Below are 1,083,153 nucleotides of genomic sequence, written 5' to 3' on the forward strand. Positions count from 1 at the left end.
ATTTGGAAGGACTATTTGTGACCTCTAAACACATAATATGCGGTATGAAAACTACACAACAAACTAAGGGCGACCCAACTCTCGCGTGTCATGCCAGGATTCGCTTGCTTGCTTGTACATATTTGGGGCCAGAACTACATCATATTTTCGAACATTACCTCTCATCACACATACATTGAATAAGTCCCATGTTATACTGATTTTGGTAGAGATAGAATTCCAATTAGTTATCGGCCATAGTGGAAACGCAGATCGAAAAACAAGAATCATAGTCCCTTGATCGCAGTGATGCATGTGCAAGAAAGCAATACCCGAGCACATCTAGTCCTTTTGGGTCTTTAACTGGGTTTCTGTTCAATTTCATGCTAAATTGCATTCACCAGAAGCCACAGTGTTAGTGCTTACGCGTCTGTATCCCTGCTACATAAGCCCCATTAATATGAACACCTACCTAAGGCCAGAAAGACAGAGGAGACATGATTTGTGCGTGAGGAAAATTACAGTGATATCTTCCGCCGCAATTTTCGCTCTGGTTCAAGTCTATTTTAGAAGGAACAAGCCCCTAAGTGCCTGAGACAACAGACTTCTATTGATATCATATGTTGTTGCATGAATTAATGGCTCAAGGGAACCTGAAGATGTTCGGTCTCGTTCCTGTACTTGGGCTTTTTATTACCGGAGCCTTTGCCGTCGCTAGCATATCCAACAATGCCCTTGGGACGACAGATGAAGATATTGTTCATAAATTTGGGCACGCTCAGAATGCAGCAAGATTACAATCTCGTACCAACACATACTCAATGGACAGAGCCTCCCTCGCCAAAAGCTGGGATGGCGCAACTATATTCACCACGGGAACAAGGTAGGGTACTCATGACCGCTGCGATGGATCCCATAACCCCGAAAAGTAACTTGCTAATCTTTTATCAGTACTGGCATTGAAATTGTTTGTTCCACTTGTTATGTCAATGGCTCGGTGACTGGTGAACTGATCCTCAACGGAGACTTCAACTTGACTGAAACGGTCAATGAGGTTTGGGATAATGTCTCAAACAAGACAGAGACAGTTTTTGATACGCTTGAAAATTATGCCAAAACAGTGGTCACCGATGTTTCAACTTTTCAGGTTGAAGGCATTCCATCTTGGCCGACTATTGACGTGGACTTCGATCTCGACGGTGATACTGCCTTTCCAGAAGCTCAGATTCACTTCGAGTTTGACGATTTGGAGATCTATCTCGACCTTGATATCAAGCTATCAGCGGAATCCACATATACCATCAACATTTTTACGTCTGAAACTGTTGCGGGAATCTCGGTTCCCGGCCTCACAGTTGGCGCGGTATTTAGCGTGGACTTGATTCTCATTGCAGACGCCGATATTGACATCGGAAGTGGCATTCATGTCAAGTTTGATGATGGGCTGAGCTTTGATCTGGGAATGTTCAACTCCAACGTGTCAGCTGTCACGGTGTAAGTTGCATTTAGCTTCTGAAAAAGCGGAACATAACAGACTGAACTATCTTCTGCGTAGGCCTGGGGGGTCTTTTGAGTTCCTTCCAGTTACTATTGGAGGGGAAGGGTCTATTCAAGCTATTATTAGCTTACAAGCCAGTTTGGGAGTTGATATGGATTCGCTTTCCGGTGCGAAATATGAGGTCCTAAGCCATCTGTTCAGCCTGAGTGCTGGTATTCAGTCGGATATATTTGCATACGTCGCCGACTTTGCTCTGCGGGTCAATGGTACTACAGCTGCCGATGAAGAGGACTGTGAATTGGCTGCTGTAGCCGAGTACACTATGGCCCTGGGAGCAGCTGCGGGCGCAACGGCTGCAGTTGACTCATACACATGGGGACCAGCAGCCACTACAACCGTTCCTGTCTGGTACACGACCTTGGCTAGTGTGTGTGCGACGAGTAAAACTTCTTCCGCTTCCTCTGCTGGGATTACAAAGCGGGCGGAGCTCGATTCACGGGATGATGTTTCTACGACGGCCGTGTCAACGACAGAAGCCTTCACAATGGTGACCTGTTCATCCTCCGGGCTTGTCAATTGTCCCGCTAACCTTCAGTATACAACTTCATACATGCGTACCGTGACTACTGATGTCACTGTGCAGTCAGGATCAAAACCGACGTTCCCTGCTAGCACCTATGCCTCAGTCTCAAGTGCTATTCCATTCGGAACGAATGTTCGTCGTCTGGCTGCCACATCTGGATCTCCCACCTCTTACACCCCCACGTCATCATCAACGAGCACGGGCAAGGTGTCAGAGATTCTTGATGGTAGTACGAATGGAACCAGCAACAAGCTCATCATCGGACTTTGCGTTGGGTTGGGAGTTCCATTCCTCATCGCCCTCGGTGTCGGAATCGGGTAGGTGTTGTTCATGGTTGACTACTTTGACTACAACTGACTCATCGTAATCTAGTTTCTACATTCGCAAGCGGCGTAATTATTCTATGGTTGCTACCCAGCCAGAAACAGTGCCGAGCCCGCCGTCGTCGACATTCAAAACCCCTGTTATTAGCACGCCGAGCACTATGCAGATATCTCCTCTCTTATCATCAAAGGAGTAATGAGATGATGATGATTATTAAGAGCAATAGACAGACCCGACTCAGCATCACATGGTAGCCTAATGGCCCTAGGGAAAGAATAGAACCTCTGGACAAGTCGTGGACGCAGTCATACGAACCCGCAGGCTATGTTTGAGTGCAATATGTCCTCAATGAAGCTCCCTACGAGTCATTGTATGCATCTAGATAGTATAACCTCCCACAAACACCGCAAAAGTGGAATAAGCTTGGTATCAGATCACATATTAAATCTACAACGCGAGGACGTTGCTCCTAAATTGTTGAGTGGACACGGTCCTGCTGTCCCACAGGTCTGGTCTATTCCCTCTTCAGGGTTGGACGCATTATCTTGACCGAAGCTCGACCCCACGGAGTGTACAGGAGTAACGTTCTTCATCAATGTACTAATTATTCTATTCTAAACGCAAGCTTGAACCAGCTTCCATGCCGACCTGAACCGAATTCACGTGCCAACGGGTGAATCGGGGCTTTATCGCGGTCGAAACAGTCCTGGTAGGTCTACTAGAGGACAGATTCGATAGATTTCGTCGGTTTTAGAATGTTTTAGCAGCCTGACTATAGGTAAAAGGGTAATGGTTGACGGAGAATTATCAAATTATATGGCTTTCAAAACCAGTATGGTCCACCCTCAATTGCAAACGATTTGGGTAGAATTCGCCATTGGTAGAACCGAACGCTTCCTGCAAAAGCTCCAGGAAAGACGTTCAAAATGACATTCAAAAACTATCATATAGGTTGAGATTTTATTACCCTATCTTATACGTACGCATCAAGAGAAATTCGACGTGCAAAAATATCAAGGCCCTGCTTATTAGACGGCTCCCTGACCAAGGTTGCTATCTGGATGTCCAACATACTGCAAAATAGAACAACTATGGGAGACTTGAAATATCTACATATACAACCTAATCTCAAGAAAACAATGCGTCGCCTTTGCAAGCTCGAATATATGTATAGTCGTATCCTCTCATTATACGCAGAACCAAGAAGAATTTAAAAACAAAGCAGCCAACTACAAGAAAATAAGGATGCCGTGTCGCGACAACTCGCTGAAGCAAACAAGAAAGAAAACACCGGATCCAAAATACCGAGGGGCCAAGGAAAGTAAAAAGAAACCAAGAAAAATGAACCGACAAAAAAAAAAACAGTTCCTAAATGCCCAATCCCACAGCCCGCTGTGTATAGCGAGCCTTCACAAAGTCATAGCTGTCCGTGACGCCTTGCCAGATCCCGGGCACGTAATTCCGAACCCAAGCGCAAATAACTAGAAGCAGAAGAGGAATCTAGAACGAAAGTTAGTAAATGGATTTGGACGAAGTGGGAATGTGAGTTGACTTACCCAAATGAAGTAAAGGTTCCGGTCGCTGCCTAGGCCCTTCATTCGGCGGGCCTGGTGCTCTCGGAGATGCTTCTGTTGCTCCCGTGAAATGACCTTGCGGCCGATAGTGATATCTTTGAGATCATCCTGGACTGCATGGGTACTGCGCTCAAACGCAGCAGCCGCTGTTGATGTCGATGAAGATGGGAGACTGCTTTGTGCCTCAAAGTGTTGATCCACGGCCGCCTCCGTTGCAGCACGCAGGAGAGACGACTTCTTCAATTCGGTCGCTTCTGCGTCGTCTTGCTGGTGCGGATACAATTCATCGTAAGAAGGCGGCTGATTTTGGTTAGGGACGGCGGTGTTGCCCTTCAGCAGATCCCACCATCCGTCCCGAGCCGTGGGTCGATGAGGTACGAGGTTGGTGATGCGACGCATCATTTGATTGGCCTGATAGTCCGGCATAGCGGGCATGGCAGGCATAGTAGGCATAGCAGGCATGGGAGGCAATGCAGGTATGTTGGGGAAGGCATTAGCCACGCTCTGCTGGAATTGGTTGATCTGACCCGCGAGGTGATTACGCCAAGCAACGATTGCTGCCGTAGTGAATCCGCGAGCGTCGGGTACAGCGCGCTGCTCGCCAGCGTCTACAATGGGCGGGATGGCATCTTGGTGCATGCTCGACCGCCGGGAAGCGCTGAAGAAGAGAGGAGTTTCGGAATCATCGGTGTCCATGTCTTCACTGTCATCAAGCTCCTCTGAATCATCGACAGCATGACCCAAAGAGCCCGATGCAGACGACGCCTCCCAAAGTGAATTGAGAGAAGCAGAGCTGCTGTGTCTCCGGCGTAATGTAAGGGATCCAACGCTGCGGGAGCGGTAGTGGCGGGATGGCAGCAGAGCAGCCTGGTGGGCAGGGAGGGTTGTCGCCAAGTCCGCAGGGGTGAAGCCACGCACACTGCGAGCATTGGCATTGGCGCCTGCCAGGCGGAGTCGGTTGACGATGTGAGCATGGCCGTGAAGAGCAGCTAGGTGCATAGGTACATTGCCAGTGTTGTCCTGCACATCAGGATTGGCACCACGAGCCAGCAGCCCCGCGACAAATCGAGTCAGGCCCAATGAAGCCGCGAAATGAAGGAGGGTCTGGCCAGTGGCGCTGCGAGAGTTGTAGCGCGGTGGCCGGGGGTTGTCATCCAGGTCAATGTACTCGAGATAAGTCAGCATCTTAGAGTCAAGATCGCTAAACTTGCCTTGCGACTCATGTCCGGGCACCTGGCGTTGGTGACCGCCCGAGGAACCACCACCTTGCATGTCCTTCTGCATATTGAAGATAGCATTCGGATCGCTTCCCATAATCTGCTGAGCAGTTTGGAACGCATCCGCTTGGCTACCCAACTTCTGTCCAAGAATGTTGAGAGCCAGACGATACATCTGGAGCTCCCGATCATCCACATATCGGAAGAAAAGTTGCTGTTTGGGCATAAGTGGTTGGGGCTGCTGCACCTGTCCAAAAGTAGGATGCTCGTGCTTAAAAACCACCGATACCAATCCTGGCTGCAGAGCAGGAGGAGTGAGGCAGTTGAGACACTTGTCACCCCAGAAAGTAGTAGTGGTTGCCAACGTATCGCCGAATACCACCTCCATGCCGGGATAGAAACCACTTCCCAACAATGTGACTTCTGTACCTCCAGTGATTGAACCCTCGGCAGGGACCAATTTGTGAATTACAGAAGGCAGCCGGTTAGGTGTAGTTGCAAGAGAAGGCCAGATCTGGTTCGCAGAAGTGGCACCGAGCGCAAGCGCAAGATTCTGATCCTGGAAAGCGTTACGACTTGATGCCCCCGGAGTGCCAGGACGACTGGGTTGGGCGGAGTTAGGCGCGGACACGAGGTTCTGTTGAGCCAGACTATCCAGACTCTGTCGTTGAGCAGGCGTCGGGTTGAAGAAGGGGTTATTGTCATTGCTCTGGTTCGGCGTGGGAGGTCCGTTTCCGTACTGTCCAGACATCGACGAGGGGGTCACAAATGGCCGCTCAGTGGGCGAGGCGAAGCCACGAGCAGCCGCAAGCTGTGCAGCACTATTCATGGCCGAGCTAGATGACTGAGGAGTCTCCATTCGGGTCATCGTCAATTCCGAGGGGAGTCGGCCAGAGCTGCTGTGCTTCCGTCGCTTTGTCTGCGGGCCCTGGAAGTCCGTAGGCGATGCTTGTCTCGACAGGCTTCGGGGCGTTTGGGAATTTGACGATACACCATTGGTGACGTTCTGAGTAGCAGCAAACGAGCTCGGCGTAAGTTGATACTGGGAATTGAATCTTTGCTGGAGGCCCTGAAGGTCGGTTGGTGACTGGGGGAGGCGAATGCACCATTTGCAGTCTTGCCATTTTCGCCCGAAGAGAAGACATTAACACCCGGCAGTTGAATTCCATCTGGTAGAGATGGAGAAGGACCAGCTGCTGGGGGAGCGGAAGGTGCTTGTGTCTTGTGGTCATCCGTAATCATAATGGAGTTGGTGATTGCCTGGGCCACAACGTTGTCCAAATGATCTTTAACAGTAAAGATGACCTGGAATCCAAACTTCTCATTCTGATGTCGACAGTAGCAAGCAATTCGCATGGGTAGTTCAACCTGCATCGACCCCGGAGGAACCGGAGGCATTTCGCCGTAACCAGCGGCAGCGGTTTTTGGTGGCTCGGTCCACTCCTTGATCTCGCTGGTGTTGAAAACGATGACACGCTTCTCCTCATCTTTCTGGAAAAGCTCGTCCTCTTCGGGTTTCCGTTGCTTCTTCCGAGAAGCACGCTTCCGCTCTCGTTGAATACAGCCAGTACAGATCTTCACGTCTCCGCCATCCAATGGTCGGTCTTCCTCCGTTCCGTTTGTGCCTGTTGAATTCTTTTCGCCTCGTGTCCGTGCAAATGCCCGTTTCAGCTTGTCTCGGTCCTGCATTGCACTCGTACACACCAAACTCGTATATAATTGGAGGGTGTCAGGGGTGGATTCGGTGGAGGGAGGGGCGAGGAATTTAAGTTTGGAGATGGTGTGAGAGGGGAGGCGCAGCTTCTTGACGCCGGCCGGCAGCGGAGAAAGAGTCAATCGAATGGGGATCTGCGTTTCGACACGCGATTTGAGGGAGGTTGGATGCACAGTCAACACGGGCTGCGTCGAGTTGGCGGCATCAATCTGGGGTTGAGCTGGGGAAGATGCGAAGTTGGCCGAGAATGGGAACGCGTTGGGTGAGCCGAAGTTCATGTTGGGCGACATGGAGGTATTCATCGGAGACTGTCCATTCATATTGATGCCCCCAAAGCTTTCCTCCAACAATGATGACGGAGATTGACCGGACCATTGGGGTGCCGAAACTCTGTCAGTGCCGTTGGGGAATTGACCTCCAAAAGGAGACTGTTCCTTGTATCCAAACGGATAGAATGTGGATCCACTCTGGGGTACCTAAGAGGTTCTAATGTTAGGATTCGATCCGAATGCTTCCTCGAAGTACGCATTTTATAGGAAGGTGACTCACCGAAGATGCGGTCTGTCCATCATTTGAATTATGTACAGCCGAAGCATTCGACGGACTCCAGATCTGTTGTTTCGACTTCTTGCGCCCGTTCAGTTGAGGGGGGTTCTCTGTCTTCAACGGACTGGGGCTGCTTGCTGCGCTCTCAAAGTCGAACGCGGCATCCATTGCCTTGTTGCTAAACTCCAGATCGGGGTGATCCATGGGAATGCCGCCATCCATAGGGTATGACGGATCTATCGTGAATGGCGATTCTTCTTTAACGGACGAGAGATCGGGGCGCATCCAGTCTTCCGACGCAAATCCTGTCGATACTAGCGGGTTTTCGCTGTGAGCGGCGGAGTTGGTGGATGCGATCGAGGCGTGGCGCAAGTGGTTTCGTGGAGATTCCGAGGACGAACTGCGACTCGAGTTGTCGGGCGACTCTGCAGGAGAATCGGCCGTCAAAACTGGTTGTTGCCTCAGGGGGTTCTGGTCGCGGTAGCGCTTCGAGGACTCCGGGACCACGTTGGAGCGGGAGTGGGTGACGTGGGAGAACAGATCGTCAAAGTCTCCTCCAGCGGACTGGGAGGGCATATCAAGTTTGGATGGGTCGAGGAAATCCATGTTGGCGTCGCGGAAGGTGGACTCCATCTCGTCGTCCATGATGATGGGGTCCAGGGTAGGGAACGCGGGCGAGGAGGGTGTCTCTGCTGGTCCCATACTTCGTAGACCCTTCTGGCTCAAATGGCACCAAGTATGACAACGGGAGAGAGAAGAGCGACCGACCACTCTCACACTGGTGCCCGACCGGAGACGGTGTGGTTGTCGCGTGTGTGGACGGTTGGGGGAGGTGGGCGGCGGAGTTCGGAGGAACGACGTCGGTGGGAGAATCTAGGGGTGGTGGAAATGAGAACCGATGCAGAGCGTCAGAGTCGATGTGGTTCACTCGATGTACCAGGACCGGTCTCCTGAGACCATGGCTCCTGGAACAACAGGTGAAATGAGGGCTTGACGATGGATGAGCAAAGTCGTAGTTGTAGTAGTAGTTGCTGGGGTAGGGGGAAACTGACTGCCTTGTGGAGTAGGCAGTCGAGAAAGGAGGGCGGGAAAAGTGCGAACGCCGATCCAGACCGGCAGAAACCCTCTCAACGGAACGTGGACCTCAAGTACTAATGATTCTTCCCTCTCCAAGAAGGGCTTGATACTCGGAGTATCGTGATGAGGGTTTTTGGAAGATATCTTCTAGCTGCATAGACTCATTTCAGTCAGACCTAGGGTCTTATGTCTGTGTGCTGTTTTTCTTTTCCTGCTTCCCGGCACGAATCAACAATTTTCCCACCGCGATCAGCCATCGACACCTCAGGCTGCACTTCTGGCGGTGACTACCTAGCCAATACACTCGTTACCAATTTGGTCTTACCAGATACCCGTTACTTACGGCTTGGCAGAGGACTCACTGCGTCAAGACTGGCCCAGGCTCGGGTTGTATTTGGATTTCACCGGATACCCCATTCCGCTAGAGTGGCGTCTTCTGGCATCGACCATGTTCGACCAAAAGGCGCATTCCAAGTGTCTAACTTCTGACCCTACATTCTGATGAAATCAGACTGTTTTGGACCACCCACATGGCAGTCTGACCCATCTCGGCTCTTCTAGCCGGTCGACCTGACCTCTGTGTGACTGCGGCAAGGCTTCTGGCTGGTTCGATGAGCCATATAGATCGCGGGATTCACGATGCACTCAACCCCCATACGAATGATCGGCAGTGCAAAACTGATTATACTAACTCCCCCTTTCGAATCTTGCTCCCCCCACGCTATCTGTCTTGTAACAGCATTGCGGATTACCCATGGAGTACAACATACACGACCGTGCCGCACGCCCCCCCCTCTTTGACCTGCATGATCTTAATTCCTAGCCGCCCGGTGATGACGAACACGAGTTTGGTTATCATGACTATCAGGTTGTCCCAAGGTACACTCGCATACGCTTTTGTGTCACACTATCACGGCTTGTGCCATTGTTCCACTATCTTGCCCGAGACCGGGGACGCAATACAGCGATAAGTGATAAATGATAAAGCATAATCGAGGTCAACCGCCTAGTCTTGTTCTAGTTTCTATCAACCCCAACCACCATACCATAGATGTAACATCTCTGTCTGACATGCCCTGATTCTGGCACACGGGCAGCGCTCCGTATTGATAGTAGAGGCAGTAGTACTGTAAGCTACACAATGTGCATCACCTGAAAATAAGCCCTCGAGCCAGTGTGCAAAGGTCGACAGCGGCAATTGGCCTGAACTGTGCTGCGACTAGCCTTTCTACTGTGCGAGGACAACCGTAGATGCAGATGTCATGGTGCAATGAAATAGATGATTGAGGACCCCGCTAACGTCCGTCAGCTTCTCAACGGCACCTTTTTCTCGTCATAAAAGGTCCAGCCCGCAGTCCGATCAAAGCTAGGCTCTCAACCTTCCGAAGGTGGATATATATTGAGGTTCAATTGCTGCCCAGCTAGACTGGCATGTCGAAGTCTCGTCCTTGAGCTACATAGCCATTTCACATTTGAAAGTAAGACTGCTCTCTTACTTCAATTCTGGAATTAGGGCCTTGAAATTACGAAACTAGTCTTCAAAAACGAATTATGTTGTGTCCATAACAGGGTTGATCTCCCGTGATCTCCAGACTCGTCGCTAGGAATGCGGGGCTTTCCACGGTACTCGACATCGACGATATTCAGAAATTTGCTGCTCTAGGAAGGTAGTGCTACAGGTTAGGTAGTTCTATTGAAAGGTTTTGTGTCATACATCCGATATCGCCCGCCTTTTTGTACATTTCCATGAGAAGATAACCTTCCGGACGATGCACTCAACCGTCGCTTCCCGAGACTCAAAGCATAATCAGCCCGCCGCCTCCCGAGAAGGTCAGTGCTCCAAGCCAGCATGGCCTAGTCCTCAACGCCTTTCTCGAGGGGTGATGAATCGCCAATGATTGGCCACCTTGTACAGCGTGTATAGAGCGGGATAAAAGAATTTGCAAGCAATGAACATACCACAACAAGTATGGAACTCACTATATCTACGGACGCGCCAAACACGCTCTCGGGAACGGTCCCCCAAGCAGCAGGGTCTCCAATTGACTTGCACAGGGCACAAGGAGCATGAATTGCATAGTAAATGAAGGAGGCCTGCAGCCAAGACCAGACGCCAACGGCCACTGAAAAGTCCCAAAGTGGTCTCGGTCTGGGCTCAGTCTTTGGGATGACTTTCCGTGGAAGCACCTTGCACGCACCTCCAGCCCTGCTCGGCGTGCCGAGCCCACCGAAGGTTTCAGAATAATTCTCCGAATACGCGCCGAACTGCCACCACCCCCTCTGACTTCCTCCTCCGTCGCTACGGGGGAAATTAAATTCTCACCGACGGTTGTGAGTCCCGGCGGTTCGCATGTTAGCGACTACACTATAATCTGATCCCAATGTGGATCAAATGTTGCTAACCGTGCCGCCAATATGGTGAGATTGAATGAGCTCAATCGCAATGTCACGCTCCCTGCTTATCTCAAAGCACCTACCTCCCTTGACGTGGTGGGATCTTCGCAGTGGGCCACCATGATGGCCCTAAAAGTCACTAACAGTCACTAACTTGCGCCGGTCGCAACGGCTTTGATTCACCTTAACAGCTCTTTATTGACAGGCCCGAAGCTATGGGATGACTAACCAGGTCCGACTTGAAGATTCCCAATCTGGCCATGTCATGGTCACCATCAAGGCCACGCCCACCGTTTACTACTCCGTGCTGTTTCATACTTTGACCCCGGAGATTTCTTGATGAACAAGAAACATCGCATGCTCGTCACATCATCATGTCGAACATGGATGAATTGATCATTCTGTTCTAGCCTCCACCTGATGGTGACGGGGCTCCCTAGCCCAACTCCAACCCAAGCTTTTCCCATCTTGGACCGAGATTAACCTCCTCAAACGCCGACCATCCAAAAGTCACTGACCAGGAACTCGGATGAATGACTCGGATGGATGATGCAAGTGATGATGATATATCGCACCCACCGACGCAGGGACCAACTGCCAATCTGAGGGACTGTTGCCGTTAGGATGAAACCTAGACCGTCGCAGACTGCCGCCCACGATCGACAGGCACCAACTAGCTCTTTGATCGAGCCCCAGACGTATCCTCCATCGAACCCCCCGAAACGGATGCATTGAAGGTATCGAGTATAGCCTAATTAGCCCTGGTGGATAGGACCTGTCTAGCAACTACCCGCCAGTCTGGAAGAGGGGAACTTCCAAGGCACTTCATCTATCTGGGACCTCGGAGTGCTGCCCTTTTGGTCGCGAGAGATTCTCCACCTATGACCGACCAGCCCTTTTTGGTGGAAACCATCCATCGTGACAGAGACATGCTTGAATTAAGGGGTCTCCCACCATCCAGGAACTGTCAGGCCCGGTAGAGTTGATGCTGCTGTTTGCTCTCCCATCCCAAAGAAGCAATCATGCCGACGAGCCTCGAATGGCGAGCAGCATATAAAGCAACGCGGTCATGGTCGACTTGACCTTCTCTTTCTTTCTATCATCAGTCTCTACGTTCCATTCTTTCTTTTCTCAAGGTCTAGTACCTTTCCATTCTCTTCCCTTGGGTTGACTTCATTGACTGAAGTCCCCATTTTCATTCTTTTCGACCTTCTTTTCCCTCGCGGATCCAACTCAGAAACGCTGTGCGTTCATTTCTCACCAACCGACTGAAACAATGTCTTTCTCCAAGATTGCCGGTGTTGTCCTCGGCTCGGCCGCTCTGGTCGCTGGCCACGGTTACGTGTCTGGCGCCGTTGTCGACGGTACCTATTATGGTGGATATCTGGTTACTCAGTATCCTTACGAGAGCAACCCTCCCGAGATCATTGCCTGGTCCGACACTGCCACCGACTTGGGCTACGTTGATGGTTCTTCGTATGCCTCTTCGGACATCATCTGCCACAAGAGTGCCCAGCCTGGTGCCATCTCGGCTCCCGTCAAGGCCGGTGGTAGCGTCGAGCTGCAGTGGACTGAGTGGCCCGAGAGTCACCATGGCCCGGTCATCACCTACCTGGCCAACTGCAATGGCGACTGCGCCTCCGTGGACAAGACAACTCTGAAGTTCTTCAAGATCGACGAGGGTGGTCTCATCGACGACAGCACCGTTCCCGGCACCTGGGCCTCCGACAACCTGATCAGCAACAACAACAGCCGCACTGTCACTATCCCCAGCAGCATCGAGGCCGGCAACTACGTCCTCCGCCACGAGATCATCGCTCTGCACTCTGCCGAGAACAAGGATGGCGCCCAGAACTACCCCCAGTGCCTAAACCTGCAGGTAACTGGTGGGGGCAGCGACTCTCCCACTGGCACCCTCGGTACCGCCCTGTACAAGGACACCGACCCCGGCATCCTGGTCAACATTTACCAGTCCCTGAGCTCCTACACCATCCCTGGCCCGGCTCTGTACACTGGCGCCGCTTCTTCCTCAGACTCGACCACCACTGCCGCCTCTGTGGCCGCTACGACGACTGCTGCCGCCGCCACCACCGCCGCTCCCTCGTCCTCGTCCTCGTCCACCGTCGCCTCTGTCGGAGTGATCTCCAGCGCTTCCCCCGTTAGTGTCACCCCCAGTGCCAGTGCCACCTCCATCCGGAGCCCCCCATCCATCCCGCCCTCCTCCAACTCCACCCGCCTGCCCCGTCCCTCGCACGGTCGTCGTCCAGGCCACGGCCACGGCGCCGCTCCCTCGGGCCGTCCCCACTTCTCCCAGCCCAGCGGCAACGAGAACCAGGCCTCCACCGTCACCGACCATGCAACTGCCACTGAATATGCCACTGCCACTGCAACTGTTCCAGCTCAGTTTACTGACCCGCCCGTTGTCCAGACTCCTAGCGCTGACGACACCGTTACCGTCACCGCCAGCGCGGGAGGCCAGTCTGCCGCCAGCTCCACTCCTTCTACTGGTAGCTCGGGCTCTTCTTCCTCTTCCTCCTCGGGCTCTTCGTCTAGCTCCTACAACTCCAGCGACTGGTCCTCCTACCTGAGCTCTCTGAATGCTGAGCAGTTCCTCAACATGCTCCGTCAGACCCTCAAGTGGCTCGTCAGCGATCAGAAGGTGCACGCGCGTGACCTGACCGTCTAAAAGCGCCTCGCGCAGTCTAGACATGAACGGGATAGTCAAGTCGTAGACTTTGATTATCTTCGCCTGTGTTTGAAATAACTCTTTCATTGATCTTCTTCTTCTTGGCCTGGATCAGGTATCCCGTTCCTTGGTGAGGATTTTGGGTTTCCGGAGCGCTGTGTAAACATATGGTGTTACCATTTTCTTTCTTTCTATCTCTCTTTACAGAGGGATAAGAGATGTGGTCTTTTGCTAGATCTCTTTTATATACTTTTTTTTTCATGAATGGATTTGTTTGACTGCTCTCAATTACTACAATATGGGCAACACTCTGTAATATCCTCGTAGAGTGGGTTGTATGTTAAGACTCCGGTTCATCTAGGGTTGCTCTGGGAAATACTAGCGTCATCAAGTACGCAAAGTGAGTCTGGTAACTCGGAAATTACATGCTGATAATAGCTGTGATAGAGCGACAGATGATCGTAATCAAACTTGACCCCAAAAGATTCTCCCTCCACAACCATGCGAAACCAGAACCAGAGCTAGAGCCACACCAGCCTACTTCTTCTTCTTAGTCTTATCCACCACCTCCACCCACTGACTCTTCAACCCACGACGTGCAAGAGCAGCATCCACAACTTTCCGCTGATCCCCTTGCACCAAAACCTCCATGACCCCCTTCGGCGCCCCAACAGCCTGCGTGACACTCGTACTACTAGCACACTTCTTCTGCAACTCCTCCGCCAACAAGCTCGGGACAATCCCAAAGATCTCCAAATTAGTCACTTTAGTGACAGTCTTGGATCCCGTGCGCTTCTCAAGCGTTACCAGGGCTTTGGGGATAGCGCCAGCCTTGGGCTTAACGTCTGCCAAGGTCTGGCCTGGCTTGAGGATGGCGTAGTGAGGTTGTAAGAAGGTGTGGTCTTCTATGATACGCTTGAGCAGGCCGTCGCGGGTGACTTTGCCGCGTTTGAGGGTGCCTTGGTCTTCTGGGGATGGGGAGGTAAAAATGGTGTTTGCGAGGAAGGGGTTGAGAGTGATGATGCGGCGGTTTTCGGGGGAGATGAGGCTTTGGGATTGGAGGTATTGGTCGAGACAGCTGGAGACTTCGGCGTATTTGTAGTAGTTTTTGGGGTTACTTGATGAGGATGATGGGAATATGTCTGGGGTTAGTTTTTGTGTTGGTCGGTAGAGAGTTTGCACATTCAGGGTCTGTCCCACGGTGTGATCGGCGTCGTCTGTTGTAGTGGGCTTCTTGGCTTCCGAGGTTGATGATTTGTTGGTAGCCTCGAGGGCATTCTTCGATGGTAACTTGTAGGGGACGAATTGCTCAACACGGCGGTCACCAAAGTCGATATCCAGGATGTATGTCTCCTGGCCGCTGCGGTCTTTGGATTTGACCAGTTGCATCTTATCGAGGTGTTTGATGAATTTCTTGACATTCTTCCAGCTGGTCTTTTTGACGTTGTAGTATTGCACTTGTTGTGCAGAGAAGATGGGAAGATAAGGGGTAACGAGGTTGGCGATCAGGGTTGAAGGCGAAACAGGGAATGTGAGACCATAATTGGGGGCTGACGGGTTATCCTGTTTGAGTTTGTAGATGGCATAGATGAAAGCATTGAAAAATGCATCATCAATTTCTAAAAGAGATGTTAGTTATAGCCAGGAAGAATACTTGAAAAAGATCCGTACCCTTCGTTGTGGGCTCTTTTTCCTGCTCGACGGGCTCTTCTTCTTTCGCCACGGGAGGTTCATCTGAAACCTCGTTGACTTCATCACTCTTCTCCTCGAGGTTAAGTCCCCCAACGGCTTCCGATACCTCTTCAGTCTCATCTTCCTCTTCATCCCAGCCCTTCAGATACTCAGGGGCTGGCCGACCAGGCCGAGAGGAAGAGCTCCAGGCCCACAGCTCATCTCCTTCCCAATGGAGACCCCGAACAGCACGACCCTTCGTACCCTGGACCTCTCCCAATGCAGAGACATCAATCTCGCAAACGCCAACAAACAGAGGGACCGTATGTCTGTCAAGCCCTGCCACGGCAACCACCGCTCCCTTGACAGCGCGTTCGGGGAATGGCGGCTCATTTGCTAAACCAGGAGTCATAAGGTCTGCGCCGCCATGTAGCTTCCGCATAACCATTTCCGGTGTATAAAGCAGAGGCACAAAATTTGGGTTGTGCCACAGGGTATAGACCGTGGGGTATAGACGCTTGTCCGATCCGGGCCCATGTTCAACCTTGAACCAAAGCACTCGTTCGTCTCCATCCGGATGTGCGCCAACGTACACAATGCCTTGAAGCTCACGTAGGTCAGGACCTGCTGTCGTTGTGAAACGAGCAGTCAAGGCATTCTCTGGAAGGAGGGCATTCCGAATTGATGCGAGGGTCGGCGCAGTCGCTCCGTCGGCGGGTGTTTCGGTTGTAGCTGCAGGGATAGTGATCTGGTAGTCTTTGATAATTTGGTCCGCAATCTTCCTCCGATCTGAAGACCGTAGCGGAGAGAGGTTTTTGATCTATTAGATGGTGAGCATAGGCTCCCTTAAAGAGATTTCCAAGGGCCCGCGGGCTTCAATAGCTCCGAATGGAGGGGCAGTGCGGGGAGAGAGGGGTGGTCATACAGTAGGCTTCTTCTTGAACATTTTCAAAGATATAGAAGCTAGAGAATGAGGCCCAGGAATTAGATAGCAGCTCCAACACCCCTGGGATGTAAACGAAGGGTAAAGAAGAGAGTGTCAAGGTCGTTGGAGCTCTGATCGTAGCGGAGTCATGGTGATGAGCGGACACAAAATTCCCCGCCGCCCTGCTCCACACTTCCGCCCGAAAAGGGAAGAAGCCGCATTTCTATCACGCCTTTTTGGGACGGATTTGAGATCATCTGAATTTCTAGAGAAATTGAACTGATATCACTACGAGTTTGAACTAAAGGACTGATCAGTAATCTGATCAGCGACCCTCGAGGACTTCGAGTTTTAACCAGATCTTTGCAAGCGACTGTTATTGGTAGTACTAGGCGGGAATATGCACCTTTAAATAGATTTAACCTATAAAAATTCGGGATTCTGGGGCTGTATATTGGGATATTTTATATCATACTGTAGGTACATAGTAGAAAGAGGCTGGATAATGAGGATCCTGATGTTTGAAAGGGTAGCCGAAAGAAGAAAAAACTGGCGCTAGGTAGTATAGAATGCAGGAAGATGGAAGAGTCACCATGCTAATATGTATGGAATCATTATATAAGTAAGTCGTCCCCAGCTTGCCAGTCTGCCTATAATAAGATCTTATAGAAATCACAAGACACGCAATCATGGGCTATAGTCTATACCTAGAAGCAGCCAATATTACCTTCCTCATAGAGTAGCTGAGATCAAATTTACATTATTCACAGCAAAGATCACTAGTCTCTTGTATCCATTGACATACCACAGTCAAGAATTTGAATCGAACAGAAGTTCAAACTAGTTAAACGTCGGACTAAATGACCAACAGGGAGCGTATTATCACAGGGTGGCTGATTCTGTCGGGTCAAAGAAAGTACCTCGTAATTTAGCCTCATGGAAGACTGTAATCAACGAGCCTAAATTTCTATTCTTGACCATAGGTGAATGAGACGGATAAATAATGAAATATGATCCTCCGTACATTCACCAGTCGGCCGGTTGGAAAGACGAGAGTATCGGAGCTTTCCCGATGTCCCCCCGCCCTCGGATATCGTCACGATAAACCGCCCATCACTCCACATCCGAAACTCCGACCTACTAAGCATCATCTTATATCTCAATCTCCATTCTACATCGGTATTATACTTATATTTTCCCTAGCACTATACACCCAAAATGCCCGTCTACCACATCGGTAAGCACCCATCTAACCCCCCTCCCTACCAGCCCCTCCGATCCGAAGAATGCGGGGATGCACATCTACGTCAGTCCTAATGAATGACACACTCCATAAACAGTGCTCTTCCGCCTCAAGCAAGGCGTGACACCAGCCCAGATCAGCATCTGGACTCAAAAGGCCAAGGATATGGTTGGCAAGATTCCAGGTTGGTCAAATCTTCCTTCAACTAAATTCCCATCTCTAAGGGTTCGAGCAAAGCAAGTGCCTGGCTAACACTGCCGATGTAGGACTGGTCTCGATGGAATGTGGTCAGCCACTACCTATCTGTCTCCCCCGTGCAAAGGGATTCGATATGGGTCTCGTGGCGGTCCTTGAGAAGCCGGAGCATGTTGCTTCTTATGCCGTCCATCCGGCTCATTTGGAGTACGTTTGATAGATCTCTATATATGCATTCCCCAGCCAGGTGGGAAACGGCTGAATCATCCAATTATACTGACTTGGCCTGCAGAGTTCACAAGATGAGAGAGGAGCTATGTGATGATACTTTGGCCTATGATTTAGAGTTCTAGAAACGCACTTTGGGATTGGCGGTATAATTGAACAGTTTAAACCACCACCGAAACACAACGCAAGACTTGGACTTGAAACTTGAGTTTGAATCATGATGAAATCAGAATAATTGGAGAGACATAAACGCCTATGTAACTGTGTTCGTATCATCACACTTTTTGATCCCGACCCGACCGATAAGAAAAAAATGCAAATTGAGGTGACGAGCGATCCATCTACTCCTTGGAATCCACCTTCTTCGCTGGGTGGTCACCGTTGGACTCCTCCTCACGAGCGCGCTTCTCACCAGTCGCCTGCACGACGGGAACACCCCGAGCGTCCTTCTTGAAGCCGGTCTTCTGGTCCTCGTCGCGGCGCTCCCGCCAGTCGCGTTTGTCCTCGCGGTCACGATCTCCACGACCACCCCGTCCGCCCCGGCCACCACGACCACGACCACGGCCACGACCGCCACGGCCACCGCGGCTGGTGTTGGCGAAGACCTTGCCAGCCTTAATGTCTGCCACCTTCTCGTCGCAGTACTCCTTCTTGCTCTTCACGATGAGCTCCTGGTCCTTCCACTTGGGCTTCTCAGCAAGCTCCAGGAAGGCCTTTTGCTTCTCCTCGTCGGCGAACTCGACGAAAACGCTGGCCTTGAATGTCTTGTCCTGAGTGCGACGAAGACGGACGGCCTTGATGGGGCCGTAGGGCTCGAAGAGGGCCTCGATATCCAGCTGAGTGGTCGGCTCCTCATCGCCGAAGTTACCGAAGCCCTTAGCGTAGATGCTGCGGGCCATGGCCTTGTCTTCGAAGACCTTGACAGCCTCGGCGTTGTTGTCGTTGTTGACGGACTCGGGCAGAGGGACCTTGCGCTTGACGGCGGTGTCATCGTCGGTCAACTCCAGAGTCTCGGAGTCCTTGAGGGCCTTGACGATGGCCTCGAACGGCTGGAAGCGGCGCATGCGCTTGAAAGAGTGGAGGAGGCTCAAGGGCACGGCGTTGTTGGCGCTGCCGCCAACCTTGGACAGGAGGAACTTGTCCATGGGCAGGTTCGAATCGGAGAAGTAGAACTCGACCTAAACCAAGTGTATTAGAGAGATAATTCTTTCACACCTCACTCATGATCAGTTTAGATTTTTACCTGTTTGCGGATCTCGACGGGGTCATCGGTCTCCTTCTGAGAGGAGGGGTCGAACTTGGCGTTGTTGGTCCGAGTGAAACGACCGCCAGGGCCACCACGCTGGGAGCGCGAGTCGCGCTGCTCCTGAGACTTCTCCTCGGACTGCTCTGACTTCTCGCCGAGCTTGGCGGCCTCGGCGACAATGCGCGCCTCGTCGGCGTCGGTCTTGTCGGCCTTCTCAGCTTCAGTGGACGCACCGTTCTGCTTCAGCTCGGCAAGGACATTCTGGACGTCCTGCTCGGCAGCCGTGTTAGCGGCGGGCTTCTGCTCATCAGCCATTGTGAGAGTTATAGGTAGAGCGATTGCGGCTCGGGAAATGAGCGTAGAGGATGACTCAGTTGCGACGAAAGGCTCCGCAATAGGTTGAATGGTCAAATTGAGTTTTTCAGTGCAAACGGACGGGAAGAAAAGGTAGGAAGAGAAGCTGAAGAGTCAATTCAGTGGGGGCGCAGTGACTGTCTTAATAGAAGAGCTCAGCGGGGATGGGATTTTTTTTCGGAGCGCGGAAGCTGCGTTGTTGCCTGAGGCTGCAGCACTAGGCTGAAGGCGGCCTAGTCGGCGGACCCACTTTGTATAGAGGCCTCCGCAATTGTATGGAATTGTTGTAGACTGGAGAGGCGGGAGAAAGTAGACAATTGGTAGCCTGGACGAGGTCCACGAGGCTTGATTGTCATACACAAGTGGACTCGTTAGTGGCATAACGCTGGCCCCAGAATGAACAAAGTATCAGGCAGGAAGACACCCAGGCAGGCCTTGGTCGCGCCTGCCTCACACTCTCGTCCCAATGTCAAAGCTTCCTTCAGGTTGTCATCTGTCTATCTCAAACGGTAGCCTTCCTCCAGGGGTGAACCTCCGCCTGACCTGGCTGCCATTGACACAACACCGCCTGGTTGTCACCATTTGCGATACTAGGTGCTGCATGCTGCCGACCTTGGAGTTCTGATTGATTCAGACACAGCATCCCCAGCGAGTCTTCACCCTTGCCTTCGGAGGGTCTTGCCAACCTCAAAAGTCGGTCCCCCTTCCAGATTATAGCATCCTTAAGCTGTACCACCCCGCTTGTGAGGAAGGCTACATCAATTTGAAGTACCTCCGCATGAGATCGCATTCAATCTGCTGGTGACAAGCGATGAAAATGACAAAGCCTGGAGAAACCAAGCCAGTAGATGGCTGGCCAGCCAAGGATGTATGTTGGCATTAGTGGTGTTGTGACCTGACTCTAACCTGGTACTTCAGATTGCTTACTTGGCCATCGTCGGCCCATTGATGCTGGCTGCCGCTTTCGAATGGATACTATGGCTTGCAGCCTTTCTTTACTGCCTGGTGAAAGTATATCTCAAGGCAGATCATTGGAGCATAAAGGCTCTTGCAGCAGTGATGGTTGTGCTTTTCACGGTGTTCCGGTTCGTTTACCTCGATCAAGACTAATTGAAGTAGATGACTGACAAGATGAGCACTTTCCAGACTGGCCTTTATTCCTGTGATGGTTGTGACGCTGCCACTACCGCCTCATGTCACCCAGTATGTCCCTGCCCGCATGACAAATGTGTTTCAGTGGTTTGCTTTCTGGTCTTTCTCTATCCTGCTTGTCGGACCGTGGCTCTTCTGTGTTTACGGACTCGTCACGAATCACGTTGCCAGGAAAAAGAGAATCAAGGAAGCCTTGGATGAGCGAAATGCTCCGAAGACCGTGGTGGTGATGCCTGTCTACAAAGAAGACCCCGAGGTGCTCATCAAGGCTGTTGATTCAGTCGTCAACAGCGACTATCCCTCGTCTTGCATTCACGTTTTTCTTTCCTGGGACGGTGGTGCGGTTGACGAGCCCTACCTTCGTGTTATCCATCACCTCGGAATTCCAATTTCCCTCAAGAGCTATCCCCAGAGTATCGACGTGGTTTACAGGGATGTACGAATCACGGTCTCACGCTTCAAGCATGGAGGCAAGCGACATTGCCAAAAGCAGACCTTCAAGCTCATCGACAAAGTCTATGCGGAATATTTGAAACGGCATGACGATTTATTCGTAATGTTCATCGACTCGGACTGCATTCTTGATCAATACTGTCTGCAGAATTTTATGTACGATATGGAGCTGAAACCTGGGAGCAAACATAGCATGCTGGCCATGACGGGAATCATCACCTCCACGACGGAGAAAAACTCTCTTCTGACCATTCTTCAGGATATGGAATACATCCATGGGCAACTTTTTGAGCGATCAGTCGAGTCTGGATGTGGTGCCGTGACTTGTCTGCCAGGAGCACTGACAATCCTTCGATTTTCGGCTTTCCGCAAGATGGCCAAATACTATTTCGCCGACAAGGCAGAACAGTGTGACGACCTGTTTGATTATGGAAAATGCCATCTTGGAGAGGATCGATGGCTCACTCACCTCTTCATGATCGGCGCAAAGAAGCCATATCAGATTCAAATGTGCACCGGGGCCTTTTGCAAAACTGAGGCTGTGCAGACCTTCAAGAGTCTCTTAAAGCAGCGCCGTCGGTGGTTTCTGGGGTTTATTACGAATGAGGTTTGTATGCTCACGGATGTGCGACTGTGGGCGCGGTATCCAATGCTCTGTACAGTACGCTTTCTGCAAAACACCATCCGCACTACTGCACTCCTGTTCTTTATCATGGTCATCGCTCTCATCACAACGTCGAAGAAAGTGGAGGATCTCCCAGTCGGGTTTATCGGGGTCTCCTTGGGACTGAATTACTTGCTGATGTTCTACTTCGGGCTGCAGCTAAAACGGTTCAAGGCCTGGCTGTATCCACTCATGTTTGTCGTGAACCCATTCTTCAACTGGCTCTACATGGTTTATGGCATCTTCACAGCCGGGCAACGTACCTGGGGTGGACCACGGGCTGATGCGGCCGCGGCAGATACCAATACTACGCCAGCAGAGGCGGTGGCATTGGCACGAGCTCAGGGCGATGAATTGAATGTCGACGTCGACACCTTCCGTGCAGGACCTGTACGCCGCAGATCAGTCCCGGTCCGCCCCTCTGGGACAGTTGAAGGACGGTTTGCTCCTGCTGAGCAACTGCTGGATGGCTGCTATATCAACACACGTGGCCCAGGTCCGGCTCAAGCCCGGTTAGAGCCTCCTTTACCTGATGTTCCTCGGATTCATTTCCCCGGCCAGTTCCGTTATTCGTCAGACTCTTTGTTCAGCGGGTCGTCAGATTGCGGTTCTAACACTGTTTCTCTTCCACATAATGTGGAAAGCCTGATGAGTGAAGAGGACCAGCGAAAGCTCTACTACGCCCGCCAGGTTGGGGATGCTATCGGGATGTCGATCATCGAAGATAAGCGCAGCTCTGATGAGAGCTGGTCTGTTGTCTGTGAGCCCGTTGGGACTGCCGTCGAGGCGCTTGATATCGAACCTGCATTGGCCCAACCTGGTCTCCGAGAGTCTGTCTCCACCAATCGTATCTCCCTGCAGTCTATGGACATGCATGAGCCACGAGGGAAGGCTGCAAGGACATCTCGGCGAGGGTCGCGGGGCTCCGATGTAACCGGTGAGATGGTGTAGAAGATGTTATTCTCTGTCTGACGTCAAGTTTTCCTCGTCCCACTTTTTCTGTTTCTTCTCTCTCGGAGCCCAGCACTTTTGCCACGTTGTTCCATACATTCGTACGTATTCTTATGTTCTGTGGCCCCTTGTCTCTTGGCGATGTTTCTTCTTCTTGTGCCTCGTAAGAGGCATGTTCCTCTGTCTCTCTCTCTCTCTCCCGGTTGATTTGACTCGATGCATACGAAGCCGCAGGACTGAGATAGTACAGTAGTATTCTCTATGTTAGAATGAAGCGGTGCCTAATCAGCAACGTCTCCTCCTCCGACGTACTACTATTTCCTGTTCTACCAACCAGCGCCTCGGAAAACCGACCCTGGCGGACCTCGATTACGTAATACGCCACTGGAGGCGGTGGAAATGAAATTTCTTTGCCCCGCCCCCTCTGCAGGCGGTGAAGGCCAAGAAAAGATCCAGCAGCCGCCAGAAGGTTCGATGGGCGCACATTTCGGATCAAAGACAACACGTATTTAGACCACTCATTATAGAATTTGCGGCGCAATAGGCAAAAGATTCCTCGATTTAGCATTTGATTCTCCATCTCTTAATACCACAGAACTTGCCAAATCCATCAGTATTCCCCTGCGGCCGAAGAGAACCTCCAGACCGCTCGAGTATCGCTGGTTATCGATCCCCTCCAATCATAATAGTGGAGTGGCGTGCAAATTCTCCCCTCCAAACTTCTCTCCATCTCTGACTTCCTCCTCCTCATCCTCTCACCCCTCCATTCTTTCCCCCGATATACCCCCCCACATACTCTCCGCCTACAATGTCTGTTGTCGGTATTGATTTTGGTGCGCAGAGCACTAAGATCGGTGTTGCCCGGAACAAGGGTATTGACATTGTAAGTGTTTGCCCCACGGAGCCCAGCCTCGCTGGAGACCTCCTCCCCAATCCTTTTCTTTTTTGATCGCACGTCGCTGGAAAAGATGGTCCTAATGGATTTGTGCTGACCAAAGTTCTACTGTATTGTTAGATTGTCAACGAGGTTTCCAACCGACAGACTCCGTAAGTGACCATCCAATTAAGCCCCTCGTGGCTGCCCAACCTCGCTCGCATCACAATTCAGGAACCAACCGCTTACCTATTTATCTCTATTTTACAGTTCCCTGGTCGGATTCAATTCCCGCAGCAGAGCCATCGGCGAGGCCGCCAAGACACAAGAGACTTCCAACTTGAAGAACACCATCGGCTCTCTCAAGCGCCTGATCGGCCGTTCTTTCAACGACCCCGATGTTCAGATTGAGCAGCAGTTCAACTCCTCCAACATCTGCGATGTCAATGGATTGGCTGGTGTTGAGGTTAACTACCTCGGCAAGAAGGAGAAGTTCACTGCCACTCAGCTGGTTGCCACATACTTGACCAAGATCAAGGATATCACCTCCAAGGAACTCAAGCTCCCCGTCTCCGACGTCACCATCAGTGTCCCCGCCTGGTTCAGCGATGTTCAGCGCCGGGCTATGATTGACGCCGGTGAGATCGCCGGTCTGAACGTCCTCCGCCTTATTAACGACACCACCGCTACCGCCCTGGGTTACGGTATCACCAAGCTCGACCTGCCCGGTCCCGAGGAGAAGCCCCGCCGTGTTGTCTTCGTCGACATTGGTTACAGCGACTACACTGCCACTGTTGTCGAGTTCCGCAAGGGTGAGCTGAACGTCAAGGCTACCGCCTGCGACCGTCACTTTGGTGGCCGTAACTTCGACCAGGCTCTGACCGAGCGCTTCGCCGACGAGTTCAAGGAGAAGTTCAAGATTGACATCCGCACCAACCCCAAGGCCTGGTCCCGTACTCTGGCTGCCGCTGAGAAGCTCAAGAAGGTCCTGTCGGCCAACCCTCAGGCACCCCTGAGCATCGAGTCCCTCATGGAGGACACCGATGTCCGCACCTTGGTCAAGCGTGAGGAGCTCGAGGAGATGGTCAGCCCTCTCCTTAACCGCCTCACCGTCCCTCTGGAGCAGGCCCTCGCCGAGGCTAAGCTCACCATCGAGGACATCGATCACATCGAGATGGTCGGTGGCAGCACTCGCGTTCCCTCCATCAAGGAGACCATCAGCAAGTTCTTCGGCAAGACCCTGTCCTTCACCCTCAACCAGGACGAGGCCATTGCTCGTGGTTCCGCCTTCTGCTGTGCTACCCTCTCCCCCGTTTTCCGTGTCCGTGACTTTGCCGTTCACGACATTGTGAACTACCCCATCGACTTCACCTGGGAGCAGTCCCCTGACATTCCCGACGAGGACACCAGCCTGACTGTCTTCAGCCGTGGTAATGTCATGCCCTCGACCAAGATCCTCACCTTCTACCGCAAGCAGCCCTTCGATCTCGAGGCTCGCTACTCTAAGCCCGAGCTGCTGCCTGGCAAGATCAACCCCTGGATTGGCCGCTTCTCCGTGAAGGGCGTCAAGGCCGATGCCAACGACGACTTCATGATCTGCAAGCTCAAGGCTCGCCTGAACCTGCACGGTATCCTGAACGTCGAGTCTGGCTACTACGTTGAGGATATGGAGGTCGAGGAGCCCATTCCCGAGGAGAACGAGCAGAAGGATGGTGATGTAAGTTTTGCAAACCCCGTAACTTATATTTGGTATCTAGATACTAACACTTCCTTTTGCAGGCTATGGACACCAACGGCGAGGAGCAGCCCAAGAAGACCCGCAAGGTCAAGAAGCAGGTCCGCAAGGGCGACCTGCCCATTGCCTCAGGCACCGGCGGTATCGACCAGGCCACCAAGGAGACCTGGACCGAGCGCGAGAACGCCATGTACATGGAGGACAAGCTCGTTGCCGAGACTGACGAGAAGAAGAACGAGCTTGAGGCTTCCATCTACGAGCTCCGTGACAAGATCGACGGCGTCTACTCCGAGTTCGCCAGCGAGGAGGAGAAGGACAAGCTGCGGGCCAAGCTGACCGACACCGAGGTGAGTAACTTTACATGCACACGCCCAGTAACTTGAGATAAACCTAAACTGACTTGATTTCTCTAGGACTGGCTGTACGAGGAGGGTGAGGACACCACCAAGTCCGTCTACGTCTCCAAGATGGACGAGATCCGCTTCATCGCCGGCCCTATCATCCAGCGCTACAAGGAGAAGGTCGAGGAGGAGCGCGCCGCTGTCCTCAAGGCCGAGGAGGAGGCCGCTGCCAAGAAGCGCGCCGAGCTCGAGGCGATGAAGAAGGCTGCCGAGGACCTCCGGAAGGCCGAGGAGGAGCACAAGAAGAAGCTCGCCGCCGAGTCCGGTGATGCCGAGATGCAGGATGCTCCCGCCGAGGGTGAGGCTACCCCGGCCGAGGGCGAGGAGAAGCAGTAGATATTGTCGATCCTTACCTAGACTATCTACGGGTTTCCTCGCGAGTTGACTTATGTGATTGACGGGCGGGAAGCATGTTGCATCTTGGAAGAAAAACATATTGATGCATGTGCTCCTCTCGCATGATGACGAAAAGGCTTTTTAAGAGATGTTTTTCACGGACCCCCCTAGACCCGACTGGTGATGTTGCTGGTTGGACCATTTTTTTTTTCTATCTTTGTTCTGCTTTTTTAATGGCACCCCAGTTATGATGTAGATCGTTTCTTTCTGGATGAATAGATGAATTCAAATCATACCTGAGGATTTTTGTATGATCGCCTAAGTACAAGGGATTTAATGGGAAGGACCTTGTAGAATGACCACAGGAAGCAGAGACAGCCCGGTCATCTTCTGGCCCCCTTCGGACTCTTCAGCCCTATGATGATCGCGGCGAAGATCACCTTTCCCCGGCGTCAAGGTTGCTTCCGCAGGATCATCGCCGAACCAGTGTTCCTCTGCGCGATCTGCAGCGTAAGGCTGTGGCAGGGAAGGGGCCAAAAGTACCCTATCTAACTTACGACCGAGCAGGTTTGAATCCAGCAAGTTGAAGTATCTGGCTATGTGCTACACAGGGGAGTCAATAGGGCAGCCTGTATAAGCTGAGTGCTTTGGTGGTCGCATGTAGTCAGCCCTAGGCTCTATTTGCGTAGGACCTCGCTCGGACATTTAGACAAGCGGTTGACGGGAATTATTGATCTTCCGCCAGGTAACTGGGTACAGTACATGGTATCCACGATTGGAAGACTGGCTTTGTGATCCATTATTATTCGCCAAGGCTAGCCAGGTGAAATAAATCTGGTTGCCGGTACGGCTCAGGGATATAGGACGAAGGATACATCAGTCCGGAGACGGACTCCTAGGAAACCAAAGGAGCTGTGTGCAAAGGTCACCTCCACAGTAATTAGTAACTAAATAGACTCGCTAGTTAACTAGTTAGCTCGCCGTTGCAGCTGAATAGAGTAATGACCCATCAGGCAACAATGTTGGAGTTGTCACCACTCGCCAAATTATTAAGGCCGTTCAAATTCCTGCAGTGCACCGAAGGGGGGTTTCTTGGCGGGTGCCAAGAAAATGCACTCGCTTTCGCTTGGGTTCCGGTCCTCGTTTGCGGCCCCCTGTGGGTCGAGGGGAGACCGTACGAGTTCATGATTCATACATGATTCAAGTCCTGGGTAGGTTAAGGTTTAATTATCTGGAACTACATTAAGTCATGGCCCCGACGGCTATTCCTTTCCCCCTGATTCTTCCATTAGTGCAGTACTAACGACTCCGTCTTGGAGTAGTGCGCTCGGCGGCTCCTCGAGTGGAGCCCGCTGGGCTTAACCGAGTAAGCCGGCACGCGAGTCGCCAAGTTGGATGGGAGTGGTAATCTTAGCTGCTTCAGTTCTTCAGGGATACGATCCAAGACACCCGAATCCTCAATCCTACCCTACCATTTTGCGACTTATGATCCCCCTGTCGAGAATGATCAGAGGAGACACTCTCCTCCTCCCCCTCATTCTGAAGGTTTCCTCCCTTTCCTACTAGGGTATGGGGTACGAAGGATGACGTTTCCCCCCCGGATCGTCGTATTCGCATTCCTTTCTGAGCTCCTCCTTCTCCTGAGGGCTCGCGCTCATTAGATGACACAAAATTCGACCATTAGGAAGATGAAATACACAGTTCCCATTCTCACCCTGGGGAATCCCTGCTGCCACGACCCTAGAATTGAGGCAATTGACAGGAGAGACGGCATTAGGCCCTTCTCCCATCCATCTTCTGCTTGTATCCTCTTCCCTGCTTCTCTCTCGCGTTCAATCTGTAATTGTCCACTCCTGGATCCATCAGTGGGGAAGGCCATCCGGCTGAATCCGCCCCGCTCGCACCTGTTTGTACGCGCACTTCGGACGCTTTGCGCTGGAATTTCTGAACAGCCCAAGCCAAGGCCCTGATCTTCGGATTGGTCGGATCCAAGTCGGATGGGTTCTTGGTTCTGCGCCTGGTTCTTGCGGAGTCTACTTATCACTGACCTGTTCTCCCTTTCCCCCCTCCCCTCCCCTCCCCTTCCCTCTCCTCTTGCTTGGCTGGGAAATTTTTTCTATGATCGCAGTGTAACTTCGCCGCTTCCTTGATTTTGGTCATTCTTCGACTTTTTTTTCTTTCATTGCTCAAGGTCTCACCGATATCCCTTCTCCCTATTACTATTGCTATTGCTATTGCTCTTGCTATCGCTCGTGTATATAGCGAATCTCCAAGGTCTAACGGGGAAGCAACACATCCTTCGCATTCTTTCTCGTCGGTCCATGCGAAACGAAACGAATCAACTGTGCTCCGGTTTTGCTTGTACTGCCCCGACTTGATCGCAAATCACCAATAGCTCCACAATGAGCATTGGGCTTTCCACGCGCGCAAATTCGCTCCGCCAATAGACCTATCGGAATTCGCACGACTCCCATCCTCGGCCGGAGATGCAGTGGCGAACGTGGGCGACGCTCGTCTCTGCACTCTGGTCCACTGCGGTGACGGCTTTGCCCGGCTCCGAGGCACCCCGCGATAGTAGCAGCAGCACACCTTACACCGACCCAACGCTCAAAGACCCGTTATGGCTGAAATACAGCCTCAATGCTTCTGCCGAATATAAATACTTTCATGAACCGGGTCACGACGATATCCTCGGCCACTACGATGTGCGATTCTTCACCACGCCCGTGAGTGATTCGGAGCGCGCAGAAACCCTGACACACATGATTCGCGCATACCTGAACTTTTTCGACGAGAATGACCTGGAAACCTGGATTGCGCATGGGACGTTGTTAGGCTGGTGGTGGAACGGGAAGGTGAGCACGCGCCGGGATTCCTATTTTGGAAGCGTGGATGGCGAAGAGGGGACTGTGTTAGCTGACATGAGGAATTATGCAGATTCTCCCTTGGGATTGGGATATGGATACTCAAGTCCCCGATACGACGCTCGCATACCTTGCCGACCACTATAATCAAACCATTGTCGAGTACGTGACACCCGGAGGAAAGGATAAGCGCGACTACCTGCTGGATATCAATCCATGGTCGCGGCAGCGAGAGCGCGGCAAGGGCCATAATATCATCGATGCACGATTCATTGATATTACGACGGGTCTGTATATCGATATCACCGGGCTCAGTAGGCTCGAGCTGGATGATCATCCGGATATCTGGCAGTGCAAGAACTTCCACAAGTACCGGCTGAAGGATATCTACCCGTTGCGCCACACGACGTTTGAGGGCGCTCCGGCCAAGGTACCTTTTCAGTATGATGCACTGTTAATGGAGGAGTATACCGAGGCGGCACTGACTACGACTAAATTCCACAAGTAAGTCTTCTTTCGCTTGCAATTCCCTTGCATAGAGTTACACTCGCATCCAATTTGAATTCGTCTCTAGAGAGTTTATGTGCTAATCATGCCTGCCGGCAGTCACACTTGGCTCCCAGCTTTAGCCGAGTGGATCCCAGACGAGACGATTGCGAACTTCGCCGTTGATTTGCCTGAAGATGGACGATACGAATAATTTTCTGTCCCACGTTTCTCCTTGAATGCGCAGAATACTTCTTTTCTTTTGGCATCATGGGCCTACTTTCGCCCTTTCATTCTTTTTTGGGTTCTCGATCGAGAAGGACTTTTGCCCCGATCTCATATTGGACCATTATTCCTTCACATATTGCATATTCCACTTTTTCTGCATTGCACCTCCCAACCCGATGACTGTTATACTTGGTCCATTCGGTGCTAATTTTGTTGCACATATGGCATGTCACATCTGACATTTGGGAAGGGAGTTGTTCGGGGTTCTGGTATCTACATGTTGATATACATGTTCTGCGGCGTTAGGATCTGGAAGGAACTACCACTCTGGAATGCCATGACTATTGAGTTCTTGTCCACCTTTAGGACGTACAATCCATCCCTTTAATCGTGTATCACGTCATCACCTATTCCCATGGTTCTCCACTTTTTTTTTCTCTCTGCCTCAGGCCTCAAGGGGCCTTATCTCCGCGCTGACAAAGCTATCACCGTGGAACCCCGTCGAAGTTCGCCTCAGCGCCTGCCGCTTTGGGACGGCTCCTCCATTTATTTAGTTAACATCGTTGGCTTCTCTCCATCATCACCCCCTCCAGTTCACACATACTCGACATAGTCGTTCTGAAAGTGTCCTCTAAACACATCTGAACTTCTCATGGACTCGACCATGGACCTCATCGTCCACTACCATGGCACCCCGCACAGCTTTCAACTCTCTGCCTCGGCAACATTACAAGATCTCTCCGCAGAGATAGAATCTGCCCTCAACATTCCCACGGAGAACCAGAAGCTCCTCATAGCCCCCAAACCTGGCATGCAAAAGGCGCCCTTCCCACCAACTCAACTCACAACCCTCCTCCCCCTCGACTCGCCCAAATTCAAAATCACCCTCCTCGGCACCCCAGCGAAAGCCATCGCAGACCTCCACGAACAATCCGAATCCATACGCAAACGCCAGGAAGCACGCGCCTCCGCACTCGCCGCTGCCCGGCGCGCAAATCACAAACCATCCCCATCCAACCGCGGTGGCATCCACACACTCTCCTCCTCATCCGCCAACTACACCTTCCACCGCCTCCTCCCACTCTCCTACCTCCCACGCCCAGAGCGCTCCCTCGAATTCCTCAAACGCCTCCGCGACGACCCCGGCATCCGCGCAGCAATGGCCAAACACAAATTCTCCGTCCCGCTCCTTACAGAAATGAACCCAGCCGAGCACACGACCAGCGAGTCGCGCACGCTCGGCCTAAACCGCAACAAAGGCGAGGTCATCGAGTTGCGTCTACGCACCGACGCCTACGATGGATACCGCGATTACCGGACTATTCGGAAGACGCTGTGCCACGAGCTGGCGCATTGCGTGTTTGGCCCGCATGATCGCGACTTTTGGGATTTGACGGCGCAGATTGAGCGAGAGGTGGAGCGGGCGGATTGGAAGTCTGGGGGTAATCGGTTGACGGAGCAGGACTTTTATGATCCGGGGGATTGGGAGAGGGTGCAGAGTGGGGAGGAGGTGATTGATGAGCAGGGGTGGACGGGTGGAGAGTTTGTGTTGGGTGGATTGGGGGTGGATGAGGCGGGACGGAGTGCTGGAGGTGGAAATGGGTCTGGGTCTGGGTCTGGGACGGCGACGGGGTCGTTGTCCAGGAGGGAGATTCTGGCTAGGGCTGCGGAGGGGAGGATGCGGAGGGAGAGTCCGAAGGAGAAGCAGGATGATGCTTGATGATGCTTGATGATTATTAGCGTGGGCTTTGGCTCTCATGTTCATGACTTGTATATTTGCATTTGCCTTTGCATTGTTGATTCGATGATTTGATACCCTACCGGTCGTCTCACTATATAGACCGTTCTTCCGTTATTACATGCTTCTCAAAACCATACAGATTGATTACCCTGACTAGACTCTAGAGGTCCAAACAAAAGATCCCCGGGTGAGCAAGAACTTAGTCTTACAAACGGGCACCCAGCAGGAGCTAACTGGACCAACGACTTATCCGAGACCTCTCGTTGAGGTTCATGCAAAGATTTACTCACGCTCGATTCCTGAGCCTGGAAAGAAAGAGTGAAGATATGGAGTACAATGAACTGAGATGGTTGAATTATTGCACGGGCTACGTGAGTCCTCGTTGTTGCTCTCCACTTTCTTATAGCTTGAACAACGCAGTTGTTATGGAGGCTGCCGGTGGACCTGTAGTACATCCTTGGATGTCTTGTATAAGTGGATATTACTCTAGACATTAAGAGGGCTCATATGTATGTCGCTATGGTAGCCCTAACTGCGGGTATTTGTTAGTAAGCTGAGATCGAGACTGCCTCTCTCTTCGAACGAGGTAGGACACTCGAGATAAGATTGAAAAGCTTTCATAAAGGCTCTTGGATGAAATTTAGAAACAATAGATAAACGCGAGTCTAGCTGTACATGATCAATAAATCATCACTCAAGATAGTAGCTCGAGCAGTCGCTCGCGTAGTATGGACTTGAACAAGAATGCAAATTAATAGCAGACAATTATAAAAAAGAAGATATGTAACATTAAAGATTGTCCTTTGTCCTTTTTGACTTCTTCACATAAAAAACTCCAAGGGTATATCATTGTGCTTGCTCACGGCGATGAGGTTTAATTTCAAAAACCAGACGTCAACGTATCCGCATAGATCCTGTCCATCATCATGGACCCGCAACTTCCCTACTTGATTTCATTTCAAATATCGAGGGTGTGCACATAGGCCAAAAGTCCAATGCGACTTTTAGTTGCCAGTACCACACTGAGGGCAGAACCGGCTGGACACAGCAGTACCGCACTGGCCACAGTATCTGAAGGCAGTGGCAGTAGCCTCCTTAGGAGGGGGAGTGCCAACGCTGGCCGGGTAAGGTGCCGGGCTGGCAGGCGAGCGAGGGAACTGGGCAGCCATAGGCTGAGGAGGGTAAGTTGGCTGGGGGGCAACGTAGCCCTGCTGAGGCACGGGCTCCATGGGAGTCGGGTTGTTGACGTAAGTGATATTGTTCTGGACGAAGCGGCGGCGTTGCACGCAGAAAACAATGAGAAGAACCCAGCCGATGAACTTGCAGACACCGCCGAGGGCGATCATGGCGATACCGCCGTACCATTCGCCCGTGTTGCCATCGAAACAGGAGTAGTCGTAGCTGTAGGAATAGTAGGAGCTGGAGTAGCAGTTGGAGTAGCCGGAGTTGAGGTAGGTGCCCATCAAGGCACCGCCGATGATGAAGAAGATGATGGCGGCGATGAAGAAGCTGATGCACCACCATTTGGATATCCCCTGACGGGGAGCTGTGCCGTATTGCTGCATTGTTGAGGAGAGATTTGAAGGATTGAAGGGTCGATGTAAGGAAAAGAAGGCAATATGAGAGAGAGAGAGAGAGAGAGAGAGTTGATAGTTTGTTCGATGGATATCAGCCCAGTTGGGATGGGAAAGAGGAAACGAAGGAAGAAATCAAAATTCAGCCTCAACGGCAGATGAAGGGAGGAATGAACGAGTCTTAAAGGGGGAACCAGAATTAGACTCTTCAGCATTTCCTCCCAAAGAAGCAAAAGCTCGAGATAAAAATTGAATTCGCTAAAAATAATTACGATGTGACTAGTCTGTAGGTTCACCAACTCATCGACGAGAAGGCTAGTCCGCTCGAACACGAGATTTAGCTCATACTTTTCTAGCCCAGTGGATTCTTGTCTTCCAATGAGAAGCATGGATGAGACCATTCATCCTCTTGGCTACGAGGCTAATTTGATCCTCATTGACCGTGTGAATGACAGCGTTCGTGATCCTCCACCCCACTGAATAATATTAAGGTAAAAAGCAAAGTTAGACACTAAAATGAAGGAACCAAGTTGATGGATGCTGCATGTTCCTACTTTTTTTTTCCGAAGCTAGAAGAACACTTTCACGCCTGGCTAATACAAAGAAACAGTCATTTATCATTCAGTGTCTCGATTGTTTACAAGATGTGTTTTCAAACTCTTTTGAGTATATCCAACTTGCCATACCCAAACAAGGCACCACTCTGGATCGGCAGAGCCTCTGCACTCAAAACACGAGGCGGAGTCTCGCCCAAAGCAAGGATCAGGGATCGGCCGATTTTCTTTCCAAGAATAAAACCCACAAATCTCCAGTCTTGCCTCTGGCCGTCTCGTATTCATGAGGGTCCCTGCGTTATCCATGCCTAGGATGACCCTTTTTTCCATGTCTATCGTGACACACCAGAGAGCCGCATCTCCTTGGCAATAGACTCTGCTAAGTTGCTAACCCATTTTTACTCAGCCTAAAGTTTAATGACCACCACCTGAACAACGAACAATTAAACACAGCCCCACTGTTACGAGATGTGGAGGATAGCTTGGAGAGCATCACAGGAGCACCGCCGAGATGGGCTTGATTTTACTCCACTAGACCCTGATTTCTTTGTTCTTGGCTTGGTTTTCTTCGTGCTCATCTCGGATCTTACAACGAAGGCGACTCTCTACCAAGGACACATCCTCAGGAACACATACAGAGCCATGGACAGAGTCAACAATATGAGTAGCAAAACAAACACCCCATTTCCAAATGGTGGAGGATCGGTTTCCTGACCACGTCGCTCATTTTCATCGCCATCGGCGAGGCATTAGTCGGCGATGCACTTGGAAACATTTCAGCAAACACCGACACAATGCTATTCGCCTCATTTGCTTTATTCGGTGTCGCATTATTATTCCACATCCTCTACTGGGTCTGCTGGGCAATCCGGCGGCGACACATAAACGTATTTAACAACAGAATCTCACAATCATCTATCTTGATGCCGCAGGTCGGCCCTACGCAACTACTACTATAAAGCGAACATACAGGCATGTCCCCCCCCCCCCCCCCCCCCCCCCCCCCCCCCCCCCCACACCGACCAACAATCCTCCGATGCAGTATCAACAACCGATGAAATATTCCGCTGCGCAACATCGCCATCCCCAGCCACAGCCACAGGCGCAGGCGCAGGCGCAAGCTCTGAGGAAACAGTCCGATGGATATGCAAGGGCAGAACAGGGGACGGATGCGCCGCAGCCTTCGGAACTTGCATTACAGCAGCCATCACATATCGCTACTGTCGAGTTGGCGGCCCAACAGCGGGTGGAAATGGCTGGCAGTTCTGTACCTGTCGCCCACTATAGCCAAGAATTCAACACGAAGGTAACAGCCACGGACAGGCTTGACAAAAGGTGAGTGGCATTGAGCTTCCAAGTTGGCACCGTCATGTTCCTTTCTGGACCATGGGAATGCTGCTTCTGATATAGTATCGTATTAAATAATGTTTATTCTAAATGCTGGCTACTAAAAGAAGGAACCATAGGCGCGTCCTTATCTCACACAAATCGAACTATGCCGCACATAGTCTGAGCCTCAGCATTGACGGTGAGAATGGCGAAGTAGTAACCATTTAATTGGTGGGACTATGAATCCAGCGTCACGAAAGAGAGCAAACAAAAATAAAAAGACTGAGTTGACCCTCAAATAAGCTTATCCTATTTCGGTCCTCGCTAGCCCCCGGACAGTCTCCCGCCAGTTTGAGTTCTTACCGCGTCCACAATAACCCAAGCCATACCTGAAATTGACACATGCCGCGAATACGGGTTGATTATATGCCAAGCGCACGGGTGCAAATTAAAGGAGTTTCGCAGAGTTTCGCACGATGCATTTATTTGGTTCGATCTGATACTATAATTGAAAATATTGGATATACATATTTACAGCTGCTCATTGACAAACAATCCAGCCATACCCTGGCCAGTGCCAATACACATACTAGTGACCAGGATCTTCTTCTTCGTCCGGCGCGCCTCGCTCAGGATCGTGGCGATCTGGCGCGCGCCAGTGGCTCCCAAGGGGTGGCCCAGCGCGATGGCGCCACCACGCGGGTTAACCTTAGCGTGATCGAGACCCAGATTTTGGACGCAGTACACAGCCATCGAGGCGAAGGCCTCGTTGATCTCGTAGATGTCAATGTCGTTCTTGTCCAGGTTGAACTTGCTCAGCAGCTTGGGGATGGCAGCGGTAGGGCCAATACCCATAACGCGAGGGGGCACACCGGCAACGGTCGCGCCGCAGAACTTGGCTAGGATGGGCTGGTTCAGCTCGATGGCCTTGGAGCGGCGCATCAGGAGGACAGAGGCGGCTATCATCGAAAGTTAGTATTTTTTTCTCTTTTTAATTCGATTGTGATATTTCATCGCAGGGAGACGGGACAAAGACATACCACCATCGGTGACCTGGCTGGAGTTTCCACCAGTCGACTTGTCACCGAACTGAGGGAATGCAGGGCGAATCTTCGACAGAGACTCAAAAGTAGTTCCAGGGCGAATACCATCATCACGAGTGAGAGTGACCTGGTGGACCTCACCAGTCTTGGGGTCCTTGACCTTCACGGAAATGGGGGCAATCTCATCGTCGAACCAGCCGGCCTTCTGGGCGACCTCGGCACGACGGAAAGACTCCGCAGCATAGCGATCTTGCTGCTCACGCGAGATGCCAAAGTCCTTGCCAACATTCTCAGAGGTCTGACCCATGGGCTGCATGCAGTCAGCGGCCTCCTGGTTGCGCAGAACCTCCTCATTGAAGGGACGCTCGAGACGGTCGCCAGGGGCAGACATCAGCTCCGCACCCATGGCGATACCGACATCGATGGCACCCATGGAGATCTGGTTGGCAATATCCTGCACGGCCTTCAGGCCGGACGAGCAGAAGCGGTTCACTGATGAAGCGCCAGCGGTGTGCGGGATGCCGGCGGCCAGAGACGCCGCGCGGACCATGTAGGCGGCCTTGGCCTCGTTGACCTATCTCGAGGTTAGACGATTGAAATGGCCTAAAATAGCTTTGAATTTGCAGGAGATGCATACATTACCCAAGCAGACATCCTCGACAAGGGCAGGGTCAATCTTGGACTGAGCCAGGGTCTCCTTCAGCAGAGCGTACACAATATAGTCCAACTCAGAATCCTTGAAGCCACCCTTGCGGGCCTTGGTCAAGGGAGTGCGCAGGGATAGTGTGATAACGACATCGTCGGGGTTCTTCTGGGTACTGATTCCATTGTCAGTTTTGCTGAGCCTTGCTTTGCCGAGTTGCCGCGGATCTTACATAGCACTGACACCGCTGCTGGTGCCCTTGAGATGGCTCAAGATAGAGCTCAGACGGTCTGCGGCCATGATGAATTATAGAAAGAGAAACTAGATGAACAGAGACTGTCAGTACATTGCTCGCCGCGTTGTGTATGTCGGGGTCTTGAGATGCGGAGAGGAGATTTCGGTTATTGCGGGGAAGTTTGTGGCGATCGGTTGGACGCGGGAGGAATACAAGGTGCTGCTATGCAGGTATACAGATCGCAAGAACTGATTCACTCACAAATTAAACAGTAACACACAGGTCTCTGAGAACAGAAATGAGGGTGAGATGGAGGAGGGAGGAGAGGACAAGAAGTCGAGTTGGAAGGGCGGAGACTCTTTAAGCTGACTCCGAAAATGCCGAGGCTCTTTCGTTGCCCGCAGAGTACCCGGTCGGGTAAGGGGTACCTAGCTGGAATACGCGAAGCCCATACTGTTCCAGGTATCCAATACTTCACATCGTCGAGTGGACTTCTGTCCGCAATCTGCGGAGTCAATGTGCCTAGGCTTATGTTCGGGAACATCTTATAATCAAACTAATAACTAGTTAACTTAGGTATTTAGACTTCTGATGAATAATAAGAATGAAGTTCAATGACTAAGATCCTCCCAAATCTGACATCGGCTTAATCACCGATTCTCTACCAAGGCACAACCCCATTCTCATCAGAGTATACTCCCGACTCTCCATCAGTCGAAAGAGTTGCCAGTCTCACAATGTTCACCGCAGACTCCGAGGCAGGTCTACCTTTCACCCACCCACGCGCAAAGTTGGTATCCGTCAAGTTCGGACATGACCCATTCACCTTCCACCCCTTGTCATTAAATTTGGCCGCATAATGCAAAGTCAACATGTTTAAAGCCGCCTTGCTACTGCGGTAAACCGGGAATGAAGGACGAGACCACTTTGCATATTCAGCGCCCAAAGAATCAACTCGCAGACCCAAGGACCCCGTGTGCGAAGACACAAAGACAATGCGGGCTGGGGCAGACGTGGATTTTTCCAAAAGTGGTGTGAATGCCTCAGTGACCATTGCCGCGCCGAAGAGATTGACGTCGTATACGTCCCGGAACAACTTGCGCTGCTGAGCAAGATCAACTTTGCCAGGCTGAGATGCACCCTCTTCCCGTTGCTTCTTATGTTGCTCGATCATGATATCGATCTCGGTGTTGATGCCCGCATTGTTGATTAGGACATCTAGTCGGCCGTACTTGGATTCCACCAGGTCGGCTGCTTGCTGTATCGATGCATCGTCTGCCACGTCGATGGTGATGGACTGGATGAATTCACCGGTAGGATCGAGCTCATTTGCCGCCTTGGCACCGCGCGAGGCGTCGCGAGAGCCAAGTAGAATGAAGTAGCTCTTGTAAGCAAGAAGGCCCTGGGCTACTGCGTAGCCAATCCCTTGATTGGCCCCGGTAATGAGCACGATGGTGCGAGGTTCAGTAGTCATATTGGAGATAAGACAAGAAAGACAAATATGGATGGTGTTAATCCCACGCTTTCCCTACAAAAGAAGTCCCCTCATGAACTGCTTATATACATTTTTGATGCTGTTCATTCCTTGAGATATTCTCCGGAGATTGGCCGTTAAGTCCGATCATCCTACGATCTGATCAGTTCGCAATCTCCGTCATCACGTGACTCGCCGCCTTTGAAATTTGGATGTTTGGTTGATGGTTACCCCACATATTTTCTCCTTAAGCTCTCGCTGCCTGATATTGCAGGACAAAACTTTCCTGTAGCTGTCAGAGTGGCCATTAAGTTGGCCATATAGCTATTAGGGCGGAGTGTTATCAGAAAGGGGCTTTTCCCCCTAATATTATGGTGGTCTTAAGAGGTCTCCCCCTAATATAAATCATATACTAGCATCAAGACTCCGAATTAGCGGTCAGATTAGCCATTGAATTGGCTGTAGCCTTTAGCCGTGAGATTAACATATACAAGTAAGACTACGCTATATAGAAGATGGACCGAAAATACTATTTAGCGTATATGATAAGGCGCTACGCTTCGCACTTTTGGGTGTCCCACACTCCCACTTATGGGAGGCCCTTGTAGTAAATACCAGTCAAGTTACCAAAATTAGGGCGCTACGAGCTTAGCTGGCGAGTGTGTATCTGAGATTGGAAGCATGTGGCGCTTTTGATGCTACCAAGTTCTCGATAGCTGGGTATTCTCAGTGCAGGGTTTTAGAGCGCTACCTGCTCTGTTATTTAATGTGGTAGAAGGCGAAGATAATGTCAGTTGAAATTCGTGATACCATTCGGGTATAGGGCTGCCATAGGTGTTGCAAAGTGAAACACACGGAGACCACTGCCGGAAGCAGTACCGTTCTTAGGCAAGCAATCCAACATAACAAACCTCTCCCTGGGCGATATGCTCAAAATAGGGTAATACAAAAGTTAGAGTTCACTCCCCGTCACAAGGAGCAGCCACAAAATTGCTTGAAAACCTCGGCACCTGATGCCGACAGACGAGGAATTTTAGCATTACATTGTAAGAGCTACAGCATCATGATTGATTTAACTTTTGGCAGGTATGTTGCAAGTTCCATCAGTTAAGCATAGATAGCAAGATAGCGAGGAAAAGTTGAAAGCACCTAATCCGAAGGCATCGGCATCGGAATAGAGATCTGTCCAGGTACAAGTTCCCTCTCAAGCTCGCGCAGCCAACGATGTAGGCAGGAAGCATAAATATTAGGATGACCAAGTTGTCTTTCCCACTGCCCTCGAACCCAACAACAATGTAACACGAAAATCACAATGTCACAATCACGTAGATACACTGAGCTAGCGTACTCTACTTGACTCTTGTGGATATCTCCATGTCTCTCCGCATCATCTTCATATGCTCGCATATAAGGAGATTCCTCAATAAGCTCCTTAGTATGGATAGTTCCGTACCAGAATAGGCCTTCTTCAGGCAGCGGGTGAAGACGGGCACGAGGTAGCAGATAGGCATTAACAACGTCGCCGATTCGCAGTCGTTCTCCCTTCAACTGAACTTTCACTTCGGTGTATGCAGGACCATCCACTGCCCCTCCGTCCTTCTCCACAAGTCCAATACATGATCGAGGAGGTTGCTGAAACAACATTCGTGACCAACTTGCCCCCTCTCGGAGAAAGCAATCGTCATCCCCAGGTCTAATTTCAGGTATCTTTGCCCCGCCTTTAACAGGGGCTGCTCCCCATTTCTTCGTATGTGTTGAGCAAAACCATGGCCAAATACGTTTATCCAGTAACGGATTGCGAATGGCTGGTGTTCCGTGTGGTAGGGTATACCTTACACGCTTAAAAAACAGGGCAGCTTGTAGGTCGGCCGAGTATTGGATTAGATCATGCCATTTATGACAGACCCTTTGAGCTGATGTGATTAGTGTTTGCATATCGGTCTCGACCAAAATCATTTCCAAGATTTCAATTACCAGGAGAACTCTGTGTGGCTCTGTTGATGCCATGATTTCAAGAGAATTTGATATTTGATGGTGGGAATGTTGGAAAACATAGGATGAAGGAGAGAGAGTCTTTATAAAGTATGCTATAGCACGATGCAGGGGTTGTTAAATCAAACAGATGTCGGCCGTCTACAGTGTTACCATACTGGGCAAGCTTGTCGCAACTCGGGCTGCGGACAGGGGCCGCAGCCCTTTTTAGCAAATCTCAACAAAACCCCCGCATGTTTATTATAAGTATTGCTGTACTATTAGCCTCGGCTCCCCACTGGGGGTTTTTTTTCCGAGTGACCTGGTCATCCTTTGTAATGTTTAGCATGGCCCGGAGGCCAACCCAACACTCTCTGTAATCTACACACCAACCCGAAATGCCGAAGGAACATGAGACGGTGGAAGCTGTGTTTGATCCCAATGAGACGTTAACCGGAAAGCGTAACACTACCTCCTAGTAATAATGGCCATGACCTCGGAGCCTCTCTGCCTCTACATATCCTCCATTGCTTCATCATCGCCGGCCGAGCTTCTCAACTTACGGCGACGTGATTGTGACCCGCGACTTGAAACCGGAGATTGGCTGGATAACGCCCCTATAAGGCGAAGCAGAATTCCGATGACTTCCCTCCGCCGTTTTTCCCAGTCCTACTTGCCCCGCTAGTTGATGCGGTAGAATTTGAACGTGACGCAGTCTGTCAGAATCCCGCATACGGTTATGTCGGCATGCCGGAGCTCGATCCGGCCGGCATAGACTAGCCCTACAAACATATTAGCGATACTTTTGGGTATGATGATAAGGTAGGCTTACCTATGTAGGCCAAGAGCTGCTACTCTCCATGGCCAATCGTTTCCTTTCTTTCGCTTCCACGATCACCAGGTTGGTGTTGATGTCCTTCTGTGCACCATACCACATGGCATAGTCCGGTCGGCCGCTCAGTTTCAACCTCCCTGACTCTTTGCAAATCCGAGCACTAAGTTCAGGATCATGTCCAGGCGGGAGCGCACATGTGCCTCATTTTCGGTGGACTTTCCTATCGATTAAGACCAGGAAGAAGGAGGATTTAGCCAAGGAGGAAAGGAAGCTAGCCAGGTAGTTCAAGAAGGTATATGGCTACGAACCCACACAGCGTTCAGAGGAATCTATTCAGCGGGCAATTGCAAACGAGGAAGCGGCTAGGCAGGCAGGAGAGCCTTTTTTTTTAATTGATAATTAGCTAGTTGGGTGGTAAATTTGACGATTTCTATACTCAAAGGTCTCAGGACACCGGAAAGGTCAGGAATGCGGGCGCACCCAAAGCGGGAAGCGGTTTCGGGTGGGCAGTAGGCACGGATATAGGGAATGGAGACGATATTTCCAATACCCGGGCTAAGCGGGTGGGGAAGTCACTGTTACGGGTAAATTCTGACTTCTATCTCCTGTGATAGACCTCGATCTGGGCTAGGGGCGTCCGGGTTGAGCTGAGCTGAGTCCTGACTGGTTCACCGGCTGATATTGTACCTTCCCCGCAACCCACCTCAACGTGCCCTATTATTAAACCACCCGTTGTCTGTCCCTGGCAAGGATTTTTACCGCGATATGAGCGTTTTGTATTAGAGCATTTTCATTAGCTAGACCCTGTAACATCTCGGTAATACAAAGATATATTATAGAGCCTAGCGAATAAAAACGAAATAATACAATATGCTGGTTTTGCGCTAAAAGTCCTCCCCAGGGACAGGTGAAAGATGTATCCACTATGTATCGTATCCATGCATAACTTTAATTTAGACCCTGTGGAGCTTCTCTCGCGAGCATTTCCTGTCAAGGTGACTGCGGAATCCTGGCTTCTTCAACCCCGATTTGGCCAAATATCCTTGTCTTATACTCCCAACAGAAATCGGCAATTTAGCCGCGGATATTAGGAAGAAAATCAGGATCAACAACCCCACAGTCATGACTACTATTTATTGGAAGGAGCTGACCCTACAGACTCTCGTAAACTCCAAGGAATTTGACAATTTTCCTCCTCATGACATCTTTGTTTGCTTAACCTGCCATAATTATGGCTGGCTCTGTCTGCGGCCGCGCATACAAGCTCTGCTTGGCCGCCATTACGTTGGCCGGGCTTCAGTTAGCTGGCGCCACGACCAGCAAACATGGCTACGAGTTCAACTCGGTGGCAATTACAGGCGGCGGCTACATCACCGGGATCATTGCCCACCCGAAAACGCAGGACTTGCTCTACGCACGTACCGACATCGGGGGCGCCTACCGCTGGGATGTTGCCAAGGGCAAATGGACGGCCCTTACCGACTTTATTAGCTCTGCTGATAGCGGGCTGTTAGGTACTGAGACTATCGGCCTTGACCCAACAAACTCGAGCTGGCTATACCTCGCACAAGGACGTAACCTGGGCGATCAGAGTTCTGCATTCTTCGTTTCGCAAGACCAGGGCAATACTTTCGAAATCTACAAGGCCCCCTTTGACTTGGGATCCAATGAAATGGGTCGTAACAATGGCGAGCGTCTGGCCGTCGACCCCTTCAACCCAGACGAGCTCTGGATGGGCACCCGTACCGCGGGACTGTGGAAGAGCAGTGACCGGGCCAAGACGTGGACCAACGTTACCTCCTTTCCCGATGCCTTCGCAAACGGCATCGGCATTGTTTCCGTTATTTTCGACCAACAACACAAAGGCACTCTATATGCAAGCGCCTGCGCCCCAGGTGGCATGTATGAGTCCCACGACGGCGGCAAGTCCTGGGCACCGATCCCCGGCCAGCCGATGACCTGGAGTGCGGCTACTGCTAGCGCGTTCCCCGGCCACTCCCCGGCTAGTACTGGTCCGCAGGCTATGAAGGTCGACCTCGCCTCGAATGGTATCCTCTATGTTACTTATGGCGATTTCCCAGGGCCGTGGGGCACCAGCTACGGCGAGGTATGGCGGTACAATACCTCAAGTCATGTCTGGGCCGAAATCACCCCCGGCCGCAACGGCAATAGCTACCCTGCCCCTTATAACAACCAAACTTTTCCAGCAGGAGGTTTCTGCGGCCTCAGCCTCGCTCGTGACGACCCGGAAACCCTCGTCGTCGTCACCCTTGACCGCGATCCGGGCCCGGCCCTCGATAGCATCTACTTGTCGCGCGACGGCGGCAATACCTGGAAAGACGTCGCGCAGTTGTCAACGCCGGCTGGGTCTGGCGGATACTGGGGCCATCCGATCAGCCAGGCAGCTCTGAAGGACGGTACCCCAGTCCCGTGGCTAGGCTTCAACTGGGGCCCAGAATGGGGCGGCTATGGCGCACCGAGCCCAGTGAAAGGCCTGACTAAGATGGGCTGGTGGATGAGCGCTGTGTTGCTCGACCCGTTTAACTCTGACAGATTAATGTACGGCACAGGGGCGACGATCTGGGTGACAGATACCCTATCGCGCGTCGATGAGAATTGCGCGCCAGAGTGGTATGTCCAGACGCAGGGGATCGAGGAGACCGTCATCCTAGCGCTCACTAGCCCAACGGGAGGGCCGGGACACGTACTCAGCGGGCTGGGGGACATCAATGGATTCCGGCATGACGATTTGAACCAAATACCAAACATGTTCGCGGAGCCTGTGTTCAGCAACCTCGACAGCATCGACTTTGCAGGTCTGGCGCCAAACGTGGTGGTACGGACGGGGTCTTGTGGGCATACCTATCCTGGTAGGTGCGGGAGTGCAGCGTACAGCAAGGACTTTGGAGACACGTGGGAAATGTTTGCTACGTGTGCACCAGAGGTAAATTCTACTACTTGGAGCCCGGGGTCTATTACTGTGGATGCTTCAGGCGAACACGTTGTCTGGTCAACGTTACTGCACTACCAGGAGCCTACTGGACCGTGGACCACTTCCGATTTTGGAAAGACCTGGACAGCGCCCCAGGGGCTAGCAGTGCAGACGACTAACATCGCAGCCGACCGCGTCGCACCTGGGACGTTTTACGCTTACGAGTCCGGGGTGTTCTACGTGTCGAGGAATGGCGGAGTTAACTACTCTTCTGCTCTGGCCCAAAATATCGGGCTGCCAGCTGGGGTAGGGGCACTGCCGGTTGTCAACCCTTTTGTCGCCGGGGAGTTGTGGGTTGGAGTGAGTGGTGTTGGGGTCTTCCACAGTCAAAACTTTGGAAAATCTTGGACTGCGTTCAAGGGAAATGGGAACGGGTTGAACCCGTCTCTACTTGCGGCAGGGAAGGGAGCGGCTGGAAAATCTAGCGTATCGCTGTTTTTGTGGGGTACAGCTGGGCAGGCACCGTTAGACGTGCAGGGCGTGTATCGGAGTGACGATAATGGGGTGTCGTGGGTACGTGTCAACGACGACAAGCATCAGTATGGTGGGATTATTACCATTGCAGCGGATCCGAGAGTGTATGGGCGGGTGTACATGGGGACAGGCGGGAGGGGCCTTTTGTATGCGGACATTGTGCCTGGAGACAGCAATGTCCCAGGCACCGGAGGCCTTTAAAGAGGTAGCGTCTTAGTCGATATCGCTATCTTCACTTAGGCCTAGTTTACGCGCTTCGTAAGTTCTATACTTATTATATAGCAGAATACGCTATGATACGAGCGATCGTGTAGATAGACTACTACCTTATAGTTACGTACTACCTCTACTAGGCGCGTTAGTAAACTACTTAACGAGCTACTTAGGAGATAGTACGCGGGCGTAGGTACTATATAAGCTATCTTAGCGAATAAGCGGACGCTAGACCTTACTAGCAGTTTGATTGTAGCTTTAATAGCCCATATTTCCTGTTATAGGATACCTAATTTATAGTGCTAGTAGGTTAAGGGTATCGATAGGAGATCCTTAGTAAGATCTTCTACCTAGTAGAGAAACTCTACTACTTTAGCTAAAGCTATAGGGGCTCGAGGCCCTTTTTAACTACTACTAACCTCTTTTAGTTACGTATACGCTATAGTTAACGTTTAGTACGCGCTCGCTGTTCGATAGTAGATTTTTCAATAGGCCTCCAACGCGCGTAACATCAAGATATCGATCATATCGCCTCGAGACCAGTATCAAGATATAGCGTAGGGAGTTAGATTGAATTTGCCGTTGATTAGAAATTGCTAACTGGTCTAGTTCCTGAGATATTTCAAATTTTCAATTCGGCGCTTGAGTTGTTGTTTTACGGCTCTGTCTCGACATGTGTTAATATCCCCCAACAGTTACCTCATGAAACTCCATTCTAGACCCATCTAATAGATCACTCTTCTTCCCCTTCAATACAAAGTCGAAGAACCTGCTAGTATAAGCAGTAATGATCTGAAGGGCCCTTCCTCCATCAATACCCCCCAATAATGCGGCCACCTCTGTCGGGAATTGCTCTCTCAAACCAATCAAATCAGCAGCCTCTGCCAAATCCGTAAACGTACCATGCGTACTATTACCGAGCATGAATTCTCTCTTAAACCCCTTCAGTTTCGGCCAAATTGCACCCCAAGTCACATCAGATGTCAAATTTTTCCCTTCGTGGGCCATGATCATGAAGGGCTTATCCAATCCACGGTCAATAGCGGAGCCGAAAAATGTACCGTCCAAATTGACACCCCCCATGAGACGCGAATCAGAAAGCAGAGCCTCGGCTGCGGTGGCGCCGCCAAGGGAGTGACCATATATTCCCACCTTAGAGGTATCCAAACCGGAGGTTTGGCCTGGGATGAGCCTTGAAATGACCAATGGACTGCGGAGCTGGTCGAGGACGAAGGATACGTCTTTCACGCGGATATTCAAGTCATCTATGATCTGGGTGTCGGTTGTAATGTTTGCCGCGAGAACGGTGACATTGTTGGGGAATGTTACGATGTCTGCGTCGTAGGGATGGTCAATCGTTACGACGATGTAGCCAGTGCTGGACAGTCTGCAGGAACGTGAAATTAGCGAGATCTTTCTAGCGAAGGCTCAAAATGAACGAAGAACAGAAGCCATGAAATACGCACTGCTGTGCCATAGCGCTGTACAAGAGGCGAGTATTCCCCAGGCCAGGCGAAAAAAGAATGAGCGGATAGTTTGACCCTTTGACGCTACAGCTAGATTTTGAAGTCGGAAAAGATTTGCAGGCTTCGAGGCTAAGTGAGCTGAAGGTGCCGGCTGGGACACCATCTTGTGCGTACTGTTCATCCTCGAAGGTTGCGCTGATGGGGTCCATGTAGGGCGTCGGGTAGGGACAACATGCTGCTGGGTGGACGGGATGAAAGAGAGAAATCATCAAAGTACGTGGTCGTGGCGTTGGAGCGTAGGGATCCAGACGATCGTGGTCGATGAGCTGGGTCGTTGCAATGCTGGTGTTGTACGGGCCGCTTGTGGCAGGGAAGGATACCGCGATGACGATTGGGACAAATTCGGCCAAGAGACCGGCGACCAACAGGCATTTCTCGGCGATTTTGAACATTTGTGGCAAAATATCGAGGAAAATCAAGCAGGCGGATTTTGTTTTAGGAAAGAACAGATGAGAACTTGATAATGTTGCCGCAAAGAAATTTGGAGGAACCACATGGTCTTATATAGTTGTTTTCCTTCAATTCCACGATCCATTTCGGCTTGGTTTTAGCGAGGTCATTTTGACCATCATCCTACCTAATAAGGAAATGATTCAGCGCCTTTGTGAACTCCCTCTAGGGACATATGATATGCTTGTCTCTGGCTCATGGTTTGGCTGATGACTGTGGGGGCTCAGCTTCTGCGCCAAGAACTGCGTTCTATGGTTGCCGCTTTGGGAATGGTAGATAAGCGGGCCCTAGCTGGGGATGGGAAGTCTAAATGGTTAACTAACCAATTGACTGCATACATAGTGGGCACCCAGCTCACGCGTACCCAAAAAAAGTTCACACGGACCCAAAAAATTCTGACTAATTTTGGGTACCCATGAGGTACCCGACCTCGCACGTACCCAAACCTCTAGATTATATAATATTTTTTAATGCAGAAAATTTTTTAAACACCTTATTTTACCCCTTTTCAAGATTGTTACCAAGTATCGAATTCCACAAGATGTCGGCGTCTTTACTCTCGCCATCGCTATTCGAGGATTCCGATTCTGACATATTTATCTCTACGCAATCTACTACTAGTACTGCATTAGAGATTAATCAAATTCTTTATAATCTTCCATCTGTGAGTGATCGTTTTATAAATAAGAGCATACATAAATCTTATATTTTATATCAGCGACAACGATCGGCCTCTGAAACTTCAGTGTACCAAGATTGCACTAATACATATGAGTTATCTGATGTCGATTCTTGTGAGGATAATGAGGAAAATACTAGCTCTCTATGTTCTACACCTTTTACGGAACGAAACCAAACAGGTATAGAAACAGACGGGACCCAAGTAAGCATTAGCTCTAGAGATGCTGTGATCGCCTACGAAGTTCAGGAGCACCTTATCCTCCCAGAGTATCCTGATACAGACAAGAATGGTATTTTACATATCATTCATGCCTCCAAAAATCCACTTGAAAATGTGGAAGACACCGTTACTGCTGTCAACCAAGCTACTTCACAGCTTATGTCGTCGGTATGTTCGATATAATCCTAGCATATGTCTAGCATATGCTTAGCATATATGATAACTAATTATCCTAGGTTCAATTCTCGATTAAACAACTCAAATCGGCCAAGAAAATCTTCACGAAACTCCTCCAGAAAGACTCTAAAGACAAAGAATCAAGATCATGGCATCGATCCTTTCAATGTACAGGGATTCAACATTGCCACCAAGCTCATCCTGATCTTATTACCCCGTCTGAAAGCTATAACCGTGTTAAACCAACACTTTTCCGCGAACTTCAGGCTCTTGCTGCAAAGCCTGTGTATCACACTATTGCGCAGGAAATCCAGGAGCGAACTAGAGAGTAAGATATATCCCTCCCTAGCTTTAACCTCTATTAAGCTTACGCTTAAGATAGATTTTACTTCGGATTTCTCAAGACGTGGGATATAGAAGGGCCATGTATTTATGCACCTAGTGAGCGGACATGCAGAGGTCAAAAGCCAACAGTGTGGCTTCGAGATGGAGTAAGTGCATATTATTATCATGTACTAAATATTTGTTAACTATAAGTAGTTCACCTTTATTGGGTGTCCGAACGCGCAGGTCGGATCCCAGCGTTGGCACTACTGTCAGCACGTTCCACGAAGTGCTGCAAGGATAGACACCGCGTTTCTAAAGCTTCTTTGCGATAAGGATGGCTTACGAGATACTGGATATGGAACCAAGAACTGTTACTTCGTGGAGCATCGTTCAGCTAGACGTCGCCACTGTGGTATGTTTTACACTAGATATGCTCTGGATATGCTGAACATATGCTAACCCTGTCCTAGACTCAATTCATGCAGATGGTGTTGGTCAGCTGATATATAGTGTTTGCTCTGTGAAGATTGACCTTTATATCCCCTGCGTATGGGATCGTTTTCCTTTTTTCCTTCTCGTTTGTCGAGGATCTCATTCACATGCGCCGCCACCGCCTACAAAGCTACCACATGATATTGGTCAAGAAATCATTGACGCAATCAACACGCAGGATATCCTAGGATTAACTGCACGTAAATTGATGGTCTCACCTACTTTTGCGAAGATTATACGTCAACATGGTGATTCTGCGCTTCGATATATCCACAAGAGCTTACACATTGAGGATAGAGTAACTGCTTTGATTCATAAGCAGAGACTACTATATTATCCAGAAGGGACGAATCTTGCTGGGGTATGGCGTGAATACCAGTTTGATCTAACTAAACACGTGGATGATCAATGGATTCGTGAAGTCTATTTCTTTGACGAGAATCGGGAGCATTATCTGATCATATGCTGCACATACGAACAAGCTAAGCTTTTTCAGAGTGTACGACATCTGGAAATGGATCTTGCTTTCAAGATGGTTCAGGGAGCAACCAAGCTTTTCACAATTTCAGGGTGGAATGAACAGGTAAAGAGTAAGATTTTCTGGTGTTCTATATATGCTAAACATATGCTAACCATATGCTGACTCTCAGGGTTAAATACCTATGTCTATGCTTTCATGAATCTCGAAACTCGAGTAGCTTATCGGGTTCTTTTTGAGAAAATCTTCAAGATTCTTGGGGATGTTGGACGAAAACCAATTAGATGGGCGTATCAGCTTGGAAGGGATGATTCTTGTGAGGGAATTCGGACGGTTACTGTTGACATGTGTAAGAAGCAAGCACCTGGTACGCTTCCCATATGCTTAACATATGCCTGAATTATACTCACTTTCTATTTTCATTTAGGGCTTGGAGATTATCTTGCTGGCCTAGATCCTCGTTGGACATGGTCAGAACATCTGCAAAATATATTGATCCTATGCCAAACGCACGTTAAGCGAGCCTTTCGGAAAAGGTTTCCTGGTCACGAAGCTACTACGTCTATTGATATGATCTGGAATGCAAATTCAAAGGCAGAGGTTATTCGAATTATGGATGAAGTTGCAGAAAAGTGGCCAGAGACCGAAAAATGGTTTCAGAATAAGAAGGTTGATTGGATTCTTGCTGGAATAACCCCAGAGGCATCTAAGATTCCTATTGAATGGTGGACGAATGCATCACATCATACTGGAATTAGTGAAAGTAGTCACTTTCACGATAACGAGGCAGTAGGCCGAAAGCAAGCTTTGTTAACAGCAATTCTCCGGTATATTACCCGATTTATCATGTATAGAGCATATTACTAATCTCTTTATTACAGATGCAAAAAACATGTACAAGAGATGATCCAAAAGAATAAACTTGCAGAAGAGCTAGGTCTCTTCCCAACTTGGCGATCTCAAAACCCTGTGTATCGTATTGCCAAACAAGTTCGCAAGAAGGGTTTGTTCCATATGTTCAACATATGTTACACATATACTAACCTTATATCAGACAAGCGCTACAAAAAATCTGCCAACCGTCGTATCAATAAACCATACCAGCCCTGGAACGTGATCAATCCTTACGATGACCTTAACCCGACGATGCAACCACCTGGGCTTCCAGATATTTCGGACATAGTTTCGATATCTACTTCAGAGATAACTGACATAAGCTCAGTATATGGTCAATCTATATCTGCACCGCTATCTACCCCTCAGGGTAGTTCAGTTCTTGACGGATCGTCTAGAATAGCGCCGCATGATAGTATTTCTCAGCAGTTAGGCTATACTCAGGGATTCGATGATGAAGAGGCACGGCTACAGCAAGAAGTTGCGGAACTTGAGAGAAAGCAAAGGATCTTAGCCCTTCGAAGGAAGAAGGAGGAATTATTACGGAGTATAGAGTCAGGCGAATCTTTGGTATAAGTTAAGAATATCTTGAATTTACTTTGAGCATAAGTTTAACATATGTTCCGTATAGACAAATAACAGAAAATTCATACAAAGAGACCTACGCCTAACTAAAGGGACTCAAAAGCATCAGAGGATGAGTCCTCTACCTCTACCTCTACCTCTACCTCCTCCTCCTCCTCCTCCTCCTCCTCCTCCTCCTCCTCCTCCTCCTCCTCCTCCTCCTCCTCCTCTACCTCCTCCTCCTCTACCTCCTCCTCCTCTACCTCCTCCTCCTCTACCTCCTCCTCCTCCTCCGAGTCTTGCATATGGGGAGCAGGTGGGCCACCTCCTCCATCACTATTGTCTCCATTACCGGCAGTGGGGCCAAAACCCGCGAAGGGAATAGGATTCCCAGGGACGCCAGGTCCACGCTACATACTATTAGCATATGCTTAACATATCATTTCTTAAAAAAAGGGGACTTACCCGGCGGCTGCGATGACCAGAACTCGGGGTTGCTGGGGCCTGCCAGCGGTGGAAACGAGTGCCGTATTGTGCGGCAAACTGTGCATCGGTAGCTCTATACGGATTGTTAGCATACGCTAAACATATGAGAGTCATATGTAACAAGTATATCAATCTTGTGCAAAACGTAGAGTACCCAGAGTACTTACGCAATTCGCTCCAGAGCGGAGGCCCAGTGTCCAATCCATCCATTGTCAGGGCCGCGTCCAGGCTCATGGAGGTAGCTAGCATCCCGCCAGCCACCCTGCAGGACCCAACGCTTGATGGCGTTTTGGCCCGCAATAATCTCCAGCTGGGTCTTTGCTCGCCGGCTGGGGTTGACGACTATATCGTAGTCATATTGTTAGCATATGTTCAACATATCCAACGAATAGACACTTGCCAGCTCCGGAATGTTCATTGCGGATGTGTCGACGCAGAGCAGGTCCCTCTGAGAAGACTAGACCGCACATTTGGGACGGAGGGTTGACGACAATATCACAGCTGTTCCTCTCAGTGTCAGCATACGATAACCATGCCCTCAGTATATTCAGACACCACGTACACTCCTATGTTCTCTTTGTTGAGAACCTCGGCCGGATTTGGAGGCGGGGTCGCCGCGATATCAGCTGCCTTGATGTCGTAGTGGCGTGCGCCTGCAGCTAGAGCTGCCGTATACGCAGCTGGCTTCCAGCCACGATTGTTGTCTGGAATGGGCCCTACATATGGTCAACATATCAACAGCATATGCATCTGGGAAACATACCATGTGCATATCCCAGGAGAGGGTCGGGGTTGGTCGCGTTTAAGACTGTGGTGTTGTCAAATTCAGCCCGGGTTGGACCCAGGCCAGGGAAGAGTCCAAGATTCGACATGTTGATGAGCTGGAAGTGTTCAGCATATGCAAAACATATGGAGAAACGCGTCAGGGAGTAGAGTAAACAGGTGTTCTGACCTTTGGTAAACAAAGTGGGTGGTGAGGGAAGAAGAAGAAGAAAATGGTGTTGTGTTTGTGTTGAAGATATATCTCTCATTTCTTTGTTGACACTTTTGATTCATGACCCCAAACAAACTATATTTTTCTTTCAACACGTGTAATTTACTAGAAGAAAGACTACCTCTTTTATATTATTATGAATAAAAAATAGATAGAGTCTTTAAGAGTATAGTATAATCTTCTATATAGAGTTGTAAAGAGATGTATAGAGTGATAGTATATTTTAGTGAGGTAGGGGTTCAACTAAAGTTGAACCCCTACATAATTATTAATCATATGCATAAAAGTAAGTATAAGAGCTCATCAGGACCCAAAATAGTTTGGGTACGTGTGAGGTCGGGTACCTCATGGGTACCCAAAATTAGTCAGAAATTTTTTGGGTCCGTGTGAACTTTTTTTGGGTACGTGTGAGCTGGAACCCGATACATAGTTAGTTGGTTCTAAGGCAACAGCTCCGCTGATTCAGCCTGTCACCATTGGACCTACGATCCACTCTGGTATCTTAGGCAGCCTCCCGTTCTCCATCCGCACCCTTTATCCTCCTGACCGTCCCCTCGCTCTGTTCGGGTTGTGAATGGCAACGAGGACATTTCAAGGCCATGTCTTGCACAGAAATTCCCTCATATTTCTCCACAATTACTTTGAGAAATGACTGTCGTGGGACCACTCGATCGGCGGACTAATCGCACCAGATGCGTAGCCTGCGCACGACGCAAAATCAAGGTCAACCTGCCCTTCGTATAGAATTTATTAGCGATGACTGTTTGTTCTATTCCGTACTCCAGTCTAACTCTCTGTAGTGCGAAGGTGGTCCTCCCTGTCAGTATTGCATAAAAAGAAAACAGCAATGCGTGCCTCCAGTAATTCAGCGACAGGCTAGCGTAGTCTTTATCAATGTCTCCCCGCCATCCAAAAGGTCCGACAGTCTCTCCGGAGCCACTCATCTTCCTACGCCTAGCCTTTGCCCCAAGATTTCAGAAGGAAACTCAGCCCTTTTTGTTAAGTATTTCTTCTCGGACTTTCTGGCCAGAAATGACTTTGGTGGCCCCCTGGACCTCAGCACTATCATATCGGAATTCCAGAGATCCCCCACCATGTATCAAGCATCCATTGCTTTGGGTGCACTTGATCTGAGCAGGAAGCCAGTGCTCACTAGGCCACCAGAGAGGAAAGATGTGGTCGTGAGAGCATTCACGGCTTATCACACCTCGATCGCACAATTGAAAGCTGAACTTGCAAGCAACGACGTCCCACGAGATGTCAATCTATGGACCCCTTTTTTCTTGGGGATTTTCGAAGTATGTTAACAGTGTCTTGGGCGAAGGTATATCAGAGGCTGGATGTTAACCTTTCAATTAGCTCATGCACGATATAACTGGAGAGGGCTGGGTGAAGCATTTTCTGTATGGCACGTCTAGAATGCTTCAGCTTCGCGGTCCAGAAGCTCATATCGCGGGCCCCGGGAGGTCATTTTTCCTCACAGTACGGGTCTTTGAAATATCCCGCGCTCTCATTTACTCAGAACCTACTTTTCTCTGCCAGCCGGAATGGATGTCACTCATGACTGAAATTTGGAATGAGGATGAAAACAACCATTGGCACCCAAAGGAGCTGTTATTCGATCTGATGATTACATGTACTTCAATAAGTCACCGGCAAGTACACTCGCACACCCTCTATATCTTATTGTATGACTGACAAAGCGCAGGGTATGGGGTTTGCTCAGTCAGGGCTCCAATTGTCCAAATATCCTTCTTCACAAGGGCCTCCTTGAGCTTGCAGCGGAAGGGTTCGTTGTCAGGTCAGCTCTTGGTGATTGGTTTGCGAACTTCCAAAAGTGGTCGACCGATACTGGTACACCTGAATATCATCCACACTCTATTCTGGCAGTAATCTATTTTCATGCCATATCAATCTACCTGTCCGGCATTTTCGACTACCGCATTCAATACAGCAAAATGGCCACGCCTACAATCTCACAGGCCGTTGTTCAAAATCATGTCAATGTGATTCTACAGATGACTGAGATCGTTCTGAAGACCGCAAATTTGGCAGCTGTGTTGCTCTTTTTCCCCTTGAGGGTAGCAGGCGCAAGAGTAACAACCACTCGGGAGACAGAGTTAATTTGTGCAATGCTTGAAGAGATTTCAATGAGGGGGTTTGTCGTTGCAGATGCCTTTACGGCAGATCTGAAGTCGCTATGGCGCGAAAAAGAGATATAATACCCGTACAGTGACTTTTAGATGATATAATGGCTTGCCAATAGGATGAATGATGTTTTAGCAGAGTGGGCTGATATTCAATATTTCCTCAAGCAGAGGTGTTTCGTGTACTCTGAACGCTGTAAAGCTAGACTCCGTGCGCCGCTCTGTTCCAGCAAAGAAAAAAACCCTCTCAATCCCTTGACCCTATCCAAGCCTGCCAGCGCCATACTATCCATCCATCTTGTAAGAGTTCCCCCAAATGTAGTAACCAAAGAAATTACAAGAGCGGATGATGGCCAGCATCATCATTGCTAACTACACTCCCGACCTCAGACCAGCTGGCGGGAGTTGCGATACCACCTACTGAGTGTTCACCCAGGTCACTCAGGGTTCCATCGGATGACATATCATTGAAACCATCGATATGGCCATAGCTTCCAGCAATCGATGGTGCAGACGAAACTGGATGCTGGAACTGATTATCCTGTCTGATATCGTCCAGCTCCGTAAGCAAGTCTTGGGGTTGGCTAAAGTTGGATTGCGAATCGGGCTGAGCATAGTAAACCTGGTCGTTGGCCTCGGTATGGCTGGATGCCGAGACAGACACGGGTGTCTGTGCTCGTACGGGGGAGTCAGCGAATGGATCAAATAGCAGTTCAGATGGTACTTCGGAGGTTGGTGTGAACTGTATGATGGACTCCGATGGGTGGTTAGACGTCGTCTCTGAAAGAATGTCAAGATGGAGCTGGCATTGTTCGATACGCGGGCTATCGGCCTCGGTGGAGGACATTCCTCGATGAAGAGGCTGTGAGCTACCGGTGTCCACCCCAGTAGAGTGACCGACGGGGTTAGAATCCGACTGTCCGGGTGTGCCACTCGAACTGCGAAGGTTTCCGTCCACGTCTACGAGAGAGTCGAAGCTTCCAAGCTGTTGCGTAGAGTCCTTGCTCTTCCGGCGAGACCCCAAAAGAGTCGCACGGCGCATAATCTCCGCTTTGGCAATGCGTCTGCGTTCTTGGGCTGCCTCTCCAACTTCTTCTGTCATAGATATATCTTCCCGGGCTGGCGAGGTCGAGTCGCGCGGTTGAATCTCATCACCTAGGTGGTGCAGGGCCAAGGCGATTTTACGTCGAGAGGTGGTCACCCACTGTTGAAACTGGGGAGACTGGTAGACAGCGACTCCGGCTGCCACCAGGACGGAGACAGTCACAATAATCCCTATCAAACTCGTCAGACATGCCGGACTTCAACGGGTGGGCTGATAAGGTCGAGTATGGCCGCCCGGGTGAACCGGGTGGGGGCAGGACAAGGAAAGGCAAGCTGGAAACCGACCTTTTGCGATGGGGGCAGGCATATTGCATGTAAGGCCACTTCTCCTGATTTGATTCTTGATTTCTTCCCCTTTTACTTGACTGCTCCTCGTGCGAGGAGGAAACCTGGAAAGCGCGAAGTACGATGATGCCTGGATCTTCCTTACATAAACCCCGCAGCACATGACGCCCCTCTACCCTTATCTCCGGCCCTAAAAATACACCGCTTTGGGACGTGTTCCCCGCGCGTCTCCCGACTCTTGCAGCAAGCTCTATAGTTAGTTTTCAACCACCAGCTGAGCAACACACCCTTGCGAGCAGTGGTACTAGTCAAGATGTCCCATCAATCTGCGCAATCGCAGCGGCCGCTGACGCTCACCGAGGAGCTTGAAAAACTGGAACAATCTATTACATTGACGCTCCAAGGTACGCTGGGCGCGACAAACAAACCGGGGGTTGAATGCTAACCGGTCTTTTTAACGCCAGAAATCGACCACAACTTCAGTCAGGCTCACCGAATCGTGACGACAAGCATCCTACCTCTAGTAGAGCAGTATACGGAACATTCGCGCGATGTTTGGGAAGGTGCCAAGGTACGTTAGATCTACATCCGGGATCTCATGCCCAACACGATCAACTGCGCGGCAATTGACTAGCTACCCAGTTCTGGAAACAATTCTTCGAGGCTAGTGCCAATGTTTCTTTGTCCGGATACGAGGAAAGGGCCGATGGCGATGAGACGGCGCAAGAGACCACGGCCACCGAAGAAGAGCTCTCTGCCGACGTAACCCAAAGCACAAGCGTCGACGAGACCGATCAGTCCTACGAGACACCCTCCTCACGGCGCCACGATGCTCAGCCCGGCCACGGGGATGATATTGACCTTACCGAGCTGGCAATCTCTTCTCACAGTACTCCCCGCGCAACAGGTCAACTCACCGACGAAGACATGACGATTTCCTCCATTGATCGTTCCTCCTCGTATGAGAATCTGAGAAAGCAGATCAACGAGGCAAAGGCACCCTTTGATATGCCTGACTCATCAACACTTCCATCAACCCCAGGACGTCAGCCCTTCTTCCCGCCGGATGCCTCCGTTACCCCAATGTTGTCTCCGTTCATCCCGCCGGTGTCATCGACAAAGTTTGTACCTGCATCTCGAGGAGATTCTCAGTACCAGAAACCATCAGACCCCGTGCTGCATCGCGTCCTCGACAAAACCTACCGGGTTCAGGCAACTCCACTTGGCAAAGGCTACCGCAATGTTGGCCACAGCACCAGCACGCATTCCAAGTTCACGGTCACCCCAAAGGCTGCTGCTTCTACCTCTCGCTACGCCTTTGACGACTCCCCGATGTCGAGTCCCGAACCCGAGGCGCCACGGCTGCACTCGGAAATTTTCTCATCGCCCATCAAGGGTGTCACCACAACTCCAGGAACAAATCGCAAACGACGCACCAGCAGCAACCGGCTTCGCGGCACACCAAATCCAGGAACCAGTGTGTTGACACCTGCTAAGAAGTATGGCGGTCATCAGCCTGTATGGGATAGCGATGATGATTTGGACGACGAGGATTTTGGCCCAAGCCCTCCGAAGACCATGCAGTTCCACATTCCACAGAGCCGCCTAATGAAGACGCCTGGTAAGTGACTATCTCACTCAATTCATCGACCCATCCGCTATTCTTTACTAATAATTCCCCATAGCCAAAGAAGCTTCCAAGCGGATCGTCACCGACCTGCTAGCCACTGCAGGGGCGGGCGATCTCACCGATGATATTGATGATGACCACAGCCCCAGCGTTATCAGGCGGACGGAGCGACTTGAAGATGATACATTCTAGCTACTTATGACCAACAGTTCGGTACTTTCTATGTATGTTTTCTTAACCTGGATATAGTTAAAGTCAAATAATCATTTCATAGAGCTATTAAGAATGACTACCCATCTATTACTAGACATCAATTCATCTTAATATTGTGTCCTGGTAGAGGGTCGCATCGACCCACCTAGAGGTTGGATCAAGATGACCACAGCCCGAGATGGTATCTGTAACATGTATAATGTCTCATCCGGGGTTCTATACAGTCCGTTGCTGTTTTTTACAGGAGAGGAGGGAGGATACGGAACGTAGCTCATGCCGAACTCGATCGGGGAGTTCTATTTCCCGAAGGATCAAGGATCGTGCAGGAGAATGACAGGAGAGGTGATCGATCGGCAAGGCTCCAAGAGGGAAAAAAAAAAAAAAGTGTATGCTTCGTGAAAACTAGGCCCCTGTCGAATTTTGGCCCCATGTTCAAACACAGTGACTCAATTCTAAGCCTCACTCAGATGAGACGTACAAAAAGCTTGAACTTCGCTCTCTAGCAAGCTTTCTGGAGTTCCCGAGCCGTCGGTGCCCTGCACTAATTCCTTTGCGAGACCATGGCATTACCGGTATTGATCGTTGGAGCTGGCCTGGGGGGCATTTGTCTAGCCCAAGCTCTAAAAAAGAACAACATCCCATTCAAACTATTTGAACAAGATGTGAAAAGCACTTTTCGTGCGCAGGGATACAGACTACGAATCACCAAGAACGGCGTCGACGCCTTGAAAGAGGCCCTGACACCCGAGCTTTTCACTCTATTTGAAAAGACTTGTGCCGATACACCCAGCTTTGGAGTTCGAATCAAGCCTGATGGAACACACCTACCCTCCCCTGCTGGGTTCGGACCACCTCCTGGCGCCCAGTCCAAATCCTATACAGTGGACAGGACGACCTTTCGCGAGGCCCTTCTGAGCGGACTTGAGGAACACGTTTTCTTCGGGAAGAGCCTTGAACAGTACACCATTCACCCCGACAAAGTCACCATATCCTTTGCCGACGGAACTACAGAGGACGGATCCCTCTTGGTGGGCGCTGATGGTGTCCGCTCTCAAGTTCGCAAGCAGTACCTACCCTCGTTCCAAGGCCTGGATACTGGCATGCGAATTATCTTTGGAAAGACTCCGTCTACTCCAGAATTTCTCGCTAAGCTTGAGGAAGAGTATCGCCATGGAATGAGTCTTGTTCTCGATCCTGAGGATGCGTCTCAGCCGCGCGTGCTATTTGAGTCGATCAACTTTCCTTACGCAGAGGAAGTCACTGAACCGCAACTACCCGATCCCTATATGTACTGGGTGCTCTGCACACAAAGTTCACAACTCCCCATCTCTCGCGAGAAATCGTGGCATACAGGCCCACAAGAATCAGCGGATCTTTCGCGCAAGCTCACCAATTCTTGGAGTCCATCACTCCGAGCGATCTTCGACATGCAAGACACTAGTCAATCAGCTATTAGATCAATCTTGTCTGCTATGCCGGAGATCGCGCCCTGGGAGCCTTCTAGTCGGGTCACTCTGCTGGGCGATGCCATTCACGTCATGCCTCCAACAGGTGCAATGGGTGCCAACACCGCTTTACGAGATGCAGCCGATCTCGCACGCCGAATTGCATTAGCTGGTGGCGTTGATGGGATAGACCAGGCTGTCATCGGAGACTACGAAGCTAGTTTGCGCGACTTTGCTAAAACGGCGATTGAGCTGAGTTGGCAGGGGGGTATGAAGAGCTTTGGGTTGAAGCCAGTGGACCAATGCGAGAGGATCAAGCTGTAATCGTTGAAGTCTGTATCTATGTAAACTATCTCCGACTAATCAAAATCTCCGTTCCTTTCTTAGTGGTTGTGACTGAAGACTTGTAAATTCTTGATTATTGATCATGTTGAATGAGATGTCTTATTTACTATAGTGGTTGAACGATTCAGAAATGCTACCTAAGCAACACCTTCGGCCCCGTCAACATGAATGATATCGGTCATAGAATCTAGAAGGGTGCATGATGGACCCTGGATTTTAGCATTGCCTCTCGAGCCTCCACGGGGTTGCCCGGTTTAATGGAATTGATTGTTTTTTTTCGACCCTAAATTCGAGGAGAAGCGTCTTAACTGTTGAATTTTTCAATAAACTTCTACTACAAACTTCTCAGATTTGATTGCATCTCCCTGCCGATGTGTATGAATATCGCATCATCCTCCATTTATTGCAGAGAAAGTGTAATTTCTGTCGCGCAGCCCGTCGGGACAAGTAGCGGGGGTTGGCCCCGGATCATGAAAGAACGAGGAAGTGTGGCCCAGAGAATATATTTTGTAACAATGAACAAGAAGATTATCATTCGATTCAAAAATTCACTGAAATTGTAAGCCGATAGGTATTATGCGTGCAATATTCACTTCTGTGGTCGGGGCGTGGATATCCACACAGCTGCTACTCAGTGTTCCATGCCTTGCTTTCCCCGTCCAAGACCACTGTCCGAACCACGCTCCATTTGCGCAAACCACCAACGGCACCGTCTGTGGGATAGACCTGCCCGGTTTCAACCAGGCAGCCTTCTTCGGGATCCCTTATGCACAGCCTCCAGTCGGTGATCTTCGCCTCCGCCATGCGATTCCTTATAATCATACCTACTCTGCGTACCCGGCGATTGCCCAACCACCAAGCTGCCCTGGCTATGCAGGGTTTGATGTCGGGATCGGACCCCTCAGTGAAGACTGTCTCTATCTAAACATTGTCCGGCCATCCATGCAGGAGAATGTCTCTCACGGTGCTCTTCCCGTTCTCGTCTGGTAGGTGTTGCCCAACTTCTAGTTTCCAGTTCCATTTGTGGTATTTATAACGACATAGGATTTATGGAGGCGGCTTCGATGCTGGCGGTATCGCAGACCCACGCTACAACATGTCATATATCGTGCAGCAGGCCGCTGCTATGCACAAGCCCATCCTGGGCGTGAGCATCAACTACCGCGTTGGTGGCTGGGGGTTCCTCTCGTCGCGAGAAGTGCTCGCAGCTGGTACGGCAAACATTGGCCTATTCGACCAGCGACGGGCCTTGGAATGGATCCAGGAGAACATCGGTACATTTGGTGGCGACCCAGCCCAGGTCACCATCTGGGGTGAAAGTGCGGGGGCATTCAGTGTCGGATACCATCTCGTCGGCTTCGAGGGCAAACACGCCAACTTGTTCCGAGGGGCAATCCTCGAGAGCGGTTCCATGCTGGGGTCGGCTCTACAGGATTCAGAGACTATCACCCAACCTGGTGGCTTCCAGGAGATGTACGACAACGTGACGATGACGGTGGGCTGCGCCGACGCAGCGGACACACTGGCATGTCTGCGGCACGTGTCGTATGAGAGTCTATTCGACGCCTTCGCTCCCCAGGTTTACACACCCGTCATCGACAGGACCTTCCTGACACGACGACCAAGCGAGAGCTTGGCTCGTGGCCTGGTTGCCGACGTAGCCGTTTTAGTAGGCGCCAACACAGACGAGGGTACAGCCGCGTTCTGGGGCCCTCGGGGGACGCTGAACACCTCAGCCGACGTGGCTGCATACATCAAGACCTTGAACGGGGGCGGCCTGGACCACCAGCAAGTTGACGAATTGCTCAAGTTGTACCCTGATGATCCGGCGAAGGGCTGTCCATATGGTACGGGGGAAGAGCGATTTGCCAGCCAGGGGTGGATGTACAAGCGCGGCGCGGCGATCGCAGGTGATATCTTTGTGCATGCTGGTCGACGGCGAGTGGCGGAATTTTTTGCAGCAAGACAGACGGGAAACCCAACGTATAGCTATCGGTTTGATCAAGCGCCGTGGAACGGGGTAGAGGAACTGATCACGACGGTCGCGCCGGTGTATAGTACCCACTATGTCGAGGTTAGTAGACATGCAGAATGGAAATGGGAGGAGTCGAGAATACATAAACAGATACTAACGGATAAATGCCCTGGCACAGTTGATATTTGTGTTCAACAACCCATCTCCAAATCTGTCCAACTCCATCGGACCCTACGCCTCTTACCACGATCTATCGACCTTGATGTCTCGCTCATGGGTCTCGTTCGTGCATGACCTCAATCCCAATCACTATGGGTTGGGGAAGCAGGTACATTGGCCGGCGTACACAGCGGCACGTCCACAGAATATCGTGTTTCGCGCTGAAGATAACCAGGGCGGGGTATTCGTCGAGCAGGACACATACCGGACAGAGCAGCTGGCGTGGTGGAACACGCATTGGTCCTATTTGCGATCATAATGGGACACATATACAGAGGGAGGTGGATTCGGGCGTGGACCACAAGCATTCTGCTCTTGGAGGCTGCTTTGACAAGAGCTCCCCGGTCGAGTTTGGCTTCAACTTGGAGAATAAGCCTTATCCGTGGAAAGGTCACAGTGGATATGGTATGTCCATGAGTAGACCCCTAGTCCGCATAGACATGTTCGAGACATGTTCGCTGATTTATCGCTGCTTGCTATTTGGATCAAGAGTTCTTGCGTTATGTCTAGAGTAGAGACTGGATCGCTTGCTTCCTGTGGCAATCGATTATACTTGTTCAATTTCCGTCGTGAGCCCGATGTCACAATATTCCGTATGTTTGTAAACAAAAGTTCGGTAGCATTCTTGATGTCATGAGCTCCTAGTTGTCTGCATTCACTATGTCGCTGTCGTCTACCTAGGTCCATTTCTAGGCATCATATAGCTCGAACGCTACTGGAACTATCAACCAGCTCCAGCGTTCCACCAATGTGTTTACCCAACCTCGGCTGAATCTGACCAAAGACAGGCTGACAGTTGGGCTATGATATATTTTCAAAAATAGATATTGTGAATATCCAGTCTCCGCCTGTTCTACTGAGTTCAATTTTATTTCTATAGTCGTCGCCATTGATTTCATATCTTGGAAGAATTGCATGTGGTCCTGATCCTTATCGAGCGGACACGCCACTTTATTTAATCTGCAATGGTAATCTGTAGAATAGAATCGGGAAATTAACAATATGAGAGTTTCGGGTTCGAACAACTTCCAGCAATGAATGCCTGGGAGATCCGAGGAAGATCAGGCTCCAAAATCTGTGCTGACGTGTCTAGGATGCGATCAATGATGTGCACCGTGCCCTATGTTTTGTGACAAAATGAGTTTCCATTCTCATCAAGTTCAAATTGCCTTCAAGAGGAGGAGCTCTCACGCTTGTAACCGAGAGGTCTGGTTCTACCACCCTCGCAACCTGATTGAGAACAACTGTTCCATTTTCCACCTGGGATCCTACAAAGAGATAGGTAGCAGTCTAACCTAGATATCAGCTGAATGCACAGTGATCACAGGGCACATCGTATCTGGCGGGGTTTCCTCACCTGAAATCGCTGCATAGTCTCATTGAAACTGGTTGATTTGAGCTCCGAATTAGGTACATAGTGGTGCAGGATGGTGTTCCCCAGCCACCATTTTCCTTTCCTATAATAAATTAGCAATCCCGGAACAAGCTCAGGAGGTTCTGATTTGTCATACGGGGCTGCTTCAAAGGCATCAAAGTATGCCCCAGTGTAGCTTTCAAACGCATCGTTGTTCGGCGCGAAGAACGTGAATTTCCAGTTGGGATCAGTGCCAAAAGCTTCAGCAAATCCTTCAAGTTCGTCGATTTTCTCGGCCAACGTGCTCAAATCCGAGCGGGACCTGATCAGATCCAGAACCGTCGTCACATTTGAGGACTTGGAGCTCACGTAGCCAGTGATATTTCGGTAATTCAGAGGGTCTGTCGTGGCTGTTGCCAGGCTGCCTAGTGCGAGGAAAGCCAGCAGTGGAATTGCCGATAATCTCATGTTGCGACAGTTGAAGCCTCGAGCAGATACTGCGACCACTTGGAAAGGCAAGAATACAGGGTCAGTGTTAGAGAGGGGTGGAAAGGGCTGAGTGTGAAAAGCCCATCTATTATCAACAAAATTGTGGTTCAATAACTTACTGGTACTCTAATTTCCGTCGACTCGGATGGCCCGTTGGCCGCTGAATCTCCCGGACCGTCTCCGCAGCTAATGTACGTAACCAAATATGACCTCCGGAAGTGTTGCTGCGAATCTGCAAGATATGAGTAGTTAGTTAGTTACTCCTCATTCATGTGACTAATCAAATGGAGCTGACTCAAGCCAGCGGAGATGCACGAGGCTAGAGGGATGCGAATTCAAGAATGATTTGAGAATTCGGGGCAGGCCCCGGGACTTGCGCCGTTGCACGACCAGACAGACTAGACTACCATATGGAGAAATACCGGGCTTAGTTGATATTATCTCCTATAATTAACTGACAGAGACATCTAAATTTTTACACACTTCATTCTCCATACCCCAGCACAAAATCATGAAACGCAAAACTTCTCTCTCGTCACTTCTCAGCACAGTGACAATTTTGTCTTCTGTCCAGCTCGCGTTGGGAGGGACAACCCTGGGGCGAACGCCTCAAATGGGCTGGAACTCATGGAACGCGTTCAAAGCAACAGTCAATTATACGGTCGTCCAGGAAGTCATTGAGTCGTTCGATTCACTTGGACTCAAGAAGGCGGGGTATGATTATGTGCTCCTTGATGACGGATGGTCAAGCTTCAATCGCACCGCCGACGGATATCTTCAGGCCAACGCAACTTCTTTCCCCTCGGGAATCGAGGCACTAGCCAAGGAAGTGCATGCTAAAGGCCTGAAGCTAGGTTTATACGGCGACAGTGGTCACTATACATGTGCGTGGAGACCAGGAAGCTGGGGATATGAAGAGAGAGATGCCCAAACCTTTGCCAGTTGGGGCGTGGACTACCTCAAGTACGATAATTGTGGAGGATTCCAGTCAATGACGGAGGCTCCCCAAGTTCGATTTGGAGCAATGAAGAACGCCCTCGCACTTTCAGGTCGAGACATTTTCTATTCGGTGTGCGAATGGGGTTATCAATTCCCATGGCATTGGGGAGGAGGTAAATTGGCATTCATGTAACATGCCGAAGTTTGTGTACGAATACTGATTTCATCGGTCTCACAGATATTGGTCACTCCTATCGGATCTCGGGCGACATTACGACAAGCTTTGCAAATGAAACTGCGTGCCAGTGCAAGACTGCCTACTGTCTCAATACTGGATATGCCGGTTGCTCTGTACTGACTATTATTAACAAAATGAAAGAGATCAGCCAGTATCAGACCCAAGGCCATTGGTTAGATATGGACATGCTCGAAGTCGGAAACGCCAATTTTACGCTTCACCAGCAACAGACCCACTTTGCATTCTGGGCAGCGCTAAAGTCACCCTTGATTATCGGGGCTGATCTCAGCAAACTATCCAACGACAGCTTGGCGGTCCTCACCAATAAAGCAGTCATTGCCCTCAATCAGGATGCGCTAGCAGAGCCAGTGATCTATCGACAAGCGTTCAGCGAGGAAGGTCTGTTCCAGGTATGGACTGGGAAGGTGGAGGGTGGGTATGTTGTTCTTCTACTGAATGAGAAGAGTTATTCACAACATATCTCTCTTGCATTTTCAAATCTGGGCCTTGGGACTCCTAAGAAAGTCGTTGAGCTCTGGTCTGGCCAGAATTTGCGAGATTCTATTAAGTTCAATGAAACTTTGGAGTCTTATCAAACTCTGGTATTCAAAGTGCAGACTTAGAAGCTGAGGTTCTTGTGTTATATTCCTCATATCGTATCATCCTATGCAAAATGAATTCTTTCAAGTTAGATTTTTTATATCATCTTAAATTCTCTAGAGAGAGAAATCGTGACAAGGCTTAGTTTACGGTCCAGTCTCTCTTCCGTTCACTACTGTATCTTTCTACACTCAGGAATCATAAAGCATAAAGCATAAAACGACGAGTCCATAAATTCGCATCATACGAAACTGATTTCATGGGAAACACGTCAATCGACGGTAACTCATTAAACTCAAACGACGGAATCCGCCCATGTGAGAGTAGGATAGACCAGGAAATCTCTAAGGTTTGTGGAGGTGTCCAAGGGTCGATTCGTCTCCAACCACATTTTAGTGTATGGCATGGAGTACTTGCCAGTACCCTCAGTGATGTAGTAGTTGTAGGCGATCTCTCCTATCGGATAGGCGGTGCTCCGAGATTTGTTCGAAATCTGGTCATAAAGGATCGTTCCACAGCAGCAAGGTCCCCAAGTGGTGTCGAACGGGACATCCGAGCCTGTGTTGTACTTGAAGTAATATTCGAGGCCGAGCATCAAGAGAGGGGTCCCGAGGCCATCCTGGCTTTCGAGATCGAATAGAGATGTATAGCCTGCAAGCAGACGTCGGGAGAATGTCCATAGAAATAGGAGATAATAAATCACCTACCTTGGTTAGCTGCCACGCGTGCACCTTCTTCTAACCATCCCACCTCGTCAGCGGAGTGGCCCTGATCCCGGCCTGCTTCGGCGCACTGGCCGGTCTTGTTTTGTATCAAAGCCTGAAAGCCCGAACCATCATATCCGACACATGCAGTTTTGGGTAGCAAAAGAATGTCCAACTCCGCTTGGAATCCCGTGACATTGTTGGTAAATATGGCAAACTCCATGCCTGCGATGTGACTTAAAGCTGCCTGGTTGCCGCCCACGACAGGTTGAGTCGGAGGATTGGCAATGGGGTCTTTGTTCGGCACCAGGACATTGCTAACCATGGCTTGCAGTCTTGCGTATTTAGAGGAGCCCGACGGCCAAGATCCGCGGGTATAATATACAAGTTCAGCAGCATTGACTAATTGTCGGCCGTTGAGGGCAGTCGGCAAGTTGTTATTTGCCAGTACCCCGGTCAGGTTGCCGGACCAAGCATCGGCAATTCCGGCGACGGTGATGGCATGCGCATCATCAAGATCAATAACATATCTCAAGCTGTTTAACCAAGCAGCATAACAATCATTCACCCATGCAGTGGTCCAGGCGTCGATGGTATCATTGCCAGAGTTTTCCCCAATTATTGCACCGCCCCCTTCAACAACGTAGGAAGAAGAGGACCGCGTATTGGACACGAGGGCGGCATATGACGATGCCCATGGTTCATTCCCTTGAGAGGTCCTTTTAGCTTTCTTGTTAATAATCCGAGGCCAATTAAGTCAGTACTCACCCGATAGAGCATTTTCTCTTATGGTCTCAATGTGATCCGAGGTGAAGATAATCCCAGGATGAACGAAGGTTGCTTGAACACCAAGTCCAGCGGCCAAAACGACCGCACATATTCCGTGCCACATTGTCATGACTATCACAATATATCGGACCTCAAGGAATGCTATGATGATGCTGTTGAAGAATAGCTGATTGGTTTAAAGGGAAAAGTTTCAGGCCGGTGAGGCCTGGTTTGATATTTATGCATGAAAGATACTGTGTCTGCGATCCCCGGTCACACTCCGGCAAATACATCCTTGCAAGCTCGCCGTGCAGATCATAGCCAATCAAGTAGCTGACGGCGAATACCGCGGACCTGCTCCTATTATTCTTGTCAGATATTGGGCAGCTCGGCAGGCTGAGGTTCTTAGAAGACTTTTCTGATTCTCCACCAGTTAAAGTAGAATATTTTTGAAAAATATGATTTTGAGAGGTTTTGCGTGCTGAACATGATGCTATCAAGGCGTTGGATGATTCTTAGTTCTTTAGCTAGAAGTTGCATTTCATCTTAAGATGACATGGTTCAAGACAGATTTGATCTTTTTGTCCAAAAATGCAGTGACTAAGAGAGAGCTTGAAGTAGAATAAGCAAATTATTACCAGGGAGTCCCTACAACGATGGTGTCAAAATTTGAAGGTTACGAACTCTTGCTTCGCTAGACCTGCTTGATCAGAACCAGCATCTCCCCCACGTCTAACTAGAAAGCAAGGCCAGGGCTTGGCGCGCGGTCTACTTTAAAGTAAATGAACCAAAAAGACAAAAAAGAAATGGGACAAGCCAGGATCGAACTGGCGACTTCACGATAGCAGAGACTGGAGTTGTTCTTCAGTCGTGCACTCTCCCAGCTGAGTTATTATCCCATTCTACAAGATGCTGAGCAAGGATTGAGTCCTAGGTTATACAGCCAATCACGATTTGGTCATTGATCGGATTGATCGATCGTATTCCTGCAGTGATCTGTGCCAAGCTTTTCTGAACCACGACCACCCCACGGATTTGAAGATATTGATCCGCAATCTGGGGAATACGTTGAGTTTGAGATTTTGCAAATTACATAACTTTGGGGGAGAAATGCAGGTTTAGGAAGGTAAGAACTGCCATGAAAATACAAATCATTCATTAGAGTAGAGAAACAGTTCCCAGATCCGCCTTGTGATGTATCATACACAATTATACCAGGAAGACTTTTGGCTCGCGAGAGCCGTTTGAGACATGGTGAACAAGAAAAAAGAAAAACATCGGTGAGAGAGAAAATGCAGAACAATATACACGAGGGGTAGACATAAAGGGAAACCAAATGGTCCAGCCTCTTGGAAGAAACCCCAGTCCTGTCTCGCGGTCTATTGTGTGTTCATGAAGCCTTGATAGGCTCTGGGGTGGTGAATGAGTAGTCATTCAATGTGAACGGTGGGCTGGGAAGGAGCCTTGTTGAGGAGAAATGGTGTGGTGGTGCCACATGAAAAGGAAGGGGAGCTAGACGGGTTGCTGTCATGCAAGCAAGTTTAAGCCTGCTTCTTGCCCTTGGTCTTCTCGGCCTTGGACTCTTCCTTGGATTCGGATTCAGACTCGGACTTCTCTTCAGTCTTGGAGGCGGGCTCGGAAGCACTCTCCTTCGCCTCAGCACCCTCATGGTGTCCGTTATGGTCCCCCTCATGCTTCACATGAAGGGGCTGGTGCTTGGACTTAAGACGCTCCTCCTCTGCAGCAACCATCTCCTTCCAGAGATCACCCTGATCCTTACTGACCCCATGCACAGGAGCAGGCTCGGCAGCATCCTCAAGCTGCTGCTTCTTATTCTTCTTAGTAGCATCAAGAAGACCACGGCCCCGACGCTGATCCGATATCTCGAACGCAGCAGAAGCGCACAGCACGGCCAAAGTCAAACCCTGAGCATACACACGAGCCTGGACAATCTTCTGCTGACCGGACAGATACGGGTTCCGACCGACCAGGACGAAAGAACCGATCATGGAGGCGACCCATGTAGCGCCGACGATCTTGTACTTCTCGCGGCGGGCGAAGGCGATAGCTCGGTCGGTGAAGCTCAGGCCGCGCAGCTCTTCAGCATGTAGACGGTCCTCGCGGCTCTCGTACCACAGCATAGCGGCATTCTGCTGCTTCTCGAAATCTCGGGAGGCGTGATCGGCTGCGATGATACCGACAAAGGTACCAGATGATGTCACCAGGAAGGCTTTCATGGGGATGGTCAGGTTGCGGATTGTGTGGTATCGACGCGAAGCGAGCATGACGCCCGCAGCACCACCGAGAAGACCGATGATGCCACCGAAGCTGCCGCCTTTGACGACGGAGCTGTTGAGACACGAGTTTTGTCAGTATGGCATGATGTGGGAAAAGATTGTAGACAGCCGGGGGATCCGATGGCTGGCAAGGAATTATCATACCGGTAGTGCGCGTCTTCTTCTTCCTTAGTGAGCAACTTCATGACGGATGTGTGGATATGTAGTGGTGGTGTTTGAAAATTGAGATGAGGGGAAGATTGGAGAGGAATTGAAGCTCTTAAAGGTCAGCGGCGCACCCAGAAAGCAAAGGCCGAACCCGAAAAGCATGACGTGACCATGCGGGATCTGCTACCGGCGTTCTGTCGGCGGGAAGAGCCTCGGACGAAGTTCGGACATCGCTCGTCTGACAGAGTTTGTTTGGAGACACGCGACGATGACGTGGGTTTCGAAAGATAATGCGGCGATCTACTCTCTAACTGGTCCTTACTATATCTACATGCATTTACTCTTGCATGGTTGATTAGATATGCAGATTCAATTGTTGCGGCACACATAACCTAACTACCAGGCGCGATGTTCCACCCTAAGCTCAGAAAATAGAAGTTCCCGATCCATCCCGAACGCCAGGCGCACCATGTCAGAAAAGAAATTTGGGAGTCGTCAGATGACGGTAGCAGACCCCGAGGAGGAAAAAAGAGAGAGCAAAAAAATTAGCACTACATGAGCCCATCCGATTTTACCGACGAGAACCCTTCTGCGCCGCATTGTTGCGAGCTTGCATCTTGCGGAATCGATCCTCTCCGCTGCTGCCCAGCGGTCGCGCAAACTTGCTCTCTTGCACGGCAGTCTGTCGCGGCACAATGGTATAGGTCACATTGGTACGGTCAACACGGGCACGGTTGGCAAGACGAGGAGGAAGCTTCTCGCGCGCACGAGCTTCGGCAGCCACAATCTCAGCGGGAGTCTGGGTGCGCTTGACGATTTTACTAGAAGAATCATCAGTGAACGGGATCGAACGTCACATAGAGGAAGATGGAAACGTACGTAGGATCAAAGTCAGCCTGTTGGAAGACGCGCTTCGAATAATCGTCGCTACGCTGGAGAATTGGTCGTGTCCACTCAGCCAACAGCTTCTCGGCCATATCCTTGATGCGTCGCTCGGTGCGCTTGCTCTTCGTGTAGAAGACAACGACCTTGCCGATTCCGCTGGCAATCAGGGCATCCTTCTGGATTGGCAATTTGGTGAGGGCGGTCAAAAGATCACGCTGGATATTGTATGCAGGCATGGATCCATCGTCCAAAGGCTCGAGGAAGAATCGAACGGCCTCGAGAAGATTGATCTCGGGATCAACCAAGCTGTTGATGTACTGGTTGCGGTTGAGGAGCATAATGACCTCGGGGAGGAGCTTGAGCTTGTGCATGGCCGGCTTGCCCTCCTGACGATTAATGGCATCCATCTGCGCGGCGTGGGTCATGCGCTTTCGCATATCTTCGATTTCAGCATCGGCCATGGCTTCGAGATCCTAGGGAGACGGTTAGTGAGCGTACAAGAAATCGGTTCACCAGTATTCCATACAATGCCATCCTGCTTGCGGGATCGCCTCTTTCCAGGCTTTCGGATTGCCTCATCCATAGCACGATCAAGAGCACGGCGGCGACCTAGAGCATCGAATCTGTCAGCCCTGTCTGAAGACCCATGTACTTTTCATTGCTGATTGTACTCACGAGTCTCGGGATCGAGAGTCTCTTCATCCGTAGATGGCGAAGCCTCCTTCTTCTTGCGCTCCCTGCGACGAGAAGCCCCATCCTCTCCCTCATCCTCATCGTGCGCACGACGGCTTTTCTTCTCACGACGGCCCTCCTTGCGACGCAAGCGGCCTTCTCCATCATCAGCACGCTTGCGCTTGTGGCGGCCAATCAACTTCAGATTCTCTTCATCAATCGCCAGCTGGGGACGGTCCTCGACATCAACATTCTCAGGGTTGAAGTCCTCAAATTGCGCCTCATCGACCTCGGATAGAATCGACTCGTCGTCGGAGATGCCACCTTCATTATCGTCATCGTCTTGCTCCTCGAGCGCATTATCGTTATCTTCAACCTCAGAAGCAGCGTTCGCAGGCTGCTCGGCCTCGTCGTCATCGCCAGCAATTGGGGTTGCGACTTTTTCGGGCTCGGGGAGGCTGCGGCTGAGCCCGGCTGGTGTTCCGGTGAAGCAGACATATTTGATGAAGGTTTTGGTGTACAGAGAGAAAGGATGTCAAGGAATATGTAGACGGAGATGAGTTTGTAGCGACACTCGGAGGGGAGAGTCAAGCGGCGTTGAGCGAGCAGAAGCGGTGGATATCAGTGTACGCTCCGACGCCTCTCCGAAAGCCGAATCACACGTGGCGAGTGACAATGAAATTCGCTCTCGTGGATATGAATAGTAGCTCTAAGAGACCCAAAATGAGCTTCAGGGGTTTGTAAAAGGTTAGGAACAGTCAAGGGGAGAGAAAGAGGCAGAGGCAAAAGGTCGAGGCGGGCATTGGAGAAGGAGACGATGGCTGGTCTGTGCTCCCGTGATTTCTTTCCTCCCCAAGGCCGCCCAACTTCCGCGGGTTCTTCCCGTTACTTCATTTCCTGCCTGTTCTCTCACTTTACAACCACCCCTCAAGTACACATTATATTATACCAAAATGTTTGCCCCAGGTATGTACTTCAACTCTTCAACCTACCTCAACTCGCATCATCCACCATCATGCGTCCAACCAAGACTACATATCGCAGTCGCCTAACCAAGCGTCCTCGACGTCTAGGCCAAGAACAGCTTTCCGAGGAGGAGATCCGGGTATGAGATACTTCTTGACCTTCAAACACACTTGAATCAGTACTGACTCTCACCTAGGCCGGTGAGATCGAGGCCAGCCAGACCGTCCAGATGGCCGTCGTCGGCGGCATCCTTCTCTACCTGTGTAAGTCAAATCTCACAATCGCGCCATTCTCAAGCGAACCTCCAAAATACTATATTTCCTCGTGTCTTCGATCCTCAAGCCTAACGCATATCAGCCCCCTTCGCCATCGACTTCGCCCGCAAGTTCCTCTAAACGCATCGCCGCGCCCTTCCACCCTGTCTCTACCCTTCATTACGCCACGACCAACAAACCACCTTGATCATGTTTCAGTGCGTTTTCGGAGATTGGGATTCATGGATTTTCTTGAATTTGGGCTGGGGAGATCTATCTGATGGACTGAAAAAAAATACTAAGAAATACCCTCATGAATATTTTGCGTCGAGGACATTTCTATGCCATTTTCAGCCTGCTGCAGAGATCTGGCTCAAATGATGTATTATTATGGATTGTACATGCCGGGTTTTATCTGGATTTTGTTTTGAGTATAGAGTAACGGAAAATTGGACTATGGCAAGATGCCATTTGGTAACAACAAGGACCTTCAATTAGGTAGATCTAGCTTTACTCTCACCTCCGTCTAGGCACTATTATGCCAAGAGAGGATAGTAGATAGCACTGGGCAAAACAATACTAGGTCTGTCAGGTTTGAAAATATGTATTCAACTATGCATTACGGGTGATCGTCCCAAGAACGCCGGTGCTCCTATGCCCAATGATCATTCAAGTCCCCCGATGTGAAGCAGAAATATCAAGGATCTAAGAAGATCCAAGCGCCCAAGCAAAAAGCCAACCTACTTCCCACCCAGCTTCTGCGCCTCTTCGAAATCCTTCTTTACCACCTCCATTTCCTTTTGCAAGTGCTGGATCTGAGCATGATAGTCATCAAGAATCTGCAATGATAGCGCATTAGTATCTTGATTAAAGATGAAATGGTTGGGATGAGAACACACCTTCTTTGCTGTCTTCATGGTCTGCTCATCAATCTCGTCCTCTCCATTTGCTGTGACGTTCGCTCCCGCACGGTCCATCTCAACTTGTAGACGCTTCGAGTGTTCGTGAATGGCTAGCATACGAGCCCAAATCTCCTCGCCGCGACCATTCAGGGACGGGTCAAAGACAGAGCGCTCCAGCTGAGTCAATTTCTTCTTCAGCTCCTCCTCAGCATCATCCATAGCGTAACCGCGGTTTCGCAGCATTTGCGTCTTAGCCGCCAGGGCTAGACAGCGCTTGCTCAGAACGATGTGCTTTCGGCGGGCATCTGCAACCTGGACTGAGATCTTCAGATCATGTCGTGACAGTAGATCAGTCAAGCAGTTGTTGATCTCATGAAGGCGTGTCTGCAGAATGGCAAGGAAGTCCTTCTGGCGCTGAGCACGCTTGCCGAGGTCCATGAAGCCCTTGACGAGTACGGGCACATAACCCGACCCGGGGCGCTTCCGCAGAGCCTCCTCCCATTTCGTCTCGTCGTCTTCGAAGCCGGGCTGGAAGAATGGGGCATTATCTTCACCAACGTGGTTGTAGAGATAGGCGCGGAACGGAGAAGATCGAATTTGCGCATCCCATTTGTCCCTGACAATGGCAATCTGCATGGGGACGGTTCGGTGTACTATGGTTGATCGAGTTAGTGAGTGGGACAAATAGTCAAAGCCCATCCAAGGGTATAATTACCTCCAGTGATGGCACGGCCGGGAGACCACAGGCTTGATGACAAGGATTGTTCCTGCGGCTGACCTTGTGGCTGAACCATAGTCGTTTGTCCAAACTGAGACTGCTGGGGTTGCTGCTGCTGCTGCTGTTGTTGCTGCGGGGCCTGCTGGGTAGTGGCACCGAAAGCAGACCCAAAAAGAGATCCACCTGCGGGTTGTTGCGTTTGCTGCTGCGGCGCAGTGGCTCCAAACATACTCGTTGCAGGCTTCTGTGCGGTTGTTGTAGAAAACATACTGGGCTGTTGCTGTTGCGCCGTACCGAAGGTAGTGGCAGCCGGTTTCTGCGCGGTACTCGTGCCGAACATGCTGGCTGTCTGGGTTGCCGGCGTGCCGAACAGGTTGGATGTCGTCGTGGCTTGTGGTTGAGTCTGAGTCGCACTGCCGAACAATCCTTGGCCAGTTCCCGTGGTTGTACTGGAGCCAAGGCCACCAAAAGTGCTGGGCTTATTGGCAGTGTTGCCAAAAGTGCTAGCAGTGGGTGTGCTGCCGAAGAGAGACATGGCGGATGTTCTGGAGGAAGCGCGAGGGGATGCCGCAAAAAAAAGCGTCTCCAATTATTCTCGGAATGAGGGTCTCGGGCTTGGCGAAGCCTGTCGCGTGAGATCGGACGGATCAGATGCAGATCAAGAATAGCTCAAGATCGCAATCCCTGCCGATTGGAGAGGGAGATGGTTGGGCAGACGAGCGGGTGGGCGCTGGAGAGCTTCGCGAAGAAGAGAACCTCAACCCGTCGGAGCTGTGCTTTGTTTAGATCACGTGATATTGACATTCGCTGGAAAGGCTGTGGAAGAAGACGGAACGGAGAACTTCAAGGAGCAGGAATCCAGCAATCAAGTAGAGAGTCAAAGACCCGGGGCTGCAGTCCAGATCTTTTTCTGCCTATTGACTACAACGTTTGCCTATAACTTAGCACTTTCTCAGTCAACAGGCTACACCTATATACCTCCTCCAAGCAACGTGCTTACCTCAGCACCTCCGCTCCACCAATCAGCGTGCCCCCAAAGAAACCGACCTTTCAATTCCACCGCAACCCGCAGCTTCACGAAGTCCACTGCCTTTGTCAATTACCCTCCCATTTACCCTCATTCAGACCAGCCACCGACACAATGGCTCAGCGAGACCCTCAGTATGCTCACCTCCTCCCTCAATGACACCTTCCATGCCGTCCCGCCGCGCCAGGAGCAAGACTAACCGCGCTATCCCTCTGCGAACAGGTTCAACCAGCATGTCCTCGTGGACACCACCCCCATGCCGGACCACATCCCCAAGGTGGAGGATATTGGCGCCACCTCGGCATTCCTGACCAGTGCTGCGTACTTCATTGGTGACCGCTGCAAGGCATTCAACGACGACTACATGAAGTGCAAGGACGAGGCCAACGGCCGCGGAGAGTTCGAGTGCTTGAAGGAGGGGCGCAAGGTGACGCGCTGCGCTGCTAGCGTGTATGTACTTTGCCCAGTGTGCATTGGGAAAGCAATCGGGTTGCCGATTCAGTTGCCTGAGGGGTAGCAGTGAAGCTAACTGGCATCGTTCACGAACAGCATCAAGGACATTAACACCCACTGCCTCGACCAGTTCAAGGCTCACGCCGACTGCCTCGAGAACAACAACCACTACCTCTTCGAGTGCCGCAAGGCCGAGGTGTCCCTCAACAACTGCATCTTCGACAAGCTGGTATGCACTCCTCTCCAGTCCCCAGTCTATACAATACGCAGCCGAGGCTAGCAAGCAACACATGCATCACGCATACACGAGTCTCTGAAACTAACAACCCTCTCTCTTTGTCTCCTACAGGGCCTGAAGAAGACCATTCCTGGCGCCCCCGAGAACCAGGTCCCCGTCCACCTGCGCCCCAAACAAAAGTACGCCCAGTACCCCGGACCTCAGTACTAAAAAGCCCCGAGATGATATTGTCTTCTCCCGGTTCAATCTTCTTTCCCACCACATCACCCCCGATTTAAACTCGCACGCCTCACTATGCAGCCGTCCAGGGCTCCGGCTTCTCTTCTTTTTCTTTCTCTCTGTTTGTTCTAAACTAGATGCGCAAGCGGTCCTTGTGTTTCATCTACTCTGTCTGTCTTGTCTGGTGTATGTTTTGTGTAAATATCTATTGGCATCAGGAATGGTTATGATTTCCGATTGAAATGCGGTCTTTGATCCTGAACTGCGGAGTACTTGGTATATTTCACAAGCTTGAACTTAATCCCGTCTGGCTCCATCGGACTAGAAGCAGTCGATCTTGTCGGCACTGGTATCCTCCGAACGAGATGCACCCTACTGGAAGTGTTCACGGATATAGCTGGACAGGTATAGTTCTTTACCCAACTCGATTAGCATGCCAAGGCTCGAGCTGTAACAGACGTTCAAGCCTTGCCTACACAATCTCAAATATCCAGCCTCTAGCTGTCTTCTCTGGCAACAATAACTGAGGCATGAACCTTGACATCGTACGTATTCAGAATTCAACAAAGGCAAGCGTTAAACAAGGTTTATATAGAGACTCTATAAAATTTCCTTCTTATTCACCCCTCTACTTAGTCTATAGGTATCAAAGACCATTGCATACAACCCCATATCAGAACACAACCAAGAAAGAAGTGGCAAAACAACCGAGAAAAGAAAGAAAAGAAACACCAGAGCCTCGGATTCAAAACCCATATGTACAGAACAAAAGAAAAAAGACAATAAGTAACGGGTGCAACAAGAACTCCTCAAATGTTTACAAACGAGAAGGGGGGTAATAACAACTCAAGAAAGATGCAAAATAGGCAGACAGCCAAGACCCATCGTAATGATCCCAATATCAACACGTCCGGGAGAAACGCAAGAAGATGCGGATAGCGGGCCAGGCAGAAAGAGTAGCAGGGGTTGCAAGTAGGAAGTAGGACAAGACATACCACAAACCTACGGCATCGGAGGCACACGCCGAAGAAGCTTAACCCTCCCCAGCCGTGCCTTAACACCAGACCAACCCTCTCTCAACCGCACCTCCAACCTCCGGTCCCCGCGCATCCGCATCCAAATCAACAACACCCCCAGCAGCGCCACATCCCAAATAATCTGGCGCACAACAACCCAAAGCATCCACTTCAACCAAGCCCAAACCCCCGAGCGACGACGATGCGCCAACGTCCGCGCCTCCATCTGCTCACGGACAGCCGCAATCTCCGCCGTCATTTTGGTCAGCGCTTGCTCGACGCGGCGGCGCCAGCGGCTGTTTCGCGGGTGCGATGGATCTTGTGAGTGTGAGTCTGGACCGTTTAGGCTTGTGCCGTCGCTGGCGCCGGAGGTGGATTTGGATTTGTGTCGGGAGTGGGCGCGGGGCCGACGGTCGTCGCCGTGGGAGGCGGTGCGGTCCGTGCCGGTGTGTGTATGGGTATCTGTATTTGTGGAGGCGTTGTCGGGGGGTTCGTAGAGACTGTCGCGGGCTTCTTCGTATTCTTCGTCGTCCTCGTCTTCATCTTCTATCTCGTCTTCGTCGAGGGCGTCTGCGGACCGGCGGCGGCGGTAGTACTCTTCTTCTTCGGGTTGGCTGACGGGGCTGAGGACGCGAAGGCGGGAGTTGCGGGCGTCGTCTGTCCGCATGTCTGGTCTTTCATATTGTTCAGAGGATGATTGCGCTAGCCGTCCGCCTATACTGCCGTAAGCGCTGCTTTGGTGATGTGATAAGGGTGGGACGCCGACGGCGTTGAGTGGGGAGGAAGAGGATGAGGAGGAGGCGTTGTATTTGATTTGGTCCCAGACGAATTCGAGTTCGGAGACGAGTTCGCGAGCCTCGGGTGTTTGCGAGGCATAGCGGTGCATGGTGTCGATCAGGGTGCCGATGTAGCGGCGTTTGGCTTCGGTGCGCGTGAGTCCGCGCTGAGCGTACCAGGCATCCCTATCGGCGCGAAGGAGAGAGGCGGGTTAGTTAGAAATTCAGATGTAAAGTGTAGAGATCAGTAACATGATCTGGATAGGTTCTATGCCCATTGTCATGAGGCGACATACCACTTCTCGCACTCCGCGTGGACCTCCGGGGTATTCCCCATGGGACGATCCATCACGCCCTCGACATCCCCCCTCTACCATAGACTATAAGCCAATCCGCCTTGGATAAGAAGAACCATAGGAAATCCACAAGATAGACTCACCCATGCTCTGTTTATACAAGCCATATAGCTTCAACCGCTCCGCGGCCGGTGGGCGCGCGGTTCCCGTCCGGGGAATCCTCTTCACGGTATTCAAGGCATGGACGAAGACGCGATCTATCCCGGAGTAAACGTCAATACCAGCGCAAGCACCAAGGGGGGATATGAAATGCAGGCCATCACGCACCTACTGAATCCGACATGCTGATACTCGAAGAACCGGTCCGGTAGTCAGCCCTGTCTTCATGGGAGCGGGGTCGGGCATCGGCTGGCGTGGACGAGCCTCATGGAGAGCGTGCGAAGCAAGTCGGATTGAAGAAGAGGAAAAGGAAGAATAGACGTGGTCAATGGCTGGAATGCAATGGAGATTAAAAGGGGTGAGTCGTAGTAGTCTGAGTGGCCGGGGCGTTTTCGACTGGGGAAATTGGATGTGCCCTTTGGAGATGCGTTTAGTCTCCCGTTGGTAGATTCCGAGCGCCGAACGCTTCCTGGTTTCCCTCGCTCTGGTAGTCCTTCCTGTTTAGTCCCTTCGGAAAAGGCAATGCTTTCCCGATCACGCCCGCGACGATTGTCAGACTCAAAAGGAGAGTAAATCAACTAGATGAATCGTGATATTCATCTAGAAATGTTGAAAGTCAAGGGTGTCAGAGGTGTCTCGTGCCTTCGAGGAAAGGCCGAGACGTGGCGTGTGTTAGAAGTTTGGGGTGGGAGTTGGACCGCGGCTGTCGGAGAAAGATCGTCAGGGCACTTGTGATTTCCGCCCCAACGGCCAAGCAGCCAAATGCAGGAGGGAATGAACAAATAACTAGATTTATTCTACAATGCATACAATAAATTAAGAATATACAAGGATGGGCATATTTGCAGGTCATATCTGAGCTAGTATACACAAGAAAAAAAAAAAAAAAACAAGAAACTCCCCCAGTCTCCACAATCCCGGTGGATCACTCAATTGCTGGGCATCTTCTTCACCTCGATTATAGCATTCTCCGTATCCACCGCAGAGCCATTCATAACCCCCGTCGCCGCGATCACTTCTTCCTTGGAGACCGGCGGGCCGGTGAAGTGCTTGCGCGCATACACAAAGTACCAGAAGATACTGATCGCCGCGAACCCGGCAAACACCACGCTCGCGTAGTTCATCCCTGATGCATCGACGGGCAATGTGTACGGCATGCAGAAGAGCACGACTGCCAGCACAATCCATAGCACTGTGATGCCGTTGATGGCCCATCCAAATACACCGAGGGAGAATGTGGAGCGCTTGACATCCTCGCGGCCTCGGATCATCGAGATCAGAATGGGCAGTCCGTACGAAGTCGACAGACAGATGGTAGCCACGCCGGTGAAAGAGTTAAAGGCGGCCGTCGAGCCAAAGTAGATCAACCCCAGAAGGCAGTTCACTACCGCGGACAGAATGATCGCGTTCACGGGCACGTCCAGCTTCTTATTAACTCGGCGCCACAGGTGGAATCCCGGGATCGCTCCGTCCCGCGCAAAGGCGTACGTGCAACGACTGGCCGCAGTCAACGAGCCAATCCCCGCAAACAACATAATACCCAGAATCAAGAAGAGTAGACCAAAGCCACCGCCCGCGGAGCCAGTCACTTCCTTGAAGAGCGTTCCAATCGGCTGTCCGCTAGCGACCTGGCGCAGCAGTTCCACATTGGGCATGGAAAACAGCACGGGGATCAAATACAACAGACCCGTGATACCAGCCGCGACGACGGACAGCACAATCGCCTTGGGGACCTCGCGATGCGGGTTCTGGACTTCTTCGCACATGGACGCGACCATGCCGTAACCCGTCAACGTATACGCTGCCTGCAGCAAGCCCACGAAGAAGGCCCAGCCAGCAGGCCATCCACTCTGGGACGAGTCGTACTCGGCGAAAACAAACTCGCCCGAGTTCAGGTGATCCGCCATGGTGAGGAGGACAATCAAAATGATGATCACACTGGCAGCGGTCCAGAAGATGCAAATCTTATTAATAAGGTCCAAGTAGCGCGAACCAAAGATATTCACGAGCGTGCAGACCAGCGTCACGGCCCAAAACATGAGAACCGTCTGCCACGCATTGGCGACAAAGTCCTCCTTCCACAGCTGGATCGCGCTGAGGATCAGCTGTCCACCACCGAAGATGATACTCAGTGTCACGGTCCAGTTACCCACAAGCGTCAACCAGCCGTCGATAAAGGACATGAGCGGTGCCCAGCGGCGGGTGGAGAGCATTGCGCTCCAATAGTACACGCCGCCGGCGGTCGGGTAGACGGCGCAGATCTCGGCGAGGGAGGCGGCGATGGCAATCGAGATGAGGGTGACGAAGACCCAGCCCCAGATGATGGTGACGGAGAGGCCGTCGGCCAGGGTGATGTAGAGGGTGGTACTGAGACCGTAGGGGCGCGGCCATGATGGCGAAGGACAGGCCTAGAATACTCAGCATGGACAAGTTACGAGGCAGCTCGCTCTTGTAGCCCATGCGGGCCAGCGCCTCGTCGGCGGAGGCGTCGACGGAGTGTTGCCGCATGGTGGGTTGGGTTATGGATGGGGCAGTCGAGGGTGTGGGGGAGGAGAAGAATAAAGTAGGTAGAATTAGAAGTAGGAAATCGGTCACAGGAGACAGAAAGGAGCAGCACACTAGGCAAGACACTAGGGCAGAGAAAGAGGAGTAGGGTTTCAGTGTCTCCCAAAAGACCGGAAGCGGGAGTGGAGATCTCAGGAGGTTGGAGAGTCTGGGGAAGAAAAGATCCGGACGAAGCTTGAATTATTTAAAAAGAACCCGGAATGGAGACCCCAAGTGACATCAAGCAGGTCACTATGGAGTTCACTAGTTCACTCTATCTCGTCGATGGAGCCATGAGGCGGCAACCCCGCATGATGGACATGATAAACGTGATAGACGGGGGCAAACATCGCGGTCCGAGACCGCGAGAGCGCGCGGTGGGCGTCCAAAAAGGTTTTGGGGCTTACTCGTGAGGACGCTCGTTGGCGGGACCAGGAAGGGTCTCCCAATAGGCTCCAGGGCCCGTGGAAGGCCACCCAGTCCGAGACACGGCTTATCAGGGTCCAACGGTCGGGCGAAACTCTGGGTCCTTGAAGCCGATAGGAGCAGGTAGGTTGGAGATCCTTCGAGCGGCTATCAGTTCGGAGTACTCCGTAGAGTAGTTCCATTGGTATGTAGTACTTACTACTTCATAGTTAGTTTAGTTAGTTAGGTTAGTTAACTAACTTAACAGTTGATCGTTAGTCACAGCCAGATAAGCTATCTTTGCCAGTTCCTTGGGTGTCGCGTGGCCCCAGTCTTCTTTGGAAACTCGGCCCACCCAAAAGTGGATTGGTTCCGTCGTCCATATCGCTGGCTTATATAGTGCCTACCAGCTCCGGTAGTTACTATCTACGCTATACCCACAAGACTGAACTTATACTTGAATACATTTTGTGATTTTCACTATCACGGAAAAAAATAAGTCACCCACGGGGTGACGGCTGCCACATCGGAATAAGATGGCCGCCCCGAAGAGCGCACGGGGCCATCGATGAGCGCCAAGATAATCAACACCAACTCAGAACGGAGAAACAACAGGGATGAGGGAACCAGGCCGGGCAATCAACAGAACGAAGCTTGGACGAAGATATTCCCGATGCCACACGGCCAATGTCCCAAGTGCGAGGGTGCGAAAAAAGGGGGGTATCAAACATGGAAATGGGGCGGTGCACATATGTCCGGTGGGTTTGGAGGGAGTAATTTTTTTCTTGTTTGAGTATCTACTCGGACATGGGAGACAGATCTAGAGCGAGATCTGGAAGGGAGATCTAGGTCGATCATCGGAGTCGGCGGGCGGAAGTAGGCCCTAAAATATCGAACAGTGGGGAGCGGATCGGGGGAGAGGAGCGGGATGTAAGTGGGAGGGCGAAGCGGCAAAGAAGAATGGAGGAGAAATCGGGATGGAGCGGAAAGGGGCGGATTGGGGGGGGGGATTTTTTGAAGGGGAAGCAAATCAGGAGAGTGTCAACGGACTCCAAGTCTATACAGCCACTCTGGTGGGAACACTCAACCCGAGTAGCATTTTGATAGGGATCCGCATCCACAAAGAGGTGGAGAGGGATTGTTGGGGAACAGCAGGGGAAGAGAAAAGAATAACAAGCAGAACAAACGCTGAGTCGTAACCAGCCAGCTAGTATCAACTCCAGAAAAAAAAAAATCGTAAGAAACATGACCCGTGTCGTGCGGAACGATCGTGAATCGAGGTCAGGAACGACAAAAAGGGGGGGGAGAAGAGCAGAAGAAAACGCCCATTCATGCAGTCGTCAATCCGGTGAAGTCGTTACATGAGGAAAATGCAGTATAGTCGCAGGGAAGGCAAAGCGCGGGAGAAGTGGTAGACAATGGGAAGGTACAAGGGTCGAAGGAGGGCTCGGCGAGATCGAGAATCGAGGATCGCAGTCGATCACGTACTTCAGGGACTGAGCCCTCCCGTCAGGAGATCGTCGGCCGCATCGGGACCAAACCCGGCCATGTCGACTGAATGTAGGGAGCCGGGCCCTTTGCCCAAGGAGATATCAGAGGAAGCATAGTCGTGCTTGAGTCGCTCATGAGGCCCGAAGAGATGCGGCCCGAAGAAGGGCCGATTCTCTTCGTTCGGCGTGTTGCCGTCACCAGCGACCCACGGCCCGTTCTGCCAGAACCGAGTATTGGCCTGTTGATCACCAAATAGATCATGATGATCGGGTTGGGGGTCGGGGCCGTGAGTGGGGAAGTCATTAGGTGACGGGAATCGCATATGCGACCGACCAAAACTGGAGCAGGGGGAATCGGCATGCAGAGGCATGTCCAGACCGGAGAGCGGGGGATCGTCGACCGTCGTTATGTCAATGGTCGGGTTTTCCGTCTGTTGTGCAAGGGCCGATGACAATCGCAGATTCGACGCCGTTGAGCTATGCCGACTATGACTGGTCGACCGCTCGATGGCACGTTGCACAAAGCTCCCGCACGTCTTCATGATTTTCTCCTGCTCCGCCTGGGAGAGGCTGGCAAAGAAGTCATTGGCCAGGGATGACTTGGGCGGCTCATCTGGCGACGGGATCAATCCGTACGTGGTCTTCGCATACTCGGAGAGACCAGACGGCATATTATACGGGGACTGATACACATTGGGGGCCTTGGCTCGTTGCTGATCCAGGAACGCATATTTACCCGGCATCCTCGCCGCGGCAACACTTCCTTGATCGACAATTTCCTGCTTCACCCCTTCCGACTCCTTCTTTTGGATGACATCCAATCGCTCTCGGTGACTGACCAACGAGAATCGGAGCATCTGAAGAAGCCGAGCGACCTCATCTGCCCGCATGTTGAGCGTCTGCGGCGGCAGCAAGGTCCCATCGGCAGCCCTGGGCTGCACACGCTGCTGGGCCATGGCCAGCTCCAGTTTTTCAAGACCATTGAGCGGAGGGATCGATCCCATAGGCCCCAACAGGGTTTCTACCACCAATTCCGGGCTGACGATCGTGTACCCAGCGAACACATTGGCATGTTCGGTGATCTGGGCGAGGCGGCGACGGGCGATGAGGTCACGAACGTTGGCAAAGGTATTGGTGGAAGTGAGGTGGTGCTGCTGCTGAGCATGCGATTTGGCGACCGTGGGGTAGGGGGCATGGCGGATAGATGAATTCGGTAGAGTTCGAAAGGCCGACGGCATCGCAGGTCCAGCAGCAGCAGCACCAGTAGCAGCAGCAGGGGCAGGGGGAGGGGCAAGGTGCTGCAGGGAGGAGGAGGCGGTGGACGAAGGCGGTCGGGGCGATGACGAGGAGGAAGATTGTAGGTGAGGGGCGACGAAGTTGGCAGCGTTCAAGGCTGACTGGAGGAGATGTTGGTTTTGTTGTTGTTGTAGCAGCAGCAGCGGTGGTCGGTGTTGGGCGTAAAGATTTTGCTGGTAAGGAGGGGCAGGAGCGGTGGCAGCATAATGGAATGGACGGTGGGGGGGGATCTTCGATGCACGAACATTGACACCACCAGCCACGCCAAGCGACTTGACACTGTCCAGGAAATTGGCCCGCGGGTTGTGGACGGGCACGCTAGGGTTGTGCGTATACTGTGCCCTACTCTCGGTGGAATGCGTGCCCAGGTAATGCCACACCTGCTCTTCTTGAGCCAAGTTCACTCTGACGGGTGGGGCGAATTGGTTTTTAGCTTCATCCACCGTCTCGAATTCAGCCCATTGATAGGGAGATCGACTGTCGCCAAATGCACTGCCTGCGACCGGAACGGCAGCCTCCAATTCCTTTCTCGAGTCGGGCTTCCGCGCTAAGTGGGCCGGGAGGGGTTGGATGCCCAGTGCGAGGGGCACGAAGTTGCTCTTGCGTACCACCAGCATCCAGCGGTAAGGCATCTCAATGACATCTCTGTTGACAATTATCAGTATTGGGTAATTCGTTTTGGGTAGCATGCGAGAGAGGGGGGGGCCAAAGGGGGAGGGGGGTTATTGATTGGGCGTGGGTATTGTTCGGGAGGTTCGGGGCAATGAAACCCCCTCGGTGGGGGTCGAAGAACTTACCCTCGTGGCAGAACCTTCAATAACAGACTCCGTTCCTCCGGGCGGTTCTCTAACACAATGGCGCCATTAATCTCCTTGTCAGCTTGGAACTGAATCAAATCTCCCTGCGCCAGACGACTAGCAGCTTCAATAACCCGGCGATCCAGATCGGATGATTCCACCAGCAGTCCCGCGGGTCGCTTTTGACGGTGGAATTTGCACTTGAGGTCCACACTCGGGAGTGAGTATTGTTGACCATCATCGGCAATGACAGCAATCGCACCGTGCTCGACCTGAACGCCCGCCAGAAGTGCACATGTGGCATGATAGGCACGTGTGCATTTGCCAAAGTTGCATTGGAAACAAGCACCACGGACCTCGCGACAGAAAAGACATTTTAGACCCAGGCGGGCCTTGGGAATCTTGTCGATATCACAGACTACCTCGTTACCAGACGAATCACGGAGGATGGAGGTCTCCTCGATGAACAATGCACACCGACGGTGAGCATGTCCCTTGCCATCTTCAGTTGGCAATAGATCCTCATAATCAAGGTTGTTCGGGCACAGGAGACATGGGATCTTCCGCGGGCCTTCAAGGTGGAGTTTAAGTCGTTTGGTTCGCGGCCCGTCACCCGCATTCTTCCGCTTTCGCCCACGGGTGGAGGACTTCTCAGGCACACTGCGTGGAGGCGTGAGCATATCTGAAGCACCATCGAAACCTTCAAGCTCGCTATCGTAGTCCCCGTAGTAATCGGGAGTGGCCTCGCCGCGTAGTTTGCGCTCGATTTCATCCACATCGATCCAGACACTGTCGGCTTCACAATTGCACTTTTTGGCGATACGACCGTAGTCCAACCAGCGCTCCGTTGCAAAGTTGACAGATTCGGCACAATTGTAGCCAATATTGTACCCGGAGTGATAACCGTACGGGAAGGTTATGACAAACTCTCCTTCGTAGTGGACCAGTCGGTTGACAGTGATACCATACTGAGATTTCAGCAAGCTGGGGAGACCAAGTAGGTCTTGTGGCGCAAAAATTGATCACAATTCTTGGCATCACTGGACCAGATGCTGCGCATGGCCGCCTCAAACTTGGGGGCGTCCTCTTGTGAGATGCTGTACCACTGCTTCGGGGCACCAAAGTGGATGTAGTTGATACTGTAGAGATCCACGTCTTCCAAGTGCCACGCGAACGTAGCCTTCCACATTCCCAAGTACAGATATGCCGTGTTGACACCGGGCACTTTCTGTCCAAGAACATCAAGCAAGTTGGGCAATTTGGCCACGTTCCAAGAGGTGGTGGAGTCATCAAAGAGTGAGCCTGGCATATCTGCGCCATACATCGGATTGTTGAACATCAGGGACTTCCAGTAGGCAGTCTCTAGCTCCTCACATCTCTCCGCGGTGTAATCTTCGTTATCGTGGATGCGATAATCAAACTCCTTGAAGGCCTCTTCGTCCACATGGTCAACAGTCTCACCCCGGTTATTCTTGCGGCGTGCTGTTACAGACTTGGGCTGTCTACCCTTCGGCTTGGCAGCGGGAAGGGATTCACCATCGCTCAAGTCCTCGCTTTTGGTCTCAACTGGAAGTGATTCTGGCGAAACAGGTGTCGGAGGGCCTTCGAGCCGGGACTTTTCCGCGTCATCATCGGTAGGCTCGTCCTTAACTTTGACCTGATTTCCACGCTTGGGAGGTCGGCCAGGTCGACGCTTCTGACCCTCGGGGCGAGGTGCTTGGGGCCGTGGGGTGGGAGCTGGTCGATTGACACGTTCTTGATTTCGACGTCTCTCTCCACGGCGAGCGGGCGGTTGATGGCTACTCTCTTCACACAGGCCCTTCCACTGGGGCAAATTGTATGTGCGCTGTCGTTCAATATTGGCCTGAGTGTATGTCCCGTGCGACCCATGAAACTCCTGCATGATTGGATTCTTCACACGGATTGTCTTTACCGCATCATCTAATGGTGAGAGTGATTCGGTCCTTCGAAAGAAGGAGGATATGAGCACAACCATCTACATTGTCCTGGGTTGTTCGAAGCACTCACCATTCCTTCGGGGGAACCACTTTCACGATTCCCGCCTGCATTCCATACTTATCAATCTTATTGATAAAGGACTGGAAGTCGCGGAACTGATCCATTGTCTGGAGAGATAAGTTGCTTGTTAGTGGGACTATCCTAGTCACAGCAACTCCATTTGAGTCAAGGCTAGTTTGCGGGAGCGATCTAACTGTCACGGATGGAGACATTTTGGCGAATTAAGGGTTACTCACTGGCTTGAAGACGGGAATTTTCCCACCGCCATAGTAATGGTCAGGTTCAATATCTTCGACAAGCTCTGCTTCTTCTAATTGCTCCCTCTTGATCGAAGGTTCTCCAGGCACTGAGGTGGACTTTGAATCCAGCTCGAGGTCTGACAACTCCGAGGGAACCCCTTCAGGCGCAGCCTTCTTGCCGTGGGCGCTCTGGGGAGGTGTGATGGAAACGGAATCGAACTCGACGATATTACCCCCTCCTGAAACTTCCAGGCGAGGCGGATCCAGAGTTGCCGCCATCGTGAACAGCAGAAAGAAAAAGGTATGTAAGAAAGGAGGCGAAAGATTCAGGTGCCGTCGTCGAATAAAGCGACCGCTGATCGACGGCGATAGGGTGTGGTTCCCAGCGGTCGGGGAAAGCGACAGAGATCGGCAAGCCGGAGTAGGTAAAGGACGTAAACGTGGACTGTTAAAGGACTGACAAGCTTCGCAGGGATGAGAGGATGGTCGTGAAAGACTGCGATAGGAGTCGACGTAGGTGGTACGGAGGACGATCGCGCGATAAGGTCAGATCGGAGGCTCTTTTTTCCCTAGGGCGGAAGGGCCAAAGCAAAAGGGTTTAGTTCAAAGCGCCAATTAGAAAGGATCAAATGGCGACCAGTCTCCTGCGAGGCAGGAGGTGAAGAACAAGGGGAAGAGAAAAGGAAGCGGTTGGAGTTTCCCCAAAAATGGACCAGTCGATACCCGTTCCAATAAGACTGCAATCACGAACACAAGGTGCTAGACCAAGTTCGCCAGGCGCCAGGAGCCAGGAGCCATAGAGAAAGAGGAGGGTAGGAAGTTAGACCACCAAGAGTGGGCCAACCATGCAGGTGCTGGGGCGAGGGTGGAGTGGGTGCAGTGCACGATGGCCTGATTTCTCTGAGCAGGGGGCAGGGAGCGAAGAATGAGAATCAGGGTGAGGAAATGGGGATTGGGATTGGGATTGGACGAATCACAATCCAGTAGTATGGCAGGGATGGGGGCCGTCCGATCAGACGGGAAAAGTGGGCTTCTGATGGTGAAGGAGTTGCCGCGACGGCTGGACTCTCTGCGCTTCAGCCGGTCTTGGTCTCGACGGCTAAATGTGATGCCCGGGCTTGGTGCAAAGGGAAAGGGGTAGGATATGAAGGAACAATGCCTGGAACACCCCAAAATCGGATGCAGTATCACTTACCTTGGAATACGCAATTGTCAACGAATGTTCGAAAGTTTGAGCAGAAGAAAGGAGACGATCACAGCTCAGCTTGAGCGACTGCAGCTGCGAACTGCTGTTGCAACGGACAAGTCGATGGATATGGTCAGGTGATGTCACGTGAGATAAGAGATTACTACATACCATACATAACGGTATTTGGTGGATGTTACACGGAGCTTACGACAATATTTCGGTCACCAAAGGCGTATCAAATACAAGAGGTCTTTGCTCAGCATTCGGATACTGCCGGAGCTGATGGTGGTGCTATGCTATTTATTCGATCTCACGGATAAATATTTATTCAACGGAAAGACTTGAGAATCTTACTAGTATAGGTAGTCTTCGAGTGGATAGTGTTCTTAGGTTAGCTAGACTGCGCTTGTCATTCCTTCCCTCTCAATTCTACAGCATGTGCTTCGCACAGTGCCATAAGCGCGCTTCCAGGTGTGCTATTCGATTATGAGAGTATACAATGGACCAAGACATAGTACATCAATGAAGGATGTGCAAAGATTGGATTTATAACCTGCCACTCTATCAACCCGTGGCAGATGGGTAGTCTGTCTCTCAAAAAGCCAATATACGGATTCGAGCTAGCACTACTAAAACTGCCCGAGTCTATCGCTGCGTCGAACCATCGTTCTAAAGATTGATAAGGGACTCTCACACCCAGATACAGAGATCGCTATTCTACTCTGGATTCATAAATTTAGTAAGCAATACCGTCCGTCACTCCTCATTTCTCGACGTTTTCCGTTGACGTGAAAAATTTAAGCATTTGCAAGGGTTTAGTTGACAATTATCAATACATCTTGGTCAATATCTATCCCGAGAGGCCGAAATCTATGAATTATTATTATGCCCACTGCCCATTTAACTGCTCATCCAAGTTGATATATCCATCAACGACCGCCAACCCGCGCAACCGTTCCTGCTCGATGCGCTCCCACGTCCATTCCTCGGCGCTCCATGAGTCCGAGTTAGCCTTCTGCTGCTCCTCGAGAGCTTCGCGACTAGGAATCTGACCATCACTCAACTTCAGGACCTCCTGCACAAGAGAACCATCCACTCCTCCAGTAGCAGTGATCCCTTCACCACTGGCGGGAGTGCCGATGGCAGAAGCTTCGGTTGACGAGTCAGCGCCACTGATAGTCTGGTTTTCGACGGGCGGCGTGGGCAGAAAACCACCTAGACGGAGGATACGCTCCGGCGCAACCGTCAATCGCCCTTTCTTCACAACGTACTTGCTCACCGCCGTCGCCAGCAAGGTCTTCTCGCCACCGGCTCGGCTGGCGGGACGCAGGAAAGAGGATAGGATGTACATCCATTTCTTATCCCAAGAGATGACCTTTGAATGCACCTCATACAGCTCAAAGGGCTTGATCTCTCGCTTGAAGCTGCAATATACAGATCCAAGCACGATAATGATCGGCTTGCGCTTAGGTGCACGCTTGCCCTCCTTTCTAGCAGCTTCCAGGAACTCCCTGTCCAGCTCCTTGCTCACGAGGCCGACGCCGGGGCTATACAGACGGCTCACGAGTGCCGTACGTGACACATCCAGGTCTGTGAAGTAGGTGCTGTTGGATTTGTGCATGTTATAGTCCGTCTCCAGTAACGGAGTTCGGGACGTGATCCCCCATGACACGAAGACTGGATGTGTGGGTTTGCCCTGTGAATCCACAATAGCCTTGCCCTTGGGAAAGAAAGGAGCACTGGGCTTCAAGCGAAGGTTGACCAAGAAATGGTACAGCAGGCGGAGCTGGAAGATTGATCAGCAATGTCGCACAACATTCAGGGCAGAACCTGTTGTCCTCGAAAGCCAATTGCAACGGGTATGTACAGGCAAACCCTGCATTATGACTTACATGCCACACAAATGGGAGGTTCTTGAGGTTAATAATGGCCAGAATCAAAGCCAGGGTTTTCCACGTCGCTAGTGATCCGATGGCTGCCAGGAGGCCGTGCAGGCCCCCATTCTGAAGCGTAGATAGGACGGTTGACATTCTGAGAGATTGAAAAAGAAGAAAAGAATGGGAATCCCCCGTTAGCCAGAGCAGGCGGTCGATCGCTGGCCGATATTGCTTTCAGCTGGGCTGAATCGACAAGCGAGTAGTAGATGTAGTCCTGCCCGACGGGTGGTGTTTTTGTTTAATCAGGGGAGTTGAATCGGGAACCCCGGGCTCGGCATAAAGTTGATAAGGAGAGACAAGAATATTTGAATGAATAGAATTGCGACTGATAAAAGGGTAATCACCAGGAGGAGTGTTCAGCTCATGCCGACCGTGTCGATCATCTATCACAATCGTCACGGTCACGATGGTTCGTCCTTTTGTTGGGACCAAGGACCGAGGCCCCAGATTCCTGCAGGTACACGTGATGCTGACTCAGTCTTGGACAACCTTCCATAGTTAGTTAGTTAACCACCTAGGGCCTGACATTTATGCAGACACACGAACTTGATAATTCCAGTAATTAACAACATGTAGTTGGTCGCTACGTTATTTATCAGCTAGTCTAAGTCTCAGGCGCTGATGCTGGGTGGTTGAGTTGAAGTTCCAGTGGAGTTGAACATGGTGAGATCGGATGTGTGGATGTTCTTGCCTGGTTTATTAGGCACAAAGTATGCATTCATGGCCAGCCTCGTTTGCTTTTTTCCCCTCCATTCGGTCTCTACCAGAACGGACAATTGGTTCCTTGGTAGAATGTTACGAAAGCGGCCTCAAATTTGTCATCGAGTTGTAGTAATCTATAAATTTGATGGTGGCTAGGTAGATGGAGTCCTGCACAGTGAGGAGGCTGTCAAGCGGGCGGGTAAGTGGAAATATATTGCACCATAACATCCGACTTTATAAAATTAGTCCTAAGCGCACCAACTTCCCAGGACGTCAGCTTCTTGACGAGGACACAACCTGCCACCCGATCTACTCCCATCTCAATCCCCATTGAGTTTTATGTAACGGCACTGCGGCAACGACTCATTTCTCTTTATCGAGTGTTATGACTCTGCTCTGTTCCAATGCTTCTTTCCCCGGTTCCTGGGTTGTATATTTGAGTATTGCGTGTGACTGATCATCAGATACTTCAAGAGAATGGTCCAGTATCTGTGAACTAGTATTTGGATCGCCTGACTCAGCCAGTACCTCCTTCTCAAGCTGAATAACTTGCCGTGAAAATATAGCGAGCAGACGGGAATCCCAAAGACCTTCGCGATGAGGCCATTCTTCAAGAGTGTATAGGGCCTGATGTCTTAGAGCGGAATTCCTGCATTTCCAGCAAATGATGAACAGAGATGGAATGATGCCCATGTCCAGAAGTAATGTGGGCCTAGTGCCCGTCGCGCTATCCCTCTTGAAGCTTTGGGATATCTTGCTTGACAAAATCATCATTCGTTGGAAGCTGGTGATATATGTGCTGTAAATTGACTGATCGTGGCCGCAAAGTAAAGTCTCCACCAGTACTGAGAATGTGATGTGATGTAGGAGAATCAAATCAAGCCCTCGCTGTTCTTTTGATTCTGTCAGACGAATAAAATGAGTCATGGACACGTCAAGTTGTTGCCCAAATTCGCGTAATTGAGCTATTAATCTGTGCTGTTTGGCTGCCAACTCGGGATGTATATGGGCGACACGATCTTTGACTGGGAATTCATGAACGGCCACAAAGAGACGAACGCTGCTGGCCAACAGCTTATCTAGGGCTGTTCGTGCTTCTCGAACGGTTCTAATATCAGCCCCACCCGAATAATCAATCGTAAAGCTTAGACTGAAACTGATTAGAGGAGGTAGTCCAAAGAAAGCAGACTGAGTCTCCAAGCGAGCCATAGTCGCCAGGAGCATCTGTTCAACAGCCGTACGACAAGCCAGGACGCCAGATTCTTTGCTAGAGAGTTGCCTCTCTTCTTCAATTATCGCAAGCCCATTTTTCAAATGTAATAGCGCCGGGTCATATTGGCCGCGAAGTACATCGATCGCTACAAACAACAGGCAGCAAGTGAGGAGCACGTCACGCAGCTTCGGATCTTGCGAATATCGCCGCTCATTTAACGCAGCCAAGGATCGACCATACTGACCAAGTGCAAACTTCTGGCGACAATTTGTTAAATCTTCGCGCGAAAGAGGGGCTCCTCGCGATTGGAGGTCTTCATGCAAAGCAGCTAGTGCCACAACGGCATGAGTGACTGCTCGCTCGGAGTGGCTCAAGGGGAGGACTAGATCATTCCACAAGCGCGAGTCGAAGAAACCCGTCATATTGGGTATGGTTGAGGTTTGGAAATATGCAAATCCTCTTCGTTCCTCTGGACTTTCCCCGGGACTATTGTGCGTGGGTCGGCAGAGTGATAGAGCTGTGTGTACTTCTTGATCGCTTTTTCCAGTAAGTACAAGACGGACTACATCATAGCCGTCGCATTTCCATCCTGCTACTGTGCAGTTACGGCATGCGCCGGGAGTCTCATCACATTCCACTCGTCTGGCTCTGCGAGATATGAGCAAAATGCTGCGTGAGGTATGCCAGGATTGTAGGATTTATCTGAACGTACCGACATGTTCGACACCCGGTTCTTGATCGCCTGGAGAATGCCTTTCTCCTCGTTTGACAGACCATTATTGCAGGACTTCATCATGGAGAGACTCGCCGGAGAAATTCTTTTCTTACAAGACCATCGATGCCAAGTTGAGAGTGGGGGCCAAACAAGGCTGATCAAAATAAGAAACAGGATGATCTCATCTTGGCTGCCTAAAGCCAATCTCTGATGATGGTTAATATTTCCTCTCACAAAGTTCTATTATTAGAAGACTACTACTAGTCAATAAGCTTTTTAGAGGCACGATGCGGACATTCAGAGTTTCAAGTAAGCACAGCTATCAGGGCCATGACACCCAGCTTTAGGCAATCTTCAGGACCAACGAAATCACAAACGCGACTTGATATAGAATTTCAACATAAACTACTTCGACTTGCTAAGCACAAACATTTCAAGACGCTTTGTATCTGACTGCTCCGATTGAAGTATGTAGTTCTCGGGGAGACGTGCCACAAAGTCCAGCTCCAAGTATCTGCCCAAGCTCTTTATTTCGGAGTAAAGTTGATTGTACCGTGATTAACACTCGACTGTACACCGCTGTTATACGCTCCGAAGGTGGTATGAACTGAATTATCCGTAACTCCGGTCGCTTTCCGTGTAGATTCCTGGAGCGACGAGAACAGCTCTGTCAGCAGTCTCTGGGAAACTTCGAGTGCTTTGTGCTCTTCTTCCAACTGCTTGACAGCGTCTTGATATTCGACATCATCAGGATCCCCATCGGCATTGAGAAACTCTAGCTTCTTCTCCAATGCTGAGCTATTAGTCGCTGCTGCCTGCGAAGCATTCTTTAACTCTTCTTGGTGGGAAGCAATAAGCTTCTTGATCTCTTCTGTGATTTGACCTTGCTGAATGGACTTCATACTTTACATATGACTCTACGTCAGTAAAAGCATGTTGATGATGAAAAAGGGGAGGAGAATCATACAGTGTTGCGATGGTCACCACGGAGGTAAGCTTGGTGTGGCAGATTTGGATCTCACCATTCATTGAAGTGAGATGAGTCTTTCTGAAGAACCCGACCAAGGCTCGATCCAACACAGACAGACTACCGTCTTTAGAGCGGCGGGTCCACTTATGAACATCCGCGTCGAACCTCTCGCAAGCAGCGGTGCTGGAAGCAATTGTAGATTTCGCACTGTTGGCGACTGCTGGGCCCAGAGACTTCCATTCACTCTCCTGGAGACTCTTGACAGACGTAAGTGCCATATCGAGGGAGGAAATATTCGCAGTCATGGCTTTGATGTTTTGCGGCGCATCCTTAATTGCCTTCAAATCATTGAGGAGAATCCGAGTAACGTGCAACGCGGGCGCAACAATGCCCACGACGCCTGCGCCGATGCTGAGCGGATCGGTCATTTTGTCAAAGGTTGCAAAGAGAAACTTGACGAGCTGGAAGGACCTCATTGCCTTTTACTCCAAGGCGCTTAGTGCGGGGCATCTCAGTCACCTGATACCCAGCCTCAGCTGAAGGTGGGGGATTGTACAATTTTACTGATAGTCCCAATTGCCGCGCAGCACAAGGCTGGAATCGAATTCATGGTATACCAATGGAGGTGACGCGTTAGACGCTGGGATTCAAACCAGGACGGGAATGGCGCAATCAGCACCTAATTTTTCTCTCTCCCGAGACACGTTGCGAGATGCTCTCACATCCAGTCTAATTGATCAAACGCCCTGAGATGCCTGCTATACATCTCAGAAAAGAAAGTGCCTGTGGACTAGTGAGTACCCTCATGGTACGAATTGGCTTAGCAGCGCGAAATGTTTCAAATTAGCGCCCAAGAAACCCTGGACAAGGAACAAGCTCAAACTGTCAATACTTTTGGCCTTTTCATTTGCGCATAAGCAATTACTACATACACATGATTCAATTTCATTTCACATGTCATCCAAATGGGGCTCCTGCTCTGGCAAATTCTGATCATTCTTTCCCTTCACGGCCCCGCTTTTTTCCTTTGGATAGAGACTCTCGTAGATGTCCGTTTTATGTCGCTCGACATCGGCCTGGCTAATTAGTATTCTGTAGAGTGAGCCAACCGTCTCAGATAGAGGTTACTCACAGCGCTAAAATGCTCGGGCGTGTTTTGACTTTTCGTCGTCTGACTCTGTCCCTCGACGATGTTGGACTTCAGGGATGATGAATCAAAGTCATCTGGGAAGGTGGTGGCAACGTAGACTACATTTAGAAGCCGTTAGCATGAAGTCTCTGTGCCAGATCTATATGGATATTTGCATCGTACATTCTTCGTTGCCTTTCGTACTAGACTGGGTTTTGCCAGAGACCGAGGCTCTCGCGAGCCTAGTGATGTGAAACGCCGAAGGCTTCACAATTTGATGCTTGATCAAGGCTGGGTACATTTTGATTGCGAGGTTGGTAGGTATTTATTGAATGGAAATCATAAGAGGGACGTTCGTGCGGATATATCGAGCGTCTTCCGCTATTTTATGAGCAACGAGGGCAAGACAGGACTGGGTCATGATGATGTCAGTCATCTGATCGTTTAGCTTATTGTAGGATCCCCAATCAAATAGCTGAGGGAATGGCGGAAATTCGGACTGTCATAGTTTGTTGTTCAGGAAAGGCGAGATCGTATTGGTCCTATTGAACCACCGTACTGTGGAGGTGGCGACTTCGAGCTAACAATCCATGGTACCAGCTCAGTGGCATGACCGGCTTTCCTTGGGCTAGATTTGAAAGTCACAAATAGACCTCGATCAATTGAATTGTTCTACGTATTCTCAGGCTCACGGGCACCAAAGCTTATCGGGATTTCTGCTCTATTCCAAATTTCAGACCTTATTCATCGCCACTTGCTCGCTCTATTCAGGCTTTAGTGCTGGCTTTAGTATACATTCGACTTTTTGTCAAGAATATCAGGCCGATTAGGTTCGGACCTCAATCATACTTCGATCCAGACGATCGCAATATATTATGAAGATGTGGAACCTGATCTAGGCACCGCATCCCCAGCTCTACAACGCGCAAGCCGTGGCCGAGAAGGACGTGCCCACACAATTGAACTACCGTAAAAGGGCTAAATTTACCGCTACTATGATCCAATTTCCCATGAAATACTCCAGTCTCCTTTCTATGCTGCCCTTTACGATGTCAGTTACATATAGTCAGATATCGACCATTAATCCCATTCATGAACCTTGCATTCCATTTCTCACCTTCTAGAAAATAGCCATACAATTAGGCGTACTAGACACACCCCGTGCGCAATTCAACGGACTACTCGAAATAAAGAAGCTCCAACGACCCAACCTCTCACAAGTAGCCGCCAACTCATCCAAATCAAACATTTCCCCAATCGGCACTCCCCACCCCGCTAGCAGGTGATGGTGCAGATCATACTCCTCATTGATTGCCGGGAAAACCTCGAAGCTCACTGCATCAGACGCAACGGCCGCAAAGTGGTTATCCCATATGAAGCGCAGCACGCGCTCACTCTGCTCGATTCCGGCGTGCTGTGGCGTTGGTTGCTCGCTGTACGCCTTGCGTTCCTGTGCGGACATTGCTGCCCATGTTCCTGGCAGACCAACGCGAAGGAAGAATATATCTCCCTTCTGAAAGGTAATGTTGCACTCTTTTGCAATTTCTTGAACCTCGTCTAGGGAGATCATTTGTCGTGTGAGCGCGTTGAGAGGAATGCCTTTCTTCTGGGCGTAGGAGACGTAGTCGATTAATACACCACGACCTGCAATGCCCTTCTTCGCCCAGTATCCAATTCCAATGCGAGGAGATTGCGTGTCTTTGATTTCTTCGGCCGTCGTGCCTCCGTAAAAGACACCGTCTTTATTTGCATGATGTCTGAAGCCGTCCCACTGCGAGGATTGTTGAGGGTTAAAGTGGTATTCATCGTCGAATGCAACGCCCTCGGCGACCCATTTGATGCGGTGCTCAAAGGGCTTGCGACCGAATCCTGGTGGGTTCAAATTCTCAATGTCCCAGTTTAGACACACTCGTTCGCCAGTCTGGATCTGCGTTCGTGCGGCCTCTGCGACGATCTCTGGCGTTAGGATGCGCAACATGCCGAGGCCCTCTTCTTCTGAGCCAGCACGCGCAGGCCAATACCGGCGCCTGTCAGGAAGGTCATCGAAAGTTTTGGGAAGCGATGGGATTCCGGACATGTTGATAGGATGTGGTTAATCTGGTGTGGAGGATGCTGTCGAGTGCGGGCCGTGATGAGGACAGCTAGGAGTGTGCTTTGCTATTACGAGTGCCAGTTGTACTCCGCTTTCGTACGACGTTGGAGGCGGAGAGTTGATTTTAACCGGGTCAATTCCAGCAGAGCAGACTAGCAGCAGGCTATTTAAAGAAGCACCCCCACGATATCGGAGCAAGTCCGTGCCTCCATTGACGTGGGAATGACCCCGCAACCATTCGATCGGGCAAGTGGGCGGATGAGACCGGAAAGTGGGATAATCTGCTCTGGAAATGAAATATGATGTAGTAGTTCTCCAAAGCTTAAGTATTTGTAGTGAAAACGCGTTCTAAAGATAGATTTATTGTGATATACTTCGTGGATCACCACTGAAAGAGCAAGTCTCCATAAGATTCGTCCAGCCCACAGGTTTTACTAACAGTGCACCACTATGTATCCATGTAGTTTCCAGTTTTATTGTATCAAAAACATCGCCAAACGTCGATCAATTTTCGTACGCTGCTGTCGTACCGAAAACAAATGCCAATGAATGCTATAAGAGCTCTACCCCCATAGAGAAAAGTACATGATGTACGTTGGTGAAGCAGCAAAGAGGAAAAGAATTTACAGGTCATCCAGGTCGTCAGTCTTCGAGCCAGAGCTTCGCTTTGGCATATCAGACATCTCATACTCTTCCTTGCTGCCCGACGCGCCGGCTCGGTCCGAAGCAGACATGGCAATAGCCTGCCGGCCAGTATCGGATTGCTCGAGGAACTCGCGCAAGCGACGTTTGCCTTCCACGAGGGCCTGCTGGGACGCAGCCTCGGTCATTTTGAGGATAGGTCCCCACAGATTGAGCTGGTAGGTAACATAGGCACCGACAGCGCATACAAACAGCAGCAAGAAGTAAGCTGGGTTGCGAAGGACTAGAATTGTTGGACGTTAGCAACCGGACAAGGGACGAAAAAACCGTACGTAACTCACCCGCAATGATCTCATTCCAGCCCAAAGCCAGCAGGAGACCGTAGAAGTATAGTGGAACCTGGGTCATACCACCAATGGCACTCCGCTTAGCCTCGACGTAAACTCCATCGGCAGCCTTTTTGAAGCGCACAGTGAGCTCCTGGCGCTTCGCATCACCGAGAATAGTCATTTCCTCTTCCAGACTCTTGCCCTCATCCTCATCCACACCGCCAATAGGGGCCAAATCCTCCTCATCGTCGGGAGTCGCAGTGCTGGGAGTATGTCCGACCCATCGATCAAGCGGGGAGGAGCGTTAGTCTCGGCAAGACGGAATCGAGACAGTAGAGGAATCAGCGTCAGGGTAGACTCGCGAGCGCGTGTATAGATGCCCTCAATGTCATCGGTTGGGCGCCAGATCCGCGGCACGCCAGCCTCGTCATATCGGAACTTGTCCTCAAAGTTCTCGCGCAGCTTCAGCAGCAAGTTACCTTCGGTCATTTCCTCGTCAATCTTGGCGCGAAGCACACCCCAGGACTTGCGACGCAGACGCCACAGACCAACATCGACCTCTTCCAGGCTAGCATCGAAGCTGCTGGCACGGTCCGTGAATCTCCGCTCGGCATCAAGCACGGTCTCCACGAACACATTCCAGATCCGATCCCAGAAAGCCGTCTCAATGGGCTTGTCGCCATTTTCGGGTGCACCACCCCCAGCACGTCCAGAACCGAGGTTGTTAAACTCGAGTCCCACTGACTCGCCAAGACGAGACTGAACCCACCGTTCAACGCGGCTGGCCAATCGTCTCATCTCATCCCGCCGCAGACGACCGCTGACTTCGGCCAACTCCTTCTCATACAATCCCAGCTCCTGCTTATAGTTGCTCCAAGAGGCACCTTCCACCACCGTCGACCGAGCGACCTCCTCAAACTTCTCCAAAGAGGCTTTAGTTTCCTGATTAACGATTTCAGCGAAGTCGTAGTTGCCGCCCTTCTTCTGACCAGACTTAACAGCGTTGGTCACAGCCTCGCTGAAATCACGAATACCGGACTTGTGGGCAGCTGAGATCTGGCCGTGGAAAAGAGCCTTCAGTCGAGTATCAACCTTGCCCTCCAGCTCAGCCTTCTTACGCTGGTAGACTCCCTTGTGATAACGACTGGCCTCGGTCTCAAAGCCCTTGAGAGTCTTCGAGCGGGCACCACGCATGGCCACACCCAAGCCACCAATCACTTCCGGAGCGCCCAGGCGGACAGACTCGGCCTGCTTATCCTCAAATGCAGTAATAGCCTCGTCAAACCCGATCATCACTTCCCTCAAGATCTCGTCACAACGGAACTGTGCAAGCAGTTCCTGCTGCGTGGGCAGGTCCAGGTCCTTGTTGTTGACAATTTGGTCCCAAATACCCTCAGCATAATGCGAGAATCCATCCGCCGGAATTCGTCGATGGTATTCAGGCAGGAAGACCCCGCCCTCGGAGAACTCACCCTTGAGCGCATCCCGCTTCGGATCACGGTGACCCTCCCGGAAGCGCAGGCTTAATTTCTGTGTCTCCGTCACAAACTGTTCGGGTTGATAGCCCTTGTGCGGCAGCCCGTAGAACTGGAAGTCAAAGTAGTCATGGATTGTCGAATTCTCTAGCCCAGCAGGTTTTGAGATTGTTGACCACAGGCGAGCCAAATCCTCGAGCAAGGTCTTCTGGAGGTTCTTCAGCGGGGTAGTGCCGATGAAATCACGAATGACGAAGAAAAGGAGAGATCGATGCGTAGTGCTGGAGCCACCTCGTTAGTACCTTGCTACAGCGAGCACAGGCCATCATTGATCTACACACCTCTTGTCCTTCAAGAACAATTGCAGGTTGACCTCAAACACGGTCTTGAGCAGACCCATGTTGGCACCCTGATATAAACCCACTTGGTGCTCCCAAATGTTCACAATAAGCACCTCACTTGTCGCAAGCGCAAACAGAGCACTTTTGCGCTCAAAGTCTTGATCCTCGCCTCGTTCGCGACCATCGGTACCCTCCACATCCATCACTAAGATATTGTCCGCCATGCGGGTCTCCTCGGCCGAAACATCGCCTTGCTTCTTGTTCTTCGACAGCCAGATGCCCTTAGTTGTTTGCCGACGCTCTTGTTCGGCCATGACAGAGAACTGAGTACCGAACAAGTGGTTCAGCAAGGTGGACTTGCCGGTTGACTGCGAGCCAAACACCGAAATGAGGTGGTAGTTGAATCCGGCGGTGGTGACATCTTCGAGGGAGAGATACTTGGACAAATTCGGACTGCAGAGTAGCTGTCAGCATATCAAGTGAAGCTCAAAGGTGCGATTGCTCGCCCGACCTGCAGCTGCAGGTGGGCGCAAGAGCATTGTGTCGGCGGGTCGTACTTGAACTCCTTATCCCCGTCAATGACTTGCACTCCATGCTCGTAGGAGGTGACATCACTGTTATCACCGATCGTAGCAAAGTGGCCGTTCGCCATGATAGGCGGTGCTGTCGGGGTCCGGCCCAGTCCTGACGGGCGTTCGGACATGGTCGCTGCTATCGCACTCTGGAGGTGGTGTTGTGGGGACAGGTCGCTGGGAGGTTGAGATGGTGGCGAAAGCAGGTGGGAGAAGCGGGATCGAGGAGGTTGGGGAGGAGGTGAATCATACAAGGAAACGCAGCAGCACAGGATCAACCAAGTAGAAATCGGAACAAGTCAGGACGATCACAAGGCCGTTGCACGAGTGCCGTGATCGAATGGTCCCGAGGTCGTTGGTTGCTGGGGGAAAGGTAGTCTTACATAACCCCCTTTAATTTGGGGGAAACTGCGTCACTCGGGAGATCTATACGGGACCAGGTAGATTATTTAGTTGTGTCGAACCACGAACTCGGTTTTTTCCAAGAAACTATCATCTGATCTCATTATTCTGAGGGGCAATTTTCCAAAAAAAAAAAAAAAAAATAAATAAATTTAAGAGAGTAATTAGAGAAACAGAGTATTATACAGTCCAGCAGCAATACTCACCCCAAAATGAGTGAGAGGTATACCGTACTGTAGTTCCCTACTCGGACCAGTTCAAATTCCAACCATAGTCCAACCCAAGATCAACAGCTGGATTCGGCCAGGTGAATTGACCAAAGTCATCAAACAGCCCTGTGAAAGTGTTGGACTCTAGCCCCGCAAGAGTGGTGCTTGAAGTATCCTCGCCTTGCGGCAACGGCTGGATGGGATACCCGGCCTCGGTCCCAAGCATGGGACTGCGGGTATTTGAAGTTCCCATCGTGTGCGTGGTAGATGATCCGTCAATGTCAGACATGGGGGGAGTATATAGTGGACACGGGTCCGGTTTGGATGAAGAGGCTGCTGGTGGCATCGAATTTGGAGTAGTATCATCCTGTTCTCTGTTGTTGGGTCTCAACAACTTGGTTCCAGCCCCCACAGTGATCGTGCCAAAGTAAGGCACCGTGACCTTGCACGTAGCCGATGATGTCCAGTTCCGGATTTGTGATCTGGTATGAAAGATAGCCCCGAGGATATTTGCAGACTCGGCAGCTACAGATCCACCCCTCTTAGTCGCAGCCTGCCGAAGAATTTCGATCACTTCGCCTACAAGCTTCCAGTCCTGCTCGTCTTGCTGCTGGTAAGAAGCCGGTGATTCATCAAAGTGGCCGTGAAGGTAAACGATGAGAAGCATGCTCATTGTGAAGGCAAAGAAATCAATCATCTGGCACAAATAAGACCTCGTCATCGATCGAAGGACTTTGTACAGCACCAAAGCATCCCGTGCAGATTGAATAGCTTCACGATGGCAGAAGCTAAATCGCTGATCGTGAGGGTATTTGAGCAAGAAAGGCATGTGTAGGAGAGCTCGGAGCACTTTGGGCATGAACTGCAAAGGAATCCGCGCATGGAATTGCTCCCGTTCCTCATTAGGCCCGGGGGCTGTTCCATAGAAGCTGTTTGGCAAGGCTTTCCAAGCATCCATAAGCTCTCGATCGAGTCTCAAAGTCGTCTCTAGGCACATATCCGCTGAGTTCTGGTTGCGGTCGACCATATGTCCAGTGATGACACCAATACGCAACAAATACTGTTCCGGGGCACTAACACCCATATCCAGACGCCGTTCGACCTGCGGTGAGAAGAATGATTCCGAGACCCCATATGGAAGACCAAGAATCAGACTCAACGATCTATCCGCAGTGTTCAAAGAACACCATATTCTCAGTCGTCGCTCAAAAAGAGTGTCCGAAGGCCGTGGAGTACGAGTAGACAGGTGCATGCCTGCGAGATGCGCAAACTCAATGGCTCGTCGGTTGATCAGCCACGCCTTGCGGAGCCGACCCTCGTTCAGATGATACTTTGAAAGCAACATCTGAGCTTCGATGCCAGGAAGCGTTGCGGCAAAGTCATCGTCACGAACGACAAGACGATCCACAGCTGCCGTACAGCGAGCGGAAAACTCTTGCGGATCAAAAGGCTGTTGTAGAGAACTGAAACTGAACTCGGGCAGTAGATGGATGACACTAATAGCAAGACACACAACAGACTTGGCAATTTCGGCGGGCGCAACCGTGCTCTCGCCAAGTTCTAACGGAAAATCAAACCGAGCCAGAAGCTCTGGGAAGTGCTCGTCCCAGAGACACCATAGATGTGAAGTTTCCGCGATGACTGTGCGAATGTCTGAGGGTGGTGGAAGCAGGGACACAAGCTCCGCTCGTACTGCTCGTGCCTTTGGTGATGTGTCTTTTGATCCTGCGAATCGATCATTGCTATCCGAGTCCTCATGACGGCTCAAAAGGTAGTTGTCAAACAGCTGCATTACTGGGGCGCTCTGGATTTGATCGCTGGATGGGCCAAGTTGATCGGATTCAGTTGCTGGTGGAGTTGCCTCTGTTTGGGGGCGATTCAGGGCTAAGGGAGTCAGCACGAGGTGCGCTCAATCGAATGCAAAGCAAAGAAAGTCTCACAGGGTGTGTTGTTGGCGCTCGGCTGATCCAGCCGTTTGGAAAGCTCTTGAACTACAGTCTCCAGATGAGCTACCCGCTCCCGAAGACTATATCGCTGGTCTCCTTGATTAGAGCCTGGTGCGGATCCAGGGTCGTCGGAGTTATGCTCCTGGTCAATACAGGTAGATCCTCTTAATCGACATTCATTGCAGGTCTCAGGACGGTCTGGGTGATAAGTGCAACGAATCTTGCGCCGGCGACCTGTCGGGGGATTTTAGTACTCCACGCATTAGCGACAAGACTGTCTATCCTCCATGACATACACTCGACACAACTCTTGGTCCCCTTTCGCATTTTCTTGCGAGGGGGGCCATTAGAATCACTCCAGAGATCCATATTCTGGGCTTGCGACAACACAAGATTCAAATAGCTCGCCCAGGATTTCGCGCAAGCGAGTTTCTCGTAATCGGCGTAGGCAGATAGGTGGCGGGAACCAGCCGGAGTGTAGTGACGGTTTCCAAGAGCACTATTCGATTTGAGAGGACGAGGTAGGATGCAGAGAAGTGTAAGAGTATTTCAAGAGCGGAATCTGGAATATTTGTCAAGAATGAACGTACGAGGGAGCTCAAAGATTCATAATCTCAAGACCAATCGCGTTAGACGGCATGGCCTCATCAGTATTTGGTGCGTGGGGATAAGAGCGCTCCGATAGTCAGTACGGGGCAACGAACCTACCTCATCACAGTCACAATTAGACAACTGTAAAAAATAGCTTGTGGAAGAAAAGAACGTATAAAGATCTGGAACTGATGTCAATTAATGCGGTGCCTTTACCAATATTGAGAAGCCTCTCTTGGGAGGCCTTGACCCAGAGAGGTATGTTTATAGAAACGACTATAGCTCATCTCGGGATTCTTTAATTTACATTGAACAAGTGTTCGAATGGACTTGGAAGTGTAAGCCCTAATTGATTAGTTGATTATATGGCCTATACTGCAGATAGAGTGGGCAATAGTTATTGACAAGCATCATAAGCGGTATTACTGGGCTTAGTGGATAACTAGAAGTGTTGGACCTATCTAAAAGAGTAAGACAGAGCTTCAAATCGACGACGACTGGCGCGTTATCGTTCCAGGAAGTCAAGTCAATGGGTTTGTAAGAATGCTCTTTAATGTGTCTTGAGCTTCATATTGCACACGTTCCTGTACAAATCCAACAGTGTTGCTGAGCAAAGCACTGATTGTTGGGGGGATGCCCGTTGTAGCCAGTGGAATTGGATCACTATCGTGAATTTGAGGTGGACGGAGCGGATAGTTTCTTTCATCTTGTACAGACATCAATTGTACAGACTTGATATGTTTCAATTGTCTTCTTCAAATCATCTTTAAAAGGCATCTTAACGTCTAAACCTCAATCGTTTTTGATCCCAAAGCGTGCCGCGAGTATTGTCCAGGACGCACCCCTTCCCGGAACGGGAGCTTATTGCAGTATGTGTAATATAAAGAGTCGTCAACTCTGAACTTCTGAGAAATGAAATCAAACTTGTAGTCTCTAGGTTTCATGCATCGCAAGATTCGGTAACGGATAGTCATCAATAGGTAAGCCATCTGGATGGATCATCAATGATTGATATTAAGGACAAATTTTCAAGAGCTAGGAAAAGCTTCTGTTTCTCGATTAAAAAGGATTATTTGGATTCATATCTCCAGACATGTCGTGCACAAAGCTTAGTCGTCTTCAAGCACTTATCCTGTTCCATATGGGCAGGGTGTTTGACAGTCAATGACCAAGACCCACAACAAGTGAACTAATTCCACGCGCGGTCATCCGGCGATCCGAGACTTGGTCCGGCGCATCCGGCCATCGTCCGTCCATTGCGGCCGAATGACATGGACGCTCCCGTCCCCAAGACATGCGACCAGATCGCGTTATTACTCGCCGACAGATTAGACTTCAAAAGGGTCGGCTTAACTCCAAGTCTCGATGTGAAGTGTTGAATTTTACTTTTATTTTGAATACAATTCCACGGGAGGAGGGGAGAGAAGATAGAAGATACAACCGACTACATCTCCAATACAGTAGAGGTACATGAACAAAGATTCAAGCGAAAACTCCAGCTTTCTCCCAGATCCCTTGAGCTGATCGACGGTTCCCGCGCTGTGAATATAGGATGACAGACAAACAAGACAAGAAAGAAGAATAATAAGGGGGTGTCATAATACAAGGGCTAGATCAGCCTTTAATCGAAATAATGATCTCGCCAAGGTCGAGCAAGACCTATTTACTGTCCATCACACGGGTGATCAGACCAGTGGCGACGGTGCGGCCACCCTCACGGATGTTGAAGCGCTGACCGGCCTCGGCAGCGACGGGGCGGTGGGTAGCGAGGACCATCTCAACGTTGTCACCGGGCTGGACGCGGCGAGACTCATCGCCATCGGGGAAGGTGAGGTCACCAGGTTCGTCTGTATTGAAAGAGTTAGATTTGGTGAAAGTATTGGGATATGTAACGTATGAAACTTACCAGCAGTGCGGAGGTAGACCTGGGGGCGGTAGTTGGCACCGAATCCGGTACGGCGACCACCCTCAGCCTCGGTCAGAACGTACATGGAGACCATGAACTTCTGAGCAGCCTTGGTGCTGCCGGGCTGGGCAATGACCATACCACGGCGGATGTCCTCACGACGAACACCACGGAGCAGCAGACCGGAGTTGTCACCAGCGCGGGACTCGTCACAGGTTTTCTTGAAGGTCTCGATGTCGGTGACCTTGGTCTTGATGGGGGTGTCAGAGCCACCAACGATCTCAACCTCGGTATCCTTCTTCAGCAGACCACGCTCAACACGGCCGGAGGCGACAGTACCACGACCGGGAATGGAGAAGACCTCCTCAATGGACATGAGGAAGGGCTTGTCGAGGTCACGCTCGGGGGGTAGGGATCCAAGTGTCGACAGCGGTCATCAGGGCATCGATACGCTCGGCACCAATGTCGGGGCGGCGGTCCTCAAGGGCGCAAAGGGCGGAACCGAAGATGATAGGGGTCTCCTCACCCTCGAAGCCATAGGTGGACAGAAGCTCACGCATCTCAAGCTCGACGAGCTCAAGCATCTCGGGGTCATCAACGGCATCGACCTTGTTCACGAAAACGACGATCTTCTGGACACCGACCTGACGGGCGAGCAGCAAGTGCTCACGGGTCTGGGGCCTATGAAGACAGAACATGTCAGCACGACTCTTAAAGGGATGAAACTAGGAACTGATCATACATCTGACCGTCGGAAGCAGCAACGACAACGATGGCACCATCCATGTTGGCAGCACCAGTAATCATGTTCTTAATGTAATCAGCGTGACCAGGGCAGTCGACGTGAGCATAGTGGCGGCTCTCGGTCTGGAACTCAATGTGGGCAGTAGAGATGGTGATACCACGCTTGCGCTCCTCAGGGGCCTTGTCAATGGAAGCGTAGTCGAGGAAGTTGGCCAGACCCTTGGAAGCCTGGTGCTTGGTGATAGCGGCAGTCAGGGTGGTCTAGATGGGATGAACAGGTTAGATACATCGAACATCAGACTTTCATGGCATTGAATCCTCACCTTGCCGTGATCGACGTGACCAATGGTACCAATGTTAACGTGGGGCTTGGTGCGCTCGAAGGCAGTGGCCAGGCCACGGGCAGCCATCTTGTCGCTGGCGAAGACATGGTGGACGGGGTTAATGGTGCGCGGGCGCAACAGAGACGACCGGCTGGTGCGCGCCAGGAGGTTAAGGGAACGGGTAATGCTCGACATCTTGCAAAGAGAAGCCCCAAAGAAACGATGGACAACGAGGAAGCAAAAAGGAAAGTCGATGGGAGGAAGAAGAGAGTCGCGGAATCAACAGCCAAATTTTCGGGACCGCCAGGGAACGCTTAGTCATGCAGCGACCAATCAGGGGCCGCGAATTGCGGAGGTCCGGCTGTCATCAACGACAAGATCGTGGAGATTTCGACGAAATATGCCAAATTGTGGGCCTTTAATTAGTCTCAAGAGGGAGAATATTAGTTCAGGTCTTGGTTATTCAAGTTTGGAATGCCACCAGATGTTGACAACAGCACCCGGACTGTCCAAGTTCCGTCAATACTTAAGTGACCCATCATCAATTCAATTGATACACCATATAATGCCAATTATCCAAAAGGTAATGCTATATATGACATCAAAAAAAGCGTGAACATGCTATACAAAACCCGGCCCCTTTTTTCCAGGGCGTGATTAGGTCTCCTTTTTGACCGTGATGATCACCTGCTTGCCTGGCTCTCCCTCCATTGCTTTGACTTGAGTCGCCCCAACTTCCCTTGTGGTGTCCAATACACTCTGTATGACCTGCTTGATTTCATCCACAGTGGGCGCGCGCTTGGCCTTCTTCCGCTTCATGATCACCTCCACTTTCCGGCCTTTCTCCAGGAAGTTGGTCAACTGCTTCAGACGATGAGACAGATCATGGGCGTCAATTGCCCAATTCAACTCAATCTGCTTCGTCTGCACCTTTGCTACTTTTGCGGATTTCGCTTTGGCCTTTTCGTGTTGCTTGGCTTCCATCTTGTTCAAGATCTTGCAAACGGGCGGTCGTTCGCTTTCGGCGGGGGAGACTTGCAGGAGGAAAAACTTGCTGCGGTCGAAGGAATCGAGAACCTCAGCTAGTCTTCGGGGAGGCATGAGGTTTTGCTCTTCGTCGACTAGTTGTACAAGCCGAGTGCCAATAGCTTCGTCCTTTATCTGCGTGGGAGCGTTGGGTGTTCGAACGACAGGCAGTGCGAGGCGAGGGGACATATGAAAGCAACGCTGCTGGGAGGCATTACAGAGAGGCCGTGGCTGCACAAAAAATGCCTTGGGAGTACGAAGAGGAGCGATGAAGGTCTGGCGCAAGGCCTGCGCTGTGGACACGAGACCGCGCATATGGTTCATGTTGCCGGCGTGGAAGGTGACGCAATGGAAAAAGCGGTTAGGATATGAATCGGTGCGAGAATGAGCCCAACCCTCAGTCAGGATGAGCGGGTTTGCAAGTTTTGGTGGTCTATGACGGGACGGTTCTTGAATCTGATCGAGCTGGTCGAGCTGTGGTCGGCCGGCGGAGAGTGGCAGTTGACCTCTCTGGGGAAGACCGCATCGAGTAATAGCCACGCCACATCTGCGCCACAGACCGAGAACCCTGAATTTGCCCTCTCCTTTCTCTCTCTCTTGTTTTTCTTTCTCGTCCATCCCCATCGTCAATTTCACCATTTCCTTGCTGGGCTTTATTTGAGGTTCCCGGAGGATCAATGGTTTCGTGTCTTTTGTTCTGTCCTGTTTAACCCTTCCGATCGTTACCCTCTTCGTCGCTTTCGGTGGCAACTCCCGCCATCTGTTATCTTGCCCGCCGCGGTTTGCTCGCATGTCGACTGGAGTCGACGGCCAACAGCAACCCCAAAAGTTCATAGACTCGGATTCCGGTGCCCGTCATCGTTCGGTGTCTCGCAGTAACGGCTTTGTTGTCCAGCTGCCCGTTGAATCCGATCGAGTGTTCGACAAACAACCCGACAAGATGGTTTCCCAAAGTCAAAAGTCTCGTTGGGTGAAGACCGGCGGTATTGTCGGCTTCATTTTCTTGGTTCTCTTGTGGCTCTCACCGTCGAAGCCCGTGGTTTCCAGTTTCACCCAGGGTATGCGCCGGAGAACCCGCCAAAGGCAATGCTACTTGACGTCGGCATAACAACTAACAGTCTTCCTTTTGTTTAGAGAAAGCGCCTTCTACTGGTGGTGTCTCAACAAAGTGCACCAAGCCTTTCGATTCATCCAAGCCTCTGATTCAATATGCCCTCATGGTCGACGCCGGCAGTACTGGTTCTCGTATCCACGTCTACCGCTTCAACAACTGCGGCTCCACCCCGGAATTGGAAAATGAAATCTTCGAGCAGACCAAAAGAAGGAGGGTGGCTCTGGCCTCAGTTCCTACAGGGAGGATGCTGAAGGCGCTGCTCGCAGTTTGGATCCCCTTTTGGAGGTTGCCTTGCAGAACGTTCCCGAGGAGTACCGGTCTTGCACCCCGATTGCTGTTAAGGCTACCGCTGGATTGCGTCTCTTGGGCCCTGAACTCAGCAAGAATATCCTGGAAGCCGTGCGCACTCGCTTGGAGACAGTGTATCCTTTCGCCGTTGTCTCCCGCGAGAAGGGTGGCGTTGAGATCATGGACGGCTCCGACGAGGGTGTGTACGCTTGGATTACCACCAACTACCTCCTAGGCAAGATCGGTGGCCCAGATGAGACTCCCACTGCTGCTATCTTCGATCTTGGAGGTGGTTCTACTCAGATCGTGTTCCAGCCCACTTTTGAGAAGAGCAAGGCTGGCGGTATGCCGGAGCACTTGGCTGAGGGTGACCACAAGTACGAGCTAAAGTTTGGTGGCCGCGAGTTCGATCTCTACCAGCACTCTCACCTCGGCTATGGTCTGATGTCTGCCCGCGAGTCTATGAACCGTGTTGTTCTCGAGGCCATGCTTGCAAACAACCAGAAGGACTTGTCCTGGCTGAAGGAACCAATTTCCAACGCTTGCATTCAGCCCGACATGGAGAAGGAGGTCACTGTAACCTTCCCTGATGACCATCCTCTTGGTCCCAAGGTCACTGTGACCATGGCCGGTCCTCGGGACGCTTCCGCCGCTCCGCAGTGCCGTGCTATTGCTGAGAAGATTCTGAAGAAGGATTCTGAGTGCAAGCTGGCTCCTTGCTCTTTCAACGGTATTCACCAGCCATCCCTTGAGAAGACTTTCTCCCACGAGGATGTTTACATCTTCTCTTACTTCTACGACCGTACTGCGCCGCTGGGCATGCCCTCCTCATTCACCCTTGATGAGCTGCACAAGCTCACGGCTACCGTCTGTAGCGGTGAGGATAGCTGGAATGTCTTCGAGGGCGTCGAAGATGCGCTCAAGGAACTCCGTGACCGTCCGGATTGGTGCATGGACCTCAACTTCATGATGGGTCTCCTGCACACCGGTTACGAGATGCCTTTGTCCCGTGAGGTCAAGATCGCCAAGAAGATCAAGGATAACGAGCTGGGCTGGTGCCTTGGTGCGAGGTATGTTTCACAATTTCCATCTATTCGTTTTATATTCAGTTCAGATTTGCTAACTCCAATATTTAGCTTGCCTCTTCTTAGCCAGGAGTCTGGCTGGACCTGCCGTATCAAGGAAGTCTCATAAGCTTCCGCTTGGCGTGATGTTCAATTTACCAATTTTAATCATATGGTTCGGCCATAATACGTGATGGGTCCATGCATATAAATAGATACTCGACACGCTTTGTCTTTTCTTCTTCCATCTTGTCTTTATATAGACCTTTTTATCAACCTTTTCATTTTTGTCCATCTTGTTTTCTAAGTCTCGTCGTGGAAGTTGTGTGGAACGTAATGACATCTCCCTTGAATGCTATATATGTGCTTCACATATAACATTGAGAAACTTGTATGGCTCTGGAAGACTATGTCTCTCCTCCCACAGCCTCAATATACACCAAAGGCACAAATCTGTACAGCCGTTGGATTTCAGTATATGCAGCTATATACACCGGATTTTGTCCGCCGGGTAGGGCTTTCCTGTCTAGGCTGCCGCCGCTTTAATAAGGGCGATCAGGCTCAGGCTCAGTGAGTAAATGTCAGCACGCGCTCATGCTCAGTGATCTGATCAGTACAGTCATATGATCGCTCAGTGACCAATCAGCGGTGCTTAGTAATCGCTTAGTAGTGGATTAGTTAACTAGTTAGTGATCATCGATGGGTGCTTAGTAATAGCTCAGTGATTACTCAGCCACTGCTTACTCACCAGGACTCATTATCCAATTAGCGAGCGGTAATTCTTTCCCTACAGCCTAAGTTAGACTATACCCAAAAAGGATATGCCCTATAGGGTTATCTATTCTGTGATACCTAGCGCGTTAATAGTACTTCTAAGGCCCTCCTATTCTAGAGGCCTCTATCTAATCAAAACTAGCCTAAACGACAAAAGTGAAGTAGCCTATCCTATTCAAGATTATATAGTTTAAAGAGGCCTTTATACTATTATACGTCCTATAACCTAAAATATTAAAGGAGACTTTGTCCCCTCTACGGCCCTATTAAAAGTAATATATATTTTATTACTTATATTATAATCAACTACTCCTCTAAGTCTGCCTCTTCCTCTTTAAGCTCACGATTAATATCCTGTTATAGGTCGAAAAGCTTTTTCTCTAAGCGTGATAAGAAGGCTAAAGAAAGGCGTCGTCTCTTACGGCAGAGGAACGGCTATATCCCTAGAGCCTATAAGAAGGAAGACGCTGTTCGAAATAAAGATAGAAAACTTCCAAGGACTAAAAAGTTATACTAATAAACTGTGAGATATAGGGCAAGATGCCTAAACCGTCATGCACTTTATGCTATACCATCATCACTGCGGTCAATGACATCAAGTAAGACGTATACAACAGTATACGATCTACATCATCACTACGGTCAATGACACGATCTACATCATCACTACAGTCAATGACATCGTACAATCAAGCAACCACCGATCAAACAGCTACTGCATGAGATCACTATGCATCTAGATCTATCTGCATGAGATCATCATGCATCATCTAGAATGATCACATGCAAGAGACAAGTTGATTATAAATATGCCCTGCTTTCTCTACCAAGATAAAAATTATATATATAACAAAAAAAAGCAAGATTCAATACAATCAACCAAGCTTCAGTCCTACTGTGAGCAAGCGATGCTGCGCAGGTTGGGTAAAGAGGAAGATAAATTAAAGATGATTAAATAAGATCGATTGATCTTTCTTCCTCTTGATTGAATAGGAAGGATAAGTTCAATTCGGCTTAGAATCATAAAGATGAGAGAAAAGTAAAGTAGGACTGAAGCTTGGTTGATTGTATTGAATCTTGCTTGTATATGCTGCATGGCGGTCTGGCTTGATAACATCCTGCCCTATATCTCACACCCCCCCGTAATCTTTATACTATAGTGCAGATAGCAGTAGAGTATAGAGATTAGTATAGAGTAGATAGGATCGATATATATATATACTGCTATAAGATAGCTAGATATATATCTTCCTAAATCTCAATCTCACAGGGTTAAGTGGTTCCTTCCGCATTCGCGTATAGAGTATGGAAAAACCTATTTAGGTGAAAACCATACTCGAAGGTATCCATGATATTATATATCAAATTGGATATATATATAGCTAGATCTCATAGAGATTAGCTAGATTCTTCAGGTCTTCAAATATTTCTCTTCTGACATTTTTAGTCAGGAAATCTGCTAATTGCAGTTTAGTGGGGACGTATTGAACATCGACCCTTTCTTGTTTGACCTGATCTCTGATATAGTGATATTGTATATCAATATGCTTCGTCCTTTTGTGAAATTCAGGGTTTTCGGCTAGCTTAATAGCTGCCTTATTATCCACTAATATAGTAGGCTTGCTAGGCGTATAGCCTAGGCCTAATCTATCGTTTAGATAGTTGAAGAGATTAGCTAGATAAATAGCTTCTCGTATAGCTTCTTTCATAGCCATATATTCGGCCTCGCAGGTAGATAGAGCTACTGATTTTTGTAGCATCGAATTCCAGCTCACTATATTATTAGTGGCTAGATCTCCAGATAGGCTAAATATATAGCCAGTAGTGGATTTTCTACCATCGATATCGCCTGACCAATCAGCATCAGAGTAGCCTTTTATATATAGGTCATTCCCTGTGCAATCGTAGTGTAGGCCTAGATTTGGCCGATATTGTAGATATTGCCATATCTTCTTTAATTCAGAGATATGTGATTGGTCAGGATTGCTCATATATCTTGAGCAATAGGCAACTGGATAGGCTATATCAGGCCTAGTCTTTAGGCTGGTATAAAGTAATGAGCCAATCTCTTTTTGATAGAGATTAATAGTTTGCTCTGAAGCTTTTGATTGATTTTTTCTTAGGTGGATCCCTGCTTCACCCGGCGTTTTCTTTGGCCGTTTGCTAGTAGTAGCAAATTTTGACAAGATCTTTGATATATAATCATTTTGATCGATAGTTATCGATTGATCTTGATAATTCAGGCTGATATTATTGCCTAGGAAGGTGGCTAATTCGCCTATCTCTTCCAATTGGATATACTGCCTAGCCGCAGTAGCTAGCTTATTTATATAAGCTAGATCTTTGTGTATAATGATTATATCATCAACATGTGTGATGATAATGGCCTGGGTTTTGCCATTTATATATATTCCCTCGTCGATAGGAACTCTATCGAATCCGAGGTTCGCGATAGCCTTTGTAAAGAATTCAGACCAAAGCCTTGGTGCTTGCTTTAGGCCATATAGGGCCTTCTTTAGATAGCAGCACTTATTTTGATGATCTTTTGGCCTATATAGGCCAGTTGGCAAGATAGTATATATATCACTATCGATATCAGCATGTACGAATGCGTTTTTAACGTCGTATTGCCTGATATGCCATTTTTTATTCATCGCGATTATCAGCAATATATGCCAGGTTTCTGTTCTGGCAGTAGTAGAGAAGGTTTCTAGGAAATCAACACCTAATCGTTGATTAAATCCTTGTATAACCCATCTAGCCTTATAGCGAATCGTTTTGTTCGCATTAGTAATATAATTAGCCTGGATGCCTGTGGCATTCTTTATAGGCTTCTTTTTGAATACCCATCTGCCCCTAATAGGTGTTACACCAGGGGGTATATCAACGATTTCATAGGTTGCCTGATCTATCAGGCTTTGATTTTCGTCCTGACAGGCCCTATACCACTCATTCCTTTCAGCTGATTGCATAGCTTGATCAAAGGTAGAGGGTTCTTGATCAGTTCCTGCCGATAATATATAATCGGTAGGCTGATCGTTGATAATAGTCTTTATAAAATCTCCTAGTAGCGTATCTGATATAGTATATATATCTTCGCTATCTTTGGTAGATTTTAATGATGGGATTTGGATCTCTATCTTATGAGACGGATCCGCTGCTATAGCAGCTTCCTTACTAGCAGTTTGCTTAGTAGGCTTACTAGCTGATTTGCTAGTTTCTTTACTAGCTGATTTGCTAGTAGATAGGCTAGTAGATTTGCTAGTATATCTAGCAATCTTCTTTTTGATAGGGTTTGCTGCTTGTTTAGCAGATCTTTTCTTGATTCCTGGTTCCTGATTGGCTAGATCAGATTGATTCTTCAGGAATCTACCTTCTAAGATAGTAGGGTCTCTTGACCAAACTGTCTTCTTCTGCTTCAGATCATATAGCTTATAGTGCTTCTGCTCACTATAGCCAATAACAATAGCTATAGATTTTCTTGGCGATAGCTTGCTAGGCAGGTTTTTGTTTGTATGATAGTAGGCAATAGATCCCCAGGTCTTTATATGCCTGATAGCAGGTAAGCGCTTGTGATATATCTCATAGGGTGATTTGAACCCTAGAGCACTGTGTGGGGTTATATTATATAGATAGGTAGCAGCCAATAAGGCTTCTCCCCACATATCTTCTTTTAATCCTGATTGGATTAATAAACATCTGACCTTGTTCATAAGTGTCAGGTTTATGCGCTCAATTAGGCCATTTGGCTCTTTTGTATAGATAGGCGTAGTTCGGTGTATAATACCGTATCTTCCTAATAATATATGGAAGTTATCATTCACGTATTCAGTACCGTTATCGGTAAATATCTCTTTGATCTTCTTATTAAGCTGGTTTTCAACCAATTGCTTATATAAGGTAAATTTCTTAATAGCTTCGTCTTTTGATCGAAGTAGAGATATATGTAGATATCTTGATGTTTTATCAAGAAACGTGATGTAGTAGCGATAGCCATTATAGGTCTTAGGGCTAATAGGCCCTCCAATATCGCTATGTATTCTTTCGCCTATGCCGTATTCGGCAGCAGAAGTAGAAGATTTATTGATCTTCCTGTCATATTTTGACTGTATGCATATTTCGCATATATCTTGCATATAATCTCTTATCTCAGTATCAGATAGAGATATATCGGCCTGGCTTAGTAGCCTTTGTAGTGGTATTAGGCCTATATGGCCTAATCTATCATGCCAAAGTTTTAAACTAGTAATATTGCTAGTACTTTGGATAGATTGATCTTGATCGATTTTTTGATCAGAATCTACCTTATGTGGCTTTGTATGCATCACATATAGGGTAGTTCGATATAGATTATCTTGCTTATGCCCAATCAGCATAATATTTCGATATTGATCGAAAATAGTGGCCTTTTCGCTATTAAATAGAGATACTGAATTTTTCAGTGCATGTGTGCTTAATATATTGATTCCCAATTGTGGGACATAGAGCACATTAGTCAATTTATAGACTAGATTGGTATTTGTCTGGAAGATAATATCTCCAGCAAGATCGATAGATAATCTTTGTGCATTTCCCCACATGACAGTTTTATTAGTTTTATATACACTATCAAACAAATCCAATTTAGATACTGCACATATAGTGGCAGCTGTATCAATAATGAAAATCACTTTTGTAGTAGAAAGATCTGAATTTATCAGATTATATGCACTTTCTATAGTGATATCAGAATTGGTTTCTTGGTTTGTTTTGATAGGTAGATAAATTACCTGATCGGTTTCATGCGAGAACTCATCGCAGAGTGAGAGACTTCTTGGTGTATTCACCATAGATTCATTACTCAGATTTGAGTAGTCTCTTATCAGGTTTTGATCATCAAAGATTGGTAGGCCATGCCTGATTGGCTGTGCCTCTGTCATGGGTATATCAGATTCTATCTGATAATCTGATCGATAGTCAATTGGACTAATCGGTGTATAACAGATATCACCGTCAAGATCAATTGGATCATTAGCCAATAGGCTAGTAGGCAGTAGGTTGCTAGCCGAGGTTTCTTGATGTTCAGCTTCTGCGGGGTAATCTGTCACATGACTAGTGACGTGGATTTCTTCCTCGTCAGATTGCTCATTGAGCATTGCTGTGATCATCTTCTTTTGTTGATTAAATCTTTGATTATTTTGATTGGATCTAGGCCAATTTGCCCTAGGTATCCAATTAGCTGGTCTGCCAGAAGGATGCAGATACCAGCAATCTGCTACTGTATGGCTTCGCATATTACAATGCGTACAGTATTTGCCAGAATTTGACAATTTTTTCCATGGTTTTTTGCTAATTCGACGATTTTGATTAGCCTGACGATTTTTTGAATAGTGCTTTACCTGATGATTAGGCTTGCGATGAGCCTGATATTTGTTCTGTCGATTAGGCTGATGGCTATCAGCTATGAAGATTTGTTCGCTTGATTGAATATGACCACGCGATTCGTCAATCAGATTGGCGAATAACGATTCAATCGTATAAGAATCAGAGTCTCTGCGAAGAGATTGAATAATATTTTGAATAATCGGTGCGTATGATTGGTCAAGATTGTTGAGAACCCATGCGAATACGATTTGCTTTGGGAAATCGATTCCTAGGCTTGCCAGTTCGATTAGCAGGCGTCTTATCTCAGTGAGATAATCATGCATGCTATCGAAATCGCCTAATTGACTATTGAATAGGCTTTTCAACACAAGGAATTCGGTAGTAAAGCCTTTAGGTCGATATTGGGTAGCCAAGGTAACCCATGCTTGGTAGGCCGATGTGGTATCTCCTAACCAAAAGAGTGGGCCATCTTTGCATGATAGCTTGATTGATGATAGAGCGTCTCGATTCATCTGATCAATAGTTTTGAATTTATCAGATGGAATAACTAGCTCATTTTGGCCTATCTCAGCAGGGCTAGTAGATCTTGTAGGTCTACCAGATCTTCTTCCTGACCAAATCGCAGTATTTCTGCAATCAGGTGATCGTTGATCAGGTGGTAGAGCAATTGCTTTTTCATAAGACCAGTGTTGATTAGGAATCTGGCCTTGCTGAATAGCAGGAAGCTTTGTGTAATCATGTAGAATCGCATCGATCAGTCTCTCTTGATCAAGAATTGCCTTGATTCGGATAGACCAGGCAACATAATTTCCTTCTCCTTTGAGAGGATCGATATTGTGTTTGTTGATCATTTTGAGTTCAAAAAACTTGATTGAATATTTGAAAAATGATTGTTTTTGTCAAGAAAGTTGAGATTTCTTAGTTTTCGTATAGAGAAGTAGACGCGACCGGTAAAAATCGAGTATAAATTTTTGAAAATAAGAAGTCGGAGGAGCTTTTTGTTTCTCTTTAAGAGAGAGAAGTTTCTCTTAAAAGTAAAGGATTCTTCGTTGAAGATAGAAGATTGAAGAAGTGGTATAAGCCGAATTGAAGTAGGATCAATTCGGGCTCATAACCTGTGAGCAAGCGATGCTGCGCAGGTTGGGTAAAGAGGAAGATAAATTAAAGATGATTAAATAAGATCGATTGATCTTTCTTCCTCTTGATTGAATAGGAAGGATAAGTTCAATTCGGCTTAGAATCATAAAGATGAGAGAAAAGTAAAGTAGGACTGAAGCTTGGTTGATTGTATTGAATCTTGCTTGTATATGCTGCATGGCGGTCTGGCTTGATAACATCCTGCCCTATATCTCACACCTACCTTATCTTCTCTCATCTTATCTTTATGATTCTAAGCCGAATTGATTTTATCCTTCCTATTCAATCAAAGGAAGAAGATCAATTAATCTTACTTCCTCTCTACCTAACCTGCGCAGCATCGCTTGCTCACATAAACCTTAAATCTGTAGCTTGAGTAGGTTTGAAAATTTAGAATAGAAAAGATTTATTAATAGCTATCGGATATAGATAGAGCCATAAAGAATTCTATGAGATATGATATCATAGAATCTTATGGAAAACAAGATCATCATAATGAAATCACCACTATATTGCTAGTTGCCACCGAAACTAGGGGATTTATCAAATATAAATAGGACCTAAAGCCCCCAGCAAATAGTTCTTAATAGTAGTCCTGAATTTATTCTTGATAGCCTACCTACTGCTATTCAATCCATCAACCTCTCTATACGATCCAGCTATACTATATAGCTCTCTCTATAGGTTTGCTATACCATCATCCTTCCTATACGCTTACACTTGCTCATAATAGCAAAGCTGATTTTTCTTAGCTTCACAGGTAACCCTGAAAACGGATTTGAAGACTATAAAACTATACTAGGTTGCTTACCTCTAAGTTATGAAATAGTAAAAGGGTTCATTTGCTAGTATACGAATTCTATCTATAGCCGACTCTGCAAGAGTAGGAAGCTAATAGTAAGAATAGCTAAGGCGTGTACGGAGCGACTCTTCGGCGGGTTTAAAGAGACTACCGGTATAGAGGTCACTAAAATAGATAGGAAAGAAATATATAGCGTAAGTGTGAGATATATTGTGTGAGATATAGGGCAAGATGGCCAAAACCGTCATGCAGCAGTCATTCAGCATATCAAGCTAGATTCATAAGGCCTATACAAGATGGCTGAATCTCTATAAGCTTTATGCTATACCATCATCACTACGGTCAATGACATCGTACAATCAAGCAGCCACCGATCAAACAGCTACTGCATGAGATCAATATGCATCTAGATCTGTCTGCATGAGATCATCATGCATCTAGATCCTAGATCTAGAACGATCACATGCGATGAGTTTGCATGAAAGATTAATTATAAATAAGCCCTGCTTTCTCTACCAAGATAATTAATTATGTTGAAGATACAGACAAGCAAGATTCAATAAAATCAACCAAGCTTCAGTCCTACTTTACTTTTCTCTCATCTTTATGATTCTAAGCCGAATTGAACTTATCCTTCCTATTCAATCAAGAGGAAGAAAGATCAAGCGATCTTATTTAATCATCTTTAATTTATCTTCCTCTTTACCAACCTGCGCAGCATCGCTTGCTCACACTATAATTTGCCTCTAGTGACCTTCTTCTTGGCCTTGTATTAGGAAGTAGTACTCTCTTTAGAATTGAGACTATAGAGGATTTAGCAAAATATGATCTATCTAATAGAGAAATTCTACTATAATAGAAAGAAAGGTTTTTGAAAAAGCTAATCTTTATAAATATAACGGCTAGTAGGCTTTAGGATATTCCTCTTACGAGCAAAGATTTCTCTATCTACCTATACTAAATATTTAACGTAGCCGGGTATAGTAAGTATCCGATAATATATTGCTTACGACGAAGCCTTACTAAAGAGGTCGAAAGTAAGCTACTTATTAACTATTAAGACTAGTATAACTATATTACTAACGCTTAATATAGAAAGGTATAGCTCTGCGCTAGTCTCTCAAATTCTAGCTTAGCGAGACCTAAATACGTTTCTAGAGTATTACTAAGTATACTACTCCTGTGAGATATAGGGCAAGATGCCTAAACCGTCATACAGTATATCAAGCCAGATTCATAAGGCCTATACAAGATGGCTGAATCTCTATAAGCTTTATGCTATACCATCATCACTACGGTCAATGACATCAAGTAAGACGTATACAACAGTATACGATCTACATCATCACTACGGTCAATGACACGATCTACATCATCACTACAGTCAATGACATCGTACAATCAAGCAACCACCGATCAAACAGCTACTGCATGAGATCACTATGCATCTAGATCTGTCTACATAAGATCATCATGCATCATCTAGAACGATCACATGCAAGAGACAAGTTGATTATAAATATGCCCTGCTTTCTCTACCAAGATAATTTTTATGTTCAAGATATATAAGCAAGATTCAATACAATCAACCAAGCTTCAGTCCTACTTTACCTTTCTCTCATCTTATGATTCTAAGCCGAATTGAACTTATCCTTCCTATTCAATCAAGAGGAAGAAAGTTTAATCGATCTTATTTAATTATCTTTAATTTATCTTCCTCTTTACCAACCTGCGCAGCATCGCTTGCTCACAGGTTATGAGCCCGAATTGATCCTACTTCAATTCGGCTTATACCACTTCTTCAATCTTCTATCTTCAACGAAGAATCCTTTACTTTTAAGAGAAACTTCTCTCTCTTAAAGAGAAACAAAAAGCTCCTCCGACTTCTTATTTTCAAAGATTTATACTCGATTTTTACCGGTCGCGTCTACTTCTCTATACAAAACGCTAAGAAATCTCAACTTTCTTGACAAAAACAATCATTTTTCAAATATTCAATCAAGCTTCTTTGACTCAAAATGATCAACAAACATAATATCGATCCTCTCAAAGGAGAAGGAAATTATATTGCCTGGTCTATCCGAATCAAGGCAATTCTTGATTAAGAGAGACTGATCGATGCGATTCTATATGATTATACAAAGCTACCTACTATTCAACAAGATCAGATTCCTAATCAACACTGGTCTTATGAAAAGGCGATCGCCCTACCACCGAATTAACGATTACCTGATTATAGAAATACTGCAATTTGGTTAGAAAGAATAAGATCTCGTAGACCTGCAAGATCTACTAGCCCTACTATCTCTGAGATAGGTCAAAATGAGCTAGTTATCCCATCTGATAAATTCAAAACTATTGATTAGATCAATCGAGACGCTTTATTATCAATCAAACTATCATGCAAGGATGGCCTACTCTTTTGGTTGGGAGATACTATATCGGCCTACTAAGTATGGGTTACCTTGGCTACCTAATATCGGCTAAAAGGATTTACTACCGAATTCCTTGTGTTGAAGAGCCTATTCAACAGCTAATTAGGCGATTTCGATAGTATGCATGACTATCTCACTGAGATAAGGCACCTGCTAATCGAATTAGCAAGCCTAGGAATCGATTTCCCTAAACAAATCGTATTCGTATAGGTTCTTAATAATCTTGACTAATCGTACGCACCGATTGTTCAAAATATTATTCAATCTCTTCGCAGAGATTCTAATTCCTATTCGATTGAATCGCTATTCGCTAATCTAATTGACGAATCGCGCGGTCATATTCAATCAAGCAAGCAAATTTTCATGGCTGCTAGTCAAAGCAATCGTCAAAGCAATCGTCAAAGCAATAGTCAAAGCAATCGTCAAAGCAATCGTCAAAGCAATCGTTAAAGCAATCGTTAAAGCAATTACTAGGCTAATTATAAGCCTAACTATCAGGTAAATCACTAATCAAATCGTCAGGCTAATCAAAATCGTCGAATTAGCAAAAAACCGTGGAAAAAACTGTCAAATTCTGGCAAATACTGTACGCATTGTAATATGCGAAGCCATACAGTAGCAGATTGCTGGTATCTGCATCCTTCTGGCAGACTAGCTAATTGGATACCTAGGGCAAATTGGCCTAGATCCAATCAAAATAATCAAAGATTTAATCAACAAAAGAAGATGATCACAGCAATGCTTAATGAGCAATCTGACGAGGAAGAAATCCACGTCACTAGTCATGTGACTGATTACCCCGCTGAAGCAGAAGAAGATAGTTTGGTCAAGAGACCCTACTATCTTAGAAGGTAGATTCCCGAAGAATCAATCTGATCTAGCCAATCAAGAGCCAGGAATCAAAGCAATCGAAAATCGATTTGCTAAGAAAAGATCTGCTAAACAAGTAGTAAACCCTATCAAAAAGAAGATTACTAGTAAATCTACTAGTAAATCTACTAGCCTATCTACTAGCAAATCAGCTAGTAAAGAAACTAGCAAATCAGCTAGTAAACCTACTAAGCAAACTGCTAGTAAGGAAGCTGCTATAGCAGCGGATCCGTCTCATAAGATAGAGATCTAAATCCTATCTGCTAGCGAAGATATATATACTATATCAGATACGCTACTAAGAGATTTTATAAAAACTATTATCAACGATCAGCCTACTGATTATATATTATCGGCAGTAACTGATCAAGAACCCTCTACCTTTGATCAAGCTATGCAATTAGCTGAAAGGAATGAGTGGTATAGGGCCTGTCAGGACGAAAATTAAAGCCTGATAGATTAGGCAACCTATGAAATCGTTGATATACCCCCTGGTGTAACACCTATTAGGGGTAGATGGGTATTCAAAAAGAAGCCTATAAAGAATGCCACAGGTATCCAGGCTAATTATATTACAAATGCGAACAAAACGATTCGCTATAAGGCTAGATGGGTTATACAAGGATTTAATCAACGATTAGGTGTTGATTTCCTAGAAACCTTCTCTACTACTGCCAGAACAGAAACCTGGTATATATTACTGATAATCGCGATGAATAAAAGATGGTATATTAGGTAATACGACGTTAAAAACGCATTCGTATATACTGATATCGATAGTGATATATATACTATCTTGCTAACTGGCCTATATAGGCTAGGAGACCCTGCCTATCAAAATAAGTGCTGCTACCTAAAGAAGGCTCTATATGGCCTAAAGCAAGCACTAAGGCTTTAGTCTGAATTCTTTACAAAGGCTATCGCGAACCTCGGATTCGATAGAGTTCCTATCGACGAGGGTATATATATAAATGGCAAAACCCAGGCTATTATCATTCACAAAAATCTAGCTTATATTAATGAGCTAGCTACTGCGGCTAGGCAGTATATTCAATTAGAAGAGATAGGCGAACTAGCCACCTTCCTAGGCAATAATATCAGCCTAAATTATCAAGATCAATCGATAACTATCGATTAAAATGATTATATATCAAAGATCTTGTCAAAATTTGCTACTAATAGCAAACGGCCAAAGAAAACGCCGGGTGAAGCAGGGATCTACCTAAGAAAAAATCAATCAAAAGCTTCAGAGCAAACTATTAATCTCTATCAAAAAGAGATTGGCTTATTACTATATACTAGCCTAAAGACCAGGCCTGATATAGCCTATCTAGTTGCCTATTGCTTAAGATATATAAGCAATCCTGACTAATCATATATCTCTGAATTGAAGAAGATATAGCAATATCTACAATATCGGCTAAATCTAGGCCTACACTACGATTGTATAGGGAATGACCTATATATAAAAGGCTACTCTAATGCTGATTGGTCAGGCGATATTAACAGATCCTAGTGTATCCGATGAAAAAGGATCCACATAGGACGTTAGGATGGCCAGTCAAGATAGAAGTTCTTCTAGCGAATAGGACCAAGATAAGATGGATGGACCTTGAATTCATAAGATCTTCTCTAGGTATGACGGTCAAACGAGATCAATAGGATAGACTGAAAAGTGTATTGAATCTGAACTGCTAAACTAGCGAGCGAACGGGTGTTTAAGTACACGGTTGGGACAGTTTAGGCAGCAGGAAATAGGCCAAATCAATGATCTAATCGATGATTCGATCATATATCGATGATCTGACTAATTGACAGATTAGGAAGGAGCTGGATGTTAGAATCCGTGGTCGATTGGTAGCTAATTAGCCATGGTAAAACTCTCTGTTGAAGAGGTATATGCAGAGGGGTCCTTCTGCGGGAAAAACGATGGTCCGGTCCGGGCCGTTAGCTGGCGGGCCGCTGGTCAACTAACCTCATATAGCTATACACACACATATATAGGCTGACACACCCCCGCAGGTCTTCAGATCGATAGACCTAGTAGATCTAGCTAGATCTTATAGGATCGGATAGGTCCTAGTAGGTCCTAATAGGATCTGATGAGCTGGAGTGGTAAGAATTCTATGCTAATTTGCTTGACGAATATCTCATGTTTCTAGCGGCTAAGCGCTTTAGTCAATCCATCAGCAGGCAGATCGGACGATTTCAACTATTTAATGCGTAGGCGATTAGCCTGAATCTCTTGGCGAATCTATAAGCGATGGATATCTACGTGCCTGAGCTTAGTCTGAAAGGTCGATTTCTCTCTAGTAAGTAGGTCGATCGTCTGCTTATTGTCATATTCAATAACTTCTTGGTAGCTAGGGTCAAATCTGATGAATTCGAATAGGCGTTTCATCTAATAGGACTATCTAGCCGCGTAGCTAAGCGCTAGTAATTCGGCTTCCGTGGTCGATGTAGTGATAGTCTTCTGCTTAGTAGCCTTCCAATCGATTGGACCACTAAATAGACGAAAGATAAACCCTTCAGAGCTCTTTCGGTCAGAATTGTTAGCAAAACTGGCGTCTAAGCAGGCGGTATAGACGGTTGTTTCCTTCCGCCTATCGAATACGATAGCTAGGTCTTTCGTCCTATATAGATACCGAATTAGGTGATCGGCCGCGTTAAGATAACGATAGGTGCATTTCGTGAGCGATCGTGCCAGAAATTGATTAGCAAAGGCCGAATCTAGCCTAGTCCAAACGGTAGTAAATAGGGTCGATCCACACTTCTGTTGGTATAGGTTAACTAGCCTAGGATTCGGTAGATCCTCGCTAGGTTGAATTAACGAGAGATTAGATGGTAGGGGGGTAGCCGGCGGCTGCTTGCTGAGATTGCCGCTAAGCAGGTTGAATTTGCTGGCAATTTTCTCAATATATGCACTCTAGCTAAGCTAGGTCTTTCTCGATAGCCTATCTCGTGTGATTCCAATTCCGATGAATTGGCTAAGTTCACTAATATGCTTCATTTCGAATCTGTCCTCGAGCGATTGCCTAATTCGGTAGGCGTGGGCAGCTTCGGATGAATAGTAAATAGCCAGGAAATCGTCAACGAAAACCATCACAACCACGTGGCCATTAGTATATAGAGCAGGATCTTCTAGGCACGGGCGGAGACCGACGGTAGTAAGCACCTTTCTGATATCATCTTCCTACTTCTTACTAGAGATTCTTAGGCTATACACTGCTTTCTTAAGCTTTAGGACCCTTCCGGTAGATCCTAGGCCCGGTAGGAAGCGGCAGAAGACGTCCTGGTCTAATCGGCTGTTCAGGAAAGCGTTGACCGTATCTATCTAAAAGGTCTCAAGGTCGAATTTAGTCATCAGAGCTATAAGCGTGCGGAAGGTCCTAGTAGCCAGCGTACTAGTCCTAGCGTCCTGGAAATCAGGCGATTGTATATCGCCTCGTACACACAATCTAGCTTTGAATCTAGTTAGATTGCCTAGTTAGTCTGATTTATAATCGAAGACCTAACGTATATGAATCAATTAGTGCCTAGGGCAATCTCTCTAGCTAGCTAATTAACCACACTTATTCAGGTGAGCTTGGTTGATAAGATAAGTAGATATCGGCTCGAATGCCTGCATATCTAGAAGCTTCTAAAATTCGACCTGTATAGCCTGTTTGAATTCACGCCGATATAGGTGATTATGCAGACGATAGTAGTCTTCTAGCAGTAGTGGTAGAGATGAAATTGACAGAGGTTTTGGAAGGATTTGATTAGCTGAAAACGTATAGAAATACGCGGCTAAAGCGTGCTGGCGCTTATTATCGTGGCTATCATCAGACGAATCCTCCCTTTCGTGCTTGCCTAGATTCGATAGGAGATAGGCAGAGTAGTCGAAATCGGTATTATCTACCAGAACAATTAGTGAAGGTGGGCGGTCAGGGACGTCAATATCAGGATCGTCCGATTGAGATTGATAGTTATCTTGTTTAGGTGTTTCAACAGATGATTCGATAGGGGTAGGCGGTAGATCCCCTAGGATTTGGTCGTTGTTAATAGGAATCGAATTGCCTATATTCTTACCCCTGTGGCCAGATAGGTCCTCTTGCTTGGTAGCTTCAGGTACATCTATCTTATCTAGGATCTGTGAGGCAGCTGTATCATCAAGAATTTAGAGGCGTTGGGACGAATCGTCAAAGATTTCTATACGATAAGGAGGGCTTTCGTCTCTATAGAAATATGTTTTATCGAATTTAACGTCGCGTACGCGAACGATTCGGCGCTTCGAGGGTATCCAAATTCGCCATATATTAGATATATCGTAGCCAACTAGATAGCTAATAGCCGCTCGAGGGCTTATCTTCGATAGCCGTGGGATATTGTTGATTCTGACGAAGGCTTTGTATCTAAAGATTCGTATATTAGATAGGTCTAGCAGTTCCTTTAACTAATAAGGAGCCTTCTAGCCAAGATAGCTAGCTAGGGCTTCAGATAGCGATTTCTAATCTAGTAGACGGTGTAGGATCCTATTTTGAATATAGATAGCAGTAAGAGAGGCCTCATTCCAAAGATAGGTCAGTAAGCCAGCATCTTGGACCATCTGCCTAGCTATGTTAGTTATAAGCGCTCTGTAGCGCTCGGCAAATAGGTTTTGAGATAGTTAGTAAGGCGGAGAAAGCTCTAGATTTAGACCACGAGCTCTAGATTCGGCCGAAAGGCCTAGTAGGAGGGCGGTCTCGCCGTCGGTGTGGACTGTTAGGACCTTTAGGTCGAATTAGGTCTTAACGAATTGGATTTAGCCGAAAAGGGAAGTAGCTAAAAGGGTCTTATCGGTAAGATCCTTACTAATCTAATATCTCGTAACAGGATCCACGTAGTAGGATAGATATCTAGTCCTAGCTAGAGAGGGCGGTTAGTGGATTAGGTCCTAATAGATAGATTCAAAAGGTCTAGTGTATTCGATTGGACGGCGAGATATCTGCTGTTTAGCCTTTGAAACCTTACAAACCTTATAGATATTAGCTGATTCGGTGGTTACTGCGGCTGAATCGATTGAGATGTTAGATGAGTGGTCGGCTAGGTGAGATAGGACCTCTTAGTTTATATAACCTAGGCGCCTGTGCTATAAGTCAATTGGTCCTTTAGCTCGATTTAGCGTATAAGAAGATAGACCGAATTAGCCGAAATCGTCAGTTAGTTCAATATCTAACACGATAGGAATCTTAGAGATCTGATTAGCTGAATTAGTAGGCGATTCGATAGCTATGCCGTCTGGCGTTAATAGATTCTACTTGATAAGATAGAGACCAGATTTGCTATTTAATCGGCAAACAGGTTGGCCGTTCGAATCTAGTAGTAGGCTATCTTTTCCTTGCAGAAATAGACCTCCTTTAGCAGCTCTCTTAGTAGATAGGAGATTAAGATGGAAACCGGGCGCGTATGCCACATCAATTAGGGCGATTTTGGTCCTATCTAGGCTATCTATAGGCTGGAAGCTTGTTTTTCCGAAGCCTAGGATAGCAGTTTCCGTGTTTCCTACTCTAACAGAGGAAGGTGCCGGTTGATAATCGGTTAAAAGGTCTAGGTTGTTGCAGATATATAAGGTTGACCTAGTGTCAAAACACTACACATCGTTAGCCGGTTAGTTGGTGTGAATCGAATTATATGCACGATTAGCCTAAAGAAGAGACGAAAGCTTCTGTTTAGGGACGTACGTGCTAAACGCAGCCCTAGTAGATTCTTCATCCGATTTAGCCGCTAGCAGATTGGTTGAATTAGGTTGGTGCCTAGCAATCGCGCGCTTATAGGTGTTTCTGAAACTAATATATCTGTATGCATTCTTGAAACGGTCTTCTGCAGATAGGTCAGGTTGCTAATTAGGTGGTCTGACCGATGGATTAATATATACGTATTTATCGAATTTATAATAGCCATCGTTTAGGCCGCTTTCGCATAGGCAAGGGCGCTTCTAGCCACTAGATCGGCTAGATTGTCTAGATTAGCTAGGATTAGTAGGCGAATTGCCGCTGTTGGCGCTTTCCGCTTCTGTCCTATCAGGATTTCTGCCCTGGAAGGTCGTTCTATAGGCAAATCTGCCCTGATGAATTAGCGGAGATAGCCGAATTGATTCCGAATAGAGGTTGATAAGGGCGGGGAACTCTGGCAATTTGCTAGTTGAATAGATACCGCTTTGCTCATAGATTCGATTCATCTAAATCGTATAGAAGCTAGGCGACAGAGGCGCAATAGCCTCTAAGAATTTATATAGAATTCGCTCGGTATCGTCGAATTTAGATAGGCCAATTTCTTTAGCTTCTGTGTAGCAGACTAGCTACTTTTGGACCCACGAATCGTAATTGGATCTAGGTAGCGCTTGCGTACGCAGATTAGACCAAGTTTTCGAGATCTGGCGCTTCCGAGACGAATTAGTAGGCGTATATATTAGACGAAACATATCGATTACGTCACGTAGGTTAGCCTAAGATAGGATCAATCGCTTATTATTAGTAGAAACTGAATTGCGAATTCCCTGTTTTAGACGATCTACTCCTTTCTAGTAGTAACGGAAGCGATTTAGCTGGCGGTCATACTCGCGAGAGATCAGATTATATCTCGTAAGCGCTTCGCCGGCTAGATTAGGAAGGTCCGCTAGGTCGATTTCGGGATAATCGGGTTCTAAAGGGGGCTTCCTAAGGCTTTCAACTAGCACCTCAGGGTTGATATAGTCCTATAGACCCTACGTAACTGCTTGGTCCTTCACGGCTGTATACCACTAAATCTAATCGGCAGAGGTCTTTAGATGAAAGACCAACTAATTAGCTTCTGTAGCTATAATAAAGAGTGAGACGGAAGTAAACGATAGTTCGATGAAAAGTGAAAGAACAAGGATAATAGACGGATGCGACCGGTCGAGGGCGTAGCTAAGCTGGTTTAGCCGAAAGAAGCCGTCCGGTTAATTCGAAGTCTATTTAGTTAGAGCGATCGGGCTCATAACTAATAGATCCTAGTGTATCCGATGAAAAAGGATCCATATAGGACGTTAGGATAGCCAGTCAAGATAGAAGTTCTTCTAGCGAATAGGACCAAGATAAGATGGATGGACCTTGAATTCATAAGATCTTCTCTAGGTATGACGGTCAAACGAGATTAATAGGATAGACTGAAAAGTGCATTGAATCTGAACTGCTAAACTAGCGAGCGAACGGGTGTTTAAGTACACGGTTGGGACAGTTTAGGCAGCAGGAAATAGGCCAAATCAATGATCTAATCGATGATTCGATCATATATCGATGATCTGACCAATTGACAGATTAGGAAGGAGCTGGATGTTAGAATCCGTGGTCGATTGGTAGCTAATTAGCCATGGTAAAACTCTCTGTTGAAGAGGTATATGCAGAGGGGTCCTTCTGCGGGAAAAACGATGGTCCGGTCCGGGCCGTTGGCTGGCGGGCCGCTGGTCAACCAACCTCACATAGCCATACACACACATATATAGGCTGACAGATATTGATAGTAGAAAATCCACTACTGGCTATATATTTAGCCTATCTAGAGATCTAGCTACTAATAATATAGTGAGCTGGAATTCGATGCTATAAAAATCAGTAGCTCTATCTACCTGCGAGGCCGAATATATAGCTATGAAAGAAGCTATACGAGAAGCTATCTATCTAGCTAATCTCTTCAACTATCTAAACGATAGATTAGGCCTAGGCTATACGCCTAGTAAGCCTACTATATTAGTGGATAATAAGGCAGCTATTAAGCTAGCCGAAAACCCTGAATTTTGCAAAAGGACGAAGCATATTGATATATAATATCACTATATCAGAGATCAGGTCAAACAAGAAAGGGTCGATGTTCAATACGTCCCTACTAAACTGTAATTAGCAGATTTCCTGACAAAAAACGTCAGAAGAGAAATATTTGAAAACCTGAAGAATCTAGCTAACCTCCGTGAGATTGAGATTTAGGAAGATATATATCTAGCTATCTTATAGCAGTATTGTGAGCAAGCGATGCTGCGCAGGTTGGGTAAAGAGGAAGATAAATTAAAGATGATTAAATAAGATCGATTGATCTTTCTTCCTCTTGATTGAATAGGAAGGATAAGTTCAATTCGGCTTAGAATCATAAAGATGAGAGAAAAGTAAAGTAGGACTGAAGCTTGGTTGATTGTATTGAATCTTGCTTGTATGTCTTGAACATGATTTTTGTAGAGAAAACAGGGCTTATTTATAATCAATCTTTATCAAACCTCTTTTGCATGTGATCGTTCTAGATCCTAGATCTAGATGCATGATGATCTCATGCAGACAGATAGTGATCTCATGCAGTAGCTGTTTGATCGGTGGTTGCTTGATTGTACGATGTCATTGATCGTAGTGATGATGTAGATCGTATACAATAGTATACGTCTTCTACGATATCATTGACCGTAGTGATGATGGTATAGCGATGTCATTGACCGTAGTGATGATGGTATAGCATAAAGCTTATAGAGATTCAGCCATCTTGTATAGGCCTTATGAATCTGGCTTGATATGCTGCATGGCGGTCTGGCTTGATAACATCCTGCCCTATATCTCACACCCCCCGTAATCTTTATACTATAGTGCAGATAGCAGTAGAGTATAGAGATTAGTATAGAGTAGATAGGATCGATATATATATATACTGCTATAAGATAGCTAGATATATATCTTCCTAAATCTCAATCTCACAGGGTTAAGTGGTTCCTTCCGCATTCGCGTATAGAGTATGGAAAAACCTATTTAGGTGAAAACCATACTCGAAGGTATCCATGATATTATATATCAAATTGGATATATATATAGCTAGATCTCATAGAGATTAGCTAGATTCTTCAGGTCTTCAAATATTTCTCTTCTGACATTTTTAGTCAGGAAATCTGCTAATTGCAGTTTAGTGGGGACGTATTGAACATCGACCCTTTCTTGTTTGACCTGATCTCTGATATAGTGATATTGTATATCAATATGCTTCGTCCTTTTGTGAAATTCAGGGTTTTCGGCTAGCTTAATAGCTGCCTTATTATCCACTAATATAGTAGGCTTGCTAGGCGTATAGCCTAGGCCTAATCTATCGTTTAGATAGTTGAAGAGATTAGCTAGATAAATAGCTTCTCGTATAGCTTCTTTCATAGCCATATATTCGGCCTCGCAGGTAGATAGAGCTACTGATTTTTGTAGCATCGAATTCCAGCTCACTATATTATTAGTGGCTAGATCTCCAGATAGGCTAAATATATAGCCAGTAGTGGATTTTCTACCATCGATATCGCCTGACCAATCAGCATCAGAGTAGCCTTTTATATATAGGTCATTCCCTGTGCAATCGTAGTGTAGGCCTAGATTTGGCCGATATTGTAGATATTGCCATATCTTCTTTAATTCAGAGATATGTGATTGGTCAGGATTGCTCATATATCTTGAGCAATAGGCAACTGGATAGGCTATATCAGGCCTAGTCTTTAGGCTGGTATAAAGTAATGAGCCAATCTCTTTTTGATAGAGATTAATAGTTTGCTCTGAAGCTTTTGATTGATTTTTTCTTAGGTGGATCCCTGCTTCACCCGGCGTTTTCTTTGGCCGTTTGCTAGTAGTAGCAAATTTTGACAAGATCTTTGATATATAATCATTTTGATCGATAGTTATCGATTGATCTTGATAATTCAGGCTGATATTATTGCCTAGGAAGGTGGCTAATTCGCCTATCTCTTCCAATTGGATATACTGCCTAGTTGCAGTAGCTAGCTTATTTATATAAGCTAGATCTTTGTGTATAATGATTATATCATCAACATGTGTGATGATAATGGCCTGGGTTTTGCCATTTATATATATTCCCTCGTCGATAGGAACTCTATCGAATCCGAGGTTCGCGATAGCCTTTGTAAAGAATTCAGACCAAAGCCTTGGTGCTTGCTTTAGGCCATATAGGGCCTTCTTTAGATAGCAGCACTTATTTTGATGATCTTTTGGCCTATATAGGCCAGTTGGCAAGATAGTATATATATCACTATCGATATCAGCATGTACGAATGCGTTTTTAACGTCGTATTGCCTGATATGCCATTTTTTATTCATCGCGATTATCAGCAATATATGCCAGGTTTCTGTTCTGGCAGTAGTAGAGAAGGTTTCTAGGAAATCAACACCTAATCGTTGATTAAATCCTTGTATAACCCATCTAGCCTTATAGCGAATCGTTTTGTTCGCATTAGTAATATAATTAGCCTGGATGCCTGTGGCATTCTTTATAGGCTTCTTTTTGAATACCCATCTGCCCCTAATAGGTGTTACACCAGGGGGTATATCAACGATTTCATAGGTTGCCTGATCTATCAGGCTTTGATTTTCGTCCTGACAGGCCCTATACCACTCATTCCTTTCAGCTGATTGCATAGCTTGATCAAAGGTAGAGGGTTCTTGATCAGTTCCTGCCGATAATATATAATCGGTAGGCTGATCGTTGATAATAGTCTTTATAAAATCTCCTAGTAGCGTATCTGATATAGTATATATATCTTCGCTATCTTTGGTAGATTTTAATGATGGGATTTGGATCTCTATCTTATGAGACGGATCCGCTGCTATAGCAGCTTCCTTACTAGCAGTTTGCTTAGTAGGCTTACTAGCTGATTTGCTAGTTTCTTTACTAGCTGATTTGCTAGTAGATAGGCTAGTAGATTTGCTAGTATATCTAGCAATCTTCTTTTTGATAGGGTTTGCTGCTTGTTTAGCAGATCTTTTCTTGATTCCTGGTTCCTGATTGGCTAGATCAGATTGATTCTTCAGGAATCTACCTTCTAAGATAGTAGGGTCTCTTGACCAAACTGTCTTCTTCTGCTTCAGATCATATAGCTTATAGTGCTTCTGCTCACTATAGCCAATAACAATAGCTATAGATTTTCTTGGCGATAGCTTGCTAGGCAGGTTTTTGTTTGTATGATAGTAGGCAATAGATCCCCAGGTCTTTATATGCCTGATAGCAGGTAAGCGCTTGTGATATATCTCATAGGGTGATTTGAACCCTAGAGCACTGTGTGGGGTTATATTATATAGATAGGTAGCAGCCAATAAGGCTTCTCCCCACATATCTTCTTTTAATCCTGATTGGATTAATAAACATCTGACCTTGTTCATAAGTGTCAGGTTTATGCGCTCAATTAGGCCATTTGGCTCTTTTGTATAGATAGGCGTAGTTCGGTGTATAATACCGTATCTTCCTAATAATATATGGAAGTTATCATTCACGTATTCAGTACCGTTATCGGTAAATATCTCTTTGATCTTCTTATTAAGCTGGTTTTCAACCAATTGCTTATATAAGGTAAATTTCTTAATAGCTTCGTCTTTTGATCGAAGTAGAGATATATGTAGATATCTTGATGTTTTATCAAGAAACGTGATGTAGTAGCGATAGCCATTATAGGTCTTAGGGCTAATAGGCCCTCCAATATCGCTATGTATTCTTTCGCCTATGCCGTATTCGGCAGCAGAAGTAGAAGATTTATTGATCTTCCTGTCATATTTTGACTGTATGCATATTTCGCATATATCTTGCATATAATCTCTTATCTCAGTATCAGATAGAGATATATCGGCCTGGCTTAGTAGCCTTTGTAGTGGTATTAGGCCTATATGGCCTAATCTATCATGCCAAAGTTTTAAACTAGTAATATTGCTAGTACTTTGGATAGATTGATCTTGATCGATTTTTTGATCAGAATCTACCTTATGTGGCTTTGTATGCATCACATATAGGGTAGTTCGATATAGATTATCTTGCTTATGCCCAATCAGCATAATATTTCGATATTGATCGAAAATAGTGGCCTTTTCTCTATTAAATAGAGATACTGAATTTTTCAGTGCATGTGTGCTTAATATATTGATTCCCAATTGTGGGACATAGAGCACATTAGTCAATTTATAGACTAGATTGGTATTTGTCTGGAAGATAATATCTCCAGCAAGATCGATAGATAATCTTTGTGCATTTCCCCACATGACAGTTTTATTAGTTTTATATACACTATCAAACAAATCCAATTTAGATACTGCACATATAGTGGCAGCTGTATCAATAATGAAAATCACTTTTGTAGTAGAAAGATCTGAATTTATCAGATTATATGCACTTTCTATAGTGATATCAGAATTGGTTTCTTGGTTTGTTTTGATAGGTAGATAAATTACCTGATCGGTTTCATGCGAGAACTCATCGCAGAGTGAGAGACTTCTTGGTGTATTCACCATAGATTCATTACTCAGATTTGAGTAGTCTCTTATCAGGTTTTGATCATCAAAGATTGGTAGGCCATGCCTGATTGGCTGTGCCTCTGTCATGGGTATATCAGATTCTATCTGATAATCTGATCGATAGTCAATTGGACTAATCGGTGTATAACAGATATCACCGTCAAGATCAATTGGATCATTAGCCAATAGGCTAGTAGGCAGTAGGTTGCTAGCCGAGGTTTCTTGATGTTCAGCTTCTGCGGGGTAATCTGTCACATGACTAGTGACGTGGATTTCTTCCTCGTCAGATTGCTCATTGAGCATTGCTGTGATCATCTTCTTTTGTTGATTAAATCTTTGATTATTTTGATTGGATCTAGGCCAATTTGCCCTAGGTATCCAATTAGCTGGTCTGCCAGAAGGATGCAGATACCAGCAATCTGCTACTGTATGGCTTCGCATATTACAATGCGTACAGTATTTGCCAGAATTTGACAATTTTTTCCATGGTTTTTTGCTAATTCGACGATTTTGATTAGCCTGACGATTTTTTGAATAGTGCTTTACCTGATGATTAGGCTTGCGATGAGCCTGATATTTGTTCTGTCGATTAGGCTGATGGCTATCAGCTATGAAGATTTGTTCGCTTGATTGAATATGACCACGCGATTCGTCAATCAGATTGGCGAATAACGATTCAATCGTATAAGAATCAGAGTCTCTGCGAAGAGATTGAATAATATTTTGAATAATCGGTGCGTATGATTGGTCAAGATTGTTGAGAACCCATGCGAATACGATTTGCTTTGGGAAATCGATTCCTAGGCTTGCCAGTTCGATTAGCAGGCGTCTTATCTCAGTGAGATAATCATGCATGCTATCGAAATCGCCTAATTGACTATTGAATAGGCTTTTCAACACAAGGAATTCGGTAGTAAAGCCTTTAGGTCGATATTGGGTAGCCAAGGTAACCCATGCTTGGTAGGCCGATGTGGTATCTCCTAACCAAAAGAGTGGGCCATCTTTGCATGATAGCTTGATTGATGATAGAGCGTCTCGATTCATCTGATCAATAGTTTTGAATTTATCAGATGGAATAACTAGCTCATTTTGGCCTATCTCAGCAGGGCTAGTAGATCTTGTAGGTCTACCAGATCTTCTTCCTGACCAAATCGCAGTATTTCTGCAATCAGGTGATCGTTGATCAGGTGGTAGAGCAATTGCTTTTTCATAAGACCAGTGTTGATTAGGAATCTGGCCTTGCTGAATAGCAGGAAGCTTTGTGTAATCATGTAGAATCGCATCGATCAGTCTCTCTTGATCAAGAATTGCCTTGATTCGGATAGACCAGGCAACATAATTTCCTTCTCCTTTGAGAGGATCGATATTGTGTTTGTTGATCATTTTGAGTTCAAAAAACTTGATTGAATATTTGAAAAATGATTGTTTTTGTCAAGAAAGTTGAGATTTCTTAGTTTTCGTATAGAGAAGTAGACGCGACCGGTAAAAATCGAGTATAAATTTTTGAAAATAAGAAGTCGGAGGAGCTTTTTGTTTCTCTTTAAGAGAGAGAAGTTTCTCTTAAAAGTAAAGGATTCTTCGTTGAAGATAGAAGATTGAAGAAGTGGTATAAGCCGAATTGAAGTAGGATCAATTCGGGCTCATAACCTGTGAGCAAGCGATGCTGCGCAGGTTGGGTAAAGAGGAAGATAAATTAAAGATGATTAAATAAGATCGATTGATCTTTCTTCCTCTTGATTGAATAGGAAGGATAAGTTCAATTCGGCTTAGAATCATAAAGATGAGAGAAAAGTAAAGTAGGACTGAAGCTTGGTTGATTGTATTGAATCTTGCTTGTATGTCTTGAACATGATTTTTGTAGAGAAAACAGGGCTTATTTATAATCAATCTTTATCAAACCTCTTTTGCATGTGATCGTTCTAGATCCTAGATCTAGATGCATGATGATCTCATGCAGACAGATAGTGATCTCATGCAGTAGCTGTTTGATCGGTGGTTGCTTGATTGTACGATGTCATTGATCGTAGTGATGATGTAGATCGTATACAATAGTATACGTCTTCTACGATATCATTGACCGTAGTGATGATGGTATAGCGATGTCATTGACCGTAGTGATGATGGTATAGCATAAAGCTTATAGAGATTCAGCCATCTTGTATAGGCCTTATGAATCTGGCTTGATATGCTGCATGGCGGTCTGGCTTGATAACATCCTGCCCTATATCTCACAAGTATATATATATATCGATCCTATCTACTCTACTAATCTCTATACTCTACTGCTATTTGTACTATAGTATAAAGATTACGGGGGGGTATGAGATATAGGGCAAGATGCCTAAACCGTCATATAGTATATCAAGCCAGATTCATAAGGCCTATACAAGATGGCTGAATCTCTATAAGCTTTATGCTATACCATCATCACTACGGTCAATGACATCAAGTAAGACGTATACAACAGTATACGATCTACATCATTACTACGGTTAATGACACGATCTACATCATCACTACAGTCAATGACATCGTACAATCAAGCAACCACCGATCAAACAGCTACTGCATGAGATCACTATGCATCTAGATCTGTCTGCATGAGATCATCATGCATCATCTAGAACGATCACATACAAGAGACAAGTTGATTATAAATATGCCCTGCTTTCTCTACCAAGATAATTTTTATGTTCAAGATATACAAGCAAGATTCAATACAATCAACCAAGCTTCAGTCCTACTTTACTTTTCTCTCATCTTATGATTCTAAGCCGAATTGAACTTATCCTTCCTATTCAATCAAGAGGAAGAAAGTTTAATCGATCTTATTTAATCATCTTTAATTTATCTTCCTCTTTACCAACCTGCGCAGCATCGCTTGCTCACAACTCCTCTATTAATATAGTCTCTACTATCTTAGATAGGAAAGCCGAGACGAAGTATATCGCCTACTTTTAAGGGTATAGCTAATTTTGTGAACCAGGAATACCGGTTGAATTACCTGCCTATATAAAGGAAAATATATTAATACTACTAGAGATTACTAAAATCTAAATAAGTATTAAGGAGTTCGAAAAAGTTAGTAATAATAAGGGCCTTATAATTACGAGGCTGTAATATAGAGAGGTACTAGTACGTTAACGTCGAATTAGGCTTAAAAACTATTAGGATTTATAGGTATAGGCGAAAAGAGATCAAGATATCCTTAACCGTCGGAAGAGGGAACTATCTAAAGTATTAAAAGATATTTACACGCGTACCCAATACTTAATAATACTAGAGCTTGCACGAATCGTATATACTATATCTAGTACCACTAAACTGACCTTCTAAGAGAAGCTTTACTATATAGAAGATATCTAGATACTATGCTCTCGGAACGAAGATATAATATATCTTCCAAACGAAAAGCTAATTGATAGATATTATCCCGCAAAAGGCTACTAGCTTAATATTAAAATATAAGGCGGCCTTCTCTACAACGTTACGACTACTAATTTAGATCTATATAGCTTACTAAAATAGGAACGAAGCGCCTATATTCACAATTATATTCGGCAGGAAAAAGCATTTAAACTTAATATACCTAAAACGCGGATATATTTTTATTACGAGTATATAAAATAGTTTTTATTACCCTAATAGCACGACTATTACGCTACTTATCTCGAGTCGTAGCAGACTCTGCACTATAAAGCTATTAGGTATCGTTATACTATTATCTGCCCTACCTACTATCCTTTCTGCTTATAGGATCTTAACCGACCTACTAAAGAACGGCTATAATACTAGTCACGAAACGGTTATTTAAGAGAATATATTAAAAGCTAGTATATACCTAAATTACCTTAGCTAACGATAGAGCCTATTTATAGATACTCTTAAACGTTTTAGGATAAGCGTGAAATTTGATATTACTTATACGATGCGTACGGGCTCAAGAACGCAATTTAGCGAAATCTAAAGCTACCGCGAAAAAGGAAACGCGCCTATAATAATAAATCGCTTAATCCTCCTATATCTACAGGAGAGGAGCGGCCTAAGAAATCGCGCTTTTCCTATTATATCCCCCCGTATTAAGGACATAAGGATCAGATTTTAAACAATACTTTCGTTCCTACTCTATCGGTTAATATATTTATTATAGAGTATCTAGAAGAATACCGATATTTAAGGAAAGCCGACTAAATATTAATAATCAGCGGAATAGCGTTAGTGGTATCTTGTTTCTCTTGAAAAATATTATCTCTTAGCTCACGATTAACCTCTCCGGGCCTCGATATTATTAATCCGAGGATTCTAGGTATATAGAGTTTTACTAATAAGAATAAACCCTAGTCTTCCGACTAGGTCACGGAAAAGTCGTAATCGCTTTTACTCTCTTATAAGTTATAGCCGATTTTGCCTCCTTAACCTACTATTAGTTAGTAGAATAAAGGCTATAGTAGAAATAAAATAGGTAGGATAGCCGCTATTACACGAGAGGAATACGTGATTCCTAATCCTCTTAACTACTAAGCTTATAAGAAGGAAGATAGGGGGGATAATAACTCTCTAGATTTAAAGGAATATCGCCTAGACCCTAACTATAAAGACTCTTAAGTTACTAGCGGAAACGAAAGGGCAAAATCGTATCTTATATAAGAATCATACTTTAGCCGAAGGCTTAATATAAGAGATAGAAGAAAGTTACTTGCGCTTAAGAGCGAGAAGATAACTCTAAGACAGATTAGATATTAGTTCGCTTATCTCGACACAGATTTCCTACGACAGGTTTAGGGGGGACTAAAGCCTTTTGAAAGGTACACCAGGTCACGAACCCTTAGGAAGAGATAGACTAACAAGCTCTCTACTACGTCGGCGGCGGCCTTCTATTTTCGTTAGTCTACTCGTAATATCCATAGGACTTAAGTACGAGAACAGGGTCACTATATACTATAAATCTAATTGAAACGTTTTATAATCATTCGCCCGCTAGTTCATAACTTCACGTATCTATAACTTTCTAATAATATTGCCGCAATATTATTACAGTCGCAGAACGATACAGCAGCCTCCGGCAAGAGATACTATGTATTACGGAGATTTGACAGATTTATTACAGCTGATTTATCAAGGTTAAGGGTAATAAATAGCCTTTACAGGGGCCGCACCGCCACACTAGTGTCACAAAACCGAATCTGTAATTATGGAAGTACTGCCATATTCGAATTCAGATTCCCCCGCGTCTACTCAGAAAGTAATTCTCTAACCCTATCCTAAATCGCGCTAGGCTACGTTCGGATTAGCTGCGGATTATGGCTTGTATACAATACAGTCACTATTCATTAGCGTTTAAAACATGGTACTTCAGTCCACGGGCATAAAGATTGTTGGGGTAGGTACTATGTTCCAAACAAATACGAATGGTAACTATATTATATACACGCCACGATCTGCAGCTAACCTGAATATTCACTAGCGCTTCTTAGGATCGGGCTAGAGAATGATTTTCTGAGTGGACGAAGGGGAATCTGATTTCGAACACGGCAGTATTGTATAGTATCGCTTATGTTCCTGTTTATATGATACAACTATATCTTCAGGACTAAAGGTTAGTAGGCAACCAGCCTCCATGTCGGACAGCCGTGGAAGCTACCCTGAACCATATCATTTTCAGCCTTTTTTGAACAGAAATTGTCACGAAAGTAGCGCTACTATTCAATGGCATGTTGAAGGCTCGCTCTCTCGTTGTTTCTATCCCACAGGACTTATCTAGAGTCGTTTCATGCAATAATAACGATCTTGAACTCATTTCGTGTTCATAGATCCAGACGATAGACGGAAAACAGAAAACCCGAACTATTTTATGATAATCGGTTCAATATACTCTATAATAGACACCTAGCTAAGAGCAATTTACTTTACTTTCTAACGAATTAGCTAAGTCCATAAACTACTCAATTTGTTACTTTATATCTAATAAGTCTAATTAGTCGGGGGGGGGGGGGGATTACACACTCTTAATATTCAATCTATAGAATTATTAATTAAGAAGAATCGTTAACAGTACCCCGTCTAATAGCATGAATTTAGAATCGATCGGTGTGGATATTGCATTTAATTATGTATCGCGTCTAGCGATTCTCGTTAGGATAAACCATCTTCTCCCGCTTCCCCATACCTATTTTAGCCACGGTGCACGGAGTAAGCGAGTTTAGTTTTCCTTGGCTGTTCAAATCAACAACTGAACTAATCGAGTCAAAAGGGGCTTTAAATTCATTCTATTACATAGACTATTAGATTCTTAAGGTTAATCACTAGTTCGAGAGATAGGACAAAACTCACCACCTATGGTTAGTCTGTTTAAATACCTTACACACAGGGTGCCTAACCTAGCCACCCTATCGATGAACAGAATGACAATCGTTATTTTATTGAAGTTTGCATTCATTTTGAACTGACTCTCGCCTTTAAGGACAAGCAGCCTTCTAGGAGTGAGTGGCGCGGCAAATCAAAACCTGTATCTCCATCGACGGGTAGTGGTAGTGAGCAGATGCTAAGAGACAGAGTGTTTCACATCGAAACAGGCTAGCCAATAATGTTATGCCAGAACTTAGCTAAGCAGAGTCAGTGCGATAAGCGCGCGACGGTAGGTGATTCTCACCCGCTTTCACCCAGCTTCTCACCCTATCTATTACACACTTACCCTGCTCACCTCGCACGTGCTCCCTACGGTGTTTTCCATGCAGACGTGGAAATAATCCTCGCTGATATCGCCTCACTACTCGATCCAATAACGACTAGCTAAGGATAGGAACACTATTCGCAGGCTATTTATGTGTATCACCTATATCCACTAGGGCGCTTAGCTCTCGAGGGAATAAAGTGTAACAGCGGTTACGCTCATCTACGCCGGCAAAAGATTCATCAGGGCGAGGTAATCTGCTAGTATACACTCTGGCGAATAAGGATCCTCGTTTGATGGTATATCTCTGTCTGATAATGGTCGAAATTAAAGGCGTAACTGATCGCGTTGACTACAAAGACAGGAATCATGAAGAATGCACGCTCACACATAATATATCCTATTTTAATGCTAGTTACTAGTGTCATCCTTACCTAACTATCGCTGTGCAATATTCGCTATCGCCTTAGACCGCACCATAGCCTATTAGCACTTGGAAATATCCGGAAGAAGCGTTGTAATAGACGGTAATGTAATACCTCGTGTTGATGTCGCTACTCTTCTAAATTCTTTACCTTTGCAAACGTGAGTATGTCAAAAGTGTAAAAGAGTGTAGCTCTCAGGAACGATTCACAGGAGCCATTAATGGAGGCTACCTCCTTAATGATATGAATAGATTGTCCTAGGAGCTTACATGCCCACCAACTACCTTGCTTGGTACCACATCCCGACAGCAAGTTTGAACCGCTTAGTAAGGCCAGCCAAAGTTAACTATGTGGCCCGGATGGCTGGGCCATATCCAAATTCCATTCAGTCAGTTAATTGACGGTAACCTTCTTAAAATCATAAATTATTTAATTTCGAGAAGAGCATGGAATGCTTTACATATTATTAAATCATTCAAAGTACGCACATTCTTGATCAATACAGTGATATTCGAAATCAGTTTTACCTCCAATCTCTCGCTCTTTATTTCCCAAGGCCCCACATCTAGCGCACTAGTCCGTATTAGGAGATCATTCCGCCAACCTTGTATTTGTCAATGTACCTTCGATGAGCTGGGGTAAATTACAGTAATCTCATCTCTTAGGAATGTAGAATTTACAGTGACACAGCAAAAGTCTTAACACCCCTGGCCCTAAATCATAGAATTACATAATATTCTGCCTGTCGAAATATCCACCCAGGATCTGCCAAGAAGCCATTATAACATCATTATCAGGCCAAAAATTACCTTTCTTACTAGCAAATTGCTTATAAAATTCTAAATTAGATTTTAACATGTGCTTTAGCTATTTTAACCGCGATATACAAGACTTGGTGAGCAGTTTTGATAGGCGGTCAAGTCTTTGGAACGGGCGGTGTGATGGGCGGGTCCCAGGGGTGTTAAGACTTTTGCGGTGTCACTGTACTTGGTTCCTACACTACCCGCCTCCAAATGTCGGGCCCTCACCGCTCTCACCGCTCTCACAGATCAATTGCCTCCCTGGTGTGTGCTACATGGTTTCTTTTACTCTTTTACTTTGTTACTCTTTTACTCTTAAGTTGCCACTATTGGCTCAAATATAGTCTTTCTAATTCCTGAGAAAGGTCCAAAAAGTCCTCCTTATTAGTGTATATTTGCTATGCTGTGTTGAAAAAGTTAGGACCATATGCCGCTTTTGCTAATCCTGAATTCTACCTGATAAATGGAACTGATGATTTCCTTAGTATGGTTGAAATTCACTTGTCCAGAGACCCTACTTTTATACCAGAAATTTGGATCGAATATGGGGTCGGCGTTTGTGTCATTTTTCTACGATCCTTCATTCGAATAAGAACCGTGGGGTTCAGAGAGTTTCAAGGCGACGACTATCTTACTATTCTAGTATGAATTGTGTTACCTCAACTGAATTTCTATTCCCTTCTTACTAATTGATCAAAAGGTTGTCGCCTTATTCACCATGGATCAAACTCTCGTTTATTTCATTTGTAAATGATGCTCTTTTGCACCCTTGAGACCTGTTTCATGCTTATAGCGCGAAGATAGGACAGGGACCATCCTTGAAATACCGCCAGATATGGCCAACCAGTTATCACCTAGCCAGGCTGCTACCTTTATCCACGGTGCAAAGTGTGAACTAGCTGCCTGGTACTCGTATACTGGACTAATTTGGGTTTTGAAGGCATCAATGCTATTTTTCTAGTAAGTTTTCCCATATCAGCGCCACTCACAGGAAGCTTGTTATTGACCGTGTTTATAGCAATCGGATTTTCTATGGGCTTTGGCAGGAAAGATTGGTGAAAGGGCTTGCGATTGCTTGTACCGTCACATATATAGCTGTCTTCCTAACCATCACATTTGGTTGCTGGCCGTATGCACCCACGGTTTAACATTTCATGATATCTGTGAGGCTGACTTGGTTGAAGCATTTCAGACAACTGGAGGATCTACCCTCCCCCATCTAGTAAGCTGCACTTTATTTCGAGAATCATTGAAAAGTTCGATCTATTCACATGGTCTTCCAGGACAATGTGGTTTAAAGGTGCAGAATCTTATTGTCACCTGTGTCTTAAATGTGATGTACGTATAAGCTCCTTTTATTTCTCTTCCCTGTCTTCCATTGCTAATAAAAGCATAATAGGACTGATGCAGCATTGTGAGCCGATTCCAATCCCCCAATATCTATTTGATATACCTTTCTCATAGACCCCCAGGCTTTGCCTTCCTGTGCCTCTATTGTGGACACTGCATGTCCCTTTAAGAAAGTCAGTATTAACGTCATTTCATGCTTCTGATCATTTAGTCACTAACATCTCCCTTTAGGAAACTTGTCGTCAGTATATTCCTCAGCTCTGGGATATTCGTTATATCAGCTTCAATCATTCGTACGAGCGTTACCCTCACTGGAAAACCATCCTCGTTCCTCGTCAATAGCTGGGGCGTCCGAGAAACGTTCGTTGGAATCGTGGCCGTGAACACTGCTATTCTCGCCCCGATTCTGCGTAGAGCTTTTTGGACTCAGGGTTCCTATCAAATAGCTATTAGACAAAGTAGGAATGGGCACAGCATGAGATACTCGAGCTCTGGACAATAGATGTGAACAGGGGATAAGGGAGAGCAGAACAGCCGCATATTGACGTCTTATGATGTGTCAAGGATTAAGATTTCCTACGGGTCACATATAGGGCTTTTACCCCTACTTTTATGACTTCTCTGATATAATGTTGTTAATCTGACCTAAAAAGAGACAGATAAATTAATCAAGGTCATGTCATTATCCGTGGTAAGATTTTATCCCTTACCACGGGTCGCGTGCCGACGAAGGCCCTTCTTGATAAGAACCAACTTGATGACAGTAACACCGAAGAGAGCCAGATACTTATTCCCATCCTAATGGATACTGTCGGCTAGCTGTAATGCTTGTCAAAAGTTGAAGCCGCTCAGTGAATCGGTACGAGATGATGTTCTCGGCTTTCACGAGCTTTCCATCTTCAAGAAAATTAGGATGAGATATGGTTGAATGTAAGAAGGGTTGAAAGAGAAGGAAGAGGTATTTAACAAGAACTTGTTGGGGAACGAGATACTTGCAAGTGCGGGCCTAGAGCATGGCAGATGACAACGCGCGGGGCTAGCATTCAAACTTCTACCAGCAATCAGGAATGACGGTACCACAGCAATAACTCAATTTTCGTTCCTAGTCAAAACAGCGCAATCTAGCACGGGTCGCTAGGGAAGACACTCAACTTGACTTAGGATGTTCGATCTAGGTTTTGCGAATTCTTCGGTGATGTGGAGGTGATCTGAAATCGAATATTACTGTAGGGCTACCAGCGCATTTGCAAAGGCTTTCCATCGCACTGTCCGTGCCAAGATGTAGTCGGCCGATTGACGTGATAATGATAACATGAGAGGTAAGAATAGAGTAGCAGAAGACAAGAATACTGTAATTTACCCCAGCTCAGCGAAGGTACATTGACAAATGCAAGGCTGGCGGAATGATCTCCTAATACGGACTAGTGCGCTAGATGTGGGGCCTTGGGAAATAAAGAGCGAGAGATTGGAGGTAAAACTGATTTCGAATCACACAGTACCAATGCGCGCCCAAGGTCCAACATGGCAATTGAATCAAATATTATCCCCGGATTGAGCACGCGACTAAGGCTTGTATTGTCGACCTTGATTTATTCAGTTTGTTGGTGTGGATAAGGTGAATTACTGGAGTAACTGAGGTAGATTTAGCACGCTTTCTTTGCTTTATCCGGCAAAAGGGTATATAGCATCCGACATATCCTACGAATATACTTCGACAGACAGGGCACTTCTTCGGTGTTTCTAGGTTACCTACGCATGACTCACAAATCATGTGCCCACATAAAATTGTCATCCAGCGATCTAGCTGCTTGTAGCAGATCTTGCATTCTATAATAAGCCTTTTCCTTGCTCGGAAAGCTCTTGTTACGCCTTCTAGTATCTTTCCCTCTCTAACCGAAGCTTGTCTTGAAGTAATTGATTTTTCTCTTCTAGCCGTTGTAATTTATAACTTGTTGCTTTCCGAAGCTCTTCAAAAGCTTTATCCTATTCCATTATCAGCAAAGCAGAAAGGAAATCTGGCGAGGAACTGGTTCCAAAGCAGACAGCTCCTTTATTCTAGTTCTTTTACGTTTATAGGATATCATCGGACCCGCTTCATCATTGATTGATTCAGCAATCAAGTTTTCAAAGTCCTAGTAACTATAATCGCGGCCGGGTACCCTCCAACCTCGTGAGCTACTCGGCTCTACCCTTAGCAACTCCACGTTATTAGCTATCACAATCGTGTTAGAATAGCTACCTATAGTGATTATCATCGCCATATTTAGGAGTTAAGGGGGTTTCCTAGAAGCGGGATTATAAGGGGAAAAGAAATATCAGAGCATACAGCCTATTAGAGGAAGCCCTCTTTATACCTAAGTAACAATTATAGTGGAGAGAACCCCGTGTAATCGGATATTCCCGCTATAGCGGCACTCTAATACACTAAGATGTTGTACCGATACGTCTTCCTATCTTAGTTCGAGACTAGCCTATCGCGTAGTATACGCTGCCCGGAAAAAATTTCTTTACAGACAGCCAAGCGGCATAAGAGCACCTAGCTAGCCAGAAATGCCTCTATCTAGCTTAGCAATAAGCAGTTAATAACGTTCTAACGGAGCTTAGGTAGATTCCTGATTATTAGGAGATAGTTAGCGTTTTATTCTTGATTAAAGATACTAATTAGGCTAAGGGAGTATATGTAATTAATAATAGGAGAGAAATATAGCAGCCCCGGGAGAGCAGCGGAGGCTATATATTAACAACTAGGGAGCAGGAAATAGCACGTCGTGCTGCTGTGACTTCTTAATTAGTCATTATTGATACTATAGATAGGAACGTCTCCCTATAGTCCCCATAATTCACAATGGACATATCGTGGTAGGACCGTGGTACATTGTGATAGACCGGTATCTGATAGTAAGGAGGATAGTAGCTCTTATAAGTAGACGTTAGCAGGCAGGAGATAACTAGTAGTGGCGGGGCCGACGGATAATATATACTACCGTGTTCGAAATCAAATTCCCTTCGTCCACTCAGAAAATCATTCTCCAGCCCGATCCTAAGAAGCGCTAGTGAATATTCAGGTTAGCTGCAGATCGTGGCGTGTATATAATACAGTCACTATTCGTATTTGTTTGGAATATAGTACCTACCCCAACAATCTTTATGCCCGTAGACTGAAGTACCATGTTTTAAACACTAATAAACAGTGCCCTGAAAGAACGTAGTAAGAGGAAGGGTTTTAATCAACACGGATATACGTATACGCGAGACGTTGCAAAAAGACATAGCTTAACTATATATAGACTATTTTGCCACGCACGTCTGTCATTCGTCTTTATAGTCCCCCGTACCTGCATTATTATCGCTTTCTTCAGACTAGATCGTCTTAGCTTAGGGTTGTAGGGCTATTTCTGTATATTCCTATATATTTCGCTGCTTTGATTGCTTCATCATCTGCTTGCCTCCCTCTAGTTTATTGCAACGCTATACTATTTATTACTACTCGGACCCTGTCTTAGTACTTGTTCTCCTCCTTTCCCCCCCTTCCCCCAACCTTGCTTTGCCTTATTGATCTAGGACGCTATCTAATTAGCTCTGTCTAACTGTGGATGCTCAGTCCGTGGGGCCACAACTATTAAACCACCGAGATATCCTGCTTATCGGCTAGACTGCTATAATTAATAGTGTCCTAAGACTAGACAACTTTTATTCCAGAACAAACGCATAAAGTAAAATACGGCATATTACACGAAACTGGTATATAGTATTCCTGTTACACTCTATATCCACCGTTCCCTATGCCTTGCTATCCATAATTATCACTATCTCGAAGCTAGAATTATACGCATAATATGATATCGGGACTACCGGCCTCAACGTTACACTTTATACATAATTTAATACAAAGTAAGTTATTAACTACGACTTAAGTGGCAGACGCAGCTAAATATAGTAAATAGGTAATTAAAATCATTCGCAAAAACTTACGAAGATTCAGTAATAGGTGAAAGATCATAAGTATCCTTCCACGATACTATCTAAATCACCTAAGCCTCCCTACATAATCTAGCATTATCTAATAGCTTCATTTTATACTGATCTTTCAGCAAATTAGCCAAGAGATCAGGATACTATCGTTTTCCAAGTTCAGGGTAGCTCGTGATTATATTTGTTAGAAGAGCCTAGCTAGCGGAGCCTTTAAAAACCTCAACAAAGAATATCTCTGCTTCGGACTTGATATCCTTCTTACGTAAACCCATAAGGCGAGACGGTAATTCTAGCAATATATTCTCCCGAGTCACTTCAAGAGCTAATATTTAGAAGAATACAAAGCTAAGCCGGGTACCGAGTAGAGTATTACCTGTTCCTTGATATTAGCTTGACTTGAGATTAACTCGATAAGTAGTCGCAACGCAAATACCTTGTATAAGGGTTTCTAGTAACTGGCTAATATTCACCACAAGTGTATTCGGGATAGGAGGAGCTAGGATCTATATTCCATATTTATTCTAAACCTCTAAACATAAATAGCCCGTCCTCTAGAGAAGGTAGGTCAAAAAGCTAGCGTCCTTATAGGCCCTAACACCTTAAATCTCCGTCTCGGGAGGTTATAAAGAGTCTAGTAGTCGATAAGCACTAATTCTAAAGGAACTTATAGGAGATTCACCCTAGAGTAGCTTAGTAAAGGTAGCTATATCTAGATCTAATACTTCGGTAATTAATAGGATAAATTCGTTTACTAAGGCCTGTGTCTCCTTAAGGTACGCTTCGATCGCTAGCCGTAGGCCCGGTATAGTTACTTTAGGAAGCTACTTTACATTAGAGTAATCAGTAGGTAAATAAACTTTACACTAGTTAGCGGCTATACCTAATTAGGTCCTTAGAGGTTAAAGTAGATCGGTAAGTTTAAATTCGGGATAGGTGCCTCAAAACCGACCTTCGAATCGCGTTAGTATTAACTAACATAAACTTTATATTTTAATCAACTCTGGGGCTTAGTGATTAAACACACAGTAAATATTTCTCGCTAATCGCTTTTGTCGCCGTTTTCTCGGTCCCCGAACGAGCGTATCCACGGAAGTGCTTACTATTAGCCACGTCTACCTCTAGCTTCTTTGCTATTAGGAGATCGAAGAATACACCCGTTGCCTTTATAAGTCTCTCCCGTAACTCTACTCTAATTAGAGGATTCTAGAGGTAGAAGAAGCTAACGTTGACGAGTATATACCTAAGCGCAGCGAGAAAGCAGTATTTTGTGATAGGGGTCCTTATATCATTAAAGTCGATTAAAGGGATAGAGATAAAATTTACCGCTATTTTAAAAGCTCGAAATATATAAGGGAACAATTATTAAAAGATAAATCTCAGGTGTTAACTAAAAATCTCGTCGAATATACTACATAAATCACGGGTTTTTTATATTGCACTCTCTTCTACATTAAAAAAGCGGTTCGAAAAAGCGGTCAATCAGATCTTTACCTCCCTACTAAATAGAGTATAGTATATAGTAGATTTTTGCTAATGCTTTCATCTTATATAACCTGCACTATCATTATTAGCCAATAAATATAGTAGGTATAGAACTAGATATTAAATTTAGAGAGAGGGCTATACCGGGTGCAAATACAAAAGCATCTTAGTAAAACTACATAGAGAGATATCAACTTGACTTACTATAACAATCCTGTTAAACAGTATCCGCAATGAATATTATTGATCTACGCCTAGTTATATAACAGCAGTAGTAACACGATATATATATATATACTCAGGGGACAGTATATATACCTAGAAATAGATAGCAACCTACAGCATTAGCCAGCCACGCGATATACAGTGTTTTGTGTGCTCTGAAATAAAGCAACGCAAGGAATTAGCACAGAAAGGATATGACTCGCCATGAGCTCGCGCCAGGCAACAGCCCTTGCCCAGCTATTAGGATAACAAATTCAAACCTTCTCGTGACGTCTAGTGTTACTCCCTAAAGGAAGGCGAATGAAATTCCGTGTGTGAGAGCGGGCGGGCTAATAAAAGGCCCTCTAAAGCAGACAAGGCGGCCCACGTCATAATAGTCTATTAGCCAGCCTACGGAGCAGGATTATAGCAAGTCACGAGCCGCGGCCGTAAAATATACACATACGTATACACGTATCTAATTTCCGCCCGCTTATCAAAAATACCCGTCCGTCTTTATGTTTTAACTTTCGTTCCTTTTCGTTTTAGGGCAATAGCGTACGGAGCGCGCGTCTCTAGTAACTATATTATATACAAGCCACGATCCGCAGCTAGTCCGAACGTAGCCTAGCGCGATTTAGGATAGGGTTAGAGAATTACTTTCTAAGTAGACGCAGGGGAATCTGAATTCGAATATGGTAGTACACTGCTGCGTGAGCATAACTCGCTTATCTTGGTTGTAGTGATCGTACGAGGCCGGCCACTCTACAGGCGGCTCCTGCAATATATATACTGTGGCTTCCGCCGTTAACCCTTAAGGGTACGGGTGTGGTTACTGATTTAGGTTAGGCCGAGACGTCGCTTTGAGCGGTAATATAGACTCTAGGTATAATTGCCCTAGAGATGCTGAATTAGCAATACGCCTCTCCAGATCTTCTATTCGCTGCTTCAACTTCTTGCCCGTTGCGATTAAAACAGGCCTATGAGCGAGTTACGCCGCATCGGGGAAGGAGTTCGGATCTATTCACGATAGTGCGCTATCCGATTTTGGATCCGACGACGTTCTACCAAATCTAAAATTTTGGTCTAGTCCTCGCTAGGGTTCGCGTTAGGACCGAAGGCACTGCTATTACGATGACATATAGACTGAAACTTTGCGGGCATCGTAGGAGCAAGAGCGATCCATTTTGGGATGCGGGAACAATACAAAGACGAGGAACAAGGTGAGATGAACGGAAATAAGGTCAGGAGGAAAGGAGAAACAGGTACTGTATCTCTAAAAAGTTGGAGAGAGAGCTAGAAGTGGTCCCTGGGAATGGATATTTTAAGGATTATATACACTCCGAAGTCACAACATATACATGTACAGACATCCCAAACAAATTGAGTAATTAGGAATTGACCATCTCTATAAGTGATGTTGAACAACTAGCATGCAGTACATACCGGCTTAAAACGAGGTGAAGTTATAGTTAGCGAAGAAAGAGAAGAGACCGGAGATAACTTAGTTCTTTACGTTGCTAATAAGGTACAGTGGCGACCGTTATTGCATTCCATATGGGGAAACATAGACATACTGTTTCGAACCCTAATCACATGATATGCTAAACCCGAATCGAATTTACGTAAATTACTAAGTTTGTATATACGTCGTAATGATACCTGATTTTGTATATAACCGTAGACTACAAGGTCGAGACCTAGACGACTCGAAGGCTCCATGCAAACCGAGCAAACTAGAAGACCGTTGGCAATCTCTCCCCCATCCCTCCGTTGCTTCACTGCAGAGGGTCCAGTGCTGCCCTGGGGTCCATCCCGGGTCTAGTCAATTAGCAAGACTTGACGGTAAGATATATTTTATTTCGTGATCACCATCGCTTATCGCCATGTGGCGGCTTTGGGTCTTCATTAGGCATTAGGCATTCCTTAGCTAAGCCTTGCAACCGCATGAAACAGTGAAGACCACTCCCCAGTCGTCCACCGGATTTTTCCACTCGGTCCACCATGAGGACTTCTCATACCTCCCGTGAAGTTATCCATGATTATAAATCTCGTACTGACTTGTCCTCTAATTGCTACAAAGATTATGGTGAACAGGTTCCATACAGCAATGCTGGCATTCCATAGGCGCGGAATCTCGGAGGCCGTCACACCTCAGCTGCGGTGGAGAATGGATCGTTCCTTCCCGCCTGAATTCATCGATCGAATCGACCTTCCACTATCCACCCTCCGCTTAAACGGTTCGTCGGCGATGAGTTTCATTCTAGGGTGGTCCTAACGCCAAGTCCATGATAAAGCCTATCTAGGCCAGACGCAGCTAGACTGCTTATCAACCCTGCCCGTCAAAATGGACATGGAAAGTAACTAACAACATCAATACTAACTAGACCTTGAATTACGCATCTTGCAAATACGCTTCCTCTTACTTGCTCCCCCTATCACGCGCTCCAAGCTGTAGGAAAATGTTCGGAAACGAATATCTATTAGATACTGACGAAAAATTCCGGGGATTATGCACAAATGTTTAGCTCTTCGGTTTCCTATCTCAGCAAGGTTTCGGCATTTGACATAGTATAAGGATGATTAGGCCCGATGGTGTGTTTCTGCTTAGCTAAGCAATCTCTTAGCACATTAATAGCATCTGAAGTTTTGCCGGAAGATTTCCAGGTAAAAGCAAGATTAGCCATGCTCGTCAGCGTGTCGGGATGATCCTTGCCGAGCTTCGTCTTGCGAGTCTCCATCACCTGCACCTCTAGCTTCTCAGCCTCCTCCCATCGACCTTGGTTCCTATACGTCGACGCCAGGTTGGCCATGCTCGTCAGCGTAAAGGGATGATCCTTGCCGAGTTTAGTCATGAACGCGTTCATGACCTGCACAAAGAGCTGCTCGGCTTCCTCCCACCGGTGCCGGTCCTTATAAGTCACCGCCAGGTTATTCATGCTCACTAGAGTGTCGGGATGATCGTCGCCAAGTTTCGTCTTGCGAATCTTCATGACCTGCACAAAGAGCTGCTCAGCCTCCTCCCACCGGCGCTGGTCCTTATAAATCACCGCCAGGTTATTCATGCTCACTAGAGTGTCAGGATGATCGTCGCCGAGCTTCGTGCCGCGAGTCTCCATCACCTGCCACCCTAGCTTCTCGGCCTCCTCCCATCGACCTTGGTTCCTATATATCGCCGCCAGGTTGGCCATGCTGACTAGTGTCTCAGCATGGTCCTCGCCGAACTTCATCTTGCGAGTATCCATCACCTGCATAAACAGCTGCTCGGCTTCCTCCCACCGGCCCTGGTCGCAATACGTCGATGCATTATGAACACCGTGTTGTGTTCTCCGATTGAAATCAATGAAAAGTTGCAAAGTGTTGTTATATTATCTTCAAAGTGCTGATCTGAGTCAGAGTCAGACGTACAGTCTCCCTCCTCTTCATAAGAGCTGTCCTGGGTCCTCTCTGGATATATATTGCTATTGTTTTCCTGGCCTCGCCAGAGTCGGAGAATGCTCTCTGGAATTCCCTGTCGATCGAAAAAGGACATGAGACTAAGTAGGCCTGTCGCTGACGGTCTTACACATTGAATATAGTCAAAGGATATTTGCCATGCGAGTAGAATGGAGTTCTTAGCCTCCCAGTCTCGGTAAAGAAGGCCTGCCTCGTAATCGAGCAACCTTACCGCCTCCTGATCACTCTTTCGGACTTTTTCTAGGTACTGTGATACCGAGAAGCGGGGTGAACGATGCGTGATATAGGCAGCGGCTTGTACAATCGCAAGTGGCATAAATTCAAGTGCCTCCACTAGCTGCATCATGTTCTCACACTCCGTACGCATGTTCAGCTTCTTCTGTAGGAGCTCTAGCGCTTCAGCCTTGTCTATTGGTTGCACTTTGACGTGATTCTTGCAATCGGCGATGTCCAGAGCCACCGCTGCATTCCGACTTGTGACTAATATAGTGCTATATGAGCTTTCGAGCAAGTATCTCAGCGGTGGCTGCGTCGATGCACTACTTAGGCCTTTTGCTTGGCTCTCCCTATTGATCATAATAGATTTTCGAAGGAGCTCGTTATCGTCAACGTTATCCAGGACAAGAATCTATTTTCCTATCCTTCCGTCTTGAAGCCAGTTCCCGACGAGTTGGAATATATTCGCGTTGCGGTCCTTACGCCCAGGAATCTTGACTCGATCCGCAAGATCTCCGAGGCTTTTCTCGTAGCGGGCAGCGTTGCTCGTATGGATCCAGAAAACCTAGGTGTCGGTCGATTGCTGTCGAACTCGGTGGTAGTATTCAGCGGCAAGTTGTGTTTTCCTATCGCGTAGTCAGCATTGAACGGACCCGTAGGATGTGGTACCCTGACCCAACGCCACCGAGGCCGACGAGAACTATTCTGGACCCCGCGATCGTGGCTTTCTGGTGAATTTGGTCAAGGAGTGCATCGCGATTAACAAATTCTGGGTCGCGCGGGAACGGAACCGTCGAAATAGGCTCTGGGTGGGGTTCTGGTCGGTCTAGGAAAAGAGGGAAGTCCTGTTAGTTGACTTTACCCAGACCAGATTTGAGGGACTTTGGAAACCCACCAGCTGAAAGATATATTGACCCGTGATTGATCCCAACCTGGGACCCTAAATTTCCGTTGCTAAACGAAATAGAGGTCATAGCTTAGCATACCATGTACACAATGTTTGGGTGTTTGCAAGTTCAAGGTTGCGAGGAGTGTGAACGGACGATAACATGGTGGGTGTGGGGGTGGCTATTTTTGGACATGTAAAGGTATATGAGTATACTTTTATCTTTGTTACTATACAAACCTGGAACAATTGTTTTGATTACGGAAGTATCTATATAAGGGTTAGCGGGTCATGTGATTAGGGTTTGAAAATGTGCATCTTTGTTTCTATTATGGAATGCAATAACGGTCGCTACTGTAGCCAAGACGATAATCCGGCTTAAATCCTGCGCACGCTCAGATCGAATATGGTCCAAATCGAGTGGATCTATAATCATCTTAACCATATGTTTAGGCTTTATATATTGGCATCAGTCGATCGAACACCACAAATAATGGGCATGCCGCGGATAACATTCATTGATTTAATTAATAAGAGCCTCTCACCCCTAGAAGATACTAACCGGACAGTATAATTATAATTATGCACCTTCACTATATCAGAATCCATTTCTTTAATATTGGGTACGCGCTATGGCTGTAATAGTGTACTGCTCTACGAAGATGAAGGCTATAGCCGGTCTGTGATCAAAAGCTTATGTAGCGTTAAAATAACCAACAGAAAAAAACATAGATTAGTGGTAAGTGGTTAGCCGAGACTTGAGCAATTTGTTAAGCGGAGAAAGTCGTCTTTCCCCGTCGTCCGATTAGAGGTGCTGTGAGTATGTCTAAGGGGTCGGGATGGACTGCACTTTGTAGTAAGAATGCACGCTTCGGGCGAAACCTATGAAAGTGATTCAACTTCCTAAACGTCCTAGATTAACAATTGATTTAAAACATTTCGAAATTCGCCTAGATACGATCAAAATAGATAGCGAGAACCCTTTTGTTACTCTTACCCTGGACATTATAGACTTAAATCTACTAACAAAGATAGTAGATCATAAGATACAGTAACGAACACGATATTAGCTACTATATAGATTATTAGGCAAAGAAAATAGGGTAACTTAAGTAAAAACAATGAATATGTTTATATTATACTAGATAGTTAGTTCAGCATAGATTAAGTAATACTATAGGGGTTTTCCTTACGTTTACCGTATTGTTTATTTTGACTGGATAACGGTAGTATAAGAGACAATTAAAGAAAGTAGCTAAGTATAGTAGGTCTTAAAATATTATTAAGCCGTCAAAATAAGCTAGTTAAACACCTAGAGAGGAGGGCAAATATAAATAGCAAGAAGCATACTCAAAAAGTAAGTTCTACGTACCCCACTATTTTTGTTATCTAAGCAGATCAAGTATTAATATATCTAATTATCTATTATTAACTAACTAACTAGTTAACCGTCTTGAATTCCCGGCGTAGGTTTAGTCGTTTTAGAACGACCGAGCCTCGCTTTGCTTTTTGCGTCGGGTAATAGTATAGCACGATATAAGAGATAAGTATACCGGTAAATCCAGGGAAAATAAATGTGATTAGGCTCTTATAGTTTAACACAGATAGCAAAATTGTAGAATAGATATATACCTATAATAACTTTCTCTCCGATATCTGATATCCGGAACCTAATTACTAAGTCTTAGGAACACAGGCTTTGTTTCTGTCGGGATATATCTGTTACGAACCTCGAGGCGCGGGGAGGCCGCAGCTAGTTGAGGGGCAACCGAGACCCAATCAACCCCTGGACGCATTGCATTAGCGTCATCACGTGCAACTCCTAACACCCAGGCATCCCCTTAAGGGCCACGGGTAAAACATTCAGGCAGGGAGCCACAAACGGCCTGTGCCTAACCATGATATCGTATACTCGCTTATACGCTCGGACGGTTAGGAGGACGCCAGGAATAGCCGCACGCACAATCAATACGTGATCCCCGAACGGTAGATACTAGGTGGGTCTTGGCACTAAAGGACGGGTAGATCATCTACTATAGATCTACGACCTATCTACTACAGCATCTATACCTATACGAAGGACTAGATATATAAGGATACTCATTAAGTATCATGTATTTAGTTCTTCGCGATCAATTGCATATTGTTACTTGGTTACTATCTTTAGTACTTTACTTTATAGTTCACCTTCAAGATAACCCAACCTATAAGTAAGGGATTCACTTAGTGGTAACACTTAGTGATTGACTTACTTAGCGCGTACTTCTAGCACGTTCTGCAAGAATACTCAACAGGATCTATCCCGCAGTAAGGCTTTGCGAAGCAACGGTACGATTAAGAGATACTCTTAGAATCTGTAGTAGGACTAGGCAAGTACAACCCCTCGAAGCTCTACTTATAGTGACTAGTCGGCTACGCGTAACATATTGATCGCCCTGTCTTTGAACCGTGAAGTATAGTTATTATAGCAGGAAACGATAGTACCGCAAGCAACGTCTCCTCGAGCTCAAAAACCTTAGTATCTCCTAAGGAGCTCTTAGATATAGTTGCCTAGCTCCAGGAGTATATCGCTAACCTAGAAGCAAGATAGTCGTAGCGCTCCGTGAAACTCCCGTAGCCGGAGTTCTTCGACGGAAGTCGTGCGAAATTACGCGGCTTTATCACGTAGATAGAAATATAGCTACGTATAAACCCTTAGATCGCAAATAAGGACGATAAGGTAGTCTTCGTCTCTACCTACCTTCGCGGATAAGCTTTCGACTAGTTTAAGCTATTTATTCGCGAATACTAGGAGAAAACCGATAAAGACGAGTAGAGCGATACTACTAAGGATATATTCAAATCCTATAACGTATTCAAGAAGAAGCTTGAACAGACCTTTAGAGACATCGACGCTATCCGCAGTACGGAACGATGCCTGCGACGTCTTAAGTAAACTAGATCGGCTAGCGTATACGCCGCCGAGTTCTAACAAATTATCTCCTACTTGGACTAGGATAAGGATACCTATATCGCGATCTTTAAGGATAGACTTAAGGACGATATTAAGGATAAACTAGTTCGGATCGAACGACCTAAGACCTTTAGTGATATAGTCTCGATAGTAGTTCGAATTAATAACCGACTCTACGAAAGATACCTCTAGCAAAAGGAAATACGCTAGTAGAGAAGCTAAGGATAGCGGTCCTTTAGGTATATATGCTACTACGAGGGCAGGCGAGGATAGCAACAACAATAGCTAAGGGAGTATAGCGACCTCTACGGACCACGACTAATAGAGCTCGACGTAGTAAGACTCCTAGCCGAAGAAGAAAAACGGCGAAAGGATAATAACCTATACTTTAATTATAGTAAGCTAGGATATAGGGCGCGTGAGTATAATCGATATAATAACGTAAAGCTATAGGCGCGTAAGCGTAATAACGAACGTAACAACGTAAGGCTATAATAGTTATAGGCGACCTAAAATAACGAGGTCCGACCCTAGCAGCTACGAGCTACTAACGATAGGGACGTAGCTAACTAATAACCGACTCTAGAAGAAATTATACGAGACTACGACCTAATTAGTGTAGAGTACGTAAAGGAAGACGTCCTGGAAATTGATTAGGAAAATATTAAGAGTTAAGGATAGACCTAGCACGGTTCCTAGAATACTATCGACTCCTAGGAACTATCCGACGATTCCTAGGACTAGGGTATAGGGATCCTAAAGATACCTATCGAAATTCTAGGAACCCCGGAGATCCTAGAAACCCTACCTCTAGTCCTAGAAGCGGATACTACTAAACAGCCTCAAATCGACCCTAAGATAATTACTTAGAGAGAATTAAGTAACGAACTCTAGGATATAATAATAAACGTATAAGATACCGATAAACGACTCGCACGAGCTTACGATATTATCGATCGTATATACTAGCTATAAGAGGGAGACCTAGGCTAGGAGGGAACTATCCCCGAATAGACACTAAGTAACTTAAACTATCTATACCGCGATACACGATACTTATACTAAGGATACGCTTAATACCCTAACCACGATCTTAGAACCGTGTCGGCCTGCTACGACGATAACTGTATAACGTACTACTAAGAAAAGATCGATAGAAGCCTGGAACCTAAGCTGCTACGATAGGAACGGACTCTAAGATAGAGCCTAGAATACGCGGGACTCTAGTACGGAAACTAGAGGATAAATAAGGAACAACAACTCGTAGCGATAGTATAGGGATACTATATAAAGGTTACTACTAATATTATGCTTCGACTAACCTTAGTAATGATCGACTTAGGAGCGGTAGGGAACTTTATAAGCCTACGCTATCGAAACCGCTACTCTATCTCGGGTATCGAGAAACCCCGACTAACACTAATTATCGGTCTAAACAGAGAGAGTTTAGGACCGGGAATTATATACGAGAGCGGACCCTTGCTAATAGTTATTAGGAACTACTTCGAGATAATTAACTTTAATATCACTAACCTCGGAGAATACGATATAGTACTTAGCGTACTATAGCTACGTAAGCACAACGCTAATATCGACTAGCAAGCAGGAAAGATACTCTTCGATAGATACTTATATCGATAGATAAGCGAGTTATAGACTAGATACGAGCACCTAGCGCTAAAGAGACCTAGCTCCGGGGAAGCAGGTACTTATAGAAACCCTTACGAAGGCGAACTTAAGAGGAGTTTTCGGCTAGGAGGCAGGCCTAACGACAAATATATAGTCGATATTAACGTTATCGCTATACGAGAATAGCGATCGGACATAACGGATAACAAATTAAGAGAATACGTCCTTATCGACTATAAGGAACGAGCCCTCTACGTAACAGGCACGCTAGAGGAGGAACACAAGATCCCTAAGGAATATATAGAATTCTAGGATGTGTTTACGCTACTACCGGATAGTAAGCTACCCGAGTATAGTCCGTTCGACTATAAGATCAAGATCAAGGAAGGCGAAGAACTAAAGTTTATACTAATCTATTCACTATCGTAGAAGGAGTCAGCGATACTGCAAGAATATATTAAAGAAAACCTTAAGAAAGGAAATATTTAGTACTCAAAATTATCGGTAGGATATCCGATCCTGTTCGTACCCAAGAAAGGAGGAGAACTCCGGATATACGTTGACTATTAGCAACTTAACGATATCACTATTAAGGACCGGCACCTATTACCGTTGATCAACGAAATCCAAGATATTATCTAAGGAGCAAAGTATTTTAGTAAATATAACATTACTAACGTATATAACCGCCTTAGGATTAAGGAAGGGGATAAGTAGAAAATAGTATTCAGGACTAAATTCGGGCACTTCGAGTACAAGGTTATGCTATTTAGACTTACTAACGTACCTATATTATTTCAACGTTTTATCTTTGCTGTTTTAAACGAATACTTAGATAAGTTTGTTATCGTATACCTCGACGATATCCTTATGTTCTCTAGAACTAAGGCAGAATATATTGAATATAATAAGAAAGTGTTATAGAAGATAAGAGAAGCGAAAGTTATACTCAAACTCAAAAAGTGTGAGTTCTATGTTTAGGAAACAAGTTTTCTTAGATACACTATTAGTCCCGACGGACTAGGAATAGAGGAAGATAAGGTTAAAAGTATTCTTAAATAGCCGACACCGACAGGCGTTAAGGACGTTCAAAGCTTTCTCGGATTAGCTAACTATTACCGAAAGCTTATACTAAAGTATTCGCAGCACGCGTTAGGACTTTACCGATTCACTAAAAAGGGAGTACCGTTTAAGTAGGATAACGAGGCTAAGAAATCATTTACTACGCTTAAGGGGATATACAACAAAAAGGCAGGAGAAGCCGTCGTTACAATATTCAATTACGACGTACTAATTATCATAGAAACCGATATATTAGACTTCGTACTCGGGGCGTAACTTATATAACTAGGAGAAGACGACAAGCTCAGACCTATCGCCTTCTAGTCTCGGAAAATAATACTAGCAGAGCTTAACTACGATATCTACGATAAGGAACTATTAGCTATAGTATTAGCGTTCTAAACTTAGAGAGCGTACTTAGAGGGAGCAAAGTATACTATAACCGTTAGGACGGATCACCACAACCTTACCTACTTTACGACGATAAAGAAACTCACACGACGATAAGCTAGATAGGTAGAAATACTAGCCTAATACGACTTCAAGATTATCTACTACAAGGGTACCGAAAACGTAGTAGCGGACGCGCTAAGTCGCCGCCCGGACTACGAACTTAGAACTAAAGAGGCAGTACCCGCTATTCTCACTATAGATAGCGAGGGTAATATTATTTATAACTACTAGATACTCGTAGTAACTAGCGAATTATAGAACGACGAGTAGCTTAAGAAAATTCGAGAAGCTACTAAGAACGATAAGTTAATTCAAAAAATCCTAGGTAATAGCACCGCCTTGACTAATAACGGCTTAGTCCTTATCTATAAGCTAGTATACGTTCCTAGGAATCTTTAGAACGATATTATCAGACTGCATCATAACAAACTAATATAAGGGTATTTAGGAATCGAAAAAATAATCGAGAAAATCACTAGAAATTACTATATACCGTCGCTATACCGACGAGTTAAGCGCTATATCTAGTAATACGACTTATATTAGCGAAACAAGCTATCGCGATACGTACTATACAGAGAGATAAAGGTATCGGAGACACCTATCCGACTATAGGAATAGATCATAATAGACTTTATCACGAAACTACCTATTTCGGAGGGTAACGACATAATTATAGTAGTCGTAGACCGACTCACTAAATACGTATATATAATCCCGATAACAGAAACCATTAACGTATAGTAAATAGCTAATCTATTGCTTAGATATATATTCGCTAACCACAGAACACCAAGCAAGATTACCTCGGACCGGGACAAGCTATTTATATCTAATATATAGCAATCACTTACGGACTAATTAGGTATTAAGCATAGACTCTCTATAGCCTACTATCCGTAAACTAACAGACAAACAGAGCGAGTTAACTAGACTCTAGAGTAGTACCTGCGATACTACGTAAACTTCTAACAAAACGATTAGATAGGACTATTACTAATAGTATAATTTGTATACAACAACGCTATATATATAATAATTAAGGAGACACTATTCTTCGTAAATTATAGGCTTAATCCCACAATTATCGGAGAACCTATCGGTAAGCAGCTAGTAGCGGAATTATCACGATTACTAGCTACTAGGCTAAAGCAACTTTACCTATAACTATTAAGGGATATCGAGTTTCTAAATATGCGAATGAAATTTTACTACGATTAGTCACGCTAGGAGGCGCTAGACTTCAAAAGATAGGAGAAGGTTTACCTCTTACAACGCAATATTCGTACTAGACGACCTAGCGCAAAGCTCGATTATCTTAAACTCGGACTATTTGAAATCGACGAAAAATTGGGACTAGTCAATTATCGCTTAAAACTACTAGAAAGTATGCGACGTATCTATATAATATTTCATATCTTATTACTTGAGAAAGCACCCAAGAACGCCGAAGTCGCTACTAATATAGAAATTAAGGAAGAAACAGAAAACGAATATAAAGTTAAGAAAATCTTAAGAGTTAACAAAATCAGTAGAAGGACTTGCTATCTTGTGAAATAGAGGGGATATAATACCTTAGAAAGTATATAGGAACCTATCGAGAACCTAATAGGCTACTACTAGCTAGTTCAATAGTTCTACTAACGGATAGAGAAGGACTACCGCTTAACCTAGAGACGTCTAGGCCGTCCTAGAAGGAAGGAGGTAACTAGACGATCTCCTAGAATATCTAATTAAAGTTCGGATTCTTAGTAGTAGACGCTAACTGCTGAATTTCAAGGGCAGAGGGAGTAGCCTGCTCTAGGGACGACGTCTTTTTATTAAGAATCCGCAACAACTCGGTATTATATTCCGATATCTTGAAACCACGCTCTTTTAAGAACTTCTGTTGTTTTCGTAAACGAGTATAGCGAGCTAGAGTGTTTTTTATTTTACTCTATACCTCGGCTAACCGCTCCTAGAGCTACTTTAACTTAGGCTCTAATAAGTCTAGCTTATCGTTAGCAACGGATAAATTATTAGTAACCTTGCGCTTAGCACGACGTAATAAATCCTACTTATTATTAGTGTGAAACTCAGCCCGGCACGGATGCCCTCGGCGAGTATATATCGTATATTTCGAATAACGTCGAGTCCGGTCTATTATGCACTCGTTGCCCGACAATAAACAGAAGGAATACTTCAGCGATAGGGCGAAGCCGTTATCACGAATATAGGCCTCTTGATTCTAATAGCTAGCGTTAGAATCCTTAGGGAGCTTACGGCGGTCGCTATTAACGGATAGATTAGCCTTACGTTTAGGTATAGTGAAAGGATATAACGGGGGAAAATCAAGAAAAACACAGGACCGTACTTACCTAAGGGAGAGGGGGCGGTTATAAGTAAATCCTTTAAGGACAAAGGACTAGAGGGAAGGGGGATGATGTTACGAACCTCGAGGCGCGGGGAGGCCGTAGCTAGTTAAGGGGCAACCGAGACCTAATTAACCCCTAGACGTATTGCATTAGCGTCATCACGTGCAACTCCTAACACCTAGGTATCCCCTTAAGGGCCACGGGTAAAACATTCAGGCAGGGAGCTATAAACGGCCTGTGCCTAACTATAACATCGTATACTTGCTTATACGCTCGGACGGTTAGGAGGACGCCAGGAACAGCCGTACGCATAATTAATACGTGATCCCCGAACGGTAGATACTGGGTAGGTCTTGGCACTAAAGGACGGGTAGATCATCTACTATAGATCTACAACCTATCTACTACAGCATCTACACCTATACGAAGGACTAGATATATAAGGACACTTATTAAGCATCATGTATTTAGTTCTTCGCGATTAATTGCATATTGTTACTTGGTTACTACCTTTAGTACTTTACTTCACAGTTCACCTTCAAGACAACCCAACCTACAAGTAAGGGATTCACTTAGTGGTAACACTTAGTGATTGACTTACTTAGCGCGCACTTCTAGCACGTTCTACAAGAATACTCAACAGGATCTATCCCGCAGTAAGGCTTTGCGAAGCAACGGTACGATTGAGAGATACTCTTGGAATCTGCAGTAGGACTAGGCAAGTACAACCCCTCAAAGCTCTACTCACAGTGACCAGTCGGCTACGCGTAACAATATCCTCCTGTTAGAACAAACAAAGATAATATATCTTTGCTTCGTGTACGTAATCTTACCCTAAGCTACGGCTCCCGTAGTATAGGATTTAGGGGTATTAGAACCTGACTTGGAAGATATATATAATATACACGAATTAATTAAACTTTTGCTTAGAAGTATAAACTATGTATATAGTACCTAGCTAGTGATACTAACAGTTCCCCGGGACGTTTAGTTATACTATCCTTAAAGGGGGGACGTATAATTCCGCTATCGCTTATCGTTCCTTTTTTTCTGTTAGGCTGTATAAACGTTAAAGGCAGTCGAATAAGAGCTATTCTATCTTATACAGTTTTAACCTCTAGCTTATCGATTTATAATATATATTAAACTCAAATATCCCTACTAAGCGTTAATACGCTAATATACTTCTATAGAGAACAAAGATAATGTCCTATTCGACTAGCTTACCTCTACTAAACGTCCTTTTAATACTATACACGAACAATAACCTAAGGCTTCCGTAGAGAAGAACAAATCCTCACCCTATAAAACGGAGAGTGTAGTGTTCTAATCTATAAGCGGAGAAGATAATTACGGAAGTTTATACGGAATTCGTTAAGCTGTATAGTATAGATTATAATATACGAATTAAGCTACAAACGAGGAAGGATATCTAAGCACGCCTCGAAACCTAGTTATAATACTAGAGTCGTTGCCTTTAAGTAGCAGAGAAACAGGCTTCCGATCTTAGAGAACGGATTAGTATATTAGAGGTTAAACTAGTATGTTAGATACAGGAATATCTTTAATAGATCAACGTGGATATTAATACGCGACCTCTACCTTTACTATAGTGCTTATAGAGATAGGATAGCGCAAGTCTTGCTTAATTGTGGGGTTGAAGAAAATCACTTAACGGTGGATATTAGCCGCCTTTCTCGTTATCCCTAGTTAATTAAACATAAGCCCTCTCGCGCGTTATATTAAGGCCGGCTAGCTTATCTATATCCGTGTGTTAAAGCGGTGAATTAAGGCAAGGCTATACTTTTAACTTGATTAAGTAGCTTTGAGTCTAGCTAAAAGACGGGCATTTAGTAATCTATTAATCTATGTAGGTAGCTTGAATAGGCTAAAATTTAAAACTCTGCTACTTAGGGTTAAATTGTGCAACGTGTGCTATAATTAATTCCGTACCCTAGCAAGAATCATAAATAAGAAACCGTATTTATTATGAATATTCGGTAGACTCTAGAACTACTATTTAATACTATTTCACGAACTATAGTCTTCGAAAATCCTACGATAACTATAAGATAGGCAAGTGAATTTGTATATATATAGGAAAAGTTAGAATAGCTAGAAAAATTGTGTCTTTCGTTTGTATTTATTCTCTATTAAACGGGATACGAAGGGTATATCGCTCCTAACTTCTGCTCCTTGAAGGACTTCGTAGATTGATAGAATTATCTATTTTATTTGTACTAGGTAAGAGAGCGGCGAAGTCGTATAAGTTAACACAGGTTGCTAATTATAGGAACCCGCTAGCTATACCGAAGACGGGTCTCTACGAATAGATCTGTTTTTGCTTAGTATCTATATAATACTTCTAAGTTCTAAGTTTTCCCCGTGGATGGATTGTTAGACTAGTGAACGACTAGGATAGGTCGTACTTAAATCTAATTTAGGTGCTAGACTGCGTTTAGTTTAAAGAAACCGATTATAAGCACTAGCCTCTGTATTATATTTAAGAGGCCTTGCTGATACGGTTATTATCGGAGCTTTGGCATTCTGGCTATATGCCGGTTTCTTATAACCCTTATATCTATAACTAGCTCCTATATAATCCTACCTGATATTATCTATTAGCAAAGTACTCCTGCTTGGAGATAAAGTTATTTACTTAGCGTATAAAGGGGCCTGTATATATAATAGCTTTTGCTTATCGTATTTCTTTTTTTCTGTAGCGACAGGTTATACAGCTAGTCTTGGTCCTGTGGCTGAATGTACGCTTTTTCTTTAGCGTTAGCTGATTTATATATTCATGGATTATATATATATCACCCTAGGGAGGCTTAGCGACTAGCGTAGAAACTATACTACGATGTGTTTCCTTGCTTGATATCTCACCGGTTAAGTGCAAAGCAAGGCTAATAGTGTATAGTGTCTGTTTAGCGTAGCTCTTGTCCTGCGCACTATTTCCGGACTGTCTTCCTATAGAAGGCAAGGAATCAACCTTATCTCTACCGTTTTTCATCTCCCGACAAGGCTGCTATCCTGAGCTAGACTAGGCATCTTGCTAGCTGTTAGTAAACGATGGTTTCTGTCGCTTTCTAATGCTTAGATTAGATTCAGTTGCGACCACTATTTCCCGATCTCTACTCGTTAATTCTCTAGAAGAGGAGAAAGGTATTCTTGATATTAAACTCTACGGCCCTACCCGGTTGTTTAAAGGGGTTTCGCTTAGCGGAAGTTTATTTTTGCTAGCAATACCCTTATCCCGCGGTGTACCGATTTTGTATCTAGATGTTTAAGAATCGCTTCCTTATAACTCCTGGAATATTGAGTTTATATTAACAACGCGTAATAGTACGTGGTCCGTAGACTCAGGATTGAGCTTTAGGGAAAGAGCCGGGCCAATATTTGCCTTATTACTCCCTTTTTTATCTCCTAGAACCTTTTCTTTCGAGCAGACCTCTGTACGATCCGCACGGTTCGTTATTGCTGGGCTGTGGAGTGTACAGTAGTATTCGAAATCAGATTTACCTACACTCTTCGACTTTAATTCCCGAACCCTAATTTGAAATACGCTAATCTAGATATAGTATATCCGTCGATCCCCTTTATTCCTAGAATAGAAACTATATTTTATATAACGCGGGTAGGACCTTATCCTTTACGAATTTATAGGAAACTGCTATATATATAATACTACTCTACCCCCTCTTCTCTCCCCTAAGTAATAGCCTTCTTCCCTATAAATAAGTCTTACGCGATACCCTATGTTAGGCTTATAAATATAGATCCTATACAGAAGATATTAGCCTAGGGCGCGGTACCTATATACAGTTATTCTCGAAATCGGCTTAACTAATACACACGTACTCACTCTTTTCTAGCCCTAGTACTAAGGTATCAGCGTAGATCAATCGTTAAGCGGGTCGTATTCAATTAAGGAACACCGTAATATACACCTTGAAGGGTACTATGTATTTGTATGTAATATTTATTATAGTACGGGCTTCTATAGAATCCTATAGAATCCTATAGCGGATCCCTATAGATTAGTTCGTGGGAGATCCGCGAGCCGACCTTATCTTTCCTTCTTAGGCAGTACGGCGTTTTTGACTTTCCGCAGTCTAAAAACAAAAATAAAGACAAAAATAACTACACGACGGTAGGAACCTTATTTCGGACGTCTCAAGAGGGCTATACGCAAGTGCAACACATATATTGCCCGCGTACGTTAGGCAACGGCCGCCAAATACCTAACAAGGCCTTATGCTATTCTATACGGTATATATTTATGGTTGCAAAACCCTTCACCGTCTCCGTTATTCTCTTACCGTAATACGTAGTCGTTAGTCGCCGTGGAGTTAACGGACAAGAGAGTATACGACGGAGTTAAGAACGTAATCTCCGCCGAGTACCGATTAATTAGCTTCTTCGTCTCGGATCTATAAGGTAATAAGTACACGGTAAACGCAGCTTCTAAGCGTAGCTCCTAACCATACTAACGTTCTTACCTTAACCTCTTAGCCGGCACTATATCTCCGGGTTCCTTTTAAGAATAACTATATCGGCCTAAGATCCTTCCCTACGCGAGACGAATTAGCCTGCTATAGCTAGCTATATCGCCGCGCGCAAGGACACTTACCCGTTCATCGATCCCGCCAAAGCCGACCTAACAGGCAAGTCGGTCTTAATCACAGGCGCCTCTAAGGGCATCGGCAAGGCTACCGCGATCAGCTTCGCTATCGCAGGCTGCTTAAAGATACTACTAGCCGCTCGTTCGGACCTAGCCGACGTCGAGACAGCCGTCCACGACGCCGCTATAAAGGTAAACCGGCTCTAGCTATTAGTGTATTCCCTAAAGGTAGACGTAACCTCGGAGGACTCCGTACGAGCGGCCGCCGAGACCGCGGCAGACATACTTAGCGGCAGCCTCGACGTCCTAGTAAATAACGCGGGCTACTTAGAGGAGTAGAAGCCTATTACCGAGTCCGAGCCGAGCGAGTAGTAGCGGACTTAGGAGGTCAACATCAAAGGCACCTATCTCGCCGCCCACTTCTTCGTACCGCTACTACTTAAGTCGCAGACCAAGACCGTCATCAACATCAGTAGCGGTAGTACCCACGTTATGTTTCCCGGTACGTCGGCCTACTAGACGACCAAGTTCGCCCTCTGCCGCCTTACCGAATTCATAGATAATAAATACTACTAGCAGGGTTTAATCGCTATCTCGCTCTATCCGGGCGCCGTGAAGACCGAGCTAGCCATAAATATACCCCTAGAGAGGTAAGTCGTCCTGACCGATACGCCGGAGCTAGCTACCGACACGCTAGTCTAGCTCGCCCGTGAGCGACGCGACTAGCTCGCCGGCCGATTCGCCTCGGTAAGCTAGGATATAGAGGAGCTAGAGCAGAAGAAGCAGGACGTTCTCTAAAGAAACTTATTCAAGTTCCGCGTAGTAATTTGAGTTAGACGGCGCACCCTCTAAGTAGTAGTTTCCTATAAATTTATAAAGGATAAGGTCCTACCCGCGTTATATAAATACAGTTTCTGTCAGAATATAAGCAGGCGTGCGCATAAGATCTTACGTCAGCTTCCTACTCTGGTGGATCCTGGAGGAAGCATGCCTCCTGCAAGATGAGCTTACCCCGCTTATCCCGCCTGCTAAGAAACACCATCATGTTCACCGCTCTCTGATATATCGGATTGATCTTCAACGATCGCATCAACATTGCCTATCCAGGCAGGAGACTACGCAACACTCCAGAATGACCTCGAATGTTCTTGATTTCCTCATATGATATTTGCCATGTACCCCATGTTATAAATTGCACCCTGATTCCTAGTTAGAATGAACAAGTTTGACATCTCTTTTATCACGGGTAGAATTACCGGGCATAGTAGACCATCTGAATCAACCTTCCACTGCTTGATTCTTCTGTCTGATCAGCCGATTGTGTTCTATCCTGATTCGTCTCTCTTCCATAATCGTGGCACTTTGACTAGTGCGCACGAACGATATTGCTATTCGATTTTATGACGGTTTAATGCAGCAGACGCATCGCTAAATGCCAACAATATACTAACCGGCCTAGATATTCTACTATAGGGGCACCGAGATCTCTAGCTAGAGGAGTTGTTTAGATACTTTTGCCTTAGCCTAGAGCCGGATATCTCTCTATAAGCGAAGCGCGTATATCGTCTATACCTATAAAGCCGTATATAATACGGCCTACAGGCTAACACCGCCGACTAGTATCTAGAAGTAAACTAACCAAGTAATTCATAGATAGTATACGAGGAAAGCCGTACTAGAGACGGCTAGCAGATAGTGAAGTTTAAGCGCAAGCTAAGGATAGCGCTAGAGTATTACGGCAAGTGTAATTAGTAGTATTACGAGAAAGCTAACGACTGCCTATACTCTATAAGCTTCTAGAATATAAATCCTAGCAGAAGTCGACGAATAATAAGATTTAAAGAATTACCCTAAATACGGCTAAAAGAGGACTAGATAATAGTACGGACTAACGGGTAAGTTCTAGTATTATAATACCGTAGAGGATATAGTAAACTAGATATACTCGGCCTACCTAGTAGTATAACTACGCTAGGGTATCCCGGCTTAAGCGATAGAGACTAGATATCTAGCTAAATATAGGGCCGGTATTATTTGTGACGGTTAGTCGCAGGCCGTTTCTGGCTGCCTTGTGCCTGGTTGCCAGTTGTCGCACGTGAGGACGCTAGTGCCTAGCGTCCGGGGGTTGATTGGCTCTCGGTTGCCCCTTAGTTAGCTGCGGCCCCCGCGCTTCCTTGAGGTTCGTAACATCACTTCCCCTTCCCCTGTCCTTTGTCCTTAAAGGATTTCCTTTTAAACGTTGGTTCCCCTCAGGTACGTATAGTGTCCCTCGTCTTTCGTATTTTCCCTAGTATGAGTTTTCATCATGCCTAAACGTAAGGCTGATTTAGTTCTTGAAGGTACCCCGAAACTTCCCGTCCTTCGAGACTAAGTCGCTGGTCGTATTCGTTAAGCCGAGTATATTATTGCTAATAGTTTCGTTACCTCCGTCCCTTGCGACTGTTGTCGGGAGTCTAGTGAAGAGTGTGTAATAGATCGGAGTCGGGAATATTCGAAGTGTGCGTCGTGCACTCGTGCAGGTCGCGTGTGTAAGCAGGATTTTTACACCGGTCGCGAGTGGGATCTATTACGTCGTGCGGAGGACAAACTTTCCTCCGATATCGAAAAGAATAAAGGTAAACTCGACTTGTTAGAACCCGAGTTAAACGATTTACAGACTCGTCTAGTAGAGCTGTATTAATAGATATTGAATAAACAAAAATAGTATTAGGAAGCTATATCCCGGTAGCGTCGGCTACGTAAGTAGATAGCCTTCCTTAAGCAAAAGGGTTTTAAAATATCTAAGTATAGTACCGATTTATTGCGGATTTTAGACGAGAAGTCGTTGTCTCCGGGGTAGGCTACTCCTTCCGCCCTCGAAGTTTAATAGTTAGTATCTACTACTAAGAATCCGAACTTCGATTAGATATTCTATAAGATTACCTAACTACCCTCTTCCTTCTAGGACGGCCTAGACGTCTCCGGTCTAAGCAGCAGTCCTTCTCTATTCGCTAGTAGAACCGTTAAACTAGCTAGTAGTAGCCTATTAGGTTCTCGATAGGTTCCTATATGCTTTCCGTGGTATCGTATCCTCTCTATTTTATAAGATAGTAAGTTCTTCTGCTAACCTTATTGTCAACTTATGTGGGTCTTCCCGCAGATGACTAATCTTCCCACGGATGACTAAGCCGCCACCATCTTTTCCCCGGAAGAACATCTTCATGTCCACCACATTGATTTATATTGATCCTCAACGATCTCGTATTGAACTGCCTATATTGGCCGGAGACTACTCAACACTCCAAGATAACCTCGGATGTTCTTGATTTCTTTATGTGATATTTACTATGTACCTTGTGTTATAAATTATGCCTGCTTTCCTATCTAAAATGAACAAGTTTGACATCTCTTTTAATTCATGAGTAGATTTCTTTGGCATACCTGATCATACTCTTCTTTTGGTCTAATTAGCCGACCTCTATTTCTCTCATAATAGTCTTTCTTCACCTGCTTATGACACACATATCCTTTTGTGTACAATCGGATTTTATAATCACTATTTAAAATCCATCAGTTATAAGCCCGAGCTTCTGCTAAGGCCTCTGACTAGTTAATCAATCTTTTCTTGTCTTACTTTCATCTTATCTATCTCTTACTTTCGTCTTATAAGTGATAGATTCAACCGATCTTCGAGCTACGTGGCTTAACTACCTACTCAAAACCCACGTATACTAGGTACCCTAGATCACTGCTATTAAAGACTACGCACTAGCGAATAGTGTATAGAAATATATTGATCTAGACTAATCCGATCCTGCTACCCTGCCGCAGGAACCTACAAAACCCTAATTCGCTAATCTTACTAAAGATCCCGCTAACGTTCCTACACGGCTGATTAATCTTATATCCGACTAATTAGCTATCTATAGGATATTACTAAGTAAGTACGAATTATCAAGATTAGACTATCTTCGCTACCTTCGATCTATCGAATCTCTCAAATAAGGCATTCGATTATCTCTTATATTAGAAGGACGGTAGATTATTAATAGCCTATCAGCACACGAAGCTATTATTAAACTTCGCGCTATATTCGCACTATCCGACTAATCAAAGAACCGTTAAATCCTACGCGATTAGGATACGATCAAACGTCAAAACTTACTAACTAAATCGTCTTATCTTGCTACTTAGGGACAGAAGTAGATTATTAGCTAATTAGAGGGCGAGAAAGCCGGAATCGCCTACTTCAAGGACCTACTATCTCTAGTATACGATTTCTTAGAGACGATTTAACTTAGTGATCAAGGTTTCTACACCTTTTAGTATAATATAATTCTCTAGGGCTTAAAGAAGCCTACCCTAACAGAGTTAGTTAACCTATTTATTAACTAATATCGACTAATTAGCTCTTCTACTAAGCGACTAGTTGCCTATCCGACCTATTAGGGACGAGACGTAGAGGACGAGTCGGATATTGTAAAGCCGCCTACTAATCGAAATTGCCCTTATAGATTTAAGCATAGATTCGATAAGTACCGATATATCAATCCGAAGGTTAGACTAAAGGGTTAGAAGCCAGATTAGGCGATCGAGAAGATCTTCAAAGATCTATGCGAATCGTTATATACTTTCAAGACTATATATAATCATGCGATTAAAAGATACTAATTAAACGACTCTAACTAATCAGATCTAGCTAGAGATCAAGATCTAGCTAGAGATCGAGATGCATTTTCAGCCTATATTCCGAAGAAGGAAGCCAAAACTCTCTTTCGAGAAGATAACCGGTTAGCTATAAGCACAATCAGGATCCCTGCTAAGCAAAGTAATACCTAGTACTATAATACCGGAGCCTTAATTTATATCACGAATAACAGATCTCTACTATAAAACTATAGATCTATCGTGTCCTTAGTTATAGTTAGAAATACCGAAACCACTATCCTCGGCTACAGAGACCTCAAAGTTACCCCAACAAAGTCTCTTGACGGCACCGCTTTTCCTTTAAAGCAAGTTGCTTACTGCCCTAGATTCTATATCAACCTAATCTCTGTAGAACGTGCTACTAGCGCAGGAATCTATCTAAACGGTAGAAAGAATCTACTAGAAGAAGAAGACGGAATACCTATCTGCAAATTAAATCCAAAATCAGGCATTTACCTAATTAAGTAGGACGAATTAGCGATCACTAGCGAACTAACCGCTAATCACGTCTCTCATCCCTTACTAATCTCTCATTCTGCTCTTACTCCTGTCTTACATAATTATATATTTCCCCTTACTAACCGATTTAGCAAGATTGCCCTATCGTTATATACGAAGAATTAGCTTGATAGGACGATTGATTAATAGCATCGTCGCCTAGGCTACGTAGGAAAAGAAGTCTTATCCTATCTACTAGATCACTTATCAAATATCTCCGTTAGAGATATATCTTCGCCGATTAACTACTGCGAGACCTGCTAATTAGCTAATTCGCCCCGCTAAATCTCTCGATTACCTATATAGTATAGTCGCCTGTTCGAATCGCTGTACTAGGACCTTATTTATTTCGAGCTATCTTTAGCTAAAACCTTATATCTTTCTTACTCCGTTGACCCTGTCACTAAATATCAACTAGCGGAAGATCTTTCTTCTAAGACCGATTCGTTATAATCTCTCTGTAAGCAAATTGATTTCGTCTAAACCTAATTCAACCTACGCGTCCTTATAATATATTTAGATAACGAGAGATCTCTATCTAAATTCTTTGATCAAGATGCTAGATCACGTAGTATCAACCTAGAGACTATACCGCCCTATCAACCTAACTAAAACGGCTACGCTAAGCGATACGGTGTATTGATCTCTAAGATAGCTAGGCAAATGACCATCGATTCAGGCCTACTAGGCTATCTTTAGCCTAAGGCAGCTAAAACTACTATCTTTATACAAAACCGTATTCCTTATCGATCGATTAACTAGCAATCTCCGTATAAAGCCCTTGCTACCTATCTTGGTGATAAAGCACTATATTAGCTTTAGATAAAGCCTGATCTCTTAAATATACGAATTTTTGGATATAAAGCTTACGTACGCATTAACAAGCTACTAAAATTAGCTAAGCTAGTGCTACGTGTAGCTATCGGCTATCTAGTAGGCTACGAAGTATATAATATCTAGCGTATTTGGATTTCTACTAGCCGCCGTATTATTCGCGTACGTAACGTCTAATTTAATGAGCAAGAATTCTATAACTCCTCTCTATCTAATTAGAGAATTCGTATATACGAAGAATCCAATCTCTCTTAGCTAATTAGAACCCTTGACGATAAAGAAATCTCTTAAATCCTTGACGATATCGATATTCTAATTGCTAGTAACTAATCAGATTCGGACCTAGGGGGTAGAAGCAATACTACGACTGCTAATTTCGATCTTGCTATACCTACTTAAACCTCAGATTCGCCTTATATTCGACTCGATTCTCCTATTGATTTAGACGAAATCCTTAGTAATCAACTAATTATACTACTACTCGACCTAAAATCGGACGATTCTATTAACGATTTAGACTAATCTAACCAATCTCTCGATAGTCCTGACTAATTAGGAACTCAGGAGCAACTATTCGTCTTGATTGATAATATAAACTTCGATCCTTCTAGCTATAAACCTCTTTCTATGCTAATTAAACGCCCTCGATCTGATTCTGATATAAGCCGAGACCAAGATAAGGTGAAAAGACCTTACTTTAGCCTTATAACCTTTCTATAAGCCTTCTCGTCTTATTAGATAAAACAACCAAAGATTCTTATCTTGTCTATTCCTCCTGCACCACTAAGCTATAACTAATTAGCTAGTTACCCTTTCGAAGAACAATTTCGTTAAGCTATACAAGTTGAATTCAACAAACTTATTAATATATATATATTTAAACCAATTAGTACAAACTATATCAGGTTTATATATCAGGCAAATTGCAAAGATCTTGACTAATCAGATTGTCCACGTTACCAATTCATCAAGATACGATAGGTCTTTGCATATAAATCTAATAAATCAGGCTATCTTACGCGCTTCAAAGCTAGATTATGCGTACGCGGAGATACGCAAATCCCTGATGAACAAGATACGCGTACTAGTACTCTTGCTGCTAGAACCTTCCGTATATTAATCGCGATTATCACGCGATTCGATCTTGAGACCTTCTAGATAGATGCAGTCAACGCTTTTCTGAATAGTACACTTAAAGAAGAAGTGTATTGCCTATATCCACCGGGATTAGGAAGGAAATCGATAGTACTTCGCCTATATAAGGCAGTATATAGCCTACGAATTGCTAGCAAGAGATAGGAGGATAATATTAAAGAGCTGTTGGAAATGCGTCTGGTGCATAAAACGGTAGAAGAAATCGTTCGTGCACACTAATCTTAGTGCCACGATTATGGAAGAGAGACGAATCAAGATAGATCACAATCGGCTGATCAGACAGAAGAATCAAGCAGTGGAAGGTTGATTCAGATGGTCTACTATGCCCGGTGATTCTACTTGAGGTAGAAAAGATATCAAACTTGTTCATTCTAACTAGGAATCAGGGTGCAATTTATAACATGGGGTACATGGCAAATATCACATGAGGAAATCAAGAACATTCGAGGTTATTTTGGAGTATTACGTAGTCTCCTGCCTGGATAGGCAATGTTGATGCGATCGTTGAGGATCAATCTGATATATCAGGCGGGGTAAACATGATGATGTTTCATAGCAGTAAAGGTGCAGAAAAGGTGTATTGAAAAGAGGATACAAGATAGTGTTCCTCCGCGGTAAAATAGGGGAGATTGCTTAGTAAGCAGGCAGAATTCAAAATAGCAATCTAGGCCTAAGGCCCCACATATACCGACAAGAGCTGCTCCTCTTACTTGGATTTCGACCGTGTCCTGAAGACCCTGCCCTTTATACTAACAATCGTATAGTGATTATGGTATTCGTTGACGATTTTCTGGCTGCCTACTATAAAAGTGAGAGTTTATACGCTTACTAGATCAAAGACCTTCTCTTATAGCAATTTAAGATAAAGGATTATAGTAAACTTACTTAATTTATTAGGATTCGCGTTATCAGAGATCGTCTAAAGAGAAAGACATAGCTTAGTCAGGCAGCCTATATCGAAAAGATTGCTGCTAAATTCAATCTTCTTGATAAAAAGCCTCCAAAAACCCTACTTTTGACTAATCACAAGCTTAATCTAGTAATAGGTCAACTAATTAATCTAAAGATCGTTAAATTATATTAACAAAAATGTGGATCAACCCTTTTCGCGGCTGTTTAGACAAGACTAGACACCGTATTCGCTAATTAGCTACTAACTTAATCGCTTACTCGGTGTAACGAGAAGTATCTAGCTACTACTAATTATCTTATCTCCTACCTATACGGGACGAGATACCTAGTAATCTGCTTTAGGGCTAGCTAATCAGATAACTAGATCTTCACTATTTCATCCGATATAAGCTTTGCTAATAACCCTAACCGAAAAAGCTCTAAAGGATTTCTCTTTTACCTATTCAGTAGGCTAATTAATTAGAGATCTTGTAAACAGAAGACGATTACTACGTTAACGACTAAAGCCGAACTACTTACAATTAGTTATACTGCTAGGCAGCTATATTAGATAAAGCAGCTATTTTCATTCATCTAATTCGATACTAAGTAATCTAATTCGCTAGATTGCGATAATAAGCAAACTATTAACCTACTAAATCGCGAGAAATTAGTATTTCAGACCAAACTACGCCACGTGGATATTCATCAGCTTTGGATTCGGCAAGAAGTTCAGGCTAAGCGGCTAATAGTTAAATAGGTCAAGACGACTGAAATACCAGCAGATAGTCTTACAAAACGATTGCCTAGCGAAAAATACTATGAATTCGTTAGGCAGCTAGGCATAGAAGTATCCCCCTTGTCCTAGATCTTACCTTTTGTCTCATTCAGCTCTCAATTTGCTCTTGCTTTCGTCTTATATCGAGAGCTGAGGGGGTGTGTTAACTTATGTCTTCCCGCAGATGACTAATCTTCCCACGGATGACTAAGCCGCTACCATCTTTTCCCCGGAAGAACATCTTTATGTCCACCACATTGATTTATATTGATCCTCAACGATCTCGTATTGAACTGCCTATATTAGCCGGAGACTACTTGTGAGATATAGGGCAAGATGCCTAAACCGTCATGCAGTATATCAAGCCAGATTCATAAGGCCTATACAAGATGGCTGAATCTCTATAAGCTTTATGCTCTACATCATCACTACAGTCAATGACATCGTACAATCAAGCAACCACCGATCAAACAGCTACTGCATGAGATCACTATGCATCTAGATCTGTCTGTATGAGATCATTATGCATCATCTAGAACGATCACATGCAAGAGACAAGTTGATTATAAATATGCCCTGCTTTCTCTACCAAGATAATAATCATGTTTACAACATACAAGCAAGATTTAATACAATCAACCAAGCTTCAGTCCTACCTTACTTTGTCTTATTTCATCTTTATGATTCTAAGCCGAATTGATTTTATCCTTCCTATTCAATTAAAGGAAGAAGATCAATTAATCTTACTTCCTCTCTACCTAACCTGCGCAGCATCGCTTGCTCACATAATCTCTATCAAAAAGAGATTAGCTTATTACTATATACCAGCCTAAAGACTAGGCCTGATATAGCCTATCTAGTTGCCTATTACTCAAGATATATGAGTAATCCTGACTAATTATATATCTCTAAATTAAAGAAGATATAGCAATATCTACAATATCGGCTAAATCTAGGCCTACACTACGATTGTATAGGGAAAGACCTATATATAAAAGGCTACTCTAATGCTGATTGGTCAGGCGATATCGATAGTAGAAAATCCACTACTAGCTATATATTTAGCCTATCTAGAGATCTAGCTACTAATAATATAGTGAGCTAGAATTCGATGCTACAAAAATCAGTAGCCCTATTGTCAGCCTATATATGTGTGTGTATAGCTATATGAGGTTGGTTGACTAGCGGCCCGCTAGCTAACGGCCCGGACCGGACTATCGTTTTTCCTGCAGAAGGACCCCTCTGTATATACCTCTTCAACAGAGTTTTACTATAGCAAATCGGCTAATCTAGGCCACGGATTCTAACATCCAGCTCTTTCCTAATCTATTAATTAGTTAGATTATCGATATATAATCGGATCATCGATTAGATTATTGATTTAGTCTATTTCCTGCTACCTAAACTATCCTAACCGTGTACTTAAACACCCGTTCGCTCGCTAGTTTAGTAGTTTAGATTTAATACACTTTTTAGTCTATCCTATTAATCTCGTTTGACCGTTATACCTAGAGAAGATCTTATAAATTTAAGGTCTATCCGTCTTATCTTGGTCCTATTTGCTAGAAGAACTTCTATCTTAACTAGCTATCCTAACGTCCTATATAGATCCTTTTTTATCGGATATACTAGGATCTGTTAGTTTGTGAGATATAGGGCAAGATGCCTAAACCGTCATGCAGTATATCAAGCCAGATTCATAAGGCCTATACAAGATGGCTGAATCTCTATAAGCTTTATGCTATACCATCATCACTACGGTCAATGACATCAAGTAAGACGTATACAACAGTATACGATCTACATCATCACTACGGTCAATGACACGATCTACATCATCACTACAGTTAATGACATCGTACAATCAAGCAACCACCGATCAAACAGCTACTGCATGAGATCACTATGCATCTAGATCTGTCTGCATGAGATCATCATGCATCATCTAGAACGATCACATGCAAGAGACAAGTTGATTATAAATATGCCCTGCTTTCTCTACCAAGATAATAATCATGTTTACAACATACAAGCAAGATTTAATACAATCAACCAAGCTTCAGTCCTACCTTACTTTGTCTCATTTCATCTTTATAATTCTAAGCCGAATTGATTTTATCCTTCCTATTCAATCAAAGGAAGAAGATCAATTAATCTTACTTCCTCTCTACCTAACCTGCGCAGCATCGCTTGCTCACAGGTTATGAGCCCGAATTGATCCTACTTCAATTCGGCTTATACCACTTCTTCAATCTTCTATCTTCAACGAAGAATCCTTTACTTTTAAGAGAAACTTCTCTCTCTTAAAGAGAAACAAAAAGCTCCTCCGACTTCTTATTTTCAAAAATTTATACTCGATTTTTACCGGTCGCGTCTACTTCTCTATACGAAAACTAAGAAATCTTAACTTTCTTGACAAAAACAATCATTTTTCAAATATTCAATCAAGTTTTTTGAACTCAAAATGATCAATAAACACAATATCGATCCTCTCAAAGGAGAAGGAAATTATGTTGCCTGGTCTATCCGAATCAAGGCAATTCTTGATCAAGAGAGACTGATTAATGCAATCCAACATAATTACACAAAGCTTCCTGCTATTCAGCAAGGCCAGATACCTAATCAACACTGGTCTTATGAAAAAGCAATTACTCTACCACCTGATCAAAGATCGCCTGATTGCAGAAACACTGCGATTTGGTCAGGAAGAAGATCTGGTAGACCTGGAAGATCTACTAGCCCTGCTATCTCTAAGATAGGCCAGAATGAGCTAGTTATTCCATCTAATAAATTCAAAACTATTGATCAGATGAATCGAGACGCTCTATCATCAATCAAGCTATCATGCAAAGATGGCCCACTCTTTTGGCTAGGAGATACCACATCGGCCTACCAAGCATAGGTTACTTTAGCTACCCAATATCGGCCGAAAGGATTTACTACCGAATTCCTTGTGTTGAAGAGCCTATTCAACAGCCAATTAGGCGATTTCGATAGCATGCATGACTATCTCACTAAGATAAGGCGCCTGCTAATCGAATTAGCAAGCCTAGGGATTGATTTCCCTAAGCAAATCGTATTCGCATGGGTTCTCAACAATCTTGACCAATCATACGCACCGATTGTTCAAAATATTATTCAATCTCTTCGCAGAGATTCTGATTCCTATACGATTGAATCGTTATTCGCCAATCTTATTGACGAATCGCGCGGTCATATTCAATCGAGCGAGCAAATCTTTATAGCTACTAGCCAAAGCAATCGTCAAAGCACTCGTCAAAGCAATCGTCAAAACAATCGTCAAAGCAATTACCAGGCTAATCATAAGCCTAACTATCAGGTAAATCACTAATCAAATAGTCAGGCTAATCAAAATCGTCGAATTAGCAAAAAACCGTGGAAAAAACTGTCAAATTCTGGCAAATACTGTACGCATTGTAATATGCGAAGCCATACAGTAGCAGATTGCTGGTATCTGCATCCTTCTGGCAGACCAGCTAATTGGATACCTAGGGCAAATTGGCCTAGATCCAATCAAAATAATCAAAGATTTAATCAACAAAAGAAGATGATCACAGCAATGCTCAATAAGCAATCTGACGAGGAAGAAATCCACGTCACTAGTCATGTGACTAATTACCCCGCAGAAGCTGAAGAAACCTTGGCTAGCAACCTACTGCCTACTAGCCTATTGGCTAATGATCTAATTGATCTTGACGGTAATATCCGTTATACACCGATCAGTCCAATTGACTATCGATCAGATTATCAGATAGAATCTGATATACCCATGACAGAGGCACAGCCAATCAGGCATGGCCTACCAATCTTTGATGATCAAAACCTGATGAGAGACCACTCAAATCTGAGTAATGAATCTATGGTGAATACACCAAGAAGTCTCTCACTCTGCGATGAGTTCTCGCATGAAACCGATCAGGTAATTTATCTACCTATCAAAACAAACCAAGAAACCAATTCTGATATCACTATAGAAAGTGTATATAATCTGATAAATTCAGATCTTTCTACTACAAAAGTGATTTTCATTATTGATACAGCTGCCACTATATGTGCAGTATCTAAATTGGATTTGTTTGATAGTGTATATAAAACTAATAAAACTGTCATATAGGGAAATGCACAAAGATTATCTATCGATCTTGCTGGAGATATTATCTTCCAGACGAATACCAATCTAGTCTATAAATTGACTAATGTGCTCTATATCCCACAATTGGGAATCAATATATTAAGCACACATATACTGAAAAATTCAGTATCTCTATTTAATAGAGAAAAGGCTACTATTTTCGATCAATATCGAAATATTATGCTGATTGGGCATAAGCAAGATAATCTATATCGAACTACCCTATATGTGATGCATACAAAGCCACATAAGGAAGATTCTGGCTAATCAAAATCAAAAGATCTATCTAATATGATTTATCAAGATCAATCTATCCAAAGTACTAGTAATATTACTAGTTTAAAACTTTGGCATGATAGATTAGGCCATATAGGCCTAATGCCACTTCAAAGGCTATTAAGCCAGGCAAATATATCTCTATCTGATACTGAGATAAGAGATTATATGCAAAATATATGCGAAATATGCATACAGTCAAAATATGACAGGAAGATCAATAAATCTTCTACTTCTGCTGCCGAATACGGCATTGGCGAAAGAATACATAGCGATATTGGAGGGCCTATTAGCCCTAAGACCTATAATAGCTATCGCTACTACATCACGTTTCTTGACAAAGCATCAAGATATCTACATATATCTCTACTTCGATCAAAGGACGAAGCTATTAAGAAATTTACCTTATATAAGCAATTGGTTGAAAACCAGCTTAATAAGAAAATCAAAGAGATATTTACCGATAATAGTACTGAATACGTGAATGATAACTTCCATATATTATTAGGAAGATACGGTATTATACACCGAACTACGCCTATCTATACAAAAGAGCCAAATGGCCTAATTGAGCGCATAAACCTGACACTTATGAATAAGGTCAGATGTTTATTAATCCAATCAGGATTAAAAGATAATATGTAGGGAGAAGCCTTATTGGCTGCTACCTATCTATATAATATAACCCCACACAGTGCTCTAGGGTTCAAATCACCCTACGAGATATATCACAAGCGCCTACCTGCTATCAGGCATATAAAGACCTGGGGATCTATTGCCTACTATCATACAAACAAAAACCTGCCTAGCAAGCTATCGCCAAGAAAATCTATGGCTATTGTTATTGGCTATAGTGAACAGAAGCACTATAAGCTATATGACCTGAAGCAGAAGAAGACAGTTTAGTCAAGAGACCCTACTATCTTAGAAGGTAGATTCCTGATGAATCAATCTGATCTAGCCAATCAGGAACCAGGAACTAAGAAAAGATCTGCTAAACAAGCAGCAAACCCTATCAAAAAGAAGATTACTAGTAAATCTACTAGTAAATCTACTAGCCTATCTACTAGCAAATCAGCTAGTAAAGAAACTAGCGAATCAGCTAGTAAAGAAACTAGCAAATCAGCTAGTAAGCCTACTAAGCGAAAAGCTAGTAAGGAAGCTGCTATTGCAGCGGATCCGTCTCATAAGATAGAGATCCAAATCCCATCATTAAAATCTACTAAAGATAGCGAAGATATATATACTATATCAGATACGCTACTAAGAGATTTTATAAAGACTATTATCAACGATCAGCCTACCGATTATATATTATCGGCAGTAACTGATAAAGAACCCTCTACCTTTGACCAAGCTATGCAATCAGCTGAAAGGAATGAGTGGTATAGGGCCTGTCAGGACGAAAATCAAAGCCTGATAGATCAGGCAACCTATAAAATCGTTGATATACCCCCTGGTGTAACACCTATTAGGGGTAGATAGGTATTCAAAAAGAAGCCTATAAAGAATGCCTCAGGCATCCAGGCTAATTATATTACAAATGCGAACAAAACGATTCGCTATAAGGCTAGATGGGTTATACAAGGATTTAATCAACGATTAGGTGTTGATTTCCTAGAAACCTTCTCTACTACTGCCAGAACAGAAACCTGGCATATATTGCTAATAATCGCGATGAATAAAAAATGGCATATCAGGCAATACGATGTTAAAAACGCATTCGTACATGCTGATATCGATAGTGATATATATACTATCTTGCCAACTGGCCTATATAGGCCAGGAGACCCTGCCTATCAAAATAAGTGCTGCTACCTTAAGAAGGCCCTATATGGCCTAAAGCAAGCACCGAGGCTTTGGTCTGAATTCTTTACAAAGGCTATCGCGAACCTCGGATTCGATAGAGTTCCTATCGACGAGGGAATATATATAAATGGCAAAACCCAGGCCATTATCATCACACATGTTGATGATATAATTATTATACACGAAGATCTAGCTTATATAAATAAGCTAGCTACTACGGCTAGGCAGTATATTCAATTGGAAGAGATAGGCGAATTAGCCACCTTCCTAGGCAATAATATCAGCCTAAATTATCAAGATCAATCGATAACTATCGATCAAAATGATTATATATCAAAGATCTTGTCAAAATTTGCTACTACTAGCAAACGGCCAAAGAAAACGCCGGGTGAAGCAGGGATCCACCTAAGAAAAAATCAATCAAAAGCTTCAGAGCAAACTATTAATCTCTATCAAAAAGAGATTGGCTCATTACTATATACCAGCCTAAAGACTAGGCCTGATATAGCCTATCCAGTTGCCTATTGCTTAAGATATATGAGCAATCCTGACCAATCACATATCTCTGAATTGAAGAAGATATAGCAATATCTACAATATCGGCCAAATCTAGGCCTACACTACGATTGCACAGGGAATGACCTATATATAAAAGGCTACTCTGATGCTGATTGGTCAGGCGATATTGATGGTAGAAAATCCACTACTAGCTATATATTTAGCCTATCTGGAGATCTAGCCACTAATAATATAGTGAGCTGGAATTCAATGCTACAAAAATCAGTAGCTCTATCTACCTGCGAGGCCGAATATATAGCTATGAAAGAAGCTATACGAGAAGCTATCTACCTAGCTAATCTCTTCAACTATCTAAATAATAGATTAGGCCTAGGCTATACGCCTAGTAAGCCTACTATCTTAGTGGATAATAAGGCAGCTATTAAGCTAGCCGAAAACCCTGAATTTCACAAAAGGACGAAGCATATTGATATACAATATCACTATATCAGAGATCAGGTCAAACAAAAAAGGGTTGATATTCAATACGTCCCTACTAAACTACAATTAGCAGATTTCCTGACTAAAAATGTTAGAAGAGAAATATTTGAAGACCTGAAGAATCTAGCTAATCTCTATGAGATCTAGCTATATATGTATCCAATTTGATATATAATATCATGGATACCTTCGGGTATGGTTTTCACCTAAATAGGTTTTTCCATACTCTATACGCGAATGCGGAAGGAACCACTTAACCCTGTGAGATTAAGATTTAGGAAGATATATATCTAGCTATTTGATAGCAGTATATATATATATCGATCCTATCTACTCTATACTAATCTCTATACTCTACTACCATTTGCACTATAGTATAAAGATTACGGGGGGTATGAGATATAGGGCAAGATGCCTAAACCGTCATACAGTATATCAAGCCAGATTCATAAGGCCTATACAAGATGGCTGAATCTCTATAAGCTTTATGCTATACCATCATCACTACGGTCAATGACATCAAGTAAGACGTATACAACAGTATACGATCTACATCATCACTACGGTCAATAACACGATCTACATCATCACTACAGTCAATAACATCGTACAATCAAGCAACCACCGATCAAACAGCTACTGCATGAGATCACTATGCATCTAGATCTGTCTGCATGAGATCATCATGTGTCAACTTATGTGGGGTCTTCCCGCAGATGACTAAGCCGCCACCATCTTTTCCCCGGAAGATCACCTTCATGACCACTACATTGATTTATATTGATCCTCAACGATCTCGCATTGAACTGCCTATATTGGCCGGAGACTACTCAACACTCCAAGATAACCTCGGATATTCTTGATTTCTTCATGTGATATTTACTATGTACCTCGTGTTATAAATTCTGTTTGCTTTCCTAGCTAAATTGAACAAGTTTGACATCTCTTTTGATTCATGAGTAGATTTCTTTGGCATACCTGATTATACTCTTCTTTTAGTCTAATTAGCCGACCTCTATTTCTCTCATGATAGTCTTTCTTTACCTGCTTATGACACATATATCCTTTTGTGTGCAATCGGATTTTATGATCACTACCTAAAATCCAACAGTTATGAGCCCGAGCTTCTGCTAAGGCCTCTGACTAGTCAATCAATCCCTTCTTATCTTATTTTCATCTTATCTATCTCTTACGTTCGTCTTAAAAGTAATGGATTCAACCGATCTTCGAGCTATATAGCTCAACTACCCACTTAAAACCCACGCACACTGGATACCCTGGATCACTGCTGTTAAAGACTACGCACTAGCGAATAGTGTGTAGAAGTATGTTGATCTAGACTAATCCGATCCTGCTACCCCGCCGCAGGAACCTACAAAACCCTAATTCGCTGATCTCACTAAAGATCCCGCCAACGTTCCTACACGGCTGATTGATCTTACATCCGACTAATTAGCTATCTATAAGATATTGCTAAGTGAGTACGAATCATCAAGATTAGACTATCTTCGCTACCTTCGATTAATCGAATCTCTTAAACAAGGCATTCGATTATCTCTTACATCAGAAGGACGGCAGATCGTTAATGGCCTATCAGCACACGAAGCCATTATCAAACTTCGAGCCACATTCGTACTATCCGACTAATCAAAGAACCGATAAATCCAACGTGATTGGGATGGTATTAAACGCTAAACGCCACCAACTAAATTATCTCATCTTGCTATATAGGGACAGAAGTGGATTATCAGCTAATTAGAAGGCGAGAAAGCCGGAATTACCTACTTTAAAGACCCACTATCTCCTGTATACGATTTCTTAGAGACGATTCAACTAAGCGATCAAGGTTTCTACACCTTTTAGTACAATACAATCCTCCAGGGCTTAAAAAAGCCTACCCTAACAGAGTTAGTTAACCTATTTATTAACTAATACCGGCTAATCAGCTCTTCTGCTAGGCGACTAATTGCCTATCCGACCTATCAGGGACGAGATGTAGAAGACGAGTCGAACATTGCAAAGCTGCCTACTAATCGAAATTGCCCTTACGGATTTAAGTATAGATTCGATAAGTACCGATATATCAATCCAAAGGTCAGGCTAAAGGGTTGGAAGCTAGATCAGGCAATCGAGAAGATCTTCAAAGATCTATGCGAATCGTCACATACCTTCAAGACCGCATATGATTATGCGATCAAGAGACATCAATTAAACGACTCCAACCAATCAGATCTAACTAGAGATCAAGATCTAGCTAGAGATCGAGATACATTTTCAGCCTATATTCCGAAGAAGGAGGCCAAAACTCTCTTTCGAGATAATAACCGGTCAGCCATAAGCACAATCAGGATCTCTGCTAAGCGAAGTAATACCTGGTGCTATGATACCGGAGCCTCAATTCATATAACGAATAACAGATCTCTACTGCAAAACTATAGGTCTATCGTGTCCTTAGTCATGGTTGGAAATACCGAAACCACTATCCTCGGCTATAGAGACCTCAAAGTCGCCCCAACTAAGTCTCTTGACGGCACTACTTTTCCTTTGAAGCAAGTTGCTTACTGCCCTAGATTCCACATCAACCTAATCTCTGCAGAACGTGCTGCTAGTGCAGGAATCTATCTAAACGGTAGAAAGAATCTGCTAGAAGAAGAGGACGGAACGCCTATCTACGAATTGAATCCAAAATCAGGTATTTACCTGATTAAATAGGACGAATCAGCGATCACTAGCGAACCAACCGCTAATTATATTGCCCTATCGTCACATACAAAAAATCAACTTGATAGGACGATAGACCAATAGCATCGTCGCCTAGGCCACGTGGGAAAAGAGATCTTATCCTATCTACCGGATTACTCATCAAATATCTCTGTCAGAGATATATCTTCACCGATCAACCACTGCGAGGCCTGTAAATTAGCCAATTCGCCCCGCCAAATCTCTCGAGCACCTATACAGTACAGTCGCCCGTTCGAATCGCTGTACTGGGATCTTATTCATTTCGAGCTATCTTTAGCTAAAACCTTATATCTTTCTTACTCCGTTAACCCTGTCACTAAATATCAACTGGCGGAAGATCTTTCCTCTAAGACCGATTCGTCACAATCTCTCTGCAAACAAATTGATTTCGTCCAAACCCAATTCAACCTACGCGTCCTTACAATACATTCAGATAACGAGAGATCTCTATCTGAATTCTTTAATCAAGATACTAGATCACGTAGCATCAACCTAGAAACTACACCGCCCTATCAACCTGACCAAAACGGCTACGCTAAACGATACGGTGCATCGATCTCTAAGATAGCTAGGCAGATAACTATCGATTCAGGCCTACTAAGCTATCTTTGGCCTGAGGCAGCCAAAACTGCTATCTTTATACAAAACCGCATTCCTCATCGATCGATTAGCTGGCAATCTCCGTATAAAGCCCTTGCCACCTATCTTAGTGACAAAGCACCATATTAGCTTCAGATGAAGCCTGATCTCTCAAATATACGAATTTTTGGATGCAAAGCTTACGTACGCATTAACAAGCTACCAAGATTAGCTAAGCTAGCACCACGTGTAGCTATCGGCTATCTAGTAGGCTATAAAGCATACAATATCTGGCGTATTTGGATTCCTACTAACCGCCGTATTATTCGCGCACGTGATATCTAATTCAATAAGCAAGAATTCTACGACTCCTCTCTATCTAATCAGAGAATTCGCATATACGAAGAATCCAATCTCTCTTAGCTAATCAGAATCCTTGACGATAAAGAAATCATTCAAATCCTTGACGATATCGATATTCTAATTACTGTTGACTAATCAGATTCCGTATAGCAAGACCTAGGGGTGGAAGCAATACTACGACTACTAATTTCGATCTTGCTATACCTTCTTAATTAGATTCGCCTTATATTCAACTCGATTCTCCTGTTGATTCAGACGAAATCCTTAGTGATTAACTAATTACACCACTACTCGATCCAAAATCAGACGATTCTATAGCCGATTTAGACCAATCTAACCAATCTCTCGATAATCCTAACCAATCAGGAACTCAGGAGCAACCATTTGTCTTGATTGATAATATAAACTTCGATCCTTCTGGCTATAAACCTCTTTCTATGCCAATCAAACGCCCTCGATCTGATTCTGATATAAGCCGAGACTAAGATAAGGTAAAAAGACCTTACTTTAGCCTTATAACCTTTCTACAAGCCTTCTCGTCTTATTAGATAAAACAACTAAAGATTCTTATCTCGTCTATTCCTCCTGCACTACCTAGCTATAACCAATTAGCTAGTCACCCTTTCGAAGAACAATTTCGCCAAGCTATGCAAGTTAAATTCAATAAACTCCTTGATATACATGCATTTGAACTAATTAGTGCAAACTACATCAGATTCACACATCAGGCAAATTGCAAAGATCTTGACTAATCAGATTGCCCGCGTCATCAATTCATCAAGATGCGATGGGTCTTTGCCTATAAATCCGATAAATCAGGCTATCTCACGCGCTTCAAAGCTAGATTATGCGTACGCGGAGATACGCAAATCCCTAATGATCAAGATGCACGTACTAGCACCCTTGCTACTAGAACCTTTCGTATACTAATAGCAATTATCACCCGATTTGATCTTGAGACCTTTCAGATAGATACAGTCAACGCTTTCCTAAATAGTACTCTCAAAGAGGAAGTTTATTGCTAATATCCTCAAGGAATAGGACGAAAATCGATAGTTCTTCGCCTATATAAGGCAGTATATAGCCTGCGAATTGCTGGCAAGAGATAGGAGGATGATATCAAAGAGCTGCTCCTCTTACTTGGATTTAGACCGTGTCCTGATGACCCTGCCCTTTATACTAATAATCGTATAGTGATTATGGTATTTGTTAACGACTTTCTGGCCGCCTACTATAAAAGTGAGAGTTTACACGCTTACTAGATCAAAGATCTTCTCTCACAGCGATTTAAGATAAAAGATTGTAGTAAACTTACTCAATTTATTAGGATTCGTGTCATCAGAGATCGTCCAAAAAGAAAGATATAGCTTAGTCAGGCAGCCTATATCGAAAAGATCGCTGCTAAATTCAATCTTCTTGATAGAAAGCCTCTAAGAACCCCACTTTTGACTAATCACAAGCTAGATCCAGTGATAGGTCAATCAATTGATCCAAAGATCGTCAAATTATATCAACAAAAATGCGGATCAACCCTTTTCGCGGCTGTTTAGACGAGACTAGACACCGCATTCGCCAATCAGCTACTAGCTCAATCGCTTACTCGATACAACGAGAAGCATCTAGCTGCTGCTAATTATCTTATCTCCTACCTATACGGAACGAGACACCTAGCAATCTGCTTTAGGGATAGCTAACTAGATAGCCAGATCTTCACTATTTCATCCGATGCGAGCTTTGCTGATAATCATAACAGAAAAAGCTCCGAAGGATTTCTCTTCTGCCTATTCGGTGGACCAATTAATTGGAGATCTCGTAAGCAGAAGACGATTACCACGTTAACGATAGAAGCCGAACTGCTTACAATTAGTCACACTGCTAGGCAGCTATATTAGATAAAGCGGCTATTTTCATTTATCCAATTCGATACTGAGTAGTTTGATTCGCTAGATTGCGATAATAAGCAAACTGTCGACCTACTGAATCGCGAGAAATCAGTATTTTAGACTAAACTACGCTATGTGGATATTCATCAGCTTTGGATTCGGCAAGAAGTTCAGGCCAAGCGGTTAATAGTCAAATGGGTTAAGACGACTGAAATGCTAGCAGATAGTCTCACAAAACGATTACTAAGCGAAAAACACTATGAATTCGTTAGACAACTAGGCATGGAAGTATCTCCCTTGTCCTAGATCTTACCTTTTGTCTCATTCAGCTCTCAATTTGCTCTTGCTTTCGTCTCATATCGAGAGCTGAGGGGGTATGTTAACTTATGTGGGGTCTTCCCGCAGATGACTAAGCCGCCACTATCTTTTCCCCGGAAGATCACCTTCATGACCACTACATTGATTTATATTGATCCTTAACAATCTCGCATTGAACTGCCTATATTGGCCGGAGACTACTCAACACTCTAAGATAACCTCGGATATTCTTGATTTCTTTATGTGATATTTACTATGTACCTCGTGTTATAAATTCTGTTTGCTTTCCTAGCTAAATTGAACAAGTTTGACATCTCTTTTGATTCATGAGTAGATTTCTTTGGCATACCTGATTATACTCTTCTTTTGGTCTAATTAGCCGACCTCTATTTCTCTTATGATAGTCTTTCTTCACCTGCTTATGATACACATATCCTTTTGTGTGCAATCGGATTTTATGATCACTACCTAAAATCCAACATCATGCATCATCTAGAACGATCACATACAAGAGACAAGTTGATTATAAATATGCCCTGCTTTCTCTACCAAGATAATAATCATGTTTACAACATACAAGCAAGATTTAATACAATCAACCAAGCTTCAGTCCTACCTTACTTTGTCTCATTTCATCTTTATGATTCTAAGCCGAATTGATTTTATCCTTCCTATTCAATCAAAGGAAGAAGATCAATTAATCTTACTTCCTCTCTACCTAACCTGCGCAGCATCGCTTGCTCACATAGTTATAAGCCCGATCGCTCTAACTAAATAGACTTCGAATTAACCGGACGGCTTCTTTCGGCTAAACTAGCTTAGCTACGCCCTCGACCGGTCGTATCTATCTATTATCCTTGCTTTTTCACTTTTCATCGAACTATCGTTTACTTCCGTCTTACTCTTTATTATAGCTACAGAAGCTAATTAGTTAGTCTTTTATCTAAAGACCTCTGCTAATTAGATTTAGTAGTATATAGCCGTGAAGGACTAAGCGGTTACGTAGGGTCTATAGGACTATATTAACCCTAAGGTACTAGTTAAAAGCCTTAGGAAGCCCCCTTTAGAACCCGATTATCCCGAAATCGACCTAGCAGACCTTCCTAATCTAGCCGGCAAAGCGCTTACGAGATATAATCTAATCTCTCGCGAGTATAACCGCTAGCTAAATCGCTTCCGTTACTACTAGAAAGGGGTAGATCGTCTAAAACAGGGAATTCGTAATTTAGTTTCTACTAATAATAAGTAATTAATCCTGTCTTAGGCTAACCTACGTAACGTAATTGTCGGTATATATAGCCTATAGGCTAGATATTGTTGGATTTTAGGTAGTGATCATAAAATCCGATTGCACACAAAAGGATATGTGTGTCATAAGCAGGTGAAGAAAGACTATCATGAGAGAAATAGAGGTCGGCTAATTAGACTAAAAGAAGAGTATGATCAGGTATGCCAAAGAAATCTACTCATGAATCAAAAGAGATATCAAACTTGTTCAATTTAGCTAGGAAAGCAAACAGAATTTATAACACGAGGTACATAGTAAATATCACATAAAGAAATCAAGAATATCCGAGGTTATCTTGGAGTGTTGAGTAGTCTCCGGCCAATATAGGCAGTTCAATGCGAGATCGTTGAGGATCAATATAAATCAATGTAGTGGTCATGAAGGTGATCTTCCGGGGAAAAGATGGTGGCGGCTTAGTCATCTGCGGGAAGACCCCACATAAGTTGACAGATATATATCTTGAATCCTGCCTGCTTACTAAGCATTCCTATCTTGCTTACCGCTAGGAAAACCTAATCTTGTTTATCCCTAGATTCTAATCCTAGATTCTGATCTTTAACGATCGTGTTAATATTGCCCGACTAGGCAAAGGAATATTCAATACTCTAAAATGACCTCGACTATTCTTAATTTCCTTATATGATATTTGCTATGTTCCTTATATTATAAATTACACTCTGTTTCCTAGTTAGAATAAACAAGTTTGATATCCTTTTTATCCTAGGAAGAATCACCGGATATAGTAGACCATCTAAATCAACCTTCCACTGCTTAATCCTTCTGTCTGATCAGTCGATTGTGATCTATCCTGATTCGTCTCTCTTCTATAATCGTGGCACTCAGATTAGTACGCACGAACGATTTCTACTAAGGTTTTATACACTATACCAAAATCTAATAGTTATAAGCCCGAGCCTCTACTAAGGCCTCTATCTTTTACTTTCGTCTTATCTATCTATCACTTTCGCCTTAGTGATAGATTTATCCGATCTACGAGCTACCTAGCTTAATTATCCTCTAAAATACTACGCGTATTAGATCCCGTGGATTATAGCTATTAAAGATCATACACTAGCGAATAGTATATAGAAATATGTTAATCTAGACCTACCTATTCCTACTATACCGATACAGGAACTAACTAAGCCGTATCTATCTAATACAATCAAGAAACCTACGAACACGTTTACATCTGATCTTCCTAATAAGCAAATCAGACTTATTAATCTTACCTCCAACTAATTAGCTATCTATCGAATCTTGCTTAGCGAATATAAGTCAGCTAGATCTGACTATCTACGATATATACGATCTATCGAGATCCTTAAGTAAGGAATTCGATCCTCCCTTACGCCAGAAGGGAGACAGATTATTAATAGGTTAACAGTACGCGAAGCGATTGCTAAGCTACGTGCTATATTTGCTCTATCAGACTAATCAAAGAACCGCTAAACCCTACGCGACTAGGATGCGATTAAACGACAAATACCGCTATCCAAATCGTCTCATCTTGCTATATAGGGCTAGAAATAGCTAATCAGCTAATCAGAAGACGAGAAAGCCGGAATTGCCTACTTCTAAGATCCACTATCTCTAGTATACGATTTCCTAGAGACGATTCAATATAGCGATCAAGGCTTCTATACCTTCTAGTATAACACGATCCTTCAGGGCCTAAGGAGATCTACCCTAACCGAACTAGTTAATTAGTTTATTGACCAATACCGACTAATCGTCTTGCCTAGCAGACGACTAATTGCCTATCTAACCTATCAGGGACGAGAACCTGATAATAAACCTACTTATCTAACCTATCAGGGACGAAAACCTGACGAAGATCGACTAATTAAACCTGGCCGAAAGGGAATTTGCCCTTGCAAAGGACCTCCTAGCTATAGCAACCACGATTTCGACAAGTGCCTATATATCAATCCGCTAATTAGACTAAAGGATTAGCAGCCAGACCAGAGAGCCACAAAGAACTTCCAATTCCGATGCGAATCGTTGTCTCCGTTTAAACGATAATATAAAAAGGCTATTAGAGAACACTAATCAAACGAATCAGATCAGCTAGATATTATTAATTCTAGCCAATCAGATCAGGCTAGAAAGCGAGATACCTTTTCAGCCTTTATTCCGAAGAACGAAGTCAAAAACCTCTTTCGAGAAGAAAATAGGGCAGCTATAAGCACAATCAGGATCCCTGCCGAGCGGAGTGATTCCTAGTGCTATGATACCGGAGCATTAGTTTATATCACGAATAACAGATCTCTACTACAAAACTATAGGCCGTTCGTGTCCTTAGTTATAGTTAGAAACACTAAAACCATTATCCTCGGCTACGGAGAACTCGAAATCATGCTAACTAAATCTCTTAACGGAACCACTTTTCCCTTAAAACAAGTTGCCTATTACCCTGGATTCTATATCAACCTTATTTCAGCCGAACGAGCAGCTAATACAGGAATCTATATTAATAGGAGAAATTACCTACTAGAAGAGGAAGACGGAACGCCTATCTGCCAATTAAATCCGAAATCAGGCATCTATCTGATTAAATAGAACGAATCAACGGATACTAGCTATCCTACTGCTAACTATATCTCTTATCCCTCACTGAACTCTTACTTTCCCCTCACTACTATATCACAAGATCATATAAACCCTCTTGCTAATCAAATCAGCAAGATTGCCTTAGTATCAGATACCAAGAAACAGCTAGAAGGAACGATTGATTAGTAGCACCGACGACTAGGCCATATTAGCAAAGACGTGCTATCTCGCCTGCCTGACCACGTATCCAGCATCACGATCAAGGATATATCTTCGCTAATCAGCTATTATGAAACATACAAACTGGCTAATTCGCCGCGTTAAATCTCTAGATTGCCTATGCAGTACAATCGCCCGTTCGAATCGCTGTACTAGGATCTTATTCACTTCGAGCTATTATTAGCTAAAACCTCCTACCTATCACATTCGGTCGATCCTATCACGAAATATCAAATTGCGGAAGATCTTTCTTCTAAGACCGAATTATCTTAATCTCTATCGAAACAGATCGATTTCATCCAAAATCAATTCGATCTACGCGTTCCTATAGTACACACCGATAACGAAAGAGCCCTCTCCGAATTCTTCGATCAATCTTCTAGAATCAATCTAGAAACCACACCGCCCTATCAACCTGATCAAAACGGCTACGCTAAGCGATACAGTGCATTAATATCAAAGATGGCTAGGCAGATAACGATCGATTCAGGCCTACTAAGCTATCTTTAGCCTAAGACAGCGAAGACAGCTATCTATATCCAAAATCGATTACCTCATCGATCGATTAGCTGGTAATCTCCGCATAAAGCCCTCGCTATCTACCTTAGTAACAAAGCACCATATTAGCTACAAATAAAGCCTGATCTATCGAATATACGAATCTTCGGATACAAAGCTTACGTGCGAATCAATAAGCTACCAAGATTAGCTAAGCTAGCGCCCCGCGCTGCTATTAGCTATCTAGTAGGCTACGAAGCCTACAATATCTGGCGTATCTGGATTCCGACTAAACGTTGCATTATTCGCGCACGAGACGTTCAATTTAATAAGCAGGAATTCTACAATCCCTCGCTGACTAATCAGAAGATCCGGATATATAATAATGCAGATCCTACGTAGCTAATCGCTGTTCTTGATAACGAAGAAACCACACGAATCATTGACGATATCGATATACCAATTCCTGCTAACTAATTAGCTAATACGCCGGTGCAGCAAGATCTCGGGGGTAGAAGCACTACTACGGCTAATTTCGATTATGCTATACCTCAAATTCAGCTCACTTCGGACTAAGACCCTTCTAATCTAGACGAAATCCTTAGAGACTAACCAATTATACCACTACTTGATGCAAAATCAGACGGATCTATATTAGATCTAGAACAATCCTACCAATCAGATTAGCTATCAGATCAGCTATTCGTCTTGATTGACAATATAAACTTTGATCCCTCCGGCTACGAACCTCTTTCTTTAACGACTAAGCGCCCTCGATCTGATTCTGATACTAGCCGAGACCAAGATGAAGTAAAACGACCTTATTTCAGCCTTACTACGTTTACACAAGCCTTCTTATCCAATCAGATCAAGCAGCCAAAAATCTTGATCTTATCAATCCCTCCTGCACCTTCCAGCTATAATCAATTAGCCAGTCACCTATTCGAAGATTAATTCCGACAGGCTATGTAAGTTGAATTCAATAAACTCCTTGATATACATATATTTGAACCAATCAGTGTAAACTACGTTAGATATACCTACTAATTAAATTACAAGGATCTCGACTAATTAAATTGCCCTCGATACTAATTTATTCGAATACGATGGGTTTTTGCCTACAAATTAGACGAATCAGGCTATCTGACTAGATTTAAAGCCCGCCTATACGTGCGCGGAGATACGTAAATCCCCGATGATCAAGATACACGTACTAGCACCCTTGCTACTAGAACCTTCCGTACGCTGATAGTAATTATTACTCGATTTGATCTTGAAACCTTTTAGATAGATATAGTTAACGCTTTCCTGAATAGTACGCTCAAAGAGGAAGTTTATTGCTAATACCCTCTAGGAATAGGACGAAAATCAATAGTTCTTCGCCTACACAAAGCAGTGTATAGCCTACGCATCGCTAGCAAGAGATAGGAAGATGATATCAAAGAGCTACTTCTCTTACTCGGATTTCGACTATATCCTAATGATCTAGCCCTCTACACTGATAATCGCATAGTTATTATGGTGTTCGTTGACGATTTTCTGGCTGCCTACTATAAAACTGAGAGCTTGCACGCTCACTAGATAAAAGACCTACTCTCACAGCGGTTTAAGATAAAAGATTATGGCGAACTAACTCAATTCATCGGAGTTCGCGTTATTAGAGATCGTCAGAAACGAAAGACCTAGCTTAGTCAAGCAGCTTATATTAAAAAGATCGCTGCTAGATTTAATCTTCTTGATAAAAAGCCTCCAAAAACACCACTCTTAACTAATCACGATATCGATCTAGTTTTATCTAATCCAATTAATCCGAAAACCGCCAAATTATATCAACAAAAGTGCGGATCAACCCTTTTTCCTGTAGTTTAGACGAGACCGGATACTGTATTCGCTAATTAGCTGCTAGCTAAATCGCTTACTCGCTGCAACGAGAAGCATCTAATAGCAGCTGATTACCTAATTTCCTATCTATACGGGACGAAAGATCTAGCAATTTGCTACGATAGCAGCTAACTAGATAATCAAATCTTTACTACTTCGTTAGACGCAAGCTTTGCTAATAATCCTGATAGAAAGAGCTCTAAAGGATTTATCTTTTGCCTGTTTAGTAGACCAATTGAATAGAAATCTCGAAAACAAAAGACGGTTACCACGTCAACAACCGAAGCCGAACTGCTCGCAATTAGCTATATAGCTAAATAGCTATATTAGATCAAACGCCTTTTCTCCTTTATCTAATTCGATATTGACTAACTAGAAATATTGAATTGCGACAATAAACAGACCGTCGACCTATTGAATCGCGAGAAATCAGTATTTTAGACGAAACTTCGCTACGTAGATATCCACCAACTTTGGATTCGGCAAGAAGTTCAGGCCAAACGGCTGATAGTCCAATAGGTCAAAACAACTGAAATGCTAGCTGATAGACTCACAAAACGCCTACCTAGCGAAAAACACCACGCTTTTGTTAAGCAGCTATACATAGAAGTATCCCTATTGTATTAGGCAATTGCCTGCCTTTCCTTTCGTCTTATTCAGCTCTTACTTTGCTCTTACCTATTATCTCATATCGAGAGCTAAGGGGGGTGTGTCGGTATATATAGCCTATAGGCCAGATATGCATCTTGAATCCTGCCTGCTTACTAAGTATTCCTATCTTGCTTACCGCTAGGAAAACCTAATCTTGTTTACCCCTAGATTCTGATCCTAGATTCTAATCTTCAACGATCGTGTCAATATTGCCCGACTAGGCAAAGGAATATTTAACACTCTAAAATGACCTCGACTGTTCTTGATTTCCTTATGTGATATTTGCTATGTTCCTTATATTATAAATTGCACTCTGTTTCCTAGTTAGAATGAACAAGTTTAACATCCTTTTTATCCTAGGAAGAATCACTAGATATAGTAGACCATCTGAATCAACCTTCCACTGCTTGATCCTTCTGTCTGATCAGTCGATTGTGATCTATCCTGATTCGTCTCTCTTCTATAATCGTGGCACTTAGATTAGTGCGCACGAACGATTTCTACTAAGGTTTTATGCACTATACTAAAATCTAACAGATATTAATAGTAGAAAATCCACTACTAGCTATATATTTAGCCTATCTAGAGATCTAGCCACTAATAATATAGTGAGCTGGAATTCAATACTACAAAAATCAGTAGCTCTATCTACCTACGAGGCCGAATATATGGCTATGAAAGAAGCTATACGAGAAGCTATCTATCTAGCTAATCTCTTCAACTATCTAAACGATAGATTAGGCCTAGGCTATATACCTAGTAAGCCTACTATATTAGTGGATAATAAGGTAGCTATTAAGCTAGCCGAAAACCCTGAATTTCACAAAAGGACGAAGTATATTGATATACAATATCACTATATTAGAGATCAGGTCAAATAAAAAAGGGTTGATATTTAATACGTCTCTACTAAACTGTAATTAGCAGATTTCCTGACTAAAAATGTCAGAAGAGAAATATTTGAAGACCTAAAGAATCTAGCTAATCTCTATAAGATCTAGCTATATATATATCCAATTTGATATATAATATTATGGATACCTTCGGGTATGGTTTTCACCTAAATAGGTTTTTCTATACTCTATACGCGAATACGGAAGGAACCACTTAACCCTGTGAGATTGAGATTTGGGAAGATATATATCTAGCTATTTAATAGTAGTATATATATATATCGATCCTATCTACTCTATACTAATCTCTATACTCTACTACTATTTGCACTATAGTATAAAGATTACGGGGGGGTGTAAGATATAGGGCAAGATGCCTAAACCGTCATACAGCATATCAAGCCAGATTCATAAGGCCTATACAAGATGGCTGAATCTCAATAAGCTTTATGCTATTATATCATCATTATCCAATCGGATAATCAGGCATGAACAGACGCATCACAGTATACGATCTACATCATCACTACGGTCAATGACATCGTACAATCAAGCAACCACCGATCAATCAGCTACTGCATGAGATCACTATACATCTAGATCTATCTGCATAAGATCATCATGCATCATCTAGAACGATCACATGTAAGAGACAAGTTGATTATAAATATGCCCTGCTTTCTCTACCAAGATAATAATTATGTTTAAGACATACAAGCAAGATTCAATACAATCAACCAAGCTTCAGTCCTACTTTACCTTTCTCTTATCTTTATGATTCTAAGCCGAATTGAACTTATCCTTTATCGGATATAGATAGAATCATAAAGAATTCTATGATAGTCTATATGATATCATAGAATCTTATGGAAAACAAGATCATCATAATGAAATCACCACTATGTCGCTAGTTGCCACCGAAAACAGGGATCTATCAAATATAAATAGGACCTAAAGTCCCTGCCAGATAGTTCTTAATCTAAGTCCTGAATTTATTCTTGATAGCCTACCTACTGCTATTCAATCCATCAACCTCTCTATACGATCCAGCTATACTATATAGCTCTATCTATAGGTTTGCTATACCATCATGTGAGCAAGCGATGCTGCGCAGGTTAGGTAGAGAGGAAGTAAGATTAATTGATCTTCTTCCTTTAATTGAATAGGAAGGATAAAATCAATTCGGCTTAGAATCATAAGATGAGAGAAAAGTAAAGTAGGACTGAAGCTTGGTTGATTGTATTGAATCTTGCTTGTATGTATTGAACATGATTTTTGTAGAGAAACCAGGGCTTATTTATAATCAATCTTTATCAAACCTCTTTTGCATGTGATCGTTCTAGATCCTAGATCTAGATGCATGATGATCTCATACAGACAGATAGTGATCTCATGCAGTAGCTGTTTGATCGGTGGTTGCTTGATTGTACGATGTCATTGATCGTAGTGATGATATAGATCGTATATAATAGTATACGTCTTCTACGATATCATTGACCGTAGTGATGATGGTATAGCGATGTCATTGACCGTAGTGATGATGGTATAGCATAAAGCTTATAGAGATTCAGCTATCTTGTATAGGCCTTATGAATCTGGCTTGATATGCTGTATGGCGGTCTGGCTTGATAACATCCTGCCCTATATCTCACACCCCCCGTAATCTTTATACTATAGTATAGATAGTAGTAGAGTATAGAGATTAGTATAGAGTAGATAGGATCGATATATATATATACTGCTATAAGATAGCTAGATATATATCTTCCTAAATCTCAATCTCACAGGGTTAAGTGGTTCCTTCCGTATTCGCGTATAGAGTATGGAAAAACCTATTTAGGTGAAAACTATACTCGAAGGTATCTATGATATTATATATCAAATTGGATATATATATAGCTAGATCTCATAGAGATTAGCTAGATTCTTCAGGTCTTTAAATATTTCTCTTCTGATATTTTTAGTCAGGAAATCTGCTAATTGCAGTTTAGTGGGGACGTATTAAATATCGACCCTTTCTTGTTTGACCTGATCTCTGATATAGTGATATTGTATATCAATATGCTTCGTCCTTTTGTGAAATTCAGGGTTTTCGGCTAGCTTAATAGCTACCTTATTATCCACTAATATAGTAGGCTTGCTAGGCGTATAGCCTAGGCCTAATCTATCGTTTAGATAGTTGAAGAGATTAGCTAGATAAATAGCTTCTCGTATAGCTTCTTTTATAGCTATATATTCGGCCTCGCAGGTAGATAGAGCTACTGATTTTTGTAGCATCGAATTCTAGCTTACTATATTATTAGTGGCTAGATCTCTAGATAGGCTAAATATATAGCTAGTAGTGGATTTTCTACTATCGATATCGCCTGACCAATCAGTATTAGAGTAGCCTTTTATATATAGGTTATTCCCTATGCAATCGTAGTGTAGGCCTAGATTTGGCCGATATTGTAGATATTGCTATATCTTCTTTAATTCAGAGATATGTGATTGGTCAGGATTGCTTATATATCTTGAGCAATAGGCAACTAGATAGGCTATATCAGGCCTAGTCTTTAGGCTGGTATAAAGTAATAAGCCAATCTCTTTTTGATAGAGATTAATAGTTTGCTCTGAAGCTTTTGATTGATTTTTTCTTAGGTGGATCCCTGCTTCACCCGGCGTTTTCTTTGGCCGTTTGCTAGTAGTAGCAAATTTTGATAAGATCTTTGATATATAATCATTTTGATCGATAGTTATCGATTGATCTTGATAATTCAGGCTGATATTATTGCCTAGGAAGGTAGCTAATTCGCCTATCTCTTCTAATTGGATATACTGCCTAGCCGCAGTAGCTAGCTTATTTATATAAGCTAGATCTTTGTGTATAATAATTATATCATCAACATGTGTGATGATAATAGCCTAGGTTTTGCTATTTATATATATTCCCTCGTCGATAGGAACTCTATCGAATCCGAGGTTCGCGATAGCCTTTGTAAAGAATTCAGACCAAAGCCTTAGTGCTTGCTTTAGGCTATATAGGGCCTTCTTTAGATAGCAGCACTTATTTTGATGATCTTTTGGCCTATATAGGCTAGTTGGCAAGATAGTATATATATCACTATCGATATTAGTATGTACGAATGCGTTTTTAACGTCGTATTGCCTGATATGCCATTTTTTATTCATCGCGATTATCAGCAATATATACCAGGTTTCTGTTCTAGTAGTAGTAGAGAAGGTTTCTAGGAAATCAACACCTAATCGTTGATTAAATCCTTGTATAACCTATCTAGCCTTATAGCGAATCGTTTTGTTCGTATTGGTAATATAATTAGCCTGGATGCCTGTAGCATTCTTTATAGGCTTCTTTTTGAATACCTATCTGCCCCTTATGAGCAAGTGTAAGCGTATAGGAAGGATGATAGTATAGCAAACCTATAGATAAAGCTATATAGTATAGCTGGATCGTATAGAGAGGTTGATGGATTGAATAGCAGTAGGTAGGCTATCAAGAATAAATTCAGGACTTAGATTAAGAACTATCTGGCAGGGACTTTAGATCCTATTTATATTTGATAGATCCCTGTTTTCGGTGGCAACTAGCGACATAGTGGTGATTTCATTATGATGATCTTGTTTTCCATAAGATTCTATGATATCATATGGACTATCATAGAATTCTTTATGATTCTATCTATATCTGATACTCCCCCGTAATCTATATATAGCCAATATATAGATTAGTGGTAGATAGACAGATAGATAGCTAGATAGCTCTACTTAGCTATCTTAGTTAATTCATCAATATTCACTAGATTAGCTAGGTTGACCAGCTTTTTAAATGCCACTCTGTCAACGTTTTTAGTTAATAGATCAGCTAATTAGCTTTTGGTATTGATATAGGTCAATTTAACCTTTTCTTCTTGAATAGCCTCTCTTATATAGTGATATTGGATATCTATATATTTTGATCTTTTATGGAACTCAGGATTCTGACCTAGTTTGATGGCAGATTCGTTGTCAACTAAGATAGTAGGGATATCTAGTAGATATCCTAGATCTAGTTGATCATTAATATAGTTGAATATATTAGCTAGATAGATAGCTTCTATGACAGCTTCTTTTATAGCCATATATTCAGCTTCGCAGCTGCTAACAGCCACGGATTTCTGTAATTGTGAGTTCCACGAGATAGGGTTATTTAGCCCTAGATCGCTAGATAGGCTAAATAGGTATCTAGTAGTAGATCGCCTACCATCTAGATCGCCTGCCTAATCAGCATCAGAGTATCCTTTTAAATATAAGCTGTCGCCCTGATAGCTATATAATAGGCCTAAGTTAGGCCTATATAGTAGATATCTCTATATCTTCAGTAGTGTATTTATATGTTCTTGGCCAGGATTAGCTATATAGCGTGCACAGTAGTTAACAGGAAAAGCTATATCTAGCCTAGTCTTTAGGCTAGTATATAGAAGTGATCCAATTTCTTGTTGATATAGATTTATAATCTTATTATCAGATTGATCAGGATTCTTATGCAATCTAATACCTGGTTCTCCTGGTATTTTGATTAGTTTATAATCATATATATTGAATTTCTTTAGTAGCTTATATATATAGTCTTTTTGATCTATATATATCTTTTTAGCTAGGTGATCAATATATATATTATTACCTAGAAAGGTAGATATATCACCTAGTTCTTCTAGTTTAATATATATATTAAATTGTTTAGCTATTTCTTTGATATAGTTCTTATCTTGATGTATAACTAGTATATCATCAACATGAACTATTAATATAGCTTTAGATTGTTTATTAATATATACTCCTTCATCATAAGGTAGTATATAGAATCCTAGTCCTTTAGCTATTTTCCTAAAGAACTGATTCCATAGCCTAGGCGATTGCTTTAGGCTATATAGTGCCTTCTTTAGATGGCAACACTTATTAGAATATATAGGGTTATTATATAGACCCTTAGGTAATATAGTATAGATATCAGTATCGATATCAGTATGTACGAATGCATTTTTAACATCGTACTGTATTATAGACCATCCTTTATTAACGGCTATAATTAGAATCATATGCCAAGTCTCTGTTCTAGCAGTAGTTGAGAAGGTCTCTAGGAAATCAACTCCTAGCTTTTGATAGAATCCTTGTATAACCTATCTAGCTTTATATCTGATAGATTGATTCTTATCAGTGATATAGTTAGATTTAATAGTATCAGGATTCTTTATAGGTTTCTTTTTGAATACCCACCTACCTTTTATAGGTATGATATTAGGTGGTATATCAATAATTTCATAGGTATCCTGCGCTAATAGCTCATTATTTTCATCTAAGCAGGCCTGGTACCAGAGATCTCTATCAGTAGATCTCATAGCTTCCTCGAAACTATTAGGTTCTGCTAGAACTGATGCAGATAGGATATAATCTATCTGCTTATTATATAGCTTCTTTAGTTGATTAGCTATAGTAGTCTGATCAAGACTATATATAAAGGCTTTATCTATATTATATAGACGATCCTTTAATGATTTTATAGCTAGATTTCTAGCTAAATCCTTAGATAGATCTTTAGATAGATCTTTAGATAGATAGTTTCTATCTTTTTGTGCCGGTATTTGAATCTCGATTTTATGGTTTGGGCATGCCTCGATTTGCGATTAAGATTTTATAGTATAGTCAATTTCAATTGATTCTGAATCATCTAGATAGGCAGATGATTTAGATTTAGTTAGATGCGTATCTAAGAATTTTCCTTCTAGGATAACTGCATCTCTAGTCTATATAGTCTTTTGTAGCTTTATATTATATAGCTTATAGTGAAGATAGTCACTATATCCTACTAATATAGCCAGATTTTTACGCGGAGCTAGTTTAGCTAGGCGTTTATTAGTATGATAATAGGCTATAGATCCCCATATTTTAATATGGTAGATAGTAGGTTGTTTTCCTTTATAGATTTCATAGGGTGTTTTGAAATCTAGAGATCTATGAGGTGTACGATTATATATATAGACAGCGGCTAATAGCGCTTCGCCCTATAGATTTTGCTCAGCCTTTGAAGATATCAATAGGCTTCTTAGCTTATTCAGCAGCGTTAGATTAATTCGCTCTATTAGACCATTAGGTTCTTTAGTATATATAGGAGTATTTCTATGGATAATACCATATTTCCTTATATATAGAGCGAAATCGCTGTTGATATATTCTTTACCGTTGTTAGTAAAGATCTCTTTGATAGTAGTATCAATCTGATTTTTAGATAGATTCTTATATGCTTTAAACGCATTGAGCGCTTGATCTTTAGATTTCATCAGTTTGACTGATAGATATCTAGATTTCTTGTCTAGAAAGGTGATATAGTATTGATAGCCATCATAGGTTTTAGGGCTAATTGGCCCGCCAAGATCGCTATGAATCCTTTCGCCGATTCGATATTCAGTAGTATCGAAAGATCGTTTATTGATAGACCTATTATATTTTGATAGTAGGCATATCTCGCAGATATCTTCTATATATCTAGATATATCTTCCTTAGAGATATCTAGACCTATCTGCTTTAGAATCTTCTGAAGAGGATTAAATCCTATATAAGCTAGTCGCTCATGCTATAATTTAATAGTAGCTAGTTTACTAGCTTTTTGATCTGATTTTATGGCTAAGATAGCTTGATATCTTTCTAGTCCTTTAGGGCAGAGGATATCTAATTTAATCTTATATAGGCCTTCATGCTTAGTAGCTATAAAGATAGTAGTCTTACTAGATAGATTAGGCCTATTAAATAGGTCAGGCCTATCTAGTAGATTAGGTCTATAGATATCTTGATTACTAGAGATATCTCTAGTATAGATATAGGCCTTGTCCTTATAGAAGGTAGATACTATATCCTTTAGGCGATTAGTACTAAGGATATTGATGCCTAATTCAGGCATATATAAGACGTTTCGAAGTATATAGATATAGCCAGTATCAGATCTGACTATAGCGATGCCTTCGTATCTGATTTGAATAGATTGGGCTTTACCCTATATAACAGTTTTGTTTGTAGGCTAATAGCTATAAAAGTATTCTAATTTAGTTATAGCAGAGATTGTAGCAGCAGTATCAACTATAAATTCAATATCAGATAGGATAGATCTTTCATCAATCAATTTATAGATCTCCTTTATATCAATCTGATTTCGGTGGTTACTAGTATCAAATATACTATATATTTGATTAGTATATTGATCTGCTTTATAGGCCAGCTAGGTAGTATTTACCTTAGGCGATTTCATATCAATATCAATATCATCAAAATCAAGAGGGCTTTTGATGCTATCTAAGCTAGATTGGCCGGTTTGCTGAGATTGATCAGATTAGTTGCTAGATTGACTAGATTGGCTAGTTTGATCAGATTAGTAGATAGTAGCTATAATAGCCTTCTGGTTCTGTTGAGCATCAAGAGAGTATTCAGATTTCGGATACTTCTTGTTAAGATTTGGCTTAGCCTGTGTATTGATATTCGGTCTTTTAGGCTGCCAATTAAATGGTCTTTTCTCCGGATATAGATACCAGCAGTTAACGGTATCGTGTGTGGTAGTTAGGCAGTGGCTACAGAAGTGCCTATCAAAAGGTCTTTTCTTATAGGGCTTCCTGATACCACTAGGTTGGCTATTAGACAGCCAGCGCCTAGATATCTGCCTAGTAGGTTGATGCCTAGTAGATTAATAGCTAGGTCTTCTTTTTTGATGAAGATTCATATAGATATCTTCATGGTTATCTTGATATCCTCTAGCCTCATCAATCAGGCTAGTAAAGAGTGTATCTATAGTATAGCTCTTAGGATCTCTTCGAAGCGATTGTGTAATAGACTGAATGAAAGATCTATAGCCTTCATCTAGACTATTAAGGACCTAAGCTATAACTACCTGTTGTGGTAGGGCGATACCCTTAGAAGATAGATCCTCTACTAGGAATTTAACCTTGTTTAGGTAATCTTCGATAGTAGAGAAATCTGACGAGGTAGTATTGAATAGTTCCTTAAGAGTAAGGAACTCTGTTGTGAATCCCTTAGGATTATATAGCCTTTCGAGTATATTCCACGCTTTATAGGCTATATCTTCATCCTTGATATATAGTAGTGGGCCTTTCGAACTATATAGCCTAATATTAGCTACTGCTTGGCGATTGCTATCGTCCTTAGCAGATTTAGAAGATAAGATAGCATCTAATATACTATCTTTGGTAAATAGTGCTTTGATCTTCAATGCCCACTCAATATAGTTCTTAGTTCCCTGAAGGGGTTCTATATATATCCTTCTAATAGAAGAGCTTATGGCTGATTGGTAGATATATATAGATATAGGAACGTTGAAATATATAGGATAAAGAACTGGCAGATATCTCTTAGGTATAGAGATATATGATTCGGATATACGGATATATAATTCGGGTATACGGATATATAATCCGGATATACGGATATAAATCGGTAATGTTGTCTTCCTAATCAGGAAGGTAGATCAGGATGTTATTAGATCGCCTAAGGTATATCTTATATAATAAATATAAGTATATAACACTCGGGCTCATAACCTATGAGCAAGTGTAAGCGTATAGGAAGGATGATAGTATAGCAAACCTATAGATAGAGCTATATAGTATAGCTGGATCGTATAGAGAGGTTGATGGATTGAATAGCAGTAGGTAGGCTATCAAGAATAAATTCAGGACTTAGATTAAGAACTATCTGGCAGGGACTTTAGATCCTATTTATATTTGATAGATCCCTGTTTTCGGTGGCAACTAGCGACATAGTGGTGATTTCATTATGATGATCTTGTTTTCCATAAGATTCTATGATATCATATGGACTATCATAGAATTCTTTATGATTCTATCTATATCTGATACCCCTAATAGGTGTTACACTAGGGGGTATATCAACGATTTCATAGGTTGCCTAATCTATCAGGCTTTGATTTTCGTCCTGACAGGCCCTATAGCACTTATTCCTTTTAGCTGATTGTATAGCTTGATCAAAGGTAGAGGGTTCTTGATCAGTTCCTGCCGATAATATATAATCGGTAGGCTGATCGTTGATAATAGTCTTTATAAAATCTCCTAGTAGCGTATCTGATATAGTATATATATCTTCGCTATCTTTGGTAGATTTTAATGATGGGATTTGGATCTCTATCTTATGAGACGGATCCGCTGCTATAGTAGCTTCCTTACTAGCAGTTTGCTTAGTAGGCTTACTAGCTGATTTGCTAGTTTCTTTACTAGCTGATTTGCTAGTAGATAGGCTAGTAGATTTGCTAGTATATCTAGCAATCTTCTTTTTGATAGGGTTTGCTGCTTGTTTAGCAGATCTTTTCTTGATTCCTGGTTCCTGATTGGCTAGATCAGATTGATTCTTCAGGAATCTACCTTCTAAGATAGTAGGGTCTCTTGACTAAACTGTCTTCTTCTACTTTAGATTATATAGCTTATAGTGCTTCTGCTCACTATAGCTAATAACAATAGCTATAGATTTTCTTGGCGATAGCTTGCTAGGCAGGTTTTTGTTTGTATAATAGTAGGCAATAGATCCCTAGGTCTTTATATGCCTGATAGCAGGTAAGCGCTTATAATATATCTCATAGGGTGATTTGAACCCTAGAGCACTGTGTAGGGTTATATTATATAGATAGGTAGCAGCTAATAAGGCTTCTCCCTATATATCTTCTTTTAATCCTGATTGGATTAATAAACATCTAACCTTGTTCATAAGTGTCAGGTTTATGCGCTCAATTAGGCTATTTGGCTCTTTTGTATAGATAGGCGTAGTTCGGTGTATAATACCGTATCTTCCTAATAATATATAGAAGTTATTATTCACGTATTCAGTACCGTTATCGGTAAATATCTCTTTGATCTTCTTATTAAGCTGGTTTTCAACTAATTGCTTATATAAGGTAAATTTCTTAATAGCTTCGTCTTTTGATCGAAGTAGAGATATATATAGATATCTTGATGTTTTATCAAGAAACGTGATGTAGTAGCGATAGCTATTATAGGTCTTAGGGCTAATAGGCCCTCCAATATCGCTATATATTCTTTCGCCTATGCCGTATTCGGTAGCAGAAGTAGAAGATTTATTGATCTTCCTGTCATATTTTGACTATATATATATTTCGCATATATCTTGCATATAATCTCTTATCTCAGTATCAGATAGAGATATATCGGCCTGGCTTAGTAGCCTTTGTAGTAGTATTAGGCCTATATAGCCTAATCTATTATGCCAAAGTTTTAAACTAGTAATATTGCTAGTACTTTAGATAGATTGATCTTGATCGATTTTTTGATCAGAATCTACCTTATGTGGCTTTGTATACATCACATATAGGGTAGTTCGATATAGATTATCTTGCTTATGCCCAATCAGCATAATATTTCGATATTGATCGAAAATAGTGGCCTTTTCTCTATTAAATAGAGATACTGAATTTTTCAGTGTATGTGTGCTTAATATATTGATTCCTAATTGTGGGATATAGAGTATATTAGTCAATTTATAGACTAGATTAGTATTTATCTAGAAGATAATATCTCTAGCAAGATCGATAGATAATCTTTGTGCATTTCCCTATATAACAGTTTTATTAGTTTTATATACACTATCAAACAAATCCAATTTAGATACTGCATATATAGTAGTAGCTATATCAATAATAAAAATCACTTTTGTAGTAGAAAGATCTGAATTTATCAGATTATATGTACTTTCTATAGTGATATCAGAATTGGTTTCTTGGTTTGTTTTGATAGGTAGATAAATTACCTGATTAGTTTTATGCGAGAACTCATCGCAGAGTGAGAGACTTCTTGGTGTATTCACTATAGATTTATTACTCAGATTTGAGTAGTCTCTTATTAGGTTTTGATCATCAAAGATTAGTAGGCTATACCTGATTAGCTATGCCTCTGTTATAGGTATATCAGATTCTATCTGATAATCTGATCGATAGTTAATTAGACTAATCGGTGTATAACAGATATCACCGTCAAGATTAATTGGATTATTAGCTAATAGGCTAGTAGGCAGTAGGTTGCTAGCCGAGGTTTCTTGATGTTCAGCTTCTGCGGGGTAATCTGTTATATAACTAGTGACGTGGATTTCTTCCTCGTTAGATTGCTTATTAAGCATTGCTGTGATCATCTTCTTTTGTTGATTAAATCTTTAATTATTTTGATTGGATCTAGGCTAATTTACCCTAGGTATCTAATTAGCTAGTCTGCTAGAAGGATGTAGATACTAGCAATCTGCTACTGTATGGCTTCGCATATTACAATGCGTATAGTATTTACTAGAATTTAACAATTTTTTCTATGGTTTTTTGCTAATTCGACGATTTTGATTAGCCTAACGATTTTTTGAATAGTGCTTTACCTGATAATTAGGCTTGCGATAAGCCTGATATTTGTTCTATCGATTAGGCTGATGGCTATCAGCTATAAAGATTTGTTCGCTTGATTGAATATAACTACGCGATTCGTTAATCAGATTGGCGAATAACGATTTAATCGTATAAGAATCAGAGTCTCTACGAAGAGATTAAATAATATTTTGAATAATCAGTGCGTATAATTAGTCAAGATTGTTGAGAACCCATACGAATACGATTTGCTTTAGGAAATCGATTCCTAGGCTTGCTAGTTCGATTAGCAGGCGTCTTATCTTAGTGAGATAATCATGTATGCTATCGAAATCGCCTAATTGACTATTGAATAGGCTTTTTAATACAAGGAATTCGGTAGTAAAGCCTTTAGGTCGATATTAGGTAGCCAAGGTAACCTATGCTTGGTAGGCCGATGTGGTATCTCCTAACTAAAAGAGTGGGCCATCTTTGCATAATAGCTTGATTGATGATAGAGCGTCTCGATTTATCTAATCAATAGTTTTGAATTTATCAGATAGAATAACTAGCTCATTTTGGCCTATCTCAGCAGGGCTAGTAGATCTTGTAGGTCTACCAGATCTTCTTCCTAACTAAATCGTAGTATTTCTACAATCAGGTAATCGTTGATCAGGTGGTAGAGCAATTGCTTTTTTATAAGACTAGTGTTGATTAGGAATCTAGCCTTGCTGAATAGCAGGAAGCTTTGTGTAATTATATAGAATCGTATCGATCAGTCTCTCTTGATCAAGAATTGCCTTGATTCGGATAGACCAGGCAACATAATTTCCTTCTCCTTTAAGAGGATCGATATTGTGTTTGTTGATTATTTTGAGTTCAAAAAACTTGATTGAATATTTGAAAAATGATTGTTTTTGTCAAGAAAGTTGAGATTTCTTAGTTTTCGTATAGAGAAGTAGACGCGACCGGTAAAAATCGAGTATAAATTTTTGAAAATAAGAAGTCGGAGGAGCTTTTTGTTTCTCTTTAAGAGAGAGAAGTTTCTCTTAAAAGTAAAGGATTCTTCGTTGAAGATAGAAGATTGAAGAAGTGGTATAAGCCGAATTGAAGTAGGATCAATTCGGGCTTATAACCTGTGAGCAAGCGATGCTGCGCAGGTTAGGTAGAGAGGAAGTAAGATTAATTGATCTTCTTCCTTTAATTGAATAGGAAGGATAAAATTAATTCGGCTTAGAATCATAAGATGAGAGAAAAGTAAAGTAGGACTAAAGCTTGGTTGATTGTATTGAATCTTGCTTGTATGTATTGAACATGATTTTTGTAGAGAAAACAGGGCTTATTTATAATCAATCTTTATCAAACCTCTTTTGCATGTGATCGTTCTAGATCCTAGATCTAGATGTATGATGATCTCATGTAGACAGATAGTGATCTCATGTAGTAGCTGTTTGATCGGTGGTTGCTTGATTGTACGATGTTATTGATCGTAGTGATGATGTAGATCGTATACAATAGTATACGTCTTCTACGATATTATTGACCGTAGTGATGATGGTATAGCGATGTCATTGACCGTAGTGATGATGGTATAGCATAAAGCTTATAGAGATTCAGCCATCTTGTATAGGCCTTATGAATCTGGCTTGATATGCTGTATGGCGGTCTGGCTTGATAACATCCTGCCCTATATCTCACACATCATCCTTCCTATACGCTTACACTTGCTTATAGGTTATGAGCCCGAGTGTTATATACTTATATTTATTATATAAGATATACCTTGGGCGATCTAATAATATCCTGATCTACCTTCCTGATTAGGAAGACAACATTACCGATTTATATCCGTATATCCGGATTATATATCCGTATACCCGAATTATATATCCGTATATCCGAATTATATATCTCTATACCTAAGAGATATCTGCTAGTTCTTTATCCTATATATTTCAACGTTCCTATATCTATATATATCTACTAATCAGCTATAAGCTCTTCTATTGGAAGGATATATATAGAACCCCTTTAGGGAACTAAGAACTATATTGAGTGGGTATTGAAGATCAAAGCACTATTTACTAAAGATGGTATATTAGATGCTATCTTATCTTCTAAATCTGCTAAGGACGATAGCAATCGCTAAGCAGTAGCCAATATTAGGCTATATAGTTCGAAAGGCCTACTACTATATATCAAGGATAAAGATATAGCCTATAAAGCGTGGAATATACTCGAAAGGCTATATAATCCTAAGGGATTCATAACAGAGTTCCTTACTCTTAAGGAACTATTCAATACTACCTCGTTAGATTTCTCTACTATCGAAGATTACCTAAACAAGGTTAAATTCCTAGTAGAGGATCTATCTTCTAAGGGTATCGCCCTACTATAACAGGTAGTTATAGCTTGGGTCCTTAATAGTCTAGATGAAGGCTATAGATCTTTCATTCAGTCTATTACACAATCGCTTCGAAGAGATCCTAAGAGCTATACTATAGATACACTCTTTGCTAGCCTGATTGATGAGGCTAGAGGACATCAAGATAACCATGAAGATATCTATATGAATCTTCATCAAAAAAGAAGACCTAGCTATTAATCTACTAGGCATCAACCTACTAGGCAGATATCTAGGCGCTGGCTGTCTAATAGCTAACCTAGTGGTATCAGGAAGCCCTATAAGAAAAGACCTTTTAATAGGCACTTCTATAGCTACTGCCTAACTACTATACACGATACCGTTAACTACTGGTATCTATATCCGGAGAAAAGACTATTTAATTAGCAGCCTAAAAGACCGAATATTAATACACAGGCTAAGCCAAATCTTAACAAGAAGTATCCGAAATCTGAATACTCTCTTGATGCTCAACAGAACCAGAAGGCTATTATAGCTACTATCTGCTAATCTGATTAAACTAGCTAATCTAGTCAATCTAGCAACCAATCTGATTAATCTTAGCAAACCGGCTAATCTAGCTTAGATAGTATCAAAAGCCCTCTTGATTTTGATGATATTGATATTGATATGAAATCGCCTGAGGTAAATACTACCTAGCTGGCCTATAAAGCAGATCAATATACTGATCAAATATATAGTATATTTAATACTAGTAACCACCGAAATCAGATTAATATAAAGGAGATCTATAAATTAATTGATGAAAGATCTATCCTATCTGATATTGAATTTATAGTTGATACTGCTACTACAATCTCTGCTATAACTAAATTAGAATACTTTTATAGCTATTAGCCTACAAACAAAACTGTTATATAGGGTAAAGCCTAATCTATTCAAATCAGATACGAAGGCATCGCTATAGTCAGATCTGATACTAGCTATATCTATATACTTCGAAACGTCTTATATATGCCTGAATTAGGTATCAATATCCTTAGTACTAATCGCCTAAAGGATATAGTATCTACCTTCTATAAGGACAAGGTAACAGATCCTAGTGTATCCGATGAGAAAGGATCCACATAGGACGTTAGGATGGCCAGTCAAGATAGAAGTTCTTCTAGCGAATAGGACCAAGATAAGACGGATGGACCTTGAATTCATAAGATCTTCTCTAGGTATGACGGTCAAACGAGATCAATAGGATAGACTGAAAAGTGCATTGAATCTCTACTGCTAAACTAGTAAGCGAATGGGTGTTTAAGTACACGATTGGGGCAGTTTAGGTAGCAGGAAATAGACCAAATCAATGATCTAATCGATGATCCGATCATATATCGATGATCTGACTAATTGATAAATTAGGAAAGAGCTAGATGTTAGAATCCGTGGCCTAGATTGGCCGATTTGCCATTGTAAAACTCTCTGTTGAAGAGGTATATATAGAGGGGTCCTTCTGCGGGAAAAACGATGGTCCGGTCCGGGCCGTTGGCCGGCGGGCCGCTGGTCAACCAACTTTATATAGCCATATAGGCTAACACACCCCCGCAGGTCTTCAGATCGATAGGCCTAGTAGATCTAACTAGATCAGATAGGTCCTGATAGGCCCTAATGAGATCTGATGAGCTGGAGTGGTAAGAATTCTATGCCAATCTGTTTGACAAAAGCCTTATGTTTCTGGCGGCTAAGCGCTTTGGTTAACCCATCAGCAGGCAGATCGGACGATTTCAACCATTCAATGCGTAGGCGTTTAGCCTGTATCTCTTGGCGAATCCAAAGACGATGGATATCAACGTGCCTGAGCTTGGTTTGAAAGGTTGATTTCTCTCGTGTAAGTAGGTCGATCGTCTGCTTATTATCGCATTGGATTATATCTTGATGACCAGGATCGAATCTAATGAATTTGAATAGCCGTTTCATCCAATAGGATTGCCTAGCTGCGTGGCTAAGCGCGAGTAATTCGGCTTCCGTGGTCGATGTGGTGATAGTCTTCTGCTTAGTAGCCTTCTAATCGATTGGGCCACCGAATAAGCAGAAGATGAAGCCTTCCGAGCTCTTTCGGTCAAGATTATCAGCAAAGCTGGCGTCTGAGCAGGCGGTATAGGCGGTTGTCTCGGCTGTTTCTTCTTTCTTGCCGTCGAAAAGGATAGCTAGGTCTTTCGTCCTATACAGGTATAAAATCAGGTAATCGGCCGCGTCTAGATGGCGATCGGTGCATCTAGTAAGCGATCGTGCCAGAAATTGATTGGCAAAGGCTGAATCTGGCCTAGTCCAAACGGCAGCGAATAGGGCCGATCCACACTTCTGTTGGTAAAGGTTGACTAGCCTAGGATTCGGTGGATCTTCACTAGGCTGAATTGATGAAAGATCAGATGGTAAGGGGGTAGCCGGTGGCTGCTTGCCAAGCAGATTGAATTTGCTGGCAATCTTTTCAATATAGGCACCTTGGCTAAGCCAGGTTTTTCTTGATGGCCTATTTCGGGTGATTCTGACCCCGATGAATTGGCTAAGTTCACCAATATGCTTCATTTCGAATCTGTCCTCGAGCGATTGCCTAATTCGGTAGGCGTGGGTAGCTTCGGACGCATGGTAAACAGCCAGGAAATCATCAACAAACACCATCACAACCACATAGCTATCAGTATATAGGGCAGGATCCTCTGGGCACGAGCGGAGACCGACGGCAGTAAGCACCTTTCTAATATCATCTTCCCACTTCTTACCAGAGATTCTTAGGCTATACATAGCTTTCTTAAGCTTTAGGATCCTTCCGGTAGATCCTAGGCCTGGTAGGAAGCGGCAGAAGACGTCCTGGTCCAATCGGCTATTCAGAAAGGCGTTGACCGTATCCATCTGAAAGATCTCAAGGTCGAATTTAGTCATCAGAGCTATAAGCGTGCGGAAGGTCCTAGCAGCCAGCGTACTAGTCCTAGCGTCTTGGAGATCAGGTAATTGTATATCGCCTCGCACACACAATCTAGCTTTGAACCTAGTCAGATTGCCTAATTGGTCTGATTTATAATCGAAGACCTAACGCATATAAATTAATTAGTACCTAGGGCAATCTCTCTGGTTAGCTGATTGGCCATACTTATTCAGATAAGCTTGGTTAATGAGATAGGCAGATATCGGTTCGAAGGCCTGTATATCTAGAAGCTTCTAAAATTCGACCTGCATAGCCTGTTTGAATTCACGCCGATATAGGTGATTATGCAGATAATAGTAGTCTTCTAGCGGTGGTAGCAGAGATGAAATCGACAGAGGTTTTGGAAGGATCTGATTAGCCGAGAACGCATAGAAATACGCGGCTAAAGCGTGCTGGCGCTTGTCATCGTGGCCATTATTAGACGAATCCTCCCTTTCGTGCTTGCCTAGATTCGATAGGAGATAGGCAGAGTAGTCGAAATCGGAATTATCTACTAGAACAATTGGCGAAGGTAGGCGGTCAGGGACGTTAATATCAGGATCGTCCGATTTAGGAGATTCAATAGCAGATTCGATAGGGGTAGGTAGTAGATCCCCTAGGATTTGGTCGTTTTGATCGTTTTCAATAGGAATTGAATTGCCTATATCTCCACCCCCGTGGCTAGATGGGTCCTCTCGCTGTTGATTGGTTGGTTCAGGCACATCTATCTTATCTAGGATCTGTGAGGCAGTTGCATCATCAAGGATTTGGAGCCGTTAGGACGAATCGTCAAAGATTTCTATGCGATGAGGAGGGCTTTCGTCGCTATAGAAACGCGTTTCATCGAATTCAACGTCGCGTGCGCGGACGATTCGGCGCTTCGAGGGTATCCAAATTCGCTATATATTAGATGCATCGTAGCCAACAAGATAGCTAATAGCCGCTCGAGGGCTCATCTTCGATAGCCGCGGGATATTAGTGATCCTGACGAAGGCTTTGCATCCAAAGATTCGTATATTGGATAGATCTGGCAGTTGCTTCAACCAATAAGGGGCCTTCTGGCCAAGATAGCCAGCTAGGGCTTCAGATAGCGATTTCCAATCTAGTAGGCGGTGTGGGATCCTATTTTGAATATAGATAGCAGTGAGAGAGGCCTCATTCCAAAGATAGGTCGGTAAGCCAGCATCCTAGATCATCTGCCTAGCTATAGTGGTTATAAGCGCTCCGTAGCGCTCTACATAGGGGTTTTGAGATGGTTGATAAGGCGGAGAAAGCTCTAGATTTAGACCACGTGCCCTAGATTCGGCCGAAAGGCCTGGTAGGAGGGCGGTCTCACCGTCGGTGTGCACTATTTGGACCTTTAGGTCGAATTGGGTCTCAATAAATTGAATCTGGCCGAAAAGGGAAGTAGCCGAAAGGGTCTTATCGGTAAGATCCTCGCCAATTTGATATCTCGTGACAGGATCCACGCAGTGAGATAGATATCTAGTCCTAGCTAGAGAAGGCGATTGGTGGATTAGGTCCTAATGAGTAGATTCGAAAGGCCTAGTAGATTCGATAGGTCGACGAGATATCTGTTGTTTGGCCTTTGAAACCTTACAAGCCTCACAGATATCAGCTAATTCGGCAGTTGCTGCGGTAAAATCGATTGTGATATTAGACGAGTGGTCGGCTAGGTGGGATAGGACCTCTTGGTTCACATAGCCTAAACGCCGGTGCTAAAGGTCAATTGGTCCTTTTGCTCGATTAGGTGTGTAAGAAGATAGACTAAATTAGCCGAAATCGTCCGTTAGATCAATAGGATCTAGCATGGTAGGAATCCTAGAGATCTGATTGGCTGAATTGGTAGGCGATTCGATAGCTATACCGTCAGGTGTTGATAGATTCCACTTGATAAGATAGAGACCAGATTTGCCATTTAATCGGCAAACAGGTTGGCCGTTCGAATCCTGCAGTAGGCTATCCTTTCCATGCAGAAATAGACCTCCGTTAGCAGCTTTCTCGGCAGATAGGAGATTTAGGTAGAAACCAGGCGCGTATGCCACATCAATTAGGGCGATTTTGGTTCTATCTAGGCTATCTGTAGGCCGGAAGCTCGTTTTTCCGAAGCCTAGGATGGCAGTTTCCGTGTTTCCCACTCTAACAGAGGAAGGTGCCGGTTGATAATCGGTTAAGAGGTCTAGGTTGTTGCAGATATGTAGGGTTGACCCAGTGTCAAAATACCACACATCGTTGGCCGGTTAGTTAGTGTGAATCGAATTATATGCACGATTAGCCTGAAGAAGAGACGAAAGCTTCTGTTTAGGGATATACGTGCCAAACGCAGCCCTAGTAGATTCTTCATCTAATCTAGCCGCTGGCGGATTGGCTGAATCGGTCGAATTAGATTGGTGCCTAGCAATCGTGCGCTTATAGGCGTTTCTGAAGGTGAAGCTTTTGTATGCATTCTGAAATCGCTCTTCTGCTGCTGGATTAGGTTTCCAATTAGGTGGTCTAACCGATGGATTGACGTATGCGCATTTATCGAATTTATGATAGCCATCGTTTAGGCCACTTTCGCATAGGCAAAGGCGCTTCTGGCGACTAGGTCGGCTAAATTGGCCAGATTGGTCAGAATTAGTAGGCGAATTGCTGCTATTGACGCTATCCGCTTTCGTCCCATCAGGATTTCTGCCCTGGAAGGTCGTCCTATAGGCAAATCTACCCTGGTGAATTGGCGGAGATAGCCGAATTGATTCCGAATAGAGGTTGATGAGGGCGGGGAACTGTGGCAATTTGCTAGTTGAATAGACACCGCTTTGCTCATAGATTCGATTTATCCAAATCGTATAGAAGCTAGGCGACAGAGGCGCGATAGCCTCTAGGAATTCATATAGAATCCGCTTAGTATCGTCAAATTCAGATAGGCCAATTTCTTTAGCTTCTGTATAGCAAACTAGCTACTTTTGGACCCACGAATCGTAATTGGACCTAGGTAGCGCTTGCGTGCGCAGATTAGACCAAGTTCTTGAGATCTAGCGCTTTCGTGACGAATTAGTAGGCGCATATATTAGACGAAACATGTCAATTACGTCACGTAGGTTGGCCTGAGACAGGATCAATCGCTTATTATTAGTAGAAACTGAATTGCGAATTCCCTGTTTCAGACGATCTACCCCTTTCTAGTAGTAACGGAAGCGATTTAGCTAGCGGTTATACTCGCGAGAGATCAGATTATATCTCGTAAGCGCTTCGCCGGCTAGATTAGGAAGGTCCGCTAGGTCGATTTCGGGATAATCGGGTTCTAAAGGGGGCTTCCTAAGACTTTCAACTAGCACCTCAGGGTTGATATAGTCCCATAGACCCCACGTAACCGCTTAGTCCTTCACGGCTGTATACCACTGAATCCAATCGGCAGAGGTCTTCAGATAAAAGACCAACCAATTAGCTTCTGTAGCCATGATGAAGAGTGAGACGGAAGTAAACGATAGTTCGATGAAAAGTAAAAAAGCAAGGATAATAGACGGATGCGACCGGTCGAGGGCGTAGCCAAGCTGGTTTGGCCGAAAGAAGCCGTCCGGTTAATTCGAAGTCTATTTAGTCAGAGCGATCGGGCTCATAACTAACAGATCCTAGTGTATCCGATAAGAAAGGATCCACATAGGACGTTAGGATAGCCAGTCAAGATAGAAGTTCTTCTAGCGAATAGGACCAAGATAAGACGGATGGACCTTAAATTCATAAGATCTTCTCTAGGTATAACGGTCAAACGAGATTAATAGGATAGACTGAAAAGTGCATTAAATCTCTACTGCTAAACTAGTGAGCGAATAGGTGTTTAAGTACACGATTGGGGCAGTTTAGGCAGCAGGAAATAGACCAAATCAATGATCTAATCGATGATCCGATCATATATCGATGATCTGACCAATTGATAAATTAGGAAAGAGCTGGATATTAGAATCCGTGGCCTAGATTGGCCGATTTGCTATAGTAAAACTCTCTGTTGAAGAGGTATATACAGAGGGGTCCTTCTGCGGGAAAAACGATGGTCCGGTCCGGGCCGTTGGCCGGCGGGCCGCTGGTCAACTAACTTCATATGGCCACATAGGCTGACACAAGGCCTATATCTATACTAGAGATATCTCTAGTAATCAAGATATCTATAGACCTAATCTACTAGATAGGCCTAACCTATTTAATAGGCCTAATCTATCTAGTAAGACCACTATCTTTATAGCTACTAAGCATAAAGGCCTATATAAGATTAAATTAGATATCCTCTGCCCTAAAGGACTAGAAAGATATCAAGCTATCTTAGCTATAAAATCAGATCAAAAAGCTAGTAAACTAGCTACTATTAAATTATAGCATAAGCGACTAGCTTATATAGGATTTAATCCTCTTCAGAAGATTCTAAAGTAGATAGGTCTAGATATCTCTAAGGAAGATATATCTAGATATATAGAAGATATCTGCGAGATATGCCTACTATTAAAATATAATAGGTCTATCAATAAACGATCTTTCGATACTACTGAATATCGAATCGGCGAAAGGATTCATAGCGATCTTGGCGGGCCAATTAGCCCTAAAACCTATAATAGCTATCAATACTATATCACCTTTCTAGACAAGAAATCTAGATATCTATCAGTCAAACTGATGAAATCTAAAGATCAAGCGCTCAATACGTTTAAAGCATATAAGAATCTATCTGAAAATCAGATTGATACTACTATTAAAGAGATCTTTACTGACAACAGTAAAGAATATATCAACAGCGATTTCGCTCTATATATAAGGAAATATGGTATTATCTATAGAAATACTCCTATATATACTAAAGAACCTAATAGTCTAATAGAGCGAATTAATCTAACGCTACTGAATAAGCTAAGAAGCCTATTAATATCTTCAAAGGCTGAGCAAAATCTATAGGGCGAAGCGCTATTAGCCGCTGTCTATATATATAATCGTATACCTTATAGATCTCTAGATTTCAAAACACCCTATGAAATCTATAAAGGAAAACAACCTACTATCCACTATATTAAAATATAGGGATCTATAGCCTATTATTATACTAATAAACGCCTAGCTAAACTAGCTCCGCGTAAAAATCTGGCTATATTAGTAGGATATAGTGACTATCTTCACTATAAGCTATATGATATAAAGCTACAAAAGACTATATAGACTAGAGATGCAGTTATCCTAGAAGGAAAATTCTTAGATACGTATCTAACTAAATCTAAATCATCTGCCTATCTAGATGATTCAGAATCAATTGAAATTGACCATACTATAAAATCTCAATCGCAAATCGAGGCATGCCCAAATTATAAAATCGAGATTCAAATACCGGCACAAAAAGATAGAAACTATCTATCTAAAGATCTATCTAAAGATCTATCTAAGGATCTAGCTAGAAATCTAGCTATAAAATCATCAAAGGATCGTCTATATAATATAGATAAAGCCTTTATATATAGTCTTGATCAGACTACTATAGCTAATCAACTAAAGAAGCTATATAATAAGTAGATAGATTATATCCTATCTGTATCAGTTCTAGCAGAACCTAATAGTTTCGAGGAAGCTATGAGATCTACTAATAGAGATCTCTAGTACCAGGCCTGCTTAGATGAAAATAATAAGCTATTAGCGTAGGATACCTATGAAATTATTGATATACCACCTAATATCATACCTATAAAAGGTAGGTAGGTATTCAAAAAGAAACCTATAAAGAATCCTGATACTATTAAATCTAACTATATCACTAATAAGAATCAATCTATTAGATATAAAGCTAGATAGGTTATACAAGGATTCTATCAAAAGCTAGGAGTTGATTTCCTAGAGACCTTCTTAACTACTGCTAGAACAGAGACTTGGCATATGATTCTAATTATAGCCGTTAATAAAGGATGGTCTATAATATAGTACGATGTTAAAAATGCATTCGTACATACTGATATCGATACTGATATCTATACTATATTACCTAAGGGTCTATATAATAACCCTATATATTCTAATAAGTGTTGCCATCTAAAGAAGGCACTATATAGCCTAAAGCAATCGCCTAGGCTATAGAATCAGTTCTTTAGGAAAATAGCTAAAGGACTAGGATTCTATATACTACCTTATAATGAAGGAGTATATATTAATAAACAATCTAAAGCTATATTAATAGTTCATGTTGATGATATACTAGTTATACATCAAGATAAGAACTATATCAAAGAAATAGCTAAACAATTTAATATATATATTAAACTAGAAGAACTAGGTGATATATCTACCTTTCTAGGTAATAATATATATATTGATCACCTAGCTAAAAAGATATATATAGATCAAAAAGACTATATATATAAGCTACTAAAGAAATTCAATATATATGATTATAAACTAATCAAAATACTAGGAGAACCAGGTATTAGATTGTATAAGAATCCTGATTAATCTAATGATAAGATTATAAATCTATATCAACAAGAAATTAGATCACTTCTATATACTAGCCTAAAGACTAGGCTAGATATAGCTTTCCTGTTAACTACTGTGCACGCTATATAGCTAATCCTGGCTAAGAACATATAAATACACTACTGAAGATATAGAGATATCTACTATATAGGCCTAACTTAGGCCTATTATATAGCTGTCAGGGCGATAGCTTATATTTAAAAGGATACTCTGATGCTAATTGGGCAGGCGATCTAGATGGTAGGCGATCTACCACTGGATACCTATTTAGCCTATCTAGCGATCTAGGGCTAAATAACCCTATCTCGTGGAACTCACAATTACAGAAATCCGTGGCTGTTAGCAGCTGCGAAGCTGAATATATAGCTATGAAAGAAGCTGTTATGGAAGCTATCTATCTAGCTAATATATTCAACTATATGAATGATCAACTAGATCTAGGATATCTACTAGATATCCCTACTATCTTAGTTGACAACGAATCTGCCATCAAACTAGGTCAGAATCCTGAGTTCCATAAAAGATCAAAACATATAGATATCCAATATCACTATATAAGAGAGGCTATTCAAGAAGAAAAGGTTAAATTGACCTATATCAATACCAAAAGCCAATTAGCTGATCTATTAACTAAAAACGTTGACAGAGTGGCATTTAAAAAGCTGGTCAACCTAGCTAATCTAGTGAATATTGATGAATTAACTAAGATAGCTAAGTAGAGCTATCTAGCTATCTATCTGTCTATCTACCACTAATCTATATATTGGCCATATATAGATTACGGGGGAGTATCGGATATAGATAGAATCATAAAGAATTCTATGATAGTCCATATGATATCATAGAATCTTATGGAAAACAAGATCATCATAATGAAATCACCACTATGTCGCTAGTTGCCACCGAAAACAGGGATCTATCAAATATAAATAGGACCTAAAGTCCCTGCTAGATAGTTCTTAATCTAAGTCCTGAATTTATTCTTGATAGCCTACCTACTGCTATTCAATCCATCAACCTCTCTATACGATCCAGCTATACTATATAGCTCTATCTATAGGTTTGCTATACCATCATCCTTCCTATACGCTTACACTTGCTCATATCCTTCCTATTCAATCAAGAGGAAGAAAGATCAATCGATCTTATTTAATCATCTTTAATTTATCTTCCTCTTTACCAACCTGCGCAGCATCGCTTGCTCACATTCTAGCTAGGGTTATTGTCAGGAATAGGCCCTATATATAGTAAGTATATTAACAGCATATACCTCTTGGAAATATACTATATACGTATCCTAGGAGAGTATCAGGGTTAGTCGCGTTTAAGACCGTGTTATTGTCGAATTCAGCCCGGGTTAGACCCAGGCCAGGGAAGAGTCTAAGGTTAGATATATTGATGATCTGGAACTATTCAGTATATACAGAATATATAGAGAAACGCGTTAGAGAGTAGAGTAAACAGGTGTTCTTACCTTGTGTAAACAAAGTTAGTGGTGAGGGAAGAAAAAAGAAGGATGTTTGTGTTGCGTTGTTGAAGATATATCTCTCATTTCTTTGTTGACACTTTTGTATTGTAACTTTACACAATCCGTATTTTTCTTTTAAAACCTATAATTTATTAGTATTAAGGCTACGCCTTTTATATTATTATAAATAAATTATATAAGGAGCTATAGAGATTATAATATATAGAGTTATATAGAGTTATATGGAGTTGTATAGAGTTGTATAGAGGTATGGGGCGTTTTAGTAAGGTTAGGGGTTTAACTTTAGTTGGACCCTGTATAAAATACATAAAACTAGACATAAAAGCTCATCGGGACCTAAAATATTTTGGGTCCCGGTGAGATCCGGCACCTCATCGGGACCCAAAATTAGTCAGAAATCTTTTGGGTCCCGTTGAACTCTTTTTGGGTCCCGCTGAGCTGGAACCCGGCTCAAGTGATCAGATCAGGGAGGCTGTGGTCAGGCTTAGTGAGCAAATCAGGATGCTCGGATAGGGCTCAGTGAGCAGGTTACCCTGATTACGTAATGATCACTGAGCAGCTCAGGCTGATCAGGGGCGTGCTCAATTCTACTCAGGGAGCAAAAGCGGCGAGGGGGTGAGCACTAGAACGGAAGGAGACCGCCAAGCGTTGCCAGACATTTTCCGGTATATATGAAAACTTTTCAGCGTGAGTCGCAAGTCAGCGAGCACCCCGCTTCGTCTCTTGGTCTTGGAGCCAATCAAATTAAGACTCAAACTTTGATGCGTTTTCTGCAGACTTGCGTGCTGATAGCCACTGGAATAACTAGATTGGAGTTGATCAACTCGCTTTGCGACTTCTATTAGATTCGTACTAGCGCTTCATAAGATCGGGGTGACTCGGCTATACAAGCTGGCAAGAGGCGAATGGCAAACAAGAGAGCACACCGTTGTGTATAAGTCCCTCGTAGTAACTTGAGGCTCATTGATTACGATGATTAGCTATTGAATCGGCATTCATAACTTGAGTCAGGCGGCAGTCACTCCGATATCGTCCTCATCACCAATATGGACATGGTTGAGGTTTCCGCGAGCCGCTGGTGCCACAGAAAGACGGTCAAATGCTGTTTGGTGAGCATCATGACTGGGGTTACGTTCGTGACCTTGATATTTGTTAGTTGACATGAGAAGGAAGTTTCCGGTCTAGTACAACATCCCTTCTCTTTAACTCGGGCAGATTATCGTTATAACTACATTATCCCCGTCGACGTTCGCAAGTGCCGCAAAGCGGCCCAACACCATCGCAACGAATTCTCGACTTTCGACAGGTATTACATGCCTGGTTGACCGGTCTTCGACGTGCACATCTTGGCAGTGAGGGCATGATCCTCAAAAATGATCAGTCTGGCCTTTCCTCGCCAGAATAAGGACCTGCTATCGACGTGGATGTAGTCAATCCGAGGGGCCTTAGACATTTTTGTGATTGAACACACTTTGATGCTCAGGATTGGATCTGTCGTCCTACACGGGATTGATGCGGATAATTAAGATCACGTGCCGGGTTTGTCTAGGGAGAAAGTGGGGATCAACGCAGTAGAAAGATACAAGTAGGAGGCTTCATAAAAGGATTTGGGGATAACTCTGGTTGCACTTCTGTCAAAAGGTTTGCCTTGATCGAATCGGCAGCGAACCCCCTATCGCAAATGCAAATGCGGTGCGCTAGAAAAAAATATATACAGAAATTCGACTTTTCATAAACCTCCACTCTAGTCCGCCATCTCTTCAATTGACGGTTTGTCTGTAGACTTGGAAGTGATTCCGCCCATGAGCTGTCCAAGAAGGTCCGAGTCTCCCTTGTCTTTGGACATCTGCGAGTCTCCGTCAGGGCCTTCATCATCACCCTCATCGGCACTAGATGAATCATCATTCTCGCCACGTTTCTCCTCAAGGACTCCTAATCCGAGATTCTACAAACAGACAGTCAGCACTGGAACTTTGACCCAATAAAGGAAGGGAAGAACGAGTTCCACCTACCATCTCAATATAATCTTTGCCATCGTCGTTGACAGAATCCAAAACCATATCTTGGCCCCTGCCCGCTGCGATTTCCTTTCCAAATCCTCATTCGCATTTTTCATCTTCGGCAAAAAGCTCGACAAGCGCGACAACAGGTCTGAGCCTCCTTCCATGGAATGTATGTTGGGCTTAGGACGACCAGCGATATGAGGCATTGACGGGGCGGGGGCGAGGGCGGGGATCGTGGTATCGTGGTCGCCATGCAGCTCTTGATCTTCTTCTTCTTCGCTATATTCCTCCTCGCTTTCACTTTCTGAGGATGAAGAGCCGGAAGATGATGTTGGGTCGTCGTCTGAAGCAAGCGCGCCCCGTTCGTAGTGGTCTTCTGTTGGGTTGGAGGCTGTCGCTCTCATGGTGGCAGTAGCTTATATGGTTTCCGTAGAAGATAATAGTCTATGTTCGTTTTCCAATGCCCTCTTCTTCCGTGATGACCGGGGGGACGAGATGTCTTCAGATGTGGTAGAAGGAATTAGAACTCGTTTGCAAGGCGGAGGTGTGATACGTGAAAAATCGGCCGCGGAGATTTTGAGGAGATAAGCGGAATATGATAGGTAGGCGACTTTGATGAAGTATTAGAAGGTAACTGGGTATTGGTTTCGACGTTGGACAATTGTTGTGAAAAAGTCGAGTCGCATGGGCTGGCGATTTCAACTTTTTGGGTGGAGCTGGACCCGATAACGATAACGCTAAGTCTAAATCGCGGCTAACCGCTTTAGTACGTGCAACTGTATCACAAGCCGGCTTAGTTGGATCATCACCACAGCCACATGCTATGGACTTTGATTTCATACATCTAGTCGTACACGATTAATATTACATAGAGAGATAGATCTCCAACCTCCAAAATATAGCCATACTCTGACCAAAGCTTAGCTCTTGTCACTTCTACCGGCTTCGGCTCCTTCTGCGACTGCGACTGCGGCTTCTTCGTCGGCTTCGACTTCGACTTCTCCGACGACTGCGACTGCGGCGACGATTCCGGTGGTCATCTGAGTCCTTAACAGTTTCTGTAGAAGCTGAGGGTTCAGCTTCGCCTTCCTTGCCCGTCTCTCGTGTGGAGTCCTTTGCCCGCTCGGAACCGGGAATGTATCGGTCAATCTCACCGCGGTCTCGGTCTCGCTCCTGGGATCGGACTCGGCGTCTTGGTGACCGACTACGAGTGCTTGTCATAGGCACATAGCGGTCGATGTCTAGAGAACCGGGAGAAGCCCGTCGTGGGGGTGATCGGCGACGGGACCGTGACCTCCGCCGCGCGTTTGACCTAGAACGGGAGCGTCTCCTGGCAGCAGCAGATCGTGAACGTGAACGGGGGCGCTCCCGACTGCGATGTCGCTGGCGGGATCGCGAGCGTGAGCGTCGATGGGAGGGAGATCGAGAGTGTCGAGCTCGTCGAGGGCGATAATCGTCACCACCACGATCCCGATCTCGACTTCTATCGCGGCTACGATCAGCGCGGCGCCGGTCGTGATCTCGTTCGCGAGATCTGGATCGCTTGGGATCACGGTCCCTATCTCGATGTCTCTCTCTGTCCCTTTCAGGACTGCGGTCCCTTTCGCGTTCGCGATCACGGTCTCTCTCCCGTCCTCCTCTGCCGGCTGACCGGCTACGGCTGCGCCGTGCAGGTCGATAGCTGCGTTCCTCGCGGAAATCACGGAAGTCACGGTACCCACGACGCTCCTCCATCGAGCGGTCTCGAGATCTTACGGACCCATCCCGGGAGCGATCGCGGCGGCGTTCAGGATCGTAACGAGATGTGTGTCGTCGACGAGAACGGCTTCGGCTGCGGCTTCGATCTCTAGTGTGATGTCGAGTGCGATCAGAGCGGTCGATGGCGGAGTCGGCCCTTCTGGAGTTTCTTGATAGACTGGGAGCTCTGGTGGAGGCGGTGGAATTCTTGGCTGGCGCAGTAGAGGGAGGCGGCTTGAGGCCGTTTTCAATAGCTTCGGCTTCTTCGAAATCAAACTCGCGCTTTTGTCGAGCCTTGGCTGCAAGCTCTTCACCTTCTTTCAGTAGCATTTGTAATGCAGCCTCTTCCAGTGACTTTTCATCCACGGCAGGGAGTATTGGTGCAGGAGTTGGGTCTTTAGATGCGGTGGATTTCTCTCGTTTCGGATCCCGACTACGGGGGGACAGTCCACGATCAGACCGATATGTCGGGGAGCGATCGCGGTAACGGTCTCGATCACGATCCCAGTCACGGTACCGATCTCGATCCTCTCGCCTCCTTCGTTCGTATCGCTCTTCCCTCTCCCGATCTCGTTGCTCGTCGAGTGCCCTTTGTTCCTCACGCATGCGCTCACGTTCGGCCCGTCTTTTATCGTCGATCTCTTTCCTCCTAGCCCTCTCTTCCTCTTCCTTTTGTCGCTCCAGTTCACGCTTCTTCCGTTGTTCCTCCTCCTTAATGCGCTTTTGTTCGTCCTCGAGTTCTTTTTGTTTGCGCATTTCTTCGCGCCATATCTTCTCTCGCTCATCGCGTTTGACTTTGACATAGGCTTCGTAGTCCTCGTCTGTTTTGCTGCCAGAAGCTTCCTCTTTGGAAGCGGCCTCTTCGCCGATCTCTTCGCGGCGAATCGCGCGGACTGCGTCCAGAATGTCTTGAAGATGTCTCGACGCTAGTTGATCAATGGAATCCTCGACGTTTTTGTAGACATCGCTCCGGTCGACAGCACCCTCGATAAGTGTCGCAGCTTTGCCTCTCTCACGGGAAAGATGGGCAGGTTCGCGTTCAATCTCCGACTCGGCCAATGCTATCAATTGGTTCGTGAAATTGGACTTCGGATCCTGTGCAGATCTATTAGCACTTTGAAGATGAAAGGTAGACACAGAGCCCATCTTTTCGTCCGGGTTTGGCCATACTCCATCGTTAAATTCAGCCCAAATTAGTTTCCGAATGCTGTCAAATCCGCCTTTCTTCTTAAATGAGTGGAGCAGTTTGTCGATTGCCGCATGTTGCGTGGCAGAAAGCGGAAGGTCTTCAGCCTTGAACTTTTTGCGCTTCAAAGATTCTATGTCAATCGAGCGCCTCTTCGTGCCCATCTGCACGTCCTCCATGGCCTCGTCGGTGGCCATCGTGGACTTGTAGGGACGAGGACAGGGACGAGAAGAAAGTCGCGTGAAGACGATAAGCGATAACATGGAGATGCTCGGAGGAAGGTTATTCCGTGCTTAGAACTGCGGGTTGCTGATTTGCTTCAACCTCCTGCCGCCCCCAGTGCGACTTCACGACCCGTGCGACCCCATCAATTCCGACTCCGGGCGACGCTTTAGTGTGACGGTACAGACCTTCCACCTCTACTGTCTGTCTTAAAGCCAGCCAAATATCCCAATCACTTCTATCCGTCCACGTCCGACCCACAACCATGGTCCACAAAGTCCTCTTCTGGAGCGGCTTCGGTGCGTGACATACCTCCCCCTCAATCACCTCGCAACCGCCCTTTCCCGTGCCAAATCTGTTTTGAAACATCGAGTGTGGTGCTGTGAAATTATATGTGAGGCAACAATGCTAATATTCTCGCGCTTCCACAGGCATTGCCATCCGCCTTTGGCAACTCGGAATCGAGATGCGCCCCATCCTCGCCAAAGAATCCCTCTGGGTCTACCCTCTTTTCGCTGGTGTCGGTGGCAGCTTCGGCTACTGGATGCAGGGTGTTGAGAACCGTCAGCTCAAGATGCTCGCTCAGCGACGAGAGGCCATCCTCGAGAAGCGCCGACGACGGGATGAGCGGGAAGGAACCAGCAAGCTTGAGGAGGGTGCTGTTCTGGCCGCCGCCTAATAAGCGGCTGGTCTGCGTTATATTTGGTGAATAGCGAGGAGATGAGCATTGCGTGTGTATTTCTTTTATTCCTGACATGTACCAAAATTCCACGGTTTGATATTTGCATCCAACCTCGGGAAGTCTTCGCGGATGATAATCCGGCAGCGTTTATGCGCTGTAGAAAATGAATTAGACTTGCCTTTCCAACTTTCTAAAATCATTTGGCTGTGCTATATACATACCTTGTCTCTTTAACCCTCAGCCTAGTCTAATGCAGGTACCTGATAGGTAGGACGCAAGTGATATCTAGGGATCGGAATCAAGCTTGAACTCCAAGGATGTAATTTGCAGGGGTATATTTCTAAATGTGATTGCATACATTGCACATAGATGTCCCAACAGATGAGCGAACTAGGGCCTTTCAATGGTAAATTGGAGGGAAACCTCCCATTTCTGGCCGCCAGTGCCATAACCCCCGCCGAGTCGGTTTCGAATCAAGCTGGAGATCTTCTCTCTCAGGCGAGATATTGTGTCCTCGGTTCCACCAACACGAACTTTTAGATTGGCCATGCAAAGGCCGTAATGGACCTGCCAGAAGCGTGCATCATCGACCCCAAACACAGCCGGGTCTGCCTCAATGTCTTTGATAACCTCCGTCACGCCTTGGCCCGAATAGGACATCAGCAGCATAGAGCCCAGAGTTTTCACCAGATGCACGCCGAGAACACACATGGAGATAGCAATAGTGCCAGAAAGGACCTTGTCTAGCCAGTCATAAATTCGAATCGAGACCAACGGCAGCAAAAGCAGGAGAGCCGAGCAGGAGAGGGTCAAGAAATGAGACGGATTGCTCAAAACCGATGGAAGAGACTCAATGTACGCAAAGCGCATGGCCTTCCCAATCCGTGCATGATTCTTGAGTCCGATGGCAGACACCAATGTCGAAGAAATAGCCAAGACGGCTGTGATATCGACACTTCCCACAGAGACCCGGTCATGGTTATGAACATGGTGGGGTTCGTGACCAGCCTTCTCAAGGAAGTGTTGTAAATTATGAGAGATCAAATCCAGGCCCATGAACAGGAGCAGAACACACATCGCAAAGCCAGCAAGAACCTCGGCTCGCTCCAGGCCAAATGGATGGCGGATACTAGATCGCTTCCATACTTCAAAGTTTCCAAGAACATCTACGGCCACACAAAGGAGAGCCCCCAGTGAGTCGAAGAGAATCAAATGGGATAATGCCGTCATGGCTAGCGACCCATGAGCGGTCCAAAGTGTATATGCCGCCACGAACATGTGGCAAACACTCCACCAAAAGCGTGTCTTCTGGTCCCTTGACATACTAGCACGGCATTCTTTCAATGTTGGAATTGGCAACGAGTTTGGCAAAGCAAACGGTGCCCGCGGGGGAGGTTCGAGGAATATCTGGTGTGAGATACTACTGTGCTTGTATTTGTGGCCACGACGCTGTCCAATGTTCTGTCGCACGGAATGAACATGTTAGAATTGCATCCACAGATATCACGAACGGCTTCGAACATACCGATTTGACTACTGGTCCCTTTGCCATAACAGTCGTATTGAAGTTGAATGGTCCAGCGGCAGTCGAGTCACTCGCGCCATTCTGTGCTGACGTGACATTATCTGAAGGTCCAGGGCTCAAGCTGAATGAAGATTTGGTCGGGCTTAGACGGTCCCCGTTTCCAGGGTCTAGCGATACGCTCCTAGGAAACGTATCGCGCAGTGGTGACAAGGCGTCGCGATCAAGCGCGACTCCTGACTTGATATAAGGCGCATTGTGATCTCCGGCCTCGTCTGATGGTGGTGTCGGGGTGCGTGGCGGGATAGGAAGAGGGAAATTCGAAGCCATTGAGATGGCCTTGCGAACACACACTTCCGTCGAGGATGACCAGGCGGGGGAACGCATTGACATGAAGCTCCGAGGGAAAAGGAGATAGCGGAGGCGATTGCGGCCTGAAAGAATAGGTGTCTTTGGGCAAGCGGAAGGGGCGGGGAGGCGACTGGTCTCGACCACATGTCGAGTACATCATCCACTCGGAGAGACCCCCGACACATTACCACCCTCGTCATTGATCGTTACCGCGCACTCGACGGCATCGCGGTATTTGAAAGCTGTGATTGTACTCTGCGCATCCTCGTCAATCGCCCCGCGATGCTCAACGGCCCGTTCTGAAGAAGAGAGTCCGATGCCGACACCCCGTGGCGTCGATGGATAACCGCGGTTCTTTCTTCTTCTTTCTGCTGGTTTTTTACCTGCTTCTAAGCTCTCAGTCGCGTCCTCCGTTGATCGATGAGGATCGTGAGCGCCAGCGTGAGCTCGATCGAGAACAGCACGCCCTACACCTGCTGAACGAGTCGAAGTATGGGGATTTTGATCCACCAGCGGATCGATGGCTTCCATTCGCCGGATTACGGAAGAACGACAGCTACGCATGGGAGCTGTTTCCGCAAGTCCAAGGCCGCGTTCGCCATCAGCTACAATCTGCCCTCTCCAATGCCGGGCTCCAGCTGCCGAGCGGGCTGGATGATTCCGACGTATCGTCTCCCTTGAATCTCACCAAGCTGTTCCTCCCAGTATATCGCAATGTTACAGGGAAGCTTCGCGGGGACTGGGTACGACGGTCGGACGTACAACGCCAAACACCCCTCAACACTACCGCGATTGCCCAGGAGCATGAATACTATGACACAACGTTTAGCTCTAATATCACGGGCAATGGAGGTACTCTTTATTTCGATATTGAAGAAGGTGGTGGCGAAGAGCTTCGTATTGGAGAAGGTCTTGTCCGTGAAATACGCGCAAGTCTGACAGTCGAAAGCGATGACTTCTGGGGAAGCAACTTGTACTTTTCGTTATTCGGTGTGCACTTTCCCGAGACTGGAGGGATAGTCTTGAGTACATCTAGCGAGAAATTTGGCGGCATTTTCTCTTTGCCACATTTCACACTTTCGCCTGCTACTTATGAGCTGTCTCACAGGCTTCTGGTCAAGTCACTTTCAAACTCCATATCAGAGACGCGGTATAGGGTTCCAACCTTCCTTCCGTGGTCCACCTTGGCAGGGACTGAACAGATCGAGTTTCCGGCGCCCAAATGTGAGCATATCATCTTCCTCCAGCAACACCCTGTCATGGTCGATGACATGGTCGCCGATCGATTGTTGCTAGAGCGGATGGAACAAGAGCTCAGGTATCCCGTGGGAGCCCCAATCCCTGACCCCCCTCTCATGGTCATGTCGACGGTTGTCTTTTCTCCCGATTGCGGGTACATTCTCGAGTCCAAAGGCACCCCGGAATTTCCACCCTCCGATTCATTGTACCTATCAGGACCCAAGTATGAGGAGTATGGTAAATATGCAGCGCGTCTCATTTTTGTTGTTTCTGGCGTGTTCGTTGGCCAAATTGCCCTTCTTCTTCGCCAGATCAAAGAGGCTTCGACTCCTTCCACGAGGAGTCGGGTCAGTTTCTATACCATTGCATTGATGGCGCTTGGAGATGGATTGGTACTTACATTCATTGTATTGGAGCTTTATGCCGCCGTATCTTTCTTGGTATTGGCAACTGCTCTGTTTTTGGCATTCCTTTCTGTCAGTTACATTGGCATGAAATTCATGATGGAAATATGGGCTGTGCAGGAGCCGGAGAGACGCGAGGAACGGCTAGTCAACCCGCCGACTCCCATCGCTCGTCCAGGAACGCTGCCGTTGCCCGTCACTGCAGCCATTCGGGACACTGGTGCGACCCCGATTATTCTGACCCCGGATCAAGACCCTCCTGATGATGACTTGGAGCCACCGACTACCAACAACCGTACCGCCGCACCTACGCCAGCACAGCTTCGCACCGACGTGGGCTCCATGTATGCGCGCTTCTACCTGGCGTTCTTTGGAATGTTCATCATGTCTATCTGGGCCTTCCTCCTGCCCAGAAGGCTAGGTGCAATCTATGCGCGGATCCTATCCGGAGTCTATCTTTCTTTCTGGGTCCCACAAATCTATCGTAATGTCATGAGGAACTGCCGCAAGGCTCTGAGATGGGATTTTGTCGTCGGTCAGAGTATCCTACGGCTCTTTCCTTTCATTTATTTCCTTACAGCTCGAGGAAATGTGTTGTTCATTCGTCCTGACTGGACAACCGCCTTTGTCATGGTTGGATGGGTTTGGATTCAAGCTTGGATCTTGGCCAGCCAGGATGTTCTAGGCCCACGATTCTTCGTCCCTCGTGGCTGGGCACCTCCTGCCTACGACTATCACCCAATCTTGCGTGATACTCACGGGCCCGACGAGGATCTTGAAACTGGAGGCGTGCTCTCTATTGCCTCGCTCCGAGCCGATGAACGTGATCTGGTGACCGATACGAAAGATGATGACAAACACAAGTCCAAGGATCGCAAGAAGGTTGTATTTGACTGTGCCATTTGCATGCAAGACATTGAGATTCCTGTTCTCTCTGCGCCGACTTCCGCGGGCGGAAGCAGCGTTGCCGAGGGTGCCTCAAATATCTTGAGCCGCCGGACATACATGGTTACCCCTTGTCGGCACATATTCCACACTGCTTGCTTGGAGAGCTGGATGAGGCTACGCCTTCAGTGCCCAATTTGCCGTGAATCTATTCCCCCTGTATAGACTCGTTCGAGCGTGAAGATAGCTATAACTGTAACTTTACTTATCGATGTCATTTACATGCCCCTCGTGTGATAGATTGAACCTTGAAACCGGTAAACTGCGTAATGATCGTAATGTAGCCAAGCCTATACACTTGGGCTTCCGGTCAGTCGACCTCATCCTGGCACCGACTTGGTGGTGCCCGGAAATGGATGGATATATTTATGCGAATCTTTGAGGCTTTGAGTTATGTTTGAATTTGGGGCACATCCAGATTGAGTCTATCTCCGGAATCCTTCTTGAAGCTGACCAGGCGCAATTACTTGAGATTTACAAACCAGTCGGAAATGGGTTTGCTTCATGACCAGCCAAAGCCGTGGAGGGCCTGGCACGTTGGTGGTATTGTTGAAAGGAAATTGTCTCAGTCAGACATAGTATATAATATAACATCACAGAATCACGTAAGAAAGATCTCTCCTCCATTCGCCTCCATTCTAAAACCCATTGCAACCTTATCTCTACACATTCAGCATTTAGTGGTCGAGGGTCTCGTTGTAGGCAGCCTCATCCAGCAGAGCATCCAGAGAAGCAGGGTCCTTAACCTCGATCTCAGCGATCCAGCCCTCCTCCTCAGGGCTGGCGTTGATGGTCTTGGCGTTGTCCTCCAGAACGGCGTTACCACGGATGACGGTGCCAGCAACGGGGGACAGCACATCGGAAGCAGACTTGACCGACTCGACAGCGCCGACGGGCTCACCGGCACCGACCTCGAGGTCGGCCTCGGGAAGCTCAACGAAGACAACGTCACCGAGCGAGTGAGCGGCGTACTTGGTGATACCGATCTTGGCTGCAAAGGGTTGTTAATTATAGGTCCGTCCATAGATATCTACTGAGCAATGGAATTGGGCGGTGATCAATTGACTAACCAGTGTTGCTACCGTCAATGAGCTCGATCCATTCGTGCGATTCGGTGTACTTCTTCACCTGAGCTATGAAAGCCAATTGATAACGTCGTTAGCAATCTGTAACAATACAGAGCTCAACAAGGCATATATGATATCTCTACATAGCCAATTCGCCTACAGAAACGTTCTGGCGACTCACTTTGCCAGCTCCGAGGGACAGAATAACTCACCAAGTGGGCTCTGGGAGAAGCTCCGGGTTCCCCGCGGGAAGCGGAAAGCAGGCGCAACGCGGCAGGCGGAAGCGAGAGGCTTCTGGGCAAGGGCCTGGGAGGCGAAGGGGCGGACAGAGCGAGCAATGGAGGCCATTTTGGAAGTGGAGAGGAGTGATTGAAAGGAAGAGAAGAAGTGGGAGACGGAGAGAGTTTAAGAAGGAAAGGAAAGAGGAGTGCTTCCCCGGCGGAGTTGTGTCGCCGTCGATAAGAAAGTGCCAAGACCGCTGATAAGCCCTGACACCTCCGACTTCGTCGGAATTTGCGCGACGCTGGTCCCTCGTCCCTTTCCGTCGTTATTCATCGGGTCTGCGCGCCACCACTCGATGCCATGTTGTACGAGTTGATTGCTATCGTATGTTACCATTCCAATTGAGTTCTGATGATATTCGGATGTGAAGACTAACCTGCGCGCCTCCCTTACAGGTCCGCCCGGGCAGCCTCAACGAGGTTCGCGAGTACGTCCCACCATGAACGACGAAAGCAACATACTTTCTATTTCGGACCGACTACTAACCCCATGAATAGGATTGCTCGCAACGCCGGTGTCCAAGTCATCCGCTCCGGCGGCGTCGTTCGCGGCTTCACCAACTGGGGTGCCTTCCGCCTGCCCAAGGTCACCACCAAGCACCAGGCCCGATACAGCGAGGGCCACCACTTCATCATGCGCTTTGATGCCTCTGGTCCTGTTCAAACATCCATTCGACGCACCCTCGGACTCGACCCGCGTATGATCAACTTCTCCGTCGTCAAGTTGGGCGACAAGCTGGAGGAGATTAAGGATGTCGAGGGCAAGGTCGAATGGAACAAGACCCGCAGTATTGCCGATTCCATCTAGACGACACGCGGAATCGCAGCAAAACCGGTGTCTTTCATTTTGAAAGTTTGAGACACGACCTTGATCGCTATTGGAGATCGATCTACAGCGTCCTCTATTTTTTTCTCTTGTATCATTATGGCATGGGATTCAGGCATAACCATTCAGCACTGTCAAGCACGATCGGCGCATCATGTATAAAATAAGAATCTGATTTTACCTTTACTCAATTTAATTGCTCTGGTATACATATCTATGGCCTAAGGTGGGCCCTTTCAATTGGTCACATCACAGTTGGCGTGCCGCGTGATAGGAGAAACCCATACCACGTGACTACCTCGTGGATGCCGAGGCTTCCCCGGCCAAACCCCAGCTTTGTAGTTGTTTTCAATCTTTCCCCTTTCTCATACTGTATATTCGAGTATTCTGGTCACACCTGGCTTGGGCTTGGGCTCCGAGTTCGGTACGGGAAGCACGTCAACTGTCGCGGGAATTTCTTTTACTTGGACTCTACTACCCCTTGTCTTCAATATCGCCTTGCGTTCACTCGGTCGGCGGCTATTGAGAGTATAGTTTGGATGGTTCGTGCATTCTGCGCATACACCGATTCACCTCAAATCTGGCCTTCTTCGTGTGATTTTTCACCATGTCATCTACTGGACGGGCAGAAGATGACTGGGAGGAATTAACAACCCCGCTTTCCTTTGTGGGGTTGATGGCGTTAGAACGCCTCGAGGATACAGCGCAATCGCATCCTGGCTCCAATGAACCGGAGAGAATTGAGCGATTCCGCTCGCTTGCTGCGCCATTTCCTCCTGGAGAAGGGAACAGATCATTTGGTGGACATGTATATGCCCAGTCCGCATACGCGGCATCTAAAACTGTTGAAAAGGGGTTTGTTGTTCATGTGAGTCCTCGTTTTGGGGGGCGCTGGAGAAGTCATTTAGAATTTTGTCGTTCATAGAGCTGACCCTGTATAGGACATGACCGGCACATTCATTGTCGGCGGGCGGCTGGATATTCCATACGTATATACTGTCCGGCATGTTCGCGACGGCTTCATGTATTGCACTCGAGCGGTTGATGCTCGCCAGGATGGAAAGATCTGCTTTTCGTGTCTATGCTCATTCAAGCGAGATGAAAATGAAAAAACTTTCCATCACCAACCTCCAGCTGCGCAGGGACGGTTCCGCGAAATTCTTTCCGGGAAGCGACCAGAAGATCAACCTGTTAGTCCTAGTGTTGATGCAGACTGGTGGATCGAAGCCGTGAAGCAAGGGAACGTCGAGGAGCGAGAGTTCCCGGGGCTCGATGTTCGCAAAGTCGATATGAAGGATTATAATCAGTCTAAATTGATCCAAGATCGGCCGGAGAAGTATCGCCAATTGACGCAATATTGCCTCAAGGGATCACCGGACGAAGACCCGAACGCAACCCTTGCCCAGATCAAAGAGCGAGAAGCCGAGGGAAAATACGATAATCTTTATGCCTGCGCGCATATGTACTCGAGTGATAGAAACTCCCTTCTTTTGATCCCCCGAGCCCTTGGCATCAAATACTGGACCGAAATGGCCAGTCTCACCCTGACTGTGATTATCCATCAACATGGTCAGGCATTGAGGATGATTAATTGGGATGCCACACGCGGTGATCATCTCGCTGATGTGGCCATGAAATGGTTTATCCAGGAAGGCTGGACACCGCAGTCGGCGGAGAACAGAGCTGTGCATGAAAGTCATCTGTGGAGTCCAGATGGCACCTTGATTGCCACATCATTGCAGGACAGCATGCTTCGATTGAGGAAGCTTGGACGTACGGGGAACCTATGATATTAGTTTTTGTTGCACTATTAGCATCTTGTCAAATACTGCCATAAATAGATACAATTAGAGATAGACAGCCAAATGTGCGGCCTGCTATAGTCATTCAGAGTTGGAGCACTGAAACAGATGACTGGACCTCATCAGATGATAACAGTCTCAGAATACCATAAATCTCATAAAAATATCCCTACATACTCCTACTTGAAGCTGAAGAAGCCATATTTTCTCATGCTATGGATTTGACGACACGTGACGATATGACGTAAGGTAACAGTCTAGGCGATCGCGCATCACATCTCGGACATTGTTTTTAGCTTCTGATCTCACCTCTCCAAGGCGTTTGTGCCTCGCACCTCTCGCATAATGGTAGTTGCAGGGTCGTGATTCAAAAATGCGCAAGACACTTCTCCTGGTGTTTATCCACGGCTTCAAGGTATGTCTGAGAGTTCATGTTGTAGCTCTTTCCCCTTGATGCCGAGACAACACACCGCGTAAATGGACGTCTCCATGAGCTGGCCTAACTGACAATTTGCTTCACCCAGGGAGGCGATGATACATTTGCCGCTTTCCCTGAGAAACTGCGCGCTGTAGTGGGCAAGGCGCTCCCCGCAGTTACCGTTACAACCGCGGTGTACCCCAAATATGAGACCAAAGGAGATTTGAAGGAATGCGTGGGAAGATTCCGCGACTGGTCAGGCAGTTCAAAGATTATAATGCAATGTGAGCTTGTACTAATGTTCTACGTCACGCAGGCTACAAAATACGGTCATCGATCTCGAGGTTGCGAATCATACTGCCTCGCCCACAGTCGACCCCTCCGTCCATGTCTTCCTGGTAGGGCACTCCATGGGCGGCATTGTTGCTGCAGAGACACTTCTGTTACTCGCAAGTGAGCAGCCCATTCCCGTGAATCCGACATCGAAGTCCCAATCGGCGTCTCGAACCGGGGATGATGCCCCGGTCGTAGAACCAGGTACCTTCATGTTCCCTCACATCCAAGGCGTACTCGCCTTTGACACCCCATTCCTTGGTATCGCACCTGGTGTTGTCTCATACGGAGCCGAGGGACACTATCGCAATGCTACCACCGCTTACAACACCTTTACGGAGGTTGCGGGAATCTTCGGCTATGGAAAGAGCACACCTGGCCAGGCTGCTGCTGCTACCACTGTGAAAGAAGCCCCCAAACCGCTGCCTCCAAGTGCCGATGCTGCAGCGACGCCATCCTGGCAGCGCTGGGGTCGATATGCCATGTTTGCGGGAGCCGCCGGAGCCGTTGCTGCTGGCGGTGCCGCGGCCCTGTATTCTCAGCGGCAGAACTTGACAGAGGGCTTTACCTGGGTCTCGTCCCATCTTGAATTCGTTGGGTGTCTCGCACGAACATCCGAACTGAAGCAGCGTCTCGAAGGATTGGTCAAGGTCCAGGAGGATCGGGGCATCGAATGCGTCAACTTCTACACCTGCCTTGGACAGGGCGCGGGGAATCTCGTAGCGGAAACGGCTACTGGCAAAACATCCTTCAGCCAGAAGATCATTCGGTCAAAGAACAGGACATTCTGCATGCTTCCATCCGAAGTGGAAAATGACGAGGAAGCGGCATCTTCATCTCGAGCTGGGCTTCAATGGAAACCAGCTGTTAACAACAAGGCCACTGACGAGGTTCAGGCGCACGTCAGCATGTTCTTGCCCAAAGACAACCCGGCATTCCTCGACCTTGTCGGCGAAACTTGCAAGACTTTGATGATTTCGATCGACAAAGGCTGGTACAACAGTTCAACCGGACCAACGGAAGACGAAGACGACTTCATGGACGCGGACGACGTCGTGGTCGTGGAATGAAACAAGCCTCAAACGCAATCCGACAGTAGAGCTTACTACTCCACACATTTTGGGCACCAGTGAAAAATCTGTTGGGTGTCGAAAGGAGAATCCAACCGACATTTCCCCCTGATCGGCGGGTCCATGTTTAAACTTTTTGCGTGCGCCCGTCACATCAGAAACCTTGCCTATGATGTTCAATTAAATGTCCAGAGTGCGGTATGTATCCATCCCGAGACAGTGATATTGTCCGATGCATACTTTTTGCCAAGAGATGCTTGCGAATACATGGATAATACGAACCAGCATATTATTCCAATGTGTCCAGCAAATCCCGTTAATATCCCGCTGCCTGACTTTGTTTACCGGCTCTACGCCTCTCAGGATTCGCTCACATCTTGTGCATTATTGGGACAGTGCCGATCTTACTGTGCCAGTTGTTTCAGCCTCTCGATGATCCTTTTTGCCTTGATGGCGGTTCTTATTATTGGCATGTCATGACAGGAGAGGGCGGCTTCCAAGTGGAAATGTGTCTGCCATGAAATAGACTTGGCTCTCGCTAAGGGTTGGTTCTCGGCAACCGTGACTCTGCCAAGGTGTATCTCTTATCTTCAAGATATTCCCGGGACGAGATGTTGGATTTTATCGAGTCGCAGCAGGATCGATCAAAGGATCAGCAACATCTTTACTCAGGATTTGAACTAAAATGCAATGACCTCCTCCCCCACCCTCAGTCAAATTCGTACATGCGAATGTATGCGAAGCGGCCCCAGGCCACAGACTTGTCGTGCAAAGTGTCGGAGCATTACAGTACCGCGTTGATCAGGGAAATAGCGCATCCTTTGTAACCGCTAGTGCGAAGGCTATTACCCGACTGAGCATAGTTGAAAGCTAGGCACCATTGTACCCATGGAAATCAAGAAATTCTATCAGCCTAAAACGGTACCAATGCCGTTCCAATACGGCACCCTTGTCGTTGCGAGACATCATCATGCATATATCCTATCAAATGTATTAAATATCAGGCCCTTCGGGTACAGCGCCAGGGCAAATTAGCTAAAGACTAAATGCAAGAAATACCGTCATATCCATGGACACATTTACAGATCAGGATGACGACTAGTAGTTGTTATGACCATATGCCGACTGGCGGTGGTGGTACATGCTGCCAGCATATTCGGAGTTGGTGTCTTGATAGACGGTCTGGCGTCGGTCTTCCTCGGGAAGGGGCTCCTTTACTTCCCAAGTGTTTGGCTTGACACCCACTGAGAATTCCAAGTCTTCCTTGGTAATCGAATCCCAGAACTAAGACTTTGTTAGCAAGGGACGCAGATGATCTGGTTCATTGAATCTTACTTTGTAGACCATCATTACCGCAAGCAGATTGCAGAAAGTTGCGAAGAACAGGCCATCCATATAGTGCTGCACGTTGTTGCAAATGGTATCACTGAATGCGTAGAGCAGAACCTGTCCGATGATGAAGACCAGCAGACCAAAAGAGATGTGTCCCAGAGGCCAGCGATCATCCAGGGTGTTGGCAACAAGCAACAGCTGCATCGCAACATAGATAGCCACAGCAATGGCGTTGAGTAGGTAAAGCACCACAAACAAGCCAATAGTGTTCGAGGGTCCAAGTCCACCCCATGACTTGAAGGTCAGCAGGGCAATCACAAAGGTCATAGCAAACATCGCGGCGGAGCTGATTCGGACCAGCCATACGGATAGTGCCGTGCCATCTTCGTACAACTGGAACCCCACGAAACCGTTGACAAGCAAGCAAGCGCACAAGGCGGATGTCAGCCCACTCTGCACTGCTACGAAATACGGGAACGGACCACTCCTAGGGGGAACCACACCCGCATCGATGATAAGAGAGCAGATTGTGAGAGCCAGGTAGATGTAGAAGAAGGTAATGATTTCCTTGCGGCCTAAAAATACGACGGGTTAGGGCTGAGTTGTTTCAATGCCATCTCTGAGTGAAGCAGTAAGACGAACCGACGGCAGTGAACTTGGATCGAATATGTAGGATCATAATCACCGTCATGCCAAGAGCGATGATGTGCATGAAGGAAGCAGCACCCTCGAAGATGATGGTATTGGCGACCTCAATGTTTCGCGCATAGCAGTTCGAGATGATGCCCGTGGCACCGGAGATCGACGAGGCCGGGCCTACCAGGAGGCACAGCGGCAACGGTGTCTTTTCGCATATCGAGTTGAAATCACCGAACCCCATGATGTCTGGCGATGAGGTTGTCGCCCAGTGCGACAACAAATACTTGGTTTCCCGTTGTGGTGGGCGGTCACAAAGCGAAGGACAGGACGGCTGTCTCCACAACGATGGGGGTTGGTGGAACGGTGGGGGAAAGAGATGTTGGCGAGAGCGAAGCGAGAGGCGGTGGTGGAGCTTGAACAGACCCTTGTTTTCTTCTGTTTCGATCCCTTCAGGTCAGCGGGTCGACTCTCACGTTGCAAGCGAGCGGCGCAACAAGTGTAGCAGCTCGTCGATGAAGGAGGTGATCTTTGCTTTGCGAAGGGGGAAGTCACGGGACACAGTCTCGGCGGCGGCTGTTTTGCCGTTTCTATTTTTGGCTTAGCGTTCCAGCCCTAGTTAAGTTAGTCTTTCCCGGGGGATGAGTCAGCGGGAAATGTTCCATGGGACAAGCCACGTGACTCGGGGCCGAGTTTCGGCCCAGCCCGGGCAATTGACGATTGACGATGAACGATGAACGACCGTAAACAACGATGAACCTTCCGTGGATGCACAAAAAGTACCAGGTTTGTATCTACTTCCGCTAGTTTGCCTCGGATTTCTTTCAGCCATGGAGCTCTGCCGCCTGCGGACCTCGGCGCAACCCCCCCAGCCACAGCCCTTCCCCAATTCCGATGCAGAGCGTGAGACACTGCGGAGGGCTGTACCGGAGGCGGATCCACTGGCAAGCTTGTACTCCGTACTTCGTACTGGGGAGTCGGGACTATCCCCTGAGCAAGCTCCACAACCCGATAAACTTGGGGCTTGAAACAGCAGCGCGCTGCCTCCGTATCACCCCCGGCGGGTGCCATTATTGGGTCTCACAACCGGCCACACCACCAACACGAGACAAGCCAGGTCTAAATATGGGACCACACGATGGTGCCTGGACCCCGAGACTATTTGTTCACTAAACTTCGAAAGGGTTCCTTAAAAAGTTCGGCATGTGGAATTGACCTTCTATCAACTTTCGAAACGTCACCTTGTGGATGTTGCACCGTCTCGTGCTCCTCGTCCAACTCGAACTTCCAATCCCCGTTTTACCTCCATGGCTTTCCCAGTGTATCCTCCCAGACTCGATAAACCCTGGCTCCCGAGAGGATCCAATCCTCGCGATCATCACCTGCTCCACTCCATCCAAACCTAGCCGGACTGGCACCACAATCCATCATGGACGTAACCCTGTACATTTACCAGCAATCGAGGCAATAATAACCTAATCACCGGAGCCAAGTTTCATGCCGGCCACTAGCTCACAGGTGGCTTAAGGTGTACGACTCGACTTGCCTGATGACCGATGTAGCCAAGACACGCCCCTATACAGCCCAAAAAAATGGGGAGAGCCAACCAGCAATCCAGGGCTGAGTGTGCCTGTCGAGTGGATCCATTAGTACCTTTCTGGGACCATGCGATCTGGAGAAGGCCGAGCTAGAGTCCCAGCCCTGGAATTGATTCGTGGAATACTGTACTGACTGAAGTCGCAAGCGCGGCACAGACAAGAATCGACCTAATGCCGGATGCCAGCCAGAGATCGGATACGGGCTCTCCGAGGTCTCCGAGTCTAGTCGGCTGCCCATCAACTCTCCTACGCTGAACGATCCTGATTTGTCAAGCGCTGGTCCAGAACAGTTCGCCATCCCCCCCTGGCCCTGCCAAGCCACTACTTACAAAAAAGAATTAATTATTTTCTCTCCGTCATCCAAAATTTGAAATTGTATTGCTTTGGAGATTCATAGTTAATCTAATTTCATCTATTATGGTTTTCTTTCTGGCCACATACGCCTTCATCCACGTCGGTTATTCTGCAATAGATAATCTTCTTGGGACCTCCAACCAGTTATTAGATAGCACAATGAACAGGGATTTGAAGGTGTAATGCTAGACAGAAGCTAGATGAAAAGCTATTCTCGAAGAAGAAACCATTCCTTGGTTTCCTCCTTGACGTTCTCGGCTGAGCTGTTAGGGCTTGTCCCAACTGCCAACCTTACGTGCTGTGCCCAGTCTGCTACCAGGTAGCCAACTGAGGCATTACTACTCCGTAAAGATATCGTCACCGGACTATTTATCAAAGAGAAACTATACAAGGGAATTGGAAGTCATGTCTATCTGTCCGACACTCATCCGGCTTAATTTGCTTTGCTTTCCGTTTTGTAAAACCGGAGGCAGCAACTATAGCAATTGACAAAGTATAATAGCAAGCACCGCTCAACATTGACATTCGACTACGTAACATTGTTGCGTGGGACGACCGTGTACAACGACGGCATATCTGTTTCATGCATGACGATCCTGACTAGCGCCACGTGTGAGTGGAAGAAGCATCAACGGCTACAGGGAACCGTGTCGATCTCCCACCTACCCGATAAATAATATGCCGCGATGACGGCAACGGGAGGAAGGTCTGGTCATCTGAAGAAGAGGGTCGCTGGTCCCTAATCCTCTTGGGCAAATTTCCGGTCGGCGGTCCTTGGGTGTGTCTCTCAACGGTCGTTTGCAAATCAAAGCCACATTTGATGCAGACAAGACCCGCTTTGGCGACAGGGATAATATTATGATATTGTGAGAATAAGTTTTCTCCAAGGGGTGGGGATTATTAGGTGACTGGCAAAGTACAGACCAGTAGGTCCGGAGTCCTCTAGAGGTATACCCTCCGTAGGGGTAAACTGGGTGGGGGGAAAAGCAACACTGCCTTGCAGGGGCTAGCTTAGTTAGTGCCGTGCAGAATTTAGGGGAGCTCGTAGTAGGTACCGTACTATGGCGAGATACACTGCCTTCGTACCAAGCTTCTTAACAAGCTATGGATGGAATTGAGTGGGTTTTCGTTCCTCCGATGTAGCTCCTTTAGATTGACGACACTGACTGGGATCGGGGACAGGTGCCCTGCCCCGGCCCTATTTTTTGCTAAATAATTTAAAAGACAAAAATCGATTTAAATAAATGATAAAAATTTTCCCAACTCCCTCACCCACCTTGTTGGTGCTGGCCCTCTGGCCCTCTGGCACCATCCTTCAAATAGGGCATTTAATTCCAACTCATCAGTCTCAAGGTTCCTTTTCTAGCGCTGTCGCATCTATTATTATTTCACACATCTCACATCTCCAGATTCCAACCTTTCCATAATTCGCGCATGTCTATTGTTGTCGCAGTCTGATTCACGACTCACAACACAACACTTGACTCCGACTTTATATGCTTGGGTCAGCGCTGTCGCTTTTTCCAATCCGCAATTCCTCCTTATCGAACAATCCCCATGAGACCAGAATGTGCAACTATTTCAAAAACTACTATATCTATAGCACCTGCCAAAATCCCGCTGCCCATTTCTTGCGAACCACTCTAGACGGCAACAAAGACGCGCGCTGTTCCGAGAGCCCGCACGATCGATTCATCGTGGTTGTAGGCAAATGCCTACTTTGCGGACGATGACCTCGAAGGGAGTAAAAAGAGGTTTCATTTCCTTCATCTTCGGGCTCAAACTTCCATCATACAATGGGGCGTTGATCTCTGACGCCCGAATATCCGCCCTCTTTCCGAACAAGAAGAGTGTTCCGGCCTGCCGTTCTTTGCATTCTGGATAAGCAGGACAGCCAGGAACTATGACTCGGTTGGAGCCGACCCTCCTTACGCTATCCACTCACAACAACCCGCTCCGCCCGAGCCGATGACAATGACGATGGGGCACTCAATAATAATTTGAGATCGGCTATTCGTCAGTACGGCTTGGATCGACATGTTTCTCTTCTAACATCGACTGAGATTTTTTTTCCAATTGGGGGGGGTTCCACTCAATTTAAACTTTGTGCCCTGGAGGCCGCCCCTCGATGACATTCGCTAATACTCCTGGAGAGTACCAGCTTTACCGAGCTTCTCGTGTCCATTTTTGTTCACCCGAACGTTAATCTTGATCTTGAGCGGCCATGGAATTCTGGGACATTTTCTCTTTTTGGCTTTTTCTTTTTGGTTTCATGGGGTTAACTAGCATCAATTGGGGGTCTACTTGTTAATTTGTGGGGGTGCTTTAGGTGCAAGGCTTGACCAGAACCTTGATCTTCCTAAAAGTTTGGGGGCCTGGTACTAACGACCTATGAAATGTACGATTGTTTCCTATGTTCTCGTTGAGAATTCCTTTTCTGTCTTGGTTGGGAATTACAATAATATTCCTGCAGATTTTCCACATACATGTACTATATGACTCGACTCGGACATTTTGTGTATCTGATTTCACTCGTTCTCGTTCACAAAGAGCCCACCCTGCATATCGATCTAAATCACATGGTATCATTGGTGAAAAAAAAAAAATAGGCGCTTTCAAATTAAGGATCTTGGCTTCATATTCCTCCCGACTTCCACCGTGGACCCGATATGCCAAGGGCAAGCGCAAGAGACTGAAAAATGAAATAGATTAAGAAGACTTTGATTTGGGTCTGGGTCCAAAGGGACCCACGCAGGCAACGTGGTTCTAATCCTCCCTCATTGAATTCCGTGCTGCATAGACCAGGGGGTGTGAAGGGGTCCCAGCTCAGCAGTATGACGACGACTAGAATTCAATCGGCAATCACGTCGCTCGTGCTGAATACAACGTTGTCTGCAGACATCTGCATATATAATCGCTCGCATACTGCGCTGGTGTCTGCGAAGGGGCCTTTTACTTCTCCTTAGCCAGGTCCGTGCTTGTGGTACGATGATGCGCACATTGCAGATGTGAAGTGGGCGTGAGGGGTACAATGATGAGGCACTCGGGAAATGAATTGGTTCTAAGTCGGTCGACTCTTTTATCTATCGCCGAGAAAGCTACAGGGCCCAAGCGAAGGAAGAGAGAAGATAATTGCTCGGAGTATAATTGGGAGAGGGAGGGGAAAGGCCAAGACCAGGTATGCTCCCTACAAATGCACGCAGTGGTCGAGTAGTAATTGGGCGAAGGATTTCAACGAAGCTTCATCTGTGCTTTCCTCTTTGCAGGGATTATGAACACCCTCCGGGCTTGTTTTAAATGCACCCAATCCGAATCGAGCATTATTTGTAATCCAATAACTGTGTTTGTGCAGCGTTATATAGTCCATCACTGTTTAGGTAGTTGGATGCAGGACTTTTTGGATGGATAAAGGATGCCCAAATTGTGAGGAACCGGTCTCCGGTATGGCCGGCGTAACTTTATTTACCGGTCCGGGGAGGGCTATGACCCCTCTATCAATCGCAGCAATACCCGGAAAGTCATGATGCAATAGTGCCGGGGGTCGCAATTAGGGAATCTTGTCGCAGATTCGGGGGCTACTACTACGGGAGCGGAACAGGGATGTTCAATTTACGCAATGATGTTCGAAGGATTAAGAGATTGACAGGGCGTACACATCAGCGATGAAATGAAAGGTTCGACCCAAGGAAAAGGAGGGGACATAACGTGCTTAGGCACCTAGTGGTGGGTTGCTACCAGGGCCAAGGCTGTGCTCGGTATGTTCCCCGAAGCCCAGAGGACTAAGTGCCGGATATGGCGAAGCGATGTATGGAACGCTAAATCCCTCGAGATGGCGCTAGTTGACAAGGCACCAGAAATTAGTCGTGTAACGGGTGCTATGTCCGTCTCGCACATGCACAGTTCTCTTTTCTTACCAGGTGTTCGAGGATTTTCCGGAACAAGCAGTCACAGTCTAGGTTCCAACGTGCGTTAGGGCTATGCAGATGCTCCATTTTCCACCATGGCACTACATTGACATCCAGGTCAAGGCGCGGACTCTACATTTCTTTAGGTGCAATGACCCGGGCAGGCTGCGGGTTTAAATTGTCCGGAACCTCATATGAGTGGCTTGGGTCTGTTGATAATAAAATTGCATGCCGTGTCGGGCGTTCATTGGGGCCTGGAAGGAAATAAGGGTTTAGGGTCATACCATCGTGGCCTAGGATCGAGGCCGTCTGTTCCATGACCGGCTTTTGTCGGCATATAAACAATTTCCTTGACTCCGCGAAAGTGCTGAAGATTACTAGTTAGGGGAGGGGATCCTGTCAGATTCCATATTGGGCTACCAGCACGCATGCTGATTCGTTCTTGGCAAAGCCATTGGAAAAACTTGGTCACGGATTTCCCGATCGAGCTACAATTCTCATTGATCAAGGCTTGCAGACTTGATGCATTCCTACCCACACCAGCTAGAAAGAATAAGAAATAAAGTTCCTGCGTGGTACAACGTACTATCTTGGCATTGGTTGCAATATGTGCGACTGTACATCGTACTTTGAGCTAACAAGTCCAATCTAGACCTTTCTTTCAAACTTTTATCATATCTCTATTTTCACATGCTATCAGTAAAACAATCAATTTTGGTGCTCGCTGTGGCGCGGTAAGAATGACTCAGGTCGAGAGGCTGGTATTTCAGGGCTTTCTCAAAAGTCGGAGCCTAGGCTGTTTCCCCCCCCCCGGGGAGTTTTCATTTACTGGGAAGCAAATAGGGGCCAAATGGGTTCCAAGAAATATACTAGTCTAGACCCTGGTTGTGCGTTTTAGTGGTTCATCCAAAGCCATCCATACAAGAAGTCCAAGTCCAATATATGGCAAACGTGTTCTTTTTACCCGCCACTTTGCTTCGTTGTCTACGTGCTAGCCGACAAGGGAGATAAGTTTGCAATCAATTTTTACTCGAGCCTAAATTTTGGAACATGTTCTCTCGTCATTCATAAGCGCTATTGATTTTTACCGATATTAACTCGCTTAGACTCGTTCTCGCAGGCGATACGCTTGGCACTAGACATTTCAATTGAGGCTAAATGTCAAGCATGTACTTTTGTCCCGCTATCCTCTGCATTTTCGTGGATGATGTGCTTTCCCGTAAACCCCAGTCCTACAAAAGTTCTTGAGCTCTAATCTTTATCTTATCTATACACCCCTTCAACAGGAATAGATCGTATGATCGTCGTAGAGAAACAAGAATCAATGGTGACGTCCCCCACCATTGCGTCCGATACCCCAGCAGCTTCCGACCTGATCAACACTCATCGACACACTATCTCCCCCCATTACTCCACCATCAATGGATCCACCGTCTATATCACACGGTCTGTGCGGTAACTGAGCTTTCGGGTGGAGAACCGAAGCCACAGCCGCTATCCACCTTCCGGAGGGGCGCCAGACACATACGTGACGCCATGTCCCGACGAGAGAGAAAGAAGGCGAAGGCAACAAAGGACGATCATCGCAAGATGAAACGCACCGTCTGATAGTGCTCTTGGTTAGAGTGGTATTCTAAGCTGATGATAGAGGCCCACCAAATGGAAATTAGTTAGCTGGCTTGGCCCCGCTTCAGACCTGGACAGATCTTGCCTGTCTGTATCAAGGTAGCCGAGCCGAGCCAGATTTGGAATTTTGCAGTCAATCTCCTTGCCCAGCATGGACAAGATCCACGTTCCTTACGGCGAACTTATGACCAAAAGACATCGCCACCAGCGGAATTCCTTCAGCTTTGTGGACTATCCATCATCAAAAATGAATAATAAAGAATATTAAAGTCTTTCCCATCCCCACTAAGTCCTGAGTTTGTCTGCCAGGATGACCTACAGTATAACCAAGTCACAAGGGCACTGATGCCCTAATCGAGTGAGAAGGCTGCAAGGCTGTTGATCAACCCAGCTTCGGCTCTGGAAACCATCCTATTCGAGACAGAGGAAAATATTTCGGGGATCGTTTCAAGTAGGCGACTTGCCTTGGAAATAGATCCCCGTCATGCTTTACAAGGATTCGATCCCGCTCTACAGTAGATGCATCCGACGATCTCTTTCCGTTTGGCGTTTTCCCTCCAGATGGCGGGGGAGGATTCATGCAGGGTTCCGACGCAGATTTTGCGAGAACAGTCTCTGTCTGAGTGAGGGGGTCTGCGCATGTATGTATGTGTATGCGGTAGCCAAGGGATAGAGAGGATATCATATGTGTGATAAGGTGGGACGACATCATTTCGGCTATCACGGAAAAGAAAAGGTAGGTCACAGTATATTCAAGAATGTATGTGCAGATGTGTTATTGCCGTGCCAAGAGAAAGGTATTAAACGACATACGAAGCCTTTCTCAAAAGCGCACCTCGGGTCGCATTGCGATTGGCTTGGGGGTGTATACCGGCGGCAGGGGGGTATAACGAGGACAATGCTTCCTGGGCACCTTGGGAAAAGAAAGACCGGGGAGATCGCCAAGGCGCAAACTAAGCCTTGACGATGCTCTTTTGCGACCAGGTGACTGCTTTTCGACTCCATCGATGGTTGTTCTGATTGGAGTTTGTCCGGGCGAGGACTGCTGCGGTAGGCAAGAGATGGTGATCAGACTGCGCAGGTAATGGAAGGATTCCACGTCGTCGACTAGATATTCCTGGCTGTTGCCACCGTCTGGTCTCGTGCTCTGTGTGTTTGTGGACAATGGAGAGGATGATCTTTTGGAACAGAGGGTTGTGCGCGGGGATGATCGACTAACGCTGGCTGCGAGGAGGGCCAGCCGATTGACAATCCCGTCCGTGTCGCCACATTGTGTATCCCTTCTTGCCGGTGGTGTGACGTGGATATCTGGGAATGGGGTTGTCGGTGTGTCGTGGGCATCGTGATGGCCTGTTGCTTGATTGTTACTCTCAAATGCATTCCCTGGATGGGAATTGCCCTTGAGCCGTAAGCGTCGGGTGATCGATGCCCGAAGTAAAGTCCAAGCTCCGCGGCCCTTGCGCAGGATCATGAGTAGCATAAGTAGTATGTACAATGCTGCCACTAGATTGGGTGTGAATTAGTACCGGAAGGAGCTAGCCTCGCTTGCGAGTAATCCTAGCGACTCACAGGTTTGTGGACAACACAGATGCCTTTCCGAGACTCCCAATTCGCTCACAAAGTGGGATAAGGAAGACTCAATGAAAAATGTGCAAATAAGTTTAAGCACTCTCCTTCCGCAGGTTCAGACTGGGGGTTTAACGTTGACTTGATATAGACCAGTGCTGGGTTGAGCACTCCTTAATAGCACTCCCTCTTTGTTTTAACTTCATACATCTAGAACAGTTCATCAGTCGTAACCCGATAGAACCCTCAGATATGCCGGTAAGCAAGTAAGAGCCCATATTCAAATCGGACCAAGTCTGAAACCGCGGGGATGAACGAAGGCCCAAGCGCGCTTCTAACTAGCAGTATGGCCCGCAGCCCGTTGGACACCAACGGTAACCTGCTTGAAGCTGGGACTCTCCTATACATAGCATCGGAGACAGTCAAGGTTACTGACACGTCAGATTCACTGTCATCAAGACAAACGCGACGGCTGCCGCTAGTGCGCAGGCGCTTGTTACAATAGAGTTTATGCGGGACCCGCCCGTTTGTGGAGAGAGTTACAAGGAAACGGAATAGAAGATGGGTCAGAGCGTTGAGGCTGATTATGAATCAGGCCAGGGGGGTAGAGGTAGGAGATTAAAGATATGTCGCGATCCAGAACCAAGCCCCTGAGAGAATCGAGTAACTGGAATTGCCCTGAATGAGTAGGGCATGTAAGGAAGTTAATCAGACCTCGATGTTTTCTAATAAACGCAACAAAGTGGACTATGGTGCTGGAATGCCAGAGCATACCAAAATATAGAGATTCTGGTGTGTCCTGAATAAGTCGATTGTCCATGAAACAATGCCAAAAACATAACGCAAACAATAGAAGCTGAAAAGAACGTGGAACCAACAACAACTGCTGACACTAATTATCAATGCCAATTGTCCACCTCAGAGATAATGAAAGCCCATCGAATCTGATGGTCAATTATCACTTCCAAGATCATTCAGTCTTGGGCTCGCGCACCATGCAATAAAGCTACTCCCCAATAGCCACAAGTTAGCCAATCTCCCGATCCAAGATAAGCCATAGCAGCTCAATAGGTACAGCAGAAGCAAAGACAAGGGAGGGGGAAGAACAAAAACATACCATACAAGCATCTTCCCCATCTCTACACTCCATCTCCATCTTCATCTCAAAGCCCATCCTCTCATAAATCATCACATTAGGCACATTCTTCGAACTCTCCAAATAACACTTCACCCCTTCCATATCCGCCTTCTTCGTCACAGCCTCAAAAAGCATCCTCCCAACCCCCTTCCCCTGCGCCTCCGGACTCACAGCAACGATATTACAAAAGTAATATCCCCGAGGATCATCCCAAATCGACGCCTGCGCCTCTTGTTGTCGGGCTTTCCAGATCCAGTACCGATTCGTGCGGAGTCCGCCGTGGCCGCGGTACCAGATGTTGGTGGTTAGCTGGCGGAATGAGAGGAGCCACGATTGTGACCATGAGTACCAGGTTTCGGGTTGGGAGGGTGGGTGTGGTGCTAGCCAGCAGGAGACGCCGAGGATGGGTGAGGAATTGCTGCTGTTAGTGGCGTCGGTGTTTTTGGCGACTTGGAAGATGGCGTTGGTTATGCCCCAGCGGCATCGGGCGGCGAGTGAGTCGTAGTTTCTTTGTGCGTTAAACTGTAGGGGCCAGGGTTCTCTCGGTCCATGTAACGGCGAGTCGAGATGACCGCGTTACGGGAGAGATGGGATATTAGTCTGCTTGGGTGCATGTATACCACATAGATTCTGGGGGATGGGTTTAGGTAGTATGAAGAAGGGTGCTTATCATGCATACCGATTGCTCATCAAATACCCATTTAAAATACGGGTCGTCGGCAAAGGCTTGCTGAATCACTTGGATAGCGCCTGGGATATCTGCCTCGGTCAAGTCGACGACTTCGATTGCCATGTTGGGAATGTTTCAAGTGATGATATGTGAAATATTGTGATAGAAGTGCTTGATGCAGCCCCGGTGCATCAAGACCAGCTCAATACTGAGGGAAACAGTAGAGATAAGTCCCAATCAGATCTGAAGGAAGTTAGTACAATCGCTCCAAAATCAATTTACATTCCGAGACTCACCTCCGAGACTCGCTATCAGTGATATCGAGATACGCCGAATCGGTAAACCGTGATATCCGTTCCTCGCTAGAGCGGGGCCGTTGAAATAAGGTGTACAAGCGCGGCAGCAAGCGTGACAGACTATTTGTCTAGTGACTATCGGTATCGTAGTCGTTGCGGTGAGAGAGGGAAAGAAGAGCTCGAATGTCATTCGGAATGGCGAGGGTTATGTGGGGAAGCAGTCTAGACCAGACTAGGCAGTTCCATGCGTTGCGCTTATCTCTTATCGCGGGCTTGATTGATAGGGACAACTTTCCCTGATAAGATTCATTTAGATCTAAACAGAGTCATCTGTCATTTGAAATGCCTTCAATTTTTGGATATACGAGAGTGAATGGCAAATGAACAGGATGGGTGGAATGCAGAGATTCATCATGCTATTAACAGTTGACCTGAGAACAGAACGGTATGCAAATAGACAAGGGAACGAGGACACCAATCTTAACTCCCCATAAACCAACAAACCACGCGGGTCCAATTCCTGTTCAAGGCTGTGCTCCTCAGGATAAGTAAGACCCGAAGACTTGGGAATGAGAAAGTAGCATATCTCAAAACACCATCACGCCTTTCGCCAGCATGAAACATGACACTAGACAGGAAACTCATGGCATATGAACAACCCAGATATGAAAAGTAGACTTGAAAATGAGAACGCAAATCATAGAAGAGATCCAGTTTGTACCCATGGATGGAAACATAAATCGAGCCCAAATTTACCAACCCACCAACCCCGAACCAGACGTCCTCATTCCAAGAGGAAGAACCCCGCAATAACCAAAGACCAAAAGAGAGCTGCAGAAAAGGAGCGAAGAAAATCTATAAAAACCCGCTAGAAAGAATTCGCCTGTCCCAATCCCAGTCCCGATATGAACAAAGTCGTGACTTCATGACTCGGATATCGTCAGATACGAACCGACCATACTGCGCTGCTACGTACCCTGTGCAGTGAACCACTCATCACCCGGGTAGGAGCATTATGATGCAGTAAAGTCGTCGATGCGCACCCACTCGCGCGGCACGTCCATGCTGCGATTGACCCGTCCTCCGGGCGTAAGAGGCACATCGACGCGGCCAAGACCGCGCTCATCATCATGCTCCTCGTAGAACGATAGTCGGGAGAAGTAATCCTCCAGCACAGCCTCGCGGTCATTGTTGCCAACGATACTCGTATACTCCGGTGGCGGGGTCATAAGCGGCGGGGGCGGGGGTACATCCTCGAACGCGGGTGGTGCAAATGACGGCGCGCGAAGAAGATGCATTGGGCGCTGGACTTCACGATCGATGCTCGGCTCGTGGGCGATATGAGCCTGTGCCGGGCGGGCAAGACCGCCCGAGCCGTTGGTGAAGCTGCGAGAGACGGGCGTGGTAAAGTTGGGTTGGTGGAGGTTCGAGGTGGAGTCTTCGCGGTCGGAGCTGGACTGGCCAAGGGTGTATTCGCGTGATGCTGGCGGGGCGCCGGGGCATCCGCATTCGAATTCTTGGGCTGGTGGGTCTGGATCCGTCGCGGGTCGAGTGTAGGCTGGGAGGTAGATGTTTGCTTGTGTGGCTTTGCAGGAGAGGATGTGGAAGGGTGAGTCGATGGAGATTTCAAAGTGTCTGCGTTTTGTTGGGTCGCGCTCGTCGATTTTGGAGAGACGGAGAACAATCTGTTGATTGAGGATCAGCATGAGTAATTCAAGATCCGTGTGTAGTAGTACTGCTTACCTTGATCCAATGGTTGATCTGAATATTTTCGTAAGTCGTATCAAAATGCAAACGTTGCGTCTCATCCCGTCCCCTCATCTCGTGGCAACTCGGCAGCTGCACGTTGAACTCCATCTCCGTGGGACCAACGCCAGAATCAGTATTCAGGTTGCCCAGCAAATTCGTCCGAGCACGATCCACAATCTCCTCTCCACGCGCAGCAGCCGCACGATGATCCCAGTCAATGCCACCGCCTGCGGTGATGCGCATTGAACTACCAGGGTAAGTGCTTGTGCTAACAGATTCAGCGCGCTTCTCGAAAAGGAGCACTTTCTTCGCCGGCTGCAGCCGGTGCACGCTTTTGTCGGCGGTCCAATGTTGAATATTTTCAGTCACATATACTTTGATACGGTGACATTCCACCTTGGCGAGTGGCGTCAATTTGAACGCAATGGGGATCTGAGAGCCTAGCGGGAAGGATTTGCCGGATATCACAATATCGTAGTGAAGCTGGTCTTCCCAGTTGCGTGAGATGGCAATTGGCTCGACCTGCTCTAGCGAACCCTCGGCGGGCGTACGGATCACAGGGATCTCGAGGGTGCCCAGTAGATTTGGCCGGAATGCACCTGAGCGCTCCACAATTGCCTCCAGGTCATATCGGACAAAACCCAGATCTGTTTTGATAGTCTCTGGGAGCGAGCCGTCGACGGGGAACTCGAAGCTATAAAGGTAGTCGCCGACGGGGAACATGCGGTAGTTGCGCTGCGGCTGATTTTGAGTACTCACCGGAGAGTCATTCCTGCTGAAACTTCGTGAATGGCCCCGGGTGGTCTGTACTGAGAGGCGCTTGGCGTCTTTCGCGGTCATCAGGCCGAGAGAAGTATTCGAGCCGCTTTTAGAGAATAGTTCTCGCGTGGTTGCGGTTACTCCCTCCTTTCCTGGTACGGGAGATGCGGGTTTAGCGTACTGGTAATAGTGTGCGCCATAGTCATTTTGCATAAGTGCAGTTTCGCCGTGGTTGAAGTAGACGACGCCGTGGGTAAACAAATCTTTCTTATCATGAAAATGGATCTTCTTAGGGGGGATGCCTGGACGATTGTGTTAGTAGAGCACGCAAGACGACTTTTCGACCTTGGTCTGTCGGTAAGAACGAGGGATTGCGCACCATCTGGCCAGTCCGTCTGTGCATGACCACGGAAACAAAGGGAGATTTTCTTAATCTTGACACACTTGGTCACTTTCAAATGTATTTGACCTCGTAGAATGGCCGATTTCTTTGTACTTGGGTCATGCTGATCATAACCTTGTAGAAAGAGCACCGGCTCTGTTAACGCAATGCCCACCGTGAGGCCACTCCCCGTCGCAACAATCTTCTCATTGCGGAGCGGGGGAAACGGCGTGGACAACTCGGGGACAGCAGTAGTATGCTCGGGCATCGCCCGTGCCAAAACGTCGGTCGCCATAGATGATGAATCCGAGCGCATATCGGCTTCTTCCCAGGACCGTGGAACTTCCCTCGCATGCCCCGAGGAGACGATGATTTCGGAAACGGGGCGGGCGCCGGTAGAGCGGGGATTGAGGCGCTGCTGCGGGGGCGGCGTGGGTGGATGGACGCCGGCGGAGCGTAGGCGAAGGAATCGCTTCGCGTTCTCTCGTGGACCCGCCAGTTTTCTGAGGATGGAACTGCGACGGCTAAAAGAGGGGAGTTGTTTTGGGAATTGCTCTTCAACGGTCGCACTGAGACAGACCGTTCGGCGTCGAGCGGATCGAGTGCGGATAAGGCTGGAGAGCGATAACGGAGCGACGAGATCGAGCGATTGTTCTTGGCTCAATGAGCTGGATCGCGACGAAGTCTGCGGGGGGAGAATGTGAGCGGCCATCATCATTACGTTGAGGCTTCGAGGGGTATAATGGGATGAGGATGGTGATTGAGACACTGGCCGAGAGAGAGAGAAGACAGTCAAGCGAGGACAGTTGGAGAGCTGGATGGTATGTATCGGGGGCACCCTTGGGCGATTCCCCCGTCACCAGCTTCACACTGTCTCAATTCTCTTATCTCCCGTCACTCTCGTCGTCAAGATTGTCCTCTCGTTGTGGGTGAATGTGGGCAAGAATGCGGGGAGGGTACACCAGCCAGACGAACGAGTCCAAGAGCAAACCAGTCGTAGGAGAGAGGAGGGCGACACAAAGGATACACTTACCTCGAGCTATTGTTTTAATCTTTGTGAGACCCGTATGGTATTTTTTTTTCTTCGTTTCTTTCCTTTTTTTTGGATGGTTTCCGCTTTGTCACCCCTTCAATGCAGATCGACCACGCAAGGAGCACACCGATCTTTGCAGGAGAGATGGAGACGGAGACCTCGGGGCGCTGACTTCATAGCACGGGTTCTCGGCCGTGATCATCGGCCGTGTAGATCGGTCCCAGCGACACGTCGGATTGGCTGAGAGGATGCGCAATTGTGGGTTTTTTTAGGGCGTATTGGGCGGCCTACTTGGTGGCCTGCTGCTGACTTGCTTTTTTGGGAGGACTTTGGGCTTTGGGCGTGGAGATGATGGTGATGGGGGAGAGGGAACGGGGACCTCTGCGTGGTCTGGGCTCCGTAATGTGGCGTTGTTTCGGTGATTGTGAACACGGAATTAGGTCCCTGTCACGTCGAGGGTACGGAGTAGTTCAAAGCAAATCAAATGTACAACCGAGAGAGGGTTCCTTATGGCACTAGCAAGAGGTGAAAGGCCCGGCAGGGAGATGATTATATGCTTAGATGATTAGATGAGGTCCTGGGGCTAGATCATGAATGGATCGGAGGAATCAGTCATAAAATACTTCGCAAATCGTCCTCTGGACGAAGGACGGTAGTCAAATAACGGGAACCTATTAGGGCCACTAGCCATAAGGCTCAGCAGGGCCCATACGTGGATCGCACGGATCGATGATGACATGATATTGACGCCCATTGGGGTTCCTCATTTTTTTTTCGCACGTATCCGGCGATCCGGGCCAGACAGTAGTCACCGTCCAGAGTAGCTACTAACTACGGGTGGTAACAATAGTCAGACGCTAGTCAGGCGGTTCTAGAGTTTCGGGGTTCATTCGGCTTGCGCCTTCGAAATTTTAATTCCTTTTTTGTCATGGTGGAGACGATCCCTCTGCTTCTACGGAGTATGCCTCACATGAAGGTAGGTGGACGACACCTATATACTCCGTAAGTAGTAGTGATACTCCATCCGGAAAAGGTCGTCTTGAACTCCACCCTCTCGACAGTTGAGAATAGGGCTGGACAGAAATTGAGCCGATGAAAATGAAGAAAGTGTTTGCCTGGTTGGGAATCCTAGTACTTGTAGTACTGTGACTATTGCTTAACTACAGTATGTTCGACGGTATAGTCTCTCTCTCCACACAGCCACACGGAATGCATGTTCGACACTCCAAAGCACCCGACCCCAGGCATCCAACATGCGACCCGATGCAAACAAAAAAACCTGCGCCGAATTGCCCCGTCAAACGGATATATCGGCTCCTCATACTTTCCTCTACACAGCGGATATTACGGCAGTCTCCAAACTTATGGAATTCGGCGATAGGAAGGGTTCGGGTGCGGGGAGATCGCTTCCATCGGCACGTCGCATGTGAGGAGAGATTCCAAATAGCCCGCATTACACCGATCCATGATCCAAAAGGGGGGGAAACTCAAACGCAACTAAAGTGCAATGAATCCAAGGCGCACGAGCGGATTCGTATTACCTCCTCGTGCAAACTCCCGAGGAACATCGAGGCATGGGATCTCCGTTGAACCTTACCGTCCGTGTAAGCATGTACTCCATACTCCGTACTGTATGTAGTCACAGTACTCGATGTGTATGTCCCTCGACAGAGGAGGTGGGCAGACGACCTCCTCCGTCACACTGCGAGGAGCTCTCTCCCGACAAAATGCTTATTTCAAAGTATGGCCCTGACCAGCGTCGTACTGGCCCTGATTTTCAGAGTTTGCTGCATGGGCCAGCGGGGGAAATGAGGATGTGAATGGCCGGGAGTGGGCCTCCGCGGAGAAGACACTCGGGATTGAGTGCCTGTTCAACTCCGTTTGACTGAGGTGGAAGGACATCAACTGTCAGTCATTGTTGGGGTAGATGAGGCGAATTAATCATCCTTGGTTTAGTAATATCTTCTACTTTTAGGGAGAGTGTAGAAGACCCACGTCATGGTTTGGAGTATTCGATGAAATTGGTACCCCGTACAGTAGAATCTATTCAACACGTGTTGTAGTACTTCTTCATCTTCTACTGTAGATAGAGAGTCTCTGTATATCTACCCAGTTGTACGATTACCTATTTCCATCAAGATCTACGCACCGACCACCACGATCTGCTTTTCACTTCCCTGCTCTCTACCCTTAGTGTGCCGTGTGCAGGGTAAATCCTTCCCCAGTGCCACGCCAAACCCTCAGATTGACAGCTGGCAATGACCTCATCGACACAAGAGCCCACGCGTCCACCTCCATCAACCGTTAAGTCAGGCGTTCGACCCTCCACACGAACCCTAAACTTTCTTCCCAGTGCCTCCAACGACACCGTCCAGCAATCGACTATTTCATTGGACAAAGCCGCATCCTCCATGGCCATCTGTTATATTAATCTTGACATCTCGAGCCCACCCATCGCTCTCGGCCCTGACTAAATTAAGGCACGATCCCCTGCCTCTGCCCTGATTTTCCCACACCACGTCAGTGGAGTAGGTAGCCCCATCCGGAAATTACTCAATCACTTTATGGAGTAGTTCGAACGTCGTGGTCACTATATAGTCAAATCAAGCAGGGATAAGTATCCGCGAGGCTTCACGTTTCGACGTCATCGGCTGAGAACCGGGGCTTGCATTTGATCACGGGGTGCTTGGCCGAGGCCTGCGATGGACGGGGCCAGTCCCTTGGTAGCGTTTCGCGCTTACCGATTGACCTTACTAAGGGGTCGAGCTGTACCACCTGCTGAGCACATCATGAAGAAGGCGAAAACGAGGAAGTTTGGTCAGGGTCCAGCTGGACTGATCGGGGACGAACTAGCCAAGCTAACAAGCTATCTAATCTAGCACTGGAAGAGGGAAGTGCAACTTGGTAGTATTTCGACTGGTCGTAAGTGCTAGTAGGCACTATTCAAACCACCGTTTCCGTAGTGGATCATGTTTGGATGGATCGTCTTTCCTTAGTATTTCAGCCCTGGAGATCGTAGTTTATCGAACTGATCGAATTGCGGTGAATGAGACCTCGGCCATTCATACTTTTATCTGTGAACTAAGTGGCACAGACACACAACTGTACAGTTGGAGGAAAAGCAAAATAGCGGGAGATCGCGATGCGGTCCTTGTCGAGAACTAATGTTCGTTTGCTATACTCTCTCACCCCCAGGTCTACTGAAGTACGGAGTACAGTATGCTCCGATGTGTAGAGCTAGGATGACTAGTCCGGCAGATCTCGCTAGTGCAGAGTGCAGATGATCGCAGATCCTGGGAAACTATTTTGAAATGTCTCCACCATCGATTACACAGAAGATCGTAGGGGTCATATAGTACATAGTAGTAGTAGTACAGAGTATAGGGTATGGAGTTGGAGGACACATATCTCCATGTCGGGGTGGAATTGCCTCATCGCTGGATTCCCCTCAACTAAACCAACTATCATCCAGCTCATTAATCTCCATCAGACTATCACCCTCCAGCTGGTGCAGATCCCCCGCTGTCTCGCCAAAGTTTTCATTCTCCATAAACAGATCATCAAAGCTCGACTCGCCCGGTCCCATCATATCATCCATCCCAGTGCCCGCGTCTGGGAATGCATTGGCACCCTCCGTCTGACCCAGCTCCAGATCAAACGCACCCCCGCCTGCGGGGGCCGCGGTCGCATTATCAGTCGGAGGTAGGGAGGCACCAGGCTTATCAGGGCCGGTCGTGGTGTTACCAAAGGCCGTCCCGGACAGGAAGGCTTGGTTGCCCATGTCGTCGTTGCCAAAGTCGTAGTTGAGGTCGAATGAGTTGCCCGCGCCGGCCTCATCGAGCACGGTGTCAAATTGAATGCCTTCAGTAGTTCCGGGAAACTTTTGGTCCGTCGATACTCCTCCTGTCTCTGTTTCTTCTGTCTTCGGTACTGGTTCGCTGGATTGGAGTGGTGGGATAGCTTCTGTAGGTGCGGAGAGGCCTGCCGTGGCGAAATCGTCCGATGTGGGTTCGACCTTGAGAGGTCGCGCAGCTGGGTCTGTTTGCTCGAGAGCCAACGGCGGTTGTTCTGTCTCCGTCTTCTGATCGATTCCGCTCATGGATACATCCTCGACGGGTTGGGGGACTGCCTCGCGCGCCTTGATAGCTTCGTAGTCCCTCTCCAGGAAGGCCTTTGCGATAAACTGTATACCGTCAGCGGGGACGCAGGTACAGAGGGGGGAACATGAAATCTCGAAAGGCGTAAAGGCTTCTCTTAAATTCTTCTGAGATATCCCTTGACATTCAATCTGTGCACTCACAATTTGTTCGGAGAGGTTGTCTAGCGCATCCTGGAAGCCGTCATAATACGCGGGGATGGAGCGTTGGAGGTGGGTGCTGGCGACCATGGAATTTGATTTGCGAAACAATCGCCCTGTATCTATGAGCTGAGTCTCACTGTCAGTAGGACGTTCGGCCAGGTCGCGTGTCTCTTTTGGGCGCGGAGGAAGGAAGCTGTACCGTTCGCTCCACGAGGGCGGAAAGCTCAGCGAGGGAGTCTGGACTGGCGAAGCTGGTGGTCATGGCGGTGTTCGTGGATAATCGTAGATCGTAGGGAATTGGGATCGTGAAGAGAGTGTCCGCGGTGTAATCAGGAGCACAAGCAGGGGCAGGACGGTGATTTGTCGGGTGGTACTCATTTGAGGTTGTACACAGCTCACGGTTCCCAGTGAAAGTCAGGAGACTAGACCCGTTGGGGGATGGTTCCCCCTCTACTCCTCCTGACTGGCGCTTGGGACTGGCGACCCTCACCTCAATCGGCATCTTCGACTCTTCGACCTTCGACTTAATTCCTCCTTTTACAACTCCCCCCCCCCCCATCCTTATCTCTTTTTGTTTTGCTCCATCGTCTCTTTTTTTTCCTTCTGGGCTTTGTGGCTCGTGATCTGTCCAGCCAGTTTCCTTGTGTGTTTGGCCAGCTTTCCTAGCTCTTCTTACGGTTGTTTGTTGGTTTCTCTGGGGTTTCTCCCATCGGTCTACATTCGATTCTGTGCAGTTTTAAGCGCTTGGTTCTGTGACTGCTGTCCGTCTCCCCAGCGATCTACGATACCATCCTATCGAATATATCTGCCTCTACTCCGGCTACCGATCTATCTCGCAACCGATCCCATAATCGGATAACAGTCTGATCCTCGAAGGATTTGCTGTGTCTTCATTGCTCTTTGTTTGGACCCATTCAAAGACCATTGAACCTCCAAAAAGCCCCGCGATCAACACCTGTCCTCCCTGCTCCGGCTATATAATTATCGGATCAGCTTCTAAAAGCGCCAGTGGTCTTACGCCCTGCATCTGATCTCCGCCATTGAATTTGTGTCGACCTGTCCTGACGCTCCTGATTCGTCTGATCCTTCTTGTTACCGCTGCTCTTAGCATTCCTTGAACATTCGCGATCGCCTTTTTCTATCCCGATATATTCAGGCGCCTATACACGATGGCCGAGAACGCTCCCGCTACCACCCCTTCTTCGCTGCCGTCGGCCCCTCAGCCCGCTACTGCTCAGAACCAGCAGTATGATGGCGCCCAAGGCAACGGCCAGACCAACCCCTCCCACATGCCCCCGCCTCCACGGCCCCCCGTTGTGATTCCTCAGAATACGAACCCAATCCCTACGGCCATCTCCTCGCCCATGTCCGGCAACATGATGTCCCCCACTAGTGCGGGTGGTTATGTGCGCCGAGCTGCCCCCGAACCCAACAAGAGAGCTCTCTACGTCGGTGGTTTGGACCCCCGCGTCACAGAGGATATTCTCAAGCAGATTTTCGAGACCACTGGCCATGTGGTGAGCGTGAAGATTATCCCGGACAAGAATGTGAGTTGGCCCTGAAGCCTGACATCGGCAGCCGCAACCCCCTCAGTAGCTCCTTCCTTTTTTTGTGTTTTCTCCCATCCGGACTTCGGACCCAGCGAAAACATTTTTGTGTCTTCTGATCTAATGAAGACCTCTTTCTACCAAGACCCAACAGACACTGATGTCGAGTCAACAGTTCAACAGCAAGGGATACAACTACGGCTTTGTTGAATTCGATGATCCTGGTGCTGCTGAACGCGCCATGCAGACTCTCAACGGCCGCCGCATCCATCAGTCGGTAAGTTCCACGGACTTGAGAAATGAGGTGACGAGGTGATGAGGTCTCGTTGAATGTGCTGACGGTGTCACTTTCTTCAGGAAATCCGCGTCAACTGGGCCTACCAGTCCACCAGCACCAGCAAGGAGGACACCTCGAACCACTTCCACATCTTCGTTGGTGACCTGAGCAACGAGGTGAATGATGAGGTCCTGACCCAGGCCTTCTCTGCCTTTGGTTCTGTCTCCGAGGCTCGCGTGATGTGGGACATGAAGACTGGTCGCTCCCGCGGCTACGGCTTTGTTGCTTTCCGGGACCGCGCCGATGCTGACAAGGCTCTCAACTCGATGGATGGCGAGTGGCTCGGCTCTCGTGCTATCCGCTGCAACTGGGCCAACCAGAAGGGGCAGCCTTCGATCTCTCAGCAGCAGGCCATGGCCGCCATGGGCATGACCCCGACCACTCCCTTCGGTCACCACCACTTCCCTACCCAGGGTATCCAGAGCTACGACATGGTTGTGCAGCAGACCCCGCAGTGGCAGACTACCTGCTACGTTGGCAACCTCACCCCCTACACCTCTCAGGGTGATCTCGTACCTCTGTTCCAGAACTTCGGATATGTCATCGAGACCCGTCTCCAGGCTGACCGTGGCTTCGCCTTTGTCAAGATGGACACACATGAGAATGCTGCCATGGCTATCTGCCAGCTGAATGGCTACCAAGTCAACGGTCGTCCTCTGAAGTGCAGCGTACGTTCTCCATTGCCAACCCCCCCCCCCCTTTTCTCCCCTCCTCAAGGTGTCTTGTTATATTTCAGTTCACTGACTTTGATTTCAACAGTGGGGCAAGGACCGACCTCCCACCGGCCAGTTCGACAATTTCTCCCCTCAGCAGGCCGCTGCTCCTCCCTTCAACAACGGCCCAGGCTTCTTCCCCCAGTACGGAGGCCCCACTAACCCTATGAATCAAGGTAGGCATCCTTTTTCTCTTTTGTGTACTTCCAACCTTTCTCACTGACTGAAGAGGCATAGGTCCTGCCCCTGCTGGCCGAGGCTGGGACCAACAAGGTAACAACTTTGGCGGCCCAGGTATGCCCGCCCAGGGTTTTGCTCCAGGGAACGCCGGTGGCTACGGTCGTGGCCAGCCCATGTCCCCGTCTGGTAACTGGGACCAGTCCAACAACAACTTCAATGGAGCCTACCAGGCGTAGATTCTCCCATGACTGCCCCTAGGAGATGGTATCCACGTCTTTCATGGGAGACCGTTACATCTCGACATTGGACTTTGGCTGGACCACACTTCCCAGTTGTTGTGATCCTAAAGTACTTCCCCCCCCTCCTCCCTCCCTCCCCACCCATTCCACGCGTCTCTCCCCATTTCCATGTGCTGTTCATTTTCTTTCTAAATTGCCTGTTTAAGTGGATTACCAAGCGATCAAACTGCTTTTGTCTTGAAATGGAATTTGTGTGTTGTGCACCGAATACCCCAAATCCACTTTGTTGGTTCGATATTTTCTTTCTCATCTCATTTTATTTTACTCTATTCTGCCTTATCCCTCCCTTGAGCATGCACGGACTGGTCCAAGGTCCTTTTCTTGGACTTTTCACTCTTGCGTGGTGCTCTCAAAATAAAAGCGACCTCCCTACTCCTATCCTCCTGGTTGTGCTGTCATGTGCCTGGTCTTTTTGTTCTTTCAACTCTTTCGCTTAGCTTCTATTGCATTGTTTCTCCAGTACATGAACTGTGCTGTATAAAATCTGCTTCTCAGTGTCTGTCGTTGCTGCTTTACTACACCTTTTCTAGGTCATACTTTGTCCGCGGATACTGCTCATTTTCTCTTCCACTACTCTAAAAGATACTCTTATCGGGCCTTTCTCTTTGGTTACTCTTTTGATATGGGCTCATTTCTTCCCTCCTCTTTCCTCTCGGTTGCCACTTTTGGGTTTTATGCAAAGTTCGCCTTTCTTCGTCTTGCTTACAAGTATCCGTACATGCCGTGATGAATTTCCTTGGGTGTCCTGACACTATGAATCACTCCTTGATTTGTTATTTCTGCTACGTCTTTCATGCCTGCTGGCGTCTTAGCCGATATACCAATTTGCTTTCCGCGTCGCGGGGTCTCTAGACTGTTGCCAATTGTCTTTTATCTGACCTATCTTGCTTTCATGCATGGTGCCTGTTGCGCCCACATAGAAGGATATCAATTAGTGCTAGAGTCACGATAGGGAGAATTGCTAATTCAACACCGCGCCCCCCATATCTAGTTTAGCGCGGTAACTGTATTACTATTTGTGGTTGCAGAATCTTGCAAGCATCAAAGAGGGGAGGTACTAGTAATACATCGAAATTGTCCAAGCTATCTCAAAATATTAAAATTCCACTTTTTACCGTATTCAATTTGGTAATAATTGTAGGCCCTACCTAAACTACCTACCTGGTAGGTGCTAGTAAGCGCTCGGTAAAGCCCACTAACCTGCCTTCTGTCCTTTGCTATTCCTACCCCTATGACCGTGGTGAAACCCACTATTAACAACACAAGAGGGCAAGATCAGATCGGTGGCGAATCAGCAGAAAAGAAATCTCCAATCTGGCGTTCATTCGACATGTCCTTATTGAGCTTGTCAAACGAGCTGATATTTTTGGTTGCGCAGGAATTAGAATCACAAAAGGATCTCAGCGCCTTGGTGCAAGTCAATCGCCAATGCTATCTTCTGCTTAAGCAGACCCTCTATCGACACAATATTAACCACCATAGTGGCCGTGGAATCCTCTTCGCGGCTAAACACGGAAGAGATTGCCCCCATCACAAGGAAATTACCCCAGGGTGTCATTCGGCGAAACCTGGATATTTGTGTCCTATGAAGCACCCAATCTTGTACGCCTCCGAGTATGGGCACACGGACCTCGTCAAATACCTTCTCAGGCATGGGTCTGACGTGTTTGTCGAAGACTGCCATGGGAAAAAGCCAATCCATCTTGCTGCCAGGAATGGGTTTCTCTCCGTGGTTGAAGTTTTATTGAATGAGGCTGGTGATCCAACATTGTCTTTGAATAACGATAAGGATGATGTTCCCTTCGGAATATGCGCATCTCCCATTCAAGAGGCTGTGTTCAACGGGCATCAAGACGTGGTTGAATATCTCCTATCCCATTCCCCAAGCCCACGCGACCATGCCAATATATCTCTCCCAGCTGCCGGTGCGTCTGGTGATATCACCCTAGTGACACTTTTACTTCACCAGAAAGCGGATATCAACTTCCAGCATGTCGCCAGCCATATTGAGAGGAATGGGATGAATCCGTACCAGGAGCCATGGCCATGGACCAACTGCATTGGCATTGGCAGCTCAGCGGGGTCATACAGCAATGGTTGAGTTCTTACTTGACAACGGTGCCGACATTCACTGCAAAATGGTATTTCCCTACACCGGACCGACTCCTTTGACATTGGCAGTCGAGAATGAGCAAGAGGACATTGTGAAAGTGCTTCTGGATCGTGGCGCCAACATTTATGGCGGTCCCCTCAGTACGGCTATTGTGGGGTGCAATATCAAGATGACTGAACTACTCTTAACCAAATTTGAGCATGTCGAAGGCCGGCTTAATCCTTTGGTCGTCGCAGTAAGGGATGGCGATATGGACATATTCAGATTCCTCTTAGACAGAGGGTTCAACCAGGAGGAGGCTTTGGTGGAAGCAATTGAGCATGATCGCGAAGAGATCGTTAACATACTCCTCGAAAGAGGGACAGATCCGGATGTCCCAAGCGTACCATGCACGAGTGCTGTCAGTGCAGCAATTGTCCGTCGGAATGGTACTATTTTGAGAAACCTGCTGCAATATGGGGCTCATATTCACCCTGAGACCCTGAAGTTTACGGGATGGCAGAGCCCGGAGGATATAGCAGCGTTGGCAAAACAGTTTCCCATTCTCACTTATTCGAGAAAGTCGATGCATCCCCCCAAAGATAATGGATTTCAATTCATTTGAAATCACCTTTTACAAGCATATCAATCAAAATACATGAATTCTGGCCGAAATGATGGCTATTTTTTTATCATGCAATGCTGTATTCCATGAGCCACCATATGTGGTAGTAATAATGAAGATAAACTCGGTCGTAGATGGCGTAGTCTGAAGCAGACTTGGTAGTCATAACGGGCCTTCTACCCTATAATTATAGTTATTCCGTAGAACTGTATCACTTGCATAGTATATCATTAAGGGCTACTATACCACAGCCATATAAAGACAGGTCAACGAGTGCATGATCACTACTAACATGGCTATAAAAATAAATCACGCAGCCGATGTATTCACTGCACTAAAAGGATCACACTCCGAGCCATATATACCCCGAAACTCCGCAATCTGTATAAACCCACTCTTAATCAATACATTAATACTTGCTTTAATCACCTTCCTTGCAATTGCAATTAACTCTGTCGTGGTACCTGGTGCTATTGAAGCAAACGCCAGCTCATGAATCCGTGACCACATCGTTACAAGTCCCCGTACGGCCTCAGTCGCATATCCCTTACCCCAAAAGTCAGGGTGAGTGGTATAGCCTAGTTCCCATCTAAGGTGATCTGCACGTTTAATGCGCTCGAGTCCCACGTAGAGTGATCCTATGATGCGGTCTGTTGATAGAGTCAGTACTGTATATAGAAACTGTGAAATAGAAATAGAGTGGTCTCTTATTAAAATACCTTACCCTTGCCCTCATCGGAAACTAATGTTGTTTCTGTATGTAATTCCCTCGCCGCGTACGCAATCTTTAGATTTGGAATTGAGAACGCCCGAATCCATTCCCTGGTCTCCGAGATATCTGTATCGGGAACTTTTTTGAGACTACCCCGGAAGTGGAGGCGGACGTAGTATCCTATAGGCGCTCGACCAGGCTAGGCGAAAAGGAAGGGGGCCTGTGTTTAGATGCAGAGCTATTTTCGGCGTCGTTTTAGTCGCTAGTGAATCAGGCCGTTTCTGACGCCAGAGGCTGTCATTTTTGGCGTCGTTTTCACAGGTCCCTATATTCTAGTTGTAAAAGGACCAGTTATAGCCACGCTAGTTAAACGTTGGTGCCTGAGTCCCAAGGCCCCAAATTCGCTCCTGGCGCATCTCCGGAAGCTCTCCGCCATCAGTGTGAAACTCAATCTACAAACGACAACCCTCCTTTTGGTCCATTTTCCCAATGCCGGGGGAGTTGACGCCGTGGAGCTGAGGTGCTAGCTCTCAGTTTCCACCCGCGCCAATGGACAATGGCGTAAGCAGCAATGCGGAATTCCCAGCCGTCGACGGACTATCCAATCGCACGCGATCTGGCAGCGCAAGCAACGGCCACAAACGAAACCTATCCGGCTCTTTACTCTCCAGGCTCTCCTTCCTACGCCTGAGCCAGGCATCTGCGCAATCAGAAGGAAAATCCCACGCCATGGAGCAGGACGGGGACAACGAGGATCTCCCGCCCACCATCCCGCATATGAACAGCGAGGCAACAACGGGCGCCAGGGCAATGTCGGCGGTGATACAGCAGCAGCGCAAAACACGACGGCGAAGGGGATCACTCCGGAAGACTGCATTGCTAGGAACAAGGCTCGAGTCGCGTGAGAAGCGGGCTGCATCCAAGTCCGCGGATGCGACTACGCCTCGATACATGGGCGAGACGCCACGATCTCCGAAGGACCAAATTTCTTCTGGGGCGAATAGCTTCGGGTCTCGCGAGAGCCTCGAATACGATGCCGAAGATACTCAACCGAGTTGGTTCCGCTCCAACACAGCACAGAAGATTCTCCGTTCCCCCGTGGCCCGGCGAAGACAGGGCCTTGCACCGCATAACCTCCTCGGCGGCGAAGAAACCGGCACCGACGACGAGGAACTCGTCTCCTTCCCACGAATAAACGCCTCAAATAATACCTCCACCAGCACGAGCTCATCGAAAAATGCACCCCCGGCGGCTCTCCACATCCCTACACAATCCGACTATTCCTCCTACCCCCTCTCTACAGACCTCTCAACAGACGTGCCCTATCGCACCGTGCACCGCGCCAAATCGCCCCTAGCAACACACTCGGCGGAAATGAATAATAATGCAGATACGTGGGACTACTCCGAGACCGAATGGTGGGGCTGGATCATCCTTATCGTGACATGGCTGGTATTTGTCGTTGGGATGGGCAGCTGCTTCGAAGTTTGGAGTTGGGCCTGGGATGTCGGTGAGACTCCGTATGCGCCGCCGGAGTTGGAAGATGATCCTACGCTACCGATTGTCGGGTATTACCCTGCGTTGATTATACTTACGGCTGTTATGTCGTGGGTCTGGGTTGTTGTGGCTTGGGTGGGGATGAAGTACTTTAAACACGCTAATATATCCGGGGATGATAGTTGAGGGGAAGGGACCCTTGAACCAATCTTTATATCCTCTTTTGTACATTATATCCGTTAATGCCACGCTTGTAGATTAGTGAGTGGACGTTGAGTTTGACTATGAAGCCGAATTTCCTATTCCTGGATTTCGCTTAGCTGTCACGTTCTCACGCCAAATCTACATGAAAGCCCGAAGAAGCGGAAATTGATATAACCAACTTAATCAAGCAAATGTCAAAACCCGACAAACTCCGTATGCTAGATTGCGTATCAATTTTTAAAAGGAGATCTCCCAACGCCAAAAGACAGAACGCTGGCTGTGCTTCCAATGCCAACAATAAAGCACTTGCACCGAAAGAGACAAGAGGACCCCCTCGTTCAAGATCTCATTTAATGCGTTGCCGCACATCTGCCAGCATGTCCAAGCCGGGGATCATCCAGGCCAGGCCCGTTGCTCGCGGAGGACGAGCATTTGTCGGCTGCATTCTGTGGGGGTACGGTTGTACCTGGCGCGGTGCTGACCAAGCCCTTGGAGACTGCATAGCAAGAGGAGCGGTCGTGGTTGAGGTCTTCCCCGTAGAACTCGTCCATAATTGGGTGCAACAGTACAGTCTGCTTGTGGATTGTCACCACAGAATTGGTCGGCACCGAGACCCAGTTGTCTATATCAGGGTCAGTATCTAGTAATCTGGATGGGTATTGCGGGGGCGGATAACTCACGTCGTTCAAAAGTAATCGGCTCACTAGCCACCAGCACAATATCGGCGCCTTTATCATGACGCTCCATCTTGAAGTGACCCTTAGTCTTCCCTTCCTTCCACTTAGTCCCAGAGGAGAAGTACAGGCTGGCCGGCTCGTCCGTCTTGCTGCTGATATACCTCGTGCAAACAACAGTGTGTCCATCCGTCACCGCAAAATTGAGCAGACTACGCGTCTCAACGGCGACATTGTGCTTAGCTGGAACCTCGCGCACGAGCTCATTGATCCGAGCAATCGTCTTCATCATCACTCGGCGCAGAAGCGCCTGTCCGAAGCCCTCGGGCCCGGGGTCAGAGCTCGGATTGACGCCTTCCTTTTCAAGAAGATCAAGGAATAGCGCAAAGGCCCATTCGCTGTCAGTGCCGCCCTTGACGCCCAGGTACCACTTGTCAGCGAGGGACTCGCCCAACGTGCGCTTGATGTAGTTCCATCCGCCGATGTTGCCATTGTGCATCCACATGAGGGTATTGTGTTGGAATGGATGGCAGTTGTTGTCCGCAAGAGCACCCTCCGTGGTGGCGCGGACATGGGCAAAGATGAGATTCGAGCAGGTCTTGGACGCGAGACGTTCCAGGTTCTCGCAATTCCAGGCCGGCAGTGTTGATGTAAAGATGCAAGGCTCTGGACCTAGCTTGGGGTCCGTATAGAAGCCTACTCCAAAGCCATCGCCATTTACAGGGCGACGATTATCCTAGGAGTTTCGTTAGTTGGGTGGTTTCGTTCTTGGGTTGTAGCTTCGGGCAGCTAGATAGCTACATCTATGCCCATGAGTCAGTTCGGACATACCAATCTTAGGCGCGAGTCGTAAGACTGAGTGAGGATTGAATGACTGGGCTCTGTGACGAGCTTGCTGAGACGAATCTCATTCCGGCCCTTGTAGATCTGTTGGTATTCGTTAGTTTCTGCTCCGAGATCGCCCAGTCAGCTGAAGCTTGAACTTACAAGAAAACGGCACATGCTGAGGCCCGTATTGGTTGAGTAGCACCTGAGTAATGTTCCAGAATATAAGTAAATCCCTGCCGGAGACTCCTCGGGTCACTTTAAAAAGGAGTTCGGAAATAGAAGTAGGTCTTAACGCCTAGTCTTTGGTGTTGATCAAGCGGTCGGTCAATGGATAGGTGTTGTATCGGTAAAGAGTCACCGACTATCGGTCAGCAGGCGAGGATTCCAGGTTCTCTCAACACAACCACCAGGCTCGAGAATGCAATTGTCAATAGTAAGAGCAGAAAACCAAAAACAAAGAGATGTTTTCAAATGACTGTTTGACTTAAAATTCTCCCTTTTCGACCAGCTCACTGCCCTTGCACAGCACGTCATTTAGAGCCACGTGACCGATAATACGGGAGACCAAGCGGCCACTCGCGCAAGTCACGTTGATGTCAGTGACCAGCGATCTTCACTGTTCTGCTTTTACTTCAACAAACATCTTGCATGCGATCCAGCGACAGCCATGAGTGGGAGGATACTCTCCCACCGACTTGTTCCGCTTGTGCGGGCTGGCCTGGCACGCCATCTTCATAATGCAGGTGCCCGAACGGGGGGTCTGTTGCGTGCTGATGGTGGTGCCGCCTTGAGGGGACGCGCCTGGCCCATCGGCTCAAATGGGATTCACAATAACGTCATTGCTGTTCGATCATTTTCATTCACACGCATGTTGCCAAAGCTGGCCCTCAAGCTTGTCCGTCTGCCGGCTATGTTTGGAGGGGCGACGATTGCGGGAGTCGCATATTTACAATATCAAGCAACCCGTACGTTTAATAACCAATACCATCAATATTTCCGTGGGCTAACGTATTCTTTATAGAGGCTGGAAACTATGCAGTGGATATGCTAAAAGTATTCGGGGAAACGGCGGGCAATACAGCATCGGGTCTCTTCCAGGGTCTTCAGGATGTGGCGGAACAAACACAGCGTGGATGGGAGAAGACAACAGAGGATGTGGAACTTCCTGAATGGCTGCAGAAGATTCTGCGACTTGATGAAGAATCTAAATCTCAGAAAGAGGGTCCTAGCGGAGGAGGAAAGGAGCCAAAGGAAGGTCGGGCAGTGGGAGCTGCTGCTGCGACTGGTGCCGCCTTTGGCTACGATCAGTCGAGCGAGGAGGACTCTCGGCCTGAAAAGGAAATTGCAGACGATGACCAGATGATGGTTCTTACTCGCAAAATGATCGAGATTCGAAACATCCTTCAATCCGTTGGCCAGTCTGGAACGTTGACGCTGCCTTCCATCGTGGTAATCGGATCCCAGTCATCGGGCAAGAGTTCAGTATTGGAAGCCATTGTCGGGCATGAGTTTTTGCCAAAGGGCTCAAACATGGTCACACGTCGTCCGATTGAACTCACCCTGGTCAACACCCCGAACGCCCAGGCTGAATATGGTGAATTCCCTGCTCTGGGTCTCGGCAAGATCACAGACTTCTCTTCGATTCAGCGCACCTTGACCGACTTGAACCTTGCCGTCCCGGAAAAAGACTGTGTCTCGGACGACCCTATTCAATTGACGATCTATTCGCCGAATGTTCCCGACCTCTCCATGATTGATCTCCCGGGTTATATTCAAGTGGCAGGCCACGATCAGCCCCCGGAGCTAAAGCAGAAGATTGCCGATCTATGCGACAAATACATCCAAGCTCCCAACATCATTCTGGCTATCTCGGCGGCTGATGTGGATTTGGCAAATTCGACAGCGCTGCGCTCCAGTCGGCGCGTGGATCCCCGCGGTGAGCGAACTATCGGTGTTATTACGAAGATGGATCTCGTTGATCCTGAGCGAGGCCAGGATGTTCTCACCGACAAGAAGTACCCTCTGCGATTGGGATACGTGGGTGTCGTTAGCCGAATTCCTCAGACAAATGCCCTCTTCTCCCGGGGCTCTGGAAACATCACTAGCGCCATTCTAAAGAACGAGAATGCTTACTTCTCGGCCCATCCGTCCGAATTTGGGCCTCACTCAGATACTTCTGTCGGCGTCACGACTTTGAGGAAGAAATTGATGTATGTTCTTGAGCAGACCATGGCCTCGAGCCTCTCGGGAACTAGAGATGCCATCAGCCAGGAGCTTGAGGAAGCCACATATGAGTTCAAGGTGCAATACAACGACCGGCCCTTGAGTGCAGAGTCATACCTCGCCGAGAGCTTGGATAGCTTCAAGCATTCATTCAAGGCTTTTGCCGAGGCTTTTGGTCGACCGCAAGTCCGCGAGATGCTAAAGGCCGAACTGGACCAGCGGGTCATGGATATTCTAGCCCAGCGGTATTGGAACAAGCCCGTTGAGGACCTGACTCCAAGACAACCAGAATTGGACCCGCTCAAGGATCTACCCAAAGCCGATCCAGAGTCGCTGTACTGGCACCGGAAACTTGATGCTTCCAGTTCCTCTTTGACGAAGCTCGGTATTGGCAGACTTGCCACTACTGTAGTCGCCAGTGCCCTCCAGAACCATGTGGACCAGCTCCTTGCCACTTCGACGTTCGCCTCCCATCCAGGAGCGCACAAGCAGATCACAGATGCTTGTAACAGCATTCTGAATGACCGTTTCTTCAGCACCAGTGACCAAGTTGAGAACTGCATCAAGCCATATAAGTTTGAGATAGAGGTTGAGGACTCGGAGTGGGCCAAGGGTAGGGAAAACGTGAGCAAGGTGCTGAAGGAAGAACTTCGCGCTTGCGAGTCAGCTACGAAGCATATGGAGGATCAACTTGGAAAGCGCAAGCTGAAGGACGTGATGACATTCATTGACAAGGTCCTCAAGGGCGATGTGGTACTTGAGGGCAATGGTGTCGGCGGCGCTGGTGGCTTCAGTGCTGACCTGCTGGAAAGGGGTAAGCAATCTACCTTAATTGCACACCACACTAGATTTCCAACTAATATGTTTTTCCCCTTCCAGGTCGACAGGGTATCTTCCTCCGTGATCGAGCCGATCTTATCAAAATGAGACTCCTGGCTGTTCGATCGAAGCAATGCGCCACGCAAAAGAACAAATACTACTGCCCAGAGGTCTTCCTCGATGTTGTCGCCGACAAACTTACCTCAACGGCAGTCTTGTTCCTCAATGTGGAACTTCTCTCCGAATTTTACTACAACTTCCCCCGTGAGCTCGACGCACGACTTGGCCGACACCTCTCCGATGCCGAGATTGAGCGCTTTGCTCGCGAAGACCCGCGCGTCCGTCGTCACCTCGACATTATCCGCAAGAAAGAGCTTCTCGAGTTGGCTCTGCAAAAAATCGAGGGCATCCGCCAGCTGGACGGTCGCCGGAAAGCGGATCGTGCGCAGGCCGCAAAGGATACTCGCAGTCGCTGGAACATCTTCTGATGAATTTCTTGCCATGACTTGTCTGTTCATGCTATCTTGTCCCTTCTTTTTACGCCGTTCGATACCTCTTCTATTGCTGGTCTTTGTAATTGTGATACCTTTCTCTCCTCCCTCAATTTTACAGCAACATACATTGCTCTCCCTCCTTGATTTGAGTCCGTCGTTCTGTTCTTAGATGGTCTTGGTCTCGGCGTTTGTACATATTTTACCCTACTTCAATGTAACCCATTCAATTCACTCTACGATCCTTGAAGCAATTGAAACATCAATATAGTTAACGCGAAATGAAGGTGCAAGCTACCTAGCCTATAACCGTATTCTTGAAATCTAAAACCACCCAAATTCAGAGGTTTTATCATCTGGCTCACGGCTATCGACAGATCTGAAGTCGGTACAGAGTGCGATAAATTCGATTCTTTTCGGCCCGGGACAGAGGTTTGTATAGATTGATCCAAATTGGAGTTCATAGACTTCAAAGCCTCAGAAGCCAACTTGTCGCAAAGGTATTCAACGATCTCATGAAGGTCGGTGATCGCGGCTGCCTGCACCAGCGATACCTTCACTGCATTGTCGAGTCCCCTTTGGTCGCGGGCAAAGTACCTAGCCAGGCAAACTGTTTTGACGTCACCCGTAGGCCAATCTCGTGCGTCGACGCAGAAATGCGCTGCCTGGGCATCATGCATCAAGTTGGTCGGGATCTAGCGCTGGGGGAAACGACGGACGACGTAGCATCCTTGGATTTTTGAAAGCCCGACGATGAGTTTTCAGATATTGCTATACGAGTCATCGGTTGCATGAATCAACGTATCTGCCTTGTCCAATTGAACTTCGAGTATGGATTATATGCACAAGGGCGAACACCAGGGAAGAACGACACGGAACATGATGGTTCCATCTCTGTAGACTCGAATTAGTCCTCTCTGATTGGCAGACAAACCAGAGTATCATAGAACAACATTATAAGAACAGAATTTATTGGATAAATATGGCGAGTTGCAGACAACAACAAAACCAAGACGCAGTCTATCTATACCCATAGCGTACAACCCAAAGAAAAGGAAAAGAAAAAGAAAACTTCACAGGAGACAGAGAAAAAGAAGGCCAAATTAATGCTTTTCCTCTCCGTTCCCCAGATCCAAGGGGTTCTTAACTTCCCGTGTTGGATCTGGGGTGGTACAGTTATACAAGATGAGAGGTCAAAAGGGACGAAGACGAAGCGGGTAGGTACCAATGGCAGGTCATCACAAAAGGACAGGTAATGGATATGTCTATCACAGGGTGGGAAGGTAGAGCAACAGGAGGAGGACGTGGAGGTGGCGTGGCGTTTCAAGAGGGAACACACAAGTTATCTTACAGTTGTGTGTTGGGAAAGGAAGAGGCTAGGAAATCAGGACAGCCATAGAAGTGGAGGCAGTCACAGGAGGCATGGCTTGGGTGGGGACGTTTACTCGCGGGAGACGTCACGGCCGAAGAGACGGGCCTTGATCCAGTCGACAGCGACGAGAACACGGTTGCGGGCTGAAATAGATATTAGTACATATCAACTTAACAAAAAGGTCGGGTAAACTCACAGCTGAAGCACATGCTCAGATAGGCACTGCGCCAGAAGAGGTAGGTCAGGGTGCCACCACTGGCAATGTTGCCGCTCAGCCAGCTGATATCGGCAACGGCACGCTCCTTGCCAATGTAGGCCAAACTACCCTGGTGGGAGTACTGGAAGGGACCAATCTGCTTAGTTCTCCGCAGCTGCTTCTGGCGCTCACGGATCTCATCAAAGACACGGTTGCGGTCCTCATCAGTCTTGGCCAGGGCCTGCTCGTTGGACAAGGTCTGAAGCTCCTTCTCAATGGCGTCAGTCTTGGCCACGGTGTTGAAGAGGCGAGCCAGGAAAGCACCCTCCTGACCGGCAACCTGAGCGGTAGGGGCATAGTTGGTGATAGCACAGTCACCGACGGCCCAGACGTTCTCAGTGCCGTTGACAACCAGGTACTCGTTCACAGCAAGACCGCGGCGGGAGTCCTTCTGGGCGGGGAGCTGGCTCATCAGGTCGCGGACAACGGGGCGCACGGCGTTACCGGTAGCCCAGACCAACAGACCGTAAGGGATAGTCTCCAGAGACTTGCTTCCATCGGGGTTGGTAATCTCGGCCTCAATGTACTTGTCGGTCACCTTCTTGACCATAGTCTTGGTGCGGATGGTGATCTCCTCCTCCTTGAAGGTCGATTCGGTGTAGTCAATCAGTTGCTTGGAGAACATGGGCAGAACGTTGGGAAGAGCCTCGACGAGAGTAACGTGGAAGTTGTCCTTGATCTCGGGAATCCACTTCTTCAGATCATCGTTGAAGAAATCCTGCAGCTCACCGGCGAATTCGACACCAGTGGGGCCACCACCAACCACAACCATGTGCAGCAGGCGCTTGACCTCGTCTTCCGTCTGATCCTTGAACATAGCGGTCTCGACACAGTCCATAATACGCTTACGAATGTTCTGAGCATCGGTGACCTCCTTCAGGAAGCACGAGTGCTCGCGGACACCCTGGATACCTATACCAGCATTGTCAGTCCCTCCTTCAGGGTGATTTCGTTTTGGGACCACCTACCAAAAGTCGCGTTCTCGGCACCAACGCCGATCACAAGCATGTCGAAGGGAACCTCGGTGTGCGAAATGTCACCCTTGATCTCGGAATCATCGCTGATGCAGACGACGCGCTTCTCGTAGTCGATCTTGGTGGCTTCGGCTTCGTAGAACTTGACGGTGGCCTTCTTCTGGCGCAGGATGTTACGGATGGGCTCCATGATCGAGCGGTGCTCGATCAGACCGGTAGTACATGAGGGCAGCAGGGGAGTGAACAGGAAGTAGTTGCGGGGTGAGACGACGACGACGTTATAGTTCTCAGTGTCGAGCTTCTTCAATAGGGAGACGGAACCCCAGCCGGTACCTAGACGGGTGATCGCGTTAGTGAGTCAATTGTCCATTCCGTCGGTATCGGCGAGATGGCCGCGGTTGCGACCGTCCTCGCGTCATGACATACCAAGGATGACCAGGGTCTTCTTTGTCGGATCAGGCTCGTACTGCTCCTCGGGATGACGCAGCTCGTAGATGCTGTAGACCGTAGCACCAGTCAGACCGAGAGCGCTCAGCCAGGTCAGACGCCAGGCCCAGCGCAGAGCGCGGAAACGCTTCTTGGGCTTGGGAGCCGGCGACGGAGCAGCATCAGCATAGCCGCGGCGAGCAGCGCGTGCGATAGACAGGCCATTGGATCGAAGCGGCTTCGGGCGCAGGGCCTGGGCGGAGGTGGTCGCGATGGTGCGGCGCGACACGGACGACAGCCGCATGATGGACGAAGAGGCCATGGAACGCATTGCTAGCGTGGTGCCAGCCATGATGGAGGGCGGGTGAGAAAGAGCGCACCAGCGGGAGGGGGGGAGCGGATTAGAAAAGCTGGGGGAAAGAATGGAAGGGAAAGGGAGAAGAGTAAAAGATATAGTTAACCAGCGGTTGGCGTAAGAATAATCGGCCTGAGTCCTGACCGGGCGAAAATCCAGCAAAATCCAGATCCGCAAATGCAAAAATGCAAAAAGAGTCGATCAGAAATGGCTGCGGTTCTGCTGTTTTGGGCGAATCGGTGTGGCCCCAAAAGAGAAAAGAAGAAAAAAAAAAAGAGCTTTTCTGCCGTCCGCTCCCTTCGAAGATTATGACTTCATCCAAGAACTATATTTAGGAAATTGATATCGCTGAGAATCACTCTCCTTTGGCCAGGTATCTTGTTTCTAGTTCCTTTTTATGTCAGGATCTTCTGTTCCATGATGAATTGAAGCTCCTTGGGTCCTTTTTCACCGGCCTAATTGCGACTTCACAAGCTAAACTGACAGCGATGGAGCTGTACCCTCGGGACCCAGTTTTTTCTGGGCCCCGTGGCGGTAAAAGGCTCGCCGAAGAATTGCAAATTGACATTTGCAATTGACCTTGAGAGACGTGAGGGGATGCCCCGGTGAGGAGAAATTAACCGCTGAGGAGAACCCGGCCCAACTCGGTAATATTAGCGATGCCGTATATACATCAACGTACAGATCAATCTCTTCACGCTGAGACTCCATTTACACCGTAGAATCAGTCCCTATTGCGCTATGCTATTATTCACTATTCGTAAATCCCCCCTCCCTCCCTCTCGGCTCCTCCTCGTCTACGACCTACGAGCTCCCCCGATTTCCCCGGAATCACCCGCGGAAGAACCCGCGGCGCCCGACGAGAGCCAGCTCAGCTCGTCACGAAGCAGTCGAGGACTGGACTTGCCTCATTCGTAGAATCTGGGGAAAGTATGCCCCTGGTCCACCTCGTCCTTCCATCGCGGCCCGATTTCTTCCTGCCGACCCCCTCCTCAGCCCTGCCCGAACCCTCCCCGCTCTCGCCGGGACTCGGCGCGCACAGGCTGAGATCTATACAGAAGAAACCAAGCATAGCATGGTCATGCGTCCTCTCAAGCTGCGCGATTAATTGAATCCATGTTATTATGTGCCGATTTACGATCGGAAGGCTCCTACCAAACTCGAAATGAGGAATCCCTGGCATGATAGACAGTATAGTGCATACGTTCCTCCTCTATAGAGCATGTGTATGTTCTTAGAATGCTATGGTGTTGACTTCTGATTGTTGCTTTCAGACTCTGGAACATTGAAGAAGACCACTTGCACCGTGATATCGTCTCGAGCATGCCGCGAGGATGATGGACCAAAGGCAAGTCGCCCTGCGACCAATTCATGATGATTGCCACCAAGCGAATTCCGCACCAAATGCACAGCAACATTGTCATCTTGGACAGTGGTCCACCCGTCCACGAATCTCTCACTCCCTGGTTTGTCAAAGTGCCCAAAGTCGAATGGTTCATATGTGGGTTCCGGGTTGGCATTCCCCTGCTCATCTCCGCCTCGTTCCAACCATTTCCCCACGAGATCAACAGCTTGCTGGTTGGATATCATATCCCACAAGCCATCTGTTGCCATGATCAGGAACGAAGGGCTAGCAGTGTCGATCATGGTGCTCCTCACAACCGGTTCCGCCGTCAGATATGGCGGTGTTTGAACCGGGTATCTCGGCGTCAAAGGTGATGGACCGTAGAACCTTTTTTGCACTTCTCGTTGGAATTCCAAAGACCACTTCCATCGACAGTCGCCAAAGGCTCGTGAGACCATTAATCCTAGAACCCGTCCGTTTTTGATCATGTCTTCTTCGCCAGGATGCTCCTCGTGCAGCCGAGCGATTTCTTCCTCGTTGTTGCCAGTCTGGTCTACTGACAATGCTTTTGCTTCCCATCGACCGTCTGGACCTTTTCGTCCTAGAACTGCTCTCGAATCGCCAGTACATGCCACGTGTAACGTACTTGTGGTGGAATCGTACATGGACAGCAAAGCGCATGAGCCGGCATAAGCGGGTGCTAATTTCTTGACTTTCTCCGGTAATGGATATCGGCTCTGGACTGTCTCCAGAGCTGTCTTGATAATAGAGTCATCAAGATCCAAGAATCCCTTCACGATAGCACTCTGAACAAACTCATCAGAGAGGGCCTCTCCGGCTGAGGAAGACTTGACTTGACTCAAGCTACGTCGAACAAAAGGCAGGAGTTGTTCCTTCAACAATTCGGCCGTTTGCGCACCTGAATGACCATCATAAACACCCCAAGCCATCCAGTTCTTGCCTTGTTTCCCCGGTGAAGGAAATTTGCCATGGGTAAACTGGTCCTCGCACGGGCAATTCGAGGCCAACTGAGCACCATCATATCTGCTGACGCCGTCAACATTTCGCACTAGAAAGGAATATGCTCCTTGAGATATGATCCGTGTCACTTGGTCTCTCGAAGGACCGGGCTCAACAGTCCAGTGCTTAGCTGGGGGTGTTTCAAGATGTGGTGCGTCGTCGCGGACGGCATCGTCACGGGTATTCACCAGCCACCAAAGGCCTGAAGTACTGACCACGCTGGCTGTGGCAATGAGTCTCGTCAAATTGTGTGATGAGCCAGAATTGGAGCGAAAGCTAGCGCCTTTGGTAGAATATGTATTCTGAGCTCGCGTCCATGGGCTTGATCTCGTGGTGACGCGCAGGCGCGCCCGAGCCATGCCCGATAATAGCATTGTTGCTCAGGCTTCACTGAGGAAATGAGTAAAAAAAAGTAAGAGAAGAGCAAAGAAGTGGTCTGAAGTTCAATTGATTGAATATATATGAAAGGAATTAAGACAGCATGGTATGCCCCCTTACATTGGCCTGTGAAAGGGGAAAGGGATAGCCTGTGCCCACGGCCTAAATCCGATATTGAGTTGGCGAAGCAGGCGAGAGGAAGGTATGAATCTGACTTTTAAAGTCCAAAATCAGTGCACAGCTTTGAAATGTGTGATTTCACGAATACAGCCCCGGACAAATCCGCAATGAGGCTGAGTTGTGCCTGAAGTGGGCGATCATTGCGGAGAGCATCTTGAGCTGAACTGACACGTGACCCAGCGTTCGAGATTCTAGATGGCGAGGTCGTGAGAGCAATGCGTGTACTGACTTGGTAATGAAGGGCTAGACATGATTTTTAATTATGTCTAGAGAAATTTCCATTAAATTCTAAAGATGTGTATGGGAAACCAATAACATAAGGTAGGCTTGAAACTGGTGCTCTTCGTAGTTGATCTGCAATATATATCCGGCCGTTCTAAAGTCCACGAAACCCGCCAGGGAGATTTGAGAGGAACACAATATGCTGATCCGGAAGAGACATATTTTCTATTACTGGTTAGATCCTTGCAATGTATTCTAGATTGGAAGGGCTTGAAACCGCTAGCCATAAGCTCAATCTTCGGAATGGTCAATCCGCAAGTGGTAGTTTCTAGGTTTCCGCGGACAAGAAACAACATTATCGACTTAAGCAGCGATACCCAAGCCAGGAAACAAGACTAGTACATCCTCTGGCTGTCCATCAAGACCAACAGGATCTCGTTTTCTGGGCACCCGAGCTCAGTCAAATTTACTGGGCTGAACGTCAGTAGAATTAGTGAACGTTCAGTTCCGGGGATCAGTTATGAGATCCACTTCTTACGAACACGATTGCGGTGGAGTCCCCAGCTAGGCAAATCGTCATGAGGGTCTCATTACGTTAAATATTTCACATCATGATTCACCTAGTGGATCGCAAGGATGACTGCATGATTGGTTATGACAAAGCTCTAGAAAATGAACTAGCTCCTCAAGTCCGGGGCAACAGAAAACAAAGTAGAGCTCTACAATAATCTCATTCTTTTCACTGGTCAAGTAAATTCACTTAATGACTAAAGCCTCCTTAAAAATCAATCCCTGTCTAGCGGGGTCCTATCTAGCATACACTGCAAGGCTTTCCCTCGAGAGCCTCAGCAACAGCGTAGTATGCCGGCTTCGCTTCAAGAGTATTGTTGAACAAACAGGCACCACCCTGTCCAGCAAAAGTACTCGGAACCCAAGAGTAAGCATCGTCAAAGTCCCAAACGACCACACCAACGCAGCGAGGACCAGCATTCAAGCAACTAGTCACGCTCGTATAGTAGTCCTCAGCCTGCTGTTTCTGAACGGCAGCCGTGTAATATGGCACAGCTGAGAAACGAATGTCAAGCTCCGTGATGGCCACATCCAGATTGGCGTTGATGTATGACTTCTTTGTGGCAAGTTGGTCGGCAAGGGAAGGGGTCTCTCCAACGATGAAGTGCGATTCCAAACCAATACCGTCAATTCGGATGCCGCGCTGCCGCAAGTTACTGACGAGCTGGAGGACAGCAGTCGCTTTGGTACCTGGGTTTTCGATGCCGTAGTCGTTGTAGTACAGCTTCACATCATCGGCGCCGATCTCTGCCAATGCCTCCTGCGCAAACTTGTATGCAAGGTAGAAGTAGTCCTCGCCAATGGTGTCGTACCAGACACTCGAGGAGAAGGAGCCGTCCCCGTTGAGAGCCTCGTTGACCACATCCCATGAGTAGCAGCGTCGGCCAAAGTGCTGAACAGTCTTGAAGATGTGATTCTTCATCACAGCAGTGAGGGCTTCGGCGGTCCAGGTCGTGGACGTAACGAAGTCAGACAGCTGGCTCACCCAAACAAGATTGTGGCATCGGACCTTGCTGCCGAAGCGCTCGGCGACCTCCAGGAACTGGTCGCCCGCGGTGAAGTTGAATACATTTTGCTCTGGCTCAGTGTACATGAACTAGAGAAGCAAGATGTTAATGGAGAACAAGTAAAGGGGGAGGTGATAGCTCCAAGTTAGACACACCTTCATGGCGTTGGCAGGGGTAATTTCACCAAAGTTGCTTTTCAGCACTTTGAGATACGCAGCATCGGTGGTCTCCGCAGTACCAGGAATATCGGCAGCGGATCCAAACCAGTGCTTCCCCCGGCGCTGAGCAAGCTCATTGAGATCAATGTTACCATTGTTTCCAGAAGAGTGAGGTGCTGCCTGGGCTGCGCCAGCCAGCAAAGCTGCAATCGCAAGAGATGGACGCATGGTGAGAATTGAGCTTGAAAGAATCAGAGTTGCTTAGCACGGTAGCTCTGAAGAGGAGTTTGAAGCTATATAAACAAAAAATCTCGCCTAAGATTTCCCTCTATGCTTCCCCGCAAACGCATGTCTGCTGTTCTTACTAGCGTCTATTATTCAGTCGTTCATTCGTTGGTCTGCTGTCAACACCCCTGCTCGCGTCTATTTTCAGGGGGAGCATGTGGATATTAGGCTATACTTACTCACAGAAATTGGGTGGGAAAAGGCTAAGTGTGCTACCACACTAGCCTCGATTTTGCTAAAAGCCGGCTGCAAAAGAGCGAAGAGGGACTAGGCGGGACTAGAGCGTCCGCAAGAGGTTCTAGGATGCTTGTTTTTCTATTCAACCGAAATACCGGCTGCTGACCAATGCCCATTTCAACATTCCCAATGAATTTGGGAGTCTTGGTATAGCCTAATACCCCATAGAATATATCACACTTAGTGAGTGGCTCAATCACGGTCCATAGGGAAGGGACTTTTTGAGCCACACATCCTGAATTAGTACATAGCGAATGGACTTCATATCAAGATGAAACATTTATCCTACCGAGGAGCACTGATGCAGCAAGTATTGAGAGAGAAAAAACTAAGCTTGCCTAATCTCGTATCTCGCATTTAGCATGCAGACGGAGGTAGTCGCTTCCTTGTTGTGATTCAGACTTTAGTTTAGTAGCGGCATCGGCTCGCTAGCCAAGGCCCCCCTCTCTCGGCATATCTCAGCCTTGCGAAATTGCCGATCAGCGAGTTTTAAGGTGAGACGAGAGTAGCCGATGCATTACACATGTCAAAATCAAGATAGTGATAAGAAATGTCGTGGCGGTCGCCAAGGGAATTGGAAGCATGCCTCGAACATTTACAACACACCGAATGAAAGAGAAAGAAAATGTCGATAATAATGTCATAAATAGTTACATAAGTTCATGAACTCGGCGTTGGCCATAACTATACGTAAGGCTACAAGGATCTCGTTAACGTTCTATGAGAACAAGTGATCCTATCACACTGCGCTCTGGAGGTCATGACAAGACATTACGAAGCTATTATATCAAACATTGCATTGACAAGTTGGCCTTTGGCCAGTATCAATTTTTCATAAAGATACATAGCAACAACATTAGAGTAATCTCATTAGAAGCAACATATTCAGTCGAAATGGCATTGGTAGCTCATAAAAACGTTCCGTTACCATATCAACCAGTACATAGGACCCTTCAGACGATCTACAGCTCAACCTGAGTAGTGATCGCCTTCTCACCACCGTCTGCGGAGGCAGATCGACCATGAGCTCCGGTGAGTTCCTGAACCTTCTCAGAAGCAGCGGCACCACCCAGAATAGCCCGGTCACCATCGAACTTCTTGACAATCTCCTCCAAAGGAATCTCCTTGGTCTCAATGTAGAACTTCCAGACGATGAAAATTTCGAAGACCAGGAACACACAGTAAACGATGTAGTACTTCCAGCCAATCGCGTCCAATGCAATTGGGTTCACATATTGGTTGAACCACAGACTGAGATCGACACAGAGGAACATGATAGTAAGACCCTTGGCACGAAGGTGGTACGGCAGGATCTCAGAAGAGTAGCCGACCAACAGGCCGCTGTAACCGATGTTGTAGGCAATGTAGAAGAGGAACATGAACACAAGGACGGCGTGGGCGGCATTGTTGTTTTGCACACCGGCAGCATCGGAAATGTGGAAGCGGGCCAGAGCAATGGTTGTGGCGACATAGCATGCGAGCATGCTAAAACTGGATGTCAGGAAGAGCTTGCGTCGGCCGAAGTAGTCGACGAAGAAACAGATTCCAGTTGCAGACACCACATTGACCGCACTGAGAATCAGGTTGATGGTCAACTGCGTGTTGCTGTCGGTGATGCCAATCATTTTCAAAACCTAGTTGTTATCAGCCACTGCAGAGTCCGCGATTGCAATCCTCCAAGACTTACCTGGGGAAGGAAATATGACACAATTCCGTTGCCTGACCACTGGGAGAAGAAACCGATGCTGACCAGGATGATCAGGCGGTGTCGGTTGCCGGGAGTGGACCAGAATTCAGCCCAGCTGTTGCCCTCGAATTCCTTCTCCAGCTCAATGGTCTGTTGGATCTCATCGAATTCGACGTTGACCAGTTCATCATCTTCGTCTCCTTGGGCATGCACGTACGCCAGGACTTTCTTTGCCTCCTCCAATCTACCCTTGGAGATGAGCCAACGGGGCGATTCGGGAACAGTCCTTTAAACTCGAAGTCAGCAACAATTTTTCTCTTTGAACTTTGTCTATTCTTCGTACCAAATGAAAATCAGCTGGCAAACTGATGGAATTCCCTGCAGGAGACAAGGGACACGCCACGACCAGTCGCTGCCAATGATGTGGTTCGTTCCTGTCAAGCGTCACGTTAGAGGTGCTCGGTCCGTTTGTCGAGGCCATTCAGATGACGTACCCAAAGCGACACAGGCTCCGATGAGGGAGCCCACGTACCACAAACTGTTGTAAATTGACGTGTAAATTGCTCGATGCTGAGGGTGCACCAGCTCAGTGACGAGAAGGGGCGAACATTCCTATTTACTTTCCGTCAGTGGTCAACCCGTCACGAATCAGACCGTTCTCCGACTCACCTGAGCAATGCCGAGACCGAAACCAAGGATCATACGACCAACGACAAACAGGGCAATGCGGTATCCAATCGAAACCATGGCGACACCGAAAAGCATGATCACACAGCCCAAGACCACACCGGCGCGACGACCGAGGATATCAGCAACATAGGGGACGACGGGAATTGAAAGCATAGAGCCGATCGACATGGCAGCCGCCAAGAGACCTAGGGTGCCGCCAGCCGGGTGATTGTACGCTAGATTGGCCTATCGTCAGATCCATGACTGCAAGCCATACAGTTTCGACTACTCACAATCATTCCATGAAGGCATGGCCTCCAATCCGTTCATCAAAGATCCATCGTAGCCTGGTCATTTTGTCAGTCGTACCATTCACAAATTGTCGCATTGCGGAAGAGGGCAGGGAATTGTACCGTTGGTCGCAGAGGTAACCATGGCTGCCCAGAGAGTAAGATAGACGAAGCGCATGCCCTTCATCTTCCACCAAGTCACCCTAGGCCATTCTCGACCACCGAGTGTGAAGGTGTCCTTCCCCATTGTAGCAGAGTATCAGATTTGTCTTGATACAAATTAAAAACAATAGTAGGAATGATCGAAGATGCAAAAAGGTGCGGGGCCCTCTGTCAAATATTGGAAGTCTGCCAGGATCTGAAAATCCACTCTCGTGGCTGGCAGTCGGCAAGTATTTGAATAACGGGTGAGAAAATCGGTTGCCACGAAGCTGCGTGACCAGTCCCCTCTAGCGGCAAAATAGGATAAATTGTCAGATCCTTTCCTCCTGTCTGAGCTCTAGATCACTGGATCCTGGGGTTAAAGATGGAGAGGACTCCGCTAAGCTTTGCCGAAATCGCATGGCAAAGCTTACGGGTGCTGTACAAAGCCAAGTCCAGAGCTAAATCTCGTCAAGGGGCTAGAGGTTGAATTCAGGCTCAATTGGAGAACGATATGAGCCTGACCAATGTTAGGACCCGGACGTGTGAGGGTCAGAAGCCGGAGTCACAGCCGTCCATCTCGAAGAGGAATGAAGGCTTCGCTTGGGGGTTGCAAGTGATTGGCTCAGACGTCGGCCCAGAGTCTTGGTGACAGGAACCAGGGCGGCCCTAAGTTGTTTCGGGAAAGGAACCAAGGGCCGATGTCTTCTTTAGGACACTAGCACCAAGCCTTGTAGAAGCGATTGGCCTCCACTGGAACGCTCACACGGCTGTGGCCCACAGAAAGTGAACCTTCTTCCCCCAGATTATTGTTCCCCCCCCGGACGAAGATGCCGAGGCGATTGGCCTGACGGAAAACAGCCCCCACCAAGGATGTATCTCCGTTGAGTGCCACCCCAACATCAAGTGAGACAGACCATTAGGCATTCTTCCTGTCGGCTAGTCAGCTTGAGAGTTCATGGCTTCAATTACTTCATTTACCCTTGTCGGCCACCGAAGGAAGATGAAAGCGGCCACGACGAGGTCTCTCCGGGTATGTGCAGGGGGCAAAGTGTCCCGAGTTCCCGAAAGCGAATGCGCCTCAACATCACTTACCCGTGCTCCGTCGCCGAGACGTTCTCTCTGTGCAGCGTTCGCGTGGCGCATGGCTAAGAGATGGTAGTGATACTCCATCTAGGGAAGACAAAGGTCGAATCTCAGGCTGAAGAGCAACCTCGTTCGTTGTTCGTCGTCTGTCTGTCACATGACAAATACCGCCCCCTTATGGCGCGACAAGGTCGCTCAAGTGGCGGAGAGAGTCGTATTCCCGTGTCTCGACCCCACACAATGATAAACAATTATTAAGGAAGATATCTCTCTGTCAAGAATCTCACCTCCCGCATCAACTATTCCATCATGTTTTTCCTGTTGGTGCACATACGCTTGGCCAGCGGACAGTTTCCTTGAACCATCTTATTAGCCAGATCGAATATTTTCCTTTGCTCTAATCCACAAACAGCAAAGAAAAAAGCCGAGTTCAGCCAATAGAGGCCTAAATAGACCGAGGAAGCTAACAGCAATCGCTGGTCCTGAAAACCTCCACGGGAAAATCCGCCGAACAGGAGGGAAATCTCCATCAGCGTCATGGTATCAATTGTCTGGTATAGCTTAAGACGGAGCGGAGCATGATATTGCCTGAGAGATTCTTAGTTGAGAAGATCCGGCATAGGGGTAACTGAATAGTATTGTAGCCGATACTACCTGACAAAATTCTGATGTTAGATTGAGCGACATCTCTAGCGATGTGAACATGACGGCTTCTCACAAGTAGCAGGTAGAAGTAATTATCGGCACATGGGATGAGGACGACTAGAAGGCGAGAAGTGGTATTCATGGGCGAGGTCACGTCTTTCGAGTCGAGGTAGTTGAGAGGCTACATCTAGAGTGTCAGGAAGGCTAGATCAACAACCACAGACTGGTTCAAGTGGGCAATCCACAAATCGGCAATTTATGCAGCCTAAGTTCGATATCATCATCACCAGCACTATCAGGAAGCGACACATGTGCATACTATATACAGCAAGATGCAACCAGCCTGCAATAGGTTTATCAGAGACATTATGCAATAGCATACATCTTTATCGTCTCGAACTTAGCCTGGTTTCAAAGCGAACGTCCTCAAGGCTCCAGGCTTGGCTCTTCACTATGCAAGGATATTCCACGCAGGGCCGTCATCTGCGACGGCAATATGTCGTGTTTTGGGTGAGTCATCCTGATTTGACTTGGGTGCATCAGTCAATTACGCATCCAGCAGAGGCGAGCATCCCAGCCTTCTCCACATTTCGGCGACTCCGTGTAGGACAGAATGCAAGGAGCTTGGCTCTTACCTGCTCAATGCTTTCTTATCCTTCATAATGAGAGTATGTTCGTTTGAGATGCCTGCTGGGAACACCGATGGTCTCCCTGGCCGGGGTGCGGATCCATCTTCGATTCGAGACGGGAGAGCCAAAGTGGATGCCAGTACCTACAGTACCTATGGATATGAGCAGCTAACAGCAGTGTTGTTTGGGTGGTATATACCGTGTTCAAAGCCATTCAATTGTCAAATTGTCGTCGTCATGTTGGTTTGTTCTGGCATGAAACCTGGCTGTACTTCGGAAGCACAGACCTGCTCTTCAATCCAAGAACAAAGACATTTTACTACGTATCTACTCAAATAATTAGCTAGAAACTTCAATCTACAACGATATTCTGAAAGGAAAGGGGTAAGTCTTGTACCTGGATTGTCTTCCGCGATGTTTGCAATAAGTATATATATCCGCCGAAAGAGGAAGAGATAGGATAGAACTAAACGAATAATGGAAGCAAGGTACATTGGTCGCAATCAACCGACATACGACAATGCTCATTACTTTAAGCATTACCTACCAGAGACCCGATATTGCATCCTTGAATACATATCGGGTTGCGACCTCAAGAGGGAGCAATACAGCATATGGATGCGACTTGCCAGAGCGAACGATCCATTAGGACCGCCGTGTCTGCAATAAAAGGGAGCACTAACACACATTCGGGTATGAATGTATTTATCTGGGAGCCACTCCAGTGTTTGCTTTTCGTCCTGTCTCTTGTTTAGATGCTTCTGGATCGTTAGTCGCACTCGAAGAACTTAGGGTAGGGAGCCTCGGAATATTTAAGTAGCAAGCAACGAATAGCTTTTCGCGAATGACGGCCTCATTGAGCCTCAGATTTAAAGTCGAAAACAGACCACAAGTCATCCTGACTATCCGTTAAGTTGGCAAGGCAAGCAGATGTCTACCAGAGAATTGGAGACGCTAGCTGGTCAGCACGAAAATCAGGGAAAATCAGTAAAAATCAGCTCCCTCCCGTCGACGACTGAAGCAAACTGCTGTTACTGAACGTCTAGTCGAATCGTCAATAGCTGCGGCCCTTGTCTTCAATCAAGAGACTGGGGCCGCAAAAGTCCTAAGTTGGCCTAACCAGAGCGCGATAACCGAAGGTCAAAACGAGCCATAGGAACAAGTATGCCGCACTTCCGCCGACGGCATTTAGATATAACCATAGAGCAGTCAAGCGATCCTAGTCGCTGCGTCGAGGAGCTAGTCGGCTGAGTCTCTACCGTAAATGGCCGCGGAGAAGTTGTCAGCCAATCAACCCGTCTAACGACCATGTTCCAGACATTCAACAAGGCCCAGGCCGAGCGAGAACAGATACATGGACGCATGGCAGTGGTGATGGCAGCGGCTAAGCAGCAAAGAGCAAAACAGTCGCTCATTTCAAGGCCTGCTGCAAAGTCAAACCGAGAACTCGTCTGGTCTGGTTCGCCATGACTCGAGGGTGACTGCTTGGTTAGACCTTTTGAAGTTCATCTGCTTTGTTTCATGGAAACCCCGACGGGCAGCCCCTCGTGGACGAGATCGGGGAACTTGAGCCAGGTTGTTGGGTCCAGATCTCCGATGCGAACGTGTCGGTGATATCGCTTTCATCATCCCCCAGTGGTTCAGCCAGCTTTCCAGGGCTTTTTTATTGTCGCCACAACATCCTTTGGGCGAAGAAGAGCGTCTGAGCAGCCATTTGGAAATCCAAATAATTCCTCCCTCTGCTTAGACCTTTGGAAGTGACCTTGAGTAGGATTGTTGGCGCAACCATCGTTGGAAATGAACCTCGTTGTTCATGGAATATGATATGATCTTCGATCTAGGATTGGTGGCCCATCGAGCCAAGGACGGAACCAAACAGGCTTTCATTCACGTCAACGTTTTAGGACAGCTTTCCTCGGAGTAAATCTGACTCCGGGGTCCTTTCAGAAAGACAAAGAATGAGGTGGATAACGGCTTCCGCTATGGGTTCGGTTGGAAATGTAACAACTTGGGACTGTGCCTGGCATTGGCATTTGCATTGCAACAGACCGGCCTCCTTACCAGCAGTCTCAACAACGTTAGCGCAGGGGAGTTGGTGTCCAGATCTCAAAAATTGATGAAAAGAATTTGAGACAGGTTTGTCTCCAATGTCGGCACTGATCGATAGCTACAGTCCATTCCCAAGGAGCCTGTGAAACTCCACAGGAGGGGGTAATACCGGATGTGGACGGATGGAGACTCACGGGAATGTGATCTCATCAGAGAAGTAGTACGACAATATGCCACAGTATAGGAAAATGAGGTGGGTAAGTCTCTTCCGCTGATGTCCTGTGAGAGTTGTAGTTAACTAGTATCGAGTATACTGGGTCCTTAGAGCTGAAGGTAGAATAGATCCAACCACAGCTCGCATTGTAACTGCCTGGCCTTGGACGCGTTGACGATTACACTGAATTCCCCATTCGAAGTCAAAATCGGAGTTGCGACGTGCGAAAAATAGAAACTACCCCCGTTGTAGGCAGAAGAATAGAATTTCCATTCCCACCGGTCTGGTAGACCCGTTCCTGTCATGACATGGTGGTACCCATTTTGTACTTCGAATGGAATATGGTCGGCAGACTGGATCGTCGCCGCGATAAAAGGCCTCGAATGACGGCCTGCATGTTTCCAGTCATAGATCGCATGTTTCCAGTCATAGATCACCATATAGCGGATAATCAGCAGAGCATCTAGATCGCACAGCCAGCGTGCACAGCCTAGCTCTACACTGCACAAGTGTCTACTGACTCACATAACCCCGTGAAAGCTCCAGTGTCTCTACTCTCTCTTGATGATCATCCAAATGGTCATTAGAAACGACCCCAGACGCTACACATGTGCAAATAATAGACTGGCACCTGAGACACGGCTACGTAATTCTCTGTTCTCTTCCCCACCACAGTATACCCGGTATCTCTCAGTCCTTCCTCTGTACTCCGTCCATATATTATTGCGCGGCGAGATAGTAAATTACTAATTCACTACTGGCTCTTATGAAATCCTTTGGTACATACCGCTGTACCTACATGATACCAGCATCCCAACAGAATTCAATGATCACCCCAGGAGCCACAATTTCCAACTTCAGCGGGTGGGGGCAGGGAAAATTGAAAGATGGATGTGGACTTGAATCACAGAGGACTGGAACCTCTACGGGGCACCGGAAAGTCAAAGATTCTTTGACCCAAAGTCAAACCGGCGCGCGAGCAAGCACAGCTTAGAGGAATAATTCTTTTTCCACTTCTCTGCGGAACCCGGGCAATGACGATGTCTGACTGCATGGCATGAAATTTATGAAATGGATGGAGCATGGGGGAGTAAACGAGGAGTACATTCCACTGGACCGTACTTGGATATCCAGAATGGCAATTCCAAAACAACCAACTCCGTCCAGTCTACCCCACGTACGGTTGAGCTGGCTAATGATACTGAATCACACGGAATGATCATTTCTAATTCATTATTCTTGGTGGAGGCGAAACCAGTCACGCACGGGCCAAAATAGATATAACAAAGTACATACCTCCTTCCAAAAGTAGTACTTATTCTTGTCATATTATTGATACCGGCACCACTTAAGGGCTCCTGCGAGGCTGAAGCAGTCTGGAGGCAGCTTCTTGAATGGAACATGATTCATCCGTAAACCCCATGTCCTGACTCTCGAGGCGAGCTCTTTGCTGCCTTTTGCGACCCGCAATATGTAAATAACTCTTTGTCCTTGTCTCGAACCTGTAGTCCGGCTCAACCCCAGTGACTCGAAGCAAACTAGGGTGTGCATTCAAAATTCCTATAGGTCGGAAAGCGTAACAATCATAAGATAAACACCTCGATCTAGAAGCCGTGACTTGTCTTGGGCTAGACCAAAACTCATGTCGGTACTTTTCCAATCTAGGCTACAGCATCTCCCATGAAGTTCATGAACTGCATTGGACATTGTCTAAAGTCATCCGAGGCTTTGTAGCCGGGGGTGATACGATAACTGGAGAAGGGATTTGCATACGTCCTCGCGATCTTCCTCGCCTCGAGGCTTGTCATTTGACACCCTCTAGCCCCCTGAACCCCCTGCTGGAGGAGGGGGCGAGCTGCACAGCGAGGCGAGGTGTGAGTCTATGCCACAGCACGAACCCAGGCCCAAGTCGGTGATAGGGATATTATCAGCTCATTCTTTCTTTGCTTTTCTTTCTCGGGTTCCCTTCTGACCATCGAGGTTCGAGAAGGAATGACCAGGAGAACGCTAGGAGCTTCCCCAATCTATGCACTGCACAATCGCATCCCAACCGAGTCATAGCTTCGGGGCGTATCAAACCGCCGTGCAGCCTCGGAGATTACATATCGCTGTGCGATCGTATAAAGTCCCAACCCTGTGAGTAGAAAATATCATGCTTCCTGTACGGATGACCCGGAATATCAGTAGTGGAGGAAGCAGCGGCAGTGATGTGATATCGTCTCATCTTGTCTCCACATACTGTAGATGAACCTGAATGAGAGTCTGATACCGTCTCTGTGCCTGCGTGTCTGTCCATTTCGAATATACGGGTACATCACACGACGCCATTCCAGTAACTTGTGTAAAGTACACCCTGAATCTGCCTCGGCCGATACTGGAATCCTGCCCTGCACTGTGAGTGGCCAGGGCGTCCAGCCAGCCGCAAGGACGACTGGAAAAGAAAAACAAAACAAACAACCTACTGGATGCAAGGAGCCCAGCAGGCAAAAAAGAACGACGAAGCGGCCACACCCGCATGCGTGAAATTGGGAGGACTCATACAAGTTTGTGGAGGGCAGGGAACTTAGAATGGAGGATCAGGACTGATGAACTGCTGACGCATGAGACAGGTTGCCTTCAAAGTATGCTTCGTAGAGAAATGGATTGCTTGATTGATGGTACCGTGATAAGTGGGATCGGAGGCCCCGCCCAGACAGTGTTGTGTAATGAGGAAGGCAGGATCGCTCACGGATCATTAATTATTATGAAATTGATAAAAAAAAAGGAGGGTAATAATAGTCTACGGGAGTATTCATAATCAGAGTAATCATTTCAAAAACTTAGTACTACAGTACTCCGTAGTCCGTACTATGAGCAAATTGATCATCATTATTAGTTAAATAGAGGAAGAGCTTGGGTTAGCGTGCGCCGTGCACGGGGTACGTCTGTTTCCAAGGTGGACGTGCTCAATACGATCGGCTTCAGCTTTACCCTAATCAACGCCCACGCCAATGCCAACGGTCTCGTGTACCTTTGGTACAAAGTGATTTATCCAAGTAGAGTAATCCGTACTTTACGGCAGACCTCCGTCCAGATCCTCGTTCCAGACTCCGACAAGCACTAGAAACTCTACGGCTTCCATACTCGCCGGCCAATCACCGACCACGACTATAAAGGCTTTTCAAAAGCCCAGGTACCACCTGGCGCTGGCGCTGGCGCTACAGTGAAACAATATCGAAATTGGAATGACTACGGAGTACGGAGTAACTAGTTAACTAGTTACTTGGAATCGGATGACTTCCACGATAGGTGACCATTCCGGGTGCAGATGAAGGAGGCGTGGGCGTGGTTGCAGAAGAGGGGCGTTTTTCAACATTTTCGTCGTAGACGGATAGTTCGATGAACCGTGTAGCCTTTTTCTTCGAGTACGAAGTATCCCTGGTTGAAAGTAGCGTGTCCTATTACCGATGCCGATGACGGCCCCCTTCCGGCAGACCAGAGGTAAACTTTCACTTAACCAAAGAAAGAGACGACCCTGGTGGTCGCGGTCAGCCTGCATGCGCCCCCAATAGTCGAGAGTTGAAAGTTGGTCGTGAACCCAGGCAAGGTGATCATCGATGGCATTTTGGGCGATTAAAAAATTGGAATTACAGTGCTCCGATCAAATGATGATCATCATGATCGTTTGGCTGGAGTAACAATACGAGAGTCATCATCATTCTTGTTATCATGATGGCACGGGTGTACTATCCCGGAAATTAGGATGGTATGTTCACACAGTACGGAGTATATATATAACCATGATAACAATGGATCATCAATATGGACCAGTTACAGAAATTCATCATCAAATCCAACCTCGGGAATCCAATTTAGAATTCCCAGCTACCGAAACCTCGTGAGTCGTAAGTCGTTAGTTTGTCTTCTGCAATAGCTAAGTTAACTAGTGTGCAATGCAAAGCTAGCATAAACCAGAAGACCGAAAAAAAGGAAAAAAAAATAGAAATAGAAATAGAAAAGGATAAGACTGGGAAGAGCAATATCATCCATCCTCGCAGGCCCAGATCCATGATCCGTCCTTGTGACAGATGGTTTCATCTGTAATCTGCAGGTAGGGCCGTGTACGGAAAATCATTGCACGGCTCTGGCTATAACGGCATGGGAAAGGAACGGAAGGTTTATTGATTACGGAGTACGGGAGAAATTCGGCAAGGTTAGGAAGCGAGGATGATCTAGGTCGGTACTGGAGGAGGTGTGGAAAAGTGTGGAAGTGTGAATTGATGAACTGTGAAATGTGGATATTCCATTCCGTGCACCGGAGAGAGACCTAGTCAGAGGCCGACAGGGGGAGGATTCGGCGGTAAACCATAAAATGCATTTTGCGACCATCTTGTCTCCTTGTGGAGCACAGTGATGATGGTCGAGGGTGAGGAGCGGGGGGCGCAAAAGCGGTTGGGATCAATTTGTGGTGCGTTGGCGGTGACTGGGTAACTTGACTAGGGGGCAGGGATACAGTTTGTACAGTACTCGGAGACCTTCCATGTACTCCATATGCGCTTGATAGTAGCGTAGGATTAGTACGGGAGTCAGAAAAAAGACCAAAGCCATCGTATTTGGCGATGGCTCCTCCTAGGGTCAAAATGTCAATTTCGGTGGACATTCAGTGCGAGCCCTTTTGCAACAACCGTGCCGCAACCGGGACGACTCGTCGCATCGTCGGTGGCATGGTGGCAACGTGCAAGTGGGATGGATCCAGTTTGGAACGCGGGCTTGTTGGCGTTCTCGTTTTCATTTCGACTTCATTTGCATCGGTCATCGTCATTCACCAGCATTTGCTCGATTGCCCCCACTGGGAGGTGCGAGGGGGGGGGGGGGGGGCGCACTCCACGGGTGATGACTGGGGTGGGTAGGTTAGGATCAGAGTCAGTTAAGCTAGGAAGGGTGAGCGGTAGGTTTAGTGGTCTTGACTCTTGCGAGAGAGGTTGAGGTCAGCGAGTGTAGATCTGAAAGGCTAAAGGGCCAAGTCCCAGTCGCCTGGCAGGGGTCGAGTGCATCGCACTGCTCAAGGAGTCGAGTGTCCTTTAGTCGTTGGGTGGACTGGTGGAGATGTTGGTCATGAAGAGGGATGGGGAAGTACGAGAGCACAACAGCAACTGGTACATAACCGCCCCATGCAACAGATCCAAGCGAGGCTTGGACTCAGCTCGCGTCCAGGTCTGACTGGCTGTCTGAGATATGGAGTATGACTGTGACGAAGGTGCGCTTTTGCACCGCGTTAACTCCGATCCTTTGCCCAGTCCAGGATCTTGGGTTCCGGTCGTCCCCTGGTCCTGGCGTTGGCGCTGGTCGTGAGGGGCGCAAGATTAATTGATCCATTTTCCATGCTCCCAGCACTGGACGAATGAGAGGACGAGATCGGGGGTGGAAAAGAAAATCCATTGGCTCTGGAACTCGAGGACGCACGGAGGACGGAGGATACTCAAGAGAGGAGCAAAACCCTTGGCCCATGACAGTGACACAGTTTGTGCTCATCGTTGTCGTGATCCCTCGACGTGCCAGACTCCACATCTTCCTCCATCTGGGGTTCTGGAAATGATACAGAAAGAATTAAATGAAAACGTAAAAAAGAAATAGTAAAAAAAGAGAACTCCACTATCGTCTCTTCATCGTGGCGGTGGCTCAGAGACCGACCAGATGAAGAAGGGAACAGAGACCAAGTGGACTCTTGGTGGAGGGTCGACTGGCAAGACTTTGGTCGCCTCTTTCTCCGCGCAACAACGCGTGTCCACCAACTCACAGTATGGAGGAGGTAAGCTCCGCTTGGTCTCTCAGTCTCAATAATATCCCAGTACATCCTTGGCTGATCTAGTGCTCAGCGCTCCAATCATCCAGCCGGTACTCCGTACACTCTCCACTAAGCTACCCAGTTTTCAGCTACCATCCACGAAAGAAACATGATTCACACCGAGCCCTGTCAGAAAGGTCGAGGCTTTGATCGCCCTCGCAAGGAAGCAGTGTGGCGGGAACAAAGCAAGAAAAGGACAATGAACTACGAAGCCAACGTCTTACTCGAGGTTTCACATCCTTAGCTGCCGTTCAATCTATCAGTCGACAGGTTGAACTCGAGCGTGGCGTGATAACCGAGCTTCCACCACTTGCAGCCTGCTTTGTCCACCCCTTGGCCTCCTGTACAGTCCAAGTGCCTTACCATGGAAAAGGCAAAGGGCCATGTCGATGGAGTAACTTGAGGCGTCAACTAGAAAAAAGTAAATTATATATGTACAGTACAGGATGTACAGCAAATTATTGGAGTCAATAGTTGGCCGTCTGCATCAAATCCACCCCTCCTACTAACAATGCACAATGGTTCGTGGTCCGTGATATGGTACCGAGAATTTTTGCATCGGTCTATCACTTTCATCACCATCATCTGAGGCGCGTGCTCAAAACGCGACCGCGTTGAGGGTACTCTGTACTTCCCAATGTTGGACTTGGGGCGAGATCCGACCTATTAGACTGCCAAATCGGGGCTAGATCCGACCCGCGGAGAAATTCTGGGAAGTATAGTTGCTCCTGCACAGACAGGTAACTATAGAAACTCTGTCCTTGTTTATGCTGTAGCATTGATATGGAGGACATCCCGTTCTAGATCAAGAGTGGATGGATAATCCGACTGGTAGTCTGTTAGCGCTGCTAAATTTGCACACTTGCCGGTCTATTGGACGATTGGAGGTCGGTCTAGTTCGACCTCGTTTTGAAGCACCGACCCAGGCAGAAATGGATCACAGGTGCAACGATGTTGAGCAGGGTTTATTATTGAACCCAGGTCAAGTCAAACGACCCCGAATGGGGCTAAAACGCGGCCAGACGGCAACGGTCAGCACAGGCTCGTTTCCGGTTTTACATGTACATGCGGCGCTTGGGAGGTGTAAAAAAGACGAGGAAAACATCCGCGAGGGCAGAGGTTGCATGATAGTCGGGCGAATGAGAGGCCTGCTTTGCCCGGTATTACCAAGCCCCCCCCTCTCGAATGGGGATATGTACGTACGTGTGTTATGTACATCACTACTATTATGTACTCTATACGGAGTGCTTCATTTTTGATCGTTCTTCATTGGTGTTCTTTAATGCGTGGTATGGCCCAAACTATCAGATTGTGGTTCATCGAAGCCTGTCCTGAAATCTTACTGTAGTACGTGATAGCCTCCTCCCGGACCAGGCCCGGACAGGAAGATGTAAAAAAAAAAGCAACGAAAAGGCAAGTCGTCCGAGTAGTTAGGCAACGTGAAATCAGGAGGCGAAAAAAGAGGAGCCCGCCTTGGACTACTAGTTAGTCGTGATGTACCCACCCCCATGACCGAGACAAGGAAAAGGTGACGATCAAAGAAGGTCGGAAGAACAGACTTCACACCGCAGTCGGAAGGAAATTGCCCAAAGCTGGTAATGACCAAGAAGAAATGAAAAAAGAAAAAGGAGGAAAAATAAGAGGCAACGCCCAAGAGAAAAGATGGGGGATGAGACCAATGAGCAGCGAGAAGTGAGCGGCTAACAACCTGTCGGGGAGTACGCGACAAGTCACCGGGTAACCGTGTCATGATTGCAGTCATCAGCATCATGGAAGAAGTCCCTGGGCTATTGCGGTGGTGTGGGCTACGGGAGGTAGTCAGTGACTACGGAGGACAAGTGAGCGGGCGAGACAAGAGGAGGACAGGTCCTCTAGTGAGCGGGCGAGACAAGAAGACAAGGGAAACGGACGATCGCCTTGGAACGCCTGCGCAATGGGCTAACCATGGGATCATGATTCGGCCGTCGTCCACGGACAGCTGACATACACCCTCAGGATATGCCTCTCTCTCACACTTTGGACCAGACGACCTAGGCTTTGGTCGGGAAAGCCTCCAAAAAAGCCCCCAGGCCTCGTGGGGCAAATGGGCAAAGGCACAAATGACGGGCCAGTTTGGCGCGTGTTGGGTCCCCGAGGACTAGTCATGGCCCGTCATGGGCCTTTTCTGGTGCGCCGGAAGGAGGGAAGGTCACGACGAAGGTGGGTGGCTCGGATTATACACGGAAGCGTGTGTAAAGGTGGTGGATCCTCACATCCTGGAATTCCGGCAGAAAAAGGACCACCAGAGAGGTCCGAGAGAGAGAGAGAGAGCAGAAAGGGCCAGGAAGGACAGGAAGGACACGATCCGAACCAGTCATTGTTGCCGGATTGGCAGGGATGCGATTGGTCTGCGACGAGGGCAATGAGAGAGAGAGACTGTGATTGGAGGAGAGGCAGAGAGGTGGTCAGAAGAGTTTGGCTTACCTCAGCCAACATGTCCCGGCATGCTCCACTCAGAGGACAGAGAATGTGACAATACCCATACCAGATTACCCACCCAATACAGTCCACACCACTCATTCTTTGCTGCCGATCAATGGGAAACCCGAGACGCCCGATTTCATCCCCCTTCCATGTACCGTCACCGTGGGTTTGCCCCCGCTGCCTAACCCGGAAAGTGATCTTCTCTCGACACGACCAGACTGCAACTGGACATCCCACTGGCCGATCCCCTCTTTGGTGGTAATTTAACCACCTGATACGGTGGACATCCCGACAGTGGCCTCCCTTTCATGCTTTGTTTTCCCTGTATGGAGTATGGCGTTTACCAGAACCGTCCCCATTCCTTTCCGTTCCGCCTGGTGACGACTCGGACTAGTGATCAGCCACCATGCTCAAACCCAGGCGCTTTCCACCAGCCCCTTCCCATTAGCCCTGCGTTCTTTGGTCGTGAGTCTTGGGTCTTCTTGGGTCTTCTAGCCCGCTCGTTTCTTTCTACCCTGCCTGGTGCAGCACGGAGGCGTACATGCTTGCGCACCCTCGCCTGGGCCACTGACGCAGTCCGGAGTACCCCCGTTTACAGACGGTAAAATATCGAGAGGACGACTACGGAGTATACGACGACAGTACTCCTATCTATAGCTATCTATTCCGTATCCTATGCCGACTTATTTTTGCTAGTCAAAAGACAAAGTACTGGCAACGGCTATCTCTTTCATACATATCTTATTTCTACAGTTATTCAAGAATTTATTATCGAGTCCGGAGTATCCTTGTCTTGTATTTCGGATTTGCGAATTACGACATCCGTCCACAGACCTCAGATGAGTACATAATCATGTTCCGGGTCCCTTCGTACTCTGTAAAAGCCAATGTACTCCGTCATTTACGGGAAGAGAGAAGGAGGCATTGGGCCGACGGTTGCAACCACGCTAAACCCGACTAATTATTGGATCTGATATGGGTCCTTCCCTTGAACCCCAGCAAGGTCTTGGATCTGTCCTCCGAACTGTTGAACCTGTTCCAACTTGAATTTATTCGATTTTTGGTACATTGCCGCATTTTTCGCTTTTTCGGTTCGTTTTATTTTACGCAATTTCTTTTTTCTTCCCCTTCGTTCTCGCTGACCCATCCCTTCCCACCTTTGACCTTTTGCTCCATCTTGCCAGCCTGCGCTAACACCAGACTGAGGCCTCCGCCCAGCTCCGCCCTAGGGCTGCGCTGCCCTTTCTGCGCCCTGCGCTTTGAAGGGCCAGGACCAGTAACCTCCGTAAACATTACTCTGCGACTTACCCTTTCTAGACCTCGCATCCACTTGTGACCCCCCCGGTGGCTCTGACATCAACCGGTATTCTCATCTGTCCCTTTCACCTTGCAATTAAATTATATTTTAATTACTGAATTACTCACTGGTCTTCGAGAGTATGAACGGGGAGTACGTCGCAGTCCGAGAATTCTACTGTATCCGTGTCTAAGGGAAGGAGGGTGGGGGGAAACAGAAGAATAAAAAAAAAAAAAAAGAAGGACATATTCCATATTCATCACTCTTATTGGCCCGTGGACAGTGGTTGCTAAGAAACAAATCCAATCTACACAGGTCGATGGACTAAAACGGCACCCAAACGAGCCCAGCGAAAAAAGGAGGATCAACCCTCTCTGGACCTGCGTCCGGGTCAAACTCTGTCCCATGAATGGCTACGCTGGCTTCCTCCGGATGGGTCCATCGACCCTGGGTCCTCTCCTTTTTTAGTCCTTGAAAGTAAGTGGACTTGGTGGGAAAAAAAAGGATGGAGAATTGGAGATGATGCCTTGACTTCAGCCTTCCATTGTAATAATGATAATCCTCAATTTTTTAAATTCGAAATTATTCATTTGGGTGAGGGGAGGATTATCCTTCTCTCGCTGTCCCGCCTAGCCGTGAACGTTCCTTTTGGAGACGATTCCACCTTTTTTTCTGAATTATTTGATTAATTATCAAATTTTGGAAATTTACTTCTGAGAGTGCCACTCCTCTTGAATGGTTCTGGTCTTCTCCAGACGGGTTTAGCTTACTCCTTATATGGACCAGTTCTTGGCCAGTTGCATATACATCATTCGGGTTGCCCCTCTGGACGTGAACAACGCCGCTTTTCTTATATCACTTCGTTCCTTCCCTCAAGTCTTCGATCACGAGCACACTCATCGTCGCCTGCCTTACTATCACGTCGCTTTTTCTTGCCTTCTCTCCCAATTGGGGAAAGTCTCCACGTATCGCCAACCCTAACATCGAACCCCACAAGTATTAACTTCCCGAATCGGTATTTCCATAGATGCTACCTGGATATGGATGTCTGAATACCTCATCTCGGCCTACTCTGCCTGAACCCACCAATTCCTTGTTTGAGAGTGAAAGCGCCCGGCCGGATCTTCTCCCACATGTTTCTTCGACTTACTTCCCAACTTCTTTTCACTCTGTCCCTATGTCTCCCGCAACGCTGGGCTCTCGATCTTCCACGATTCTTGGCCCCATCACTCCAACCGTCGACCTGACATCCCACGCCTACTCATCAACGAAGCCGGCCTTCGATACGACGGGATCCTGCTGGACTGCTCCCTTCCGGGACGGTCTGCCCACTCCTCCCAGCGACATGACCGGTGTAGCCTACAATGCCATGCCATCCGCGGCCTATGGAGCGAAAGCGCATGGCATGCCATCTCACCTATACACCCACTCACGTCCCCATTTCGATGCGATTTCGTCGTCTATGGTTGCTTCCATGAAGCCTTCCCACTCGGCTACTCACTCCGTCCCCGCACCCGCGAAAGAGGCCCCCGCGACGGAACCAGCTGGTCAGAAGAAGTCGAATGGAACAACGGCAAGCTCAGCGCTGCGCATCCCTTCGTCCATCAACAACAGCAAGGGCAGCTTGGCCGAGTTTGCGGCTCAGGTAAGAGCTCATCGAAAAATAAAATGGGAGTCTCCATACAACAGAACACTCAAGCTAACTTCCATTTTCTGCAGATGACTTGTCTGTTCTGGTTCGAGAAGACCACTAAACTCCAAGCCATCGAAGACCGCCGCCATCCTGTGCCTTCTCTCGTTCCAGAGGCTATCCCCACAGTCGGATTCCAAAAGTGGGTGGCCTCGATTCTGTCGACCACACAAGTCAGCCAGAATGTGATTCTACTGGCCTTGCTCTTTGTCTACCGACTCAAGAAGTTTAACTCTGGAGTGAAGGGCAAGAAAGGCAGTGAATTCCGGCTGATGACCGTTGCCCTGATGCTCGGCAATAAATGTAAGTAGTTGGTTTATCGATTTCACCGCCTTCAAGATAACCTGCCGATAAGAACATTGCTGACTCAGCAGCAGATCTCGACGATAACACTTACACCAATAAGACGTGGGCCGAGGTCTCTGGCATTGCAGTGCAGGAGATCCACATCATGGAGGTTGAGTTCCTCAGCAACATTCGCTATGACCTGTTCTGCTCCGAGGAAAAGTGGTCTGAATGGCACACCAAGCTGGGCCTCTTTAGCGACTACTTCAACCAAGCCTCGAAGCTTCCCGCTGAAGGAGAGACCCTTGCGCTGCAAGTCTCGCCACCTCGTGTGCAGGTTCAATCACCCTTGTCCAAGCTCCCATCACCACCGATGGATGCGTACAGACCCCAATCACAACCTCAAACCAGTTGGTTCCCAACAATGTCGGGTCTGCCTTACCCTGGCTCTTTGCAGCTCGGCGAGGTTGCTGTGGGTGGAACTCGCAAGCGAGGTCGCGATGACGAGGACGAACTTCACCCCGCTAAGCGTGCCGTAATGACCTCTGCCCACGCTCCTCTTTCCTTGACAATTCCATCGTCAAACATCAACTCCGTGATCCCTACTCTTCCACCAGTCCTGACCCCGACCTCTGCGCCCGTCGCTCATGCTCCGATGGCGGGGCATGTTTCTCGTCTCCCACTTCCCAATCTCCCTCCATCCTCCAACCCTATGCCTCAGTCTCTCCCCTCCACTGCGGTCTCTCAGCTGCCGGTGCCGGCAATGATGCCTTCCGTCTACAGCCGCAACTCCAACTGGTCTCAGCAGATGCCCTCTGTTACCATTCCCACAACCATGGCATCTAGCATCTACAACACGCCCGCTCTTCCGGAATTGGGCCGTCACCAGAGCCCATATGGCGTCACCTCTGCCACTGTCTCGCCAGCTGTGTCCGCCTACTCCGTTCACACTCCGCAAAAGCACCTCTCTCCATCCTACTTCCTTGCCAACCGCAACTCTCCTTACCGGCCCGTTCGCTCGGTGCACACCTTGCTCATCCCGCCTCCTTCTGCCTCCATGCAACAGCAGCGCAGTGTTCCCTTCGATCACATGCACTATCAGCCGCTGGGTAAAACCTCCGCTGACCGCAAGACGGGGCTGCTGCCCTACATCCACCCGGAGACCTGGAACCAAACCCACTTCCAGCCTCTCTTCCCTCCCACTCAGTTCTCTGGCTAGACCAACATCCTGTCCCACCCTATTCTCCTTGCTTACGACGTGACCGTGCTATGACCCATTTCATGAGAAACCAAATCACCCTACCCTTCGCTGTGTATCTTTTAACAACCCCTTTGTTCCCTCTCTTTCATGTACACTTATCATTTCATGATCGCGGATTGCATTCTTCTCGGCGTTCCCCAACTAGAAGGGGCTATGGTGTTCGCCTCCCCAAGGAAACTGGATATCTTGGGGATGGCATGTCAGGCGTTATTCTTGATTCTTTTCTTCGCTTGCTTGTTCCCATGAATAATTGGGTCATTGCTAAGGTGCATTGGCATATTATGGCGTTTTTATCCTAGGCTACAGTGCCTCGCAGCATATCAAGCAACCACATTTATTTATACCATTTGTCCTGTGTAAAATGATTGAACTAGCCTTGTATAGTTGAGGTAATCATATCGATTGAATCAAGTTTGATTTAATTTGCCGTGATTTCCTTTCTTGCAAAATTGAAAGCGAGGTGTGTTGGGAGGTTCTTTCATTCGATGCCGTGTCTAGTCCGGCCCGACGTTTCTCCGCCCATCAAAGATCTCCGTCCTCTTCCCGACCAACAAACCAACTCGAGACAAGTCAACCAGCCAAACCGTCACAATGCCACCACGACTGATGGCGCTGCCTACGCAGCTGTCGCAGTTTATTGCGCGGCCAATCACTCAGGCCTCTCCGCTGGCATTCCTCACCCCGACTTTCCAACAATCCCGCAACGCCTCTATCCTCTCCTCGCTCTCTGATAATCCCACAGCATACAACAAGCGCATCCGCCGTGGTCGTGGTCCAGCTTCCGGCAAGGGTAAAACTTCGGGACGTGGTCACAAGGGTCAGAAGCAGCACGGCAAAGTTCCTGCAGGCTTCAATGGTGGTCAGACGCCGGATATTGTTGTCCACGGCGAGAGGGGATGGAACAACTTGTACGTTTTCCCTCCCATTCAAGTCACACTCTCAATCGACTTCTCAATTCCTAGATACACCTTGAAATCATTCTCTAGAAGAACAATGTGGAAAAGTACCAGTCAAACTAACATCACGCGCCCCTTCCAGCTTCGCCGCCGAAATGGCCCCCGTCAACCTCGAGCGCATCCAAGAATGGATCGATCAGGGCCGCATCGACCCAACCCGACCCATCACCATCCGCGAACTCACCCATTCCCGCTGCGTCCACCAATCCAAAGACGGCGTCAAAGTGCTCGGCGGCTCCGCCACAGCCCTCAAACAACCCATCCACCTCGTCGTCTCGCGGGCCTCCAGCTCCGCCATCGAAGCCGTCGAAGCCGCCGGCGGCTCGCTGACAACGCGCTTCTACACCCCCGCCGCCATCCGCCACATCCTGCGTATGGAATCGCACCCCTTCATCTCGATGGCCTGGTCGCCCGAGAGCGGATCAAAGGAGTTGCTCAAGGCGGACGGTGCCCCCGAGGATCTGTCCGAGGCGACCGTGATGAAGGCCCTGGGCATGAAGTATCGGTTGCCGGATCCGACGCGCCGTCGTGATATTGAGTATTACCGTGATCCGGCGCATAGGGGTTATCTGGCTCATTTGCTGAAGCCTAATGAGGGCCCTAGTTTGTTCTTCCGGTCGCCGGAGGAGCGCAAGTCCGCGGCTGGTACGAAGAAGGAGAAGGTTCTGCCCGAGAACAGACTTTGGTAATTGGGGGGTTGCTTGTGGAAATTGGGATTGTACTGTTTGTAGAAGGTTTGGATGTTGGTCTTTGCGTGTTTGATTGCGCATTTTATATGTACATGTATACTATCTAGCCTTGAATATGCCTCAGTCATAAAAACTTTTTCTTTTTTATCTCAGCTCATCATTTGATTATGAGTTGTCCAGCTGGAAGATGTATTTAGGAGCTTTTCGGAAGCTGAACTAGATTTAAGGGCGAGCGATGGAATCGGAGTAATTTAGTGTTCATTTTTTTTTCTCTGGCTGGCGAGAGAACGGCCATTCAATTGAGAGAAAGGAACAGTGTAAATAGTCGAGATCGAAGACAACAAGATGAGAGCAAAAAGATCGAAAACCGTTGATATAGCTTGTGCCGCAGTGGAGAAGCAATTCGTAGAAAAGAAGAGACCAGAAAAGCTGAAAATTAATGAAATGCCCCGAAAAGAAGAAAACGCCATGCTTGCCCATCGCGAGTAGAGTATCGTTATCCATCCAGTCATACCAAAGCCTAGTACCTTTTAACCAAAAAAAAATGCGCTAGAACCAGGGGAATATCCAAAGAAAATCCGAAAAGCCCAAAAACAATAATAAGAGACAGGAAAGAAAAAGCCATGAGGCGAAAGGTAACATATGTTGCCAATCTCACGAATAGGAACGAAGGGTATCATCAGGGTGATCAAAAGTTGCAAAACATAACGCCAGCGCTCGCGCAACAGAAGCGCCAGATTGAAAAGCAAATAAGAGCAGAAGAGATTTAGCTCTCAAGAAGTGTTTCAGCAGTGGCAAGGCAAGATGAAAGAGATGGCTGTGGAATGCCAGGGATCAAGTGAACCATCTAAAGCTTCCACGGGGAGTCCGGTGAGCCTTCTTCGGCAGATTCAGCGACCTCTCGAAGCCAGGGACTGGCCAGGATGTCGCGGATGGTCCATCGCTTGTTGACGTCCATCTCAAGGCAGCCTATGACCAAGTCTAGGGCATCCTGGCGGTCCTTGGACTGCAGGTCGTCCGCGATCCCACTGAGCATGGCTTCGCGGTTCCAAGTGCCACTCAGAATGTTGGTTTTGATGCGGGGAGGAAAGGAGTCCTGGAACGGTCGTGACCCGACAATGACCGTGTAGACAATCACGCCAAAGGCCCAAATATCGACCGAAGGGTGGATAATTCCATTTGAAGACTCAAGCAGTTCTGGGGAGGCATACTCTAGACTGCCTGCAACGCTGGTGCTGGAGTCGGCAGGTCCCATTTGCTTGGGCGGAGGACGATCAGCGACCTCGTCGTAAGGGTCAGGCGATTCACCGCCATCGTCGGTGGCCATCCACTCTGCCATTCCAAAGTCGCAGAGTACCAGGGTAGAGGATGTCGTGCCATCTAAATTCTCAACGGGGTCGAGAAGACAATTTTCCAGCTTGATGTCGCGGTGAACGACCCGTGCATCTTCATGCAGGTAGCGAATTGCGCAGGCGAGTTGGTAGGAATATTTCTTCGCGAGCGTAATGTCAAGACCCTGGCGATTCTGGCGGACCAGATCGAACAATGTACCGCCGATGGCGAGCTTGGTGAAACAGAAGGTCGCATAGTCTGTCTCATAAACGGCGTCGAGGGTCAAGACGTGAGAATGATTGAGATACCGCCAAACTCGAACCTCATGGTCAAACTCAGCCTGAACTTCCTCGTTTTCCCTCTCGCTGCGATCAGTGACATTCTTTCTCACAATCTTCACGGCAAGTCGTTTCGTGGAACCGTGCTCTTCGACCTTGTAGGCTTCTTTGACCACACTGAAGCCTCCAAAGCCAATCTGCTTCCCAAGCACGTAGTCTGTGCCCACCATTTGACCTTCGTCGTCCGGAGACGCGGCCGGCTCGTCTTTGCCAGACCACATAGACAGGAACGTACTGGCGGGCGATTTTCCACTGGAAGTAGTCGACCGTCGGGATACATGCCGAGTGGCGGAGCTTCGCAGACTGCTGCTGCGATCCAAGGTGGACCTGCGAGACTTGCTACCAAAGGGAGTGATCAAACCCCCGGACCATGAAGCGCTGCGATCTTCCGGAGACGCGAATGATTGCGTTGGCGAGGTGATATAGAGTGGCGATAATAAGGAGTCTTTGACGCTACCAGGCGGCGTTCGTACTTCTTCCGCAATGGGAGATGCGGTAGAGAGCGACGTGAGGGAGGTAGGTTGGTCTATCTCAGTGCCAGGCATCGAATCGCTCTCTGGGCTCCCCAAGGGTCGTTGGCGGGAGGCTCCGGTCGGGATACCCCGCTCTTCTTGGGGTCGCTTCGAGTCATAACCCCACGGGGCTGATTTTGAGTTGGCCGAGTCATCGTCTTGAGAGAGGGCGTTTCGGAGGCCTGAGGTCCGGGATTCGAACTTCAGCGGGGGTCGATTCCTTGCATCGCCCTTGGCCAGAGGCTCTTCCAGTGGGCGTTGCACACCCGACTCAAGAGATACTTTTGGGTTGAAAGTGATGGAGGAACGACGCGTTTGTAAATAGTTGTCTAGAGGGGAGCCTTGGACGTCATCTGGCCTGTCGGGGTAGGAGGGGTCGTCCTGTGCACGACCATCGGAGCGAGGGACTGAGATGGGAGGAGTGGCTGAATGCATTTCTCTGAGCACACTGCTGTCTTCATTAGCATCGCGGCGGTGCGCGTTGTAGTCATGATTTATCTTGGTGCGGTCGCTCTCGATACCATCGCCACCCGCTGTCGATCTCCTCCTCCCTGCGTCATTCTCCTGCGACCATCCCGATCGCTGCTGGTGGAACGAAGTCTCAATCCTCAAGCCTGCGAATGCGTTCCTCTCCGGGTGCGCCATGCTCCCCCGACGAGAGCCAAAGCACGGAGAACGACGTCGTTCTGGTTGCGAGCCTGCGAAAGGCTTGCAGTCGGGTTCTATGAACCCTCTGCCACGTGAAATATGATGGTTGTATTTTCTGATCTGACGATTTTGGGGAGGGCGTAGATGAGATGTGGGGCGATAAGCGTTTTGGGAAGCGGGGATGAGGCGCTAGTTAAGTATCGCTGGCAGGAAGGTGGAAGGAGAAGATAGTTAGGGGAAGGCGTATAGGAGCGGAATGAAGTTGTGGATGTGGTCAGGTTGGAGGGCTTTTGGAGAAATGGAAAGTAAGAAGAAGCACCAAAAAGCAACGTGAGGTCAGAGCAGAAAATCGTCTCGTCAGTGGAGAGATTGGTTGGAGCCAAGCAAGGGCCAATTCCAGCAGCGCATTGGAGCATTTGGAGACCGGGAGAATTCGGGTGAGCACGGAGGCGCGGTGCCCCGATTGGGCATAGCTCTTGATCACCTGACGAGAACTCAGGTGACTTCACTCCTCAGGCCACTACCAAGGACAAACAAAACCAAGTGAGGTCATAGAAAGCAACCACATCACGTGAATCACGGGGTATCTCCCAACCCTTTACCCTACTTACCCTTTTAGGCACTTTGGTTTCAGGGGCTCCAAGTCCTCTGATTACTTGATTAGCCGCGCGCAAGGGGCGCCTGTTTGGACGCAACCTCCTTTTGGCTCAGGTCTGGGGATATGAATCGACCCCGACGGTGACCTTTTCGCGCTCTTCCCCTTTCATTCTTCCTTTCAATGTCGCTCTGGCAGTAGTTTCTTTCTCCTTGTGCCCCTGTGTCTTCAGTTGCCCCTGCTGCAATTGAAAGCGCAGCACCAGCCCCCATCCGTCAAGGCCCAGTCGTTCTTTTTTGGGGCCATTGCTTCACCCTTTGGAGTCTCCCTAGGGAGTCGATTTCCGGAGACCCTGCCGCCAAGAGCTGAGGGGTCATCTCTTGTTCATTCAACACCGATAGTGCTGGTACAACAATCGCTCCTTGTGTCGACACCTTTGTGTCCACTGACCGGCCACTCCCCGCCAATCCCACGTTCCTTTCATCCTGCATCATGACGAGACCTCAAATGATTCGAGCCGGTACGTTCCGTGAAGCCCCTTTCTTCTCATTTGAACCTTGTCTGCCTCCCCGAAGTAGGGTTCACCAGCGCTGACACTGGAAATGGTTTAGATACCTTGGATCTTCAAGACCACGATACTCCCTCGGCTCAAGATCACACTAAGCAACCCGAACATCCTAAACCTCTTGGGGGCGGCCGGCCTGCTCCCCATCAAGAACTTTCCATTCGCCATGCTGAGCAAGACTCAAAGTCGGAGATCTCGAGTGGTCCCGCTTTAAACGGCAATCATGAACACCGAGACGGTGGTGATATCTACGATGAACCGGAAGAGACAGATGAAGACATAGGACGAAATGGAGAATACGATCATGAAGAAGATGGCGACTTAGCTGACGGCGAAAGCGACGATCTTCTTGACGACGATATGATGGACAAGCTATCCAGTTCTCCTTCTATCGATGACGGTGTGTTGATCCAAGACAGACCTGATATGGGGCCAAACCTAATAACGTACAGAGGACATCGATTTTGAATTCGTCTATGCACTTCACAATTTCATCGCAACCGTTGACGGGCAAGCAAACGCTGCCAAGGGGGACACCATGGTACTCTTGGACGATAGCAACAGCTATTGGTGGCTTGTACGAGTCGTCAAAGACGGAAGTATAGGTTACCTTCCTGCTGAACACATCGAAACACCCACGGAGCGTCTCGCTAGATTAAACAAACACCGCAACGTCGATCTCTCGGCGACCATGCTAGGGGATAATTCCGAAAAGTCCAAAAATCCTTTGAAGAAGGCTATGCGACGGCGAAACGCTAAAAATGTCAACTTTGCCCCACCGACATACATCGAAGCATCCGACGTTGAATATTCAACGGAGGAAGAGGACGAGCACGGCGATTTCTTCAATGATGATGAAACAGTCGAATCGGAGGATGGCGAAGCTCAAGAACAACACGAAGACATCATTGTGGAGCCTCTCCGCACAAAGTCTCAGAAGGAGAAGCTCGCAGAACGGGCTGAGGGCACACAGTCGCCTGAACATCAAGAGCCAGAGCGCACGAGCTATGAGCCAAGGCGGTCGAGCGAGGAGTTCTTTGATCCTGAAGGTAAGAGTGCAGAGTTCACCAATGCTTCTGCTCTGCGATCGTCGCAATCTAATGCCGACATCCATACAACAGAACCTACTGTTAGTAGATCCAGAAACGGCACTGTACGCAACACAGATTCTTTCTTCAAGGACGACACCGCCGAACCCAAGAAGATTTCTCTTACGCCTAACCTGCTGCGTGACGAATCGAGCAGCACAACTTTGACCAATGACTGGAAAGATGTAAGTCGCTCAAGGAAATTCGGAAGCCGGATTATTACTGACTGAAAGATCTCTAGGCTGGACGTGGAAGCTTTGAATCGATTGACAAAGGTATTGTCTCGCATGACAAGGGCAAAGACGACAAGAAGCGCAAAGACAAGAAACCCGGGATGCTCAGTGGTTTATTCAAGCGAAAGGATAAGAAGAACAAATCAATCGACGACGATATCGAAGAGGTTGAGCGATCTCTAGCTGAATCTGCTTCCCGAGCTTCACCTCAACCCAAGACATCTTCGGAGTCTTTGTCGCCAGAACAACGGTCTGCCAAACCACAGCGGCAGACCAGCAACAAGCTGCACAAGCAACCGCCATCCATCATGTCTCCCACTTCTCGGACTGACGGACAGGCCGATTCTGTAACAACAGATTCATCAAAGGAAAGAGAAATAGTGATCGGGAATCAGACTGGGCAGTCCATTCGACGAGTTACGTCGCGAGACACCGACAGCAGCCGCAACGACAGCCGAGGGGCTGTGTCTTCACCGGTTAGCCAGCAAAGTCCCTCCAAGGAATCTTTCGCTACTCCGCTCGAGTCACAAGACCCGTTGGCTTCTTCAGTTGATCGGCCATCCAGCGAAGCTCAGTGGAGAGGACCATTTGAGACAGCTGAGCGGGCTCAACCTTCCGTGACATCCCCACCGCAAAGATTCACTCCGAAGATAGTGACTGGCCACAGCGATCTGGGATCGCAGTCTCCAGACAACTTCTCTCCAGTTGAAGAGTCTCATATTCCTATTGCCGCGCCCGGGTTGACCAAGGAAGCCGTATTGAGAGCTCGATCTATCTCCCCAGGCTCTCCGCCCTCATCGCCCGAAGTCGATGTCAACGACCTCAAGGGCAGCGAAGGTACCCATATCTCACTGGATACACTGTCAGTTGACACACCGACCTGGAGTGACGCCAGTCTACGATCATACCTCGACGAAGAAACCGACATTCGCGATCTTTTCATTATTGTTCACGACAAATCAAACATCCCTCCAGCCGGCCCTGACCACCCTGTCACTGGCCGTCTCTTCAAGGAAGAGAGCAAGCGGCTCAAAGAGCTGAACAACCAACTCGACGACATGCTCGTCAAATGGATGTCTCAACGCCAGAGACACTCCAGCACAACGCGCAGCGTACAGAGCCCAACCGCCTAATTGCTTTGTTATACATCCTTTTCTTTCCTCAGTGCATCTGTTGATATATTCATTTGGGGCAGCCGAGGTTCTTTCTTATCTTCTTGACGATCTATCAATCACGATAGGAGTTCCAGTGTGCTGCGCACATCATACTTGGCCGGTTCCTTTTCATTCTTTATCTCAACTTTCATCAGTTTAAGGCCACTGTTGCATTTACGCCAACGCAGTCGATGCATCTGCTTCTATCCCTCTGTTTCAATCTTTCGTCAAGGCGCCAGCGACCCGTGATCCTAAATTGATCAACCGTTAACACGACCTTGCATTGAAATACTTTTTGCCTGCTCTCTTTTTCTTTCTCTTTTGGATCTTTGTTTTTTTTCGCCGGAATACCCCGAGTCGTCCGTCTCTACTCGTTTTTTTTTTTATATAGTCCCGTCATCTTGGAAAAATGACAAACCACAATCCCAATACTTGAAGGTTCTCCAGATATCACGCTTGTAGATGATAATGACGGCCATTCCGGGATGACTCGATTATGCTTTGCCCGCATCCCTCGGCAATAGTGATTGGTGTCAGCACATTCCAGGGCCGAGATTCATGCAGTCCAGAGAGGGTCGTGCGGGCAGGTCAGCCGCACCATGATGTATAGCGCCTCCCGTCAGCAGACTTCATATCTATTCACAGGGCTGATAATTCTATTCTCTCCTTCTCCCGCTTCTCTTATAAGGAGAGCGACCGAGTATTTGATTCAGACTTCGGAAATTTCGCTGTCAAATCCCTCTTCACCGATCCTGCCATCATCATGGCCGATCCCTATAACCCGTACTCTTCATACTCAACGCCAACGCCGGGCGGGGTCAGCTACTATCCACCAGACGAGCAATCTCACCTTCACCAACAGCCTGGTTATCAATACCAGCAACCATACGGTAGCGCATCACCACAACCAGATGCGAACTACGGATATGCTCCGCAGCCGAATCCAAGTCCGAGTCCCTACCATCTCGCACCGGAGCCCTATCAAGGTAATGCGCCGGACAGAAGTCATACGCCTGTAGGGCAACCAGATCACCGGGGTCCAGTCACGACCGCAGGGATGCCGCCCGCCAACGAAGGCAAAGTCCCAGAAAATTTGAGTTACTAGTAAGATTGACCCGCTCGCGAGATCGACGAAAGCGCATCAAGTCCAGTCTTCTGATATGCATAGCAGCTATCCCGCCGACCAACCGCGATACACTCCATCCGCCAGTCCGCATCCACCCCCCGTCCATGTATCTGATGCAGACCAACACCGGTATCGCAGTGACGAAAAACGTTCGTCGGATCAAGACGCCGACGCCGAGGGCGAACGTGGAATCGGAAGCTCACTTGCCGGTGGGGCTGCGGGATATTATTTCGGACATAAGAAGAACCACGGCCTGCTGGGTGCAATCGGGGGTGCTATTATTGGCAATTTCCTTGAGGATAAGTTGAAGGATAGTGGTCAGCATTCACATGGGCATCACCATGAGCATGGTAATGGGCATCATCATGAGCATGGTAATGGGCATCATCATCATCACCACCATCATCATCAGCATAGTCGGAGTCGGAGTCACTCGCGGCATCATGAGGAGGATGATTATTAAATGGAGATGGTTAACAGGGTTTGAGGGAAGCAAGATATACGATAGGCAATTTGAGGCTCTTTGTACTCCCAGCTGTCCTGTTTGAGACTAATTCTCGAGAATTATACATGCCTCGTTTCATGATCTTTGGGCATTGTATGCCTCAGCGAGGCGATATCAGTAACCTATGCATACTTCGATAGAGTAAGTAACTCGATACTGTGGTTTCAAATGCTGCCTATTCATATACAATTGAGCCCTTTTGGAGTTCGAAGAGGCCGGCGGTTATTCCTTGAGTTGAAGATTACTAGGTTGAGCCGATGGTTTCATCCTACTAAAAGCTAGTAAAAGTATCAACTGAGCGTTCTAGAGAAGAGTAATAGAGTTCACATGTAACTCCAAAAGAGCAGTGCTTCAGAATGCGAAAGAAATGAGCGAGTCCCAGGGAATTCTCTTGATGATCAAATCAATTTGCGGTTGAAACGTAAGGGGGCCTTGGTGCCGGCCAGAGTAAATATTTGCAATAACAAGGCATTTCTGAACACTGCCAATACCTTTCGGTTCAGGCTCGTGGGATAGAGTTGTTGATGTTAGAAATTGTTGTGTCTAGAAGGGTAAGATGAATAATGGTGATGTTCTGATCATCCCCCAGACATCATAGTACATGCTCCTAAGTCCGCCTATTTTGAGGGCACAAAACCATGTTGGGAGGAAACAAACGCTTTGTAGGGGGAAGCAAAGTTGCAGAAGGAGGATTGTCAGTCTGAACTGGGCTCATGATAAAGAAGTAGTCCAATTGGGAAGGCAGCGCAAAGTTTGAGAATCAATACTGTATTGTATCGCATGCTCATACTAGGTCGTTGAAAAGCATGTGCTTTCTTGAGAAAGAAATGGCAAGGTTATATTTTCCCCAAGGTCCTTGAATCTGTGTCGAACGAGGCGTTATACTAGTTTTGAAGAATATCCTAATGTGAGAAATAATAATTGGCGCTTTCATTTCGTTACGTTAACTCGTTTAGGAAACATCCTCATGTGCAGTAGATGCAGGGTATAGATCGTTAGACAGCCGCTCAGAAACAAGCCTTCAGCCACGACTTCTTGTTGAAGGGTATTTATTGCAAGGCCCCTGAATGAGTTGGCGCAGTCCCATTCGAACGTATCAGAAAGTCGAAAAAAATCCGCCGTCCCTCGTATTCAGCCATTGAACCGCGGACATCACGCCCACCTCGTATATGTTTCCCTATGACCCACACTTGCTGATCTGAACCCCTTAATCCAGGACTCAAGAATTTCCAGATGCCCACTCAAGTGAGTCAAGTCTTGAAAATCCTAGTTATATGAGTCTTACAAGTTATGTTCACTTACTACCTCCAGCATCTGGAGAGAGATCGTGCAGTTTGTGCGGCCCAGCACGATATTGGCTTCCAGGGTCATAGTGGACCCCCAAACTTTATCTGAACTTAGACACTTCCTCATTCAGTGTACGATCAGCACAATCTACCCTTCTATATAAGCTACATCTCTATCCGAGACCCCTCTGTTCTCCAGGAATACGAGCCTCCTCGAAGAATTACCTAGCACGCCAATCCAGTTCTGGCATCAAATCACGACAGAAGTTCGGGTCGTTGATTATTTTTGGAGAGATCCGCAGATGAACCCTTTCCGGTCGATCAGGGCTCGCTGTGGTTTGATGAGATGGAGACCCAAGATTTCGCTTGACAGGCAAGTCTGCCTTAGCGTAAAGTAATTGATGTTCCCTTGGCTTTGATTGCATCGTCTCAATTTGAGTTTAATGAGGCAATACGAGCAACACGGGGGTCCTAGAGGCTGAAAATACAGAGGACCCATCACGGAAAATTCAGGGCCCACTGGGGCTCATTCAGTGTTTCTGGTTTGTGCGGCCTCATTTATAAAGGTGACCCTGTCCTACGGCGGCCAGACCTTCGTTCAAGTGTCGCTCATTCTCATATACCACCTTTATCGTCAGCTTTCGACCTCCAATATACCCTCCTTTACAATATTTTTAACTATTTGTGGATCACGATGCATTCGAAGACTCTGACCGTTCTTTTCCTTTCTACCCTAGCTGCCGCCGCTGTTGAGGAGAGGCAGAATGGTGACTCTGGCAGTGGAGATGACTACTATAATAGCCTGATGAGCGAGCTCAACAGCCTGTGAGTACTAGAGAGCTACGCAAGCATCAGAAGCAATCCGGAATATTATTATCTCACACTTCTCCCAGGGCAACTGACACCAACTACATGGACTATCCCACGGCCTACAGCAACCTCCTTACCGATTCCACTGCCTACTTGCCCTCTGCCACCGGTTCTGGTTCTGGTTCTGGCTCCGGCTCCGGCTCCGGCTCCAATGCAGGATCCAACACCATGCCTGGTGTGACTGCCGCTCCCAGCATCACTGTGCCCGCCGGTGCTTCCGTCGATACGCCTCCTCCTTCCATCGAGTCTGTCCTTGCCACCGCCATCCCGGCCTCCTACCTCTCACAGTTCGCCAACCCATCTGCCGTCTCATCCATCGTCAGCGAGATTCAACACGGCCACTACCCCTCCTGGTACCAGGAACTCCCCGGCAGCGTCAAGGCCTGGCTCACCAGCCACTATGCCACCGCCAATGCCGCCGTCGCGACTGGTGGCTCCTCTGGCTCGTCGGGATCTGGCGGTGCTCCCCACGGTAACGCTGCTCCCAGTGGTGTGCTCGCCACTGGCCTCATGGGTGCTGCAGCGATCCTGGCCGTTGCGGTGATGCTGTGAAGCCGTATCAGAAGTATGGTGTCGTTACATGGTCCGACTTTTTCATCTTGGCAGGTCAGGTGGCTTTGTTTCTCAACTACCCAAAAGGGATCTTTGTTGTTGTTATTCGACTTGTAATTAGTATTAAAACCTAATATTGATCTGACGTTCCTTGATACCTTGGACATGTGTCTTCTATAAGCGCGAGATTATAAGTAAAGGCTGCGAGTAGATATACTCAGGATGAATGGAGTTCTTCTTCGAGAGTACTACTAACCTAGTAGTACTAACTTAGTGGTGGACCAAGTTGTATACAGTCATATACATATACATACTGGACCGGACTAAATCGGAAGGCCGTTCCAGGGACTTAATAATCTTAATCGTAATAGGCTCACCCTCGCTTATCTGGTGAGTCACGGGGCTTATCTGGCGATAAGTCTCTGATAAGCCCCCCGATCGGGTGAAAGATCGTCTGTTCAGCTCTCGTGATACTCGAGGGGTGACTTGTCCTCGCGCTCCTCTTGCTTTTCCTTTCTTGGCTTCTCCTCTTCTCTCTTCTTCTCATCTTAGACTCTCTCTAGACTATCCTCTTAGAGATCTCTCTCTTCCTTTTCTCTTTCATTCGTCTCAACCCGACTCGACTTGTTTCCCGCGGCCCCGGACCGCCCGCTCACTTCCCCAGATCGGCCCTCTCATCCACGCCGATAACGCAGGTCGCGGTCGTCAACCGCGTCCTCGTCTCACAAACTCGCCAGATGATGACGGTGACTCTATTCCAGTCGCTCATATCGGGGTCTCTACCCGAGCACTGCGAGCCCTCTTCGCCCTTCTTGACCGCTATCTCCTCCCACCTCCACATCTGCCTACCCACCCCACTCGCGCTGATCTCGTCCGTGCTCGGAACCCTCAGCATCGTCTCGTGGCTGTTTGCCCAACTGCCGCAGATCTATAAGAACTATCAACTACAGTCGACTTCGGGTCTATCGATATTTTTCCTGGTCATATGGTGTGCAGGAGACGCGAGTAACCTCCTCGGGGCACTGTTCACCCGCCAGGCTGGATGGCAGGTCGTGGTCGCGAGCTACTATGTCTTGGTCGATGTCACACTGGTGATCCAGTTCTTCTGGTACACACATTATAAATCACGCCGGTATGCGGGGTACAGCGAGGTGCCATACTCGCACGACCACCATTCTCGAGGTGATGTTCTGCAAGGTGTTGCTTTGTCCGGTGACGATGTGACCCACCAACCGCCGGCACCCCTCGATATGACGCACAAGAAGTCAGAGGTTCAGGATATGGGCGTGCAGACTGGTTCAACACTCAACTCGAATCTCGGTCGTACCCCACCATATAATACAGAGAAATTCAGCTCCTCGCGCCGCTCAGTGCGCGTGACCAGCACTTCGTCAAGCCCGCCCTTCGCACTGCCCCGGACTATGCTCATCGCCTCTCTGGTCTGCGCCGTGCTAGCCAACGCCAGCCCTACCCATCCTTCGCCATCACCATCTCCCCACCCACCCATTTCTCATGCCCCTCGCGAGGCTATACTTGAGGTTGTTGGTCGCATCTTCTCCTGGATGTCGACAATTCTTTATCTCGGCTCGAGACCCCCACAGCTCTACAAGAATTACCGCCGCAAGAGCACTGAGGGTCTCTCCCCATTACTATTCATGGCTGCATTCAGCGGAAATCTCTTCTACTCTTCGTCCCTCCTAACTAACCCAAATGCTTGGGCTGATTCCCCTCCCTATGGCGGCGGTGGTTGGGCAGATGAGCACGGCAACGACCGGTGGGAGTGGATCGGGCGCGCAATTCCCTTCTTCCTTGGCGCATTTGGTGTGCTTGGTTTAGACGGATTCATGGGCGTGCAGTTCCTCATGTACGGTCCTCGTGATACCGATGACGAGAGTTTGATTGGCGCAGATGATGAAGATTCTAAGCGTGGCCGCAGCCGGTGGAGGCGTGTGCACGGCTGGATGCGCGGCTGGATTCCTTCAACGTCTCCCACACGTAGCGAGTGTGAGCGTGAATCTCTTCCGCAGGAAGGTCAGGCTCTCCTGGGCTCGGACCGTGGGCGGTACGGTACTGTCTGAGGATGCATGATGCATTTGGCTGCTTTTTTTTCTTCCGAGATTCTCTGCCCTCGGGGAGTGAGACAGAATATGATATACCACGATATGACGACTTTGCGATTTCATTACACCTATCTGAACCTTCATTGCATTGCGTTTTCTTTCTTGATATTCTTCCTGGCTTTCTTTCTTGTTTCTTTGTTACTGCTGCATTGTTTTATGCTCGCCCACTTGTGTTTGACTCATATCATGATCATGCATTCCGGATTTCATCGGGTCATACTCGACCCTGGCGTTCTCTGTGATGGTTTGGGTTTGGGAGAGATGAATAGATACATGGTTGTTGTACCACTAGACATTGGTGTTGGGCCTCGGACCGGGAGCTTAGATCTTGTCTGCTCCTAGGTTTATACATTTTCCATAGCAATTGAAGTGTCGAGTGTGTTTCTGAAAGTTCCTCATCGAGGCTATTCAAGGTCTGTCAATACTACAGCCAGGAATCAGTGTACTTGAGAATTGAAGCAGAAGTATCAATATCTATTCACCTCACCACAGTCACCACCAAAACGAATATGAACATCAACTTTGTCTCGCAACTAGGACACGGTGATAGTCTCCGTCACCACTTCAACCTCAACCTCCACATTAGGCCCAACGACTACAGTCGACTCCACACTAATAACCTCCGTTACGGTATCAGGGGATGCCACTGTACCAGTCGCTTTAATAACACCATCGTTGTACGCGCCCTTGATAGCCTCAAACCAGACCTTAGCCATCTTTGCATAACCAGCATCACTTGGATGCGTATCATCCGCTTTACCATCGACAGTGTAATCCGCAGGCCAGGAGAGCGCCTTCTCCATCTCCGCCAACCGGATCGCGGTACCTTTCTTGCTCATCGCAGTCACCAGCTTGCGATACTGCTCGTTTACAGCATCTCGATGGGCTTTGACCTCTTTGTCGTTGGATGGGATGAGTGTTGAAAGGATAATCGTCGCCTTTTCCATATCCTTTTCTTTCAAGATGGTATCGATGAACTTTTGCATACGATCGCCTGCCCCGGTAATGTTGAGGTTCAAATGGCAGTCGTTTGTACCAGCATTGATGAGGACTAGGTTGGGCTTGTTGGGGAGCTTTGGGAGAGCTTCCATGGCTGCTGCTTCGACCTTGGCGATGGTATATCCAGGGTAGCCCTCGACATTCTGGATGGGTCAGAGAATGTCAGTCTTTGATGCGACGTATACGGTATATCAGAGAAGGTAAACACACATCATCAGTCATATTTCCATTGTGCTTGGAGCCCACCATGTCCACATCCCAGCCATCAGACACAAGTTCGTCACGAAGAGGCTTGCGATAGCCATTACCAGACTGGGAGTGCTGGCCCCAGGTAATGGAGGCACCCACTGGCCATACTTTCAGTTCGAAGGGCTTGTGGTCTCTTTCCGAAAGGTCACTATTTGCAAGTAAGCTGGATGGTCAGCCTTGTTCCGGATTGGGAGTATCTTACCTTGCACCAGAGGCAGTAAACGGATAGCCGTTGACACTTGCAGCCAACAATGAAAAAGAAACCACAAAGGCAATCAGCGATCGGGAGAGTTCCCCACGAGAAGTAACCATGGCGAGTAGCTTTCTAAATTGCGAGTATATACACGGCCTCAAGGATAGAGCTACTTCGTGTAGGTTATATGATTACTGCAAAGCAACCCCCATCATGAACCCTAGCAATTTCCGCACTAGGGGTCAGACCAAAATAGAAAATAAGGGTCCATGCTTGTTGTAGGGCATAATATCTTGAAAAAGAAAGAAGATTTGGGCCACTTGGTCTCATCCGGTAGGCTGTGCTGGATGCCCTAATCAGCAACCGAGAGCTGAGCTCATCCCACTCACCCAGTCCTGAACTTCAGATCAACCAACATTTGTCAAAGAGCACTTCGCCTATCTTGTTCGTGGGAATTTACATTCTCCAAGATGGGTTGCATAGAGAAAATGAGTGTCATATGACTCCTTACAGCATCAAGGCCCCATCAAACCGAACTACATGTTCATGTATCTAAATTTAGTATAGTCAAAGGACTCAAGTTGAGGGAGCGGCTAAGCTCTCTGAAACAAAGGATCATAATATCCAGGGTCCATCAACATCTTTCGCATGTCTCTCGTACGTTTAAAATGAACATGAATCCCTTAGAGCTCAAAGAATGACCCCCAACTGAAGCCTTTGTTGTGGTATTACGGGCCAAGATGCTAAGAATACCTGGGGCTGGTGGGGGCCATCTCATGTGGCTTTAAATCATTGCCCCATCGTGTAATCTGCTAGGTGGCCTTGAAACCCGGGCTTTATTGGAGTTGAAGGGTTGAATATGATACACTGGACTTTTTATAATATCCTGTTTAGCTCGGTGACTTTTGGCTGCAAAGTAATGTGCAAGCCAGGTGTTGTAGAACTATTCCACAAGAGATGGAGGTAGAATCAATCTAACATTTTATGCTGGAAGACGACCCCTAGCATCAGAATAAAATCGTTCTTAGGGCAAAAGCGCATCAGCTTTAGTTGTGATTTGGTGACTTCGTGTACATGTCTAAATGAGTTTATGTCCCGCTTTGGGGCCGGGTGATAGTCGCTCAAAACACGTCGAGAGTCAAATGGAGTACCGCGATTGATGGTCGAAATTGAATGGAAATCTACCCGACATTGAATTATAAGATATCTAGGATAGGTCGTAGCGCTCCATGTTTTCCTGTCTCAAGGGATAGAGGTGTTGGTCAATATCTTCGACGGGCCAGATCCGTCGCCTATAAGCAGCCCGAAGTATGCGAGCGCATAAGGGACATTGGAGAACAGGCACCGGCTAATTAGTCTGAGGAGAGATCTCATGCATACTTCTTGCTGTTACGTTCTAAACGCTCCATTCCCTACCTCCTCCACAAGATGCTCTGCTCTGAACGGCCTTCGTGGTGAAAGGATATTGATACCGCTCAAGCCCGATTGAAACGAAGTACTCTCTGTACTTTCTCTGATTTTCATTCATTTCTAATAGTGATTAGATTTGAGGGTGGAAATAAAGCACGTTCTGTGATTTTTCTGCACCTCGAAGTCGCGGGAACAGGTACTGGATGTTCGCCAAGCGAATCGCGTTTGGCTGATCCTATTTTCAGCCTCAATGATACAAGATGTAATTTTTGCCAAGCAGCCAAGGAGGGGCCGAAATTGTGCCGAAGGTCGTTCAACAATTGTAATGACATGCATAATACTACAATACATGACTCTATGAAGCAGACTTCGGCGTTTGCATCGAATCCTTTAGGCCGATAGTTAACCAAACACACAATCTGGGACATACTCTCAATATGACTTGACAAAATGAACCCTTCAAACTTGGATTTAAAATACTGAGAGACCTACTCTCGCGTATTTCAATGTATTGCCGTATTTCGAGCCCCTCTCAAGTCCTTGAGACAAGGCTGGGTTAAGTCGATCACTCTGGTGCCTTTTTTCCTTTTACATGGCTCGGTTCCCCCTGCAGACGGTCCACAGTCCACAGTCCACAGTCCACAGACGCCAGTGCTCCACACATGAAGTCGGGGTGGATTAATATGATTATCGACATCAGGCCAGCATACCTGGGGCCAAAACAGCACGCTAGTAATGTTGCGGAGCCCAAGCCGTGGCGACGAAGCTCGAGGTGGATCCCAACCACCCTTGCCCTGGTCGTAATTGAAATTCAGTGACATGAGGGGACAGCAGGACGCTGGAAAACCGTTGTAATATTAAATACAACTGACGTTGTCGTTTCCCCTCTACTCAGGTTTATCAGTCTCCTCTCTATATCCCTCCTGTTTTCAAGACTCATCGCAATGAGTCTTGGTTGGCTCCCCTGGCCTACTCGGCGTCTTCATACGGCCGTGCAAAGCAACACAACATGGGGATACGTAATTTATCGCACAACATACACTCCCGAATCGGACGCTACATTCCCCCGCGTCGTGGATCTACTCAACTCATATATCAAACACGGGCTATACTCGGAGTGCACCTCCTCTCAAAACAACAACTCAAGGCATACGGACACAACACCATATCATGATATTTGGGCCCGCCATGATCCGGTCATCATGGATGACCCAGCGCTTAACGGGGCATCGGCCGACGCTATCCAAGCGCATTTCAAGAGTTGGACTCGGGCACAGGAAAAGAGAGGCTGCTCAACTGCTTATCGAATGTGCATGGTGCTAGACGAAAGGTCTTTGCAAGGATTGGCGAATTTCCCGCCGCCGGGGGAGGACTTGAATGATGAGAAGAGAATGCATCCGATCCAGTATGTCACAGTAATCGAGACGCAACCGGACAGCGACGACGAATACGATAGTTTTATGGGCGGTTGAGGGGGCAAGATTGGAGGCCATATAGTGGACAACTCAATGAGTGCTTGAAATTCTTGAATATTGTTCTGGTTCTGCATAGCGATCCGTTTCCGAGCATGTTCCAGATTATGCCATTAACGAGGTTGAAGCCTTTCTGCGGATTTACCAATGCAGTATGAACATAACATTTGAGTATGATGCCTAGCTTATGTTCTGAATTAACCTTTATTATGTCTCTCAGCACACCCACTTTGTGTATCTACCATTTTTGACTTACATAGGAACATCGGCTGCTGCTTGATCGGGGGTGATGTGGGTTGTCAAAAGGTCGCTCATGACTTTTACCAATCCACGGAGTCTGATGATGCCTGGACGAGACATCAAATAGTGCCCTTGATATTTTTCGAAATCAAACAAACCCTCCTCCTCTATGAATTGAACCCTCAAACTTCAGGTTCCCTATATACCTCACAGCGATGCTTTATTGCCATCCCATAATGCCGGAGTACATCACCAAGAGTCAACCCCGACACAACGCCCAATAACCAGCATCCTTCTACACCCTCTAATACCTCGAAAACATTCTCCAAGAATAAAAATAGATATATAGCTCTCTAATGTAAGAAAGGTAGTTTATATAAAAATAAAAAATACAAAAGGTCTTTATCCGCGAGGAGGTGCTGCCACCACTTCGCATGCCCACCCGCCCACTCTCCCCGCCTAGGGATGTGCCCGACCATCCGTGGAGGTTATACTCGACACTGGCGGCCTGTACCTATTCCCATCACATGTTTGCCCTTTTCAGGGCACACCCAAAGGTCAATCCCTGACGGGAGACCACTAGGACATATGAGGGGGAGAGTGACTGGAATACCAATACTGGGATTATATCCCATGTTCACTCTAAATTCTGTTGATCTAGTCGTGTAACATGCTCGCTTCGTATTTCCCAGCCAACGAATTATCAGAATAGTAATACATTATATCCACTATTGACAATGCCCACGACACTATATACTTCTAATCTAGGGCAAAAGGGAGCCTCAGTTAATCATCTCGGCAGTAACCAATAATGCAAAGACAGAAAATAGATGCTTTCAAGGAGCCCGTCCGTATCACCCCCCTCGGGTTCCGTTGCATCTGACTCTCGATCTGCCCAAACTCACTATGCGTCCCTTCGCTATGTCCATGCTCACTATGCCCACGCTCACTCAAGCCCCGATCACTGTCAAGCTCGGATGCCGGTGAAAAGTCTCCATGTAATTCAGGCGTCCAGAGAGCCGGGTGTGCAGGAAGTTCCACGGGCTCCTGTTGACGTGTCTTCTTAAGAATCGATCCCTCTTGGCCATAATCGCCCGATGACTGTGTCAAAGACTTTTGATTTTTCCTTCGTCGGAACCAGAAAAGTAGGCCGAGGACAATCACGATGATGGCTGCTGCGGCAACTCCGACCCCGATCCCTGCCTTCGCTCCTGTGGAGAGGCCAGATGATGTGGATGCGTTTTGTGAGGAGGATGTCGTTGTTGATGTCCAGGTTGAAGTGCTGGATGTTAACATGACGGTAGCAGAACTTTTCATGACCGCATCCACACTGTCGGTGGATTGCCATCTTAGTTCAACGGGGTAGGCATGGATGATCGGGTGTGTAATGGTGATTGCCGTCGTGGTGGTTGGGGTTACGCCGAGGACAGTGTAATCGATGACAGTGGTCGTAGTGCTTATCTTGGTGCATGGCTCGGGGGTCCACCAAACTTCCATGGCCTTGGTCGCGAAGGCATATCCTCTAGATGAAGCAGCGGTTTAGCATCGTCCTTCCCATCGCAAACTGAAGGCAGGATTTGGGAGCAGCGCCATACGATGGACAGCATCTCGCTTGAGTCTCTGTTATATCCAAGCCACTGGTGACAACATTGGTATCATTGATGGTATATCCTGTCGGGCAATATAAGCCTGGTGAGAACCAGGTGGCCGTCGTAGCCCATCCGGAGGGATAGCAGTTTGTGTCGGTTGTTTGTACGATGTTGTAAACACCCTCGCAGGTACTTTTCAAGCAATCCGACGAGACCCAATTAACGCTAGAACACGAGACTGGTGGTGTAAACACGGTCGTCAACGGAATAGCTGCCGATGAGGCAGAAGTGGGCGTTGTCATGGTGGACGATGGACTGCCGTTACCACATCGCGGACGAAGAACTGGAAGTGACGGCACCAGAAGCGGATCCTTGGGGCTTGAAGAACTCGAAAAGGGACTGGGCAAGGCATAATTAACAGTCAATTCGGTCGCAAAGCCCCCCTGGCTGTGCTGAGTAAAGCCGTATGGGGGCCAATACACAGTCGTTCACTTCCAAACATTTTAGTAGTACATTAGCATGCGGGCTCTCAGAAATACCGTCCTTGGCAACGATAAAATCAAGGAATATCAGGCCAGGGACCTCGCGTACAATGATGTACAGTAAAATAATAATACACAGCCTGTGTATCACTCAGGCGTATATAACCGATGTGGATAACACTCAAGACTGGGGCCGGTTAGCTTCAAAATCGTGCCAAACTATATCCAAACATAGTAATGAGTGCGCTCCGCCCCGCTGAGCAAAGTTCTCAATTGGTTCTCATATTAAGATCTACAGTAGCAATCACTCCCTTTGTCTATCGTTACATATTTTACAATGAGAATAATATAGCGACCTGTGAAATCGACGCCGAGAATGACAACCTCTGGTGCCAGAAACGGGCTGTCTTTCCAACCCATAAATTTGGACGACGAGCCGCCGCTTGACCGCCCGCTGCCCTATACCTATGCCTTAGTGCCCACCCACGCCGTCGTGGGCGCGCAACACCGTGATCGTCAATTTGACCACAACATCCACTCCACTTCTTGAAGCAATATCTTCTACCAACCATGTCTAAACCCGCCGAGTCTGCTGAATATCGCCTAACTGAGGACTTCGAAACCGCCAGACTCGAAAAAGGCCGAATTTCTTTAAGATTGCGCGTGAATTAACGTTCTTGGCGAGACCTTACACGACCGTGTGAAAAAGGGCACACAGGCGAGATCTTCGAAGAATCCGATTAATAAGACCATCGATAGCGCCCAGGAGAAAGGGTTAATGCGTTGGATAGGCCAGCTGCACCATTGGAATATGCCACCTAAGCCTAGACTAATCGAGGCGTGGGCGAATCGCTCGCTTGCACCCGCTGGCAAGCCCGACCAGGTCAGCAAGATATGGGTGCATCGCTTTATCAAGCGTCTGCCATCAGACCTAGAGTTAGGTCTAGTGAAGCAGCTTACGAAGGAATCTAGGCGTATCCTAGCAGGAGATACAGGTCTACTGTTACGCTCAGGTATGTGGTTGCCTGAACCGTAGTAGGAGTATCATGTAGCAGTGATGCGATTGCTTAGGCACGACGAAGAGATCAACCAGACATAGTACCATTAACGAAAAAAACCAAGCATGAGGAAGAAAGGAAGAAGGTGCTAAGGGAACAAGATATCTGAATACATGAGGGATGCCTGCGGCAGCAGTCATCACAACATGTGATGTAACACTTAGAGTGGCCGTTCATTAGTATTTGAAACACAGTACCTCCTCCCACTTACAAAAGGATAGGTGGAATAGGTACCATGTTTCAAATACTAATGAGCGCTGAGCCTACTGTTAGACCTCTTTAAAAATCTGCTTGAGCGTATACCCGCACGGCTGGTATGTAACTTCGATGAGTGTGGCTTCCGGCCAGGCGAGGGCAAAAGCTACGGTGTCGGTGGTAGGAAGGGTACTAAGAGATCTTGCCCTGATCTTGTTGAGGCTGAGCGAGGCAAAACTATTCCTATTTGGCCTGTTCGATTAGCGGGTCCGGGCGCGTGTCGTAACATATATAAAATGTATTTGGCAACTCCGGTGTAGGTCAGCTGAAGAGCACAGGTATATCATATGATGTAAATCACCTACCTATCATAGTAACTGCAGTATGCAGTTAGAGAGTCTGATAACACACAGAACGCCTTCTCCCAAGATCTAGATAAATAAGATAGTGTAGAATAGTAGGAGGTATGCTATAGTGATTAGTCTAAGTTTCATGGTGTGTAGGTCACAGTTTCCTATCATTGAGGTATGAGTTTCACATGTCTATAGGCAGATAGAGTATAAATGACAAGTACAGGCTGATATTTCTTAGGCAATGAAGATTATCAAGAAATCCTGGTCAGTCATATGTAGATAATTACAGGATCTATCTCACGTAGCACAAAGCCAACACTCTGGGGTCTGTTACTTGGAATCCGATAGGTTTTCTCCGATCCAGGGATCATGCACTCCGTTTCGTTCTTCCATTCAGGATTGACCCAAGAATATCTTTCAGTACTATTCAGCACAGCGTTCAGATTAAACGGATCGGTCGCTCGGAGTTCTCAATCAGTAACTCACTTCGAAATCGAGGAGGAAATCAATGATAGGAATAGAGGAAAGATGGACAAGAACTTACAAGACATCAAGCAGACCCCATTGCCGAGATAGTTGACTGTGGGGAGGATGCCTTTCGCCTCCAGTTCGGAATCGGACAATCATTCAGATATTTTAGGCAATTATATCACGATATAGAAACCGTGCAATATCCATCGTCCCTCAGGTAGTTACACACTGCGTATGAACACAAGGCAGAGTATGTCTTCTTATAGGGGATCTCTGATTCCAAATGAATTAGCAGTTAGATGAATATCTTTAGATGACGCGCTATCCGTGAATCGCAGTCTCTGATCTTCTCTCAGAGTGATTTGACCTATCCCCTTATTTGACTTTTCTCCCTTTCAAGGAATATTAGGACAGATATCTGGAGAGATGGTAGAGGGGACATCCTCAGGAGAGGATCCGGGGACCATGCTTGATGCTGTGTAATCCATCATGTGCATCGCATGTCGGACAACATGACTCGATGCATGAATTCAAGGTATTATGCGACAACCTACATCGACTCCAGGTATTCGTGCTATATCCGTGCCCAAAACGCTTCATAGTCCGTCCTGTGGTTGCACCACACTAGTAGCCTGAACCACACCGATAACCCAATCTTCCCACACACTCTCTATATCTGCTGCCTCGATCTTCCTGAAAGACCGATGAACCGATGAATATGAGCTGCTTCCTGTGCACACTGAGTAGGGTCCGCAAAGGTGATACTTCACACGGTACGTCCTTTTAGATGCTTACAAGATATGCTAGAAAGTAGAACGCCAAGTAGGTTAGTCACTACGGACTCGGAGTAACGAATGTGGTCTCGGGCGGGTACTTCGTCCGCCTCAGTGAACTAACGATTAAACCCGCAGGATATTGACATTTCAATCACTCATCTAATTATAAAACAAGTATATCAAAGAAGGTAGCAGACATTAGCCCTCCATGATGCAGCCTGGCCTCCCCCAGCAAAGAGAGAGAAGCTAGGAGTAATTTGTGCAAGCGCCATTATGAAAGCCATCTGCCATCCTGCGGTTCTTCGAGGGAACAACGGCAGAGTGAAAGGTAGAACAGGAAAATGGGGCGAGCTGGAATGATCTATGCCCTTGCCGTCAAAATACATGCAATGGACATGAGACAATACCGGCCCGATAATGTAAAAGGGGGAAGGAAGAACAGAGAGCCGACCTGCACCACAAGCAAAGGGCGACAGGTATGGCAGCAATATTAGGAAGGTTCTATAGTAGATGAAAAAAGTGACAGGAAAAGGGCCAAATAGTAGATGAACTAGAAAAGGAGGATTTGCATGCGAGGTCAATAAAACTTGGGATCAGGGATGGACCATCCCCAAGGGGACCAAGGCAAGATCGTGTGGAAAACGGGGGCATATTCATTCGTTGCTTGGTTCGAATAATTCATGACCGGATTTGCGGGTCTTTCTTCTTTCCTTGGCTAACACTGTCGCATTCTGTTTGAGTTCCCGGCTATCAACAAGACAGCAATCACTGCTTTGTCCGATCAAGCAAATGCCTAGCAGTCAGAAAAACGAAGTGAACGGGAAAGCAAATGAGGCGATATGGATATCTAAACCGCGACACGGCGTGACCAGCACCAACCGGGCTCGTGGAATAAAGTCCAAGCGAAAGGCTCAATCCAATAACAATGCACGTTCCGAGGCAATATCACATGACATGGAGGACGGGAGGCCAAATAACTAGTACAATGGCGATTTGACGTCCTGAACTCCGCGACGGATGACGTCCTCGATCCGCCAGCGGGGAGGAGTGATGTTAGCACTGCGCTTGCGGTGCCAGTCCTTCTCCATCTCTGGTGGAGGAGACATCTCCTCGGCGGGAGGCAATGCACCACCAGCAATACCCGTTGAGAACTTCAATTGCAAGACATTGCCAATTTCATCACAGGCGGTGAGGACACGGTCGAGGTCGTCCTTGGTATGAGCTGCAGAGACACAGAAACGAGCACGGGAAGAGACCAGAGGAGTAGCCGGGTACCCGACAACCACAACGGAGATCTTGCGGCGCAACATCTCGTGGGAGAAGGCGGGCATCTTAGCCGGATTGAACAGAAGGACGGGGATGATTGGGGAATCATCATGACCGTATACGATAAAGCCAAGACGCTTCAATCCGAGACGGAGGTATCGAGAGTTGAAGGCCAATCGCTGCAGACGCTCCTCACCCTGGCCAGGGACGAGCTCACCGCTGATGATGCGAAGAGCGGAGGAGATCTGCATGAGGACCGCGGGTACGGGAGCCTCACCGTAGAAGATACCAGAGTTGGTGGCTCGGAGCTTGTCAATCATGACCTTGTCTGCTGCGATGTATCCACCATTGGCACCGAATGACTTGGTCAAAGTGCCCATCAGAATATCAACCTCGGCGGGATCAATGCCGAAGTAGTCACACACGCCACGGCCCTTTGGACCGATAGCACCAATGGAGTGAGCTTCGTCGACGAAGAGATGGAACTTGTAGCGATGCTTCAGGGCAACCAGACCGGGAAGGTTGCACATAGATCCCTCCATAGAGTAGAGACCTTCCACAACCACCAAAATCTTCTTCCAGGGCCGGTGAGTGCGGGGTTGGCCTTGAGAAATAGCCTCACGAAGCTTTAATTCCAAATCCTTCATGTCATTGTGCTTGAACATCGCAATCGAGGCACCAGAGAGACGGGCGCCGAAGCGGATAGAGGCATGGTTCAATTCATCAGAAATCAGGAGATCACCTTTACCAACTAGGGCTGGAAAGACATTGGCGTTGGTGCCGAAACCCATGGAGAAAACCATTGATGACTCCTTGCCAACAAAACGAGCAATCAGGTCCTCAACCTCGACGTGAAGATCTTGGGTACCAGCCTCTGCGCGAGTGCTGGGAGTGGCGATTCCGTACTTCCGAACTGTTTCTTCCGCAATATCCGCACAAGGGCCCTCTGACTGGGCGAATCCAAGATAGTTGTAGGAGCTCAGGTTCAGAGTGTCGGTGGTGGTGCCGGTCAGGTAGAAGTGGTGGTTGTGATCATTAGTGGCCCTGTCGATCAGGGTGATGGTGCGGCCAGGGACACCAGTGACGGGGCGCTCGAAACAGTCGTTAATGCGCAATTTCAGACGACGCACGTAGAAGTTGTCAAAATCGCTGTTCAGGGCACCGTAGCCATTGCGAGGTTTCAAGTGTCGGTAATTCTCCTCGCGGAAACGCTTGCCGAAGAAATCACGGACGTGACCGAAAGCAATTAGGATTAGATAGCTGATGTAGGTAGTGAGAAGGTAATAATACGGAGGCTCGTCCATCACTGGTTCCGGGAAGACACCGCCAGGGTGCCGACTAGAATACCGATGGCTAGGGTGACCGATGACGCCAAATTGGGCGTGGGCCTTTGCCTGCCGTCGGGCCTCCTCGGGCGTCGGGGGCTGAAAGAGTGTAGTCGGCATTTCGTCCATAGCAGGGTTGTCCGCAGTGGCAGTCGACAGGGAGATCGTCGGTAAGGACAGTGATGCCGAGCTAATCGGCGGAGAGTTGTTAGGGTTGTTCCCGCCAGTAGACTGAGACGCCGCCAGTGTTGATTGGGAATCGGCCTTGTTCTTGGGCGAGGACGAGAAGAGCTGGGACAGGCGATTGGACTTGACCGAGGGCGCCTTGATGGTGATACCGCCCTTTCCCGAGGAAGGTGAGTTGGTAGAGGTGTCGTTCGAGGAGTTGCTGCTAAACCGGCGAGGCATCGCAGAGGGAAGCAGCGAAGCAGTTCCGGGGGTGGATGATCGACAGGTTTTTACTGTCGGAGCTGAGGGGGGTAGGAGGGTGCGCGAAGGTTCCCTTCACGCGTCCAGTCCGACAAATTGAGGCAGGGACTACCCACGGCAGGAGTAGTATGAGACTTTTGTGTTGGAGGAGTCCTCGAGGAGCCTCAACGTTCAGTTCGAGGGAGACAACAACTAGCGACGTAATCTGGGAGGCGCAAGATAGGAGGCGTTAGTCAACGGGAGCTACCAATGGAAGCCGACAATGACGATTGATGGTTGACCAAGGATTGCGGATTGGAAGCGCAGATTGGGATTGCACGAAAAAGAGACACAGGGGAAGTAAAGCGCATAAGATTTCCCTGGGACGTACCTCGAAGTTGATGTCGCGGTTAGCGGATCCGAAGACCTCCGGGCAAGGCTTGGATGAAAAAATGTGGCTTTTGCACGTGGAATGGGAGGGAGGGGGGAAAGGAGAAAAACAGAGAGGGGGGGGGGAGGGCCCAACAGTGAACAGGCGATTCCGTCACTCTCGTTGCCCAGGAATTCACGTAGTTGGAAGATCAAGCGCAACGGAAGGGGAAAAAGGTGGAAGCGAAAGAAGGAGAAGGTGTAAATAACGTCCTCGACCAGCGTCCCATCATCATGCACTGTCGATGCGGACCTCCTGGTATTGAATGCATACGTGGCTGATACAACGTTACGAGGAGAGGCACACAGTAAAGCAGACCAGATTGTGGGCAGTGACTAAGCGGTTCTGTAATATTACCAAAACCATACCAGCCAGACTTTTTTCGTCCTTTTGGGCTCTGACGGGTCCACTCAAAATGCTCCATTTTTTACTGAACGAGAGAGAGAGAGTTGGATCAGGGCCAGTCGAACCAGAGCCTTGCTGTCTGGTCAGGTTGATCAGTTCTGGTCTTTTTCGTACATATGCCACCCTGAACCCACCAGTAACCCTGTCGTGTTACATGCTGTCCATCCACCGAGCATACTAACTTTTTACCCCTGACATTGACACATCCGAGCCAAATCGTATGTAATTGCAATGTAGCCTGTTCAATCGTTCCCACAGCTCGCCCAGAGGACAAGGACGTGCACCAGATATATGGTGGCGTTCAATATCACGATCGATATGGCTGCCACTCCCTGGCGCGATAGCAAAAGGGGGCTAGTAGCTCCCTCTGATGCCCAGTGCGTAGTTAATGGTAGTTAATGCGTATGGTGTGGCACAAAAGGCTGGAGTGTCAGTGCATAACGTTGTTCGTTATCACGATGGCTTCCGTCCTCACCATTTCACGACGAAATATTTAGATCGGGTAGTAATGATATTCTTCGCCGAAGTTGTAACCAGGTTCGGGCATGACACAAATGATGATGATCCATTTTGGTGGTGAGTGATGACCCCTATACCAGACGGGGCTGTGTGATCAAGGATAAAAGGGCTTCACACACAGGCCCTGAAGCACAAATCTGCAACCTCAAGAGCCGCGGTTCCTGCCTCTTCTCGGACGAATCAGTTTGAGACTCGCCGTTGGGAGGACGAAAACGGTCGAGACCAGACATAGATTGTATATGCCTGAGGCACATTCAATTCTCCCGCAGTTCCGCAGTTATTCCCGCCTCAGTGACATGTGTTACAGTCAAGCTCTCGAATTAAAGGGTCTTCTGGGCGACAGAAGATAAGTGTGATTGTACAGAGACGTGCAGTTCATCACTAAGATTTCAGAAGATCCAAGATCTCCAATCACGATCTTATAAAGTACGACCACAAACGTGCCCTGCTGTTCTACCCGCAAAGCCGCGGGGATCATCGGTAACCGATTACCCGATTGAAGCCGCCCGCGATCCCTTGTTGGGGAATTACAGTCTGTGACTTGACCTATTCTGTGTCAATTCGAGTCCCACCCCTGCACAGTCCTTCTAAGGCTTAGAGGCACCTGAAATAGAGTGTTGGGGAAAGAGTTTTTCTCGGCATATCAATCGGGTGGCCACTCCTACCGTGAAGCATATTGCTCCTACCCCCTGGCGGACATCCCCTCCGAGGAAAGTGTCAAAAAGAAGATTGCTTTTACATTCCTTCTTCGAGGGTCCACTTTTTACTTTTCTATTTTCCACTCTCTTCATTCTCACTTCCAGATTGTGGCCAGGCTTCTTTGTTGTGCGATATAATACTGTTCATTGATCACGATGCCACACATCGATGAGGCTATCATGCCCGAGGCCAAGGAGCTTTGGCGGCCTTCATCCCCTGAAAAGACACAGATTTATGACTTCATGACCAAGGTAAACAAGAAGCACGGTTTATCCCTTAACGATTACAATGTTCTCTGGAAATGGAGTGTCTCAGAGCCAGCCCAGTTCTGGGAGGAAATCTGGCACTACACGCACATTAAGGTCCATGAGCCATACAAGACGGTGAGTATCATCTTTCATCTTTTGAAATACTCAATTGAGATTGTGGGATGTATACTAAATGTATGCAAAGGTCCTCGAGTCTAAGGGGGTGATGTTCCCTCGTCCTGCATTCTTTGAGGGGAGCACTCTCAATTTCGCCGAGAATCTCCTTTACCCATTCAATGCGCCGAATGAGGATTCTATCGCCATTATTGGCGCCACAGAGGCAGACCGCGAGTTTATCTCGTGGAAGGAACTTCGTGAGCGTGTTCGTCAATGCGCCAATGCCTTGAAAGAGGCGGGCTTGAAGACGGGTGATCGCGTGGCAGGCTTCGTCGGCAACCATGCAAACACTGTCGTCGCGATGCTGGCCTCGGCATCAATCGGCGCTTTCTGGACAGGTGTCTCTCCCGATACGGGCGTTCACGCCGTGCTCGAGCGCCTAAAGCAGATTGAGCCTAAGATCCTCTTTGCAGACAATGCCTCGCTTTACAATGGCAAGGTGCATGGGTCGTTTGCCAAGGTCCGCGAGATCGTTTCTGAGTTGCCCGATCTCGAGCTCCTGGTAGTGTTCGAGACTGCCAAGTCCATAGACTTCAATCTCGAGGGTGTCCGTCCAGCAAATGGAAAGGTCCTGACATTGGGAGAGTTCCAACTCGCCGTCCGTGACCAGAATGCCCCTCTCGAATTTGCAAGCCTGAAGCCCGAGCATCCTGTCTACATCCTCTATTCCTCTGGAACCACAGGTGCACCCAAGCCCATTGTACACGGCTCATTGGGCACACTGCTTCAGCACAAGAAGGAGCATCTCCTTCACTGCGATATTCGCCCTGGCGACCGGCTCTTCTACTTCACTACGACTACTTGGATGATGTGGCATTGGCTTGTCTCTGGTTTGGCTAGTGGTGCAACTATAGTCCTTTATGATGGCTCGCCATTTAGGCCGTTTGATGTCGAGGGTGGTAATGGAGAGATGGCTATGCCCCGTCTCATCGACGAGCTTCAGATCACCCATTTCGGTACCTCAGCCAAATACCTCTCCATGCTGGAGCAGGCGGCTCTTAATCCTCGAAAGCATGCCCACCGACCCGTGGCTCTGAAAACATTGAGGGCTATATTCAGCACGGGATCACCCCTGGCTCCTTCAACCTTCGAGTATATCTACACTTCCATCCATCCAGATATCATGTTGGGCTCTATCACCGGCGGTACAGACATTCTGTCTCTGTTCGCCTCTGGATGCCCGATCCTGCCCGTCTACAAAGGCGAAATTCAATGCCGATCTCTCGGTATGGCTGTATCAGTCTTCGACTATGCCGGAAAAGATATCAGTGCCTCTGGCGAACCTGGTGACCTGGTCTGCACCACGCCCTTCCCTGCCCAGCCAGTCATGTTCTGGCCTCCTGGCCCTACTGGACTGGAGAAGTACCGAAAGAGCTACTTCGACGTGTTCGGCTCTTCCATTTGGCACCACGGAGACTTCGTACGGCTGAACCCCCAAACCGGCGGTGTTGTCATGCTTGGCCGGAGCGACGGAGTGCTCAAGCCATCCGGTGTGCGCTTCGGCAGTGCCGAGATTTACAATGTCCTACTCAAACATTTTGCCGATGATATCGAAGATTCTCTCTGCGTTGGCCGTAGACGAGATGGTATCGACTCCGATGAGACGGTTGTCCTTTTCGTCAAACTCGCACCTGGATCTCCCTCTGATATCAAGGCCCTTTCCGCCCGAATCCAGGCCATCATTCGCAAGGAGCTGAGTGCTCGCCATGTGCCTGGCGTTATCGATGCTTGCCCGGAGATTCCTGTCACGTCAAACGGCAAGAAGGTTGAGAACGCTGTGAAGCAGATTTTGTGCGGACTTAACATCAAGATTGGAGCTAGTGTGGCCAATGCTTCTTGTCTTGATTGGTACCGCAACTGGGCTTCAGAAAACCCCTAATTATGTTGTCTTTCTATAATTTTGATAGAAAATTCTAGTAATAATGTGCGATGAGCAATCCAAGATATGGGCTGAGGTGTGAAAATGTGTCATCGTAGTTCTAGACTGCCGAAATTTGGTCAGCAAGCTATAATCGACCATTTCAGTTGACTCCTCCTGAATTAGCTAGAGCATGATATTATGCTTCATAAGCGCAGCAAAAATTTACGGTATCACAAAACCGTTCTCCGAAAGGCCAAGCTCGTTAAGTAAATTGTTTCGTGGACAGTCTGACTTGATCAGCCCTGGTGCTCTAGGCGGACCCGTCGTACACCTCATTAGGTAATCACATCCGGCGCAGTTCTCCGGGATCGATTCTTCGCCGGCGCCGCATTTCCGCATCACACCAGATCTCGAAGGAAAGCAGAACACCTTGTTTGAATTCGCCGGGAACATTACGCGTATTCAAACTGAAAGGAAACATGCGCCGCTCTGCATTGCGGGCAATCGAGTCCGCGAAGCCTCTCACACGAGCTCCTCGCTCTGTGTCGAGAAGCTTTGCTACTCTCAATGACTCGGCCAAGGTATTTGGTTTCTGAACTCCTCAGAGGTGTCGTCTTCTCCTTTATCTAACAAGCGGATCTCCAATAATAGGACCCTGCGGAACTTGACCAGATCACCACCCTCCCGAATGGAATTCGAGTCGCCACAGAATCATTACCTGGTCCCTTTGCGGGTGTCGGAGTTTACGTCGACGCTGGGTCTCGTTATGAAGATACTAGCCTCCGCGGTGTTAGCCACATCATGGACCGACTTGCCTTCAAGTCGACCAAAACACGCACGGCAGATGAGATGTTGGAGGTTCTTGAGTCGCTGGGCGGTAACATCCAATGCGCTTCGTCCCGCGAGTCATTGATGTACCAGTCTGCTAGTTTCAACTCGACGGTTCCCACAACCCTCGGCCTTTTGGCAGAGACGATTCGGGATCCTCTCATCACGGAGGAAGAGGTGCTTCAACAACTCGCAACGGCAGAGTATGAAATTGGTGAGATCTGGGCAAAGCCGGAGTTGATCCTGCCGGAGCTGGTCCACATGACTGCCTACAAGGATAACACCCTCGGCAACCCTCTGCTGTGCCCCAGTGAGCGGTTGGGTGAGATCAACAAGGCGGTGGTTGAGCGATATCGGGAAGTGTTCTTCAACCCAGACCGTATGGTCGTCGCTTTTGCCGGCGTGTCCCATGCCGAGGCCGTCAAGCTCACCGAGCAGTACTTTGGAGATATGAAGGCGAGAGACTCAAGCAAGGGCCCAGTTCTATCCGGCACCGGCATTGAAACCACACTATCAGACTCTCCCTCTGTCGCCAACGAGGGCCAGGTGCCTACTGTCCCTCATTTCACCCCCTCATCGACCACGAGCAGCCCGGCCGCTTCGCAACAAACCCACTCCTCGCTCCTGTCGAAGCTTCCTTTCCTCAAGAACCTCTCCTCCGCAAACAAGAAGTCTACCGTCGAGCCCTTACACCCCTCTTTGATTGAGCCTTCGGCCTTGGATCTCCGCCGACCCGCTCACTATACCGGTGGATTCATTGCTCTCCCCCCGATTCCGCCACCAGCCAACCCCATGTTGCCGCGACTGAGCCACATCCACCTTGCCTTTGAGGCACTCCCCATCTCCTCCCCCGATATCTATGCCCTCGCTACCCTCCAAACCCTGCTTGGTGGTGGTGGATCCTTCTCCGCCGGTGGTCCCGGGAAGGGCATGTACTCGCGCCTCTATACCAACGTCCTCAACCAGCACGGTTGGGTTGAGAGCTGCGTGGCCTTCAACCACAGCTACACCGACAGCGGTATCTTCGGAATCTCTGCCTCATGCAGCCCCACCCGGACGGCCGATATGCTTGAGGTGATGTGCCGTGAGCTGCAGTCCCTGACCCTGGACTCCGGTTACACTGCTCTGCAGACGCAGGAAGTTAACCGTGCGAAGAACCAGCTCCGGTCATCGCTGCTCATGAACCTCGAGTCTCGCATGGTCGAACTCGAGGATCTCGGCCGTCAGGTGCAGGTGCACGGCCGCAAGGTTGGCGTGCGAGAGATGTGCGACCAGATTGATGCCCTCACTGTCGAGGACCTGCGCCGTGTGGCTCGCCAGGTCTTTGGTGGCCATGTCCAGAACAATGGCCAGGGCACCGGTAAGCCCACCGTTGTGATCCAGGAGGGCGAGCTGGAGGGATATAAGCTCCGACCATTCCCGTGGGAGGAGATTCAAGAGCGTATCTCGCGTTGGAAGCTTGGTCGGCGATAAATAAATTAAAGCGTTCGTGGACTGCCTGGACGTTCGGGGCTTCTACTACGGGTAAAGTGTCGCATGGCCGGACAAGTCGAGGAATTGGCGCATATGCATCGGTTGCATCTGTTGTATAATAGAAGAGAATTAGTAAACACAACTCTGTAAATTATCTTACCATTATCGACTCTTGCAAACCACTAGGATGACTCCCAAGTATACCCGAGTCTGTTAGTTCCGTCCGATGATGTCGCGTTCTTCCCGGCGGGTCCAAGCTTCCTCGCCGCTTTTGCCCGGCAAAAAAGTCGGAGCGCCCGAAGTCACGCTCCGTTCTTCCATCAATTCATCTCTATCCAGTTTAAACATCGTCTTTCAGCCTTTCCACTTCTATCCAATTCACAACCGCCAAAATGGTCAAGCTTACCGAGGTCGAGGATGAGCACTTCACGGAGAAGCCTATTCCCAGCAAGCACGATGCTTTGCTGGTGTCCGATGACGAGGAGGATTACACCGACACCGGTAAGTGTTGGACGAAATCCCATTTCTTCGGCCCTTTCAGCCGTCCCGAGTGCGCATTTTGTATCGCACTGGGACTCTTGCATCAGTCTATATTCGAAAACATCCAATTCGAGTCGACATACCCCAAACCAGTTCCCCTGCACCCGACCGGCCCAGAACCACGTCTCCGCAAAGACATTCCAGGAATTCTACGCCTGAATACCATCATAACCAATCCATCGAATAAAATCTGACATATATTTTTTATCAAAATAGATTCCGAGATCTCCAACGAGGAGGAGGAGGACCTCGACCTTGAGGAGGAGTCCCTCTACGAGCGTATCTCCGCCCTGAAAGACATCATTCCCCCCGGCGCGCGCCGCACCGTCAGCAACTCCGTCTCCACCCTCACATCCATCACCAAGTCTAGCCTGTCTTTCAGCGGCAAGGCCCTCTGGATCATCAGCACTAGTGCTTTCCTGATCGGTGTCCCATGGGCTCTGGCCTACGCCGAGGAGGAGCAGTACATCCAGATGGAGCGGGAGCAGGGCATGATTAAGGGCGCTAACGAGGTATGATTCGTATTTCCCTTGGGTAGTACTTTTGGCTTGAGCGATGGATTATGGCGTGTGTCTGAACTTTGGGCCACGTCGTGCGCCGGCGTTACTTTTTGCCTCAGGTCGGTGTGGAAAACTCTTGTTGCAAGGTTTCCATCCGACCAGGCACTGTTCCGCTATTCCAGGCGTGAAGAACTATCGGAGAATGAGAATTTGCTGACCACGTTCTCACCCACCAGATGCTCACGCCCGGCCTTGAGGCCGAGCAGCAGGGTGCCCAGCCCACTCTGTAAAATAATTTCGCCCCGGGAAACGAGACAAACTAGCGACAGAACCGAATGATTTGATGGCCGATCATATAATTGATAGAAGGTCGACATGACAGGCAACAAGATGGCGGATGGAGTTCAGGCTTTGATGCGAGAATCCACAAACTCCCTCAACCTGCACCAGCGTCCTTCAACCCGATGTGGTTGAGCGATCCGCTGCAGGGCCGTTGCTGATGAAGTCATTCGGTTCTCGACCGGTTCTTCTCTTTTCTTTTCCTCGCTTCTTGATATGTCTTTTTCTCCTCCAGAAAGTTTGGCTCCGGCAGCTTATGCATGCATGTATTTGTACAATCACAATCATCTTCCTTTTTCCTCTCTCTGTCCTCTACATACGTTTTGTTCTTTCTCCTTTTCTTCTCTTCGTGATTTGTATGCCGAGATGATGCAATTTGGATGTTCGATTGGACCAAATTTCGTGCTTTGTGGAGTAAGTTACTCGGACAGCATACGAGGTACATGACTGCCCAGTTGCCCTTTAATCTGAAAACCAGAAAGCCAGATAATAAAGCTAATGAAGGCGCCACGCAACGGACAACTTCAATTACATAAGGCTATCGCTACGTATCTGAAAGACACTATGGATAGTAAAATATAAGACCTGGGTATCATGATGCAACGCTAAGACTAAGGCTTCATCAGCCGAGGATAGATATAATCCTCGCGAAAAACGAGATCTCTTCACCCCATGTTCTGCAAGAGCTCCATGGTAGACTATAAAAAAAATAAAATATGTTAGCATGATGCAGACAAAAATGATCTGGCAACGCCAAAAAGACTTACTGTCTTCTCACGAGCAGTCTTAAGGTGGATATGGAAGTCTCGATAGAGCCTCTCAATCTCACCATCTGCCTCCATCTTTTTACATGCATCAATCGCGTTTCGTGTTTTGCGCTTCTGGCTGAGGTTTTCGCGTCGTAGAACCTCGGAATCTTCCATGTGGCCCATGCGCCGGAGGTAATCAACCACCCACTCATTGAGTTGGTATCGCCAGTGAGTAAGGAGATGGGCCATATAGGCATTCGCCTTGCAGGTTCTGTACCCGTGTTAGTTTGACAAGGGAGCAGCATGCGGATGCGGCTTCAACGTACTTTCCCAGATAAAAGCGCGTGTTTTCGTCGGGAAGGATGTTCCCATCACGGTCGCGCTCTACATCCGACTCATCTTCGCTGGCTTCCTTGCTATCCTCATCACTGGAGTCGGATTTATCGGAGGACTCGTCTTCGCTGCTGTTATCCGTGAGAGGTTCCAGAGTCTCTTCGGAATAGGCCTTTCCGTAAAACTTCAAATCCGAAGATGCGGGATGCCCAGCTCGATTGCATGCATCGCAAGAGTGCATAAACGAGGTCGGGAACCCCGTAATCTCGAGATGCGGTCTCGCTAGAAGGACCTGGCGGAACTTGGGCGTCCAGACCGAGGAGATGAGCGAGGATCCGGCGCGTGCTTTAACCTCGTCTGATAGCTTTTGGAATGCCATTTGGTACATGGCATCATCACGGGGGAAGGCTGGATCTATGCGGTTGTGGACCATCCATGAGACGACATCGCGGAAGTACTCCTTCGGCTGCTTGTATGCATGTCGTGTGAATTCGAATGGGATCTCCTCCGTGGGAACTCCGAGTTCATTATCTTCCAACACGAAGTCATCTTCGTATCGGTCCAGGTCCTCGTTAGCGTCGATCGCCGATTCGACCTCACTGTCATCATCACGGATCTGTCGCGATCGCGCGTTGAAGAATTGCTGCGTGGGACTGGACCACGGCAGTTCCTCTTCCGACTCTTCGTCAGACCCTTCTTCTTCCGACTCCTTCTCGCTTTCCTCTTTCAGTCCCGCACGTCGGCGACGGAGAGTCTCCAGAAGTTTCAGTTTCTTATCTCTTGCCGACTCATATACCCGGCCGCGCGTGCGGGTTTTCTTGACAACTGAAGTATGTTAGTTGGACCAGACTATGTTCGCTTATTGAGCGGGGACGTTGACTATACCAGAGTCCTGAAGGTCCCTCACATCATCTTCCAGCTCCTGTTGATCCTGATCCGTACTGGAGTAAGGTGTTCGAGGAGTCTCCATAGGCGAGGCCCGGCGCCGCCTCTTGACGGGTGAAGAAACCACGGGCTCGGAATCATCCGAGTCGCTCAATATAACCGAAGAGCGATCAGCCTTGCGCTTTAGTCTGCGACGCGGTTGGACAATGTCTCCTTCATCAGAAGAAGATTCGATATTTATGACGTTTTCAGGCGAACCGGACGGCAGTCGTGGTGATTGGGATTGGGATTGGGTAGGTTTAAACGGATTCATAGCCGCGAATTCGACATTGGCGGCCCGTCGCGGTCGTACTGTAGATCCTGTAACGACGATCTCGTCATCTGAAGATTCTTCAAGCTCCTGCTGTACCGGTAGTACTTTTGCAAATGTTAGCATGTGCCGTGGCAGATGAATCTAGAAGCTCACCTTCTTTCTCTTGTTCCCTCAGCTTGCTCTTCTTTTTCTCCTTCCTCTCCGTCTTGTCCCTTTTATTCTTCGCCTTTTCTTTCTTTTCCTTTTTTCGTTTGCTTTCTTTCACTGGCGAAGTATTCTGGCGGGATGTGGTCGTAGTTGAAGAGGTCGCATCTACCGGCGTAGATGCTGGTTTGGTTTGAGGGGACATGTCGGGTCGCACAGTGGGTAAGCTAGGATGGGCGTAGGAGAGTCTGGCGAAACGATCATTTTCATCTTCGTTTGCATTGCTGGCGGGGGCGGTTGGCGCAAAAGCAAGCCGCGTCTGCTTCTTATTTGATTTGCGGGGCATTGCGATGACGTCCTCAGGAGAAGCGAACGGCTCTGGAAACAGCGATGAGGCTTAGTTCGTTACAGGTGTCTGTTTGTATATCATGGTCAAGTTTTGAATAGCAAGCTTGATGAAAATGTCAGTGTGAAAGGAGGGATTTGATTATCTCCCAAGTCAGTCAGATCCGCTGGACCTTTTTTCTTTGAGTCGCGCGGGACCGCGTGGGAGGCGCGCGAGAGCACGTGACTGATAGTGGCCTGAGAGGTTCAAGTTGATTTGATCAGTTTGGGATCAGCTCTGGTTTTTGGACCTGAAGGGAGATAAAGAGGGAAAGTAGAAGGGAAGAGAAATCTCTAAGTGGAGTAGAAGATAATTAATGGCAAGATCGTGAGAATATGTTCTCGATGAGTTCTAAATGAGAAAACCTATGGAGTACGTGGGTGGAGATCTTCAGTGTAATCCATTTGGTAAGATCTCTATTGTTTAAAAGGAAGGATCGTCAGGTACTATCAATGCTGGGGAATAGTAGTAGTTCATCAATTCCTCTTACTCCTTCAAGGTCTTGCTCTAAGCCAGGGCCCATGGAGAATTACGTGCATGAAAAGCGGTCTTACAATCCCGACCTCTGCCCTGCTTTGCAATTTGCTTTTCGGCGTCAAGCTTTTCTAGGAATCTGAGTCAGAGCAGACGATGAGTGAGCACAGGAAGGTCTTTGATATAGCGCGCCAAGTCTTTATTTAACCGGGCTGTTCGATGAAGTGCTTATCCAAGGTGTTACACATGCTCGAGTTGCTCGGGAAGAGTCGCCTGGGTTTCGATCGTCCCCAAGGTAGAATAATGACTCGGTTGAGAACCTGACTTTGTAAACAAGAGGCTCACGAGCAACAGCGAGGAGAAGAGAGACATCAACCGTTGAGGCGTTGGTGGACTGCGTAACACGCTCACCTGATCTGATCTGCCAGAAATCTGGAGATTTCAATTTCCTCCACCCCCACATCTTTCTACTTCCTCCACTCTTTGCCTCTCGATCACCCATCAATTAAGGACTCCCGCTTCACTTCACCCGATCTGCCTTTCTCCACAACTCTCTTTAGCCGGTCATTTCTGGTGCAAAACTGGTGCTGGACTGTTTCTTCCATCCCCCGCGATTGGTGGAGTCGACTTTCTCCCAGCCTCCGGATGAGCTCGCTAGTGATTCGTGGAAATGCAAAGGACACCAGGCCCCACGGGACAAAATATCCTCAAACCCCAGATCACGGCTACCCCAGGTCCGCTCCATGCGTTCCAGCCCTCGACAGTCCAATAGGCTGTCCATACCGTGCATACTGCTCTTTGCCATGTGTGGAAGTCTCGAAATACCCCACCACTCAGCGATCCGCAACGTGACAGGGCTACCGTTATCAAAATGCACGGCGTGCTTAGCGTCGTCTGGAGGCGTCCAACGCGGGCATGGGCTGATTGGTGCGGTGACTCTGTTTTTTTGGCTAGGGCGCTGAGGAGGAGAGCTCTTTGCCCCAGAATCATTGCGTACCGGAGAGTTATATATCTGGGGCAGACTCCGCTCATTCTCTCTTCCCCCGGAAAATACTTGTGGGTTGTTGATCGTTTCTCCTCGCCCGAACGACTCCCTCCCCCAAGACCCTTCCCATTGAGCGGAGTCCTTGGTTGTCCTATCACCCGTCCAACTACTAGGCACAGTCACCTGGTGTCCAGCGTCGACAACGCTGTTTTCTAAACATCCCCCGGCCTGTATAGTGGATTGAGCTTATTCTACGTTCGTCAAAATGACTGTTCGGGTTAGCTCTAAGAGAGCCTACAACTGGTATGTCAAATCCACTCAGATCTTAACATTCGGAATCATCCTCTGAGAACCATTCTTCAGGTTCGTTTCTTTGGTCGCAGCAGCCTGCATGGTGTTGTACGGGTACGATGCGTCCGTATTCAACTCCGTTCAGGGCTCCAAGAATTGGGTGGCTTGGTTCGATAACCCTAATGCCAACCTGATCGGATCCATTAATACCGCCTATACTGTTGGTGCTATCTTTGGAGGTTTCTTCTGCGGTGGTCCCATTGCCGACTACCTCGGCCGCAAGGTCGGAATGGCGACGGGTTGTGTCCTGGTTATCATTGCCACGTTCTTGCAGGCCTTCGCCCCTTATCACAGCCTGGCGTGCTTCATCGCTGGTCGTGTCCTCATTGGTATTGGTCAGGGTATTGCCTTGAGTAAGTCGAGACTAATTGATCATGTCCATGCCTGCGAAGTGGATGCTGACTCGGACATCGAACAGCGGCCGGTCCTATTTACATCGGCGAACTGGCTCCTCCTGAGATCCGTGGACAGATCATGACCTTCTGGCAGATGTTCTACTCGGTTGGATCTTTCATCTGCTTCTGGATCAACTACGGATGCACCAAGCACAAGGCCAGCCTGGGTGAGTGGGATTGGAAGCTGGTTGTCATCTTCCAGCTTTTGGTTCCCATTCTGATCCTCGTGACCCTCCCAACCATCCCTGGTAGCCCTCGTTGGTAAGTCACTATTTCAGACAGCACGTTGCGAATACTACTGACAGTGCCAAGGTTTATCAAGCATGGTAACAACATTGAGAAGGCCCGTGCCGCCCTTCGACGAGTGCGTGATACTGAAGAGGAGGTTGAGGACGAGATTTTGCAAATCCGCGAGGCCATCGAGTACGAGAAGGAAGCTATCTCCGGCAACTACAGTGCCCTTTGGAAGGATAAGTCTCTCCGCAAGCGCATGTACCTGGCCTTGATCCTCAATGCTGGTCAGCAAATTACTGGCCAGGGCTCGCTCAACTCCTACTCGACCAAGATCTACTCCAAGATTTTCACTAGCAGCAGCCAGATTGCTCTTATCAATGCCCTCAACGCTACCTGTGGTATCCTCTTCACCCTGAATGCCATGTGGATTGTCGATCGCTTTGGACGAAAGGTTCTTCTGATTGCCGGTGGCATTGGTATGGGAATTTGCATGATCATCGTTTCTGCCGTCGAAACAGAGACACCGACCGGGGCGAACGGGGCTAAATCCGAACCTGTCGGTATCGCGATTGTGTTCTTGCTATTCCTATTCATCTTCTTCTGTGAGTACCTTATCCCTCATAGCCTCTAGAACACAAACCTAACAATCTCACAGACAAGCCATCTTGGGGTGCAACCGTCTGGATCTGGACGTCCGAGATTTTCTCCATGAACGTTCGCGCCCAAGCCGTCGGTATGGCCTCGCAGACCCAGAACGTCGCCAACACCATCTTCCAGCAGTTCTTCCCCATCTTCCTTGACCACGATGGGTTCTACGCCTTCTACTTCTTTGCGGGTATCAACTTCCTGCTGTCTGTCTTTGTCTTCTTCTTCATCCCTGAGACTAAGAAGGTCACCCTCGAGGAGATTGATACTCTCTTCGGTGGTGCCAACCACGTCGCACAGGGCGAGGAGGTTCTTGCTCACCAGAAGGCTGTGGCTGTTGAGGCTCATCACGAAGTGAATGAGAAGCCTGGATCGGTTACTGTTGAGAATGTTGAGCGCAAGTAATGGACATGTACGACCATATGGAGAGTGGCTGGACGCCGCTTTATTTCTTGTTTGAAAATTATGATTGGAGATGATTTATTGCTGGGCTTATATAGGGGATTGCCAGTTTTAATACATGCGCTGAGCGCGATTTGAGATAGTGTTTTTATCTGATTCTACCTTATTCACGACTTCTTATTGGGCGGCATGCACCTAGACCCCTCTTCATCATGGGTTCTAGTGGGTTCCTGTCTTTTGAGTGGTCGTTTTAGCGTCTCCTTCCAAGCCCTTTTCGTTGGCCTCGTTCATTCTTCTTCAAATCGATCTAGTTATTCTAGTCTCCTCCCGAGGCCGACGTGTATACAGGTTCGTATAGCAAGGCAGACCTATTGTTATTTCTATTTGTGCACCTAGATGACCCGCTGACCATTGTTTCCAACTGTTACAGTCTTCGGGTGCAACCTTTATCCGATCCTCCAGTGAGACTGATCAACATTTGTCTCCCCGAAGATAATATTAGCCTCGAGCTAATTGGCATCATATTTCAGATATCATCAAACCTACAACTTTTCGACAGATTTCTACAGTCCGAAATCACTCCGTGCCTTGAATATTCACAATGCCGGGGAACGAGGAAGTTCTGTCACTCGATCTAGAGGACAATGACTTTCTGTATCCAATTCGAAAAGGATCTCGGATTTGTACGTCTCAGTGCTACACGAGAACATAATTCCCTCTGGGGAACAAACAGATGGCTTCCTCATTCTCTCAGATCTGAAAAACGCCCCAAGGTGGAATGAAGCTTGGACAACTCTTACCGTTCGGATGGGCCCAGAGGGTGTAATTGAAACCATCGTTGACGAATTTGTGCCACACTCCTTCGACACCACGGTTATTGGTGGCCAAGATGCAACATTCGTTAATATCCTAGAGCTCATACCTTGCTCTCAGATTAGCGATCGTGTCTCCCGAGTGGTGCTGGATGATAAATCATGCGTTTTGAAAATCGTCCGGTTTCAATCTGAGGTTCCAGCCTTACAACAGGAAGTTGTAACGTACGCAATTTTGGCATCCCGTAGCTTTTCCCTAGCCCCTCAAGCGCTTGGATACGTTTATGAAGAAACGAGGGATCGAACAGTGGGTTTCTTGATGGAGGACGTCTTGGGAAGAACGCCCGGCGAAGAAGATCTTGATGAATGCCGGAAACCATTCGACTTCTCTATGAATGCGGGGTCCTTCAGGGTGACCTCAACAGGTACAACTTTCTTATGACAGATCAGGGGGCGATCATCTTTGACTTTGAAGTCGCGACTGTCAAGGAAGTCGTGGGCTCGAAGGCATCAAATAGCGACAAGCCCGGTGGAGAAGTTCCAGGATAATTCGGGGATTGGAAAAAAAAATAAGATATTCGGTAATTGCAGTCTGAGTAGGAATCTAGAATTGAGGCTGAACAACGGTCTGGTGAGTCCTATACGGGCGGGTCCAGGTTGAGAAGTACTGTCTCTACAAGTGAGATCGAGCATGAACACGATTGCTCGTTGAAATGTTGAAATTTTGTCTCAAACTTGACATGAAAAATGAGACTTATGGATTGAAATTTATGATAAACTACAGAATTATCGTGCCATGCAGTGTGATATAGTTCGGTAGTGGAAAATCCATCGAAGCTAGGCCGGCGGAACTTCGCAAGCCTGTTCTTCTTTATATCCATTATTGTGAAATATATTTAGCCTCTCCATTCTTGCTTATCAATCACAATGTATGGATGTGCATGAGCTCGTCGTGGGTGGGGCCTATGTCGCAAAAGACAGCAAATGATGACATTTGAATCGATCAACACTCCACCGAAGTCGAATATGGCGCGAGTAACAAGGTTGATAACGTGAGTGGTAGGACTATGTAACGCTACATATTTAAGTGTCGTATCTTCTGAACATCATCTTACCCCTCTTCAACAATCATCCAAAGTCATCATGTCTGCTACTGTGACCATCACTCAACCCGTCCAGCCTGACATTCAATATCATCCTGACTATGTGAAATATCAAGCTCGAACACGCCTTCGTAAAGAGACGGAGTCACTGCAAACTAGTCTACCTGCAGGATTTCCTCAGAAGTTAACGTCTCCACTCGTCTGGGAGGGGAAGGACATTGAAAACAGGAGTGACTGGATCTACAAGCTGAGCGATGAACAACTGGATGAGATCGATGCAGGACTGAAGAGCTTCAAAGGTAAGAGCCTGGATGTCGGTCTAAAGTAAGCACACAATCCTCATCGTCAGTCATGCAGCTCTGAATAAACCCTTGGGATACATTAACGAGTCAACATTCCCACTGCCAACTCTCCGCCCAGTCTTGAGGGATCTCTCGAAAGAAATCCATCATGGCCGAGGCTTCTTTGTACTCCGTGGACTGCGAATCGATGATTACTCCCGAGAGGATAACATTATCATCTATACCGGCGTATCTTCTCATATCGGAAATATTCGCGGTCGCCAACAGGACACTCGACTGCAGAATGGAAAGTCCCCGGTGATCTCGCATATTAAAGACATCACAAACACTGTGGAAGCAGAAAAGATCGGAGCACCTTCCAATACGGCTGATAAGCAGGTCTTCCATACCGATGCTGGAGATATCATCTCTCTTCTCTGCCTGAGCCCCTCGGCCGAAGGGGGCGAGAGCTACCTTTCAAGCAGCTGGAATGTGTACAATATTCTCGCCAGAGAAAGACCTGATTTGATCCATACCCTTTCTCAGGACTGGCCGATTGATGGGTATGCACAGTGATGGAGGTCCAACCTGGGAATATATTCAGAGCTAATTAACCGTCCAGGTTTGGTAACCCGGACAAGCCATACACTCTTCGTCCTCTCCTATACCACCAGCCGGCGACCGAAACCAGCCCGGAGCGTGTGCTCATTCAATACGCCCGTCGATACTTTACCGGATTCCTCGCCCAGCCTCGATCCACCAATATACCTCCCATCAGCGAAGCCCAGGCCGAAGCTCTAGACACATTGCACTTCCTGGCGGAAAAGCATCGCGCGTCTTTGGGGTTCCAGAAAGGTGATGTCCAATACGTCAATAACCTAAGCATTTTCCACGCGCGGAATGGGTTTCACGATCAACCCGGCAAAGAGTTCGTTTCTCTTTCCGTCACTCTTTATCGGATAGTGCTAACTATACTAGACGTCATCTGCTTCGCCTGTGGCTTCGAGACCCGGAGAATGCATGGCTCACGCCTGAACCGCTCCAGGACCGTTGGGATACGGTTTATAAAGATGTGACTGAGGAGGAACAGGTATTCCCGCTGGCACCCGCGCTGCGAAAGAATATTGGCTCTTAGAATATTAGCAATCCGTGTTGCCCGTCATCTTCGAGCTTGCAATTTGATCTGAACTACCAATACAACTGATTACATTCTTCTGGCAACATGTCCAAGTATTATCAACAATATAGATATCAAGCAGCTCCGCCCACTTGAACGGGAAACTGTAGATCTCTGGGGAAGCGGGGTAACCGGGGCCGGGGGAATGCCGAGTCTCTTGGACGGTTGGACCCCCACCAGTGAACGGCTATTTCCCGGCCTCGAGAGAGACTGAGACGATGAGACAGATGGATTTTATCTTCATTAACTGTGTTAGCCCCACGGCCTAGCCCTGGATGGCGGAATGGGGTTCCGCCTCAACATAATCATTGCAGATTAGGTACGGATCCCCTCGGTCTGTTCAACTGGTTTAACGGTCAGTGTCCTCCCAGTTCCATTCTCATCAACCTTGCATCAGTCCTGTGGCATTTGAACCATGCCACATTCAACTTTCGTGCATATGATTTCATGCTCATTCACCTACAACTAAACAATGGAGAGCAAATACATACTCTTACCAGCCAAGCCTCGAGTTTCCTTGGCGTCTTGGTTAGCGGAATCAAGGGGGTCTTGGATGTATCCAGCGGAATGCAGGCTATCAGCAACGTGCGGGGGAAAGGGGATCACCGCGGCCCAACACTCCCTGTCAGCTTGCTCGCAGAGACTGGAAGTTCCAGCGTGTGCAGATCGTATTTAAATCGCAGCTTGCCACTTTTCCTGCCTTGCTCCGCACAGTTATTGTCAGCAATTGGGCCAGGCTTCATTACATTTCCCCTAGGGACCCCAACAGTCCCTATTGAGTAGCCTGTAAGCAGAAACTAGGACATCTATACGACTAAGAACCCATTTCCGTGTCTTCAATCTCTTTGGTCCAAATGGAGGGACTTGAAAAAGCAGGCGATCACAAAACGATCGAACATGTCAAGTCAGATACTCTCGCCGAAATCGATCGCTCCGCCGAGAAGCGTCTCCTCTGGAAGCTCGATATCCATGTCGTTCCTATCCTTATGTTCCTCTTTCTCCTCGCTTTCCTCGACCGAATCAATATCGGCAATGCTCGACTGCAGGGTCTCGAGAAGGACTTGAACATGAAGAATCATGACTATAACCTTGCGTTGTTCATTTTCTTTATCCCGTATATTCTCCTCGAGGTTCCGAGTAACTTGTTGTTGAAGAAGATTGCGCCGTCGTGGTGGATTAGCGGGATTATGTTTGTATGGGGTATGTTTTGTCTGGGTGACTGTGCATGATATATGCTGATACAAATCTCTTGGATGACAGGTATCATTACCATCTGCCAGGGACTCACTCAGAGTTTTCGAGGACTGGTTGCGTGTCGGTTCCTGCTGGGGGTTTTCGAAGCTGGATTTATGCCGGGTAATTGTTTAATCAAAGGAAACCTCTATTTCAATCATACTGACGCCCCTCAGGATGCATCTATATCATTGCGATGTACTATAAGCGCCATGAGCTGCAGTGGCGCTTGAATGTGTTCTTCAGTGCCAGCATTCTAGCTGGCGCAGTTAGCGGAGTATGTTAGCAACCTCTTCGGGGACGCAGGGACTGAATGCTAACTAAATACTGAACGACAGTTCCTGGCTTACGCCATTGCGAAGATGGACGGAGTCGCAGGATATAGCGGATGGCGCTGGATCTTCATCATTGAAGGCCTTGTCACTGTGGTCACTGCCGTCATCTCCAAATTCCTCATTGTGGACTGGCCCGAGAAATCACGTTTCTTGACCGATCAAGAGCGTGCACTGCTGCTTACTCGGCTCGAGGGAGATCGAGGAGAAGCCCGTATGGACCGACTAGATCGTGCAGCCAGGGGACGAGTTGTCCGCGATATCAAGATCTACCTTGGGTTAGTGCATCCTCGGAATTTTCATCGCGAGAATCACTGCTAACCTACGTAGTCCGCTGATGTATTTCGGCATTGTAAACACTGGATATGCCACTTCTTTCTTCACTCCGACCATCCTGAAGCAATTAGGCTGGACTTCGATGCGCGCTCAGGTCATGAGTATTCCCATCTATCTCGTGGCAACCGTCATTGCCCTGGTCACTGCCTTCGTCAGCGATCGACTCCGCCACCGGTTTGCCTTTACGATATGCGGATGTCTCATTGCAACAGTCGGCTACGCGATCCTCATCTGTCAGCAATCAGTCCCCGTCGGAGCCCGGTACTTCGCCCTGTATGCGATTACTGGAGGCGGCTACATGACACAGCCAATCTTAATGGGCTGGCTCAGTAACAACATGGCTGGTCACTATAAACAATCGATTGCCTCGGCGATGCAGATCGGTTTCGGAAATTGTGGTGGCTTGGTGGCTAGTAACATCTTCTTTGACTCGGAGGCCCCGACGTATCACACCGGGTTTGGCGTGAGTCTGGGGATGGTTTGGATCTGTGGATTTGCCTGTACATTCTTCTTTGCTTGGCTTGTGCGAGAGAATCGTCTGAGAGATGCCGGGAAGAGAAATCACCGGTATGAGTGGTCTCAGGAGGAGCTGAGCAATCTGGGCGATGATCATCCGAGTTTCAGATTCACGTACTAGCTGTGGCAGGAGGGAGAGTATGATAGTCAAGTTAGTTTGAATTAATGAGATCAGTGATTGCCCGATTTGGGATTGTTTGACATTTCTCTTGGGGGGGGGGGGGTTACGCTCCAGCTTGTTTACCTGACGCGGTTCTTGTCTCTCATCTCATCTCTCCAAACTTCGTCCTCTTTCCACCTCCCCACAACCACAACATCATCTCATCATCACCATCCTACTTCATACCATCCTATCTTCTTCTATCTTTCATCTCGTCACTAGCTGGACATATGACTCGCCTCGATCCTCAAAGGCTTCATCTCTTGTGAGACGTATCTATTACGAGGTGAAGGGCTCGGTTGACAGGCCGATATTGACACGCTTTTAACAGATCCGCACATTAACGAGCTGCTGGTAGCTTCATGCCTACATCAACTCCGGTCTCATCATTTTCCCACATGAGGTCAGCAAGTAAGATCACTGTGGGGAAGGATCTCTCTCAGACGTCTCCTCTGCAGCGCGCTCTGAGATAATCTACCACGGGCACCTAGTCTCAAGTCTGCTCCGCCCATTTCACCAGCCGAGCTTAATACGATCACTTCGATGGTCAACGCAACTTTAATGACATGCATGTGCTCTTCTCATCATTTGGAAAATTGACGCTCTTTTGGATGCAACTCACGATCTACGACGCTGACCCCATCCAAATCGAGCGGTGTGGAGGCACAAGCCGCTGGTAATTAGCTCAGGGTGAAGAAGCACCGAGCAAGCGGTGTGGAGGCACAAGCCGCAGGGCAGGAGTCCAGGGTGTCCAGGGTGTAGAAGCGCCGAACAAACTTGGGAGACTAAGTGGCGGGGAAGCGCCAACCTGTCAAACGATGAAGAGCCGCAAGAAAATCCCCAACGAGGCAGTTGAATACGAGAATGCTTATCGATGAGCCACTCACATGTCCTAGTCGGAATCAATCCTGGCCAACAAGGTTGAACCTCGTGTGCCTCTGCACTACTTATGGATGCACTTGGGCATCAGAACCCGATGAGCGTGCATACACCAATCAAATCCCAGTGGGATGAAATACGCCTCGGACAAGTATTCCGAATGTCGTCTTGCTTCACAAATAGCAAATTTGTGGCGCTGTGATCTGCTGCATTTCACTGCGGGATTAATCGGCGAGTGCATTAATCTGTGGCAAATCAATCGCTGAGGGCGCTCGTCTATCTGAACATCTTTTCCAAGCGGGGCCTTCAAGGCGTTTCGGATCCACTGTCAGATGCGCCAGCCGCTCAACACACGACGCGGGGCCCCATTATTCGTACAGCACTTGTCGCTGACCGACAGACTGAACAGGCATCATGGAGATCGTATCAAACCAAGCCTTCCACAGCCAGGTACCATCCTGGTCTTACAGGTCTTACCGCTGCGATCATCGTCTTGGCCTGAATACTGATTCCTCCATCCATATATGGGGAAGCATGGATCCCCAGGCTCCATCCAATCACAGCAGTTACTGGATCGGCATCGCTCTTCCGAGATGACGTAACTGACAGCAATCAACGCAGAGGGGACACAATCATTGACTGTCAAAGGTTACTTCATACAGGATGAGGGGAAATCCGACGCAAAATGGGCCCACGGGCTTGCCCAGGCAAAACTCTAGAACATGTGGTACACGCCAACCCTCGAATCCGCCTTGAGAAGTGCCAGCCAGGTCCGGTGCCCTATCGCATAGCGCGGTCCGGCATGTGTGTGCCGTGAGAGGGCCTCGAGAACCCACTTACTACACCTTAAACTACTGGATTCGAATGCCACAGTCCAATCAGCCTGCGACCCGCGCGCGTGCCCGCGGAGATATTTTCAGCACTGACCCTCCCCCCCCCACCATCTGCCCTCATCTACCCCATCTACTTAACTGACCATCTCCCCCAGTCCGTCTCCTGTTGTGCTCAAAAGGATCAAGGACTTCCCTATCAGTTCATCCTATTACATATTGGACAACCTCCATCACCATGGCCAGCCCTCGCTCCTCACGCAACAAACACTCTCGTTCCCTTGCCTCTGAAGTCCCGTGGCGAAACGACAATCCATTCGGACCACCCCAAGTCACTCGCTCGTTTCCCAACGGCGGGATTCGACGTCTGCGCAACACTCTCTCCAAGCTCTCCCCCTCCGCCTTTGCCGAGAAAGAGCTCCTCCGCAAAAAGAATCAATATAAAATTCCCCTCACGCATCGGAATGTGGATAACTTCGTGACGGAGCAAGAATGCAACGAGGCCTGCCGACCCAATCAGCGAACTCCAGAAATCCAGGTCGTCGAATGGCTCCAACATGTTTCTTGATCGAGCCATTTGCAGGAAACTCCAACTCGGCTGTTGGTCCGAGTAGAGTTCGACTAGGCTTTTTCTCGACTCTTCGAGATGCGTGAGCCCGCACGCCCGCTTCCTGTCCGCCAAGTCCACCACCCAGACGCAAACTTTGTGTCTGTGCAGGACGCCCCGAGGGATAGTTCAGATACAGTGGTCCAATGAAGGCATCATGGATGTGCCAGTATTCCATGGCTCCCTTTCAAATGAAGGGTATCATCGTCTCGTATCCCCCTTGGCTTGGCAACGCCTTGGCAGTCATGTCATGGCGCAAGGTGCATTGGAAAACAGTTATGCATGCCGAGACGGCCTGCTGCCGTCGGTATTGCGGCGCCGCATACAAACGCCAAGGCATGAGCAGGGATCTTGGCAATCATAAGGTAACCCAAGACCACCCGCGCCTCTTTGGTCTGATTCTAATTGATCAGTGGAGTAGACCGACGACACAGGGATTGTTTCCTGGGCTCAATCGCTTCTGGCATTGAGTGTTGTCTCATTGCGATCATCATCAGATATAGAAATAATAATTAATAATTAATAATTCAAATTTACCCTTGATTTCTAGCTTCCTCGTACATTACGTACAAAGCATGGACATTTCATCCTTCCAAAGTTTGATCGATAGCAGGCTATCCTACTTCTGAGTCGGCCTACCAACTACCACTCGCGGAAAAACAAGGATGTGTTCGAGAAGACTCATAAAAAGTGAACTACTTGATTATTGGCATCGCAGCATGCAGCAGAGAATGATGGAAAGTAGGTGGGTACCGATGCCAAGTGTCTCGTCTGGCTTCGCATCGCTTTATTGTCGTCGATGCCAAAGAGTGGCGGCTGATAGCGAATAGGTCAATCGCCTATTGCATGACAGTCTCATCTTCCGTATTTGAACTTGATCTAAGTAGCTATGTCACGGTCGCTCAAGGTTATAGCTCTATCATCTTGTTCACGTTCGGGGTACAGTTGCAGTTCAAAAGTCTAAAACTACAGACTATGAAAAAAGACCGGCTTACTACGCTTCGACTAGAGGGTTTTCAAAAGAACCCTTTGTCTTTTGAAACGTCTTTCTAGATAGCCCAGGTATTATTTCTTTCTTGATTTTCCTTTCCAAGTATGGCTGATGAGATGGACGTGAACTTTCCATGGATACTCCGTCTGCCAGTCTGCCCCGCCGCGGGGAAGACTTAACCCAGTTGGGCAGAAGGTATCTACCATCAATATCAGCCCTGTCAAACATCACATCTCGCTCTATCCTTACCACGCATGATAAATCTGCGTCAGAGGGGGCTCTGTGTTCACCATGCGAGAGAAGAAAGTCGCCATCATCGGTCAGAACCCGACCTACACCTCCGCTAATCTTGAACGATCCCGCTAATATGTCTTCCACATCTAGGAGCCGGGCCCTCAGGACTTGTCACTGCAAAGACGCTGCTACATAACTGGCCCCGGGGTACATACTCACCGACCATATTTGACGCCCGCCATGAAGTCGGAGGCCTATGGCCCAACCAATCGCCCGAGGGAAGCGCCCGACAACCCACAGGTTCACCAGGGACGCTAGACCCCTGCATGAGGACTAATCTTAGTCGGTTTACGGTGGCATTCTCTGATTTATCGTGGGAATCTGCTTTGGGCCGGTTGGATGTTCCGATGTTTCCACAAGCGAGACAGGTTGGACAATATCTGGCTGCCTATACCAACCGGTATATCCCGGCGGATGTGCTAAGGCTGGGATATCGGGTTGTTAGAACGGAACGTTTGGTAGGGGCGGATGCCTCTCGTAGGTGGAGAGTCTCTTGGATTAGAGGGAGGTTAGTGCTATACTCATGAATTATTGGAAGGATTTTGCTCAGGACTGACATTGTTCGATTAGTACCCAGAAGGACAGCCAAGAAACAACTCAACAAACCAACAAGATTGAGTCCGAAGATTTTGACCTGCTTGTTGTTGCGTCCGGCTACTTTTCTCGTCCGTATGTTCCAGCGCTTCCGGGACTAGAGCATTTCACGGGTCAAGTCATCCATAGCTCAGCACTGGAAAAAGGCCGCAGTTCTCCCACTGCGAATAAAGAGACTACACCACGAGGACACACTGTCGTGATAGGCGGGAGTATGTCAGGAGTCGAAGCCGCATCTGCGCTCGCCCTGCGGGAATCTTCATTGCGCCTTTCGACGGATCCTGCTTCTGATAGCGCGCAAAGCGACCACAAGGTTTACCACATACATTCCCGGCCGTTCTGGACTTTACCCACCTATCTCCCTTATGAGACCTCCGAGCTTACCGTCTCTTTCTTGCCGCTGGATTTGGTAATGTATGACCTGAGTCGCCGGCCACCAGGCCCGATAGAGTACGGCATAGGCCCTCTGTCGGAAAAGCAGATTGCGAAAACAAACGGTTACTTCAGATCCCTACTTGGCGCCGAGCACGAAAGATACGGACACTCGCAGAAACAATTTCCCTCGGCGAAAGCAAATTCTCAGCCAGAATGGGTAGCAATAGGAAATGAATACCCAGAATTTGTCCGAGCTGGAGTGATACAACCCATAATGGGCCGAGTCAGTTCGATACATTCGCAGTCTGATACTGGAATTGCCTCGATTGAGATCGAGACCGATGAAGGTTACCGCGTTCTGGAGGATGTGACCTCGATCGTGATGGCTACGGGATTCACGCCATTTGATTCACTATCTTTCTTGCCCGAAGACGTCCTATCTACCTTGGAGTACACCACTTCCGATCCATTTTTACCACTCATCCTTGATAAAGGCGGCACGCTACGCTCAGAAATCCCAGACCTGGGATTTGTCGGATTCTACCGCGGTCCCTACTGGGGCGTCATGGAAATGCAAGCGAGATTCCTGGGCAAAGTATGGGCCGTAGAGCACCCTTATGCCATTCAGGCGGAAAGCCATACCAAGGATCAGAGAGAAAATCTTCGAATTCTAAGACAACCCGATGCGGAGGTTCACCGTGCACAGTTTCCAATGGGTGACTACGTGGGATTAATGGAGACGTTTGCCAAGGATCTGAATATCGAGCGGATAGCTTTTTCTGACGATGAGAGTCCGGCTGGGCCGGTTGTACCTGCTCGGTATACACATGAAAAGGACCATGGCGAGGTACGGTGTTCGTTGGATAGCTTGCAAATTATCTCACATCAAGAACACCCCATGTCCCGAGCGGTGGCATCGCTAGCCGTATTTAGGGCTTTGCATGGGAAGTGGACCTTCGCTCGATTTTCGGAGACTGGACAACGAACAAAGTCGGGCACGGTGGCGTTCATTCCGAGATATCCATCAGATCCGAGATATGACCGGGAATATGTCATGGAGACGCGCCGAGATGCACCACCCGCAGGAAACCAAGCCGCGTCAGTTGGGAGGACGGTTTTTGGCCTGTCGGGAGGAAGTACCGGCGAGTTCAATACTCGAATTGAAGTACACGATGTCACCATAGATGGAGACAAAGAGGCGCATCAATCGGCCTATTTGTTACATCTTACACCGTTCTATCGCAAGCAAGAGATGGGGGGATATGTGATCTATGCCAGGGGGCTTCCAGCAAACCCGACTGAGAGACTAAATGCGCTTGAGGTGAAATATACCTTTCATTTCCAGGGGGTCTCGATCATCCAGTGGGAGTGTGATGGACCAGAAGACAATGATGACATGAAGGAAAGAATCAACGCCGAGAGTCGACCTAGACTGCGCCGACGAACTGTTTACAAGAGATAGAGAGCCAGACTACAACCAATAGAGGATGAGACATTGGAAATATGCCAATTCTTAGACATTGCTTGGCAAATTCTCCCAAAAGGGAAACTGATAGCTAAACTATACATTGAGATATAGAACTATGACTATGATAGTACTAAGGCTTCGATTCCAGGATGTCGGGTCATGGCCAAACTCCATCTGGAAGGTCGGTTTTCACAATTTTCAATCTAGAACTTTAACTTCAACTGAGAACCTCGGCCTAGAAACTGACAATAACATTATGATCAGATCTCTAATCATGAACCTCGGTCTAAAGGCTGATCAATGCTTAGATAACTATCATCCTCGCAGTTCATTCCCCCCTTCATACTCAGACTTCTCCCCGGGCCCTTTCAAACAATTGAACGGTCGCACGCAAAGCTCCCATCTTCAATCAATCTTCATGGATATCTCCGTCGGCCGAACAGCACGGGTGGCGGCGACGGGTTCCCGACGATTGATCTGTGAACCAGGGTTGACTAGTCGGAGATTCCGAGCCAGCCTATCGTATCGAAGAGAGCAAGCAAAAACAGGAGTTTGGTTCCAGACATTGTCGACGTCACGGGGAGCTCCGTTCGCTACCGGGAGAATAATGAGTGAAGGAGAGAGTGTCTTGGTCTGCACTTGTTCGGTGGTCAGAACTCGATAGAGATTTGCCTTTTTTGGCTGGGGAAGCTTAGCTCTGCCGAGGCTCGACTTCGTCGGCCGAAACTCTTCCGACAAAATCTTCGTTTCTTCAAGGGGTTTTTTTTGATATTCTTGGGTTGATCAAGTGTCTATTTAAGAGGTCTCAAGTGCGGTTGATCACCTCAAGTCATTCAGGTTCTCAATTCTCACGTTCCAATACGAAGAAGTATACGAAGTACACGAAACGTATCTTCTCTCTATACTGGTCCATATACACCACTTCTCAAAGGAACTATACATCCAATCCTCAATCCTCAAATCTCAATCTCATCCTTTAGCCAATCAATAAATCAACCACCATGTCCCCAACCAACCAAACCCCCAAAACCCAACCACCCCTTCTACACCTCGACCCGATCTCCGAATACCGCGCCTGGCAAGCCCTCCAAATCTACTTCACCGTCCTGCTCAACCGCCAACTCCACCGACGCTTCCAACTCGAACAAAAAGCCATGCAAGACCTCCCCGTCTCGCGCCGCTTCCGCCCAGTAATCCTCCTCGAACCAGTCCCAACCCTAACCAAACCACCCACCACCATCACCAGAAAAACCCTCCACTCCCTGCAAGCAAAAGTACACCTGCTCCGCGCCCGCGTCGAAAAGGGCAAAGAACTCGCCTCCGAAATCGAGCGCCGCATGCACAACACCTCTATCGCGTTCCCCACGCACTTCTGCCATACTTGTGTCGTGGACGGGCAGTCTGGTGGTGTGGAGGTATTGCTGACGAAATGCGGACACCGGGTTTGTCGGACTTGTTTGGGGTTTGGGACTGATGGGGAGGGGGTTTATGAGTGTAGTATCTGTTTTCGGCCGGCGCAGCTTATAGTTAGGGGGAGGGAGAGGGCGCCGGTGGGGGTTGGGGTGGGCGTGTCGGGCAGAGGAGTTGTAACGAGCAGATTGTGAGTGTGTCGAGGAGATTGGTTGGTGGTGGTGGTGGTGGGAGGGCGAAGGGGATGGTGACGCCTTTGGTTTGTCCGAAGTAAATGGGAGATACCAGATATCTCATAGATTGGGAGGTGTTTTGCGATTTTTATCTGGGGATTGGTTGCGTTCTAGCGGTATCTGCATTGTATCTTCCTGTTCATGTATGGAGGATATACAAATCATCGACCTTCAAAGACAGATCAATATTATCCAATATCGGATTTCCATGTAATCGAGTCCATTACTTAGACAGCAAGGATAGGGTACAATATAGTATATACGCCTAGACAACCCCAATCCCCTCCACCTCAACCCAGAAGTAAAAGGGAAAACAGCCAACGGACTTGGATATCAGGATCTATAAAACCTCTAATTACGAGACCGGCAAAAGACAGAACGAGTCAAAGGAAAAACATTCACATTGGGACATCAGAGGATAAAAGGGAAATGCATCATGACAGCCATGGCCGGCTCCAAGGCCATTGCACCGGAACAAGTAAAACGCCTCTCTTTACACGTAAAAGCTGAAAGGGGGGAAACAGCCCACAGAATAAGACAAACGTATAGCACGGGGATAGAAGGAGGTAGTATATGATGGTGTGGCGAGGAGACATTTTATACAGGAGAAGGGGGGAGGGGGTAAAAGTAATGCAAAGCGCAACTATGCGAGAGATAAAGCAGTGTCCCAACCATACCATGCAATAGGAAGAATCGGGGATGGGAAACGGGGAGGGGGTGGGTATATTCATGCGCATTTGTTCTGTCGCTTTTGCATTTGTGCAATCGTAAGAGTTGGGCAAGATCGGTAGAGCTGCTTTTGACTCTGCTTCTGCTGCGTCTCTTCATCGATCTTCCGCATGCGCTCCGTCATCAATCACCATCTGCACGTCCTTGACAGGGTGTAGGAGCATGGGGGGCAGACACAAGCGACCCTCGCCAGCCAGCTCCTGCTGTTCACCACCGTCATTGTCGACGCGAAGACCGAGCCAGCGGCGCCAAAGATTAGGCGAGAAGCCGGCAGAGTAGAACCAGGTCGTTCCCTTGAAGTTATGCTCGCGATCGCCAAAGACGGATGTGCGGGCACCACCAGACGCGCCGTTGCGTCCGGCATTGAACACAGATTCCAGGTAGCGGGTCGGCCAGCGACGGTCGACGTAGACGGCATGCGGAACGTAGACGGCCTTGAAGCCATGGTGCAGCGCCGTCGTGGCAGGCCACATTTCCGAAAACATGCTGTGGTGGCGGAGACTGGTCTCGCGGTGCATGGTAGTCAGAAGCTTGCGGGACAGACGAGAAGCAGTGATGATAGCCGTGCGGCGCGGGGGCATCCCATTCTCACGGTTGTATCCAGTCACATCGTCGCGAAGCAGCCATGTAGTGCCTTCGGGGTCATACAGCGGATTGAAAACGATCAGATCCGCGTCTTCGCCCACACCCCACTGGTACTGATCCTTCTCCACGGTGGTCGGCGGGATTCCCTCGCCCTCGACCTCGAAAATGTCCGGCTCGTCGGGTCGCTCAGGACCCCAGATGGTCTTGTCACCCTGCTGGTGCAGACCGTGTGAGTTCTTCTCGGAACTCTCAGAGCTGGCCTTGTACATGCTCCACATGTTATTCGGGCTGTTAGTACCAATCTCAGTCTGCACGCGGACCATTTGACGGAAGTCTTCCCACGATCCGTGCACCGAGGGTACATAGAAGCGCGCATTGCGCTCCCAGATCCCCTTGCGAGGCTGCTGCTTCGCCCAGTCGCCCACTTTGTCGAACAGGTGGTACCAGTGGCCAGTGTAGCGAGCGTCCATCTCCCAGTTCCAGAAGTAATCATACTCTGGATGCTGGTAGGCGAAGTACTGCAGTGGCATATAAGTGCTGCGGTAGACACCGTGAATGGGTAGGCCACGTGTGAACGTTTCCTCCAGGCCGGGGTACATTAGAGACATCTGGGCTTCAGTCCAGAGCGTGCCCATGCCTCGGAATTCCTCAGGAAGGGCGTCGTTGAGCACTTTCTCATAGGTCTCGTCATCCGACCAGATTTGAAGATCGTTGTTCTTGACGTGGATGAGGAAGTGCACGATGTACTCGCCGCCAGACATCAGTGCAAGCTCGGAAATCACCGAGCGAAGGTAAAGAATGTCCTCCGGGGTATAGTTAAAGTCATGCCAGGTACGAATGACAATCGCAGTTCGAGACAAGCGCTCCGACCCAACCTCGGGCTGTGTCTTGCGGTCGTCCTCGGTACTTGGAATTTTGATCTTGGGTACGCCCACAGGCATCGAGACAAATCGGTTCAGACGTGGCTCGGTTGAGTCCTTAAAACGATGGCGATTCGCCGCCAGACAGCGCTGCTGGGCACCAGCCCAGTCCACATGGCGGAAATCCACAGGCGGCACATCTTCCCAGACACGCTCAGCTCCATCGCGGTGGCCTTCCAGTCCAGCCCCGCTGCCGCCTTTCTTGACTCCGTATCCCAATCCATATGGCCCCAGTCGGCCAAGGCGGTCAAAACACATATCGTCGCGAATTCCCAACATGGTATTAGAACCGATTGCCGGGTCCGGGAAGCCTTTGGGCACACCGGGGTATGACTGAACTCCGGGGACTCGGATGGAGTCCTCCTTGTCCAAGAAGCATTCGATCTTTTCACCGTACTTCTGAATGTATTCCGCAGACTTGTAATCCGGGTATGGGTCGAAGATATTGCTCGACATTGGAGGTTTCAAATCTCTCTTTTTCAAGTGGTTGGCTTCCTCATTGGCGACTTGCTCCTCGGGTAGCAATAATCCGTCCGCGTTGTCGCCGGGGTATTCAGGTACATTCTCGCTGCGCTTCACTAGGCTGCTGAGGCCACCCTGGTAGCGTTGCAAGAACGGGAAGCTTTCCCATAGTGGAGGTTTGGTCGGTTTCACTTTTGGTAGCTCAACGTTGACCGGCGAGACGGAGGAGGAGATTGTGACACGGAAGAGGACGAGGATAAAAAGCACGAGCGACGCCAACAATGCGAAGCACAGCCATCGCATAATCCGCTGCGGCACTCTGTAGCCCACGGGTGGTCTTGCGCGACGTATGCTCGCGCCGTTAAGTGGCGGGTAGGACGTGGAGGAGTGGTCGGGTCCGGAGTCGGACGTCTCGTCATCGCCATCGCTTAGATGATGATGGTGGTGGTAGTGATAATGTTGACGGGCATTGAGAGGGTGCTTTTCGACGTCGCTCTCTTGCATCTGTGTCCGTGTAGAATACGGCGAGGGTTTGCTGCAGGCTGTGGAGGATCTCCTAACCTGGACGGTCATGATGCCGGTCGAGGAACCGTCAACATTTGACGTGTGGGGAGAACGGGAACTAGTTCAATCAAGAATTGCGCGAGTACATCTGTCGTCCAGGACTGACGCCGCCAACGGGTTGAAATAGGCGCAATTGAATGTGGGAGAGAATAGGGGGAGGGAGGAGTGTTGAGAAAAGAGGCGCGAGGGCAAACTGCGTGGATGTTGGCTGGAGTGGCGCGGAGAGTTGGCAGACCGTCGGCCAGGCAATTCCAAGTTTGAGGGGTGGTCCGAGACGTCAGGGGAAAAGAAGCACCACAACACCGCGACTCAGACCTAGAATTGGAAGAGAAACACTCACGAGAGGGAGGTAAGCGACTTAAAAAAGTGTCACAAAATCAAGGACACAAAATCCTCCGTCGAGTCAGCAACAGAAAGCAGCACAACAAACGGAAAGTCTGGACGAAACGAATGCCAAGACCCCGTTCGCGGCCAACAAACTGGGAGATTACGCATGTCCACTGCTACTTCTGGCCGATGATCGCTACCATCATAAATGGAAGGAGTCTTCTCCACGAGTCTATCTGTCTTCATGGTTCCATCCTACAATCTATATCCCCCAAGCCCTCCTCCTACTGCTCCATACTCTTCTCTCTTTCCTCTCTATTTTCTACTTGGTTCTTTCTACTTTGGACATCTACACTAGTTACACTCCAAGATGTTAAACTCGGCCATCGAAATAGACTCCTTAATTCTGAGGCATAGTCATAGCACCAGTACTTCAAGTCCCCCAAACACACCGCATACTCAAGAAATTACATGGTGATACACAAGGACCTAACAAGGAGAAAACCGCAATTTTGACGTGGCGCCAGGAGTAAAAAGCACAAATGAGGCTAATAGCATAGCGAAGAGAAATAGAGCCGTGGACAGTTCAAACACACAAAGCACCTAGAAGAAAAAACCCCCCCCCCCGAGGAGATTTCACTGGTCCATCCGGGATTGGCCTCGCGCAGAAACTCCCGCCGTAGTCATCATCAATCCATCATTTGCAGATTTGTCGTGGTATTTCTCTCGCCCTGCTACATACACGCATCCCGTCCCCGAGTCGTCTCCCAAGTGAAAAAAAAGTGGAAAAGAGGATTTGGAAACTCGCATTCACCATATTATACCCGCTTAGTCGCGGTTGGTTTTCCGGAGAGTGTCGGCGAGCCACTCCAGACCCTCGTACAGACCGTCACCGGTGGTGGCGCAGGTAGATTGGATGAACTGGGAAGGACAGAGGAGTAAGCAACAAGCGTTGTATAGAAGCGGGGATCGAGGTGCTCTCGGAGGAGAACGAGAGGGATCAAACTCACCCAAGCACGGCGGGTCAGGCTCTGGAGGCCGAGCTGCTGGGTAATCTCGGCGGGGCTCATAGCATTCTAGACAGAGACGCGATCAGTATTCCATCTGATACAAGTTGGTTGCAGCTACCACTCATCAGGTACATACCGGCAGATCTTGCTTGTTGGCAAAGACCAGGAGCAGAGCATCCCGGAGCTCATCCTCGTTCAACATGCGCTGCAACTCCTCACGGGCCTCGACAATACGGTCGCGATCGTTGCTATCCACCACGAAGATGATACCCTGGGTGTTCTGGAAGTAGTGGCGCCACAGAGGACGGATCTTGTCCTGACCGCCGACGTCCCACACGGTGAACTGAATGTTCTTATACTCGACGGTCTCGACGTTGAAACCTGCCACGTTCTCCAGTCAGCCTTGGTCGCCGGATGCGTGCGAATAGAGTAGGGAGGGTTGGAGCCTCGAATCTCTTTGAATGGCGATGGTCGATATATCAAGGGCGGGAGCGGACTAACCAATGGTGGGGATGGTGGTGACAATTTCACCGAGCTTGAGCTTGTACAGGATGGTGGTCTTTCCGGCGGCGTCGAGACCGACCATCAGGATTCGCATCTCCTTGCGACCCCATAGTCTATCAAACAGCCTGGAGAAAGTGATACCCATATTGACGGAGCCTCGAAGCCTAGTAGCGGGGAGCAAAAAAAAAATAGAGTTAGATACGAAGGAGGGGGGAAGGAACAAGGGGAGATTGGAGAGAGAGGGGGTGGGTGGTGGTGGGTGATGGACGGTGGTGGTAGTGGGAAAACGTGTTGTGGACTCTGCGGTCAGGGGTGGTCGGGAGTGGGTTTTCGGGGGGTGTGCAGTGAGTAATGCGGCAGGGATGATCGACTGGACACAGAACTTACCGGTAGCAAAGAGGGATGGATGTAGAGAAGAGTGGGTTGATCGGAGGAAGAAGAGGAGAAGAGGAAAGAAGGTGGTGATGATGATTATTGATGGAGGTTAGGTTAGGCTGACTTGAGAAAGAAAGGCCAGTGGGAGGGGGGTGTTTTTTTTGGTTGGAATTGGGAATACCAAAATACGGCCGTGGGCGGTGGGCGTAGTCGCCGTCCCGATTGTGGAGGGACGGAGCGGGTATGGTATGGTAAAGAAGGATTCTTGGCTGGTAATGTTTCCTGTCCTGGGGGGTGGCAGCTTCGAGTGGGTTTTGGAGGAGTCTCCGAACTTAAGTATTTATGCCCAGGACAAGAGAGCTAACTGCCACGTTGGTCCTCGATGAGGCTATACCAGGCGTTGATGCTTGTAGGCAGCAAAATAAGAAATAGGTGCAATGGGGTGTTCTATGTTGATACTCGAAAAAGCCATACTTTGGCCAGTGCCTATACTTCGAGGTGGTTGATCTCCAAGAGGACACGGTGTTGCCCGTCCTCCGTACGTGAAATACGGAAAGAGGCGAAAGGGGACTCGCCCCCGAAGGGCCGGCCTGGTCACCAACCGTACTACGACAGGACTCCGTACCCTCCAGAGCCAGCCTGTCTTTTGGCTCTTTTGGCACCGCTTTCTGGGACCCTCCACTTGAACCCGCCCACTCATTTCTCGACCTCGACCCCCTTCGACCCAGATTCAATGACCCCCCATATGATGCCCTCTGATAGGCTCGTGCCCGACTTATCGCCCCAGTCTCGTGCCTTGCACGCCAATACCGCTCTGCAATGCGCCGCAAGCCATTGCACCGGCCACCCCCAATAATAGGAGAGTGGGACAGCGGGACACACATGGGACCGAGGAGTCCACCGCCGCGTCATGACACCATCGCGATCGCGTGCGCTTCCAACTCTAATACGCTTGGAGACGGGAGTACCAAGTACGGAGTACACACAACTCTCCCATCGGCAAATATCTGGCACACTCACACTCTTGCATCAGTCCCGGCGTCCTCCACGTCCAGTGATCCTTTCTCGTGATCGTCGGAAGAATGTCTTCACCAGCGACCGATAGATCGTCTTGCCTTCCACAGTGTCGCTGGCGTACCCGAAGATGGTCAGGACCAGAACGGTCACCACAAAGATCACCACAAATGCCACCCAGTATTCGGCCTGGCTGTACCCGCCCTTGACACCATTGAGCTCCGTGGAGAAATACGCCGTCATGAGACTGACGGGCAGGAACAGCATGGTGGCTTTGGCGAGCAAGATGGTGATCCGTGTCAATTTCTCCACGGCCTGGGAGTCTTTGAGCGCGATCAAGTTGAAGTTCTAACAGAAAAGGGGGGTCGTGTTAATAAGAAATCGACGACAGTCGAGACGGTGTCTTTCAAAAAGAATGACACTTACCAAGAACGTCAATGACTCCTTTTCCAAAAGGCAGGTGTCTATCTCGCTCAAACAATATAGATTGATCCGGTCGATCAGCCGCTCGAACCGGGCCACCGCCGCCGAACTCAGAGCCACACCGACGGGCTTATCGTTCGTTCCAAACCGATTGCCATCGCTGACGATACTCCCTTGCCTGAGATCTGTAGAGTCGGGCTCTGCAAAAGTGTTTCCAAAGGACATAGGCGGAGGATTGGAGGAGCGAGCCTCGTCACGCAACAGCCTTTGTCGCTGGAGCAGGCGTCGCATAATGAGCTCATAGCTCTGATATAGTCGCTTAAGAACACCGAGCCGTCGTCCCAGCCAGTGGAGTTCATCGACGAGGTCGACCATGGGTCGATCCAGCATTTGTGATCTCTATCTGGGTGTCAGCTGTCTTGAGGACCAAACTAAACCAAGAATCTGGCCCAGTAGCTTGCAATACTTACCAATGTCTCCAAAGAAACACCGTACTTGTGCTGGCGCTTCGCGATCAGCCCAAAGCTCGACACCCAGTCGTCAAACAGATAGTAGAACAGCAAACTTGGCCCATCCTCCTGCTTGATGTTTGTCGGGTCCGGTCCAACATCATGAAAATTTCGGACTCGGACCGTCACCAGCGACTCGCTCTGCGACTTGTTGGCGTGCTGCTTTGAGATGCCGGAGAAAATAAATTGGATATTCCGTCGTACGACTTTGAGCACCGCGGTCTGCTCTTCTTGAGCCAGCGTATGGATCTGCGGGAAGGGATTTTCCTGGATCGAAATAAGAGTCCCTAACAGCAATCAGCAGGGGTTCAGGCTGCGCAGTCTGTTATATGACCAGAATCCCTACCATCATCGCACAGGATCAGCCACGACCAGAGTCGCGTGCCTTCGGGCAGGTCCTGGCCATTTGCCACGGGTACATCGGGTGCTACAAATAGTGTATTGTACCCGACACACGTATCTGTCCCCCATTAGTGCCTATATTTTTATGTCGTTATGTTTACTTACATCGGGGACCGTAGTCCACAGACGAGAAATGCCAGATCTGGTCGGTGACTTGCCCGAACGTGATGCCTTCCGATGAGGAGGATGGATATTTCTTCGTCATGGCAGGTTCACTTTCGATGTCATCGAGTTCCAGGTCGACTGTCTGGGCAGACACTCGCTTTGGCTTCTTGGGAGGAGCTGCGGCTGAGGGCGGCGCAGCGTGGAAGGGCTCGGTATACATCATGCCCTGTAGTCGTTCGGAGACTCCATAATGGGATGTGATAGCCTAGTCTTGTTAGTCTCAATAGTCTCTGTGAAAATGTCGATTTCGACTCACTTTAATTATATCTTTTTGCTGCTCTGGATACCAAATATGACTGCAATGAAAAGAGTCAGTGTTAACCCTTGGACCCCCAAAGGTTCCTCCGAGTACCGATCATGAGAGTCGTCTTACATCCACCTAGTCCCAAAATACTTTGCCCGCTGTAAACGAAGGCAAGGATTTAAATTAGCAATCATCCCACCTACCCAATTCCCCTTTCTAAACATCGAACTTTGAACATCGAACATACCTGACCACTCAACAAGCCCCGAAAATCTCCCGTATTCAAATCCGTCGCACAATACGCAACGTCATTCCCAAACTCCAGCACAAAACTCCTCGTCAGCTCGTTTTGCAGCCGCTGCATATAATCCATGAAATTCGTCTCGTCGTCAATATTCTTGAATTTGGACTCCAATGAGCCCTGTGCGCCCTGGAGACTTGCATAGTACTCCTCCGGACTGCGAGGGTCTTTGCGTGCGTAGATTGGTTCAGACATGGTAGGTTAGATAAATAGTGATTAATGTATGCTGGGTAGTACGCGAAGTTCGCGTAGCTAGGCGGGAGAAGATCAACTTTCGTGGTTAAAGTAGTTAAACGTAAACACGGCCGCTAGTGGTAGTGTATTGCGGGGGGAAAGGGATGGGCACTGGAAGGAAGGAAATCATCAATTATAGCAGCGTTCTGAAGGAAGAGAAATCCAGATGAGGCAGAAATAAACAGCAATAGCCCCTGCAGGATTAGGCCGAGATTTATACGAACTACGCCCCTGCCAAAAGGGGGCAACCGTCATCTGAGGCTGATCTTGCCGCTGGTCGAGGTCACGCTTAAGCGCCCGCATCAGCTGCAGTGCAGGGCCGCTTAAACCCCCGTTTCAGGGTGCTCAACCCCCAAATATAGTTTTGTGGTGGAACATGCTGCACCCGCTGGGTGTGGACTAGGCTTGATTTGAGGGGGTCTGGTGCAGTTTGCTTAGCGGAAGCTTGGTCACAGGGATGTTGTTTTCTGTAGATCTACCTTAACATGGACGGGGCTGGTCAGATGGGGGGTATGATGAGGGTTGGAAAAGGAGTACTGTCAAGGTTGACGGAGACTTTGTAAGGGTAATGTTAGCGGGAGACTTGTAAGTAAATAGATGAGTGGTTTAAGCACCTGAAACGATGATACTTGATGTTTGTTTTGGTTTGTTCGGTTTGCCAAGGATCATGTAGAGATATCAAACATTACTTAGTGGGTGTACCTTGGTAGTTCCCTTCAACTGAACGTAGTTGTATTTTCGCCCTGTATCCCGTTCCTTCAAAGTGCTAAAAGTTATTCTCTACCAATAGGTAACTATCCATCTGAGTACCTATAAAGCGGGAACTAACTATATAACTATCGCCTCCGGTACGCTGAATAACGGCAGTACCTTGCACCATGTAACCTGGTTCTCGATTCTTAGGCCAAGTATAACTCGTTCATACACTCTAATATTGACCTCAGCCTCATGCATATACACGTATCCTGTACTCAACCCGAAGACCATATGAGTTGTCCTAACCACTTCTGCCTAACCAGTTAGTAATGTTGGGACACTGGCACTTACCCGCAAAGGGCCTAGCGCAGGGCATGTGACGTTGACCCTGGCCTGATAATCAAGGCCTAAACAAGTGATGCATTCCTACCAAGTTCCAAAACCTACACTTCCCCATGATCTGCCGCCTCCCCTACATGTCAGCTTTGAGTTTCACCGGTGCTCGCAATGGTTGGTTCGAAGGTGGAAAAGACTAGTCGATCACCAGCCTCGTGCACGGAATGCCAGAGGCGCAAACAGAAGGTAATTTACTCGATCTTGCCTCTAGCATTTGTCTAATGTTCAAACAGTGCAGCCGCCAATGGCCTTGCAACCATTGCCAGGCGCGGAAGATCCCTCATTTATGTAGATATCCTCAAAAGCAACCATCTATCGGCGCAAAGGCCGCGGTAGAGGGATCAAGGTGCGTACAATGCCCAATATTACCCGCGCTTGACTGACGCAGGTTTACAGAAAGTTATCTTCTAATAGTGATATCCAAGTTGATGTCAAAGCGGAAGAGCCTGAGCTTAAAGCTACGGATCTTCCGGCTCTCGCTGAGAAAGATGAACTTCGTGGCCTGGGGTATCTGCCCGACGATGAAAATCTATTGTTCGGAAATGCGGCGCCCACGGTATTTCTCCTCCCCAGTTGTTGTACAATGAAAACAAGCTGAGTTTCCGAAGTCAAAACACTCAGCATCAAATCAAACTGTTCCGAGCCTTTCTCCCGAGATGAGGAACGTGTTGCAACTTTTGCCTCCAAAGCCCTACACAGGTTCGCAAACCCCATCATCATCACAAATTGAATCCATTCTAATGGCAGTCCAGACATCTTAATCGAGCGATACCTGGAAGTCACAAATTATGGATACTATTGTCTCTATCCGCCTACTTTCTCACAAGATTACGCAGCATGGTGGTCCGATCGAGCCAATGGCAAGCCACTAACACCGGAATTTACTTGTCTGCTCATTCGAGTGTGCGCATGCTCAGCTCAGTACTTGGACGTTGAGATCCAGCAAAAACTCGAGTCCGAGCTGGGTGAATCTGTACAGAGCCTTTCAGAAAGCTATCATCACGCTGCTAAACAATTAAGCAACGCGATTCCGCCCGGAAAAGGAGGGCTCGTTCAAATTCAGCAACTTTTTCTCACGGCGGGTTGGTACAAGGCTGAGTCGTTATTCGTTGAATCCTGGCATGCTTTGACTTGCGCAATACATGAGGCCCAGGAACTGGGTATGCACAAGAGCGCTCCCCGGGCGGGCTTGTCAGAATTCGATATTGAAATGAGACGCCGAATGTGGTGTCTCTTATATGTCTGGGACTGGTAAGAGATCTCTCAATTTCTGGGCGGTACAGAAGAACTGATTTTCTCTCCAGGCAAATGGCTTTACTTCTTTCTCGCCCGCTCATCATCAATCAATACTATTATCCTTTCGAGCTTCCGAACATGCAGCTTGAATGTCATGACTCCAAAACGGGCCCACCCTCCCCGTTTTCCCATATATCTTCCCAGTGCGAACTTGGCAAGATCATCTCTCGGGTGCCGCCTACCATGGGTGGCACGACTGAACCTAGTCAAGCCAATGCCATCAAGGTAGATATAGATCGGTGGCTCGCCTCCCTTCCACCAGCCTACCGAGAAGCGAGCCCAGACATCCAGTGGGATGAGAAACATATTTACGTGCCGCTCCAGCGTCACCAACTGCGGGCGATCGGATATATGACGATGCTATTACCATTCAAAGTATTCCTCACCAAGACATTCGACAGTAAGACTTCCGAGACGGACAAGGCACTAAGAAGCACCGCCGTCGAGATTGCTCTACACCTGATCGACGTCTCTCATGGACTATTTGACCATGTCTATCCGCTGAATGCTAAATTCCATCTACTCACTTTCTTACTTTTTGACACTGCTGCATTCTTATGCTCTGCCATGATTCATGACAAGGATAGCAGCCTTCCACAACGTGAGAAAATCATTCAAAAAATCAGTCTTGCATGCTCTCTCATGCACAAGCTGGCCCAAGTCACCAAAACAGGCGCAATCTGCTACCCAGTTCTTGCCCGACTTGCGAAGAGCCTATCTAAATCATCCAAGAAAACCACGACATTTGCTGGTATGAATGGCGAAGTCTCTAATCGGGAAATCAACGGTGCTGGGCCCTCACCAGAGACAGAGCTGGATTCATTCCCTCCTTCAGATACCATTTCCACGGAATCTTTATCCTCATCTCTGGGTTCTTTGGACTCGAATGAAATCTTTTTGCCTGCCTCTTTAGACCTTTCGGTACCAGGCATGGAAACACCCCCGCTCATTAGCGTGGGCGACTTTTCAAATTTGGACGTCGGCCAGTTTGATCAAATCTGGGACTGGCAAAATCTTGACTTGACATTGTTCCCTGTATGAGGGGGAGATCCAGCTTCCTCGTGAAGCGAGCGCGTCAATTGTATAGCTATTCTAGGAACTCACAATGTCATTCTTCGTAAAAGACTACCAGCAAAATGAAGTAATAAACTAGTAGAAGGAAGAGTAATCTTAATGTTGCCCACAGACATAATCCTGGCGTGAAATTTCAGACCATTTGGCGGCATCTGGACTCACGGGAGATAGGTCTCTAATTTTTGGTGGAAGATAGGTGAAGCTTTTTGTGAAGGTGGCTTGGGGCGGCCCCCTCGTGAAGACGGAATGATCCGCCCTAATGTCGCATCACACTATAAAGTTGAGTCACGACCTGCCATGACTCTTCCTTGGACTATTTATACATCATTCTCCAAAACAATCATTTGGTAGCTCTTGCTCGACTTGAACCGTAAGTGTGAGGGACAGCATTTTACATCAAACCCCGCTACGTCCCATCGCGATGGCAGCCCCTCAATCCGAATCAAACGATGTTATCCTCGTACCCAAAACGTTTTCTCCCGCAACATTCGAGCAAGCAGTTGTGGACAGATACAAGCAGCTGCGACTGCATGGCCTGAGAGTCGATCCTCGATCATTCTCTTCAACTTACGAGGATGAATCCCAGTTCTCCGATGATGTATGGCTATCACGCATCCACAACCCAGTTGGCAAGACCTTTGCCGCTGTGACAACGCCCGACACTCAGCCAGAAACATCCACAGTTGAAACACGTGTCCCAAACTATGATGCCAAAGATACACTTCAAAGGTTATTGCGGAAAGAATGGGTAGGCATCGTGACGCTGATGGGTCCAGGGGTATTCTCTAGGCCAAACGAAGGCATCACGACAGGGCTGAACCAGCCATACGAGGTTTTCATCAAGGACAACAAGTACCAACTTCCACTGGTCACATCCGAGCTGGGTGATCTGAGCGGCGCACACCTGGTTTACTTGATTGTGGGCATGTTTGTTTCGCCTACAGCCCGGCGACGAGGACACGGGCAGCGTCTAATGGAGGCGGTGATTGCAGCTGCTACCGAGGAAGCTCGCGTACTTGGAGGACACAAACTTAGCATAACCGTGCAGGTCGAATTTAGCAATCTCCGTGCACAGCGATTGTATGAGAGAGTGGGTTTCCAGGTGGTGGATGAAGAGGTAGAGATTAAAAACCGGAGTGGAGTCAAGTCGACTGTGGTGTGCTTGGAGATGGTGATTGATTTGTCTATTCTGGATGCGAAATCCTCTTGAAGATGTGATTAAGACCGAAGATCCAAAGTACGGTGAGACAGACAAATATGGCCTCTGTTGTTTCGAAAATGCATTTCCACTTTCAGTACGGAGTAGATTTAGATCCTCAGGCACCCAGGCACCAAGCCGCAAATGAGCGGAAGCCGTGACTGCTGAGTCATCTTCTCGTTTGAGGGCTGCACTAAGCCTCCTTGGGACTAGTCGCACAATCTCCACCCACAAGCGGAGAAATTCGCGACAAACATTTTCTTCTCTTCAAGACTTCAGCGTAGAGCCACACCATAAGTTTCTCTTTTGGAAGACTGTCGCCATCATGTCGAAGATCACAGTCGGTATGTTCTACGCTCTGTCCCTCTCATTTCACTCTTGAGACTCGCCGCTAATTCCCTCTCAGCCGGAGTGCGCCAGAATGTCGATGAGCTGCTCAACTACTCTCTCAACGAGAAGAAGCGTAACTTCCTCGAGACCGTTGAGCTGCAGATTGGTCTGAAGAACTATGACCCCCAGCGTGACAAGCGTTTCTCTGGCACCATCAAGCTGCCTTCCGTCCCCCGCCCTGGCATGAGCATCTGGTGCGTTTTACAAATCTCTGTCGTCCACCCCGAGTCGAGTCGAGTCGAGTCGAGTCGAATTGCTGCTGCGACGTTCTGTGACGGATCACAACAAGAGACCGACAAGCGAAGGGGTTGGAGAGAACTTTCATATCTACGATAGCGATGACTGACTGTCAAAATTATAGCATTCTCGGTGACCAGCACGATCTCGACCGTGCCAAGCACCACGGTATCGATGCCATGTCCACCGATGACCTCAAGAAGCTGAACAAGAACAAGAAGCTCATCAAGAAGCTTGCTCGCAAGTACGATGCCTTCCTTGCTTCCGAGGCTTTGATCAAGCAGATTCCCCGTCTCCTCGGTCCCGGTCTGTCCAAGGGTATGTCTTGATTATCACAAACTCTGTTCTTGTGTATCACCAATGCTAACTTTACTCCCCCTCCAGCCGGCAAGTTCCCCACCCCCATCTCCCACGCTGAGGACATGGCCGCCAAGGTCACCGATGTCAAGTCCACCATCAAGTTCCAGCTGAAGAAGGTTCTCTGCCTTGGTGTTGCCGTTGGCAACGTCGGCATGACCCAGGAGGAGCTCGTCGCCAACCTGATGCTCGCCATCAACTACCTCGTCTCCCTCCTCAAGAAGGGCTGGCAGAACGTTGGCAGCCTTGTCGTCAAGGCTACCATGTCTCCCCCCAAGCGCGTCTACTAGATGCTCCGTCGCTTCATTGCGCTGGATCTCTAGTCAGTGTTTGAGAAGTGAGGGCGTCATAGTTTAGTGACCACAAAAAATAAAATATGAATCTCACGGTCTCAAAATATTGTTTTCGTACTTGGTATAGACTATCATAGGTAAATTTCGTGGAAGCAATGCTTGCAATATTCCACGCGAAAGTATTCAGGCTATATAGTAGCAGGATGTAAAGATGACTATAGTACAAAAAGTTCTCCGTCTACTGCATACCTTCCATCAACTCTGTCTTATCCAGAATCATACCCCGCATGCCAATAAACTCGCGCAGACTGTCCCATTCTTCGCCCGTCTCCTCTCCATGCATATAAGGATCTTGGAATCCCCACGCGCAACCGACCTTGTCTAATGCAGCGCGCTCCTCCTCGCGGAGCCATCGATGCCGCAAAGGAACGCCAGATAACCAGGTGACGCGCTTCATCTGGTCATTCGCGGTAGTAATGGCTAAAATGCCCATGGAAGAGGTACCGGCTACATAGGCAAGTGACGCGGCGAAAGCAATACCAGTTGCCGTGCTAGGATCCATAGTGTTTTGGAACGTTGCTGCCCACGATGCGAGTGTGAAGCACGCGGCCGGAGCAGCAGCCAGACCAGCCAAGGGAACGGCAGCCTTTCGGAAGACCTTCGCGCGATGGAAAGCAGGTGCGCAAAAGGTGTTATCGATCATTGCGAGTACCAGCGGGAGATTCTTTTGCTTGATAGCGACGTCGATGGCCTGGTTTGCCAACTCCGCGGAAACAGCGCTGTTCACATCCTTCGGGTTTGCCTTGTGAAATTTAGGCGGGTTACTCTTCTCCTCGGGAATCGGCTTGTTGGCGTATAGATGGAACACCTCTGGCAGGTGCTCGGCCCGATTCAAGACACATTGGGCCCCAACATAACGTTCCAGTGCTGTGGGGGAGATGAAGACCTTTTTGTCTTTGATTATTTGCGTCATGCTATCGGAGACTCGGTCTGCCAGTCCGCGGAGGGCTTCTTCAACCTCGTGTGGCTGCGTCGCGGATCCCTGCTTCTCCTCCATCTCCAATAGTGAAGAAATTGCATTCCCATCACCGCTCGTTGACTTGTCATCGCGTAAATCCCAGTATGGCGAGAGTGACTTCACTGTTTCTTCACATTTGAGAAGGGCGTCCTCCACGTCTTTATTGGCAGGCACTTCGCTAGACTCTAACAAATTCAATGCCGCCGCTTCGCAGTCCCGTGTCATTTTAACGAGATCTTCAAGAGAATAGTGAGGCATTTCGTTGACTCCATCATCGGTATTCGTGCCAGAAAGCTGCTCGCTCGGGTTCTCGGCTGAGCTCGACTCGGGTTCCACGGGCTTCCCAGCCTTTTGAGAAGCCAGACGTGACTTGTACCGCGTGGCAGCAAGCGGAGATGCCAACTGCCGTGGTCCATTCGGGCGCGACGGTTGCAATCCGAGATTGCTACGTGAAGCCCGACTTTGGGGGTCCGCGGCCAGTCGAGCGAAGGGAAGGGCAGGGCGCGATGTCGAGGTTGAGAATTCACAGAACTGGCAGATTGCAGCTCTGTGATGCTGAGCGCCCCGGCGGGCTCTCAAAGGAATTCGGTTCATGGCAATTGGGTAATCGCAAGGCCGCGCAAATGGTGGCTGTGGTCGCGATGGATGCAGGCGGCTATCTTTTTCTGATAGGAGGCTCCAAAGGCGGAGACTTGGCCTCGGGCCCGTTCACTCGCCTTACACTGACGTCTATGCTTCTGCCTTAAACGCCGCTCCTTCTGGTCAAGGAGACCACCCTTGTTCATCTTCATATCCCTTCCTATATTACATGCCACATCTACCTAGGACCATAAACTGACCACGCGCTGTCGTCGATATGCCTGCTCCCCCTCCTCCCCCTCCGCCGCCGCCGCCGCCCGGAGGTTTAGGTGGCCCTCCCCCGCCGCCTCCTCCAGGAGGAAGCCTGCCTGCTAGGCCTTCGAAGAATGAGGTGAAAGGTCGGGTATGTTTGAGGTTACTCCAGAGCTGTCTATCAGCGAGGTGCTTGACTTTCTGGGAGAAAGAGGCTAACAAGAGGGTAGGGCGCGTTGCTATCAGACATCCATAAAGGCACTCGATTGAAGAAGGCCGTCACCAATGATCGATCAGCACCACAACTTGCAAGTTCTGGAGGAGGCTCAGCTGCACCACCTATCGGTGGCGCACCACCAGTTCCTGGGATGAAGGCACCTTCAGGGCTTGCACCACCCGTTCCGTCAGGTCCCGCTGCGAATCGGTTACGAAGCAACAGCGAAGGAGTATCTGGGTCAGATGGAGGAGCCAGGGGTCCGGCAGCGCAATTAGGAGGTCTTTTTGCAGGTGGAATGCCGAAACTACGCAGTCGCGGCGGAATCGACACTGGAGCCAACCGAGATTCACCATACATGTCCGAAGGTGAAAGCACGCGACCTCCAACTGCACCAGCTCCCAAACCTCCTTCAGCTCCTCGTCCTCCTGGAGCACGCCCACCACCTCCGCCTTCTTCAGAGTCATCACCTGCTCCCGCTCTCAATCCGTTGATTGCCAACCTAAAGAAGGCTCCCCCACGGCCGGCACCAAGGCCATCATCTACAATCTCTACAACCTCCGCCAAGGGCGCGCCAGACGTCCCCCCTCCTCGCGCTCCTCCACCACCCCCCGGGGGGAGTCAAGATCCCACCACCTCCAGGAACGCGAAGGCCTTCTGGAGCCCCGCCGCCTCCTCCCACAGCTGGTCCAGCGGCTCCTCCTCCTCCACCACCACCTGCGCCTAGTTCTTCGCGGGCTCCACCACCTCCTCCAGCTGCACCTGGTCGACCAACACCTCCACCTCCCCCATCCGGGGCTCCCGCATCAATTGCTGCCCAAGCAGCTCGCGCTGCACTTGGCTCCGTCAGCTCCCCAGCGGCACCTCCCCCTCCACCACCCTCTGCTGCTCCAGCAGCTCCTCCACCACCTCCCCCGCCAGTCTCAGCTCCCGCCCCTCCACCCAGCGAGCCCCCTTCTCGCCCATCTCCAGTTCCTTTGCGTCCGATCTCATATGAGCCTCAGACGCCTTTAGATCCCAGTGCATACACACTTACCAATGGTGGCTCATCTTCTGCACATGGCTCCCGCACCGTATCCACGCACGGTCCAGTCCGAATAGACGACAGCCGGTTCAAGTTCCAGAGTGATGGACTACTCCCCAAGCCTCGGCCTTTTACTGGTGGAGAACGCAGGTACCGAGCTGGACGAGGGAGTAGTGTACCATTGGATTTGAGCGCGTTGAGTGGCTGAGTGCATGGGACATTGCGGGCGATATCGTGCACAGATAGGGATTGTTATACATATAAATTGTTTGATACAACAGAAGATTTCCGGATCAATATGTAGATCATTACGTATATGCTTTTGTATAAACTTTACTTGCATTTATTCCATATCAGGTCAATCTCATTGTTGTGTCGAGGATGGGTTTGTCTCGATGCGATGGCCCATGAAGCTTAGCTCCAACACGTGACCTTTCAATGCCAATCAGTGCAAACAACCTCAAAGAACTCCGAGATAGTCACTCTCAATCCCACCTCCAATTCAACAAGAGCTTTCAATCTTACGGTTCTGTTATCTGTGGCCCCGGTATCCGATCCCTCCGATACCTTCCAGCTCTCACCCTCATAGGCCTGGCCTCGTGATATCAACATCAACCTTCGAGTGCTCCCGGACCGCGAATTTCGGCATCAGCTTCACACGCAAAGAACGCAATTTGCCGCATTCAAGCCCGATTCGGACTCTGGATACCCGCAGACTTCTGCAAAATTTAAGATATCTCTTGTCTTCCAATAGACAACAAGCGCGCTGCAAGACAACCTCGATCTCTTTGCTGCGAGAAGCTGCAAAATCGCTATCGCTGGCCGCAGTATAGACCGGTGCAGGCCTGTCTCGAGCTTCAATAGCAGCAGCGCAAGCGACACACCGACCCGAGTACCTCACTGCATTAATTGAATACCCGGCTTCGTCGACATACAACCTCGCCCACCATGTCTCTCCCTCTGATGTCCCTCATTAATAGTACGTTCCAATCCTACAGCCACATCCCGACTACAAACACCAAAGACTAACTCACTCTTTTACTCTCATCGCAGAAAAAGTCCTCATCCTCACCGTGGACGGCCGCACACTCCTCGGCACCCTCCTCTCCACCGATCAACTCACCAACATCGTTCTCACCAACACGGTCGAGCGCATCATCCGCACCCCAGACGACGACGAGCCCTCAGCGCAGGTCGAGCACGGCTTGTACCTTATTCGGGGTGATAATGTGGTAGTCTGTGGCGAGGTAGATGAGAAGATCGATGCGGATATCGACTGGTCAAAGGTTAAAGGACAGGTTATTCGGGATACGAAGAATGCATGAGCGGGATGTGCATGGCTGAGGCTTTGGTTTGATTTGCACGCGTTTGGGCGTTGGTGGTTTGGGACATTTTCTTTTTTATTTTCTTTGCATGAGATGCGCCGAGGAGATGAGCACTCTGGTCTGTTGGGGGATGCGCTGGGCTCCTGCTGGGTGTCTGTATCGTGTGCCTACGCCATGCATCTCCAAAAGACGGTCGATTTGGTTTCGCCTACAACTGGCTCTTTTCTTTTCGTGTTCGTCTGCCTAGGCCGAGCATGTTCTTTTCTTCAGTCGCAATCGCGTGACAAGCACCGACTTGGCGAGTATGCTACTACGCATTTGATTTGGACGTGATACATAGGCCCCGACATTTACATTTCGACTTCACATGCGATGATGCCCGGTGCTAGGTCCTTGGAGCTTGGCATTCACGCGGTTGGCTGCAAACATGCAGGGATCTACAGCACGTCGGGGCTTTGGGCACGGGAGTCGGGAGAGAGGGAACAATGACATAGGCAGAGGCGGACTCGACGGATACAGGAATACTGGAGAAATACGAACAGCCAGAGGACAAAGAAGCTTATGGGTCGTCTCGAGAGGAACATTCCGCAATTCTTTAGAATCGGGCGGGGAAGGCCATCCGGGCGTGGAATGGGGCTTTTGTTGGGGAATCATCTAGATACGTGTGGCTGCGAGGTATGCCCAGGATACTTTGTACTTACCGCATGTATGGTGCAGCATCTATGTTAAGGCCTCACCTCAGATGATATCGTGGAAGCATAATCGACTTACCGCCAAATGGCGCAGTATGATCCTTATCATATACAAGTCTCTATATGGACAGATTCGATATCGAATGTCTGACCTGACAGGCGGGCCTGATCCGAGTCTTACAGACATGAATTGTTGCCTAACGAAGCCTCAATGGAGTCTCGACCCACAGCGCTGATGTGACACGAACTCGATGGAGCAGGGAGCACGTTGTCTGAAGTGCAGAATTGTACAATAATACTAATAATAATCATACTGTTGTCAACTTGTCATCATCCTTGATCAACTCTCCTGCCCCTTTTTATCCCGTTTGCGGCGCAGTGCCCCCACACACGGGACGCAGGATTGATGCCAAGCGCAGAATGAACGTTTACATTCCCTCGTATGGCGGACAGTGTAATTCTCGAGCACTTTGAAATGTGTAATATTGCGAACCTTGAGGATCCCTTTGAGGAGAGAGCAGTTCCAGACAGGGATTGAGATCTGGCCCGTCGAGGTGATGGCTTATTGTTGCCCGATCGCAGGAATCGTACAGTCGCGCTATGCGGGTTCTTGGCGCCAACCGGTTGTTAGGAGGGACTTGGTTGCGGTCAATTTGCCGGTTGGAAGTAGTTAGATTGGTTGGTTTAGTAGTGAGTTAGGCCGACGTGGTCACTCATAGCCATCACTCATGGATTCCCTGATGAATTGGGTGTATGAGGTGTCCATCGGACGTTGAATTGACGCATTCGTCTGTGAAGAACCAGTCAGAAACCTTAGACTGAGCATCTGAATAGGTCCTACCGCAAGCAGGATCAGGATTGAATATTGAAGAGGGGAATCAGTACTCCCACTAACTTCTTAGCAGTCCTTGGCCAGTTTGAGGGTCCCAAGCTACCGTCGTATGCGAAATACCTGGGGAGAACCGTGGATGGCGGGTGTGTCATAAATGTATGGACTGGTATGGAGTCCGTGGTGTCTGGCCACAAGTCCAGCATTCAACTTGGTTTCACTGCGGGCGGAGTCCTCCACCCGTCCACAGTGGTATGGTAATTTCGGTAATTTCGGTAATTCCCGTACCATCCGCCCCATCCGCCCCCAATGCCCCCCAGTCCCCCGTTCCCCTCAGAATCTACCGACTCCTGACCGTTTCATCCTGACCCCCTCCTCCCTTCCAACCCTCACTCTCTCAGCTTTCTCTTCCCCTCTGACTCTCTCACTTTCTTACTTTCTACCTTTTCCTATCTTTTTGTTACCAAAACCCCCTCCGCTGGTCGTTGGGCGTCTCAATTACTTCCGACTCTGCCTGCGCTACCCAACCCTCCGCCCTCCGCCCCCTATCCGCGATTTACCTCAGCCCTTCATGTGGACTCTAGTATCACAACGAAACAAAGATCCAATACCGGGCTCGACTCAACACTTCTCCCGGGCTGAGACCCCGTCGTGAAGCGTGTCCGGACTATTTCAAACACCCTCTACCACACAAGATACTAGAGAAGGGCATCGTTACAAACAGAAAGGGTTAACCCCCTCCCCCCGCGTCGGCGATGTGGCTCTATCGGGGCGCGCAGTCCGCGGTCTTCTACTACGTGACTTGCACACCATGTGCTATGAGCATCGACCGTCGGAAGCGCAAGAAGGATGCCGCGCGAATCCAGCGTCTCAATGAGAAGGCCGCGGCCGATCTCGTTACCGATCAACCCCGGCCATTTCCGCAGGCGACCGCCTTCAGCACTAATGAAGGGTGGACCGAGGAGATATCATTAGGACCTGGGCCTCCGACTCGTCGAGGTGGAAACCGCAACCATGCGAGGACGAACAGTGGGAATACGGATCAAGGTTCGCTGTCGAAGAAGGATAAGAGTGGCGGCCTCATGCAACCTCTTAACGATCGGTGGAAATCTATGCGGTACCAACGTGAAGATGAGCCTCTCTGGGGTCAGGAAGTTCGGGGTTCGTCGATTGGCTTCTCGGGTCGTGGTCGTACCGATCATCAGGAGCCGCCCAAGTATTATGCAGCGCATGTACCTCCTGTCAATGATCTACATCCGCCTATCGTGAGTGGGCCCCGCAGCCGCGCCGAAACGAGATGGATGCTCCAACCACCGCCCAGTGCGAAGGTCATGGCTGGCAAAGAACGATTCGATATGTCCTCTCCTCGCGATAGTATGGGTGGCTTTAACGACTGGCCATCCCGCACTATCAGGGGTTGCGCCATCCAGGAGGAGGAGGCTGAACACATCAGCAAGGAAACTGAGGACGGCACAGTTGATACAACCGCCGTCCAGCAACAATTACCTCGTCGACCATCCGTATCTCGCGTCCGCGCAAGTTTTGAAAGTGCTATTCGCGACGACTTTGATCGACCTCGGGATTCCCGATCCGACTCCATGTTCTCCATTGCCGACGATCAATCCTTCAGCACTTCGTGGAAGTACCCCGACACCCCTACGACACGGCCAGCTTCCGATTCCACCGAAGGCAGCATCAAGGCACCTCGTCCACAAATCTCAAAGACGTTGTCTACCCTGCAACGACCGGATGGCCCCAAGCACAAGGTCCACCTGTTGCACCTAGAGATCAACGATGACCGAGACGAAGTCGCTGTCGGCCAGCTAGAACCCATTCGCCCGTGGCGCTGGAGCATGGATATATAATTAGCGACTTCCCTTTTTCCATCTCATCCACCTTGCCATCCCCATCCCTTCATCCGCAACCTAACCTAACCTAACCTTCAATCTCATACTCCCCGACCATCCACCTTTCTCCCTATTCGACATCTTTGAATTCTTCTCTAGCGCCAAGACGTTTCTGTTTGACGAAAAGCACAGCGCATTCCTGGGTTATCATTTGGTTCCCTCTCACCCTTTCCCCCCAGCCAGCAAGACCATCCCTCCTTTGGGCCCGCACGGCTGGACCAGATGCCCCCCAGCAGCGACGGATGTCACCAAAAAGTCCTAGTTGGCTTGAACGAGAAAATTGTTTCCACAGGGCGGCGAAAAAGAAAACAACTACTTTATATCATTCCTCCCAGCTATCAAATGTTGGACACCCATTTCTACCTACCCTCCCGACCCTCCTACTGTTCCTTCTAAGCGCATCTCAAAAACACCGAGATTATCCTTTTCCTTCCCCTCTTTGTTTACCTATTCTTATTGGCGAACTATCCTTTTTTTGGCCTTTTCAGCTACTGTACCCTCCTTTGGCTTATCCTCTAGATCGCCCTCGCCCTTCTTTCTCCTGTATCATAATCACCTTCTTCCGTTCTGGTACATACATAGCACATACATAGCATGATGAAAAATTGGACTTGGATTTTTGAATCATTTCAGCTCTTTATTCTGTATATCTAGACTGACGGAGTCTCCTGCATTCAGTACCTTGAGTAGTAATGACCTACCCTTAGGCAGTGCCCGGATGTACCTATGTATAGATTTGTAGGGCGGTGTTAACTGGGTTCCCAATCTGGTAACTATATAGGTGCTAAGCCACCACTGGCAGGCTCGGAACCTTAAACTGATGTCAGACCATACAAGACCAACCAGCATCTTGATCGGGTAGACAAGAAGGATAACCAAGATAGGGAGGTGAAGTCGCAGTGAATCTTGTAATATGTCTCCTCGCTCAAAGGATGGTCTCCTGCTGAATTGCCAGCAAGTCCTCTATTGAACATAAAAAGCAATAACACCGGCCTCGTGAACGTTTCAAAATCACCGAATAGGTTCTATAGTATATAAGATGGAAATAGGTGTCGCTCGTGTAGCGAAAGCCCTGTCAATAAGAGGAAAGCTTAAAAATGCTATACCCTACAGTCCGAGGATCTCAGGCGCAGAACAAATATACTTATGACTTCAATGCAACTTATCATTCATGATAGATTCGGCGGTAGTCCATGTCAATGACTTACAATCATGGCATGCAAGGGACATATCTTTTTGCTCGGAACAAAGCTAAGGTGAGAAAAAAAAAAGGAAAACGCAGAAGGGCCCGGAAGGAAGAGTATGGAGGGGACATGAGGGAACACCGATTCAGTTCCCTTGAGGTATTGGGAGGGACTGAGAAACAAAAAGGAAAGCAGTTCAGAAAGTCAGTGCATGCAAAATGGCGGAAAGAAAGATGGAATCTGATAGCTCTTCCAATGAGCCTAGATGGCGAATGAAAGACTGCTGGCACAAGAGTGGTTGACTAACCTCCCCGGGCCAGTCTAGTAGAGGCAAGGGATTGTGTTAGTTTTGCGGGTGAGAGTGAGAGGTCAGATGAGAGCCGGCTTTCTTGGACATCTTCCACACTTGGTCTTTTCTCGGTCTGCCATTGATTGCAGGATGTAAGAGCTCGTGGAATATATAGAGAGAAGCAGAATTGTCTTTCTCTACTCCAACCTAGTAGACCTTCTTCTTCTCGTCCATGCTCAATTGGCCTGGACCCATGTTGACCAGGAGAAGGAGACCGCCGCTGACTCAGAAATTAGAAGACTGAATAAAAATAGATCGAGGGAACTGGAGACGTACACAATCGACAGAATTTGGAAAAAGTCGTACTTGGCAAAGTCCTTGTGTGGGTGGTGGGGGTGCAGCTGTTTCATAGTCAGTCAATCTGAGACAAGTCCCAATACCACCAAATGAGAGGTTCCAATCATACCGTCCAGAAGTTGTTTACGAACACGTTGAAAACGCTCAACAGCACCACGAGAATGATAGCACTCCACTTCGCCTTGAAGCCGACAATGACCATCACACAGGCGACGAGACCGAACAGGCTAACCAGAACGCGCCAGAAGCTCCACTGACCGGAGAAGACGAATCCGATGAAGAGGAAGATCAGCAGCACGCGCCCGGCGAACTGCACATACATCTTGCGATCCTTCTCGTCGAGCTGGGGCAGGCCGGCGGGCACGAACTTCTTGCGCACCCACGAGTCCGACAGCACCATCAGCAGACCGCCGACGACACTCAGATTGCGCAGGAAGAAGTTCAAGTCGAAGATGAGGCCGTATCCAAGTCCCTGAGTAATAACAACAGCCAACAGACCCGCGACGGCGTACTCGGTGCGCTTGCGGGCGATCACGAGGAACGAGCAGACAGACATGGCGATAACATTGACGATCAGGAACATGTGCGTGATTCCCCAGGGAACTATATCCAACAATAGACGAGTTAGATAAATTTGTCGCGTTGGAGTTATTTTAAGCCTGATTCCTCTGGGGTTGGGCGCAAGCCGCCCACCAGCCACTGGGGGGAAGCTCGTGCGGGACAGAATCCAGGGTCCGAGGTTCAGGGTGTCTTACTCTTCCGGAAATCACGTAGGTAGGTGAGCTGGTCGCTCCATTGTGTAAGAATGCGTAGCGAGTCCTCGATAAAAGTGACCACGATCAGGAACCGGCCGATCGCAGGGAGATACCTGCAGAGCAAGAGAACACGGTGTCAGCGCATGCCTGAAGGTCCCTTGTTTGGGGGACACAACTGGGTTTCGGGGGGCCGAGGAAGCTGACAAGCAGCGACAAAATGGTCATGTTGGACCCGAATTATATCCAGGAGCTCACGTACGGCTTGACAGGGTCTGCCAATGAATCCAACCAGTCCTCAATCTTGCTAGTCTGCTCGCGGATCGCATCGAGGGGGCTAGGGTCGCTGGTGGCATCTGCGCTACCGGGCCCGCCAAACGGGTTCTGGTGGCCGAGGTTGTAGCCCGCAGTGCCACGGATTTGGGCCATGGCGAAGGAATTCGAAGAGGAGAGGTGGTTGTGAAGGGTTTTCGAGAGGAGATTGGAGCTTCCGAGAGGGTTGGAGAAGGTCGAAGGTGGTGCAGGGAGGGATGGATTCGAGGGAGTAAATACAGGGTGGAGACGAGTATACAAAGCGGTCCTCTTCAGGCCACGATGCCCGGAACTCGGCGCTAGTCCCGTTCGGGCTACTGTGACGACAACGAAACCAAACATGGGGTGCGCATTCTATGTATATTCATTCTAGACATTCTGATCCTCTTTAAACATTCTTATCTCTCATCAGCGTGGGGCCTCTACATTCTCTACACGATCCACCGTGCTCACAGTTAAATGCTAAAAAAAAAGCATGCTTCCATTGTGATACAGTCGATACTAAAAAACACAAGATGTCCCAGGTGTGCTTTTTGTGCTCTCCTCGCACGTCGATGTCCCCGAGGGAGAGCGGCGATTTTCACACAGTTTGCACTGGAGCCACTCGTGCCCGCCCCCTGTCACGAAGGGGTGAAGTCGGGCAGACGAGGATTGGAAATTGCCCACTGGGCCACACTCCCGAAACGCCAAAGCCAAATCAATCGGTAATAGGTACAGGGTCAAAAGAGTTCAAAGGTGAAGAAGGAAGATATGAGGTATGGACGGGCTTGAAGCGTGGTAAGGGAAATCAAGCGGCCCAGTCCGAGTCCAGTGGGTGGCCCTTCTCACGAGAGCGGAGGATGTCTGGGAGATAGGTAGGGGTCACAGTCACACGAGGCTCAATGGGGGCAGGGGCCACGGGAGCGGGCTGGGACTCGGAAGCACTAGCCTCGCTGACGCTCTCGTCAGCCTTGCCACCCTTCTTCTTGCTGACCTTCTTGCTGGAGACGGTGGTCCAGTCATCGTCAACGCTGGAGGCTCCCAGGATGCGCAGCTGCTCCTCCTCAGAAGGCAGGTTCTGGTCCCACTTCTTCTGAGCCGGAGAGGCGGTGGAGGGCTCAAAGGTGTCGAGGAGCTGCACGGGGGCAGCAGCAGGAGCAGGGGTAGCAGCGGGCTGAGAGGAGCCGTTGACTGCGGGCTTTGCGCCCTGGGTCTGCCAGGCGTTGCTGGTAGGAGGCTTGGAACGAGCAGCCTCCTGACGCTCCGACTCGCGAGCGGTGTGCAGCTGCTTTTCCAGCAACTTTCGGCGCTCCACTTCAGCCTCCTGGACCTGCTGCTTGCGCGCCTCGTTCTTGAGTCGGTTCTGGCGCTGCTTCTTGGTCTCCACCTGCTTGAAGTTCTGCGCCTTTTGCTTCTTAGCCTCAGACTCGATGTTGCCGGTCACGCGGAGGACCGAGGCGCCGGGAGAGGGGCCTCCAGCATATCAGAAATGTATCCAGCGGAGGGGACGGTAGCGACAACCTCGGGAGAAGCAGCGGGGGAGAGGTCGTCATCTGCGTCGGCACCGGTGGTCGAAGAGGCGTGGGAGCCGCTCTCGAGCGGAGCGGCCTTCTTCGCCTTCTTCTTCTGACTCTTGGAGGAAGGCGCGAGAGCGGGGGAGGTGCCGTTCTTGATGGCAGCCAGACGGCGGGCCATCTCCTTACGGTCAACATCCTCATCGGGCTGGTCGTCCTCGGTGGTCGGGGGTGAGACCACAGTCTTCACCTCGGGCTTCTTGGCGTCAGCCGGCTCAGGTGCCTTGGGCTTGCGCTTTTGCTTCTTGGGTGCTACGACGGCCTCTGATTTCTCCACAGCAGCTCGCACTGCGGTCTTGGCCTTCGGGGTCGAGCCATTGGTGTAGTACCAGCCGAGACTACCTGCCACCACGAGCAGAATAGCCCAGCTGAGATAGGGGTTCATGGTCATTGAGCTATTGCCAAGTTCAGCGTCAGTGTCTGTCACCCGTTACCTGCGGATATATAATACGATTTGAGCGCAGAACGTACAGTTGAGAAGAAGCCGTTCAGGCAGGGAGGTCGAGGACGGAAGTCGTACTAGTGGCCCGCGCGGGTCACAAGTTTCCAAGGTAGGACAGCGGTTCACGCACACGAACTGTTCGGCACGCGAAAGTATACGGCGAATTGGTGGCTCGCCGCAATGGAGGAAAAGGGGAGCGGGTTGTCGGAGAGGGGTTCGAGGGGAAATTCAAAGGACCCGGTCGAACATCGAAGTTGTCGGGGCCTGGGAAAATCGATTGGCAAAGTGCAATCGGAGTTTCAATTGCACTGCTAGTGAGGACACAGCTCGCAAGCCCAACGCAGGTTGTCTGCGATGAGAGATGGGGAGAGTGTCGAGGAGACAGGGATCCGAGGAGGCCACGCTCAATTTGGGGAAATTGGGGGTGGATTGCGCTCGGACGGGGGAGGCGAGGAAGAAAGACAACGCAAGAAGCTGTGCTCAGCGGGCAGATGGCATGGATACCGAAGCTACGCAGAGAGCGAAGAAGGGTGGGAAAGAAAGGAAAAGAAAAACAGCGCCAAAGGAAGGTCGAGGGACAGGAGAAGAGGAGGAGGAGGTGGAGGTGGAGGGCGAGCCAGAAAAGGACACGCTGAGCCAATTCGACGGGACAGTACTGCCGGGTAATTCCCCGTCACAGCAGCGTATTGGTAACTTTACCGGGGTTGAGCACCACTCCCTGGAAAGGCTTTCAGCGATGAAAGTATACGAACAAGAACGTGGTATTTCCAGAAAAGTATGCTATAGGCTTTGCAATATTCGATCAGACGTTGAATAGCATTATGAATCCCTCCAATTGACTCCAGACTGGTCAGTGCTGTACCAAGGGGATCAATATCCATGTACCTCCTCTCTCGTACACCGCCGGTAACTTTAAATTACCCGCCCAGGCTAGCCTTCCCCTTGTGACTCGGACTCGGGACTCACCCACCAACCACTAACAAGTATAACTAGTCCCTGATATGGTTGGCTATGGAGTAGTTAATGGACTAGCGCTGCTGGGAATTCACCAGAGTGGCCCTGCAAAACGCAGAGCTGCGAATCCACCGGGTGTGGAGAGCTGGAGAGCTACAACTGGGGGACCGCGAACAGGCCACGTCTCCTCCACGGCTGTCTCATTTCCACTCCGCTGCTCCAATGTACAGACTGTACTCCGTACAGTGTATACTAGGGAAAGTACTCATAAATATGTGTACTCTGGACTTTCTGCGCCCTGAAATTAAACCAGTCTAGCGACCCCCTGGACGTGATGACAAGTCCCCTTTGGTCCACCCACTCAGCGTCCATACTCCGCCCATCAGTAGCTCTCGCGTCGATCCGGCAGGGGATCTGGTCGACCCCTTGCAGCCACCCTCACGCCCCCGCCACGAGGGGCGGAAATGAACTGCTGATGAATCGTATCAAATGTAAACACATATTCATCACTGAAACATGAACTATTTCCTAATGATCTATCGGAGCTCTACAGGACTCATGATTCATGGCCACCTATCTTATATCTTAAGATGTAGACCTCACGTGCTCCCGCGTTATCTGATTACCTAAACATATCAAGCGGCATGAGTTGTTTACGGTATTAGGAGTACTTACCATAATGCTTCCATAGGAATTCGATACATTCGAGAAGACCATATCATGTACCTCAAAAGTCACAGACGGAGAACTGTTGTGGAATGTTTGTATATCCCCGAGAAAGGGTCAAAATAGTTAGTAGTTGCGCAGGATCAACTCCTATCTTCCCCTGCTCTCCTTTTTTGGACACATTGAACGCCATGGGAGGTGTTGATGACGAATGACATTGAACCCCTGATTGACAGGTCTCAACATGCAGAATAATGCACCACAGAGTCTAGGTTCTATGCGAGATAGCGGGTGGCTGGAGACTGGCCGATTGGTCAAATCTCAAATCGACGACACGAACATGATCGTTGGTATGGCATGGTGTTGTGTGAGTAACCGCGGAATATTCTTCATTTCCCATGTCTATTTTTGTAAGGGGTAACAAGTCAATGATCCGAGTCGGAGCCAAATGTGCCTCCGTGTAGAGTCGCTAGTCAACGTACTTCCGGAGAGAAGCTCCTGTAGTTCTCATTGTGGGGTTGATGCCTGAGGAAGCAGCCCTGACGATAGCAACTGCGCAAGTGACTTCCACCGGCGATAAGCGTTCTTTCCCACTTTCATCCCTCCAAGTAATTTGACATATCCCACCATGGCTCGCAAGAAGATCATTATCGATACTGATCCCGTAAGCCATATTCCTTCCTAAGCATGCAGATTCCCACCGGATATTGACATCCCCAGGGCATCGATGACATCCTCGCCCTGCTGCTGGCGCTGTCCGCCCAGCCAGAAGAGGTCGAGCTGCTGCTTATCTCGTTGACATTTGGCAACATCGAGGTCAAGAAGTAAATTAACCCAATCCCTCCCAAGAACCCCAATATCTAAATCTCACCTTTTAGCTGTCTCCGAAATGTGGTCTCCATGTTCCACATCCTCGAGCGTGAGGTTCAATGGCGTCGCCAGCAAGGCCGCCCAGAAGGTTTTGGCGCTATGCGTGCCTTCCGCCCCGTTGTCGCCGTGGGTGCAGAGGATCCGCTGGAGGACCAGAAGATGCTGGCTGATTATTTCCGTATGTATCTGGCTTGCTGGCAGCTCCATTACCTTCGTTGAAGTGCTTTTCTAAGAATTACCCCGCAGATGGAACGGATGGACTCGGGGGCATCCATGCTAGTGTATGGCCATACATCTAACCCCCAATTGCGCAAAGTTGCGTGTTCCCATGCCATGAAAGTTTCTAACTGATGGATATAGCACCCGCACCTTACTCCTACTCAGACTTGGGAGCACCTCTTCGACCCAGCGGTTGATCGCCAGGGTATCGAGACCGTCAAGACTGGCGCCGATCCCGAAGACCATTCCTTCATCCCGTCCAAGCTCCCTGCTCACAAGGAGATCTTACGGGTATTGCGCGAGAACGAGCCGGATACGGTTACTCTGGTTGCTGTCGGCCCACTGACTAACTTGGCTCTTGCATCTGCCGAAGACCCCGAGACCTTCCTTCGGGTGAAGGAGGTCGTGGTCATGGGTGGTGCCGTGAACGAGCCCGGCAATGTGAGTTGAAGTCTCGGGATCATAGCGTGGGCTGGATTCTGACCTAATGATTCCGCAGGTCACCCCAGTTGGCGAGTTCAACGCCTATGCTGATGCATTCGCCGCCGCACGGGTGTTTGCACTAACATCGCCCAACCCCAACTCAACTCTGCCACCGTCCCAGAGCTCTCTACTTCCACCTTATCCCGCCAAACTGAGCCGTCAATTGACCCTCCGCCTGTTCCCACTGGACATCACTCTGCGGCACAATCTGTCCCGCGGTGAGTTCCGCACTGCCGTAGCCCCCCTCGTCGAGGCTGGCTCTCCTCTCGCCGAATGGGTCTCCGCCTTTATGGCGCACACTTTCCAGACCCTGGAAAGACTGCACCCAGGCCACGTGGGTGACGATGCGGAGCTCAGTCTGCACGACCCGGTTTGCGTGTGGTACGCCCTGACGTCTGAGGACCCGCACTGGGCGCCCACAGCCACCTCCCCTGAGGATATTCGTATCGAGACGACGGGCCAGTGGACTCGTGGAATGTGCGTTGTTGACCGGCGTAGCCGGCACCGAATTGAGGGTGACGAGGAGACTTCGAGTGACCACGGCCGTTGGTTGAGCCAGCGTGCTGGTAACCGTATTTATCGCATGGATGTGTCGCCCGCGGAGAAGACATTTGGAAAGATCCTCATTGAGAAGCTTTTCGGTTAGAGTGGTGATGATTTGATGTGAATGGTATAGCTAGAGTAGATCTTGATGGTAATGAATAGAGATCTTTTGTTCTAGACCATATCCACCTGGTAAAGCTGTCAAAATGCCTGGGCCTCCCTGCGTGGCAAACGTATCTGCGTTGCATTGACCGATGCCGACCCGATGATTTTTAGTGAAAAAGTCGCGAGGCCTGGAAGGGTATGTGAATTTTATGTCAAGTAAATAGGTAGATAAAAACCTCCAGGTTAATGACGATATGTGAATTCTGGTTTCATATGTTTGCGGTAGTATGTAACCTGTATAGTCCTTCGGTCTCTAACAAGAAGAATTAAGTGAAACACTACCCTAAACCCTGGCATCCAGTGTTCCTAAGTCCAATGCATACATCTACATGATTCCAATCACACCTTTCGGCTCATCGCGAGAACGTCACAAAACGCCTGACTTCGCAACTTGTATTTTCTGGTGCTGTCCACAAATCCTACTTCGCGCGGATGTCCTTCTAGTGCTACTTCCGTTTAGAGATGGAAGCACAGAAAGAGGCTTAACCCTGCTCCTACGGCCCAATTGGTTTATACAAGGTGCAGGAACTGGTTCATGCCAAGGATATTAGATCTGGTATCCGACTCGCGTTTACACCACAGAGCTTTGGTTTTGAGACCTTAGGTGGATACCACTAGTACATGACTACCAAGTATCCGGGATGGAATTGGGCTGCCGATCGCGAATTATGGTGCTGATTGCCTTTCGATTTTTGAATTGAATACAAGATCTGGCAGATGATAGTTGGTTCTGCCGCAACCTATTACGTTGAGCGTGGCTATCGGTATAGCTTGGGAAAACGGTATGCCCAGGGATCTGGCGGAGCGGGAGACCTCCGTTGCTTGCAGTGGAGAAGGAACATGTGACTGACCCTGCTATTATCTCTTGATGATGATCAATGACAATGTGAAGTACACACTCCTACGCGTGATACTACACTGGCCCCTTCTATGTGTACTGCCCTACGACTTGATCTTTTCACTGAGCCCTGAACTTTTGTCGAGGGTCATTACTGAATCTGAAATAAGGATTTGCTTCGAGAGGCATCTAGGATGATCGGACAAGTATAAGCTGAATGAACTGGTTCGTTGGCAATCTGCATGTGCGGAAGTGATCCTTGCATGTGAGCTGTTGGTCAGCGCTGGACTCCAATTACCTGTTCAGGGCACAATTAGTGATGATCATCAAAGCGATTTGAATAGTCAGATTCTTATCCTCAGCTCTGCAAAATACGGGAAATGTGCTTGTGCTTACTCCATTGATGACGTGAAACCATCACAGTCAATTGCGCGACGGTGATTTGGTGCATCCTCTTGCCTAAGTTGGAATTGTAAATCATCAGGGGTTCCAGGCTGTCACGACTCACTACGTCAGGAGGAATAGAGACCAGGCCTATATAGTACAGTAGTAACCAGAGTAATGGTAATGAAGTTGGCACGTGGGCTCCCTGGGAGATGGAAGAGGAAAGCAAAACTGAGAAGGAGCCCATGTGCCCGCCTGGACCCTTGGTAGAGTGATACAACTTTGTTGCCTGGTTTGCCAGGAACAGTTCCGAATAATCATCTTCTTCGTTATAAGAGTACTACTATTAGGAGTCCAGGAGGGTGGTGAGGGGTCGCAAAAAGTAGGTTTGGCTGGTCTCCACGCAAACGTAGCCCCGACGATCCCTCCACAGAGATGGTAGGACGAAGGCGAAGGCCAGATCGTCCAGGCATACTCCTGCCGTAGTCCGTGGGTGAGCACCAGCAATTGCCTGCGAGTCCAGGGCGCACGTGCTGGGCTACCACTCTGGATCGGAGGAGGGGGGGAGAAGAGTGGAGGTACTCGGTACTGCCAGGACTTGGAGGAGGTACTTTAGATACTTGGACATTAGTGAGTATCCATCATGTACCCATCAGATCACCGGCAAGTACCAAGTCCGTTGTCCAGGGCAAGTCTGCGGTTGATGATAAGCTCTTGGCCCCACCAGCAGCGCCCAGCAAATGCCCGTCGTCCCTTGGGCCACGGGGATCCCCGGCCAATCAGCGGGCCCCGTTGTGGCTCGTGGGCGCAAAGCACGCGACACCAGCTTTCTATAGGGACGCCTCCATACCACGAGGTCACCACCACTCGGCCTTATAATTATGCTGGCTCCTCTGCCTCTGCCTCTCGGCGAAGGAGACCTGCATCTTTCACCCTTCTCCTCCTCCTCATCTCCCATCTCCTCTCTCTCTCTCCATGTCTCGACCTCGATTCCCGCCTACACCAGCCATGTCCGGTGAACTGATCATCAAGGATCAGCCCGTCGACGCCTCCGACTCCTTCGCTCTGCCCCCGGCAGCTCTGGGTCCCGCCAAGGGGGACTCAGCCAGCCGACGGTCCTCGCGATCAGACCCAACTTACGTCCCCGCATCCCCGACATCCCCCGAGCTCACTGCTCGGGGACGGCCATCCCAACATGCTCGGTCGGGGACAGCATCCAAGCGACCACTGGAGGATCTGGACCTCCCTCCGCCGCCGACTCGCACCCGCAAGATCATTCAAATGAAGCCCAAATCTCCCGCAACTGCCAAGTCTCCTGCCAAGCCCAAAGAATCCACCAAAGCAGCAGCTCAAACTGCATCTGAGTCAGCAAATGCCAATACCAATGGCTCCAAGAAGAAGCAGCCAAGTGCAACCAGTGCGGCGGGTCGCAAGATTGCTCGTAAGACTGCTCACAGTCTGATTGAGCGCCGCCGGCGGTCCAAGATGAATGAGGAGTTTGGGACATTGAAGGATATGATTCCCGCCTGCCGAGGCCAGGAGATGCACAAACTGGCCATCCTTCAGGTACATCCTTCTATCTTATTCTCGATTTAATACCATCCCAGGACTCCGAATCTGACAATCATCCAGGCCAGCATCGACTACGTCAACTACCTGGAAAAATGCATCCAGGACCTCAAGACCGCCGGCAGTGCCCATCCCACAGCCGCGCCCCCATCTCCCACCTCCCCCGAATTCATTGCCGAAACTGGCACAGATACAGTCATGTATCAAGCACCCCAACGCCCTCCCTCTTCCACATACTACTCCTCCGCCTCCTCTGCCGCTTCTCCAGAAATATTACCCCCAAACACTCACATCTATGACGCATCTCCATCATTTTCTCCCCGCACAAGGATGCCCTCTGTCCACACTCTCCCAGAGGCTCCCTCAATCCTGCCCAGTCCCGCCTTGGGTCCTAGTCACCTGTCCATGGACAAACTCCATGAACTCCAAGGCATTGATCACGAAGCATCCGCTGCGCTGCTGATGTTGACGCGGGACCGCCGGGGGACTGCAGACTCAATCAGCGAGCACTTCCCCGGTAGCACAGCACTGGCAACGCCAGAGGACGGCCGGGGAGTGTTGACTCGCAGCGGAGGAAGGGCATGAGTGTGCGGGATCTTTTGATCTCATAGATCGTGGGGATCTGTCATGTGTTATGTACTTCTGAGCTTTACTTTTCATGGTGATATTTTGCGGGCGTTGGGAGGGTTTACAAGAGCTTTGGTTTCTTTTAGAGTCTAATTAGTGCGAGGTGTTGGATGAGCGATTATATCCTGGGGAGTTCTTTGAAATTGGTAATTTTTGGAACGTCAAAAGAATGAAATAGTCTTACGTGTGATGAAATAAGACCTTGTGCTTTATTGGTCGACAATATAGTTGCTCAATCTTTCTTTTCTACTGGAGAGTCTTGTGCAGGCAGGGGAGTGTATCATAGAGACGGATTGGCGTAGCGGATGATCGGCGCCAAGACCACTGTATAGTTCTATCTGCTAAGGACGTGGCTCTCGTATACATATTCCAGCTACCCCATGACGCCAGACAACAGGTCAACCTTTATCAATATCCGCAACTCTGGCCCGTACTCAAATCAATAAAGGCCAACCGTCATCACAGTGCATTTCCCCGGGTTTTTCATGGGGTTCTGCGTGGTCTCTATCCAGGACCCTGACCCACCTGGAATCCACATCACCACATGTCCACTCCCTGATTGGACAGAGTTATCGGCAATTCACCAAACCCCGACCTCCGAACGACCGAGCCTTTATCGTAATTGATCATCTCCACAAAGCAGCGCAAATCTCGAGCGTATTTCACGCAGAAGAAGCCTAAGAGCGCAAATTCCGAGCCCGAAACAGCGCGTGGGGCCCTTATATTACCGACACAATCCTCGCGAGCGGATGTATTAATGTTCTGAATGACCGAGCCAGCGTACTCGTCATCATCATCATCGACTATGGAGCACGTTCGCCGCTACAACGTCGAGCGCTCATGTCTCCGCTGCCACGAACGGAAAGTCCGTTGCGATAAGGGTGTGCCGTGCAATAAATGCGTGCGCCTCAATGTGCCTTGCCAGTACCCCGGGCCTAGGCGAGCCAAGCGCCGCCCACCCAAGACGACGGTGACGGATGTCGTGACGCGGCTTGAGCAGCTTGAGCGCTCAATTACCACGCTGGCGGGGAACAAGATGGCTGGCACTTCGGCGCAGGTGAATCAAGCGCTTGCGGCCTCGAATGCCCGGATTAGTCCGGTGTCGTCGTCGAGTGAATCTGCGGCGGGTCCGGGGATCCGGTCTTCCAGAGATGAGGAGCCGCATCATGGGTTCTTGTCGAAGGATGGGTGTTATATTGACGAGCCGCTGTTGTCACGGGTGCTGGAGAAAGAAAAGGATTTACAGAGTGCTATGGGCTCACCGAATACGGAGAATACGTCGTCGAGGAAACCGCCGCCATTGAAGGTTGACGGGATTATCACCAATCCCAGATTGTTTCAGGCGGATTTCAAGGCATTGTGTCCAACTCGGTGGCAGGCTACGGTGCTCTGGCAGATATTTCTGAGCAGGGTGGACCCTGTCTTGAAGGTGATTCATGTTCCGACGACGACGCCGCGTTTTTTCACGGCTATCAATCGGCCTGATGCGGTGAAACCGGATGTGCATTGTCTGCTATTTGCGGTCTTCTTCGCTGCTACCACGGCACTGGTCTCGGATGATCCTACTAATGAGGGGACTCGGGAAGATCTACGTCGATATCAACAAGGATTGGAGCTTGCCATGCACAATTCTTGCTTCCTGGACTCTCCTACTCTGATTTCACTGCAAGCAATGGCCATCTACCTTGTAAGAACCACCAAAAGTCCCTTTCAGAAACCGAACTTCATCTAAAACCTATATACAGACATGTCTCCGCTACACTAATAGTGGCCGCTCCGGCTTCACACTACGAGGCCTCGCCCTCCGTGCCGCCCAATCCATCGGCGTCCACCGCGACGGCAAAAACTTCAAACTCCCACCACTAGAATGCGAACTCCGCCGGCGCCTCTGGTGGATGCTTTGCACGACAGACGCCCGCATGGCCGAAGACCACGGCATCACAATCTCCGAACAAGACTTTGGCGCCGACACCGAATTCCCCACAAACACCGACGACCAAAACCTCACAGAAACCCAAACAACCCCCGCCCAACCACTCGCCCGCTGGACAGAAATGACTTTCATCCTCATCCTCTCCGAAATAAACGCTCTGTCGGCGCCGATCACCCGCGCAGGTGCCCACGCCGAATCCCTCATCTCAGACCTGAAAACCCGCCTGCACGAACGCTACCTGCAGCACGCGGATATGGATATCCCCATTCAACGACAAGGCGTGATGGTCGCCCAAGTCCTCCTGTCAAAATTTGAAGTACACATGCGCCAGAAAGCCCTGCAGCGCCGCTCAGCCGCGGAATCAGATTCAAACGCCGAGGCCGCCTCGGCCTTGCTCGCAATGGCCTGCCACGGCCTCGAGCTCGGGCTGGACATGTACTCGGACGATTTACTCCGCGGTACGCGCTGGTTAACCTCGACATATACCCAGTTCCACCTGCTCACGTATGTCCTGTGGCATCTATGCGTGTACCCGACTGGCCCGCATGTCGCCCGTGCCTGGCGCGACATCAATCGCCATTTCGATCTCGCAGAGAATGATCCTTCATGGCCAGATCCCGGACCCAAGTGGCCCGTCCTGGTCGGGCTGCGGGCAAAGGCGTACAAGATTCGCCAGGCTCATGTTCCGCCCGTGGAGGTGATTCCTGAGAATAATGCGCTGGGGAACATGGGGAATGTCCCTGTTACGGCGGCCGGGGTGGGTAACGCTGGGCTTGGAACGGAAACGGTGGTTGCGGCTGGTACTGGGGCTGAGAATGCAGGTGCTGGGATTGGGATGGAGGGGGGATTTGTGCAGAGTGCGGAGGCATTGTTTGATATGAATGGGTGGGATTTGAATTGGGTGGATTTTCCGGATTGGAATTATTTGGCGCAGAGTCTGGCGGTTATGGGGCAGGAGGGTGGGAATTATCCAGTTGGTTGAGTAGAGGGATTGGGTTAGAGGGAGTATTGTTGATAATGATGCGATAGACCGGAGTTTCGGGGTTTAGTACTTAATACCCTTTGATGTACCTTTCCTGGTTTTATGATCTTACTTTGATACTTTGAATAAAAGATCGCAAAATGAGCATTCCATCATCGATCGATTCAGTACTACCTCCATAACAATATAAAATCCCATCAGCGCACAAAAGTCAACGCCAAATCCTCAAATCAATAATCAATGCTTCTTCCTCAAACCAAGCACAGCCACAACGCCGAAAATCATCAAAAACAACGCAATAGTGATAAAAGTCCGCGAAACCATAGTACAGCAATGTTCCTTGCTGCGCCGTCTCTCCCGCCGTTCAAGTTGGCGATCGCATTCCTCGCAGTGGGTATGCGGCTTGGTAGAGTTGAGCTGGGATTCGTTTAGTTCATCGTGAGATGTTGAATCGTGCTGGTGTGCGTCGCGCTCGAGATCGAGTTCGTCGGCGGCGGCGACGCGGGAGTACTGCTCATAGAAATGATTATGAACCTCAGTGTCGTAAAAATCTCCCAGTCATACAGGGGGATGCTCTTCTGAGGGGATGTGAAGGGTGATGACGTACGCCTGTCAGTGGGTTTGATGGCCGCTGTGAGTATAGTTCTTCGTAGGGCGGGGCTACTTCGTTTGGAGTGGAGGAGCCCATGGTGGTACTGATAGAGTGTGTGACACTGTTTGATTTTATTGTGTTTATTGGCAGGATGAGATGAGATGGAGATGGAGAGAGAGAGATAAAGGCGATCCGACGTCGTGGTCGTCGTATTGAGGCTCGGGAGGTTGTCGACTAGGCATCCACCATCCCGGCTCCTGTTGATTGGATGCACCGTACCGGGGCGCTAGGTGCGAGTGACTCTGCCACCCAAACGATACTGCTTCTATAGGTATCTTTTGTTAGGGAAATCATATAAAAGGTACTTCATATCGAAATTCAAGTGTCTCAACAACAACAATCGTTGAAGCCCTAGAAATTAAAATCTATAATCTAATTAGCTATTTAAGTAATACCTTGAAGTTTCAGTGTAAATTTCTGAGGCCCATTGTAAGATAATTCACCTTCGGTTAGGCCCTGGAGCGACGGTAAGATAGTAAATATTTCTCTAAAGTCGCCCTAGAAGATCGTCTTTAAAATAAAGTATTATATTAAAGTATTATATAACTCTTCTAAGTTGGTGAGAAAGGGAAAGAGAAATTGTGTCCTGGGTAGGATCTGTCGAATTCTCGCAGGGAAAAGTGGACCCATCTGAAGGCGCTGGTCATGGAACAGGGGGTTCATCATCGACATTCCATTTCATCCAATGAGGTATTTGAATCGTCGCAAAAATGTTGATAGATCTCAAATCTACGGAGTACTCCCTTTTAGACTAATAAGTGGATCAGCCAAGTAATAAGCAATCGCCCACTAACGTAATTCACGCATGTCCGGGTCACCCGGTTGAGCGGGTCACCCCAAAACTCCATACTAAACGCGATTTTTCAAGTCATAATATATCAACAACGAGAATATGATTTTGCTTGATTCTAAGTATACTATGATCTCCTAATATAATAATTAGTATCGCACAGCTTATATATTCAGAAAATGATTATTTACATATATTACCAAAAATACGCTCCGATCGAGCGATGTAGATATATATATCCATAATATCACACCCTAAAATATTTCTCGAGCTTATAAAAATATCTAGTAGGATATATTTCATACTGAGGGACCATAAGATCATATAATTAGCCTTAAGCGTTGGAATTTGAAGTTGTGAAATATTGCATTTAGTATGGTGTTTTGGGGTGACCCGCTCAACTGGGTGACCCGGTCATGCGGGAACCACGTTAAGGCGAAGATCAAATCTCCACTTTTTGTCGTGTCGACCGACACGTCTTAGCTCCGGGCCCAAGTTGTCAATACACAAAGCCTGTAGCGCCGCACAACTCATAAAATTTGCCTAACACCTTTCTCTCAGAAAATTATCGAGCATGGCTGCAGTACAGACAGAGAAAGTCGACGACTTGCTCGGCCACACAATCGATACAATCTCTGTTGTCAAGCTGCGCCAGATCTTCAAAACAATTTGCAAGGTGTGCCCTGAAGCAAAGAAGCATGCGGAGGAGCTACTCCTTGCAGATACTAAAGACGCAAAGCCTGGCCCTCGTGTGAACGAGGATGGACAAGAGGACAAAGATGCGTTGGCCAAAGAAGAGAGCACCAAACGACCCGTGCCACGCTACGCCTTTTGCGGGAATTGCGAGAAGGAGTTTGACGTGACAACAAACACAAGCACTAGCTGTCTATACCATACTAGTAAGATATCCACCACCCCATCTTCATCATGACCCCAGTCCCGGATTCGGAGCTTTCGCTAATTGTCCTATAGTGGCAGACGAGCCTGACGAGTGCCTCTATGAAGATAATCCCACGTGTCCTTCGGATCCTGACTCGATGGAAGCGCGTGAACAGTACCCTGAGTTCTTCACGTTCAAGTGTTGTGGACGGAATCGAGAGGAAGATGAGCCTTGTACTGTTGGATGGCATCAAGAGCTAAATGAGGAGAAGCAACCATACTGGAAGAGAGCTCGGGTGGGATATGGTGCGGCATATGTGTGAAATTTTGACCAATGACTATGTTGTCAACATGTTGATGAGTGAAGATTGTATCTCTGCTAGTAGCTATTTGCCTCCACTCTTAATATTCCAAGTATATACACCACACCTCATGCAGAAGTTATACTGAGCCAGTCCTCGCTCAAAACTTGGCTTTCAAAACCAACCCAGTGTGATAAAGTCGGGTAGTCAGGATGAAAAAGCTTCCAGCAAGAAGGAAAACCCCGGCAAAAGCCTTCATGCCCGTATATGAACCGTGGTCTCGAGAGAGAATAGCCCCTGCAATAGGATTGGTCGTCAAACCACCGAACGACGAGAACAAAAACAACAAGCCAGTTCTGTACCCGATCTCCGGGAAGGGCGAGATTTTTACCACCAATGCCGCTGCGAGGGAGACATAGGCACCAGAAGCGAACCCGAAGAGAGCGGCGAAGACGATGATTGCGGCGTTACTCGTGGCAGGTATCCAGAGAGCGAGAACTAGGATACTAGCCAGCATGCAGGCGCTGACGAGAATGTTGTAGGCACCCAGCTTATCAGAGCCAATACCAGCACCCATCCGGCCAAAGAGACTGTAGTAGGGTATGTTAGTCTGTGAAAATTCGAGCTAGAAAGCAAAATTTACCTTGCTGCATTCAATATCGGAACCAAGTATTGGGCCAGAGCGTAGCTCATGCCGGCATCCATGGCCTGAATCACTAGGTAGTTGATGGGAATAAAGATACCGAAAGTCAATAACAAGAATCCCGTGAAAATGAGCAGCATCTTGATTTCACTGAAAGGCCGAAAAAGGCTGGCCTTATCTAGGCTCTGAGGCTTCGGCGGCACTCGCGACCGAACCGTTAGGATCGCAATGCTCAACAGGAAAAGGATGAGAAATGCAGCAGTTCGCATTGCCCATGCATATCCAACCTCAGCTATCATGCGGCTGACCATAATCGGGAAGATCACGCCGCCCAAGCTGGATCCAGTGGAGACAATTCCGTACACGGCACCGCGCTTCTTGTCGAACCAGCTTGGGATACAGTTCATCGATGGTTGGAAAATGGCACATACTCCCATTGCACTGCAAACGCCCTGGGACAGAAGCACTTGGTAGTATTCTTTCGAGATGGATGCCATCATGAGGCCGAAGACGTGTAGGATTGAACCGCCAATGAGAACGTAGCGAGGTCCAAAGTTATCATAGAGTCGGCCGACGATAGGTCCCTAGAGAGATGAACTATATTAGTAAATCTTGACATTTGTCACGGTATATTTTCAACTCAGTTCATTGACCCACCATTGCAAACATGAAGAAGATTTGAAGCGATGGAATCCATGCGATGGTACTCGCGGAGTACTTGGAAAGAAGAATTGTCTCGTAGTAACTTTGGAACTCTCCAACACCTGGTATAATAGAAGAGAGTTAATACTGCATTTGAAAAATGTCCGATAAAAATTTTATGGTGGACATACTATTGATCCATCCGAAGGTGCAGAACAACGAACACCATGCGCCTAGCACCATCAGCCAAGCTTGTAAACCTCCATCAGGAGGAGGCTCTTCAGTCGACCAGTTCTTTGGAGCTTCGGCATCTTGAACTTCAAGCCCAGCATCGGATTCCTTCATCACAGCACTATGGTCGGCGATGGCACCAGAGGGCGTGCCTTCGGGCGGCGCTATCTTGGCTTCGGAGGCAGACATATCTGGCAATGAAAGAAATTCTCCGATTCTCCGATTTCCTTCAACGAGGCTCAAACCTCAGATGCTTGTTTCTAGTAAAAGAAAACTCCCAGACATTGGGAAGGAGTTGGACTTATTGGATCTGAGCTCGGCGAGGTCGGTCATTCGTGAACTGCCGCATCTACTTCATGGTGGATCCCCTGGAGTCCTGAACGACCGATACGCGAGAGGTATCATTTTGAATCCTTGGGGCGAAAATATCGTATTGCTGTTGACGGATCTCGGTAAGAAAAAAAAGGAGCTTTCATCTGAGGCATCGCTGTTGAGGTAAAAAGCTCAAATAAACAGCAACCCTGAGATTCTGAGACAGCACGACCGATTGCCATGCCATGCATCCAGTCAAAAACAAGATAAGCTTATTTGAACCACGTGGCTCCCACGTGCTATCCTTGATTCAAATAAAGTGAATTCCGTATTTAGGGCGTGACAATCCTCCCGATCAGCGTTGAGAGATCACGTTGGTTGCTTAGATTCTCGAACCGTTCATTCAGCATCCTCCGCATGAATCACTCGAACAAAGCAAAGCGGGACTGAATGGCCGCGCAGCCTCTCTATTCATTCGGCCAATTCTTTTGAGACTTCCATTCCACATGTACGTCTGGCACATCACGAACGTGTTTTGCTTAGAGTCGAAATTAGTCTTTCTGAACTTCAGGGCAGTGAACAAGCTTAATTTGACCCGATTCATCATCCGTTTCTAATAGAAAGGCGCATTATCAGTCATGGATTAAGTTCAAAACGCACTCATAGAAATGTTGTTATTACAATATTTTTTAAACATATAAGAAAGATATTAATATGACTGCTCCCACTGACGAGTACCATCACTGAGGATGATTCTTGTAGCGAGACACCTCCACCCAACCCTCCGGGTTGCTCGGCCTACTCAGAACCGTAAGAGGGATCTCAGCCTCTTCCTCATCATATCTAGAGAAAGAGCCCGCTGAAGATCCTGCACGAATTGGTTCAGCTGAAGCGGACGCCCCCTTAGTCGACGAGATAGATATAGTGGTGGTAATGACAGGACCAGCAGCCCCGGAGGTGAGATCTCCTCTGGACGAAGTATACTGATTGTAGCCCTTGTATGCAGGTATACTGCGAGACTGTCCATGAGACTTGATGAACCGACGGGTGAAGGGTCGGAACAGCGGCCAGACAGGTGGAATCGACATGGAAATGAGAACGACCCATTCCTCAACCTCACCCCAACGGAACAGAATCCCGACACCGTCTATTCAACAATATTAGCATTGATCAGGGTCTCGCTGGGAGCATAGAAAGTCTACTCACATGACGGATCGTCGCTCAGAATAAAGCTGGCTGCCCATGTTCGCACGATGGCTGCCGCACCGGCAAAAATACCACAGCCCATGAGGAAACTCAAGCCCCATTTCAATTTTCGATCGATCTTGAGTGGGGCCAACATCGTGATCGGGATAATGGCCAAATAGAAATCGGAAAGGGCCGCGACAGCTCCTGCGAAGTATGTATAGTGTACACTCATACGGTGATCACACTGGCTTTGACGCAATGGATCCCAAAGCGCATTGGGAGGGGTGCATTGGAACCAGGCGAGCACGATTTGTGGGATATTGAGGACGATATTAAGCACGGCAACGGCGATCAGACTACGGCGGATCTTGAGGTCTTTGTAAGACAATCGAGGTCAGAGTGCAGTTCAAGAATATACTCGAAATCTTGAAACTCAAGTTGCCTCGGAGCTGAACCGGAAATAGGGAATGGAACCTACTGCCTTGCGCATTCATCTCAATCAGGAACGCTGCCACAGCGATCTTTCCCGTTGGAATGGCCATGTTGAAGAAGAAGACCGTGATCCACGTGTAAAGGAGGTAATTTCCCAGCGCGCCAGTCTCCACCAAGACTTCAATATGATTTCCGAGTCCATGGAGAATAGAAATGACACCAAAGGTCTGCGTGATAGTAGTGAGAAGCTGTTGACTCTTGTTAGTACGACTATTTTGTTGCGTTATCGTGTAATGGAGGCCAAGCTCATACCCAAGCGACAAGGGACAGAATCAATGCCGTGGTGCCGAATTTGTTGACTCTCAGTCGCACGTAGACTCGTAAGATCATGAACAAGGTGGCCACTGATCCCAATGCCAGTCCCAGGCGGAGATCGCCAGGGCCACGACCCCCATATGCTGGAAATTTCTCGTGCAGGCCCATGACGGGAAGGCTGGCAATGATGATCGAAATCACCTCGCTGGGTAGACAGACATATTTAGGTACCCCGTCCCCTCACATCAACCAGGAACTGTTGAACATGAAATTCTCGGTTCCGAGCGGACATTGACCAACGGATCTGGTTTCAGTTTCCCCAAGTGGAGAATCGAACCACTAGATCCAAAGGCTTAGTGCTCCAACTGCTCCAACTGTACTGCGTCGGGCCTATGGAATGCAGTCCGACCAGGTGGAGTCAGATTTCCAGAACCGCCGAAAGATCCGGCCAGATCCATTGAGCTTGCTCAAGGGCTAGCCCTGCCTTGTGCTCCTTCCGTCCTTGGGGGTGTAAGCCAACGCTTAAGTATGAATATTATTGGGGAAGATTGGGAAGATTAAGAAGTACTTTTTGTTTCGTGGCGAGTTTCCTCTTCGGCTTGAAGGAAGTACCGTGATGACCCCTCGTGGCTTTTCTGGAAGATGCGCCTATTGGGTCTCAAAAACATAAGATTCCATCAATCTTATGTGAGGCAAATATTGCTGCGACGACGCATTTTGCCGATGCCCTTGCAGCGACCACAAAACGAGGGTGGAGAAACGAGGTCCGTGTGAAGATGATCTAATCGCGTGTGCAATGATAGTTCAAGATCAGGTCTCCGCAGTGTCCGCACGCAAGCCCCCTCGCTAACCATCACCCACCACCTACCTATCTTCAATTCCACGTTAACCTTGGATCGTGAAGTGCATCTGTCTGAAACCTCCGAGTCAACCCTTTCCTCTTCTGGATTAGCGCCGCCACCTTCAACTTTCCATCGGAGCAATCGCCCTATTCGCGTGGCCAGAACCACGTGGAAGAATTTTTCCATACAAAATAGAACATCATTCCCCGCCTGACTAATCTCCATTAGAGAACGTTGCTATTTGCTGTTCATATACGCACGACACACTACTGCAACCCCACTGGAAGGCGTCAACCCTGTATATTCCAATATTTGGAGTGAATTCTGCTGCTTTGTGCATACTTTTCAAGTCCCGACGAGGCCGAGGAGCCCGAAGAGAAGCGCGCAGAGCCACGATACGGTACAGATATTTCTTCTTTTGAGGCACGCATATACATCCCTCATAGTGGGGAGCTCTGGTAAGGGGCAAATTTTGTGGGGGCTTTTTTTTAATATTTTACCTGTTCCTCAAGAAATACTCTTCAAAAAGTTTGGAAATAAAGAGTTTCCAAATCAAAGGCAGAAATTGCAGATACCAAGTCCGACACTTCAGGAGAAATAGAAACAGGTGATATCTTCAGCAGAATAAGCAAAGAGCGAGCTATCTACAAGGGGATATTTATAGACAGAGAATGCGAAAGGTAGATGGCCTAAACTGAGAGCTCCTCGTTTGACTCTTCGAATATCACCAGGTCAAATTCAAGTGTCGCTCCAATACCGCTTAGCAAACATGGCGTTGATCAGCTCGCGGTGAACTTGGTCTTCTAGCGCTTTCATCGATCCTGGCTCGGGTGACTGGTAGACTGGCCTACGACAGATTTTTGCAGGTGGGTTAGGCTTTGCGCCACGTTGGAGCAGCGAACGTACGATGGGCTCGCAATTGCACCGTCGCGCCGCGCGCATCAACAGGTTTTGTATTTGAGGATTCTCAATATCTGCACCAAATTCCACCAAAAGATGAAATTCATCTGATTTCCTTGCTCGTGCTGCAGCTTCAAGAGTCACATCGCTGTCTGCTGCGGCATCAGCGCCATACTCCAGTAGCAGCTGAATGACCTCGTAACTGTCCTCGCGGTCAATGGCCAATTTTAACGGAGTCCAACCCCGACCGGAATCTCCTAGTTTGCCAGGTGATTCTCGGGCATTTGGGTCGGATCCATTCTCAAGTAGAAGCCGAACCATGCTGACAGGAGCGCTGTGGACCGCGTCACATAACGGAGTCCGACTTTCCACGGTAAACTGAAAGTTAATTTGGGCACCTTCTTTGAACAAAAGATGCACGACTCGCGTCTCGTCCCCACGCCGCGCAGCGTGTTGTAGCATGATTTGGATGTCGTCTTTGGCGGTTAACTTTAGACGAGGGAACTTGCTGCGAAACTGGTCAAGCAAATAGTCTGCGATTTCATTATGGCCCTCGCGCGCTGCGTACGTGATAGGTCGACGGCAGTCCAAGTCGACTGAAAGGAGAGAGGCGCCACGGCTCAGAAGCATCTTGACAGTGTCGAAGTGGCCACCACCTGCTGCCAATGCGAGCGGGCTCCGACCAAAGCGACTCTTATGATTTACATCAACTCCATAGTCCAAAAACTTGCCCACAACAGAAGTGTGACCCTGTTTGGCAGCATTCGAGATGGGGTGCCTTGCCAACGGGATCGGTCCATCACATAGCTTAAGGTACCGGAGATGCTTGGCTCTCGGGAAAGCCCCTGTACACGACCAATAGTTTGACTTCCAGCATACATCTGCTCCAGCATCAACAAGTCGCTGTAGAGTCCCTAAAGAGCCGCGATCTGCAGCCCACCATAATGCGGACCCTTCGTTGTGTGTCACGCCGCGGGCGTAGAGATAACCATTGAGGCTGTAGTATAGAGCAGGATGACATTGAACGAGTGCGTTGAGATCTTGGAGACTCAAGTCTTGGATTATTTGCGTGAGTAGCTCCGCAGGTAGTTGAAGAAGTGACATCTTGGTGACCAAATGATGCAAGCTGCATCTGAAGTTCGTTTGAACAATCGACTTGGGTTCGTTCAGGGGTGACTCAGAAAGACTGAATGCAACGAATCAAGAGCCTCAAATACTTACACCACAAGTAACACTCCGCGATACGCTTAGATTTTCACAAGATTATAAATGGTCGAGATTAGGCACTGCGACACAGGGGCCGAAAGGGTAAGCTGACCTGTCATTATTCTAAATATCTGCGCCTCCGGCCATATATTTATCAATAATAAGGCGAGATGAATTTTTGTGACTGTCACGTCACATAACGTGATGAACGTATGGGTGCCTGGTCTGTTATACTTATACCCAGTCTGTCCGCTCCTCATTCTATCAACACAATGCTTTAATGCTTAGTGATAATTTTGGCAATATTATGGGGTAAGAAAGCGAAAATTCTCCGTACGTACGACGCAAATACGTCTAGGGGGCCAAACGAAACAGCTTCAATTTGGCCCCCAACCGGTTAACTTTAAGTCGTCAGCTCCTCGCATAAGCATTCTATCTAGAACATTGCAATTTGGAATTACGAGGCTAACGCTAATAAGGAACATTTGGGGGAGATTGGAAGTATTCAATGGATGTTAAGAATGAAGTATATTGAAGTTAAACATTAAACAAGTGTGGTGCTCATGATGTTAATATGATGTTAAATCCAGTAATGTCCAAAAACACCATTTGTTTATGCAATGCAAATGCTCAGCATGAACGCAAATTAAGAAGCAGCTCGTGGTCTCATCATGTCTTCCGTATGCTACAAAGCAACACCTTAAGCCTCGTCGGGAGTTCTCGTTCCACTTGAATGTTTAGTCATATCCTCCTCCTCCAATCGTTGGCAGAACGGACTTCTCTTCCGGATCGACGGGCCAAAGTATAACAATGCAAAAGGAATAGGGATGCACGCGATACTGGCGAACCCAAGTATTGAGGTTGCCCATGGGACACCCAGTTTGGCGTACAGCGGATCAGCAGCGAGAGGGAACAACGCTCCCGCAATACTGCGCATAATGACCGAGGACGCGAGTGCACTAGCAGAATAAATTTTGTAGGCATCGGTGACATATGTCAGAAGTGAAATGAAGGTTATCTGGTATGCGAGTCCAAAGATTAACCCTGAAAGCACAGGGACGATCCAGTGGATACTCGGTTTTGCCGACCAGGCCAGCCAGAACATGCTGATAGCTAGGAGAGGACCAGCTGTGCAAGAAAGTGGAAGTCGTTGATATTCGGGACCCGAGGCCCAGCGCTTCCCGAGTTTCTTGGCTTTCTGAAAAATCATGTCGTAGTATAGAGCAAAGAGACAGGATGATGCAGCGCCGATGCCCACTGTTCAAAATTAGACATGTGCCGACCATTTTAATTAGAGAAGGATATAAACTCACTTGGAAGGTATGTGAGAGAAGTCGTTGCGACATCAAAACCATATGTTCCTTTGCGGCCTCAGCTTTGTTTCCTTCATTCCGGGACATTCGTGAAAACATACCTTCGAAGATGATGGGATATGCTTGAAAATAGAAGAACACCATGCTCCACGCCAGAGACACATAGATAGCAGTGAAAAGAATGATGGGCTCAAACACAAGCATTGTGAGTGGACGCGTGATGGTCTGAGCGAGAGTAAAGGCCGCGTCTGATTTCAGTTCTTGTGGAGCAAAATAACTGTTGTGTCCAGTCTCTTTACGTAGCTTTTTAGCTTGCTTCTTCAGTAAGACGGGCGCAAATGTTTCTGTACGTTGCAAATTAGTTGACTTAAATGAAGAGGTTTACTAAGTTCGCTCCTTACCTGACAAGAATAGAAGAGCTGTCCATGTAATACCACAGAGAATCAAGTCAATACGGAAGGTCCACCTCCAGCCATATCGGACAGAACATCCAGAGATAATAGGTCCAATGATTGGTCCAAAGCTGGAAGCCTATTGTTTGAATTAGCTTGGCTTGAATTGAAGTTCCGTCGAGGCATCGTAACATACCGACATATACAAAGCCATTGCGCGGCCACGACTCCGCATATCTGAGAACATATCGGCATACACTCCGCCAGAAACAGTCTGCGGGGCGGCAGCCATAGTACCACAGATGACACGAAAGATCAGCAGGGCTGTCCAATTCGGGGCAACGGCACAGCCAAGTGTCCCAAGAACAAAGACAGTAAAGGTCCAGAAAAGAACGGGTCTCCTTCCAACTGTCTCACTCAAGGGACTCCAGACCAAGGGTCCGACACAATATCCAATCAAGAAGATAGCCGTTGGTAAGACCTTTTGGCCGTCCCCTGACAGACCGAAGTCCTGCATTATAGTGGGGACTGCATTGCTAGGCAAGGAGGATGACACGCCACTATTGAGCACAATAAATAGCCCCACAACTGCATTGTATATTTTCTTTTTCTGGGGTTGCTGTTAGTTCTGGAAATTTCCGATTGGCCTAGTGCTTTGTGATAATCAGCTTACAAGCGTCCAATTGGTGGGGTCTGCGGATGAGTCTTCTGAGAACTCGACCAATATCCCTTCAGGGGCCAAATCAACAAGGGTGTAATTTTCATCTTTTGTGGTACTTGATGTGTGCCTGATTGAATCTGACACGATCTCCTCGTTGCAACTAGGCTGCTTATCTAGAAGCGGGAAACAGTTAGAGGCTTTGTTGACCAGGCCGGATATGCGGGGTTGTATCCCACCTGAAGGAAAAAGGAGATTCATGGTTCGAGACAAGATTGAACAACCTATATGCATGATAATTATACGTAGATTGAAATGAATTTTGAGAGGGGATACGTAAAGGGATATCCAAAGACCATATCTGCCAACGCAGAAATCTCCGGAGACAAGGAACTGAGCGTTTTATAAAACAAATTCATGATCGATCACTGCGAGTAGTGGAGTCCAAATTTTCATCGGAAAATTGGAGTCATAAAGTCTAGATTCCCGCAACCATGCATAGTGTTCCAAGCTACGAGTTTTGGAGTCAATTGAGCACACCAATTAAGTGGCTGCTATAGTTCAAATTCTGAGCAAGTGATCGGGGCCGGTCCGGGGCCGAGTTTTAGGGCCATCTGGCATACGGCGCCGGCCTGGGTCCGGGTTGTTGACGGGTGCTGCCGACGCCTGGTCCTCCTGCCATTGCACGTTTTTGACTCGATCCTGTATAAGTTTTGGTCATTAGCGTGCAAATTCATGTGGATTGTGGTCGGTGGACTTCATTTTGCGGCCCAATCTTGTGATCGTCTCTCGTTACCCTTCCATCTAGCGTTCGAGCCGGCCGAGACTTTCAATATTGAACTAACTACTGCAGAACAACTTGATAAAAGATCTTATTACTATTGGAACAGTATCTTAAGAGGTTTGATGGATCTTGAGTGTTATTATTATGCTGCATGGGTATTCTATCAAGGCAAAGAAGGCATCATAGGCAAGAAGTCAAAGATATCATTCTGACCTTCCTCGAAAAGACCGAACGAGTCTGCGATGGAATTGGACACCGTCCAGGTTGGAGCATCCATTGTGTCAGGCAGCCTTGGGAGAGGCGGTCTGGTTGTTGCAGCTGCATCACCACCTGGCATTGGAACCATGTTTGTATCTTTATCACTCGGAATGGCCGCGCCGGGTCTATACCGAGGATCCTCGAGTGGTGCCAAAGGAGGGGCATTCTGCATGGGACTGTCTGGACCCCTGTATGAAGGCACGGGCCCATCGCCTTGTTCGGACATGTGGGTTGCGTCCGTGCTGTCGTTACTCTGTCGATCGTTGCTGAGCGGACGTTGGCTAGCGATGAGAGCACGGGCGTAGTTCACGAAGATAGAGACTGTGCGGTGGATATCCGGATATGGTGGCTGTTTCAGGAAGTCGCAGATCTTTTCGGCCCGTTCCAGAAGGAGACTTTGATCGATCAGATTAGGACGCCAACGGGCGATTCGAAGTGCAAAAGTAGCTGTTAATGGTTAGCACCCGCGTTTAGCGAGGTACATTGATTGAGGAAATCAACTTACTAACAAAGGCGACTGTCAATGCAGGGTAGGTTGGTGCCCATGGGAATTGGCAGCGATAGGCTGGCTCGCCAATTAAGAATGCTAGCTGGTCCATAATCGTTGCAACGAGAGATTGCCATAGTCCCATGACATTTTGGTCGATTCCCTCTGCTTCAAAGTTGGACGAACCAGGCTGTAATTTTTGAATTCTCGCCAAAGAGGCACAAAGGACAAATATCCTCGCGTAAAGCAGCATGAGCTTCAGACTGCTTCGTTGAAAAGCGCCAGCGTGGAAGCCGTTGTCTTTTTGTTCGGTGTTACTCAAAGTTTCTTCCGGGGTTTTAACATGGGTAGGCCAGGACTTACTGTTGTGAATTTCATCCCAAGTAGTCCACCAGTTCTGTAGCTTCGTCATGATTGTTGGCAGTTCTGTTGATACTATTTCCCGAACTGAACTTGAGTTGTCGATGACAATGCGCGAGTGGCCTTGCATGAAGTTAGCTAGTGTGCCGAAACCGAGGTTGGCCGTACAAACCTCGAAGTTGATGAAGCTCAATGATACACACTGTTCGCATATCACAAGGCAAGGAGAGGGGGTAGTCTAGAAACCTTCGGAGCTTCATGACATCCACTTCCCCAATACGGGATTTGCGACCTGTCCCAGACGCAACGTCCAGCTCCAACGTGAAACTAATGAGCCACGTTCGTGTTTCCCATACTAGCTGGCGCTCTTCCATGGAGGCAGAGAGTGAACTGCGAGGGAGAGTTTCTTGAGATAACAGTGTATCTAGCGATTTCTCCAATCCCGAGTCTAACGCCGTGCGCAGTATGAGCGCGGTTGAGAACCAGGTTTTCTCTGAATAGGCAGCTAGAAGGACCATCGCTTGCACAGTTTCAAGCTTAGTGGGACGTTCAAAAAAGCTGTCTTCTGCTAGTCTCTGCGATTCGTCTTGCAATACGCGCTGCATGTGTGTGTCGCCGCGTAAATCCATCACGGCTCGACTCGCAAGATAGATAATCACCGTGAAACAAAACAAGGAACGTGACCTGATAGAGTCGAACGTGTCACGTATTGGGTCAAATAGTGGCAGAAAGTTCTTGCTTCCGCCGACAAATCTGCCATTTGTTAGTGTCCTTTTTTTGTAATTCTCCAGAGTAATTAACGCTTGGTTTCTCTCCTACCTTTCATACATGATTCTAGCATTCTCTTCACTCACGATACCACGAGCAATGATATCCCCTCTTCCATCGCCTTTAGTCGAGTTATCTAGAAAGATCTATGGCATTGGTCAGTGGGGGATTCTCTTGAACAACCTCATCGACATGTTTGGACCTACATGGTTATTGTCGAGGAGATTTACGGACATGGAGTGAACGGCTGATGCTGGAGCAATCATGTCATTGGGACTTAAATGCTGTGATTCGGGTCCATGATGATCAGCCGTTTGAGACCTGCGCAAGTCTCCAAATGATGATGAATCGGGCAACGAATCAATCGAGGCATCAAAACTAGCATCCCCTCCCGTAATCGGAGAGTACTCTTGCTCTCTTGATACAGGTGTTTGAAGGCCGCTTCGCTGATCAAGTGGAGAAGTCACTGCCGAGCCGCTATATCTAGACATGATTAGCTATATTCCTAGGAAGGGCAACACTCTGGTCGTAAATAATGAAACTTACCGCGCAGGTGTTGTCGTCTTCCTACGGCGATCACTGCGCCGTCTGGCGTCTTCAATGGGGTCGAGAATACAGTCGCGCCCAGTCGAGCGACAGCGGAAACATGGGACTTGTGTACGCGCATCACAGCGCATTTTCTGCCTGCGACACCACCGGCATGCTTTAAAGAAGCGGATCGGAATGTTCTCCGCCCGAAACACAATCTCCGAACCTCGCTCACTCATGACTGCTGCGGTTAGTGCCCCTGTGGATTGATTTGGTCGGTTTCTGAGCGATGACCACCACTGCTGACATTCTCTGTCTCTGCTTTGGTTGACAGGTTGAATGACTCTTGTGATGTGAAGGTCGTCGTCGTGATTTGGTCATTTCTCTGAGACGGTGACGAACCAACCAGTCGGGTAATCCTTCTCCGGTCACGTGACATGATGCTTCTCTCCTTTCGTTTGCTTTTACGAGGAATTTCATTGCCCATGAAATCATAGTCTTTTCATTGATTCGTATTCTTCATAAAGTCATCATTAAATCTAGGTGATCAACCCACACTGTTCCTTAGGCCGTGCCAACAAAACCTGGATATCCTTTTCATCAGGATGGAAAAGCTCCAGGTACAAGCAAATGGCTTGACATTCTAATTTGGCCCGCCTGGCGATCCACCACAGAGACTCGCACATGGGCCCGTACCAATGAGCGAGAATCAAAAGTGCACGAGGGTCTTTCTCGTGTAACAAGGACTTGAATACCGGGTCCATAAAGCCCAGGAACTGCATATACCTGGCCATCGTGGCTTGGGTACATTTCAAATGCCACAATCGAGTCAGAAGAGAGACAGCAGTGAAGTAAGGACTTTGGGTAGGTTCCATAGTCTTGTTTAGCTGACATAGCTCGACGAGCTCCTTTGGCATATCGTGTATTTCGCTCAGTGGTGGCCTGGCCATAAGCGTACGATAGTCGTCTCTCATGGCATGGAAGATACTATCCGACCGCATTGGATCCGTTGCTTTCCAGACTGCTTCTTTGCCGTGAGACATGTCCAACCAACCTAAATCTGACGAGTCAGAAGGCTTAAGAGGCCATGCTTCCCATGGGGTCGATGCTTCAATTTCGGCAATGCTTAAGAGGCCGAGAATGGCTGCGGCGGCCCAAAGAGCATCGCGATCCTCAGGCCGGATTGGAGACGAAAGCTTCTTGTTGAGCAGTGCAGCTCCTTTTGACCAGTGATATGCCTCTGCAATAGAACGCTTTGCGTTATCTTTTGATGCCGATAGAATTCGATCATGCGTTGCTGTTAATGTCAGGATAACATGCATCAGGAACGGGTTCTGTAGGTATTGATTGTCAGGATCGGTAACGACAATATGAAAAGATCCGCTGATAGTGGTAAGGATTGTATATCGAAGACCTACCTCGATAGCAATGCTAGTAACATGGTTCTGGTAGATCGCATAGTTGTTATTGCCGGCAAATGTGTAGACCGTGCGACGGTAGAAACGATCTAAGCGACTGATACTTTCTGCGTCCAATTGGAAGGACCCCTGACCAGATCCAATGATCGTCGCCGGGCGCAAATAGATTGATGGAGGTCGAGGGAATGCACTGAAAACAACTTGCCCGAAGGAGCTTTCTAGATGGGGTTTGCTAGGCGGATCCAGCGGTGTAGGTTGCAGATCTTGGCCATGCATAGTATTGTAGTTGCAAACGACTCCAAACGCTAGGCACTTTTTGCATTGCGGCTGGCCTTCATCACACTTCAAAATCGCGTTAGCCAGACCATCAGATAGAAGCCAAGGATTAACGATCCACGAGTCTCACTTTGACACGCCGGAGCTTGCAGTTCCGACAACCTCGACGCGACTTAGTATGCGCTCGGCGCCTCCGAGCACCGTTTTCACCGGGACTTGACTTGCGTGAAGCCATCTTCACATCACCAGTTCAGGTGGAGTTTAGTGAACGAAAAAAAGAGGGATCAAGAGAAAGATGTCATGACGGGGTTGAGGCGGACCCACTGCTTAACTCCGGAGGTTGGCCCAAGAAGGTCTCATTGGTTGCCTTCAGACTCGCGCTAACCCTCCGTCGTATTATTTGCGGCGGCTGGGCACCTTCAAGCGGATTTAGATCTGCCTTGGTTCCTGTCGTAGATCCCGATGCTGTGAAGAGCTTGCGGAACACTTGCCTAGGATCGTATAGTCGGTTGAATTGATGTTCCACAGAATGGCATCGGGTGGAATCATGGAATTAGGGTGGTTCTTTATGTCCGTCGGGACTCAGCATCGATCTCGACCGATCTCAACTATATATTGAGTTGAGACCTAGGCGCTAGCATTGTCTCGCATCTCAACAGACTCCATCGATAACCACAAGCGACACAAAATAAAACAACAATCACCTCTCAATATGCACGTCTTCGTCACTGGTGCAACTGGCTTCATTGGCCAAGCCGTGGTCCAGGAGCTTCTCGACGCTGGCCACAGCGTTGTCGGCCTGGCTCGTTCAGATGCATCGGCAGCTGCTTTGAAGTCCAAGGGCGCTGATGTGATCCAAGGCTCTCTTGAAGATATTGAGGCAGTCAAGAAGGGTGCCTCTGAGTCGGATGGTGTTATCAATCTCGCTTTCAACCACGACTTCACCAAATTCGCAGAGAATGCCAAGGTCGAGTACGCGGCTATCATGGCCATGGGCGACGTTCTGGCAGGATCTAACCGTCCCATGGTTCTCGCATCCGGCACTATGATGCTGCCAAAGGGTGAGCTCGTCACTGAGGATACGGGCCCCGACATGACCTCTGCCGTGAATGTTCGTGCATCGACTGAACAGGAAGTGGCCACACTTGCGTCTCGAGGCGTGCGTGCGACTGCCGTTCGACTTGCACCCACAGTCCACGGAGACAACGATCATGGGTTCATCTACCGGATTGCCCAAGTGGCACTCGCGAAAGGAGAATCAATCTATATTGGCGAGGGCCTCAACCGATGGCCTGCCGTTCATCGCCACGATGCGGCACGTCTCTTCCGCCTCGCTCTCGAAAAGGGCGTTGCAGGCACCAGATATCATGCTGTGGGCGAGGAAGGTGTGAAGATGAAGGACATTGCGGAAGCGATTGGCAACTTGGCCGGTCTTCCAACTTCTTCCAAGACATTTGAGCAAGCTGCGGTGCATTTTGGTGGCGACTTCATGGGCTTTGTCATCAGCGCCGACAACCCATCGTCTAGCGAGAAGACTCAGGAGCAGCTGGGATGGACTCCTACTGGGCCGACTTTGCTCACTGATATTAAAGCTGGAGTCTATACCAAAGTAGAGTCAGCTAGTGCCATCGCAGTTTGATATGAATGTCTATCAAGGTTATTGTATCCATACCTGGCTATCGCCCTTACACCCTTTGAATGTATGTTACTCATAATTAACCTCAAATTTCTATTATTCGCCAAGATTTATTCATCTAATGCAGTGTGCTTGAAACAATGGCTAAATCAAATTCGACATCTTACTCTGCCTTTTGTTCATGCATTATATAGTTTATCCTTTTGATATGTGCCACATTTTTGGGCATAAAAATAAGCTAAGCTTTCTGTGCAGGTAAGATATTCTCGATCTGTAACTCGTTCTTCTGAGTTCCCATAGGCAGAGAAGGTAGATAACAGCTCGAACAAGTTCCATTCTTCCGTTCTTCCTTTCACGATGATGTAGAGAGTGGCGGGATGCAAACAACGCTGGTGGTGACCAGTTATACGCGATGAATGGAACTTGCGCCGCAAGGCTCCCAACTTGAGACAATCAATTATCTCAAATCCAGGTCATTGTAAGAAAAATTGATGGCCCACGTCTAATTAGAGAGGTTATTGTCTCCAACATTGATATGCCAAGTCTACTGAGAGAGACTTTATGGATTCGAAGGACCCTGCTCCGACCGTTGGAAATGCTCCGTCGGCTTCGGAGCACATTCTCAAACGACGGAGGATTCGCAAAGGCACATTTAGTTGTTGGGAGTGCAAACACCGCAAGAAGCGCTGCGAATTAGTGCCTGGATCTAATTCATGCATATTCTGTCAGCAACATGAATTGCCATGTACCAGTCAAGAGTTCGCAGATAACTCGAATAATCACAGTCGCAATGCCGGGCAACGTCTTGATCGAGTTGAGGCAATCATCAATCGGCTGGTCCAGCAAAGGAACGGACAGCCGAGTCAGAAGAAATTGAAATCTCTAACAGCGACATCAAGAAGCCTCAGGCGATTGCAACCTCCGACGTTGAACTCAGTGAATCATGAACGAATGTCGCGGGGCCCGTCGTTAACGAGCTTTTTGGAATCTCTTCTCCCCAATCCTACCATTGCTGTGATGATTCTGCGCAACAGCAAATTGTTCAAATCGCCTCTTCAGATCAACCAAAAACCTCATCCAGTACACACTGACCCAGAAGGTCTCAATGGCGATCTGGCCCTTCCACCATCCGCGCATCCAGTCCTCTTCGCTCGGCAGCTGATCCAACTTGCCCTTTGCCTACGGCATTCTGACTCTGAAGCTTCCAAACAGCTTCAAGTACACTTGAATGAGTCCGTTACCAGTGCAGCAAGTCGCTACTTTGATGCTGCATGTGGTTATGTCTTGTCTCATGACGAATTGATATGCTCTCTCGAGGGATTACAAACTCTGATGCTGCAAGGGCGTTACTATATCACCATCGGAGATCATAGAAAAGCGTGGGTCATCCATCGACGGGCCTCCAGCATCGCATCCACAATGGGAATCCCCCTACTGGCACAGACCATGGGTGGCCATGCAGACTCTGTGTGGTTCCAGCTGGTCTATAGCGATCGCTTTCTTTCTCTTATGCTTGGGTTGCCTTTTGCAATTACAGAGGACTACTTAGAAAGGACAGACTGCAAGAACAACAGCACGCCAGCTCAACGCTTGGAGCAAGTCCATGTCCTGGCTGCGGGGCGAATTATTGCCCGAAACATGCGCATGCAAAGGCGTGACATGCCGTGCGAAATGCCGTGGACATCTCATGATGAACTCACCGAAACGAGAGACATTGACCAAGAGTTGAAAAAAGCCACGAGGCTTCTTCCATCGAACTGGTGGCTGGGTTCAGGTCTAAACCATGCAACTCAGGAAGGTGAGGTACTTGAAAGTACAGGAAGGCTATTGGTTCAAATGCACCAGCACTACCTTCTAGTCCTTTTGCATCAACCGTATCTCATTCAGAGGCTTTGTTCTGGCATCCATGTCGATGGTCTTCAAATTTCATCTGAAAGTACTTACAGCACACTCGCTGCTGCCTCTGCGAGTCGTGAAATGATCTCGCATTATCTTCAATTTCGCGGGTACCATCGATCTCCATCTTCCCGGGCTACGGACGACAAGTGTTTTTTGGCCTGTATTACCCTCCTATTTGCCCACTTGGATGGCCACCGTCAAAGTATCATGAATGTTTTGGAGCACCAAAGATGCCATGACATAGGCATCATTGAACGGGTGATCTGCTTCATGAAGGATCTCTCCGTTCTGAACGAGAATCCTCTTGCTGCGACACGATCACAGACCCTCAGCGAGCTTTTGAAGGCTGAGGCCTCTGCAGCGGACGGTCTACCTTACTACTTTTGGATTGGAGATGAAATAAATGCAAGTGGGGCCAGAGATGCTGAAAATACTCTGTATGACATTCAAATATTGGTGCCTTACTGTGGAAACTTGCATATCTCACGACACGCACGCCATAATCCTCGTGCCGAAGTTGCCAGGTATGACTTCTTCGCCTTGTCGAATATCGCTCCGGATCTTATTAACAGCCCGGTTGGGCTTACTGCTGCGGAAGAAAATTTCTTGACCATAGATGAGCCATCATTTGAAGAAACGTACTAGGGCTAGATCAATGCAAAGTTACATAAGGATCTAGATCCGGGAGAGAAGGGAACTTTCTATTATGCGGCTCATCGTGTGGCTTATGAGTGGGTGTGATCGAATTTACCCAGAAAGAAGATCTCACTCCTCAAGATTCCAAGGCAGGAGTATCGCCGAACGCGTAGCCGGTCAATTCTTGAAACCGTTCACCAACCATCTCTCCTGCGATCCGCCGCATCGCCTGTTCATCCTCAGCCGATAGTGCCACCTCGAGACTCTGAAGATTTTGATTCAGGCGATGGATATTTGAAGATCCCGGAAGGGGGAAAACATCATCGCCTTGAGCAAGCAACCAAGCAAGAGCCAACTGCGGCAGGGTCACACCATTATTCTTTGCAATCTCGGCAATCCGATCAAGGACCGCAACATTCTTTTGAATGTTTTCTTCCTTCAGCCACGGCAGAATACCACGGAAATCGCCCGGCTTTGTCACGTCGGCTCGCGAACGAATCGTCCCAGTCAGAAAACCATTCGCCATGGGGCTGTAGCAAACGATGGCCACGCCGAGCTCGCGGGCCACTTCCAGCAGGCGTCTCTTCGGCGACTCGATTTCAGTACATATCAAGCTATATTCCACCTGCACGCAGGCAATCGGATGCACCGCGTGAGCGCGCCGCAGGGACTCGGCACTGCACTCACTCAGCCCGATGTACTTGATTTTACCGGCATTCTTGAGTGCCACCATCACCTCCATGGTTTTCTCAATTGGGGTGATTTTATCCAGGCGGTGGACATAGTATAGGTCCACAAATGGCAGCCCAAGCCTAGTGAGGGACCTTTCGATGCACTCGCGACAATACTCTGGCGACGAGTCTATTGCGTACCCCGGGGAAGTTTTGATCGGTTTGATGCCGAACTTGGTCGCAAGGAAAATGTCCTTCCGTTTTTCGGCATTGGCCGCGAACCATTTTCCGAGAAGAGCTTCAGAGTCGCCGTATTTGTCCGCTTTTGGTACATTAGCATTGTATCTTCGGCCAGGAAAATTGCTCTTCGAAATGAAGAAGCCATGGAATGATTACCCGTATCCCAGAATTGCTCCCCTCTTCTGTATGCCTCGTCGAGGAGCGCAAATCTCTCTTCATCAGAGGGAGATGGACCATAAGTTCCACTAGCACCCATGAGACCAAGTCCCAGTCTGGGAACAAGAGGCCCATTACGGCCCAGAGGACGAGAAGGCAAAGTCTTGAACGCCGCCATGTCTTGGGTTTTCGATTTGATGATGTGAGGGAGAATTGTAAAGTAATGAAATTGAGCTGCTTTTTTAACCATTCTGAGTGCTGAATCACTCAGCCTTATACTTTTGAGACTTCGGACTTTGCGGTGGACGAACGTTGTCCTCAAACGCTGGACTGTAGCATAGTTCATGTGGGCCAATCATATTGTTCCGCCGCCAATCGCCGTTATCTCCGTGGCGTTGACACCTAAATGATAAGGCGTGAACACTGTAGTGGGACGCAATGAAAATAGTGAACGATTGGTTTGATGATACACAAATGTAAGAGAAATAAGCAGCAATAAACCTTGATTTCTCAGCATGGCTATTCAGTCCAATGCAGAAATTATTGAAGTCGAAGCGATAGGTGATTGAAAGCTTAGCCTTGTGGTATCGTTCCAGTCCGGTAGACTCATCCTTCTCCTAGTCTATGATCATGAAAAAAAGATGTCATTAAAATGTCAATTGAAGCGTTCTATTCCATCCAATCTTCAAGTTTTTATATTAAGGTCTTCTTAGATCTTCTTCTCCCAGGTCTGTGTCTTGATTCCCGATTCTATAGCCTTGATTTGCAACGCCAGGAACTTGGAGTATATCCGACACAACGCAAGGTTGCCACCAAAGAACCAGAATCCTGGATGGCCGCTTGGGCGCCACATCTAGAGCCAACGTTAGCATCCCATTTTCACCGGTAGCCAGAAATTTCATGACAAACTTACCGCACGGAGTTCTCCCTCGTTGTCTAAGTCCCAAACATCCAAGCATCGGTCCGCAATCTTATCACCCAGTACTTTCCGCACAGTCGTCCGCATGTTGTCATATCCAGTTGCGAGCACAACAATGTCAGTAGGCAGGTTAGTGCCATCCGCAAGTTTCAATTCACGCTGGCCAAAGCCAGTGATTCCTTGTGGACTGTGCTTCACCTTGATCTTGCCATCGATAATAAGCGAGCTGCAGCCAACATCGATATAATACCCGCCACCGCGCGTGTAGTATGCTCGAGCAATACCAGCTCCATCATGTCCAAAGTCCAATTGGAACCCTGCACGGCGCAGACCATCCAATGTTTCTTTCTCGGCATCTGCAATGCGATGGGTCATGTGCACGCTGAGTGCGAATTGAACTGGGAAGGGCAAGCTCTCTGAGACAATGTCGGCCTCTTCTGTGGGCGGGCCGCCGTCTTCGTGAAGGCCCTTGTGCATCATGAATACACCTTTGTCGGCAGTAATCACATATGTTCCGCTGCGTTGGAGCATTGTTACGTCTGCACCATTTTCGTAGTAGTTCTGGGCAATGTCGTGGCCACTGTTACCGGTGCCGACGACAACGACCTTCTTGCCCCGAACGTCGTAGTCAGACGCATCGGTGTGTTGACTACCATGATATAATGTGCCTTTGAAAGAATCTTGCCCTGGGAAGCTCGGAATGCGTACCTCACCGGAGTGTCCTGTACACCAGACGAGATGACGTGGCCGAAGTGTGCGCTTGGATCCATCACCGCGGGTCACATTTACCGTCCACTGGGCGGTATCATCATTGTAGTCGGCTGAAGTAACCGAGGTCTTCATCCAAATGTTAAGTTCCATGATACTAGCGTAAGCTTCAAACCAGTCACCTAGCTTGTCTTTGGGAGTGAACTGCGGCCAATTTTGCGGGAAGGGAAGATAGGCCATGTGGGTGAATTCGGCAGGGTCATGGGTGACGAGTGTCTAGAGGATATACCGGTCAGCATCAAGGTATCAATTATCAGTCGAGGACTTTAGAGAAAATCATTCCTACTCACGCGATACCGCTTACGCCAATTATCACCAATTCGCTCATGCTTATCAACAAGCAGACAGGACAACCCCAGGTTCTGTAGACGAGCACCCATATTCAAACCGGCTTGGCCTATGGTAGTCACATTAGAATGCCTGACGAATGGTGTGATCTCTCCGCAAGTCATTCAACTCACCAGCACCAACGACCAACACCGTGGGCTCTGAATCCAAGAACTCCTTCTGTCTCTCCCTCCTCTCAATCCACGTCCCCGCTGCAAGTCCACCAAGCATACTCTCTGTCGTCCCTTCAGGCCGTCTCTTGCCGAGGGGCTCCTCAGCTCCCTTCAATTCTTGCAGAGAAGTATACATCGCATACGCCTTCCAGTAGCCATCGTCTCCCTGCGTAAGCCTCGCCATCCCGGTGCCTCGACCAAAGGCAGTCTCGAAAAAGAACATGCTGGATATCCAGCTCAACCCGTCAACTACCTGCTCCCAGCGTGGCTGAAACTTGCCCTGTTCTTGAATTTGAAACCCCGACAGCCTTGCCTTGCTCTGGTGGGTGCCAAGGAACTGGGATATCTCAGCTGCGCTGTGCAAGGTGCGCATGTCCCAGTCAAGAGCCAGCATATCTCGCCACCATGATTCTTCATGGAAAAGCGAGGCAATGTCAAGGGTGGCTGGCTTCGACAAAGCTGTCTCTAAAGCTGCAAGCCACTGTTGAATCACAGCCCGCGCATCTGGCGGTGCGCTGCTCGTTGTTTTGGGAAGCTCAATAATATGCGGGTTTCCACCCGTCAACGTCGTTGCCATTATGGATGAGGTGTGATAACAACTCTGCAAGGAAGAAATACACAATATCCAGAGTGCCCCGGAATTCTTCGATCGCCAAATTCGCGGGGAGCAAAACTCGCTATAAATACCCTGTTCTTCCCCATGGTGCCAGTACCTTGAAGTGACATTCGGTCGACTTTGACGCGAGACGGGGCCGCGTGGGGAAAGTAACGAAGTCAGAAGACCCCATTTGGCTGCAGGATCTCAGCATAATTCAGCTTTCCTGCGGTTAATTCGGTTCATTCCACGTCCCCGCACCGTGGGGAGGAAGGTCGGCTTGAACTCCGAGCAAAACATGGGGAAACTTTGCCGAGAATCATCGCTCGATTTGGAAAATCTCGCGATCGCTCGCTTGTTTCTTCTTTCTGGGGTTCTCGATTTCGGCCTTTTTGGCTTTCACCGATCGCATCAGCGGAGAATTGTTCCAGCTTCCTTCCAGAATCGGGAATTCCAGGCACTTTTACTGCTTTGGGGTTTCCCGGGAATGCTGGGAGGTGCCATAACAGGAAACTATATTACACCCTCCAAGCACCTTGGGGGTACAATGCTACGCATGCAGGGTCACAAGAGCAACAGCGCTTTTATTTTGAATTTCTCATTGATCTCGTATCTTATGCAGTCACGCGCCTGTTTTAAATTGACGCCAAGCCACCCTCTATGTCTCGAGAGATTGGTGGATGACGCTTGTCCGATATGTCTCGCTCCGCTCAATGAGTTCTTCATGCGTACCCTGCTCTACGCAACGTCCATCCTCGATGAGGTAAATACAGTCCGCACGATGGATAGTATTAAGTCTGTGTGCAATTGCGACAACGGTTGTGCGACCGGCAAGTGTGGTGAGGGCCTCTTGAATACGCTTTTCAGACTCAACATCCAAGGCACTTGTCGACTCGTCCAGCAGCAGCATTCGGGGATGGCGCATCAGAGCTCGCGCGATTGACAGGCGTTGTCGCTGCCCTCCAGAGAATTGTTTGCCGTCATGACTGCATTGGGTATGATAACCCTCTGGCAAGGCCTCGATAACCTCGTGGATGTTGGCCATGCGGCAGGCCTCTTCAATCTCCTCTTGAGTGGGCTGGTGGCCTGGCCGTGCGCCCAGACCGATGTTGAAAGCGACTGTCCCTTCGAAGAGCACATTCTCCTGGGGTACGAGTGCGATATCGTCTCGGAATTGTGTGCCAAGCTGTCGAGTAATGTCGACACCGTCGACTATCACGGCACCAGATTCAGGCCGGTAGAATCGTTCTAACATAGCAAAGGTTGTGGATTTTCCCGACCCACTGGGACCTACTAACGCACAGAATTTGCCTGGTTGAATGCTCAAACTGAGTCCGTGCAGTACTGGTCGTCCTGGGCGCGATGGATACTCGAAGTGGACATTCTGTAATTCTGCTCCAATTCCGCTCACCATTGGAGGTACAACGGAGGCATTCACGCTTTTTGGCCCGAGATAGCCTGCTTCGGGGTCGGGATGCTTCTCATCGAGCAGATAACTATCATAACCTTTGAGCTTGTTGGAGGTATCCGAATTCAGCTCTTCGTCGGCCGAATGAGTGGTGAGTAGCTCTGTAATGTTCGACGCAGCCAAGCCTGCTTTGGAAACATCGGGCGCAAGAGCAAACATCTGACCACAGGACTGTGTACTGAACAGGAGAGCGGGGAGCACGATGAAGAATTGGGTCTGAGTATATAGACCATTCACAATCTGTTTGGTACCCCACCAATAAGCCAGAGCGTAAACCAGATTACTGATGCTGAAAGCCAAGGCAAGGAAAAAGTTTCCAAATGCAATAGACCACAAAGTTTCCTGATAGGGCTCCTCCAATGCTCTTTCATAGACCGCACATGATTGTTGCTCCAGCGAGAATGCCGATACAGCCCGGATGTTATCCACGGCTTCCACTGTAATGGCAGTCGCCTGGGCAAAAGCCTTTTGGTGGCGTTCAGCGAATTGCGCCTGTGTCCGAAGTTTCATCATTCCTGAGGCTAGCAGGACAGGAATCGTGGGTAGTAGCACGATAGCTATCTTCCAGGCGATCGCAAAGGATACCACTAGTCCAGCTACCAGGTTGACTGCTGTGGCTAACAACAATCCGATGGTTGTCCCTGTGATACTGCTAAGAGCAGTTGCATCGCCGGTGATGTAAGTGAGGAGTGTCCCAGGGGTCCTATCCTCCATTCCATGCCATTGAATGGTCTGCCCCATGAGAGATCTCAAAGAAAGCACGCGAATACGGTAGAGAATCTTGTCGGCCGCCCAACCGAATGCGCAGCCGCCGACAATATTGGCTGATAATTCGACAAGCGCCATAATGAAGAACAGTAATCCGTACAGATGGCCGGCATCTCTGATACCATCTGCTCCAATGCATGGATTTAGACTACCAATGGTGTGGCCGAAAATCACCGCTTCGGCCGTATAGCTACCCCCAATTATGACTGACATAGCCAGGCCCAGCATGACATAGCCCAGATTGGGCCGCAATAGAGAGAATGTGAATTTCATGGTGAACCATCTGGTGCGCTTGCATCCTTTCTTCTCCTTCAGCTCTTTCTTCAGACACCTTTTTTTTCTTTTTCTTTTTCCGATTCCGTGGCAAATGGAGGAAGCGCATCGTCTGTAGCATCTGCGACGTTGGTGCCAGTCACATCAACGAACGACTCTTTGGTCTCAGTTGTGAATGTCTGATGGCCAAGAATACCCTGGCAAGCTTCACGAATATTATCCTCTCCGGTTGTCAATTTTGGGCTTAGCTTTCCAAGATTCTGCAGTCGCACCATCTCAGCGTATGAGCCACGTCTAGCAACAAGCTCAGTGTGGGAGCCCTCCTCGACAACTCGGCCTTTCTGCACAAGCACTATCTTATGGGCGTCTTTGGCAGTCGCCAAACGGTGTGCAATCGATACCATGGTTACACGTCCAGCTAGCTTTGCGAGAGCATCCTGAATCAACCGTTCACTTGTTGAGTCCAGAGCTGCTGTCGCCTCGTCGAGGATCAAAAGAGCTGGCTCACGCACAAGGGCCCTAGCTAATGAAATACGCTGCTTTTGACCACCACTCAATTGACTCCCAGAAGGGCCCACGTTCGTCGCAAACCCGTGGGGAAGCGCATCGATAAAAGTCAAAGCATTTGCGTTAGCTGCCGCTTGTCGCACCAAGAAGACAATTCTGGCGACATGAGGGTCGAATTCCTGCAGGGCTTTCTTTTCTGATATACCTAATCGAAGATAATCCACCAATGTGGCCAGTGTGGAGTCGAGAATATATGGAGCCAGATTCTGATGCTGCTCAGCTGCGGATCTGACCAGTCCGTAGGCAATGTTTTCGAGAATGGAACGGTCCAGCAAAGATGGCTCCTGTTGGACGAATCCGGTTTTCCCACGGAGAAACCGCACATTCAGGTCTCGGAAATCTTGCTCACCTATGATGATTTGTCCGGCTTCAGGGTCATAGAAGCGTTCAAGAAGAGCGACAATGGTGGACTTCCCACCTCCAGAGGGACCAACAATTGCGGTATGCTTGCGAGGCGGAATCGCAAAATCGACTCCTTGTAGGATAGGTACTTCTGGCCGAGACGGATAGGTAAAATGCACGTCGCGGAACACGATGTCTTCCGATTCAAATGATGCAGACTTGTCTCCGTAGTCGGCAGTTCCGTCTATCTTGGAATCGCGATTGATGACCTCTAGAAGCTTCTCAGATGCGCCTGCTGCTGCTGCAAATACGTGCACAAATGGTGCGACTTGGCTGAGAATAAACGAAGCGTCAATCAAGACAAAAATGACTGTATACACAGCCCCAACAGATGTCCCATCGCCATTGTTATCCACTGAATCGGCGATCAATCGAGAACCCTCCCAAAAGGCCAAAGCGTTCGCAGCGTATGCAATGAAATATAGCAGCCCAAGTTGCACAGCATGTGATCCTGCCTTCTTGAGTGCAGCCATTCGCGAGTCAGCCAAATAATCGGCATATAGCTTTTCCAGTCGGTCATTGGAGTTGAACGCATGTACCAGTGCCAGATGTGACAAGCTTGAAGAGGCAATGGACGTAGCCGCGCTGATATTCTCATTGACTTGGCTTCCATACTTCTTGATGTAGTGTCCACCGACGCAAGACATGAAGAAGTAGCAAGGCACAACAGAGACCAGCATACCCGCAATTTCAGGCACCTTGATGAACGCCACAACGTATGACGTTACAAAGTAGGACACTGTGGAAATAACAAGGCCTACTTTCTCCGAGGTGCCAGATTGCACGATTTGAATATCACTCACCAACCGTGATACCACATCACCTGCTGGTAAACTCTCAATGTACCCAGTCTCTTGCTTGATAATGCTCTCGAAATATCGTCTCCGGTACCGTCGTGCAATGCGCTCGCTAATATAGCTCCAACAACCGCAATGAATGTATATGAAGCAAAAGTTGGCAATGGTGATATAAATCACGTAGAGCACTTTTTGACGCACACTATCGGCAACCTCGCTATTTGTTTGTGTGGATGGGGAGCAAGTAGCCGTGTTCAGATCGTTAATCAAGTCGCCAAAGACGATACCCAGAAGAGGGAACGGGAGTCCTGCCGCGATGGAGAAGACGACGCCGCAAATTATGAGGAAAACATCGGTCTTGGTATAGTCGAGAGAGAAGAGGAGGCGGACATAGGAGAAAGGTTTGCGAAGGCCTCCTTTGGAGAGCACACAGTTGTTCGAGTACCTGGTCTATACCCAACGTCAGCATACGTGATCTTTTGCGTGATCTTCTTTTGGAAGAACAACCATTGAAGTTCTCCTGGTGATCTCTGGCGCATCTGTTTCTTTCTTATCCAGCATGACTGATGAGGTTGTCATCCAGAAAGCACACACCCCGGCGTGCTTTCGAAGGCAATTGTATCGGAGTTTCCAATCTCAGGGTTACCCCAGAGATTCTTGTTGTCAAAAGAGTCAGGCGATTGCATGCAAGCCAATTATTCAGGCCCTGATAGTTCCCCTGTTATCAATACTGAGCAAGCATCTTCTCATAGCGCATCAATGACAGCAGGTATAAACCCAGGGAGAGACTCGAAAACACCAAGGACCAGAGGAAACCACCAATTTCCATAAATTCCCCCAACAACCTCGGTGTCTCCGGTAATAAAACACTCTTTAGCAAATCCATGGGTCCGGTAGCGGGCCATAGCAGCGTTGACGCAATATCGGACCTTGCCAAACCCCCGTGGAGCAGGAGTCTCAAGCACAAACCACGAATAATGCGACCCAACCCCCAATCCCTAAGACCTAAGAAGAAGAAAAATGGACATCGCCACGAATCCACCATGGAGACCTATGGAGAATTTCGATAAATCCGTTAGCTAGCGAACCAGTCAACTTCATGCGTAGTGGAAAAAGCGGAGACCGCGACAACGAGTTCCACTCCACTAGCTGAAGATCGATTCCCGATCGCGTAGTGCCAGACCCTGCACATCGTTCCCTGCCGTCCTTTCGCAGACTGCGAGGGTCAAGTCAGGAGTCGACAGAGTTTGACGGAGGCCTAAGCGTGTCCAATAGGGTGACTTGTGATCGGCTCGTTAGGTTGTATGGTGAGTTGCCCGCTGCACGCCCTCATCTGATAACCCGCCGTGCAGGCTCGTGGCGGGTCTCATCTTCACGAACCGACACAATTAGGGTATTAACAGGCGCATATTTCCGACGTGGAAAATTTCCATGGTAAGAGGATCTTCATGGTCTTCTGTTTCATGGTTTTTTCCAAGGAAAAGGTAGGTGAGGAGTGAAAATAATAATGACCGACAAGCCCAGCGCCCCTCGTGGAAATTTTATCTGATGATCTAATCTGATCGATAACAGACCTCCTTTTCGGGGGCATCTCACTCAAACAAGGTTTGGTGACTCGCAAACTTTGGACTTGCTCCCTTTCTTTTTAAATCGACTAATTCATGTATTTTATACATACCATTACTGTATATGCATGTTTAACCTCCACACACGCTAAGGGATGGTCCACCTCCATCCGATCAAGTCTCCGTCATCCTGCAACTCCTGCAGCATAGCCGGCCTCACCCGACCATTCACCGTCCCACATGTCGGGGAGCATTTGCTCGGCAGGCTTGACTGCGTACTTTCATAATTGGTTCGCCTGTCCCGGCCATGAGGTCCAAGACATCGCGCGGTACATTCAGCCGGTCGATCGAGAGGAAATTACCCTACAAATCGCTACAGTGGGGCCATGCAGAATGAATTCATAATTTTTATGTACCGAAACGTCCCACCAGAATCAGCGCCACCGCGTCATGATAATTACAAAATCACGTTGATCAAAAGAGATAAGGCAGAGAATCGAAAAATAGAAAGAAGAAAAGTCACAGGGAAGCTATTCACATGGTCGGGTCAGAGCAATCTCCCCGTTTTGTCGGTCTCAGCAGTTCACTGGGACCGGCGGGCCATGAAATAGGTGAGCAGATTGAGCGAGCCCTCACCAGCGGGCGGGGTGACTTTCTGTACGCGGTCGAGACCGAACTTGAGGTTGAGCAGGGTACACAGCTCAGTGGCCTGCTTACGCACGCCAGGTCGGGGATGGCCCAGTTGCTGGCTCACCACCGTGCCGACGCTGGCCAAGCTATCGTCCGAGAGCTCGATGGGCCCTTGAGACAGTGCCTGATGAACAGTAGCTAGTCCCATGATAATAGACCGATAGGAATCCTCGCTCTTCGTAGCCTCATCCAGATCCATTCCTTGAAGCACACCTTCGATAACTGTCTGCGGTGAGATCAGCGAAACCAATTGCTCGGCAACCTCTTCCAAGCAGGTTACAAAGTGCGAGCTGGACTCATAGTGGCGGCGAGCTCGGATCAGAGAAGCCATTGTGGCCACATCGTATCGGTGGAAAAGCTCGCTGGTTCGAAGAAGCATTGAGCGGATGGTGGCCAGAATCTGAGTTTTAACATCGTGATCCTTGCGGCTAGTAGGTGCCGCCTCGAGCTCGCGTAGCAGGGCCTCAAGCATAGCATAGTAGTCCTCTTCGCGAGAAACAATATCCTCGCCGTGGTACTGGTACAGTCCCTGCAGTTTTCTATATCCAGAGATGTCCATGGTGTGGGAGGCGATCCGGCTAAGTGCCTTGTTCAGCATTTCCCTCGCATTGGCAGGATCCTTGGATCGAGGGCTCGGGCTTCGGTGCCGCTCTGCCCATTTCCGACTGCGACGGAATGCTGGTTCCTCGCTTGTTGGCTGGACCGGAGGTTCAAAGGACCGGCTTCTTGCCTCCGTAGGCAGACGTGAGATAGACTCATTCAAGGGAACCTCCTCGAGTGCACCAGGCTTAGCTGCGGATCGTGGCGTCGCAGTGAGCTCTGCCGCCTTCATAACATGCGCAGTGGCATTCTCGTTATTGGCATTGCTCTCAAATGTATCTGCCACAGCTTGCTTTGGTGCTGACGTGGAACCCAAAGTGGGAATATTTTGAGAGGGCGTGGGGTGAGGACGATTTCTAGTGGGAGAAGGAGTTCCCCGAAGTGGTGTCCTCTTGGGGGACGGGAAACGGGGCTCATTAGCCCCATCATTGTTGAGTTCTTGGTAAGGAGCCAGCTCCGGCACAGGGTTCTTGAGAGGGGTCTCAAAGGTGACCGGGGTACCTGGCACTGGGGCTTCTGCAAGCCCTTCGTCATCGGGCTGGCGAGGAGACTTCTGATGGGTAAAATGCTGGATTGGAGACATCTTTGGTGTCGTAGGCTCCGCTGCAACCGGCGTAGCAGGGTCTTCGTATATTACCATTTCTTCCGGTTGGGCCTTAGGAGTAGGTTCAGTTTCAGCGACTGGATGGGCAGGGCGCAATGGAGTTGCGCTTTCAGCTTCGGAGACACGCGGATAGGCTCGCACAGGGCTAGGTTCTGCGAGGGAGAGAGACTGTGGTTCTTCAATATGCTCCAGGGTGATATTACCATGGTTAATTTGTTGACTGCTAGCAAGTATCGGTTGTGATGCAGAAAGTGGAGGACTTTCCAGAACAATAGGCGCTGGTGAATGGCGACCCTCAGATCCGCTTAGATGGGAGGCATGGGAGGCATGCACGGAGGACTGATGCGCAACGCTGTCAGCAGAGTCGCTACGGGCACGACTCGCCGCATTGAGGTCCCCATGAGACTTTGATTTTGAAAGGTCAAGCTTCTTAGGCTTGCCTCTAGTGGTGCCCGTTTGTCCAGCATCGTGGGGCCGAAGGCGAGGGGCATTAATCGGTTTAGTTGATGGTGTAGATGCCTTGGCTCGTACTGATCTCGGGGAGCTGACCGGCTTACTAGTAGCTCGAGCTGCTCTCGAGTCGGGCCGACGAGCGTAAGGGTCCGCAGTTGCCGGACGACTGATCTCTGGCCGGCGGGGTTTCATAGCAGGCCGCATGGGTGCGGATGAAAGGGAAGAAAGCGGTGCTCCCGTGGGTACACTCCGAGTAGAGGGTCTAGGAGCAGGATCTGAATCTATAAATGCGGACTGTGCGGACTCTGGGCGAGAAGGCGGCATCGCCCTCTTGCGGGCTGCGATGGCTTCTTTCAGGGCAGAGCGGCTAGCACCTGGGCCAGCTGCACTCTTTGTCGGCGTAGAAGAGGCCTTAGAGGCATTGGGGTTTGAGGTATCCTTTTCCAGCAGTGTGCGCGATTTGGCATCGAGAGTCGCCATGATGGCATTAGCTCGGTCGGGCCAGACACCGTAGAACGTCCAGAAAGTGCTGCGTACAGCTTCTCGTACACCAGGATTGGCATCTCCCAGGCCCTTCTTGATGGATTTCTCGATAAGGTCCAGGCCACCGCCGTGCTCAACCGAGCTCTTTTGATGGGCCTGGCGCTTAATCAGAGTGCAAAGCCAGCCTGCCGCGAACAGACGCAGTTGTATATTTTTATCTTGTGAGGCCCAGTGGACGTGTTGCAGAAGGCGAATGTTGTACGTTACATTCCCAAGAACAGCGTCGACGGTGGCGTTTCCACTCTGGGCAGAAATCTTCTTCAAGGCTCCACACAGCTTGATCAAATTCTGCATGATAATCTCAACCATGGGGTCAAGTCTGGGGCCGCAAGTCCGAGCAATATCTTGCATCAGAAGACAACCGTTGGTGCAAAGAGTCGTTCGCAAGGAATTCACGACACGGAAGATTCCATCAAGGAGAGTTTTGACGCTCTGGATGTAGCTCTGAGGAAAGTCGTGAGGCCCGTTACCTCGAGTGAGTCTGCGGAACAGGATAACGTTCTTCTCACGTTTCAACCAATTGTCTTCGGATTCTTTGCCCTCGAACCAGGGAAGCATGTCTCGCACGGTATCGTCAATGTCACGGGCCGATGAGACAAGGAAGGGCTCGATGCCGTCATCTTCTTGAGATATTTGCTGCATAGCAGGCGGCTCCGCCGGGGTCTTGGGCCTCAATGGGGCTTCTTGGGGAGCAGGTGTAGATCGGTCATTGTGGCCTCTTGAAGATCCTGGTTGGCTTTTGGTAGGCTCTAACTCTTGACACTGATTAGCCCTGTTCTCTTCAGATAAAGGTAAATTTAAACTCGCAATCATACCATCATCGACTAGTTCCCTGGCGTGCGAACGTGAAGACATCACCGAGATAGGGCGTTCAGCACGAGAAATGGGCCGATTGGAGCTGACAGGCTCTGAGTCGCCGAGTCCGATGCCAGAAATAATAGCGCTCGCGATGGATTTGCGCACGCCTCGAGCAACCAGCTGCTTCTGTAGATCAGACTTGGCTCGTGCGGGGGCGTTCCTGAGTCGTAAGGTCAGTCTCAAGAAGTTGAGTTGAAGAATAGAATTGTACATACCGGAACAATTCAACCACAACTAATCTTGCTGTGTCTCGAACAGCGCTGTCTGCATCCTCCAAGCATGCAACCAGAGAAGGGACATATTGGCGGAACAACAGACCGTGGTTCTTTGTCATCTGCAAACAATCCTGTTAGCGGCCAGTTTAAAGGCTACGCAGCGCGTGGACACACATTGGAAAGCCAGAGCATGCTCATTTCTTTAGCTCGGGGTTTTTGCCCGTCAACGCAGTCTCCAGCACATAATATTCAACCTCGTTGCTCGCCACAGACCAGATCTCAGTAAATATCGATGCGGCCTGCGCTCGTACACGTTCTTTATGATCGCCGAGTCGTTCCATCAGGACGGGATAGAAGTTCCTCGCCTGGCTCACAATCCATTGCTGCTGATCTTGAATCGATAGCCGCTTCAAGAAGTGGCCTAGCGTAGAGAAGCCTGCGCCGAGGACTGAATAGTGTTGGGAGGTTAGAGCGAGTCGCAGAGTGTCGAAAATGGTTGGAATAGCGCCCTCGGGGACATTTTTCTGCTTGATATCGGATTTGATGGCCGTAAGGTGGGCGACCTTGGCATCGACGGAAAGATTTGGGTTGTTGAAGGCCGCCAGGAGCTCCGCCGCCTTTGCTTCCATCTTGGACGCCAACAGAGGATTTTCAAGATATGTCAGGCACGAATCATAGGAGCTACCACCGCTTCGGGGGTGAGCAAACGAAGTCGATGGGTTTTTTGGGCGATCAGAACGATAGGGGACCGGTAGCACGGATAATGGAGTACAGAAGCTTGTTACAGCCTATTTCGTGTGTCAATTCCCTTCCATCAAGGAGTCGGGCGCGCAAATAAGACAGATCACGACAGGGGGCTGCGCGTAGCACTGGGGCTCGGAGATGACTGCGGCGCAGATTCAAACAGAAGTAGCGTATGATAGCACTCAAGACCAACGCTAGGTCGTAGGGTAGGGCAACACAATATCAGAAGCACTCACCAAAGAAGATGTGACTGTAGAAGGGAGGACAGGAAGGTGAGCGGGCGCGAACCGTGGATGGTGGGATGTTGACGAAGGCGACGGAAACTCGGAGTCAAGGGGCGATAAGCGCGGATAAGCGCGAGCGGCTCCACTGATGCGACAATCTTCTTCCCAAAGGGACTACACAAAGGAGGTTCTAGGGTCAAAGGGCTCAATATGCGATCTGGAATGCTGAGATTGTTATTATCCTTTTCCCCCAAATTTCAATTTGAATCTTGGTGGTTGATCAACCGTGGTTGTGCCCAAACCCCGCCCAACTTTCAAGGCTAGTTTGTTTATCTGGCGGTCGCAAAGGGCAACCATGTGCGGTGTAGTACAGCCCAAACGGATGCGCCAGAATAGACCTAGCAATTGAAAAGTTATACAGAGTGTAAGGTCCAGGAAATTTCTGAGGTCGAATATACTATCATCCAACTGTCTAGCCTCACTATTCGGTACGAAGTGCAACAATAAACATCGATCACGTGATCGGGCGGCATTATTGCTGGCCTACAAAATCAATAGGAGGCGCTGGTGGGGAACAGAGAACTGCCCTGGGAGTTTCACGATTTCTCCGTACGATTGAATAATGTATAGTGTTAGTCTAATTCGGCTCATAGAATCAACAAAAGATCCAAACTCCACTAGCGAAGAGCATCAACCGTTGACGTGCCGGACGAAGGCACGGTTATATATAGTTGTAGTCATAGGTACGTTGCCCAGGCCATAGTTAGCCACGACACAGATTCCAGAGATGATGCCTACTCAATCGCGATGGAGCATTATACTACAAAATCTTCAGCTCTTTGATCTACAAAGGCAACTAACAATGGATGTGAAGGAAAAATAGTACGTGGAGTGGATGGCAAGGCCAGCTCCCCCACCTTCGGCGAAACAGAACTGATTACCTCGAATAGCTCTAATTGGCTCCGACTCAGCCTCAGCATCGATCACCAGCTCTCCCACTGACCGCAAATCCCAGCAAAGTCACCGAAGCGTCCCCGGTTAATTGATCCGATCTTCTCTCAAGGTCTAGGATTTTAGATATATGCATGACTGAACTAGCTATGACGACTACTTCGGCCCAACCGGCCGCTGCATCTGCGATTCCCAAGGCCAGCCCGCCCAACGAGGCACAGGGATCAAACGCCAAAGATCAAGATCAGGCACAAACGACCCCAGAAAAGAAAATCCAGATTCCCAAGCCAAAGTATCGCCTCCATTCCGAGGTTCTCCGTCACCCAGAATCTGCCTCATTCTCTATCTACATCCCAGATGTGGCCTCGACTCTCGACACAGCTCTGAGCAATATCGTCAAATACCTCTACACGTCTCCGGGGGACGGGTCCCCAGAGGAAGCAACAAGTGCACCGAAATGCGAGCGGCCTCACTTTATCCCCTTCATTCCGCCAACACGATCAGTGACGTTATTCCTCCGCGACTTCGGCGGCGTAGCCTATACGACAGGCACAGAGTTGGACGACGACCACAAAGAAATCCACCTCTCTCTGCCATACATCACGCACTGCAAGAACTCTGCCGCGAAGGCTGATCCAGTGCATGAGCTGACAGGCGTACTCACTCATGAGCTGGTCCACTGCTACCAGCACACCTCGCCCCCGGACTCTGCAAAGGGCGGGAAGGATATTCCTAGTCCGCCAGGAGGTGTGATTGAAGGCATTGCGGACTTTGTCCGTCTCAAGGCTGGCTTGTCGCCGCCGCACTGGACACGGCCTACGTCTTCTTCGCAGCGGGAGAAGAAATGGGACGCTGGATATCAGCATACGGCGTACTTTTTGGCGTGGATTGAAGATGTCTGGGCTGGCGAGGGTGCGATTGGTATGCTGAATGATCGACTCTATAGGGTTGGTTATCTAGGGGAGGATGAGAAGGATTGTCATGAAGGGGGCTTCTGGAAGAGTCTCTTTGGAGCTGGGGTCTCGGAGTTGTGGGACGAGTATGGCCAGTGGCTTGATGACAGTGAGAAGCCAAGTGAGAAGACCAAAGGAAACTGGGAGGAAGAGATTGTCAACCCATTATAGAGTACAAGTCAGTGATGGCATGCTACCTCCAGACCAATTCGACCTGTCGTCTCGATGGCTATGGAAATGATGCAAAAGCAATGAATGGGTATGTCTAGAATGTGATTTTCTTTTTAGAATACATTTGATAGGGTCACCTCTATACACCACTGCCGAGACATGCGACCTCAGTGCCCTATGTTAACCAAATTTCGCTGGAGAAGAGCGGGGGGCGTAGCCAGATACATGAGACAAAGAACACAATGATTTGGGGGAAAAATAACGAGATAAGAAAAAAAGAGTTCCAGTAAACAAAAAGACACCAGATGAATCGAAGGAATCACAATTCCCATACTATACAGTATCCAAGTCATGCAAAAAGACAGGAAGAAATGACTCTTTTTTCCCACTGGCCTGCCTCCCATGCGAAACCACAGAACCGAGAAAATTTGGTAATAAAAAAAAGTCAGTAATAAACAAGAGATGAAGGAATATGGTAAAGCGTTCGACGAGGCGCCCAAATTCAAAGCACGTATTAGACGATGACCTCGCCCAGGTCAACATAAACGGGCTTCCAGGGCGCAGCGCCCTCTTCCTCCATAGAGCTAGGAACGCGGACATTGAGCGGGCTGTAGAGATACCATCCCTTCAGCGCAGCAAGAGCCGCGCGCTCCCGAGCCTCAATCAGGCTGGCGCCAGCGCCCTCGCCCAGCTTGTCCTTGCCGGAGAAGATACCAACCACAAAGACAGGATGTCTGCTCTTCCGGCCAGTCTCGCTGATGATTCTGGCGACTGGGAGTTCGAAGTTTTCGCGGGCACACAGGCGAGCCAGGTCCCGGGCGGGCTGGGAGAAGTTGAACAGCTGGGCGATATTAAGGTGTCGGGAGAGGAAGTGCTGCTCGAAGAAGCGCTTGGCTGCTGGACGACCAGCGTGGAGGTAAATAGCACCCATCACGGCGCGGACAAATGTGGCACTGGCCAGCTCAGCGGTCACGCCCTCGCCCGAGGTTGCTGGGCCCTTGATCGCGTCACCAAATTCGTCATCGTAGAAGATCTTCGATGTCACCGTCATCCTCCATGCTTTCTGCGCAGCATACGGACGAGGTGTGCGGTTGTTATAAGTAGCGACACTCAAGTCGCTGCCAGGCGCGACCCTGCGGAACTGTAGCAGGCCGGGGTCAACTTCTCCACCGGGCAATGAAGCATGTTCCACACCCCATTCTCTGGCCATCGCGGCGAGTGTTTTAGGACCGGCGTAGGCGTACATGGCGGCGAAGATGACAGTCAAAGGAAGGCGGGGGTAGGTGCAAAGGAGGTGCTCGGTGGTGTAGTAGGTGAGGAGGTCGTGACCAAGCGTGGCCAACGATTCGTTGTTGAAATCGGGATTGGGGTCCGCAGATGCGTCGACTAATGCTCGCGCGAGTGTTTGAGGGGGTAATCGGGAAGGAAGGTAGAGTCGAGCGTGAAGAGCAGCGAGTTTGGCGGAATTGAGTGCGGCATCGACCGGAGGAGAGGGATATTTGAGCATGTCCTTGCGCCTGTGAGCACTCCTGACGTGCTTCATCAACTCGACATCTTCAAAGCCCGCATCTCCAGGGCCTTCTTGAGCGCTAGACTCGGCCTGCAGAGGAGATGCGGTCGATTGGCACCGCGATCCGGTAGCAAACACATGTTGATGCAGCCGGCTAACAGTTCGAGCCCGTGGCGAAAGGACTGTACTGCTCCATCGTTGGAGCTGTACCCTCTTCATCTGGGCGGCTGTGGGATAGACTTGAAACAAACTGGAAAGCCGAGAAAATAACAATCCACGCTGCGTCAACGGGGCGAGGCTCGGAAGGCGTGCGGCCAAATCTACGGGGAGAGAAAAGAGAAATTGTCTCGCCAGGTCACGGGATCGCTCTGTCGTGTGAGCTGAGACTAGTCCTCATTAGGCAGTAAAGGCTTGGCACTCGACCTTCGATTGACGGCCCTTTCGGCTTCAGCCCGCTTGCGAGGAACTGTCCAGCCCGACGTTCCTTTCTCTACTCAACAACTCCATCAATTACATCTCATTCACAATGGGTGGAGGTGGAAAGATCCCGTATGTTTCACTATCGCCGCCAATTGGTGGCTGGAGGCTAACAGATTCTGCTGTATAGGTACCCCAAGGAAGTTTGGTCCCCCTCTGGTGGTTGGTACGGTCAGCCGGGCAACTGGAAGGCGAACACTGCGATCATGGGCGCCTTTATTATCGGTGTTTCTGCCGTCGCCTTCAGCATCAGCGCTGACCGGGAGTACCGTGACAAGATGCCCGAGCCCGGCCGCTTCTTCCCCAGCCGGTAGTACGTCTGCCCTGAACCCCGACATCTCTTGAATTCCCAGTACTGACCCTTCTCTTTTTCTTCCCCAGCTGGAGCCGACAGATTCGCGAACATGAGAAGCAGCAAGCTGCCCAGAACCCCTCATAAAAGAGATACAACGGAGCCGTGGATGGTAGCCGGAGGAAGGATCGCAGCGTGACGGAACATTTTCATATCGTGTTTTTACTATCATTTCATCATTTCCCGTGGCTGTAAGACAATAGAAGGGAGTTCCTGAATGGACCATTTGATCAATTGGTCAACAGGTGTCTCTGAGGAGACTCGTCTAATGTCCTAAATAATCGCTGCGTGTACAGGCGGACTCGTTCCGTAAATTCAGACTGATTCCACAATTCCTTCCCCCCGTTCTCGGACATAGAAATATGCGGAACACCAATCTGTTCTATCACGAACCCTGCAGCAACGGTAGCGCAGATCAGGGCCATGGGCAGATTACTGCGAAGTCCCCAGGATTCGAGAGATTCTCTCCAGGCTTCAGAGGTCGATAGTATAGATTCAATGACAATGAACGGTTCACGACCCGCAGACACCATTCCCTGGGCCAATGCACCCAGGAAAGAATTGCCTGCCCCTGTTGGGTCGACAACGGTCCTAGCACCCGACGTCCCCGGTTGATGATAGGCGGGAAGCCACAACTTCTGGGCCTTCAAGAACGCGTAGCTTCCCTCCTTACCTGCTCTTATGACAAGGCACCCATCGCCATTAGGACCGATTCCAGAGGCCAGAATTCTTTGGACGAGTTGCTGGCCATCCTCGCTCTCCTGTGACCACCCAGGCTGCCCGAACATCATACCCAATTCCTGATGATTGGGGCTCACCACATCCACAACTCTGCTAGCTGCAAAGAAATTCTCTTGCTCTTCCGGTGTGCAAAGATCTGGCACTGGCTCCCAGACAAAGATGGGTCGAGTTGACGCATGCTCGGGGGAGGGGGCCTGACCTGCCTGATGCAGCTCATCCCGCCGCTGCAATATTCCGTTCACGATGGATATACAGCGAGATGAAGAGCAGACCATATGAAACGTACGAGACCAGACTTGTGTGTCTGATAGCATAGAAGGGTCTAGTCTTAGCTTCGGCGTTAGATATTTGAAATCTATATCTCCTTTGTCAGCGATGGTTCTTCGACTGTCGAATGAGACTGTTGACCAACCCCTCTTCTCATCTGGATGATACCCGTTCCATGCTCTGGTTGTAAGCCTGCTATGATCCTTTCTGAAGACACAATCGGTGTCCCAGGACCGGATCACAGCCAGTGCCTCGGGAGGGAAGTCGGAGCCAACATCAACGATCCAACTGACAGATCGTGCATGCGCAGCTCCTGAAACCAGGCGAGCGCCAATGACAGCGAAGGAAGCTGCACCTCCAAGGATGTTCTTGACGCCTGGTCTGGAACCACCGAAATCAATGTCATCTGCGCGGAAATGCACTGTGAGCATCCAGGCCGCGGGGTTCCAAGAGAAGCGATAAGCATAAGCATACCGAAAATGAACATTCCCAAAGTGCAAAATTCAACCTCGCCCGGTCGGGCCAAGGCTGGAACAAGCTCGGCCATCTTCACCAGGAAACCGAGACTCAATGGCTATCCACGAAGAAAGAATAAGCAGAGTATCCAGTCGACCGGTTCGGTTGTGGTTGTTACAATCTATGTAAGTGAAATACCAAAGATACCAAGCAACGTCATTGGGTGCCGCTACCCCGGCGTAACGTACCGTTGCGGGCCTTGGGAGCTGCGACTTCAGGAGCTTCAGTTAGCCTCCGAACCACCTTTGACCCTTTGACACTCCCACCTTTTGGTGATTTGTGGATTGCAAAGGACTGACAACTGCCGGATCGACTGTCTTTCCAGTCTACTTTCTTAGTCTAAAGTCACTCTTTCCTTTTCGTCGAGCTCCTTTCGCCCCTTTCCGACTTCTTCGAGCAACGTGTTGCCTAACATGGCGAGCGGCAGCCATATGCATAATTTCACCACCCTCATCAAGCGGTATGTATGGTCTTTAGTGGTAGCTGCATAGTCCTTTGTCCGTTTGGTTTTGCTTTTCAAGTTTGCCTAAGTCGTGCCACAAATACTGGGTGTGGTCAATGCTAACTATGGAATTAATATAAAGGCTCGAGGCGGCGACCTCACGCTTGGAGGATATGGCGATGTCCCTCGACGACCCCAACGTTTCGAAGGGCTTGAGCAGTCCCTCTGCAGCTACACCTGCGACTCCCGAACCTCCTAAGCCTGCTCCTCCTCCCCCAGCGCCTCCTGCTGCGCCGCAAGTTCCCCCGCAGATCCAAGACTTCGACGCATTGATCAAGGGGGACGTCCAAAACTTTGTGAACCTGGGTGAGAAAGTTGGCGGACTTGTTGCAGAGCAGGTGTGAAATCCCATGCTGCCAGTGTGGCTCAAATACCTTGCCATTGCTAATGCACACATTGAATAGTCGAAAGCAGTCCTGCAAGCCTTCAAAGCCGAGCGTACATTCCTCTATGTCTCGACAAAAGCCAAGAAGCCTGATGTGCCCCCTCCAGAGCTCATGACGGAATTGCACAAGGCATCGGACAGTATCAACAACATCAAGGAGTCGAATCGTGCGTCGCCGCTGTTCAACCACCTGAGTGCCGTTGCGGAGGGTATCGTTGCGCTGGGTTGGTTCTTCGAGACCAAGCCCGCGGAGTTTGTTTCTGAGATGATTGGTGGTATTGAATACTATGGCAACAAGGTGCTCAAGGAGTACAAGGAGAAGTAAGACAATTCGCGAGGTACAGATACACACCAGTGGCTGACATGTTTGCAGGGACCGAACACACGTTGAGTACATTCAAGCGTACTACCAGAACTTCAAGGCCCTCTCGGCCTATCTCAAGAAGCACTACCCTAAGGGCCTGACTTGGAACAACGAATCTGGTCTCAGTGCGCTGGATGCTTTGAAAGAAATCAAGCGTGGCTCTCCAGCAGCTGGTGGCGCTGCTCCTCCCCCTCCCCCTCCCCCTCCTCCTGTTCCTGCTCTCAATGTCCCTGGCGGCGTCCCGCCCCCTCCCCCTCCACCTGGCATCCCTCCAGCCCCAGCGCCATCTGCTCCTGCTTCCGATATGTCCGCTGTGTTTGACCAGCTCAACCAAGGCGAGCAGATCACATCTGGTCTTCGCAAGGTCGACAAGTCGCAGATGACGCACAAGAATCCCAGTCTGCGTGCGGGCTCGACAATGTCAGAGAGCTCTGGTTCTCCCCGGGCCAAGTCACCTGCGCCGAGCAAGAAGCCCAAACCCGAGAGCATGCGCTCCCGCAAACCACCACGCAAGGATCTGGAAGGAAACAAGTGGTTGATTGAGAACTTCGAGGCCTCTGATGAGATCATTGAGGTCTCCGCGCAGCAGAACCAGTCCATTCTCATTACCCGTTGCAACAAGAGTATCGTCAAGGTCTCTGGCAAGGCCAATGCCATCGCTATTGACAACTGCACTGGTCTCTCTATCATCGTCGACTCCCTGGTCAGCAGCCTGGATGTCATCAAGTCGCCCAAATTTGCTCTGCAGATTGACGGTATCGTCCCGACTGTTCTCCTGGATCAGGTCGATGGTGCCACCGTCTACCTGGGCCAACTGAGCCTTGCTACTGAGGTCTTCACTAGCAAGTGCAGCGCCATCAACATTATGCTTCCCCCGAAGGAGGGCACCGACGACGACACCAAGGAATGCCCCATCCCTGAACAGATCAAGAGCTACGTTAAGAACGGCGTGCTGGTCAACGAGATTGTTGAGCACGCTGGCTAAACCCGTCCCAGTGGATGCCGGGTGAGTGGCGCGGCCGAAACTTTTTGACAGGCCCCTTTGTGTCACTCACGTCTACCGAGTCCTTCTCCTGGTAGAACTCTGTTCTTATTTTGGATCCCTTTTAATCTTTGCTTGCTGTACCTAGCGCCCTTTGTAGATATATTGCAAGAATACAGGTCTGCCACTTTCATACCTATTCACCAATCTACTAAGTAATGACATCAATTCCGAGATATGTTATATTCTTTCCATGGCTATCTGCTATAGTCAAGTAGTTCAAACGACGAAGGAAAAACATCAAGGAAAAGACCAGCCGAGATGAGAATACTCTGTCAACAACGCCACCAGAAAGCATCACGAGAGATATGACTCTTGTCCCATGCCTTCAAGGCTCTGTAATGAATGTAGGGGATTATGTGCTTGTGATGGTCAAGTAGTAACAAAAGATAGAACAGGGGGTATATACTGAAAATCCAAGCGCTTGGCCTACCATGGTACGATAAGGCCGAATAAAAAAGAAACGAATACCAGAATGAAAAGCACCAGGTCCCGCGTGGAGATGAAATAAGCCGGCGTCTGCGCCTGCAGATGAAGTATCTCACAGGACCGGTCACTGTTGTATGGGTTAGTAGTATCGATCACCCTGCAGACCGGCGCGGCCGTCGCACCCTGTGATCAATTGCCGAGTAAAATGGACAGACAAGTCACTGCAACAAAGAAACAAAAAGAAAATTCGATCAGTATACCAGCAGTACCCTTGACAGTCACGAGTTCGGTCACACAGTAGTCCCTCATGCCGCAAACGACATGTTCAGAGACTAAGCTGAACGATGCCAGATCGAGACCTATGCCGAGACTATCGATGTTGAGAGTTCTTTCCAATAGTCGGCTTATTTGCTGTCAAGTGTCTCATGTTTATGGACATCCAGGCCGCGAAGCCGCTTGGCAAGCAAACTCTCACCATTTTCAGAGCCATTCTGGCTAGAAGCATAAGGATAACCTCCGTAGCCCACATCGCCCTTGTTGAGCTTGTTATACATAGTACCAGACTGTTGGGAGGTCTGCGTAGGCTCCATAAGCTCCATTGGCTCTGCTGCATCCCAATGCAGAGGCGCATCGGTTGGCGACGAGATATAGGGCGGTAACCCCGGGAATCCGCCCTGACCAGCGCTTCGCCGGCGAGATTCTTTCTCGATTGCAAGTCGAGCACTGGCAGAGGTGGACAATGATGGATGCTCACGCACGGGTTTATACGGGCTGTATCGAGGCTCTGGCAGTTGAATCTCGTTGCGAAGCTTCTCCTTGCCATCTGGGACTCTGTTTGCGAAAACAACCCGAATGCTGGAGTGCAGATAGAAGCGACCTCGAGACGGACAGCAGATGTTCAGATGGACAAGATACCGCAGGGTCGGCTTATCTTGTGGGTCCTCTGCGGTGCTCAACGAGGCTTCTGGGCGATCAGTTCCGTAGTTCTTTCGCGCGCTCAGTGGCATGTCAATTATCGGACCTGCCGAGTAACTTCTTTGCCTAATGAACGTCTTCGTACCAGGCTCCATGTCACTGAGGTCGTACGGAACTAGAAACAGTTTCACCGCAGTCTTATGCGGGTTCTTGATAATGATCTGTAATTGTCCTTGCTGTGGAATCCGGTAGCTCCCACCAGGGGGGCATTTGGGAGACTCCGCTCTGCGGTTCTTTTTCTCCCGACGGCGCCGCGAATCGGCGTCTGGGACTCGATGAGCACCCGCTTCGTCGACGCCGATCTCTTCCGGGGCTCTGGATGGGCTAAAGTGCCGTTTGCGACGCCGAGCTGAGCTAGATCCATCCTTGGGTAGCGAATTCTCCAGATCGATTTGCCCGACGTAGGGACTGGGGCTATCGTCGGCGATGGATCGGCCATTCCCCGAAGTCGGATAGCTGTAGAAGACGGCCGGGAAAGGGACTGTCACATGAGGAGGACATCTGAGGTGTCCTTTGCATTTGCCTTTGCCTAGAACGCCGATCTGAGCTGTGAAGTCGAGCGGCTTAGATGGGTTCATAGACATTCGCCCACGCAAGATGGACTCCTCGTAGGACCCGACCATCGGTGCATGAGGCTTTGGAGAGATTTCCGACGCAAGAGAAGGTCTCCTTGCTCGAAACGCAGGCGTGATCGCCGTAGAAGCAAGCTGGAGACTATACGACGAGGCAAGCGATCGACGTGGGGAATGATGAGGCTGGAAAAGCCCATCGTGTCTGCCTTGGGGATATGGACTGCCGGTATTAATCGTCCGCCGATTAGGGGGCGTAGAGTGCAGATGTCTGAAGCTCTCCGGGGGAAGAGTTCGTCGTCGATTAGCCCTTTCCAGTGGTTCTAGTGGCTCGGCAGGATCAACCCGAGGCGAAAAGTCTAGATCGGTGTTGTTGGCTTGGTAGACTAGAGGGCTTGTCGGCGCTTTGAGAACGTAACTCGACGAGAATGACCCAAGCGACGGTGCCCTGGATCGTGTTTGCAAAGTACGTTCTCGTTCATTGCGGCTGGCAAATAGATCCGACTGGCTTTGGTTGCTTTGAAAAACGGATGCTCCAAACCATGGAGTCGTAGGGGAAGTGCTGAGGCGGAGAAATGGCGAGGACGGGCTGGGTTCCGCAAAACGAGGCTGCGGCGATTGTTCCCCATGGTGCGGGGAGCCTTCCCTAAAGTCACCAGAGTGCAATGCAGATCTGGGTCGCTGAATTTCGGCAGGTGAGCCTAGCTCTTCGTTGTCTTCCACACGATATTGGTTCTCTGAGGCCTGCTCTACCATCCGCTCGTCGGCCTGCGAGTTAAGGGGCGGTATAGAACTATGAGGCATATAGGATTCGCCAGTGTTGGCATGTTGCGGCTTCATACTTGGTTAGCTTTCTAACTGCAAGGTAATTATGACTGGAAAGACCTCTCGATAAAAGACAAGAAGTACTATCTCGGCCCAACAGCAGCCCGACATACCTGATATTGCGACCTCCAAGGCGATGATTCTTTAATTCGCTGTATGAGCTCCTGCCGGTCGTTCGCCCAAAACTTGGGCAGAGACGACTCCCTAGACGTGGGATCCATAGCCCTCCCAGTTGATCCGACTATATAGTGGCCACGCTCGTCATGTTCGCCTGCCTGATCCAGAGGGGACCTTGGGGCAGGCGGTTCGGACTCGCTATGGTCACCCGACCAACGGTGCTGGGCCCGTCGATCCGGATCGTGAAAGAGGGGCATGTTGGCGAGGTTGGGGAGATTATGAGGGCTGAAATGGCGAGTTGAACATTGCAAGAGGCCACCGATGGGGCAAGCGCTTTCGAAATCAGGCCCGACAGTGCCGCGGTGGGGTGGGTTGAGATGCGGTGAGGTGCAGTGTGAGCGGGTATGCCGTCAGTGGTTCCGAGGAATGGGGTGATTGGCACGGATGAATATGGTCCTCCGCACGAACAATATATAACAGTAAAATTCTGGTCTCAGATATACTGGCAAGAGTTGTTGTGGGAAGGAAGAACTGTGTCGGAGGAGGAGTCCGGGAGAGAGCGAGGAAAGATAAGGCGAGCGATATACAGCGGAGCATGCTCGTCAGGTGAGGTCGTGGGTCTGGCGATGATTCATCGGCGAGTAGTTCGGGTTTCCATCACGATGACTGGCGGCCTTTGTTTCATCCAAACAAGATGGTCCAATTTTTGGGTGAGAGAAAATTACTACCCAACAAGAAAACATTTAAAAAAAGGAACAATACCAAATAATAGATATATCGGATTTTTAGTTAATATCAATCGAGAACTCGAGTGCTGCTATTCCCCCCGTCCTCCGGACTTTATGGGGGGAAATCCAGACCATAACTTTTTCTCGAGGCTTGGCCGCGGATCGCCGCTTTTTTTTCCTTCTCCAACTCCAACGGCAACAAACCACCCACCGCCAAACAAATCTCTCTCCCAGTCATATTTGAGATTTTTCAGACCAATACTGAATTGTCATGGCTCCCAAACGGACTCGCGATGGCGAGAACAAACCCTCCGAATCACGGCCTGAGCCTGCCGTCAAGAAGCGCAAGGGCTTCAGTGTCGGCCCTGCAAACCTCCCCGATGGCACATATCGTCGCAAGAGTAAGTGAATATTCTTATATCTGTTTTTTAATCACATCTGTCTAACCATATCTCTCTCTACAGCTCAAAAAATCAAATCCGACCTGATCCAAAAGGCCAAAGTCAAGAAAGCCTACGCTAAGATCAAAGCCCAAGAACTCGCCACCAACGCGCCAAAACCCATGTTCACCACCGCCGAAGAAGAGTCCGGAGACAAGGCCGAACCCGCTTCGCTAGAACTGCATCCTGATCGGGTAGCAATGATGAACGAGCCCGAGCTGTCGCCCGAACCTGCACCTGCACCGCGAGAGCGTCGCCCCCGCAACATGGATGGGAAGAGGAAGGAACGGAAAGCGAAGCCTTCGGCATTTTCCAAGGAGATTGAGATTGCAGAGAAGCGGAAACAGGCCGCGGAAGCTCGACAACGAGAGCGGGAGGCGAAGCAGAAGGAGCGTGAGGCGATGGCGCGGGCTAAACGCCCGGATCAGTTTGGGAAGAGGCGGTTGGGGCGAGAGAGTAATGTGCTCTTGAGTCGGGTGCAACGGATGGTTGGCCAGACTTGAGGGTAGATTGGAAGATGGGAGAAGGAAACTAAAAAGTTGTGATACCCGATTGTTACTTATACCATGTTCGATTTGTGAGTAAAGGAATTCATGAACGCTTGATGTTATATGGGTTTCTCCATTGAACTAGATATATGGCTATGCTAAGTCGAAGTGGAGGGCTTGGAACCACCGCTTCGAGGCTTCTTAAAGCAGGCAAACTCGCCCTTTGTCCGGTCTCGGAGGCGTTTGAGCACGACCCGCATCTCTCCCAGTTCGGCCTGGAGTTTAGTACGAGCCTCGTTGGTGGTTCGGCGATCTAATTCCACGTAGATTTGACTCTGGATGTTGGATGCCTCATCGGTCGAGTACTGGGATAAGGTCTGCGCAATGAACTCGGTATCCAGCGTGGCCTGCATCAAGGCAGCTAGGGAGAAAGTGGGACGAGATCGGAACGCTGAAAGCAATGACGAGGACACTTCTACCAGGAGGTGTGTCAAAATGGTGGCCAGCAATGAAGCTGGGGCATTGGGTGATGAGCGACTGGAGCTTGGGGATACTGTTGATGGAATGGTTGTCGAGATCTCGGTATGCACCAGCACCAAAGTGAGCATGGTGCTGTAGACGTAGGGGCGAACTTGATCTGGGCGATCGGTGGAAGGCACCCAGTCGGAGGCCGTGATGCCGGATGAGATTGTTTCATTCAAGGTGGCAATAGTCGGCTTGGTGTATGACTGGAAGAGTCGGTCTTCGATTTGCTTCAAGACATCCCGAACGGTCTTGCCCTCTTCCGTCAACTTGACCGAGAATGAAGTCTCGAAGTTGGCAATCAGCTGCGGCACATATTCGGCCTGAAGGGCCTTGAGATTCGAAAGTGTAAGAAGAATCCGTACATTCTGCCGAGGTTAGCGATGAGAACACTATAATAACGTAGCACGGCGCAGTGACACTCACTCTGTTGCGGGAATCGACGGAGTCTGCAGTGAGGACCGATAGAGCCGCATCGACTGCCTGGCTGGCTATGAGTGGTCTGGAAATGACCCATTCATTATCCCCTTCTGAGAGCGCGAGGCGTTCTGCGTTCTCAACCAGCCCGCTCAAAGCCTTGTAGACACTAGACACAAATTGCGCCCGAACCATCTGAAGCAATTTGGCAGGCGGTTGAGTAACAACATCAACGGAGCCCGATTTCGCCATAGCCTCGGAGATGTAGAGAATTTTCTGCATGCCTCCAAGGATAGCGCTCTCGAAAGCCACAAATAAGCCAGGCATTTTCGTCAGATCCCGCTTCTCTGAATCACGAGTCCAATCCTCTAACATTTTGCAAATCTCCGCGTCCTTGCTCCACGCAGAGCATGCTACACGAGCAGAACGCTCCCGTGCGATGCTAACAAGAGACTTCAGTTGATCGTAGGTTTGTCCAGCACTACCAACGGGGCCCAGTGCCGCCATCTCACTGGCAGCCGTGCCCAAAATGACAAGGAACTTGCTGAGATAGTGGACACCACTGAGAGAATTGGAATAGGGCGGCCAGAATGCATAGTCCTCCCAATGCTCTCCCCATTTTGGAACGGGTAAGGGTAGGTTCTTAGGGTCCAGTTTGAACCTAGACTCGGTAGGAGTGACGCCCAGCGAGGCTGGACTTCTTGGACTTCTTGGACTGGGCGGGATGGGGGAGGCGAGAAGGGAAATGTCCTCCGTCGGAGGCTCATTGAAGAGAGACAGGACGTTTTCTCGAATGAGATTGACCAGCTCCACGATACCTTTCTCGAGCTGCGTCACATTGGCAGGTGTAAGTCGGTGGTGTTTGCGGCTTTCACCCTCAAATCCAACAGGAAGAAGTCGCTGGCGACTGCCATCGATGAAGGATTGTGATACCTCCCAAAAGTCAAGAACTTCACCTAGCAGTCCGCTCTGCGATGACAGGAGCCGATTTAAAAAAGCTTGAACGCAGTCCCAAAGCTCAATGACTTGATCAGAGTCTAATCGTTCGGGTATCTCGGCCGACCCATCTCGAGGAGCAAGACGCAGATAAGATGCAGTGGCCTGGGGCGCAGGCTTCTCTTCTACTGCGAGCCTCCGCCGCAAAATCTCAATCTCCACCTTGCATCGATCACAGAACGATGTAATCTTGGTCATGAGGAACTCGTAGCGGCTGAGAAGCCAAGTCCAGATGGGGTTGTTGTCAACGCCCAATTCCAACAATGCTCCAATAAGCTCCATGTGCTCCTCCACAGGACCGGATGCTGTACTGGTAGTGGAAGTCGTGGATGCATCACTCAATCGTCTCCAAAGATCCCGCTTGAAGTTTTGGATTTGCTGGTCAACATCCATCCACATTCGCCCCATAGCCAGGATCGTATGCGTTTCACGATCGGACAATTGTCGTTGAGCGCTGGAGGCCTGCTCCACAATGTTCTTCGCTCGGTTTGCCAATGTCCGAGCCTTGGTGTACTGTTCAAAGACGGAATCGTAATCACGCTGTTGGATGGACTTGGACAAGTGACTTCCGATCTCGTACACGTCACGGTGCTTCTCCATGGTCTCCACAACCGATTTGAGCATCTGCTCCCGGTCTCGGCCTCCCAGCGCAGGACCCCAAACTTCCTCGGCCTTCACTGAGGCTTCCACCAGAGGACCTCGAATACCCTTCATACCATATTCGCTCTCCTTAGTCAATGCGTTCTTCTTGGGCCCACTCGTTACCATAGGAGCAGGCGATATGCTTCGATGTTGGCCTGAATAATTCCGGAAGTGCCCTGATCGACGCGGGGTTAAGACTTGCTCCTTTGTCGCTCCCTGGTCTCTCATTTCCGTATAGACGCTGTCGATAGTTGCTTTCGCGCGGACGAAGCGCTCAAAGTTCGCCTCCACCAGTACCTTCAGCGACGCTGACTTTTCGTCAATGGAGTTCGATAGATTGTTCAGACCAGCCACCAGCGACTCTATCGAAGCATCATGGTGGACTTGAGACAAAAACAAAGCGGGTGAAAAGGATGTGGACGAGAGGAGGAACCGAGACTGTTTACCCCCCGTCATCCTCGAGCCGGACCCCACGGCTCTTCAGTGTGCGCAGGATACTGTCACCTCCTCCCAATGGATCCGGCTCATCATTCTGCGTGGTTTCTCTAGCATCTTTCCCTCTACGAGATCCAAAGTTGCTCCGCCAGTCACTGGGGGTGCGTTCTAGCGCAAAGTACCGCGACTTGCGGGGGCGCGTCTTGGATCGTTGGACGGGCTCTTCGTCGGACTGGTCGGCCTCGTCCAGCGCCACCGGCCATTCGTCAGGGAACTCCGAGGGTAGATTGTAATGGCTCGCGACGTCGAGGTCGGACATGATGGCTAGACGGTATGCTGGTCTGGGGTGGAGACGGGACGAATCGAAATGGGGGGGGGGCGTTGCCTCGGGGTCAGGGTCCGGGGTGGAGGGCAGAGGCCACAACTCGAAGTCTCCTGCAGGAGACTGCAGACGGCAGAAGTCAACCGAAGCAGCAATTGCAAATCCTTAATATGGTGGTCGTCAATGGCAGCTGTAGGACCGTAGCCCAGTATGAAGCTCCAGAGGCAGTTCCAGATCCCCGAAGGTGGTGATGTTGGCGCAGACCAATGACCAGCAGCAGAGTGGACTTTCGGGTAGCCGGAGGACCATCAAACCACCAATGCGGTCTGCCCGGTCGGATCGGTGCGGCGCCGAGAAACTCGATTCTTTCGTCCCTTTTCCCTTCTCTCTTCCTCCTCCCCACCATCACACCTTCCCCTTAAAACAGCCGATTGTCGGGATCTATTCACGATGCTCGCCGCCAGAAACTTCTCTGCTGCTCGCCAGTGCCTGCGGTCGGCCCGCATGGCCCCCAGCTTCGTCACCCCCGTGTCGCAGGTACCGTCCAACACCTGCATCCCCTCTCGTCCACCGAAGCCGAGTCGCCCACTGAACAACATCAATTGACTGACCTCTGCTCGAATTCTAGCTGCGCGGTTATGCTTCCTCCCCCGACGATGCTGTCGCCAAGTTCAAGGGCCAGAAGGGCGCTGATGTACGTGTTGCCCCCCAGCCAATGCGATTTTTTTTCTCACGGTGCCGGCGCCAACCGCGCGCTGCAACCTACGGACGAATTCTCCACATCAAAAGACGAGACACAATCGCGAGAATACTAACAAGTTTATTTTGCACGATAGGGCAAGTACACTGTCACTCTGATCGAGGGTGATGGTATTGGCCCTGAGATTTCTCAGTCAGTCAAGGATATCTTCGAGGCCGCCAAGGTAAGAGCTTGTCGCAACATTGAGTGCGCGGCTCAATCAGGATACTAACACTATCCCAGGCTCCCATCAAGTGGGAGTCCGTCGACGTTACTCCCATCTTGAAGGATGGTAAGACCGCCATTCCCGATGAGGCTATCCGCAGTGTCCAGAAGAACTTTGTCGCGCTCAAGGGTCCCCTGGCTGTAGGTTTTCCATCTTCGCGCATTCGGCGATACGGCCCTGCCCCATTGGTGATGCTAAACGCTTCTTTCTATCCTCTAGACCCCCGTTGGTAAGGGTCACGTCTCCCTTAACCTTACTCTGCGCCGTACTTTCAACCTTTTCGCCAATGTCCGTCCTTGCCGCTCCATTGCCGGCTACAAGACCCCCTACGACGGTGTCGACACTGTCCTGATCCGTGAGAACACCGAGGGTGAATACTCCGGTATTGAGCACGTCGTTGTCGATGGTGTTGTCCAGAGCATCAAGCTCATCACCAAGGAGGCCTCCGAGCGCGTTCTGCGCTTCGCCTTCCAGTACGCCGAGTCGATCAACAAGAAGAAGGTCCGCGTCGTGCACAAGGCCACCATCATGAAGATGTCCGACGGTCTGTTCCTGAACACCGCCCGTGACATTTCTAAGGACTTCCCCGATGTCGAGTTCGACGCTGAGCTGCTGGACAACTCTTGCCTGAAGATCGTCACCGACCCCACTCCCTACAACGACAAGGTCCTTGTCATGCCCAACCTGTACGGTGACATTCTGTCCGACATGTGCGCTGGTCTGATCGGTGGTCTTGGTCTGACCCCCTCCGGTAACATCGGTGACGAGTGCTCCATCTTCGAGGCCGTCCACGGTTCCGCCCCCGACATTGCTGGCAAGGGTCTTGCCAACCCCACTGCTCTGCTCCTCTCTTCCATCATGATGCTGCAGCACATGGGTCTCCACGACCACGCCAACCGCATCCAGAAGGCTATCTTCGACACTCTGGCCGAGGGCAAGGTACGTTCTTCCGCCCCCATATTCTCTGGTACCTATTAGAACGAAAGGCTGACAATGTTTGTTTAGACCCTCACTGGTGACCTTGGTGGCAAGGCCAAGACTCACGATTACGCCGACGCCATTATGAAGCGCCTGTAAACTAAAGTCGCTACTTGGATTTCTGTACTATGACCCCCGCCCTTTTTGATCTCTTTGTTTTGTACCCTCGAACGACCTTAGACTTCCTATAGCGATCGAAATATACCTCTTTGTGGTTACGCTCATGTGTCACAAATTATATACACAACCGCTTGCTGAGCCACGCTCTGATGGGAAGTAAATTCATGGAAATAGTTGTAGAAGTACATGAGCCCTGTTGTCATACATAACAAATCAAACATTAACCAAAACGCCTTTCCAGAACCCCGCTGGTATCAAGATGTAAAACTGAGATCAAGGAAACAACGCGTGTTTACTGTCAACGTCGGCGACCGGTTCGGCGGGTTGCGGTGCTTGTTGAAGCCTTTTTGGTGTCCTTCTGCTTGGACCGTGATGCCTTTGCCCTCGTGCTTCTTGACCCTCCCTTGTCACTACTCTCTTCTTCTTCCTCATCCTCGCTGTCTTTGCCGCCGTCACTACCTTCTTCACCCTCTTCTTCTTCACCTTCATCATTGACATCCGAGTCTTCTGCAGAGTCGGCATCCTCGTCAGATGCCTTGCCTTGGCTGCCGGAGCCAATTTCAACCTGGAGTCGTGTCGAGCGAGTCTCACGTGCAGATTGGCGCGTACCACGATTGTATTTACGACCTCGAGATGGAGCAGGGGATGAGCGGGGTTCTACAGCAAGCGATTGGGTCAGTTGGTGGCTTTGGCTGACTTTGATACATACCTCAGGAGGAAAGGGTTACAACTTACCGTCAGTATCTGCTACTGTGCTCCCTCGTCGAGACTCGGCGTGGCGACTCGTGACAGGTGATAAAGAGCCCTCTGTGGCCAGGCGTCTCTCAAACATGAGGTCGCCATATTCGTCGTAGGGAAGCTCAAATGGCCAGTACATCTCACTCGGCTCCTCCTCCTCCTCCTCCTCCTCCTCCTCCTCCTCCTCCTCCTCATCATCCTCGTTCGTATCCGCAAACACCGCGTCCTCCTGTTTTATCAGCAATCATCAGCAAGAGATGCCCAGTGCAAGCGAAAGGTCGAGGGTTGCCTACCCGTTCATCTAGAGCCTCCAAGTTGTATAAGGTACCTAGCTTCTTCCATATCCCGGGGATGCGCATGTGCTCTGCCGACGATGGCGCATATCCTTGGCTCTTCAAATAGTCTGCAATTGCGAGCATACGGAAATGCTTGTGAACGCCTGTATAGGACCAGCTCCATTAGCTCCCAGAGGCCCCAAAGCATGGTCCAAATGCACCAATTCGGGACTCACCGACAGGTTTCCATTTGATTATCGCTTTCAGCAGTGCCGTCTCTTGCTCATCTGTCCAGGGATCGCCAATCAAGTCATATTCGGGCTCAGGTTTTTCGGCGCCATCGCTCGATCCGGGGGTGTCCGCGCTAGATTGTGCCGCTGTATCCTCAGGAGGTGTGGTGGAGTGTGCGCGTTTGGTCTTCTTCCGAGGTGGCATTGCAATTAGTCAGTATCATACAGCAGAACAGGACAAATTGAGGCGCGCGAGATGCAAATATTGGAGAAGGTTGAGCTTCAAGACTGCCAGTCGCGGGTTTCTGTTATCGGATGGCCCGTGCACGATAGCCTTTCCCATCGCGGGACCTGTCCCATGAATTTCCAACGCGTCCACCACAACACTACGGAGCATTTATTGCTGGCTATGGATCAGGATGGATTCGGCTGACCATGAGCCTGATCCCTTTTCCAGTGACAGCCTATGGAGACTTTCCAGGTTCAGTATTGAGGCTCTACAGCCCCTAGAAGATCTACCATGGAACGCGGACCTACCGAGTATGTATCCCGCTTCCAAGGGTATGTTTCTGGCTAATGACGTTTCTGTTGATGTATAGCGATTCCAAAAGCATGTTTCCAACCCTCAATCGATGGAATTGACACACCTGACCCCATTTGGAAGCTCAACCTTTTCTCAAATCACCTCGAACGCCCCGGGTCTACGGCGGATTCACTCATCGACCCTTCGATCGATGCCCAATCTGATGCGCCATCAGAACCGCTCCCAGATCTTGCAGACGATGATGATATCTGGAAACTCGATTCCTTACAAAGAGATCCCGGTTATACTACCCCTCCGAAGACATGGGAGAAATACCAAGACCGTTTACATTGCGAACCAGTGTCAGCATACTTCACTGAATCGGGCGCTAAAGGATTCGATGCTGCACTGGCACACCAAGCAAATGCAAAAGGAAAGTCAATCGCGGGCCGCCTTGTTCGAGATGAGATCTTCATTCGGGCACTCCTTCGCCTTGGACTCGGTTGGAGTTCGTTATTTTTCCGCTACAACGAGGGGACAAGGACATTCGAGAGACACCTGAACGATGTGCGCGTTTCCGGGGTGAGCCTCGGAATGCTCGATACTGTCATCTCAAGTGTGCTGCAGTGCGGTACGAACATGCAGCATATACGGGCTTTCGCAAGAAATGCGCCCACCAAGCCCAGGGATCTGTCTTCTCTATTCACGTTGCGCGGTACCATTGCAATCATCATCTACAACTTTGAACAACAGATTCTCGTATATTCCCAAAGCATCGTGTCAGTTCTGCAGGTCATGACCCTCTTCCAAAGGTGTGGGGACTTGATAAGCGTGCTGGCCGATATCGTCCATGTGGCGGGGAAGGCCAACTCAGACGCCCAAGTCATATCCGCTGTTATTGAGCGAGCAGCAATCTTTACCCATATGTTTGGGTGGATGGAGAACCTCTTGCAGGAGATCGTCGTCCGAGTAAGCAACCCCTGGTTTGAATTTGTCGAACGTTGGATAGGGCTCCGTCCTGAGGAGGGTGCTTTCAACGAATTGGTGGCTAGTGGAAGGATGTTTGTTCATTTGGAGCATTATGAGGACCCTACGAAGTTCAAGACCGGATTCAAGAGGATTGAATATACCTACCTTGGTGCCAATATGCCTTCTTTCATTCCCAAAGACCAAGCCCGGACTATCTTTGAGAGCGGACGAAGTCTGCGACTCCTGAAGAGATCACACCCGCACCACCCAATTGCACGTCGTGACGTGCTTCCTCGCGTAGGAAACATTCATTTACACTGTGCAACTACGTGGAGTGATATCGAACGAATTCAAAAACGAGCAAATGAGTATGAGTCCAACCTCCGCAATGAGATTCTACGGTATCACAGAGGGCAATATCCTCTGCAACTAGCAGAAACCGACGCTGCTGGAAGCAATGAACCGTCGAGTGATAACTTGGAAGATACTTATGAATTGTTCGATTTGGATGATGAGAGAAATATCTCGGGATCTGTACTAGATCGAAAGGTTCTTGCCGACGACAAGGTCAATCAATTACTTCACGAAGTCAGAGAGCCAGCCTCCGACTTTGTCGATGCCGCCAGTCGTTTTGGTCCTGAGCTATCATCTGCGCTCTATCTCTCGCTTGCTCCGGTCATTTCTTCCCAGGCACAACTGATCGACTTCTCCTACCTCCACCATTTGTTCAAAGAACACAATGTCCGGCACCACTTTAACCTTCAATGGCGATTTCAGTTGCTCGGAGACGGCTCCTTTACCTCCCGCCTCACACATTCTCTTTTCGACCCCGAGATGGAGAGCGGAGAACGCAAGAAGGGCGTAGTCCGAAGTGTTGTTCATACTGGGCTACGGCTGGGCAGCCGTGATGCCTGGCCTCCCGCGAGCTCAGAGCTGCGACTGGTTCTCATCGGACTCCTTGGGGATTGTTATTTTTCTGAAGATGATCCCGATAAAGAAAAGCCAACAACCCAGCAAGACAATGAGCTCCCAGGTGGACTAAGTTTTGCTATCCGTGAGTTGACAGACGAGGAGATTGAGCGATGCAGAGATCCAAACGCTATCGAAGCCCTGGACTTCCTCCGTCTCCAATACAAACCACCCGAAGCTCTCGAAGCACTCATAACAACAAAGTCATTAAAGCGGTATGATCGTCTCTTTAAGCACTTGCTCCGCCTGTTGCGAATGGTGTCGGTGGTCAAGGGACTCATCCACGACTCGACAAATCGCGGCTCCATATCAGGAGACATACGAAACGTGTTCCAAAAGTTTCGAATTGATGCGCAACATTTTGTTCTGGCAATTAGCGACTACTGCTTTCATGTGGGTATCGGATCCATTTGGGACCAGTTCCAGAACACGCTCACGAGAATCGAGCGTTGTCTCGACCGCGGTGACATCGACGGGACAATTGAAGCTGCTCATTCCGTCCCGCGCCTGCGTGACTTCCACGAAGACATTCTTGACCAGATGCTATTTGCATTCTTCCTCAGCAAACGACACGCACAGGCCGCTAAGTTGTTGGACTCTATCTTCGGGACTATATTGGCCTTTAGCCCCCTGTCTAAGGCGGATGGGTTGAGTGGACTACGCCGGGAAAACGAAGGGACCGTCTTTCACTTATACTCGACTTTCCGCAAACAAACGTCGGCCTTTGTTGGATATCTTCGTAGCTTGGACACGGGCAAGGCATCTTCAAAATCTATGGGGAAATCAGAATCCCTGCTTGGCTCCCGGACTGATACGACCAGTGTTTTCGAGCATCTGCGAGCCAGGCTAGATGTAAGGGATTACTACTGAATTCTCAGAGAAAGCGGCATGTATTTGATGCAATCTCGACAAAGGAAATCATGATCAAGGCTTTCGATGATGTGTTATGATTAATGAAATTAATGAAAGCCCCATATACCGCAATGCTTGGAAGACTTGCATGCTTCCTGAAGCTTGTAGTTCCGTACAAACAACTCTTCTTTGTGTCAAAGGTCCTATCCAGTATATAGACTGTCCGGCATCTAATAGACATGAATCTCAGACCAAAGATCCAGAATAGAAAAGGGCCTCCAGACTCTTGAATCGTACCCCCGACTTCCGTATCACCTACAAACATTTCGCGACACTCAACGATGCTCAAATACATCGCCTCGATGCTCATACCCAAAAAATACTACACTTATACAGCCACTAATAGTGTTTAAAGGCTTCAAAAAGAGACTAATACACTCTCCTAAATCTAAGGTTTATTTTGATATAAGAAGCATATTGAAAGTATAAAAAATTTGGCCGCGGTGGTGGCCTCTGTATTAGGGCCAGCATAAAAAGGGAGTAACTTTCCCTTCTTGGAAGACCCCTTCCTGGAAGGGGCCCGTCTAGTGGGAAACTTGGCCGAAGAGCCATGGTTTCTTATACCACTGGACTATGGAGGTGGAGGGTTAGTGGGAGAGACTGGAACTGGGTTTTAACATCTAAGATGGTTACATTCAATATGCGGAGTTTTTGTTACTCTGTAGGTTGTCTCTCCTTTTCTCTCAATTGCTTGCTCTCTTCTTCTTTTCCTGTCCCTGGTGATACCATTATACACTACCACGAAGCACTCGTCTTATGTATAATTATTGCACCTGAGCCGATACATCTTCCCGTTGCACCTCTACACACAAAACTTCCGCCTTTCCACAAATTTTTGTGCCCCAGAGAGTCTCAATATTCATACGGGTCCCAGTGGCTCGGTCGAAAAGCCTTGTTAAGTGATAGATGTCAATATAGACAAGCTGGACTCCAATAGTACAGCCAATTCCCCATGAGGTTTGATCTCCATGAACCGCGTTAGTGTTATGCCTATTACTGGCAACATTCTTTTCCATCGACCTTCTTTCGAACTTATATTTCCAAAAAAATCTCGACTAATCTCGGCGACTTCCCTGGGACCACAGAGAAATTCGAAAGGCTCTTAGATTATCTTGGCAGGCAAAGTAGAATCGTCATAAGACTCGCTGAATCCAGCCTCTACCACAAGGGGTGGAAGCGTCTGATGAGGAACGTAGATAAGGGCCTCTGGCTGCTTTAGAAGACCGGAATATGGACCGCGAGTTAAAGTAAGCATCTATTTATAAATATTAGTTGAGTCATGTTCGACGTGAGTGATAATAACCTACTTGTATTAGCTGACACCTGGAGAAGTTCTCATCCTGGTCTACGGCACCTCGTAAAAGCTAAAATCTGACTTCGACTCTGATGGCCTTCTTGATTACGGCGTCGCAGATTGGCAGAAGCCCAGACGAGACTCTCCGCAACGGCGAGGACAGGACGTATACGACAGGGTCTCGGAGATTGTTCAGCCGTGAAGAAGGAGCGTGATTTACAATTGTGAGGATTACTTCCTTCCAATCATAGTCAGAATAAATCCAGCCTGATTTTATTAATCTATCAAACGTGATAAACATATCTCCTGAATTTCACCCGGATTGGGCCTTTCGATTTTTTTCTGTGCACAATATCACGCAAAAGACGATGCTCCATGTGTCTAGAATAATGAAGTATGTTTATTTTAGATTTAAAGTGTCATGCAGTGTTTGAATTTTTCGAATGCCTAGGCAGTCTCTACGTTGCAGTCCTTGGATAATGTGGATTTTCATGACTGGGTGCTGAAGCTGTAGGCGTTATTCAGCCTCTGGTGCATTAAATTTCTATTTAATTGTACGTCGTTGTCTGAGAGCCTTTGACAGGCATTTTCTTTGACCCCAAATTCCTGCTATATGGTATAATTCTACTGATTGCTTTTCGTAGGCCAATGCTGGAGTGAAAAATCGACAAAATCTGTGGAGGCAGGAGCGATGGCGCGCTTGACCATCACGCAGTTCCCTACCTTTATATTCACGAGGCTGGACGCGATCAAACAACCCAAGTCGTCCATGGAGACAATACTTGACGCCCTCGAACGCGTTCAAGCGCGTCGAGTGTTGACCCTTCCAAGAAAGATAACATCGCCAATTTCATGGTAGAATACATCGGTTCATGGCCATCCCTCGGGCCTTGAGCTTCTCGAGTCCATATATCGTCACTGAGATTATGAAAGGGGATAAAAAGCAGCTATCTATACACTGCGCACTGGTTATAAGTATTTGATGGAGTAGAAATGGCATACAGTTCCAATTATACTATAGCTAGGCATGGGCTTGTTTGATTTCAATTAGACCTTATTCATCTGCTGAGTGTACATCAGAAATTTTGCCCATTTCAACACGCTCGTCACGTCTCATCCATTGTCCATCTCGTCGTTATCCTTGCTACGTGAACGATATCTCCAGGCACGTTGATCCAACATTTCTCTTGACCTCTTGCAATTCCCACTCTTTCATCCTACCACCATCATCGTCACCACCACCGTCATCCTCATCAAAAATCTCAATCTCAATCTCAATCTCTGGAGAGATCAAGTCTCTCCTTATCCTTCCTACAATGTCTTCGCCGCGTGGAACATCCGCGGGGTATCCAACGGCAAATACCCCCAGTCCTCAGTCCGTGGACCAGGGCAACCCTCTGGCCCGCGATCTCTTTATGAGATTGATGAGACCAGCGGCTCAATTGATGATCTCTCCCAGTGATCCGGCCCTAACACCTGCCCAACAAGCCGCCAAACACCGCGAGGAGCTCTTCAGCCATGTCCCCCACGATGTCCGGAAAGCCAAGCACAGCGTCAGGACTCTACAGCATGCTTTGGCTGACCCTAACCAAACCTCGACCTCTCCACCTGCCTGGCTCAAGGATGTGGATTCAAAGTTCCTCTCAGAGAGATGGCCGCAAATTCAAGATCACCGTCAAGCAATCGCAACCGCCGCGCAGAAGCAGTCCCGCCTCCGACAACTTGAGCTCGAACTTCAGACCCAAGAAGCAAGAGCCGTGATGGACAAACTGAAAGAGCGTGGGGCATTAAAGAAGGAGATCTGCTTGTCTTACACTGATATGGCCGATCGAATCTTTGCCGAGGATGACCCGGACTTGTGGGGAATACTGCTTGAGATGTACAAACAGGAGGTTGGAGAAGATCTGCTGGAGCCTCACACCCCACCAGACCCGCCTGGATTTTCTGCTTTCCTCGATGAATTGCTATCCTAACTAAGTCAAGATTCCAGTGGTGTGATCAAAAAGTCCTAATCTCGTTGACGAACATCGAAGGAATTATGGAGGGAGTCAGATGTCATGTGGGAGGATGTGTTATTGGTGGTCGGTGAACGCTTGAAGCTGCTTTTGTACAATATGTGTGTACCATACTATCAGAATGAAAGTCAATTGGCTAATGCCATTCGGAAATTATTGTAAGTCATCAAATTGTCTTCATTATACATGGATATCGTTTCTATACAAGTAGCAGAACAAACCGAGCGCGGCATATCCACTTCCCATCAGAAGAAGTGGAGATCAGACTCGGCCCAGCCCTGGGCAAGAAGCACTTTCTTTGCCGACTGTTCCATGGCCCCTGGTCCACACAGAATGACCATGCTCTCCTCTTCTGGAGGCGCAAATTCCTTGATCAACTCCTCTGAAATACGGCCCCTGCGGCCTGTCCAGTTCTCTGGTCCCTTTGTGAGGGTATGCACGACAGTACACTTTTCACTGTCTGTTTTCACATATTCATCAAGCTCCGATCGACACAGAATATCCTCCTCGAGTCTGTTTCCATCAAGCACAACACACTTCGTGGGATCTTGTGAATCTTCCATCACAGCACGCAGGACCTGGAAGATTGGCGTGATACCAGTTCCACCGCAGATCATCTTGAAAGAGCGGACATGACGCTCCTTGCCACTGATGAGCACACGACCGTTGCCAAGATACTCAAAGCGACCAGTAGGACCCTTGCAGTCAATTTCTGCTCCCAGTGGAAGCTTATCAAGAGCCATTGTCATCTTACCACCGGGAACAGTATCGGTTGGGAAGTAGATCTTGACCAGCAACTCCATCTTGCCTTGCATGTTCGTGTCTGAGATTGGAGTGTATGACCTGATGATAGCTTCCTTGCTGTCGGGGTCGTTGACTTTGATCATCAAGTGCTGGCCAATGGGCAAACCCAAAGTCTGCTTTTCGTGTTCCAGATCGAAGACGAATATCCTGGTGTCCCAGGAGACATTCTTCTTCTCCGTGAGCTTGAGTTTGGACCAAACACGTGACTGGAGGAATTTTGGACGGGGCTCATCAGATGTGGATGCAGTGTTGCTATTGAGTGCTTTCAAAGATGCCGGGTCCAATGTGCCGATGTGGTAATCGGGCATCATCAACTTCGCGGTCTCACTGTCTGTAAAGAGTTAGCAGATGGCCGGAGGTTATGGGCTTTGATAAACTTACGAATTGCTAGGAAGTCCTCGGACACATCGAGTCCTGCAGAGGATGTAATACTGATTGCTCCTCCTGGATGACCCTCCAGGAACCCAGTTCCATCATACACTTCACCATTCACAACAAACCAAGGCTTCTCACTGCTGCTGTTTGCCTTGAGCTCTTCCAGACTGATCTGGCGGTTCACTCCTTCTTTCTTCATGTTGATCTCCTTCACAGGCTCTTGCTCCACGGGCTCTTCACCCTGGTGCCTCTCGCCCCAATTGCCATTCGTTAAATCACCACCCGCCTTCTTGACCCTCTCCATCCAGCCTCCAGCCTTGACAGGGTGTGTTGGGTGCTCGAACTTGAGAAGGCTCCCCTCCTTCGTGATGGCAACACGGAACCATGGGTTATTCATCATGCCGAGAACAGACCAGTACATGTCGCGCGGCTGAGCGGTCATTGCATCGTCCATAGATCGTACAAGTAATGCATCACTATCCGCCATATCGGCGACGGGGATGGGAAGAGACCAGAATGACCAGCAAAAACAAGTCTCGCGTTGCCACATGTCGACCTTTCCGCCAAACAACTCGCCCTCGTATTCTCGATATTTGTCTTCGGCGTATTCGATATCGGCGAGGCGCCATGCTGTGGATCATCAAAACATGTTAGCAAGATTTCACAAAGCCATTGAATCAGGGTGTTGTACATTTGCCCTTGTCCAAAGATATTTCAACTCTTGTGATCCGTCGACCACCACCTGCATATGCATAGCCCTTCGCGTAATATGTTTTCCCGCACGTGGTCAGGTCTAGTGTCTCTTCGTGTTCTGGATATACTGCGACCGAGTTGACATTAAGGTCGTAAATGGCATATCGCTCATCAGTCCACCATTTCTTATCCTGAGCGGACATTTCGGGGGAAACCATGGTTCTAGCAACATGTTAGTTCATGAATTCAAGTCTTCCTCTTCCAGCACGACTTACGGCAGTACCCGGTTGTCGTTAATATGATACCAGTTATCACTGGGGGTATCGGTCACAATCAACTTGGTCAACCACTTGACACTTCGACCTCCGATCTGGCCAGGCACAACTGCCCGCAGAGGACGGCCATGATCCGGGGTCAGTGCCTCGCCATTCATCTTGTAGGCCAGCATGATTAATTTATTGCGGTCCATAGCCCAGTTCAACTTGACAGAAGTCCCGTAGTATCCGTTTGGCTATATATCGAGTTAGTTATCTTATGTTCGTCTGTAAATATTCTTGTGCTGGCAACGATTCTCATACCAATTTATCGGCACCCTCCATGCATACAAACTTGGCTCGTCGGAGAGGCTTGGCGCTGCGAAGAATATCGGCCATCAGAGGTCCTGTGAATAGAGCAGTTGACAGTCCAGCTGGGCCCCATGAGAAACCTTTTGACTTTCGGACTGTGTTCTGCTCTTTGCGTCTGTTGCCAGCACAGACGAGAGTAATTGGTGCCGTGATTGAATCATATTTCTCGAGAATATCGCGAAAACTCAAAGTGATCGGGTTTTCGACGAGGCTGTACACAACATTTATTGATTAATTTAATATATTCCAGTATTAGAATCAATTGATAAATGCCACACTTACCCTTCAATGCTAAGTTGCCAGTCGGGGATGTCCTCGCCGTGAACCTGGGGTACCGCGCCATGGTTTCGGACATAGAACAATTCGGGAGGTGTGAGAAATCCTTATGAGAATATCAGATGGATGTCTCCAAGATTTCCCTTATTGTTTATCTCCTTACCTTGGTTGTATAATGTTGTTAGGGGAGCCTCTACATTGAAAGGATGCACGCCCGTTAGTCGAATGAGTCTGGAATCGCGTGGCACATGATGATCCGGGGTGCCTTTGTCGATTTCTAGGATCTCGGTCGGGCTGAATGATGGCGGTGGTAGCGGAAGATCAACTTCTTGTGGTGTTGGAAGATCGTGAAATGTGATATGTGATTTCTTGAATGACAACTTGTCACTATTGACAAGAACTTGTGTGGTAGTAGTCATCGCCATGACGAATGTACAACAACAGCGTGTATGTGACACTTGGAACTTTCTTGACAAAATAGTAATGTAATACTCAACGGAATCTGCAATGGACTATTGAACTGATAATAAGGATAAGGCCAAACGGTGCAATATCCATCTAATAACGGTCGATAGCCGAAAGTACCCTCCATTAGTAAAAAGGAAACGTCTATGCGATGTCAGACCCGAGATTGCTCACGACAACCCACCGCAACCCACGTTTCCAGCAGCATCTCCGCGGGTCTGGAGGGGCATCTCTTACGACATAAATACATGAAATGGGGGGTAGGCTGGTTAGTCGGTCCTCGGGGGTTCGTCAACACGATGTTTTCAGCCCTTATCTGGCCATAGATCGGAGCCAATCAGAGCGGAGAGATTGTTATCGCACCTTCACGTTTAGTCTTTGCAGGCATCTCCGCGGAACCTGTGGACACTACAGTAATCCCCAGGCCGCGCTTCTTCTGCTTATCAACGATCGTCCTCGAATGGTTCTCACCGAAGTGGACCCTAGTTCTCCCGAAGTCTTGCTTTTTGCTTGTCCTTCGCGACCTTGAAGGGTGTGCAGGCAAATCGTAACTCGTAAATATCGGTTTTCTTAAAACTAGAATGTAGCCAGATTTTTGTAATGTACTGCGGTTCATTCTGTCTTAACTCTCTGACACTTGCTATCCGTCACCATGCCAGTTTTAGACGGGCTTCGGCATGGCGAGCCAGTCGACGGCAGCGCCAGTCCTAGTTTCCATACCGAGCCTACTACCAAGCGACAAAAGATTGTAGTGGTCGGATTGGGAATGGTAGCTATTTCCTTCATGTAGGTCTTGCAAGGAAACCACGGATGCATTCTCGTGCTAACAAAAACCAGCGAGAAAGTGATCAAACAAGATACAACCCGCCGATACGATATCCTTGTCATTGGAGAAGAGCCGCACATCGCCTACAACCGTGTAGGACTCTCATCATACTTTGAGCACCGTAAGATTGAGGACTTGTACCTCAATCCGAAAGAATGGGTAAGTTACTGCAAGAGGCCATGAGTCTTGGAAGGTATGTTTGATCCTAATACGATAGTATAGTACGGATCATTCAAAGAGCAACGAGCTTTTGATCACCATCTCAACACCCGAGTCACCGAAATCGATTCCAACAACAAGACTGTTCAAACATCAACCGGAGAAACAATCTCCTATGATATCCTCGTGCTTGCCACCGGCTCTGATGCCGTCCTTCCCACACACCCCTGGCCATGATGCCAAGGGCATCTTCGTATACCGCACCATCCAAGATCTCGAACGCCTCATTGACTTTGCCTCTAAAAACAAGGGCAAAACAGCCGTTACGGTCGGAGGAGGTCTGCTGGGCCTGGAAGCGGCCAAGGCCATGACGGATCTGGAAGATTTCGGCCATGTCAAATTGATTGATCGCAACAAGTGGGTCTTGGCCCGACAACTAGACGCAGACGCCGGCTCTTTGGTGACCCGCAAGATTCGGGAGTTGGGGCTCGATGTGCTCCACCAGAAGCGGGTAAAGACCGTGAACACTGATGAGGATAACAACGTGGTGGGTATTACATTCGAGGATGGTGAGGAGATTGAATGCTGCTGCATTTGCTTTGCGGTAAGTTCCATGCCATTTCGAACCTTTTTGGGGGCGATAATTAATTCTCTGGGATAGATTGGTGTGAAACCCCGAGACGAACTGGGCCAATCGGCTGGTATCCAGTCGGCTGGAAGAGGAGGCTTTGTCATTGACGAAAGGTAATTCAACTCTAAATGCTTTCATGCTTGCAAAAAAAGCCATTGCACTAACATGATTAGCCTCCAAACATCCGTCCCAGATATTTACGCCGTGGGCGAGTGTGCCAGCTGGGAAAACCAGACATTCGGTATTATTGCGCCCGGCATCGAAATGGCCGATGTTCTCGCCTACAACCTTACAAACACCGACAAGGAACAGAAGCGCTTCACTCGCCCAGATCTTAGCACGAAGCTGAAGCTGCTTGGTGTTGATGTTGCCTCGTTTGGAGATTTCTTTGCCGACAGAGATGGACCTAAGTTCCTTCCTGGTCGGCGCCCCTCCGTCATCGACGGTGCAAACTCAGAAGCGCCTCGTGAGAAAGAGCCTCCTGTCAAGGCATTGACATACAAGGATCCATTTGGTGGAGTGTACAAGAAGTATCTCTTCACAATGGACGGCAAGTTCCTCCTGGGAGGTATGATGATCGGCGATACCAAGGACTACATCAAGTTGAACCAGATGGTCAAGAGCCAGAAGGAACTTGAAGTCCCACCAAGCCAATTCATTCTTGGTGCACAGGGCGATGGCGAGGAGAACGCCGATGACCTGTAAGCGTCTTTCTCGGGTTTATTGCCTTCCGTTTCGCTAACATTCTCCTACAGTGACGATAGCGTGCAAATTTGCTCTTGTCACAATGTGACCAAGGGTGATGTTGTCGAGTCGGTCAAGAACGGGACATGCAAGACTATGGGCGAAATCAAGTCCTGCACCAAGGCTGGTACTGGCTGTGGTGGCTGTCTGCCTTTGGTTCAATCCATTTTCAACAAGACCATGCTTGAAATGGGACAGGAGGTGTCGAACCATTGTAAGTATACAGATTTATTGGCATCTTCAAGCCCCCTGTGCAAGTGCTGACTTTATTCACTAGTGTGCCAACACATCCCCTACTCCCGTGCAGATCTTTACAACATTGTCGCCATTAAGCAGCTGAAGACGTTCCCCGAAGTAATGAAAGCCGCCGGCAAGAACCCCGAGTCTTTGGGTTGTGAACTGTGCAAGCCTGCAATCGGTTCTATTCTGTCCAGTCTATACAACCCCCACGTCATGGACAAGGGATACAACGACCTCCAAGACACCAACGACAAGTTCCTCGCTAACATTCAGCGAAACGGAACATTCTCCGTCGTGCCTCGAGTACCGGGTGGAGAGATCACCGCGGATAAGCTGATTGCCATTGGATCAGTCGCTAAGAAATACGGACTGTACTGCAAGATCACAGGCGCTCAGCGTATCGACATGTTCGGAGCAAGGAAGCAGGATCTTCTGAACATCTGGACTGAGCTTGTGGATGCTGGCATGGAGAGTGGTCATGCTTATGCCAAGGCTCTTCGTGCTATCAAGAGTTGTGTCGGTACCACCTGGTGTCGATTCGGTGTCGGTGACAGTGTTGGTATGGCTATTCGATTGGAAGAGCGATACAAGAGTATTCGCGCTCCTCACAAGTTCAAGGCCGCTGTGTCGGGTTGTGTAAGAGAATGTGCCGAGGCGCAGAATAAAGAGTCAGTCTTATCATCTAGTAACGTTTTGACCAGCCAAGTACTAACATAATTGCAGCTTCGGTCTTATCGCGACCGACAAAGGCTTCAATATCTATGTCGGAGGTAACGGTGGTGCAAAGCCTCGCCACTCTGAGCTGCTCGTTACGGATGTACCCCCCGAGATGGTGATGCCCATTATCGATCGCTACTTGATCTTCTACATTCGAACTGCCGACAAGTTGCAAAGAACTGCCCGCTGGATCGAGAACTTGCCGGGTGGAATTAACTACTTGAAGGAAGTCATCATCGACGACAAGCTGGGTATTTGCGCCGACATGGAGCGACAGATGCAGGAACTCGTCGACAGCTACTTCTGCGAATGGACTGAGACTGTCCGAGATCCCAAGCGTCGCAAGACGTTCCAGCAATTCGCCAACACAGACGAAACGGTCGAAACGGTCGAAGTAATCAAAGAACGTGCCCAAAGCCGCCCCACATACTGGCCTGCGACCTCAGCGCAAGAAGACTTCAAGGGTCATCAGTGGTCTAGCGTCTCATGGCAACCCGTGGTTAAATCGGATCATTTCTCGGATGAGCCTCCACAAGTTTCGTCTGCGAATGTTAAGCGAGGAGATACCCAACTCGCGGTGTTCAAGATCAAGGGCAAGTACTATGCGACCCAGCAGATGTGTCCTCACAAGCGAGCATTCGTTCTTTCAGACGGTCTGGTCGGCGACGATGACGCTGGTAAATACTGGGTCTCTTGCCCGTACCACAAGCGCAACTTCGAGCTGAACGGCGAGCAAGCTGGGCGGTGCTCCAGCGATGAGAGTTTGAATATCGCTACTTTCCCTGTAGAGGAGAGGGATGATGGGTGGGTCTACGTCAAGCTACCTCCCGTCGAGGAGCTAGATTCAGTCCTTGGAACCGAGAAGTGGAAGGTCAAAAAGGGCGAAGCTCCAGACCCGTTCCAGAAACTGGACAAGCGATACAAGGGCATGAAGGGCAAGAAGGTGGTTGAGGGTGAAGGCGTTTCCAAATCACTAGCTCAGCCCGCGAAGGGAATCGAGTGGTAGAGATTGCAGAATGGCTCATGTTCATGATTGGGATGGTACTTTGGCGTTTGGGCCGGCTTGTTTTTCGGTTACCTCATAGCGAGATTCTCCATTTTAGATGCACATACTCATACTCCATTTTGATATTCAATACAATTCACCAATTTATTCACAGAGATCTGAGGAAATGGCATGAATCACTGAATATAGCAACTGCATATAAGTGCCAGTACGGTATTCTGTAATCTACTAAACCCAACAGCGTATAAAGTGATCCGGAAATTACTAGTGAGGTGGAAAAACTAGCGAATTTTTCCCTGCACGGTAATCACGGTAATCAACGTGGGACTGTATAACAAGCTAGTACAATGATGGCTGCGCCAGGTTAACTAAATTGAATATGGGAGCTCAGTTTTGATTGGAATTTTTTCATTCTCTCGCTTAGCGAAGTTGTTCTGTGATGTCAGGGTTTCAAAAGCACACACAGATGAAAACATAGATCCGTATAGATGATGAATTCATCGATCCAAGGAAGACTGCATCTCATGCATTCTGCAAGCCATTGATCTCTTGGGCTCATCGTTCCTCGGAGAACGGTTCTTCTTATTCAAGACTTTCCTCCCAATCTCTCCATTGTGTATGCGATATGTTGATAGTAAGTCCGGAGTACTCTGCGCCGCAACAAGTCGATGGGCCACCGTGACGTTTGACGAGCATCAGGCCAGGGCGAAAGCGAATTTTACAAGGGCAGGAACTCTTATTTAACTATTTCCGCGGAGGTCAGATCGACCTGATTAAGATCATTCCGACCCACTTAAAAGTGGTTCGCATCTCCATCGCTATCTTCTGATGACTTCGATATCCAATGAGAGGCAATGCGTTTATCAATGCCGGGCCTGGTGGGCCTGACAGACCCTGGCTCCAGCGAACCGCCTCAACCCCAGACATGCTTATGGACTCGATGTCCTTAGGCGGTGGCTATGAAGGATCTCTTCCATTTCCATGGTTGAACCCGCGGAGTTGTGAATTGAATTGATGAAATTCTAAAAAACCCTGGCGGCTTATCGGGCCTGATTGTTTTAGGGTTTGGCGACTCGGGCCGCGCTTTCATAGGCTGTTCCGAAGCATTCCTTATCTTTGCCGGGTTTCTGGCCCAGACCAGTGTCCCTTTCTGGTCTTGGGTCAGCCTGTGCGCGTCTGGGGATTTCCTTATCTCCTTATGATCTGCTAATAGAGAAAGATCTTCGTCGAATCAGCGCGTGTGGACATAATCTGTCTTGTTGCTTTTTTGGTTGCGAATAATCCACCCGATTTTAGTTCGTGCTCTGCTATGGCATTCCCCCAGGCACCGCGATAACCGTGATTGTGGCTCTGCATGTGTCATCATGGGATGAGGCTTGGTATACGAGAATCAGGCGTCTATTGCGAACGTCTCTGTCTATATAGATGTTAGGGTTGGCCGGCTAAATTTGAGCTTCACACACTTCAACAATTCAATCTCAATACATTATTGGCCTTTACACCAGACCCAATTCTAGAACGACCTCTCATTCTGAAGCCTTCTTGCTATTCTCGTCGCAACTATACCGCCAACTCCCATATTTTCAAGCGGATTCAAACGCTTCGTGAGCCCGCAATGGCTATCACTGCTCTCAAGGTTCTTTTCGCCTCGCCAGAGATCAACCCTGCCAACAGGAAAGCCGTCTCGATTCCTGTCTTGAACCCATTCGACAAATATGGTCGCGTTTTCTTCTTTGCCTGGATGGGTTTCATGGTCGCATTCCTGTCGTGGTATGCATTCCCTCCACTGGTAAGTTATGCAATTCTTGCTCCGAGTATCTCAAACCGCGATTGGCCCGCTAACCCAATTCTATAGTTGACGGTGACCATCAAAAAAGACTTGCATATGACTCAACAAGATGTGGCCAACTCAAACATTGTTGCGCTCCTGGCTACGTAAGTCCAATGTTTTCTTCCTAATATATCGAACATGGTCTGATGGAATTTTTAGCTTTCTCGTCCGATTTATTGCCGGCCCGCTGTGTGATCGCTTTGGCCCTCGCCTGGTCTTCGTCGGACTCCTCCTCAGTGGATCTATTCCAACGGCAATGGCTGGTCTTGTCACGACTCCTAAGGGCCTGATTGCTCTGCGGTTCTTTGTTGGCATTCTGGGCGGCACATTCGTCCCATGCCAGGTCTGGTGCACTGGCTTTTTTGACAAGAAAATCGTGGGCACAGCCAACTCGCTCGCTGCTGGTTTTGGAAATTCCGGTGGTGGTATCACCTAGTACGCTTCCCAGGACTGTTACTGTCTGAATCCATTCGCTAACAATACTTGTACTTTAGCTTCGTCATGCCCGCCATCTTCGACTCCCTCGTCTCCGCCCAGGGAATGACTCCCCACAAGGCTTGGCGCGTCGCCTACATTGTTCCCTTCATTATCATTGTCTCCATTGCCTTGGGCATGCTGTTCCTGTGCGAGGATACCCCGACCGGTAAGTGGTCGGAGCGCCATCTCTGGGCTAAGGAAACCCCCTCGCCTGAATCCTCCTCTCACGGCAACATTGTCGACATCAACTCCGGATTTTCCTCCAGTGGACCTTCTACTACACCATCTCTTTACAACATGGGCTTGGAAGATGTGGAGAAGAAGGGCGCTATGACTCCTCGCATTGTTGACAAGGATGCCTCGGCGATGGGCCAAATCGATACTCTCCAACAAGACACCGTGGTTGCCCCAACACGCAAGGAAGCTCTCAAGGTTGTGTTCAGCCTGTCCACCATGGCCGTTGCAATCCCATATTCATGCTCCTTCGGGTCCGAGCTCGCTATCAACTCCATTCTTGGAACTTACTACGCAAAGAATTTCCCCCACATGGGTCAAACCAAGACGGGTCAGTGGGCAGCTATGTTTGGTCTGTTGAACGTGGTGTTCCGTCCTATTGGCGGTCTTTTGGGAGATGTCCTCTACCGCTGCACCGGCAGTGTCTGGTCCAAGAAGCTGCTTCTGTCCTCTCTGGGTCTCATCATGGGAGGCTTCGAGTTGGCGATTGGTTTCACCAACCCCACCAGCGAGAGCACCATGTTTGGTCTTGTAGCCGGTTTGGCGTTATTCCTAGAGGCTTGCAACGGTGCCAACTTTGCGGTTGTGCCTCATGTGCACCCTTATGCCAACGGTATCGTCTCCGGTATCGTCGGTGGCTTCGGTAACCTGGGAGGTATCATCTTTGCCATCATCTTCAGATACCACGGATCTGATTATGGAAAGTCCCTGTGGATTATGGGCGCGATCTCTTTGGGTGCCAACTTGGCTGTGAGTTGGATTCGGCCGGTTACCAAGAACCCCGTCATTAGTTCGCGGGAGTGAGCATTGTTACGACTGCATTATTAGATACTTTTTTTTCCTTAGCGAGGAGTTTTTTCATTGGCGAACATTCTCTGTTTCTTATAATACAATCATCATTCTTCATCCCAAACTGTCCCATGGCCATTCTCTACGCTTAAAGTTGTATCCAGTAGCCCTCGGTATCCCGATGCTCAGTAGCTACGGGCCTCGGGTTAGCACACCCCGAATGTGGGCTTTCGCACTGTGGCGACAAACGAGGGGCGCAGACGACAAGCGCGGGGAGATACTTGGCCTCTTCCTTTACTTATTGTACTTATTGAATCAATCCAGTGATTGGTCTTTCCCTCTTCATACTCAATTTGCACTGCACGTGTTGTTCCATCCACTTGGTGAGACCCTTTCTCTTCTTCCCCAGACCTGTTCCCGACCCCCACTCAAACCACCTTCAGAGGCTGAAAATTGAAAGACCAAGACAATATTTGCCCCTATAAACCACGCACAAAATGTCTCAAGTTCGCCGTATTGCCCAGATCGTTCACCTCAGGCCCTCTGCCGTGGTGGCATACAAGGAGTGCCATGCCAATGTCTGGCCCGAGGTCTTGCAGCAGATCAAGGACTGTAACATCAAGGATTGTATGATCTCGGCATTCCAACGGATTCAATTGGGGATATATGAGCTGATCAGCGACTTGCTTGTCAAATAGATTCCATTTTCTTCGACAATGACCGCACTCTATTCGCTACCTTCAAATATGTTGGCACAGATTTCGATGCTGACATGGAGAAGATGCGGGCGAACCCCAAGGTTCGGGAGTGGTGGGCTATGACTGATGGCATGCAGGTATGGTGTTATACAATTCTTTTCAGGACTGCTAAATACTAATGCTTTATCTCTTTAAAGGAGAGCCCTATTCCCGGCGCCATTGGCAGTGCCGAAGGTCCTGGATGGTGGAAGGTGCTGGACGAGGTCTTCTACACTGATTGAAGGGTGTGATCCTCATGCCCAAATGTACATAGCAGCATATATGCCAAAATATTCATGGTCAAAGACTATTTGAAGAACTGGTCTATCTTCTTCTGTCGGCTATCATGCGAGGCGCTTCCAATGCCACCACGCGTGCGACGTAGGCCCGCGAGATGCTCCTTGTTATCAACAGCTAGGATCTTCATGGACCATCCCTGCAAAAGGACATCTTCAGCAGGACTGCCAGGTAATGGTACTTCGTTGAATGTAGTTGAGTTGCGTGATACTCGCAATTCATGAGAGGTGAGTTGTTGCTGTGCCGGTGATACCGATGGCGACTGTTTCATTCGGATCGACAATTCCATGAAGCCTGCGTTGGACCAACTTGGGGAGAGAAGAGCGGCAGGTCCACCGTCCCAGGCGGCGATGCCAGACATCAGTGATATACTCATGGGGTGGAAGAGTTCCACGAGACAATTCCAGAGTACCCGAAGAATGATGCCATGAGCAACGATGGCAACTTTACGTCTGGAAGTCGGATCATCGAATAAAAGCGGCAGGAAATGGGTATGGAGGAACGAGAGCGATCGTTGGCGCATCGAGACTGTAGTTTCTTTCTCAATGACTTCCTTGGACGCAGTTCTACCCAAACGAGTGGGCGAGGGACTCATATCGATAGATTGTGCAGATGATGACTGCCAACGAACAGCCTCCCATGAGCCAAAGTCCCGTTCTCGTAGATCTGAAGTCAGAATTGGAGTCACGAGCTCGCCATCCTTCTTAGAAGGCTGCAGGCGACAGATGCCTTCCGCGGTGATGCGTGCTCGGCTTAGATCAGATGCAAACACGGAGTCAAAATTTATGGGCTTGCTTGCAAATGATTGAGCGAGAGACTCTATCTGTAGCATCCCATGGTTTGTCAATGCCGAGTCAGTCGTCCCGGCCCTAGAGTATGGGTCAGCATGTGGACGAGGATGATGGTGATACCGAGGAGGCTTCTCACCAAGCTTGTGCGACATTGTGGACAGTCTCCCCATGGCGAATGAGATAGACTCTCATGGTTCAAAATAGACATTGTACGTCGGAGTCTGCCATGGTTGCTGTCAAGAATTGTGATGCATGATTGCTTCCGTCTTTGTTGGCAAGTCACGTGTTTGTGTCTGCGGCCATTTGGGCAAGTGGGGGAACAAAACTACGATCCCGTCTACATTTGTTCTAAATCAAGGACACCGAAAAAGCGCTTGAGGGAACGATGAGATTGCATGGGCATTTGGAGCAGTTAGAACTGTGAAAGGAAGATTGCCTTGAATGAAACACCGAACTAATTGCTCCGAAAAAAAACCTTGAAAAGAAACCCCTTAACAGTAACAAAAGTGGTATGAGCCCATGAATCCATCATCTACATCGCATTAAGAAAAAGAAACGCCGACTGGCAGAAGCCAATTCCCTCATTGTATTTTTGATAGAGGAACTTTTTGTGAAGCTTTTGCAGCGAACCGAAGGACCCAGTCAGGAAACAGCCGAGCGACGCGCTTAAGCAGCGAGCTGGCGGATCTTCTCCTGGACGCGAGACTTGCGCTCGGCGTGGGTGAGCTTGGCGACCTTGTACTTCTTGGACTCGGCCTTCCACTCCTCCTTGGTCTTCTTGGGGCCCTCATCCTCATCCTTCTTGAAGGGGTCCTCACGGATGGACTTGTGGGCCTCCTGGTAGAGCTCCTCAAGGTCACCGGCATCGATCTCCTCCTCGATGTACTTGGTGAACTGGGACTTGTAGCGCTCCTCATCCTCATCGGCGAGGGTCTCCATGTACTCAGAGACGTGGCCACCCATGATGTAGTTGCGGAGGGTGTCGGCATCAAGCTCCTCGGACTCGATGTCGTAACCGGGGAAGCGGCGCTCGGAGTGGGGGATGAAGATACCACCGTCGGAAGCACCCTTCATGGCGGCGAAGACACGGTTACCGGTGGAGGTGCGGACGAGACCAACGTCAAGGAAGGCCTTGAAGGGGCGGCGCTCGCCGTCATCGGTCTCGACGGCCTCAGTGAGGGTGTACTCACCGTCGGCCTCCTCGACACCAGTGAACTGATCAGCCAGACCCAGCTTGGCGAGGGTGCGGCGGGCAAGGAGCAGACCGGTGGCGTAGGCAGCGGACCAGTTGGTAAGACCCTGGGTGATACCGTAGCGCTTCAGCTCGTGGGCGTAGGCAGAAGCGAAGACCTTGTCACCGGAGATCTCAGAGTAGACGATCTGGGTGATGATGTCGCGGTTGGTGAAGCGAACGACCATGCGGTACTTGGGCGCATTGTACTTGTTCTTGGCCTGGGTGATCAGGCGCTTGCGAGCGTAGTAGTCGGTCTTACCCTCGCGACGGCGGCGGTACTTAGTCTGGTAGCGACTAAACGTGAAAGAAGAGTCAGAAATGATCTCACGAAATGGTTTAGCCTGTATTAATTGAATTGGCTTACCTGAAGTACGCATCGTTCTTGACATTCTTGGTGAAAGGCTGTACAAGAAGATATCGCGAGTCAGCAATTTGCGCTTCAGAATGTCGTCCGAAGCATCTTGCAGGGACCCGGCTCCGAACGAGCGGAGGGAAGGCGTGGGAGCAGAATGTTGATAATTTCAATCATCTGCAATAGCAGACACACTCACCATGTTGACGGTTGTCGGAGCTGAAGCCTGGTGGTCGACGGATGGAAGAGAGAAGGAAGGGAGAAAATTTGGCGGTGACTTTGTGGGGAGTTTCGCTTAGCGGGCTGCATCCCGCAACCAAAAGTGCGGTTGGCGACGACAGACTTTGGGGGTGGGCGACGAGCGGCCAAACTTACAAGTACAGTATTGTCTTTGTAATGTTAAGGTGCCCACTAGCCAACACCACGAAAATACAGTATCCAATTACTCTGCCAATCTCATATCTTTGGCACTACGGTAAAGTATAGTTCCCTAACATAGATGATTTAAATCTCTCCGATTTACTCCGCTCTATAGCTAATAGTATACTAGTCATAGCATAACAGGTAGCAGTTCACAAAAAGATGAAAAGTCCAGGCCGGGGAATCTCTGGTACTCTATATCATTTCATACTGTACTCTCGTGCCTCACAGTCGGGCTCGACCGTCGCCCTCGAGCAATGGTAAACCAGTGATCTTCTCGAGCTCCTTCACGGCGTCTTCGATTCTGCCCAGAGTAACCTTAACAGTACGCAAGCCAGCTCTCTTAGCTCCCTTCAAGTTCTCGCCAATATCATCGAAGAAGACAATATCTGACGGCTGAATCTCGGGCAACCCGCGCTGCTTCGCCAAAGCGTTCATTTCCTGAATTGCCACTTGATAGATCTTCGGGTCTGGCTTGCGAAGCCCGGTATGTGCGGACGAAATGAAGAAGTCAAACTGCGATCGCACTCCGGATACGTCGTTGTTGTATGCGTGGCCATCGGGGAACTTCACGGTGTTGGAGAGAGCACCCATAAGATACTGCCCTGATGCCTTCAGCTTCTGAAGTGCCGGGAACATGTATGGGTCCGGGGTGCGGGATATCCTCATCATCTCCCAGAAGAGCCACTCTGCATCCACTTTCGGCAGTGGGGGAACGGGACCTGGGGTCTGGCCCTTCTTTTTCGCTAGCTGCTCATGGAATTCCTTCCACAGCTCAGGATTCCGGAGGTCATCGTTGAATCCGGCAAAGAACTTGGCATCCATTGGGATGTGCCCGCGCTCAAGCTTATGCCAGCTCCCGTTGGGCGATGTCCGCGAAATGCTGAAGTTGACCCAGCCTGGAGGGATGTTCTGCGAAATCTCATAGTCCAAGATAGCCTGGAATGGAGAAACAACCTGCAAGAGGGTCAGTGCTACTCTCAGATTCGAGTAATAGACAAATTGATGTGATCTTACGCAAACTCCCCCAATGTCGAAGAGAAGGCCTACCGGCCGCTTGGTCTCTGCCATTCTATGGTTGTTGTAGTCGCAAATGACCAGACGTGACCAGCCACAATGTATATGGCAGCCTGGAAGGTGATATTGTCGAGTGCTTGTATTATCAGATCGATGCGAAGGAGTCGAGGCTCTTTAATAAGCGGCCCTGAATTGCCGAGGTACTGGCGGTTCGAGACCGAGGGAGCGACCACCAGCCTTGATACGAGCCTATGTCAATAGATACTCTGTAGAATAGTATCCTGTACTTGGTGAGATATTCGGCATGTCAAGATGTTTATTCATCACAAATGAGCCACGATGTTCACCTATTGGTCTCCAGCGCAGACTGACGACTCATTCCAATCCTCTTGCAATACCTCCCACCCGGGGGGGTACCACGTGACTTGTTATCGATAAGAGCGCGAGTGGACGCGTCCGAGGACGAGAGAGGCAAACCGCTTGTCAGTAACGAACACCAAGAATGCGGTTTCCTCCAACAACGTCGGAGTGATGGACTCAACTCGAACCGTATCGGAATTGAAATCATCATTCATCAGGAGCCAGGTTCGCATTCTATCCGAGAGTCTTGAGCCGCCCGAGGACTGGAAGAACTATGCAGTGGAGACGGAAGAGGGCGATTTGCCTGAGAAGGTGATCGGGGATGTATTGCACAAAGGTATCAACTCTCGATGCTTACAAGATGGCCCTGCTTGTGTCCCTCTTTTTTTACAGTGGTTTGCTGCAATCTCCATTGAGTGCTGACCCATTATAGTCAACATGGAAGCCAAGCAACACCATCGCGTCGTCTACTCTTCACAGGCAATTCACCATGTAGCTCATCAGATTGCCAGTCTTTATTGGTCTTCGGTCAATGAAGAAACACAAAACAGAGCTTCTTTTGCCGACGGTGTAGAGAAGACAGCGGACTTGTCCCGGCATATGTGAGCTCTCCTTGCGCTTTTCGAGGCTCTTCCCTTAGTCCGCATGAATCCCTGCTTACTTTCTCAAGGAATATCACGAAACTACCATTAGACATCGAATCACAGGGTGCAAGCGAGGAGGCAAATAGCAGGTCAGCCTACAATGTGCCTGAGCTTTCCCTTGATTAGAGTTCCGCCTGCCTAAACCTTGTTGTACAGATACCAAGAGCTCCGAGAACGACTGGTCACGTTGGACGAGCAGCGTCTGCATCGTCAACGACGACTCGACCAATTACGACACTTGCAGCGCCTGCTCGGACCTTTCAAAGATCCCCAGAAGGATATACAACCGAACCTTGTCACCCGAGATGGGGAGCTGGTGCAAGAATTGGAAAAGATGCGAATGCTGGCCGCGCGGGTTGGAGGGCGAATCTCTCAGCAGCAGCAAGGCCGCCTCAATTCCCAGGAGGGTCAGGAATATCTACTACCAGGGTCCGGTCCAAGACTGGGGGCTTTGCTCGATACGGAGTCATGACTTTTTAACGACCACTTAATTCTACATGGAACATCCACACCGAATTTGAAACTCGCCCTTGTCCATACGACATGGATGAATGAAAGATCTAGCACTGCGGTACTGTAAGAAACTTGTAAGCCAGTCGTAGCAGTTCCCACTAGCCCACTTGAACCAATAACTCAATCTGCTGCTACTTCTCATATACATGCAGATCCCGAGAGTATGCTAGAAAACCAGCTGCCTGGACTATATAGATTATCATCTGGACCCAGGCCAGATCGGTGCAAGGGACGGCAGGTGGACTTTGGACTTCACCTTGGAAGACTGGCAATGGCAATTGCAGCAAGGACCGTCCATGGTTAGGTGTAAGCTTATTATTGCAGCAGGTACGATTCAGGAAAGTCGAACAGGAAAAGAGAAACTTTGCTGGTTCCTTGCAAGTTTCCAAGTCGACGCTCCAAGTCTCCATCCTCTCCGTCATCCATTACACCTACACCCCGCGGGTCGCGGAACCGTTCGGTTGGCCAGGGCAACAATGCTGGACTCGTCCTTGAAAAGTTTCTCTGTATATTCCCCATACCTCATGCACTGATGAATGCTTTTGACCGGATGAAACGACTGGTTGGGCTAGAAGGGGGCAGTGGACAACAACAGAGTCCAGTAATGGCTTTGCCGACATCCAGCGAAGGTCGTGCGGTGAAGATGACTAACCAGATTGGGAATGGCGCCAACTCCCGCGAACAGCGCCAGCTCGTTGATGAGCCACCACTCGCATCGGATCTTGCTCTAACGTCCTTTGACTATTCCGGCATCAATCAATCTGAATCTGAGTACCGCGTGCATTGTGATCGCCCCGTCTACTCTGACCACTCCGATCAGCCGCTCTACGAGACCTTCTTCGACAATACCCCCGCGACTGGCCACGGCGCCGACCATCCCTCCCTCTTTGACCCGTGCGCCGCCATCATCGAGGGCGCCGACTCTTCCTCCTCTTCCAAGGCACCTTATACACGTGGGCACCGCCGTCGTTCCACCCACGTTACTCGCCGTGACCTTGAGAAGTTTCAAAAGGAGGTCCTAGGCGTTGAAAATCGCGCCTCCTGGTACGACGAGGAAAACGGCTCCTCGCGCCCCATCAATCCTTACGATCCCCAGCTCGAGGAATTGAATCGTGCCTTTGAGCTCGCCGATATGTCCATGAACAGCGGTGCTGGTGGAATGGCTGGCGGAAACAATCCAGGACCGGGCATGTTTTCCAATTACACGGAGAATTCACCAACTCCAAACATGGGCAGCATGCCACGGCAACCACCCTCTCCTGCATATCCTCACTCCGCTCCACAAGTCAACGGTGCAGGTGCTGGTTCGGGTGGGATGGGCGCTGCGATGAATGCCAGCATGTCTATGAATGCGGGTCATCAGATGGATTTACATCACCTGTATGAGATGGTGCTGGAGCTGAGTGACGTGCTGAAGAACAACCGAGAGGTAACGAAGAGCATTGTCTCAAGTGCAGAAGATATTATGGTATGTTCTGGACAAGATGATTAGGTGATAGGAGAACCGGGCTAACACTAGAGATAGAAACATGGCAATTCGGAGGATGCAAGTGCTGTTATGCGACAGGTCAACGGCGAGATCACCGGTATGTCATCGGAATCACACTCCATTCATACAAATCAACTTTCATTAAACACTAGTCCAACAGCTGCCCGCATCTCGGAGCTCGAACGTGCCCTCGCCAAGGAAAAACGGCTAGTCGAAGATCTAAGGCGTGAACAAGTCGAGAACACCAAACTGATCAGTGACTACGAAGCCAGCGTGGGCACCATGGTAGAGCAAATCCGCAATTATTGCCAAAACAACAACATGCATTTCCTATACCAAAAATCCCATTACAACAACCTCCTACAAGCCGAGCGAGACGCACATCTGGAGAGCCGTCTTGACCGGGATTACTGGCACACGCAAACAATGAAATGCGCGCAAATGATTCGCAATGCACATCAACTCAGGTCAGACGAAGAGGAGCTACCCATCCGCATCATCTCTGGTCTACAAAACGAAGTCCGGGCATACCGCAACGCTTTGGGAATGGAGCCCGAGAAGCCAGAGCAGGAATATGGCTGGGAGATTCTGAAGGACGTTTCTAGTCCCGAATGATTTGAAGCTGCAGTGCCGGGTACTTAGCATCAATTGGATGATGGACGCCGTCATGACCTGTATTTTTACTTTGTTTCTGTTGCATAGTTCCCGCTGGCGGGTTGGACTCTGGGTGCCGTGATGATCGTTCTTTGCTTTGCTCCTGCTTTCTCTGGCTCTAACTGCCATAATTGGAGTTGGCTTGTTATAAAATAAATAGCTAAAGTATCCCAAGAGGATGTTTGGAATTCAAATCATTGAATGACCATTCACTCTAAGTCACTATGCCTCTAACAGCATTAAATCCTTTACGCCAATCAGACTGGTTCAATTCCAGATATTTGGAGTGCTGTACTATCTCGAATTCAACAGTCCTTAGCTGCACGACATGAAATGGAGACGGTAAACAATATGTATTTCAGGATAAGTATCTGCTTAGCCCTCACATTAGCATAATGCTTTTTCTCTGGACTGGACTTTGACATAATCCGCAAACCTTCACATCCTGGGATGAAAAACAAGATTATTTGTGAAAATGACAGTGAGATGGGTACTGAGCCATACATAGTATCTGGCGAGCGTTGCCGAAGCAACCAAGTAAGGTCACATATGTACAAGACCCATATAATGACTGTGAAAAGCAAATTGGTAGCAGCGAATATGATAAAAACAATGGTGATGGTAATGGTAATGCTGGTGATAAAATAGATCGATGATATTTGAACATACAAGGGCAATATGTGCAACAGCAACGCTTTCAAACAGTAAGGGAGAGTAGAGGACATATACACGACCACAAATTATACCACAAATTATGCGTATCGATATGGGAGGGGATGTTCGAGAGGTGATATTAAGGAGGTGAGAGAGACTTGCTCTCAGAACTCTGCTGGGCGTCGTCACTGGAACTCTTCTTGGATGACTCCTCGCTGCTAGCATCCGGCATGGACGCAGCAACACGCAGGCCGCTGTTGATCTGTGCCGCGATCTGGGACTGCTTGAATTTTTCAAAGGCCTCTGCATCCTGCCTTTGAGCGGCCCAGAGCTCGTCGACGGTCGAACCGAGCTTCTCGAAGGCCTGTTCGGCTTCGGCGCTGTCGAAGGGTGACTGGGGCTGCTGTTCGTGCATGCGCTCCAGTCTCTCCCGCAAAGCCACGAGATGCGCCGCAGCATCATCATCGGGGTCACCTTGGCTTAGGGGTGGGTTGAGGAAGTCACGGCGGAGATTTTGGCCTAGTCGGTGAAGGTGGCCTTCTTCCGAGGTCATGGCGCGAGCATGCAAGGAGGTTATGGAGTTGGTGCGTGAGAGGTGAATAGCGTATTGATCGGTTTCTTCATCGTCGATCGCGTTCTCGTTGTCAATAGCAATACCGTTCAAGTTTCCGGCGGCGCTTTGTCCAGTTGCATCCTCACCGGAGTGCTGTGAGGTGTTGTCGGGAGCGGCTGATACAGGAGCAGGTTGAGGCACAATACGAGTCTCGGGGTACTCGTCTTCGAAGCGTTGGATCATTCGTTGAAGAGTAAAGTCCAAGAATTGCAGACGCCCTGTAAGTAGAAAGAGTTAGCATATAGTCGAACACGGGTTGTTGCCATGTACTCACTATAGTTCGCGTCGTTACCTGCTCGGTCCTCGCGAATGAGAGCTGTCTGAATCCGAGCTCGAATATTCCGTGCCGATTCCAATAGGTTCTTCGACATGTCACGAGGCCGCTTCCCAACAACGCCACGAGACTTACGGCGTCGGGGGGTTGATGTACCACTGGGAGGAGCTGATTGATCTCCGAGGGCGTCACTGCCATCTTGGTTCAAGTTGCCGAGACAGACACCCAGTGCCTTCACGACGCCTGTACCACCAATGACATAGTCCTCATCAGGAGCTGTATCATCATCTTCGTCACAAGGCTCTTCAGGACCGTTTGCATGGCCGACGATGTGTTGTAAGATCTCGGGCACAGGGACATCCCTGGTCGGGGAGGTGATAATCGATTCAGAAAGTTCTTCGGCAATTGCACCGCCCTCGAGATTTCGAAGGGAGTATGCGACAATCTGGGATGCCAAAGCCTTGACGACTTCATTGTTCTCGGCGGTAGGAATTTCAATGTCCACCGCGATGATCGTTCTCGAAACGCGAACAGCTGCCATCATAGAAGCGTAGACTGCACATGCCTCTTCCTGAGCAGCAGCATCCGTGCTAGAAGCTACTGCAGCGATCTGGGGGTTCTCCAGAATATTCAAATGGCAGAGGCTGGGACACTCAGGGAGAACTTCGGCCAGACCAATTACATGATCGGGCGAAAGGTCAACATTCGCCAGGTGGATGCGCTTGAGCGAAGGCATCTTGGGCAGGAATCGTCGGAATGCTCCGAGAGAACTGGGTTGCGAAGAGAACAACGCAGGATTATGAGAAACGTCCATGAAGCGAAGATTATGAAGTCGGGTAAGAGCTTGGAGCAACGGGCAGATCACAGACGGCGTCAAGGAACAATCGGCAAGACTGAGTGCGAAAAGAGGCAGCTCAGGCTCGATTGCATCCACGATGAGATCGAGATCGTCCTTGATAAGATTTCCACCCAAGTCCAACCCTTCGCAATAGCCATCTTTGAGGTACTCAATCACATGTTCCAGGCCCTCCCGAGTGATACCGTTATTCGCCAGGCCCAGTCTTCGCAACTTCATTCTGGTGGCGGCAATACAGATCTTCTTCACTTGATCCATTGACGGCATGCACTCACTAAGCAACAATTCTTCAAGATGCTCGCCACCAAAGCGTTCTCCCAAAGCATCCGCGAAGATAGTGCAAACATCAACAGGGTGCGTCTGAGGCTGCCCTGTGGAGCCGGTAGAGCTATCAGAGGATGATCGGGGTTTGGGGAAAGGAATACCAGACAAGTCAATGGCCTTGAGAGATTTGGACAGGTGGATGAACAAGCTGATGTGACGCCATCCTTCATGCCCAATCTTCGGGTTATTCTTAAGCGAGAGCTTTTCCACGACGCCCCATCGCCCGTCCTTGACGACGAGAGAGTCTGGTTTCCGGGCCCGTCTCCGTCGGTGTCGCATCTGCTCTACCGTCTTGGTAGAGAGAAGCCCGGAAAGAATGGCTCGCACAGAATCATCGTTGAGGGCGCAATTCTCGAGAATGAGCTTGCGCACGGGCACAATTGCGAGCCAATCGCTGAATGTTGCGATATCTTGTCCAGTCATCGGAAAGTTACTCAAATCCAAAGCTGCGACAGTGCCGGGAGACTCGGCCAGCGTTGAGGAAGGGGACGAAATTTCATCGACAATCCTCTTAAGGACTGGCGTTTCACGAAGCTGGCAGCACCGGCGATATATACGCACAGGATCTGTGGTGGGGTGACTATGAGTCTTTGGACGAGAAACTCCAGCTGCTGGTGCACGACTCTCATCCTCGTCATGCTCCGCATCGAGCTGTAATGGGATTGAACCGTTTGCCACGGCTTGCCTGCGCTTACGCTCCTTGCGTTCCCTTCTTTCTTCTTCCGATCGTTTCTTTTTCTCCTGCTTCCGAGTCGGATCTTTCGCTTCTCCGTTGGGCTTTCCATCGGCGGAAGCTTTCGGGGTAGTCACCTCAGTTGCAGGAGTTGTAGATTGAGTGTCTGGGGAAGCAGTCTCTTTCGGAATCGGCGGGAGAGGTGCTTCCTTTTCAGTCACGACGGGTTGAGGTTTCTTCGATGCTCCGGCGTCCTCTTTGCCCATTTCTTTAGCATCGGCTTTTTTCGACTTTTGGCGATTGGACTCGGGCAGAGACTGTCGCAATTGGTTCGTTGGAGGTGCATCCTCATCGGAATCTCGATGAGAGATGCCTGCAATCTCCACGTCGACACAGAATGCCACGCGATTCAGCTTGGCTGGGTTCAGCTCTGATATCTTGCAACGGTCTCGACCCTCATCGAGGTTCATCACCCGTCGCGGGCAAATAACGCCATTAGCCGGTAGCTTGGGGAGACCTCCGGAGTTGGATGAGAACTTGCGCAACGCATTATGGATGAAAGAGGGACCTTTGGGCGATGTAGAGCTAGATAGACTTTGGTCGTCCTTCTTCTCATCTTCCCGGTCCTTTGGTGAATAGGCCGCGCCAAAGGGGTTGTGAGCATCAAGCGGAGGGGTTGCCTTGGGGCTCGCAGTGCTTCCCTTTAGACTGGACTGCGACGGAGGGGTCGACCCCGAGGAGAATTTAGAGCTCAGACTAGATATCCATGAATTTCGCCGCCCGCCGATGGGCTTTGGGCTACTCTTCTGTACTGTCGGGGACGGTGTGGACGGCAATTGCTTCGGCGGCTCTGTCGTGTTCTCACTTGCCTGTCCTGTCTCTTCTACCTTGCCAGCATTATTTTGAGGGTCGTGCCCAGGTTGCGGTTTATCCGAGGCAGGCGGGACAGCTGGACTACTATTCGAACGAGATCTTCGGTGTGAGGTGGAGGTTGTAGTTGTCGGCCCTTTCTCGGTGGAGGACTTGTCGCTGATCGTCGACGGAACTGACTTGGTTCGCGAGAGATGATCTGAAGAAGGCACGTCAGTTGCTGCCCAACCTCCGACCAGAGTTGCCGGATTCCGCCTCCGAGGATGTACCCGCGGGCGGCCAGCAGCGAGCGGGACTTGCGACTTGCCTCTCTGTGAATGATGAAGCCAGCTCACATCCACAGTCTGAACTCCCTCCATTTTTATTTTGAAGGGTGTGTCGGTCACGTTTCGAGGTTGCGAATGCCAGGGGCCGGCTTAAAAGTTGGTGTCCAGGATTACCAACCTGTGCGACTGTGTGGCGCGGAATCGAAGTCGAATGACAGACAGAATAAGTCTAGATCGGATGAAGCATAGTTGGCTGATCCCCCACTTGGCACATATGACTATCTCTGTAGGTCGACGATTCCAGCCCAAGTGATAATAATAATGATAATAATGCTCTGGTTGGCGGGAGTCCAGGATATTCGATGATGGCGATCAAAAATCCGGGGTTTTTGCGACCGAGCAGAACTTCCGAGACAGGGTGCTCAGGTTGTGGGGCACACACCGTGTTTACAGGCGACCGTGGGGCTGACTCACCATCCAAGGGTGAGAGGCAGAACGCATATTGTGAAAGAGAGAGGAGAGAGTCAAGGAAACTTTGAGATCGCGGTCGGGACGAAAAGAAGCAGGAGGAGTGATCCCAAAGAGGCGCTAGAAGCGACCGGATGTGGGCAGGAGGAGTGGGAAAGATTAAGCATCGCTGACGGTGACATAATCCCACGTCCCCTCCTCAACTCAAAAAGCGGCTCCACCCCGGCACGTGAGGTGGGACATTCTCGTTCTGTTTCTCTTGCTTACAACTACTCTTTTCGGAGTTTGGAGTTGGTAGTTAATCGTTTATCCGGAGTTTAGCGCCTGTATTAGTCAGTAGCCATCTTCTAGTTAGTTAAGTTAGGTTGTTACGTCCGTACTATGATTGTAAGCACACATAACGTTCGACGAGCAGGTCGTATGAATAATAATTATTCTTGTCTGGGATCGCTGGAGTGGAGGGATTTACGGGGGGAATGATTGGAACTCCGGGTGGCGGGAACCAGGCTATTGGGCCCTGCAAAATGATGGGGCGCCCCGTCGTGGTGCCATTCGATTTGTAGGGGACTGTGGACACTCTGTGGACTAGGCGTATAGTTAGTTCGCTAGTGATCATTTTTCAGGTGAGCGAGCCGAAGAGACGAGCCCTACCAAGTCGTGAGATTTGATCCCTTTCCTCTTGACCGTCTTACCCTCCAGTAGTGAGTGATCTCTGTAGGTGGCTACCTCGCGCACTGCACCGTATTACATATCAAGTCCTTTCAGCCCCGCCGCCCCTGAGGCTTTATGGGACCTACGGACAATGACCCTTATTATTGGAGACGATGTTTGAGAAAGTAGGCTTAAGCTTGACCCAGAAGCCAGATCCTAGATCTTGGACTGTATGCGTAAGGTTGAGCTACCGGGTCACCCCGAATTAGGTACTTGTTGTCCGAGGTGACTTTACAGCTGATTGATCGAACCCGGATACACATTTGAACAAATAAAAGATGCACCTTTTGGAAGTAGAAGAAAATATGCATTTCTAAACATGTAGATCCAGTACATTACTCATAAAATAGCCTCTAACTAAGTTAGTTAGTTATAAGGTAGCTCATTGTACGTAACACCCCCAAAAAGGGTATACGAAATCAAGCTCAATCCCGCGTAAATGCTTGTTTCGACGAGGGAATTATTGAATTCTCTGGACGTTTTGACGGTGGATCTCTACACTCTGTTCCTGGTCAGAGAAAAACAGACGGGGCCTTCGAGTGGCCTAAAAGGATTCAAAAAGAAAGACGTTGCACTAGCGGGGAATTGAACCCCGAACGCATCCTACCTCCTCGGTACCGAGTACATGGAAGGGATGCATGCTAACCATTACACCACTAGTGCTGTCGATGTACGATTATCAATGTTTTGACTCATGTAGTTTACTGTGGAATCCTTAAGATGTTCAACTAATACCCACGGGCGAGGTATGTAAATTGCAAATAAATATTATCCTGCGGTGATGATTACAATGGCATATAACATGCGACCGTGTCACCACCTTTTAGTATTCCTAAAATATATATATATATATATACGGAGTACATCCTAGACATACATCTAACGTAGAATTCTGCGCTTACGATGATGATAAGCAGCGTCGTAAAAGAAACAAGATTTAAAAATAAAAAAAAGGAAAAAGGAAAAAGAATGCACTAGCGGGGAATTGAACCCCGAACGCATCCTGCCTCCTTGGTACGGAGTTGTACATGGAAGGGATGCATGCTAACCATTACACCACTAGTGCTTTCGATTGGTCAAACTTTGATATTCTAGGACTATAATACATGAAGTCAATAACCTGAATGGGCTTATCCCGCGTCGTTGAATTACAGTGGAGATCCATAAGTTTGCAACACCCAAAAAAGTTCAAACCCATCTCATCAGCTATACTTTGAAAGACAAGTTGAAACACAGATGCCGGGGGAATATCTAGAAAGAGGGTCCAAAGGACATTCAGAAAGATCTGTTAAAAACATAAAATCGAGGCATATTTTGACGGCCTGTTTTCTCGGTCCCTGGTTTCAGACTTTTGAACTGCCACTGTATTATTAACGGCATTTAGTCTTACTCTTAGCAGTTGTTGTATCTTTATACAAATATATTAGTTTGAAGGGAAATGTTTCATATTGAAGGACTCGCCTACCTACCTGGCGTTTATAGCAGTCGTTTGGACATTGTCGCCTTTGATGGTTATATATAACTCGCCTGGGTTCCACCAGACATAGAAGCACTTCCAAAAATGGTGTATCGACTCGCATTAATTACTCGCCTAGTATGACACTAATTCGATCAACAAAAAAAAAAAAATAATCACTGGACCAGCACTGCAAATTATATACATCCAGGTTCAACCCATTCAACGAACTATATAAGCATTACTATCCCAAACACGGGGCTTCTAGGCAAGATTAATACTTGCTCTATCACTTGGCTAATGCGATCAACAATTCGGGCCAGGATGGTCCAAGTACCGTGGGCTACGTGATCCAACAGAAGTGCCTGGTTGTTGCGAAGGAGGTCCTTGTAGTATTTGAACCATATAGGAGGGGCAGGTCCACCTCTACCAACCCGGCCGTTTTGCAAGTATGTACTTTGACACATAACAGCCTGCTACCCCTACAGCAGCCCCACAAAACTGCAGCAAGACCACCTATTAAATGAATTCACCTGTCTGAGACAATGCAAGTATACTGCAATGCCACCCTCAATCGCCTGCCTCCGATACCAATAAAAATCAATGCGAGTAAGAGCTGACGCCAATGTCAGCGCCTCCGAAGAGTATTAAAAGCAGCTCAACCCGCAGAACTTCCCCTCTTCTGACTGATTCCATCTTTCTCAAATCGTACTATCGACCATGTTGTCTGCTTTATGGATCAGTATATCCGTAGTCTTAATAAGCTTATATGGCTTCACTGTCCTCCGGGGGCGGAAAAGACGACTTCCGCCTCTCCCCCCGGCCCTCTGCGCAAGCCAATCATTGGTAATTTGATGGACCTGCCTACACCAGACGAGCAAGTCTGGCAGCATTGGCTTAAACATAAGAAACTATTTGGTAAGAACGTGACTCCATAAGATAAAAAGCACTCGAGGCCGAGCTTTTCTGTCTAGGACCCATCAGCTCCCTTAGTGTGCTGGGAACAACTATTATCATTTTGAACGATGCTCAACTGGCTGTGCAACTCCTGGAAAAGCGATCAGCGATCCACTCTTTGCGCCGTCAACAGACATTTGCTGACATGTAAGATGAAAGGGGAATTTTGCAAACGATGACATTAAGCTGATTTCCATAGGTCAGGCTGCGACGAGATTCTCGGAGCACTCCGAAAACCAGAGCATGTTCGACAAACCCGAAAGAATATTTATCAGGAGATCGGGTCCAACAAATCCGTATCCTCCTTCAACGAAGTTCAACAAGCCGAGGTCGCTCGCTTTTTACTGAGAGTCCTGGACACGCCAGAAAAGCTTCAACAGCATATTCGTAAGTGAGTGGATATTTTCTCGCTATCCCGATGTATACTGCATGGTTGCGTAAATAATAATGATGTATAGAGAGGCTGGGGCTATTATCTTAAAGATTGGCTATGGCTACACCATTGAGCCTCATCGTAAGGATCCCCTCGTGGATCTGGCCGACAAAGCGATGGAGGAATTCTCATACGCCTTGCTCCCAGCAACATGGGCCGTGGATTTCTTCCCAATGTGTGAGTGACCGGACTAGGACAAGCGGAGCAAATTTATTCAGTTGTTCTAATAACTCGACTAGTGAGATATTTGCCTCCTTGGCTGCCTGGCGCGGGGTTCATCAAGACAGCCCAGGCATATAAGAGACGAGTAAAAGCGTTCAGTGGTATTCCATTCGAGTTTGTAAGACAACAAATGCAAAGCGGATGCATTACACCATCATTTCTGTCCAACCTTCTCGAGACCAACCCCGTGGAGCCAGGATCGGAAGATGAAAATATTCTCAAATGGTCGGCTGGGTCATTATACGCCGGAGGAGCGGACACAGTGAGTACCAGTCAATAACGACATTGCTTCGTGAATTGCTAACAAGATAATAGACTGTATCCTCTCTTGCGAGCTTCTTCCTGGCCATGGCATTATTCCCGGAAGCGCAACTCAAGGCGCAGCTGGAAATTGACATGGTGGTTGGGAGAAATCAGTTACCGGAGTTCAAGGACCGTGAAAATCTTCCGTACATCAATGCTTTAGCGAAAGAGGTACTGCGATGGCACCCGGTTGCTCCGATGAGCGTTGCACACGCTTCAAGCCAGGATGATATCTGTGAGGGATACTTGATCCCCAAGGGATCATCTATTCTTGCTAATATATGGTGTGTATCTGCCCTCATATTTTGATCAATAGACGCTTATTCCATCTTCCAGGGCATTTACGCATGATGAAAAGGTCTACTCTGATCCCATGGCCTTCAAACCAGAACGTTTCCTCGTCACACCCGAGAACCCACACCCGGAACGAGACCCTCACCTACTTGTGTTTGGATTTGGCCGCTGGGTCTGTCCAGGGCGTACTTTGGCAGATGCAAATGTGTTCCTTTCTGTTGCACAGTCTCTGGCAGTTTTCAATATCTCAAAGCCGATACGCAATGGTGAGATACAAGATGTGCCTCTGAAATTCCTGCCAGGTGTGATTAGCCACCCGGCTCCATTCGAATTGTCGATTTCTCCTCGAAGTGAGACGCATCGGGAGCTTGTTCAGTCCTTAGAGCAACAGTATCCTTGGGAAAAGAGTGATGCTGAGGCTCTTGGAAGTGTGGTATTTTGAGTTTCCAGGTTGAGTTCGTGTCGGGTAACAATCACGTCAAGTAGAAGCCGGCGTGTGGATGACTACGAGGTAGCAATGGGATGGATTCATTCAAAACAGAGGATGGGACACCCGCCCAGACGGCAGATCAAGGCAGATCGTATTACATCCATTTGAGTGGACTCGACTTAAGCGAATGGTCCCCAGGTTTCAAGAAACTTCAATGCTATACTGAGATTGTAAATTTGAGCTGATTTTCTGTTTCTCTTGTAAGCGGTACAGACATAGTCGAGGAGTTTTGCGTTCGCATTGGCATATAGCTTGCACATAGGAGATGATAAGGCAGCTTGGCTGTTTCACTGGTATGAAAGAGATAAATGGAGGGCAATGTATCTGTGCTATGATCCAGGCAAGAGAAGAGAGGTGCCAAATTTGCCATGAATTCTGGAAGAAAAGAGCTATCTCCTTGGGTAAGTTGTTGCGGCGGCGAGGCCGAGAACTGCGGCTTCAGCCGACAAAGACATTGAATTTCTCGCAATTTGACTGGCTCTGCACCTAATTCTTCAGATCAGAGCCAACTTAGCCAGGATAAAATGCCTTGGAAAAAACAGTCCGTCGTGCGCCAGGTGGAGTTTTGACGATCGCACCATTGAAAACTTACTACGGAGTAGTCCTAGTCTACAATCGCCCCACTAAAGTAGAGTTCGTCGGCAAGTATTACTCTTGCTGCAGGGACTTGATAGAATCCATACACAAAATGGAAAACAGGGTAAAATATAGCGAGCAGTTGAATAAATATCATCTGAATCATTGCAAGTGCCCCTTTTCTTCTCTCTTAAATTGTTGTTCTACATTCGTTTGACTATTCAACAACATGGGCCGGTGGAGAGAACAGCTTCTTCCACCTGCTCTGGTAATGGCAGTCCTAGCTCCATTGTCAATTGCCAGGGAGATCACCAGTACCTTTACGACGGTCTTCCCAACCTCAAGCGTCGCCACTTCCTCATCCGCCATCGCTGGCTGCACTGTTGCGTCTTCCATGCAGATCGCCTGTAGCGATGGATACTATAACACATATGGGGCAGTGTGGCAGGAGACCTGTGCAGCCTCATACAGTGGTGGCAGTCTCATTGAGGCCGCCAGAGGCCTTTCACTGAGGGCTTGTACATCAGGTTGTGCAGTCCAATCTGCCTGTAGTGCAGTTTTTTGGGATGGTGCTACCTGTTATCTGCTCCAAGGCGATGTGACTATCACACCTGGCGGGCCGTATCAGGGAGTACTCCGTTATGCGGCTACTGTCAGTCCTTGCGTCTCGACTTGGTTGGTTACAGACACCTACTCAGCCACGTCAACTGGCGAGGTTGTTTATACTGTGACCTCGAGCCCGACCCCGATTCCGTCTTCGTCTGCTATTGTCACTTCCTCCCCGGTCCAGTCGGTGTCCTCTGTTTCGAGATCTTCTCCTTCTGTCCCGGGTTATTCTCCGTCTTCCATAGTACCGTCGTCTTCAACGCCTTCCTCGGCACCACTAATCCAGTCGTCGACCTCAGTTTCTTCCAGGACATCCAGCCCGGTGTCTTCTCCTACATGGTTGTCGTCAACTCCGTTGATTCGTACGGCTACATCTTCCGTCTCTACAGACGTCATTCCTTTGGGTTCTTCTTCTGTCCCCTGTTCTGTCCCCTCTTCATCTCCTGCGGGCTTGTCATCGCCCGACGCGTCCCCGAGCAGTTCATCATGCGCTTCTAGCCTATCTCCTTTGTCTATATCAGCATCTCCAACTCCGACTGCGGGACAGCCTGCAGCCAGCTCAACAGCGCTTACTATCACAACCGTGGCGCCGAGCGAATCATCTCCTTTGACTCAGTCCTCGGAGGAATCAGGTGGGAGCACACCAAGTGCTTCGACTTATACTGTCACAGCGACTGAGGTTCATACAATCACTTCTTGTGCTGCCGTGGTCACTAATTGCCCTGCACACCAACAAACAACATACGTGACGACCGAGACAGTCACATATGTTACAACAATTTGTCCCGAGGGTACTCAAGCCACAGCTCCCCAAGCTACAGGAACAATCCCAATCAATCCTCAAACGGGTCTGATTCAGACTACCAGTACTACTTCTGCTCAGGGCACAGAGACAGATTCCAGTCTCTCAGTTACCCAGCTCGATGTTCCCGCCAATGGGTTAAGTGGTAACTATACTATTCCACACGCACAATCGTCCGACGCCCGGAAAACTGGCGTCGTATCCTTTACTTCCGCTCGGGGTGCTACTCATGCTACAACGATGAATACTGTCTCCGGACAGACAACCTCCGTGACGACGAGCGCACCTGGCAGCCCGTTTACCGGAGATGCTGCTAAGATGGGGCAATTCTCTACAATTTTCTCTGTGGCGGCTGTGCTGCTCACTGTGTTTTTCTTCTAGAAGAGACTGCGTTGGGGTGAAGTGGGGGGGGGGGGGGGGTTAGTGAGTTGTATCATATGACCCTGTATATGTAAATTTTTAAAGTATTATTAACCACATATGTACAAACATCGTAGTACATAACCTGGGCAAGTAGATTCCTTCGGTATGAACCTTGAGGTCCTCTACAAAATTAGAAACTTAGCTTATTCTTGCCAAGAGAAAAGTAGCGTGGTGCTGTCGGTAATTCTAGCACAGTGGCTTAAAGAAGACAATGCATAGTCATAAAGCAAGGTCTGATCACAGCACTATAGGACAATTTGTGCGTTTCTAAGCAAAAAAATTACAGACCCAGTCTCAAAACCATATACATATACGGACCCACTTAACTACTGGAGTCGGAAGCGCTCTGACTCACAGAATAATATCCGAACAACTTAAAAGCGGTCTTTGGTATAAGAGTCACACATCAAATAACTCAATCCCAACATGTCTTATGCACTGAACTTGGGTAGAAGGCGGCAAACTCCACCACCCGTGGAATGCGTCGAAACGGCCTGAGGCCTCAGACTAAACCATTTCGGGACCCCGACCCCAGAAAATGCGACAACCAACAGTCGCAAGTGTGCATCAAGTATGAATGATTGTGGATTGTTCTCGCTTCTTATGGCTTGGCAATGACTCTTCTGAAGGATCTTCGTTCTCAATCAACCGATCGCTGGTGGCGAGAAGTCTAATCGCGACCGAGGCCTATCCGCGCCACAATTCTATATGAAGTTTGTCTCTGCCACAATTGTCACGTTCCCGGCCAACGAATCGTCAATCATCATTGACAGCCGAGTTGAATCCAAACAAATATCATGACTTCGGCCCCGACTATCCTTGCGACGTGCAAGCAGACGCGGTTTCATTTGCTGGATGGGAATCCATCAACCGAGGTGTGTGCGACGGACGCGCTTAATCCCATACCGAGAGCCAACTCTGATCTTTTGAACCTATCCCCTTGAAGATTGATGTAGAGGGTCTGTGTATTACTATCGCCTCTGCTGCAGCAGACTCCACAGACGAAGCGTCAAAACCAAAGATCAAAGGGAAGTCCAAGGCGAAGGCATCTGGAAAAGAGCTTATATCCGACGCTCATCTTCGTCTGAAAGGTGGTGTTCACTATGGTCTCCTCGGGCGCAATGGAACGGGAAAGTCCAGTACGCGCCAACCACCCGATTAATCTCGGTACATCTATTAACTCTCACTTGCAGCCCTCCTGAGAGCAATGGCAGATAAACTCATCCCCGGTATCCCTCATGTGACCCGCGTTGCAATTCTCCAGCAAACAGGAGTGGAAGATGAATCTGGAGGCTACGGAAGCTTGAGACTAGACAGGACCATCCTGGATGCAGTTCTCAGCAGTGATGAAACCAGAAATGAGACTGTGCGCACGGCAGAATGTGAGAATACATATACCTCTATTCACATCGAAACGCTCGTGACTGACGAAGAGCTAGTCCTTTCTAAAAGCTTCGATACGGAAGATCCGCTGGAACCTGTCAAGGCGATTCGCAAGATTCAATATCAACAGGCAGAGTTGAATCTTTTCCTGGCTCATAAGAATGCCGATCTGAAAAGTGGGGCGAGGGGGTTTCAGGCTAGAAAGGATCTTAAGACTGCCGAGGCGAATATGGAGTCTGTTAGTGAACGGTACGGAATCGAGAAGATACATGAGATTCATGATTTACAACTGCCCAAGCTCATCTCTATCTCTACAGACTCTCTCAAGACCCCGAGAACATTGATGCAGACGCCGTTCAGGTGGATACACAAGCCGCGGCAGAGACACTACAGACCTTGCAATCGCAGATCGAAGATGTAAATTGCCCAATACTGTTAGCACCAACCACCCCAAGCTTACCTCAGTTAGATGAACCTGGCAGACATGGACAAAGAAGCTCGTCGGATTCTTCTAGGCCTCGGATTCAAAGAAGAAACCTTTGAGAAAAAGGTCTCTACCCTATCAGGCGGTTGGCGGATGCGATGTTTGCTCGCAAGCGTCCTGGTCCAGTCCCCGGACATCATGATTCTCGACGAACCGACCAATTATTTGGATCTTCTAGGAGTGATCTGGCTCGAGAACTATCTCCAGCAACTACGCGAGACATCGGAAACAACGATCCTTCTAGTCTCGCACGATCGCGACTTCATCAACGCCGTCTGCGAGGAGATTGTGATTCTACGAGATCAGAAATTCACCTATTTCCGAGGCAATCTCGCTGCCTACGAACAAGACTTTGAAGAGCAGAAGCTTTACAGGGGACGCATGAAGGAAGCACATGAGCGACAGAAAGCACAAATGGAGGCGAGTATTCGCGAGACCGTGAAGGCCGGGAAGAAAACCAATGACGATAATAAGCTCCGGCAAGCGAAGTCCCGACAGAAGAAAGTGGATGATCGGATGGGTCTGCAAGTCAGTGCCAATGGACATCGTTTCAAGCTCAATCGTGATATGGCCGGGTACTTTCTCACTTCCCGCGCGGAGATCGAGGTGCCACAGGATGAGCGAGGCGCATCGATGGCGCTGCCGGATGTGACGGATCTGCGGTTTCCTGGGCCCTTGGTGTCGCTAGAAGGGATCAACTTTTCATATCAGAAGAACGGTCGGCTCATTCTAGATGATGTGCATCTCGTGGTGCATATCGGTGATCGCGTGGGTATCATGGGGCTCAATGGGTCTGGCAAGACTACTTTGGTCCGTATTTTGAACGGCCAGATCCCGCCGTCAAAGGGCAAGGTCTCAACCCATCCACGACTGAAGGTGGGCTACTATGGCCAGCATTCAGTCGAAGAGTTGCAGGAGCGCGGTCGGAGTGAGCCTCATCTGACCGCACTGGGATTGTTGACGGCCGAGACACAAGGCCATCTCGATGAAGGGGCCATTCGCGGCCTGCTCTCGTCCATGGGTTTGGCTGGCCGCATTGTTTCCGATGTACCCGTGGCCAAACTGTCTGGTGGACAACTAGTCCGGCTTGCCCTAGCACGAATCGTCTGGACATCACCACAGCTGCTGGTTCTGGATGAAATTACCACTCATTTGGACTTCCACACCGTGACCGCATTGGCTACCGCGCTTTCCTCGTTCAACGGGGCCATTATTCTCGTTTCGCACGACCGGTTCCTGGTCCGATCTGTGGTTGAAGGGAAGCGAGATACGGAGCACAAGCTTGATGAGGACTTTGAGGGCGTTGAAGAGGAGGAATCCACAGAATCTACCCCGCGACGCCGGTCAGTGTATGTGCTCAAGGCGGGCAAGCTGAACGAGCAGTCGAATGGAGTGGAGCAGTTTGAGAAGAGCCTTGTTAAGCGGGTGCAGAAGCTACTCAAGCAGTAATGAGGGATCTCGGTCATTGTATGGAGTTGATAGAGTACAGTAGATATAATTACTACTGTACTGTATGAAATCTTTATGAATCATCACCTGTGTAAACATTAGCCCAGCCAATTGTTATCCCTTCCTCCCTGCCGGAGGGTGGATGAGTGACCAAGTTACGGGCGCTGATTTGGTGCCAAAACGCCACTGGACCAGGACACGAGTGACCTCCGCGGAGGGCGCCGACTTCTTACTTAACAAAGTCACCGCCCCAGGAATGTCCAAGCGGGGGCTGCGCGATAAGCTCCACGCTTTGCCACTTCCTGTCCACTCCTTACAGTAGTACTACTCCAAAGGAGCCCCTCACCTCCGGTCCTTGGACACGGATTTTATATATTTAATATCCAATACCACCCCCCCTCGCCATGATCCTGTCAGTTCCTGGATTCTAACACATGGCGGGTATGCTGTGCAAACGGGTCCTGTCCATCCCCAGGACGGGGATTCGCCCCGCGTCGTGGGCTTCGGTCGCGGCGCAGACTCGATTGCAGAGCTCAGCAGCATCCACCTCGACACGAGCAGACCCCGCGCCATCCGAGATTCCTCCGCCTCACCCGCACCGCGATGCTTCCTCCTCGTCCTCCTCTCGAGTCACGGCACTCAAGTCCGCAAAGCCATTCTCCGAGTTCCTGACCGATACCTTCCATCGTCAACATGATTACCTCCGAATTAGCGTCACCGAGCGGTGCAACCTGCGGTGTCTGTACTGTATGCCAGAGGAAGGGATCGAGCTGTCGCCACCCGCGCGCCTGCTCACATCCCCGGAAATCGTCTACCTATCATCGCTTTTCGTCTCGCAAGGTGTGACAAAGATTCGCCTGACGGGCGGGGAGCCGACCGTGCGCAAGGACATCGTGCCCTTGATGCAGGATATCGGCAAGCTGCGGCAATACGGCCTGCGTGAGCTATGCCTGACCACGAATGGAATCTCGCTACATCGCAAGCTCGATCCTATGGTCGAAGCCGGGCTGACCGGGGTTAACCTCAGCCTGGACACGTTAGACCCCTTCCAGTTCCAGATCATGACGCGGCGCAAGGGCTTCGATGCGGTGATGAAGAGTATCGACCGAATTCTGGAAATGAACAAGGCCGGTGCAGGCATCAAGTTGAAGATCAACTGCGTGGTGATGCGCGGGATGAATGACCGCGAGATTGTCCCCTTTGTCGAGCTGGGCCGTGAGAAGCCCATCGAGGTGCGGTTCATCGAGTACATGCCATTTGACGGGAACAAGTGGAATAAGGGCAAGATGTTTTCATACCAGGAGATGCTGGCGGTGATTCGGGAAAAATACCCCAATCTAGAAAAAGTGCAAGACCACAAGAACGACACTAGCAAAACCTACCAAGTCCCCGGCTTCGAGGGCCGGGTCGGATTCATCACGAGCATGACCCATAACTTCTGTGGCACATGCAACCGCTTGCGACTTACCAGCGACGGGAATTTGAAAGTGTGTCTATTTGGGAATGCGGAGGTATCGCTGCGAGATATCATCCGTAAAGAGAATGATGGACAACCTATCGATGAAGCCGCCGCGAACCAGCTTCAGCTTATGGAGACAGTCCAGGCCGCTGCTCGTTTGAGTGACGAGGGTGGACTGGTCAATGAACGAGAACGCCAGATTCTCGACATCATCGGTATGGCCGTGAAACGCAAGAAGGCCAAGCACGCCGGAATGGGCCAGTTGGAGAATATGAAGAACCGGCCCATGATTCTCATCGGTGGGTAGGCCTGTCCCTTTTTTTTCTTCTCTCTTCATCTTCTTTTCCTTTCCCATATTTCATCTTGTCCACACTCATGATTGGAATGATTTCACGACCTTTGTATATGTCCATGGGAATTTGGCTTGGATACCTTTCTGTCGTCACGGCCTTCACAGATTATCGCATTTTACCATTCGGTGCCATGTGCCATGTATTTATCAAATTCATGTTTTGATCTCGGGCTTGTTCTGTCCTTTTTCGATCTTTCTAGTCTTCCGTGCTGATTAGGCAAATAGATAGTAAGCCCGCGCTGGCAGGACTAGGATTCTCGAGTAGATCCCGAACCACCTCGTCCTCTCCGTGGTCGAAGATTCCTCCTCATATACTTCCCTCTTTCCCCGTCTCCCCACAGGCTCGTCTCTACCACAGCACAGGGACTCTTCAAGACCCCCAACGCTCCTCACAAAACACCAACTCGGATAAACCCGACGAAACCCCCAAATCCCACGCCCTCCCAACCGCCTCCGACCCCGACCTCCCACACCTCACCCCATCTCAAACGGTGCACATGACCCAAATCACCGCCAAACCCGAAACCAAACGCATCGCCACCGCAGCCTGCACGGTCACCTTCTCCAACGCCCGCCCCTGGGCCCTCCTCCGCAAAGGCCAAGGCACCCACAAAGGCGACGTCTTCAGCGTCGCCCGCATCGCCGGCATCATGGCCGCTAAGAAGACGCCCGACCTGGTTCCGCTATGTCACCCGGGCATCGGGATCACGGGGGTGGAGGTGAGCGTGGAGCTGGACGGGCCTGCGGGCGCGAGCGCGGAGGATCATGGGTGTATGCGGATTCTGGCGACGGTGAGTTGTTTTGGGAGGACCGGGGTGGAGATGGAGGCGATGACTGCTGCGGTGGGGGCTGCATTGACGGTTTATGATATGCTGAAGGCGGTGGATAAGGGGATGGTTATTGGGGATGTGAGGTTGTTGGAGAAGGTTGGGGGGAAGAGTGGGCATTGGAGGAGGGAGGAGTAGGAGTGATTTGATACAAGACTATCATCTATGAAGACTATCATCTATGAAGACTATCATCTATGAAGACTATCATCTATGAAGACTATCATCTATGAAGACTATCATCCATAAGGACTATCATCTATGAAGATATCTTGTAACCAAATGGAAGAATGGTGTAGCAAGGCTATAGATCTGGTTTGAATCGACTTCCTTTGAGAGTAAGGCTCAGACTTGCATATTATAGATCCTGCTCGAGGACTACAGAGATCTACTGCTGGATACTTCCACTACTATGACCATTTACGAGATCTTTCCCTGCTGGATCAGCTCTTCTCGTCTTTCCCAACGTGTGCTTGTGTATTTATAATTTATTCCAAGAAAAAGTAACAGTCATTCCATGTCTACTGGAATATATTGATCCCGTCTAGATTGTCTCAGATCCTCAAGGCTGTCAGTCCGGTCCAGCCCTACGCAGCGCCAAGAACGCGAGAGACCCAAACGGGAATTGACTACAGTAATTCTCCGCTTCACCGTCTTTTGCTACTTCCAATTTCAGTATGTTCTCTATTGAACGTCCTTCTACTCTTGATGAGTTGTCCTCAATCGTCTCTCGATACTCATCATACCAAGGACATTCCATTTGACCCTCCTCCCTCCTTCGTACCTTTTCCCTCCCGAGGTCCGCTGTCCGCCACACCCTCACGCAAGTGGGGCAACTTGTTGATCCAAAAAAAAAATATCCCTTCCAAGCCCAAAAAACCCACAACGCGCGCAGCCAGGCATCTGATCCGTGCATCTCACAGTCTTGCAGGACGTGCAGTGGTGCGGTCTGTCAATTTCCCCCTCTTCTCTCCTGCCACACAACTGAAGCCATGATCCCTCGCTGCCTCGCCATCCTGATCCAACACGCCCGCCGCCTGTAGTGGTTGCGCGCCTTTAAACTCGTTACGGGGTACTTTGGATTCTGGTCCGACGACTAGCCAAGTAGCGGAAGGGAGCTTTACTTAGCTTTGCTTGAACTACTTGAGCTTCCTCGAGCTATCGACTTGAAGTGATAGCCGCTACGGTGCAACGCAAGAAAAGCTGCATTGCACACCGACACCGACCTCGTACCATTGGTCTCGTTCCGTTCTTGTCATTGGCATATCTTCGAAAATATCGTCCTGCCAGAATGAAATTCCACGCGATGCTGATCCGTATGTTTTCTTTTTCGTTTCTTTTTATCGCATCTTTTACACCCAATTATACCGCTTCCCTAGTTTACAATCCCCCCCGTCAACCACTCTCCCCGCTTGCGTTATGATGATATTAACGATTGTGTGTAGCTCGCAAATGGCGAGCACCCATGGGCCGAGCTATCATGGCAATGCTGCCGCCGTGCAATTTCCTCACGCTGCACTATCTCTATTTCATCGCGACGTGTCTGGTGGCCAGCATCATTTTCTACTTGACTTCCACCCCGTGGAAGAGTGTGGCCTATGTCGATGCCATCTTCTTGTGTGTTAGTGCCATGACTGGTGCGGGTTTGAATACGGTATGTTTTCTCCTCCTTTTTCTACATTGCAGCCCTCCAAGGACCCAACGAGTATAAGATTAATCTTCTGCAATAGGTGGACCTGTCAACCTTGAATACCTTCCAACAAGCTATCCTGTTCATCCTCTTGATCTTGGGATCGGCCATTCTCATCTCGAGTACCGTCCTCATGGTGCGTAAGCAGGCATTTGAGGACAAGCTGAAACACGTCTCCGAAGAGCGTGAAGCGTCTCGTCGTCCCTCGGCCCTGGAATTGCAGAATTCCACGCCGGAACAAGATGCTCCTCTCGATGAAGGAGACAGCCAGGTTCAGCCGAAAGGGGCGGTGGAGGTTCGAGAGAATCCCGCTGGATGCTCGGCCCTCCGTGATGATCAGATTCAATGGGTGGATGACGATCAAATCACCGTTGGCGATGTTCAAACCCGTCAACACCATCACCACCACCGGGTCTTTCCTATGGCTGGCGTGGGCGCCCGACCAGACCTCAACAACCATCCCCGCGATGTTCCACCATTGCCTCTGTATACTGACGATTCCTCAGCCTTCGGACTCAAGGGAATCATCCGCGGTACACAGAAATACTTTTCCTCCAAGGGCTTTATCTCACGCAACTCGCAATTCTACGGCTTGACATCTGTGGAGCGCGAGAAACTCGGCGGTGTCGAATACAAGGCGGTCTCCTTCTTATCGGTAATTGTCTCGTTATACTTTATCATGTTTTTGCTTCTCGGCATCATCGGTATGGGCGTATGGCTTGAAGCGAATCATCCCGAAGTTTCCGAAGTCAATGGGCTTTCGCCGTTTTGGACCGGCGCGTTTTTTGCAGTTTCTGCATTTGTGAACAGTGGCATGTCTCTTTTGGATGAGAACATGACTGCTTTGCAATTAAAGTATGATTTTCGGCCTATCCAATCTATGATGGTATGCTGACTAGTTCACCAGTGCTTACCCACTTCTCACTCTCGGCATGCTTATTCTCGCCGGTAATACTCTTTATCCATGCTTCCTACGGTTCATCGTTTGGACCATGCGACTGATGCTGCCCAACTCGCCGTCGTGGAAGTCGTGGCGGGTGACCCTTGATTTTATCCTGGACCATCCAAGAAGGGTCTATACTAACCTTTTCCCGGCACGGCACACATGGTATCTTCTTGCTACCATCATTGTCCTCAACGGGATTGACTGGGCGGCGTTTGAGCTTTTGTCAATTGGCAACAAGGAGATCGAGGCCCTACCGACCGAGTATCGAGTTCTTGATGGCCTGTTCCAGGCGTTGGGTAAGTATTCTCGCTGATAAATGAGACTGAATTTAGCTAACTCTTTATATAGCCGTCCGTGCTGGAGGTTTCTACGTGGTGACGATTGCTGATCTGCGCCAGGGGCTTCTTGTCCTCTACGGTGAGTCCATATCTACATCTATGCCGCACTATATCAACAAGCAATGTACTAACAAAATCTTGTTTAGTCCTCATGATGGTAAGCTCGAGTATCAACCTAGATACAACACGACCCCACCACTAACATCTAGCTAGTATGTCTCCGCCTTCCCCGTGCTGGTGACAATTCGGTAAGTCCATCCATCCAAACCAGCGCTCCAACCAAAACCCCCAATCTCACAACCTCCAGCAACACAAACGTCTACGAAGAACGCTCCCTCGGAATCTACGCCGACGACGAAACCCCCGAAACCCGCGCCAACACGAGCCGCAGCAACGTCCTCATGGACCTAGTCCGCCACCACATGGGTCGCCCCAGCCTCTCCGAATCCTCGCGCGGCTACTTCGTCCACCAACAAGTCCGCTCGCAACTCAGCCACGACATCTGGTGGATCGCCCTGGCAGTCCTCTTCATCGCCATCGCCGAATCAGACCACTACACCGACCAACCAGTCGCATTTAGCACCTTCAACATCATTTTCGAGGTTGTTTCTGCGTACGGCTGCGTGGGCGTTAGTGTGGGGTATCCGGGCAAGAATTACTCGTTTTGCGGGGCGTGGCATACGATTAGTAAATTGATTCTTGCCGCTGTGGCGTTGAGGGGACGGCATCGGGGTTTGCCCGTTGCTATTGATAAGGCGGTTATGTTGCCGAATGAGTCTTTGGCGTGGGCGGAGGAGGAGGATGCTGCGTTGAGGAGGGAGCGGACGAGGAATTGGGGCTTGGATCGGATGCCTCTTGGTTCCGTCTGATTTTGGATGATACAATAATGTAACTATGACTTGATTTTGGTGCGACTTGACTTAGCGTCTGATTGGCAGAAGATACCCATCGCGTTGTGTCGATTCTTGGATATGCCTTTTTGCTATTACGGGGTGAGTGAGGGTGATGAGATATCTGTTCTTGCTCCATGGTCTAGGTTGCTCTATGGCGTGAATAGGTTTGATAGAAGGATATTTAATTCATGCATTGCATATGAAAGCCAAATAGACGCCGGAATTCTTTTATAATGGAATGTACAGAACAGGGTAGACAAGCAGGGAAATAAAGAGGACTACTCCTCTTCCATCTCCAGCTCATCCTCGTTCTCCTCTTCATCTTCATCTTCAATCTCCTCCTCGCTCTCCATCTCCTCCTCATCCTCACCCTCATCACTATCTCCATCACTGCCAAAGTCCTCCATCAACTCATCCTCATCGCGCTTCTTATCCTCGGCACGACGCTTCTCTTCCTCACGACGGCCCTCTTCAACGATAGTAGCACGCTCCTCACGCAACTTCCGCTGCGTGTTAACGAAAGCACCCAGCGGCGTAGACTCCCAGTCCACGTCCTTGAGGAAGTTCTCAACCTCAGTCCGTTGGCGGGGGGTATAAGAAACGTTCAGACGGCGCTCCTCGATCCAGCGGGCATTAGCCTCAACCTTCTGCACAAGGAGCAGGATCATCTGATTGATCTTGGCGTTCTTGTTACCGCCGCTGCGGGCGGAGACCTGCTTCAGCCAACGCTTCAGGGCAACGATAACGGGGACAGACAGCTCGGGGAAAGCGATGTGCTTGCACCACAGGACGAAGAACTCGGACAGAAGCTCGGCGACCTGTTCGCCAACGCCGTCCTGATAGATACGCGAGCGCAGGTAGGATTTGGGTGCGCGGATGGCGGTGTGGAACTCGAGAGGCTTGAGGGTGCTGGTCTTGGGGGGCTTGCGCATCTCGGCCGAGGTGAGGACCTCGATGAGCGAGGAGGCAAGGGGGATGTAGGTGCCGGTGGCACGAGAGACACGCAGCAGGGCACGGGTCAACTGGAAGCGGAGAGGGAAGTACTGTGCCGTGGGGATGAGGCGCATAGCACCGAGGGTGATCTGGACGACAGGGTAGATGAGAGGGCGCAGAGCAGACTGCTTGCCAGCCTGGGCTTCGACGAGGCCGTCACAGTGCTGGGAAAGAACACGCGACCAGAAGTCAAGGGAGTGTACGTATTGCCAGTTGTAGATGGTCTTGTATGACTCCTTGGAGGTGTTGGTGATGCTGCTGCGCAGATGCATGGCCAATTGACGGATGAAGCTGAAACCTGTCGTGTAGGCAACGTTCTGGTCGATACCCCAGATCTCAGCAGCGGAGTTCTTCATCAAGTTCACACCAGCCAAAGTGTGCACGGTAGTGTTGCGGCTGCCCTTGACCACACCCTCGTATGTAGCCTTGAGCACGGTCTCCTTGATGCCGGGATCACCCAGAACCATGAGGCGGCGGAGCAAGAGGAATGCCGTGATCCGAGTAGCGTCAGCGGTAGAGACGTCAGCCCAGATACCGACCACAGTCTTGATCAGGGTCTTCAGGACCTTGCGGAACTGGAGCAGATAGGGAAGCATAGGCTCCATGGCCGACAGGGTCAACTTCAGAGTTGACGCATCAGACAAATTGACCAGGAGCTGGTGAACGGAAGAAGTGTAGGATTTGATCAGGGGAGTCAAGGTCTTGAACTTCTTGGAGTCCAGAGAAACCCGAATCTTGCCCCCAGCAGTCTCCTTGACGGGGAGGTGGTGGCCCAGAACCTTGGGAACGACATTCAGCGCCGTGACCAGAACCTGGTGGTAGACATTGGGGTCCGAAATGGTGTACTTCTGCTCTGGAGCCTCAGCATCATTAACAGAGGCAGCGGCGCGGAATGCCAGAACGGTCTGGCGCATAGCCCGAATCGAATGTTTCTCCTCCATCAAGCTATGCCACTTCTTGACCATAGGGATTGTCAGGGTATTCTCAATGACCTTCTCCTCGTCCTCTTCTTCATCCTTCTTGGACTTCTTCTTTTTCTTCTTAGCGGGACCTTCCTCCTCAGGAGCCTCTCCTTCGCTCAGCTCATCCACTTCCGAGAGGTCGCCTTGGGCGCCAAAGTCGAGTAGCTCCGCATCATTTTCCTTCAGGTATTTGTAGAACTCGGGGTCCTTTTCCTTCAATGCCTCGAGCTGATCCTTGTGCGCATCGAAATCATTGGCATCGCTTGAATTGTCGTCATCATCGTTATCGCTAGCAGCACTGCCTTCGCTGGCCTCGTCCTCTTGCTCCTGGTTGGTGGAGCGCTTGCGCTTTCCTGTCGTGGGAGTAACGTCCTTCTTACTAGCCTTCTTCTTCTTCTTGCCGTCGGTCGCATCGGCAATGTCAAAGCCACCAGCGAAGAAGTCATCAACATTCATTTCCGCAAAGGCATTCTGCTTCTTAACCTCCTCAGTATCAGGCTCGTCGTCAGCTTCGGCATCTCGGCGACTGGCCTTGCGCTTCTCGTTTAGGTGGTGACGTTGCTTGATCTTGGCTGAAGCCTTGCGTCGCTCGAGAGTATCTTTGAGATGATTCTTCTCGAACTTCTTGGTCGACTTCTTAGCGCCGGCCATGGTGAAAGATTTGGCTGTAGATATACGCGCTTCTTCTTCAGTTTCAGCGGACCGAAGAAAAAAAAATTTGGCTGGGGGAATTATCGGCGGGTCCGCCTTCGTGACCGCCTTTGGGAGCTGCCGATAAGGACAAGCTCCGCCTCGGCGAGTCATGAGGGGACGACGGACGACTTTACTGGACGATTGACGGGGTATACAGTCTGACATTGTTTTGTTTTCTACTTTGCACATCTCTGTCAAAGATGTATTCACAGCGCCCGTTGTCATATGCCCCGACCCCCTACAGCTACACCCCAAATCCGGCCCGATCGGCCACGATTAATCTCGATGAGGTATGCTTGGTGGCATGAACGTGAGGTTCCCATACTTACGTGACCCTAGGAAGTGAAATTGGTTTCGAGCTCAGGGGAACGTGATCTCTACGAATCACTTGCGGAAATATACAGCATCATAATTACCCTCGATGGACTGGAAAAGGCCTACATCAAGGACGTGGTCACCGAGGCGGAGTATACTGAGACATGCACGAGGCTATTGAAGCAATACAAGTCCAGTCTGGGCGATGAATCCGTGTCGCAAGAATTCGTTGATCTGGAAACATTCAAGAGAACCTGGGGTGTGAGTCTATTCTGGTTCCTCCGTATCCCTGGTGCCTGCTCCTAATATCCTGCTCAGTTGGAGTGTCCTCGCGCAACCGAACGACTTCGCATCGGTCTTCCGGCGACTGTTGAACAAGCCTCACACGGCGCACCACAAGCTAGTACCGCGGGAGCTGGAGGCGCTGCTGGAGGCGCATCGGGTAGTCTCATCCTTGCAGCGACGGAGAACTTCATCACATTCCTCGATGCGCTGAAGTTGAACATGGTCTCGAAGGATGCGTTACATCCATTGCTGTCGGAGGTAATCCAGTCAGTCAATAAAGTGACGGATGGAGACTTTGAAAACCGTGGCAAGATCATTCAATGGTTGATAGCGCTTAATCAGATGCGGGCCACCGAAGAGCTCAGTGAGGATCAGGCACGGGAACTTGCGTTTGATATCGAGCAAGCCTACCAAGGCTTCAAGGCAACATTAAACTGAGCCTGCTGCATGCATTTGGAATGGCGTTCAATTTGAGCAATGATTATGGGACTGTTGATAGATACCACTTTACTTTATCGCTTCGAAGCAACTTTGTTTTTTTCTGCATGAGAAGTTTATCGGATTTGGACATACCTTTACTTGATTTCTGGCCAGGTTTTTTCCCCCTCGACTTTAGCTTGGCTGGGCATTCTTCAATTACAATGGACATAGGCATATCAGAACGTTCATCGATAGCCATGGTAAGAGCAATAGGGGATTTCTTGGTGAAGAATTTCGGACTGCAGAGCGAGAAATTCGCAGGATCTTGAATTTACTCCTAACGTCCCCGGAAGCAGACGAAGTAGAGAAAAATGTAATTGTAAAATGATATAGTAGGCTTGATCCACGGCGTTGAATCCCTCGCTTTGTTGGTTTTGAGGGTGATGGAGGTCATAACCCAACCTGTTCTACAGTTGGTACTGTTTTTCGAGTCCGTCTTATGCATCTACGGGAATTAGCATTTCCGCATGATACTTATCGAATGTTTGAAATTCCAATTATCTGAATCGGTTCGACGACCTGGGACTTTCGATCTTCCAATCAATTATGGATCGTTCCTGGTAGCGTAAAATGTCAGGCGATAAGGCCACAACATGATCCGCGGAACCGGAGCCAACCTTTCCTCTTTGGGATTTTTCTTTTCCCGCGTGGCGGCGGCCTTCACAGGCTGGGCTCCGCAGATAAATCCGACTGTCGCCCAATTATTCGGCCTGTCAGGTAGGCTCTCTCCTGTTCATTGAAGCCTCCAAGGCCTACGGGCTCAGCATCTCGCCTGTCATGATCGGTACCACAACTGACGAGCCAATTCACGGTATGTCTACGATCTACGCCTATATACCCGGTCCACCGACTTCCGAGATAGTGGAACTGATAAGAGACCGCCAATATTTACAGTGCTCGATCTGCCCCAGATCTACCAGAAGGCATCGGGGACCGATCTCCTCAAGGCGCTCGCCTTGTTGGCTTTACAGCCACGCACGTTTGGTACCAGTGCGGAGGCTGTCAAGGGACCCTCGGTCCAGCCGGCGGGGGTGACGAGATATCTCACCCAGATCATCTCCAGTCCGTTGGCATGGCTGGAGACCGATGAATTGCGCGAGGCCGTGTGGGATGCTGCGGGAGCTCGTCTCAGTGAACGCTCTGGCCGTACCGGTAAGGATTGCTCTTTCCTCTCCACCCTGTGTCCTCTTGCTGACAACCCTTTGCTTTCCGCCTAGCCATGCCGGCCATGTCGCGCATTTTCAGTATTCCCACGTCCTCTGGTGAGGACTATACCCTCACCTTGCATGAACCCTCTCTCACCTCGGACAACCTGGGCATGAAGACCTGGGTGTCGTCCTACCTGCTCTCCCGCCGCCTGCACAAACTGCTCGAGTCTCCGCCTGAACTCGTCCCCGCTCGCTCGACTGGCCCTTCGACCGGGGCATCTCAAGAAAAGAAGCCACTTCGAGCTCTTGAACTTGGTTCGGGAACTGGTCTGGTGGGTTTATCCTTTGCAGCATTGAAGGGCAAGTCAGCCACGGTCCATTTGACCGACCTCCCCGAGATCGTGCCGAATTTGGCTCACAATGCCGCTCTGAATGTCGAGCTGCTTAACAACACCGAGGGTACTGTGACCACCGGTATATTGGACTGGTCTGTTGCGCCTACACCGTTGCCCACCGCGGAAGAGCGATTCGACGTGATCCTCGCGGCCGATCCATTGTACTCACCCAACCACCCCAAGTGGCTGGTGGACACAATCGCGCCCTGGCTGAGCAAGGGGTTAGATGCTCGCGTTGTCGCAGAGATGCCATTGCGCGATGCGTATCTACCGCAGGTGCAAGAGTTTCGCCAGCGCATGACCGATCTCGGTTTGGCAGTCGTTGAAGAGGGTGAAGAGATCGGGTACGATGACTGGGAGAGTTCCGATGGCGATGCACTTGCTGTGAAGTGCTGGTGGTCCGTTTGGGGATGGAGCGAGCAAGTATGACAGTAGCCCTGGATTGGCCAGCGCCGCTGCTGTCACTGCCACATGAGACCACGAATAGACGATACACGATAGATTAGCATGACCCTAGACATAGAATAGAGGTCTTTGTTAGATTCAATAGAAAATTTTTCTCTCTCGAAATGATCAATTCTCGATGACAAGACATTAAGTAGCATCAGAAAGAGCAGCGGGAGTTGAGGTTGAAGAATGCAATACAACGAAGGAAGAACGTTCACGCGACCAATATCACGTGTGGGGCGATGACGTCGATGGTTGTTCTTCCCTCCAGCGCCAAAGAGAGATGGCGTTCAACATTTTGGTCCAGTCTCTGCCAACTACAATCCATGCTTCTTCTGCTTTCCTCATGGGATCTCATCAGAGTCTGCGAAAATACATCTTACCGACAGGGTGAAATGTATAAAACAGCGGAACTGGGTATTTGCAATTCGCCACACGAGTGAAGACGACACTGCGATCCGAACCCTTCCTTCGATACGAATATTCAATCTAGCGCGATCTAGCCTAGATATTCGACATACTTTATCACAACAAGCTCGATTCGAACAACCATACATCATGGTCATCGGCTTATTAATCCTCACATCCATCCCGACCACGACGGGGGTGGCATTCGGAGTCAGCGAGCAGCGCAAAGCGAACCAGCGCAAGGAAGATGCGCGACGAATGGCCAAATTCAACATCGACGTGGAATGTGATGGTGACACAGATGATGATCGCGACATTAATGGGCGAAGACTGGTCGTTCGAAATGACAAGGTTTGTCCAAAACATGGTCTTCAACTTGCGCATACCTAAGTACTGACGGCGATTTCTATAGGTCTACCTCGACCACCCAAACCCAGCAGACCGGTCCATCCCAGCCTTCACAGCCCTCGCTTTCTACATCGAATATCCCGAACTCGACGAAAGCAAAAACCTCGATCGAGGCCTCGGTCTACCCACTTACGTATCCGCCAATCCACCTTTACTAAACTGGATCTACGCGGACGTCAACACGCACGAGATGAAATACGGAAACCGCACGCAGAGCGTGGCGCATATTGTCGGACCGTGGGATTGGACAGAAGACGAGCGGACGATTACTCTTGAGGAGAGTAGTAATTTTGTGGCGGTGGAAGAGGAGGAGGGGGAGTGGGCGCTTTATTTTGATGGAGATGGGGATGACTGTGAGGCTATTTTGGAGGAACAGGGGAAATTGGATAAGGCCTTTGTGCCGGTGAAGTTGGTGAGGAGGCCTGCGGAGGAGCCGCCGCCGCCCCCAGGGCCTCAACAGGGTTCCCAGGGGGAAAGTTCAAGTCAAGGACAGAGTCAAGAGCCCAAAAAGGCAGAGTAACGATGAATGATTTCATGATTGAATGCGTTAACATGTTGATAATTACAACTGGTATATAATCCCTTCAACAATCGATAGTCCCGCCCTGTACAATGCATCCAAAAAGCCCTCATCTAATCCTGCAACCCATTCCAACTCCCAGCATCACTCACATCACCACCGCGTTCCTCTTCATTCGCCTTCCGACTGCGACTCGCCTCAATAGCCCCCTTCCTCCGATTCTCCATGCGTCTCTCAAAGCCACTCTTCGTACTAATCCTCATCCTCCGCAAGCCCTTCCCATCACCCTCTTTACCCTCGCCCACCTGCTTAGAAACCTGTCGCGCCTTGACACCGTGCTTCTTAAGCTCCTTCTTATTCTTCTTGCTCAGGTCAGGTAGCGAGTCCAGCAGCCACTTCTGAATAGATTTCTCGCCCTCGGTACCGCGCAGCTTCTCACTGACGTCGATGATGTTGGCAATGCTCTTGACGTAGGGAATATCCTCCTTGGTGTAGTATGTCACGGCGATACCGCCCTCGCGGCCAGCACGGCCCGTTCGGCCCACACGATGCACGTAGACGGCGGCGGAGTTGGGGATGTCGTAATTTACGACGCCATTTATACCGCGGAAGTCCACGCCACGGGCGAGTAGGTCAGTTGTCACGAGGATCCAGATCTCGCCCTTGCGGAAATCACGCATGATTTCAGACCGCTGCGTGTCTGATAGATCAGAGTGGAGCACGGCGATGCGAGACGAGCCGCCTGCTTCGGCGGGGATGTCGTATTTAAGCTCGGAGTGCAGGGCGATGGCACGAGGAATAGTTTGAGTGAAGATAAGGAATGGGGGGCGGAGACGGACGTCTGAAGCAGTAGCGGCGGCTGGGCGGAGGAGTTGGCGTAGACCAAGGAGCTTGCCTTGTTCAGTAGCGGCGTAGACGAGTTTGTGTTCAATGTTAGGGATGGCAGAGTCCTTCAGACCGACGACGAGACGGACAAGCGGGTGTTGTGTGGTGCTTGTCTGTCCAATGTCGGCTTGCCGCTCTTTGATCGTTGACCGGGTGAGGTCGTCAATGTTAGAGCCCATGGTTGCCGACCAAAGGCTCACGCGTAGGTCTGGGTGGATGCAGGAGCGCCAGATGTCGAGGGTCTGCTCACGGAAGAGCGGGTCGAGTAGCACATCTGCTTCGTCGAGGACCAGACTGCGCACCAGGGGTAATTTAGCCATGGGCTTGGTCTGATGCTCCGAGAGGGCGTTCACAAGCTGAAGTGGTGTAGTGACCAAGATATCGCTCTTGGTGACTGGAACATTGCTAGACGCCTTCTTCGGCTTGTCGTCATCATCCTCCTCGTCGTCGGACCCAGATGCCTCGCTATCCTCATCAAGGACATTGGCTTCATTCTCGTCATCGCGTTCCACCACACGCATGCCCTTTTTCATCAAAGTAATCTTAACACCCGTACCAGCCACCAATTTCCGCCCCTCGTTCACAATCTGACTTGCCAACTCCTTAGTCGGAGCAACAATGATGGACAAGATGCCATGCTCATCAGACTGCGAAGAGTGATGGTGTCGAACAATCTTGTTGATCACCGGGACCAAGAACGACAGGGTCTTTCCACTGCCAGTTGGTGCCACGACGAGCAAATCAGGCTCTTCATTAGACTTTGAAACAGACGAATCACCCAGAAGCAGAGGCAACGTTCCCAATTGCACTTCCGTAGGCACCGTAAACCCCTGTTCCGCAACATTCTCCGCCAACCGGCTCGAGATCTTGTACCTCGTGCGCAGCTCCTTGAACGAAGTCAGAGGCTGGGGATACACGCGCCGCGCGCGCTTCTGCTCCTTTTTGCTGAGAACGGGCGTTTCCTCTTTCTTTTGCTTCTTCTTTTTCTTCTTGGAATCTGTGGTAGCCGCAGGCTGGGGCTGGATCTCGTCCAGGTCCCGCAGATCGGTCACCTTGATCTTATGCGAGTTTAGGATTGTGCGACGCTCGACTTCATCCATTTCATCCTCTTCATCGGATTCATCATCTTGGTCTGAGGTATGTTCCTCGTCGCCCTTGGCGGGGGCAGAAGATTCCGCCTTAGCTGCAGCAGAGCGCTTAGAGGACTGGAAAAAGTCCAGCTCGGCCGCATCATTCTCGCCATCTTCTTCAGCAGCAGCAGCGCCTCTCTTTCTCTTCTTCTTGTTCTTCTCCGACTCGAGCTTCTCGCCCGCGGCGGTTCGGAAGAGCTGCGGATTCGCCGCCTTGCCCGTCGAGGGCAGACGAGCAGTCGACTCTGCAGCCGGCGCAGTCGCCGACTTGCTGAATCTTGTTGACCGGGTCAACAATTTGAAAGCATCCATGTTGGATGGAGGAAATTCTGTGGCAAAGTAGGGCAAACTAGGACGTGATCAACTTTCGAGCTTTGGACTTTGATATTTTGGCAGAAAAAAAAATGATCCGCACTCCCCGCCCGGACCAATCAGCGTTGTTCGGTGGCTTCATCAGATCACCACGCAAATGGACGGTAGGGCCAGGAATATATCAAGTAGGCTAATTGATTGAAGGTCTAGACTTGATGATAAGAACCAAGAAATCCGAGGCGAAGGGAATTTTACTTTACTCCTACGGGAATGGCTGTGTCAAAATTAGTTGTGTGTGGTTGCATGACTGACATAGCTAAACAGCCTACTACAAGACGATAGAGAATTTGGTCACAATACCCGGAAGACCAGGCTGGAATGAATTGCAAAGACAATGATTCTATCTCAGACAACAGTTTATATTCCATCGTCTATCATACAGAGCACAACACGGGGCGGAAATAATGGGTGGGCACATAGGAAAAATGGGGGTGGTGTTGTTTAAAGAAAAAGAAAGAACGAGCATTTTCCAAGTTTAGTGGTGAGCAGTCTCGCCCCGGTAACCGACGATATTCATGCGGCCGATAATCTCGCCAACGGTGAAGAAGCCAATGACCTCAGCGGCGGTAACACCGAAGAAAGCGATCTCCTTGGCGTTGGCATTGCGAACGCGGTTCAGGAAGCCCTGGGGAGAGGGCACGCTGAGGTTCTTGATGTAGGCGGGGTTGCGGAGGACGTTGGTCAGGGGCTGGAAGTAGGACTGGAAGGTGGCCAGGGTACTGGAGGGAATAGGTAGGATGTTAGATCCGGTACTCTGGTCGAGAGTAGTGAATGGGATCGGGTGATGTGACTTACGGAGGGGACATTTTCTGGCCACGGAACACCAGCTTGCCGAGCTCGAGGCCAACGCGGGAGTAGTAGATGGTCGGGGGAATCATGGCTATCGCAAATATCAGAGTCAGTCATGAACCAGCGATCGGAGAGCATATCAAGGTTGGATTTGTCAACAAGGAGGTCCCGAGGAACGCCCGGCACAACTCCAATCGAGGCGATTGAAGGTGCGTGTCCTTCTGCACTGACTGTCCATAACCTCTCCATCTAATCCAGGGAGTTGATTTATCCCAAGCAGTCGGGGTGTTCTCTTACAGTCAACGAACGAAACAACTTTGCCGACGGGACCGCCGACCTTCCGCAGGGCCGAGGCGGCGCTGGAGAGAGCCGGGCCAGCGGCAGCAGTGGCCTTGGACAAACCCTCCTGGGCCTTGGAAGCAGCATTGGAGGCAGTCTGACCAGCCTTGGAGGCAGCCTCGGAGGTGGAAGAGGCGTGTCTGACAACGGTGCGCCGGGTCAGGAACTGCGATTGCCGCAGGATGGCACGGGTGGCAGCGGGCATCTTGGAGAGTGCGAGGAGGAAGAGGAAGGAGTGGATGTGAAGAGAGACCAAGCACAGATCACCCGGGACAATCGCTGGTGGAAGGGGACGGGGGGATATAAGTCCAATGGCGGTTTTCGTCTTGCGCAACGACAGGACCAGAATCTGCGGATTTGGAGACTCGGGAAGTTCAGGGAATGCGGGTCACGTGAGGAGGGCTTCCGCCGTTCCTGAATTGTGAGTAAACAACTGCCATTGAAAGGGGAATATAATTGATTTTGAAATTATGTAGGGAGATATGATGAATATGTGAGCCAAACAGCTGATATGTGTTGATATGGGGAGAAAAGATGGTCAAAGTGCAATTATATAGATGTCCCCCGAAGTGTACCTGCATCGGGCCCGAGAATGGACTAACCGGGACCACATATGCCTAGATCTTTGTCGGGCATTGAGCTAGTCTCTGGGTCCATGATTTGAATTTAATCAGATAACATTGATGGCACTCTTCCTGACTTCTGGAACCCGTAGTTTGGACACACTGAGAAACCGGTTACAAGATGAGCGGATATATATCCAGCGAAAACGGCGCTCTATGTAGGTACAAATAGACTGGCAGTTTTCCGAATGGCTATATTTGCCCATGGTATCAGGGATAGTAAGAAGGCGACAGTCAGATATATTGAACTCCATTCCTATCAGATGATAACGCTCGAGTCAGTTTTCACATCCTGACAGGACCGCACTGTATGGATCTCGGTGGCGGTTGTTCGGGTAAATTGCACCGAACACCATTCAGGCTAGTCCAAAGATTGGATACAAGCAGACAGTCCTGGTACACTGTGCAATGATCTGCATTACGCGAGTCATCTAGTTATAGGTTTGTGTTAAGGTTAGACTGACTTCCTGAGCTATCCTCACAGTACGCCCGATCGGTCTCGATAGGCTGCTTAAATGAATTTCCAGCACAGGGGATGATGTGCTCATGGGCATGAGTAATTATTCTGTCGTTTTCAATCACCCTATACTCGAAAATAGAACGACTGGACCAAATTCAATGGCAATTCTTATTTTTTTCTCCCATTATTTGGTCAAACTCCTTTGGACCGACACTGGCCTCCTCAGGTTGCGATGCTGTCCAGGGGGTTTCACTAAGGAACGGCTCGGGGAGAATCTGTTTTGTGGACGTGACAGTCGCATGCAGTCGATGGAACATCAAGCCAGGATCAAGGATGTAGGAAACAAGCTATCTCCAGTGAATGATATTTTAGGATGAAGCATTGTCATGTTGATCCAATGGATATACAAGGGTTCTCTGCAGAGTACATACTCCCCACAGTAGTACATACGACAGTCCAGTACTCCGTTGTAACTAACTAGTTAACGTGTTTGTCCTGTTTGTCAGCCGGCAGCGGGAAAAGGCCGCCCGAATCCGTCGAAAAACTCCATCAACCAGAAACGAGTATCCACCGGAGAATTGCCACTTTGGGGGCTCGTGTGGAAGGCTTCTGGAAGAACCAGGCGGTGCTTAGAATGGCCGCTACGTTGCAGTGGTGCAGCATTGCCCCGAATGACCAGACTCCATTCATCCGGGACAGTAATGCTACACAGCAAGTCCTCCATACTCGGTGGTTTTGCTGCAAGAATAAAAATGAAGAATATTTGCTCGTCATCGACTGTCAAGGCCTACAACTGAATTTACCCGATAGCCGACAGTCGGACTCGGCCCGGGTACGGAGGACTCGGTGAACCAGAGAGCCCCAGGAGCGAGGATTCCTGACTAACGCCATCCTGTGACGGTTTGGACGGTTGGACCTGCGGGTCCAGATTCCCCGTTGGTCGCCCTCCAGGCAGGTTACCCCCGCGCGGTTAAATCAAGTTGCCCCTCCACTCCACTTGGCCGACGCGAGAATTCGGAGCTTTTTGGCTGGTTGCTGGTTACAAGGGGGAACTCCTGGAGGACTAACTCCGCGTCTTCTCCACGTCTGGTCTGGTCGATGGACCGCGCGATGGGGTAACTCAGAAAAAAAAGAAAATGCGGGCTCCTTCTGAATCTGATCACCTGCCTGGCTGCCCGAACCATTTAAATACTTGCGCTCGCGCCTCGTAATGACAAGAGAGAAGCGTGTTGATCTGTCTCTCTTTTGCCCTTCCTCTCTCTCCCTCCCTCCCTTACCCCCACATTCACAGTTCACAGCCTAGCCATGTCGACCGCTACAACCGTCACCAAGACCAACATTGGGGTTTACACCAACCCCAAGCATGACCTGTGGATCGCCGAGGCCGAGCCTAAAGTTGAGGATGTCCACAGCGGCAAGACCCTCAAGTCCGGCGAGGTGACCATCGAGGTGCGCAGTACTGGAATTTGCGGGTAAGAGACGCCTCCCCCCCCCCCGGTCGAGAACTCCCCCACGCCAAGCACAGCTTTGAAGAGAGGTGCGGTGGACAAAGGCCGTAAATCCTTTCTACAGGCATTCCAGTGTTACATTGCAAGAACCAAATAGGCTAATTTCACCCGCCGGCTCTTATAGATCCGACGTGCACTTCTGGCATGCGGGCTGCATCGGCCCTATGATCGTCACTGACGACCACATTCTCGGCCACGAGTCTGCCGGTCAGGTCATCGCGGTCGCCCCCGACGTCACTTCGCTCAAGCCCGGCGACCGCGTCGCAATTGAACCCAACGTGATCTGCAACGAGTGCGAGCCCTGCTTGACTGGCCGGTATAACGGCTGCGAGAAAGTCGCCTTCCTGTCCACTCCCCCGTAGACGGCCTGTTGCGCCGCTATGTCAACCACCCCGCCATCTGGTGCCACAAGATCGGTGACATGAGCTATGAGGACGGTGCCCTCCTGGAGCCACTGAGCGTGACTCTGGCGGCCGTCGAGCGCAGCGGGCTGCGCCTGGGCGACGCCACCCTCATCACCGGTGCCGGTCCCATCGGTCTGATTTCGTTGCTGAGCGCCCGCGCCGCGGGTGCGTGCCCCATTGTCATCACTGACATTGATGAGGGCCGTCTGGCTTTCGCCAAGTCGCTGGTCCCCGAGGTGCGCACCTATACGGTAGAGATTGGCAAGTCGGCCGAGGAGTGTGCGGAGGGCATCATCAATGCCCTGAACGACGGCAAGGGTTCTGGCCCGGATGCCCTGCGACCCAAGCTGTGCTTGGAGTGCACCGGTGTCGAGAGCAGTGTCAACTCGGCGATCTGGAGTATGAAGTTCGGCGGCAAGGTGTTTGTGATTGGCGTTGGCAAGAACGAGATGACCATCCCCTTCATGCGTCTGAGTACCCAGGAGATCGACTTGCAGTACCAGTACCGCTACTGCAACACCTGGCCGCGTGCTATCCGCCTGGTGCAGAATGGTGTGATTGACCTGCGCAAGTTGGTGACCCACCGCTTCGCGTTGGAGGATGCCCTCAAGGCCTTTGAGACTGCGGCGGACCCCAAGACTGGCGCTATCAAGGTGCAGATTATGAGCTCGGAGGAGGATGTCAAGGCGGCCTCGGCTGGTGAGAAGATCTGAAGAGGCGAGGATTGGTGATGGATGATGGATGGAATGGATTGGTTCATGGTGTTTGAGGAGGATACGATTGCCTTTTCGTGACCCTAGGATACTGGTCAGAGCGGGGGTTCCAGATGATGAACTTCTTAATCACGACACGAATGATGTCTAGAGATGCCCACTGGGTACTATAGAGAGACCCTGAAATGAATTTCCTTTTTTTTTTTGTGTAAATCTTTGTGTGTTTGAGGAGAGTCTCTGAATCCAAAAGTGTAGGTGTCGAGTGTAGCAATTAGCTTTGTTTTAGGAGGAACCTTGCGGGTCAGGTTGAGGAGGCCCTTCGTATCGATGTCCGGAAACATCCCGCCACCCGAAGTATACCCCAAAGCATGTACAAGAGCTTCGGAAGAGGAGATTTCACGCAAATCCTTGCTTTTTTATTGTTGTCAATGCTTTCGAGTCACAGCAAAAGCTCACGTTGAACTTGTTCTAGATGTGAAAACCTCAGACATACAGTTCCTTGAAGTCCAAGCTGAGCCCTGACCACGGATATTGTCTATGCAAAGAATTCTAGACGATTCAAGATAACCACTTAGATTTTTCGAGGAAAAGAAACAAGTGTAAGTAGATTAAGCTGGTCGCAGACTTATCAACGTGATGGTCTTAAGTTCTCTTAAAACTAGACTTAATCTATGAGACTGGGGTTAATCTTTTGCCGGGCCTAGTGAACTCGCCAAGTATACTCCTCATCCTTTACCTCCCTCTCGGCAATTACCGACAAGCAGAGCTATCTTGATGATCTCGGCTTTAGTTTTACTCCTCATTTCGGCTCCTAGCCGTACAAAAAGCCACCAATTGCCATGAATGTACAAGAATGCAACCTAGATGGACCCTGCAGATCGGCCAAGCCACGCTCTCCGATAATTGCCCGCGCCTTGGCATGGTCTATAGATGAAGGTAGCACCAACGACAAAGCTCAGATCGCGGTAAAACATGGCAATAGCTACACAAACTGCGATTCAGGCCTCACTTGGCAAGTCTTGGTATGACAAAATTTCGCAGCTTTTGTCTCCTCACTTCACCTTTCGCGCATTCATCGGACATTATTCTCTCCACCCTCCCACTCGCCGTCTTTCTTCCTCCCATCTTCTTCCTTGTGCAACTCGCAATTTCTATCTCGATCAACTCACCACGACCTTTGCATCACCACTGGTCAGCTTTAAAACCCCCTCCTAACCCCCCCCCCCCCCCCCCCCTCCTCCCCTCTGAGGTGCATTCAACCGCCTCTCCAGGTGAAATCTCAACATGCGGGGATCTCTGTTCCTCCTCTTGGCGTCCCTCGTCGGTGCCGCTGTCTCGGCGTCTCGATTCGGCAGCCCCGACGATTGTCCAGGTTACAAGGTTGTGAACGTCCGTGAGCAGGGTAATTCCTTTGAGGCAGACCTCACTCTTGCGGGCGACCACTGTGACTGTTATGGCATCGACCTGGAGAACCTGAAGCTGTTCGTCGAGTACGAGACTGGTTCGTATCACCGTGTTCCAGACCAGAAATAAACAAGCTCTTATGCTTATATTGACACTATAATCATACAGATGACCGTCTTCACGTTCTCATCGCGGATCTCGAGGAGGACGTCTACCAGGTTCCCACTTCTGTCTTGCCTCGCCCTCCAGCCCACGGTGACCACCACAGCAAGCCCAACATCCGCTTTGACTACGAGGCTGAGCCGTTCTCCTTCCGTGTCCTGCGCGGTGACCAGGTACTCTTTGACACTACTGATACCAACCTGATCTTTGAGAACCAGTATCTCAGACTGCGGACCTGGCTGCCGGCCGACCCATACCTATACGGTCTGGGCGAGCACACCGATTCTCTGCGTCTGCCGAACAAGAACTACACACGCACTCTCTGGAGCCGCGATGCCTACGGTATCCCGGAGAACACCAATTTGTATGGCAACCACCCCGTCTACGTGGATCACCGCGGTGATGATGGTACTCACGGCGTGTTCTTCTTGAACTCCAATGGCATGGATATCAAGATCGATCAGACCGATGATGGTCGCCAGTATCTGGAGTACAATACCATTGGTGGCGTGCTGGACTTTTATTTCCTCGCTGGTCCGACCCCCAAGGATGTTGCCAAACAATACTCGGAGGTTGTGGGACTGCCTGCGATGCAGGCTTACTGGACCTTTGGTGTACGTCTGTTCGAACGACCTTGCGGTTTGTTGATAGGCTGACTTTATTTCATTAGTTCCACAACTGCCGCTACGGATACCAGGATGTCTATGATGTTGCCGAGGTTGTCTACAATTACAGCCATGCCCACATTCCACTGGAGACTATGTGGACTGATATCGACTACATGGATCGTCGCCGGGTGTTCACTCTGGTTCCGGAGCGCTTCCCACTGCAGAAAATGCGCGAGCTGGTGGATCACCTGCACAAGAATAACCAGCACTACATTGTTATGGTGGACCCTGCAGTTAGTGATAGTGGTACGTACATACTCTTGTTGTAGAAGAGACATCTTGAAGATGCTGACCCTTGACCTGTATAGACAACGGTGCCGCCAACCGTGGTAAAGATCAAGGCATCTTCCTTACACGCGGCGAGGAACTCTACCAAGGTAAATAAAAACATGCATGTTATTGCCTCTGCTTGGTCTGACTCTAACCTAGGCGCCGTCTGGCCCGGTGTCACCGTCTACCCCGACTGGTTCAACCCCGGCACACAGGAATGGTGGGATGGTGAGTTTGCCCGGTTCTTCGACCCCTCCACCGGCGTCGACATCGACGGTCTCTGGATCGACATGAACGAGGCTGCCAATTTCTGTCCTTGGCCTTGCAAGAACCCCGCTGCCTACGCAGAGGAGAACAACTTGCCTCCAGCTGCTCCAGCTGTTCGCGAGTCCTCCCCGCGTCCGATCCCTGGTTTCCCATCTGACTTCCAGCCCAAGAACCCTCCAACCGTCAAGCGGTCTGCCTCGGGCAAGACTCGTCGTGGAAAGGGTACTAAGGCCGGCTTGCCTGATCGGAACCTGATCTCGCCGCCTTATCAGATTGCCAATGCGGCTGGGTCGTTGAGCAACAAGACTATCGATACTGATCTTGTGCACAATGGTGGTGATTCGTTTGTGGAGTATGATACTCACAACCTTTATGGTACCAGTAAGTCATCATAATAACGGAGAAATCCATTTTTTTGACATTCTTTTCAATATGCATACTAACCCTGATCTCAGTGATGAGCTCCGCTTCTCGCGTGGCTATGACTCTGCGTCGCCCCAAAGTGCGCCCTCTGGTGATTACTCGCAGCACTTTTGCTGGTGCAGGTGCTCACGTCGGTCACTGGTAAGTCCTTCTAGAAGGGTCTTTCAACGTGTCACAAGCCCATTGCTAACCACTATCACAAGGCTCGGCGACAACCCTAGCCAGTGGGACAAGTATCGCGTCTCCATCTCGCAGATGCTGGCCTTTGCCTCGATCTTCCAGATTCCCATGGTCGGATCTGATGTCTGCGGATTTGGCGGCAACACGACTGAGGAGCTGTGCGCGCGCTGGGCCACTCTGGGCGCCTTTAACCCGTTCTACCGTAACCACAACGAGCTCGGTTCCATCTCCCAGGAGTTCTACCGCTGGCCTACTGTCGCCGATGCTGCCCGTAAAGCCATCGACATCCGCTACCGCCTGCTGGATTATCTGTACACCGCGTTCCACCAGCAAACGCAGACCGGCGAGCCCTTCCTGCAGCCATTGTTCTACGTCTACCCCTCGGACGCAAACACCTTCGCCAACGAGGCCCAGTTCTTCTACGGCGACTCCCTGCTAATCTCCCCAGTGCAGGAAGTCGGTCAAACCTCCGTAGACGCTTACTTCCCCAACGACGTCTTCTACGACTGGCACACGGGCGCAGCTGTCCACGGCCAAGGAGCCACAGTACACCTGGACAACATCGGCGTAACCGAAATCCCCATCCACATCCGCGGCGGCAGCGTGATCCCACTGCGCGCAAAGAGCGCCATGACCACAACCGAGCTACGCCGCCGCCCCTTCGAGATCCTAGTTGCGCCCAACTTGAGCGGCTACGCCTCGGGCTCGCTGTACCTGGATGACGGCGAGTCGTTGAACACGGTCAGCAGTGAGATCGAGTTCGAGTACAACCGGGGCCACCTCACTATCCGCGGACAGTTCGGGTACCAGGCCAACGTGGTAATCGAGTCTGTGACCGTGCTGGGAAAGAACCGGCCGTGGAAGCAGAAGCGTGGCGTGGAATACAATGCGGCTCGGCACAGTATCACCAAGAAGGTGGATATCGAGTTGACCGGGCCTGTGGAGATTGACGTTTAGGGGACAAATGGATACGACGAATACCCTGATGTTTCGTTTTTTCTGTTATTAGTTGGCTTCTTGTTCTTGGCTCTGGGGATTATTCATAGTGGGACGAGGTCGGAGGGGCAGTGCGACGGTTAACTCCGTTGATTATTACTGTCGCTGTGATCGGGGGCCGGGTAAGACGATGCCTTAGGGCTTCGGTCGGTAGCATCTCGTTTGGGGCGACTAACCCCTGCCACGTGTCTCTGGCAGGTCTAAAAATAGGAACCAGAGGAGACAAGAGCAAGGAGCAGGAGCAAGAAAGGATTAAAATAATGAATCACGATCAATAATTGAATTTTTTTCTTCTTTCGAATCTCCCTTATTCCCGCGAGGACTATGTACCTAGGACACTCTATCTTAGCCGCCGCCGCTTTTACGAGGGCCCTCGGAGTTAGGCTTACCATACTGAGTAAATTTCAGCCTGCGCTCAGACTAACTGAGCTGCTCAATGTTATCACGTGAGAATCAGTGCGGTCCAATGAACGCTCAGTGAGTGTATAGTGTATGGCTTCATCACTGGAAAAGTGGTTCACGCTTCGCTATTATACCGTGCAGACATTCAACTGATGACGATGCAGGATAATCGCTAGGCCAAAAATGCTTCATGAGCGACATTTTCAGTCTATACGGGTATATGTGGTGTCCCAACATCAACTATATCCCGGAATGATAGCAGCCTATATTTGATATATCCATTATAGAGCTCTTCCCTAGGCACTGATTGTCTCTCGGGGTTATTTGCAAGAAAACCTAGCTAGTATTGACACACGAAGTGGGCTTTTTTAATATAGCTACAGAAGTTGGAATAGAGCCGATGATGTTCTAAGATATAAAAGGAAATTACCTCGGAGAGTAAGAACCTTGACTATATCGGTAAGCGAAATCGCGGAGAAGATCAGAGCTGATAGAACCTCTGAGCAATGTACGTGGGTACCAACTACTATCACCGTTTTCGTTCCTCCTGGACGTTAGGCTAATCGTTTGTCTCCTATCAGCCTCAATCGAGTGCCTTCACTCACTTACCTCAACATCGGCCAACACATTACCTCGTGCCTGGACCCTGAACGGGCGTCGCCTCCCTTCTTTTGGACAAGGAACTTATCTCGACCCTTCTCTACGCCAAACGAACGGAAATTTGCCGCAGTTGACTACCCCGAAAGACAGTACACCGCTCTACCACAAGCTGACACACCTGGAAGATAGCCATGAGTCTTTCACGCCAGTTTGTGAATTCTCTCAACCACGCCACCTGTCACCTCGCCAGGACAGAGGACACTTTCGGAACATAGTATCTCATCTGTTCAACCGGAACAAGGCCGGCACCAAGCTCTTCCCAGACTAGGTCTGAGTCTGGTAGCCCTATGGCATCTGCTAATTAGGTATTTCGATGCCCAGGGCGTCTACCTCTTGACCGTCCATATCGACCAGCACGGTTATCAGGTGTGATGGAGGGAGGCTCCAAGAGGCGTGTGTGAGGTAGATGACCTGTTTGAAGTATTTTGTGCATGTTCAGGACTATCGCAGTGATTGGGGTCCTTCTACTTCGTATACCTGGGGAAAATATCTGTCATGAAGTGCGCACTGGCCTATAGTTAGTTAGATAAGGTTATATTATTAATGGGGTCAAGGGTACTCCGTACTAACTTAACTACTCCGTAGTTATCGCCCCTGATTCAGAATCTGATGATGGATTGCACTATTTGCATACTCGAGCTTCATTGGTTCCTTATTATCGCTATTTGACTTCCCCATACTAAGGATGATTCGGCTTGGCGCACCCGAAGCTGATTTAAAAGCCCACCAGCCCTTGCGGCCGTACAGTGTAGATCCACATGGCGAAGTACCCTTAGAGTAGCTGACCCCTGATGTGCATTACCATTTGCGAACGCCTTTCCTCCTAAGACTTTTCAACACAGCCCAAGTGCAACCTCAGCCGCAAAAGAAACCATATGGATGGTGGATCTCCCCAGGACTGGCTACCACCTGCGAAACGCGTAGTCATCCTTTGTACATGCCATTATTCTTGGTGTCTTCCTTCTCTCTTGATTTCGAATTCCTGACTATGCATAACTAATTCCACCAGCTTATAAATCACATCTGAACTCTATCGATCTTGGTTGCTTCCCAATGGGGGTGATAATGAGGCAGTAGGCGGCTTTCTATATAGAAACAGACTGTGAATGGAAATGGTCTCTTGTAAATGGTCAACGCTAGTTATCGTTAGGCTGTTTCGATTACTAGGCCAGCAGCATTAATCATGGTGAAAAGGAGTAGCGTGGCCGAAACTGGTTCGGCTGAGCATCAAATGGTGGATTAGTCGGACGATCCTAATAACCTAAAAAACTTTGTCGCGTGGCGTAAATAGGTGATGGTAATCATTGTCTTATTCAGCTCTCTTTGCATGTATGCTACCTTGCCACCTATTCAGTCTTAGTTAGCGCTAATTTAGTGTCCTATTGCAGAATATATATACATCCGCACTGTATTTAGCTCCATACGAGCAAATTACCCTGGAATTTTAGGTCTTGGAACTTGCTACCACGGCCGGACTCTCTGTCTTTATTCTCGGAATGGGAGTTAGGCCTATGTTTATAGCTCGTATGTCTGAAATATGATGTCATTTTCTACCACTTATAGAAGTATACTGGCGTGCTAAGTAGGTACTATAAGTTCTACAGAAGACGTCCGATCTATCTGATCTCGTTAGTGCTGTTTATTATCTAGCTCATATCTTGTGCGGTTGTAGGTTTGGGTAGTGGATCCTGGCGTAGTAAGGGTCCAAAATAAGGGTCCAAAATAAATAATAATTTACAGAAGGGCCCGGGTAGTACAGTGCTGTTTCATAAGTCTCAGTTGATGACATAATATTTTGCCAGTCAAAATATTTGTCTGTTGCTTCAATTACAAGGTAGTATTTCATATTTTTGAGTTGGTCGATGGACTTTGATTACAATTTCAAATAAAAGAACAGGAGGACAAGATCTCATATCATTTTCTTGGCGTTTTATATACAGGCAAAGTTCTCACTGAGGGCGGAAGACTAGGCGGTAGAGCGGAGGTGGTTGAAGACTGATGAAACACCACTATACTTATCCGGAGATTTGCGCTAAGGGCTGTGTTATCATTCTGCTGGCATTCCGGGGCATATTGAGAGGGAAAGTTCCCGTAACTCGGACAAAATCCTTCCTATTTCCAACGTTCTTATGGCCGTAAAGCGGTTAGCGACGAAGCATTCCTCATTATTCAAGGTGTGCCACTACAGAAAAACAATGAAATATCTCCGTACTATAGATCTCATAAAGGACGGTAATTACGAGTTATGTGTGCTTTGAATAGTCCTTTGTCCGAGTAGCTAATCGCTGAACCGAACCAGTGATTGTCGACTAATCTCGCACAATGAAACAATATGTATTTTATCCTATTTTTCTATCATTAGTTCCCATTTTCTCGCTATTTTCGCTTAATGGCTCTAGATTATATGTTCTAAGTGACAGATACCGTCACAGCAGAATGAGGTATTTGCGGCCACTGGGAGGTTATGGTCGTGGAGTTCTCCAGTTCTCCCATGATTTCCTATTACAGACGGGAATACCTCTACTTTAAGTCAACTAATCACACAACCTGCAAAATAGAACAAGATTGCGCGGTAGGGAGATAATATCCCCTTGACTAATTTTGCATGAGGTATAATGCTCTTGTCAGCCTCTTTAGCCCTCGAAAAATCCTCTGTTGCAAACTATACTTCATTTTATCAAGATCGACATCATGAATTACAGACTGGACGTAAAAAACTAAAATTATTCACTAGCGACAAAACAAAAGACGCGAAGAAATGCCAATGAGAAATACCTTTTTCCTTTATCGGATGTATCTCCCACATTAGGATAGGGCAATTCCAGAATCTCAAAAGGCAGACCTTTCGGCCGTACTAGCTATCTTTAGGCCACAAGCTTGAACTTGTCAGCATTCTTAGTGCATTGACTGATTACTTTTGAAATGATTTTATGAGGATAATCCTTATTGAGCATATAAGAGCTGATGAACAGCTCGAAAAACAAACAGGCGACTTCATCCCCGGACAATCTTAACTTTATCCAAGATGCGTTTTTCCTTACTTTCCATCACGGCCACTTTCATGCTTGGCCTTGTTGCCGCAGACTCAGCGCCCAACTCCTTTGACAGCTGGAAACAAACCATCCCCTCTTGTGCTCAACCATGCTTCGACGATTTCTACTCCAGCAGCGTGGGTTCTTCCTGCGCCAGTGACGCGGCCTCCAGCACCAAGCTGTCTGACCTACAATGTGTTTGTAATGCAATGGAAGCAAACCTTCAGACTGGGGGAGACACTGCACTCCAGTGCTCTTCTTCGAAGTGTGGGTCAGGCAGTAACACAGCAGCCCTACAGGGACTAGCTAGTATGTGCTCAGCGGCTGAGGGGAGTTCCTCGAGTTCCTCAAGTTCCCCAAGTTCCTCGAGTTCTTCGAGCTCAGGCTCAGGCCCAAGCTCAAGCCCAACGGGAGTCTCAACGGCAACATCTATCGAGTCCTCGTCGACGACGACGGCAACAACCCCTGCATCCCCATCGACAACCAAAACCTCGGGATCCACAAGTAAGTACTCCGTTCTACTATATCTGTTCCTATCTCCGCTCCACTTTCCATGCGAGACGGGTTGCCTATAGCGGCCATAAGCAGATGAATCTAACGGCTTCTTGCGAAAAAACAGTGACGATCACCAAGCCGGTCTTTTTCTGGATGGGAGTGGCTGGGGCGCTCTTTTGCAATGGCCTTCTTTTGTAAACTACAAGACCTTGGTCAAGATGTGTAATATACGTTAGAACATCAAGACGGGATTCTAGAATTGGCGGGTGGTTGGATTGGAAGGAGAGAATCCAGTCACAGATGCAGGGTTTGTGTCAGCTTGGCATTTACAACAATAAATTCAATCTGATTCAATTGAAACTCCCAGTAACTCGTGAATGTACGTAATGATTTCTACCAGCAGGCAAATATCTCGATAGCCAGAAGTGTACTGGGGTTCTTGCTTTCACCTCCCTCGTTGAAAGCAACTCAGACGTGCTGCAGATCGTGAGGGATTTTGGACAACTACAACACAGAGATACAGAGTAACCAAGAACCATTCTCTCCATCTGCACCGGAACTCTCTTTCTAGGAGCTCCTGGTTTGCTAAACGGGCTAAGGGCAAGTACACATCATCTGTTCCTGGTCGAGTTACAAGAAATCTGTAGGAAGGAGGGTGAGATTAAGGTAGTGCAGACCAGATATGTGGATGGCGGGCTTAGAGTGAATGGGCTTTGGGTGATTACGGGAAGTGGAGTTTCTTCTGGATTGGACTTGGCCTGTTATTTTGTTTCTCAATCACTTTCTCCCGAAATGGCTTCGTTTACGGCCAATATTTTTAGTTCTCGTGGATCCCACAATGAACATGGATGGTGTTACCAGTTACCAGAGTAATATTTCAACTTTCACCGGCGTCTAATTGTTTATGCAGGAGGTTTTCCCCGGAGCGATGGGCAAGCCGATATAAGCCGATTTATAGATAAAAGCGAGGGGGTCTTTTCTTGGCCTTTATACGAAAAAGTTGCTTTAGTGGGAGTATAATCCTCAAGTGGCCAGGTAAATTAACGAAGTTATCATAATAATAAGTAGTGATTAAGCGATGGCCGAATACTTCTAGCATCATATTCACTACCTTTATCGATTCATCCAAATCAGATATACAAGATCTAACCAAACAATGTTAACATTTTATTCCGATAATTATTGTTCAAGAGATGGGAATTTCCATACTTAACTCCATTGACTTCAACAAAATAAAGTGACACCGGTAGGTAACCTCCTACCTGCCTCTACTAATGTGGAACTCGACCACAAAGTACCAATTGTGATACAGAGAGGCTCATTGCAACAGAGAAACAAAAAAATTAAGTGAGAGGAACGCAAGTATCTCCGTTCGCAATATATCACTGAATCGCTCTTGATATCGCGGGGCATCAGCTACGGAAGTTATTAAGTATCACGAGTGCAAGAAATGATAAATGCTGAGCAAACCCGAGTGCTCAGCTGAGCATCAGTGAGCAGATCAGTGCACAGAAGCAGCGAGGGTCTGAGCACCAATCTGGAAGGGGAAAGCCCAGAATTGACAAAGGAAATTTGTTATATAGAGATTCGGTACGGTACCGTAGCCAATAATTGATTCCTGGGAAACAGGGCGAACCTACCTATCTACTATATGAAACTTTCTACCTCGTACTCCGTCCCTCCTTTGTGATCAATATTGCAAGGGGAATCCGAAAAACAAAAAACGCATATGAATAGAGTTAGCGCCAGGGTTTCCTCCCCAGGACGAACCTAACGGGTCCAAATAAGATAACAAGGGGAGCAGGCATTAATCCTAAACCGCCAAGAGGTAGTATATGTCGGAGATCTCTCTCGTTAACCACTCGGTCGTAACAGTAGTCATAGCAGATGGTAACTAACTATTTGTCGATTTTGTCGACAAATAGTGTACCGTTAATATGACGTGGAAAGTGGAAACAAAAGCAGACATATCATTATCCACTGTAGGGCTCGCACATGGCTGTCGAGTGTCGACCGTAGGGAAGGAATAATTAAATATGGAAACAAAGGATAGTTTATGGGGAAACCGCCGCAAACCCAGTGCCATGGATTTACGACTGTCCTGTGTGATCCATCCAGTGGTCTGCCGAGTTGGCCGAGAGCCAAGCGTTTGTTCCTGCGTTGGGCCCAACCCAAAAGAATTGACCAGTGACCAGCTCGGGCAGACTGGCCGTGGCATCGCTCATCGAGTAATGGGGGTAAGGTTGTGGAAGGGGATGATTATTGGGCCGTTTAATTTTCCCCGGAAGCGAGGGGGGCTGAAAATTCTATTAATATACGGGATATACGGGGACTCCGTACAGTCGTAGTACACAGTGTACATACATACTGTAGTACTGAGCGTGTGGAGGGATTGTTTTAGTTTTTTTTGCTGTGCAGGTGATTCAGAAGATTCTGTCGCGGATGATGGGGACGCCGTGGTTCAGTAAGGGGTGGGGGCGTAGGGCGGAGAGTAGTGACAACTGACAAGACAAGTGTAGTCCGCGGGCGAAGGGTGCAGTGGACGGTCGCATTTGGATAGGGCGCTAGTTGCTAGTTTGAGCCCAGCGGTTTGAAATGGGTCAGGATCATTCTTTTGTTGGAGGAATAGTATGTTCAGTAGATTAGATTGTTAGTATATCCTGTAGGTAGTTATAACTAGTCTGTCTTAATATCTAGAGTAGTTATATATTTTTATATTATTAATTCTCATAAAAGTGGCCAGGATGAGGTGATTGAGTCGACTGCAGGAGGCATACGTACTCTCGATCATGTGGGAGACACAAAGACATGGGCACGGGCCGCTCGTGAACAATCGGGCAGTTGATGGATGGGGCTAAGGGTAACTAGAAGCGAGAGCCAGAGACGACAGTACCAAAGGAGAAAAGCATCGAGACTCCTGGATCAGTGTACGAAGTATGGATAGGATGGACCCTGACGATGTCATGATTGTATCAGAGGAGGATATACCAGGAAACGATGAGCAGCAACATGAAGATCAGGGCCTCCTCCGTACTGGAGGCTACCGAGGAGTCTGGGTAGAATGAATTATGAAGTTGATTAGTTAGCGAACATGATGAGGCGAAGTGTCAGTATTCGCAGGTCTCAGGTATCTCAGATGTACTGTAATCATCTGTATTTTTCTATTCCGAGGATTGCCTGTCTCAGGTCGGGGTCATGGTCTCGTATTGGGGAGCCCTCGCTTACTTTGGACGGCCCGCTAGGTTGACTTGAGTATTCTTAGTATCTTTCGTATCTGTAGCATATTATTATTTCGTACATGGTACCTCATTCAGTTCGCATGTTAGAGCCTACTATCGTAGTTGCGACGGGTGGCCTGGTGAGTCGTGACTGTCTCTAGTATAGTTAATTAGTACTCTTAGTAATAGTACCGTTGTCGGATCAGGATAGTAATGACGGTCATGCTAACCATAATGACTCTGATGCATCAGCCAAGGGTGAGCATAAAAATCTGGGGCTGGGGCCCCTCCTTCATCGTAGTGCTCATTTATTCTAGTCCCGCAGTATACGGAGGGGCTTTCCCCCCCCCCCTTCGGACTTTGACTTTTACGGAGCAGAAGCTGTAACATGATCGGCCGGGATGATCGGGCGATCGGAGCGAGGGGAGGGAGAGACGACTGTAGCAATACGACATATGACAGACTGGGCGTTGCGGGTGAAACAACAAAGGGCAGCGAGGGGGATATCCCCCGTCTTCAGCTCCCTGATGACTCTCTTCTCGCCTGTCAAGTGTGTATTGTGCTCTGTGCTCTGCGCTCTGCGCTCACTGGTTCCCCCTTCTGATAGACGGGTGTCTCACCCAGTCCACGACTCCGCCAGTGAGGGTTCCCCCAGCAGCTCATGCGGCGGCTCCACTGCGATCCCCGAGTGGGGTCACTAGGGGCCTTGCCACGAGGAGGATCCAATCAGCGAAATGTTGATGCTTTGTTCGAGGATGCGATGAATCATACAGCCAATCCCCATGCTCGGCTCTTCCGTGCCTGCTCATTGTCAGCCTCCTCTTTTTTTTTTTTGTGTCTCTGTTATTCTTTTTTGGGCTTGGTGCCTGGTGGCCGGGGGAACTAGCGTGAGTCAAGGAGAGCATGTCTCTGACCGACTGGATGTGACCGGAGGAGGAGAGCGACCCAAGTACGGAGACCGAGTCCAGTACCAAGAATAGGACGGCAAAAGTAGAGGAAGCACCGTGGCGGAGGCAGGTACAAAAGGGGAGCTCTTTCCTGCTCGGAACCACGGACTTTGCGCACAACTCGTTTGGTACTGATCTCGCGGATTCGATTACTTTTGGATTGCTTGGATTGCTGTTACTGTTCTGAAAGACTCCACTTGGGACCACTCGGGGAACCACCTGGACCAACTTCAGCTCCACTCGCTACTGCCTGCCTTGCGGCCTTTATAACTTTCGCTCTGCCCCCTCGGACGCTCGTTTCCAGCCTCATCCTCATTCTCATCCCACTTCTTCTTTTCACCTACTTAGCTCCCCCATTTGGACGCATCCTCACACACTCCTCAACGATGCCGTCCATCCTCAAGTACGCCGCCGTGGCTCTGGCTGCCGCTGCTCCCTTGGCCTCGGCGCAGACCTACACCGACTGCAATCCTCTGCAGAAGACTTGCCCGGCCGATGCTGGCTCCACCCAGTCCCAGCTGAACTTTGACTTCACTCAGAGCTCCGGCCTCAGCCAGTGGAAGACCACTGCTGGCTCCGTCAGCACCGGCTCCAACGGTGCCGTCTTCACCATCAACAAGAAGGGTGATGCCCCTACCATTGAGACCGATTTCTACATCTTCTACGGTGAGATCTCGGTCACCATGCAGGCTGCTCCCGGCACTGGTATTGTCAGCTCCATCGTCTTTGAGTCTGATGACCTGGATGAGATTGACTGGGTAAGCATGGACTTTTGTCTCATCCCGCCTGTTTTCTTTTGTCTTTTCTGATTTCTAACAATCGTTTATAGGAGGCTCTTGGCGGCAACACTGCCCAGATCGAGACTAACTACTTCGGCAAGGGTGACACTACCACCTATGACCGCGACACTTGGCCCGGCGTGGCGAACCCCCAGTCCACCTTCCACACCTACACGGTGAACTGGCAGAAGGACAAGACCGTCTGGTCCATTGACGGCACCCCCGTTCGCACTCTCAACTACGCCGATGCCCAGGGCGGTGCTCGCTACCCCCAGACCCCCATGCGTGTGCGCATCGGTATCTGGGCTGGTGGTGACCCCGACAACGGCCAGGGCACCATTGAGTGGGCTGGTGGCCAGACCGACTACTCCAAGGCTCCCTTCTCCATGTACGTCAAGTCGGTGCAGATCGCCAACGCCAACCCGGCCGACTCGTACACCTACAGCGACAACTCGGGCTCCTCCGACAGCATCAAGCTCAGCGGTGCTGGTGCTCTCATCCAGACTTCTAGCTCTTCCAGCTCTTCCAGCTCCTCCACCTCGACCATCTCTTCCACCAGCTCCCAGTCCACTGAGAGCTCCACCACTACTCACACCACCCTGGCCACCACCACCCAGACTTCCACCTCGGCCAAGCCCACCACTCCTGGATCCACCTCCACCTCGTCCACCTCGGGATCTACCTCGGGCTCTGGTTCCTCCACCACCTCCTCTGGATCTTCCACCTCGTCTGGCTCTTCGAGCACCAGCTCCGGCTCCGGCACCAGCTCCGGCTCCGGCACCACCTCGTCTGCTTCCGGCTCGGGCTCTGCTTCCAGCACTGCCCCCAAGACCAGCGCTACCTTCAACGCAGCTGCCAACGTGGTTGCCAACTACCTTGCCCCCATCTCCCTCCTGGGCCTGGTCACTGCTTTCTTCCAGCTGTAAAAGATACCCGCTACGAACCCCTCAAGTTACGCTCGCCTTTGACTATTTGACGTTTCCTCCGACCCTTCGCGCACATCACCTAATAACGTTACTCTCACATATGAAGCATACTGGGCTGGAACCGGGTTCTTGGACATGAGGAATGCTTTGAATGTTTATGTTTTTGCTTTTTTTTTCATCAGTTACTATTTCCCTTTTTCCATTACATAGGCCAGTTGGGGTCTACAACGTGCTCTCCGCGACTCTTTTCACGGCTCTAATCGAGCTGTTTTTGGGGAATTCGTCGAGCTTTGGTTTCGGATCTGCCTGGTGTTTTCCACGTCCTCTCTGACATGTATCTATGGATCTTGCACGATCACCACCCATACTTTTATCACTAGATTAATCTTCCCATATTTGGGACTGATCATATGATTTTATCTCCCTGACTCCCTGGCTTTGTGTATACAGTACTGTATAGATGGCTGTCTGGTCTAGAACCCTGTAACTGAGAAAGCTCGACGCAAGGCTGAACCACCCCACAGCAACGTTTGCTTCTTTTGGTCTCATGCAGATGCCTACGTCTATACATACGCATGTCCATGGTATCTCCTGTACAGAGTACATACATACATGCATATAGCTACCGCCCGTATGCATGTCGCCCTCAATGCCGTCCAACACGCAAAAGCAAAAAAAGTCTCGTGTAACAATCAACGGGCCACTCGGCTGTTACTGCCGATTTCAAGTGTCATAGTTATTTGAGTTTTAATTATCGAGTCCTCCGTACTTTACGGTGTGTACTGTGTCTATCTCTGGGTCTATCGAACGTCCTGGACTAAACTTTGGTTTAATCTCTTATGTCACTGTTCGAGTCTGTGTCGCTTCAACCGTGGAATGGAAGATGAATGAATGGAAGGAGTTGTTTTCAAAAATCTAGATTCAGTCGGATCCATCCCGACCCAGTCAGGCACAAACTACGGATTACTCCGCACTAGTAGATATTTCCTATCCAGGGCACAGAGTACAATGTAATTGTCATCCATTCACCAAAACAGCACTTTCGGCCGAGCCCGTTTTTTTCCCGATCCCGTGAGCTCGTAGCTTTCTTAGCTCCCCACAGTGTATTAGACAAGTTGTGTTGCTATTGGTGTGCCCGTGTTACTTTTTGGATGTTCTACCGTGGATGGCTTGGTAAGAGGGTCCAAAACGATTGGATGGGTTTGCTGGGATGGAGACCGAAGTTTGGGTCAGAAGGAGGGGACCACTGCAGTTATTCATAGAAACATGACGATAACGACTATACAGTAGGATGGATGGTGGAAGCAGGAAGAATAGATGAAGTTTATGGGTGTGGGATGTTTGGATCAAAGTCAATTCAATTCGATAATCCAAGATTAAAGGGAAAATAAATCGTGTATCGTATTTCATTTCATGGCTATAGTCATTTCATTATTCATACCCTCGTATTGAGTGTCCCCAGTTCTTCCGAAAAAACACACTACTGAACGCCTCCCGAACTTTGAACGAACACAGCACAGCACACTCATGTAGTGATGTACCCCTGAAAACCTATTTACCGCCAGAGATCCCAGAGGAAAGCTCCCTTTCAAAGGCAATTCAAATAGAGGTTCCTTCGAATGGGACCCCAAGTTACCAAACCCGTATCGGTATCCACACAATAAACGACTATCGAGGCCGCAAAAACTCTCGCGTGGACATAAACCCACTCACCAAGTGGGCCCCAATCGAGCTCGCTGCTCATCCCGCAGCGCCCTCGCCAGCCGGGCGACCTCGTCCGCCACGACACGATGCTGTGTCGCTGCAAGCCTCAGTAATGCAAGGGTGTTCGTGGGCTGCCGCGGGTCTGCGCTAGACGACGGCGCAGACGATGGGTCCGCCGATCGATCGTGTGCATTCGAGTCAGAGTCAGAGTCCAAGCTCGAGCTTGCCCCGGCACCAAACAGCCGCGCGCTGAATCTGGCATAGCTCGATAGCGAGTGCAGCAGGCCCTCACCGCGCTGCATCGCTCCATCTCCGTGGTAATTACCACCGTTCGAAATCGACGCTCGTCGCTCTTCGCGGGATACAATCCCGTCGATTGCCTCGAGATGGTCGTCTAGCGTGGCGAACCGTCCACCCAGCGACTCGGCTTTATTCCGCAACTGCGCCCGCAATCGATCGAGATACTCCGCGCGCCGCCGCAATTGTGCCGCTAGCCTGGTATCCCGGGCGATCGAGGTGGCGCCCCCAGACTCCAATGCCAGCGGGGATGCGAGTAGACTGTCAATGGCGGAGCGGAGGTCTGCGCGCAGCGAGCCGAATTCCCATGCTGCAGCGCGCAGAGCGGCGTCGCTGCCCTGGAATTCGAGAGCGAGTGCGTTGCGGGCGTCCGGGAGGCTGGTTTGCAGGGTTGTTTGGAGGGTGGAGAGAGTTGATTCGCTGTCTTTGAGGGTTTGTGCGAGTGGGGTGAGGGTGGATAGGGTGCTGGTGAAGATGGCTTGGAGCGTATTTTGCGCGGCGATGATGGTTTCTTCGGGGGAGATGGGGCTACCGGTGGAGTGGAAGGGGTTGGAAGGGAGGGCTTGTGGGTGGAGAGGGACGCAGCTGGCTGGGTAGGTGGATTGTATAATTGGGAAGGCGCATAGATTTTGCGCTTGGTAGATGAGTTCGGGGAGGATGAGGAGGTGCATGATCAAGGCGATGAGGAGGGTGTTGATAGCCGTGCGGAGGAGCATGCGCTGCTTGTGGTAGAGGGACGAGAGCTTTGCGATCACGCTGGATTTCTTGGTTCCGAGGCCTGGAGCTGACGAGCCTGCGTCGATTGCTTCAGGGTTGGTGTTGGACTGTCGTTGCTGCTTCCCAACCGGTGTGATCTTGCGGCGCTTCCTCATATGCGGGGACTTGTTGTCTGCGGATCGCATATGCGGCGCGACCCATGATGCCTCCGAGATGGGTACCTCGTAGATGGATGGCATGACGAGCTCCGGGCCAGGCATACTCCATGATGAGGTGGACGAGGTCAGCGACTCTGATAGCTTTGTCTGATTTCGACTCTGAATCTGATTTAAGTCCGGGCTGGGCTTCGGGCTCGTGGTGTTGTTTGCTGGCTTGGCGGTATCAACTTGCTTTTCTGTCCTGGGAGCTGGCGTCGGGCTTGTAGGGTCGGCGCGAGGTGGAGAGCTGGAGTGATGCTCCTTAAGTGATGTCGTCGATGCGACAACCCAGGAATCGCCTAGCACCGAGCGGTCTGGGGTGCGTGGTGGTTCTGTTGACATGGCGGAATACACATGTCGCGATGGACAGCAGTGCACTACGGGCGGATAGCGGATCGGCAGAGCTGAATTGTACTTTGTAGAGCTTGACGTGGAAGTCGTAGCAGTACTCTCTTGCTAAACGCGACTCTGCTAGCGATCATGTAATGGCCCAAGGGATGCTGGAGCGAAGCGCGACGGTTTCACGCGCAAAGCGGTGGGGCAGTCGAGCATCGTCTGGCGGGACGCACTTGCCATGCTAAGATGGATATGCTAATGGACTCTAGTAGTCTCGCTGTGGAAGATTAAGTACTTTGACATTGAATCGTACATAAACGTCATCATTTATCCATGCATTCGGATTCTCCATGGCTTTTAGAGATCTCTAGCCAATGTTGGCGCTATAAACTACGCGCCATATAATGCTAGGGCTTAGAGGGCCATGAAGCAAAAGAAATTCAACTATAAAGGCCAGTATGATTCCCCCGTCAATTTGGAACGTCTATATTCTCACTCATGATAGTCTTATCCTATCGTGAAGCTAGAATTAGTAAGATGTTGTGGGCTAACCCGATAATTGCGGGATGGCCGCTAACTGTTGCCCGTCGAAAGTCCGGATCGACAATCAACTTGCGGCGGAGAAAAGAAGAAAGTCGGTCCTCCGCAACGCAACCATGCGCGCAGTCACTCGGCTACGGCCACATTTCATCTCGCGGCCTGCGATCAACCACCCGGTGCGATGGCCCTCTACAAGGCTACAATGGCTATCGACCACCGCATCTCGCCAATGTTCGTGCGCTGACGCTGCCAACGGTCGACCCAATGCCCAAGCTCCCTCAATTCCACCAAACGACCACCGAGCTCTCGGCACGAGCCAGGAGCTCTTCACCTCGTCAACCTACAGTCCCGGCTCGCCTCTCTTCCTCCCCAATGGTACTCACGTCATCAACAAGCTCATCTCCTTCCTCCGAACCCAGTACCTGCAATACGGCTTCCGCGAAGTCCTGACCCCGACCATCTACAAACGCTCTCTGTGGGAAGTCTCCGGCCACTGGCAAAACTACAAGGATGACATGTACGAGGTGACCGGCCGGGGTGCGACCGGTGAAACCGAGGGTGAACTCGGCGAGGATGAGTCGTACGGTCTGAAGCCCATGAACTGCCCAGGCCACTGCCTGCTGTTCAAGTCGCAGAACCACTCCTACCGTGAGCTGCCAGTGCGCTATGCGGATTTCAGCCCGCTGCACCGGAATGAAGTCTCGGGCTCGTTGACGGGTCTCACGCGCGTTCGACGCTTCCACCAGGACGATGGACACATTTTCTGCCGGCCATCACAGATCAAGTCGGAGATTGCGTCCGCGCTGGGATTTGTCGATATGGCTATGACCACGTTCGGACTTGGGCCGTACCGATTGGTGTTGTCTACACGACCAGAGACGGATTATATTGGGACACTGGAAATGTGGGACAATGCAGAGCGCCAATTGCGCGAGGCGCTGGATAGTACTGGGCGTGAATGGGCATTGAATGAGGGCGACGGTGCATTCTACGGGCCGAAGATTGATATCCAGCTCCAGGATCAGGCGGGCAAGTATCATCAGCTGTCTACTATCCAGCTAGACATGAACCTGCCTCAGCGATTTGGACTGGAGTATCAGGTTGCAGAGGGCGAAGAGGACTATAACCCGGCGACGCCTGGATTTGCGACTCCTGTCCTCGTGCACCGCGCTATCTTTGGCTCCCTCGAAAGATTCCTGGCCTTGCTCATTGAACACCACGGTGGCCATTGGCCCTTCTGGCTGTCGCCTCGCCAGGGGATTATCCTGACCGTCAACCAGGATGATGCTGTGGTTCGCCAGGCGCAGGAAGCTGCGGCTCTGTTCTCTGGGTTCAAGGTCCTCCAGACTGACGGCACTGCTGCACCACCACGCCCTCTTTCCTCGGTCGATTCCACATTCCTGGTTGATGTCGATACCAGCGCGCAGACACTCAGTAAGAAGATCCAGCGAGCCAAGCAGATGAAGTACAACATGATCTTTATCCTTGGTTCGCGTGATGTTGCTGAAGGTGGCATCACTGTGGACGTCACCGGGCAGATGCAGAGCAAGACCGACCCCGAAGCTCAGCAATTCCAGTCGCTGATCAAGTCTCGCCTAGGAGACGACGCACTGAAGAATCCCCGCGCGGTGAAACTCAAGTTGAACGAGGTGCATCCATTGCTGGTGCAATTCGAGAGGAATTTCCTGTGATCATACTTCTAAGCGTCTCTGCCACCGCCACATTTGTACCATATACTCCATGTTCTTCATGAGCCTCCCAATTATGTATAACAATTTAATGTGTACCCCCATCTTCGACACAGTCAGCCCATGCAATCGAATCCACTATGAACGCGGTTAGCCTCGGCAAAATGTGTCGCCTCAGGCCAAAAGGGCTCCGAGATCGGGGAGATGGGAACTACAGCTGACGAGCAGGATATAAGAGAATATATGCTCGCTACAGCCAGAAACCTCGAATGTATGAATGGGAAGGTAGAAAAGCTTAAGAAATCAGGGACCCTGTTATGATTCGTCTGTCTTCATATCAAAAGTCAACTGCCAATCGCCACTAACTCGCAGGGCGTCGCCGGAAAGGTGCCTCTCACGTGACTCCGCTGTCGGCACCGAAAAACTCGGCGTCATCAAGATCGCGCCCTTGCCATTGAGTCACAAATTCCCTTTTCTCCATTGGTCTTGGTGGTTCTCTGATTTTAAAAGAGACTTCATACCTCAATCCCCCTGTACCATCTATACCCTTCCTTTCCGACCAGACCGCACCTCGTCTGAAAGTCGCTCTTCTCTTCTTCTCTTTTATCGCCTCTTATCACCTCTCCCCCCCCACTGTATACCCCGCCAACCGCGAAAATGCCGATGTATGTTCTTTCGCGAAAGCTTTACACGCTGCATATCCCCTGACAAAGACCCAACTGAATGATCCAATGCTAACATTCGATTCCCTCATATAGGCTCAAAGATCCCTCAAAAAAGTATAAGCCATACAAGCCGCTTAACCTCCCCAACAGGACTTGGCCAGACAAGCAAATCACGTCAGCACCAAGATGGCTCGCAACGGATCTGCGGGATGGAAACCAGTCTCTCCCCGACCCAATGGATGGCGAGCAAAAGTACCGCTTCTTCAAGAAACTCGTGGAAATCGGCTACAAGGAAATCGAAGTCTCCTTCCCCTCTGCCTCTCAAATCGACTTTGACTTTACCCGCCGCCTCGTCGAAGAGCCTGGCCTCACTCCCGACGATGTCTGGCTCCAGGTCCTCGCTCCGTGCCGTGAGGATCTCATCCGCCGCACTGTCGACTCTCTGAGGGGCGCTAAGAAGGCTATTCTGCACATCTACCTCGCGACCAGCCCTTGCTTCCGTCAAATCGTGTTCAACATGGACAAGAAGCAAAGTCTGGAGAAGGCCGTTGCTTGCGCCAAGTATGCTCGTTCAATTACAAAGGATGACCCCTCCATGGCCGGTACGCAATGGCAGTTCGAGTTCTCCCCGGAAACTTTCTCGGATACCGAGCCTGAATTCGCTGTGGAGGTTTGCGAGGCTGTCAAGGCTGCTTGGGAGCCGACTGTTGAGAACCCCATTATTTTCAATCTGCCTGCTACCGTCGAGATGTCCACTCCCAATGTCTACGCCGATCAGATTGAGTATTTCTGCACTAATATGACCGAGCGTGAGAAGTTCGTTGTCTCCCTCCATCCTCACAACGACCGTGGCTGTGCTATTGCTGCGGCCGAGCTTGCTCAGATGGCCGGTGCCCAGCGTGTCGAGGGTACTCTGTTCGGCAACGGCGAGCGCACGGGTAACGTCGATCTCGTCACTCTCGCTCTCAATCTGTACACGCAAGGTGTCTCACCTAACGTGGACTTTTCCGATATCCCCTCCGTTATCAAGCTTGTGGAGGAGTGCAATAAGATTCCAGTCAACGAGCGCTGGCCTTATGGTGGTGCCCTGGTCACGAGGTTAGTCATTTCGCTCACATTGTATGCTACATACATTCTAACTTTCCTCTCTCCTTTAGTGCCTTCAGTGGAAGTCACCAGGACGCTGTCAAGAAGGGCTTCGCGCTGCGCGAGAAGGCTGGTGCTACGGATGACGAAGAGTGGAGGATGCCTTACCTTCCCCTCGACCCCAAGGATATCGGACGAAACTACGAGGCTGTCATCCGTGTCAACTCCCAAAGCGGCAAGGGTGGAGCTGCCTGGATTATTCTGCGCACTCTGGAGCTGGATCTCCCCCGCGGTCTCCAGGTCGAGTTCAGCAAGGTTGTGCAACGAGAGACCGAGAGGCTCAGCCGGGAGCTGCGCCCATCCGAGCTCGTCACCCTGTTTGAGGAGGCCTACCACCTCAAGTCAAACCCTCGCTTCAACCTCATCGACTACAACATTACCACCGATCGATCGCAGTCGCCTGCGCCACCTGCGCCTGGCAAGGCTCTCAACACCAAGAACCTCAAGCGTCGCTTCACTGGTATCATTGAGATCGATGGCGTTCAGCATCCTATCACTGGCACGGGTAACGGTGCCATTTCCGCCCTTGCCGCCGCCCTGTCCACCCTGAGCATTGATCTCGATGTTGTGGACTACAAGGAGCACTCTATCAGCCAGAGCAACGAGGGTGGTCTGGGTCGTGAAGTCAAGGCCGCCACATACATCCAATGTACTGCCGCCGGCAGCAAGCACCAAGTATGGGGTGTCGGTATCCACGCCGATGTGGTACAGGCTTCCCTGATTGCCCTGCTCAGCGCTGCCAGCTCCGTAAGTTCAACGCAACTGATCCCCAGCAATACAGCTCACAGCCAAACTAACCTCCCGTCTATTATAGTTCCTTACCTCCCGCGCCGGCTCCCCAGCTCCCTTCCGCCCTATCCGTTCCAACACCCTTACACACGAGGACCTCGAGGCTCTTGAGCAGCTGACTGGTTCCTCAGAGACTGCCACTGCCAATGGTGGTTTCAGCGCCAAGGTCGACATTGACGGTCTGACCCGGCAAGCCGAGCAGCAGTAAGCTGCCGAAAAGTTTGATGCTTTGCCATTTTGAGGGGCAGGTGTAGCAAATAATGCATAGTTATAAGTTCAATTTGAAACATATAGTGGTTCCGATATCTATTTGAGATTTTGTTGTTGGCATAAGAAGGGATTTTTCTAAGTATTTCGACGATGAAATATTCGTTAGCAATGTCATGCACACTGAATTGGTGATCATCTGATGCAACCTAATCGAGTTTGCTTGAATAAATAACCATCGATATACTTCCTCCAGTGTTTTCCTTAGCAAGTCCGAGTCCAGTGGTGTCTGAGAATAGTGCCAAATTATGGGAATGTGGTTCTAAGGAAGTGAAATGTTCGGGTATGTGATTGCTATGTACAAAAAAGCGCATATGCAGGGCAGGGAATGGCGCAGGGTAGGTATTTATGGAGATGAGAAGAAATCTTCCACAGACAAAAAAAGACATAACAAATGCTAAAAACTGAGTCAAATAGGAAAAGGGGGTGCAGTCCACAATAATTTCACACAATTGAAACAACAATCGCGTCGTTAACAAGTCTCAAAGTCATGCGCTTTCTTCTTACTCTAGAAAATTCACACGTAGCACGTTCCATGTACAGAGCCTGCCTTGGAGGCTCATTACTCATGACTCATGACTCAACTTCAGATGAGGTTGCCAGCGTTGGAGGGCTTTCGCTGGCCATCTTCTCCACCCAGGGCGGACTGATACATGAGAGCCTCCTGGGGCCAGTCATCGATTAGGCCGCTTTCCTGGGTTCCAGGACGTGACGTTTGTTGATATCCAGAAACGGGAACTCCTACATTGTCACCGTGATAGCCGGCCGCCTGTTGACCAGGGAGCGAGCTCTGCCTGGGCTGGTGATACTCGGCTCCAGATGGTACAGGATCATGCGGCAGCTGCTCGATGGGGCTATTGATCATATCGAAGCTGAAGCGGAAATCGCGGGTAGGACCAGGACCGCGTTCGTGAGCTGGTTCCACCATGTCAAAACGTTGATCATCAAAATGATGATCGAAATGGTCGTCATCCTCGGTCACTATCGTTGCAGACTGAGGCTCCTGGATGTGAGGTACAGCAGAGGTCGGTGCAGGGACGGGCGTTGAGGAAACAAAATTCTCGGTGCGAGTGTCAAGCTCCGGCAGAGTTGTAGGAGGCATTTCCCGGTAAGATTCTTGCAGGATGACAGCCCTGTCCTCAGGGACCGCAGTGGCTGGGGATCGTGGCACAGCGGGCATGTCGGCATCAGGAACAATACTAGAATGCCGGACGCTGTGTCCCATGGTACTTCCAGGTTTGGAGCCGCGGCTAGCACGGTGCTGCATGAGATTGAATGGATGATCCTCGTCCAAATCGCGGATGCTGAATTGAGCAATCGTTCGCAGCTTGCGCGTCACCCAAGAAGCCAGAACCTTTCCGCGCTGCTTTTCACCGAGTCGAGAGCGAGGGAAATCCCCGTGGGAGACAAATGCAACAATATCTGCGACCACCTGGTGTTCACCCAGGATTGTGTCCACAATGACAGGAACGAGAGAAGCCAGGAACGACTTGCGAGTGACCTCGACGACGACCACGATCAAGCCGCCTGCTTGGAAGATGGCACTGTAGATGGATGGTTAGCTAGTGTATAGATACATCACACTTTTGGAAAACTCACCATCCTCCCTTCATTATGTTGCGGTGGCATCTCTCTACCGAGTTCTCGATATCCATGGGGAAATGATTAAGACCATTAACCTCAAAGGTCTCGCCAATGCTTCCAAGAACGAAAAGCACCTGCATCTCCACCGGCTGCCCACCAGGACCAATGGGTCGAGTAACAGTGTGCAAGAAACCGAGGTCTCCGGTACGGACATAGGGTACGTTGGGGTCGCCATCTGCGACCCGACCATTCATCCTTTCAGCGTCAAACTCATTCGTAGACCTGTAAAATCCCTTGGCACAAGCATCCGATTGGACCCAAATCTCACCGTACTCCCCAACATGCGCTAGCGTGCAGGTTTCTGGGTTGACAATAGCAATCTGGGTGTTGACGGGCACCATTCCAGAATCTTGGACCAACAGCGCCGTTGGGTCCGAATCGGGATCGACGGGGTAGATAAGACCCCGGCGAAGACTGCGAAGATCAAGGCAAAGCTCAATAGGTTCAATGCACATGTATGATCTCGTGACAATCATAGGATTGAGGACGTGGGAATAGACAACGTTGATTGCAGTTCGGTCCAAGCCAGCTGTTGCAAAGTGGAGTCGTGTCTTCTGGTAGATATCGACTCTGGGTCGGGCTTCAGCAGAGATCATCAAATTCTTGAGTTCTTGCAGCTGGAAGCCCTTTCCAGCCATGGTGCTCATGGCATAGTCCAGCATCTGACTTGTGGCATAGGTGTCCTTGATCTTGTACCGGGCAAGTGTCACAAACAATGTCATTGGGTTCTGGGCAAAATCGACGGGAGAGACGAGGTATGTAGGAGCGCCGACGTAGACGCCCATCAAACAGGTATGAAGGAAACCAAGACCCAGAGTGCTGCGCACACTACCAAGCACTGGTCGCGAGCTAGTCATTTGACAGGTCTCTTTCTGCACCTTGCACATGCCCAGGATAGTATCATGCCCGATTTGCACGGAAATTCGTCGTTGGTCTGGGGTCCAGTAGGTCCAAACAAGGGCAGCCTGATTACCTTGAAGCCAAGTATCCTTCACGGTGTACCCGAGCTCCCGGCAGCCATGTGATTGCTTGGAAGGCTTCGTAGTGTTGTAGATGGCCGGCACACCGATGCGAAGAACCTGCGCAGACTGCTTGATATGCTGCGAGACAAGCTTCTGCCGCATGACATGGTCAACCTCGGTGTTGACGATGATGGCCTTGACATTGAAGTCGTTGATAACATGCAGGAATGCAGGAGCATCCTCAGAGAGACGGTTCTGATCAATGGGAGCCACCGGAAGGACGACGACGCCCAAGCAGAAGCAGGCATGGACGGCATAGATGTATTCTTCCGAATGAGTGTACATCAATATCAGATGGTCACCAGGTCGAACCTTCACCTTGTTTTTGAGGTAGGTTGCAACCGCGGAGACCTTCAAATCGAATTTCTTCCAGGTAATGCCCTTACCTTCTTTACCACGGCTGTCGATGGAGCAATAAGCAAGCTCTTCAGCCTGGCGTGAGACCCGCCACTGGAAAAGATCGACGATCGTCTTGAACTGGTTGAGTGGAGTAGAGGTTCGGTCATCCATGACAACATCCCGGTAATCCACGCCAGAATATTGTTTCTCCTGGTAGGCCAAGATATCTTGTCGGGAAGCTAAGGCCAGGGGTGACCAGATGCCACCCTCGGGGTCGACACCAACGGGCAAGTTCATCACAGACCGCTCCACCCCAAACTTGACGTGCACAGCCTGCAACAAACCAGCTTCAAAGTCCTTGCGGCACAGCATGTTGCCAATCTCCAATCTACCATTCTTGGTCACGCGCGGAAGACTGTTGGGGGCAGTAATCAAAACACAATAGACTCGGAGATGGTGCTCCTGATAGAGGACCTCCATGCAACGCTCCGCAAGCGAATCAAGAAGAACAGAGTCAAGTTGACGTGGCGGGCCACCCGAGGTTGTAGGAGCCGTCGAAGCAGCATACGATTCCAGAACAATGACCGGCAGATGCTCTTCATTCACGAACACATCGAATGCCGTGCAATCGTGGATCTTTGGCACCTTCTTTAGGAGGCTGATGACCAAGTGTTGAACAAAGAAGTACCGGTGCTCGGTAATATCTTGACCATGCTCAACCCATTCCACCTTTTGGCGTAGTCTGTCTTCATACAAACCCAGCACGAAGACCTTGCCTTCAATCACGCAGCCAAGCAGACCAGTGCGCAAGAACTCAGGCTCCACAAGAACCGGAGTAGGGTTTGAATCTTCAAACTTGTAAGGCCTAGCGTGGAAGATGGCCTCTGTATGCTTGGGCAGCGCCCAGAAGCCCCCAGAGAGCGACGGTGAGTCCACCCAGATTTCTCCGATGACATTGGGTGTGCATAGGAGATTGGTCTCAGGATCGACGATGGCAAGAGTAGCATCAGGAATCGGATAACCAAAGGCACCTACTCGGACAGTATGCGGCATAGTACTAGCATACCTACGAGCATCCTCTCCCATCGCCACCACAACGATTTCATTGCTTTTAAGGGCCTCCTTGTCGAGAAGAACCTCACCAAGGCCGTTCTTTGCGGTCTCTTTGGGAGCGGAAATGCGAGAGCCACCACCCAGAAGACTGCTGCCAAAGCCGGTGTTGGTATCCGATTTCTCGAGTTTTCCGTCTTCTTCCTTCTTCTGGCGACCTGCCGGGTCCATTTCATGGGTCAAGACACATCCCATTCGCTCCTCGCCGCCCAGCCAGTCGCGTACGCTGATGACCATTCCGCCATGTTCAGGTAAACAAAGCATCGGACAAACAATCTCTCTGGCACGTGGATTTCTCATAGGTTGCAGCCATCTGTCTGATAGGATCTCGTGAAACTCCGAATCAACAGTGATTGTGTCGATGAGGCAAAGTTTGACGCTGCTGAAGTTGGGTTCTGAGTTCTTTTTGAAGTGCCTAGTGGACATGGGATCCTGTTGATAGTTGTATGCGGCGATCTTCAGTCCCGAGTAATCCGCAGCCATAATGGTCGCCCTATACTTGGTGATCAGATGAGCATACAGACCGGGAGTTTCAACCGCGCGGTCCTCGTGCCAGACCGTTGTATGACCGCCGTAAACGGTCAAGAGAACTCCCAGAATCATGCCAATCCCTTGTCTTGGGTCCAGGTAACTAATGATGGTTTCACCCTTGGCCGCAAACTGTCTGCTACTAGACTCCGTAGGGACAGTTGAGACGATGGCACTCAGGCAGGCCATCTGGTGCATGATGGTTCGGTGGCTCATCACGACACCGCGCATATCCCCAGTCGGAGCCCGCGCAAATTCGATGAAAGCTAGATCGGGTACAACGAGGGCAGGTGTGTCGTCCTTCCTTTTGGGATGAAAGCTGCCGAATTCATTGGTTTTCCACCACTCAACCCCACGAGGCCAATTGAGCTTTTGCGCCGTGATGTCACGTTGGAACCCTTTCAGGTTGTTTTCGGTAGTCAAGGCTAGATGAGCTTGCGTTGATGTGAGCACCAGATTCAGGCTTTGGTAATCATCCAGACTATTGATCGGAACGGCGACCACTCCTGCGATGAAACAACCCATGAGGGCCACGGCGAACTCGATAATTTCAGCCTCGCGATAGATCAGCGCAACACGATCTCCACGGTACAAGTTGCTTTTATCGCGAATCACCTGCGCAACCTTTTCTGCGCGGCTTGCCAGTTTATCCCATGTGATTGAAGCAATTTCCTTTCCCTTCTGATCCAGCACCCAGTATGCAGGCTGTTTCGGGTGGACTCGTGCACGATGTCGCAGAACCGTTGGAATATTGTCAAAATTTGACATGGGGATATTCTTGTCATGAGGGTCGCTCACGGCAAAGGGAATATCTCGAGGCTCGAGGGGTAAGAGGTGCTCGATCGCCGGGCCATGAGGCAATTCGGAGGGAGGTATGAAGGGCGGCGCCATGTTCGCCGTTGGTGAAAAGGCCTCGCCTGATTGAGAGTAGCGATGAAAGCCACCACCATAACTTTCCCTGTAATCATCATGCTGCTGTCCAGCAAAGTCTGAGAAGTAGCCCTGCTGGGAATCCAACATTGTCGACTGTCGCGTGACCCCACCCGAAGCGGGATCGTAGCCTCCGATGCCATCATCCATGTACTCGGCTTGGGCGTATTCGGGGTGCGCATATTCCGCCTGTGACTCGGGGTTAAAAGCGTAGTTCTGGCTCATCAGAGTCGCGGTGCGCGATCCATCTTGGCCTTGCGAACCAGGAATCGGAGGTTTGGGCAAGAAAAGCGAATCATACGAGGCCGACGATGGCATTCGATCCAGAGCCTGTATCATGCCCGTACTGTCTCGCTCATTCGATCCGGCTGGAGCCGGAGATGGATTCTGTGCGTCCACGCTGACCCGGCGGGCGTACCCATATCCTCCGCCGTTGTGTATGCCATCGTATGCGCCCGCATAGGTTGGAGAAGCGATGGTCGGCTGTGAGGACTCGGCGGTCGGCGGTCGAACGCTCAATATAGCTGGTGGGGGGATATGGGAGCTTTCGGATGGGCCCCCATAGCCTGCGGCCGCATGAGAGCCAATCTCAAGCGGCTTATTGGGGCCGAGGAATTGGGAGAGCAGGAGGGTGCGTCGCTTTTGATACCTGTACTGACGTTAATGCACCGTTCCTGTGTAGCAGACCTCAGATGACCACGTGAGTGATCAGTGTAATCCCCATAATCATGCTCATCGGGTTTGCCGTGTTACAGGACGACTGCTTACCCTTTCTCGGTGATATCGCCCTCCTGTTTGAACAAATCTTGTGTAAGCGCAAGAAGACATCATAATCGTCAGAGGGCGAAACTTACCTCCAGCTCCCTGTCCAGTTTCCGCAAAGCGGACTGGAACTCTGGATTCTCCTCCGCCATTAGAATACGGGAAGGGCCTCAATTTGAGGCAAGTGGATCGAACACGCGGGGGAGGGATGGGAAAGTAGTCAGTCAAGAAAGCCTCATCCCATGGAATTCCCCGAAGCGCAACAAGTGGGAGACGAAGAGGGGTGACCTGCAGAGACCCCTGTCCAATGTAGTAGTTGTTGTATTCCCTGGGGATGTTGACCAACCACCAGCGAATTGTCTGGTCTCAAGTGTCCGACCTCCGCGCTGGACACAACGTCACCCACCCCCAAAGGCGGTCAGACGAGCCGAGTGTACAACTGAGACAAGGCTGGCCAAAATAGCGATAGTCAGGCAATTGGTGCTATATTTATGGAGAAAAGGGCTTGAATGATTCCGAGGAGCAAGATTGGTTTTGCTATGTTGGAAATCTCAGGGGCTATGTACAGTATACGATGTACCATGTGGTCATGATAGAAACTGTGGCTTTCTCAGGTACCAGTGGGCGTCCTGTCTCAGCCCCCAGTCACCAGTCACCAGGGCTTGATTGTTATTATCCATTCATGAAGATAATTCTACGAAGCACTTTTGGAATGTGTTATGTTATTGCATATTAGAAAGGAAGGGCACTGATTCAAATGCCATCGTGTGAACAGAATTCGCAGATATAAGACATGGCAAAATGCAATGGCGGGGAAGTTTTGAACCATTGCAACTGTGGCACTTGTCAAAGGAGTTCTGCCAAGCCGGCTGTCCCAACTGACAAGGTCCGTGATATGAATGTTGGAGGCCTAAGGCCATCGACAGAAAAACCAGATCACATGACTGGCTGTCCTTGCCTGCTTACGTCATCCAGACGATTGCCCTAAAAATTCCTCATGTGACTCCACCCACACACCACACACCGCTAAGCGAGACCACCTCCAAATTCCTGTGTGGATAGCCATCCCGATTGATCGTTCAACCACCCTCGACAACCCGGTCACCGTTTCCCACCACCCCCCTCGACAATCAAGATGTCCGACTCCGGGGACGTTCAGGCCGTTCAGCTGCCTAAGGAGATTGCTCACCTCGACAACCAGCCCGTTCTCCTCTTCGGCAAGTGGAGCTACGAGGATGTCGAGATCCGCGACATCTCCCTGACGTGAGTCTACCTCAAATCGAACGGCAACGAGTTTTTTTTCTGGATGGATTTGGTCCCGGGGGTTATATGCAGAGAGCGAGTTGACGCTGCAAGAGACGTGGGAAAGGACATGTGGGCATATGGCGCGCGCCGGGACAAATTTTTCTGGAGGAACCAAATGTCGAATTCACCAATGCAAGAATTCGAATGGCTAACCTCTTTTCTTGCCCGCCAACAGCGACTACATCCAGATCCGCCAGCCGGTCTACACCTCTCACTCCGCCGGTCGCTATGCCGCCAAGCGTTTCCGCAAGGCCCAGTGCCCCATCATCGAGCGCCTGACCAACTCGATCATGATGAACGGCCGCAACAACGGAAAGAAGGCCATGGCTGTCCGCATTGTCGCCCACGCTTTCGAGATCGTACGTTTTCACCCTCATGCCTACAATCCGCATTGGAGACATCTGTTGCGAAGAATCGGACAATCGTTCAATTTCCGCCCTGATATCACCACTGGCATCACATCTTCAATGATCTGCATCTAACTCTTCCATAATAGATCAACATCACCACCGACTCCAACCCCATCCAGATCGCTGTTGATGCCATCGTCAACTGCGGTGCCCGTGAGGACTCCACCCGTATTGGTTCCGCCGGTACCGTCCGTCGCCAGGCCGTCGATGTTTCTCCCCTGCGCCGTGTCAACACCGCCATTGCTCTGATCACCATTGGCGCCCGCGAGAGCTCTTTCCGCTCCGTCAAGTCCATCTCTGAGTGCCTGGGTTCGTTCTATCCCAACCCTTGAGGAATCGTTGATGGATATGTCGAGAAATTTTTTTACTAACATCTCCCTTTAGCTGAGGAGCTTGTCAACGCCGCCAAGGGCAGCAGCAACTCCTACGCCATCAAGAAGAAGGACGAGCTGGAGCGTGTTGCCAAGTCTAACCGGTAAAGGGTGTACTGGATGCATTCTCCGTTTGGTCCTATGTGTTTTATGGATACTGGAGTGAACGGAGTGTTTTTCACCGGGTTTCGGATGATTGACATACAACTGCACGAGCTGTACATGGATTGAGACAGCCACGGAGGAAGCAGGGTCCAAAAATGGGAACACAATCGGATAGCTTCATTTCCAGCAGTTGTGATGCGGTCGCAAGGGCCTTGGGTGGTAATGGCCAAGTTTAAGTGAAAAAACAAAATTTTTTTACTGTTCACATCATGCGATTATGGATTTTCTGTAGCATTCAAAAGTAGTCTACGAGTTCTTTCAGATGACATTTCGAGGATTCCTTCATTGTAATAATATAAAATACCTGAATAAAACAATAGAAACAGCGGCCTATCATTTTGATTCTTGATCAGCGACGGGCGATTCGTAGGCTGGATTTATGGAGGGACCCGCGCTTGTTCTCCAAGTTGAGTCGCTTATCGATACGGCGGAAAAAAAGTTTCGGAGCGCAACTGACCCCCAGCCTCTTTTTCCCTCCACCACTGTTTTACATCTACCAGAGGCTTTCAAGATGGTCAAACGGAAGCTTGGAGCCTTGGAAAAGGTTGAGGCTGATCTGTGAGTAATTACTGTCACTTGAATTGCAGTGCGCCCGGATGTAACCACGTTGTGAAGTTGAATATTGACTCGTTCTCTGTCCTTCGCAGGCCTAACTTGCAGCACAAGATTCGAAGGGATCCCAAGTAAGTGGCTTGAGTGCTTGTCTCTGTGAATTTCTTGGAATTGGCCCAGTTCTGACCAATACTCTGCTGTTTTCAGGTCTTACATCGAGGATTTCCGCGCCCAGCACTACCAATATGAGTCGCATCGAGAAATTTTCATGGCGGCGCCCTCTGCGGCAACGGACACCGGCATTATCTCTCTGAAAGAGTTGATTGACTTCATCTCTCATGTCGCCGATTGCTACCCAGAGATCTTGAAGGACTTCCCACAGCAGCTCATTGACATGCTGATGCAACACCACTTGGTCTTGGAGCCGGAACTTCGGGAGAAAATCGTTGGAAGCATCGTGCTTCTCAAGAAGAAGGACCTCTTGGACTCAGCTACGCTGCTTCACACCCTCTTCCCAATTCTCATCACCACGCCCAGCAAGACTCTTCGCGCTCTCCTGTTCCAGAAGATTCTGTCAGAGCTCCGCCAGGCCAATTCGAAAACCACCAACCACAAGCTCAACCGGACAATGCAGACTGTTCTCTTCAACTTGGTCACATCTGATCGCACGTCGTCCAAAGGCCTGTGGGCTATCAAAATTACCCGAGAGCTATGGAAGCGCCAGATTTGGACGGACGCCAAGGCTGTTGAGGTCATGAAAGAGGCCTCGCTTTCCCAGAATGAGAAGGTGATTGGTGGTGGAGTCCGTTTCTTCCTCGGCGGTGATAAGGAGCGTGAGGAAATGGAGGATGAGAGCAGTGACGAAGAGACTCTCGACATCGGTCGTCTTCGTCATACCTTGCAGATCAATAAAAAGTCGAAGAAGAAGGCCCGTGTTGCCGAGAAGGCCATGGCTACTCATAAGAAGAAGGAGCGCAAGAAGAACCAGCCTCACCCTCTCAACTTCTCAGCCCTACATCTGCTCCATGACCCGCAAGGATTCGCCGACAGTCTGTTCACCAAGCATTTGCAAAACAGCAAGGCTAAGCTGAACTTGGAGCAGAAACTCCTTGTTTTGCAGCTGGTCTCGCGCCTGGTTGGCCTGCACAAGCTGCATATCATGTCCCTCTACTCCTACTTCCAGAAGTTCCTTACTCCTCGCCAGCCTTCTGTCACCTCCTTCTTGGCCTCGTTGGCCCAGGCATCGCACGATCTGGTGCCTCCTGATGTCCTTGAACCCCTCATTCAGAAGATTGCCAATGAGTTCGTCTCGGAAGCATCGGCAGGAGAAGTTGCCACTGCTGGTCTCAATGCGATCCGAGAGATCTGTGTCAGACAGCCTCTGGCCATGGATGAAACCCTGCTCCAGGACCTTGTCATGTACAAGAAGAGTAAAGATAAGGGTGTGATGATGGCTTCGAAGGGTCTGCTCAGTCTCTACCGGGATGTTGGAGCGCAGATGCTCAAGAAGCGGGATCGCGGCAAGGAGGCCTCCATGGGTCTCCGCTCTGGGGAGAAAGAACAGAGACGGTTCGGTCAGCAGGAGGTTGGCGGAATTGAGGGTCTTGAACTGTTGGAGAAGTGGAAGGAAGAGGAGCGTCGCAAGAGACGTGAAGAGAAGGGCCTGCCTTCTGACGCCGAGGATGACGAGGACGAGGAAGATGACTGGGCCGCCTGGAACGTTGAGGACGATGACGATAGTGACGACTCTGGTGAATGGATCAATGTCCAGAGCGATGTTGAAATTGAACTCAGTGATTCTGAGGACGAAGGCAAGGACCGACCATCGAAGAAAGCCAAGCAGGATGAAGCAGAGGCGAAGGAGAAGGAGAAGGATGATGCGGCCCAGGAGGCTAAGCTATCCACCCTTGCCACCACACGAATCTTGACCCCAGCCGATCTTGCGAAGCTCGCCGAGCTGCGAGCTCAGGCATCTGTCGATTCTGCTGTTAATGGCTCGAGATCCCGCCGGCCTGCTCTGCCCGCTGCCCGCCACACGGATGACCCATTGACCGCTGCAGAGATCGAGGGTCTGGCGTCTTTGTCCGCGGCGAAGGCCACGCGTGAGGAACGTATTGCCCATGCACGCGAGGGCAAGCCGGATCGTGAGGAGCACAAGAGCAAGGAAGGAAGGCGGAGAGAGCGCAAGCAGGAGCAAGGCAAGAGTACTACCAACAAGGAGAAAGCCCGCCGCAAGAACTTCCTCATGACTCTGGGCAAAGCGAAGAGCAAGAACAAGCGCAGTCTTGTGGAGACTCGAGCTGTGCTGAAGGCACACCACGACCGCCAGAAGAGAGGCGGCAAGCGTGGCAATGCTGGTAACTGATTGAAAGTCCATCTTTGTTATATTCGGCCTTGATACATTTGCTCCGGGCATCGCGTTGTAGATAATGGCCATTGATCTGTTGAGGCATTGGCGTTTGATTTATTTTTGTTCTATTTGATGTCCGCAAGTTATCTAGGAGACCCAAAACGTTATTTATAGTATTATTCTGCATTGCATTTATCGACATACTCTCCCTTCATCTTCCTCTTGACGGTTCCAATCCCTCCGTCATAGTCATTCGTTCACAAATATAGCGTCCAGAATGGAGATAGTATGCAAGTGGATCCCGGAGATATATATTCGGTCCATTTCTTCTGATGGTTTGAAACGATATGGATCCATCATAGTGCAAGAGTCCAGAATATGATAGTAGCTGGTAAGTCAAGATCAACCACACCATATATCTAGTCATTTGTGACCTTATAACATACTGCAATCGATCATTCGTCGAAACTCAGATCTGTCCTACGAGACTGCAGATAACTTTAAATGAAAACATTGACACGTGACTGGTGACGCACGGAGCCCTAAGCCCTAACTAAAATAGGTTTAATGGAAAACGTGTCAGGCGCGTCTCTCCGCGTCGCGTTTCCCAGCCGCATCATTTTGCATCACCCCATTTCTTATCTCTCCGGTCTCGCATCCATTCCTCTACCCCTCAACCGTACCTAGAGGAACTCACTCGCCCCTTGCGCATTTGCATCGTAACTCCCCAGCAAATTACAGCCGTTGTTTGTCCTTCCTTCGCTCGGCTTTGCCGTCCTCGTTACAATCTCCACTCCCTTCATCATGCCATCGATCGTCACCAACCCGACCATGCCTGCCTCCAACAGCACACTCTCCAAGCGGCGCCGCTTCCAGACTCCAATTACAAGTTTCTTCCCTTCGGCTTCCTCAGAGTCACACACCGCTGATGGCCACGCCGTATCACACAACCACTATTCAGCCTCGACCTTCTCCGCAACCCCGATGGTACCAGCCAAGGTGCAGGCCTCACTCCTTTCGGTCGGAATGCGGGTTCGCAAATCCGTTGCAGATGGATACAAGACTCAGCTTTCGCTGGAAGCTGAGAAATCCAAAGTTGCAGTCGTTGCAACTGAGAGTCACCCGGCTCAACCTTATCATGGCAACATTCGTCTTGCGGAGCTTACTCCCTTTTCTGGCCTCTCCAAATCCATCAGCGAACCGCACTCAGTTTACAACGATGACGGTGATGCGTTTTCACTCCCTCCCAGCAGCCAGGAATCCATTTCATCAACTGGGTCATATGCCAGTGCATTGAACGGTCAGAAACGATCGTTCGACTTCGAGGATAATGTATATGCCGATGAGCATTTTGGCAATGAATCTGGGCAGGATATTCCTCGGGGACGAACCATTCTATCTCCAAGACGCCGTTTGTTGGTTCAGCACATTACCAACCAACCCAAGATGGACCTGGACGACTTCGAAGAAGCGTCTTTCCTCCGTCAGCGGGAGGAAGTCGATTCGGACTACATGCGCATGGATTTTGCTTAGTATCCTTTCAAACCCTCCTGCTTGCATTGCTTCTCCGTGGTTACTACTGGATGGCCCACGAAGAAGACCTGACTTGACTTGGCGAAACTCGCCACCGTCCCGAGTTTGGCCTTTGAACTCCTTTTCACCTGTCCTTTGCCCTTATCGACCTGTATGACCAATACTTGCTTTCGTCTTCTTTACTTTGTACCTATACCCACTTTTTGTTCAGATCATGTACTATCATTGCTTGTATCATTATCCTGAAATTGACCGCCCGCCGTATATGCGTGCGAATCACTATTTGAACCTGTCTCTTTCTATGCTTCTCGCCGAGGCTCATGTCAATCACTGCTTTCATTCTCCTCCGTAAGTGGCTGGGGAAGATCACACACGAGCCATCTCCGTGCAGCAAAGTGGAGCCCAAAGTTAGCACCCAGTTGATCTTGACCCTGACAGGACACGGAAAATACGGTCGCAACGACGGCCCGAGGATGGCGCCTTGCGATGACCCTGCCACCTATCCATATGCGAGAAATACGCCTCTTTGCGGCAAGACACAAATTTCGGGGCCATCCGAATCCTTCGACGGGAGCCCTTTCTGCAGCGGCAGTGGGGGCTGATCTCAAAATGGTGACACTGAAGCTTGCCAGTAGCAACCGCGAAGAGTTAGCGCATTTGGGGGCTGCAGAAGTTTGGGGGCCACGCTTTAATTCTTCCGCTGCCAATCATATCGTCAAAGAGGTCTCATTACTCTCATAACAACCAAACCAATTCCCTTCAGGGTCAGCGTGAGCCCGCCCCCAGTGGGGCCGCGTACAGTCATTGCTCAACCCGATCAGCAGCCAGCGACTGCAATATGAGTTCTTATAGTGGGAAAAATTGGACTCTTACCCAATGTCCCTGTCCATAGCTCCCAAAAAATCTGTCCAACCTCTGCGACATGGTTGCCGATAATCGATATTGTTACTTTCCCTCGGGCAATATCGCCAAAGGGAACGTTCCTTGCTCTGACGACACAAGTGCCACTTGCTGTGGGTCGCAAGACATTTGCTTGTCGAACGGACTCTGTTTGAACGTTGCGCACCAGCCGTATGTGCTATCACGGGGGGCATGCACCAATTCGGACTGGAGCTCGGGATGCGCGAGCTATTGTGGTAGGTACACCCATGCGATTGATAGGGATGCACCTGAAGTTCTGAACAGAGTGAGGGCAAATGTGACTAACCGATACGACGCACTTTAGCCAACAGTACCCCGAGCATGGGCGCTTCGATTATCAACCTGAGTTTCTATAACAACACTGCAATCTATTGCTGCGGCACCCCGATCATTGATGGTGACAAGATCGTCTGCCCTGATAACCCTACCTCCGGCTTCGAAGTCCCTACAGGCTGGCCTATTCCCGGTCGCGCACTGCTAGCCAACTCAACACTACTCGACGCGATCGCAACAACATCTTCACCGTCTGCGACAGCCTCTGTCTCATCCTCATCCTCGACCTCGCCCACCACATCTTCTTCGTCATCTTCCTCCTCAGGGTCAACAGCTACTTGCTCCACATGTCATGAAACAGCAATTGGCGCCGGAGTCGGGGTACCGCTTGGTGTGATCGCTTTGCTCTCGATAGTATGGGCTTTATTCGAGCGGCGACGAGCATTAAAGGGACGAGGAATGCATCCCGCTGCGGGTACACCATATGGCGGACCATATACGAACCTGCGAGACAGAAGGAATCGCCCGGTGGAACTAGATAATGTGTATCGGGTACCGGAACTCCCCAGTTCGACGGATAGTCCGTCCGAGATCATGTCAAAAGGCAGCGTGAAGTAAAGCACTCTGCGCACTCTGTTGGCATAAAATCCACCGAACCCTTTGATCTGTCCTTTAGCTGTGGGCGTTACCATTGCCGTGGTATTGTTGTTAATTTTCCTGAAGCGTGTCTCTAGCGAATGTCTCTTGAAATATTCCACCAAAGCGATGCATTGCGGAACATATCGTGGAGGTGATAAGCATGCCGTGTAGACTTCTGCGGTAGACCTTCCGTATCTAAATAGTTTAATGCATAAATTGACCTGAATAGTTAGGTTGAGTTTGATGCACATGAATGTCAGTTTGCCGAATACCGAACTGGGCCGGAGATTTGGGAGCTTGCTGAGGAGTGTCTTGATACCGATGCAGAAGGGTGGATTGCGCCCGAATTGGATGTACGTGAAAACAGAAAGCAGAATGCGGAGCTCTGGTTTTGTACGTCGAGCGGGTTGCCGATGAGAGGCCCGTAAAGGAGGCGAAAGCGATGTAGCTGTTCAACTGGGGGATTGAGATAAAACTCGGTAGAATTTATGCATCCAAAGGGCTGGAGGTTATCTTCACATGGATTTTCCAGCTACAGAGATTGTGCTTTCGAATAGATGAAGGCAAGCGTCCAATAGGTCTTTCTGATGATATGGAGCAATTGAACGTCTGCTCCATATTTGCCTTGATTTTGCTACTCGCCCTGAGCAATGGGATGCTGAACGAAGCCCATCATGAAAAGCTTATGGAGAGTCTAAGTAAATTGGAAGGTTTCCCGGATTGGACGGAATTTTGGTGTGAGAAATAGCATCGATACAATTCTAACTGCTTATTGCTATGCTAGACCGCTCAAATACATGATCAACAGAACGACTTCATCTCAAGAGGCAGAGCTGCCCTCCGGTTTCACAATCTCCCTCAGCTTGAATGTCGTAGTAAAGTTATTTTGTTTAACAAACCATGCATTGATCAATTCCCACTCTTGAGAGGGATCTTGGAATTGGATCTGTTTATAGCAGCGTTAGAACGGTTAATACTCTAAGATAGAACTAGGAAAACTCACCTCGAATCGCCGTAGCATGCTGGGTACGAGCTTGTAGATCTCAAGCAAACTGATATTCTTCCCAATGCAGGTGCGACTGCCCATTCCAAACTGGAACATTGTCCCATTCATTTCCTTGATGCGACGATCTTCGGCCTCCTTTCCTCTGTCTGTCTTGCTAAGCTCTTCATCTGGGAGCCAACGCTCAGGACGATAAAACTCGGCATCATCACCAAATATGCCCTTATTCATATGAATCAGCCAAGCAGAGCAGCCAACGATCGTGCCCCCTGGAACAAAATGGCCGGCAATCTCTGCGCCTTGTTCCGGAACTATACGCTCCAGGGGAAGTCCTGCGGCAGGATGTAGCCGGAAAGCTTCTTTGACACAGGCATCCAGGTAAGGAAGTCGCTGACTCTCGTGCCAAGTGACAAGACCTGTCTCGGAGTCTCCAAAGGCTCCAGCGCGAGCGGCATCATCGATTTCAGATAAAAGACGCTTCAATGCGTCGGGATTCTTGAGCAAAAAGTAGAAAACGGCTGAAAGACTGATAGCCGTGGTCTCGGAGCCTGCAAATGCCATGCTCACAGCCATGGTCTGGACCAATGTCTCGCTCATGAACTCAGGATGGGCCTCATGTGCAGCCAAGAACTTGGAGAGAAGGTCGGGAGACTTGACGCCAAGCTCTGTTGCAGACTTCCCTTGAGACAGCTCTGGGAGTCTCTCGGCCATGCGATTGCTGGCGAATCGTGCCACGGGGAAGGTAGCATCGATGAAACCCCATTGCGAGAGCTTGAGGTAGATTGGATTCTTGAGAAGAAGACGGTCAAGGAAAGGAATTTGCCCAATCTAGAAACGTTAGTGATAGGTATGACAGTGATGAGAGATAGCGACATACTGGTGCAACGTAGAGAAACAGCCATGACAGGTACGCAACAATGCCATCAATGTCCTTGTTCTTTTCCACGAAACCGTGTCTCTTGCTATAGGTGATCTCTCCAATGACATCAAAGGCGTAAAATTGCAGCCACTGGGTAAAGTCACATCCTTCGGGGTTGTTGACATAGAATTTTCTTGTTTGTTCCAGGAACAGCTTGGTTGTATTGTCGACAAACGGCTCATATTGAACCAATGCTGACATGGCAAATGCCGAGTTTACGCAACGGCGGAATCTAGCATGGAAGTCGTTGTCTGTTGAACTGAACAACGACTGCAAGCGGTGGCCTCTAGCAATGGATTGCTGGACAACGTAGAATTCAGACTATACAGACATGTCAACAATGGTCTTGGCATGCGGTCGAAGGCATGATAGAATATCCATACCTTGATAAACCCTTTGTTCAAGCCATATATCGACTTGAGAGCCCGAGGGTCCGAAAATGAAAGAGTATTTGGGCCAAGACGAACGACATCGCCGTATTTCCTATGCAGGGCGCGATGAGTGACTTCAGGCCTTCGACCATAGACGTCCAAGAAGCGCCACCAGTCTGTGAGAGAGGCTAATAGCGGACCTGGATACTTATTGAGGCCATTGTGATATCGATTCTTGACTAGCCACAACGCCAGGGCCGTCAAAGATACCGCTATCCAATGCTGGGAGAGGATGCGGAGGATGTGATCCGTTAGTCCATGCATCCTTGGAGATTTTGTTGGAGACAAAGAAAGATGAAAATGACCAGACAGCCAGAGAAAGTGATATCCCACTGCAAGATATAGTACAAATCGGCATGTCACTCCTCCTGCTAACTACCGGGCCCTGCCAGAATAGTTGGAAGGTGGAACTTGCCACGACGACCTGGACCAAGGCTTATCATCCAGGACATGATAGCCCCATCGCGGAGCCGACCCTGGTTTAGCCAGCATGTGGGAGACATGCCGCTCATTAGGTCCAATCAGGTTTCATTCTTGTTCTCAGACGATGCCTGGTTGGAGTAGGGGGGCCTAAACGCCGAAAGCTATTTGCCGAGAATTTCGTCATATATACCCCTTTTTTGAAAGTATCATCAGGGTTAGACAAATTAGACAAATTCTATGCCATTCTTGAGCAGACATTTGAGCCGGGATACCCGGTCGGGGGGCGTGCATCATCGTACACTTCTGGCTTCTGGGGTATGGGAATGCGGGGGGGTCTAGACATCTTTGGGTCGCGGGGCGACGTGGGGCTGCGTTGGAGCTGGGCTTGGATTCCGGGGGGAGTTGATACTCTGGCCGGGATCTGTTTCGCTCTTCAACTGCCGATGAGCCTGACTTCCGCCAACAAAAAGAGAGGCTCGCTGATCACCTGAGCCAGTGACCTGAGTGCTAATATAGCAAGTATGGTGACTAGATCCTGCAATAGGACACATTCACGCCGCTCATTCGCTGGTGAATACGACTCTCTGACACATGCGGGAATGTCTACTCCTTAAGTGGTAACTCGACGCCGTACGTGTCTGGGATGTGATAGCGATGGTTTCTCATCTCCACCTACAGCAGCTCTCCTGCTTTCTCCAGAATCCATTGGTTTAGCTCTTTCGAAATGCACAAAATTCAATTTCTATTCAACTGCCACATTGCCCCATCTAGCTAACTTTGCACACGGAAACCTCTACTATAGAGAGTTCCATAGATTCGAAATTTGATCAGAACCCTGATAAATGACTACGCCCGCTTACACCAAGTCTACTACAGAAAACCGTAGTCGCTTCTAGCTGTTTGAGCATTCCTAGGGTTATTGTTGCCTCAAGAGTGAGAAACGTGATTTATCTTTAGTGATATTTTTGAGCGAGGCCGTATGGCCTTCTGTGAAGCTGTCATATCCATAAAAAAATTATATGGACGTCTTGCATTGATGGGGAAGGGTGGTGATGAGCAAATGTACCTCATGAACCCTTCATTATACTCCGTGAATTGGTAGCTCATACTTTCAGATGGATCCAGAGGCATCCGCCTTGCGCCATTCGGTAAGCGCAGCAGCTGTATGAATGGTACTCGGATGGTCACGGCCCAAAGTCTGATTCAAGATCTCGACACGTTCACCAATGAGCTGCAATGCCTCTTCCTTTTTGCCAGAAGCTTCGTAGGTAAAAGCAAGATTGTTCATGCTTGTCACAGTGTCGGGATGGACTGGTCCTAGGACCTGCCGGCGGGCTTCCACAACCATTGTCTCCGGCCCTTCTGCTTCTTCAAATCGACTCTGGCCCTGATAGGTGCATCCTAGGTTGGCCATGTTGGTGAGAGTGCTAGGATGATTAGGTCCTCGCACCTCAATGCTGATATGTACAACCTGTTCTTGTATGCCTTCCGCTTCATCAAAGCGCCCTTGGCCCTGATAGGTAGATCCCAGGTTAGACATGGAGACCAATGTCTTTGGATCCTCTGGTCCAAACAACTCCATACTGGCCTCCGCCACTTGGACGTCTATCTTCTCGGCTTCTTCCGATCGTCCTTCCTCACGATAGATAGATCCCATGCTAGCCATAGCCCCAAGTGCGTCGGGATGGTCTGGCCCAAGGACTTCCTTGCGGGCCTTCACCACTTCAAAACTCAGATCAAGTGCTTCCTTCCAGCGTTCCTGCTCCCGGTAGATGGATGCAAGGTTGGCCATACTATCCAAGCTGGATGGGTGCTCTCGTCCCAAGCTGCGAGAGTATGTCTCAATCACTTTCGTCTGCAAGGACTCTGCTTCTGTCCATTTCCCTTGCTTCATGTAGGTGGATGCTAGATTACCCATGCTGACGAGGGTGTCGGGATGCTCCGGCCCTCGTACCCGAGACGATAGCTGAAACTCCTCAATCTGTAGCGCTTCGGCTTCTCTGAATCGGCCTTGGTCGAGGTATGTACAAACCAAGTTATTCATGATCTCAAGAGTGTTGGAATGCTCTGGTCCAAGTAGACGCTTGTATCTTTCCAATACGTAGACTTGTAGCTCTTCCGCTTCCTTGTATTGTCCCTCGTCCCAGTACGCAAAGCCCAAACTGGCCATGGTGGATAGAGTAACAGGATTATCTGGCCCTAATACACGCTTGCGGCTCTCCACCACATGGAGCTGTAACTTTTCAGCCTCTTTCCATCTCCCTTGTTTCCAGTAGGAGAAGCCTAAGTTGTTCATGCTGACAAGTGTGTCGGGATGTTCTGGGCCTAGCTCTCGTTTGCGCTTTTCCACTCGTGCCTGCGATATTTTGGATGTTTTGATGGTCGATAGGTCATCTGGCAGTGGCTGTTCATCCATATTATCGTTATCCTTGCCTAATGTTCTATTGACTCGAAGAAGATGGTAATTGGGTCAATTTTAGTCTTATAGCCAGCCATGAGTGAGTCTCTTACCTAGACCACAACCGCCGCAATATGTCCTTACTTCTGGGCATCTTGGATTTCTTGAAGAGACAAAGGCATTGCAGGAGGTTTCTTTAGGATGGTTTCTCTCTGAACCGAAACTTGATATGCCGATATGAAAAACATGCTATCCTTTTTCTCAGAACCGAGATATCGGTGCATATTTAACATTGATAGGCTTGGAATTTTATTAATAGTGTCCTAATTGATGTACCCACAGCAGTCAGCTAGCCTACAACTCAAGGACAACTACCGTAGTTCTATGCTGGCCAAGATGATGATCACATGGGAACACGAGGGCCAAGAATCTAGCCGACCGCATTTGCGGTGGCTGTGCGTTCACGGCGTCTTGACCACAACGCGGCCAGATCTAGAATCTCGCTTCGGAAAAGCCGCAGATATTGTTCCAGGTTCGACACAAACTCAATTAGTGAATAAATTGATATTTAAAGTTAAGCTTTCGTCATCGGCAATATGATAGCGATGGCCCTGTGATTATGGGGTGACCATCTCGATAACCTGACCATCACAACTTAACTGATTGTGAACTTGAAGGCACAGCGCAGACTCTGAATTATGAAACACAGGACGGCAAATAGACCAACCGGTGAAATCCTTTGCTATGACGGTGACTTTTTTGAAAAGTCTTTGCGGTTGTCTTTTGAATGATCCCTATCAATATCGGATGCAACCATATCTCTCGATTTACCTTTTGGAGTATGACTGATGAGATAATTTTGGACTTTCCTCGGAGTTTCAAACTTATGGAACCCTACTATACTTTATGCATCCGTAGAGCGTAACGAACGTGACTCGAACCTCTCTAATAAGCGACTATAGAGTATACATGTAGGTGTTGCATGACCTTGACTTATCCTACGTATACAGAGTAGCCACTGACTCTCAGAGTTTCTCAGCCTGCTAGTAGTTTGTTAGAGCTATTGCTTGTTCTGCGGCTGAGGATCGCGGCCAACAATAGAAGCAACGCGCCACCAATCAACTCGCGGGAAGGGCGATTACAGTGGAGAAACAGCCCCCTTGCTTGTCTTGTGTACATACAGTACCTGGCATGAAACCCCTCAAAATTGGGATCTGTAGAAGGGATAAATACCAAAAGCCTATCGTGAGAAGTTTCGTCTGAAGCTCCCCAGGTCGCTGTGTATCACAACAATATCTGGCCGATCCAGTCAAGACACCGTGAGTTGCTGATATGCTCCATATATTTCCTTTCTAATGTTGATACACGTAGTATACTCTGCAAAAGATGAAGACTGCTTTTGTCCTTTGCGCCGTCGGGCTGCTGTCTGTGGTTGCAGCTGTCCCACAACCTCAGCTTCCAGGAGCCACATCTGTTCCAGTATCACCAGCCAGTGGAGCTCAAGTTGTTCGTAAGTATACCTATGCAATTACAATGACCTTCAGTTATAATGTCTGATTATGAGAACAGCCAAGGTTGGTGCGCATGGGTGGAATTGTGAGAGTGAAGAGAAATGTCGTAGTGCATGCAGCAGTGGTGAATTCTATGTTAGTGGCAATACATTGCGCTGCGAGTGATGTTGCTTGTCAAAACTACTCACTTTGGAAGGATGTTTACGCCTACAATAATTCGGATAGAATTGCGGAATTGAGGATTCTGATCTCAAGCGCGCTGAGTGGAGCGTGATCGACGAATTGTGTCTAGTTACGAGTGCTTCTATCCTGTGTAACTTCCTCGTGCCCGTCGTTGTGAACTATTTCAAATCGTTGGAATACTACCGATCTCATCCGACGAACGGAGTTCAGGTGGACTTCCCTTCACCTAGACTAATTGCTCTTCTCGGTAACAGTATTAATCTACTTCAGCCTGAACGTGGACAATTTCAAACTGTCAAAAGAGGCAGGAACTCCAACCCAAAACTCCATTGCGATTCTTTTCTCTATTGTTGCAAAGATGACATTGGTGCATGGTACATGGGATATGAAAAAGTGTAAACAATAAAAAGAAAACCATGCTCTGTACTTTAATAGGTGTACAAAATACCCAAAATGCAAGATGAACAGGATAAGATGCAGAGGTGGAAGAGAGCAGGCTTCATCACAGCTCGTCCTTGGTGTCCTCCTTCGCCTTCTTCTTCTCCTCCTTGGCCTTTTCTTTACCCTTGCCCTTCTCCTCGGTAGTCTTCTTCTTATTCTGCTTGCCGCTGTTCTTCTTTGCCTCACGGCCAGCGGCGGCAGTCATCCGCTCGTACATGCGGTTCAAGACGCGCTCGAACTCGCGGAGGCGTGAGTCGATCTCCAAGACAGTGAGAGCGGGATCATCTGACTCGGTGAGCTTCTCTTGCAGCTCAAGCTGCGTCTCGAGCCAGGGCTTGGTTGACTCGTAGATTGTGGTCAGGGAGGCGAGATCGGTGGGAGTGAAGAGAGTGTAGGTCGGGCCGGTGGGCTTAGCCGCGGCCGAAGATTTGGTAGAGGTCTTCGATGAGGACGTCGAAGTCGAGTACGAGTCATCATCGAGGTCATCCAGGGTATCATCCGAAGCGGAGGGGGCGGGGGTAGCTTTGGTGCTGGTCTCCGACTCCTCAGCAGTGGATGTGCTCGAAGCCGAAAGCGAAGACGAGTAGGTCTGTTCATCGTTGGCGATCTGACTCTCAATCAACTGCTTCATGGACTCGGCGTTTTTGAGCATATCCTGAAGGAGTTGGACACGAGCGGGACGGGTAGAAGACTCCTTCATGCGCTTCAATGCAGGGTTGACGATGGCTTTTAGGTCCTTCAACTTCGACTGGAAATCGGCTGTCTTGGCATTGTCGCTATCCTCGTAGAGCCAGTCGCTGGCCTTGGTGACTCTCTCTTGGAGAAGAGTCAGTTGGTCTTCCTTGACAGCTTGAATAAACTCCTCATTGTCAACAATATCGCGGCTCTTGTAGATGAAGGACTCAAGCTCATTGAGAGCCTCCTCGCGGAGAACACGGTCGCGGTCAGAAGCATCGAAAGCAGCCAGACGACCCTTGATACGGGCTAGCTCGGCGACTGATGGGGCTTGGGTTCCCAACGGGGTCGACTTCAGGTTGATGGGAATGATCTCAAGCTTAGTTTGGCTAGTCGGCTTGGCATTTTCCTTGGTAGTGGTCGTCGTAGAAGAGCTCGCAGACGCAGTAGTCGAAGATTCAGCTTCGGGCTCGAGGGTGATTGACTCGCTGGGTTCATCCTCAGCAAGGGGCTCTTGTTCGCCCTTCTTGGAGCCGAGACCAAAGAAGCCCTTGACATCTTCGACAACGCTGCCCTTCTTCTCAGCCTCGACCTCACAGCCGACATTGCCGCTGGTGACTTCAGGGAGACCGGTAACAGGGCTCAAACGAATGTTGAACTTGGTCGTAATGTTGGCAGTAGTGCAGCCAAAAGTATCCTTCAGCTTGTTCACAGATGCGGTCAGGTTCTGGGTCTGAACACTCAGAACAGGGAGGCCCTGTTCGTCGACTTGCTGATAGAAGCTAAACTCGAAATCTTCAAGATTCTTCACAGTCACCTGCTTCTCGGGGCCAACCTGGGAAACTGCTGTGAAAAGCTTCTGGCTGCGCTCCTTGCCATCAGAGTTCCACTTGAGGACGATGGGGTAGGTGGCCGCGTCACTGGCGCGGATGTCCTTTACACGGAAGCTGGGGCTGAGAGCCGCGCCCTTGAAAGCCGCACCGAACACAGCCGCCTCATCGGCGTTGACATTTGTGCGCAGCTTCTTGGACGATCCACAGATCTTCTCCAACTGCTTCTGAACGAACGGAGTACGGATAGCTCCACCGTGGAGAACGACGGAGTCAATCTGATCAAGCTTCAAGCCAGCGGCCGCAAGGGCCTGCTCGAGGGGACTGCCAACGCGGGCTATATGCTCGGCGGCCATCTTCTCAAAGTTGGCACGAGTAAGCTTGTATTTGAAGTTGAGTTCCTCATCGTAGAGTCCTTCTAAGGTAGTAGACGTCTCGGTGTTGGCGCTGAGAACCTGGCGAATCTTCTCTGCGTCCTTCCAGAGCCTAGCCATAGTCTTTCCGTGGGCCTTGATTTGCTCCGGAGTAACCTTGTCCTTCAGCTTTTTGTCTTCCGCCAACTTGGCAACCATGTCGTTGACAATCAAATCGTTCAAAGAGTCTCCTCCAAGAGTTTTGTCCCAGCCACTACCCAGAACATGAATCTCCTGGACGGTCTTGTTGAACTTTCCGACGTCCTTGACCTTGCGGCTCTGGAAGCGCAACACGCTGGCGGTTGTTGATCCAGCACCCATATCAAAAACAACGTGATACTCGGGCTTCTCGCCGTCAGAAACACTAGGGAACTTGCGGCTAGTTGCGTAGTTCAAACCCACGGCCAGACCATCGCTGACAAGGGCCTGAATCTTCAGACCGGCCAATTCGGCGGCCAAGGCCAGGCTCCTCTTCTCTTCCGCCGTATAGAAAGCAGGGTATGTAATGACCACATCGCGGACATCAGAACCCTTACCAGCCAGCGCATCAGCGTTGGACTTGACCTCCTTCAATTGCATAGCCAGGATCTCCTCGACCAAGAACGCGTCCTTCTTTTGCTCTTCACCGAGACGGTTACTGCGCAGCGCAACAGAGCCACGGCCATCGGGAGCGGTCTCAAGGTTCAATGCTGGATACCGGCTCCAGTAAGCCTTAACCGCCTCGTCCTTTCCATCGTTGAAAGGCACGCCCAAAAGTGTCTTCAAGTTGATGTATACATCGTCCGGGAACCGAGCCGCCAGGGCCAGCGCATTGCCACCATAGAACCGTTCAGGGAAGGGAGCATCACTCTCTCTTGTCGGCTTGAATGCGATGGCAGCTGACTCCTTGCGCTTAGAGTCCTTGCTGAGCACGATCTCGAGCGGAATACCAGGCTTCACCAGAGCGGCCTTGAAATACTCGGTGCCGACATCGAGACCGATGACCGCTGATCCAGCTGCAGCAGCTGGACTGGTGAAACTGACGAGGAAAAGCAAGAATGGAAGGATCACGAGGGAAAGGAACGGCGAGGTAATTAACCGGCCGCGGCCCGGTAGAGCCATGGTCTATCTGTAAGCTAGGCACTGTAAGTCAGTAGTCAGCTAAAATTGTCCAAGCAAGCCACAAATTAGAAGCGAGGAGCCCGGCACACATTAAGACAGCAGTATATAGACATAAAAATTGAAGATTGGAATAAATTGCACCACCGAATTGCCAAGAGGTGTGCTGGTGGAACGCTGGCCTGGCGCCAAACGGGAAGCTGTGTGAGCTGGAGAATCGGGGCACAATGAAGCCCTGGGACAGCAATCGAGGTATCTGGAGGTTGAGGAATGGAAAGGAATAAGAGAATGCACTAAATCCAGGCCATCCGGGCGCGAGGGGATGCTGTGGCCACTTGTCAATAGAAAAGACGAGGCGCATCTAAGGCCACGGGTCCGATTACGATAGAGGCATGTTTGCACTGTTTGGAGTCAACCTTATGTAAGAGCCCTAAAAAAGGACTCCCGCCTTGAACTACCAACGATGGCCAGCGGAGATGACCAACAATAACAGAACATACAAGGAGATATCCTTCGAGAAAGAAGATAAGAGATATCGATCTTTTTTATGGGACACTTGAGAATTATTGATAGGTAGGAGAGTATAGGGTAAATCAAATTCCATTTGAATTAGTGAACTACTTTATGCAGCACTAAACTAAACTAAGCCGTGCATCAAATATAGTAATAAGGAACGTCCGTCAGTAATAAATCAGACCTCATATAATGCTGCCACCATGCCAGGGTGCAGATAGCAGGAATTAGAGAAACAGCCTTCAGGCATTCTACACCATGCCCGAAGGTGCCAAGAATGCAATTTTTTTGCGGTTCTTTTCTTCGGTTTTCAGTTGCCCGGCCTTCCAGTTCACTCCTTCTTCCAAGAATCCGTAAATTACCTGTGACAATAACACATTAAGGAAATTCAATCACTTCTCACAATGCCAATCAAGGGATTGCTTGAAATCTTAGATAAAGGCCAGAACGACAGCCAGAGCGGGGATGAATCCAGTCAGAGATCGCTGGAACTGAGAAGAAGCTCCGTTGAAGGCAGGGCTGGTGGTAGCAGGAGCTCCCGGGGCGGTCGTCTGGACCGGGCTGGTCACTGGGGAGACAGCCGGAGAGGACTCAACAGGAGCCGGTGCCGTGGGCTGGCTCAAGGGAGGAACAACGACAGTAGTGCTTAGCTGCTCGCAGCCCTCAGTGCAAGTTATCACGGAAGTGACGATGATAGTGCTGGTGGAAGTCACGGGCTGAGTAATAGTGGACGAGCCACTGATAACAGTGGTCCAGGACACTGCGAATATTAGCAATGGAATATTTCAAGGAAGGTGCTTTAACATACCAGGGCAAGTTGTCGTAGTGTACACGGTGGTGATAGTGGTGGTGCTCTCGGGGGGGGAGTAGTAGTCTCGCATGGAGTTGAAGTTGGGGGAGGGCCAGTAGGAGTAGTAGTAGTTTTAGAAGGGGTCGAGGTTGGGGTAGTGGTGGTCTCGCAAGGAGTAGAGGTAGAAGTAGTGGTAGTCTCGCAGGGAGTAGAGGTAGAAGTAGTGGTAGTTTCGCAGGGAGTAGAGGTCGAGGTCGAGGTAGTTGTAGTCTCACAAGGAGTAGAGGTCGAGGTAGTGGAAGTCGAGGTAGTGGTAGTCTCGCAAGGAGTAGAGGTCGAGGTAGTGGTAGTTGTAGTCTCGCAAGGAGTAGAGGTCGAGGTACTGGAAGTCGAGGTAGTGGTAGTCTCGCAAGGAGTAGAGGTCGAGGTACTGGAAGTCGAGGTAGTGGTAGTCTCGCAAGGAGTAGAGGTCGACGTAGTGGTAGTTGTTGTCTCGCAGGGAGTGGAAGTCGAGGTACTGGAAGTCGAGGTAGTGGTAGTCTCGCAAGGAGTAGAGGTCGAGGTAGTGGAAGTCGAGGTAGTGGTAGTCTCGCAAGGAGTAGAGGACGAGGTAGTGGTAGTTGTTGTCTCGCAGGGAGTGGAAGTCGAGGTAGTGGTAGTGGTAGTCTCACAAGGAGTAGAGGTAGAAGTAGTGGTAGTCTCGCATGGAGTGGTAGTTTCATGACCTCCGCCATGGCCACCATGACCATTATCACCACCACCATTTCCTCCCCAACCACCATTTCCTCCCCAACCGCCATCTCCTCCCCATCCTCCCTCATTACCGCCGCCGCCGCCGCCTCCACCTTCACCACGGGCAACAATGTCGACGTTGCCAGCCGCCTCCCTGGGCAGAACACTACCCGAGACCAGGCTGGCGGCGTAAAGCACGAGAATCGAAACGCCACGCATCGTGTCTAGCAGAAGAGCGAGGGTTATGCTAGAGTTGAAGAAGGCTTGATATCCAAAAGGCAATTGAATAATTGCCTAAATAGGAAGTATATGAAGAGCCGTTCCTCGTAAACGAAGGACACAGGAACCGTAGCGAGAGAGTTCCTAGGATGGATTACTTCCAAGACCAAAAGAGTAGAACTAAGATCTTAGGGCGGATGACGAGAATGAGTCAATTTATATCCCAGATGCAGGGTTCAGTGCAGACCGGAGTCCGACTCCGAGGAGGCAGGGTGGAGGGACAAGCCCATCGACCGATCAAGCCATCAAGATTTGTTTTTTTTTCCTTCGTTCCACGTCTCTCTGTTTTCCCGGGGCCCAATAATGCGTGCAGCCATCACGCCGCATCGTCACAATTCGTCCATCGTGAGAGTCAATCCGTACGACGGTGGTACGAAAATAATACCCAACGAGACCCACAACTGGCATACAGCTAGAAAGGGTAATCAGACCTCGGAGGTGCAGCCAAGATGGAGACCTTCCGCTGCCTTCCATCGTCCACGCCAGACCACGATCGTACCGTGAACTGGGTCTAGCGGCAGGGCCAAAGTTAGTGGCACGCCACGTACCAGTTGGCTCGGTGACCTGTGCTTAGGTTCTGGAGAAAGGAATCGGACGTATCCAATGAGGGCGGCCGGAACCGAAGAATTGGCGACTGGTTCGCTGAATCAAGAGAAATCAGAGGACCAGGAAGGTCGTTGCCAAGCTCAAAGCGTCGAGTGAGCCGACGCTCGAGTGGAAGTGAGATCGAGTCAACCGACTGCCGACGATGTATACTCTAGCTTGGTACTGCGGCGGCGGAGGCCCAATGGGTAGATAGCTCCACTGGGACCTCTACCCACTCATCATCCCTAGACTCAGTGGGATGAGGCTGCGACTGGGGGACGGCGGCCATGGAATCCATGTCGATTCAACCCCCCCCCCCCCTTTTTGTTCGGCCACGATCATGGCTTGATGGCTGGGGTTGTGATGGTCCCTGGATCATTTCCTCGTTCAATTGGGAAGATGGCTGTATTGTACGTCACAAGATCGAACGACACGAGTGAGACGTGGCGAGGTCCCAGTGCCCATCTGCTCTTTCCTTTTCCCCCGCCCTTTCAAATTAGTTCCTGTGTTTGCTGGATTATTAGCTTGGACTGCCATTCGCAGACCCGGAAATAGATATGATGGGTTTCATTTGCTGGTCGTGGGTCGAGTGCTTGTGTGGGGAAACCTCACGAATGAAAGGCGCGCCGGGAATCGAAGCGTCTCCCGCCAAAGAGTAGTCCAGAGACCCTACCGCACTTGGGCTGGAAAAGGGATCTTAGCGAAGCATCCTACGACCGTTTGGGTGTACTGTCGACGTATTGAGGTATTATTGGAAAACTGGAGTTTTTTGAGTTGCCGTCAGGCAGAGTCAATTCGGTAAACAGAAGAGACCTACCAGACGATGGTGATCCCCGCGGAGTGGGTAGTTCTAGACCCATCAATTTTCCTGTTGTGATCAATATGGATGCAGTCGATATTGATTTTCTTTGTCTTTTTGCTTTGTTTTGTTTTGTTGTCAATGTTTTTCTTTCTTCTCTGTCAGGGTCTTGAGGGCCCTGGACGAAGGTGGGCCAAATGCATGCCACGAGTTGAGTTTCTGCAGTTCACCCGCTATCCCCCGTCTTTCGCCACCGCCATAACAGCAATAATGACAATCCTGATGCTGTACCCCTCGGGGCCTGGCGGTGGAGGGACAGCGGGTAGTGGATCCCATGAAAGCTCGGGCGGGGGAGAAAGGACCCAGAAGCCAGAGGGATCAATGGGGACGGCTATTCATCGAGTCGGTCCCTGGACAGGCTGCAGGTAACGTTACATGACAGAGAGTTGGCCCTGCCCAGTTTTGAGAGACATCGTGAACCAGCGAATGATGTTAACCTGACGCCCGGGAGTGGGAAGGTGGGCACTAAGACGGGACCTGAGGACCGGGGGGGGTTTGGTGCGGCGAGAAGCGGTGGGAGGATTCTCGTGGACGACCAGCACTGATCTCACCTTCTCACTGAGCTGGATGAACTGGCCCAGAAAAATAATTGACTAGCGCGGCTGGTGCAGGGGAGTTCCCGAGTGGCGCACGCGATTGGTGCGATATCAGCCATGCCACTGGCAGGAACATCTGATGATGTCAGAAACAGGCAACTGTGGTGTTGGCGAGGGTCCAGGATCGGTATGTGATTGTCCAGTTGCTCCAGCGTGGGTGGTTGTGGCGAGAGAGTTCGAGTCAGGATATGTTTTTCCCCGGCCCTTTCTGGTGGTGGTTTGTTGGTGGTTGGGGCCTCACCTGGCAAAATGTCTCGGATGACTGGCCGGTTTCCATGGCTCCTCTCCAGCAGCCCATTCACTTAACGAGTTAACTAAGTTACTTGCCATGATACCATGAGTCAGAATCCTTGTCCACAGACATGCTTTTATTCTCCTGGGGAATTTTCAATTGACCTAGTGCCTGCCACAAAGTCCGAAGTTCCGACAGTTTACTTCTGGTGGTTGGAAGGGAGGCTGGTCGTGGGTAATAGAGTTCCTCATACTATCAGATCTCCCCATTTCCCCCTCCTCCTTTAACCACACAAGCTAGATTAACTGGCCTAGCATACAAGATCCAACAGTGAGCCATGTTCTGACCAGCCTCGTTTGTTGCTTCTACTGCTGTTACTGCCCAGTCACTTGATCGGGGACAAAAAAGGAAAGCAATTTTGAGTTTGAGAGATTCGCCAATATTCTCGACTGTGGAAACCGCTGCATTGTCTCACACGGGGTAGAGAAGCCAATGCAAAGCAAAGAAGATGAGAACAGAGAAAGTAGAGGTGGCTTGTCTGCCCAGCTAATGTGTCTTAAACTCTCCGATTGCTACTGTGCAGTCGTGTACAATTTGTAAGACAGCCGTGGCGATTAGGGTATTTGGGCACGGACTACCAAGTGTATTCCGCCTATTATGCCAGGTTTGAGTCAAACGTGGGGGATCAAAGATGAGGCGGAGAGGCGCAACCGGAGATTTCGTATTATGATTTCTAGAAGAACCTCGACTTATGACTCCATGACTCAGGGCTGACGGTTACTGGCTCGATGGTTGGCGATAAGGGCGTCGTGCGCTATTTCGGGAATTGGATGACGGGGGTAAAGAGGCAGGTATTCGCCGCACGCTAACTACAAGGAAGCCGTGCATGTTTAGTCGATTATTACGGTCCCGACTTTTTTTAACGATTACGTTGGTAAGGCTGGCTCACCGGTTGCTGAACAAACAGCAAGCAGAACGATGCAGTCAGAACCATCATGATGAACATTTAAAGCCGGATTTTTTGATCTAATCATCGTCGTCATCGGACGATCCACTGTTCCATCCCATCTCATAGCATTCCCGGATCTCGCCCAGTCCGTTGACCATCGCCTCTCGCTCATCTACCGATAGCATCCGTGCAGCGGTGGCCTGAATAGCCTTGATCCGGTCGGCTGTTCGAGTCGAAGCGGTCAATGCGGTAAAAACACTTAACCCATCAGCACTAGACGGAGACGCGGAAAACATGCCGTGCGGGAAACTGTCGAGAATGGGCAGACGAAGTGGGCTGTAGTAACTAAGACAAGACGTCCGGATGTCAGTGGATGATGGTTGAGACTGTCTCAGTAATTGGCCGAGCCGTACCTTTGGAGCATTGGCTCTGAATTATACAGTCGAAGCTTGCGAAGATGACCAATGTCACCACTTTCGGGTGGTTGGATGGATGTCTTGCTTTCGCTGCCTCGCATCACCTGAACTTGGTTGAAAATAGTTGCAGTCTCGGTGTCTTGGTTGTCATAGGTGAAGTCAATATCAAACTTAGTTTGAGGTTTCGACGAGCCTTCCTCATCGGATTTTGGGGTAGTCTCGTTTCGCTCCTCGGGATTGAGGGTTGATTGCAGCTCGTAAATATTGTGTCTCCCGTCATCTCCGGCCAGGGAGGCCTCGAAGTCATGGTATGGCCGCAGTCGGGATGGCAATGTTACTGTTTCCACTGCGGCGCTCAATAGAGCAGACCTTTGCCATTCGGAATGACGGTCTATACTCAGGTAGCTTGGCAATTTCTGTGGGATATCGACGAGTGGCACATAGAGGTTTGTCTGAGGTGAGATCGAGTATAGCGACTTCGCCTTATTTGTGTCCCTCTTGAATTGATGGTGCTGTATTTCAAGTAAGCATGGTCACTGTTGGTGGTTGAATTGGATAATCAGACTGACTCGCTGCACTCTCGTTCCATTTTCAATAGCCCAAATCCAGATGCTCTTCTTCCCATACTCGTCTCGTAGCCTATCGATGTACCGAGCAGCGAATCCACCCCATGCATCATCAGATCCTGCGAACAGTTGAATTGCTCTCATTTGGTCACATTCTTCGGCAAAGGGTCTGACGTCCCGATCCAGGAGATCATGTTCCTTGTCGAGGTCGTTGAACAGGTCTTCACCAACGTTCCAATCCTCAAAAGGCATGACTTGAGAGTTCAACTCATATTCATTAAGCTGAACTATAGATCGTGGGTGATAAAAGACCCGGTTGTAGTCAGACCAGTATCGCACCGTTTCTGATGTCAGACGGGGGGCGGTGGTGCCCAAATCCAAGCTTTTTTGATACTCGCTTTGCACGATAGGTGCTTGTTTCTGTACAATCTCCAGACCATCCCTATCTGAATAGTCAAAATCATGCCGAGTAATTGGACCATTGTACGGGGTCCAACCTACCACAATCCCTGCCCTGCTATAGAGTCTTCCGTGAGCTCGTACAGCGCATTATGCTTGCGCAAGGTTCCAAATCCACCTTTCAAGTCGTAGATGACGGTTCGTGGAGTGTAAGTCTCCGACCCATCAGCCCCGAGTCCTGGGCGAAAATGAACGTCATGGTCCACAGGGGATTCTTCGCCTTCATTGTACGTGAAATAAGATTCCTATTCGAACAGTCAGACATAAGAATGTTCAATATCGGCGAGCGGAAGGAATTGAATGAACCTGGAGATTCCAGAAATGGGTCGCTAAGTAGTTCGCCCGCTGACCCAGCTGGAGTGTAACAATTTCATGCATCGTTGAGATCGATACCGCCTGTGATCAGTATGATCTTTCTCCAATTTGCTTCATACAGTCGAGTCCGTTACAGACGCACAGACGTCCACTGTCGACTCTCCCACTAGTGCTAAGCCTGATTAGGAAATATTGACACGTGATGACTAGCCCCTCATGATTTCTGATCTAACCGAAATGGGGAAGGTGCTTTGGTGTCCAGGGCAACAGTCACCTGACCTGTCCAAAGATGGTAATAAACAACGCTAACCAACAGTGTGGGTGCGTCACTCCTCAAATGTCAACGGTGATTTTCCCCCGTGGACCGACACTCCTCCTTTCTACGACGCCCTCATGATCTTTTAAAATCCCACCCTGAGCGCCATATTCCCTCGCCAATATCCGCGATGGAGTCTCCAACGCGTCCCATCCTCAGTCCCACGAAAATCCTCCACCCGGTATCGCCGGAACGCATGAATCAACAAACAATCCCCGCCTCACCATCGCTGCCCACAGAGTTGTTGTCGCTACACCATAAAAATGCAAAGGGTGTTTCCGAAGTCCAGGCCAAGGTTGCGTTCCTCAATAACCTCTCACGAGGAGGTAGTCCCACCACCCACACGCAATCCGCCACAAACAATGCTGCCCTCCAGCGGGCAATCCTTGGCCGCGAAGAAGCCGAGTCTGCTTTGATTTCTGTGCAAGAAGAGCTCTCCGAGGCCCAATCCCGCGAGCGCCGAATTAGTGAACGACTGGAGTCTTTGTTAGAAGAACTACATGCTGCCAAAGAGCGCCAAGCCCACGAACGATCAATTTTCGAGAAGGAGATCCGAAAAGCACGCAAAGAAGCTTTCCGAGCGGGCTCAACCCTCGTCAAACTTCAAGAAGAATTGAAACACTCCAAGTCCGAGTCCAAGGCTCTGAAAGATGAAGTCGCTGCCGAGCGCGAGTCTAAGGATAAAGCAAAGCAAGAAGCATTCGAGCGTGCTTACGTTCTTGCTGGCCTGACCGAAGAGCTAGAAATGCTCAAGGGCAAACTGCGATCGATGGAGGCAGCCAATCATTCTAACACCTTGGAGGCCCGGGTCCATAAGATTCGAAAAGAAGAATTCGGACGCATCTCTCTAGCCGAGGGCGATCTTGCGTTCTTGACAACACCCCGGCGACCGAAGCGCGCAGCCATAGGATCTGCGAGATCTCCTGCATCTGAAATCGAGGCTGACGAAGTTACGGAAGCTACGCCTCCTAAGCGTCAACGCCTTTCGGAATGCACAACTACGGCCGGGCCTGAAGAAACGGCATCCGAGGTCTCCTCGTCAGTGAACAACGAGGCATTGGAGGAGTTGAGAGACGAAATTGATCTTGAACGCCGTCGTCGCATTGACGCGGAAGAGATGGTACACTTCTTGAATATTGAGTGTCAGTTCCAGCGCTGCTCTTGCCGAATCGCCGAGAGCGAGGGTCGACGATACATCTACGATGCCGAGTACTACGAGAAGTATCAAAAGCCCCAAATTGAAGCCGAGGCTGAAGCTGCGCGGCAAGCCCGCAACCGACAGACTGAACACCAACAGCCAGATTCCGAGAAAATGGCTCCCCATCCTCATTCAAGCCATACCCCGAGCGTCGAACCCCCTGCCATTATCCACTATCAACCAGAGCAGGCTCCTGAACCTAAGCCCAGGCCTGAACATGCTGTGAAGCCAGAGCCAGTCGAACCACCCGAGAAGATGCAGATGCCTGAAGAGCCATTGGTGACTTTCTCTCCGGAGACGGGAACTTTCAAGACTTTCCCGTCACCTCTCCGTGACAACGATCTGCCTCGGGAGGAAAGGGATTCATTTCACATCTCCAAAATGCCGAATCTGAAGCCCTCTATGCAAAGCTGGAGGGACTCGGGTGCGTCGTCGAACTACACTCCCGATGCTTTCTCCCCCTCAGAGGAGGCGAGGACTTCTCGGATGGTCCACCGCGTGGAGACCGTTCTCAGTGAGGGTGCGAACGCTCGCCTCTCCGTGGAGTCCCGACCCTCCCGACAAGTCGAAAGAGATACGTGCTCAACAACCAAACGTATTCCCCTCCGTGAACCATCTGATTCTCGGACGTCTGGTTCTTCTGGCTTTGTGCCCGATACACCTATCAACCGGGAAGACGCCCTTGCCCAGATCGCGGCACGCCGTGACCGTGCACGAAGCAAGCAGCGCTCGGTGAGCGCAAACGAAGCGACTGGCCGTTCAGTTGGCTCCACAGCCACGACCCCAGGTCGCGGCCCAAGACGCATGCCCAATCTACGGGCAGATGGCAAAACTGAAAATGACCTGGCAGAGCGCCGGGACTTGAGCGCTCCTGTCCGGATGTTCCGACGATAGGAGAGGTCTCTAGGTTTGGTCTGGTCTGATTTCATGCGTCTATGAGTGTATCGTTGGTTCTGTCTGTTCAACCGGTTCTCGTCTTCGTCTTTGTTTCAAAATACCCCGGCGCAGGTGCATCAAATTGTTTTTCTCTTGCATTCTTGGCCTTGGGACTAGCACTGTCCGTTTACTTGCATCGCGGCTGCGTGGCAATAATTCCGCTGCATTAGGGATCTTTATTTAGCCTCGGCGTTTTATGTGATGCTGTTCTCCTCCTTGCATCTCTCTTGGTCTTACATTCTCATTCCTGTTATCAGAAATCACGCTTCACGCTCCTACTTCCACCCTCTTTATCCATTTCTTTTGTCTGACTTGGTCCCGTTTCTGTATATATGCATTTTGTCTGTGACTTTGGCCATTGATTTGATTCAATTCTCTAATTCAGCACTAGTATACCCTTCGAGGCACGATATTGTAAAAAGCAAGTGGTTGGTCCCACAGACCTATCGACAGATGCCATCACTAGCCACGCGGATACAGCGGTTTAAGTCAAGTTTCATGGCGAAGATTCAAGTATTCTCCGTCTATTTAGAGCCTTTTATATCCCGTAGACCTATCCCAAATTCTCATGTTTTTCCCCCTACTCTATTCACACCTTGACGCCGTTTTGACACATAAGGCACTCATCAGCAGTCTCGGTTTAAGGAAGAAAGCTCAGCCGCGGAACTTGCTGGTCAGATTGGTCTTGCAGATATCTTCGAATTTCGACAGAACGACCTTGTGAAATTCGGGATCTCGAAGCCTTTCGTCTCTCCTCCCTTTCTCAAAGTGCAGACTTCGAATGGTTTCAGTTCGTCGTTTGTCTATGGAGGTCTCTGTACACACAATGTGAGTAATTGGTTAATGGTGGGTTTATTTCAGCGTCCCCTGGGTCAACTAACCTGCTTCGAGCTCTGACGCCATTGAAGGATCGATTTTATCAGTTGGGCGTTTCTCCTTTTCTGACCGGCTCGATCCCTGTAAGCTTTTCACCCCATGCGACGCAGTTTCTCCCATGTAGTAGACGGCTATATTCAATGTCAACATAACAGTGCACTAAGTCTTTGAGCGCATTCACTTCACTCACTTTTAAAGGGCAATACGGCAACCTTCCCCAGAAACACCGCGGACACAAATCCAGCATTTTTAGCAACGCCCACAGCTAGTCCCTTCTTCGATATTCCCTTGGACTTGCTCATGCTGGTTGTATCGGAGTCATCTCTGGCCTGTGTCCATGTGATAGTGCTTCAGTTAGACATTGAATTAGAGGCTGCGAGGGCATTATGATTATCGCTTACTTCTAGCTCATTATACGCATCGGCAATATGGCTGACAGTGGGCTTGATAATAGCTTTGACCAAGTTCTTGCCCACAGATTTCGCAGTGTATTCAGACTGTACAACCTTGGGAGCGACTTCGGTCGGGGCATATTCAGCTTCGTAAGATCTTCGCTTGAACCTGTTTTTACCTCCAATTAAGCCAAATTTGAAGGGCGTCTGGCTTGGAATGGTTAACCACGTACAAGTTTAGCTCAGATCTTCTTACCGCGTTGGATTGTACGAGCACTGTGGCTACCGAAGCTGAAAGTTTGACGGGCCCTTCCTTCTCGATGTAATATACCGCCGGTGATGTCTGGATAATGTCGCATTGCATATCTCGCCATTTTAAGTGACGATAAAATGAGTTCACAGCCTTTGATACGCCGCCTTCTTTCTCGATACTTTCTTTGATATGGCTAGATACTTTCCGGGTTTCGGGTTGCAGACAGTGGCGAATTGCTTGGGTGATCGCCTCGGCGGATAGATCTTTTTCGTGAATAGGCAGCGGCCCGGTGCCGAGTTGAGAGATGGCATTGGCCCAGAATGGCTGACTATAAGATGATCAGTAGGGAACAACAATAGGTTGAATCGCCCATCTTACTCTCGAATGACTGGCAAAGTGACCATTGGTTTCCCATGTCGAAGGCCCATCGATACCATATCACCATCGCCTTGTGTGATAAGGACGTCGACTCTGGGTATCAACCAGTCTTGGACGGAACTATCAGCAAGATTCAAATTATCTAATGCCATACATACTCCACTTACTAATCGGGACATCATGCAGCACGAAGAAATTGGAATCTGAGATATCGCTCATAGATTGGAAGTGACTTGGTAGAATGAAGGCGAACCCATATTTGTTCGAAGCTTCTTTGAGAAAGTATACAAATCTTTCTGGGCTGTTGAGTAGATCGATGTGTACTGAGATGTAAATAGGAGCCACGGCCTCCTCAAGGAAGTGAACCAGATCTTCAGGGGGTGTATAGGAGAATTCGGAATTCACAGTCACATAACCAGAGATATCTGGCGAAGAGTTTAGTATTGGTGGGAGTGATGTTCTCCATATATTGCAGTTACCTATCTGATTGCTCCAGTCTTCTGGTCGAGAAATCAACGCAGAAGATACGAGATATGTGTGAGGAACATCGAACCTTCGTAGCAAACTTGCACCATCATCAAGAAGGATCTGTGACAATCCTAAAGTCGTGCGCCGAAAATGATCCACGACGTAGTAAATTCTAGCCAATCTTGTCAGGCATTATATTCAACCATGGAAAATGCTATCACTCACTCATGCCAGACAGATTCTTCGATCAGGATGTGAGAGAGGTAGTTCTGAATATCCTTATCGACCTCGTCATTTAGATTCATTTGTGCCAATGGATGTGCGAAGCTTTTCGTCGGTGTCCACGGGGTTGTGGACATGATATGCAGCGGAATTGATAGGCGCTCCGCACAATGAATGTGGGCGTGGGCAAGAGGCGTTGCGATAACTGCGTCAGCTAAGAAAGGTCTGTCTCTCCACCGCCCCGGATGGGTACAGGCGATCCAACACGCTTTTAGGGTATCTAAGAGCATCTTGCTATTTTTCTTGACCTCTGACTTGTTGGGGCTAGCCAAACCAGGCATCAGGCCCGAATCCTGCTTCTATTTTTGATCCTAAGCATTCTCACTGTAGCTTTAGGTAGAATCACGAATTTTAAACTCACAGCAATTGGATGCTCAGGGTCACTGCTTGCAGAGAAAAATTCCAATCCAAGCTTCATGACAGTACTTTGGAAGATGGAATGCGTCACAACTCGAATTCGGTGGCCTCTCTGTTGTAGCTCATGTCCTACAGAGATACATGATTTAATCTCATCTAATGGGTGAAAATACCCAAACATGAGCAAGGTTCAAAATTGGAAGTTCTCTGCCTACCGTGCGGAAAAGAAGTGCTCACCTCTACTACCCACAAGCATCAGCACAACATCCAATGAAAAACAATGTTTCTCGAACTCTTCCTCTGTTCCTTCTTCTGGCAATGGGTTTCGCTTCGGCTCTGGTTCGATGTTGATTACCCTTGGGCCCTGTGCTGGAATCACCAATGTTTGTAAGACAGCGGATGTGCGCGACCCTGCCCGAAGGTCTATGCTAAAACGGCCATCTTTATGTGAAAAGTGTCAGCAACTCTGAAGGCAAGTTTGTCCAAGTTCTCCTGATTTTACGTGGCTTCTTACTTTCAAAGGCTGCCGAAGGCTTCTCATTGTCCCCGAGTATCGGTGATGATGCATCGATCAAAGTCTCGTCGAAGATTGAACTGTATGTAGGTGGTGACTCCTCCATGTCATTGTCATCAAACTCATCTATCTCGCTGGAGACCAGTTCTTCCTCTGCGCGCAAGAGTGCGTTCTTTTCAGACATTTTGAGTCCACTTCGCAAAATCTGGTGGTCCTTTGAATAAACGCGGTCAACCTTAAAAGAGGTCTGAGTTGAGTCTTAAAAACACAGATACCCGCGGAACTTATACAAGCTTCTTTTCTCCAGGCAGCTCTGTTCTTGTTTGCATTTGTCAGAGTTTATTTTCGGAGATGGACCCTAATCCAGAGCGACTGACTAGATTATTGGGTTGTGATTGAACACTTTTCTAAGTTTATAAGGCAGCGACATTTCTCAATAGCTCTATATACGGGATGTGCATTCAATTTCACGAATATTTTCTATCGTGTTTTTCTGAGACGGCGGAGCCTAAAAGCTAATTCAATCTTCGGGACGCAATAGTGGAACCCGAATCCGAACTCGAAGCCGAACCCGAATACGATAATCTTGTCTGAACCCCAAAAATAAGAACTGAAGAACGAAAAAAAAATTTAAAGTTGATATTATATGAGCTCAATGATCAGATAAAAGAGTTGAGACTTAAGCTGAGAAAGCTAATCCGAGAAATCTCTGCTTGTAGAACATGCCTGGCATCTTATCAGGTGTTGTACATGGAGGTTTTGAGGACAGGGCCTCCACTGAAAAAGATTTGCCAACACTAGGCTATTAAGCTTATCGTGATACTCGGCATTCTATCTTTTAAATCAAAAATCTAAGCCCGAACTCCAGAACCACACTATACAGCCTCGCCAAGCCGCATCCATCCAAGGCTGAAAGATTTCTTCGACCAGCCGCTCAACTCCGTCTGGGTCTTGGCTAACTAGGGTTAGTTGTCGACCTTTAGCCTAGGGAAACACTCATAGGATCTTCGTTGTGAAGAGACAATTCGACTTAATCCTTACCTTTTTCTAGTGTGGACGGTCTCATCATCCCCGGCTTTCATCACCGCTATATGACTGCCTAGAACTGATAGTCTCTATAAGATCCCGTTGATGAAAATGCACCAAGCTATCAATCATCCAGTATTCCCTGTTACGCCCATATATCTTACTTCTTCTACACTTCTTATTATAGTTCTACTATGGCTTCGGCACAGTGTGAACTGTACCCATATACACCCAGTCTTCCGCTGGCGGTTGTCGCTATCATTTTCTTCTCTATGCTGGTAGGGATTCATGCCTTTCGTATGATGCAGACGAAAACATGGATGAGTGCGTTCTTTACTCTTGGAGGTGTTGGTAGGTGAGGCCGCCACATAATATAAACTTATCTTACTAAAGGTCTCCAGCGCAACTATCTGGTTATACGGTCCGCATATTCTCGACATGCAATCGAGCTGCCTACGCAAGTCAATCGGTGCTATTATTACTAGGCCCGACCTTCATTATGTTCTCTGTCAATTTGATCCAGATAGAATTTGCTCGAGTGCTCGAAGCAAAAAGGTTCTGCTGGGTTCCGATTGCATGGCAGCCCTTGCTCTATCTAAGCCTGAACACTATTTTGATGATAGCCCAACTTGTCGGAGACGCGATGTCCACCGCATCTTCATCTATTGAGATAATTGAGACTGGGAGCAAAATCACTATTGCTATCTACGTGATTCAATTGCTCTTTTGGTTATTTACTTTGGCGGAAAACACGTACATGACAATCAGGCTGCGCCGTCAACCAACAGATGCCTGCAAAACCAAAATCCCTCATTGGAAACGCTGGAGCCAATTTTTTGGCCTATCTGTGTGTATTATCGCTGCTGGTCGTAATGTGATGCGCCTGACCATGGTGGGTGGGGTTGCATTTCTTGTTGATAACGAGTGGCCATCATATGCATTTGATGGTTATCAAATGGTGGTTGTCCTGAGTGCTTGGGCTATATTCTACCTACCCGAGGAACTTTGCAAGGTCAGCTCCAGAGTGAGTTACATGAGTCTGACGGAGCTAGAAAGAGCGGACGAGAGACAGGTATAATAAGCTTGAGTTCAGATGCTATATTTCAAAGAATGATATACCTAGATCTTATGTACTTCACACAGAAACCTAGAAATTTGCTTCATCAAGTGACATCCCTATTTCCAATTAAACAGTCAGATCAGAAAGAACCTGGGCCACACCCGAAAGAATGTTTGTAGTTCCATTCAGCCTAGGGGTGAGGAGGTTATGAAGACTTATCAGCTCAACGAACAAGATTCATATTTAGGTGGAATGAATACACTTCGTGGCTCGCCATATAGAGTGTCATCTAAACCAGAATATCGGATACACGGGATATGTACAAATGAATTCAAGCAGTAGATCTGGTCGAGGCTGCAGGTCCACCTCATTTCTCTTCGAGGAGGCGACCGTAGAGGAAGCTGTCGAAGGTACCATCACAAGATGGAAATGCCACAGCATCGAATACGGGCGCTATCGACATAAGCAGAGCGCCCCCACCACAAAGAGACCAGCTCTTCGACGAAAATCCGATCTGTGGCACTCCACACATCAAGACCCATTTCTGCCATATCGGCAATCGTGATGGTGATAGGGTCGCCTGTGTCGTAGGTTTCGCAAGTTGATCTGCGGTCGGTGTGGCTCGCATGTGATCTTTGCCGGAGGAGCGGCGTATTCCCATCCTCGCCACCGATCGATTGTCGAGACATGGAGAGTGACAAGTCTGCGTCGTCATTTGTGAGGTCATCGAGGCACGGAATGTCGGTGGATGAATCGCCTGAGCAATTTGCACCACGGCCGTCGCTATCGTGCCGCGCAATGGCCCCGGCAAGAGTGAAAAATATTTGTGAGGTGAGACGGCGGAAGTACGCTACCAGCGCGACTTCTGGGGGCTCCTGGCCATGGTCTTCGGAATACATTGAGCGGCGGGCTACGTTTGTACCAGGGTACGCAAGACTTTCCACGCTTGCCAGAAGCCTGGCGTCTTGCTCAATCTGATGTTCCTCCTCCTCTTCGGACAAGCCGTCGCGATTCTCACCGGCCGAAGCCCACCATATAAATGAGGTATAGGCAAGACGGGTCCAGGAGAGCGGCTCCACAATCGGACTGGATGAGTATGTGGAGTCGGCATCAGATTCAGCCGTATCTGGGGATGTTGAGCGGTCCTGGGAGAACTGTCGGAGGCCTCTGCGAAGCATAGCATATCGACGTGCATCGCGTTGTGTCGCTTTCAAATTGACAGTTTGTTTCGCATTATGTTTAGTGCTTGAGCGGTCCACCAAGCTGATCGTAGGGAAGACACGCTCATTGGCGTGCTGAGAGTATGGTGGAGGGAGAGTGATGAGGACGTCGTAGAGATCGGGCTTCATGCTCAGAACGCTGTCTGTTGAGCAAGCGATCCAGCTGGGATCTTTCTCAGAATCCATGGTCGCCCGCGACGGGTCGAATGAGGCAAGATCAGGGATGTCATGAATGCCAATATTGAAGAGAGGGCGAGGTCGCAGGGGCAGAATACAGTCCGGAGGGAGGACTTGCAATAGAGAGTTTGGGAGAGATGCCAGTAATGACAGGTCATACACTGAGATCTAATTAGCAGGAGACCAATTCAAATTTCAGATTTCGGTGTAATACCATAGTTGCATGGTGTGTGCACTGGTGCCTCGGCCATAACGAGGATACGCTTGCGTAATAGAGCAGCTCTGTATAGGGGGGAAAATCAAGGGCCCGAAGGATTCGATGAAATCAAAAAGCGATGAGGCAGGATGGAAAGGTGTCAAGGCCGGCCTTGAGTTTTCCAGTACTATCGCATCGCTAAAGGTGCGGTTTCGATGCCCGGCTGGTCTATCGCCTGAGCGGAATCGGAGGCTAAGGGGCGAGTCAATCGGCGAGTCTGGCGCAGAAGACTCAGGACCTCCGATTCGGAAAGCATCCCAGTAATCGGACAATGATTGCATGTCAGACATATCCGCGGCGTATTTCCTATTAAGAAGATTGGGAGTCAGCGACAAGCTTGCTTCTCAGCATTAAGGCCAGGTATCACGTACCGTGTCAACTCCTTCAATCTCGGAGCGTGTCTCCAGCTTTTTCCGAGTCTCCCTGAGCTGAGGGGAACCAGAACTCCAATCGCGAACATTTTAGCGTTGCGCTCTGCCTCTTCGGCGGGCTGGTTGAGGAATGCGCTAATGCCTGCATACTCTTCGTGGACGAAGTAACTAGCGGAGAGATAATTATTAGCAAGCCGATATGAAGCTTCGCAAAATATCCTGACCAACTTACATCAGGTCCTCGTGTACATTGTGTAGTCCAGAGGGAAGCGACTTGTATTCCACCACCCCTTCCACCTCGACTATGAGGAACCGGGTTAGCCTTGCGCGTCGGGGAGCACAAAGGAGCTCGGCAAAGGAATGGATAGGATGACTTACCATCTGGCGCAGTTCGCTTCCATGAGACCACATACCTGTCCAGCAAACACGCATTAGTGATTCGCACATCCCGAGCTTTGGAGCTTCGACGACGGGGATTATGACTTACCCGGTCCTGATGTCGAAGCGGATGACGAACAAGGCCACAATGCCTGGAGGCGACTCCATGGATATGCGCGAAGTGTCGATAGCGGAGGGTTTTCTAGGAGTGTCGGACGCCATGTTCAGAGGTAAATCGATGCTGGGGCGCCATTTACGCAATCGGGGGATCACGGTAGGTCGGTTGGCCGAGGGGGTTATCGGGGGAACCAGTGCGGAGAGTCGGAGACTAATCATACGAGGAACTTTGTGGCCTAAGGCATCAGGCACTCACCGCTGTGATACGTAGTAGAAAGTAAACAGTAGAGAGACTTGTGAACAACACAGCCCGAAGGAAGCAAGTGGAACACATTGAACTAAACTGGATTTAGGACTCCAGTTATTGAGAAAATCACATGGCAAGCGATACTAAGGTTGTCTACCACCACGCCATGATCCTATCACCGCCACGAGATGCAGATGACGACACATATTCTCGGAAATCCTGGCACACAAGAGAATTGACTTCACGCGAATCCGAGCTGAATTGCTGGGGCCTAGTTCATTGGCCAACTAGGAAATTGTGAGAACAAAGTGACAATGCGAAATACTAGGAATCGAGTATTACCTTCACTATCCGAGTCGACAGTGTCCGGGTTCATTGGCGCCACTACCATACGTATGTTAGCATTTCAGTTGAGATCTGATGAATAGCCGAATGAAAGCGGTCATTCAAGCAGAAATATGGAGTAGTTCTTCTTTATTCACATACCCGATTTGAACAAGCCACCGATGATAGGTAAAGTACCCAGAGAACCTTCTATTTCGCCCACGGGGCTCGCTGGGATAGCTGCACCACAAACGATGCTGGCGAGGGTCAGAGCCATAGCAATATTAATGAACTGCATAGTTGCGAATGAATGAGGATTTTCTATGTCTGTTTTGTGTGCAAGATGGAACGTTGAGTCGAGGAAAAGGCTGTTGTTAAAGATTATCAGCCGCCAACTCGACAGTTCGAACTGATACAAGCTAATATTCCGACGCATATTTTCATCCCTTGCCAAACATTGGTTTATGATCCCATCACCAATCCAGTATTTTAAAATGCTGCGTCCCGCTCAGATCGTAACAGCGTCTACTAAAGCCGAGGGAACACGGTGATTGGTCAAGTTAAGCCAACAATGACCTGTATGTATTATTTATGCCGCCACAGAATCCTACATGCGCTGCATTACAGGCCCTGCCTAGCCACAGAATGTCTAGTGTGCGCCACTGGTATTCATGCCTGGTATTGTGACTCGTGAGAGAAACTAGAACAGATACCATGTTTTCTCAATGACCATCTATTCGGCAGCTAATAGGCTGTGAGGTCAATGCGATATGAGAGACTTCAAAATCCACAGACTAGATCCATCACCATCACCTAAAGTTGCTATTTAAAGCCCAACGGTAGTCCGTCTATTACGGCGCCAGCATTTGAATTAAGACCCAATCTGCACCTCGACAGAGAAGCCATTCAACTACGGTTGGAATTTTTGGCTGAGCAAGTTAAACTATTGGTAATTCCAATGCACCGCGGGGGGTATACTGTCAAGGCGCGATGTAAATTTCGTAGCCAGGCAGCGTAGAGGAGAGACTTTTGGTCTTATCTTTTATTTCCTATTGGTATGAATCATCCATTGGGGGTCTATCTTCTACATGAATCTTTTCTCGTCAACGAGGGCAAAGCAGTCCTTACTGTAGTACATGATTTTTGGCTTCGATTATCAAATCAAAGGATCTTCAAGTTCAGCAACTTTCTGCAATGATCAATATGGTCCTCCAATGAAACCAATGGAGCGTACTTGACAAGCTTGGTGATTGTCCCTTGCCTGTGGATCCGGAATGTGCCTGGCAAGCCATGAATGCCTGAACAGTCGGGCCGAGTCGCGCTCATGCCATGCCATTTTGATAGCTCCAACATAGCCGAGCAGCATTCTTTCTCCAAAGCAAACAGAGCTTGATTCTAGACCTCCTACATTCTCAAGGATTTGCTCCAGAGAATCACAATACTCATCTGATCACAGCTTTGAAATGGTCATGAGAACTATGGTGGTTACCTATGGAACACAAACCGACTAACATATATGAAGTTATATGCACAGGATTTTGTCCGCCGTGTACAGCTTTCCCATCTGGGCTACCGCCGCTTTAATGAGGGCGCTCAGGCTTTGGCTCAGTAAGTGTCCTTACCCACTAATAGAACAAGCCCAGAAGCCAAAATATGTCAGAACGCTATGTTCTGACATGACCGGGACCGATATAAGTAGTGCATATAACGTTAGGGTCGCAAGTCCTAACAATTAATAATAATTATAGTCTCCGTATCTGCAGCCGTATCGGTTGTTCTTAGCTTGAAGACACGCGTTGAGCACCCTAGGATCCGACTACCCTGAAAGATGCGAAGTCACTTTGTCCATCATCTCCTATTCTACCAACTGCTGGGGTGATGCGTATCTCAAAACATTCGAACGAAGTCTAGAGCAACCGGTGTCTCTACCTCCGGGTGGCTCCTAGAAAGGTTAGCCTGCGACATGCTGTTTACATGAATTGGATTGGATTACTCTCGTACATAAGCCCATCAGTTCTTCCTCGCTGGGCCCGGCTCGCTCATTATTTCTTTTCCGGATTTTTGGACGCTACCGGCCGCTGTGCATTGGTCAGTTTCTCAGTTCGCAGGAGTCGTTCCTAGAAAGAGTGGAAGGCTAACGTTACACAACCTATAAGTATTTCATAACGTATGAATGATACACGGCATTAACTACATATCTTGGCCTAAGTCAGCTCGCTTTTGTGGAAACTCTCTCTACAAATACCTTAACGGAGCTATAGGGGATCTGTTCGGCATGGATTTGTTTTGTGAGAGATTCATCGTAATCACAACAAGAAGGCGAACGCCCTTGATGGCCTGACGCAAATGGAGCCTTATCACTGGAGAGAACGTCGAAGGAAAGCCCCGATGTAAACAAAGTGGAGGAAGTAGTCGAGAAATTATATCGAAATTGAGTAACTGAGGTTTCCGCTCCCAGGTGGAGGGGAGCTACAGGAACTCATCAGGGAACGAGGTACATAATGTTCGGTGAGTGCCATCAGATATGTTGAAACCGTTCGATTGAGCTTGGCCACCTCGATTCCCACTTGTTGATCAATTCTTGGAACCAGATGCCTTGAGCTTTTCTATGGAGCCCCAAAATGGGTATTAACAGTGATATTTTATAGCGTTTAGCGACTTCATCTACTGTAGTCTGTCGCAGTGTTTTCATGCCTCCAAACAGCCCCTTTCCAATTGGCCCAACGAACTCGGGAAGATCCACCCAATGCGATCATCGCGCATAACACCACAAAAGAGCAAAACTAAGCAAACAACCACCGAATACCTATCCAGGTCCTGGCCACTGTATGCTGGAGAGTTAACCTTCACTCTATAAATGGGACCGAACTTGAAATCTATTCGAAACTGGATCTAGAATTTGTCGCAGCCTAAAAAAGCTTTCTCGCCTGCCCCATACCTACGGCATGATGGGGGTAACATCTGCCCACCCCTACTACCCCCTCGGGGCCAATATCGTTGGCTATTCGCCCAACCAAGCCTCCGTTATCGAGTTACTCGTCACAGCCGGCGGAGGCTGCGCGGCCCTTCTCGGATTGACTTTTGCCGTGGCCAGTTATGTGCGACCGACGCTCCGTATAGCCGATCGGATCGCGCTCTTGTGGTTTGTGCTCTGTATGACATCCCCACGCCCTTGACAGCGCTCCAGCAAAGGAATGGAAGGCGCTTTGGAGATGGGAACTGACAGGATTGTCGACCAGCTGGAATGCTCCACTGTTTCTTCGAAGGCTATTTCATGATCAACCATGACCATATGGCCTCGGCCCAGGACCTGTTCGGTCAGCTGTGGAAGGAGTATGCCCTATCCGACTCGCGGTACATGACCTCGGACACGCTGGTGCTATGCATGGAGACAATCACAGTGGTAAGCCAATGTATAGTGGACATTGTGCGATATGCGAGGCTGCTAGGCCGCCATTTCAAGACTTCCTACTGACCTGCTTGCTCCTCTAGCTGTTGTGGGGGCCTCTTTGCTTCGTTGTTGCATATCTGACCGCAACCCGGCATTCCTTGCGCCACCCAATCCAATTGATCGTGTGTATGAGCCACCTCTATGGAGACACCCTGTACTATGCGACCAGTCTCTTTGATCACTATGTGAACAACGTGCCCTACAGTCGACCGGAGCCTTACTATTTCTGGCTGTATTATTTCTTCATGAACTTTATCTGGATTGTCGTTCCCTTTTGTCAGTCTACAAAGCTCTATAAGGTCCTCAAGTGGCGGATGACCGGCTGACTTCTTTGCATTAGACTACCTGGTTGACAGCATCGGCACCCTCTCGGCTGCGGTTCGGGCCCAGCAGGAGTCAGGCGCGAGGCGTAAAGCCCAATAGCACCTCTTCCGTCATAGTGGCATGTGCAGGTGGGCACTGGTGGGGACTGGGTTAATCTCCAACAGGGTTGACACCAGGACTCGGTCCGGATTGAGATTGAGGGGAAGAGGAGGTCCGATCAAGACAGCGTCAAGGGACAGTCAAGATTAGGGTAGAAAATGGATATGTATAGACTACGAGACTTGTTGATACTATTAGAAGACTGGAAGAGCAGACAGAAGAACGAGCCATAGCCGTAAATTGGCGAATCTGATCAGGCATTCACAAAACCTGCAGACTAATTTGATGTACATACTATGTATAGTAGTCCAGCGTCGAAACATAGCCAGAGTGGACGACGCGCCACTGGGCAATAAAATCTACCCTTCGTCCTCTTTCAAAGCTCCCTCTCGTCACTCACATATTCAGTGAAGCTCCTTTGAGTACTGACCAGCCTTTCGAGACAGCCCTTTTCCCGTGACGGCAATAACGGGCGATGCCAAGAGCATCGAGGCCCTCAGCTGGTCGTCAAAGCCGTGCGATCAAATCACACGCGCAGAGCGATCAGGCGGATCGATCCTTGCAGGAGAAACGCGACCGGCAAAGCATCTGACTGGTGGCTGGACAAAGTAGTGTGAGAAAGTCTTTTAGGGGGTCGATCAGCGTGCGTCGTTTCCCCGGCAGCGGCTGGTGTTTGACTCGTTTGGTGGGCTTCGATAAGACTGAACCATCCAGACGCTCAGCCTCAAAGACGCCTTGTTTACATCCTCCCCTCCTTGGGTCTATTCCCTCGGAATCCTCGTCGCAAAGCAGCAAATGCTGTCAGTTTGAGATCTGCGACCCAAACCAGGCCGTTGGGTCACTGTGGTGAGTTGCATATCGTGATGTCCCTCCGCCCCGACCGATGACGATTGTCAACAAACATGTTTCGGTTATCCACCGAGTCAACAAAACTCGGCGAACACACTCATACTGACGTTCTCTATCTTTCGTGTAGACATCGATGCCGACCCCTGCGACGCCGACTCCCCCTCCAACTGTGGAGGGAGTGCTAAATCGAGTCCAACTAAGCCGCTCGATATCGGACTACCGCTAGGAATTCACGACACGAACACGGTTCGTTCGCGAGTGCGCCAATGGCAGCAACAGGGCGGGGGCGTTATCACGATCAATGATGGTACATACGACGATGACGACGAAGAAAACCGACCGAAACCAAAGCCCAAGGTGACCAAGTTAAAGTTGGAACGTTTGGAGAAGTCAGAGAAGGAGAAGGAGAGAGAAAAGGAAAAGCCCCCCGCCGTTCGAAAACGCAGTCACAGTACCCCTCGAAAGCGAGTAATCAGTGACGAGCATTGGAGGAAAAATCGATCTACAACGCAAACGCCTTCGCGCAACTTGGCCGCCCCGAGGCGCATTAATGAATACACGACCAATGGAGACACCGGGTCGCCACGAGCCAAACGAGACAGCAGGAAAGATGTTCTGGACAAGAGTCGAGAACCTCCCAAGTTCAAAGCATATCGAATCCATGAAACCTCTCAGTCGCCAACTCGGGAATGGAAGCCATCTGTGCAAAAGGACACCGAGTCTGTCGCCGACAGCGATTTGGACACCGACCTTCCCCCACAGTATACGATAGCGTCAGAGATACCGGAACACCAAAGGAGGATCTCGCCTCCTCCCGACGACATGGATTGGGCGAAGAGCGAGGCTGATTTCTCGGAGCTGTCTCGAAGACGGGCTCGGGGACCTCAAAAACCGCCAAAGGGTGGTATCTTCGCCCACATGCTGGACGAATCTCGAAAAATGTTCAAGCTTCCGGAGCCCGAACCACCAAGGCCAACTCCACCACCCGCCGGCAACCGGGGTGCAAAGATTGAAGCATGGCTATCTGAAACTCCGGATCCCTTCGTGGACAGTGGCAATTCCAAGAGTGATATGCCTGGTCCGCTGGACATTAAATCAGCCCGTGCGAGACGGTCCCAGCGCATAGTGGACGAAATCGCAGCGAGTAGTGCTATGTCAGAACTATCTCAGGAGAGCGAGCCTCGTCCCAAGAGTAGCGGCTCTCGACCCAAGAGTTCACACAGTCGACAGTCCAAGGAACAGGACGACGCTTCATCATCAGAAAAGGCTCACAAGATCCCAGAAAACGACACAGATAAGGGTGAAAAGCCACTTGCCCTGAGAATCCGCCGTGATAAAGAGAAACTTGGTGACAAACCATATGAGGACAGTCTGGCGCCTTCCGAATCGGACTTCCAGCCATTCTCAGACGGTGGCTCTGAAGTCTCTGGGAATAATGCGCCCGTTCCCCTTGGCCGTAAGAAGCCTTTCCCAAGCACTGGCTACCATCGACTATCAACCATTGCATCGGTAGAAACCCTGAGCACCTTACCAGAAGGGTCCACTATTTCCGAAAAACCTGTGACCAAGCAGGCTACCCCTGAAACCGTGGAAGAGGCGGAAGAAGCAGCTGAAGAGAAGGATCAGTTTGACCCTGACTCTCTGCCAGTGGTTGCATCACAGCTCCAGCGTCGCCTGACCACGCACAAGGACCTCATGTCTGTGTTATCGGGTCCAGTCTCACGAAGTGGCAGTACTCGGTCCCGAAGGAGCATCCGCTCCAACAAGAGTCGTCTGGCCAATGCGACCATTCCCGATCTCTTGGCTGAGCTCACCGCTGATGAAGCCACGTACATGCGTGAGCTCAAGACTCTCGTTGGGGGAGTAATCCCCGTCTTGCTCACATGCGTTCTCTCGCGATCCGACTCGGCCATTGCCGCAGGTTTATTTCGACCCTCGCTCGATCCAAAGGACGACCTCAACTTCTCCAAGCCTATTGTCAATATGGGTGTCGCTATAGAGCGCCTGAAGACGTTACATAAACGAATCCCGCAAGATGATGCTGACGCCTTGCTCACATGGGCTCAGGGTGCGCAAAGAGTATATCGCGAATACCTCAAGGCTTGGAGGTTGGGCTTCAAGGATGTAATTGTGAACTTGGCTCCATTGGAGGAAGGCGAGGATACTGGCAATGCCGAGACGAAAAGCTTAGACGAAGGCCTGGAGCGAGATGAACATGGCGATGTCATCGGCTCCGACGGAGAGAAGGTCGATGTGGCATATCTGCTGAAGCGACCCCTAGTCCGCCTGAAATACCTTGCGAAGAGTTTCAAGGGAATCAACCATCTGCAACCATCTGCCAAGGCCGAGGAGATCGCTACAGCCTATGCTTCCCTGGTGGCGGACGCCCGCAAGCGAGCACGAGATGAAAGAGCAAGACTCGAGGATGAGTCTGCCGCTAGCATCGATCCCACTCGTGCGCGAGATCCAATGACTTTGGGGCTGTCGAGCAATGTTGTTGTCGACCAGACTCGTCGCGTGCGGGCCCGCGACTTTTTCAATCTCTCTCTCTACCACTCCAGTGGTCAATTGGTTGACTGCAGAGCCGAACTCCTCTACCGAGACAACACATCGAGCAATGGTCCCGGGGGTGATTTGCTGATCTGTGAAATCGATCACTCGGACCGGTGGCTGCTATTCCCGCCCATGGATCTGCGGTGCGTCTCTGCCCGCACGGGCGAGAACAAGGGTGAGATTGTTGTAATGCTACGCAATGCTCCTGGAGAGAAGAAGTACTGGCAAGAGCTTATTTCGCTTCATATTGACGAAGTTGAAATTGGTCTGGAATGGGTGCAATTACTGGGTCAAGAACCCGTTCCTCCTGCACTTTGCAGAAGCCAGAGCTTCATCAGTCGAGCCAAGCAGCACAAGGCTCGCAAGCCCAATACCAGTGACTCTCCACCAAGGGCGCACCCGAGCGATGTGGACATCCCCATTGGAGAGAAAGCCACTTCCAAACGACGCTCTCTTACACCCAAAGAGCATTACTCCGAGCCGAGTACTGTCAGTTCCTCTGTCACAGAGAATCGAAACTCTATCGTATCCACAGCTACTCGGGAGACAGAGTATACCACCGGTGGCTCCGAAGTATCTGCCAAACAAGCTGCCCGTCCTGGTTTGCCGCTCTTGCCATCTACGGTCAGCCCTGAGAAGTCCCCCGGTGGTCTGAAGCGGTCCAAGGCAAAGAGACATTCTCGTCACGCAGATAGCCCGGCTTCCGAGACTGCCTCTCCCAAGACTGTTATCTCAGACCAGCCAGTTGAGCCCCCCTGACACCTACACCGACACCCGGAAGATTCTACGGTGGCGGTGATAGTGCTAAAGAGGTCGCCCCGCCGAAGGAGAAGTCTCCCAAGAAGGCACCTCAAACACCGCGCCAAAAGGAGTCTCCAGAGAGGGAGTCCGCTCGAGTATCCTCAACTCCGTCTCCTTATCTACCTATGATTCCAAAGATCCGCAGTACCAGCAGCCAGACTCACCTGTCTTCTCCATCCACCATCGAGCCTGAGCAAGAAGAAGACTACCCACCACTGGAATCTCTACCTGACCAAGAGCCCCTGGAAACTCCTACAAAATCTGGCAGGAGAAAGTCCAGACGAAAGTCCAAGCACGAGGATGCTCCTCCCCCACCGCCACCTCATCGTTCACCGAGTTCCTCTGCGAATAACCTGTCCAACAGCCCTGTGCTCACCCCATCGGGTGTTCGACTCAAGCGCCGGGGTTCTTCGCCACTGAAGCATGAATACGAACCTTCGACTGCTTCAGACTACTCGGAGACCGACTCCGATGCATCAACCGTGCGACACTACGCTTACTCCTCGTCTGAATACTCGCGTTCTGTGACTGATTTGGACTCTTGCTCGTCGGCATCAGAGGATGAGGAAGACGTGACTGAAGTTCGTAAGCCGAAAGGCTTCCAGTCAACTACATCTGATGCAAGCTCTTTGTCTCCTTCCAACTCTGCGTCTCAGGGTGGCTATCGTACTGTGCCACTGCAACCTACCAAGTCGACGAAGGCGGTTGCATCCATCTTTGCTTGGTCTGACAAGGGTAGCTGGGATAGTCTAGTCCCCGATGAATGCACGATTATTGTCAGCCCCGGCTTGATCGAGGCGTTCAAAATGAGATCTGAATCGAACTCGTCTTCGAGACCTCTCGTCTCCATGGAACTCACACCACTGGTTCCAATTCGCCGAGGCACCGCGATTGACATCAGCATCCGCTCGCCTCCTACCGACCGATCCAAGATCACATCGAGCAACAATATTATGTTCCGCTCTCGCAGTCCTGATGAATGTGACGCTCTCTACAGTCTCATCAACCAAGCCCGAATCAACAATCCGACCTACATCGCTCTTCAAAATGCCCGCGGACCTGTCTATGACAACCATATGCCCACCTTCGAGCAACCAGCCGACAAATCAGGAAACAGCTGGTTCGGCTTCCCTCGTCGGAGAAAGAGCTACCGCGCCTCTGACTCGCCGCGCTCGCTAGCTGAAGGCTCTGAGAGCAGTGTGGGTACAATGAGCAGCGCCTTTTCTGCGCTGAAGCGCTTTGGCGGCGGTAGTAAAATGTTCAATATCTCTCGCTCGACAGTGACATCTCGCAGTGGCCACGAAGGCAGCATGTACTCCGGCTCGGGAGGCTCGTCCGACCCCTCCCCCTCATCGGGTATTGGCCGTATTGCCGCCGCAATCAAGGGCGCCGACGGAATCGGTCTCTCCAATGCTAAGATTCGCCTGTACCTCCGCGAGTCTGCGTCCAAGTGGCGCGACATGGGTGCTGCCCGGTTGACAATTATGCCCGCGCCACCGAAGAACCCACCTTCTCGCCCCGGCACCGCCGTCAGCGCTCGTAGCGAAGGCAGTCGGGACGACAGTTCTTCACCACCCAGTTCGGGTGCAGCCACCCCACGCCGGGACGTGGAGCCCGAGAAACGCATCATCATCCGAGGCAAAACACGAGGCGAGGTCTTGCTGGACGTGTGTCTTCCTGAAAGTTCATTCGAGCGGGTTGCTCGCACTGGTATTGCCGTCTCCGTGCATGAGGAGAATGAAGGCGGCGTCATTGCCAAGCAAGGTGGTGTAGGCACGAGCACTCAGCGCATTTACATGATTCAGTTGAAGTCTGAAGCCGAAGCTGCTTATACCTTTGGGCTTGTTGGTAAATTGCGGTATTAGGTATGCTGCTAGTGAGACCTGGCCGTGTGTTGAGACACAGTATCGAAGTTGAAGAGCATTTGTGATGTGGTGCATTGGAGGAAAGCAGCTCGTTTTTTTTTTGCGCATTCTTTTCTTTCTCTGTCATGTTTATTACCCACTGATCTTCTAGATCTTGTCTGTCGTTATGTGATTACCCCCCATTTTCTTTTGTACATTTAGACGTTGGTGGCTGTGTGGATGGGTGGATGATTGTTACTATGCCGATCTCCCCAGCTCTGTGACAAACTCGAGCATCTAATCAATGCGGATTGATTAAACCCAAATTCGATTAAATTAGCCACCTGTTCATATCAAAGGAACAGTAGATATCGTAGCAGTAGTCAATTCCATCTCTTCTAGTACAATACATCCATACTGTTTACTGCAGGTCCCTTCCCTTGCCGAATTTGGTACTTTCGCACTCAACCTTGAAAATGGTCAAGTCTCTACCGTGCCTAGGTATGATGTTGAATTGTCATATCCTAACTTTGAAAGTCGGAATATCTCGCTCGGGAGATGACTGTAATTAATCGATGGCACCTCGCTCGATAGTTTGATACCAGATATTGGACTAGAAGTCTCCGCATCATTGCTCGCACACATCGTTTCCAAGCCCTGAATGCCCAAAGGGAAATAAATAGTTCGTACATTGAACCCTCCGTCAAGAATCAGGCGCCGCCACCGGGCTTTCCACTTGCGCGCCACTCGTCTTCTTAAAGATGTAGCCAATTTGGTTACATTCATCCTTGAGCAATTTCACCAGTACATCATCGTCAACGGCAGCTGCGATTTCCTCGTCATCCTCAGTGCCAGTGGAAAGCAAGGATGGATCAATATGGGAGTAATGTGCAAGTGATTGGTGCATCTTGTCCTTCTGCGATCCGACCTTGCCCTGCTCCCCTTTGGAGGCCATCCGACAACGGTGAGATCTGTCGCGAATCTCGCGCTCTTGCTTATCCATGTCGACCTCCGAAGCTTTCATCAGGGTTGGCAAGTCGGGGAGATCGTCATCATCGTCGTAATCGGATAGGGGCTCGCTTAGCTCCGAGAGTTCAGAGTCACTAATGTCCCCAGGCGTGGTGGTGCCTGATTGGGCAGGAGTAATTCCCTTGCCGCCACATTCACAACCAAGTAGCTCGTGAGTTTGGCAAGTGGTCTCCTCGTCGAGGCGGAAGAGATCGCGCAGCTCGGCCGTAGAGAATTGTGCCACGCTATCTTTGTTCTCCATGACACTGTCAGCTAACCCGAGCTTGGTAACCTGCCGCTGCCAGATCTTCTCTTCCAAGCTGCCTTTGAGAATGACACGATAAATACGGCAGTGATTCTTTTGTCCATCACGATGAATGCGGGCCATAGCTTGGATGTCAGTGGCTGGATTCCAGTCCACATCGAAGAGGATGAGGCGACTAGCGCCGATAAGGTTGAGACCGGTGCCACCTGCCTTCGCCGAGAGGAGGAAGGCGAAGCATAATTCAGCTGGAAGGCGGTTGAAGTCGTCGACGAGCGGCTGACGCTTTTGTGCGGGCGTGCTTCCGTCTAGGCGGAGGAAGGGAAGACCTAGCGAGGTGAGGAGTGTTGCAAGCAGGCTCAATGTTGACGTATAATTCGATACTAGCACGATCTTTTCGGATGTTTTCGTGCGCATGCTATCCAAAATTTGATCCAAGACTCGAATCTTGGCACTCGAAGAAGGGGAAAAGTGGCGCAGGAGGTTAGGGGGTAGTGAAGCTAGAAGGGCGCTGACATTGGGGGAGTCATCGTTGTTCTTCGCCGAGAGTAATGATGGGCTGTTACAAAGCTTCTTCAGGATGGTAATTAGTTGAAGTGCGCTTTCCGCATTGCCCATGGCAGTTTGGAAGATGGGCGACTGAAGGACGGCTTTGTAAATGTTTGCCTGGGTGCGAGTTGGTTTGCAGAAAAGCACATATTCTGACTTGGGCGGAAGGTACTTCGACAGAATATCGGCTGTTCTTCGAAGAATGAATTTGGAAGTGAGCTCGCGAAGCTCCTCACTCCTAGACTCACCCTTCTCGATGTCCTTTTTGGTGGCCTCCGGCTGTCGACTTCGTACAATAGGAGTTTCAAACTCTCGAATGAACGATTTGAAATTGCCAAGGACTCCAGGATTGACGAGATCCACGGCTGCAAAGAATTCTTTCAAGTCATTCTGAATGGGTGTTCCTGAGAGAATGACCCTCTTCGCGGCGTTTAGTGACTGGATTGCTTGGCCACTCTTGTTTTGTAAGGTTTTCAACCGATGACCCTCGTCCGCAATGATGATATCGACACCAGCACCCTTGGCCAAGCCTTCTTGTACTGTCCTCAGTTTCTCGTATCCAACAATCATGATACTGTAAGCTCTGCCCCTGGTGAAATCGGTCAAGCGTTTCCGCTTGTCATCAAATACGAACACACCAATTCGTTCATTACCCAACCATTTGCGAAACTCCTTTCGCCAGTTGTGGATGAGAGTCACAGGACACACGATTAGTGCCTTCTTGATCACCGGAGGTTCACCGTGAATGGGATTTTGCTTCAGCAAAGTCCACAGCAGAGCGATTGTTTGCAATGTTTTGCCCAAACCCATATCATCGGCGAGGATAGCTCCCTCGCCATTGAAATCACGCATGCCCATAACGCACTCATAAAGAAATTGGACACCCTCTCGCTGATGTTGGCGCAAGCTCTTCGTCAACAGTGGATCAACAACAACATCAACGACTCGCTTCCCGGGAGGGATTGATCTCGGACGAGGCATGACCAACGCTCCCTTTGCATGTGGATCATGTCGTGGAACTATCGCCTCAGAGCTCGTTGACGAGTTGACAGTGTTTTGGAGCAGCGGTGCTTTGTATGCGCCAAGAGCCTTTGTCGACTTAGCGGTGGTTTCGCTCTCCAAAGCAGACGAGCTGCGTTTCAGCGAACTCGTATAGCTAGGACCAGTTGGCAACGGCCGGTTGCGCGACTCACTCCTTTGCAGAATTGACAGGGGGGTTTTCTTCGGCAATGATGGGGGCGCTGGCGCTGGCTTTGAATCATTCAGGAATTGTTTCCCAGCCAGGTACTCTGCTCGTGGTATCTCTGACTCGATCTCAACCTCTTTCCCAGCAACGTACAGCATTTTACCGGGCTCAAGTTCTGACTCGTATGCCACCCGGCCCATGTCTTTGCCTCCCACATCGCGTAGGTAAAGGAATCCTCCTCGTGCTGCCAGTATGCCGTCTCCATCCCATGTCTTGTTCTTCTTCGCTGTTGGCTTTCTCCTAAGGACGGGTCATGTCAGATGGTGGTTCAATGCTTATGGCGGCCCAGGAGCAGCTCTAAGCAAACATACCATAGAGCGTTGAAGAATCTCTCAAAGCTTGCATCTTCCTTAGATACCGGCCCATTTGTTGTCTTGGTCGCAGAGTCCTTGCCAATGTTTCTGACTTGTAAGAGCGGTTTTCGGCTACTTAGTGTCGGTGTAGGCCTTGTCTGTGGTACCGACGTTGTTTCTTCCTTCACCAAGCGGGGCTTCTTAGCCGGATAGTCGTTCGCATCGATCGTGTCAGTCAAATTTTCGGGCTTCCTGATCAAAGGAGGTTTGAAGGGCTTGAAAACCATGGCGGCTTGCAATGTGGGATCTTTGGAGAGACGCGTGTGGCAGGAAGACGCGGAAGCGGAGCGCGTGGTCACATGACCGCTCCGTAGTCATTATGAACAAAATTGAGGAAGTAAACATACGAAGTTTAGATGAAAAAAGGAGTTGTAGGTAATACTGCAATATAGCAGGAGCTTAAAAATGGAATAAATAATGAACTAGTATAAGTGGGGCACAGTTGAAAGATTTCAATGTCAATTATTTTTGCATGCTAAGAGTTATATACGGAAGCCCAAGCACTTTGAGCATCATTAAGATTGATGTACGTAAGAGATTCACGCACATCATAATCAGATCAAAGAAGGCATCTGATAAGTCGTGCAGATCATCAGCGAGGAGAAGGTATAGTAAATGCGTCCAAAATGGTATATGCAAACAAAAATCACCAATTCATCGGTCTTCTCTCTCATCCCCATTACAGGTTTTCTCTTTTGAGATGTTGCTTATTTGGCCTCATCGGCAACAGCCTTGTCAGTCAGAGGGATGTGCTTAGGACCCTCGTACGAGCCCTGGCGAATGAACCACCAGATGGTGACGAAGATGGTCAGACCACCAGTCATCAGACTGGCGTAGTTCATTGAAGCAGCCTCAACGGGAAGGGCATAGGGGAAACAGAAGATGACGACGAAGGCAAGGATGTAGATGCAAGACAGGATGTTGACAACATATCCAATCTTGTTGTTCATAAAGAAGAATCCAGGAACGAAAGAGGAGCGGCGGGTCAAGATGTGAGGGAAGATGGCCATGAAGTAGGACAAAGAAGACAACTGGACGAAGCAGCCAACGAAGGCGCTGAAGGCGGTAGTCGAGCCAAGGTAGATGCAGGCCAGGATGGTGATGAAAACACCGCAGGTCAGGGTCGCGTTGAACGGGTTGTGGAAAGTGGAGTTGATTCGGCCGAGCCACTTGGGGAACGGAGTGGCACGGTCACGGGAGATAGTCCACAGGGTCCGACCGGCCGTGATATAGCAGCCAGATGCGGTGACCAAGGTGGGAATGAAGGCGATGATCAGGAGGCCCAGAGCACCGCCGCGGGTGCCAGTCGCCTGGTGGTAGATCTCAGCCAGGGGGAAGTTGTAGGAACTGGAGGTGACACTGTCGAGATCCTGGATGGAGTAGAAGAGGGCGATCATGTAAAGAATGCCAGTGACGAAACCGACAGTCATCTGGGCAAGCACCGCCTTGGGGATGTTACGGCTGGGCATGGGGATCTCCTCGGCCAAGTGGGAGGAGCAGTCAGGGGTGCCGACACTGTAAGCACCGTTGAGCATACCCATGACAAAGACGAAGCCCTGTTGCTTGTAGCCAGTTCCGTTGCTCCAGGTCTGCCAGATATCCTTGTTGGACATGTATCCGGTACCGTTGACATGGGGCATCACAGTGCAGACAACGATGGTGATGAAGACACCAGTCAGAATGAAGAACATGCCAATGTTACCAATGAAGGGCAACCAACGGTTCATGAACAAGACGATGCAGCAGCAAAGCCAAGTGCAAAGCAGGAAGCTGACGAACACGTTCCAGGTCTGCGGAACGAAGTCAGGGTGCATCAGCGCATACATGGACACGGTCTGCTGGGCCATGATCAAACACATGGAGGCAGCACCCAAAATCCACGCCAAACAGTTCCACCAGCCAGCAAAGAAGCCGCAAACACGACCATACTTGCCAGCGGTAACCGAAGCCCAGTGATAGACACCACTGGCAGAGGGCATACCCGATGCCAGCTCGGCGATCGAGGCAGCTACCAGCCAGTAGCAGAATGATACAGCGATACTGTCAAGAAAGCAAGGTCAGCTTACTAGAGGTCGACCAAAAAAAAAAAAAAGGTGAGGTCGGTCGGTCGTACAATTCATAGATCGTGGCACCCAGACCACCGTTGCCCAATGCCGTCACCACACTGCCACCCTGAGCAATCCAGGTGTTACCGGTCGTCACGGCGATAGCACAGATACTGAGCAGGGAGAAGTTACGCTCCAACTCCTGGACGTGACCGGACGCGTTGATCATTTCGCCCTGGGGAGCCTCCGAAGCCGTCGACTCGGTAGCCTTGGTTTTCTCATCATATTCGGTCGACATTGCGCAGGAAATCCACGTGGGGAAATTGAGATTCCCGCGAGATAATATTATATACCGAATTCAGGGATGATCCAAGCAATACAGATAGATGTTATCTTCTGCTGGGTCGTGCGCGACAGGTTCGAGGTCAAAGGGGATGTGCACAAAGAGCGCGCTCCCTGAAGCTGGGAAGGAGTGAATGGATGGAGTGACCGAAGTGTTTTGCCAGAAATTGGGGACCAGGGCTAGTGATATATGATCTTGAGCAAAGACTCCGAAAGCCGGTGGGGAGTGTGCTAACCATCCAACGAACCCATCAGGGCCGATTTGTCCAGCACCCGCGCCCTCTCAACCGTGAATTCCTCCTTCGTGACCCCACCTCCCCTTGGCCACTCTAATCGACGGAGACTTCAATCTGCACCCAATCAACATCCCGGCAGCGCACCTCAGAGTGGCCACTTCGGCAGTTGTGGGGCACTCCAGGCCCAGGAATGCGCTGCAATTGGGCACAGGCAGAGGCAACTTGACCAAACTCCAACGGTAAGTCAGCCTCGACGCAGCGAGTTGCGCATCCGCGCTTTACCTAGAAGGGGAGCTTCAGCAGACTGAATTTTCCTGGCGCTGCTCATGAACTGTTATTCGATATTCTCGCTTCGCCAAGATCAGATGGCCAGACTCCGTATCCTATATGAGCAATAGGTCCTAACCCATCAAATCTGCTGTTTTATCGTCCCCGTCTACGGAGTACGGAGTGCAAAGATAACTATGGCAACGGAATCCAGACAATCCGGGGGCATGTGGCGGGGTTCTCGGCCCTTTGCTGCTTCGGTTGGCATATTATGATTCAAGATACACTTGCCTGCAAAGTATGTTGTCCATTGCCATGTGGTCTGTAAGCATTCTGGGTCGTGACGTCCATCCTGCCTTTTCTCTTTCCCAGTCGGGGACTCCCATGAAAGGCAAATGGTTTTCTTTCCCACATGGCACCACAGGGCTGGCCCCTTTGGGGGGTTTCCAAGGCTTCCAGAAATCTCAAACTCAGGGGCAGCAACAATGCGGCCATTCACTGTACGGAGAATTGCTCACAGGGTAAGACATACTGCGCGACGAGCCACCACTCAATACATCACGGCTTCGGTCAGGCTGTTGTTTCACGGCTTTTGATTTGACCGAGTGCAACGCTAACGCAATATTGCGCGACTTCGCAGGACTGCGGCTTCTCCGGAACATCAGACCTAACTGACTACGGACTTACTACCGGAGGCAGAGCAACAATAATATACACTAAGGACGTTCTCATAGATAGTGTGTTCCACTGCAAGTGCAGCATCTGGGAGCCTGACAATGTCATCGGATCCGACAAATATCTCACGAAAATCAGCTGTGAACGTGTGAGAAATACCAGTGCTCCGCTAATCCCTTCGAATCTGTCAAGAGTCTCCGAGACTTAGATCATATATGATACTGTACTGGAGATAAATCATCAATCCACGAAACTCCGTTTCGCATCAGGCCCACGATCTACGTTGCCGAAAGCACATCCCCCAAGGGCCCCAACAATGCGACAGTGTACTTTGGCTCGAAATCTCCGCTCACATTAAGCGAGCGGGTATACCCTGTCTTGGCCAAGCCGGATAGATAGAGCTGGTCGGATTTCTGTCTGACAGTGGATTGCAGCATAGATCTAGCCTTAGATCTAAGAATTTATTAGAATTTGTGTGGCGTGTGCATCTGAATCTGGAACATGTCCGAGGCCCAGAGCTAATATAATGCACTTTAGCAGATACAGTCCCAGACTCCCAGCACCGCTATTATTATCATCTTTCTGTCTTTGATTATTATTATTATTATTATTATTATTATTATTATGGCTCGAAATTTTACGGCAATCGATTTGGGGGCCATAAAGGTGAAAAAAAAAGTATATTTGCCGATGATAAAACTTTCCCATGGGAATCAACCTTGATTTGCTTGGAGACTAGTGTTGCAGCCAGGCAATGATATGCCGGTACCTGGTCTTGGAAGAACGAACCTGCAGAAGCGTGCAGATCCGATCACGACTAAGTAATGAAGTCCGACCTTTTCTATCATCTGTGCCGCCAGAAAATATTTCTTTCCATTGGCATTGGTCCGCCTAAGATCATAACAGGTGGTCCCCTGTACATTGCCACGCTGAGGTCACGTTTGGAGAATGCAGACTCCATAAAAGAAAATTGGAACTCCCCATACGGAGTAGGGATCCCCGTTCTCCACCAGCAAAATCCCTCAATTCGCAAGGGCGCCCGTTCAGAGTGCCCAGTCTGTTCCATCCCTGCGATCCTTCGGGCCCACTTCCATCCCATCGCCGGCTTAGCCGCAAAGTCTATTAAAATACTTGATGCCCGCTTCCCCAGGCATTCAATCCGCTTAAGGTAAAGTAGGCGGACGACGACCGTAAAACGCCCTTGGCCGCCATCGTTATCCGATGCAGCAATTCGCTGATCGTATGTGGAACTGAACTCCGCAATGAGCCCATCAGCAAGATTGTTTCGCCCGTACGGTACGCGAGTTCAATACAAGCCCGCGGTAGCCACTTAACTTTCCTGGGAAGGTTCCTTAGCTGCCCCAAATTGCCCAGGCCTCGCGTGCGTACTTCTTCACTGCCCTTCCATACAGTTGCCCCCCTATTAGCAACCAGGTTACACATTATTGATATTATAACTTACTTAGTATCCTCCTATCTTATGTCAGAACAATCAATGTTGCCTCTGAGACCGGTGGATTCGCGAACACAAGTTTCTCGCCCAGTCCACCTGGTAAACACTTTACGCCAATCCCGAGGCATTATTTCTCGCAAATACTACTGTACTGTAATTGCAATAATCTACAGCCTAATAGGGGGTGCGACTCCGTACTTCAAACCAAATCCAATGCTTGGCCTGCGTAAGTCAAACCAAATCAAGGACATCCTTCCCCGAATTGGAAGGTATATACGCCAATCCCTGAGCAGCTGCGTACTGATTGGAGGTGGGGGGTTACAACGTTGTTGAAGGAGCTGAGGAGCGGGGTGTACAATACATACTACATGGACCAGCACTGCCAGGTACCAAATCTAAATCGTGTTCTGGACGAACTACGCCTTCGTAGAAGGCGAACCGATCAATTTCCCAAAAATTCACAATTCCATGGTTCTCTGTGGCATCCACAGCCATGGAAACTTCCTTTCCACACTGGCTGGAAGGTATCCACCCAGTTCTGTGGTTGGTCGATCGCTGTCAGTGGGAAGATCTATCGCTCGCCTATGATAAGCATTTTTCCTCCACGCTTCATGGTGCAATACTGCTCATGCATCTCACTCTCCAATCATACCTATCACACTTAGCCCGGCGAACTCTCCTTTCCGGCACCCCCCTGTTCATTCGACCATCTCGGCAGATGCGAACGTTACCAGAAACTCAATAGTCGGATATCGGTCTACCTCCGCCAGTTAATTTTATAATATGTGGGTTGTCCACCTTTTCCGGTCGACTCTGCTCTCTCGCTTCGACCTTTTGTCCTGACCTCCTCTCGTCTCGATACAGGCCCCATTCCGACACTATGTCTGGCCTCGGAGGTGACTTCGGTCGCCAATTCGAGCGCGAGACATGGACGCTTTATGGTGTTGGCGTATTTGGCGCTGTTCTTCGATTGTGAGTTCATCAAACTACGTAGTGATCATACTGTGTCCACCTGACTGTGAACTAACTGATTCTGCTCGATAGTATCGCCCGTTGCCGACGTTTGGGTATTCGCAATCTCCAAGTTGACGATTACTTGATGATGTTTGCCGTCGTGTGGTATACAATTCTAAGTGTTGCGCTCACCTCGGTAGCAACGGGTGGAGGATCAAATTTGATGACAGACGATGATATTAAGAACCTAACTCCCCAGACGCATGCCGAGCGAGAGCGGGGTAGTAAATGGGTGTTTGTCTCTGAGCATGCTTTCCTTCTATGCATCTGGAGTCTGAAGGCTTGCATGCTCGTGATCTACTCCCGTATCACGTACGTTGAAGACCCCATCGTGCAGGAAAGTCTTCATTCCTTGTACTGACTTGGTTATCATCAGGGAGGGTCTGAAGCAGCAAAGATGGATCAAGTATATCGCTATCTACGTTGCGGTCGGCTTTGTCGCTGTTGAGTTGTCGCTTTTCCTCATCTGTCGCCCGATCACCAACTACTGGGCTGTGCCCACGCCGGACTGTAAGAGCTTACTTATCTCCTACGCTCATTCGATTCCAGCCAACCTGACTTTGCATATCAGATCAATGTTCGTCCTATCAATATTATGAGATCGTCCAAGGATGTTTCTCTATCTCAGCCGACATTTTCATGTTGATTGTCGCCATTCCGATGCTGGTGCAGGTCCGTGTGCCACTGAAGCAAAAGCTGATTCTGCTGATTCTGTTCGGCATGGGTATCTTCGTCATTGTGGCTGCCGTCCTCAACAAGGTCTACTGTCTTGTTCCTGCACTTATTTCCTATGTCTATATGAACTGGTACTTCCGCGAAGCTACCGTTGCGATCCTCGTCACCAACCTGCCTCTCGTCTGGTCGCTACTCCGTGATGTCTTCCCTGCCCTCAAGAGCTGGACTGGAGGATCCAAGCGAGGCACCGATCGCTACAAGTCTGGCCCCTGGACGAGCAAGAACAACTCTCGACCCTACGGACCACACAGTCAGTTGCGCTCCGGCGACTTCGACATGAACGACATTCAGCACACTGCGACCGTGGTCCCGCAGAAAACCGCTGCTGCGGTTTCCGATGTGAGCCTCGGCGCAAGCGATGATAGGGATTTGAGCAGCGATGATGGATCTGCTCGCGCACTGCGGATCCGGCAAGATATCACTGTCACTGTGCAGCATGACTCGCGGCCAGTAGACTATCCATCCAACACGGTGCATGCCACTCGAGCATCCCGCGAGCGTGAGGAGGTCTAGCTGCGGCTCCTCTTGCTATTTCCCCCGTTTCAAAAAAGAAATACAGCACCGTTTTACGAATTCACGGACTCCTGGTGGGCTAGATATCCAGCCTTATTGTTCATCGCCTCGCCGTTCCACCACTATATCGTCTTTTTTATTGAACAATTTTTTTTCAGCATCGATCGACCTGTACATATTCATTTCTAGACCTACATCTGGTTTTTCTTTTCTCATTGAGGGCCTTGTCGTGGACTGGGAAGGATGGGGGTTACCGGGACCGCCGTGAATAGGCATACAGTACAATACATAATCTTGGAGAAGGAATATATACTACTGTACTACTATGTATTATGTACACGATACACTATCTAAAATTCATTCCCGGGTATCAATTTTCCTTCCACTGCACCGTTCTTTTGTCCAAATAATGTTCAAATCTTTGCTATCCATCGAGCGATTCGAGCCTTTACAGTCCCACGGAACCTCCGATGGAACCCAATCTTTGCCGCGGCCAGTTACAAGGCCACCCACTTGCTCCGCCGATCTCCCGCCTTGTTGCGTCAACTGCGTCAATGACTGCTGATCAGTTCTCTTTTGGGAGTCACAAACTGGTCGTTTGTTGAAGTTGATGGCGGCTCAGGCTTTTGGCCGCCTGCTAAGCCTTGTTGTGTACTGAGATCATTGACTGCAATCTACAATTTTTCAACGAGTGATATTCCTTAAGCCACAATTCCCGGCCCCCAGCGCGCCGAGTCTCGCTAACTATTTCCGTGGGGCGCGAGCTCAAAATCCAACGTCTGGATCTAAATCGGGCTAAAGCAACGAATCCTTCCTGCTCTGGACCATGATTAAACCTGGTACGGTAGAATATTCTATGCGGTATCTTTCGCAATTTTGAGTCAAGTTTTATGCCCGTTCCCTCGCGCAGTTCATGCTCATCCTGCCTAAAAGCGCAATATGTCCACGAGATATCCAATAGTTCCGCTCCTTTCTACAAATCAAGAACTGTGCCCGGATGAGACGTTGGATGTTAAATTGTTCAGCTGTCCTTTCCAACTCCGGCCGTCAGCTACTGGCTACTGTCCCTCCAAGCTGGTCACCCTTTCAAGCGACGGTTGAACGCCTATTCTGGCTAGTCATCCTGTCTCAGCCAAACGAGCTTACGGGCTCCACTCAGGCTTGCCACCCCATCCGGGCACCACCCTAATCTCACAGAACATTGGCTCCTGTGTCTATCAGCATTCGAACAGCCATGGAACCTATCCCCCGAGACCAGGAAAATTTCCCTGGTACTTCAAATGAATAGTAGGTATGGATTTTCCGGGTGGACTTCGGGGTCCACTGCTCCCAAGAATTGTCCTGCAGTCCTGCGGAGATATGCGACCGATATGGGGCCTGGAGTCTGGAGTATGTAAGTTATGTATCAGCGTTATTACTCATTAATATCAGACAGCCAAGCAATTATCAATCTCCAATGATCATGGGAGCCGAGTATTCGCTCCTGGCCAACGTTTCCCCACACTTGCAACATAGTGTACATCACTATTTCCACGTATTGCCTTCTACGTGATAGTGAGACCGAAGGATGCAACGTCTGCTGAAAAATACGAAACAGTTTCACTTCCAACTGGAACTTCCAGAAAACGGCGTGTTGGGCCACATTATCCGGCTACTGTAACATCTAACAGAGCTTCAACAGAGTTTCGGTGACCCACGGCAAGTACAGCGCGATCCGCTGACAAAAAAAAATTTTTCAAAGTTTAAGCAAAAGTAAAGATGACTGTCCTAGAAAGTTCTTGAATATTATGCAAGATCCAGCGAGATGCGATGCATGAACCTGCATGACAAGGACCTTGATGTTCAGTTTGACTCCGTACCTGAGCTTCCGTGCGCTCGGGACCAGCCATCCTCCGTATCGTCCGAAGTCGCTTAGACAGGGTGCCGTACAGCAGCCACAAGTCTAATAATGTATTTACAATGTACTACTCCGTACGATCTATTCCATGCGGACAAAGCAGTGGTTATTATTTCTCCAGATGATCAACAACGGTACCATTAAATTGTCAGGGGTACCTTGTTGGAGCCATTTATATTGATTGTCGTTGAATTTGACTGAAACTCGGCTCCCAAATCCTGGGTTCGCTAATACGATAGTTGAAATCCTTCTATGTCACTTCATATAACATACTGTAACCAAAAGTTTACCACCAATGTTCGGGCTACGGATATATTAGTGTATGTATTCAAAGTCGGGAGCCAGGACGGCTCGAAGGAGCAGTACTACTGTCTTTCCTTTCATTCCAGATCGGGTCTCTCCGTCCGACCACCACGATCTAAGCCGAATCCAAGCAGTGGGCCTCTCGCTTCACGATAGAAATTGGCCAATGGTCGTGCTAATAGCACTGGTCTCGATCAAGGCCTGGCTTGTGTGTCTTGATTTGCTATTGCTGGCCCACACGACTGCGCAGCCTCGTGCGAGTGCTGAAGGGGTGGTGGTGGCTACGGAATGTTGCTCCCGAGTTCCGATCTTTCCTGTTCACCCCTGACGGCGTCAGAACCTTAAGCGTTGTCATCCAAATCATCGTTCTTAATCCTTTTGGGCTTGAGGGAAAAAGTGGCTGAATGGTTCGAGTCTGGCCAGACGCGGTTTTGGCTTTTAGGCTTAGGCTCTGGTGTGACAATTGTTTATGGAGTTTGTCGTCGCAGGCTTACTCCGAAGCGATATCAAATTGATTGTGAGAACAATAGGCTGACTGTCTTGCTATTCTTGTCGCATTATTATTTATATGACACTGATGAGAAGTAACTGAAACCCGAAGAGAAGGATAAGTCAGTATTATTTCGACTTCGGTTTTTTTTTTTCAAAAAACAATAATGCAGATGTCAACACGCTATTCTTGCCGTCTTCAACCAAGTAAAAGTAAGAGAAACCCCTACGTGAAGGAACGATCGCCATGAATAAACACGTTCGGACTGTTGAATCTTCTCCTGGCAAGTTCAAGGGCCAATCTTAATTGTTTGGTCGTCCAAATAGCCCCGTTCGCAGTCCATTGTAAAGGCTTGTCCAAGAGGCCCCTTCGTACCGAGAACAAGGTACGAGATACGAGACCCTCGAATAGGGCATTGCAGGGATCAACTGTCGCTTTGCAAAATGCTTTGACTTTGTTCGTCGAAAGTTTGTTGCTCGAGTTTTCTTGGAAGTGTGCCAGGTCCACTTAGATTTCTAAATACGCCACTGCAAATCCCGGACCCGGACCCTCCTGCCTTGTGTACTGTGTTGCGCCTTTGTCTATGGATCTACGACAATTCTCCTTTACTCCGGTATGGCGGGGAGACACTCAACCAATTTCCCGAAACAAGAAGCAAAGTCAACTATAGACGCCCACAATCAATGGTGAAAGGATACGTAAAGTAATCCTGGTCCAAGCTACATGTGCACGAGTTCGACCCATCATTCTGCAATGCGAGCCAGCCCTCGCTGATCTTTTGTTGGTAATCGAGATCCACGAGTAACTAGTGAAAAATTTCCACGTGGCGCATATTGCATCATGGATCTCACTCGGCGGCTATTGACCATCCCTGCCAAATTAGGCAGCTCTATAAACATGTACATATTAGGTAGGTCACTAATTGCAAGAATCGCAGAAACTCTTAGTATCATTAGAGTTTCGATGATATCAATTGTACAACTTCGGTATACGGGAATTCCAATCTACAACTCGCTGCCCTATAATAGCTCGCTAGTTTCGTTAACGGCGAGTATTTTCCCTGAGTTGCTTCGCAACTCTTTAATTCCAAGGGGGAAAGACTAGCATGAAATGCCACCGCGATTCTTATGGTAGAGTACTTCCATAAGGTAAGCTTGATTCCTTTATATATGTTGCTCTCGTGCGGATGTGGCCTGTTAGCCCAGTATATATTTAGCTAACTAGCCTGATGAACCAAAACAGACAAAGCTGTAACAGTGTAATATGCGACCTGCCCGGATATTGGGTAGCGTCATAGCTAGTTTACGAGAAAGCTACCAAGAGGATATCAATATAGGTATTCTAACAAAAGGATTAGGTAGCAAGGGGAAGAAAGAATGGAAGGAGCACGTGCGAGAGGGAGAGAGGGCTAGAGATAGAAGAGAGAAATGTCGTATACCCAGGTGAAATATACCTATAGTTTTACTAGTTTTATCCACATGTACTTACTTCCCTATCGATATAGCCTAATGCAAATCCCATATCAGAGCTAAAGTTGCCTTAAATGTACGTTTAAATACTGACTCTGGCTCTGTTCGATGTAAGTAAACGATAACAACAGTAAAGATTCAAATGCCCAAGTCTTTCTACCTGCCATATTGTTTGCCTTTTATGTACTAGAATAAGCTACCCTTCCTGATTCGTGAAACCACTCTCGACAAAGATAAAGGGTGTAAGGCTTTTTGGGTAACATAATTTTGGTTGCGTTTACCAGAATTTAGATTGCACAAATAGCGACTTACGTTAGGGATAGAAGTCGTATAGGCAGAGGCCATCTTTTGATGCAGACAATATTAATGCATACTGGCATTGATCAGTTAATTTTCAAGCAGTACCCTTTTACTAATGTCCTTCTATCAGGTTGTATATGAAAAGAGAGTGGCCTATAACATCAGTGCTGGCACTACCTACTGGCACTACGTAGACAGAACGGACAAACCATATTGGTATTTAGACAGGAATTTTCCTTGTTTGTAGATAGCAACATGTATCCCGCCAGTTGCTATCCACAAAGCTGTCTTTATCCTATGCAGTCCTTCTGTTTGCCACATTTATGCACCACCTAGGTCTGCCATCCAGCGCTTAGAATATATAATATCCTCATGAAACCGCGGGAATAGATATCGCGCGATAGCTGTTTGCATGAGTATCAAGCCTCGTTACTGATTCCCCTCATCCATGACCTGTTACTTCCCCAGGCCCTGATCAGTCATCTACTGACTCCTGCTGCTCGCTCCAGGCCTACTCTCCGATATCACAGGAAGATAACTTCCCTTGCCATCTATGGATACTGGACCAGACTCCCCCAGGTCTTCTCCTCACCCCGAAGGGGAGATCACATGCCTCGAACCTCTCTTGAGGCCACGACGTGAGTTCCTTGATCTTCCTGGGGAGATCCGAAATCTCATTTACGGCTCCTTCTTCGCCTCCACCAGATTGTCCTTTGCAAGGCGATATCTTCACAAAGGCAAATGGAGACGGATCAAGTCAGCACAATTTTTCTTCGCAATCATCCTTACCTGCCGCCAGGTATACGAAGAGACTAAAAGACTATGGATGAGCCAGGTCACTTTCAGTTTTGAGCAGCCTGATAGCATGTTGGAGAAACTCTATTTCCTACCCTCGTCAGTGCTATCCCAAATCCGCCACTTGCGTATCCATTATGCCTACCTGGATCTCGATACGACATCCGAAGCTCACAAACTGCTGAACAATCGGTATCCTAAATGGCTGGAACAGTTTGAGCTTCCTGCATCACTTATGTTGCTCTCGGGTTTACGTCTGGAAACAATTGCTGTACTAGGGTGGGAGTTCGAATTTGACAAGAATATAGAGAATATCCACGGTTTCTTCATCGATGATAGCTATTGGAAGGAGCTTCGCTTTATCACCCCCTGGACAAATTCCTTGAGTCCATTTGAAGTTTGCAGCGACGTCCCCGACCGAAGCCTCCAAAGCGAGTTCGCGCTCTCCGAATTCAGTTTCCGAATCAGCGAATGGACTGAGAATTTGCAAAAACGCGACACGAAAGTAGAGATCTATCTCCCTTCAGCAGTGGATCTCTAAAAAAGGGTGATCTGTGATCAGTTGTCCAGGATGAGAGTGAATCTGCATGGCCTCACGGACCCGACTTCACCAGAAGGGCATGATTTGGATAAAGTCATCGTCATCGTCAAACGCGGCGATCCAGAGCAGTCGATCCAAAATAAGCATACTTGGAATTTGTACAGTATTCAGCAGCTGATAGAGGACAGATCATGGGATCAGCTAAGGGTACCTCCGCTTTACTTTTTGGCCAAAAGAGCACGCTGGGGAAGAGGAAATCGATACATACCAGTGCGTCGACGATATTACGTGGGTACCCAAGGATTTTGACAACCCCATGAAGCGCGAATGGCTCAGAGTGACCTGAATGCTGTTATCCGTCCCTTGACTTGACATCCATGTCGACCCTCAGAAATAGAATGAACATTTGACTTCTGAATAAGCCCTGATAAAAATCTCCATCCCCACTTAGCCCCAGCGTGATGGTATCAAATAATGATCTTACCAAAGTAAATCGGTCTGCTGTGTCTTCTAAATATGGCGGAAAACGCCTTGGGTGACCTACCTATCTGTACGTCAAGTAGCGGCACCGCATGGTGGATAGAATGTGCACGACTTAGATGAAACCTAACCAGGTCGAGGTTCGGATAAAGTCAGTATGTTACCTACGATGCTCCTGAAAGACTATATTAGTGATTCGAGGGTCCCGATATCATTTACCTCTAATAGCGCGGTGAGTGCACTGTCCAGGGAGGTATTTAGTTGTGTAACCGAATATCCATTTGACTATTATGAAGTAAATAATGTCTCATACTACTTACGGTGTATCCAACACAATCATGCTTGCTATTCTTCGGATCTGTGCAGATCTGTCCTCTCAACTGTCTTCACTATGTAGGAGCAAATCAAATGCGAAGGAAAAGCCATGACGGAGGTGTGACTCTGAAAGGCTTATGGAAGTTACTCGTACTCGTGTTGGTCCAGATTACAGGGACGGGTATACTGTGACTTTGTCGATTAGCAAAAACAACCATGAGCTCAGAGAGAGGCGTGCACCACTAATTACTTGAGCATCATCACTGGGGATCCTGCCTGACTCATCCCTGCTCGAGCCTTTGATTGAACTCTGTGATTCAGACGTACTCGATTGACGACCAGTCCGAGTCTCAGTTATATCCTATGTGAACCAGACTACAGTTCATGTGGTGGGAGTCTAATTTTACTATATACTTCTAAGCTTTGAGATTCTGTACGGAGAAATTGCAAAGAAGCAGTTTATGTTGAGAATGTTGTCAATGTGCTATGCTATGCTATCATTATTAACAACTCCATATCAAGTATCCGTGCGAACAAGCCAGAGAGCAACAAGTCCCAGGACAGTCAAGTATGTAGTTGATGTAGAAAACCAGATGAAGGGGCAGAATGTGCACCAGAAGAGATAAAACACCAACGCCGCGTCAATATGTAAAAAGAATAGAAAAACCGTTCGTTGTCGTCATTCATGATGGGATGCGAGAATATGAACTTTTTGGAGAATGTGCAAGCATGACATATTTACTCGTCATACAAGTCTATGTCGCCGCTCTCATCATCCATCTCAGCAAGTGCATCGTCCGAGTCGACCATTTCCGAATCGCCATCTTCGCTCTCGAGTCCGTGGTTTGGCAAAACTTCAACACGCCCGTCAGTCATGACCACGCGAGCCTCTTCACCGTCCCGAATACTGCCGCGCAGGATGAGGACGGCGAGGCGGTTGAGAACCTCGCGCTCAATGAGGCGGCCAAGAGGTCGAGCACCGTAGGCGGGAGAGTACCCAGCGGCACCAAGATAGTCCTTGACCTCCTCGGTGCAGCGGATAAGGACGTTCCGACCGTTGTTCTCGAGACGCTTCTGCACCTCGGATAGGCGGAGATCAACGATCTTGCGAATCTCCCGCTTGGTGAGACGATTGAAGATGACCGTGCTGGAGATACGGTTGAGAAACTCGGGCAGGAAGTAGTCGCGGAGCGCGCCCATGACCTGTTCCCGGACGTGAGGCTCAATGCGACCTTCGCGGTCGATGGAGCGGGTGAGATACTCAGCGCCAAGGTTGGAGGTCATAACGACAATGCAGTTCTTCGCGTCGACAATACGGCCTTGGCCGTCGGTAATGCGACCGTCATCCATGAGTTGCAGGAGAACGGTCAGGACTTCCTTGGCAGCCTTCTCAACCTCATCGAAGAGCAGGATCGAGAAGGGTCGTCGGCGCAGACTTTCAGTCAGCTGGCCACCAGCGTCGTGACCGACGTATCCAGGAGGAGCACCAATCATTCGGCTGAGAGAATGTCGCTCTTGGTACTCAGACATATCGAAGCGAATCATCGCCTTGGGGTCGTCGAAGAGGAATTCAGCGAGGGCCTTGCTGAGAAGCGTCTTACCAGTACCCGAAGGACCGCAGAACAAGAAGCTGGGAGGCGAGTTGGGATTGCTCAGACCGGAGCGCTGGAGTCGGATGGCGTTGGAGACAGAGGTAACAGCCTCCTTCTGTCCGATGACAACCTTGCTTAGGTACTTCTCCATATGGAGCAGCTTGTCCTTCTCGGTAGTCTTGAGACGAGTGACGGGGATACCGGTCCATCTGGCAACGATCTCATTGATTTGCTCAGGACCAACGGCGTCTGCGAGCAAAGCCTCACCAGCCTCACCCGAGTTAGCACGACGTTCAGCATCGGCCTTCGCGCGGTCGGCTTCGAGACGTTCAATGAGCGCCTTGGTCTCGGGAATGGCGTAGTATTCGAGATCGGCTGCCGTTTGAGTGTCGCCAGAGCGCTCGGCCTCGTCACGCTTCACCTTGAGAGAGTCAAGCTTGATCTTGGCATCTTGAACTTCCTTGCTGCGCTGCTTCTCGCTTTCGTACTTCTCGCGCATGGGGCGCAGCTCTTCAGAAACGTTGGCGGCCTCCTGCTTGGCAGCTTCCAACCGGGCCTTGGAAGCTTCGTCCTGCTCACGTTCCAAGGCATGAATCTCAATTTGAAGCTGTCGGGCCTTTCTCTCGAGGGTGTCCAGAGCCTCGGGTTCAGACTCGCGGGTAACCCGAACTGCAGCGGCGGCTTCATCAACCAGGTCGACGGCGGAATCGGGAAGACGTCGTGCTGTAAGATAGCGAGCAGCCAGAGTTGCGGCAGCCACGATAGCGCCGTCAAGGATGTTGACACCGTGGTGAACCTCGTACTTTTCCTTCAATCCACGAAGAATCGAGATAGTCTCCGAGACGGAGGGTTCCTTGACCAGGACCTGCTGGAAACGTCGCTCGAACGCCTGGTCCTTCTCAATGTACTTGCGGTATTCGCCGAGAGTAGTGGCACCAATGCAGTGCAGCTGGCCACGGGCCAACATGGGCTTAAGGAGGTTAGCAGCGTCCATGCCGCCCTCGCCGCTAGATCCTGCACCCATGAGCAGGTGGATCTCGTCGACGAAGAGGACAATGGTGTCCTTGGAGTCCTCAATCTCCTTGAGAACGCCCTTCATACGCTCCTCAAACTCTCCACGGTACTTGCTGCCAGCAACCAGAGAACCAACATCGAGAGAGAGCAGTCGGCACTGAGTCAAATTTGCAGGGACATCGGCATTGACAATCCGGCGGGCTAGACCCTCAACGATGGTGGTCTTACCCACACCGGGCTCACCGATGAGAACCGGGTTGTTCTTTGTCCGTCGGCTCAGGATGCGGATAACACGGCGAATCTCTTCCTCACGTCCGATGACGGGGTCGATCTTACCCTCCCGAGCTAAGGATGTCATGTCGATGGTGAATTTCTTTAGGTTCTCATTTTCGCTCTCGGCGTCGGCAGTCTTGGAGTCCACGCGCTTGGTACCTCTGATCTGCTGAATGGCGGAATCGATGAGTTTAAGGTTGGGAATGTTGGCGTCTGCCAAGGCACGCTGAACCTGCGAGTTCTGGCACACCGCTTGTATCAGGTGGTCAATGGCCACGAAGCTGTCCTTTTGCGTCTTTGACAAGTCTGTCGCCGACCGGATGACTTTGGCGAGTTGTGGGGAGACAGAGACCGTCTCTGGTGGGGGGTCCTGGCTTGGTAGACGGACCAGCAGCTTCATGAGTGACCGGTCGAGGAGTTGAGGGTCGCCGTGAGCGCGCTCCACAACCTGACGGAAGAGCGGGGTCGAGGCAGCATCGTGTGAGGAGTGACCAGCTGGTTGCTGCTGGTCTTGGGATTCGTCCGGGGAAGGGTTGAGGAGGGAGACTGCCAAATGGAGAGGCAGAATCTGGGAGTGGGCATATTGTTCAGCCAAAGCGCTGGAGTCCAACAAGGCCGAGTTTGCCCGATCTGTGAACTGAGCTCCGTTCATGATGAACGAAAGTAGGGGGGTGCTATGATGTCAGGTGGTGGGATCGTAAAGAGGGATGGGACGATAAGAGAAGAGAGAAGTTGAAATAGGATTGGGACGAGGTGATGCTTGATGTGGGAAATGGCACAACACAGCCAGTGATGCAAGTCGATAATATACTTAGACTGGTGGGCTGCCCGAAGGTGCTCCAACCGTCATGACGCCATGAGTGGGTTCCACCGCCTTCCAGAAGCTGCCAGTAGTGTCACCTGACATCCGTACATTCCACCTCTTTGTCAGGTCACGTGATACCCATGACAGCTCCATCGAGCATTATGAGATCAGACACTGAACAATGACGTTGATTAGATGTCGTACGATGGATTTCATTTGCCGAGAGATAGGAACAGAATCATCCAACCAAGTTAATCTGACCGGTCTAGACTCTCAACACAAACTTAGCAGACCAGCGAAGATCATGGACGTATGAGTCGCGAAGTTTATGAGCGACAGCAATACTATAGCTTAGTTCAAGTTCACCATTCTGATTTCCACCTGGGAGATCCAAGAGAACATTCCTTGAAGCATAGACATAGAATTCAACTTGCTATATAGGATCGGTACAGCGTAGATGGCTCGTTCTGTATCTACTTTGTAACCACTCATGTCGAGTTATTGGTTGGTCCCTATATGATAAATACACCAACCCCAAAGTTATGAGAGTTGACAGGCGGAAAGCCTCAAATACGAAGAGATCAACAATAAAAGATTCGGAATCAGCAATCGGTTTCAAAGGGAACAAAATGGGCATACAGCTTATATTCAAAAGGTTGATCTGGACCTGGTAGGTGCCATATTCGCAGGTTTGATCATGAGCAAAGACGTGGTCAATCCTCGACTTCTTTGACAATAAGATCGTCACTCAGATTTTTGATCTTCTCAATGCTGTCTGGGGTCATGGCCCTGGCATACATCGCCGAGCCAGTCAAGATGTTCAACGTAGAGGCGCATTTACATCCCCAAGACTCACGGGAGATAGCCAGTGGGAGGAAGGGCTCTATTGGCGATCCAAATTTCTTTACCAGTGTCATCTTGGATGATCCTGGATTAAGATCAATATAGCATCGCGACTTCTACCAAGGTCATTAACTCACTTCCCCACTTTATCATCAAGTTCTTGCCAAGCCTCAATGGTCTTGTATGTCTGGAAACTCTCTATCGCAAAGCTGTAAACGTTTGGCCTCTCTTAGCCGCCAAAAGTTAACTTACTTCTCGGTCGGCCATTTTGGTTTTCCTCTTTGATATGGTAGAAAAGATTTGTATAATTTAAGCGATCGAGTATGGCTGCTCTCATTCTTGTACCACTTCGGCTGTAGGAAGAAAGTGATACTACTACCACCCCGCTATGGTTGGTACTACATCTTTTTCTCATATAAATTCGCTTGCTTCCGAGGCCCTGTATCCATGCGACTCCATACACGGATCTTGAGGATCTTTATTGGAAGAAGTAGCTCACCATTTTGTGGGCGGAACTGCAATTTGAGGTCGCAATGCATTGTATAAAGCTCTATGTTCTTTGGGACCCGGTGGCACGAGCAGACTGCATTTTCATTACAGTATGAGCGAATTATGCATCCTACACGACCGGAAGCAACATTCCAAGTAGAATGTTGCACCATGGTATTTTATTGCATTGATATATACCTCACGATCAGCTAGTGTTCTACTTCTTGCTAACACACAGCACCAGGCCTTGGTTAGTTGTCATAATCATGGTTATAATTCAAGGTAGGGGACTAGTCAATGTGCCCCCAATGATTAACACCAGACCAGCTGCCAATATGCCTTATCTTGACGTCCATTCATAACTCAGAGGGTACGACTTGATGCTCTCCCAGAGGACAATGCTGATATCTTCGGGCCGTGTTGCCTTGATGCCTTGTTGCCTCAGGCAAATATTGATGCTGATCACTGCCTTCTACCCAGGTCAGACAGGAAGGTTTCGCTTCCCCACGTTGCTCAACTCTCCGAAACAAGACACGATGTCAATTTGACAGTGCCGTTGGCGGAATCTCTCAGGTGTGCATGTGTTCCTGCGGTGGAGCGCGCAGGCCCTGACACTCCGCCATACCAATCGCAATCCAGGGAAACCTTGGATTGTGGTGAGATCTTGATTTGACTGACAGTGCCACTGACGCCAGCCTAAGTAATGAGGCGTCCTTGATCTGCCGTGTATTTACTACATCAGGATAATCTTCTATCGCTGCAGAATGAGAAAAATAATGATTATCTATGCTTGGAAAAGTACCTCTTCTGGCTTTTTTCCTATTCGTGTGGCTGACTACAAATCACTACTTTACCCGTTCCAACCTTCAAAATAGCCGATCAAAGTATGGCGATAGGCTGTCCCAGATCTTGACGTCAAGCGCGACCAGCCATGAAGTCAGACAGCCGATGATCAGACTTTATGACCTGGGATCAGACCTCGAGCAACCCGTCCGAGGCATGACAAGTACGCCGACACTCCGGCTGGAGGACTTTCCTCGCATCAGGTCTACTTACGAAACGAGAAAAAAAAAGGAACGAGCCAAACGAAGAAGAAAAGAACGGAACATACATAAACTGAAAAAATAACACGAAGAAGCAAACGGCCTGGGTAGAACCTACATCTCCATTCCACCGGCCATGCGCAAATAGAAAGCCGTTCTTCACCCACCCGCAGCATAGCCCAGACCTCGTGGAGCAGCCCAGTGGACACCTATTAGGCTGATCCGAGTCAGCACAGTCCAGACACGAAGATCGAAGCCTCCCACTGTCCATATCGGAGCTCCCCATTGGCCCACACATAGCGGGGAGGGTGGCCTCTAGACTTTGGAACGCGTGAAGTTGTGCATCTTGGGAGGGGCCCAGCCTCGACAGCGCGGATATGGCGCAAAGACTAACAGCGGAAGGATCCTACGGCGGGGCAGCGGAGGGAGGGGCAAGGCATTGCCTTTGCTCTGATTTGCCTTGAGGAAACAACCGCCCCCCCCCCCTCTGCCTCTATTCTTGGATCTTGGGATAAATTTTGCAAGTAGGCCGGTGCTTGTAGCTAGATGTAATTACTGTGTGGTGAAACTAAGCTAAGCCAACTAGATCGACCAAGGAGATGTCTGGAAGATGGTAACTACTGGACGCAAGTGGAAGCTACGAAAAATTATCGTCTCCGTCTGTACTGCAGCATCAGCTACTGTACAATCTGCACAGCGTGGACATTGGACGACAAGGTCGTAGATCCTAATCTGAACCCCCGCTTCTGACAGTAAATAATGGAAGCTGTCCGAGACAAGAGTTAGATGTCATGATGGTAGTGTAGGCGACAGTCGAGAGTTGGGCCGGGCGACCTATGAACATCAACGGAGAAGGGCAACCACGGGAGATGCAAACGGGGCCTTGGGCAGTTTAACGGACCCTCGACCAGCTAGCTTCCCCTGGCACGAGGTTCGGAAGCCGAATTCCTTTTTCGATTCGACATGGTAGATTCATCACTACTCAGATTGTCGAGGTAGAGTATAGCATATACCAACTGTGCTCAGCTGTACCATCCAGATAGAGCTCTCGCCCGAGGCTCGTCAACGAGAATGAAAAACCCGGTTTGGCCCCGAAGCCACCCTGATTTTTACTGGGTCGAGGAGGGTAAAAATTATGGAGTAACATCAAAAGATCCAATAATGAATATCTGATGATTTATTTCTTTTTTGTTCGCGTTTTTCCATTGGGGAGTCAATGAATTTCCATTAGGGGGAGATTCACCTAATGGATCGTAATTCATGGTGGGAATTAAACCCATTAAATAGCCTGCCCAACCTTGTCTCCTTCCAACCCTCCACCATCCACTAAAAAAAAGCCAAAGCATATGTCATCCACACGCCTATAAAAAAGCATTTTAGCCCTGCGTCCTGGCCTGGCTTTCTTTGGTCTTCTTCTCACGCCATCGCGCCTTCTATTGAGATCATCTGCCAGCCCTCTAATTTGCTGGACGCTGCCCGGGACTCTGTCTGCTCGCTCAGACTAACCCCGATCCCAAATCCTAGCAGCAGATCAAATCACCGACCAGGAAATAATAATCAATTATTATTTTTTTTCTGGAAAAATTTGGCCTAGCCGCGCGAGCCTATCTCGGAATCTGCAGAGCCGTCAAGATCTGTATTGACTTGTTGCTCATTTTGACGTGGTCGAGTCGAGTCAAGCCGCTCACATTCCACGAGGTTATTGCCATTTACCTTTTTGGCATTCTCCTCCTGTCGTGTGCTCGCTCTTAAACCTCTTTTTTCTCATCCTCTGATCAGCCTGCAAGCACCCGTCGAGGTTTTCTGCAGGGTCCAAATTCTTAATCTACCTTCTCTGCCTTCTACGAACCATCATCATCAGATCGTCCGTGCATATCTACTCCTGCAAGAATGTCGACCAAGCCGATCTTCGTCGCGACGCATCCGCGTGCCTGTTCGACGGCGTTTGAGCGAGTCAGTTACCGAATCGAGGCCTGATCAGCCCAGAGATCATCTCAATCGCGAGGATCCATCCGGACTGACCAACGTTTCTACAGGTCTTCATGACTCAGCGCGCCACCATCCAGTGTGTCCACGAGCCGTTCGGCGATGCCTTTTACTACGGTCCAGAGCGTCTCTCCGACCGTTTTGAAGACGACGAACAGGCTCGTGTTGACAGTGGTTTCAGCAAGTCGACATATCTCACTGTGTTGGAGAGACTGGAACGTGAAGCTTCAGAGGTCCGACCCTTCTTCCCGCGAAATCGTCCCTGATTTCTTTCCCTCCTTGTTTCCTTGCTCCCCTTTAAAACCGCATTCCTGAATATCTCCGTAAGGATCGATATAAGGATATTGAACTTCCTCCCACTCTCCATATCTCTCCAATCGTGAGATGGCTACCCTATTCACAACCTACCGTGTCTACTCCTTGTCGCGTGTGTACGCAAAACACATACAAAGCCCCAGGAAAGACCGAGGACCAAAGGGTCTCATGCCCTTTCCGTCATGTGTAACTTGCGTCTTTTTCTTGCCGAGGGAGATACTTACCGTGCGTGCAGGGAAAGAGAGTCTTTATCAAGGATATCGACCACTACTTGCTCCCGCCAGGTGGAAAACCCGCCAGTGTAGCCCCTTCGCTGCGTCGGATCAAACGCGGCGTGGGCACCACGACAAACGGTGATGATCACGTTCCGGTCAATGGGGTGAATGGTGCTGTAAATGGCACTACTCACACCAATGGCCATATCGCCGTGTCCACCAACGGCGTTGCCAATGGCACGACCAACGGCACCAACGGCACGGTGAGCAACGGGGTTACCAACGGCTTCACCAATGGAGTCCACGAGGCCAATGGCCACGAGACCAATGGGCATACCAATGGAACCATCAACGGGGTCTCACGTCCCCCGTACCCGTACGACACAACCACCGAGCCGGGCAACCCAACCGTCATGCCGCGCGAGATCCAGGAGCGATTCCATTTCGCCTTCCTCATCCGTGACCCGCACTTCAGTGTGCCCTCGTACTACCGCTGCACCATCCCACCCTTGGACGATGTGACCGGGTTCCATAACTATGACCCCCGCGAGGCCGGGTATGACGAGCTGCGGCGGCACTTTGACTACCTCGTTCGCGAGGGACTTGTCGGACCGCGAGTAGCGAGCCGCCCGGACGTTAAGGTTGAGAATTGCGGAGCCAAGGAGACCGTTCATGAGATCTGTGTTATTGATGCAGATGATATGCTGGATGCTCCGGCGGCGACAATTGAGGCGTTCTGCAAGAGCGTCAATGTGCCGTATGATCCGTCCTTGTTGACGTGGGATACGCAGGAGGATTATGACTTTGCGTGCCACTGCTTTGAGAAGTGGCGTGGGTTCCATAATGATGCGATTGAGTCAAAGGCTCTGGTTGCGAGAACTCATGTAAGCATGCCTCAATCCGGGTGGTAGATGATATGGGTGCATAGTGTGGACAAAGCAGATGGAAATGGATGACCAGGACGATCTCATGCTAACATGGGTCTCACAGAAACATGCTCGCAAGACCGAGGAAGAGTTTGACGCCGAGTGGACCAAGAAGTATGGTCCCGAGGCAGCCGCTCTCATCCGCAAGGCCGTTGACGAGAACATGGCCGACTACCTGTACCTGAAGCAGTTTGCCGTGAAGGTCTAACTGCGCAGAAGTAGACACAGCCACGGTTCATCTTGAGCGCAGTCAAGACCATGAACCCTTTCAGATGAGAAGATGATCATTGTGTAAGGGGAAGAATGACAGGAAAGCGAGAAGAAGTAAGGAAGGAATCCGGGCCAAAGCTCTGGGGAGGGCAGCGGAGGGGACCATATATTCCATGGACTCCCAAACTCTTTCCCCCCAGCCAAACGACGATTACGACTATTCTTATTATTACTGCACCGTGCTATGTTCAACCCTGCATTCCCACTTGGCTTTCAGTGTTCCCAACCCCTGGTTCCCGCCCTTTCGTTATGTTGGATGTTACAGCCCCCGATGAGAACGATTTAGTCCCGATCACGCCATCCCCGTGCTTCACCCACCCATAACTTTTGTAAGACGGGATGGAGATCATGGACCTTGCGTGGGGATTGGTTGATTACTGCTGATGATCTTGCATGGATCGCTACTCTTGAGTTTTTGATCTTCACCGACTCTTGCGTTGTTGCTGCCTTGCTTGTTTATCCTTGTCTAAGCTGCGAGATTGAATCGGACTCTTGCACCTGGTTCAGCCTGTGCCTGATTTGCGTCTTTTGTATGTTGGTAGATTGAATATGATACGTGTTCTCGATGGCATTTAGATTTTAATCTTCAGCCTATTGCTGTAGTTTGTGGTGGCGTCAAGGTCGCTAGTTCGTCTGGCGGCGGTGCGTCTTACGGTATACCTTGATGTATCTGTCTATCTCAAGGATCTATAGGGAAAATACACCATTACACCATAATTAAATCTGGTTTTCAGCAACCTGTCATGAAAATTTGTTTGATTAAGCTCCATATTAAAAGTTTCCAATTTGATACCTCCAAACCTACACTGGGGCACATCGTTCCGACAACAGGATCGAGAAGTACAAGAGTGTCTCAGCTTGGAGTTTCTTGAAGCATTCCGTATAGGTATGATCCAATGGATAGGTGTGAGGTAATATAGCATTCACGTTTAGTTGTAGGCTGGATAACAAACAAAAAAAGTATGGAGATGTTGTCCAAAGTTTGAGCTCTTGAGCTGGAAAAGAAACGAAACCGTATATAATTCACATCCAAGCATACAAAAGGCCCTGCCCGATAATTCAAGGCCGAAATTCTAGCGCCGTACCAACAGGAATCAGGAAGAGCCCATCTCAACAATTCCATGCCTTCAGAAGACTTTGTCCGTCGAGCACACTACGGTACATGATAATAAGAAACCCCAAGCTGTCCATTCAACGAGTGCCGCGAGCAGACAGACAGAAACCAAAATAAAACCACAATACTTGAGCCTCTCAGATGCAAAAAGATCCAGAGCAAGAGAACTTGCAAATCACCCGATGCGAATGCCAACCCAGGCACATTCGTTTATACCGCACTGTACCCTCCCCTCGACCCGGACCCTTGCAATGTGTTGATCACGCTTCGAACCCAGTCTTTCATGAGGTAGGGGACATCGCGGAGGGTATCGCCGTGTGGAAGAAGATCCCAGCCACGGGCGCTGTAGCGGTTGTAGTTGAGCCAGGAGCCGAAGATGAGGTAGGCGGCGACGCAGAGGAAGACACTAGGAAGAAATTGTCAGCGTTAGTTTCGAAACACGACTCGAGATCGCTAGGAGAGAAAAATGCGAGATCTTACATGATAATCATCCAAGTGAAGAACCCCCAGGAATTCGAGTTATTCTGCTTCCCCCGCTGATAATCATCGCAAGCATACCGCGTGCGCCAATCCAGTTTCAAGATATAAGTATCATCCTCACCCAGCTCGAAGCTCTTGAACTGCAAACTGCCGTCCCTGGATTTTTCATCGCGGCGCCGCTTCTCCTCATCTGCATCCGAGCTGTCTTCCTCCGTGACAAGCCCTTCCAGTCCAGAGCGGCCTGGGTCACACGTAAAATCAATCACGGCTGCGGCATCCTTCTTCTTCCCTTCGTCGTCGTCTCCCCTGAACTCGCCGCCGGCAAGCTTGACCCGGACACCCTCGGTGTCGGGGTCGATCGTGGCTAGTCGCGTGAACTCTGGCTCCATCGAGCCCCCGCCCATAGGATCGAGACCGACGATCGGGAAGCCGAAGCGCTGGCTGCCGTTGCCGTCGGTTGGGTGTCGGTTCACGAAGCCGCAAACTACATAGCGTAGATAGTTAGTTCATAGTTCCCCCATTGGCCTGGACGTCCTGTCTCGTGACAGAGAGTTGCACGAATTGAGACGTACTTCGCTTGGTCTGTCCGCACTTTCCATCATCTCCACGGTCTGCGGCCTTGCTGCCCAGGTTTTTGCAAATGTTGAGAACGTAGGTCGTATTTGTCACGGCGGTTTCCGTCTCGTTGACGTGGTATAGCTCGTGGACGCCGCTCAAGGGACTGAAGTCGTATTTGTACTTGTCGACATTGATGTGGGAGCAGTCGAAGGTCAGTGCCGCGCTTAGACTGGGTAGCACTGAGGACAGCAGTAGTGTGACTCCGCTGGATTGTATTCGCATGGCGAGGGATGTGGGATGTGTCGTCTGGGGAGGAGAGGAAAGGGTGCGTCGTTGGGCCGTACTGGATCAGATTCCGGCGCGGGAGGGAGCTCACAGGCTTGTATAAGAGTGCGCACGTGCGATAGGTAAAAGAGTGATGAGGAGACTGGGATCGAAGTGCGGATGATGGGATTCCACGGGGGGTTGAGGTGCAAGCTCTGGTGGCGCGCACGAGGGTTGGTCTGGTGTTTGTCGAGGATGACGAGGGCTGGGGGATGCGGAGGTGTTTCGTTTCTCCGACGCGGCTCGTTACTGGCGGAAGCTGCAGGCAGCACAAGAAAGGATACCCCACGAATCGAGGGGAAGGTGAGTCCTGCGGAGTCTAAGGTCGGGCTGAAGAGTCTTGGAAGAGTCTTGCAAGCTATTCGAGCCTCAGGACTTTTGTCTTTTCTGCCCGAGTTGCTTCCTGGTATGGAGGGGGATGATGTCACCCGACCGAGAGAATATTCGCATTGTTGCCGGGAGCAGTCTACTTGAGCTGGGCTATACTACGCTGCGTGTACTGTTTTTTGTAGCAGCATCCGGCTAACCTGTACATTTGAAGCATATTCATCGAATCTAGGCAGCATATTTGGCTCATCATTCGTAGTCACATGTTTACCCTAGCAGGCATCGAGCCGACACAGCTATCTCAGCCTTGACTTTTCTATAAGAGAGACTCTTGGCTGCTTTGGCTAATTGGCAGATAATTGAAGAGTATGACATAGTAGAATAGCGACTCAGGTCGACCTGTTATTCTACAATCTCTATTCTGTCCATCTATCTGTTTGCTCTTATCCGTCCGCAAAAGGCACCGCCCACCAAGACCGCGCACGGGCCACCATCAAATCCAGCAGTAGTCGGCAAACACATCCAAAAGAAACGACCAGCTCCCCTCCGGATCTCACTCATACATCAATTCCTCCAGCGATATCGCCAAAATGGTCCAACCACGCATGGTAAGTGCCAGTACCCCCGTCCTTCCATAGGATCCTTGCGCACGGGATCAAGTAGCCAGCCCCATCAATCCCACCAAGAACAAATCTAGCTCCCCGCAACCCCCACGGCAAAAGGAGAAACCAACGCGCAAAGCTAAAGCTAAAGCTAACACATGAACCGCGCAGCTCTCACGGGACGACGAGGCCACGGCCGGCGGCGAAGAGAATGAAGTTCGTCGCGAGGACCAGGAGAAGATTAATCGGTTCAGTCGGTTGCACCAGCGGGAGACTGTGTTGGAGGAGCAGTTGAAGGCGAAGCAGGTATGTAAAAGGAAGACAGAGTAGATGATCTGCTCTGAAGATATCCGTTGTCTAGTTTGGCATATCCATTCTAACAAGTCATACAGAAAGACAAGGAAGATCTCGAGGAAGTCTCTACAGAACTCGAACTCGCCGATGAGGACGAGCTTGTCCCGTACGTGACTTCTTCACATCTAGTGCCACGTTGCAAGGTCTAGTACTAATTGTCCCGTTCAGCTACAAAATCGGCGACTCCTTCTTCCAGCTCCCCCTCGCAGACGCCCAGTCCATGCTCGAGGCCTCTACAGCACAGATCGACGCTGACGTGTCCAAGCTGGAGGACTCGCTGGGCGAGTTGCGCGATGAGCTACAGCAGCTAAAGGTCTCGCTCTATGCGCGGTTTGGAAGGAGTATCAACCTGGAGACTTAATGCGGATGGTTCGAGTGGTTGGTAATGACTTTGAACTTTTTGTATACGATTAAAGATAGAGATGAAAGAGAGATGATGGATGTGTTGGCTCCTTTTTTTGTATGAAGAATGGCGGTGTCAAATGTGTAGACAGACAAGGTAAAGTCCACTTTATGTGTTCGCTCGGAATGATGTACGTATTCAGCTTCGATCTGATCACAACTCATAAATTTCATTCAAGGTAAACCAGATAAGTCAAAGGAGGAAGAAAACAAAAGTGAGGTATCTAAGGGGACCACTGGAAAGAAACACAAAAAACGCAAAGACAGGCTATCTGTCCGCAAAGAAATAATAATCATATGTCACCGATGGCAACTCGAAGGGAAAAAACACTGGGGCCAGGTATGGTGGGTAAAGTGCCCGTGGTAGGAACTTCAAAAGGATTGATGGGGAACAAGGTGGAAAGCATCATCAGAACAACGCCCATTCTCCAGTAGTGCTGTCCGGTCAGGCGTGGGCAAGGGAAAGAAAGCATCGAACGAAAAGTGTGTACATTAAATGGCAACCCTCAGCTCAGCCTCTGCTTTTTCTCGTCTCGGTCACCTCTACCTTCCCTCTCACCCAAGAGAGAGAAGGTATTTATGAGTCCCTACCGCACGCCGATCCTGTCTTTCTTTCTCCTTTTTTTTCTGCTCGCACATATATAACACTCCGGGGTATATCAGTTTAGAGAAATAGGAAGCTCCAATTGCATCTACCGGAACTTGGCCCGGCAGCGGCCCATGACCTCGTTTTGGCAAACCAGCTCAGCACTAAACTCACTTCCGTCCAAGGTGAGGTAGATGTCAAAGTACACCCGGTAGAAGATACCCTGGGGGGTGTCCATGCGCTCAAAGTCGGTTTCGAGGTTCTTGCGCGAGAGGTCAGATGTGAGAGTGACGACTTCCTTGATGCCTGTAGATGAATTGTCAGTAGGCGGAATAAACACAGGCAGAGATGGGAAAATTGTTGGCTTACGAGGATCCTTGGTGTACTCGGGGCAGACATCCTCATCACAGGCGTACAGGACGTCCTCATACATGAGGGTTGCACCAGGCGCCACTTGACGGAAGAAGCTGACCTTGACCGGCTCGCCGATCTTGACACGCTCTCCCTTTTGCACAAAGATCTGGCGCGTGTACTTGCATCGGTCGCGGCCGTCCAGACTGGGCACCCGGTATTGCTCCGGGTGGTATCCCTCCTTGAAGGGCTGAAGAGTGGCCATCAGGTAGTGGCGACGGGCGACACGGTGGGTGATCACTCGCTCGGTGATACCGGCTGTCACGGCACCCTTGACAATGGCAGCCACGGAGTCCATAGGCCGGACCACCTTGGTCTGGAATTGTGGTGGGACATGGAGCTTGATCTGCTGGAACAGGTACTCGGAGGCACCGAAACCACCAACAACCAAAACATTCTGAAAGTGAGGTTAAGGTTAGTACACAGTACAAAGCAAGACAAAGAGAAAAGCAAAAAGAGGAACGATTCCTACCTGCAGCAAGCGGTTCTGTGCCTGGATGGCAATAATCTGGTTGCGAACCAGCTCGAGAATGCGGTTCACCACGGGCTCAAAGCACTGGAGAATCTCTTCATTGGTGAAAGTCATGTAGCCTTCCTCGATGCCCGCATCGGGGAAGTCTGCCTCAATACCGACGTCGACCGCCCATTTTTGACCGTTGTTCCGGAAGTCCGCCTTGATACGGTTCTCGAAATCCATGATACACTTGGCGTAGACCTTGCCCGCGGTACGGGATCCATCAGGAAGCTTCATTTTGCGAATCTTGGCCCGCAAAATGTTGCTGAAGTTGCGGTTCAGGGCCGTCGAACCACATGAATCTCCAGATCCGGCAGTACACTCGGCCACGCTGAATGGCTGTTCCTCCTCGACTTCGTATGCAATCAGATCGACGGTACCACCACCGCAATCGACAATGAGAATGGCGTCACCGATCTTCAGGTTCAACAAACCCGTCTTCGCGCAGAAGAGCGCAGCCGCCTCGGGCTCCGATACTAGGGTAAGACGGTTGTCATTCTCGTCGCGCAGGAATCCAGCCTGGATCGCAGCAGCACGAGTCGCTGCCTTGCCCGCATCATTCCAAATCGCGGGGACGGTCAGATAATAGCGAATATTGCGCTCCTCTCGCGTAAATACCTCACCGAGAGTCTTCTGCAGCTGTGCGCGCATGGCTTGTCGCAACTTGAAGAGATAGTCGGCCGCCACATCGATTTCTGATTTGCCAGGTGGGAGTGGAGGCAAGTTGATGGGGTCGATATAAGTGTTTCCCGACAGCATCAATTGCAGCTTGAACCATTCCACCTTTTGTACGCCCGGCTTTGGGTACCCAGTCGGCGCAAGGGCTTCCGCAATATCCGGACCCCAGCCTACTACCTTCTGGTATTGATCGTAGTACAGGACGGTTGGAATCTAAGAAAGTTGGAGAAACGGATACGGTCAATACATGGGCCCTTTCGCCAAGGAAATCATCACACGGCGTGTCTGCTCACTTTTTGCTTTGTATGCGTACCCGCGCCCGGCCATTCCGTGATGATATCCTCGCGGGCCTCATTGTTGGTTGCAAAGGCAAATGCGACACCGGAGAAGGTGGTACCAAAGTCGATACCCACAATGAGCTGCGCTTTGTTTCGATTGGCGCCCTCGATCTCGACGGCGGGGTTGCGATACTGGGACTGGTTCATGGACGGCTGGATCGGGTGGCCAAGGGATTGTTGTGGGGGTTGCATGCTATACCCCGGGGGAGGGTTCATGGGCTGCTGGTGGCCGGCGTACTGCATCGTGGTGTTGAGGTTGAGCGGGGCGGGGTGCTGGGCGAGTTGGCCGTGGACCATGGGACTTGTGGGTCGATTTGAGGCGAAGCTCGGGGGACGTTGTTGGGAAGGCTGATTGACGGGCAGACTGGTGGTCGATGAGCTCCGCTGCGAGGGTGGTGAGGTCGGTGATGTACCGTTGGAGGGGGTCACCACGAGGGGGTTGGGGGAGGAAGAGGCGGAAGGCGGGGGGATTTTGGGGCTTTTTGTCGCGTCGGAAAGTGAACTTGCCAAGTCGGGAGCTCATGGAGGACATGTGTGGCGAGCGCCCAAAGGCTGAAAGGGAGGAAGAGGGAAGAAAGAGAGAGAGAGAGAGAGGACGTGTCAGAGGAGAGAGAAAGGAAAAGGCAGGGGGGGAGGGGGGAGGGGGTGCCGGGTGGGAGAGTGGAGAGTGGAGGTGAGGCGAGGGCGAGGAAAGACAAGGCTGACTTGGGAATTGGGAATACGAGGCAACGAGCAAAACGTGTGGTGGTGGTGGTGGTGGTGGTGGTGGTGGTGGTACCTGTCAGCAAAGAATCCCCAAAAAATAGGACTAAACGAAAGAGGGTGCAGGAATCCACCGGAGGGGCAGTGACCGTAGACAAAATGGTGGATAGGAAATAGACCACTCCGTGGGGATCATAGGCTGGTATACAGTGGGAGTACTGTCAGAGTCAGGATATGGGGAGATGATGGATGTCAGATGAGATGACAATTAAATGATGATAATTATAGGTGGACTGCGGCTGAGGCTAGAAAGAGTCGTCAAACCCATCGGATTATGGAAGATGGAAGACGACAATGCGTTGAAGCTGAATTCAAACCGGGCTCTCCCCCCGCCCCTTTTGTGTCGATCCGAATGCCTGGTGGGCAGTGCCTTTCCTTTCCAATATTGAAAACCGCAGTCGAGTCGACACGACTCCGTCACTGGCCCCTCGTACGAGACGCGTGGAGAGATATTATTATCATTATGATTACGATTATCATCCAATATTAGATATCTGGAGTAGAGGCGTAGACGGAGTGATTTCATCGTCTTGTATCTTCGGTATGAACGAGTACATCATCCTCGCGATTGATTATTTACTGTATTGTGCCTTGCGCGTGCGTTCCACGGAACCGCGCTTATCCCACTCGCCGGTCCAGCCTCTCTTGGTTCGTTTCGGCCCCCAATCATCGTAAAATTAAACGTGGGGGCCACTGAGGACTGAGGGCCACTGCCCTGTTCGCCTTGAACACGGAACCTGCATGGAACGGTTCCTATCAATCGGTTCCCTCGAACAATATTGGACCCTGATCTCGAGTGGTCTGGGTTTGTCTGCGCCCATTCTGCCCCCGCCCCCAATACAACAACCCTCGTCTCATCGTGCCAAATCTTCCAGACTCTTGCACCGTATACTCAATCAACCTACTGCGCCACTTTTCGCGCCACCCAGTGCGAGGGCTGATACAAGTTCTGAAGCATGCTCTCCCCATCCTGAATGTAGCCGCACGGCCGCCGATCATACGGCCGTGTGTCAACACGGAAACCCAGACGCCCCACCAAACACAACACTTCATCCTCGCTCAACTCCACATTGCCCGGTTCCCCAATGCCCGAGGCGTCTTTGCTCTTGCCATCGCCCATCTCCTTGCCGTCTGAGCGGGGATGCCCCTCCTCGAAATGCCACAGCAGCGGGCCCACATTGATCCAGAGACCCCCAGGCTTGAGACAATGGTGAATCGCCTCGATGTATCGGATCAGGTTGGGCGCGGTGTCAATGAAGAACACGGTGGCCACCGCGTCAAAGGACTCGCGGTTACTCGGCTCCTTGTACAGGACCACGAAATCGGCCGCTGACATCGACATCGAGCCAAACGGCGCCTGCGTCTGTGCCGCTTCCTGCATCGCCGTGCCCGGGTGGACGTCCGGGATCATGACGCGCCGTAACTGCTGCGCACGCGAGTGCAAGTTGGAGAAATGCAGAGCGAAAGGGTGCAGCGCGTGCGCTGCGGGACCGGCCGTGTGGTTCAGAATCCAGCTGCTGGCCAGCAACTGGTGATACGAGATCTCGTTACCCTCGGCCGCATACCCGGCCAGACAGACCTCGAAAACGAGTCGGCCCAGTCCGGCGCCTGGGATGAGCACGCGGATCTCGTCGCCCGCGTCTCGGCGCGTCTGAAACTCGGTGTGGAGGTCCTGGAGGACCGAGTCGTAGCAGACGGCCCGCTCGGCGCGGCCTTCAGCACTCCAGTCGCGGTAGAACTGGCGGATGGTGGAGTGCGCCTTGTTCACGTCGGATGCCGTGGCTGTCTCGTGCCAGTACTGGTTGGGGTCATCCTTGTCTGGGTTGGCGGGGAGTCCAAAGGACTCTAAGCCCACGGCCAGGATGGCATCGGCAATCTCGGCGTTGGTATCGATGGCATCATCTACCTTGTTGAAGGTGTCTAGGATGGAGAAGGGTGGCTCTGAGAGCATTTGCCAGTGAGCGGAGGGCAAGGCGTAGAAAGCTTGCCGCCGGCGATGCGTAGTGTTTTGATGTGCCGTTCGCCGGTATTGTCTGTAGTCGTAAGATTAGTCCTGCTATGGAAATGGCACCAATACATTGCCATCTGCGTCCTCGGTAGGACAGCCAGACTAAACACGAAGATTTATAACATGCATTGATCATGGCATACGCACCGAAAGGAATCAAACGCGGCAAAGAGAACCCGTCGCTCTTCAGGATCGGAGAACGGATCAAAGTCTCCAGTCCAAGTCTCCTCCCCCTCCACCTCATGGCCAACGCCCTGCTCTGAAGCTGCCATGGCCAGAGATATCCCACTGAGCGGCAATATACACCCTAGGATTGATACTTACGGCCCTGCGATGGCCTATGGACTGACCAGCCCAATGTGTCGATCCTGGACGCGAGTAGTGTGCGGCGGGCAAAGCGAAGTGGGATTGGTGGACCGCCTCCGTTTGCCGCATGGCGGGGACCTGGAATCTTCAACCTCTCCAAGCTGGACACCGGACACGCGAAGATCGCACGCACCACCAGAACAGCCTTAACAACTTCACCAGCTCATACTCTAGCTTTTCCAGAGTTTGCGCTCTAATTGAAGAGCAAAAAACACATCATGGCGACGGTTGCTCCATCAGCAGTCCCACAGACGGAGCTGGTCTCCCCCACTCTCAAGCCTCAAGAGCTCTCCTTCCCACTGCCGAAAGCTCTCCACACGACTGGCCATGTACATCTGACCTTCTTGGGTCATTGTGCCATGGTTCATCTTGCTACATCAACACCGGGTGACTCGGCGGGGTCTTTCAAGCCGATGGGGAGCTTTGTGTATGCCATGCCTGATGTGAGTCCTCCATTCTATTCATCGTGTCCTTCATTTGCGCTGTCGTGTCTATCTGCCTTCAATCCTTGGTTCAAATATGCTTTTCTGCGTGCATTGATCTTCGAGCTCGATTCAAGCTCTGTGAAGAGTCTTCCAATCCAAGTTATTCGAGGATGGGATATATGTCACTCTGTTTTCAGCTGCTACTGAACCCTTGTCGTATCTGAGGAGATATTGCCTTGATCAAGCACACTATTTGGATGCTGTTTTCAGAGTGTTGTTGTCTCCATGTTTGATCCATGTCTCATCGACTTCCTCCATAACATCCCATACTTACAAATTGTACCAGCGAACATCATCAAACGCAACCATCTCGACAACACTCTACACCACGCCATCCAGCATTGAATACACGACACGAGTGGCCAGGATTCTTGCCAGACGCATGCGACAGCCCGTCTACGTTGGGTGTAGCATTGACCCCAATGGACTCGGGCAGACCGTGGAAGAAGAAATGGAGGGCCTAACGCACATTGTGAATTTGATTGTCGAAAAGTATGAAGCGCAAAAGCAGAAATGAGTACAAGTCTAGGGAAGTGCATCGGTCATATAGGAGTCTGGATTATGAGAATGGCGTTACTGGAAGGCTTGCATTTAACGATTTCTCTCCTTGGAATGTGAAGATAATTTGCGAAAAATACCTCCAAAGTCTCTGATTATGCTTGGCCATGCAGAAGCAATATCACTTCGAACCTTATCAAGGCTTGGCCTGCTCAATGACTTTACAAGGACCCATTCAAATCACGCCCATACAGCCGCGGCCTTGAACACGCAGCTATCTAGGGCCCGTTTCTTTTATTCCTGTTCCTCGATATCCTCCAATAATAGTCACAGTTTATTCGGGTTCCAGGAAAACGTTGGTTAGAGGAATTCCGACCAGACCGAGATTCGCTCAGGATCCGATGTACGGTGTATATCCCCGAATGCCACCACCACCTTTCCACTAAGGCACCGCAATACATTCATACAGAGTCCCAATTCCTTCGGATGAAAGGAGCTTGCCTAATTCCCCCTGGCGCCGCTGCAATGCACTCTCAGGCTGCTGCAAGATTGGCCCAGCGACGATGGGCTGTGGGTGTAGGTCCACTTGGTTATGGTGGCTGTTCCTGAGAATGACCAAGTGGTCTGGGATTTCCTGTGTATCGTTGAGAATATAAGTAGAGAGGGAAGTCACAAGTGAATTCTGTTTGAAGTTCACACAGAACTGGCAGGTAGCTCTCCTAGAAGCTTGCAATGCGTTCGATTATGGCCCCCCAAAACGTCGGCATCAAAGCTATTGAGCTTTACTTCCCTAGCAGAGTAAGTTCACTATTTCTGCCGAGATATTATTTCGCTTGCTATTCTTGAATATACTTTGTGTCTAATTTTCTGGTAGTATGTGGCTCAGTCTGATCTGGAAACCTTCCTTGGTGCCAGCACGGGCAAGTATACGATTGGACTAGGCCAGACGCAAATGAGCTTTTGTGACGATCGCGAGGGTAATAACTGCCAACTCAAAACACTCGTTTACAATGATATGATAGCTAAACATATCTTCCGTTGACCATCGCTGACCACTTCTCCAGATGTATACTCCCTCGCTCTCACGGCCGTCTCTTCTCTCCTCCGCAAATACAACATCTCCCCGAACTCAATCGGCCGCCTAGAAGTTGGCACAGAGTCCATGCTCGACAAAGCCAAATCCTGCAAGTCCGTCCTTATGCAGCTCTTCGGTTCCAACGACGACATCGAAGGCGCCGATACCTACAACGCCTGCTACGGCGGTACAAGCGCGCTTCTCAACGCCGTGAACTGGATCGAGTCTTCTGCCTGGGATGGACGGAACGCAATAGTCGTTGCCTCGGACATTGCACTATACAATACAGTTTCTGCAAGACCTACCGGTGGTGCGGGTTGTGTGGCCATGCTAATTGGACCCAATGCACCCTTGGTCTTGGAGCCGCTCCGTGCGTCGTACATGCAGCATACATATGACTTTTACAAGCCGGATTTTAAATCCGAGTATCCGGTTGTGGATGGGCATTATTCTTCGAGATGTTATCTGCAGGCGCTGGATGGGTGTTACCGGCGCTATCGAGAGAAGCAGGCTGCTCGCAAGACGAATGGGATGTTGCATGGGAATGGAGTCGTGAACGGGCACTCCACGCCAATGGGCTCATCAACAGTTGCTCTGGATGAATTTGACTATTTTGTCTTTCATGCACCTAACTGCAAGCTGGTTTCCAAGTCATACGCGCGTCTGTTGTATAATGACTGCATCGCCAACCCACAGCACGAATTATGCAGCTCTGATGCCGTACCCTCTTCTATCCACGAACAACCCTACGAAGAGTCCCTGGGCGACAAGACACTGGAGAAACTCTTCATAAGACTCTCAAAAGAGAGATTCGTAAAACGAGTCCAGCGAAGCCTTACAGTCCCGACTCTGTGTGGGAACATGTACACTGCCGGCGTGTACTCGGGTCTTATCAGTCTGCTCAGCAACGTGCCCGGCTCTGAACTACTCGGCCGACGAGTGGGAGTCTACAGCTTCGGCAGTGGTCTTGCCAGCACACTCTTCAGCTTGCGCGTTGTAGGCGACGTGAGCGATATCGCATCCAAGATCGATCTCCACGCCCGCCTCGCAGCCCGCGAGCAAGTTTCCCCCGAATTCTATGACGAGGTAAGACAGTCCCGCATTGAACGCACGACACACAATCGCTAAATACAATTAGATGTGTAAATTGCGCGAGCAAGCGTACCAACAGAAAAGCTATACTCCCGTTGGCAGTGCCGATACATTGACGCCAGGTACGTACTATCTCGTCCAAGTCGACGAGATGTTCCGGCGGACCTACGCCGTGAAACAGGACTAGACAACCTTACGTCAGGTCTAATTGCAAGTGAGGGTTACAAACACAATGGGCTTCAGATTTGATCACCAAGAATTGTACCTTCCTAGAGTTGATTCTCGATTTTAATCTATCACATATGTCTCTACCGTGGGTGACTTTTGGGCTGCAACGAAATTTCCCCGTGCCGTGGCTACGCGAACGCCATGACCTGGCCCTTTGAAACCTAAGATTCCACCCATCCGGACTCCGAGCACAGCACCTCCCACACACAACGAGCCCCAATAATCCATTTCGTACTTTTCGTACTCTGTACTCCATACTTTGTGCCTCGTTCTCTTCATCCCATCCCAAATCAAATGCTTTATCGGAATATCACAACCCGAGTCCAAACCCGATAAACAATGCCCGATCTCTACGTCATCGCTCCATCTAAGTAATCGGTTAATCTGAGACTCCCGTAATAGCGTTAGGCATTAGATTAGGTGCCACGGAGCACTCCGGTCCTCTGTGCGGTTGGGTAGGGGCAAATCGGAAAGGCTCGGTTGTTGGTCAGGGCGGTTTCATCTATTCGGATCGTTGTCCCGCTGTGGGGCGGCCAAATAGGCTCCTGTGGGCTGCGGTGAAAAGAAAATAATAACCGTAGAAGATATGCATAATCCTTTGAAGGGGAGAAAAGGCTGACTGGAAGGATCAGGATCGGAGGTACAGGTACGGTTACAGGTATAGGACTTGGGTTGAATGTGGTGCCGTTCCGGTAATACGACACTGGACTGCTGAGATTTGTAGTCTACGGAGTAAATTTGTACCGTGGGATGGAGGATTGGTAGCCAGGTTGCCTCTTTTGGCTTTTGCTTGTGCTGTTTCGGGCGATTTACTCACAGATTCGGTAGTTTGTTTGCCTATGGCATATGGGTTGATCTCCATAATCCTGAGATTCGGGGCCGGAAACAAATTTCGGGCCTGGGTGTGCTGGATGACTATTCTTGGGAGTAGGGGTCTTGCCATGATACCCGATGTCCAGTGATCAAAAAACATTACAAATAAAGAATCCTGGGGGATCATGCGAGGCTAAGCCTAGACGTACATGGCGACGCTGATGCTCGAATGCACAGAGCCACGGACGAACAGGTTGCCATCGGCCGTAAGAGTGTAGGACCAGTGCTCCGCTTGTGGTGAATTCGGTCTTCGGCTCGAGGGAGCTGAAGGGCATCACTAAGCTTACTACAACCGCCAAGACGTGTATGATATTAGTTTGCAGTAGTGGTTGCATGGGTTGGGTTGGGTTGGTTCTTTTTATTGCTTCTCATTTGCAAGCGGTTCTCTCCAGGCCCGAGAACCCGGACACCAGTAGGACTGGGATGTCATCTGTGCAGAGACGATCGAAGAAAGCGTATTGTACAGTCGCGCTGTCGCCCTGCTCTGAAGAAACAACTCATGGCTTAAAATGGCGGGGAAGAAAGAGAGTTTACACGGTCACCTCCCACCAACCATACATCGGCAAGGTAGGTCCATGCGTATGGGATTTTATCTCGCAGTAGCGGGAGGGTTACTAGGGCAGGAAGGAAGGAAACCGAGACGCAGAAGCGAAGTAATCCCTGCTCCCCTTCCAGGCCTAGTCATGCTAACGCAGGAGAAATTTCCCGGGCAAGCAACGGCACGAACCGAGGGCTTGACCGCCCAAGCAAGTATGTATGCGTTTTTCGAGACAGCTACTCCTGCGTATAGAGTGCTGTACCAACTACTAAGAAACTCGAGGTAAGGTTATGCATGCAGTATGCAGCTGAGCACAGCTCGATCCGTGTGACCTACAATGAAGTACTCTACTGGGGTCCACGCTGGGCTTGTTCGTGTCCAACCAACACTACTACAGTACTACGTACATCGCTAGCTTGACAACAATACGACAGTTGGTGCGCGCATTGGTGTCCCGTGCCAGGGGCGGATGGCGCAATTGAGACGGCTCATGCAGGATCTTGACTGGTGCGTACGATGGATGGTCCACCAGCCCGGATACAGTAGTGAATTTCTACGAGAGAGATAGAGAGAGGGAGAGAGCGCGCGAGGCGAGGCGAATCCCGGTGGTGGATGCACTGGATGGTGGCTGATGTGGAACTGTGGATGGGTGGTATCTGGGGCCGGGGAGTCTTATCGCGTAGCCGAAGGGTGCGGGGGGAGCCGTGTTTTCTATTCAGCACTACTGCAATCTAGTGGGAGTTCGATGATTTGATGATTTCGGAGGATCTTGCTCGAGAGCTCGTGAGCATGACAAGATTGGGTACGGACCCGCGCGCCAAGGCGTCGAGCGTGGAAGTGTCGAGCGTCGAAACGTATACAGGTCAGCTTTCCATCAGCCATGATTGACTTAATGCCAATGATCCAAAGTCAGTCTTCCCGTTGTATCCGATGCTACCAGTCCAAAACGGCATGGAAGGTCGAAAGAAAGAGTGAAGGGGCTGCTCACCCGACCGGATCAGCCGGAGAACTCTCCAAAGGAGGGGATGAGCGACGAGCGGCTGAAGCTAGGAACCAGGGCATGAGCATCACTAGGGGCTTGCTGCACAGCATGCACGCCAGCTCCAGGAAACCGCAGGTCCTGTGATCAGGTCGACAGCGCTAACTCTCAAACCCGTGGGAGGTCAGTCTCAAGCAGATTGGTGAGGGAGATATTCTCCGTTCGGGGGGGGTGATCAGACGTTTTTGTCTGTCTTGGCCAATCGTGATAGATGGCAGATATGAGGTGGATCTGCGGCTGGCTCTTGGGGCCATGGGCTGAGAGAAAAGGAGGCCCAACAGTCCAGTCCAACAAAGAGGTTGGCGTTAACTTCGGAAGGGCACGAGGCATGAGGCACGGCAGCCTGTGCTTTCTCTTGTCAACGTGGGAAAAGGCACGCACGGCCATTTATTGAACGAGTTTAATCTGTAGAGTACTCCGTATTGTAGTTGCTTTAAGGGGAGACTGAGTTTAAGCATTATAATGTTGAAAATTCGAATTTGCCATTTAATTGTGTATCATTATGAGAACGATGTTTAATTTTACTTCAACTCCATACTGTCAACTCCCCTCGTCTCGGTAGACCTCCCGTGAACCAAGTCGTTAACCATAAAATCCTCTCCCCTTTTGCGGAGACCCAACGGGACCCGAACGACGTTTATTTCGGATAACACTCGGGACCAACCAGTCAGGGCTCCAGCGCTCGGCAGACCCGACCCTTTGGCCTGATCGGGGTGTTTAGCCCCTCCCCTCTCGCTTTGATACGCAAAATGGGGCCAGGCGATGAATGAAGTCAGTCCATTCTGATTGGGGGAAGGGAGAGAGTGTACTCAGCAGCTTGGCGTTGGTCGTCCAAATTAGCCAACGATGGGCGAAAGGGGACAGGAGAAAAGAGAAACGAGAAACAAAAAAAAAAAAAAGGCAAATTGCCACTTGGAGAGGCGTGTCCCCACTGTCCGGGCCAACATCCGGGCCTTGGGCTGGGCTTCCATGTGGTCCGGTGAATGCTTTCCGAGTCGATCAGGGCTTGCAACCGTGCAGAAGGTGAAACGAAACGGGAGCGGTGGAACAAACCAAACAAAACCAGATGAGAGAAAATGAAAGTTAGGGCTCTTGTAGTTCAGTTTGATTGTGGGGTCGTTGGATAATGAGAGACGGCACGGCGGCTGCCGAGATCTTCATCTCACATACCGTAAGCTACGTACCCCTTTTTTTTTTCTTGCTCTTCCGTTGGGAGAGCAGGCAATGGGATAATCGATATGGCGGTGATAAAGTAGGTGTGTAGGTTAAAGCACAAGAAGGGATTAAGCCTGTTCGTGCCGGAAGTTTCCTGCAATCTGGTTGGCATAGCAAGCATTTGGATCAAAAGTATAATTTGGCTGTTCCCTCGCTGGGCTCCATAACAGCCCGATACCGGGAGCTTAATGCTATCCATAGATCCTACGACAAGAGAACATACTATGTACTCGGTAAAATATACAAAAGAGCAGGGATCGACTCTGGAAACACCTCCAGCCATGCTGAACTCTGAACTTGCCCAGGGGCCAGAGTAAGATTACATTCTGACTGGCGATGATCCGGTCCCAACCACCACCGACGATCCTCGAGCCGTTCAGGATACGCGGCGCGCACCAGCCCTTTTGGTCGGTGCTGTTCCGATCTACCACGAGGTGTTAGATATTCATCGTGAATTTGTACATGGCCATTTTCTACAAATTCTGTACCTAACAGTCATATATACAGTCTCCCATAATGGTGATTAACAATCAATTTCATCTGAACTGTCGTTGAAGCGTCACAAGGGCAGGTCTTTCCATCGACAAGGGATAACCTCAGTTATCGTGCTGGACCCAAGTGGGACCCGCCAGCTCTGCCGAGTTCAAGGGCGACCTACCGGCGTGCTCCCCTCCCTCCGGATCGAGGAACGCCATGACTTCTTCAAATGTAAATGGAGACAAGGTTCGCCAATTCCCAGGCTCCCCGGCGGTGGGGCCCCCGGTGGACACTGGACATTGTCCCTCCAGCCGCCGTCACTGGTCCATCCAAAAAGAATCGAGAAAAGGAAAGTGGGAAAAGGGGGGGGAAGAAAAAGAAAAAGACCAAGCGCTGTTCAAGCTGCTTCAGGTATCCATCGACGCTGCCTCTGCCGATCTCGGGATGCCACTTGGGCGCAAGAGGTCTGATCTCGGGCAGAGGAGGACTAGGAGGAGAGAGAGAGAGAGAGGGAGAGAGAGAGGAGAGATAGGAGGAGCTGTCCATACTAAAGTCCTTCAAGAGTATGCATAGTTTAGCTATAGGTTGTAGTAGTACTATATAGATTCAGGAATAGCTGGCTATTTCATGAATCGATCTTATAGATCTATACTTTTATTTATCCTCCTTGTCTTTGGTAGATATTCCAGAGGAGAACAACCTCGAGACGACTCATGATTAAACTGTAAAAAGTGCTCCATATTCCGTCTACCCAGGAGGGCTAGACCCAGTTTTAGCGGTCGCCCGTGCAAAGTGTCATTTCGGCTGAAGATTCCTTAATTCAGTTTCCGGGTCCTGATGGTTCTTGGTTCGCTCCTGCTGGGCCTGCACCATTAACCATTAACCAACCACTTGTTAACCTGCCAGCCAGCTCCGACAATAGTCAAACTGCTCGATTGGGACTGGAAGGATTAAGATTGTCCAGTGACTCGTCCAGAGTATTCTTCCTGGCAATCATAATAATACGGGACCCTGATGGAGGACCGGTGATCGTAATCCCGCTCTTCGTTTGTGCCTGCTCGTCGATCTGGTTCCTTTTTCCTAGTTTCTTGTTTCTCTCGTTTCCTCTTTTCTTTCCTTCTTTCTTTCTTCTTCTTTCTCCTCCTTTTGGTTTCTCCTTCCCCCTTCCCCTGGTGATTCTCAATTCTCCTCCATCACCGCGGAAGTACAGGCCGGGAGGCTCCAGTTTGGGATTCGGGTCTGCCAAGTTACCAATCGCCCAATCGGCCACCTGCCAATCTTGCATTTTACTGCATTATTTTCTGATCCTTTTTTTGATTCTCCGGATCGATCATCATTATCTCCCATTCTTACTGCTATCCCTTTCAATCTCTTCGAGTTCGGTATCGTCATTCGATCGAATCTCTTTCCCCCCCCCTTTCCAAACCTCGGCATTTACCATCTCCACGATCTGCGCTGACGTTCAGATCCCGTGGATTATTCGTGCTGACCGTGACCTTATTCGCTCCTTTTGCTCGCCCTCGGCCTTTGCTTGCCCGTTTTCATTGGGGACCTTTTCCTTTTTCCTATTTTTGACCTTTATTTTTCTCGACCCTTTTTTCTTCGTTTTTGCTTAAATCTTGTTTATTCTCCGCTCCTTTTGGCCCAGAACCAATCCCGGTTCGTCTGCGCGACTCATTCAAGCTTCTTTTTGCCATCGCAAACAAACACCCACTGGCCCAGTATCGCACTCTTCTGGATATTTTTATTTTTCACCTTTCGATACTATGGCTGCTTGCGATTTGCGTTTCTCCCACGAATGACCCCCCCAATTCACATTCCGCCAGTGGGATTTTCGGCGCTCGGCAGTTTCCAAGCGATCGAATGAGCTGAGCCGGTGGCGAGCCTGTTCTCCTGTGGCCAGTCGAATCCTCGCGCCGCGACGGCTTGGATGAACCCCCCCCCCCCTCCCCGGCACTTCACTATCCACCACCAACACCACCAAACTAACTTAACTTTTCCACTGGCTTGGATTTATCCCGTGGAATCCTTGGTTTCTTTCTTCATCAAACGTGCCCATTTTATTTCTTCTCTGGACGTGAATCTTTGATTATCGATTTCCCGGACGAACTACCGGGTTCTCTGCATTTCAAAAGACGTTGTCGGTCCTCCACGTTACTTACTCGCTGAGTCCCTCCCCGCTAAGGTGGAGTCTGGATGACGGTTCATTTTCACACGATGCAGCAGACGCCCTTTCGTCCCGCCAACCCTAACCGGAGTGGCTCGTATGAGCTTCCTCCGGTGCAGTCAGTGACTGGCGCATTCCCTCCCGCCCCGGGGTTACCCTCTGCTCCGCCAAGTCGACCAGACAGCGGAATGCGAATGGCCCATCTGTTGCAGCCGATGCCACCGATCCAACACTCTCAACAGCCATTGCCACAAGCGTCGTCGTTGGCGCAAGCATCGCTCCCGCCGCCTCCACCGCAGCAGATGTCTGCGCCGGGTCCGACTCCTGCCCCATCAACTTCACCTTATGCGCGATTCTATGATTCGGCCTCGGGATCTCCTGCAGAGAGCGGTGGTCTCCCTGATGCGCCTCCAATGGTATCGGTACTGGGAGGCCCAGGAATGTATCAAACGAGCCCGGTTGGGCTTCAGCAGTCGACTCCCACTCCGCTGCAGCAGAAGAGAGCTTATCGGCAACGCAGGAAAGACCCTAGCTGCGATGCCTGCCGAGAGCGCAAGGTTAAATGCGATGCGACAGAGACGTCTAATTGCACGGAGTGTATTAACCGCAAGGTTCGCTGTTTGTTCACCAAGGAGACGAATCGGCGCATGTCCTCGATCAAACAGCTTCAAGATCTCGAGAAACAACTGCAATCGACGAAGCAGCAGCTCCAACAAGTTCGATCCGGTATGCTTCGACCAGACGGCATGATGGATATTGAGGAATCATCGACGGCACCGATAATCAAGCTACCCGAGATTGAATATAAACCACCCAGACGACCGAAGGCGCTCATAACGCAAGACTTGTCCGACGTACGATCGAACTTGCGTCAGCATGGCCGTGGGATTTTGAAGGTTCCTTATCCGCATCAGCAACACAGCTCCAAATCGGTGGTGCCAGGCGAGGCAGCGCCTCAATTACCCCCAAAAGAGGTTGCCGACCACCTCCTTGCTCAGTATTATCAATGCATTCACTCGCTTCTTCCGGTCCTGCACTGGCCCGAGTTTATTGAAGCGTATGAGAAGGTGTATCAAACGGGATCTTTGGCGGGAGTGTCCAGCGAATGGGCTGCGGTATTATTCGGGGTTTTCGCATGCGGTGCAGTTCACACAGTCGAGCCGAATCGAGAAGAAGAGGGCAAGAAGTTTGTTCGCATCTCTTGTGGGATCATCGATGTGTGGCAGGACGAGTTCAACCTGGACCGAGTGCGGGCAGCTTTGCTTGCCAGCATCTTCCTCTACGAAGTCAACTCCAAGTCCGCCAGCTGGGTCTGGATTGGCTCAGCAGTGCGCGTCGCGCAAGAGATTGGACTTCATATTGAGTCAGGGCCATGGCCTGAGCTGGAAGGGGAAATGCGCAAACGCATCTGGTGGGGCTTGTATACTTATGACCGGTTTGTATCTTGTAGTTCGCCTGCAGATCAAAGAAACATGACTGACATTTCCCTCATTCTAGACTTTTGGCTCTCGAAATGGGCAAACCAGTCTTGATCAATGACCAGGACTGCGATATCGATCTGCCCTGCCCCGTGGACGACCAGTCCGTCGCCCAGGGCAAAACTCATGAAGACCAGCAACACGCGCCATCCCCCTTACTCGCCACCATTCACGTTGTTCGCTCTATCGGCCAGCTCACGCGCACCCTCCGCTCCACCTCAATCAGCTACCCAACACTCGAGACTTTCGAACGCCACTTCACCATTTGTCGCACGACTTTCCCCGCTCACCTCCAACTCAAACAAGACACTGACCTCGACCCCCGATCCCTCGCTCCGATAATCTACCTCCAAAACGCCCGACTCCTCCTTCATCGCCACAACATCTCTCCATATTGCCAACCCGGCGTCCGTATAGCTGCCGTGGACTACTGTGTCTCAATAGCAATCGATACCGCCAATATCCTCTCACGCTGCATGCGAAGTCACGCGGGGACTGGGGATTGGCGAACCCTCTTTGCCTCGAGCGCAGGAACTCTCCTCTGTACACATATCTGGCGCTGCGCGCTATTCCTTCTCTTCCGGCAAGAATTCGCCCCAGCATTAGCTTGTGTGCAGGCCAGCGCTGCCGTAGGCGATGATCGCGCGGTAAATGCCGCTTGTGGTCGGTACTTGGCATTCTTCGTCCGATGCCTCCTCGATCGTTCCCAACCAGGCGATGTTGTGAGTCCCGAACACGACGAGGCGATGATGGCCTATGTATCTGGGGATATGCAGGGAACTGCAGATGGCAGCTGGGTCTGGCAGGGTAGCGAGACTGGAGCGAATCTCGAAAATATCTCCGGGCGGTCTGTTCCGGGGCCGGTTCAGACAGACTCGCAATGGGAGGGGTGGGATTGGGTTGAAAAGACCGTTGCCCATCTATTTGGCGAGAAACAGCGTCGTGACTATGAGCGTCGCGATGTTGCCATGGAGTCCAGATCCGAGTCTTCTGCTATGCTTGCGCCCCAGTCAGCCGGGTCGGATACGACGGAACGACGGTCCAGCTCTGCTCATTCGCGTATGACTATTGCTAGTATTATCTGAGCAACTCACGGCAGCTATCTGTGGCTTGTTATTAAGATTCATGTAGCATTTTGTCTTTCAAAGGCAGAAAGACAGGCAAACCGGTGAAGCTAGACAGAAGCTTCACTACTCCAACATCCCATCGAAGCAAAACATCGCTCGGTCGAAATGGGCCATATTAATGCAGAAGGTCCAGAGCCAGTGGCCTCAAGATTTCAAGGTCAAGATGAGGCTCCGGTCATAGCTCATTTGGAGAAAAGCTACCTACATCTGCAATGAGGCTCTCACAGCCCGTGGAACGGCCACACCCATCCACACACTTACCTTCTTGTGAATATCTATTTTTTATGCCATCAATTTATACATGGATAGGACTGGCATTAACCAGCCGGGTCCTTGATCGACGCAAATATCTCTTCATTCTTCTCTCTGTACACTATACCCTAGGGGCTTCGCCCTAAGCACAGCCTGACTCATATACATCAATATCTACAACTTCAAACCAACCGTCTTCCCCTCATCGACCGCCTCACTTTCCTCACAGCCTTCATCTTACTCTGAGACCGACCCTGCAAGTTCTCCCTGCGCACCTTAGTCGAACTCGTCGGGTTCGGCCCATTCAAAGTCGTGTTATACGTAGCATCACTGGGAAGCACCTCCATAACAACAGTGCTATTACCCTCCCGGTAATCACTCGTGGGCGGTCCATGGGTCTTATACCCACCGTGCGAAGTAACCGCATGTTTACCCGTCGCGATGTCTTTTCTTCCGAGCGCTCGCTCGAAGAGCTCCAGTGCGGCAAGGGGTTGATAGAAGGGCACTTCATGGCCGGACTCGTAGATGCGCACGAAACTGTATAAATCGCTTTGACGGACTTGGCCGTGCACAATGCCGTCGGAGGTTGTGATGTTGACGAATCCTGCGTTTCTGTAGCCTGGGGCGTTGATTTCGCCCGCGACGACTTGGCCGCCTAGCCAGTTGCAGTTGTAGTCACTGTTTTATCAAGGCAAAAGTGTCAGTTATAATCATGCATGCCGGCAACACCAGGGGGAAAAGGACATTAGCAGGGAAATTGGACCACTCACGCATCACCGAAATACATCACCACCTGCACGCCAGCCTCCAACAACTTCTGCACATCCTCGATAGTATTCGACTCCCGGTCATCGTCACCAGTACTCGAGAACGCATTCCCCACCGTAGACGAGGACTCCGAGAAATTCTGGTATGCGCCAATCGCAGCCTGAACCTTCGGACTATTCAAATAATCGACATAGTACTCGTACGGGAACGGATCAGGCATCAACTCGCGCGAATCATACTCATCGCGACCAGAGTAAATATCGAACATATTCTCGACCTTGTTGGCGCAGAAATTATCCGCTATAGCGCAGATATCGTTGCGCCCGGTTGCGTAGCATTGCTTCGTTTTGTCGACGCAGTTCCCTTCGCCGTAGAGGTTATTGTACCACTCTGCCTTGACGGAGGCGTTGTATGGATCGTAGTCGTAGGTGTTACCGGGGAAGACGGAGAAGTTGTAGTAAGCTTGGTATTGGATTAGAGGGTCGAACCAGCCGTTTCCGATGAGGACGTTTTCGAGCTTGATGTCGATTGCGCCCTTGATTTTCTTTGCGTTTTGTTGGAGGAAGTATTCTTATTTTTTGATTAGCTGGGATTCAATAGTAGTGGCATTTATCAAGTCCTGGGGGCTCACCGTTGAACACAGGGCCGTAGTGACCGCCATAACTCTCCGTCGTGAAGGAGAAGCCATTGCGCGAGTACTGCGGGAATGCGCCCATGAATCCCTGCAGCGTCTTCCACATGTTCGGGGCTGCTCCTTGGGTCGAGTTTGGCACGAGGCTGATGTCAGATTTGGAGTATGTGCCGCAGGTGCCAACCTCCTGCGCATAATCGGGGCATGATTCGCTGGGCAGTTGGATGATGTTGCCATCGCTATCTTGATATGCGGGGACGGGAATCGAGTATGAAAGTCCGACCGTCGTTGGCTGGTCGATGAAAAGCTGGTTGCTGGTTTAGCTGGAGGGTTTACTGATGGTATGTTGCGCAACTTACCATGTTGCTCGCATTGGACCATGAGTAGGGGTTGTTGTAGGCGTTGCCATCGGAATCGACTCCGCATGGGCCTAGTTCTTGGAAAAGTCCAATCATGGAAGACGAGCCTGGTCCCCCGTTGATCCAGACGGTGAGTGGTGCCTGAGTGAATTATTTAGTATCTATTGTTTCCCGTTTAGCTTGAGGTAGAATCTACCTTCTTTGGATCTTCATTTCTAGCTTCGAAGAACCACCTATTGCTCGGATGTTAGTCTTACTCAAACGAGAATCTAGGTGCTTCTTGGTCCAATTGAACACTGGAATTATTGTAATACTCAATCGTTCCTCAACAAAGTGCGATCGCAAAAGGTGGCGTGCCTCCAACAGACAACAAGATGCCTGCCGGATTCTGGCACCCAACGTTTTCAGGGGAGGGCTTTCTTACCAAAAGATGTGCTCATTTTCACTGACGTCCGCATATCCAGAATAACTCTTCACATTGGCATCTTGCTCGCAAATTCCAGCAGGGACTTCTTTGTATCGCACGTTGATCCCCGCATACCCCTTCTTGGTGATCAAGTCGGTTGGAGCGGGTACGAACTGTGCCCAGGCGTAAGGAAGCAATAACGCCGCCGCCACAGCGGATACCTTCGAATATCGCACCATCGTAGCCACCAAAACCTTGGACAGTATATGGATTGGCGAAAGGGAAAAAAAATCACAGAATTGAGCTGCAACGAGAGTCGCTCTACTGCAATACCTGAGATGACTGAATGAGGGGGATTGGCCGTCATTTTATTGATAAACATGGAAGCTCTGGCATCATCTCCACTTGTCTTTCATTTCCCGATCTTGTAATTAAACTAGCCCCGGTGCACCGTCGGGATCCCCCTTGGTAACGATAAGACCTCCCCCTTTCCGAATTCGCTTCTTTCAATTGGGAAGGTCGCATTATATTCCCGTGCGGGGTATCTTACTGCACCTTAACCTACCTAAGAAGGCATGGTTTCTAGTTTGTCAGCGAGGAGAACAATGCGGAGCCGATCATTATGAGGTCCTCTGTCCTCCGTCGCTTTCGCATGATAAATTGAATACGAGATGACCAGAACGTGTGCAAGTTTCTCTTTCGAGGCATTATATGCCTGATATGTTGGAAATAACTAACTAATTGTGAGATTCGCATCAAGATGACATATCTTTCTAGTTGACTATTCTGAAGGTTTGAATCAACTTGATTGGCGGTTCTGGGACTTGAGGCGCAGCCATCCTTTCATTGCCTCTGCCGCGTGGCTAGGGCCTAGCCCCCATATAATAAGAATTGACAGGAGAGCATTAGATCACAGGGGTCGGCAGGCTCATTCAACACGACTTTGGATATATGGGAGAGGGTGGAGTCAATTTAACTTGACTGACGTCTTGATCCAGCTGATAGACTTCATTGCGCTAGAAGCTTTCGCCCAAGCTCTCATGAAATACAAGCGAATTCTGAGATTCAAGACACCAGGATCTTGGTTCTACAAGGACTTACAAAATGCTGTGACTGATTATCTAGCTCTTGAAATTGTTCTACTAAGAGGTTTCGCACAACAAGTGGTATAGTGATTGATTGGCAAAGCTATACACTCTCATACGTTAACCATTACTCTCCTCCTTCTGCTAATATCTTCTACTCCTTCCGCTGATTCCCTCATCTCCCTTTCCTGATCCACCTACTTTCTTCATCTACTGTCTCATCTCCTCAACCCCTGCAACAATGGAATCGCTCGAGCTCCGCACTCAGTCCGTGCCGAGTGCGTATATTAGCGTTTTACCATGAGCTTAGATCAAAGTGCTCTCAATAGCAGCCAGGGTACCGTTCTCAATAGCACCGGCATGGTGGCGGGCAACCAGACCGTAAGCAAATTGGTATCTTTAAGAATATGTTAGTTTCGCTCGCAGCCTCGTTACCAGATTTCGATGGAAGGCTTACTTGTCAAGGACGGGAAGGATCTCGTTGAGGCCAGGGGTGCTTCGCCAGTCACGCATAAGATCACAGATAATAGCAAAGTAGCCCATGAGAGTGACACCAGCGCGCTCCATGCGGCGGTTAGCATCCTCAGCGAGCTTGACATCGAAGGTTCCGCTAGCATCGGTGTTGGCGAAGACCTCATATCCCTCATCGATAAGCGACATAGCCAGGAAGGCGGTGCCTAATCGCAATGTTATCGGAATAAGTTCGCGTGCCATGGAAAAGAAGTAGGGTCACTCACAAACTTCGGTCACGATACCGCCAATAATCAGCTGCTTCTTTCCGGTGGCCTTGACAGCCTTGCGGAATTCCTCATTGTCCCATGCGTTGACCTCGCCCTGACGGCGAACAAAAGTGGCATTGGGGTGCATGTCGGTGATCTCTTTCAGCAGAAGGCCGTTGGGACCAGAATCGGAAGAGGAAGTCAGAATAGTAGGTAGATCAAAAACATTGCCGATGGAGGCGTGCGCAAGCATGTTGTTGCGGAAGTCATTGGTGCCATAGTCACGCACGAGCTGGGCCAGACCAACCTGGTGATCGATGACCAAGAGAGCCTGAAATATTCATCAATTCCGGTCCCAGAGCAAGCTCAGTTTCTTATGACTTACCGCATTATCCTTGTCCAGTCTGTTCCATGCCTGAGCAGGGACAGAGAGAGCCAGCAGGAAGGCTGTCTGGATGATCTTGGAGAAGTTCATCTTGAAGTATTGCAGCGGACTATCGGGGAGATTGAGGAGGCCTTGAGTGTTCTTGAGATCTTGTCTTGATTCTGGATACAAGAACCCAAGGAAGCGTGGGATTTATCGCTTTTATATTCGACGCCCTCCACATAAATCAAGTCAACCTTCGTTTCACTCATAGAGAGAGATAATCTTGACAAAGGGTTTGCTAATCTCGAGTCCGCTTAAATTTGCCCTGAATCAGGTATGGCGATGAATGGCACATCCACATTGTCTTGGCCCACAGAGACTGTTGCTGCGCTATGCAAGCTATCGCACGTGTCACGGCTTGGCAGTCCAAGTACAACACAGATGGAGCAGTGACATGAGTTAGACTTCAAAGCAGGGCCCCAGCTGTCCAGAGATACAGGCGATGGCTTTCTGCTCTGTCAGACACTTCAAACTCTACATCCAGGGAAGTTATGCAATGTATCTTGCTGTTCAATACAACGATATTTAGTTCTATCAGCAACGCGTATGTTGTCTACACTTCTGACAGGAATACCATCAAATCAGTCGTTCTCTTGCCTTACAGGTGGTTCATACGCTGCACTATCCATCAGCGGCAGGTTCGAGAATTTTTGCCTCTAGGCCCTCCAAGTAGCTAGAACAAGCCACCGGAGATATACCGTCCTTAGAATGACAAACAACACGATTTCGGATCCACCGGGAACTCCCGCCGGGATCCTGACACCTGCAGTTTCACTTTAGCCGAATTAGGATCTGACAAACTACGGAGTAATGGGTCAGTCAGCATGCACGTCAACCTAGAGAGTGAATATCCGCCCTTGAGCTGTCAGCGGCCGTTGTTGCCCCAAAACCCCATCAATCGGAGTTCTTTCCTTCGCCGCTTCTTAGTTTTCATTGATGTCATTTCCGATCGTAGTCTCCAATCCTAAGCATGTTAAATTGTGTGTGGAGATCTCCTGTCATTAATTCACCGCTGAGCGCCGTATGCCGGCTGTGGTGCAATCCCACCCAGGACAATGTCTCGTTTCCATCGGTTATGCAGATTTTATTCTCGGATTCTCGAAAATAATTGAAACCGAGTAAGTGTTGCGAACACCATATTGCTTACGCCTGCTTACTGATGATGCCGTATGTGGCCGTGCATGATAGGCTGGGCTTGTCGCAGAATTTCTTGGCACTGCAATGAACGCCCTTTACGGAGCCTTGATTAATGATGTGATAATGGTCAATAAATGTTGACATGAAAGCTATAGGTTAAAGTCAAAACATAGCAACATCTAGAATACGACACTTGTGAATCAAATGGAATTGCTGTTCACCTCAATCGCCTTCCATGTTTTGTTTTCCATTAGCATCCCCAGTTCTCCAGTGCTCTTACATTCTTATGGGCACTGGGCTGTATCACCCCGATCACTTGGCTATGCTATGTGAAACAGTTCCAATCGTCGACACCCCTACTGCTCAGCCCTCTTGGTCAATGGTCACGAATCGGATGGTGTTAGAAGAATTCTCTCTCCAGATCCTAAAAGCCGTGCCAGCGATAGTACCTGGGAGAATGAAATCGGCCAGTGTTAATGCTACCATGTTGGGCTTTTAGTCTCTGACCCCTCGGGGGAAACGTATGCTGATGACATTCAGGATTGCATAATTATGTCAACTAAATAAGAACTAGTTACAGAGCTCTGAATACCTATCTGTCACTCCAGAGTAACAAAAGTGTTCCGCGGAATGGGGTCAATATATATACATTCCCTCCACGCACGAGGTGCCTGCCAAACGGTAAAATACAGCTTCAAGTAGGTAGTAAATCGAGGGTGCATACGTCCGATATTCCCCCAGAGGAAACTCCGCAATTCAAAGCTAGATTTTAGAAGAGATTCCCCCTTTAGATAGTGTGATAAAAATGCCCTGGATATGATATCACCATGACTGTTGTGGAAGGGCGGCATGTATTCCCGATATCCGATTTTGAGTGCTTCTGGAAATTTACCGGGCATGCATCACCCTACAAGAGATCTGAGACCCTTTCTAGCTGCTTCGCAATACAATTTACATAGACCAACATGCCTCTTCACAAGGTAAGTTCCACTCATTTTAGGCGATCAACAAGGGTAGATATTCTGAAAATGAAACTCTCACTAGGTTGTTCTTCAGGACGGCATCACCCAAACAGACATTGACCGGTCAGCTACGTTTCACATATGTGCCCAGTGCGATTGACTGATACCCAAACCAGTCTCAAATCGCTGGTCAAATCAGCTGGGGGCCAAATTACAGGCGAGGACAACAATGAAGTACAGTCAGTCCGCCCCGCTCTACTCCAAAGACGATCGCGGCTGACAGGGTTGCCTGTTTGGCAACAATGGTTAGATTTCGAGTTCCTGACACTTTCGACCTGCATCTCATCACCAAGAACTTATTGGTAGAAACCATGTCGGATCATCCTTAGTGGCGCCAGGCACGAGGGGCAGCGAGGTGGAGCCGAGGCTGCAGGCCGAGCCCAATGGGCGGACTTTGAAGAATATCTGTTGATACAGTAGGGAAGATCAAGTTGATACTGAAATGGATCACGCCGGCATGCAAGGCGTTTTCTTGGGAGCACAGTCCAATCCAATTGATATAGGTGTACTCCGTACTTTCTCAGTACAGCCTACTGGGGAATGCCCAGCACAGATCAGCCGCAAATAGGGCAAGGCCGCCCGCTGCCAGCTAGAGACAGCCTGGACATGATTGGAGGCTGGGCCCCTCTCTTTCTGAAGGCTGGGATTCCCCTGTAGAGCATGAGTGGCTCAGCTGAGAGCCTAAAATCTGCAAGCTGTGCCCTGGTGGGTTTCCTCAGGTTTGTCAGGTTTGTCAGGTTTCGCTGAGGCTCTTACGCGGGGGTTCTTCTTTCCCTGCCTTCGCCCTTGTTTTCAGCTTGGAGCCTGGCTCGGAGACTTTTTACCCTCTTCATGAACCCACTTTATCCACTCGTTTCGTGTGTTCAGCGCTCTCTTTTGAGCCTGCATCAGTCAATGTATGACTAGCACTCTGCTGTGAATCTGTGATTCTATTCCGTCTGTGTCTGAATGCCTACAGCCCCTTGACTATCCAAGAGTCTGTGAGATGCGATGATCGGCCTTCACCATGCGAGCTCTCTCGGCTGGATCAGATAGATGGGCTGAATCTGGACCGAGCCCGAGTGCGCACCAGGTTTCTAGGCCTTGGAGACTCGTAACATCATTATCTGCGGCCCTGTTGTTACTGGGGTGAGTACACCCGCGTTGCGATGGTGCCCCAGGGTTGATGCCTTCAACTTTGCTGACGAGCGACCTTTTTCTACAGCTATTTGATACTAGCAGTCGTATTTGGGGATCCAAATGAAGAACTGCATATTGATAGGACCGCGTCTCTCGTTTTTGCGTTATTCTTCATCGGAGTATCGTATATTGGCTCGATCGCGATCGCTTATTTCCAACGCAAGCGCAAACTCTTCCTCCTCCGATCATTGTTCATGTCGGTCGCTTCGATCTCCTCGTCGCTGCATTTTCCAGAGTCACTAACGCTCTTGCTAGGCCCCTTTTAGTGGTGAACCTGGTCGCACTATTCAATGTGCTATTCAATATTCTCAGTCGCAGCCTGTTTCCCTTGAGCGCGATTCGAGTCATCGGAATCGGCCTCCCAAGCGCATTCATTGTCATATATGGTCTTGCATCCTTCTTAATCTATCATGAATATGGCCCCAGTCAAGGCCACCGTGCCGAGGACGGCACCCCTCTCTTGAGCCAGGAGGAGATGCAGCGTCGACAGCTGCTTCGACTGTTACAAGAGCAGGGTTCTGGTGCACCATCACCAAACCCTAGTCAAATTAACACAACCTATCGGCTCGAGACCGTTCCTGGCCTCGATCCAGCCCCAAAAAATTGGGATCCGCATTTGATCCCTCCACCGTCGACGACTTGGAGTAGCTTGAGTCGAACTATGACGTGATGCAACATGACCCGCACGATATCTATCAATGTCGGACATATCTGTGTTGAGTCATCTGCAATTGATTTGTATTTCCATAAATAGCTAGCGTAATCCATGTGATATGAATGAAGCATAATTGTTGAATACGGACGTGAACTCGCAGCCCGCGTTGGACCTCGGCTCAGATTCCCGCCGACCGGATTTAAAAGTGCTGGAAACCGCCGTCGTCCGAGGCGGCAAAGCCATCGGTTCCGGATATCGCGACCCTCCACCCTATTTAACATCTCAGTCGTTTTACGACACTGCCTAAGACGTGCGACAATATGGCGAAACGCGTGACGCTCCTAGATCCACCACCACAGGATCATTCCAAGGCCCCCATCGAGAATGTGCTCGACTTGACGCCGGTGGTGGACCTCGGCCCCGTACGATTCCCCTTCCTGCTCACAGCCCATCGCAGAGGCCGCGAATGCTAATCTGCTCAAATCACCTATAGGATGTCTTCACAAACACACGACCGCTATGGCATCCTCCCGGCGCCCGTGGCATCTACGGCGGCGCCGCCATCGCCCAGTCGCTATCTGCCGCCATGCGAACCGTTCCCTCCGATTTCGCCGTCCACAGCATGCACTGCTACTTCGTCCTTGCCGGTGACTCCGAGATTCCTATCCTATACCACGTCGAACGGGTACGCGACGGACGAAGCTTCATAACCCGCACCGTGCAGGCGCGGCAACGCGGGCGCCCAATTTTCACTACGACCCTGAGCTTCAGCCGGGTCGGCAGTGGTGGAGAAAAGACCATTACACACGCAGTCACTATGCCAGAGGCATCATTGCCCGAGGGTCCGTTGCCTGGGACCGTGCAGGCTTTGAATAATGTGGGCGGGGGTCCATTTGAGTCAAGGAAGGCGGGCATCGTCAACCGTAGGTCGCTCTTGAGATTCTCCGTGGGATGCTCGTACACTGACTGAGTATAGGCAATTCCCCAAATCCCGAGGATAAGAAAGTCCGACGATTCGTCAGATCGCGGGGCCACATCTCCGAGGAGGGTGGTTTCCAGGCCCATTTGTCGGCACTTGCCTACGTCACCGACAGCTACTTCATCGGCACCGTCGCGCGAGTTCATGATGTTCCCCGATTCTCATCTCCAGCAGAACTTCAGAAGCTTCTCAAGGCACTGAAGAACCCCTCTGATCTCGATGATGAGGATATCACCAAAGCATTGAAAGAGCTGAAGGAGGAGGAGGCTGCTGACCTGCGTCGCAGACTGCAAGGCGCCCTAGATAACGCGACTCAAGCTAAATCTAAGGATCATAAAGAAGTCGGGATGATGGTCAGTTTGGACCATTCGATTTATTTCCACAACCCGCGCGCTTTCCGAGCCGATGAGTGGATGTTGATTGAGATGGAAAGCCCGTGGGCTGGAGAAGGCCGTGGACTGGCTATTCAGAAGATCTGGTCACAGGATGGGACTTTGATTGCCACTTGTACTCAAGAGGTATGTTGAGTACATTTTTTTGTTTCTTTCTACTTGTGCCTGATGGCTAACCGTTTCTTTTTAGGGCGTTGTGCGCTTGAAGCAGGATAAGCCGCCACTTGCTAAGATCTGAACACGCCCTCGCTATACCCCTTCTTGAACTACCCTTTGTTGCTATATTTGGGCTCTTGAGCAGCCCATCATTTCCTTTCTGCTGCATGTTTCTTATAGACCTCGGCTTAATTGCCCCTTTCCTTACCATGACCGTCCCTGGGTCTAGTGTGTTCTTGATTCCAGGGCCCCACATTGTGACAATCTATTTTATTTAACTAGAACCCAATCACTGATGACTCTTGAAAATATTCATTTCCGATCTCTATATGACGTATTTCGACATATCTGTCGGAAAAAAATATCGATGGGGCTCGCACAAGTTGAATCATGCCCAAGAACAGTCAAAGCGGATAACAGCTTTTGCAAGAAAAATAAAAGTATTCAGACAGCCAACCCATTTTTGTTCGCATGAACGGAACAATGAAAAAGAAAAATGAAAACAACCCAGGGAGTATGCATCGCAGAAAGGAAAAAAAGTAAAACGTCCAGCCGGGACAGCAAGAAGGGAAGAAAAAGCAACATAGTTCGTCATCCTGGCAACAAATCAACAAACCAACAAATCATACCTCAAACTTCTCATCCATCTGACCAGCTCGACTTTTGTAGAACTCCAGTACTTTGGCACCCCAAACGTCTTTGCCCTTGTACTCGCCCACGTATTGAGGCCAGCTCCTCATTTCCTTTGCGAGGTTTTCCAGCTCCTGCATTGGCAGCTGATCAAGCGTGGTCAGATACGTCTTGACGCCGAATAGGATAGTCCCCGTTTTTGGCATACGGCGGAAAGTCTGTCTCTCTCGGCGAATAATAATTTCCTCGGGAGACGGATCGGACAGATCTTTCTCGCACAGTCCCTTCGGCCGATACAAAATCTCGATCAGATTCTCGTCAGGCCGTTTGATCTCAACAAAGTAGTTTGACCGCTCCATTGGGGAATTTGGCGTCAGCCGCGCCAGAAATCTAGTCGAGATTAGAACTTGCGCAAAATACGAACACAACGACGCACTTCTTGGAAAAAATGCGCTCTCACGATCCACTTACTTGCTCACGGAATTGGCAACGTGCTGATGCCACAGAGGGACAGGTCCGTGGAGGCGGGAGATCGTCCATCCGATACGCTCTTGGACCGTCCATCCAGTTGGGAAAAGACTTGCGCTGGCGGCGCTGTGAAACAGGTCAGTGAGACTGATAAGAGCAAAATCCAGAGAAAAGGAGGGGAAAAAGAAAATTGGACCCATACAGATAGTACTCGCCATCTTCATTCATCATCAAAATGCTCAGATCCTCCATAGTAAGTCGTACAGCCGCCTCAAGCGCGTCAATACCTTCACCGCCAGAAACTGAGCCACCGATATCGAATCGCTCTCCTGTCATGCAATTTTGGATGGAGGTTCGGTCGCCATGCACCAGTTTTTGAAACATGTTGGGGTATCTTTCGCAGAGAAATTGGGAGACTTCTTCCAGCGCCTCCTGACAGGCTTGCGCTGACTCGGGCAAACATTGTAAAACCTTGTCTCGTTTCTCACGGAGTAGGTCGTCTCGCACCGAATGCTCCTCCATGTAGTTTTTGTCAAGCGTAAGCCAATTCTGGACATCCAGTTTGCGAATGTCCATCATGACCCGATATCGCTCTCTGCCTTTGATGGGCTGTGCTGGGTACGGTGCCATGCGCTTGACGTCGGAGGGGCTATGGGTACCTCCATTTTTCAAAAAGCCCTTGCTCTTCGCAGTTGTCGATATCCAATTGAAAATCTCTTTGTAATATCGCACGACGAGAAGTACGACGACGATAGGAAGCGCCACCAGAGAGAAGGTGGTCATACTTTTTCCATGCGGTAGATGTGCAAAGTATAAGTTGACGAACGTGGGCTTTTCTGGTCTTTATAGATTTTCAAAAACTTTTGACGATTACTACTTTTGGTATCGGGCAAGAAGGAAAAAGTAAAAACAAGGAGATGAAAATAGTTTGAACTATGAAATTGACAGCTCGGCGAAAAGGCTACCTTAATATGCTTCTTCTGCTGGATACGGGCAACGATATGACCCCGTTTGGACCCAGGCAACAAACCCAGACTAGAATCAAGTTGATCACTTGATGGTCAAGTGAGCAGCACTAGATCCAGTCAAAAAATGGATACCCACAAAGCAAACCAGCGCGACTGCATCCCACATTCCTGATCTAGTGAGACTGTGCCTGCGGAACTGCTGTGATACGCTCAGGGATTCCCCGCAATAAAAAAAAGCCTCAGTTCGCCCCCGGGGAGTATTATAGGCGGCAAGCCACATGATCGGTTGGCTTCAGCTGTTAGGGGTCAGGTCATCATTGACGGGTCAAAAGGTCTAGGCTGTCCTTTAACGTACCGTCACCCCCTTCTCCACTCCAAGTGCCTCGGAGTCTGGTGGAGTAGGCTGTAAGATGGGAGTGACCAATCCATTTTTGGAGTGTCTTTGTCCTCTTGTTGTTGTTCCCAGCAGTATGGAATACTTCGTTTGGATTTGGCGCTTCGACAGGACGGGTCACCCTATCCTGGGTCTCGGCGGAGGAGACCCAACCGCTAGGCACGATCTAGGCACTTACAGTACATCATTTAGCTTCAAATAATCGTCAAGCTCGCGTCAACCGTCCGTGCGCACATTGCCCCTCGTGAACTGCAGTACTCCTGGTAAAATGGCAATTCGGGAAACATCTCTCGAGACCAGCACTGCCAGTTCAACAGGGCCGAACCAAGTGGTGCAACGGGGTGGCCGGATACCTCGGACGGATCAGTTGGAGCAGCTGATTCGCGCCGCGTGAGGCCAGCAATAAGCATCAGGCTGGGAACTGAGGGTACGTAACGTTATGTGTGTTTGATCTGAGTCACGCAGTCATCTCATGGAGGGGTCTTTTTTACCCTCTTTCTCCTCGGCCCTAGCCCCCAGCATGGATCCAATAATAGGGGATCCATAGGGAGCTGAGGTGCTTTGAGGATCGCCCAAGCGCAGCATTGCTCTTCAAACTAGGCCGACCCGACTGGCCAGGAGGCTCCGATCTAGTGCCAAGTGCACATCGCACCGTCACCGAACTAAACATAAACTAAACAGGGACGGGGCACATGGGTGGGCCTGACGTATCATAGTGCCAGGGGTGGGGGTTCTACTAAGCCTATGATCCAGTTATCCTCCTTTTCCACAGCCGCCCATTATTTCCTTTATCCCGCAAGACATACAAGGCGTTGAAGATACCAAGATACTGGGAGACCAGGGTTATACCTCGCGCATCCCACAGTACTCTGTTGAACTTGATCTGACCGGATACCGCGCCATACCTTCCCCGGCCCAAGCCCACCGGGCGCAAATAGAAATCCTCTAAGTCCGACAGGCATACAGTAGGGCAGAAGTGCAGCAGGTACAAGCACACATGGGCTTTCCCGCAGCCCTCATGCACCCCATACCGCTGGCCATTGTTGACACCACGAGTCTGCAGTACCAGCGAAGTGATCACCAGGTCCAGAATCGTGTCCAAGCCCCAATTGTTCCCCACGATGTACTGCAAGCAACTGCTCCGTCTGGATTCCATTCTCTGTATTATTGTACAGTACCCGTTGTGTTCTGGTTCCACGGTCCCACTGTACTCCACCCATCTGGGGTTTCCGCTGCAACCGCTTTCCCCCCTTTCGCGTAAAGCGCGCTTGCCGCTGCTTTGTTTTTATGGTTCAACACATCCTCCATACTTATCTTAGGGGCGAGAAAACTGCAACTCAACCCGATTTCCCTCAATTTTCTGGGTCTATTTTCTCGTTCCATGGCTCAATACGCCAGGGGTCGAAAATCTCCAAACCATAATCCTCAGCGTCTCATTTCTTTTTCCTACTGTGGCGGGAGACTGCCCCAGCAGAAGGATTTTTCCAATATTTGCTTTTTCCCTGCGCCTTCCAATGGACATATTGTAGGACCCCCTCATCGATTAGCATTGGCCTCTGCACTTGATACATACGACAGAAGTATGAGGTCATTTTAATGCACTTCTCGTTTCGTTCCACCCCCTTTTTTTGGGACGTGCTGGAGACTAGACGAAATACGCTCGAGGTATCTCCAGAATACGTATCTCATCCCTACTGTATCATAACACCTAGGTATTCCCAGTCCCACTCCCACCGGGACCCGTGACCGAGAATATCCTGACGGGACATTTTCTTTCTGTTCAGTCTCTGATCTAAGATGTATTGACAAGTACTAGTGGGGAGAACTGCAAGTCACCCACGTTGTTGGGATCTGAAAATCGCCGCCATCAAGCCACAGGAACAGATCTGTCAGTTTTTGCGTGGGCTAACATACCACCCTACTGATGAGATATCTAAGTAGCACATGATCTTGACTGATCTGCCAGTAGGTAGAGCCTCGAAGCACTATTTACGACTAATGTCGGTCCGCAAATCAGCAACTCGCATTGGTTAACTGATAAGTTAACAAGGTTGACACATTATGATACATGGGGGAGTTGGAAAACTCCAAATCTAGAACAACTGTAACCGTGATTTACTGCCCCATTGATCGCCAAAGACGACCGTGCTTTATTCTTTGCATTAGTTTCTGCTTCCAATGGCTCACTGGAGAAAATGGAAAATATATTAATAATATCTATGGCTGCCTGTGATCGTACGATCGTGCTTTGACTAAGCCATCTCTATAGAATGGACGAGTAGAGTCTTACTTGATTAACTGTAAGGAAGAAAAATGCAATCTTTGCTATTAGTCTCGGGGCTTCCTTTCCACAAAAATTTATCAGTAGATAAAGGACAATCGTATGCAGGATATGCTCTAATATAGACCGGCAAATCAATTTCAAGGACATCGGACGGAGTCTTCTATTCGTGATATGTATGATAATGCTCCCGTACCGAGTTAACGATGTAGGCTCTGTTTCTCGGCCTACGAGAAGCACCATGTAATTAACAAGTCGAATCTTCCTTTCGTTACTGGCGACTATTCGACTCGTGTCACGGCGAGCGGCACGCATCGGTTCTTGCTCTCCTGCCATTAGACTCGTCCCAATTGATTGCCATTGCCGTGAAATAGACAGTAATATCTATGTCTAATAATACATGGCCTCCTCGGCCCTTCTACAGCCTTGTCCCCCAGTGCATGATGTAACTTGTCTTTCGCTTTGACCCTGCCTCGTAAGGAAACCAAAGTCTCGGGCTTCACGAATTCCTGATTAAAATGGCCTAGGGCACTGTCTCTTGAGAATAATAGACTTACGAGTGCCGCAGCTAACCGCTCGTTCCGTACAAAAATGAAGCCGATCTGTCGAACGAACAAGCATCCAAGCTCGTCGTGTGCTCAACCAGCAAGGACACAAAGTTCAATCCCAGCCCACGCTCAGGCATCTCTGTAGACGAATTGTTTTCAACGCTGGGCCTCGCTTTCAACATGCTATTACTAAGAGAAACCCATGACGAGGAGGTATCTGTGTCCTGGTGATGGGGTGGGTTCAATTGATTGACAGCACGAGTGTTCTCCGTTGAACCAGATCCCTCAGACCGAGCTCGCGATCACCTTCTCAAATTGGATCGAATATCCTCATTAACACATGTTTCTCATAATTTATGAAGGCGTTTCTATTGAGAACGATGTTTTTACTTAGTATCCAGCCTTCGCTTAGGTCCTAGAGTAGTAGTGTATGGATAGTTAGCCGGACCCCACCCGAAAATGACTAATGAGCAGGACCTGGCATGACGGGGTTCTCCGCAATCAGAACCCAAACTGAGCCGAGTCAAGTACCTCCAGCACCGAGTAAGAAACTTCGTCGAAGCACCAGTGAATTGACGTGAACGACACGGTAGAGCTCAGCACTTGATTCAGGAATGGCGACTACCGTCCTCGCCCCGGCACGAGCAACGGCGGCAATCTTTGATGCCGATGACTCAAACAATATTCCGCTGGTACATTGGCCATCGAAAAATTCTCGACCTGATTCAAGGCCCCAAAGCCTTCTCCATCCTGGACAGGACCTTGGTAGTGGTCTTTATGAGGCCCAGGATGTCGGCTTGTCTCGGGTCCGGGCGATTACTCTTATTGCTACCCTTACTGGGATCACGTTCGTGGGCAGTATGAGTGGTGGCTTATTGACTATTGGTCTTCCTTGGATCGCAGCAGATCTGCAACTTCCAGATAATCTTTTGCTATGGTAAGTGGATTTATTTTCCATGGGCTCGAGCGCTTGCCAATTATGCGAATGTACTGACATGAATCTGGACGTCGAAGGCCCGCCTCAGTTTACTCGTGAGTTTTCTTTGCGTTCCTCATTTGACAGAAGTTAACCATTCGTAGCCTTGCGAATGGATGCTGCCTACTTCTGGCTGGATCGATGGCAGATTTTATGGGTAACAGAATTATCAACTTGATTGGCTGTACACTATTGTGTGCCTTCATTCTGGCTTGCAGTGTGGCTCAGAGTGGTCTTCAGCTTATCCTGTTTCGGGCGTTCCAAGGTATAGCGACATCGATGTGCCTTCCAACGGCTTTCAGTATTCTAACGGATACGATGCCTGCCGGAAAGCGGAGAAACATTGGGTTCGCTTGCTTAGGACTTGGCCAGCCGTTCGGATTCTCCGTCGGTCTGGTATTTGGTGGTCTATTCCAAGGATCGTCGCTTGGCTGGAGATTCGGCTACTATCTTTGCACTGGAGTTACAGCCATCCTCACAGTGGTCAACTTTTTCAAGTTGCCTAAGGACAAGCCACGCGAACCTTTCACCTTTCAGCGCCTAAGGTCCGAAATTGACTGGGTGGGAATCGTCCTCTCGAGTTCTTGCCTAGGAATAATTTCCTATGTTTTTGCGTAAGTTTCTTCTCACAACTGCGCTCGCGATGGAGTAAGCTTATCACGATTCAAGTGTCATCACCGATAATCCTTCCAACATACACCGCCCCGAGAACATTGCCTTGTTATGCGCCGCCTCTGCAATGATACCTGCTTTCTTAGCTTGGATGAGCTGGCGAGAGAAGAATGATAAATCAGCTTTGATTCCAAACTCTCTATGGAAGAATACCGCCTTCGCGTCAATTTGTGTGATGGTTCTTCTTTCATGGGCTGTCCTGAATGGCACTGAAACTATTCTGAGTCTCTTGTAAGTGCGAATATTCCAACGGTGCCGAGAGAATCCTGCTTATCAAGAACTGCTCAACCATAGCTTCCAAGAGGTTCAAGAACTATCTGCCATCCAGGCGGCTATTCGGTTCCTACCGAACGTCCTTATTGGGATTGTCCTGAACCTTGCTACTGGGCTGCTAGTCCATCGCCTGCACGCCAACTATCTAGTTCTCGTCACAACAGTTCTCAGTGCTGGGTCCCCGTTGCTTTTGGCGATTATTGATCCACAGTGGTCATGGTGGTACTGTGCCTTCTGGGCTGTTCTCCTTGGACCTCTTTCGGCAGATGGTAATCATTTCCGTGATTTGATTGGAAGGCAATATCGCTAACTCTTTGTGCAGTTATTTTCACCGTCGCCAACTTGATTATCGCTGATTCATTCAGTCCAAAAACCCAGGGTCTCGCTGGTGCCGTATTCAACACCATCGCACAATTCGGCACGTCCATCGGACTGACGACTTTTGCTATTATCTCGGCTAGCGTAACACAGGATTCATCTTATATCAACAAGAGCTCGCCTGAAGCTCTGATGACCGGATACCGGGCTGTATTCTGGACATGTTTTGCATTGATGATGGCTGCGTCTGGTATCGGTGCTTGGGGCCTGCGCAAGGTGGGGAAGGTTGGGCTAAAAAGGGAGTAAAAGGAAATCTAGTGTGCTACAAAGATAAAAAGCTTTGCGTGGAAAAATTCTCATAGATTTGGGATTGCTATTATATTTAGAACAGTGACGCTTGAAACAGACTGCCGGGGGTATAACTGAAAAAAGTAACGCCTGGTTTTAGTGTTTTTCTCCAGAGCCAGAATTTTGGGGCTGAAAGGGTAAATGCAAGGGTAGACGCCTAATATGCTTGACTCTGCATGGAAGATTTCCTTCAAATGCAGCCGACACGAGTCCTGGGTATGCAGGGTATTAGAAGACAAGTGTACAGCCGCATCATTGTCGCCATGAAAACAAGAAATAAGATCGGAGGCAAAGCAAAACTTTTGAAACGCCAAACCAGGAAAATATGCAGTCGTAACGTCGGATCTCGTGGGTCAAACCAAGAGCAGCCTTTGAATTTGCAATGCCCTAGCAAATAATAGATGCCTTGTCCGCATGACTGCGCGCTGTTTCGATTCTAGAGATCTGAGCAGTGTTGGCTGAGGGAACGATTTCCAAAGTGTTGGAGCCATTTTGCAACCGCTCCTCTCTCTCAATTTCGAGGCGCTCTGCCTCCTTAATTCTCTTCAACTCTTGGCAGAATTTGCTGTTGCTTCTGATGCGATCACCGTAGCGAATGAAAGCGAAGGGGATAATTGAAACTCCCAGACTGATGAATGCGATCAGGCTGCACGCCCAGTGGACACCCAAGTTGTCGAACATGGGTCTAGTGGCAAGAGGAAGGACTGCACCCACGATGCTTCGTGTGCAGCTAGCTGCCGACTGAGCGCTTGCAGATAGAGTCTCATAAGCGTCGGTTAGGTAATTAAGCATTGCCATGAAGATCAGCAAATACCCCATTCCGAATGGAATACCCGAGAGGAAAGGCACGACCCAATGAATACTAGGAGAGGCCGTCCAGCCCACCCAGAAGAGTGAGATGACGTACAATGGGCCTCCAATGCAGGCAAGCGGGAGTCGTCGATATTCTTCAATATTGGCCCAGCTTGCTTCGCGAGCTTTAGCACGAGCGAGAAAGTTGTCATACCAGATGAAGACCACACAGGCAAGAAGCGCACCCACGCCGACTACAATCCCAAGTTAGTTGAATGTGATCCAGGAGTGAACATATTTTGAAGATTGGGGCTTACTGGGCAAGAACATCAGACCTGAAACACCAGCACTCATACCATAGATATCTGAAGAATTATCATATTAGTGGGCATCTCACAACTGACGACAGGTGAGATTAACATGCCTTGAAAAATGATGGGATATGCCTCAAAGTATAGGTAAAAGATTGCATATGCCAGTGCCAGGTACAAAGACGTCAAGGAGACAATTGGCTCGTGGAAGATCATCCGGAAGGGCCGAGAGATTGTGATGAGGAACATTCTGCGAAGATCGCGGCTCTCAAGCTCTAGGGGTGAGACGATGCTTGAATTTCCAGTTTCCTTTCGCAGCTTCTTGGCGCGGCGTGTCAAAATGACAGGAGCATATGTTTCGGGCATGAAGATTACCAGGGGCAAAGTTGCACCAGAACAAATGAGCCCGATCCAGAAGCACCACCGCCAACTAACAACTGCAACAAATCCGGAGATCCAGGGACCCATGATGGGCCCGAATGTAGTGCACTACGAATTGTCAGCAATTTTCTTCCACCAAAGACCACCGAGGGGTGTAGCATAGCATACAGCCATAAAGTACGCCATGAGGCGACCTCGCAAGGTTGGGTCATCGTGGACGTCAGCAAAGAGACCGCCGGTGGTAGCGATAGGAGAGGATGCCATCATGCCGTTTAAAAGTCGAAAGATCAACAGTGAGGCATACGAATTAGCCACCGCGCAGGCCAGAGTAAAGATCATGAACCCGATAAAGGCAATAAGTAAGGGTCGTCGACGTCCGAAATATTCGGAGCTTGGGCCCCACAACAAAGGGCCCAAGATGTAGCCGATCAGGAATATAGAGATAGGTAGAACAAGCATCTGTTGGTTGGTAATGTTGAACTCCTCTGCGATTTGTGGGATCGCATTACTGCAGATGGACGAGCCGATGGTACTGTTCATGACCTGCATGACACCGGCGAGAAGGACTAGGAACTTTCTTGCCTGGACATGCGCGTTAACTTCTATGAGATCGAAAAGGCCTCTTCTTGGCTTGGATGGGCCACTATGCCCGCAGGTTGCTGGAATGTACATACTTTCTTCCAGTTGACTGGGTTCTCGGGGTCATTGGGCCCGAAGGAAACGACCGTTTTTGAAGCTACCTTTCGAAAACGAGAATATGATGGATTTTCATATCGCTCCTGGATTGGTTCGTGTGCCCCCTCCGAGTCTTGATCTGATGAATCCGAGTGTGAGTCGGAGAGTGAATCAGGTAGTGAATCTCGTCGTGACTCATGAGGGGTTACTATGATGGCGCCCTCTTTAAAAATGAAATATGGATTAGAAATCTGACGTAGTACTAGACAGACAGAACATACTCACCTGTGGCTGACATGACCTTTTGCAGGTTTTCCTCCATGGGGAAGTGGTCAGGCATTGTGTTGACTGTGATCGCGAAATCACCCTCGAATGGAATACGTGACTACGCTAGATGAAGACCTTAGGTGGGATGGCCCATTATTATAAAGGGACTACAGCAGTACCTCTGCGACAGAGAAAATTCAAGAAAGCAAGCCCGGCTCCACTCTCACGGTCCCAGTCAGAATTCTCCATCTAGATCATTCAAACTCGACGTTGATGTGGGTTCTGGTCTCCACCTCCCTCTGCCACTTTTTTTTCTTCCTCCCTACGCCCTAAAATTGACAAACGAGTCTGTGTGCAACACGATTCTGGACAATACACAGAGAAAGTCTGGCCTGGCCCACTTAAATGGGGTATTTGGCGATGTTGATCCGTTCACGACCAGGATTTCCTCGGTTAACACGGCTTTCAGGCAACGCGAACTTTGCGGGAAACATAAGCTAAGACTTCGGTGGGGTTTTCAGTGGCAACCTATTAATACCTTCAGTTCGCGATCTGCTAAAAAAATTAAAACGTTACCTCGCAATGTAGGCCGATGTGACAAATTATTTATAGGGCTGTTTACTGTAGCAGTCGTTTCCGAAGGTATGCGCAAATTTTTGTGTCGAAAACGGAAGACCGTGGATTGTCACAATCCGCATGCATCGCGGTCTTTGTGCCGACATTCTCCATCTCGGGAACTTTAAGAGGGAGGCATATACCATGCAGATCGACCCAATGACTTCTTACATCTTTGAGCGCTTTAAGCTAGTGCTCCGGCTTACCATTATTGACATCTCAACCAGAAAGTGATACATATCGGGCGAGATGCCGAGCGACTGTTCTCGTGATAGATTGGCGCAATGGCTCAGCAGACCAAGCCTCGGCCAGTTTTCAACTCGACGCTCCTTGGTATTCGCGGGGTATCTCAAGACGTCAAAATTGATTTCTTAGTTCCAAGGTACAACCCCGTGGATTTTGGAGAACACTTAGTACTACTGTACGGGGGGATTCCGCATTGATTGTGGGTATTGAGTCATTGAATCGGATGAAGCCGAACGCGACTCCACAGCCTCTCAATAACACCCGTGATTACCTCAAGGTTATACACTACAGTACTGGCTTCGAAACAGAATTCCTTAAAGAATCTCGCTGCTATTCAGCTTAGCTCCGTGTTTCATCTGTTGTTGTTCGTGCCACATGGTGATCAAAGATACCAATCCTTCTTTCTTTGCTTTTTTCGGCGAGCGCGAAACTGCGTGCCAAGACTCAAAACTCCCGGCGTCAACCCGGTTGCGAACCGGTGCCGGTTGGTGGGTTCGGACTTCTGGCCGATCTGTGCTTACCGCCCGTGCTCGAGATCATGATTGCTTCTGCGAGTAGTATTCTGGAACAGTCCTTAGGCTATACTTCGAACCTCCACAATAATAATGATTACATCAATGGCTATGATTTCGGGGCATCACTACTGCGCCAACGAGATTTCTACCATAGGATCAAGAAGCGAATACTGGCCTACGAGGAGTGCGATGGATATAATTTTGCAAATTTTTTTTGGTGTTAGTCCATATCTGCCTCAGGCAGACACAAAGAAAGATCTAACTTTGTTTCCCACACCAGCACCTTTGAAGTACATAGACATATCCCATATTTCTGATCATGAAGCCGATAAACGAAATGAACGTCGTTTACTGCCAGTAGGCACAATCTTTAAGTTGCATGTTCTTTGTGAAGTACTCTGTAGCAATGTCTTTACGCTATTCCTACGTTACCTACAACCAGGTTACTTGCAACCGAACTCTAGACCGTCGCTGGCCCCGTTCATCTGAGAAATTCTTTAGGTTCTCGCGCTGTACCGAGTTTGGCAACCGCTGCAATCGCTACCTGATTTCGTTGTGTATTTCTCTCTCAACAGAAGGCACAGTATGTATAACGATTCCTTCTTCACTGTCATTGACCTCCTGCTTGATCTAACTTACCTTATCTCACCAAAGTACCCCCATCCTGGCACGTAGTTCCATGGAAGAACTATGATATTTGACACGAGGTAAATGTTGGTTGCCCCACCTATCTTCTCTGGACTACATATGGGGATCCAGAATTATAATCGAGCTGCCATGGCGAAGAGGTATATTTTCATGCAAGAGAGACCAACCCACTGGAGCGAACAGTCCGAAAGTGAATTAATTATTGGAGTCGCTGATTGAACTTCAAAAACAAGTTGTCCGGGAGTATTTTGATGTCGAAATTGAGCTTTCGGGGATATACAGCACGATCCATTCTGTCAGTGATTGAAATAGAAATAATTACACGATCAGACCGTAAGTTAGAACTGTAACTACTTAGAGACTGTCTTAGAGCTCCCCTTACGGCCCTGCGGTCATAGTATGAGTGACTGGGGCCCTGGTCATCAAAGTGAATATTCCAGTGCTCGATCCAAAAGTTTTGACTGTACTGTAGCTTAGTAAGTCTACCATGATGAGCCACTTTCAAAATAGTTCCAACCTAAATTTGTGCTGATGTTGAAAACGTCCGAAACTTTATGCATAACTACTGAAGATCGTGAACCACAGTAGTCAAGGGGCTTACAAGCTAGTCACGCAAGAGCTACGTATTTGCTTGTCTTAAACAGACCAGTTGTAGATAATTCCAAAGCTCAATTTCAGAGAGTCAGCACGGCGAAACCTGATCCTTTGACATTGCTTGCAGATCCCCAACGCATCGAGGATCAAGAAAGAGTCCAGGCCCTGCTCATAAGATGACTCGATAGTAATCAGATGTTGGTGTTCCTGAGATTAGACACGACATGAGTGACTAAAGCTCCTCTACATAACTAGTGAATCCAAATCTAATTTATGGTAGTCGTGGGAATAATATATTTCCTCCGTTTTTGTGGACTGTTTAACCGCTGGGGACCCTGGTTACGCGTCCATCTTGCGCGGCGGTGCCAGCATGTCCAGGCTTAGGACTGGCTCAATTTCTTGGCAAATACATGATCTCCTCCCCTGGATTGAACATTAATAATCTGACATGGTTACAAATACCAGGATTCCATGAGCCAAAACTTGGGGGCCTGGAGGTAATTGTTGACAAGTCAACAATCAGGGTCTTGATAGGTGAGTCCGCTGAGGAACGGAATGGCCAAAGTTAAGAGCACCACGAGGCAAAATAATGGGATATCTCTCGTTCTTCTCTTTTGTAGACTGAATTTAGCTTAGATTTTTTTGTTTCTAGAGCAGTTTAGCAATACTATCATGCTGCGGACGTTTGGCTAGAGAATAGTGAAAATTCTCGGAAAAGTGGATCTCTTAGCGTCGAGAGGGACGTACGCGGCAGACGTATATCCCTGAAGGCCATTACTTACATCGCTTTTGGCTTAAGAAGGATATTTTCCTTCTCGGGCGCAAATTTTCACTTCTTATCTTCTAATCAATAGCACGTTGTACTCTTGCATACGACTATCAACCAATTGGATTCTCAATTTCAATTCAGCCTGTCTTTTGGCAACCTCGCGACCGATTGGTTTTCACATAGCCCCAAGTATTATAATGAGGGTCGAGGACCCCTTTGCGAGCCCAGATGCCGACTACAGTCGCTTCGGAAGTGCAACAAGCAATCCACCTCGTTTTAACCATCACACAAACTACGGCCGCTCTGTACCGCAGGCAACACCGCAGCCTCCACGCTATTCGGAGATTTTTGGCGCAAGAACGGTGATGGATAGATCACGGTATGATCCACGAGGATGGTCTGGTAGAAAGAAATTAATCATTGGAGTATGTGTGGTGGTGGTGGTTGTGGCAGTCATTGTTGGTGCAGTCGAAGGAGTCAAAGCGAATGCGTACCCTAATTACTCTCAATTGAATTATATGCTGGTCGACACATTTTCGGGGTCATCATTCTTCGAGAACTTCGAGTATTACACATCCACAGATCCAACGAATGGCTTTGTGCAGTATGTCTTCCCTTCAATATTCTGGCCCTCCCCCACCATATGCTAACGATGGCAAAGATATGTCGACTCGCAGACAGCCTCAATGATGAATCTGACGTATGCGTCCGATTCAACTGCTGTGATTAAAGTCGATACCGATACCCAAAACCAAACAAGTGGTCGAAAATCTGTTCGCATTACTTCGACAAACACCTACGACAACGGGCTTTTCATCTTCGATGTCGTTCATACGCCATATGGGTGCGCAACGTGGCCGGCACTCTGGCTTACCGACCCCTCTAATTGGCCTGAACATGGCGAGATCGATGTCATGGAGTCTAACAATAATGGAACGCTTGGAAATGATATGACCCTTCACACTACCAGCGGGTGCAAGATGAATGCGAAGCGCAAAGAGACTGGCACAGCCCTATATTCAAATTGCCTGAACACAGCAAATGATAACGCTGGATGTAGCGTGAAGGGCAAGTCTGCAACATATGGCGAGGCATTCAATGATAATGGCGGTGGTGTAAGTCCTCGGAGAGTTTAGTCGATTTCTTGCCTTGATGCTGACCCGGGTCTCACTAGGTGTACGCCATGGAGCTCCGTGATGCAGGAATTCGAGTTTGGATGTTTTCAAGAGATGAAATTCCCTCAGACATCTCGAACTCAAGCAGCAGCCCCGATCCATCGACGTGGGGAGAAGCTTTGGCAGATTTTCCCAGCACACACTGCGACATCAGCTCGCATTTCAAGAATCAAAGTATCATCGCAAATATTGACATTTGCGGCGACCTCGCTGGTGCCACTTCATACTACACGGACCTCAACAACTGTCCAAACACTTGCACCCAATTTGCGGCAGAGAACGGAGCGAACTTCACAAACGCTTACTGGGAGTTCAATAGCTTCAAGATATACCAAACGTCCTAGATTCCATACAGCACGAATAATCTCTTCAATGGGCAAGGAAGTGGAGATCATCCCGAGTCAGGTTTTAACATCAAACTAAAATACTCGATGACCACATAGTACGCAAGGGCTGTAACCAAGGGGTATCGGCCTTCCGTCGAGTATATGTGAGGAGGTTCACAGACGTATTGTGCCACTGCAAACTACGATGGTATTTTTAACAAAGATGGGTATCCATTGATGGGAACTCATTGCATTGCTCCTTCTGGGCAGGGAGCGATTGACTATTAAACTTCAACCTAAAGCTTACTGCTGTATGTGGCAGCCGTCGGGATGCCAAACTTCGAGATATCTTCTTTTGTGGTACCATCCACTGCAAGTTCGGCTAGTACACGACCAAATGCAGGGGCAAACTTAAAGGCATGAGCTGCACCAAGACCCACAATGATGTCGGGGTGGTTTTCCAGAGGACTTATGACAAACTGCCGGTCTGGTGTGATCGAATATTGGCAGGTCACGGTGCGAAGCGGTTGGCGTGCTTTGTCCGGGATGAAGTCCCCTAAGAAGTTCGAAAGCTGATTGAGCAGATACGGCGAGTGAACATATGTGCGCTGTTCTGGTGTCATAAAATTGTTGGAAGTATCTCGGGCAGCCTTGATAGTTGGCTCTCCATAACAGGGAAACCCGTAGTAGCATGTCGAGCCATTCCAGATCCAAACGGGGAACCGGTCAGACTCGAAATTTGCTGCTTCGGTGGGCTTGAAGTATGTCACCTGCTCTTGCATCACGGACACTGGGATATGTGTGCCCAAGGGGCCCAGTAGCTTGTTGATCCACGCATCAGTCGCAAGGATGACTTTTGCGGCTTGAAATTGTCCTTTTGATGTCTTAATCACAACCCCACCAGTTCCCGAAGTCTTTGGTACCACACGGTCCACACGGGTTTGATCCTTGAGAATGGCTCCGTGGGCACGCGCTAGTGCCTGGAAGGTGCTCACAGTTCGAGAAGCGTGGGCGATGCCAGTGTCGGCTGTGTAGACCGTAGAGACATTTTCAGGAATCTGAAACTGGGGCCATCGTTTTTTCACTTCTTGGGAATCTAGAAGCTCATAGGGAACGTCATTTGTGTCAAGACTCTTGGTGAAGTCGCTCGCGAGAGAGGGCGCGTTCGGATCCTCGGGGAAAAAAACCACGCCGCCCGTGATAGTCAATAACTTTTGACCCGTGGTTTTTTCAAGCTCAGCCCAATCCTTGTAAGCTGACTTGGCCAGTGCAACGTATTCCGAGGTGAAATTCGAGGTTCGGACGATGCGCGAGGTATCATGGGAAGCACCGTGAACATGGCCTAGCTCAAACTGCTCGAAAGCAATCACCTTGGCTCCCTTTTTAGCGGCGTAGTATGCCGCGCCACTTCCAAGGACTCCGAGGCCAACGATCGCGACGTCGAATTGATCCATGTTGCCGTTTATTATTGAAAGTTTCGGTCCACTTTGATCGGGGAAAATATGTCGTTTACCTCATCGAATAAGCTCCATAGCCATGGATTTAAGACCTTCCTGCGACGACCCTTCAACGCGGATGTCGCCGTCCACGTGAAGCTAGTGCATTGGGGGCACGGAAGACAGCCACCTGTGATACATCGAGACAGAGACTCCAAAGATGGGCAGTCAACCCGGGGACAGATGAGCTTGTGTGGGTCTGGCTTTCAAAATGGGCTGCAACGTTGGGTTTTAGCGTTTGCCTCGTGACGTTGACCCGATTGGCAACCTCGGGTCATCCCGGTCACGTGGTCGGAATCTGCCCGTCCCCTCGTATAGAGCAATAACCGGTCCAGGCACTGACTTGGTAACTATTGTATAGGTCTTTTTGTACTGTCGTCAAAAGCCGTGTATTACAAAATTCCGATACAATATATAAAATCTTAATCTCTATATGTGTAGTGAAGGCCCAGTAGCCCAGCTCATCCAATACATCGTTTGTCTGGATCGCTCAACCAAGAAGTAAAGGATCAAATTGTAGATAAATCGAACTGATGGATGTCCTATCCATGAACTCAATTTTTCCAAGCTCAAATCCTGGCTTCTGGATAATTAAAATAATTAACATGCTATGAGAGAAACCTATCAAAACCAAGCGCGTTACTAGAATGGAGACAGTACGATGTTCACATAATTCACTAATCGTGTGTTATCTTCCACGGATACAATTATCCATAGCATGATCAATTCAAGAACTAGAATTGAACTCAACATTTTAGAAGCTATGAGTGACAAGTGTGCAAAAGGGACTGGATTCCCTGCAGTATGTCGGCCTGCAAATCCTCAAACTCCTCAATACCGCAACTGATTCTCAACAATTTGGCGTCGCACGATGCATCGCTCATTGCCCTCCATTCCATTAAACTTTCAACACCACCCAGACTCGTCGCATGTTGGAAAATAAACATACGGCTTGGGAGTTGTCGGGCAAAAGCCGCGTTCTTGGCCCAGATCGAGAACACGGGTCCAAAGCCTCCAGGCATTTGCTTTCGAAGCCAGCCATCTTTCAAGTCATCTGCCTGGAGAGAGGCATGCTTAACCTGTTCTATAGCTTGGCTGACATGACTTTTTTGGTCTTTGAGCTGGTCATGCAGCCATGCAGCCAGCCTCTCTGCCGTCTGCGACTGCTTGGAGACCCGAAGGTACATAGTGCGAGCGGATCGGATGCCGAGCCATCCTTCAAAGCTTCCCATAACACTGCCTATATATTGGCGATCTTTGTGTAGCTTTTTCAACCATCCATCTTTCTCCACCCGGTCAGGGTGAATGATCAAGAGACCACAAAGCATATCCGAATGGCCGCCAACATACTTAGTGCCACTGTGCATAACAATGTCTGCTCCAAGATCCAAAGGATTCTGAAGTGGAGGAGGCGCAAAGGTAGCGTCGACAGTCAGATAAGCACCTTTTTCGGTGGCTTTCTCACGGTAATATGCAAGATTCCTGGCTTCACCAGTTGGGTTCAGGGGTGTCTCCACGTGTACAATATCACCTGGCTCCGCTTGGTCCAGTTGCGACAGATCAAGTTTCTGAACCCCAGTCAACCTCTGCATAATATCGAGAACACCATGACATCCGTGATATCCATCCTCAATGAAGATTCTCTTTGGATTGAGGAGGATGAACATAGCATGGAAAGCTGAGAGTCCTGTCGAGTAGGTGATGACTTCACCGCCCATGATATTGCGAAGCAAGACTTCTAGTCGATTAGAATTGGGCGCGGTGTAGCGGGAGTACACATGCGAATCATGAGGGTTATTAGGCTATTTCGCATTGTTAGCACAAGAATTGTTCAAAGCGCTAATTTCTCACATCTTTGTTCTCCTCTGGAACTAGGTCCTCGGGATCTCTCGCATAACGAAAATTGACCGCAACGTGCATTGCGGGAGCAATGGCGCGGTGTGGACTGACAAAGTCATCGGCGTGGACTGCTCTTGTGGCCATGCTCATATCGGGCAGAGCCTTGTCAAGGGCATCCGCCGTCAAGATGAACTTGGACCCATGATCAGTTGAGTCGTTAGATCCCATGGTGTCTTTTGTTTGAAGTGCTCAAGATGGTGCGATGTAATAAATGTACGTGTCGATGTATGAACGCCTGAGAATGAGAATAGTTCCGCAAGAAGACGTCGAGCAAAGTAGTTCCCCCGCTCCATTACCTCGAGGGCCAATATGTGAAATGATGAGCTGCTCCGTTTTGCGCTCCCCCGCACATGAGCGGAGGACTCCGTGTTTTAGCCGAGAAGCCAAACTTAGCACGTCCAGAGCCGACCGTGTCACTCGATGTTACCGTCGGCTGTCCCATCCTCTAAGCTAGGAGTGGTTGTTTTGCTGCAGACACCGACGCAGTCAAACCAATGGGCAGCAAAGCTGGGTAAATCGTGTTATGGGAGGGTTTGAGGTATTCCTCATCAAGTGTGACACAACATGATATTGATTCGTATAGATCGTGATGTGTGAATGGAAGGTTCATCAAAGGGGCACGAGACAGATCATTACCGAACCGGAGCTCTAGGACTAGAGCCCCAAATCTGGTTAATGATTCCGGATCGGATTTCCTTCTTTTTCGGTGCTACCAGAATGCCAGCTAGCAATCAAGAGCAACAACAACCGCTCACCTGACCGGGGAAAGCCGACGGAAGAGCAAAACAGCGTAAGTTCTGTTGGAGACCACAAACTCTAATCGACAACTTAAACGGTGGGTTATCAGTTCGTTCGTGGATCCACTCGTTACATGACACGGTAAGCTCGCCGTCGGTCGGAGACCGTGTTGAAGCAATGCGACACAGGCCTTTGTCATGGCGTTGTACGTGGTTGGCCGCGTGATCGGATATTTCGAAGACATTCAACAAAGAAGATAAATCCACGACCACGAAAACGGCGGTAGAGGTGATGGACAAGATCGAAGATAATTTTTCTCCAAAACATTCAACCTCCAGTGAAGATATTTGCTAGCATCATGGCAGCTGCCGTCGCCTCACTCTTTGGATACAAACCCAATATTCTGGAGGAAAAGAAGCTTCCGAAGGAGCCACCGAAAGCCTTGCCTGCCTCATGGTATTCTTCGCCAGAGCTGTATGAATTGGAGCGACGAGCTATTTTCTCCAAGAAATGGATTCTGATCACCCATAAGCTCCGATTCACAAAGCCAGGCGACTACCTACGGTTCCATGAAGCTGGCTTCTCCTTCTTTTTATGCCTTGATCGCGAGGGCAACTTGAATGGCTTTCACAATATTTGTCGCCACCGCGCCTTCCCCCTCGTATCAGAGGATGAAGGCAATGTCAAGATTCTGTCTTGCAAGTATCATGGATGGTCCTATGGTCTCAACGGCAAACTCGCCAAGGCTCCGCGATTTGATGATGTTCCTGGGTTTTCCAAGGAAGATCAACGACTGTTCCCAGTACATGTGCATGTGGATGCGCTCGGTTTCATATGGGTGAATCTCGACTCTTCGCCTCATCCTGTGCCGTGGGAAGAGGATTTCAAAGGGGTTGACACCCAAGAACGATTCCAGAATTTCGACTTCAGCCAGTACAAATTCGACCATACGTGGCAAATGGATGGCGACTATAATTGGAAAACACTCGCCGATAACTACAACGAATGCTATCATTGTACAGTGGCCCATCCTGATGTCGCGAATCTCGCCGATCTGTCGTATTACTACACGGTGTCTACTCCTGGGCATATTCAACATTTCTCTCGACCCAAACAAGACAAGGTGAATGACGATATCAAGAATGCAAGCACCTATTACTTCCCCAATGCATGCATGACTGTCTCGTGAGTTTTCTATGCCGATAAGACAGATAATGATCAGCATCAAATATTGACGATGAACCAGTCCTCACTTCTTCTACATGATGCGATGCGTCCCAACATCCGTAGGGACTTGCTCAATGGAGTACGAAGTTTACCGACACAAAGAAGCATCCGACGAAGAATTTGAGCACATTGACTCCTTCTTCAAGAGAGTGCTAGCCGAGGATAAGTGGCTTTGCAATGAGGCCCAAAAGAATCTTAATGCTGGTGTTTTCGTTAATGGGCAACTTCATCCTGAGCTAGAGAGCGCACCCCTCTTCTTCCAAACCACGGTTCGGAAATTGCTTCTCGATCATCGGAGGGAGGAGCAGAAGGGGCAACGCGAAATTTGGCCCGCTCGTCAGCATTCAGCTGGATCGGCCACTGCCGAGGATATTAGCTTTTGTTCAGGATTGGCTTGTTCAGCGGATGGTAATAGCAAGCTCGACTGGTAATTCAATATACTCGGACAGTAATTGATTGTGAAGATGCTGAGCTTGGCTTGAATAAATTGGAAGACGTTCAATATTTTTCTTCTCGGCTCTCCTAAAATAAATGAAAGGATAATCATGGTGTTAGGGTCGACAGCCAATGCTTTGCTCAGGATTAAGACGCAAAAACTCCAACTGGACATCTGTACGACGCCGTCGAGGAAGACCTGCTTCTCAGCCTGTCTCTCGCAGGCTAGATCTTACTTGGAGTTATGTTCGCCCCAAATTATTCTAACCACGATAGAGTCGACGAAGGTAAACTTTATTGATCTTGGCCCTTTCCCCTTATCGCTATTGTTTCCAGGAGTGGATCACAGCAGTGGGCCACCTCCCCACAACTTTGCGCCTCATCGGGTTGTGTCCGAGAACCCCGCGCTGCCCCTTCTTTAAGCACACCCTTGCGCCGTGACGAGATTACTTGGGTTCATTATTCAGTGAAGAGCTAATCACGCTACAAATGTCGCTGGCGAACTCTCGTATCACTAAGAGATCCCACCAAGCTTGTGAAAACTGCAGGTAAGCTGAATCTCACCAATCTCTTGAGTTGAGTCTAGCTGACGAGCTTGGAAAGGCGAAAGAAGACACGATGTCCTGGGGAGCGACCGGCTTGCTCAACATGCACTCGTCTAAAACAGTCGTGCCAATATAGCCGGAGCTATGACTCCTGGGAAGGCAGTGCTGGCAGCGATGGTGTATTGGTTAGAAGTCGCCGAGACCAGTGGGTACCGATTCAGTTGACTAAGTCGAAACCAGGAAGATCGACTGCACCAGCTCGAGGAGAAGATGAATCTAGTGCTGGAACAATCGACGTGAGTACAACCGGGGACATTTTATAGTCATCCAATTTGAAAAACGAAAATGCTGACGAAGTCAGGTCAAATCGCCATGTCGGAGCTGGACCACTGGACTCACACAGTATCGGCCAAAGTGCCAGCGGAGATGCTGCGTCAAGGTCTACACATGGCGGTCACGAAGCATCAACACGGAGGTTTGGATCTCATGATGAGTTGAGCCTTCAGTCTGCAAATATGACCACCAACTTGACAACGTTCACAATACCTCCCAAAGATATGATCTCCAAGTGCATCGCGCTTTATTTCCAATACTGTCATAAGCAGCCTCTCTGGCTATTTGACCCGGAGATCTTTTCGAATCTATCTGATATACCTGATGAGGTGATATTTGGAATTTCAAGTTTAGCTTTGCGCTACTCACGCAGCCACATTCCAGATGGGCAGGTGGACCAACTGTGTCGACAATACGCAGAGGCAGCTCACAGCCTAATATCGCTTCGAATTGCTCGAGGAAGAGTGAACTTATCCACAATGCAAGCTCTATGTCTGATTGCACTTGCTGAGTATATTGGTAGGTCTTGATCGATATCTAAAAGCAAAGAGTACTTCACTCATACTTATCCAGCCAATGATACCCACCTAGCTTGGGTTCATATCGGTCTCGTCACAAATCTCGCAAAATGTGGAAATATTGATATTGAGTTGCATGAGGGACAGTCGACACCTACCCTGGAAGCCCGCCGACGGCTATTTTGGAGTATCAACTTCCTCAATCAGCAATTCGGTCCCCGGAGTTTGTCGCTGAATATTCTACGAGACATTCAAAATCCCAAATACACGGCCGTCAACATTGACACCCCTCGGGAGATGGGCGTAATTCCCCCTCAGGTCCCCGTGGAAACTGGCTCGCTTTCATCAAGAGGAGGGATATGGGTCTACATGGTTCAATTGGGATCACTTTGGAGAGAGGTGCAGCACTACATATCACATTGTGCCAGTGGGTATTTCACGCCGCCATGGTCTGTTGAGTCCGGGTATTCTATCATCGGAGCTCACCTGATGAATCTTGAAACAAATTTCCCGACCTCACATCGATATGATTCCGCGAGGTTTCAAGAGCAATCAGTCGAGGAACTTCATGGCGATCGCTGGTATTGGAGCCCATGGCTGTACCTCCAATTCACGTATCATGCGGTGCACAGTGTGATCAACCATCCCTTTCTGTACTCCTGGCGACCTCAACAATCTGCTCAACTCGCAGTGCCCAACACGTTTTGGAAGACTTCGTCAGAGCTGGCGCTGATACATACGACCTGGACGGTTCGTCTGATTGACATGGTCACTGAAAAGGATTATCAGCTATCAGATCCATCTATTGGTCATTTGGTAGCCATTGCGATTACCATTCATCTCTATTACTGCCGCGCTGCAGATCCCGTCCTGAGAGAGTCCGCTCAACGAAAGGTTGAAACCTGCACGAACTTCCTGGGTGACTTGGCCGCAAAATGGCCCACGTGCGATGTGATAGTCGGTTTATCCCAACATGTGCTTTGCATGCCCTAGCTAATGATGTGAACAGTATCAAAAGGTTCAAACGCTCATCCAGTCAGCCTTTGCAGTGAGCCCAAACTCTACCAACAGTCGGTCACCACGTAGAACAATATCAATCGACACAGCGTTGATGTGGGACATTCTCCTCCAGAGCTCACCAGAGGCTCCGTCTGGTTCACCCGGGCGAGGTCTCTTTGATCCTTCGTTCTTCGATACTCCAAGAGACAAGCAGCACGAGAAAGTAACTGTTGAAACAGAAATATTCCATAATTCTACAAGAACAGTGGATACCTCTGACGGTGGTCAAGCGTTGCCGCCGTACTCAAGTACAGTACGCGATCGGCAGTCCTCGGACGTCTCGTATCACGAATCGTGGCGAGAGGGCAGCTCAATTTCAGTGAGCAACGGCGCCGTTCAGGGTCCATTACCACGGGATTCTCTTGTATGGTCGGCACCGGGGCTTCAGAGTGACGTTTCCTTCATGGACATTACTCGTGATCCGTTCTATCAGTTTCAAGACCAAGACCGGCCTTACATGGGTGTCTGGGAAATTGGAAATTTATAACGATGAATGAACAATGTGGATGTGCCATAGAGAACCTTATTTATGACTTGATTGGGGTGGAGGTTGACTAGAATATACAGTAGTGTAATTCAGAGAGAGATTGAAGGCAATCTTGATATGAGGCACTCCGACCAGGATTGCGAGTAGATCTTTGCCGGTCCATTCCTTGCACCTTCCCAAGCAAAACATGGCAAGCAATGTTTGGCGAGTTTCACACTGAAGATTATATCTTTAGATGCTGTGTCTCCCACGAGACTCAAGAGGGAACAGCACGGCAAGGATACCTGCCATTCCCAGAAGAGCAGCACATACGTAAATTGGGACTGAGCTGGCAGTGGATGTGAAGGCACCAATCAACGCTGATACCGTTCCCATCAGTCGATTGAGTGCGACTGCGATGCCATTGCCAGTACCTCGATGCGCGGACGGTAGGATTTCAACAGTGTAGGCGTAAAGTGTTGCGTAGTACATATTGATTGCAATGGAGATTGCACATGCAAAGCCCAGATTTTGCGCACTAGTGCGGACAGCGGTATAGCCGAAGAAGAAGGCCACTGGGATGATTAGCAGAGTTTACAAGGTGCAAGTGCTCGATTTCTACTCACTTGTCATGAATGCTCCGATGGCCATTGTGTATCTTCTCCCAAAAATAGGAAGCTCGGACATATATGCTGCAATGATAGGACCCGGGATAGCGCAGAGATTGGTGATTGCATAGTTCCGCCATGTGAGATAGGTCGAAGTCTCACCGGCCGTTGCGTTTCGAGAGGCAAGGTATTCGGGCAGGTAAACATAATACAGAGCATATCCTAGCCCAATGAGTGCCCAAGAAAACCACACGAGCGACGTCGAGATGGTCATAATTCGGGTCGAGAACAGACCTCGGACGTGTACTACCAACTCAGACAGGGAGGCTTTATCTTTGGCATGGGCGCTGTGTATTTGGCCACAGGCTTGAAGTTGCTCCAGAGTGAGGTTGCATGGGCGATCATACTTCTGAGCAAGATTTTGGAGCGTTTTAATAACCTCTTCATCCATGCCTTGGCAGAGAAGGAACTTGGGGGTCTCATGAAATCGAATAACGAGTACTCGAGCAATACTTAGGACAAACACCAGAGCTCCACAGGTGTAGAATAAATATCTCCATCCCATGTTGTTGGCGTTGGTGCATGGAACAGAGCCGTCCGTAGGGCAGCTATAGTTTGCTATCTCAATGTTAGCAGGACAAGGCAGCAAGATGTGACAGAAATGAAAAGAAAAAAATCTCACCCATGAACGGCCAGGCCACCAGACCGGCCACGGTCTGCCCAACTCCCCACCAACCCGCTAGAAGGGTTAGAAGCCATTGCTTGTTAGAAGGGAGATATTCGAGGAAGACCGTGGTGTCAAGCACCAAGTTTCCTCCAGATCCGAAAGCCGAAAGTGCGACCAAAGTAGCCCAGGCCGGGTAATTGGGTGCAGCCCCAGCAGTGATAGCAAAGATAGCGCTAGTGAACAGAGAAAAGTTGAAAGCCCACTTTCGGCCTATGATGTCCGCTGTGCTACCCCAGAATAAGGCACCCACTAGCAAGGCAATATAGAAGCCCAGTTGGGCGCCCCTGTCAAACTTCGGAGGGTACTGGGCCACCACCTGGTCGGCGGATATGCTCATAAGGAAGAGTAACATCGAGTCAACACCGTAGCTGTTCAACATACGTCAGGACCATGTAGACCTTCCTTCGATGAAGCTCAAATTCACGCACCCGAATCCGTTGAGAAAAAAAAGCTTCGTATGATAAGGGGTAAACCCGATTGTGTCGATTGCCTGCGTCGTCAACATGGGCTTGATGACGGAACAGTCTTTTCGCGCAGCTTACCTCATTGACAAGCTGCATCTTGGTTGACAGAGCTTGGTCAACCCGACCAAGAGACAACATATCATCAGATCCAGCAAGAACAGAGCTCGAGGCAGCTACTGTCGTGTCCTGGCCTTCTTCTTCGGTATGGGCCCCGCCCATCTTGTCGATCTTGGTAGTCATTTTCGGTTGGTCTCCAAGACGAGGAAGTTATTTTGTAATGTCGCAGCAGGATAGGTGAGGAAAAAGAGAGGTCCACTAAGGCATTCAGTGTGATGCCAGGGGAAGGTGTAACACAAGCAGTTTGCGTGATGCGGCCTGATTTTATAGTCCTCTAGCTTCAGTATTAGCCTGGCCCATTGATAAAGAGTGTGGGTGCGGAAGCCTTGTTTCTGGGGCGCATTGCCCACAAAAGAGAGGCTACCGTTCCTTTACCTCAAATCAGGGGCATGCGACTCGCTGGCGAGACCAGCAAATCGGCCCACAACATCCGAGTGGAGTGTGATACTGGATGCGGGCACGAATCAGCCGTGGTAGATCTCGAGAAACCCCAAGTCGATATAGCACAAGTCCATGGCCAGAGTGGGGTTCTCCGTCTTCGGCCGTTGGCGCGTGGGGGATCCACTCCCCGCTCATGTGACCGGCAGGTGCCGACGGTCCACGGCGAACTATAACTAGCAGAAATAAGTTGTCCTAAATAATAGATTACTTGTAAGATATTTCGAGGGGCACGCCACCAACTTACTTCAAGCTTTTGCATATTCTGATTTTTCGCAAAAGTATGATCATTTGGGAACATCACGAATCTACCGCTTGACCATTGTCATCGAGTTTGGAATGAAGCACCGTGTTCACGGCAAGATCAGGTCTCCTCTATCAAAGTTGCGGGTGACTGATTAAGATGGCAAGGCTCAAAAACATAGAACACAATATACGAGATTACTCTAAGCTAGCTCATTCGCCCTGAATGCATCAGTATCTCCCTGGAAATTGAGTTTGATATCCGAGACTACGCAACTTACTCCACTCTGAAGTCGGTCTAACCCAAATCCATGTACTTCATGTAATCGAATGCACAGTCATTGACTCGGGTATTTTGTCTGGAATTGGCGTCGCCGGTCATATTTGGTGGGGACGAAAAGACGGAGATACGAGACTGGGATATACAGAAAGGTAACAACTTTACTATTTGGGAAGCCAGCATTTCAGAATAATACCGTAAGCAGTACCCAGTAGCAACCCTTTGGCCTAAATCTAAGAAGACAAGAGGGGTTGGAAAGTGATCGAATCAATACTTGATTATCATTATTGCAGTTCAAAGCCTCCAAGGGCCATTTTCAATTGTCTCATAGGCTGTAAATATTAGTATTACTATCGTAACAGTCAAATTAGTGCCACCCTTGAGGCAAAAGTTAGTACGAGATTTACTCACAAGGGACTAGAAAGCTTCCTCCTCCTATTAGCCTTATTATTAACCCATACACTGATGCTTTTTGCAGACACCGGGAAGATCCCGTATCCCCTCGTGTCAATAAACACAGTACCAATGCACCACTCAAGCACATCAGTCCATTCCTCCCCCACGTGTCTGATTCCCACGTACATACGCTTATATGTTGCCCTCCTGTTGCTGATAACGCATGCAAGGCCGTCAGGGAAATATTCATTCCCATACCGCACGAAACCTACATTCCTTCAGCATTTTAAATAATATTTGAAAACGCATGCTCACCAATGCAATTCTTTCTGTCAAAATAATCCTGCTGCTCTCCGTAGGCGTATAGCTTGCGAGCACGCATCAAGGTAGGGAGCTTTCCCTTGCAAGATGGCAAAGAAAGGGAACCGGCACCACCTCTGATCCCGTAAAGATCACCGTAAAAGATGCACGGCTGTCCCTGTGCTCTGAGAAGTATTAATGCGTAGGCAATTGGTTTAAAGAATGGGGCTATCATTGTCTATGGAGCCTCATTAGCACCCACGTGGCACTGAAAAGACACGTATTCTCTTGAGATTACCTCTAGAGACTGGCCAGGTTGCTTCATAATGTAAGCATGACCCAATGTATATGTGGTTTCGATAGCTTACAGTATCATGATTCCCCACAAATGTCTAGTGGTGTTACCAAAGCTTAGCATATGTATGTAGCATGAATCAACCAGAGAATCTTACTACTGCATGAGCTGGGCTCTGTTCCACCAACGTGCCGCGGAAAATCTTCCGAAGGTCACTCCCTTCCATCTTCGACGTCACAGCAAATCGTCCAAGGAGTGGTACGTCAAACAGAGACACACCGTACTCCATCACTTTGAGGTAATTGAGTAGATGTCTCACATCTCCTCTCCAGTACTCGCTCACTATAAAATATTCAGTGCCCACTGTGTTTCGCAGATGATCGACAAATTCCTTTTGAAATGCAACCGAATAATGCTTAGCTGCGTCAATTCGCATGCCGCTGATTGGCAGCTCAGTCCCGATCCATTCCGCCCATTTGAAGATATCTGCCCGTACTTCCGGATTTGTGTGGTCAAGATTGGCGAACATTAAAAAGTCATAGTTGCCATGCTCATCGCTGACATCTTGCGCCCAGTCTTTCCGTGGCTTGGAAATTTTGTATACTGAATGTTGCTTTCTCGATTCATCCCAGTCCACTCCATTAAAATGTCGATGGCTGTACTTCATCGTACTGTATTTTCCCTTGCGACCAGGAAAGTCGAATCCAACCCATCCCGAAATACTCTCAGGCTTTGAGATGACAATGTTGCGATCTAGTTTAACGTCAGCTTTTCTCGGACTCCCTTGAATAATTGTCAGGACCATGATACCGTCGGGGTTCGCTTTCACAGCACAAAACTTCTCCGTGAAATCTGCACCGGCCTTATGATTCAAGACAGTGTCCCAATATATTCCAATACCAACATCATGCGCGGCTTCTACTAAAGCCTGCAAGTCCTCCTTTGACCCCCAGCGCGTTGATATGGAGCCTTTTTGATCAAACTCCCCGATGTCATACAGATCATAGACATCATACCCCGTTCCAGAAGGGTCCATTCCCTTGCAACCAGGGGGAATCCAAATATTGTCTACCCCGGCATCAAGAAGGCTCGGGAGAGCCATTTTGAGGCGGTACCAATGCTTCTGATCAGCTGGTACGTGCCATTCAAAGCCCTGCATCATCAGGGTGTTCTGCGGAGCATCCCAGGCCAGCGACTTTTCTGGATCATCTGATGCTTCTGGTTCTGGATAGGTTAATTCGTATGGGATGTCTCTGAATACCTCGAAAGCCCCAAATCTCACCTTCAATCTCCCGCCACCTTTTTGTCTCCCGTCGCATTGTCAGACAGCAACTTAGCAGAGACAGCATAGGGTTGACCGGGCTGTGCCTTGACGAGAACTACAAAGAATTAACACTATAGGTAAGACTCTGAATCCTTTGAAGGTATGAAACAGTGATCAACTGGAGACAAATAATCAGAACCTTCGATCATGGTCGATATATCGACCTGGAAAGCAGCAAGTTCAAAGCAGGACTGATAATAGTGTCACGGCCACCCCCTGCTGTGTGAGTATACCTGGATAGACATGGGTAAATGGGTCAATCTACATCAATCGACTTTATAGCCCTTGTAGTTTGGTTGAGGGATATGGGAAATTCGATTGAAACCATAACCGCGTGTTGGTTCAGCTGCATTGGCCTAAACCGTGCCCGTAATTTTGTTCTGGGCAAGCTTACAGCGGGGATATATATTTTACAATTGGGTATCCACACAACAGTTCCAATTGAGTCGGGTACACCACCACCACCACCACCCAAACATGGCATAATGATTTAAAGGATCCAGAGTAGAGTGTCATTGCAGACATTGTCACTTAGAATAGGGTCATGAAAATTGACAATTCAGGCTCCAAAATTGACTGGTTCAGCCTCCTAGTACCCAGCTTTTGAGTCTGTAGTTCCCTATGTATCCATCTGTAGCATGTGGATTCCGAGATCCGAAGATGACCACTGGCCAATGAGAGGCTGCGATAGGGACAGGGTTGCCAGATATTAATATAGCCGGTCTGTGATTTGTGGGAATTCATAGTCATGGCACGGGAACGCAGGCCCAGTCCAGGGCTTTTCTCGGAGTCTTCGGGCCAGGAGGTCTTGGCGCGGCTGTGGGCAGAACAAGGCGGTCACCCAAATCGGTGCCCCATCGTTGCCGCCAGGTGTCCACTTGGTGACGTAGCAAATGATCTTTAACTTGTCGTTGATATTGGACAATTCGATAACAGGCCTAGAGTGAAACTGGGCTCTTAGCTGAGTGAGCATCCGATAATTAGGAGACATGTAGGAATTTGCTGGAGGCCATCCCACTTTGATACCTATACCTATTAGCATAATGTTACCTGTAGAAAACAGCATGGTCGAATCATAGCCCGCCGCGCGAGCGCGTGCATGCCTGCCTTTCCATCGAACGAAGGATAATTAGGCAAGAATTTGAGTAGTGTTTAGTAGTAGGACGAGGAATAATAGTTAAGAGGAGCATCCTCTGTTCGGTTGACCGGGGGATGACCGGAGTTATACGCATAAAGTGGCCAGTCCCCGTGTGTTGCCGACGGGAACCCGCAATGGCCCGTCATTGGTCCGCGAAAAGTTTTCGGAATTGGGGGACCCATCCCTTTCAAATCCTTTCCTCCTTTCTCTCTTTCTCACCACCAAAAGCTTCAATTGCATCTCCTCTCTTCTCCTCTCCTCCACTTCCCTCTTTTCGGGTGAATCCATCACACAATGGCTGCCGTCTCTGCTCCCCAGGAAACCAAGTCGGGCCTTGCCCTGTACAGCCGCTTCGCCTTCGCTGGCGCTGTCTGCTGCAGTGTCACCCATGGCGCTGTCACTCCTCTTGATGTGTAAGTTCGAAGTCGACGGCCATGGATGCGAACAAAGAAAAATCACACAGGAATATCATCTAACCGTGCGCGCATCTGCTTTACAGCGTCAAGACCCGTATCCAGCTCGACCCTGCCACCTACAACCGTGGTATGATCGGTGGCTTCCGTCAGGTCATCCAGACCGAGGGTGCTGGCGCTCTTCTGACTGGTCTCGGCCCTACCGCCGCTGGTTACTTCCTCCAGGGTGCCTTCAAGTTCGGTGGTTACGAGTTCTTCAAGCAGCAGGCCATCAACCAGCTCGGCCTCGAGACCGCTACCCAGAACCGTACCGCTGTCTACCTCGCCTCCTCCGCCTGCGCTGAGTTCATGGCCGACATTGCCCTCTGCCCTCTCGAGGCCACCCGTATCCGTCTCGTCTCTCAGCCTTCCTTCGCCAACGGTCTCTTCGGTGGTTTCAGCCGTATCCTGAAGGAGGAGGGTGTCGCCGGTTTCTACTCCGGATTCGGCCCCATCCTGTTCAAGCAGTAAGTTGCCTTGTTGGCATTTAGCTGCGTGCATATCGATACCGATATCTCCGCATCGCGCGAATTTTCGCTCTAACATGTCATCTTCGACAGGGTCCCCTACACCATGGCCAAGTTCGTCGTCTTCGAGAAGGTCTCTGAGGCCATCTACGCTTCCGTTGACAAGAACAGCATCTCCGACGGTGCCAAGACCGGTATCAACCTGGGCTCCGGTCTCGTTGCTGGTCTCGCTGCCGCCATTGTCTCCCAGCCCGCCGATACCATGCTCTCCAAGATCAACAAGACCCAGGGTGCTCCCGGTGAGGGCACTATCTCCCGTCTCATCAAGATCGGCAAGGAGCTCGGCCTCCGTGGCTCCTACTCCGGTATTGGTGCCCGTCTGTTCATGGTCGGCTCCCTCACTGCCGGTCAGTTCGCCATCTACGGTGACATCAAGCGTGTCCTTGGTGCCACTGGTGGTGTCGAGATTGGCAAATAAATTATTGCGAGTGTTGTAGAATGAGGAGGATGATAGAGACTACCCTTAGATTTTTATTTCACGTTTCCCCCTTGTCCATCCCCGCCGATACGATGTACAATACTTTTGTCTCAGTTTTCCTTCAAAAACATGCTCGGTTTCCTTTGTCTCAATCGATTTGCAACTCGTGATTTACCAGTAAGCAGAGGCAGTTCCAGAATGTTCATTAGATTTGGCAGGCAGACGTTCTTTTGCTCCAGCTAAACGAGTCTGAGATAGACCAACGGGCCCAGGAAATGGGAAAACATCATGACTTTGGCTGTCCGAGACGTTCCAAGCCAACATTCCACACTACTGCGACATCATAGCACGTATCGGAATCTCGGGTTCTATCAAGATGTGAGCATGTTTTCTGATATGAACTTGGATTCAACCACTTCTCACCTCAAAGTCAGTCAGATCAGCAAGCTCGTCATACTCTGACTGAGGTCCTGCTCCAGCCTGATCCGCAGCAGCCTGCGCATCTCTTCTTCTGTTCCGACTAATCAACAGCAACCGCAGCAAAATCGCCAGGACCACTTGAGCTGATGCACAGGCAAGAATGACCTTGCAGCCTGTCTGATACAGAGGAGCCTCTTTAGCCAGAAAGGCATGGGGACCGATGATATTGCCTGCACAATACGCCAAAAACACCAAAGCCACACCGGTGGATCGCTTAGTATAGCCTCCGAGATTCGTTGCCGGCATCTGCAGTGACAGCACCAAAGAACACACATATGCACCGACGATATAGTATCCACATAGTACCCCTACTTTGCTGGTTTCGTGGGACAACTTCCACATCAAACAGGTGCCGATAATTGTCGGGACCAGGTACAATGGCATGATAATAGTGCGACAATTGCGAAAGCGCGACGCGAGGAACGTTCCACTCAGAATATAAAAGACTTGGAAGGCACCTAGTGGGATTCCCAGTGCACAAGTCTTGAGAGGATCATCCGTCAAGCCTTTGATGATGAGTTTGCCAAAGCTGGCGACTCCACCGTTGATGATCTCATTGCAAAGGGTAAAGGAGAATAAGAGCCAGATTTGAGGGTCAACTAGGGCCTCTCGAATTTGATACCACTTGATTTGGTGGTTCATGACACCGGTTCTTCCGAGACGACTGCGGCCGATCAAGAGAGCTTTCTCCTCGAACTTGAAACGCTTTGCAGAGATGATATCATCTGGAAGGAAAAAGAACATCACGATTCCCCAGGCCACTGTTACTCCTCCCAGAATGAGGTATATGGCTCTCCAGACGGCGATGGTGTGGATTTGGCCAATTCCAAAAGTCAGGATACCGCCGATAATTGCCCCCAGGCCGTTGCAGCTGTAGAAGATGCCAGCACGGAAGGGCTGTTGGTCGCGAGTGTACCACATGCCGACTATCATCATGAAGCATGGGGTAATAGGGGCCTCAAATATACCCAGAAGGAAACGGCAGATAGCCATACCAGTGAATGAAGAGCAGGCGGCCGTTACCATCAGAATTGAACCCCAAGCGACAATGTTCCCTGACACGACTTTTGCCAATCGAGTTTTCTGCGCAAGAATGTTCCAGGGATACTCGGCAAGCAAATATGCCAAGTAGAAGATGCTGGCTAGCCAACTATACTGATTACTGGACATGTGTGTTGACGTGAAGAGATCGAAGACGGCAGAGTAGGCCAGGGCTGACTTGTCGATATACTGCAGGACATAGGTGCCCGCAAGCAGTGGAAGGAGTACAAGATCAACCTTGCGTACCAATGACTTGTTGCGTGCTTCGTCATTCAAGAGCGCTTGAAGAGAGTCATGGGTGAAGCCATGCTCGTGCAAGAAGGCGCCACCTTCGTCGAGGTCTGCGATTGTGCCGACTTGAAGATCTTTTTCATTTTCAGGATTTCTGAAAGAGTCCTTTTGGATTTTGTCTTTCATTATGGCAATTATGATAGTATGATCAGTAGCACAGAATAGAGGCCTCAATTGTCGAGAGCCTGGTCGGTGGCCATCTATCTCATGCAGGATGGGCATTCATTGATATACCCCACATGACCTCCCATGCCCAGGAATCATCCATGTGGGGAACTTTGTTGCTACGGACTCTGTCCGACGACCGTAGATCCAGGAGATAAACTTCCGTATTTCCTCCTATGATGATCGCAGCTCCAGATGACCTTATCTAAGGCTGCCCAGAGGCAACGGAACTTGACCGGTACTTACCGACGATAACAACAGATATTGATGCATTCCTGCACGACTATCCAACATCTCCATCTCTTCCGTGGAGGACGCGTCAGTAATTGATGATCTACTTGGGTATTTTGAAATTACTACATTGTTTCAAAAATTCAATGCGAAGCAAAGTAAGCATGCAGCAGGTGCCAAGATGACTCTCGGCTGGCAATGATATCTTTGCAACCACAATAAGTGAGCCAATATGCGAGCACTACGACCCACTTGAAGATGGATTTAGAGGGGATTTGACTTTGTTCTCTCAAGAAACAATTGAGAGTTCCTTATCTTCAGGGCTTTGGCTGCTCGAGTCTCAAGTCTCCACCGCCTTCACCCAGAGCTTCTCCCCGCACGGGAGTACTTTTAGTTACCGAAGAATAGCCACCCAACCCCCTCACTGCTCTTCATCCTTTTTAATCCAACCACCCTGGTGTTTTCGGTCAATTAAAGAAAAAAAAAAGCAATCATGGCTGAGTCTAGCACTCGTCCCTCGGTGTCTCTGCCTCAGGGCCAAGTGATCGGAATCCAACTTAACGAATCATTCCCCTTGGTCGTTGATGCCTTCTTGGGGGTTCCATATGCGCTTCCCCCGTTGGAGAAAGACGGTTTAGGCCGGCATTCAAGCTCCCAGCATCTACCGAAACAATTGATGCGTCCAAATATGGCCCGGCTGCTCCAGGCAAGGCCTTGCTCGCCGGTGGACCAAAACTGGAACAAAAAGAAGACTGCCTCACTGCAAACATTTTCCGGCCAGCTGGAATAAATGAGACACACAAATTGCCGGTTGCGGTATACATCCATGGAGGCGCATTCAATCGAGGGTCCGCTACAATGCATGATACCGCCTCAATGGTTGCATGGTCTGAGTCGCCATTCATCGGGGTGAGCTTTGGCTACCGGATCGGTGCATTAGGATTCCTACCCTCAAGTTTGTCGAAGAAAGAAGATGTCCTGAATCTCGGGTTACGCGATCAAGTTCATCTACTTGAGTGGGTACAAGAAAACATTGCCAAATTTGGAGGCGACCCTGGCAATGTGACTCTGTTTGGCCTATCGGCTGGCGCGCATTCGGTAATTTCTCTGTCTTAGAACCCCCACAGCGAACACTATCTGACTGAAATGTAGATTGGACACCATCTCCTGAATTACAAGGAGAATGCACCCTCTTTGTTTCACCGGGTGATCATGGAATCGGGCTCCCCGACATCTCGCGCTGTTCGTCCATACAATGCGAAGATACACGAACAGCAATTCCAAGACTTCATACATGAAGTTGGCTGTCCTGCAGGCCTTCCTGAGGATGAGATATTCCCTTTCCTTCGGACACTGCCTAGTTCAACTGTGACGAAGGCCCAAACAGCGGTCTTTGACAAGTACAACCCTTCCCTACGATGGGCATTCCAACCCGTGATTGACGATGATATCATATATCGCAAGCCTTTGGATGCTTGGAACTCCAAACTCTGGAATAAAGTGCCTATCATGACGGGCTTTACCACCAATGAGGGAAGTATGTATGTGGATAAGAAGATGTCTGATCCGTCGCAGTTCCGCCAATTCTGGAACAATCTTCTTCCTGAACTGTCGTTTTCGGATTTGGATACAATCGACAGGCTGTACCCCGATCCAAGTGTGGACCCAGCGTCGCCATATATTGAAGACAGAGAGGGTCATGGTCTCGGCTCTCAATACAAACGTATCGAGGCAGCGTATGCTCACTACGCCTATGTCGCACCTGTGCGTCAGACCGCCGAGTTTGCCTCCTCACAGGGTATGCCCGTTTACCTGTATCACTGGGCTCTTCCCAGAACCGTGGTGAACCGAGCAAACCACGGAGATAACATGTACTACGAATCGTATAATAAGGGTATCACGGGGATCTCAGAGTCACAAAAGGAGTTATCTGGAACTCTTCATGCCTATCTGACTAGTTTCATCACCCAGGGCAGCCCGAACGCCATCAAGGGCCGCTACTCACAAAGACCTGAATGGCAAGCCTTTGAGCATAATGATCGGAGCGTGATGACTTTTGGAGAAGGAAATAATGAGCTAATTGGAGGCTCTACAGCTCCTGCTGCTAATTTTGTCAAGGACGAGTGGGCGAGAGAACAGACTGAATTTTGGTGGTCGAAAGTTCCTATCTCACAGCTCGCTTGAAGAAGCCCTACATGGTTCTGATTTCTTCCACCTGATAGAATGATAGAAAGAGCCATTGAATTCTTTGCACCTTTATATATTCCTAAGGATCAAATCAACCTCTGCATCAGCCATATCAAGAATATGCTCTGGTGGATGCCGAGGAACCCAGCCAATTTCGCGCCCATGATGAGCCTCGAGGGTACACTTTCCGCCTAGAAAGAGTGGGACCATTTCCTTCGGACATCCAAGCGCCTTACCCATTTCGGCTTGAGCTGGGGCATCCACCAACTTCACCTTGTCGGTTTCAATCACCTTTCGCTCCGCGAGAGCAGTCGCCATTGCGCGGTAAATATCATTCCAAGACATGCTTCCACTTGCGCCCAAATAATAGCCATTCCGTCCGTGCCCAATCTCCTTTCCACTCAAGATGCCTCTCAGAATTTCCAGATAGAGATTGGCGGTGTCTGCGACATGGCTGACAGGCCAGCTCTGAACTCAAGTTAGAATACGTGAAAGAAGGGGATGAAGCAGGGAAAGGCACTTACATAGTCTTCGGGATCAGGGCGGTAAACTCGTCCAAGAGCTTTGGCAGCTTTAACAATGGCGACAGTCTGAATAGATATCGAATTCCCAAATCCTTCGCCTTCTCCATACACAATGCACGGGACGAAGATGTAACTTTTCACACCATGTGCGTCCGCTGTGTCTATCACGTTATTGTTTGTAGATAGTGCCTATTATTATGCATCAGCGAAGTCTGAGATGAGGTATCTCACTGAACGAACCTTTTGCACCAGGTCGTATTTTGCAATAGAACTCTTCTGCAATCCATAGAGCTCAGGGTCATTGTCTAGAATAGGCCGATCCGTCGGAAGCCCAGCATGGTTGCTAAAAATCTTAGCACCAGATGTATGCAAAAAGTGGACATCCTTTCCAGTTTTCTCCTTCACTTCCGCAAGTGCCTTGATCATCGGAATTTGAGACACTGAGGTCATGGCGTCAATGAGAAAATAGACCACGGTGATCTCGTTTTCGACGATTGCATTTCTAATGCTAACTTCATCTTTGATGTCGAAGGAGATAGGTTTGGCGCCATATTTTTGGACTGCTTCGCCTTGCTCTTCCGTGCGAACGAGAGCGTAAAGCGTGTGGTAGGAAGTAAGTCTGGCTCGTTCCCAGCGGGCAAGGACGGTTCCGCCTAAATATCCGGAAGCGCCAGTGATCAGGATATTATGCGACATTATCATGATAGTTCAGGTATGAAACAATGCCAGTCGAATGTGAAGTATTTATCTGACTCAAAAGCCTCGGGCGATCGAACTGAAAGGCTAGATGTTACCTAGCATTCGCTTGATAATTTGTAAGCGTAGATTGCATGCTTATGCAACCTCGCGGGCCAAGCTGCATTTCGGTCGGTAACTTTCCCGCCCCGTTCACAGTTATGCAAAGCCACGAAAGCGGGTCGCAAAGCGCATTAGAGTACTAATGCTTATTGTAGGAATGCATCAATCAACTTTATGCTACCTAACCTTTCTCCAGGCTTGGTCAGCTCACAGAGCGCTAGTCATTCTATCTTGGCTGTAGGAAGATAAAGCCAAATAAAAAAGATTCTAAAGTAATAAAATATCCAAAATGAAGTTGTTAGTACTGAACATGATCTGTCTGGATTTGTAAAGATATCCGTATGCAAATAGAACCCACTTTTATGGTCCCGCTTAGCTGTGGCGGAAGCATCCTCAAGCCAAGGTCCAGTTCAGCTTTAGACCAGAATGATATTATCAGTATTGAAAGGAAACTCTGGATACGCGACACTTGCTAACTCTTTCACGTTCGCCTTATGATCGTCATGGAAAACGACTGTTCCCCAGTTTAGGCATGAGATAGAGATCCACATATTCGAGGCACAGTCATTAAGAGATTTCTGGAGCGGAAAACTGAACGTGGCGATGATTGGAGGACCAGCTATCTTCCAAGTCAATATTTTTGTATCAAATGTGGGCATTGGGTAAAATGCGAACATACAGCTTCGTTGTCATAAAGTATTCGTTGCGTGGTACCTGGGTTGTCTTGAATGCCTGCCCTATATCTGCTTTATTTCCATCTGACGGTTTACGTTACCTTGATGCCATGGTCATATACCTCTGATAGGCACCTATATAAAGGAGCACAATTCTATGAAGAATCAAAAGATTAGTAAGTTTAGTTAAATGGAATTTCTTCGGAGCCAAGGTACAAAGTGCCTATAGCCTGCTTCAATCACAACCTGAACAGCTGTAGCTGCCTCGCCAGAGCTAGCTTTCTGGGTCCCAGAACCGATCACAGGGATTGTAGCCCCGGTGTTCAGGGTAAAAGTCTTGGATGAATGCTCTCCATCATTGTAGACGTTAGGTCGAAGGTCAGTTCAGTGACCACAATTGTAGGATCTAGGGCCTTTAATCTCGTCTCAAGAACCTCTCGCGAGGAGTTTGCTCCACTACTCAACTGGACAGGTTTGTTTGGATGAAGTAAGTTGGAGAGAAAGCCGGGAGAAGCTCAAAGACTATTGCTCCTCATCATGCATTGGACTAGCTCCGTGACTCCTCTCAGAAAGTATATGCCTTTTACATTTTCTTGAGTAACGGAAAGTTAATGGAATCGCCGGCCTCAAGTATTTCACTAGCACTCAATTCTGAAGTTTATGAACTGAACAAACTGACTCAACATGCAACGCAACTACAATCAGACATACACCAACACCTTCGCGATGAGATCCCTTCAAATTCATATAGATCATGAAGAGGAATTCCTACGATAGGCTCTCTTACAATTAAGGATGCGAAACGTCGAATTCAGGACCGTACAATAAGGGAAAGGGAGCAGGCGGTTCGTTCGGAGGGCAAACCGCCAACAAACTTCAAAACAGAATATCACCACACCACGCAGATCAAATGACAATAAAAATAGTCAGGAAGATGTTCCAAATAATATACATATAGATAGCCTTTTAAATTTCTTTGAATCCTAGCTAAATTAATGATTCTTTTAATGAAAATAGTCAAAACGGCGTTGTAGTGTGGCACACTTACGAGGGAAGCGAGTAACGGGGCCGGGACACGGATAGCTGGAACAACCGGGCGATTGTACTGGTGGTTGTGGTTAAGGGATGCATCTTCCAGATTTATCGGCCGCAGGTGGTCTGCTGATCTAAGCCTTAAGTATGTTGGCTTTCTAGATGGCGCCTTGTCGAACCGTTCATCCACCTTCTCCGCGAGCCTATGTGTGTTGGAAGAGTTAGATGTAGGCCTAGGATACCGGATAGTAGGGTCAGATAGTTAATTTCATTTCACTAAATGTACTATCAGATATTTTAGACATCTAATCCTAATGAGTGAAGTACCCGGTCCTGATGTGTGTATATTGGATAGGGTGTAACTGGACATTCATTGTTTTCTCATATCAGGTAGACGCACTCCTGAGTACGTGAGGGCCTAGGAAGTATTAAACCTATAGAGTAATAGTGTAGAACAGTTAAATTATAAATAATTAGGGTACTTTTTAAGCAGGCGTACGGATTACGTATATGCATTCGGAAACAGGTATACAGTTGGAATAGTAACATATCTATTAGAAATCTGATGGTCATCAACTCTCAACAGGAATCTTCTTTGTCTTGCCCGTTTAGGCATTTACCTGATTCAGTCTTGCTTATTATATGCGTTTATTACATGTAACTAGGTAAACTGGATATTTGTTTAGTCAATATGAGCACGAAATGAGGTATAAATAGGGCCTCATCTCCACCTGTTAGATAGAAGAAATCTGCAAGCACAATCCACTGAGATATTTGGTCCTACGTGCACATTCTCACTCTGAAGATTTTCCCCAACAGTCCATCGCCACGACTGAAGATTAATACAGTCTTGTACCAAAGATATGGCTCTACGAAACTTCCTCTGGGGCATGGGCATGATTGGATGCCTGCCACAGGTGTATGCCATCGATGCTCTCAGGTTCTCAGTTGGAACAGCTACCCTTGCCCTGGGAGGCACGAACACGGCTACGGGAGAAAGGATGCTCTTTAGGAGTGATGCCAGTCAAGCATGGAAAGAGGTTGACTCCAACACCAGCCAAAGCCCACTATTTGCAAAGTGTGATAGTGGAAATTTTCTCACCTACAGTTTTGGAGGAGCGACGATTAGCTACTGCGAAGGGGCGAACAGCGGAATTCCCGGGGACACTGATTTCAGCTGCGAGTTTATTGGACGTGATGCAGGAGGTGATGAAACGTCAGTCACCTTCAAAGCATTTAGCGACGTTTCAATGTATGGATTGGGCTCAATAACAGGAGATTATTGCGGTGGCACTATCTAGGCAAGTGGTATGTGAGATTGCAGAGGATATTGCCTGGGAAAACCAAACTACAGACAATTCAGGATGTTTTTTGGGCGGTTGAAGGGTTCCTATACATTTGTCTAAAGATCAGCATGTATATAGGGGAAGTTGCAGGCTTTCTTTCAACAAGATGGCCTCTCAGGATCATCACGTCCGTCGAAATCTACTTAACTACAATGGGACATCACCTGGTTAGGGTTAGTATTCAATTGTCAACGAGCCTACAGATAAATGAAGTAGAGCAGTCTATGCAGTCCTTAACAATCTCCTTTATTTTATATCCATATACGGAGTAATGCAAGAACATAAAAGCTGTGGGTAATTTCCACTGCCGGTACAATCTTACTGTACCAGTGGAGAAAGTGAGTATTGGCCCAAGTTGTGAAGATGCAGAAGAAGCACTCTTCAATTTCGGGTATGCAAATACATGATGATACGGCCCCTAAGTCTGGGACTGATTTAGACCTCTTGGCCTTGTTTGCACCTAAGGAAAGTTGGTTTGCCTTCAGGAACATTATCGTAATATGAACCTTGATATTTTTGACTATTTTGAACAAGATCTTATTCTCTGTCCCAAGCAAGAGCAGCTCCATTAAAAACAGTAACCGTTCCTTCTTCAGCCACTAAACAGTACAACATGGCCCCAGAATCCATCACAACCTCTGCCGTCCCAGATGCTCAGCATGTTCACTTCGCTCGCCACCAAGAATGCAATACCAACGCCTGGGCAACGGCGGCCTCAAAGTTTCCCGCATGATGACTTACGGCAATCCTAAATGGGGAGGGGGTCGCCATGGGTACTCGAGGAGGAACAATCACTCTTACTACTCAAAAATGCCTACGAAATTGAAATCGACACCTTCGATACCGCAAACACATACTCGAATGGAGAATCTGAAAATATTCTGTCAAAAATGCGCACAAAGTAAGGCATCCCTCGCAGCGGCGTGCTACAACCCCGTGCTAGAAGACGATCCAAACGCCTGACCAAATCCGGCTGTGAATGACGGGCCGCTGGTCGATCAGATGGGTCTGAGTCGGAAGCATATCTTCAACGCGGTTGAACGGTCTTTGCGGAGACTTAAACGGACTACATTGACGTCTTACAACTGCATCGCTGGGACGTCGAGACTCCTCCGGAGAAAATCATGCGAGCGCTCCACGATCTGGTGCATATGTATAAGTTCGCTATCTTGGGGGCATCAAGTATACACTGTTGGGAGTTTGCGCGACTGGATTATATCCCAGAAATGAATTGCTAGACACCTTTTATCAGTATGCAAGGTCTATGCAATCTACTCTATCATGAAGAAGAGCGGGAGATGAATCCTTTTTGGAGTCCGTTGGCTCGGGGACTATTGGCGCGCCCTTGGCAGAAAATGTCAGCGCGTGGAGATCAAGACCAGAAGACCAAGCGATGGTTTGTTGGGGATCAAAATGAAATTATTGTGAGTCGAGTGGAGGAACTAGCTCGCCAGTGAGGCTGTGCAAGAAGCTCGGTCGCGATGGGCTGGTTGTCGCAGAAGGGATTTTGTCCAAATTGTTGGATTTAACAGGATTCAAAGAATTGAGGCGTCGCTCGAGTCCCTGGAAAATAAATTGACAACTGAAGAGGTTACACTATTGGGTGACATGTATATTTCATTGACTGTCCAAGTGATCTGATTGCCTGGCCTATTTGCGCTAAAAGCCCGAACCGGAAATTCCGGAGTCTTGCGCATCCGCAGGGCTATAGCAAGCCAAGGCTGTGTCTACTAAAGCAGCGGGCATCCAATCGAAACTAGTACATAGATAGTTAGAAATGTATATAATTCAGTACCGTCTTACGCGAGGCCTATGAGTCTCAGCTGGTATATCTTCTAAGCTCCATCCTCGGTGGCAGTGTCTCAAGCACAATCCATCTAAATTTTACCTACCTCAAATCTACTCTCTCGGCGATCTTCAATCACCTGCATGGCATCTCAGTCGGGATTTAGCCTTCATGTCACGATCTACATTGACCCGGCCAATGTGCCCAAGTTCTTTGAACATTTTAAGCCAGTCTACGAGGCTGTGAGTGCGGAGCCCGAGTGTCGCTTCTTCGAGCTGTATCAGTCCCCGGAGGACCCTGGAACTCTGAGCTGGGTTGAAGACTGGTAAGTCGAGGACTAATTCTCTCAAACCAATTCCATAGAAGCCACGATGCTTACATTAGTCCAGGACGATGAGCCTTCCGGAGTTCATGGAGGTTGGTTCATAGGCATAGAGCCCGAGTCATGATGTTCGATCTGCTAACTCGACGACAAGAAACAAATGACCAAGGAATACTACAAGGAATATTTCGCTGCGACCGACCCTATGTTCTTGAAGCCCAGAGAGTTCAAGATACTTAACAGGGTGGGGGCGCCTTACTTCATGGCCAAGGACCAGTAGATATTGAGGAAATTGAAAGGAGGGAGTGTGTCCGAGACACTACTTTCATAGCTTATCGTCTACATTATACAATACAATGAGGAAGAGATACGATTTAGCTCGCATATTACGAGCTTACCCCTTGATTGAACTACCCTAGCTGAGATATCTGCAAGGTCCCGAACTAATAAGTACAATGCAAACAGCGCAACGACTGTCACCAGCGCCGAGAAACGCCTGAACTACCTCGGCTTAGCATGATGCGACAGCGTAAAAAAAAACCGGACACTTGCAGATGTGTGAGGGCAGGGGGAAGAAGATAAGTCACTCGGGCTTCTCCGAGGATGGATAGCAGAGGGGAGATACGACACCCCATCTAGTCGCCGGACCTATAGTAAATGAGAGGGATCAGGAAAACAAAACCAACCTTGTGCTCGATGAGCCTGGTGGGACGCTTTCCCGTAAAGATTGGCTTTCTATTCAGCAGACACGTGCAGAATAGAGGGTTCAAGAGTCAGAACATTGGTTGGAACATAAACTTGGATTTCATGTTCGTGTGTGAGTGGATTGGTTTCCGGGTGATGTGGTGATGCTATTGTGGTTTTTCGTCCAGTTTACTGGGGGCCAGCCCCGGCGGGATGGCGTGGAAGCGTTTGGCAGGTTGTACACGAGAAAACCGACCGGGGACCTAAGCAGGTGTCGCAGTGTTGGCCATCGTGTTGGGTGTGACCTGGCGCTTAGCTGCTCCTTGGGAGGCATCCAGCGAAGAATCCTATGATGAAAACAAGATTAGTGATTCCGGATGGTCGATACCCGAGAAAAGCATCGGGTTTCGCAGGAGGTAAAAGGGCGATTTCGAGTGTCGGTATCATAGCTGAGTCAGGTTCAATCCCGTTCTCTTCATCTTGACTTACGTGCATCTCCCCGAGTCTCCGTTTCTGGCCGGTTGATTCAGTCCTCTTGATCACCTTCTTCTTTGGTCGGGATGGCCGGGCTTCGCCGGGTTGGAAAACATCATCGGGCAGGTCGAAGCTGTAATGTGTGAAAAATCAGGTTATCTAACCAGACACGCCGAGTTCCAAAAACTTACCTGCGAACATGGGTGACAGCCAGATCGTGAATCCCAGGAATATAGCCCGCCCAGGATGTGCAGGTTGACTTGAAGATTTTCGAATCTGTGGAGATATCCAAAGAACGCGAAGTGCCTACGTCCATGTTAGATGTGTCAGGGGAAAGACAAGCAAGGTTTGTAAACATACCTGGCTCCAGTGCCTTCAACTCCAAACCAATATAGTAGGTGGTGGTGTACACCGTGTGACTCTCGCCCTCGAGCTTTTGGTCAGGTTGCTCAGGGTGCTCTGTGGGTGACGCGACAGTTGCATTCTCCATTCCATTTTGTGCTGCAGCTTCGTGAGCCGGATCCTTCGTCTCGTCGGTTGTCTCCGTCGTGGTACCCTTAGCCTGGTACTTAGTTGATCCGTTCTTTACCGCCTCCATCTCTTCAGCATTCGTGATGACATGGGTTCTTTCGAATCCCTTGGGGAACGGATGAGCCACTGCAATGATCGTCTTGCGGTCAAGAGCCCCAACAAGATGGCGCAATTTTGATTCTACAAGACCGGACCAAACCGCTTCATCTTCTTTCGTCTTGCTCGAGGCCGTGATACTAAGATAGTACTTGTAATCTTGAGTGAAGAAGGTATGGCGGGTGAAGAGGTCACTCCAGGAAAGTTGCTTCGTGAAGATCTTATCCACGACATCTCCTCCTCTTTGAAGTTCTCGGAGAATCACAGTCTTCGTGGACATAGAGATATTGTGAGTTGCACACATGGAGGGATAGGCAGGAGTGATGATGGGCATCAGATGGAATTTATCGCCGTGGTAAATCTGTGATAGGAGGGAACAAAGTCCAGTGAGCCCCAAATCTATCAAGCGCATCACGTTGTGGGCTTTGCTTACCTTAGGATTCCAGACTTTCATCTGGAGAGGACCTTCTTCAATCTGTTTCAAGAGAACAGGCTGAGGCCATGCCCATTTGTTCATAATCCTGAAGAACTTGCCCACAATGACCGACCCAGAGGCGGCTGGGTATAGTTGGCAGACTCTTGCTACCAGCATCGCCCAAGCAATACCTCCAGGGAACCCGACAATATTAGCGTAGATGGCTCGCCCTACACAGAAAAGAATTTAGTACAACGATCGAAAGAGGGAGACGAAGATGCAGGGGTCGCAACTCACGCTGGGCCCACAGCTTGATTGCGCGCAAGGCAATGCGGAAGGTCTTCTGCTGGGGAACAAGCTCCAGAATTTCGTCTGCAACACGGGTTCCGTTCAGCGATCGGACTTCCTTTTCATCCAGTCCTCGCAGGTAATCATTGTTCTTTAGGTCGAGGTTCATAGGCACAGAGGGAATAACCAGACGAGCAAAGAGCAGATCAATGCTAATACCAGAAAGCTCCAATTTGATAATAGGGACAAAAGCATCGGGAACAGGAGTCATCTTCTGGACCACACCTTCAGGTGCCATTTGTTGTAAGAGAGGGGGAAGTCAGCGAAGAAGTCCTCGCCGGAGACATGCTTCGGGCCTACTATCAGTGTGTCGATATCGGATCCTAAGAAACAAAGGCAGTTAATGCTTTGACTTCTTTACACAGAGGCCGTGGACAAAGCTTACCAGGACCATAAACACCAAGTCGGTAACCGCCGAACGTAAAGATCTTGCCTCCGGAAGCTTCCACGGCCGCGGGTGTTAGGCCCTTGTTCCGAGAAACAGTCTTGACGAATTCCAGGGCGACCCGTTGGAGTAATTGGAGCATTTGGATTCTACGGGTCAACTGTCAGTCTCCGATTGCCCCGTTTGCTTCCCAGACGGTATCCATCCAACGTACCTCCGCTCGGAGTCCGAAGGCGGCTCGAAGTTGTTCTGCGCCTTGAGCTCAGCAATGAGATCGTCGTTCGCAGCCAACTCATCCTGTGTGGGAAGGGCGGTCGAAATTGGGGGAGTTACACCCCACTGTCGACCACCGGGCGCCGCCATTGTGGGTGAAGGAAAGGGAGATCGGTTTGTGGGAAGGTCGAAAGCGTGTCGCGTTCAGATGAAGAAGATCGGGATTAGATAACGGCGAGAAGTTGACCGAGTCGGCGTCACAGTCGCGTGTTCGGGTTCAGCAACAAATGAAATGGGAGGGAGAGGGCGCGGTGAAATGGAAATAAACAAAAGAATGCTCGGGGAAGCAGCACGACCACAAATGAATGAGAGGTCAAGAGTGAGGGTCAGGTGAAGTGAGAGCGCAAAGGTCTGTTCTATTACCGGTTGGCGCTTCCATGGATGGACCCCGGCGCTTACTCAGTATCCGTCACGTGGTCACGTACTTTGGCTCTCGATGAGCATACTTCGCCTGCTCTTCCTTGCGCTCGGGCGATATGTGCTATGTATTATGTACGATTCTGAAATTGTATTTCTTTTCACTCAATCTTGCGAATCGATTCGTTTGTCGTAGAGCTATATATGCTACGTCGAGGTATCTCTCAAGTGAGAGGAAGACGAATTGATTGGGTAGCTATATCTTTGCCAGGTCTTCCAGGCACTCAGAAGGCATTATGCTTCATCATACGTATTTGTTGTTTGCCCTCTCCTTGATTCGTTCGCAATGTTACTTCTCTCGTCAATAATGCTATTATCCCTGATCCTTGCGATACCTCCCAAAGAACACTATTCTCCATGGTCACAGGGTGCCTTGAAGCTTCTCGCCTAATGCATCTACGCCATCTGGCGGGTTAGCCGCAAAGAAGTCGGCTATCTGCTTATCCAGCCATGCGACATCCTCCTTGCTATCTCCGGGGCCTCCGGCCCAGTCTGGAGGATCGAGTCAGCCTTGATCCTACTGAAAATCCACAAAATAAGGATGTACTCACGGCCCCAGATAGAAGGAAAAACGCCTAGCTTTCCAACGCCAGGCTTCATGCAAGCGACCTCGTACTCGGAGTCTTCAGGACTGCACAGAAGGGTTGTCAATGTCTTTTGGGTTCATCCAAGGGTATAAAGATCTCCTTACGGGAAGTAAAGATCGGTCTGAGCTGGTAGAACCAGTGTCTTCGCCTTGATTGAAGCCATGGCCTTCTCAAAGTCTCCATTGTATGGTTCCTGCTGGGAAACGTCTCCGTTCTGCCAGGTCTGCATCATCACCAGGAGATTCTCAGGATCTGAGGTAGCGGTTAGTGCAAGTGCTTCGTGATTCAAGGGGTTGCGCATTTACCCTTCGAGCAAGCCCACTTTTCCCAATGATTCTGCAAGAAGTCTTCGAGGTCTTTGTAACCCAAAGCCGTCTCATACAGCTTCTGGCGATAGAACGCCTGGCTGAAGCCCCTGTTCAAATTACTCAGACCGGATTCAAGCAAGAGTAGGACGAAAGGATGAACCCACCATCCAGCATATACTCTCCCCATGGCCTTCAGACCAATCTCCCGATCTCTCTCACTCCAAGTCCGAACCTCTGCAGAGTCCTCCTGCAATCCGCCCTTCCCAGACCCAGCCGATCGAGTATTCTTCACAGCAAGAAGAGCCACCTTGACTCCTTCGATAAACACCTGGTTATGCAGGGATGTTTTTGCCGAGCCACAGAACGGCACTGCAATGTCCATGAAATCTGGGTACTGAGTCACCCACTGGTAGGTTTGGCCGGCACCCATAGACCAGCCCAGGACAGCGCGTAGGTGGGTGATGCCGAAGTGCTTAGTGACGAGTTCGTGCTGAGCGCGGACATTATCGTAGAACGCCACCTTGGGGAAGGGTTTGGGAGTTGGCTGGTTGGATGGAGATGAGGACTGCCCGTTGCCGAAAAGTGCGGTGATGATGATGAAGTATTTCTTTGGGTTGAGGGTCTTGTCTTCGCCGATTAACCAGAAGTTGTCGGCGATGGCTGTGCAAGGAAGACAAGAAGTACATTAGCTTTCCAAAATTCCTGTAGATCCTAAAGGACAAGGTTGGGTAGCAACATACCACCTGAAAACCAAGTAGGATAGACGATCGCTGGGAGCTTGGGATCTCCAAAGGTCTTGTAGGCGATATGGGCATCGGTAATCTTCTCCCCGCTCTGTAACTCCCAGTCCCCTAGCTTGTAAATCTCATAATCCGACTGCGACATTATTACACGCTGTTAACTGAATACTCGTTGGTTCAAGGCTCGTTGAGAGGAAATGATTCTGGTTCGGCCAGATCCGATCCCTGGGCTTCGCTCATTTATAGTTCTGCGACCTGATGATAACGACCCCGCTTTGCGTCCCAAGTACTCTCCGCACGAGGCGCGCTTGGAGTCAAGGTTACACTTCCCCTGGGATTCCCAAAAATTTGTCATTCAAAGTTTGTCATGCTGCACTTTGACATTGTTTCGAGGCGGTTGTAAGCAGATATGGGATACCGCGTGCTGGGATACCGCATGCTGGGATGCCGTTCCGTGGCAGCGTCTCCGTCCACTTGTCCAGAGTTGATAAGCTTCAAAACTGGAGTTATCTTCGAGAAGATGTGTCATTTATCTTTCCAAATGGACGTCGAATGAAATATGTACAGGTTGTTCGCGTCACTCCTGTATGCATCCTTCACAACCACCTTGCTTGGCGGATGTGTGTCTATACAATATGCAAAGCTCTAAAACCGCGGCCGGGGGATCTCTATCACATCGGTGGTACGACCGTACGAGATGCCACCCAATCGACTAACCGGCTTCAGAACCTTAAGATCGATGTTACTCTGCTCCTTATCAATCGCATCTTCGCGCACCCAAAACCGCACGCCCTCGATAATGGCTAGCACACTACTCGGATTTCCCGGGTTCGCCCGGCTCTCAAACTCCTTGACCTCGACGAGTTTCCCCTCGATCGCGAGAACAGATTCCTTCACGCGTGCAGGTTTAACCACGGACGTTGGGGCCTGGGTGAGACCTGAGACTTCCCACTCCGAGTGGCCGTAGGGCGCGTTGATCGAAGTCGAATTCGCAGCTTCGAGGAAGTGCTCCGAGATGATATTGATCACGCACTCCTTCGTTTCATTCAGATTCTTCAATGTGTCCTTGGCTCTCTCCAGTGAGCCCACGAATCCGACGACGAACAAGGGCGGATCGTGATTGACGAGCTGCGAGTAACTGAACGGTGCAAGGTTCGTCGTCTTCCCGTCCGCGGACTGTGTGCTGATCAGGGAGATAGGCCGAGGTACCATGCCCGAGATCAGGAGCTTGTAGTTGGAGACGACGGATCGGCCGTCAGCATGGGGATCGATCTCGATGTGGTGCTTTTTGAGGCCTTCCCCGCCGTCGTTGGCGCCATCGCCTTGCTTCCAGGTAGGGTTCGGGGACTTGGTAACGATCACCTCGGCATCATGGCGGAAGTCCGGACGGGAAGCTTGGAGCTGTGCGAAATCGGGATGGGGTTGGGCCATGGTGGGCGTGGTGCTGAGAGGTCGATGCAGTTGGAAGGAGGTGTGATTCAGGTAGGCAACACTGGGTATCATGTAATCCAAGTCAGTTCGATTATTCAACAATGGTACGCAAGAATCTTAGGGGCGTGTTGAGTATGCCACAGGGACGGTGAGGCAGCTGCCACACCTACCTTGGTTTGAGAGAGATTGTCCGAGTCACGCGTAGAGCAGATGCAAGCGAATACATCGAGGGTCAATGGTCAATTGACGCCGATTTTCTCCCTCTCTCACTCTCTCTCTCTCCATCATCGCGTCTCTGAAAATCAGCCAGTGCAAGCTTACGTCATAGCACACATTAACTTACCAATCGAAGCGGGGCTTACTGCCACGAGCACAATCAGGGATTTGATAGGATTGTCAGGCATACTGGGCGGATCATCACACGCACCGTGCGTGGTAATAAGGCAGCGCTTCCGACGCTCGGCGCGTCACTCAACCGTCCTGAAGAATCCTGAAGAGCCCTCGGAAAAACCGGCGAGGCTGGTGTCATATATGCATGATGTACAAGCTCAGGAGGGCCAATATGTTTCCTACAGTACGGAGTTTATAGTACATACAAAATTCGGGAATTGCTAAAACGACACCCCAAATTACTAATTCAACACCACCCATCCCATAGTTAGTTAAATAGTTTGCGTCGTAATGGTATTGCTACCTTCCGATATTCCCTTTGACGATTGCAAGATTTCTACTATAGACACCTCTCCTACTACTATACACTGGTCATTCGCCATACGGGCGTATTCGCGTAAGTTCAATCCGCCCTTCCTGGTCATTTAAGATAGTGGATTCATAGCAAGATTCTTCACTAGTGAGAATACAGGGTGATAGAAGAGAGGTAGGTAGTAGAAGAAATCTTGCAATCGTGAGGGTATTTGAAGATAGTAATACAATTCCGAGGCAAAAATATTTAACTGTAGGGGGTGTGGTGTCGAATTAGTAATTTGGGGTGTCGTTTTAGCATTTCCCCAAAATTGGACGGTTGTGTTGTTCTACATACCATACATAACTATGTTCTAGAACCCTTCGATGCTATCCCTGCCCTGACTCGGCCTCGGTTTATCTCTCGTCCGAAAGGAGCGGATAAATCCAGCTGGTAAGAAGAACACGAAGCTCGAGTGGATAAGCTTATTGTGCCAATAGAGTTGTATACTTAGTTTACACGCGATGATAGGCCAAGAAATGACAATGTTAACATGGGGCAGCTCATGAAATAACCGGCAAAATTGGGTTGCTGTAGATTGGGATGGGAAAAAGGGTCGTGGAGGCAGGCCGTCTCGCAGATGCTCCGAGTTGGACGGGAGAACCCCGGTTCAGTGTCCCAAACAACCCCAACCTGAACCAACTTCCCGAAAAGACAGGACCCAGTTGGTCCCAGCTGGAGCCGTGTGGGCGTGGGAGATGTATTGGTTGGGGAGAGAGAGAGGAAACTTCCCCTGACGAGGGCTCGCTTTGAAATGTACAAGTATAGGTAACTAGTAGGACAGTATATAGCCAAGCCGCCGAATACTTAGATCTCTACCAACTATCCTGTCTCGACACACCTAAGCTTCCCTAGTGCAGGAACAATCACCAAATTATTCTCGGCCCCGCTACAGACAACCCTGACAAAAACCATCCAACTCGAGAACCCCCCGAGTCCGGGCCACGAACGTCCCAGCGGATCTCCGAGTGGACGCCCCACCTGGGCAAACGGTCCCATGACCATCAGATCTTGACGTTTGGAGCTCATGAGCGGACCAGTCTGGAGGCCGGTTAGACGGGAAAATCGCTATCGAGTACAGTCTTATTATTGTCGTGTGTTGGGTATAAACTACCATAGAAAATGGCCATTGTGTTCAACGATCCAGAGGGGAAAGTATCCCCGTCTGCTATAGTTGGGGACTGCGTTCCGAATGAACACCTTTCAAGAGCCATAGTAATAATGTATGGGGTATGGGGACTAGAGGCGGTCAAAGTATACAGGAATATACAGGTTCGAGATGTATTTGTAGGAGTGCTCCGACTGTATCAATAGCCGAGTGCATATGCCATACATTTAGTAATGAGTTTGTAACCATGTACCATACCTTGGAGCAGTTTTCCAGCATCGTGAATTACATCCTCCGTAGCCGATCTGGCAAGGGTGACGTTCCCAAATTCCACATACTGTAAAGTCCGTCAAACCCCAAACCCCCTCCGGTGGCGTGGAGCGATTACTCCCTGAACCACACCGAGCGCTTTCTCCTCTCCAACTTCCGCGGTCTTTTTTTCCTCTTTTCTTTTTCTTTCTTGAAACCACACAGCTCCTCAAGCGAGCGAAACGGAGGACAAACGCCCACGCTTATCGCGCTCTTCTCCCCGCTTCCTCACTCTCGTCCGTCCACCACCACCCTCCGTTCCTAACGCCGTCCTCCCTTCCATCCTAAACAGCTCTCTATCCCTTCTTATTGGGCTCTAAGGCCCCCTTCCCCTCGATCGAATCCCAGGTTCCTCTCCACACTCCGTCTCGACAACGCAGCCTCATGAAGTTTTCGCTGCCAGCCTCGATCCTCCTCTCCCACGATCTCCCCTGCCGCTTCATCTGCCCGATATCCGACCCCATCTCGGACTAAGAACTAACGGAGCTTCGTTGGTCGACTCGCCCACTCCGCGGTCGGGGCATCATCACCCGGTACCCAATGAATTGCGACCACGGATAAATCTCTCGCTCGCAATGAGCCCCCTTCTCCCAAGAAGAAATCCGGCGGCAATGCTTCTGGCCCACGACAGATCCGCTTCGTCGCTACCGACGGCCAGCCGCAAACCAAACGCCGTCGAGTCAACGCCGCGTACGTGGGAAGCGCACTTAGACCAGAAAATACAAGGGGAATACGATGACGCTAATTTGCGCTTTTATTGTCTATAGCTGTTTGACATGTCGCCGGCGCAAGATTCGATGTTCCGGAGAACAACCAGGTAGGATACATGGAAGCGTATCTACTACTCGCCCGTGGACCCCTTCGCTCACGATCTTGCGACAGTCTGTAAGACTTGCTCGGAGTTCAAGCATGTCTGCCTCGGCTACTCCGATTCCACTGCCCACTTGCGATCGCAATCCGATTCCGCATCCCGCACACAGGCCCCTCCTCTGGCTGGTTCTAAAGAAGCCAGCCAACGTATCGCACAGGCGGTGGAGAGCTGTTCCCCAGAGCCCCCACCGACACCCGTACCCCGGGTCAAAACCGATAAGTCCCCGCAAGCGCCGAAACAATTGGAAAAGGTCATATCTGCCAGGGAAACTTCGTCGCGTATCAATAAGGAAGCGGATTTCCTTGCGACTGGGGATAGCCCAGAGAGTGGTAAGTTTGGGTGGTTGCGCCGGTGCAATTGGTATCGCAACATTGACACCAATTGCTTTCGCACAGGTCGTACCTCCATAAGCTCCAGCAATCGCACTCATGTCCCATACTTTCGATATTTCGGGCCGACTGCCATTGTGCCGGGCTTCAAGCAAATGGTTCGGACATGATCAATATTTGTACACTATCCCACTTTTTCTAACCCTTTGTCAAGGTCGTCCAAGTTCGAGGTTCACGGAAAAGCAATCCCTCGATGTCGTCAGGTTCGTCGCTTTACGAGACACGATTCGTCTGCTGTTCTATCAAACGAAGGCGCTAAAACTATATTGTCTAGATTCATTGTCTCCGCTGAGAAGTCCTAAGCAATCCGATGCTCCAATCAATCTGGAGGCTACTTTATTGGTTCCCCGCGAAGATCGCGATGCCAATACGATCCCATTTTACGACCGCGATGATGCTCTACCTGTTTCGAACCTTGTTGCTCATCTATGCGATCTGTTTTTTGTACATCTTGGTTGCAGCTTTCCGTTTTTGCAACGAGATCGCTTTTTGCAGGATCTCAAGGAGAAGAAGATCGATACAATGTTGGTGGATGCGGTCTGTTCTTTGGCAGCCAGATTCTCCCCTCACCCACTTCTCGGTCCCCCCAAGCGCCCCCGATTGATCGCTCACAACCGCCAGCCGATGTCAATCTTTGTGATCGTGGACTACCCTTTGCTCACCGGGCGATGAATGCCCTTGTCGATGCACTCGCCTGTCCGACTTTGTCTGCCGTCCAAGCTTGTCTTCTGCTGGCGTATGAGCAGTTTGGATCTAATCATGATAGCGGTCTCTGGATGTATCTTGGTATATCGATCCGCATGGCACAGGACCTTGGCTTGCAAAAGCTTCAAGGGCTTAAGTATAATTATGGCCAAAAGGGTGTTACTCCCAGCGCAGTTGTGACCGGACAAGCTGGAAAGCTTCGGGAGGATCAGTACGACGATTTGGACGTCTACCAGAGCCCCAAGACTATTCCGCCGGTGATTGGTGCCGAACGTGCCCGAGAACGTGAGAGAGTGGACTCCTTTTGGAGCATTTTCTTCCTTGACCGCGTCATCTCGTCTGGGACGGGCCGACCCGTGACTTTACGCGACGAGGATATCGAGTTGTGCTTCCCACTTCAATCCGAGTCTCAGCTACCCAATGGTTGGCCTGCGCCATTTCCACCTCTGATTCGGATTATCCACTTGTATGGAAGAGTTACCGACTTGATCAACGGGATCCAGGACGCCAATCACGTCACCTCGGATACGCTTAAGAGACTGGCTGGCATGGAGAGCGATTTGACAGGCATATACCAGCGGTTGTCACCGAGGTTGCACTTCAATGCGGCTAATTTCCAGGCGTACGTGAAGGCCAAGGAAGGAACCAACTTCATCCTTCTGCATTTCGTTAGTATTCCCAAATACCCCCGTCTATGCTCTATTTGCTGGCTAACTCGTGGTAGTGGTTCCATACTCTCATCGTTCTCCTCCACCAGCCAACACTCCTCAATTCTTTTGGCGGCACAATCCAGCATCTCTATCCCAACAGTCGTGAACTTTCAATGTCCTCCGCCAAGACGATCGCCGATATCCTCTCTTTCTCGGAACTGGTAGACGGAAAGAGCTTTATCGGCAACCCGTTCACCAGCCAGCCAATGTACATCGCAGCTTGTGCGTTTTTGATGGAGAGCTCATATTACTCGTCACCTTCGTCAAGATCTACCTCGCCCCCGCCACAACCACTACTAGCCAGCCAAGGGAGCGGGTTCGTGATGCCTTCGATGGACTCGTCAAATGGTTCCGAGCGCAATTCCACCGCCAAGCACATTCTTCTTGCCTCGGCTGCCAAAGAGAACTATCAACGCTGCTACAAAGCCCTCAAGGCACTGGACGCGTATTGGGAGGGCGCGAGGTATATTTTAACAGTCCTGGACCAGAAGGCCAAAGGCATCGTCGATCCGCTTCTTTATACTGCCGAGGACATGGAAAATACTGCCGAATTCCCATCGGTGCAGACACTCGGGGCTGCTGGTTGGCCTGGAAGCAAAGCCGCAGGTTCAGCTCAGGGCGCCGAAAGACTTTCCGGGGTGGCTAACACCGTACCTGATCGAACATCTTCACCCAAGATCGATCCCAGTCAAGGTGAGAACAATTAACGATTCTATCTCTTCTTGTTTATCACCTCACTAACCTTACCTTCCACTATTGACAGCCATTGGGTGGGCCCTCACTGGAGCCACCAATTCTTCGCAACCAAACCTGAGCTTGCTCTACCAGATGCCTTCTTTGCAGAACGGGCCCAACCCCGGCAAGCCGTCTCACCCGTCACAATATAATCAAGCCTATCCAGCCATGTCAGCTCCCGCAAATGCAGCGCCAAGCACAAGCTCCCCCTTCTCACGTCCCCTTCCACCAACCCAGACCCAGGATGAAAGCAAATCATCTTCTCTCACCCCAGTCGAATCTAAATTCTCTCAAGTCCAATCTCACTCAATTGGCAGTGAACCTCCTTACTTCCTGGGTATGAGCTCTGCGTACTCCGAGTCCAACGCTCGAGCATCCGCAGCACCCCACTCGAGCTATAATCTTGGAATCGCGTCTACTCAGACTCCACAATACACTTACTCCATGGCTTCTGCAGCAGATCAGCATGCAAGCAGCGCGCACTTGGGATCCAGGCCCGGTGATATGCATTCCAGCATGAATGTTCAAACCGGCGGTATGATGATTGAGAGTCACGACGTCGACATGAACACTCTGCAACAGCAGGAATCATTCCCTTTCTTCAATGGCGAGATCCTCCCGTGGCTGGAATACCTGCCTCCGGATGTTCTCAGCTTCTTTGGAGAAACTCAAAATTTCCCCATGATGAGTCCCGACGATACTACGCCTCGGCCTCCTCAGTGATGCCTTGTTGGTCGTGTTTCTTCCATTCTCATATATATGTATTCCTTTTTTGGCAAATCTTTTTTGCATTCTTGGTCGTTTAGCGCGTCAGATTTTGGATTGTTGTCACTGGCGTATCGTGGGTGGGTATATCCGTGGGAGGCACATAGATCGCCGTCAGAGTTACGCCGGCATGAAAATTCAGTGAACTCTAGGACACCTCAAATATCATTACTATGAGCTCCATCACTTTGGAGATTATGTATTGACAAACCTCGACCGATATAGACACTTCACTCGTCACGTGTATACTTTGGGGTCTGCCCAAAGGGAGAAGTGCCGCCCAACGGGCCTCGTTGCCCGGCACAACCGGGCGGTGAGAAACTGTCAACACGCGTCAGTCCAGCACACCGTAGAGTTGGAGGAGCTCACAAGACTATTCACACATAAATTGCCACCAGTCTTGCCTTTGTTGACGACTCAATGTGGTTCCTATGGCACGAGTGAATGATGAACATCCCGATACGGAGGTTCACACCTCCGATCATATTCTAAGCCCTCAGCCCTGTGCCCCTCCCAGCAAGGAGCTTCTCGTTACTTCCCTTGAGACAGCCCACGTACCGAGCGAGACCGGATCGACAATCGATGACGGCCAGATGTCCACGCAAAGCTATGAATACAGTTCATCCAACTCTTCAACCCGGCATTCGACGAGCGACATATTCGGCTGTGAGATGGACGACGAGCTGGAACAAATGAAATCCCGAGCATCGAGTCGCTCTTCATTCTCATCCGTGCCCGCATCAGTCCTCATACACCCTCTCGACCACATAAAGCAACTACCCGGAATGACAATCCACGATCAAGTCGTCGGGTACTCGGTAGAAGAAGACGAAGCAAGTTTCGGCGGCTTCAATATACCACCGCAATCTATTCGTACCATCCGACAACGTGAATCTGCATTCCGGAAACCGAGCTCGGTACGCGCTATGCAGATGCATACGGAGGATGAGGCGGATGATGATGAATTTCTGACCCCGCCAAGACGTCGCGCGGGCATGCGATCCCCCGGAACCTCGCCGCTGAAACGATCACCGTATTATTCGCCCAAGACGTCGCAAAGTAAGCCGCCTGTTAAGAAAGAATATCCTCTCGTATTGCTGCATTGTACGCTTCTTGGTCCGTCATTGCCTGTTCCCGGCGCCTCTGAGCCACAGAACCAGAAGATTGTCGAGGAGGTCCTGCCGCCACAATACTGGAAGCGATGGCGAAGACTACGGGACAAGGTTGGTTCTGGTGTTCTTCGTGATCGTGGTGTGTTGATCTCTCACCCTGAGGATCTTTATGATATGCTGGAGGAACGACTACTGGAGAGTTTGGAACTACAGCGCCCCTTACTGCACCGGGGTCATTTCATAGGTCATGAAGAAGTTGACCCTGGTTCGGAGGGTGAGATATCGGACAGAGGGGAGAGTGAGACAGACGGTGAGCAGGGCGATGAATGTCCCGACTGTGGCGGGCGTGTCCTGCATCATGGTGACACGAACCGCAAGTGGGAGATTAGAGTTTATGCTGCGAATGGGCTCATGCGTGCTGGTGCGTGGGCAGCGGCATGGAAGGAGATGGAAAAGGTAGATGTGGAGGTTGGCGTCTGGCTGCCGTCGGATATCAGACGGGCCTTGGAGAAAAGACTCGCAGAGGAACATGCGACCAGATCCACGGAACATGCCCATCCCACAATGCTGTTCAACGACGCGGAGAAGTTGGATATTGACCCACGTCGACTGTCCGTCCAAACTCATTCTAGAACTTTCAGCGATGCTGGGTCTTTCCGGAGTAGCGGACACCCCGTGGAATCTCAGCCTGATGAGAAGCGGCCGGACCTACCGCAAGTCAATCAAGAACATGAGATCGCTCTGCGAACTCTGTTGATTAATTATATCCGCGTCTTGGCTGGTGACAGGCGCAACGTTGCACTGGTCTTTATGAGTATTCTGGTCATCTTCCTTGCCCTCGGATCCGGTTCGCAAACATATCGGCTCCACGATGTCTTGCATTCAATTCCTCATACGGACTTCGCAGAATCACCTCTAGTGCCACAGGTTAACGTGAATGTGGATGTGCCAGCTTTGTCTGTGACTTCAACCGCTAGCTTCGTGGAGAGCATTATTCCCACCTCCAGCGTTGTGGCCCAAATTTCAGTATCGGAATCTGTCGCCCCATCTCAAATCGAGGATATCTTCTCAACATCTACTGTCGACGCAATCGAAACTGAAGCCATAACCGTGTCCTTCGATCCCGAGCCAACACCCGAAGCTGCGGTCGCGGAACAAATCCTCGAGGAGGAAATTCACGAGGAACCTCACGAAGAACCTCAGCCTGAGCCAATCGAGTCTAGTGAAGAACTCTATTCGAGCGAGCCCGAACCTGCCGAGGTTATAGAGGAATCTCATCTCGCAGAACCCAAACCTGACTCCTCCTCCGAAGAATAAACCCAGAAATATCTGGGAAGACGAACACGAAATTTGAATGTAACCCTTTACGAATGGAATGACCTCTGTTGCGACTTTGTGTTTCATTTCATATGTTGTCTATTGGCGAAATCTTTATCATTTTGGGCGTACCCTGTCTCTCGTTTGGTGTGAATTTGATGATCTTGAAAGGGATAATTGATGGGTTTATGATATATCCTCTTAGTTTGTCTTTAGTCTACACCACAACGCTAGGTGACGGTAAATTCGTCACCGAAAACGGCTACTTTGGACGCTAGTTTAAGCGTTCTTTTTACCAAAATCTTAGTCAGTAAAAGGTCACGTGATAGAACCGAGTGCTCATTTGCCATGTGCTCCCCGAGTGGGTCCTGAGTGCCTCCGGGGCGGTCCCTGAGCACTCAAGTTTGCTCAGTGCTTAGCTCACTCTTCACTCACTGTGCTCAGGGCAGGCGATCAGGGTGACGTAAGAGCTTGTTCTATTCTATATCCGCTTGTAGCCGCTCCTCGGCAAAGGAGAAAGGCGTTTTGCAAGATGTACATGGCCACCCTCCGAGCGTATCAAGCCCGTTCTCTTTTCATCAACAAGATCGGCTATCCCCTGCTCGAGCTCTAGGTCTCCAGGGAGGATCTGTACTAGGCCTTGCCCGTTCGGTTGAGTCCATCAATGACATCATCTCCACCTACGTTGACAAGGCTCTTGGTGATGCCCAGCTCTACCCCGACCACGATGCCATCACCTTGGTTCCCGTCTCCACGGCTGGTGCTTCACTGTCCGCTAGTTTGCCGTCAAGCACGCCAAGAAGCTTGGTGTTGACCGCAAGAAGATGCTCGATCGTCTGTGGTGCGACAACTACTTTAACTCCTAGTCCAAGAAGTGAACTAATAGCGCGGATGCTGACAGCGAGCCCCTGGGGCGTGCTGTCAACCAGCTCATCCTAGATTCCATCTTCAAGGGATCGTTCTGAATGATATTTAAAGGGTCTTCTCCCTCCCTTTTCCCTTGACCGTTGTTGGTGTAAATAACCTAGAGGCGCTTTATGCATTCCTACTCTTCAGATCTTCCCTTTTACAGCCGCTACCAATTCCCATCACTATCCACTTTTCCATGGTCTCATCTGAGCTTATGCATACCTGAGATTATGACTGTTCTTAACATCTGCACTTCGAAAAATAAGAAGCAGGTGTTTAGCCCTGAGTATTATCGACGACGCCGCCGACAATTGGAGAAAGGCATCATTCAAAAACGGCATGCCGTTTCGACTAAAAACAATATTGACTTCATAAAAAGAAGATGGACCAGGTACTACTTTCTTCCGGCGTTGGCTTTCATTCTAGCTAATAAAAGTCAGACACTGTGTCCATTTAGGGGAAGATCCTCTTCTATTCCTCGTTGGGGTGCAGAAAGGGGATGTGATGGTATTTCTGGAGTGGATACTCGATACTTCCGAGATCAAGAAGTTCAGCAGTCTGCACGAAAACTGGAGGTTATGGTCTCAGCTCTATCGCAAGGCTGTTGGACGAAGTCTCCATGCGAAGAGTTGCCAAGATATCAATGACGTGGGTGATTTTTATTCCCTCCAGATTTTGGATTCTGACATAAGATCGGTAGTATATGAAAGAGACTCTGGCTCCACGATATAATCTTGATATGCCACTTGGAGAAAAAGCTGTCATGAATGTTGATGATCTATATATTGTGCTTCATCATCACTGGACAAAAGATATAACACCCTATCCCGACGGTCGGCAAATCATCAAGCTCGCCAATTTTATCCAACAGTGCGGCATACTAGGCGTACTCACTTTAGTTTCCACTACATCTCCTCTCAACAGATATACGGATTCGTGTTGGATTGTTCCTGTGATAAAGGACTTGTAGGCGTGGGGGCTGCTCAGGTTTGGAAAAATGCAAAGTTGTATATTTCTTGCAAAACATCTATCACCAATTGGACAACGCATATCAGTAACGAGAAAATTAGCAAAGAGTACATGATATGATGTTGTTGAGGGTCGAGTGTAAGGCACCGATTTGATGTCTCAATCTTAACCTCTGTCGGCATGCCTATTCGGGCGAACCGAATTCTATACGACTTCCCGAAGTTAGGATCTATATTCAACGTATATTCATGGAACACCCATTGAAGCTGATCATGAGCGTCTAACATAGCCAGGGATTTGCCGCTCGTTGAAGAATAAATACCCCCAGAACCTCACGTAAACCATAATACAGTACTGCACATTCTTAATTCAGACCAAGTAGTGCTATCGACTCAATGTATACAGTCAACTTGATCAGCAGGCCCTTGTTGAGTATTGAGGACTTCGTCGCAAATCTCATTCCTCAACGATTGTCACAATGACCTTAGTTACTGAATTTCAATAAGTCAACTTTAAGAAACCTGACCACCTCTGCCGGGGGCGAAAAGATATAACAGGCAACGCAGCCTATCGTGTCAAGCCTCTGAGTAGCTTCCAAAACCGGCTACCGGATGTAGTTCGACGCCCAGCCACCTAATAAGACCGCACCTACCGGAGTATAGGTACCTAGATTATTATACATGTATCATCGAAGTTTATATGTAGGGGTAGCTCTAGGCAATCGGTGGAACTTTCACCAATTTGTATCTTCCGATTCCAGCATTTTGAGAACTGCCGATTTACAAATAAGAGAGAAGGAAGAGAATAATAGAAAAGGCAACTAAAACTCACCTCCTATTTCAAGCCTCGATCCTCTCCTTGAGCAGATTCTTGAGTGTGACAGCATCAGCAGCGAACTTGGAGATACCCTCGCGCAGCTTCTCGACAGCCATAGCGTCCTCGTTGAAGTCGAAGCGGAACGAGGCATCATCATTAATGTACTCGCGCTTAGGGATACTCAAGGCTAAAGCCGAGGCTGAGTCCAGTTTCTTGGGGACGGTGGAGGTGGATCTGTAGAGATCCTCCAGCAGGTTGGGGGAAATGGTCAGGTAGTCGCAGCCGGCTAACTCGGCGATCTGGCCAATGTTACGGAAGGAGGCACCCATGACTATGGTCTTGTAGCCGTACTTCTTGTAATAGTCGAAGATGGCCCGCACGGACTTGACACCGGGGTCTTCGTCGGCGGAGTACTCGCGCATGTGAGTGGCTTTATACCAGTCCAGGATGCGGCCTACGAAGGGGGAGACCAGGAAGGCGCCAGCCTCTGCGGCGGTAATAGCCTGCACCAGCGAGAACGTGAGGGTCAGATTACAGTTGACGCTGTACTGCGACTGCAGGATGTGGGCGGCCCGAATACCCTCCCAAGTGGAGGCAATTTTGATGAGATGCGATCCTTCGAGATGCCGTTCTCTTCGTACAGCTGCAGGATGTTATTGTCCACTTGTATTCTTCTTACTCACAATATTGTGTTTCGAACATACTATAATGATCTCGAGGGCCTTTCTAACGGAGCCCTGGGTGTCAAAGGATAATTTGGCGTCGACCTCAGTGGAGACCTTGCCGGGATGATCTTCAAGATCTCCCTGCCGAACTCGACCAGGACGCGATCCATGGCAGCCTCGGCCTGATCATCAATTGTTCCGCTTTTGTGCTTGCCGTAGGAGACGGCAGTGTCGATTAGAGCGGAATACTCAGGTTTCTTGGCAGCTGCTAAGATCAAGGAGGGGTTGGTGGTGGCATCCTGGGGCTTGTACTTGTCGATAGCTATCGCACGTTAGCTTCTTGTTGAACTGCGACACAGTAGGAAATGTAGAAAATGTTGACTGGATCATGTACAGGCAAAGCTACCTAATTTCACATGTCAGCAGAGCGTTACACGCATAATGCATCTCGGATCATTTATGGGACTTACCAGTATCGCATACGACAACAGTGCCAGTGGCTCTAAGCTGTTCAAGAGACGAAGACATACGGACAGAAAAATAGATAAGAAATGAGGCAAGACAAGGGTCCGAGTTGCTAGGGCGCTAGAGTAGAAGCAAGAAAAGAGACGAAGAATGGTGAATGGTGGCGATGAGTAATATTTAAGAGGTGGGTAGCCATTGACCAGAACCAGATGATGCGGTTGCGCGTGTACATCCTGCCAGTATTTTGGAACCATAATGAAAGCAAGTGCAGCGAAGTCCGGTCATGGTGAGATGGGAATTGTGGCAAAATAAACTGCACTATGAAGAAATTCTTACTTTGCTGCTATCGTGGTTGACCTGGGGAATTGATAGATACGTTTCGTAGTCGGCTCGATATCTTGAACAAGTTCTATGAGTAGTCAATCATTGTCCTTCCCAGTTTGAGACTGGTCCGCCGACATTTCGAACATATAATTCAAAGTGGCAGTCGATTTACCAAGTATCCAATGTGTTCATTCAGACGAGAATATTGTTTCCGGCTTTGAGTACTCGAGGTAGTGGCATGCTACAATATTCTATATCTATTCACAGTAGAGTAATATGCACATTCACAAAACGCTGGATCATTCCATTGCGTCACAACAACCAGAAATATAGTGAGCGAGTCTGAAGTTCTTGGAGGGGCAAACTCGCCGGCGGGAGCGCCAAGAGAAGCAACAGAATTATCATGTGTTTTTTTTTTTTAATATTTTCAATACAGTAGTCAGATTAGTCGCAACGGCCTAGACTTGAAGTTAGTCTGAAGGTGGGTGGCGGAAAGAATGACATAGTGGTGCGAACCATGGATAGCGCTGACCTGTTAAGCTATACTACCCCTCCGAACAGGTGAATGAAGGATTCTAGACCGATCACACCACTGTACACTCCAGTCGGTTGCGTAAGCTGGAGCATCATAACCGACAGCTGCATTTAAAACCATTGACAGTTACATGGTTTTTCAAAACCGATAACGCTACATGCTATTTGGCTTAGGCGCGTCCACCATGTCTGGCGCCATCTCTACAAGCCGCGATGAAGCTGAAAGACGGTCGTCCGTATATCAGCGCCCGATGAAGGACCAGCTGCGGGAAGACGACTGGACTGGGCCGCCATTCACCGTATGGAGCCATTTAACGTGTGCAGAAACTGCATATTGACTCTTCGCAGGCTATCTATGCAGGTGTGGCAGTTCGATTCCACCTCATGACCGGAGCGACTCTTGCCCTCGCCGTGCGTGATGACACCTACCCGCTGGACTTTGCTCAATTTGAGTTCCCTAGTGGCAGTCGTCGAGATGGTTGGGCCGGGTTCACGGAGTTCGTCTTAGAGAAGGTTAGAGACTACCAGGAGGAGCACAGCCAAAAGTTCGTCGGTTTAGCAATGTCGAACGATCTGTGCGAACAGTCTCCTGATCTCTGTTCGCGCCTTTGGGCTGAGCTAGATATCATCCCGATCGTGCTGCACAGCTCGGAGGAGAAAGTAAGCTGGGGACTATACGAAGAGAACTTGGCTCATAAGTCTTTGGACGAACACGCCGAATCAATCGCAAGGAAATGTATCAGGTTAGGCTTTCGTCTTTCAGCTAAGTTCATTTTTTTCTCACTGCGTGGCAGGTTCTTCGGCCCTAGCCAAGCTCCCATTCCAGAGGTCGGTGTCCGAGGCCTTGTTGAGGTCGACGCCGCATTCCACGTAAAATTGACCCGGCTTGGAGATTATGAAAAGACAGTGGGGGCCCCGACGTGGGCGGCAATCAATAAATATGCCAGTGATCTAAAGAAACGCAGGGTAAAGATAGCTTTCTTCAGTGCTACTCCACAAGGAGGTGGCGTTGCCCTAATGCGCCATGCCATGGTTCGGTTTGCAAAGGTACTCGGTGTCGATCTTAGGTGGTAGGTTCTTGCTAGCATCCATTGCAGTACCAAGTCTTCATCTCTGCTTTCTGCTCACTATTCAATCTAGGTATGTCCCGAAGCCGAGGCCGGGTATCTTCCGAATTACGAAGAACAACCATAATATCCTGCAAGGTGTCGCACCTATCGGCACTCGATTTACTCAGGATGATAGGGACCTCCTCTATGATTGGGTTCTTGAGAATACGGAAAGGTACTGGTTGAAGGGGACGAGATTTCATGCTCCCCAGTGGTTTGAGAGTTTTCACTCTTACGCCTATCCGTTACTCCGGGAACATGGACCGCCACCTCCCCCTTGGCAACAAAACAACGGCCCTTTAATGCCACCGTGGGAGGGTGGTGCGGACGTTATCATCATTGACGACCCGCAGCTGCCATGGTTAATTCCGCTCATCAAGGCGCAAACTCCTGGCCGGCCGGTCATTTTCCGTAGTCACATCCAGCTTCGGAGTGATCTCATTGACACGCCTGGCACACCGCAGGCCGAGACCTGGAACTTCTTGTGGGACGCAATCAAGCAAGCAGACCTCTTCATCAGCCATCCAATACGCGCCTTTGTCCCGGAGAATGTGCCTTCAGGAATGCTTGGATATCTGCCAGCTTCAACAGACTTGCTGGACGGACTCAATAAGCCAATGACTGACTGGATCACCAGTTATTATGGGCGGATCTTCAACTCGAAGTGCCGGGAGCGGTACATGCCGAACATCGCATTTCCAGATGGTGAGTTATTTCCGGGGCTCGGTTCCCTGCACAACTGCCTAGAAATCACTTGAACTGATACTAAGCTAGAGGACTACATCATACAAGTTGCGCGATTCGACCCTTCAAAAGGGATTGAAGATGTCCTTGCTTCCTACGAGGCGTTCCACAAACGTCTCGTTGGAGCACATCCAGACATTAAACCCCCTAAACTGCTCATTTGCGGACATGGATCCGTCGATGATCCAGACGGTTCGATTGTTTATGAGGCTGCCTTAAGATTCGTCAAGCAGCATCTCGAGCATATCCAGTCGCTGATCTGTATTATGCGCATCGGCCCCAGTGACCAGATCCTTAACGCTCTTCTATCCAAAGCAAAGATAGCCCTACAGCTCTCCATCCGTGAGGGGTTTGAGGTCAAAGTATCCGAAGCGCTGCACATGGGCAAACCGGTAATTGCTACCCTAGCCGGCGGAATCCCGCTGCAAGTCCAGCATGGCAAGAACGGGTTCCTCGTTGATACCGGTGACACGGAAGCGGTAGCTAACCATCTCTTTGAACTCTGGATGGATCATGAACTGTATAATCGCATGAGCAGATACGCGGCGACCAGCGTTAGTGATGAGGTGAGTACTGTGGGCAACATGTTGTCGTGGCTGTACCTGGCATCGGAGTTGTCGAAAGGCGTGAACATTCGGCCTAATGGACGCTGGATCAACGACATGGCTCGTGAGGAGGCGGATGAAGCGTATGCTCCAGGGGAAAACCGGCTTACGCGGGAGTTTTCGGCAAACGCAGCTAAGTGAAAAGTTATTCGATTCATTACAAAAGCTACATGTCTTTATTTCGGGATTTTCGTTTCATTTTCTACCTCCCATTTCGATTTCCAAATTGGTACCCAGAATGGCAAGGACTACGCAGTAATCGAGGGGAATGAATAGATCGCAGAATCAATCCTTGACGCATACAGCAGCTAAGCAAGGGAATTTTCTTTTTCGCGACAGGGTATTCAGCATAATTCGAGTAAGAACGAAGTGGCATCATTTACTGTAGAATAGAATCTCAATATTAATGACCTTTTACCTTGGACAATAGAATATTCCAAATGTGCGGTGTTCGAACAGTATTATCAGGTGTCTTTGGTTGCTGCTAGTGAGGTTGCTCCCGGATGGATAATGACTCGACTGACCAGTGCCCAACCATAATTCGCTACTCTAGTTCGAGACTTCCTTATCGCTCCGATAGAGGCGTTCTAGTCCGTTCGATTTCCGACTACTATCTCCAAACTTTTTCTGGAGCTCTAATGAACAAGTATGGAATAATATGTTGCCGTCTCAGGACCGAGTCTGCCCCGCTGATACCATGTGATCGCGTGGGAGTAAATCTAACCGCCCAATAATGCCGTCAAATAACCCATATAAGGTCCAGCCAACCAGGCCTGATTGGGACGTACAGATACAAACTCCCATTATCCGGGTTTTCTTTGATATATGCCTGTCCCAGTTTGTTCTCTGAGGTAGTGAACATTACTTGGCGGATTGAGGTAGGGATTTCGCATACGCGCATTCCGGAGCCGAGACTATGCCAACTGCTGTGCAGTCCTCAACAGAGATGCCCTGGGCCGTCTCCAGAGTTCGTGGACAGGCTGGCTTGCGCAAGAGGGATAGATTGGACTCGAGTGTCACAGTGTTAAGTGAGATCTATGTCCTTGCTATGACCATTTCCACGCATCATCCCTAAGAGCACGACATAATTATACCGGGTCATGTTGTTCGACTACCTGGTGCTAACTTGCTATCTATGAAGGTGATGGACGCCTGGATATCAACTTGTCCGAAAATAGTCTTGTGGGGTTGTTGGCCCACTTCAAGCCCTCTCCCCCCACGCCGTCTCGTGAAGAGCCCACTGAACAGGCTCCACGAAAGGACCCAAAAGCATGCCCATTCCATCTCAACATTGTCATCTAAGTTGTAGGTTCTCGCGGAGATTAGGCCTCGAGATGGGACGGGGCGGTTCTAAATTTTTGAACCACGAACCGCCCCTCATAGACCCGCAACCTATCTATACTGAGAACCGCACCGCCCCGCGGGTCTATGCGGTTCGGAAGCGGGTCGACCCTCGTAGACCCGCGAATACATAACTTTGCCAAGGGTTTCCTCTTTTAGACGCATAATTTAATGATTTATCTTTGTTATTTACGGTTATTAAACATGGTTTTGGTCTCAACCATTTCATCTATCTAAAATTTCGAATTTAGATGAAATTTAATCGTATATAGGGTATTTACTACTAATATAACCTATTTACACTTTTAATTAAATCTATAACTAACATTATTGCGAGCTTTAATAGAAGGTAGGGTCTATTCAGTGTTCACGGTTAGAAATATATATTTTAACCTTAGAACACTACCACTATCTTCTACAAGATCTATTCGTTCTACATATAAGACCCTATTTAGAATCTAAAGAGGCTAAACTATGTATTATTTTAAGCTTAAAACCTCTGTATTGTTTTAAAACTTACGCATTATAAGGATTGAATTGACCCGGTATGCGTCTTTTAATCGCCGATTCTGACTCTCTTGAAGGATTCTTGATCAAACAATCATCTTCCGTCTCGACATGTAATTTTCGATATAGAGATGGTGATCTGTAATCGCACCAGCTTATAACTCTCAACTCCCCCATATTTACCTTACCACCTCAATCTCTCAACCCGTAACCAAGGTATACGTCATATGATGATCTCAGAACCCTGAATCATTCAGATAGTTTGAAGGCACCGTGGGCCACTCGTCGACTCCATCCAACAATGCCAGTGCCATTCCACCACTCTGATGAACCTGGATATGACAATGTATCAAGAATGCACCCGGATTCACAACCTGATACCGTATAGCCAGCCATCCCGGATCTGTGGCAGAAACCGGCGTTGTAGTTGTATCTCTGATCGGAGGGTTGACTAGATTGAATGAGTCCGGGATAGACTGCATCGCTTCCGCAACTGACGACCAGTTGAAAGTTCCCAAGCCCTTGCCAATCACATAGTGCTTGTTGGAGTGCTTGTGGATTGGATGAGCGGGCTGGGCGGGTGAATCAACTTGAACAATCAGGTCAATCCATGTATCATTATCAGTACGAATAATCAAATCACTGGGAATCGCGGTTTGATTGAAAAGCAATGGCTGCGACTCTTCAAGCTCAAGGTTAAAGCTACTGTTTCCCAATGTCCAGAGGTACGACGCCCCATAGCGACTGATCGTGAGGAAATACGTGGCGGCGACATCGGTGGATGGGGCGATAGCCGGGTACGGCACGACTTGGGTATCACCGAGGAAAACAGTATCTGCTGTGGAATTGCCACCCGTGAGTGTAATCCATGGGTTCGAAGTCCTGTTCAGCCGGCCGGGAGCTTCATAGTGGAGAATGGCCGTTGTATTGAGGATCTGCTGGTCACTACCGCTGACCATGCGGATTGTGTAGTCTCCAGGTGTCTGGTTCACAGGGACCAAAACGGAATATCGGTTTGCGTTGGCGATGGTGATGGCGTTTATTTCGACAGGCTCAACGTAGCGTCCATCAATAGCGTATACCCACATGAAATGTTCGTCAATGGAGAATGTCAGTTGCAGTAGGCCAGCAGCACTGGTGAGGTCTAAACTGATATATTGACAATCTGGATCCACTTCGATGACTTGCTGCCGTCCCTGGGAAGGTGTGCAACCATAGAACATCGTTGGCAGTAAAGCACTAATGTTATGAGCATAGTCGCCTTGGGCAATATCCGGAGGATAGCATCTGGCCAGGAGAAATACTTATTAGCTACGTCCGGCTCTCGAGAAGAGGGGCTGGTAGCAAAACACAAATCACTTACGCTATATCAGTAAGAGTCTCATTCCCTAACGCACCTTTCTGGTCAGGGGTTGTGAGAGCATTGATCTCATCTTGTGAAAAGCATGTCACTGAGCCCTTGCCGTTAATCAGCAGAGCATTGGCACAAAGCGAATCGATACCAGAGGCATCCTCGGCATCCCAAATTTGCTCTGACGTCAAAAGACGCCAGTCAGAGAGCAGTAGTGGCGAAGTCTTTTTCTCCGCATCGACCATGGCTTGGAGCTCGGTGTCATTGCTTGTAATCAGACCAAATGGCTTTGCCACATCACTTGATGGAGTGATATAGATCGGTCCGTATAGGCCATCTTCCAATTGGCCACGATGGTGGGCATGGTAGAAGTAGGCACCATACTGATCGGCTTTCCAGTGGTAACGAAATTCACTGTTTGATTCAATGGGCGTCTGGGACATACCGGGAACTCCATCTGACCATGGTGTCCCGATTTGTTCGATGCCTAGAAAACTCTGTCTTAGCACTAGGTATACTAGCAAAAGGTGTCGTTCTCACCATGGAAGTGCACTGTCACGTTGAACGGACAACCGTTATGTACATCAAAGTAAACCTCATCCCCTTGGTTTAATCGAAGCTCAGGACCGGGGTATTGTCCATTGGTAAGAATGATCTCTCGATGAACCCCTGCGACAGAATGGTTGGCCCAGGTAAGGTTGGCCGTAAAATAGACAGTCGCGGCAAATGCCCACTCCGTGAAACATAGGAGTAACAGAAACAAGCTACCCATGATTGTTTCAGTCTCTTTTTTAGTAGATTAGGTTAGATATCCAATATAGTGTTGCACCATCTCGATTCATGGGATGCTCGCGGTTAAATACAAAACCATCAGATCAAAATGGATCTTCGAAAATACGAATTTCGCTAATGAAGCATACCAATTCTGCCTGAAAGCTGTTAGTGAACGCCCTACGAGTCTTAGCAGGCTGTTGTAATGGAGCAGCAGCTTTGCTCGCGATATCCACCTTAGAAAAAACATCAAAGAAACAGTCCCCGACACGTTAATCGGCGACGATATCTTGTCGCGAAACCCTGCAGAAGACACCAGATGGAATGACGAGTTCATCCGACCGCCATTATTGATCATCAATATAGCATTGGGATCTTGGATCTTGATCCTGGAACGAGGCCAATCAGAAAACATCAAGTCCTCGTGGCGTCAGCGCGGGACTCTGCTGATACATGCGAAACTCCCAATCTGGTAAGCGCTCGCATGAAGAACGAAAGAGTACGCCTCTAGATATCGGAAAGATTACAGCCCGATGAATTTCCGGCAGCGTGATGAACTCAGGTTTGCGAGGTGATGGAGGCTGAGACTTGCGGGGGTATGCGTGGATGCATCTTTCGCAGCCCTAGGGATACTCCACCCATGAACCTCGGCTTAATAGCGGTGGTGTACGAAGGACAAATCAAGAACTAGAATAAAGAAGTGCCTGACCCACAGGAAACGTCTGACTCAGGTTCGACTGGTTAGTGCGTCTCGGCATCCTGCGTGTCAGACAAGGATTCAACCATGATCCTGGATTTGGGGATAAAGAAAAAGTTATGATTGACCTGAATCGGGTCTGAGTCAACCAATCAGGAAGTTCGGAAACGAAAAAAAGACAGCGAAATGGTCCAATTTCAGCACTGCCTGGACTACGGATGATACCACGTGTGTATGTAGATGGTGGATCAGGTATAGGTCTTTCCAGGACGAATTAGAAACATGGCGAGGCCCTAATGAGGGATTCAAAGTTTTCAAGAGGGCGTGATGAGAGAGTTCGATTTCCAACGCAACCATCCACCACGAGGATAACGAACTAAGACAACATGAATATTAAGATGTAAAACGGTCATTGATTGGGTAGTATCCTTGTAGAAGAAATCAAATTATCATACTAGATCCACTCCTCTTCCATTGAATTCGTCCAAAGAAAATTAAACTTTTACCAGTTCAGCTTGACCTGGCATGCATCGATGTCGTATCCGCCACAAAAAAAATCAAAAATTCCCATCACGGAATGCAGGCAGTCCAGATTGGGCAGAATCTGACGTGTGGGGATAGCCCTCTTCAGAATGAAGGGCTGCGAGGGGATCTGAAGCCGGCACACCCATAAGTGGCAGTGTCTGGGATGCTGGATTCAACCACGGCTGCTTCCCTTTGCCCTCGTAGTCAAGAGGTGCATCCAAAGGTACCAGCTCCATATCAGGCGGCGTAAGCTCGGTATAACTATCGCTGAGTCGTTGCAGGAACTCCGGATCGAACCCCATCTGCACCAGCGGATCAGGTGGCTCTCCATCTGCATGAACAGAAGATGACGAAGCATGGCCGGGTAGACTGCTGCTCCAATCAGAGATGAATGCCGGCACGCCAGCTGATATCATCCCTGAGCTTCCTGCGTAGCTCCCTGCTAGACTTCCCTGTCCACTAGGTGCGGCAGAAGAGAAGCCTGTTGGGGGATACGTGGGGCTTCTTAGACTAGGGCTAGACACAGCTGGGCTGGGCAGGGCACCAGCACCGATTCCCCTTGCCAAAAGATTGGCTTCTCGTGGGGGTTTGCGCACACCACTGTGGCCAACGAAAGGAGGCTGCAGCCCAAGATCAGATAGTTGAAGTTCGTCGTTGTTGGCAGGAGTTTCGAGGCCGGTCTCCCGCTTCAAAATTGTGAGCCAGAGTGGATTGTCGGCGCATGTTTGATTCCAGGGGTCATCGTCATTCCCATAGATGATTCGACGCGCCTCAGTTTGTAGCATCTCATCGTTCGGGATAACCCCTTGGGCTGTTTGGTTATGAATGTATGAAGTGAGTTCACGTGAGAGGCGCATGTAGCAATTGGCGTCATCTGGTACTCGAAGCTGCGGTGAGACACCGTCTCCTTGTGCTTGAACGGTAGTCCAGGGATCAGGGGACCTCCATTCATAGTCAATGAGATATGGCGGAACGGCATTTTCGACTCGCTCTTGGATTGATGGCTCAAAGCCCCAATCTCCTTGCCATTGGGCCATGCTGGCACCGTTCTTGAAGTGACCGGCAAGGTGGTCCACGCGGTCCTTCCAAGTTTGCATCACAGTTCCGCAGAAACCGCAGCGAGAGGTAATCTCTGTAATGCTGCTTTGCCACTTCTCCATACATGGCTGAAACTTGGTATTGTGCATTAAGCGTAAATGTTGGTTCAGGTGATCCTTCCGATAAAAAGTCCTCTCCTGAAGAGACTTCTCTTGACAGCTAATGTAATTGTGTATTTCAAGATGATCCCTATCAGGATTAGCTGCCGAGCAGAACACGCAACGAAGTATACCATTCTGCTCTGTTACACCACCATGAGGAGAACATATCCACTTCTCCAAGATCAAGTGCATAGATTTTTCATGGCGTTGCCAGTCATATTTGGCCGCGAATGAATCAGTACAGAAGGTACATTGGAAAGGACGAACCGCCTTGGCCTTCTGGTGATTGAATGTATTGGCAGGTACAGAAGGTTTGCGGCGGCGACGACGTTCCTTACGATCCATTGAACCAAAGGAAAGGGAGGATCGATGGGAGAATGCAGAAGCAAAAGAGAGGTCAGAAATGGATGACCGACTGGTATCCAAACTACTGGCCGAAGCAGTATATCTTTTATGTTCTGAGCTTGCGTGGCTTGACTCATTGGTACTGGACCCCGGGCGACGGGTCCTCACGTGACCAGGATGGGTCCGGCGTTGACGCGAGGGATCAAATGGAGGATTGGCCAAAGCACGGGTAATATCACTTATAGTAGCCGGCTCGTTTTCAGGAGGAGAGTACTTCCAACGTTCAAGAGGGGTCATGAGAGCTGGATCTTTGGGATGTCGCGACTGGCTAGGAATGTCGACGGCGCCTGGCACAGTCGAAATGGGGCCAGTAGGAGGCCGAACTTTGCCGCGTCGTCGAGCGTTTGCAAGCCAATTGGAGATTTGCGTTAGAGTTAAGCCCGTATTGTGCTTCAACTCGTCTTTCTCGGCTTCATTGGGATAAGGATTCTCGTTGTGATCACGTAACCAGCCCTTGAGGATCGTGACGGCCCTGCGAGAGAATCGAGTGCTGTTTTTGCGAGAACGCGCATCGGTATCGTCTCCAAAGGCACCGTACGAGACAGATTTGAGTGCTCTTTTCCCCGTTAAGCCACCTGTAGGAATGTAGGCATTCTCTGACACGGGATGTAAGGTCTGAAGAAATTTGCCAGGAACTTTGGCATGGGTGAAACTGCATTCACGGTAGAGCGAGATACAGCAGGTACATCCATTCTGCATCACTCCACGTTTGGCGACAAAGCAGTCCAGCCCCATTCGCCGGCAGAAGTCACAGGGTTCCTGGGCTCGGAACATGGGGTAGACTCCGGTGTCCTGATCGGGGCGGATAGAGTCGCCCACAAACTGTTCGGCCGACTCCGGCACGGGGGCATTATCAAGAAAGTCCAACGACGGGTCCTGAAGCAGCGAGTCAAATCTGGCGTCCCGCTCTTCAGGCTCATCAAATTCAAGATCAAGCGAGGCAACATCGTCGCTTTGATGGATTGATTCATGGGCCAACGAGGCGCCTTCAAAATCAAAGTACTCCATCTGGGACTGCGCGCCTGGCGAGAGGGCAGACGTGAGGTTCCAGGAGTTTGTTGCACAGAGAAAAGAGAAATGAACCACTCGGAGATATATGGGAATCAAGTAAGGCTCAGGCCACGGTGGAGAGACTGAAGATGCGAAGAAAGAGTCGGTCTGCGAAGAGGGCGTATCCTTGGTCTGGGGTAGCGGCGAGAGGCCACCGTGGTTGGGTGAATAATCATTCGCGGTGGGGCCAGCAAAGCCGATTTCTGAACCTCCAAAGCTCCGGCACCGCCAGCCATGTGCCATTAACACGCTAAGAATCCACCGAGAGCCACTTAGATCCGAGCGATATTACCATAATATTGGTTCATTCCTCCCCGGAGGCTCATGCAGGCAGCACTTCGGCCATTTGGAGGGCTCGTGCTATCCTGCCATGTCTGATAAGCAATCAGTCATAACCAAATGTAATGATTGGCGTGTCTACCCATCCAACGAGGAGGGGGCGCTCGTGTCCGCAGCATGGGTCAAGATTCGGGATAGCCGATCAAGGACGACAACGTCATTTTGAAGATTGGCTGGAAGCGAACCAGAGGGCCGGAGAAAGGGTCGAGGTTCCGGATGATCAGAAGACGCTGCACCTGCACGCCCTTCGAATGACAACGCCAAGCCCGATTGGGAAAGGCTTGCCGCGGGGCGGGGCTCGGGTGGATCTTCGGTTGGCTTCCATTCCGTCGGTTTGCTCTGTTTGTTCTCGGCCTTGGCATGCCCGCTCGGGCTGTTGTGATTCATCTCCCCCGCGATATCGGAGTAGTCCGAGACTTATGCGTCGAGTCAAAGGGTCGTCTTGTTCGTATTATGAATCATTTATGAAAATTCTAGCTCGAGTCCGACCGGACATACTACTATCCACTAGTGAGCGTTTAATTCTCGACTCCGAACGGAGTAGAAGAGTCATCGACTTGCTGTTTCTCGGGATTTCGAGAAGAACCGCGGCTTATTGTGAAGAATCTGATAGGCCAATGGAATCCCCGTTCTGTCTGAGTTTGAAACCCAAATTCAGAGTCATATCAATACCAGTGTTGATCATAACTTCTCCTTTTGAGGCCATCGCGGGCACTCCATTCCTAAAACTTGCGCTGTGATCAACTAATACAGGCTACGACAGTATGATTCTGCAGCAACTATGCACTAGTCAACTATTATATTCATCTCTGGCTCCATTTGGAGCCCAAACGTTTCAGTATTTTCATTTCCACCCCGATCACGCAGTTCTTCGGCAATGTCCCGAGAAGACCTGCCAAAGTCCGTTTCTAGCCGTAGTCTCAAAACAGGTATGCATGCAGCAGATGTTCAGCAGCCAAGTCAAGTCCTCGGCTCAGGCTCCTCGATCAAAGCCAATTATTGAGTTAACAAAGCAAAGGTCGATCGAAGCCCCTTCTGGTAGGTACGCTTCCGATGATTGCCCGTAACTGGGGCCAACGTCCTTCTATCGAGTATCAAATCACGGTTTTCTTGGGTTTGATCTTGATCATTGTTGTTCTCTTAGACTCAATTGAGGTTAAAGTCTATAAACTGTACTGGTTATAATGTCTGATAAAAGGCTCTGGCCATGGTTCTGAGAAAGTATTCCTCAGTGTGGCTTAGTCTCTCGCCTTGAATCTCACTAGTGAACTTTGGGGGCTATGATAATTTTCAGATGGAATGAGTACGAATCTATCAAGAAATTAACTTCCCGTCTCTCGCTCCCGCATGATGTCTTCTCCTTTCCTTTCAATCATGCCAGGCCCCTTGCTTGGAAATCCTACAACGTCATTCTTTTTATGGTTCTTGATCTAGCTCTTGATTTTGTTATGCATTATAAAGCCATTAAATGAATTTAGGAGAGCTCCTGCTCCGAGCCATCGCCACTCATCTCACGACCACCAGCACCGTTATTTTATAACACGCGTTGGGCGGCCGAAAAACGGGTCTCGCTTTACATCACCGGAGCCTGATTCATTTACATATTGTTCGCCTAACCACCCTTAGCAAACATAAAGAGGCCGTTAGCCGCGTCCGCTACGTCGTATTAGGTGAAGTCCATAGCGGTGTTTTGAGGTTTCTAGTCCATAGTCGGGTTAGAGGTAGGGCCATTCCCGCTATTTTTCTTAGCAGCTAGCGCGGTGCGGTAGAATTCGATGGTGGAAGGAGTGGCCCGCCGCTTTGCAGTTATCGCAGTAGCGCCTAGGAGTTAGGGCTCGGGGCCGGGAAGATGGAGCCACCGCCGCCAGGGTCAAGCCTGTCCGGAGCATGACTTATTAGGAGTCGGGAAGCCTCTACCAATACTGATTTTCTATTTCAAAAAAAGAGGTACCTCTATTCTAACCATTCTGGCATATATCGTTCAGGGCAGTCGATCAATGTGTATGTCAATAATAACTAATAGAAATTGGTCTATATTTGTGAAGACTACGGTACTAGTGACACATTGTTTGAAACTATACACCTATTAACCTTTATATTCCGATTATCTCTTTCACTTTTAGATCTTAAAACAAAGTACACAAGAGCTAAAGATATAATTCCTCGATTCTGTCCTAAAGAAGGTAATGAATATAGTTTGGAAAGAGAAATTAAAACACCTATGTTAGGAAGGAATAATGAACTAGCTTTTTTAGAGGGATCTTGAAGCATAAGACCAGCCTTTTGTGGTAGCTCGGCCTGACTAGAGGGTGGAAGTCAAGCAGCAGTGGAGAATTATTAATATCTGGAGGCAACGCCACTTTTTTATCATATTCCTAAAAACAATATAAGGCGCTAAAATGCTTAATCAGTCTTGAAGCAACCTTTGGATACTATTGGCTTGCTAGATGGCTCGGAGGCTATCAAAAAAGGGGAACCTCGTTTGCTATAATGACCCTAATCTATCAACTTATTTTTGTATCTCGGGAAGTTGGCTAATAGCCACCTCAAGACTGTGATAACCACTTGTCCGTTACATGATTTAATGTAGAGAACAATTGAGCCCACATGAACCGTCACGAGAATAGGCATGGTGCTCGAAGTATAGTAGGCATGAGTCGTGAGGGTATTTCAACCTGTGATTCTCCATTCTCATAGAACGCACACAAATTTCATCACCAACACACAAGCATCGGAGTTAGGTCTGATCCCACTATTTGCTAGATACAAATTATATCGGGTCGGCTCAAAATTGAGATGTAAAGGCCAAGCAGGTAAGTTCTTCCAGTGACTCAAAAATGGACCTTGTGGTTGCTGCTTTCTTGGTATCTTCACCGAGAAGAAAGTACGAAATGCGTAAGAAAGGGCCGTATCAATAGGCCTGTCGTTTTTGCGTTTTCGTTGTGAGACTTTTCCAGAAGAAGCGCACGTCCAGTCAAGCGATAATACTACAAAAGATTTAAAAGATCACGTCTATGGCCGGCCTTGGCTGTGATATAGAGTATATGGCTTCAATGCGAGTCTCTCGCAGGACCGGGTATGATATTTTGAGTCAACTTTGTCCTCAACGGGCTTTTACAGTTCATCCGTCTAACTAAGGACAACTCAAGTGTGAAGACTTCTTCGTACACCTCTGGGTGCCACAGCGATTTGTCACTCGGCTTTAGAACCCCCTGTTTCTTCATTGGAGAGAAATCAGGAAAATTTTAGATTAACCCTGTTCATTTATCCTATCCTTGACTTACTATGTCTTGAACCCCCGCTCTACATTCTTTCAAATGATCGTATCTCTGTCTTTGGTCGATGCAACTACCACTGAGCAAGTTGCTCTGAGCCCTGAGTGAGATTATGAAGTGACCATGGTCCTTGTCACTTTCACAAAAGCAGCGTCGGGTTGGAGAGAAAAGCGTTGGCAAGGGAAACATACGCTTCGGAGTGTTTGCTCGGAACGCGGAATACCTGATAGAGCCAAGTCGGGTCGGCTTCATGGTCAAGGTTTGGCGCCATACTTGACGTGATATTGAGTGCGAAATCCAGTGTTCGAACCCATTTTTAAGTATCTAATATAGACCATTCTATATCCGTATTTCCACAACACCCACACAATACATGAATCCAAAAGTCTGACTGGAGTAGAAGGTCTTCAGGCCTGCGGCTGGCGTTGGCTATATCCGCGAATGTCACGTGGTTGTGACTCACCATATTTGACCGCCCTTACTACCGTTTTGATTCTGCCGGTTTAATTGCGGGGTGATTCCGCCTGGCATTTTCTCTGCTATTTTCGTTTTTCTGTGGTTACCCCTCATATTATTGCTCACTCCGAAGTCGACCCCTACTCCTTCATCCTGTGAAGATGGCGTTATCTGCAGAGCAAAGATTTGATCTCATCCGCGAGAACCTCGGCGAGATTCTCAATCCTGAGCTGATTGAGAGTATCCTCAAGGAGGGGCGCAACCCTCGTGTGTACTGGGGTAACGACTACCTATCTTAAACGTGTGACCTACATGGCCAACTAACATAATCTTCGTTTCCGCTTCTAGGTACTGCTACTACTGGCAAGCCTCATTCCGGATACTTTGTCGCCGCGCTCAAGATTGCCCAGCTGCTCGCCGCAGGATGTGAGGTTGTCATCCTCCTTGCCGATGTGCACGCATTCCTGGACTCCATGAAGGCTCCCCTCGAATTGGTTGAGAACCGTGTCAAATACTACCAGAAAATTATCACGGCAATCCTCGAGGCTGTCGGCGTGTCGACGGAGAAGCTCGAGTTTGTGCTCGGCAGTTCCTACCAGCGCAACTCTGACTACGTGATGGACGTCTACCGGCTGGCCGCTTTGACTTCCGAGCATGATTGCAGGAAGGCTGGTGCAGAGATTGTGAAGCAGTCCACCAATGCCCCATTGAGTGGTCTGCTATACCCCATTCTTCAGGTCCTCGATGAGGAGTACCTTAAGGTCGACGCAGAACTGGGTGGTATGTTCTGGCATATATCTGCTGCATCTGTCGCACTTCTAATCAGATGAGTAGGTCTCGACCAGCGCAAGCTTTTCGTGGCGGCGACAGAGTGGCTGCCTAAGCTCGGTTACCGCAAGGTAAGAACATGCTGCTTCTGTCCACTTGGGCAACAGGAAATGTCTAATGTGAATCCATTCCCTAGCGCGCTCATCTCATCACGCCAATGGTAGCAGGCTTGAGTGGAGGTAAAATGAGCTCTAGTGTTGAAGGTAAGCAGGACTCTAATTCTTTGCAACAATGACCTTTCTCACTCCAAGCAGATAGCAAGATTGATCTTCTTGATCCCCCGGAGGTGGTCGCTAAGAAGATCCGCAAGTCTGAGGCGGTCCCTAAAATCGTTGAACACAACGGCATTATCGCCCTGGTTGAATTTGTTCTCCTTCCCGCGGCCGCTCTCGCAGGCACAAAGGAATTCCGCGTTGAACGCCGGGATGCCGAGCCCCTGATCTACACCGACATTCAACAACTCAAGGATGATTACGCAAACGATATTGTATGTGATCAATGCTACAAAATTCGATGAAAAGGGAACGTTTACTAATAATCATTCAGTTGACCCCCCAATCTCTCAAACCTGCAGCGGCAGAAGCTCTGACCCGTCTCATGGCACCTATTCACGATGCCTACCAAGCCTCGGCCGAATGGCAAGAGATCACTCTTAAGGCCTACCCTCCCCCAGTTGTCCAAAAGAAGCAAAAGAAGGTCAAGGATAGGGGCTCCCGCCACCCGGGCGCCGCTAAGGAGCAGGAGCTCCCTGAGCGCCCTAAAGAGGAGTAGGATACAGCTACTTCTCGGCAAATAGCCTTGTCCTGAGTACATTCTGATAAATTTTCAAGCGTATTGATGCCATAAAATGATATCACATATTCAAATACGGAGAGAAATGATGGGGGAAAGAGGAACTATCTATAGAGATGTCTCATTTAGGTGCTAGCACCCGGATGTCAATCAGTAGATACCCAAACATTCAAATCAATAGCAAATACTTTCATGGCCACTTAGCAGCACAATGGTGATAATGCGTCACAGGAATGTACACCATCATCAGACGATTTTCAGCAGGTAATCAGCAATATATGATAACCCAAGTTAATACTGATTGGGTGCAGTGATATCTAAACAAATTTCACCTTTTCTGGGAATACGGGATTCCATCAGCCCAGGTAGGCTTTGGAATGTCAAGCCTGTCAAGCAAACAGAACCAATATTCATGTGGTTTTGTATAATCGCCTGTCGGTCTCCAATCTGACTATCCTGAAGACTTTTGCCGATTCATTGGTGGTACACAATCTCTATGACTGACACTGTTTCACCATTTGTCAAACAACTTCTATTATCAAGGACAATAGCCTATCTCATTACATGAGGGTGCACTTGTCGGGCCCGTTCGCGCAAACTCCATCGGGAGCCATCTGGTTCGAGGTAGGTGCACCAAATCTCTCGTGGCAGAGCAAAGAAAAGTAGGCCTCCTATAAGAGCCACAAATTAGCGCTGAAAGGTCTCGACTCAAGTCTCGTGGGTAACTTACAACAACAAACCACGCGTAACTGTCTGCATTTTCAATTGGACCCAGCAGAACGTCCTTGGTAGCAGCGTACCTCCCATTCTCTGGCTTATCCCTGAGTGCTCTTACTTTCTGGGGCCCATACGCAGGATCATCCGTGGCCTGCAGCTTGTCCGTAACCTTGGCTTTCTTGAATGGAAGTTCGCTGACCTCGAGAGTGTGGCTGCTTTCTATCAGCAACGTAACTATTTCAAAAAGGTTTCATATCACTCACGTCAGCTCATGAATCAGGATATAAGCCAATGGCGCCATTTTATAGGACACCTTGCCATCCTTGAAGGTCTTTTTGCACTGGGCCGCATCCGTCGGTAGTCCAGAAAGATCCGGATACTTGAACGGATTGACCCTATCATTGTCGCAGAAGTAGATTGATGTGCCACAGTTTCCTCCAGAAACCGTGTACGCCGCAACACTGCTCGGCTTCCCATCAGCATCTTTAGCGGAGCAGCTCTCTTCATCGAGACCATTGCCAATCGTCATAGCTATAAACAGAGCGGAACCAGTCCCGGGAGTCTTGCCAGGGGGGTAAACCATGTTCGTCAACACATCGACAACGATTTCCTGCTGGGTAGGACCTCCAGCTGTCTTTTTGTCGGGACTAAAGTAGTTACCAAGTACTATGAGTGCCGTTTGTTTATCCCAAGATTGGGCCTCATCATTCGAGTCTTTGGCTGTGAGTGCCTTGAGAACACGGGATACCATAGTATCCATATCCCTAAAGGCCTGCGTGATTTGACTGATTTTCTGTTTGTCTCCAGCTTTACTTTGATCAAACCCTTCCCAATCTTGCGGTATATCGCGAGCGACAATGGAGTTCGTTTCTCTAGTTTCCAGTCTGAGAATTATTTGATTAGTCAAATATCCCAAATGCTTTTCAATGGTCAAAAGTGGAACAAGCGAGGGGGACGTACGCCGGTTTGTCTATATAGAGGGCCGTGGCTGAACTGGCCCAGAAGGATGCAAGGCAAATAGCCTTAGCCCAGGAAACACGCATGCTGAAAGAAAGATGGCGGGACAGTGGTTGTTTAATCGGTATCCCAACGTTTTAACGTGACTTTATGAACAATAGACGAGGGCAGAAAAAAGGGGTGAAATATTGATTTTATAGTCAACGAGCAATTCTTCCCGACGACAGATTAAGGGTCCTCTCGCGTGGCCCCCATGAGGCCGTAACAAGCGCCAATAAGTCATTTGATATATTTAGACTGTGACAATATCCGAGTTATGGGAAAGAGAAATGGCCCCCCAAAACTTCATGAGGGCTAAAGCACAAAGTTATTTACATCCAAAGGCCCCCAAGGTAGCAGTGAATAGTTCAGAAGCGGATATAAAGTGGGCCTTGGCAGGGTCTGCCCCCACTTCGATGCGGGCCAGCTTGTTTGCTTCGCCCCGTCTAATGTAGTTTCAGGCATGCAGTCTCAGATCCCGCCCCAAATTCTTTCCTTTGCCCAAGATCGCACATCCTAGATTGCATTCTCGTACCTGAATCTGAAGAGCCTCGAGTGGTGCTAATTCTCGACAAGGCCACCCAACTACCAGCCGAAACGTGGGGGCGGTCCCCGCGTTACCAACCTCTGGCAGGGGAAAGCACCCAAGGCTTACTCTGCTTTACGCTCTTTGGGCTTTCACACCCACATCGATAGAGCACCTATTCAGGGGCCTTTGGCCAGATCCCATCATGGGAATCCTAGATCTTCCCAACGAACTTCTCTTTGAGATCATCCACTTTTTGGAATACGGCTGGGATTTGACGGCGTTTGGCGTGGCTAATCGTCAACTCCATGCGTTTGTGAACACATACCTCTACCAAAAAGTACTTCCCGATTGCAGCAATGCAGTGCTGGAGTGGATTGTCGACAAGGGCAATGAAGATGCTTTTGCTCAATGCCTTGAGGCAGGTATCCTAGCATCTGTGGATAAGCCCACCGCCACGAAAGTACTGAGAAAGGCAATATTCCTTGGGCACGATCAAGTCCTTGGACACCTCATCGAAAGTGGAATCACTTCCATTCATAATGAGCAGGAAACTGGTCGCCTCACTTTGTTATCTCGCGACTTGGAAACCCCGCTTTCTAACGCCGTGACCTGTGGACAAATAGCTGTTGCACGCGTCCTGGTTGCTCACGGGATTGACGAATTTTCTACTGAAAGAAACGAAAAGTTGTTATCATTAGCTGCGACGAGTGGAGAGCTTGCGATGATGAGGTATCTTGTGGAGGAGGTAGGCTTGGATCCGAATGAAGAAACCAGAAGTGAAGATACAGCATTGTGCTCCGCTGCCGCTTTCGGTCAGAAGGAAGCAGTGGAGCTCTTGCTCGAGCAAGGAGCAAATCCAAATCTGCTGTCTGTAGATGGGGATTCCCCCCTTATGATCGCAGCCAGCCAAAGTCATATTGATATCGTCCATGTCTTGCTTGCGCACGGCACAAATGTGAATCCCACTCCAGGTGACGGAAATCTCCCTATCTACTCTGCAATGAGGTGGGAGAAAGAAACAAAGGTGGCCATGACACAAGCCATTGCCGAGAAGATGGATCTCGATTTACTCCGGGAAGGACATGAAAACCGAGTGACACTCTTGACGATTGCCGCCACTCTTGGTAAAGATGCACTCGTTCAAAAGCTGCTCCAGGAAGGTTGCTATCCAGAGGATGGATGGTCAGAAGGGATACTTTATCTCAAGCTTGGGCGTCAAGGACCCCTAGAATGGGCTGCCGAGGCGGGACATGACTCGGTTGTGAAGATACTACTCAAGCACGGTGTCAATGGCAACCATCGAGAGCCTTTGGAGCGTGCTATACAAAGGGGACACCTAAAGGTCGCCGAAGTCCTCCTTGAAAAGTACTTGGAGGAATTTAGAAGAACAAGTTGGTTTAACGACCTTTTATTTTCGGCTATAGAACACGATGCGTGCTTCGAGCTCTTACTTGACCACGGGGCTAACCCTACCGATGTTGAGGAACAAGAAGAATCTGTACTCCAGCGGGTTCTCGAGTCAGGACGTCCATCACTTGCCCAAGCGTTACTCTCCCGAGGCTTTCCGCTCAAGTTCCCACTCTCAATCGAAGGGCATAGCGTGGGGTTCCCGTGGCTAGACGCCAGTCGTGGAGGTTTGGCGATGGTCGAATTCCTTCTCAAAAACGGACTTGATCCAAAAACTGCGCACTATCTCGAAATGGAATACTCAGTGATTGAAGCAATACGACGAGAAAATGTTCAGGTTGCTAGCTTTTTCTTGAAACGAGGCATCACAATCTCTCATATGGATATCCTTCCGGAGTGCATCGCCCAAGCCGCGCTCCTCAAGAGTTCCGATTGCCCCACTGAATTGTTCCTTGATACATTATTAAGGAGTGGTGTGGACATAAACTCTCGAGATCAACTACAGTATACTTGTATCTGGAAGGCTATCGCCGATTACCATGCCAATCAACTAAATGTCCTTCTGCAACGGGGCGCAGACCCCCGCCTCCGAGATAACAATGGATACAGTCCTTTGAGATTCGCAGCAACACAAAGCCCGTCGCTCATTCGCTATGCGACATGTGTTCAGACCATCCTTGAATGGTTTGATCTCCACTGGGCCGAGATATCCGCCGAGGAGTCCGAGGAGTTATACCACGAGCTTTATGAAGCAGAAGCTGCGGCAGTAACCAATGGCAGTCGAAAGACAGCTCGATTGCTGCAGCGGTTTCGACGTGTTCATTTTGATCGAGGGTGATCATTGAGGCCTTGTTCTGCTATGGTATTGTTGAACCATCAGGCTAACGTGGAGCCAAGAATATGTCAAGGGAAGCTGGCATGGAATTAATTCTGGCTGGAATTTGAACCGGGTTTCGCATATTCCTTTCAAGCGTTTTATTGTATCATTTAACCAATTCAATTTCCCAGTCAATAACTCAGGGCCATGGCAATGTTGATCTAGTATCAGTGGACTTGTGAGTACTCTGAAGACCTTCCCTCAATCACTCTGTGGCTCCTTCGCATACCGCTTTGTTGGCGCACATTTCCATCTCAGTCCGATATGGTGTAGTGGCTAACATCGCCGTCTCTCACACGGCAGCCGGGGGTTCGATTCCCCCTATCGGAGTTACATTTTGTTTTTTTCTGTACCCATAATCGTCGCAATGAAAATTTTTGGGGGTTTGATGAAGCCATAAAAATGTCCATAAATCTGTGGGGTCGTACCAGCCAATTGCTGCGCTCTGGCCAATTCGCTGACCAATCAGTACTCATCATACGTTTGACCGCCTTTGCACGTGCCAGTTTCTGCCATTTTGCCCCATCCAAATTTCTTTGTGGATCTTGCCGCCTTCCGAACAACCCAGACCAGAAAGCCGCTGCTTCATAGTTTCATTGGCACTTCTCTTTGGTTCCTATCAATAGTCACTACCCTGACCTACCTTTACTGCAAAGAGTCCACACGAGTGGCAATTGGCCCTTGTTTTCGAGAGTACCATTGTAGTCGTTATTCGGCTTGGTCACGTGTGTGTATTGACAATGCAGGGTATTGCACAACTATATCTAGATTAACGATGGGTGATATCGAAGGATTGGACTCGCCTTACTTGAGCACTTGTTAGAGTTCGACCAATTCTAAGCAACTCCGACAGGCGCAAGTTTCTCAGGATGCGCTTGCCGCCAAATCTCAACTTCACCACCACCGCAGATAACACCAACACGCATGTTAGAGAGAAGATTGTGCGCTGCGTTGGAGTGATTATAAATTCCGACATTGAAAAGTGCAGTGGCATCCTTCCCAATACCAGAGCTGATGAATGCCTTGCTGCCAGGATGCTCATTGACACAGTCCGTCACATAATGAATCATACCGGCGATCGCAACAAGGGCCTTCCCACTGCGAGCATCTTGCAGAAACCCATCCCAGGAAAAGACTGGCAGCTTCTCCAAGGGAACTCCGCAGTCAATTTTGGCTCGTTGTTGGTCAACCACCTTCTGCAGTTGCTGAACACGGTTAGAGGCCAGACCCAGTTGCTTCCACATCCAGATTGACCATTTTGTTGGGTCATACTGCCACCATTCGATGGCGTTGCGATAATCAGATGGGAACTGCGACAGTCAGTCTTGGAAAATCAGCAGGACCGACGACCCAAGCAAACGACATTAATATACTTACTTCGTGGCGGAAGTTATGGTAGCTCTCGCCTAGCGTCATCAAGGCAGTGAGAACATGATCGAGAGGCGAGTTTCTGACCTCCTGACTTAGTTTTCGCCATCGTGGTCTTGCTTTTCGGCAGTGTGACGGTTTCGGGGGTGATTGATCGGCAAGCCGGAGGAATCTAAAGCGATGAGGATTGCATGGAAAAGTACAAAGATAACGATGCAAAAAATATCCGAATATAAAGCCATGATTATAATATGATTGTAAGATGCAATCTTCTACTTCGTCGAGCTCATGTATGGGTGTGTTGACTACTCAGTGCTTAGTGGACTACTAACTAACTGGATGAATTTGTTGGGTGGTTGGGGAGGACGGATGTTGGTGTGTTGCTTACCCATACCCGCAAACTGACTTCCTTGTGAACCGGGCATTAAGAAACCAATCGAAACCAACACCACACCCGTTTCGCAGTTTTACTTTTCATTCATGAGACCATAAGTCCAACCTTGTGGAATTTGTTGACGCATTATTCTTATGATTCTCGGGTATTCGCTGGATGACAAAGGCCTATTATGACGTACGGAGAAAGTTCCAATAGCCTAGCGCGGGTCTTTCACAATGGTCAATAGCCCACCAAGCCGTCTTGAGGCGTGCCGATCTTACTCACTTTCTTCTAGTAGAGGGAAGTGATTGAAAGCATCGATATAGTAAGACGTAAAACTGTGGACAAAATGGGACCAGGATTTCACATCTTTGATCCAGCTGTTGTGGACCAAGACCTTAAGTCATGTCACCCCCCCAATACCTTCGATTTTATCAGAAAACTCATAGATGCCAAAGGTATTGAAAAGCAATAACAGAGATGGAATGAGGGCTAGGCTCTTCGGTCCCTTCGAAAAAGTAAAGGAAAGCAACAATGATACGTACAGTTTAACTAAGCACAATCGAGATAATTCTGTCTCTGTCGTTGTCATGTAGATGTTGGTATCCCCAGGGAATATGAACACTCTGTGCAAGGTATACTAATATCGTACAGATCGTACAGATAACAAGAACTGTCACTCTACTATGCTATTTACGTCACCAGCTACTAGGGGCTTCATAGAATGCTATGTCATATTCTATCTAGTCACTGAGCAATTATCCAATGTACACATTGCTGCTATCCTGAGAAGCAGAAATGCTACATCAGATTGTTGGAGTAGATTGAGTGCTCATATACATAGAATTTTATCTTTATCTGAACATTCCTAGAGCACTCTAAACTGAAAGAGATGATGCTCCTACCGAAGTTTTGAATGTGAACTAATCCGTGATATCCAACTTTCTGGCATGGCACAAGTACAATGCCTAATACTTTCGAGCCCGTATGTATAGGCCAGGTAAATCTCTCAGAAGGGTTCTGAAAGAAAGAGCCTATAAAGTCTCATGATAAATCACATGGAATGAGCCTATGGATGCTGTTCAATCGCTAAACCTCTATATGCACAAGAACCAAAACAACGTCAAAACTATTTCCAGAGGTGCGACTAGTATCAAACTTTCGAGATTCTCAATTGCAAACATCTAGAATGATCCCGAAACTATCTACTACCTAATAATCGACCATGTTCTTCCACTCGAGTGATCTCTTTCTCCCCCACTAAATCCCGACCCCACCCTCTCTTATCGGCATATCAGACGGCGCAACGCTGACATGTGAAACGCAATTCTTACTAGGCGCATGCGCCATGCAAGAAATTATTGCCCCCCAGCATGACCGTTATCTGCCAAATCATTCCAACGCTCCTACAGCTGCACTATCTCTATCACCTCGCTCTCTCATCCTCTCAATGAATCTGATTCCCATCTCATCCTTCCAGTCCACCTCATCTACCAGCTTATGGAGTACTCCCGCTTCCCAATTCTTCCCATCCCGGCTTTGCTTCGGCGTCGGCTATCCCGACTCTACTCGTCCCACAGGGCTGTAGCCGATAACAAGCCGGGCGGGGCCTGGCGAAATGATTTGACCACCTTGTCCGAGCCGCATCTGCCTGTCCAGGGCCGGCTTTTGGCGCGAGCGGCGACTGAAGCGCAACGGCCTTCGACGGCGAGTGATGACCTGGGCTCCTTGGATTCCGGATCGATGGAATCCAATAGTCCACCCGTGGAAGAGGTAGGCTCTCCTACCAAATACGAGACCGAATCGGGGTTGCGATGGAACCGGGTTGTACCTGGTAAGATTGTACACTCTCAAGGAGAATATATCGCCAGAGCGACCAGCGGCTAATGCTATGCTTTTTTTCATTATCTTAGCATTTAACCTCCTCCGAAACGCTGGGTATGAAGCCCAACAACCACAAGCAGATGGCCGCCTTGCTCGATCCCTCTATATCAGTGCCGTGATGTATCTGCTCGATGCACTCCCTTCGGATCTCACACCCGACGAAACAACGATGCTCCAACACCGCCTGCCCGAGCAAGTGAAAGACGCAGTTGCAATCTCTTCACAGCCGCGAATAGCTCATTTGGATGGAATTGCACAGTCCAGAGCTATTCCGCCACCGAGGTCGCACCTCCACCGGCTACTCGCTTCGAGTATTGTGCAGATCTTCCTTATCATTCGATTCTTATTGCCGTACTTTAGGCTCTTCCTCCGCCAAGTATACGAGTATGAACGATCGCATCGAATCACCGAGCGGATTGTCACGACTACGTTAGACGCGGCGGATGGATTGGGCAGAAGTAGTGCCAATATCAGCTCTGCTGTTTGCAAGCTGAATGAAGGCAGGGTTGGGGCTGTGGTAGGAAATCTTGCCAGCTGGTGGATTGAGGGTGTTGCGGGGGGTATTTATGAAGGTGTAGGCGAAGGCATGATGCATTTGGGATTGTTGAAACCTGGCTTAGAATTTGATAGATTGGCACTATCCATAGAGAGACGTTAGATATACGATGCAATGACATGTAATGTTTCCCACGTTCGACGAAATTTACACAACTGAAGACTGTTCATGTGTCCCTATTTCTCGATTGCAAAATCCAATGCTGCATGGGCCAGGATCCTCGTGGTATCCACGACTTTAATCCCACAGTTCTCCTCGTTGAGGATAAGCGGTAACTCCGTGCATCCTAGAATGATGGCATCACATTTCGGGACCAGTCGACTTGCGATGCTCACCAGTGTGTCGCATGTTTGCTTGGAGTAGATTCCACGGATCAACTCAGTCTGAATGATATCGTGAACCAGGTCCCGTTCCGACTCAGACGTATAGACCGAGATTATACCCCGTTTTGCTAATGGGGCATCATAGAGAGCTCTTCGGATAGTAGGTTTTGTCCCGAGTATACCAACACGTTTGTAGCCATGCGTCTCGCAGTGACTGGCTGTGACCTCCAGAATACTGAGGACGGGAATCGTTGACTTCTCTGCGGTTTCATTGAACACGATATGCGGTGTGTTCGAGGGCATGATGGCAAAGTCCGCACCAGCTTGAGCCGTCCGGTTGATAGACTCACTGAGGACTGCTGCCAGCGAGTCGAAATCATCCGTTTTGACAGCTTGATTGATCTCCTCGAATTGCGGGGTGTGGGTGATGATGGGAGAATAGGCAATGCCTCGCCTCATGGCCTCAGACCAATCTCCTGGTGGCAGACCACACCCCCCTCGATGGTTGGAATGCAGATCCCAATTGTCTTCATTTTGAGCAAATTGTGGATTGTGATGGAGGCTGGTACTCCCGGTGGAATCAGCGGGGATGCCAGGTCTTATCATCGCACAAGATCGTTCTTCAGACCCCGCTTTCAGAGCTGACCATTATTGCCCAGTATAGTAAGCCATTTATGATTAGCGTTGTTCAGTTGGCGGGCATCTCATTCATCGTCGCTGCTGGTGCGGTGCACACTTCCGAGGTCAGGATGCTCAGAGATCCATAGGTCGGCGATAAGCTCGGGCGATAAGAGCCACGGTCGTGTTTTGTTGAGCCCCCGAGGTTCCCCAGATCAACTTCAAAGTGCAACCTGCTGCTGCTCCACTCTACTAAGCGCAATCATGTCGACGACCAGGTTACCCTGTATTCCGTCTATTCGGAAGCAGCAGCTTCATCTTGAATTGTGAGCACTCCCTATCTCACTCACTCAGGAGGCCAGACATACTCATACCCGACCTTCCCCCGTGTAGCGCAAGCTTGCGACAAGCTGCACCCCCGGAGTCTACGTGAGCCTCGCGCCTGGAGATCCGACTCTGTGGAATGGGGTGATCTTTGTCCGCTCAGGTGAGTGTGGATGTAATATACCGTGCGACGGATTATCGATTAACGATTTCCCCCTCCTTTCAGGTCCTTATGCCTCCGCCATCTTGCGCTTTCAAATCCGGTTCCCAGATATCTACCCTGATCTTCCACCATTAGTCACCTTTGCAACCGATGTCTTTCACCCGCTGATTGTTCCACTCACCACATACACATTCAGCACTAGCTCGACAAGCGACGATCCAGTCAGCGCGACCGACGAGGAGCGACTGCCGCCCGGCGGGTTTAGCCTGCGCCATGGGTTCCCACATTGGTTTGGCAGAGCAAAAAGAAGTGGTCTAGCCTCCGGCAAGTCATCTCGAAATGTGAGCGGGAATACTATTGGCACGGTCTCCAGCGCAAGAACCGCATCGGGCGGCTCTGGGGCGGAAGGCATTGTGGCTTCAGAGGGGTCGGCTACTGCCACAAGCCAGGAGGAGCAGGCTCCAGCGGGAGATGAGAAGTCGCGGATCTCCCCAGTACCTGCGGCTGGACAATTCGCAGAGCCGAGGACGGTTGTGCCCGTTGCGGAATTGTTGGAGTACATTCGTTCGACATTTGACGATGAAGAGGTTCTGGATTCTTTGCCAGTAGAGGCGGCAGGAAATCCCGGCGCGTGGCATGCATGGAGGGCACACCGTCGGGGTGCGCTGGGTCCAGGCGATTTGAAGCGAGGAAGTCCGCAGGCACGGCTCCCGGGGGATTGGCATTGGGATGGAATTTGGGCTCGACGAGTTCGGAATGAGATTGAAGCTAGCCATTCCGATCCAATGCTTTTTGGAAGCGCTGCTCGTGGCGGGGGCGATGAAATGGTAAGCGGGTTGAACTCCATGTTTTGATAGCGGCTGGTGATTGACCAAATAAACAGATTCGATTTTCGCGGCTGGACGACGCGACCTTGAGCTCAGTGAAGGAAATGATGATGACGGTGGCCGACGTGCATACAGAATGATAGCGCTTGCCTTAAAATATACCCAGCAAATGCCAGTTTCATGTCCAAAAGTGCATCGTTCTTGCCCAGACGGCCCTCCCCATGGCCAACGCTTCGGTTGACCTTACAACTCCCGGAGATTCATGGATCCCTCCGGCCATGCCTTGCTACACCTGTACAAAATGACCAATACTTTATCTTTGGATTTCAAAAGCTCTGCATTGCTTATCTCTCTAGTCCTGGTTCCCATTGTCGTCTTGTTTGTGGCCGTGGCGGTGGCCCTTTCGTGCTCCGAATATTGCAGCCGTCAATTCACCAGACCCGCTTGGCTGGAACGTCTTCTCCCTCGGAGACACGGATACAGGAAGAAGAGAAGCCATTCCGATCCTGAAGGCGGCACGAATACGCAGTGGACCGAGGCCTCAGAGTCGCCTCTCCAGTACGCGGAGCCCGTTCGAAGCCGAGATCACGTTTAGATCTCTCTAACGATGGAAGGGACAATGCCCCAAGTGCTCACAGCGAAGAGTTTCACGTTGCTACGAAGTCAAAGCACAGGCTCCGCTGCGTCATACCCAGAGATTCCGCGTCGACAATCTTCATTGTCGGCGAGTCTGAGCGATGGCACCGATGGCCCGGCAACATCAACAAGAACGCCATCTCTTTGCGAAAGTCTATATCAAATTCGAGTTATCAAAACCCGAGAGAGAAATGCGTCAACATCTCGATTTTCGAATGGCTTCGATCTCAATTCAACAGATGACCCCTTTGTTGACAAGGTGACTGCGCCCCTGCTCCGCATTTCTTTGTTCCCATGTTGACATGACGATATAGAACTCGCGATTCTTTGCCTATGAGCAACAAGTAGAACAAGCCAAGAATCGATATCGACCTATCCCGAGATTGACAGTCCGGTGGAGCTCGGGGTCTTGGGACTCTTCCGGGCTACCTGTGCCTTCAATCTCGGCAAGCGGGACGTTGCAATCGAGGCCTCTCACTCCCCAAATCGAAAACTTGCCGGTGAACCAGTATCTTCATGTCAAATCAGACTATATTTTCCCAATGGACTTACCCGTCGCTTTTGTTGATGTGAAATCGACGACTAGCAAATCGCAGATTGGCCTGGGGCCCGTGTCTCTGTGGACAACTGTCCATGTCTCTGCCGATGTCAGCTCAGTTTTCTCTCCAGGAACTTCAGGTCTTGCTCCCCTCGATGCAATCATTCTTCTTGATAGAGTGTGAGTTTTGGTCCGTTGAGTCAACTGTTGCGTTACTCATAGGCTCATTTGCTTGTCAGGTCCCAGCCCTCGGTTAATCTGTTAACTCAGATTTCCTTGGGTCCCTCTGTTCTGGCGTCTAATTTGGTTCACAATCATGACCGGATCGCGTTGGCTTGTGTTGATCCAGCGGCGAAGCACGGTTTTGAAATCCTGCTGCCTCTGGGCTTCCATTCCCTCGACATTGTTCGAGCTACCCTGACCAGATTCTCTCAACGCAAGCACTTCATACAATATGGAGCTCCTCCGGATCTTGGAAATATCATTCAGCAGGTTACCAGCATGTTTGGAACTCCGACCAGACCCGCTTTTTGTCATTTGTTCTTTGTTTCGGCCAGGCCACCAGATCATTTGTTGATTCCGTGGATTGACCAGGCCATTGGATTTCACACCATCACTCCTCAACCCTGTCTGCTGGTGACTCGGCCGAACTCCCAGGCCGGTTGGCATATTCCTTACAATACTAGCAGCGGAGATGTGTGCCCTCGTGGAGCCCATTTCATACGCAAAGTAGCCAAGGTCATCCGGCAGCTTCGTACTGGCATACGTCCAGGATCTATATCCGACCTGAAACTTTCTCTATCTCCTGGTTATGGCTGTTCCATTCAGACGGTTATAGATAATACCCGGCTCACATCTCTTCGTCCTGGCGAAACTTGGGTTGTTCCGGTTCAAATCAATGTCCCAAACGCCTTTCCGCACAACCACTGTCCTACTGAGGTTGACTCCCCTGTTTTCGGGGATTTGCTTGCTCAGATCAATGAAATATTGCAAGATTTCACTGGTGAAATCACTCAGCCGGTCTTGACCGCTTCAGTTAATTATCGGCATTCGCTCCTCCCATCACCGAACACCATCCATGCTAAGACACATCTTACTGTTGTCCGGACTGAAGAAAACCGTCACTCCAGTGAATCACATGTCGTGGTAATTGAGCAAGGTGGGGTAGCTGGAGATGTTCTGAATTTCTGAATTGACAGTCATGGCTCGTATGATTTCTTGGATCCCGCGTTCTTCACACTTTGATTTTCATTTCTATCCTTAGGCGCATGCTTTCTTGACTTTTTATGGCGTGGGCTTCTAGTTTTACCTTCCGAGTTGCGTGTATGTTCTCATGAAAGATGATCAATGCATTCAATTACTATACTCCTTCCAAAATGAATACCTCAGATTCGGCTGTGGACATTGCCGCACGTTCACCACGTCTCTTTGATCAGATCGGCGCATTTCTCGCCGATACCATACGCTGGCATCTGGGCATGACCTCCATGCAGCGATGGCATGACACTACAATCTGCCACTCGCAAACCAACAACACCGCGGACCTGTAGTTTCTCATCCAGCACAGCCATAGGATCATCTTCCTTGCCCATAGCACATGTGCCTGCAGCATGGTAACCTACATACTGTCAGTTCCAGACTTAGCACACAGGGACAAAACCCAGCTCAACTTACAAGTGGTAGCATGCTCCTTGATATACGGAACCCATTCCTCTCTCGTCTTGTAGGTGTGGTGCGACAAATTTGCAGGCCAAGATCCCTTAACAATATCTTTTGTACCAGCCCCTTTCATAACAATCTCATTGCCAAATCGACACGCCTCGCTGAGAACCAACACATCCAGCGGATCAGCAAGGTAGTTACAATCAACAATTGGGTTTTCCATCGGATCTACCGATTTCAAAGTAACCGAGCCGCGCGACTTGGGCGCGAAAAGCTCCGCAATCATTGAGAAAGCATGCTTATGGTCGATGGGGAATTGGTCGTATTGCTTTGGTCCACCATAGCATTCTGTGGTGAAGAACTCGATGTTGGGTTGTTTGGGGGTTAGACCCATTGGGTCGCGGCCGGTTTCGCGAGGTGCGTTTTTCCAGAGTGGTTCGTCTTTTAGGCGCTCGTCCAGTCTGGCGAAGGCGAAAGCGCCGAAGGGGAAGGTGGATAGGAAGCCGGCTTTTTTCTCTTTCCATTCTGCGTATGTTTTGTTGAAGTTGTCGTCATGGTAGACATGGTAGTCGTTTGTGAGTCCGGCTTTTTCGGTTTCGTAAAACATGAAGACGATCTATGGTGGTTTCAAGGTCAGCCAGGGTATTGGATTAATTGGTCGGGGCTTGGCTTACCAGGTGGTCCAGGAGGTTCTTTCCAACTCCAGGTGCGCTGACTGTGTATGGGATATTATGTTTCAACAGCTCTTCTTTTGGTCCAATACCTGAACGAAGAAGGATTGCGGGACTGCAATATGCTCCTCCCGAGATGATGATCTCCTTTCGCGCATAGTAGGTCTTTGAAGCACCATCAGATGTCTTAGTAGCAACACCAGAGGCACGAACCTGCTCCCCTTGTTTGGTAAAGATCACTTTATCGACCGTAGTGTCGGTCTGAACTGTGATATTTCCACGTTTGTTCTGGTTGGTCACGAAATCAGCACCGGTGGTTCGAATTCCCTTGTAAACTGTGCGAGGCACATGACCACAGCCATGGGGAACATCTCCAGTGCTGAACATGTCGTGGCTCAGTGGCATGCCTTCCGAAACAAAAGAATCAAGTAGCAGGTTCGAGATTGGGGCCAGGTCGTGAGGCTCTGTGTGTAGATGCCCTGAATAGCCATGGCTCTCCTTGTCGGCGTCAAACCAGGGCTTGGGATGAAAGGTCTCAGACTAGAAGAAATTAGTTCTCAATGTCAAATAATTTCTCTAGATTACTTATAGCTTCTTACCTTCCTCATATATTTGAAAAATTCCTCGCCACTCCACCCCTCTAGACCCCAGTCGTCATAATCCTGTTTGCAGCCGCGGATACATAGCGTGCCATTGCAGCCACTGCAGCCACCAAGAAATCGACCTCGACTCAATTTAACCTGACGATTGTCGACGCCTGCCATAGGCGGGGTAATAAAATTCCAATCGGTCTCTGCATCGAAGTTGTTCGACCATCTGGGTTGAATTGTCAGAAATAGTTCCATCCGTGGTCGGTCGGCTTCTAATTGCTCACCCTCCGGCCATATGCACATTCTCCAAATCCACATTGTGTTGTCCAGCTTCAAGAAGCAGAACCGTAATCTCAGGATTCTCGGCTAGCCGACCGGCGACTACGCACCCAGAGGTGCCACCACTACAGTACACATTCGTTGTCAATTGAGTGCATGCATCCGCGTCGCAATATTGACCTACCCGCACACAATATAATCATAGGTCTGTTCGCTTTCAGAGGACATGGTGGTTGATACTGGATGGAACACAAGCGAAACTATGTTTCGTTTTCCATAATAAATAAACGAGCTAAGAAAAGTACGCCGAGGCTCGCTGCTTATATCGTTTAAGACGTGGCCCCCAGCAATACGAGATAAGCGGTATTAGTTCCGCACTACACCTGCCGTTTTAGGAGAAGATTTTGAAAAGTGACACGTTGTTTCGGTTAGACTATATGTGCCTATGCACAGCATAGGTAATGCCTACCAGATGGGCCTTTCCTGTCTGGGCTGCCGCCGCTTTTATGAGAGCAGTTAGGCTTAGGCTCATTAAGTAGATTTTAGCACGGGCCCATGCTGGGCTGTGATCAATCCCCACCAGCACTCAATCATCAATGGATTGGAAATCAGATCGGGGCTATACCCAAAAAGGATATACCCCACAGAGTCATATATTCTGGAAGAAATAGCGCTCGAATGATTCTCGTGAGGCCCCTCCCTTTCTAGACGTCTCTATGTAATCAAAAGACCGCGTCACTCGCTCATAAGCAAAATAAATACGGAAGACCATCGTGCCCAGGGTTATACGGAGTGGATTTTGCTTTGTCTTTATGGTTTCCCGTGATCTAAAAGTATCAAGGAGACTGTGTGCCCTCTACCCTCCGATCAACAGCAATATCTGTTTATTGCTTGCATCGAAAATCAATCTTTGCCTAATCAAGTGGCATTATTCTACCAGATAACCTTTAGTGTCACAATATTGATGAGTTGTTTGCAACCCATGAATTATCTAGCGCATAGCGGTTGAAAGTAGGTTTCTCTACGACGGTCCATGCTTAGTAGATTTACAGTTAAATGAGTACCATCTTCGGTCGTGTAATCAGCTCTACTTACTTGGAAAGACTAGAAATGATCTTAATGTTTGGCTATATAAGTTTGCAATAACAAATTGCCCTCTCATTTGCTACCTACTAAGCTCGTCAGACTGGGACCATAATAAGACCAATATCTGTTCTCAAAGCCCAGTTCAGATCAAGATGAAGGAGGCTGTGGGAACGCGTCCAGAACCTTCTCAGGTCCATTAATTGTCAACTCGGCATGTGGATACTGTTGGCCCACATCCAGTTCCAAACTATACGACCCAGGGTACAGCACCAAATCTCCGTTAGCAGCAGTGCGTGCCATGGAGCCAAGTGTCACGGAAATACCGACTGTCTGGGTCTCTCCGGGCTTGACAGAGAAAGCTCGCGCATAGCCGATCAGAGTTTTGATAGGATACGGCTTGGGGCCAGCGTTGTTGGTGGAGGCGAAGACCAATGCGACATAGTCGGATGTAACTTTTCCGGTGTTCTTCACTTTGACTTGGAAGGTGTCAAAGACAGCAGTGTCTTCGTACTTTGATGCTCCCGCATGCGCAACAAGGGCCGCAGTGTTGTAAGGGCCCATCTTCGAGTTGACCCAAGAGACGTCAAAGGTGGTATAGTGAAGACCAAAGCCGAAAGGGATTACGGCATCGGTGTACCAACGATAGGTACGTCCAGGATTCATTCCATTAGGGCGCAGCGCCATATCGGTCATGGGAATCTCGTTAGTATAGTTGGCTGGATACTGAGTTAATGGTAATCTTCCCGCGGAGCGGACTGGCCCGTAAGAATATCGAATACGGCCTGGCCACCAGCTTGACTGGGGTAACCACACCATAGCAATGCATTCACATTTTGGTTTTTGAGAAGTGCCGAGTCGTCTACTTGACCACCACCGAATTGCAGGACAATCAGTGGTTTTCCAACTTGGGAAAGCTCGTCAATAAGCTGTAGCTGGTTGCCCGGCCAGGCGATTGAGTCTCGATCATTTCCTTCGGCTTCGATCGAGTTGTCAATACCACCAGCATAGATGACGATGTCAGCTGCCTTGGCCGCAGCCACAGCAGTAGCAAAGCCAGACGTGTCAGTAGAGTTGATTCCAGTGCCTTCTTGATACTGAACGTTATATCCCATCTGCTGAGCGCCCCATACTAAAGTTCGGATGTATGCCGGGGTACCGAAATAGTTTCCTTGCAGCTGAGTGGTAGCGTTGGCGTAGGGTCCAATTAACGCGACAGTTTGGCCATGGCGAGTCAATGGTAAACCGTTTTTGTGGTCATTTTTTAAGAGTACGATCCCCTCAACAGCAGCCTGGTTAGCCAGTTGCTGCGATGCAGGGGTACCCACATCAGACCATCCAAGAGAGTGATATTGTGGCTCTTCTATGCCAAACCATCCGAGTCGGACCAGGGAGGAGTACAGTTCAACTAAAGCGGAATCCAGAGTGGCGTTCTGGAACAGATCTTGCGCGGCGGCCGCTCCAAGATTGTCTGACATTGTCGTTCCACAATCCAGATTTGTACCGGCATTCAGAGCGTCTGCTGCTGCAGCCGCAGCGGAACTAGTATAATGATGGTCAGAGTAGATGTTGCCGATTGCGTCACAATCTGAGGTCACCCAGTGTCCAGTTTGGTTCCAGTTCCAATGATCACGCAGGATGGTGTCTAACAGATAGCTATCGGCGCAGGTTGGAATACCATTGACAGCGTTATAGCTACACATGATGGCATCCACTTCTGCATCACGGGCACAGCTTTTGAAGGGAGGCAGATAATACTCGGACAAGTCTTGGGTGGAAATAATTGCGTTGAAGCCATAGCGTTGGTTTCCTTCCCAGTTCTCGATGTCGTACCCAGCAAAGTGTTTGCAAGTCGCCACGACTCGCGGGTTGGCAGGTCCTATTCCATTTTGCAAGCCGTCTACAAGATTGTAAACGTAGCGAGCAATATGGAATGGATCTTCTCCTGGAGTCTCTTGACCTCTGCCCCAGCGCGGATCTCTGAATGGATTGATGTTGGGAGTCCAGAAATCCAGGCCAGCATTTCCATAGTTATTGAAAGCGCGACCTTCAATACTGACCACAGTTCCCACTCGTTTGATCAGGGCATCGTCAAAAGCGGCAGCCATCAGGATGGGTTGGGGGAACGAGGTGGCATAGCTGAAGTTGCCAGAGGGCTGGAAGGTGACACCAGGAGAGCCTGCAACACCATGCAAAGCCTCGCTCCACCATTGATATGCAGGTAGGCCAAGACGAGCAGCACCAGGAGACCCGTTTTGGGTATTCTGGACCTTTTCGTCAAATGTCATGGCATCGACCAGCCCTTTTGCGCGGGTGAGCGGATCAAGAGAGGTATTGCAAACTGGGTTGCTGCACAAAGGATCGACTGTACAATTGGGCTTCACAGATCCCGAAAGAGGGACTGGGTTGGGACTCGGATTTGAAATATTGTATATATCAACCCTGTGGAGATCGACGATTCCAGTTAGCTAACTCTTCAGCAAATATCGAGGAATTCTGGATCTCACATACAGCCAAGTGCCTCCACAGATCTCGGACGAATTTCCAGCGCAGGACATAGTGCATGCACTATCAGCCTGTTTCTGTGCGGGGCTCACGATAGAATTTCCACAATAACATTGACTATTTTCAGTCGAGCTTCTGTAAGTATGGCATATTATTCACATACAGACTAGGGGTAAACTCACGACCCGTATTCTACTCCAGCATAAGTGAACCCAGACATCCCGCAAGCGTTGGCGCATGTCTGGGGCGTATTGCCACCAGCAGGAGTAGCCGACCCCCCTTGAAGCACTCGTGAGTTATCATCTGTGTAGCAACCCATGAAAGATATACTGGCCGTATAGTTTTCATTGGAGGCCGGGAGACATTTGCCCTGCCGCAGCTGAATCGACGGGATTGCTGCGCTCCGGGTTACCCCTAGGAGGATAACACTCCATTTTAGGAACTTAGAAGTAACAGTCATAACAATTTTTTCCACCGCTTTATGTTGTTTTATACTGGGAGAGTTATCGAATATGATCCTTGAAAAGCAGCGGGAGAAGAGGGAGCCATAAAAGCAATTTATACAAGCTCCCGATGGCTCAATTCACCGTCTCTAGGTATTAACTCTCGAGATTTTGGACATGACCCGAGTCAAAGCTTTGCACACATTTTGCCGGTTTGCCGTGATTCCAGTAGCTTTCCCTTTCAACGAAATGAATATGTTAATGTTACATTGCAGATCATAACTAGATCACTGAATGGCGGGGGTCGGATAAATTCCGGGCTCTTCCCCCGCACAACTTCACTGATGATCTGTGCCTCAAAGGAGAAAACTGTGGAGTTAGGCTTCGGGCTTCGCATAGAGTAAGAAAGCGCTCACTAATTTCTCTCATGACAGGTTCGATGGATTGACCCGAAGAACTTAGCCAAAAGTCGGTAGCCAAGTAACGCCAAATAACGTTTATTGAAACGTGCTCTTCAGGCAAGTCTCCACGGATTGTTCGATTATTAGATTAGTACTATTCTCTAGAAAAAAAACCTTCCTTTTTCTACTATACATGTGACGCAATAGTTACCCATGTGCAAGACTCCAGATTTCAAAGGACTAGAAAGTGCTTAGAGTTCGAAAAGGAAGGTTGCATCACAGCTTCCAAAGCAACGTTGAAGCATCGAGGAAGTTCGCACTGACTTGATAGATTTGAGAGTGCAACCTTTCACGGCTAATTGCATGTATAGATCTCTTGAGATCTACCAACAATTGAGTTCTACAATTAGCCTGTTATTTAAATCGAAGGTGTAAACACAAGCCACCTCAATGCTAATTGACGCACGATCTTTCCATTTCGTTATGTCTCCGAGGAAGCTGAGACAGTACGGACCAATAATAAAATCGAGCGAATGAGATCGAGGGGTAGACCACGTGACAGCAGTCTTGGATGAAAGCTTTGATTGATTAAAGAGAAAGAACCAATATCATAGGGCAATTTGACATACTGTACCCCATGTGCGGCGGGGAAATACCCAAAAGAATCTCCCGACGGCCCATGCTAAGGTTGGTAAGCCCCCGATTCTACCGGGGTCCAACAACCTGCAGTCTGATACACGCGATTTATGGAAACTTACCTGAAATGGCTAGCTAGAAAATGAAAATATCGCAGAATAGCCAGCTTATAAATCTGTCTCTTGCTAATAGTTCGTGACCTATTGTGTCTTTAAAAGGCTTTGATTTCTCCCACCTAGCACAGGAAAGCAGTGTCGAGATGGGCGAACTGGGGTCTGGTCGGCTCTAGAGTCAGCTTCTCGCCCTTAAGCACAAGCAACTTTCTTCTATCCCTTGCATTAAGTCTACGATGCAAGCAGTTGAAACCTGATAATTTTGTGTGAAGCAATGGTGTCCGATTGTTTTCGCTGGGAATTTGAGTTGGGTCTTTAGGGTCTAGGGTATATTCCTTTGTTTCTAAAAAGTCATTGTCGAGCAAGATTCGAACAGTATGACTAGTATACATCAAGTGGAGATGCGAGAAAAAAGTGTAACCAATCAAATAGTTTTGACATGCATGCATTGATTGAATTGAAAATGAAAGGAATGGAAGATGAGCGAATATCAGATACATGATTTTGCACAGGACTTTTGGAATGCTGTAGGACCCTCTATAAACTTATAACATTGCCATAGCTCCAATCCAGAAAAAGCATGGTAAAAAGCAACAAGAGGTAGTACAAGTTAGCAAACGAAAGGAGTTAACAGTAAGTATCGCATCACTTTCGTGAGCACTCATCATCCCCGCTATCCTCCGTCTCATGAAGTTGATAATTGTCGATTTCTTTCATGCAGTATTTGACTTCCTACCCACCATATTTCCAGTGCAGCCTTCCTCCTGCGTTTTGATCGTGGATTATGGAAGCAAATCCGGCTGTAAGATGTAAAGGAGTTTTTCAGTAACCTGGGATCGGAAGACTAGGTTCATTCACGCATCCCGCTTATAAGGGAAAGATCACTAAATTTTTGGGCAAATTTACAACTCTAAACTCATTGTTGGGGGAAAGGAGAGGGTTTCTTGAGGAAAGGGTTACACAAGGATCGAACTAGCGTGTCGCGTTTTATTGGGCCTTCAGGGCTTGCCTGGGCAGATTCACCTAGTGAGTAGATCAGCTCGAGTTAATCAGGGCGTGCTCAATTTTACCTAGTGAGCAAAAGCGGCCAGAGGGTGAGCACTAAAACGGATGCCCCGTATATAGTAGTTATGCAATGTTTGCTAGCACTGACCACATTTTTAAGCATTGCAGATTCGTCCAATGAGTAACTAGTGAGCTCGTTCTGACCAGATAGGCGTGCGGCGGCTGGGAATGCGGGGGATATTCGGAGGAGCGGAATGAACCAGAGAGTTTTCCGCAGAGGTGAGTATACCCCGCACAAAGTTAATTCACCCCATAGATTCTATGGATCGATTGATCAATGATCGACGATAGAGCTAACATTTCCCAAGACCTTGCCCAGATTGGGGAGATCCTCCCGTAGGGCCCGTAGGGATGAACAAGCTGGTCGGTGAGTACTGAGATGAAAAAGACATTGACGGTGGCTTGCGGGGCCCACTGTGGATTCCCTCCGCTCTAATCACTATGAACCTATCAGAGCAACAAAAGAATAAACCCGCTAGTTAAGAAACAACTGGACTATTGAGAAGCTGAGAAATTGGCCAAGGCTGGGGCAACCTCTTCCTCCTGTCGCTTATGGGTCCACACAGGATCGCCATCATCATCGAACTCGGCCCACTGGAAGAAAGAACAGCTTTCTTTTCCTGGTACATATCCAGCATAACACATCCACATATACCGGCCCCTGGTTTCTTGTTTACGTTGTGCACACCGAAGTACCGCGTGCTCACCACAGAGGCATCGAGGCGTATATCGCGGGTGAAGAGTGTCGCGGTACCAGCGATATGTGATGTTGATCCGCCGATTGCCCGATATTGGATGTGGAGAGATGGTTTGCGCAGGTGCGATTGAGTGTTTCCACTCTTCCTGCATCTCCGCATGCATGACCAAGAGCGAATTGTGTGGAAGGTGGATGGAAATTTGACCTTGCGCATCTGCACGCGCAGTAGACGACTTTCGGTCATTGGTTCCTTTTGCGGGCGCACTCTGCTTATCTTCGGCGCCTGTTTGGCCTGCATCATCGTCCTCGTCCCGAGGTAGAACTCGCCGGACTCGGAATTCTCGTTCCACGCCTAGACTCAAACTTCCAATGATCGGATGAGGCCCAAGATAGGTCAGGTCATCGGAATGATACCCCACATTTTCTGCAGGGCCGTCGTAGCAATTGACGAAGGCTGCGTTTGGTCGCCACTCTTTTGGCGACTGATACTTGAGCTTCTTGCCATCGGGGTAAGCGTCGCGTATGTGAGCCTGAACAGCCTCATTGACTGCCTTCTGAACTTTCCGCGACACAGAGCGAAGGCCTGGAGTTGCTTGGCGGACGTTTGATCGGTACGTGCCACCGTACTTGTACTCGGAGGTATGTTGTTGGTACTCCTCAGGTGTAGAGACGTACAGGCTCGCCGTATGTGGACTCTGAACGGTCCGGTTAAACAATTGGAATTCGTATCGTGAGAAATGTTTTGCTTCATCGAGTAGTTCGACTAGAAGTGCATTCGCCTGTTCGGTGGGAAGGAAATTGTGGATAATCGTGCATGGTGTGTAGGCTGCAATATCCTCGGGGGAGTATAGATGTAGAGTTTGTCCTTTCTTAGTGGACAGCGGCTTGCGACGAAGAAAACTGTCACTGAGAGTGGTAACAGATCCATCCTTTCCTTTGGAGAGCACGTGTGACGATAATGACGTTTGAGCCCCGAGAGCTGGATTCGAAATAACGCGTTTTTTGAGGGGTGAGCTTGACGAAGAGTCTTGGGATGTTAAAAGAAAGGTAGCAGCCTCTACAGATCCTTCACAGGAGACAAGAATATCCAATAGACTTTCCTGCTTGAGATCTGGAAACAGCGAGAGCAAAATGGCGATTTTGATGTCTGTTGAGTCCTCGCCGGAGGCATCTGGAATCGGTGTGCTTGATACCTCGACTGATGCTGCATGAGCCTCCACTCGGTGCTGAGACAGTCGCCTTCTCTTTCTCGAAACAAATGCATCCATATTTGCCTTTATTCACTCCCTGCTCTGGCTTTGGTAAGTCGCGGGAAAGAAAGTTGATACCTCCACTTGATGCCTGCCTGGTACCTCGTGAACGCGATAAGGATTTATCAGCGAGCCATTATCACCACATGACTGGTTTCAAATTGACCAATCAGAAAATGTCTTCGTGAGATGTCTCGACGTCCGACAATGTTCTTGAAAAAAGCCAATGTAGCAGTTCAACACGGCAAGATCTGATTTACTAATTTTGTATATAAATTTGAAGGACAGAAAAAGTAAATCCCAAGGAGGTCGCTGGTATGACTTTATCTAGTTGGGAGCATTCCCCAGATTCTTCTTCTTATCTGCGAGCTCTTTATGAATGGTTTCGAGATCACGATTCGCATTCCTGCTTTCGTTGCAACTGTGCCCAAAATTCCAGTTTTTGTAGATCTCGCTACATATGTAGGAATATTCGTCCATAGACTTTGCACTTTACATGTCCACTTATGCTATTCCCCCTGGCGAAGGATAAATGACAACGATAACCGATAAAGCGATAACCCGATAACGGACGATAACGGGAGAGGCGATAAGGTGGGCGCCCGCGAAACTGACCTCGGTTCATTTCGCATTTGATCTCCCCGCAATCCTCCCGTCAGTTTGTCCGCTTTCCCGACACGACGCGCTCGCCGAGCTATGACGGTGCATCCAACCTGTCGCTTGTGATACCCTGAATTACTGTGGCTTTTTTTCAATTATCTCTTCTGGCCATCGTTCCTAATCTCCCGTGATCGGCGATCCGGTCATCCTGCCACTATGCTCCATTACCGCACGCAGGGCTTCAATGGCTATGCGGTAAAGTACTCGCCTTTCTTCGATAACCGCCTGGCCGTCGCAAGTGGAGCCAATTTCGGTCTGGTTGGAAATGGCAGGTTGTATGTTCTCGAGCTTACTGCGAATGGGATTGTGCCTGTCAAATGGTATGTGGGAAACTGCTTCAAGGACCGCGGTCGGTCATACAAATCACCCGGTTCTGCGTCCCTCTTCGAATATACTGATACGTGTCTCCTATATCTATCAGGTTCACCACGCAAGACTCTCTCTATGACCTCGCCTGGTCTGAAATCCACGAGAACCAGGTCCTGACGGCGTCCGGTGATGGCAGCATCAAGCTCTACGACACGACCGCCGACGATTTCCCCATTATGAACTGGAAGGAACATAATCGGGAGGTGCTTAGTGTGAATTGGAACATGGTAGCAAAAGACCGCTTCTGTTCCAGCAGTTGGGACGGCACTGTTCGTCTCTGGACACCTCATCGCCAGCAGTCCCTCCTCACCTTACCAACTCATAGCTGCACCTACTCCGCCGCCTTCTGCCCACACAACCCCGAGCTCATTTCATGTGTCACTTCAGACTCGTATGTTCGAGTCTTTGATCTACGAACCCCAGCCTCCGCATCCAACCACCTCGTCGTCCAGATACCCAACCATGCAGCTCCAATGCCACCAGCAATTCCTGGGTCACCGGGCATCCCCCCGAACGCGACGCAACCAGCGGAAATCCTCACTCACGACTGGAACAAATATCGTCCTACAGTTCTTGCGACAGCTGGAGTTGACCGAACCATTCGCACATTCGATATTCGTGCCCCACAACAAGGACCTCTGTCCATCATGCTGGGCCATGACTATGCAATCAAGAAATTGGCCTGGTCACCACATCTATCAAACGTTCTCCTGACTGCAAGCTACGATATGACTTGCCGTGTCTGGGATGACCAGTCAAGTACTGGCGGGGCTGGTGATGTGGATCTGATGCGATCTGGTCCGGCGGGTCCGGTCCCCGGGAGGGAGATCGGAAGAATGGCGCGACACACAGAGTTTGCTACCGGTGTAGACTGGTGTCTCTTCGGAAATGAGGGCTGGTGTGCTAGTGTCGGTTGGGATGAAAGCCTCTATGTGTGGGATGTGCGAGGATCAATGGTATGATCGCGAACCATTCATCGGTCTGTCTGATGTATTCATCAAGCCGATCTAGCTAACTCATACCTATCTATGACTATGGTGTATCTATTAACTAGCTTGCATACACATGTTTCAAGGTGACATAAACATTTTGTTATGAGAACAGGGCTTTTGTCTGTAGACAGCCTATAGACTTCTCGATATGGGCTGGTAGAACTGGATGAAGTAAGGATATCGATCATTTCATTTCGTAAATTTTATGTCCATGTGGAAGCGTTTTTGGGATATAATGCGTTGCCCATAGATCCACAGACTTCTCACGCTTGGCCTATCGTCACTAGCTGCTTAGACTTCGGGTGTCCCTCGCAGTTAGAAAGGTACCACGGAGAAATACCGTCTGCAGTCGCTTGCGAAGAGAGTTTTGCAAATGACCGAACCCTAGATGCATTGTTGTCGGAAAACATCTTCCTTGGCTTGAAACACTAACAGTGCGATGATTCAGTCTCAAGCTCTGGGTGATGTTCCTTTTGACTGCTTGAAACAGGCAACGCCATTTTATTTGGCCAGGCGAGACTCTGTCTTCTTGCGCTCCGCATCGCGAACCTGAGAAATCTCGTCCTTGGTGGCATTGACCGCAACGTGCACCTGGTTGAAAGGGTTCTCTTCGCTCTTATCAAACTCCTTCCGGCACAGGTCAATACGCTGCTGTCGGCGCAAACCAGGGTTCTCTTGTTCAATCTCTGGTAGACGACGGGCCTCGAAAGCCGCGTATGCCGCCTTGAATCGTCGCTCCGGGTGGCGCTCAACCTTGGAAGTCTCCTTGTTCGTCAAAGAAAGGGCGTCAAGTGCGTTATCGATACCGGAAGCATTCAGAGCAGAGCTCTTTTTGCTGGAGAATGAATCATCAAGTTGTGAAAGGTCGAGGCCGCGGGTCTTCTTCTGCGCCGTCTTTGCGCCGGCTCCCTTGCCCTTGGATGGCTGGGAGGCTTCTTCTTCGGCGAGGAGGGCATCACGATCGGCCTTCTTGCGGGCAGCTTCGGCTTTCTTGGCCTCGGCGTCATCTCTGTAGGTGGTAGAAAGAATACCGGTTAGCTGCATACATTATTGCTTTGACTGATGGAATCAAGCTCACTTCTTTGCGTTGCTCTTCGATCCCTTGGACCATTCCCTGTCCTCTTCGGCAGCGTGCTTCGAATCTTCGGCGGCCTTCTTCGAGGCAGCAGCTTCGGCCTTCTGGAGAAGTTGTTAGCGCATGTTATGGCGTTGGTGGCAATCAATAGTGGGGGCGGGGTTGGTACGTACGCGAGCGTTGCCAGCGGCCTTCTTGGAGTTCTCGCCTGGTGCTTTCTTGCCTCCCATATTGACGGTTTAGGGTATTCCGAGATGTATTTTGGAGCAATTTCGATGAACTGCGAGGAGAGTGGAGGAGAAAAAAGTGGATTGTTCTGTTGGATGATCCGATCCGCAAAACAATTATGCCGATTCCGATGTAGGCGGTGACGAAGTGGCTAATCCATAGTAATGGGGAAATTACTCGCTGGTAAAAGCAGAAGTGTAGAGGAATAAGACGGCGTCAGGTTATTTTCCCGCTCATAATATCTTGTCATAGAATTTTTGGATGTTCCAACAAAGTTTGTACTATTTACTCCGTACCTTGTAGGATTGATGTTGTTGATGCCTGATATCTGAGGTGTCAGCCCCGGATGCGTTCCTGGCATCATTTGTCATAGCTGACGGTCTCGAGACAACTTCGTGTTGCTTGCCACCCCATCTGATCACAAACCCGAGGATGGTTTTGACATAGCATCGGGGCATTTCTTGAGGCTTACAATCTGACCTCTCCTTCCTTTTGTTTGGGCTGCGTCCCGATATATCCAGCTACGCGAGCTGGACTCTCCTTTCTCGATTATACACTGCTTCCCCTTGCCACCACAATGTCTCTTTTCCTTCGCTTGCTGCAAGCGCTTTCGCTTCTGTTCCTTGTCGGAGCAGCGACCGCTGAACATACATCAAATTGGGCCGTGCTGGTCTCAACATCCCGATTCTGGTTCAACTACCGCCACCTTGCAAATGTCCTCTCCCTCTATCGAACTGTTAAGCGCCTCGGCATTCCTGACTCGCAAATCATCCTCATGCTCCCCGATGACATGGCCTGTAATCCTCGCAATGCCTTCCCCGGTACTGTCTACAGTAACGCAGACCGCGCGGTGGATCTCTATGGCGACAACATTGAGGTGGACTACAGGGGTTACGAGGTGACGGTGGAGAACTTCATCCGGCTCTTGACCGACCGGCTGGATGAAGATGTCCCTCGCAGTAAGCGTCTTGGATCTGATGCCGGTAGCAATGTCCTCGTGTACATGACAGGTCATGGAGGTGATCAGTTCCTGAAGTTCCAAGATGCTGAGGAGATTGGCGCATGGGATTTGGCCGACGCGTTTGGACAGATGTGGGAGAAGAAGCGTTACCACGAACTACTCTTCATGATTGATACGTGCCAGGCCAACACGATGTACACTCATTTCTACTCGCCCAATATTGTCGCCACGGGCTCTAGCGAGCTCGACCAATCCTCTTACTCCCATCATGCGGACAACGATGTCGGCGTCGCGGTCATTGATCGATGGACCTACTATGTGCTAGAATTCCTTGAAACACAAGTGACTAGCGCTAATTCCAAATTGACTTTGGGAGATTTGTTCGACTCATACGACATGTCCAAGATCCATTCACAGCCAGGCGTTCGCTGGGACCTATTCCCCGGTGGTGAACAAGAAGGCCGTCTGCGCACTGTGGTGGATTTCTTCGGCAATGTGCAGAATGTCGAGATTGAGAACGCCAATGCTACCGATCCGGGATCTTTGAAGGAAGACCTGGCTGAGATCGCCCGACTCGTTGAAAAGTGGCGCAAGCGAGACGAGGAATACTCTTCTATCCTTGGAAACTCATCTCAGTCGCAAAGTCAGGGGGCGCAGTCACCTACCGTGCATTTGCCTTCGAAGAAGCCCGTTGGTGCTACCAAGATGGCCGAGGATGGCAGCTGGGGCAAGCGCCTGGTTGGCTTGTCCGTGGTTGGCGCATGCACTGCCGTATGGGTAGCGGGGTCAATTCTGGGTCGATCAGCCTGAGACCATAGCGTCGTGATCTCACATCTTCCTGTCGTCTTTCTTATCCAGTCGTTTCCTTTCTCTGTACATACAAGCATATTATGGGTGTAAGGCGTTTAGGCTGAATCTTGCCCATGACATTATCTTTCGACTATTGAAAACATTGAGTAATTATCATAACGGCTTACAGATGGTCTTCAATTCATTGCAGCATATACACCTTGTCAATATCGTTCGCTTGGTGTCAGTTGGCTGTGCTCGTTGTAAGGGCAATATGTGTTCCATGGCAATACAAGCCTTGATAATTAGCCTCACACATGGGCAAGTCCGATTATCTACTTACATGGCTTCCATAGGAATTTCTTTTTATTAAATTAGCCTATCGGAAAGCGCATGGGGGTTAGATTTGCCAGTGTCACGCACTTTCGAACACGTACCGTGCCCAATCGTGATTGCTCCATGCAGCAGATGTATGTAGAATTGATCCCGGTTCCGTGTAGGATGTAGGTGACTTGGTACTTTTGCGAGGTGTGACCTATCTAAAATGCCCCTTGAATATAAGGTATTCTAAAGCTAGGCTGATACCCAAATTCTCTGTCATACTCTACTCCGTACAAGCCACGAGAATGAAGGATCCTCAAACCATAACATCAAACAAGGCCGCGCCTGCCTCCGATAATTATGTGTTCATTTGTCGCGGTTGCCAGTTCATACTCCTCGAATCGTTACGGGTGCTACGCAAGAATCCATACTTGGATAGTAACATATGCATCGCATGTAGCGTACTAAAGAGGGCGGCTACTTGGTACATTATCAGACACTTTGCGGGGCCGTTACCTACGATTCACTAATTCCACCATTCTTATCGAGTTGAAAGGTTCATCGATCTAGGATCAACGCCAGCCAGTCTCAACTAGCAGAGGTTGCATTCAGTTTGTTTCAGGACTTGAGCGTGCAGGTCCTTCGACAAGAAGGTATACGGGATATTCAGGAGGTTTTACTTTCGGGGTCTGAATCGCAAAGGGACCTCTGATTGATATTGGTCAGGGTGGTAATGTATTGCTTTATCCAACACTTTTGAGCTTGGCCCTAGAACGTTTCTGCTCTAAGTATCCATTCAGGCGTAAATATAGATTGATCTGATGAGGGGGGTTTAGGTGGAGTCTCGCACTGAGATATCGCCCTAACTGTATATTCCTATAAGGACCATTGATGGCTACAAGTTGGGCAGTGTCTACGGGCACTCAGTTCGATTTTGGTCTACCCTTGCCCACGCAGAGTCGATGTGGGGAGGACACAGTATAACAGAAGATCTTATCTTGACTGAGGGTAATAAAGGATCGAGAGTTCTTCCTCTAGCGGAGGTATAGATCCATCAGCCGACCAGGTTACAGCTGAGCGGTACTACAACACTAAACCTAGACAAAATTAAAACATCAGTCATTGCTTTCAGCTTTTTCTTATTTATCAGTATTCGCCGCATCTTTGTAAGTCGTCATACAAAAGGTGTTCGAACAGGTCTGTCTTCGTGGTTAGAAGAAGTGCCCAGTTGCGTCGTCGATATATCGATAGACCCTTGCAGAAGATAGATCTACATTAGGAAAAGGTTGACTAACGGATGTTGGACACTTCGATCTCTTTGCTTTCAGTTTCCTTTGGAGAGAGGATATCCTCAACTCTGACATGAGTGATTGAGTCCCCAATCAAGTCCTGTTCTTTTAGTGTTCGAAGAAACCCCTCTAAATAGCACGTCTCTCATTGGTCCGTTAGTATAGTTACGACCCTCGCGTTCAAGCATTGAAGAACCAGGTCTGTGGTCCCTTGAGGATTGCATCAAATAATTAGGATCCACATAAGAAACAAATAATCAGTCCGTCTAAATGGTTTCCATTGATCATAAGGCAGGGATCAAGCAGGATCGCAAAATGCTCGTCTTTGTCGAGGCGACGGGGAATGGAATCTCGGGCACGTGCCTCGGACGCGTCGCGCCTGGCCGCTTTCCTCCAAACCGGACTCTCGACTCGACCAGACGAAGCCCTGCAGACCACAACAGCCTCCAATTGCCTCCCTTCACTATTTACCTGGCTGGTTGTTGCTATTCTTATTCATATTCATGCTCGAATGCATTTCTAGCCTTCCTCCTTAGCTGGCCATGTATCTACCACGGCAGCTCATTTCGCACCTATACCTACAACTCCTCCGATCTCACCATCCACTCTCCCCGCCGGTCCTAATTCTTGTGGCACTCGAACCCGACGCGCTATGTGCCTGTCGAATCCTTACGGCCTTGTTAAAACGCGACTATATCCCCCATAAGATCCAACCCGTTGCCGGATATGGCGACCTAACTCGCGCCGGAGAGGAACTGGTCCGGCCGATGCAGACCACCAATGGCGGCAGCGGAGGTGTCGTGGTATGCCTCGGGGTAGGCGGCTTGGTCGACCTTGGCGAGATCTTAAATCTGAGCAACCCAGAAGACGAGGTCGAGGACATGGGCGGAATCGAGATCTGGGTCTTTGACGCGCGCCGGCCGTGGAATCTCGCCAATGTCTTCGGTGGGCTGGTTGGAATAGGTCAGGCGATGGCGGAAATTGACGTTAACGCGCGCCGACGCGCGCGCGGGGTGGAGAAAGGTTGTATCACACCCGCCTACACGTCGAAGAACGGTGGCATTGTTGTGTTTGACGACGGTGACATTGAGGAAGAACTCCGCGACGAGCGAGAAGCATATTATGCGCTCCTGGAAATGCCCGAGGTCGATGACGATGATGCCAGTGACGACGGCGCTACTGATGATGATGATGACGACATGACCTCTGGCTCGAAGAAGCGCAAGTCCTGGTCAGGACGCGAGGATGAAGACGAGTCAGACGATGAAGATGGGCCTCCCCGCCAACGGAAGCGAAGTAATTCGGTGCGCAATTGATTCTTTCTCATGCCATATCAACCACTGACACGCGTTATATAGGGCTCGTCGTTCGTCTCTTCTCCGAGTCACCGAAGGAGAACTGCCATCAACTCATCCAACTCATCCCGTTCTCCGACACCTGCTTCAGATTCACCCTCACCAGAGGAGACGAGACAGCCATCGGCACGGTCCTTAAAGCGCCGCCTAATTCGACTAAAGCGCAAACACGAGATGGTTCTACAAAAATACTACTCCGCAGGAACGTCATACTCGGAGCCGATTTCGTCGTTGGTCTATTCCCTTGCATCGGAACTGGGTCGTGAGGACAATGATCTTCTCTGGCTTGCAATCATTGGTGCCTCAAGCTTGGAACTCAGCGGTCGAACGATGACTGGTGTCGGCATTTCGAATACATCCGAATCGGGCGGGTCTGCAGGCTGGGGTGGGCAGCGTGGAGAGCACATCCGTCAGATCCTCCGAGATGAAGTCCACCGATTGAACCCACCAGATCCCTTGGAACGGGACCGCGATATAAGAGGGGAGATCAATGGCGTCATTCCAACCACTGCCAGGTCTCCTACGGATACATCGATTCGTCTCTCGCCCGAACCTCGCTTCCTTCTGGTTCGACACTGGTCACTCTACGATAGTATGCTGCATAGTCCCTACCTGGCAACACGGCTTCATGTCTGGACGGAAAACGGTCGCAAACGCCTTCACAAGCTTTTAGCGAAAATGGGTGTCAGCCTCACTCAGTGCCACCAAAATTATACGCATATGGATATGGAGCTGAAGCGGGTATTGCGTGGGCGGCTTCTCAAGTACGCGCCAATGTACGGCCTGGATGGTTTGGTGCCTCCGGAGCCATCTGGTGGGCACGCCAGCTCCCGTGAGGGATGGGGTTTTGTGCGTTGCTGGGGCTGGAAGGCTTGTCTATCTGCTACAGATGTGGGCGTCATTGTCGGCGCTATGCTGGAAGTTGGGCCACATGAAGCTTCTGGGGCGTGGGATGCCAAACGTCTTCCACGACCACGAAGCTCCAACGATGAAACTGAAACCAGCAGTGGTCCAGGCGAGTCTGACTTGGCCAGCCTCCTTCCTCGGTTCTGGAGTGCCTACGATGCCCTATCGCTGACATCCGATTCACCTACCCTTCTCATGGAGGCTCTCCCTTTGGCTCAACATCTTCACCGTGCCATTCTACGCACTGGTACATCACTACTATCAAAGCACCAAATTCGTCATCTTCGGGCTTTCCGAATTGCTGTCGTCAAAGATGGACCTGATGTGAAGCTTTTCACTAATCCCGGGGCGCTAACCAAGTTGGCCCTCTGGATTGCCGAGGCAATCAAAGTCCAAGAGCGTGAGAAAGGTGACTCTGTCAAGATCGGACGGAAGAGAGCAGCTGGTACTCCTCTCGTCCTCGCTGGGCTTGACGAAGACCGGGACCTTTACGTGGTTGTGGGCACTGGTGGAGGTGGTGGCGTGATTGACTTCGCTGCCATGTCCAAGCGCCAAGAAGAGCGTCGGCAGAAGAAAGACGCCAAGGAGAAAAAGCAAAAGGAAAAAGAAGATCGACGGGCTCGACGTGCAGCTGAGCGAGCGGAACAGGAGGAAGACGACGATGCTGAGGATGAAGAGTCAGAGGAATCCGAGTCATCCTCTGAATCGGAGTCCGAAGACGAAGATCCTCGAGGAAAGAAACATCTACTGCGCAATCGATTTGGCATCGCCTTCCAGGAAGTGGTTCAGGAGACCAACGCCCGGGTCCGCATCGACAGCTTTGATCACTGCGTCGTCGAGGTTCAAAAAGATGACTTGGGCGGCTTCCTCGAGGCCTTGAGTTTCCGCAGCGTGGTGGGCTAATTTTCGCAATCCCCTTTACCACAATCATTCACGCAGTCTACGACCCGACATTTTGCACTTGATTTTGTTTTGTTTTACGCGCTTCCGGAGACATGGAGGATGGAGCAACTTGGGTTTGGATGGCGAGGGGAACTGGACTCCAGTGAAAAGGGACCCAAATGATGATGAATGAGAGGTGCATTGCATATTTCCACTCCGTTGCAAGCATATTTATTCATGTCCATCCGTCCACGATCATCTTGCATCTTGCATCTGAGGTCTCTGCACTGGGCTATGGCGTTTTGAGGTGTTCTTCCTGTTGCTGTTGTCTTGCGCGATTCCTATGATCTAGTATAGCCAGTATTATTCGGTAGTCATCTGAATGAATTTACATTACCTTTTACATTTACGTTAACCTTTACGTTTACTTTGGCTTGGATTTTTACTTTTGTCTTATCTCGGCGTTCTCTCCGGCTTTTCATATCTCCCCGCACCCGCAATCGCATCGCAGCATCTCCGAGTTGCCGAACCTAAAGACCCCTGTAAACAACTAAAAGCAACTCCCAAGATCCGTATTCTTCTCGATTGACGTTCCTCCTTGCCCTAAAACCCCAATTAAATATCTTCAATCATGTCACAACCCCGTCAATACCCAACACTGCCCCGGGAGAACACCATCGCCAGCCTTCCCGCCGAATACCCCCGCGGACGCACAAGATCAAATCTCCCAGATCCTCGCCACGTCGTCAATCAATCGCCTCGTTGTGCTCGACGACGATCCAACCGGTACCCAAACCTGCCATGATATCTCCGTGCTCGCCGTGTGGGACATCCCCACCCTAGTCACCGAATTCCAGAGCAATTCACCCGGTTTCTTCATTCTAACCAATTCGCGCGCCCTTCCTCCCCCAGAGGCAGAAATCTTGATCCGAACGATATGTGAGAACGTACTAGAGGCAGCAAAGACGACCGGTAACAAGGTGGACATCGTCCTCCGAGGCGATAGCACACTACGAGGCCATTTCCCACTAGAGCCTGACGTCGCACAGTCCGTCTTTGGACAGGCTGATGGTCTGGTTCTGGCACCGTTCTTTTTCCAGGGTGGACGCTTTACAATCGATGATGTTCATTATGTTGCGGAAGGGGATAGCCTCGTTCCAGCGGGAGCGACGCCGTTTGCGCAGGATGCGACGTTCGGATATAAGAGTTCGAATTTGCGGGATTATGTACATGAGAAAGCACCGGGCCACTTCTCGCCAGATCAATTACATTCGGTTACAATTAACGATATTCGGCGGGGAGGGCCACAGGTTGTCTGTGAGAAATTACTTGCTACGCCTGCTGGGAGTGTGGTTATTGTAAATGCTGCCGCTGAATCTGATATGCAAGTCTTTGTAGCAGGACTGTTACTTGGTATGTCAGACAAGTTTTCCCACATCGATTGCTTTGCTTCGCCGAACTAATGCATCTATTCTCTCTTCTCAGCCGAATCAAAAGGGAAACATTTCCTCTACCGCACAGGTGCAGCCTTTGTCTCTACCAGACTCGGCATCCGCTCCAAGGCTCCCATTTCTGCCGCAGAACTACACCTCCCATCTCCCCGCCACACTGGTGGCCTCATCGTCGCGGGCTCATATGTGCCAAAGACCACGGCGCAATTGAAGGTTCTCACGGACCGCTTAGGCACTGTGGGAAAGTTGGCCATCATCGAGATAAAAGTCGAAGACCTGATCGCGTCACCCGAGACAGCATCGGAAACAGTGAAACAGGTAGTTAGGGAGACGGAATCTCATCTTCAGGCTGGACAGGATACATTGGTTATGACCAGTCGGAAACTTATCACTGGTTCGGATGAGCTGTCGTCTTTGAAGATTGGTTCTGTTATTGCGGAGGCGCTTGTGAGTGTTTTGCAGCAGATTGAGGTGCGGCCGAGATATATCATTGCGAAGGTACGTATTTGGGGTTTGGTTCCCAGCGAGTTATGATATAGACATGATGGCTGATATTCTGTATAGGGCGGAATTACTTCCTCCGATGCTGCTACCAAAGGGTTAAATGTTAAGCGCGCTACTATTGTCGGTCAGGCTGCACCTGGCGTGCCGCTTTGGCGGTGCGATGAGCCGACGTCTCGTCATCGCGGAGTGCCATTTGTGGTCTTTCCTGGTAATGTGGGTGGAGAGAGTACTCTTTGTGAACTAGTGGAGGGATGGTACTAGAGCCAGGTACATGTCGATGTCCTTAGCATCCATGTAGGTGACTTACAGATACAGCGAAGATACACCCAGGTAAAGTCTAGAGATGAAAAAAAGATTATACTTCAAGAAAGATATTTGTATGTCTCAATCATTAAATTTGATATCCATTTAGCCCATACATTTGTAGTAAGAGATCATAATCCATGAAGTCGTATCTCATAGCTGATCAATCCGATCAACCCCACCAGAAACTAACGCTAATACCAGCTTGCAATCCCCGGACATAGTGCCACCATCCCACGGGAATGTACAAGCACTCGCCCTCATGCAGCACAGTCTCGACGTACTCAGCCTGCAGAAACCCAGGCCACATCTCCTCCCACTGTTCCTCCTCCGCGGGGGAAAGTTCAATGGCAGCAAGATCGACCTTGGACGTGTTGGACATGTCGATGAGTCTCTTAGCAGGTTCACCATCGGACGAAGTTCCGGATTCGGTCTCGTCCTTGGACGCCACCCATTCCTGACCGCGAGGGTGGATTTGGGAAGCCGGGGTGTGAGGCGAGTAGAGACGGATGTATTTGGTACCGACCACCTGGACGAGGATGTTGTGATACTGATCGTGGTGGAGAGGCGAGATGGTCCAGGAAGGTCCGATCCAAGTGTTAATGATCGGGTCTGTCGGAAATACCATGAGAGAGCCTGCATCTGACTCATTGTCGTCCTTTTCAGCCGGTGTAGGCAATTGATCTGATGCCAGGTGCTTCGATTTCTCCTCCATTTGTGTCTTAGCTGCCTCGCGCTTCCGTTGTTTCGCCTGATACACAGGTGTCCCCGGCTCTGCGCCTGGGGGGTCGATGTAGCAGCAGTCAGGGATGCTGATATCGTTGCGCAGAGCAGGGATTTGGGCAAGAAGGTCGTGCTGTGCCATGTACCCGGTCTCCTCGTCGTCTCCAGAGCTATCACGCTCATATCGCTGCTGGAAACTGGGGTCCAGCTTTCCTCGCCAGATATGTCTGTCGATAAACTCCCTGAACTCCATGATCTTCTGTCCCCATCCTTCATCGGTGTATGACCTGCCCACTTCGACTGGCACGAGTCGACGGCCGTTGAACGTACGGTCAGACCAGTAGTCGCGGGAATTCCAGGGCCGAGTGGACATTGCGGGCCAATGGTCCACTGCGTCGGTTATCACCAGCGGAGCGCGAATCTCAAGGATATGATCCTGCATGGCATCGAAGGAGGGCGCTGATACGCGCTTGATGGGGTACTTCAGGCGGGGGGCGGGGACCGATTCGGGAGGGAAGAGTGATTGCGAAATCTTGCGGCGCTTGGAGGGAGGTCTAGATGTGTCGTTGCAAGAGTCCCCGGGCAAATCGGGGTCATAGGTGGCCGCCTGTAGTGTGGAAAATAAGGTCTCAATGAGCTTCTCTCTCGAAAGTCCGCCCGTCATCAGGAGTGCATTGTCCAGTGTGTGAATTACGTCGGGAAGCCATGGCGAGCTCGAGAGGATTTTCAGGTCTTTCTTCTCATTTTGTAGAGCTTGGATAAGCCTCGATGGGTCGAGTTTATGGCTTGTAGCTTGCTCGTTGGGCAGCTCGGGGAGGTCGCAGTTGCTGATGATTGTGAGACACGCTTTCACGATCGACGCGTCAGTGTACAGCCGTCGCCAGCTGGTGTGCACATCTTTGAATGGAAACACGTGTAGTTTGGCATCGGCAAGCTTGAGGGCATTCGTAGTGTCATGGAAGAGGAGATTGGGCAGGTCATCGGTGCACTGCAGGATGGGGTCATCGGAGGTTGGTGCGGCGACGGTGGACAACGCGCTACTGACAACAGAGAGGAGACTCATGACTTCGCGACTTGGCCGCTCGCGAAGAGTGAAGGAAGTTCGGAAAATAAAACTCCGGTGAGGCACCTGGCCTATTCATACCAGAGTAATGACGGAACTCTAGAGTATGATGTCCATCTTGAGCTTGATTTGGGGAAAACTCTTGTTGGGTGCAAAGGCTATGCCCGACAGGCCGAAAGTTGCGGCTCAGTTCTCTCCGCCTACGATCTTTCTGATAGACAACAGACTTTGATAATGCCTATCTTGGCGCTTTTTGTATTATACATTGAATGCTTCATGGGGATATTCCTAATATACATATTCCACTCCCGTCCTTTTCCTTTGTTCACTCCAAATATTGCATCACTAATTTGGGGATGCGAGCGACTCCTTCGCCTTTGATAGCACTGACTGGAACAGCCGTTACCTTCTCCTTCCATCCGTCTGCATGTCCAGATGGATGCTCAACAGTCCCCTTCTCCACCGCAGACAGGTACTTCTGCAAGGCATAGTACTGTTCTTGAGTATTCTCGAGGTCGGCCTTAGTGGCAACCACGAACCAAGGCTTGGTGTGAAGAGGCGGCATAGGAAGAGGAGGCAGGGAACCGGAGGATCTATAGTTGAGAGCCTGACCAGAACCCTCATCATCCGGAGATTCGATCTCAATTTCTCGGTTGCGTGGCCGATGAAGCTCTGGCAACCCGGACCCAGAGGGGTCCCAATCAATCACACCTGGCTTCTCCTTGATGGTAGGCTCAGGTTCGGCACTGCGCAATTGCTCATACTCTGCAAGCTCATGCCACAGCTTCTGTAGCTCTTGGACGGGATCTCCGTTGCTGAGATCCAGCACAAAAGCCAAGATGCCCGCCCGATCAATGTGTCGCAGGAACCCAAGCCCAAGACCACGGTCAAGATGAGCGTCTTCCACCAAACCAGGAATATCGGCAATGGTAAAATGGGCTCGGCGAGTCTTTCTCTGCGACTCGACTAGTGGTCGGCCTTTGTTATCATCGACAATCACCGTGCCAATATGCGGGGATAAGGTAGTAAACTCCCAGTTTCCAATGCGGGTGCGACTGTTGGTCAAGGAGCGCAGAAGCGTACTCTTGCCGGCATTGGGCTTGCCAACCAGTCCAACATCTGCGAGCAGCTTGAGCTCAAAGTCAAGTTCTAGTTTCATGCCCCCCTCGCCACGGGACGCAAATTTGGGTCGCCCCATGTTGCGCGTCACAAAATGCGGATTGCCAAATCCACCAGCACCGCCCGCAGCTAGAAGCATGGGTTTGTCCATGGGCTGGCTTAGATCAAGATAAATGGGTGCTTTTGGCTCCATCGCCGCGATTGCCTGCCTCCGTGGCTTGAGTCGAGGGAACTTCACGGTCAAGAAATCAGATGGGTTGGCACCGGGATGAAGCATCCAGCGGTCATGTCGAACGGGTGTGAATTCAATCTCATCCTCATCAACAGGCTCAGTCTTAGGTCTTCGCATCCGAGCAATCTCCTCTGCAACGGGGTCGTATCGCTCGACTTCGCGAACTACTGTGCCGACCGGAACTTGAAGGAGCACATCATCGCCGCGCTTTCCACCTTTGCTTTTACCCTGTCCGTTTCTCCCTCGACCGGCCTTGATGATACCCCTTCTTGCAAGTTTGTGTAGACTGGTCAAGCCCTCGACCGCTTGGATGTAGACACCGCCTCCACTGCCGCCATCACCGCCGTTTGGAGGTCCTTCTTCAATGTATTTCTCGCGTTGGTACGAAACGCATCCACTACCACCCGCACCGGCATGTACAGTGACGTGGCACTTGTCTTGGAAAATGAAGCGCGAGTAATCCTCCGGATCTGGATTCAAATGCGATAAATCGGAAGGTTTGTCGGGGAAAGAGGTGTCGTCATCGGTTCGCACGTTGCTGGGGGTCGTACTCTGCCATCTTTGGCTAAGTATAGTCGCATATATCGTAGGAGGCGTTCTTTTCAAGCAAATCCTGGCGCGGCTGGCGGGGAAAGACCTTATAGGTAGCTTGAGACAAGCCCGAGGATGTGCCATGATGCTGTGTGGTCAAAGGCTAGTCCTGCCTCATTCTGTGCTGTAAGCACTTTCTAACCGTTCAATCAGCGCAAGATTATAGAGCCCCAAGAAAAGAGAGCAAAAGGGCAAATTCAAAGATCAACAAGACGATTTGATGGAAAATCACGAGTGAGGCATGGTCAGAGACGAATTCAGCTGTCGTGGATTTCTCGAGCTCTCGATAAGCGATAAGCCTATCCTCACGTGGCGATAATGTCCTATCAATCAACCGCTTTGGCCATTCGAGCTTCGGCCATTCGAGCTTCGGTATTTAGACAGAGACATGCCAACTCGGTCGAGACTAGAATTGGGCCGTGGGTATGGCATGATGCTTCAAGAATGTTGAATTGAGGAAGTTTGACAACTACAATGCACATAACTCCATCAGCACGCATGTTGGCATACTGTTCGGGTCACCGCAACACAGCGAACAGCGTCTTCCCGTGCTTCTCACGACCACTCCCGTTCCGCGCCTGCTAAAATTATCCTGAAAACCAGCTCAAGACTCATTTTTCAGCCAGTCTTACAAGAACTTTTCCTGGGGATAGCTGTATAATACCGTTGTAGCTGCCGAAACCACCTAGCGCTGTTGGAAGTCAACCAATGAGTGAACTCGATTAGTTAGATCAATTTTATGACACAATTCACAAAGCGCTCGGCAAGCTAGTGCCGGCCTTGTATTGATGTTGAAGGCGAAAAATGCTCATTGCTTTTTTAAACTGCTCTTTTTTCTTGTTTCGGCTCCACGGAACTGAATACCCAGGCACGGAGCTCTAATAAGGCTCAGACCGGACAGATGCAAATAAGATTCTACCTTGAATAGGACAGAAAGTCGAGGTCGTTCTCCGTTGATACTTAATTGGAAAGGTACTTTTGACCGGTTCTTCGGCAATAAGGCCACCATTACAGCCATCCACGAACGGCACACATTCGAACCAGTTTGATTTCAGGAAATATTGCTTCTGTATGCCCATATGATAGCCCAACACATCGTCTAATCCTTGTTCTGGTTCGGAGCCTAGCTATCTTACGCGTCCAGGAGACGCCCATTTGGCAGGGTCTGGACAGAGTGACAGGGTTGACCTTGTTTGTGCTCTGCTTCGAAGCTAATAACTTGTTGAATGACACAGTATTCAATTTAGCAACGGCATTTAATTAGTACGAGTCACAGAGGGATTGAAGACTGATCTTTCGCTGGCCAGAGTCCATTGACATGACTCGATCTATGTCAAGCCGCCAATCAGCCCATTGCTCGATGAGGAGGCGATCTGCTCTAGGTCGGAGATCTCGGCAGTCGGGGAGATTTAATTGACATGTTGCAGATGCAGCCATATACATAGTTGCAGATAATGGATAGCTGCTGTTGAGGCGTGCATAACAAGGCGCTGTCAGGATCATCGAATGTGGTGTGGTGGCCACTTGTTCTTTCTTATTGGATGGAAAATCCGATATACCACGAAGGCTATCGATGTCTGGGTTCGATTCGGAATTCATTCAGCAAGGACAAAGCCATGGTGCAACCGCCGCATGGCATGAATGTTCCTGGTCAATGGCTTGATTGGCTGAAAATCCTGGTCTGGTTGTCGGTTCATCACAGTTCAAGGGATCCGTGTTTATCTGTCACAATTATGGCACGCATGGCAGGGAGCTGATCACACCACTACCAGCCCGAAAGGGAGCTTGGTTCATGTCACATAAAGTACCAGCGAACGGAGTACTTCTGCCAGATTGGGTCCAAGCTACTGCTGCACTCCAGGCGATTGAGTTTGAGGGTGCATGATATCTGGCGTACGAAGGACTTGAATGTTGGCAGTTGTGTCACGGCATACTATTTGGCTTTGAGCTGCTACATTTCGTGTATGGATCTTAACGGGTTGTGGAACTTTGTCAAATATATATTGCGCCAACCCAGTATCTCCTACGTGATGGTTCAACCGAACCCATATCGAATCAGACAATCTAAGAATGATGATTTCGGGGAATGAAGCAATGCTGCATCCGACGCATTTGTACATATCTCAGGCGCTTTGTTCAAAAGTCCAATTCCTGTTCCAGTAGGTCGATGAATACCTTTGCCGGCAGTTCTTCGGAGCTGAGATGCCCAATTTTAAGGTATGGTCCCATCTAACTGCGCGTCAGCCCCCAAAGGGTTTAGTCTACTTTGTACAAAGTACTTCATATTCAACTCACCATTTGCTATGCTATCATCATTCGGGGCAAAGTTACAAGGTCCAGACTACAATTGACTTTCACGATGTAACGGCAAAACCCTCAGGGACGAGACAGAGCATCAGCTACCAGAGTACAGACAAAAAGTGTTAGCTGCAGGGGAAAAATGTTATCCATCACTTTTCATCAGACTGATCATCACGCCTCATTATCCACCACCGAGGGCCCAGAATCCTGGCAAATCCTGGCCTTTGCCCCCGCACTGCGGAAAGCCGGGCTGGAAAAATTGACAAAGTACAAGCGCCGTGAAAAGTACGTGTCAATTCCGGTCCAAAGTACTCCGTACTAGATCCACAAAAGCAGGTTTTTATCCCAGTCTTCTGGATAAGGACGGCAGAGAAGCAGGCACCGCTGGATCCGTGGAGCGGAGCATAAAGATACATCGCAACTTACAAAGAGCTAATTCGAAGCTAAAGATTTCCGAGCTAATGGATTCGATCCAGCGGCGATCCTCAAACAAAGGCGCACTCTGTCGGCCCAGATGGAATATACGGAGTCAGGTTACGGAATCACCGGCCTGTGGCAAACAGGGTCGGTAACGGCGCAAGCGTGGAGAAATACAAAAGAAAGTCCCTAACTACAGCAAGTCCTTGCCGTTCATTCCAGAAAATTGATCTCGTCATCATCGTACGGCGTACAGTTACTGTACATATACTGTTGAACGGTGGACGAGGATGGCCTCAAAAAAAGGAGAGATGCTCTCACATGACCGATGAAGGACTCAATAGCGTGGAATATCGTTGCAAGGGCCCGACATTTCTCAGCCAGTCATCCATCTCCAGCAGCCATTCATCGGACGCCATCGAAGAAAGACTGTGATTTCATACCCGTCACCGCGGCACCGGATCCTGCATTCCGATGGGGCTGCGTCGCCACTGGTGGGGGACGAGGGGAGGCTTCCTGTTGGTCGGGGGGAAACGTTAGGGGGAACCGCATGAAACGAGACGGGGAAGGGCGAAGTAAAATACCTGCTCGTTATTAATATTATTCGTACGGTATGAAATATTACACCGTCCTGAATCCACTAGCATTTAGTCTACGAAACCTTCGGATTTATAGTAGTACTAGCTTGGAAATTGAGTCTGCGATTGACATCTGGTGGTACCGTGGGCCTGGGGGGGGGGGGGGGGCTAAGAATGGGGAATGAGGCGGGGGGGCTTCCGAGGTTCCCCTGGCGGCTACGGAGTCCTCCAACTGGGCATGTTACCCACTTGCAATGAGAAACACCGCGATCGGCTCACACTCATTGGAGCGCGGATGTCGATGACCCTTCCGGGACCAGAAAGTGCCGTTCTGTGGTACGCGGTAGCTTATTAACAGCTATGCACCAAAACAGGCGAGAATTGGTGAAGCTAGAGAAAACTGGCAACGATAGTTCTGTAGGAACTGGAACTCGGAAAGGAGCCAACGCAATCAACCAGATTAGCTAACGAATGATGCTTGGGCTGCGGTCGAGGCAAAAAACAAGGCAATAAGAAAGAAGCAAAATGACTGGCGGGAAACCATTGAAGCAAGCCAAATGTGAAACATGGTCATATTCCCAGACCAAAATTACCCATCCGCTGGCTCCGAAAAGCCAGTCTCGTGATAGTCAAGCATTCATCGAGGAGAGGGTACATTTTTCTGTCTGTATAAAGTAGGAAGTACGGAGTACTTTTGCTGAAGTCGACTTATCCAAAGTACAGTATGTACAGAGTACTCCTGTCAGCTTATGCAGATTCACAATGTCCTGGAACCTCCCCCCCAAAAAAGCACGGATTGCTCCGAGATTTGACGAAACCCCAAAGCTCGAGGGTCTAGATCGGTGCTTCATAGCATGGCCTCTCGGTATTTCCAATAAGGAAAAAGTAAAGACCTGTCAACACTCCAGACCGTCGCCCGAAAACCATTGACGTAGACTACTAGCCGCCCCAGAGTCGGTACAGTACTGTGTAGCTATAAGCTAGCTAGCCACCACCACACTGCTACATTACTTGCTCGTCAAGGTGGCAAGCTCGAAAGGAACAAACCCACTACTTTGCTCTACTGCACTCCACCTTCAAGCTTATCCCAAAAAAGGCCTTCCAGCACCATGGAACCGCAATCGTTGGCGTCTCCTCGCATCCAACATTCCCGTATACACTCGTACTCATGTACAGTCCATTGAAGCCGACCCGCCCGCACAGTTAGGATTATACGATAAACTTTGACAGTCTCGATCGATCGGGAAGCGCGGGAAGTTACGTATATCCAGCGAAAGACATCGCATCAGGCGGCACCTGCGTCGAAAGACATTGGATCCGAGATAGAAAAAAGTAGGCTAGACCATACGATAGCTCGAGCAATATGCAGGGGCCAGATCGAGGCTGGGCCTCGCAAGTTCGCGATCGCTTGCCGGAGGACGCCAGGACTCGAGCGATCTGCGTTCTGCATGCTCCCCGTGATCCGTATTTTGCTGATTTTGTCATTTGGTCATTACATAACTCTATCTAGGGAAAGTGGTTGAAATAAGGATTCGTTCAATAGTATTGCGTGCGCGCAAACTCGGGGGCATGTAGGTATCGTGGAGAGTTACTGCTGCTTTAGTTGAGTAATTTCCCATGATTGACCCTGGTATTATCCCCTCTCTAGCAATATTATCGAGGCGCTGGAATGTGAGCAAATGTTCATTTGTCCAGGTTTCCATTGCCTTTACACCGCCGCGGAAATCGATAGATCACAAAATAATAAACTTCCCGGGGGGGGGGGGGGGGCAAAACAAGGCAAAAGTCGATGCCAAAGCACCACTCTCATTGCCTAAGCGAGTTAGCCCGTGTTCAAAAAACAATTCTTACGTCCAGGCGGTCGGAGCCCGAAGCTGGACGCCCCCAGAAGATGCCCCCCCCCAAAAAAAAGGAAACACGTCGATTATTAAGACCGGATCTCTTTTCCCCTTGATTGCTAGTTGCCGAAACTACAGTAGTCGACGGAGGGGGCTTTACGATGTCTCCAATACGAAGAACTCCATATTTCGCACGCAACTGTCAGAACCCGACACTCCGGTGCGACAGCTGCGCTGGGCGTCGATCATGAACCCGGTGTACAGGTTTAACAATAGGGTTCGAACAATACTCTGGACAAACGCCATTATCCACCTCCCCCTAGCAAGCCACTGGAGAACAGCTGAAGAGTGTTCCGCCACCATCTTGCTTGTGGCGGCAATTGTGGCGGGAATGATGAGACGATCGAGATGATATGAATATTTCGTTCACGAAAAGGGTAACCCGAGAGTGAAGAGCTGCAGGGATTATCCCTTGCACTACTTTTTGTCTTGCATTTCATTTCCTCCGAAGGGAAGGGTAAAGTTGGAAGGGGCATCCGAGGTCAGGGTCGTGCAGATAGAGCTTGGAGCGGAATGAAGGGAAATTGCGCCAGTCAAAGAATGTTAATGTGAGTGTGAGCGCGAAGACGATCGAGACGTGCAGAAAGTGAAAATCGACCGTGATGTCATGAGCACGGGCGAGGCTGGTGAATATACCCGATTCGACTGTCACAAATCGGTTGGTTGGCCCGTAAAGCGATGTGCATTTCAGACAGGCTGTTGCAGCAGCAGCAGCAGCAATAGCCAGCAGATACATACGCCGTTAGGATTCTAATGAGAGGATATTTCGTCCAACCAGGCGGGCCACGCTATCCGAATCATGGCCGAGGTCAGGCATCTGCTTAGTCAACTGTTGTATATAGTTAACTAACTGCTTGCATACTGTATTTTTTGGGGCAGGGGGAGAACGAAGGAAAGCATGGGAGAGAGATGCAGGATGAAGATCAAGAGATCAGATGATCGTATGCTTTGCGTAACCTGCCCAGCACCCGGCGCTACTACAGTGGTGGTTGACCTGGCCAAGTACTCACCGTCTTTTGCGTTGCCTCTGGACGAGAGGACGCTGAGGTCGGAATATTGATATGGGCTACATATGCAATGCCAGTTCGATTTGCAATGAGCAGGCAAGATGGGTATAGACAGACCCCCTCCCGGCTACTGGCGGTGCAGGTTGGGCGACGGCGCAATAACTTTTGATGTTTGAAGGCTTTTGTCAGGGATTTCGGGACAGATTTCGACTTGTTGATGCCCGTACTGCCAGATGGAATTCCAAACTTTAGACGATATCCGTGTATTTGGTTGGTGGTTCTATATAGTATAGTTCTTGGTAGCGTACAGTCGAGTAGAAGTAGAACTGTAGAAGTGGGGGTCAACCACAAAGGAACCGTCCAACTGCAGCCAAGCAACTCTCCGCTGTCAACCCACCTCGTTGCGGCAATCGCTTCATCTCGATTCCGGACTGGCTGGCCAGTGGCAGATGGAAGTGAGTTTAGAGACGGGCACTGGAATTGTTCCCCTACCCCAGCATGGATTACTCGCCGTGCTGCAAGACTAAGAATCAAGCTCAGCCCATTTGGATCGACCTTGAGCCCACTTGACCCTGGTCTTCCTCCTGACGGAGAGATGCGAAAGAGACCAATCTCGTGTCCGCCGAGATATTCTTTGTTGCTTCCGAAAATGAGAAATTCCATCCGCAACCGCCGTTAGGCCATCTTACTTTTTTTGCTCTCTGGAGCCCGAGCCCGAAGCCCAAGCAAGCCCTTAGCCTCAGCCTTCCGAACACTCCGAGTGGGTATACACGGTTTCCCCGAAGTCGCGTGACAGGCAGGGGCTGCTTTGTTTGGGGAATCATGAAGCATTGATTTCCTGTTGTCCCCGTTCCTTTCTACCCGTCACCGCTACATTTGCGACGTGGCCATTCCATCTCACCTCGGGTTTTCCTCTCCGAGTTATCAATGAATCCCTTCATTTCGTGCAAACCACAAGACAAGATCCCTGCTCTTGCGCTATAATGTTGTTCGCTGGCTTACAATGCATGGCGTCTTCCATGCATTGCTTGCATAGAAGGATTCATTATGAGCGTCGTCTGTACTGCTCCTCCTACCACAAGAAATGTTGATTCGTCTCTTCGGCCATGGGGCTACCATGACAGACTTTCATCGAGTCGACGTGGATACTGCCTCATTGAGCAATATGGAGTACAGTAGTATTCTGTATGTATATCTGTCGGTTGCTAGGTGACTCATGGCGATTACTGGTGATAAGTTATTCGCCCGTGTGGACAAGGACTCGTGGCCGATCGTTTAGAACTTGCAGACTGAATTCTTCACTACTAGTCAATTGCACACGGTCAGTAGTGTATCCCCTCTCTCAGGTTGTCAACTCCGTCGGCTCCCTATCATCAAGAATCCTCACGTCCATCGTAGCTTTCGCTTCATGCAGTAGTGGGCCCCGCTCACTTGCAGAGTATACTGTAGCCCCCTATCCCTCTTTAACCCCATTCACCTCCATTTCATTTCCCCATATAGAGTCGATCAAGCGGCTCTGGGCTATGGAGATTGTTGCCCAAGGTATAATGACGTCGACATCATCGGGGGACCCATTCATCGGAGGGTCTCACCGGCTTTTTCTGAATGCCCCGCCTTTAGGCTCGCGTGGCCGAGGAATATTCCTGATTATCCATGGTTATCGATTGTTACAAGTCGCCGTAGTCCGTAAACCGGCCGGAGACCGTGAAACTGGCAAGTCCACTTTCTGTCTCGCTGTCATACAAAATCCGGAACACCGCGTGTGTATCGAACGACGTATGTATCGTTCCTGTACGAAGTATAGGGCAGTGATACAATAATGGTCCCACTTGCAGGAAAGTTTTCCAGCCCCTTGGGTCGCCGCTGCGTTGGCCCTTTCTGCTGGGTCGGCACTTTACCGACTTTTCGATAGATTCGATGTTCGTTGTTCACTATTCCAGATTATTTTCCATATGCAAGCCCTTGCCGTGAAAGGGAATCTTCTTTCCTCTCCTAGATCGAATTATTCTCCTTGTCCAGATCGCTGCCAAATCTATCGGAGCTATCTCATTTCCTACCAGTAAAGGAATCATGATCGACCCCGTGGCGTCTCCGGACAAGAGCAATGTTGCAAAACATTTCCCGTTTTGATTGAGAAATTCATTTCTTTTGTATATTCCCCCACTTATATTTTCTTTTCCTAAGAGTCTTGTTTTCGCCGCCTCTGTCGCGGGGCACGCTGGAACAGGGGTGTCTTGAAGCGATCGCGCTGCTCAGGGCCCACCCCAGTCCCCCACCCCCTTAGTGCGGGACTCAAGGTGAGGCCCGGAGTGTCGGTGAATTTTGTGACAAGCTCAGCTGACGATGGGAGTTTTCGAGAAGGACAGCCGCGCCAAAAAAATAATATCTATGCCGTCGGAGTGGGGTACTCTACTGTAGTTGCGACAGACGGTGGCCGCCCCTATATCAATCACCCCCGTATTATTGACTTTGGTAGGGGGTACTTCGCATGTTTGTAGCCTCCAGCTATTGACAGGTTGATGATCGTCACCCTGTGATGAACTTATGACAACCCGTTGGGTCCACACTTAGGACCTGCAAAGAGTTCAAGTCCAATAGCGCGCTCTCTTCCGGTTGGCCAGTTAGGGCAGAAGAATTGAGGACCAGCCCTGGTACATAGCAACACATGAGAGGCTCGGCAAGACGAGACGAAAATTGGACTTGAGAATCTAGGGAAATTGAATCCGCATATGTGATCCGCCATGACATTGTACTATGCTACTGGTTGCACGATAATTGCCACCTCTACAATCATCCATGCTGCGAAGTTCGTACAGGAGGCTTCAAACAATAGACAAGCAACCGGCTTACATATCCACCCCCCTTTTAACTATACACTCATCCACACGTAACGATCCATTGGTATTGCCCGGAATTATTAGGCACGCTAACCGACCCAAATCCTTGGATACACAGTGTGATTCTGCGGCGTTGAACCTATGACAAAAGCCCAATGGTCCCAATCATCTGGTGATAGGCAGGGCCACAACGGTCTGAAGGGTGTGTGGCAGACCCGACAAATCCGAAGCCCCCGATAGAAGCGCATGTTAACAGCGCTTTGTAATGTTGGCGACAATCGCGATTGGGCGCATCCCTTGAATCTCTTGTCCATCGTACAGCTTTGAGGGCTTTGGGTCGTGATGCGCCGCCCATTGCTGAACTGTATCCGTACTCGGTATGTAAAGATGACGGGCAAATCCACGCCCAATGTAATCGCTATCAAATCAATGCGAAACACGCGGTTTGCTATTGCACTTATTTTGTTTATTGCCAGCTCTTCGAATTGCATCGAGAAGAAACAAAGGGCGCCTTGCCCCATCACTCCGCCCGTCCGGCTCCACTAGCCCCCCTCCCTCCATTCCTCTTTAACGCGTCGCGCCCCCAGTCTCACCTTGGTGCAGTCATCGTCAATGTCGGGGAAGGCGACCCTTCATACCCGAGAAAACAGACAAATAAAGTTCATTCATATCCCGTCCGTAATTGTATCGGGATCCGAAGGCGTGAGCTGGGAAAGTGGCTAGCGGGACATTATTCTAAACGCAATCGAGCTTTTTGTGACGGTTGGAGAGATCTAGTGGAATAGATGATACGATAGCGTCTAGATTTGCCATGCGTCCATAGTTCCATTTCCCGCGAAATAGACCACTCTGTGTTTCGAAAAGTGACAGAGAAGATTCAAACGCATGGAATCATCGATGTGGCTCGATTTCCACCCGATCTTCGACATGACTACTGTACAGTAGTCTTTCGGGTGGCTCCCCGGTACCCTGGGTAATGGGTATCCCCTTTTTATCTCTACTTGATCAAGTTAAGCCGAGTCTCGGGGAGGCGCAGATGGCGAGAGAAGATCAATTTTAAAATAAATATTCAATGATTAATTAAGTCCCCAAAGAATGGAATGGATAGTTGAGATCTATCATCTCAGTAAAAGCGCGCTAAAAACCCAAAGCTTCGGGAGTAAAAAAGAAAACAAAAAAACCGGAGTGTAAGGTGAGCCGATCATCCTTGCCTTACGCCATATGGAGGGGGATATCCCCTTAGCGCGCTTTTAGTGAGCTGGCCTTGCCCCCTTATCCTCTAGGGCCCAAGGGGGGCCACACTAAGGAGTCGCCTTCTGCTGTTCCCCGAGGCCCGGGGGTTAGGGTCGTGGGCCTACTGGTCTCTAATCCAGAACCGATGATCGGTAATCGGTATGCCAGGTACAGTATCATAACCATGTACGAGCCGTACTACTCCATACACTCGGTAGGTTTAGTGTAAGTCGGGTTGGGCGGGAAGAAAGTACGGAGGTCAGAGACTAGCCAGAATCCGGTAGGTACCAACCTTTTGTTATTTTTCCCTTTTTTTCTTTTTCTACCATAAACTCACTGACTATTTAACGTTACCGAGTGAGTGAACTCCATCTTTTAATCTGGAGAGGGCAAAATGGATTCGTCGAATGAACGAGCTGCATCGCGTATTGAAAGGACCTTATGAAAACAGGCAAGCAAACTTGTAGAGAACAGTTGTATATGCACACCCTCTTGGAGGCCAATGATCTGATCTGATTGATCTGATTGACCTTTGATCTCTGGGCAGGAATGGAAATCGTGACAATCGGGTTCTTTCCCAGTAATCCCTCCCCGAACGCAGGACTCGTCATTCGGCATTGATGATTGGCTGTAGGATAGTGAGCTCTTGATTTTCTTCCTCCATCTGCTGATTTGACGATGATGACTGTAATTGTAAAAAAAAAAATTTTAATTCTTCTGACCCCAGTATAGTTCAGTCCAAGTCTCAATCCATGACGATTTCTAGTTTGGTCTTGTCTCTCTTCTCTGTCTCCGGTCCCTCATTGTTGTCATTGCATACTCTGCCCGATCCCATATTATTGGCTCTATAGAAGAATAATACCCTACACCGTTCCTTTCTATTTTCCTAACTTTCAGGCTGTATGTTCCGCTGCTTTTTGCCTCCCGTCTTCTTGCTCCTTTCCCCATTAGGCTTTCTCGTTAAACCCTGATTTCTTTTTTTCATGACTGTTGTGTTTTAAAATTAACCGCTAATTTTAATTTTAATTTTTTTTTTCGGGCCCTTCTTATGTCTGTCCCCCCTCTATGGAAATATGGACATATCATTTTCTTTCTGAGTGGCTAAACGACTCCTCTCCCTCCCCCCAGTCGGATGGTCCCGATCCGCCCTGATTATTGCAGTCAGATTACAGAGAGCGTCAAGGAAGCAATATTGGCTAAAAAATAATTAAAACCATAAACCCCAAAATTATAGCAATACAAAATAAAAAAAAATAATAAATATATTTCCCCCCCAAAATCCCACCTGGACCCACCCTCTTTTTCCGTCTTGTCCTGATCCAACTGTGATGTTTGCTCCCCATCTGCATCCTGCGGCTTCTGTACAGCTGTAACCGAAATTCCCAAGCGGTGATGCTGAACGGTTGATGTTTTTTGGTTCCCGCCTGATCACATCGGTCGTCTATAGATGGAGCTATCCACTTCGTCGACACCCGTGGTTGATTCATATAATAGCTCTCCCCTTTCCCTTCCGTCTCTTATGGAATGACTCCCTTCCTCTCCTTCTTGCTCAGTGTCTTGCCTCTTAAACTCAGTCGCATCAACACCTCCTTTCATCAACCGGCTCTCCGAGATTCTTCATAGATCCCTTCCCCTTGCCCCCATTCTTCCTACCGCCTCTTCATTGAGCCCTTCTCTACAATCACCTAAAGCCTGGTTTGCAACAAATTATTTTTATTTTTCTTTCTTTGTATTGATTCCAATTGCGCTGGGATCAAACTAAGAAAAAAAAACCCCGTACCAAAATCTCCGAAACTCCCCTCGCGCCCTTCCCTATCGTGCGGTGGCACTCCTTTCTCGCTCTCCTACTCAGCAACCACCGATCAGAGTATTGTCCAATCTCCCTTGCAGAGGCATCTCATACTCTTTTTCCATTTCACTGGGTCCGGAGGATCTTCCGCCTTATCGGAATCGCGATAGAATTTACCCAACCGCAGGGGGAGCAATGCTGAAGCCCTAAAACACCCCACGCCTGCTCCTTGCTCCCGATATCATCAGTCTCCGCCACCGAATTGCATTCCTCTCTCCCTTTCGAGCCCTGACGCATTAACCTGGGGTAATTCGCCTCTTTTTGGGGGAATATCAAAAGCACCGCTCTTTGGTACTTTTTCCCCCCTTCACGAACTATTCTGCTACGAAAGCGGGGGGTCTTTTTGCTTGCTCCCGATTTTTCTATTGTTCATATACACACTTTGTTCGCCCTTTCTCGCCCTCGGGTGATTTTTTTTCGATTTCTCTCACACAACATGTTTCAACGACCAGCCTGTTTGCGAGGGCGACGACAGCACAATGGCGCGGCCGAGGATTGGTCTGCATTTCCCATTCGGCAATTGTTCGTACTAGGTGAGTGTGGTACTTTTGTTGCGCGCATCACGGAACTATGAGCTATACACTTTTTGAATGCGCTATATGGGGGAGAAAATTTCGCAAGCGCATACTCCAAATCTGTCCAGGAACTGACCATCTCTTTGCAGCGCTTGTTCGAATTTGCGAACCAATTGCTTTCATGTCGATTTTCCCATACGTGTACCACATGGTGGAATCGTTCCATGTGACCGACAATGACCAAAAGATTGCGCTCTACGCCGGCATGATCACTTCCGCATTCACCTTTGCTGAATTCTCCGCTGGCATGTTCTGGGGCCGGATGAGTGATCGGATCGGCCGCAAGCCGGTCCTCGTCATGGGTCTGATTGGCACGGCCATCAGCATGGTAGCTTTTGGATTTGCGCCCAACCTGGCGACGGCGATGATTGCGCGCGCGCTGGGTGGACTGTTGAACGGGAATATCGGGGTCCTTCAAACGACCGTGGCAGAGATCGTGACGGTCAAGGAGCACCAGCCGCGGGCATACTCGATCATGCCGTTCGTGTGGTGCCTGGGCTCGATCATTGGGCCGGCGATGGGCGGTGCACTGGCCCAACCCTGCGTCAACTACCCGTGGCTGTTCTCGCGTAACACGCTCTTCGACCGGTTCCCGTTCCTGCTGCCCAACCTGGTGTGCATTGTCGTGCTGATGTGTGGCATTGTGGTCGGATTCCTGTTTCTGGAAGAGACGCACCCCGAAAAGAAGCACCGAAGGGACCCTGGCCGTGAGTTGGGCCACTGGCTGATCAGCCTGTGCTGGGGCTCGCGTGTGCAGCTTCCCGACGATTCCGACGTGGGGGTGGAGGAGACCAAGTACTTCGTGTATGGTGATGTTCCGCCCGAATACGAAAGTGCCGAATCATCGCCTTGCCTGCGCCCCGTGAACGTGAGCGTGGGAGGGAGAGTGGACGATGACGTCGGAGCAAACGAGTGCGACCTCGATGTTGAGGGACAGAAACCGGCCGCGCCCAAGGCGTTCACTCGACAAGTCATCTTCACCATCGTTGCTTACGGCATCCTGGCCTAGTGAGTTGGCCCCAGTAGCTCGCAACCTGCATGCCACTTTGACCTGCATAATTGCTGACAATAATCTCTCCACAGTCACAGCGTGTCCTTCGATCAGCTGATGCCGGTCTTCCTCAGTACGCCCAAGTCCAACGATGCGATCGTCCTGCCCCTCAAGTTTACCGGTGGTCTTGGTCTGCCAACGAAGACTATCGGCTTCATGCTCGCCGTCCAGGGAGTCTATTCCATGATTGCCCAACTTTGGCTGTTCCCATTCGTCGTCAAGCACTTTGGCACTCTGCGCACGTTCCGCTTCGTCCTGCTGGCATGGCCGCCGCTCTACCTGGCTGTGCCCTATCTCATCTTGCTCCCCGATCAACTCCAGATGCCCGCCGTCTACGTCGCCCTGATCAGCAAGATTACCTTCCACGTGATCGCCTTCCCCGCTGTCGCCATCTTGCTGGCCAACGCTGCTCCCACGTCAAGGGTCCTGGGTTCCATCAACGGGGCTGCTGCCTCCACGGCTAGTCTCAGTCGTGCCTTTGGGCCGACGGTGACGGGGCTACTGCACTCCAGGGGTCTGCTGAGCGGGTACTCGGTGCTGGCGTGGTGGGCCTGCGGATTCGTGTGCGTCGTTGGTGCCATCCAGAGTTTCTGGATGGAGGAGTCGCCCGAGCCCGAGCGCTTCAAGGACCAGGACTCGGATGTCAGCGAGGCGGAGCTCAAGCACGAGACAATGTCGACTGATTCATACGCTGGCCGGGATTCCATTTCGGAAGAAGAGCAACGCCTGCTTTCTCTGCGCTCCAGCCTCGACCAGGAATTCGATGTTTCCACCTTGAGCTTGACCCCCATTCACGATTTCTCTACTCGCCCGGAGACCGATCTGTCTTCTACTCCTCGCATCTAAAAGTTGAGACCGGTGTATGTGACTTCGCCCACACCTTCTTGCTCTCTTCGCCCTTATCCTTCTGGAAGGACATGACACTTCTTCTAGCGCTTCGGCGTTGACTCCTTTTTACCATTGGCAATTTCTCTTTTCCTTCTCCTCTTTCAACTCATTTCCAGCCATGATACCTTTCTTATTCGCCCATGATGTTTTCTTTTCTTCTCTTTTTTTTCTGCCTTTCATCTGTGCTTCGTTTTCCTTAATTCTTCTCGCCTCATCGAGATCGGGAAATGGCGCAACTGACATAGATTGGATGCATATGCGACAGAAAAAGCATAAACGTTGGGTTACTTTCTTCGGGTTTGATTTATTCTTTTTCATCCATCGTCCTCTGGCGGTGCTTTTCTTTTGCTGCTTTTCTTTTTTGTCTTTTGGAGCATTGAAACGGGATTATATTATGATGATACTCATGCATCTGGGAGGTTCTCTGTGATTTTGCGTCTCTTGCGACTATTACCTGTTTCTACATTTTGCCTCGTGTCGAGAAACCACCATTGCGCATCGTCGATAGACTTTCCTGTCGCGGACTTTGACCCAATGAACGGCCTTAGCTCATTGCTTAGCAAACCCTTATACTTCAACTCTCTATTGTAAAACATGTTTGTTCAGGGTCCCCACACTAGCGTTTGAAATCCTGTAGACCTAGGAGTGGTTTCAGTCTGAACTGCAAGCCAAGAGAGATATCCACCCCGTAGTACATCCCTCATTGCTACCTTGTCCGCATCAGACAATTAAGACTCCGATCATATGACTTGGAAAGGGGCTTTATATTTCACTGTCCGCTCTCTCTCTCTCTCTCTTTCTTTCCCTCGTTCTCTCCCCAGTGTCACACATCCCAAAAGTTCCTCCCTAGCGCGAGTCATTGTGACCCTATTCAACTGCAAATAGCCTTCGCCCGTCACGACTCCGCCGCTCCGCCAATGACAGCAGACGATTCCCGGGGAGATCCACTTGGTACTACTCGACAGTCGGATACATTCGATGAAGCTATGCGGCATTCACATAGGGCCAATGGACATACAGAGACCAGCGCTGACACTTGACTCCAGAAGCCTAATTCCTCCCCCATTCTCGCAGATCTCGCCTTCGCTGTGACCTACCCCAGTTGGTTCCAAACGCCCCAAAAATCTGGGGTACCGAAAGTGCCGAGTTCTCCATTCCCGAGGGCAACTTAAATTTCTCCGTGACTGGGAGTGGCCACTGGCCCGAACTCCACCAGAACCCTATCGTCGTAGCCATGCGACGCAACTTCTCTCCTCTTTCTCCTCATTCTGCAGCGACGTGACGCCCTGGTAGTGTACTCAGAAACGGTGGCCATTTGATCATCTGGATTGCGCTACTTTCGCGGTATCCAGCGAACCTCATTTCCCACCTCGGAGATTAATCTCCCTCCGTCGCGTGCACTTGCGCCGCGGAGAGCAGGTTTGGCTCGCCGTCCACTTTGACGAGTGCGGGCCACCTCTTTTTCTCTCGTTTTGCTTCGCAAGAACCGCTGCCTTCCACTGAGCTGAACCTACATCGCCCGTTCCTGGACGTAAGGATCATGAATGCTGATCTAACCCGGGGAGTCCAGCCGCTGTTTCCGACCGCCGTCTCCGCAGAACTCCACCGTCAAGAGATGATCGCAGGTTTGCGGCCTTCGCCCCTCGCTCTTCACCATGCCTAACCTCCCCTCCCCGCCCTCGCCCATCTCTTCGGGCAAGAAGAGACCCCATCCCTCCGGCGAGACGCCGCCCACCCAACCCGATCCTGCGAATGCGTCGCGGGACAACCCCTCCACCTCAACCGCCGTCCCCTCCACATCTCCCGCCCTGTCGACTGCACATTCGACCGCCACCGTGGCCTCGACCGCTTCTTCCTCATCCTTCCGCAATGTCTCGGCCTGTAATCGCTGCCGGCTGCGCAAGAACCGTTGTGACCAACGGCTTCCGCGGTGCCAGTCCTGCGAAAAAGCTGGCGTCCGTTGTGTCGGATACGACCCAATCACCAAGCGGGAGATTCCGCGCAGCTATGTATATTTTCTAGAGACCCGAGTCGCGTATCTGGAGAAACAACTATCAGAGCACAATATCGAGTTCAAAAAAGCTGTCGCTTTCGACGAAGAGGAGGCTGTCAAGACCGAGACTGAAGGCGATTCGGCACAATCTGGTTCTGGCCTCGATGTCCCGGGCACCGATGGCTCAGATAAGACATGGAAAGGCTCGGCGCTCAAGGAAGAGACAGAAGGAACCGTTCAGAAAGCAGATGGAGATCAAAACCGGGATACTGATGGGAATCGTGATGCTGCGAACGAGGATAATTGGCGTCTGCACAATTTGGTGTCAAATATCGGCATGGTTTCCGTGCAGGGAACCTCTGATCCTCGATATCTCGGCTCAACTTCGGGCATCTCGTTTGCCCGAGTTGTCTTTGCTGCAGTACGGAGTTCGCTCCCAGGGAATGTGCCCGAGCGCGCTCCGATCCGTCCCAGCGAGCGACTGCCGCAGACGGCTGCTGGTCCTACTGGAGGTACCATGCGCGACTCATTCTTCGGACTTCAGACGAAGCCGATGATGAAACGCGCAGCCTTTCCGGATCGTGAGCTTGCCGAGCGTCTGGTGGATCTTTACTTCGAACATGCCAACCCTCAAATGCCTATCCTCCATCGCGGAGATTTCATGGAGCTTCTTGACCGCACATACCTTTTGGAGGAGAAGAACCGATCTCCTCGAGCCCTCTATGTTCTCAACATTGTGTTTGCTATCGGTGCGGGAATTATCTTTGAAGACAAGCCCCAGAGTTCGGATGATGAGAGCCACGCCGGCCGTGACCGCGCTTCATCCACGACGAAGAGACTCCGGTTATCGAATCACCAGTATCAGCCAGAGGAGTACCATGCCTCCGCGATCGTTCACTTGGAATCTTTCCTCGGTTCCTCGTCCAGCGAGGGATTTGGTGGCTTGGAGGAACTTCAGGCAGTTCTCCTGCTGGCTAGCTTTGCGTTGCTTCGTCCGGTTGCTCCCGGGTTGTGGTACATTGTTGGTGTTGCGATGCGACTGGCTGTTGATCTCGGGCTTCACTATGAAGATGGCATTGGCTTGGGTACCCCCAAAGACGGAAATCAAGTACAACCTCGCATTGATGCCCGCGAGCGCGGCCGGCGCGAATGGGTACGTGATCTACGGCGCCGTTTGTGGTGGTGCGTGTACAGCTTTGATCGCCTGGTAGCCACATGTGTTGGTCGACCATTCGGCATCAGCGATCAGGCTATCAGCACGGAATTCCCGTCCATGATGGATGACAAGTACATCACGAAATCTGGCCTCTTGACACCACCCGAGGGAGCTCCAACATATAAGCACGTCGCCTTCCACTACTTCAAACTCCGTCTACTCCAATCCGAAATTCACGATGTCCTTCAATATCAGCAGGCCCGAGCCGTGCGTAGGAGGGCATCTGAAAGTGCTACTATCCTTCCCCACGCCGAGCTAACATCACCATTCCTCCAAGGCTTCGATTCATTCCGTTCATGGCGGCATGACGTGCATCGCCGTTTGGTGGAGTGGAATGAGTCTGCACCAACTCGTCCGGATACGGGCGTACGGTTTTCTATTGAGCTTTTGGAGTTGAACTACTGGCAGGCTATCATCTTGTTGTATCAACAGAGCTTGACAGTCCCGGCAGAATTGGCTTCAGAGTTGACACCTGCGGATGATGTGTCCAGTCCGTCTTTCTCTAATCCCGAGGATGGCGACGACGAGGATCATGTCTATCTGAACGTGGCAGAAGCTGGTCAGAAGGTTATTCGGATCTACCGACAGTTACACCGGGTGCGCTTGGTGAATTACACCTATCTTGCCACTCATCACATCTTCATGGCCGGTAAGAAAATGACCCTGACAGTATGTCTTCAGTCTAGGCGCTGACGTTATCTATAGGAATATCCTTCTTGTATGCTATCTGGCATTCGCCGTTGGTCCGCAGTCGATTGGTAGGCATCTCTCCTTTTCCATTAATTGCTCACAAGATGCTAATGACCCTTCCTGTTTTAGACCCTGGATGAGGTCGATTTCACTGTACTTGCAGCAACTTCTGTTCTCGGTGACTTAATGCACAAGTGTCCTCCTGCCGAGAATTGTCGGGATGCCTTTGAGCGCATGAGCAAGGCTACCGTGCAAATGTGCCTTTCAACTACTGGATTTGGGTCGCAGGTTGATATGTCCCGAATCCAAGCGGCTGCCCACGGCGGTAATCTGTATGCAGGTCGTCGCCAGGCCATGAACCAGAGGCACCAGCCGGGAGGTCAAGGGCAAGCACGACGCTCGACTCAACCCCGCACCGCAAGACCAGTTCCCAAGTTCGACATGAATCTGGCCGATCTGTTCAGTGACGCCAATACACCTCTGGCTGACAGGTCCCGAACCGACAGTAGACCTCCGGGCACTAATTACGCTGTCCGGCCAGAGACTGCCGAAGCTGTTGCGCCCGGTCTAACACGGCCTTTTGGGCAGCGTACTCCATCCATGGAATACTTTATGAAATACGAAGGCCAAACGTCTCCGCAAACCCAGCAACATCCCCAATTCTATTACGGCAACTCTCCACCACAGAGTGGTTCTCCGGGTAGCGTTGCCCATTCCGCTGGTGGACCTCATGGTCTGCCACCCACAGACCCAGAGACTCAGCAACCCATGAGTCTGGACTTCTTGGACTTTGCGTCTGGTGATCCCGAAAACCAAGCAATGGGGCAAGACCCCAACGCCGAGTACAATCTTGCAGGCATGCCCACCCTCGGCCAGAATGTGGGTATTGACCTCGGATTCGGCATGGCCATGGACTTCCAGCATGATTGGAGCGAGAATCCTAATTACGATATCCTCGAGGGGTACTTCTTTGGTGGTTCGGGAGCAGGCGCACCCGGCGGTGATGCGTAAGCGTTTTATCTGATTTGCCTTTGTTTCTGCTCCCATGATGCCACGGGCGTTTCGATTGCGCTTAACGTCTTTGTTTGCATTCTTGTTTCTCCTTTGTGCTCACTGCGTTCCGCTCCCCATCCCACCCATCTCCGTCTCCTCTGCTTCTACCACGACCTGCTTGTTTTGTTTGGGACCATATAGTCAAAGAGGATTGCTCAGGTGAAAAAGGACTGGTTTTTTTGTGGGCTAAGGGGTTACGGATTTATTTTCAACCCCGTCTGATTTTGTTTTCTTGTTTTTCTTCTTTTTTTATGTCCTGCGATACCATATACTATATACACTATATCCTACACATCTCAAAAGACCAGATCTAATGTCCAGGGGTCAGGTGTCAAGCGTAGCCTCCAAGTGAACAATCTTAGAAAAGACATGATTAGCTACTTGGTCAGGTAAACTAGGTACATAAAGCAGTCCCTGCCGAGTCGTAACGGGGCTAACAGTGAAAGTCCAATGAATAAAATGCATAGGCAATAAATGCATGGCCGGCCTGAGAACGACATGGGAAATTGACCCAAAATGGCTCCCCCGTGAATGCCTTGGGCAGCAACTCCTCATCCTCCGCGCCAAAACAAACACTTCAACTTTTGCCCTCCTCGCCAACTCATAAACCTTCAAGGCCACTCGGGGGACTGGCTGACAGCCAAAGTGCTTGGTCGCGTCTCGTTGGCTGCTTTGCTCTGCCCAGCGATTCGGCGCGCGATCTGCGCTCAGACCCAAATCTGCCTAACATCAACCTCATCAGGTGCCCAGTGCTCACGATCTCACGATTTGCGATTTCTGCCCGCAACCGCAACCGCGACTACCAAATCCAAACGCAGAGCCAGACCTCCCCATCCCTCCTCCACACTCCAACGTACGCTGCGACCGCTGCCGACCGGACGCAGTAATATGCCCTGCTCTCGCGAACCCTTGGACCGAACGCTCGCTTGATTCTATCCCGCTCAGCCCTGTCGGAGCGTGGGTCCTGCAGGCAACCGACCGACTCCCGCCGAACCTCGTCGCCAGCCTCCACTTTCATTTTGAGACAGAGAAACGACTACCTAGACGCTTATAGAACCTCACTGGCTGGATATTCTGCAGGTCTCACTTCGGTTTCTCTGTCGACGGCGACGACATAGTGTTATTTGGCTTGTGCCTCTACGCGCCGCCCTTGAATCGGGGAACTAAAACAGAACCTTTTCATGACTGGACATGCCCGGTAGCGCCTACGCCTTACTAGACCATCCAGAATGCAATTTGATCACTGTCCGGCTCTCTAACATCGCCTCAACAACGGGATCAACATGGTGAAAGCGGATGTCCGGAGGGACTACTATGCGGACCTGGGTCTGCAAACTAATGCGGAGGCGGAGGACATCAAAAAACAGTTCAGGAGGTTAGGTGAGTGCTGGAGTCTCTTCATCACATGTTTTGCTGAAATACGGAAGCTAAACCAGCCGCGTAGCTCTCAAATACCATCCCGATAGGAATCAAGGGCGTGAACAAGAGGTCATTGCCAAGTTCCAGGCCATCCAGGCGGCGCACGAGATCCTCAGTGACTCTCAGCAACGGTTGAAGTACGATACAGAACGACTACGCGCAGGATATGGTAAAGTCTATGGACCATCCAAGACTGCCTCGCGCAAGACCCAGCCGAGTTACTCCCAGAGCTATTCCACGGCCGCTCCTCCCAAATCACAAGGTTCGCACCACTTCGCCTCTTACGGAGGTCCTCCGCCAGGCTCAAATCCTTCGGATGACCCCGATTTGCCTACTTGGAATGCCTCAACGTCTAACAAGTCACAAGCTCCGAAAACTTCTTCTAGTAGTCGATCGCAAGGCGCGTCTCATGGACCTTCAGCTGGCGCTGCACGGTATGCGACTCATGCACGGGCGGGACCGCAACAATGGCAGAAGCCACAGGACGAAGCTCAGACAAGAGCGGATGCGTTCAAGGGCTTCCACAATATGAGAGGTCAAAATTGGCGTGGTTTTGATCCTACATCAGGCGCTACGCCAAGGCAGCAGAATGCTCCTTTTGGTACCCCGAAACCCAAGTCCGCGTATGAGTATTTCAAGGAGAATGTCCAGACCAAGAACTCCGCAAATTCGAATACAACTCCACCAAAGAAGAAACATGGCTATGCGCCGGGAACCGCTGCTGGAGATGAGCCCATGGCTGCGAATACTAGTGCTTATACCAGCACCCGAAGCGAGCGCCCAAGTACCATGTATTTTGATTCTGCACCACCGCCTACAGCCAAGAAACCAACGAGGCCTGTGTCTCCAAATTGGCAGTCCGAATCAGCATCACCCCCGTCTCCGCCATTGGCACAAGAATTCGAGCGAACTAGTAGGAGTTATGCCACGACAGGAGGTGAGAAGACCTTCTTCGCAGGCCCTAGTTTGGGACGGTCATCGACCATGCGTACCCCAACGTCTTCTTACCGAGCATCGAATCCCCGCACCAACCCGTCAAGCCCTGATCCTGCTCAGTCGGAGAGACATCGCAGCGCCAGCCCGAAAACCAGACGCGACCAATCGTATTCCTTTTCGTCCACTTCGAGTGACCTGGACGACGATACTGAAGAAGAAGTGCGTCGACCGAACGCTTTCAAACCCATGGCTGTACCCAAGAGTCGACTCCGACCCAACCAAAAGTTTGCCGACTTCTATCGTACGAGAGAATCTAGCCCCGGAACTGGTGAGGAAGCTTCTGCCCGGCCAAACACCCATGGTCATCGACATTCGTCATCATCGCAAGGAACCCGGAAGCCTCGACGGGACCCGACCTGTATTGACTTGACGGCTGACAGTGACGATAACAAAGGCCACAACTCAGATAGCGCTGCGTTTGCGAAAGGACAATATCATCCCCAGCAGCAGGGCTCGAACTCGAGGTATGTTGGCTTTGCTGGGCTCACGTCTTGCATTGTTCATAGCTTATGGTTTTCCCACAGTATCAACTCCGCTCAGGATAAGTCAGAACGCACTGCATCCGCTCGCCATAATGCCAGTAATCTTCATAAGAAGTTTTCCGCTGAAGATTGGCGGGTACATCTCGATGAATTCGTCTTCCTCGGCGCCTCTGCGAAAGACCGTGCGAATACGAATGCCCGACCACGGGCTACCACGCGTGTTAGCCCAACACAGTCATCAACACCAGCGGGCTTTGCTGGTTTGAACGCATTTAACCCTAGAGCGGGCTCTGAACCACAGTCCCAGCAAGCACCTACGCCTTTTGCACAGGCCAAGTTCTCTGCGGACAAGTGGTCCAAGGACCTTCACAATATATCCTGGACGGCTGCGGAAAGGCCAGGACAATCGGACAACGCATCTTCCTCCCGAAGCCCTAAGAAGGCGTCGCGGTCAGGTACTAAAGTTCGAAGCACACCGAAGCCCGCCAGGGTGGCGAGCGAAGTCGAGGAAACCGAGGACACTGTGAGCGGGGACAGTCTTCCCGGGCATACCTCATCAATGCCTGTCGGTGAAGAGCCCATGGACCTTGACGACGACTCACCGTCCATACCACCCACAACTACGCCTATGCCACCAAATATACCAACTGGTAGCACAAGAACTGCCAAATACCCCGATCTATCTGCGCATACTGTACCGGGGGCTTCGCACAGACCTCCGCCGCCTCTACGAAAAGAACGTGCCCCATCTCAAAATGGTGTACGATCTCCACTCTTTGATCTCGGGAACTTTGGAAACACTGCACCCTTTACCAGCACCAACAGCAGCGGCATTGAGAATCTCGGAGACGTCTCTGCCACGCTGCCTTTCGAGTCAAGGGCAAAAGTTCAGACCACCACCAGGGACGATATTCGCCCGAGGGATCTCCAATTGCCAAACCCTCCCAGACGACCTACGGCACCAGCCCCGATCCCCATTGCGCCGGGGTCGCATAGGTCAGTTCTATCTCGCGAGAAATGGAACTGGTATGTATCCGCGATGGGTACCTACATGCACGAGTGGAACACCTTCAATCGCCGCATGCTCCTCCACTTCAATACCCGACAGGACGCCATTGAGACAGGCCTTGCTCCCGGTTGGATCAGCGCCGTTGGCGATACAACCCGATTGAGGATGAACGGGGTTGATGAATATGGGAATGGTGACCAGAACGGGGCTCGAGATGATCCCGAATCTACTGAGCTTGATGAGTACCTTGTCCCAGGTAGTGGCAAGGGTGGTTTCAGTGCTTACCTGCGTGGCATTGAGGAGGATACAAGAGTACGCAAGCATTGGGAGGTGGCTTGTGAGTTGCATCGTGATTGTATTCTAGAGCTTGGGCGGTTACGGGAATGGATTCGCAATGGGGGCAAGGTGGCCTGATATGAATGATCAGGTGCTTGATTCTTTTTTTTTCCTTTTCTTTTCTCTTTTTATCTGGATACGATAAACGAATTACGGACGACGTTGGCGTTTTGATGCGCATGGCACTGGTAGAGAGGAGGGTTAGGGGTTTGCATTACGGGGTTACGGTGTCATTGTTTGGTGAAATACCCTGCAGTCGATTTACATATGATAGATTAATTCTGGCTCAATTTCCCTGCTGTTGTACATTAGCTCTCGATTTGCCTAGTTATCCTACTAGTTACGCATTGACAGACTGATTCATAGTACGAGGAAAACCCTGCCCTGTCAGCCTGAGGCAGCATGGCACCAAGGCAGTCAGGCACCAAGGCGAGAGCCCCGCGGAAGTGCGTACTGCGGATACCAAAATTACGCGGTGACATGCGGGAAGAAAAAAAAAAGGTCGCCATTGTGAGTCACTCAATTAAAAGCAAAGTCAATTCCAAAGCCTCTCTCTTTCCTTTTCTCTAAATTACCCCCAGGGATAATTGGTATGTTCATCAATTCTATCGGAAAGCGCCGATTGCGCCGCCCCAAGGCACACCGAAACTGACCCGAGCCAGATCTTTGCCCCGCCATCCGAAGCCGGACGTACTTCTCTTCTTCTCCAAACCCCCGCCACTAGGACCAATTGATCCCCCAATTCGATATCGAATCCGACCGTCACGATCTGAATCATACCGACTGTGCGACTACATCATGGTCTCCATCGTTTTAGGCAGTCAATGGGGAGATGAAGGTGGGCCTTACCTGAAGCCGGAAGTGGAGGAGAACGCAGCACTGATACGGGATATGCAGGGAAGGGAAAGATCACAGACATGCTGTCGCAGCAGGCGACGCTTTGCTGCCGTGCAGCTGGTGGCCACAGTACGTCCTCCTAGAGATTCGTCGTTGATTTTGACATGCGCAGCTCAATTGCTCGAAACGTTGCGAGTCATGATTCACGTTCCAGATTGACTGACCGTTCCTGCTTCGTGCTCATGAATTAGATGCCGGCCACACCATTGTTCACGACAATGTCACCTACGACTTCCACATCCTGCCCTCCGGCCTCGTCTCGCCCTCATGTATCAACCTGATTGGCGCCGGTACCGTCTTCCACGTCCCCAGCTTCTTCAAGGAGCTGAAGGCCATCGAGGAGAAGGGCTTGTCTTCTGCCAGCAACCGCATCTTCGTCTCCGACCGCGCACACGTCTGCTTTGACCTGCACTCCGTTGTTGATGGCCTGGAGGAGGCCGGTCTGGGTGGCCGCAAGGTTGGTACCACCGGTAAGGGCATTGGTCCCTGCTACAGTGACAAGGCTGCTCGCCGTGGTGTCCGCGTTGGCGAGATCCTGGACGAGGAGACCTTTGAGCGCAAGCTGCGCACTTTGGACATTGCGTACCGCGCACGTTTCGGCGACATTGCCTACGATGTCGAGGAGGAAATTGCTCGCTTCAAGGTATGTTTTTGTGACGATGGAAGAAAATAATTGGCGTGCGGACGAGATATAGAACTGACCCGCCCTCCGCGCTAGGAATACCGCACCATGCTCAAGCCCTACATTGTTGATCAGCTTGAGTTCCTGCAGGAGCACAAGAACTCCCCCAACACCCTAGTCGAAGGTGCTAACGCCCTGATGCTCGACCTCGACCACGGCACATACCCCTTCGTCACCTCCTCCTCAACGGGTCTCGGCGGTGCCGTCCAGGCTCTCGCCCTGAACCCCGCCAGCATCAAGTCCGTCATTGGTGTCGTCAAGGCTTACACTACCCGTGTCGGCTCCGGTCCTTTCCCCAGTGAGCAGCTTAACGAGTTCGGCGACAAGCTCCAGAGCGTTGGCCGCGAGTTCGGCGTTACTACTGGTCGTCGCCGCCGCTGCGGTTGGCTCGACCTGGTCCTGTGCCGCTACTCGCACGCCATCAACCACTACACCGCGCTGAACCTGACCAAGCTCGATGTTCTGGATGACTTTGACGAGATCAAGGTTGGTGTCGCTTACATCCTGCCTGATGGCAAGCGCACCACCGGTACTTTCCCCGCCGACCCCAACGTCGTCGAGAAGATCCAGGTTGAGTACGTTACGCTTCCCGGTTGGAAGTGCAACACCATGGGTGTCACCCGCTACGAGGACCTGCCCGCCAACGCCCGCGCCTACATCGAGTTCATTGAGCGTGAGATCGGTGGTGTCCCTGTCAAGTGGATCGGTACTGGTCCTGCCCGGGAACACATGATTGCCCGCGAGTAGGAGTGTTGATGATTCGAGTTGGTTGATAGTAAGCATCTGCCGGTGGTAGATTTCATTTCCCGGGGTATGTCACCTCTTGTTCGGGTGTTTTTTGTTTTTCTTTTCCTATTGCAATATATTGGGATATTTGATTGAATCATACACGGTTTCGACCCTATTTGTTCTGATACCTTATCCCCCCCCTTCCCCCACGATGGATGTGTTACTTATTCCCACCCAAAAGATTGGTCGTGTTGAAGATGACAGGCATAACGACTTGGCTTGCTAAATGTAAGGCTACATAAGATGTTTTAAGGATTGTCTCTACCCTGGAAGGTTGAAGTCATAGAGTAAATAGCTCACCGGTGATACTGTGCACATATCATTTTATCATAAAGATTCAAGCCAAGAAATCCGAACATTGAGCCCATGCACTAGCCATATCCATTTAAGAAGATATCGGGCTGAGTTCTCTTTCAAACGAAAAACTACAACTTTGTAAATTGCAAAGATGTTGACAATAAATTCAAAGGCTGAAACCCCAAAATCAAAGCGGATAATCAAGTCATTAAGCCAACGAATAACTCGAACTCTGCAAAATCAAATAGAACACAAATAATCAATTTACCAAACTCCAGATTCACAGACTGTTCCCCAAACTTAGCAAACCATACGTAAATAAGAGCTATCCCCCAGTGTCTTTCCATCAGCGTGGCCGCGTCGGGCATTGTCGATACAGTCAGAGATATAGCCGAAAAAGTCTAATACAAGCCGAGCTCTAGGAGGAGAACCTACCTCCCCGATTCCAAGCTGGTGGCTTTTCAGAAGTCAATTTCTGCTACAGCGTGATATCCATCTCGTCGTCACTCCAGAATTCAAGGTAATCCCAATCCGGGGGCGTCGCCTGTGTCGCATCAACATCGGGCAATGCATCAGTCAAATCACTCTTCTTATCACACATGTATAGTATACCTTGGTTATCTGGGACGTTAGCAAAATACAACAAATGATGCGTCCAGATTCCGCAGAGTCTGGGGTGTCTTTTCGTGGGCTGGCCGGGCATAACCCAAATTTTAAGGTCTGTCCAGGGGATCAGCATGACGGAGTCATCGTCGGCCAGTAACCGGGCTTGCAGGTGATATGCCGGAACGCAGATTTTGCCACTGGCCGTTGCGATTCGCTCATGGCCAAAGGCTTCGAGCTTAACGTGGGCTGCGTTTTCGAGTTCTTGCAAGTCGCAGGCGTAAATGCCTGTGGCAGAAGCGCCTGTGTCGTCCATGAAATCCCAAACGCGGGTAGCGAATGGATCGGCGATGCCAGGGACTCGAAGACGCAGTCTCATCTGTACTTTGTTAGTGGTGTGCTATTGAATTTCCGCGGAGGCTGAAATCGTCTTTACAAAGTATACTCACGTTATGCTGGCCGTATATGTTGACCGGGGATTCCTTCCACCCAATGAACAGGGTTCCCATATCGGGATTGCACTAAGAAACGACAAGAATCAGCTAGGCTCGGGAGTTTAAACATGAGGTTAGGATAGCCTCACCTCTTCAACCCAGAATGACGTGTGACCTTGGTGCTCTTTGTTGACTTGGTTGAAGGTCTTCCAGTCAAACTTTCCGGGGCCCCATACCAGCGTACCGTGAGACCAGAAAGTGACAGTGCCACGTTTCCAAATTAGTGATCCATTGTGGTAAGCTGCAATTATCGCTCGAACATTGACCATCTGCTCCTGTGGGTCGTTATTGAGCAAGTCCTTCTCAATAGCGCGAAGGTCGTCCAGGCGCTGGGCAACTCTCCAGGGTAGTCCTGGTGCAGCGGCTATAATGGCACTATGAATGCGAATTAGTATTCAATCTAGATATGAACCAGAAGATGACATACTCGAGCTCTGCTTTGAGACCCATGTATCTCTCCAAGCGGGCTTCAAACATGTGTGGTAAAATATTCTCCTGAATTCTCAGATGGCATCGTGCAATGTTACCGTCGATATCACTAACATGCTGGTTAGTAACTGACAATGAGTAAACATAGGAGATTTTTTGGTTCCGGAAACCTACTGTTCGTCAAGATCATACTCATTAGCATCCCACTGTGCCGGCAAGTTGGCTGGATCGTCAATCCGCGATCCATCATGCTGCCAAGTTACCACTCTTTCTTTCGGACGTTGGTGACGACCACCCCCAACGCCGGATGGCAACATCCCTTCTTTTGTTTCCGTAATGGCTCTTCTGCGAATTGGCCTTTTGCCTTTACCTTTGGCCGCAGTAGTTTTGAGTCTTGGGGCGACTCTTTTCCGAGTGTAACGGGCAAGAACCTTCCCACTGGTTCCCTGGCGAGGCTCTGGTTTGGCCTTTCGCTTACGAAGGTTGTAGCGTGTATTTCTGGGTGTCTCTGGGTCCATGATGAAACGGGGAGTTTATATAAGGCTTGGAATAATGGGGTTGGAAAATGTTTGATGCGTAGAGTAAACTGACTGAGCTTGAAACAAGATGCTACTCCCCGGCGAGTTCTATGCGAGTTATATAGAGCACAGAGAGACAAAGGGTACAGGTATAGTTGTAGTAGGAGAATTAGCTTGCTATGCATTCTGTACGCAGAGCTAGGTGGACGAGCTTTGGAGCTGGCAAAGAAGCCATTTTCTTTGATGATAAACGAATAAATCTAAAGATAGCGCTGGAATGGAATAGGTCGTATCTTTGTCGAAGCAAGAGAATTGCGGAGGAAAGCCCAGGGTTTCAGGTTAGAACATGCATTGAGCCAATATTCTTTGTTTGACTGGAACCACCAGCACTCTACAGTCGCTTAAGACTATTCACTTTACTGTCCAACTGGAAGACTCGACTTTCGTTGACTTTACTCGAATGTATGATAGTGCATGAGATAGTTTTCCATTAAAGTCAAATATTTTCCCACAGAGAACAGTATATAACACATGAGCAGAGAAGTTTGAGAATGTCAAAGAGAAAAGGGGGAGTATAGTACAAAGATGTCAAGAATTGAAAGACAAAGAACGCCGCCCAATGCAAGGATGGTATAACTCTATCGATTTTCTTCTTTTGCCGTAAATCAGACAAAGACAGACTCAGATGGCCAGCAACTTCCTTTCATCGGGCCCATCGGCCCCAACATGCGGCGATCAGTACCAGGGGCGAGCACCGTACAGGTCACCGTCGTTGCGGCGCGGTGGACGAGACTCGCCGAACCGGTTAGATCTGCCGCCATTGCCGCCATGGCTCGATCTGCCACGGTTGGATCGACGGTCACCGAAGGGGGAGTCGTCGAAGCTGCGGCTACGTCGTCCAGAGTCGAAGGGGTCAATGGCGCGACGGCCGAAGGAGCCGCCCTCCTCAATCTTCAACTCCTTGATACGGTCAAGACCGAGGTTGCGAGCGATGCCTGCCTTGACAGCTGGAGGCTCGGTCAGACCATAGCCATGAATGGCCAGGTTGTTGAGAGCCAGGATGGCATTACGTTTCTTGGTGAAGCTCTGGGACATTGTACCCAGCTGAGAGCGGTAGGTGCTCTCCTTCATGATCGGCGAAACCTCCGTCATGGCCGCCTTAATTTGCTCGATGGTCTCAGCCGCCGCCGGGGAGGCAGTTTCCAAGTCCCGAGCCATGTTCACCATGGCAGTGGAGAGGGTGTTGTCCTCGGTGAGGGGCAGGTCACCCAGCTTGTTCTGGAAGAATTCGTATTCGCCATCGTGCAGGAGCAAGTAGCCTTCACCCTCCTTGCCAGCACGACCAGTGCGACCAATGCGGTGGATGTAAGTCTCACGGTCACGAGGAGGGCCCACCTGAATGACGTGAGTGACCTCGGGGAAGTCCATGCCACGGGCAGTGACGTCTGACGAGAAGAGGATGGCCTCATCGGCACGGCGGAAGTTGTTAGCGCTGTTAGTACGCGCAGCTTGGGTAAGGCGCGAGTGAATTTGGTGCACACGCATGCGGCCCAGGGGAGACTGGCTCCGTCCATCGCCGCGAATGCCACGGAGGATCATGAAAGCCTCGGCGGAAAGGTTGACTTCGTTGGTCGAGTTGAAGTAGACAATTGCCTTGAAGGGGCGCAAATTGGGGTCCTCAGCTTGGCGAGCCTGGTAGGTCTTGGCCAGCTCGAGGACCGCTGGGAGAGCGTTCTCGTATCCATGCAGGTAGACGGTCTTCTGGGGCACTCTGACGTGGGTAGGGACCTCATCATCGCGCACATTCTTGATGAACTTGAAGTCTGGCTTCATGGTGCGCTTCACCATCGCCATCACTTCCTTGGGAACTGTGGCGGAAAGCATGAGAGTCTGGCGATCAACCTTGAACGGGTCCGGAAGCAGATCCTTAATCTCATTGATCTCTTGAGAGAAACCCTGATCCAGGAGACGATCGGCCTCGTCCAGAATCAAAGTGTTCAGCTTGGGAGCCGAGACACCGCTGGAGGGGTCTGAGAAGATATCCTTGATACGACCAGGCGTGCCGACCAGCAGATGGCATCCATCGCGCTGAATCCGCATCAAACCAGATCTCTTGTGAGTACCACCCACAGCGGTCTGCACAACAAGACCAGTGCCTTGCGCGACCTTGATGGCCTCGGCCGCGATCTGCTCAGCAAGTTCGCGGGTAGGGGAGATGATCAAGGCCCGAATGTCAGACGAACCGGCACCAGAGGAGCGGTGGCGTCCTTGAGGTTGGCGCCGCTTGAGGGTAGGATCGCTAAGGATGTTTTGCATGGTAGGAATAAGGAAGGCGAGGGTTTTGCCGGTTCCGGTCTTTGCCTGGGCCAGACTGGAAGGAATTCATCAGTAAATACTCTCCAATAAGATAAATCAACAAGAATTGCACCTCCTGGAATACTCACACATCGATACCGCCGAGCATTTGGTTGATAGTCTGGCTCTGCACATCGGTCATGGTCGACAAGCCCATGCGGCCGGGGTGAGTAATGTTCCGAATGATTGAAGGATCAATCAGTCCCTTGGTCATGAGATCCGCAAATTCGGTGATGAACTCAGGCTCCTGCGACGTATTTTCCAGAGTCGCTGTCGCCTCGGCGGCGGCAGCGTTCAGCGCAGGGAACGAGGTGTGAAGGGATTTAGCCAGGACAGGAACCTGACTGCTCGGGGCCTGCCACTTGAGCAACTGGGGAGCCCATCGAGCAGACAGAGAGCGCGGGGCAGATGCCCGCAGAGCCTGGGAGACACCAAATCGGCGAACAGCACCAAGCATGATGAAATATATGGATGGAACAAACGTGATGATAAAGAGTCTGTCGTGGCGATCAGCGCGCGACGGGAAAAGGGCAAACCGAAAATTTAGGTCACATGACTCTTATCGATAAGATTTGCCCCCTGATGGTTGATGCCTGAGGCATGAAAAGATAAGGCGGAATTCCTGCTTAGTGGATCATGCTGCGCACCAATAGGATACCAACAAGTCTGAAGTGCTCTTGCCCCTAGCTGGCAATTTCTGTGGGCAAACTAATGACTAATCTTAGCGGATATACAGTATCTCCTTTCTCCGAGTATCCTCCAATCCTGCTGCTCCGTCAAGATATGCTTACTTTCAAATATGAAGTGGCGTGGCTTTTTGCCTGGGGGCTGCATAATACAGTTATACCTGCAGTATGTACAGCGCAATATGAACACCAAGCCCCTAACAACTTGTGCAATCTTCGATGCTTGGCTGGTTACAGATGCGTGATCCAATCAGAAGATGCCTACATCCCGAGATGCGCTGAGTCAGCGGAACTTCGGCAGTGGAGACTGATGGAAATTCACGCAATCACAAAGCACGTCGAGGAAAAGTTAGTACGATTAAGGTTGAAGGGACAGGAGATTGCTAAGCACTGCTGCGACAAACTATGGCGCTGACAAACTCATTCCTGGGCAGTTTGCAGTCCATGAATAAGCTGCAAACATGACAACCACTAGTCGAAAGTGGCCTGGCGATCCCTACAAACAAGGAGACCTTTGTAGGTCACAGCCAGGTCCAACCTCGATCCTATAAGATCGGCATGCCCCCCACGCCGAGAATGCATTCTGTTCAAGTTATCAATCCCTGCATCTCAGAGCGTCTGCTGGTTCGAACACCATGGCGCCTGTCAACATTGTGATTGTGGGGGCTGGAGCTGCTGGTATCACCATTGCCCACTCTTTGCTTCAAGGGGTTCCCAACGCCAAGGTCTTACTGGTCAACCCTGCCCAGACCTTCTACTGGAACATCGCATCCCCGCGCATTGTCGCCAAACCCAATGCCTTCAAGCCGGAGCAGTACTTGCTCCCGATCAAGGACGCCTTCGCGCAATACTCGGCTAGCGCATTTGAATTCGTTGCTGGAACTGCAACGGCTATCAACGTTTCTGCAAAGACTGTGGCCGTCACGCTCAATGGCAGCGGCGACTCGAAAGATTTCTCTTACGACCATCTCGTGATCGCATCTGGAAGCACCAACCTATCCGCCACTGGTGCAGTTACTGGGACCGAGATCCCATTCAAGCCATCCAATCGGGATGATGTCAAACAGGTTGTCGAAGCTGCCCAACAGCAGATCGCTAATGCCAAGGAGATCGTGATCGGCGGTGCCGGCCCAGTAGGTGTCGAGTTGGCAGGTGAGCTTGCTGAGAGCCTGGGCAGCAAAGCAACTATCACCTTGATCTCTTCTGCAGACCGTGTACTCCCTATGCTGAAGCCCTCTGGCAGTGCCGTGGGCGAGAAGAAGCTGAAGGAGAAGAAGGTCAAGATCATTACCTCCACCAAGGTCACCGGTGCCGAGGCCTCGGCTGATGGAACGAAGTCCTGGACTGTCACTCTGGACAACGGAAAGAAGCTGGTTGCTGACGTGTACATTCCCACGACCGGCGCCATCCCGAACAGCAGCTTCATTCCTGCAGAGTTCCTCGACAACAATGGCTGGGTCAAGGTCAACGAAGAGCTGCGTGTGCAGTCCTCCAGCGGTTCGGCTCTGCCCATCTATGCCGTTGGCGACATCAACACCAACAACATGCGCTTGAGTTTCAAGGCCACCGAGCAGGCCAAGATTGCCATGACCAACATCAAGGCAGATATCTTGGGCAAGGGCGAGCGCAAGTCCTACGACCAGGGTAACAGCGTCATGATGGTTGTCCCTGTCGGAGAGACTGGTGGCACCGGCCAGCTGTTTGGAATGACCCCGTTCAACTTCCTGGTGAAGTATGTCAAAGGCAAGGACTACCTTGTGTCCAAGGCGCCGCAGTATCTAGCAGGCAAAGCCTGAGTGAAGGGGGGGGGAGAGATTTGAAGGGTGAGACAATTACCAATCCTGGATAGTCAGGGAGTGACTGATAATTTGAAGTAATTTGAAATAATAGATAGTCTTAATGTTTTTATACTGTTCGGAAGCATCCAGCGTGAAGCCAAGACGCAACTAAGACAGGATGTATGTTACTAAATGTTCTGGTTGTGGAACCTGAACTGCAGTAGTACTGTAGTACAGTAGTAAGCAACTTTGGAAGGTGTAATCCCGCCCGTTGATGAAGTCATCAGAAATTTCATCAGATTGTGGCATAAAATAAAACACCCATCATAACTCGAAATAATTCATGCAATCCGTCTATGCAGACTACTGCAACTGCCTAAATCATCAAATCGCGGCTCGGGGGCCAATAATAGCAACCGACTCGGCTCCAAGAGAGGGGGCCAAGGCTCATCGAGGTCGATGGACCCTCTGAATCCCTGCAAACTCGATGCGCCGACCCCCGCACCTGGACCAGCCCTGAACGGGTAAGACTCTCCGTGATAACTTGATGAGAAATCGAGGGATAGAGTTTGAGATTATTCATTGTGCAGACGTTTGCAACCACCACAGTAGTTAGTGAAAACCAGTGCGAATCAAGCTGGTCTCTTGCCGCCACGGTCCTCTTGCCCAGAATGGCCGACTCCCCGTCGGGTTGGGGCGTCTTGAGTTCCTCCGAGCTCCACCGCCACGAAGGTGGACTCTTGCTGCAAAAAGTCTCCGTGATGGATCGCAGAACCTGCGCAACGCTGATGATGATGAGTTTCATCGGACCTCGGTTTGCACTGTCGGAACGTTGAAACTGATGTAACAGACATAGCTCGGAGGTTTTGTCCGCGATCTGAACCAGGGCTAATAAGAACTGTATCGTGCAGAGGATGACGAATCGATCGTAGTCCTGGAGTTCCAGTACATACTACGGAGTAGGTACGACATAGTCAAGGACGGTATCCTGTCGAGGGAGTCTGTGCAGGCGAGTGGGGCCGTCAGAACTTGGAAAGGCTCAACGAGAAATAGTAATCATAGACCCTCCGACGGAGCATGAGTACAGTGGTAACTCTGGAAACTAGGCTATAACCGTCTCGAGAAGCTTCTCCGCGCCCCATTGGCAAACGGCAAAATTGCTTTATAATACGCCACGATGAGCGAAACCAGATCTACATTTTCTGCCTCGGTCCCCTCAACTGTCCCGCTTGACGGTTCCTACGGCGGTAGATTCTTTCGTTATAAAAGCCGCCCGTCGCCCTTTTGATGTGCCATAGTACAGTACAACCAATTCAAACCCCTCCAGTGCAGTTCTCCATCACTTGATTTTCTCACCAACCCTCCAATTCAATACCCGTCCCTCTTACCCGGCACCTTTCATTCAATCGACATCATGACCAACAAGGCACTCGTCTTCAAGGAGATCCCCACGGGGTATCCTGTTCCCGGCCAGCACGTGGCCGTTGAGGCCGCCGCCTATGACGCCAATGTTGCCGCTCCCGCCGACGGCGTCGTGGTCCAGTCCCTCTACACAAGCTTCGACCCTTATATGCGCGGCCGCATGCGCCCCGTCGAGGTCAAATCTTACTCTCCGCCTTTCAACTTGAACCAGCCCATTGAGAGCGCCAGCATCGCCAAGGTCCTCCGCTCCAACAATGCCTCCTACAAGGAGGGCGATATCGTCATTGGCCCCTTGCCCATCCAGGAGTACATCTCGCTCGATGGCCCGAACCTGGAGCGCATCAAGAAGCTGGAAAACCCCCTGGGAATTGAGGATATCCGCGTCTTCGTGGGTGCTCTCGGTATGCCGGGTCTGACCGCGTACTCCTCTCTGTACGCGATCGGTAAACCCAAGAAGGGTGAGACCATCTTCGTCTCCGCTGCTAGCGGTGCCGTCGGCCAGATCGTCGGTCAGCTCGCCAAGCACGAGGGTCTGCGCGTGATCGGATCCGTCGGCTCTGACGACAAGCTCGACTTCATCATCAAAGAGCTCGGCTTCGACGGTGGCTTCAACTACAAGAACGAGAAGCCCGCGGATGCGCTGGCCCGCCTTGCCCCCGAGGGTATCGATATCTACTATGAGAATGTCGGCGGTGAGCACCTCGAGGCTGCTCTGGACGCGTTACGCAACTTCGGCCGTGTCGTCGTCTGCGGTATGATCTCGCAATACAACTCTGCTCCTTACCCCATCAAGAACATCCACAACGTCCTCATTAAGCGGATCACGATGCGCGGCTTCATCGTCAGTGACGCTGACATGGGCCCTCTTTACGCCAAGGAGCACCAGGAGCGCCTGCAGAAGTGGATCAAGGATGGCTCGTTCAAGGTGCTCATCCACGAGACTGAGGGTATTGATAACGCGGCCGAAGGTCTGGTTGGTATCTTCCACGGCAGGAACAAGGGCAAGGCCGTTCTGAAGTTCTAAGAGACTGGAATTATATATTCCATCCCTAGCCTTATGTGATTAGACGATGAGAGGATGATAAATTGAAATGATGAGATGCCCGCCACGAATACCTGCGAATTTAGTACACTCGGTAGGCCTCGGTTATAGTAACGAGAGGCAGTTAGCTATTGGCATAAGTTCAATATATGCATCAAACCAACCAGACCATCACTGTAAACAAGACAACCACCAAGTAAATGATTCCCCGAGGTATCGTCGCCGTGATCTCTCTTCGTGATGCAATGTGTATAGCCGGGCTAAACATTTAAGGTGCCCGCATCGGCCAATTTCGGCTGGGCGGAAAGCCGTCGACCAATCACCTGACCCGCAATAGGATGACATACCGAGTCGGACTCCCGAGGCTCTTCAACCTCATCCTTGTGCGAGTTGAACCTCTTCGTCCTTCCCTCCATTCAACCCGTTACAATGGCTTCCTTTGCGCGCCCGTCGCTGCTCCGACAGACTCTTGCGACCACCCGGTCGCCCCTCCTGCGCCAGAATGTCGGCGTCTCGCAGATGGTCGCTTTCCACGCCTCCGCCCGGAAGCAGATCCTGCCCCCGTTGCCGCGTGAGTAGAGCCTCTGTCTTGGTTGGAAGCTATGGTTTCTAGCTGAGAGGGAATCCGTGTGTGATCTATGGGATATGTGTGCTAATGACTGTTGGTTATACAGAGTCGATCGAAGGAACCAGTACGTTTTGAATACCCGAAATCTTTACCCGCATCATTGGCCGAGCCCTTTCCTAGCCTGGCATCGGCTTCAAATATAACCTACGAGACTCCTTGGGGGTGGAAATATTCGAGATGCTAGGAGGAAATTGCGAGGGAATGGCCGGCCATTGAACCCTTTTCTAACAGACTTGAACAGTGAACGACCCCATTCCCGTTCCCAGCCCTCACCCTATGGAGGGTAGCTACCACTGGACTTTCGAGAGGTTCGATACGAATTCCCTGACCATGCAAGCGACACCATTGCTAACAGTTTGATCTACAGAGCTGTCTGCGTCGGCCTGATCCCCCTCAGCATTGCTCCCTTCGCCGCTGGCTCCCTCAACCCCATCATGGATGCTATCCTCTGCTCCCTCCTGGTCGCTCACTCCCACATTGGTTTCCAGTAAGGACTTTCGTGTTTCCCAGACTATATCCGCATATTCTAACATCTATAATCAGGGCCGCCATCGTCGATTACTTCCGCCCCCAGCGTGTGCCCAAGTTCAACTCCCTGTGCAACTGGCTCCTGCGCGCCTTCACTCTGACCACCGCGGTCGGCCTGTACGAGTTTGAGACGAACGACGTGGGTGTCACCGAGGCTTTGCGCCGCATCTGGAACGCATAGAGCGGAGGGGTCGTTTGAAAAGGGTCTTTTTGGTTGTTTTCTTTTGTTCCAGGTCTAGGCGTTCCGCCTTTGTATATGTCGAAAGCTTCTTTCTTATTTTCATTTGTCTCCCGACATTTGCTCGGTGCTAAATCATCCTCTTGACCACAGTCTTCGGAGTAAGAAAATATAAACCCGTGTACCAGTGGACTGAACTTGAAGGGTAAAAGCCAGCTCTCTATAAACGATCCATCTACAATGACACAAATTTCGAAGTCAAACCTCGTTCTGATATAGAAAGGATATCAATGCTCATAAACCAGAGCGTAATAATGCATACCTTGTCTATATACCATATTTTAATTCCACATTAACAAGTCATCAATCATTCCAATCCCTCATCCTCATCCTCCTCCGCCTCCATCAACACTGGATCATCCGGTAACCGATCCTCATCATCCGCCTTAGCCATAACAGTCTCAATCAACTTCAACGTCGCCTTAAGCGGCATCCCAATAACATTATCCGCCGTCCCCTCAATCTTCTCCACCAAAATCGACCCCAACCCCTGCAACCCATAACCCCCAGCCTTATCCGCGCCCTCACGCGTCCGCACATACGCCAAGATCAACTCATCCGTCACATCCCCATCGAATCGCACATTCGTCTCTTCAACCACCGACTCTATCGCATACCCCGGCTGTCGCGCACTCGCCAACGGCGCCATCGCCACGAGAGCAGTGTACACCTTGTGATCGCGCGCGTCACGCAGCGACCGCAGCATCGAGACGTGGTGGGCCTCTGAGCGCGGCTTTTCCAGGATACTCCCCGACGCGACGTCGACGACGACTGTGTCAGCGGCGAGGATGAGGGCTGGTTCGCCGGCGAGTTCGTTGTCGATTTCCTGTTGGTAGACGGCTTGGGCCTTTTTGGTTGCTGTGCCGAGGACGTATTCGAAGGGTGTGAGGGTCTTGGGTAGGTTCTCGTCTGCGTTGGAGGGGATGATTTCAATGTTTGGGAGGCCGAGGTAGGAGATTATTTGGCGGCGGCGGGGCGATTGAGAGGCGAGGATTACGCGTTTATTGCGGAGAGCGTTGAGGACTGGGAGGGCGAGTGGTGGTGGGCGGGGGAGGGGGTTCCTCGTGCGGGTTTGGGAGGGTCGTAGGCTGGTGGGGGGTCGATTGGGTCTTCGTTGCCGAGGAGGGTTTCTTTTGAGTCTGACATTTTGTTTCTTTTGCTGTTGAGTTTTTTTCTGGTTGTTTAGAGGGACTGGGTGGTTTGGGGAGGTTGGAGGTTGTGGAAGTTGGGGATGAGTCGGAGCTGCTGGTTTTGGGGCTGATTGCTGCCCGCACGGGTTTATACCAATGCGGTGCCCGCTGGTCTTATCATTGGTTGACAATGCCTTTGCGACGTGAGTCAATTCCTTTTGAGAGACATGTAGGCAATTGGCCTGGAACATAGAGAAAATAATGTCTCGCCTAATGTATGACCTTTCTTGCCGGGGCTGAATAGGGAACTCTAAGAGCCTAGGACAGACAACGTCATGCTTGGACCAGGTCCATGGCCCTCTACCTTCCGGGAACCTCACATTGCCATGGTCCAGCTATCCGAATTCGCCAGTTTATTGTTAATTGTATATCAAATTAATAGATCTCGTAGAAGAGCTACCTGTTGTCGTAAATTGTTTAGTTTGGAAACGGGCTGGAACCTCTGGTTCTGTGGCTCAGTCACCCCGCATATATGTAGCTTCACATGTAATTGACTGAGCAGCACTGATTCTCGTTCCTACCACAAAAGTCCTTGCCCTTTAATGAGACTTGAATTGAATATTAACCATATTGTGGCCAAAATCCATACTAAGCCTAGAAAATCAAAAAAAGGGCCTTCTGCCCTGCCGACTTGGCAGATTCGAGTCCGGACACTTTCACATGCGCGGAAAAAAAATAGTTGTGGCCCGGCATATGGTTAGTCGACTAGAACCTAGTCATTGACAGTCAATAACAAGGAAGGTGAACCACCTCATCAATCCAGTTGCTAATGATTTGAATTGGTCTTAAATAGGATATATTTACATAGGATGGGTTCCTACATGATTCTGCATGGGAGTAAGCGCTTGGTGGTGGTGGTGGTTGTTCTTTGCACGTGATACGACCAAAGACTGGTACTCGAGCGAACAGACCGCACTTCCCCTGAACGTGGCAAAAGGCAAAGAGCCATAGGATCAGGAGAATCAGGAGAAACAGGAGAACTTGAATGTGATATGTTCCATTGAAAACAAAAACCCGGGTCCAACGCCCCAAGAGCTCCGTAGATACTATAACATACATTCTGGCCCCCGGGAATAAAGATGTACAAAGAAGATAGAATGCAAGCATGTGACAGATGGCGATCCTCCAAGGAGTCTTCCAAACCATTGGATTTCCCCAGGAATTCTCTCAAAAATGTGGGGATTTGGCACCGCGGGGGCATTGGGAGAAGGCACATCGAGTGCAATAATAGACAGGCAGAAAAGAAATACCCCGGACAGAACAAATTGTCAGACGGAAAAAACCGTCAAGACGAAAACCCGACTGTCGATCAGTCTCAAACAGCCGGGATTGAATGGCCTTGAGAAAGCAGAGGAATGAAAAGAGACTCGTCGTAGATGCATGATGCATGATTTCATTTTCGTGTGGGAAGGAGCCGCGTCCGGACCTCGGTACATCTCCATGGAGGCCCCCATGGGGTACCGTAAGCCCATCAGATTGGGGTCGGCGCAGGTACAGGGGAGGAATGCAAAGACCATGAACCATGCAGGATAGTCGATCGAGCGACGATGTAGCAATTTTATGATGGTCGGAAAGAATCATCCACCCGGCCGCCCTTGTTCTCAATCTCTGCGATCAGGCTTTGCCGCTCTTGAAGCTTCAGGTGAATAAAGTCGACCGTCTTTTGCAGGACGATGCTTTCACTCCGGCCTTGCCCCTCCAGCCCAGGCACCAATTCTGTGAGCCGGTCGAAGCCCTCGCGAATCGCTGCGCGGCGCTTTTGCTCCGAGGCAATGTGGTTGCTCTTCTTCTCTTGGTCGGTCAGACGAGGCTTCTCCTTTTCCTGTCCAGACGCAGACTTGGATGTGCCGGTTGGGGTCAAGGAGGACCGGTCATCGTCGCCGTCGGCGTTCATCGTGCGCTGGTGGGGGATGGCGGCTTTCGGACGTAGGGAGGATGTGAGAAGGAATAGGTGTGGCAAGGGTTTTCGCAGAAGCAAAAACGTCGATCGCGTCGATAGCGTCTTGTAGTCACGGCTCAAATCTCAGGCGTAGGAGTAGAAGTGGTTGCAAGCGACGGTGCGGAGGTCGAAAAGAATGATCGGGGAAGACGGTTGGAGAGGAAGGAAACCGATAGGACCGATAAGGCCAATGCGGAGAAACCGAGTCGGGAACGTGGGCCTTGGCGGCGTTCAAACGTCATAGAAAGTGCTCCACCCCCTGCACGTCTGCACCTCGCCTTTTTCATTTTCTCTTCCTTGTATCATGCTCTGCACAGCGTGATGAGACACTTTCAGCCTCTCAGGTTCATTTCCGCCGATTCTACTTGGAATTGATCAAGACACTTTCGTTCAATCCCAGTTCTAGACCCTGAAATCAGCGGCGATCTAGCCCAGTCCAGCAGCTCTCACTTTGTGTCGTACGATCGTGCCACCATGACCCACGAGCCTTTAAATGGATCCTGCTCATGTGGCCGTAATGAATACACCATCCAGATTCCTGATGATGTGGCGGATCACGCTCAGATCTATTTCGATACTGGTCGAGACAGTCGTGAGTATATAGTTGAAACCTTAGTTCTGATGAGCCGCGCTAACGGAATATTATAGGTCAATTCCTCGCATCCTGGCTGCGGGTCCCTCTAGAGTGGTATCAGTCTCACACGCTATCATTCTTCCCAGACGAGACTCACACTTCGATTCGTCGCGTATTCACGCCCCGTCATGCGCCACAGACGCGTCGTATCTTTTGCGGGTTCTGCGGGACACCCTTGACCTTCTGGACGGAGGAGCCAAAAGAGGAAGCCAATTTCATGTCCGTCTCAATTGGGAGTTTGTCTCGTGAGCACCAACGTGTCCTGGAAGATCTCGGTCTGCTTCCGGAGGAATCTGGCGAAGAAAAGTCCGTGTCCGGACTGGTGAAATCCTCAGCTTCGGCACAAGGATCTGATATTCGACCATATGCAATTGTGGTTCCGTCTATTCAGGAATATGATATCTCTCGAACTTTCCACCAAGGCACTGTCGGTGGCATACCGTGGTTCGAGGAGATGGTGGAAGGGAGCCGGCTAGGCCGTTTAATGCGTCAACGACGTGGAATGGGTGTTAGCCACGACCAATCGACCAGTATCGAATGGGAGATCAGCGAATGGCAGGATGAGGGTTCTGGCGGACTCGGGCAGGATAGTGAAGATTCCAATGGGCAGGCTACGGGGAAGAGAAAGCGAGAGCGTCACGTAGACGTGCAGTCCTCGCCAAAACGGGCATGATGGACCCGCTCGGGCTAGGCAATCGCTGAATTAGCGAGGGGTGATCCATGAAATCAAAACTTTGTTCCATTCGTAATTTGCAATTACGTGTATCTTCCGTATCTTCAATATCTGTGGCGTTGATGCTCCCGTTCCCGTCCCGTTCCCGCTCCCGCGCTAGTTTATCCTCCGGACACGTTAATATCAACATCATATCCCATATCCAATGCGAAAACACGAGAAGTAATGATTGTTTTGAGGTTCTGTAGAGAATTGTCTTGCCCATGTGCCATCCAACACCCTCCATTCGGGGAATTTGATATGCACTTTCAACATTGGACGGGCAATGGTAGAGACTGCCAGCCATGTATAGGACTGTATCATCGGATAGATAATACCAATCTGGAAGCTTCGAGATGTGCTGGGAGAAGCTTGCGAGCCCATCGCGACTGCCTTGTCGATATGAAGTCACGGTCGTGTGGTGTTGCTGGCTAGCGCGTCCAGGTCGCGTCTGAATAGCTTCGCCGCTCAGCCCGCTCATCTCTCTTCTTCTTTCCTCCCTAAACCAACCAACCCACACTCGAAAGGATTCTTGCCAAGTTCCCATTCATCCATATCCATCTTGGTAAACCCCCTCGACGATCTCAGAGCCTTGCCAAATGCCGGCATCGGATAGGAATCCGGTTTTCATGAGACGTCACTGACCCTTGAACTCAGGCACCATGAAGGGCCTTAGGAAGTTGTGGAGCGTTGTCAAAGGCCATAAGGCCAGTATCTCGCACCCGCTTGCCGTGAGCAAGGTACGTTTGGCTTGATTTTGTGTGCTTTTGATGCATGTTGCCGTCGATCCATGAGAACACCTCACGTTGAATGTCACGGCATGGGCATTCACCCCTAAGCGTACAATGTGTGAGAACTGATGCTGATATATCTCCTATTGAACAGAAGAAGATTGTATCAGGCATTCAGACCGCCGCCAGCGAAGTGCGGCACCGCATATCAACCTGGGTATGTTAGCCCCGTCGCTGGTGAATCTACGTAGTCCGATACTCTATGTACTCACACATCTTCTAGCACAAGGGCCAGAAGTCTAAGGAGGGAATCAATCGGGTGTACCCGAATGCAGCCCCAGAAAGTCCACGGGACAGCTCGTCCCTATCTGGAGTGACGACCTTCGCAGATGAGGAAGAGGAAGAGCAGGTGGAGCACGGCGAGGGTTCGATGGACGCAAGTTTGGGCCCTGACAATTGGGAACATGAGGTTGCTGGCCTGCCCGTAATAGAAGGGATTGATCCTGCACAGCAACGTCTCCAGGGTACAGTGGCTTAGGTCCCTGTTGTGCAAAGCCTCGAGGTCCGTTCTGCACGCCCGCCAACTGCGAGGATGGGATCGCCATATCCATTTACGTAGGTGACGCGCTTCCCCGAGGGCTCAAGCTCAACAACCTCGACGATTATCATTGTCGTGACGCCCGATGGGGAAAGCAGTACCCCGGAGCAGCCATCTCCTGCCCACTAGGTCGTCAATCGCCCACGACGACACGACGACTAAGCAGAGGGGTTATAAACCTTCCCCGACAACACCGGCTTTGGCTGTTTACGCTTCCTTGCCTTCTTCTCTCGCTTTTCCCCTCGCTTTCTTCTCTCGTCGCCTCCCTTCCCCTCGCCTTCTTTCTTACTGTCGGTCTTCCTGTGTCCCTCGCGCTCTCCCTCATTTTCTCCCGACGAGACGCCTCGCCTGCCATCAACTCCAACTCCCAGGCGTCCCGTTTCGTCCCGTCGTCGGGACAGAGCACAACTTCGGAGCAAACCGAAGAGAAAGGTACGTCTCGCAGTAGCTACTCAATCTCGACGACTCCAGGGCGTAGTGGCTGATATCACGGAACAGAAGTTGCGCTGTCTCTGTGCTCTGGCCCTCCTGCCATCACCCTCCCCCGTTCCGCCCCCCAGTGAACATCCACAAGATGTTCACCCGCCGACGAGACCAGGGGCTCACTTCGGAGCAGACCGAAGGAAAAGGTGAGTAGTGACAGCCTGTATTTCCATATTGATATCACCTGAGCGTTAGTTAACATCTGAATCAGAAGCTGCGTTGTCTCAGTCCCCTGGCTCGTCTCAGCCAACCGCCGAGGCTCGGCCTCGTTACGAAGTGCATTCAGGCACTCGTTTTGAAATGCTCACGGGAAGAGCCCGTTTGGAGGGTCAGCCTCAAACTGACAGTAAGTATTCCCAAATAAGATAGGAGATATCAGTGAACATGATCTAACATGTCTCTTATAGCTCACCCACCCGATGGCACGATGCCATCTGATCTGCCAACAGTCGTTCCGCGCTCGCCGAACGTGTCTCGGATTCCTCGCCCTCGGGGCCAGGTCTTCGTCAACCCGCCAGACCACGATACCGATGCTTCTGGTTCGGGGTTTTCAACAAACCCCACCGAGACACGGGGTGCCGTACCCGTCCGCAATCGTCGGTCCAGCAACGGCAGCCGCACTATGCCCGATGTGCAGCCATGCCTTGCGGCCTCCTTCTCCATCATGACGATTGACAACACGCCACGGGAGAACTACGGACCCGCAGAAAGTTTCCTCGCGGCCGCGAACTACGGTGATCAGATCTCGTCGCTGCCCTCGACACACAAGGCCCGCCAAGCAGGCCCTCGCCAGACTCGTCGGAAGCTTGTTCCCCCGCAAACCGGACCACCCAAGCCCATCGTGTTAAGGGACTATAATCAGGCGCCCCCAGTGGGTAGCCAGTTCTCCAAGTTCCTGCCGTCCGAGCAGCCAGTCATCCAAGCCGGCAAAGCTCAGCCACGACGGTTACACTGGGCAAGGAGCATGCAGAATTTGTGGTCCCGGGAACGCCGACACGAGTCTGGTGAGGCAGGGCTCCAGACCGCCAGCAAAGGACTAAAGTCGTGGTCCTCAATCCCCAAGCTGGCCCAGCCATTGACCTCCAAGCCGGCCAAACTGACAAAAGCACGGCCGGCCAAGGCCTTGCCTAAGCCTTCGGCCCCCGTGCTTGTCACACCAATGGCCCAGCAGTCAGTCCAGCCTGCGATGCCGACGCTGGCACTGTCTGCAGTCAATGTGCTGGCAGAGACCCTCCCACGTCCCCAGGAGTTGGTCCAGCCCTCGACCTCGACGCCCGCACAATCGCCAATCTTTGTGCTGGGCGAGACGGTCCCAAGTCCTGCGGTGCCTGCCCCAACCGCCAACCGGCCTCTGGTAAACGCCGTGGTGAGCCCCATGACAATTGCCCTGCCGCAAGATGGGCAAGGGGATTCAACTCCCCAGTCGTGGGCCGAACTCACCCTTTGCGTCAACCGACTGGGAAAGCGGTTGGTCCATGAAAACGACCCGGAGCAGCGAAAGAAGTTGTACGCAGTAAGTTGATCTCACCTTGGTCTCGTCTAATTGATGTGAAATGAGTCGAATCTAACTGATTATGCCTTTTGATTTGATAGGACTTCGTTCGTCTGATGTCCCTCCGCGCCGACGTGCTGAGTCGGGAGGATCTTTGCGCCGAGCAAGAGTCCCTACTCGCGGTGATGCGTGCCGAGTCCTCAGGGCGCCGCATTTTAGCGTCTCTGCGGGCTCACACCATCTACCAAGAGGATGGGACCCTTCGTAACATGACGGTGCCAACAGATCAGATTGTGAAGGAGTGGTAGTCAGCCGGTGTTCTTGTCGTGGTGTGCCCCTTGCGGAGGATGAAGTTGGGGGTGGTGGGTCCAACCGCGTGCGGTGTGGTGGTCCATTGTCTGTGGGGGCCAGACCTTCCAGCTCGTTATGATACCCCGTTTTCATGGTGCTGGCGTTCTTTTTCTTTCTCTTGCGCTGGAGGCTGGACTCTCTCCCAAGTGATTTCGTTATTTCTTCTTCTGTTTCTCTTTCTTCTCTCCTCTCTTTTCCCCCCATTTCTTTCTGGGGTGTTTTTTTTTCCTTTTTTTTTTTCTCTATTTTTAGTGTATGAGTATGGATTCGAGCAGTGTTTGTGGTCTCCATACCACACTAATCAAAGTCGCCAGTACTGAGAGTTTGCTCCCGCTTTTATACTGTAGAGTACAGGAGACTGTCCATTTTACCCTTCGTTACGTGTAGAACTTTGACCGACTGGCGCATTGTGAGTAGATCAATAGTAATAACTAATATTGGGGCATCAAACTAGGCATGATCAGGCAGCTAATGTATACGATTCTTACGAATCATCTCGACAGGTCTCATCTATAGCCCACGTCTAGTTCTGTCCAAGATTAGACCAAGTCCATCTCGGGGACTTCTCCATCTTCGATTCAACACCGAAGAAGTAAGCACGCATAAAACGAGAATAGTAGGTTCTATTAGAACCACCCTCAATCATCCCAGAGACCATATCCTCGAGAACCCTAAAACTGGAGTTGATGATCTTCTTTCGATCCGAATCTTTCAGCTCGAACCCCCGGGCTTCAGAGCAGCAGATGCAATCTATCGTACAATGGCCCATGCCGCGACGTCTTCCAGGACCCGACTCACATCTCTGGCAACATCCACATTGGCGACTACAACACCCACCCTTGTCCGCGCAATCTGCGACGAAATGAGGATGGAGATACCATTTTGGGTTGGACCTCCAGGTTTCGTATGCCCTGCGTAATGGACCGGATGGAAGTAGGGATTCCAATGCGTCAAGTTGTCGTTGGTCGCGCCAATAGCACTTTGCACATGCATTCAATTGATCGAGACATATTGTGAGCTGTTCTTGGTCTTTCTCACAACTTTCACTGGCCTTTATAGACTGGTAGTCTCGTTTCAAGCACTCTTCCCTTTGAGTAAAATATCGAAGTGATAGTTCAAACTCGAAGATTCCCTCCAGGACCTGCCCAACATCGAGGCTCTTGGTGAGATTCCGATTGTGTTTCAAGTAGAATTTGGCGATAGAGAGACGGAAGGGTTGTAAGGAGTTAAAATCGGTGTGTCTTTCTAGGAAGGTATCGATTCTCTTGTAGAGGGGGAGAAGCAAGTAACTGCACATTTTGAAGCGTGAGGATCTCGCAGTATTCTTTCGAGTTTTGACAAGATTGAAAGTGGGATGCGATTATGTTAGGGTATTAATACGGGCTCTGGACACTGATCTGTTGATGACATCGCCGTCTCCGAAATGGGGACCAGCTCAGCAGGACTAGGCAGTATCGGGAGTTCCATGTGCCACTCTAAGGCTAGAAAGAATGACCATTCCAGATAAATTCCAGATAAAATTCCAGGAATAACTTTCAGTCTATAGCTAAGTATATGAATGAGAAAAAGGGTGGGTGACATAAATCGCGCTGTCCGTGGAAACTCGGAACCCCGAGAGCAGGCCTACAGATTTGCTGGCCCAGATGGATTACTATGAACATCAAAGCAAGATAGTCTTTTGGAGACATATTAGACTTTTCTAAATCGTGTTTTAATAGAGCAAGTATTAGATCCTACGAGGCTCTAGCTGATTCAAAACATCACCTTCATCAAGTGTCACAGACATCTTTTGAACATCGTTCAAAAATTTTTGCAGATTTCCTTTTGAATAGCGTTTGGATCTTTATAAAGAGGCTTCAAAAGAGGGTTGCAAACAACTTTTGTAAAAATTGTAATATTGACGCCTGTAATCACGCTTTCTAAATGCTAACTAGACAAAAATCCGCTTCTAATCTATTATTCGTACCTTGAAGATATAAGAAAAGGAATAAGTAATGCACTCCCAAGTTTTCTCTCCCACCACACACCAAACCGATACAAATGCCTTCCATGAAATATCAAAATCTAGGGCTTGTACGAAGAACGACGAGGCTCCAAAGCTTCTCCATCGTCTTCTCGAGACACTCGGCTTCGGACACGCAGAGTCATGCCAATGCCAAGACAGATAATAACGACAGCAAACTCCTCAAGCACAGCCATAACCAGCTGAACCGTGACATTGCCATCAAGTATGCTGAACTTGGAATTGTGCAGGAACCACACGAAGAACGCGTACAGCAGACGCACGAGAATGAACGGACTCGTCAAAGCAACAGCCAACATGGTGCGCTTCTCGCCACGCTCAACGGAGCTCTTGTGTAGAGCCACAACAGCCAACATGGCCATCATAACCACCCAGCTGACGCCGTACAGGATCATGCCAATCTTGACCTTGATGTCGGGGTGTTGGAGGCCTTCGGCGGACATGTTGGACGTGAGACCCACGATGCTCAGAACCATGGCGACGGTGGTGAGGATACGGAACAAAGGAAATGCAAGACGAGGAAGCGCCGTACGGCCGGTGACATTTTCGACGGAAAGATCACTGTTTTGGGAGATTGTCAGTATTAAGGTTGTGGCTTGGTCGGGTTAGGGCTTGGGTGGACACTCACGCTCGGGATAGGAGGCCAGTGCAGGCGAGCATCAAGGGTGAGAGACCGATTGAGCTACAAATTGCAGCTGCGATATAGAGGCCCACAGAGGAATTGCTGATTGTTGCGAGATCGCAGCATGCGCCTACAATGCGGGCCAGGGCAAAGGTGGAGAGGAAGAGGAAACCGCTGTTTGTGCGAAGGCCATGGCGGATGACGAGGAAGATGGAAAGGAAGAGAGAAGGAAAGTAGATGATCAATTGAAGAATTGAGATGCCGTGACGGTATGTGATGGCCATTGTAGGGGATGTTGTCTGGCTTTTTTTGAGAATAAGGGAAGGTATCAAGTGTGTCGAAGATGGAATTAAGCAGACTTGTTGGGTCGTTAGAGAAGGAAGGATGCGATTGATGATGAGAATATCAAAGTCTTCGAGGATCTTAAATCTCTATATAGTATTCCTATGCCATCTTGCATACCCTTTTGGACGAAGAATATTTGTGAGGCTGTGCTGACAAAGTCCATATAGATTAACTAGTTAGTTAGCCTGTGGTTCGTCGTAGATTCTACTCTATTGAGGATGGGAGCAGCCAACCAGAATGGGGCTTGGTTGAGCTGACGGGAAAAGCTTGACAGAAACCAGCCAAAATTCCAGCCACAGACCCCATCCAACCCATACAAGGGCCATCAAATCACCATTCGGCCCTACCGTGTCTCCTTAAACCGGCGTATGGTTGACAAGCCTTTTGGTGACGCCGATCGCAATGCATGCCCAATTGGGATTAGCGTCTCACTTATTACCCGATCGGGCACATTCCGCGAGAGGCGGTGCACTCGGTAACTCCCGACGTGGTGACGCCCCTCTTGGCCATCGATTAGGCTACCCTTTTGTACAAGGTCGAAGGAGAACCCGAACAGAGCAAAGTCCACAAGCCCATCAAAAGCCATCGCTCATATCATGGTCTACTGTGGCAAGCCCAGCAAAGGTTGCGGCCAGTGTCGAACCAGAAAGATCCGATGCGATCAAGCTCGACCAGCTTGTTCGCAATGTATCCGGGCTAAGCGGGAATGCCCCGGATATCGGGATCAGCTATCTTTAATGTTTCGCGACGAGAGCAAATCAGTCGTGCGCAAAGCTAAGGCGGAGGCGGGCTCCTCCTCTGCTAGTTCTGCTAGTTCTGTGTCGTCAGCCCGGTCTAGACAGAAGCGGTCGCCAACGCGATCGCCTCGCATTGCATCCCCAGATGGGAGTGGCACCGAGAGTCTGCCGTCTGAGCGGTCCCTACCCCTGGTGGACCCGATGTACAACTTCATCTTCGACATGGATCCACAGTTGGACTTTGCTATGCCGAATCCCTGGTCCATACCGCTTGAGGTTCAACCCACGCCTGAAGCATCTAAACAAGAGGCCATCTGCTATTTCCTGCGAGGCAATGCCATTCCCGGCAGCTTATGGATGGGGGACTTTGTCACCCGATTCTTGGCTGAGCCCGGGGCCAAACCTAGCCAGAAAGCTATGCAATCTAGTATAATTGCCGTGTCGTCGGCAATGCTCTGCCGAGTCCGGAAGATGACCTCACTAAAGGACCTGGCGCAGAAGGAATATGTCTCAGCATTAAATCTACTAAACACGGCCTTGGCTGACGTGGAAGAGGCCAAGACGAATCAAGCATTGGGGGCTGTCGTACTGCTTGCCGTTTATGAAGTAAGCTTACCCTTCCCGAGCTGTGGTCCTCTTCATTGCGAAGGATTAGAAACAGGCTTGCAGGATCTGACGCGTGTCTATTTAGGTTGTCACATCGCGGGCCCCTCGGGATATTGACCAATGGACGAACCATATCACTGGAGCTACAGCACTCCTGGATTTGCGGGGCCCCGAGCAATTAAAAACGGAGATCGGTCTTCGTCTGTTCTTGCATCTCCGCTATCAGATTGTGTGTTATCTCTTCTCTTACTCGTGTTTGACGCCGGTGCCAGACCTTTCCTCTAACACCTTACAGATCATCAGCTGTATCCAACGAGATGCCCGGGTACCGCAATCTTTACTGGACTGTACAGAGTATGCCATGTTCCTCCGCCCAGGTGAAGCACACGGCAATCGCTTGATCATGATCATCGGCCGACTATCCAACCTTCGCGTGGACATTCAAGAGAAAATCCTCACCGACCACCGAGAGATCATATCGGTCGCTTCCAGCATCGAAGCCGACCTGATCGCCTGGCTAGCCGCACTGCCGCCGGACTTTACGTACGAAACTCACACCAAGTCCCCTTATGACTTTATGTTCCAAGAGCGTTGCCGTGGGCTGGCTCTATATGACGACAAATATTACGAATACCCCAATCTCTGGGTCTGCAACACGTGGAATCAATATCGGTGTGCCCGCATTCTCGTCAGCGAGATCATTCTATCTCATATCCGAAAGCTCTCTGAGTCGTCTTCCATCCGATTACTCTCGGATGAGTTCCGACAGCATTGCAAGACGATCTGGGCGAATACTCGGCGCCTCGCGGTTGATATCTGCCGCAGCGTGCCATACCACCTGGGTGCACACTTGAAGCATGCCTCGCCCAACTTTCCACCTCCAGAAAGTTACATGGGAGGGCTGATGCTCCTCTGGCCATTGTTTTTGGCGGGCATTGTCGAGAATCCGAACCATGCGCTACGGCGATGGGTCATACAATGCCTGAAGATGGTGGGCCACAGCTATGGATTTGACCAGGCTTTGGCTATCATGGATATTGTGGCTGTTGACCCGGGTATCCTTCGAGGTACCGAGACGCGAGCTGAAGCAGAAGAGTATGCCTCGCCTGAAGAGAATCAACGCCCCTCGGTGTTGCCTGATCTCCACTATAGCCAGATTCCTCCGTCGGCAGAGACCATATTCTAGAGGAACCCGGGTGTTCTGCCTTTTCTTTGTTCTATATATTGTATGTATTGAGTCACTTGCATAATCTATGCAGTCAGTGCGATCGGGCGCAGGGGTTGGAAGTTCGCGGTCTCCCCGTTTTGAGTGGGGGCTCAGACTCACTATCACGATCATGAATCATGACACATTTCGTACGTGGGGGAGGAGTTGGGATATTCCGATAGGATATTTGAATTCATTACTGTGCCGGTATAACAGTTGGGTTTCTGGAATGAATTCGATTGGTTCCCCTCCTCATTCTGTCCCGCGTTCTACGGTGTGGTTCTAGTAGTGGAGGTGAGGCTATGCACGCTCAGCCCTGCGGCTAAGCTCCCAACCACCGACCATGAATGGAGGGGCATCACGAGTAGACACTGCGGCGAGACCAAACAGGCTAGACTGGGAGAATGTCACATTCATTGTCTAGTTCGAACAGGGTTTTCTGTTTGCATTAGATCAAACTGTGCTCCAGGGCTTCCTCTTTGTATATAGTTTGTTCCACGAGGGGAGCCGCATGCTCCCTATCGGCCTGAGGCACCCTCCCCACAGCCCCTTCTCTGCCAGAGCCGCCAGCCTTACGGTCCCAGTCTCTCGCACAGCGCCGATCTGCCTTGTCAGTTCATTGTCATTCTGACTGTCAAACACAGAATGACTCCGCCCGCTAGTGCATGATTGGCCTCGCTAAGCTCATTCATATGCCCGCCCCTCTTTGACTGAGGCTTTCATTCCATGGATCTCTTTGCCGCCTTGAAGTCCGCCTTGTTTCAGATGTTTGTCCTACGAATTCACCATGGGCCCTGAGATCCAAGTCAAACCATGCAGCATCTGGGTTATAAGATGGACGCATTGCCTGGGTTTAAGGGCATTTCCGATCAGCCAAGAAAAACCATCAGGCTATCTTTGGAACCAGCGAACTCTACTTCGCAAGCAACCCTGATCCATTGACACAGGCCATTGCATATCCTTTGCATCATTCACAATCCATCTATACAATGCCTACGTTTGAACGACCAATTCCACCCCCCATGTGGTCATCTTTCCCATCTAGCAGGCTAGAGAATCACCATCGCGAATCCCCCCTAGCCATCTCCCCCGACTTCCCCAGCTCCCTACCCACATCAACCCCGATAATGGGATCCAATCACTCCCAACCCCGCCATCGCACCGGTTCCTCCCTCATCAACTTCTGCCGGGGAGCAACCTTTAGAAAGAAGAAGACTGCGGCATGGGATCCCCCCTCCTACGAGGAATCCCAATCCCACCCGAAAGCATCCATACCATCTTCACGACTATCCACCGAATCCGATTCAGACTCCCGCTACTCATTCCTCAAAGACTTTGACACAATCTTCCTCGTCGATGACAGCTCCAGCATGAGCGGCCCCCGCTGGGCCGAAGCCGAGAAGGCCATTTCCGCCATCGCCCCAATCTGCACCCAGCACGACGCTGACGGCATCGACATCTACTTCCTCAATCACCGCCGCACCTCCACAGCCTCCACCACCGGCGCCTATAACAACATCACCACTGCCGCCGACGTCCGCGAAATCTTCCACAGCGTGCGTCCCCGTGGATCCACCCCCGTCGGCCACCGTCTCCTCCAAATCCTCCAGCCCTACCTCCTCCGCGTCCAAGCCATGCAAGCCGCCCGCACGCCAGACGGATACCTCTCCGACCCGTCCCTCTACGTGAAGCCAGTGAATATCATCGCCATCACGGACGGCGAATTCACCGACGACGCGGAGAGCGTTATCGTGCGGGTTGCGCGGACGCTGGATAGTGCGGGGTGTGGCGCGTTGCCGTGGCAGGTGGGGATTCAGTTTTTCCAGATTGGCGAGGATGAGCGGGTGCGGCGGTATCTGCAGGAGTTGGATGATGATTTGGACAAGTGGTGTCAGGATGAGAAGGTGAGGGATATTGTTGATACGGTGCCGTGGAGGGGGCGGAGTGGGGATGTGTTGGATGCAGAAGGGATTCTGAAGTGTGTTTTGGGGGCGGTTAATAAGAAGTATGATCGGAGGTCGGTTTAACCTAAGGGTTGAATGGTTGATTTGGTTGATTGATTCTTTTCTTGAATGTCTTTGTATATTTGAAACCTTTTCTTTTGTTGCTTTCTTGCGTTGATGCGCTTGGTTGTTCTGAGCTTGCTCGGGGTGGGTGACTGATTAATTCTATGGTTGAGGCATGGAATGGCGTTGGATGGTGGCATTGATGATGTCTATGAGATCTATGAGCATTCGGGAGGTAATTTGAATGAGATCTGTCAAAGTTATTTGATCTTAAAGTCTCCGTATACTATATATCCGGGTAGCAAAGTGGCTGGTCCATCGACATCTAGATGGCCTATTTCTTCAGTCTCTGCATCCGGACTCTGAAGTCCAACTATTGTACAATATTTCCTCCGTAGGTATTGATGAAAAAATGTTCAGCTACTACCACAATCGACGTATCATGAAGCATCATCATGATCCTCGATACATAACTACTGTACTGTATTAACTATTAACCGCCCAAGTGGAGTCCCAATCCTGGGCAAGCTAAATCTCCCAACTAACCCACCCTAACCAATCACCGCGCTACACTGGCCGATCTCCGTCCCTTTCTTGCGTCAGGGGGCCAAGCAGGGCGTTCATTCGCCGAGACCGTTTGTGATGTGATATCCTGGTCGGAGATCTCCAATTGCAGACTCGGAGGGGACGCAAGTGCAGATGACTTGCAGGCTGGGAAATATGAGGTGTTTCATAGCGTGTCGCAGGTTTTGCAGGGTCGAGGAACTGGAAGTGAGCAGGGATGAAAGGCGAATATACTAGATAGAGGTCATGGTTGGAGGGAGGAGGGAAGGTTGATGATGATGGGAGAGGAAGTACAGTATAGAATTGTTAAAATAGGATCGCCCTACTAGCCTCGTAGACAACCACAGTATGGAGATACCTCGAGGAATTAATGATCGGATCCATCAATAATTCATCATCATAATAATCGTACCTTGCAGCTGAGGAGTCGAACCACGGTTCCACCGGAGAGTTGGCAAGCCACCGAAGATGATAATCTCCTTTTTCTTTTCTTTTTAGATTTCTGCTCTTCTCTTGGACTTCGCGATATCTCTCCATTCGGTGCTGACCTCCTGCTAATTAGCAGAAGTACCCGGTTGCCTACTTTTCGCCTGATCGAGCATCTCCTCCTCCAGTGCCTGTAACCTGCTCATTTGATTCAACCCTTACGCCCCGCTCCCACCTTAACCCTGACATCACCCGTTCACCTCATCGATCGGCATTGGAATCCATCGTCAATTCATTCCCCGCAGTGCCGATCGCCTTCGCTACGCAACAGAAAAAAACCTCTGCCTCCGCTCTGCCTCCCCCTCACGACTACCAACTTAAACGAACTCATCGTCATCTCCTTCCCACATCTCCTCCTCCTCCTCTCATCAACCACACCAAACACACCGAATCCACCGAATTCCAGCGGTCGCAGTAGCTGTCAACTGCGCATCCGCCCCCAAACCACCAACAACTCCAAGCGCCCGGGCCCTGACGCAGGTAACCAGTGCCGGCGCTTCGCCTTCGCCCCCCGCCTCCGTCATTGGCTCTGGTCGCTCTGCAGTGTTCCTGGAAATTAGCCCGCGGTTCCTGAAGCATCCGCGTCTGACAAGCTCACTCGAGATTACTATCGTGACTCGCCAACCTCCTCTTTCCCCCCCTGGGCCAGGCTGGTTCTATTGTCGGCCACTGTCACACACGTGTCGAGTTGAGCTCCACTTGGGCTATGGCATGGTGATTCTTACCGTCTGTCCAAAGGTCGTGCCATTGACCACTTGAAACGCAGTCTCGGCCATTGCTTCTTAGACCTGTCATTGGCTTTCAATTGGGGCTTGCTTGGGGGTCTCCTTCTGAAACAGGTACGGCGTGTACTGCAGCGTCAGCGCCAGCGCTGTGCGTCGGCTGTAATTATAGAAACAGTACTTTTTTGTTGTTGTTGTTGTTGTTGACTGTTGAGCTGTCTAGACTGGTCTCTTGGCGGCTGTCTCGTTGTCATTGTCCTTGGTGCTTTCGTCTTATATTTGATTGTTCTGCCCGACCCTTCTGTTCTCTGTTTTCTGTGTTCTATCTTTATTGTTTTGCTGTTTCCTTGTACTACGAGCTCGACTCGACTTTTCCTTCGTTTCTTGTTGTGCATTTACATTCGTTTCTTCTGTATTATATTGGCGGTGTTCTCTCTATACTTTCGTTCGGTCTCTCGTTCCCCAGCATTGCGCTTGCATCCTATCCTCTCTTTTGACTGTTGATCAGTTTTCCTTTTTTGTCCCTTTTGATTTGCATATTTCCCTACAATCCCTTGCATCTGCCGGTTTGTTGAACCTGGCTTTTCCTTTCCAGCGATTTTTTGCATTGCGATGACCTCGACCACCCTCATGACTTTCTTACTGTGAGTGCAGATCTGCGACTTTCCCGCGGCTTAATTATGAAAACTAATGAATCCCAGGAAGACTAACCCCGAGATCCGATCGGTCAAGCTGCTCGGATCATGGGATAATTTCTCCAAGCCTTATCCCATGGAAAGGGATAGGCGCGTGGGACCCGGTCAATGGCGTGGTTGTCATACTTTTACAGATATAATAGGCGATGGGCCTCCCGGTGACAAGTCTCAATGGCGTACCGGAGGGTTGAAGATGGGTGCCACCTACTGGTACTACGTAAGTCACCATGGTGGTTCCTGGGGAAGTACAAGACTAACATAAACACTACAGTACCTGCTGGACAATGACGTCGAATACTTCAATCAAGTCGAGCCTGTTACGACTAAATGCCCGTTTCTACCAGGGCAGCCAGTCAATGTGCTCAATGTGCCGATCATCCTCCCCGACAGCTCCCATGCTCGTTCAGGTAGCAACAGTTCACAAAAGTCCGACTACCGAACAATGAACCCGGAGGACAAGTTCATGAACCCCCGGAAGCCACCAAAGCCCAATCTGGCACGCCTACAGACGTCTGTGCCTCGCCCGCAAAAAGTCAACCCATCCAGTGCTACCAGCACTTCCCCCGGTATGGTACATCGCAGTGCGTCTCAGCCGAATAGTGCCACGCGAAAATACCATCATTCCAAGGACGCTCGCTCCATCTCGCCTCCGAGAAATTGGGGCCTCCCTGCTTTCCAACCTCTCCAGGAAGCAAAGAGCCCGAAATGGACCGATGTACCATTAAGATCCAACACAGTGGATGGAAGATTGCAGGATCGCCGCAATGCGCCAGGAAATGGCATCATTGCTGGGCCGGCTTCTTCATCTGCAAATCGCCCTGAGTTGTGTGCTGCACCCACCATTCAAACTCGCCGTGCAATGAAGACAAACAACACCGAGGCTGGACAGCCGCCGAATCTACTTACCGTGGAGATACGCCCTCATCTCCGCAAGCCTAGTGTTTCAAGAGGCGCCGCAGCAGGCCCCACTTTGGGAACAGTTGATGAAACACAGGCTCTCAAGGATGATCTTACAACTCCAAAGGGGCGCAATATCCATGAGAAGCGACTCCCCACGCTACCCAACACACCGTCCTCAGTCATGGATGAGGCAGTACACGCCATGGATGAAACCGACAAGGCCATGAACGCCCAAGTCCTCCACAGCCACTTTTCAAGTCTGACCACGACCGCCAACGAGTCTATCCACTCTCGCTTTGTCCCTGAACGCAGCCGCTTCTCAGAATGGAGTACAGACACCGAGACCGAAACCGAAGCCGAGGATATCTCGTCCGAATCAATGATCTCCACATCCACATTCAACCAAGATACCACCGACTCCCCAGCCGTAGACGACTGGCACACACCAGAGCTCTCCCAGACCAACGACGCCGCAACAAACACCGACCCAAACACCCCACACCTGACGGTGCACTCCAAGCCGTCCTCCCCCAACTCTGCCTCCGGAGACATCCCCCCATGGAACATGAACGCCCTGAACATCTCCCTCCCCCAACTCACCATCTCCCTGTCCTCCCCGGGCCTCCCAACAGGCCTGGGCATCGACCAAATGGACGAGGTAGAAAGCAACCCCAAACGCCACGCTGCCCTTTTCAGCGCCCTCGAGTCCATGGAATCCCTCTCGCTCTCTCGCAATCCAGACGGCTCGCCCATCCTCTTCCCCGAGATCCAGCGGCGCTCGGACGCGGGGCGCAGTGAGGTCGATGAAGAAGTCTATCGACGTGTTCTGTCGCGGGCTAGTGAAGCCTCGCTCCGGGGTAATAGTACCATGCAGGAGATCATGGATGAACTGAGTTATTTGAAGAATATGATTCAGGCGGAGATGGATGGGGAGCCGTTTTAGGGAAACTACAAGGGGGGATGGGGGTTCTTTTTCGCTTCTTCACGCTCGCTTGTATATTGATTCATTTGGGTGCTGGTTCGCCTGGTGATGTCTGTACTATTTACATAGAATATCGGCATATATGTGCAATATATTACTTCAAACGAGATTCCGTTAAAGAAATTGAGCGAAATATTACCTATATGAGCGCATAGGTAGGGACTAGGGCTCATTGGTCATGGTCAATCTTTATGGATCCAGATGTTTGCCTAGAGATATCAAGGAAGGAATCGGAACGAGCCTCCCTCTAAACTCTCTCTCGAATCAAATCCGCCGCCCTCTCCGTTTTACAACTGCATAAACACTCGCCTGAATATTCACATGCGCGCCAATGCTGCGGCCTTTTGTAAAGCTGCTTTCCCAAGCCTCTTTGAAGTTGGATACTCTCCGCACCCTAGGAGTGGACCCATCTTGAGCAAAGACAATACCTTCAATGAGATGGATAGCGAGTTTCTACTCACACGCATTGTGCAGCGAGCAGGGTCGGCTTATGAAGTGTCCTTGGACGATCTATCGCAGGATAGTCGCTCGCAAGACGTGACCATCATACACCAAGGAGTGTTGTGGGGGATATGAAAGGATATCGATTATGCGTATAGCTGAAATGGACGTTGACGAATCGCGTAGTAATCATCTGTGAATAAAATATGAACTAGATACACTGACTAGGAATCAAAAGGTGTCCTAATAATGCAATCACAGAAAACTGGTTAATATCTGACTCTGAGTGTGCCTCCATGAGTCCATTTTCAGACGATGATGAGATGGGTGGTCATGTCCGTCATGTCATCTGTGACTACTGCGCAATGCTTTACCATCACCGCGCTTTGCCTGGTCATTTTGTCTTCTTCCTTATCGGCCCTCTCTTAATGAGAACCTTCTAGATCTGTCTTTTTCCTCTGTCACCTTCATGTCAACAATATTACCAGACTTCTCCTCGTTAGACAGACGTGCAGTCCGTTATTCTATTCGCTTGTTTCTTCTTCTTCTTCTTCTTCTTCTTCTTCTTCTTCTTCTTCTTCTTCTTCTTCTTCTTCTTCTTCGTTCTCGCGGCCTGCAAGGGTCAACACATTCTGACGGGTAGAATATGAGCGCAGTTGCTTTACAACACTGGGTTGCATAGACTTAATGGCCAATTGCAACGGTGTCTTTCCCTGGGAATTTGTAGGACTCCGCGCAATTCCAGAGACCTCCATCAACAATTCCACCACACGACACTGTCCATTTCTAGCTGCTAAATGCAAAGGAGTCTCCCCATCATGATTCCTCAGATTAGGGTCCACGCTACTGATGTTAGTCAATAGTTTGACGATTTTGTGCCTGCCGAAGCGAGCAGCCAAGTGCAATGCTGTGTCTCCTGCATTGTTCTTCTGATTCAAATAAAGGTCAACATCGGGATCGTTAATCAGTAGCCGCGCAACTTCAAAGTGATGAGACTTAGCAGCGTAAGACTTGGGCAGTTCTGCATAGTTATGTCTCAAGTTGGGGTCCTCTTGTATGAGACTCTCCACCATGTAGTTCAAATCACCCGCAGAGGCCAAATGCAGAGGTGTATTTCCGCACGAATCTGGAAGGCAGGGGATGAAGGTGCAAGAAGCAAGAACCGTTTCCACAACTCCGACGCTACCAAGAGCAACTGCTAAATGGAGAGGTGTGGCACCATTATGAATTTTCTGTAGAGCCATGGCGTGGTCACCAGGGCATCGTTCCTCCATGTTAAGTAGCAGCTCGATGATGAATGTGTTGCTGTAAAAAAAGGCGAGGCATATTGTACTCCATCCATGGTCATCGATCGTGGAGGGGTCAACTTTTCCTGATTGTAACAAAAGCTTGGTGATGCGGTACTTTCCATGTTGTATGGCTACATGTAAGGGATTTGTCACTCCCATAATAGTCTTATATGTTGGAGTTCCATCATTTTGAAGGAGATGTTTGACGATCCTCACATGACCCGAGATTGTTGCCTCTTGGATTGCAACCCAATTGAGATGCCCATGTGAAGTATACCCCGTGTCAAATTCGAGTAGCTTGGTCAAAATTGATTCGTTCCCCTCGTTTGCAGCCATCTTGACGATGGGGTCCAAAACGTGTGGACGATAATCAAATTTACCGGCAGTCACGAATGGCAGCACAATTGAACTTGGCCCTAGTCTTGCCGCGAGTTCCAAGGGAGTTTCACCAATTCGATCTGTAGCCACTACATCGACATTCTCCGAACTCAGAAGCACGGTAATTATATCACTGAATCTGTGCAGGACAGCGATGTGCAGAGCGGTCCTTTGTCCTGGGTCTGTGCAGTTGACGTTGACATTTGATGCCTTGATGAGGTATTTCACGAATCCTACAGATCGGGTCGAGACAGCTAACAGAAACAGATTCTGGAGATGGTGAGGATCTTTGGTGATGGAAAGCATGTTTTTGTCGCATAGGTCTTGGAAGAGGGATTCGATTTCAGATGCAAGAGGCAAAGACCAAGAGATATGGAAGTGCCAATATGTATGTGCATAATCACCAAATAAAGTATGATCTTCTTGGGTATGTCGGAGGTTCCACGCTTGCGCAAGCGTTTTCCCCATGTTGAACTCAAGCGGGGTTTTCGATCGAAGAAGCTTCAATGCCAATTTGTTACTGCCACGTAAAGAGGATTGAGTTGAGCGAATGATACCAGCAATGGCATTCTCGGCGTCCAGCTCAGGGAACAGCTCTTTTGTCACCGCTTTTCTAGTTATCCCCATGGAATGCATGTAGGTGATGATGATATCTGACATGCGTTTATGAGCATTCACAATGTCGATCACTCCATCAGCCTGACCCTTAGTCTTTATGATCAGGTATTTCTTGAAACTATGATGAACAAGGTGAAGGGTCAACTCCTCTTCATCAAGTATGACAAGACCGCCACAGTATTCCAATGCGTGGTAGATGTTGTTCAGCAGCCGAGATGGATTCCAACTTGTTTCACCCGGTGTCACACTCAAGGCTTCACGCAGCTCCTCGGCAGTCAATGGACGTTGAGCCACGGTCACCAGCTCCAATATCCGCTTCTGGTATGGAGACCCCGATTTGTTTGATCTCTGGAGTAAGCGCGAAAATGTCTCTGATAGATCTTTGGGGAGATCATCTAGAGCTTGGCGTATCTCCTCATCTGTCTCCATTGTACATAGAGACTCGATTTGCAACGCTACCCATAGAAACATTCCCTGTGAGCCTTTCACAAGAGTCTTTTGGATTTCCAGTGGTAAAAGTGGATCTCTGATTATAAGCTTCTGCATCTCAACACGCTTACCCAGCTCCTCCGTAATGAAGCTCTCAATCTCCAAGTCATTCTGAGGTATGGGAAAAACCTGCGCATTGAATGGTTCTAGACCAGCTCTGAGCTTCAACGATGCATTGGGCTCTTGACGATAGGATAAGCAAAAAGAAACATTCATTGAATCTCGTATGGTCAAGAGGTAGACCAAAGTCTCTGCTCTTTCGCTGTTGCTCAGTTCATCCAAGCCATCAATCACAATAAAGGCTTTGGAATTGGGCCGTAGAATTGACTCCAGCAAGCAGAGCATTCGTTCAAAGGGCTTCTTTCTGGATGTCGATTCAAATACTTCAAAAACGTGCGTAAAATCCGTAACTCTCTCAAGAAGCTGTTGTACGAGAGATCCAATGACAGTTCGTGCTTTCAAGGTCTCCGGTACGTCATGGCGTGCGAAGAAAAAGGCCACAGCCACGGTTTTACTTGCGGCATAGAGATGCAAGTCATCAACCATGTTTGCAAGCATAACTGACTTTCCAGATCCAATTTTGCCAGTATAGATCAAGGTATTTGGGTTGGGATGATCTTTCCATGATCTGTAGTGAGGACAATTTCGGAAGAGGTTTGTGTTACCGGCTTTTCTAGCCCGCTTCCAAGGTGCCATATAGTCAAATTGGCAACAAAAATCAAGTATTCGTTCTCGTTGTTGCAATTTCTGCTGGGCAGAAGCAGACCTGAAAAACAGGTTCGAAGCATTTCTAAATCGAGAAGTAGCTTCAGCTTCCTCTTCGGTCCGCCTTGCCATCAAATAGTGAACTTCTTCCTGAATTGTCTGGCTCCAAGAATCAATCTCCGAGGTGTACTTTGCTAGGTGTGAATCAGATAAGGCAGCACCAAATTTTTTCAGTGTTGATCTTTTCGTGAATCTCAAGATGTCGTGGCACAGATGGACAACCACGATGAAGTATTCATAGATGGACGACTGTAAGTCTCGAGAACGCGAGTACAAGACACCGATCTTCTCAAGTCTGGGTGCCGACCGACCAACATTCATGAAAAGCACTGAAAGTCTCTCGAGGTGAGAAGAAGACCCTGTAAGTAGCTATACCGTCGCGGTCAGTATATGTTAGGGGAAATGGCATTCGAGCTTGGAATTATTTGGAGCTACTAGGCCCCTCTGGTAAATCTCAGTAATTATATGACTTACTAAGAGTGATAAGCGCACCAACGACCAAACACCACATGCGATGATATTTTGTGATCCCCCCACCATAATATCACCTATTGCAGTAAATCTTTGTACCGTCTCGAGGAGTTTGATAAGTCTTGGTCCCAAGCACCGGCCACCGTTGATACGGTCAATCTCCGCAGTGAGCCTTCTCACATCCTGAATACTCGGCGGCGATGCGAGAGCTTGCGATCTCTTCGCGTTGAATCTTGCTTTCTGCTCACCAGATAGGTCTGCAACAAACTCAGAGATGGCTTGGCCTAGGCGGACCTCGGGCTTCAGGCGTGAAGCTGTTGCTAGCGCCAAGGCCATAGCGAGTGCATCGTATACAGGACAGAGACATAGAAATGAGAATTCCTTGAATGAATATTTCAAATGAGAAAGAACAATCTCGGGAGACCTCGCCTGAGAAGGAGGATGCGGCTGAGCTGGGCAGGGCAGACATGTGTATATGTGGCATAGGTGTGGGGTCGCTGCGGCGCCTCGCCAACAGTTTTGCTGTGATTAGCAAGTTTCATACAGGCGCTAGTTGCGCTCAGTGGCTATGAGAAAGCCACTTCAAAAAGAATTAACAAATGTACTATGATTTGAAGTCTCCCAGCCAATGGATTGCCGCCCTTATTTGGTCTAAGCTAGAAGTTGAGCGTAGTCCGAAAGATTACATAGTATGACCACGTCCAACTGTATGCCCAGTCTAAGTGCCTATGGTAACCCATCAAATAACAGACAACATGAGCAGTCGAGTGGTGCCTCAATACAGACATAAATTCACTTACAAGAGCTCATAGTTGAGATCAATAGGTCTGAAACATATGAGCAGCATTTAACCAGAGTACTTGGCCTGGGGAAAGGAGGCAGTCGGACAGTAACATAGAGACACTTGCTGCCTGATCTGACAGGCATCAATCAGACTGGTCACTTCCTTCACGTTTACCTAGCAGATTTACTCCATCGGGGAGTCTGAAGTAGGCTTCATTTATAAGAAATGTAATATAACAAGATTTCTGGGATTATTAATGGCATCTTCTACTTCAAGTCGGGGGTTTCGACCGTTGTTTAGTGGGTAGTGGAGGCTCACCGGCATTGTATGCCAAGGTCACATGATGAGTTTCCGGAATATTAACTAGTGACATGCAATCTTGCGTTCCTTCAGATAGCATGCTAGCTTCTCAACTAAAGTTTGCTATAGTGGCATTCTATGATGTTGGCGTCTCGTACATGACGAGGGTGAACCAGTGGCAGCCGCACCCACCCAAAACACACCACGCGAGGAGAATCCCGCGACCCACTCACGATCAACACTTCACCGCGAAGGGACCTCCAGCACCAGCACCGCCAACAGAGAACACCAGTCTGATCCATTCAACATCACCCAAGGATGGGGTAAGTAAGCTCATCCTCGTCGCTCATTTTAATCATGGAAAAGTACGTCCCGCAACTCACTCCGGTCGGAGAAAAGTCCCTGCCGGCGAAATGTAAACCCAGGACCCTGGGGTACTGTCCCTCGATGGACCTGATTGCCCTGGCTACAGACGACGACGAGCTACGTGTGTTCCGACTCAATGGTCAACGAGTCTTTGGAGGCTCATTCAAAGGCGATCCGTACCTCGGGGAGGACGAAGCGGACGGAGAGGTAAGGGCGTTAGCGTGGAAAGCGAATGGTAAGTATCAGGACACATCGTTGCGGCTCTCCAAATTACTCATGTCAGTTGTCTTATATGAGAAGGAGTGTCTGACCACGTCACTAGGTCGTCTCCTCGCTCTCGCTTGTGGAGACGGATCTGTCCGTATCATCAGTGCATACAGTGGCAAGACTGTGCACCACTACCAGGCTTATGAGGGGGAAAAAGACGATGCCCCCGTTTCTGAACGCAGTTTGCCTTCAAAAGTGACATGCTTGGGCTGGGGCATCAACTTCACGGACAGCAAAGCTGCCAAGAAGCATCTCCAAGGTGCTGCTGGCCAGGTATCTGTGGAAGACCTCCTGACGCCGGGGATTCATCCATCGAAGGCAGCCGCAATCCTCAAGGCGGATTTACCGCGAGAACTGGCACTGCTCGACATTGAAAGCTCTCTGCCTAAACTGAGCACTCTTCCCGCGACGGGCGCCGAGGATGACCTGTTCAGCTCGCGGGCGTCTATTGATGCTATCTTCCATTCATCAGCCAAGGACAGTAGCGACTCGGTGGATGTGCTGTTTGTCGGGTTTGATGATGGCAGTATCCATCTCCGCATTTTTGACTGCTTCGAGATTGGCTCATTTCCTATCGGAGACGCGCCGGGTGTTGCTGAGTCGTGCCATATTCTTCGCCATGCGTCACACCCTCTCAGCTCAACGCACGCTTTGCTTGCATCCCCTTCCCACGGTCAATCTCGCGGGCCTCTCAATCTTGTTACCTTGGATCTCCGGTTTATCACCAAGTCCGGGCGATATCTGTCTTTACTTGCATCGAAGACCACACAGCTGCAGAATTTGTTACGATATATCGGCCAAGTCCAGAAGCAGATCGAACTCGAATGGAAGAATGCACAAGAGTTACCTGCGCGATTTCTGCGGAGTGTCAATCAGGACTTGCAAGAGCAGTGTCAGTGTGATTTCACGACGGCTATATACCATCTCGTCGTGACTGGTCATTGTTTTGAACCGATGAAGGAGTTCTTGGTGGATATTGTTGGAGAAAGAGTGAGTATACTCCATGGATAACAATGAAAATCCGTGACTAACAACTAGTCCAGGGGCACAAGCGATGGGACAAAGCTGTCTCAGGCGGCTATGAAAGCATTCGACGACTAACTCATGAATGCCTGCTTCCAGCGCTAGAAAGGAGTCAAGTCCTCCTCAGCCGACTCGTTGGACTTTCCAAATTCCACAAACTCAACGATGTTCTCGGTCTGAATACCTCAAAACTCAATGCCATTGTTGAGACACTTGATTGCCTGCACCTCCTCGCTCACCGCATCCTCACCCACGCCAACGAGGAGCTAGATCAATTTTCTGCTTTCTCACGCTGGCTTCGTCATGAGATATTGATTCTGAGCAGCGAGCCTCTCTCACAAACATGGGACGAACTCCTCGAGAAACGAGATCTATTCCATGTCCCTCCAACCGTGAAATACATAACCGGTGCGCTACGCAAGAATGTTTTGCATAATTTCATCCGTCAACTACCGATGATTGGAGTGCCGCAGACGCCTACACCTGTCACGGATAAGTGGCTACCAGATGGACACGATCGGTCCTTCTATGATACCTTTAAGGCATTGCTGAGCCAGCAAAAGCAAGTTCAGCTGGAGGGCGGTGATGGAACTACAGTAGATGCGCCAAAACTGAACGACTTGACACGGCGGCTGGGAATTCAGTTTAATAAAGTATTCGCAGAGATTGCACTCACGCAAAGACGGGGGATTTTGCATCGGTCCCCGATTACGCTGCATCAGGACTGTGATCGGGATGTTCTTGACATGAAGGTTTGCTATGAGGTAAGTCACTGTTTAATGATCATTCGTTCTCCTCCCCTTTCTCGGACTATGGCTGACTGTTTCTCAAAGGATATGGTAAAGGGGGATCCTTGCTCTATCTATGTGGCTGCGAGATCAGCTTCTACGAAGTCGCTAGGTTTGTGACAGATCGACGTTCCTTCTTTGTATTACTTTCTCGTTGACCATCATTCTAGTGTACATCTACCGCATCGTTATCGATTCGATCAACGGAGTCAGCTCAACTCGGGAAACCTCGATTGCCGCCCTTTCATTCAAGGAGGGAGTCGTGACTCAGTTGCAAATTGTCGAGGATGACACTCTCATGATCCTGTACACTGACTACGACGCTGCCTATCTTCTGAATCTTCCCTTCCAGCCCGCCTCGGTTCTGGAAGCGTCTGACGAAGCCGACCCTCTCGCAGTACCATTGACCTACGTTGAGAACAACCCTCATCCCACTACGGCGAAACCAAGCATCCAGCCCGCACTGCTGGACATTGAATCACTCTTGGAGGGGACAGACATTGTCATACATACCTTCACATCATCGGGCCCGAAGTCAAACCCAATCCACTTTGACGTCAATGGGCGGCAGGGTCGTCGGGCTGTCTGCGTATTGTATGGCGACGCGACGCGGTATGATGTGATGGATCTGGACGCGGAGATGGAAGAGGAGGAATACGATGAGGAAGAGGAAGAAGATGATGATGATGAGGACGAAGATGTTGATCAGTGATCATGATTAACGTGTATGCTGCATTGGGGTTCCTCGGCGTTGGGTGGGCTTAGCCTCTAGCAAGTCCTGGATCGTGGCTTTTTGCGCACTCTTTTCTAGTTGAACACAATGGACCTCCTTCTACCAGTCTATGAGTATTCATCAAGGATACCTCTTCCTCTGATATACATCCTCCGTACAAGCTGGACTAATGATACGGCCATTGTATGATTTGAAATTAGCTAGCCCTTGCCGAGTTGCTCATCGCCAATTCCCTCGCTACAGTCCAGTCGCAGAATATTTCTGGGAGATTCCATGCAGGAACCGTGTTGACACATCAGTTTGTAGTCTCCACAGCAAAAAATAGTTCCTGGGTAGCGCGAAAAAGTGTGTGTGGCCAGGGCTAAATGGAGCCTGTCGCCGGGGCCACACGCTGAACTGTGTGGGTGCCTTCTTGAAGAAGGAAAATCAAAACAAGCAAAAGGGAGGGGCAGGAAAAAAAATCCATAGGGGAGCCCCTCTCACAATGTAAACAAAGCAACTTCGCACTACCATTAAGTACAAAGACGAAGGCATAGAAAAAGATAAAGGTTAAGGGTCACCAGGATATAGAAATACACAAGAGCTCTCAAATAATGATGGAAAGGTTCCTTGAGGTTGAAACACTTTTGCTTGTTTTGGCAGTGCTGACCTAAGCCATCGCAGCCTCAGGCCACAATTATCACGTGCAGATGGAGGCCCCCGCGCCTGCCAATCAGCGCGCCTGCCCCAAGTTGAACCTCAATCTCGCTCTGTTCTTTTCGGCGTCGAAAATCTGCCTTTTCACCATTTCATTACTTGCCAAAACAAACCAGACACTCTGGGCTGCTCCGGTGTCCTTCCTTTCCAGTCCTCCTTCGTATCTCTTTTGTTGGGCGTGCATTCAAGGCACCTTTCTCTCTCTGTGACTCTTCGCGGAAAGACCTGGTGCATGGCTCGTCATATCCACAAAAACACCCCGTCCCTTCCCACCTACCAACCACTCTAGAGATTCTCCTGCAACCCACGCCCACCTTGCCCATCGACTGTAATTTGCGTGCCTATCGCCTGTTCAGTTTATCGCACGGCACCAAGAGGGATTCGATTCTTTTCTTTTTTACCGTCCTCTTTCCTTTTTTTCTTCCTTCTTCCTCATCTCCCTCTTTCCTTCCCTCACCCCCACATCTTCCATCTTTTTTGCGTTGCTCTGAGCAAACAACATGGATGCTCGCCAGGTGTTGCAGAGCACCTTGTCGCCCGGTATGTCTTTCCTTTTCCATTGATAGCCTCTGGATGAGAGCTTCCCACACCCCCCTTTGGACTCGACTAGCGATGATGGTGGTGGTGGCCCCTCGCTGACCGTCTTTCTTCTTCCCGCAGATGCGGCGGAACGTACCAATGCTGAGCAGCAGCTCGCCCATGCGGCGGAGGTCGACTTCGTATGTGAACTACACAGATCCTGGTTTTCTCGTTTTTCTCATGCCCCGCTCCACCCGGGAAGGTTCTTGCTCGAACCCCCAAGACTAACGCTCTTTGTGTGATTTCCTAGGCTACCTACCTCGTCACCCTAGGCCAGGAGCTGGCCAGCGAAGAGAGCCCTACCCACATTCGTGTTGCTGCCGGTATCGCCTTGAAGAACGCTTTCACCTTCCGAGACCAGACCAAGCTCCGTGAAGTGCAGGCCCGATGGATTCAACAAATTACCCCCGAGACCAAGACACAGGTCAAGGAGCTCGCGCTCAAGACCTTGGCATCCGATACCCGAGCTGGGAATGCTGCCGCTACGCTGATTGTTTCGATCGCCGCGATCGAACTGCCCCGAGATGAGTGGTCCGACCTCATGAACATCCTGGTCCAGAACGTCGCCAGTGGAAACGACAACCTAAAGCAGTCCTCTCTCGCCACTATTGGATTTATTTGCGAGTCCCAAGATGCCGATCTCCGTGCTAGCTTGACTACACACTCAAATGCTATCCTCACTGCCGTTGTTCAGGGTGCTCGGCGCGAGGAGCCGAACATGGATGTTCGCTATGCCGCTATTGCTGCCCTCAGTGACGCCGTTGACTTGTAGGTTCAATTCTAGGGATTTTCCATGGCGCTTGCTAATACTTTATAACAGTGTGCGATCTAACATGGAGAACGAGGGCGAGCGAAACTACATTATGCAAGTGGTCTGCGAGGCCACCCAGGCCGACGAGGTCCGCGTGCAGGCTGCTGCGTTCGGCTGTCTGAACCGTATCATGGGCGCATACTACGAGAAGATGCGCTTCTACATGGAGAAGGCTCTCTTTGGCCTTAGCATTATGGGCATGAAGAGCGAGGAAGAGGATGTTGCAAAGCTGGCCATCGAGTTCTGGTGCACGGTTTGCGAGGAGGAGATTGCTATTGAAGATGACAATGCCGAGGTCAGTTCTTTTCGCAGATTATGATTTTGCCTTGGAAAAAGGCCCATGCTAATATCTGTTCGTTTACTAGGCTCAGCAGGAAGGCGTCGAGGCTCGTCCATTCTACGGCTTTGCTCGTGTGGCTGCTCGCGAGGTCATCCCTGTCCTCCTGCAGGCCATGTGCCGCCAGGATGAGGATGCTGATGATAACGAGTACAATGTTTCACGTGCCGCTTACCAATCCCTCCAGCTGTATGCTCAGTGTGTCCAGGGCGATGTCATTCAACCTGTCGTCACTTTTGTTGAGGAGAACATTCGCAACGAGGACTGGCGCCGTCGGGATGCCGCTGTGGCTGCCTTTGGTGGTATCATGGAGGGCCCCGAGCCTCGTGTGCTGGAGCCTCTGATCAAGCAGGCTCTTCCTGTTCTTTTGGGCATGATGGAGGACGCCTCCGTCCAGGTTCGGGATTCTACTGCCTACGCCCTGGGCCGCGTGTGCGACTGCTGTCCTGAGGTTCTGGATCCCGATGTTCACTTGCAGCCCCTCATCTCTTGCCTCTTCAATGGCCTTGCCAGCAGCCCGAAGATCGCCAGCTCTTGTTGTTGGGCCCTTATGAACGTTGCCGACCGATTTGCTGGTGATGCCGGTTCTCAGACCAACCCTCTGTCCAAGCACTTCGACGAAAGTGTCAAGTCGCTCATGCAGGTCACTGAGAGGTACGTAGACTTCTTTCCCTATAACGATGAGTTGAGGCACCCTAGTTAACCCCCGAACAGACAGGATGCAGACAGCCAGCTTCGCACTGCTGGATACGAGGTTCTCAACTCATTCGTCATGAACTCTGCCAACGATAGCCTCCACACCGTCGCCAACCTTTCAGACCACATTCTGGGACGCCTTGAGCAAACCATCCCCATGCAGCAACAGGTTGTGAGCACGGAGGATCGCATCCTCCTCGAGGATATGCAGACTAGCTTGATCAGTGTCATCCTGGTAAGTGCTTTCAGCTATCTCCATCTCCAAGGACATGACTGACTCTGACTGTAGGCCATCGTTCAACGATTCGAACTTGAGATCAAGCCTCAGGCCGACCGCATCATGCAGGTTCTGCTCAATGTCCTGACGACTGTCGGCGCCAAGTCCAGTGTTCCCGATGTCATCTTCGCTACTGTTGGCGCCGTTGCCAGCGCTCTGGATGAGGACTTTTCCAAGTACATGGAGTCGTTCAGCCCGTTCCTGTACAATGCTCTTGAGCACCAGGAGGAAGCTGGCCTGTGCTCTATGGCTATTGGCCTTGTCAGCGACATTGCCCGTGCCTTGAACGACAAGGTCCAGCCTTACTGCGACACTTTCATGAACCTCCTCCTCAACATCCTCCGCGTATGTCCAGCTCTCCGACGGGATATAATCAGTGACTCTTTGCTAACTCTTTGCAACCAGACTTCTACCAACCAGCTCAAGCCGGCCATCCTGGAGACCTTCGGAGATATCGCTCAGGCCATCGGAACCCCCCACTTCGATAACTACCTGCCCGTCGTCGGTCAGGTTCTTCAGCAGGCCTCCTCCGTTACCACCAGCTCCGATCTTCCTTATGACATGGTGGACTACATTGTCTCTCTGCGTGAGGGAATCATGGATGCTTGGGGTGGCATTTTGCTCTCCTATAAGGGTAGCTCTCAGAGTGAGTTAAATTTATCCTTGACATGGTTCTACGATGCTAACAAATATGCAGTCACTCTGGTCCAGCCTTTTGTTGAGTCCATCTTCCAGCTGCTCCACATCATTTCCCAAGAAGGAAACCGGTCCGAGGGCTTGATGCGCTCTGCTATGGGTGTGATTGGGTACGTTAATTGTCTATATTCTCTTATTCTTAACATCTCGATGCTGATTTATGTACAGTGATCTCGCGGATGCTTTCCCCAATGGCGAGCTCGCCTCGTACTTCCGCCACGACTGGGTGACCACTCTGGTTCGGGAGACTCGCACCACCCGCCAGTATAGCGACCGCACCATCGAGACCGCTCGCTGGACCCGTGAGCAAGTCAAGCGCCAAATCAATATGAGCACTGCCATGGCTTAAATTGCCGCCAGCTGGTTTCATCCCATTGGTAACAGACCCCCCGCTGTCCCCGCTCCGGCTCCCGTTCCAGGAAGACCTGGTCCTATTGGAATGAGCCAAGCGGATACCTTAGGATAGCTCAGGCTTCAGGGCCCAGTCCCACGTGAAGGTACGGGGTGACCCGGATCTCTCCCATGGACTTGAGGCCTTGCTGGTCGGTAAGTATTGTTGTCTCCATTGCTGACGGGCACCTTCTCGCCATGTGTTCCCTTCCCCCATCGCAACGCTCCCGACACTGGACAATGAAATTCCCGCTTTCATCCACCTCTTCATCCCTTTGTTGATCATCACATACGCCCCCAATTCCCTCCCATCTACCAGCACTGGCTCCTCCAGGTGCGACCGATCCCCTGATGACCACCATTCAATGACCCTATCCCATCTTGCCCCTCACATCTCCCCGTTATTCTTGGTATCACCCCCTCTTCTTATCATATTTCCCATTCCAATTCCCTACCCTGTTTTTTAATTAGACCAAGACCCCTCGCATCTTTATAGCATTGCACCTCATGTAGCCCAAAGAATTCATGTATCCTTCTCCCCTTGACACCCAATCTTGTATTCCCAATCATGTATTTCCCAGAACCATGTCTGAACTTTGCCCTGAAAAAGAGTCTGCCATGAAAAGCTGTTCTACTTCCACCACCTATCTTCATCGTATACTCCAACCTTGATCCCGACCCAACCTCTATTAGCCCTGCCCATGCCACTGCACTGGACACCTTCCCAAATTCCATTGTATAGACATATCATATCTGCTTTAGTTTGATTTATGGGCGATTTATCTGCGCTTGAAGTAGTCGTGGGATTCATTGTAAGTAACAGGGAACGTGACGGTTGGACCAAGTAAATAGCGGATGGATGATAATGTTTGCTGCCTGAGGCACAAACTGCTGATTTTCTGTATCGACACGTGACCTTTAGTCGATAAGGGCTGCCGACCGTTGAAACCCTAAGAAGCACCCGCACAGTCAGCGAAAACCAAACTTCGCCGACCGCCGCAACATTTTCATCCTCGACAACCCGCTACACCGAAGGACCATTCCCTCGAGGTATGTACGCCCTCCCCTATCACCAGCCTCTCAGCTAGTCTGGGAATGCAATCATCCTGTTGTCCTCCTACGATGTCGAGTTTTTCGTACCAGTCGCAGCAGGCGTGCAGGATGATACGCATCTCCCAACCCGGCACGGGCTGAAGAACTCCTTTTGCAAGGAAGGGGCACTCTTTGCGCTCGAAGACTAGTGGTGGCTGACTTTAGTTGCAATTGAACACCCCATCCCGACTCGCAGAGCTTCACATTTGCTTGTGAAGTTCGCAGTCGCGATAGGGGGGTTCTGTTGCGCCTTGTCCAACAGATACCTCATATCCTCTTTTCCCGATCGATTTGAGAATCTCGACTCTCCACAACCGCCAAAATGGTCAAGACCTCCGTCCTCAACGATGCCCTCAACGCCATGAACAACGCCGAGAAGGCCGGCAAGCGCCAGGTTCTGATCCGGCCTTCTTCCAAGGTCATCGTCAAGTTCCTCACCGTCATGCAGAAGCACGGTACGTTTAGATACTCGTCACTATGAATACTGCTTGGATTCGTGCTTGGAAACCGGTCTCGCCAAGAGGAATGCCTGTATTCCTCTTTTTGTATTCGGGTTGATAACTAGGCGGCCGGTCTCAATCTCCTACGACGTCCGCCTTTTAAGTACCCGATAGATTGACCTCTTGGCGAAGATCTTACATGTTTCCAAGCGCTTATGCTTCAGTATTTGGCGACTTTTAAATTTTCGCAACATACTGATATCTTTTCTTTTCAGGCTACATTGGCGAGTTCGAGGAGGTCGATGACCACCGTTCCGGCAAGATCGTCATCCAGCTGAACGGCCGGTGAGTTTCTATGGTCTTCTGTTCTTCTGATTGAGCATTTCCTGATACATCTACTTTCCAGTCTCAACAAGTGCGGTGTCATCAACCCCCGCTACCCCGTCCAGCTCCGTGACCTCGAGAAGTGGGCCACACAGCTCCTTCCCTCCCGTCAGTTCGGCTACGTCGTCCTGACCACCTCCGCTGGTATCATGGACCACGAGGAGGCCCGCCGCAAGCACGTTGCTGGCAAGCTCCTCGGCTTCTTCTACTAGATGGAGTCGCCCTAAAAAGCAATCCGAAAAAAGTTGTTGTTTTGACTGGTTTCGCATGTCACTTGGGCTGGGCCCTGGGAATGTAATCTTACGAGTAGCGGAGTATACCCCCGATGTCATAGTCTACAGAGTACACGGTTCTCATCCAAATGTCAGGCGACTCTAGTCTGCAATTAAACCATTCCTCGTGTAGTTTAATAGTCCATAGATTTGATGATAAGGTCCTTCGTCGGACCGAGGCTCGGACTCACCGCCCTTGCGCTCAACCCGAGTTCTGCCCGTATATTTCCCCGCAAGTCGAGCATGTCTTTGCATCTCTACGCTCACGATGCCTCTGGATACGATATATCTTACTCGTCATGGGGTAAGTTGTCTCTGATTAATTATATCCACACTCCTTGTACACGTTATAGCTTGCCTGGACTGTCATTTACTCACCTATCACTAGCATCGGCTCAACTGGACGATTGACGTGCGAACTGGCACTTACAAGTCCCAATTCCCGACTCCAACGGGCAACCCAGCCGATCCAGCGCTGACATCTCACGGTGTCCGTCAGTCACACGAGCTGGCTGTGCATATTGCTGGCCCGGATTTCCATCCCAAGCCCTTCCGAGTATATTCGAGTCCATTCTACCGGTGTCTGCAGACTATCCAGCCCTCTATAGAGGCCCTCAAGAAGGAACATCAGGAATCAAAGTACACCGATAGCAATGCAGCTCTCCCAGGTCAAATTGACCCTGCTGCAGATCTAGATGTTAGAATTGAGAACGGTCTAGGGTAGGAGCGACCCCAACAACCAACAAATTTCTACCACCTTGATCCGTGGACTGACTCTGCATATAGTGAATGGTTCGGCCCGACAACCTTCTTCGACCACCCTTCCCACCCAACGCCACGCACTATGCATGCGCTCTTCCCGTCAATTGTTCCATCTTCCCCGGAGACCAAGTACACGCCACTTCTGCACCCCTCCACCCGCGGCGAGACCATTGCCCAATTACACAACCGTGTAGCCACGGCTTTGGAAGGAATCATCGCCGATGTAGATGCAGAAATCACAGCACTAGAAGCCACTCTACCTGCGGAGCAGCGCACAAGCAAATCAATCTTGATCTGCGCGCATGCCGCGCCTCTTATTGCAATGGGCCGTGTTTTGACCGGCCAGATGCCTGAAGATAGTTCAGAGGAGGACTTTTATGTGTTCACTGCTGGGATGAGCACTTTTAAGCGGAGGGAAACTAGAAACCAAGATGAAAGTCGGTCTCGGGATCTGTTGGCGGAGGGGACGAGGTTTGTTCGTTCTCGGGGTGTTCCAGCCTGGGAGGGCGGTCATGGTGTGGGGGGTGGATGGGATTGTGTGAAGAATGGGGATTGCACTTTTTTGAGTGATGGTGCTGAGCGTGGATGGTAAGTTTCGCTTCTTTTTCCCTTCCTTTTATGTCCTCCAGCCTGTGATCTACTTTTTCGGGGGTGTGTGACCAGATCATGCTAATTGTACTTTGACCGGACAGGCATTTCAACGGCGAGGAGTCCTTTGATACTGGCCCTATGGCACCTGTTTCTGAGCAGCCTACTGTTCTGGGATCAGTCAATTCCGAGGGAAGCAGAAGTGGACCCAAGTTGTGAGCAAAGCATCTGCTGTAGATATTGCATCAAATATATATTAGATATACATCTTTATAAGAACATGTTCCGTCCCACCTCCTATCCAGTATCCACCCAGCCACTTGCTCTCTTTCCTTGGCTTCTTACTAGAACTAGACTCCTCCATAAATCTTATAAATCTTATCAGTTCGGTAGAATGTCCAATTGCCGTACCGACCTTCCGAAAAAGGCAGTCCGAGGGTAACCGCAGTCACGTGCACGCCCTGTCCATGACGGATGACGGATCTAGAAAAAATCAGGTCCGAAAGATTGATAATCTAAAACTTAAATTCCCGCAGTTGAAGATCACCTGCAGACAATTAAAACCTTGTCTTCATTTCCTACAAAGTACGACTAGGTTTTCTGCATAACATCCCTGCTGCCAGCCCGCCACACCTGATGGCGACCATCACGCAGACTCTGCCCACCACGGCAATTGAACTCCCCACTTTGGCCCAGACCTCCAATGAAGAACGACAGCGTAATCCAATTCCTCCCTCAGCACCAGGGTCCATCGTTCTCGACGATGTGATGCAGCAATCGCTCATTGCAGATTCACAAGTCCCCGATGGAGGTTATGGCTGGGTTCTCATTTTTGCTTGTGCCGTCGTGACTTGGTGGTTTGTCGGTGCCTCTTATACTTGGGGTGTCATGCAAGCTGAACTTGTTGATCGGAAGGGCTATTCATCTTCGACACTGGCTTTTGTGGGGTCATTGTGTCCGGCTTGTATTTCATTGCTTGCGGTACCGAATGCGACTGTTATTCGGAAGATTGGGGCTCGTGTTACGGCGCTATTGGGCATTTTCTTGCTTGGACTGGGGAGTATCCTGAGTGGGTTTGCGGTGGATAGTGTCGTGGGACTGTTTATGACGTGGGGATTTGTTGGTGGACTCGGTACTAGCCTATGCTTCATGGTGAGAGAGAGATGCTTGACCCCATTCCAACTATAGAATCACAATTCACTAACCACGATCACAAGGTCGTCTCTGTGACACCAGCTCAATACTTCAAAGCCAAGCGCGGTATCGCGAATGGCATCGTCTACGCCGGAGGAGGCCTCGGTGGCACCGTCATTAGCTTCATCCTCGACACCCTCCTCCAAAGTGTGGGCATCGCCTGGACCTTCCGCATCCTCGGCTTCTTGATCATGGGCACCGGCCTCCCAGCCGCGTACCTCATCAAAGAGCGCGCCCCCATCAAACCCACCAAGATGGTCGAATGGAGCCTCTTCAAAGACGTCCGCTTTGCCGTGCTCTTCGCCGTCGGCGCAATCGGGACATTCCCCCTCTTCGTGCCAGCCTTCTTCCTCCCGCTGTACACGAACAGTCTGGGTCTACCCTCCAGTGCGGGTGCAGGTCTAGTCGCGGCATTCAACTTTTCTTCTGCCATTGGGCGTCTATCGTGCGGGTTTGCGTGTGATAAGCTCGGCTCGTTGAATACGCTTTTCTTGTCGTTGTTGCTGAGTGCGTTGAGTATCTTCGTGCTTTGGCCTGTGTCTAGCTCCATTGGACCCTTGGTTGCCTTTGTGGTTATTAATGGGTCTGCGAATGGGGGATTCTTCTCGACGATGCCGACTGTTGTTGGGAATGTGTTTGGTTCGGCGCGAGTGTCTGTTGCGGTGGGTATGATTGTTAGCGGGTGGTTGGGTGGCTATCTTTTGGTGAGTTACTATCCTCGTGTCTATTCTATCCTGGGCCGTTCATCACTAACATTGATCATTCTGGTAGGGTGCACCGATTGCGGGTTATATCCTCAATGCATCCGGTGGAAAGGAAGGTGGCGTTGGTGCCTACAGACCGGCTATTTTCTATGCTGGCTCGATGGCAACGGCTGCTACGGTCCTGGCGGCTGTGGTTCGAATTAAAGTCGATCGTAGGATCAAGAAGACTGTATGAGATACGTTGCAACGAGATAGTACAGTGATACAGCTACACATATTAGACAGGATACTGCATACGAATTGAGACAGTGGGTACATTTGGACCTTTGACTTGGACAGTGTTCTTATCAATTATTCAAACAAGGCTATTTTCGTGATTTCGTGGTTGATTCATGCGGGGACACCTTGCTCAGGTTGTGGCTGTTCAGGCTGTGGCTGCTCAGGGAACCCGTAATCGATGGCAGCATCATTTTCCACCGTATCATCTGCCACGATATCGGACTGAGCGTCAGCCTGTGCTTCTTCTTGCTGCTGCTGTTGTTGAAGCCGCTGCTGTTCCTCTTGACGAAGACGCTCCGCTTCCGCCTCAGCCGCGTTCCGTGCCTCCACCTGTCTTTCGCCGATGCCCGGAATGAGACTCGCGAGTAGCAGCACAATAGATCGTTCCACACGGCGAATGCTGCTCCATAATTCGCCATGAACTGTGTTTGGAGCATTACCACCCGCCTGGGCAGTCGCAGCGTTCTGACCTCCAGCGGCCTGTGGCTCCTGATCCACTGGTCCACCTAGGTGAGCGAGACCTTCGAGATGGCGCTGGATTGGCGCAACAAGCATTGCTTGGAACCGGCGAGGAATTTCTGTATCGGATAGCAGGGCAATAAGCACCGCACCGGCGACGAGGAAGACACGGGCCCAGGAACCTGAGCTGCTGATCATGTAAATGCAGAAGTACAGGCGGATGAACAGCCAGATCCGGCGCAGATATTGCCCGGCGGGAACGTTCTCGACTTCTCGGCGTCTCTGTTGGTTGATCACGGCCTGGCGAACAATATCTTGCACGCCCGCTGGGTTTTGCCCCGCAGGAACCGCATGATTGACATTGTTGTTTCCAATCGGGGTGATGTGGATGTTGGAAGACTGTGGCATGGGTGTCGCCAGGGGAAACAATGTCGCGCTAGTTGAGGGCATAATCAAGCTCTGGCGACCATCTGGCCCAGTGGCAACGAAGACCTGCATGGGCGAAGAATGGGGGCCTGCTGCTGCCAGATCTCCGCCACGAGTAGTGGTCAGACGGTCGACACGCCGATAAATGACCAAGATACGCTGCAGCAATCCATGTACATGTGTATGCAGGGCATGCCCCCGCATATGAGGCCGTTGCTGTAGCCATTGCTCGGCGTGAGAACGCATCTGGTACAAAGACTCGTGGAGCGGGAGGAAGTGGTGGTCCAAGGCGTCTTCTGCATTTTCAACCTGACGGCGTAAGCCATCGATCTCGTGATTTTCGGCGACAGGGTTGGGTGCGTCCATGCCATAAGGGACAGATTGGACTATTCCAGGCGGGGCCCCATTCAGGTTGTCCCAATAGTGCTGTCGTTCATGTGGAGCTACTGGCGGCGGCAAGCCACGGAATCGCAGGCCATCTCCTGCAATCTGAGGCGGGGCAGTATTGCCGGGACTGAGCTGGGACGGCACTCGGCTCGTCTCCCTCATGCGACGGACAGGATCGAATACAGAGCCATTGTTGTCAGCGGGTCTCGAGGCTGAAGGGGGCGGTAAGACCAAGTGTATCGAGTGCTCAGTTTCCTAAGATAGATGGTGGTCAGATGAGATCCGGTGAACATGAAGCAAGTTGGAGCTGCAGTGGATGGAGACCTACCTCAACAGTGCCCAGGACTTCTGACAGCATCTGGCTGTTATTCAACAAAGGCCGACCTTGATAAATCAGTCTCTGGGTCGAGGGTGCAGGCTGACTCGGGAGGGCCTGGGTGATGCGTGCTCGCAATTCTCCGACGGTGGTTTCAATTGGCAGGTCAATGATTGTAAACCGATTTGGAGCTGGAAGTGAAGGAGATAGGATGTGGATTGTGATAGTCCGCAACCTTCTGTTCTCCTCACCACTGGGTGCAGTTGCCGCTGCGGCTGGCGAGTCGTTAGATGCCATGCGGACAGTGCTCGAGGCCGCCGAGCTCTGCCGGATGGAGGTGAGAGACGAGCGACTGAGAACCTGATGGATGAGCTGTAGTGACTCGCTTGGTTGTTCGTATGCTGATACAGAAGATGGCTGTTGTATTCTCGACCGGAGGCGTATCGAGATGCGGTTGCTTTGGAGTTGGTGAGAATGGTCACAACAAGCACCCAGAGGAGGGGGAAAGCCGACGTTCATCAAGAGGGAAAACAAAATCCAGGGCGGTGTATAACTGCCGGACACTGCTTCAGCCTCTATATAGATCTGTGGAAGCCCGTGGGCGCATTGGTCGTGATGTTCAATCTGGAGATCTGGCAGGAAGCCCAGCCAATGGCGATAAGAGTGAGCTATTCGCTGGTAGAGTGAACGGCGTCATACAATGAAAGAATCATAATCAGTGACAATGCGTAAGAGTTCAATGGTAGAGCCAAAAGTTAGCAAAACCAGCTTAATTTAAAAAAAAACCCCCCCAAAGAACAGCACACAAGTTGATGCTCTCGCGACAGTCGCAACATATGCACGTGCCATTCTGCCAGGTGTCTCCCGGGCGGTGAACCGACCCAAACGCATTTCCTGTTCCGGCAGACGGAAAAAGGTTCTCCTTAGAAAGCCCCTGGAAAGAGGTCGGCTACCCTCGTAAGCGAGCTCTGATGGTTTAATCTGCACGATGGCCAAGCGCCTTCTCAATCACTCTACATTTCTCCAGTACCGTGCTGCTGCCCCTGTGAGTGGGGTTGCTACGTCGATGGAGGTCCTTTCGTTTCGGGCAACTGCCCGCCACAAGGCCAGCGTCCGCCATTTTTCGCCGCAATCATGGAAACAATACCGCAAAGAGAACAATCATGAAGGAAATACCAGGGGTGGGTTTGGATCAAGGCTGCGCTTTGCGCTGCGGAATACCAAGGTGGAATGGTACCCGATTCCCGTCGGTCTCGGAATCGGTCTGCTGGGAGTCCTGCACTTCTACAAGACCCAGCGTGACCGGACTGCGCAGGATGAGGCAGGTGATGACTGGGAGAATGGGAAGCGGCCACCACGACGCCCTCGAATTGTGCCGACAGGATCCTGGCAGGTCCAGGTCATGTCCACTCTGCCCCTGAAGGCCATCTCGCGTTTATGGGGCCGGTTCAACGAGATCGAATTACCATACTACTTCCGCGTTCCTGGATTTAAGCTCTACTCATGGATCTTTGGGGTCAACCTCAGCGAGGTTGCTGAACCTGACCTTCACGTCTATCCAAACCTTGCCGCCTTCTTTTATCGCAAATTGAAGCCCGGTGTCCGACCTCTCGATCCCGATCCACGTGCCCTCGTAGCTCCCTCGGACGGACGCATTTTGCAATTTGGTATGATCGAGAGGGGCGAGGTGGAACAAGTCAAGGGCATGACCTACAGTCTGGATGCGCTGTTGGGTGCGGCGACACCTGCCACTGCCGATCATAGCAATCGCATGTCGGACGCAGCGATGCAGGACACCCACAAGGATGTCGAGAACATGAAGGCCGATCAAGAATTTGCTAGCGTAAACGGTATTTCCTACACTCTGCCATCGTTACTGTCTGGTGAATCAGGGGTCCCAGCGGAGAGACGGGCATCGATTGATGCCTCCACCACCTCGAAGACGACGTCGGAGGTTCAAGTCCAAGCGGAGTTGGCCCGTGGAGAAGGCACCTCATGGTTCGCGCCTAAGGCGGCTGTCAACCACGCATTGTTCTATGTGGTGATCTACTTGGCCCCCGGTGATTATCACCGGTTCCACTCGCCCACGGAATGGGTTGTGGAGAGCCGCCGCCACTTTGCGGGTGAACTCTACTCTGTTTCGCCCTATCTCCAGCGGACTCTGCCCGGTCTGTTTACCTTGAACGAGCGTGTGGCACTGCTCGGCCGCTGGCGTTGGGGCTTCTTCAGTTACACCCCGGTCGGCGCCACCAATGTGGGCTCGATCAAAATCAACTTTGATTCCGAACTGCGCACTAACAGTCTGCTGACTGACACTGCGGCGGACTTGGCTGCAGCTCGGGCGGCGGAGCGAGGCGAAAAGGACCACGGATTCGTCGAAGCTACCTATGCTCACGCCAGTCGCACGCTCGGCGGACACCCGCTGCGGCGTGGTGAGGAGATGGGCGGGTTCCAGCTGGGCAGCACGGTGGTGTTAGTATTTGAGGCTCCTCTCGGCAGTCGGAAATCGTTCGATGCTGGCTGGCCGGACAATGAGCGAGGCGCTGGCTGGAACTGGTCCATTGAGAAGGGCCAGCGGATCAAGATGGGTGAGAAGCTAGGCTATGTTGAGGAAGACTGAATTGTCGTACAGGCAATCTCGTGTATGCCCTAGGTGAATGCCTGCCAGGCTGGCAAGGTCACACCGAGTCTGCGGCACAGCAGGGCGTCGTGCCTGCTTTCTTTTTGTTTTACTCGAATCTCTTCTGTCCTGGGAGGGTCATCTGTTGTAATATACCATTTTTTGTGAGATTTTGGCGAGGACGTCCGTCCTTTGGGGGTGATCCATGTCCGTGTCTAGTCGCATAATAAAAGCACTGCACATTGAATTGAGATGGTATCAGATCTTCATACTTTTATCTTCAATACCGCATCAGATCGTAGCGTGCCAAGATCTCGATAGGCAGATAACGTATGGACTAGACTTGGGTAGACTCTGCTCACTTGAGAGGAGTTCCAACTCCGCCTCGTCTGCACGGACCAGTCAACGTGTGCGCGGGACCCGTCTTGATTTGCTGGCGATAAGCAGCGACGTCACTGCGGATCTCTTGGCAACTGGTAGCTTTGCAGAACGAGGAAGAATATCGGATTTATGATGACTCCGTCGATGTTTATGAGATGGCAGTGCAAGCCAGAGACCAGGATGAGTGGGATGGAGAACCGATACGATACATCCACAGTGAACGGAGTTGTGATACGCTAGCAGCTGCCAATCTGGGTCGGACGGGTCATACGTGATCGACGTTATCAGGCTATCCTCCAGACCCCAGAACTAGCTGATAGCTATCATAGTCCCGACAGGAGATACAGAAATAACCTTCATAGACAACTGGTTGAATTATCCAGTCGAGTATTCAAAAGGAAAGAAAAGAAAAGAAAAAACCTCAATCCATCTCTCACCAACAATCCCCAATCTGACCGGTCTGGGCGTCAAAAAAGACAAAAACCTTGGTTGGAGCGGGTCGCGCAACCTGGGCCAAGGAATGAGGAATCGCCAACCTTCGCTGCTCCAGCATTTCTGTTCTTCGCCTCCCCCGCCACAGCTCCAGTCTTTCTCTCCTTCTTCTCTCTTTCCATTCTCATCGTCTCCATCGTTTCCCCCCCCCCCCCCCCCCAATCGATGGCCATTTTTACTCTGCCCCGGTCATTCCAGAGCAATGTCTTGTCGCCCCAGAACCCTATGGCATCCGCCGCCATGAGCGCGGTAGGCTCCAGCTCCAGCTTTATCGCCGGCGCTCCCTCACAACACCCGCCATTCTTCCACCTCGTCCTGCTGGTTTTTGAGGCTGTACTGGAGGTTATTTGTGTCAGTCTGCCGGGTTACTTTGCCGCCCGACAGGGCATGTTCGATGCAGAGGCGCAGAAGCTGGTGGCGAATCTCAACGTGACGTTGTTTACCCCCTGCTTGAGTATGAACCTGCTCCCAACTCGCTGAAAATGGGGACGATAAATGGTCCGATTGCAGTAACTAATACTGCGAGTAGTTTTTATCAAATTGGGCTCCCAATTGACGGCCGAAACTCTCGCGGATCTGGCAATTATCCCCGTGATCTTTGTCGTTCAGACTGGCATCTCATATCTTTGCGCCGTTGTGATTGCACGATGTTTCCGATTCAAGAAGCGCCAGTCGAACTTTGTGGCGGCGATGGCGGTATGATCAGTTCTATATCATGGGCTGTAATTGCAAAGGATACAAGCTAACTCTTTATGTTTTGTTCAATAGGTGTTTGGCAACTCCAACTCCCTCCCGATCTCGCTTGTCATGTCCCTCTCCCAAACCCTCCAGGGTCTCCACTGGGACCGCATCCCGAACGATAACGATGACGAGGTGGCTGCCCGTGGTATTCTCTATTTGCTCATCTTCCAGCAGCTGGGCCAGCTCGTTCGCTGGAGTTGGGGATACCATGTCCTGTTGGCACCCAAGGACCGATACTTGGAGAATGCGGAGCGTGAGGAAACTGGCCAGTCACGCATTGAGCAAGGCCAGGCACGATACAGCGATAACCCAGACCAGACCGATCCAGATGAGCCCCTGGTTCGCACTCGCAGTTCCGACGATCTCCACCATTCCCCGGGCGGCAGTACCCGTTTCCACTCCGGGGACCTCACACCCGTATCAACGCGTGCCTATTCATACACCAAGGGATCGTCAATCCATTCCCATGATGATCTGGACCAAGAAGAAGATTCAGATGCTCCGCCGTCGGTCTTGGGCCCACCACCAGAGGGTCCATTCCTCCCACGTCAAAACACTGGAGTCGATATTCTCTCCTTCCCCGACGTCGAATCCACTGCACGTCAATGCCAGTCTGCAGAGAAGACCTTCCTTCAGCGCTGCAAGTCCTCTCTCCGTCGACGCCGCGAGCGCATCCGTCGCGCCTGGGAGAAGAAGACCGACGCGCTGCATGGACGACTACCCCCCAAGGCCCAAAAGGGCCTCTCAGCCACGACGCGCGGTGTGGCCCGCTTCCTCCACGGCGCGTGGGACTTCATGAACCCGCCTCTGTGGGCAATGCTGGCCGCCGTCATCGTTGCCTCCGTTCCAGCTCTACAACACCTCTTCTTCGACGAAGGCACCTTCATCCGCAACTCGGTGACCCGAGCCATCGACCAAAACGCCCAAGTGGCAATCCCGCTGATCCTGGTCGTTCTCGGCGCGAATCTCGCGCGCAATACGCTGTCCGAGGAGAACCTAGCGGACATGGAACACCCCGCTGCGGAGCGGAAGTTGATCATCGCCTCGCTGATCGCGCGTATGCTCCTGCCAACGCTCATTATGGCTCCGCTCCTGGCGCTTATGGCCAAGTTTGTGCCTATTAGTATTATGGATGACCCGATTTTCATCATCGTGTGCTTCCTGCTTACGGGTGCCCCGTCGGCGCTGCAGTTGGCGCAGATTTGCCAGATTAATAATGTCTATGTCGGGGCGATGTCCAAGTTGCTCTTCCAGAGCTATGTTGTCTGGTATGTTTACACTCTTATTCTCCCTTTTCCCCCACAGTCAATTAGAAACTAACTGATTCCAGGATTCTCCCCTCCACTCTTATCCTGGTCATGTGTGCCCTGGAAGTCCTCGAATGGGCTACCTAAAACACCCAACCCAACCCACACTTTCTCACAAACCCATGTACACGTATAACTTCAAACCCCGGCGAAGCTGGTCTTGCCTTTGTGTCATTCGTTCGCGCACTCGGTAGCGCAACCGTTCGAGATTCCTTTTGGCGTTCTTCGAGGCCCGTGAATATGCTTATTAGGGCTGGGCTTTTTGCATTGGCGATGGTGGCGTACATTGGTTGCTTACCCTATTACTTTTTTTTCTCATGACTTTACATTGCATTCCTCCTTTGGGAGAATATTGGGAATTCTACATTTTTACGCCCAGGTTTACCTGGCGAGAGACAACGCGATACATATAAGTCAAGCAGATGTCATATGCTCTGTATTGACAGTAGATCCGTTACATTTCGTAGCTGCAGCTGTACTTGTCGCTGTACTAATACTCCATCCCATGCAATGCCATTCAGAAGAAGTGACCACCTCCCTAAATCGGACACAGTCCCCCAGCAGCCAACATAGACACATCATGCGCAACCCGGCCCGCGGGATCCCCCATAACATCAACCAGCATGGCCATGCCCGTCGCAAAATGCCACAAAATATGACAATGGAACAGCCACACCCCGGGATTATCAGCGCGGAAGCGGAGCACCGCGTACCCACGACTGGGGATCTGGACTGTATCGCGGAGGGCGGCGCTAGAGAGATCGTAGGGCTGGAAGGTGGGGTCTTCTGGATTTGGGGGTTCTGTTTCGGGGGTGGATTCTGGTGGTTCGAGGCCTGGTGGGTAGGGGTCTGTGAAGGGGTTGTAAGAGCCCCAGCCGTAGGTGGATTCTTGGACGGCGAGGATGTAGAAGTGGTGGCCGTGCTGGGGGGTGTTTAGTGGGTATTTTTCAGAGATAATAGAAAATGGGTATTGGGACTTACGAGGTGGAAGGGGTGAGGGCCCTCGTCTAGATTGTTTACGACGAGGTCTACCCATGCTGCCTCAGGGCCAGTCGAGAGGGCCAACTGGTTGGTATCCCAGCGCTCTCGCGGAAGACTGATTAATGGTGCTGGTGGATCGCTCTGAGGTTTCCAGGTGGTCTGGTTGAAGTAGCCTTCGGGGATGTTGTGGTTACGGGCCATTTTCTGGATTTTGGTGTAGACGACGTGCGTCTGTTGGGCCTTCAGAGGTAGGCTCTGTAGGATTGAGGGGGAGGAGGGTACTTCGTCGAGGTTGATGTGATTTCGTACTTGTGGTGTTGGAGTTTCCACGGAGCCAGAGATAGATCCAGAGCGGTAATGGATGGGGAAGGTTTGGTCTGGTGTGAGTGCGGGATTCATGTACTTGAAGCATCTATAGTAAGTTAGCTAGTGATACCCAATAACGAATTGAGAAGTCTGACCCTTGGTCCAGTTGTACCATCATGGAAGATGGTGATTGCGCCGTAGATGAAGTACGGAGAACAAAGTCCATGCGCTGACCTGGGTACAAGATGCCCACAGAGTTGACGTTTTCCTGCTGGGAGCGCTTGACGTCAATGCTGTCAACCTGAATGAGGTCTATATTCTCTTGATCAAATACTAGTGACAACCCTGCCAGAGCTCTGTGTTGATTATCAGTGGTGAGCATCATTATAGTTCATGGTGGCTCATACCCAGTGTTTACGACACGAATTCGATAGACTGTATTCGGATCAAGGTCCAGGAATGACGTGTTGGCCAACTGCTCAATACAATCGACAGGTCGAGCAGGAACAGCCATGGAGCATTCAAAGTGGCCCACTCCATTGACCAGCAAGGAGTCCGGCACCGGCTAGAACGTAGAAAGCCGCTTAGAGCTCACCCCTTATGTACATCCTTTCCAAGTAACTCACCTCATTTGCAAAATTTCCAGGAAGTTTGTACCAAGCCAGGACATCTTTCGCCGGCCGATGATACCAGTCTCCAATAAGAAGGAGAAGCTCCTTTTCGTAACTGAATTTCTGCGCATCACTCCGAGCACGCGACATCAATCCTCGTACGGTACTCTTGGCCACCGGGGCATGAACGACCAATCCGCCGTAGAGACCGTCTCCGCGAGAGACACCCGAATGAGCATGGTACCAATAGGTACCACTCTGATCGGCGGGAATAGTGACATTGTAGATAAATTGCGCCCCGGGCGCTATGGGGCATTGTGAAACCCCGGCGGCGCCATCCATAGCATCTGTCAGGAGTTAACGGCCGGGATTCAATGATTGAAGGCATGCTACAAATAAGAAGATTATGGACATACTGGTAACATGGATGCCATGCCAATGCAGGGCAATTGATTCTTCCTCTACCGCATTGGTAACGGTTATGAGCAGCGTATCCCCAGAGCGGGCCTCGATAGTGGGACCAGGGAAGAGATCTAGAGAAGACAAGCGGTCAGGATGAGCAGGTCCGAGAGTTATTCAAGGGGCAAGGGACAGGCACAATTCCCGCACCATTGATCAGATAAATCTGTTTCAAGACACCATCGGGCCTGCGCAGACCCGAGGTGATGCGCCAATTGAAATGCTGTGTGACTGGCGGACGATATACATGATCTTCAGGGTGAAGCTTTATGCGGGGGTGATCTGTTGCCGATAGATCCTGGGAAGGGCGTGTTTGCAGCGGCTCAATCCAGTCGGACCAGGGGAGATGGATAGTAGGATGATAGATATACACTGCCATCATCCATAGACACGCGAGGAGGGACCCCGTCAGGAACCATGTCCGCACTGAACGGGTTGGTTGATGTGGTGCGACGGGCTCCTTGGAGGCTGGTTCCTGCGTCCGGGGACCCTCCGACGCCGACTGTTTTGCCGCTCCATCACTCCGCGAGAGGGTCAATTGCGGGCGATGGTGAAGATTCACGTTCCGCATGAATTTGGATGGGATTGAATCCAGATCGGAGAAAATTGGAGGCGAATCCAAGTCGATGGTAGTGACAATCTGTAAGGGGGATGTGTTTAAACCCCGGCCGCACGGGCCTTCGGCGCCCTTGCCGATGGGTGAAGCCCAAGTGGAGTCAGGTGTGAGCTGGGAAGGGGACCGGAGCGTGCCGGTGAGGTGGTGAGGTGACTTGGAAAGCGGATCAACGGGAAGCTGCCAGAAGGAAGTGGTGAGATCTGTAGGAATCAGTGGACTGAGGGAGATGAAGCGTTGTGGTGTCCAGGAAGCAGTCACGACTCACGATATCGAAGGGCTCCACGTGCTTGGCAACGGAGTGGAGATCCCAGACGGAGACCCGTGGATGGGGTTGCAGATCAACCACCATGCGAGTGGGGAGGAGTAGAAATGATTCTCATCGGATTGTATACCGTGGTATAGTATACTTCCTACGGAGTACAGGATCTCGGAAGGACTGTCAGTCACGACTGGATCCCACGTGAATCACCATTCCAGGACTGTATGGAATCGGCATCGACAATACCCGGTCCATCGACCCTGGATGTCCCGATCCAGACCGAGTAGTATTTATGATGCTGACTGCCCCGTATTTGTGATTCTTAATCACTGATTACTTGATTATTCTGATTTCCGGGCCCTTCGATTCGTCCATGCCCATCAGCCTTCCCCTCATCTGCTTCCCGCACTTGGAGACTTGGCCAACCGCATCCCTCCCACCGTCCGCCGGTGGACCTTGTTACGTTGTTGCAGAACACATTATACCATCGTATGTAAATACCCACAGCTGGCCCTGAACCGGAAACTCTCTTTCCACTATTCCCAATCCTCCCTAGACTGGCGCCTCCTCTTGCTCCAAACTAAACTCAGTCCAGTCGGCGTCATGAGCATCCAAAGTCAAACGATCCCCTCACGTGGGGCTCCCCGCAGCGCAGATTGGATTCAAGGGGAGATCTGAGGAATGCAAATCCCTACCTTCGATCTTCACTCACACATACCACACACCCTCTCTCTCTCTATCTCCGACCTCGCCGACGGGAACTGCAGATTCAAACTAGTCAACTAGTCTGCGGTGCGAAGTGCGAGGTGCGAGGATTTCTGCTTCTTTCTGCAACCCTACCCATCGGTTCATCCCGATGTGCCCCGGACTGGTGAGCTCTTAAAGAAGGAGCTTGTTGTCCCGGCTTCGACATTTTGCAGCCTGTCTCTCTCTTTACCTCACTTTCCTTCCTCTTGCCCTACGGAACATTTCACCATCATTCACTATGGTGCTGCTCCTCGGAACTGTCCTCGCAGTGCTGCTGGGGAGCTCCCCCGTCACGGCAGGCTCCCTGCGTGACATCGAGCATGTCGTCATTTTCATGCAGGAGAACCGTGCCTGGGATACGGCAAGTCTTCCTTCTCCAGTCTGGTCACCCCACCAGGAGGGGTGGTAATAACAACCAGAGATGAGGGCTAACTCGAGCCGCGTGCATAGTATTTTGGCACTATGGCCGGTGTCCGTGGCTTCAATGACCCCAATGTCCAGGTCAATTCCGATGGCCAGTCGGTCTGGAACCAGTGAGTGCTACAACACATATCGCACTATTTGAGCCTTCTACCTCGAAGCTAACCCAATCTTCCCCATAGGGTCGTTGATCCAAGCATGTCTACTGCTACTAAGACTCTTCTGCCCTGGTACCTGGGCTATCAAGGAGGTGACTCGCACAAGGCAATTCAGTGCATGGCAGCCGGTGACAACGGCTACCATGATAACCAGGCCGCTCTCAACCAAGGTCTGAACAACCACTGGGCCCGTAACAACACTCCCTGGAGCTGGGGATACTACAAGCGTGAGGATATTCCCGTGCAGTTCGCTATTGCCGAGGGATGGACCTCTGGCGACATGTACCAGGTACGGCTTAACAATTACCTTGTGCTCGAACAACAGAACCAAACAGTGAATACTAATCCGATGACAGGAGTCGCAAATTACCGCCACCAACCCCAACCGTGTCACTCTGGTCAGTGGCTCCGTCAATGTCCCCGGCAGCCCGCAGAACTCCACCCAGGGTGGTGTGTACATTGACAACAACGAGATGCCCGGTATGCCATACTTTGCATATCTTTCAATCGTCGTCTACTTTAACTAACGCTGGTCTTGCAGGCTGCGATGGCAATGGGATCAACTGCTACCCACTGAAATGGAAGACCGTTTACGAGTTCTACGAGGAAGCCGGCGTCTCGTGGCAGCTCTACCAAGATACCAACAACTTTGACGACAACCCCTTGGCCTGGTTCCAGCAGTTCCAGCAGGCGAACAAGAACTCTCCTCTGGCCAAGAAGGGTATGTCTTTCGTCGGCCTCGATGCCTTCTACGCTGCCGCTGCCAATGGCTCCCTCCCCGAAGTCAGCTTCATTGTTGGGCCTGCCGAGCTGTCCGAGCACCCGCCCTACCAGCCCAAGGACGGTGGCTGGCTCCAGAAGCAGGTTGTCGATGCTGTCATCAACAGTCCCAAGTACTCGTCTACTCTCCTGATGATCAGCTTCGATGGTAAGATATACTCGCGTGCCTGCATTCCAGAAAGGAGTAAGCTAATGACTTGTGCAGAGACTGGTGGATTCGGTGATCACGTTACTCCTTTCCATTCCCCCCCAGGAACCCCCGGAGAATGGATGAAGGATCCATTGGGTGTGTTCGGTGACGTCTTTGTGGGACCTGGTATGTCAACATTGGTTCTATTTACCCGAGGGACACCTCTGATTGGCTCAATTCTCTAGGTTTCCGCGTGCCTTTCTATATGATCTCCCCCCTGGACTCGCGGCAACCGCGTCTTTACCGAGCGGGCCGATCACAACTCGCAGATCCTGTTCGTGGAGCAGTGGCTCACGGCTCGTGGGTACAAGGGTATTCAGACTGACCAGATGGTTCCGTGGCGACGTGCCCACATGTCCAATCTGGTCAATGCCCTGGATCTGGACAACGTATGCAATCATGACTAGCTCCTTTATCTTTTGGCGCATCTAACTGACAATGATTCAGCCCGATCTGTCTCTCCCTAATATCCCCGAAGCCGACACCCCCATCACCAACAGCAACGGCGACTACGTCGGCTCATCCCAGTGCCAGTCCAAGTTCAGTAACCCGCGCCCTCCCGTCCCCTACGGCCAACAGGTGCAAAATTCCACCAACGCCCTTTGGTTCGAGGACGGCTTCAAGGAGGTTGTCGGTTACCTGACCGAGGGGCGCTACCTCGTCGCCGAAAAGGGTGGCTCTGCCCTGACCAACTCCGGCGAGCGAGACTATGTGACTGCCACCCCCGCGACTGATAAGCATGATTCCAAGCACCAGCGCTGGGTGATCCATTACACCGAGGACGCCGAGAGCGAGATCTTCACCATCTCCAGCGCCCTCGACGGCCGCTGGCTTGGTGCCCGCGGTGCTCTGCTGGACAGCGACCGGGGTGCGTCCGCCGAGCCCGTTCGCATCACCTTCCTCGGCAACGGTCTGGGATATGCCGTGCAGTATGTCCGGGGCAACCAGTACATTGACGTGAACCACGTTGGCCAGCTCGAGATCGCGACCCAGCGCCAGGCGTCTAACCTGGGTTTCAAGCTGTTCAGCGTGACCTATCACGACTAAATGGGCTCGGTAGGAATATGATGAGGGCTTGGCGATATACTAGCTTTTCGGTTCGTGGATCGTCCTGAAGGCAAGTGTTTTTTATGACGATGATGATGCCTGCATTCTTAGAGAATATGCATATGGGCGGCATGCATTATTTGGAATTTCATGATTCTTTTGATCTTTTTTTCTCGTTTTATTTGCATGACCGAGCTAGCTCGAAGATATGAATTTGATGCGCAATTACACATTACGAGACTGTTGTTCCTGAAAGAAAAGCCCATCCCCATGGAGCATAATCTTTTCTTATCAGTATGAGAAGCTTGTGATGTATTGACAAGTACGCCTCTCTCGGCATCAACTTGTTGACAGGGAAGTGTCGCGTGTTTTGTGGAGCAATTCATCTAGTTGCATGGCTTCTAGACCACCATAGTATAACAAGGCTTGTCCAAGCTATACCGACAAGCTTATTCCAATCATTCTTGGTGGTTCTGTGGACCTGTGGACCCGAGCGGGGCGTAATCTTATCAACGCCCGCAGCGAACTGCGAGCTTACCTTCTCCGCGTCCAAGCTCCTGTCCCAATAACGCGCCCCGCGGCATTCTCCCCGCTCCCTACAAGAGTGCACTTCTCCAGCCATGCATCAGGGTCTATGAACGACATCAATTGAGCCACCCTCCACCCTCCACCATGCCCAGCCCAACCCAATCCATCCACATCCTCGGGCTCGGCAGCATCGGCTCCTTTCTCGCCCACTCAATCCGCGCCCTCCCCAACCCACCCCCAGTCCGCCTCCTCATCCACCGCAAAACCCCATACGACCAATTCGCCTCCAAAGGCTTCACCCTCAGCCTACGAGTCAACGACGACGGGCCCCTCCAAGAACAATCCGGCTTTGGCGCCGAACTCCTCAGCACATCCACCTCATCCGAACCAATCCAAAATCTAATCGTCGCCGTCAAAGCATCCGCAACTGTCTCAGCGCTGCAACCAATTCAACACCGACTAGGTCCACAGTCGACTATATGTTTGTTCCAGAATGGGATGGGCCAGATTGAAGATCTGAATGAGCGCGTTTTTACGGATGAGGCGCGGAGACCGACGTATATGTTTGGGATTATGCGGCATGGTGTTTACCTGCGTTCGCCGACGGAAGCGATATTGTCAGGGTTGAATGGGCGGGCGGCGATTGGAGTCGTGGAGGATGAAGAGCGGACAGGGTCGAAACGGGCTGATCCGCAATTCCTACTAGATACGCTGTTGCGATCGCCGATTCTGCACTGCGAGCAATTAGCGTGGAATGAGTTATTGCAGAATCAGCTGTTCAAGCTGGCGGCGAACTGCGTGCTTAATCCGCTCACGGCCATCCTCGATGTTCGCAACGGGGTGATTAAGGAGAATCCTGATCTGCAGCCTTTGATACGGCGCCTTCTCCGGGAGATTTCCTTGGTGTTCCAGAGTCTGCCTGAGATTAGGGATTTGCCGAGTGATCAGAAGGATCGATTCGCGGTTGCTTCGCTGGAGAGCCTTGTGATGGATACTATTGAGAAGACGGCGGGGAATTCGAGTAGTATGCGAGAGGATGTGCGCAAGGGTCGGGCCACTGAGATTGAGTATATTAATGGCTGGGTTTTGAGGCGTGCGAGGGAGTTGGGGATTGAGTGTGAAGCGAATGCAGGTTTGATGCAGCTTGTGCTGGCGAAGAGTCGGTTGTCTATGGGATCCTAGGGGCTTGTTACACTACGTGTGTACTAGCGCTGGCCGTCTGATTAACCACGTACAAGGTTGTTCTAAGCTAACCTGCCTTACTCAAAGCACGCAAGAATGTCTGTTAATAGTCAAGATCAAACGTCTACAGAGTAAGCTTGATCCAGTATGCTGTTCCCTAGGAATTCTCTGAATACCAAAATTCCAGCGTATTAAATGCGAACCTAGAAGAGGTTATAACCCAGCTCTAATCCCTCCTAGTAATCGTCCACCTCTCTAGTCTAGTGGTTTAAGAAACCATAACGGTACGGCCGTATTTCCCACTAGACGGGCCCCTTCCAGGAAGGGGTCTTTAGAGGTGGAGGGTTACTCCCTTTTTATGCTGGCCGGACACAGAGGCCACCATCGCGGCTATGTTTTTTTTTTAATTCTTAATATATTTCTTATATCAAAATAAATCTTAGATTAAGGAGAATACAATAGTCCCTGTTTAAACATAACTAATACTATCAGTGGTGGGGTAATGGTGGTATTTAGCCGGTGTGAGTAACGTGGTGAAGTATTTGGGCATCATTAGATATCGCGAGATATTTATATAGTAACACCGAAGTTATAGGTTCGATTCATAGAGGTAGAGACTCTTTTTCTATTACTATCTAACTATATCCAATGGTGAATTGGGGAGCTACATCCAATTCAGCGTATTCTAGCCTACAATATCTACCGAAAGTAACCGGTCCGTTATCGGTTCCAGTGGGGAAGCGCGGCGGGGCAGTCAGACACCCACTCCGGGCTGTCAGCGCCCGTCCACGCTTAAGTGCGGGGACGGCAGCTGGATAGGTCTTCCTGACTAATAGCTCCGTACAACCTTCGTTCTCGAATCTTCCCACCGCTCATCTTTACTCTCCATCACCAAGGCCTGCTTAATTACAATTTCACATTCTTCCACATCCTCAGCTTCAAGATCACCACCACCAACAGCATCTGCAAAATGTCCATCCCCAAGACCGCCGTGAAATCACCCAATGCCCCCGCCCCTCCCCCATTCCTTTCCCAGGCCATCGTGATGGGCGATTATGTCTTCTGCTCCGGTCAAATTGGCAGTAACCCCGAAACTGGCGCCCTCGTGCAAGGCTCCATCCAAGACCGAACCGTGAGATATACCCCCAAGCTGCCTTATGCCAGCTGAAATCCACCAGACCAGACAATGTACGAGGTCGTCAACAACTACTGACTCACCCCACAGAGACAAATCTTGTCCAATCTCCGCGCTGTCCTGGAATCTGCAGGAACGAGCTTGGACAATGTTGTCAAGTGCAATATTTTCCTCACGAGCATGAGCGACTTTTCTGCCGTGAATGAGGTGTACACTACTTTCTTTTCTGCTCCGATGCCGGTGGGTTCTACTTAATGCTTCGGGATAGATTATTCTGCATTACTAATGGGACGAACTAGGCGCGCACTTGCGTTTGTGTGGCGGCGTTACCAATGGGAACTGATGTCGAGATTGAGTGTATTGCTGGTGTGCGAAGCCCTACTAGCGAGAAGCTGTGAGGCTGCAAGTCTAGTTCAGCAGATGATACTTGGAGTCCGAAGTTGAAGGGAGATCCCGCAATACGCGTCAATTGTATACATCCATTGGTTAAATGAGATTAGGAAAACACAAATATCTTCCAACGACCCTCCCGCCGGTCAGGATTCCAATGTCCCTCCATCCAAGTACCCCGGCAAATTCAATTAAGCAGAGGTAATCGTAAACGGTCCGGCAGCGTTGTACAGAGTAGGCATCTAGCGTTGACCAGCGTTAGTCCAACCCGCAATCCCACAAACATCCAGAAACCACATCTTGCGGCAAGACACGATTCCAGCAAGGCAAACAATAGATGGCTTACCTGAGGAGCCGTCGGCAGCGAAGTTCCCAGCCTTAAATACCAAACAGAACCATCCTTGACCTGCGGCAGATCCTTTGGAATCTTGACAACCACCTTACCAGCAGACTCGGGGATATCGCCAGCAATCTTGACCTGCGCATCGAAGTGGATGGTGTCCAGGTTACGCACGGGGTTGTTGTACAGGAAGACAGTATAGTTGCTGCCGGGGTACTGGGCCAGCGGGTCTGCGCAGTGCGTTGTCGGGGCACGGTTGAACCGGAGGTGGACGGATTGGCCGGCTGTCACGGTCGAGTTGTCGGGGATGCCTTGGTAGACGTTGACGCAGGCGTAGTCGCGTTTACCCCATGCTGGATGGTAATGGGTTAGTGATGAGTTCCTTGGGGTTAGGAGGATAATAGGATGTATGGCGAGGTGTACGCTGGTACTTATCGAATGCAGCCACGCTGCTAGCGAGTAGCGAGGCAACAACGGCACCGGTGAACTTCATTGTGATGTATTTTCTTGCGTTTGGAGATGAGGAAAAAGTAAATTTTCTGACAAGATATTAGAAAACGGATTGCGTGAAATAGAGTGGCAGCTCTCTGCTTTTATAGCCCGGAGACACCAGTGCTGCAGTTTCAATGCAGCCCCTAATTATAGGATCGGCCACGGGACCCTGTTTCTGCAGTATCCGACTGACGATGTCTCAGTGGGTACTCCACATGGCCAGTCGAGGGTTGCTTGGCAATGGGGCTGATGTATATTGGTGGTGGATCGGCGTGTCCGTTCTCGCGAATGTCTCGCAATTAGGACTGAAATGTACTGAATAGGAGGTGCGCTGGTAGTTGATTCGTATAAATCTGCAGGCTGCCTTCAGCCCAATACGATCGGGGTGGGCTTGCTTATTGGTCGGGTTTCGAGTTTATAGATCTGCAGGTTTGGCGGCCTGATTGGTCCGTTACCAACTACACAAAGAATATACGGGATTGATTGATGATGGATTAAAATATGGAGGAGTCAAGTCGAATGTGGTGATGAATCAATTCAGGATATCAGATTTCACTCAAAGACACATCTTTTAGCCAATTTTGAAAGACCCCCTCGGCCTCCAGTTCTGTAGTTGTAATCAGACTGTAGGGTACGATCATGGCTCATGTCCGAGGGGTCGCTCCGTGCGCTTCGTCCCCAGGATTGTATCTACACCTGAGAGGAGCTCCATCGAACACCTACTCGTCAGCTGAGCCAAGCATCCAAGAACCCATTCTTGGGTATCCGAACCCACATTTGCATCTCTGGGGCGACTCGCGATAAGTTCTATGCCAAGTTCGAAGTCCCTATCGGGGAATCCTCCGCAGTCGATCACCTCTCGGGACTGCTTCATAGTTTCGGGTGGAAGGATGATGGGATGTTGGGTTTCTTGGATGAGCTCAAAGACAAACGAGATATGTTCGCTTTGTAACCACAAGCTCCAAGGACAAGGCTGGCCGGTCCGCTTGGGCGTATGAATGACTACAGATACTCGAGTCACTCTCGGTCGCTGTGAAGATGATATCAGGGACCTGTTCCTTGATGAGGAAGGTGACCTGTCTGACTTACCTTGGCAGGGTCTGCCTGGATTTCAGGGTTCTGCGCGATGATCATCTTGGCGGTGGGTGAGAGGAAGATAGCGAGGAAGATGATAGATGAGAGTACGATAGTAAAGATAGCCTGCGATCTCGGTGATGGATGACCACAGATATGCGTGGAGTCGATGGAGGGGCAGGGGAGTCATAGATAAACCGTTTAAACAGCGTCAGAGATTTGGATTCTCGGAAACTACCAGAGACCCTCAAGGATATCAACAGTACCACGCCTATCTGGAAACTATCGTTTACAAATTCCTCTTCAGTCTAATGTCAACTACATAAGGTAAATACGCAAGATACTGAGGGTGAATTGAATAAAGTAACCATGGTATCAACTTCACGTATGATTCAGCCCTGACACCAGGACGTCTCACAGAAGTACATCTTCTAGTCGAGTTTGGGAGGCATGGCAGCCTCAAAGCCCTCTTATCAAATGTCATGTTTTATGACAAGAAGCCGGGACGGCGCTCATTGCTCTTAGCCCGTAGGATGTCGTCAACCCTGGGGATTAGCTCAAAGTCACATCGGCTCGACAACTGGGCGAGCCCATGGAATACCCAGTACTGAGTATCCCAACCTTCCCATCCGCCAGTGGAATAGTCTGTGATTAGCTCCCACACAAGTTGGGAGCGCATGTTGGGGAGCGATCCACAAGGAATCACTTCGTAACGGTTGCTCGCATCCCATCGTGTGGTGTATCCAGGCTTGTCCTTGTTGTCGACGGTATGATAAATCACCGAGTCCTCGCTGTTCTTGAGCCACAGTGCCTAATAACGGCTCGCCGGTATGGATAGGACGGTACGCGATGATGTAGACATTTGTTACTCTGGGCCGCTGTAAGGATAATATTAGTGACGTGTTTCCCGACTAGGAGGTGATCCGCCCGACTAACGTGGCGAGGGTTGGCCTGGGTTTGTGGGTTCAGGCCAATAATAATATTAGGTAATGGTGTTGAGCAATGCAGATACCCGTGTGTATGTTCGGTTGAAGGAATGTGAGATGGAAAGAGGAGGATGGAGGAAGGATAGCAGATTAAGGAAGAAAGCAGATCACCTTGCTCGGTGATGGCAAATTCGTGGAGAGAAACGAGGACGAGGGAGAGTATGACCGAGATTTTTAAAATCTCTCGCGGATTTGGATGCTCATGAACTGCCAGGCATCCTAGATAGAAACCAAACAATCCACGCCCATCCGGAAACTTCTAAGGTTTGCGCTTAAGAATCACACGGAAGAACTCAGTGATCATAAAGTGAGTTAAAATAGCAGCCCTGAGATATTCAAATTGATGAGACGTTGCTATCAGTTTCTACAGATGAAGCTTTACTTCTGGCGGGTGCCACGCCTATCTCATCTCGATGTTTGGCTCCGCAGCCTCCAAGAAGAAAATCGAGTGGATGATTATGCCTAGTAGAAGGGCACACCAGTCTTAATCTACCTTCGCTACAGGACCCAGAAAACTCCAGACACTCTCATACTTTCAATTTAGTAGACTTGTCCGGCCATGCCCCATTCTAGGGGTGTTGATGTCTCCAGTTGAGCGTCGGAGAAATAACATGACGTTAGCAGCGTTGAAATCTTCTGATGACGCTGGAGGAACTTGTGTTCAAGAACCAGAGTTATGATGTGAACTGAGATTTGCATGAGCAGTATTTTCAACTTACAAATGACAATCAGCCTGGGCCTTGGGTAGCCTGTGTTTTTTGAACGTTAGGTTATCAGATGCGGCTACGGTCTTATACCGTGCGGCAGCCAATGAGCGACCACCGGGTTTAGTTGCGGACTTGGAAGTTTCCGTCTGCCCCCACACTTCTCCCCTAATCCACAACCTACAGCTAACGGACCGAGCACCACGTCTGCAAAATGGAATTATCAATCAAGTGGAGCTACAGCAGGACTTAATATCGTTCCTTGCGCTCGCCACCATGTCTGCCTCCTCTAAGCGATCTGGCCGGATCGGAACGACCAAGTCAAAAACGGGTTGTCATACCTGCAAGTCTGTATTCCATCGCAAGAATTCTACAGTTTTACACCCAAGCGAACATGCATCTGATAACTTCACAACAGAATCCGACGAGTTCGATGTGGAGAAGAAAAGCCGCACTGCGTGAGATGCACCAGCACTGGTCGACTATGCAGTTACGGCGCATCGCCTCGGTCAGCCCCCACAGAGCCATTCAATGTCCTCGCTCCGCCTTTGGGTCGTCTTTCCACACATCTGAATATCTCATGTCCTCCATGGGGTGAACAGCAGGCAGGATGGAGAGAAAGACGTGCGTTTGAGTTCTACTTCCATCGCGCAAGCCCACTAATGTCTGGCGAACTCGACCTTACTTTTTGGAGAGGCTGCGTCCTGCAGACATGTCGCATGGAGCCTGCGGTATGGGATGCAATCATATCACTCAGCACGCTATACGAGCGTCCACCTCTTCATGAAACGCCGCCATTTCGGCTCATTAATGCCCCAGCAGTAGTGCGAAGTCAAACCCATCGAGAGGCACTGGTTTGGTATTCACGCTCCCTGTCAGCCTTACAGCAGCGAATCAACCAAGGGACTGCAAATCTTGACGTCTGTCTCATCAGCTGTATCTTGTTTATCGCGATCGAGCTTCTCCAAGGCAATCGAAAAGCGGCTGTGGGATTGTACAACCAGGGAGCTCAGCTGATCATCAGCGCCGACCGCGGGCCCTGGATCGCTTCTCTCGGGCCAATTTTCCGTCGGCTGGGCACGTGGGTATTCATTCATGATGGGTCTAAAAGCGAGGACTGGGGCCTCGATATGGCCTCTCCTAGAAGCTGTTTTGTGTCCATAGATGAAGCCAGAAACGTGCTCTGTGCAATTGTTGCTGAAATGAAGACCTTGGGTAATGCTACTAAATTACATTGGAAGCAAGCGGCGTCAAATCGCAAGCATGAGGCATCGGTGCTCCAGGCTAAACGAGATCACCTCAGGCGGGAACTTGGCCACTGGCACGACCTTTTCATATCTTTCAAGTCATCAAATACACATGAATCTCAGGACACCGCTGGCAGCGTCGGTGGTGCAAGCGCCCATCTTCTTATGACCTACACCAGTGTTTTTATCGAAATTGAAACCATCCTCAGCACCGATCAAGCTGCATATGATGGATATGAGCTTGAATTCAGAAGAATCCTCGAATATGCATCCACCGCCACCGCCGCGACCCGCAGCCCAGATGGCACACAGCCACCATTCATGTTCGAAATGGGAGTTTTTCTCCCACTATTTATCACGGCACTCAAATGTCGATACCCTCAACTACGTCGTCACGCTCTCCAGCTCATGATGGACGAAATCCCGCCAGCGCAAGGGCTGTTTATGTGTGGACCTGCCGCTCATGTGGTCGCAGCTATTGTGGCCCTGGAGGAGAATCCAAGTATGGCATGGGATGGGCCGTTGGAAATCTGCCGGTTTCTCAAGGAGCCAGGATGCATCCCTGCTTCACAGAATCGTGTTTGGGACTTTGGTGTGTCGTCAGATATGAATAATAAAGGGGAGACGCAGAATTGGCTGCATTACAGCCTTCGAGACTTTGAGGATGACGATGAGGGGCGGATTCGATTCACGCAACGGAGTATACTGTTCCTGGGGCTCAATGCCCCTTTATATGAATCATGATAATGTTAGATGAATATACTCCTCCAGTATCTCTTTCATCAGGACTAGTAATTCATCTCGTGTACCTACATCCTGCACTTGTCGTCCTACTGGGGGAAACATTTCAATTCTAGCCTGAACAATCAGGTGTCTATGTGTAGTTAGTTAACTATGTATGGCTGTTATTGCCGTACGGTAATTTCCGCAAGCCCCTCTGTAAGTCCTGCCCCTCGTGCATCCCTTTTTTCCATCTTTGCTTCCTCCTTCTTCCTTTCTTCGCCTCCAGAGTCTTCATGAGTTGAACTGATGCCAAGTGACTATTCCCACATTGGCATCACGCATGCTCTTCCCCAGTTATGTTTTGCTTACAGGCGGCTCCACATCCCCCATCCCAAGGGACCCGTCCTGGTCCGTTCCGCTATCTTCCAATAGACACGCGCCAACCTACCAGATAACACTATTAATCATGCCACACGCGACACAAACCCCAAAATCAAAGCCATCTGCGCCCTGTATCGATCCTTCAAAGCTAAAAGACGTACTACCTCTCTCTTGTCCCAACTGGGCTGGGCCCAAAAGAGTGATCAACAATCCGGCCGCTGTCAATTCAGCAAACAACTGGCCACCATTGCTTCAATTGCAATCACCGCTGCTCAGGATGTGGAAATGAACTCAGCCCTGAGCCCATCCTTCTCTTGGGTTGTACATTGTTTTTGGAGTCAAGAGCCAAGCCTTTTTCCTTTCATCTCGCTTGGGAGACGGCGACCAGAGACGCCCCCGTTCTGGCGCTGGGGACCTTGAATGCCAGATCCACCAGGCCGGCTATGGGGTCACCTGAGCCTCCCGATAAGCGCACTTTTTCGCCACCTTTTTTCTTCGAAGCTGCTCCCTTTTGCGCATCGAGCTCGCGTGTCCTGAAATAATTCTGTCCATTCGGCAATTCCGGTGCTTGTCTTACTTATCGCGCGTACATCACCCGTTTTGGGCTCGCATCTCGGCTGTTTGGCTGGGGGTTCGGCTGCATCTTCAAACTATTCAGGGACGTCCCTGACCGCTTGACGTTGCCGTTCGCTTGCCCGCCGCGGTTTTTCTGGGGCACCAAAATCCTCCCCCCGCCTCACGACCTGCCCGATTTGACCATCTTCCTGCAAACCTATTCGGCTTTAATCAAGCGTGCTTGTCTCACTCGATAGACTCTCTGACATTGGTCTCGTGCCCCTTTTCTGACGTCTTGGCCTCTCTTTCGTGGCCTTCTGTGCGGTCTCCTTGAAAGCACATGCCGTCTTTCACCGAGGACCACGCTGGTCCCGAAACCGAAGTAGCAGGTAGGCTCCGCTCTCCTTCTCCCTGCTTCGCCGATATTCTATTTCTCAGGCGTACATGTAAACCTTCACTGCTCTGCCAACGCAACATCTTATCTGTCCTAAGCCCTCATCATAACTGTATCAATCTAACCTTCCCCTGACCGGCCCTCCAATTGGCCATATCGGACGGTGGGCAGGTTGTGACATCGCCATCTACCTCCACATGCACCTTGTTCTTCGATCCTACGCGCTCTATTTTCATTTTGATTTGACTAATTCCCGGTAGATATTGCACCTATTTCGGGGACTGGCTTGAACATTCCTTCTTTGCGCAAGGCCTTGCACGCAAGTGGAACCGCCGCTGTCTCTTCACCTGACGGGACGACCGTCAAACAGTACCGAGCTCCCGTGGCCAAAGTAACTGCAAGGACCCCAATTCAGCCACTATCCTCAATGCCTTCTGCTTGGAGCAGTCAGTCAAGCGTCAAGCATGATGCTTCGATTGGAGATGACAACGAGCAAATCTCCAAGGGAGATGAGGATCCCCAGATGAGTTTGTTTCATCAAGTGTCGGAATGGCTGCAGCATGAGAAGGTCAGACGCAAGAACCGCAAGGCTCGTCGAGCTGAGGCCTCTGGTGCCACGGACGCTGCTCGTGAGTGCGAAGATTTTTCGATAGATGAAGCTCCCATTTGCTCAGAGAGCACCTTCTCTCTCGACAAGCTAGAGAAGATTCTTCTTCAGTATTCGGGTGCGCGTACCGGGGACGCTCTTTTGTCTCTTCAGCCTATCAAGCGAGCAGTCCGTCGGCGTCCTAAGGGCCTGCGTCGTGGATCTGCCTCAGAGTCTGATGTTACCGACATTGAGGCTCCTGTACCCAGCGTAGAAGCTGTTCTTGACAACTCAAAGACCCTCGCATACACGGGTGGTGCCGCAGAGGAGGAGAGCAATGAGAGCAGTACCTGCTCAAAACGTCTGAAAGACCAGGAAGCTTGGTTAACATTCAAGACGGAGATTGTGCGTATTGCGCACACCATGCAGCTCCGGGGTTGGCGCAAAGTACCAATGGAGGCTGCTGGCGATATTAGGGTCATTCGCCTCAGCGGTGCTCTGACCAATGCCGTCTATGTGGTCGAGCCACCCAAGCAACTGCCTGGCCCATCAAAGACCACCAATGGCTCTACTCCGTTGGCTCCAAGAAAGCCCCCCACCAAAGCTTTTACTACGCATCTACGGGCCGCAAGTTGATCACTTGATTGACCGAGAGAAGGAATTGCAGATTCTGCGCCGTTTGGGCCGTAAGAACATTGGACCCCGCGTCTTGGGTACCTTCCGCAACGGCCGATTCGAAGAATTCTTCGAGGCTCGTCCGCTCACACCTCGAGAACTTCGGCTTCCCGAAACAGCCAAACAAATTGCTAAGCGGATGCGAGAGCTTCACGATGGCATTGAGCTTCTGGAAGAGGAACGCGAGGGCGGTCCTGTGATTTTCAAGAATTGGGATAAGTGGGTGGATCGCTGTGAACAAGTGACCACATGGTTAGACAAGGAGCTCAAGTCCCCGCAGAACGAGGAAAATGCGACTGCAGAGCCTTGGCGCCGGCGAGGTTATGTTTGTGGTGTGCCTTGGGAGATTTTCCGGAAAGCAGTGGACAATTACCGGGTGTGGCTGATTGCCAGCTGCGGCGGCATCGGTGAGATCAAGCGGCAGCTTGTGTTTGCGCACAATGATGTATGATTCCCCCCTCGAAGTTAGAATTGACTACTGGATGCTAACGGAGTTGCACAGACTCAATACGGCAATCTTCTCCGCATGGAACCTGCTACGCAGTCCCCACTCCTCTTGCCTGCCAATGAGCACAAGCAACTTGTTGTCATTGACTTTGAATACTCATCGGCCAATACACCTGGTCTAGAGTTTGCTAATCACTTTGTAAGTACTGAATTTCAACATCCTATTGACTATCATAGGCCTTGTCTAACATTCCACAGACTGAGTGGTGCTACAACTACCATGACGAAGAAATTCCATGGGCTTGCAACAACCGTCTCTATCCCACGCCAGAGGAGCAGCATCGATTCGTAGCCAACTATCTTACTCACCGTCCCGCCATTCCAGGGGCTCCTACTTCGCCCTTGGCTACCCCCTCCGCTACTCCCTCCATGCGCGGCGGTCGTTCAACCACCGCTATTACCCCCTTGAACCTTGACGACGGCCACGAAGGCCCTCTTGGACAGCAGCTAGAGGTTTCTGGGGAGGACGAGCTTGAGAATCAGGTGAGATACCTCATGCACCAGACCCGCTTGTGGCGTGTTATGAACTCTGCACAGTGGGTAGCATGGGGTATCGTGCAGGCTAAGGTTCCAGGCATGGACGAAGGCATTGCTGAGATGGCAGCTGCATCTGGAAAAGGCTCGTCAGAGCACGAGAAGCATTCAAGTGGCCTTGGCGAGCACAAGTCTCCACCGGTTGACCCTGATGTCGATGAGGAAGAGGAAGCTTTTGATTACTTGGCTTATTCCCAGGACCGGGCCATGTTCTTCTGGTCTGACCTCCTGGCTCTGGGCCTGGTTAATGCAGATGATCTGCCTGCGCCGATGCTTGAACATATTCGCGCGCGGGCTGTTGATTATTGATCAAAGTTGAGGATCTGATATTAGTGTTTTGAGATGATGTATGAGCGCGGATGCACACGATGATGATATTACGATGTGGATGTCAGTTACGCAGTACATAGCTAGCGATGTGCATAAATACTTCCGGATTTCGAATTACTCCCGTGCATATCATCGCCAAGGGGTATCTCATTCAATAAGACAAGATTCCGTAAATATCCATCCTGAAAATGCGCCTTCAGATCGCATCCATCAACGGGCCAATCCACCATGCATGGATATGCAGCGTAAATTATCAACCAGATTTGCGTCCCCTGTAAATCCCAAGCACTCGGATCCCAACTTCAAGAAGAGTCAAGACCAGTCAACTATCGCCGCATCTCCAACTTCTTCCTCGTCGCCTTCTTTGCCGCATCAACCCACTCCTCATACGCCTTCCCACTCCCATCCTGTCCCTCCTTCATCCCAACAACCCCCTTCATCATCTCCCCAATGAACCCAACAAAATTCCAACGCCGCAACGTATTCTCCCACGCCCACGCAGCCCTCTTCCGCTCCTCACGCTCCAACGTCTCCACATCGCCAATTTCCCGCGCCCGCGGACGCGGGTCTTGCACCACCGCCATCAAATTGAAATGTGTCTCCTCAGGCGGGTATCGCGCAATGCGCCGCTGCAGCACCTCGATCACTTTCTCCGGGAACGTAGACGGGTCGCACGCGCCGTGGCTGATGGGATGTGGCTGCAGACCGTCTAGCTCATACAACGTGCCGTTGACAGGCGTATACGCAATAAAGTGGTATACATCCGCGGCATTCTCTTCATCCTGAGGACGGGCAGTTTCATCCGCGAACGGGCTTGCGCGGGCAAAAGTGTTGTGTGTGGTGCGGATAGCTTCAGAGTTGGAGAGGGCTTCGCCGCGTAGCTCGGGCGGGAATCCCGTTGTGAAGTCTTTGAAGGATTGGAGCTCGTTGCCCAGGGCGATTGCGGGGAGGGGGTCGGGTGGATTGTCGTGGTTGAGGATTACGGAGAGGATGGCTTGTGTGCCGCAGGCGTTTTGGATTGTTTGGGCGGCGAAGAAGACATTGTTTTCTTCGGCGGTGGGATCATAGCTGCCATCGAGAGGGGCTTCGGCGCGTGCGCCGGCTGCTTCACGGGTCCATTTAAAGAGGAAGATTACGCCGTAGACTGAGCTGTGAAGTTGTGGAGAGTTAGTTAGCTCGGAAGAGGTGCACGATTGGGGAAGTGAGAAGAAAGGGAGGAGTGTATACCCGAGGGACCGTATTGTGTCTGCATCGAGGGAGATGAGTTCTTCAAATTGGACATTTTGTACACCGAGGGTCTCAATGAGGGAGGTGAATAGACCCTGAATGCTGTTAGCTCATTAAGCTCTGCGTAGGAAGTTTAGTGAGATACCTCATCGGACTCGATAGTGCTCCAGCCGCCGGTGTCGGCCATGATGTAAAAGTTCTAGTGTACGAAAAGCTTCACAGAGACGGTCTTTGAGCACTCAGAGATAATGCTGGCGAGTTTGTGCAGTTGGATAGTTCGACAACCTCGTGTTGATATCGGCATGTGTGACTTATGTCATAGGTCACGTGTGGTATATCAGTCACGTGGGGGAGTCTGTCAAAGTGTCGATGTTTCTGAATTGATTCCAGGTCAAATGATAGCAAATATTGATAATGAATTATACACTGGAAATTTGTTCGGACATAGAACTGACCACAATGCTATAGAGTAACAATGCATCTTTAAGTCTATGAACCCCATAGCTACCATTGCGGACACGGAAGTATTGTACATCCCGTGACATGAGCGGGGGGCAGATCTGTTGAAGTCTATAGAATTTGGTGCTGGATTTGCATTTCTGGTTTGTATAGGTCCATCTTACTCTAGGTCAACGGGTTTGATTGGTCATTCGGTCTCGGGCAACAAAACCAGATACCTTAACAAACAGCGCTGTTAGAACTATGTGGCCCCGGAGAGAGGATTCGATGATCGTAGGATTGTTGATGAAGCTAGAATCTAATGAGAGGTTGGATAGTCCAAATAGACTATATCATGTAACTGATATCCTGTATGCCAAACAAGCGCTCAATTCTTCCACTTAGGGACAAAGCACTGTTGGACTAAGTATTGATCAACACCGTTCGTTGGCACTTCAGACAGGACATAGGATGTCTCGAAGGCCCCAGCGCTCCAAGAAGTCCAGCCGAGGTAAACATCAGAGTTTGCACTAGATTAAAGTTAGTAAATCCAAGCAAATTCCTTGGATTGATTACTGAGATAGGTTGAAAATAGGACTTACTTCAGGGCATCAAGCTGCTGACACATGTATGTTCCGCAACTCTGGACATTGCCGCCTCCAGTCTCGCTCAGCAAAGCTTGCCGATTGACTGAGCGCAGCCACTGTGCGAGGCTGTTGAATGCATCGACATTGTTGGTCGTGCACTCGGCGTGGGTGCCGCTATTGTCACTGTCGAGGTACTTGTGAACATCAAATATCAGATTAGTGGTAGTTCCATCTGGGTTGACTACCGCTGCTAGAGCGGCACCAGAGCCATTCTCAATGAAGTTTGCAGCGCTTGTATAGTCTGTACCAGGGAGCAGGATCATTTGAGACGTGGCTCCAGCATTTCTGATCGCAGTCACGGCCTTCTGGACCGTAGCAGCCCAGGTTGTGATATCAAGATCATGGGGCTCGTTCATGATTCCAAAAATGACTTTGCTCTGGCTCTTATAATGAGTCGCCAATTGTGTCCAGAGGCTAACGAATTGCGCATCCGTTGGACCGCCTTGTCCAATGACACCACCGTTCCAACGGGCATAGTTGTGGATATCGACTATGCAATAAGCACCCAAGGAAAGACAGCCTTGAACCATTTTGTCATACTTGCCAAAGTTTGTCGAATCGAGAGAGCCACCAAGATTGTTGGCAACAAGATACTGCCAACCTGTCGGGAGGCGGAAGATGTTGAAGGTGTCAGCGCTGACAAAGTGGTTCATTTGGTTGACACCATCCACAGACTCATCAACGACCTGAGTCTGGTCCTGAGTACCACTAGTCACCATGCCAAAGTCGAAGCCGGCGATATTGACACCGGCAAATTTTACTTTGCCCGTCGGCACGGAAGAAGTTGAAGACGTCTTCGTAGAGGTAGTTGTAACGAGCGTAGTTGTAACGAGCGTAGTTGTAGAAGTACCGCTAGTGGCTACCCAATAGAAACGTCAATAAATGAGTCAATCAGCAAACGGCGGGATACTCACCCGAACCTGGAATGCACTGAGAGTAATAATTGTTTTGGAAAGAGCAGTAGTACCCAGATACACATGTTGTTGCGCCGCTCCATCCGATTCCGCCGCCTAGTGGAATTGTCAGTATTCTTGACTCCCAGGTCTGGTGTTTATGACCAACATTGTCCCCAGGCCGACTGCTGCCCCAACGCCGATCCACCAATGGCAAGTAGCGTTAACAGGTTGCGCTTGTACTGAGTTATCATCTTGCAGTTACGGTCTCGAAAAGGAGATGTCAGGAATAGGACAAAAGCAGATCTGGGGGTTTTATACTTCTGTTGCAACCATTGTTGATCAATTGAGTGATTACCTGGCAATTCTCAGATACATAGGTCCAATTTCCCCACATTGGTCGGGGTTATCTCTCTAGGACACGGACATGGGCCCTAAACACATACTGACGAAGTTTATTCCTCCGGGGAGTATAGAGCAGCCCTCTTTTCTAACACTATTCCCGGTAAGTCCCGGGACTATTGTACCTAGAATTGCCGAGAACCACATATGTCCGTCGAAAAAGGCTAAAGTTGTAAGGGGATGGTTTCATTAGACGAAACTTGACCGACATAGGAGTTAATCTCCTATTCCTTGATCTAATTTACTCTCCATGGCACGGAAATTGGCCCGCAGATACATGTTCACGGAGTTTATCCCTTCGGAGGCCAACACGGCCGGCTGCCCGTCTCACACTATCAAACACGCTAGGTCCCTAAACGTTGCATCTCGAACTGCGGGGTACCAAGCGCATAGGGTGAGGAAGATTTAGCTCCAAGGGCTAAGCTGCAGGGTCATTTCTTCGGAAATTGCAAAAGCTTGTTTACCCTCCCCTCATAATATTACTTCGCTTATGTTATTATTCTATCGCACAGAGATGCCATACAACTTCCTTAAGTCTGAGATGGATAATTGATCGATGTAAGTTGCCCTGTATCTCGCGTTTCCAACGCTTGTGTCCGTTCCCAGTCACCGACGAGGTGTCAGACAGAATGTGGGGAACTTCCCTCCGCAGTACTCTATTTTCCTCCGCTTCAACTCAACCCACCAAAACAGCCCAAGTTTGGTCGATATGTCCGAGAACTGACCTTCAAGCGTAGCATGTATCCCCAAGGTGACAACTTACAAAAAAGCCGGAATGGTATCTCCACGAATCTCTTTTATTCAATTATCATAAACGTGCCGGCCCAAGCAAGCCTTTTAGCCTAAATTATGTTGACATCCGGGGTCAAGTGAGGTATGAGATCGCTGGTGGATATCTTGGTAAAACAGCAATGTGTCCTGTTGGGGTGACTTCACTTGCGTCGCCTATCCCGGGTGCCTACTTATGAAGAAGCTTGGTTAAGGCCTGATGGGCATAAAAGGACATCCTCGGGGAGATGAAACGCCCACAGAATGGCAAACTCAGCATAGACCGAGACGCTTCTTCGCTGGCATAAGGATGTAACCCATGGCCTGATACCAAGTGGCGTTTGCGCAGGGAGTTACGAGTGAGTAGTGTATATCTGCTTATGAATATTGATAGTGACTTGATTGATCCAGATCCTACATCAAATAGACTAATACCTGACCTATGTTACCTGTTAGCTCCTTCGATGAAACACGAGGAGGACGCAACGATTTCTGCGTGAAAGAACCATTGCTGATCTTAATCGTGAAGGTCACTTTCTATATCTTCAACAAACTGCTGGTTAGGATCCTAGGCCATGGATGAGACGTCATAGTCATAGTCAATTTCACTCACTACGTAGAGCCATTAGTTTGCTATCCAGTCTATGTAAGAAAAATATGGACCGCTTGATTTCTCTTGCCCTCAATTTACCATTCGGGCATTGAATGCCACAGTATGTGTCGTTTCTGTTCATACCGAAGATAAAAGGAATAAACAGTCTCGAAGTTAAGTATATAAGATCAAAACATCATTGAGATGTGTGACTCTTCTGATATATTATGAATTCCTTCATATGAAGATGTGAAGCTCTCAAGTTGGTGATTCGAATGCCCTTCCAAGCAGTATGTTAACAATATTACTTATAGTCATCAAACAAATCATTTCCTGCTATCAAAGGCGCGATACCAGTTAAGAGCAGATATCAGATATAGATAGCTGTTATGATTCTGCAGGTAGTCTAGTCATTCCCAGAGTCGTAAGTGCAACATCAAGTCCCTGATTCTTTCAGATCAGTAGATCAGCTTCTATCGTCGATGACTACGAGTGCCATTTTCCCAACGATCTAGATATAAGGTGCGGATAAGCGACTAGAAAATACATTTGAGAAACACGATTGAGGCTTTCTTAAATGCTTTGTCGGCCTTGGACGACATACTTTGATCAAGTTCATGAATCTTCCTACTGAAAGCTTAACGATACAGCGGGTTCGATCTCCTGCTCTGGTCAATATTGTAACATATCAATGAAATCAGCATTCTCTATCATAGCCACACTCGTAGGTACATACACGCAAGTATAGAAGCACACCTGGAGTATAATCTTGCTTCATGACGAGTTTTCGAGGAAGACGACCGACCTCTCCAGTCTTGAAGTGTAAGTCTCACGTAGTGCGCTTTCATGGGCCGAGAACACTCGCGTGCTTGGTTTTTGCTAAACTCCGTGACCTCGACCTAGACTCACTGCATGCTGTCACCATACACGCTACGTCATCTCAAAAACAACCCAGAACAAACTCTATACTTAGTGAATTGAGTACGATCGGCTTCTCCGAGCTCCTGAGCTGCTGTAAAGCATGAAACCCTGCCCTATGATCACCATACTTTCTCTATATAGCAATCAAAGAGAGATACCTAACTAAATCCAGCACCAGTGCTATCGTAGACGCCAGGAGATCAACCAAGCAGTCGTGCACGTTGACCGGACCCCAAACGCCCTACGCAAGATAAAACCCTATTTTCATCTCACATACCGCCATATGGGTCCCAAAAAATATCCGAACAAGATTCTGCAGGTTAGAAAATAGTAAAGAGCGACGACACATGGAGGGTGGAGGGGAGAAGCTAGGAAGGGAGGGGGCGATAAATATAGAAACACGCGAAAGTGGCGGGCCGATCACTAGCCCTAAGGGTCTTACTCGACTGGCGGGTGTTTGGAGTGGTGTTTGGTTCATCTCCAGTGCCGATCTCAAACTAAACTTAACCAACCCCCTCCCTGCTTAATCCCTTGGCTTTTGATCCCTTTTCTGTTCAGAGTTTGAACTTCACCACGCGATGGAGGAATCTACTGGTAGATAGAATTCTTGGCAAGGGTGATGGGACGGGTTTACTAAAAAAAATAAACAACATGCAGGGTGATACGAGCACGTCCCGATTAGGCAATCGGCCACGATGAATATACCTGTGTGACTACCTGAAACGACAGACTCGATGATTGGCATCCCTACTGCGCCCCCAAATCTGGACAGTATGAAATGTCCATTCTCGTGGGTGCGTCTATCCCTGCGTGCCACGCGAGGAGCTCCATGCACGCTCTACTGTACAGTAGCATGCTGTTCTATCGTGGGTCGGGCTGGAAACTGGAGCCGGCCGAATACGAGGTTACCCTTTTCTTCCCACCCTTTTAATCCAACCACGACATTTTCCGATGAGGAGCGAGGGAGTAACCGTACCCACCTACTGTAGTAGTCGCTGCTACTGCACCTGAAGTTATTTTGTTCGCTTAAAGTTTACTACACTTTGACCGCTGAAGATGCACTAAATATACTAGTATGCGGCGGCAGGTATTTTGCACGCTGCTATCCAATGGGGATGATCAAAAAAAGCTCATTTTATTTCGCTTGTTCTCTTTGCCTTCCCCGCTTGTTGCGCTATTCTTAGTATTCTTCAAGTTCCCGAGTGTTGATGTTCCTGGCGATCGTTGTTTGAATTTGGTGATGGGCCGGTCTTGGTATGTGTTGTGGAGTGAGGAGATTATAAGTGATTTTCATGATGGAGTGGAGATAGGGATTGATCGAGGATAGCCCGAGCGTAGAGGGGTAGGAGGTGACTCAGAAAGAGGGTGTAGCTATGTTTAGAATGAAAGTGTGATGAGCTGAAGCTTAAGCTGAACGTCATCTTAGATGTGATGTAGTTCTACCTAAGGAGTAGCCTGCCAGCATCGATCGTTGTCACGCCCTACGATCTAAATCGTAGAAAAAGAGAATTTGCACTAAGTACAAAGCCAGATTTGATTCAAGATATGAGATTTCAAAATCCAAACACCACCTTAATTTCTATTCATAGCCTGACCCCATTGTAAACGAAAAACATATTCAAGACAATCAAAATAGCTTACAGACGCTCCAAATGATGCCAACGAAAGATTGGAACAATAATGTCCGGGTATATATCACTTAGTAGAGTCATTTCCTTCAGCCCGCAACCGCAGCAGAGTCTGAGTAGCCACCAACGCTCATGCTCAATATCACAAACCCCCAAGATAAACAATAAAATGAGAAAAAAAAATTTGACATCGGTATAGAAACAGAAGTCAAATAGGTAGAAGAAGGATAAGTGAAGCGAATGGAGAGAAAAGTCTTTTCGAGGTTGGAATGTTTCGCGAAGCTCACGTCCAGCAAGTCTCCGGTGCAACCATCGCGGGCATCTCAAATGCATGCGAATGGGGGTAAACTTCCATGTTCAGGCCCAATGCCCCTTCATTTCGAGGCATATCAGCGCAGAGAACGTCGCCACCATAAGGGGGTGTGAAAGCCGAGGAATGTGAGATCGAGCTGGAGTGGCTTAGCTCCGACAGGCCTAGCTGTGGATCGTGGGCATCGAGAAGTTGTGGCGATGGCGGATAGAGGGTGTGAGTAGGTGCAGCGGTAACGTAGCCGTCTGCAAGGGTGAAGGGAGATCCGGCGACTGTCACGGCCGGAGGAGACTGGAGAGGAGGTGTGTAGGCGGCGTATGAAGGGGAGGCGGATGCGGGAGAGGATGATGAAGGGAGAGAGTATTCGTGCAGCCCGTGGTAGGGACTTGGTGGGCCAGGAGAGTAATGCTCGACCGAGGGCCGTGGAGACCAGGCCAGACGGCTGCGATATCGTGCAACGCAGTGGCGAGGCAAATCCATCAATGTCATAGTGAGACGAATTTCCGCGTTGAATGGATCTGTAGCGTTGTGTGCGGCGAGAATGCGATATGATTCCTCGATGATTCCAACAGATAGAGCTCCCAAGTACGAGCCACCCATATCAGGGTAGAAGCGGTCGAGAGCGACTGCAACGGCGAAGAATTGAGACAAGACAGAGAGGGCGTTCAGTTCGGATTCGCCATTTCGGAGGAGAGAAGGGGGTAACCAGAAGAGCCATTGTCGCAGAATCTGGATACGGTCGAAGGCTTGCTCGGGGGTCTGCGTGGGGAAGTCCTTGCGGAACTTCTGTACAAAGTCGATCAGCTCTCCCAAGCGTTGGGAGTGCTCTGCGTTGTGTGAGACTCGCTTCTGGGAAACCTGTAGCGCATGGATGGTCTGATCTAGCTGTGCCAGATCCTCGTCAAATGAAACTGGGAAATCCGAAGCGCTCAAAGCGCGCTGGTTCTCGACAAACTGTACAATCTCTGACTCCTGCTTCCAGACTGGATACATAGTCTCGAGGATGGAGGAAAGGCCCTGCTGCAACGAGACCCAGCTTTGACTAGTGGATGTTAGTAGTGCTTTTTTCCATGCTGAAACCACTTTAGTCCTTACTATTCGGTTGCTTGCCAGGAAAGCAAGACATGGGCTGAAACAATGGCCTCTGCGTTATCCTTGGAAGGAGAGGTGATAGCATAACCGAGCGCGGTCCGAAGACCCTTGAAAGCAGCTGCTTTGTGGTGCAGTGCGAGCTGCTTGGTTTCGGGATCTCGCGTGAGATAGGCAAGATGGTAGGCAGAGAGGGAAAGAAGGGCGCTCATGACGAAATCGTTTGACAGCGCAACACCCAGGAAACTAATCAAGACTCAGTCAGGTTCATGAATACAGACCCAAGCCCTCTTAATCGGAACCTACCTAGGCAACATCTGCGCCCACACTGTGCAATTACTGAGGCCTCGTCGATGTAAGTCGATGGAAAGCCCGATGAGGTGGTGAACCAGGCGCAAATCTGATCGAGACAGACCAGACCAGCCAGAAGGAGGGCATCCAGCAAGCTCTGGATATGGCGTGAGACCAGTCCTGTGCCAATTTTCAATCTCCATTTCGATTTCGGGAGACATAAGAAGATCTGGGCCGCGCCGTGAGGCGGGAGGACTGCCTCGTGCCGCGGCTACATCTTGATAGTCACAGCGACAGTTGTGCTTGGTGCAATTGCGACTAGAGATGTCTCTGTTAGATGCGCCATGTGTATTTAAGGATGTGTTTGCACTGCAGGACTTACCATTGTGGGAAGGTCTCATCACAGCGAATGTGTCTTCGCTTGCACGTCTTGCATCCATTCCTCGACTTGGTATGGCTCTTGCGGGGAGGGCCACCACCTGGACCGGCCATTGTAACTGTTATTGAGATATGCTGAAGGTAATGCGGGCAAAACAGTTCGGTCTCAAAGAAGACCGTTGAAGATGTTCAGAGTAGATAAGGCAAGGAGATGTCCAGTGGTTAAGGTAACCTTTCAAGGTGGGGTGATCAGTTAGATGAAGGAAATCGTTGATGAGTAGGATTGTCGGCAAGTACTCGAGCCGATCAGGTAGTTAAGTAATATAGACCAGATCGGAGAGATGAGGTCGCAGAAGTTTATAAGAGGCGATCGACCATGGGAAGTCCAAAAATAACTTCTGGCCGGTGGAGGAATGAAGAAATGTGTCGAGGGAAGTACTGGAGATGATGTCGTCCCGCACGTGGTAAATACGAGTTCGGCCGGGGGAATACCTCGCGCGGCCAAGATCGATCTCCGAAAATTCAAAAAATAAGAATTCCCCAGGGCGTTTTGAAGTTCGGTAAGGGGGGGGGGGGAGGAAGGTGTGAAGAAGGAGACGGAGGGTCGAATCAGGGCGGAATAAGGAAGAAAATAGAAAAAGCGTGTTGATGCTGAATTGACGAAGAGGGCGAGCTTGGATCAGCGTTGATTAAAAAAAAAATACCGTCCCGGTCCTGACGGTCAGGTGCAAAATGAGGCAGACTTAATCTTACAAAAAGGAATTAAAAAAAAAGAAAGAAAGAAAGAAAGGACTAAAAAGAAAAAAGGAATAATTATTATCAACTAAAAGGGAAAGGAGAAAAAGGAAAGCGAATTCAAAGAAGACTCATGATGCGAATTAGAATTCGGTTATAATAATTAATACTATTATTATTATAATTATATTTTTAATAATAATATTATTAGCAGGGCCACCTCTCTCGTCCCTCTTTTCCCCAGTGACGATCGAGATTTTGAGCCTCTACAGGGTCGCCTGGAATAGCCCTTTCAGCTCGGAGGGCTAACTCAGACCGATGACTAGGGAGCAAGTCCCCACTGGAGCGGGAAGACTGGAGACTGGAGGAAAAGAATGGAGACGCATGGACCAGGACAACCCTGGTCGAACTAACTGACCAGGCGGCGAGGACCACATGGCGCCAGTTGGAAGAGTCCAGGAGGCTGGGCACTGGGCAGACCAGCGATAGCAGGCCCGTCATAGTCTAATTCGAGGGGGGCTTCACCAGCTGTCTCCAAAGGCTTAGGCCCAACCAAGGGGAACTTCTCTGGGAGTCGCGCCTGTTGCATGGTGAGTGGTCGTTTTCATGGCCTGCTGGTTCCACCGAGCGACATGTGAGCTCTCTATCTGTCTGGAGGAGAAGAGTAGAATAATAATAGGCTCCCAAGTGGATGACGCGGGATGGATGAAGATTATGGTTGGTAATCATCCGCTCCCCAACCAGAGAGCTCCTGGACCGCTAAGGTTAGGGAACCTTCAGAACTGGGTATCATTCAGCGGCGTGCCGGGGGAACCCAAGGATCTCCGATCAAGAGATCGAAGCTCCAACAACTGCCCTTCTTGGGTGGACAGAAGTGGAGCCAAATCAAGAAAACAGCCGATGAATTGCCTGGGTCAGCCAAGCCGACCGCATCAACCATCATCTTGCTGGTTCACCAGCGGGGGGGGGAAGGGGGTGGGATAAGGTACCACTCGTCGCGCACTTTTGCTTGTGACACGCGGGCGAATCATGGCTGCCATGCTGCTGACGAGCTGGCTGGGCCTGGGACCAGGATGGGTAAGAGTTACTTGGGAGAGTTTGGGTACACAAGGGTCGCTGGGGTATGTTCAGAGCCAGAGAAGGGGGAAAGGGGCGCCAGAGGGAATTGGTTGAGCAAGAAAAGAAAAGAAAAGAAAAGACAAAAGAGGGGCTGATATTCCCCATTGCTTTTGCGCCTCTCTTTCCTGTCTTTTTGGTGTTTTTAAGTTGTCGATGTTTGTGTCAAGTTTTCCTTTTGGCAATGCTTCTTGTCTGGAGCAGGTCTCATCCCTGCAATCCCAGATCATTGGATTGAGGCGTTTGGGAGAATCATCACTGGTGAAAGGTGATCGTTTTCCTTGCGTCTAGCCCAAGACTATGCGGAGGCCCCCCTGAAGAGGCAGCCATGCAAACGTGGGAGAGGGGCCAGAAATGAAGCCTCCCAGCCAGAGGGAACAAGCAAAAAAGCAACGAAGATCCGATGATGATTGGACCTGCAGTAAGGAGAGAATGTGCCATGGATCGGCCTGGCAAGACTGCTGATTTGCCTAGCAGGGGCTTCCGCGATCTGAGAGGACCCTTGATGGTGGTGGATCACAACGTCGAGAGCCAAGAACGACCGTATACCCAGTTGGGTTAAGGGGCATGTCAATCATTCACACCATCCCAGGCTGGCTCCGTGGGTCTGGGCAAGAGGTTTTGAAGCAAACAAGCATGGATGGGAAGTAGTCCTGAAGAGGCCTAGCACAGAGCAGCCATAGACTCATAGTGGGACTCCATGGACTGGTGGACCAGGGAAAAAAAAAAAAAAAAAAAAAAGAGTCATCTGGAGTCGGAGGGAACGGAGGATTAACGGCCGACCGATGGACTTTGATTCTGTGGGCCTCGTTAGGCCCGTTAGGCCCAATTTCGGCTTGCTCAGCCTGGTGAGTCTCTTAATTTTGGTGTTTTATAGTTTGACGGGCGGGCGCCGTTTCTACCCGCACAAACATGAGACGCGGTAGCCTCAACTCGGTAAAGACACCCGAAGCTGCAGAGTTTGGGGCGTTGCAGAAATGGGGGAACTGCTGCGCCAGAACCTTGAAAGTGGAGGAAACGTGGGACAAGGAGCAGCAGAAAAGGTTGATGAAAATGTCCGTTGAGTAGTGGTTCAGTAATCATCATCATCATCATCATCATCATCATCATCATCATCATCATACCAGAGTCGGGATCGCCGTCTCATCTCTCCGTGACGGGCCAAGGGCCCAATGCGATCGTGGCATTGCAGGCCCGGCGCTCCGGAAACCCATTTCCCATGGGAGTTACCACAGGGCTGGAACGCAGGGAACTGCCTCCGCCTGGTCCATGCGGAAGATACAGAGCGGCTGTGAGGTGAGGAAGTGATGGTGATGGTGGTTGGTTGGCAAGCGAGAAAAATGCAAGACAGCGGGGAGGCGAAACGACGGGCACTCAAACGGGAAAATGCGCAGGGATTCGGGTGATACAGGGATGAGTCGAGCTCTTCTTTGCATTCAGGGGGACTTGGAACGGCTCTTCCATAGACTTGTGCGACGGGATGAAGCACATACACTGGACCATACATGGACTCGACCAGGTCATGATCTGATGGACGTTTCGAGACAGTCAATGCGAGCTTTCTGCCATTTGAGAGCAACAGACGATGACCCTGGTCCGTTAGCTCTGCTGCAACGCTCATCCTGACAAGATTGGACCGATGCGAGCGATTAGTAACCCATCGAGTAGTTAAATATTGTAACTAGTTGATTATCAAGCACTCGATATGGTTATAAAAGATCATCTGACGGAGTAATCTTCGATAAAATCAGAAAATTAGATACGTGCTAGTCAGACTAGTCTCTAAGTACACTAGGGCTACAACTAGGCAGTGAGACAAGATGTCTAGTGTCGTAGGCAATCTAAACTTTTTGATACTTGATGGGCTCTTTTATCAGCCACTCACACCCTGAAGGTCCAATCCTCTCCTCGCATTGTTTCTCATTCGTCTTGCTGCAAGAGGGTCACGCTGCGGGCCTGCAGTGACCGCTCATTAAAACCCTGCCTACCACGTTTTCTGGGGATGCGTGCGTGCCAGAAGTCGGTGTGTCCGACATGAAAGATACATGCAGGGGAATATACTTTGGGTCCGAGGCGACCGCGTTTCGAAATTGCCCGAGAAAGGAATATAACTGGATGAGATTACAGGAGACAACCGAATACAAGGTAAAGTAATGCATGCCTCTAGAGATACATTGACCGAGACCAGTATGTACATGCTTGGTACTTTGGTATGTAGCCCATCAAACAGCCACGAAGAATATCCATGCGTAGGTTGTTCAGTGTAGACACGCTGTGCTATGTACGGAGTACATTATGCAGAGTTTACAGAGTACTTTCTCCTAAGTTGTGTTTTCCAGGCCATATTCGATCCCCGTGCTCCCAACCTCCTTTCCAAGCTTCCATCTCTCCTCAAGCTGAATGACTGTGTAACAAGTGAGCCTCCTCAGTGGAATGGGTGACTGGTGACTGGTCTAGCCCAAGGAGAACCCTTGCTCCACACGTGGCTCCACGATCCTCCAACAATAATCTGCAGCATGACGATCCTTCTCGCATTATTCCACCTGTTTCATCCCCTCGGCCACGCTGAAAGATCCTGCTTACGCGGAGAGTAGCGCGGTACATTTGACAGAGTACCAGACTCCCAGGCAAACCTGGTGGTTGAAGTATGTACAGTCCAGTTCCCTCCAGGCTAAAAGAGTTAAACCCTGACCCATAGCACTTTTCTAACTCTTTCGGGCGCAGGGCGAGTGCCGAATACGCTTCTTGCCTGTAACGGCGCTAGGGCGGAAAATCCCGTTGAGAACCATGGGCTGTGCGTGCGGACTTGTTCGGGTCTCCATCAGGCCGGACCAGACATGCCAAGCGACTTGAGAGATCCAAAGTGTGGAAGAGGCTACTTCTCTCGAGAGTCATCCTGCAAGAGTCACTAGCCGGGAACAAGTCAGAAGTCAAGAGGTGGAGACCTCATCCCTCATCCGCCTCCACCATCTCCAAGCTAATTGACCCTATTCCCCCGTGCTGGGAATGCAGGAGGACATCATTGGGCTTGAAACAGCCTAGCGCTCTCGCTACTCGCTACATGGAGCCAAAATAAGTTTAGCGCCATCTGCAGAAGCTTTGGCAGGCAGGCAGCGGTTTGGGGGCCAAGCCGCTCTGACAGTCAACTTTAATCTCTGCTCGTGGGATTTTGGCTCCAGACTGGCTGGAGAAGAGCATTCCACGCCCTTGGGGACGTTGTCCTCGGAGGTTCTTCAGTGATTTGCGCGATGGAGATCCTTCGGCTACACTGCGATCGGAGCTCTGTCTTCCTCTCTTTCTCAATCCTTATTAATTCTAACAAGGTCCTGCCCACCAGCCGAATCTATCAATCATAATTACCGAGTACAGTATTCAACAACAGAGCACTAACTAAATTTGGGTTGAGTAACGTGGGAGTCATTCGAGTAAACTATCCGTCTGCCTCATCTGGAGGAATATCTGGCACAGTTGGAGGTATCCACTCACTTCCCTTCCCCGTGTACCTATCTAATCTGGCCTATTTCGGTCATTTGCTAGACAGGATGAGCGACTTGATTCCGGCCTTACTGTAATGGAAGATAGGTCTGGAGTCATGGTACTCCGTACAAAACCCTCGCGCGCGCGATACTCCGGATCCGTGGACGTCCAGTTCCATACATTGGATCCAGGGTCTGCAGCAATTAACCAAGAGAGCAAAAGAACCATAGTTCCTAGTCTTCGATATTCGGACAGCTCAGCTCATTTTGCAGATGACATCGCCCAGCGTGGGCAAAGGTCTTTTTGTCCGCAGGAAAAGAAAGCACGGCCCATGGGAGGCAGACTACGCTAGGCAACTTTAACCCGCCAAGTTTGTGCCATCGTAGACGCGTGGGACTCGAGGTTAATTCGCCCACGCTTCTTTTGTCCTCCCGTCGATCTGCGCCCTGCGATCAACACTGGCACTTGTCCAGTAGTTAGGGCGTCCGGTCTATCGGGTCCAGACAGCCGAGCTGGGTCGAAAAAGGGTTCTTTTACTCCCTCTCCTCGAAGTAACTACATACTACTGTAACTACTTATCGGAGGCCTCTGGGTCATGTCGTCGATCGGATAATTCACAGAACTCTCTACCGACTAATTTTGTTTTGGTGGCACTAGTGCTATTCTGACCTAAGTATGCCGTAGCTCTCTACCAAGCATCCAAAATATAAAGGGGGAAATCCCAAAGCATAAAACGGGGGTCGCACTTTAGACCTATTTAACCAAGCGAGATGAAATGGGTAGATACATTGGTCCTGCACGGTTTCAAGCGAGACGAAACCTACGCTCGAAATAGATCCCACTAAAAGTGTAAACTCCCTTCGCTCACCCGCAAGCTTCTGCCCTAAAGGCCTTCGTCCCGAGCAAAGCCCAAGTTAAATAAATAAAGTCGTTAGCGTCAACCTTCTTTTCCACCCAAGCCACCACTGCAATCCAACCCGCTTGTCCGCGACGGGCGTTCTCCTGCAACGCCTGGCTCCGAAGGCAGCAACGCCTGGTGTGAGGCTGAAAACACCATGTTGGCCTGATGCGCGATCTGACGAATGTGGTCTTCTAAAACCACAGGATGGCGGGCTATCCATCTCACCTAGCATGAAGGCATGTAGTCATGATGACCTGGGGTGTGTATCGCAGCCGCTACGCCGCGAAACGAAACTAAACTACTGTACGGGGGTCTGGAAAGTAGACTAGACTGCAGGTAGAGAGCTATTCTTCTCAATTACTTCTTAACCTCCAAGTTCCATCTATCGCCAGGGCACTTCTTCAGTGGTCTTGCCCGTTTGTCATCATCATGAGGCCAACATGATGCCGAGCCACCGCCTCGACCATACTGTTTGGCTGTTGCAACCCAGTCCATCAACAGTATAACAGCATAGCGATGTCATAAAGGCGACTATTCGTCCGATCCAGTCCTATCACCACATATTGTATATCTGCATGGCAGCTGGTTTTTGTTCTTTCATTCCCTTGTCTCTTCCTTCTCTCTCCCGAATACAGAAAGCTAAAGCGTTTCGACCAACCTCTGGCCTCAATGTGATCTTGGTTTGTCTCTCTTGCCGAGACCAGTTCTTATATTTTTTTTTTTTTGGTTTTTCATTTTCTTCTTGGCGTGGCTGATTCGAACTTAATTGGCGTCTTCTACCCCGCCGACAATCTAGGTCATCAGGGTAAAAGACAGAACCAGCCGCGATGGGTTTCCACAAATCGTCTATGAATGTTGAGCTCAAGGGGGGCCATATACTCACTGCATACTGCGCCCGCCCGACTGGGGACGCCTGCTACTCGGAATTGGATCTGAACGGGTTTCTGGGTATCAGAAAAGGTAAGTAGTCGTCATTTGAATCTCACCTCGCTCCTTCCCGTCTGCTTGGTCATTTCCCCCTTGGATTTTGCAGTCTGCCTCGCGGTGGCTGGCGACAGGTACCTGCATCGCACGACATTGGAACGTTGCCGCGATCCAAAAAAGCCACTTCCCATGGCGGGCAGGATGAAAGGTGTTATGACGAGCACGACTAACGCGAGACACCGCCCCCTAAACTCCTAGGTAAACTCACATGGGGCATCAAAGACTTCTCGGAATCCGCGAACGACATCCATCTCGAGTGGGAGGGAGACACCAAGCCCAAGAACCCGATTCTCCATGCCGAGTTGATGGACGGCGAGGAAAATCACGACTCTTGCGTGAATCTGGCGGACTGCATCAAGAACGAGGATGGACGTCTGCGGTTCATGGAATGTTTCTAAGTTTGGATTGGTGTACTGGGCAGCTAGTTTGTTGCCGGTTTTGGGTACTCGAAATTGTGATAGAAATTGAATACTCCGTACAGGACGAAGGATGGGTCAATGATAGCCTTTCCACATACATCATATTATCGTTGTTGCAAGAATGTTACTACCGGGTGTACGGAGGACAACACATTGAAGACATCTCGGGATCTATCGACCAAGCCGTGCGATATCCCAAATGGGTTAATGAGACGCACCCAGCACCATCTGGCTTGCCGAGGCGCGGCCATCACACATAGATCGATGAGAACAAAACTTGGGGGTGATAGATAATCAAGGGGGAGAACGAAAACGGATCCCATGGAGACCGGTGTTGTAAAGTACAGCTGAGGCTGAAAATGAAACTTCACATACCCTTGTAAACCTCCTGAGACGAATCCAGAGTAACAGAAAGTGCCCAGTGCCCAGTGAAGCATAAGGGGGGGAGACAAACACCCAGCTCGTGGATTGCCGCCTTTTAAGGTATAGTCGCGACCCGCCACTTTGTCACTGTCAATTAAACCACTAGTGTAGCCGGGGTTGCCCCGAGTAGCCTCAATATGCACGTCACCCGGCGAGGGGCAGGGGACTCGCGGAGCAAAGGAGAGATATTCTGCGAGAACGGTGATGCCGAATGCCATTAAGGCAGCCAGGATCCGATGCTAAGGGTTCCTAAGGTGGTGAGTGGCCAGTGGCCATCCGATCACATCGCGCCTTCCACTGACACACGCTAACCTCGGCTTGATCCTTGTCTGGAGTTCCAGGGTCTGCAGATTAGAGGGTGTGGGTGTGGTATACTCCGTGCTCCGGACGGAGTGCGGAGGAATCGCGATGGATAAGGGAGAGGGAGGGCCTGTCCTTTGACGAGGATGATTACTCCGTACTCCGTCAAGGAAAGGCACTTGAGTGGTGCCAACGGCAAACCCAGCACGCGGGTCCCTCTTTTTCGTGGAAAGCAGCAGTAAAAGGAAAGGCTCGCGTCTGTCTTGGTGTGCCCAGCACCAGGTAGCCGACCAATCGCTATCCCGATCGACTTAAGCTCAGACTCCCGAGGCGTCAAATAAGCGAGCTTTGGTGAAGATCTTGTCGGAAAGGGCAGACAGGCGATGGCTCCGCTACTATTTACGGTGAGGCGGGAGCGTCCAGTAACTGCATTGGGAAAAGCAGATATATACCAGTGATGAAGGGTGAGTCGTGAGTCGTGAGTTATGGAAACAAAGCCAAGGGGATCAGACTCCTAGTCTGTACCTTTGACTGGCTAAGGAAAGCACGTATCCAAAAATAATCTTGCGGATAATGCCGACGTCGCAGCGACAGAGAAGAGATGGCAGAGAGGTACAGGAGTGCTATCCTGGAAAAGGCAGGAGATAGGTAAAGACCGGCCCATCACCCCGCCAGTAAGTTTGAATGAAGTTTCATGGAGGAGGCATCTACCTAGGTATCTAATCTATCTATCTGAAGGGAAAAGGTGGAGGTGAAAACATGGAGAGGGATGCATTGCTGAAGCAAATCGATAAGCATCGAAATGCAGAGGGAGAACAACAAAGAGGCAAAGGGGGAACCAAATCATAGATGAAGTGAAGGGTATCAGAAGATATCCATTCCCCGAGCAATCATCAAATCTCACGTAGATGAACGGCCAGATCAAATGACTCGATCCCCTTCTGCATATTCTCCTCTTCGTGTTCTCGTCCTGATAGTAATGGATAGGTATTCATCATGAAGAGATGAATGGGGGAAAGCAAAGGAAGTATGGGAGCAATCAAAGAGAAAATAACGCCCAAATATGACGCTCGCGAGAATCGTGACCTTATAATACCCATGTACCTACCCAGCTCACGCACTTCCTCCTCTTTCTAGGTCAAGCGAGAATGGTCAAGCAACACCATGATGGAGAGTAACTTTAAAGGAAAATCGATGATGAATAAGGGGAGAAAAGAAACGGAAACGCTGGATTCAAAAAGACGGCGACTGGAACCTTATGACAGGAGGCAGTTCTTGACTTCTGCCTCAAGCCTTGAAGAACATGTGCAATTGTCCCAAGGAGAGCAAAGAGGTAGAGGAAAATAGATTTTTGAGGCCGTCATTCATAAAAATGTCGGTCATTGCACCGTTGCACGAGAGTCTCATGAGGCCCACCACGTAGTTGAGTCGATGTGAGGGAGATTCGGGATAGTCCAGCTGCCAGGGAGTTTTAGATGTTATAGGCTGAACGCAACTTTTGGGCCACGGGGCCAGGAAGCTGTGAGAGGAACGAATCAAAGTTGGGTATCATATGTTTGTAGCCTTGCAGGACCTGTTGTCATGATTTTGTTAGATGGGAAGCAGATAATTATGTTGATTTTGAAGCAAAATTTACCTGCTGGAATGAACCTTGGATATCCCGATACTCTTCTTGTGAAAGCGTCTTGGTCGGGAACGACGCAATTGACTGGAAGTACTCTCCCAAGCAGGCCTCCATGGCCTGAGGATTCTTCATGACCATGTTGTTGAAGCCCAGGAAAGCAGACGCCTTCTCACGGGTGAATTCAATCTTGCTCATGGACTTCAGGAACGGCGAAGCAAAATCGTGAAGCTGCGGTGCCAGAGAGTCAGGGCAGCAGAGTCCGAGTCGACCCAGAGCCATGGCAGCATTCTCGTTGACGGAGTCAATGATCTCCTCGTTGTTCATGATGATAAGGAGGGCGTGGTACAGTTTGTCAGCATAGGGGGCAAGCGCAGCCTTCTCATTGACTGCGATCTCACCACAGGACCAACAGGCATTGTTCAGCACACTGAAACCCGTTGAGCGATCATCATCCCGAATGAGGTCCAGGTCAAGTTGCTTGATGAGAACCGGCATGATAGTGGGGATGTAAGGCTCCAGGTGCGGGAAGATGCTGATAGCACAATCACCCAACAAAGCGTAAGAAGACTGGCGAACCTCATAGTTGGGATCCTGCATGCAGAAGCCAAGCAGGTCAAAGAAACGGGGCTGAGAGTTTGCGATTAACTCGCCGCTCTTCTGTGGGTCGATGGCCTGGATTACAGCGCTCAACAGATCCAAGCTAGTGACCAAGAAGTCCTTGTCAGGCTCATCAATGGCCTCGTTGCTTTGAGAGGCGATGAACTCTTCGAGGTTCTGGTAGATGATTTTATTGCACCGCTGGAAGAGGTGAGGAGCAAATGGAGCAAAGGCATCGCCGTATGCGGCAGCGATGTAACCCAGACATTCGAGCAACGGGAACAGCTCCTGTGACTGATCGGTGACATGGTTGTACCGATCAATCAGAGCAGGCATGAGGATTTCGACAAGCTGTGGCTTCGCCAACTCGGTCATGACACACTCGGCCAGAGTCTGGATGCAATCGTAGAGGATATACATGTTGCGGTCCTTGTACTTACCGAAGCACTGGACAAACTGGCGGAGGATGGGCTCGCAGTAAGGAATCAAGTTGTCGTCCGACTTCTCTTCCAAGCTGGCAAAGGCTGAGGCAGCGGCTTCCTGCACCTTCTTGTTGTTATCAAGCATGCGAGTCAGAATACCCTCCATCATCGGCTCAAAGTACTGTTGCTTCTGGGTTGGGTCTTGGAGATGTGATGCCCATTCTGAGTAGCGTCCGAGGCACCAACAGGTAATCTGCCGCACGACAGGCTGAGCATCATTCAGCAGAGAGATTAGGTATGGCACAAGCTCGGGGAGGTGAGGAGTGACTGCATCCATGCAACCATCGGCAACGGCGCCCAGGGTGAGTACAGCCGCCTCACGGTTGGGCCACTCCTCGTGGCGAAGAGTCTCCTTCAGGTAGGGCAGGATAATCGCAAAGATCTGGTCGTGGTAGACATTTGAGAAGACATCCAGTGCAGCGGCAGAGCACTTGCGCAGGGTCCACTCGCCCTCAGGATCATCCCCGAATTCGGAGTCCTCAATCTCGCCCTCGCTCAGATCATCCTCGTCTTCCTCTGGCTGCTGCTGCTGCTGCTGCTGTTGCTGCTGCTGCTGCTGGCCATTGGCCGCCTGTTCACCGGTCTTGGATGTATCCAGACGAGCACCCTTTGACTTGGCGAACTTAGGCTTCAGATCTTCGGCGCGATCCTCCTCATCAGCATCGTCCTCATCACCCATGAGACGAATAACGTCCTCCTCCTCGTAGATCATGTTGCGAAGCAGAACAGGAATAACCTTATGCATGTATGGAGTCAAAGGCTGGCGAAGGCTATCCTGTTCACCAGCAACAATCCAAAACTCAGCCGCATCAAGAGCAAGCTCCGGGTCCTCCTGATTTTGCTGCTGGATAAGAATGTAGGTGACCAGACCCTCCATGTGTGGAATGAGCTTCTCCGGCGAGAACTCCACCAACTGCGAGAATGACTGGCACACCATCTTCCGCACTTCAGTGTCTTCGTCTCCCGAGAGGCTGAAAAGTTGCGAAAGGAACACGTCCAATGAGGCTACCAGAGCAGGCGGCATGTGGGGGAGGAAGACATGAATGCTGTTCAAAGCGAGCGAACGAATGCGAGAGCTCTCGCGAGTGGTGAACTCAAGCAGCTTCGGAATGATCACATCAAGCGGGCGTTGTCCAGAGTAGTCTCGGTCCAGGATTTTGCGATTGTCCTCACAGACCTTGAACAAGGCCGCCATCGCAGCCTCCTGGGTAGCGATGGTGACGTTACCTTGGTCATTCCCGACGAGGGACAGCAACTCCTGCAGGACCTCGGGCCAGGCCAGCAGCCCACCCTTCTGCACCAGCTCAGTAATGATACTACCAACACCTCGCTGGACTTGACGGTCGTTGTCTCGGAGGGCGACCAAGGCGGCGGAACGAATGAAGTTCAGACTCTGCTGAGGAATTGTGTTGTAGGCCAGCGAGAGCTTCGTTTTCATGTTCATAGTAGCGGCGAAACGGACAATGCCGTAAGTACTGGGATCAATACCCGCCGCAGCCACGGCGGGAGGCACCTGGGGCGTCGAGAACATGTATGTGATGTAGTTCACATAGTCCGGGGACGAAGTCGCATGCGACAGCATCTAGTACCCACGTAGGACTCCGGTCAGTAATTGCGATACTCGTCGTAGTGCTGGTGGGTGCGTATGTCTTTGATACTCGAGGGTAAAGAGCGGGGAGGGGACAAGTGCAGAGGATCTTCACAAAGGGGAAAAGAAGGGGATTCAGGTACATCTTCAGCTTGTTTTCTGAGCTGGGGGTCCACGCTGTTCAGCGAGTCCCTGAGACAGCAGGCCAGCTGCCTCAATGGCTCATCTTCGGGTTGCCAATCCATGTTGGAGCGGTGCAAAGTTGACTGGTCGCAGCGACTGTGAGAGCAAAAGTGATTGTGGCACAAGGAGCCCCGCCAAGAATGTGGGAACGGGCCCCCCTTCGCTGATGCCCCGGATCGAGGGACAAATCTGCAACAAAGAACCCTGATCTAAAGACAAGATCAGTTTTTTGAATTTGGATTTGAAATGCGGAGGACAATGTTGCACGGTGAAAAATAAAAAAGTTTTAGGACCGGTTCGTCTGCCCTATCGAATTTCGAGGAGGTCGGGAGGTGGCCCTGGCAGAAAAATGTGTGGTTACCAAGGCGGTGAGTGGTGGCCAAGGCGGTCAATGGGTCTCGAGTGGTATAACTGGAATCCCGATCACGAACTGGTCCAACGACGAGACTCGTGTAGGCGCGATAGGCGGGGTAAAGGCCAAGCGCAGGTAAACCTCTGGAATTCCTAAGTAACAACCTCAAGTTAGTGAGATTTAGAGAAACTTGGAACGTTGTAAGAAAGCTGGAGATTGGCAACGGAAAAAAGGATGTGCCGGGAGCGAGCGAAGTATATATCGCGAGACGGCTGCGACTGGAAGTGGGATGGAGTGCGAACACGTATAAGCTTGTCGCCAGCTGAAGTCTGCCCGGGAAGTAGGAGAATGATCTGATACGTACCAGAAGTTGTCAATGTAGCTGAGAGCGTACCGACACGAATCTCAAAAGTGACGTAAATACGGGCTAGAGATTCTAGATCGCGTGAGAGGTTCGGAGGATTCGTGATGGAGGAAGCTCACCCTCGTCTAGTAGCAGTTAATGTGGCCGCTACATGATAGAATCGAGTGGAGAATAGAGTCCGGGCAACGATCCTTCCTGGCACGGGGCCCTCTGTGTGTCGCGAGGCAAGGATCGATCTCTAGACGTATAAAGGGAAGATGAAGACTGGAGCATCACCAAACAAGTCATCAATCGAAAGGCCAAAAATGAAAAAGATACATTCTACACGAGGATAATAACCGGAAGTTGCCAGCTGCTCATGCGAAATCTGTCTCAATTCCCTTGGACCAACCCATGCGTATCTGCAAAACATTATATACGTATCTATCAATCCACCAACCCGTTCAACGATCAAGCCATCAAGCCCAAACCATCTTCTTAATATCATAAACCAAATACTCCAAAATCCCCGTCCTCTTCTTCGCCTCCGCCAAAGAGATGATATCGCACTGCTCCACCACCGACGCGCTCTCTACATTCTGCCCATCCCCGGCCAACAGTGCGCGTTCAATATCCAGACATATAGACCGCACCCGGTCAAGTTCCCGTACGTTGACTGCACCACTCACAGGGCCGAGTCGCGGGCTAGCCACGGCGTTCTTTGCGGGTAGGGACTTGAACGCGACGAAGCGGGTAGTGGCGCGCTTACTGCCGCGCAGCCAGGAGACGAGATCCCACTCGCCGTTGGAGCTGGATGAGGCTTCCAATGTTGCGGGACGGACGTTGGACTGTAAAGAGCGAGTATTGACGCGTAGGGCGTTGGCGTCGCCGTCGCGGTAGATGATTACCAGACCGACGTTGCTGCGCTCATCTGACTGGCTGTCTGTCAGGATGGAGGTGATGTATGTCCCGTAGTGAATGCGGGAAATGGAGCGGAGGTCGATGCGCTCAAACGAGAGTACCTTGCCTGTCTCCCAGTCGAAGCGGCAGCTATAAACTGCTGCGTCAGTGAGCAGAAGGACAGACTCTTCGAAGGGCAAGGTGCGTAGTGTATTCGGTTGGCGGGGAGTGAGCATTGTCCAACCGCCGAGGAATTCTTCTGAGGGACTGCTAATGACGATCTTGCAGCTGGTGTCGATGGCACTTTGTCGAATCTTTTCGACGGAGATGCCCGGGTCGGTGGTTTGGAGCTCCATGGAAAACTCGTCGAAGACGTGAGTTGACACATTACCGAGGAGGTAGTCGATACAGGCTTGTGAGAAATAGTCGTTGACGATGTTGTTATAGTAGCGTGATAGCGTGAGACCGAAGTCATTGAGAGCACCGCGATAGTCACGTTTCCGCGTGCGAGTATAGTCACCCTTCAGAGCTGCAGTGGACGAATACTGCTTGGAGATGGCGTCGCCGTTGTCGGCCCAGAGAGTATTAAACCACTGTGTAGATGAGTCTCCGCCCAGGTCAATGTGAATGCCTTCATGATGAAGCTGCTTCTCGAGTGCCGCCTGCCCAAAAGCGCACTGCGCAACGCCCGTCCGGTCAAGACAGTCCATGCAGTTTGTTCGCACAATGCCAGTCTGCTTGCGTGAAGTAGAACCGTCCTTAACGACCGTATATTCGAACTCCTCCAGTGTGTCTTTGACACGATCAACCAAGCGCGAGACGTTTTCAAACTTCATCCCGCGACACTCGCTGTGGAAATCGAACCACTCAAACTGCAGTGGCGTCCCATCGATGCCGCCCGCCTCATTGAATACATTAGTATATCGTTCGTATTGTTCTCCCAGCTTCAACTCCCCAGCATGCTTGTCAATCAGAGAGACGGCCTGGACCTTGCCATATCGGCGGCTCATTTCTCGGAAGTGTCTACCAAAGGCAAGTTGGTTGGTTTCAGCAGAGTGATGCATTATCGGCATGGGCTTGAAGGAATACGGCGACTGGGAGAAGTACAAGGGGATTGACCCTCGCACTTGCAAGTAGGAATAGACATTGTGGGATGAGTCCCAGTCTGGCACCGAGAGAATCTGTTCCGTCTCGACGGTATTCGCTGTGTTGCCTTCATCATCTACTCCACGGCGCAGGTATCGAAGACCAGGTCGATTAACAGACCGCCGCGAAATAAGTGTCAGAAGGAAATTATGCTTAGGCGCTTCTGTTTTTTCCTGGGTCTCAGTTTCTTGGCTCTCACTGAGAATTCGGCCTTCAACGTGCTGGTCCTCGGCAGACTCTGTTGACGATGGCGTCTGCTCAGGAGCAGCCACTGTAAACTCACGCTGCCCAACGAAGCCCTGTAGGAGGGGCAGGACAAAGCCATGTGCACCATTATCAATGAATGTATTCATGAGATATTTGTTCCAAAAATACTGTCAATGAGTCAACATCTATCGATAAACAAAAGCAATGGCCGATGCATCTCGAGTAATGCCACAAGAACCTCGAAGTAAAACATACCAGTGGATCTGCTGCCTTGTGGAGGGGTTGATGTCCATTGCGCACTTCCTGCGCCTCAAATGACCTCGTCAAATCATAATCATATGCAAAGAAGAAATTATGCGACGCAAAAAGAATCTTCGTATATCGAAGGAGCTTCGGCAGTAACTCCGCCGCCTGATCAGAGCTTGGACGACTAACGTCGCCCTGTGCAGCAGCCTCAGCCTTAACTTCAACCTCTCGCGGGACCGCCGCCTCAGCAGCCTCAGCGACCTCATCCTTAACTTCAGGAGCATCAACCGACATCCGCGGCGAATCATCAAATGGCGACTCTGGAACCTCCTGCTGCGCACCAGGCCGGGGCAAGCCCAGGTTCTTGCGCGACAGCCAATTCGCCGCGAATCGGCCGAAACGCACGCGCTTCCCAATTACATCCTCGGCGATACTACCGACGCTCAGCCCACGGGCATGGAATGTCTCACGGACAGGCGAAGATGGTGCGCTGTTGATTTCTGTCTCTGCTCCGTCTGTCACATTATCCGGCACTTCCTCCTCGGAAGGCGAGTCGAGATCTGGATCACCCTGTGAAACCTCTTTCCTAGCCTGGGCAATCGCGCGGGAGGCGTCAGCTTTGGAGGAGATGGGGATAATGGCGACATTGGTCACGGCGTAAACAGGGCGGCCTTGTATTTGCGCAACCTGCTGGCGCTGAGTGATGGAGATCAGGAATGAGTAGGATGCGACAGATAAAAGGCCTATATATTTGAATTGTGTTAGGGCTGTAAAGAAATCGCGCCGCCGCCCTAGCCCCGCAGGAGCGCAAGCTTACCAACGAGTCCGTATGCCTCTAGCACGTCCTGCCCTTCCAATGACTCCGATGAGGCGGGCAATGCGGTAATCTTGTTCGTCTTGTAGTCGATTCGAATCGAAGACGCTTCATTGTTGCTCCCGTTATGATTAGACCGCAGTCCGTTGGCGCCATTCCCGTGCAGAATCAGCCCATCGACTGCGGCGATGATAACCAGTTTCCGCAAAAGGCCTGGCATATCGCTTCGGTGCGGCCCCGGAGGTTTCAAATGCGCGGCAGCGAAATCGTCGGGGAGCCAGTTCGTCACTGCACCGTGGAGGGATAATGATATTCACGGAACTGACTCCATCAACCGGCTGAGCAGAATGCTCGTGGGAAACAGGAACTTGCATCCCAGCTGACCAGCGAAATACATCATCGGATCGGAGAGGCCCCACTCCCGACCCTCGGCCTACTTAGCTAGCCAATCTTTGACTGGGAGAATTTTGATTTCGAGCATGATCCTACCACGTACTAATTTTGATGAGCTTTATGGGCAAGAATCAGTCATTTGGATTGGATTCAAACATATTGACCAAATCTCATTGCTAATCTTATGGCTAATCCGCTGGCCTGGCCTTTTGCGTAATTGCGAATTAGATCGAATGAGTTCTGATAGAGAGTATATTAGAACGATCATCTCCTTCTGGTCGTCTTTCTAGTCCTTCTTCTAGTCATAGTAGATAGGGCTATAGGATGCAATGGAAAATTTTCTACGATTTGACTTTCAAAGACTGTGGAGGTGGAGGGTTACTAGAAGGGACTAGAACTGGGTTATAACCTATCTCGTGATAATGCACTTCAAGATTGTTTCCTTGCGGTTGCTACCACTGCTGTTGCTCAACATCCGGCCGAGTCCATCTGTGACTATTACACTACTGCGTTGCTGAAGCAGTAACCTCTACCATGTTTACGTTGAGGTGGTTACTGTCTACTTGCAGATATGGCAAAAGAATTATCGAAGGAAAAAAAAAGAACAGTTCCAATGACCACACGGTATATACAATGATGCCTCTCTCGCCCCAGTACCAAGAAAAAAGATCACAAATAGAGAAAATTCAACCATTTAGAGAACCCAGAAGTCATATCCAATCATTTCATACGGGCATGTCCAGTGCCTGGGTATGAGATTGCCCGTCAACCCATCTCAGGCATTTTGACGGCAATGGTAAAAGTACAAGGAGCTCGGGGGAGAGACATAGAGGAGAAGCCAGATGGGCTGGTAGCTCGGGATAGGTAGGAAGATGAGGAAGAACAAAAAGGAAATGGTTTAGAAAGCATGGCGACAGTTGACCTCGTGAAAATGCTGAGAGCGCTTAATGTTCGGTTCAAGACACTCATGGATATTTCGATCGAACTAGACCTGGGTGTTCTTCTTCGTGTGCATCACAGTCCGTTCGCGCCCGTCATTTCGCGCGTAGGTAGGGCCTGGCTCCCCGTCGCTCTCTGCTAGGTCGTCCATGCCGATCCCATGGTTGTTCTCGACATCATAGGAGTGGATGAGACCCTCCCGATCGCCGTGGCCGTTCATAAAGGCAATGCTCGACGAGCTTCGGCGAGATTGCATGGACCGCCGGGTCTGGAAGCTGGAAATCGCGTCGGTGGGGACGCCTTCGTCGTCGAACTTGGAATTGACGAGATGCCGGCCATCGGGGTCATGCCGAGAAAGGTTGAGAAGATACACTCCCGTGAAGATGATGAGGAACCCACATAGCAAGGAGATTGTGTTGACTGCATCGGTGGTATTGAATCCTTGGAAGAGAATGAAAGACGCGCAGAGCGTAGCTGTCGTGAACGTCACGTAGTAGAGGGGGTTAACACTATTAGAGCGATCTTCATTAGTACTCAACTTCTCGAAATTTATCTTGATTTCCTAGGCTGTTCCACTCACATCGAGGTCGAGAAGGCGTTCAATGCCTTGTTGATGTAATTCATCTGGGTGAGAATGCAGAAAGCGGTAACAATGGCGAAAACGTATGTGGATGCGTGGACGAATTGGTTGTTGCCTCCGATTGTCAGTTTCACTGCGATACCGAAGGCCTTGACAGACATCACGGAGATGGAGCCGACAGTCGAGCAAATCGAGATGAAGATTAGAGGATTCTTTTTTCCGTACACCGGAGCGACTCGATAGATCATCACGGTGGAGAAAATTGCAACCGCCAAGCAGTAGAAGAGGAATCCTAGAAGCAAGGTTAGTGAATTCGAGGAAAGGCGCGGGGATATGGCTTTCGGCAAACTTACCTGGCTTCACGGCATACGCCAGGATCTCATCAATCCGTTCCACAGGCTTGTCTGGAGGCGCGTGGAGGACGATAACGACCGAGCCGAGGAGGCACATCGCACAGCCCAGTTTACCCAGTGTTCCCAACCGCTCATTCAAGAAATATGAACCAAGAACCGCACTGCGAGCTATCAGCCATTGCTGCCGATCAAAATTGGAGGAAATATTGGTTTGGCTTACCCGATCAACACACTGAGTGCGCCAAGAGGCGTAACGAGAATCGCGGGCGCAAATGCATACGCGGCGAAGTTGGCGACTTCTCCAATGGCCACTGGTGTATCCTGTTAGCTTTGTCGCCTAGAAATTTCCAACCTAACGACGCGGGATTCATACATGTCACCACGCCCCCCCCACCAGATCGGGCTCTTCAAGTATGAGAACCCTTCTCCTTCAAAACCATGCTGCCTGTTGGCGTGTTGTAAACCCTGTAATCATCACCATCAGCGCTCTGGTCCCACTTCCATAGCTCCCCGCTCCGCCAGATGGAGGGTAATCGCTGCCATCGGGCCGGGTATCTCTTATTGTCTTCAATCGCTATTCAAGTCCAGACGAACCTTTTTCGTGATCACGAAACTTGTGCCTAGTGTACCGCATTAGCTGGACGTCCAGGCGACTTTGAAACAGACATGATCCAAGGGATCCAAACGTACCGATGGCCATTGTTGATAGGATGGCTAATATTAGCCCGACATATCTATTGGCGATTGCGCAAGTTAAAACTTCTTGCCACTTTGTCCACAAAGAACCAGCGCATGGAAGCGCCAAGAGTCTGGGGGCGGGCGACGTACTTGTCCGGAAGCATGTTGACGCAGGTATATTCAGGAGCGGACGGCTCCTACTGTTCGAAAGACCTCCACTGCCAGCAATGGATATCGGGGAGGGGGCAGGGGAAATGGAAACGAGCGACTTGGTCAACGAAGGGAGAGCGTGGTGAGCTGAGCGGGCAGCGGGCGGCGGGCGGCACGGGACCGAGTCAACTCCACGGGTGAGTTCGAAGGGAGGGAGGAGGGCGAAACGAGCGCGCCAGAAAAACGAGCCAGCCCGAGGTTTTCTGTTTGAGAGGATAAAGAGGAGGAGTGGGAGGACGTAGTGGTGGTGGTGGTGGTGGTGGGGAGGAGGAGAAAGGCACGAGAATAGTGATGAGTAAGAGGACAAAGGATGGAAGTCGCAAAGCGCAGCCGAGTAGTACAGTCGGACAGAGTACAGAGACCAGTCCTGCGTACAGGACAGGACAAAGTGTTCGGTGCCTGCGTGCGGTGGGGTTCCGTTTCGAGACTGGGCCGATCGGGACGCGTAAGAGTAAACGGCTGAGGAAAAAAACCCAGGAAAAAACACCACAAATGCCAGATCGTCTCTGTAGCTAGTGACGAGATTTTCAGGGGGGTGGACGATATGAATCTTGTTGTCTATTGCCTATTGTTGATAGAGGAGGTATTCGAACAGCCTACTCCGTACATGCTATCTCTCTATCTACGGTAGGTACGGAGTATGTACAGACTGTACTCGAACTACTTAAAATCACCGCCAGTCCGTAAGTCATTGGTCGAAACCCAGGAGCAAGAAGAATAATTAATATCAAGCACCTGGACCATGCCCAAGTTTCAGCAACACACAATTTTAATGCTTGGACCCTGAGTGTTCCCAGTGGCGGCGATCGTCGTTTCATATCGATCTGGCCACCCAACCGCATTCGGTGTGTCCATAGTTTCCATCGCGATGGGGCCCCGCCCATACCAGTGCCATACCAAGGCGCGGTTGATTGGAGAACCCACATGCGAGAAATGAAGCCCGAGGGAGGTACATACAGTAAGTTAGTTAACGTTAGTTAGTACAATACTATTATGTAATCCTTTGGACGTGTCTAATAACAGGAGAATTTATGGCTGGCTGGGGAAGTATAAGATTTGGAACGATCTATGTACACAATTCTCGTCATTACTACAGTACAGTGCACTATGTAAAAAGGCCCTTCCCTCTCCCCTACAGAGTCGACATACTAAAACATTTTTGCCTTCTCCTTTATGATTCTTTTTTCCTTTACCGACCCTAGCGTGTTTGGTTTAGACAACAGATGAGGCGTTCTGGGTGCACTTTAGAAGCACCAGGGCAACTCTACCGGAAGCTTAATTTAATTGGTTGAGTTCGTGGCGCATCTCGAGCTGTAGGCAGCACAATAGTTCATGAGAGTTCAATCTCAGGAGTAATTACACGAATATCGCCGGCAACATGGACCTCTGCCCATCTATACTGTGGATCACATGTCTCCTCAAGAACCCAATCTCATTCATAGTTAGAGACTAATGATAATAGTGCGGCTGACGCCGTCACACCGATACGCCGAGAACTATGTTGAGATGCAACCGGGGCCACGCAAAGAATAAATCCAAGTCCAACCAGACTGCCATCAACGCCAAGCACAACAGATTTTGGTTCGCAGAATGGTATCACGCAAAAAGGGGGGGATGGTGGGCGAAGAAAGGAATGGAAACCAGACAATAAAGTACACAAACAGGGGAGGAGTTAAAGCCGATATAGCCACTGAACCTGATTCCGAGGGCCCTCTCCAAAGTGATTCGAACGAGGGAAGAGGTGGTGCCCTCCAAAAGACCGCAGGAGGAAGGGAGTAAAGACATACCTGGATCTGATAGTAAAATGGAAATCTTGCACTCTTGGACCGGTGCAGTCGCTGCGGAGGAACCGGGTTAGTAGAAGTAGGTGATGAGAGCGAGATACAGCGAAGCGGTCGAGGCACTAAGCCAGTAGCATCCATGAGCGGTTAGACTGGTTGGCCAATCCAGAGAAGGGTGGGCGGAAGGCGAAAAATCAAACATCGCTAGGGTAGGAAGGGGAAATGTTTGGGTTTACGACGGGCGGCGACGTTTAACCTCGGGGGTTGAGGTCTCCTCAAAGTCCCATTCATCCTCCTCCTCACGGGACCGCTTAGAGGGATTTTCATGAGTTTGGGAGTCAGTATGCACCAGATCCGCTTCATCCAGCTCGACATGTTCCGAGAATTCAAGGACGTTGTAAGAGTCCTCATCATATTCGCCGTTTCCGTCGTCGGCCAAATCGTCGTCGGCGGTACTGTCAATGCCCACGGGAGCATCGGGATCATAATCCTCAAAGTCCTGCTCCGAATATACGCTCTCAATGTGGGCGAGATCGTCCTCAGCGTCGTCGGTAGGACCTTCAAAAAGGTCCTCAGCGATTCCAAGCAGGTCGTCTTCAGGCTCTGGGGCTTGCTCCTGGGTGGTAGATTCCTCCCTAAGAGCGTTCTCCACAGTAGACTCCGACTGGCTATTCGACTGGTGATCAAGATCATCGTGTAACGCATCGACGGAATCATCCTGAGTGGCAGGTGCAGAATCAGGTTCCTTGGAAGCGCCTTCGTCCTGGACTGAAGCAAAATCGATCGGATGAACTTCATCATTGACCTCAGAGACACATGTCTCTTCTACAGCGAGTCCAGTTTGGTACTCTTCATGCTCTTGTCCCTCATGGCCGTACAGTTCAAATTGTTCTTGGACCTCCAAGACTTTGCCCTCATCCGGATGATTGGTGCTATCTTGATAGTCTGCATCATTCTCATCCAAAGAAATTTCAGCGGCATCAGCTGAGACGGTGGACCCTTTTATTTCAACCTGATCAGAGGCAGGCACAACTGTAGATGTGGACTCTGTCTTGGGAGCTTCAGAGTCATATTGCTCCTCGTACTGCTCCTGATGGTCATGCGTGTTCTCATCGGCATACTCATCCGCCTGATCCGTCTCATCTGCTTGCTGTGTTTCGGCAGCGCCTGTTTCAGACTCAGCCGGAGCATCATGCTCGCCAGAGGCAGACTCATGAATGACCTCGGTGGGAGCGTCCGGAGCATCGTTATTTATAGCATCATGCACTTCAGACTCGACATCGACACTAGAAACCACCTGCTCTTGGGAACGTTCTTCAGCTTTGTGGAAGGACAGATCATGACCATCTCGATCCCCAGATGGCTCCTTGATGGGATGCTCGGCCACTTGAGGCTCTTCGTGGTCTTCTCCATCCTCAAAATCGCTCCAGGGGTGGACATGAGACAGCCCTTTACCTTCATTGGCGGCAGTCTCGAGATCAGCTAGTTCAGAATGAACAGCTGGTCTGCTACTCAAAGTCAGATACAAGGCTTCGGGCTCATCATTGCCATCATTATGGCTAAGTCGAAGGTAGATGTTCAAAATCTGATGTAAAGTCACATTGGAAGTGTGCGAGGAGTCCTATCAGTCATAAGTTAACAACGCTGTTCCAACGAAAGATGACAAAACAGTAAAAGGAGTCAGTGCTTACCTCTGTTAATTGAATACCAAGCGAGTCGATATCAACAACCAGGACATCATTCTCGGCAACATTATCCAGAAGCACTTCACGGAGAGAGCTAAACAGTTTACCAATGTTGTCGTACGCGATATCTTCGTCATGGAGGAAGAATGTCTCGGCTGAGTCCCCTTCCATAGGTGGAAAGAGCGAAATCTCGGCTTCCTGGTAGAGAACCTTCACTGGATGGAGGGACTCATCCTCCTCACGAGTGTCCTGGCCTTCTGTCTCGTGGGAGGAGCCATGGGTCTCAAGATGCTCGACATCCTCGTTTCCAGTTTCGTAAGCATTTGATTTGACCTCTTGTGCAGGGTCAACATTTTCAACGTCCTCAGCAGAGGCGTCAGCGTGGTCATGGTGGTCTTCAGGAGCCGGAGTCTTGCTCTCGGTGGTTTCATTAGTGCCCTGGGGCTCGGTGTTTGGAAGGTTGGCTTGAGACTCAGCGTTCTCGTCGCCTTCAGCATGCCCGGGTTGAGCACTCTGAGCTTCTGTAGAGATAGGAGGAATCACATCGCCTTGAGCCTGTGTATCCTGTCGTTCATTCGCTACGGGAACCTGTTCTGGGAGAGAGGTCTCGTTGCCATCGTGGGCGTGCTGGTGCTGCAGCTCGTCGATCCTAGAAGGACTTCCCCTTGGCTTATGGATGTCCTCAGTGGTCTCTGCTTGTACTTCGATGTGAATGCTGGGAACAGGGGCAGCAAGTTCATCATCTTGGCCGCCCTCCAGCATCTCTGCTTCGTACGTATTCTCTTCGTACTGCACATCGATATCAGGGTCCTCGTCAACAAGATCGGTGTCAACCATGGATCCTTCAGAAGGGTCATCAGCCATATCGGCATCATCGTTCGCCTCAGCACTAAAAAGCGAGACTTGTGACGTGTTAGGGTAATCATCTGCTCCCATCATATCGCTGTCCATGTTCGAGACGTGGTCTTCCATAAGGTCGATATCGATGTCAAAGTCATCAGCCTGTCCCTGATAAGGGGAGGCCATCTCCATCGAATCTTCCAGTGCGGGGACCTCCATCGTAGCAAATTTCAAAGAGGAAGCTGTGGTCATGGCATAAGACGCGTCGAGAAGTGTCTGTCACCAAGACGTGTGTTGCGAAGGCCAAAGGTGGCGCGTGCCGGAAGCGTCCAGTTAGAGGGTGAGGTGAGAGAAAGATCAACGAAAAGGGGGTTATGAGAGGTTCATGGGGAACGAGGATCGGCTCGGCTCACGAATCGAAAAGTTGTAAGGAAGAAAGAGGTCTCCTACGCGATGAAAAGCGCAATGAGGAAAGGAGATGAGGTGAGGAAAGGAAAAAAGCCGAGTTGGGTTGAAGACTAAGCGAAGGGGGGGGGTGGACGTGCACGGGCCAAGGCCGAAGAGAACAGAGTAGCGGCCCGCGGGCGACTTGTCCATCAACACCACAGGGGGCTCTCTCAAGCTGTCGATTCTCCAGAGACTACCCACTACTCGCGATACAGCGAATCTTTCTATCTCTTTTCACATTCTCAGGTCTCTACTTGTCCCTTGATCGCCATGGTATGAATTCTTCGGTCTCCGTGTTTGTTGTCGGTTGTGACAGCCTGGAGCTAACCATCTGTCCCACATCCTCCAGGTCGTCCTCGCGGCATCCATTTGCACTCGCGGAGGGAAAGCGGTCCTCTCGCGCCAATTCCGCGAGATCCCCCGGTCGCGAATCGAAGCTTTGCTCGCCTCTTTCCCCAAGCTTGCGGATTCGCAAACCCAGCACACCACCGTGGAGCAGGACAACGTGCGATTCGTATACCAGCCATTGGATGAGCTGTACATTGTTCTGATCACCAACCGCCAATCAAATATTCTCCAAGACATCGACAGTCTGCATCTCTTCGCCCAAGTCACCACAAGTATTTGCAAGAGCCTGGATGAGCGAGAGATTCTCCGCAATGCCTTCGAGCTGCTGAGCGCATACGACGAGTTAGTGACGTTGGGTTACCGGGAGAACCTTTCTCTTTCTCAGATCAAGACCTTCCTGGAGATGGAGAGTCATGAGGAGCGCATCCAGGAGATCATTGAGAGGGTATGTTTAGACTTCCGGACTGGGGGGTTCTATAGCAAGCTTACATTATCGACAGAACAAAGAGCTGGAGGCCAGCGAGGAGCGCAAGCGCAAGGCCAAGCAATTGGAGATGCAGCGCAAGGAGGCTGCTCGCACAGGCCGTGGTGTAGCCCCCCGAACGCCATCCTACCCCGTCTATACACCCCCGTCGCGCCCGTCGGTGCCTGATACCTACGACTCCTATGAGGCGGAGAAGAAGAAGTCCTTTGCCAAGTATGTTCACCGTTCTAGACGATGGAAGGTTGAGACGATGAATCTACGGGTATCTAACAGTGTGGTTCATGTCTAGGCCCCTGCCCACTCGCGGCAAGGGTATGCAGCTCGGTAAGAAGTCCAAGGCTACCGATATCTACGAGAAGGTCCGCGGCGACCTTGGCCCCGAGATCGAAGAGTCCAGCCCACTGGTCACTCCTCAAGCTTCTACTCTTGTGCAAGAGCCTGCCTCTGCTCGAGAGTCGCTTACAGCAGACCGCGAGCCCATCCATGTCACAGTCGCCGAGACAATTTCTGCGACGCTCACCCGGGAAGGTGCCCTGAAGTCATTCGAGGTTAAGGGTGACCTTCAACTCCGTATAACTGACCCGGCATTCACCAAGCTCCGCCTTGATCTCAGGGCGAACCCTACCCAGGGTGCTCAATTCCGCACCCACCCCAATGTCGATAAAGCCCTCTTCACAAGCACCTCTGCAATTCAGCTCAAGGACACCTCCAAGCGCTTCCCCGCTAATAATGCAATTGGTGTCCTGCGGTGGCGTGTGGCAAGCTCGGCTGACAATGCCGAGATCCTGCCCATTACTTTCACTGTGTGGGTGAACAAGGGCTCTGACTCGACAACCGTCACCGTGGAGTATGAGCTCACCGGTACGGACAGCCTGCGCGATGTTGTTGTGACTATTCCCTATGGCGAATCAGAGCCGGCGGTAGCCAGCTTCGATGCAGTTTATGAAGTCTCAGGGGACAGCCTGGACTGGAACCTGGGTGCCGTGGACGAGTCAAACCCATCTGGTAGCTTCGAATTCGAGTCCACCGGTGACGGTGATGAGAATGAGTTCTTCCCGATGAGCGTCCGATTCACAAAGACCCAGCCATTTGTTGACGTGGATGTTCTTGACGTCTCCTTGCTGGAGATGGAGGGCGAGAGTGCTGGATTTTCCAAGGATATTCGCAGTGTTGCAGACAACTTTTGGATCGAGTGATCTGGTGTTGGGATTGTATAGAGTTTTCTTCTTCTTCTTCTAATGATGCTCGGATTGAGGCCTGCTTTTCTGGCAAATTTTTTTCCCTTTCTTTTTTAAAAATCCTGTTATCAGCCCCTGACCCGATTGCCCTCCTACAAAGACCTTCAAGGTACCTCCTCCTGAGGTCGTTTCTTAACCTTGACAACCCAAAATTGACACAATATCTAGAATTAAGCAAACCTTGGAACTCTGCTCTCACATCAGGTAGACTGTCAGGATGCGCGACTACCTCCAGGTGGTTTACCCCATGTCTTAGATACAAAGTTGTCTGATCAATATTGTGATGATGAGCGCAATCATGCCTTGGTAATGCACGACGTCAGGATTATGGATGATAGGCCTACGCTGCAGATAATGCACGAGCAATATGAGGAGTCCTTCTGAATAGGGATAGCCCTTACCGTTATCCGACACAGCTACCGTCAAGCTTTCGGTACCTTGGTGACTTTCCATGGGCCGTTAGTCTGCTCCTCTTCTAGATCGAATCATCTCAGCTCGATTCACATTTGAACCAGGGACAATAGCTAAACAAGTGCCACATTTTTGAAACGTCAGATTGACTCTACTTGTGAAGTCTAGACCATCGTAGCCCTTCTCAGCTAGCAAAGCAGCAAGCTGCGCATATCGAGCTGTTGCTCTATACTTACGAATTTTCCAGGACTTGACCTTGGAAGTAATGGATCTTCTATCAAAAAAAGCTGTAGCAGGCCCATGTCTCGCCTTTTGTAAATCTCGTGCTTTTGCTAATCGTCCTATCTACAATGGCAACGAGCACTGCCTCTTCAGGAAGCGTCGGAGCCCAGAGCCTCTCGGTTCCAACAACCGACAAACGGAAGACAAAACAATGGGTCTTCTGGGGCCCTTAACCAACGGTTTAGCCAATGTGCAGGGCCGTCAGCTCAAATCTGATGCAACAGGACCGTCGTCGCCAGTTGATGGCAAACGTGATGATCCATCAGCCATACAAATCGTGCAAATTCACCCAGAAAAGATCTCAAAATCGCCTCAGCCAACATTGCAATGCGATGAGGCAAATCCAAACCAGGTAGGTATTTTGTCTTATGTTCTTCTTGTTGCCACTATGTGAGCTTACCGCTACTGCTGTGTCGACATCGTCATGACCGTCATGACTAAGTATCTAGTAGACGAGCTTTAGACTCTCGCGGGTACCCGGACCCAGAGAACACATTATAGTTACTGATATCTGGCACGCAAGGGTCCATTTGGCTTTTAGGTTGAGCCTACCAATGGTTTTATAACTCAATTGATGCCCCCTCATCTTGTGTTTCCATAAGCGTCTGATCGTCCCTACTTCAGACCTTGTTCAACCTCCCACAAACCTTCAAGGTAAAATACATATACTAGAAACTGGCAATATGAGAGGTTGCTGACAGAATGACTCTACTGTAGGAATACTTAGTCTATATTTTCCACCAGTTTCACTATGAGCATTCCTTTCCCGTCATGGAACGAACAACAGAGTCTATTCATGCTATCAAGTGTTGATTCTGAGACATGCAATCAGCTAAGCTTGGTATGCTCGCACGTCTGGAGAAACATCATCATAACCCAGACTAATATCACTCATAGGACAACCCGCTACCCGCTCTTCAGAGGCCCGAGTCAGAGGCCAGCACCAAAAAGATGGCAATTCCACGACTCGCCGAAGGAGCAGAGTCAGCCTTCACCTCACCTGGTAGATTTCACCGTCGGCATGTACGTCGAGCATGCGAAAGTTGTCGACAGAGAAAGACCAAATGCACTGGCGACAAGTCCGGGTGTCGCAACTGTCGCGAGGCTGGCATCATTTGCTGCTATACCGATGGTAAAAGAGAGAAATCGAAACGGTCAGTGAAGATGTCGTTTGTTTCGTGATTTCAGGAATTGAAAGTTGTTAATCCTATCACTTGCAGGCAGCTGGCCAGTCTGTCATCCAAAGTGCAGGCCTACGAAGATATCATCAGAAAACTGAGCAATCGCTTCGGGGTCTCTGATGAGCAGCTTGTTAACATTGCCTTGGTAGCGGTAAGGAGTACGATCCGTCTCCATTGTCCAAGCCATGTCTGAGATAGTATAGGAATCCGCTCCTGATCTGGCGCTAAATGCCGATGCCAGCCTGGTCACTACGGGCGAGAGAAACCAGGGCTCAGGCTCGGAACCACCACCAGATCGATCTTCATCGCCCAGTGCATTTGACGGCGTTGTTCATACAGAAGAAGACTTCAACAGAGACGAGACCGCCCGGGCAACTGGTTTCATTGGTAGAAGCTCGGAAATTTCCTGGCTTCAGAAGCTAAGTAAAGAGATCAACAACGAGTGCGAGGATTGGTCCTCGACCAAGTCCAACGAGGACGATGGTAACGGTTTACCCTCTCCAACATTGACGCCCCTACCCGAAAAGCCTAGTGATCCATTAGTGGCTTCTTCTAATTACTACATCGACGATTTAGATGCTCCAAAGAAAGAGCAGGTTGATGCATTTGGAGTACCTTCGCGGGACACGGCAACTAAACTGCTCAATGCCTATCTGACCTCGGTGCATCCGTCCTTCCCAATCATTGGCATCTCCACCTTCATTTCGCAGTTCCAAGTCTTCTTCAGCCAGCCATCTCTCAAGCCAGGGAACAAGTGGCTGGCCATTCTCAATTTGATTTTCGCCATTGCATCGAAGTATGGACAGTTGACCGATGCAGAGTGGAAAGATGGCGAAGATGAGCATCAAATGTATTTTTCCCGGGCAAGAAGTCTCAGCCTGGAATATCAGCTTCTACATCATCCTGATTTACAGCAACTTCAGGTTGAGGGACTTGCTTGCTTCTACTTGATTGCATCTGGCCATATCAATCGGTATGTCGTTGAGCTAACTCTATCCGTGGGAGGATACTAACATTTCTATTTTCCTTGATGCAGAGCCTGGAAGTTGTCTGGCAGTGCTGTCAGAGGGGCATTAGGCCTCGGTCTTCATCTCCAAAACGTGGGTGTATGCACATCTGATACCTCGAAGGAAATTCGATATCGCGTCTGGTGGTCACTCTACAATATCGAGCACCTCCTCGGTGTCATGACGGGGCGTCCGTCCTGCATCATCGACAGCTCTTGCACTACACCTCTTCCAGTCCCATTCGATGAAAGTGACTTTCAAAAAGAAGAAGTTGCCCAGCTCATCAGTGTTGCTGGACGAGGTACATCGAGTCCCTTGGATCGCATGTCATTCAGCAGCAGCGCGGCCAACCTGGATTCTACCGCAGACTCAGACACAAACGACACCCCAGCTGAAAGCGATACAAAGAGGAGCCGGGCTGAGTACCTGAGGAGTCTCCCACCGTGCATGTCACTCTACTTCTTGCAGATGACTTCACTGACCACCATCGCCAAGCGAATGACGACCAAGCTCTACAGTCCAGAGGCACTGCAGTCTCCATGGGCGAGCATCGAATTCACGATCCAGAGTCTCATGCTTGGAATTGATTCATGGTTCATGAATCTTCCCTCGGCATACGACTTTACTTCCACACAGACTTCTCAATGCCCCGTTGGACAGCGAATGGGGCTTGCGTTTTTGTTTTACAGTACCAAAATTGGAATCACCCGCCCGTGTCTCCGTCGCCTTGACACGTCTCCTCCAGAGGATGACAAGACGCATGAATTCTGTAGCAAGACCGCTGCCGAGTGCGTTGAGTCTGCATGCCATATGCTGACATTGTTTCCGGACACTCCAGATGCTGCTATGTTGCATAGGATCTCTCCTTGGTGGTGCACACTGCACTATCTAATGCAAGCAACTACTGTGCTTCTACTGGAACTTGCATTCCACTCCCAACATGTTCCAGAGAAAGGAAACATGGTTCTCAAAGCCGCCAAGAAGGCAATCGACTGGCTCTCCGCATTATCCAAGACAAACATGGCGTCCGAGAGAGCTTGGAAACTATGCGATGGATTCTTGCGCCGTCTCGCACCCCACATCGGAATTGATATCAACGAGCTGTCTGATAATGAAGGTTCGTCGAGTAACTTTCTCTTCGATGCCCCAGACGCTCTCCATTCCACTGAAACTGGAGATGATCAAATTATCGACAATCTCTCGTTCGATCGATCGTCGAGCTTGCCTGCAGTTCCCGAAACTACGGCGGATTCCCTTGCTGCTGAGATGGACTCCATTGCTTGTTCGCCGACGAAGCAACCCATGAGCCCTCTCGATATGTCGGTGCCTTACAATATCGAAGCACCTGATCTACTGGACACATTGACCAAGCCGGAAACCTCTCTCTCGGGCCAACTACCCTACGACGAGTTGTTCCCCTATGATCCAGCGACTGGTCAGATTACTGGGTCATTCTTCCCGTCCGGGCCAAATATAGATCTTGATATGGGGTATTTCTGGGGCGATGCTGTGTGTTGACTGAGAATTCCGGATAGTTGAGCAGGAAGAGGGACGCTGCTACTACCCCTCGATCGAATGGAAAGGTATAGAAGGGGGATCTCAGACTGTCACATCGAACTTGTGCTTCTTCTTTCTGTTTGGTGTTAACATTGAAGTCACACATGAAAGTGTATCTAATAGACTCAGAACAGACGGGCAAAAGTTCTTGTTTTCTCTGACAACTCTTAATGTGCTACTATTCTCCATGTTCATTCGTTATTCAGAATCATCATTCATCTCAAACCCTTGAAATGGGCATACCAATGTACACAAGTTTCGATGCTCTACACTGCTTCTATCGTACAGGTCATGTCGGTTGCACCCGCTCGGTCGTTGTTTCAGGCGGCCCCAATCTTTATTCCCAGTCCCAGGGAAAGGAAACCACGTCACTTCTGCATGAACCAACGATCCAGAACTAAACCTTGGACAGATCAAGGAGTCTAGACCGGTCTGTGCTCAATTGGTCCATTCATCTCCGCAGGTCCATCATCATAGGCGAGTCACACTTCCTCGGAAACAGACAACAGGGCAAGCTTGGCCAGAAGACGGGAAGATGTAATAACGACGTGCTCAATAATCACCAGACAGAGCTATGTGATCAGAACGTGTCTGGCTCCCACTTCCGCTTCTTGGTGGTGAACAATGCCCGTGCAAGATCATCCCGATTGAGTTCCCCGGAGCTTCGAGAACCATCCCTGCTGTTGGCAGCGACGTAAGTTATCTTATTGAGTACGATATGCACTTCCCCAGCAAATGCAGCTTCGCACTTCCACTGTAACCGTTGACGAGTCTCCGAGCGATCCCAGAAAGATGGCACCACACCGAGCATACCACGCCCGTCCATCACAAACTTCTCAATACCATCTAGTATCGGAAGTAAGCGACGCTTCACACCACACGCCTGATGATTGAGATCAATCTGATAGTCAGGGTGTTTCTTAAGTGAGACAATGAGTGCTGAAATGTCAGGTCCCACTGAAGGCTGTTCTTTGCCATCATGCTTATCCTCAGCGCCAGGCGGACTAAACTCAGGATCTATCAGAGTAGACCCTATGAAGATGGACTTGGCCCGCAACGCGAAGAAACGGGTCATCTGACCAAGGTGGAACAGATCGCATTGGCTGGCATTGCCAAGTCCAGCCCGGCACTGGAAAACACGATACTGTGGTGCGGTGTGATGTGGCAGGGCCCCGGAAGTGGTAGGTGCGGGCTCATCGTTCTCCAGTGCGCCGTATTTACGCAGGAAATGTGCTTGCAAGTCGGTGATCGTATTCAGGACACACTGTCGTCGGTGATAGAGCTCCTCTATGAAGGATCGGTTAGCCGGATTCTTTCTTGTCATCTGGTAAGTTCACAGTACAACATAGCTGTGCCATACCTTCTACTCCATTCGCCAAGTGTTGCCAACGGAGATATGGACTCTCTGGCATCTCTGGTGAGTGAAACCAGCGCCTGGAACCGGCTACAACTAGTGTGTGTGTCATAATCTGGGCGATGTCCTCTTGACCCAGGAAATTCGCAACAAAACATGCTTGCCGGATTCGATCTTCACTCATGTTCAAGCTCTTTTCGCTGAATCTGTGAAGGCGTGATTTGCCCAGCGAGCCCGGAGTATAACACAGACGAGCGGAGGTCTTGCTGACAGTGTAATTCAAACGATTGAGGGTATGCGCAACATGCCGCGAGGAATTGTAGTAGTCGGCAAACTCAACTAACCTAGCAATTAGAGACAGAGGCTGAGCTTTCAGGTTGAAGGAAAACACAGTTTCCAGACCTTCCTCCTCGTCATCGGATGCCAGCGACTCAGAGCAGAGGATCTGCAAGAACAGTTCCAAGGCCTCAACCCCATACAATTCGGTATGTTGTGTTGCTGGGAGCGTCAGGATGGGGAGAGAGTTCGAGCCCGAGGTTTCAGCTAGCTGCTGTGCAAGCAATTGTCCCTCAATAAAAGTCTTGGTAGGATCCAAGACTACTTGGAAATACGGACTGTTCTTCTTGAGCATCTGACTGTCGACTTTCCAGTAGTAGCTTTCTCCCGAAAATGGCTTTGTGTACTTGAGGATCACATCTCCGCTTGGCGAAGCGATGATTGGTGAGCTCAGGCTACTAGTGTCACTAGGACGAGATTCCTTTGGCCTGAGAAGAGATGTGTTTGGTTTCTCAGGCAGGTTCAGAGTGGAGGCTTCATTGAGGGCAGTTAGGGTCTTATGGGAAGGCATGGAAGGCGTTAGTGGCAAGGCAGGGTGCGATCCCAATGCCATTGCCAATCTCAACGCTGGGCGTTCTTGGAGTTTGTTAGAGGATAGATGATTGACTGTTCACCGTTCGGGTACATACAGGTCTGGATGTACAAGCGCGTAGAGATATGTGTGAACGCATCCAGTCACTTCTGGATCTGAACTTGGCTTCTCAGGCCGGTTCTTATGTCGATATGCACTGGATATGTTTGATCGTGGGGAGATCTGAGGGGCGTTGTGCCAAGAGTACGAAGTAGAGAGGCGAGTAGCTCTTGGGAATATTGTGAAGGAGGGTTATGGTATGGGAAAGAGTGGAAATGTGGTCAAGCGAAAGTTCGAAAGAGAACATTTCTTCACTTTCGAGCTGGCAATGTGGCTGGACCCTGAATTCTATTCCAATTGACTCCCATCGGCGTTGGGATCGGACGTGTACTGCGGGCAGAATGGCGGGGAGGGCGAAGGGCGGTATACTTTCAAGCTGACCGCCCTCGGGGTACTCCGAAAAGATTGTGACTAATCACGCCACATGGACAGGCAGGTGGCGCTTCTTGGCTGACAGATCAAAGCACATGATCTAGTCACGAGATACGGAGTGGGAATTCCGCTTTGGTAGATGTAGATCATTATAAAACTTCAATTAAATGAGAACAGACAGTTCTGGTCTTCTATGAACAGTGTCTCGTACATAGGTATCAGCACAAACACAGAGAGAGATGTGTATGCCAGTGAGAGTGAGCCAGAGGAGGTGTTCGGGTGGGGGGAGGGGAGGAAGAGGAGGAGGAAGACCTAAATAGGCCAGACCGCACAAAGCTCCTAGATTCGAGAGATCTGATAGATGTTAGATCTCGGCGTAAGTTAGGCAGATTGATGAATGCTTCCAAGAAGAGACAGGAGCACGAATATGTGGCTTTTGTTCGAACATCAACTAGGATGAGGGGAATGTATCTTAAATGCAAAAGACATGAACCTATGCAAATCTAGCACGAAGTTGATGAACATGAATAATCATAATGGTGAAGGGCATAGCGGGTCGTGGAGAAATAGAAAATAGTAGTATAACCTCGATCAGGGGAGGATGACGACAGGGACATGGAAGACGCTGGGGCCAACTGGTATCGACGAATCTTCTTGGTGACCTCCGAGATGCTCCTTGCGGTTGGTTTCTCGCATCTTCAAGGCTTGGTCGACCATGTAATGCAATTTAACAACACTCTCCGGCAGGTCCCCTTCTGGCGAGTCCCCATTCATGCTGCGAATGGGATCTGATTCATAGTTATGGATCAGCTCCGCCGGGACAAGAGAGAACAATGCAAATGATTGCTTATTCTCTAGATATGGTATAGCCTCGAGGATGTCGCGGCCTAGTTGCGGTGTTTCGTGGCTGTCTTGGAAAGCCAGATCGAACAGGTAGTCTCCAGTATAGCTTGTGAAAAATGGCTCGCTGGTGAGAAGGCCAATTACGAAATCATGATTTGCACATGCCGCCATTATTGTGCTCTGTCGGAATTCAGATGTAAATGCGGAATCGATGGCGCTTGGCAAGCAGAGAGTCAGGCCTCGCGATAGCAACGGTGCGGCTGGGACACCCTCGTCCGGCTCAACATGGGGTTGTAGGGTCACCGACTCGGTGACGGAGATGGTTGATGATTTTCGTAGCGCACTTCCAAAAGTCTCCGAACTGAATTCGAGCCAACCATTCGTGCTCGGCGGGAACATTGGCGTATCTATTTCCTCGTCATGTTCCTCGCAACTGGTAGCGGAAATTTCGGTTTCAATAGTTTTCACGGTCGTTGCGACAGCGTCCCGGGCGGCTTTGCGAAGCGTTGGAATCAAAAGGTCCTTCTCCTGTTCATGCAATGGCACGCCAGGTGCCCACGAGGTGGCTAGATTTGCCCACCGCGCTACTTTAGCAGTTCCATGCGTGTATTTCCGCCTGACCAGGTCGGCCAAGGCCTTTCGTGTTTGGAAGTCGGCGCTCCCTCGGCCCATGAAATTGACGGTACAATTCAAGACTCGGCTCCCTTCCCACAAAATGAACCCATGTTTTTTGGCGTAATACGTTAACTGTTCAATGGTGTCGTCGGACCAGTCGTCGATGATGTCTGCTTGGACCTGAAGCACCGCAATGTGAGGGCCAACCTCTGCCGTTAACTTCACGAGGGTTGCGGAGTCTGTGATGGTTTGGGAGACGAGCACGGCCACGGGTTGGCCGTAAGGAAGACCCTTCTTCGCCGAGGTCAAATCCTGGATGTACTCCAAGATTCGGTTGTCGGGAACTCGATCCGTCTCCGACATCGTTGGGCGGCCGTACGTGCGGTGTGCGGAGAGGGACTGCTGGGAAGGATGTGGAAAGGAGGGGAGGAGATCGAGACAGAGCGAGGAGTGTCTTTTAATGAGGGAGCTGGAAGCCCCAGCGGGGCAGCAAGCTCCACTTGGTGGGAGAGCTAGCGCGATGCCTAATCCCTGACAACTTCAAACTGCCAGCAGGAAGAATAGCGTTGTTTTCCCCATTCTGAAGATCACCTTCAGAGCGTTTCTGGACATGGGAGGGGGCGCGCCAGCGTATGGAGAGCAGTGGAATACTGGGCCCGTTATGATGCGTGCACTCATTACCTGGTGGGGCCCCCCAAAGTATGCGATCCGATCGGGGAAAGGGTCGGGGTACTCGGGCTTGTCGGGCGCGCAACGCTCTTCCCCGGCGGCAGGCTGTTCCCCGTTACTGACACGGTGCAGCCCTTGAAGGATTCACACTATCGCCCAGCGTCGATCCAATGGCACTGGAGGGAGGATCAGAGGCATTTGCCTTGAAGTACATTACTGGATGAAGGGGTCGGTCCCACCGCAGATTCGGTTTATCGTGCGGATCGTCCCGTGGGGCGAGATATGGCAACAGTTATGTGTGATGGATGTCGCAGCATGGTTTAGCCCCAGACTAACGTTGGGCTAACCTTGGACGGTAGCAGGGAAAGACGCCAATGACACCGGCCATTCGGTTGTGTCAATCCTGCGAGGGACTGTTGTAATTTGGCGTTGAGGGGGCGTTGGAGAAGACCTGACAAATTGATGCCCTCTTTTTGGGAGCTCTCGGCACGTGACAGACAGCCGATCTTGAAATTCAGGCATTTCCAGCCAGGAAATAGGCTTGAGTCTCTGAAAACAAGAAATCTTGGCCTTGAACAAGCCCGGAAGACGACCGAAGACTGTGCAATGCATGCGAGAAATGGGCTGACTGCCCTGAACTCTATTGAAGCTCCTAGTGGATGCAGTCTCCGTATACTGAACTTTTCTTCCATTCGTCCTTGCTCGCTCTCCTGCCCATACAGGAAGGTGATTTCTCCCCTTGATAAATAAGTAGTAGTACTTTTGAGACACACAATTGACTTTCCAGGCCGGGTTAGGATGTTTTCGTGTATGAACTAGTATGTGAGGTACGCGCCTGTGCTGGTCAAGATAATCTGATAAAGAGAAAACTGGTCTATACGGTCTCCGACTAAGCTTCCGCTAGCCGCAGTTTTTTTTTATTGAGACTAACCAGCCCTAGTACCGCCAAAAGCCTATCCATTTTAAGGACAATGCCTTCTCATAGTACGCATACATCATGACATACTTACCGTTATGAGGCTACCTATGAGCTGAGACACGATACCTAGGTCCGGATGATTCCAGTTGCAATGTTGAAGAGCACATTCCTCAAGTCTGCATGTTTTGTTTATCCTAGGAGCTAAATGCGTCTGAAGCACGGAGGTCCATAAGGTTTTTTGTAGCCAAGACCTTGGATGATTGCGGAGTCAGGCTCTAGGGCTGTGTGGGTCGAGGAAGGTCATTTTTGCTGTATGCAGGTAAAGTCTCGACCAACTCATTGTGGGAACATTGGAATCACAGGACAGCGACACTATCCGTTTTTCCTGTGCGGCAGGGAAGTATATATCGTGGTCAGTACGGAGTACTAAATTTCTATCACCTAGAATAGACGACTAGTCGACATATTCTGAGGTCAGAACCTACAGTAACGCTAGTGAGCCTCTTTGTTTGACCGTATTCTGACAAACTAGGATTGTTTGAATATTGTTTTCAACGCTCTCAGGCTGTGACAGAAAGCTGATACTCTTGCAGAGGATCCTGCTCAGAGCGTTCGATCGAAGGGAAATTAGTCTATCAAAGGAATCGTAACGAAATTCATGGTAAGTATGATCGGCGTACGTGTTTGAGCATTCAGATCTAAATGAAAGTTTATAGGCGGCCAAGATAAAGTGTAGAAGCGATGAACTGTTGGAAGCTACCTAAGCATAAATCCGATTCCATCACTTTGCTATCTCCTTTGTGATTGGTTGAAACCCAAGCCACAGGGCCTACATTACATACTATAGCCATCAGTTACTATGGGAGAGGGGTGCACAATCATCCTTGATGGTAGCTGAGTACCAGACGATAGGTCTGATGGCCCGATCGTTCCTGCCTAACTGTTACTAAAGAACAGGAAAGACACCGTCTGACTTGACCCGGATTTGTGTTCCTTGGCGGGAGCATAAAATTATTCTGCCGGGGCGGAGACATCGCCCGTCACGCCACACCCTCCCCTGAAATAATAATTTTAGTACCGGAAACTTACGATCAAGATTTGTTGTCGCCTTCTTGCCTGTCGACATTCTCTTTGTCATTTCACCAATCCACCTCCTTTTCGATTGTCGCATCGTACGCTCCGGCCGTTTGACTCAGTTTTTCAACCCCCAACCCCCAAAACTTCGCAACCATGCCAGGACGGGTCCTGCCGACTTTCACACCTGCCGAGGTTGAATCGCATAACAACGCCAAATCGTGCTACATCACTCTTGGTCGCAACGTCTACGATGTCACGGAATTTGTGGAAGACCACCCAGGTGGTGGTGATCTGATTTTGGATTACGCAGGAAGGGATGTCGAGGAAATCATGAAGGACGAAATTTCCCACGAGCACTCCGAAGCCGCCTACGATATCTTGACGGACTACCACATTGGATTTATGTCGTCGGATGCATCCGGAAAGGCACAGACATCTGGAGTTGATACTGAGGAGGCAATTTCTCAGCCCGTCTATGAGAGCACCGGAATGTCCCGGGAAGAGGATCTGTCAATCGATACAGACTATACTCAGGATTACAAGACACACAAGTTCTTGGACCTCAACAAGCCACTGTTCGCGCAGCTTTGGTACAGCAATTTCTCCAAGGAATTTTACTTGGAGCAGATCCACCGTCCTCGGCACTACAAGGGGGAGTCTCCGCCCCGCTCTTTGGTAACTTCCTGGAACCCCTCAGCAAGACTGCCTGGTATGTGGTGCCTATCATTTGGCTGCCACCGGTCTTCTATGGAACCATGATTGGAACGCAGGGTCTGGGAGATTATGCTGTGGCTGCCGCATACTGGATTGGTGGTGTTTGTCTCTGGACGCTGATCGAGTACCTCATGCACCGCTTCCTGTTCCATGTCGACAAGTATGGATCTTACTTCCTCTTATGCCATTCTTACAGCAGTCGCTAATTTCTTCTCTTCTAGCTGGCTTCCTGACAACCGAGTTGGTCTGAGCCTGCACTTCCTCCTCCACGGAATTCACCACTACCTGCCCATGGACCGCTATCGACTTGTCATGCCCCCGACATTGTTTGTGATTCTGGCAGCTCCTTTCTGGAAACTGGCCCATGCCGTCTTCTTCTACGACTGGTTTGCAGCTGTCCAGGTGTTCTGTGGTGGTGTCTTCGGCTACATCTGTTATGATTTGACTCACTATTTCCTCCACCACCGCAAGTGAGTTTTCTATTCGTTCTGTCATTTGTATCGATTTACAAAAGCGATTAAGATGCTAATATTTTATAGCCTCCCTCTGTACTACAAGGAGCTCAAGAAATATCACCTCCAGCACCACTACGCCGACTTCGAGAACGGATTCGGTGTCACCAGCCGATTCTGGGATCGGGTGTTCGGTACGGAGTTGGAGACACCAGCTCCCAAGGGGGTGAAGGCTCAGTAAAATGCCCGTCTGTTCGCCTAAAGCCTCCACAGCGGCTGCTGGCCTTTTGAATTCACGAGTTCATGCTAGATTTTCGCTTCTGGGTATCCCCAAATCGCCCGGGCCTGTACATTTCTGCTCCTTCATAACGGCAATTGTGGCATCCCTGGTCGATTCTTCTCACGACCTATTCCATGCATATGCGGCTTCTCTGGCTCTAGGAGATGAGCGGGAAAGGATGTCTATTCGTTGTACTGTACTACATGCATCACCAACTTATTAGTTTACATGACATAATCATAATGAAGAGGGAATATTCATAAGGAGCATTCCCATGTCCCTGAGTCTGACTTTTTATTGCGTTTTCACCTTTTTACTGTATTTTATCAGTGGTCCATCTACCAAAGGGAAGTCTCTATGAGCAGACACTGCCATGTGGCGAATCGACACCTGAGGCTAGCGAAAATCATGGGGATCACATGACTGGACACCACCTCACTTGGACACTTTTGACTCCCTCGACTAGCCACTCTGCTTATTCCTCCAACCGAATCTCCGATCGCAAAGGAGAAAAATAGCGCACGTCAAGCCATCACTTACCGAGAGAACAAAAGAAAGGGTTCGAAAGTCAAAATCTAAGCTCCCTTTCGCACTCTGACCGAGTCCCAAGTGACTTCCCTGACCCTCGCCCTTATTTGAATTACAAACAGCGAGCAAGACGCACCCTTTGCAATGTCGGGACTCGACGTAGAGGCTCTCCTCGAGTCTACTGCCGCTCCTGCCGAAACTCCTGCTACCAAATCAGAAGAACGCGATGATCGCTCTCCCGCGGACCCCTCCGAACGCCGGGATCGTGATCGTTCCCGGGAAAGACGCCGACGCCGTGACCGTAGCCGCGACCGCCGCCGAGATGTTGATGGCGACGAGGAAATGAAGAGCCCGCGCAGCGAACATGGCAGTGCTAACGGAAGCCATAGAAGCCGGAAGAGAAGCCGGAGTCGGGAGAGTGAACGGCGACGCTCGCGTCGTGATCGTGATGACCACCGCTCCAGTGGTGACTTCTATCGTGGCCCAGGACGTGCCCGCTCGCGCTCACCCTACGATGATCGCCACTACCGTCCCTCCCGACGAGAGCGTGAAGAAGAGAGACGTCCCCGGCGTGATCGCGAAGGTGGCCGTCGTCGCAGCCCTAGCCGTCGTAGTCCCAGCAAATCCCCCGAGCTAAACGAGGATGAGCGGGATAAGCGGACTATCTTTGTCCAGCAACTGGCCGCACGACTGAGGACCAAAGAGCTAATGGCCTTTTTCGAACAAGCCGGCCCTGTGAAAGAAGCTCAGATTGTCAAGGATCGGGTGAGCGGACGATCCAAAGGGTACGTATAATCTTTACACCGCACTGCTCCAAAAGAATATCAGCTAACATACGTTTCTTTCAGTGTCGGTTATGTCGAGTTCAAAAGCGAAGAGTCCGTGCCGGCTGCCATTCAACTTACCGGCCAGAAGCTTCTAGGCATTCCCATCATTGCGCAGCTCACCGAAGCCGAGAAGAACCGCCAAGCTCGTAACCCCGAGGCTAGCTCGGGTCCATCACACTCCGCGCCGTTTCACCGGCTCTATGTGGGTAATGTTCATTTCAGCATTACTGAGAATGATCTCCAGAATGTCTTCGAACCGTTTGGCGAACTCGAGTTTGTCCAATTGCAGAAGGATGAGACTGGCCGAAGCAAAGGTTACGCATTTGTGCAGTACGTCTTCCCCCACACTTTCCTCTTTAATATACCTTCTCTATTATGCAGTGAACTGACTTGTCGACACCTAGGTTCCGGGATCCCAACCAAGCTCGGGAGGCCTTGGAGAAGATGAATGGATTCGATCTCGCTGGTCGGGCTATCCGAGTGGGCCTTGGCAACGATAAGTTCACCCCCGATTCGAACGCGAATCGTCAACAGGGCCCATCTGCAAACCAACCGAATTTCCAGGGCTCCTCATTTTCCGGCCATGGAGGCCGTGGTGTTCAGGCTGGCGGCACTAGCAACTTCGACCGTGCCGGCGGAGGCCGTGAAAACGACAAGGGCACCGGTGCCAGTGCTCTCGATGACACAGACGTTGCGGGTGTGAACTTCAACAATTACAGTAGGGACGCGTTGATGAGGAAGCTTGCACGAACAGATGAACCCGAGCCTTCAGCCGACGAACAACAGAAGATACTTCGACCCAAGACCGAGACCAAGCCTCTGCCTGTCAATGTGAACATGGCCAGTCGCTGTGTCATGCTTCGCAACATGTTCGACTCCAACGAGTAAGTACACCCACTCCCCTCCCCGTTATCGCCAGCATCGATCACCAGAATTTGATAACTGACAATTTCTTCACAGAGAAACCGGCGAAGCTTGGATTAAGGAGCTCGAGGATGACGTCCGGCAAGAGTGCGAGGATAAATATGGCCATGTTGTTCACATCTCGCTAGATCCGAATTCTCAAGGCGACATCTACCTGAAGTTCGACCGCGTCCAAGGTGGCGAGAATGCCATCAAGGGCTTGAATGGACGTTTCTTTGGCGGCAAGCGGATCACCGCTCAACCCGTGGTGGACGCAGTCTACAGCAGTCTGTTCACTCGCACCAAGGCTATTTGATGTCCACTTTGCCAGTCTCACCCATGTCCGTGGGGTTTACTGCATATGATCTCTAACATGGCCCGTTCTTTTCCAGGCAGATCCCTCTTGGCGTCCTTTTTTGTCTTTATAGGCTCCCCGGATGATTCTGCTCCTGGTAGGTGCCGATTTTCCGCCTTGCGTGCTTTTACTCCATTTTCTTGGCCATTGCGACGGTCATACTACTCCAAATGATTTTTGTCTCTAGGAGCCCTCGTTTTCTTCTGAACATTTTAGATAAAGGTCCCGATCGGCGTTACCAATGGACTTATTTTGTTCTTTCTATGTTTGATCCCTTCTGCGGAAGCAAGACTCCGTAGTTCGCTATCCGGCTTCCAGTCGTAGACCGATGTGCCTTGACTGCGTACACATCTCTAGAACCATTCGACCTGGGCATAGGGGTCTTCTAGGCTGCTCCCACCGGAGTAATTCTGTCATGTAATTCCTACTGAAATAAGAGAAAATAAGGTCATCACTAAAAGTCCACTTTGGCTTCAAGCTGGCGAGCCCGCGGAATGGATCTGCCGATGCCGTCACCTTATCTGCCGACGCTCGGGCCAAAGAAATGCGTCCCCCCCACGTCAAGTTGTTCTTACACTCCAATCTCCCTCCACCTCCCTCATCAGCTATCAATGGGCCATTCATGATTGTCCCTTCAGCGAGGCGCGTAACAGGCCGGGCCTGGGCCTTGGCTGGTAGTTACGGTACGTACACCTCCAATTCTACAATCGGTCTCATCTCCGAGTTACTTTGAAGATCCTGGCGGACAACCCCGTACTTTCACTTACTAAACCTTGATGCATCTCTCAAACAGGCTTCACCCGCCCCCGAACGTTACGAAAATATAGCTCTGAAGTCGCGTCGCAGAGCGAACCATCTGCCGTCAAGAAACGCCCCCAGTTTCACGATTACTTCGTTACGCATTTACCGTCGTCCTCACTCCATCCGGACCCTCGAGGACCAACCTCTCCCTTTCACAAACTACCTCGTTCGGCCTCAATACCACATGTCGGCGATACATCGCACTCGCCGACGGCATTCCAGAATCTGGTAGACCGTGACATGACAGTGGTCCGAATCCCGCTTCGCAGCGCCAAGCATCACTTCGGAGCCGTCACTGCTCGCGGCACACGGCCCAGGAACGAAGATACATACCAAGCCGGCGTCATCGATATTCCTGCCTTCGCGAAGCGGCCACCGGCGTCAATTACCATCAATCGATCCAACAGGCGAAACCCCGCACCCTCTTTGCGCGAGTCGCGAGCCGCGGACACGGCCAATGGGGATCCGCAAGTCTTTTATTTCGGAATTTTTGACGGGCATGGCGGATCCGAGTGCAGTACATTCTTGCAGGAATATCTTCACGAATATATTCAGAACTCAGCTGCAGATTTCGAGCTACAATCGAGTCTTCGTACAAACCAACAACGGGTGAGTTGTGGGGAAGCCGCAGCAAGCTCAGCTCCTACCGGTTCCCTTCCGGTGATGCAGGAGGCCAACCGAAAACGCATTGGAGATCTGGAGAAGAACCTCGTCCAGAATTGGCGCCGACTGGTTGGCGGTTATTTCAAGAGATTCAAACCGCCTCAGTTCACCTACTACGGGCCCGACACTTCCACGGATACCGCATCTAAAGGCTATGTCGCCATTGAGGAGGTCATGGAGTATGCTTTCTTGCGTGCCGACTTGGATTTTGTCAAGGCGCAGGCAGCCAAGCGCGATGACGATCTTGCTCAAGCGGAGAAGCCGTTAAACGAGGATGAAATTCTCCACAGTCCTAGCTTGACCCGAACTCCGAAGATCGGTGGCCGGTCGCGATTCAAGGGTGGAAGTACCGGCAGTATTGCCCTGATTTCAACTCCCAGCCCAACGCCTTTTTGGCACCCAGCCGGCCCGTCGAGTTTGCTCGTGGCCCACGTGGGCGACACTCGGGTTTTACTCTGTTCGACTCTGACCGGTCAAGCTATCCCACTCACTTCCAATCACCACCCGTCCTCACCTATAGAGGCAGGACGACTGCGCCGCTACGCCGCCACATTCGTGACCGATTCATTCGGCGAGGAGCGCATGAGCGGACTAGCTAACACCCGCGCATTCGGCGATGTCCAATCCAAGCGCATTGGCGTCTCCGCCGAGCCTGAGCTCTGTCGCGTCGAAATGGCCCCCGCCGAGTTTTCATTCATGGTCATGGTCTCTGATGGTATCAGCGGCACCCTGCAAGACCAGGAGATCGTCGATATTGTCAAAGAAGCTCGAACTCCTGAACAAGGCGCGCGCGATGTGGTCAGCTTTGCTACCGAGGTGACCAGAGAAGGCGATAATGCTACTTGCCTGGTCATTCGACTCGGTGGTTGGGAGCGACGATTGGAAGGTGGCGTGGGTAGTTTGGGAACCAAGGAGTCTCGCGAGTGGCGGCGACAGGATGCCACCGATCCGCGCAGGTCACGGACGTGATGTCTCCTTCCTACATTGCAGAAACGTTGTCTGGTTGTATATATTCTTGATCCTTACCATGGGGTCTCATTGCACATAATTATCGCGCTTGTCTTGCTGGAAGGATAGGCTTGGAGGTGTTCTTTTCCATATTTCCTGGTCTGCTACTTTACAGGAATCTTTGCATTTACATCATCGTCATGTACATCTTTTTCATATTTGTTACTTGAGCATAGTTCTTTCCGTCTTGTACTACTCACGGCATGATCAACACCATACTTCTACCAAAGCGCTTCCACATCCCCTCTCAGTTGAGTTGTCTCTCTAACTTGGTCCAGTAGTATCTCTTGAGTTATTTTTATACTTATTCTCGGGGAAGATCAGGCCATATAAACAAAACAAATAGCCTCACCCTCCTACTGTCCTAAGCAACTACCGAAGCCAGACAGGACGGCCTCAGCCAAACAATAGCCAAAGTGGATTCTCCCGCGTGGGGAAAGCTTCCAAGGTTCCGGGCGACCCGTAGAGCACAAAATCTCACGCCTCCAACACTCTGGCTCTTCCTTCTCACAGAGCCTCCATCCCTAGCAGGACGCTGTATCACTCGCATCCTAAATAATCTTCCATTCTCTTCTGCTTTGTCCACTACTCCACCTTGTGCCCTGCTACACCTCAGCTGTCGAGCTGCCCCAGAAGACTCCACCAGAGCAAAGGTACGCGTCGCGCCCATCTTATCACCCTGCCTTATCGCCTCGGGACGAATTTTCTCCTGAACGCCCACCACCCCCCCCCCCCTATATCCTTAACTCTCTTAGCTTTCAACTAAGCCCGCAATTCTTTTATCCCTCCGACCAGATCCGATCGCTTCCTCCTCAGTTATCGCTAGCTTCCCTCCTTATCATTCTTATCTTTTACAAAGACCACCGACTGTGCTGTGCCCTCGACCGCTGGCTGCCACCGTGTCGTGTCATCATTCGCAACCCAATCAACAAATCACTATCCCAAAACCCCTCCGCCATCCACAATGAGTGCTCGGACGCGACGACAAAAGGCCGCCTTGGGCGTGTCCGCCGATGATAGTGAAGATCTGTCCACCGGCAATGGCAGTGCCTCGACTCCATCCAGATCCACCAGGCGCACACCGTCCAAGAAGAGGTCCCGATCAGCTCTCAAGGAAGAGGAGCCCGCGGAGAACATCTTCATGTTTGCCCCAAATCTTATCGGTATGAAGTCTCTTTGCGCTGCTCCAGCGCTGTCATTCTTCCTGCGCCCGGTCCATTATAACGTATATTAACGCTCGCTCGTAGGGTATTTCCGAGTCGTCCTTGCCATCGCATCCCTTTATTACATGCCCCTCCACCCTCGAACATGTTCCCTTCTCTATAGCGTGTCGTGTCTGCTCGACGCGCTGGATGGATATGCGGCGCGTTACTTCAACCAATCGACCACCTTCGGCGCTGTGCTGGACATGGTGACGGACCGTTGCACTACCTCCTGCTTGATCGTTTTCTTGAGCTCTGCCTGGCCCCGATGGGCCATTATTTTCCAGGGTCTGATCTGCCTGGATCTGGCTAGTCACTACATGCACATGTATGCCACGCTGAGCATGGGTGGCTCGGATCAGAGCCACAAGAAGGTCGATTCCAGCCGCAGCTGGATCCTCTACCAGTACTACCACAGCAGGGTATGGCGCTCCCCCCAGCTATCAGGTTGATACGCTCAATGCTAATTGAGACTTTCTCCCTAGGTTGTCCTTTTCATTTGCTGCGCTCTCAATGAGCTGTTCTTCATCGGCCTCTACCTGCTCTCCTTCTCCTCGCCGATCCTGTCGCCCTCCCTCCTCCAGCCCGTTGGCGGCGCGCAGCCTTCCTCGGTGCAGCCCGGAAACCCCGCCAACCCGGTGCCCACCAGCCTTTTCGCCAGCCCGTGGAGTGCCGGTGCCCTCGAGATGGCTCGCGCCAACAAGATCGATAGCTTCTGGCCATGGGTCATCACCGGCGTCTCGGCCCCAGTCATGCTGTTCAAGCAGTTTGTCAACATTGTCCAGCTGGTCAACGCCAGCCGCTGGCTTGCAGAAGGCGACCGCCAGGCCCGCCGTGCCAACCGTAAGAAGTGATCTGTTGCAGATCTATTTGAAGTGTGGCGTTGATCATTTCGTCTCGCTGGCTCGCGCCTGGCTTGCGAGATACTTCGTTTTCGTCTTTCGCCCGACTTTGTCCTCGGGTCCTGCATCTCTCTGGAGCTTCGGTCGGTCTGTGATTTTTTACTCAAGGGGTCATTCGGGTTGATAGGCTCGAGAAGTCGTCACCTAGACTCCCTGTCGGAATGGTTGATTTGGCGGTTCGAGTCCTACTTCGTGATGAGCGTCTTGGGCGGGATAGGAAAAAAGGTCCTTTCCTGGAATGGTCTGATTATTCGATGGACCTTGTATAGTGCATACAGGGTTGTGTTCTTTCATGCTCCTTTCATTTCCTTCATTCTTCTTTTTCATGCCTGGTTCTTCAATTTTGACGTTTTCACCCCATTGTTCTCTTCCCCCTTGGTCTGACCATTTTTAATGCCGTTGTTATAGCTCATTTAATGCATGTCCCCCGTGTCTGAACCATCATGTTTCGTAGATAATCTCAATCATTCCTATATACTCCAACGACTCAAGGTCAACTGCGGCGGGCCGCTTTAACCGGCAAAGCCGCATATGCATATCAAACTCAACAAAGAAACCGAGGTGGTCGTTGATTGTTGCATCGGAGGTGGATTTGTTTGCGTCGGCGGAGCCGTCGAGTGGGCTGGTCGACTGGCCCGACTTGGCCGATCTCGGAGCTGGCGGGGTCGACTTCACCCGCAATCCTATCTTTTTTAAAGCTCTACTCTCCTGCGTCGATCCAATTGAGTCACCTCCAATTGACAATTGCCTCGTTCTTCCGTTTGTTCAATTAGCCTCACAATGCCTGCCTTCAATGTTGTTGTCTTCGGTGGTGACCACTGTGGTCCTGAGGTACGTTTGCTGCAAGAAACGACCCCGCTATTCCCCAGCACTCAGAGCTCTGGAAGGGGCACGCGCGTGATTGATCTTTTAGCTAACTCGACGCGAATCAACAGGTTACCGCTGAGGCTATCAAGGTGAGACAGAAGAATATCTTGTGCAATAGAGCTTGTGGCAGAAGAATTCTAATCCCATGTCGTGACTAGATCCTCAAGGTGATCGAGAAGAACCGTGATGTTACCTTCAACCTGCAGGACCACCTGCTCGGTGGTGTGAGTGCTCAGCGCCAGGAATTGCGAAAGGTTTACCAGCTAACTAAAACCTAGGCTTCTATCGATGCCACCGGCTCTCCTCTCACCGACGAGGCCCTGGAGGCCGCTAAGAACGCTGACGCTGTCCTTCTGGGCGCCATTGGTGGACCGGTATGTTCGATACCCTCATCTGAAGCGACAGGAACGCAATTGGGGTAATATATACTCATTGGAAATGTCTTGTGAATAGAAATGGGGCACCGGCGCCGTCCGCCCTGAGCAGGGTATTCTGCGTCTTCGCAAGGAGATGGGCACATTCGGCAACCTGCGCCCCTGCAACTTCGCCGCTCCCTCGCTGGTCGAGAGCTCCCCCTCAAGGCCGACGTTTGCCGTGGCGTCGACTTCAACATCATCCGTGAGCTGACGGGTGGTATCTACTTCGGCGACCGCAAGGAGGACGATGGTTCCGGCTTCGCCATGGACACTGAGCCCTACTCTCGCGCCGAGATCGAGCGCATTATCCGTCTGGCCGCCCACCTGGCTCTGCAGCACAACCCCCCTCTCCCCGTGTGGAGTCTGGACAAGGCCAATGTCCTGGCTACTAGCCGTCTGTGGCGCAAGGTTGTCACTGAGGTTATGGCTAAGGAGTTCCCTCAGGTCCAGATTGGTCACCACCTGATTGACTCCGCTGCCATGCTTATGATTAAGGACCCCCGCAAGCTGAACGGTATCGTCGTTACTAGCAACTTGTTCGGTGATATCATCAGTGATGAGGCTAGTGTCATCCCCGGCTCCCTGGGTCTCCTGCCCAGTGCCTCTCTGAGCGGTATCCCCGATGGCAAGAACCGTGTCAACGGTATCTACGAGCCTATCCACGGTACGTTTCTTTGCCATCTGCCCTTTGGGTGAACGTTACTGATTCATTGTACCAGGCTCTGCCCCCGATATTGCCGGCAAGGGCATCGTCAACCCCGTCGCCGCTATCCTCTCCGTCGCCATGATGATGCAGTACTCTTTCGGCATGTTCGATGAGGCCCGCATCATCGAGAAGGCTGTCGAGAACGTTATCGAGGCTGGTGTCCGCACAGGCGACATTGGCGGCAAGGCCACCACTGTTGAGGTTGGCGATGCCGTCGTTGCCGAGCTCGAGAAGCTGCTCAAGTAGAGAAAAAAGTGGCCAGTTTCGTCTCCCTGGCAGGCGTTTCCTATATGACATATAACGACTGTAGAAACCAAAATTGAATACCCTTTCGGATCCTTTCCAGCTGTTATTATTGATCCAAATGTCTTTTTAGAGATCTAATTTTAAGGCTCGCAGATTTGATAAAGATGAAAGTAAAAATTGGCTGTGCACCTACAATACAACGACCAGGGTATCTGAAAGCCATGCCAAACTCCACAAACTAGGACAAAAACAACGCCATTCCAGATGCTACCTATGCCTTTTAGACATCCACCTCACCGAATCACCGGCTCGCCCATCCAATCCGGCTCCTCAAGTCCAGAAGTCGAGACCAACCTCCCAGTATCAACATCCTCACTTCCCGTCCGACTATGAAGTAACTCCGTAATACCTCCGCGCAGAGACTGCCGCGCACTGTGTCGTCGATGCCGGCCATCGGCCGAAGCAGACGGCGCAGCCGCAACCCGACGACGATTGTCATCGCATGCGAAAACTTGGAAGCCGCGGACATGTGTATCTTTTCCGTTTTGATGGTTCTCCATCACGCGCATCTGAATCACCATGGCCTTCAGCACGTTACCCGCATAGGGGTCTTGCGCGTCCTCTGCGATGTCGCCGTCATCGCCCTCGACGTCGTCCTCATTGCCTGCACCGGGAACTTCTTCATTCCGGCCTGTTCGTCGACGGGCGTTTTTAGATCGTTTCTTGCGCCGGACTATGTCCTCACGTACCCAACCTCCATTGCGTCCGCCCACGCCTTCCAGTGGTACATCGACCCAGCCACAAGGGGCGTCACCTTCCCAGGTTCCGAATTCGACAAGGTCGTTGCCGCCCATGCCGGCCAGGAAGACCATTTTGGTGGGTGTGTAGCTCTCGTCTAGGTCGAAGTCGAGATAGACACGGATGCGAACGACGGCAACCAGTTTAAAGAAGTGGAGGGTTAATGTATGTGGTTGCGGACCGTCGGATTGCCAGTATTGCGCGGGGGAATGGTGTCGTAGAGCTGCGACGCCGCAGCCGGGTTTGGAGGTGGACACAGTCCACGAAGCGAGGGAGGAGATTTCGCGGAGATTGGGTGGGAGTGGTGATGGTGATCGATCTAGTCAAGTATTAGGGAATTCCTATAGTTGCTGACAACAGCCCTGGCTGCTGTGAAGGCGTAAGTGGCTTCATACCTCTGTCTTGCATTTCCTCGTCGCCGTCCTCCTCCTCTCCCTCTTCGGATTCATCCTCAATAATGCCGTCAACCTCGTCGTCATCGATTACCCCCGAAGGATCAATCCCTTCCCCAGGCTCAAATTGGGCCATTGCATCCATCCCATCCTCGTATTCCTCGTCATCCTGCCCATCGGGAGAGTAGTCATCGTCCAGTTCCTCTTCCTCCTCCACAGTCTCTGGAGGCTGCTGGTCTCCTCGCGGTCGCCTGAATATAGAGAAAGGGTTTGTCTGCGCTGCCGGGTGTGCAGATGCTGGTGCCATGTCTGGCGTCACTTCCTGCGGCCCTGTGGAGGGTGGGTGGCGATGGGTTGGGTTTGAAGGGGTATGTCGCGACGGCGGGGTCTGGAATTGGGTGCGCAGACTACCAGGGCCATTAGGATCTTGATCCTGGTAGTCGCGCGGGTTTGGTTGTCGTCGCAGGTGCGGCATAGTAAGGAATTTGGGAGTCGTCCAGTGCGGCCTGTGAATTTCCATGTTTACTTTGGCGCGGGGAGCTCGCTTTCCTTTTGCGGTTAGCGCGTTATCGGAGTCTTTGCGAAGTATGAGAAACAGGTTATGCTACAAATTATATTAGAGATCAAGCTGAAAAGCTCAGTTCGGCCTTGAAGACGTTGGCTCACGATGGAATTCCTTTCATGATCCTGGCAACATGTCTACTACCCATCTATTCTATCTTAAGATGTTTGCTAACGATCCTACAACCTCCTTGTCCGAAGAAATGTCCACTGCGGCCAACAGGAATGAATACTTTATGAAGGAAACCAAATGTGTTGATCTAAGTAGCACCCGGAGTATTTCTCACGGGTTGTTACTCAAAAAATAGGTGGCAGCCACCGGCTCACCCACTGCTTCAACGATAGGCCTCAGTGTGAAGTTAGAACGAGCATCAGTGGTTTGGGAATAGTATGTGCCGTCCTCAGCCTCCTTGAAAGAGCATAGCCGCGAGGCTGTTCAAACAGATAAAGCGTATAGGTATGGTTGGTACTGTCTCGAGGTCGGGGAGCAGTATACTCAGCGACAGCATCGCTAGAGTTTACAAAGCGACCATTTTTCCCAATCGTATAGTTGCCTCCCCACCAGTGAAGCCGAGTTGTCGTGTTCACAGCGAGTCCAGGAACTAGGCTGCTGTAATACTCCGAGGTCGTAACATCGGAATCCGGGATGTTTAAATCCAGCGTGAAAATCATCCAAGTGCTGTCATCTGCGGTCTCTTGCTTGTCTCGCGCGGAAACAATGGGCTGACTGCCGACATCTATACTTCCCAGTTAGAAAATCTGATAACGTGCCAGCGAGCTCATAACACTACCACTTGGGCCGATCCATATTCCTGGGGTGATGGTCACATTTCCGAAGCTTGCTCCAAGTTTGCTTTTGGTCGAAGGATAGCTCTTGGGTGGCGTTTGTGCAAGCGCCGCAGCTGCTGCAGAAACCAGACAAAATACGCTGAACTTCATTCTTCCAGGATATAAATTGAATGCACGTATTCGACCATCTTTAGCGGATCAATTCTCACCTATGTGCTTGAATACAATAAAGATTGTGAGAAGCAAGCGATCGACGCGACAACCTCGGCATGGAGACCCAATCAAGCCCAATGTAGTATTTAAAGCCGATAACCTCGAACCATGACGAATCTCTCAACTCCCTTCCCAGAAAGTCAGTTCCATTCGGCGGAGGGGATCTTGAGACTTGATCATTCAAACTGAAATTAAGGAGCATCAAGGCCGCGTAATCGTACCGTCAAAAACGTCGAATATGTTTATTGTAGAATCGGCACTCCCGCACTTATAGTCTTTGTCCACTGTTCGATGGGTCTGGATTACCAAAAATAGTAGGATCTGATTGATCTATTCAAGAATTTACTCACACTATTACTCTGAGACGTTGTCTGCTATGCCTTGACAGCCCCTTAATGCGTTCAAAAGGAGGCGAAAGGTACGTCGAAAGTTGGGGAACGTGTTGTCATCAAAATCTATCAAACGCGAGTATTTTTTACTTAATGAAATAAACTCAAGTGAAATTTGAATCTGATTTTGACAACTTATGTGCTCGCAAAAAATGAAAGAAAAAAAAAATTGTAATCGTTCCACATATAGAAAGTCCCCTCTCGTCAAGTACTAAGAGCAACACCTGATTCCGTCCGTGAAAACGAAACGCGAAGAGACGAGCTCTTGTGTCACAAGCCCCAGACCCTGTATAGCCACTGCCACATCCAGGCTACACGATACACTATATCCTTTCGAATTCCCAATTCTCGGACCCCTTCACCAGTGCAATCTTCCTCAGTTCCATCGAGCTCCTCCCGTGGTCATAATTATTACCTTCTGCAACAGCATTTTTTGCTCAAACGAGGGCAGCCATCTCCAGTCATATGTGAGAACCCCCGATTCCCACAATAGGCCTCGCATCTGCCACTCCAGAACATGCTGCACTGACTCGCATGGAAACAGTTGTCGTCCAGTTTGTCATCGATCTCATTGGGGCTGTCTTGGGCTGGGATGGCCATGATGCTGGCAGCGAGAGTGAGCAGAAGGATAAAGTTGGTCTTCATGATGATGCGATAGAAGGGAGATAAAGTGCTCTTTGGTGAGGCTTTGTCTTGCTCAAGCAGAAAGCTGCAAAGGGACTTGCGATTGTTGGTTTCCAAGAGCATACGTAGACGTATTTATACCCAAAATTCATTACAGTAATGAAGCTAATCGGGAAGGACACAATTTGTACGTAACATAGTGTAGGATGAGAAGAATAGAGACAGTCGAAACAATTGTCATCTGACTAGCTACGGAGAGTATATGTGGTCCAATGATATTAATAAGAATTTCTAACTCAAGGTTTTCCTACTAAGCAGACTGCTGAGTGATGCTTCTCTTTACAATATAACTGTACACGTCCATCTCTATTACCATATCTCTGTTCCAAACTGGACACCTGACTCAATGCCAAGTCAAGGTCGACAAGAAAGGCGGATCTCATTCTCTTTGCTTTTTGCCAAATATATTCCAAAGTATCTCTCAATCGTGGTGAATCACTCAAGTAATACCTGTCCTACCGTTATAGCTATCCATCGGAGGATAATCATTTCTATGCAGCGAAGGGAATATTAAGTTCCAGGGTCAAGTTGTGTTCTTTGGATAGTTATATCTCCAGCATGTTTTCCGAGGGTTAGGTACTCTAGTGTCAATTGATTGCTCGGAACCCAGGCATACGCATAATATGTAGGAGACCTTAGTTCAATGGCCTTGTACTACAATCTCGCCGATGGGGAACATGATCCATATAATTGGAAGGCCCACCAAGTTTCGTGTTTGGACGCAGCGAATGATCCTCTACCCAGTCTCTAAGCAATGCGTCCGTAACAAGAGCACAATGTTTCTCCTAAATCAGCCATGCGAGCATTGACTGTATAATCCAGCTATTAATTAACCCGAAACCGACGGCCTCATGCCTTATGTTCACGTTGATATCAAACTCTGAATAACATTTCCTTGCATGACCCTGATTACGCAACCCCTGCCTCCTTAGCTTTACTAATAACATCCTCCCAGACCGAGTCGTCGCCTGAGGGAATATGCATATCCAAAATCCCCTCCCCATCCCTAGCAAAATCAATCAAGTCTTCTTCAGTGCCCCAATCGCTCATAGCCATAACGCCAATGGGCACACCACTGTCCTTCGCATAACCAGCTGGGCAACTAATAGACGGGCAACCCATGAAATTTGCCAGCCAGACATACTCCATATTTCGCACAGAAGTCTTGCCATCCGACAGACCGCGAGAAAGCTCATTCTCACCGCCGTCAATATGCCAGCCCGGAATCGGCGTTGAAGGGGTGAAAATCATCAGACCGGGATGAGTCTTGAAAAGATGCGCAATGTGCTTCATGATCAGATTGCGTAGGCGTTGGGCGGCGAGGAGGTCTTGGGCTGTGATCTGCCACATGCCCATAGACACGAGGACTTTGTTCGGTGCTGAAAGGTGGCGAATCTGGCGCGCATCGACACAGGATGCGATATCTGCCATGATGGTCAGGACGTGGGCACGCTGGCCTTCGGGCAAGTATGGGATCGTGATGTCGATGACGTCGTAGCCATGTTGTCGATAATATTCGAGCGCAGCGTCGAACACGGCTCGGACAGGGGCCTCGGCACGGTCGATCCAGTCGCGCACAATACCAATTTTCTTGATCCGCTTACGGCCAGCGGCCAGTGGCAGCGGTTTGGGGAACTGTGCAGAGATCGCATCTTGCGAAGCAGGCGCAGGGTTTGCCATAACGCGATACGCAAGTGCGAGATCGTCAATGCTGCTGGCCATGGGCCCGAGAACACCGACGCTAGGCGCGAGACTCATGGATGGTGCGCCAGACACACGGCCATGAGTAGTCTTTAGGCCCCAGATACCACAGAAAGACGATGGAATACGGATCGAGCCTCCGCCATCTGCGCCGAGTGCAATTGGCACCAATCCTGCGCCGACGGCGTATCCAGATCCACCAGAAGATCCACCACAGTAGTAGTTCTTGTTATGAGGGTTCCGTGGGGTTCCATAATTGGGATTATTGTTATTCGTGTCTGGAAATGCAAAGTCAATCAATTAGCCACGAGACAGCAACGGAGGAAATAGCTCGCATCAAGTACATACCCAGGCCGAGCTCATGCATAGTTGTCTTTCCGATCACAATAGCACCGGCATCTTGCCATTTTTGCACACACCACGATGTCGCATCAGTCCCATGCTTGAAATCGAGCTTCGTTCCAAGAGTACGCTTGTAGCCAGTGACGTGCACTTCATCCTTGACCGCAACTGGGACACCATCGAGCGGTCCCAGCGGCTGTTCATTCTTGTACCGGTCTGTAGAAGCCTGCGCAGCTGCACGAATGATATCAACCTGTGATTCCAGAAAAGCAGTAGAGTGCTTCCCCGCGGGCGTAACGTCGCGTCGCACGAGAGGCAGCAACGCCTCAACGACCGCAAGCGGGGTCACTTCGCCCGACGAATACAAAGCATGGTAGTCGGCAGAAGTGTAATAGCAGTTGTCTCCTCTCCTCTTCTGCACAGCAGGCGTTGGAGCATCACTAGGCACCTTCTCGACGGGAATCACAGTGGGATCAGAACGGCCAGCGTACTCGTGGAGATGGGGGATTTCGCGAATGACATCAAAGCCGGCATTGCGCCAGAAGTGGCTTTGGAGGAAACCGAGATTGTGGATTCTAGTTGGGGCACCGATACGTTAGCTATCTGGTATATTGTCAAGTGCAGTACGCTTTGTCGCATCTTACAATGTCGCGCCGATCGCTAGAGGAGTACCTCGAAACACCGGGATTGTCTGCGTCTCATTTTTGTAAGGTACCTTGGGGCCTTCTCGAGGCACTGGGTAATTCAGAAATGTGATGTTATCGGAACTCATCTTGTTGGGAGCTGTAAGCTTGTTGACGTAGAGCTGTCAATCTCGAGCAAGCCGAGGAGTTGTTCCTGAGCAATTGTCACATGCCAACTATGGCCGTACATTTGAGAGGTCAGCTGACACTCTATCCAGATGTACGGCTTCACAGTACCACAGAGAGCAATGGTATAGAGTCGGAAGTTTGTCGAGAAATAAATTTTAGATATCGCAGAAGTCCTCGTAACCAACCGAAAAAAGGTGATTCTTCAGTCTGAACACGAGTATGATGTGGAAAAATGTAGTGATCATGAAGATATGATACAATGTATAAGCTTAAATACTCTAATCCTAAATCCAACTACAGGCGTAGTTTAAAATTGAACTTGTCCATAACCAGAGCAAGGCCAGTCAATATCGCCGCATATACGATCAAGATGGCCATCGCCAGCGGCGTATTCACATCCAACGTTGGAATACTCAGATTGACCGCGCCAGTCAGGAGATTGGCAACCAGGAAGATCGCCAGACCACCACGATTGAATGCGTGAAGAATGCGGCTGGTCGCGAAGGCATTTCGCCCCTCCTCTCCTTCCTTGCTGGTAGCTCGGTGAACAGATGGGAAGAACAGAGTCTCGGCCAGACAAAACAGCAGGATCTGCGCATTGTTAAAGGCTGCAACCCACAAGACATAAGGCATGTTGGCGAGCCGGCGCGAGACCAAGATGTTCGCTCCATATCCAAATGCATAGGAAGAGTTAAAGAAGAACATGGTCGACCAGAACATCACCTGAAGAGCCAAGCTCACCAGCACAGACCTCCGTGCCTGCTGCGGGGTTTTGGTGGCGGATGTGCCCTTGGGAATGATGCGAGTGCCGACACCTCGGCCAGCGAGGAAGATGGCTAGATAACCCAGGAACGAGAAGACACCTTCACGGTTCTTGGACAATAGATCTGGGCCTCGGGGAGAGATCAAGATGTAGCTCTTGAGCTCGGTAGACTCGAGAGCAACCTGGTAAATGATAGAGATAATAACGGCCAGGGCTTCATAGGATGGAATCAAGGCCGTCAAAGAGTCAAAAATCTCAACAAACGGGGGGAGAAAGCCCAAAGTGAAGAAGAAGTTCCAATGGACTCCATACTCAGTCACATGCTCCGCATAGTCCAGGCCTTTTACACTCCAGAGGCGAATGACACCTAGTACAAGCAGAGGAATCGAGTGACGCAGGGAGTTCATGAGTCGCCCAATGAACGGAGTCTTTTTAGACTGGGCACGGCTCTTCAAAATGGCGCGCGCAGATACCACGCCAGCTGAGAAGACGAAGGAACCCACCCCCAAATCCATCAACGATGTTCCCCAATTCTCCACCTTCGCGAAGCGGCGCGGAAACACTCGGAAATCAACCGCGAGAATTGCCACGCAGGTGACGACCATCATAGCTGCCCGGTAGGTCGTCAGGAACGGGTGGACGGGGAGTGATCCTTCGTCCTGGAAACGATCATCCTTGCCAACTGCGTTGCGGGGAGGCTTCGCTTTTTGCTGAGAGCGCTGAGGGGGTTGGGTGAGGTACAGAAGGACGGCGGGCGTGATCAAGAAGATGTTGAGGAGGACGGGCGCGGAGGAGTAAGCGGTTGTCGCGAATAGAATCGCCAGCACATTGAGGATGAAGTCTGTCAACAGCGCGGCCGGGCTGTATGGTGTGAAGAAGGATAGTCGGGACTGAAGAGCAGACCACAGAAGAACGGATGCCTAGATACGTGAATTTAGGTCAGGAGATAATCGCATGAAGAAGGTCAAGATTGTCATCCTACCGACGCGACGAAAGAGACAGCGTTGATATCGGCAATGTTGCTCCCCGCTAGGTTCGACACAAAGGCCTCTTTTCGAGCCTTGTAGCTCGGATCCATGTTGATTTAGGTATGTCGGATCTAGTAAAAGGAGTGGAATTGCCGAATTGCCATCGGCAGCTTGGAAGAGATCCTCCGCAGGAAATAATGCAGTGCGGGATGTCAAAGAGCGGAGGAACTCCAAGCTCGGCACGGAGACATGGACACGGTGGCAATCACCTGACTCGTCCTGATCTATGTAATTGAAGATAGGATGAAAGGTGTTATATTCAATTACCATAGCCCAGAATAAATAAAATTCATGATATGATAGGTACTCATTCAAATGACAATTTCATTACACGGTACACACAATATTATTACCTCCGACAAAGTTCAACAAACGAGGAGCGGCTAGAAGTGTCCAGGATCGGATTTCATACTCCTCCGCTTCTCGAACCAGGAGCCAAGTAGCTATGTAAATAGCAGCTTGTTCTCTATAGTAATCTGTCCCTATTCAGCGCAATGCAATTGGACGCTCGACTTATCTTGAATAGTATTTAGGTGATCATGACTCTGCAGGAAGCTGTTAAAAGGGTCGGCTAAGCTCGGTAGTCGTCATCGATCGGCTGCAATGCGGCTGGGCCATGCCATGGCGATCTGGGGCACTTCAACAATCTTTGTGCTCCTCTTCCACTACTGTAAATGAGCGGGCGTTGGGTCTTCCACTCAGCTCCTTACTCATATAGGAAAACATACTGTAATCTTCGCCGTCATAGGTATCTCAAGACCCCATGTCGATCAAGAATCTATCGAAAATTCCCTCCGCAGCCACCGTCCGTGAGCCAAACGGATCGTTCGAGAAGCGACACCGCCCAGATTGACACGAGGCTGCGAAATGACCAGATCGTGATCGATACTTAGGGGCCACGTAATTGGTCCAAAGGCACCGGATCTAGGGGGTTAGTGCCGCGCCGCAACTCATTATTGGCGACATGGTTGACAACTTTAGCTCTGCAGTGTGCTGTGCGCAAGTGCTCAATACTGTATGTAATTACATAAAACGTTAGCTCTGGTTAGGGTGCCAGTGGGGGCAGGTTTGGGCAACTTCTCGTGCGGAGTCGCCGGCTTCCTTTGGACTTGTATTCCAAATAGTTGGAATCTGTCATTCCCATGTGGCATCGATCAGGGGTGGCCACATTCAGAGCCAGAGGACCCGCTCTCGTCTGTTGCCAACTCCATACGAATGATATGATGCGAGAAAATGTTACGTGACCTCTGCGAAAGAAGAATGGATAAATGCACGCTAGCTTCGTCTTGTTGGTGACCAACTCGACCTCAACATTGACCATGACCTCTGGCGTAGGCGCCTAACAAGGATCATCGGACAAATGAGGTTAGAGCGGTAATGGTAGTGCCTGGATCTTCCATGCAGTGGCCATGCAAGTGGCACACACAAGCGCCAGTCTCCAGGCAGGACTGTCCACTCAGGGGCGTCGTGAAGTGGGCCTAGTCTAGCAATGTTGGTTTTGTTAAAGAAACCAACCTCCAAGATTTGGTCTTTTAAACTTGGCCAAATTTCCATGAACAAGGGTATAGGACACTACAGATGGGTGTTTCACCCACGGATAGTTCTCCACGTGGTCACCGTCTTTTGAGGGAATCTTTTTTTTTCTTCGAGGAGGATCCTCGTGGACTCAATTTTACGCCCTTCTTATTGAGTCAAAAAGCGCCAGATGGATCTCGGGGCGTGTCTGCTGGGGGCCAAAAGTACCTAAAGTTCCTTTTCCCCCCACCCGCGCCATCTTCCCCTAGTCATCGTGCATAGCTGTCTGTCACCCTAGCTTAATAATAGGCTGTGTAACAACTTTGAAAGGGCTAGCGGACTTGGTCTTGCAGACGGAGACGGAGATGCACGGTAGTTAGGGCTTCTAGAACTGGGGAACCCCCGAGCCGAGGAATCATGCCTGCTGGAGATATTTTCCCATAAGATCCAGATCTCTTGACTTTGGGTGACATGAGAGGGGCCTTGTAGGCCAAGCAAACTAGGAGACGGACGAGTAAGCCGCTAACCATGCAGCACTGGCCAACCTAAGGAACATATACCGAAGTATAGAACGGTGTCTCCGTACATCACCAACAGTCATGCAGGTTGACTTTCAAGGGGTGCTTTTGTTGTTGGATGCGTCTATCGGTCTATAGGCCACCAGGGTCTATAGTGCATAGGTCATGGGGGGTACCATTAGAAGCGCAAATTAGGGCTCATGGAACGCCCCATGCATCCATTTTCGACGCAACTCGCTCGTCCTGGCAGGACCGGGCTCCAGTATCCCGCTAAAACGCAGAAACGCAGGAGTTTCTTTCTTTTTTCTCCAACGGGGCCAAGCTAAATATGAAAAAAAGAAGGGCTAAAGGGCCAAAAAAGACGCCATGCCCATAGCTTGAGAGTACCCACAGGGTTCGTGCGGCTGTTTCCTGTTCATTGGCTGCCTCCGGGCCAGCACTCAGCCGTTAGGTGCGCATCACCGGGAGATTGCCTGCCTTTGGGGCCTGGCTTTGATGCTAGCGACGATCCGGAGAAGGACAAATGTAGACTCTTGCCTCTTGTATCGGGTGACAGGCGACAGCCGACCTTATTTAAGACTTGGCACATCCTAGTGAAATTGAATGGGTCGGCCCATAAAGAGTCGTGTCCCATTTCTTGGAATAGAATACTGTCCTCCTTTCGTTCCTAGTAGTCAACCAAAAGGTCCCGATTACCCACTATCTCTTCCTGGGTGTTCAGCCTTGGAATCCGCTCAAGCTACTCTGAGGTTTTCTCCTACCTGCCCCTGCTCGGTCCGGCGTACAGGGGGGGACGCCGCCCGCAACGAACTAGGAAAATCTGCCCCAAATTCCATCCTGGCAACACTCCGAGGGAGAGTCATTTGAAAGGAGCTCCCCTCGGGCCTCCCTGGATGCTTCATTCCTTTCTCCCGGTGACGCGTGCTGGATCCATGGTCACCTCCAACGCCCTCCTCGTGCGAGATAACTGGTTCACGGAGAGCCCGGCTGTCGTTCGTTATCTGGGAGCAAGTCGGACCACCCTGAAACCCAGAAGAACCATGAGTAGTAGCAGGGAAGGGGGCCACCCAGAAGGCGGGAGTCCCGCTCCGGGACACGAAAGGTCTCCTCACTCTCTGCCGAGCAGTTGGAGCGAAAGCGGGCCAATGATCGAGAGGCCCAGCGATCTATCCGCCAGCGAACGAAGGAGCATATCGAGCAGCTCGAGCAACAGGTCGCCCGGCTTCAGATCCAGGTGAACGAAATGCGGCCACGGAACGAACAGTTCGATGACCTTGTTCGACAAAATGCCGCTCTTCAAGAGGAAATTGCCCGGTTGAAGCATCAACTAGCCGGTTATACAGGTCGACAGGGTTTCGCGGACAGTGGATGGAATATGGGTGAAGGGCCAAGTACCGCGGCGTCCGGTATACCAACGACGGGCACGATGCTCTCGTCACACTTCTCTGCGCCGACTCATCCCTCGGCAAGTTTCCCTCGAGCACCATCGACATTGTCAGTCTCGAGCCGATCATCCCACCCCCATGAATGGCAGCCGTCATACTCGAGCACACGATCGTCATCGCTGGGCGAGTCGTCGGACCCAGAATTCTCGGCTCGCATGGAGCCATACGTGATGGAGGGACAGTTGCAGGCATCTTCACGCATGGCGGCGCCCTCTCTTGCCATCGCAAACTCCCAGATCAGCTTTGGAAGCGTTACCAGCCCGACTCAATCAGGCTCGGAGTCTTCTTTTTCTCAGATGTATCCTGTAGGACAGCATCCACAGCCGGGGCAGCGAGGAGACGGGTTGCAGCCCGTCCCCCACTCGTCGATGAATCAACCTGCCGCCGGATACCTTCCTGGCCATCGATCAATGTCCCTGTCCATGCCTAGCGTCAGTGCTCCCACTCAATCAGCTCCAGGTCAGCCGTATCAGTCGCCGAATGCTCCATACCAGGGCCATCCCGGCCAGCCTCCACAGAGAGATCCGTCATACCCATATCCATGGAACCCGCAGTCATGAACAACCTGGTGACGGAGTTTGGGTGACCAAGTTTGTGTCAATGGCAGGAGGCGTGCAGTATCGCCTTCGCTGGGGAAAGCAGAGGAGAAAAAGCACAGTCCATCTCCTGCCACGTTGAATGCCTGCAAGCGCTTCTAGACTAGAGCGCTTAGAAAACCTTATTGAAGGGTACGTTACGGCACTCAAAGGCACTTGCGTTAGTCAACGTGACTAACAGATTTTATTGTTCAACCAACAGGGGCAATTTTCTTCTGTGGAAGATAGATGAGGTCAACAACGTCGATGGGCAGGATAAGCACAGCTGAAGAGGAAAATATAGCCGGCCCGGATCCTCGGACAGATTCCGACCTCGACACTCCACAGGTTATATTCACCGACTCTTGATGATACTGTCATCGTTTATTATCATTCGGATATAATTTCACACGGACAGACGGGGATAAAGCACGACGAAAGTTGTCGAGGTGCGATGGCCGCTTTACTTGGGAGAGAGCATTGGATAGGGTTACGGGAATCCCCCAAACACACAGCCCCGAAGTAACATGCCACACTACAAGGGGCAGTCCCCATGTTCTGAAACATGTTACACAAGAATAGCGCAGGCGCTATTGAGGTCCATACTGATCATACATGAACGAGATACGACAAAGAATGCCCTGATCAATTCCAATCATTGATGCCCTATACTCCCAAAGCTGCGAAAAACTGTACAATACATCATCAATGCGCGCATAGCAACCCAAATTTATCGCAGAAGAAATCCAAAAAAAAGTCAGAACTAACTGGTCGCTAGTCCATGGTCTAGTTTGTGTACTGCTTCTGCAGCATCTTGGCAATGGTCTGCAGCTGGATGTTGCTGGTTCCCTCGTAGATGGCACCGATCTTGCTGTCACGGAACATCTTCTCGGCAATGCCCTCACGGACGAAGCCCATACCACCCATCCACTCAACCGCGGAGCCAGCCACGCGGCCGGCAACCTGGGAGGCGTAGAGCTTGGCCATGGCAGCGTCCTTGACGAAGTCCTGGCCGGCCTCCTTCTTGCGGGCGGCGTTGTAGACCAGAGCTCGGGCAGCGGCGATCTCAGTGTAAGCCTGCGCAATCTGGTGCTGCATGCCCTGGAACTCGCCAATGAGCTGGCCGAACTGCTTGCGATCATTCCAGACGTAGCTATAAGGTTCGATTAGCAAGAATTCAGCGCTGTTTATAGAACAACTACTTACCGAGCAGCGTGCTCCCAGGCACCGAGCGCCAGGCCGGTCATCTGAGCAGCGATACCGATGCGACCCTCGTTCAAGATCTCAATGGCGATCTTGTAACCCTTGCCCTCCTCGCCGAGCAGGTTGCTCTTGGGGATAACGACGTCGTCAAAGTTGAGCACACAGGTGCTGCTGGCGCGGATACCGAGCTTCTTCTCCTTCTTGGCGATCGAGAAACCGGGGGTACCCTTCTCCACAATGAAGGCGGTGATACCCTTGTAGCCAGCGCTAGGGTTAAGGTTGGCAAAGACGATGAAGATGCCAGACTCCATGGCGTTGGTGATCCACATTTTGGAGCCGTTGATCTTGTATCCATCAGCGGTCTTCTCAGCCTTGGTCTGCAGGGCAAAGGCATCCGATCCAGACACGGGCTCCGACAGACAGAATGAGCCGACAGTACCGGTGCTCAGCTTGGGCAGCCAGGTGCGGTGGGCCTGGGCATCGCCGTACTTCATGATGGCGGTGTTGACGAGAGTGTTGTGGACATCGACCATGACGCTGACGCTGGGGTCGATACGCGCCAACTCCTCGATCGCCACGATAGCAGCGGTGAAGTTCATGCCCGCTCCGCCGAACTCCTCGGGGATCTCAATACCCATAATACCCTGCTCGAAGAGGCCCTCGACAACGGACGGGTCCATTGTCTCAGCCTCATCCATATCCCGGACCTTCGGGCCGATCTGTTCGGAGGCAAACTTGGACACCATGTCGGCCATCATGGTCTCGGTCTCGGACAAGAGGGAGATTGGCGTCGGGGTCAGCTCGGAGAGGTCGGCCTCCCGCCGGCGGGGAGTAGTCGAGAAGGCATAGGCACTATGGGCCAGTGCATGTCAGTTGAAAGTTGCTTTGTGCAGCCGCATTAAGCGGGATCGGTACTTTCGTGGTGGTGAGATTGAACATACCTCTGGACTGGGCGGATGGCAGCTAGCCGGTTGGAGGCCAGGCGTGCCGAGGGAGGAGTGCGCGACAGGGGACGCAAGGCGCGGGTGATGGAGGCCATTGCGAGTGTAATGAGGGGGTATGTGTATAGAGAGGGAGTGTGATTCTGTCTTGTGCGAATAATCGAGGGGAAAAGAAGAAGGGAATGTGAACGTGAAGAACAATAAATCACAAGGGAAGGGCCAAACGGGCCTCGGTTATCGGCGGCGCTGGGGATTCGCGGGGAGAGGCGGTGGGGCTTATCATTGGTCAAACCTAGGTTATCCCTATTTATGTTTGGCCAGGAAAAGATGATGTATATCAGCGAGAAAGAGAAGGTCGTTATTCAGTGGGGTCAATTCACAGATTGGTATTTGGTGAAATGAGTAACCCAGGGTCAAACTCACCGTGATCGTGTCCTCTATGTACATTCTCCATATGCAGGTCCACACGCCCAAGTACGCCCAAGTTTCGGAGCTGCGCAGAGAGGGCAGTCGGTAGGACAAAGGCATTTGTGGACAGAAGCAAAATATTCATTTGATGAGGACGACGGTCCAGAGGGTTTAAGGAAAAATGACATTTCTCTATAACTACTGGAGAACCACGTACTCTATGTTTATGTGTCGAGTAACTCGGCTTTCGGGCACCAACAATAACAAGGTTCCGGTTCCTCGAGGCAAGGAAAAGCTTAGCTTCGGCTTCATCTTGATCTCATCATGCCGTATCGGAGAAATTCCTACTGGAAAGACTCCATCGGTCAATACGTCCAATTCAACCACGGGCCCTTAAGCCCTTAAATCCGAGCAGTGTGATCCAGTAACCACGGACAGGTCTCATTGGATGCCCCAGTCGTTTCTAGTGCTGACTTGTATTTCCGAAGCCAGGATTTCGGGGTAAACCTGAATTATTGAGGCTAACATTGCTTTGCTTGGACCCCTAGCTAAGGCTTTGGGGCTCTTCGGCTATAGGAGCCTTTTCTCAGAAAGAGTATGTCTGCGCCCCATCCTGACGTACGTCTACAAGTGTCACCTCTTGTTAAATATCTGTATCCTTCTCTTACAGATAGAATCAAAGGACTGCCTTCGATCTGAATATCCTCACTTTTATCCTGCTATATCAGACTCATCTCCAGCCAACTGCACAAATGCCCAGCTCATCTATCCTCTCCGAATTCACCTTCACCAATTTAGGCCCCCTGACCACAACCTGGACTGCCCCCGCCAGCTGCGCCACCGTAACGGACGATGTGAAAATAGGCTATTCCTCATACATAGGCCAGGCAATCTGGGACTTGAGCTGCCAGGTTAAAGAAAACAGCTGCGTTCCAACTGGGACATCCGAAGACCCTGCACTAGTTACCGGCTTGAGTCCAACAAACTTCTACCAAGGAGCATACTTCTCGCCGGGCCTGTATTGTCCATCTGGATGGACTACGGCTGGCGTTGCTTCGCGCAATGGTACTCAAACTGTTACTTCGTCTGGGGATCCATTTAGTGTGACTTCCGCTGTGCCGACGTCTTTCGATGTGCCTCTTATGAACAATCCCGCCAATATCCTCATGCAACTCCTGGAACCGAATGAGACGGCTATAGTTTGCTGTCCGAGGTCAGTTAACCATAGCCTCCTCCCTTCAAACCTCAAACTATAGACAAACAAGTCCACTAATGGCTGATAGTTCAATGACCGCCGGCCCCTTCATCGGATGCTACTCAACCCTCCCCGATTACAAGATATCTACCGCCTGCATAGACTACGTCCCGAGTGGGGATCTCCAAGCCGTTAACCAGACATTCTGGTACTACGGACAGACGGTCGTTGGGAAACTCTACTCGCTCACGGGTAGTGTATCTCTCACTGACACTCAAGTCGTTACTTTCTCGCCAAGCCAGACTAGCACTCTCGTCGCATACTCGGTTTTGCCATTCGCGGCGTTCATTCACAAACCCGCGGACTATCCGGCAACTGCGACGGCGGCAGCTACGTCTAATGCTGCGGTGAGAATGTCATCTACGAAGGGGTCGTGGGATGTTATGGGTATTTTGGTTGTGAGTATTCTGGGTATGGCTCTTGGGGCTGCGATTGTCTTGCCTGTTTGAGGATTGCTGCGTGCAATGTGCTGGATGGCTGAATGAAGGTGAAAGAACGGGCTTGTCTTGAATGGTGTGGGGATCATGATCAAGGATTCTATCGAGGTAAAGAGCATCGGGGTTGACAGTTCTTCCTCTCTAATGTAGGGCTGCGCGCTCTGCTGAATCAATTGACCTTTGAACGGCATGCTAAATGTAACTCCATAAAAACAATCCATCTATCCGCCCAGAAAAACAATAAAACACCGCCTCGCTGGAAATCAAGAGAGAAAAATTTGCGCCTTTCCTACTACCCATCCAATTCAAACCCAGATCCCCTCAGTCGGGTCTGGAAGGAAGAATTCACAACCCAGATGCGCCTCCTTGGCATGCGCCTGAAGTTCTCTAAGAATTTGTTCCTCGGGGGATGGTCCATCGGTAAGATTCTCCTTGATATGAATAATGTAAACAGACAGACCAGTCAGCGGCAAGGGATCAGCATCCGCCCAGCTTGCGATATTAGACACATCGACATCCTTACTATCGGTACCATCAGCAAAGCTGTCAGACAGATCTGGGACGGAAAAATCCCCCGAGCGAGGTTCCAGTTTTTGGTCTTTCTCGCTCGGCGGGTTGGAGCCCCGCTTGGTTCGCGGACTGACTGGGCTGCCTGTACCGTCGCCAAAGCCGGTATTGGGTCGTTTGCGCTTTTTGTCGGGCAGCGGTCCTGGCTCACGAAGTGCCATCACCGTTGAGGCGAGTGCACTTAGTTCGGCTACCATGTGTCGAGGGCATAGGTGACCATAGAGATACGCATCATCGATACTATCAGTGAAGGAGCATTCAATGAAAATGGCCCGCAGGGTGCCTGCGTGAATTTTAGGAGCAGCAGTCTCCCACACGCGTTTGTTGCGTGGTTCGAGGGAGATCGTGTCCGGCTCGAGATCTCCGAATATGATAATCTCTTTACCAGTGCGGTGGTCGCGGAGGAAGAATGCAGAGCTTTCAACTGTGGCCATAATAGGTTCTTTGGAATTGGCCGGGAGTAGGCGTGGTGATCGAGCTGGGGAGTAGAAACTAGTGGAAATTTAGCAACTGCATTCCCTGGCGCGGATCGAGCACCTCTTGCATCTTGCTTACCTTGCATCAGTATGATCCATAGAAACCGCCCGCGACGGTAGCATGAATTGCTCCGATGGAAATACAGCGCTGCCAATCCTATGATGTGTAGCGGACTCGGGATGATATCGCTGCTTGCAACGACCATGACTGACAGCGAGACACTTGGTCAAGATGCCGTTGCAAGCACGAACGTAACCCCTGCTCTCACCGCTGCCGAACCTAGTGTTTCCACCCTCTACCAATCGTTGGTACGTGAGTAACCCAGCACCACCATCCTCATCTGACAGATTTGGCCAGATAATGTCGTTGAACATGTGGTTTTTGATTGCAGATAGGACTGATGGCAGAGCCGCAACAGGTTTGGGTCCACTTCCCGCCTCCAAGATCGGCGTGTTGATCGCCAAACCCGAGATGTGGTCCAGATGAGGGTGTGTGATCAAGACGGCGCCGATGATCTCCCGGAAAATATGTGCAGCATTGGCTTCTGCGCTTTGGGCGGGCAGATGTAGACCTTTAAAAGGCCCAGCTGTCATGAATCCCTCCTCATCTTTGGAATCCGGTAGGAAGAGCTTCAGTATGCGAATGATCCCCGCAAGCAGTGTCCCCGCATCTACGGCCACTAGTGAACCGGGGGACCAATTCATGGATGTTGATCGCACAAGAACGCCAGTCACGCTGTCTTCTCGGGGACCGCCATTGGGGCCCTGTTCGACGTTAGCATGTTGGATCAACCAAGTGGCAGGGGCTCAAGACGCTAGAGCCCCAAAATGTCTCCACATCTCCAAAGAACAAGGTATGAAAGGGACAGGGGGTCTGGATCGCAGATCGCCGACGTCCAGGTCTAGCACGTGACCATTGTAGGTGGTAGTGACGCAAGAGTTAGAACTGGAGATCGAGGTAGAGACGCACCAGGACAATGATTTGGAACGCAGGGGTTTCTGTTTCTGCCATTGTTTGCTCACGCACGTCGCCGTGTTGTCCAGTGCGTGAGACACCGATCGGTAAAGCGTGGCCCTGTGAGGGAATGGCCACGTCGGTAACCTTGATGCCTGACTGTTTAATAGTGTGCGGGTTTCAGAGATGTGTGATTGTCTCGTCTCACCTTGAATACGACCAATCTACAGGTGTAGATTGGTCAACCGCGGCTGAGAGGGGAGTTGAAGCGCGGCTAGTCCAGAGCGTTGGGCCGAGATCTAGATGCTGCCTAAGCCGAAAGTTGTGATTTGAACTGTTTCTTTTGCAGAGTAACTAGATATGATCTGCTGAGGAAGACTCTTAGCGCAGGTATGCGCGCAGCACGGAAAGAAAGTGCGGTCAGAGACGAGGAGCAAGGAATCGCAACGAGTCAGTTGCGAAATGTCGGGCAAAGATGTGTGGTACCGCAAGCGCAGACCAGGCCGGAGCACGTTGGCTGCAGATAAAGTCAGGCGCGCTTGTAGCTTGAAAATGGACGAGACACCAGACTCCGCCCAGTGTGGGACCCTTTCCCCAGCTTGTACAACGAGCAAGAGAGGCGCACCAAGTGCAGCAGAGCACAGGACGCTACTGCACGTAAAACCCTAGTAGCTGAGCGCCGATTGGATTATGACCAGTAGTATGTTCCCAGGTAGCCACAGCTGCAGCGACAACGAGCCCTGCGCACAACAATGTATGGCGGCGCAATATCGCAGGCTGATCAGAACGGATCTAGGCGCAGCACGCCGGGCTTTGTGCTTTGTGGGGGTGTCCAGCACAATGTGCGGCGGCACAAACAAAGCCTCGGAAGGAGGCGCTAAGATCTGGTGCAGCCGAGACACTTTCAGGTTACCTGAAGCTCAAGTGGAATTTTCTTGGGGTTGGCGGGTGCGACTCACAAGGTTGAAGAGGCTAAGATTTACGGAGAATCTGTGACGCGCTCAGAGCTCCAGGGCAACTCGGGGCGAGCCTTGGCGCATTCAACTCCACCTTTGGGGCACTGAGAAGCCAAGCCAGATTGCCATTTGCTTATTGTGGAGGCACCAAGGGGAGGCTGGGAAGACAGTGTTTTGCGCCCTGCAATCTTTGCAATCCACTTGTCTCCAGAATACTCCTGTAGGGGGAGCCGGGGTTGTCGAGGAGGATGCGGAGCTGATAAGTGGGCGCGGACGATCCATGGATACGAGTCTAATCGGTCGGTTGACCCATGACGTTCCACTGCCAAATGAGGGTCTCGAACCCACCCCCCATAGTTCTTGCCCTTTTGGGGGCCATTGTAAGATAACCTACACAATCACGTCTGTCTCATCCCTAAACTGTAAGAAAGGGATTACAAATCCATCTACAAGGCTATTTTCACAGAGACATGGTATGGAGCAGCGGCAAATATTCAGCCAGATCAATAGTTGCGAGTATAGATTCTGGAACCATGGGAGTCCTCCCAAGGCCATGAGGATGCTAAATGACAAAATGTACAGGCCGGCTGCTGACAACATGGATATAACCAAATCCAGGGGTAACAATAAGCGATTGATGGAGGTGGGGGGCGAGAGAGAGACAGCAAAAGACCGCTGGCCCTGTACATGATCGCATGGTCCATTGACAAAACATAAACCCGATTCATCCCAAGATAAAGAAGGCCCCCAGAATTCTCCAAAAGACAAGCGCATATTCCGTAAACCAGCCCACCCGAGTTGCTAGAACGCCATCCGTGGACTCGCTAAGTGTAGAAAGGGGAAAAAATTCAAAGAAATTGAGGTAGAGGGAGATCCGTAATCAAAGCCGACAGGAGACAACAAAAGCCGTAACGAGAGGGTATGTTCGAGAAAAAAAAAAAAAAAGACGTAAAAATATAGGAAGAAAACCGAGTGCCGAGAGCGAGGCACCGCTTTTATTGACGTTCATTGAGATCCCAATCGACCACGGCTTGATAGCTGGGCAGGTTCTGGGATTCAAGATCGGCGGCATTGGCATTCGGAGGCGGGCTGGATTCTCCGGAGCCTCGGGCAGGGAATTCTAAAGAAGCATCACTGCCTCTGCGGCTGCTTTCAGGGCTCGAATACTCTGGGGGTGGAGCCTCATGCTCATCTGGAGCGCCCGCCGGACGACCAGCCACGGGGGTACTGGAATCTTCTCCATCCACTCCAATGCGGCTGGAACCCTCCCCAGCATCCTCGTTAGACGGAATATGGGCCAGCTGGGCAAGGGAAATGTCGGTCGGGGATCGAATCGGACCGGGGCTGACGGCCTGAGGAATCCCAATTCCAGCACTCCGAGAATTATACGATTGGTACACGCGCTGGGAGATTGTAGCGGCGCTTTCCCGGCCAGACTCGAGCAGGATGCTGCCCTGCTCGCTGCCATAGGGTGGGGGCGGGGCGAGGCTGCCTGTCATAGGGGCCAAGCCCCATTTCTTCACATTGGCTTCGATGAAGACGAAGCCCATCTGGCCAAAATTGACATGGACGGTGCAGGGACCGTTGGCCCCAACTGTTGGGAACAAATTTTGGGCGCGATAGTTGTGGGCGACATCCTCGAGCTTCTTGCCGTTGCGAGTGAAGAAGATTGTCCCCGATCGTGGTCGGTAGCCGACACCGATAACGTCGCCTTGGAGGAGTGGAGGTCCGTATGGGGTTGGCGTGAATGGCTGGTTGTGTCGGCGGTGGCCGGTCGATTGATAGGCAACAGACGTTTTGTGGAAGCCTAGAGGAGAGTGACTGGTTAGCGGGACTGCAAAGGAATCGCCGGCGCGGCCGGCCTATCTGAGCGCAAGACCTATGAAAATCATACCAGGAATTCGGAAAAGAGGGTACGGTTTAGTCGTCAGACCGATACCGACCATTGTCGACTCGGGCTTGTCGTAGATCTTAGCCTCCCAGTAATAGACCTCGTTCTGTTTCGGAAGAGGTAGATTGGTCTGCACGCTGCACTCCGAGTCGAAAAACTCAATTTCGGTACGAGCTTCCACAAAACAGTTGGCAATCTCTAATTCTGGTTGGAACTCCCAAGCGGACACGCCCTTTTCTTGAATGGCGAGGAACTGTGACAGCGAAATATCCGTTTGCATAGATTCTGGAGGGTTGGCCTGGACGAAAGCTGGATGGGATCATCAGCAAGAAGACTTCCCGGGCTGGCGATTGACGGTGTGGAACTCTCATTTACCTTTTGCTCGCAAATACTCTGACCTGGTCAGGTCATCCATCGTCTCCAGCGCCGCTTCCTCCTCCCGCAAGAAGGCTTGTTCGTCATCATATTCACCGGGGCGACCAATGCGATCGAGCATAATCCGCCCGCGGCGGGTATATTTGAAGAAAAAGAAGATCGCAAGCACCACAAATGCAATCGCGGCTGATCCAAAGGCCGAGAGGATCCCTATCAAGATGCCTTTGCCGGTTGAGCCGGAGGAGTCGCCACCGGCGGCAACGAGGTGTGTGGCATCATCGGACGTCGACGACAGACTGGAGATAACATGTTGCAGGCTTTCTTGTATTTGTTGTTGCGAGAAGGCAGCGGCGGCCGTCTGAGTAGCGGCTGGAATTGTCTGTGTCTGGGGGATGAGGCCGAGCGGTGACGTCGACGGAGTGGCTATCACTGATTTGAGGGTCGAAGGCAGGCCAGCGAGCGCACCGGGGCCCGATGCCTCAGGGCTCTGCATCGTTCATTGACTGACAAAGGAAAGTGGAAGAAGAGACGCAGGCAAGATGAAGAAGAACGAGGGGTGGAGGAAGAGGTGATAGACGTGAGGCTGCAGCGTTCGTTGGAGTGGTAGAGAGTCAGTCGAGCGAGTGGGCGAGCCCAAGTGGAAGTGGGCCGCGGCGGTCGACGTGGACTGGGGGCGGGCAGAAAATGGCAAAAAAGTGGGTAAGATTGGCGGATCAACCAAAGACAGAGAGAGGAAGAGAAAGATATACAGATACTCTGTCGGTTGAGTTGGTCAGGATAACTCCGTAGATGGCGTGCCTCGAGGATAGATGCAGATAAATACAGCAGAGAGACGAGATGAAGAAGTGCAGGTCGTGGGCGGGTGGACTCTCTCTTTCGACGCTTTCGGCCGCCTGGAGTCGTCCCTAGGTTCCTACGGAGCAGTCATCCTGATTACGGTGGTTTAGTCTTTACCTGCCATCCTCCTCCAATGCAAGGCAAGCCAAATAGGCATATTTTTCTCTCTCCTGCAGTCTTGATCCAATGTGATCGCTGTGCCTTTTTCTCCCAGAAGGGGACTGTGCATTTTTCCCTTTCGAACCTGTCATCTTCGCCTTTGAGCTTAAGGCACGGAAGAGGAGAGAGAATGGGCGGTATCACAGAGCCCGTACAGATGGGCCCATCCCTACTCAGGATAAGCCTCCTTCACTCCTCTTCCCAATCCCCCCCCCTCTCTCTTTCCTCTCCCCTCGTGGCTCCTTGCGTGACTGAGGGCTTGTACTTCGTGTCCTCGAAGCGTGACCCCCCCCCTTCTCGTCATTTGTCACTTTCCTTCCAAGTCTTCTGCCTCGGAGATCAGACGATGCGTGCAAAGGCTCGCGGTGCTCCCCGCGACGCTTCCTTGGCAAGCCAGGCCGATGTCATCATCAACGCCGTCGACTCCCTTCATATCCGCCTTGCCGTATCTGGAACCTCCAATGATAAATACCCAGGTAAGCTGTCGCCCTTCCGCCCGAGGATGGAACCCGCAAGGTCGATGAAATCAATCCCCCGTCCCTGTCGCGCCCTCTGATAGAACTCGCTCCCTTGGAATTCACTGGTTCCCGATCGGTGATCTCGCCGATGATCCGAGCTAATCGGAACCTCTCTATCCCATAGCCAAACAACATGCACGCAATGTTGCCCGCAAGCTTGGGGTGTCGCATGGTCTAATTTTTATCGCTGGTCAGCCCACGGTCAATTGGCGCGATTCCGACCAATCGCGCCCGTTCCGCCAACGTCGATACTTCTACTATCTCAGTGGCGTGGATGAGCCCGACTGTGCTCTGACATACGATATCGGCTTGGATATTTTGACTCTTTATGTACCGGACTTTGATCTTCGTCGGGCGATTTGGATGGGCCCGACTTTGTCACGTGAGGATGCTCAGGATCGATACGATGTTGATCGCGTGTTATACCAGTCATCGCTCCAGCCGGAGCTGGTATCTTGGCTGAGCGAACGTGTGCAGAGCAGCTTGTTATATATGGTGCATGAGTCAGAGACGCCCGAGGGATTGCCTGCAGAGCTGCCGCTGGATGCCAAACAGCTGATGCCTGCCATGGATGCAGCTCGGGGGGTCAAAGACGAATATGAGATTCGCATGATCCGTAAGGCCAACAAGGTCTCGGGTCTAGCACACCGGAAAATCCTGGAGAGTATCCAGAAGATGTCCAACGAGTCCCAGATTGAAGGGTCCTTCCTGAATACCTGTATCTCCCACGGTGCTCCGAACCAAGCATATCAAATTATTGCGGCGTCGGGGCCCAATGCGGCAGTTCTTCACTACGACCGAAACAACGAGTCTCTCAAGAACAAACCTCTCGTGTGCCTTGATGCCGGTGCTGAGTGGCAGTGCTATGCTAGCGACGTGACCCGGACATTCCCACTTTCTAGCGAATGGCCCAGCAAGTACGCGCGAGACATCTATCGCGTTGTCGAGCGCATGCAAGAGGAGTGTATCAAGCGGATCCGCCGAGGAAACCGCTTCCTCTCTCTACACGACCTGGCCCACGAAATCGCCATCATCGAACTACTACATCTCGGTGTCTTCAAGGACGGCAGTCTCTCCGAAATCCGAGCCTCGGGCGCATCCAAGGTCTTCTTCCCTCACGGCCTGGGCCACCACGTCGGTCTCGAAGTCCACGACGTATCCGAGTCATCCATTATGGCTCTGCATCCCGACTTTGACCACGATCAATACGGCCCAGTCCTAAACCCAGCTGGCAGCCTTGCACCTTGTACGCTTTCTGCCCCATTGCTGGAAGAGGGCATGGTGGTCACCGTGGAACCGGGGATTTACTTCTCGCCGCTTGCGCTCGCAAATGCACGAAAACAGCCTTATGCAAAGTACATTGACTTTGACGTCGCTGAAAAGTATGTCCATATTGGTGGTGTGCGTATCGAGGATGATATCCTCGTCACTGCTACTGGCTATGAGAATCTCACTACTGCTCCGAAGGGAGAAGAGATGCTTGCCATTATTCGGGGGTCTACAAAGAACTGTTGATACTGTGGTAAGAGGTATAGATCTAGTATAATGTAGATGAAGCGCCCCGCGGATATCTCAATTGATCAGTCTGAGTGAACAGAGTAGTTATGTGACAGAGGCTGTGTAGAGTGTTGGTGGAGGCGCAAGTGTCTACCTGTGGCTGATGTACGGTCTTTTCTTACAAAAGTAGATTTCGCCTACTCGTCTACGAGGAACCGATGAACCGAGCGGACCACACTTTGAGGCGCGACTAAGCCTGACCATGAAAGTTTGGATTTCTAGACAAAGGCCCTCGGCTTTTAGCTCAAAGTCAACTTGATCAAGAGCACGCCACAAGATCGTATGATCATGATGAAGAGTCTAGAACAGAAGCACCCCGTTCTGATACATGACCTGCGGGGATGGGAGGCAATTTTCAACCCTCAAACGAATTGGGTTTCAGTATTCTTTGATTCTGTGGCATGACTGACCCGGGATTGACCACGCGGCCCACCTCAAATGTGTCAAGTCGATCTTTATTCCCCGGACGGGAGAGTTAGTGTGGCAAGTGAAGTGTCACTGATGGGCTGACGGTGTGATCCAATCCCATTTCTCTATACCGTCCGCTAGAACCAATTACAGAGGACTGGCGCCGTCAGGACAGATATTTTCGCCAAACAAGTGCGACGCTTGACAGCCCTCAAAGTCAGTGCAAAGCGTACATTCCAACTTCACAGGTGTGGGGACTCTGCGCAATCTCGAGGTCGTAATTAAGGATGCTGCCGAGCGGGACCCATCGCCTGAAGAATGGCCACGTTCTAGCCATCAATGTCAGGCGAGTCGCGACCCCTGAAGACCACCCAGAGATACCCGCTGAATGTGTGTGACTGGACCACTTGGGGGCTGGTCATGATTGAATCGCGAGTCCCTTGGCGCTGCCCAACGGATGAAATGAATTGGGCAACTAGAGGATTCGTCAACCCGGGTTAGAAAGGGCACTTACTTCCTTGGGGGCTAGCAGCCACAGGAGGCCCTGTTGTCAAGGCAATCCGATCACCAGCAGATCGAAGGCAACGGATGGAGGCACAGGGCATGGCTGTGCCTCATACACCCTTTTGTGAACCCGGATTCGGTGGTGGGTGCTGCAAGGGAGCATCGAGATCAAGATGTTTGCCTTTTTGTGACGTGGACCCACGTGTTGACATTGACCGCGTTTCAGGACTGGAATGCGGTAGAAAATCGTGGTGGATGCAAGGGATATGGTTCTGGACAGTCTGGAAGCTCTGGACGGTGGAGATGGACAATTGAATTCAGAATGTTTTCGGCTGGGTGGAATGCGTGGTTTTACGTCTACCAGTACATCCTGTAGTACCGATCGCGTCAGGACTGCAAGCTGATGTATGTATCGATGGCATACAACCTCAAGGTACCTATGGAGGATTTTTCTTTGAGCGAATCCGAACATCGATTGCTGAAACATGCACGCTTTAGCCTGTGCATACAATATTCTTTTTGGTTCTAGGAGAAATCTTACGCCCGTCAGAGTTTTCAAGGCTCCTTTTACCCCTTGTAGCCTTGCAGCTAAAAAAAAAATATCGTCAGCTCGGAGGCTGACGCCAGTCTCCGAAACAACTGGTCTATGCTCTGCAAGTTACCTACTACCGCTCTAGGGATTTGTCTCCTTTCTTTAAGAACTACAGTACTATTGAGGACTCTTAACTTTCAACAATACTTTGAATATTATGTCCTGCTCATATCCGGCTCAAGGGGATATAGGGGATAAATCCGAGTGTCTTCGTTGCCTGGTGTGCTTTCCGTTCGGTCCGCACGGCACTCAAGCCAGCTCACACACTGGGGACCATGATTAGGCACACGAATCCTCCGTACTCCGTAAGCATTGCCTGAAAAAGGGAACACACGGCATACGATTAAGTAAGACTCCATACGCCGTCGATCCGCCCGGCATCGGAGCCACGCAGCTGTCAGGGCCCGAACGGCCGAGAATTTTGCACTGGCGTCATTCTTGGGCTTATAGGCAGCGGGTTTTCTGACGAATCTCACGCATTCCAGACCACGCACGGTTTCATAAGTCGCTCATGAGGCAATACGAATAGTTTCATAATCTGTATAGACTCGCACCTCATTACTTGCGACAGAGTTGAGAACTATAGATGGATCAAGAGGTACAATCACGCGATGTAAAATCACGTCAGTTCAAAGAATCGAATGACTCCGGCATCACGCCTTTTGCAAGCGCTAGCGTAAGGGTTTGGCGCCATTTTTAAGGCCATAAGGTGATCTGCCGCTGCTGGATGGTTCCACTGGCAAGAATGTGGGTCGCTGGCGTTTTTTTTCTTTGAATTTTTGCCCCGAAATCACCGGTTTCATGGGTTTCATTGGTTCCCTTAACTGGCTGGTTAGTCAGAGCCTCCGTCCGGAGCCGTGACTCACCTGCCCCGACTCATACCTTGCAAGCCGCGAGACCAGCTGGAGCGCTCTGTATAAAGCTATCAAACCCCTGCAGTAGATCACCTGCGGTTTCCTCTTTTACTCTTCATCTCATCCTTCCTTTTCAAGGGGGTGATGGTCACTCCCCTCTGTCCTTAAAATCATCAAAAGTTCTTCTTTTCGTTGTACATACTTCTCCCCCCCCCCTGGCTGAGGACTTGCTCCCATTTCGATATCGCCAACAACATTACCAGAGAATGGGCCAGAGGCATAACCGACGCCGTACTCGTCCTCATTCCAGAAAGCGAAGAAACAGTCTCGATCAAGGTCCGCCTGAATTGCCAAATACCCACTCACCAGGCTTGCCGTTGGCTCTCCCATCTACAAGTTGGAGCCCCCAGACTCCCGTGCTTCCACCAACAGCCCTTCACTACACTCCTTCCGCTGCATGCGTTTCACCTGGATCGCCGGTCTCAGCAGCCCCTGCCCCGACCTGGCATTATGGGTTTACGGCCTGGCCGATCCGTGAGAATGTACCGCAACGGCAGGAAGCAAGCATCGGTCTCGAGGCACGGCAGTGTCGCTTGTTCGGCGGGGAGCCGGGCGACGACCTAAGTCTCTGTTATCGTATGCTGGAGTATTTCGACGGTCTCGACTATATCGACCCGTGAGTAGCCATTTTTTCGAGCTCTGTACTTCCACCGATCATCTTTCTGACTTGCTTGTCTCGAAACAGCACTATGGGAGATTGAATGCTCTTTCCAGCCAGAAACAAACAAAAAAAACTCGAAAACCCAATATCTTTTTTTCTTTTCCAGATTGCGATGATTTCTGATCTTCATGCAACATCCAAGAAAAACAACCCTCGTTCGATTTGGCCATGGGATCGCCTTGAGCGTCCCTCGCCCACTGCAGCGCGCCCTCAGCCACAGTCCCAACTTGACGCTACGAGCATGACTGGAACGCCAGATCACATGGACTTCCCGGGTCCCCGACTTGAAGCAATGAAAACGCTCCGCCAGTAGGAGTGTTGGATTGGTCCCTTTCGACCCGGCCATGTGGATCCTGGCCCGCGATCATGCGAATCCGAGATGAGATGAGTCATGACCAGACTTTCTCGCGGGCTCCGTATCGGTCGAGTTCGCGTCTGATCTTTTACGGATTGTTGACGCTTGAACTCCCTTTGTGGACGCTGGCGAGAGTGTCATGATGGTGGCTTGTTCCTCTCTCCAACGCAGATCCGTTCTATTGAAATGCGAGGTGGTTGAATATTAGGCTGCCGCATACAGTGAAACAAGAATTTGACGGAGCATATTATCGATTGTTTATGATGATCTATAGGTTAGATGTACATTTGCATAGCCTGTATATACTGAGTCTCAATCACATTCAAGTACCCTATATCACAGATGAGGGACTATCTTTGTCAAATGAATTCTTATCATAACAACGACAGTATAGAAAGATAGTAAATAACCCTGTAGCAGTAGCTGGTATTCATCTAGACTATTTAAAGAAATAAGCAAAATGATCGACAGGGAAAGTGCAATGTTGTCCTCAGCTCACCGCCTTTGCCCGCAAAGAACTTGGCCGCGGTTTTAGGCAGGCGGTCGACCACTTGAGGACACGGTCATCACCAGATCAGGAAGCGCGAATACTCCCCTTCCACGCTCCTTTGATTCTCGAGGGCCATGCTTCCGGCTCCCATTGTTTAGGCTTCTTCTTTCCCTCTTCGATATCCTCTCTCGAGCCCATTCTACTTTGACCCCGCAACTCGGCAACCCACGATCTTTAACTTCCGCGGCGGCCACCGCTGTCGCCCCGAATTCGCCGCAGGATGTCGTCAGACTACACTTATGATGAGCAGGTGAGACCTTTTCTCTCTCTAGACAATGATAACGGAATGACTGACATGGTCTCTTTCGGCGCTACCAGGGGCAATTCTTCCCCTTCTTCATCTTGACCTTGAGCGGCCTGGTCACGCTCCCTCTCACCTACAACCTCCTCCGACCGAGCAAAGGTGTGTGACTGTGCCAGCAGTTCTTTGTGTAGTTTATGCTAAAGATACATCTCCGACAGAGCTTGAAAACACGGCTCCCCGCATCAAGTCCGACTTCAAACCCGAACATGCCGATCTTGTCGAGGCGGAGAAGCGCAAGCGCCTGCGCAAGGAGCGCCGGATCAAGCGCATTGTTACTGTGATTGTGGGCTACCTGGTCATGGCATGGATGGTGTACCTCATTCTTGTGACGGCCCGGACGGTCACCAAATTATATGACCCATATGAAATTTTGGGCGTCTCAAGGGTACGTTGTGTGAATTTCGAATGTGGCGGGGCTAGGAGTTGTTGTAGCCGCTGTTGGCTCCTGGTAGAGCCAAAGGATTTTCGAACTGACGTTTACATCTAGAGTGCCGATGAAAGAGCTATTTCCCGCCACTACAAGCGCCTTTCCCTCATCTACCACCCCGATAAAGTCCGTCCCGATCCCGCCAAGAATGAGACTATGGAGATGCTCAATGAGCGCTTCGTAGAGCTCACCAAGGCATATAAAGCGCTCACCGATGAAGAAATTCGAAACAATTATCTTCAATATGGCCATCCCGATGGTAAGCAGAGCTTCAGCATTGGTATCGCTCTTCCCAAACTCATTGTCATGGATGGCAATGGAAAATACGTGCTGTTGGTATATGGTGCTTTGTTGGGCGTTCTTCTGCCCTACATTGTTGGGAAATGGTGGTATGGTTCTCAGCGCTACACCAAGGAGCGTGTTCTTGTCGCCAGCGCTGGTAACATCTTCCGCGAGTACAAGGAGGACATCCTGGACGGTGGCATTGTCAACGCTCTCTCTTCTGGCGATGAGTTCAAGGAGATGCTCAAGGGAGCGCAAGCTGAAGCGGGTCTCGCAAAATTGGAAAGGAAGGTTCTAGCTGAGGAATCGACGTTCCTCTCTGCCAAGGACCGCGAAGCTATCAAGCAAGTGGACAACTCCTCCCGTCGGAAGGCTTTGGCTTTACTGTGGGCGTATCTCGGACGTATCGATCTTGGCGATGCGACCCTTGATGCAGAGAAATACGAAGCTGCACCTATCGCTCTATCTCTAGGTGAGGCCTTCACGGCGATCTCTTTGGCATTTGGCAGCCTTCGCCCGATTCTTGGTGCTTTCCAGGTCTCTCAGAACTTGATCCAGGCTATTGCTCCCGGTTCTTCGCCTCTCTTGCAACTGCCCAACTTTACCGAGTCGGTTGTCAAGTCCGTGGAAGGCGAGCACTCCAAGGAACACTGGACTGTTCAGAAGTTCATGAGATTGCCCGAGGAGGAGCGCCGCAAGGTTACTGTGGGTGCTGGTCTACTATCCGAGAAGCAGTATACGGAAGCTGTTACGGTGGCCCGTCAACTGCCCGCCCTGGAGGTTTCCAAGGCTTTCTTCAAGGTTATGGGAGAGAAGGTCATCACTCCTAGCAGTCTGGTACAGCTGGTTGTGAAGGCCCGACTCATCCCGCCGGGTTGCACGCAGACGCCACAGGTTAACGAGCTCGACTTGGAGGACATTGACCCTGATGAGGATGACCTGGACGCACTGATGGGCCGCAAACCGGCCAAGAACCGAGCCACCAAGATGGTCGATGGCAAGAAGGTTGAGAACAAGATTGAGACCATTCAACCTCCCCTCGCATATGCTCCTTACTTTGCCCGCGACCACTCCCCTCGCTGGCATATCTTCCTGGCTGACGCCAAGCAAGGCAAGATGGCCGTGCCTCCTTTCACATTCACCACCTTTGACAAGCCGATCCTCGATGAGGATGGCAAGCCCACATTCAACGTGCAAACTCTCAAGATGCAGTTCCAGGCGCCTCCACAGGTCGGCGACTTCACCTTCGTCATGCACATGGTCTGCGACAGCTATCTAGGTCTGGACACGAAGATGGAAATTACCTTGCATATTGATGACCCCGCCAAGGCGGCTGCCTTGGAAGAAGACGACGACATCAGCGAACCGGATGAGGGTAAGTTGTTCCTCCCGTGCTTGTGTCGCGGCACTCGTGCACATTTGTATTAGCTGTGTAGTCCGAATGCTAATCTGAACCTCTCACTCTAGACTCCATCGCCGGTCAAATGCAGGCGCTCAAGACTGGCCAGGCCCCCAAGCCCAAGAAGGCAAAGAAGCCTTCTGAGTCCGACAGCGAGGAAAGTGACACCGACGGCGACGCAGGCGATACTAGCGACACCAATACCGAGACGGAGGATGAGGATTAATCGCATTTACCTTGCATTGATTGATGGATTGTATGCAGGACTTGTGCGACATTGTCTGATTGATTAGGATTGATATCTCTGGGTTTCATTTTTTCGTTCATCACTTTTGCCATCGGACATCCCTTTATTTCCCTTTATCTCTATTCATCCCACGACGGTCGTCGTCTCATTGGGTGTATTCTTCGGGGGTTGTCTCTTTCTATCCCGTTTTGGTGCCATTGCTCTTTATTACGTCCTCGCTTTGAGCTGCATTCCCCCCTCTTTCTATTCCTCTCATCTTCTATATGTCCAGGTCTACATCCATGTTCTTCTACAGCATGACTACTAGCCAAAATCACCCCGGTCCAACGCCGAAAATAGACTTTGGGAATACAAAACATCTACCTTCTGGCCACTCGCACAAACCCAAAGATCAAACATGACCACTGGGCCATCCAGCTTCTGTCGTAGGGATCTGCGACCTTGAATTGTAAGGCTTTTGCTACCATCCCCGGGCGCGCAGGGGTGTCATGGCGGTCTTTGCGCCGCAGGTCGTCATACCCTCTGCTCAATAGTTTGGCTTAGCTTTACCTCGTACGAACGTCAAAGTAAGCGCACTGTTCTCCTTTGTGTGCTTTTTGGGGAGATGGCCGCGTTCCTGGGTCGATGATGGGTTGGATTCCGGTTCGTGTGTTGCGAGGTGGTGGCATTTTTTGTGAAATAATACTTCATGTATAGGTATTGGCAGTTGATGTGATGGGGAGATATCGTGGAGTCGCTTCGTCTATTGGGGTATGGATGTGAGTCGAGAGATCTACCTGCGGCTGGAGTTTGAGTGGTTTGGATGCAGTGCATGTTCATACCATTACGTCTATTTGCGTGAGTGGCAGATGAAGCCTAATTTTAATTGGAAGAAAAGCATTCTCCATGTTAGATTAGAGTGCTATGTCTGCGCCCATTAAGCACTAGTTCTATGGAAGCAGCTTCATCGATGCCTGAGGAAGATATGAAGACAGATTCTATCAATCCCTGACTGAGCCGGGAGAATATGACAATATGCATATTTGCCGAGTGCACCTGAAATCTCTAGATGCTGCCAAAGAGACGCAGATTGAGATGGAAAAGAAGGATCGGAGGAAGAAAATGACAACCCTCTGTCCCAAGACATGTGGAAAGAAATCAGCACGCTAGACACCACCCTGTTACATTGACTGCTTAGCTCCGACTTTTATACTCCCAGCGCCGATACGCCTGCTTTATGTACTGTCATACCCTGAAACCGGAAACGTGATAGTAGAAGGTCGATCTCGTTCATTCTCTCATGAAGATAACTGCAAATGGAAAAGGGGAGACCCAAAACCCGTACCCGGAACATTCAGATTGGAACTCCAGTCATGACCAGAACAAGGGATACCAAAGATAAATCAAGTAAACTGGGAGCTCATGCTGTGACTCAGCAGCAAGAGCAGATAAGAAAAACAAGAGACGAACAATGTCATATTCCTTATGCAGACGGAAATGACCAACCGGGCGTAAACTCAGGATAAAGCGATGGTTCATGCGTCGGAAATTGAAAGTCGCTTAGCAAGTCACTCGATAAACCGCCCATCTGGTGTGGGTGTGTCTCGGGCATAATCCCACTATGTAGTCGAACAGTACCATTCTTAGCTTCCGACGACGCAGTCGCAGCGTTACAAGTTCCATCAAGAAAGTATGCAAAAGGCTGCTGTTCGTGGGTCTGTGGACCATGTGAAATCGAAGACGTAGATGGTATATCGATATGAGGCGATATTTCGCCCGCACTTAGATCTGCGGACGTAATAGACGGTCGTTGTTGCATACCTAGCATATCGTGGTACCCCGGATCTGGATAAGTGTAACTCGCCTGTTGAACGGATTGCAGATCCCACTGCCAGGTCGAACTACTTCGACTCATCATGGGGGTAAGGAGGGAATTGCAGATGGACGGGCGGGAGGAGATGGTCGTTGGCGAGGGTTCGGGGGGTGTAGTTGGTTCTGGGGAGGGTTCTGCCGTGGCGCTGCACTCGGTTGATGTAGAAAGGAGGCGTAGGTATCGTAGATCTTCCGAGTCTTCGTCCGGTTCATCTGCGTTTTCTTCGGCTTGTTTGATTAAACCTAGTCTGTCGAGAATTGCGTGTGTGAGTGGATGACCGTCTGGGGTTTCGGCGAGCGGTTCGCCAGGAAAGTCCTCCTTGTTGATGCAAAATTTGTATAATTTTTGGAGGGCTTTGACAACTAGTGAGTGGTGGGATTCAAGCATCTCGACGAATCTATAGATTCTCTCAGTACGAATTAATGATCTCTTGGCGTCAGAGTGAGATAGTATGGACAAACTCACCCTCGAGAGTACACTTTTGTCTGGGTCGCTTTCCTCTCACGGAATAAACATGGGTGGTTATATACCGAGCAACGGTTGCAAGGCTGTTTTCCATCACACTGTAACAGTCATTGAGTATCAGAGTGGGCATTAACATCCAAGTGTAATCGCGATTGCCCTACCTTGGTCTTCTTGACGCGACAGCGATCACAAGCCTTGAGCACATGCTTCCGCTTAACCCGAAAAACCCGCTGATCGCGTTTCTCATCGCCCGTCCTCGACCGATGCTCTAGCTCCGATAACGAAGCAACAGCAAAGTCATCCAGACTATGTGGGAAACCCTTGGGACGAAGCTTCGGTTGCCACGACATGGTTGGCTTATACCCCCCGCAGAATTAGGCGCAGGCACCCGAGCACGAGACGCGCGAAAGGCCAAAATCAAGACTTGGGTATAGTATAAAGTAAAATGCAAGCAAGGAATAGGATTTAGAAGAGAATGATATAGACGAGCCAAACACCACTAGGGGAAAAAAGCAAAGGCAGAAGCTATGGCCGACAGGCAGACGGATGGAGCAGGTGGGGGGTGACATGGAATCGAAACTATGGGCTCAAATGGGGTATAAGGGGATATGAGAAATGATGAACAGATAAAGGTTGCAAACGCAAAACAGCCTCAATGGCGCACAGTCAACGTTGATATCATGATTAAATGGGGGCATGAAATGATCATTTGTGCAGAGTCAAGCCGGGGCCAACCCATCTGGATTGATCTGAGTGGTTAGTTTCGACCAGCTTGAGCTACGAAAGAAAAGAAAAAGTATCAAGCACACCCCTCACCCCTCTGCCCCGCATCGGCACATGTCCCTCCCGTGCCCAGAGGATCATGGTTCCGAGGGAGATACCAGAGGGTGACGTGGAGAGGGTCTGTCAGCATATCAACCGGGGGCGGCCGTTCGAGGGTCTTGCGACATCCTGTGGCTGTGGGAGGTACGACGCAGGGATCCCTGTCGCGAGAGGATGAGTGGCACCGAGACAGAGGGTCAGTGGTTGGAACAGGTATAGCGGGTTTATAGTTGACGGGGTTGTAGGCCGGGCAACTATGACTGGCCATCAGGGAAGGGAAAATAGTGACTGGAGGAGACGAGACATGGCGGTTTCCATAGTCTCCACATCGTTGTCCAGCGACCACGCACTCGCGGGAACCAAGAAGGACCCAGCAATGAGGAGGCCATTGCATTAACTTGCTTTGGATGCATCTTGACTGTGATGGCGATGGACAGTGGGCACGGTCCGAGCCGTCAGTGGATCCGGACTTTCGGCACACGGACAGCGTTGACAGCCAGCTTGGAGTTCACGTCCACGGGCTTTCCTCACGGACTTTGCTCATCTCGGACTTTGTACTCAACCCCCGGTCGCTTGGGCAGCGAGAGCAGGGTCAGCACTCCGCCCCCCAGAGTGGTTGATTTAGTCCGTGCGGCCAGGCAATCGCAATGAGAATCACCTTGTCACGCCTTGTCACACGCCCGCTGAACCAGCTCGAGGTTTCTTTCCAGGGCCAACACGTGCAATCCCAGTGGCTGTGGAAAGAATAAGCAAGTCAAGTGAAATGTCACTCCAGTCCACTGCCAGTCAACTGTCCGTCCACTGGATGTCTGTAGACAGTCTCGTACTGAGACCGTTGGACCGGAAGCCCTGAACCAACCAGACGGCCCCTGCTCATTCTGCTGCTGCTGCTGATCTCTGCTCTCTGCTCTGCCAGTCATGCTGCCCGGCTTTGATTTGAGGGTTTGCAGGTTGCAAGCGGTGTACAGTACTTGGGATTTGGTCATATCACCTGATATCCTTGCAGCCAATGCACCGAAACGTGGTACGAGGTGATATGCCCTTGGCCATGGGTGATCCCGGGAGAAGTCATGAATTAGGGGGTACGGGATTCGCATCTGGTCTGCAGGGGAAGGGAGAGGAGAGAGCGAAACAGAGTACATGCCCGGCTCATCAAGTCATCCCCTCTTTCCTTGATGGGTCAGTCATCTGTCAGGGCTGAAGGAATGATTGGAAAGGAACGTGGTATAGAGGGACATGTTGGACGCCTGAGGGCGGATGGGTAGAACAAAGAAAGACAGAACTGGGGAGATTACGGGGAAAGGTAAAAGAAAGTCTACATACTTGGTAGCATGTATAGATAATGTCTCTGTCTAGCCTCTGTCTACTGCATCTCAATGTATCCATCATGTCCAATTTACAAACTGTATAGATCTCATTCATCCCATCTCTCTACCAAGATCAACTATGATATGATCCCCCATCTAAGCCCCAGGAAAAAAAAAGAAACACCAAAACTCCCTGCACAACAAGCCCACCAGAGCACAGCAACCCGTCCAGATCAGAACCACCCGATCGGCATTGATCTAAGATCATCTTTCGTGTATCCTTCATCCTTCATACTACCCATTCTACCCTCTATAGCCACTGATCTGTGTATCTGTTGTGTCTTGCATCATGCTACTCGTAGCTCCCAGCCTCTCCTGCAGCACAATCCCCACCGTGTAACGGCCAGCTCGATCCACCGTACAATATCGTCTACTGGGTACAGCACAAACCCCAAACACCTCAAACCCCGGCAAGACTGACTGGTTACTCTATTTGGAGCTCGGGCTTTGCAATTCCCTGTCCTCAGGTTTTACCTCGGATGCATTCCATGCCGTATTATCCAATCCGGTTTGTGGCTGACGGATATCCGATTTAATCCATTTCAGAACTAATATAGTTTCTTTTTACTCTCAGCTGAGTTGCTAAGGCGGGGCTTAGTCTGAGAAGAGAAAGAGAGCGTGTGGATGCAAGCATTCACGAGCATGCTCATCCAATCATAGGTAAAGATGGGAAATGCCATCGGGGAGATAAGATGGGAGGCCGCGCTGTTGATTGATACCTGCAGACAGAGTCATAGTACAGTATATGCATGAAGGGAACAGATCACGCCCTATGACCTGCTAGATTCGATCGAAGCCCGGGTATAGCCCTATAAACAGCTGTGGTGCTGGGCGACTCTGCTAGATCTGCAGTTGCGAGGTGCAGGGTGTGTGTTCTATTGCAATAAAGGAATTTGATGCGTCTAAATTTCTATTTCCAGAGCGAGTCTATGAGCGGGAAGTAACTATTTGTGCAAGGCACTTCTATATCTAAGGACCAGATCTAAATCAAACCCTCTCTAAAGGCGAGGGGCATGGGAATAAATGCATTAAAATACCAGGCAGACCGGAGGCAGACCGAAGTCCTCGGTCTGCCTTGTTTTCGAGGCCCAATCTGTCAAGAATTGGATCTGAAAAAAGAACAGAAAAAAAAGAGGATGCGTTCACCCTGCATTAAGAACAGCTAAACAGGCACCTCATAGGCCAGGTCAACGGGAGGTTCATGTCAGCCCATGTCAGAATAGCAGGGCAGTTGATCATTGCTTGTTGCTTTTCATTTGCCATTTCTCTGGCTCTTGCTCCCTCCCACACTGTCAGGTACAGCACACCTCGGCGTCTCCATCCAACCATCCACACGGACCTTGTTTGCTCTTCACGCTTGACCTTCGACAGTGTAGGTCAATCTACCGTAAGCAGTCATGCTCCATGAAGCAGAATGCTAGCCTCCCCCTTTGCAAGCAAATCAAAACTTTCCTCGCTTGTCGCCGTGGTTGGTGGACTAGGCGCTGAGTGGTCGGGCGGCAGCTCAGGCATGCGATCTTCCTCCAAATGACTCTGACTCTGCCACCGACGCTCGCCAATCCACTCGAGACCATCACCAACACCGCTGATGGCCAGCTTCCGACATTCGCTTTCTCGTTCCACCAGAGATAGCTGGTCTTCATGGTCCGAGGGCGCGACCAAGGGCAAATTCCGACAGTGCCATTCACCCAAGAACATGCCTTCGGGATCAACCTCTTGTCGCACCTTTAGCCACTCATCCATATCCTTCTTATAGAGTCGGTGCAGCTCGGTAGAATCCAGGGTGGTAAAGTTCTTCGCCCAGTGAGGTCTAGCGCCCATGTCCCGCATGAGCCACTCAAAGGCCTCATAGTACCGCTGGCGACAGGGAGGATCGCGGAGATACGGGCGGTACAGAGTTGCATTCAGGTAAAGCGTGGGCTCGTCGCGGCACGTTGGGTCCAGGAAAGGACGCGGATTGGGATTCTTGCTCGAGTCCGACACTCGCACTTCAACGGGGCAGTGCACCCACAGACCCTTGGGGGAGAACGGAATGCGCGCGGTCTCGAGGTCTCCGTGCAGCCACGCGGAGAGGCGGATGATCGCCTCGGGGCCCTTCTCGAGGGGTAGTGCCCATTCGTTGACAAACTGTGAGTACAGGCAGTTCATCAACAGACCGGCGCGCGCTGGCTCGACGGCCTCGGTAACGGTTGATCCCGGCCGGAAGCCATATTGCATGCCGAAAATGAACCACTCGACCCAGGGCAGGATTCGGGGGAAGTAGGAGGACAGGGCAAGGAGATTGTGGTAGACGTGGTACCCGAACCACTCGCCATAGAAGTTCATGGGCGGTGGGCGGAGGGGTTGGTCAGTCTGATCAGCGCGCCAGACGATCGCGCCCTTCTCATAAGGCAGCCACCAGACGCGGACGAACTCATGGGATGTCCATAATCCAGTGGACCATTCACTCAACACCTTGGACAGAGAGTATCTTTCCTGGCGCCAGGCGATGTTGAACGCGGGCCTTGCCTTGAAGGTCACCTCGACCACAATTCCAAGCGCGCCCAAAGAGACCAGGGCGGCGCGGAAGAGGTCTGAATTGTTGGTGGCACTGCAGCGCACCAGCTGGCCGTTGGACAGCACCAAACTGAGAGATTCGATACACTCCGAGAGCAGGCCATGACGCAGAGAGCTGCCATGAGTGCCGGTGGCAATGACGCCCGCTATTGACTGACTGTCAATGCTGCCCAGATTCTCCAGGGTCAACCCTTGCTCCTCCAACTTCGGCCCCAGCTCATACAAGCGAATCCCCGCCTCAACCGTCACCAAGCGAGTCTCGGTATCGATATGCAGAATGCGATTGAAGTCATCGAGGTTGGCGAGCCAGGACGAGGTGCAGGTCAGATCGGATGGGGAATGACCGCTACCGACGGTCACCAGGCGTCGGCGACAGCGGCGGGCAAGGGTCACCAGCTGCTGGATTTCCGCAATGGATTGCGGGCGAACATAGAGCTCCGGTCGGGAGAAGAAGGTCTTGGCCCAAGTGTGATGCAGGTAATCGGTGGATGCGCGGAACGGGACCGCGGGGTTGAGCTTTGATAGCTCACGGGAAATGGAAGGGTCCATGGCAAGGGTGTGTAGGTGAATCGATCAGGTTGTATCACGGCATAGTGCAATTCTATCACATCGTCTGGAGAGACCGCGGCTCTCGGAAGGCGTGGGGGAAAAGAGATAAAGGGTGGGGAGAAGTGGTGGAAGGGAAGAGAATGGCACGGCACGCTAAAATGACAAAAAAGTGTCGCGATGGCGAAATGCGCGATCATCATTGATCGGCCCACTTCTCTTTCTCCACCTCCACCTTAAAATGGCAGCTCCAATACCTCTCTCTGCCTAACCTTCCCTCTAGGACTAGCGGTGATGGTCCTTGATCTAGTACACAATTCTAAGCTTTTCATCAGGGCCTCCGCGAATCGCAACCTGGTCGTTAATCCCCGATCGATCGATCGCTGGACAAGCCGAGGTCGCTCACCCGAAGCTCCTAATCTGGATTGATGACAGTTGCCGTTTTGGGAAGGTTATCTCCGAATAAGCAACCTGCATCTCGGGGCACATATTGGGGATATACTGTCATAAATCTCACAGCATCAATATATATACTGCCCGCGTATCAAAATAGCCTTCTCTGGCCTTCCTGGCTCTCTTCTAATTACACCCACGAAACTACCTATGCTACCTATAGATGACCACATCGAGTTCAACGGTAACACTCAACTTTTTATAGTACGACGACTACATATACCATATCTCCCACGAAAAGGACAATGTGATATTCAGCTATCTCGAGCGCTTTGAGTCAACGGTCAGGGAAAGCTAATCTAGCATTCATATAGGGACGATCTTCCAGCCCTGCTGGTTTGACTATATCATAATACATTTCGACCCTACACACAATCCATAGGATGCGTGTTTGCCACTAGAGACCAACAGCCGTTCAGCCGTACCGTTTCAGTATGATTATAACTTTAACGACCCAAGCTCACACTCCGGCCAGCCATGCTCATCGCAACAATCTATGTTTGACAAACCTGGCATTTTGTCATGCAACAAACCTCTTTCTGAATCAAATTGGATTGAAATGCCTACAACAGCTCCGAAATCTGGAAATTGTGCTTTCCCTATAGTTGGATTGCGTCAAAGCTTTCTACATGAGACTCCAGCCTATCAGTAATTGTTGGAAGCTGTCAGGACTCTGAGCCTTGTGCTTACGCAGCCAGATGCCGCGTATTTAAACCTCGTCATTTATATCAGAACCTCATCTAGCGCGCTCGACTGGCCATTGGAAGAAGAAGTACGATTGTTGGAAACCTCGGCCCTGGCTCCTGGAAGCACTGCGGAACCTACCGAGGGATCATATCTCCAGATTATTCGTCTTCGTGAAAATTCTGTACCACTGGGCCCCTTCGAAGCTGCCTCGGGACCTCGAAGTATGCAGAAGTACCCAGACAGCGAGTGAAAAGCCGAGTGGCAGACCATATGACATGCCAATATCACTCGCCAAGCCTGCTGAATTGGAGGTGTCTCTGGGGAAACTCGTCATGGGTGACGACCATGATAGCTACGCAGTCGGAAAAAGTGAGAAACGTCTGATCTTGATAGATTGAACCGATCTAGAAAAAATAGCTTGATTTATGCATATACCGAAGATGTCTCGAATGTTAAATGTGGTAGATGTACAACCCAGAATGCTCCCGCGATGCTCCTCTCCTCTAGGGCACAGTGCACCAATGATCCAGATGACAGACAAGCATGCAAGACTAAGAAAGACTCCATCCTCCCCTACCGCAAATGCTCTCTTTACAGACCAAAATATGCACAGAGAAATGAGAAAGATGAACCGCAGATGAAAAACGACAAGCACAGGGAAAAAAGAAAAGACAGATCACGAACGAAAAATATGCAACAATACATATAATGAAGTTTAATCTCCTCGCTCTGGCGAACGAATAGCTTCGATCACCACTTCGAGAGGGAACACACAGGGTGCGCTGAGGGAGTGAGGGTTCCATTTGCGGAATGCACTTTGACATCGGTCCGGGATTCCGCCTAGCGCGACGAAGCTCTTGGGGATAAATGGGCGGTCTTGGAGAGATGCCGCAAGAATGCCGTACTCGTGGGCAAAGACAACTGCAGAGGCGAAGTCGGCTGATTTCTGGGAGGCTTGTTCACCGACGATACTGCGGCGTCGTCAGTCATGTGTTCGGATTGGGCTTGGAAAAAAGGTAAACTTACACGTAGATCTCGAAGAACGTGTCCAGGACATAGACATCCTTCTCTGTCAGATCTCTGTAGCAGAAAGGCTCAATCTCCTGGACAGTGTCATTCGGCCGGACAACCGGGGATCCCGAGCCAGGACGGCGCATCCAGAAGCGGGTTGGCTGGGCCAGTTCATGGTCAACACGGAGGAGCCGAGTACAGAAGTGATTGTACTTCGGCTTCAATTGCCAGTAGTCCGAGCAAAGAAGGGGGTTGCCTTCACGAGCACCCGCAAAGTCTTCGAAGAAGCATTCTGGCTCTTGACCCTCATCGCACTCTTCAAACTCGCCTGTCAAGCCAAGATCCATGCTGATCAAACGAGCTGCGCCCGTTTCTTCAGGACCGCTGCCCCGACCCTTCCAGAGATACAATTTGCCAAAGGGCGCTGAGATCACGAACGGGAACCCGGAGCACAAGTTGCGCAGCGAGTAGTCGACTTCATCGAAAGCCATCTGGCCCATATGTTTCCGACCGCAAAGCATGTACAAGGCAGACGAGTTGGTACGAGAACTAGAACCACGGCGCGTGATAATAATCCCGCCGAGGGCTTGAATGAACCGCACAGGCTCCTTGCCTTGTCGAACCACGACCAATTTGCAGCCGTTCTCGCGGGCCACCTTGCGGGCAAACAACTGGGCATCTTCTAATGCTGCTTCAGGCACATCATCTCCGCACCAGAGGTGAACTTCGGTGCTGCCGCTACCCTGTGCTTCGAACTGATGCACGCATAGATACATGCTCCCCTCGTACAGGACATACTCCTGGTTGATCGGGAGTTCTTGTCTCTTCCCATCGCCTGTTAGCTCCCAGATAAAGCGCTTCACAGTTCGTATCTTGGTCGCATCAGGCTGATTCGTCAACATCAACTGTGGGTCGATATCCATCCGGTCTCGTGGGTTGGGAAAGGCTTTGAAGAAACCAGCGATGACTTCACGAGCTTCCGCTGCCTGCGCAACTAGGGAGGGTGCAGACATTTTCCGTGACAGCCGATGCGAATGTGAGGGTTTATTTAGGGAAATGCCCGATCGTTTGGGAGGAACCGGGGGAGAGGGGAGAGGCTTGGATTGAGGCGAAGAGTCGGCGACGATCACGCCGGGAAGCGGTTTCTGAGGGGTTGTGGCCGGCGTGTCCATCTGGTTCTCTCTGAAACTTGTCCTTAGGGGCGACGGAGAAGAAGGCGACGCATATCGGGCTGGCTGCGCCCATTCTGGCCTAGTTACGGGGGTTGAGGGCGATGATGGCAGCGGCGACGGCGACGGGCTTTGCTTGGGTGGGACAGCGGGCCTGGTTGAGAGGGGGCGTGATGACAGGCTTGCATCCCTCGGAGACCCGTATTCATGGCTGATATTCTCTTTATCGCTAGATTCGCTAGGAGATCGGTCAGGGTTTGCGTCTCGTGTGGAAATCGGCGAGATAGGAGAAACGGGCGACATTGGCGAAATAGGCGATATGCTACCCAGTCTAAACTGCAGTCCGCTGTTGAGAGCATCCTGGGTGCTGGTTCTTACTCCAGGGAGCTGTTGCTTGGTAGTGGGGCTCTCTGCTCGAGCGGTTTCAGTATTGGGAACTGGGCTTTCTTGCGGCAGGTTCTCCGAGTGAGGCTCAGAAGAGACCTCGGGCTCGGGGAGTGTCTGCGAGGATGGGACTTCAGAAGAAGAAATGGCACCAACCTCTGTAGTATCCTTCGCGGATGAGACAACAGCTGAAGCCGCTGGAACCGCAGAGCCACCGGGCAGTCTTCTCTTAGGTCCTCTAGCACGGGCTTTCGTCATATGGGTAAGCGGTGCCGATGGAGTGGCAGGCGAGCTCTTGCTAGGGGGCGAAACCGCCAGGTCCTTCTTAGGTCCCTCGACCACGGCTAGTGGGCCGCGAGAGAGGAGACCTGCTAGCGCAGGGTTGATTCGGCCTGCGAGCTTGCCTTTAGCAGCCGCGTATGGATTCACAGCAGGCGTAGTTGCTGCTGGTCGCCTCGCGGATGGTAAGCCGCGAACGGAACTAGCTGTCTCTCGAACAGCCTTTGGTTCCGGCTCAACCTCTGTGGTAGTCGTCTCAGCAATGTACTTGCGGTCTTCTTTAGGGCTCGAGATCGGCTGTGGATCCACAACAACTGTAGCCTCTGAGCTGGGAATCGGCGAGACAACCTCTGGGAGTGATGTAGCGATGGTTTCCTCAGATTGTGGAGGAAGAGACACAGGGTGTTCCAGTGGAGACTTTATTGGACTACTATCACCCGCAGTTGGAGAGGTCTGCTCGTCTTCTCGCTTGGCACTGGCAGTTTTGTTCATGAGTTGACGTTTGGCAATGGCTTCGGGCACAACCGCAGCAGGATTTTCCGGGGCATCCTTCTCTCCGAGTGTATTGCGCCTGATAGATCCCCCGCCAGCCTTCATTTCCTCTTTCCGCTTCAGGATACTCTCCTTCAACTCATCGACACGCTGGGTCTTCTTCGGGCCACCCGTAACATTAAGCGCAGCCTTTCCGCGGAGGATGTTGCCCTTCAGTTCGTCCGGCGCGACATAGTTGCGAGTCTCGGTTCTCTTGAGCTTGCCAAAGACGTTCTTGAATTCGGGCTCAGCTTGAGGTCCAGTCTCCTTGCCTACATCGCGTTTCCGCAGGTTTGCTCGGAAATCAATAACAGGGGACTGAGGCTTGGGCCTGGGCGAAATGGGATCTCGTAAGGGAAGAGAGAAATTGGGTTTCATGGTGAGCGCGGGAGGCGGGGATTTGCGAGTCGATCCAGGCTCTAGGGTCTTTCCACGTGGCGCTTGTACTTGTTCAGAGAGGACTTTGGGAGTTGCAGAAGGGGACACAGGTTTGGTGTCTTCCTGCTTCGGCGCTTCTTCTTGTCCTGCTTTTTCGTCTTCTGTTGCTGCTGCTGCTTCGATTTTTGGCTCTTCCTCGATAGGCTTCGTCTTCGTGGGAAGATTTTCATTGTCTGCTGCTGCAGGTGCAGGTGCAGGTGACTCTGGCTCTGGCTTTGGCTCTGGCTCTGGCTCTGGCTCTGGCTCTGGCTCTGGCTCTGGCTCCTTTGTCTTAGTCGCACTGAGCGTACCGAATGCCGGAGGAGCTCCAGAAAGACTTGGCTTCTTGAAGTGCCCACCTGGCGGGGGTGTTCGCATCAAACCAATGGGGGTGACTTCTTTGAAATTGTTCACACGGCCAGCATCGACGCTGCCTCGAGATTGTCGGTCACGTACCCAGGAGGGTTGCTGTGGTGGCGGCTGCTTCTGAGTCCGAGGAGATTCCGGACGGTTGAGTGCACTCTCGAGCCAGGAGGCTTTGGTTGGACTCCAGCGTCTGGGGTCCATTGTTCTAGAAGTGAAGGGACTTGATGGGGTATCACCGGTCATGCTGTCGGCAGTCATTGAACTAGTCGATCTGGAGTGGCCGTAATAGGCAGGTCGGTCTGGGCTGCCTTCAAGGCGGGTCTCGTTTCTGGGTCCAGAGGGAGTTGTTGGTCTCTCTGTGGACTCCCGAGGATGGACGGTTGCTTCACTGTGACTTGAGCTGGGTCGTTGTTGAGATGGCAGCGGGGAAGTGTCTCTCGCCAGTCGCGTGACACCAGTGGGAGTCATGTCACTGACACTCGCGGTGAGAGTTGGCCCTGCCACACTACTGCGGTTTGACAAAATTGAGTTACTTCGGCTTAATCCCTGCGGGAGTTGAGCACTCCACCGTTTCGACACGCTATCAGAACGCCGCATCATGGCACTCTGTACGAATCCACCCATGCCTTTCGTGGGCGATGTTGAGCGAGCTCGCTCTGGTGACATACGGCGCTGAGTTGGAGATGCTGGAACCGGGTCTTTGACCGGCTCACTCTGCGATGGATCTAACTTTGGTGTCTCCGATAAGGTGACCGGAGACCCAAGTCCAGTTGCAGGAGACACAGATGACACACCCGAATACCGGTTGCTGAAGTAGCTATCACCGACAGTCGATGCAGTTCTTGGTGGAGAAGGTGACCTCGCCTCAGCTTCCTCCACCTTGTCCGGCTCTGCGGTGGAGTCACGACTTAATCCTGGCAGTCGACGCCCTGCCATAAACTCTGTTGGACTCTCTGATCGTTCCTCGGGCTTTCGGAAAGCCGGTGAGCCCAGTCCACGGTCTGGTGTTTGGCGAAACCATGACGGATCCTTGGACGAGAGGGACTGCGCAATCTGAGCACGAGATAGCTCGTTTGCGTCGGAGGCTGTGGAAGCGTTTCTCAAATGGCTGGATCGAGTCGGGGATACTGAGCCAGGCGACCTGCTTCCCAATTCACGAGAAGATGGGCGCTGCTGCCACGACAAAGTCCCCGCTCGGCTACGAGACAAGGTTGGCATCGCTCGCGGAGGGGAATCCGTGTCGGTGTCCTGGATTGATCCGCGCCTCATATCACGCGCCAGTATGTCTCGCTCTTGACTTGAACTCACTCCGCCCGGTGTTTCGGGATCTGGTGTCTGCAGCGTCGGCTCCAGCTGTTCGGGAGGGTCGATAGCCGAGGGTTGGCCGATGGAAGAGGCACTCAGCCTGGAGGCGGCATTCAGGGTGGGAGATCCGGCGATCGATCGTGCTCGTTCTATCATGATCTATCATCAGCAACTCGCTCCAAATGTTTGGAGGGGGATTTTTCGAGGATTCGGCTGTCACGCGGGGTGCAACTTCGGCTCAGCTGAGGACCTAGCAACCCATCTCGATAATCTCCGAAGGAGGAGGAGGAGGAGGGACAGAAATGATACCAGCTCGGCGGGCCTGTCTCTCTTTACGGCCTTGCAGAATCTCCTCTTCCAACTTTTTGGTGCGCTCCTCATCTTCCTTGTCGCGGCGCTCGCCAAGTTCCCGAATGCGCTGCAGGAAGACATTCACGTCCTCGGCCCCATCAGGGTTGGTGGGGACCGTCATTCTCCTTGTCGTCCCCCAAAAGGACCAGCAAACTCTCCGGAATAATTGAGGTTGCCTGGTAGGGACGGGGGTTTTTAAGATTGGGGGAAGAAGTGGGAGAGTGGAAAGCTCAAGGGCTGAGGTGTTCTCCGCCCTGCTTAAATTAAATGGGGATGGACGCGATCATCGCAACTCATTGGCTCCTCCGATCACGATTGCACATCCCTCCGGGACCCTTGGGCTCTTTTTCCGCACTTTGCGACTTGTCGACTGGGGACGACATTATTGCCAAAGTCTCTACATCCACCGTTCTACTCTACTGACTAGTCCAGACTTCAACAACCTCGAGTGATACAGGAATTGTCTCTCAAGCTTCAGCGTGGGATGTTTGTTTACGGTCAAGGTTTGGTGGAGCGGATCGCGTCCAGTCAGCCCCGCTAGTTGTTGGCCGCCCAAATGCTGGACCCATGGGTGAGCTGCAATTTGACCGACTTTTTCTCGATTCTCTCGGGGAAATGGCCAGGTTGAAATGCGAAACTTGTCGGACAGACCGAATACCCTAATCTGGTTATCGTTTCCATACGCGATGCCTCGGAAAGTGATCTATCGGCTTGTACCTTGCAGCCGTGGTCCTTTGGGCGCACAGTCGATGATAACCCAATCATGATCCCTGAATTATCCATTCCTCCGTGGAAGGAAGAAGGAAGATCTGTTTGGCTTATCATTTCTTTGGAGTTGGAACTTTAAATGTTGAGAATTGCATCTGCCTGTTCGAAACATTGTAGCTCTTTACTAAAGTTAGGACAAACATCGGAGGTCTCTGTCGCTTGCCGTGGTCGGGAAGACATCCCGAGTCCGTGTAATGTTCTCGTCAGGCAAAGGAGCACTAGAATATTGAAACACACCCGCTGAAAGCTATGAATGAACCTCTATTTTCATGGTACGCTGTATGGAAGTTTCCCATGTCCTGCTGGATTCAAACGCAACTACCTAAGAAATGCTGTAGTTAGATAACCAACATTGGCCCGTTGAAAAGGCTCAAGTGCAGGGTCCACCCTTACGCACCAGACAAACGACAATGCTTCTTGCCTTAGGAGACCGATAGCCTATATACATAATAATAGAGATCTCGATTATCTCCAGATGAAGACCATCTGGATGTAGATGCCCAGGTGCCCAACGGCACTAATTCTTGCCAATAGTCGGGCTAACCCACCAACGACCAGAGGTCGGTCATACCTAATAGAGAAACAGTCGGTCTTTCGCATCCTGTACCACCCATTCCAACCCTTCTGTAAGGTTTTTCCCCGTCATAGCACTGCATGGGAGGATAGTCCATTTGTGGGTTTTGATCAGATCCAAGCCTAGGCGCTGTAACATCTATCATTAGCCCATGTTCTAGAGTGAACGAAAGCCCATGCCAATTCGACCAGAGTTCACATACCTCCCGTACTTCATCTTCCCCCATACAATGTTCCACATCTGTTTTGTTCAAAAAGACCAGGAGGGTAGCTCCCATCAGGCGCTGGTGACGGCTTAGCTTCAGGATCCAGAAGATTGAGCAATTGCGGTGGGGAACGTACCTCTTCCAGGAGCAGCCCAGCCAGCTCCTGACGGCAGTCGTCCACACGGAGACGATCAGTGGCATCAACGACCCAGACAAGAGTGTCAGTTTTCTCAAAGTAGTTTTTCCAGTATGAGCGTAGTGTCTTTTGCCCGCCGACATCCCCTATGCATGGTCAGTCCTGTCCTGGTCTGGTCTTGCAGGCTGCAGGTAGGCTCACAGATATTCAGTTTGTATCTATACGAGTCAGAATTTTCTCTCTCGTGGAAGGTTAACTGTAGAACTCACCCCATAAAGTCAATAGTTTTGATAATGAAGCCCAGTGTGGGGCTGACTGTGGTGATATCTTCATTCATGATCTTTTTCACAATGGTGGTCTTGCCCGCATTATCTAGACCCCTGGTCCACCGTTAGCAGCGCACTTGCACATTGAATGAGAGTTCATACAGCATTAATATTCGCATCTCCTTGTCCTTTAGACGGGCTTTTCGCAGTATTGATAACATGGTATCTAGTTTTTTCGGAGTGGTAAATTGTCCCGAGGAGTTGAAGAGGGGCAAAATCTTGTGGGAGCTCTGCCAGAATCTGCCCTCTTGGCTTTATCGATATGCAACACACCACTAACCTTCCTCTAACTACCCTTTTCTCAATACAAAGTGGTTATCTAAAAATATGATATCAAGCCTAATTCCTAAATAATCTTCCGATATTATGTTTCTACGTCATAGACTAACTCGAATATATCCTAACATGACAGCTACGAGCGGAATGTACGCCTCTGGTTGCTCCCACCAGGCATCTTGCTAATGATCATTCTAAAATCTTGTGAGATCGGGTACGGCACATTTTTGGAGAGGCCAAGACAAAAAAATTCGAGCTGGATCAGTCAAGGGAAGGGTAGTCATCTCAGCATAATATGGACATTGAGGATCTAATAAAGAAGGTCACGAGGGCCAGGGCCGTGCTTCCCGCTGAGGACTGGAAGATTCCCAAAATGGTATAGCGCCTGGCGATGCTTGATAGACAACCATCATCGAACAAGAGAGTGACTGCACTCACATCCAACCTGTCCATCTTCTGCGTCACATGTTCAGACCCTCATGGCATAGAGTAATCCAGAGCCTTCACCAAGTAAGTTGACGTTCGTGTAACGAGCGTCGAGGATACAGTCCACACTGTCAGTGACTGACGCGAACTCATGCAGCCAGAAAAATGACCAAATCGTTGTCTCATCCACAGGCCAGCTTCCCAGGAGGAGCTCGTTACCAGAGAGACAAGATGCCGCCCGAATTATTTAATCGTTGACGGGAGGAAACCTGCGTACAAAAGCTCCAGCATAGGTGTACATCAGCCTCTGCTACATTTGAGCAAAACTATTTCGTCAGATATCTCCAATGAGGAATGTTGTCAGGATAGTGGCCAGCAGGCCAGCAAAGTCTGTGCATTTGCAAATGGAAACACTGAGCAAGCCATACTGGCTGGTGGGCCACAGTCTCCATCCGTCACTTCCAAGACCTCCCAGGCTAACAATGCGTCAGCCTCGTGCCGGTTAGGCTTGACTCCTTATCCATTCATAGTTGGCAAGGAACTCGATCGGCGCTGTTTCGAATTGGGCTTCCATTCCTGCCTCTTGCTGCTTGGCGTTGAGCTCCTGTGCATCCCAGGATAATATCGTGCTGGATGAAGCTACAGCTGGAGTAGCACACCCAAAGCAAGTTTCTGTAGCTCGCACAAACTTCATCGAGAGAGATATCACTGATCTGAACGAAGAATCGTTTATATATGCGAGAAAAGAGCGTGGCACAGCTCTCATCTTCCATCTCGATATCAGCGGCATATCATGGCAACCACAAGCCAAGCAAAGCTTTCAAACCCACCCCCCCCCCCACCAAAAAGGCTTGAACCAGTCGGCATATGATCTGCAAAGTCACTGCTTAATACTATGCAGTTGTCACACCTTGCGTGATTCGTGGAATGCAGGTATCTGCGAGATGGTCTGTTAACCTACCCCGTATCATCTTTGATGCAGAGTATAAAGAGCTTGACCAAAAGCAAACTGTATGAAGCAGGATCGCCACGAACTGGTCCCTTGCGCAATGGAACACCTCCTCGACGACTCCTATGGTATGGCCGCAAGTGATCAATAAGGAGCTTTGTTCATTGCTATCAGGTCGAGTGGACTGTTTCGTTTATACTTCACGGCCGTTGCCAGAAGTAGCGTGCAATCACCTAGGCTACGATCATGGAAGCCCTCGGAATAGGAAGACAAACGATAGAACCATCGCATCGTTTACCATAAACTGAAAGCCATTTCGTTTCCACGTTTACAGGGCATAAAAGCGGGTCCTGTACTGGGTGAGCTGGTTGATATCTTTCATCCTGCCTTCTTCCTTCTTCCTTGATCGTCTCCTTTCAACAATCTCACAATCACATCCTCTCGTCCCCTACCCTTCACAACATGATGGGCGAGATGGGCCCCTTCCAGTGGATCGAAAGCCCACAACGCCCTCACAACCCGCTATTCAACGGGGCTGTGAGACAAAACAGAGGCCGAGCACTCGACCCTCGTCTCGAACCCATCGAGTCAGGCGTGGGAATTCCCTCCGTTGCGATGAACCAGCAGGAGCAGATGCCATACCCAAAGGCAGGCCCCATTCGCACTCTGACCCCTCATCATGGAGGCCCGCCAATGGACACTCATCATGCATCCATCCAGCCAGGCATGGGTAATCCCTCTTTCGCAATGAGTCCGCGGGTGCAGATGCCATTTCAACAGGCAAGTCCCAATCGTCCTCTGCCTCCTCAATATGGAGGCCAAGCGATGGGTCCACGACTCGCATCCATGGAGTCCGCTATGGGCAGTCCCTACTATGTGATGAGCCCGCGGGGGCAGATGCCATTCCAACAGGCAACGCCCAATCGTCCGCCTCCGCCTGGATATGGAAGCCCAGCGACGGACCCACGCCTTGCATCCATCGAGTCAGGCATGGGTAAGCTCTCAATGAAGCCACAGGAGAAGGTTCCAATCCCACAGGCAAGACCCAGACGCCCTCCACCCTCTCGTCCCTACATCCGCCCTGCTGTCGTGGAAGATGCCGAGGAAATTTCACGAATCCTCAACTGGCACTGTGTAGCATCTCCGTGGGACCCGGAAGCCGAAGTGATGATTCCTGAATATGTCTGCAATTTCCTTGAAACCTGCAAATTACGCAGACTTCCATTCCTGGTTCTCGTTATGCCGCCAGATCTGTCTCAAACCTCCGAAGACCCTCCAAAGCCGCAGATTTGTGGCCTTACCTACATCGATGCTTTCGATGAGATTGTCACTGAGGACTCCCTTGGTGACCTGCGGGTGTACATCTGTCCTAAATGGACACACCACGGCTTCGGTACCGCGCTTGTCGACTGCATCCTGGCTATTTGTGACATTCATTACAATCGCAGAGTTCACGTGGAGTGGCGCTCCGTTCCAAGTGTGGACTTAAGCAATGTGCTACGACTGGAACAGGTGATGTGCGCCATAGCCTATCCTGCTCAGGTGGAGAAGAACTTTGAGTTCATTTGGCACTGGCTGAAGAAAAGATTCGGCTTTCAGCTTTTTGGCGAAGTGAGGCAAGATCGCGCCAAGTACGGCTATGAGTATGTCAATGTTTCTTTCTTTCGCCTGACCCGGACAATGTGAACTTACTAACGTCTTCTTATAGAGAGAATTTCTACTGTGTTGATTTCCTCCTCAATGCAGGAAGAGCATGGAAAAAGAAACAAGCTCGTTATCTTCAGAGATTGTCATCAACACCATATGTCAATCTGCGGAATTGACATGACATGAACGAACTTCATAACGATCCCGCCACATAGGAAAGAGATTGGCCTGGGGAGACAACAATGAGGACCCTACAATCTCACGGAACGACAAAAATCAAAAAGCACAAAAAGAAAACTGTACAAACTATCCAGAGCTTAATCTTCAACGGGAGGTTTAGGATGGAACTCAGCATGTATCTATTACCTCAATATTCTTATCATGTGAATACGAGTCATGTCAAATTTTGAAAACAGTTCCATATGGTTCTGGTTGAATAGTGTAAGAGTAAGACTAAATGTACCGATGTTTATAATGGTCGTCATTCGATGAAAGTAGAGAGGAGGGTTCAGAAAGGAGCTGCTGATCTGAGGTTCCAAGGTTCTAAGGTTGGCGGTGACGGGTGGGTCTATCCTTACGTCAGCCATATTTTGCTCTCACCGCCCGGGGAACTTTTTTTTCTGCTGTTGATTTCTGTTCAGTGGATTGCGAGGGCAGCAGAGTCTGGGGATTTACTGGATCCATAATCGTTTTCTCCGTTGTGAGAAATTACAAGGGTCATTCAGTCCCTACACAGAGATATTGTCTCTGCTGTCATTTCCACAATGGCACCCAGCACATCCAAGCGGAGTGCGCCCAAGGACGACGATTTCGTCCTCACGCTGTCCGACGATGAAGATATTCCCCGATTCGACGACGAAGATAATGAGATTGCCGATGAAGCGCCAGCTGTCGACTCGAAAAAGCGCAAGCGCGAGGCCGAAACTTCCAAGGACAAGAACAAGAAGCAAAAGCAACAAGCCAAGAATGTGAAGGGCAAGAAGGGCAAGGCCCAGCCTGTGGTTGAGGAGGATGACGAAGAAGAGGAGGATGAAGAGAAGGAGGATATCCTGGGCGCTGATGATGATGCTTTGAACCCCGATTTCGAGTTCGACGTTGGTGGTGTGGCCAATCGCGGTGTCACGGAGGGCTTCGACGGCTGGGGCTTGGAGGATTCCAAGCAGAACGGCGGTGGTGACAAGAAGGCCGTGGATATTGACGACATCATCTCTCGGAGAAGGGAAAAGAAAGAGGCTGCAGCTAAGAAGAAGCAGAAGAAGCAAGCGCAAGAGGAGGAGAGTGCTCAAGACTCCGATGAAGAGGATCCCGAGGCTGATGGCGGCATGGAGGTGGACTTTGGGGACGACGAACTCATCGCCGAAGATGCTTTCGGTATGGGCGCTGACGGTGAGGATGAGAGCGAGGCCGAGGGCCCCGAAGTTGGCTCTGGGCCCGAGGACAGCGAGGATGAAGACGAGCAAGACGACGACGATGACGATGCTGCATCCGACAACGACTCCGTTGCTACTCCCGTTGGCCACCCCGACGATATCGGTTCTGACCAAGAATCCGACGTTGAGAGCCAGGTGGATGAAGAGGAGGCCGAGAAGCGCAAAGCCTTCTTCGCTCCTGAAGAGAAGGGCGACGACAAGGCCGCCATGGGGAACAGCACATTCCAGGACTTCAATCTCTCTCGTCCTATTCTGCGAGGACTGGCCTCGGTTGGATTCACCGACCCTACGCCCATTCAGCGCAAGGCTATCCCGGTTGCTCTTCTTGGCAAAGATATCGTCGGTAGTGCCGTTACTGGTTCCGGAAAGACTGGTGCTTTCATCGTGCCCATTCTAGAGCGTCTTCTTTTCCGTCCCCGCAAGACACCTACTAGCCGCGTCGCCATTCTGATGCCCACTCGTGAGTTGGCGGTGCAGTGTTACAATGTCGCCGTCAAGCTGGCTACCTTTACCGACATCACTTTCTGTCAGCTTGTCGGTGGTTTCAGTCTTCGCGAGCAAGAGAATGTGCTCAAGAAGCGACCCGACGTGATTATCGCCACGCCCGGTCGTTTCATTGACCACATGCGCAACTCGCCCAGCTTCACGGTGGATACCCTGGAAATTCTGGTTCTTGACGAAGCCGATCGTATGCTGGAGGATGGTTTCGCCGATGAATTGAACGAGATTTTGACTACGATTCCCAAGTCCCGCCAGACCATGCTCTTCTCTGCTACGATGACCGATACCGTTGATAAGCTGGTTCGCGTTGGTTTGAATCGCCCCGTCCGTCTCATGGTGGACTCGAAGAAAAAGACTGCCGTCACGCTGACCCAGGAGTTTGTTCGTCTACGCCCCGGTCGCGAGGATAAGCGTCTGGGATACCTGCTGTATCTGTGCAAGGAGATCTACACTGGACGAGTGATTATTTTCTTCCGGCAAAAGAAGGAAGCGCACCGTGTCCGCGTCATTTTCGGACTGTTGGGGTTGAAGGCTGCAGAGCTGCACGGTAGTCTGAGCCAGGAACAGGTAAGCCACGAAAATGCCGACCATGCCGCAAATACCGCACGGTCACAACTACGATCCTCTTGCTAATTTCGTGTCTCTAGCGTATCAAATCCGTCGAGAACTTCCGTGACGGCAAGGTCGCGTTCCTCCTCGCTACTGACGTCGCCTCCCGTGGTCTGGATATCAAGGGTGTGGAGACCGTTATCAACTACGAAGCCCCTCAGAGCCACGAGATTTACCTGCATCGTGTCGGTCGTACCGCCCGTGCTGGTCGGTCTGGTTGTGCCTGCACGATCGCCGCCGAGCCCGACCGCAAGGTTGTCAAGCTGGCCGTGAGGGCCGGGAAGGCCCAGGGTGCCAAGATCGTCAGCCGAGTGGTCGAGATGGCCATTGCGGACGCGTGGGCGCAAAAGGCCGACGATCTGGCCGACGAGGTGCAAGAAGTCCTACAAGAAGAGAAGACCGAAAAACAATTTGCACAGGCCGAGATGCAGGTCAACAAGGGCGAGAATCTGATGAAGCATGGCCACGAGATTATGAGCCGGCCGAAGCGGACGTGGTTCGAGACGGAGACGCAGAAACAGGCAGCGCGCAAGTTGGGGCGGGCGGAGTTGAACGGGCCAGAGTCCAACTCGAAGAAAGAGAAGGTCAAGTTGAGCAACAAGGATAAGAAGCGGATGGACGATGCGAAGATGAGACATGAGGGGAATGCTGGGTGGAAGAAGGGCAGGTCGGAGCGAGATGCTCCGAAAACGAAAGGCCACGACAAGAAGAAGACGAAGAAGGGGAAGAAATAAGCGCCTGGGCCACGGCGATGGACCCGAATGTTGTCGTTAGCGGCCGTCTAGTGTGATTATTGGGCCTGCATCCCTGCAAACCTTATATAGATGGAGCAAGAGAGACGAAGAGGGGACGCGGATAGGGAGGGAAAAGGGCGCATTCTGTGAATATTCTTGGAATTGTCATCATCAAGATCATCCTCTTCTGTATGGTAGTTAATCCTGGGGGGAACGATCTCTATCCTCAATAGCATTTCTGTTCTTTTTCTAGAACTATTCTGGATGACTCAGCACATGTCTCTCGCACAGAGTTTTATGTAACGTGGATAATTGCTTGCGCTGGCCCGGATCCTCGATCTTTCGAGTAACGATCTCCACTGGGCGTCTTCCAGACGCTTCGATACGTCCGAGGATTTACCGCAATTGGCATGCCGATCGCAACAACTTCCCGGGTACCGGTTCCTCAGTACAGTACTACTCCGTACAAGGACATTGCTTGGATTACGACACTAGTCTCCAACTGTACGGACACTACAGTAGATGGACCTCCCGACTGCGCAAAGTCCTGCAACTGCTCACTTTCCCTGGAGATGTTCCTGTTTTATGCTCCACTCCTCAACCAGCTTTGGATCCGCCATTCGCCCAGCAGATGGGCCTGACAGTGCCAAGGCGAGAATCGAAACCAGCCACGACCTCCTCCCATGCAGCATGCATGCGGCCAATTGGGCTATTCCGCCGCAGACGCACGCTCCAACCGTCCACGATTGGCTGGCCCTGAAGATTGGATCCCCAAAGTTGCAGAGGGCGAGCGAGAGGGAGGGGAAGGGCAGGAGGACACACGCTTTTGGCGGTCGAACCGTCTACCCGTTGGCGCAGCTCAACCAAGGCACTGGAGGACTCGATCGAGTCGTCCCGAGTCCCGACTCCCGACGTCAACGCGATCTCACCAAGAGAAAGAGAGAGTATAGACGAAAGCCCTGCGAAATCCGCTCTCTCTAAGGCTGGCCCGCTGGTCCACCCAAGCAAGAAAAAGGTTAAAACCACACTCCCCGCGATTATTAGCAGGTCGCCCCACGCAAAAGTGTCGCGCCGTTCGGAGTTCCCAAAATTTCGCCGGTGATTCCCCTCGTCCTCTTCCCCTCAACCCTTTTCTCTCTCTCGCTCTCTCTTTCTGTTCTTCCCTTGGTCATTGCCAATGGGGGTCGCCAGTATTGAGCCCCCTCCGTGAACATCTTCTTCCATCGATGGTGGTCGAGGCCTCTGGCATGTCCGACGTGCCTATTAAGAGCGCGCTTCCGCGGAAGAGCGCCTTCTCGTGTGAAGCGTGCCGCAAGCGCAAGGTGGGCTCATATTCGGGCAAATTCCGAGATCGCTAGAGGCGGATCGCCGCAACAACTGAGCGCTGAGACTGACCGTCGGATATGACAGGTTAAATGTAACGGAGCTAGTCCGTCATGTTCTCGATGCGCCGCACGAGGCGAGACCTGCGTCTACAGCTTGTGAGTCCTTTGGTGCTTGTCTTTGATTATGGACCTTGGACCCTGGCCTATCCCCCGCAGTCCTGGATCACTGGTGGCCGTTGGCTAATTGATGGGTCTTCCCCCGCGCTTCCTTTCTAGGGCTCCAACTTTATCTTATACAAAACAACTCGAGGCTAGAGTGGCCCAGCTTGAAGAGGCTCTGACCAAGCTGCGTGGCCAACAGGCTGACGCGGAGACACGCAAGGGGAGCTCTCCGGCATCGGTGGCGGAATCTAGCTCGAGCGCCGGCCGCAAACTCAAAATCGAGAACGACGACACCCAGGATTTAGCTAGGGAGTTCGATGGCTTGAACGTGGAAACCGACGGTCGCATCTCCTTCCACGGACCGACCAGTTTATTCCAGCTTCCAAGTGGAGTGGTGAGTGAGACGACATCGACGACTCATGTCGCTCAGGGGTTGGAAGCTCGTAAAGAGCGACTGATCAACAGTGCATGGCGGGAACGAGCTTTCGAACAGATGGCTGCAATGCCGGTAAGAACTTCCTGCAGTAACAAAAGGTTCCCGCATTTCAAGCTAACGACGATCGATTCATCTATCAGGAACCATTCCAGTACTTGCTTGATTCTCATTGGTGTTGGATCCAGCCGTTGTTTAACTTTGTCTATCGCCCAGCCTTTACCCGTACGTCTTGTCCTAATTCCTTCTCGGCGGTCCCTTGGCATACGTGATTCCAATACTGATTCCCTACGTATAGGTGATATGAAGATCCAAGGCCCGTATTACTCGGATGTTTTGATGAACGCCGTCCTCTCCCACTCCGTTCGTTGGTGCAAGGCCGAACCCCAGATCGGCCCGCTTCTAGAGTCATTCGAAGGCGGCGCCCAATTTTATCAGCGTGCAGTATTGGGGATCTTCGACTCGCTTAAAGTCGGCTATGCTAGTGTACCAGCCATCCAGACGCTGCTGCTCCTCAGCGCGCAAGAATGTGGTAAAGGTAACCGAACGCAAGCGTGGCTGTATAGCGGCATGGCGTTCCGAGTTCTGGATGATCTGGGAATTTCGATTGATAGTCGCAAGTATCTCGGCGCAGCCCAGTTGAGCGACGAGGATATCGAGATTCGGAACCGCCTTTTCTGGAGCTGCTATTTCTGGGATAAGATTGTGTCTTTGTACTTCGGCCGGGCACCGACGATGCAACATTCTCGCGTCAGCCCACCCCGCATGATACGTAAGTTTCGACCAAGAAGACGTACTCGGCGAAGTTGCTGACCAGCTGCCATAGTGGACGACACTTCTGAGATTGAAATATGGACTCCCCACGGTGTCACATTCCCTGATGGAGCCCATTATCCACCAACACAGGCGCATTCAACCTCGTGCTTCATCCAGACGTGTGGCCTTGCCGAGATCTTGAATCAAATATTGATCCACATTTACGATCCCATGCGCCAAAGCACAGAAGGGGAGTTCTTTGACTGTGTCCAGGAACAAGCCAAGAATTTGAGCGACTGGTGGGATGAGCTCCCCGATTACCTGAAGCTTGTGGCAACGGATCTACCCTCATATTCCCCACCAAGCCACATTATGACTTTGAAGTGCGTTTCCTCATGAGAAATTTTGTTAGTACCCGCTAACACCTGCTTTTAGCTGCCTGTATCATACCGTCAATATCTTGCTTCACCGCCCGATTCTCTGCTCTCGTGCGTTGTTGAAGACTCGACAAGAGCCATACGATAAGAGTCATCTTGTTCAATGTATGGCCTCTGCAACTTCCATCCTATCTCTCTTCGATCTGTATCGCCGCACGTTCGGCGATAACCATGTCGTCCTTTCCCTTGCCTACAGCATCTACACTGCAGCATCCATCTTCTTGCTGGAGATTCAGGCCCTCAAGTATGCAGCCCCAGGAACTCTGGACAAGCTCAAGTTCTGTATATTCGCACTTGAGCGTGTCAAGGGGTCCAATCCCGTCATCACCACCGCCCTCAGCCTTGTCTACCAAGAAGTCCAAAAGCTGCAGATCGATATCCACCTCCCGATGCCAGTCCAACTCCCGAATACCAATCAACAACAGCCGCCATCTCAACCTCAACATCCACCTCCTCACCCCACCCAACAAAGCCAATCACCTGTCAGCAGCAATCCCTCCCGCCACGTCTCCCCGAACATTCCGCATCAACACCAGCGCCAGCAAAGCCGCGCAACAATGAGTACACAACCCAGTACAACCGGGCCAAGTGCAAGTGCCTCCATGATCCCCGAATACAACACATTCCAACAACCGGTCGCCGGATTCGACCTGTCCCATATGGGCGATATGCCGCAGATGCCACCAACCCATCTACTAGGCGGCATGCCCAATGCATTGATGACGGTCGATGACCCAAGCGCATACGAGATCACGCCGGAGGTATACGAAGCGTTCTCGTACGCGCAACCGATGTCGACGACTATGACCTCATCATTTGAGGGTCGCTGGACGGGACAAACCCAGTGATTACGAGATGCACATTTCTTTTTGGCGGGCTTTGGCATTTGGTTGGGTATTTTTGGTTCTGATGATTCCCGAATAGTACTTGAGCGTTTGAGATTTTGGAATTGAAGTATGAATGAAAAAGTTTTGCATGGAGTTCGGTTCTATGCGAGATTGTACATATTCTATTTGTTGATGGTGAGGAATCAAACGAGTGATTCGGACGTGTCAATTTCGGTGCATATTGTCAATGGCGTACGGAGTACTCCGTAAATCGAACAGCAAGATATCAACTTAGGCACCCACCTGAAGGCTCCAAGGTTCGCTGACTTTTTTTCCGATTTATCGAAAGAACAAGTTGTCGCCATGTCAACGGTATAGTGTTCACTCGATCGGGTTAGCCTGTTGACAAGGCTACAATGTGCGCCATATTGAGATGAACACCTCATATGCTGGGGAGTGCTTTAATATACCCCGTCCGAGCAACAAGCGATCTCCATCCGACAAAGCCTACGGCTAAAACGCCTCTGATCTGTCCTTGCAGCTTGCCCCTGCCTGGTACAAGCAGACGCATCCGCGTCGACGGAGATGGAAATAATGAATGGTATGAATTGCGAGGAATCATTAGCTTCGAATTCTACCCTATACTCTTGGGACTTCTCAAGACATATTTGGCCGACATCTGTAGTTTTAGAAAACAATCCAAGTACTCGGACTCGACCGCATCATCTTTGATCTGAGCAGCGGATCCGCAGTGACTTGATTTGCGGTGCATTATTTGGATGGCTTGTGTAGGCTATTATCATGAAGCAAGCTCAAATTCAAAGTACGGAGTGCCACATAACTCTTTTCTCCATTTGGAACATGGGGGGTTCGAACTCGCATTTAAAAGCGCTGCCTGGTGTAGATGATGTTGGTGGTGATCTGGCCCCACCGAATGAGGCTCTTAAAGTAGTAGCCCTCGCCCCGACAAATACTGTCAGACTGATTCAATACAAGAAGCCAAGAATTCCCCTGCAGCTACCAGGCTCAATTATTCCCAAGTTGGTCAGTTACGAAGACATATCGGTGTCCCACTCTTCTATTGCCACTCATGATGGATGCCACTTTCGACGAGGAGCCTGTCTGGATGTAAGCTGCTTGCTCAAAGCGACACTACCCCTGACTTAACCCCCTCTTTCATAGTACCAACGACGATGCCCTGTCGGTCATATCAGACCACAAAGAACCGATCGAGCTCCCCGAGCCTCCAAAACCAAAGACACCCCGATGTGGAGAAATCTTTCGAACCACTCGTCCCGAAAGCTGGGCCATAGACACGGAGGGCACATGCCTGTTCTGGGTTAAACCCAGACTCTCTTTTCAACTACAACAATGCTCTTCCTGGAATACAAGTTCCACCTTCCAGGCATTCAATATCTGGCGTCCAGCATCATACTTTGGGCCCACCCTCACGCAGCTAGGACCGGACCCAGTCAAGCTGAACAGCGAGGACCTCATTGTCACCAGTTCTGACGATGACACTGAAACTCTCAAGTCTAAAGATACGGGGGCTATCCCCTTCACAGAGGACAATGTCATTGCCGCTATTGATATCGATCGCCCGGGTATCTTTTGCTGCCGTGTATGCTTCTCATACCGTGGGCAAGTAATCCTAGCCAATGGCGAGCGCTGGAAATTCAGCGAAATCGACATGGATTACTATCATTTTACGCGCGAATACGATCAGACCAATCCAGATGGTGAAGAAAATAGGCCGAGCCTTGTGTGGATGCTCTACGATAGCTCGAGGCCGGTACTGACGGATGGCGTCCCCGAAGATCTGCCTTTCAACATGGATCTTGAGACCCGCATTTGTATGGTGAAAAGGTCTTCCTGCCTTGGGGATCCTTGTCCGGATGGAGGGCCCGTTCTTGCGGTGATGAATCGAAATGGTATTGTTTGCTGCGACGGGGTTGAGAAGAACACGGAGATCGCGACGAGTAGTATTCGGGAATTAGTTCTAATGACGGCCCTTGCGGTTGCGCAATATGAGAGATGGCTCGAAGGTTGAAACAACAAACGGCTGCGAGTAAATGAGAGATAGGGAGAGAGGAAATGCCATGAATTCGTGAATAAATCGCTACATGTCATCTTGAATATCTAAACTACCATCCAAAGGTCTCTTGATGCCAAATAACCTCTCGACCCTTGGTGACCCATTTGCCAGCATGAGCACGTAGCTCGCGTCCCATCTCTCGAGGACCGCAGAAAATCACCGCAACCCGCTCGTCAGCATTATATCTGAATGTTTCATCGACAATATCCTTCAGGTCAGGTCGCCCAGCCAGTGGTTTCACTCCTCCGACCATGTCGCTGGATTCTTGTAATTCATTCAACTCTAGGCCTTCAGCATGGACTGTGTCATCCAGGGCATTCCTTCTGAGGCGATGCCGTGTCAAATAAATATGAACATTCGAGCTTTGAGAAAATGCCTGCTTTTCGTAATCTATCGCCCAGCTAGCCTCAGCAGCTGATCTGAGAGCCCAAGTGAGGTTGAGTCGATCCGACCCGCCAGTCTCCAGTTCCAGCTGCTCCTGCAGAGCCCAATAAACGGGCAAGATGAATGTCCCTCCGATACCTCCTGCCACGAGTAGAATACGGTCAACACTAGAAGCAAGCTCTGCGACCGGTAAAGCCCCTCCGTATGGCCCTTCTATACTGATCAAGGGGTGAGTCTTGAAGCGATCCGCGTGAGTCCGGAGCGTTTGCGTGGTAGGACCGCGTCGGGCTCGCAGAACGAGCGCGATTTCATTCGCTGTAACCTCTGATACCGTAAAAGGATTGGAGAGAAGGCCTTTACTGCCCGTGCAGGTCGGGTTGGAAGGGATAGATAAGTACACGTGCTGGCCAGGTTTGGCCTGGAATCGCGCCGACTTGGTCGAGGTCATAGGGAACCGTATCTTCAGCAACTCCGTATGAGGCACCTGCTCAAGGATGGCAGGGTCTGTGACCGTGTCCATATATCGGAGAACTCGATCAATGATGAACAGTGCCAGTGCTTCAGCAGCGTACAGTCTGAGTGGCTTCGCATGGAGAAGCAGCAATGGCCAAATCGCCAGCCCAAAACTGAGATGACAGTAAATAAATACGCGGTAACTCCATTTTCGAACCCTTTCAAGGCTTGTGGATGCGATAGTCGCTATCAAGGATATCGATATTAGCCCCGTGATAGGATGTTGTTGCCGTATACGATCCGCGAGAATCCCATTCTGAACGAAGTAATTGATATACCATGTTCCATGGAGAAGCAATAGGATCATAATGACTCGGCCGCAGATTCGATGCCAATGTATAAGCTGCTCGTGCGAAGAGCCAAAGATGATAACAAGCGGAGAAAAGCGAGTGCGCATCGACAGGAGAAATAGAAGAGGCAGCTGGGCTGCGGCCACACTTCCAAAACGTTTTGTGACATGGAGATAGTCTATTGCCAGAATCAGTATCGCGGAAGAGTCAATTTACAGTCTCCGCTTAGAGCTATAAGGGCCTTCTCATCTCCTTTACAGGGGGTGCCTCTCCAGGACCTGCACCGCGACACAGGGGTAAATTGCTTACCGTGGCCAGTCTGAAGAAAGCAGAGAATGAGGAGCCAAAGAGTCCAAATGACCGCAGCGATCGAGTGGCCTCTCAATCCCCAGTTTGGAGTCACTTCCCCATTCAACCACCACAGCAATACCCTGCACCGACTGCCAATCGCTTTGAGCGAGACGCCATGGGATTCTCGGGTTGATTCGGTGTTGCCTGGCTCTTTCAGGGCAGAGTATGCGACATCAACCGCCCCTGTCCTAGCGAAGAGCCATGTACATAGCCGATACAATGCATAGCCAGAAATCGGGATCAGCACCGATACTTGCGAGATATACGCATATTGAGAGAGGAGTTCTCGTCGGTGGCTTTTCTCGTCGGGGGTGATATCCACAAAATGGTAAGGCCAACCCATTCTGAAAGTCCGCTCGGTCGGCTCTTCGATGGAAGAGGTTTGCTCACAAGAGGAGCGCGTTACTTCCTTCACGCATCGGGAGGCTTTTGAACGCTCGAGGTTGGGTTTACGATGTCAAGAGGTTCTTTGTTTCTCTTGTCTCGTTGCGTAACCACAAGTGGAGAGCAAGTCCGACATCTCCGAACCCCCCACTCGTTCCGATTTGGGGTCTAATCAGCAGCCAAGAGAGAGCACGTGGGAATTTTATAATTTCCAGCTCATAAATCCAGCATTGCATGTATAAGTCATGCTTCCGATAGTTAGAAAAGACGACCGGAAGATTTCAACTTGTCTTTATTTTTATTTATTTTTCTTCACGTTTCCTATCACCCGTGCTGTGACCGTCAGTGACTTGTAAAGGAAGAATGTCGAGACCTGCATAGACATATCCCAAAACAGTGATTAATAGCAGCCCTTGAGAGCCAGATTGAAAGAGGTTTCCATCAGTATACCAAGAGTTGAACAAAGAACAGATACCTGAAGTCTTGTTGTTTGTCATGTTTTACTCCTTCTACTTCTAGATTTGGTCTGCTCAGCTGCTGGACACGGTTGCAATGATCGAGTTCTGTGAGCCCATCCATATATCGTGATATGGGCAGGGGTTGTCATTGAATAAGGCAACTTTGAACTATGAAAAGATGGAAGCTTCCTAGAGGTAAGATATGAAGAGATTTGGGAGGCTATCATTGACACCCCCTGTACCTCAACCTTTGACTAGCGGCAGATAACGTCGTAGACACCTGGCCCCCAATTACCACTATTTAGTCACTTCTACCACTTCTTACCTTGCCTGCAGAACTTGGCCCTTGTGATATTTTGTGTTCAGTTCACCCTCTATCAATTGATCATTGTCATGTCATTTGAGATCCAGCCATGTTCTGCAGCCAATGCCCTCGGCCTGTCAACCACGATGATGGGCGCCCGTCTGACAGACCCCCACTGGGCATTTCTGTGGGAAGACCCGAATCCTCAAGATATCATAGCAAGAGGTGCCCTCCGCGTCCCATGGAATCTGGCAACAGGCAGAGACACCAAAAGACATCAAAAGGTGATTGATGTCGAGACGGGTCAGATAATTGGTTTTGCAAGGTGGATTCTACCGGATTGTCTAGCAAAGCAAGGCAATGTTTGGCTTGAAGCTCAGGCACCCGAGGGAACTCAGTCTGAACGAGAAGCGTGGCAAAGACAGTACAAAGAGAATACAAAGGGCGGCCGTCCCATCGGTATGAAAAGTGGCGAGTTGATGAGCTATCGCAGTGCGCCTCTTGAAGTTGTTGATGCTCGGATTATGCGGGATGGGCCTTTTCTGAGTAACCTTTTCTTGAATTACTTGATGGCTACCAATTGTTGCTAATTCATTGTTCTAGCCCTGGATTATTTGACGACTGATCCTGCCTTTTGGAGACAGGGTATTGGCAGTATGTTGGTGCAAAGCGGCTTAAAGGTTGCTGATCAGTATGGGATGAAAGTCTACGTTATGTCGGAGCCAGCTGCGTTGAAGTTGTATCTCAATCATGGATTTGAGTTGCGCGAGACTGTGTCCACTGATTATTCCAAGTATGGTGGAACAGAGCCTACGATGGAGCATTTTCTGATCCGCAAGCCTCAGACGAGACTTTGATTTATTGGACTGAACAATCTCGTGCCCTTCTGAGCAACTGAAAGGATGGGCAGGAAATCAAAAGATACATGTACAGACTCGTAAAGATCAGATTAAGTACAAATTATCGAATAAGAGATCATACACCATGCAGTTGCCAAACTATATCCAAAGGCTATCCGTCGAGAAATGGAGTGTTCATGTGCTGAAGGTAGTGGGTATCCGGGTATCCAAATGGTAGATGATGCAAGAAAATATTTACGATGTCACTCAACGGGACCTGAAGATATTCGGCTCGATCGTCTTTCCATCCTGGACAGGAGAGGTAATTGCCTCCCTCGTCTCCGATGAGTCATCAAAATAGCTGGGGTGAGCGCGCCAGCGGAGGTACCATGGCCCAGCAAATAGCTCATCCATCCGCTCAATCGGGACCTGGGCCGTCTCCGGCATCCAAATGCCAAGAATAATCAGGCCCAACGTGCAGATGATCGCCCAGAACAGATAAGCGCCCCACACATTGAGGGAAGCGAACATGTTCGGCGTAACACGCACAACGGCAAACTGGAAAAACCAGTGGAGACCCATGCTGATGGCATAGCTCACATTGCGGATCCGCGTCGGGAAGATCTCCGTGCCGTAAAGGTAGGGAATAGTGCAGAGACCGATCGACCAGCCGACGGCATACACAAAAACGGATGCAATGGCCGCATCCGAGGCAGACTTGTTGCTTGCGGAGCCAGGCTGTAGTCCCATATAAACGCCCATATAAATGTGCGCTGCCAGCTGCAGGGCAAGACCAGTCAAAGCGCAGCGTCGGCGACCGAAGAGATCGATCAGACCCCAGGTAAATGCCATAGTGAAAACGAGCTTGACGATTCCATAGGCGCCCGAGGAAATCAGCGACTGGCTCGAGCCACTGACACCAGCGTACTTGAAGATGCTAGGCACGTAGTATGTTATTCCATTGCCACCGGTCCACTGAGCGACGGTTTGCATAGTCATCAGTAACCAGAAGCGCTGGCGGTAGTTAGAATTCAACTGAGATTCCTTGAACGCTTGCCAGTGAGAGACAGACTTCAGGTTTGCCCGCTCATCCGCCTGTCGGTCGATTTCCTCAAACTCCGCCTCGACGCTCTCATCGTCGATTGATTTGCCTCGCAGAAGGGCAAGTACCTCCTTTCCTTCTTGATGGCGCTGCTGCGATACCAGGTACCGAGGGGTCTCGGGGCAGAGGAATGACAGGCCAAAGGCGATACCGACAGGGACCAGTGGTATGGCCTGGACTAGCCGATATTGGGTTCGCGTGGCGGCCATGTGGAGATTGGCGCCATAATTAATAAAGAAGCCTAGTGCGGAGAGAGGAAGATAGCGCGTCAGATAAGATACCCCAGGTAGAAATTTTCGGGCAACGAAAGTGTAGTTTTGACTTACCCATGGCGAGCACTGCCAGCAGAATCACCATATACATGCCGACTGCCAGACCTCGCGTAGACCGAGGCGCCACTTCCGATAGATATAACGGCGAGGTGACCGTCAGCAGGCCAGCACCGAGTCCAGCGAAAATGCGGGCAAAGAGTAGCAAGCCATAGATTCCCGACGAGAAAATCTGGATGAAAGTCCCAATCGCCCACACGAGGCAGGCCAGTCGCCAGGAGATGAGGCGACCAAGGCGATCATTGAGATCTAATCCTGCTAGCGCACCGAATGCTGCACCCAATACGTTGAAGGAGGTAATGTTCGCAATTCGATTGGTCAACCCCGTAGGATCGTTCTTCCAGTGTGATTTGATGAGGTTAAAGTCGATCATGAAAGATGCGAGATTGACGCTCGCACTATATCCTCCCTCGTCATAACCTGTGATCATTGGAGGAATCATGTCAGCTCCTCGACCTTTGCTTACTCTCGTTTGTCACGAACGCCATCCACATTGGGGTTAGCAGATTAGTAGCATACCTTTAGGGATACTCCCACACGCGATGACGACGATCACCAGTGCATAGTAAGGGCTGGTCGTCCACCGCGAGCGTTCCAGCCATCGCATGATGTCGTCCGTGGAGGATTCCCACCAAAGCCCCGGCTTAGATAGCTGTGGAGAGCCACAGAATCTGGGGAAGCTGGAGGACGGGACGGTCGGCAACGGGTGGGTTGGTTGAAGGGGGAGGGTAATAATCGCGAGGAGGCGCATGTGGATAAAGGGCGAAAAAAAATCGCAGGCGGCGACTGATCTCGGCATCCCGTTGGGTCGCGCAAAGGTCTCTCGGTCAACGTCCGACAAGCTTTTGCTTTCCCTCATCTCGCCTCCCCTGGACTTCCCCTCTCACCAAAACCCCCCGATCGTCGCAAATGTAGGGTCGTGGTACTGGATAATATATCCCAATGATCCGAAATGCGCATGTGGTTACATCTGCTCGTGCAATGCCTAAGCCGCTTCTTGACCAGACAGACATGACTTTGCTGACCGAGCCCCATACCCATACTTCTTCAATGCCGGATTGAGCCGCGGAAACAAGCGAAACCCACTTACTCTTTGAGTGTCTCAGGGCTCCGCAAGACGGTCAAATCCTTTCAAAGGCCTTTGCCTCCTCGTGGGTGTCTTGCCTCGGTCGCTCTTGATTGCGCTATGGGCGTGAGAAAAGGGGGACAAATCAACAAAGCAATTAAAGACCCAAAGTCCGAGAATGCGACCCGGGCCCTTTTTGCCATGCCTCGCTGTCACCAGTAGGCTGAAGTCGCCATGCCAGCTGGCTTCCGGACGACTTCCGCTCTGATGCTGCTTCTACACCACCTCGCCATCTCTCGTTGCCACTGAGAGACTGTGAACAGCCGACGACTGTGGGTCAATTTTAAGGCCCGCTCCCGTGTGAGAGAACGGCACACGGCAAAAACTTTTTAAATAAACGACTGTTTTCCTCGCTTTTCAGGCCTGCTAGGCCCATTACTACGGACGTTGACCGATCAGACGAGACGGTATGATACCGATCAGGCTTGCCCTCAGGGTAAGCCCCAGCATCAGATTTTGCTCATTTGTGAGTTGTACCCCCCTAGGGCTTCGGGCCTCACCTTCATCGCTCTGTTGAGATGGTCCTTTCGAGCGGCCTTAATCTGATATAAAAATTCTCCTTCACGATGCTGACATCACCTCAGCCTCATGCTGCTATACTCGGAGGACCCCCGCGGATATCACTCACCGCAGGGCCTTCGACTCGGGTTAACCAGCGTGCGGTTCATGCGGCAGCCGCAGCAACTACGACTACAACATCTAGTTTACCCTTGCGACAGAGGCTTCCTCCTCGTTCATGGGACAGCCATATGCATGTCGTTGAGCCTCAGCGTTTTCCGGTCTCTCCGTCGGCAGTATATCAACCAGAGGTTCATACCCTGGCTGACGCTCTTTCGTTCGAGTCCTCCTTGGGCGTCGAGAATTTGGTCTTTGTTCAGCCATCTATCTATGGAACTGACAACTCCTGCCTATTGGCGTCTCTTGAAAAGCTCGGTCCCTCCCGTGGACGCGGTGTCGTGGTGGTTGACCCTGCCACGATCCAACCAGAGACGCTGGACGAATGGCACGCAGTTGGAGTCCGTGGCCTTCGAGTGAACCTGCAGTCTGTGGGAACGGTGATGGAGCCAAGCGAGCTGGAAGAGACATTACTTCGCCATGCTGAAATTGCCCGCCCTCGGAATTGGATCATTGAGGTCTACATCCCGCTGAAGATGGTACCCATGCTCGAGACCGTTGTCCCTCGTCTTGGTGTCCCCATTTGCATCGACCATTTCGGAAGCCCCGAGCTATCTTGTCTATCTTTGACCAAAAGCAACATCCCTTTCGATCCATACAACCTCCCTGGCTTCACTTCGTTGATTTCGCTACTCCGAGCCGGAAACACCTACATCAAAATATCCGCGCCTTATCGACTCACAAAAGACCGACAAATGCGTGATCTGAAGGCGATGGCACGCGAGTTCCTGGCCACAGCACCGGACCGGGTCATATACGCCACGGACTGGCCTCACACTCGCTTCACTGGTGTCGACATTAGCCCGTTCACCGAATGGTGCTTAGACCTTTGCATTCACGATCCCGAGTTGGCGGAGAAATTGTTTAGGCGGAATACTGAGCGGATGCTGGATGTCAACTCGAATTAAATTCGACACCTCTATTTCCACTTGCTGCTTCTTTATGAGATTCAGCTGTACATAGCATTATCCTGCATTACGGTGTGGCGTTTGATTGTTGGAGCATCATTATATCCATTTGCTTTTGGGGCCATGTCGGTCCTCCTGTGTTACTTCGTCCATCTCCTGAATTCATCTCAGCATGACCTCTTTTCGCAGTCACCGAGCACGTTCGTAAATATTTTAGCATGTGAGATATTCTTGTCATTCCGGTATATGTTCTTCCATATTTTCTCAGGGGACAGTATTGACATTGAATAAGCTCGCATACAACATCTTTGCCCGTCGTAACTGAACGATAACATACATTCATGAACGCGACCACGAGTCTCCTCATTTCAACCTTCCAACTCAAACGTCCTCGGCATTCTGGAAGATAACGTGCGAGGTACAAATCTTCTTGGGGCCCTGGAAAGAACATCAAAGTACTGTTAGTCACATATTTCGAAGTTAAGCAACAAACATAACAAGCACACTCACAACAGTATAGCAGCAAGCAGGACGCGACTGATCCTCGCATAGCTGAGGTTCGGTCAATTGCTGGCCTAGGGCAAGCACATATTGTTAGCATCTTCGAATACATCTGGTTTGATAGAAAACAGCAAGACCAGAGCCAGACAAACTCACAATCCAGGGCCTCATTCGCCTTTGGATTGCCTCTCGCAGGCTTCATGTCACGACAACAGAAAGGGTACTGTATCATGCCGGTACGATCGGCTGCGAACAGGCAAGACATGTTAATCTTGTTCGCAGCCGACTCAACAGCCAGAGTAGTCGCGAGAGCGACGATGAAAGTAGAGACACGCATATTGTATGTCGACGGGGGTGTATAGTATAGTTGAGTGGCAACTGTTAAGACTTGAAGGCGATTGGGGGTCTGGGAGGATGGGTGGTTGATGTATACTCGGGGAAACTCTCGAAGCCAGGCACCTTGAAGGGCTACGCAGGAGTGCGAAGTGCCTTGCTCCATTGGCCAGGAAGGCTAGACACTTGATTCTACGTTGGCATGGGGGTGTTCCGTGACGGACTTGATTGGATGGTTACTAGGTGGATGGTATATCCCCTTACATTCCCGATGCTCCTGAATGTGGGCAGGCCGGTAAACAAGGACCGCTCGTGCGTGTCGTGCCTCGCCAGGGGTGAGGCCGCGAGGCAGCCATCCTAGAAGTTGCTGATTGTTCCCTGGTCACATTTGAGTGATTATGGGATCGTGTTTTAACCTGGCTTCGGTTTGCCAAGGGATATGATTATCCCAGAGCACACTGGTATGAGTCCAAATCTTAAGGCATGGCGCGAAGCCTACTGCAGGGGCCGACGATCACGTGGAGCTCTGGATCTGGCTACATGACGTACTGAGCCTGATTACTGTAGAATGCTTGATGCCTTATTGCCTTGTATTTCTCCTCAGACGGCTGGTAATACATCTACCAACGCCCTCATTATTGCTGACCATACACAACTCTTTATGTCTCAAGCACCTTCACTGTTCTTTCTATCCACACACTACCCCATGAACTACATTCGTTCAATTACCAAAAAAAAAAAAAAATTAATATATCATGGTAACTGCCATCGATATACCCGTTAGACAGATAATTGTTTCATCTTCTAACGGCCAGGAACTGACATCGATCTCCCAACAACTTGTTCATTGTTCTGTTTTGGCAAGTACGTAATCTCTCCCTTCTTTTTTGATCTACCACCTAGACATCTCGGTTCTTATCATCGAGACAAACAATTCATACTTCCTGCTGAGTGACGACGCAGTATCGAGGCTCAAAGCGTATATCGAAAGTTAGGGTCCGAATCACTGTGTGCTACAATATTCGCGCCATCTTCCGGTCTTCCATGCTGAAGATCGCGGGCCCGGTTTTCGCGGAGGAGGAGGTAGGCCATCAACAGAGCACCAAAGCATGCCACGAAGCATAACGAGCAAGACACCATGCTGCCCATAAAAAATTGCGGAGAATTCTTGCTGGGGTACAAGTAAGACCCTGCAATTCCTACCCCATGGGTGATAGCAATGACAATTCCGATTCCCACGCCACTCTTCGTGTCACTAGCGAATGTGCTTGGAATCCAGGCCAAAATAATAGGGAATGTCATGTATGTTCCCTGTTCTGTGTGTTAGCAATGGTGATCCGAGCTTAATGGTGGCTCAACTCCAGTCATGGTCAGACTTACCACAACTATCAAAAATGTGCTCGCATAACGGGTATAATGATCATGCAGCAACCCCAGCAGAAGGTACCCCACCCCCGAGATACATCCTCCTGCAAATATCGGGAGACTGCGGTTTTACGTAAAGTCAGAAATCCAGGCGCTAATGATGAGACAGATATAGGCCGTCACATAAACTGGAACAGTCATAAGATTGGCTTTTGCGCCCGAGTATCCGAGCACCCTGACGATGGTGGGCAGAAAGACCGAAATCACAGCCAAAGATAGAAGAGAAAGGCCCGCGTGGATGAAGGTGAAAAGGTATAGGCGATAATCAAGCAAACCACTACCCATACATCGCTGCTAGTTACAATTCTGGACATGGCTGGTCCGACGTACACTAACTAGTCGATGAATATCCGTGGATAATAGAGTCCACAAGGCACGGCCCTTATTTAGCTGCATGTTCGAGGTGCGGATTCCAACCTCTTTTTTACGGATATGTGCAACGAATTCCCACGTTGAGTCTCTGAGGATAATCCCAACGTAGCACACTTCCTGTCCCTACTTGATATAATGCGTAATGTTCAAATCCCGAGTGAGGGTTTTCAAAATGTTTTATATAAATTTGCGCTAATTCTGGACGAGGGGTCAGAGCACGGCATTTCTATGTTGATTTTTAGTATCGTCAGCTTGGATGACACGAGGCTTTTTTCTGCCCCGAACTGAAACCCAACTCTACGTAACAGAGAGCAAGAACGAAATGGTGCTGAAAGTAGACTGAGAGCAAGTCTTGAAATTCAGAACCATCGAAGGATGGTCTGCTCGGTCTCGGGTCTTTTAGGTCAGTCATAAGTACATTTAACCTTCATCCGCCAACAGTAATGTAAATTGTTCATACACGCCCTGTCGAGGCGGTTATTCCACCATCAACCACAATCTTTTGGCCCGTGATGTATGACGCCTCATCCGAAGCCAAGAACAAAGCTGCCTTTGCCACGTCCCAAGCATCTCCCATTCTTCCCATTGGGACTTGACCGTCACGCTTCTTCATGTAAGCTTCTTCATCTCCACCGGGAGAATATCTCTGAGCCAGCGCTCGGGTGTAGGGCGTATATATCAGCCCGGGGACCACAGTGTTGAGTCGAATTCTTTTGTCCGCATATATGATGGCTGTCGCTTTGGTGAATTGCATAATAGCTGCTTTAGTGGCCGAGTATGCAACTTGTGGTTTGCCGATGTATCGTAAACCTGCAATGCTAGCAATATTCACTACCACGCCGCCAGTGTCCTGCTTTTCCATGACAGGTAAGACATGATGGCAAGTGAGATAGAGACTGTTCAAGTTGATATCGACCTGGGCATTCCAGATCTCTTCTGACATGGAAGCAGGGCATCCGGGTTCGGAGCGACCCACATTGTTCACCAGAATGTCTATGCGGCCGTACTTCTGAACACATTGTTCGACCAGAGACTTGACAGACTTCGAGCTGGTGACATCCGTTTCTACCACATCACAAACACCGCCTTCTTCCTCGATGCGATTTTTGGTACGATTGGCGGATGAAAGTGATCGATTTCCGCCAAAAATGAAAGCCCCCTGGCGAGCGAACTGCACAGCAATGGCCGCACCAATTCCCCAGCCCTCGTCAGTCGTCTGTCCGAGGCCGGTGATCAAGACAATTTTTCCCTTGAGGCTCAACATGGTGGTGTTTGTTTGGTTTGAATGATCATCTTTCCAATAACCACGAAGGCGGCCTTTAAGTACCGTCCGTAAAGAACCTGGAGACGGATGACATCCGCGCGTGCGGATAACCCTCCGTCTATTGGGAAGCGACCCTTAAAAACAGCCCGGACACCACATGCAATGCTTCTAATTCTGTCGGATACATTGAAACATTTCCATCGAACATGATGACAGATGAGCGACCCGTCAATCAGGATTATTACCTGGAGCAGCCGATCGTTTCAGCTACAGGGATGCGGCAGGGGCTGACATCGTACGGAGATGCCCACTTCTCACTTTTTCTGCGGAAGGTTTTCATAAAGGCTCTAGGCTATTCAGAAGATGCATTGTCGCGTCCAATTATCGGAATCATCAATACAGGCTCTGGCTTCAATCCTTGCCATGGCAATGCACACCAACTCATGGATGCAGCTAAACGGGGGATTCATCTACAAGGTGGCATAGCCATTGATTTCCCCACGATCAGCTTGCATGAAGGCTTCTCGCATCCCACCAGTATGTTCCTTCGTAATTTGATGAGTATGGATACGGAGGAGATGATCCGGGCACAGCCAGTTGATGCCTGTATCATGATCGGCGGTATGTACAAATCGACCCTCCTGCTCAATTGACCGCTGATTGGTGAATTCCAGGCTGTGATAAGACGGTCCCAGCACAGATCATGGGAGGCATATCTGCCAATAAACCAATTCTTCCTCTTTTGACAGGTCCCATGATGCCTGGAAGTCATAGAGGTAAGCGTATTGGCGCTTGTACGGATTGCCGAAATAACTGGGCATCCTACCGAGCCGGTTCAATCGATATGGAGGAGATCATGGAGATGAACGAAGAGCTAGCACCGACAGTAAGTATAGTTTTCTCGATCGGGAGATAGGAGACTTGCTAATATTGAGGCAGATTGGCACGTGTGGTGTAATGGGTACCGCGAGCACAATGGCTTGTATCACAGCAGCCCTGGGGTTGATGCCCTTACAAGGAGCTTCTGCGCCTGCTGTTTCCGCTGCTAGGCTACGTATAGCGGAGCAGACGGGTCAGATGGCCGTTGCCGCTGCCCAACACCAAAAATGCCCGCAAAGGGTTCTCTCGGTCGAGTCATTCTACAATGCGGCAATTGTCTTGCAGGCTATTGGGGGCTCGACGAATGCTATGGTCCATCTCATGGCTATTGTGAATCGCCATCCAGATATCAAGGGAACAATTACCCTTAAAACTTTGGACCAGATCGGCCGTACAACCCCTTTACTGGTTGATCTCAAGCCTAGCGGCGACAACTATATGACCGATTTCCACAATGCAGGCGGAATGCTCTGTCTTCTTCACAGGTTGAAGCCTCTCCTATATCTTTCAGCAAAGACCATGAGTGGGGAGACACTCGGTGAGGTCCTAGAAAAAGTCCATTCCGGGACTTTGAATATTCACGCACTATTATCCGTACACTGGACAACCCTCTATATGCATCTTCCGCTCTTATTGTGGTCCGAGGGAACATTGCTCCTGACGGCGCCGTTATCAAAGCCGCTGCATCGAAAGACAAGCGGCTCCTATATCACAAAGGACCTGCAGTTGTCTTTGAGAACCCTCGCGACCTTGCGTTGCGACTCGATGATCCGAATCTTGATGTGTCGGAAGAGTCAGTTCTTGTACTGAAAGGCATTGGTCCCATCGGTAACCCGGGAATGCCTGAAGCGGGGATGATCCCCATTCCTCGAAAGCTAGCGGTACGGGGAGTTACGGATATGCTTCGTATTTCGGATGGGCGAATGTCAGGAACTGCAGGTGGTACCATTGTTTTACACGTCTCACCCGAATCTGCAATTCCTGATTCACCCTTCGGAGTCATTCAGACAGGTGATATCATTGAGTTTAATGCAGAAAGGAGAATTCTGAGACTCGATGTTGACTCGGCCGAGCTTTTGGCCAGGCTCGCACAACGCAAGCTGCAGATCGAAGGAGACGGAGGTTCAACATGGAAAGATCGCGAGACCAGACGAGGATACCGTGGTCTCTATGAGAGGACGGTGAATCAGGCTCATGAGGGGGCTGATTTTGCTTTTTTGACAGCAACGGGCTCCTAGGAGACCTAAGTGTAGACAATGTTATGGTATATGTGAACGCAACGCCTCATGTAGAGAATTTTCAGTGACTAGGGAAAACACAAGAATAGAAGATTCGTTCCAGATTATAATCCCAGAAATTCGCAACCGAATAAGACTCAATCCGTTTAAACATACAGGCCTGTATAATTCACTTTCACCGGGTCTTTTCTATTCTGTCTATAATAAGAGCTATACATTGCATCGGTGATAGAAGGATGGTGGACTCTCATACCCCAAATCACTGCCTAACGTACTTGGTATGCGAGCCCTGCACGACGTTCACGGTTTCTTCCCCGACTTTTTTACCGATGGTAATTGTAGTGAACGCCAACGTTTTCCCAATCTTCAAAATCTTCCCTTCAATCTCGAGTATATCTCCAATTTGGGCGGTCGAGATATAAGAAACAGATAGATCCGTGCTAACACCAGTAGCATTGAGGCCGGTCGATGCAATTGCCATGCCCGCAGCCCAGTCTACCACACATGCTGACAATGTGCCATGTAGGGTGCCTTTGGAGTTGACATGAAGCTGGCGTAAAGGTAGTGTGGCGCGAATCAGGCCATTTTCGGCATGGTAGATACTGATTTCATCGAGGAGCAGATTATAGATCGGACTATTGCTGCGTTGGCGGGCCCAAACGCTCGCCACATGACTGAGCGTGGCTTCCATGGAAGATGGTGGGTTGAGATACTGAATTGGGTTTTGAGGATTTCAAGTCTTGGAAAGTGAGGTGGGAAGAAATGGCCCCAGAAGGAATAATTTCGACGTTGGTTTGAAACTTCCCTCAACGGCGCAAGCGGGGCACATCCGCGTAACGGATGGGACCCGATCACCAAGTGGCAAGAGTTTGATTGCCAACATCAAAGCGCGCCTATAAGATCCTCGCAATCAGAACAGTCTTTCCATGGCTTGAGGCTAGATCTCGAAAGCCATTCATAGCATGACATATACTTTCGGAGCCTCTCCGCACGACTTGCTGACTGGAGTCTGAGTGGAGCCATGAGCTTCCTCTCTTCCATCTACCCCAGATTTACCTTTACGGCGAGTTGATACTCCGCTTTCCCTAGTTTCTACATCTATATTTAAAATACTAGAGTCAATGGGTTATAAATTCCATGGCATATCCTGAGTTACTGTCTCCTGTCCTTGCTCAATCACCTTCGGTCTACAAATCTAATCATTGCATACTTCGTTGAAGTCATTCATTCGTCATGGCTGGAGGGACCAAGAAACCTGTCAACATCTTCCGACTGAAAAACCTGGGTGAGCCAAGTTCAGTCTTCAATTGGAGACTATGGTCTTCAGTTGTATCATTCGGCTTGATGGGCGCTGCGAGAGGTGTCGACGATGGTTTAATAACAGGAGCTTTCAATTCGAAAAATTTTCAAGAATACATCAATTATGGTTCGTACAGCAAGGTGGAAACAATTTCCGAGTTGAGAATCAAGGGACGAGCTCATCCCGCTTGGACATGAATATAGTTTCTACCGTTGATTCAGCACCCAGCGGGCGTCAACCGCTTGCCCGGGGTAAATCCGCCTCGGATGTATCCCGTCGCGACTTCGATCATCGTCGTCCACGGTAGGTCTGATTCTTCAGCCGCTTGGTTGCCAGATCTATAGGGCCAAGGTTTGAGACCATTTTATATCAACCTCTCTATTATTGAGCTTTTGGCTTGAGATTTCTGCTTCACATAAAACCCACAGAACTTTACAAACCATGGCCAATCAAACGGAGCAAGACACCGTTACCGTTCTAGAGGCCAAGGTGTGGTCAACGATGCCCGCCCAGTTTCGACACAGTGGCAGGACATCTGATCACTCGATCAACCAGAAACTCGGTCGACTCCTCGACTCATTCATCGAGGGCCCAGTGTTCGTACCAGGAATGGCCCGTTTATTCCTTGCAGACATTCCCTATGGACGGATCTTTTCGATTGACACGAATACCCGCGAATGGTCCCTGGTAATCGAATATGACGGCGAACCAACGGGGCTTGCCTGGCATCCGTCAAATCAAAAGATAGTCATCGCCGATTTCAAGCAAGGCATTTTGGAACTGGACGTCCATAGTGGCGAATTAAAACCCCTGGCGGCGAGATACCACGGTGAGCGATTCAAGGGACCAAATGACTTGGTTATAGCGGCAGATGGTAGCATCTTCTTCACCGACCAAGGCATGACAGGTCTTCATGACCCCACGGGACATGTGTATCGATTGAGTCTAGAAGGCCATCTGGACTTGATTATATCGAATGGTCCATCACCAAACGGTCTGGTCTTTAATCTCAATGAAACCGCGCTGTTCGTCGCAATGACCAGAGATAACTCTATTTGGCATGTACCCTTCCATCCCGACGGCTCTGTTCAACGTGTCGGGCGATTTGCGAGCTACTACGGTATCGGGGGACCTGATGGGCTGGCACTAGATTCTGAGGGGAATCTGTTCGTGGCGCATTCGACTCTTGGCAAGATCTTTTAGCACCGGCCCAATGGAGAACTATGGGCTAAGATCAATAGTCCGAAAGGAATGTCAACAACGAATTTGACTTGGGAGGGTCCGGCGTCTAGAGTTTTATACATCGTTGAGATGAAACTGCGAGTATTCTGAAAGTGAATTGGCATTGTGATGGCCGGATATCAGGAGGAAAGAATTAGAATCGCCCGTAGGCTTCAGTGTTGCAAAAAATGTCAATAATAAGATGCTCCATCATAGGTTATTGGCTCTGGGAATGTAAGCGTTAACGGCTGACATAGTGGCCTTTGTGCAGACAGAGAGCGTCCACCGAGTGGCCCGTATTGGCTCCAGTGTATCCGATCATTTGACGGGGCTCCATTTCCAGCGGTGTGCGTGGAGTGTCTCACGTGTTGATTTCTCAGGACGCCCAGGAAACCACCATCTTTCCTGTGCGAGAGTCCACGTATCCCGTGCAATCGGTTCAGGCAGCCATCAGCCAATCGGCTTCCTGTGATGGCCCATTTGTTGAGGCCCAACGCTTAGCTAATCCTCCAAAAAACAGGTGATCGGCGCTGATTGGCTCTCCCCAAATAAACACCCCCGCCCCGCCTTGAATCCCCCCTCTTCCCTCGTCCCTCAACCAAGTACAAGTATACGATCTGCTCCTTTGTTCGACTTATCCCTCTTCACCTGTTCTTCTACATCTCCTATATATTATCAGCACAAAGTCATGAAGAAGCGCTCTTCCACCCAGAACCCAGCCGACATGGATCGCAGCGTCTACATCCCGCTCTGCATTTGCTTGATCTCTTTCGCGGTGATCGCATACAACCACTAGTTATCTGGTCGAGTTTGTTTGGAACGCCACAGCCAAACACCAACCACGACCAGACCATTATACGGAAACACGCAGCACTTCATGTCTCAACTACAAGCCGGGTATCACCTACAAGTCCTCTCGCAGATGCGCCTTCGGTCTTCGCAGGCCTCCAAGATGCTACTCAACAGCACGAATCCGGCAAGCACGCTTGAGGCCCAGTCGCAATATGGGCTTGTTAGCGAACTGGCATGCGACGCACCAGTCGCCGCAGACGCGCGAGGATTGCCAAACATTCCTATGTCTACATCTTAGTCCTCGCGCTTCGCTCTCCCCATCGACCCTAACGTCGAGGGAATCCGCTTCTACCAAGCCAGGCAGGAAAGGAAATATCTCTGATTTCCTTGTCGTCCATGGCAGGATATCAGATATGATAAGGGGGGCTATTGTTCCAAGCCTACGCACTCATGCAATCTGAAGCTCCCTTCTCAACCCCCTCCAGACTCGAACCTCGCACATCATCAACTCGATCTCAACCATCAAGTTGAATGGTTTGTCGGAACCTACTACTCCTCAGCTATCTTGTCGATCACGGCATATGGCATACTACCTCTTACTCTGCTATGAACACTCTTTCAGACCTAAATCGAGATACCATGAGACCGTTTCTCGTGTGTTCTCGAAACGACTGCACAACCACATTCTTTCTTATTTCCTTCAGTCTCAACGATTTTTAGCTCAATGAAGCTTTCCCCGCATTTGATGCGATTTGAACCATCTATGCTTCTTCTCATATCAGGATTGTGTATTTTGCTGCCTATCATTCGATCCAATAATAATCTCATACTCTCTTAACTGTTCCTCCAAATCAAATATCCTTGTGGTGGACGATGATGATTAATCAACCTCATGCGCCTTGCCTCAGTAAAAGGAGCCAGGTAAGGCTAAGACCTAGAGCAATCTTAGAGATGAGAATTCAATTTCTTATTCAACGTGATCCCATCTTCATCATTACATGGGTGATCTCGAAGATCAAGGTGCTGAGCCTGTATGACGAGGTTAGGTATGCAACCGTCAAATCATATGCAGGAAGCGACGTTGCTGCATTGGGTATACGACTCGTCATAGAGGTCTAGGAAAATGAAATGCATACCACTACTAGTGTATACATACTACGACTCGATCTAACTTACTGCTCTCCTCATTATCAATCAAATGCCGTGATCGAACTCGATTTGTCATCACGTGGTCTCCGCGCTCCGGTCAGACCAGACCAGACCAGGCTCTGAGAGTTCCCCGGCGGCGCGTATCAATCGCCGATATCGTACTCGTCACTGCCGTCTTTTTGTCAGCTCTTTTTTCCCTACCCTGCTTTTCCTGTACATACCCCGCCATCTTTTCCGGCCCTTTCCCCCTCCTTCCTCCTATCCATGCTCTCCCGCTCCCTTCGCATCCCCTCATCCAGGATCAGCCTTCGCAGTTCTGTCCTGACCCGGTCCCCCGTCACTAAACACATTCACTCTGGTCCGCGGCCGACCGTGACCCAAACTCTGGCGACCATCAACCGCTCCTCTGCGACGACACCGAATAATCCCGGCTCCCGGCTGTCTTCAATCTCTCGGCACTTCTCTTCATCGTCTCCTGCTTCCGAAAGCAAGGAATCCTCCACAATGGCCCCTGTCGAGGTTCAACAGTATGACTACATTGTCCTGGGTGGTGGTAGCGGTGGTAGCGGAAGCGCCCGTCGCGCCGCGGGTTGGTACAAGGCAAAGACCTTGATTGTCGAGAGTGGCCGGTCTGGCGGCACCTGCGTGAACGTTGGGTATGTAGTAGTTCACATATCGTCCTGCTGTTTTCGTTAGACAGGAGCCCCCTTTCAAAGGCTAACCGAAGCATTCAGCTGTGTCCCCAAGAAGATGACCTGGAACTTTGCGACTGTGAACGAGACTCTGGAGACCGCCAAGCACTACGGCTATGAAATCCCCGAGGGCGTCAAGATCGACTTTAAGCATTTCAAGGACACCCGCGATGCCGTGATCAAAAACCTCAATGGTGCCTACGAGCGCAACTGGAACCGGGAAGGCATTGACCTCGTTCACGGCCGCGCTCGCTTCGTGGAGCCTCGAGTCATTGAGGTCGCCCTCCCCGATGGCACCACTACCCGCTACACCGCGCCTCATATCCTGATTGCGACCGGTGGTCGGCCGAGCCTCCCCACCGTGCCCGGTGCCGAGCACGGTATCACCAGTGACGGCTTCTTCGAGATTGAGGAGTTGCCCCCGAAGGTTGCCGTCGTGGGTGCTGGCTACATTGCCGTCGAGCTGGCCGGTGTCATGAACGCTACCAATGTCGAGACGCACATGTTCATCCGTGGCGAGCACTTCCTGCGCAAGTTCGATCCCATGATCCAGAAGACCATGACCGATCGGTACGAGGCTGCTGGTGTGAAGCTGCACCGCAAGTACCAAGGTTTCAAGGAGATCAAGCTCATCCGTGACGGCAAGGGCAAGGACAAGCTGATCAAGCTGATCTGCAATGACGGCTCCGAGCTGGAGGTCAACGAGGTTCTCTGGGCCGTTGGCCGCACTCCGGAGGTCGAGGACCTGCAACTGGACATTCCTGGAGTTAAGCTGAACCCTAGCGGCCATATCATTGTGGATGAGTACCAGAACACCTCGGTTCCTGGTATCTACGCCCTTGGTGACGTGACCGGCCAGGCTGAGCTGACCCCAGGTACGTACACCCCCTAACATTTGGAAGAACAACAAGCTAACTTATGCTCTAGTTGCTATTGCAGCAGGTCGCCAACTCGGCAACCGCGTCTTTGGTCCTCCTGAGCTGAAGACCTCCAAGCTCTCCTACGAGAACATCCCAACCGTCGTCTTCTCCCACCCCGAGGTTGGCTCGATCGGTCTCACCGAGCCTGAAGCCCGCCACCGCTACGGCGACGACAAGATCAAGGTCTATCACACCAAGTTCACTGCCATGTACTATAGCGTTATGCCAGCCGAGGAGAAGGCTAAGAACCCGACCGAGATGAAGATCATCTGCGCCGGTCCCCACGAGAAGGTGGTTGGTCTGCACATCCTTGGTCTTGGTGTTGGTGAGATGCTGCAGGGCTTCGGTGTCGCCGTGAAGATGGGCGCTACCAAACAGGACTTTGATAGCTGCGTGGCGATTCACCCGACTAGCGCCGAGGAGCTGGTTACTCTGCGGTAAATTTTCATAGATAAGAATAAAGTCAATCTCGCAATGCGATAAAATAAATTCTGTCAATTCTGAATATCGTCTGAAGATATCGTTCATAATGACTGTCAGTCCCTGGTTTCCACTCAATCTGACCAATTGAGGCCTACGATAGAGTTCGATGAATGATCAGACATGTGAAACCGAGGATTTGAGGTGTTTGCGAGGGGTAATTATGGAATGCTAGCGTAGCTCGTTAATCGATATGCGCAATTGAGTAGTCAAAATTGATACTATGCTATGTATAGTTATTGTTTATTGAATGAGTTACTTCATCATGCAGCTTTGCAGTTCATTCTAACCCAGTCCGAAAATCCGTTCTATCTATGCAGAACCCATGCAACAGTGGCAGTACCCGCTGCAAGAATCACCACCCAACGAGTAAGACCCCGTCGAATATGCATTTTAGAAATCTCATCAACGGCATCAGCATCATTAATATGTGGGAATGGTCGATCTTTGGGGATTTCCCTTCCAAGAGCCTCACACAAAGCCGGCCAACCCTCCGTCACTTCAAAAAACACCAACCGATCCTCAGGAACCACCTCCTTCAGCCAGGCGATATGTCGATCATAAGTGTGACGCGTAGGAATAGCCTCGCCGTACAACTTCTCCCACTGCGCCGCCAAAAGATGCAAATAAGGAATAAAATACATCAGCCCGGGCAACGGCAAAAGCACTAAATGGAGGTACCAAGGAACAGTCGCATTCCTAACCTGCTCCATGCTCTTCTCCCACGCAACAGGGTCTCGGATCGTACATATCACCTTCGCATCCGGGTACAGTTCCATCAACTCGGGGACAAACTGGGCTCCGGGGGAATCAGTCACAGCTGCATACCCGTCCAACTGGCGTTTCAAGACGCGGAGCATAATCTCTCGATCGGACTCGCTGCCAGCCAGCCAGCAGCGTAGAATCTCCATCCATTGCTTGATTTGGAGCGTCGGGCCTAGCGTGGCTTGCGTACCGCAATGGAAGACGGGTCCATCGCAGAGAATTTCCAACGCACTGCTGAATGATGCGGTGCCGGTGCGTGGGAGCCCTGCGCCGATGACTTGGAATTTTGTGCCCGGTCGTGGGACGGAGGGCTTTTGGCCCATTGTTGATGTTGATATGGGCGATGGGCGGGTGTTAGGTACCAGGATTTTGGTTCCAAGGCGGTTGTGGCGGTCGACGGCAGTGCAGTTTGATGGTCACGTTCCCCACCGCCCGATTGGGTGATTGGGTTTCTTTTGGTGAGCAACAAAAAGAAGGACAAGGTAGACACTCGATTTGATTCAGCGAAATCACTTTTTGTCTCTGTTTCACGGGGTGTTTGATGGTGATGGGAATGGGGTTGGGGGCCTGGTCTGAGTGGGAAAGCGGTGAGGTCATGGGTCGGGAAGGAACCTTGGGAAGCCACACTTGAAGACTAAGGCTAACCTTGGAGCAGTCGAGAGAGAGTTTGTTTCTTATTTTAGTCATTTTTGGGTTTTGGGCGATCCTTGGCTTCCATGAACGCTGGGGTTGATCATGTAGATCCTCGTTCTGCAATTGACCCTCGACCATTCACAATATATTGCACCCTATGATGCAGAGTTCTAAGCATTCTTGGCCTGGCAGATTCGTCAATCTACACTCTTGGAACATGGTAAAAGTAGTTCATTTTGAGACTGTTTCATCCAGTGCAATAGGTTATTCATAGAGGCTCCGTGCTGAGATACATGGACAAGGAAACAAAAGGTGTAATGAGCAATCTCATCCTGGTGGTCATTTATTCGTCCGGGTCGGACTGCCGTCCAGGGGCTTCTGAGCCCATACGCGCCGTCTGCAGATCCAAATTAGCCAAATCAGGTCAAAAGATCAAGATAGAAATCACTACTTACCCCCGGTGCCATACGTGGAAACGCGGGTTCATCAACTCATTCCGCAACCGAGCACAATAAACCTGGACCTCCTCCTGGCTCCAGGGATGGGGCGCACCAAATTTGGTGAGCAGCCACATGCCCCAGCCTTCCAGACCAGAACTCCAGTGCTGATGATTGACCATGCCCGCCTCTTTGAGTTCCTTGTCGCGGGGCCATGGTCCAATAGGCCATTTGTAGAGCTTCTCATGGACATTGGTGAATCCTGCACTCTGGATCCGTTTGGTCATCTGGTCGAAGGTGTTGACGCTTCGACCGGCCCGTTCGCCACAGGCCAGGACATTCGGGCCCCAGTCGTTCAAGATGTTATCGGGCGGCAAGCTGCCGTCATCAGTTTGGATCACCGGGCTAACCTCTAGTTGCTCGATCCATCCACCCGGCTTCAAGTTGCTGTGTCCCACCCATTAGCTATTCCATTCAGTACCGGGTGGACTGCATGTCCGGTTTTTCCTCCAACTTACTCATAACACTGCTTATAGACACGATCCCATTCTCCCTCTGCGAACGATCCGAGCATGATGCGCATGTGGATGAGGTCAAACTTTTCATGCCACGTCCAATCCTGCTGGATGTCGTCGACTTCAAGCACGCAATTGGGGGGCACCCAAGAGACTGGTGGAGGAAATAAGTCGACTCCACGGACGGTGGCTAATATGCATTAGATGAATAGAAGATTTGAGGATTGCGTGAGCCAGAAGAAATTTACCGTTTGGAAACATGTCGGCAACATCACTAGAGGCGGGTCAGTGCAACTGGAATTCGCTGTCATCGGCGGGCTTGACACCTACATCGCCCAGGTTCCTTTTCCGGTACCGATGTCCAGAATGTGCTCCGGTGATGAAACAGGGGACCGGAAGAATGGGTTACCATGACTGGACTCTAGAATGAGAGCAACAAGATGTCTAAGAGGAATTGAGTTGATTGCTCCGCATCCCGTGGGGAGACGGTTCAGTACGTACCCAGCTTCATATGCTTCGAATTGCGCGTCATCCGCCGGGATGCTGCGAGATACTATTAGAGAAGATTCGAAATGATGTTTCAAACTTGCTGGCATACAGGTACTCCTCGTTTCGAAGTGCTTGGTAGCTGGAAGACAGGAATCAGACATGCTTAGTCAGTGATCTTGGCTTGGATTTCATGAGCATCTTACCGTCTGCCATTCTCGATCAATCCTCGATAAATAGACGATCCGATGGAGGTGGTTTCCCTGCAAGACGGAGGAGGGGGTGAGATTTCATTCCAAAAAATTGCACCTCTCGGCCGGACTAGAATTTGCCGTCGCTACTTGGGCCACTTACGATTGCCAGTCGTCAGGCCAGTAGGTACTTTCGAGGGCGTACGTGTCCGGATCCTGAGGGATTAATTAGTGCCAGATACAGTGAGCTTGATTGGCGAGAACAATAAAAATGAAAAAAAAAAGCCTACCACCGCAATAGCCTCGGGTTCCGCCATGGCGAAGGAGGGGAGGAGGGGGGTAGGTGTGGAAAGACACTGAGCTGAGCTTCAGATCTTTGAGTGTTGAAGATTGACACTACTCTCCAACGTCAACACGGCAAGCTTTGCTTTAATGGGCTGGAGAATCGACGACGGACCGCAAATCCAGACGTCTTTCAAGTGTCAAAAGTACAGACACGGCCCAAACGCTAGGGCGTAAACTCAAAGCAGGATCGGAGGCACGAACCCTTTATGTACTTGGCCGTGTACTTTGGCCCGTTGGTGGACTGGGTCTCGTGTAGCCAAGGGGTCCACTAGGCACAGGCAGGAAGGAATCCCAGTGGCGGGTCACAAACGAAACGATGACTTAATGCACGTCGATGCGAACGGAGAATAATAAACAATAGGAGGACTAAATGAGGTAGATGATATTAAGGTCGAGTCCGGGGGGGGGGGCGACGACGAGAGGGGGTGGTTGAAAAGGGTGGGCGGACACCTGCAGCACGGAGGTAATCAGCAGAGAAGAGCGAACGGGGGAGCTTGAGAGAGGGAGCGGAGAGTGGATCTGCGCGTGGGAACAGTCCAAAGTACGGACTGTACGTATTAATGCAGGGTAATTTATGAAATTGATGGAGTCGATGGAGTACGGAGTACGGCGTAAATATACTGCTATTTACTGCTATTAGTATATATACTTCACAGTGCGGTATCAATGCAAGGACTGTACCCTGGAAAGATCTCGGTACGGTGTAATCTTTTCGGATGGTCATTGGATCCTCGACGGCGTTGACCTCGACCATCAGCCGGTCCAGACTGGCTGGATCCAGCGACTAACTCCATCGAGTCCAGACAAGTGCTGGGAACAGACTAACACACCACATCTATCCCACTCGAGTTAGTCTCGTGCTCCCCTCCCCCTCCCTCGTTCACTGATCAGCACCAATCATCATCCACCAAACGGGCCGGGGAGAGCGGGAAGAACTCTGGGCCGGCCCTAACGCAGGCGGGCGTGTAGCTCGCCCATCCAGCGATTGCCTCCAAATCCCCCCGATCCACTCAGACGGATCTGACGTGACGAAGGTGCAACAATGGAAGATCAAAACACCTCTGCATGAGGATAATGATTCTTGATTTCGATGTCGATTTCCCATTGTTCACACCCAATCAGGCCTGCAACCCAATGCCTCGGGCCATCGTTACAAATACACTTCGCTTCTGTTGCTCAACCGAACTACACTCGACGAATAAGACTTGGTTCCTGGACCGAATAGTGTCTAAAAAGGAATAATAATAATATTCGCATTTGACTCTCAAGAAACGTGTGTCAGTGGAGAAGAGCACTAGCGCATGGATCGCGGAGCTGACAACCAAATAATAAGACGAACTGTCCTATTTCCCATGCCCACCCCCCCCCCCCCCCCTGCTGCACTGCTTCGGCATTTCGAAATCATTTTCCTTTTCCCTTTGGGCCTTGGAGGCTTCTCCTATCAGCCATGGCCTGGTCGCATGTATCTGTCACACAGCTCGTGCTGTCTCTCGGAATCGCAGGAGTCATCTATGTAATCGGTCTCGCGATCCAACGACTATGGCTCTCCCCGATTGCCCATATCCCGGGCCCCAAAATCGCGGCCCTAACCATGTGGTATGAATTCTACTACGACTCATACCTCGAAGGTGAATACACCTTTAAAATCGCCGAAATGCACCGCAAATATGGTCCCATCGTCCGAATCAGTCCCTACGAGCTTCACATCAACGATCCCGAATACTACGACGTGCTGTACTCCCGCGAAGCACCCCGGAACAAGTCCCTCCATTTGACCGGCATGTTTGGAGCCCCCGCATCAGCCTTCGGCACGGTCGACTATCGTCGCCATCGGATACGACGCCAACCGATGAACCCGTTCTTTTCTCAGCAGCGCATCCGTCAACTCGAGCCCATGCTGCGCGGCATGGTGGACAAGTTATGCGATGGAATGCGCGCATGGATCGATAGACGCGCCCCACTCCATATGTACCATGCGTTCAATGCATTCACCACGGATGTAGTCGTCGAATACACCATGGGCAACTCATTCCACTACCTCGACGATCCCGATTTCACCCCCCAGTGGTCAAAGACAATCCAGGCTATCGTGCGTGCGGGCATGCAATTCAAACAGTTCCAGTGGTTCATGGGTCTTTTTGAGGTTCTCCCGCGCTGGCTCGTCCTGAGCATCAACCCGGATATCGGCCCTGTTCTCGACCAAAAGGCTGAAAGTATCCGTCTGGCCAACTTGGTGATTGACAGTCAGAATGCGGACGAAATATCTGGAAATAAGTCCGGAGTACCCAAGGGTACCTTGTTCCATGCTCTTCTGCAAAGCAACCTTCCGCCTGAAGAGAAGTCGGCCAATCGGTTGAGCCAGGAGGTTTTCACGGTTATCGCGGCTGGTGGAGAGACGACGGCGAAGAATTTGACTACGGTTACTTTCCATCTCTTGAGTAACCCAGACATGCTTAAGAAACTGCGGGAGGAATTGAACCGGTTGGATCCTGATGGGACGGCTACTTTGACGGATTATGAGGCAATGCCTTACCTGGTGAGTTGGTTCCCTCTTTGACTGAATTTATGCAAGTAACTATAGAACGCTAATCATATAATTCTAGTCCTCCATAATGCTGGAAGGTCTTCGAGTCTCCTTCGGCGTTGCAACCCGACTTCAACGCAGCTCGCCTGATCAACCTATGATGTATAAAGACTGGGTCATTCCTCCCGGGGTAAGTTAACCTTACATATATTCACCCATAGCCCGTTGATATCAATCCACCTAACCCCAATCCCAGGTGCCGGTCGGCATGACAAGCCTATTACTCCATAACAACCCCGACATCTTCCCCAACCCAGACAAATTCGACCCAGAAAGATGGATGGATCTAACAGAAAGACACCGCTTGGAAAAGTACCTGGTGGCCTTTAGCAAAGGGTCTCGACAGTGCATCGGTATTCCGTACGTTATCCCATTCCCTCCCCTTTCATCATCTCCATGCTAGAGAAATACAGTCGGGCAGTGCACTAATTTCACATCCACCCACAGCCTCGCCAAAGCCGAGATCCTCCTAGTCATCGCCACTATTTTCCGAGAATTCGAAATGGAGCTATACAAGACTACCTTTGAGGATGTCCGTGTCGTGCGTGACATGTTCAATGGTCATCCCAGGAAAGGAAGTCAGGGTGTTCGCGCTTTGATTACGGGGTGGAATGGAAGGCCGGGCTCGGCGAGTTCTTGACATGTCTTTTTTCGAGAGTGATAATTATTTAATCGATAATTGGATTTGCGGGGGCGTGCCTGGTGCCGTTTCTTGATGTGATTGGAATCGTTTTATGACTGTTAACGAAGGCGTGGTACTGGTTGATACCCATCCATCTGGTCAGCATACTGCCAGGCCCTGGATACACGGGGTTGTTGCACAAACGAAGGGCGAGGTATGGTCGAGCAGTTACTCAGGAGGAGGAGGGTCCTTGATGAGTATTTAATTTCTTGACTCCTTCGAGCCTCTCTATGATTTACTTGAATGCAGCTCTACGTGGATTCAATAGTCTCTTATGATTACAGAGGAGTTAAAGATTCGACTAAGTTACAGATCATAAAGAAACACCGTCAAAATGGGTTCAAATGTAATATGGCATCAAATGAGCTGGCGCTAAAACAAACCGCACTGCACGAGCATGTCGTCATGCTCGGCACGATCAAAGTAATGTATCTCATGCAGCGTAGACCCCAGCCAACAAAATGACAATCCCGCAATTCCCACAAATCGAACTTTCGAAATGATAGCGGGCCAGGACGGGAGTACGCTCAAATACAGTGGAAATGAACAAAATGGATAGCCAGCCAACACACACGGTTTTGTGGCATGAAGAATGAATCAAAAATTGATGAATCGGCAGGCTAGATGTGCAGTTGGGCTCACAACAGATCGAGTTGCTACATGTATCAACAGACAGTCATTGTATGTCATTGGAGACGGCGCCTGCGCCGTGGGATCATCGGGGTGGGGTGAATGAGATAGATTTGAGCGAATTGAAAAAATGAGAAGGATTGCACAGTCTCAACAAGGCGGGGTGGCAGGTTGTTCAGTCTGCCTGCGGCGGAATGGGCGGCTCTCCGTCGTAAATGGGACTAGTGGCGACTTTGTCAAGAGCCACAGCGTGCAGGGCTGGTTTCTTGGCGTCGTGCAAGAGGCCGGCTTTGCGGCGTTCGAGCTGCTTCTGGACCCATTCCGCAACTTCCCTGTCTTCTGTCAAGAAGGAGGGGGTTTCGCGATGTGCAGGGGCTTCGGAGGTTTGGGAGGCGGACTCGGCGTCAGCCTCCGTTGGCGGGCGCATCAGAGGTGCCAGCCAAGGGTGGCGGAGGAGCATGTTGTAGGTAGGTCGGTTCTTGGGGTTCTTGTCAAGACAAGCGTGGACGAATGCATGTGCTTCTTCAGAAAATCCCTCGTCGGGGAGAGTGGGGGGTTCGCCGTGGACAATTGCCTGGTGGGAAGATGTTAGCTCACGGACCCATCAGAACAGAGTCCATCAAATAGATACTTACATGAAGCTGACTGAATATGTTGGTGAAGGTCTCCGGTGGATAAGGATACCGGCCCATCGCACATTCAATGATCGACAGACCTAAACTCCAAATGTCGCTCTGCACGCTATATGTCCCGGCACTCGGGGCGCCCGACTGCTGCATACCGCCGCCCGCAATTCGTTCAGGAGCCATATAACTCTGGCACCCGATGTTGGTCTTGGCAATACTAGCGACTAGATTGCCACTAACACCGAAATCGCAAATCTTGATCTGCCCTCGGCTGTTGACCAGGATGTTGGTAGGCTTCACATCGCGGTGAATGATATTGTGCTCGTCCTTGAGCGCTTTCAATCCCATGACAGTGGAAAGGGTGATTTTGCGCAGGATGTTCTCAACCACGCCACCCTCGTAGATCTTGTCAATGGACCCACCATCCATATACTCCACGCACATATAGACAGCGCCTTCTTGGAAGAAGGCGCCGTAGAAGTCAATGATGAAGGGCGAGACACAGCGGTGTAGAATGTCCAGCTCCATGATGATTTGTGCAAACTTGGCCTCGTCCAGCTCCAGCCGAATTTCCTTCATGGCCATGATCACACCAGAAAGATTATCGAGAGGTCCAATTGCTGAACTGGTCTCATCCTGCCCAGGCTGGCGACTAACAATCCCACTCAAACCCAAGCCAGGTTTTCGGAGGTGTGGGCGGCTGTGTCGTACTTTGTAGACGGTACCATAGTTGCCCTTGCCCAGCTCATCTAATCGATCGACCTCGTCCAACGAGATCTTAAAACTGTGTCCTGATGAAAACTCGACGCCACCACCATGCAGAATTGCCTTGTTCTTGAAGTTCAATGTCCCGGCTTTCGTGTCGATAAATTCGGAATACTTGCTGAACACAGATACCCCATTCTGCTCTCCCTCCTTCTTCTGCTCCGTCCCGTTCGGTGCGGGCGTTGGCAGCCCGCCGGTCACATCGGATAGCTTAAGACCAGGTTTCATGCGCTTTGCTGCCAAACCTCCCGGGCGCGGAGACGCGGAACTAGACACCGAAGCCGTGATCGCGGGGGATGAGGCCCAATTCTTATTGCTGGGCCGGGCGGCTGGCGGCATACGCCCGGCGAGGGCCCCGCCAGCGCCGGCCTCATGCGCCGTTGGTACTGTGCCTGTAGAAGCAACGTGTGCTAGTGGAGCGCCCTGTCGGGAGAGAGAGAAAGCCTTCATTTTGGCCATGATGTCCTGGTTCAATCCCCCAACGCCTTGGGCACTCATGGACGCCTGCGGACGTGGCGGGGTCCCCGCGCCGCGCCGCGCAGCGTTGATCTGGCCCAAGGGCGTGGAGGACGGTGTGATGCCGGCGGAAGGATCGCGGAATGGCTGGAGCGAGGGGGTCGACGCATTGTGAGCCAGCGCAGCAGGCGAGGTAGGCTCGAGGCTCGGTGAGCTGGAGTCGCCCCGTGGGCTCTCCGCGGGGGGATCGCGATCGGCGTCCATGCTATCTCGCACAGGATCGGGGCCTAGGGGGGACGAGGGAGTCGAACCGACGACAAGGGCCGGTGCAATTGGTGCGAGGAGGCCGTTTTGGACTCGGTGTGCACCGGTCGGCGGCGCTAGTCCAGAGGGGTGGTAGAAGAAGTGTGCAGAAAGAGAAGATGGAGTTGGAGAGTTGAAGGTAAAGGAAATGGGCGTTGCGGGAGAGAGGGGCAGAAACCAGAAGAATGCCAAGAATTTGGGGGACTGGAATTGGGGGAGAGAAAAAAGAGACTGAAGTCAGCGGTCCAAGTTGCCTCCAGCCCAAAAGTCAAGCCACGTTCTCAGCCCATCAAAAAAAGTCAGGTTGAGAGAGAGAGAGAGATAAGGTGTGGGGAGTACCATCCAAGCGGCTTCGCCCCTCTCTCTCCCTCTCTCTCTCTCATGATCCATGACCAACGGCTTCGAACTTGATCCTCGAAACCGGCCTGCAGACAATCCTTCCATCATCAGCCCTGTTTTTCTCCTCCTGCGTCACTGCACGACTCGATCGACGGCCTGTCAACACTCAACAGCATGTGTCCTTGCTCTTCGACGGGATTCACATCTTCAACCGGGCGGGCGGACCAGCCAATCAGCGGGCCCAACCAGGCCAAAAGCAGGTTTGGGTTGACTACTACTGTAGCGGAGTAAGGAATAATATCTCGCTGCCTCGTTGTTGCTTTCCTGCCGTGCTTCGATCATCATCCTATCGCGGGGCCTGTTTCTATCTGACGACGCTCGAATAGCCTCGCCCCGGAACATGCCGAGCTGTTTCCAATCGTGACTTTTAATTTTTGACGGGGGCTCTATCGCCATCGCTTGTTGCGGACATGCGCCGATCCGGCTCACTTTCCCAGAAGGGCCTAACTACTGCACAGTCCTGACCTCGTTCGGCCCAAATGAATTCGTTGGGCCTTTTTGCCTGAACATGGGGGGTGTTGGAGTAACGCCACCTTTCAAATCGATTTTTTGTGAAACACAATACTCAATTTCTCGTCGCTGAGGGTCGGGCGTTGGTATAGTAGTGCTCATCCACATCCAGTCCACAGTCTCCAATCCACTTGCGGCCGGAAAGGCCGAGATGCCCGTCCTGCGAGAGTCGTTGACTCTGGTTGCTCCACTCTGATCGGGGACTCCCGTTGGAGGCTCAGAACGCCCTGGATCGAATCGGACCACCACGAATCATCCCGTGGTATCCGGCACCTTGAGAGACGTGCACAATTCCGTGACTCCGTCCAGATATTCAAGCACAAATTGGCCAATATTTACAGTGTGCGATGACACGCATAATTTAGCTCTACGCTTACGACAGCTCACATGAGAAACCGCAGCACGGACCGAGGAACATTTTTGACATTTCCAGCCCCCCGCGTGGGGGGTCCAACGTGGAGCCTCTCTCTCCCCTTCCCGCGCCTGCCAGGTACAGTCAGTCTCACGTTGACCTCAATTACCCGGTCGCCATGACGTCTGACACGCTGTTGGAGTGCTTCGATGCGGTCGGAGAAACTATTCATCTCTATGAACCTCCTGTTGAAACCTTCCCAGATACTGCTTCGCCGTCCCTGGTGATCCTATGCACCTGGGTCGGCGGCGCGACCCCTCGGCGTATCAACAAGTACCTGGCCCAGTATCAGGAAATATTTCCAACATCTTCTCTCCTCTTGATAACAACAGGTGTGTCCGACACGGCTTTCCGACCACTCAAATGGATACGTGCCAATCTGAAACCCGCCCGCGATGCCATAAGACGGATCGTGGGTCGTGAGAATGTCGAAAACACGGCCAAACCTAATAGTCGCCCGCGCGGCATCCTCCTCCATCTATTTTCCCACGGTGGTGGCAACATTGCTAGTCAACTCGCGCTCTCGATGAAGGCAGGACCCGACCGTGGCGCAATATTCTTCTCTAATCTTCGCACTATCATCTTGGACTGCTGCCCTGGCGACGATACATTCGCTCGAATGTATGCGGCTACTCGGGTATCTGTGCCACAGACCCCCGTTGCACAGTTCCTGGGTAATACTGTTATGTACCCGGCACTGGCCGTAGTCAATGGATTCCAGCATGCTGGATTGGCGCGCGCCGTAAAGGACCTGCGAGACGTCCTGAATGAACCCTCTACTTTTGGTTCGATGCCGAGGCGGTTGTTTATCCATTCCAAAGAGGACATCGTAATAGGATGGGAAGATGTGCAGTTGCATCTTGAAGATGCTCAGAATCGGGGATACTCCGTTGGTCAGGTGCTTTTTGAACGAGGTCCACATTGCGGATTGGTCATGGAAGATCCTAATCGGTATTGGGAGGCTGTGAAGAAGTTTTGGGCCGGTGAGGATGTTTGGGATGTCAATCCCGACCCGAGTCGAGCTACCACCAAGAAACAGGCGAACCTTCGCAGCCGTCTCTGAGAACACCTGACTTTTCTCGGTTTAATCACTAGTCCGGTCTATGATATGGATTTCATGGCAAGGGTCGAAGCCGGAATCAAGGTATAAGTACATAATTGTTTAGCGACGAAGGAGTAAATAAGGTACCACATTCAGCTGGATATCAGAATATAGCTATGAATCACAAGTGTATAGCAAGGCGAATACGGCATGCAGACAGTCAGATGAACTACGACAATAAATCTCTGTGTGAGTTACAAGCAGGACCAAGGCCGGGTTTGAGTATGGGTCACCAACGGCTTGCTATGATTAATTTCTGTAGAATTAACTTTCTCGGACATCTAATGCTTTCTTAGTCTATTGTCTAGTTTTAGAACTCACTGCTCGGTCCAGCAAAGCCTCCAAATCCCAGCAATCCCTCATCCTCATTCTCAACCTCAAAATCAAAGCGCACAAGATCCTCCCGATAAGGAATGAAATACGTATGCGTCACCCTATATCAAATCTCAGCTAAAGTTATTCATGTATCTCCTCGTCAAAGATAACGCACCTTTCATGCTCACTACTTGCTTGATACGCATCCAGCGCCGCCCGATCTTCGTGGTAGCTCACCAGCGCATACTGGAATCCCTTGCTTTTTGACGCGGGATCTGTTATCGAGGGACCTCCGACGACGAGTCGATGGCTTTTGACGCAGGGTAGGTTTTTTAGGGTCTTGAGTTCGGTGATGAATTTGTCTCTGACGCTGGTTTCCGTTTCGGGTCGGAACTTGAATAGAACTGTTTGCTCCAGTCAGTGGGAGCATGATGGTATGGTGATTGGTGTTGAACGTACCGATGTGGACGATAGTCATTTTGTCAACTTTTCTCGGGTTAGGGTAAAGTTTGTCATGATAATGCGAGTAATAACAGGATGCATTGCCTTTTTTAAACTTGCATGAGGAGAGACGGAAGGCATCCGCATCTTGTGGAGCAATCCCGTTTGATGGTGGTCTCGGGGTTGGCGACCAACATGTCTTGTTCAACGCATATCATTCCAATATTCTTGATAGGATCTATTACCAATTTCAATTATCTCTTCCACTATACGATTGTTCCTTTTTATGGCTGGCCTAAATCAAGATCAATGGAAGCCTGGTTTACCCTTGAAACCTTCCATACCCGACCTTACAAAGTCTAGTAGGTTAGTCATCCAGGGAAGGCGGATGAGCGGCTCTCATCCGAGAATTTGCCTTTGTCAATTACTACCGGACTGCTAGTATCTCGCTTGGCATAAGGGAATACCGGAAGAGGTGTACTAGTGTCCTGCTCAATGAACACCCCACGACGGAGTCGAAACCGTGCAGCATGCCGGCGCTGTCAGAGACGCAAGATTCGCTGTAATGGCGAAACTCCGAGTTGTGGGGCTTGCATCAAGGCCAATGTGCCATGTGTAAATGACGGCAAGCAGGAGGTCAATCGCACGTGAGTGGTTATGCCTAGTTTGATGTATTATTCTCCGACTCATCCGCTACTAGGTACATTGCAAGCTTGCAGAGGCGTGTCCAATGGCTCGAGTCTTTAGTCCGCGAGCATGGGACCGATGTCTCCTTGGAAGATGGACCGCCGCTTGACTTTAATGAATACCGAAATGAAGAATCCGTCGACTTTGAAGAGGGCAGTCAGAATGTTTTGACCACGACATCGCCCCGGCAAGAGCAGCCCCTGCCAATTGAACATGCACAACGATCCCCCACACAGTCACGACAGGCACACGAAATTGGCCTAGTGTCACTTTCCTCTGGCGGGGTGGCACGATATATCGGTCCTTCAAGCGGCTACTTTCTCGCCAATCTTGTCTTCTCTAGTGCCGGTCGACGATCAAGACCACAGGGGAATCGCAGTGGAGACGAGCCAATATCGCTGTCCGCAGAGCTATTCAACAGCCCTGCCCCATTACCCTCTCGAAAAGAGGATGCGATAGAGCTCACGTCTAAGTTTTTTTCTACATTTCACCTACTGTATCCATTCCTTCACGAGCCATCTCATATGCAACGCTTGGAAAAAATGTACACGGAAGAGTCAGCAGCAAACCCCAATCCCTTGGGCGCTTTCCATGTCTACATGGTGCTTGCAATAGCTGCTTCGGATCTCTCGCGACGATTCAGGCTTCGGTTACCGGCCGAGGGGTACTACACTGCCGCAACTCAATACTTTGAAAGTGCTTGTGCTGATGGCTCCCTGGAAAGCCTTCAAAGTCAACTTCTTCTCATGGTCTATGCTCTACATAATCCTTCTTGTGGAGTTAACATCTGGAGCTTGCACTATCAATGCTTGGGTGCACTGATTGATCTCGGTCTCCAGCGTGACGTGCGTACCTCATCCTCGTTTCACATCTCATTTCTGGAGCAAGAGATGAGAACGCGGATCTTTTGGGTGGTGTACAGTTTTGACCGAACTTTGGGCACAATGATGGGGCGGCCGATCGGAGTAAGAGATGAAGCCTGTGAGCTTCGGGTGAGTAGACCGTTAACCTGTATATGAAAATCGGACTTTGGAAGTTAACATGTAATAAGCTCCCTTCGGATGTCGCGGATCCGCACCTTGCTGATCGTGTTACTGGCGAGCGTTCTCATGACAATACACCTTCTCACATCACATACTCAATTCATTTGTTCAAGTTGGCAAAGCTGAATTCCGAAATCAAATACGTCATGCATAGCATCTGCCGAGAGCCGCCCAAATACGCCTACCCACCAGTCCCCGATATCAATCAATGGCAAAAGGACATGATCGATCGGCTGAAACTATGGCACACACAAATCCCCCATGCAGCGACCATGGTATCGATTGCCAAAATTTGCGAGACAAAATTTCACGAGATGATGATCTTGGTACTAAGACCAAGTCCTGGAATTCCCGATCCATCGGAAGAATTATTGGGACAATGCTTCCAACATGCGGTTGAACTACTTCGTGGCTTTGGGGAGCTGTACAAGCAGGAATCGCTACTCTATAGCAGACTGATTGTGCATTCACTGTTCCTTAGTACATTGATCATGCTTCACTGCCTTTGGCGGCTGCCCCAGGTGGCATCACAGATTCAAATTGACGACCTTGTCGCTGATACGGGTATCGCGTTGAACATTCTCAGCAGTATTGGGGAATATTGGGCCGAGGCTAGGCGAGCAAGAGATTGCATCCATGAGTTATCGGGCGCTACGATACAGCGCTTGCTACGGGTTCGTGCCCCGGAGGTATCGCCTCGTCTAGCTCGAACTCAGCCCGCCACGGGTGTCTCGAGACATACGAGATCGTACAGTTCCAACGAAGCACCAAGCTCAGCTTTGCCGGATCGGGTAGATTCAGCTATCGATGTTGCCCCTTCAACGGATTCGTTTGCAGACGAGTATGACTTTGGTCTCGATGGTTCAAATTGGTTGAATGATTCAATGCCGGGAGGTTTCATGGATTTTTCTGGTGCGCCTGATTTTGATAGCATCATTCAGCAGTATCTGGATCCAAATGCAGTGATGTGGAACTAATCCCATATCGTCATGAGTTATTTCGAGTTTGGATACGAGGTGCTTTCGCTGGCGAGACCGTTGAATGAATGGCAGTGCATCAATTCCATTGTGCTTCTTCCTTGGGGTAAATAGGTCAATCAATGACGGACTTGGCGAGTAGGAAGATATGAAATCTGTTGTGAACAGGAATAAAAATTGGTATGGTCCATCCATGAGCACCATGGAAACTCGTCAGGGTTCAAGGTGCGGGTGCCTGGCTAGCATGAGTCCAGGAACGAGAAATATATTGCTGGGGTCAGGAACCTAACAGTATGCGAGGTCAATGACGTGTCTGCGCTTCGTCCCCTAAGGTTATCATATATAGTGTGGGAAGTTGCCGTATTATCTTTCTTTGTCTAATAAAGTCTATTGTGTGAGGAGCTAATAGGGCTCATGATTAATCGATCTATCAGGGTTATGGTGGCCTGAAGTATCCGTAATAGGCTGAGATAGGAGGCATCACAGTATATGCCAATTTTACACCGGAATTATCCGAACGGGCGTATAACTCAGTTGGTAGAGTGTTCGCTTTGCATGCGAAAAGTCTGGCGTTCGAATCGCCATTCGTCCATATTTTTAGTTTTTGACAAATTTCACCATCAAAAAAAGAAGTTTCTAATAGGGTTCATACGTCTATTTGTCCCATATTTATTATGCTCGGTTTATGATATGTGTTGGTTTTATCTCTTACTTTTATCACCTCTGTCATACTTCTAAAAAAAATTTGAGATACGATCCAAGTATGAATTTGCTGAGATTTACCAGAATCTAGCTTGATCACGATCCTTGATGGACCTTTCTATCTCCGGGATTATTAATCAAAGGGCGTATAACTCAGTTGGTAGAGTGTTCGCTTTGCATGCGAAAAGTCTGGCGTTCGAATCGCCATTCGTCCATTTTTTGACCATTATCGGTCCTCTCTCATCTTATTGTAAGCGAGTTTTATTTTTCTTAGTGAGCTTTACGAACCAATAGAAAATTCAATAGTAAAACTGGGCGGGTTGCGCCTGCCCAGACTATTCTTCCCAAGAATGTGACTGTGTGTGTCACCATCGGAAGTACTCCGTCGGCGACGGGTCTCATCCGCACCTTCCCCAATCTTCTCCGCAATATAAATCCAATCCCAACACCAATTCTTCCAACATAAAGATCTTCCACATATCTCTCAATACTCGAGGAGAACCAAATTACAACCCAATCTACTTAGCGGGTCCCCAGCTTAAACCCATCCATCATGGCTGCATCTACACAACCACAACAGCAAATGCACAATATCAAACCAACAGACCTCCAAGCCTTCGTCACGCAAATCCTCATCGCAAACAATACTCCCGCAGAACACGCTGCCATAGTCGCAAAATGCCTAGTCGCAGCTGACCTCCGCGGCGTGGACACCCACGGCTCCAACCGAATCCCCTCCTACATGGAACGCATCCGGCAAAAAGCCCTCGACCCAACCGCCACACCGACACTGCGGCAAATCACGCCCGTAGCGGCGCAAATCGACGCCCGCAATGGGTTCGGCTTTGTCGCCGCGCACGCGGGTATGGCTCGCGCTATTGAAATGGCGCAGACGTTCGGCATGGGCATGGTGTCTGTCAAGCACTCGAATCACTTTGGCATGTCGGCGTGGCTGGTGAAGCAGGCCCTAGAGGCGGGGATGATGAGTTTGGTGTTTACTAATTCGTCGCCTGCGTTGCCTGTTTGGGGTGGGAAGGAGAAATTGATGGGTGTATCGCCTATTGCGTGTGGTGCGCCCGGTGGAGAGCCTGGCAAGCCGTTTATTCTTGATATGGCGCCGTCAATAGCGGCCCGGGGCAAGATTTATAAGGCTCTTCGGCGCGGGGAGCGTATTCCAACGGACTGGGCGCTGGATAAGGATGGGAATCGGACGGATGATCCTGCGAAAGCGCTTGAGGGGGTGATGTTGCCCATGGGTGGGCCGAAGGGGTCGGCGCTGTCGATTATGATGGATGTCTTTTCTGGTGTGTTTTCTGGGGCTGCGTTTGCGGGCCATGTTACGAATCCTTATGATCCGTCTAAGCCAGCGGATGTGGGTCATTTTCTGGTTGCCATTAAGCCGGATTTGTTTATGACTATGGAGGAGTTTCAAGAGCGGATGGCGTATCTCTATAAGAGAGTGGTGGAGTCGGAGAAGATGGCGGGCGTGGATCGGATTTACTTCCCTGGAGAAATTGAGATCCTTACGGAGGAGAAACGCCTGGTGGAGGGAATTCCCTTTGCTGAAGCAGAGATCGCAGGTCTGAACAAGGAGGCTGACCGCGTTGGTGTTGAGCATTTGAAGGTGATCAGTTAAGAGGTTTCTTCAAGGGAAATGGATATTGGGGTCTTCCGGCGTCATGTTTTGAAAGGAATAGAGAAAGATCGGTATATTGTATTATGATACTGGATCCATGGTCAAGTGTCATGATGAGCCCTGGACGTCTTTGTTTCTCTAAAGTGTCATGTCTCATGTCTTCCGAGTACCTCGAGTAACTCATGGAGAAACATCGAGTTTTATTCTTCTGATAAGGTAACAAAACTTCACACCTTATGAGACCAAGATCATGTGCTTGCCATTGCAGAGAGATTTACTTCATAGATCATGGAAAGCCAGAAAAACAAGGCTTCAGCCTACGTGGTTCGGCTGGAGGTCCAGTAAGAGACCCTACGCATTCATTCACCAATAGTCGCCACACTGTGGTGACCCTGCAGGTATTGACTCGCTGGAGTCATTATGGATTAGCATATTCTTACATCCTACAAAAAAGATCCACACAAGAAAACAATACCATAGCCAATCACAGTATGTATATTCAAACAAAGGTAAACATAGCCTCGTTTTACACCGAATAGAACCGATCAAAGACGAATCCATGGACTGACCTACCCAATATAAAAGGGCAAGCCAAAGAAACCAAAATTGAGCCAGATGAATAACCGAGAAGAGCAAATAAGCCGTCACTGGACAGTTACTAGCCAAGAAGGGAGAAGAAATGCCGCTCCAATGGGTAAGCAACGCAGGCTGAAAAAAAAAAAAAACCATGAAAGAGCGCACACGAGGCACATATGCAGGTAATAAGAAAAGCGAAATAAAGTAATGCTACTCAACATCAAGAATTGAATTACTGTTCAGAAAACACCTCCCGTATAAGACAGAGACCTTACAAGAACACGGGACAATCGGGCATCGAACATGGGAATGGGAACGAGGAATGAATCACACAATGATGAGAGCAAAAAAGGGGATGGTAAAACTCTGAAGAAGGACACGATTCTGGCCCCACTTTACAGTCAGAGATAATAATGACAGGAGAAAAGAAAATGGAGGCTTGAATCACAGAAGGGAAATAGTAGAACCCAGAAAAAAAGGGGACACATTAGCAAAAAGAGGAATGAAAAGAAGAAAAAAAAAGGAAAATGTATTCAGACAAAGGAAATGAACATGCTAGATAATTAATCAAACACCCAACGGATGAAGAAGAATTTCGCTCCATGCACAGAACGTGGAAAAAACTCAAACAAAAGCAGGGTATCACAGGGGGAATTCGAACAACCTCGCTGCTTTCTTCTTTTCTCACTCGGGTTTGGGCGTGGGAAGCAAAATTAATGCCTTGAGTGCAGCAAAAAATGTAGTTGAGTCTGCGCTTTGTATCGAAGCAAGTCGGGTGGGGTTTGGGGGCGTCATCCATCCAGGGATTTCGAGGACTGCTTCTCATTGCGAGATTAATTGGAGTGACCATTCTTCCAAACGTGTGTCGAGGAGGCATGACACAATAGAACTATCGGTCATCGCCAGCACGAGACTTGGCACGTCTGCGGAAGAAGTCCATGACCTTCCTGGCCGCACCAGAGCTGCCGGAATGGTGAGATCCATCCCGCTCGTACTCATAGGCATCCGCGAATTTGCGATGGTTCTTTTGCAGGACACTGGGCCCGCGCCGACCGGTTTGCATAGACTGGCGAGGCATGCTGTCGTAGGTGCCGTTGTAATCGTCGTAGTAATTAGGCTTTGAAGAGTAGGTGTAGTTGTGACCCGAGTACCCATCGTCGTTTTGGTGGACCTGCTCCGTGGAAATGGCGCCAAAAGAATCCTGGGTCTCGTCGAATCGGTTGCCGAGCTCAGCGAACTGTTGGTCAATTTGAGCCTCATAGCTAAGAGGGTCGGAGTTCTTCCTTTCAAAGGTCTCCTCTGCAGGCCCTTCGCTGACCATACCCATGGCCTCTTGCGTTGAATATGTTGTCGCGCGGGGTCGAGTCAGGGCCGGACCAGTAGCTGGGCGCTGTGGTCCAATGGGCTCCATCGTGCGCGGGGTCTGAGATACCTCCTCTGGAGTCTGATCTCGGCCAGAAGAGAAACCCCGGAAGGAGAAAGAAGACGGAAGCAGGGAGAAACGACGAGCACGGCCTTCACCGGCCTGGCTGGCCTTGCGACTGTGAGAGTACTGCATCGACCGCCGAGAATCCATGGAAACACGAGAATCTTCCCGAGGCAAATGCTCTTTCATACTCGTTGGGGGATATCGCTTGTTCTGACGATCCCCACGAGAGGTAGCATTTGACTGCGAATTGCGACCACCCAGGATTGAGCCAGAGCGACCAAATAGCTTCTCGCCGATACTAGAGACGGTGTTTGAACGCTTGTGGCCCTTGGGGGGCTCTTGTCGAGGAGTCGGGTTGAATGCTGAAGGCAGTTGCTGGGTGCTCGGACGGCCGATAGAAGCAGTGGATGCCTGCGCCGGGTTCTGCGCGAGGGAGAATTGGCCGCTCTTTGGCTGTGCAAGACGACCTTCAGTGTTGGTTGCAGTGACGGTAGGAGCCACTGGCTGGCCATAGGAGCCTCGTGAGGGCAAACGACCAGTGTGGAAAGATGCCATAGAGCCACCGGTCGTCGGCCGCGTAGTCGAAACTCCGGGGGTGGCAGTAGTGTGTGTTCCTGTGAATGCGGCATTGTCCGAGGTGGATCGGGGGAAGTGCCCAGGCAATGGCTTGTCGTAATTGACAGGGGGTTTGGGTGCCGTTCGCGTGGTTGTATCCTTGGCTGGTGGCGCGGGTGCTTGCATTTCCTGTTTCGTCGTTCCTCGGCTGCGTGATTCCGGAGTGTCCTGGTACTCCCCTCTCGTTGTCTGAGACTGAGGAGCAACATATTCAACTTGCACAGTTCTCCGCTTAGCATCCCGAGACGTCTTCGACTTGTCACTTGGCGATCCTTGTGAAATATCACCAGCATGGTGATTGAGTCCACCAACAGCTGGAACCGTGCTATGGCTGGTCTTGGGCGGCTCGCGAACCGAGGCGCTGCGCGCAAGTGCTGGCGCTTCATTCTTGGGTTCTGTAATTGAAGAGTGGGTCAGTTGATCCAATCTAACAATCGAATAATATTCCCACGAATTTTGTGAGGTCTTACCGGCCGGAACAGTTGAGTTGGTAATATCTGCCACATTGGTGGTGCTGCTGGTAATGTGCGACACAATGTGCGAGTACTCACTCAACCAGCTATGGCGAGCGACCTCGAAGAGATCGGCACGTTTCCGAGGATCGGGAACCAAAATGCGTCGCAAGAGGTCACGGGCGTGGGGGGTGACATATTCGGGGAAGGTTAGAGGTGTAGTAACGATGTACTTGTACAGGAGGTTGATGTTGTCGCCGTCGGGGTTGGCTGGATCATCGTCGAAGGGCAAGTATCCTGCGAGCATGGCGTACTGAACAGCAGATTAGAAACCGACCAGCGCACCACAAAGATTAACATCCAAAACGTACCAAAATAACACCACAACTCCAGACATCGACTTTGCGACCAGTATAAAGCGAGTCACTGACCACCAACTCTGGAGCTGCATAGCAGGGACTTCCACAGCTGGTCTGCATCAAATCACCCCGACGCATTCCATCAGGACCCAATTTGTCCAGACGCTTGCGCTTCACGTACTCCTTGTTGGTCAAGTTGTACTCAATCTCCTCCTCCAATTGATCAACGGGATTGAAGGTGTTTGCGAATCCGAAATCGGTGATGATGATGTTACGATTCCTGTCCAGCAACAAATTCTCGAGCTTTAGGTCGCGGTGAACAATGCCCTTTTTGTGCAGGTAGCCGACACCGGACACCAATTGCGCAAACAATCGGCGCGCTGAGTTATCTTTCAGATAGCGGTTGTTCAGAATGTAGTCGAACAGCTCACCACCAGATGCGTACTCCATAATGATACCGATGTGTCGGTCCGTTTCGACCATCTCATGTAAACGGACAATGTTGGGGTGAGCGAGGTCGCGCAGAATGGAGATCTCACGGTAGATCTTGGGCAATCGACTGGGGTTCGACCCTAAGGATTCTCGCCGAATCAATTTGATAGCGACTTGAATGCTCCCATCTCGTTTCCAGCCTAGCTTGACTTTTCCAAACTCGCCTTCGCCGAGGGTTTGTCCGAGGATGTAGGTACCGAAGGTAGTCTCCTTGCGCTTGAGATCTTTCCCGCTGTTGCTGTAGTCATGTCGACTGCGATGACCCGTGCGAGCTCCCTCCTCCGCGCCGTCCTCTCCAGGTGCGCCATAACTGGCGGTGTGGGCCTCCATGGCAGCGGCAGCAGCGGGTGATCCGCCCACTTGTCGCACCTGCTCTCTCTCCCTGTCCACCACGGGATCGCTGACCAGCACCGAATTGATCACCGTGCTGGACTCTCTCGTCAATTCCTGGCCCGAACTGTCCTCCATCTCGGAATTCATCTGAGCAGTGGGCTCTCCAGGGGTTTCTCGTGACCTGCCCGATTCTCGAGTCGTTTCTTCTAATGGGTCTGCTCGCCGAGATCGACTCTTTCCATTGCGATCCTCGCGTTGTCGGTCGCGGTTTTCCTTGCGATCAGATCGACTTTTGCTGTGTCGCGAGCTGGTTTTCTCCCCGTTGGGGCTGCGGCGAGCCGACGAAGTCCTCGGAGGAGGAACCGGTGGGGAGCTTAACATATCGGGATAGTTGCTGCGCGCATTCTTCTGTGGAGATGGTGCCGTGTGAGTCGAGACTGGTGATGTATGGGCAGGGAGTGGGAGAGGTTGCGGATGAGAAGTGCTCATAGCCGAGGAAGCTGGTTGGGACCCGCCTCACGAATTGGCTGTCAAGGAGAAAGGGTATTAGTACTCGGGTTGCATGCAAGAAATTTTTTTTCTTTGGACGATCGGGTGCGTGGTGAGTCGTCTGCCGTCGCGTCTTAACAACACACCTTCTGGTTGAAAGCACAAAAGCTCGGGACTGTTATGAAAGTGGTCCACGTCAACCCTCGATCAGGCTCTGGAGTGGAATAACGAAATTGACCAATTGCGACGGGCACGGCGCGTCGAAACACCAAAGCTCTCTCGGAGGGCGTTGGGCGAAGAAGATTGGGGGGAAGAGGTTGGGTGATCGGTCGCACTCACCGAGTGTCAACGTTCAGCCTCGTCAGCTGTCACCTTTCAGGGGCATGTCAGTCCAAGGCTGCAGATACAATCTTATCGGCAATCGACAAAAATGTGCAACTTTATCAGGAATAAGGGTCCCAACTGACAGGAGATCGATCTTAGGAATGGGGGGGTTGACAGGAATGTTACCGCCACGCCGAGGGGCTAGTGGTCGCAAGAAAGGGAATGGGGGGTAATTCAAGATGCAGATTCACATCGGACACCCGGTCACACTATGGACCTGATTGAACGACGCGTCGCCAAAGCAGGAAATATGCGAGAAAGGAAAGGTGAAGTGAAGATACCTGCACTGCAGTGTTCTAGAGTCCCCTCTCTTGGCTCCGGGGCCCACGGGGGTAGGAGGAAGCAGAGATGGTCGCACGTTGTCGGAGAACGGGGGGAGAAACAAACGCGGGAGAAGCAATGTCTCAGACGCGACGAAGAGTCCCGGATCAATTCCAGCAGGTTCAATGGCGGATACTGAACATGGTCGAAGCCAGGGTACGGAGTGGCGGTTGCGCGCGGACAGGGGGCGCGAGGGGAGCTCGGTCGGGGGGATGAAGGAAAAAGGGGGGTGGTTGGTGATTTTGGGGGGGAGGGAAATGGAGGAGGAAACCGACAAGAAAAGACAAGAAAAATAGGAAACGAAAAAAAGGAACAGCAAAAGGAAAATGGCCAAAGGGAAAGGGCCAAGAGGGTGGAGAGAAAGGATGGGAAGGACGAGAGGAGAGGAGGAGGAGAGGAGGAGGAGGAGGAGGTTAGAGGGAGGTACGAGTTGTCCAGCACCAACACCAGCAGCGGCAGCGGCAGTAACCACTGGAGCAAGTCCGCGCAAAGGGAGGTCGCAACCAGGCGTTGGTTCACTGGTTCGAGGTTAGTTTCTTGGGTTTAGTGCTGGTTAGCGCCAGGCTCCGGTGCTGCTGGTGGAGTCTGGGGAACCGCACTGCGGGTCGCTCTCGACACGGTGGCCGGGCTGGAACCGATGACGCTGTTGACGACGGATGATACTTGAGAAGAGCATTCTATCATAAACGGAACTATTAGGAAGAATACAACGATGATCAAAGGATCAATGGCGTGGAGAGACCTTGAAAATACTAGAATACCATGCATGGAACATCGGATGATGATACTCCCAATATCCACGACCCCATCAACCATCCCAGCCAGCCGAGGATACCTCTTCGACGAGGAACCAGATCGAACCTCACCATCTCCAACAACGCTAACGTACAATTATCGCATTGATAGGTCAGTATTGCAGTAACAAGCATAATTTATTGATGACAATTATGATTCTTCCAATGGCGAGCTCCCTGGTTAAATCGCGGCCAGGAACGTCCCCCCTGCGTCCCTTGCCTCGCCTGTGATAGAACGAAACGGGTGCGAGGCCCGAGGGCTGATCCTCGCATGTGGCCCAGTCTCCGCATCAACAAAAATAAAATAATATCGGCGTGGACGAGAAAGGGACAGGAAGGGAAAGGAGAAAAAAACACAAATAGTCAAAACTGCAAAACAAGGAAATTAAAATGAAGGATAAAACAAGCATGGTGGAAAGTCGACAGTCTAAGTATCGTCTGCTCTACTCGGACTACCGATGCAGTGAAATGCTTCGATGCGAATACATAGTCCCCCTGCACACTTCCAGGACCTCTATATCCATGCAATTGAGGCTGGAACAACTTAAGTAACCAAACACAAGCTCCAATTACGTGCAGGAGATGTGTTTATTCTTAGATGCGGGAAATAAACAACGGCAAGTCAGCAAGAAAGCAAAGAGGGTCCCGTTTCAAAAAGGGGGGCCGGCGCCGGCTGTTTCGCATTTCGCGCGGAGTGGGCTCTTCGCGAGGGCCGATCGTTATGAGTGCACGCTACGCCCTGACGGAGAAAACCGATCGGGGCATCTTGGACGGTTTAGGGACGGAGCATTAGGCATGCAATAGAATGGAAAATAATATTGCTTATTAAATTAGATTCGATATGATTTAGCGTGATCTGGATGATGCGGACGTACTCCGTAGTTACTAGTTGCAGTAGTTTAATTGAGCATTGCATTTGAACATCTGCTCAATGGCATGGCTGTACGTCCCCCATAGTCTCAGTATGTACAAGATCATAGCTATGGCTTAATCGCTTGTCCTAAATGATAAGATATGATCTACCAGATATCTTCGAAAGACGGTTTCGAATTGAAGAGGTTCTTATTTCTCAATCTTCATTATGTCTACTTCGTGGTCTCATAGTTCTTCGCCATGAAGTATACAATTTCATCGACGGAGTCCACCAAACCAGATCATTATGCAATGGTTAAATAATCGACTGTCCGCCGTGCCCAGTTCAACTCTCCGCGCTCCGTACAGCTTCCTCCGATTGCCCCAGAGGTTACCCCTTTCTTTACCCTCTCGTCCTCGATCCTTGGCACGGGCGGACCCATCCACGGTTAAGGCGCCGAGGGTCCCAAGGAAAGCCCCGAACGAGCGGATCGTGACTACTTCCCGCCTGCAACGTGAAATTCCCGAGCTTCCCACTGGACAAAACTCCCATCTCCTCCACAATCCATCTCAAATACTGAGATACTGGAATTGCAGATATATCCTAGATGGGACAATTAAAAGGGAATCAAATATCTCATCCAACTCCGTCACTAAAGTCACGGTCCTACCCGCTCCACAAATCCCCACTCCAACGGGAACCGCGCTCTGGACTTACAGTACATACTATTCTGTCTTCGTACCCGACTCTCCACGTCAGATTGCAATCGGTCGGTCATCGACCAAGTTACGGTCTGACGAGGACTGACCCGTTATGTGGAGGAAAGTCAACGGCGGCAGATCTCTCAATGGCCACTCCCATTCCCCCCAATCGAAACCCTCGAGCCTCAACTCACAGTGATGTGGATTACTCTTCACACCACCAGCAAGTTAGCAAAACTAACGAATTCAAGTCTGCTCGTCTGCTCAAGTCGGTGTGGAGCATGTCGCTGTCCTGATAAGCACCCATTGGCCCAGCGGCGACTAGCCAACTGTCAAGCGGGTGATGCGTTGGCAGCGCCATCGCCATAGGAGCCGCTCGGCCAATCGACCATCATCGACTCCCTCCAGCGGTAACGAAGGTCAACGTCCATGTGTCCCCCGCCAATGGTGCTCGTTGGCCGCGATTATAGTACGACGCTTGGTAGGGGCCGTAGCGTGGAAGGGGCGAGAGTGTTCCCCATGTATGCCAGTTTCGAGATGATTGAGGTGAGGCTGTGCGAAGTACTCTATACCTACCACGCCAACGAGGCTTGCAAAGTGACCTGCCTGGACGCACTGATTCAATAATGTTCACTTCAGGCAGGAGAAATATCGCCGACTGTCCCACCCAGTCGAAACTTAGATTCTGTCCGGGCCAATGACCGATCTCGAGAACGACGCCCGAAACCCAGCCTGCAAAGGAAAGATGATGCATAAAATGTCGTGTGGCGTGAAACTTTGTTTGGCATTTATGCGGCAATCGGCCTAACCTATCTACAGTAGAGTACTCCGTACAATACGCAATCCACGGGACCAGGTAGCAACCCCGGATCCCTCAGCCCCGGCGCCAACACAACCAGGGGATCAAGGGGGTTTCGCAGTCCCATCTCGAAAGTGGGGAATAATTGAGCAACGCTGTTTGCAAAAGACTACTGCCAAATTCGAAATTAGATTCCCGCTCTTCCACTCGTAGATTGTTTCCCAAACCCTAATGCCAAGGACCGCTAGTGCAGGTTTGACTAGCGGGAGCAAGACCCCCTGTCTAACTGCTTTGTCTTGCATAAACAGTAACAAACGGGTCATTCGTATCATACAGTAAAGCTCCTTGGAGTCTCCTGGAATGTTCTCTGCAAACAGCCCAAACAAAAGCAGACGTCATAGCGATCTGGCAAGATGCTTGCCCATCTCGTCCTCCATCACTCAGGCAGCCTTCATCGGTGCTCGTTTCCACCACACTCGTTCCACCGCGCTCGAAGGCCACGCAGAGATTTAGAACGCTACTGACCGTGGTAGGATGTTGTGCTTTACTTCTTAATTTTCATGGGATAGCTCCTTGCCTGTGGGTTTTTTGATTGCTCGTGTCTTTCTAGAGCTAGTATCTTCCACGTAAGCTAATATGTGTCTTCAAAAGCTATAGCTAGTTGAGAAGATAACCTAAAGCCCCCCTAGCGCCGATTATCCATCTCAGCTAGAAGAGCTCGAATTATAGGAGCAGGACTCTCGATATACCCCCACGCCCGGGTTCTATCGTAGCCCCTACGATACGCGATCTATATACAGCCCCTCCCCCTCGTATGCGGTTGATAATTGCAATAATATTACAAGCCAGTCACAACAGAATAGCCTTAAATTACTTCGGTTCTTTGAGTAGGAGGAGGATCGTGCTTACGACGAAGATCCACCGACCTGTATCCATTATCTCATAGAGTAGCGGGTCAAGATCAATAACCGATTTATATCGAAGGACACCGATAAAGACCTCGTGCTAGCTCTAAGCGATTACTAGCAGCAATTCTTGGAAAAGAAACTACAAAATGTCCTTAGATATAAAGCTCCTCGTGACCGAAGGTGAGAGCTAAGGATACTTCCATTGTTGTATCCGTTAGGGATCGTTCCTAGCGCGACCTAACTAAACGATATAACAAAACTGACATTGATTAGATAATTATCGACCGACAACTCTAGAAGTAGTCGGCTCTATTCTGTTAAGGCAAGGAGCTAGCATTAAAGATCTGTTTTAACTATATAGACGACCTACTTTCTCCTACTGCTAGGCGGAAATGTGAGAAAAGGGGTAAAACTTCTATTTCGAAAAAAAATGCTTAGTGAGCGAGACGCGCAGCTAGATACTAAACAGGAGTCTTCTAGCTAAAGACTAGTTTAGCGTAGCGTCTATAATTTAATGCCATACGATCTGCCGTCGTGCTACCTAGGTCCCTACTGTTAGCTGGATCCGATAGGAAAGAAGTATTATTAGCTCAAGATATATCACTTGAAGCGGCTTGTGACTTACGTGGAAAAGGGTAGAGTTCTAGACTCGCACAAAGATGTCCCCGAAACGGTTCGTGAAGAATTATATATAGAAAAGTAATAGAAAATAGAGAAAAACACACGTAAGGGGGCCCGAGACCCCTTTATTAGTCCGGGGGTTCCGTACCCTCTAATTAACATCAATGTTCTGCCTTCGCCCTCTCCTGTCCCTAGAACGGAGGTTACTATAAAAGCTAATGACCTAATAACTATAGGTTCTCTGGATATCCCCGGACCAAGAGACGCAGCAGTCAAGGAGTATAGTGAGTAGCAACAGTCGAATGTTACTAATAACAGCCTCAAGGCCGCGTTCCGACAAGCGTACGATATAATACTTGACGATAGTCTGGATCTGGAGCAGGTCTATAAAGACCAAGACCCGAAATTCTTCATTGACAAAGGAATCAAAAGGGGCATTACTCGTCGTTTTGTCGAGGATATTCCAAGGTAGGTCCATAATGTGAAGGTAGCAATGCATATTTACGAAGTCGTTTAGAACATAAGCAGGCGTCTTGGTTTAATTTTCTTTTACGATTTTATAAAGGGCAGTGCTGTTTTATTATATCCGCTTAGTATTAATACTGCTTTAATAGAAGGTTCATGCTATCTTGCCACCACTTATTATACCATAGTTCGATTAAAATTGCATATGTTCAACGATCAACCACCACCACCTCCCTCACTTGGCTCAGATCTTTATTCAACAAGCTTCGCAACAAGATCAGAGGCCATTTCCCCGTTATCATCCAAAATATATCGAAAACGAGTATTCTCAACCAGTGTTCGCACCTCACATAAAACATAGAGAATAACTAACATTCTTAGCCAATAACATCCATCTAGCTCCTATCTATCTGTCTACTCGTAGGTATATTCTAGCAGATCAAGGATGTGTGCCATACTTTGCCCGTTAAGAGAAAAGTTACAAAGGTCACGATGAAGTGACTCCAAGCACTGTTCTCTTAATAGGTCAATACGATACCGCGTCGCAAATACATATACCTTTGTATAAGTAAGAAGGTCGGGGTAGGGACAAATTATAGCCTCATCTCCAAAGAGTCTTAGCCGTCTAAACTAGCCCTACCGGCGTTTATAGGGACTTTCTACATAGACTGATGGCGTATTCAATCTCCGCCGGATATGAGGAATAGTAGCTCTTTTTCTTTATTTACGTTTTCTTGGAAGCTTAGCTTCCCTACATAGATATAGCCTCTAGTTCTAGCTCTAGGTCTCGAGAGTCTGCGTCTACTTCACGGTTAGGCTCTAGTACCTATTGTGGATTGTTATCTTCCAATTAACCTAAAGTAGGTATAAGCAACTATTTGTCTAGCGCAGTATTACTGTAGCTAGTACTCACTCTCTATATCTAAATAGCTATCGTCTTCTTTGCGATAAGGTGTAGTATACTTTCCTTTGTAACCAAACTCACAAAATGCAATAAAGGGTTGCTCTTCCACGTCTTCTATAAAAGCAGTTCGCGATATCGCTTCTTTCATATAACCATTATTCATAAGAGCATCCAGCGGGGCCGATAATTTATAAACAAGACCGGCGTAGATCGTCAACTTCCGCTGATCATGACTAACATAAAAGCGAAAGTCTAGAGACCGAATAAGTCTTTAACAGTTAGTTAACAAGTAAACGATTCAACGGATAATAATCGTACTCTTTAAAATTTTCCATTCCTGAATAGCTCCTATACACTCATCTGACCAACAAATTTCGGCAACCTTGGTGGAAGCTCAGCGCTGGCCTACGCTAAATAGGATATTATATATCACGGTGAGAGGTAGTTGTATGTATCCACCAGTAGATTCTTGCTACCTAGTCTATGCGGAAGCCTGCATAAGACCCTGAAACGGCCAATGGAATGAGGGGTAGCAAAGTTGAAAAGCGAGAACTGTCCTCTGGTACTCCGTAGAAAACAAACGTATTAAGAGACATGCAGCATCCATCAACAGTTGTTACTCCAATGCGGAGAAAGGAGTAGCGGTGAACCAATCATGTATGATATAGTGCAAAGGTAGGATCAAGACTGGCTCAGAATGCGGTAAGCCTTGTCTGGTCTAGATGGGAGTCCATGCAGTACACTTGAGGCATCACAATCAGCTGCATGGAGCCATATGTCAAATTTTTTAACACTGAAAATGGGGTTGAGTGGATGACTGGGAGGCTTTCAGGCCATCTAGTAAATCTTGAAACCGCAGACCCTATGCCTTACTACGGACTCTTCAAATACGTTAACGGCACCTCAATTTCTTACATAATCTTGGGCGGGGGTCCAAAAACTTGTGCGTAGTCACTGAAATTTAGCTCTAGGTAATACATTAGTCGCAAATATAAGAGTGGTATTCACAGGTTCCGGATCTTGATACAGTATATAGTAGTGTGTCGTGCACAAAAGGTATAAAACTCCCAATACAAAACACCAGAGAATGTTCTCAAACATACTACAGAGCAAAGACGAGGCCCAGCAAGCCCGCAGCACCCGCAACGCTCACAGCGATACTACCAGTAGCAATGGGCGCCCCACCGGTCGAACGCGCCGACGTAGAGGCGGCCTTAGAGCTGGAAGCAGCATCCGAGCTACCAGAAGCCGGGGTCTGTGTCGCAGCGGCACCAGTCGATCCACTTGCGGTGGTTGCAGCAGTAGTGTCCGCCGCAGCACCGGAGGTTGGACCGGCCGTCGCGGTCACTGCACTAGTTGCGCCCACGATATCCGCGTCGAAGCCACCCAGTTCGGTCACGACAGCCTTGATACTAGCCGGCAGATCGTTGTACCACGATGGGAAGATGCCATTTGCGGCGGCGCTAAGGACGGCGGCTTCCGAGGCGGGGTTCTCCATCTCGAACTCCCACGAGGACGGGACGGCGGTTTCGAGAACACTGATGTAGTCGGAGGGGAGCGAGGCCTCTGCGAGGGCAACATTTGCCTCGTCGACAGACTGGGCGTCCGAAGAGCCGGAATTGGACGATACCATAGTCGCGGTGGCTGTTTCTTGCGGCAGGGCCAACGCCGGCGCGAGCAGAACAAGCGCTGAAAGTGCAGTGAGATGCATCTTGGCGGATTATTTTAAAGGAATGAAGGTCGGGATGATCTCTATGAGCGAGTGACTGAAGGAAAAGGGACGCAAATCGAACGTGTCGCTGGGGACAGGAGCGGTAGATATCTCAAGGCCCGTACGACGTGATCCGTTCGAGCGTAACTGTCAGTCACCTGCATGGCGAAAATTGCCGGCGCAATTGGTTGGCTGGCGTTCGCTTGCATTTCCAGGGTCACTTCTCCTCGAAGCGAACGGACCCTAAGCGACACGCCTAATGAGAGGCTTTATCCCGTAGGGAACCGCCCGGGACCCACTCATTCCTCGAACACTGGTCGCGAGTATATGTCTGGTACCTAGAACTAAATGACCCACCGTCAAGAGCTAGCTAAGCCTATTTAGGAAGGCAACTCTCGAAGCGAGGTTCCAAAACAGGTTTAGCTTACTGTATTAAACAGGGGAGTACGCACAGTAAGATTTTCCCTTCCCTTTCCCCCTACCACAGTATATACTCAATTCACTCCATAGTCAACATGGCTACAAAGGCAGGTCAATTACATGAGCTTGACGAGCAGAATGATCGCATGCTGAGGGAGCGCCAAGAGCGAGAAGGGGATGAACAAGTGAGTCTGCTAATATCGTTCAGATATCTGTCAGACATCTACTAGGTATCCTAATGTATCCTAATGCGCATCAGGGGAGCCCATTCCAACCCGGGCCAACGTGGATTACCGGGGGTAAAGGCCATCGCCTAAGCGCCACTGAAATTGAATACGTTGAGGATCTACCTGAGTACCCCCAGACTAGCAAGGGTGGTTACGCCTATATTATCCCCGCCGGGGATCGGTCAGCTGCGCAGATTCACACCTCGATCTTAACAACAGTGAGTTTCGATAGATATCTATGGGATATCTACCAGATATCTAATTACTCGTACTAGATCCAATACTCTTACCATCAAGTCTACGCGAATAAGCTGTGTAAGAACGACTCATTCCTCGGCACCGACTTTCTTCATTCACGTTATACCTGCTCAGGCGCATTCGTTTGTCAATACAGTGCGCCGATTATTAGGTCAATGACACACACAGTGGTTGATGAGAGCCTTTGGGCGTCGCTCCAGGATATTCGGCAGAGTATGCCCTTCCTTGAAGATGACCAAGTCCGGAGAGAGACGTATACGTAGGTATCTGGTAGATATCTAGTGGATAACTAGCTCACTATGCCCTAGATACTTCTCGAGTACATATGCTCTCTTTCAGCGTGGTACCAGCTGCCGGCCTGGTTCACCTGAGTGTTACCCAATTCTCACTCAAAGCCCAGATGAAACACCGCTTGGTGGCTATACCTACGCTGTGACCTGTTTTATGGAGTTACAGTACCCTGGCTATCACTATCGCTCAGATACAATTCCCCAAGACGGGAGTATTGATATTAAGTTCCTACGCCAGTTATTGAACGGTGAGGTTCCTAGTCTTGTGGAGTCATGCTGTGCGATTGAAGGGACACTAAAGAGAAGTCCGCGTTGCGGTAAGTATAATGTCTTCTAGATATCTATTGGATATCTACTAGATGTCTGACAAATATCTATGTACTCCAGGATATTCCCATGTCCAAGGCCCTGGTCAATGGGACCGGCTAAGATGCGATGTAAGATTTGACTGGCTTATACCGCAAGACCTTCGAAAATGCCCTTTCTTCGTCTTTCTATCAGAAGGCCACCATACGCATCCCCCAGTACCCCCAAAGCGAAGCCCTGCAGAAATTGTGGAGGGGCTAAAGAGATTAATCACGAGGATGGAGAGACCGGATCTCACAACAGGTAACACCATCATTCAGATATCCACTAGATATCTACCGGATATCTGACCTTTCGCGAATTAGGCAAATTTCTCGCCAGCCCGGAATTACAGAGATTCTGTGAGCGATATCAACATCGGACACTTACAGATCTCCATAAAAGCTTTGTCAATACCGATCGTCTCGGTGCTATTATCCGGAAGCAACGGCTACTCTCTTTTCCGCAGGGACAGAGCCTGAATGGAGTGCTTTTTGAGCGGGATAGGAATTCGGAAATGAAGGTAGTTCAATATCATAGGTTTCTACTAGATATCTACTAGATGTCCATCAGATAACTAACAGATATCTAGGACTACATACGCGAGATCTTCATAGACCCTGATGGCCTTATGATAATCTGCATGTTTAATGGACAAGCTAATTTACTTGCTGAGGCCTGCTCATATGAAGTCGATATATCCTATAAGCGCGTGAGGGATAAGGATATGAAGGAGGTTGTTTTTGCGGCCTTCTTCCCTCAAATTGGAAGGGGTAAGTATCCCAGTTATCTCTCAGATATCTCATAAACATCCGGCTTATATCCACTCTAGTCCGCACACTTTGTCGCGTCTTTACTACATTTGACACAAGGCAAGGATATCATCGCTTATTCAAGCGTGTATACCAGCTTCTTAACCGTATTACTGGGTCTCGGCCTCCAATACGCGTTATTGATGGCCGTGGCCTTGATGTTGTGGTCGCCGATATGTGTGCAAAGCAATACTTTGGTAAGCCTACTAGATATCTAATAGTTACCTGCCAGATATCTGATAACCTCGAAGGATTTGCCGATTTCCTACATGATTACGACCCTGACCACCGTGATGGTGAACATTTAATGCGTCAGATAGCTATCTTCTGCCAAATTCACTTTACAAGAGGGGTTGATGACGCCCTTCGACGTACTAGTGGAGGTCAGCCCGGTATTCGCCAGCGAATGCTATCACTCCTATTTGCTGATGACCGGAAAGCGTATAACGCAGTGATTGACTTCATAGAAGGTAAGTCTTTAGATATCCTCTAGATATCTAGCAGATATCTAACTTACCTAGAAACCGAGGGAACCGATTCCCCCCTTACTTCCTGGGCCGAGCATAAGCGACATGAGTGGGTTATGTGTGGCCTAAATCCTGCCTGTTCGACTATACCACGCCCTTACTTTGAGTCTATTCGCAAGCACACGAATGCAGTAGAGCAGACCCATCATAAGTCAAACGTTCGTGGGACACAGCTTACCTTACTTGCAGCGATCTTAAGGTAAGTCTCTAGTTATCTGCCAGATATCTAGTAGATATCTAATGCTTCTTTAGTTCCCTTAAGCTCGATCGTCAGGATCTCCAAGAGTACCAGACTCACCACCAGTGGGCAATTCTTCCTCAGTATAGAGATTCCTCGAGAGTGGCCTCTCTTACACGGCATCTACAGAAGTCGCAGACGCGCCGCGCGAGTCGTAATCTTACCCGGCAGGATAGTGAGCCCTCTCTAGAGCAGGTTAGTAGTAGTGGTGTACCTATACGTGGAAGGTCTTCTACTACATTATCTAGCCGGTCTCGATCGGTGTCCCGGCGCTCAACACCTTATAAACGCCGACAATCATCCCCCGAGGACCTAGCTCTATCGCAGAAGAGAAAACAGGCTGAGATTGAACGGCTTGAGCTTGAGCTAAAGGATACTGCGCTTGAAAGGCTTAGGCAACAGGCAGAGGAAGAAAGAGTACAAGCAGAGCTTCTCGAGGCAAGGATTCGACGAAAGAAGGCACAGAAAGAGTTAGATGAGTTAGAACAGTGAATTAGATATCCACTAGGCATCTAGTAGATATCTAGTGGATATCTACCCCGCGAAGTTTCTATCACCCGCACTATATATATAATCTACGTCAAGAAAAATTAATGCGATTAAACATTTCAATTTTTGTAGGAAAACTACATAATAACGTAGAAAAAACCTCAAGAGAACCTATCTAAGCCTCATCTAGTTCCCCAACCTGGCTTTCCATAGGGATATCAAAGGTAGCCAGATGATCACAGATCGCCTTATTGTAGATGCATCCTACGATATGTTAGTCCAGCAGATATCTGATAGATATCTAGGGGTTTTACTACTCGGCAGACCTGCAGCCTTGCAGGCGGCGCAGGGAAGATCCTTTCGGGCATTAATACCCAAAATCCGGAGGACTTCACCCTTGTTCACCTAGATAACAGTTAGCCAGACATTCCCTAGATATCTGGGAGATATTCTGTTACTTACCATTCTACCTCTCTTCAGTGGAAGAGGGTGCTTAGCCGGGGCGGGGGCGGCGGCAGCAGGGGTAGCCTGCGAGGCTCCGCGGCTATAAAGACCATTGAAAAAGGCCTTTGCCGCATCCTTCGTGGCCTTATCTAGATTTCCGGCCTTCAGCGTAACGGGAGCAAAGCCGTCCTCGCTATGGGCCTTTTTCAGGTGCTCACGAAGCCCAACGGTCTTCTGGAAGGGTTTCTAGACATCTGTTAGATATCGTCCAGATATCCAAGGGATATCTACAGACTTACCTTTCCATGCTCGCAGTCCGGCACACGGCAAAACACCTCACCGACATGGACGATGACTTCGTCATCGGCATTCCGTCATTATTAGTTATCTGTCAGATATCTGGGGGATATCCACTTACTCTTTCGTATGCTGGGAGGGCCAACACACCAGAGGGGGCATCATTCAGGTACCGGTCGAACGCGCCGCAGTTCGCAAGGAACTTTGGCTTGTTGACCTCGGGGGGAGCCATCTAGATAACTGTCAGATATATGGCTACGTGGTAACAGCCAGATGACTCTGCCGTTGGTCAGATATCTGGCAGGTGTCTGCCACCCTTCACCGCGTTCCGGTTTCAGGGCAGCCCAGACGTCTGCCAGATATCCACCCACTCTCCACCACCAGTATCACCACCAACCACTCACCTTGAGCCGAAATCTGTTGAAACTTTCTAAAAATTGCTAGATCTGTGAGCCTGTCAGTTACCTGATAGATATCTGATAGATATTTGATGAAATTCGATGATTTGGGGATGAAACCTACCGTGGTTCGATAGCAAGGGGGCGGTGGGAGAGATGTGGAGGAAGGAAAGTTACAAGTGGGGCTGTATGCCAAGGTATTTAGTGTGGGGTCGCCAGAGCTGCCTGATTACCTGATTAGGCTTAGCGGATACAAGTTCTCGACGGTGGATCCCCAAGGTCTCGGCCTGAGCTGAACACTGGTCGTAGTCTGACCCTGTTGCCGACACGCTTAGGCACGCTTGGGCCTAGGATGATGACTAGCGCTGAGAAACGGAAAGGGCCCTATGCGGTGTTTGATGTCATACCGTGATTCCTATTATCGTGTAGGGTTTGAGAAATAATACTCGACTCTGCAAAGATGGCTTGGCTGTCTTGCTATTCTCAAAGGAACAGCACTCTTGTGAGTTCACACTGGAGAAGTCAAAGTGAGAAATCTCTCTGTAACACAGCTTGTACAGTACTGTAGAATCATTATAGAGAACATATTATGTCCGAACACGTACAAGCGTCGCGGGTGTTGGATCAATATCTCGCAGCAACCAGCTATCGTGACCAGACCCTTTGTCTTATCATAATGTCTTCAACCATTTGAGGGAAGATCCTTTCCAAGCTTGGACGAACAGACAAAAACCACTTGCATCCAGACTTTTCAGCGGCTGTCGAAATGAGATATTTATACCTTTCATCATATCTTGCTAGCGCGGCCTCACGATAAGTTTCTCGTCTCGGTATTTCCCACCATTCTTCTAGAGAGATAGAACAGTTATGCATGTTAAATAGTCCGAGCAAAATCTTCGCCCCCGGCAACTCCAAGTTGTCCAAACATAAAATTAGCTTCAAGTCTTTACAGTCCTGAAAACAGCATCGAATAGTGTCAACGAGGGTTTTCAGATCGTTCTGTTCCCTGCTGGAGAATGCTGCAATTTTCCTATAAACACGACCAACGGAGTGGCCCAGAATGAAGAAGGGTCTCAAAATCGCGGCTGTCACCACAATCAAGCCGAAGTGGTCGTCAACAAAGCGGCCTACTATGGGGCCCACTTTTGCGTCCACTCTTGCCAGCATAGTCTCAATATAGGGGTGTTCGGGGTCAACGAATACAGTCAGCCGTCTTGCCATATTGCACAGTTGCAAATGATCATTCAGTATCTGGGTGACCGAGGGCAGGGATGCCATGTATTCGCTGACTGGTCCGTAGCCACATCGGGGAACCTGGATATGAACACATATGGCGGAGCCCCTGGATGATAACGGATAGAACCTCTCGTCGAACCTGTTTATTGACCAACCCCATATTGAGAGACCTGAGGTTTAAAAATCTGAGGCCAGTAGAACTGATGATGATGTCGTACCCTTCATTTGCGAACTCGAAACTGATTTGGCCGAAAGAGATCCAATCGAATTGCTTTGGCTTGTGTCGATGGATGCTAATGGCATCTTTGATTATCTGTGTTCGAAGCTCAAAGGGCAAGTCAAGATAACGAAATGAATTGCGTTGAACAGTTGAGACCTCTGCAAGCCAGTTAGCAAGAGTGATTTCTATGAACCTGTGAACTGCCCACCTGAAAGAGACGCCATGAGTGTGGAAGGCCATATAGTCCCCATAACCGAGTATGTCCTCTATTGGGTTTTCAGGTCTTTATCACTTCAGGGGTATTATTGAGCACAGCCTCTAAAGGAACACGTAGACGGGGCAGCTAACCACTTCCGGCTTATGGCGCGGCATAGAGCCTCCTGACTGATGCCTGCTTCTGATAATTCTCGACTAATTAGACGCCACAATTCGATACGAATACAACGATACCTGAGACGTTTTATAAACAATGGCCCCACATCTACCAGCCGTTGTTGCCATTCGCTTAATCAAGGTTTAAGCTACGCCGGATAATTAATTCCTAGCCAACGAATTAGTAACTCGCAATATCTAGGGCAGTAACCGCGAGTAAGTTGATTATCTAGTTACAAGGGCTTCCAAACTGGGCCTAGCGCACTGTATGTCTCACTGAGCGAAACGTGGCTTTAATTAGTCAACTCATAGTGCCATCACTCGATGCCCCTCACCGCTCACAAATGACTCTTTCAAATCTTCACCCCAGCTCAAAACGCTGCAGCAACATTTCCTCTGATCTCAATTCAATGATTCTGCTTCATTTGCCCTCCGAATTACTATTACAAGTAGCGACTTACCTGGAGACAGAACAAGATATTAACTCATTGTCACAAACAAACAGCCGACTCCACGCTCTCCTCAATCCATATCTCTATAGACTGAATTCTCGAGGCTCAAATTCCGCTCTGCTATGGGCTGCCCAACATGACAATGTGGCTACAGCTCGATTATGTGTACAGGAAGGAGCCAAAGTTAGAGTGACGGATAGCAGGGGCCGGACACCATTATCCTGGGCCGCGCAGCACGGACATGAGGCGATGGTGAAGCTATTACTTGGGACAGGGCAGGCGGTTTTGAACTCAAAAAACTGCGAGGGGAAAACAGCCCGCCAGAGACTATTATCCTGGGCTTTGCGGCACGGACATGAACGCATGGTGAGGCATTTACTCAGGAAAGAGCAGGTGGCTGAGGAATTGAGAGACTCCGAGGGATGGACACCATTATCCTGGGCTGCGCAAAATGGTTATGACGTGGTAGTGAAGCTGTTACTTGAAACTGGGCAGGTGGATGTGGATTCGAAGGACAGTGAATGTCGTACACCATTTTCTTGGGCTGCGAAGAATGGATACGAGTCGGTGGTAAAGCTCTTACTTGAGACCGGGCAAGTGGATGTGAACTCGCAGGACAATGAAAATTGGACACCATTATCCTACGCCGCGCGGGAAGGACGTAAGGCGATAGTGAGACTTTTACTTGAGATAAGTCAGGTGAAGGTGGACTCGAGGGACTATTTCGGCTGCACACCGTTGTCTTTGGCCGCAAGATATCGCCACGAGGCGGTGGTTAAGTTAATAATTGAGACAGTCCAGGTTGACGTGGACTCGGAGGACACGCTAGCTCACCCAGTCTTATTCCGGGAGGCTAAGCTTCGATATGAGGAGGTGATGAAGCTATTACCTGAAACAGGGCAGGTGGATATGGCTTTGATGGACTATGAGGGTTGGACACCATTGTTTTTAGCCGTACTTGAACGTGAGGGAATAGTGAAGCTATTACTTGAGAAAGACCAGGTGGACGTGGGCTCGGACAACACGTTGTCCTATGCTGCGAAATTTGGACGTACGGCGGTGGTGAAGTTATTACTAGAGACAGGCCAGATTGGCGTGGACCCGAAGAACCCCAGAGGTCTCATACCACTATCCCTGGCTGCGAAGCATGGATATGAGGCGGTGATGAAAATACTACTTGGGACTTGGCCCAGGCATCCATAACTGTATTGAAGCTATTAAGATTGGGCAGGTGGATGTGGATGAACATGGCGAACGACAAACGTATGGCAGGCGAGACATTTTCTAGTCAGACTTCACGCATAGAACTTATTGTACCATGAAAGAACCAGTTGTACAGTATAGCCATGGCTGGGACGAGGTTTAATGGCCTTGGCTAGACCCTTAATGCATTCTATCAAGATCCCAATCATCGTTCGCGAGACTTGAGGGTGGGTGTTGATACTGTACTTGTGGCCGCAACTTGCGGCGCCGTGGCCTCGCCACTTGTTTGAAGACAAGAATCTGCGATCTGCTCCGACCCGAAGCAGACGCCAAAGTTGTGCCAGTTTCTGGTTCCCGTCACGTGTTGGGGAGAGACGTTGATATTGGAGTTGCATATGCGCTCCCTGTACGCAATATCGTCATACTTCTATCCTAAGCCTATCTGTTGATGATGCTGACTGCCTCATAGTGGGCAGCTCGTGCAAAGGTCAAACTTTGTGCTGCGATACAGAAAATGTGGGACCGGAATACTGTGCCAGCAGCAACCAGGTTAACATGAACTGTTTTTGATCGAGATCCTCAATGTTTGCTCCGAACCAACTGGGGGAGGTGGTTGTACTGGTAATACTGGAGGGGCTTGAGTCAGCTCAGCGTTTTTTCATGTGATTATAATCTGCAATAATGACTCGTCGGGCTTAACTTTCCTAAGCTTCTTCTATCTTTATGCCGGCATGCTGAAAATGACCTCTTGCGCTCCCTTCTTTCGCACCAACAGCTTTGATACACCATTCGAGGAAGAAATCGAATCCTTGACTTGGATCATCTTCAAAGTAGCCCCAGTTGCGTTTGATAAAGCCCTTGAGCTTAGCAAAGAATTCCTCGATCGGATTGAGGTCCGGTGAGTATAGTGGCAGATATACCATTTTCATACCCGCATTAGCACACATCTATGTAATCTTCTTAGAATGGTGAAATGATGTATTATCTATCACAATAACGGACTTCGGCTCCGGCTATCGTCCGTAGTATTGAAGAAGCTCCGCGATAAAGTCCTTAAACACCGCCGCATTAGTCGAGCCACGGAAAACACGGGAAAGGATTATACCATCCTGAGCATACGCAGGCAGGATCTGGTATCTCTGGTCGCGATGGAACCGAGAGACTTGTACAGGAGCCTTGCCGAGCGGTGACTACCCTGTTCGTCTAAAACCTGCGCGTTTATTATACCCGGATTCGTCGACGTATACTAGGTGATACGAATAAAAGTCCGATATATTGTGTAAATATATCTCTCTTAAGTCGGGGTTTTGCTCTCTTGCTTTCTATCGAGACACCTTTCTAGACTAACCGTGAGCTACGAGAGCCCTTCGAATGCTTGAAGCCGTGACCTAGGCCTCGAATTCATCAAATAGAGAAAGACAGCTATCTCATCTAGATAGAGGGCTGGTTTTTCGAGTAGGTGCAATACTTCTAGTATACGGGGTATTATAGTGCGTCTTCGACCGACTCGATTCGAGGGAGCGTGGACGTTTCCAAATTGCCGTAAGTTTCTGCGAATATTTTTGATCGTACGCTCGCTGCATTCAGCCTGCTCGGCTATTTGAGATATAGTTAGCGACTGGCTTTATATCATATCACGAATGAAATATAGCTTTAAACGACGCAGTCTCGGCGCCATGTTGCGAATATGTCCTGGGGTGACATTCCAGACAGTGAGTGGATGGATGTTTACGCAATGGTCTAGACGCAGCATCTCTCTTGGAGGGGCATCGAGGTTGCTGCCTGAAAAGCGTTACGTGTAAATTACCGTATCTTACGTTATGTAAAAACGAAGATCTATTTCTAGCATCAACGGGATCTGCGGCTAAACTTAATATAGACTGGAGAGTTTCAGCGTAGGGCTAGGAAAACAATCTCCGAGTGTTTGCGGGGGAATCTGATTTCGAAATCGGCAGTACCAATTAGACTCCAATGCCTCTTTCAATGTCAGACGCAAATCAAATAGAACAGAAGAGACACGTCATGATAACACGTTGGAAAACCAAAATGAATTGACAACCCGCCATATATTCCTCAAAAAATCCAAATAAATCGCTTGCTCTCAACCTATCATTCCAAACTTGCATATTCCCCTTGATTTACCGCTTCCCCCCGACCCTGACCTGGGCGTGCCGCCTAGCGACACTGTCCCAGATGCGCCATACGCTGGCGGCGGCGTGGGGCTTGGCGAGGGACGTCGCACAACTGGATCCCGGACTCCCAGTCCAGAACTAGAGGGACCTGCTTCGGTATTGGCATTAACGCCTTGGGGTACCTGGCCGCCATCGCCAGCGCCAACGACCACCTGCTTTCCGTCGCGCATCCGGCCCACCACCATGCCCTTGGCCACGGACTTGAGCAGCGCCCGACGGCTAACGCCCGTGGCGTCGATATACACGAGGCCGACGTTCTTGATGCCGCCAGTCAGATTGGTCGCGATGGAACCAGCCTCGGCGCCATAGCGGTGATTTATCACCGAGCTGGCGGCCGCCGAGCCTGTCATCAGCATGGTGCGCGCACTCTCTTGAATGCCATCTGCCAACGTCGAGAACGCGATCATCGACTTGTTCAGCACGCCTGGCTTGTAGTCTGGCGGTGGGAGGTGCCTGTGACCGCTGCGAGGCTTGGCGTCCTTACGTGCTAGCGAGGCGCCGATATTCTGCGCCACTCGTTCCACTTGGCCCAGGGTGCGGGAGGAGAAGTCTGCGGCGCCGTTGGAGAAGGTGCCGACCTTGCGAATGCGGGCGTGGGTGGCATCGGAGAAAGTCACAGGTTTGGGGCTGGGCTGGGTCTTTTTCATGAAGTTCTCAGCGCCGCTGGTGATGGCATTGGAGATGTATGAAGAGGTGGTGACGATCAGTCGAGATGCGGTGGCCGAGGTCTGGACAATGGTTGAATCCTGATATGCCGGATGCCGCGACATTTCCAAGTATTCTTCTGAGACGTTGGTCACGCTGACCCTGTTGCCCTCGCCTTCGCCAGGGAGTTCAATTCCAACGGGGCCTGTGTCAGGGTTAGCTCTTGAAGCAGATGTGAGCTACACGGGTGCGGGATACTCACGTTTAGATCCAGGTTTCACATCCGGGTCCTCCACCACATTGTATCCTTCACTCAGCTCGCCAACCACACTTCCATCCTCCTCGTCCACCAGCACGATCTTGCCGTGCATGTTCTCGCCCTTGCTGTCTCCAGTCCCAATATATCCCTCCCCAGGCGCATAGTCGGCCGGGTTGTATGCAGCGAAGCTATCTGACTTGCCGCTCGACGCAGGGTCGCGGTCGAGGAATGCGGTGCATTGTGCGAGGATTGTCTCGAAGGTATCAATATCGTCTTGTGTGACATTGTTCGGGCCACTTCCAATGCTTGGGAACTGAATGCGGATAAAGGCGCCCGCGTCGGGAGCCAAATCCCATCGGGGGATCAAGTAGCTATCGGGTGGTTGGTGGAAGATCTGGGTGGTAGCTGGTAATGCGAGATCCAGCTCGGGGGGGAGGTAAAGGTGTAGGTAGAAGTCTTCCTCGGGGGTTTGTGTGCCCGCACCGGCGGCATATGGAGGAGTTGGAGCCGATGTGGCAGTAGGAACCATCAGAAGGGAGAGGGTTTGAGGACCTGATGGTGTCAACTCCTGCTCCTCACCATCCTGAATGTGAAATGCGCGGATATTGTTGACGCTGTAGAGCAGCCGGGGATCGTGTGTAGCGCCCGACATGGTGTGAGAATGGATGTGTACTAAACAAGGAAATTGAGTTGTCCGTAATTCAAATCGGTGCTGATAACAGTCGATAAGGCGATGACGTCGGTTGTTTTCAAGCTGTGGACCACGCCTTTAGAACAGGGGAAGGAGCGAAAGACCAGTGTCTTACGGTCCACACGAGATCAATGAGAGAAGAAAGAAACAATCTCAGACGGCAGCCAAGGAGGGGCTCTCTTATGAGACTACTGGGGCTGGGCGCTTAGATAACAGGAGCCAGCAGGGGCCCCTCGTCATTTTCCTTATTCTCCAGGAGGACGAGATTGCTGCGCCACAGTTCTCTAGGTCACACCGCCACATCGCCACGCTTCTGCCACATTCGCCTGTGGCCAAAAAGGGTCGCGTTGTCTCCGATTGGATCTAGCAATGAAATCTAAAAGCCTCAGTACCTTTCTGGCTTTGAGGTTCCTTGGTTATCTGGTTCTTTGTGGCGACATCTAACCAGTATTATCCAACGATCCAGGGCCCTCAATGGTCGAAATCCAGATTGTGTCTGACTTGCATCTGGAAAATCCATCTGCCTACGATGTCTTCGAGGTCACCCCCCACGCGCCGTACTTGGCACTCCTGGGTGACATAGGTGTGGTGGAAGATGCAGGATTTTTCACTTTTATTGAAACTCAACTCGCTCAGTTTCAGGTGGTGTTTCTACTCCTAGGCAATCATGAACCATGGCAGTCATCATGGCCGAAGACAAGACTGAAAATATCCGAGTTTTCTGACTCAGTCAAGAAACGACGTACACCGGATGAGCCCACAACAAAGCCTCTGGGCGAATTTGTCTTTCTGGACCGGACCCGATACGATATCGCCCCAGATATCACAATCCTCGGATGTACCCTTTGGTCCAATATCACCGAGGAATACAAGGAGCGCATCAGCTTTGGAATCAACGACTTCTATTACATCAGCGATTGGGATGTTGCGGAGCACGTCGGCTGTCATCAAGCAGACCTAAAATGGCTCAATAGCCAGGTTGCGCACATCGCAGCTTCTGAACCACAACGGAAAATCGCCATTTGGACACACTACAGCCCTGTCATGACTGATGCTCGTGCGGCCCACCCAAAGCATAGCAATAGCCCTCTTTCGTCGGGATTCGCCGCGGATCTTTCGCAGGAGGAATGTTGGACCAATCCGCAAGTGCACCTTTGGGCATTCGGCCATACCCATTACAATACTGACTATACTGATGAAATGACTGGTAAGCGGGTCGTCAGCAATCAGCGGGGGTACTACTTTTCTCAGGCTGTTGGATTCGATTTGGAGAAGGTCGTTCGCATTTGATGAATATAGTCCCGCACATCTGGCGTGTCGGCTCCATACTTGTCGCTCTCTTCGAGAGCAAGGCCGCACACTTTGCATCCTATCGTTAGGACCAAATTGATGGAAATTCATCAAGACCTGATTATCATGTTCACAAGATCCACGCCGCTTATTCAGGCTACTTGGATGCGATCGTATCAACTGAGCAAAACAGTACTACTGCCCAGGTGGATCAAGACACTGATGCCAGGAATAATATTCGATCTTGCATATCTCGGTGATTTCTGATACAGAGGTACAAGAGCCACGATCTGATATCTGGCGTTAGTCTTCTTGGACCGTGTCACTTTCCTTGCCACGGAACTGCGTACTTTGTATTCTATATCGACGTAGAAATTCAAAAGCTTCCTGATAACAACCTCACTTATAACGATCGAGCCCGTCACCGATATCCAAATCCATGCTTTTTCTGTCTCCTTTCGCCTTTTGCTCTCTACCTTGACCTTTTCTTATCTCATACCTACTTCTTACAACTTTACTTCTTTGCTTCTATCTTCAAGACAGTGCGTTCCCTCCCACTTCTCCCCCGGTTCCTCTTCCAACTTCTTCATGTCGACTTTATTCTTCGTTCTCTCTATCTCATTCCTCATCCCTCTCCACACTACATAATTTGCATTCCCTCCCTGATTGTCCAATTTACACTGACCACTTTGCCTTCAGACCAAACCAGTCGGCATGTCAGCCCCGAATAAGGTCACCAAGAAACCGTGCGCACGCGCACCCAAGCTGAAGGTAGGCACGCGTCTGCATGAATTCCTCACCAAAGGCATGAACGCTGCTGCTGGTCCGTCGTCGACGTTCTCTATCACGGCACATGGCGATGTGCACAAACGAACTGCATTCCACGGAATCTTGAACAAGTTTCCCGAGTCGACGAAAGCCGCCGCAACTTTAAGAAAAGCTCAACTTCAATGGCTCTTGTCGGCCTGGACCTCGGCACCGGCGAACGCAAGGCCCTCCGCTGCTTGCTCAAACTCCCCAAAGACAAACTGAGAATCCTTGGACAAGCCCTTGGAGAGCCCTTGAAACACGCAGCGATCAACAAGTACCTTGACTACGAGCAGATCTGTGATAGGGTTGGCACCGGGTTCAACAAGCTGAGTCCCGATGAGCAGACAGAAATCTGCCATGATATTCGGGCTCGTACCAGCGTCGAGGTTCAGGGCTGCGCCAAGAATACTCCAACCACCACCCAGACGTTCACTACCATGCAGAGTCGTCCAATCAACCATGGCCAAATCAGTTCGCGCAACACGGCCGGGATCAATATTCCCCTTGCCGCTCCGTCCACTGCAGCCTTCAACTGGCAATTTGTCCTAAAACACTACTCAAGCGGTTTCAGTGCATCTCACTAAGTGCCTTGGAAGATTACCTCGGTTCTGCCTACACTTATTCCCTTCGCGGCGCTGCATGACTGCCTCTCCCACTATGGATATCGTCTTACAGCCAAGCATATACAAGACCACAAGAACGAACTCTCATATGCATACCCTGCATTTTCTCTTTTGATAACAGGGGCACTTCTATAGCGCTAAACAACGCCCACCCTTATAGTGGACAGATATGATACTGCGAGCAAATTCAGGGCTATTGCCATTTCTAGCTATGAGTGCGTTACTTGGCGATGCTTCAGTCAGAATTTAAACGCAATATCAGAAATGCAGATTCGACGCCTTTCATTGTATAGTAGATCAAGGTATCTCCCCTGTCTTGAGGAACGCATTCGACTGCTTATATGATCTAACAGCGTGATCAACAAGTAAGCAATATTCATTTCACAACGTTAAGGTCACCGCTGGCCCGGACTGGTGTCTGCTGCTTATTCCTCGTTTCAAATATGCTTGTTTATACCATGATCAAGCCTAGGTGTATATGCGCACGGCTATACTCAGGTGTGCCGCAACCTTCAGAAAAACATTCAATGACATACATATTGCCATTTGAAGACATCAACACGTCTACAAATAGAGAAGCCGGAAAGAAAAAAGAAAAGCCGAGTTTGATTTATATAGCGAAGAACGAGGAAGAAGAGAATCCACGAGGCCTATATTGGCAGAAGAAACAAAGGAACGGGCAAACAGTAGGTAAGCGCTGGTCCTGGAGGATCCGCTTAGCAGGAGGAAATCTCCATCATCGTTTATGTAAGTGCGGGTAAGAGCTTTGGGACTGGACCGTCTGTTTAATTCATGTATTCCATTGTATTACAAAAATCATCGAAAAATCCACCATCGACTGATGCTAACAAGCCGAGGTCAGTCGAAGGCCCACTTGTTGAAAGCCTAATCATTGAGGGAACAAAATCACTGTTCATGGCTCATCCACCAACCAATAAAATTGAACACTCTGTCATGCAAACAGTGCAAACTGGCGGCGCGCCACTCATTCCGAATAATTTTTGATAGAAAGATTGGCCACCGCAAGTTTTAATTTCTGTTGCAGCAAGGACGTCCTACGGATTAGAACTAGCTCAGTGAGTTAGTTTGGAACCAGCAGAGTCAGTCTTTTGTTCAAAATGTCCGACATGGACTCGACAATTCCTCAATCCGCGGCTGCGGAGACCATTCAAGCTCCATCGGAAGCGGAGGTCATCAAGCGCGATGCAGCCAACGGTAGCCCTGCTGCCGAAGAGCCTCCCTCCAAGAAGGCCCGCATAGACGAGCCTGGGGAGCCTGAGGATGAGCGCGCGACTTTGCGCAGCAGGGGCATTGCACCCATCAAGGCAGAGTAAGCCAGAGTCATCCATCTTTGACACCAGTCTGGTCATGACTGACAATTCTACGAATCTTAGATACCTGATCAAATCTGCACCTAAGCAAGTTCCCGATGCCGTCACCGACGATGCAGCCGAAGCTGCTTCTCATACCGAGCGTGATGACGAGAAGAAGAAGAAGGGTAAAAAGAAGCCGAAGGGTCAGAACACCAATCGAAGCTTTGGCAGCTCAAAGGATGCGAAGGGCTTGTGCGCCTCTAGAATGCTCAGCCCAGAATTTTCGCCCGAAGAGTGCCAATTCGGTGAGAAGTGCCGATTCGAACACGATCTGCGACTTTACTTGAAGGAGCACAAGCGCGAGGACCTCACAACGTTCAATGGGATCTGCCCTGTCTATGAGGCACGGGGTACCTGCTACGCTGGCTGGCGATGCCGCTTAGTTGGATCGCACTCGATGGAGAGAGAAACCGCAGATGGAAAGAAGGAGCTTGTTTTACTGGAAGATGAGGAGCGCAAGGCGAAGGCCAAGCCCCTTGTGCCTCTTGCTACTCGCGAGGGCCTTGTCAACATCATTTCTTACGAAGACAAAGTCGCGCTGTCACGAAAGCGGGAGCACACTCCTCGTGCCAATCAATACAATGATTGGCTCAACAAGGTTTCTCAGGAACTAGAGAAAGAATTGCATGGACGATTCCACAATGGTGCAGAGATTCCCGAGAATGGAGAGACCCCCAAGACGAACGGTGATGCTGAAAAGGCCAAGGAGGAACTGGAAGACAACCGGGCTCAATATACGGAACCTCCCTTCTTGGCATCCGAAAAGAGGCGCATCTACTTTGGACCGGAGACTCCAGCACTGGCACCTCTGACGACACAGGGTAATCTCCCATTCCGCAGATTGTGCGGAGACTTGGGCGCTCAATTCACCTACTCCGAGATGGCTCTTAGCATGCCTCTGATCCAAGGCAACAAGTCAGAGTGGACCTTGATCAAGGGCCACGAAACTGAAATGCTCCCTCCAACCATCACCCCGGGGCCGAATGTTGTGCAAGGATATGACAACTCTAAAGATTTCAGATTCGGTGCCCAAATCACCGCTAACAAGCCCTTCCAAGCACTCAAGGCCACCGAGGTGCTTTCCAGGTATACTCCTAACTTGCGCGTCATTGACTTGAACTGCGGCTGCCCTATTGAGCTCGTGTACCGCGACGGAGCCGGCTCTGCGCTCCTGGACCACCCCTCCAAACTGGAGAAGATCATTCGTGGTATGAACGCAGTGTCTCAGGAAATCCCCATCACAGTCAAGATTCGCATGGGAACCAGGGACAATCAACCTAATGCACTGAAGCTCGTTGAACGCCTAGTCCTGGGTGGTTACGAATCCAGCATTTTAGATGTTGGCCCCCCTGGTGCTGCAGCCATCACCCTTCACGGACGAAGCAGACAGCAACGATACACTAAGCAAGCAGACTGGGGCTACATTGCGGAGACCGCTGCTCTCATCAAGCGTCTGAATGAGAAGACGGACGTTCTTACGGACACCATTCGCGAAGCCGATCCTCGCTACATGCCTAACGGCGGCAAGACCTACTTCCTTGGAAATGGTGATTGCTTCTCTCACGTGGATTACGACGATCACATTCAGAATGCTGGTGTTGATGCAGTCATGGTGGCTCGTGGTGCTTTAATTAAGCCCTGGATTTTCGAGGAGATTCAGACCGGCCAGTACCTGGACAAGTCCGCCTCCGAGCGTCTTGCCTATATCGAGAAATTCGCCAAGTACGGCCTCGAAGCCTGGGGCTCCGATGAATTCGGTATTGGCACAACCCGCAGATTTTTGTTGGAGTGGTTGAGCTTTGCTTACCGCTATGTTCCCCTTGGCCTGCTCGAATACCTTCCTCCGCACATCAACGATAGACCTCCTGCTTGGCGCGGCCGGAATGACTTGGAGACCCTTATGGGCAGTGGAAACTACAAGGATTGGATTAAGATCACGTAAGTTTGCTCTATGATCCCTCTTGAAGCACTTGTCGAGCTTCTTGACTAATGTATGATTATAGTGAGATGTTCCTCGGCCCTGCACACAAGGACTTCAAGTTCGAGCCCAAGCACAAATCCAACTCCTACGAGGCTGAGGGTTAAATATGATATTTTACACGTCTTGGGATTTCAGTTTAAACTTGTATATGGCATAGAGAATCAACATGAACGTGACACTGTTCCGGATATGATGAAATGACAGCTCCACGCTGTAACGTTAGGGCTGCCCGCACGGTCACGTGCAGATCAGGACGATGACGTCTTCCCCCCGAGGCTTGGAAAACTTCCCCATAAAAGACCACCACCTCGAAACCTGCACGTCCGCCAGCTGGTCTTCCAATTTCCATTTGCTGCCCGATTTGAACACGTCTACCACTTGGTACTCGTACTTTTAGTCTCCTAGCTCCCCACCGCTCGAAGCAATCTACCTGCTGGTGTTTGTTTACACTCCGGCCAGTTTACACCAAGCTCTCCAATCAATCCCCCACCCCCTTTTGACAGGCACGAACCTCTGATCCCGCATCTCGTGCTACTCAAACAAACATCGACAAGATGACTCTCTACTACAGCCTTGTATGTTCAACTTGTGTCTTCTCCAGATTCCCTGCTGTTGCTCTCCCGCCGATTCAGCTGTGGGCGCGGTTGCAGCCTAGCTGGCTCGATCGGCCAGCTCGCCAAAACTCCCCCGCAACGCGTTTGAGGGTAATATTCCACCAGGTCTGAAGACTGACAAATATATCTTCAATTAGGTCTTTCTTCTCTTGGTGTTCGAGATGGCGGTCTTCCTGGCCCTCATCGTCCCTCTGCCGTTTACCATTAAACGGAAGCTCTTCGCTTTCATTTCCGAAAGTCCGATCATAGCAAAACTACAGTATGGATTGAAGGTATGACAAGCACCGTATATTGCAGATCACCTGTGCTTATCTAATGAACAAAATATAGATAACATTCATCTTCATCCTTATCCTGTTCATTGACAGCGTCAACCGGGTCTTCCGGGTGCAGCAGGAGCTGGCTGCCTTCACCAAGGATGGTTCTGCGATCGGGTACGTTCTCTACAGTATAATTCGCCCGATTATGACCACCACTAACCGAGTCTTCGTGATAGCGCTGCCCACCTCGGTACCGACCGTATGGAGGTGCAGGCCCGCAAGTTCTACTCGCAGCGTAACATGTACCTGTGCGGCTTCACCCTCTTCCTCTCCCTGATCCTCAACCGCACCTACATCATGATCCTGGAGGTCCTCCGCCTTGAGGACCGTGTTAAGCTGCTCGAGGGTGACAAGAAGGCAGGCGGCAAGGACTCTGCCCGTCTCGCCGAGGCTGGATCCGTTGGAGAGATTGGCTCCCTGAAGAAGCAGCTGGCCGAGAAGGAACGCGATATCGAGACCCTCAAGAAGCAGTGCGAAGGCCTGACTCGCGAGTACCACAAGCTCGGTGATGAGGTCTCCTCCGGCAAGAGCGACAAGGCCGTCAAGAAGGACCTGTAAAGTGTCCGCCTGTCTCTCTGGGTCTGGAGACCGATTCCGGCCGCCTCGTGCAATCTCGGCCTCTTCCTAAGGCTCTGAATTCCAGCACGTGAAATTACCCGCGCTAGTGCCGTGTGCCCACCATCGGTCAACCTAACCTCGCACACGATATTTCTCGATACACCGATCGACAACAGGCCATAAATATCTCTTCCAGAACTATCAACGACCTTCCGCCACGTTGAGGGGTACCCACTGCAGAAATTAACCCCGTAGGAACGGTGCTTTTGTATCATCGTCCCTAATATTGACAGTATGTTAGCCAGGTGTTCGAAGGATGGAGTCACTATTCATAGTGCTTGTTCTAGAAGCGCTCGTCTTTTCAATTTCTGCACGATGGTTTTTTGGGACCAGGATCATCTCGCATTATGAAGATAGGGCTTTATTCTCTCGGGTCATAAATTCATCTTCTTTGAAATTCATAAAATCTTCGTAACTGTACAGATATTGTCTATGATCATGCCAAGGTTGGGGGGAGTATAACCATATATAGTTCGAGCTTCAAATGAGGAATGTCCAGAAGCTGGGGTATACCAGCTCTTCCTCAAAGATGCGACGAACTTGCGCGAGAACAAAGCGCTCCACCTTGCCCACATTCTTAAGTACTTGTTTACCGTCTTCTTTACGGCCAATCTCGCTGTCTACTCGAATCTCCTGCAGCAATCCACCCTGTCGCTTTTGGTCTCCTCCTGATCGAGGTCGGCCATCCTCACCAGGCTGCTGACTGCTCTGATGCTGCCCTTCAGAGCCGAGCAGCGCATCGGCATCTTCGGGAGATAAGAAACAGAAGTGGATGCGTTTACGGATATACGCAACCACCGCCACGCCGTCAAAGGTAATGCCTGTGACATTGAGTTTCAGCGGGAGACCGACGAAGCTCGGCATCGGGTAGTCGAGCAAGATCTCAGCTGTCAATGATAACCGGACATCGCCGGCATATTTGGCGTGGCAGAGGATCTGGAAATCTTCCGGGCGACGCTCGCGCATTCGAGGCGGGATTGGGGCGGAGGGGTCGATGGCGGGTTCTGTGGATGGCTGCGGTATGTCTGCGGGATCACCGCTGTTGCGATTTGATCCGCCGCTGCCGGTATGGCCAGCTGAAGGGTGTGAGGGTATTGTGTTGGCGGTGGACGGCCGTGACGCGGAGTTCGTGGTGTCGATGTCTGCGTCTGTTCGGTGATGAAGGCCACTAGGGCGGGGGGACGGCGTGGCTGGCCACCTTGGCCCATGCCCGAGTCTGACCAGCTGCTGCCGAACGGTGTCCCGCCAGCTACAGCCGCGAGGGGAGTCTGGGTGCCCGAGAGACCACCGAGGGACATCAAATGGTACCCGAGAGTCGATGTGCCTCCGGGAATACCAGGGGTGCCAGCGCGAGGTAGGAAGTGCGAGTTGAGATGGTCCCCTAGGGGCAGTGGAGACCGAAGTGCAGAGGGTTGAAAAGCCTCGCCGGGGTAAGGATGGTGGTGGAGGTTATACGGGACATCGTCGTCGTAGGTGGAGTCCGAGTTGCGTCCGGACCATTGCTCATCGATGAGCTCTTCAGAGGTTGCAGATGTGTCGTCATCGTCTTCTTCGTAGAAGTCAGAGAACGGTTCACAAAAATCCTTAATCTCAAGATCTGGTCCGATAGTCCCGAAATCGAAGGCATGGCATTGGACGGAGCGGATGAAGCGCGGTAGGGGGACCTGTTGGAACTTGTCATGGACAAAGGAGCGGATGCGCTCTGCTAGAGCTTCTCCGTCCGGACCGGACGTGGCCCTTGCCCAGTCGACTTCGATGGACATTACATGTGCGTCGCAGATGGACCGAAATTGTTCCAATGTCTAAACGATGGAGCAGGGAGCTCTCGCGACGACCTGGTAACTTCCAATCACGTGATAGATACACAGCGAGATCGAAGATCGCCCTGGATGCTCCCTATCTATCCCAACTTGGCGCCTACGTAATTTACGAACCCCAACCTGTAGAATGATGCAACCAAAAATGGCTTTTGGAATCAAGAGTCGGGATTTGCTATCGATATTGAATATGCATGTTGAAGCCAGTCTATGGATCTATGGACCCTCTTCTCTTCCCCCAACCCCCGAACCCTCGAGGCGCTTCAAACCCTGGCCGATAGGGCCAACAATGTGACGAGCATGCGAACGCGCATGAGCGATTAAGCCTTCAGGATTTCTCAAATGCCGTTTATCCGAGTCTCTAGTTCATTCATTGTAGTGTCTCTGTTTCATTACGTGCTTATTGGCCTTATCTTCATCCTTCGACGGTACATCGCTCCAGGAACATGCTGCTTGATGCGAGATGCCTTCCCGAGCGTACTTCAATGCGGTGGTACCAAAGGGGAATCCCTTTTTGGAAAATACTACACAAAGGATTAGAGTTCATGTATTCCGAATCAACTGATTTGAGCGCCATGCAGGTCTGATGCCATGCACTAGATGTCCATCCGCGGCTCTCAGCCTATCGCCTAATGCCAGCCACGGTTATTGCTACAGATCTATTCGTTTGATTCAAAAGCCAGATGAATCTAGCATTAAATAGCTGGCAATGTATCTGTCCACTCCTCGTACCTGTTGCCACACTAATGCACGAATGCTTTCGAGACGTTCTCGGCTTCTATCAATCCTCGTTAGCCCACTAGTAACTGACGGATGACAGATTTTCGAGCTAGGAACTGGAGAGGCACTCGCCATTTCCTAGCGTCCCAACATATTTTATGTGTAGCTTTATAGTCAGAGATATGCTACGATTTGACTCTAAGGGAAGAGTTGAGATTTCTACGGGTTCGGAATTTTGGAACGTGCCAGGCCAGGTGATTAAAGAAAGTCATCTGAGGATAATGAAGGCTTGTATTCAGGCAAAATATTAAGCCCCTACATGGCAAACGCTTTAAGTTGCCAGAAAAATTGCAAATGCCAGTTCAAGGTAAGAATGAACGCAAAATATCAGACTGAGCTAAGCAAGAAAGACGTTCCAACACTGAAGATGCCCCCCAACCTATGTCTGGGTTCGATAAGATACATGACAACAATCAACAGTCAACTAATCCTCCTTTTGACATACATGTAGCAAGTCATTGTTCAAAAAGACCGGAGCCAGTAATGAAGGGCTCGTTGAAAGTGATGGGATCACAGCCAGGTCTTTGTGTATTAACCTGCATCAGCGAACCGTAATCGGGCAGCAAGTGAGTCCTATACTGACCTTGCAGAAGGCTGTCTAGCCACCGTGTGCCGGGCATTTGTAGCCGTCTCGGCGGCGATAGTGCTCCTTCACTCCCTGGCAAGATGGAGTTCCAACCTTGGCACAGTGAACGATACCGCCCTCACGCAGGCAACAACCGCAGTCGTACAGGAAAATGTAAATAGAGCACATTTTGAAAGTATAGATGTGTTTCCTCCGGATAAGACAACTCAGAAGGCTTTTCAAAGTGAATATAGTCACTGATGAGCTGGCTGGCTGGATTGATGAGGGTGAAGACCCGGAACAGCGAGGAATCAAGGCCACTTTATATCATTCTGAGCAGCGATGTAGATATAATGACTGTGCCACGACAGGGAGCTCGCAGCAAATGAAATGACCTTCACATAAGACTGTGATATCTTGCGCATTCACTGCCGCTGTGGGGGATGATTGATGCGCCATATGCATCTAATGTCTTAGTAGTCACTCCCGAAATGAGCAAGACATTTGGATGCAGAGGGCAGACAAGGCATACAATGTTCTAGATGGTAGAATGGGAAGACCGGTCATCTCTGCGAACCAACAAGTCCAAATGTTGGCGTTTAAGTGGATCATCAGAGAGGGCCACCCTGTGTCCAGCGGACGACGCCCAGTGATCAAGGTTCTGTGAACGCCGGCACTGGCATGTTCATCGAACCGTCGATCAGGGCAGGTCACCTCCAGTTGGCATTAATGTCTCGACGCTATTGCTGATAGATTCGACAATACCTCGTTAAAGACCATGGCTTGTGGACTCAGAGGCCAACTAATCGTCGTTTCGGTAAAAAGGGCCGCGCAATGGAACCAACGCTCACTGAACACAACGGGACAAGCCGAAAACTCAGAATGAAATGAGCCTACACAATAGAGCATGTCATGTTGCTGTGTTTCTATCGGAAAGATTCCACCTGCCACAGTCCGCGTAGTGGATAAGCCCCAAGTTTTCGGGGGCCAGCACAAGAGAAATGGCGTGTGGCACCTCGTAAATTAAACCTGAGCACGGTCAGCCTTTTCTTCGAGAGTCCACGAATCATAAAATTCCGAGTGAAGGCTTCTCAGCAGGATGACGTTCATCAGCGGGTGTGAGGCCCGGTGGAGCGTGGTAGCAGGACCCAGAACTATAGGATCAACATCGCGGCCTGAACGGGAGCTAGAAGCTCGCCCAAACCTCTCTCAAGAGAAGTTACAGACATCACAGTTCTGGACAGAGGGCCCCCAATAGCTAATCTCCATACCATGACCCCAAGCTGACCATGCGCAGGCGACCGAGAACCCGCCGGAATGGATCAGTTGGTGATAGCAGCGAACAAGCCGCATTAGGATGACAGATTCGAGACCATGAGGTGGTATTAAGCGAAAATCCCAGTTATCCTGCGTTCGGATTTTGAGAATGTATCTCCAACTCTGTTCATAACAGCTTCATCGACTGTTGGGTGCTCCTATGTCATCAGTATGTGGCATCCTCGTTGATCGAGGTTATGAGTATGCATCGGCCACGCCGGGATATCTCAACCAACGATCAATGCCTGCCAATGAAAACTCACTAGCGCCAATGTGACTGGTGAAAATTGACTGTGCTCGGCGGGAGCACGGTCGGGTCCCTCCCCCTAAATATTTGTGACTGAGGCTCATCACTTGGCGCCTGTGCTCCGGGAGATCGACTCTGGGCAAGGAAGCCGCCGAGAGTGTCGGCGGCAACGCACAGCGACTAAGCACAACGCAAATTATTGGCACTCTTCCCCCACTCTATTTGGCGCCGTTGGACTTCCAAGAGTATCCCAATGGAGTACACCTCAATCAACGAAGGGAAAGACAAAGAGAAGGTTGGAAAAGTACGTTGTGTGGGAGGCACCTTTGGTGGTGCAGGAGGACTACACCACGTGACTGGTCCAGCTATTGATGCTACGACGGCGTCTGTACAACCTCACTTTAGGTTCCTGTGTGCTTTCCATTCCCGAACCAACCAGGAACCTCAACTTCTTTCTCTCCTTCATCTTGGATCTTCGTGTCTGTGTGATGGTTACTTCGAGTTCTAGATCTCACATGTCGGCCACTTTCCCCGCAAATGGGCCAAATCAAACAGCCGAGTTGATCGGGCACTATCGGCTAAAAGAGATATCATCTTCCTCATGAAACCGCGATTCCCACCAGTGCCAATGATGTCATTTGCTGTTGCTTTGTCTCGAAAGAGAAATGAATTGCGCTATCGCGGGGATCACCGTGAAAACAAACCGGAGCAGCCAACTGTTACGACGCGGACACAGTCGGGATGATCGGAGCGCGTCGACAACATCCACGAACGAGATCCGGTTGTGCGAGGGCCACTCGTCCACACTTGAAACCAGGCGGCTGCATGGGCATTAGGTGGAACGAATCAGCCTGTGAAATGGCAGTGCTCTCGCACACTGGACGGGGAGCGTTTAACTAATTATGGGGTCTTTGGTTTCTGTTTTCCTGGGGCTGACTTGGCCCTCCCCTCATCCTGGCTGTGGATCTTCCGAGGTTGACTTTTCTTTGGCTCGCGGCTTGCAACGGACCCGCCAGAACGAAAAAGGGGAAAGACAATAGCAACTACTCCATACGATTGCTGCTTATTTCCCCCCACTAACAAATGGCTCAAACGGATTACGCAATTGGCAAGTCTTTCCATAGCCACAACACTGGGCAATTATTGCAAGAGACTTGCTGCTTAGTCTTTGCCAAGAGAGACGCATAGCTGCCATGGCTGCTGGGAATGACTGAAGAAAGTGGCGGCCAGGCCAGACCGACGCTGGTGTGACCCCAGAATACCAAACCACCAAAGCCAAGAAAGGCGAAGTCGAAGAATTGGAAAGCAAAGAGGGAAGATCACGATAGCGATTCCAATAGTGACGTCTTGGCCGGTAAGAAGGAGGAGTGCCTGTTCCCCCTTTTTCGGGCCAAGACATGTGAAGTGTTTGGGATGTACCGGATTGGGCAATCGTGTCGATGATTGGGGCAGGCTATCCAGTTCTCTCCAGTCCTATCCACTGGCTTGATCCTGTGCTATGCAAAATTATCAGCGATTATCGCGGGGAGGCTTGCCTGGCTGACTGCGTGACCTCTCGGGTATCCACTGGCTTTCCCGCTGAGATGCACGACGTGCTGGATCGACGGGCTTGTCTTTGATACCGGAATGCCCCTCCCTCTCCAAGGTCCCTCGCTATCTCTTGGCTCCGTTGCGACTCGTGGACTATAAAGCCTGACCGATTTCACCCGCTGAGAGTGTGCAACTCGTCCCATCTCTCACCCTCTCTGCCTCTCTCTCCCGACTAAAAAGTGTTTATCTGTTGCAAAACTCCTGCCCCGCGCTCAGCCATCTATAACCGCTTTTGGCTCAACTCTCTCACCCGGCACCCATCCACACAATAATCTTCCACTCAAACCATCGCCTAAGCGAGCTAAAAGTCTCTTTTTCAAAATGTTCAAGATTCCCCCTCCCCGTCAGTTCCTCGTCCTTTCAGCCACTAGCTCAGCTCCCTTCGACCCGAGCCACAAGTTCCTCGTCTTATCTCCTACCGAGTCTGGCCCCGACTCTCGTCTCTACGATGAGCAGGCCGTGACCGAGTCCGCTACGGACGAGCACCAGCAGGAGCTGCATCGCTCCAACAGCTCCTCTTCCAGCTCTTCGGAGGACTCTCAGGTTGACGATCTTACTGCCAACTTACCAAGTGGCTTCCTTTTCCTGGGCCACACCAGGGGTCGCCGCGCCTCCCAGTGATTGAGACTCACATGGCTATTCCTTTTCCGTATCTTTCCACTTCTCATGACAATTGTTTCATCAACTTGATACCAGCGACCGACGCATTTTGGTTTTACTGTATGACCTAGCGATCATCTCGGTTTATTGATCGTGGATTTGGCTCAACCCAAGAGACACCGACATCGTGCCTCTACGCATTGAACCCATCCCCTTCTGGACAAACCAATAGGATGGAAAAGCACAACAAGGGTGTTGGAGGCGCTATCTGATCTGGGCTTTTTCTTATTTTCTTACTTATTTCCTTATCTCTCAAGGTCAACATGCCAGAATCCCCAGTGGGCATGTTTGCAATGCAAGCAACAGATTGCAATACAAATATGAAATTTTTTCCAATTACTCCGTCCCTCTCCATTTTAGATGTATGTACAAACAAGGCACCCTTGCCCAGCCCAGCCCAACCAGCTCTTATCTCTGCCCAGAACGCAATAAGCCCACTGGATGCGAGGGAGGTGCCCTCCTGGATACCTGCCAAGTGACGTGCCAAGGGCGATTGCTGATCCGCCAAGCCTTGTGCAGTTTGATAGACCCGTCTTGGCTGTGAGGCTAGGATCCCTGCGCCTCGCGGATCATGTTCATCAGGTTGCACAAGCTGATTGCGGTTGTGTACCGTGGCGAGCCCTAGATCACTTATTGGGATGAACTTGCCAATATTGCCAAGTCTACCTGTTACGAATTGTGCTGTTGTGATGTGGATGATGATGTTTCGCCCACCTTGGCCGTTCGTCTCTCTTCTTGCCCCTCCGTTCTTTGCTTTTTTTTTTCCTGGCGCCAGCGGCCAGTTCGCCCTAAACACACGTTTGTTTTTCTATTCGTGGGATTGGACAGCCATTTGTCCTAGACTGGCTGCTTACATTTCTGGGGCTAATTATTCTGTGTTGGTCGCCTCGGTGAGATCACGGTGGAGTTGGAGCCGGATCCTTCTCCCCTCATCCATTGACCCCCCCAAATTCCACCCCGCATTTCGGTGAAGATCTGGAGCAATAATATACATTTTAGACTCAAACGATGATCTCGGTGAATATTGCAATCTTTGCATGCATGGTGTGATATCTTCATCCAGTGAGATTTGGCAGTTCCGGTGGCAATCTGGCGGCTTGAGATTTGTGGAACGTGTTATCTCCGCTTGTGCGTTTAGGGGGCAGCCGGTGAAGGATCATGCTGTTTAAATTGCGGATATTGCGAGATTGACACTCGAATCGGCCTCGCGGGTATATCTATTTAGCCGAAGCTGGAAGCCTAGCCGTTTAGGGCGTTGTGTTTTGGGTATAGTTGTTGGTTGCACTCCCAAATCAGTGACTTTAATGTCCTGTGCTCTGATCTAAGGGCGTTGTGAGGTTTGGATATATGAGGCGACGTTAGTCTTGTTAAAAATCGCTACGGTAGGTTGCATTTCACTTTCCCAAGTTCAACTCTCATGATAAGGATTTCAATTCAGGTCTACCTCGAGATTCCTACTGGACGACTTCGTCAAACTATATTGATAACCCTCCCACCAAATGTCTTGCTTAACCAAAGCGAGAGACATTTGGACAACGTTCCATGAACGACTCATGGAAACTAGGTATAAGCCATTTTCTAGGGAGAATTGGAATATAAAGGAAGGATCGAGAAGTCGCTGAATGAATGAAATGAAATTTTCGATGGATATTTGCTAGCTAATGCTCATTAAGTCTCTCGATGAGAAGAGAGAAAGGCTTGTGTCTGATAGAGCCAGGCCTTTGTCTTTAGCAACAATTGTCCTAGTAATTCTTATACTGAGATCTTAAGTATACTTACGGAACCGAACAAAACGCTCAACAATTCCCGAATATGTCAAGGTAACTTTCCTATTACTTTCCTTCACGGAAGAGCTAATCGCGTTTTAACAGACGCAGAAGAGGGAATTCTACGGGATCTACGAGCCGACTAGCTTCTCGAAAATACTTGAATATTTTAAGTAGTGAAGTTGGAGGTGCTCGAGCCTAACCCAGGCACTCTCCAAAGCTACAGATGCCGCCAAACTATGTTGATGTACAGCTTTAATTCTTCAGTAGGTTTTTGGCCAGTCAATTGATCTATTACGGATGTTTCTAGGCAGTCTTCTCTGAATTATTACAGCAGAGTGGTCAGTCACTGAAGCATTCAGCATGGCGTTCGAGAACCAACACGAACGGAGAAATTGGTGATGCAGTCATCGCAAACTATGTGCCTAGAAGTTTTGACCATCTGTTGGGTCTGGAGTATTTCAAATCCCTTCGAGAATATCTAGGCAATCGATAACTCAGGTCCTATTTGTCTTTTGTCAACAAAGGCCCAGGACGACCTAGGAAGTGTTGGGTTCTAATGAGTTCAAACGTTTTCCATGAGAACAGCTTCTATACGAAATACAGGTCACGGAATGAAGGTGAGATTGATATTGGCCAGGGACTCACAGGCATGGTATGCACCAGACGAATCAAACCTACTAAATTGTACTTGATCGTGAATTTCGGCAGCCCAGCCCCCCTAAGTTCTCATGATGATCTTGTAACATATCCAACGGCTCCAAACCTGATGGAGTAGTCTCTGCTGCAAGCCTACAGGTAGACCTTCCGCCCAAGACGTGTGTCGATTCAGGCGAGGTCACATGGTCAAAGTTCCTCTATGAAATTATTGATAGGTATGACTCGGGCTATCCCTGTCACGAGACTATCCCAATTTCGTGGCTTTCTCATAGACTGACTCAAAATAAGTTCAGAACTAACTACATACTCCGCATTCCCCGCAGTTGAACGCGAGCCTCCATGCCGGGGGGGGGGTTGGGGGGGGGCTTTAACTCGGGCAGGCCCGGGACGAAAGCCCAGGTGGCTTGAGTCTAAGCACTGGGTCAGGTGAAAAGGGCGATGGTGAATGATTGACGCAAGGATGTTCAGTCCGGAAAGCCGCATCGTGCATCTGAGCTAGCCGCACGCGTAGATGGAACCGTCGATAGCATGGTAAGGCACGAATAAGTACAGATGTGACAATATGTTCAGGGGGGCCAAGATCGAATCGATAGAAATCAGAAATGCCCGTCCACTCTCGACTCCTGAACGCTTGTTCACCGCTAGTTGTGCTCAACTCGATGTTTACAGCCTCGAGTACTCCATATGCTGTTTCTCGTAAATCGACAAGTTAGCGGTCAGCGCGCTACCGCTAACTATTTACAGGGTCATGTGCACTCCCAAGCTAGGTGACACGCTAGCGGTTTCCAAGTCAGGGTCGCTGCCGCCGCAGTGATTCTATGAGACAGTCTATGACGCTAGGGTCAATCACATGCGAAGTTTTAAAGTGAAAATCAATTGTTGTGGTTGTATCTGTTTCCAGCTATCCCCACTATAGGAGCTAAGTAGCAATCTAGCGAAAGGGAAAGTTGATCGAAGGGAGATCTCCTGTATGCCTGGCAGATCCCCGCTTAACATACTATAGTACAGTATAGAACGCATCGGGGGTTGATCTATGATATCAGTCCCACTGCGGTGGGTTGGAATGGAGGGGGTAGTTTAGGTAGTAGCGTGGCATGTAAACGGAATCCATAATTAGTATTACGGAGATCTGGCCGTCTCAGGGGCAAATTGCGACGTTGAGCAGGAAAATGAGGAGCTGTTCGAGTCCGAAACTTGCGCTGGTTGGCTGTGTAGTGTGTACAGCGCATTGTTGTCCTTTGAACAATGCCAGAGTGTCTTCTTCACTATATTGAAACGATCAGGGTTGAGTGCCGAAACGCACATGCCAAATCGAGCGACGCCCGAGTAAATTCCGTGGGGAAACACACGCGGCAGGAAAAAGACTTTGGGGCTGAGATGGAGAATGCAAATCATACTGTCTTCGGCAGCAGATAGATAAGTTAATTTGAGGTTACCTGCAGGAGATTCTGGGAGATAAATGGACAGTCTCCTTGATACGGAGTTCAACGGGCGCTGTAGTATGGTACAATCAGGGAAGAGCGGAGGGCCACCCGTGTAATCCGTATTCTATACCTATTCCGTACTCCGTAAATACAGAGGGCAGACAGGATGGCCTTGTCCGAGGGTCCAATTTAGAGCCCAGCGGGGGCGGTGTGGTCGTGTCACTTCCATAGGACATGAAGACTCTGGGCAACGCTAATTGATCGAAGGCCGACCGAATGCTTCTGCCGCGTTTCTAGCGCCAAAGCCAAGACCAATTGACTCCCGACTGAAACCTTGGGTAGTAGGCTAGAGCGAATGGAAAGACCACGATGTTTAGGACCATTTGCCGATTGACAGTGCCCGATGTATGAGGGCGCTGGTTGAACCTGTATTTCAAGGTTCGTACAGGTCACATTGTTGCCCCTTAATCACCAAGACTGGAGGCGGAAAAGGGGGCAGGTGATCAACTCAGCTTCAGCGGATCACAGTCGTACTTGTCTCGAGTCCACGAAAGCATGTACTGTATGTAGTATTACTTCAGACCAACGGAGAAGGCCGCGGAGTCCCATGGACTCCGTTGGTGACCAGTGTGGCAGTGGCCTCGGCGGAGCGGGAAATCGCCACCACCAAACGGTCTTGCCCCTTGCAGATGGGACCCCAGATCTACTAGGGCGGTTGAGGGAGAGCTTGATGCTAGCCTGCATGCTTTAGATCGTTAGATGGATCCGTATCCGGTGCTCTGGCGCCGCGGGCAACTTCGCTGTTACGGCGTGCTCGATCAGTAGATATTCCGATAGGCCCTCCTTAGTCTCCCAAGGGACGCCCGGCAAGCAGGAAGCGGTGGAGTCCCGACTTCCTTCACGATGAACCATGGGCGACGGTGTTCCGATCAGAGCGAGGATTCGCTGGGGGTATGCTCGACCCGCTCCACAGCCAGCCCGCGGCGTCGGCAAGAACAGTCAACCATAATGAAAATCCTCCCCGATCGGATGGGGATTTGGAGGAAAGGTGGCTGGAGTCTTAGCATGTCAGATCAGTTCTGCTTGAATGATGCGTCGAGTAATCAACCGGGTGGACGACGGAGAAGAACGTCAGCAACGTAAACATGAATCGGAATTGAGCTCAAGAGCGCATCATCAGTCAAGGCCCCATTAGTCATTTAATACGGTTAGCCGTGTGAAAATGGAGGGGAAGATGGGAATAATACCAGCACGTCCCCCAGTTCGCCACGTTGATTACCGTTGATACCCCGAATATACCAAAGTTACGCTAGTCTCGAGGCCCGTGTTTCAGGCCCGTACAGCCCATTACCGATCATGACGTCCCCCCTCGCTGGACTCTGCAAGCGGTGTGTCGTGGCATCATTCGATCGGCATCGGAGTCCCGTCATCGACGCATCTATACACAGTGCTGCTTACCACTAGATCTTAAGCAGTGCTAGAGTAGCTATAGCGTACCGGAACATCTTTGTCCGGTTAATATGCATTGATCTCGCAGCTAGCTCCAGCCAGGTAACATATTTCAGCTCAATTGGACCCGAGCAGCTCAGTGAAATTCAGTACTTTTTTTAATGTGCCTTAACTCCCCGGGTTGGCACTGCATCACGTGCAATCGGTAATACAGTAACGGCGCCAACCCCAAAGCGGCAGGGTTGCCTCCATCGCAGTCAGTCCCGCTGGGACTCACGGCCCTACCTCCTCTTCTAACCCTCGCTGATCTGGTGTCAGACCAAAAGTAAAAGGAGATATACTCGTCTCAAGAGTTCATCCATCTCTCATTCACTACGACACGCGGGATCCAAAGTTTTGAACAGAAAGACCGGCGCGTTCCATCGCCACTACTGCGCCAAAGAGACAGGCGATTCGCTGGGCCCCAGCACCAAGAGTGGGACATCATCCGAGGGTGGACTCCTCGAACCCGCCCAAAACCGCCATCCACCTAAAAGTCCACACCCATCGAGGGGCAGTTGGACGAGACTTGCTCTCCTGTCGCATTCTCATCCTCTTCAACTCTCCACGGTGACTTTCGTTCGCGCTTCGACACGGGACTTTCCCCATCAACCCTGTCCCCTCAACTCCTCGGGCCTGGCGTGCTCCTCCTTCGCGCGGGACCGGACAGGGAACTAGGATCCCTGCAGACCTTCCAGAAAAAAAAAGGTTACGGGACCTATTTTTTCTTTGCTTCTTGCATCTTTCCAGAACAAACGGAGTTATCTACAACGACTTGACATTCTTATCATCCTCGACCACGCTTACATCCCCTCCATCACCATGGCAGGCGCCGCTCCTATTGACATCACCACTCGACAGTCGACCTCGGTCTCACCACCGGGGCAACAGGCCTCGAACCTCACTTCGGCACTCCAGAGAGCTGGTACTGGTGAGCGCACAGGTAGTATATCGCATCACCCTAGCGGTGGGCTCGGAATGTTCAAGGCCCCGCCGCCTCGCAAGGACTCGATCGGTGCCGCTAATGTACAATGGGGAAACGGGACGAAGCCGATCTCGATGACGGGGTCTGCCCGCGACAAAGGCCGGCGGGAATCTCTCGCGGGAAGCTTGGTGGGCGGTATGAGCTGGGGTGGTGTGTCTGTAGGAAGCTGGATTCGCGATGAGTGAGTGGCGGAAACCCCATGAGACGAATAGATTAGAGAGGAGAGAGCAGGCGCACAGGGCGTGCGAAGGCCAAATGATGCCCCCTCCTGGCCCTTCCAAAAGACCTCTGTGCTCTGCTTGATTGTTTCACGGCATCGGAAGACTGACCAAGGAATTTTCCACACAGTATCATCATGACCGGCACCTCTCCATTTACCTTCCAGTCGCCTTCTTTCCATTCATCCTCATATCTGCCGAAGTTGGAGGCCAACTTCATGCGGGACTTTTCCTGCTGCGGTGTGACCTTACCGACGCTTCATGACCTATTACAACACTACGAAGAAGCCCATGCGACCAAGTCGCCCAATCAAGGACATCGCCCGAGCCAAGGTGAAAACCGGGCTGCTTTGGCGGCTGCCGCGATCGCACAGCAACAGAGCCAGCAACATGGTAATCAAGGGCACGGCCTACAGCCCGACCGCACCCTAGACATGCAACGGAAGATGGGCCAACCCCCTCCGCATTACAGCACGTGGATCTAGACACGATGGATGACATGGAGTTGGACGACCCCATGGGCGACGCGGATGCTGCAACGTCCCAGCTGTTTTCCCCCAGTTACGCGAAGGTGGCCAAGGCGGATTTGGAAACTCCAACCAGGGCCCCCAATTAAATCTGGGCATGCTTCCTAGTCATCAGGGCTTCAACACCCCTTCTCAGCCTGGTACCCCGATCGGCTCTGGACATCCACTTTCCCTATCGAACAATCCTACCGTTTCCTCTGTCAATACCCCGACTCTGATGGCCAATCCGCTTCAGAACTCCCAGTTCCGGAATACCCCCGATTCTTCTGGGCCCGGAACGCCGGCTGAGATCGATGAGAGCGTGGTAGGCGGATTTGGCGATCTCACTATGCAGCAGAATGCGATGGGCCAGAACCAGGTTCAATATGGACGCTACCCTGGTAATAATGATATGCTTGATCTGTGCATCGACGAACCTGCCAAGCGGCTGTTCAGCCCAAATGGTGGGATGGGTACTCCCAATGCCCACTTCAAGCTCAGTGGAGCTCAATATGGTCCCAACAGTGATATTGCTCGGCGGATTCGGGAACAGCAGCTTCTGGCTGGTGTTCCTGATACCACGGCTATTCTCCCTAATGAAGAGCCCAAGCCGTTCCGCTGCCCTGTTATTGGCTGTGAGAAGGCATATAAGAACCAGAATGGTCTCAAATATCACAAGGCTGTGAGTATATGCAAACAAGCTCTTATGATACCACACTCTGACATTGTCCTCTTTCCTCACTCTAGCACGGTCACAATAATCAACAGCTCCACGATAACGCTGACGGAACCTTTTCGATCGTCAATCCGGAGACTTCAACACCTTACCCCGGCACCTTGGGCATGGAGAAAGAGAAGCCGTATCGCTGTGAAGTGTGCGGCAAGCGCTATAAGAACCTCAACGGCCTCAAGTATCACAAATCGCACTCGCCCCCTTGCAACCCGGATTTCCAGCTTGCAGCAGGCCGCAACCTGAATCTCGGCGGTGGCGTCATGCAGGGACAGAACATTAACGTTGCAGGAGCTGGCCTCCCCGGAATCGGCGAGGAGGGCCTCTTGTAAGCGTGATGGGCTACTGAGAATAACATAATCTCCACCCGTCCTAGCTTGTCCATACAAATAATATCCAGCGATTTTTTGATGCAAATAGTCGATACGGTCGAGAGGATCTCTTCGCCGCGCTGTTTCTTTTTGGTTTCCTCCCAAACACGATGTCATGAATTGGTTCGGTGACTTTGGAGTTTTCATCTTGACTTTTGTTTTTACCTACCCTGGGATTTGACCTTTACGTCTGGTTGTTTTGGTTTGAGTATCCTGATGCCACCGGTTCACCATCATGGCAACTGGGTTTGATTTCCTACTCGTTTGTTCTTTGCTCGATATCCCTCTCGTTATTTCCAGTTACCCACCTTCCCCATCCTCGAGGAAAAGGGTAAATCTGGTCATAGAGCCGTCCGCAACCCGAGCGATCAAGACTTATCCTGGCAAGACCTGTTTTATCTGTCTTTGTCTGTTTATCCGTCTGTCTAGAGGGCCTGGTTCGTTTCTTGCATATCTCTCCACTTGACATGGCTAGGATTCAGGCCTATGGAGAAATGGGAAATGAGTGTGTTTATACCTGCGGTGTTTCTTCTCCCCTTTTCTGTTATTGCATGCTTGCGTTATGCATTGTTTTTCTTTCTAAGGGCTGGCTTTTTGCTTTTGCTGATTCCATCTATGGTTACGCTTATGCTCATGATTGAGTCTCTTTCTTCCATCCACGGGAGACAGTTGTCGTTACTCCCTTGGCCGTCTTCGTTTTCTCGAAGCATCCGCGAGAAGCAAGCTACCTTGTGAATCGGGCTGCGGTTGGATTGGGACTCTGGGCTCTCTTTCAACGATTATCAGGGATTATGTTGTCACTTGATGATCTGTTGCATCCTTCGTCCTGCCGTCCAAAAAAAGGCCCCGACTGTGGGCTTTCATTTCTTTGCCCTGCCTAGCTGGCTGCTGGGTTCTTGCAACTTCGGTCAGGGACTGGAACTGAAACTACAAACAAAAGTGTGGTTCTCTGGCGTCGGATCGTGTAGATATGGTTTTATACACTTTGGCTTCTCGTCGATTGTGATTATTTGATTGCTTCTTCACTTCATTACATGGCTATGTCCTCCTTCCAAGTCGCGTACTTCCTTGTTATCGACTGCCTACAAGAGATCTCTTCAGAGAGACGGGCATTGGTAAAAAAGAATATCCATTTGTAGTTGGCGAACCTAGCTAGGATCTTGCCAATTTATTCTAGTACAAAAGCACGAGCTGTGGGCAAGAAGGCGTAACATCCACGAGCCCCGCCTCACTGTAAGCGCCATGAGCGGATAGATGCTCATAAGAAGTAAAAACATAAGGGCAAAACCCGAGGTCCAGTCTTGTTTGGGTTTGAGGGAACATGAAAAGAAAAAGGGATAATCGTGACGACAAAAGAGACTTCGCTTGCACCAACCATTTGCAGAACATAAGGGGTTAGGGGGGTGATTTTCGTGTGCTGGATGGAGCACTTGCCAGGGAAAAAAAGGTATTACAGACCGAGCGCGGAAATTTCGTGAACATCAGAGACTGTAGATCGAAAAACTAGATGGTGTTGAAGGAGATTTACCACTCGAATTCACCCTGTCCCTTGTGGAAGACATATCTAGACAACAAATTAGCTCGCGCTCATCAAGAGCTACGTTTAAAGAAAACTCACTCCTTGCCACCTGTGGTCAAGATGCCGTCCTTCAAGGTGCACTTCCACTTGTTCTTGACCCGTTGGACCTTATCGTAGGTGCAAAGCATCACCTGGCCATCGGCCTCATCGGCCTCTGCCTCGTGATCGATCAGATCGTCAGGGTCGTCCAAGTCCGAGTTAATCGCATCCTCGTCTGCTTCTTCCTTGATGTCGTCGTCCACGCCATCATACTGGCCATGCGTTTTGGGGAAGGGCGAGTTCGACTGGGAAGCGTTGGCCCGGACTAGAGGAGCAACGAGAGCTGAGCGACGGGCCTTCGTGATAGATGACTCCTGCTCAGACAGAGGACGGAGCAAACCACCGCCTTCCAGCCCGCTCATCTGATGCTTCAAATACTCGCGCAGAAGATGATCGCCTTGACCATTCTGAGCGGCTTCTCTGCGACGGGCAACCTCGGCCTTCCAGTCGGCGAGTGCGTCACCAGCACCATCCGTCTGGCTAGGTCCGATGGAGGAATGGCTGGGCTCCTGCTTGATTTGGGGCATCGTGCCATTGGAAGGGTGGTGCATCTGCGAGTAGGGCTGCTGTCCGGCAGACTGGAGCTGACTGACTGATGTGGCAGCAGAGGCGCCAAATCTTTGCGTCAATTGAGCTGCAGCGCGGTCGCGAGCCATTTGCGGGTTCGGCGTGCTCGCAGGCATATTGTGATGCATTGGGGGCATTTGGGTTGGGCCATTAGTGCCAGGCTCTGTCTTGATTCTCGGGGCAGTCATGGGTGCTGGCGCAACGGGTGCCACCGGGGCGGGGGCTTGCACAGGGATTTGCTGTGGCATAGATACTGGAGGAGGGACATATTGAGGCTGAGGTGGTGGGCGGGGTGCGTTGGACGGGACGGTGGCCTGGGGAGGTAGAGGAGCTTGGGGGATGGGCTGGACTGGGGGATCCCAGGGGAACTGAGCAACGTTGACCGATGAGAGCTTACTCTGCCAGGTCTAGAGATAAGTCGTTAGTGTGGTCTGTCGTGGTGACGGGGGTTATGATTGCAAGGTGTTTCGACGAATGATGGCTTGGCGGCCTAAGCCCCTCTTAGGCGGGTAGCGGCGGCGGCATATAAAGGGAGCCTCATAATCCGGTGTTCCCCCATAAGCACTGCCTCCCGCACCACTTCGGGTTCCCCCGCTTTTGGTTGACCCTCCGCAGAGTGACCACATCCAAAGCCATCGCAATTCACCATATTCACCATATGAAAGCCCGATATGAAGACTGGATATTGTAACTCACCTCGCGCAGATCAAGCAGTGTTTTCTGATCAACACCGCTCTCCTCAAAGTCGACCTGGGAGTTCTCGCAGACGTCCTTGATGACCTTCTCGAATACCGCACCCTATGGTAGCGAGGGATATCAGCCAACCCTTCAGAGCATTCAAGATGGTTGAGGAATATCCCTCGGGTGAAGAGTGCAAAGAGATGAGATGAGCAGAAAGAGGGTGTCGTTGCAACCGTGTTGGGTAGGTTGTCGCGAGACTGAACTTACCACTTGCTGGTTCGACATGGCGGCGAAGAAGCGGGATTTGGTGTGAGCGAGGGAGAAAGGACCGTGAAGGCTGATGAAAGGAGAACCGCAAGGATAGCAAAAGCGTGGTCGAGTGTTTCGGTGGCTCGACCAGATGATATAGCCTTCTGTCGCAACGGGAGAGACCGTTGGAGCACTGGTCGATCACACCTCTCGGGAATCGGGCGGGTCCAAACGAGCTACGAGTCTGTAGAGCCCTTTGTGGAAGTAACGAGCGAACAGTATGGACAAAAACAGCAGGCAAGAAATGCAAGCCCAAACAAATGGAGGGGTAAGTGGGATGGGTAGTTTGGGCGATGGGTTGGAGAAGGTGAAGGTCGGCCTTCCGCGGTCGAAAACCGTCTCCATCTCCCGACGCTTAGTCATCCACGGGGAGAGCCCCAGCCCCAACTGCCCAGTGCCTGCCGAGAAAATGGAGGCTCTTAGATGTAAGGCCCAAGGGTCGAAGAGAAAAGATCTACGAGAGATAGAAAAGGCAATGAGAATGACAATTTGTACAACCCAGCCTATGGCAATTACACAAAACACCAAAAACTCCCCCAGATTAGCACCGATTTGAAATCCCAATCGACGCCGAACGATATGAATATCCCCCAGCCCATCAATGCTCGCAAGATCACCATGAAAACCGGGTATTAAGAACACACAAAGAAAAGAATATCTAGATCCCTAGATCACCATTCACCGAATAGTCATCGACTTGGTCAGCTGGGCCTTGCTACCAACCCCGGCCTCGCGGGAAGCAGAAGCACTGCTGCCAGGCTTGCGCTCAAACACCTTCCAGAACTTCAGACTCTCGTCAGCAGCAGCAGTGGCAAGGATCTGACCATCGGGGCTTAGGCTGCTGTGAAGAACACGAGTCTCGTGAGCAGGAATCTCGACGTTGCGAACCAAGGTCGGGTAGCTCCAGATGCTGAGGGAGTTATCGGGGAAGCCGCTGGAGCTGACAATCTCGCGGTAGTGGTTGCTCCACCGGAGGCTAGTCACTTGGGAGCCAGTATCGATGCTGTTGGTACGGGCACCAGTGGTGGTGTTCCAGAAATGAATGTGACGATCGTAAGATCCACCACCAGTGGCCAACAGGTTCAATTGCCAGGGGCACCAACTCAGAGCCTTGACGGCAGCACGGTGGTTGGTCTTGGTGAATTTGGGAGCGCTAAGAGAGCGAGCGTCCCAGATGTTGACTAGGTTGTCGTTGCCGCCGGTAGCAAGCTGAGCGCCATCGGAGCGCCACTCCAGACCACAGACCTCAGAAGTGTGAGAAACAAGCTCGGCAACCTTGTGGTCTGCAATGCGAACGTCGTGGTTGAAAACGAGCCCACTACGAGCACCAGTTGAAAGAGTGTGCTTGGACCAGCCCATCACACCCACGCGAGAATCATGACCGTACATGCTGCGGAGCTTGGCGCCCTCCTCGACGTCCCAAATCTGAACCTCACCGGTTCCAAGACCGACGCCAACGTAAGCACCGTCGCCACTCCATTTCACACTGCTGATGTAGGTGTCAGGCGAAGTTTCTAGCAGGCAACTGACCGTTCCAGTCTCGGCAGACCAGACATAAACGTTGCGCTCAAGGCCAATGGCGACCTGGTTACCAGAGCTCCAGTCCAGTAGGTTGAGGTAGTAGTCATCCAGTAGCCCAGGGGCATCCAAGACACGTTCCGGAGCAGTCTGAACTCGGCGGCGGAACTGAGCATTTTGAGACTTGGCAGGACGAAGAGGTCGATTGTACTGAGCACGGAGATCAATTGGCTTCGATGACTCGGGAGGTGGTGGCTTGAATGCAAGAATGCGAGTGTTGAGGTTCACACCACATGCCTTTGCCAGGGATGACTCGTATGCAACCGCGTCTGGCGCAGGGCGAGTATAGTTTGGCGGCTCATTATCATCAAGGCCCAGGTTATCCAAAGCCGCGGTCAGATCATCCTCAACTGCGCGCCCGCTGATATCGAAGGCACTGGCAGCAGAGGCCAGAACAGTAGAACCCTCACTGCCGCTGGTCTTGGGACGCTGGCTGTCGTCAGGCTTAGCGGCACCGCTTGTGACAAGGCCCTCACTAGCCGTTCGATTAGGGATGAAGCGGTCCCCAGCATTGTGGGAAATGCGGACAGTAGTCTTGGTTGGTCTAGTGCGGGTTGTCAATTCCCGTCGGGAGCGCTCTTTTGACGGAGTCTGAGACGAGGAAGCAGGACCAGTACCGGTCAGAGACCAATCTGAGACACCAAGCTGCAGATGCTTCGGGGACTGTCGGGTGCGCGCAATGTTCGACTTGGGAGAATCACGGTGTGTGCGGGATGACTTGGCAACAGCAGAGGTCTTGGCGACTGAAGTCTTGGGAACCGAAGGCTTCGAGATGGATGGCTTTGGTACGGTGCTCTTGGATCCGGAGGATTTGGCGAAGTATGATGATAGATTACCGCCATAGATAGACTTGGGCTTCTCGCAGCCTGCGTCTGCCTTCTGGGGAGTGAATGGTGACGACTCGTCAGATGCTCTGGGGGTCGCCCGAGTATTAGGTGAGGGGGTCAGGGGCATACGACCTCCAGCGGTCTTGGAGGAGAAGATCCCATGATGGGTCTTCACTGGTGTCGAGACCGAAGCAGTTGCCATTGCTGGAACTGATCGGAGCTTTTGGTGGTTTGTAAAAGACTAAAGCAAGTCACAGGATGGCTGGCTGTGAGCAGATAATGCAATGCAGAATATGAGGTGTTGAGATTGAGGATAGGTGAAGAGAAGAGAGAGCAAGGTGCAAGTTGAATAGAAAGAATAAATAGAATTCCTCTTGCGGACTCGCAAGTGTCTCGCCGGGGCAACGGTTACCTCAGGTACGGATACGCTAGTCCAAATTCGGACTAGCGGCACGCTGCACATGACATCCCGGGGACCTCCAATCTCGGCGCCGATCGCCTCCGTCCAGGAAAAAGTGTCTTCGGAAGTGTCTTGCATCGGCGTCCCGATTCTTCCTTGTTGGCCGGCAACTTCACGATGCGTTCAAAGCCGGAAAGAAAGGGCCTTTAATTGAACTTGGTGGCGTGCCGCCTGTTAGATCTCTTCGTTCTCGTTGCGACTGCCTGATGGCCGACTTGTCCATTCCCTCCCCACCATTTACCGTTCCACTAGGACCCACCCACACGACCTCCGTCATCCTGGGCTGGATCTTCAAGACTCTCCGATCTGACCATCTCTGAGCGCATTCGCTCTCCTGCCTTTGCAATGCAGTCGCAGGATACATACCTGATGCCGGCCAGCCCTGCGAGCGGTCGCCGCGCCGCTGCCGCTGCCGACTCGGTCCCTGCTGTGAACAAGGCCCAGGGCCATGTCCCCGCATGTTTGGTAAATGCCTCCCTGACGTACTGCGGCAACGATCGCATCTACGCTTTTGGTGGCTTTGACCAGTACACTGACGAAGGTATGGCTATCCCGATCATTCCTTTAAATTCCCTTGTCTCTTTTATCCCTTCTATGCCCATACCTGAGAACTAACCTGCTGTTTTCACCACAGTGTACAACCACGTGCTCCGTCTGGACCTGAATACCTTGCGATGGGAATTAGTAGACAACTTTGGGGACATTCCTGGTGTTCGTATGGGTCAGTATAACTCACCTCATTCCCCACAACATGTGCATACCGTTGAGTGCTTTGGCTTGCTAACTTGTCGGCCTTTCTTCTTTTAGGACACACTGCTAGCCTTTACCAAGGAGACAAATTGATCATCTTTGGGGGCGAGAACGAACATCGCGAATACCTCTCTGACGTTATAATCCTAGACCTCAACGCCTTTCACTGGACGTTACCCCAGATTAGTGGATCGATCCCTCGGGGAAGGGCACGCCATGCCGCCGTCATCCAGGACGACAAGCTATTCATCGTTGGTGGAGTGACTGGCGAGAACAATGTCATTCTCGATGACTTGACATATCTGGACTTGCAAACCTGGACCTGGTCTCGAACTTGGAGCTTCACAGCCCGTTTCGACCACACGGCTTGGGTCTGGGGCAACCGTCTCTGGATTTTTGGTGGCCTTGGACCTAATATGGAACGAACCTCCGATATCTGGTGGCTCGACCTCAAAGGCTCGCCTTCTCTAGCTGGAATCACCTCCTCCCAAGGTACCGCCAATCTTCCGGACACACGATTGCCTATTGCTCATTACCCAGACTCTATCTCTAGTCCTTCCTCGCAACAACTGTCGCCTCGCTCAGGTATATATGCCGCGAACTCCGCAAGTGTTCAAGTCCGCAACTTCAGCCGTCGCAAACCTCTGGCTCCGGGCTCTATCTCATGTCTTCGATTCCACTCTGGCCCAAACGTTCCCCAACTGTTCTCCGGTACCCACTTTCAATCCTTTACATCCGGAGTTCTCCTAGATCTGATTACTCCATCTGAGACTGTGCGGTCGCAGGATTGTAATCTGTCTGCTCTGGATTTGAACTCTCTGCGTTGGCAGCGACTGGCCGACGGACAAGAGATCTTCCGGCCCGGTTATCGGTGGCATTACTGCACTGTGAACGAGACGGGGACCAAGGCGTGGTTGCTAGGATGCAGTCTCGACTTGGCCAATAATGCGCCGGGGGCCAGCGATGAGAATCACATGAGCGAAGTGCTCGCCATTGACCTAGAGAAATACGGCTTGCTTGGCAATAGCCTGTCAGCGGAGGCTCCCCTCCAGGATGCCTCATGGCCAGCTGACCGGCCGGGGAACTCACCCGTCGTTGGTCTTGGGGCTGACCTCTCTGCCGTGTTTGACCAATCCCCCGAATCAGGGAGCGGCGCGGACTTTGTCATTACCGCCATTCGTGACGATCACGATTGCTCGGTCTCAGATGACCTGTGGGATACCCCATCCGGATCTGCCCCCCAGACCCAGCCTATCTTCGTCGAGCCTAACCCCGCCACATCAGATCCCATTCATGTTCACAAGATCATCTTGCAGCTTCGATGGCCACACTTCAAGCGGCTATATGCAGCCCAGATGGCCGAGTACCACACCAAACGGATGCACATTCCGGAGCCCTACTCCGTCGTGCGTGCGTTCCTGTACTACCTCTACACGGACAGTATCGCCGGCCATCCCGAGTACTGCTCGAGTGTGATCGACGTGGCAGGGATGCTGGTGATGGCTAATCTCTATGACATGCCCAAGCTCCGTCTACTCTGTGTGAATCGATTGAGCCGCGAGTTAGATGTGGAAAATGCAGCCATTGTCTGGGAGCGGGCTGGTCGAACGAGTGAACATTGGCTGATGCGCCGAGCTGCACAGTTCTGCCTGACCCACTGGGGCCGCATCGTGCGAACGGACGGTTTCAAGTCCCTCAGCCATCAGAGCTTGATTGAGCTATGCGAGGTGGTCGATACCGAGGGTCGCATCATCGCCGGGCCTGACCTAGAGATGGTTGGTGCGTTTGGGGCGGATGCCCAGTGTGACCGTGACTCGAAGAGCGCTCGACTGCGGATGGGTTCCGCCGCGAGCTTGGACGATGAATCGGAAGATGAAGATATGGTACTTTCATGAAACGAAAAACGAATTCGACACGCATTGTCTTCCGGCGTTTTCTATTTTCTTTTTTTTTTTCAGGGGGAAAAGGGGGCTTGGCACGGACGGACTGATTTTCTAGGATGAAGGAGGAGGAGTCTTTTCTTGGTGGGCATCATCATCATCATTGTTGAAATCTATGCATCCTTTTTTTTTGAAACTGTACAGAAGTACCTATGAGGCAAGACCTATGCCGATGCACGTCTATCCTAGTAGTCTATCCTTGTCGTCCGTCGAGCTTCTAATAGCCCCACCCCGATTTGTGGACCTTCCAAAGCATTTCCATGACTCCATAAGGCCATGTAGAATCTGCAACGATCCGAGACTCCCCGGCCGTTCTTGTTAGTCGCGCGGTGAGCGGCCCGTCTAACCGCCCCGTATTTTTCTTCTTTTGGATCTTTTTCGTCTTTCTCGTCGCTTCCTCGGTTCATCGTCTTCCCTGGGCCACGCTGACCCAGAGCCGAGTTAGCTGACAGACTCCGCAAGGGAACCTAGCTCGACTAAGTCCGGACTAAAATTCTCGACCAGTTTGACAAAATCAGACTAACAGTTCTAACCGTCTAACGTCCTGTCGGGCCCCACGATCGCGGCTCCACTCACCCACGCTCTTGGAACGGGATCTCCTCCGGCAGGCGGAGCTAATTCCTATCAGGATAAGGAAGCTCTCGCCTGCTGTCCCTTTCTTTTCTTGCTTGTGCCACATCTCCCACCGAAAACCCTCGTTGGACATAAATATATATCCCCATGGCAGCTCTTTCAGGGCCAACCCGGTCCAGACCTGCGCCGCAATTGTGTGCGACCCTACCCCAATCCCTGATTCACTCGATCCGATTATTCCACCACGTTCGACATTGACTGTCGCCATCATGGGATCGATAGAGCAATCTTCTCTGCCGGCTGATTTCGTTTGGGGCTTTGCGACCGCAGCCTATCAAATTGAGGGCGCTGTGACCGAGGATGGACGTGGTCCTTCCATTTGGGATACGTTTTGCAAGGTTCCGGGCAAGATCGCTGGCGGAGGATCCGGTGAGGTCGCGTGCGACTCGTACCACCGTACGCATGAGGACATTGAATTGTTGAAGACATGCGGTGCTAAGGCATACCGGTTTTCGCTATCATGGTATAACCCTACAATCCGTTTTCAGCAACTTAACCTTTACAAGTTGTATATATGAAGATAGCTTTTGCTAATCACTTGCTTTTTTTCGTACATGCAGGCCTCGCATCATTCCCCTGGGCGGCCGCAACGATCCTGTCAACGAGAAGGGCCTACAGTTCTATGTGAAGTTTGTCGATGACCTCATTGCTGCGGGCATTACCCCCTTGGTGACACTCTTCCACTGGGATCTTCCTGATGAATTGAACAAGCGTTATGGCGGTTTCTTGAACAAGGAGGAGTTTGTTGCGGATTTTGCAAACTATGCCCGCCTGGTCTTCAAGACCTTCGGATCCAAGGTCAAGCACTGGATCACTTTCAATGAGCCCTGGTGCAGCTCTGTACTTGGATACAACACGGGTTCTTTTGCGCCTGGGCACACGAGTGATCGTACCAAGAGTGCCGTGGGTGATAGTTCAACGGAGCCATGGGTTGTGGGCCATAGCATTCTTGTCGCGCACGGTGCAGCGGTGAAGATCTACCGTGATGAGTTCAAGGCACAAGATGGTGGCGAGATCGGTATCACATTGAATGGTAAGTTAGGCGTTGTCCTACAATCTCTGTTTCCCTTCAATGCAAGCAGCAAAATTGACGATTGACCTTGGTAAGGTGACTGGGTTGAGCCTTGGGACCCCGAGAACCCGGCCGACGTGGAGGCCTGCGATCGCAAAATCGAATTCGCTATCTCATGGTTTGCCGACCCTATTTATCATGGCAAATACCCAGACAGCATGATCAAGCAACTAGGGGACCGTCTGCCCGCGTGGACGCCGGAAGACCTCGCCTTGGTGCACGGGAGCAATGACTTCTACGGAATGAACCACTACTGCGCAAACTTCATCCGTGCCAAGACAGGAGAGCCCGACCTCAACGACGTTGCAGGAAATCTAGAGCTGCTCCTGGAGGACAAGAATGGTGTCAGTATCGGTCCGATCACTCAGTCACCCTGGTTGCGACCTTGCGCGCTGGGATTCCGGAAGCTTCTCAAGTGGCTGAGTGAGCGCTATGGATATCCTAAGATCTATGTCACAGAGAATGGAACCAGTGTGCTAGGCGAGAGCGACATGCCACTGGAACAACTGCTTGATGATGAGTTCCGTGTGCAATATTTCAAGGACTACATTGGTGCTATGGCGGATGCGTATACGTTTGATGGAGTCAACGTTCGCGCCTACATGGCTTGGAGTCTTATGGAGTACGTTACTTTCCCCCAGCCGAGACAAAAGACTACGCTAACCCGCATACTGTAGCAACTTCGAGTGGGCCGAGGGTTATGAAACCCGATTTGGTGTGACTTATGTTGATTATGAGCACGATCAGAAGCGGATTCCGAAGAAGAGTGCTACGAGCATTGCTCAGATCTTTGAACGACTCATCGAGAAGGCCTAGGATTGGATTTGAACGAATCAAAACCAGGACTTTTGGATCCTCTAGATTGGAGGTTTCGTATATTCACGACACTATGCCTGCTATGCTTTGGAGCATGAAGGAGGAAGCAAGAATGTAAATTTGAATATGCATGCTATTTTCAAGAACGCAAGTCCTTTTTTATGGTAGATAGAATAGAACAAGGTAGAAATGTGACCCACAATAGATTATGACACCAAACATACAGAAGCAGTTCACGAGTCTGGAATCTAGAGACCGAGAATAAGTACAGCGAAATATGCTTCGGAGTTCTCAATTTCAGAAGATTTCTCCTAATATCTTCTGAAATGGCTTTCTAGATGGCTGGGGCAGTATCCCTCGATCCATCTTTCAGAGCATGACTAATGGGATGATTTTGAACATATCTCAGGCTTTCAAACTCATAGAAC

The 1,083,153-nt window shown here is 49.5% G+C and overlaps 355 protein-coding genes across 355 annotated transcripts; 184 read left to right on the forward strand and 171 right to left on the reverse strand.

The window, feature by feature from the left end:
• Positions 1-1,114: 1,114 nt before the first annotated feature.
• Positions 1,115-2,392, reverse strand: N7458_006532 (uncharacterized protein; the record flags this gene model as incomplete). Its single annotated transcript, XM_056909914.1, has 5 exons — positions 1,115-1,233; positions 1,279-1,449; positions 1,609-1,661; positions 1,716-2,045; positions 2,235-2,392. The coding sequence occupies 5 exons, from the start codon at positions 2,390-2,392 to the stop codon at positions 1,115-1,117; spliced, it is 831 nt and encodes a 276-aa protein (XP_056765618.1).
• A 1,360-nt stretch (positions 2,393-3,752) lies between these two features.
• On the reverse strand, positions 3,753-8,137 carry N7458_006533 (putative membrane-tethered transcription factor (SPT23); the record flags this gene model as incomplete). Its single annotated transcript, XM_056909915.1, has 4 exons — positions 3,753-3,884; positions 3,941-6,262; positions 6,325-7,365; positions 7,439-8,137. The coding sequence occupies 4 exons, from the start codon at positions 8,135-8,137 to the stop codon at positions 3,753-3,755; spliced, it is 4,194 nt and encodes a 1,397-aa protein (XP_056765619.1).
• A 2,790-nt stretch (positions 8,138-10,927) lies between these two features.
• On the forward strand, positions 10,928-11,246 carry N7458_006534 (uncharacterized protein; the record flags this gene model as incomplete). The annotated part of the gene is made up of 2 exons (XM_056909916.1): positions 10,928-11,041; positions 11,112-11,246. 2 exons carry the CDS (start codon positions 10,928-10,930, stop codon positions 11,244-11,246), a joined length of 249 nt encoding a protein of 82 aa, XP_056765620.1.
• A 936-nt stretch (positions 11,247-12,182) lies between these two features.
• Positions 12,183-13,592, forward strand: N7458_006535 (AA9 family lytic polysaccharide monooxygenase; the record flags this gene model as incomplete). Its single annotated transcript, XM_056909917.1, has 1 exon — positions 12,183-13,592. The coding sequence occupies one exon, from the start codon at positions 12,183-12,185 to the stop codon at positions 13,590-13,592; it is 1,410 nt and encodes a 469-aa protein (XP_056765621.1).
• A 537-nt stretch (positions 13,593-14,129) lies between these two features.
• N7458_006536 (putative RNA binding protein Ligatin/Tma64) lies at positions 14,130-16,209 on the reverse strand (the record flags this gene model as incomplete). Its single annotated transcript, XM_056909918.1, has 3 exons — positions 14,130-15,211; positions 15,264-16,083; positions 16,189-16,209. The coding sequence occupies 3 exons, from the start codon at positions 16,207-16,209 to the stop codon at positions 14,130-14,132; spliced, it is 1,923 nt and encodes a 640-aa protein (XP_056765622.1).
• Positions 16,210-17,406: 1,197 nt separating this feature from the next.
• N7458_006537 (Dabb family protein) lies at positions 17,407-17,979 on the forward strand (the record flags this gene model as incomplete). Its single annotated transcript, XM_056909919.1, has 4 exons — positions 17,407-17,425; positions 17,529-17,615; positions 17,698-17,833; positions 17,919-17,979. The coding sequence occupies 4 exons, from the start codon at positions 17,407-17,409 to the stop codon at positions 17,977-17,979; spliced, it is 303 nt and encodes a 100-aa protein (XP_056765623.1).
• A 216-nt stretch (positions 17,980-18,195) lies between these two features.
• N7458_006538 (tRNA maturation protein LHP1) lies at positions 18,196-19,415 on the reverse strand (the record flags this gene model as incomplete). The annotated part of the gene is made up of 2 exons (XM_056909920.1): positions 18,196-19,032; positions 19,098-19,415. 2 exons carry the CDS (start codon positions 19,413-19,415, stop codon positions 18,196-18,198), a joined length of 1,155 nt encoding a protein of 384 aa, XP_056765624.1.
• Positions 19,416-20,271: 856 nt separating this feature from the next.
• Positions 20,272-22,674, forward strand: chsD (chitin synthase D; the record flags this gene model as incomplete). The annotated part of the gene is made up of 3 exons (XM_056909921.1): positions 20,272-20,322; positions 20,373-20,539; positions 20,601-22,674. 3 exons carry the CDS (start codon positions 20,272-20,274, stop codon positions 22,672-22,674), a joined length of 2,292 nt encoding a protein of 763 aa, XP_056765625.1.
• An 808-nt stretch (positions 22,675-23,482) lies between these two features.
• On the forward strand, positions 23,483-26,020 carry hsp88 (Hsp70 chaperone Hsp88; the record flags this gene model as incomplete). Its single annotated transcript, XM_056909922.1, has 5 exons — positions 23,483-23,557; positions 23,690-23,721; positions 23,819-25,265; positions 25,328-25,630; positions 25,697-26,020. 5 exons carry the CDS (start codon positions 23,483-23,485, stop codon positions 26,018-26,020), a joined length of 2,181 nt encoding a protein of 726 aa, XP_056765626.1.
• A 2,486-nt stretch (positions 26,021-28,506) lies between these two features.
• Positions 28,507-29,584, forward strand: N7458_006541 (putative mannosylphosphate transferase (Mnn4); the record flags this gene model as incomplete). Its single annotated transcript, XM_056909923.1, has 3 exons — positions 28,507-28,875; positions 28,958-29,388; positions 29,491-29,584. The coding sequence occupies 3 exons, from the start codon at positions 28,507-28,509 to the stop codon at positions 29,582-29,584; spliced, it is 894 nt and encodes a 297-aa protein (XP_056765627.1).
• Positions 29,585-30,250: 666 nt separating this feature from the next.
• N7458_006542 (putative zinc metalloproteinase) lies at positions 30,251-31,318 on the forward strand (the record flags this gene model as incomplete). The annotated part of the gene is made up of 1 exon (XM_056909924.1): positions 30,251-31,318. One exon carries the CDS (start codon positions 30,251-30,253, stop codon positions 31,316-31,318), a length of 1,068 nt encoding a protein of 355 aa, XP_056765628.1.
• Positions 31,319-32,343: 1,025 nt separating this feature from the next.
• N7458_006543 (uncharacterized protein) lies at positions 32,344-32,904 on the reverse strand (the record flags this gene model as incomplete). Its single annotated transcript, XM_056909925.1, has 1 exon — positions 32,344-32,904. The coding sequence occupies one exon, from the start codon at positions 32,902-32,904 to the stop codon at positions 32,344-32,346; it is 561 nt and encodes a 186-aa protein (XP_056765629.1).
• A 1,357-nt stretch (positions 32,905-34,261) lies between these two features.
• Positions 34,262-34,806, forward strand: N7458_006544 (uncharacterized protein; the record flags this gene model as incomplete). The annotated part of the gene is made up of 2 exons (XM_056909926.1): positions 34,262-34,321; positions 34,369-34,806. The coding sequence occupies 2 exons, from the start codon at positions 34,262-34,264 to the stop codon at positions 34,804-34,806; spliced, it is 498 nt and encodes a 165-aa protein (XP_056765630.1).
• A 521-nt stretch (positions 34,807-35,327) lies between these two features.
• kat1 (putative 3-ketoacyl-CoA ketothiolase (Kat1)) lies at positions 35,328-36,782 on the reverse strand (the record flags this gene model as incomplete). The annotated part of the gene is made up of 4 exons (XM_056909927.1): positions 35,328-35,755; positions 35,837-36,413; positions 36,477-36,657; positions 36,715-36,782. The coding sequence occupies 4 exons, from the start codon at positions 36,780-36,782 to the stop codon at positions 35,328-35,330; spliced, it is 1,254 nt and encodes a 417-aa protein (XP_056765631.1).
• A 596-nt stretch (positions 36,783-37,378) lies between these two features.
• N7458_006546 (uncharacterized protein) lies at positions 37,379-38,191 on the reverse strand (the record flags this gene model as incomplete). Its single annotated transcript, XM_056909928.1, has 1 exon — positions 37,379-38,191. One exon carries the CDS (start codon positions 38,189-38,191, stop codon positions 37,379-37,381), a length of 813 nt encoding a protein of 270 aa, XP_056765632.1.
• Positions 38,192-42,228: 4,037 nt separating this feature from the next.
• N7458_006547 (uncharacterized protein) lies at positions 42,229-45,405 on the forward strand (the record flags this gene model as incomplete). The annotated part of the gene is made up of 2 exons (XM_056909929.1): positions 42,229-44,609; positions 45,396-45,405. The coding sequence occupies 2 exons, from the start codon at positions 42,229-42,231 to the stop codon at positions 45,403-45,405; spliced, it is 2,391 nt and encodes a 796-aa protein (XP_056765633.1).
• N7458_006548 (PAF acetylhydrolase family protein) lies at positions 45,355-46,594 on the reverse strand (the record flags this gene model as incomplete). Its single annotated transcript, XM_056909930.1, has 2 exons — positions 45,355-46,063; positions 46,143-46,594. The coding sequence occupies 2 exons, from the start codon at positions 46,592-46,594 to the stop codon at positions 45,355-45,357; spliced, it is 1,161 nt and encodes a 386-aa protein (XP_056765634.1).
• A 7,329-nt stretch (positions 46,595-53,923) lies between these two features.
• Positions 53,924-54,187, forward strand: N7458_006549 (uncharacterized protein; the record flags this gene model as incomplete). Its single annotated transcript, XM_056909931.1, has 1 exon — positions 53,924-54,187. The coding sequence occupies one exon, from the start codon at positions 53,924-53,926 to the stop codon at positions 54,185-54,187; it is 264 nt and encodes an 87-aa protein (XP_056765635.1).
• Positions 54,188-54,446: 259 nt separating this feature from the next.
• N7458_006550 (uncharacterized protein) lies at positions 54,447-55,523 on the reverse strand (the record flags this gene model as incomplete). The annotated part of the gene is made up of 2 exons (XM_056909932.1): positions 54,447-55,387; positions 55,502-55,523. 2 exons carry the CDS (start codon positions 55,521-55,523, stop codon positions 54,447-54,449), a joined length of 963 nt encoding a protein of 320 aa, XP_056765636.1.
• Positions 55,524-55,814: 291 nt separating this feature from the next.
• N7458_006551 (DASH complex subunit ASK1) lies at positions 55,815-57,323 on the forward strand (the record flags this gene model as incomplete). The annotated part of the gene is made up of 4 exons (XM_056909933.1): positions 55,815-55,905; positions 55,966-56,072; positions 56,144-57,122; positions 57,187-57,323. 4 exons carry the CDS (start codon positions 55,815-55,817, stop codon positions 57,321-57,323), a joined length of 1,314 nt encoding a protein of 437 aa, XP_056765637.1.
• Positions 57,324-57,904: 581 nt separating this feature from the next.
• N7458_006552 (FAD-dependent oxidoreductase) lies at positions 57,905-59,113 on the forward strand (the record flags this gene model as incomplete). The annotated part of the gene is made up of 1 exon (XM_056909934.1): positions 57,905-59,113. One exon carries the CDS (start codon positions 57,905-57,907, stop codon positions 59,111-59,113), a length of 1,209 nt encoding a protein of 402 aa, XP_056765638.1.
• A 597-nt stretch (positions 59,114-59,710) lies between these two features.
• On the forward strand, positions 59,711-61,587 carry N7458_006553 (uncharacterized protein; the record flags this gene model as incomplete). The annotated part of the gene is made up of 3 exons (XM_056909935.1): positions 59,711-60,120; positions 60,179-61,208; positions 61,288-61,587. 3 exons carry the CDS (start codon positions 59,711-59,713, stop codon positions 61,585-61,587), a joined length of 1,740 nt encoding a protein of 579 aa, XP_056765639.1.
• Positions 61,588-62,649: 1,062 nt separating this feature from the next.
• On the reverse strand, positions 62,650-63,150 carry N7458_006554 (uncharacterized protein; the record flags this gene model as incomplete). Its single annotated transcript, XM_056909936.1, has 2 exons — positions 62,650-62,785; positions 62,840-63,150. The coding sequence occupies 2 exons, from the start codon at positions 63,148-63,150 to the stop codon at positions 62,650-62,652; spliced, it is 447 nt and encodes a 148-aa protein (XP_056765640.1).
• A 532-nt stretch (positions 63,151-63,682) lies between these two features.
• N7458_006555 (glycoside hydrolase family 27 protein) lies at positions 63,683-64,971 on the forward strand (the record flags this gene model as incomplete). The annotated part of the gene is made up of 2 exons (XM_056909937.1): positions 63,683-64,283; positions 64,349-64,971. 2 exons carry the CDS (start codon positions 63,683-63,685, stop codon positions 64,969-64,971), a joined length of 1,224 nt encoding a protein of 407 aa, XP_056765641.1.
• Positions 64,972-65,243: 272 nt separating this feature from the next.
• Positions 65,244-66,544, reverse strand: N7458_006556 (uncharacterized protein; the record flags this gene model as incomplete). The annotated part of the gene is made up of 3 exons (XM_056909938.1): positions 65,244-65,599; positions 65,656-66,360; positions 66,421-66,544. The coding sequence occupies 3 exons, from the start codon at positions 66,542-66,544 to the stop codon at positions 65,244-65,246; spliced, it is 1,185 nt and encodes a 394-aa protein (XP_056765642.1).
• Positions 66,545-67,961: 1,417 nt separating this feature from the next.
• On the reverse strand, positions 67,962-68,902 carry N7458_006557 (HIG1 domain-containing protein; the record flags this gene model as incomplete). Its single annotated transcript, XM_056909939.1, has 2 exons — positions 67,962-68,769; positions 68,862-68,902. The coding sequence occupies 2 exons, from the start codon at positions 68,900-68,902 to the stop codon at positions 67,962-67,964; spliced, it is 849 nt and encodes a 282-aa protein (XP_056765643.1).
• Positions 68,903-69,435: 533 nt separating this feature from the next.
• On the reverse strand, positions 69,436-71,360 carry N7458_006558 (transcription factor SPN1; the record flags this gene model as incomplete). The annotated part of the gene is made up of 5 exons (XM_056909940.1): positions 69,436-69,685; positions 69,744-70,222; positions 70,276-70,358; positions 70,425-70,895; positions 71,357-71,360. 5 exons carry the CDS (start codon positions 71,358-71,360, stop codon positions 69,436-69,438), a joined length of 1,287 nt encoding a protein of 428 aa, XP_056765644.1.
• Positions 71,361-71,436: 76 nt separating this feature from the next.
• Positions 71,437-71,782, forward strand: N7458_006559 (uncharacterized protein; the record flags this gene model as incomplete). The annotated part of the gene is made up of 3 exons (XM_056909941.1): positions 71,437-71,526; positions 71,584-71,650; positions 71,745-71,782. The coding sequence occupies 3 exons, from the start codon at positions 71,437-71,439 to the stop codon at positions 71,780-71,782; spliced, it is 195 nt and encodes a 64-aa protein (XP_056765645.1).
• Positions 71,783-72,381: 599 nt separating this feature from the next.
• N7458_006560 (putative nucleoporin) lies at positions 72,382-73,796 on the reverse strand (the record flags this gene model as incomplete). Its single annotated transcript, XM_056909942.1, has 3 exons — positions 72,382-72,480; positions 72,541-73,196; positions 73,259-73,796. The coding sequence occupies 3 exons, from the start codon at positions 73,794-73,796 to the stop codon at positions 72,382-72,384; spliced, it is 1,293 nt and encodes a 430-aa protein (XP_056765646.1).
• Positions 73,797-74,402: 606 nt separating this feature from the next.
• On the forward strand, positions 74,403-75,189 carry N7458_006561 (coiled-coil-helix-coiled-coil-helix domain-containing protein; the record flags this gene model as incomplete). The annotated part of the gene is made up of 4 exons (XM_056909943.1): positions 74,403-74,422; positions 74,511-74,738; positions 74,838-74,970; positions 75,091-75,189. 4 exons carry the CDS (start codon positions 74,403-74,405, stop codon positions 75,187-75,189), a joined length of 480 nt encoding a protein of 159 aa, XP_056765647.1.
• A 1,011-nt stretch (positions 75,190-76,200) lies between these two features.
• Positions 76,201-77,339, reverse strand: N7458_006562 (uncharacterized protein; the record flags this gene model as incomplete). The annotated part of the gene is made up of 2 exons (XM_056909944.1): positions 76,201-77,176; positions 77,287-77,339. The coding sequence occupies 2 exons, from the start codon at positions 77,337-77,339 to the stop codon at positions 76,201-76,203; spliced, it is 1,029 nt and encodes a 342-aa protein (XP_056765648.1).
• A 31-nt stretch (positions 77,340-77,370) lies between these two features.
• N7458_006563 (uncharacterized protein) lies at positions 77,371-77,703 on the reverse strand (the record flags this gene model as incomplete). Its single annotated transcript, XM_056909945.1, has 2 exons — positions 77,614-77,703; positions 77,371-77,543 (listed from the first exon to the last, which is right to left on the reverse strand). The coding sequence occupies exons 1-2, from the start codon at positions 77,627-77,629 to the stop codon at positions 77,371-77,373; spliced, it is 189 nt and encodes a 62-aa protein (XP_056765649.1). The 5' UTR covers positions 77,630-77,703.
• Positions 77,704-78,374: 671 nt separating this feature from the next.
• N7458_006564 (putative GABA permease) lies at positions 78,375-79,953 on the reverse strand (the record flags this gene model as incomplete). Its single annotated transcript, XM_056909946.1, has 2 exons — positions 78,375-79,812; positions 79,874-79,953. The coding sequence occupies 2 exons, from the start codon at positions 79,951-79,953 to the stop codon at positions 78,375-78,377; spliced, it is 1,518 nt and encodes a 505-aa protein (XP_056765650.1).
• Positions 79,954-81,883: 1,930 nt separating this feature from the next.
• Positions 81,884-86,514, reverse strand: N7458_006565 (putative jumonji family transcription factor; the record flags this gene model as incomplete). Its single annotated transcript, XM_056909947.1, has 5 exons — positions 81,884-83,825; positions 83,978-84,980; positions 85,004-85,941; positions 86,006-86,103; positions 86,233-86,514. 5 exons carry the CDS (start codon positions 86,512-86,514, stop codon positions 81,884-81,886), a joined length of 4,263 nt encoding a protein of 1,420 aa, XP_056765651.1.
• Positions 86,515-88,307: 1,793 nt separating this feature from the next.
• Positions 88,308-89,454, reverse strand: N7458_006566 (acyl-CoA thioesterase; the record flags this gene model as incomplete). Its single annotated transcript, XM_056909948.1, has 2 exons — positions 88,308-89,210; positions 89,317-89,454. The coding sequence occupies 2 exons, from the start codon at positions 89,452-89,454 to the stop codon at positions 88,308-88,310; spliced, it is 1,041 nt and encodes a 346-aa protein (XP_056765652.1).
• A 972-nt stretch (positions 89,455-90,426) lies between these two features.
• On the reverse strand, positions 90,427-91,698 carry N7458_006567 (uncharacterized protein; the record flags this gene model as incomplete). Its single annotated transcript, XM_056909949.1, has 1 exon — positions 90,427-91,698. One exon carries the CDS (start codon positions 91,696-91,698, stop codon positions 90,427-90,429), a length of 1,272 nt encoding a protein of 423 aa, XP_056765653.1.
• An 820-nt stretch (positions 91,699-92,518) lies between these two features.
• N7458_006568 (uncharacterized protein) lies at positions 92,519-93,389 on the reverse strand (the record flags this gene model as incomplete). The annotated part of the gene is made up of 2 exons (XM_056909950.1): positions 92,519-92,894; positions 92,959-93,389. 2 exons carry the CDS (start codon positions 93,387-93,389, stop codon positions 92,519-92,521), a joined length of 807 nt encoding a protein of 268 aa, XP_056765654.1.
• Positions 93,390-93,911: 522 nt separating this feature from the next.
• N7458_006569 (uncharacterized protein) lies at positions 93,912-94,391 on the reverse strand (the record flags this gene model as incomplete). The annotated part of the gene is made up of 3 exons (XM_056909951.1): positions 93,912-94,037; positions 94,094-94,209; positions 94,274-94,391. The coding sequence occupies 3 exons, from the start codon at positions 94,389-94,391 to the stop codon at positions 93,912-93,914; spliced, it is 360 nt and encodes a 119-aa protein (XP_056765655.1).
• An 819-nt stretch (positions 94,392-95,210) lies between these two features.
• N7458_006570 (uncharacterized protein) lies at positions 95,211-96,167 on the reverse strand (the record flags this gene model as incomplete). The annotated part of the gene is made up of 1 exon (XM_056909952.1): positions 95,211-96,167. The coding sequence occupies one exon, from the start codon at positions 96,165-96,167 to the stop codon at positions 95,211-95,213; it is 957 nt and encodes a 318-aa protein (XP_056765656.1).
• A 638-nt stretch (positions 96,168-96,805) lies between these two features.
• Positions 96,806-99,672, reverse strand: sey1 (dynamin-like GTPase SEY1; the record flags this gene model as incomplete). The annotated part of the gene is given in 5 exon segments (XM_056909953.1): positions 96,806-97,107; positions 97,166-97,416; positions 97,434-98,909; positions 98,970-99,422; positions 99,527-99,672. 5 exon segments carry the CDS (start codon positions 99,670-99,672, stop codon positions 96,806-96,808), a joined length of 2,628 nt encoding a protein of 875 aa, XP_056765657.1.
• A 514-nt stretch (positions 99,673-100,186) lies between these two features.
• N7458_006572 (uncharacterized protein) lies at positions 100,187-102,467 on the reverse strand (the record flags this gene model as incomplete). Its single annotated transcript, XM_056909954.1, has 3 exons — positions 100,187-102,036; positions 102,093-102,332; positions 102,395-102,467. 3 exons carry the CDS (start codon positions 102,465-102,467, stop codon positions 100,187-100,189), a joined length of 2,163 nt encoding a protein of 720 aa, XP_056765658.1.
• A 1,890-nt stretch (positions 102,468-104,357) lies between these two features.
• Positions 104,358-105,857, reverse strand: N7458_006573 (translation elongation factor Tu; the record flags this gene model as incomplete). The annotated part of the gene is made up of 5 exons (XM_056909955.1): positions 104,358-104,536; positions 104,596-104,980; positions 105,024-105,276; positions 105,338-105,600; positions 105,663-105,857. Coding segments are annotated over 5 exons (1,275 nt in total), but the record flags the coding sequence as incomplete, so codon positions are not given.
• A 462-nt stretch (positions 105,858-106,319) lies between these two features.
• On the reverse strand, positions 106,320-107,312 carry N7458_006574 (putative translation initiation factor IF3; the record flags this gene model as incomplete). The annotated part of the gene is made up of 1 exon (XM_056909956.1): positions 106,320-107,312. The coding sequence occupies one exon, from the start codon at positions 107,310-107,312 to the stop codon at positions 106,320-106,322; it is 993 nt and encodes a 330-aa protein (XP_056765660.1).
• Positions 107,313-107,478: 166 nt separating this feature from the next.
• N7458_006575 (guanosine diphosphatase) lies at positions 107,479-109,300 on the forward strand (the record flags this gene model as incomplete). The annotated part of the gene is made up of 4 exons (XM_056909957.1): positions 107,479-107,746; positions 107,823-108,067; positions 108,088-109,160; positions 109,227-109,300. 4 exons carry the CDS (start codon positions 107,479-107,481, stop codon positions 109,282-109,284), a joined length of 1,644 nt encoding a protein of 547 aa, XP_056765661.1. The 3' UTR covers positions 109,285-109,300.
• A 36,922-nt stretch (positions 109,301-146,222) lies between these two features.
• Positions 146,223-147,351, reverse strand: N7458_006576 (2-oxoglutarate and iron-dependent oxygenase domain-containing protein; the record flags this gene model as incomplete). Its single annotated transcript, XM_056909958.1, has 5 exons — positions 146,223-146,350; positions 146,462-146,531; positions 146,751-146,849; positions 147,049-147,217; positions 147,269-147,351. Coding segments are annotated over 5 exons (549 nt in total), but the record flags the coding sequence as incomplete, so codon positions are not given.
• Positions 147,352-150,254: 2,903 nt separating this feature from the next.
• On the reverse strand, positions 150,255-152,210 carry N7458_006577 (uncharacterized protein; the record flags this gene model as incomplete). The annotated part of the gene is made up of 5 exons (XM_056909959.1): positions 150,255-150,998; positions 151,031-151,798; positions 151,838-151,951; positions 151,979-152,012; positions 152,056-152,210. Coding segments are annotated over 5 exons (1,815 nt in total), but the record flags the coding sequence as incomplete, so codon positions are not given.
• A 69,493-nt stretch (positions 152,211-221,703) lies between these two features.
• N7458_006578 (NOPCHAP1/New4 family protein) lies at positions 221,704-222,366 on the reverse strand (the record flags this gene model as incomplete). The annotated part of the gene is made up of 3 exons (XM_056909960.1): positions 221,704-221,904; positions 221,972-222,029; positions 222,095-222,366. 3 exons carry the CDS (start codon positions 222,364-222,366, stop codon positions 221,704-221,706), a joined length of 531 nt encoding a protein of 176 aa, XP_056765664.1.
• An 837-nt stretch (positions 222,367-223,203) lies between these two features.
• Positions 223,204-225,082, reverse strand: N7458_006579 (BOD1/SHG1 domain-containing protein; the record flags this gene model as incomplete). Its single annotated transcript, XM_056909961.1, is given in 3 exon segments — positions 223,204-223,690; positions 223,718-223,859; positions 223,879-225,082. The coding sequence occupies 3 exon segments, from the start codon at positions 225,080-225,082 to the stop codon at positions 223,204-223,206; spliced, it is 1,833 nt and encodes a 610-aa protein (XP_056765665.1).
• Positions 225,083-225,372: 290 nt separating this feature from the next.
• N7458_006580 (putative NADH-ubiquinone oxidoreductase 14 kDa subunit) lies at positions 225,373-225,786 on the forward strand (the record flags this gene model as incomplete). The annotated part of the gene is made up of 2 exons (XM_056909962.1): positions 225,373-225,406; positions 225,539-225,786. The coding sequence occupies 2 exons, from the start codon at positions 225,373-225,375 to the stop codon at positions 225,784-225,786; spliced, it is 282 nt and encodes a 93-aa protein (XP_056765666.1).
• A 393-nt stretch (positions 225,787-226,179) lies between these two features.
• N7458_006581 (cation efflux family protein family) lies at positions 226,180-227,641 on the reverse strand (the record flags this gene model as incomplete). The annotated part of the gene is made up of 2 exons (XM_056909963.1): positions 226,180-227,250; positions 227,315-227,641. 2 exons carry the CDS (start codon positions 227,639-227,641, stop codon positions 226,180-226,182), a joined length of 1,398 nt encoding a protein of 465 aa, XP_056765667.1.
• A 359-nt stretch (positions 227,642-228,000) lies between these two features.
• Positions 228,001-230,415, forward strand: dscA (ubiquitin-protein ligase dscA; the record flags this gene model as incomplete). Its single annotated transcript, XM_056909964.1, has 1 exon — positions 228,001-230,415. The coding sequence occupies one exon, from the start codon at positions 228,001-228,003 to the stop codon at positions 230,413-230,415; it is 2,415 nt and encodes an 804-aa protein (XP_056765668.1).
• Positions 230,416-230,927: 512 nt separating this feature from the next.
• On the reverse strand, positions 230,928-231,665 carry N7458_006583 (glycine decarboxylase subunit H; the record flags this gene model as incomplete). Its single annotated transcript, XM_056909965.1, has 3 exons — positions 230,928-231,241; positions 231,321-231,383; positions 231,530-231,665. The coding sequence occupies 3 exons, from the start codon at positions 231,663-231,665 to the stop codon at positions 230,928-230,930; spliced, it is 513 nt and encodes a 170-aa protein (XP_056765669.1).
• A 234-nt stretch (positions 231,666-231,899) lies between these two features.
• On the forward strand, positions 231,900-232,406 carry N7458_006584 (mitochondrial 37S ribosomal protein bS6m; the record flags this gene model as incomplete). The annotated part of the gene is made up of 3 exons (XM_056909966.1): positions 231,900-231,923; positions 231,995-232,026; positions 232,097-232,406. 3 exons carry the CDS (start codon positions 231,900-231,902, stop codon positions 232,404-232,406), a joined length of 366 nt encoding a protein of 121 aa, XP_056765670.1.
• Positions 232,407-233,031: 625 nt separating this feature from the next.
• Positions 233,032-234,214, forward strand: N7458_006585 (acyl-CoA thioesterase; the record flags this gene model as incomplete). The annotated part of the gene is made up of 2 exons (XM_056909967.1): positions 233,032-233,292; positions 233,366-234,214. 2 exons carry the CDS (start codon positions 233,032-233,034, stop codon positions 234,212-234,214), a joined length of 1,110 nt encoding a protein of 369 aa, XP_056765671.1.
• Positions 234,215-234,599: 385 nt separating this feature from the next.
• On the forward strand, positions 234,600-236,047 carry N7458_006586 (esterase/lipase family protein; the record flags this gene model as incomplete). The annotated part of the gene is made up of 3 exons (XM_056909968.1): positions 234,600-234,641; positions 234,751-234,899; positions 234,961-236,047. 3 exons carry the CDS (start codon positions 234,600-234,602, stop codon positions 236,045-236,047), a joined length of 1,278 nt encoding a protein of 425 aa, XP_056765672.1.
• A 1,098-nt stretch (positions 236,048-237,145) lies between these two features.
• Positions 237,146-238,259, reverse strand: N7458_006587 (chitin synthase export chaperone; the record flags this gene model as incomplete). The annotated part of the gene is made up of 3 exons (XM_056909969.1): positions 237,146-237,331; positions 237,383-237,954; positions 238,022-238,259. The coding sequence occupies 3 exons, from the start codon at positions 238,257-238,259 to the stop codon at positions 237,146-237,148; spliced, it is 996 nt and encodes a 331-aa protein (XP_056765673.1).
• A 586-nt stretch (positions 238,260-238,845) lies between these two features.
• Positions 238,846-239,043, forward strand: N7458_006588 (uncharacterized protein; the record flags this gene model as incomplete). The annotated part of the gene is made up of 1 exon (XM_056909970.1): positions 238,846-239,043. The coding sequence occupies one exon, from the start codon at positions 238,846-238,848 to the stop codon at positions 239,041-239,043; it is 198 nt and encodes a 65-aa protein (XP_056765674.1).
• Positions 239,044-246,321: 7,278 nt separating this feature from the next.
• Positions 246,322-246,969, reverse strand: N7458_006589 (uncharacterized protein; the record flags this gene model as incomplete). The annotated part of the gene is made up of 1 exon (XM_056909971.1): positions 246,322-246,969. The coding sequence occupies one exon, from the start codon at positions 246,967-246,969 to the stop codon at positions 246,322-246,324; it is 648 nt and encodes a 215-aa protein (XP_056765675.1).
• A 1,065-nt stretch (positions 246,970-248,034) lies between these two features.
• N7458_006590 (GNAT family N-acetyltransferase) lies at positions 248,035-248,995 on the reverse strand (the record flags this gene model as incomplete). Its single annotated transcript, XM_056909972.1, has 3 exons — positions 248,035-248,070; positions 248,182-248,724; positions 248,882-248,995. The coding sequence occupies 3 exons, from the start codon at positions 248,993-248,995 to the stop codon at positions 248,035-248,037; spliced, it is 693 nt and encodes a 230-aa protein (XP_056765676.1).
• Positions 248,996-250,181: 1,186 nt separating this feature from the next.
• Positions 250,182-252,776, reverse strand: N7458_006591 (arrestin C-terminal domain-containing protein; the record flags this gene model as incomplete). The annotated part of the gene is made up of 3 exons (XM_056909973.1): positions 250,182-250,853; positions 250,912-251,978; positions 252,056-252,776. The coding sequence occupies 3 exons, from the start codon at positions 252,774-252,776 to the stop codon at positions 250,182-250,184; spliced, it is 2,460 nt and encodes an 819-aa protein (XP_056765677.1).
• A 3,763-nt stretch (positions 252,777-256,539) lies between these two features.
• Positions 256,540-257,478, reverse strand: N7458_006592 (uncharacterized protein; the record flags this gene model as incomplete). Its single annotated transcript, XM_056909974.1, has 1 exon — positions 256,540-257,478. One exon carries the CDS (start codon positions 257,476-257,478, stop codon positions 256,540-256,542), a length of 939 nt encoding a protein of 312 aa, XP_056765678.1.
• A 52-nt stretch (positions 257,479-257,530) lies between these two features.
• On the reverse strand, positions 257,531-257,893 carry N7458_006593 (uncharacterized protein; the record flags this gene model as incomplete). Its single annotated transcript, XM_056909975.1, has 1 exon — positions 257,531-257,893. One exon carries the CDS (start codon positions 257,891-257,893, stop codon positions 257,531-257,533), a length of 363 nt encoding a protein of 120 aa, XP_056765679.1.
• A 667-nt stretch (positions 257,894-258,560) lies between these two features.
• N7458_006594 (uncharacterized protein) lies at positions 258,561-260,404 on the forward strand (the record flags this gene model as incomplete). Its single annotated transcript, XM_056909976.1, has 5 exons — positions 258,561-258,938; positions 259,114-259,215; positions 259,296-259,943; positions 260,035-260,164; positions 260,226-260,404. The coding sequence occupies 5 exons, from the start codon at positions 258,561-258,563 to the stop codon at positions 260,402-260,404; spliced, it is 1,437 nt and encodes a 478-aa protein (XP_056765680.1).
• Positions 260,405-261,797: 1,393 nt separating this feature from the next.
• Positions 261,798-262,568, forward strand: N7458_006595 (ankyrin repeat domain-containing protein; the record flags this gene model as incomplete). The annotated part of the gene is made up of 1 exon (XM_056909977.1): positions 261,798-262,568. One exon carries the CDS (start codon positions 261,798-261,800, stop codon positions 262,566-262,568), a length of 771 nt encoding a protein of 256 aa, XP_056765681.1.
• Positions 262,569-262,605: 37 nt separating this feature from the next.
• On the forward strand, positions 262,606-263,184 carry N7458_006596 (ankyrin repeat domain-containing protein; the record flags this gene model as incomplete). Its single annotated transcript, XM_056909978.1, has 1 exon — positions 262,606-263,184. One exon carries the CDS (start codon positions 262,606-262,608, stop codon positions 263,182-263,184), a length of 579 nt encoding a protein of 192 aa, XP_056765682.1.
• A 1,261-nt stretch (positions 263,185-264,445) lies between these two features.
• On the forward strand, positions 264,446-265,579 carry N7458_006597 (PIG-Y family protein; the record flags this gene model as incomplete). The annotated part of the gene is made up of 1 exon (XM_056909979.1): positions 264,446-265,579. The coding sequence occupies one exon, from the start codon at positions 264,446-264,448 to the stop codon at positions 265,577-265,579; it is 1,134 nt and encodes a 377-aa protein (XP_056765683.1).
• A 368-nt stretch (positions 265,580-265,947) lies between these two features.
• On the reverse strand, positions 265,948-267,273 carry N7458_006598 (glutamine amidotransferase subunit DUG3; the record flags this gene model as incomplete). The annotated part of the gene is made up of 4 exons (XM_056909980.1): positions 265,948-266,219; positions 266,278-267,007; positions 267,103-267,198; positions 267,259-267,273. The coding sequence occupies 4 exons, from the start codon at positions 267,271-267,273 to the stop codon at positions 265,948-265,950; spliced, it is 1,113 nt and encodes a 370-aa protein (XP_056765684.1).
• Positions 267,274-267,766: 493 nt separating this feature from the next.
• Positions 267,767-270,629, forward strand: N7458_006599 (dynamin-related GTPase MGM1; the record flags this gene model as incomplete). Its single annotated transcript, XM_056909981.1, has 3 exons — positions 267,767-268,064; positions 268,121-270,136; positions 270,202-270,629. 3 exons carry the CDS (start codon positions 267,767-267,769, stop codon positions 270,627-270,629), a joined length of 2,742 nt encoding a protein of 913 aa, XP_056765685.1.
• Positions 270,630-272,073: 1,444 nt separating this feature from the next.
• Positions 272,074-274,012, reverse strand: N7458_006600 (uncharacterized protein; the record flags this gene model as incomplete). Its single annotated transcript, XM_056909982.1, has 4 exons — positions 272,074-272,147; positions 272,201-273,172; positions 273,229-273,567; positions 273,661-274,012. The coding sequence occupies 4 exons, from the start codon at positions 274,010-274,012 to the stop codon at positions 272,074-272,076; spliced, it is 1,737 nt and encodes a 578-aa protein (XP_056765686.1).
• Positions 274,013-275,257: 1,245 nt separating this feature from the next.
• N7458_006601 (PP2C family serine/threonine-protein phosphatase) lies at positions 275,258-276,754 on the reverse strand (the record flags this gene model as incomplete). Its single annotated transcript, XM_056909983.1, has 1 exon — positions 275,258-276,754. The coding sequence occupies one exon, from the start codon at positions 276,752-276,754 to the stop codon at positions 275,258-275,260; it is 1,497 nt and encodes a 498-aa protein (XP_056765687.1).
• Positions 276,755-277,971: 1,217 nt separating this feature from the next.
• Positions 277,972-279,123, reverse strand: N7458_006602 (endo-1,4-beta-xylanase; the record flags this gene model as incomplete). The annotated part of the gene is made up of 2 exons (XM_056909984.1): positions 277,972-278,826; positions 278,893-279,123. The coding sequence occupies 2 exons, from the start codon at positions 279,121-279,123 to the stop codon at positions 277,972-277,974; spliced, it is 1,086 nt and encodes a 361-aa protein (XP_056765688.1).
• Positions 279,124-280,379: 1,256 nt separating this feature from the next.
• Positions 280,380-282,310, reverse strand: N7458_006603 (sugar porter family MFS transporter; the record flags this gene model as incomplete). The annotated part of the gene is made up of 7 exons (XM_056909985.1): positions 280,380-281,051; positions 281,105-281,390; positions 281,448-281,538; positions 281,599-281,716; positions 281,774-282,009; positions 282,067-282,120; positions 282,187-282,310. 7 exons carry the CDS (start codon positions 282,308-282,310, stop codon positions 280,380-280,382), a joined length of 1,581 nt encoding a protein of 526 aa, XP_056765689.1.
• A 10,190-nt stretch (positions 282,311-292,500) lies between these two features.
• N7458_006604 (uncharacterized protein) lies at positions 292,501-292,895 on the forward strand (the record flags this gene model as incomplete). Its single annotated transcript, XM_056909986.1, has 2 exons — positions 292,501-292,615; positions 292,741-292,895. The coding sequence occupies 2 exons, from the start codon at positions 292,501-292,503 to the stop codon at positions 292,893-292,895; spliced, it is 270 nt and encodes an 89-aa protein (XP_056765690.1).
• A 4,693-nt stretch (positions 292,896-297,588) lies between these two features.
• N7458_006605 (uncharacterized protein) lies at positions 297,589-299,605 on the forward strand (the record flags this gene model as incomplete). The annotated part of the gene is made up of 3 exons (XM_056909987.1): positions 297,589-298,056; positions 298,131-298,404; positions 298,479-299,605. The coding sequence occupies 3 exons, from the start codon at positions 297,589-297,591 to the stop codon at positions 299,603-299,605; spliced, it is 1,869 nt and encodes a 622-aa protein (XP_056765691.1).
• A 633-nt stretch (positions 299,606-300,238) lies between these two features.
• N7458_006606 (mitochondrial 54S ribosomal protein uL15m) lies at positions 300,239-301,292 on the forward strand (the record flags this gene model as incomplete). Its single annotated transcript, XM_056909988.1, has 2 exons — positions 300,239-300,555; positions 300,686-301,292. The coding sequence occupies 2 exons, from the start codon at positions 300,239-300,241 to the stop codon at positions 301,290-301,292; spliced, it is 924 nt and encodes a 307-aa protein (XP_056765692.1).
• Positions 301,293-302,139: 847 nt separating this feature from the next.
• N7458_006607 (serine/threonine-protein kinase) lies at positions 302,140-304,119 on the reverse strand (the record flags this gene model as incomplete). The annotated part of the gene is made up of 1 exon (XM_056909989.1): positions 302,140-304,119. One exon carries the CDS (start codon positions 304,117-304,119, stop codon positions 302,140-302,142), a length of 1,980 nt encoding a protein of 659 aa, XP_056765693.1.
• A 1,090-nt stretch (positions 304,120-305,209) lies between these two features.
• N7458_006608 (SH3 domain-containing protein) lies at positions 305,210-307,736 on the forward strand (the record flags this gene model as incomplete). The annotated part of the gene is made up of 4 exons (XM_056909990.1): positions 305,210-305,237; positions 305,329-305,682; positions 305,735-306,555; positions 306,612-307,736. The coding sequence occupies 4 exons, from the start codon at positions 305,210-305,212 to the stop codon at positions 307,734-307,736; spliced, it is 2,328 nt and encodes a 775-aa protein (XP_056765694.1).
• Positions 307,737-308,520: 784 nt separating this feature from the next.
• Positions 308,521-309,346, forward strand: N7458_006609 (uncharacterized protein; the record flags this gene model as incomplete). Its single annotated transcript, XM_056909991.1, has 2 exons — positions 308,521-308,861; positions 308,929-309,346. The coding sequence occupies 2 exons, from the start codon at positions 308,521-308,523 to the stop codon at positions 309,344-309,346; spliced, it is 759 nt and encodes a 252-aa protein (XP_056765695.1).
• Positions 309,347-311,368: 2,022 nt separating this feature from the next.
• Positions 311,369-312,096, forward strand: N7458_006610 (uncharacterized protein; the record flags this gene model as incomplete). Its single annotated transcript, XM_056909992.1, has 2 exons — positions 311,369-311,499; positions 311,568-312,096. 2 exons carry the CDS (start codon positions 311,369-311,371, stop codon positions 312,094-312,096), a joined length of 660 nt encoding a protein of 219 aa, XP_056765696.1.
• A 737-nt stretch (positions 312,097-312,833) lies between these two features.
• Positions 312,834-314,174, forward strand: N7458_006611 (PQ-loop repeat-containing protein; the record flags this gene model as incomplete). The annotated part of the gene is made up of 1 exon (XM_056909993.1): positions 312,834-314,174. One exon carries the CDS (start codon positions 312,834-312,836, stop codon positions 314,172-314,174), a length of 1,341 nt encoding a protein of 446 aa, XP_056765697.1.
• A 575-nt stretch (positions 314,175-314,749) lies between these two features.
• N7458_006612 (SGNH/GDSL hydrolase family protein) lies at positions 314,750-315,776 on the reverse strand (the record flags this gene model as incomplete). The annotated part of the gene is made up of 3 exons (XM_056909994.1): positions 314,750-315,358; positions 315,426-315,612; positions 315,667-315,776. 3 exons carry the CDS (start codon positions 315,774-315,776, stop codon positions 314,750-314,752), a joined length of 906 nt encoding a protein of 301 aa, XP_056765698.1.
• Positions 315,777-318,011: 2,235 nt separating this feature from the next.
• Positions 318,012-318,539, forward strand: N7458_006613 (uncharacterized protein; the record flags this gene model as incomplete). The annotated part of the gene is made up of 1 exon (XM_056909995.1): positions 318,012-318,539. The coding sequence occupies one exon, from the start codon at positions 318,012-318,014 to the stop codon at positions 318,537-318,539; it is 528 nt and encodes a 175-aa protein (XP_056765699.1).
• Positions 318,540-319,685: 1,146 nt separating this feature from the next.
• Positions 319,686-320,670, reverse strand: N7458_006614 (uncharacterized protein; the record flags this gene model as incomplete). Its single annotated transcript, XM_056909996.1, has 2 exons — positions 319,686-320,301; positions 320,375-320,670. Coding segments are annotated over 2 exons (912 nt in total), but the record flags the coding sequence as incomplete, so codon positions are not given.
• Positions 320,671-324,680: 4,010 nt separating this feature from the next.
• lcb2 (putative serine palmitoyltransferase 2) lies at positions 324,681-326,702 on the reverse strand (the record flags this gene model as incomplete). Its single annotated transcript, XM_056909997.1, has 1 exon — positions 324,681-326,702. One exon carries the CDS (start codon positions 326,700-326,702, stop codon positions 324,681-324,683), a length of 2,022 nt encoding a protein of 673 aa, XP_056765701.1.
• Positions 326,703-328,910: 2,208 nt separating this feature from the next.
• N7458_006616 (acetoacetate--CoA ligase family protein) lies at positions 328,911-331,059 on the forward strand (the record flags this gene model as incomplete). The annotated part of the gene is made up of 2 exons (XM_056909998.1): positions 328,911-329,138; positions 329,209-331,059. 2 exons carry the CDS (start codon positions 328,911-328,913, stop codon positions 331,057-331,059), a joined length of 2,079 nt encoding a protein of 692 aa, XP_056765702.1.
• Positions 331,060-331,520: 461 nt separating this feature from the next.
• On the forward strand, positions 331,521-333,342 carry N7458_006617 (mitochondrial-processing protease subunit alpha; the record flags this gene model as incomplete). Its single annotated transcript, XM_056909999.1, has 2 exons — positions 331,521-331,622; positions 331,693-333,342. 2 exons carry the CDS (start codon positions 331,521-331,523, stop codon positions 333,340-333,342), a joined length of 1,752 nt encoding a protein of 583 aa, XP_056765703.1.
• Positions 333,343-333,734: 392 nt separating this feature from the next.
• Positions 333,735-334,672, forward strand: N7458_006618 (mitochondrial import receptor subunit TOM22; the record flags this gene model as incomplete). The annotated part of the gene is made up of 3 exons (XM_056910000.1): positions 333,735-333,843; positions 334,099-334,394; positions 334,619-334,672. 3 exons carry the CDS (start codon positions 333,735-333,737, stop codon positions 334,670-334,672), a joined length of 459 nt encoding a protein of 152 aa, XP_056765704.1.
• Positions 334,673-335,440: 768 nt separating this feature from the next.
• Positions 335,441-337,491, reverse strand: N7458_006619 (uncharacterized protein; the record flags this gene model as incomplete). The annotated part of the gene is made up of 4 exons (XM_056910001.1): positions 335,441-335,741; positions 335,797-336,628; positions 336,689-337,105; positions 337,155-337,491. The coding sequence occupies 4 exons, from the start codon at positions 337,489-337,491 to the stop codon at positions 335,441-335,443; spliced, it is 1,887 nt and encodes a 628-aa protein (XP_056765705.1).
• Positions 337,492-338,560: 1,069 nt separating this feature from the next.
• N7458_006620 (uncharacterized protein) lies at positions 338,561-338,809 on the reverse strand (the record flags this gene model as incomplete). The annotated part of the gene is made up of 1 exon (XM_056910002.1): positions 338,561-338,809. One exon carries the CDS (start codon positions 338,807-338,809, stop codon positions 338,561-338,563), a length of 249 nt encoding a protein of 82 aa, XP_056765706.1.
• A 445-nt stretch (positions 338,810-339,254) lies between these two features.
• N7458_006621 (putative MFS sugar transporter) lies at positions 339,255-341,019 on the forward strand (the record flags this gene model as incomplete). Its single annotated transcript, XM_056910003.1, has 5 exons — positions 339,255-339,292; positions 339,353-339,693; positions 339,759-339,996; positions 340,048-340,571; positions 340,625-341,019. The coding sequence occupies 5 exons, from the start codon at positions 339,255-339,257 to the stop codon at positions 341,017-341,019; spliced, it is 1,536 nt and encodes a 511-aa protein (XP_056765707.1).
• Positions 341,020-341,617: 598 nt separating this feature from the next.
• N7458_006622 (uncharacterized protein) lies at positions 341,618-342,377 on the forward strand (the record flags this gene model as incomplete). The annotated part of the gene is made up of 3 exons (XM_056910004.1): positions 341,618-341,699; positions 341,750-342,253; positions 342,304-342,377. The coding sequence occupies 3 exons, from the start codon at positions 341,618-341,620 to the stop codon at positions 342,375-342,377; spliced, it is 660 nt and encodes a 219-aa protein (XP_056765708.1).
• Positions 342,378-342,971: 594 nt separating this feature from the next.
• Positions 342,972-344,347, forward strand: N7458_006623 (TauD/TfdA family dioxygenase; the record flags this gene model as incomplete). The annotated part of the gene is made up of 4 exons (XM_056910005.1): positions 342,972-343,230; positions 343,289-343,775; positions 343,835-344,140; positions 344,191-344,347. The coding sequence occupies 4 exons, from the start codon at positions 342,972-342,974 to the stop codon at positions 344,345-344,347; spliced, it is 1,209 nt and encodes a 402-aa protein (XP_056765709.1).
• An 896-nt stretch (positions 344,348-345,243) lies between these two features.
• Positions 345,244-346,927, forward strand: N7458_006624 (uncharacterized protein; the record flags this gene model as incomplete). Its single annotated transcript, XM_056910006.1, has 5 exons — positions 345,244-345,589; positions 345,650-345,745; positions 345,799-345,899; positions 345,961-346,232; positions 346,285-346,927. The coding sequence occupies 5 exons, from the start codon at positions 345,244-345,246 to the stop codon at positions 346,925-346,927; spliced, it is 1,458 nt and encodes a 485-aa protein (XP_056765710.1).
• Positions 346,928-348,913: 1,986 nt separating this feature from the next.
• N7458_006625 (uncharacterized protein) lies at positions 348,914-349,243 on the forward strand (the record flags this gene model as incomplete). Its single annotated transcript, XM_056910007.1, has 1 exon — positions 348,914-349,243. One exon carries the CDS (start codon positions 348,914-348,916, stop codon positions 349,241-349,243), a length of 330 nt encoding a protein of 109 aa, XP_056765711.1.
• Positions 349,244-350,564: 1,321 nt separating this feature from the next.
• On the forward strand, positions 350,565-352,998 carry N7458_006626 (uncharacterized protein; the record flags this gene model as incomplete). Its single annotated transcript, XM_056910008.1, has 3 exons — positions 350,565-350,592; positions 350,658-351,075; positions 351,138-352,998. The coding sequence occupies 3 exons, from the start codon at positions 350,565-350,567 to the stop codon at positions 352,996-352,998; spliced, it is 2,307 nt and encodes a 768-aa protein (XP_056765712.1).
• A 1,007-nt stretch (positions 352,999-354,005) lies between these two features.
• Positions 354,006-354,608, forward strand: N7458_006627 (Zinc fingerRING-type; the record flags this gene model as incomplete). Its single annotated transcript, XM_056910009.1, has 1 exon — positions 354,006-354,608. One exon carries the CDS (start codon positions 354,006-354,008, stop codon positions 354,606-354,608), a length of 603 nt encoding a protein of 200 aa, XP_056765713.1.
• An 863-nt stretch (positions 354,609-355,471) lies between these two features.
• On the reverse strand, positions 355,472-357,916 carry N7458_006628 (DUF3405 domain-containing protein; the record flags this gene model as incomplete). The annotated part of the gene is made up of 1 exon (XM_056910010.1): positions 355,472-357,916. One exon carries the CDS (start codon positions 357,914-357,916, stop codon positions 355,472-355,474), a length of 2,445 nt encoding a protein of 814 aa, XP_056765714.1.
• Positions 357,917-359,062: 1,146 nt separating this feature from the next.
• On the reverse strand, positions 359,063-359,893 carry arfA (putative ADP-ribosylation factor; the record flags this gene model as incomplete). The annotated part of the gene is made up of 4 exons (XM_056910011.1): positions 359,063-359,155; positions 359,245-359,310; positions 359,381-359,625; positions 359,746-359,893. The coding sequence occupies 4 exons, from the start codon at positions 359,891-359,893 to the stop codon at positions 359,063-359,065; spliced, it is 552 nt and encodes a 183-aa protein (XP_056765715.1).
• Positions 359,894-361,152: 1,259 nt separating this feature from the next.
• N7458_006630 (uncharacterized protein) lies at positions 361,153-363,376 on the reverse strand (the record flags this gene model as incomplete). The annotated part of the gene is made up of 7 exons (XM_056910012.1): positions 361,153-361,485; positions 361,564-361,959; positions 362,031-362,356; positions 362,416-362,529; positions 362,577-362,841; positions 362,893-362,959; positions 363,084-363,376. The coding sequence occupies 7 exons, from the start codon at positions 363,374-363,376 to the stop codon at positions 361,153-361,155; spliced, it is 1,794 nt and encodes a 597-aa protein (XP_056765716.1).
• Positions 363,377-364,671: 1,295 nt separating this feature from the next.
• Positions 364,672-366,844, forward strand: N7458_006631 (uncharacterized protein; the record flags this gene model as incomplete). The annotated part of the gene is made up of 6 exons (XM_056910013.1): positions 364,672-364,693; positions 364,746-364,839; positions 364,904-365,063; positions 365,116-365,206; positions 365,260-365,758; positions 365,812-366,844. The coding sequence occupies 6 exons, from the start codon at positions 364,672-364,674 to the stop codon at positions 366,842-366,844; spliced, it is 1,899 nt and encodes a 632-aa protein (XP_056765717.1).
• Positions 366,845-367,298: 454 nt separating this feature from the next.
• On the forward strand, positions 367,299-368,087 carry N7458_006632 (GNAT family N-acetyltransferase; the record flags this gene model as incomplete). The annotated part of the gene is made up of 1 exon (XM_056910014.1): positions 367,299-368,087. One exon carries the CDS (start codon positions 367,299-367,301, stop codon positions 368,085-368,087), a length of 789 nt encoding a protein of 262 aa, XP_056765718.1.
• Positions 368,088-368,310: 223 nt separating this feature from the next.
• On the forward strand, positions 368,311-369,404 carry N7458_006633 (60S ribosomal protein uL1). Its single transcript, XM_056910015.1, has 4 exons — positions 368,311-368,419; positions 368,482-368,659; positions 368,827-369,020; positions 369,087-369,404. Exons 1-4 carry the CDS (start codon positions 368,401-368,403, stop codon positions 369,347-369,349), a joined length of 654 nt encoding a protein of 217 aa, XP_056765719.1. The 5' UTR covers positions 368,311-368,400; the 3' UTR covers positions 369,350-369,404.
• Positions 369,405-369,590: 186 nt separating this feature from the next.
• Positions 369,591-370,964, reverse strand: N7458_006634 (uncharacterized protein; the record flags this gene model as incomplete). The annotated part of the gene is made up of 1 exon (XM_056910016.1): positions 369,591-370,964. The coding sequence occupies one exon, from the start codon at positions 370,962-370,964 to the stop codon at positions 369,591-369,593; it is 1,374 nt and encodes a 457-aa protein (XP_056765720.1).
• Positions 370,965-371,226: 262 nt separating this feature from the next.
• Positions 371,227-372,647, forward strand: N7458_006635 (putative proline-rich, actin-associated protein Vrp1; the record flags this gene model as incomplete). Its single annotated transcript, XM_056910017.1, has 3 exons — positions 371,227-371,352; positions 371,432-372,035; positions 372,058-372,647. The coding sequence occupies 3 exons, from the start codon at positions 371,227-371,229 to the stop codon at positions 372,645-372,647; spliced, it is 1,320 nt and encodes a 439-aa protein (XP_056765721.1).
• A 740-nt stretch (positions 372,648-373,387) lies between these two features.
• On the forward strand, positions 373,388-373,764 carry N7458_006636 (U6 snRNA-associated Sm-like protein LSm8; the record flags this gene model as incomplete). The annotated part of the gene is made up of 2 exons (XM_056910018.1): positions 373,388-373,418; positions 373,493-373,764. The coding sequence occupies 2 exons, from the start codon at positions 373,388-373,390 to the stop codon at positions 373,762-373,764; spliced, it is 303 nt and encodes a 100-aa protein (XP_056765722.1).
• Positions 373,765-376,040: 2,276 nt separating this feature from the next.
• N7458_006637 (uncharacterized protein) lies at positions 376,041-377,150 on the forward strand (the record flags this gene model as incomplete). The annotated part of the gene is made up of 1 exon (XM_056910019.1): positions 376,041-377,150. The coding sequence occupies one exon, from the start codon at positions 376,041-376,043 to the stop codon at positions 377,148-377,150; it is 1,110 nt and encodes a 369-aa protein (XP_056765723.1).
• Positions 377,151-378,872: 1,722 nt separating this feature from the next.
• Positions 378,873-380,428, reverse strand: N7458_006638 (protein ERV29; the record flags this gene model as incomplete). The annotated part of the gene is made up of 5 exons (XM_056910020.1): positions 378,873-378,945; positions 379,002-379,066; positions 379,132-379,625; positions 379,778-379,890; positions 380,037-380,428. The coding sequence occupies 5 exons, from the start codon at positions 380,426-380,428 to the stop codon at positions 378,873-378,875; spliced, it is 1,137 nt and encodes a 378-aa protein (XP_056765724.1).
• A 445-nt stretch (positions 380,429-380,873) lies between these two features.
• On the reverse strand, positions 380,874-382,030 carry N7458_006639 (uncharacterized protein; the record flags this gene model as incomplete). Its single annotated transcript, XM_056910021.1, has 2 exons — positions 380,874-381,538; positions 381,631-382,030. The coding sequence occupies 2 exons, from the start codon at positions 382,028-382,030 to the stop codon at positions 380,874-380,876; spliced, it is 1,065 nt and encodes a 354-aa protein (XP_056765725.1).
• Positions 382,031-382,577: 547 nt separating this feature from the next.
• Positions 382,578-383,061, forward strand: N7458_006640 (uncharacterized protein; the record flags this gene model as incomplete). The annotated part of the gene is made up of 2 exons (XM_056910022.1): positions 382,578-382,856; positions 382,927-383,061. The coding sequence occupies 2 exons, from the start codon at positions 382,578-382,580 to the stop codon at positions 383,059-383,061; spliced, it is 414 nt and encodes a 137-aa protein (XP_056765726.1).
• A 1,268-nt stretch (positions 383,062-384,329) lies between these two features.
• Positions 384,330-385,919, forward strand: N7458_006641 (putative nucleoside hydrolase; the record flags this gene model as incomplete). Its single annotated transcript, XM_056910023.1, has 6 exons — positions 384,330-384,365; positions 384,422-384,525; positions 384,580-384,749; positions 384,818-384,852; positions 384,932-385,231; positions 385,290-385,919. 6 exons carry the CDS (start codon positions 384,330-384,332, stop codon positions 385,917-385,919), a joined length of 1,275 nt encoding a protein of 424 aa, XP_056765727.1.
• Positions 385,920-388,211: 2,292 nt separating this feature from the next.
• Positions 388,212-389,357, forward strand: N7458_006642 (uncharacterized protein; the record flags this gene model as incomplete). The annotated part of the gene is made up of 2 exons (XM_056910024.1): positions 388,212-388,769; positions 388,836-389,357. 2 exons carry the CDS (start codon positions 388,212-388,214, stop codon positions 389,355-389,357), a joined length of 1,080 nt encoding a protein of 359 aa, XP_056765728.1.
• Positions 389,358-390,204: 847 nt separating this feature from the next.
• N7458_006643 (C6 transcription factor) lies at positions 390,205-392,314 on the forward strand (the record flags this gene model as incomplete). The annotated part of the gene is made up of 2 exons (XM_056910025.1): positions 390,205-391,086; positions 391,145-392,314. The coding sequence occupies 2 exons, from the start codon at positions 390,205-390,207 to the stop codon at positions 392,312-392,314; spliced, it is 2,052 nt and encodes a 683-aa protein (XP_056765729.1).
• Positions 392,315-392,551: 237 nt separating this feature from the next.
• N7458_006644 (uncharacterized protein) lies at positions 392,552-393,002 on the reverse strand (the record flags this gene model as incomplete). Its single annotated transcript, XM_056910026.1, has 2 exons — positions 392,552-392,824; positions 392,922-393,002. The coding sequence occupies 2 exons, from the start codon at positions 393,000-393,002 to the stop codon at positions 392,552-392,554; spliced, it is 354 nt and encodes a 117-aa protein (XP_056765730.1).
• Positions 393,003-394,330: 1,328 nt separating this feature from the next.
• N7458_006645 (uncharacterized protein) lies at positions 394,331-394,958 on the forward strand (the record flags this gene model as incomplete). The annotated part of the gene is made up of 2 exons (XM_056910027.1): positions 394,331-394,655; positions 394,729-394,958. 2 exons carry the CDS (start codon positions 394,331-394,333, stop codon positions 394,956-394,958), a joined length of 555 nt encoding a protein of 184 aa, XP_056765731.1.
• Positions 394,959-395,097: 139 nt separating this feature from the next.
• Positions 395,098-396,642, reverse strand: N7458_006646 (MCT family MFS transporter; the record flags this gene model as incomplete). The annotated part of the gene is made up of 4 exons (XM_056910028.1): positions 395,098-395,527; positions 395,581-396,164; positions 396,238-396,344; positions 396,414-396,642. The coding sequence occupies 4 exons, from the start codon at positions 396,640-396,642 to the stop codon at positions 395,098-395,100; spliced, it is 1,350 nt and encodes a 449-aa protein (XP_056765732.1).
• An 863-nt stretch (positions 396,643-397,505) lies between these two features.
• N7458_006647 (uncharacterized protein) lies at positions 397,506-398,868 on the reverse strand (the record flags this gene model as incomplete). Its single annotated transcript, XM_056910029.1, has 4 exons — positions 397,506-397,912; positions 397,972-398,328; positions 398,432-398,633; positions 398,698-398,868. 4 exons carry the CDS (start codon positions 398,866-398,868, stop codon positions 397,506-397,508), a joined length of 1,137 nt encoding a protein of 378 aa, XP_056765733.1.
• Positions 398,869-400,280: 1,412 nt separating this feature from the next.
• Positions 400,281-401,546, reverse strand: N7458_006648 (ankyrin repeat domain-containing protein; the record flags this gene model as incomplete). Its single annotated transcript, XM_056910030.1, has 1 exon — positions 400,281-401,546. One exon carries the CDS (start codon positions 401,544-401,546, stop codon positions 400,281-400,283), a length of 1,266 nt encoding a protein of 421 aa, XP_056765734.1.
• Positions 401,547-402,348: 802 nt separating this feature from the next.
• Positions 402,349-408,890, reverse strand: N7458_006649 (MFS multidrug transporter; the record flags this gene model as incomplete). The annotated part of the gene is made up of 15 exons (XM_056910031.1): positions 402,349-402,905; positions 402,962-403,009; positions 403,063-403,305; positions 403,363-403,492; positions 403,550-403,963; positions 404,027-404,187; positions 404,635-404,706; positions 405,009-405,500; positions 405,559-406,023; positions 406,073-406,653; positions 406,720-406,814; positions 406,875-407,151; positions 407,215-407,437; positions 407,491-407,694; positions 407,753-408,890. The coding sequence occupies 15 exons, from the start codon at positions 408,888-408,890 to the stop codon at positions 402,349-402,351; spliced, it is 5,100 nt and encodes a 1,699-aa protein (XP_056765735.1).
• A 712-nt stretch (positions 408,891-409,602) lies between these two features.
• On the forward strand, positions 409,603-410,529 carry N7458_006650 (SDR family oxidoreductase; the record flags this gene model as incomplete). Its single annotated transcript, XM_056910032.1, has 1 exon — positions 409,603-410,529. One exon carries the CDS (start codon positions 409,603-409,605, stop codon positions 410,527-410,529), a length of 927 nt encoding a protein of 308 aa, XP_056765736.1.
• Positions 410,530-411,477: 948 nt separating this feature from the next.
• On the forward strand, positions 411,478-413,070 carry N7458_006651 (fungal specific transcription factor domain-containing protein; the record flags this gene model as incomplete). Its single annotated transcript, XM_056910033.1, has 1 exon — positions 411,478-413,070. One exon carries the CDS (start codon positions 411,478-411,480, stop codon positions 413,068-413,070), a length of 1,593 nt encoding a protein of 530 aa, XP_056765737.1.
• A 127-nt stretch (positions 413,071-413,197) lies between these two features.
• N7458_006652 (aldo-keto reductase) lies at positions 413,198-414,306 on the reverse strand (the record flags this gene model as incomplete). The annotated part of the gene is made up of 2 exons (XM_056910034.1): positions 413,198-414,054; positions 414,129-414,306. The coding sequence occupies 2 exons, from the start codon at positions 414,304-414,306 to the stop codon at positions 413,198-413,200; spliced, it is 1,035 nt and encodes a 344-aa protein (XP_056765738.1).
• A 531-nt stretch (positions 414,307-414,837) lies between these two features.
• N7458_006653 (putative flavin-binding monooxygenase) lies at positions 414,838-416,892 on the reverse strand (the record flags this gene model as incomplete). The annotated part of the gene is made up of 4 exons (XM_056910035.1): positions 414,838-414,981; positions 415,042-416,031; positions 416,106-416,212; positions 416,277-416,892. 4 exons carry the CDS (start codon positions 416,890-416,892, stop codon positions 414,838-414,840), a joined length of 1,857 nt encoding a protein of 618 aa, XP_056765739.1.
• A 676-nt stretch (positions 416,893-417,568) lies between these two features.
• On the reverse strand, positions 417,569-419,419 carry N7458_006654 (ABC transporter ATP-binding protein; the record flags this gene model as incomplete). Its single annotated transcript, XM_056910036.1, has 1 exon — positions 417,569-419,419. One exon carries the CDS (start codon positions 419,417-419,419, stop codon positions 417,569-417,571), a length of 1,851 nt encoding a protein of 616 aa, XP_056765740.1.
• Positions 419,420-419,469: 50 nt separating this feature from the next.
• Positions 419,470-421,746, reverse strand: N7458_006655 (ABC transporter ATP-binding protein; the record flags this gene model as incomplete). The annotated part of the gene is made up of 2 exons (XM_056910037.1): positions 419,470-421,635; positions 421,693-421,746. 2 exons carry the CDS (start codon positions 421,744-421,746, stop codon positions 419,470-419,472), a joined length of 2,220 nt encoding a protein of 739 aa, XP_056765741.1.
• Positions 421,747-423,333: 1,587 nt separating this feature from the next.
• On the reverse strand, positions 423,334-427,342 carry N7458_006656 (uncharacterized protein; the record flags this gene model as incomplete). The annotated part of the gene is made up of 4 exons (XM_056910038.1): positions 423,334-426,395; positions 426,456-426,658; positions 426,714-426,832; positions 426,968-427,342. The coding sequence occupies 4 exons, from the start codon at positions 427,340-427,342 to the stop codon at positions 423,334-423,336; spliced, it is 3,759 nt and encodes a 1,252-aa protein (XP_056765742.1).
• Positions 427,343-428,766: 1,424 nt separating this feature from the next.
• On the forward strand, positions 428,767-429,756 carry N7458_006657 (basic secretory family protein; the record flags this gene model as incomplete). The annotated part of the gene is made up of 1 exon (XM_056910039.1): positions 428,767-429,756. The coding sequence occupies one exon, from the start codon at positions 428,767-428,769 to the stop codon at positions 429,754-429,756; it is 990 nt and encodes a 329-aa protein (XP_056765743.1).
• A 514-nt stretch (positions 429,757-430,270) lies between these two features.
• Positions 430,271-431,485, reverse strand: N7458_006658 (mitochondrial 54S ribosomal protein mL44; the record flags this gene model as incomplete). The annotated part of the gene is made up of 1 exon (XM_056910040.1): positions 430,271-431,485. One exon carries the CDS (start codon positions 431,483-431,485, stop codon positions 430,271-430,273), a length of 1,215 nt encoding a protein of 404 aa, XP_056765744.1.
• A 307-nt stretch (positions 431,486-431,792) lies between these two features.
• N7458_006659 (uncharacterized protein) lies at positions 431,793-432,182 on the forward strand (the record flags this gene model as incomplete). The annotated part of the gene is made up of 3 exons (XM_056910041.1): positions 431,793-431,815; positions 431,874-432,056; positions 432,125-432,182. The coding sequence occupies 3 exons, from the start codon at positions 431,793-431,795 to the stop codon at positions 432,180-432,182; spliced, it is 264 nt and encodes an 87-aa protein (XP_056765745.1).
• A 143-nt stretch (positions 432,183-432,325) lies between these two features.
• Positions 432,326-433,534, reverse strand: N7458_006660 (uncharacterized protein; the record flags this gene model as incomplete). Its single annotated transcript, XM_056910042.1, has 1 exon — positions 432,326-433,534. The coding sequence occupies one exon, from the start codon at positions 433,532-433,534 to the stop codon at positions 432,326-432,328; it is 1,209 nt and encodes a 402-aa protein (XP_056765746.1).
• Positions 433,535-433,582: 48 nt separating this feature from the next.
• N7458_006661 (uncharacterized protein) lies at positions 433,583-433,876 on the forward strand (the record flags this gene model as incomplete). Its single annotated transcript, XM_056910043.1, is given in 2 exon segments — positions 433,583-433,744; positions 433,763-433,876. 2 exon segments carry the CDS (start codon positions 433,583-433,585, stop codon positions 433,874-433,876), a joined length of 276 nt encoding a protein of 91 aa, XP_056765747.1.
• Positions 433,877-434,032: 156 nt separating this feature from the next.
• Positions 434,033-435,855, forward strand: capA (adenylate cyclase-binding protein; the record flags this gene model as incomplete). Its single annotated transcript, XM_056910044.1, has 4 exons — positions 434,033-434,079; positions 434,204-434,459; positions 434,526-434,827; positions 434,880-435,855. The coding sequence occupies 4 exons, from the start codon at positions 434,033-434,035 to the stop codon at positions 435,853-435,855; spliced, it is 1,581 nt and encodes a 526-aa protein (XP_056765748.1).
• An 890-nt stretch (positions 435,856-436,745) lies between these two features.
• On the reverse strand, positions 436,746-439,084 carry N7458_006663 (uncharacterized protein; the record flags this gene model as incomplete). The annotated part of the gene is made up of 2 exons (XM_056910045.1): positions 436,746-438,719; positions 438,824-439,084. The coding sequence occupies 2 exons, from the start codon at positions 439,082-439,084 to the stop codon at positions 436,746-436,748; spliced, it is 2,235 nt and encodes a 744-aa protein (XP_056765749.1).
• A 742-nt stretch (positions 439,085-439,826) lies between these two features.
• N7458_006664 (uncharacterized protein) lies at positions 439,827-440,498 on the forward strand (the record flags this gene model as incomplete). Its single annotated transcript, XM_056910046.1, has 2 exons — positions 439,827-439,956; positions 440,020-440,498. The coding sequence occupies 2 exons, from the start codon at positions 439,827-439,829 to the stop codon at positions 440,496-440,498; spliced, it is 609 nt and encodes a 202-aa protein (XP_056765750.1).
• Positions 440,499-440,641: 143 nt separating this feature from the next.
• On the reverse strand, positions 440,642-443,814 carry N7458_006665 (exocyst subunit SEC5; the record flags this gene model as incomplete). The annotated part of the gene is made up of 3 exons (XM_056910047.1): positions 440,642-441,373; positions 441,432-443,498; positions 443,530-443,814. 3 exons carry the CDS (start codon positions 443,812-443,814, stop codon positions 440,642-440,644), a joined length of 3,084 nt encoding a protein of 1,027 aa, XP_056765751.1.
• A 453-nt stretch (positions 443,815-444,267) lies between these two features.
• N7458_006666 (isocitrate dehydrogenase (NAD(+)) IDH2) lies at positions 444,268-445,881 on the forward strand (the record flags this gene model as incomplete). Its single annotated transcript, XM_056910048.1, has 6 exons — positions 444,268-444,354; positions 444,446-444,511; positions 444,654-444,740; positions 444,800-444,922; positions 445,002-445,721; positions 445,788-445,881. 6 exons carry the CDS (start codon positions 444,268-444,270, stop codon positions 445,857-445,859), a joined length of 1,155 nt encoding a protein of 384 aa, XP_056765752.1. The 3' UTR covers positions 445,860-445,881.
• A 297-nt stretch (positions 445,882-446,178) lies between these two features.
• Positions 446,179-447,328, reverse strand: N7458_006667 (EAF7 family protein; the record flags this gene model as incomplete). The annotated part of the gene is made up of 4 exons (XM_056910049.1): positions 446,179-446,537; positions 446,616-446,847; positions 446,912-447,057; positions 447,130-447,328. 4 exons carry the CDS (start codon positions 447,326-447,328, stop codon positions 446,179-446,181), a joined length of 936 nt encoding a protein of 311 aa, XP_056765753.1.
• A 214-nt stretch (positions 447,329-447,542) lies between these two features.
• N7458_006668 (tubulin gamma complex associated family protein) lies at positions 447,543-450,454 on the forward strand (the record flags this gene model as incomplete). The annotated part of the gene is made up of 2 exons (XM_056910050.1): positions 447,543-447,663; positions 447,723-450,454. 2 exons carry the CDS (start codon positions 447,543-447,545, stop codon positions 450,452-450,454), a joined length of 2,853 nt encoding a protein of 950 aa, XP_056765754.1.
• A 2,652-nt stretch (positions 450,455-453,106) lies between these two features.
• N7458_006669 (uncharacterized protein) lies at positions 453,107-453,763 on the forward strand (the record flags this gene model as incomplete). The annotated part of the gene is made up of 1 exon (XM_056910051.1): positions 453,107-453,763. The coding sequence occupies one exon, from the start codon at positions 453,107-453,109 to the stop codon at positions 453,761-453,763; it is 657 nt and encodes a 218-aa protein (XP_056765755.1).
• A 287-nt stretch (positions 453,764-454,050) lies between these two features.
• Positions 454,051-457,004, reverse strand: niaD (nitrate reductase NiaD; the record flags this gene model as incomplete). The annotated part of the gene is made up of 7 exons (XM_056910052.1): positions 454,051-454,940; positions 454,991-455,614; positions 455,676-455,899; positions 455,953-456,188; positions 456,256-456,514; positions 456,586-456,685; positions 456,743-457,004. The coding sequence occupies 7 exons, from the start codon at positions 457,002-457,004 to the stop codon at positions 454,051-454,053; spliced, it is 2,595 nt and encodes an 864-aa protein (XP_056765756.1).
• A 692-nt stretch (positions 457,005-457,696) lies between these two features.
• On the forward strand, positions 457,697-461,367 carry niiA (nitrite reductase niiA; the record flags this gene model as incomplete). The annotated part of the gene is made up of 8 exons (XM_056910053.1): positions 457,697-457,830; positions 457,882-458,029; positions 458,088-458,633; positions 458,691-458,773; positions 458,834-459,361; positions 459,416-459,618; positions 459,682-460,312; positions 460,368-461,367. 8 exons carry the CDS (start codon positions 457,697-457,699, stop codon positions 461,365-461,367), a joined length of 3,273 nt encoding a protein of 1,090 aa, XP_056765757.1.
• A 1,615-nt stretch (positions 461,368-462,982) lies between these two features.
• Positions 462,983-464,713, forward strand: N7458_006672 (MFS transporter; the record flags this gene model as incomplete). Its single annotated transcript, XM_056910054.1, has 4 exons — positions 462,983-463,156; positions 463,223-463,302; positions 463,358-463,633; positions 463,693-464,713. The coding sequence occupies 4 exons, from the start codon at positions 462,983-462,985 to the stop codon at positions 464,711-464,713; spliced, it is 1,551 nt and encodes a 516-aa protein (XP_056765758.1).
• Positions 464,714-465,195: 482 nt separating this feature from the next.
• N7458_006673 (L-rhamnose mutarotase) lies at positions 465,196-465,677 on the forward strand (the record flags this gene model as incomplete). Its single annotated transcript, XM_056910055.1, has 3 exons — positions 465,196-465,325; positions 465,397-465,533; positions 465,594-465,677. The coding sequence occupies 3 exons, from the start codon at positions 465,196-465,198 to the stop codon at positions 465,675-465,677; spliced, it is 351 nt and encodes a 116-aa protein (XP_056765759.1).
• Positions 465,678-465,742: 65 nt separating this feature from the next.
• N7458_006674 (histidine phosphatase family protein) lies at positions 465,743-466,675 on the reverse strand (the record flags this gene model as incomplete). The annotated part of the gene is made up of 1 exon (XM_056910056.1): positions 465,743-466,675. The coding sequence occupies one exon, from the start codon at positions 466,673-466,675 to the stop codon at positions 465,743-465,745; it is 933 nt and encodes a 310-aa protein (XP_056765760.1).
• A 514-nt stretch (positions 466,676-467,189) lies between these two features.
• On the reverse strand, positions 467,190-468,311 carry N7458_006675 (60S ribosomal protein uL18; the record flags this gene model as incomplete). Its single annotated transcript, XM_056910057.1, has 3 exons — positions 467,190-468,051; positions 468,122-468,159; positions 468,309-468,311. 3 exons carry the CDS (start codon positions 468,309-468,311, stop codon positions 467,190-467,192), a joined length of 903 nt encoding a protein of 300 aa, XP_056765761.1.
• Positions 468,312-468,754: 443 nt separating this feature from the next.
• On the reverse strand, positions 468,755-469,600 carry N7458_006676 (HAD family hydrolase; the record flags this gene model as incomplete). The annotated part of the gene is made up of 2 exons (XM_056910058.1): positions 468,755-469,486; positions 469,547-469,600. The coding sequence occupies 2 exons, from the start codon at positions 469,598-469,600 to the stop codon at positions 468,755-468,757; spliced, it is 786 nt and encodes a 261-aa protein (XP_056765762.1).
• A 2,067-nt stretch (positions 469,601-471,667) lies between these two features.
• N7458_006677 (uncharacterized protein) lies at positions 471,668-473,167 on the forward strand (the record flags this gene model as incomplete). Its single annotated transcript, XM_056910059.1, has 2 exons — positions 471,668-472,531; positions 472,589-473,167. The coding sequence occupies 2 exons, from the start codon at positions 471,668-471,670 to the stop codon at positions 473,165-473,167; spliced, it is 1,443 nt and encodes a 480-aa protein (XP_056765763.1).
• Positions 473,168-473,999: 832 nt separating this feature from the next.
• Positions 474,000-477,829, reverse strand: N7458_006678 (putative cell wall biogenesis protein Mhp1; the record flags this gene model as incomplete). The annotated part of the gene is made up of 2 exons (XM_056910060.1): positions 474,000-474,691; positions 474,748-477,829. The coding sequence occupies 2 exons, from the start codon at positions 477,827-477,829 to the stop codon at positions 474,000-474,002; spliced, it is 3,774 nt and encodes a 1,257-aa protein (XP_056765764.1).
• Positions 477,830-481,225: 3,396 nt separating this feature from the next.
• On the forward strand, positions 481,226-483,022 carry N7458_006679 (cytochrome P450; the record flags this gene model as incomplete). Its single annotated transcript, XM_056910061.1, has 7 exons — positions 481,226-481,289; positions 481,346-481,475; positions 481,528-481,719; positions 481,787-481,938; positions 482,001-482,245; positions 482,299-482,570; positions 482,623-483,022. The coding sequence occupies 7 exons, from the start codon at positions 481,226-481,228 to the stop codon at positions 483,020-483,022; spliced, it is 1,455 nt and encodes a 484-aa protein (XP_056765765.1).
• An 853-nt stretch (positions 483,023-483,875) lies between these two features.
• On the forward strand, positions 483,876-485,435 carry N7458_006680 (uncharacterized protein; the record flags this gene model as incomplete). Its single annotated transcript, XM_056910062.1, has 1 exon — positions 483,876-485,435. One exon carries the CDS (start codon positions 483,876-483,878, stop codon positions 485,433-485,435), a length of 1,560 nt encoding a protein of 519 aa, XP_056765766.1.
• An 839-nt stretch (positions 485,436-486,274) lies between these two features.
• On the forward strand, positions 486,275-488,793 carry N7458_006681 (ABC-F family ATP-binding cassette domain-containing protein; the record flags this gene model as incomplete). Its single annotated transcript, XM_056910063.1, has 5 exons — positions 486,275-486,352; positions 486,424-486,616; positions 486,671-487,109; positions 487,178-487,277; positions 487,330-488,793. The coding sequence occupies 5 exons, from the start codon at positions 486,275-486,277 to the stop codon at positions 488,791-488,793; spliced, it is 2,274 nt and encodes a 757-aa protein (XP_056765767.1).
• Positions 488,794-489,227: 434 nt separating this feature from the next.
• On the forward strand, positions 489,228-491,569 carry N7458_006682 (molybdopterin cofactor biosynthetic protein; the record flags this gene model as incomplete). The annotated part of the gene is made up of 2 exons (XM_056910064.1): positions 489,228-490,555; positions 490,870-491,569. The coding sequence occupies 2 exons, from the start codon at positions 489,228-489,230 to the stop codon at positions 491,567-491,569; spliced, it is 2,028 nt and encodes a 675-aa protein (XP_056765768.1).
• Positions 491,570-492,896: 1,327 nt separating this feature from the next.
• Positions 492,897-494,016, forward strand: N7458_006683 (uncharacterized protein; the record flags this gene model as incomplete). Its single annotated transcript, XM_056910065.1, has 2 exons — positions 492,897-493,085; positions 493,162-494,016. The coding sequence occupies 2 exons, from the start codon at positions 492,897-492,899 to the stop codon at positions 494,014-494,016; spliced, it is 1,044 nt and encodes a 347-aa protein (XP_056765769.1).
• A 97-nt stretch (positions 494,017-494,113) lies between these two features.
• N7458_006684 (uncharacterized protein) lies at positions 494,114-495,274 on the forward strand (the record flags this gene model as incomplete). The annotated part of the gene is made up of 3 exons (XM_056910066.1): positions 494,114-494,363; positions 494,416-494,562; positions 494,619-495,274. The coding sequence occupies 3 exons, from the start codon at positions 494,114-494,116 to the stop codon at positions 495,272-495,274; spliced, it is 1,053 nt and encodes a 350-aa protein (XP_056765770.1).
• Positions 495,275-495,576: 302 nt separating this feature from the next.
• Positions 495,577-497,904, reverse strand: N7458_006685 (mRNA-binding ribosome synthesis protein NOC2; the record flags this gene model as incomplete). The annotated part of the gene is made up of 1 exon (XM_056910067.1): positions 495,577-497,904. One exon carries the CDS (start codon positions 497,902-497,904, stop codon positions 495,577-495,579), a length of 2,328 nt encoding a protein of 775 aa, XP_056765771.1.
• Positions 497,905-498,146: 242 nt separating this feature from the next.
• N7458_006686 (ESCRT-I subunit protein VPS28) lies at positions 498,147-498,984 on the forward strand (the record flags this gene model as incomplete). Its single annotated transcript, XM_056910068.1, has 3 exons — positions 498,147-498,236; positions 498,286-498,522; positions 498,580-498,984. 3 exons carry the CDS (start codon positions 498,147-498,149, stop codon positions 498,982-498,984), a joined length of 732 nt encoding a protein of 243 aa, XP_056765772.1.
• Positions 498,985-499,803: 819 nt separating this feature from the next.
• N7458_006687 (S-adenosylmethionine-dependent methyltransferase) lies at positions 499,804-500,998 on the forward strand (the record flags this gene model as incomplete). The annotated part of the gene is made up of 3 exons (XM_056910069.1): positions 499,804-499,837; positions 499,921-500,178; positions 500,244-500,998. 3 exons carry the CDS (start codon positions 499,804-499,806, stop codon positions 500,996-500,998), a joined length of 1,047 nt encoding a protein of 348 aa, XP_056765773.1.
• A 576-nt stretch (positions 500,999-501,574) lies between these two features.
• N7458_006688 (uncharacterized protein) lies at positions 501,575-502,352 on the forward strand (the record flags this gene model as incomplete). The annotated part of the gene is made up of 2 exons (XM_056910070.1): positions 501,575-501,775; positions 501,837-502,352. 2 exons carry the CDS (start codon positions 501,575-501,577, stop codon positions 502,350-502,352), a joined length of 717 nt encoding a protein of 238 aa, XP_056765774.1.
• Positions 502,353-502,465: 113 nt separating this feature from the next.
• Positions 502,466-504,679, reverse strand: rok1 (RNA-dependent ATPase ROK1; the record flags this gene model as incomplete). The annotated part of the gene is made up of 1 exon (XM_056910071.1): positions 502,466-504,679. The coding sequence occupies one exon, from the start codon at positions 504,677-504,679 to the stop codon at positions 502,466-502,468; it is 2,214 nt and encodes a 737-aa protein (XP_056765775.1).
• A 535-nt stretch (positions 504,680-505,214) lies between these two features.
• N7458_006690 (F1F0 ATP synthase subunit g) lies at positions 505,215-506,072 on the reverse strand (the record flags this gene model as incomplete). Its single annotated transcript, XM_056910072.1, has 3 exons — positions 505,215-505,458; positions 505,535-505,619; positions 505,826-506,072. The coding sequence occupies 3 exons, from the start codon at positions 506,070-506,072 to the stop codon at positions 505,215-505,217; spliced, it is 576 nt and encodes a 191-aa protein (XP_056765776.1).
• Positions 506,073-508,255: 2,183 nt separating this feature from the next.
• N7458_006691 (NAD(P)-dependent alcohol dehydrogenase) lies at positions 508,256-509,575 on the forward strand (the record flags this gene model as incomplete). Its single annotated transcript, XM_056910073.1, has 3 exons — positions 508,256-508,422; positions 508,583-508,774; positions 508,795-509,575. The coding sequence occupies 3 exons, from the start codon at positions 508,256-508,258 to the stop codon at positions 509,573-509,575; spliced, it is 1,140 nt and encodes a 379-aa protein (XP_056765777.1).
• A 1,284-nt stretch (positions 509,576-510,859) lies between these two features.
• Positions 510,860-513,906, forward strand: agdC (putative alpha-glucosidase; the record flags this gene model as incomplete). Its single annotated transcript, XM_056910074.1, has 7 exons — positions 510,860-511,076; positions 511,148-511,755; positions 511,812-512,055; positions 512,118-512,186; positions 512,239-512,727; positions 512,802-512,910; positions 512,973-513,906. 7 exons carry the CDS (start codon positions 510,860-510,862, stop codon positions 513,904-513,906), a joined length of 2,670 nt encoding a protein of 889 aa, XP_056765778.1.
• Positions 513,907-518,032: 4,126 nt separating this feature from the next.
• Positions 518,033-518,547, forward strand: N7458_006693 (uncharacterized protein; the record flags this gene model as incomplete). Its single annotated transcript, XM_056910075.1, has 2 exons — positions 518,033-518,348; positions 518,369-518,547. 2 exons carry the CDS (start codon positions 518,033-518,035, stop codon positions 518,545-518,547), a joined length of 495 nt encoding a protein of 164 aa, XP_056765779.1.
• Positions 518,548-523,085: 4,538 nt separating this feature from the next.
• Positions 523,086-524,404, forward strand: N7458_006694 (glycoside hydrolase family 16 protein; the record flags this gene model as incomplete). Its single annotated transcript, XM_056910076.1, has 2 exons — positions 523,086-523,457; positions 523,529-524,404. The coding sequence occupies 2 exons, from the start codon at positions 523,086-523,088 to the stop codon at positions 524,402-524,404; spliced, it is 1,248 nt and encodes a 415-aa protein (XP_056765780.1).
• A 1,709-nt stretch (positions 524,405-526,113) lies between these two features.
• N7458_006695 (uncharacterized protein) lies at positions 526,114-527,661 on the reverse strand (the record flags this gene model as incomplete). Its single annotated transcript, XM_056910077.1, has 1 exon — positions 526,114-527,661. One exon carries the CDS (start codon positions 527,659-527,661, stop codon positions 526,114-526,116), a length of 1,548 nt encoding a protein of 515 aa, XP_056765781.1.
• Positions 527,662-528,311: 650 nt separating this feature from the next.
• On the forward strand, positions 528,312-529,886 carry N7458_006696 (threonine--tRNA ligase MST1; the record flags this gene model as incomplete). Its single annotated transcript, XM_056910078.1, has 1 exon — positions 528,312-529,886. The coding sequence occupies one exon, from the start codon at positions 528,312-528,314 to the stop codon at positions 529,884-529,886; it is 1,575 nt and encodes a 524-aa protein (XP_056765782.1).
• Positions 529,887-530,540: 654 nt separating this feature from the next.
• N7458_006697 (2-isopropylmalate synthase) lies at positions 530,541-532,691 on the forward strand (the record flags this gene model as incomplete). Its single annotated transcript, XM_056910079.1, has 4 exons — positions 530,541-530,548; positions 530,642-531,646; positions 531,706-532,441; positions 532,509-532,691. 4 exons carry the CDS (start codon positions 530,541-530,543, stop codon positions 532,689-532,691), a joined length of 1,932 nt encoding a protein of 643 aa, XP_056765783.1.
• A 645-nt stretch (positions 532,692-533,336) lies between these two features.
• On the reverse strand, positions 533,337-539,237 carry N7458_006698 (putative AMP binding domain protein; the record flags this gene model as incomplete). Its single annotated transcript, XM_056910080.1, has 4 exons — positions 533,337-534,294; positions 534,350-538,972; positions 539,092-539,114; positions 539,178-539,237. 4 exons carry the CDS (start codon positions 539,235-539,237, stop codon positions 533,337-533,339), a joined length of 5,664 nt encoding a protein of 1,887 aa, XP_056765784.1.
• Positions 539,238-540,220: 983 nt separating this feature from the next.
• N7458_006699 (40S ribosomal protein uS7) lies at positions 540,221-541,279 on the forward strand (the record flags this gene model as incomplete). Its single annotated transcript, XM_056910081.1, has 4 exons — positions 540,221-540,348; positions 540,566-540,749; positions 540,887-541,109; positions 541,185-541,279. 4 exons carry the CDS (start codon positions 540,221-540,223, stop codon positions 541,277-541,279), a joined length of 630 nt encoding a protein of 209 aa, XP_056765785.1.
• A 568-nt stretch (positions 541,280-541,847) lies between these two features.
• N7458_006700 (SDA1 family protein) lies at positions 541,848-544,253 on the forward strand (the record flags this gene model as incomplete). Its single annotated transcript, XM_056910082.1, has 3 exons — positions 541,848-541,894; positions 541,984-542,019; positions 542,096-544,253. The coding sequence occupies 3 exons, from the start codon at positions 541,848-541,850 to the stop codon at positions 544,251-544,253; spliced, it is 2,241 nt and encodes a 746-aa protein (XP_056765786.1).
• Positions 544,254-545,042: 789 nt separating this feature from the next.
• N7458_006701 (uncharacterized protein) lies at positions 545,043-545,771 on the forward strand (the record flags this gene model as incomplete). Its single annotated transcript, XM_056910083.1, has 1 exon — positions 545,043-545,771. One exon carries the CDS (start codon positions 545,043-545,045, stop codon positions 545,769-545,771), a length of 729 nt encoding a protein of 242 aa, XP_056765787.1.
• Positions 545,772-547,013: 1,242 nt separating this feature from the next.
• Positions 547,014-547,583, forward strand: N7458_006702 (uncharacterized protein; the record flags this gene model as incomplete). Its single annotated transcript, XM_056910084.1, has 1 exon — positions 547,014-547,583. The coding sequence occupies one exon, from the start codon at positions 547,014-547,016 to the stop codon at positions 547,581-547,583; it is 570 nt and encodes a 189-aa protein (XP_056765788.1).
• Positions 547,584-548,424: 841 nt separating this feature from the next.
• Positions 548,425-550,221, reverse strand: N7458_006703 (cytochrome P450; the record flags this gene model as incomplete). The annotated part of the gene is made up of 4 exons (XM_056910085.1): positions 548,425-548,550; positions 548,608-549,435; positions 549,485-549,847; positions 549,910-550,221. The coding sequence occupies 4 exons, from the start codon at positions 550,219-550,221 to the stop codon at positions 548,425-548,427; spliced, it is 1,629 nt and encodes a 542-aa protein (XP_056765789.1).
• Positions 550,222-551,491: 1,270 nt separating this feature from the next.
• N7458_006704 (uncharacterized protein) lies at positions 551,492-552,796 on the reverse strand (the record flags this gene model as incomplete). The annotated part of the gene is made up of 1 exon (XM_056910086.1): positions 551,492-552,796. The coding sequence occupies one exon, from the start codon at positions 552,794-552,796 to the stop codon at positions 551,492-551,494; it is 1,305 nt and encodes a 434-aa protein (XP_056765790.1).
• A 2,178-nt stretch (positions 552,797-554,974) lies between these two features.
• Positions 554,975-557,932, reverse strand: N7458_006705 (Hsp70 family protein; the record flags this gene model as incomplete). The annotated part of the gene is made up of 1 exon (XM_056910087.1): positions 554,975-557,932. The coding sequence occupies one exon, from the start codon at positions 557,930-557,932 to the stop codon at positions 554,975-554,977; it is 2,958 nt and encodes a 985-aa protein (XP_056765791.1).
• A 941-nt stretch (positions 557,933-558,873) lies between these two features.
• On the reverse strand, positions 558,874-559,323 carry N7458_006706 (uncharacterized protein; the record flags this gene model as incomplete). The annotated part of the gene is made up of 2 exons (XM_056910088.1): positions 558,874-559,202; positions 559,251-559,323. 2 exons carry the CDS (start codon positions 559,321-559,323, stop codon positions 558,874-558,876), a joined length of 402 nt encoding a protein of 133 aa, XP_056765792.1.
• A 180-nt stretch (positions 559,324-559,503) lies between these two features.
• N7458_006707 (uncharacterized protein) lies at positions 559,504-560,183 on the reverse strand (the record flags this gene model as incomplete). The annotated part of the gene is made up of 2 exons (XM_056910089.1): positions 559,504-559,898; positions 560,057-560,183. 2 exons carry the CDS (start codon positions 560,181-560,183, stop codon positions 559,504-559,506), a joined length of 522 nt encoding a protein of 173 aa, XP_056765793.1.
• A 3,358-nt stretch (positions 560,184-563,541) lies between these two features.
• On the reverse strand, positions 563,542-565,283 carry N7458_006708 (misato family protein; the record flags this gene model as incomplete). Its single annotated transcript, XM_056910090.1, has 5 exons — positions 563,542-563,809; positions 563,878-564,392; positions 564,450-564,888; positions 564,948-565,150; positions 565,212-565,283. 5 exons carry the CDS (start codon positions 565,281-565,283, stop codon positions 563,542-563,544), a joined length of 1,497 nt encoding a protein of 498 aa, XP_056765794.1.
• Positions 565,284-565,666: 383 nt separating this feature from the next.
• N7458_006709 (uncharacterized protein) lies at positions 565,667-567,628 on the forward strand (the record flags this gene model as incomplete). Its single annotated transcript, XM_056910091.1, has 1 exon — positions 565,667-567,628. One exon carries the CDS (start codon positions 565,667-565,669, stop codon positions 567,626-567,628), a length of 1,962 nt encoding a protein of 653 aa, XP_056765795.1.
• Positions 567,629-568,324: 696 nt separating this feature from the next.
• Positions 568,325-571,374, reverse strand: N7458_006710 (glycosyltransferase; the record flags this gene model as incomplete). Its single annotated transcript, XM_056910092.1, has 11 exons — positions 568,325-568,485; positions 568,552-568,677; positions 568,737-568,875; positions 568,948-569,145; positions 569,195-569,519; positions 569,570-569,711; positions 569,737-570,209; positions 570,263-570,612; positions 570,681-570,805; positions 570,914-571,099; positions 571,191-571,374. The coding sequence occupies 11 exons, from the start codon at positions 571,372-571,374 to the stop codon at positions 568,325-568,327; spliced, it is 2,409 nt and encodes an 802-aa protein (XP_056765796.1).
• A 1,036-nt stretch (positions 571,375-572,410) lies between these two features.
• Positions 572,411-573,294, forward strand: N7458_006711 (uncharacterized protein; the record flags this gene model as incomplete). Its single annotated transcript, XM_056910093.1, has 2 exons — positions 572,411-572,567; positions 572,618-573,294. 2 exons carry the CDS (start codon positions 572,411-572,413, stop codon positions 573,292-573,294), a joined length of 834 nt encoding a protein of 277 aa, XP_056765797.1.
• Positions 573,295-573,692: 398 nt separating this feature from the next.
• On the reverse strand, positions 573,693-576,664 carry N7458_006712 (uncharacterized protein; the record flags this gene model as incomplete). Its single annotated transcript, XM_056910094.1, has 9 exons — positions 573,693-574,834; positions 574,888-574,936; positions 575,058-575,235; positions 575,301-575,468; positions 575,533-575,602; positions 575,679-575,713; positions 575,788-576,031; positions 576,385-576,426; positions 576,529-576,664. The coding sequence occupies 9 exons, from the start codon at positions 576,662-576,664 to the stop codon at positions 573,693-573,695; spliced, it is 2,064 nt and encodes a 687-aa protein (XP_056765798.1).
• Positions 576,665-579,314: 2,650 nt separating this feature from the next.
• On the forward strand, positions 579,315-586,308 carry N7458_006713 (uncharacterized protein; the record flags this gene model as incomplete). The annotated part of the gene is made up of 6 exons (XM_056910095.1): positions 579,315-579,519; positions 579,606-579,769; positions 579,859-580,093; positions 580,158-580,226; positions 581,217-584,382; positions 584,445-586,308. The coding sequence occupies 6 exons, from the start codon at positions 579,315-579,317 to the stop codon at positions 586,306-586,308; spliced, it is 5,703 nt and encodes a 1,900-aa protein (XP_056765799.1).
• A 682-nt stretch (positions 586,309-586,990) lies between these two features.
• Positions 586,991-589,932, reverse strand: N7458_006714 (DEAD/DEAH box helicase; the record flags this gene model as incomplete). Its single annotated transcript, XM_056910096.1, has 2 exons — positions 586,991-589,592; positions 589,664-589,932. The coding sequence occupies 2 exons, from the start codon at positions 589,930-589,932 to the stop codon at positions 586,991-586,993; spliced, it is 2,871 nt and encodes a 956-aa protein (XP_056765800.1).
• Positions 589,933-590,412: 480 nt separating this feature from the next.
• Positions 590,413-592,048, reverse strand: N7458_006715 (uncharacterized protein; the record flags this gene model as incomplete). Its single annotated transcript, XM_056910097.1, has 2 exons — positions 590,413-591,745; positions 591,819-592,048. The coding sequence occupies 2 exons, from the start codon at positions 592,046-592,048 to the stop codon at positions 590,413-590,415; spliced, it is 1,563 nt and encodes a 520-aa protein (XP_056765801.1).
• A 3,555-nt stretch (positions 592,049-595,603) lies between these two features.
• On the forward strand, positions 595,604-596,985 carry N7458_006716 (uncharacterized protein; the record flags this gene model as incomplete). Its single annotated transcript, XM_056910098.1, has 4 exons — positions 595,604-595,695; positions 595,768-596,049; positions 596,114-596,247; positions 596,309-596,985. 4 exons carry the CDS (start codon positions 595,604-595,606, stop codon positions 596,983-596,985), a joined length of 1,185 nt encoding a protein of 394 aa, XP_056765802.1.
• A 5,012-nt stretch (positions 596,986-601,997) lies between these two features.
• On the forward strand, positions 601,998-602,780 carry N7458_006717 (uncharacterized protein; the record flags this gene model as incomplete). The annotated part of the gene is made up of 1 exon (XM_056910099.1): positions 601,998-602,780. One exon carries the CDS (start codon positions 601,998-602,000, stop codon positions 602,778-602,780), a length of 783 nt encoding a protein of 260 aa, XP_056765803.1.
• A 1,533-nt stretch (positions 602,781-604,313) lies between these two features.
• Positions 604,314-607,106, reverse strand: N7458_006718 (ATP-dependent Clp protease ATP-binding subunit; the record flags this gene model as incomplete). The annotated part of the gene is made up of 1 exon (XM_056910100.1): positions 604,314-607,106. The coding sequence occupies one exon, from the start codon at positions 607,104-607,106 to the stop codon at positions 604,314-604,316; it is 2,793 nt and encodes a 930-aa protein (XP_056765804.1).
• Positions 607,107-607,972: 866 nt separating this feature from the next.
• On the reverse strand, positions 607,973-608,369 carry N7458_006719 (uncharacterized protein; the record flags this gene model as incomplete). The annotated part of the gene is made up of 4 exons (XM_056910101.1): positions 607,973-608,048; positions 608,116-608,187; positions 608,240-608,289; positions 608,355-608,369. The coding sequence occupies 4 exons, from the start codon at positions 608,367-608,369 to the stop codon at positions 607,973-607,975; spliced, it is 213 nt and encodes a 70-aa protein (XP_056765805.1).
• Positions 608,370-611,524: 3,155 nt separating this feature from the next.
• On the forward strand, positions 611,525-613,284 carry N7458_006720 (uncharacterized protein; the record flags this gene model as incomplete). Its single annotated transcript, XM_056910102.1, has 4 exons — positions 611,525-611,587; positions 611,671-611,853; positions 612,171-613,034; positions 613,093-613,284. The coding sequence occupies 4 exons, from the start codon at positions 611,525-611,527 to the stop codon at positions 613,282-613,284; spliced, it is 1,302 nt and encodes a 433-aa protein (XP_056765806.1).
• Positions 613,285-614,670: 1,386 nt separating this feature from the next.
• On the reverse strand, positions 614,671-615,780 carry N7458_006721 (autophagy-related protein 27; the record flags this gene model as incomplete). The annotated part of the gene is made up of 3 exons (XM_056910103.1): positions 614,671-614,866; positions 614,941-615,424; positions 615,513-615,780. The coding sequence occupies 3 exons, from the start codon at positions 615,778-615,780 to the stop codon at positions 614,671-614,673; spliced, it is 948 nt and encodes a 315-aa protein (XP_056765807.1).
• Positions 615,781-616,739: 959 nt separating this feature from the next.
• N7458_006722 (tubulin-binding prefolding complex subunit GIM3) lies at positions 616,740-617,466 on the forward strand (the record flags this gene model as incomplete). Its single annotated transcript, XM_056910104.1, has 4 exons — positions 616,740-616,757; positions 616,923-617,057; positions 617,144-617,211; positions 617,274-617,466. The coding sequence occupies 4 exons, from the start codon at positions 616,740-616,742 to the stop codon at positions 617,464-617,466; spliced, it is 414 nt and encodes a 137-aa protein (XP_056765808.1).
• A 733-nt stretch (positions 617,467-618,199) lies between these two features.
• N7458_006723 (Hsp70 family protein) lies at positions 618,200-620,566 on the reverse strand (the record flags this gene model as incomplete). The annotated part of the gene is made up of 5 exons (XM_056910105.1): positions 618,200-618,399; positions 618,463-618,901; positions 618,977-619,909; positions 619,990-620,398; positions 620,448-620,566. The coding sequence occupies 5 exons, from the start codon at positions 620,564-620,566 to the stop codon at positions 618,200-618,202; spliced, it is 2,100 nt and encodes a 699-aa protein (XP_056765809.1).
• Positions 620,567-621,697: 1,131 nt separating this feature from the next.
• N7458_006724 (uncharacterized protein) lies at positions 621,698-623,076 on the reverse strand (the record flags this gene model as incomplete). Its single annotated transcript, XM_056910106.1, has 2 exons — positions 621,698-622,829; positions 622,952-623,076. The coding sequence occupies 2 exons, from the start codon at positions 623,074-623,076 to the stop codon at positions 621,698-621,700; spliced, it is 1,257 nt and encodes a 418-aa protein (XP_056765810.1).
• Positions 623,077-623,388: 312 nt separating this feature from the next.
• N7458_006725 (proteasome assembly chaperone 4 family protein) lies at positions 623,389-624,172 on the forward strand (the record flags this gene model as incomplete). The annotated part of the gene is made up of 2 exons (XM_056910107.1): positions 623,389-623,613; positions 623,942-624,172. The coding sequence occupies 2 exons, from the start codon at positions 623,389-623,391 to the stop codon at positions 624,170-624,172; spliced, it is 456 nt and encodes a 151-aa protein (XP_056765811.1).
• A 725-nt stretch (positions 624,173-624,897) lies between these two features.
• erg13A (putative hydroxymethylglutaryl-CoA synthase) lies at positions 624,898-626,507 on the forward strand (the record flags this gene model as incomplete). The annotated part of the gene is made up of 4 exons (XM_056910108.1): positions 624,898-624,951; positions 625,028-625,130; positions 625,218-626,314; positions 626,367-626,507. The coding sequence occupies 4 exons, from the start codon at positions 624,898-624,900 to the stop codon at positions 626,505-626,507; spliced, it is 1,395 nt and encodes a 464-aa protein (XP_056765812.1).
• Positions 626,508-628,104: 1,597 nt separating this feature from the next.
• On the forward strand, positions 628,105-629,023 carry N7458_006727 (uncharacterized protein; the record flags this gene model as incomplete). Its single annotated transcript, XM_056910109.1, has 4 exons — positions 628,105-628,171; positions 628,394-628,470; positions 628,695-628,821; positions 628,869-629,023. The coding sequence occupies 4 exons, from the start codon at positions 628,105-628,107 to the stop codon at positions 629,021-629,023; spliced, it is 426 nt and encodes a 141-aa protein (XP_056765813.1).
• Positions 629,024-632,907: 3,884 nt separating this feature from the next.
• Positions 632,908-635,420, forward strand: N7458_006728 (transcription factor domain-containing protein; the record flags this gene model as incomplete). Its single annotated transcript, XM_056910110.1, has 2 exons — positions 632,908-634,292; positions 634,355-635,420. 2 exons carry the CDS (start codon positions 632,908-632,910, stop codon positions 635,418-635,420), a joined length of 2,451 nt encoding a protein of 816 aa, XP_056765814.1.
• Positions 635,421-635,896: 476 nt separating this feature from the next.
• On the reverse strand, positions 635,897-638,117 carry N7458_006729 (uncharacterized protein; the record flags this gene model as incomplete). Its single annotated transcript, XM_056910111.1, has 6 exons — positions 635,897-636,392; positions 636,485-637,052; positions 637,114-637,420; positions 637,473-637,613; positions 637,669-637,705; positions 637,897-638,117. 6 exons carry the CDS (start codon positions 638,115-638,117, stop codon positions 635,897-635,899), a joined length of 1,770 nt encoding a protein of 589 aa, XP_056765815.1.
• Positions 638,118-639,269: 1,152 nt separating this feature from the next.
• On the reverse strand, positions 639,270-640,157 carry N7458_006730 (putative isochorismatase family hydrolase; the record flags this gene model as incomplete). Its single annotated transcript, XM_056910112.1, has 4 exons — positions 639,270-639,360; positions 639,421-639,640; positions 639,701-640,013; positions 640,068-640,157. The coding sequence occupies 4 exons, from the start codon at positions 640,155-640,157 to the stop codon at positions 639,270-639,272; spliced, it is 714 nt and encodes a 237-aa protein (XP_056765816.1).
• A 2,054-nt stretch (positions 640,158-642,211) lies between these two features.
• Positions 642,212-642,597, forward strand: N7458_006731 (uncharacterized protein; the record flags this gene model as incomplete). Its single annotated transcript, XM_056910113.1, has 4 exons — positions 642,212-642,226; positions 642,291-642,331; positions 642,385-642,447; positions 642,519-642,597. 4 exons carry the CDS (start codon positions 642,212-642,214, stop codon positions 642,595-642,597), a joined length of 198 nt encoding a protein of 65 aa, XP_056765817.1.
• Positions 642,598-643,491: 894 nt separating this feature from the next.
• N7458_006732 (uncharacterized protein) lies at positions 643,492-644,117 on the forward strand (the record flags this gene model as incomplete). Its single annotated transcript, XM_056910114.1, has 2 exons — positions 643,492-643,643; positions 643,703-644,117. Coding segments are annotated over 2 exons (567 nt in total), but the record flags the coding sequence as incomplete, so codon positions are not given.
• A 305-nt stretch (positions 644,118-644,422) lies between these two features.
• N7458_006733 (uncharacterized protein) lies at positions 644,423-645,711 on the forward strand (the record flags this gene model as incomplete). Its single annotated transcript, XM_056910115.1, has 4 exons — positions 644,423-644,524; positions 644,596-645,025; positions 645,079-645,599; positions 645,664-645,711. 4 exons carry the CDS (start codon positions 644,423-644,425, stop codon positions 645,709-645,711), a joined length of 1,101 nt encoding a protein of 366 aa, XP_056765819.1.
• A 541-nt stretch (positions 645,712-646,252) lies between these two features.
• On the reverse strand, positions 646,253-647,510 carry N7458_006734 (heme-dependent oxidative N-demethylase family protein; the record flags this gene model as incomplete). The annotated part of the gene is made up of 3 exons (XM_056910116.1): positions 646,253-646,649; positions 646,731-646,853; positions 646,930-647,510. 3 exons carry the CDS (start codon positions 647,508-647,510, stop codon positions 646,253-646,255), a joined length of 1,101 nt encoding a protein of 366 aa, XP_056765820.1.
• A 4,022-nt stretch (positions 647,511-651,532) lies between these two features.
• On the forward strand, positions 651,533-653,463 carry N7458_006735 (major facilitator superfamily domain-containing protein; the record flags this gene model as incomplete). Its single annotated transcript, XM_056910117.1, has 5 exons — positions 651,533-651,855; positions 651,999-652,439; positions 652,564-652,797; positions 652,861-653,108; positions 653,162-653,463. The coding sequence occupies 5 exons, from the start codon at positions 651,533-651,535 to the stop codon at positions 653,461-653,463; spliced, it is 1,548 nt and encodes a 515-aa protein (XP_056765821.1).
• Positions 653,464-653,892: 429 nt separating this feature from the next.
• Positions 653,893-656,004, reverse strand: N7458_006736 (MFS transporter; the record flags this gene model as incomplete). Its single annotated transcript, XM_056910118.1, has 6 exons — positions 653,893-654,551; positions 654,615-654,662; positions 654,695-655,097; positions 655,158-655,571; positions 655,664-655,872; positions 655,950-656,004. 6 exons carry the CDS (start codon positions 656,002-656,004, stop codon positions 653,893-653,895), a joined length of 1,788 nt encoding a protein of 595 aa, XP_056765822.1.
• Positions 656,005-659,515: 3,511 nt separating this feature from the next.
• Positions 659,516-660,837, forward strand: N7458_006737 (glycoside hydrolase family 16 protein; the record flags this gene model as incomplete). The annotated part of the gene is made up of 3 exons (XM_056910119.1): positions 659,516-659,922; positions 659,980-660,433; positions 660,493-660,837. The coding sequence occupies 3 exons, from the start codon at positions 659,516-659,518 to the stop codon at positions 660,835-660,837; spliced, it is 1,206 nt and encodes a 401-aa protein (XP_056765823.1).
• A 278-nt stretch (positions 660,838-661,115) lies between these two features.
• N7458_006738 (putative sarcosine oxidase) lies at positions 661,116-662,273 on the reverse strand (the record flags this gene model as incomplete). Its single annotated transcript, XM_056910120.1, has 1 exon — positions 661,116-662,273. The coding sequence occupies one exon, from the start codon at positions 662,271-662,273 to the stop codon at positions 661,116-661,118; it is 1,158 nt and encodes a 385-aa protein (XP_056765824.1).
• Positions 662,274-663,076: 803 nt separating this feature from the next.
• On the reverse strand, positions 663,077-664,382 carry N7458_006739 (cystathionine beta-lyase; the record flags this gene model as incomplete). The annotated part of the gene is made up of 2 exons (XM_056910121.1): positions 663,077-664,117; positions 664,167-664,382. The coding sequence occupies 2 exons, from the start codon at positions 664,380-664,382 to the stop codon at positions 663,077-663,079; spliced, it is 1,257 nt and encodes a 418-aa protein (XP_056765825.1).
• A 928-nt stretch (positions 664,383-665,310) lies between these two features.
• On the forward strand, positions 665,311-666,610 carry N7458_006740 (iron-sulfur cluster-binding protein, rieske family domain protein; the record flags this gene model as incomplete). Its single annotated transcript, XM_056910122.1, has 2 exons — positions 665,311-666,137; positions 666,199-666,610. The coding sequence occupies 2 exons, from the start codon at positions 665,311-665,313 to the stop codon at positions 666,608-666,610; spliced, it is 1,239 nt and encodes a 412-aa protein (XP_056765826.1).
• A 590-nt stretch (positions 666,611-667,200) lies between these two features.
• On the forward strand, positions 667,201-669,556 carry N7458_006741 (uncharacterized protein; the record flags this gene model as incomplete). The annotated part of the gene is made up of 5 exons (XM_056910123.1): positions 667,201-667,344; positions 667,400-667,455; positions 667,521-668,011; positions 668,066-668,967; positions 669,020-669,556. The coding sequence occupies 5 exons, from the start codon at positions 667,201-667,203 to the stop codon at positions 669,554-669,556; spliced, it is 2,130 nt and encodes a 709-aa protein (XP_056765827.1).
• Positions 669,557-669,787: 231 nt separating this feature from the next.
• Positions 669,788-671,574, reverse strand: N7458_006742 (MFS transporter; the record flags this gene model as incomplete). The annotated part of the gene is made up of 5 exons (XM_056910124.1): positions 669,788-670,110; positions 670,162-670,761; positions 670,826-671,238; positions 671,299-671,360; positions 671,413-671,574. The coding sequence occupies 5 exons, from the start codon at positions 671,572-671,574 to the stop codon at positions 669,788-669,790; spliced, it is 1,560 nt and encodes a 519-aa protein (XP_056765828.1).
• A 1,520-nt stretch (positions 671,575-673,094) lies between these two features.
• N7458_006743 (alpha-amylase) lies at positions 673,095-674,722 on the reverse strand (the record flags this gene model as incomplete). Its single annotated transcript, XM_056910125.1, has 4 exons — positions 673,095-673,286; positions 673,477-673,500; positions 673,561-674,627; positions 674,686-674,722. The coding sequence occupies 4 exons, from the start codon at positions 674,720-674,722 to the stop codon at positions 673,095-673,097; spliced, it is 1,320 nt and encodes a 439-aa protein (XP_056765829.1).
• A 1,437-nt stretch (positions 674,723-676,159) lies between these two features.
• Positions 676,160-677,262, forward strand: N7458_006744 (putative mitochondrial phosphate carrier protein (Mir1); the record flags this gene model as incomplete). Its single annotated transcript, XM_056910126.1, has 3 exons — positions 676,160-676,278; positions 676,365-676,784; positions 676,878-677,262. The coding sequence occupies 3 exons, from the start codon at positions 676,160-676,162 to the stop codon at positions 677,260-677,262; spliced, it is 924 nt and encodes a 307-aa protein (XP_056765830.1).
• A 408-nt stretch (positions 677,263-677,670) lies between these two features.
• N7458_006745 (putative MFS transporter) lies at positions 677,671-679,200 on the reverse strand (the record flags this gene model as incomplete). Its single annotated transcript, XM_056910127.1, has 1 exon — positions 677,671-679,200. The coding sequence occupies one exon, from the start codon at positions 679,198-679,200 to the stop codon at positions 677,671-677,673; it is 1,530 nt and encodes a 509-aa protein (XP_056765831.1).
• A 763-nt stretch (positions 679,201-679,963) lies between these two features.
• Positions 679,964-680,260, forward strand: N7458_006746 (uncharacterized protein; the record flags this gene model as incomplete). Its single annotated transcript, XM_056910128.1, has 1 exon — positions 679,964-680,260. One exon carries the CDS (start codon positions 679,964-679,966, stop codon positions 680,258-680,260), a length of 297 nt encoding a protein of 98 aa, XP_056765832.1.
• A 68-nt stretch (positions 680,261-680,328) lies between these two features.
• N7458_006747 (uncharacterized protein) lies at positions 680,329-681,654 on the forward strand (the record flags this gene model as incomplete). The annotated part of the gene is made up of 2 exons (XM_056910129.1): positions 680,329-680,568; positions 680,623-681,654. The coding sequence occupies 2 exons, from the start codon at positions 680,329-680,331 to the stop codon at positions 681,652-681,654; spliced, it is 1,272 nt and encodes a 423-aa protein (XP_056765833.1).
• A 72-nt stretch (positions 681,655-681,726) lies between these two features.
• On the reverse strand, positions 681,727-682,877 carry N7458_006748 (NAD-dependent epimerase/dehydratase family protein; the record flags this gene model as incomplete). The annotated part of the gene is made up of 3 exons (XM_056910130.1): positions 681,727-682,125; positions 682,182-682,370; positions 682,422-682,877. The coding sequence occupies 3 exons, from the start codon at positions 682,875-682,877 to the stop codon at positions 681,727-681,729; spliced, it is 1,044 nt and encodes a 347-aa protein (XP_056765834.1).
• A 2,671-nt stretch (positions 682,878-685,548) lies between these two features.
• On the forward strand, positions 685,549-685,986 carry N7458_006749 (uncharacterized protein; the record flags this gene model as incomplete). The annotated part of the gene is made up of 2 exons (XM_056910131.1): positions 685,549-685,763; positions 685,794-685,986. 2 exons carry the CDS (start codon positions 685,549-685,551, stop codon positions 685,984-685,986), a joined length of 408 nt encoding a protein of 135 aa, XP_056765835.1.
• Positions 685,987-687,960: 1,974 nt separating this feature from the next.
• Positions 687,961-688,419, forward strand: N7458_006750 (putative quinol monooxygenase; the record flags this gene model as incomplete). The annotated part of the gene is made up of 3 exons (XM_056910132.1): positions 687,961-688,142; positions 688,207-688,234; positions 688,294-688,419. 3 exons carry the CDS (start codon positions 687,961-687,963, stop codon positions 688,417-688,419), a joined length of 336 nt encoding a protein of 111 aa, XP_056765836.1.
• A 667-nt stretch (positions 688,420-689,086) lies between these two features.
• On the reverse strand, positions 689,087-691,435 carry N7458_006751 (polynucleotide adenylyltransferase; the record flags this gene model as incomplete). Its single annotated transcript, XM_056910133.1, is given in 9 exon segments — positions 689,087-689,170; positions 689,313-689,430; positions 689,489-689,603; positions 689,658-690,285; positions 690,358-690,569; positions 690,637-690,901; positions 690,913-691,010; positions 691,073-691,221; positions 691,287-691,435. The coding sequence occupies 9 exon segments, from the start codon at positions 691,433-691,435 to the stop codon at positions 689,087-689,089; spliced, it is 1,818 nt and encodes a 605-aa protein (XP_056765837.1).
• Positions 691,436-692,123: 688 nt separating this feature from the next.
• Positions 692,124-693,542, reverse strand: N7458_006752 (homoserine acetyltransferase family protein; the record flags this gene model as incomplete). The annotated part of the gene is made up of 5 exons (XM_056910134.1): positions 692,124-692,254; positions 692,314-692,393; positions 692,454-692,601; positions 692,655-693,317; positions 693,398-693,542. 5 exons carry the CDS (start codon positions 693,540-693,542, stop codon positions 692,124-692,126), a joined length of 1,167 nt encoding a protein of 388 aa, XP_056765838.1.
• A 500-nt stretch (positions 693,543-694,042) lies between these two features.
• On the reverse strand, positions 694,043-694,828 carry N7458_006753 (flavin reductase family protein; the record flags this gene model as incomplete). The annotated part of the gene is made up of 1 exon (XM_056910135.1): positions 694,043-694,828. One exon carries the CDS (start codon positions 694,826-694,828, stop codon positions 694,043-694,045), a length of 786 nt encoding a protein of 261 aa, XP_056765839.1.
• A 2,739-nt stretch (positions 694,829-697,567) lies between these two features.
• On the forward strand, positions 697,568-701,120 carry N7458_006754 (fungal specific transcription factor domain-containing protein; the record flags this gene model as incomplete). The annotated part of the gene is given in 8 exon segments (XM_056910136.1): positions 697,568-697,681; positions 697,809-698,187; positions 698,254-698,345; positions 698,402-698,450; positions 698,522-698,691; positions 698,709-699,620; positions 699,677-700,355; positions 700,426-701,120. Coding segments are annotated over 8 exon segments (3,090 nt in total), but the record flags the coding sequence as incomplete, so codon positions are not given.
• Positions 701,121-701,593: 473 nt separating this feature from the next.
• N7458_006755 (uncharacterized protein) lies at positions 701,594-703,591 on the forward strand (the record flags this gene model as incomplete). Its single annotated transcript, XM_056910137.1, has 1 exon — positions 701,594-703,591. The coding sequence occupies one exon, from the start codon at positions 701,594-701,596 to the stop codon at positions 703,589-703,591; it is 1,998 nt and encodes a 665-aa protein (XP_056765841.1).
• Positions 703,592-706,308: 2,717 nt separating this feature from the next.
• Positions 706,309-707,478, reverse strand: N7458_006756 (transaldolase; the record flags this gene model as incomplete). The annotated part of the gene is made up of 5 exons (XM_056910138.1): positions 706,309-706,928; positions 706,969-706,988; positions 707,053-707,272; positions 707,345-707,356; positions 707,421-707,478. The coding sequence occupies 5 exons, from the start codon at positions 707,476-707,478 to the stop codon at positions 706,309-706,311; spliced, it is 930 nt and encodes a 309-aa protein (XP_056765842.1).
• A 980-nt stretch (positions 707,479-708,458) lies between these two features.
• Positions 708,459-710,872, forward strand: N7458_006757 (UDP-Glycosyltransferase/glycogen phosphorylase; the record flags this gene model as incomplete). Its single annotated transcript, XM_056910139.1, has 5 exons — positions 708,459-708,572; positions 708,622-709,016; positions 709,068-709,343; positions 709,414-710,087; positions 710,157-710,872. 5 exons carry the CDS (start codon positions 708,459-708,461, stop codon positions 710,870-710,872), a joined length of 2,175 nt encoding a protein of 724 aa, XP_056765843.1.
• A 1,943-nt stretch (positions 710,873-712,815) lies between these two features.
• On the reverse strand, positions 712,816-714,702 carry N7458_006758 (Laccase abr2; the record flags this gene model as incomplete). The annotated part of the gene is made up of 3 exons (XM_056910140.1): positions 712,816-713,866; positions 713,943-714,417; positions 714,471-714,702. The coding sequence occupies 3 exons, from the start codon at positions 714,700-714,702 to the stop codon at positions 712,816-712,818; spliced, it is 1,758 nt and encodes a 585-aa protein (XP_056765844.1).
• Positions 714,703-715,955: 1,253 nt separating this feature from the next.
• On the reverse strand, positions 715,956-718,820 carry N7458_006759 (putative homeobox and C2H2 transcription factor; the record flags this gene model as incomplete). Its single annotated transcript, XM_056910141.1, has 1 exon — positions 715,956-718,820. The coding sequence occupies one exon, from the start codon at positions 718,818-718,820 to the stop codon at positions 715,956-715,958; it is 2,865 nt and encodes a 954-aa protein (XP_056765845.1).
• A 3,988-nt stretch (positions 718,821-722,808) lies between these two features.
• N7458_006760 (tyrosine--tRNA ligase TYS1) lies at positions 722,809-724,246 on the forward strand (the record flags this gene model as incomplete). Its single annotated transcript, XM_056910142.1, has 6 exons — positions 722,809-722,926; positions 722,996-723,427; positions 723,482-723,546; positions 723,612-723,678; positions 723,730-723,962; positions 724,022-724,246. 6 exons carry the CDS (start codon positions 722,809-722,811, stop codon positions 724,244-724,246), a joined length of 1,140 nt encoding a protein of 379 aa, XP_056765846.1.
• Positions 724,247-724,827: 581 nt separating this feature from the next.
• N7458_006761 (uncharacterized protein) lies at positions 724,828-725,735 on the reverse strand (the record flags this gene model as incomplete). Its single annotated transcript, XM_056910143.1, has 3 exons — positions 724,828-724,938; positions 724,998-725,196; positions 725,248-725,735. The coding sequence occupies 3 exons, from the start codon at positions 725,733-725,735 to the stop codon at positions 724,828-724,830; spliced, it is 798 nt and encodes a 265-aa protein (XP_056765847.1).
• A 976-nt stretch (positions 725,736-726,711) lies between these two features.
• Positions 726,712-728,754, forward strand: N7458_006762 (ankyrin repeat domain-containing protein; the record flags this gene model as incomplete). Its single annotated transcript, XM_056910144.1, has 1 exon — positions 726,712-728,754. One exon carries the CDS (start codon positions 726,712-726,714, stop codon positions 728,752-728,754), a length of 2,043 nt encoding a protein of 680 aa, XP_056765848.1.
• An 875-nt stretch (positions 728,755-729,629) lies between these two features.
• N7458_006763 (cytochrome b5-like heme/steroid binding domain-containing protein) lies at positions 729,630-730,332 on the reverse strand (the record flags this gene model as incomplete). Its single annotated transcript, XM_056910145.1, has 2 exons — positions 729,630-730,103; positions 730,171-730,332. Coding segments are annotated over 2 exons (636 nt in total), but the record flags the coding sequence as incomplete, so codon positions are not given.
• A 1,705-nt stretch (positions 730,333-732,037) lies between these two features.
• Positions 732,038-733,079, forward strand: N7458_006764 (uncharacterized protein; the record flags this gene model as incomplete). The annotated part of the gene is made up of 2 exons (XM_056910146.1): positions 732,038-732,371; positions 732,451-733,079. The coding sequence occupies 2 exons, from the start codon at positions 732,038-732,040 to the stop codon at positions 733,077-733,079; spliced, it is 963 nt and encodes a 320-aa protein (XP_056765850.1).
• Positions 733,080-733,153: 74 nt separating this feature from the next.
• N7458_006765 (aspartate/glutamate racemase family protein) lies at positions 733,154-733,759 on the reverse strand (the record flags this gene model as incomplete). Its single annotated transcript, XM_056910147.1, has 1 exon — positions 733,154-733,759. One exon carries the CDS (start codon positions 733,757-733,759, stop codon positions 733,154-733,156), a length of 606 nt encoding a protein of 201 aa, XP_056765851.1.
• Positions 733,760-734,182: 423 nt separating this feature from the next.
• N7458_006766 (putative ubiquitin-conjugating enzyme) lies at positions 734,183-735,372 on the forward strand (the record flags this gene model as incomplete). The annotated part of the gene is made up of 4 exons (XM_056910148.1): positions 734,183-734,244; positions 734,329-734,405; positions 734,469-735,232; positions 735,289-735,372. 4 exons carry the CDS (start codon positions 734,183-734,185, stop codon positions 735,370-735,372), a joined length of 987 nt encoding a protein of 328 aa, XP_056765852.1.
• Positions 735,373-735,851: 479 nt separating this feature from the next.
• On the forward strand, positions 735,852-737,597 carry N7458_006767 (uncharacterized protein; the record flags this gene model as incomplete). The annotated part of the gene is made up of 3 exons (XM_056910149.1): positions 735,852-736,127; positions 736,183-736,586; positions 736,646-737,597. 3 exons carry the CDS (start codon positions 735,852-735,854, stop codon positions 737,595-737,597), a joined length of 1,632 nt encoding a protein of 543 aa, XP_056765853.1.
• Positions 737,598-737,821: 224 nt separating this feature from the next.
• N7458_006768 (GMC family oxidoreductase) lies at positions 737,822-739,836 on the reverse strand (the record flags this gene model as incomplete). The annotated part of the gene is made up of 6 exons (XM_056910150.1): positions 737,822-738,024; positions 738,081-738,684; positions 738,743-739,279; positions 739,339-739,555; positions 739,614-739,733; positions 739,793-739,836. The coding sequence occupies 6 exons, from the start codon at positions 739,834-739,836 to the stop codon at positions 737,822-737,824; spliced, it is 1,725 nt and encodes a 574-aa protein (XP_056765854.1).
• Positions 739,837-740,841: 1,005 nt separating this feature from the next.
• N7458_006769 (uncharacterized protein) lies at positions 740,842-741,387 on the reverse strand (the record flags this gene model as incomplete). The annotated part of the gene is made up of 1 exon (XM_056910151.1): positions 740,842-741,387. The coding sequence occupies one exon, from the start codon at positions 741,385-741,387 to the stop codon at positions 740,842-740,844; it is 546 nt and encodes a 181-aa protein (XP_056765855.1).
• A 35-nt stretch (positions 741,388-741,422) lies between these two features.
• N7458_006770 (beta-xylosidase) lies at positions 741,423-743,656 on the reverse strand (the record flags this gene model as incomplete). Its single annotated transcript, XM_056910152.1, has 3 exons — positions 741,423-743,159; positions 743,199-743,331; positions 743,379-743,656. The coding sequence occupies 3 exons, from the start codon at positions 743,654-743,656 to the stop codon at positions 741,423-741,425; spliced, it is 2,148 nt and encodes a 715-aa protein (XP_056765856.1).
• Positions 743,657-746,349: 2,693 nt separating this feature from the next.
• N7458_006771 (putative CUE domain protein) lies at positions 746,350-747,819 on the reverse strand (the record flags this gene model as incomplete). The annotated part of the gene is made up of 1 exon (XM_056910153.1): positions 746,350-747,819. One exon carries the CDS (start codon positions 747,817-747,819, stop codon positions 746,350-746,352), a length of 1,470 nt encoding a protein of 489 aa, XP_056765857.1.
• Positions 747,820-748,617: 798 nt separating this feature from the next.
• Positions 748,618-749,792, forward strand: pex7 (putative peroxisome biosynthesis protein (Peroxine-7); the record flags this gene model as incomplete). Its single annotated transcript, XM_056910154.1, has 2 exons — positions 748,618-748,781; positions 748,883-749,792. The coding sequence occupies 2 exons, from the start codon at positions 748,618-748,620 to the stop codon at positions 749,790-749,792; spliced, it is 1,074 nt and encodes a 357-aa protein (XP_056765858.1).
• Positions 749,793-750,323: 531 nt separating this feature from the next.
• N7458_006773 (DUF1014 domain protein) lies at positions 750,324-751,127 on the reverse strand (the record flags this gene model as incomplete). Its single annotated transcript, XM_056910155.1, has 3 exons — positions 750,324-750,831; positions 750,901-751,001; positions 751,071-751,127. The coding sequence occupies 3 exons, from the start codon at positions 751,125-751,127 to the stop codon at positions 750,324-750,326; spliced, it is 666 nt and encodes a 221-aa protein (XP_056765859.1).
• Positions 751,128-751,702: 575 nt separating this feature from the next.
• Positions 751,703-752,896, forward strand: N7458_006774 (GPI-anchored transamidase; the record flags this gene model as incomplete). Its single annotated transcript, XM_056910156.1, has 1 exon — positions 751,703-752,896. The coding sequence occupies one exon, from the start codon at positions 751,703-751,705 to the stop codon at positions 752,894-752,896; it is 1,194 nt and encodes a 397-aa protein (XP_056765860.1).
• Positions 752,897-755,027: 2,131 nt separating this feature from the next.
• On the forward strand, positions 755,028-757,649 carry N7458_006775 (cell division control 45 family protein; the record flags this gene model as incomplete). The annotated part of the gene is made up of 2 exons (XM_056910157.1): positions 755,028-755,789; positions 755,844-757,649. 2 exons carry the CDS (start codon positions 755,028-755,030, stop codon positions 757,647-757,649), a joined length of 2,568 nt encoding a protein of 855 aa, XP_056765861.1.
• A 2,409-nt stretch (positions 757,650-760,058) lies between these two features.
• Positions 760,059-761,672, reverse strand: N7458_006776 (putative JmjC domain protein; the record flags this gene model as incomplete). Its single annotated transcript, XM_056910158.1, has 1 exon — positions 760,059-761,672. The coding sequence occupies one exon, from the start codon at positions 761,670-761,672 to the stop codon at positions 760,059-760,061; it is 1,614 nt and encodes a 537-aa protein (XP_056765862.1).
• Positions 761,673-761,997: 325 nt separating this feature from the next.
• N7458_006777 (GTP-binding protein Obg) lies at positions 761,998-763,698 on the reverse strand (the record flags this gene model as incomplete). Its single annotated transcript, XM_056910159.1, has 1 exon — positions 761,998-763,698. One exon carries the CDS (start codon positions 763,696-763,698, stop codon positions 761,998-762,000), a length of 1,701 nt encoding a protein of 566 aa, XP_056765863.1.
• A 12,472-nt stretch (positions 763,699-776,170) lies between these two features.
• Positions 776,171-778,206, forward strand: N7458_006778 (MFS transporter; the record flags this gene model as incomplete). The annotated part of the gene is made up of 3 exons (XM_056910160.1): positions 776,171-776,267; positions 776,399-777,317; positions 777,393-778,206. The coding sequence occupies 3 exons, from the start codon at positions 776,171-776,173 to the stop codon at positions 778,204-778,206; spliced, it is 1,830 nt and encodes a 609-aa protein (XP_056765864.1).
• Positions 778,207-779,903: 1,697 nt separating this feature from the next.
• N7458_006779 (Zn(II)2Cys6 transcription factor) lies at positions 779,904-783,158 on the forward strand (the record flags this gene model as incomplete). Its single annotated transcript, XM_056910161.1, has 2 exons — positions 779,904-782,126; positions 782,277-783,158. The coding sequence occupies 2 exons, from the start codon at positions 779,904-779,906 to the stop codon at positions 783,156-783,158; spliced, it is 3,105 nt and encodes a 1,034-aa protein (XP_056765865.1).
• Positions 783,159-784,483: 1,325 nt separating this feature from the next.
• N7458_006780 (uncharacterized protein) lies at positions 784,484-787,520 on the forward strand (the record flags this gene model as incomplete). Its single annotated transcript, XM_056910162.1, has 3 exons — positions 784,484-784,580; positions 784,645-786,079; positions 786,140-787,520. 3 exons carry the CDS (start codon positions 784,484-784,486, stop codon positions 787,518-787,520), a joined length of 2,913 nt encoding a protein of 970 aa, XP_056765866.1.
• Positions 787,521-788,240: 720 nt separating this feature from the next.
• adB (adenylosuccinate synthase ADE12) lies at positions 788,241-789,768 on the forward strand (the record flags this gene model as incomplete). Its single annotated transcript, XM_056910163.1, has 4 exons — positions 788,241-788,280; positions 788,340-788,408; positions 788,531-788,982; positions 789,058-789,768. The coding sequence occupies 4 exons, from the start codon at positions 788,241-788,243 to the stop codon at positions 789,766-789,768; spliced, it is 1,272 nt and encodes a 423-aa protein (XP_056765867.1).
• Positions 789,769-790,585: 817 nt separating this feature from the next.
• On the reverse strand, positions 790,586-792,151 carry N7458_006782 (uncharacterized protein; the record flags this gene model as incomplete). Its single annotated transcript, XM_056910164.1, has 5 exons — positions 790,586-791,089; positions 791,160-791,231; positions 791,294-791,579; positions 791,632-791,742; positions 791,808-792,151. The coding sequence occupies 5 exons, from the start codon at positions 792,149-792,151 to the stop codon at positions 790,586-790,588; spliced, it is 1,317 nt and encodes a 438-aa protein (XP_056765868.1).
• Positions 792,152-792,886: 735 nt separating this feature from the next.
• On the reverse strand, positions 792,887-794,963 carry helA (putative DEAD box RNA helicase HelA; the record flags this gene model as incomplete). The annotated part of the gene is made up of 2 exons (XM_056910165.1): positions 792,887-794,522; positions 794,596-794,963. 2 exons carry the CDS (start codon positions 794,961-794,963, stop codon positions 792,887-792,889), a joined length of 2,004 nt encoding a protein of 667 aa, XP_056765869.1.
• An 864-nt stretch (positions 794,964-795,827) lies between these two features.
• N7458_006784 (NAD(P)/FAD-dependent oxidoreductase) lies at positions 795,828-796,988 on the forward strand (the record flags this gene model as incomplete). Its single annotated transcript, XM_056910166.1, has 1 exon — positions 795,828-796,988. One exon carries the CDS (start codon positions 795,828-795,830, stop codon positions 796,986-796,988), a length of 1,161 nt encoding a protein of 386 aa, XP_056765870.1.
• A 1,396-nt stretch (positions 796,989-798,384) lies between these two features.
• Positions 798,385-799,416, forward strand: N7458_006785 (MDR family NADP-dependent oxidoreductase; the record flags this gene model as incomplete). Its single annotated transcript, XM_056910167.1, has 1 exon — positions 798,385-799,416. One exon carries the CDS (start codon positions 798,385-798,387, stop codon positions 799,414-799,416), a length of 1,032 nt encoding a protein of 343 aa, XP_056765871.1.
• A 406-nt stretch (positions 799,417-799,822) lies between these two features.
• N7458_006786 (CybS family protein) lies at positions 799,823-800,778 on the forward strand. Its single transcript, XM_056910168.1, has 5 exons — positions 799,823-800,005; positions 800,109-800,126; positions 800,304-800,370; positions 800,430-800,549; positions 800,606-800,778. The coding sequence occupies exons 1-5, from the start codon at positions 799,864-799,866 to the stop codon at positions 800,769-800,771; spliced, it is 513 nt and encodes a 170-aa protein (XP_056765872.1). The 5' UTR covers positions 799,823-799,863; the 3' UTR covers positions 800,772-800,778.
• Positions 800,779-801,135: 357 nt separating this feature from the next.
• N7458_006787 (nucleotide diphosphatase) lies at positions 801,136-802,209 on the reverse strand (the record flags this gene model as incomplete). The annotated part of the gene is made up of 1 exon (XM_056910169.1): positions 801,136-802,209. The coding sequence occupies one exon, from the start codon at positions 802,207-802,209 to the stop codon at positions 801,136-801,138; it is 1,074 nt and encodes a 357-aa protein (XP_056765873.1).
• A 1,367-nt stretch (positions 802,210-803,576) lies between these two features.
• On the reverse strand, positions 803,577-803,912 carry N7458_006788 (transcriptional regulator family: Helix-loop-helix; the record flags this gene model as incomplete). The annotated part of the gene is made up of 1 exon (XM_056910170.1): positions 803,577-803,912. One exon carries the CDS (start codon positions 803,910-803,912, stop codon positions 803,577-803,579), a length of 336 nt encoding a protein of 111 aa, XP_056765874.1.
• Positions 803,913-804,431: 519 nt separating this feature from the next.
• N7458_006789 (uncharacterized protein) lies at positions 804,432-805,264 on the forward strand (the record flags this gene model as incomplete). Its single annotated transcript, XM_056910171.1, has 2 exons — positions 804,432-804,549; positions 804,606-805,264. 2 exons carry the CDS (start codon positions 804,432-804,434, stop codon positions 805,262-805,264), a joined length of 777 nt encoding a protein of 258 aa, XP_056765875.1.
• Positions 805,265-805,965: 701 nt separating this feature from the next.
• N7458_006790 (uncharacterized protein) lies at positions 805,966-806,572 on the forward strand (the record flags this gene model as incomplete). Its single annotated transcript, XM_056910172.1, has 3 exons — positions 805,966-806,043; positions 806,189-806,251; positions 806,318-806,572. The coding sequence occupies 3 exons, from the start codon at positions 805,966-805,968 to the stop codon at positions 806,570-806,572; spliced, it is 396 nt and encodes a 131-aa protein (XP_056765876.1).
• Positions 806,573-807,206: 634 nt separating this feature from the next.
• Positions 807,207-808,915, forward strand: N7458_006791 (uncharacterized protein; the record flags this gene model as incomplete). The annotated part of the gene is made up of 3 exons (XM_056910173.1): positions 807,207-807,261; positions 807,523-808,628; positions 808,709-808,915. 3 exons carry the CDS (start codon positions 807,207-807,209, stop codon positions 808,913-808,915), a joined length of 1,368 nt encoding a protein of 455 aa, XP_056765877.1.
• A 2,107-nt stretch (positions 808,916-811,022) lies between these two features.
• On the reverse strand, positions 811,023-811,887 carry N7458_006792 (uncharacterized protein; the record flags this gene model as incomplete). The annotated part of the gene is made up of 2 exons (XM_056910174.1): positions 811,023-811,542; positions 811,610-811,887. 2 exons carry the CDS (start codon positions 811,885-811,887, stop codon positions 811,023-811,025), a joined length of 798 nt encoding a protein of 265 aa, XP_056765878.1.
• Positions 811,888-812,544: 657 nt separating this feature from the next.
• On the forward strand, positions 812,545-814,477 carry N7458_006793 (Zn(II)2Cys6 transcription factor; the record flags this gene model as incomplete). The annotated part of the gene is made up of 3 exons (XM_056910175.1): positions 812,545-813,291; positions 813,377-813,520; positions 813,587-814,477. 3 exons carry the CDS (start codon positions 812,545-812,547, stop codon positions 814,475-814,477), a joined length of 1,782 nt encoding a protein of 593 aa, XP_056765879.1.
• Positions 814,478-815,487: 1,010 nt separating this feature from the next.
• N7458_006794 (uncharacterized protein) lies at positions 815,488-816,525 on the forward strand (the record flags this gene model as incomplete). The annotated part of the gene is made up of 1 exon (XM_056910176.1): positions 815,488-816,525. The coding sequence occupies one exon, from the start codon at positions 815,488-815,490 to the stop codon at positions 816,523-816,525; it is 1,038 nt and encodes a 345-aa protein (XP_056765880.1).
• A 2,363-nt stretch (positions 816,526-818,888) lies between these two features.
• On the forward strand, positions 818,889-820,814 carry N7458_006795 (uncharacterized protein; the record flags this gene model as incomplete). Its single annotated transcript, XM_056910177.1, has 3 exons — positions 818,889-818,920; positions 818,978-819,188; positions 819,243-820,814. 3 exons carry the CDS (start codon positions 818,889-818,891, stop codon positions 820,812-820,814), a joined length of 1,815 nt encoding a protein of 604 aa, XP_056765881.1.
• Positions 820,815-821,818: 1,004 nt separating this feature from the next.
• On the reverse strand, positions 821,819-824,626 carry N7458_006796 (ankyrin repeat domain-containing protein; the record flags this gene model as incomplete). The annotated part of the gene is made up of 1 exon (XM_056910178.1): positions 821,819-824,626. One exon carries the CDS (start codon positions 824,624-824,626, stop codon positions 821,819-821,821), a length of 2,808 nt encoding a protein of 935 aa, XP_056765882.1.
• Positions 824,627-826,745: 2,119 nt separating this feature from the next.
• Positions 826,746-829,544, forward strand: N7458_006797 (uncharacterized protein; the record flags this gene model as incomplete). The annotated part of the gene is made up of 3 exons (XM_056910179.1): positions 826,746-828,011; positions 828,065-828,812; positions 829,003-829,544. 3 exons carry the CDS (start codon positions 826,746-826,748, stop codon positions 829,542-829,544), a joined length of 2,556 nt encoding a protein of 851 aa, XP_056765883.1.
• A 1,217-nt stretch (positions 829,545-830,761) lies between these two features.
• On the forward strand, positions 830,762-834,006 carry N7458_006798 (karyopherin beta; the record flags this gene model as incomplete). The annotated part of the gene is made up of 10 exons (XM_056910180.1): positions 830,762-830,801; positions 830,922-830,980; positions 831,091-831,608; positions 831,661-831,946; positions 832,017-832,642; positions 832,703-832,919; positions 832,974-833,306; positions 833,367-833,607; positions 833,659-833,767; positions 833,826-834,006. 10 exons carry the CDS (start codon positions 830,762-830,764, stop codon positions 834,004-834,006), a joined length of 2,610 nt encoding a protein of 869 aa, XP_056765884.1.
• Positions 834,007-835,008: 1,002 nt separating this feature from the next.
• N7458_006799 (40S ribosomal protein uS8) lies at positions 835,009-836,299 on the forward strand. The gene is made up of 4 exons (XM_056910181.1): positions 835,009-835,097; positions 835,402-835,594; positions 835,855-835,924; positions 835,986-836,299. The coding sequence occupies exons 2-4, from the start codon at positions 835,462-835,464 to the stop codon at positions 836,173-836,175; spliced, it is 393 nt and encodes a 130-aa protein (XP_056765885.1). The 5' UTR covers positions 835,009-835,097; positions 835,402-835,461; the 3' UTR covers positions 836,176-836,299.
• Positions 836,300-836,503: 204 nt separating this feature from the next.
• N7458_006800 (uncharacterized protein) lies at positions 836,504-837,804 on the forward strand (the record flags this gene model as incomplete). Its single annotated transcript, XM_056910182.1, has 4 exons — positions 836,504-836,539; positions 836,624-836,955; positions 837,022-837,585; positions 837,690-837,804. The coding sequence occupies 4 exons, from the start codon at positions 836,504-836,506 to the stop codon at positions 837,802-837,804; spliced, it is 1,047 nt and encodes a 348-aa protein (XP_056765886.1).
• A 417-nt stretch (positions 837,805-838,221) lies between these two features.
• On the forward strand, positions 838,222-839,718 carry N7458_006801 (uncharacterized protein; the record flags this gene model as incomplete). Its single annotated transcript, XM_056910183.1, has 3 exons — positions 838,222-838,737; positions 838,803-839,483; positions 839,551-839,718. 3 exons carry the CDS (start codon positions 838,222-838,224, stop codon positions 839,716-839,718), a joined length of 1,365 nt encoding a protein of 454 aa, XP_056765887.1.
• A 155-nt stretch (positions 839,719-839,873) lies between these two features.
• On the reverse strand, positions 839,874-841,749 carry N7458_006802 (uncharacterized protein; the record flags this gene model as incomplete). Its single annotated transcript, XM_056910184.1, has 2 exons — positions 839,874-841,289; positions 841,363-841,749. Coding segments are annotated over 2 exons (1,803 nt in total), but the record flags the coding sequence as incomplete, so codon positions are not given.
• A 589-nt stretch (positions 841,750-842,338) lies between these two features.
• Positions 842,339-843,970, forward strand: N7458_006803 (phosphatidylserine decarboxylase 1; the record flags this gene model as incomplete). Its single annotated transcript, XM_056910185.1, has 1 exon — positions 842,339-843,970. The coding sequence occupies one exon, from the start codon at positions 842,339-842,341 to the stop codon at positions 843,968-843,970; it is 1,632 nt and encodes a 543-aa protein (XP_056765889.1).
• Positions 843,971-845,008: 1,038 nt separating this feature from the next.
• On the forward strand, positions 845,009-846,978 carry N7458_006804 (Auxin Efflux Carrier superfamily; the record flags this gene model as incomplete). The annotated part of the gene is made up of 4 exons (XM_056910186.1): positions 845,009-845,297; positions 845,373-845,539; positions 845,612-846,852; positions 846,915-846,978. 4 exons carry the CDS (start codon positions 845,009-845,011, stop codon positions 846,976-846,978), a joined length of 1,761 nt encoding a protein of 586 aa, XP_056765890.1.
• A 451-nt stretch (positions 846,979-847,429) lies between these two features.
• Positions 847,430-850,213, reverse strand: N7458_006805 (multicopper oxidase-domain-containing protein; the record flags this gene model as incomplete). Its single annotated transcript, XM_056910187.1, has 8 exons — positions 847,430-847,813; positions 847,873-848,284; positions 848,334-848,534; positions 848,586-848,743; positions 848,805-849,136; positions 849,206-849,322; positions 849,399-850,041; positions 850,130-850,213. The coding sequence occupies 8 exons, from the start codon at positions 850,211-850,213 to the stop codon at positions 847,430-847,432; spliced, it is 2,331 nt and encodes a 776-aa protein (XP_056765891.1).
• An 895-nt stretch (positions 850,214-851,108) lies between these two features.
• N7458_006806 (phosphoesterase family-domain-containing protein) lies at positions 851,109-853,465 on the forward strand (the record flags this gene model as incomplete). The annotated part of the gene is made up of 9 exons (XM_056910188.1): positions 851,109-851,249; positions 851,321-851,403; positions 851,473-851,737; positions 851,805-851,928; positions 851,990-852,376; positions 852,434-852,544; positions 852,604-852,692; positions 852,748-852,807; positions 852,866-853,465. The coding sequence occupies 9 exons, from the start codon at positions 851,109-851,111 to the stop codon at positions 853,463-853,465; spliced, it is 1,860 nt and encodes a 619-aa protein (XP_056765892.1).
• A 672-nt stretch (positions 853,466-854,137) lies between these two features.
• Positions 854,138-855,175, forward strand: N7458_006807 (uncharacterized protein; the record flags this gene model as incomplete). Its single annotated transcript, XM_056910189.1, has 1 exon — positions 854,138-855,175. One exon carries the CDS (start codon positions 854,138-854,140, stop codon positions 855,173-855,175), a length of 1,038 nt encoding a protein of 345 aa, XP_056765893.1.
• A 970-nt stretch (positions 855,176-856,145) lies between these two features.
• On the forward strand, positions 856,146-856,708 carry N7458_006808 (uncharacterized protein; the record flags this gene model as incomplete). Its single annotated transcript, XM_056910190.1, has 3 exons — positions 856,146-856,307; positions 856,401-856,550; positions 856,610-856,708. 3 exons carry the CDS (start codon positions 856,146-856,148, stop codon positions 856,706-856,708), a joined length of 411 nt encoding a protein of 136 aa, XP_056765894.1.
• A 183-nt stretch (positions 856,709-856,891) lies between these two features.
• On the reverse strand, positions 856,892-857,533 carry N7458_006809 (uncharacterized protein; the record flags this gene model as incomplete). The annotated part of the gene is made up of 3 exons (XM_056910191.1): positions 856,892-856,942; positions 857,047-857,393; positions 857,464-857,533. The coding sequence occupies 3 exons, from the start codon at positions 857,531-857,533 to the stop codon at positions 856,892-856,894; spliced, it is 468 nt and encodes a 155-aa protein (XP_056765895.1).
• A 636-nt stretch (positions 857,534-858,169) lies between these two features.
• Positions 858,170-858,666, reverse strand: N7458_006810 (uncharacterized protein; the record flags this gene model as incomplete). The annotated part of the gene is made up of 2 exons (XM_056910192.1): positions 858,170-858,562; positions 858,622-858,666. The coding sequence occupies 2 exons, from the start codon at positions 858,664-858,666 to the stop codon at positions 858,170-858,172; spliced, it is 438 nt and encodes a 145-aa protein (XP_056765896.1).
• Positions 858,667-859,093: 427 nt separating this feature from the next.
• On the reverse strand, positions 859,094-859,285 carry N7458_006811 (uncharacterized protein; the record flags this gene model as incomplete). Its single annotated transcript, XM_056910193.1, has 1 exon — positions 859,094-859,285. The coding sequence occupies one exon, from the start codon at positions 859,283-859,285 to the stop codon at positions 859,094-859,096; it is 192 nt and encodes a 63-aa protein (XP_056765897.1).
• Positions 859,286-860,572: 1,287 nt separating this feature from the next.
• N7458_006812 (transcriptional regulator family TF) lies at positions 860,573-862,287 on the forward strand (the record flags this gene model as incomplete). The annotated part of the gene is made up of 2 exons (XM_056910194.1): positions 860,573-860,754; positions 860,787-862,287. The coding sequence occupies 2 exons, from the start codon at positions 860,573-860,575 to the stop codon at positions 862,285-862,287; spliced, it is 1,683 nt and encodes a 560-aa protein (XP_056765898.1).
• Positions 862,288-864,023: 1,736 nt separating this feature from the next.
• Positions 864,024-866,207, forward strand: N7458_006813 (uncharacterized protein; the record flags this gene model as incomplete). The annotated part of the gene is made up of 4 exons (XM_056910195.1): positions 864,024-864,675; positions 864,815-865,302; positions 865,360-865,503; positions 865,563-866,207. 4 exons carry the CDS (start codon positions 864,024-864,026, stop codon positions 866,205-866,207), a joined length of 1,929 nt encoding a protein of 642 aa, XP_056765899.1.
• A 347-nt stretch (positions 866,208-866,554) lies between these two features.
• On the reverse strand, positions 866,555-867,642 carry N7458_006814 (putative 26S proteasome-associated ubiquitin C-terminal hydrolase; the record flags this gene model as incomplete). The annotated part of the gene is made up of 3 exons (XM_056910196.1): positions 866,555-867,377; positions 867,456-867,550; positions 867,601-867,642. 3 exons carry the CDS (start codon positions 867,640-867,642, stop codon positions 866,555-866,557), a joined length of 960 nt encoding a protein of 319 aa, XP_056765900.1.
• A 639-nt stretch (positions 867,643-868,281) lies between these two features.
• On the reverse strand, positions 868,282-869,687 carry N7458_006815 (Endoglucanase EG-II; the record flags this gene model as incomplete). The annotated part of the gene is made up of 4 exons (XM_056910197.1): positions 868,282-868,423; positions 868,496-869,399; positions 869,455-869,550; positions 869,603-869,687. 4 exons carry the CDS (start codon positions 869,685-869,687, stop codon positions 868,282-868,284), a joined length of 1,227 nt encoding a protein of 408 aa, XP_056765901.1.
• A 4,340-nt stretch (positions 869,688-874,027) lies between these two features.
• On the reverse strand, positions 874,028-875,926 carry N7458_006816 (putative C6 transcription factor RosA-like; the record flags this gene model as incomplete). The annotated part of the gene is made up of 4 exons (XM_056910198.1): positions 874,028-875,096; positions 875,150-875,389; positions 875,450-875,752; positions 875,817-875,926. The coding sequence occupies 4 exons, from the start codon at positions 875,924-875,926 to the stop codon at positions 874,028-874,030; spliced, it is 1,722 nt and encodes a 573-aa protein (XP_056765902.1).
• A 1,030-nt stretch (positions 875,927-876,956) lies between these two features.
• On the reverse strand, positions 876,957-877,136 carry N7458_006817 (uncharacterized protein; the record flags this gene model as incomplete). The annotated part of the gene is made up of 1 exon (XM_056910199.1): positions 876,957-877,136. One exon carries the CDS (start codon positions 877,134-877,136, stop codon positions 876,957-876,959), a length of 180 nt encoding a protein of 59 aa, XP_056765903.1.
• A 1,599-nt stretch (positions 877,137-878,735) lies between these two features.
• On the reverse strand, positions 878,736-879,284 carry N7458_006818 (uncharacterized protein; the record flags this gene model as incomplete). Its single annotated transcript, XM_056910200.1, has 1 exon — positions 878,736-879,284. One exon carries the CDS (start codon positions 879,282-879,284, stop codon positions 878,736-878,738), a length of 549 nt encoding a protein of 182 aa, XP_056765904.1.
• A 3,584-nt stretch (positions 879,285-882,868) lies between these two features.
• Positions 882,869-883,423, forward strand: N7458_006819 (CVNH domain-containing protein; the record flags this gene model as incomplete). Its single annotated transcript, XM_056910201.1, has 2 exons — positions 882,869-883,001; positions 883,224-883,423. The coding sequence occupies 2 exons, from the start codon at positions 882,869-882,871 to the stop codon at positions 883,421-883,423; spliced, it is 333 nt and encodes a 110-aa protein (XP_056765905.1).
• Positions 883,424-885,638: 2,215 nt separating this feature from the next.
• Positions 885,639-888,703, reverse strand: N7458_006820 (putative importin beta-2 subunit; the record flags this gene model as incomplete). Its single annotated transcript, XM_056910202.1, has 3 exons — positions 885,639-885,740; positions 885,804-888,452; positions 888,602-888,703. 3 exons carry the CDS (start codon positions 888,701-888,703, stop codon positions 885,639-885,641), a joined length of 2,853 nt encoding a protein of 950 aa, XP_056765906.1.
• A 1,112-nt stretch (positions 888,704-889,815) lies between these two features.
• N7458_006821 (uncharacterized protein) lies at positions 889,816-892,869 on the reverse strand (the record flags this gene model as incomplete). The annotated part of the gene is made up of 3 exons (XM_056910203.1): positions 889,816-891,756; positions 891,845-892,578; positions 892,653-892,869. The coding sequence occupies 3 exons, from the start codon at positions 892,867-892,869 to the stop codon at positions 889,816-889,818; spliced, it is 2,892 nt and encodes a 963-aa protein (XP_056765907.1).
• Positions 892,870-894,027: 1,158 nt separating this feature from the next.
• N7458_006822 (DUF803 domain membrane protein) lies at positions 894,028-895,756 on the reverse strand (the record flags this gene model as incomplete). The annotated part of the gene is made up of 6 exons (XM_056910204.1): positions 894,028-894,490; positions 894,562-894,853; positions 894,915-895,075; positions 895,135-895,235; positions 895,272-895,359; positions 895,743-895,756. The coding sequence occupies 6 exons, from the start codon at positions 895,754-895,756 to the stop codon at positions 894,028-894,030; spliced, it is 1,119 nt and encodes a 372-aa protein (XP_056765908.1).
• A 2,059-nt stretch (positions 895,757-897,815) lies between these two features.
• On the reverse strand, positions 897,816-900,327 carry N7458_006823 (uncharacterized protein; the record flags this gene model as incomplete). The annotated part of the gene is made up of 2 exons (XM_056910205.1): positions 897,816-899,204; positions 899,275-900,327. 2 exons carry the CDS (start codon positions 900,325-900,327, stop codon positions 897,816-897,818), a joined length of 2,442 nt encoding a protein of 813 aa, XP_056765909.1.
• Positions 900,328-900,825: 498 nt separating this feature from the next.
• N7458_006824 (coatomer subunit delta) lies at positions 900,826-902,583 on the forward strand (the record flags this gene model as incomplete). Its single annotated transcript, XM_056910206.1, has 4 exons — positions 900,826-900,828; positions 900,905-901,348; positions 901,404-901,600; positions 901,677-902,583. 4 exons carry the CDS (start codon positions 900,826-900,828, stop codon positions 902,581-902,583), a joined length of 1,551 nt encoding a protein of 516 aa, XP_056765910.1.
• Positions 902,584-904,069: 1,486 nt separating this feature from the next.
• On the forward strand, positions 904,070-907,024 carry N7458_006825 (CeGAL family transcription factor; the record flags this gene model as incomplete). Its single annotated transcript, XM_056910207.1, has 5 exons — positions 904,070-904,159; positions 904,216-904,472; positions 904,539-904,650; positions 904,703-905,472; positions 905,536-907,024. 5 exons carry the CDS (start codon positions 904,070-904,072, stop codon positions 907,022-907,024), a joined length of 2,718 nt encoding a protein of 905 aa, XP_056765911.1.
• A 619-nt stretch (positions 907,025-907,643) lies between these two features.
• Positions 907,644-909,264, reverse strand: N7458_006826 (uncharacterized protein; the record flags this gene model as incomplete). Its single annotated transcript, XM_056910208.1, has 2 exons — positions 907,644-908,350; positions 908,424-909,264. The coding sequence occupies 2 exons, from the start codon at positions 909,262-909,264 to the stop codon at positions 907,644-907,646; spliced, it is 1,548 nt and encodes a 515-aa protein (XP_056765912.1).
• Positions 909,265-910,347: 1,083 nt separating this feature from the next.
• Positions 910,348-911,577, reverse strand: N7458_006827 (uncharacterized protein; the record flags this gene model as incomplete). Its single annotated transcript, XM_056910209.1, has 1 exon — positions 910,348-911,577. The coding sequence occupies one exon, from the start codon at positions 911,575-911,577 to the stop codon at positions 910,348-910,350; it is 1,230 nt and encodes a 409-aa protein (XP_056765913.1).
• A 2,455-nt stretch (positions 911,578-914,032) lies between these two features.
• On the forward strand, positions 914,033-915,286 carry N7458_006828 (fatty acid alpha-hydroxylase; the record flags this gene model as incomplete). Its single annotated transcript, XM_056910210.1, has 4 exons — positions 914,033-914,554; positions 914,650-914,753; positions 914,815-915,063; positions 915,133-915,286. 4 exons carry the CDS (start codon positions 914,033-914,035, stop codon positions 915,284-915,286), a joined length of 1,029 nt encoding a protein of 342 aa, XP_056765914.1.
• Positions 915,287-915,997: 711 nt separating this feature from the next.
• Positions 915,998-917,899, forward strand: N7458_006829 (putative RNA splicing factor (Pad-1); the record flags this gene model as incomplete). Its single annotated transcript, XM_056910211.1, has 4 exons — positions 915,998-916,638; positions 916,702-917,010; positions 917,085-917,564; positions 917,641-917,899. 4 exons carry the CDS (start codon positions 915,998-916,000, stop codon positions 917,897-917,899), a joined length of 1,689 nt encoding a protein of 562 aa, XP_056765915.1.
• Positions 917,900-918,482: 583 nt separating this feature from the next.
• Positions 918,483-920,371, forward strand: ptcA (type 2C protein phosphatase PTC6; the record flags this gene model as incomplete). Its single annotated transcript, XM_056910212.1, has 2 exons — positions 918,483-918,621; positions 918,732-920,371. The coding sequence occupies 2 exons, from the start codon at positions 918,483-918,485 to the stop codon at positions 920,369-920,371; spliced, it is 1,779 nt and encodes a 592-aa protein (XP_056765916.1).
• A 1,003-nt stretch (positions 920,372-921,374) lies between these two features.
• On the forward strand, positions 921,375-922,466 carry N7458_006831 (CDP-diacylglycerol--inositol 3-phosphatidyltransferase; the record flags this gene model as incomplete). The annotated part of the gene is made up of 3 exons (XM_056910213.1): positions 921,375-921,573; positions 921,658-922,034; positions 922,098-922,466. 3 exons carry the CDS (start codon positions 921,375-921,377, stop codon positions 922,464-922,466), a joined length of 945 nt encoding a protein of 314 aa, XP_056765917.1.
• An 828-nt stretch (positions 922,467-923,294) lies between these two features.
• Positions 923,295-924,749, forward strand: leu2A (3-isopropylmalate dehydrogenase LEU2; the record flags this gene model as incomplete). Its single annotated transcript, XM_056910214.1, has 7 exons — positions 923,295-923,345; positions 923,450-923,470; positions 923,540-923,605; positions 923,660-923,755; positions 923,835-923,999; positions 924,038-924,461; positions 924,517-924,749. The coding sequence occupies 7 exons, from the start codon at positions 923,295-923,297 to the stop codon at positions 924,747-924,749; spliced, it is 1,056 nt and encodes a 351-aa protein (XP_056765918.1).
• Positions 924,750-925,042: 293 nt separating this feature from the next.
• On the reverse strand, positions 925,043-926,459 carry N7458_006833 (anaphase promoting complex subunit DOC1; the record flags this gene model as incomplete). The annotated part of the gene is made up of 2 exons (XM_056910215.1): positions 925,043-925,866; positions 925,943-926,459. 2 exons carry the CDS (start codon positions 926,457-926,459, stop codon positions 925,043-925,045), a joined length of 1,341 nt encoding a protein of 446 aa, XP_056765919.1.
• Positions 926,460-929,484: 3,025 nt separating this feature from the next.
• Positions 929,485-931,390, reverse strand: N7458_006834 (amidase; the record flags this gene model as incomplete). The annotated part of the gene is made up of 3 exons (XM_056910216.1): positions 929,485-930,554; positions 930,625-931,193; positions 931,263-931,390. 3 exons carry the CDS (start codon positions 931,388-931,390, stop codon positions 929,485-929,487), a joined length of 1,767 nt encoding a protein of 588 aa, XP_056765920.1.
• A 334-nt stretch (positions 931,391-931,724) lies between these two features.
• Positions 931,725-933,271, reverse strand: gwt1 (putative GPI anchor biosynthesis protein Gwt1; the record flags this gene model as incomplete). Its single annotated transcript, XM_056910217.1, has 2 exons — positions 931,725-933,113; positions 933,176-933,271. 2 exons carry the CDS (start codon positions 933,269-933,271, stop codon positions 931,725-931,727), a joined length of 1,485 nt encoding a protein of 494 aa, XP_056765921.1.
• Positions 933,272-936,186: 2,915 nt separating this feature from the next.
• N7458_006836 (bZIP transcription factor) lies at positions 936,187-937,259 on the forward strand (the record flags this gene model as incomplete). Its single annotated transcript, XM_056910218.1, has 2 exons — positions 936,187-936,246; positions 936,306-937,259. The coding sequence occupies 2 exons, from the start codon at positions 936,187-936,189 to the stop codon at positions 937,257-937,259; spliced, it is 1,014 nt and encodes a 337-aa protein (XP_056765922.1).
• An 801-nt stretch (positions 937,260-938,060) lies between these two features.
• N7458_006837 (acyl-CoA dehydrogenase) lies at positions 938,061-939,516 on the reverse strand (the record flags this gene model as incomplete). The annotated part of the gene is made up of 3 exons (XM_056910219.1): positions 938,061-938,427; positions 938,481-939,329; positions 939,419-939,516. 3 exons carry the CDS (start codon positions 939,514-939,516, stop codon positions 938,061-938,063), a joined length of 1,314 nt encoding a protein of 437 aa, XP_056765923.1.
• Positions 939,517-940,578: 1,062 nt separating this feature from the next.
• N7458_006838 (uncharacterized protein) lies at positions 940,579-941,530 on the forward strand (the record flags this gene model as incomplete). Its single annotated transcript, XM_056910220.1, has 2 exons — positions 940,579-941,039; positions 941,110-941,530. The coding sequence occupies 2 exons, from the start codon at positions 940,579-940,581 to the stop codon at positions 941,528-941,530; spliced, it is 882 nt and encodes a 293-aa protein (XP_056765924.1).
• A 293-nt stretch (positions 941,531-941,823) lies between these two features.
• Positions 941,824-943,573, reverse strand: pdeA (3',5'-cyclic-nucleotide phosphodiesterase PDE1; the record flags this gene model as incomplete). Its single annotated transcript, XM_056910221.1, has 3 exons — positions 941,824-942,577; positions 942,641-943,326; positions 943,532-943,573. 3 exons carry the CDS (start codon positions 943,571-943,573, stop codon positions 941,824-941,826), a joined length of 1,482 nt encoding a protein of 493 aa, XP_056765925.1.
• A 1,894-nt stretch (positions 943,574-945,467) lies between these two features.
• Positions 945,468-947,231, reverse strand: N7458_006840 (SSH4 family protein; the record flags this gene model as incomplete). Its single annotated transcript, XM_056910222.1, has 3 exons — positions 945,468-946,279; positions 946,367-946,672; positions 946,739-947,231. 3 exons carry the CDS (start codon positions 947,229-947,231, stop codon positions 945,468-945,470), a joined length of 1,611 nt encoding a protein of 536 aa, XP_056765926.1.
• An 849-nt stretch (positions 947,232-948,080) lies between these two features.
• On the forward strand, positions 948,081-949,767 carry N7458_006841 (aminopeptidase P family protein; the record flags this gene model as incomplete). The annotated part of the gene is made up of 2 exons (XM_056910223.1): positions 948,081-948,210; positions 948,377-949,767. The coding sequence occupies 2 exons, from the start codon at positions 948,081-948,083 to the stop codon at positions 949,765-949,767; spliced, it is 1,521 nt and encodes a 506-aa protein (XP_056765927.1).
• A 4,246-nt stretch (positions 949,768-954,013) lies between these two features.
• On the forward strand, positions 954,014-956,431 carry N7458_006842 (J domain-containing protein; the record flags this gene model as incomplete). The annotated part of the gene is made up of 5 exons (XM_056910224.1): positions 954,014-954,043; positions 954,112-954,196; positions 954,256-954,482; positions 954,585-956,181; positions 956,274-956,431. The coding sequence occupies 5 exons, from the start codon at positions 954,014-954,016 to the stop codon at positions 956,429-956,431; spliced, it is 2,097 nt and encodes a 698-aa protein (XP_056765928.1).
• Positions 956,432-957,914: 1,483 nt separating this feature from the next.
• Positions 957,915-959,119, reverse strand: N7458_006843 (Zn(II)2Cys6 transcription factor domain-containing protein; the record flags this gene model as incomplete). The annotated part of the gene is made up of 3 exons (XM_056910225.1): positions 957,915-958,701; positions 958,770-958,867; positions 958,931-959,119. The coding sequence occupies 3 exons, from the start codon at positions 959,117-959,119 to the stop codon at positions 957,915-957,917; spliced, it is 1,074 nt and encodes a 357-aa protein (XP_056765929.1).
• A 3,234-nt stretch (positions 959,120-962,353) lies between these two features.
• Positions 962,354-964,063, reverse strand: N7458_006844 (D-arabinono-1,4-lactone oxidase; the record flags this gene model as incomplete). The annotated part of the gene is made up of 1 exon (XM_056910226.1): positions 962,354-964,063. One exon carries the CDS (start codon positions 964,061-964,063, stop codon positions 962,354-962,356), a length of 1,710 nt encoding a protein of 569 aa, XP_056765930.1.
• A 1,852-nt stretch (positions 964,064-965,915) lies between these two features.
• N7458_006845 (putative gelsolin repeat protein) lies at positions 965,916-971,134 on the reverse strand (the record flags this gene model as incomplete). The annotated part of the gene is made up of 3 exons (XM_056910227.1): positions 965,916-966,171; positions 966,227-970,811; positions 970,972-971,134. 3 exons carry the CDS (start codon positions 971,132-971,134, stop codon positions 965,916-965,918), a joined length of 5,004 nt encoding a protein of 1,667 aa, XP_056765931.1.
• A 1,218-nt stretch (positions 971,135-972,352) lies between these two features.
• N7458_006846 (ADP-ribosylation factor-like protein 2) lies at positions 972,353-973,183 on the reverse strand (the record flags this gene model as incomplete). The annotated part of the gene is made up of 6 exons (XM_056910228.1): positions 972,353-972,484; positions 972,558-972,638; positions 972,697-972,842; positions 972,898-972,914; positions 972,966-973,076; positions 973,125-973,183. 6 exons carry the CDS (start codon positions 973,181-973,183, stop codon positions 972,353-972,355), a joined length of 546 nt encoding a protein of 181 aa, XP_056765932.1.
• Positions 973,184-975,135: 1,952 nt separating this feature from the next.
• On the forward strand, positions 975,136-976,359 carry N7458_006847 (GNAT family N-acetyltransferase; the record flags this gene model as incomplete). The annotated part of the gene is made up of 1 exon (XM_056910229.1): positions 975,136-976,359. One exon carries the CDS (start codon positions 975,136-975,138, stop codon positions 976,357-976,359), a length of 1,224 nt encoding a protein of 407 aa, XP_056765933.1.
• A 725-nt stretch (positions 976,360-977,084) lies between these two features.
• drs1 (putative ATP-dependent RNA helicase DRS1) lies at positions 977,085-983,555 on the forward strand (the record flags this gene model as incomplete). Its single annotated transcript, XM_056910230.1, has 9 exons — positions 977,085-978,818; positions 978,899-979,527; positions 980,865-980,916; positions 981,005-981,075; positions 981,196-981,589; positions 981,658-981,739; positions 981,813-982,286; positions 982,341-982,653; positions 982,706-983,555. 9 exons carry the CDS (start codon positions 977,085-977,087, stop codon positions 983,553-983,555), a joined length of 4,599 nt encoding a protein of 1,532 aa, XP_056765934.1.
• Positions 983,556-984,627: 1,072 nt separating this feature from the next.
• On the forward strand, positions 984,628-985,584 carry N7458_006849 (uncharacterized protein; the record flags this gene model as incomplete). The annotated part of the gene is made up of 2 exons (XM_056910231.1): positions 984,628-984,662; positions 984,717-985,584. The coding sequence occupies 2 exons, from the start codon at positions 984,628-984,630 to the stop codon at positions 985,582-985,584; spliced, it is 903 nt and encodes a 300-aa protein (XP_056765935.1).
• Positions 985,585-985,678: 94 nt separating this feature from the next.
• N7458_006850 (putative metalloreductase Fre8) lies at positions 985,679-987,510 on the reverse strand (the record flags this gene model as incomplete). The annotated part of the gene is made up of 2 exons (XM_056910232.1): positions 985,679-986,994; positions 987,126-987,510. 2 exons carry the CDS (start codon positions 987,508-987,510, stop codon positions 985,679-985,681), a joined length of 1,701 nt encoding a protein of 566 aa, XP_056765936.1.
• Positions 987,511-988,402: 892 nt separating this feature from the next.
• Positions 988,403-989,170, forward strand: N7458_006851 (GNAT family N-acetyltransferase; the record flags this gene model as incomplete). The annotated part of the gene is made up of 2 exons (XM_056910233.1): positions 988,403-988,859; positions 988,917-989,170. The coding sequence occupies 2 exons, from the start codon at positions 988,403-988,405 to the stop codon at positions 989,168-989,170; spliced, it is 711 nt and encodes a 236-aa protein (XP_056765937.1).
• Positions 989,171-989,419: 249 nt separating this feature from the next.
• N7458_006852 (uncharacterized protein) lies at positions 989,420-991,334 on the reverse strand (the record flags this gene model as incomplete). The annotated part of the gene is made up of 3 exons (XM_056910234.1): positions 989,420-990,495; positions 990,581-991,003; positions 991,103-991,334. The coding sequence occupies 3 exons, from the start codon at positions 991,332-991,334 to the stop codon at positions 989,420-989,422; spliced, it is 1,731 nt and encodes a 576-aa protein (XP_056765938.1).
• Positions 991,335-992,275: 941 nt separating this feature from the next.
• On the forward strand, positions 992,276-993,292 carry N7458_006853 (Amidohydrolase 2; the record flags this gene model as incomplete). The annotated part of the gene is made up of 1 exon (XM_056910235.1): positions 992,276-993,292. One exon carries the CDS (start codon positions 992,276-992,278, stop codon positions 993,290-993,292), a length of 1,017 nt encoding a protein of 338 aa, XP_056765939.1.
• Positions 993,293-993,673: 381 nt separating this feature from the next.
• Positions 993,674-994,292, reverse strand: N7458_006854 (uncharacterized protein; the record flags this gene model as incomplete). Its single annotated transcript, XM_056910236.1, has 3 exons — positions 993,674-993,730; positions 993,803-993,867; positions 993,950-994,292. 3 exons carry the CDS (start codon positions 994,290-994,292, stop codon positions 993,674-993,676), a joined length of 465 nt encoding a protein of 154 aa, XP_056765940.1.
• A 2,085-nt stretch (positions 994,293-996,377) lies between these two features.
• On the reverse strand, positions 996,378-997,187 carry N7458_006855 (SDR family NAD(P)-dependent oxidoreductase; the record flags this gene model as incomplete). Its single annotated transcript, XM_056910237.1, has 1 exon — positions 996,378-997,187. The coding sequence occupies one exon, from the start codon at positions 997,185-997,187 to the stop codon at positions 996,378-996,380; it is 810 nt and encodes a 269-aa protein (XP_056765941.1).
• Positions 997,188-997,393: 206 nt separating this feature from the next.
• Positions 997,394-999,304, forward strand: N7458_006856 (dihydroxy-acid dehydratase; the record flags this gene model as incomplete). Its single annotated transcript, XM_056910238.1, has 4 exons — positions 997,394-997,808; positions 997,862-998,073; positions 998,127-998,551; positions 998,617-999,304. 4 exons carry the CDS (start codon positions 997,394-997,396, stop codon positions 999,302-999,304), a joined length of 1,740 nt encoding a protein of 579 aa, XP_056765942.1.
• Positions 999,305-999,563: 259 nt separating this feature from the next.
• On the reverse strand, positions 999,564-999,995 carry N7458_006857 (PaaI family thioesterase; the record flags this gene model as incomplete). Its single annotated transcript, XM_056910239.1, has 1 exon — positions 999,564-999,995. The coding sequence occupies one exon, from the start codon at positions 999,993-999,995 to the stop codon at positions 999,564-999,566; it is 432 nt and encodes a 143-aa protein (XP_056765943.1).
• Positions 999,996-1,001,045: 1,050 nt separating this feature from the next.
• On the forward strand, positions 1,001,046-1,001,807 carry N7458_006858 (SMP-30/gluconolactonase/LRE family protein; the record flags this gene model as incomplete). The annotated part of the gene is made up of 1 exon (XM_056910240.1): positions 1,001,046-1,001,807. The coding sequence occupies one exon, from the start codon at positions 1,001,046-1,001,048 to the stop codon at positions 1,001,805-1,001,807; it is 762 nt and encodes a 253-aa protein (XP_056765944.1).
• An 895-nt stretch (positions 1,001,808-1,002,702) lies between these two features.
• On the forward strand, positions 1,002,703-1,002,915 carry N7458_006859 (uncharacterized protein; the record flags this gene model as incomplete). Its single annotated transcript, XM_056910241.1, has 1 exon — positions 1,002,703-1,002,915. One exon carries the CDS (start codon positions 1,002,703-1,002,705, stop codon positions 1,002,913-1,002,915), a length of 213 nt encoding a protein of 70 aa, XP_056765945.1.
• A 1,115-nt stretch (positions 1,002,916-1,004,030) lies between these two features.
• glr1 (glutathione-disulfide reductase GLR1) lies at positions 1,004,031-1,005,819 on the forward strand (the record flags this gene model as incomplete). Its single annotated transcript, XM_056910242.1, has 3 exons — positions 1,004,031-1,004,422; positions 1,004,501-1,005,333; positions 1,005,386-1,005,819. The coding sequence occupies 3 exons, from the start codon at positions 1,004,031-1,004,033 to the stop codon at positions 1,005,817-1,005,819; spliced, it is 1,659 nt and encodes a 552-aa protein (XP_056765946.1).
• A 347-nt stretch (positions 1,005,820-1,006,166) lies between these two features.
• Positions 1,006,167-1,006,946, reverse strand: N7458_006861 (sulfotransferase family protein; the record flags this gene model as incomplete). The annotated part of the gene is made up of 1 exon (XM_056910243.1): positions 1,006,167-1,006,946. One exon carries the CDS (start codon positions 1,006,944-1,006,946, stop codon positions 1,006,167-1,006,169), a length of 780 nt encoding a protein of 259 aa, XP_056765947.1.
• Positions 1,006,947-1,007,595: 649 nt separating this feature from the next.
• N7458_006862 (class I SAM-dependent methyltransferase) lies at positions 1,007,596-1,009,202 on the reverse strand (the record flags this gene model as incomplete). The annotated part of the gene is made up of 10 exons (XM_056910244.1): positions 1,007,596-1,007,653; positions 1,007,712-1,008,140; positions 1,008,212-1,008,398; positions 1,008,457-1,008,482; positions 1,008,539-1,008,652; positions 1,008,710-1,008,751; positions 1,008,807-1,008,836; positions 1,008,901-1,008,957; positions 1,009,049-1,009,101; positions 1,009,176-1,009,202. The coding sequence occupies 10 exons, from the start codon at positions 1,009,200-1,009,202 to the stop codon at positions 1,007,596-1,007,598; spliced, it is 1,023 nt and encodes a 340-aa protein (XP_056765948.1).
• A 1,475-nt stretch (positions 1,009,203-1,010,677) lies between these two features.
• On the forward strand, positions 1,010,678-1,012,454 carry N7458_006863 (cytochrome P450; the record flags this gene model as incomplete). The annotated part of the gene is made up of 4 exons (XM_056910245.1): positions 1,010,678-1,011,766; positions 1,011,834-1,011,944; positions 1,012,011-1,012,174; positions 1,012,262-1,012,454. 4 exons carry the CDS (start codon positions 1,010,678-1,010,680, stop codon positions 1,012,452-1,012,454), a joined length of 1,557 nt encoding a protein of 518 aa, XP_056765949.1.
• Positions 1,012,455-1,013,301: 847 nt separating this feature from the next.
• pbs2 (mitogen-activated protein kinase kinase PBS2) lies at positions 1,013,302-1,015,237 on the reverse strand (the record flags this gene model as incomplete). The annotated part of the gene is made up of 2 exons (XM_056910246.1): positions 1,013,302-1,013,700; positions 1,013,762-1,015,237. 2 exons carry the CDS (start codon positions 1,015,235-1,015,237, stop codon positions 1,013,302-1,013,304), a joined length of 1,875 nt encoding a protein of 624 aa, XP_056765950.1.
• Positions 1,015,238-1,016,715: 1,478 nt separating this feature from the next.
• Positions 1,016,716-1,017,660, forward strand: N7458_006865 (uncharacterized protein; the record flags this gene model as incomplete). Its single annotated transcript, XM_056910247.1, has 1 exon — positions 1,016,716-1,017,660. One exon carries the CDS (start codon positions 1,016,716-1,016,718, stop codon positions 1,017,658-1,017,660), a length of 945 nt encoding a protein of 314 aa, XP_056765951.1.
• Positions 1,017,661-1,018,021: 361 nt separating this feature from the next.
• On the reverse strand, positions 1,018,022-1,018,492 carry N7458_006866 (Dabb family protein; the record flags this gene model as incomplete). The annotated part of the gene is made up of 3 exons (XM_056910248.1): positions 1,018,022-1,018,133; positions 1,018,190-1,018,418; positions 1,018,474-1,018,492. Coding segments are annotated over 3 exons (360 nt in total), but the record flags the coding sequence as incomplete, so codon positions are not given.
• Positions 1,018,493-1,018,950: 458 nt separating this feature from the next.
• On the forward strand, positions 1,018,951-1,021,162 carry N7458_006867 (Zn(II)2Cys6 transcription factor; the record flags this gene model as incomplete). Its single annotated transcript, XM_056910249.1, has 3 exons — positions 1,018,951-1,019,102; positions 1,019,156-1,020,134; positions 1,020,194-1,021,162. 3 exons carry the CDS (start codon positions 1,018,951-1,018,953, stop codon positions 1,021,160-1,021,162), a joined length of 2,100 nt encoding a protein of 699 aa, XP_056765953.1.
• A 1,255-nt stretch (positions 1,021,163-1,022,417) lies between these two features.
• N7458_006868 (Ldh family oxidoreductase) lies at positions 1,022,418-1,023,500 on the forward strand (the record flags this gene model as incomplete). Its single annotated transcript, XM_056910250.1, has 1 exon — positions 1,022,418-1,023,500. One exon carries the CDS (start codon positions 1,022,418-1,022,420, stop codon positions 1,023,498-1,023,500), a length of 1,083 nt encoding a protein of 360 aa, XP_056765954.1.
• A 1,465-nt stretch (positions 1,023,501-1,024,965) lies between these two features.
• Positions 1,024,966-1,028,254, reverse strand: N7458_006869 (putative serine/threonine protein kinase (Kin4); the record flags this gene model as incomplete). Its single annotated transcript, XM_056910251.1, has 3 exons — positions 1,024,966-1,026,515; positions 1,026,591-1,026,885; positions 1,026,944-1,028,254. Coding segments are annotated over 3 exons (3,156 nt in total), but the record flags the coding sequence as incomplete, so codon positions are not given.
• Positions 1,028,255-1,032,826: 4,572 nt separating this feature from the next.
• N7458_006870 (uncharacterized protein) lies at positions 1,032,827-1,034,098 on the forward strand (the record flags this gene model as incomplete). The annotated part of the gene is made up of 2 exons (XM_056910252.1): positions 1,032,827-1,032,909; positions 1,033,945-1,034,098. Coding segments are annotated over 2 exons (237 nt in total), but the record flags the coding sequence as incomplete, so codon positions are not given.
• Positions 1,034,099-1,036,097: 1,999 nt separating this feature from the next.
• N7458_006871 (uncharacterized protein) lies at positions 1,036,098-1,036,706 on the reverse strand (the record flags this gene model as incomplete). Its single annotated transcript, XM_056910253.1, has 1 exon — positions 1,036,098-1,036,706. The coding sequence occupies one exon, from the start codon at positions 1,036,704-1,036,706 to the stop codon at positions 1,036,098-1,036,100; it is 609 nt and encodes a 202-aa protein (XP_056765957.1).
• A 515-nt stretch (positions 1,036,707-1,037,221) lies between these two features.
• On the forward strand, positions 1,037,222-1,040,110 carry N7458_006872 (uncharacterized protein; the record flags this gene model as incomplete). Its single annotated transcript, XM_056910254.1, has 12 exons — positions 1,037,222-1,037,311; positions 1,037,386-1,037,571; positions 1,037,629-1,037,668; positions 1,037,780-1,037,870; positions 1,037,920-1,038,218; positions 1,038,639-1,038,769; positions 1,038,839-1,039,019; positions 1,039,079-1,039,255; positions 1,039,310-1,039,528; positions 1,039,580-1,039,784; positions 1,039,838-1,040,018; positions 1,040,072-1,040,110. The coding sequence occupies 12 exons, from the start codon at positions 1,037,222-1,037,224 to the stop codon at positions 1,040,108-1,040,110; spliced, it is 1,839 nt and encodes a 612-aa protein (XP_056765958.1).
• A 377-nt stretch (positions 1,040,111-1,040,487) lies between these two features.
• Positions 1,040,488-1,041,285, reverse strand: N7458_006873 (uncharacterized protein; the record flags this gene model as incomplete). Its single annotated transcript, XM_056910255.1, has 4 exons — positions 1,040,488-1,040,576; positions 1,040,639-1,040,717; positions 1,040,775-1,041,002; positions 1,041,175-1,041,285. 4 exons carry the CDS (start codon positions 1,041,283-1,041,285, stop codon positions 1,040,488-1,040,490), a joined length of 507 nt encoding a protein of 168 aa, XP_056765959.1.
• A 2,809-nt stretch (positions 1,041,286-1,044,094) lies between these two features.
• N7458_006874 (ankyrin repeat domain-containing protein) lies at positions 1,044,095-1,044,934 on the forward strand (the record flags this gene model as incomplete). Its single annotated transcript, XM_056910256.1, has 1 exon — positions 1,044,095-1,044,934. The coding sequence occupies one exon, from the start codon at positions 1,044,095-1,044,097 to the stop codon at positions 1,044,932-1,044,934; it is 840 nt and encodes a 279-aa protein (XP_056765960.1).
• A 2,101-nt stretch (positions 1,044,935-1,047,035) lies between these two features.
• On the reverse strand, positions 1,047,036-1,048,682 carry N7458_006875 (senescence-associated domain-containing protein; the record flags this gene model as incomplete). The annotated part of the gene is made up of 2 exons (XM_056910257.1): positions 1,047,036-1,047,976; positions 1,048,034-1,048,682. 2 exons carry the CDS (start codon positions 1,048,680-1,048,682, stop codon positions 1,047,036-1,047,038), a joined length of 1,590 nt encoding a protein of 529 aa, XP_056765961.1.
• A 513-nt stretch (positions 1,048,683-1,049,195) lies between these two features.
• On the forward strand, positions 1,049,196-1,050,011 carry N7458_006876 (Ser/Thr protein phosphatase superfamily; the record flags this gene model as incomplete). The annotated part of the gene is made up of 1 exon (XM_056910258.1): positions 1,049,196-1,050,011. The coding sequence occupies one exon, from the start codon at positions 1,049,196-1,049,198 to the stop codon at positions 1,050,009-1,050,011; it is 816 nt and encodes a 271-aa protein (XP_056765962.1).
• A 947-nt stretch (positions 1,050,012-1,050,958) lies between these two features.
• On the reverse strand, positions 1,050,959-1,051,547 carry N7458_006877 (uncharacterized protein; the record flags this gene model as incomplete). Its single annotated transcript, XM_056910259.1, has 3 exons — positions 1,050,959-1,051,353; positions 1,051,438-1,051,476; positions 1,051,541-1,051,547. The coding sequence occupies 3 exons, from the start codon at positions 1,051,545-1,051,547 to the stop codon at positions 1,050,959-1,050,961; spliced, it is 441 nt and encodes a 146-aa protein (XP_056765963.1).
• Positions 1,051,548-1,052,562: 1,015 nt separating this feature from the next.
• On the forward strand, positions 1,052,563-1,054,902 carry dus3 (tRNA dihydrouridine synthase DUS3; the record flags this gene model as incomplete). Its single annotated transcript, XM_056910260.1, has 3 exons — positions 1,052,563-1,052,774; positions 1,052,839-1,054,755; positions 1,054,821-1,054,902. 3 exons carry the CDS (start codon positions 1,052,563-1,052,565, stop codon positions 1,054,900-1,054,902), a joined length of 2,211 nt encoding a protein of 736 aa, XP_056765964.1.
• Positions 1,054,903-1,055,352: 450 nt separating this feature from the next.
• On the forward strand, positions 1,055,353-1,056,290 carry N7458_006879 (putative BAP31 domain protein; the record flags this gene model as incomplete). Its single annotated transcript, XM_056910261.1, has 4 exons — positions 1,055,353-1,055,373; positions 1,055,550-1,055,684; positions 1,055,743-1,055,846; positions 1,055,909-1,056,290. 4 exons carry the CDS (start codon positions 1,055,353-1,055,355, stop codon positions 1,056,288-1,056,290), a joined length of 642 nt encoding a protein of 213 aa, XP_056765965.1.
• A 540-nt stretch (positions 1,056,291-1,056,830) lies between these two features.
• On the reverse strand, positions 1,056,831-1,058,113 carry mdm12 (ERMES complex subunit MDM12; the record flags this gene model as incomplete). Its single annotated transcript, XM_056910262.1, has 2 exons — positions 1,056,831-1,057,426; positions 1,057,462-1,058,113. 2 exons carry the CDS (start codon positions 1,058,111-1,058,113, stop codon positions 1,056,831-1,056,833), a joined length of 1,248 nt encoding a protein of 415 aa, XP_056765966.1.
• Positions 1,058,114-1,062,987: 4,874 nt separating this feature from the next.
• N7458_006881 (uncharacterized protein) lies at positions 1,062,988-1,063,287 on the forward strand (the record flags this gene model as incomplete). Its single annotated transcript, XM_056910263.1, has 1 exon — positions 1,062,988-1,063,287. One exon carries the CDS (start codon positions 1,062,988-1,062,990, stop codon positions 1,063,285-1,063,287), a length of 300 nt encoding a protein of 99 aa, XP_056765967.1.
• Positions 1,063,288-1,069,486: 6,199 nt separating this feature from the next.
• N7458_006882 (zinc-coordinating transcription factor SFP1) lies at positions 1,069,487-1,071,435 on the forward strand (the record flags this gene model as incomplete). The annotated part of the gene is made up of 4 exons (XM_056910264.1): positions 1,069,487-1,069,830; positions 1,069,998-1,070,260; positions 1,070,415-1,071,055; positions 1,071,121-1,071,435. The coding sequence occupies 4 exons, from the start codon at positions 1,069,487-1,069,489 to the stop codon at positions 1,071,433-1,071,435; spliced, it is 1,563 nt and encodes a 520-aa protein (XP_056765968.1).
• A 1,563-nt stretch (positions 1,071,436-1,072,998) lies between these two features.
• On the reverse strand, positions 1,072,999-1,074,625 carry N7458_006883 (transcription initiation factor IIA large subunit; the record flags this gene model as incomplete). Its single annotated transcript, XM_056910265.1, has 4 exons — positions 1,072,999-1,073,038; positions 1,073,093-1,074,066; positions 1,074,356-1,074,457; positions 1,074,608-1,074,625. 4 exons carry the CDS (start codon positions 1,074,623-1,074,625, stop codon positions 1,072,999-1,073,001), a joined length of 1,134 nt encoding a protein of 377 aa, XP_056765969.1.
• Positions 1,074,626-1,075,327: 702 nt separating this feature from the next.
• On the reverse strand, positions 1,075,328-1,077,256 carry N7458_006884 (WD40 repeat domain-containing protein; the record flags this gene model as incomplete). Its single annotated transcript, XM_056910266.1, has 1 exon — positions 1,075,328-1,077,256. The coding sequence occupies one exon, from the start codon at positions 1,077,254-1,077,256 to the stop codon at positions 1,075,328-1,075,330; it is 1,929 nt and encodes a 642-aa protein (XP_056765970.1).
• Positions 1,077,257-1,077,859: 603 nt separating this feature from the next.
• Positions 1,077,860-1,080,159, forward strand: N7458_006885 (Kelch motif domain protein; the record flags this gene model as incomplete). The annotated part of the gene is made up of 3 exons (XM_056910267.1): positions 1,077,860-1,078,055; positions 1,078,149-1,078,235; positions 1,078,322-1,080,159. The coding sequence occupies 3 exons, from the start codon at positions 1,077,860-1,077,862 to the stop codon at positions 1,080,157-1,080,159; spliced, it is 2,121 nt and encodes a 706-aa protein (XP_056765971.1).
• An 887-nt stretch (positions 1,080,160-1,081,046) lies between these two features.
• Positions 1,081,047-1,082,725, forward strand: N7458_006886 (glycoside hydrolase family 1 protein; the record flags this gene model as incomplete). The annotated part of the gene is made up of 4 exons (XM_056910268.1): positions 1,081,047-1,081,345; positions 1,081,398-1,081,870; positions 1,081,946-1,082,531; positions 1,082,587-1,082,725. The coding sequence occupies 4 exons, from the start codon at positions 1,081,047-1,081,049 to the stop codon at positions 1,082,723-1,082,725; spliced, it is 1,497 nt and encodes a 498-aa protein (XP_056765972.1).
• Positions 1,082,726-1,083,153: the final 428 nt, after the last annotated feature.

Source organism: Penicillium daleae (genome assembly GCF_028827525.1).
Source record: "Penicillium daleae strain IBT 16125 chromosome Unknown utg000006l_segment0_segment0, whole genome shotgun sequence".
NCBI lineage: Eukaryota > Fungi > Ascomycota > Eurotiomycetes > Eurotiales > Aspergillaceae > Penicillium > Penicillium daleae.

Excerpts from the sequence above, each read along its gene's own strand:
- N7458_006633 (XM_056910015.1), top strand. Across the intron at positions 368,660-368,826 it reads CGCCCTGGCATGAGCATCTG|CATTCTCGGTGACCAGCACG; the intron begins GTGCGTTTTACA and ends TCAAAATTATAG. Across the intron at positions 369,021-369,086 it reads CGGTCCCGGTCTGTCCAAGG|CCGGCAAGTTCCCCACCCCC; the intron begins GTATGTCTTGAT and ends CTCCCCCTCCAG.
- N7458_006786 (XM_056910168.1), top strand. The coding sequence starts at position 799,864 with ATGGCTTCCTTTGCGCGCCCGTCGCTGCTCCGACAGACTCTTGCGACC. Across the intron at positions 800,371-800,429 it reads TACCACTGGACTTTCGAGAG|AGCTGTCTGCGTCGGCCTGA; the intron begins GTTCGATACGAA and ends TTTGATCTACAG. Across the intron at positions 800,550-800,605 it reads CACTCCCACATTGGTTTCCA|GGCCGCCATCGTCGATTACT; the intron begins GTAAGGACTTTC and ends ATCTATAATCAG.
- N7458_006799 (XM_056910181.1), top strand. The coding sequence starts at position 835,462 with ATGGTCAAGACCTCCGTCCTCAACGATGCCCTCAACGCCATGAACAAC. Across the intron at positions 835,595-835,854 it reads CACCGTCATGCAGAAGCACG|GCTACATTGGCGAGTTCGAG; the intron begins GTACGTTTAGAT and ends TTTTCTTTTCAG. Across the intron at positions 835,925-835,985 it reads GTCATCCAGCTGAACGGCCG|TCTCAACAAGTGCGGTGTCA; the intron begins GTGAGTTTCTAT and ends TCTACTTTCCAG.